General features: G+C 38.0%; 3 protein-coding genes, 4 long non-coding RNA genes and 2 pseudogenes across 14 annotated transcripts in view; 5 read left to right on the top strand and 4 right to left on the bottom strand.

The window, feature by feature from the left end:
- LOC108176837 (uncharacterized) overlaps positions 1-885 on the top strand; it is a 21,045-nt gene extending 20,160 nt beyond the window's left edge. The window contains exon 4 of the long non-coding RNA XR_011387595.1: positions 791-885. This is a non-coding gene — a long non-coding RNA (uncharacterized lncRNA). The remainder of the gene's footprint in view (positions 1-790) is intronic.
- Positions 886-9,411: 8,526 nt separating this feature from the next.
- On the top strand, positions 9,412-14,710 carry LOC138849173 (uncharacterized). The gene is made up of 3 exons (XR_011387594.1): positions 9,412-9,539; positions 11,750-11,901; positions 12,694-14,710. It is a non-coding gene; the product is annotated as an uncharacterized lncRNA (long non-coding RNA).
- A 20-nt stretch (positions 14,711-14,730) lies between these two features.
- Positions 14,731-14,831, bottom strand: LOC127491895 (U6 spliceosomal RNA; annotated as a pseudogene).
- Positions 14,832-40,921: 26,090 nt separating this feature from the next.
- On the top strand, positions 40,922-269,904 carry KYNU (kynureninase). 7 transcript variants are annotated; one of them, XM_070071543.1, is made up of 15 exons: positions 65,079-65,214; positions 71,852-72,033; positions 107,698-107,818; positions 127,538-127,620; positions 151,583-151,644; positions 153,601-153,672; positions 154,832-154,906; positions 157,797-157,943; positions 191,313-191,411; positions 192,486-192,559; positions 239,490-239,542; positions 241,393-241,478; positions 246,385-246,615; positions 264,052-264,226; positions 269,612-269,904. In XM_070071543.1, the coding sequence occupies exons 2-15, from the start codon at positions 71,865-71,867 to the stop codon at positions 269,620-269,622; spliced, it is 1,458 nt and encodes a 485-aa protein (XP_069927644.1). In that variant the 5' UTR covers positions 65,079-65,214; positions 71,852-71,864; the 3' UTR covers positions 269,623-269,904. The 7 variants fall into 7 exon arrangements, with proteins under 7 accessions (XP_069927643.1, XP_069927644.1, XP_017198307.2 ...); XM_070071542.1 differs by lacking the exons at positions 65,079-65,214; positions 269,612-269,904 and adding an exon at positions 40,922-41,086 and having other exon boundaries at positions 264,052-264,321; XM_017342818.3 differs by lacking the exon at positions 269,612-269,904 and having other exon boundaries at positions 264,052-264,321.
- On the bottom strand, positions 63,751-65,057 carry LOC127491777 (uncharacterized). Its single transcript, XR_007920678.2, has 2 exons — positions 64,926-65,057; positions 63,751-64,095 (listed from the first exon to the last, which is right to left on the bottom strand). It is a non-coding gene; the product is annotated as an uncharacterized lncRNA (long non-coding RNA).
- On the bottom strand, positions 237,892-237,995 carry LOC127491962 (U2 spliceosomal RNA; annotated as a pseudogene).
- Positions 269,905-390,594: 120,690 nt separating the features above from the next.
- ARHGAP15 (Rho GTPase activating protein 15) lies at positions 390,595-1,052,763 on the top strand. 2 transcript variants are annotated; one of them, XM_017342824.3, is made up of 14 exons: positions 390,595-390,729; positions 421,179-421,357; positions 466,012-466,080; positions 480,839-480,900; positions 493,811-493,898; positions 516,927-517,016; positions 711,276-711,374; positions 712,881-713,010; positions 766,635-766,757; positions 801,798-801,896; positions 838,144-838,221; positions 906,820-906,954; positions 987,100-987,205; positions 1,052,400-1,052,763. In XM_017342824.3, exons 2-14 carry the CDS (start codon positions 421,193-421,195, stop codon positions 1,052,581-1,052,583), a joined length of 1,428 nt encoding a protein of 475 aa, XP_017198313.1. In that variant the 5' UTR covers positions 390,595-390,729; positions 421,179-421,192; the 3' UTR covers positions 1,052,584-1,052,763. The 2 variants fall into 2 exon arrangements, with proteins under 2 accessions (XP_017198313.1, XP_051705545.1); XM_051849585.2 differs by lacking the exon at positions 1,052,400-1,052,763 and adding an exon at positions 989,710-989,850.
- Positions 798,101-798,502, bottom strand: LOC138849004 (ATP synthase subunit g, mitochondrial). Its single transcript, XM_070070985.1, has one exon. The coding sequence runs from the start codon at positions 798,445-798,447 to the stop codon at positions 798,136-798,138; it is 312 nt and encodes a 103-aa protein (XP_069927086.1). The 5' UTR covers positions 798,448-798,502; the 3' UTR covers positions 798,101-798,135.
- Positions 1,052,764-1,106,527: 53,764 nt separating the features above from the next.
- On the top strand, positions 1,106,528-1,131,735 carry LOC108176839 (uncharacterized). The gene is made up of 4 exons (XR_001793569.3): positions 1,106,528-1,106,653; positions 1,113,458-1,113,684; positions 1,127,626-1,127,746; positions 1,128,271-1,131,735. It is a non-coding gene; the product is annotated as an uncharacterized lncRNA (long non-coding RNA).
- Positions 1,131,736-1,153,433: the final 21,698 nt, after the last annotated feature.

Here is a 1,153,433-nt window from a genome sequence, read left to right as displayed (position 1 = left end):
GGAAGACTGGGATGGAGTTCCTGGCTCCTTGCTTTGGCCTGGCTCAGCTTCTGCTATTGTGGCCATTTGGGGAGTGAGCCAGCCAACAGAAGATCTTGGTCTCTCTCTCTGTCTCCCTTTCAAATAAATAAATAAATATGTGCACAAATGTTGAAAAAAGAAAGAAAACAAAGTGGCATACTTTCTATGATTCCTGTTACATATGCAATGATCTATAGTCCTAACAGGCAGATCTTGGGGAGGGCAAGGTGAACAAGGCCATGAAGAAACAATGAAACATATGCATGAAGAAACTTTCAGTGGTAGGGCATATGCTGCTTGCTTATGATTGTGCTATGGTCATACATAGGCACAATTTTTCAAATTGAATACTATGAATATATGCAATTTACTATATGTTATCTAAACCTCAATAAAGTGGGCTTTAAATATTTGCAAGTTTCAGAACATGGCATGCAAATTCATAAGAATACCAATTAGATAAGAGCTTCTCTGATTCCATCTCTTCATCTCTATTCAGTTCATAAACATCTTCTTCCTGCTGGAGTCCTACCTCTAGTATCAGAAATTACTGTGTAGCTAGATCAGGAAGGAGATGTGAAACGACCAGATGGAACACCAATCCCTCCCTCTCGACAGGAAACTTGTTCACCCAATATAGACAAAAATATTTGTTAAAAAAAAAAGGAATTCAAAGACTATTTCTCAGGTATCGGGTTAATGAGGATAACAGATCCAATAGGCTACTCGGTTGTCTGGTTGTTCTATTTATTAAATTACTGTCTTTTAGTTTCAAGAAAAGAAAAGATCTACCTGAGAAATGTCCTGAGAGTAATGAAGAAAAACAAAGGCCTCGAAGTCAGTAAACACCAGGTAAATTTTAACTCACCGGAAGCAGGTTATTAGGAGCTCCATCTCACAAGATCCCTGCAGAGATATAAAGGCAACAGGAACTGCTGTTGCCGGGAGAGAGGGGCCCCAGGACTGGGAGGTCCCAACCTGAGCCCCTCCAGAGCCCTCAATCCACTAACTGGGTACAATCCCAAGTGACCGCCTCCCCGGCTATGGACAATACCGATTGGCTACAGCTTTGCGTGTCTTGGCAAACTGTCCAATCAGGACTGCGGTTGGCTAGACAGCGTATTCGCGGAAGGCCTAGACGTCACAGTCATAGCCAGCCAGTGCTGCTGACAGGGTCCTAGATTGTTAGCTCTCTGGCACTCCGTGATGAGGAAGCCAGGTACCTCAGAAGACAGGAAACGGTGCATATGTGTGGCCCGTGTCCCAAGAAGGGGGCGATGGAGCTGGCGGACCTGGACTTCACCATGGTCAGCTCTGAATCGGCGGACACTCGTCTGTGGCTTTCTGTGTTCCTTTACCTGCGAGGTGAGGCCTGGGCCGCCCCGGGGCTCTGGGCGACCTGTCCTGGCTCTGCACGCAGCTCCTTCAGCTTCGCCGCTGAGCGCTCATTAACTTCGCGTCCGCTGCCCTCTAACTGACCTCACTGCGTGGAATCCCCAGTACAGCTTTGGTTAGAAACAGCGAGAGCGGCCCTCACTGCCTTGTTTCTGAGGGCAGCCTCCCGCCGTGTGGATGCTCATACCCCCAGCACCTTACCTTACCGATGTGCGCTTTTCAACATGCTGAGGAAGTGTCCAGTCCCAGACTGGTGTCATGAATGTTAGAGCGTTTCAAATGCGTTTTCTGTGTTTAATTAGATGATTGTGAGTCTTGTCACTTTTAGTCTTTTTTTTTCTTTTTCTTATTTAATAAATGTGAATTTACAAAGTGCAACTTTTGTATTGTTGTGGTCCCCCCCCCCCAACCTCCCTCCCTCCTGCGGCCCTCCCCTCTCCCACTCCCTCTCCCATCCCACCCTTCATCGAGTTTCATTTTCAGTTACCTTCATATACAGAAGATCAGCTTAGTATATACTAAGCAAGGATTTCAACAGGCTGCACTCACACAACCGCACAAGGTACAGGGTATTGTTCGACTAGTAGTGTTGTTTTTAAGTTTCATAGTAAAACACATTAAGGACAGAGATCCTGCGTGGGGAGCCTGTACCCAGTGACTCCCATTGTAGATTTAACAATTGGCACTCTTATTTATGACTTCAGCAATCACCCGGGACTCTTGCTATGAGCTGTCTAGGCTATGGAAGCCCCTTGAGTTCACCGACTCTGAACTTGTTTAGTCAAGGTTGTATCACAGTGGAGGTTCCTTCCTCCCTTTGGAGAAAGGCGCCTCCCTGCTTGATGGCCTGTTCCTTCCGTTGGGGTCTTGTTCACCAGGATCTTTCATTTAGATTGTTTTTGCCACCGTGTCATGGCTTTCCATGCCTGTGAGACTCTCATGGACCTTTTAGCCAGATCTGAATGTCCCAAGGGTTGATTCTGAGGCCGGAGGGCTGTTTTGGGCATTTGCCATTCTATGAGTCTGCTGTGTGTCCTGCCTCCCCCGCAGGATCATTCTCTCCCTTTTAACTCTATCCTTCATTATTTGCTTACACTGGTCTTGTTTGTAAAATCTCTTCGACACTTACCCTATCTTTTTTAATCGGTTGTGTACTTATACTTATCACTTTACCAAGTACGCTGACGTTGGTACATGTCTCCTTGATAAGATTGAGTTGAAATCCCCTGGCACATTTCTAGTTCCACCATTGGAGGTAAGTCCGAGTGAGCCTGTGCCAAGCTATATATCTCCTCCCTCTCTTATTCCTACTCCTATGTTTAACAGAGATCACTTTTCTGTTCACTTTTAGTCTTAATAAAATTTACTTGCACCCTCTTCCCCTCTCCTAAAAACAAAGCAAGCCTAGGCCCTATTGTAAATATGTAGAGACAGCGGGAGACAAAGTGCCCGTAATATTATATACATCATTAGTTATAACTTCTAAAATATTATGGTTCTTTCATTTAATGAGAATGCTTGTAAGTTATCTAAATAGTTTAAAAGTATTAACTTTTTTAAAGGCAATTTTGGGAAAAGAAACATGAATAAAGTCAAGTAGTTCACCATTCATGGAGCCTGACTTTTTACGGTCCTAGAACAAGAGTATCAAAATGTTCCTGTGAACACATGATGCCACTGAGGGTAGTGCGCCTGGTGATAATGGGCCTGAAACTACATTGCTGTATTTGACCGAGAACCTTATGTCAGGATGACCTTTCTGTCTTATGAATATTTATAATAGGAAATATTACACTCCTGTGCAAGTGTAACTGAAAGGATTGCGGTTCTTTCCACCTAGAAATAAACACCAAATCTCAGTTGGCAGCTTTATGGGTATAGCTTTAAAGCAATGTTTTCATAACTGCCCCTCTTAAAATTCCTGGGCTAGGAATCAGCAACTCTGAGATCCTTCTGGCCCTGTTGCTAGCTTAATGCACAGTTCTAGAAATGCTACTTAACCTGGCTTTCACATTTGTTAAAGAAATATGTCATGGCTATGCCAAATAGATTTTTTAAAAAAGGCATATTTATGGTGTGAATTCCCAATATCTGGAACTCTGCTTTTCCTTGATCTTAAAGGAGGCAGCTGAAAGACTTAAATGTACCTAGAAAAAAAAGCAGTTTAAAAATGAAGGCAGAAAATAGAACAGTGATTACAAAGGGTTGAGGTGAGGGAAGAGTGAGGAATTACTGTTTAATGGCTACAGAGTATCATGGGCCATCATTGTGGCTCCATGAACTAAGCAGCTGCTTGCAAAGCCAGCATCCCATAACAGAGTGCCATTTTGAGTTCTGGCTGCTCTGCTTCAGATCCAGGTGCCTACTAATATGCTTGGGAGAGCAGTATAAAGTGGTACAAGTCATAGATCTCTGCCACCCATTTGGGAGAACAAGATGGAGCTGCAGGCTCCTGACTTAAGCCTGGCCCAGCCCTGGTCACTGGGGTATTTGGGGAGTGAATCAGCAGATGGAAGATCTCTCTTGTTCTATTCCTCTCTCTGTCACTCTGCCTTTCAAATAAATAAGTAAATCTTTTTTTTTTTTAAATAATGGGTAAAAGTTTCAGTACAGGAAGATGGAAATTTTGCAAAGATGGATATTATTTATGGTTGCATAACAATGCATGCATAATCGATCATAAATTGAACACTTAAACTTATTAAAATAGTAATTTTTATTTTTATATATTTTACCAAATTTAAAAAGAAAAAGTAATTAAGGCATTGAAAAGCAGAGTTGCTCACATAGCAGACTTCCCTCTTTTAAAAAAATACATTTATTTATTTATTTTCATCCACTTGAAAGGCAGAAAGAAAGGGAGAAACCCTTCATCCACAGGTTCATTCTTCTGACAGGCACAATGACCAGGGCTGGGCCAAGCTGAGACCATGAGCCTGGAACTTCATCCAGGCCTCTCATGTGTGTGGCAAGAACCCAAGCACTTGAGCTATCATCCAGTGCTCCCTAAGACATGCAAGAATGCAGTATAATAAATGAAGCACCAGAGACTATAACCAGTACACTTATATGAGATATATGCATTGCAAGCAACAGCTTAGCCTGCTGTGCCACAATGCCTGCCCTAGCAACCTCTAGTCTTAATCTCCACCTGATATGTAGCATATCAGGATGGATGAAAATATTTAGTCTCATTTAAAGGCTACCAGAAAGATTAATCAAAATGGTGTTTTGGACTTGAAAGTAGACATCATGCTGATGAAATAACGTGATGCCAAGTCTATGTTGAAAATATGTGCTTAGCAATTCACAATAGCCAAGACCTGGAACCAACCTAAATGCCCATCAATGGTTGACTGGATAAAGAAATTATGGGATATGTATTCTTTAGAATACTATACCGCAGTAAGAAACAACGAAATCCAGTCATTTGCAACAAAATGGAGGAATCTGGAACACATCATGCTGAGTGAAGTAAGCCAGTCCCAAAGGGACAAATACCATATGTTCTCCCTGATCGGTGACAACTGACTGAACACCAAAAAGGAAACCTCCTGAAGTGAAATGGACACTATGGGAAATGGTGACTTGATCAGCATAGCCCTGACTGCTAATGGACAACTTAATATATTATCCCTCATAGTATTTTTTTTTGTCTGTTCTACTTAATATGACTGGTTTAATTCTGTAATTATCACACAGTTATTCTTAAGTGTTGAAAATTAACTGAAATGTGATCCCTGTTAAACATAAGAGTGGGAATAAGAGAGGGAAGAGATGTATAATTTGGGGCATGCTCGGGCTGACTTGCCCCAATTGGTAGAGTTGGAAACATACCAGGGGATTCCAATTCAATCCCATCAAGGTGGCATGTGCCAATGCCATCTCACTATTCCAAGTGATCAATTTCAGTTCACAATTGATCATAATGAAAGGACTAAGAGTCAAAGGGAGCACATAAACAAGTCTAGTATCTGCTAACACTAACCGATAGAATAAATAAAGGGGAGAGTGATCCAACATGGGAAGTGAGATACTCAGCAGACTCATAGAATGGCGGATGTCCTAAATAGCACTCTGGCCTCAGAATCAGCCCTAAAGACACTCGGATCTGGCTGAAAAGCCCATGAGAGTATTTCAGGCATGGAAAGCCAAGGCACTCTGGCAAAAAGATCTCTGTGAGTGAGATCCCAGTGGAAAGAACAGGTCTTCAAAGAGGGAGGTGCCTTTCTCTGAAGGGAGGAGAGAACCTCCACTTTGACTATGACCTTGTCTAAACAAGATAAGAGTCGGAGAACTCAAGGGGCTTCCATAGCCTTGGAAACTCATGACTGGTGCATAGGGAGATTATTGATGCCATAAACAGGAGTGTCAATTTGTAAAGTCAACAACAGGAGTCACTGTGCACTTACTCCTCATGTAGGATCTCTGTCCTTAATGTGCTGTACACTGAGGCTTAATGCTATAACGAGTACTCAAACAGTATATTTCACTTTGTGCTTCTATGGGGGTGCAAACGATTGAAATCTTTACTTAATGTACACTAAACTGATCTTCTGTAAAAAAAAAAAAAAAAAAAAAAAAAAAAAAAGAAAGAAATTATCAATTCCCAACTTGACTCTCACTGGGATTAAACATGACAATAGGTCTGATCTGATTTCATCATGATTTAAAAAAAAAATCATCTATTATTTTTCACTTTATGTTTCTGTGTGGGAACAAACTGTTGAAATCCTTACTTAAGGTATACTAAGCTGATCTTCTGTATATTAAGATAATCGAAAATGAATCTTGATGTGAATGGAAGGGGAGAGGGAGTGGGAAAGGGGAGGGTTGTGGGTGGGAGGGACGGTATGGGGGGGAAAGCCATTGTAACCCATGAGTCGTACTTTGGAAATTTATATTCATTAAATAAAAGAAAAAAAAATTACAACTTCTACATAAAAAAAAAGAAAATATGTGCTTAGAACCATAACAAAATGAAATAATGTAACTTCCATTGGACTGAGTCCTTTGGGTTTCCTTAGAGATACCACACCTGGTTCCTTGCACAGTTTCCTCAGTTCCCTTTATGGACAGTTCCATTAATGATCAAAAAGTGTTTACTGGTGGATATGTCCATTATATTGGTTGTGGTGATGAATTCATGAATATTCATGAATATTATGTGTGTGTGTGTGAAAACTCATCGAGCTCTATACTTCAAATGGGTGCTTAAATGTATACCAGTTAGACTCTAATAAAGCTATGCAAAAGTAATTCAAGGTAGATAATAGACAAAAAATACAAAAGCTAAAAACATATAACTTCTAGAACAGAAGAATGTAACATTAGGGTACACAAGAATTTCTTCAAGCACAAAGACTATTAATAATTTTAAAAAGACAAATGATTTCAATAGCAGCAAAGTGATATGTTCTCATCAAAAGAAATTTTTAAGAATGTATGGAGATAAACCACAGATTTGGAGGTTATATTTGCCATGAATGTATCTGATGAAGAACTTGTGCCTGGGAAGAATAAAAATGTGTTAACCTGAAAAAGGAAAATATCAAGCATAATAAAAATGAGCTAAAGTTTTGACATTCACTTCCCCAAAACAAGTAACTGGCCAATAAGTACACAGACTGTTTTCTGTATTATTACTCATCATGGAAATATAAGTAAAACGACAAGAAATCTCTTTGCTAGAATGGATAAATGGGTAAAGTTAAGAGAAGGGCAATTCAAAGTGTTGGTAATCACTTGGGGCCACTGGAACATCTGTATAGGAGTGTTGCTGGTGAAAAAGAAATTGTTATCATGTTGGAAAACTGTTTAAATTTCACAGCAAATTTAAAACATTTCTACCCCAGATCCAACCTTGTCCTTTCCTAGGTATTTTGTGAAAAGAAATCAAACTTATATTCCCCCAAATATTTGTATATTTATACAATATTTACTACAACTTGATTTATAACATTGAAAATGAAAACAAACTGAAATGTGAATGGGTAAACACATGAATCTTGGGATTGACATTGTGGCACAGCTGGTTAAGCCACCACTTGTGACTTCAGAATTCTGTGTAGGAGTGCCAGTATGAATCCCTGCTATTCCACTACCAACCTGGCTTTCTGCTATGCACCTGGGAAGATGGCTCAAGTTCTTGGGTCTCTGTCACCCTTGTAGGATAACTGGATAGAGCTCCTGGCTCCTGCATTTGACCTGGCCTAGACCTGGCTATTGAGGCTACTTGGGGAGTGAATCAGTAGATGGTATCTCTCTCCCTCCCTCTCCCTCTCCCTCTCCCTCTCCCTCTCCCTCTCCCTCTCCCTCTCCCTCTCCCTCTATCTCTATCTCTATCTCTATCTCTATCTCTATCTCTATCTCTATCTCTATCTCTATCTCTATCTCTCTCCCCTCCCTGTTGCCCTGTCTTTGAAATAATCTGTAAAAATATGAACGTTTGTTGGGGCCGGTGCCGTGGCTCACTTGGTTAATCCTCCGCCTGCGGCACCGGCATCCCATATGGATGCCGGGTTCTTGTCCCAGCTGCTCTTCTTCCAGTCCAGCTCTCTGCTGTGGCCCTAGTGCTTGGGCCCCTGCACCCGCATGAGGGACCAGGAGAAAGCACCTGGCTCCTGGCTTCAGATCGGCTCATCGCTGACCATAGTGGCCATTTGAGGAGTGAAGCAATGGAAGTAAGACCTTTCTCTCTATTTCTCTCTCACTGTCTATAACTCTACCTGTCAAAAAAAAAAAAAAAATGAACCTTTGATGGAATGTTAGTTGCAATGTAAATAAAAGAATGACCAAAGTACACAACAGCATGGATAAATCTCATGGAAATCATTAAGCAGAAGAATCTGGGTATTCAAAATTCCATTTAAATGTAGTTATGGAACAGGAAAGACATTGTACAATTCAGATCAAAGTTGGTCTGGCATGAGGAGAATGGAGAGAGACGAAGTGTATAGATAAATGAGGAAGCATTCGGAAGTAACCAAAATGGTTTCAATTGTAGTTGTGGCTATATACAAGAAGGTAGTTCTCAAAACTCAGTGTATTGGCCCTTAACATCTGTGAATTTTGTCCAAGATGTAGCTTGTGATGAATAATTTTATGTGTAAAATTGGAGATGTTTTTGGATCACAATAACACATCAGTGAACTTTGAGTAAAGCAAATTGTCTTGCATAATATGAACGAGAGTCATTTGATCATTTGAAGACCTTGACAGGGCAGAAATGTAGGTGTCTCTGAGTGACAAAACATTCTCTAAATATTACCTGCAGGGCTCATCTGTGCCATCAACTCTGCTCAGTCTCCAGCCTACTGGCCTTTGTATTGTAACTGCAATATTTTTTCTGTCTTTAGGTCTGCAGGCTCTGAGTCCACAGTGTTTTCAATTTGCCAGTCTTCATAACTATGTGAGCCAATGTCTTACAATAAAGCAATAAACAAATACAAGGAGACTTCAAAAAAAGTTTATGGAAAAATTTTTGAAGATTATTTATTTATTTGAGGGAGAGCTACAGAGGGGGAATGAGAGAAAGGTCTTCTAGCTGTTGGTTTACTCCCCAGATTGCCACAATGACCAGACAGCTGGAGCTGGGCCAATCCAAATCCAAGAGACAGGAGCTTCTTCTGGGTCTTCCAAGGGCCCAAGACTTGGGTCATCTTCCACTGTTTTCCCAGGCCAGTAGCAGAGAGCTGGATTGGAAGAGGAGCAACCAGGACAGGAACCCGCACTCATATGGGATGCCAGCGCTGCAGGCAGAAGCTTAGCCTACTACGCCACAGCACCAGCCTCTTCACAGGAAGTTGAACTAAATAAAGTTGATTTCTCTATATGAGTTCCATCAACATCAAAGCATTCTGTAAATGATGATAACAGACATTATCCATTCCTAAAAAATTTAGGGTGCTGAGAACTTATGCAGCATTTTCTTTTTACATTTTAACTGAAGAAAAACTGACATGCTTTTTTTTTTTTTTTTTTTTTTTTTGACAGGCAGAGTGGACAGTGACAGAGAGAGACAGAGAGAAAGGTCTTCCTTTGTCGTTGGTTCACCCTCCAATGGCCTCCGCGGCCAGCATGCTGCAACCGGCGCACCGCGCTGATCTGATGGCAAGAGCCAGGTACTTATCCTGGTCTCCCATGGGGTGCAGGGCCCAAGCACTTGGGCCATCCTCCACTGCACTCCCTGGCCACAGCATAGAGCTGGACTGGAAGAGGGACAACTGGGACAGAATCCGGCGCCCCGACCGAGACTAGAACCTGGTGTGCTGGCGCCGCAAGGCGGAGGATTAGCCTATTGAGCCGTAGCGCTGGAGATAAACTGACATGCTTTCAAGATTGTTTTTAAATTAGGAAACAAACACATACCAGGGGCCGAATCAGGACTGTGGCATAAATGATTTCCCATTTTAAATCCTTATGAAATTGCCCTTGTTTGATGACTGAATTGGGAAGAATTATTGTAGTAGAGGGGAAAGATTCTTGTGAAGTTCCAAGGCAATTTTCTTTTTTTTTTTTTATTTTATTTGACAGGTAGAGTTATAGACAGTGAGAGAGAGAGACAGAGAGAAAGGTCTTCCTTCCATTGGTTCACCCCCCAAATGACCACAATGGCCAGAGCTACACCAGGAGCCAGGTGCTTCTTCCTGGCCTCCCATGTGGGTGTGGGGGCTCAAGCACTGCCTTCCCTGGCCACAGCAGAGAGCTGGACTGGAAGAGTAGCAACCGGGACTAGAACCGGTGCCCATAAGGGATGCCAGAGCTGCAGGCAGAGGATTAACCAAGTGAGCCACGGTGCTGGCTTCCCAAGGCAGTTTTCTTTGAATGCTTCATACGACTTTCTCAAAACACTCTCATAATAATGAATGTGATTGTTCTTTGGCCCTCCAGAAAGCCAATAGCAAAATGTCTTCAACATGCCCCAAAAACTTGCTATCATGACTTTGTTCTTGACCAGTCTGCTTTGGCTTTAACTGGCCAACTGCCACCTCTTGGCTGCCATTGTTTTGATTATGCTTTGCCTTCAGAATCACACAGGAAAAGCCCTATTTCATTCACCATTACAGTTCTTCAAAGAAATGCTTTAGGGTCCATCCATATTGATTTCTACTTTCTTCAGCTAATTTGAGGCAACAGTTTGGCCACTCACTGGACAAAAAGCATGCTCCATTTAAATATTTCAGGCAGAAATATTTTTTAGGTTGAACCAATTGAGATGTCTATAGTGTGGCTATTTTTCCTGCTATTAATAGTTGGCCCTCTTCAATCAGGGCATGATTAATTTTTATTCACCAATTGAATGTGCCTGATCTACTGCTACAGCACCAGCCTCATGTCGTGCCTTCTTAAAATGAGTCCAATTATTTGTTCTTGTTTTTTACAGATGTATTTATTCTATTAGAAAGGCAGAGTGACAGAGAAATAGAGAAAGAGATAGAGATAGAGACAGAGATAAAGTAAGAGCTAGAGCTAAAACTAGATAGAGATAGAGAGAGAGAGATAGAGACAGAGATAGATCTTCCATCTCTGGTTTACTCTCCAAATGGCCTCAACAGGTACATTTGGACCAGACTGAAACTAGGAGCCATGAGCTCCAATGTGAGTGAAATATTTGTAAAAGATTAATTAATTTACCTATCAATTTGTTTGAAAAGAAGATTGAAAGATGGGGGAAGAAAGAGAGAGAGAAAGAAACTTCCATCCACTGATTCACTACCCCAAATAATCACAACAAAGAGATCTGGGTCAGGCTGAGGCAATGAGCCAGGAACTCCAACTGAGCCTCCTGCATGCAAGGCAGGGGCCCTAGCTAGCATTTGTACCATCCTCTGCTGCCTTCTGATATGCGTTCATATAAAGTTAGGTTAAAAGGGAAGCAGCTAGAACTTAAACCAACATTCTGACAGGTTCTATTGTCTTAACCAGCTGGACGATGATGTTAGCCCCGATCAAGTCTGTTTTTAATCAGCTATTCCAGGTTTTCCTTATTCTAATAATATTGTTCTTGTAACTATGTTCCTACAAAGGGGCTTATTAAAATCTATGGTCCTTGTGGGATCTATCTAGGGGCTCTTGGAGTTTAACAAAGTCCTTTCATATTGGAAGGATTTGATGCCAACATCTGCTTCCCCATGATGTGTCCTAAAAATCCTTGCTTACCAATTTGACTTTTAGGTATCCACTCTGCTGGATTTGTTAAAATATTGCTCCATAGTCATAGCTCAAGAATCAGTCAACTGCCTGAGTGAACTTTGTGGGCAGGTTTTGGTACCCCATTTTTCTTTTCTGTTTTTTTTTTTTTTTTTTAAGATTTACTTATTTTTCTTGAAAGGTGGAGTTATAGAGATGGAGAGGAGGCGAACAAGGAGGAGAGAGAAAGAGAGAGAGAGAGAGATCTTCCATCAGCTGGTTCACTCCCCAAATGGAGTGTAACTATGGAGTTGGATCAATCTGAAGCCAGAAGTCTCTGGGTCTCCCTCGCAGGTACAGGGGCCCAAGGACTTGAACCATCTTCCACTGCTTTCCCATGCCATAGCAGAGAGCTGGATCGGAAGTAGAGCAGCTAGGACTCAAACCAGCACCCCTATGGGATTTCAGCACTGCAGGTGGTAGCATAACCCACTACACTACAGCGCAGTCCCCCGTACTCATTTTTCTCCAGTTTCATATCTCCAGAATTTTCCCCCTCAAATCCCATCCATTTTTCCAGTGCCAAGCACATCCTTGTAAAATTGGCCATGTTCTGCTTGAGTTCTGTTCTCATGAATTGAATACTGGAAAATTCCCTCAGATGAAACAGGCAAAATACCCGAGTAACACCATTTCTGCTTCCCTTCCCTTAAGTAAAGGAGCCCTGCATCCTGCATAAGTTTTTCTCTAATACCTTAAATGATTGCTTTGAATAATTTGTCTATATGTAATAATTGCTTTTAGAGAATGGTGGCTAGGTCTAGGGGAACCAGAGCAGTATTTAGAAACAGATCCTACAAATTCATCCCTGTCCTTGAAATCTTTAATATCTTTCTACTACACTTTTAAAAGATTTATTTATGTATTTGGAAGACTTTGTCAGAGAGGAGAAGGAGAAGGGGAAGGAGGAAGAGAAGGAGGAGGAGGGGGAAGGGAGGAGAGTTCTCTTATTCTCTGGTTCAATTCCTAAAGGCCACAAAGTCAGAGCTGAGCCAGGCTGAAGCCAGGAGCCAGGCATTACATCTGGATTTCTCACATTCGAGGGCAGGAGCCCAAGCACTTGAACCAACATTTTCTGTCTTCCAGGTTCATTATCAGGAAACTGGATCAGAAGTGGAGCAGCTGGGACTCAAATCAGCATTGCTACATGAAATGTCTGCATCACAAGAAGGCAGCCTAACCCACCGCACCCAATAACTTTTACTGTTTTATAGCTAGTTTTGATTCATAATCTCAAATGAACAATTAAAAATATGAAATGATTGGGTTTTTATCAATAGTTAGACCAGATTTTCTTTGTGTCTCCTTCTCCTTTTATGCACAAAAAGAAAATTAACATTTAATGATGTCTTTTGTTCTCTACTCTTTGTATAGTTAATAGAGTCTTTTGTTTTCAACTCTAAACTGTCTCCAAAGCATTCTATATATTAATTTTGCAGAAAGGTTTGTGGATTTGTATTATATATGTTGTACATATCTTAAAAGTTTTTGACACCTAGTTTTATTTTAACATTTATCCTATTAAAAAGTCTTGGTTTTATGTGTTAAATCTCTTTCTACTTATGGCTTCTTTTGTGTCAGACAGTACTGCTCTACCTCAAAATTAATTCAATTTCTTTAGTAATCTTAAAATTTCATTCCTACTCTATATTAAACACATCTAGAATTTATCTTATATGGTAAAATAGGGAATCTAAGTTATTATTTCCTGAATGTCAGCCAGTTATCAGTATAAATTATGAACTAATCATTTTTACCATAGCTTTAAGATGTCAATTTTTAAAAATACTCAATTCACATATATATTCATGAATACATATGAATTCAGTAAACATATACACATCTGAACTTGCTTCTAGGAATTTTTTCCAGTTTCATTGGTATATACATTAACATTGAGTATAGTACTTCTTAATGACTGTTAAATAAAATTAATGTATGTATTAATTATTAAATTTTTACTTAAAGTTGACTTAATAACCAAATGAAATTATGGTACACACCTCAACTTTACCTCTAAACATATACTTCAATGTACTTTAAGGCATAGCACCTTTCATTGTCTTTCTTTACAAAAGTTATTCTTTATTCTGAAATTACTACCATATTAGATGATTATCTCAAACCACATTAGAAAAGAAGTCATGTTTGATGCAAAAATGAGAGTCATCTGGAGACTGGAATAAATATAGGCAAATAAATGTTCTCTGTAGAAGTGGGATGAAAGCGGATTTCAAGGATCCGCTCAAACCTATTATGATTCATCCTGTGCTGTACTGAGAACACAGAAACCTTTCAGTAAATATTTATTGATTGATTTAAAAACATACTTGAAGACATTTAAAATATGAGCTATTTGTCCAAGCTGTACAAATAAAATTACACAGATAAAAAAATACCCCTATACAATTTTTATAACAAGTGGGATTTCAATCAGCTTGAGTCAAGGATTAATGCATGCTTAGTAGGTACTTGTAGAAATCCCACTTTTATGGCACATAGGAAGAAGTGAATGATATAATAACCTTCTAATCGCAAACAATTCACAACCAAATCAAAGTAATGTAATGTGCATTTGACCATTAGGGAGAAAGTAAGAATTCTAAGCGAGAAGTTATAAGGAGCAATATATTATTGTTTTTCCCCTTTGCTAAAGAAAGTGCCCTTTCCCATCAAGAAGACAGGACAACAGGCAGGGAAAATTTCATTATTGTGGAAATTTTTTCCTCTGATATTCAGGACTCCTGGTGGGAAAAATGCTTCCTTTCACAGAAGGAAGTGGACTTTTTTAGTTATGTGATAATTATTTTAGGTAGGATTATTTTTGAAGATAAGCACATTTAACTGGCAAAAATAAAATGTATTATAAACTCCTTTAAAAATATTCAATTTTTTATCTATAATATCTTTATATTTTAACTGACACATAAATCTGTACATACTTGCAGAGCATCATATAATGATTAAATGTATTTATTCATTGTTTAATGACCAATCAGGGTAAAACTCTATCTCCTCAAATATTTAATGTCTTTATTGTGAAAACATTAAAAATCCTTTATTTAATGTTAATATAGAAATATATGGCTTATTATCATTATGTATAGTCACCCTCTGTGAAATAAAAATATGCAATTACAAACTTGTGTGCCATCCTTGCAGCAGGAGCCATGTTAATCTCTGTATCATTTCAATTTTAGTTTATGTGCTGCTTAAGTGAGCATGATATTCCTTTTCTAAAAATTTTTTTCTTTTTTTAAATTCTAATTTGAAGCACTAGGATTGGGTAGTTGACAGTATCAACACAATAATCACTTCTTTATTCTACAGTTTTTAGTATCCAAGATATTTGGGTTAACTATTTTCTAATTATCTATTTTCTTTAACTACATATTAACAATATGAAGGGAGTCCAAAAATTTCATGAAAACACATATTGTGAAAAACTATACATATATTTTCAATTCTTGTTAAACCAAAATAAACTTACCTTTTAAAATTGCTTTCCGATAAGCACAGCCTGTGCTAAAAAAGAAATAAGGAAAAGAAAAAAAAACATTAAATACATTTAAGCCTACTTATATACTGTGCATAGACATAATGCTTGGACATCTTCATGGTAATACACAGAACAGTCTCAGAAATAGGATTGATCTCTGGTGTGCCTGGCCAAGGCACATAATAAGTAAAGCAGAGCAGTTAACAGAATAATGGAAAAGTTATGTTGAGGCTCAATCTTACATAATTAGATGATACTAGCTGGATTCTTCTAAATATAATCATATGTGTGTCATATGCCCTTAAAATCTCTGTGATGTTTTATATTTGTATGGAGAATTAAGTACAAACCAAAAAACAGTGTATCAACTTGAGTCTCACATTCAATATTTTATCCTGGAATGTGTACCAATTTTCTGCTCCATTATGTTTGCAGCCCAATAACCTTATAATGCCCCATGAGATGATCCATCTTAGTGCCCATTGATTGATATTTATATCTTTGAGCAACAAATGCTTTCATTTTGAAATTACTTATGAAGGAGTTAAACCAGTTCACCAAATGCAGAAAATAAACACATATTTTCCCCTGATAAAAACCCAGAAAATGAAAATAAATAGGTGGATTTATGGATGTGTACCTGAAATCACTAAAGCTTAGTTGATTCTGCTTACAAAGCTACCTTAATAATCAGTAAAGAACACTGCCAGATCTATTTGATAATAGCAATTGATGTCAATAGTAAAGACAGGATCATTCCTCCAAATATATTGCATCTTATGTCACTGTCTACTATAGATTTATGTGGCTGCAGATACTGAATTCTCTCTGTCACTCTCACTTTCCTTCATGCTCGCTTTTATCTTCAAATATTTTTATAGAAAAAAAAATTGTGGCCACATTTTGGTGCTTATGTTTTGATATGAAAGTGAAACCGCCTACCTCTTTTTCCTAGGCCCAAGATCTGCTGGGCAGGATGGACCCGAAATGCCGATGCCCTTAGAACTTCTTGTTAAAAATTTGTTTTAATTTCATTTTAAAAAGGGGAGAAAGAGAAAGAGAGAGGGAGGAGGGGAGAGAGAGAGAACAAGAGGGAGGGAGGGAGGAAGGGAAGGAAGGAAAGAGAGAGAGGGAGAGAGAATCCTGCATCCATTGTTTCACTCCCCAAATGACCATAGCAGCTAGGCCTGTGCTAGGCCAATTTCAGGAGCTTGGATCTTAATCCAGGTCTCCTACATGAATAGCAGGGACCCAAGTACTTAAGCCATTATCTGCTGCCTCCCTAGGTGCACACTAGTGGGAAGCTGGAATTGGAAGTGGAGCAGGACTCCAACCCTGAAACAGACTTGGGATGTAAGAGCCTCAAATGACATCCCAACTGCTGCAACAAATTGCCCCCACCCCACACTTGCCCTTAGGTGGCAATGTCTGAAAATGGAGTAATTAGGGCATCAAGTCCCAGTATCACTTTTTGTTCTTAGCAGGGATTGATCAGCAGGGTTCATGCTCCCCAGGAAGTAAAAGATTAAGATTTATTCTAGTGTGTAAATATTTTTTCACAAGTTATAGCCTTAATGTGCTGGTTTTTCTTCTAAGCAGTTCACAGTGATGCTCCTGGGAGGACAGGAGATGGAAAGTATCCAATAACTAGGACAAAGACCTTTGAAATTCTCAACCCTTGGTAAAACTATTGTTCTAGGGCCAGCACCGTGGCTCACTTGGCTAATCCTCTGCCTGCGGCGCCGGCACCCCGGGTTCTAGTCCTGGTTGGGGTGCCGGATTCTACCCCGGTTGCCCCTCTTCCAGGCCAGCTCTCTGCTGTGGCCCGGGAGTGCAGTGGAGGATGGCCCAAGTGCTTGGGCCCTGCACCCGCATGGGAGACCAGGAAAAGCACCTGGCTCCTGGCTTTGGATGGGCGCAGCGCTGGCCGTAGTGGCCATTTGTGGGGTGAACCAACAGAAGAAGCCTCTCTCTCACTGTCTAACTTTGCCTGTCAAAAAAAAAAAAAAAAAAAAAACTATTGTTCTAACTAAGTCTTTGAGATCAACAGTTTTCTATTTTGACCTACTCTTGCATTCAAGCTCTACCAGAGCAACTTTCAACTAATGGGAATTCTAGAACAAACATGATGATCTTCATCAGCTGTTGAGAACCAACTCAAACCTGGTTTTTTTTGTTTGTTTGTTGGTTGGTTGGTTGGTTGTTTGTTTTTTTGATAGAGTTAGACAGTGAGAGAGAGAGACAGAAAGGTCTTCCTTTCGTTGTTTCACTCCCCAAATGGCCGCCACGGCCGGCGCTGCACCGATCGAAAGCCAGGAGCCAGGTGCTTCTCCTGGTCTCCTATGTGGGTGCAGGGCCCAAGCACTTGGGCCATCCTCCACTGCCTTCCCGGGCCACAGCAGAGAGCTGGACTGGAAGTGGAGCAACCAGGACTGGAACCCGGCTCCCATATGGGATGCCGGCACCACAGGCAGAGGATTAACCAACTGAGCCACAGCGCTGGCCACTAAAAACTGATTTTTATTAACAGAAAATGTCTGTTGATATATATATCCATGGGTCAGAGTGGCAGCCACTCATTTCATATAGTCTCCACTTCCATACAGTATGGTGGCAGCTCACATGTCATTGAAAGAGTTCCTTCACAGAGCTGGGAGAATGAAATGGACTGGTACATTTGTAGCACTTAGGATGGGTTAAACATTCACTAAACATGAATAGTTTTATACTTTTGCTTCTTTCCATGGTTGTTGTTGCCGTATACAGAACTATTGTGCCCTCTTGCTCCCTCACCAATCTCCCCTTCACCCTTTGAATCATTGCAGCTGCAAACCTGAAAGCAGGTGGGAGTAGGGGTTTAGGGATGAATAGGGGTTAAGGATGGTCCCCATGACAATTTTGACACAAGAGTGGATTAGGTCAACCTCCCTCAGCAATACTGTGACTAGATTGCAACTTTTGAAAAGATTTAACTGAAGGTTCTCAGATAACAGTGTGGTGTAGAGCCAGTCATTATTTATGATTGATAACAACTTGCCTACAAGCAGCACGGGTCAGCTTAGCTCCTATCATCAAAACAGCTGTAGTGCAACCTCTTCTAAGTTCAACAATTATGAGACCCAGAAAGAAAAATCCTACCATCACACAAAGCAAAGATTTATTTCCAAAATTCTCTTTTCTTATCCCAACATTTTCTTTTTCCTCTAAGTCATTTTCAACAGGGACCCTCATGTCTACAACATAATAGAGTTTAATGTATTTAGTCTTCCAAAGAAATCTTTTCTACTACCTGTCTCCTCCTGTCTTCTCTTCCAATCAAAACACAGCAACAGCATCATATGAGACAAAGTCCCAGTTCAACTAAATGTATAGTTGTATATTGCAAGATGGTGTACTTACATCAGCACTTAAGAACGGACACTGCAGTTCTGTAAAGAACAGTGGTTCAATGCATTATGGAAAATTGTGAACATTTGCAGATGCACAAATTAATTCTTCCAAATGTCATTCATATGCTTGCCACTGGTATACTTAATATATATATATATTTTTTTAAAAAAGTCAAGATGACTTTGAAGCTAACATCTAGTGTTAGAGAAATAAATATTTTTAGGAAAACAAGACTTTCTGTGGATTTTAAAAAGTTTTACAACATAATTAGGAAGAGTAAGGCATAATAGGATATGGCATTAGCAATGGTATGGAATCTTATAGATCCTGTAGGTTTTGTGCAGCAATGGTATTTTGGAGGGGTGATCTTTTTTTGAGAGTATTGTTGTCTGTATTATATCTAAAAATTTTTGAAAGCCAGATAAGTCAACATTTTCAATCACTGACTCAGTAAGTATTTATTGAATATCTACTCTGTCCTTGGTGCATAGCTCTGTAAAGGAAAGGCAGTTTCTGATATCATTTACATATAAATGAATATGTAAACAGGGTCATTTCAGAGAGTGGTAAACTCAATGAGAACACAGGTTTGGGGAGGAATGCGGATCTCATTTTTTGTCAAGACATTCAGGGAGAGTCTGTATTGCAGGTGATTTGTTAGAAAGACATGGAATGAAGAGATTGCACATGCTGAGATGATTAGAGAGAACAGTATTCCAGGCCAAGGAAAGAATGAGAACAAAACACCAGAGGAGAGCAAAACTGATATGTTTGAAGAATGAACTGAAGGCTAGTCTAGGGATCACTAGGAAAATAGAAGTAGTATGTAAGTTGTAGACATAAAGCTATCAAGAGTGAAATCTTCAGAGGACCAAAGTTAGAGTTTAGTCTTCCTTTCTTGTCACCTATACTTTACTGGAAGGTTTCATGCTGCAAACAATACAATTAAATTCCTGCTTTTAAACAATGTTCTGGTTATGTTTTTAAAAAAAGATCTTCCAGGGCTGGTGATGTATCATAGCAGGTAAAGCCACCACCTACAGTATTAGCATCCCACATGGGCGCCGGTTCAAGTCCTCACTACTCCACTTCAATCCAGCCCTCTCATATGGTCTGGGAAAGAGGTGAAGGATGGCCAGGTCCTTGGGTCCCTGTGTCCACATGAGAGATCTGGAAGAAGCTCCTGGATCCTTGCTTTGGGTTGGCAGAGCTCCAGCCATTGCAGCCATCTGGGGAATGAACCAGCAGATGGAAGCTCTCTCTCTCTCTCTCTCTCTCTCTCTCTCTGTCACGTTCTCTCTCTCTCTGTAACTCTTTCAAATAAATAAATAGATATTTTCAAAAGAGATCTTCCTTCGGGACATGCTCAAGCTGACTTACCTCAAACAGTAGAGTTAGAAACATACCAGGGGATTCCAATTCAGTCCCATCGAGGTGGCATGTACCAATGCCATCTCGCTAGTCCCAGTGATCAATTTCTGTTCACATCTGATCATAATGATAGGACTAAGAACCAAAGGGATCACATAAACAAGAATAGTGTCTGCAAATACTAGCTGATAGGATCAAAATGGGAGAGAATGATCCAACATGGGAAGTGAGATACACAGCAGACCCATAGAATGGCAAATGTCCTAACAGCACTCTGGCCTCGTAATCAGCCCTTAAGGCATGCGGATCCGGCTGAAATGCCCATGAGAGTATTTCAGGCATGGAAAGCCAAGACACTCTGGGGGAAAAAAAAAAAAAAAACTAAATGAAAGATCTCTGTGAGTGAGATCCCAGTGGAAAGAATGGGTCATCAAAGAAGGAGGTACCTTTCTCTGAAGGGAGGAGAGAACTTCCACTTTGACCATGGCCTTGTCTAAATATGATCAGAGTCAGTGAACTCAGGGGGCTTCCATAGCCTTGGCAGCTCATGACAAGAGCCTAGGGTGATTACTGATGCCATAAACAAGAGTGTCAATTTGTTAAGTCAACAACAGGAGTCACTGTGCACTTACTCCTCATGTAGGATCTCTGTCTTTAGTGTGCTGCACATGAAATGCAAATGAATCTTGATGTGAATGGAATTTGATCTTCTGTATATAAAGAGAATTGAAAATGAATCATGATGTGAATGGAGGAGGAGAGGGAGCGGGAGAGGGGAGGGTTGTGGGTGGGAGGGAAGTTATGGATTGGGGAGCCATTGTAATCCATAAGCTGTACTTTGGAAATTTATATTCATTAAATAAAAGTTTTTAAAAAAAGAGATCTTCCAATTATGAATAGAAAAAGCCCAGAACTTGTGGAATAATATCTTTATCATATGTAGCTTCCTTTTCCTTATAAAATTTTTCAGAAAGAAAGTATAATAGCAATGTTGTATTTTTCACATATGTCATAATTTTCATGCTTTAAAAGTCAGTTTCTGTAGTTGTAATCATGTGCATTGCAAAAATAAAACTTTTCATTTTTTTCTCATATTTTTACCTTCAGACACATCTATGTATCCACTTTTTTAGAACTAGCCTAGGGGCCGGCACCATGGTGTAGTAGGTTAATCCTTTGCCTTCAGTGCCGGCATCCCATATGGGCACTGATTCTAGTCCTGGCTGCTCCTCTTCCCATCCAGCTCTCTGCTATGGCCTGGGAAAGCAGTGGAGGAAGGCCCAGGTCTTTGGGCCCCTGCACCCACATGGGAGACCAGGTGGAGGCACCTGGCTCCCAGCTGCTGGCTCCTGGCTCCTGGCTTTGGATTGGCACAGCTCTGGCCTTTGCGGCCATTTGGGGAGTGAACCAATGGAAGGAAGACCTTTCTCTCTGTCTCTCCCCCTCACTGTCTGTAACTCTACCTTTCAAATAAAAATAAATAAAATATTTTCTTTAAAAAAAGAACTAGCTTAAATCCTCCTGGATATAATGGCAAAAAATTAATGACAGTCATTCCAGTCAAAGGGTATTACTTTCTATTGAAGTAGCCCTAAATTTTGGTTTACTCAGTCCAAAGTGAAAGTGCGCATTAACCCTGGCTGATTGCAATGGGTAAAAATCATCAATATTTCACTTCTTACTCCTCCTAAAAAACTCAAACCTGATGGGCTAAAGTAAATTTAAAATCTAAACCACAATGTTGTATTAAATTCAGTTTTGGCAGTAAGTAGATACTTTTTCTCCTGCAACAACAGATGTGACTAAAAGAATTGATCTTGTTGACATTGTTACTCTTGTATGGATAAAAATCAATATTAACAATATCATTTGCCATTGCACATTCTGGCAAGGAAATTCTTACCATTCATAAAGTCAGGTTGAGCTTGTTCTCCTTTGTAGTGTCATAGCCTACTTCTGATGGAAAACATTTTTATCTGCAATTGGCTGAGTCATTTATCTTAGTGAGACATCACAGACAATAAATGGCATCAGCAAGTAGATATAGGAAAACCGTCATCATTAATTATACTGAGGGCTGGAATTGGGGTCTCCGAGCTTGCAGTGGCAGACTCACAAAGAGGGCAATACAATTTGTGATTCAAACACAATTAAGTGTAATATATTGTTGGTGTCTTTTTAGTCGCCTGCTTCTTTGCAGGATCGATCTAAGCCTGTGTGAGGGTGACTAGTGCTCAACCAAATCTTTGGCTGTGTAATCTGGACGTACTACTGACAATGTATTTGAACTTCCTGATAAGTATAATAAAAATTACCAGTGTGATATGGGTGATATTAACAAGTATCTACCAAAAAAAAAAAAAAAAATGAAGTAGAGAGCAGCTGTGCTGATCTGAAGCCAGGAACTTTATCGGGATCTCCCAACTGGTTTCAGGGGCCCAGGCACTTGGGTGATATCAGTTTACATTTCCACCAATAATGTATAGTCTCACCGTATGGTAAATCTGGGAACACAAAGAATATGTTCAGCATTGTAAATCAGTATTTAAGGATCTCATAGGTAACATCAGGTCTAGCCTTGGAATAAAATTATGAAGCCATAAGTAGTTATAAAATAATCTAGTAAATTTTGGAATTAGTTGATTGAATATTATATTCTGAGGATCTCCTTATAACATGTTTTATATATGTTTCTAAGATGGAATAATTTAAAAGTATTCACTATGTGTAAGTAGCATATAATCGCTTTTATTTTTAGATTGACTTTTTGTGGGGCGCACAGATTAAAAACAGCGAGATTTTGAGGTCAAATTAGGAGTCTTTATTAGCCAGCTGGTGACTGCCCTCTCACAGAGCAAGTCCAGAGAAGACAGCCCCGAGTTATATTGGTGGGGGTTTCTAAAGGCAAAACCCACTTTTTATCAGATATTTAATTATGCGTGTGGGTTTGTGCAAGCAGAAAACAGGTATACAGAAGAGAGAAGCAGTTAGCCAATCAGTCAGGTTTTTTTGTAACCTTATTGAAAAATGTAGCAATTCAATTATTCAGTTGTTCTCAGTCAGTGTCAAGCATGGCATCACTTACCTTGGTGCCACCTGTGTTATCTTGTGGCTGCAGCCTGGAGTAGACAGGAGAAGCCATAGTCTGGTGGCCTTGGCCATTATCAAGCAAGCAGAGGTACAGAAGCTAGAAATGGGCCAGTTACAAACTAACATTTACTTTTATGAAGAACAGGCCTTGCTTTAAAACAACCAAGCAAAATAACCTATTGTCTTTAACCACCCGGGTGTGCTATACTATGTAGACAGTTTAAACTTTTGAGTCCCTTGTCACAGACTCTATTCAGAAGTTCTTGCAAAAGGAATTTAAAATCCTTTCTCCAAAGAAAAAGTAAAAATTCACAATTTTTTTTTTCAGAAATCTACTCAAAGAACAAAATCAGAAACACAGGAAATTTAAATTGGAATGGCAGAACTAATATTTCAAAAGTGACTAAAGGAATTGACAAGAAAATATTAAGACCTATCTGATTATTCAAAAGAAACATGAAGCAAGAGGAAGAGACACAGACAACAAATCCATAATATCTGATCAATGGTTTCCATAGTTTTTAATTCAGAGTCAGGCATTTCGTGTGTTGATTAAGATTTTACTTGGGAGGCTTACATCCCAAATCAGAGCACCTGGGTTCAAGTCCTTGTTCCTCTTAGCTATTCAAGCTTCCTGCTAATGTGCATCCTGGGAAGCATCAGGCAATGGCCCAAGGGTCCCTGCCACCCACGTTTGGAGAACTCACTGGACTTCAAGCTTCCTGACGTTGGTCTGGCACAGTCCAGCCTCTTGTGGACATTGCAAGAGTGAACCAGCAGACAAAGAGTATATTCATTCTTTCTCCCTCTGTCTCTTTGTCTTTCTTTCTCTCTCTGCATGTTGAAGACATAAAAATGAATAAATTTTAAGCACTTATTGAGAGGAACTAAGGTTATAGCAAAAACCAATTGCAGAGATGTTCGAGTTCATTGTGCATAAACATTCAGAATAACATGTACTTGACTGTCAATAAAGATATAGGTTCAGGTATTTTCTCCATATTTTTTCTATTTCTTTATTTTTTTTCTTTCATTAAAAATGGCCTGAAGATCTTGCTTTTTAGAGAATGCAGACTTGAATGGACACTGACTTTCTATTAGGTTCATGTTCTGGTATACAAAGTAGGTAAAACATGAAAGCTATAGTTTCTACAAAATGTTCTCTGAAAGATAATTCTTCCCCGGTGTGCTATATCTACTACCGTACTATCATATCAACCATGATAGAAAAGTAAGCTCCAAAATGGTATTCAACAATTTCAGTGAACTCTACAGTTTTAAAGTGATCTCTTCTTAGTTAAATCATAAACTATCTATGTCAATCATATTGACATTTTAGCTGTGCAGAATACCCCTCCTCCTTGTTCTGCCACCCTGTGCAACTCCCTCCCCCAGAGAAAGCCACCAAGCTGTCATGCTCCTTCTGGGCCATCTTTCCCTATGCTACTTGAATGCCTCCCTCTTTCCTCTCAGTCCATCTGCACCCTCACCATCCTCACCAACTTGACAATCCTGAGGCATTCTTTCTTTAATTCCCTTTTATTGTTGTCAGTGAATTCCATCAAACACACTCAAGCAGATGAACATAGGACACACTCAGTCAACTTTTATGATGATTTATTTCTTTGCAGATGGCATCATAAAAACTGAGACCATGCTTGTAAGTCACAAGTGTGATATCTAATATATTAAATCAGTCAGGCACTGCTCCTATCAGCATCTCATCACTTAGTAGGGCACCAACCGATTTCTACGAGGAGACGTGACTGTACTTGATGGTGGCAGCAAATGTCAAAAAGAACTCCAAAACGTCATTGTTGTTCAAGAAAGCCAGCATGGATCAGTCATCAGTGCATCGATTTTTTTAAAGATTTATTTATTTATTTGAAAGGTAGAGTTACAGAGAGGTAGAGGCAGAGAGAGAGAGAGAGAGATAAAGTCAGAGGTCTTTCATCCTCTGATTCACTCCCCAAATGACCGCAATAGCCAGAGCTGCACGTATCTGAAGCTGGGAGCCAGGAGCTTCTTCTGGGTCTCCCACGCAGGTGCTGGGGCCCAAGCACTTGAGCCATCTTCTACTGCTTTCCCAGGCCACAGCAGAGTGCTAGATCGGAAGTGGAGCAGTGGGGACTTGAACTGGTGCCCATATGGGATGCTGGCACTGCAGGTGAAGGTCTCACCCGCTACACCACAGTGCTGGCCCTTCTTTAGCTACATTATAGTAGTTTAATTTTTAAAACAACACTACTGAAATTGTTTTCTTGCAGGAGCTACATAGTAGATTCTAATACAGATTAGGAGTTTGTAGTATATTTCTTTAGGGTACAAAGCAGGTACAGTTATGACTCTACATGTACATTAAATGCTTATGTATTTTAAGTGTAAATTGCTTTCTTTGAAGAAAAAATACTATATTGAATATTGAAGAAAAGTGGCTATATGCTTATGTTTTATTTTCTTGCGTTGTAAAACTCATTTTCTACCTATAATGATATTTCTGTAAAAATATTCTACATATTTATAAAAATCTGGCTTTTAAGGAAGATTTATATAGATTATATTTGGAATGTCTTCTTTCTCTACATGCAATTTCTTTCTTTGTAACATTTTAAGCAGGTTTATTATGATTTTACCTATAGATGCATTAAGATATGTTTTGAGTAATGGAAGGAAAAAAGTCAATTTTTGCAATTGAACGAAGAACTCAGAGTGAGTTACTAAGAAAAATAATTCATTTTTAATTTATTTTTATTTATTTGAAAGGCTGAGAGACAGTAGAGAAAGAGGGAAAGAGAGATCTTCCATCTGCTGATTCACTTCTGAAATGCCCAAAACAACCAAGCCTGGGACATGCCAAAGCCAGGATCTGTGAACTAAATGCTGGTCTCCCACATGCATGACAGGGACCCAAATACTTTGACCATCTCTTGCTGGCTTACAGGGGTGTACATTAGCAGGAAACTGGACTCAGAAACACAGCTGGGACTCAGAATCAGGATCTGATCAGGCATTCCAGTATGTGTTGTATGCATCCCAAGCAGTGTCTTAACTGCTGCAACAAATATGAATTTTTTTAAGATTTATTTATTTATTTGAAAGTCAGAGTAATACACATACACACACACACAGAGAGAGAGAGAGAGAGACAGAGACAGAGAGAGAGGGACAGAGAGAGAGATAAATTTACAGTTACAGAGAGATTTTTCATCCACTGGTTCATTCCCCAGAGGGCCACAAACCAGGGTCATTAGAAGTAGAACAGCTGGAACTTGAACCAGCACTTACATAGGATGCCAGAGTCACAGGCGGTGGTTTTACCTGCAATGCCACAACGCACCCTGACAATGAATTCTTAAATAAAGAGTTTTAGAAGATAAAATTCTTCTGATAAATCTTCAGTTATATAAAGCAAGATTTTTTTTTTTGACAGGCAGAGTTAGAGAGAGAGACAGAGAGAAAGGTCTTCCTTCCGTTGGTTCACCCCCCAAAATGGACGCTACGGCCAGTGCTACGCCGATCCGAAGCCAGGAGCCAGGTGCTTCCTCCTGGTCTCCCATGCGGGTGCAGGGCCCAAGCACTTGGGCCATCCTCCACTGCCTTCCTGGGCCACAGCAGAGAGTTGGACTGGAAGAGGAGCAACCAGGACAGAATCCACAGATCCAACCGGAACTAGAACCCGGGGTGTCAGCGCTGCAGGCGGAGGATCAGCCAAGTGAGCTGTGGTGCCAGCCTAAAGGAAGAATTTAACGTGATGCTATCTACAGTTACCATTATTCAAAAGGAATGGCTACTCTATTTGTAAAACACTCAAGAGGCCTCACTTGAAAGTAATAAGGGCCAAAAGCTCAGAAGCATTTATGTCAACAACTTGGTAATAAAGGATAAGCCTGATGTTGTAAGAACAAACTGATTTCAGTTTCTGAAATGTAGCCAAAAGTTGGGACCGCAGCAAGTGTTAGTAATTACAGGAATATGCCGTGAAACTGTGTGCATGTTTTTTTTCTGGAGCTAGTTTTTCAAGAAGATAAAGAATGGCTGCTAGTGGTTTTTCAATGGCAAAGTTTTCAACAGATGTTTCATAATGAATACAAATGTAGTTTGGGAAAAGAAAGACTGGCATTTGAAAATGCAGATGTTGGAGGCCAGCATTGTGCTGTACCAGGTTTAGCCATTGCCTGTGATGCCAGCATCCCATATGGATGCTGGTTCAAGTCCCAGATGCTCAACTTCCAACTTCCTGCTTATGCACCTGGGAATGCCGTGGAAGATGGCCCAAGCATTTGGGCCCTTGCCACCAGTGCAGGAGACCTGGATGAACCTTTGGTTACCTCTGGCCTCGCATCATATCTACAAAAAATAGAGAAACCACGTATTTCTGTTATTATAAAATAGAGCTGAAACTGTAGAGATATCAATTGAAAAGAAATACTTAAATAGCCTGGAAGAAATTACACAAATGTGCATTTTCCTATTAGCCTCCCATCCCAATTCTAATCCTGTCCTCAACCACCACTGCTGAAAGAAGCACTACTTGCTAAAGTATAAACTATTTTAGCCTCCACTGAGTCTTGAAGCCATAGGGAAGTAATTAAGCATATATCCATCTAAATTCATTCATTCATTCATTCATTCATTCATTGAATTTTAAAGGCAAAAAGAGAGAGGAGAGACAGACAGACCATAGTGATCTCCCATCCCCTGGCTCACTCCAAATCTCAGCAGCAGTCACAGATGGGTCAGGAGAAAGCCAAAAGTTTGGAATTATATATATTATATATAGGAGACAGGGATCCAATATTACATAAGCCATCACCTGCTGCGCAGACAGCTGGAACTGAGAACAGAACCAGGAATTTAATCCACAAACTTCAATATGGGAAGTTCAATATGTGTCCTAAGCCACATCTTAACCACTCTGCCAAATCCCTGCCCCAGGCAAGCTGTTATCTAAAGTCTCAACTGAAAACAGATCTATTCCAGTATGTTTGCTATGGTGGTAAAGATGCTGCTTAAGACATTGGTATATCCCATCAGAGTACCTGAGTTGAGTCCTGACTCTTCCACTTCTGATCCAGCTTCCTGCTAATGTATACTTTGGGAGGCAATGGATGAAGGGTTCAAGTGTCTGGGTCCCTCCCACTCAAGTGGGAGATCCAGTTTGAGTTCCAGGCTCCTGACTTCAGTCTGATCCAAGCCCAGCAGGTACAGGCATTTGTGGAGTAAATCAGCAGATGAAAGATCTCTTTCTATCTGTATGTCTCTTGACCTTTCAAATAAGATATAAATTTTAAAAAAAAATAAAATAAAATAGCTCTGTTTCTATTCAGAACAGATTGGAAGTAAGGTAACATTGGGTTTCTTAGCTGTCTGCCATGCCCCAAACTATTCTCCCAACAAAAACACAGGCCTTCCTTCTGAGATGCTGTTCTGACAAGCTCAACACATAGGTACAAATAACATGTGATCTTTTTACAATCAACACTGTGAAATAGAAAAAACTCAAGGGTACTTAAGCTGAACTTTCTCCTTATGAAATCTTGAACCAGAAGAATGGAAATCTGCCCCATTTTTCAAAACTGAACCCAAACTGTGATCAAGAAAGAAAGAAAGAAGACAGAAAAAAATGTGTCTCCTTTTAGACAGTTGGGTTAATATGGAGTCTTGGGGTGATAATTAAATTTAATTTCATGGAAAATACTTGTGCTGCAGAAACCCATGGCCAGTAAGAAGGAAGGTGGACCCTGAAAATATATGTGGTCTCAGGAGAACTCTAGGTTGGTAGTGTCTATCTAAGCTGTGTTTGAGGATACTAAATTTTGCAGTGAAAGAAACTACAGCATGTAAAGTGTTCTTGATGGAACCTCAACAGAGGACAGATAGCACTTGTTACAATTACCAGACTTCCAGTTATTGACACCACTGCATCCGCTACCAGTTCTACCCCTCAGGTTATCCATGGTTTGTTCTGAGTCATAAAGGCAGAGTCAAGAGTAGATGCATGCTTCAGAGAACTCAGCAAATAGACATCAGATCACAGGTCAACATTCAAAACTGGAAGATAGGTTTTAGTAAATTTGAATTTTACTCTAAATGTGAAATGAGTACTCAAAACATTATTGTTCTACACTAACTAGAGGAGGTAAGAAGGGACTTAACACCGAACAGCAACCACTAGAACAGATTTCTCAAGTTTTATTACAGAGGACTATGGACAAAGATATCCTCCAAAGAAGAAAAGTGAGTTTGAGGCAGGTGTTGTGGTGCAGTGGGTTAACCCACTGCTTGGGATACCCACACGCCAGAGCAGATTGCTGGGTTTGAAGCAGGCAGGCATACAGAATAAAATTGATTAGGTTTGTGAGCTGGAAGACCACACCATCACCACGCCCCTGTGTGACCTCATGCCCCTACCTGGCCACACCTGAGTGCCCACCGGCCAATCAGGTTAATTAACCACTCCCTTTTGGAAGTGGGTAAAAAGCCTGGGGCATGGTGTGTCCAGCCCCTCTTCTTCTTTGCCTTGGCCTCTAGCCAGGTAGGGGCTGCCGGTAGCCCTGTGCTTCCAGGGCGAGTGGCCTTTGGGCCACTCGACCTAGGCTTCCAGGCCTAGATGCTCCTCCATGTGGCTGGTTCCTGGGTATGAACCCAGATTTACCCCTCTCTCTCTTAGATAAAGCTCTCACTCTCCTATGCATCTTTCTCACTAAATAAAAGCTTAAAATGAACCATGCTGCCTTGTTTATTGATGCCAGTATTTAGAATTCTTCTCTAAATATTAGGCAAGAATCCTCTCAGGCTTATTAATATTGGGGATTTATTAATAATCATATGGTGATATCGTATGGCACCCCAAATTCCGGTAACATATGTGGCATTCCAGATGGCGCTTCTGGGGAACTTTAAGGGGCAACATTTTCATATAGATTTTAGGGGGTCATTTCTGAAATCAGGTTGAGTTCTGGCTACTGTCCTTTTTTTTTTTTTTTTTTTTGACAGGCAGAGTGGACAGTGAGAGAGAGAGAGACAGAGAGAAAGGTCTTCCTTTACAGTTGGTTCACCCTCCAATGGCTGCCATGGCCGGCGCACTGCGGCCAGTGCACCACGCTGACCCGAAGGCAGGAGCTGGGTGCTTATCCTGATCTCCCATGGGGTGCAGGGCCCAAGCACTTGGGTCATCCTCCACTGCACTTCCAGGCCACAGCAGAGAGCTGGACTGGAAGAGAAGCAACCGGGACAGAATCCGGCGCTCCAACCGGGACCAGAACCTGGTGTGCTGGTGCCGCAGGTAGAGGATTAGCCTGTTGAGCCACGGCGCCGGCCTACTACTGTCCTGCTGATCTAGCTTTCTGCTACTATGCCTGGGAAGGCAGCACATGATGGCCTAAGTACTTGGTCCTTGATAACTTGGGAAATCCAAATGGAGTTCCAGGCTCCTGGTTTCAGCCACGTGAAGCTCTGTTGCAGGCATTTGAGGAGTGAATCAGTGGATGGAGGATCTCTCTCTCTTTCTCAAATAAATAAATAAGCCTTTTTTAAAAAGTGAATTTTTAAATTTCCATCCTGGGATAAAAGATTATTTAGGATATAGGAAGTAAAATTATGGAATGCAGTAGGCATATTGTTTTGTCAGCTTATAATCTCTTTTAAAAATTTTATTTATTTATTTGAAAGGCAGAGTTACAGAGAGGAAGAGGCAGAAGGTGAGAGAGAGAGAGAAAGAGAGAGAAAGAGAGAGGTGGTTTCCATCTGCTGATTCACTCCCCAAGTGGTGGAACGACCAGAGCTGTGCCTATCCGAAACCAAGAGTCAGGAGCTTCTTCCAGGTCTCCCACATAGGTACAAGGTCCCAAGCACTTGGGCCATCTTCTGCTGCTTTCCCAGGCCATAACAGAGAGCTGGATTGGAAGTGGAGCAGCTGGGACACGAACTGGTGCCCATATGGGATGCCAGCACTTCAGGCAGTGGCTTTACCTGCTAAACCACAGTGCTGGGTCCCCAGCTTATAGTCTTGGAGAAAAAAACAAGACCTGTTCTATACTGGCTATCAAATTCTGTTCAATCTGCATGGATTGCTTTATTATGTATATTTATCATAAATGGTTTAATTGATTTTTATATCAATTATATTTTATATCAATTATAATTTGGCATTGTACTTTACTGACATATCTTGAGAAAGAATTCTGTGTGATTATTAGTAGTCTTCCTCCACCACTACCAAATGCCTTTTCCAAATCATGTCCACCTACCAACCCCTCTCTTTTTTCAAAACAGTGGTGTAGAGCCTACAGCCCAATTTATAATGGGCACTTTTTTTTTTCTACAGAAGCCCAACTTATAACCTTTCTTCTTTTCACCCAGATCAAGAGCCCTGTAGACTGACAGATTCACCCCACTCACTGATGTGTTTTGTTTTTCTTATCTCAGAAATATTTGACTTCTTTTTTACTCCTAAAAATGATTATCTAATTTTTCTTATGTTGTCCATTATTGTGATTTTTAGGGGCTTTATTGTGTAACGCGGCTCACTAGGCTAATCCTCTGCCTTGCGGCACTGGCACACCGGGTTCTAGTCCCAGTAGGGGCGCCGAATTCTGTCCCGGTTGCTCCTCTTCCAGTCCAGCTCTCTGCTGTGGCCCAGGAGTACAGTGGAGGATGGCCCAGGTCCTTGGGCCCTGTGCCCACATGGGAGACCAGGAGGAAGCACCTGGCTCCTGGCTTCGGATTGGCCCCGGCCACAATGCGCCAGCCATAGCGGCCACTTCGGGGGTGAACCAACAGAAAAAGGAAGACCTTTCTCTCTGTCTCTCTCTCTCTCTCACTGTCTAACTCTGCCTGTCCAAAAGAAAAAAAAAAGTCTATCTCTGATGCACGCAAACTTACATTTTATCAACTTGGAGTCCTCATTAATCCCAATTTCCTCTCACTGTAAGACACAAATATTTTGTTTTTGATATGCATCCTTCTCAAAATAGTAGCCATATATTTATATCATTAAAATTTTTTAATAATATATGGTATCTTTTTGTGTGATTTATGCTCATAATTTGCATTATATGCCTATCTCATGAAAAGGCCATGATTCTGTTCTTTTTTTTACTGTACATTTCCAAGCAGGTATAGATGGATCTTAATCTTTCTGTTGTCATAGTATTATATTCATATCTCAAATTTGTCTTTTAATTTCCTTATATTTAACAATGTTTCTAAATCCCTTTTTTGCAAAGCATGCTAACATAGTGCACCACATTTCTCTTTGTACATGAAGAAACATTTTGCAGAATTTTGTGGAGATAGAGTTGAGTTCCTACTGGATAAAAAGATCTCTTTCTATTTCTGGAGATTCTTGGAGGCCTGGAATTTAATGCTTGGCCAAGATAAGGTCAAAAGTTCTTTTGTAGTATTTTATTTAAGATTCAAAATTACCCTGACATCCAAGGTTATCTTTGCTGATGTTTTGGAATTGATCTAAGCCATTGGACAAGCCTGACTTGACTACTAAGGAGTGCTGAGAGCTTTGGGCAGGAAACTCTCCCAAAGACAAAATTCCTCACAGGGATCTTAAAACTTCAGACTCTACCCATTCTTTAGTGTACAAAGACTGCACCTACAGTAGATAGCTCTGTGACCGTGGTACTTGCTGTCATTCTCTAAATAAAAGCCCCAGGTGGCCCTGGAGTCTAGCTAGTCTGCTAAAAATCTGAACTGGGAAAAACAATGCAGATATAAACCTAGGGGTAGAATTTCTGGGCCTAGGGTATTTCAGGAAATTGAAAAACCATCTCCATAGTGGTTTCAGTGGCCTCAGGTGCACAGTGTGCTTACTACCATTCCACATACATTATTTCCAGCTCCAGATATTATCTGGATTATTAATTTTATCAATAAAATTGATACATAAAAATTTTCAGCATGCCTTTAATGTTTATTTCTCTGATTCTAAAGTATTTGACCATCTCTTCAAATATATATCAGCTATTCAGATTTTCCCCTTGTGAATTGCTTATTTTAATATGTTGGCCACTTCTCATAGTTGGTTTCTATCTTTCATTCTAAAGAATTCCTTAAATATTCTAGATATTAATGTTTTCCCAATCTGTAACTTTTCCATTCATTGGACCTGTTCTATCTCTTCAGGTTCCCGCTTTGTAATGTAGAAATAGTGATAGTACTTCTGACTTTTTCCCTCCCAAGAGGACTAAGTGAGCAAATGTATATTGAAACACTAGCTTTTTTTCTCCATTTCCTGATCCCCGTCTCTCTCTGTCTCTCTCTCTTTATCTCTTGATCTCTCTCTGTCTCTCTCTCTTATGCTCTCCTTCTCCCTCTTCCTTCTTCGCACTTTCCCTCTGGTCTGTCAGTCTGTCAGGTTTTCCCAATAAAACTATTACCTTAAAAAAACAAAGAAAGAAAAAACTCTATTGTGATACCTGACCCATAGTGAAAGATCTATACAAATGATTTTTTAAGCCTCATTAAAACCAGACACTTTTGTTTTGTATATAAATATAAGAAATTTAATTATTATATAGATTTAAATTTGTCTGGTATTACATGTAATCCCAAAGCAAAATCTTAGACTAGACACCTGAAGTTTAGGATGTAGACTATAATGATAGATGGAGGACGTGGTTGAAAAATCAGAATCCATCACTTGGTCTTGAACTCATATTAGCCATACACTCCTGTCTGTATGGGAAGGAGGCCCTGCCCTTAATGGTGGCTTTCTGCATCAAGTGCCTAAACTACTGGTAATGGAGAGACCCTCAATAGTGTCACTGAACCCATAAATTTATATTTTCAAAGCTGGAACACTGTCATCACCATTAATTTTACACCTACTGTATAATTTATCTCCCACATGTCAAAATATTCTGAAAAATGCATCATGAAACACAAAGTCCAAGTTGTATCTGATTTCTTTACTAAAGAAAAATGAACTTGTAAGAGTAAAGAAAAAATGCACTGCTAGTGTAATGATTGGAAACAGAATTATTAATAAATTCATGAGGCAAGATATGCTTTCTAAAATTTGTAATTATAGATAGAGGCAAATAGAGATAGATATGAAAAAAACAAGACAATTGAAAAATTCTTATAAGTGCATGATATCTTTCTCTTATTAGAAAAATGTTCTCTAAGTTACTGAATTAATTCTCTAAATATTGAAAATATTTAAGAAGTTCTCAGGAATTGGTCATTAAAGCGTATGCTTGGTAAATTCCCATTCCACCACCTATTCCTGGCACTTTTAATCAATATTCTATTCTTAGCTGTTTTCTTCACTAGTAAGCAGTCATAGAGAATGTTTTATATTCAGATATCCAAATCCGATTAGCCCAAGATATATTTTATCCCAGGATAATGTACATTCAACATAGGTTGGCAAAAACATTTCATACCTTAAAATTAATACCTGTAGGATTTAGTTGAGAAGATGAATGGCATTATCCAGGCACAGGGGAAAGGAGTAGTATGTGAAATCTACTAGAACTGACTTAACAGTTAAGTGAAAAGGGAATAGCTTGATATACAATGAGAATTATTGGTGTGGGCATTCACACATTGTTTCAGATTATTGAGTCTTACTTAGTCTCATTAGCACTTTTAGCTAGCATACCAAATGCAAATAAACTAAAGTCTCACAAACATAATTGAAGTATTCCCTTCATTGCTATATACTATAATTGTACCACAATCAAAGATACAGATCATAAAAAGAAATACCACTAGATACACTAAGCATATCTTATAAATCATGAGTAGGATTCTTTAATAAGCAAAGTATTCTGAGTCAACTATTAGGCTAAGAGGCAGGGTTGCAAAGCATCAACTTTTCATAAAATCTCTTTAGGTGACAATAAAAGCATAATCTTTCTTTGTGGACACACAATTCTAAATCGTGTGTATATTTGTGTGTGTGTATTTTCCCTAACCATTCCTATGACTGAACATAATGGAAACATGCCTTCATTTTTGTGGCATGTGATAAAGGGGAAAGAACAACTGATAAACATATTCCTCTTCATAATGATTCTACAGCTACAGTTTAATATCTGATAAACATTTCTATTAATGTGGTGGCCTCCCAAAAAAAAGTACCTGTTTTCTTGGTGGAGTTTGTCTTTATTATAGTTGAAATTGCACATCTCTGCTAGTTTACTCAAAATATTTGTGACAATGAAAATATAGACCAAAATATACTTTTCAAACCAATGACTAAAATCATGACAGTGTTCCAGGCATTGATGAGTGTTCTTATTCTGCTTCCAAGATAGCTGCTTGCTGCTGTGTCCTTTACAGGAGAGGGAACAAACACCTTGTCATCTCATAACAGGAGGTGAGCAAAAGGGGGAACGGCTCATTTTCATAGGTTGGGAGCATCTAGATGCACAGATGGAAGTGGAGGGGCAAGTCTCTGAAAATTCTTTTTGTAAGGTCATTGACTCAATGTCCTTAAGGCAAATAGCTTCCAAAGTGCACATTCTCCTAATACCAACATCTTGAGGTTAAGTTCCAACGTATGAATTTTGGAGGGACACATATAGTCCTGCCCTTGAACCCAAAAAAGGCATGTCATTCTTAAATGCAAACCACACTCATCTCATCCTTCTGGTCCCCAAAGTCTTTATCCATTCCAGCATCAACTTTAAAGTCTAATTCCTGAATTTCATCTAAATATCATCTAAATCAGATATGAGAAAAACTCAAAGTACAATTCACGCTGAGGCCAATTTCCTTTCAGAGTTTATGTACTTCCAAAAGAAAATGGTGAGACAGGCATTCCAATTCCAAAAGGGAAAACAAAACAAAAAGAAAGCAGTTCTCAGTTCCCACGTAAGGTTAAAACCCAACAAGAAAAAACAGCATCAAACCTTGAGGCTTAGGAATTGTCTTTGTTTACTCCATGTACTTCCTTCTCTAAATACTGTGGCAGAAGCTTGACCCTCAAGGCCCTGGGAAACCTGCCTTACGTCTTTGTGGAGGCTTTCTGTAGTTACCTCACTCCTTTGGCAGTTCTTTGGACTCCAAGGCCCTTTGAAGTACACTTTGAAATCTAGGTGCTAGTAGGCATGCCTCCACAGCTCTTGCACTCTCTGTGCCTATAGAGTCAGAACTACATGGATGTCACCAGTGTATCTGGCTTATAGCTTCTAAAAGGGTGACCTGAGACACATCTGTGCTACTTGAGGCATCCAAGAAGCACTGTAGGCAAATGAGCGAGAAGGGACTTAAGGCTTCACTGGGTAGCAAGATCCAGTGTCCCATGTTTGTACCCTGCACTCCTTTGAAAACTATTCAGAGGTGGACTTTGTGGTGCAGTGTATTAAACGACTGCCTGAGACACTGGCATCCCATATCAGAGTGCCTGGTTCAAGTCCTGACTTCTTTACTTCCAACTCAGCTTTCTGAGTGACAGCAGAAAATGGACCAAGTACTTTGGTTCCTGACACCCACATGGGAGATCAGGACAGAGTTACTGGGTCCTGGCTTTGACCTGGCCCAGCCCTGGATTTTGCAAGATTTTGGGAAATGAACCAGAGATGGAAGATCTCTGTGTATGCTCCTCCCCCCGCCTCCCGCCTCACATACACATACCTTTCTGTCACTCTTTCAAATCAGTCCATCTTCAAAAAGCAAAAAGCTGTTCTGCCCTCAAAGCCCTGATACTCTAGGCCTAGGATGGGAGTGGAAGTATCAAATTTACAGAATGCCTTCAATGTCATTGCCTTCCATTGCCTTGATGAATATAGCACCTATATTCCTTACATCCATACTAATCTTATCAAATACTTACTTTGCTATATCCATTCTTCTCCCAAACACATCTTAATTACCTGGCTAGGGTCATAATTTTCCAAATCTTTAAATTCTGCTTCTCCTTTGTATATAAATTTAATCTTTAATTCATTTCTCTTTTTTAATATTTTACAATAAGCAGTGAAGAAAAACTATACAGAGGCTGGTGTTGTGGCACAGCAGGTGAAGTTGCTGCCTGTGATGCCTGCATCCCATATTGCAGTGCTGGTTCTAGAGCACCAGCTGTGCCACTTCCAATCCAGTTCCCTGCTAATGCACTTGGGAAATCAGTGGAAGATATCCCAGATATCCTGACAGTCATGTGGAAGACCTGAATGGAGTTACTGGCTCCTGGCTTCAGCTTGCCCTATCCCAGGCTGTTGAAGCTATTTGGTGAGTGAAACAGCCAATGGAAGATCTCTTTCTCTCCCCCATTCCCTCTCCCTCTTTCACTCTGCCTTTCAAATAAGTAAAAAGACTTTTTTAAAAGCCATACAACACATTGAACATTTTATTCAGATAATTTTTCCAAATGTCCAATTTCATTGCTAATAAATTTCACCTTCCACAAATCACTAGACTATGTGCAATTCCTGTTGTTTTGCCAAGACATGAGAATCATGAAGGTCAGCGAGTTAGTTCAAAGTTCATCTCTCATGTGTGGTCATGCTGGGATGGATTCCCCTCATCTGTCTCCATGGAAGGTCTGGGAGCAGTGGGTCTGCAGTTGCTGCATTTCATCAAGGTGGAGGTCTCAGTTAAGTGCATCAGATGTCTGCACTTTGTTCAGAGAAGTGCATTGACAATCCTGAGCCAAAGTTGGTCAGGCTACTGCCTGTTTTGTGAACTACATTGAGCACTTCATTAATGGAAGCCAATTCATTTTTAATCTACTGGAACAGACCTAGAAATCCATGCCAGCTCTTTCAGAAAGCCTTTCTGTTTTTTTTTGTTTGTTTGTTTGTTTGTTTGTTTTTTTACAGGAAGAGTGGACAGTGAGAGAGAGAGAGAGAGAGAGAGAGAGAGAGAAAGGTCTTCCTTTGCCATTGGTTCACCCTCCAATGACCACCACGGCTGGTGCACTGCGGCCGGCGCACCGCGCTGATCCGAAGGCAGTAGCCAGGTGCTTCTCCTGGTCTCCCATGGGGTGCAGGGCCCAAGCACTTGGGCCATTCTCCACTACACTCCCTGGCCACAGCAGAGAGCTGGCCTGGAAGAGGGGCAACCGGGACAGAATCCGGCGCCCCGACTGGGACTAGAACCCAATGTGCCAGCGCCGCTAGGTGGAGGATTAGCCTAGTGAACTGCGGCGCCAGCCTCAGAAAGTCTTTCTCACAGACTTCAGAATTGCCTCTTAGAAAAAATAAGACAGTTTAAGAAATGAAGCACTATTACAGTATGTTGAAAGGATAAGTATATGTATGAGGGGAACAGGGATTGGCTCTCAATTATGGCAACTCTTGGGACCTCCTGTCATCTGAGAACAAAGTATAACTTATGTGTAAAGGTGTGTGGGCTGTATGTATATTTGGTTGTTTCTAATACTGATCTTGTGAAAATAATTGAACAAATGAATGAAAACTACTAGATACCTATCACTGTATGTAGCCTATGTTTTCCTAAAGGTCTCTGTTAACGTTTTCTGTAATTTTGACAGGGGAAATGCTTTCTGTAATTTGGTAGCAGGACTACATATGTGAAGTTTCTCATTTGTATAGACTTATTTCTGATTTGGTTAGAGAGGGCAGCTGTGGAGGGAGAGTAAATTGACACAACTGTGGGCCTCATTATCCAGTGCTTGATATCAGGGCTCTAAAAAACCTCTGGTGCATTCATAATTTCTCTTCAGCTTTCTGGATTGTTCCCCTTGTCGATAGTATAATTTTCTTAAGTATCTATATTGGAAGTATAATCTTAAGGTAATACAGGCAACCTGAGAGTCTGGAAGGCTGCCTGCAGTAGGAGCTGCTTCAAGGGTAGAACCACAATACAGAATGAAGAATTGAGGCCAGAAATTCCATCTACCATAAGGATAATTTCTTGTGCAGGGAAACACAGATTCTCCTTAACAGTAAATTGAATATATTCAGGGGAGAAATAGATGCAGTAGAGACGATATGAATTTTATCTTAATGAGTCCTCAATATGTTTTAAGAGCTTTGATCATATATGCGGCATTTACATAGAAACAGCTTTAGATATAAAGCAATCTAGCCATCAAAATATTCCCATTACTAGTTTGTCAAAAATAAAACGTTAACCTACCCTGAATATCGGTTTTCCAAAAAATTTGAAGATATGTGTCAATAAGTGATAAAGATTTAGGCCAGCAGGGAACTTAACAGTGGTTTCAGGTAGGGGTGCATGCCTAATGTTACTCAGCAGAGGTTGCATTTGTTTCATTCTTTTGGTCGCTGAAATAAAGGCTTCTACAAGACTTCTGAAAAATGGAAAAAAATCAGTAGGACATGGACACACTTCAACCAAATTCTTTGAGTTGTATATCAAATGTAGCATTTCCTGTAGTTTCAAATACCTTTTTCCTCATGTCTGTCTGGGATCTCATCAAAATGACCTTAATTTTCTATATTCCAAATCAGCTTTCTACTTAAGTCGTCTCTAAGAACTGAGGCCTTTTTCCACAACATTCTTCTTCCTCTGCTCTCTCACCAGGCTCACTCTTCACGTTCTAGCCTTTGTCCATTCCCATGGGCAAAATTCACTTGCACATTTTTAGGGTACTTGTTATGATAGTATTCCTCTACTCAGTGTCAATTCGTTTCTTAGTCAGTTCAGTCTGCTATAATACTTTAGAACACATAATTTATGAATAGCAGAAATGCATTTTCCACAGTTGTGTGGACCACGAAGCCCAATATCAAAACATCTACAGTTGTCCTTGTAAGGACTTGTTAGGACTTGCTCTCTGGTTCCACGATATTGCCTTGTTGTTGCAGTATCCAGAGGGAAAGGGAAGAATACAGTGTGCTCTAATGTGAGAAATGATGGGAGGTAGAAGGAAGCTCTCTGGAGCCTTGATTCCATCCATGAGGTCAGAGATCTCATGGCCTAATCACCTCCCAAAGACCCCACTTCCTAATTGCATCACCTTAGGGGTTTAAGTCCCCACTTGTGAATTTTGGAGGGACATATATATTCAAAACCTAACAGTAACCATGTATTCAGATAAAGTAGGAACTTAGCTTGTGACAACACCTATTAAGAGTAGCACCAAAATGTCATATAAAAATGAGGGAATGTATTTGTCAATGGTAACCCAAGGGAAAGTGTACACAGTGAACCTGGAAGAGACAAGAGGCAAAGGGGATTGAAAATTAGAGACTAAACTGAGATTTACAAGGTAAAGGAAGTGATAAGAACAAGAGATTTCAATGCAGAGGCTATCAGCAGGGAAGACAGCCTGGATTTGTCAATTAAGAAGTCATTAGAGCTTTGCCAGAGAGGAGGTTCACAGTGAAAATGAAAGTAATGCTTAAGAGGAACTTGCAGCTAAAGAGGAAAAGATATTTTTATACTACTCTCCTCTTTGAAGCCAAAAGAGAACTAAGAAGTCCTTTTAGAAAACTGAGAAAAAAATTCTATCTTTAATAAAAACAGGTAAAAGCTGTGATTTCAAACCACAAGTCACGACACACAGCTGCAAACTGTAATACATTTTCAGATCTAAGAAGTCTGAAAGCATGTGAGCCCTGGAGTTCTCCCAAGGCAATTGAATTTTGTCAAGGACTTCACATCCTATGGGACAAAATTAAGAATATGCTACTCACTGTAGTAATTCTGGAAAGTTTCACAGGCTGGCGAGCATTCCACTCTGAGTATTACAAAGAGACACAATTTTGGACAGAAAATGCATCCATCAGCCATTATCACAAGAAAGAGTAATGGGTGTGATAGCAGAGTGAAAAGGAGTAATCACTTGCTTCACATGTGATCACCATGCTTACCTAATCCTTCTCACAAATAGAAAAACCTATCTTGCCTATTGCTAAACTTGAGCCATATTGGCTTCCAGCTTCAACAAATAGGATTGGGCCATATTGGGTAGATAAATGCTTCATACCTCCTGGGTACCTCAGTCGTGTTTCTGAGTTAGAGAAAAGTTTATGTCATTCAGAACAAAAGCAGTAAGTTAAATAAAAAAAAAAAATGAGAAACATCAGGAATGAGACAATAAGATCTGGAATTTCAAAGAAGACCTCAGTTAAAATTAAAACTTAAGTTGGTGCTTTTTGGAAAAAAGCACTAAAGAGAGAAAAGAAAAGAATACTTCAACCAGAAGGAAACAGCTGTGTATTAGGAAAAGCAGAGGTGAGTGAGAAAGCTTGGGGCAGTGAAATTTTCCACCATGGGGAACAGAGGCACAACATGGGACTCCAGAACTAGGCAATGGCTGGGTCATGAGCAGCCCTGTGTGTCATGTCATACTACAAAATAACGCTGTAAGTAACATTTTAAGATATTTTATTTGTTTCAGAAATACTAATCTGGATGACATGATCTGTGGATTACAAGGAAAATTACAGGGAGTCAAGTTAGGAGTCTGTTTGTAGAACTCTAAGATGGTTCCAGGTGAGAAAGGGAAAGGCAGAGAGAGTGTAAACAGGAGGAATGGATAAACAGTACGTGGTCAAACTGAGGACTTTATGTTCTCCTTAAAGGACAGACAGGGTGATGACTCTGATCTTGCTAAAGAGCTGAGGATAAGAGGAAACTAGAAAATTGTTCCTACTGTACTTTATTCCTGTTAATAATATTTGTATTCTGTATTTTTACTCTTCAGTAATTCAGCTTTCAGAATGTCTTTCATTAGCTACTTATGCGTATTTGTGAAATTGTAATCTTCATGTGTCAGGACAGTAAGTCTAAAGTTCCATTCTTTTAAGCAGAATAATGCTAAAGAGCTCTCCTGCAAGGGAGTTTCCAAAAAGTTTCTTAGGCAAACCAGTATGACTAAAAACAAGAACAATTGAAAACTAGGGATTCTATAGGTTGAAGTATTTCCTACATGGCAGATGTAGCTTACAGCTGATTTCTCTAAAACTCATCTGCTTGGATCCTCAGAACAAATAGCCAAAGCAGAAACCCCTATGCTTTGCAGAATAATCTAAGAATCCATGGGATCCACACAGGCATATATATATAATAGAGACCTAATTTATTTTTCTATAGCCTTCTTCAGGTAAAGGAGAAGGAGAAAGAATATGTTAAATTTATGTTTTAGAGAAAAAAGCAATATAGAATCAATAGGGAGGGAGTAAGTGGGTTAGTAAGTTACAAGTAGGGTTCAGTTACAATGAGAGATGAGGAATTTTTTAAATTATTTTTAAGGCATACAAATTTCATAAGTGCAGCTTTAGGAATATAGATATTTTTCCCAACATACCCACCATCCCACCCACACTCTTACCCCTCCTCTTCCTCTCTCTTCCCTTCCTGGTCCCATTCTCCATTAAGATTCACTTTCAATTAACTTTGTTCACAGAAGACCAACTGTCGCTCCCCCTCTTCGTGGAGGAGCAACACTAAACCCTGCCTAGGCTTCATATCCGAGTCACGGCACCATTATGTCGCTCCCCCTCTTCGTGGAGGAACGACACAGGACCCTGCGCTGTTCTTTCGTCTGCTCGGCCCTCCCCGGGTTTGCTGCTGGTTCTTCCCGGGTTGGCTACTATCCCTTCCACCTCCGTGGAAGGGCAGTTCCCCCTGGCCACATTCCCCACTTCCGCAGGGGAGCGGCACACCGCCGGCCGGCTTTCTTCGGGGGCTGCACGGGTTCCCTTAGATGTTCCCCATAGATGTTCCTGGTGCATGCCGTCTCTCTCCTCCTTTATAGTCCTCCTCCGCCAATCCCAACTCGGCTGCCCACACGCCGAGTATGCTGCTCTCCTCCAATCAGGAGCAAGTCCTACAGTTAATTGGTTGAACTGGAGGCAGCTGTGCGGAAGCTGTTTACTTCTCTCCCAGCGCCATATTGTGGGAGAGCAGATGCATAGAATAAGTCTTAATTCCAGTAACAGTCTAGTCCGGTTTGCTCCCCACAACCAACTCTATACTAAGTAAAGATTTCAACAATTTGTGAGTGCATACACACACAAACCGAGAACTAGTTTTACAGTTAACTTTCTCTTTATATAATTCCCTTTAGAGAAAAGTACAGCCTTCTTTTATGGCCACTTCTTTCCACTGTGGTCTCACACACAGAGATTTTTCATGTAGAACACTTTTTGCCACAGTGCCTTGGCTTTCCATGCCTAAAGTGCTCTCTCAGGCTTTTCAGCCTGATCAGGAAGACTCAAGGACTGATTCTGAGGTCAGGGTGTTACTTAATTACTTAAAATGATTGTCATTCTATGAGTCTGCTGTGTGAACTGCTTCTCATGTTGGAACATTCTCTCCATTACGATTATTATCTCTGTATTATTATTATCAGACACTTGATCCTATATGATCATTTTAACACTTAATCCCCTGTATATGTTCACTTTAACACTTAATATGTTCACTTTAACAATAAAGATGGAATTTTTACAACCAAGCTTAGTGGGATTTGGAGTCCCATGAAAATTTTTTAAACTAGTACCTTAGAAGTAATTGATTTATACACATTATTAACTCTGTGTTAGAGTTCAGCAAATAGTATGAAGAAAAAAATTGGAAAAACAAAAAAAGTAAACCGTTCCTCAACAGTTAGGGCAAGGACATCTCAAGTTATCCCTTCTTGAAGTGTCAATTTCACTTCTACAGATTTTAGTTTTAGATGCTCTATTAGTTTTCACAGATCAGGAAGAAAATATGATATTTGTCCTTTGGGTATTGGCTAACTTTACCAAGTATTCTGTTTTCCAGATTCAGCCATTTTGTTGCAAATGACTGGATTTCATTTTTTTGCCACTCTGTAGTATTCCATAGTGTGCATATCCCATAATTTCTTTTTCCAGTCTTTTTTTGATGTGCATTTAGGTTGTGTCCATGTTTTAGCTACTGTGAATTGAGCTGCAATAAAAATGGAGGTGCAGAAACTCTTTTGTTTAATAATTTCATTTCCCTTGGGTGAAATCCCAGGACTGGTACATCTAGTTCATATGGTAGGTCTATATTCAGATTTTTGAGGTATCTCCATACTGTATTCCATAGGGGCTTTACCTGTTAACATTCCTAACAGCAATGCATTAGGGTACTTTTCCTCACATCCTCGCCAGCATTTGTTTGTTGATTTCTATATGAAAGCCATTCTAACTAGGTTGAAGTGAAACCTCATTATGGTTTTGATTTGCCTTTTCCCTGACAGCTAGTGATCCTGAACACTTTTTCTTGTGTCTGTTGGCTATTTGGATTTCCTCTTTTGAAAAATGTCTAAATCCTTTGCCCATCTCTTAACTGGATTGTTTGTTTTGTTGTTGTGGAGTTTCTTGATTGCTTTGTATATTCTGGTTATTAATCCTTTATCAGTTGCATAGTTTGCAAGTAATTTATCCCATTCTGTCAGTTGCCTCTTCAATTTCCTGTTTCTTTTGCTGTACAGAAACTTCTGAACTTGGTGTAATCTCATTTTGGCTTTGACCTTGCCTGTGCCTATATCTTGCAGGGTTTCCCCAATGCTCTCTAATAACTAGATGGTGTCGAGTTGTAGATTTGGATCCTTATTCTATGTTGATTGGATTTTTGTGTAAGATGTAAGATAGGGCTTTGCTTCATTCATGCTTCTGCATGTGGAAATCAAGTTTTCCCAGCACCATATGTTGAAGAGATTTTTCTTGCTCCAGGGATTGGTTTTAGGTCCTTGTTCAAATATAACTTGGCTGTAGATGGTTGGACTGATTTCTGGCAATTCTAATCTGTTCCATTGGTCTATCCATCTATTTTTGTACCATTACCAGGTTTTCTTTATTATAAATTCCTTGTAGTATGTCTTGAAATCTGATATCATGATGCCTCCAGCTCTGTTTTTGTTGTACAAGATTAATTTAGCTATTCGAGGTCTCCTGTGCCTCCATATGAATTTTACCATTTTTTTCTAGATTGGAGAAGAATTTCTTCAGTATTTTGATTGGTATTCATTGAATATATAAATTGCTTTTGGAAGAAAGGACATTTTGATATTGATTCTTCTAACCCATGTACATGGAAGTTTTTTCCCTTTTTTTAGATCTTCTTCAATTTCTTCATTTAATGTTTTGTAATTCTCATTGTAGAGATTGTTGACATCCTTGGTTAAATTTATTCCAAGGTATTTAAATTTTTTTTTATAAATTCTGAATGAGATTGATCTTAGAAGTTCTTTCTCAGCCATGGCATTGTCTGTGTATACAAAAGCTATTGATTTTTGTGTATTGATTTTATATCCTTCTACTTTACCAAACTCTTCTCTGAGTTCAAATAGTCACTTTATGGAATCTTGGATCCTCTCTATATATAGAATCATGTTATTTGCAAATAGGGATAGTTTGACTTCCTCCTTCCTGATTTGAATCCATTTGATTTCTTTTTCTTGCCTAATGGCTCTGGCTAAAACTTCCAGCAGTATACTGAGTAGCAATGTTGAGAGTGGACATCCCTGTGTGGTACCAGATCTAAGTGGGAATGCTTCCAACTTTCCCCATTCAAAATGATGCTGGCCATGGGTTTGTCATAAATTTCCTTGACTGTGTTGAGGAACATTCCTTCTATACCCAATTTGCTTAGAGTTTTGATCATGAAAAGATATTATATTTTGTCAAATGTTTTCTTTGATTCTATTGGGATAATTATATGTTTTTGGTTCAGCAATTTGTTAATGTGATGTATCACATTGATTTGCGAATGTTGAACCATCCCTGCATACCAGGGATAAATCACACTTGGTCTAGGTGAATGATCTTTCTGATGTGTTGTTGGATTTGATTGGCTAGAATTTTATTGAGGATTTTTGCATCTATGTTCATCAGGGAATTGGTCTATAATTCTGTTTCTCGGTTGCATTGTTTTCAGGTTTAGGAATTAAGGTGATGCTGGGTTCATAGGAAGAAAACTTGAACTGGAGTTAGTTTTTTTAAATGTCTGGAAGGTATTCTTTAGGAGGGCTTTTATTACTGATTCAATTTCTGTCTTGGTTATGGCTATGTTTCAATTATCTATGTATTCCTGGCTCCATTAAGATAGATCGTATGTGTCCAGGAATCTATCCTTTTCTTCTAGTTTTTCCATTTTGTTGGCATAAATCTTTTCGTAGTAATTTCTGATGATTTCTTTTTATTTCCAGTTTGTTATATTTCCTTTTTCTTCTCTACTTTTATTGATTTGGGTCTTTTCCCTCCTGTTATTTTGGTTGAGGCAATGGTGTAGGAATTTTGTTTATATTTATTAAAAAACAGCTATCTGGTATAATTTTTTAATTTGCTAAGACTTGCTTTATGGCCTTGTACATGGTCAATCCTAGTGACAGTTCCATGCACTGGTGAGAATATGTGTATTCTGCAACTGTAGGATGAAAAAAATCTATGGATATCTATTAGGTCCATATGGTCTATAGAGTCAAATCTGCAGTTTCCTTGCTGATTTTTTGTCTGGTTAATCTGTCTATTGCTGAAAGTGGAGTATTGAAGTCCTCCATTACTATTGTTGGAGTCTATGACTCCTTTTAAATCCCTTAACATTTCTTTTAAATGGTCAGGTGCCTGTTAATTAGGTGTATATACATTTATAATAGTTACAACTTCCTTTCGAATTGATCCCTTAATCATTACATAGTTTCCTTCATTGTCTCTTTTAACAGTTTTTGTGTTAAAGTCTATTTTGTCTGATATTAGGATGGCTACACCAGCTCTTTTTTTGGTTTCTGTTGACATAGAATATCTTTTTCCATCCTTTGACTTTCAGACCACGTGCATCTTTGTTGGTGAAGTGTTTCTTGTAGGCAGAAAATATATGGCTTTGGAGTTTTAAGAAGGCAGAGTAGAGAGGGAGCTTACTGCTTCAGTCTAGAAGATAATTTTAAAAAAGTGGAGTACAGACTTAGAAGAGTTAGGAAAAAAATGGCAGAGGAAACTATGCAAAGTAAAGGGACATGGTGAACCTATGTGGAGAGTGTGGATGCCTACTACCCGGGACTCCAGTAGCTGAGGGCCTATGCACCAGCATTGGAAAGTGAGGTGAAACAAGAGTGCAACAGCCAAAGCTGCTGGTGATAAAGCTTCAAGAAGAGCCTAGAGGGAAACCAGCGTGGGGTCCTGTGGGAATAGTGCACCTGCCATATTAGAGGAGGGAAAAAAAAAATGGAGCGACATATTTCTTTCTCCCTGATAACTTTATAATGGTGTCCTGTAACAAGCCGATAGTATGGGCACCATTTTGGACATACATAACAGTTGTACCAGCTCATATCCACACCCAGTAGCCAGCTGAGTAGAGACTCCTGACTCTGCTATTGAGAACTAACAGGGGACTTGGAGCTCATGACTGTGGGAAGCTTGTGCTGGGACTGTGGAAAAAAACTGAGGCTGTGTGGGAGAACTCAGCATGGCTGGGACTTTGGGCAGTTGCTGTGGGAGACTCCTCCTGTTCAGGGCTTCCTGGTTACCTGGTGAGGGACATTGCTGGGGAATCTGACCTTACACTGAGGACTGCACAGATCCTTTATGTGGTCCTTGGGACAGAATGGGTAAATATACCCACGGGGGCTAGTGCTCAAGCACTGGTCTCCTTTGAGGAAAGGAGCTCAGTTGAGCAGAATAAGCTTCCCTTCTGAATAAAAGAAAAAAAAGAGGAGATTTACTGTGCCAAACCTGGGTGTGTCACCTTAGACACATCCTTCACCCTGGAGCATGGAACAGAGCTCCCTGTCCACACCCACTACAAATCTCTAGATATTCACAGAAAGCAGACCCGCCACTTATTTACAGAGGCATAGTACAAAGATAACTACCACAGAAAAGAAACACAAAGATACCATCGAGTATCTCCACAAATACTGAACAACAAATGCAGCAATTCAAGAAGCAAGAATAAGAAGACAACATGACATCCCCAAAAGAGCACAATTCAATACTAGATTGTGAAGATGATGAGATGGAAAAATGCAAGAAATGGAATTCAAAAATTGATCATAAGTTTACATAGAAGTAATCAGAAGCAAATGCACAAACTACTGAAATCCACACAAGATATGAAAGAAAATTTCTCCCATGAAATTGAGATCTTAAAGAGAAATCAAAATGAAATGAAGAATTCAATAGAACAAATAAAACTTCAATGGAAATTTTGAACAACAGATTCAGTGAAGCAGAATAAAGATTATCTGACTTAGGAAAGAAAGCACAAGAAATTAGACAGTCACACCAACAACAAGAAGAGGAAATTAGAAAACTAAAAAAACACTGTTGGGAATCTACAGGATACTATCAAATGACCCAACATACAGGTTCTAGGAATTCCTGAAGGCATGGAAAGAGAGAAAGGATTTGAAGGCCTTTTAAGTGAAATAATAACAGAAAACTTCCCAAATTTGGAGAAAGAAAGGGACATCTAAGTACAGGAAGCACATAGGACTCCTAATGGATAACACCAGAAAAGATCTTCACCATGACCCATTGTAATCAAACTCAACCACAGTAAAACATAAAGAACAGATTCTAAAATGTGCATGAGAGAAATGACAGGTTATTTTCCAAGGATCTCCAATTAGACTCACAGCAGACTTTTCATCAGAAACCCTACAGGCTAGGAGAGAATGGTGAGATATATTCCAAGTCTTAAGAGAAACTGTCAATCCAGAATACTATACCCTGCAAAGCTCTCATTTATGAATGTAGGTGAAATAAAGACCTTCCATAACAAACAGAAATTGAAAGAATGTCACCACCCATCTATCCTTACAAAAGATGCTTAAGGATGTGCTGCACACAGAAACATAGAAACGTGGTCATCACTATGAAAGAAGGCAAACGAAGAAAATTTCTCAGTAAAAGTTCATAGGATTTTCAAATTAAAAAAATAGGAATGTTTTTGGAAAAATGGTAGGGCAAACTCATCAATAGTCACCTTGAATGTAAATGGTCTCAACTCTCCAGTTAAGACAGAGATGAGAAATTTCCATAGGGATCATAGCCATCTAATTATTTATTCATTGCTGACCATTTAGCAAGTGTTGAGGAACTTATACTAAGAGTACTCAAAATGTTCATGGAAAATGCCTATTATAACAAAGCTATTCAATATATTGCATTTTTGAAGAACTTTTAATCCAATTTTTTCATGAAGTATTTGAAGTATCCTCAAATTATGAATTGAAATGAAATGTCATACATATACCTTGGAGCAATGGAAAAATTACTGTAAGGTGAACAGAAGTATATTTTAACTACTGATATAAACAAAAAGTGCTATAGTTGCTAAAGATAGATCAAAAATGTTGCTTTTACCTTTATAATATAGAGTAGCATGACTGCACATACTTTTGCAAGCAATAATATTGGAGAAATACTCATGTTTCCTCACCAAAGAATCATGTATAGGGTAGAGCATGTAGAAAAGAGAAATGCATGCTGTTTCTTTTACTCCTACAGCAGTAAGTAAAACTGGAATTCTACAAGATCAAAGTCCATTAAGAGCCAGAAGAAATGGAGTTCAAAAGTGCAGCTGAACATAAAAATCTTAAGTTCCTGAAAATACCTAGGAGTCAATTGTCTTTACTATATTCCTTTAAAAGCAAGTAATAACAGCTTGATGCCCATATTCTCTAAATGCCTTCTCTTGCTCCAAGCAAGTGTATGTGTTAGAAGGGAGGGGGTAAACATGCTTATTTCCTCCTCTTGTTGAGTTCCGACTCCCACAAATCTTACAGACTGTCTCATTCCATTGGAGACAATTTCTTTTCCATGTCCAATCATATCATGCCAAGGACTAACTCTATTTTTTTATTTCCACCAAGTACAAGAAGAAAATAAGACTATGCAGATAAAGGTTTACATTGCAGAAAAGGAACATAAATCATCACGTTTGTCTCTATCTCCATTTACTTCCCTGCCCATCATTTTCCTCTTGCAAGAATCTTAACTTCCCTTCCACTTTACAATGGCAGGATATGTGGTTTTCTGTAAGTCCTGGCCCAACTTAGCTATACTCATTTCTTTGAATGAACTGTTTAATAGAGAAATTGTATGCTCATCTGATTTTTTCTCATCTGCAATATAGGGATTAAGAGTACAGAAATTTAATATCTTGGATGTGTGAAATAATTTTTGAGTCACATTTTTTGGTTTTAAGGATCGATAGTAGATTCCAGTTGAAACATCTAGGGTATCTAACCTTAATATATGGGGAAATTATTCCATATTTAAAAACACAATGTGATTTGGCTATTATATTTTAAGGTGTGCATGTATATACATTTGGTTTTCAAGAAGCTTGAGCAAAATGTGTATTATGATAAACTATGCATGGATTTCAAAATTTTTGCACCAGAATAAACTTATCTTTAATTCTATTTTCCATGAACTTTTGGGGTTTTCATTTTCATTTTAAAGTCAGAGTCAGAGACAGATAGAGACAGAGAAATCCTATCCACTGGTTCACCTCCCAAATGTCCACAACAGCCAGTGCTGGGACCAGTGGAAGCCAGGAACTCAACTCAATCTGGTTTTCTCATGTGGGTGGCAGGGAATTGAGCACCTGAGTCATCATCTGCTGCTTCCCAGAGTATACATTAGCAGGAACCCGGAGCAAGGCAGAAAACCAGGACTCAAACTAGCCACTCCGATATGGGATGTGGGGGCATCCCACTGGCATTTTAACCACTGTACCAAATACACACTTTTTCCACAAGCTTTTTGCAGTACCTTTGTGGGGTGGGATGGGGTGGGATAGTTTGCGGGGAGAGAGAGAGAGATAGAGAGAGAGAGAGAGATTGACTGACTAAAGAACTAAAATGAAGGAACATACATTTTGGATTTGATACATAAAGTTTAAATTTATATAGTGGCCAGAATGTCCTCTGATTCAACCATCAGTCTGTTGATGGGAATGCCTGTGTATGAAAGCAGATAGAAAGTGTTTATACCAGAAGAGCCTCTGCTGATGCTCAAGGAGCAGCTATAAAGGAAAACTGTGCCTTAGAGTCCCTGATAAAGAGTAGCTGCTAAATGCATTCAAGATGTCCTTATAGGATAGAAAGGTCACTCTTGTTAACCATTCTGGTCTTTGTATGTATAGCGAGCTCTTCCTTGTGCATCTCTGACAAGAGATCCAAACCAAGAGAGACATTGCTATAGCACTGCCAGGCAAAGTCACCACAAGATATTCTGATCACTAAATTTCTCTTCCAAATATATCAGATGTGACTAAACACAAAGTAGTTCATTTCTTCTTTGCAAAGTCTTTCATACTGCTATATACAATGGATATAAATATGGTGGTATAAGGATGTTTACTTGGCAGTATAGCTTTAAAAATAAAAACATAAAATATTGAAAAGGAGAAATGAAAGAAAAAAATGAGGAAATTTTCAATAGAAAGCATATTTACTTTTATTAATGTAAAGAAAAATCCACAGGGCCACCATTATGATGTATCTTGTTAAGCCTCTATTGCTTGCAATACCGGAGTCCCATGTTGGAGTGCCAGTTCAAGTCTTGGGCATGTTCCTTCCAATCCAGCTCCCTGAGAATGCACTGGGTAAGGCAGCTGATGATGGCATAACTACCTCAGTTCCTGCTGGCCATATGGGAGACCTGGATTGAGTTCCTGACATCTGGTTCCATGCTGCCCCAGTCCTAAGTGTAGTGGTAATCTGGGGAGTGAATCAAGGATCGAAGATCTCTCTTATCTCCTCTATCTCTTTATCTCTATCTTTCATCTTTCTATCAGGCTCTCTCTCTCTCTATCACTCTCTGTCACTCTCTCTGTATCTCTCTCTCTCTCTCTACCATCTATTATCAATCATCTCCCACACTGTTTATTTACAAGATGTGGGTAGGAATAATTTGGATGGAAGAGGAGAAGAAATAAAATTTCTAAGGGTAAAAGTTATTATAGATTTGATTTATGGAACCATAACCATAAAAATAACACTTTATTTTTTAAGTTTAAAATCATATCAATAGGAAGAGGTAAAAATTAAATTGTAATACAAATCAAAACAAGTAAATATAATTACATTTTACATGTGCAATAAAACCATGTGAGTAGAAAATAGAACTGTTCCAAGTAATTCTTTAAAAGATTTATTTACTTGAAAGGCAGAGTTAGAGAGACAGAAAAATCTTCCATCTGTTGGTTCGCTACCCAAATCACCACAATGGCAAGAGCTGGGCCAGTCCAAAGCCAGGAGCTTCTTCCTCTGAGTGCAGGGGTTCAAGTACTGGAGCCATCTTCTGCTGCTTTCCCATGCACATTATCAGGGAGCTGGGTCAGAAGTGAAGTGCCTTACTCCCACAATCTTACAATACTACATGCCTACTAGCAGTGCTTTAAGCTCATTCAGATTCCAGATTTAATTTCTGAATGGTCCTTTCTCAAAAACAAACATACAAATAAAAAAAACAAAGCTACATGGAAAGTTTGAATAAATCACTCAACTAGAAAGCTGTGTGGTGGGGGAGGGAGAGGGAGGGAGAGAGATTCATGGTTAAAAGGGTATGATTTGCCGGCACCGCAGCTCACTAGGCTAATCCTCTGCCTGTGGTGCCGGCACCCCGGGTTCTAGTCCTGGTTGGGGCTCCAGATTCTGTCCCGGTTGCTCCTCTTTCAGTCCAGCTCTCTGCTGTGGCCCGGGAGTGCAGTGGAGGGTGGCCCAAGTGCTTGGGCCTTGCACCCGCATGGGAGACCAGGAGGAAGCACCTGGCTCCTGGCTTTGGATCAGCGCAGCGTGCCAGCCACAATACGCCAGCCATAGCAGCCACTTGGCGGGTGAACCAACGGAAAAAGGAAGACCTCTCTCTCTCTCTCTCTCTTTCTCGCACTAACTCTGTCTGTCAAAAAAAAAAAAAAAAGGATATGATTTATGTTTAGCAGATTCATGGAGAATAGACAATCATGACAGAAGAGATAAGCACAATTGGCTCTATAAATCATGGGTTCCACATCCTGGCTGTGATCAACCATGGTTGAAAAATACTCAGGAAAATGTTGCATCCATACCAAATAGGCATTTTTTTTAGGTTGTCATCCTTCCTTAAGTAATTTAGACTAAATATTTGTATAGCATTTATGTTATATATCATAAACAATCTAGAAATGATATAAAACATATAGGAAGGAGTATGTGCATATGTTATAGGCAAATTCTGTACCATTTCATATAAGTGGCATGAATATCCACAGATTGTGTTATTCCTGGAGAATCTTAGGACAAATTCCCCACAGATGCCAAGGGATGAGTATATACTGTTGATTAGGAAAACAATTTGAATTATAGGGAATGCAAAGGAAAACAATAGTAATAAAAGAGTATAATAAAAGCCATGATGACATTATAGGGCCTGATGTTATAGTACAATGGATTATGCCACTGCCTGTGACACCTGCATCCCATATGGGTTCCAGTTCTAGTCCCTGCTGTTCTGTGTCCCATGCAGCTCCCTACTAATGTGCCTGGGAAAGTAGCAGAAGATGGCTCAAGTACTTAGGCCCCTGCCACACACGTGGGGAACCAGATGAAGCTTCAGGTTTCAGCCTGACTCAGCCCTAACCATTTTGGCCATTTGCTGAATGAACCTGTGGATTGAAGAGCTATGTATTTGTGTCTTCTTCTATATCTCTGTAACTCTAGCTTTCAAATAAATAAAAATAAATATTTTCAAAAAAGTAATTACAGATGATAGGACAAGAGCAATTAAAGGTACAAAATGGCCAATATTGGAATAATAAAATACAAAGGACTAAATTTCATTAAATTGAAAAAAGAAAAAATTTGGTAAAATTTATGTCAAAAAATAAGTATAAAAAATAAGTTGAAGGGTCAGCAGCACAAGGGAACTCTGCATACTTTCTAATGTTTTGCCACAAAACTAAAAATGCTCTAAAAATAGTCTGTATGAAAAAATAAAAATGTAAAAGTTAAAGGGAAAATAATTCAAAACTATGTAAAACAGAACAATATTTACTAAAACAGTGCAGCATCTTCCTGTTTAATTGATCCCTAATCATTATATAGTGCCCTTCTTTGTCTCTCTTAACAGTTTTTGTGTTAAAGTTTATTTTGTCTTATATTAAGATGGGTACACCAGCTATTTTGCTGTTGTTGTTGTTGTTGTTGGCATGGAATATGTTTTTCCAACCTTTCACTTTCAGTCTCCATGCATCTTTGTTGGAAAGATGTGTTTCTTCTAAGCAGAAAATAAGTGGGTTTTGTTTTTTAATCCATTCAGCCAGTCAGTGTCTTTTAATTGGAGAGTTGAGGCCATTTATATTCATGCTGACTATTTATAAGCAGTGACTTTTGCCTGCCATTTTCCCAAAGATGTTTCTAATATAAGCTTTGAACTTCCTGTGATCTTTCACTGGGAGATTGTCTTCCTTTACCTTATTTCGTATTGGTGGCTGTGTTTCTGTTTGTTACACATCTTTAAGCATCTTTTGCAGGGCTGCATGAGAGGTGACAAATTCTTTCAATTTCTGTTTGTTATGGAAGGTATTTATTTCACCTTCATTCACAAATAAGAGCTTTGCAGGATATAATATTTGGGGATGGAAGTTTGTATCTCTTAGTACTTGGACTATATCTCGCCATTCCCTCCTAGCTTGTAGGGTTTCTGATGAGAAGTCTGCTGTGAGTCTAATTGGTGAACCCCTGAGAGTAATCTGACATTTCTCTCTTGCACATTTTAGAATCTTTTCTTTATGTTTCACTGTGGTGAGTTTGATTACAATGTGTCGTGGTGAGGATCTCTTTTGGTCATGTTTCTTGAGGGTTCTATGTGCTTCCTGTACTTGGATGCCTCTTTCCTTCTCCAAACCTAGGAAGGTTTCTGCTAGTATCTCACTAAAAAGGCCTTCTAATCCTTTCTCTCTTTCCATGCCTTCAGGAACTCCTAGAACCCGAATGTTGGGTTTTTTAATAGTATCCTGTAGATCCCCAACAATATTTTTTAGACTTCTAATTTCCTCTTCTTTCCTTTGGTTTGACTGTATACTTTCCTGTGCTCTGTCTTCTAAATCTAATATTCTCTTATATCTCACTGATTCTGTTTTTTTTTTTTTAAGATTTTTTATTTATTTATTGGCAGGTACTGTTACAGTGAGAGAGAGAGAGAGAGAGAAAGGTCTTCCTTCCATTGGTTCACCCCCAAAATGGCCACTATGGCCAGCACTGTGCTGATCCAAAGCCAGGAGCCAAGAGCCAGGTGCTTCCTCCTAGTCACCCATATGGGTGCAGGGGCCCAAGCACTTGGGCCATCCTCCACTGCCCTCCCGGGCCACAGCAGAGAGCTGTAATGGAAGAAGAGCAACCAGGACTAGAACCTGGTGCCATATGGGATGCCAGCGCCACAGGCAGAGGATTAGCCAAGTGAACCATGGCACCAGGCCCCACTGATTCTGTTTTTAAGACTCTCAAATGCGTTTTTCAATTGTTCAGTTGATTTCTTAATTTCATTTTGATTTCTCTTCAATATCTCAATTTCATGTTCTACTAGATTCCTCATTTCATTCTGATTCCTCTTCAAGATTTCATTTTCATGAGAGAGATTTTCTGTCCTGTACTATATGGATTTCTGTAGTTCGTGCATTTGTTTTGATAACTTATAAATGTTCTTTAATTTTTTGAAATCCGTATCTTGCATTTCTTCTATTCATCATCTTCATAATCTTGTATTGGAGTGTCATGTTCATTTGGGAGCATCATGATGTCTTCCTTGTTCTTGTTTCCTCAGTTTCTGTGTTTGTGGTTTGGCATTGTGGAGATTTCTTTGGTTTCTTCATTTTTTTTCTTGCTGTGGTGGCTTTTCTCTTTATACTATGACTCTAGATTAAGTGGACCATCTGCTTTTGGTGAATCTCTAGAAGCGTGTGGTGGGTGTGGCCAGAGAGCTCTGTTCAGTTCTTCAGGGTTAAGGGTGTGCCAAAGGTGACACACCCAGGTTTGGCATGGTAAACCTTCTTTCTCTCTTTTTCATTCAGAGAGGAAGTAATTCCACTCAGCTGAGTTCTTCTCCTTGATTGAGATCAATGCCTGAGCACTAGCCCCAGTGGGTATAATATTCATCTGCTCTGTCCCAAAGACCACACAGAGCATCTGTTCAGTCCTCAGTGTAGGCTCAGATTCCCCTGCAATGTTTCTCACCAGGCAGCCAAGGCTGCCGGAGCTTGTGAGGTTTCCTACTGATACTATTCATGTCTCAGCCACAACGTGAGTTCTCCCACACACCTTCAGTTTTTTTTTTTTTCTTACAGTCCCAGTTCATAAGCTCCACACATTCACTAGGTCTTAGTCTCCTGTTATTTCTCCCCACCAAAGTCAAGTTTTTCTGTTTGGCTGAGGGCAGGGGCAGCCCTGAGTTGGCACAGCTGTTATGTATGTCCAAAATGGTGCCTGCTCTATTGTCTTGCTTGCCTCTGTAAGGTGAGTGGAGAGAGAGAATCATGTCTTTACCAATCCCTCCTCTTTTTGTCTCTCCTCTAGTTAGGCTGGTGTACTTTCCCCCAGGGGGCTACAAGCCTCATTCCCTGTAGGCTCTCCCTGCCACTTTTCCACCAGTGTCTTCGGCTACTGTGGTTTTGCCTTGCCTCCCTTTCCAGCGCTGGTGCATAGACTTGGCAGCTGGGATTCCGAGCCATGGGGCCTGTGCCCTCCACATAGGTTCAATGGGTCCCACTAATTCCAGAAGAGTTTTCTCTGCCATTTTTTCCCTAACTCTTCCCTGAGACTACAGTATCTCCACTTTTATTAAACTATCCTTTCCAGACTATCAGTGAGCTCCCTCCCAATTCCGCCATCTTGGAGCCCTCCCTATTGTAACTATTATAAACATATATGCACCTAATTGCAGGGCACCAGTTTATTTAAAAGATATGTTAAGGAACTTAAAGGGAAACTTTGACTCCAATACAATAGTACTGGGGGAATTCAATACTCCACTTTTAGCAATACAGATCAACCGGACAGAAGATCAACAATGAAACAGCAGATTTAATCAACACTATAGCCCAAATGGATCTAACAGGTATCTACAGAACTTTTCATCCTATACTTGAAGAATACACATTCTTCTTAGCAGTACGTGGAACATACTCTAGGACTAACCACATAGTAGGCCATAAAGCAAGTCTCGGCAAATTCAAAAGAATTGAAATCATACCATGTATCCTCTTAGACCACTGTGGAATGAAGCAGGAAATTAGCAACTCTGGAATCCGTAGAGCATATGCAAACAGATGGAGACTGAATGACATGCTCCTGAATGAACAGTGGGTCATAGAAAAAATCCAAAGAAAAATCAAAAACTTTCTGGAAGTAAAAGAGGATAACAGCACAACATATCAAAACTTATGGGATACAGCAAAAGCAGTGTTAAGAGGAAAGTCTATAGCAATAAGTGCCTACATCGAGAAATTGGAATGGCACCAAATAAATGAGCTTTCAATGCATCTCATGGATATAGAAAAACTGCAGCAAACCAGACCCAAAACTAGTAGAAGATAAATAATGAAAATTAGAGAAGAAATCAACAGAATTGAATCAAAAAAAAAAAAAAAAAACATTACAAAAGATCAGCAAACAACTAACTGAGCACCAAAAAGGAAACCTGTTGAAGAGAAATGGACACTATGAGAAACAATGACTTGATCAGCCCTTGTCCTGACTGTCGAGGAACAACTTACTACTTTATTACTTTTAGTATTTTTTGTTCTACTTAATACCATTGGTTGAACTCTTTAATTAACACACAATTATTCTTAGGTGTTTAAATTTAACTGAGAGGTGATCCCTGTTAAATATAAGAGTGGGAATAAGAGAAGGAGGAGATGTACAGTACGGCGCATGCACAATCGGACTTACTTCTAATGGTAGAGTTAGATACATGCCAGGGGATTCCAATTCAATCCCATCAAGGTGGCATGTACCAATGCCATCTCGCTAGTCAAAGTGATCAGTTTCAGTTCATAATTGATCATAATGATAGGATTAAGGGAATCACATAAACAAAAATAGTTTCTGCTAATACTAACTGATAGAATTAAAAAGGAGAGAACAATCCAACATGGGAAGTGGGATACACAGCAGACTCATAGAATGACAGATGTCATAACAGCACTCTGGCTTCAGAATCAGCCCTTAAGGCATTTGCATCTGGCTAAAAAGCCCATGAGAGTATTTCAGGCATGGAAATCCAAGACACTCTGGCAAAAAAAAAAAAAAAAAATGAACTAACTGAAAGATCTCTGTGAGTGAGATCCCAGCAGAAAGAATGAGCCATCAAAGAAGGGGGTACCTTTCTCCAAAGGGAGGTGAGAACTTCCATTTTGACTATGGCCTTGTCCAAATAAGATTGGAGTTGGCAAACTCAAGAGGCTTCCATTGCTTTGACAGCTCATGATAAGAGCCTCAGGTGATTACTGATGCCATAAATAAGAGAGTCAATTGCTAAATCAACAACAGGAGTCACTGTGCACTTAGTCCCCATATAGGATCTCTGTACTCAATGTGTTATACTGTGTGAATTAACGACATAACTAGTATTCAAACAGTACTTTATACTTTGTGTTTCTGTGTGGGTAAAAACTGTTGAAATCTTCACTTAGTGTATACTAAATTGATCTTCTCTATATAAAGATAATTGAAAATGAATCTGGATGTGAATGGGATAGGAGAGGGAGTTGGAGATGTGATGATTGCGGGTGGGGGAAAAAAGCTGCTATAATCCAAAAGTTGTATTTTGGAAATTTATATTTATTAAATAAAAGTTAAAAATATTTAAAACTAAAGAAAACAATGAACAACAAAAAAATTAAAAATAAAGTAAAACAATGCAGCAAGCAAAATATACTTTATCATAACATTGATTTATCCTGAAGAAAAGCAATTCTCTCTGATAAGAATAGAATTGCATGACATAACTCCTTAACTTAAAAAATTCTAACAACTTTTGCAGCTTAGAATCTGAGCCTTAGCAAAGTTTTGAAATTAGGATAAGTTTTAAACAGATGAATACATTACTTCATCCTTTTGTATAATCTAGAATGGTTTCAAACACCTGGGAATATCAAAGTTGAATCGGAAATCTTCTGGAAACTCTTCAAACTTAAAGTTGTCTTCTATGTGCTATCTCTTTAAAAACATTTCAAAACTCAGCTAGGGAAATTATTCTCTTCAAATATTCCTCTTATTTGATCAAATTTGAAAATTTGTGTTTTGTTCAAAAATTATCTCTTTCCTTCAGATTTTAAAAATGTTTCTTTATAGAAGGGTTCTAAGTTCATATATAAAAACAAGTTAAATCTGAAGTATATTCATGTTTTCCCCTGCATTTTACTGGCTCTTCATCCACTCATAATGTATACTTTCCTTACCTAAAAAAGAGCCCCTAGAAGCATTTCCCTTAAACTCTGAAGGACTTAGATACAATGTTTTTTGCATTCTTTTCTAGTGAAATATTTTCCCCATCTGCAGTGTGGGATTAAGAAAAATTACTTAAAAAACAACAAGCAAAAAATGGTGCCGAGGCTGTGGTGCAGCAGGTTAAAGCCCTGGCCTGAACTTCTGGCATCCCATAAGGGTGCCAGTTCTAGTCCTGGCTACTCCTCTTCCAATTGAGCTCTCTGCTATGGCCAGGGAAAGCAGTGGAGGATGGCCCAAGTCCCAGAGGAAGCTCCTGGCTCCTGACTTCAGATCGGTGAAACTCCAGCCGTTGCGGCCATCTGGGGAGTGAACCAGCAGACAGAAGACCTTTCTCTCTCTCTGTCTCTACCTCTTTCTGAAACTCTGTCTTTCAAATAAATAAAATAAATCTTAAAAAAAATTAGAGATTTGCTACAGTTTGGAGGATATGTACTATAAACTATCTGCAGTCACTATATTGGTATAGAGATAGTAGACACACAATGGAAACTTTTAAGCATTTATTTGGGACAGTAGAATCCACTTTGCCAGACACTTGCAGGAAAAGGAAGAAAAATCAAATATTGGAAGGGGATCATTTTAAAAAAAATCAAATATATACACTTCACTGTCCATTTTGATAGTAATTATTGACACTTTTTTTTTAAAAAAGAAAGAAAAATAACTATGAGATGGTAGTTTTTATAATATAAAGAAGTCATCTTTATTTCACTTTGTACTATGGAAAAAAATCCTAAGTTTAAAAGACTTATCTTTGAATAGTGATTTTGTATTGCCTGTTGCCATTTTTCAAAGAATCATATTATGTCAATGATGACATTATGTAGTCAATGATGCCAATATGATTGAAGTTACTCTGCTTTTATGTTTTATAGGAACCTCAGCGAACCTGCAGTTATCAAGAGGATAACAGCAGTAAAAAATATTACTTTCAGCCAAACTGTGTTATTAAACAAACAGCAACAACTATTTCAAAATGTTTGATTTGAAAGAAATCCTTAGGGTATCACTGAATTTTAAAATCCTAATGTTGATTTGCTAATTAATCGACATTCCGTGATTAATGACTTATTAAAGTAGGGCCAGTAATGTTAAATGCATTTTTTTATTTCAAAATGATTTTTGAAAACTGTAACTCAGCTCTGATTCTTTTATTAGCTTAGTATTTGAAGACAAAGGCAGAAAGTGGGTTATTAAGTCCTCATGTAAACAGATACTTGTGCAAATTAACATGAAAATGCATATAAAAGGACTAAAATTCTTCTAGAGCACAAGATACAGATTATCTTAAATGCCTCTGTGCATTAAAGGAGAAGGAGACATTCTACCTGAGAAAGATGTAAATAGATTATGAGAATTTTAGTTTCTGCTATTATTTGGTATTCTCATTTAGGTGTTTCCCAAAGGCCTATTTGTGTTTAGAAGCTTGGTCTCTGGTCTTGTGTTAATGGATAATTCATTAATGTTAATAGTGAAAGGACTAAAGGTGGAAATGTAATCAAATTATGGTGTCTCAAGGTAGGGCCTTCAGGCAGTGATTGGAATGGATCAGGGTACTTGGGTGGGCTCCTTTCATCAATGATGCCTTTGTAAGTGTGCTTCCCATTCCTCTCTCCTTCCTGGCTCAGCTCATGTTCCACTACCCATGGTCCTCATCAGACACAAGAACAATTGCGTCACTCAATCTTGGATGTGAACCTCCAAAACTATGAGCTGAAATAAGTCTTCCTCCATAACCAGTTGTAGTAACAAAAAGCTGAATAACATAGTTTCTAAATGAATGTAATCACCAACTGGAAAATGTCATTTGCTTGGGATAAACCTTTACATTTTCTTCTGAAAAACTGAAAACACTAGAAATAGAGAATAGGAAAGTCCCTGGCCATTACCCCTAAAGTTTTATAATAACCAAAATAGTCAGATATACTTCACCGAAAGGAGAGAACCGATTGTCTAAAGATAGCCTATTGATTTACTTTTGGCATACGAATTTGCTGCCCCAGCTATAGAACAGAGAAGGAGAGAGGAGGAGGCAGATCGAGGCTAGTGGCAGTGGGGTGGGGGTAGGGGAGAGTGGAAGAGATGGGAAGGAAAGAGGAGAGGAAGACCAGAGAAGAGGAGAGTAGACAGGGGAGAGGGAAGGATCTTGGAGAAGGGAAGGGGAGGGAGAAGACTGGGCAAAAGAAAAGGAGAGGAATAAAAGGGAGGCAGGGAGAGGAAGGAGGAGGAGACTTCAAAGGGAGGCCCAGAATGCGGGGAGGAAGAGGAGAGCAGAGATCATGTGAGTGAGTGTGTTCTAATTTCTGAGTACTTGCTCTCCACATCTACTGATCCCACATGCCTGAGTTCAACCTCAGACAAACTACTTGAATATATATTTGTATCTGAACACGTTCAGAGTATTTTTTTCTTCACATTATTTCCAGAACAAAACAGCTTAACAACTATTTATATAGCATTTACATTGTGGTAGGTTACATAAGTAATATAGATATAATTTATGCTACATGGGATGCACACAGATTACATGAAAAGCACTACACCATGTTACATAGGGGACTTGAGCATCTTCAGATTTTGTATCCCTGGGGCGTCCTGGAATCCAGTTTTCATGGATGATGAGGGGAACCTGTACTTTCCCCTACTCATACGCAGAGGATTCTGTGTCCCTTGGTCTCAGAATAAGAACTGCTCAGCAAGAACCTCCTCACTTGGTGTTGAGAAAGCTTATGTTGTGTCACATGTGTTATCCTCAATGGGAAGGGAGGGAGTGCATGGGTGTGTTGTGGTGAGACAGGGAAAGGAGAGAGGCAGAAGGAGAAAAAGGAAGTGAATTGACACCACTGAGTACTCTGTGTCATGTCAATCATCAGGGGACTTCTCAGCACCCTGTGGCAAGAAGAAAGAGTCCCCAGAATGACCCAGATAAAATTTCCTCCAGACAACTGTGATGTGAGTGCCTAAGATGTTTTTTTTAATGTAATCTAAAGAGATTGTGAGATTCATATATGCCCAAGTTTAACCTTGTAGCTTTTTAAATCAGTTCTTCCCCAACTTGCTGCCAAAGTTGAGATGTTTTTCACTCACTGTAAGACTATTCAGTTGTGGAACCTGAATTGGCCGCTAAACAGGAGTCCTGTTTTTAATTTCGTCATCTCTTTCTGTTTACTGAATGTCCAGCATTAGAGCGTCATCGTATGACCGATAGTGAAGCCTTGAATTTTTAGAAAAAGTTTGTTCAATGTGGTTCAGCACGCACCCACTGACGTCTTTGAAATGCTAGGCACTAGCCTACTGTGGGCAATATGCCAGAAAACCTAGAGTAAAGTTCACAGTTTAAGAATTAGTTCTCTGAAGAACAGATTTTTCCTTATATCCCCAATCATCAGTTAAGAAAAAAAGATTTATTTATTTCAAAGGCAGAGCTACAGAGATAGCAAGATCTCCATCCACTGATTTACTCCTCAAATGGCCACAATGGCCAGGGCTGGGCTAGATCAAAGCCAAGAGACAGGAGCTTCATCTAGGCCTCCCATGTCGGTGAGGGGAATCCAAGTACTTGGGCCATTAGCTGGGAACTGGATTGGAAGTGGAGCAGCCATGACAGGAACAGAGCTGGTGCCTGTATGATGCTGGCATCTTAAGTGGTGGCTTAACCAGCAGTGTCACAACACTAGATCCCCTAATCATTGATTTTGATGGAAGGAACTAAATTCTTTGAAAAATTTAATGAATTCAATTGATATTTAGTTTGCTTGATTCATAGGGAGAATGAAATCACAGTCTGCCTCTCAGGGACATGTATTGTAGGAGAGATAACATGGAAATTAAGAGATAATTCTGGGGCCGGCGCAGTGGCTCACTAGGCTAATCCTCTGCCTGTGGCACTAGCACACCGGGTTTTAGTCCCGGTCGGGGTGCCGGATTCTGTCCTGGTTGCCCCTCTTCCAGGCCAGCTCTCTGCTGTGGCCAGGGAGTGCAGTGGAGGATGGCCCAAGTGCTTGGGCCCTGCACCCCATGGGAGACCAGGAGAAGCACCTGGCTCCTGCCATCGGATCAGCGCAGTGCGCCGGCCGCGGCGGCCATTGGAGGGTGAACCAACGGCATAGGAAGACCTTTCTCTCTGTCTCTCTCTCTCAATGTCCACTCTGCCTGTCAAAAAAAAAAAAAAAAAAAAAAAAAGATTTTAGAAGAAGTGATATGAAAGCAAGACCTTGATATATTGCTCCCTAGTTTGATTTCTAAATGCATATCTATGAAACTCCTTGACTGGTTTCCAATTTTACCCTTTAAAGTTATTAATATGTGAATACTTTGCTTATTTGATAGGATTATTGTAATGATATGATTGATAAGATGAAATACATGTTCAGTTGTTCTGATGAATTTCTTGTAGGAGAATAAATTCATTTACTTTATACCCCTCAGAAACTGGAGAACAGTATTTGCTTTTTAAGATTTATTTATTTACTTGAAAGTCAGAGTTAGAGAAGGAGAGGAGGAGAGAGAGACAGGTCTTCCATCCTCTGGTTCACTCCCCAATTAGCCGCAATGGCTGGAGCTGTGCTGATCCCTAGTCAGGAGCCAGGAGCTTCTTCCGGGTCTCCCAAGTGGGTGCAGAGGCCCAAGGACTTGGGCTGTCTTCTGCTTTCCCAGGCCATAGCAGAGAGCTGGATCGGAACTGGAGCAGCCGGGACTCAAACCGGAGCCCATATGGGATGCCAGCACTGCAGGCAGCAGCTTCACCCACTATGACACAGTGCTGGTCCCAGGAGAGCAGTATTTTTGCCTGGTTAATTGAAAAAAAAAGAACATGTTATTTACTGATATCTATGTTGGCAGTATGGTTTTCCCCATTCATTGTTTTATTATCTCAAGAATCCAGTGAGGAAATTACTTTAATTTCTGTTCAAAACATAGAAGACAACCTCAGCAGGTCACTTAGTTGAGTGAGTTATCCAGAGTTATATAGTGAACACTTGATAGAGATAATTAAATAATACTTTACCCGTGTGGATTCAACAAGGCGTGCATGCAAATAAATCATTCAGTTATTCAGGACTAGTATCAATAGGTCTCTGGTTCTAATTCAGAAAGTCTTGCTTAGTTACTAAACCTGAAAGTCTACTCCTCCAAAGACCCAAGGTCAAGGATAGCATAAAGAGACCAAACAATTGAAACAATTCATAGAGTTAAAGGAATAATTTGTATTAATAAAGTTCCCCAGACTAGTTTATATTTGCATCTGCAAACCCTCTTTTTTCATTGATTGTCATGATCACACTGTCCAGATTTATAATGTAGGAGTTTTTAAAACACATGTATTAGGCAATAAAGTGTATTCTAGTAATAATAGCCCATTTTTATCTATTGTCCCAACACTTCACCTGTTAAATGTCATAAACTCTGACCTAAGATTAAAAACTCAGAATGCATGTGACAGTGGGATATGGCCCCGAAATCTAAGGGAACTATCTTAAGAGATAGGAAGAAACTTCCTCCATTCTTTATTCTAGAGCCTAAAGCAAAGAATAAATCACATCTGGAAATTAAGTTCCAAGGAAACAGATTAATCACACACTAACCATGTAAATATTTAAAAGGCAAGGAAGTGTTTACCTGAGTCTAAAGATCAGAATGCTCAGTGGAAGGAGTGCACAGGAGAGCCCCAAGAAGCAGTGAGCAGGAAGAATTTTGCTTAGATTTTTGCTGGTAACTGAAGTCTCACAATCAGATTAGACAGAGTGAGAGGAACTAAGGTTAGCTCACAAATTCCCCCCGGGGTGGAGTCAGAGCAGAAGCTCTTTGAATTGCTCTCCCTGAGATCTGAACTCGAAAGTTGCAAGGGATTTTTGAGAGTTGCTTGGAGAAGTTCTGGCAACCAAGGACACCGCTGGATCCCTAGCTGGTAAGCACTGAGCCACTGATAGATCCTCAGCACACAGATATACACTCTGATTTTCCCAAATGAAAATCCTCTCTTTTGAAATCCTGTTACTTTTAGAGACATCTCCTGCCAGTTCTTTATTCTATTTTTCCAAATCATTCTCATAAACAAAAATACCATGATTTCCCTGGACTCCTCCTTTAAAAATGTGCTAGATCGAGACATAATTACCCATGTAGTGAAGAACTGATGTCAGTAGTACATTACAGTTCGTCTGCTGAATATGGTTACATATGGCAGATTAAAGTTAATTCTGCCATTACTTGAGCCTAAATGGTAAGATTAGATAAAAATCTAGATGAGAATTATTTCTTTAAATAAACTTTAAATCTTCTATTTTCTGTTAACTTTGTCTCATACTGCAATTAGTCATATTTAGCATTCGTTTAGAGAAGTGAAAATGTCTATTATTTAAGCAGAGTGACTTCCCCTTTCAGTTTATGAAATATTTGCATAAGAATGGAAAGTTGACATACTTTTCTCTGTATAGTAAAATGGTTTATTTTTTTCTTTTGAGAAGGGCAGGATGTTATTTAGGTAATAACATTGAAACAAATGAAATGGTATTCTGAATTAGAAGCTCAACAAGTAATTCATATTCTGGATATGAAATATAAAGTTGTAATAATGTAATGTCACTCATTTTTGAAGATAGACTTAAAGTTCTGTGTACATATAATAAGTAGCATTTGCTCTTAATAAAAAAAACCACAAGCTTACTTTATATATAAATATGTTTTTAACCAGGCTCTAAACTTTGAACTCATAGGTACAATTTGCTTATTTCAGGCATGAAAACTCAAACTGTGTAAAGATTAACTATTGAGTACTCACAGTTAACTATTGAGTACTCACAGTCCTTTTTTTCTTTTAACTATTTAACTTTAGGCCAATGGGTAACTAGGAGATCCTGAATTCTCTGATTCCATGATAACAGTTTCTTTTATGAATCATAAAATTTTAGCATTAAAGTTTTCACTGCTTAAATAAAATTGTGAAGATACAATTCAGAAAATTTCAAAAGTTAAATTGACTGTAAAATATCAGTTTCTATAAATATAAATTTATTTGCAAATGGTAAACTTAAATAAGGCATAAAATTATGATTTGTGAAGCACTCACTAATTGTCTAGCCCATGTGGTGACTGAAGAATTAAGCAGTTATCAGTATGAGTTCATAACTTGCTTCTTTAGAGTGAGAACACTGGGGTGTCCTGGGAGCTAAGGCTGTATTAAGTCTTCAGGAGTTTCTAGCTGGTGAAAAGGAAGGATGTAGTGAACTCATTCTGGAAAGACTAGGCCCATTAAGTATCTCACTATAACCCATGTGGGACAGGCACAGAATTGGAATCAGCCACTTGAATCTTTCCTTGGCTGAGGCTGGATTGGGAAGGATTGTTTAAGAAGTAAAAGTAAATGGATTCATACATAGCCTGTGTTGCTTGGCAGACTGAGTGAATGTCTGAAAAAAAGATGCCACAGATAAAGAGAATGAGCTCAAGGAACATAAATTAAAAAAAAAAAAAAAAAAGAAGAATCAGGAAGAGATATGACAAAAAATAAAGTGAGGAGTTCACTTCTCTGAGCAGGATCTCTTGTGCATGTTCTACCCACATATCTTGCCAAAGAGTAGCATATTTGGCTCAATGTCAGGCAGCCTGCAAACCTAACTGCACTCTACTTCACTTCAACTCCATTTTTGCCATTGTTCTGTCCAGGATTTGGTATGGAAATGGGGGCAGGTGATTTTGACTCTCAGGATTGTTACAAGGGTTAAACAAAATACAGATACAAAGAAAGTAAATGAATTTTTTTAAATAGTAAAAGTTGATTTTTTTACTCAGATTTGGTGGCAGTAACCTAATCTGTGTATTTATTTACATAGTGCTGCATAAAGTTGTCCCCAATAAACTCTAAAAGGGCTTAGTCTCCAACATAAGTCCCAAATATAAGGTAAGCTCTCTTGATTCTGAGTTTCACTGAAAATGCTTCCGTAATCATTTTCTATGGAATCAGAATGAGAGAGACTGTCATTTTAACAGAAGGTCATTAATCATGTCAAATAATTCACAAAACTATTTTTTTTATGGTCTTGTTCAACTGTTGTTTTAGTAGAGCATTTTATCTAAAAGATACTGCTTGGTAAGGGAGTGATGTTAGCATAAATTTAACATGATTCATGTCCCCAGATAGAATATAGCTCAGAACTGTAGATAAACAACTGAATCAAGCTATTGTAAGTAATAAGTTTATGGTGAGGGCATGCTGTATATTGAGGCAGAAAAGCATTTCATGGAGTTTTAGCTACAGGCAAACAGATAGGCGTCCCCAAGCCTTGCGTGAGGCTTGCTGCTTGGAACAATCGAGGACCTCTCAAGATGGGGTTACCTTGTCATCTTTTCAGGAGCCATAGATGTTCAGTCTGCCACTACTATAGAGCTACATGAGTCTTCCTTGCTGTGGCATCAATTCATACTTTTCATGCCTAATCAATCAGTGGTTCTGCTTTGCTCTGAAAAATGAATCACTTGTGACGATATTCCTCCTAAATTTTAGCACTTCACAGCTTCTCCCTACTGTTCTTTTACATTCTTGTTCCTATTGTAACTGAATGAAGGCGTATCTTACAGCTCAGATTCCTAAAAGAATTTGATTTCATGCTCGGCTAAACATCATCATCACTGTTTGGTTAGCACTTTCATAGCAGGTCACTCACAGACCACTGACAAAATAGTGCCTTGTCTGTAGTAGGTCAAGTGCATGGTAGGTGTCTAATAAACTATGATCAGGCAATTTATCATGTCAGGTGGTGGAGACAAAGTTATCTCCATTCAAAAGACCACTTTCTTCATCAGAAAGCTATGCATAGGGAGTCATGTAGAATCAAGTTGTTGGCATGGCATGAATGTTTGATCTTTTCCATATAAACAAGTATCATTGTGTATATATAAATATGAATATATATATATATATATGTATTGGCAGGATGTATAATTTATCATGATACGTCCTCATAATTATTACTGGCATTCAGAGGAGAGAACACTATTATTAGCTGAGACATCATGACAGGCCTCATGAAAATGTGGCAGTTGAGACTAAGGCTTTGAGTGGCCAGGATCTGAACAAGTAGAAGGGGAAATAGAACATTTTAGGCAAAAAGGATGAAATACAAAATTTCATGAGAGCAAATACTTGTTTAGTATTATCTCATACTGATAGCAACATCAATATCAATGTCAAAATCATTGTACAGAAGCATGGGCTGGGCAATTGAGAGTCACTGCCCACTGTCCACACTTATAACATGCAAAGGTGAAGTTTGGTATCCTTAACAAGGAATGTAAAGGATGGATACTCATCAGGTAATAACAATCATAATTGAGAAAGGAAGAGGTCACATAAGTAGAAGAATGTAAACTTAGACTACAGGAAGAATGTCCACATTGCTGCCATGGTATAATACTTGGGCAACTCTGTTTTCTACCACTCTATGTGTCAACTGGGTAGGATATGGGAAGGGAAAATAGGATAAATAGTATTGGGATTTTAGAGCTTTGTTCTTATGTTACTTTTTGTCACCAGGGGTCCTGGACTTTAAGTATAAACTGTCAGAGACCAGCATCATGCACAGAAGGTTAAACTTCTGAGTTTGTCTCCCACATCAGAGTGATGGTTTGAGTCCTGGCTGTTCCTTTTCCAATCTAGCTCCCTGCTACTGTGCCTGGAAAGGCAGCAGATAATTGCCCGAGGGGGGAGACCTAGATGGAGTTCTAGGCTCCTAGATTCAGTCTGGCTCAGCCCTGGCTGTTGCAGACATTTAGAGAGTGAACTAGTAGGCAGGGGATCTCTTTCTGGGTGTGTGTGTATTTCTGTCATTCTGCCTTATAAATAGCTAATTAAATAAACCTTTAAAAGTTATAGTTTTCAATTTAAAAATGTAAAAATCTCTTTAGATACAATATTCTCCTAAGGTATAGTCTCAAACATTGAATGATCACTTTGATATTTCCACCTGGATATTGAATTTTTTTAAAATTTTTTTTTGACAGGCAGAGTGGACAGTGAGAGAGACAGAGAAAGGTCTTCCTTTGCCATTGGTTCACCCTCCAATGGCCGCCGCGGCCGGCGCACTGCGCTGATCCGAAGGCAGGAGCCAGGTGCTTTTCCTGGTCTCCCATGGGGTGCAGGGCCCAATCACTTGGGCCATCCTCCACTGCGCTCCCTGGCCACAGCAGAGAGCTGGCCTGGAAGAGGGGCAACCGGGACAGAATCCAGCGCCCCAACCGGGACTAGAACCCTAGAACCCGGTGTGCCGGCACTGCAAGGCGGAGGATTAGCCTAGTGAGCCTTGGCACTGGCCAGATATTCAATATTTAAATGAAGCTTAATACTTCCTAAAAAAGAAAAATCTGATTTTAGGCCTCAAAATTTTTTCTTACATATTTCTTATTTCATCACTTTTTATGTTTGCTCAAATCACAAAACCAAAGGAACCTCCCTTCTCATCACTGCCAGAGATGATCTATCAGCCAGTCCTATCTACTTTTTTCCCAAAATATCATAAATCTCTACTCTTCTCCTTATCTTTTCCCTCATGACCAAATTTAATCTACCCTGCTTCCTCTCATACTAAAATAGCCTTAATTTGTCTACTATTTTAATCTCTTATAATTCATTGAAGTGCAAAGTGATTTTTATTTAATGCGAAATTATTATTATATAAATAGAAATGTACCCCTTTCCTACTCAAAGTTCTCTAATGGTTTCCAACTAATCAAAATATCCAAACTCCTCCTGGCTTTCAGAATTCCTCATGATGAACTTCTACCTTGGCCTTTTCCCCATCATGACCTATCATCATGCCTCGTCCCTCTGTGTTCCCTAGTGCACTAGTTGAACAGGGCAAGCCCATTTCTTCTTTAGGTCCTTCACAATTGCTGCCATCTTCCTCAAGATCCATGTCTTCACATGATTGACTTTATAGTATAATTCAAAAGTGCACATGTATCACTTCCTCAAAGAGATATACTAGCAGTTGGTGCTGTGGCGTAGTAGGTAAAGCTGCTGGCTGCAGTGCTAGCATCCCATATGGGTGCTGGTTAAAGACCCAGTGCCACTTCCAATCCAGCTGTCTGCTATGGCCTGGGAAAGCAGTGCAAGATGGCCCGAGTCCTTGGGCTCCTGACCCACGTGGGAAATCTGGAAGAAGCTCCTGGATCCTGGCTTCAGATCCATGCAGCTCTGGCTGTTACAGCCATCTGGGGAGTGCACCAGCAGATGGAAAACCTCTCTGTCTCTCCTTCTCTCTGTGTGTAACTCTGACTTTCAAATAAATAAATAAGGCCGGCACCGTGGCTCACAAGGCTAATCCTCCACCTGCGGTGCTGGCACATCGGGTTCTAGTCCCGGTTGGGGTACCAGATTCTGTCCTGGTTGCCCCTCTTCCAGTCCAGCTCTCTGCTGTGTCCCTGGAGTGCAGTGGAGGATGGCCCAAGTGATTGGGCCCTGCACCCCATGGGAGACCAGGAGAAGCACCTGGCTCCTGCCATCGGATCAGCGCAGTGCGCCAGCCACGGCGGCCATTGGAGGGTGAACCAACAGTAAAGGAAGACCTTTCTCTTTGTCTCTCTTTCTCACTGTCTACTCTGCCTGTCAAAAAAAATAATAAATAATTTTTAGGAGACATACTAGACATCCCTCCTCCACCTACGCTCTTCTATACCTCAGTAAATCTACCCAAAACTTATGCTGTATTTCCTTATAGCTCTTGAAGCTACCTGAAACTTTATGTTATGTATTTTCCATTTTTCCACTACAAAGTAAATTGTGCAAGAATTAGCATTTATAGGCTACTGTTCCATGGCTGCCAGAAACCAAATAGTAACAGCTTAGCCAATATTTGCAGAAAGAGTAAATAAATGGAAGAATATGTTAATGAAGCCAGCAAAAGGACAGTACATGAATGAAACTAACCTGAGGAAAAATATTTTCCTTTAATATTATTCTTGCTCAATTTCATGAAACTAAAACTTGGGGGAAATACAAACAACAAAAAATCTGGTAAAGTCTAAAATGTGTTATTAAATCTCCATTGTCTTTTCCCCTTTTGTAAAGATTGTAAAGATTTTGTAAAGCATTCAGTGTGTCCAGCTTTAAAACTGTCATCCAGATACCACTGGGGGTAGGATTGTGGAAGTGGAATGGGAAAAATAAGCCAGGTGGTGCCCTGTTTTCCTTCACGTTCGCAGAAGCATCTTTACTGCTAGGAGACCTGGGAGAAAAGTGATGAAGATAGCTATGTCAGAAAACCAATAATGTGCTCATTGTTCTAGATAAGAACAAGTGCTAATGTTTACTGTGACCTCAGCATTAATTACTAGTTGTTATTTTAATATCGCTAAGTTATTATCACTTTGTTCATTTTCTGTATGAGGAAAACTCAGCATGGGGTTGAAAATTGGCTGACTAATTAGGTTATTTCTGAGGCTGAAGCAATGAGAATCTTACGTAAGACAGTCCAGTTTACAAAAGGCTGTTTTCCTTCAGGAAAATAATGCTGGCGACATGATGTTTTATTATCTTCTTTCATTTTTAGGTAACAACTTGCAATGGAGCCTTCTCCTCTCGAGCTGCCTGCTGACACGGTGCAACGCATTGCAGCTGCACTCCAATGTCACCCAACAGATGAGAGGGTCGCTCTCTACCTAGATGAGAAAGATGAGCTGAAGCACTTCAGGGACTATTTTTACATCCCCAAAATGAAAGATCTGCCTCCAAGTAAGATCCTGGGAAAGTTTTCTTTTGAAATCAATTTACCAATTAATTTGTTTTTGCAAAAGCATCTATTTATCATAGGTCATTGAAAAAGCATTGTTCTAATATATAATAGAGCTATAGAGCCTTTGCTGCAATTACATGAAAAAATTTAGGTCCCTGGTGTTACTGAATCAACCTGTCAGCCTACCTTAGCCTCAGATCTTTGTTTCTTCTCCCTTTCTGTATAAAATACTTTCTCGTGCTTAAACCCTCATCTTCTCTGAGCAACAGAGTAGGCTGATTGAAAATTATAGAGAGATGCATTTACTTGTTCTATGAGCACTTAGGGCTCACAGCAACCCCTTTCAAAACAGTATTAGAAAGTCTCTTATTTTCTGGCACCTAGTTTATGATGGCATGATGTTTATCTTAGGGGAAATACTGTTTTGCAGCCTGTGGTGTTTTCTGAATAAAACCATCTTTGCATGGTGTGAATAAAGATGGTACATCCATGAATCACAAATAAATTACAGTAATACCTAACAAACACATTTAAAAAAAACAATGCAGTAAACTTATTTTCTGTTGTAAGGAAGTCTTTTGTTCTCTCTCATAGATATCACAGGAATAAAAAACATGAAACAATGTGTTATTTTTAGTTTACTCCATTTCACATCAATGAAAAAGACTACTAATTTGAATGAAATTAGTCTACCAAAATTGGTTTCACATGCTTTATAGTAGCATAATTGGCTAAGTTCTTCATTTCTTCACATTAAAAGAGATAGGTGCAATTTTAGGTACTCAGAATTCAAGAATATCAACTTATACAATATTAGGATAAAAGTTTCTGTAACTCTTACTTGTCTCTGGTTATATACCCAGAGCCTTATAGAAATCTTGAAGTATCGAAGAGAAAATCCTGTATTCAACTTAAAGTTGTTTAGGGGCCAGCATTGTGGCACAGCAGGTTAACTCCCTCCTTGGACACCAGCATTCTATTTGGGTGCTGGTTCTTGTCTCAATTGTACCACATCTGACACAGCTTCTTGTTAATGCACCAGGAAAAACAGTGGAGGATGGTCCAAGTGCTTCTATCCCTGGACCCACATGGAAGGCCCAGATGGATTTCTAGCCTCCTGGCTTCGCCTGGCCCAGCCCAGGCCATTGGAGCCATTTGGGAAATGAAACAGAAGCTGGAAGATGCCTCTCTCCCTCTCTTTCCCCTCTCTGTAACTATGCCTTTCAAATAAATAAATAAAAATCTAAAAAATAATGACAAAGTAAAAGAAAAATTTATAGTTTAATAGTACATGAGGGTGACATTGGTATAAATTACAGTTGTTAGAAGCCAAATAAATTGGAGCTGTAAGTTAAGTAATTGAGACCACAGAAAAAATATTCTAGGTGGTTTTAGAATCTAGAATGATTATTTTTATAAAACTTCTTTTTTTTTTTTTTAATTTGAGAGTTAGAAGGAGAGACAGAAAGTTGGTTGCCATACACTGGTTCAGTTCTCAAATACCACTGATGTCCCCAAGCTGGGGGCCAAGACCAGGAGCCAGGAACTGGAACCAGGCTAGGAACCCAAGGATATGAGACATCATTTACTACCTTTGAGACTTTGTATTAGCAGGAAGCTAGAATCTACTTCTTGGTATATATCCAAAAGAATTGAAAGCAAAATCCCAGAGAGGTATTTGTGCAATTTTGTGCTTTGCAGCATTTTTTTTAAAAAGCCAAAGGAGGAATGCAATCTAAATGTCCATTGATGAATGAATGCCTAAGCAAGATGTGATGTGAACATATAATAAATATTATTCTGTTTTAAAAGAGAAAGGGATTCTGGTACGTGACACAACCTAAAGACTGTTATTCTGTGTTTAAAAAACCAGCATCAAGAAGACAAATACTGTATGATTCTAGTTATTTGAGGAATTATATCAGTCAAATTACAGAAATAAAAAGTTAAGAGGTAGCTAACAGAATCTGGTAGAAAGAAAAAATGGGGAATTATTGTTCATGGGTATAGTTCCAGATTTGCAAGATGGACAAGCTCTGGAGATTGGTTCCACAGTGATATGAATGTTTTCAAAACCATTGAACTATACTCTAAAAATGGTTGACATGATAAATGTGTATTGTAGCTTAATATTTTATTATTTATTTATTAAAAGTAAAATATTTCCAAGTAAAAGAACACATTATACTTGCAGTAACTTCCATTACCTTTTTAAAAAGTTTATTTATTTATTTGAAAGTCAAGGTTATATAGAATACAAAACAGTTATAGAGAGAAAGAGGGAGATTTTCCATTCACTGGTTCACTCCCCAAATGGTCACAACAGCTGGGGCTGGGCAAGTTTGAAATCAGGAATCGGGAATCGGGAGCTTCTTCTGGATCTCTGATATAAGTGCAGAGGCCCAAGCACTTGGCCTGCTTCCCCTGATTTCACAGGTGCATCAACAAGGAGCTGGATCTGAAGTGAAGAAGCTGCTTCTCAAACCTGCACCCATATTGGATGCCAGGGTCACAGGAGGTGACATTACCAGCCACAGTGTCCACCCCCAACTTCCATCATATTTAAGTTGGCTCTGGTATTCTGATTATAGTTGTAACATTTATTTTGCTTAGCTTTTCAATAGAAACTGATTCTAAATAATTATGTACTGGATAAGTCATTGTTGAAAACTAAAGAGAAGTGAAAAGAGATAAGATGAATTGATTCAATAGATAATTTAAACCATTTGCTTAACAATAGCTTTGACTAGTTTTTAATGAAGCTTAATTAATGAAGTTTATTTAATCCCAAGATTTCTTCTAAATTGGTGATTATCAAAGTGTAGTACCCCTACCAGCAACATGACCACCACCAGGAAACATAATCAAAATACAAGTTCCTGGATCCTGCCCCAGAATCACTGCTAAGCGTGAGACCCAGACATCCATTCTCCCATCAGTTGGAATGGTTTCACAGCTTTGGAGCAATTCATTCCTGTTCTCACTATTCTCACTCTTCTTTGTAACATTTGAGGGTTCAACTGTCCAACAAATATTTATTAACCATTCACTCTCTTTGAGATACTTAGAGCATCTTACTGGGCTAAAGATCACAGTGTGTGAAATCTAATATGAGGAGACAGATAATAAATAAACTTTAAAACAAGTTAATATATACTATGCTATCAGGTAGTGCTGTATAGGTGTCCAGAGGACTATGAGGATAAGGGTGTTCTAGGAAAGTGGAGGAAGGAAAAGCTGAGAAAGCAGCTCTGAGTAAAAATGAGGATGAAGCGAGGAATCAACCCCATAGATACAAAAGTGAAGCTGAGCCTGGTGAGTGTCCATGTTTGTACCGCACAGAGCCACCAAATGCAGGACCAAACAATGCTGAAATTTTCTTTTTGTGTTTAATGAATATGAATGCAACCAGAATTTCTTACCTTAGTCAAGCCTGTTAAGAACATATATAGGCTGGCGCCGCAGCTCATTTGGCTAATCCTCTGCCTGTAGCGCTGGCATCCTGGGTTCTAGTCCTAGTTGGGGCGCCGGATTCTGTCCCGGCTGCTCCTCTTCCAGTCCAGCTCTCTGCTGTAGCCCGGGAAGGCAGTGGAGAACGGCCCAGGTCCTTGGGCCCTGCACCCGCATGGGAGACCAGGAGGAGGCGCCTGGCTCCTGGCTTCGGATCAAGTGGCCATAGGGGCCACTTAGGGGGTGAACCAACGGAAAAGGAAGACCTTTCTCTCTCTCTCTCTCTCTGTCTAACTCTGCCTGTAAAAAAAAAAAAAATCTATAAATGATATATCTTCTCAGTTTATTTTAGGAAGATTAGCATAAAACCAAGAACAAAGATTGTTCCTCCCTGTTTGAATTTGCTATTCTTGGACATTTTATATAAACTCCTTGGACAATTTGCTTTACTACCATGTTAATTTACTTTTAATATTTAAAATTAATAATTTTTATTTATTTTAATTTCTAATTTTATAATTCTTTCAAACACCTGAGGGATATTTAAGAGAAAATATTTAGTTCCTAAAATTGGCCGATGCCAGAACTGGAAACAGATTCCAAATATTGTGACTCCTGACCTGGTTTTTTTGACTCAAATCTATCACTTTTTAAAAAGTCTTTTGACAAATATTTTTATTTATTTGAGAGATATATTTACAGACAGTGAGAGTGAAGAGAAAGAGAAAGATTTTCCATCCGCTGGTTCACTCCCCAAATGGCCACAATGGCTGGAGTTGAGCCTATCCAAAACCAGGAGCTTCTTCTGGGTCTCCCATGTGGGTGTAGGGGCCCTAGGACTTGGTCCATCTTCTACTGCTTTCCCAGGTCATAGCAGAGAGCTGGATTGGAAGTGGAGCATCCAGGACTAGAACCGGCAACCAAATGAGATGTTGACACTGCAGGCAGAGTATTAACCTGTACCACAACACCAGCACCAAAAGTCTTATTAATATAATTTGTATACCATAAAATGGACGGGTTTAAGTTCACAATTCAATAGTTTTTAGTAGGTATATACAGTAGCACAACCTTCCTAATCCAATTTTAGAAGATTTCTTCATTCCCTTTTCCCACTTGCAGTCCAGGACACCCGTAATTTGTTGAGGTTGCTATTATTTTGCTCTACAGGGAAGATCATTAACTCAATGAATGTTATTATTGGTAAACCATATTTGGAGAAGTTAAAAAAAAAGTGTTCTAGCAGCTGGCATTGTGGCACAAGATTAGGCTACGCTCAGGATCTGCATAACATGTCTGGTTAGCTCAAGTTTCAGCTACTCCAAGCTCCCAATCAAGCTTCTTGCTGATGCTCTTGGGAGGCAGCAGATGATGGCCCAATTACTTGGGGTCCTGCCACCCATATGGGAAACCTGGATGAAGCTCCTGACTCCTGTTTTTCATTGGGCCCATCCCCAGCTGTTTGACATTTAGAGAGTGAATCAATAGACAGAAGATCTCTCTGTCACTTTCTCTTTCAAATAAATAGATGGCTCTTTGGGGGGAAATAAACCAAACTGTTCTATCCTTGTTCCTTTCATAGTCAACTATTAATCATATCATATCACATATCTCTAAGATAAGCAAATTGACACCCAACGTCAGTAAGTTAACACTGTCTAAACAAGATCTTGTTTTACTTTGCCCATGGAATTATCTGGTCTCAATAAAATTAACATAGCAAAGCATTCATGCCTGGATCTGTCTCCTGAGGTCCCCTGTAACACAGAGAGGCTCTTCAGTTCAACTGCTTAGTTGGGTCTAGACGACTGCTGACAGGAGGTTTCATGCACGAAATATGTGGAAGTATGCTTTTCTCCATTAGCTAGAGTCCTTTAATTAGAAAAGAAAGTTGGGGCTGGCACTGTGGCATAGCAGAGAGAGAGAGATCTTCCATCTGCTGATTTACTCTCCAAATGGTCTCAATGGCCGGGCTGGGCTGGGCTAAAGCCAGGAACCAGCAGTTTCTTCCGGGCCTCTCACATGGATGCAGGCCCCAAGCACTTGGGCTGTCTTCTGCTGCTTTCCCAGGTACATTAGCAGAGAGCTGGATTAGAAGTGGAGTAGCAGGGACCAATGAACACACAGTGTTGCAGACAGTTGCTTAACCTACAGCATAAAACTGGCCCCTGCTTTAGGCTTATTGTTAGTTACCTATACTCATTCATTTACCATTTACTTTATTATACCAATTACCTGTTTACTTAATTACATGGGGTACTACCATTTATCCACATATATACACGATATATATGATATCTTTTAAAAATTATCTATTTGCTTTGTTTGAAAGACAGACTGAATGAGGTCCCCCCTGCCTCATATGAAGAAATGTCAACTCTATCCAACCATTCTACTCTCTGGCAATATGTTACTAAGCCTACCTTAGCCATAGGACAAAAGGGTGAAATAGAAATTTTAGCAGAAGAGACAGGGCTTTCACCTTTGCCTTTTATAAGGACTGGTCTTATGTAGCATTGTGAATTCTTTTTTTCTAAGAGGACTTTATTTTTATTTTCAAAGGTGTAGAGAATTCCATTGTAAGTTCTCAGGATATATCCTTTCAACAGATTCCATCCCACTCATTTTTATAGAGTCCAGATAGGACTAATGGGTCTAAAAATTAGACAAGAATATATAAGGAATGTGTTCATGTGAATTATCATGATTATATATTTTTCTCCATCTTTCTCATGAAATTGTATACAAAGTCTAAGGAGCTTTTTAGGATCATAGCCTTGTCTCCTGCTCAAGAACACCAATAATCCCTTAGGGAAATATGTGGAAATTTAATATTATTAAGCCATAACTAATATTAATAGTGAATTATTGCTGTGAACCTTATTAATATTAAGGCATACAACAATGTAAAAAATTCACTTCATATTCTGAATAGCAGTAAAGAGAAAAATACAGACTAAAAGAGAAAAATATAGACTATATTTAGTAAAATGAACAAATCATAAAGTTCTATGGATTTCATAGTGGCAATAAATCTGTGTGACAAGATCTTAAATCTACAAATAAAAACATTGTCATAACCTGGAAAAACTGTCTGTACCTCATTTCAGTTGCTATCTGAGTTTACTGTACTTCTATAGCTGGTGTTTGAATATCAATTTTCTAAATTTTACTTAAATTCTCCATTTCCTTATTTATTTAATAACCCAAATATATGGATCTGAATTAGTGTATCTGAAGTCCACAGTGTAGATTTTCAACTCTCTAATATATGTATGTTACATTCTTTAAATAAAAGCAATGCCACAGATTAGCCATTTAAACTGGAGACAATTAAACAGGCCATTTTCCTATTCAGACTTTAGCAAAGTGCTATTGGACCACAATGTTTTTAGCATTTTATACATATTTTTTATTCCCTCCTACGATCTTCTCTAAGAACCCATCTAAGAACTTGCCCCCAACTGAAAACAGAATGGTAGAATGGTGTCTTTTCTTATGACAGAAGTATAAAATAAATAATGTTCATTCGGAGGATTTATTATTATCATTTAAATTTAAGTTGATTGAAGTCAAATTAGGTTGAATTTTGGAGTTCAGTTTGACTTAGGCACATGTATAGAATTATAGAATTGCATCTTATTTCAGTACCTAGTTTCCTCATACTCCAAGAAAATCCTTCCTCCTGGCCCTTTTAAACCAGTCTATACTGAACTCCAGCCCCTACAATTACTGAGCTATTTTCCAACCCTATATGAGGAGTTTCAAAATGTTAGTGGGAAAATGGAGCAAAAAAGATAAGAACAAAGGGACTGCTTTGTGACCTAGGGAGTTCAGCTGCTGCCTGCATGGCTGGCATCCCATATGGGTGCATGTTCCAGTCCTGGCTGTTCCAGTTCTGATCCGGCTCCGTACTAATGTGCCTGGGAAAGCAATAGAAGATGGCTCAAGTACTGGGAGACCTGGGAGAAGTTTCTAGCTCCCGGCTCTGGCCTTGCCCTTCCCCAGTTGTTGTGGCTAGTTGGGGAGTGAACCAGTAGATAGAAGATCCCTCTTTTTCTCTCTCCCCCTCTTTCTGTCACTATCTTTCAAATAAATAAATATTTTTTAAAAATTATGATAAAAATATATAAACTTTATTTTAACATGAGTTTTGTCAAGTTCTAGACATATTTATTAGCAATTATACCAACCTTTTCATCCATCCCTAAAGAACTGAGGGCCCTAGAAATGCAAACATGTCGATATAGCTGCTTTTACATTGTTAACTAAAGAAAAAGTGTCTTTTAAAGATATTTAAGATTACACAAATTAGAACTGTAAGGTGGATAATTTACACTTTAAAGTTATTTCTACCTTAAAGTTATTTGCCATCAAAACTCCCCAAATTCCCCTTATTTAATGAAAGTAATGAGCGGGGCATTGTCATAGAGCAGGACTCTCTGGTGAAGCTTTTCCAGGTGCTTTTCTGCTAAAGCTTTGGCTAAAAATCTCAAAACATTCCCCTTATCACAGATGTCATCATTCTTTGGTTCTCCAGGAAGTCAACAAGAAAAACGCTTTAAGCATTCCAGAAAGCTGTTGTCATAATTGTTGCTCTTGATTAATTCGCTTTTGCTATGGCTGGACCATTTCTACTTCTTAGCAGCCATTATTGTGATTGTGCTTTGTCTTTAGGATCATGCTGGTAAAGCCAGGCTTCACCTCCTATTACAATTCTTTAAAGAAATATTTCAGGATCTTCATCCCAGTTATTTACATTGAATTAAAATTTACATTGAGGCATGCACCGTGGCTCACTTGGCTAATCCTCCGCCTGCGGTGCCAGCACCCCGGGTTCTAGTCCCGGTTGGGATGCCAGATTCTGTTCTGGTTGCTCCTCTTCCAGTCCAGCTCTCTGCTGTGGCCCAGGAGTGCAGTAGAGGATGGCCCAAGTGCTTGGGCCCTGCACCTGCATGGGAGACCAGGAGGAAGCACCTGGCTCCTGGCTTTGGATCAGCACAGCATGCTGGCCATAGTGGCCATCTGGGGGTTGAACCAACAGAAGGAAGACCTTTCTCTCTGTCTCTCTCTCTCTCTCACTGTCTAACTCTGCCTGTCAAAAAGAAAAACATAAATAAAAAAAATTTACATTGAAAACTTTGTCATCCAGAGGTGATATGAGTTTAATACTTTTGATACCCATGGAGTAGAAAGTTTTCTTCACTTAAAATTTTCAGGCAGAATTGTTTAAGCTGAAGGGATTTGAGATATCGATAGTATTGGTTATCATTTTTACTGTTAGTGGTTGATCCTTTCCAGGAACAAGATTACTTTTCCTCACAACAGATGTGGATGGTCCACTGCTGTGATATTCATCTTTAGCATCATCTTTTCCCTTCTTAAATGAGCCATCTGTTTGTAAACTTTTGATTTTTTTGGAACATTGTCCTCCAATACTTTTTATAAAGCATCAATTATTTTACCATTCTTCTATTCAAACTTCAACATAAATTTGATGTTCTTCTTTCAATTTATCTTAATTTTTACATATTTATTTATTTATTTGAAGGGCAGAGTTACAGAGAGGCAGAGGCAGGCAGAGAGAAGTCTTCTATCCATTGGTTTATGCCCCAAATGGCTGCAATGTCTGGAGCTGGGCCCATCTGAAGCCGGGAGCCAGGAGTTTTCTCCTGGCCTCCCACATGGGTACAGGGGCCCAAGACTTGGTCCATCTTCTACTGTTTTCCCGGAGCATAGTAAAGAGCTAGATAGAAAATGGAGCAGCTGGGACTCGAACCTGTGCCCATATGGGATGCTGGCACTGCAGGTGGTGGCTTTAAACTTCACCATAAATTTGATGTTCTTTTTTCAATTGTAGCAGAATTCATGTTACTCTGATAGGGGCTTTTATCAATAGATGTTTTATTTTTCTTAATGCTTCAGAATAGATACTATTCAAACATATCAAAAGATAATACATATTTGTTTTAATGACAAAACATTTTTGAAGTATATAAATAGATTTTTATAATACACAATTGCATGAACTTTTTGAAGATCTCATAATTTTACCTTTTCCAGAATGTCATATAGCAGAAAGCATAAAAAGTGTGCAATCTTTGGAAACTGGCTTCCATACTAATACGTTGGGGACTAATCAAAATTATTTCAGTATCTTTTTATTGCTGAGAAGTATTCTAACTTTAGAAGGGACCACACCTTTAAAGTAAGATTAATTAGTTAATTAATTTGAAAGGCAGACAACAGAGAAAAATAGAGAATGTCAGCAAGATATTTTCCCTCTGCTGGTTTACTCCCCAAATGGCTGCAATAGCAAGGTCTGAGTCAAGCCAAAACCAGGAGCTGGAATTCCATCCTGGTCTCCCATGTGGGTGGCAGGGACTCAACTACTTGGGCCATGTTCTGCTGCTCTCCTAGGTGCACTATCAGGGAGCTGCCAGGACTGATACAGAACACCATCATTGCAAGCTGCTGCTTAACCAGCTGTACCACAACGCTGGTTCCAGATATATGCTTTACCCACTCACCCATTAAAGGACATTTCAGTTATGTCCAGATTTTGTGATTATGAATAGCTGTTATAAGCATTCATGTACAGAATTTGCAGTATACATGAAATGTTAATCAAATTTTATTTTTGAAGTGTTCTAATAGTAAATATTTATCTCACTCTTGGCAGGCCACATGCTTTCTCTTTATCTCCATTTTATTTTTATTTTTGTTGTTGTTTTGTTTTATTTTGTTTTGCAGGGGAAAGTAACATTTTTCTTATTATTTAACTTTAGAATTTTTAAAATATTTTATTTATTTGAAAGGCAGAGTTACAGAGAGAGGAGGAGAGTTAGAGAGATCTATCTTCCATCTGCTGGTTCACTCCTTAAATTGCTGCAATGGTCAGGGCTGGGCCAGTCTAAAGTCAGGAGCCAGGAACTTATTCTGGATCTCCTACATGCGTGCAGTGGCCCAAACCTTTAGGCCATCCTCTGCTGCTTTCCCAAGTGCATTAGCAGGATATTAGATCAGAAGGGGAACAACTGGAATCTGAACTGGCGCCCCCATATGGGTTTCTGGCACTGCAGGATGCAGCTCAACCTGCTACACCACAACACCAGATCCTAAGAATTTTTTGTATATTCAATATTCAGGTCATTTTAAAATAAATAATATGAAGATATTTTCTACTTATCACTACCTTTTTATTCTCTTAACAGTAACAGTGTCTTTCACAGAGATAATGATTTTAATTTTGAGGATGCCTGATATGTTAGTTTTACTTTTGTGTATTGTACTTTAGGTACTATGTATAAGAACTCTTCACCTAATCACAGGTTCCCAAAACATATTTTATATTTTATTTAAGGTATGTTTTATTTCCAAGTACTTGGACAGTTTTCAGTTTTTTTATTACTGATTTCTAATTTAATTGTATTATAGTCAGAGGATGTTTATTGTATGGCTTCAGTTTGTTTCTAAGCTTGGATAATGTTCTATCTTGGTGACTTCTCCATGCACTTTTTTAAAAAAAATATTTTTATTTATTTGAAAGTCAGAGTTATACAGAGAGAGAAGGAGAGGCAGAGAGAGAGAGAGAGAGAGAGAGAGAGAGAGAGAGGTCTCCCACCCACTGGTTCACTTCCCACTTGGTTGCAATGGCTAGAGCTGTGCCATTCCGAAGCCAGGAGCCTGGAGCTTCTTCTGGGTCTCCCAAGCGGGTGCAGGGGCCCAAGCACTTGGGCCATCTTCCACTGCTTTCCCAGGCTGTAGCAAAGAGCTGGATCATAAGTGGAGCAACCGGGACTTGAACCAGCACCCATAGGGGATGCCAGTGCTGCAGCGGGAGGTTCAGCCCTCTATGCCACAGTGTCAGCCCCTCCATGTGCTTTTAAAACAAAAATCTATGGTTGTTTACTAGAGTATTCTATAGATGTCAATTGCATTCCTATGTGTGACAGTGGTTGTTTTTTTTTTTTTCAGTTTTATGTCTTCACTGACATTTTTTTCTACTTGTCATATTATTTACTAAGACAAGGGTGTTGAAATTTCGAAAAATAACAGTGAGTTTTTCTAGCTCTCCTTTCAGTCTGTCAATTATTGCTTGATACAGTACTTCAAAACTCCGGATGATATTTATTTTAGTTAAAAGTTTATTTTTTCTGGGGCCGGCACCATGGCTCACTTGGTTGGTCCTCTGCCTGTGGTGCCGGCATCCCATATGGGCGCCGAGTTCTAGTCCCAGTTACTCCTTTTCCAGTCCAGCTCTCTGTTGTGGCCCAGGAAGGCAATAGAGGATGGCCCAAGTGTTTGGGCCCCTGTACCCGCATGGGAGACCTGGAGGAAGCACCTGGCTCCTGGCTTCGCATCAGCGCAGTGCACTGGCAGTGGCAGCCATTTGGGGAATGAACCAACGGAAGGAAGACTTTTCTCTCTGTTTCTCTCTCACTGTCTAACTCTGTCAAATAAAAAATAAATAAATAAATAAAGTTTATTTTTGTGCAAAATGTTTTTGAAATTCTTGCATATGATAGTTCCTCAAAAAGTTCATGAAGAATGTACTTTATGAAAAAAAAACTGATATGTTAGGACTATGTTGCTACACATATTCATATTTTGGTTATGTTGTCTTGTTGAACTCTTTGAAGCAGCACGCATATGGGATGCTGGCTTTCCAGTGACCTAACCTACTGCACTACAGTACCAGCCCTTGATGATACATTCATCATTACATAATGTTCTGTTTTGCTTTGGCTTTTCCCTCTCTCTTCCCCTCTCCCATCTACCTTTCTCTCTCCTCTCTCTCTCCCAACTCCCTTTCCCTTTCCCATCTCCTTCTCCTCCACCCATTCCCCTTCACCTCTTTAATTCTGCCTTTCAAATAAAATAAATGAATTTTTTTAAAGAGTGGGTGGGGGAGAGATCTTCTATCAGCTGGTTCACTCTCTAGATGGCTACAATAGCCATGGCTGTGCCAGGCCAAATCTAGGAGTCAGGAGCTTCATCCAGGTCTCCCATGTGATTGGCAAGGACCAAACACTTGAGCCATCTTCCAGTGCTTTTTCCCAGGCCTTTTGCAGGGAACTGAATTAGAAGTAGAGCAGCCAGGATATGAAGTGCACATATGGGATGCTGGCATTGCCAGCAGTCGATTTACCCACTATACCACAATGCTGGCTCTTGTATATACATATACATATACATATACATATACATATATATTTTTTAAAGATTTATTATTTTTTAAAGATTATTTATTTGAAAGGCAGAGTTACAGAGAGGCAGAGGCAGAGAGAGAGAGAGAGAGAAAGAGAAGGAGAGAGAGAGATCTTCCATATGCTGGTTCACTCTCCATATGGTTGCAACAGCTGGAGCTGCGCTGATCTGAAGCCAGGAGCCAGAAGTTTCCTCTGGATCTCCCACACAGGTGCAGGGCTCCAAGAAATTCGGCCAACTTCTACTGCTTTTTCAGGCCACAGCAGAGAGCTGGATCATACGTGGAGCAACTGGGAACTCGAACTGACACCCTTATGGGATGCTGGCACTGCAGGCAGCAGCTTTACCTGTTACACCACAGCACCGGTCCTGATATATCTTTTAGCAGTCCATTTAGAAACAGTATTTTACAACTTAATGGAATATTAAAAACTTGCCACTAATATATAGTTAGCTGTTTATACTTTCTCTCCTTTGTGTTGTTGTTATCATAATATTTTATTAACATATTCATAATTAAAATTCCCCTCAAGAGGGCCAGCACTGTGGCATATTAGGCTATGCCTCTGCCTGTGATGCTAACATCCCATATGGGTACCAGTTTGAGTCCTAGCTGTTCCTCTTCCAATCCAGCTCTCTGCTATGGCCTGGGAAAGCAGTGGAAGATGGCCCAAGTACTTGGGCCCCTGCACCCACATGGGAGACCTGGAGGAAACTCTTGGCTCCGGCTTTGGATCAGCCCAGCTTTGGCCATTGCAGCCATTTGGAGAGTGAACCAGCAGATGGAACACCTCTCTCTCTCTCTCTCTCTCTCTCCCCCCCTCTCCCTCCCTCCCTTCCTCCCTTCCTCCCTCTCCCTCTCTCTGTAACTCTGCCTTTCAAATAATAAATAAAATCTTTTGGGCAAAAAGCTCCCTTCATGTTACAATTTTTCATCATACATAATTAGGATATGAGAACAAGCAGATTTTCTACTACATTGGCATCAATATTTACTCTTTCTCTTGCATTCTTTTCATTCCAGAAGTCCAAATTTCTCTTCAGTACTATTTCTCTTTAGTCTATAAAACTTTCCGTAGTATTTGTTGTAGACAGATCTGCTGGCAAAAATTCTCTTAGTTTTCTTTCATCTGAGAATATCTTTAATATTTAATATTCATTTTTTCTTTAATTTTTATTGACTTGAGAGGCAGGGAAAGGGGAAGGAAAAGGATGGGGAAGGAGAGAAAAGAAGGGACGAAGAGAGAGAGCAAGCGAGCAAGAGCATCCACCCTTGGGTCCATGCCCCAGATGCCCAGGAGCTGGACCTCAATGCTGGTCTCTCACGATGGTCCCTTGTACCATCACCTGGTGCCTTCTAAGCTCTGCATCAGCAGGAAACTAGAATCAGGTACAGAACCAGGACTTGAACCCAGGCACTCCAATTAGGGATATAGGCATCCCAAATGGTATCCTAACCCTGCTAATGTAGCTTCTTCTTGAAACATATTTTTGATGGTTACAAAATTCTGTACCAACAATTATTTTCTTTCATTCCTTAGACATTTTGTTCTATTACTTTCTCACCTCCATAGCAAATGATGAGAAATGTGTAGTCATTACAGTTGTTGGTTGCCTATAAAATTGTGTTTTTAAAAATGCTGTGGAGATTGACTTTTTTGTTTTAGTAAACTGTTTACCCAGTTCAGTTTATTGGTGAGTTCCTACCCACCTTCCATAAGCAGTAATTCCAATATCCTTTGAGTTTACAAAGACATAACAGAGCTACTTGGATCTGTGTGTTTGCCATTCAGACACCCTTGTGAGATTAAGGTACAGGTCTCAAAATTTTTGGTAGACTCTTTAGGGTCATACCGATTTGGGCAGACTGCAGGAGTGAGCTCAGTGGTCTGTGCACAACCTCATCTGGTTCTTTCATGGAGCTTTCTCTTCTCTGCAATAAGCCTGAAGCTTTCCTACTTCCAGGAGCTCACCTTCATTCTCCCTTGGCTAGAAAATTTTGACCATACCTGCCTCTAGTGCAGAAACAGAGAACAAAAGAATATTCCATATTCTTGGAGCAACCCTTCTGGTTAGAGAGAATGGTTCCTTATTCAGAGATTCACAGGCCTGTGTATCAGCTGTTATAACCACTACCTCTTCCATAGGCTAGACAATGGCTATCATGAAAGACAACAGAGGAAAAATCTGCAGGATTTACTTCACTCTTTCTTTCCTACTTCCATTCTGGATAGAAAGAACAAGAGATTCTCTGGGAGCTTGTGGAGTCTACAGTCACTACATAGATTGGGCTTTCCAGCAATTTTTGAATTCAGTCTGCCTTTATATTTTCAGGAAGCAGAAGGAAAACACGAAATTCAGTGCTAGTTTGGATGTGGTTTTCTTCCCCAGTATTAGCTCTTTCCATTACTGTTTTTAGAATCCTCCGAGAGCTGCTCAATGCATCTTAGTGAAAAGTACTTCACATGTCAAGTTGCTTCTAAGACTTCCATTGAAGTAGAAAAGGGATGGGTTTTACAGAATTCAAGAAAAGAAGTGACTGTTAAATGTGAACTAGTAAAAGAAGGAATATTTACTTAGAGATATAAACATTTTAGCAAACTGGTATTTTATTCACATGACCAGAAACAGAATGACTCCTTGGCATTTGGACATGCAGTGCTGTGTGTGTGTCATATAATGAAAATAAAGAAGAACTTTGGTTAGCTTCTGGGGCTTATTTGTTGATAAAAATCTGGTCCAGCTCCTAGAGAGTACTCTGGTCTCAGACTTGTAGACATAAGCATAAATCCCAGTCAAGCTCTATTCCAAATTGCTGAAATTCAGTTCATTATTGACGACAACAAAAAAGCAAATCACATTACTACTACAATTATTAAGATTGGGAAGTTTTTACAATGAGATGGTTCTCACCCAACAAATTCATATTTTACTCTTGGAAATACAGGAGATATAACTATTCAAAATATAAAGGAAATAAACACAGCTGGAAACTATGCTTTTTACTACTAATTACAATACAATCAGCAATCAGTAAGAATTTCATGTTTACCAATCTGCAAAAGCATTGTATATCTTTGGGGAGGGTACTTCTTTTTCTTAAATTTGAAACAGGAATGGCTGATTAAAATAAAACAAAGTTTAGCTCAAGTTTATCAAATGAACAGTTTATGGTATATTTCAAATTTAGGCTAGGATTTCTAATCAGAACAGCGCTTTTGTAATACCCCTAAGCCCACATATCACATGATATTTCAGTAAGGTGTTAGCTTTGCACACATGCATGGAGAAAACAATCTGTTAAATACGAATTCTTTCTAGTCTTTTTCCACATCTGCAGGCAAAATAAATTGCCACAAAATCCAAGCAATCATAGCAACCAATCCCAGGACACTGCTTATCAAGGCAGCTTTTGTGCATTTGAATATGCCCTTAAATCATAGATCATAGCTTTGATTCAGCTTTGTTTCTTCATATCAAGTTGTGTATTTGACTTCTAAAATATGAAAGGCAGGGAGCAGAATTTGCTCACTTAAGGGGGAAAAATCAAAACTAAAGTATGTATTTGTTTTTAAAAAGAACAAATCTCTCAAAAAATGCTGCAAAGGGCCAGCATTTTGGCAGAGCAGGTTAAGCCAATGCTTGCAACACTGGCATCACATCTTGAAGTGCCAGTTCAAGCCCCAGCTACTGCACTTCTGACACAACTCCCTGCTGTTGTTCCAGGAAAGAGCAGTGGAGGCTGCTTAAGAGTCAGAGTTCTATCCACTGGTTCCTTCCCCACATGGCTGCAATGGGCCAGGCTGGAGGCAGGCATCTAGAACTCCATCTAGGTCACACATATAAGTAGTTGGGGTTCAAGTGCTTGGATCATCATCTACTGCCTTCCCAACCACAATAGCAGAAAACTGAATCAGAAGCAGAGCAGCCAGAACTCAAATAGGCACTCTAATGCAGGATGCTGGCATTGCAAGCAGTAGCTTAACTTGCTGTACCACAATACTAACCCTTAGGGCTTCTAAGACAGGCCCATATAATGACTTGGTTGGAGAAATAAAATGTCTATATTCATGTCCTATACCATAATGAAGTAAACCTAGACACTGGTATTTTTTTCAAGTTGTTGGTATACTGGGCCAGTAGTTAAATCCAAAGAAATACATAAAGAGGTATTTTCTACTTGTATATTTCATCATGTCCTGAATAGAAGGTTATAACCCTTTTTCAAAGTAGCATACTGATAAAAACAAAGACATTGATCAATAGAATAGAAAAGAGTGACTAGAAGTTAATCCACATACAGATTGCCAAATGATTTTTCACAAAGATACTACTTTAGCAAAAGGATAGTTTTTGCAATAAATGGTGCTGGCAAACTGGATATGTATGTGTGGAAGAATGAAATTAGATCCCTACCTCTCATCATACACAAAAACCAACTCAAGGTGGATCAAAGACTTAAATATCAGACCTGAAACTGTGAAGATGATATGGGAGAAAACATCTGGGAAACACTCCCAGATGTTGGTATAGGCAATGTTTTTTAGCATAAGACCACAAAAGCACAGGCAAGGAAGGAAAACTAGATAAAAGGGATTGTGCCAAGCTCAGAAGCTTTATTGTAGCTAAGGAAACAATAAATAGAATGAAGAGACATTCTAGAAAATGGAAGAAAATATTTGCAGTTACTTATACCACAATGGATTACTATTCAAAATATATGAGCAACTGAAAAAAAAAAAAAAAAAAAAAAAAGAAGGACCAATGCAGTAAATAAGTGGCCAAAGAACTGGAAAAAACAGTTCCCAAAAGAAGAAATAAAAATATCTACCAATATGTGAAAAAGTCTCAGTATCACTAGACATTAGGATCACTTTAAGTGCATAACTGATCATAAAGTTAGGAATAAGTGTCCAATAAAATTAATAAATAAATGAAATTAAGTGCTAATAACAATAGATAGAATTTAAAAGGAGAGAATGATCCAACATGTGAAACAGACTACACAGCAGACTCATAGAATGAGAAACGCTCTAAGTAGCACTCTGGCCTAAGAATCAGCCGTTAAAGCATTTGGATCTGGCTAAAAAGCCCTGAGAGCATTTCAGGCATGAAAAACCAAAACACTATGACAAAAAAAATGGCCTACATGAAAGATCTCTGTGAGTGAGATCCCAGTAGAAAGAAGAGACTATCAAAGAAGGAAGTACCTTTCTCTGAAGGGTGGAGAGAACTTCCACTTTGCTTATTCCCCTGACAAAATAATGACAAAGTTTGTGGACTCAAAAGGCTTCCATAGCCTTGGCAGCTCATGACAAGTGCCTCAGGTGATCACTGACATCATAAATAAGAGTGTCAATTGTTAATTCAACAACAGGAGTCACTGTGCACTTGCTCTCCATGTAGGACCTCTATCTTGAATGAGTTATACTATGAGAGTTAATGGTAAAAAATAAATAGTACTTTATACTTTGTGTGTCCGTGTGAATGCAAACTTGAAATCTTTACGTAGTATAGAGTTGATCTTCTGTATACAAAAATAATTAAAAATGAATCTTAATGAAGAATGAGATGGGAGAGGGAGTGGGATCTGGGACAGGAGTGTGTGTGGGAGGGTGGGAATGGGGGCAAGAACTACTATATTCCAAAAGCTGTACCTATGAAATTTATATTTATTAAATAAGAGCTTTTATAAAAAATCACAGTATCACATAACCCCTGTCAGAATGGCTATTATCAAAAAGGCAGTATCAAATGCTGATGAGGATATGGAGAAAGGAAGATTCTTGCACACTACTGGTGGGAATGTAAATTAGTACAACCACCATGGGAAACAATCTGGAGACTTCTTATAAAGCTGCAAATGAATTTCTTTATGGGCGAATTCCCAAAAGACATAAAATCATTGTATCAAGGAGATATATGCTCCACCATGTTTGTTGCAGCACTATTCACAATGGCTGAGATATGAAATCAAACAAGATGTCATGTCCATCATCATAAATAATCACATAAATATTATATATACATATGAATACTATTCAGCCTTAAAATAGAATTAAATCCTGTCATTGACAGAAAAATGGATGGACCTGGAGGATATCATGTTGAGTGGAATAAGCCAGACACTGACAAAAATATCACATGTTCTCCCTTATATGCAGGCAAAAACTTTAAAAAAAAGCTCAACCTGAACAAAGAATATTGATTACTACAGGATGGGAGTGGTGTGCTTTTTTTAGAAGGAGTTTGGATTAAAAAAAACTCAGAAGAGCTGAGTGTGGTTCATTAATTGGCACAAATACATTAGTATGAGATTAATAATAGAAAAAGTGGAGTTAGGATTGCACAAAAATTCTTTGTTTTATTATGTCAAAATTTTTGCTTTTTTTTGAAAGCTTGTATTTAATAAATACAAATTTCATAGGTGTGCCAAACTCTACAACAGCTCCCTCTCTTATTCCAACTCTTATTTTTTACAAGTATCAATTTTCAATTGGATTTAAATACCTAAGAATAGTTCTGTATTAAGTAAAGAGTTCAACCAATAGTATTAAGTAGAAAAAGATAATAATAGAAAGAATAAAATAGTAAGCTGTTCCTCAACAGTGAGAACAAGGGCTGATCAAGTAATTGTTCCTCCTAGTGTCAGTTTTGCCTCTACAAGTTTCCTTTTAGGTGCTCAGTAAGTTGTCACAGATCAGGGAGAACATATATCTGTCCCTTTGGGATTGGCTTATTTCACTCAGTATGATGTTTTCCAGATTCTTCCATTTTGTTGCAAATGACCAATTTCACTTTTGTTTTACCACTGTGTAGTATCCCATCGAGTACATATCCCATACTTTTTTATCCAGTCTTCTGTTGATGGGCATTTAGGTTGATTTCATGTCTTAGCTATTGTGAATTGAGCTGTAATTAAAATGGGAGTGAAGATAGCTCTTTTATTTGCCTATTTCATTTCCCTTGTGTAAATTCCAAGGAGTGTGATGGGTGCATTGTATGTAAGAACTATATTCATATTTCTGAGGTATCTCCAAACTGTATTCCATAGTGGCTTTACCAGTTTGCATTCCCACCAACAGTGGGTTAGTGTACTTTTTTCCCTATATCCTTGCCAGTATTTGTTGTTGGTTGATTTCTGTATGAAAGCATTCTAACCCGGGTGAGGTAAAACTTCATTGTGGTTTTGATTTGCATTTCCCTGATGGCTAGTGATCCTGAATATTTTTTTCATGTGTCTGTTGGCCATTTGGATTTCCTCTTTTGAAAAATGTCTGTTTAAGTTCTTGGCCCATCTCAAGTGAGTTATTTGTTTTGCTGTTGTGGAGTTTCTCAATCTCTATGTAGATTCCGAATATTAATCCTTTATCAGTTGCATAGTTTGGGAATAATTTCTCCCATTCTGTTGGATGCCTCTTCACTTTCCTGATTGCTTCTTTTGCCATACAGAAACTTCTCAATTTGATGCAATCCCAGTTGTTTATTTTGGATTTTGCTGCTTGTGCCTCTGGATCTTTTCCAAGAATTCTTTTCCTGTGCCAATATCTTGCAGTGTTTCTCCAATGTTCTCTAATAATTTGATGGTGTCAGGTCATAGATCTTGGTTTTTAGCCTATGTTTAGGAGACTTTTGTATAATGTGTAAGGTAGGGGTCCTGTTTCATATTTCTGCATGTGGAAATCCTATTTCCCCAGCACCATTTGTAGAAAAGACTCTCCTTGCTCCAGGAATTGGTTTTAGCATGTCAATCACTTATAAGTTGGTTGTCGATGTTTGGATTGATTTTTGGTGTTTCTACTCTGTTCCATTGGTTTATCCATCTTTTTTTCTTTACCAGCACCAGGCTATATGGATTATAACTGCCCTGTAGTATGTCATGAAATATGCTATTGTGATGTCTTTGGCTTTGGTTTTGTTTTATTAGATTGCTTTAGCTATTGGAGGTCTCCTGTGCCTCCATATGAATTTCAGCATCATTTTTTTCTAGATCTGAGAAGAATGTCTTTGGTATTTTTTTTTTTTTGGTATCACATTTAATCTATAAATTGCTTTCAGAAAAATGGGCATTTGATGATATTGATTCTTCTGTTCCATGAACTTGGCAGATTTTTCCTTTGTTTGTATCCTTTTCTATTTCTTTAATATTTGTAATTCTCATTGTAGAGACCTTTGATATGTTTATTCCAAGGCATTTGATTATTTTTGTAGCTATTGTGGATGAAATTGATCTTAGAAGTTCTTTCTCAGCTGTGGCATTATCTGTGTATACAAAGGCTGTTGATTATTGTGTATTACTTTTTTTATTTTTAACTTTTATTTAATGAATATAAATTTCCAAAGTACAGCTTATGGATTACAATGGCTTCCCCCGCATAACGTCCCTCCCACCTGCAAACCTCCCCTTTCACACTCCCTCTTCCCTTTCCATTCACATCAAGATTCATTTTTGATTCTCTTTATATACAGAAGATCAGTTTAGCATATATTAAGTAAAGATTTCAACAGTTTGCTCCCACACAGAAACATAAAGTGAAAAATACTGTTTGAGTACTAGTTATAGCATTAAATCTCAATGTACAGCACACTAAGGACAGAGATCCTACATGAGGAGTAAGTGCACAGTGACTCCTGTTGTTTACTTAACAAATTGAAACTCTTGTTTATGGCATCAGTAATCAACGTAGGCTCTTGTCACGAGCTGCCAAGGCTATGGAAGCCCCCTGAGTTCACCGACTCTGATCATATTTAGACAAGGCCATGGTCAAAGTGTAAGTTCTCTCCTCCCTTCAGAGAAAGGTACCTCCTTCTTTGATGACCCATTCTTTCCATCCTTCTACTTTGCCAAACTATTCTATGAGTTCCAGTAGTCTCTTAGTAATGTTTTTTTGGATCCCCTACATAAAGAATCATGTCGTCTGCAAATAAGGATAGTTTGACTTGTTTCTTCCCAATTTGTATCCCTTTGATTTCTTTTTCTTGCCTAGTGGCTCTGGCTAACACTTCCAGGACAATACTGAATAGCAATGGTAAGAGTGGGCATCCCTGTCTGGTACCGGATCTCAGTGGAAATGCTTCCAACTTTTCCCCATTCAATATGATGCTGGCCTTGGGTTTGTCATAAATTACCTTGATTGTGTTGAGGAATGTTTGCTTAGCGTTTTCATCATGAAAGGGTGTGGCATTTTGTCAAATGTTTCCCTGCATCTATTGAGATAATCATATGGATTTTGTTTAGCAGTTTGTTTATGTTGTGTATCACATTGATTGATTTGTGAATGTTGAACCATCCATGCTTACCAGGAATAAATCTCACTTGGTCTGGGTGGATGAGCTTTCTGATGTTTTGTGGGTTCTATTGGCTAGAATTTTGTTGAAAATTATTGTGTCTATGTTTATTAGGTAAATTGGTCTGTAATTCTCTTTCCATGTTGCATCTTTTTCAGGTTTAGGAATTAAGGTGATGCTGGGTTCATAGAAAGAATTTGGGAGGACTTTATCTTTTTCAATTGTTTTGAGAAGAATTGGAGTTAGTTATTCTTTAAATGTCTCATAGAATTCAGCAGTGAATCCATCCAGTCCTGTGCTTTTCTTTGTTGGGAGGACCTTTACTTCTAATTCAATTTCTGTCTTGATGATGGGTCTGTTTAGGTTTTCTATGTCTTCATGGCTTAGTATAGGTAGGTTGTATATGTCCAGGAATCTATCCATTTCTTCTTGGATTCCCAGTTTGTTGGCATACAACTCTGTTGTAACTTCTAAAGGTTTCTTTTTTTTTTCTCAGGTGTCTATTGTTATATTTCCTTTTCATCTGTAATTTTATTGATTTGCATCTTCTCTCTCCTTTTTTTGGTTAGTTGGGCCAATGGTGTTTTAATTTGGTTATTTTTTCAAAAAACAGCTCTTCATTTTGCCGATATTTTGTATTTTTTATTCAATTCTGTTGATTTCTTCTCTAATTTTAATTTTTTTTATTTTCTCCTGTTAGTTTTGGGTTTGCTTGCTATTGTTGTTCTAGATCCTTGAGATGCATTGATAGCTCATTTATTTTGTGCCTACCAATTTCTTGGAAAACCCATTGCTATCAACTTTCCTCTTAACACTGCTTTTGATGTATCCAACAAATTTTTACATGTTTATTGTCATCTTCATTTTTTTCCAGAATTTTTTTGATTTCTCTTTTGATTTTTTTCTATAACCCGCTGTTCATTCAGGAGCACGTTGTTCAGTCTTCATGTGTTTGCATATGTTCTAGAGATTTCTGAGTTGCTGATTTTCAGCTTATTTCCATTATGGTCCAAGAAGATGCATGGTATGATTTTGATTGTTGTGAATTTTGTTAGACTTGCTTTATGGCCTAGTATGTTGTCAATCCTAGAAAAGGTTCCATACAGTGCTGAGAATTGTATTCTGCAACTGTAGAATGAAAAGTTCTGTAGACATCTGTTACATCCATTTGGTCTATAGTGTGGATTAAATCTGCTGTTTTCTTGCTGATTTTCTGGCTGGTTGATCTGTCCATTGCTAAGAGTGGAGTATTGAAGTCCCCAGTACTATAGTATTGGATTCTAAGTCTCCCTTTAAATCCTTAACATTTCTTTTAAATAGTCATCTGCCCTGTAATTAGGTGCCTACATGGTTATAATAGTTACATCTTCTTGTGGAATTGATCCCTTAATAATTATATAGTGCCTTCTTTGTTTCTTTTAACATTTTTTTGTGTTAAAGTCTCTTTTGTCTGATATTAAGATGGCTACACCAGTTCTTTTTTGGTTTCTGTTGGCATGGAATATCTTTTTCCATCCTTTCACTTTCAGTCTTCATGCATCTTTGTTGGTGAGATGTGTTTCTTGTAGGCAGCAAATAGATGGGTTTTGTTTCTTAATCTATTCAGTCAGTCTGTGCCTTTTAACTGGAGAGTTGAGGCCATTTACATTCAATATGACTATTGATAAGTAATGAGTTTGCCCTGCCATTTTTCAATAGATACCCCTAATTTATACTTTGAACTTCCTTTGATCTTTTACTGAGAGATATTCTTCCTTTACCTTATTTCGTATTGGTGGCCATGTTTCTGTGTTTCTGTGTGTAACACATCCTTAAGCATCTTTTGCAGGGCTGGATGAGTGGTGACAAATTCTTTGAATTTGTTTGTTATGGAAGGTCTTTAATTAACCTTCATTCACAAATGAGAGCTTTGCAAAGTATAATATTCTGGGATGACAGTTTTTTTCTCTTAGTACTTCGACTATATCTCACCATTCCCTCCTAGCCTGTAGGGTTTCTGATGAGAAGTCCGCTGAGAGTCTAATTAGAAATCCTCTGAAAGTAATCTGGCATTTCTCTCACGCACATTTTAGAAGTGGTGGGTTTGACTACAATGTGTCATGGTGAGTATCTCTTCTAGTCATGTTTATTGGGAGTTCTTTGTGCTTCCTGTATATGGATGTCCCTTTCTTTCTCCAAACCCAGGAAGTTTTCTGCTATTATTTCACTAAAAAAGCCTTCTAATCCTTTCTCTCTCTCCATGCCATAAGGAACTCTTAGAACCTGTATGTTGGATTTTTTTATAATATCTTATAGATTCCAAACTGTGGTTTTAGTTTTCTTATTTCCTCTTCTTGTCTTTGGTTTGACTGTATATTTTCCTGTGCCTTGTCTTCTAAGTCTGTTATTCTCTCTTCTGCTTCACCAATTCTGTTTTTAAGGCTCTCCACTGCACTTTTTATTTGTTCTATTGAATTCTTCATTTCATTTTGATTTCTCCTTAAGATCTCTATTCCATGGGAGAATTTTTTTTTCATGTCCTGCATGGATTTCAGTAGTTCATGCATTTGTTGTTGAGTACTTCTATATATTTCTTATGATCAATTTTTTGTGTTCCATTTCTTTTCTTCTATCTCCTTGTCTTCACAATCTAGTATTGAAGCGTGTTCTTTTGGGGGCTTCATGTTGTGTTCCTTATTCTAACTTCTTGGATTGGTGCATTTGTTGTTTGGCATTTGTGAAGATAACTATTTGTTTCTTCTTCTTCTTCTTCTTTTTCTTCTTCTTCTTCTTCTTCTTCTTCTTCTTCTTCTTCTTCTTCTTCTCTCTCTCTCTCTCTCTCTCTCTCTCTCTCTTTTTTTCTGTGGTGGCTTTCATCATTGTGCTATGTAGATAAGTGGAATGTCTGCTTTCAGTGAATCTCTAGAGGCTCTTAGTGGGTGTGGCCAGAGAGCTCTGCTCAGTTCTCTAGGGTAAAGGGCATGTCTAAGGTGACACACCCAGGTTTGACATGGTAAATCTCTCTCTCTCTCTCTCTCTGTTTTTCTTTTTAATCAGAAGAGAGGTATATTCTGCTCAGCTGAGCTCTCTTCAATGGAGATCAGAGCCTGAGCACTAGCCCTGGTGGGTAAAATATTCATCCACTCTGTCCTAAGGACCATACAAAGGATTTGTGCAGTCCTCAGTGTAAGTTCAGATTCTCCAGCAATGTCTCTCACCAGGTAATCAGGAACCCCCAAGCTTGTGGAGTCTCCCACTGAGACTGCTCAAATTCCTAGCCATCTGTGAGTCCTCCCACACAACCTCAATTTTTTTCACAGTCCCAATTCAGAAGCTTCACACAGTCACAAACTCCTAGGCCCCTGTTATTTCTCCCCTCCAGAGTCAGGAGTATCCACTTGGCTGGTTGCCAGGTGCAGACACGAGCTGCTGCAGCTATTATGTATATCCAAAATGATGCCCACTCTATCAGCTTGTTACAGTATGCCTTTGTAAAGTGATCAAGGAATGAGAAATATGTCCATCTGTTTTTTTTTTTTTTCTTCCTCTAGTTTGCCTGGTACACTTTCCCCCACGGGGCTCCAAGCCTGGTTCCCTCTAGGCTCTTCCTGCTGCTTTTTCACTAGTGACTTGGGATGCTGCGGTCTGGTCACTCCTCACTTTCCAGCACTGGTGCATAGGCTCTCAGCTATTGGAGTCCCGAGCCATGGTCACTCATGACCTCCACGTAGGTCCACTATGTCCCTCTAATTTCCCTAACTTTTCTCTGAGACTACACTATCTCCACTTTTTAAAAACTGTCTTCTAGGCTAGAGAAGTAAGCTCTTTCCCTACTCTGCCATCTTAGAACTTTGAATCTCAAAATTTTTGCATTTTAAATTATTTTCTAAATTTAAAACTATTAGCACTTCTATATGTAAGATTTTTTTAAGGAGTTTACTTTTAAATTTATTTAAGATATATGAGGTTTGTGCATTTTATATATACAGATTTAGGAACATAGTGATTCTTCCCACCATACACTCCCTGCCACTCATGCTCTCACAACCTCTTGCTCCTCTCTCTCCTATTCCCACTCTTAATTTTTGTAAAAATCTATTTTCACTTTACTTTATACTCATAAGATTAACCTGACATTAGTAAAGAGTTCGACAAATATCATGAAGAAAAGAACACTTTTCTTCAACACTAGAGACAAGTGCTGTAAACAGTCATGAAATCTCAAAATGACAATTTCAGTTCTATACATTACATTTTAGGTACTAGCTACCACAGATGAGGGAAAACATGGTATTTATCTTTAGGAACTGGCTTATTTCACTAAGTTTAATGAATTTATTAATACTTTAGATTCTCATGGTCAGAGCAAATGTATTACAATTAGTACAACACAATACTGATGTTATTATGATAGTAATAAAAAGTAAATTCAAGATAGTTCATATATATAATTTTAAGAATATAATGATACTTCTTTCCTTCCATCCTTCCCTCCATTCTTCCCCCTTCTTTCTTTTCCTTTCTCTCTAATTTTGGCAGTAACTTATTTTTTAATTTAAATATCCAGAACATATCAGCAACTCAAAAAATTCAACAATAAAAACTATTAATCCAGTAAAAAATTGAGAAAAGGACCTTAATTGACATTTCTCAAGAAATAAAAATGGCCAACAAATATATGAAAAGATACCCAACATCACTAGCAATTGAGAAAATACTTATCAAAACCACAATAAGATATCACCTCATACCTCTCAGAATGGCTGTTATCCAAAAGCCAATAACCAATGCTGGTGAGGACGTGGACAAAAGGGAACTCTTACAGACTATTGGTGGCAGTTTAAACTAGTGCAGCCACTGTGAGAAACAGTCTGGAGAGTTCTAGAAAGACCTAGAAATAGACTTGCCAGCAATCCCACTACTGGATATACACCAAAAAGACATGAACAGCTTGTATTAAAGTGATACCTTTACCTCCATGTCTATAGTAGCACTGATCATAATGGCCAAAATATAGAATCAACCTAGATGTTCATATCAAATGAATGGATAAAGAAAGTATGTTTATATACACACATATGCATACACATATTTACATACAATGGAGTATTATTCATCTATGAAAAATGAAATTTTAGCATTTTCACAAAAATGTGTATAACTAGAAACATCATGTTGAGTGAAATAAGCTGGATACGGAAAGACATGTTCTCCCTTACTACACATTCTCATTAATATGTGAGAAGTAAAATAAAAAAAATAAAAAACAAGAAAGATATGCCAGTACTGCAACAAATATAGTTTTGTCAAACTTTATTTGATATATTTGTCAAACAAATGTTTAATAATGATATACTACTACACTTTAATGATATGTGATTATTTTATTTTTATTTACATAAAGAGAACATATTTCATGTATTGCATATATACAATTTTAACAGCATAAGGATACTTCCCGCCCTATTCTTGAGTCTTCCTTCTCTCCCACACTCCCTCCTCCTTCCTTTCTTATTTTTCTTTTAATTTTTAGAATGATGTACTTTCAGTTTACTTTATAAACACAAACTTAACCCTCCACTAAATAATAACTCAAGAAGTAGTAAGTAGAAAAATCACCATTCCTCAAGCGTGTAGGCAAGGATGATAAATAACCATCAAATCTCAAAATGTCAGTTTAATTCATGTATATTATATTTTTTGTACTCTGTATATTAGTTATCACAAATCAGGGGAAATATATAATATTTCTCCTTTGGGCACTGACTTATTTCACTAATCATAATAATCTCCAGTTGTTCCATTTTCTTGCAAAGACAGGATTTCATTTTTTTTACAGCTGAGTAATATTCTATGTGTATATATACTACAATTTATTTATCTAGCCCTCAGTTGATTGATTCTGTATCTTAGCTAATGTGCTTTGAGCTTTACATGGGGGTAAATATAACCCATTCATATACTGGTTTCGTTTCCTTTGGGTAAATTCCCAGGAGTGGAATGGCTGGGTCATTTTGTAGATCTATTTTCAGATTTCTGAGGAATCTCCATTCTATTTTCTGTAATGATTGTATTAGTTTACATTCCCACCAACAATCTATTATGATGCTTTTGTTCACCATATCCTCACCAGCATTTGTTTTTTGGTTTTTGGATAAAAGCCATTCTAACTGGGGATGTAAAACCTTACTGTGATTTTTATTTGCATTTCCCTGATGGCTAGTGGTCCTTTGCATCTTTTCATGTCTCTATTGGCCATTTGTATTCCAACTTTTGAATAATGTTTGTTCATATCCTTAGTCAATTTTCTTAAATGGATGGTTTATTTTGTTGTTGTTGAGTTTCTTGAGCTCCATTTTTAGCCTCGATATTTATCCATCTCCATTATCAGATGTATAGTTTTCAAATATTTTCCCTTTTCATCACAAGCCTTTTTATTTTGTTTGTTTCCTTTGCTGGCAAAAGCTTCTTAGCTCAATGTAATCCCACTTTTCTATTTATACTTTTATAGCCTATGCTCCTGGGAAATTATTGAAGAAGTCTTTTCATATATCAATATCTTGCAGTGTTTCTCCTTTGTTTATATCATCATTTGATGGTTTCAGGTCTTAGATTTAGATTCCTGTTAATGGATTTTTGTGTAAGGTGTAAGGTAGGGGTCTTGTTTTATACTTATGCAGGCAGATCCAACTTACGCCACACCATTTGTTTAAGAGACTATCCGTTCTCCAGGGAGCGATTTTAGCTCTTTGTCAAATATTATTTGGTTCTTGATGTGTGGAGTAAATACTGAGATTTATGTTCTATTCCAATTGTCTACATGTCCATTTTATGCCAGTGCACACATTTCCTTTGGGTTAATAGAATCCAGTGATAAGCAATAGGCTTAAATTACTCCAAGATGATCAAGTATGCGTGTTGGGTTGTGATAACTTCAGCATGTTCTAAAAATACCCCAGAAGATGTAGGAGGTGGTGGTAATGGATAGGATTATATTGGCTTGTTTGGAGAAAGTAGAAAGGCTTCAGTTCTTAAACAAGTCTGAACTCAAGTAAATCTTTGAGGATGGTGCTATGTGTTTTATTATATCTCCTAAAAATTCAAATGTCAAAATCCTAACCTCTGCTACCACAGAATGTGACCTTATCTGGAAATAGTATTTTAAAAATAATCATGTTAAAATGAGATAAATGTTTTAAAGTAATTCTTAATGTAATATGACATAATGACTTTATAAAAAAGAGGAAAGTTGGAGACTCATAAACATAGCACCAAAACCCTCTGCACACATAAAGATAACCCTCTATAATCAAGGGGGATTGATCTAGATTATGCTCTTCCCTCACAGTACTCAGAAGGAACTAATCCTGCTAACAAGTTATTCTAGACTTCTTGTCTCCAGATCTGTGAGACAATAAATTTTTGCTATTGAAACCACACCATTTTAGGGACTTTGTGAAGGAAGCCCCAGCAAACCAATATAGAGGATTCTAACATGAAGCAAGTATTGTCAGCTCAACAAGAGTTGGTGAATTGTGGCTAGTTGGCTGATAGTATAAGAGATCATGCCTCCTGGAGATTAGCAAAGCAAACACAGTAAGTGGACTGATCTGTACACAAAACCACAAGGTCTACAAATTATAAAACATCTCAGTGTATCTTAAGAATCGAATTGGAAAGTGTGGATTAAGGAGAAGTTGAGATACCTCAACTGCTTCCTTTAAATAAATAAAAGAATATATTATTTATATATATAACATAATAGTTATGTATAATATATGAGTTACATATTACATAACATAACACAAATATTATATTTTATATAGAGGGAGACAGAGACATGCAATATATACACATAGGGTGGGGATGGAAATGTCATATAGAGTTCCCATATGTTGTTTTACTCCCCAAATGCCTACAAAACTTGAACCAAGGCCAAGCTAAATATTGGAACCAGGAATTCAATATGGTCTCCCATGTGGTCTGCCACCAAAGATATGAATTAGCAGGAAGCTGGAAATTGTAGTGGAGACAGATCTCAAACCTAGGCAATACCACATGGGATGCTGACCATCAAATATGTGGTTTAATCACTATCCTAAATGCTTGCTTCTTTATCCACTTGTTCCTTTGAGCCACTAGTGGACTAAATCCTGTGGAAGAAGACCTTCTTGAGAACTGGAGGCAAGACATTGAAAGAAGTTGGAAAATGATACCTAAATGAAAATTCAGTCATAGTCCTGAAGCATTATACTTAGCCAAAATTTTAGGACTCATTAAAATATGCGAATCAAGCAGAAGTTTACCTTGAAAAGGAAAACTATAGTAAGTTTCAAGCTTTTCTGAAACAGCCATTGAGATGCAGGAGAAAATCAAGGATCATTAAGAAATTGCAAAACCTTATGACCTTAACTAGCAACGACTACAATCAAAGAATTTTGTCAGTGTCTTCATTTCTACAGTAAATATTTTTGTTGAACATCAAACAATGAATGCAGTATAAAGGAGCCTCTCCTAAGTCCATGGACATGAAAAACTGAAGCCATCCAACAAAATCCACAACATGCCAAGTTGTGCAAGGGTTAATCAGGAATGGCTAAGGAGGTATGTTTGAAACTAGAGACCTCATATTCCAAAGGATTTTATCTAAAAGGCACAGTACCAACTACTAGTTTTCCACTAGACTGTAGATGTTGGCTCTAGCTATGAGGAGGCATCAAATTATCAATTATGATTGATGTGATCATTCATAACCATTGGCAAGATAACCTTGAAGAAAGGAAATGGTGAATCATGGCTGATTTTGAGAGCTAAAGATTAATAAATATCCCCACTGAGGAAAACTTACACAAAAGTATAAAAAGAAACACAATAAAACTCCTGTAACTGAAGAATATTCCAAAACTGCTAAATGTAGATCTGACCACAATTAGGAAATTCTATATTAAACCTTCTTCCTTTCCTTTCATAAAGAATGTAGAAAGATTACATAGATTACAGCAAGCAGAAAGGATTACATGGGAGAAAAGGAAGAACAACTTTCATAAGTAGTTACAAACATCTATGCACATGATTTTCTTTCTTCAGTTGCTATCTAAGGGTCTTCTGAACACCCACAGGATCGGATTACTTTTGCAACTCGATTTCTATAGATCCTCCACACCCTCCAAAGCTATCATCATTATTGCTTCCTATAGTTATTTATGGGTAAAAGTTGTATATAGTAGGTAGTACATGAAGATGGAGCATTGTTCTTTCCAACTTCAGGTCTCAGTTTTCTTCACATTGCTGATTTCACACTTTCTTTGTCAAAGGAAAACATGCTAACAATGTCACGGGAAGGGAGAGGAGGGGAAGAAGAAAAGAGAACAGAAGGTAAATGAAAGGAGGGGAAGGGAAAGGTGGGAAGGGGTAGGAAGAAGATAGAGATTAATCTGAATATCTATAAGTGTAGAAAATATAAGAAATATTATGGTAGATGAATGTGTCATAATTGAAATTTGAAGACTAGTGACATTCAAAAAAATCAAACACATGCACAACTTTCTCATGTCAACTTCAAGGTTGTCATTTCAGCTGTAAAACTAGTTCCAGATGTTTATAATAATTAAATTGTGAATCACTGCAAGATATAGGCACAGGCAAAGACTTCTTGTAAAAGATCCCAGAGGCACAGGTAGTCAAAGCCAAAATTAACAATTGGGATTACCTCAAATTGAGAAGTTTCTGTACTGCAAAAGAAACAGTCAGGAAAGTTAAGAGGTAACCAAAAGAATGGGAAAAATATTTGCAAACTATGCAACCGATAAAGGATTAATAACCAGAATCTACAAAGAGGTCAAGAAACTCCACAACAACAAAACAAACAACCCACTTAAGAGATGGGCCAAAGACCTAAATAGATTTTTTCAAAAGAGGAAATCCAAATGGCCAACATACACAGGAAAAATGGTCAGGATCACTAGCCATCAGGGAAATGCAAATCAAAACCACAATGAGGTCTCACCTCACCCAGGTCAGAATAGCTTACATACAGAAATCAACCAACAACAGATGCTGGAGAGGATCTGGGGGAAAAGGGACACTAACCCACTGTTGGTGGGAATGAAAACTGGTAAAGCCACTATGGAAGTCAGCTTAGAGATTGCTCAGAAACCTGAATATAGCACAGCCATCCTACTCCTTGGAGTTTATCTAAAGGAAATTAAATTGACAAATAAAAGAGCTGTCTGCACCTCAATGTTTATTGCAGCTCAATTCACAATAGCTAAGACCTGGAATCAACCTAAATGCCTATCAACAGAAGACTGGCTAAAGAAATTATGGGATATGTACTCTATAGAATACTATACATCAGAAAAAAATGAAATCTGGTCATTTGTAACAAAATGGAGGAACTGGAAAACATCATGCTGAATAAAATAAGCCAGTCCCAAAGGGACAAATATCATATGTTCTCCCTGATCAGTGACAACTAACTGAGCACCTAAAAGGAAACCTGTTGAAGCGAAATGGACACGATGAGAAACAATGTCTTGATCAGCCCTTGTCCTGACTGTCGAGGAACAACATACTATTTTATTCCTTTTAGTATTTTTTTCTACTTAATACCATTGGTTGAACTCTTTAATTAACACACAATTATTCTTAGTTGTTTAAATTTAACTGAAAAGTGACCCCATTAAATATAAGAGTGGGAATAAGAGAAGGAGGAGATGTACAGTTCGGCACATGCTCACTTGGTCTTACCCCTAATGGTAGAGCTAGAAACGTGTCAGGGGATTCCAATTCAATCCCATCAAGGTGGCATGTACCAATGCCATCTTACTTGTGAAAGTGATCAATTTAAGTTCATAATTGATGAAAAAGATAGGACTAAGTGTCAAATGTATTACATAAATAAGACCAGTGTCTGCAAATAATAATTGATAGAATTAAAAAGGATGGAATGATCCCACATGGGAAGCAGGATACACAGCAGACTCATAGAATGACAAATGTCCTAAACAGCACTCTGGCCTCAGATTCAGCCCTTAAGGCATTCGGATCCGGCTAAAAAGCCCATGAGAGTATTTCAGGCATGGAAAGCCAAGACACTGTGACAAAAAAGAAAAAAAAAAAAGAACTAAATGAAAGATCTCTGGGAGTGAGATTTCAGTAGAAATAACGGGCCATCAAAGAAGGAGGTACCTTTCTCTGAAGGGAGGAGAGAACTTCCACTTTGACTATGGTCTTGTTTAAACAAGATTGGAGTTGTTGAACTCAAGAGGTTTCCATAGCCTTTGCAGCTCATGACAAGAGTCTTGGATGATTACTGACATAAATAAGAGTGTCAATTGTTAAATCAACAACAGGAGTCACTGTGCACCTGCTCCCCATGTAGAAGCTCTGTCCTTCATGTGTTATACTATGAGAATTAACGGTGAAGCTACTACTATAACAGTACTCTATACTTTATGTGTCTGTGTGGGTGCAATCTGTTGAAATCTTCGCTTAGTATATGCTAAATTGATCTTCTGTATATAAAGATAATTGAAAATGAATCTTGAAGAATGGAATGGGAGAGGGAGTGGGAAATGGGATGTTTGCAGGTGGGATGAGGGTATGGGGGTAAAAGCTGCTATAATTCAAAATTTGTACTTTGGAAATTTATATTTATTAAATAAAAGTTGAAAAAAAGAAAGTTGATCTTAAATTTAGTACAATTACAAAGCCCTTCTCAGTAACATCCTATTAATAGATTAAAATAATGAGTATAATTTTCATTTTAAAAACACATCCAAGCTGGACATGTAAAACGTTTGAAACACAATCTTGGCTTCTTCATGTTGGGACTTCTTCCCTCTTCCTAGATTTCCACAGCTTGTTGAGCCCCATATTGTCCTAGGAAGAAGTCTGTGAGGCCATAAAGAACTTTTGCTTACCCTTATCCCAGATTCTATGGCCATTTGAAGTTACATGGCTTGACCAGCAGCAGACTCTTCTTAACACTAAAGTCCTACCCAGTGCCCAGTCATACCCATGGAAAGCCCTTTCTGTCATGTCTGAAGTCTTCACTGGAACCACTTGCAGGAAATATATTCTTTTATTCCTTCAATCTTGTGGAAGGCACGGTTCCAATAAATCTGATTCACATGCTTTTCCTTCAACCCTTGGAGTCCTCTTCCCCATCTTTGTTAGCACCTCATACTTCCAATAGCAACAGCCTTGATTTTAGTTCTACCGGCACAGGAGAAGTCTAGGAATCCATGACTTAAAATCTGGTTTGGCTCTCACATTGTACAGATCAGATAAGACTGGGGTATAGAATGGTGGATTATATTTTCATTTTGGGGGGAGTCTTTATGAAATACACTTTACTCTATCACATTGTATAATGGTGAGTAATGTGTCCTCATATATTGCCATTTGATACAATTTGAGATTTGTTAAACCACAACTCAACCAGGAGAAGGGCCATTGTGAAAGAAGACTTATGACTGGAATGGGACATGATAATTCAGTTTTCAATTCTGCTGTTCTTTCACAGTGAGTACACTTTAAAAAAGAATTCTCTAAATGAAAGTTGCTCACTACCTGTTTGTCAGTAAAAACATTAGCAGTAAAAGAAAAAGGACAATGGGATGTGCAATATGCATGCCTGCCTCCTCATCCTGGGTCACTGATGTATTGACACTTACAGAACATGTTTAGCCTTCAGTTTGTATGTACTTGAATGCAAAATTGAAAATTGAGTCATGGAAAACCAATGAAAATCTTCAAATTCTAAATAAAAATCTTTATTTGCTCTCTACATCTACAAAGAACTGTTAAATAATACAATTAGGATGTGTGAACAATGCTAACACCATTTATTGGGTCTAGTTTAAAAGTTGTCAATGAAAAAATAAAAATCAGTATAGTATCTGTGAAAGTGATCAGGCTGAAATAGATGATGTACCATTAAAAAGTCTTTAGGGGTTTAATTAGGTTGTCTAAGGTAAAAGCAAATACAGTATTAGATGATTCCAGTGAATTGTCAGCAAGAAATGTAGTACTTTTTCCCCCTTAAGAGAAAAACTTGTTAGTTCAAAACCATGATTATAATCTTGTACATTTCTATACTATGTATTAAGCATTGTGACTGACTTGTATATAAGAGGTGAACTGTAAGATAGGTAAACATTCAAAGTTCTTATTTATTTGAAAGATATAGAGAAAAATCTTCACCTATGTACATAACAATAGTCTACATATCAATATGTCTGTAGATATAGAATGAAAAACTGTAAGTTCAATATATCTCCCTAATTATGTAAATAATAATTTAGGTTACATATATATTTACAAATATGACTTATCTACTACACTGATTAATACAGGGTTTTAGTACTTACCTAAATTCTGGCAACTTCTAATAATGTTAGATAAGTTGATGTGGTATTGGAAAAAGCTCTATTTTAGCTCTTTTCTATTGCCTTTGGCTATACATGACTGGGAGTAGTTGCTAATTTAGATTTCCACATAGAATACCATAAATATGAGGGATCTGCATATGAACCTCTATAGATTTATGTTACATCTAAAAATATAAATGCAAGAGGTTAACTACTTCTCAGAGAACCTCATATTATCCTTGGAAGTAATTGTAAACTGTTTAATTATATTAATTGTTTGTACTAGATTAACAACATCATGTGGAAGAATGTTAGTTAACTAACTGAATAAGCATTTTTGTATATATTATTCTATTTCAGTCGATTTATCTTTAGTGAATAAGGATGAAAATGCCATCTATTTCTTGGGAAATTCTCTTGGCCTTCAACCAAAAATGGTTAAAACATATCTTGAAGAAGAACTAGATAAGTGGGCCAAAATGTAAGTATCTTCTTAAAACTACTATTCTACTTCTCATACAAAAATACTAAACTCATAATAGGGTGTTTAATATTTGAAAATATATAGGCTACAACCCTAGTACTTAAAAGCAGAGAGAAACTATGGGGCTCATGCCATCAATACCATGATCTTATTAATGAAATAAATAAGGATCAGAATAAGGTTACATGCCAAGTAAGTAGCAGAGTCAAAAGTAACAATTCTATGATATTTAAACCATTTCAGTTTCTATCAGACCTGTGTTGACACACACAAATCATATATAATCATGTTATTTTTTAATGATCAACAAAGAAGTTAATATTTATGAATTTAGTTTTTTTAAAACAGATTTATTTTATTTGAAAGAATTATGGAGACACAGAGACAGAGATCTTCCATCCTCTGGTTCACTCCTGAAATGAGAGAGAGAAACACACCTGCTGATTCACTCCTACACAAATGCCTACAACAGCCAGAGCTAGGCCAGACTGAAACAGGTATCCCTCCTCAATCTACATGCCCCATATGGGTTGGGTGGACCCCAGTACTTTACTTATATTTGCTGCATCCCAGGGTGTGCATTAGCAGGAAGGTGGAATTAGAAGCAGAGCCAGCACTAGAACCCAGGCACTCCAATACAGATGCAAGCATCTCAATAGCCATTTAAAGTACTGCACCAAATGTTTGCCCTGATATTTATTCTTATTAATAAGAAAATCCGAACTTGTTGAGGAGGTCAAAGGGTTAGATGAGGCAGAAAGCATTTTTTTTCCCCAAATGCACGATGGTTTGTTGAGAAAGATGCTTAATGTTAGCTTAGCAAAGAAGGTGTGCTCTAAGCATGAGGGAGCCTTGTATCAGGACTGTGTTTTTCTCTATCTGTTATGTTCTCATTTATTCTTCTAAGGAAGACCTTCACACTCTCACCTTAGCTGAACCCTTTCCCTCTGTGAATCCAACCATCTCAGCCATAGTACTTGGCCCTCCCCAAATGTCACTACTTGTGGGTAGGCAGTTTAGAGATGAGTTTTCATTAGTTTCCCTGTATTGGCTATATTATAATCCCCTGAAGGAAAATAACCTAGTCATGTATTGTATAACTTTCCCTAGTCATTGTTGATAAAATTGAAACTAGAAATATTTTAAATACATTTTCAAGTTTTATTTGTTTTTAACATTTAAATATCTTTAAATATTCCAAATAACTTGAAATATTTTTAAAATATTTGCTGCATATTTAAAACTAAAATATTAAAATGGGGTACGCTAAGCCTGAAGGTCAGGAAACAAAATTTCAGAAAGATTTAACAACACTGAATAAGAATTCTGGAGGCAAGACCTTTAGCTCTTGTAGAAACTCACAGTATTTCTTCACTTCTCTTCATGCTGCTCCCATTTGATGGTGTGTATAGCACCTGTTCTTTAAAGCTTAGTTTATGCTGATTATGCCATTGATTACTAACATGGATAAAACTGAAGAGTTCTTAATTTTAGTGGTAAATAGTATATGCTTACAATTTAATGCAAAATGACAGAGGCTTGTATAATTTATTAATCTGTTGTAACTTTATCTGCATAACTTCTATGCATAAATTGCAAAATACTCATCACCACATTTGGGAGCATTTTTTACTAGCAGGTTTAGTATTTAATAAATGAGGGTCATAGTTAATAAAAATGGTTAATATTCATTTTTGGCCTTAATGTAAGAGAGAGCAGAGAATTAGATCGAATGAATTTGAACTTTGCAGAGTGTCCTTGCCTCTTGGATATTCATTCAGCAAGGCTGTGCATTTTTAAAATTTATTTTATCCTCTAGGCATTTAAAAAGATGTTGTCCTGGTATTCTATTCATACCCTTATGGTTATCCTGCTTTAATGTGAGACTAGTTGATTATTGTCAAGATGTTAAAGTTATATTTCAGGAATATGCCTCCACTGTAACACCTACCCTCCTATTGTTACTGCCTTTCACTTTTGCATTTTGCCTTGTGACAGCAGAAAATTTCATAGTCTTCATTAAACCTTTCTACCTAGTTTTTATTAAAGATGATTCAGAAAGGAAGTGCATTTTAATGTTTTAGGCAATGTAAAGGTAATTAAAGAGTCCTTTTTTAGTATTTATTTATTTGAAAGGCAGAGTTAGAGAGGGAGAGAAACAGAGCTAAAGAGAGATCTTCCATCTCCTAGTTCACTCCCTAGATGGCTGCAATGTCTTTGGCTGGGATCCAGAAGCCTAGAACTCCATCTGGGTCTCACATGTAACTGAAGGGACCCAAGCACTTGGACCATCTTCCATTGCTTCCCTAGGTCATTAGCAGGGAGTTGGATTGGAAGTGGAGCTGCCAGGACTCCAACTAGTGTTTACATGGGATGACACCTTGTAGGTGGCTACTTAACATTATGCAACTCAGTGCCAGCCCCCAGGATTTCTTCTAACCAAAAGATACCTGTCATATTTTGCTTTCTTCATTTTACTTAGTTTTCTTGCTTTATGCTATGGTGGCCCAGTCAACATCATCAACGGCTTACCCCAGTGGTTTCTGGGCAATCATGAATTCGTGTGCCCTCTAACCAGAGTACCCATCTTTGATTTCAAAGCTCTTATAAATAATTATTATTAAATATATTATTTACTATTTGATTTTTAATTGTATAATGCTTTATTTTTATTAATAAAGAGTTTTTGAATTTCATATACAGAATTCTAAGAATATAATGATATTTTCCTCCCTCCTTCCTGCTTCCTTCCTTTATTTTCGCTCTAAATTTTTGCCATAACATACTTTCTTTACTTCTTTTTTTTTTTTTTTTTTTTTTTACAGGCAGAGTGGACAGTGAGAGAGAGAGACAGAGAGAAAGGTCTTCCTTTGCCTTTGGTTCACCCTCCAAAGGTTGCCACAGCCAGTGCGCTGCGGCCGGCGCACCGCGCTGATCCGATGGCAGGAACCAGGTGCTTCTCCTGGTCTCCCATGGGGTGCAGGGCCCAAGCACTTGGGCCATCCTCCACTGCACTCCCTGGCCACAGCAGAGAGCTGGACTGGAAGAGGGACAACCGGGACAGAATCCGGCGCCCCAACCGGGACTAGAACCCGGTGTGTCGGCGCCGCAAGGCAGAGGATTAGCCTAGTGAGCTGCGGCGCCGGCCAACCATAACATACTTTCAATTTACTTTATAATCACAGGCTTATTGTTCTTCTAAATAAAGAGTTCTACAAGTAAAAATTATACATACTACTGTTCCTCATGCATATAGACCAGGGTTATAAACAATAAGCAAGTCATAAGATGTCAGTTTTGCTCATATAGAGTTAAGCTTTTTTTGTTCTCTTATATTGGCTACCACAAAAAAAAGAGAAAACATATATTTGTCTTTTTGGATCTGGCTTATTTCAATAACATAATAGATTCCAGCTTCATCCATTTCGTTGCAAAAGACAGGATTTCATTATTTTTATGGCTGAGTAATATTCTATTATATATAACATTTCATTTAACCAGTCTTCACTTGAGGGACATCTAGAGGGTTACATATCTCAGTTATTGTGAATTGAGCTGCTATAAACATGGGGTATGGATAACTCTTTAATGTGCTGATTTTATCTCATTTGGGTAAATTGCCGGGAGTCAAATGGCTGGGTCATATGGACTATTTTCAGATTTCTGAAGAATCTCTATACTGTCTTCCATATTGGTCATATTAGTTTACACTAGGTATGAAGTATGGTATGAACAGTGTTTTAGGGTACCTTATTCCCCACATCCTCACCAGCATTTGTATTTTTTTTTTAATTTTTGCATGATAACCATTCTAACTGGGCTGAGGCGAAACCTCTATCACATGCAGAGTTTGAAAAGATTTTCTCTTATTTTGTTGGTTTCTTGATCATGTTGCTAAATGTTTCCTTTGCTGTTCAGAAGATTATTAGCTTGATGTTATTCCATTTGTCTATTTTTGCTTGGCTTGCCTGTGCTTCTGGCATGTTATCCAAGAAGTCTTTGCCAGTACCAATGCCTGTGCCTTGCAATGTTTCACCAATGTTTTCCTCTAATAATTTGATGGTCTCTGGTCTTAGGTTTAGATTCCTGATTCATTATGAGTTAAATTTTGTATATCTTGTAAGGTATAGGTCTTATTTGATAGTTCAGCGTGCACAGATCCCATTTCTTGAACACTATTTTCAAAGAGACTCATCTTTTTCCAGGGAGTGATTTTAGCTCATTTGCCAAAGAATAGTTGGTTGTGGATGTGTGGATTAATTATGGGGTTTCTATTGTGTTCTGTCTGTTCACATGTCTATTTTTGTGCCAGTATTAGGCAGTTTTGATTATAACTTCCCTTTAATATGCCTTGAAGTATGCCATTGTAATGCCTCCATCTTTATTTTTATTGTTTAAAATTGCTTTAGCTATTCAGGGTCTCTTGTGCTTCCATTTAATTTGTGGATCATTTATTCCAGATCCAAAAAGGATGCCCTTGGTATTTTCATTGAGATCTCATTGAATCTGCAAATCACTTTGGTTATATGGACATTTTGATGATGGGAATTCTACCAAAATTGTGAAATAGGAGAATTATTAATTTCTTTGTACCTTCTATTTCTTAATGTTTTATAATTTTCATTGTCTCTACAACTCTTGATTAAATCCTTTCATTTTCTTGATGAAATTTATGTCAAATAATTAAATTTTTGTAGTTATTTTGAATGCATTATGAATGTAGTTATTGTGAATTGGACTGCCATTGCAAGTTCTTTCTCAGCTATGACATTTTTTGTGTATAAAAATACTATTGATTTTGTATTTTAAACTCTGTAACTTTTCCAAACTTTGCTATAAATTGCAATAGTCACTTAGTAGAGTCTTATCGTTCACCTATACAATGGTATTTAGATAGGGCCATATGCAAAGAGGAAGTTCTATCCTCCCTTCAGAGAAAAGTATATCCTTCTTTGATGGCCCCTTTTTTTCCACTGGGGTCTCGCAGATATCCTTCATGCAGTATACTTTTTGCCAATTTGTCTTGGCTTTCCATGCCTGAAATGCTGTCATGGGATTTTCAGATAGATCCGAATGCCTTAGAGGCTGATTCTGAGGTCAGAATGCTGTTTAGGGCGTTTGTCATTCTAAGAGTCTGCTGTGTGGACTGCTTCCCATGTTGGAACTTTATCTCCTTTTTGATTCTATCTGTTGTTATTACCAGAAACTTGGTCTTATTTATGTGATCCTTTTGATACTTAATCCTATCTATATGAGCAATTCCACACTTAATATGATAAATTTATCACATAAGATTGGGGTTACTACCACCCAGCTTAATGGGATTTGGAGTCCCATGGCAAGTTTTTAGAGTAAATCTTAGAGGTAAGTACATAGGAATGTGTGCCAAACTGTGCAGCTCCTCCTTCTCTCATTCCAACTCTTATTTTTAACTGGGATCTATTTTTAATTGACTTAAAACACCTATGAATAATTCTACATTAAGTGTTTACCCAAGAGTATTAAGCAGAAAAAATGAAAATAAAAAAAATAAACTTAGGCGTTTAAAATTAACAGAAAAGTGATCTCTGTTAAACATAGGAGTGGGAATAAGAGAGGGAGGAGATATATAGGTTGGCACATGCTTACTCAGACTTACTTCCAATGGTGGAACTAGAAATGTGCCAGGGGATTTCAACTCAGTCTTACCAAGGAGGCAGGTACCAATGCCAGCGCACTTGGTAAAGTGATAAGTATAAATACACAACCGATCAAAAAGATAGGGTATGTGTCAATGAGATTTCACAAATAAGACCAGTGTAAGCAAATAATGAAGGATAGAATTAAAAGGGAGAGAATGATCCTGCGGGGGAAACAGGCACACAGCAGACTCATAGAATGGCAGCACTCCTGCCTCAGAATCAACCCTTGGGACATTTAGATCTGGCTAAAAGCTCCATGAGACTCTCACAGGCATGGAAAGCCATGGCACGGTGGCAAAAAGACAATCTAAATGAAAGATCCTGGTGAACAAGACCCCAGCAGAAGGAACAGGCCATCAAGGAGAGAGGCGCCTTTCTCTGAAGGGAGGAAGGAACCTCCACTGTGATACGGCCTTAACTAAACAAGTTCAGAGTCGGTGAACTCAAGGGGCTTCCATAGCCTAGACAGCTCATAGCAAGAGTCTAGGATGATTGCTGACGTCATAAATAAGAGTGCCAATTGTTAAATCAACAACGGGAGTCACTGGGTACAGGCTCCCCACGTAGGATCTCTGCCCTTAATGTGTTTTACCATGAAACTTAAAAACACTACTAGTCGAACAATACCCTATACCTTGTGCAGTTGTGTGAGTACAGCCTGTTGAAATCCTTGCTTAGTATATACTAAGTTGATCTTCAGTATATGAAGGTAATTGAAAATGAAACTCGATGAAGGGCGGGATGGAAGAGGGAATGGGAGAGGGGAGCACGGAAGGGAGGAAGGTTGGGGGGGAAGCCACAACAATACAAAAAGTTGCACTTTGTAAATTCACATTTATTAAACTAAAAAAATTTCTATATAACAAACAAAAAAAGAACTTAATACTTTACCCTTTTAGTATTTTTTATGTTCTACTTAAAACTATTGGTTGAACTCTGTAATTAATACACAATTACTCTTAGGTGTTTAATTAATGCTATAACTAGTACTCAAATAGTATTTTACACTTTGTGTTTCTGTGTGGGTGCAAACTGTTGAAATCTTTACTTAATATATGCTAAATTGATCTTCTGTATATAAAGATAATTGAAAATTAGTCTTGACATGAATGGAAGGGGAGAGGGGAGTGTTGTGGGTGGGAGGGAAGTTATGGGGGGGAAGCTATTGTAATCCATAAGCTGTACTTTGGAAATTTATGTTCATTAAATAAAAGAAAAAAATATTAGAGAAAACACATATTAAAGCCGTAGAAGTATTGATGCCCAAATATTAAAAAATGAAATAATAAACTGTTCCTCAACAGCCAAGACAAAGGATGTTTAAGTAATTGCTTCTCATAGTGTCAATTTCACTTCTTGAGGTCACCTTTTAGGTGTTCTGTTATCACAAATCAGGGAGTTCATATATTTGTCCCTTTGACACTGGATTATTTCACTAAGTATGATGTTTTCCAGGTTTATCCATTTTGTTGCAAATGATCAGATTTCATTTTTTTCTTAACCACTGTGTAGTATTCCATAGAGTACATTTCCCATATTTCTTTATCCAGTCTTCTGTTGATGGGCATTTAGGTTGATTCCAAGTTTTAGCTATTGTGAATTGAGCTGCAATAAACTTGGGGTTACAGATGACTCTTTCATTTGCTGATTTCATTTCCCTTGGGTAAATTCCCAGGAGTGGGTTGGCTGGTTCCTATGGTAGGACTATATTAAGATTTTTGAGGTATCTCCAAATTTTCTTCCATAGTGATTTTACCAGTTTGCATTCCCACCAACAATGGATTATAGTACCTTTTTCCCCACATCCTTGCCAGCATTTGTTGTTGGTTGATTTCTTATGAAAGCCATTCTAACCTGGGTGAGGTGAAACCTCGCTGTGGTTTGATTTGCATTTCCCTGACGGCTAGTGATCCTGAACATTTTTTCATGTGTCTGTTGGCCATTTGGATTTCCTCTTTTGAAAAATGTCTGTTTAAGTCCTTTGCCCATTTCTTGACTGTGTTGTTTGTTTTGCTGTTGTTGGGTTCTTTGTTCAATTTATATACTCTGGTTATCAATCCTTTATCAGTTGCATGATTTGTAAATAATTTTTCCCAATGTCTCGGTTGCATCTTTACTTTCCTGACTGTTCCTTTTGCTGTACAGAAGCTTCTCAATCTGATGTAGTCCCATTTGTTAGAATTGGTTTTTATTGCCTGTTTTGGGGGTCTTTTCCAGGAACTCTTTGCCTGTGCCAATGTCTTGCAGGGTTTCCCCAAAGATCTAGTTATTTGATGGTATTGTGTCAGATTAATGCCTTTAATCCATTTTGAATGGATTTTTGTATAAGATGCAAGGTAGGGGTCCTGCTTCATACTTCTGTATGTGGAAATCTAGTTTTTCTAGCACCATTTGTTGAAGAGATTGTCCTTGCTCCAGGGAGTGGTGTCAGCTCCTTGGTTGAATATAAGTTGGTTGTAGATGCTTGGATTGATTTCTGGTGTTTCTATTCTGTTCCATTTGTCTATCCTTCTATTTTTGTACCAGTGCCAGGCTGTTTTGAATATAACTGCATTGGAGTACGTCTTGGGATCTGGTATTGTGATGCCTCTGACTTTTTGTTGTACAAGATTGCTTTAGCTATACAAGATCTCTTGTGTTTCCAAATGAATTTCAGCATCATCTTTTTTAGATCTGAGAAGAATGCCTTTGGTATTTTGATTGGTATTGGGAATTTGTAAATTATTTCCAGAAGAATAGACATTTTTATGATATTGATTCCTCCAAACTATGAACATGGGAGTTTTTTCCAATTTTTGTGTTTTCATGTCTTCTTCTATTTCTTCTATTTATTCTCATTGTAGAGATATTTGACGTCCTTGGTTAAATTTATTCCAAGGTATTTAATTTTTTTGTAGCTATTGTGGTGGCATTGTCCCTGTATACAAGGGTTGTTGTTTTTTGTGTGTTGATTTTATATCCATTATTTTACCAAACTTTTCTATGAGTTCCCCCTGTGACTCTAATGTCCTGTTGCTGTACTGCCATCTTGGCCAAGAACTCTTATTTCAATATTTTTTATTTGTTCTCTAATTTGTATTATTTCTTTCCTCCTACTAATTTTAGGTTCAGTTTGTTTCTGTTTTTCTAGCTCCTTGAGATGCATTATGATATCCTTTATTTGATGCCTTTCTTATTTCTTGATGTATACAATCATTGCTATAAACTTTCTGCTTACCACTGCATTTGGGGGCAGGCATTGCAATATAGCTGGTAAAGACTGCATGTGATACTGGCATCCATGTATGGATGCTAGCTCAAGTCATCTACTTCCTATTAATGGCATGCGAAAAATCAACAGAAGGTGGCCCAAGTGTTTGGGTGACTGCCATCCACATGGGAAGCCTGGATGAATCCTCCGGCTCCTGGATTCTAGCTATGTCCTTGCCGGGAATAACTGTTGTGGCCATCTTGGAAGTGAACCAGCAGAAGGAGGATCTCTATCTCTTTTGATCATTCCTACTCTTTCTCCCATTCTGTCTCTCCTTCTTTCTCTGTAACTCTTTCAAATAAATACAAAAAATCTTAAAAAGCACTGCTGTGGCTGTGTCCCATAATATTTTATGTGTTGTCATCTTTATTTGTCTTAGGAATTTTTTTATTTCCCTTTTGAATTTTTCAGTGATCTACTGTTCATTCAGTAGCATGATGTTCAGTCTCCATGTGTTTATATATTTTCTAGGAGATGGAAAACATTAAACTGGAATATTTATGGAAAAATGATAGGACTGAGTCATTACTTATCAATAATAACAACAATCCCCTGGTAATATGACCCCTGATATCTTCCCATGATCGAAATCAGTGTGCCTTTTCCTATTATCATAGCATGGATATTAAATCTATTATTTCTTTGCTTTGTTCTCAAATATTCAGCTTACAATCTCATGTATGGTGTTTTCTAGGAAAGTTCTGTTGGAAGTAAAACTTTTTTTCTATCAACTTAGAACTTAACTTCTTATGTTGGAGAGGGGCCTGCAAATTAATTGATAATGGACAGATGAACAGGAGAGTAGTTCATTTAGCATAAAAGCAGAATCACTGCACAAGAAGTAGCTTACAGAACAGAGAATAGTAAGGGTTTATATATAAGCCTAGAGTTTTAGTGCTTCAGTGGAAAACTATGAAAAAGTTCTACTGGGATTCTTTATGTTGTTGCTTATGGGCAGTACAGTTCCTGTATGGAAGCTGTCCAGGAGGAAATCAATAACTGTTGAATTTCACCTCTCAATGCTAAGGCTCATCTTTTCTCTAAGGTGAGTCAATGGCCAATGTATTCTTAGGACACTCTGCTTAAGTTTGGGTAATGTTTCTTTCTGTAGCTGCTTTTCCCAAAAATATTGATTTATTGAAAGGTAGAATTACAAAGAAAGGGAGAAAGAGAGAGGAGGAGAGGGAGAAAGGGAGAGAGAGAGAGAGAGAAATAGAGAAAGAGAGAGATCTCTAACCACTGGTTCATTCCCCAAATGCCTACAACAGCTGAGGCTAGACCAGGACAAAGATAGACATCAGGAACTCCATCCAGGACTCCACTATGAATGACATGAACCCAAATAATTGGGTCATCATCTGCTGTTCTCCAGGTGTATTAAAAGAAGCTGGATTGAACCTGAGCCAGGCACTAAGATAAGGGATGTGGGCATCTTAAGGGGCAACTTAACATGCTGCAGCCCACCACTGCAGCTGCTTTTATCCACATGTTTTCCATTTAAAGTAATTTTCACACCACTTTGGTGAGGTGTTGGTCCCTTCAGTTTCTTTTCTGACATTTTCTTGGTTTTTGTATTAACTGCCCCCTTAATGTGTTCTGTTGACCTCTCAACACAGGGCCTCCTGTTATTGTGGCCAGTAATATTGACAAATGTTTCTTTATACTTCCTTCAATTACCACTGACCATCCTTTCTGGATGCCGTGAAAGCTAAATCAGTGCTTCCTTCTCATGAGCAATGGATCTTTATGGGAAAGCACTGAGTCAAAGAGAGCTACACATTATTGAACACTGCAATGCACATTGAAATTAACTGCTTAGTTGTTAATGTTAAAATCTGTAACCTTGTAACGAACATTTTGGTATGTGTACAACATCTTCGCCTCATGTTCGAGTGTGGTTTGAGGCCTGGCTACTCTGCTTCCAGTCCAGCTCCTTAATGTTCCTGGGAGATAGCAAATGGTGGCTCAAGTACTTGAGTTCCTGCCAACTGGATGGGAGGCCCAGATGGAGTTCCTGCCTCCTGGCTTCAGCCTGGCCCAACCTTGGCTGTTGCAGTCATTTGAGGAGTGAACCAGCAGATAGAAGATATTTTTCTCCCTTTCTACCTCTCCTTTTCTTTTTCACTTATTTATTTATTTATTTATTTTTGACAGGCAGAGTGGACAGTGAGAGAGAGAGACAGAGAGAAAGGTCTTCCTTTTGCCATTGGTTCACCCTCCAATGGCCAGCGCACTGCGGCCGGCGCACTGCGCTGATCCGATGGCAGGAGCCAGGTACTTCTCCTGGTCTCCCATGGGGTGCAGGGCTCAAGTACTTGGGCCATCCTCCACTGCACTCCCTGGCCACAGCAGAGAGCTGGCCTGGAAGAGGGGCAACCAGGACAGAATCCGGCGCCCTGACCGGGACTAGAACCCAGTGTGCCGGTGCCGCAAGGCGGAGGATTAGCCTATTGAGCCACGGCGCCGGCTCTCCCTCTCCTTTTCTGTCTCTGTGTGAGTGTGTGTGTGTGTGTGTGTGTGTGTATGTACATGCACATGTGATTCGGCCTTTCAAATAAATGAATCTTTAATAATGTGTAGTCTTAATAGTAATCTAAAAATTAGAGTGCTTTGACAAAAAGAAATCTCTGAGGGATGTAGGTATCAAATATGTGATCTTCTGGAACCTGAAAAGTAGAAAATGCTATTTGGTTCATTTGGTGTCATATTTTTTCATTTTTATGGGCTATTGTAGACATATTACCCACCACATTTATCTATAGAATAAACCATTTCTGATCACAATGCAACCTGGTATTGCAATTCATATGGCTTTCATCTGAGTATTTATACTGTACTAAAGGAAATTTAAGAATAGATATACCCTAAGAAATATTTGAAGACATGTCTTAGTCTGTTCTTGGTTATATAATAGAATATATGAAATAAGATAACTTACAAAGGACAGAAATTTATTCTGGAGGCTGGGTGTTCCAAATTCAAGGTGCTATTATTTGACATCCAGTGAAATCTGCTCCATGCTATAATGGTGCTCCTTGCTGTATTCTCACATGACAGAAGGGATACACACCTCCTTCATATCTCTTTCAAGAGGATGCTAATCCCAGTCATGAGGTTACCCTCATGACTTTAAAATGCCTTCTAAATGCCTTACCTCTTGATATGGTCACATTGATTAATTTTGGAGGGGCATATGCAGACTATAGCAGGACTCAAAAGTTTTATTCTAAAACTACTATTTATTTAATGCAAAATTGAGAAAAACAGAGTTCCTTTAGGAACAGCTATCTCTGTGCTTATATTAAAATGTGTGTTTTATGATTATACCATTTAATTTTCACTTCTATAAGATTTCTAAAGTAGATTAATAACTTTGAAGAATATATTTGTTTTGTAAATTAATAGCATTTATATAATTTCAACATTCCAAAATAAAACATTTAGGATGCTTGGACCTGTACTTGGGCAGAATACCTGAGGGGTCTTCTCTAACATATATTCCAATGGAAACATGCAGAAAATTATTTGAGCTGTACCCAGAAAGCATTATTAATTGGTTATGCAAGTCAACAGTGAAGTAGCCTCATGACTAAAAATCCCAGCTTCCAGAACAATGAATAATTACAAGCTCTATAGAGTATGCATTCAAGACTTGCCCCAAGTGGTGGAGTTGGAAGCATACCAGGGGATTCCAATTCAATCCCATCGAGGTGGCATGTACCAATGCCATCTCACTGTTCCAGGTGATCAGTTTCAGTTCACAGTTGGTCATGGTGAAGGGACTGGGAGTCAAAGGGAGCACATAGACAAGTCTAGTACCTGCTAACGCTAACTGATGGAGTAAATAAAGGGGAGAGTGATCCAACATGGGAAGTGAGAATCTCAGCAGACTCATAGAATGACAGATGTCCTAAATAGCACTCTGGCCTCAGAATCAGCCCTAAAGGCATTCAGAGCTGGCTGAAAAGCTCATGAGAGTATTTCAGGCATGGAAAGCCAAGACACTCTGGAAAAGATCTCTGCGAGTGAGATCCCAGTGGAAAGAACAGGCCATCAAAGAAGGAGGTACCTTTCTCTGAAGGGAGGAGAGAACCTCCACTTTGACTATGAGCTTGTCTAAACAAGATAAGAATCGGAGAACTCAGAGGGCTTCCATAGCCTTGGAAACTCATGACTGGAGCATAGGGAGATTACTGATGCCATAGACAGGAGTGTCAATTGGTAAAGTCAACAACAGGAGTCACTGTGCACTTACTCCTCATGTAGGATCTCTATCCTTAATGTGCTGTACATTGAGATTTAATGCTATAACGAGTACTCAAACAATATATTTCACTTTGTGTTTCTATGGGGGTGCAAACTGTTGAAATCCTTACTTAATGCATACTAAACTGATCCTCTGTAAAAAAAAAAAAAAAAAAAAAATTATCAATTCCCAACTTGACTCTCACTGGGATTAAACATGACAATAGGTCTGCTCTGATTTCATCATCATTTTAAAAAATCATCTATTATTTTTCACTTTATGTTTCTGTGTGGGAGCAAACTGTTGAAATCCATACTTAATGTATACTAAGCTGATCTTCTGTATATTAAGATAATCAAAAATGAATCTTGATGTGAATGGAAGGGGAGAGGGAGTGGGAAAGGGGAGGGTTGTGGGTGGGAGGGACGGTATGGGGGGAAAGCCATTGTAATCCATAAGTCGTACTTTGGAAATTTATATGCATTAAATAAAAGTTTAAAAAAAAAAAAAGAAATTCATACATATCCGTTAAGTTTTGGGATTTGGGGGGTGTTCTGGAAAGAGTTATGCATATGCAAAAGGGGGCAGAGGCACATACCCACTAAGTTATCACGTATGTTACATGTGTTTCATGTTCAGTTGGGGGTGTAGATTCACCATTATAATGGGAATGGTGACTTTCTGTGTCAGAAAGTTGAAGACAAAACTGTTATTTATGCACATAATTTGTAACCTGGCCTCAGCAGGCTTGAGCTTTCCATCTTTGCCAAGCGGAGTTTATCATGGGAATGTGTTCTCATCCAGTCAATAGTGACAGGTGTCTACCTGCAAAAACATCAGATTTGAAGAGGGTGGGTATGTTAGACCACACGGTAATTAATTTTCAGCAAAAAACATGCGGTGACAAAAAGTAAAAATACGCTTAAACCTAAGGGATAAGCAAGAATGCGTGGACAATAAACTCAAAGAATTGAGGAAGGGTGCAGTTGACATGCCCTTGGGATACCACCATCCCATATTGGGGTAACTGAATTTGATCCCAACTCCACTTTTCAGATTCTAGCTCCTTGATAATGCACTCTTGGAGGGAGCTTGTGTTGACTCAAGTATTTTGCCACCCATGTGGGAGACCCAGATTGAGTTCTAGCTCCCGACTTCAGCCTGGCTCAACCCTGGTTGTTGCAGGGAAGTAAACTGGGAAGTAAATCAGTGAATGGAGGATCTCTCTGTTTCTGTCTCTCTTTTTCTCTACACCTTTAAAATAAATGAAAAGTATTTTAATTTTTAAAAAATGGTGAGAATGTTTTACATTAAATATTTAGCAATGGCCTATATTATTTAAAAGAGAATAACATGGTTTAATAATCATAATGGTAAAGTTCAGCTGGAAGAGAAACATAGATCAATTCTAAAGAGCACATTATGAGTTGAGAAATGGATATTATGTCCCTAAGATAGAACCGGAATATTTTACATCATCTGCGTTGTCAAATCTGCTAGATAAATGATGTTCTCTATTTCATAGGAGCAGAAAGCTGCTCTACAGCTGTGTCTTTGTAGGGATTCTTCAAAGCACTGTGACAGTTTAGGTAGGATTATTTAAAGAGGAAAATAGCCCACTGAATTACATTATCCAGTAGAAAACACCTGGCTTACAGACAAAGGATGACTTTACATGATAGCGGTATGTGCGGGCAGGGCATGGATAAAGCTTGCCGGGGACCCAGCCTCCTGAAGACCCTCACAGTCTTATTCAATTTAATCATTCTTTTAAAAACTAGTTCATGACTAAGAAATGATATGTTATGGTATATTACAAAGATTTTCCAGCATCTTACTTGGCTAATCATCAATTGAGTCACAGACCAAAAAACTGTGATATCATTAAGAGAGGCTGTGAAATTTTATTTATTTACTTATGGAGGGAAGCTTTCTAAAAAGCAGGGCCACTTTTCATTTTGTAGGATGGTTAAAGCATAGTCCTACTTTAAAGAGGATCCAAATTTCTATTAACTTCCTAATTAGATTTTATATCCTGCAATCTAATTCCGTGAGCAAATACTGCTCCTAGACGTCTCAGAAAACACCCCACTCATTGCGATGATTTATGTCATGGGAATGAGTGAGCTCTTTTTCATGCTTACTTTTCCTTTCCGACATTTGTGAAAGAAGATTGCAGCTGTGTTGCAGCTATTTTAAACAGTTTTGAAGGAGCGCAAGATAACATTTTTCTTAACTCTAATACATATGTTTATAACTGCGCTTTAATCTACATCAACTCTTTCTAATGACAGGCCACTTTACTTTGGGTTTATTTGGATAACACTTTCTAAATACATTTCACTACCCCAGGCTAGTAGGCTGACAAAATGAGCTAGCAGACTCTGTGTGTGATATTTTAACGGGAGGGAGATGCCAGAAGCATTGCAGGAAGAAACGTATTCTTAAAGATTATTACCATGGTGTCTACCAGAGTGAGGAGTAGATAGCATAATATTCTGAGATATAAATTCTCTGAGGCAGAACATAGAATTTTACTACCTAAATGTAAGAAGATGTATTGTGCTATCAGCAAAGGCCATGGAGCCCTGTGTGATTAAAATAAAAAAGGATCCAACTATCTGCCTTTAACTACCATTTAATGATAAGGATTTTTGTCTTTAGCATTTATATTGGAAGTCAAGAAAGAGGCAAGCTGCAGGCTATCTAATAATAATATGAATAATAATAACTAACAATTACCCTTCTCTTCCTCCTTGGTTCTGAGCAGTCTATGAAAGTCTCTTCCTTCATCTTAGTTTATATGGTAATGGAAATATTAGTTTAAAAATTATGTTGTACACTACCTGCTGATGAAGGGAGTTTAACCATTAGGTGTACATTAGGAAGGAAGATTCAGCAAGGGGATACTATGATTCCATCTATTTTACATGGAGTCTCGTGTATTTTTCATGGCAACCCTTGCAGGCACATATTGTTACCCATTTACTTTTGTAGTCCTGCAATCTCTTTTTATTTTTTATTTTTTATTTGACAGAGTGGACAGTGAGACAGAGAGACAGAGAGAAAGGTCTTCCTTTTGCCGTTGGTTCACCCTCCAATGGCCGCCACGGCCGGTGCGCTACGGCCGGTGCGCTGCGGCCGGCACATCGCGCTGATCCGAAGGCAGGAGCCAGGTACTTATCCTGGTCTCCCATGGGGTGCAGGGCCCAAGGACTTGGGCCATCCTCCACTGCACTCCCAGGCCACAGCAGAGAGCTGGCCTGGAAGAGGGGCAACCGGGAATCCTGAAATCTTCTAATAAGTCACAGCGGTAGTGACCCGGAGCTGTCAAATACTAGATTATAAAAGCTGACTATTAAATATTCAGAATTTTAGAAATATGTTTTATGTTTGTTTAATTTACTTGAAAGGCAAAGAGACAAATGGAGAGAGACTCTTCTATCTACTGGATCAAACACTAAATGCTGCGATGACCAGCATTTGGCAGGCCAAAGCCAACAGCCTGAAATTGCACTTGGGTCTCTCATGTGGGTGGCAGAAACACAAGTACTTGAGCCATCACCTGCTGTCTCAAAGGGTGTGCAATTGCAGGAAGCAGGATCAGAAGCAGAGTATCAGGACTCAACCAGGCCCTACGATATGTGTGTGATGTGGCCATCCTAAGCAGCTATGCTACTTAACTGCTACATGAAATGCCCAAAATATGCAAAATTTTTGTTGCTAGTATGAAACCAGCCATGGCGGCAATATTTATACTATGAAAATCAACGAAGTATAAAGCACTGGGATCTAATTCTTCAGTTTCACTACTGCTCTCAGAGCAGCTTTATTAGCTCATCATTGCCATCTTACTGAATTTTATTGCATGGATTCAAGTCCAGGTTTGCACTGTGCAAAAATCACCTGTTTGTTCCTTTCTTTCAAGTTTACTAAATTTTGAATTAGGAACAATCTAATTCAAAGCTTCATAAAATACAAGTATGTAACATTGCTGAAGGCACTTTCCCTTGGTCCTCTGTTTAATTTCTTCCTTATCTTTAAAGTGTATCTTCTTCATTTCATGGGAACTTCATGAAACTTGACATACTTGTACATGTTTTGTTTCTCCATTCTGATTATGGGAATATTTGCTACAACAGTAAAGCTGGAATAGGTAGATGGAATTGTTGGAAAGTAGGTCAAGGTATAGTGTTGACTTTGATTATAACTATATCTTATTATTTCCCTAAAGTATCATCCTATTACCACTGTTATATACCACTATTCAGATTACAGATTGTGGCTCTATTTATAATTTTAATTTATAATCCTTTAAATCTCTAGCCCCCAAATGTAGCATCAATGTTTTAGAAAATAATTACTGTTGCTAAAAATATCTAAGTCCAAAAACTTCATGGAAACAAAAAAGGTAATTTGTATTATTGGGTTTTTGAGAAATGAGAAGCTTTATGTGGCTGGCCATCATGGTGGCAGGTGTAAAACTGAAATCTGTCTTCCTAACTGGAGGCTAGAATAAAGATTTATGGGGTTAGGAAAGAAGTAAAGACTTGGGGTCCATGGCAGGACTACATGTATGGATCAGTGTGAGAAACAGTCCAGTCAGTGGGTGGTATATTCTATCAAATACTGTCTGGATCTTCTGTTTCTGCTCATTCTCCAATTTTCATGTCCATGGAAGAAGAGCAACTTTGGTTCTGGGTGTCATTTATAGGTCATATTTCTCCTTTCTGCCATATGCAGCTTGGGTGGTCAGCCTTAGTATAGTTGAGACTGATTTAGGCCAGCCTGATGATGAAGCCTGTAAAAATAATTTTAAGACGTAGGGATTCAGTAATCTCACTTTTATAGCTAGAACCTATAGAACAAGGTAGGAAGGTTTTGAGGTAGCAAAGGGAAACACCAAAGGGGGCTTTTAAGTTTCAGGGTATTGAGGGGAGTCTTGGGGCAACATTGTGGCACAGTGGGGTTTAGCTGGCACATGAGACAATGACATCCCTTATCAGAGTGCAGATTCAAGATTATGATCCAGCTCCATGCTAATACTCCAGGGAAGGCAGCCAAAAGGATCCTGCCACCCCTGTGGGAGACCAAGAAGGAGTTCCAGGATCCTGGCATTGACCTGGCCTACACCTAGCTCTTTCAGCCTTTTGGGCAGTGAACTAGAGGATAGAAGGTTTCTCTCTTCTGCATTTCAAATCAATACATAAACCTTTAAAAAAATAGAGGAGGAGACCTGATTAATGGGGTTATCACACCTTCTTATTACTATGTCCTGAAATTATCAAAATAAAGGAGAAACTGGTAACATCATGAAAATAAAATACAGCAAACTAATGAAATAATATATGGACAATCTCACTCATCCACCATATAAAAGGAAATTAAGGCCTTGTTATAAAGGACAAGTTAAAAAAAGTTTCCAAATATGACTTTCTTTGTTTTTTTTTGTTTGTTTGTTTGTTTTGCTTTTTGACAGGCAGAGTGACAGTGAGAGAGAGAGACAGAGAGAAAGGTCTTCCTCTGCCTTTGGTTCACCCTCCAATGGCCGCTGCGGCCAGCACACTGTGGCCAGGGCACCGTGCTGATCCGAAGCCAGGAGCCAGCTGCTTCTCCTGGTCTCCCATGGGGTGCAGGGCCCAAGCACTTGGGCCATCCTCCACTGCACTCCCAGGCCATAGCAGAGAGCTGGCCTGGAAGAGGGGCAACCGGGACAGAATCCGGAGCCCCGACCAGGACTAGAACCCAGGGTGCCGGCGCCACAGGTGGAGGATTAGCCTATTGAGCCGCGGCGCCAGCCGACTTTCTTTGTTTTTAAAAAATATGCTTTTATGTGGTTATCCAAACATTAAAATTGCCCTCATATTTGTGGAATTATCTTGTTGCTAAAGCTGATACTTGAGAAATTGCACACACACACACACACACACATACTGTCTGTCAACAGAAATAAACAGAATCTGTAAAAAGTTTAATACATGGTTTACTCAGAGGAGAATATAGGCAACCTAGGCCCAGGGGACACAAGCCCAAAGACTCACTGAATCTTGGGATATGTTCTGAAATTATCATATTCTATTCAGAATTTATATGCTACACAGTGAATATACATTGGTTTGACCCTAGAAAATTGGCTTTCGGTAAGCTGAGGATGAAGGAGAGTTTCTCACTGGTTGCAGGTTGTTATCATTAGAACATGATTGGCTAGAAGTACGTTCAGAGGCAGAGATGGTATTATTTCTGAAAGGGCCTACTGAAGAGAAAACTACTGATTAACTTTAAGGAGGTCATTTCTGGGAATAGATAAAGTATGGATAAGACCAAGGGGTTACTCAAGGTTGCTTCAGGGCGCTAAGACAAAACAGATCCTGTGTGCACATCACCCAAGTCAGATTAATCTGGTGGATAAGACAAATACCCCTGTCCACCAATGCTCGACAGGTCTCAGAAATTTCCTCTTGAATGCTTTGTCTATTTTTAGGGGCAGTTTGTTCTCTGTAAAAAAATTAAGAATTGTTTATGTCTGTTCTCAATTTCAGGGGGGCGTATGGTCATGATGTAGGGAAACGACCTTGGATTACAGGAGATGAGTGTATAGTAGGTCTTATGGAGGACATTGTAGGTAAGTAAAAAATATGGTAAATTTTTCCCAAACAATGTCAAGATATTATCGTTTACTTAGAAGTATAGGTTATAAAGTCAGAATGTTATTGAAAGATATCTCAGATTTCTACTTTATCTTATAACAGTAAAGATTAAGTAAATCCTTTTTTAAGATTTATTTTATTTATTTGAAAGACAGCGTTAGAGAGAGAATCTTCCATCTGCTGTTTCAGTCCCATATGATCACAAGGGGCAGAGCTGGGCTGATCTGAAACTTGGAACCAGGAGCTTCTTCCAGGTCTCCCATGTGGGTGCAGGGGCTCAAGGGCTTGGGCCATCTTATTCTGCTTTCCTAGGCCATAGCAGAGAGCTGGATCAGAAGTAGAGCAGCTGGGACTCAAATCTGCACCCATATGGGATGCCAGCACTGCAGGCTAGGGCTTTAACACTCTGTGACACAGTGCCGGCCCCAAGTATATCTTTAACTAAGATTTGTTCTTTCAAAGGATGCTATAATGAACACAATCAGTCATTTGATATGAAAACATTATTATATTTTCCTATGAACACAAAAACTAATGTTAAACTGCCTATGAAGAGCATGTGTACTATATCTACTTATAATTTAACAAATTTCATAAAAGTTGACTTAAATGAACTTCCTGTAATATGTGATTAAATGAACCCTAGTTTTCAATAAAGTAAAAAATGCTAAGCATATTTTGGTCATTTTGATTTAATCATTGCTGACCTATTTAAATTCATTTTTAAAAAAAAAAGCTTTATTAGCAAATACTTCACACACTAAACATTTCCAGTGTAAAGTGTACAATCAGTTGTACAGATATGTGCAATCGTCAGCAAATTCATTTTGTAACATTTTATTCATTCAGAAAAGAGCCCCATACTCTTTTTTGTTTTGTTTTGTTTTCTGTATTTTGATTTATTTTAACAGATTCAATATGATTTGTAGATACAAGTCTAAGAACATAATGATATTCTTGCTTCCCCACCCTCCCACCTTGTTTCCTTCTACCTTTCTTTCTTTTGTTTAGTTTTGAGATAATGTATTTGAAATTTACATTAGAGTAAAAAGGCTGAAAACTTCACTAAAAAATTTAACAAATAAAAAGAAAAAGACCCTAGCTTAATGGGAATATAGACAACTGCTGTAAACAATAATTGAATGTATAAATGACTATTATACTTTTTTTTGTCAATTAGTCATTCATAATTTCTTTCAATGAAATATAACCAATGATACATGTAAAATTTCCTGTGTCATGATAATAACTAAGTTCGTTTAGACATTAAGCATTTCTCCTCAACAGTTTATGCACAGAATTATTTTTATACAGATTGAAATCCAAATAATTATACATTAAGATTTTTGTACTCAGTATCAGGGAAAACATAAAATATTTATCATTTTGAGACTGTATTATTTTATTTTATTAAGTATAATACTTTCCAGTTGCATCCATTTTGTTGTTAAAGAAAGGATTTCATTCTTTTTTTACAGCTTTGTAATATTCAATAGTGTATATACACCACAATTTTTTTTACATCCAGTCATCAAGTGATGGGCATCTGGGTTGGTTATATATCTTAGCTATTGTGAATCGAGCTGCAATAAACAAGGGGGTACAGTTAACTCTTTCATATACTGATTTTGTTCCCTTTGTGTAAATTCCCAGGAGTGGGATGGCTTGGTCAAATGGAAGATTTATTGTCATCTCTCTGAGGAAGCTTCATACTGTCTTCCACAATAGCTGTATTAGCTTGCATTCCAATCAACAGTAGACTAGGGACCTTTTTCTCCCCCATCCTTGGTAGCATTTGTTGTTTTCTGATTTCGGTATCAGAGCCATTCAAACTGGGATGAGATGAAACCTCATTGTGGTTTTGATTTGCTTTTCTCTGATAGTTCATGATCCTGAACATTTTTTCATGTGTCTTTTAGCCATTTGATTAAAAAAAAAAATCCTGTTCAGTTACTATGCACATTTCTTCACCAGATTGTTTTGTTGTGATTGAGTTTCTTGAACTCTTTATAGATTCTGGATATTAATCCTTTTTCAATTGCATAGCTTGCAAATAATATTTTCCCATTCTGCAGGTTACCACTTCACTTTGCTGTGTAGAAGCCTCTCAGCTTATTACCCCTTTTGTCTGTTTTGGCTTTTATTCCCAGTTCTTTTTGAGTCTTTTCCAAGAAGTCCTTGCCTATGCCAATGTCTTACAGTTTCCCCAATGTTCTCACCTAGAAATTTGATAGTATCAGGTTATAGATTTGGCTCCTTGATCCATTTTGAGTTGATTTTTGCCTAAGGTGTAAAGTTGGGGTCTTGTTTCATACATCTGCATATGGAGATCCAATTTGCACAACACTATTTGTTGAAGAGATTGCCCTTACTCCAGGGCTTGATTATAGCTCCTTTGTCAACATTAACAAATTGATTAACTAATTATCAAAGATTAATAATACAACCAACTGTTATAGATGCATAGATTGATTTCTCGGGTTCCTATTCTGTTCCATTTGTCTCCATATCTACTTTTGTGCCAGTACCAGGATGATTTGATTGTATCTGCCCTGTATTATGTCTTGAGATCTGGTATTTTGATGATTCTAGCTGTGTTTTTGTTGTTTAAGATTGCTTTAGCTATTGGAGTCTCTTCTGTTTCCATATGAATTTTAGTATATTTTTTTTAGATCCAAGAAGAATGTTTTTGATATTTTGATTGGAATTACATTAAATCTATACATTGCTTTGAGTGATATGGACATTTTGATTATATTAATTCTTCAAGTCAATGAACTTGGTATATTTTTCCATTTTTTGTGTTTTATTTCTTTATTTAATGTTTTTATTTCAATATAGAGATCTTTTACCTCCTTGGTTAAATTTATTCCAAGGTATTTAAATTTTTTGTGGCTATTGTGAATGGGACTGATCATACAAGTTATTTCTGAGCCGTGGCATTGTGTATGTATACAAAGGCTGTTGATTTTTATGTTAATTTTATATATTTTATATTTTGGAACTTTACTGAGCTATGCTATGATTTTCAACAGTATCTTAGTGGAGTGTTTGATTTACCTATATATATAATCATATCGTCTGCAAACAGGGATCATTTGACTTCTTCCTTTCCAATTTATATCCCTTTGATGTCTTATCCTTGTCCAATGGCTCTGGCTAAGTCTTCAAGACTATATTAAATAGCAATGGTGAAAGTGGGCATCTTTGTCCACTTCCAGATCTTAGTGGAAATGCTTCCAACTTTTCTCCATTTAACATGACACTTGCTGTGGTTTTGTTGTATATTGCCTTCATTGTTGAGGAATGTTCCTTCTCTATAGAATTTGCTTAAGTTTTTTTTTTTTTTATCAGGAAAGGATTTTGTATTTTATCAAATGCTTTCTTGCATCTATTGAAATAATCATATGCTTTTTATTCTTTAATCTGTTAATGTGATTTATTAAATTTATTGATTTGTGTATGTTGAACCATCCCTGAATACCAGGGATAAATTCTACTTGATCTGGTTGAATGAACTTTCTGATTTGTTGTTGGATTGATTAGCTAATATGTATGTTGAGAATTTTTTTACCTATGTTTATCAGTGATACAAGGCTATAGTCCTCTTTCTCTATTGTATATTTTTCTGGTTTTGGTATGAAGGTGATTCTGGCCTCAGAAGATTTTGGGAGGATTCCTCCCTTCAATTATTTTGAATAGTTTGAGAAGAATTGGAATTATTTCTTCTATAAAAATCTGGTAAAATTCAACTTTTAAGCCTTCTGGTCCTGGGCATTTCTTTGTTAAGAGTGTCTTTATTACAGATTGAATGTATGTATTTGTTATTGGTCTGTTTAGGTCTTCTATGTCTTCATGTTTCAATTTTGGAAGATCTTATGTTTCCAGGTATCCATCCAATTCTTAAGTTTTCCAATTCGTTGGCATATGGCTGTTTGTAGTAATTTCTGATGATTCCTTTTATTTCTGTGGTATTGATTATTACATTTCCTTTTTCATATCTGATTTTATTAATTTGTGTCGTCTTCTTCTTTTTTTGGCTAGTTGGACCCATAGTTTATCAATTTTGCTTATTTTTACCAAAAACCAGCTCTTCACTGATCTTTTGTACTGGTTTTTTTTTTTTTTTTGGTTTTCAATTTTGTTTATTTTCTAATTTTAATGATTCTTTCTTCTTACTAATTTAGGGTTTCATTTGCTGCTTCTAGGTCCTTGAGATGCATTGATAGCTCATTTAACTGATGCTTTTTCAGTTTCTTGATGTAGGCACTAATTGCTATAAACTTCCCTCTTCTTCCCTCTTAACACTGTTTTTGATGTATCCAATAAGTTTTGATATGTTGTATCGTCATTTTCATTCATTTCTTGGAATTTTTTGATTTCTCGTTTGACCTACTGTTCATTCAGAAGTATGTTGTTCAGTCACCAAATGTTTGCCTGTTTTCTAGACATTATTAGGTTGTTCCTTTTCAGCTTAATTCCATTGTGTTCAGAAAAGATATATGGTATGATTTCAATGTTTTTGAATTTGCTGAGACTTGCTTTATGGCCTAGCATATGGTTTTTCCGAGAGAAAGTTCCATGCACTTAAAAAAGATTATGTGCTCTTCAACAGTGGGATGAAAATCCTTTAGATTTCAGTCCATTTGGGTCCATAGTATTGATGAGCTCTGTTGTTTCTTTGCTGATACTCTGTCCATTGACGAAAGAGGGGTGTTGAAGTCTCCCATTACTATCTATCTATATTTAGAGTGAACGTTGCTGTAAATAACACAGCTGGTCTGTCTTTGGTCTATTTTCAGTTTCCTAAAGTCATTACACACACACACACACACACACGTGTGTGCGCACACGCGCACACACACAATTGGTATTAATCAGAATAGTTTTAGATGGTATATATATATTAATATTTTTAAAAAGTTATTTATTGAATTGAATATCCAACATTGCCTGAAATCTTATGTGAATTCAGGATATGAAGCAAAATAATTATATCTCAGAAATGTTAGTAGTGTTTTCTGGAAATACTTGAAGGACTTAGGGAATCAGCTGTTTTCAAAGTGCTGTTTCTCTTTTTTAAGGTTTACTTATTTGAAAGGCATATATATATATATATGTATACACACACACACACACAGAGAGAGAGAGAGAGAGAGAGAGAGAGAGAGAGATAGGCATACAAACAGGCACACCAACCAACCTTCTATTCACTCTCCAAATGACCACAACGGTCTGGTTAGGCCTGTCCTAATGCAGGTCTCAGGAGCTTCATCCTGATCTCCCACATGAGTGGCAGGGGCCCCAAGTATTTGGGTCAATGGAAGATTTCCAAACATGTTAGCAAGGAGCTGTATCAGAAGCAGCATAGCCAGGACATGAACTGGCACACATAGGGTTGCCGGTGTCACAGACAGGAGTCCGCCTTCACTATGCCACAATGCAAGCCCTCTTCAAAGTGCTATTTCAATCCCCACTCCCTTATAACCAACTATAAAAAAAATCTTTCTTATTTTAGATAGCAATTCCTAACTAGTAGTCAGAAGACAAAGTCAACTTTTGCTGGGAGTGAGGGAGAGTGGAATTAGAATGAGAAAAGTGGGACCTAAACCTCAGAAAGAATAATGGCAATTGGCATATCATGAAAATCCAAGTAACATATTGTTTATGTAAAAAGTAAGCCTCTGCTGTATGTCAGAAATTTTACTGAGTATGAAATAACAAATAATATTCACTGTCCACAGTTTTCCCAATGAAGAAACATACAAAGAAAGATATAAAATTAATGTATATGTGACAAACTGAAATATAAAAAAGTAAGGTTAATTATTTTGATATGTGCTACCAAAGAGGTATAATTTTCCAGCTAATGGAACATTAAATATCTCACTGCACTCTTTGTTAAAAAATTAATGTATGGAGTACAGGATGCTATTTCAATACATGCCTACAATGTATAATGATAATATAGGGATAACTGTTATATCCATCATCACAAACTTACGCCATTTCTGTGTTGAGAAAATATCCTGTAGAACTTTAATGGAATTTGAAAAAGAAAAACCCAAAGGACAAAATAGAATGTCAAAGGAGATGGTAACAACTACATCTTGGGATCCGACTAGCAGGTGGGAAAGTGGCAATGAGCTTTCTCAGAAAAGAAAGTAAAGTGATGCTTATTGAAATAAGTCAGTCTGAAAAAGGCAAATATTATATGTTTTCTCTAATATGTGGCAGTTAATTTAGAATACAAAAATGAATAGAAATGAAACATCATTTTGGGATATGATTGTCATTTTCAGTTATTGTTTATGCTTCTGTGGAACTGTGGTCTTCCAATTTTTTAGTTGCTGAATATCATGATTAGTGGCAAATTAAGCCTGCAAATATAGAATAGGTTAAAACTGTCTGCAGAAACTGATGAAGAGAGGGGAGGGAGGCAGTGAGGGGGAGCAGAGGAGAGAGGGAAGTGTGGCTGTTTTCTTGGAACTGTACCTATGGAATGCATAAAATCTGTTCTTTATATTAATAAAAATTTTTAAGTAAAGTAAATACCAATTTCTCAAGGGAAAACAATGAAAAGCTCTTTGCTTTACCTTGCAAGTCCTTCAAACGGCTGGAAAGTACTTTAAAAAAAGTACTGGAAGTGGAAGTTGGAGGGAAGAGGAACACAGGAATAAAAACAGGGAGGTTTGTTGAAAGTCTATTAAAATATAGTTAGAATGCCAGATCCACCTGTCCACTCCTTGTTGCCAGGGGAAATCCTCCCACAGCTTCCACTCAGGAGAGGACTGGACAGTTAGTCTGCTGTGGTGAGAAAAGAAAGGGTCCCAGGTCACAGCAGGTACATTACATTGGTCAGCATAGGTGAACATAAAATAGGTACTGCAGACTGGTTAGTTATGCAACAGAAATTTTCTCAGGGCTTGGGAGACAAGAAGTCCATGATCAAGCAGTTGTCAGAGTTGTGCTTTGGTGAGGGGTCCCTTCCTGGCTTACAAAAGGACTATATCCTCACCTGGTCATTATTTTATGCATGTGAGTAGATAAATATATTTCTGGGTTTCTCTTCTCTTCAATATTATCATATTTAGGTCCCACCCTTAAGTCCTCTTATAACCTTAATCACCCAATCTCTAAACGTACTGATTTGAGAATAAGGGCTTTAATGTTTGTTTTTGTTTGTTTTGTTTTGTTTTTAAAGATTTTATTTTTTTTATTTATTTGAAAGAGTAACAGAGAGAGGTAGAGACAGAGAAAGAGGTCTTCCATCTGCTGGTTCACTCCCCAGATGGCCGCAACTCTTGGAGCTGTGCCGATCTGAAGCAAGGAGCTTCTTCCAGGTCTCCCATATGGATGCAGGGACCCGGGCCATCTTCTACTGCTTTCCCAGGCCATAGCAGAGAGCTGGATCAGAAGAGGAGCAGCCGGGATTAGAACCGGCACCCATATGGGATGCCGATACTTCAGGCCAGGGCGTTCACCCACTGCGCCACAGAGCCAGCCCCAGGCTTTAATGTTTGAATTTGAGGAAACTGGGATGGTTTTAGCTCAGGGGTTCCTTCATCTGCTGAATTTGAGGAAATATAACCCAGTTCATAACATACAGCTTAATGAAAAAAAGCTGGTTAAGTAAATACAAAAAGTTATTCATTTGTGTTCTGATATAGTTGCTAGCACCCATGTAGCATAGTGAACCAGTGTTTGCCACATCTGGGCAACATGTAGCCCCTGACATGAAGGGGTTTTCCAGCACAGGCGCCCAAAGGGATCACCCTACAGCAGATGCTACCACATGCACATAGAACGATGCACTCATGTTTAACACCCCACAAATCACAAAATTTTCAAGGCAATTCATTTTTAGTTTATGTTCCATATGAACATGTTAACTTATTCAAAAATATTTTCAAAAAACCATAGAAAATTAATAGGCACAAGGCAACTCTGCTTCCTATTGCTGTTTGATTAATAACCACTTTCTACATAGGTTTTGTCGCTCCCCCTCTTCGTGGAGGAACGACACAAGACCCTGCGCTGTTCTTTTGTCTGCTCGGCCCTTCCCGGGTTTGCTGCTGGTTCTTCCCGGATTGGCTGCTGATCCTTCCACCTCCATGGAAGGGCGGCTCCCCCTGCCACTTTCCCCACTTCCGCGGGGGAGCGGCACACCACCAGCCGGCTCTCTCGGGGGCTGCTCAGATGTTATTCGGATGTTCCCCTTAGATGTTCCTGGTGCATGTTGTCTCTCTCCTCCTTTATAGTCCTCTTCCACCAATCCCAACTCTGCTACCCACACGCGGAGTACGCTGCTCTCCTCCAATTAGGAGCAGGATCAGCTCCTGCAGGTTATTGGTCAAACTGGAGGCAGCTGTGTAGAAGTTGTTTACTCCTCTCCCAGCGCCATATTGTGGGAGAGCAGATGCATAGAATAAGTCTTAATTCCAGTAACTTAGTCTAGTCTGATTTGCTCCCCACAATGTTTATCTGTTTTATGTAGGTTTATTATTTATTCAGAATATTAACTTCTAGTTGAAGATTAGTTAAAGTATAAACCAAAAAGTCTCACTTCTCTGACACACAGAGAAGTGAATGTGACACTTCTCAAAAATAAACAAAAATTCTCCATCGCCCAGAAATGTAGCCATTATGGGCACATTGGCACACTCAGATTTCTTGAAGTGCAGTATTCTGGAATCACCACATGAAGACAGGCTGAGTGTATAGGACCTGAAAGAAGGAGTTTTACAAAAAGTCCCAGGGCAAAGGTGCAAACCTCTAGATACTTGATCCTGAAATCTAGATCCAGAATGCTTTTAGCCAGTCCAGGTAAAACCTGAACTGATTGTCTCCCACCACACCAGCAGGTTCTTAGGATCATAAAGCACTTCATGCGCTGTCAAAATTATCAAAAGAAGTGTATATTCTGAAGGAAGAAATTTCCACTTGAATCATCCTGAATTTGCATTTATAGATAGGTTAGTTATTCAATAAAGCCTTCATTTACATTCATTTTTTGGAAGCCAGATTATTCTTTCAAATGACTAAGAGGTAATTTTTTACATTAATTTAAACAAAAATACCTGAAAAAATCCTGAATTAATTTGACCAGAAAATTTATGTTTTCCTAAGATGTGGATTTTTGTGTGTGTTTATTAGGTTTGCTTTCAGAACACAAACTGTGTTGTAACCCTTTTTATTTTGTGCTTAATATTTATCATCCTCTAAAGATAAGTAAGGATATATAGTTCAGAAAAGTGGTACGGTGAGATTATTTAGTGAGATTTATTTATGAAGCCAATAAATTGAAAAATTATTTCCTTTGACCATTTCAAAGTTTACAGCTTTGTTGGAACTTTTTGAAGATCCAAGTGTTTTGTTGTACAATAAATACATGAAAGTTATATAAAAATCACTGAAATTTTAAACCAGCCACCTCTCATTGCTAGTAAGGAAAAAATGTTATGGATTATAAATATTTAGTCTTGTTTGGAAAAGTAACAGAACTGAAGGCATTTTATTTTTCTTTTAGATTTGGAGGAACAATGTCAACCCTGGCTTGAGGGGCTATTGTCTGCTTTTAAAAGTCAATAAAAAAGTAACATAATGCATATTCTGGTATGTTTTCCAACACCAGTGACCAACTGTCAGATACCAAAGCTGGTGTCCAACAATCTAAGTCAATTCTGACACTTCTTGAAATTATTGTGCACCCACAGGTTAAGGGCTTGTCTCCTCTAATCTGCCCCACTTTCAATGCCAGGGATAAGTCCCAAATACTACCATTACTTCTGAACAACCAGCTATATACTCAGGGTTTTCTACAGTTCTCTATTCAGGTTATGTAATAGTGCAGAAAATTCAGGTATACACTTCATCTACATTTACAAATTTATTATGAAGTATCCAAGTCAGAAACAGCCAATGGAAGATATGCACAGGGCATAGCCATGGAGGATGGGTGGCAAATATGGACCTTCCATGCCAACCCTAAGTGTGATGCCTTTTCGGCACTTAGATCTTTATATTCACCAACCGAGGACCTCTAAATCTCCGGTCAAGAATTTTTCACGAAGCTCAGTCTGCAGCCTTTCTTTCAGCATAGAAGGTTGGTGTGTAAGCTGAAATTTGAGCTCTCTTTCATTTGGTCTTTCTCTTGACCATCTCCATCCCAAGACTATCTACCATAAATCATCACATTAGTATAACTAGGTGTTATCTGGTGGGACTTATTGTGAACAGCGAAGACACTATTCTCATTCTCAGAATATCCGTGGAATTTAGGGTTCTGTGCCAGGAACTGGAATCAGAGACCAAATATTTCCTGTTATGACACATGTAAGGGATAGACTTCATTGAGTATTTCTATATTCCATATGTTACAATAATTTAATTAGAGATATTTGGTCCTAAAATACAATAAAGGATATAAAATATTATTTCTTAAAGTGGACAAAGTCTGTTTTGTGCACAAAAATACTTAAAAATAGGACATGAAGACATCAAAAAGTGGAAAGTGGAGTTAAAGTTTATTTGGAAGCAAAAAATGTTCAAACCCATGCATACAAGAGCTCTCCAAAAATGTTTATGGAAAATACATATTATGAATATCTAAATATGGATTTAAATACTTTTCTTCCAACAGAATAAACTTGTCATTTTGTTCTTTTATTTATATATATTTTTACTTACATAAGGTGAACAAATTCATGTATTTCATATAACAGATTTTGGAGCATAGTGATACTTCCTACCCTAACTTCCCTCTCGCCCATTCTTCCACCCTTCTCCTTCCTTTCTTATTCATTGTTTTAATTTTTACAATAATATACTTTCAGTTTATTTTATAATCTGAAGATTAACCCTCGACTAAGTATTCAAAAAATAGAAAGCAGGAAAAAAATACTCTTCCTCAATAGCACAGACAAGCTTTGTAAATAATAATCAATTCTCAATACGTCAGTTTGGCCAATATGCATTACATTTTTTTTACTCCATTAGTTACTACAGATCAGGGAAAACCTATGGTATTTGCCTTTGAGGGGACTGGCTTATTTCGCTAAATTATATGGTTTCTAGTTACATCCATTTTGTGGAGAAAGACAGGATTTCATTCTTTTTTATGGCCGAGTAGTATTCCACAATGGACATATACGTTTTCTTTATCCAGTCATTGAATGATTGGCAACTGGGTTGATTTCATTTAAATTTATTTAATTTGCTAAGAATATATGTCTTCATGACTTAATTTTGGTAGATTCTATGTGTCCAGGAATCTATCCATTTCTTCTAGACTTTGAAATATTTGACATACAGTTGTTTGTAGTAATTCCTGATGATTCTTTTTATTTCTGTGGCATCCATTGTTATATCTCCTTTTCCAACGGTGATTTGACTGATTTGGATCTTCTTTTTTTTCTTTTCTTTTTTTTTAGTAGTTCAGCCAATGGTGTATTGTTTTTATTTATTTTTTCCAAATCCAGTTATTCACTTCATTGATACTTTGTATTTTTTTGTTTTAATTTTGTTTACTCACTAATTTTAATTATTTCTTTCTTTCTATTGGTGGTTGTTCATCTATGTCCTTGATATGCATTGTTAGATCTTTTAGTTAATATTTTTCCAATTTCTTGATCTGAGCATGAATTGCTATAAACTTTTCTTTTAATACTGCTTTTGCTGTATCTCATAAGTTTTGACAGGTTGTATTGTCATCTTCATTTATTTCCATAAATTTTTTTATTTCCCTTTGACTTTTCATTTAGGAGTGTGTTGTTCAGTCTCCATGTGTCTGCATGTTTTCTAGATACTCTCAGATTGTTAATATCCAGCTTCATTCTTTGTGATCAGAAAAGATACATAACATGATTTTAATCTTTTTTGAATTTGCTGAGAATTGCTTTATGACCTAGCATTTGGTCTAACCTAGACAAAGTTCCATGCACTGATGAAAAGGATATGTTCTGTAGGTATCAGTTAGGTCCCTTTGGTCCATTGTGTAGATTATTTTTGTTGCTTCATTGCTGATTTTCTGTGTAGTTGATTTTTCCATTGTTGAGAGTGTTTTGATGAAATCCCCCATTAGTATTGTATTGGAGACTATGTCCCCCTTTATGCCCATTAACAATTGTTTTAAGTAGACAGGTTCCATGGCATTGAGTGCATATACATTTATATAGTCACATTTTCCTGTTGCATTCATCCTTTAATCAATACATAGTGCCCTTTTTGTATCTCTTAACAGTTTTTGTGTTAAAGTCTATTTTGTCTGACATTAGGATGGCTATTCCTACTCGGTTTTGCTTTTCTTTAGTATGGAATATCATTTTCTAACCTTCCCCTCTTTGATATGTGTGTATCTTTTTGGTGAGGTGTGTTTCTTGTAGGCAGAAAAAAAGATGGGTCTTGTCTTTTAATCCATTTAGCGAGTCTATATCTTCTCAGTGGAGAATTGCGTCCATTTATATTTAAGGTTAATATATTGGCAAGTAGCAATTTGCCCTGCCTTTTACTATAAAAATTTCTAAGAATTTTTAAATTTAATTTGCTAAGAATTTCCTTTGCACTTTTACTGAGAGATTTTCGGCCTTCACATTATTTCATAATGATGACTATCTTTCTGGGTGTTTGTGTGTGTGTGGGTGTGTGTGTGGGTGTGCATGTTTAGCATGCCCTGAAGCATTTTTTGTGAGGCTGGACCAGTGGTGACAGATTTTTTCAGTTTCTGTTTGTTATGGAAGGTCTTTATTTCACCCTTTTCATAAATAAGAGTTCTGCTGGGTACAGTATTCTGTGTTGACAGGTTTTTTTTTTTTTTCTTTTAAGACTTGGACTATGTGTCTCTATTCTCTTCAAGCCTGCAGGGTTTCTGATGGGAAATCATCTCTCAGACTAGTTGAAGATCCTCTGAAGGTTGTCTGCCATCTATATTACAGACATTTTAAAATCTTTTCTTTATGTTTTACTGCTGAAAGATTGACGACAGTCAGTTGTGGTGAAAATATTTTCCGGTCATATTTATTAGGAGTTCTATGTGCTTCCTTTACTTGGATATCCTTTGTTTCTCCAAATTAGTGAAATTTTCTCTTATTATTTCTCTGAATAGACCTTCTAATCCATTTCTCTTTCCAGTCTTTCTGGAACTCCTAAATCCCATATGTGGAGTTGTTTGATAGTATCTTATGAATCTCAAACACTGTTTTTTCTTTCTTTAAGATTATTTATTTGAAAGCTAGAGTAACAGAGAGGCAGAGAGAGAAAGGTCTTCCATCTGCTGGTTCACACCAATTGGCTGCAGCAGCCAGAGCTGCATCAAAACCAGGAGCCAGTAGCTTCCTCCTGGTCTCCCATGCGGGTGCAGGAACCCAAGGACTTGGGCCATCCTGCACTGTTTTCCTAGGCAACAGCAAAGAGCTGGATCAGAACTGGAACAGGTGGGACTAGAACCAGTGCCCATATTGGATTGCCAGCACTTCAAGTGGTTGGTAGCTTTACCCTCTATGCCACAGCACCGGCCCCTTTTATTTTTCTCATTTTTTTCATTTTTGGTTTGACTGAAATATTTCCAAAGATTTGTCTTCTAGCTTGAATATGCTTTCTTTTGCTTCACCAAGTATGTTGTTAAGCTTTGTACTGAACTTTTTTAAAGATTTATTTATTTGGAAGTCAGAGTTACGCAGAGAGAGAGAGAGAGAGAGAGAGTGAGAGAGAGATCTTTCATCTGATGGTTCACTCCACAATTGGCCGCACTGGCCAGGACTGTGCTGACCCGAAGCCAGGAGCCAAGAACTTCCTCTGGGTCTTCCACATGGGTGCACGGGCTCAATGTCTTAGGCCATCTTGAACTACTTTCCTAGGCCATAGTAGAGAACTGGATCAGAAGTGGAGCAGCTGGGTCTTGAACCGGTGCCCATATGGGATGACAGCACTTCAGGCCAGAGCATTAACCCACTGTGCCACAGCGCCAGCCCCCTATACTGTATTTTTTATTTGATATATTGAATTATTAATTTCTAAGATTTCAGTTTGATTTATCTTCAAAATTTTTATCTCACAGGAAAATTTTTCATCTGTGTCATGTATGGATTTATGTAACTCATGAATTTGTTTCTGTTTGCTGCTTTTTTTCCCCAAAGAAACTTTTTATTTAAGGAATACAAACTTCATGTTTTCATAAGTACAACTCTAGGAATATAGTGATTCTTCCCACCATTCTCATGCTCCCATCCACATTCCTACCTCTCCTCCTCCTCCCTCTCCCATTCCCAGTCTCATTCTCCATTTTAGATTAAATTTATACACAGAAGACCAAATCTGTACTGAGTAAATAGTTCAATAATTTGCGTGGAAAAAAAACCTGTTCCTCAACAGTCTAGACAAGGACTGTTCAAAGTCATTGCATCTTGAAGTTAATTTCATTTCTTTTTTTTTTTTTGGAAACTTAATTAACTTTAAATAAGCACTGAAGAATAATACATCTTTTGCAAGCACTTAAACATAACTATAATACAACTCTTTGAGGGCAGAGGTCCTGCAGAGGAAGTTAGTGCACAGTGACTCTTGTTGTTAATTTAACAATTAATGTATGACATTAGTGATCCCCCGAGACTCTTGACATGAGCTGCCTAGGCTGTGGAAGCCTTCTGAATCCACAAACTCCATCAGTATTCAGACAAGGCCATAAGCAAAGTGGAAGTTCTCTTCTCCCTTCAAAGAAAAGGACCTCCTTCTTTGATGACCACTTCTTTCCACTAGGGTCTCACCCACCAAATACTTCATGTAGGACATTTTTTGCCACAGTGCCTTGGCTTTCCATGTGTGAAATGCCCTTGTGAGCTTTTCAGCCAGACCAGAATGCCTTAAGGGCTGATTCTAAGGTCAGAGTGCTACTTAAAGCAATTGTCATTCTATGATTCTGCTTGTGGTCTATTTCCCATGTTGGAGCATTTAATCATTTTTAATTCTAGCTATTATTATAAACAGACACTTAATCCTACCCATATGATCACTTTACCACTTAAGGTGGCATTTTTACCACCCTGCTTAAGGCAATTTGGGGTTCCATGGCAAGTTTTAAACTGTATGCTTAGAAGTAAGTATATAGGAATGTGTACAGAACTATACAGCTTTACAATAACAAACTTCATACACTTCATAATTATGAGTTTAGTATTCCTATGATCTTTCTTCTGACATTCCTTTTCAAGAATTTAATCCATCTTTTCATCTTCACATTCTAATATTGAATTGTTGTTATGTTCCTTTGGGGGAGTCATCTTGTCTTCTATGTCCTTGTTTCTTGTATTTCTTTATTTTTATGTATTTGTGGCAACACTTGTTGGTTTTCTCTGCTGATGGGTTTTATCATTGAACTATTCTTCTGTGGCTTAGTGGAGTGTCTGCTCCTTTAGTGAATACCCAGAGACGTATGCTGGATGTAGTCAGGAATCTCTGGTCAGTGCTCCAAGGTAATATAAGAATCCAGGATTACACCCAAGTTGGGCATGGTAGATCTCTATTGTCAGCAAGGAGGAGGGTATCATCACACCTGTTGTCATAATCACACCTTACCTCCTCTCTTCCAACATGATCAGTGCCCAGGGTTAACCTACAGTGTGTATAAGCCACACCCACACTGGCACATGAATCACACAAAGGATTTGTCCAGTCCTCAATGTGAGCACAGAACCCTCTGCAATGACTCATCCCAGGAGTTCTGAGCTTCTGGCACCAGATACAGTGATTGCCCAGAGACCCAGCTACACCCTATGTCCCATCATGCAGTCACAGAATTGCCAGTTACAGCATGAAAGACTCCCATAGTCACAGGGTGTAGAGAATCCCCTCTCAGCCCTCAGGCCTGCCCCATCCACTGAGAGAGCAGAGACATTTCCAGAGCCAGCTGAATGCATGTGGGTGCTCCCCCAGACAGTTTAAGCCCTGGAGCCTGTACTAGGCTGAGGGGATAGGAACACCTCACAGTCTCAAGTTGGAGCCCAGACCCCTGTTAAGCCTTCCAGCCAGACTCAAAGACAGTGGGAAACATGGATTTTCCCCACCTAATCACCTGGTCGTGTGTATGTCAGCCACCCTCTGCCTGCTGGTTGCCAGGCGCCCCTGCTCTCAGAAGCTGGCATTTCCTCCAGCCCCAGCTGCGGGAGTTGTGTGTAGTGTCCCATCTTGCTGCTGCATGATGCCCTCTTGCTTTCTGTAGAATTTGTACTGCAAATGGCTCTCTAACTCTCCCTTGGGACTAGACTTCCTTCACTTTTCTTTTGTCTTCCCCTAGTCAAAATTAGCCCTTTAATCTCATTTTTCCATGAAGTTCCTGAGCTACCCAGGTATAACTTTCCTGTTTCCGATGTTCCATGATAAAAGCATTTTCAAATTTCATTTTAATTATCTTCAAAATGATCTTTGGTGTAATTATTTTGTTAGATATGTATTTTGTTGTCTAAAATTCTTACTTTATCAGGAGAAATATTCCTCTGTGTTTGTTGGCAAAAATAATATGAGCTGACAATATCAGCAAAAGTATATCATGAGCAATATTTTAAAAGCATTATATTTATTTACTTTTTTAATGTTTCAGTAAATATTATCCCCCTGTTAACTTCTAAAATCATATATAATAGTTGTGGGAATGGTCCTTAAGCTTAATTTAAAATTGAATTCACTCAGATTGCTTTAATAGGATCAAATATTCTCAGGAGGTGTTTTTAAGTGTGCATCAAAGGACAAATTTGCAACAATTTAAAGATCCTGATTAGCTTAATTTTCAATTCTAGAATTGGGCAAATTTCCAAAATTTGAATAAGTGTTATAATAAGCTGAGCAGAGGAGTTTTGTCCATACATGGCTGAAAAAAAAAAAAAACAAGCAAGAAAGGAAAGGTAGATTCCTCGTTTTAAAGTTAGTTTCCTTGTAAGCTGGGCAGAGAGAGGCAGAACAATAGAAAAATGACTGGTTAACATCACATTACATTTTTCAGAAAGATTAAGTCACAGGAAACTTTTTTAGCATTCCCAATAACATTCACTTATTGGGATATTTGACAGTTACTTCTTCAGTCTTGATTTCCAGAACTGCAGCTAACAGCTTAGTTTCAGTTTGGTTGACTTTGCACTGTAGCTTGATTTTTTTTTTTTTTTTTTTTTTTTTTTTTTTTGCCAAGCAGAGTTAGACAGTGAGAGAGAGAGACAGAGAGAGAGTTATAGACAGTGAGAGAGAGACAGAGAGAAAGGTCTTCCTTCGTTGGCTCACTCCCCTAATGGCCGCTACGACTGGTGCTGTGCCGATCCAAAGCCAGGAGCCGGGTACTTCCTGCTAGTCTCCTATGGGGGTGCAGGGACCCAAGCACTTGGGCCATCCTCCACTGCCCTCCTGGGCCACAGCAGAGAGCTGGACTGGAAGAGGAGCACCGGGACTAGAACCCGGGGCCCATATGGGATGCCGGCACCGCAGGTGGAGGATTAGCCAAGTGAGCCAAGGCGCCAGCCATGTAGCTTGATTTTGATTTTTTAATCTGATATCTTGGGACTTACGTAGAAACTTAGTCCAAAGTAAAGTACCTCTTATAATTTTTATTTAAAAGTGTATTTTGTATTTCTTTTTTTTTTTTTTTTTTTTTTGCAGTCTCTATGCATGTTCTCTTTTTGCCTGGATTGAAAGTTCTGAGAAAAATCTGATCAAATGTTAAATATCAAAAATATTTAGTCATGAGCAAACAAATAGTATATTTGGGTCATAATGGGATTTTCAGGTTCTTAAAACAACAGTTTTCATATCATCACAAAATTTCTCAAAATGAAATGACAGGAGGATAATACATTTGTTATGTGTGCAAACTGATAGTAGATATATTGGGAGGTTGAAGGACCCAGGTTCTTATCCATGATATACTAAAAAAAAAAAAAAAAAAAAAAGAAACACCTCAATGATGAGACATAAAGTTTAACAGAGGAATAATATTTTTGGCAAAGCAAAAGTACACACTCAAGAGAGAGTACAGACATGCTATGGAGTGAGTTGCAACCCATGAGGTTCGAGGTCATTCCATTATGTGATCTGGAGGCACAGAATGGTGCTTTGAGTAGAATTTTTCAGCCAGTGGCAGGGATTTACAGGAATTTTGTAACTGACAAATTTCTAGTTGATTGGGAAGTCTCAGAAGTGTCATGGCATCTGATGCATGATGGGAGTAGGAGTATCAGCATAGCAATTCTATTATAATGGTACAAAAGCTATCAGCCATCACAGGGATGCATTTGACAGTTCTGTTGGACATTTGCTGTCAGTGCTGGTTCTGAACCGTGGCTTCACTACAGAAGTGACTCAGGTTGCCAGCAATGGGAGAAGTTTGGAGGCATCCCTTCTGGATGTGGTGATGCCTTCCCTTGGATTATTTTTTCCTGATCCATTATTGTCTCTTTACCTATATGAGATATAGAAGAGAATGAGACAGGGAAAGACTGCATTTATTCATAGACATAAAGAGTTTCAGTTTCCTAGGAAGGCAAAAGCTATTAATAAAACATGTATAGCCAACAATTCTGCAAAACAACTTTCCTTTATAAATAATGTTATATTATCAAAGTTTTAGAAACAGAATTACTAATGAATATTAATTTTATTAAGCTTAATTTGGGCTTATAAAAATGTTGTAATAAAACATATATTTGTTTATGAAACTTGCGCTTGACACTGAGAAAAAAAATAATTCCTGGCAGCTTTCCCCTAACAGTAACAGACCATCAGCCTGCATACCTCTAGAGACCACAGCAACTTGACACTTGAAAACTGGAGAAAGAAGTATACGAAATTTGCCTGACTACAGACCAGGCAACTAAATCCATTATGACATTGGCATCTGCTTAATAAAATACACAGAACAGATATGGCAGGAACAAAAGCCTTAAGAAGTGTCTTATTGAAATAAGAAGGCAGGGAGAGCAACTGACCTACTCGGGGATAGTTACTGTTATCCCAAGTCCTTCAGGATATGGACTATGGATTTTCCTGCTTTTTTGTAGACTGACAAACTGCCTAACTAGATTTATTCCAGTTAAGGGGCCAGGGCTGATCTAGATTGACCTAGAATTCATTATGCATTGATTGTGATACATCAGCACACTATTTGACACACCTACCAGCAGTCATGACAGGAAACACAGGACCAAATAATGAACCAGAAGGTATGTCAGCTAGATTTATGGAAATTTCCACCTAATTTGTAAAAAAAAAAAAAAAAACATGAATATTCCCTATCTGTATTAAGATGTACTTTTCCTTATAATGTTAAAAGCAGGTCAGGTCGTGTCTATCCAAGAGTCTGCACTCTAACTTTGGCACGTGTGCTTTTATTTTCTCAATGAAATTCTGCTGCTTGCTATTTGCTGCTCTTTGACTTTGTCATGAATTTTTTCTTGGGGCAAAGTTAAGAATCTTGACACTGAGTAGTGGTCACTTGCTGTTCTGTTCACTGCCATTATCCAGTGTTAGGAAGCTTGGGAACTTGTCATCCTTACTTTATAAAAAAAGATTTGAAATTATGTTAGGATTAGAAAGACACAGGAGAAATTGGTTTGAACCAGGGTCTTTTGTATTTGAATATATTGTATTAACCGTGCTTCCATAGGTAATCTCAATCAAAGATTCTTGTTTTATTTTTTTCCAAGATACATTGTGTTAGTTCATTGATAAAATGAAAAAAAATCAAAGACAATACTTCATATACCTCATTGGTTTATTGTAAAGATTGTGAAATAAGTCAGGTGTTAATAATTTTCAACACTAGTAATAGTTCTCTAAATGTTGGCTGGCCATGGTTTGGGAAAAGAAACTAATGCTTCATTTAACTTGTTTCACCTTTTGGTAAAGCAAAAGAAGGTATTCAGTAAATAAATGAACTTGTTATAAACAAGCATACAAACACTCTTCAGATAAGAGCTCTGGATCATTCCTGTCTGAGATGGTATGATTCAAATCTTGACATTTATTGCAGTGAGTTATAAATGATGTTTTTAAAAAATAGATACTTTTAGATCTTGATAAGCTTTCTCAAAGCTTTTTAAAAAATTTTGACCCCAAATACTTGTAGTTCTTAATGTTTCCACATTGATTCAAAACAAGGCTCTTAAGAGAAAGAAAAGGAACAAAGAAAAGCAACTTGAAATAACTTGCTTACTTTTTAAAATAGGTTTATTTTCTTATAGAATGTTGATGATATTGAAATATCTCAGAACAATGTTGATCTCAAAGATATAATTTGAATAAGAAGAAATAGGTCAATTAGGTATATTTTCTTTTGAAAATAAACTAAAAATCAAACTGATTGGTAACTCTTTGATGTTAGGAGTGCTTGATTCTTCAGTGCCTTTACTTTATATGTGAAACAAAAATTTCTGTTAATGTTTTGAAACTCATATTACCACCAACCTGACATATTCTGTGCACTTGCATGCATGCTTAACACACTGATCCTGCCCTTGGACAAATTTCAGCAGCAGGCGAGGATAGTCTTTTATGAAGTTCTTAATTTAACTAAAAGAGGTCCAGTGGAGGAGTATGTGTATATGTGTATGTGTGTATGTACAAATTTGTTAATTCAGACAGGGATTATTTACAAAGAATTGGTCCACTTGTAAGCATGCTATTTAAAGTGAGGTATAGAATGCTCAGTGTCATATCAGAAGTGTAACTATGGAATACTTCTGCCCACCAGTGTGGGAATGAGCATGACTGCAGGTTCATCACATTCTCAGGCTAGAACATTTTTAGGTGATCCCAAACGAAGACTGGGTGGTTTGAATGACCAAAATTTCTCAGGAATCCATAATTATCTCTTTTTTTAAGATTTATTTATTTGAAAGACAGAGTTACAGGAAGAGAGGAGAGAGACAGACAGATCTTCTATCTCGTGGTTCAATCCCCAGAGAGCCACAACAGCCAGGGCTGGGCTGGACTGAAGACAGGAGGTTCATGCATATCACGTACATGAGTTCAGGGGGCCAAGGATGAGGGTCATCCTCCACTGTTTTCCAAGGCACACCAGCGGGGAGCCGGATCAGAAGTGGAGCAGCCGGGAGTCCAAGTGGTGCCCACATGGGATGTGAATGCTGCAGATCATGGCTTATATGTAATTATTTTAAGCAGAATAGACTGTTCAAGCAAAGATAAAATATCTGAACTTCTGTAGAAAATCTCTGCTCCTTTCCCCTCTTGTATTTCTTTGATTTCATTTTGTGATAACTAATGTTTTGTTCTTCAGTTTTCTTGTTCTCACTATATTCTCTCTCATGCTTCTCCTTCTACTAATCACTTGTCTTTGCATTCCTCCTTTCACTCTCCCTCCAAATAATCACACTTTTTAAAAGTGATTTATTTTATTTATTTGAAAGGCAGAGTTACTGAAAGAAAGAAGGAGAGACAGAGAAGTTTTCCATCCACTTGTTCACTCCCCAAATGGTCTCAATGGCCAGGGCTGAGCCAGGCCAAAGTCTGCAGCTAGAGCTTCTTCTGGGTCTCCCAGATAGTACAGGGGCATAAGTGTTTGGGTGATCCTCCACTGCTTTCCCAGGTGTATTGGCAGGCAGATGGCTCAGAAGTGGAGTAGCTGGGACTTGAGCTGGCACCCATATGGAATGCTGGGCCTGCAGGTGTAGGTAGCCCACAGGAAATCAAAAGATGGATCAGGTTAGGAACCTTAGATGATGATTTGTTTTAGAAGTAACAGCAGAAATTCATACCATGATGTAGAGAAGCAAGTATAATAAAGGTGGCACCTTTAAAATCTTTTAAGATTTTATTTTTATTTACTCAAAAGGTAGAGTTACTGAGTTGGAGTAGGGGTAGGAGAGAGAAATCTTCCATCTTGTGGTTCACTCCCCAAATGGCCACAACAATGAAGTGGAGCAGCTCAGACTCAAAACTGCACCCATATGGATGCAGGCATTGCACGCTGCAGTTTTTCCTGCTAAACCACAATACCATCCTCCTTTGTAACCTATTAAAGAAATTTGCTATTTAGGAGAAGGCTTAATCTGCTATATGTGACATAAGCCTATCACATCTGTCAGGTATGTCTAAGAGGAATTTTGTTTAGTGCTAGGGATGTAGAATGATTGTTTTAATTGTCCCTCGATTTCAGACGTTATTCACTTTACAATTGCTGGGGATACATCTTTCAACACCTGCTATGTGTTTGCCTACCAGATGGAGCAATACATGTGGCATATGCAACAAAAGTGTTCCTTGACTAGATGAAAATATGGACCCTCCTTGAATAGCTGCGTTGAAATATAAATTCTTAAGTTACACACTTACCTCCAATGGTTTCCCCTCAAGTGAACTTATCCTGGAATTATTAGATTTATCATTCTGCTTTACTCTCTATTCTTATAAAATGGAACTGTTTAAAGTAATATTTTCAATGCAAAATATAGGGTTTGTTTTATATGTGTTTCAGTCGTCTATAAACATTAAGATATGTAGCCCATTTTTTAAGCAATATTCTGATTATACAGGACTAATTGCCTTTAAAAATCTTATACAGGGGATAGCCTGGTGATGCAGGGGTTAAGTTGCCATTTGCAATGCTAGCATCTCTTATCAGAGTACGTGTTTGTGTACTGGCTAATCTGATCCAGCTTTCTGCTAATGTGGCTGGGAAAGCAGTGAAGATGATCGAACTACTTAGGCCCCTGCCTCTCATGTGGGAGATCAGAATGGAGTTCCTTTTTCCTAAATTAATCCTGAACAGCCCTGACTGTTGCATCCATTTAGAGTGTACAAGAAGAAGGATGATCTCTCTCATGTGCTCTCCCTCTTGCTGTACCTTTGAAATAAATAAATTCAAACTCACAACAGTGAAGGTATTACTATTATTGTTATGTTCTGCATTCTTAACCAATGTGTTGTCTGTCTCTGGGTCTGTCTCTAGTGACTAAATTGTTGTTAATAGGAATTAGATCAGATTATGTTTACGGAGTAGGTAATTTTGCATGTTTTCACCATATAATACACAGTTGTATCATCTTTTATCTCAGTGCTTATGAATCAACTACAGAGCAATTTAGGTCATTTTACTTTGCTAGGTAGCATTTTTGTCTTAGAAAGTATTAATTTTTTTTTTTTTAAATTTGACAGATAGAGTTAGTGAGAGAGAGACACACACAGATAAAGGTCTTCCTTCCGTTGGTTCACCACCCCCAAATGGATGCTACAGCCAGGACTGTGCTGATCTGAAGCCAGGAGCCAGGTACTTCTCCTGGTCTCCCATGCGGGTGCAGGGCCCAAGCACTTGGGCCGTGCTCCACTGCCCTCCCAGGCCACAGCAGAGAGCTGGACTGGAAGAGAAGTAACCAGGACTAGAACCCGGTGCCCATATGGGATGCTGGCGCTGCAGGCAGAGGATTAACCAAGTGAGCCCCGCGCCAGCCCTTAGAAAGTATTATATGTCTCACTACAATAACAGTGAATTATGTTTCACAAAATAGCCTTTTTTTTTTCTTAAAGGTATATATCCTAATTTGATGTTAGAAATGACCAGCTTTAGAAATGTGATTGGCCTTTATGTCTTTTTAGATTCCTTCTGAAGATACATGTAGCACAAAAATGAATTCTTTGGGAATTGGAAAACTAGTTGATAATGGGATAAATCATTTTTACTTTATAGGAAAAAGTAAATGCTTCATTATTTTGTTGTTATTTACTGCTTCAAAAGGGAAAAATAATTTTAGGTAGCTATGTGCATGTGAGTCCAGATTTCATTTGATAAAAAGAGGCAAGAGGGACAACTTCCATTTCTTTATGATGACACATCAAGTATGCCCTTATCTCTAAAAATATTAGAATGGATGAGTGAAGCCTTCCTACCCTGGTTTTTTCCAGTATCTCTAGAACAACTAGTAGCATTTAAATTATGATATGTTTATTTTACAGGAGCTAATGAGAAAGAAATAGCTCTAATGAATGCTTTGACCGTCAATTTACATCTCCTACTGGTAAGTCTCCTTTCCCACAAATGTTTAGAATACTCTTAATTATAGAGTCTGATGTTTTCTTATCTTTAATTCATGAGCATCTATGATTCACGTCTATGTGGTTTACAGATGTGAAAGTTGTGAGGTTATTTTAATTTTTACCAGCAAATGCTGAACAATAGTATAACAGCCTCTGCATCATCATGGAAGAGTTGACTTTGGCAAAGAGCTATATAATAATCAACAGTGCTTATCTCAGAATGTAAGGAACAAGAGATATGGTGGGTAAAAAGGAAAACATCTTTCAGTACACAGAACAATCATGTTAGCAAAGCATTGAGTTTTTTAGGAAGTTTTCCAATACACTGATTTTCACACAGTAGGGTTATGGATCAGTATACTTTTGTGTTATAGGTTATAAGAAATATGTTAAGAAACACTTGGAAATTAAAATTATGTAGGAAAAGGTCACCAGTGCCTTGAATAGTTAATAAAATATTTCTCACATTTTAAGTACTCAACACAGTTTTCTTAAAATGACACATACTCATATAGTCTTAATTTTGATTGTGGTGTTTGTGATATGACCATTACCCTATGATTTGGAAAATTTTGACTTCACTTTTTTTTTTTTTTTTTGACAGGCAGAGTGGACAGTGAGAGAGAGAGACAGAGAGGAAGGTCTTCCTTTGCCTTTGGTTCATCCTCCAATGGCCGCCACAGCCGGCGCGCTGCAGCCGGTGCACCACGCTGATCCAATGGCAGGAGCCAGGTGCTTCTCCTGGTCTCCCATGGTGTGCAGGGCCCAAGCACTTGGGCCATCCTCCACTGCACTCCCTGGCCACAGCAGAGAGCTGGCCTGGAAGAGGGGCAACCAGGACAGAATCCGGCGCCCCGACCGGGACTAGAACCCGGTGTGTCGGTGCCACAAGGTGGAGGATTAGCCTAGTGAGCCACGATGCCGGCTTTGACTTCACTTTTTACAAAGTCATATAAATATATTATAAATTTAGACATCCCTGGACTTGATTTACAGGCAAGTTACTCAATGCCTCTCTGATCTTGGGCAAGGTTTGTAGCATCTCTAATTCTTAATATTCTCCTGTTTAAAAATGAGGACAATAATACCTACCTCATAGATACTTAGCAGGATTAAATATGGTAATATGTGAAAATTCCTCTAGCATGCCATCCAGTGATCGACATCACTTAACAATAACTGCTGTACTTATTTGCAACCTCATTCTCCAGGAACTATTTGCAGAAAGAAAAGGGTCCCCCTAGACAGTGGGTGCACTGGTGCCTCTTGTTTCACGGTGGGGCTGAGGTACTTTTGGGTGAAACAAAAATAAGCTCACAGGGGACCGACGCTATGCATAGCGGGCAAAAGACACTGCCTGCAGTACCAGCATCCCATGTGGCCAATTCATGTCCCGGCTGCTCCACTTCCGATCCAGCTATGGACGACATCTCTCTCTGCCTCTCGTTCTCTCTCTGTGTAACTCTGACTTTCAAATATTAAATAAATCTTTTTAAAAAAATAAGCTCAAAGAAAATAATAAAATAATAAAGCAGTGGGAATGATGTGTGGAGAAAGCTCAGCTGACAGTGTAAAGTCCATCAATATAAAGAAAAAATCTGTAGAACATGTCACAATCTTATACTAAAGAAGTTGCGATTAAAGTGCTATGAGAAGATAATTTTTCAATTAAATGTGAGAATTTGTTTTTATCTGATTGCCATTCCAGCCCCCCACTCAAGTTTGCTTTTCTGAAAATAAGCATAATCAGCCAATATCTTTGTTTTTATAATTATTTGGGAACAAGGTAAATTGAAAAGGTACCCCTGATAACTTTAAATGTTTAATTAATAAATGCCTTTAATGTGTTGGAGATTGTAAAATGAAAATGTGACATAAAATGAGCAAATGTATAAATTGTGCATTAATGCTTTCTCAATAAATCCATTTCATTGTAGTTATCATTCTTTAAGCCTACACCAAAACGGCATAAAATTCTTCTAGAAGCCAAAGCCTTCCCTTCTGATCATGTAAGGATTTCTTCAAATAATATTTATGCTCTTTCTATTCTTCCTAGAGAAGCTGATCATTTGTTTGACTTCAGTGTTTATTCAGTAGTCTTTTCCAAGTAACCTTACAATAAAAATCTGTCAAATGCTTTTGATTTAGGCATTTCTTATAGATTGTTGCTTTATTTCTTTGGTCAGTAGAACATGTGTTTAGGGAGGAAAGAATTGAATAGGTACATTGATTTATTAGTGTTTTTAAAGACATTGAGCAAAACAATGGTCTAAATCAAGTGTAGTTATAAATGTTTCATTAATTATTGTTGCTGTCTTATTTTACAAAATCAAATCAATACAAACTCCAGTGCTTAATGCTTTATCTGTAGAGTTGAAATATAAACTTTTACTTTTCTGTTTGTTTTCATAGCACTCTAACAATTATTGATTTCTTATTATCAAGCATTATTAAAGATTAAAAACATTTCTGTGGTTTAGTAAACAATATCATACTGCAACATTATGATCAATTCAATTGAGAAAAAATTTGATTATTCTTGACACAGATAAACGTAAATAACATATTTCAGTTTCAATGTTTTGTATTATTACTGTTAACTGCTCTGGTTCATATCTTATAATTTTAGGGCATCTAAAAATTATGTCAAAATTAATAGTCATTATACTACTATAAAGAAACCATAACATCCTGAAAGAAATCAGAGCCTTTGTAATTGCCATGCATATCTTATACTCTCAAATAAGTAAATTTTTAATGCCCTTTCTTCATTAATTTAGTATTTTTAGAGTGAGCTATTTCTATAGCTTGTGTTCAAGCATAATGAGTATATACTATTCATTTCAGTTATTTTGCAAGTTCTACTTTTGAACTAGATTAGGTGATCTAACATCATATTTAAAAAATCTCTTGTAACCATTAAGGTCTAGATGAATGCTACATTTCCATTCATGTCAAATATGAAGTATTTCAAAGAATGTTGGGATGCTTGCAAATAAATCATACTAAGTGGTTTTTCTCTGGTGTACTCAGTTACTTTTAACCTTGACCTTGGACTTAATATGATATGTCTTTATTGATATTTTATTATTATTTTCAGATTTGCTATTTCAGTGTACTTGTGTGTCTTGGGTTTGATTTAATACATAAATCATATTCCCTTTCCAGTATGCTATTGAGTCACAGCTTCAACTTCATGGACTTAATGTTGAGAAAAGTATGCGGATTATAAAGCCAAGAGAGGTATATGAGAAAGAAATAAATATTCATCATGCTTCTATTTAGTATTGATTGTTTTCTTCATTTTCCTCAAAATCTTATTATCTTCATTATTTTAATGGAACTTTCAAAAAAGTATAAAAGATCTAAACTTCTGTAACTGTGAGATCATTTTGTTTAAAATAAAGAATAACTCAGAAGTGTATTTATTTTCATTTTCAAGGGCTAACCATATGGCAAACAAACTATTTTCCTATTTATACCACTGGAATATGCTGTATTCTTCAGCAGGATAGGAGGGGAGTAGCATTGGGTATATATCATTGTTAATTTCAAATGTCACGACTCAGGGACACCATTAAAATCAGGCTAGAGCCCAATGGCATTTTTGAAATGCTGTCATGACTTAATCTCTCACATTCCTTCTTACTTTTAAGTATCAAACATTTGCCATTGTGTTTAGATAAGAATGGAGAATGGAATGTCATATAGTGAGAAGGGCTTGAGTTTTACAGCGTGGGTTATATACTTCCATGGAATAGCAGGCCCTCCAATGTACAGATTATGTGACTATGGGAAAGTTATTTTATTGGCTTGAGATTCCTTTATATTTAAAGAGGTAACAAAAGGTACATTTAATACAGTTTACCATATGTTCAAGGTCTACAGTACTGCATACTATACCTTAATAGAGACATAAAACTAAGTTTTACAGACTTTGACATATAAACCCTGCAGCTAGTATAATTTGGCAGTAAGAGAATCATACAAAATAAATTTCAGGTTTAATATGGAATGCTCATAGTCTTTTAAGCCAATGTTTGAATAATTACTTCTTTCAACCCAGAATTACTTTGAAGAAATTAAGGACCTGTTCTATTCACTTCTATTTGCCAACACGCAATAAATTAACATAATAAAAAGTTTCACACCTGGGAGAAGATAGCTATTACATATGTCACATATGAATCTCTAATTTTTAGTATAAATGAATACTGCCACTAATAACCACAAATTTTCATATTATAAATAATTATTGTTTGGAGTCACATAGTGAGTCATAACCTTGGGACCATTTTTTAGTATAAATAGACAAGAGTCAAGGTGGGATGAGGGTATGGGGGAAAGAACCAATATTTTCCTAAAGTTGTACCTATGAAAAATTCATTCATTAAATAAAAGCTTTAAAATTAATAAATAAATAGATAAATAAATAAATAGGAGCAAATCTATAGGAGAGGACTATATTTTCTCATTGAGAAATACAATTCTTATTTGACAAATACTGTTTCTTTAAAGAAATTAATTGAACATTATTCTCTATGACACTTTGGTACCTTTTTTACATTATGGTAGACAGACCTTTTTAGATTCTCTTAAGAATACAGAGTCTGTGAGAAGGGCATTTGGCTTAATGGTTAAGACATGTACTAGGACACTCATCCCCTATCAGAGAACCTGGGTTCAATACTGGGCTCTAACTCCTGACTGAGCTTCCTGCTAACCAGACCATAGGAGGCAGCAGTGCTGGCTCAAGTAGCTGGGTCTCTTCCACTCAAATGGGACACTTGGATTGAGCTCTCAGCTCCTGGCTTTGGCCTTGGCCCAGACACAACCATCTCAGGCATCTGGGGAGTCAATCAGCAAATGAACCCTTCTCTGTCTATCTTTTTCCTTGTCTCTCTGCCTCTCCAATAAACAAAAAATGAAAAACTTGGTTCATTTAAAAAAAAGAATAGTTTTATATTCCCAAGTTACTAATCTTAGTTAGAATTTTCCTTGCAATTTCTAAATTCCTCGTCTTTTTAATATCAATCTTGTATTTTTAGATGCCATACAGATTCCAGGTTTCTTCTAACAAAGAGTATATTACACAAACATATATGCACATAGACACACATGTAATGTGGAGTACTGTAACTGGCAAATATAAATAATTATGAAAAATAATAACTAAAGGATAATTTATGAATATCTTAAGTTTCCAAAAATATTAATCTGATTAATGATGCATTGACCTCAAAATAATGTAAGATTTAGTATTGGAGAGAATACATGGAAACTAAGTAAGGAGAACAGAATTCTTGTGGTGCAAATAGATGTTTTGTATTTAACTGATGTTTTTCAGCTTAAATTGTTTGCAAGATAAAAATCTAAGTTTTTTCACAGTTTTTATTATGTAATCAGGCATTCATTATAGTAGAGACATAAGGGGAAAATAATAATAATAAATAATAATAAATAAATAATAAATAAATAATAAAATAAATAAATAATAAAAATAAGGGGAAAATAATAATTTTACTAATATTTTTCTTCATCTTTGAGTTTTGATCTTTATAACAATTTAGCAGAGATTTTTTTTGTAAGGTAATAGAGGACCCTGGTTAAGTGATATACAGATATAAGAAATGTAAGTTTTTATTTCTGGAAAAAAATAACAACATGATATTAGATTCATAAGTAGAACTAATTTCCAACAAATTTATATTGCTATATAATAATTCATGGCCTTTTAGTGCTTTCTATTTTTTTATTGGGTAGGAATAAGAAGAAAACAACTGACAAGTACATGTATAGTAAAGATTAATTGAAAACTGGAGGCTAATTCAAACAGTTTTATAAAGACTTATACTTTAAAAACTCATTTCATTATTTTATTGCTATCTCTTAATAATAAAAGCCTTATCCTACACTTTTGCCAGAGTTTTGTCATGAACTTGAAAAACTTTACCTTTAATTTTAAATAGTTTGTAAAACTTTGTTTTATACCTCTGTCAAGCCAATGGTTAAGAATGGTACACTACAATATTTTTATATTGATAAATGACTAATGGTGAAATTGAGGTTGCTAAATATGAAATGACAAATTTATTATTGTTAATATGATGAAACTGTTCCTCATTTGACTTAGGGAGAAGAAATCTTAAGAATGGAGGATATTCTTGAGGTGATTGAGAAGGAAGGAGACTCTATTGCTGTGATTCTGTTTTCTGGCGTGCATTTTTATTCTGGGCAGCTCTTGGATATGCCTGCCATCACAAAAGCTGGACAAGCAAAGGTATGCACAACATTTCCCCCATGATCACTCTACAGAACAATGTTCTAACTGCCCTTCCAGTAAAACACTTTTGTTTCTGTCTGTGTTTTATAGTTGTTACGAGTTATAAAATGAGTACACCATTTTTCTATTATTTTTTGCCTTAGGTAATTTTATTTAACCCACTTTTGCCTTCTGTGGCCTTACCTCCTTATTACTTCTCTCTCAGTGTTTACCTTCCAGCAACATGTAGGACAGGCAAACTTCCTGTAGATGGTGTCATTGGTACTAGGTCAGCAAGAAACAGAAAAAAATACTTAGTTTAATAACTATGCAGCTATGCACGAGGACTGCTAAAAACCCAATTTTGGGACTGTGTCATATAACTCATTCTCAATGTAAATCAGTTTTAAACTCTAGGTACCTAAAGATGGAGGAATGAAGAGTTAACATTTTTCAGCAGATGGAGTTTTATACCAGTGTCTTCAAGGAGACCATTTTATTCTTCAAAATCTCAATAAATTACTGTAGTGCCTATTATGAAAGATATTTTCCTATGTATCATAAATTACACTTAAAAATTTATCATTTTGAAATCTTGATTCCTTATATATAAGTAAGTAAATGTCAAACATATTCTTAGTATTTATTTACCTGAGAAAAGAAATCAGTGAGGGAGCAGCATTCAGTAGTCTCAATTTGAATTTAAAATTCTTAAATAACAGTTCTATTTGATTCCACAATCAACTCATGTATTTAAAAAGGTGACAATCGAATTTTATTCTGAACATTAATAAGTTATGGGTCTCATCTATGTGTGAGGTCTACTTAATATATTCAGTTATTGAAGCTAATGAATGGAACTAATGAAAAGAAATTTAGCATCGTTATCAGCAGTCTCTAGGAATTTCCAACCACGACTTCCAACTGGTTTGATGGATAACTGTGAAACTGCAGCATTACAAAAGATATAAAGATAATGTCTTCTTAATTTAGATATTAAATGTTAAGCACCAAAATAAAGAGAGGCCAATAAAAAAAATCACATTTTAAAGTGTTAGGCAAGTAATCAGCAGTCCCAGTTCCCTTGGTATACAAGCATGTCTCATTAACCTTCATAAATGTGAGACAGGAGGAAACAGAAGAAACGCTTTGAGTTCAGGAATCACACAACCAGAGATTCAAATCTTAGATAGGTTACTCAATTTTTATATGATCTAGGGCAACTTATTTTGCCTTCTTGGAGTCTTTTTTCCAGAGACACTTACTTGGACTAACACCATCTACCTCAAAGTTCCAATGTGAGAAGGAAGTATATAAAAAAAAAAAAAAAAAAAAAAAAAAACTATTGATTTGGAACACATTTTGTTAGTAGGTGGTAATTTCTCTACCTACAACTATCCTCAATGAATGTGAAGTCATGAGAACTTGCCCAGATACACACTTTCTTTTATTTGCCATTAAAAGTAAAATCATTTTATTTATTAGAATTTATATGTAGTTCTCAATACTAAGAGTACTGATTGCTATAGTCATTTTTAAGTGTTCCATAGGCTTTTTTCCACTTAAAAAATCTAGTAAGTGTCTATCAACTCAAATTCTTATGAAACTCTCCATCAAATAAGTGAAGGCGGAAATGAACCATTTCTGTCTAAATGTAACTGCTAGGATACCATGGGAACAAAATAGAAAAAGAGGAGACATAGATTTATCTACTATCAAAATTATTCTAACAAGTGTTTACCTTCTTGCTAGACAAGACTCCCATTCTCAACTGAGTTTGGGAAGAGTTCTTTAAAATGTGGACTTACATAACTCTCTTGGGTGGCCTATGAAGATAAAGTGGAAGAGAGAGGCAGAGAGAAAATTAAAGATGACAATCACAAAAGAGATAGGAAATTCTAGGGGAAAATGCTTAAAGCAGTTGCTGCTAGGATTGACCAGAGTGGGGCAAAAGAGCATGTTTCCAGAAATCTCGAGCATCTCAGAAACCGAAAGTGATGTTGGAATGAGCAGTCAGTCAGTGAGTAGGAAAGCAGGGGTATGAAGTTGGAGAAATATCTGAATTCAAGAAGCACACGTGTACAAAAGCAACACAAATTATAAGTGAATGGATTTGTGAGTTATATCTAGACCTTATAAATATCACTCCCATCAAGGAACAGAATATTTCCATCATTCCGAATCTTGAAATTTTACCTCCTTCCAAATACTACCTGTTATCTCCTGTTATTTTTTTGGAGGGATGTCATAAAATAATGCCTTGCACTAGATAGTTCCAAAACAACAGCAATGTACTGCTCACAGTTTGGGAGGCTGTGAAGCCCTCAATGAAGGTATCAGAAGAATCAACGTCTTGGCGATCGTCACTTTTGGGTTCGTGGGAGACTCTTTGCTCTACACTCAGGTGGCAGATGTGGGCAAGGATACTCACGAGAACCACTTTTATGAGAGCAGCAATCCCATTCAACTCTATCACGTTGGGGGTGAAGTTCTAACATGTGAATTTTGGGGTAAGGAGATACACCAATATTTAGACCATAGGCTCCCCTTTAACCAAGCTATCATTTTCCTGACTCCTAACCATATAACTCAATGTTGTATAGCTTTGAGCTTTATAAAAGTGCACATATTAAACATTTTTATTTGGATTATTTGCTTACTGTTTTTGAGCTCCATCCATGGTTTATCTAGCTGTAGTTTTGTTTGTTTTTCTTTCCTTTAGTATGTTATTATAATGCGTGAAATAGACCAAAAAACTTACCTTTAAATACCAAAAGGATAGATATTGGATTTTATATCCATTTGAGGGTATTGCAATAAATGCATCTCTGGACATCCTGATAAATTTATTTGGGTCAATATTCACATACAATTCTACTAAGTTTAAACCTAAAAGTGGAATTCTTAGATCATAAGGTATGTGTATATTCATTTCTAATCAATAATGCCAATTTTCCAAAGGGATTATAGAAATTTGATAAATACTCTTACCAGTGTATACAACAGTTTCTGTTGCTCTCCATCTACAATGGTAGCTGCTGTCATTAATCTTTTAATTTTAGCTATTCAGATTATTTTTTAGTAGTAACAAATTATAGTTTAAATTTGTACTTTCCTGATTATTTATCAGGTTGAGAATTTTCCTGTATATGTTCTTTTATGAAACATTTGCTCAAGTGTCTTGTACATTTTTCTATTTGGTAAACTGTCTTTTACTAATTTACTTGTGGATGGTATAGAAGTTGATTCGGAAGGAAAGAGAAAATACTAGATTTCTAATGGTCATGAAATAGGAAAGGTACACTAATTAATTAATTAAAGATAAGAATTTAAGATGCTGGGACTTTTCTTAACTGAGGAGATTTGAGATACTGGCAAATGGCATAGGCTGAGAAAAACTACAGTTAAGAGAGAACTGTACTACAAGGAAAGGCCACAGGGTGGCCAGAGACATATTTGAAGATTTATATCCATATATTTTTTTGGAAACTAGATACTTCATCATACATAATATAATGCCTTTATGGAGCTCTGCCTAACTTCCATATGCACAAGTTTTCTGTATTTTATTATTTGGTCTAAGAATATTTTCTTCTGTATATGCGCTGAGTGTAGGAGTCCATTGTCCTTTGCATTACTATCACAAGTTATTTTTAACTACTACACATACTCACCAATAAATACCACGTGAAAGCTCTAGGCTACTCTAAGAATAAAAAAAAATGAGGCTAATCTTCCTACTATATCTGGATGCACTTTGCATATGCACCTTGAAATCAGTATGCCCTAAATAAATTTGTCTCTCCAAAGGATGTCTATACTCTCTCATTCCACCATCCTGCTCTACCATTTCATTCAACTTTCCTGTTCTTGACCTTGATAATCACTATTCAATCCCATCTTCTCAGGATATATTTTTCCTTTAATTTTTCTGAAGTTAATATGAGAGCTTTCAGCTGCAAGAAATAATTCCAGTCAAAATTAACAAACAAAAATGGAGATTTCTTCTTCCCACTACGGATGACTTGAGGGAGAAGCTGCTGGGTTGTAATGTGCAGCCCAGCTGTATCTGAGTAACATCTCCAGAGTTCTCTTAGAATTTTCTCAACTTCTCACATTGTGGTCACAAGATAGTTGTTGCAAATCCGGATGGATATTACTTCTCTATTTAAGGCACAGAGCAGGAATACGGGAGAAGGAGCTGTGCAGCTTCATCTGTGCCACTCATCCAAAGTGCTAAATCTTTCCAAGAAAAACCTAGCAGAGTTCCACAAATGACTCACTTGCCTTCTGAAGTGACAGATTAAGAAGAATATGGGCAAGAAAATTCTTCACATTCATAGACAAATAATAGAGGGGCATGAGGAAGAAGGATTTCACAATGGGGTCTGGATTTGCTAACCCAAGGTTTTTCTTACATTGTTCCATTATACATCCATAGGATCTTATGGTTTGTGTTTCCCTCTTTCCTCTTAACACCCTTTCATTTTCCCATTCCCTTTACTCCCTCCTGTCCTCCCACTGAACTACTTACCTTCCTTCCTTCCTTCTTGCAATGTTTTTCTGTAGGAAGAGATTTATTTTTATAAACTGGGAAAACGTCTTTATTCTTCTTTCTTTTTTCTTACCTTATTTCACAAAACAGTTCAAAATGCTTCCTAGAAAATTGATAAGGTGACATAACTAAATACAAAGACAGCAAAACAGAATATCTATGGATCATTTAAAAAAAAGAAATAGACTCTCAGACTCTCCTACATATTATAATTTCTCAGTTTGTATTATAAGGCACAGGTGACAATTATTTACAGTGGAACACACTAGCTGTTTTAGTGAGGTAGACCAGCTCTTGGTTATTCATAAATAAATTAAACAATACCTTCATAGTGACAGATGTTTCTTGCTCATGCAACAGGAAGGGATCAACTTTCTCTCTATTTGGTAATTCAGATTCCCAACGATTAGTGTTGTGTCCTTTGGCTTTCATATCCTAGAGCCAATTGTGGATTCAGACAAGAGAATGGGATAAAGGGATGTGAAAGGGCACACTAACTTCTTAATACCTTTGCATTCAAAATGGAAAAAGTGTTTCCATTTATATTCTACTGACCAACACTCAGGGAAATGAAGCTTAACTGTGTACTTAAAAACAGCTTACTAGAGCTCAGTCATATTACGTTGTTGACGGAGCAAGACACTCCCTCTGAGATGCGGAACACCATTGCACTGATAGCATTATTAACTATATGAGATAATGTATTTTATATATGTATACTCTATATAAAAATAAAATATATCATTAATATACTTTTATATAATATATAAAATAGCATTCATATAAGTGATTGTATCTCATTTAATGTATTAATATCCAGGATTATACTAAAGTATCTTTGTAATAAAAAATTTTAACTAAGGACTCTTACTGAACATTTGTATGTTAGAATACAAAAGAAAAAAGAATAAGCAGCTTGATTAAGACTCAAGACTAGACTGAAATTTTAAAGTTAGGTGATAGGCTAATTAAACTTTTAATACTCTTAGCCTTAAATAATTAATGAAAAATTCATGTTCCCCACCCCTCTCCCAAGTTTCTCAAAAATGGGTAATAGAACTTAGTTCATGACTGGCAGCCAATGAGTGCCAAATAAATATGAGGGCACTTCAAAATGCTTATGGGAGAACTGAATTATTAATATAAGCTTATTTTGCTGCAAAAATATTTTTGCTAAGAAATAAATTCATAATACAAGAATTTACAGATTATTAAAAACAAACATGATTTGATTTCAAAATTATGTTCGCACCAAAATAAACACACACTTTTAATTCCATTTTTCTGTCTTTTGGCCAGAACCAGTCGCCAAAATGAGGAACACAAAGGGAAAGAGGAGCAACTTCTATCACACATTCACTAGTCTTTTTAGAGAATATGGAGTGGTTCCTTTGACCACATGCAACTCAATCTACAAGAAAGGTGATATTGTGGACATGAAGTGAATGGGTACTGTTCAAAAAGGAATGACCCTAGGTGTTAACATTGGAAGAGTCTACGTGGTTACTCACATGCTGTTGGTGCTGCTGTGAACAAACAATTCGAGGACAAGATGCTTGTCAAGATAATTAATATGCCTATTAAGCATATCAAGAACTCTAAGAGCCTAGATAGCTTCCTGAAACTTGTGAAAAAAATTAGTCAGGAAAAGAAGGAAGCCAAAGAGAAAGGCACTTGGGCTCCAACAGGAGTGCCAGCCAGCTCCACTGAGAGAAGCCCAGTTGGTGAGAAACAATGAATAGTAGCCTGAGTTGCTGGAAGTTATTACTTGGGAATTCATGGAATAATAACCATAAAAAAGTCCTTTAGACTTCTTAAAATTCCATCTTTGTATGACATTTTGAAGTACTCTCATATTTGTTGAATGAAAGAATGGCTGATTCTCTGTTTCTCAAATCTTTTGAATATTTTAGTGTATGTGGATGCTAGTGTGTTTGTTTTCATTTAACCTACTGAAAATTGAAATGCGATAGTTCCTGGTTGCTCCTCTTCCAGTCCAAGCTCTCTGCTATGGCCTAGGAAGGCAGTGGAGGATGGCCCAAGTGCTTGGGCCCCTACATCCACAAGAGAAACCAGAGGAAGCACCTGGCTCCTAGCTTCGGATCGCCGCAGCTCTGGCCGTAGTGTCCATTTAGGGGATGAACCAACGAAAGGAAGACCTTTCTCTGTCTCTCTCTCTCTCACTGTCTAACTCTATCTGTCAAATAAAAAAAAAAAAAAAGAAAGAAATGCAATGGTAGCTTAAAAAATCAAATTCTGCAAACTCTCACTTTAATTTACCAACCACTATTGTCATGTAGCAGTTTTTACAGGCATACCTTGGAGACAGTATGAGTTTGGTTAGAGACCACAGCAATAAATTCTATATCACAATAGTCACATAACTATTTTGGCTCCCCAGAGCATATCAAAGTTACATTTACACTGTAGTGTGGTCAATGAAATGTGCAATAGCACTTAGTTAGAAATACTTTATTGCTACAAAATGGTAACAATTAAATTGTTGGGAAACAATTAACAATTAAATTGGTGGTAGAGTCACTCCATGTAGTGCTGCTACACATTATTATTAGTACATATCTGTGGAATGCAGTGAAGTGGGGCACAATAAGATGAGAGGTGCTTGTTAGTTTGAGTGCAAACATTTCTTAGATCCAGGCATTGCAGCTAAAATTATTAATAAATAATGATCACAATTATACATCAAACAATATGTGTAAAAATTAGGTAATTATTTAAGAGAGGAGTAGAGATGTGAATCAAGATATCACTTAATGAAATCAGAAGTACCTGAAATGACATATGAGTGGTCACACATGAATAGTCAGATCAATGAAACATCCACTTATCTTCAGAAAAGACCAAAATTGTTCTTCAAAATATATTTGAGATTCTTCTAGACTACAAATAATAAATCAAGCCCCCACATTTCTGCAGGAAGCTTGTCTGTGATGCTCCAAGCCCTGAAAATTGGGAGTTAACTCTAACGAATTAATAAAACAAAAAATAGTAACTGTTAGAAGAGTGCACATTGGTGCCTCCTCACACAGGGCACCAAAATGTAAGGAAAAGAGGCACAAAACAGAGACAGAATATGAACTCACAGCCAGACCAAATTTATTCAGAGAAAATAAATCTGCAGAGGTTGACCAACTGCCATCATGCTCACAGACCTAATATGTGGCAGAGGCCCTGACCCCAGCAGGCTGGGCCCTTTTATTTCTTAAGTGGGCCAGAGGTGGGGCTGTGGGGGGCAGTAGGAAGAGATGAGCTTCTCCATACTGGTTCTTCATGTTTGGCCCACTGGCTTCCAAACCTGGGGAAGAATGCAGTGTTGGAATGGGGAACAATACAGGATGTGAGACTGAACTGGTCTCATAAAAGAAGGCAGGGGTAACAAGAAACCTAAAATGGCTGAGGCTTATGTCCTTGTTCCATCAGTAACACTCTCATGAGATATGAAGACATGAACAAAGAATTAGCTGGAAAAAATGAGTAGCATACACTTTTGTGTTTAATATAAGTTGGCATGATGTGTGAATTTTAATGCATAAAAATTAACCTCTTTTATAGAAATTTAATATGAGAAGTTCAATATTAAGCCACCTCTACTAGAAATTGTAGAGATTAGAGTCATTTTTCTATTAAAGTCACTTGTCTGTTCACCCAGTAAAATCTTATCATTAGTGCATAAGAAGAATCATGTCTGTATTCTCTGAAGTATAGCAAGCATGCATTTGGATCCATCTTTCAGTCAATATTTGAGTCATAAATTATAAAAATGGAGTTCCAAATAGGAACACTTAATTTACCCTGGAGTGTTAGGGTGACCTTCTTAGAGAAGATGAGATCAGATCCAATTACAGAAATATGAGTAGAAGTTAACAAGATAACAATTTCCTCTAGGGGGCTGGCTGCATTATGAGGGCCATTCTAGAAATTTAAACATTGATAGGATTGTGAGGAAATAACTATTGCAGTATATTTTTATTGTAGAATTTCAGAAAATAAGGGCAAGAATTGAGTCTACAAGATAGGCAACAGCCAGATAAAGAAGGGCCAACAAAGACATAGCTTCTCGAAGACTCATGGAAAGCCATTTAAAGTCTTTAAAGGAAAACCTTTATTTTAAAATTTAGAAAGATTGTTGATATGTTCTGTTTTCACTTCTTTTGTCCTCAGTGATAAGAATGGATTTGAATGGCACAAGAAGGGATAAATGTGATGATACATCTATACTATCTTGATAGGAATTTTAGAACTTTCTATCAAACAAAAGATGAGAGTACCAGGGAACAGATTCATTTTATACTGCACAAAATGCTTTTTGATCTCTCAAGAGATAATTCTTATTTTTTCCCATTCCCTCAAGACAGGTTTTGTATAAACATAAGAAATCAAATGTCAGTTTGGAGCTCCTGTGGATTACTTGACATATATGTCCTTAGGTAATAAAACGTGTGCTGCATCTGCTCATAAAAAAGTGTTTATTAAGGAACTTGGGCCAATGCTTGGACAAAGGGGGAAATGATATAAATTTTAGATGTAATTGGCCTGTACACTTTGTGAATAGTAGATAAGCATTCTATTAAGATGTGCAATAAACCATCTGGAGTCTTGAATCCATCTAGATGGGAACCTAAAACCAATGTCAAAATATGTTGGTCAGGATTACTGCCTAATAATCTGAGATTTTTCAGCTGTTTCTAAGAAAACTTCATTGTGTATATTTGTTTCATTTAAGATTTTGATGAAATGAATCATGTGAAAAAGTATGATTACTCTTCAATTGAAGAGGAGTCTAGACTCCAATGTTGCTTTAGGTTTACAGATCTGAGAAAAATCAAGTCTCCTGTCAATGAGGATTTGTGCTTCGGCAACCACTGAAATCAAAGCCATGAGGGATAGCTACTTCTCTTCATCTAGGCCCACTCATTGGCCTAACAGATACATCCAGAGCCTCCAAAGGGAAATACTGAATTTACAGGGTTTTATTTTCTTTGTGGGTGATAGGCATTTTATAAAACACTTATCTAGGATTTATTGTCTCAGATATTCTATTTTCCATGACCCTTAACTAACTAAGAAAATTTCCTTTATGTCTTAAGCTGAAAAAATGTAAGTGTTCCAACGTGGTATGTACATACTTCTAAATACTTGATAACCTCCATAAGAGTATAAAGGAAAGGTCCTGTCTCATGGTAACAAAGATTCCAGAAGACTTTGCGAGAAAATAATCCTCAATAGAATGGGAGAGATTTTCCTCTACATCATTCTTCAGTATCCACTTCCTTCATAAAGTAAATTATATAAACAGGATTAAGGATGTCAATATCAAAGAGTTATTGAGCTAAAGAGAAAATGTTCATTTTCATAGAAGATAATCTATCCTATGGACAATAGTTGGCAAAGATAGCTATCATATTTTCTGAAAAATACGACTTCAAGGAAATGAATTTAAGAGAGATGTCTTCAAGAATTATCCCATAGACTTGTATGCAGTAATGTCAAATTGACTGTGAGGGTAAATATTTTCAGAAAGCAAATTTGTTTGAGAAGTTAACTTCAGATTCACACAGTAATCATTAGGAAGATATCCACTGGGAAAGCATTCTTTCAGTTCATATCTCAGTTGGACTGTCTCCATTTAATGCCATGTATTAGATGAATTAACAGTTGCTTTAAAATACCTACTACCAAGATAGACAAGTTAAGAGTCACCATGCACCTGAGAAGTTAGCTGCACTTCACTGGGGATATTTTATGGGGTCTACATATCACTAATACAAATCCCCAACGTTATGATTTTCCCAAGTGATGACCATCATTCTTCCATGATTTGTAGAATAGAACCAAAAAAAGTTTATTTTGATTTAATATAGACATAAATTACTTAGAATCTACACATAATTATAGCATTATATTTTCCACTGCTCTACTTTATGTAACATAAGTGTCAGCTCAACCCAAGCTTGTATATATTCCATGCCCAGAGGTCATACTTTCTAGATTCATGTTTCTGTTCTTAGCTTTCCCTTTACCTGAAATTCTCACAGGTGAAGATTTTCTATGTCAGCACCCTAACTCATACACTACCTTTTTTTTTTTAGATATATCTATGTATTTAAAAGGGAGAGTTACAAAGAGAGAAGAACACACACACACACACACACACAAACACATACAGAACTTCCATCTACTCCCCAAATTGCTGCCATGGCCAGTGCTGGGCCAGGCCTACACCAGGAGATTCATCTGGATTTCTCACATGGGTGGCAGGGGCCCAAGTGTTAAGGCCATCTTCCACTGCTTTCCTTGGTGCATTAGCAGGGACCTGGATTAGAAATGGAGCAGCTGGATCTCAACCACTGTCCATATAGGATGCTAGTGTACTAAGCGATGGCTTAACTTGTACTGGACCCAAACACTTTCTGTTTTACAGGTTTTAATCTGTAGGTTTCTGTTTGTGTAGCTCTCACTGTTTTAGCAAATATGCTGTATTTTAAAGTTTTAATCACATGACAGTAATAAAGATCCAAGGAATTTTGCATGGTTTTAGTCTACCTGTACGAGGATGGACTGGGCCCCAGGAAAGGTAAGCATGCCATTTGCCCATTTCCCAGCCTCACTATCCCGGAGGCAATCAGACGCAGCAGGGAGCCAAGTCAAGCAAGAACACGTTTATTGCACACATAACAAAGCCTTTTAAAGCACAAAACTGCAGAGTCATTGGGGCCGGGCATAAGGACCAACCAATCACTTAAACAGTCATTTTATGAGGCGATTTTTATAGGACTAGCCAAATGTCTGTACACTCGACATCAGTTGTCACTTCCCCTGATGTTCCGTGGCCAATTAGCTTTAGTGGTAAACAACTTTGGGTTCTGTCCACCTTAATTCCTTTGGGCTCCATCTTTGAATTACCTCCTGTGCCTAATTTCCCCGCAGAATTTTATCTCAAAACTCCTCATGCCAAGTGTCTTCTGAAAAATTGGAAGTTTGGGAATATTGGAGCACCATTCCAGAAGAGTAACAAAGATCAAGGCTGAGTTATAGTCTTTCACCTTATATGGAGTTTAACCCCTTCCATACAACTCCTGTACCTACATACTATCCTTGATACTGAAATAGTCACAAGTAGCAAAACTTCTTATAGTCATACCTACATTGCGATTTTAAAATGAATGGTAGTGTGATGCATATCATACAAGCCCAAGTCATATATTATCTGACTGACTCTTGTAGAAAACCAAGGTGAAATATTTGACTTTTATCATCTGAATTTTCTTGTGCCTCTGTGTCAGGATAAATCTATCTTCCCATTATATTTTTGTAGCATGCTGACAAAGGTATTGTTGGACCACATTTTGAACTGTCTGTTTTGACTATTTGAACTCTCAGACTTAGGAAGCTTATGTCAGTCAAGTGCTCAGTGACTGAGGATGAACATCATGAACACCACAGATTTATTATAGTACTTTGAGCATAATTTAACTTTTTTTTAAAGATTTTTTTATTTGAGAGTTACACAGAAAGAGAGGAGAAGCAAAGAGAGAGAGAAAGAAAGAGAGAGAGAGAGAGGTATCTTCCATCTGTTGGTTCACCCCCCAGGTGGTTGCAATGGCCGGAGCTGCACTGATCTGAAGCCAGGAGCCAGGAGCCAGGAGTTTCCTCCAGGTCTCCCAGGCAGGTGCAGGGGCCCAAGCATTTGGGCCAACTTCCACTGCTTTTCCAGGCCACAGCAGAGTTGGATCGGAGTGGAGCAGCCGGGTCTCAAACTGGTGTCCATATGGGATGCCAACACCGCAGGTGGCTGCTTTACCCACTATGCCACAGCACCAGCCCCCAGAATTTAACTTTTTAAAAATTATTTCATTAACTTTATTTGAAAGATAGAAAGAGGGAGAGACAGACCAATGGACAGAGATATCTGGCATCTACTCATTCACTACCCAAATTCCTGTAACTGATTCAGGCTGAAGCCATGAGTGGGGAATTCAATTTTGGTGTACCATATGGGTGGCAAGGGCCTAAGTACAACCTACTACCTCCGGTTCTCATTGTGGAAAGCTTGAATCAGAGTGGAGCTGAGACTTGACCCAGCCATGCCAACATGACATGTGGACCTCCCAAGAATCATCTTAATTGTTATTCAAAATGCACACTCCCAGTTGTTTAAATATATTCCTGTTAGGACAATGGATAGATAAGGGTATGTACCTCAGCAATAGAGATCAGGCTAATTTGATGGATCACAGTATTGCAACAGTGTTCTCATTTAAATAGCATCAGAAATTTCTTTTGTTTTAACTTTTATTTAATGAATATAACTATCCAAAGAACGGCTTATGGATTACAATGGCTTCCCCCCCATAACGTCCCTCCCACCTGCAACCCTCCCCTTTCCCACTCCCTCTCCCCTTCCATTCACATCAAGATTCATTTTTGTTTCTCTTTATATACAGAAGATCAGTTTAGCATACATTAAGTAAAGATTTCAACAGTTTGCTCCCACACAGAAACATAAAGTGAAAAATACTGTTTGAGTACTAGTTATAGCATTAAATCTCAATGTACAGCACATTAAGGACAGAGATCCTACATGAGGAGTAAGTGCACAGTGACTCCTGTTGTTGACTTAACAAATTGACACTCTTGTTTATGGTATCAGTAATCAACCTAGGCTCTTGTCATGAGCTGCCAAGGCTATGGAAGCCCCCTGAGTTCACTGACTTTGATCATATTTAGACAAGGCCATGGTCAAAGTGGAAGTTCTCTCCTCCCTTCAGAGAAAGGTACCTCCTTCTTTGATGCCCCGTTCTTGCCACTGGGATCTCACTCACAGAGTTCTTTCATTTAGGGTTTTTTTGTTTGTTTTGTTTGTTTGTTTGTTTCCAGAGTGTCTTGGCTTTCCATGCCTGAAATACTCTCATGGGCTTTTCAGCCGGATCCTCATGCCTTAAGGGCTGATTCTGAGGCCAGAGTGCTGTTTAGGACATTTGCCATTCTATGGATCTGCTGTGTATCTCACTTCCCATGTTGGATCATTCTCTCCCTTTTTGATTCTATCAGCTAGTATTTGCAGACACTATTCTTGTTTATGTGATCCCTTTGGTTCTTAGTCCTATCATTATGATCAATTGTGAACAGAAATTGATCACTGGGACTAGTGAGATGGCATTAGTACATGCCACCTTGATGGGATTGAATTGGAATCCCCTGGTATGTTTCTAACTCTACCGTTTGAGGTAAGTCAGCTTGAGCATGTCCTGAATTATACATCTCTTCCCTCTCTTATTCCCACTCTTATATTTAACAGCAATCACTTTTCAGTTAGGTTTCAGAAATTTCTACAGAATTACTTTTAATTGGCTAATTGCTCTAAAAATCAAGATAATTTTTGTAAATATTTAAATTCTTTTTTCAAGTTCTATTTCCATTCCTTGACACTCTTAGGACATGCAAGCCATTCCATTAAGTCATCAAATATTAAATTAACTAAATTAAGCTTGAAAAATTACCTTTAAGCTATTTTTCCCTATCACAGGTCTCTGAAATAAATCAAACAAACTTTTTGTGTGTGATTCTTGCCAAGTGGAGAAAGACTGTAGAAGAGAATAGTGCTACTGAATTAGTTTCATTATTCCTGGCTTTATAATCATTATTTCAGTAATGCAAAAAGACCATCATTATTTATTTCTGGTAAAGGAAACAACTGAGGGGCCTGCACTGTGACTCAATTGGTTAAGCTGCCTACAGTGCCAGCATCCCAAATGAATTCCTTTTCCAGTTCCAGCGGCTCCACTTCTGATCCAGCTCCCTGCTAATGCATCTGGGAAATCAGTAGATGATGGCCAGGTGCTTGGGCCCCTGCACCCATGTTGCAAACCTGGCAGAGGTGCCTGTCTTCAGCCAGGCCCAGTCCTGGCTGTTGCAGCCATTTGAAGAATGAATGTTGGAAGATCTCTCTCTCTCTCCCTGTCTCCACGTAGCTCTACCTTTCAAATAAAAAAAAAAAAAAAAAAAAAAAAAAAAAAACTGAAACTTGAAATTTGTTCTTTAAAGCATCTGTGGGTCTTTAGAAAGTTCATAGAATGTACATTATGTGAAAAATTATGCATATATTTCAAAATTATTTGCCCCAAAATAAACTTTATTTTAATTGCATTTCCCATTAACTTTTCAAGTGCTGCTGTAGACTTCATTAGATGGGAGGAAGTTCTCACCTATAAATTACTCAGTGCCTTAGAGTCTCCATGTTGGTTTACTTTTCCTTTCTCTCAGCATTCATTTTCAGTCTCCATGTAGCTATCAGCTCCACCTCATATGTTCTCATGGCACATTTTCTTTAAATTTCATTAGCAAAATACACCCCTTCTCCTATCTGCATTTTTCTTATCTCTGTATTTGCCAGTTTCATCAATGTCTACTTTAAGAAAATAGTTCTAGGCTGGCGCCAGGCTCAATAGGCTAATCCTCTGCCTGCGGTGCTGGCATACTGGGTTCTAGTCCCAGTTGGGGCGCCAGATTCTGTCCCGGTTGCCCCTCTTCCAGGCCAGCTCTCTGCTGTGGCCTGGGAGTGCAGTGGAGGATGGCCCAAGTCCTTGGGCCCTGGCTCCTGGCTTCAAATCAGTGTGGGGCGCCAGCCGCAGCGCGCCAGCCGCAGCGGCCATTGCGGGGTGAACCAACAGAAAAAAGGAAGACCTTTCCCTCTGTCTCTCTCTCACTGTCCACTATGCCTGTCAAAAGAAAAAAAAAAAAAAATAAAGAAAATAGTTCTAAAACAATGCCTATTATTTCTCAAATAACATTTTGTACAAATGTGATAGCTTTCTATGTTCCAGCACTTGACAAGCAATATTTCCAATTTCCCAGCAACCCTAACAAGTTTTCATCATGGCACAATCAAGAAAACTGAGTCTGAGAGATGTTATCCCTTGTGCAAGGTGACTTAATCATTTGGTAAAGGCTAAAATTGGAGTCTAGCTATGGCTCATACCAATGTTCACTTTTCACTGCATTGTCTGCTTCTACATATAAAACTAATTATGCGGCCGGCGCCGTGGCTCACTAGGCTAATCCTCTGCCTTGCGGCGCTGGCACACCGGGTTCTAGTCCCAGTCGGGGTGCCAGATTCTGTCCCGGTTGCCCCTCTTCCAGGCCACCTCTCTGCTGTGGCCAGGGAGTGCAGTGGAGGATGGCCCAAGTGCTTGGGCCCTGCACCCCATGGGAGACCAGGAGAAGCACCTGGCTCCTGCCTTTGGATTGGCGCGGTGCGCTGGCCGCAGCACGCCGGCCGCAGTGGCCATTTGGAGGGTGAACCAAAGGCAAAGGAAGACCTTTCTCCCTGTCTCTCTCTCTCACTGTCCACTTTGCCTCAAAAAACAAAACAAAACAAAAACTAATTATGCAATGCAAAGAGGTCTGAGTGTTCGCACAAGTCAAAGGAAATAGATACTAACATCTTTTCGTGATCATTTCTTGTCTTGGGATTTTTTTTAAGATCTCTGTCTCCATAGTTGATTAGTTCCATTTTCTCTATTGACAATATTGAAAATGCATAATGTATGCTTTGCTCCTTTACATCAAGGAACCAGAAGTGTTTTCTAGTCAGATTCTGTTCAGACCTAGCGTTCAGCAATGCTAGAGCCTCAAACCATCATGAGAAAGGCCCAAGATCCTAGCCCTTGGAACTGTCCTCCCAGTAGAATTCTCAGACAGCTGTGCTGTTGGTAACATCTCCCAGCTACAGTGACCCTATTGGCATTCCTGCCAGCATCTCCTCTGTGCCTTTCTGGAAGACTGTAGGAGCTCTCCCTCTCGTTTAAAGAGTTTTCATGCCTCTTTATGACTAGGAATCAAGCTAAATGATACTAGAGAGGGTCACAGCAGGAAATTCCTGGAAATCTTAATGGTAGCTGAGGTATACAGTATTCCTGGGAAACTTCATTTAGAGTGGAAGTTTGTCTCAGTGGTTAAGATGCTGTTTGGGACTTCTGCATCCCATTTTGGAATGCCTGTATTCAAGTCCCTGTTCTGCTCCTGATTCCAACTTCTTGCTAGTGTGGAACAACAGGTGATGGCTCAAGTAGTTGAATCCCTGCCATCCACATGGAAGACATGGATTAAATTTTGAGCTCCTGGCTTCAGCCAGGCCCAGCCTTTGGTTTTTCCAGGTATTTGGGGAGTGAATCAGTGGGCATATTGCTGTTTCCTGCTTTTCAAATAAATAAAAATTTAGAAGAAAAGGAACGCCTTCATTTTTCCAAATAAATATTGACTTCACATTTTATGACAGGCAGTGGGAAGAGAAAAAACTGAGACAAGGAAAAACCCTTTAATCTCTGCTTTAAAGATCTCAGAATCAGATAGGACATAGAGACAAAAAATAAAAAGTTTCTTTAGAATTCAGGGGTGAGAAACATTTTTTCTGCCAAGGCCCATTTGGATATTTATAACATCATTTACAGGCCATACCTAATTATCAATTTAAATATTCACCTGCTATAAATGTATTGAATTTCGAGTCCTGCCAGTCCAAATGATTTCACAGGACTTATACAGTCTGGGGGCTGGATGTTTCTGACTCTTGCTATAGAGTCTGTTAATGCTTGACAAAGGAAAGGACAGATCCATGGTCATTCTTGAAAAAAACAACTCAGCATAACACCACAAAAAGTATGCTTTTTTTCCCACCAATTCATTTAGCCTTAAGGTTGGGCCAAAATCAGATAACGTGCATTGGCTCAAGAGGAGCATTCAGATGGTTTAGGATAGCAATTCCCACTGAAACTCAGAAGCTATCATTTCCCTTTGACATCTATTCACATAATTAGGAGAAATAGCTATAGTGCCATGTTCTGCTTGGCCAGTTTTCCCCACAGACTAACTGCCTTGCTGTGTAAATCATACCAATTGAAAGACTTCTGGAATCTAAACAAAGAATGACATGGGTTACATACTAATTTGAAAAGAAAAGTGAAGGCTACATGCTCTTGAATTAATGAAGTCCAGGAAGGCCCTCCACAACTGTGATGGTTTGTGCATCGCCAACACAGGAGTGAAGGTTCAGCATCCTATTCAGGAACCCAGGACCCTCCTCCAAGGACAAGTTCCTTGGATCTCTTGTGTCCACTCCCTTATCCCCGACATCCCATCCCCTGCTGTTTACTTTCCACAGGACACTTCCTTCATATTTTCATTCAGAGCAACTACAACTGTAAGCTACTACACTTAGAAAAAATATCAGGGTATGGTGTGATGTGAATAAATATGGCTTAATAAGTTAAAAAAAATGCTGGAACTGTGTTATTCTCATTTGTACAGGTTGACAAGTAAGTGAATCTTTCCGGATGAATTTCATCTTCATTTTTTAGCTTATCCTTTAATCCCAACAAGAGCTTTTAAATATTTTTTTTACCAAGTTAAAGTAACTCATGTTAGTTCAAGGATTTCTTTAATTTGTGTGTATAACCTTTCCTAAAAGAAACTTTTTTTTTTTAATTCAAAACACTCCTTTATTGGACTTGTTACTTTTACAATTAAACTCTCTAGAAACACTCTTCCCCCAGTATTTTTATACTATTCAACATCCCTGCAGCAGCTCACATGGGTATCAGAGAACAACATTCACTTCATCAGGGCCTTTAGTCTCATTTGTATACACATCTCTAAATAAATACCATTAATCAACAAATGTTGGACAATGGGAGTTGTTTTAAACAAATTGTGTAGAGTAAGTTCTCTTTTTCCTTTTATGTATATTTAAAAATAACATTTGACAAAGAATATATTTGAAATGGTTTGACTTTACATTAGTGCAATTGGTCAAAATTTTGGACAGTAAAAATTTTGGCTAATTTTCCTAGCTCTTGTTTATGTTTGCTGCTGAACATCAATATCGGTATTTTGCAACATAGATGGATTTGTGTGGATTTTTTTCTGCCTCACATATGCTGATTTTTATTTATTTATTTTTTGGTCTGATGTATTATCCATAGAGCCTTAGTATTAAAATAATGTTGAATAGCATTTGAGTTCTGCCCTAGAGAAAATTTAAGCTTTGATTCTGGTTGTCATGCTACTTGCTTTCTAAAATTTCCTTGAAGTTTCACTTGGAAAAATGACTCTTGATCCATTTTATTTGTCTGCTTTCATTTTGTATAGCTTTATACTTAATAGTGAAAACCTACTATTCTCATTGAACTACTGATATAAATAAGTGAAGACTTAACACTGTATAAAACAGTAGATAGCTGTTATCTATTATTTTCAAAAGAATTTTGCAAAGAAATAATGGCACGTTAACACACAAAATGGTGCTTAGTTCCTGAAAAGAGAGTTGGAAGAAAAAGACAAGAAAGGTGAAAAAGATTTTTAAAGACCAAAGCTAATTTAGTCTTGATGCTTTTGTGTTTTTAGGTATTGCAAGGCAGAATGCCAAGTAAAAAGGAAGCCAGTTTGAGGGGTGGGAGTGAAGAAAAAACCTTCTGTCTACTGGTTGACTCCTCAAATGGCCATGACAGCTCGTCCTGAGCCAGGCCAAAGCCAGCGGCCAGGAACTTCGTCTAGGTTTCTCACCTGGGTAGCAAGAATCCAGCTACAGCAATTATCTGCTGCATCTCAGGGTGCACATTAGCAGAAAGCTGACTGGAAGCTGAAGCAGGAATCAGTCTCAGACATTCCAATATGGGGTGTATCCTAAGTAGTGAGTTAAGACACTGTGCCATGACACCCACCCCTGTTCTTGTTTTTGACTGAGCATCTATGTGTGCTTTTGAATCATGACACTTGAATGAATTTTGGAAAATAAAATGTTCCAAGACTGGCATGGAACCCTACTAGCTTTCATCCTCCTCTTCCTGTCTATTATCATCTTACTCAAATACTATTTTTTTTTAATCTTTTATTTAATGAATATAAATTTCCAAAGTACGACTCATGTGTTACAATGGCTTCCCCCCCCCATACCGTCCCTCCCACCCACAACCCTCCCCTTTCCCACTCCCTCTCCCCTTCCATTCACATCAAGATTCATTTTCGATTATCTTAATATACAGAAGATCAGCTTAGTATACCTTAAGTAAGTATTTCAACAGTTTGCTCCCACACAGAAACATAAAGTGAAAAATAATAGATGATTTTTTTTTAAATGATGATGAAATCAGATCAGACCTATTGCCATGTTTAATCCCAGTGAGAGTCAAGTTGGGAATTGATAATTTCTTTTTTTTTTTTTTTTTTTTTTTTTTACAGAAGATCAGTTTAGTGTACATTAAGTAAAGATTTCAGTCGTTTGCACCCCCATAGAAACACAAAGTGAAATATACTGTTTGAGTACTCGTTATAGCATTAAGCCTCAGTGTACAGCATGTTAAGGACAGAGATCCTACATGAGGAGTAAGTGCACAGTGACTCCTGTTGTAAGAACCCCTAACCATGAATATATTTGAGAAACACAAGAGAAGAGTTAACTAGCCAAGCTATAATTGGTTGTTCATAAATCTATATAGAGTTGATCAACTTACATGTACATGCAACAACACCTCCCCGTAACTTTTTTTGGAAATAATTTTCCTAAGATTTCATACCACACCTTTTATTTTAAAAGTAATATTGTCTAAAGTTATGATATTAGAGTCCTTAGATTGTTCCCATTTAGTTTTGTACAAAACAAGGCATGATATTCAAAACACCTAAAGATTTAGTTGGTATGGTATGGAAGCTTCAGTTTCCATAGTCAGAAGATCAAAAGGAGAACAGCTACTACCTACCATAGACATGAAGGAACATGTGGGCATCTATAACTCATCAACAAGAGTGGTAGCAGCCCTGGAAAGGGCTTCATTTCACCCCCTGGAGTCAGGGCCAGCACCTCACACTGAACACTGGGATGCTGATGTTCACGGATGTCCACAGGCGCCCCTGGCAAGAAGCTCCCTGCACCCATGGCAGTTATTCGGGTGGTATAGGATGACTGATCTAGTTTAAATATGAGCACACCAACACAAACTGGCTGAGTATCAGCCCTGTGTAGAGCCATAAGTATTGCATCCTGTACGATTACAGTTTTTTACTCATAATTACTTACTAAAAGTTTTCATAATTCAGATTTTTTTTGCTTTTAGTAGGCTGGAGTGAGGGTAACGTGGGGAGTATCACTATGTTCCTAAATCTGTGTATAGAGGAGATACATGAAAGTTGTAAACTTCAATAAAATTTTGAAAAAAGAAAGAGCAATCACATTAATAACATTCAAAAGTCAGTTTGATACAGAAGGAAAAAAGCTTCAGCTGTACCAGTCTATATTTCATTTTACTAAAAAAAATAAGGAATCAAACTTGATGGTGAGTTACCTCTTCTGCTTGAACTTTCACCAAGGCTCTGTGTGCATTATTTCTCCACAGAATAGAAAACGTGATAGTGAAGAAGACAAGGCCAAAATACCCCGATGCGCCTTGTTTAAGAGATTTTGAACGTATGTTAGCTATGTTTGCCCAAGATACTTCACTTTAAAAAATAATATATCTGAGTTAAGTAGCTTATACAGTAAAATTGCACCTGAGGAGTGGGCATTTGGCCTAATGGGTTAAAATACCAGTTTATATATCTATTTCCTGCATCCAAGTACATGGGTTTGATGGCTTAGCTTCAACTCTTGTCTCCAGCATCCTACTAGTGCAGACCCTGGGAGGCAGGGCTGATGGTACAGGTAATTGACTCCCTTATACCCACCTGGGACACTTGGCTTGAGATCCTGTCTCCAGGCTTTGGCAAGGCAGGCCCCTCCTAGGCTTTGTAGATACTTATGGAGTGTACTAGAGGATGGGAGCTGGCTGTGTCTTCTCTCTCACATATTCTCATTCTCCTTGTCTCTCTGACTCTCAAATATTTTTTTTTAATTTAATTTTATAAAGTGAAGCAGAAACAGTAGACCTCAAATCTCTTAAAAGTTGATGTGATTTAAGAGATAATTGACAATTGAAAGACTTTATAACTTATTCATCCATGTACAATTTATTCAACAAAGATTTGAGCTCAAATTCTGAAGGAACACAGCAACACTGGGAAATTGTTACTTTGAGAAATAGGCAATCAAGGTTGCAATATTCAGAATGATTAGAATAGTTTTAAAACAGATTTAAAGCAGGGTGGGATATTGCCTGAACACTGCTATGCAAGTGTGGAGCTCCATCAATTTGAGGGTGATGGCTTGCGGGTAATTTTGAATGAAAATGAATTTGGAGGGACAGGCATTTAGGCTGAGAAAGACATTGATTAGGATGTCTCCCATGGGAGGATCTGGCTTTGACTACCTGCTCCAGCCACAGACTGTGGCTTCCTATTACCGTAGAGCCTGGGAGGCAGCAAGTAATGGCTCAAGTAATTGGCTCTTGCCACCCACATGGGAGTCCTAGACTCAGTTCCTGGCTACCAGCCCAAACACAGCCTAGACATGGTTGTTGCAAACACCTGGAGAGTGAACCAGTGTGTAGGATCTCTCTTTCTCTCTCCCTCTCTCTCTGCTTTTCAACTAAAGGAAAAACAAAGATATTAAAATGATTATTTTTATGTAAAAAATGCAAAAAGTAGGCACTCGAGTGTGAAGTACTTTTTACACCTATGCATATCATGCTATTTATCCTTGGAAGTAAAATAATGAAAATATCTTTCTACATTTCTATAAAGTTTAGTATAATTTACTTTTTTTTCTTTATTTTTAAGATACTGCCATCTAGTGACACTTTTATAGAATCACTTTGTAACAATATCATTCAAGTCCCAGCCCTTCCCTCAAAACAGTCACATTTAAATAATTTATTATTTTTTCCATTCACAAGGAAGGGATTGACATGCTTTCAAACATATTGTAGAAGCAGCAGGGGCTTTTTTGATGTTTTGTCACAGATGTGGCCACAGGGCTTTTAATAACAGGATATATTAGAAGGAATTTTGTGGTTCCTTCAAAGTGTCATTCTTTATAAATAATTGATAATAAAATAAATGCACAACCCTTTCTTTCCTTGCGTTTTCTAATAAAGCTTGATTGCTAAAAATTATATTTTGAAGAGTTGTAAACATTGCTGAATTAAAAATAATTTTTGCTTAAATTAGAAATATTGGTGAGAAGAAGACTTCAGATACAAAAATATTTTTTAAAAAATGTATTTAAGGTCTGCAAAATTCACATATTTCATGTATACAGATTTAGAAGCATGGTGATACTTTCCCCACCCTCCCCACCTATACTCCCATGCTTCTTCCTCCTTCATCTCCTAATACGAATCTTAATTTTTACAATAATTTACTTTCAGCGTGGTTTACACTCATAAGATTAACATTATACTAGGTAAATAGTTAAATAAATAGTAAGAAAAAAGATTGTTCAGGGCTTAAAAAAATCATCAAAGGTCAAAAATGTCAATTTTACTCCTATACATTACTTTTTGGTATTAATTACCACAGATCAGGGAAAATATACGGTATTTGTCTTTTTGGGGACTGGCTTATTTCATTAAGTATTGTTTCCAGTTGCATCCATGTTGTTGCAAAAGACAGAACTTCATTCTTTTTATGGCTGAACAGTATTCCATTGTGCATATATACCACATTTTCTGAATCCAATCATCAGTTGATGGACACCTGGGTTGATCCCATATCTTAGCTAATGTGAATTGAGCTACAGTGAACGTGGGGTACAGGTCATTCTTTCATATACTGATTTCTTTTGGTTTGGGAAAATTCTCAGGTGTGGGATGGCTGGTTCATATGGTAGGTTTATATTCAGATTTTTTAAAAAAAGTTTTATTTATATGAAAGGCAAAGTTACAGAGAGAAAGAGAGAGAGAGAGAGAGAGAGAGGTCTTCCATCTGCAAACTCACTCCCCAATTGGCAACGGCCAGAGCTGCGCCAGGAGCCAGGAGCTTCTTCCAGATCTCCCAATGAGTGCAGGGGCTCAAGGACTTGGGCCATCTTCTACTCCCTTCCCAGGCCATAGCCGATAGCTGGGTCAGAATTAGAGCACCCGGTAATTGATCCGGCACCCATATGGGATGCAGGCAATGCAGGCAGTGGTTTTACCCACTATGCCACAGTGTAAGCCCCTATATTCAGATTTCAAGGTATCTCCATACTGTCTTCCACAATGGCTGCACCAGTTTACATTCCCACCAACAGTAGATTTAAGGACCTTTTTAGCCACATTCTTGTCAGCATTTATTGTTTTTTGATTTCTGTATCAGACCATTCTAAATGGGGCGAGATGAAATGTTAATATGGTTCTGATTTGCATTTCCCTGAAGGCTAATGATCTTGAACATTTTGTTCAAGTGGCTGTTGGCCATTTGAACTTCCTCACTTGAAAAATCCCTGTTCAAGTCCTTAGCCCATTTCTTAATTGGATTGGCTGTTTGTTGTTGAATTTTTTAGTTCTTCATAGATTCTGGAAATTAATCCTTTATCAGTTGCATGGTTTATAAATATTTTCTCCTATTCTATCAGTTGATGGAACAAAGGCATAAGCCTCAGCCACTCTCACTCATTGTCCAAAAGAGACATAATATGGGTATTTATCCCTTGCCCTTGAATCTCAATTCAGTCTCACACCCTATTGTTTTGACATCCACCCACGCATTCTTCCCCAGGTTCAGAGGCCTGGTGGCCACATGAAAAACCAACTCCAAAGAATTCCCCTCCACCTGCTGTTCTCTACTCCCACTCCCACACCTAGCCCTCCTCAGATATAAAAAGGCCCAGCACCTTGGTTTGGGGCCTCCTGCCACTTGTTCCATAGATGTGCATGCAGGCAGTTGGTCACCCACATCTGTGGATTTATTTTGTCTGAATAAATTAGGTCTGGCTATAGATTCTTATTCTGTCTCTTCTCTGTTCTGCACCTCTTTTCCTAACATTGGTTGCCTCTTCACTTTGCTCAGTGTTTCTTTTGAAGTGCAGAAGCTTCTCAGTTTAATGTAATTTTAACTTTGTGCTTCTGGGATCTTTTCCAAGAATTCTTTGCCTATGTCAATGTCTTCCTGAGTTTCCTCAATTTCTCTAGTAATTCGATGGTATCAGTTCATAGATTTAGATCACTGATCCATTTTGAGTTGATTTTAGTATAAGGTGTAAGCAAGGATCTTCTTTCATACTTCTATATGTGGAGATCCAGTTTTCCTAACACCATTTGTTGAAGAGACTGTCCTTTCTCCAGGGATTAATTTTAGATTCTTTGTCAAAGATTTATTGGTTGTAGAAGCATCGATTGATTTCTAGAGTTTCTATACTGTTCCATTGGTCTACAATGTTTTTGTGCCAGTGTTAGACTATTTTGATTATACTGCTCTGTAGTATATCTTGAAACCTGATTTTGTGATGCCTTTTATTTGTTTTTGTTGTGTATGATTGCTTTAGTTATTCAGGTTTTCTAGTGTTTCCATATGAATTTTAGCATCATTTCTCTAGATCTCAGAAGAAAGTCATGGATATTTTGGTGGGATTGCATTGAATCTGTAAATTGCTTTTGGTAGTATGGACATTTTCATGATATTATTTCTTCCAATCCACAAACATGGAAGATTTTTCCATTATTTTGTGTCTTCTGTTTCTTTCTTTAATATTTTGTAATTTGCATTATGAAGATCTGTTACCTCCTTGGTTAAACGTAATCCAAGGCATTTAATTTTTTCTGAAGCTATTGTGAATGGGATTGATCTTAGAAGTTCTTTCTCAGCCATAGTATTGTCAGGGCATACAAAACTTATTGATTTTGGTGTGTTAATTTTATATTCTGCCACTTTGCCATGCCCTCTTATGAGTTTCAAAGTCTCTTAGTGGAGTGTTTTGCATCCCCTATATATAGAATCATGCCATTTACAAAAAGGGTTTGAATTCCTCCTTTCCAATTTGTATCCCTTTGATTTCTTTTTCTTGCCTAAAGACTCTGGTTAAAATTTTCAGGACTATATTGAATAGCACTGGTCAGAGTGGGCATCCGTATCAGGTTCCAAATGTTAGTGGGAATGCTTTCAACTTTTCCCCATTCAAAAAGATGCTGGCTGTCGGTTTATCATAAATTGCTTTGATTGTGTTGAGGAATGTTCCTCCTATATCCAATTTGCTTAAGGTTTTCATCATGAAAGGATATTGTATTTTATGAAAAAGTTTCTCAGTATCTATTGAGATAATCATATGGGTTTTATTCTTCAGTTTGTTAATGTGATGGCTCATATTTATTGCTTTGTGAATGTTGAATCATCCCTTCATATCAGGATTAAATCCCACTTGGTCCAGGTGAATGATCTTTGTGACACGTTGTTGGATTCAATGAGCTAGTATTTTATTGATGATTTTTTTGCATCTATGTTCATGAGGGATATTGGTCTATAGTTCTCTTTCACTGTTGTATCTTTGAAAGTCTGGTAGAATTCATCAGTGAAGCCATCTGGTCCTGGGCTTTTCTTTTTTGGGAGGGTCTTTATTATTGATTCAATCTCCATCTTGGTTATTGGTCTGTTTAGATTTTCTGTGTCTTCATGACTCAATTTTTGTAGATTGTATATTTTCAGGAATCTATCCGTTTATTCTGAATTTTGCTATTTTTTTGGCATAAGCTCTTTGTAGTAATGCTTAATGATTCTTTTTATTTCTGTCATATCCATTGTTACATTTTCTTTTCATTTCTGATTTTATTAATTAAGGCCTTATCCCTCTTTTTTGATTTTTTAGTTCAATGGTGTATCAGTTTTGTTTATTTTTTAAAAAAAGTTTAATCATTTAACTGTGTTGTTTGTATGGTTCTTTGGTTTCAACTTTATTTATTTCTTCCTTAATTTAATTATTTCTTTCCTCTGATAATTTTGGGTTTGGTTTCTCGATGTTTTTCTTAAACTTCAGATGCATTGGTAGCTTATTATTTGATACCTTTCCAATTTCTTGATGTAGGAACCAATTGCTATAAACTTCCATCTTAACACTGCTTTTGCTGTATTCCATACGATTTGATAAGTTGTATTGTCATGTTCATTCATTTCCAGAAACTTTTTGATTTCCATTTTGATTTATTCTGTGACCCACTCTTCATTCAGGAGCATGTTGCTCAGTCTCCATGTGTTTGTATATATTCTAGATATTTTTGAGTTGTTAGTTTCCAGCTTCATTCCATTGTGGTCAGAAAAGATGCATGATATGATTTTGATTTTTTTGAATTTGCTGAGACTTGCTTTATCACCTAGCATATTTTCTTTCCTAGAGAAATTCCATGTGCTGATGGAAAGAATGTGTATTCTGCTACTGCAGGATGAAAGTTTCTGTAGATATCAGTTAGGTACCTTTGGTCCATAGTTTAGATTATCTCTGTTGTTTCTTTGTTGATTTTCTGTATAGTTGATTAGTCCATTGATGAATGTGGAGTGTTGAAGTCCCCAGTTACTATTTTATTGGAGTTTATGTCTCTGCTTAGATCCATTAACATTTGTTTCAAATAGTCAGACACCCTGGCATTGGGTGCATATACCTTTATTATAGTCACATCATTCTGTTGAATTGATCCTTTAATAATTACATAGTGCTCTTCTTTGTCTCTTTTAATATTTTTTGTGTTAAACTCTATTTTGTCTAATATTAGGATAGCTACACCTGTTCATGTGGCTTTCTGTTAGTGTGTAATAAATTTTTCTATCCTTTCACTTTCAGTCTAGATGTTTCTTTATTGGTGAGGTGTGTTCTTGTATGCAGCAAATAGATGTGCCTTATTAATCCATTCAAATATTCTTTTTATATGATTTATTTATTTATTTGAAAGTTGGAGTTGCACAGAGAGAGAAGAGTCAGAGAGAGAGAGGTCTTCTATCTGCTGGTTTATTCCCCAATTGGCCACAATTTCCAGAGCTGCACTGATCTGAAGCCAGGAAACAGGAGCTTTTTCTGGGTCTCCCACATTGCTGCAGGGGCCCAAGGACTTGGGCCATCTTCTACTCTTTTCCCAGGCCATAACAGAGAGCTGAATTAAAAGTGGAATAGCTGAGACTCAAACCCACACCCATGCGGGATGCCAGCAGTGCAGGCAGCGGCTTTACCCACTATGCCACAGCACTGGCCCCTCTATATCTTTCAATTGGAGAATCAAGGTTAATATTGATAAGTAACAAATTTGCCTGCTTTTTTTGTAAATATTCCTATTGTTTGCATGGAATTTCCTTTTTTTAAAAAACTGGGAGATTTTTTGCTTTTACCTTCTTTCATACTGGTGACTATCCTTCTGTGTTTCTATGTTTAATACATTCTTAATCATCCTTTATAAAGTTGAACAAGTTGTGACAAGTTCTTTCAATCTCTGTTTGCTATGGAAGTCCTTCACCTTGATTCATATATGACAGCCTTGCAGGGAACAGTACTCTGGGTTGACAGGTTTTTTCTTAATACCTGGACTATATTTCTCCATTCTCTCCTGGCCTATAGGGTTTCAGATGAGAAGTCAGCTGTGAGTCTATTTGTGGATCCTCTGAAAGTAATCTGGTATTTCTCTTGTACACATTTTAAAATCTATTCTTTATGTTTTACTCTTGAAAGTTTGAATACAAGGAGTCATTGTGAAGATCTTTTCTAGTCAGGTCTATTTGGTGTTATATGTGCCTCTTGCACTTGGATGTGCCTTTTTTCTCCAAATTAGGGAAATCTTCTGTAACTATTTCACTGAGTAGGCTTTCTAATACATCCTGTCTTTCCATACCTTCAGGAATTCTTAAAACCTGTATGTTGGGTCATTTGATAGTATCCCATATATCTCCAGCAATGTTTTTAATTTTCATAATTATTCTTTTTATGTTTTTGGTGACAAATTCTGAAGAGTTTTCTTCTAGTTCAGATATTCTTTCTTCTGTCTCACCAAGTCAAGATTTCCCACTGTATTTTATTTGATTTATTGAATTCTTGATTTCTAAAATTTGAGTTTGAGTTCTCTTTGAAATCTCAATCTCATGGGAGAATTCTTGCATGTCATGTATGGATTTCTTTAACTCATGAATTTGTTTCTCATTACTTCTGAGTAATTCTATGATTAATCTTTAGAATTCCATTTCAGGCATTTCATCAGTCTCTTCATCTTCAAATTCTCATAAGGAAGTCTTTCCTTTGGGGGATTAATGTTGCCATTCTTGTTTCTTGAATTTCTGCATTTTATTTTTAGGGCTTGTGGAGATATTGGTTTTCTCCTCTAATTGATTTTATCTTTGATCTATTCATCTGTGGCTTAGTGGAGTGTCTTTTCTTTAGTGAATACCCATAGGTGTGTGCTGGCTGTGGCCAGGGAGTTCTGGTCAGTGCTCCAGGATGGGATAAGAATCCAGGATGACACCCAAGTTGGGTGTGGTAAATCTATTGTCAGCTGCGAAGAGTGTATGATCAACTCGGCTGGCATAATCATACCCTCCCTTCTCTTTCAAGGTGAATAATGCCCTGGGTTATCACACTGTGTATGCAGCACTCACACACATGGCTACTTCAACCACACAAAGGATCTGTGCAGTCTTCATTTGAACTTGGATCCTGCTACATTACCCACCCCAGGCAGTCAGGGAGCTCTGAGCTGTTGGTGCCACATAGTGATTATCCAGTGACCTGGCTGCACTTTGTGCTCTATTGTGCAGTCAGAGTTCCCACTTTTTCAGCACACTAGGCTTCCATAGTCACAGGGTGCAGAGGATCCACTCTGCCACACCAGCCTATGCTGTCCATGGAGATGCAGAGATGTTCCCAGAGTCAGCGGTCTGTGGGTGTTCCACCTTGGTGGTTTGAGCCCTGGCACAGTCTCCAGGCTGTGTTGAGAGGCTGGGGGTACTTCACAGTCTCATGTGAGTTCACAGCCACAAATCATCCTGCCAGCCATACTCAGTGAGTGGGACATGTGGATTTTTCCCTCTGGATCACACGCATGTACAAGAGCCCCCACAGCTGCTACTCATTTCAAAATGGCAGCTCCTCCCTACCTGTTGCTGGCTGGACACACCTAAGCTGCTGTAGCTGCTGCTGTTATCAGGATGGTGCTTTGTTCCTGCCGGTTGCTGGGCTCGTGCACAAGAGCCAGTGCAGCCACTGCTGTCAAAATGTCACCCTCTCCCAGCTGGTTGCTAGATGCCATCGAGGGAGGGTAGGAAGACAGAAACATTCCCTATTTTCACTGGGTTAGGCTGCTATCCTGTTTCCCTTAGGGCTCCAGGCTGAACTCAAAGACAGGGTACTCGGCAAGTTTCTACCTCCAACAATAATGCCAGTGGCATGGGCTGCTGCACTATGGTCTCACCTCACTGTCTAAAGCTGGCACTTACTCTAGCTCTCAGATATGGGACGGTGCCCCGTGTTGTGTCCGTGCTTGTTGCTGCACATCTACAACTTCCACACTGATCCACAGCTTCCGCTGGATCCTCCAAATCTATATTAGCACAGAGCATCTGTCTTTTTATGAGATACGTCGTGTTCATTTTTGATGAGAAATAAAGCACAAATGCATGTGTTCTCTAAAACTGATTTGCCTTTTGGTAAGATACTAGCTTCAGTCACATTACAATGAGTAAGGCTTTTAATTAATTAAGGTGTCAATATATTGAGTTTTTCTTTATGGAAATTAATGCTGTAGGCTAAGGCTAAGCATTTTCGGTAATGGGACTGGTAGTAAATATTTTAAGCTTTGTGGGCTATATAGTTTCTGCTGTAACAATTCAATTCTGCTTCTGTAGTGCAAAAGCAGCTGTAGAAAATATTTAAACAAAGGAATTTGAGTGTGTCCCAATATAACTTCATTTATAAAAACAGGTCATATTTTGCATCTATCTGATCGAGGAGAAATACCTCTAATAACAGTCTTGGGTTATTTATTCATAAGGGAGAAGTGTTAGAAAAAAATTTCTAAATTTACTTCAAGGCTTTACTTCAGTCAATAGATAGGCCCCTTTATTGTTACATGACACCTAAATTTTGAGTATGTAATTACTATATGTGCACCTGCTGAACTAATAGACGAACACAAAGGAAAATATCATGCAAAGTTCCATCACTCTTACTTAAACATCAGCATTTTTCTTTTTAAATTCAGATTTATGTGCAGAATTATCTTAATGTGGAGTGTGCTGCTATTTTTCTAGGTAAAATTATTAATGTTTTGCTATACTGAAAGTTAAATGATGTTGACAGTAAGCATTAAATTACAACATTATTACCTGGCCATGATTTGGATAAAATGTATTCATCTCTAACTCTTCCTTATGAGAATGTAGAGGAAACAGAAATGTGGATTCTACTCTAAAATAGTGCAAATTCTATTAGGCAGACCCACAACACTGCAAAGCACCTGCCAAGCAAATAATGAAGATAGAATTGAATCAGGTGGCAAGAAGCTGTGAGAATCTAACAGTGTATATGGTGAATACTATTGGGTCAACATTAACTTTGAAATTTTCTCCAAAACTACATCAATTTTCCCCCTATGATTGAAAAAGAATCATTTTTTTAATTGAGTACCAGTAAAGTGCCTCACATTTGAAATTGTATCAGAGGGTTTGCAGGTTTACTGAGATAATAGCACAGAGCACGAATACATACTCTACTTCTGATGTAGGACCTAAAAGGAGTATTGGATACAAACTGCCCATCCTTTGATCCTTCTCAAGCTAGTGCAGGAATGGAATGGTGGCTATAATTCCTAGGAGTGTAAACAATGTTTCTCTCTTTAGCACTTGTCATAAAAATTATGTGTGACAAAACATCTCCGAACTCATTGGCTAGATACTGCAATCATTTATTTATGGGTCACTGTGGTGTTTGCTTATCTATCAAGGCTTGGCAAGAAGGGGCTCAACTGGCCTCAGCTAAGCTCAGTCATGCATCTGTGGAGAAGCAAGGGGTCTGGGGAGCAGCTGATCAGTGTTGGGCACCTGTAAGGGTGATTGTGATCTACATTTCTTCTTCCATCTGAGTCAGTGGGTTGGTCTATGCAGACTTCTCACAGATATGGCAGAGGGAAAGATGGAGCAGGCCTAGTCACTCAAGTGCTTTTAGTGATACTGATCTTTTTTTGCTTGTTTTTAGATTTGTTTATTTGAAAGGCAGAATTACAGAGAGGCAGAGGTGGAGAGAGAGAGGTCTTCCATCACTGGTTTACTTCCCAGATGGCGGCAATGGCCAGAGTTGCGCTGATCCAAAGCCAGGAGCAGGAGCTCCTTCCAGCTCTCCCACGTGGGTGCAGGAGCCCAAAGACTTGGGCCATTTTCTACTGCTTTCCCAGGCCATAGCAGAGAGCTGGATTGGAAGTGGAGCAGCCGGGACTTGAACCGGTGCCCATATGGGATGCCAGCACTGCAGGTGGTAGCTTTACCTGCTACACCACAGCGCTGACCCCTGTGGTTCTGCTTTTACTGTATGTGCCAACATCCAATTGGTTGAAACAAGTCATATAGCTGAGTCCAGTGGCACAGAATCACACCTTGCCCTCAGCGAAAGAAACTGAAAAGTTACGTGACAAAGGACATGAATGCAAGAAAGGGCGAACAATAAGAACCACTAGTTCAACTTAACACAGTTGTATGCTAGAACTGCTTGAATTAATTTCATATATGATACAAAATTAAAACATAAATAAAAATACTCGTGAACTGCTTCAGGTTAAAAGGGGTTAGAAAAACATAAAAGCAGCAGATCTGAAATATTTAAGAAACAGAAACCTATTCTTAAAATTCATTCAGTATCTCAAAGAGGATTTGGTATTTGATTTTAATCTATATGGATAGTATTTACAATTAGAATTTTAACATATATCTATTTATTTTTTAGAAGAATAAATTTCTTACATATAACATAAGCAATATATTGTTATTAAAAGCTGCTTTCATGGCCCATGTTATGACACAGAGGGTCAAGCTGATGCTTGAGACACTGACATCAGTTCAAGGCCCAGCTGCTCAACTTCTACTACAGCTTCCTGCTAATGGGCCTGGGAAAGCAACAGAAGATGGCTCAAGTGCATGGGCCCCTGCCACACATGTGGGACACCAGGATGGAGTTCTTAGCTCCTTGCTTTGGCCTGGCCCAGACCTGGCACTTGCAGCCGTTGAGGAAATGAACTTGTGCTTGGAAAATACACTTGCATGCGTGGTCTCTCTCTCTCTCTCTCTCTCTCTCTCTCTCCCTCTCTCTCTCTCTTTCTCTTTTTCTCTCTCTCTCTCTCTTGCTTTGCCTTTCAAATAAATACATCTTTTAAATTTTTTTCTAAAACAAAAAATAAGTGACATTGTTTTATGTCTGATAAATCTCATTAACATTTGATTTAATAGAAAAGAGCTTCTCCCCCACCCATCCTAATTCAGAATGTGGTCTAGTACTTTATGATTGCTTTGCATATTAAGCATTAGAAGACAGGAGAATTATAAGGCTGACATTTAATGACAATTGATCATTTTCACAGCTTTAATCAGCAGGTGCTTAAATGAAACACCTTTGATGCCCTTGAGTGCATGAGGGACTGGGACAAAGGCTGTGACTCCTGCCACTGCCTTGGTTCCTGCTAAGGTGCCAGCAGTTCTACCCATTATATTACTTTTGTACTACCTGTGCAAATGTCAACATGGTAAATATGGTGTCTGCAGTCTTTGTATTGTGAAGGCGGCTTTGACCTGCTGGAACTATTCAAAGAATCTTGGGAATTGTGGATAACATTTTGTGAGCCACTTTATCCAAGAATGAACCATTATTTACGGTGGAGTAGTTTATCAAAAATTTCTTAAAGACGTTTGTACTACTGTTTCTAATCATTACACAAATTCAAAATTTGTTATATGTTCTTCCCTAGGGTTGTTTTGTTGGCTTTGATCTGGCACATGCAGTTGGAAATGTTGAACTCCACTTGCATGACTGGGGAGTTGATTTTGCCTGCTGGTGTTCTTACAAGGTACAAACTAGCTAATATATTTACAAATTTTATATCACATTGGCATTAATGGAAAAACAGGATCCATGGGCTGCCTGTAAGGATTTAAGTTGCTTCATGTTATTTCTTATATCATTATGTTTTATGATTTTAGTAAATTATTATGTCATATATTAGAATAGTATGAAAACAGTTAAATTCTTGTATTTTTGTCAATATTGAGAACTTATTCCTTCAACTCCTAGGCTGCTATAAAAAAAAAAGTTGAGACATTCTAGAGACAAGCTCCATACTTAGAACTTTCTTCAAATTGATTATATTCTTAGTTTTTGTTGATAATTTGAAATTTCTACAAATGTAAAGATAAATCTTCAAGAATCAACTTGGCATACATATTTGAAGGCAACTTAATTGACAGGAAGATTAAAAATAAAACCCGCTTCATGTGGTGTTTTAAAAATATGATGCTTTTATAATCATTTAAATCTTTTATGACAGATCTAAACAGAATTGGTATCTACTAAGACAAAATTTGACCAAAAAAAGAGTGACAACCATTTATTCTGTTTGTTTTTTAAGATTTATTTTATTTATTTGAAAGAGTTATAGAGAGAGGTAGAGACAGAGAGAGAGGTCTTCCATTGGCTGGTTCACTCCCCAGATGGCCGCAAAGGCTGGAGCTGCGCCGATCAGGAGCCAGGAGCCAGGAGCTTCTTCCAGGTCTCCCATGTGGGTGCAGGAGCCCAAGGACTTGGCCCATCTTCCATTGCTTTCCCAGGCCATAGCAGAGAGCTGGATCGGAATAGGAGCAGCCAGGACCAGAACTGGGACCCATATGGGATGCCGGTGCCTCAGGCCAGGACGTTAACCCGCTGCGCCACAGTGCCGGCCCCACAACCATTTATTCTTAACATAAATAAGCATTGTTTTTCTTTGATCAAAGTGTCCCAAGTTTATGTTTTATGATAAGACTCAAATAATTACCCATTTTGAACTGGCTGAAAGTTGTGATTAAAAAAAGTTAAATGGCTATATTGTTTATATTTTGTCATATATTCAGGTAAACTTAGGCAATTTAATTCATTTTCTATCCAGTATTTAAATTCAGGAGCAGGAGGCCTTGCTGGTGCCTTTGTTCACGAAAAGCATACCCATACCATTAGACCTGCGTGAGTACCATTTTTAAATTCTTTTTTGGTAATGAACAAGTTAATTTGCATTAATAATATGTTACATTCACATGAATTCTTGAAGATGCTATCCAATAGGAATCTGGATTGTATTATAATTATTGTAAAATAGTCTATTAACAGTGATATGCTTTATCAGAAATAAATGCTTTCCAAAGGGTTCAATTGGCTGAACAAGAAACTTAATCAATGAAAAAGAAGCGTGAATGCTAAAAATGAGTCACTGCAATCATGTAGAGCAGATGGCTGAATGCAGAGACCACTTGATTTTTTTTCAAAAATTAGACTTTAGAAAATTTCAGATTGCTCACATGATGAATAAATCAAAGGCAGCCAGAGCTGTGCCTAATAGAGCTTTAAATGTGGCATGTTATTATTAAAATTACATCTACCTTTAAAGCTATAAATGTTACATGATGGCTTGTGGGAAATATCTTCTGTCCTGAAAGACTTTATAATCCGTGAAACCTGGAGAAGCTGAACACTGAACAACAGACTGACTATATAAAAAGTAATACTTTTCTATTTTGCAGAAGTCTCTTCCTATTTTAGAGCAAGTATAAACTTAAATGGAATACACCAACAAATTGACACATTTTTATTTGACTGGGGAATTCATAAGTGTTACTTTATTTTTATCTGGAATGGAGATTAAAATATCATATTCTGGGAAGAAAAGAATTCCTTCATAGTCATTGTATTGGGATATGTATGGCAAGGAGACTATTTAGGCTCCTAATAGATAACATGATAATGTTTGATGAGTTTAATGAATCTTCAGTCACCAGATCCAGTATCATCTTTACAAAAACTAAAGCTGAATTAGTAGGAAAGCCTGGTGCACCTCATGCTGCTGAAGATCTAGTCATATAAATCCAAGGAATACAGGATGATTTTCTATAGTGTACTTAATCGTATCAAAACTCCTTCAAGATTTTAAAAATGAAAGAGTGCAGTCTCTTCAGACAGATATTCAGTCAGGCAGACATCATTTTTGAGTATATTGATGTCAGTGCATTAAATTTCTCTGTGTGCCAAAGCCCTTGAGAAGAATATAAAAGCCTATAAGAGGACCATGCATAAAATTTTAAAGTCCTAGTTTTGACTTTTAGCAAATCCCATTGATAACCTTTCACCTAGCGTAATTGTTTTCCACATCTATGGTGTACAAGATGTTGCTTGTTTCTACAATATGACTACCAGATTGATCATTTCTCATTCTGTTTATTTAAATTATAATAGAGGATCTGATGTATTATATCAACCCAAAGGGCAAGTGAGTTGGGTGTGGGCAAGTAGTCTACACAGATTCTAGAGAATGCAGTTAGGAGTTAAGCTCTTTGGCCCCTGCACCCACATGGGAAACCAGGAGGAAGCACCTGGCTCATGACTTCGGAACAGTATAGCTCCAGCCATTTGGGGGGTGAACCAACGGAAAGAAGACCTTTCTCTCCATCTCTCTCTTACTGTCTAACTCTACCTGTCAAATTAAAAAAAAAAAAAAGGATTTTGTGGGGAGCAACTTGGACTAGACTAAGTTACTGGAATTAAGACTTATTCTATGCATCTGCTCTCCCACAATATGGTGCTGGGAGAGGAGTAAACAACTTCTACACAGCTGCCTCCAGTTCGACCAATAACCTGCAGGAGCTGATCCTGCTCCTGATTAGAGAAGAGCAGCGTACTCGGTGTGTGGGTAGCAGAGTTGGGATTGGTGGAAGAGGACTATAAAGGAGGAGAGAGACAACATGCACCAGGAACATCTGAAGGAACACCTGAGCAGCCCCCGAGAGAGCTGGCCAGCGGTGTTTCGCTCCCCCGTGGAAGTGGGGAAAGTGGCAGGGGGCACCGCCCTTCCACGGAGGTGGAAGGACGGCAGCCAACCCGGGAAGAACCAGCAGCAAACCCGGGAAGGGCTGAGCAGACAAAAGAACAGTGCAGGGTTTTGTGTCGTTCCTCCACGAAGAGGGGGAGCGACATAATGGTGCCGTGACTCGGATAGGAAGCCTAGGAGGGATAATGGTGCCGTGACTCGGATAGGAAACCTAGGAGGGAAGAAGCGGGAAGAAGTGGGAAAATACCGGAGAGAGAGACTAGCAAAGAGCCTAGGGAAAAGCCGGACGGAAAAAGTGCCGGAAGAAGTTAGGATTGAGGGCGAAGGTGAAGGCTGGAGGAAACATAGACTCGGATGCAGACTATGGCGGGGAAGCTAGGAGATTAAAAGCGAAAGTGAAAGCTAGAACAAACAGACTCAGATACGGACTGTGGGGAGAAGCCAGGAGAAATGAGAGGGGAATATTGTTGGAAGAAACTTAGGAAATATACCGGGTAGAGAAAAATATGTTAGGGAAAATGAAGCCGCGGGGGCAGGCCGAAGCGGAGATGTAAGCTAGTTGGGATTCGTCAAGTCAGCCCGGGGAGCAGAAGGCGAAAAACTAAAACCAGAAGCAGAGACGTAAGCTAGATTGGAATCCGTCAGATTAGACGGGGGAGCAAAAGACCAAACCGAAAGGCAGAGATGTAAGCTAGGTTGGATTTCGTCAGGTTAGCCCAGGGAACTTAGACTGAAAACGGAGAAGCGGAAATGTGAGCTAAGCTGTGTGATTCGCGGAAGCCGCCGCGTGCGGGGAGAGCGCACGGGGCGCGAGTAGATAGGAAGTGCGGGGCTGGCGCTGGGCCGTGGTGTGGGCGCGAAGGGGCATGGAGACCACGGAGCGCGCGCGAAGCCGGGAAGCCGCGCAGATAAGAGAAGCGTGGGCTGAAGCCGCACAGAGCCAGGAAGCCGCCGCGGGGCGAGGTGCCAAGAAGCTGCCTCGGGGCGGGCACTGGGAAGCCGTGGGGATAAGAGAAACAGAAGTTTAGAAGTAAAATGAGAGAAATAGGAATGCTGGCAGATAGAAGTAAAATAAGAGAAATAGGAATGCCCGGAGGAGAGAGACAACATGCACCAGGAACATCTGAAGGAACACCTGAGCAGCCCCCAAGAGAGCCGGCCAGCGGTGTGCCGCTCCCCCGCGGAAGTGGGGAAAGTGCCAGGGGGAGCCGCCCTTCCACGGAGGTGGAAGGATCGGCAGCCAACCCGGGAAGAACCAGCAGCAAACCCGGGAAGGGCCGAGCAGACAAAAGAACAGCGCAGGGTCCTGTGTCGTTCCTCCACGAATGGGGGAGCGACAGATTTAAGCTCTAACCACATGCTTATTGCACTTCAGGTTTCTCTCTCTGCACAAGGAAAAGGAGAATGTATGGATTTTAGTGTGCTCACACCTCTAATTTTCTGGAACCCCAAATCTTCTCGACAATATTTAAATATATGCTAAATCTATGCTCCCAGGAGGTAGATCAGCTGGTAGACCAGATTCACATTGCAGCTTGGTCTCTAGCTGTGGTCTGTAAGCTGAAGAACATTCCTTGATCTCTCAGTGCTCTGACTTCTTACTGAGGACCTTACAGGCAGTTATTGGGCAAATACAATGAGACAATGCACATAACATACTAATCATAGCTCTTAACGTTTGTATGTGATTGATACATAAGGGACTATGTGAAAAAAATCGAAAATTTGAGAAATAAAGGAAAAAGATGGGTGGTATTTTTAAATATGATTGGGGCAAGTCTCCTCGGAGCTTTGTTTGATAATTACTTAGTACTTACTTTGTTGACCCCCCTTGTGAATTTTTGTGTTAACATGCAGATTTTTGTGTGGTGAAGATCATTTCTCCCAACCAGGAAAGATAATTGGTTATGATTTCTGACCTTGTGGGGCATTAAATTGTTTGTTTGTATCATTAAGTTCATTGCAGCAGATATTTGAAAAACTGCATAAATCTCCATTTCTTGACTTCTCTTTTGCATTGGGCTTACATTCTTATTGGTTTTCTCGGTTAGTGTGTTGAATGAGATCTTTCCTGTGTGTTTCATTTTATATTTTTGTGAGACCTATTCATTTAATTTTTTTAAAATGTACATTATTGACTTTTTTGCATTTTAACTCTAGCTTTGGAGTCTGAGGGGATTTAAATCAGGCTTGACTTCTGAAGGCTGAATGATAAGAAACTGTTGCTTTTCCACACGTTGTTTGTTTTCTTATAGTCTTGAAGCTTTTCTTTTATTGTGATGTCTATTAATAATTCCAATGCTGGCTGGCACTGCGGCTCAATATGCTAATCCTCCGCCTGCGGTGCCAGCACCCGGGTGGTTCTAGTCCCAGTCAGGGCGCCAGATTCTGTTCAGGTTGTTCCTCTTCCAGTCCAGCTCTCTGCTGTGGCCCGGGAGTGCAGTGGAGGATGGCCCAGGTCCTTGGGCCCTGCACACACATGGGAGACCAGGAGAAGCACTTGGCTCCTGGCTTCGGATCGACGTGGTGCTCCAGCTGCAGCACGCCGGCTGCAGCAGCCATTTGGGGGGTGAACCAACGGAAGGAAGACCTTTCTCTCTGTCTCTCTCTCTCACTGTCCACTATGCCTGTCAATAAAAAAGAAAAGAAAAGAAAAGAAAAGAAAAGAAAAGAAAAGAAAAATAATTCCAGTGCTACCAATTTCTAAATTTAATTTCTTCTTCAACTAATGTATTCGATGTATCTTAGTAAATTGGAGCCCATTAACTAGGGAGAGAATGAAGCAGATTTGCATACAACAAGGACAGCTAATTTCATGTACTCATTTCATTGTGTCTGATAGGAAAATAAATGTTTTGCTAACACTACATATTCCAGTGTATTTTCCTCCGTTATGCATCCACAAGTCAAGCAATACCTGCAGGAAGAGTAGTGCAAGAAGTAGTAAGAAGACATGAAAGGCTAAAACATCACACTAAGACTAATTGCATAGCTATTGCATTGATAGTCAATAAATAAAATGATTTTAAAGGTGGGGAAGGAATTTTTCCTATGAATAATGTTTATAGTTCATAGATCAACTTCAAAAATTCCAGCATGTGTACTGACTCTATTGCCACTTAATAACCGTATTTTGGTCATTAGATCTCCAAGATCAGCTGATTAATTGCATTTAATGAACTTTCCATCACTTATACTTTTTTCTGTTCTATTAAAATTTTAGAGAGACTAAACACTAAATAGAGGGGTTCTTTTGCTGTTAAGCCATTCACTATTATAACTGAGAACCATATGGGCAACATCAATTCTAGTGGAATGAATGTAAATACTATTGATGTTGTACTTGGTGAAGTACATTTTTGCTTAAAAAAGAGTGACATCTAGTGGCTAAGCATATTATTTCAAATAAATAATATGCAGTTAACATTTCTTTTCCTAGTCCAGTCAAACTTTAACAAGCATATTAAAGTATAGAAACCTAAAAACCTTTTCTTATTTGGTCATTTGGCTATTTGTTTTTAGTTCAATAATTGTGTAACCAAAATCTTCACTAAAGAGGAAGAACATGATAACAGCAGAGATAAAGAGGAGGGGAAGTCCAGATGCATGGTTGAGTAGAATGCTTGCACATCCATCAAGGCTGGGGGAAAATGCATTACAGGAATGTCCATCCCCAGGCTCACAGGCTTTGTGCCACTGGATTGTAAAAGTTTAACGCTCACATCTGGTATATAATTTTAAAAAGTCTTTCACATGATGTTTCCATTAGCAACTGATAGATTACATCTATACCAAGAAATCTCACTTCCTTTTTTTTTTTTTTTGTTCAAATAGGCATTTTGGCCATTGTTCAAAACTGATGACCTAAGACTTTTCCTAGAGCCCTTTACCCGTAAAGAGAATAAGTAAATGAAAGGCCAAAGTCAATCTACCGCATTAAGCATCATAACTCAAGCTGGAATTCTCGACTGGAAAATTTAACCTTTTCTTAGCTCAACATCAGCTTTTCTCATTGCAAAGCCATATTCTCATCCTTGTTTTGAAGTTAATGATTATCATAAATTAAGACTAATTATGAATAAATGAATCAATGACTTTTTTGGGAATTCCTCTCTCCCCTGTCCCTCAGGCAGCCTTCAGTTCCATCTAAAAGTTGATTATTGTTTTGAAGTATAAAGGCATATACTTTTAATTACATAAATTTAACAATCAGAAATGTATAACTAAAAAACCTGCTAAATAATCTTGAATTTTTTTTAACTTTACCAGTGTTTACAATTCTGTCACATTTGCGAGCTGTATTTAATCTTTAGATTTTAGGAGATTTAAGAATATCTGAATATTATCCAAAGGTACAGTAAGAGCCCATATGCTGCAACTCAAAATACCATCTCCACCTCCTCTTTTTATTTTTTAAATGGAGGTTCTACTATGAAAACAGGAGTGGACTACAATTGAAGGGTGCTGTTCCTCACTTTCCATATTGGCATATGGATGCTCCAGATGCCACCATTGTGTTAGATCTCTTGGAAAAACACTCATTTCCCCTGGGAATTTTAGAGTTTTTGTAGATTTTTTGAGCAGCCAAAATGAGGCCCACTGATGATATCTATAAGAAAATGCTATATTTTTTATCTTTTAATTTTTTAAGATTTTTATTTATTTATTTGACAGGTAGAATTACAGTGAGAGAGAGACAGAGAGAGACAGAGAGAAAGGTCTTCCCTCCGTTGGTTCACTCCCCAAATGGCCGCAATGGACGGAGCTGCACTGATCTGAAGCCAGGAGCCAGGTGCTTCTTCCCAGTCTCCCACGTGGGTGCAGGGGCCCAAGCACCTGGGCCATTCTCCACTGCCCTTCTAGGCCACAGCAGAGAGCTGGACTGCAAGAGGAGCGACCAGGACTAGAACCCAATGCCCATATGGGATGCCCGTGCTGCAGGCGGAGGATTAACCTAGTCTGTAATATCGTAGGCCAAAAGAAAATGTTATATTTTTAAATCATGTAAACACATTTCTAGAAAATTCAACAAAAAGATTCCAAAAATTAAAACTTGTGTCCTGTTTGCCCCAGCTATACAATCAATGTTATATGGGGAGGTAATCTTATGTAAACTTGTTCTGGGGAATGTTGACTTGATTTATTTCAATTCCACGTACTTCTTCAGATAATAGCTGAGAATGCAACAGCCTAAAAGTTAGCTATCACTTACATTTTTTTTTAGTTTCTTAGTGACATTTTCTGACTTACTACTTACCAAATTCCTATTACCTGGATGAGATCTTCTTACATAAAGGCTAAGAGAACAAGTAAGTGCAGGTGACAGTAGCAAAGTGTGTGAATTCACGAGATTCCTGATGTTTTCAAATGGGATGAACCAATACCTACAGATTTCCCAGTGAGGGTTTTTGCATAATTTCCAGTTGAAATATGTCTGACCTAGTCCTCTTCAAATAACTATATCTCTTTAGCTTGTTTCTGGTGTTAGGTGTTCAGTATTGACATGGGTAACTTCTCAGCTCCCACATATTCACCTGTTGGCTGTTTATAATTGACCATTCCCTTTGTTCCCTTTGACTTTAACATTTACTGTCTATTCCTCCAAGCTTCTGTGGTACCATTTCCTCTTCCTTCTGCTCCAATGAGTGTGTTTACTTTTCTGTGTTATACAAGGTTTACTCTTCCACATTTTTTATTGATTCTCTGGATTTCTCAGAAAGCTGTTGGATTTTTTGTGCAACAGTATCTCAACCACATTCATTATTTTGAGAATACATATTCATAAAACACAAATTTTCACTTCCAGCTTTACGATTTGCTTAAATGTTTGCCCATATTTTCATCTGATTTCAAATTGTAAGAATTCCTAATTATCTGAACTTTATCCCTGGCCCCAAAGAAACCAGTTATTATAGGAAAGCAAAGGCTGCCCTAATAAAAATGTTTGCTAATAAACCATCCAATTTTAAAATTAGTCCTTACCAGAACACTCTTTACAAGTTTGTATTATGTTCTATCTGTATGATTTACTTTAAAAAGTCTTAGCCTCTTACTGAATATAGAATGCTATAAATAGCAGATAATACAGTAAAAAATTATAATAAAAATGGATTGCAATGTAAGGGCTTTGTGATGTAAGTGAAGCTGCTGAATCACAAAATCATGGACAATAAGGGTTTTTCATAAGGATAGCTGCTAATAGGTGAAATAAAAGAAATTTGATAAGGTATCTCAAAAGTAGATGACTTGAACATCAGGGAGTTAAAGGAACTGACAAATGTCTCAAACAGTTTCATAAAAACTATCATCTTTAAATTCATAATGAAATATTTAAAGATAATATCAAAGTTTAATAATAATTATAATATAATAATAGTTAATGTTTTATAATTGTCAAGTTTATATAAGATTGTATATCAATCAAAACTTTATTTCCTCTATTAGATTTAAAACTGATTCATTTTAAGAGGATTATTCCTTTATCATTTGTCATCAGATAAGACTTCCAATATGTCTATACATATGGTATGTGTTTGTGTATATACATATATATGTGTATTTATATATATATTTATGCATGTATGTATTTCTAGGGATTAAATATAGCAAAGTTCTTGTTTTATCTTAACTCCACCAGCTGATTTTTTCTAAGATGCTCATCACATGACCATGTGAAGGGAATGAATTTGAGTTGATTAAGGATACATTAATAGATTGCAGAAACAAATATAGGATGTTGTCTATGATTTCAAGATCTTTTATTCTGCCATTTAAGAAGTCAAATACGTGACTTGAATGACAGGCAACAACACAAGATTACGATGTTTCATAAGGCAACCTATGATTAATTGCTGGGTGAATTCTCAGACTGATTTTGCCTTTGATGCCATACCGCAGAAAAGCTTGAGCAAGAAAGTAGGGAAAGTTACAGGCATGAATCCTCTGTAAAATAGAATGCAATGTTAACTAAGTGAATAAATTTACTCTCTATTACTTTGAAAGCTGAAATCGTTGCCCATGAGAGAGATTCACTTCATAAGTTTCATAAATTTAAGAAGGTATAAAAAAAGAAGATAGAATTACTTAAATGGCATTTCTTAAAGGGATTGTCAAATAATCTTTTCCTTTTTATTCTCCTCACTAGAAATTTTATGAAATCTGAGTTATTGCCTTAACATTTTAAAACATCATATTTTCACAAAATTGCTCTTTATCCTTAGTCTACAGTATTTTAGAAATTATAAACAGTAGTGAAACTATGGCTATTTCAATCTCTTAGTTCTGGATCCATACTCATGAAGTGGGGTTGCACCTGTTCTCAAACTATCACTGTAAGAACCCTACAACAGTACACAAATCACTGCAGAAAACTCACCTGTGTAATTATGACATATAATCTAAACTACTTACAGTTGGAAATAATTTTATATCAATTATAATAAAGGAAGTCATTTCCTTGGCTTTATCGTTTTTACTATAAATCAGATCATTTCCCCGTGTAGTAGGCTTAAACCATGATTGTAAAAATAACTTACATGCATTGAAGCATGATCACAGTTAAAAATAAGTTTACACAATAATCTGTTAACTCAAGAAATAAATTAATTCCAGCTCTTAATGAAAGCCGAAATAGTAATTGTCAGTATTAAAAGACACATTAAAGTCATTCTTGCTTATAAATAACCACCCTCAGAAAATGATGACATAATCGTTAATTTGGGAACAGTAAAGTTCTTTGAAACCTCCAAATTTATTTTCTATTCTAAAATTACAGTCTTATTTCTCTGAAGATACATGAGATTGATGAACCCTTCAGACATAAAAAGTAGAAATTGTCAAGAAGCTTCAGCTTTTGTTTTAATTACTTTAATTTTTGTTCTTAAAGTGACCTTTGAAATATGCAAGATATTTTTACTATTAACTCTGCAGAAGTGCTAGATTTTAAATGTTCTTGTTTGGAAAATACACTTAGCCATCCAGCTTTTCATAACTGCCAAAAGAGCCAGGGTGCAGGTCTGCTGTAATGATAGGTGCTGCATGCAACAGCATGGGCTACTGCTTCATTAGTCATACACAGATCTGTTGGGTTCTAGTGTTTCCAGGATGGAGGAAAACTAGCAGCACAGGCTGAAAAATCACTTGGAATATATTGCTCAGGAAAACAATCATGAATTATGTAATCTATCTTCTCTTTGTTTACGTTTTACTCTTTCAGAGAGGAGAACATGGCTGAGAATTATCCTTTTGTCTAGAACTGGGATCCATTGCCCTCATGTATAGGAGAGCTTGCATTGGTTCCCATTTCAATCCCTGCTCCAATCAACTTTGGTCAGAGTCTCAGAAGAGACAATCCATGGTAATTTAGGCACAAATGCCCTGTGGTATCTGTTTACAATAGCCCCATGATCCTTGTGAGACTTCATCTTAGCCTGTCCAAATAAGATTGTTTTAAAAATTGATTATGGATTTCCATGCGATGGCACAGTGGGGTAAACCACCTCTTGCAATGCCCACATCCCACAACAGAATGCCAGTTCAAGTACTTGGGTTCCTGCCACCCATGTGTGCAACCTAAGTGAAGTTCCTGGCTCCTACTTTCAGCATGGTGTAGCCCTGGCTGTTGTAGTCATTTACAGAGTGAACCAGTGGATGGAAGATGGATCTCTAACTTTCAAATAAATCTTTTAAATATGCAAAAACTGAAACCTTAATTCTTTGAATACAGGGACATTGAACTATTATTTTTTCTTTATTTTCATTGCTCACAGTGTCCAAGAAAACAGTTCAAAATTTTTTTGTTGTTGAACGTATAGTTCTTTCTTTACTTTCAGCATGAGACAAAAACCATATTGTAGCATATGGAAGGATTTCAACTTTGCAAATTATTCTGAAGGGAGTATGATTTGCAAAATACTGTCATATTAAATATGCATTTCCATATAGTTCTATGAAAACCAAATATATCCACGAAAACTAGCTACAGACAACTTAAAACTTCTTCATGAGTTTTTAATCAACAATGACAATAAAATTTCAAGTAGTTTTACTGAAGTCCCTGTTTTTGTGCTTGAAACACCAATATTATCTCAAAGAATAGTAAACCACTATTACAAATTAGATATTTCAAGAAAACATATTCAGAAAATTTTCAAAGGCTTTCATTAATGATACTTTCAACCAGAAAAAAAGACTCAGCACTTATAAGAACAGCATATTATTCTGAAGCTTCAGAAAATATTATTCATTAACTAAAATTCATTTCAGGAAGTACTTTTTGATGACCATGCTCGTCATACTGTTAGATCACTGGACATATTTCAGCAAGCCTCCTGTAAAGTGAGATTTGAAGATGTAATTGAATATGTAACGGAACCAAGTAAAGTACTATTATTTACAGATGAGTGGGCAAATGAGCAAGAAAAGAAACTGAGCTTTGTGATACATTCTCGAGCCACTTTCTAGCGTAGCATTAAATCTGCTAAGAATGGAGCAGAACAAGTGTGAGTAAATGAATATTTTGTCAGAAATAGAAATCGATATATCTTTACAGAGAGTGAATTAGTCATAGTCTACCTATTTAATGTCCTGTCATGTCCAGCCTTTTAACAGACGTGGCTGGGGACTGGTTGCTGCCATCAAGGGATGAATGTGCAATTTATTGGCCCAAGCAACCTGTTTAACCTATTATGTTGTTTTCAAGATGTATTTTTTTTTTTGCCTTTGGGGCCTTTGAGTTTGTTTTTGTGACTTAGCCATGCTTTTATGTTTCCTACAAATGTGCTGATTAATCAATTGCCTGGATTTAGATTCCCCTTGCTCATTTTTAATTTTTAGTTTTTGCTTTGATTTTGACTTATTGTTTTAGGCTGTATCTCCTCATTCTCTGATTCACATAGGAATAATGGTTGGGTTTATCTTCTTTAAGTGTGTCTGGATCACTGTTCCAAGCATGTCTCTATTTCCCAAACCTTTCTTGTCCCGCCACCTAGTAGTTTAGCAACATTTATATCCTGCTATGGAGGACATGACTGAAAAATTTGACCAGAAGACTTATGTACCAATATAACTAACAATGACCAAATCCTACCAAACTGAACTTATTTCCCAGAAGACAGAGTATAGCATACTCAAACCTAGTCTTCTTTGTATTTGGCTATCTATAGCCCATAATTGTTCATAAAAAGAAGCCAAGGAAGAATTTTTACTTATAATTCTCATCCTCTAAGTCACAGCTTCATAATGCCCTTGCACTATATTTGTATTCCTTAAAGAAATGTTTATTGTGCATACAGGTAAATTTTAAGGTATTTGGAATGTACTAACCAGCAAAGAATACTTCCCTATCTACACAACTTTATAATAATCCAGTATATAAAGGAAGGCCGTGAACATAATAAAGAGCCAGTCATCTAATTCTTTAAATGTGGAGATGACTAATGCACAACTTAAAAATTACAACATTAGGAGTGCACTGTGGTGCAGCAGGTTGAATTACCCACTGGAACTCCTGTGTTCTCTTCTGATTCAGCTTTCTACTGATACATTCTAGGAGACAACAAGTGATGGCTCAAATTTTGGGTTAATGGGAGACCTGGATGGAATTTGGGTTCCTAACTATTGAAAGCATTTGGGGAGTGAACAAGCACATGTAAGGCATCTCCCTGAAATCTCTCTGTTCAAGTAGATGAAAATAAAAGATGAACAAACATTTTAAAATAAAGTACAGCAGGGAAAGAAGATATAGAAACCTTGTACATGGATAATGTGCATATTAAATGGCATTCAGGAAGCCTGTGCTGAGGAAATAAGATTTGGATTAAGAGCAGAAGGAAGAGGAGAGTGTACACATGGCTTCCTGGTTAAGAGGGTTCCAGGTGAAAGCATTCCTCTACTCATCTGTACTAACCATCAGCTCACCATTGATGATATTGCTATGCTTGACTACAGCCCATGGTGCTCCCCAAGCTATGTCTCTTCCATCAGAGAGTGATTTGGGCACTGGTGAATAGTACATGGACTAGAAGGACATTTATATTGATAATGAGGCCCAGAGCAAGAAAGGCATCCTGACTCTGAAGTGTACCGTGGATTGAGCAAGGCAATGTCACCTAATGACATGGAGAAGATCTGGCCCCAAACCTTCTAGAATGATCAGGCTTCATCCCCAAGGGGCACCTATGTGGCTGACTGAGGGCACCTGATTCCCCAGCCAACCAAGAAAAAAGGAACTATCATGTTGGAGACCTTCAATATCCCAGCTATGTACATGTCCACCCAGCATGTGCTGCTCTTGGACAACTCTGACCATTCTACAGCTCCATGATGGGTTCCACCGGCAAGGTTACTCACTTGGTGTCCATTTGTAATGATATGCTGTGGGTGGCTGGATGGGAGGGTCTGGGAACTGCCTTGTGAAGATTCTCCTGGAGCACAACTGCACTTCACCAGCACAATGGAGCGAGAATGCTTTCATCGTGAAGGAGAAGCTGAGCTACTCACCCTGGACTGGATGGCCAGGTGATTACTTTCAGAAACAAGGCATTCTGCTGACCCAGGCTCTCTTGCAGCCTTCCTTTCTGTGTCATCCATGGAACTATCTAATTCCATCATGAAGATTAACATCAATAAAGCAAAGACTTTTTTTTTTTTTTTTTTTTTTTTGCCAACATGATGCTGTTGGAGGCACCACTGTGTACATGGGCACAGGAATGGCAAATATCAGATCACCATCCTGGTACCCAGAGTGAGGAGAATGAGGTCATTGTGCCTCTGAGCACAAGGGCTTCACGTGAGTGGGCAACTCCATCCTGGCTGTGCTGCCCACCCTGCTACTGATGTGGGTCAGCAAGCAGGAACATGAGGGGCTGGCTCCTCCTTGGTCTACTTCAACTGACTCAAGCTAATGATAACTTAGCTGTGCTGTAGCCTTTCTGGATAAAATCTAACTTGCACAAAAAGTGAGATGAGATTGGCATTGCTTAATGGGATGTTTTGTTTATTTTGACTTGGGCTTTAAATCCAGAACAGTGAGAGCGAATGCAATCAGCTGCAGTAAATGCCTGCAAAGTTCTGTGATGCAACTGAGGATTTAGACTATGTATTGTTCCTTTAAAAATACTCATTCCAAATGTCCTAAGATGCACTGTTACTTGCCCTCCAAAACCATCCCCACTTCTCCACAAGAATGGCCCAGTCCCTGTCTGGGTTCACACAGGGAAGAGGACTGCATTGCTTTTGTGTAAATTGCGTAATTCTAAATTTTAAAAAACCTTTATAGCCTTTTATTTTCTTTTGAGTAATCCTTGTCATTATCCCCTGAGCTTGAGATGTCTGAAGGCTTTGGTCACCCCAGAAGTGAGTTGAGGTGTGGTGTCAGCCAGAGCTTACCTACAAACTGACTTGAATGAGATTAATTCTATAAAACAACACACACTGAAGAAACAAACAAAAGATCTGAGTTCTAGGCAGAGAGTGCATATTATTCAAAGCTTTCAGAGGGAGATGCCTCATGGGTTTTGAGGAGAAGCAGGAAAGCCAGTCTGGCTAGAATAGATGGAGTAATCTGGAAGTGAAATGAATTGGAGAGAGAAAGGCATTCAGATAATGCAGGCCCCTGTGAGTTAATAAAAAGACCTTGAGCCATTGATCAGTTTGGCAGAAAAGTAACCTCATAACCTTTATTTATCTTTTATCTAAAATATTTTAAACAGATATATTTGTACATATTTATGGGGTACTATATGATGTTTCAATATAATATTTTTAAAATAATCTGGTGGGTGTGTTTGGAATGGGCTGTAGAAGAGAAAGTTTGGACTATGGAAGACCTCAGGGAATTATTGTGATAAGCAAGCAAAAAGTGGTAACATTCAAAGCAGGGGGCTACACAAGGAGGTGAGGAGAAGTAGTAGGACTCTGGATCTAAGAGATAGGTGACCGCACTCAGCAAGAATTCAAGAACAAACATGTGAGGGGCCGCTGTTTTAGCATGGCAGGTGAAGCTACTTATCCGTGACGCCGGCATCACATGTGAGCTCCTTTGTGTGTCCTGAATGTTCTACTTCTGATCCAGATCCTTCCTAATGGTTAGAGAAAAGCAGCGGAAGATGGCCCAAGTGCTTAGGCCCCTGCACCCACATGAGAGACCTTGAAGAAGCTCCTGACTCTTGGCTTTGACCTGCCCCAGCATTTGCCATTGAGGCCATCTGGGGAGTGAACCAGTTTTGTAAGATCTCTCTCTCTGTCTCTTCCTTTTTTCTGTAACTTTGACTTTCAAATAAATAAATCTTTAAAAAAAAGAAAAAAATAGACATGTGAGAATCTCACTTATGCATGATTAAGTTTCAGAGAGGTGCTATAAAACATTGTATTTCACAATACAGTATTGTACATTTTAAAATATGCTTAAAAAGTAGTTCTCAGTGTTCTTACCAGAATTTTTTAGTCTTAAAATTTTTTAAATTATTTTCTAACAGATTCAATATGCTTTGTAGATATAATTCGAAGAACATAATGATATTCCCTTTCTGCTTCCCACTGTCGCTTCCCACCTACCCTTCTTAATAAGAAATAAACTATTAAGATAGAGACATGAATGCCAGTTGAGGGATAGATGTTTGCAATTACACAAAAGTGGGCTGTTAGCTATCTAAAATATGCTAATGGCAAATATGGAGAACGCAGGATAGAGTTCATTAAGAAATTGAGTCAAGCAGTTATAATGAAAAGCTTGTACAGAGGGGTAAGAATGAGGGAACAATGAAAGAACTTGATGTTTCAGCGAAAGAATTTGGAGTCATCAATCCAAGGTCACACAGTTATTCAATTTATCACCGGAAAACATTGTCTGAGCATCTAATCCAGGCAGAGCAGCTTGCAAAGCATCAGGAATACAGATGTGAATGAGCCCCTAGCATGCTGGAACTCACCACTCAGGAAGCAGCGGAGTGAAAGAGAGGAACTGGGGAAACCTCAAGGAGGCCAGGCAACGTGACAGGCAAGCTGACTACAGGCATGTTCCTAACCCTCAGGGGGGTAGGTGGTGGTAGGGTGTTCCAGGCAGAGGGGATTAGCATCCTGTGCAGGGGTTGGAACACCGTGGTTCTTATGTTTCAAGGAAGGAATTTTTATTTTTTCCTGTAGACAGAGAGGAGCTGCTGACTGCTCTTGTGGAGCAAGACTACACATTGAGATGGCCTCACCTCTCTAGGTCTGGATTTGCTCATGAGAAGAACTGACCCAAGGGATCTCTCCAAGTTTCTTTTCCAACTTTTAAATTCATTGATTTTTGAGGAAAAACCTGAAGCATCAGAATGAGGTGAAATGCTTGTAGTGATCTCAGAAGCTGAAACCATCCTGATGGAAGTCTGTGTTACTGGTTCTGTCAACTGCTTTCATGGCCGCTCCATCTCCCGCCCTTCTTTGAATGCAATAGCACAGTATCTTTAAAAAAAAAGATTTATTTGTTTATTTGAAAGACAGTTTCAGAGAGGCAGAGGCAGAGATCTTCCATCCACTGATTCACTCCCCAAATGACTGCAATGGCTGGAGCTGGGCCAATCTGAAGCCAGGACCCAGCAGCTGCTTCTGGGTCTCCCACGTGGTGTGCAGGGGACCCAAGGACATGGGCTATCTTCTGCTTTCTCAGGCCACAGCAGAGAGCTGGATCGGAAGTGGAGCAGCCAGGACTTGAACTGGCACCCACATGGATGCTGGCAATGCAGGCGGCAGTTTTATTCACTATGCCACAGTGAGTGGATGGCCCCAGAGTTCGGATGTTTTATTTCATAATTACTAGCAGCTCAAATTATATTTAGGGGATCCCTGGTAGCTTTCTCTTACTACATCTGAGCATCAGGCCTCAAAGATGCCTTTACAATAAGTAAGGCTTTTCATTTCTTTCTCTTTTTTTGACAGGCAGAGTTATACAGTGAGAGAGAGACAGAGAGAAAGGTCTTCCTTTTATGTTGGTTCACCCCCAAAATGGCCGCCACGGCCGGCGCGCTGAGGTGATCCGAAGCCAGGAGCCAGGTGCTTCCTTCTGGTCTCCCATTCCTTTGATTATGAACAGTGCCCTCTGCACAAACTATAACCTCTGTTCTGTTTACTTTCTCTATTCCTTTAGAATCTCCGTAGTCAGTTTTTCTTATTCAAAATATGTTGACCTGGGTGCAGGGCCCAAGCACTTGGGATCCTCCACTGCCTTCACGGGCCACAGCAGAGAGCTGGACTGGAAGAGGAGCAACTGGGACAGAATACGGCACCCCAACCGGGACTAGAACCCGGGGTGTTGGCGCTGCAGGTGGAGGATTAGCCAAATGAGCTGCAGCGCTGGCCGAGGCTTTTCATTTCATAACATTTATTTGAAAGTCCTTTTAAGTAATTTATGATATTCAAAGAACATAAAGGATTTTAAAATCTTTACTTTTTAGTATTTATTGGTTCTCTTACAATACTAACTTCTCTCAAAATTCTATTAATATCTCCATTGTAAGTAAATTAACTCCATGATTGATTTTCAATTTTTAATTTTGGATGGGAAAAAATTTGAATTTCTAGTCCAAGTATAATGAGATTGTATCTTCATTGTTGTTCAAATTCAGTTTTTTAATGATTTATGAGTTTATAATGATAATAGCTACTTATAAACTAAGTTAGTAGTTTTTAAGTATACTTCATTAGCTTTACAATATTTAAATTTTTAGAAAACACACCATGATTTCATTTAGATTACATTTCTTTTATGTTCTAATTTTACTTTTCCTACATTCAAAGAGATGATCTCTGAAAATGAATTTTATTTTCTCCAAGATTGTATATAATATATTTTGAATTTGAAATCTGTTTTAAAATACTTTATTTATTTTTAAAAAAATACTTGAAATACTCCCAAGATTCAAGGTACAACATACGGGTGACATGCTTACTGAGGTTCACTCAGCTGATGTCTAGGTCAACATATTTTGAACAAGAAAAACTGACTACGGAGATTCTAAAGGAATGGAGAAAGTAAACAGAACAGAGGTTATAGTTTGTGCAGAGGGCACTGTGCATAATCAAAGGAACGTGGCACCTCTGCATCCTAGTCTGTCATGTGGCCGGCATTATGCCAGCTCAAAATCCTATGGGACTTTGCATTCCTTTGTGAGAATCCTTGGTCATAATGGTTATATGAACATTTGGAATTCAACAACTAAAGTTGTGGAATCATATACTATGTATTAAGCTATTAGAGCTTCAGTTTGCTCATCAATATTATGTGGACAACAGTAATACCTATTTCATAGCATTATTTTAAAGATTAAGTTGTTGCTTAAACAGTATCTAGACCATTATCAAAGCTCCATTAACATTTGTTGTGTTGCTCTCAAAATGATTAAAACAACTCTAAGATCTTAAATCAGTAAAAAACATGCACATCCTCTAATTTAAATTCATTTGACTGTTTTTATAAGAGCTCAGTTGAATGTTTAGGGTCATCATTCACTTGGTTCAAGTTGCTTGCTTTCTATCAAGTGAAACAAAATACAAGGTATAGACTTTTTAACTCTGTAATATATTTTTAAGGAAAATACTTTTTCCTTATTTTATTTGGATTAAGGTTTCTCAAAACTTTAAGTTAGATAACTATAGTTTTGGTTCTTATGTTTAAATATAATCTCAGTGATGCTGTTTTCATGAAAGTGCTCAGAACAACCTGAGAAAGTTCTGTATCAAAGAAAAGAGCCAAAGCCTTCTTTTTTGCACAAAGGATTATTGATAAAAGTAAATTTTAATAAGGTAAAAAGGTCATCTCCTTGTTACAGTGTCCAATTTAAATGATTAAATTTCTTTTTATGAAGTGAAAACAATATCAAAGAATAATTAAACTTAGAAGGTTGCATATTTTCCAAAAGAAATAACATTTAGAATTTCATTAAGATTGGAGATAGATACTAGCTATGATTAAAATAGCAAAGCAATTATTAATACCTTATATCGGATAAAGATAAGAGGAAGAAAAACACAGTATGGTAATCTGGTGACAGTCTGATATGATAAACTATCAATGGCCCCAGGAATTCACAGTGCATATAATATGTAACATCCTTTCATCCCACTTTTTTTTAAAGATTACACTGCATAAAATGCTGTAATGGAATTTGTATTTATTATTGGTTGTTTTGATCCAAATTTTTTTTAAGGGAAAGGGTTTATTGGGGGAAACCGGACAGACCTGAGGAAGGGACGAAGAAGGAAAAGAGGGAGAAGGAGATGATCTATATTTCTTAAGCACTTGCTTCAACCACTGAATTAAATGGCACTACTGTCACATCTAAATAGTAGCCATTGTGCCCTGCTACATAGGAAATAATATTATTTTGCCACTATAACATTCTGACCCTGTTTACTAATTGTTAAGGAATTTATTAAGAGCTGTTATCTTCCTCTATTTCTGCTATGCCATTCTTCTTTTAATAACTTCTTTATTCATGTTGATGGCATTGAAACATCTCAGCTTCCGGCGTCTGTTCCATTCCTTTCACCAGGTCAGTTCACTCAGTACTGAATCAGCCCTGCTGGAATATATCAGCAACTGCGTCTTCATCAGTTACTGTCTGTTGCTCCCCGTCTTCGCGGAGGAACGACACAGGACCCTGCGTTGTTCTTTTGTCTGCTCGGCCCTTCCCGGGTTTGCTGCTGGTTCTTCCCGGGTTGGCTACCGTCCCTTCCACCTCCGTGGAAGGGCGGTTCCCCCTGCCACCTTCCCCACTTCTGCGGGGGAGCGGCACACCGCTGGCCGGCTCTCTCGGGGGCTGCACAGGTGTTCCTTCAGATAGATGTTCCTGGTGCATGTTGTCTCTCTCCTCCTTTATAGTCCTCTTCCACCAATCCCAACTCTGCTACCCACACGCCGAGTACGCTGCTCTCCTCCAATCAGGAGCAGGTCGTACAGTTTATTGGTTGAACTGGAGGCAGCTGTGTAGAAGCTGTTTCCTCCTCTCCCAGCGCCATATTGTGAGAGCAGATGCATAGAATAAGTCTTAATTCCAGTAACTTAGTCTAGTCCGAGTTGCTCCCAGTTGCTCCCCACAACTGTCTAATAGCAGACAGCCACTTCACATCTATTTTCCTACTCCTAATTCGTTCTACCTCCCTTTGTCCCCTGGATTCTTGCTGCCTTCCGTCAAGTACATCCCCTAGTCAAGAGGTAAGCAGTTACACAAAGTTATGATAATCAGGATACAGGGCTGAGGAGGTACCTTAAACGTCTTCCCACTAAATTTTTGTTGACTTAATGCTTTTTACCCCCTTCTATCCACCAAATCATACCCCAAAACTTTAAATGCTCCATTTGCAGGACAGTGTCTCATTTAGCTTCAACAAAATGTTTCATTAACTATTTCTGGAGTTAATGAATGAGATGCAGAAAAACTCTAATAAGCCTCAAAAAAGAAAGGCAATTTCACACGCAGCATAAACTAGAAACAGAACCGCTCATAGCAAGTATCAGCTGTAACTTTCCTGTTATGAAAGTGTTGTGCTTCACCAAGGCCCACCTGTGATTAGCTCCTGCTCTTCCACTCAGTTTCCAGGGACAGAGCATCTTGTCTTCGACTTATTTGTCGACTCATTCACTTTGCACACCTCCCTTTACTTACTTCTGATGCTGCCATCTCAACCACATCTTCTTGCTTCGGATCCATTTTCCTGCTTATTTATCAAGCAGAGCATGGACTTAATTGGCTATGCTCTTCAGATGAATCACTCAATCTCTTTAAGCATCTAAAATGGGAGAAATATTATCTACTTCAGAGTATCACTGAGTAAAGATTGAGACTATATTAAAATATTGAAACCATTTTCCAGCAAATATGTCTGTTTCTACCATCTTTTCCTTAGCAGTTAGCTATGTGAAAGCTTTAATCAATCATGTCTTTCATAGAGATTTTAAGCTGGCGCTGCAGCTCACTAGGATAATCCTCTGCCTGCAGCGCCGGCACCCCGGGGTTCTAGTCCCAGATGGGGTGCCGGATTCTGCCCCGGTTGCTCCTCTTCCAGTCCAGCTCTCTGCTGTGGCCCGGGAAGGCAGTGGAGGATGGCCCAAGTGCTTGGGCCCTGCACCCCATGGGAGACCAGGAGAAGCACCTGGCTCCTGGCTTCAGATCGGCACAGCACGCTGGCTGCATCACACCAGCCATAGCGGCCACTTGGGGGGGTGAACCAATGGAAAAAGGAAGACCTCTCTCTCTCTCTCTCTCTCTCTCTCTCTGTCTTTCTGTGTGTGTGTATGTGTGTATGTGTAACTCTGCCTATCAAAAAAAAAAAGATTTATTTGTTTATTTGAAAGATAGAGTTCTGGATGGTGGTAGTGGGGATGGGGGAGACAGCAAGATCTTCCATCAACTGATTCACTCCCAAATAGCTGCAACAGCCAGGACAAAACCAGCCTGAAGCCAGATTCCAGGAGCTTCTGGGTCTCCTGCATGGGTACAGTGGCCCACAGGGAACTGGATAGGAAGTGGAATAGCCTGGACTTGAATTGGTGCCAATAGGGGATGCTGGTGTTGCAGGTAGTGGTTTTTACCTGCTACACCACAGTGTGAACAGATTTTGTATTGGTATAAGAACCACTGTGTTAGTTAGCTAGACCATTCTTCAATACTCATTGTGATTATAAAACTTTCATCTAAGGGTGATAGACCCTCACTTTATGGGTGTGGGGAAATGTAATGGATGCCAAGCAATTAGAAACTTCAGGGGAGCTGGCCAATGTCCATATGGTTTCCTTGTGTCCTTTACACTAAGCTGATGGAAAGCAAAATGTAATTTCCTTAGGGAATAAATGAAAAGAGGCATACCATTACCAAGTAAGGAAAGACAATTTGGGAATTCTTTGTCTTGAAGTAATTATGTTATATTCATACTTCTTCAGTAAATAGAGCATTAAATTGATGCTTTGACCATAGTTACAGAATCAGTTCTGAGTTATTTTTTCTCCAAGAAGAACATTTATTTCCCTTCATGGAGTCCCTTGTTTCTTTCATGTTTGTGTTGTGAACATGCCAGCAATGTTTTCAAGAATAACTTATTATTTCCTTCTGTGATTCTATGTCCAAACACTGGGTTTTTGATGTCTCTGTTTGATGTTCCCAGCAACTTCATAACTCATGCTTTTGAATATTAAATACCATATCACAAACAGAGATGACAAATACCTATTTCTTCTGTGAATACCCAAAAATGAAAGAAAAGTTTGCTAAGGAAAAGGATTAAATATTATTTCAAATTTTAGTTTTGATCTCATTGAAAATAAATGAAAAATACACATTGTTATTTTTTTCATCTCTTTGTCCCACAGCCACTGTATTTGCCTAAGATCCTAAAAGAAAAAATAATGCCAAGAGGTAAATGTTGAATCTGTCTGCAGAAAGCATTATGTGCAGGAGGGCTCACATATTTATTATGTTGTGATATATAACTGTAGAAGAAATAATTTTTTAAAAAAATGTACTTCTCTTCTTTTTCAAAAGATAAAAAAAATACTACTCAACAGCCTTGTTTTAAACAGCGATGATTGGATCTAATGCTTTTAGGCTAGAAACCTTCCTTAATCCCTCCTTTTCATGGAGACACAATCTCACTATCCTTGATAGAAGTAACCATAATCAGTTCTAATGCCCAGCACAATGCCATGCTTGCTAAAATAAAGGATTTTAAATACATGCAATCTATCTAAACATTAGCACCTCAAATTAGCAATTATGTTGAAAGATAGTTTTGTTTTTCTACATAGTTTAGTTCATTGATATAATCCATTTTTTCAAGATATATTCATTTCTTTGAGAGGCAAAGTTACAGAGAGAGGCAGAGAGAGGGAGAGAGATTTTCCATCCACTGGTTCACTCTACAAATGGCTGCAATAGCCTGGGCCAGGCTGAAGCCAGGTACCTAAAATTCTACCACATGAGTAGCAGGTCTCAAGCACTTGGGCCATCATCTGCTGCTTTCCCAGGTGTGTTAGCAGGGACCTGGGGCAGCCTGGATTCACAGTGGTACTCATATGGGATGTAGGCATTGCAAGCCACCCCTTAACCTGCTGCACCACAACAACAACCTCTTCATTTTGTTTCAAATCAAGTTGAGATAGGTTTATATACCTTATTCTGATATTTCATACAAAAAATCCCTTCTCATCACTTTGATAATCATACTTAAAATTTTATCATTGATTCCAGTTATCATTAGAAGTTTGATAATTTTTGTTGTTTTTAAAGCAGATCATGTTAAAATTTTATATACATATTTATGTATTTCAAAGAGAGATTGAGATAGAGATCTTCATCTGCTGGTTCACTCCCCCAAATACTTGCAACAACCAAGGCTGAGCCAGGCAAAGCCAAAAGCCTGCAACTCAGTTTGAATCTCTGATATGGGTGGCAGAAGCCTAAATATTTGAGCCCATCACCTGCTGCCTTCCAGGATACATATTAGTAGGAATCTAGATTTGGAAGCTGTATCAGAACACAAACCCAGGAGTGGGTGTCTGAAGTGGTATCTTAAACACTGCACCAAACACCCTCCCAAGATATTTGATAATTTTAAAGGAAAATTATACATGAAAATGTCATCAGGTTCTCTTTCTTTGCTTACCTTAATTTAATTATTCTAATATGAGTCTCCATCTTTCTGATGCAGAAAACCCAGTCCTGTAATTTCTAAGTAAGGTTAGTCACTCTTGTTATTTTTTTCTCGGTAAATTCAGAGTTTTAAAATCTGTCATTTCAGAATTCTCTTTCTATCTTTTGTTCCTTAGGATGACATTTACGTTTCCAGGGGTGGGTGGTGTACAGAGCAGTCAGGTATAAATAAGGAGAGGTATCTGTCCCACGAACATCATCTGAAATCCATAGAGATGTATCTGTAACCAATTTGAGTGACTGCTTCTATTACTGGTGCATCTTGGAGGTGTCTGGAAACACCATGACTCCATGCCTTCTGCCCCAACCATTTAGTTCCTTTGGGGACGCTGAGTCTCTCAGTCTCTCTTCACCACCACCCCTTTTTTTTAAAAAATAAAGTATACAAGTTTCATGTATTTCATATATGTAGATGCAAGAACATAGGTATTTCCCACCCAACCCTTCTTCCCACCCATGCTCTAACATTATTTCCTCCACCCTTCCTATTCCCACTCTTAATTTTTACATGGATATGTTTTCAATATACTTTATATTCATAAGATTAACCCTACACTAAGTAAAGAGTTCAACAAATAGTATGATGAAAAAAGCACTGTTCCTCAACAGTAGAGACAAGGGTTGTAAACAATTATTGAAACTCAAAATGTCCATTTCACTCTAATATATTACATTTAAGTACTCTATTAGTTACCTCCAGATATTTGTGTTCTGGGGATTGGCTTATTTCACTGAGTATAATGATGTCCAGTTGTATACATTTTGTTGCAAAAGAAATCATTTCATTTTTTCCTACAGCTGAGTAGTACTCTTTAATGCATATATATATATATACACACACACACACACACACAAACACACACATGCATATGTATATACCATATATATGTACACATATATACCATATATATGTATATGTATATATATATATATATATACACCATACTTTCTTTATCTAGTCATCAGATGAATGAAATGAAACATCTGGGTTGATTCCATAACTTAGCTATTATGAACTGAGCTGATATGAACATGGAGGTACAGATAATTCTTTCACATGCTGATTTTTCTTTTCATTTAGGATAATTCCCAAGAGTGGGATTGCTGGGTCATATAGTAGGTCTATATTCGTATTTCTAAGGTATCTCCATACTGCCTTTCACAGTGGCTGCACCAATTTACATTCCCACCAACAATGGATTAGGGTACATTTTTTCCTACATACTTGCCAGCATTTGTTGTTTATTGATTTCTGTATGAGAGCCATTCTGACGGGGGTCAGATGTAACTTTATGGTTTTGATTTGCATTTCCCTGATGGCTAGTGATCCTAAGCATTTTTTCAATTGTTTATTGTCCACTTGAATTTCCTCTTAAAAAAATGCCTGTTCACGTCCTTAGCCAATTTCTTAAATGTATTGTATGTCTTATTGTTGAGTTTCTTAAGCCCTTTACAGATTCTGGATATTAACCCTTTATTAGATGCATAGTTTGCAAATATTTTTCCCATTCTGTTGGTTGCCTCTTCACTTTGTTGAGTGTTTCTTTGTAGTGTAGAGGCTCCTCAGCTGGATACAATCTCATTTGTCAATTTTTGTTTTGATTGCCTGTGCTTCTGGGGTCTTTTCCAAGAAGTCTTTGTGTATGGCAATGTCTTGTGGGGCTACCCCAATGTTGTCTGGTAGTTTGATAGTATCAGATCAGATATTTAGGCCTTTGATCCATTTTGATTTGAATTTTTTTGTAAGGGATAAGGTAGGGGTCTTATTTCATACTTTTGTAAGCAGAGATTTAATTATCTGAGTAACATTTGTTGAGGAGACTCTCCTTGCTCTGGGGATTGATTTTTAGTTCATTTGTCAAAGATAAGTTGGTTGTAGATGCATGGATTAATTTCCTGGGTTTCTATTCTGTTTCATTGGTCCACATGGCTGTTTTGATGATAACAGCCCAGTAGTGTGCCTTGGAATCTGATATTATGATGTCCCTGGCTTTGGTTTTATTGTATAAGATCGCTTTAGTATTTGGGGTTTCTTCTGTTCCCATATGAATTTTAGCATTTTTTTTCTAGTTCTGAGAAGAATGTCTTTGTTTCTCAAGTTGGGATCACATTGATTTGTAAGTTGTTTTCAATAGTATGGACATTTTGATGATATTGATTCTTTAAATCCATGAACATGGAAGATTTTTCCATTTTTTGTGTCTTTTCTAGTTTTCCTTTTTTTTAAAATTTTCATCATAGAGATCTTTGACATCCTTAAATTTACTCCAAAGTGTTTAATTTTTTGGTAGCTATTGTGAATGTGATTGATGTTAGAAGTTCTTTCCTAGCCATAGCACTGTCTGTGTATAAAAATGTTATTGATTTTTCTGTGTTGATTTTATATTCTGACACTTTACCAAACTCTCTAATGTGTTCCGATTGTCTACCAGTGGAGTATTTTTGATTCCCTATATACAGAATCATGTCATTTGCAAATAGGGACAGTTTGACTTCCTCTTCTTCTTTCTTTGGTTTCTTTTTCTTGCCTAATGGCTCTGGCTAAAACTTCCGGGACTATAGTAAATAGCAGTGACAGTGGGCATCTTTGTTTAGTTCTGGATCTTAGTGAGAATGCTTTCAACTTTTCCCAATTCAATAAAATGCTGGCTGTGAATTTGTCATATGTTGCCTTGTGTTGAGGAATGTTCCTTCTATACCCAATTTGCTTAAGGTTTTCATCATAAAAAGATGTTATATTTTATCAAATGCTTTCTTTGCAAATATTGAAAATATTATGTGATTTTTGTTCTTCAGTTTGTTAATGTGATGTATGACATTTATTGATTTGAGAATGTTGAACCATTCCTGCATTCCAGGGATAAATCCCACTTGGTCCAAGTAAATGATCTTTCTGATTTGTTGTTGGATTTGATTAGCTAATATTTTGCTGAGGATTTTTGCATCTATATGTTTCAGGGATATTGGTCTATAGTTCTCTTTCTCTGTTATATCTTTTTCTGGTTTAGGAATTAAGGTGATGCTGCCTTCATAAAAGGAGTTTGCAAGAGTTTTCTCCATTTTAGTTATTTTGAATTGCTTGGGAAGAATTGGAGTTAGTTTTTAAATGTCTGGTAGAATTCAGTAGTAAAGCCATCCAGTCCTAGGCTTTTTTTGTTGGTAGGGTGTTTATTACTGATTCAATCTCCATCTTGGTTATTGGCCTGTTTAGGTTTTCTGTGTCCTTTAAATTCAATTTTGGTAGATTATATGTGTAAAGGAAACTATCCATTTCTTCTAGGTTTCCCAGTTTGTTGCATACAGCTCCTTGTAGTAATTCCTGATGATTCTTTTTATTTCTATGGAGTCCATTGTTACATTTCCTTTTTCATCTCTGATTTTCTTGATTTGAATCTTCTCCATCTTTTTTTGTTAGCTGGACCAAAGGTGTTTCAATTCTGTTTATTATTTCAAAAAAACAGCTTGCTTCATTGATCTTTTACATTGTTTTTAGTTTGAATTTTGTTCTTTAATTTTTTAAGGGAAAGAATTTATTGGGGGAATCCCAACAGACTAGAGGGAAGGGGCAAAGAAGGAAAAGAAGTAGAAGGAGAGCATAAGAGAGAGAGAGAGAGAGAGAGAGAGAGAGAGAGAGATCAGGCGGCAGAGAGAAAAAGAAGAGAGCCACGTGTTCAGGAACAGATCCTTTTAAAACTTTGCCAGGGGGTTGGCAGGGAAGTAGGAGCAGCAAATACCATTAGATGGGGGTGGGGCTGACACCAATGGTTAGGCCATGTGGCTACCTGGCTTCCAGCAATGGTGGTGGGGCTAGAGCCTAGGATGGTGTTAGGGTGTACATTGTGCCATAGATAAGACTGTGCCATTTTACTAACATTCCTCCCTTTTGTTTTTTATAAAGCAGGAGTTGTATGGGATTACATTAGTCCCTAAAGTCCAGGAAGGGTAGAAGGATGATGGTCTCTTTTTAGAGCTACTTCCTGCTGACATAGGATGACAAGTTACTCTCTGCTGGAAGGGGTGGAGTCTCAAGCCGCTATCTCCTGTGTGGGGAGCTGAGTATATCTCTGTAGCAGCATTTGGTTGACCACCTGGTTGCTGAAGGCCTTGGTTTATTCCACTATCAACTCCTGTAAACACTTAAACAGACATGGCAGTATAAAAGACAGGGTGAGAATAGCAGCCAATGATCCTAAGAGTGGCATTAATCAAGTAATGAGAGGATTTCATAGAGGAGAGGAAATGAGGGGGGTCTTTGGACTCTTGTGAAGACTGTTTGATGGACGTGGTTTAAAGCTGATCCCAACCAAGACTAAAAGAAAGGCCACTCAGCTTTTTGCAGGTGGAGGCGTTTGTCTGTAGAGAAATCCTGAACAATCATACAACATTAAGAGGGGAAGAGGAGCTTCAATACATACAGGTCAGGAGTAGATCCATTGATGCTAGAGTAGAGGCTATCATTACAAAGGAGTGAGGCCCAAGTGGGCTGGACAGGGTCTAGAATAAAGGACAGAGTCATTACTAGAGGAACTAAGAAAGGTGCTATCTAAGCCATGACTAAGTTTTCTGATTGAGAGGCAAATAGAAACTGACAGAAGGGGCCTGATAATAATCAGGTGGGCTTTAAGGCCTTGTCAGTTAGGAGGCCCAGACCTATCTATCTCTTCACGTGGGGCACATCCTAAGGGAGGTGTGAGCCTCTTGGGGAAGGCACCCTGTTGACTTCCATTACCCAGCTGGCCTGGGAGGAGAGCTGACCAGGTAAAAGCAGGTGGCATCTCTAAGAGGAAATTTACAGTTCTGCCTACAATGTTGTTAACCTTACTTGGCCATCCCCTCAGCAGCGGTGGTCACTTTAGAAGCTGGGCCGAGTGAAGGGCTCTTCAGTTTGGAGCCAGCAAGATCTGTGGCTCTGATCTGGGCATCCTTCAATTCCAGGGCAGTTCCATTTCCAATGATGCAGCTCTCAGCTGGCAGAACTGCCAGGGCTCTTCATAAGCTGACTTCTGCTGAAGCCTTGGCTTTCCACATTGAAAGCCAATGCAGTGGACTGGCCTGTTGGGTCTCCTTGAGGTCAGATCACTGTACAGAGCAGCCGTTATTAGGCCTTCCAACTATCTTTACTTTGCTTCTGATGCCTTTCTTTTTCTCATGGCTTTTGTTAAAGCAGACCAGAGGATGCAAGTCAAGGGGGTGCTCAAGTCCCATCTCTAATCTTTGTGGCCTAAACTAGAAGCCTATAGTCACAGGCATGTTCTGATGGTGGTTTTTCCTGAGGTAGACAATGCCCATGAGGACAGCTATGTCCTCACTTTAAAACTTTCTCTCCCTTTGATTGGTCTGAAAGGGAGGTAGGTTTAGCTATGAAATTATAATTTAAGCTCTCATTTTGGCTATGCTATTACAGAAAATGTTAGCCATCCCCTTTATAAGATGTAAAGATCAAATTGTGCATCTTGGAGAGTCCCCCAGAATAGAAATAGTTTCCTACCTCGAAGAGAACGGAGAGACAAGGGAAACAGTCGGGCTTAGAATAGAGAAATGAGGGAGCAAATCCCAGATAATTTACTGACAATAGCAATATCAAATGAAAACTTAAAAAGCAATTTCAACCATTAGATAACAACTTAGGAAAACATTTACCAGAAGGTCCAGTTCCTTCTATAAATTTTACAAATACATGTATTTGGAAACATCTCTTAAATATCTAACATGGAATAGCTTGTTTAACCAGCAAATTCAAGCACAAACATATAAAACGATTTTAGTTTCTTTTTACCAACAAATTTAAAACATCTGATACACAGACTAGAACTGGCCCCCCATATATAATGCCGGCACTTCACATGAATCAAAATATATCTTTGATTAATTTTAGCAGTTTAAATTGATAAGCAATCTTTTATCTATAAGCCAATTAAAACAGTTCTTAATAAATTTTGCCATGTCTACATTATGCGTACACATATAACATATCATACAAGATAGTGTTCTCTAATTTTATTTATTTCCTTCTAGTAATTTTGGGTTTGTTTTGTTATTTTTCTAGGTTCTTGGATTGCATTGATAACTCATTTATTTGATACCATTCCAAAGTCTTCATGTAGGCACCAATTGCTATAAACGTCCCTCTTAACACTGCTTTTGCTGTATCCCATCAGTTTTGATATGATCTCTTGTTGTTTTCATTCATTTACAGAAATGTTTTATTTCCCTTTTGATTACTTCTATGACCCACTGCTCATTCAGGTGCATGTTATTCAGTCTCCATGTATTTCCATATGTTCTAGAGATTCTTGAGTTGTTGATTTCTAGCTCCATTCCATTGTGGTCCGAGGAGATGCATGGTATGATTTTTTTTTTTAATTTGTTGAGACTTGCTTTGTGGCCTAGCATATGGACTATCCTAGAGATGAATGTGTATTCTGCAACTGTGAGATGAATATTTCTGTAGTTAGGTCCATTTGGTCTATAGTGTCAATTAGCTCTGTTGTTTCTTTGTTAATTTTCTGTTTAGTTGATCTGCCCATTGATGAAACTGGGTTGTTGAAATCCTCCATTCTTGTCGTGTTGGAGTCTGTGTCTTGCTTTAGATCCATTTACTTTTATTTTAAATAGCCAGATACCCTGTAATTGGGTGCATGTAGGTTTATTTATTTATTTAAAGATTTATTTTATTTATTTGAAAGAGTTACAGAGAGAGGTAGAGACAGAGAGTTCTTCCATCCGCTGGTTCAGTCCCCAGATGGCCAAAACAGCTGGAGTTGCGCTGATCCGAAACCAGGAGCCAGGAGCTTCCTTCAGGTCTCCCATGAGGATGCAGGGGCCCGAGGACTTAGGCCATCCTCTACTGCTATCCCATGCCATAGTAGAGAGCTGGATCAGAAGAGGAGCAGCCGGGACTAGAACCAGCCCCCTATCTGGAATGCCGGCACTTCAGGCCAGGGCTTTAAGCCACTGCCACACAGCGCGGGCCCTGCATGTAGGTTTATTATAGTCACATATTCCTGTTGAATTGATCCCTTAATTTTCGCAGTCTCTTGTAACAGTTTTTGTGTTAAAGTCTATTTTGTCTCATATTAGGATGGCCACACCAGCTTTTTTGGTTTCTGTTAGCGTAGAATATCTTTTTCCATCCTTCCACTTTCAGTGTGCGGCTATCTTTGTTAGTGAGATGAGTTTCTTGTAGGCAGAAAATAGATGGCTATTATTTTTTATTTATTTATTTATTTTATTTGACAGAGTTTTAGACGGTGAGAGAGACAGAGAGAAAGGTCTTCCTTCCGTTGGTTCACCCCGCAAATGGCCGCTATGGCCAGCGTGTTGTGCCAACCCAAAGACAGGAGCCAGGTGCTTCCTCCTGGTCTCCCAGGCAGGTGCAGGGCCCAAGCACTTGGGCCATCTTCCACTGCCTCCCAGGCCACAGCAGAGAGCTGGACTGGAAGAGGAGCAACCGGGACTAGAACCAGCGCCGATATGGGATGCTGGCGCCTCAAGTGGAAGATTAACCAAGTGAGCCATGGCACCGGCCCCTAGATGGGTATTTTTAATCCATTCAGCCAGCCTGTATCTTTTAATTGAAGAGTTGAGGCCATATCCATTCAAGGTTACTATTGATAAATAATGATTTATCCCTGTCCCTGCAATTTTTCCATAAATATTTTTATTGTTTTGTTTATATTTCTTTTGTAGTTTTACTGGGATATTTTCTGACTTCACATTTTTACATAATGACTATCTGTGTTTCTACGTGTAGCACATCCTTAAGGATGTTTTGTAAAGATGGATGAGTGGTGACACATTCTCTCAATTTCTGTTTGTTATGGAAGGTATTTATTTCACCTTCATTCATAAATGAGAGGTTTGCAGGATACAGTATTATGGATTGATGCTTTTTTTTTCTCATATGACTTCGACTATATCTCTTTTTTCTCTCCTAGCCTGTAGAGTTTCTGATGAGAAGTCAATTGTGAGTCAAATTGGAGATCCTCTTAAAGTAATCTGGCATTTCTCTCATGTACATTTTAGAATCTTTTCTTTATGCTTTACTGTGGAAAGTTTGACTACAATGTGTCTTGGCGAAGATCTTTTCTGATCATGTCTATTAGTTCTATGTGCTTCTTGTATTTGGATTTTCCTTTCTTTCTCCAAATTGGGAAAATTTTCTGTAATTATTTCATTAAATAGAACTTCTAATTCATTCTCTCTTTCCATGCCAAGACCTTCATGTTGGGTCATTTGATAGTATCCCATAAGTCTCCAACACTGTTTTTAATGTTTCTAATTTCTTTTTTTGATCTAATTTTTTTTCTTCTAGCTTGGATATCCTTTCTTCTACATCACCAGTTCTCTTGTTTAGGCTTTGCACCATGTTTTTAATTCTTTATTTCTAATATTTCATTTGGATTTATCCTTAAAATATCAGTTACATGGGAAAAACTTTTATTCATGTCATGTATAGATTTAATTTGTGGATTGACTTCTGATTGCTTGGAGTAGTCCTATAATTAATCTTTCAAATTCTATTTCATGCATTTCATCCATCTCATCATCTTCACATTCTATGTTGAAGTGTTGTGCTCCTTTGGGGGTGTCATGTAATCTTCTTTATTCTTGTTTCTTGAATTTCTACATTTTTGGATGTACTTATGGGTTATTTTCTCTGGTAGCTTTTATTTCTGGATTGTACCTCTGTGCCTTAATGGAATGCCTGTACTTTTAGTGAATACCTGGAGGTATATGCTGGGTGTGACCTGGGAACTCTGGTCAGTGCTCCAATGTGGGGCGAGTATCCAGATGACACCCAAGTTGAGTGTGGTAGATTCCTCTTGTTGACAGAAGGGGGAGTATAGTCACTAACACTTTCTGTTGGTGTGTTCACACCCTTATCTCCTCTCTTCCTAGATAATCAATGCCCAGGTGTTCGCCCTTGGTGGGTGCAAAATTCATCTGTGGGGTTATATGAACTGCACAAAGGATCTGTGCAATACTCACCATGAGCAAAGATCACACTGCAATGACCCACCCCAGGCAATTAGAGAGATTTGACCATGTGGATCCCACACAGTGATTGCCCAGAGACCTGCTACACCCTGTGCCTTCTCATACAGTCACAGAGCCCTCATGGTTTCAGCACACAAGGCTCTCACAGTAACAGGGTGCAGAGGATCCACTCTGCCCCGCTAGCCTGTCCAGTCCACAGAGAAGCAGACATTCCCAGAACCAGCTGCCTGTGGGTGCTCCACCTAGGCAGTTTGAGCCCCATAACCTGTAGTATGTTGGTAGGCTGGGGACACCTCACAGTCCTACATGGGTACCCAGTCCCTGTCCATCCTCCCTGACAGACTCAAAGTTAGTGGGGAAGGCAATTTTTTTCCCTTTGCTATAATCTCTGGATCACACGTGTACATAGAGCCTCTGGGTGAAGTTGCCTTATCCCCACCAGTGGCCTGGAGCTGCTGCTGCCAGTACTACTGTCTCAGTCAGTTACCGTGCACTCACACAGGGCTTCCGCAGCTACCTCTGGTGACCAAAACGGCACTGGCCCTCTCTCAATCAGTTGCCAGGTGTCATTGTAGGGGGGATTATGTGAAAGGAACATGTCTTTTTTTATTGGGTCTATGGGTACCCTTTCCCCCATAAGGCTCCAGTCTGGACCCATGTCATACTCTCTCTTTGGCTACATCAGCAGTGGCAGGGGATGCTATAGTTTGGTTTCACCTCTGTTTCCACAGCTGGCAATTTCTCAGGCTTCCAGTTGCTGGAGTTATGTGTTATGTCCACGTTTGTACTGTGTGTCTGCACCTTGTACACAGATCTATGACATTCCTCTTCATTCCATAGAATTTCCACTGTGGTTTTCACTTAAATTCTCCCCTAAGGATATACTTCCTACACTTTTTTTTTATTTTTACCAGTTATCCCTAACCTAGCACAGTATGCCATTCCCTATTCTGTCATTTCCTAGATCATCCAGATATTTATTTTGTCACCTTATTTTGGGGGGAGGAGCACAGGAATTTCAGGAGATTCTATTGAGTGTCTTTGGGTAAACATGAACCTAGACTGTAAGTAGATGTTCTATTATAGGGCCATTCTTCTAACACCTTTACACAAAGACTTGGCACAAAGCTGGTATGGAGAGAATCTCTACAAACACTGTGGACTGTGTCCTACAGCTAAGGAAATATGACTCAGTTATTTTTCATTATATCTTCCCAAACATAACTGGAGTTCCCACTGACCTATTAACCTTCCCAACTCCATCACTTAGAACATAATGAGGGATAGGGAGTGGAATCTGGCTCAGTTTTAGAGACTGAAGTCCTTTTTGTCTGTTTCTGAAGTTTCTTTCTCAGCATGAGCAAACATTTACATCCTATTTTGTTGGTTATTTTACCCTGTTGATATGACACAAATGGTAATATAAGCTCCTTGTTTATAGTAGACTCAAGAAAGTTTCTTATTTGTATTATAACCATTCATAAAACAAAAATAGAACTTTTGATGATCATGCCATTACAATTTGGTTCTACTTTAAATGCAGGATTTAAAAAATTAAAATGAATGCAATTTTTAAATAAGTTGAATAAATTTTAGATAATGCCTCTTTAGTACATACTGACTACATCTCAAATGGCTGACATAATTGTCAATTACATAATATAAGATAATCTATATTGAAAAAGTCACTTTACTAAGAGCCTTGCCTTTTCTTAGCCTGGCCCTGAACATATACTTTCCTGCCTATTTGGAATGTGCTCTTATTTGACTAAAACATACTCATTGTTTCTCTCAGTTTCCTCAAGAGATCTTCCCCTAACCAACTCCAATCTGGCTCAGTAAACCATGGTTCAGCTATTAACTCTTCACTGCACAACTTGTCACCCACACTGTCGTCTTCTACAAATACTGAGACAAGTCCTGGCTCTCAGGAGTTTTCATTATAGGTTAAAGATAGGAATGAAAAACAAGCAAGCAGTTGTCTAGTATGTGTGAAAAATGCACTGTAAGATATTTTATTCTACACCTTTTATTTTTGGTTTCTTGTCTCTTGTAATCATCTTCTATTATCTGGAACTCTTTCTAGCTCACTTTTAGTTGATCATTTTTATAATATTTTATTATCTAGATGTATCATAATTTATGATACATTTATAATACATCCTTCCTATTAATGAAGGAAATGTAGGTTCCTTTTAGTCTTGGACTATTACTCAGGAGATATCATAATTATTCTTATCAGATTATTCATTTCATGTGTTTTAAAGTACTTCCTGAAAGTAAATTCCCAGAAGCGGATTTGGTGGGCGAGTTGTATAAGTATTTGTAATTTCTGTCACTGTTAATCATTTGTCCTTAACAGGGGTGTATCAAATTATTGCCTATTTCTACAATAATATGTGAGGATTATCTTACAATCATACCAATAGAGTAGTACATAGAAAAACCTGAACTTTTGAGAATTCGAGAGGTGAACAATGGTTTCTTGATGTAATTTTAATTTTCACTTTTATCATTAACAAATGGAGAGCTTATTTTTAACTTTTAGGAACCATATTTTCTTTTCTGAATTCATATCTCTTGGGCATTTTATTTTTCAAAAATGTATAAACTATAACTGTACATATTTATGGGCTACATTGTGAGAGGTCAATATATGTATACACTTAGTACTGATCAAAAGAGGGTAACAATATTTCCCCCTCTTTGATATTACTTTATGATTGGAGACATAGAGATGCCATGCAATCAATACTAGGTTATCATTAATGACAGACTCCTCACTATGCTGTGTAACACTATGAACACATCACTTCAAGCTGGCTCTAATGTGCTACCCATTATCCAGAATTACTCTATCCCTCCCATTCTTCCCAACATCGCATAACCATCAGTGTTCAGATTAAGATTTTCCAAGCTCTCACATATGAGGGAGAACCTGTAGTGTTTTTGTGTCTGGTTTATTTCATTTAACTTGATGTCTTCCAGTTCCATTCATTTTGCTGCATGGATAGACTTTTATTATTTTTATGGCTGAATAGTATTCCATTGTGTATCTATGCCACATTTTCTTTATCCATCTATCTGATGATGCACACTCTGGTTGAAGTAATGCCTTGAATAGAGTAAAAGGTGTTGCCATAAACGTGGTGGGGCACATGTTTCTTTGATACAAATATTTCTTTTAGATTATACTCAGTAGTGGGATTACTGGATCATATGCAGTTCTAGTTCTAGATTCTTAAGAACTCTCCATAATATTTTCCATCGTGGCTATACTAATTTGCAGCCCCATAACCAGTGTATAACAGTTCCTCCTTTGTAATTTCAGCAGCATTTGTTACATACTGTCTTTTTTATAATAGCCATTGTTAACAAGGGTGAGGTGCTATCTCATGGTGATTTTGATTTACTGATAAGAGATGTTGTGCATTTCTGGTGTATTTGTTTGCCATTAGTGTTTCTTCTTTGGGAAAGTGTCAAATCAGGTCATTTGCCATTTTATTCTGTCATAAAAGAACACTTGGTCTAGTCTGTAGTTGAAACTCTTGATTGTATTATTATTCATTTATTTAAATTTTCAGCTACAAGATTTTTGGTTCTTTTTAATGATTTCTATCTTATTGCTCAATTTCTCATTATATCAAGCATTGTTTTCAATGATTCTTTGAATTGTTTGTATTCTTGCATCTCACTGAGTTTCCTTAGGGTCAGTATTTTGAATTCTTTTTCAGGCATTTTATATATTTCCTTCAAATCTGGGTCTATTTCTGGAGAACTATTATGTTTTTGTTGGAGATATAATTCTTCCTCATTCTTCACACTTCCGTTGTCCCTACATTGATGTCTGTGTATCTGTTATAATAGTCCCTTCCTAGTTATGGAGATGCTTTGGTTGGAAAAGACTTTTTTGTTCTGATGGGATGTGGGGTGTCAGTGGGAGAGCACGGAAGTATAAATGGAGTGATTTTTCAACTGTAATCATTGTCAGAGAATTTCAATCACAGTAGGGTTTTTGATGGCTACAGCTATGTTCCTGGTGTTGTGAGACAAAGAGAATGCTGTCCCCTTGCCCTACCAGGGAAGCCTGAATGATGCTGGGGCTTGTGTTGCCAATAACTGTGGCCCCGCATCTGTAATGGATGGGATCTTTCCCAGATCCTGCTATGTGGGTGTGGATGATGTTGGGACCCATAGCCCCAAAAGTCTTCATCCCAGCACTGGAAGATATATTTTCATATGAAAAGGCCAAGCCCATATCTCATGGAGTGATTGAAAGTTATTTTGGGGATTGTACATAGGTAGGCATGGGCCTGGAGCAGTGTATTGAAGGTAGGCACTTCCTTAGGTTCCAAAGTTTGCCTTCTTGTTACTCTGAAGAATATATAATATTAGTCAGAGTCTTGAACTGCAAGGCAGGAAGGGTACATTGTTCAGGTCCCTGGAAAATTTTTGGTTATGCTGGTGAATGTGCACTAGCAACTGTGGGCATACAGCAGTGGAATGGAGATCATGTCATGCCTAAGTCCAACAGAACAATTAGAGGTGTTCCCAGGACATGTAGAGGCAATAGTGAATCCAAGAAATAAAGTTTGCTGTGGAGACTTTACTCATGTCTGAAATATGCACAGGTAATTCTAGAATTACATGCTAGCAGGCATGGATCGGATAAGGTCCTCACCAGGCCCCATGGGAAGAACTCAGATCACTCTGTGGAATACAGTTCTATAAGTCCAAGGCTCAGAGCTGCAGGACTCTGAGGGTACCCTATTCACATTATACTGTTGATCACAGGTTATTCTGGAGGATTGTGCATGTCCTGGTATAAGCCTGGATTAGTGGGATACAGATAGGGCCTTCCTCAGATCCCCAGGTGAGCACAGTTGTCCCTGGAACTTACAGAATAAGCAGTCACATACTCAGAACTGTAGGTTGTGGTGAGGTCCTTATCCAGGTCCTTGGGATGAACTCAAGTGACTGTAGAGTATCATTCCAGCAATCACAGTCCCAGAGCTACTAGACTCAAAAGGTTTCTTACCCAGGTCCTACATAATGATTTCATGTTACACTGGAGATTGTGTACTAGAAGTTGCCAACCTGAAGAACTGAAATGCAGGTAAGGCCTTCTGTATGACCCAAAGGGGCAGTGCAGGTATCTCTAGGACTTAGAGAACCAGCAGCCATAGTCCCAGAGCTGCAGGATGCAATGTGGTCCTTGCCTCAGTCTCAAAGCTCAAGTGCAGGGTATGCTGGCAATTATGGACTGATGGCCACTAGCCTGAAGAAAAGTAATGCAGGTAGGGCTCTCCCAGCCCTACCTGGGAGCAAAAGTTACTTCTAGATCATGGCACCAGCAGGTGCAATCTCACAACTTCAGGACACAGAAGGGACTGCTCAGTTTCAAAAACCATGCAAGGGTTACACTGGGTCTTGATTTCTCTCCACCCAGCATCCTGTGCTAGAAGACGCTGAAGGAGACTTCTTCAGGTCTGGTTCTCTGGACTAATTTATTGGCTGTTGCTGGCACTGAGCCCAGAAAAGCAGAGGAAAACATCCCGAGATCGCACAGAGTGAAGGAACATGGCTTAGGGGCTTGTGACCAGTGATCTCAAGGGTGCAGGACCAGAGGGCCCTGCACTCTCCCTGAGGCAGTGCCCTGGCTCTGAGCTCTTCAGGTAGAGATGGGACAGCTTGCTGTTCCCTGAGAGAGAGCGGGTTTAACAGCCGCTGTCCTGCAGTAGCTCAGTGCTGGAGTTTGGGGGCAGAGGGAGGCCATGTGGGTTCCTGTTTTGGAACAAAGTAGTCTCTTGGAGCACAGTCATCTCTCTAGACTGGACTTCAAACAGTGTGGATTGTGGGATTCTGTAGGAAGGGCTAGCACTCTGCAGTGATGGCAGGGTTCTTAAGCATTACACCTACCTTTTTCCCCCCAGAAGCCTTTTATTTAGGGAATACAAACTTCATGCTTTTCATGAATACACTTTAGGAATATAGTGATTCTTCCCACGGTACCCACCCTCCCCCACACACTCCCACCCCTCTTCCTCCTCCCTCTCCTATTCCCATTCTTATTTTTTACTAAGATCTATTTTCAATTAACTTTATGCATATATGATTATACCAAGTAAAGTGTTCAACAAATTGTGTGGGGGAAAAAAAAAAATTGTTCCTCAACAGTTGAGACAAGGGCTGTTTAAAGTCATTTCATCTGTTTTTTGTTTTTTTTTTTTTAAGATTTATTTATTTATTTGAAAGTCTGAGTTACACAGAGAGAGAAGGCAGAGAAAGAGAGAGAGAGAGGTCTTCTATCCGTTGTTTCACTCCCCAATTGGCCGCAAAGGCTGGAGCTTCACCTGTCTGAAGCCAAGAGACAGGAGCTCCTTCCGGGTCTCCCACGTGGGTGCAGGGACCCAAGGACTTGGGCCATCTTCTACTGCTTTCCCATTCCATAGCAGAGGGCTGGATTGGAAGTGGAGCAGCTGGGACTCGAACCGGCGTCCATATAGGATGCCGACACTGAAGGTGGCGGCTCTACCCACTACACCACAGCACAGGCCCCAGTCATTGTATCTTAAAGTATTAATTTCACTTCTATAGATTACCTTTCGGATGCTCTATTAGTTACCAGAGATCAGGGAGAACATATGTTATTTGTCATTTTGAGACTGGCTTATTTCACTAAATATGAATCCTGATGTTTGCAACAAAATGGATGAAACTGGGAAACACTTACCTACCTTTTGTTAGGTGGAGTATCTCCGGCCAGGGAGCTGGGAGAGGAGCTACTATGAGCTTTGTTCCTCTATCTCTATCTCTGCTGGTGCTTGCAGTCTGAGGTCTGTTTGAAGTTCCCATCAATTCTTAACTTTTTCCTCAGCCAGTCTCCTGGAAACATGGCTCTTCCTTTGTTACTCTGGTTCTTCTCTATTCAGGTCAGGAGCTCTCCATTTGGCCATATTGGTTTCTCTCTTGGGCATTTATATTGGGTGTTACTGTTGCCTTATTGATCTTTAGATATTTTTATACTAGAAAAATTGATTAATCCCTTGTGGTATAAGCTGCAAATGACATTTTTAATAGATTGTTGCCTTGCATTAGTAAATTTGCTAGTAGTTATTCCTGCATTTCTGAAATGAACCCTAATGTTCACGTGTTATTACTTGAATGTCCTTTTAGAATTGTTTGCTAATATTTATAATTTTTGTATTAGTATTAAGATTGACTATATTCTGGTATGCAATTCTAACATACTTTAATAATAATTTACATTGATATCAATAAATGATAATTTCTCTCATAACTCCTTTATTATTTGGTTTTTGTTTCCTATACTCTGGAATAAATAGTAGTGGAGTTATCTATGGAAATATTTTGGTGAGATTTTTCTGTGAAACCACTATCTTTTATGAGCTTTAGGTGTTTGAATTTTTCTTTCTTCTATTATAATCTGTTGGGTAAGATTTTCCTTCACTTCTGGGATTTGAATGAGTAGCATTCTTTTAGAAAATTACCCATTTCAGGGGCTGGCTCCATGGCTCACTGGGTTAATCCTCCACCTGCGGCACCAGCATCCCATATGGGCGCCAGGTTCTAGTCTTGGCTACTCCTCTTCCAGTCCAGCTCTCTGCTGTGGCCTGGGAAGGCAGTGGAGGATGGCCCAAGTGCTTGGGCCCTGTACCCGCATGGGAGACCAAGAGGAGGCACCTGGCTCCTGGCTTCGGATTGGCATGGTTCCCGCCGTGGCGGCCATTTGGGGAGTGAACCAATGGAAAAGGAAGACCTTTCTCTCTGTTTCTCTCTCTCACTGTCTGTAAGTCTACCTGTCAAATAAATATATAAAAATCTTTTAAAAAAAAGAAAATTACCCGTTTCATTTAGGTTTTTAAATAAAGCAATCATTTCATATTGTATTCTTATTTTCCCTATTAATGTCAGCATTTATTTACTAACTCATCTTACTGTTTTATACTAATTTCTTGTTCTTTTACAACTGTCTCCATCCTGCTGATTTATTTGCTCTTTCAATTTTCTTTATTGGTCTCAAATTTAAAACCATGAATCATTCTGTATGCACTGTTCTAGCAATAGCCCCAAAATGTTGATTTATAGTATTTTTATTGTCATTGCTTTTTAGAAAAATTTTACAAATTCAGTTTGCATTCCTCTTTATTCTAAATGTAATTTGAGATACTTTGACAAGTAATCAGGTTTTTTGTTTTCTGATATTCTTATAAATTACTCATTTTCATGAAATTCATTTTAGCTAGTATAGTCAGCAATATATATACACATTCTGGAAATCGCACACTTTTTTGTAGTTCATGTCAATATTTTGTGAGTCTTTCTTTAGAAATGTAATCTTTATTTTAGGATAAGCTATTAAATATTTATCAATTATATTCTTTTAAATTAGTTTTTTTTTTTTTGGTCACTTGATGAATCATGTGGACTTAGTTAATAAAATTCTTCTACCACAGAACCTTATTTTCTTCCCTTTTCACCTTCTGTGATGTTGCTTTATGAATGTTGCTGCCCCATCATTTGATGTCTAGAAATTCATAACTGTTGTATCTTTTTGGGAATGATCATTAGCATTATCAAATATCTTATCACTTAATCCATTCTGTCTAATTTTTATCTTGTCAAATATAAAGACCACATATTTCTTTTGCTTTTTTAAATTCATACTTTTGCTCATCCCTTTGTTCTATTTCTGAATCACCTGCCTTTACTTTGTGGTATAATGTGATAACTTTGACTTCAAGTAGATGAATTAAACACAATGACATTTACTGCTTTGACAGATGTGTTTGTTCTTGCAAAAAAATTTATTTTAATGACAGAGCCACAGGGGGAGGGAGGGATCTTCTATCCATTAGTTCATTTCCCCTAAATGGCTACAGCAGCCAGGTATGGGGGCCATGCTAAAACTAAGAGCAATAAACTTCATCCTGGTCTCCTACATGAGTAGCAGGGGTCCAAGTACTTAGGTTATATTCCACTGCCTTCCCAGGCATATCAGCAGGAAGCTGGATCAAAGCAGAGCAGCCAGGACTCGAACTGCCACTGCCATATGGGGTGCCAGCCTTGCAAGTAGCCTATATACATTCACACATTTTGTTTCAAAATGTAGATTGAAAGCATGTTTTACTTAATCAAGTTATCTTGAATTATAACTTTAAAAATGTTCTCCTGGGGAAAGTGTTTGGCACAGCAGTTAAGGTACCACCTGGTGGGGGTAGGCACTGTGACGTAGCAGGTAAGGCTGCCACCTACAATGCAGACATCCCATTTGGGCACTGGATCTGGTCCTGACAGCTCCACTTCCAATCTAGCCCCCTGGGAGGGCAGCAGGAGATGGCCCAAGTGCTTGGGCCCTGGTCACCTACCTGGGAGACTCAGATGAAGTTCCTGATTCCTGGCTTTGGCCTGGCTCAGCCGTGGCTGTTGGGGCCACTTGGGGAATGGACTAGCAAATGAAAGACTTCTCTGTCTGTCTCTCTCTCTAAAAATCTGACTTTCAAACAAATAAATGATTTTTTAAGAAAAAAGATGGGCCGGCGCCGTGGCTCAATAGGCTAATCCTCCACCTTGCGGCGCCGGCACACCGGGTTCTAGTCCCGGTTAGGGCGCCGGATTCTGTCCCGGTTGCCCCTCTTCCAGGCCAGCTCTCTGCTATGGCCAGGGAGTGCAGTGGAGGATGGCCCAAGTGCTTGGGCCCTGCACCCCATGGGAGACCAGGAAAAGCACCTGGATCCTGGCTCCTGCCATCGGATCAGCGCGGTGCGCCGGCTGCAGCGGCGGCCATTGGAGGGTGAACCAACGGCAAAAGGAAGACCTTTCTCTCTCTGTCTCTCTCTCTCCCACTGTCCACTCTGCCTGTCAAAAAAAAAAAAAAAAAAAAAAAAAAAAAAAAAAAAAAAGAAAAAAGATGCTGCTTTGGGCACCCTGATTCCAAACTGGAGTTCTTAGGTTTAAATCTCAACTCTGCTTCCAATTCTAGCTTGGTACTAATGAGTACCTAGATTGATGGCAGCAGGTGATAGCTCAAGTGGCTGAGTCCCTGCCACTCATATAACAGACCTGGGTCAAGTTCCTAGATCCAGGCTTTGGCCAGACCCAGGTCTAGCTGGTAGTGGGCATTTGGAAAGTGAACCAGCAGTTGGAAAATGTCTCTGTGTTTGTCTCTTTCTATCTTTCAATTCATGAATAATGAATTTGTTTACATTCTTTTTATTTTGCCTTTCTTAGAGAAAATCATTATGATTATGATAGAACTTCTTGTTTACTAATTTTTTATTATGTTGTCTCTGAAGTACTTAAATAGTTTATATTCTTTAATTTTTTTCTCATGTGTATCCTCTCCCTCTTGCTTTTTCAAGGTATTCTATTCCTTGTTCTTTCTAACCCATCTTTCTTTTACTTGTTTTGATTTTCTTTCCTAATTCTTCCTGGATTCCTGCAAGCTCATTTTCATACTTCCTATTGTCAAGCTGTATCAATGTTACCCCACATTTTTCCTCAGTATTTTCCTGTCATATGGATTATTACTTCCTAAAGATTGTATTACTTGTTTACTCATGTAAGTTTTTTTTTTTTATCAACTTTCTGGAAAACTTTTCCTGTTGCATGTTTTTCATCTGCAAGTAGATTTTGCCATTGACACAATTTTCATTTCGAATCCTTGGGTCACTGCTATGCCCCACTGTTTTTTCATTGCATGTGATGGAATGATTTAAATTTCCTGGATCAGCAGTTCTAGGGAGTTACCTAGGCAGGAAATAAGGGGACAAGTTAGGGTAGTGAGCTTTCAGTAAACCATTTGCTAACTACATCCATTACTCTTTTTCTAAAACAGATTTATATGTTTATTTTAATTTATTTGAAAGGCAAAAAGACAGACAGAAACAAAGAAATCTTCCATGGGCTGCTTCATTCTTCAAGTGACCACAGCAGCCAATGTTGAGTCAGTCTGAATCTAGGAGCCTAGATCTTAATCTAGTAATCCCATGTTTCTAGCAGGGACCTATAGACTTGAATTATAATCTGTTGATTATAATCCCAGGATGCACATTCACAGGAAGCTGGAACTTTCATATGAGATGCAGGATTTCCATGTCCTATCTTAATTGCAGCAAATGCCCACCCTCCCCAGTTCCTCTAGATTCTTTGATGGTCCAAGGGCTTTGGCCCCTGCCCACCACTTGGGAAACCCAGCTAGAGTTCTCCTTATTATTTATTATTTATTTTTATTTACTTATAAGGCAAAGTTACAGAGAGAGAGGTCTTCCATGCACTGGTTCACTCCCCAGATGGCCGCAATGGCCAGAGCTAGGCCAGACTGAAGCCAGGAGCTTCTGCTGGGTCTTCCATGTGGGTGCAGGAACCCAAACGCTTGGGCCATCCTCTGCTGCCTTTCCCAGATCATTAGCAGGGAGCTGGATTGGAAGTGGAACAGCCAGACTCAAACTGGCACCCATATTTGATGTCAGCACTGTAGGTAGCAGCTTAACCCTCTACACCACAATGCTGCCCCTCTTCTTGATTCTTTATATATGGACATGCCTCTTCCCTTTTTCTGCACTAAGTTGTACCCAAAAGCCACTCTAAAAATTATCTACTTACCCCTGTTCTACACACCAACGGTAGTATCAAAGGTGTAGCTTTTGAAATCAATTTGAACACCTTGTTTTCACTTCAGAAAGTATATTTTTGCTAGAATTTCCTTAGGTATCCTATTATTTGAGCCTTTGGAATTCTTCTCTGAATTTTTTCTTTAATTCTTTGAATGTTGCTTCTATGTAGTTTTAACACTATAGAGGAAAAACAGAGAGGTATTAGCTTTTGAGGATTAATGGTTTGAAATGAAAGATGTTACAAGTAACACTTGAAATGTATATTGGGCTGATGTACTATGGAATTTAACTTTGAAGTTAATGGGAGGAATTTAATGTTTTGAAGTGATGAACCAAAGTGATTAATCATTTCATATAATTAATCAGACTTTTTTGAGTAATTCATACAAAAGTATATTTGCAAAATGTATAAAATGAGTTTGAAATTATATTTGGGCTAATGAATAGGAGCTTAAATTATAATGAGAACTTTTTTATCATGTCCAAATAGTACATATAGTTTGGAAAGTTCTGGAAAACACAGATATGAATGAAGTATAAATTAAAAATGTTAACATTTTGTCCATAGTTCTTTTATAAATGTATACATATTTTTCTAAAACTGGGAACACACTCTGAACTTTGTAATTTCATTTTATGTTTTAGCATTTATTCTTTTATACAGGATTTTTAAAATGGCTGTATAGATCCTATCATATGCAAGTAGAGTAATTGATCAATGCTCTAACACAAGATTACATGTAGCTTCAATGGTGTAAAAACTGTTGTGCTAGTTGCCCTAATGTACAAATCTTAATGCACACCAAATAGGCTTTGGATAAATTGGAATGGGTAAAATTCTGGGACAGAAAAGTATGCACATTTTCCACATGTCTTCTCAAGCTGTCATCCAGAAAAGTTTCTCATCTTTAGATAAAGGATCATTTTCTTTTACTTTGAATTCATGATTGAAAATAGATTTTATAATTTTTAAATTACTTACCAATTTGTTTTGTGTTGTTAATATAATCTCTTTATTTCATTATTTTATTTATAGTGACATAAAAGGATTTTTGTGTTCCTTTTGATTTTTGTTTACAGACACTTAATGTTTCTTTTTTATAAGTTGCCTGTCCAGTTCTACGGTTGTGGAGCGTTTTGATGCACTGTCCATTTTCTGTGAAAATGTCAAGTATCACTCTTTCCTCATCTTTGATTTGTGTTATAATTTATTATCCGATAAGAAGATGCTACACTTGATCTCAGCCAAAAGGCCAAGAAGCAATGATAATATTTTCAATAGAGAATTTTTAATGTGAATCTATTGACTACATTTATATTTTTCTTCTGTTTTTATACTTAGAAAAAATTTCTCATTTTAAAATTATATAAATACATAAATATATTTTATTCATTTTTGCATTGTTGTGATATCACAATTATGTTCCATTTTTCTTACTCATTTCTTTCATCTTTTGCATATTCATTTAATGCAATTTGTTATATACCATACTTTCAAATCTTAAAAATATCAATATAGACTATACTTTTATTTAAAAATGTATTATTTCATCTATATAACTTTTTAAAGATTTATTTACTTGCTAGAACTACAGAGACAAAGGGAAAGAGAGAGAGAGTGAGCAAGCAAGAGTGCCCTTCTACCTGTTGGTTCATTCCCATAAGGGCTGGAGCTTCTTCCAGGTCTCCATGTGGGTAGCAGGGGACCAAGCTCTTGGGCCATCTTCTGCTACCTTTTCAGGCACATTAGCAAGGAGCTGGATTAGTAGTGGAATAGCTGGGACACAAACCCATGGCCATATATGATGCTGGCATTGCAAGCAATGACTTTACCTGCTGTGCCAAAATGCCAGGCCTCAGCTATACGTTTTTTGTAAAATTAAAATAATTTTGCCAAGTAAAGAAAAAAGTGCCTTGAGTTTTTATTTTGACTGCTCTAAAGCTAACTATTTAATCAGAATTGATTATCAGGAAAATCACATTTATCTTTCTCTAAACCATTTTGTATTTTATAAAATTAATCTGCATTCATTTGTGATTGTGATTTTTTCCTGTATATTTTGTATTTTGTGTTGGGTTAGCATTTTTATTAAGATAAAATAACTTATTTATGAAATATTTGAAAAATTTTAAACAATTAGGATTTAGGGGTACCATTTCTCTTTAGAATTTTTATTGTGAAAACATTAATATTTTGAACTCTTAATTTAAAATTTAGAAAACATTGATTTTATTTTATTCATTAAGAAAAAGATAATGTGAATAAATTATAATTCTCAACAATGTTACATATATTAATTGCTTTATGATACTACATGTATCTGCTTATGTATTTGACAAATCCTAAGTACAGGATGGGAGTTTGGCGCAGTGGTTACAATGCCACTTGGAACATTCATCTTACATCATCTTAAGTCCTATATACCTGGCATTTCTCAGCTTCTCCACTTCTGCTCCAGAATTCTATTAATGAGCACCTTGGGAAGAAGCAGATTATGGCCTGAGTAATCAGATCCCTGCCATCTCTGTGGGAGACAAATATTTAGTTCTGACCTCCTGGCTTCCCTCTGGCCCAACCCTGAATGTCTTGGACACTTAGGGAATGAACCAGATTGTAGAAGATATCTGCCTTTTATACAAATGAAAATAATTTAAAAAAAAAAATCACAAATAGTGTTAATGTGCACGTCCCAGACTCCAAAATTAATTGTGGTTACTTTTTTAAACAAAAATAATTAATGTTGCTATTTATCTTTTAGACTAGTGGGGTGGTTCGGCCATGAACTCAGCACCAGATTTGAAATGGATAACAGTAAGTATATTCAAATGTACTTCGTAAGTCTATTTATTTTTGAGTTATTTCAATTTTCATCTGTCCTTGTGTTATATGTAATATACATGCCCCATGGAGATTACACTTTGGAAATGTCACTGAAAACTCTTAAAATAAGAAATGACATTTCCAGCATGTAAGACAAGTGTTTATAGATTTTAGCATGATTCTGGTCTATCCCTTTGTAGGGAGATAAAAGGAAATGAAATCTAATGTACAGCCTGTGTGGCTTGGTCAGAGCCCCTCAACATGGAGGGCCCTAAGCATCAGACAGTGAGGCCTGGGGAATTTGGTGCTTGAGGTTTGACCCAGAGAGACATAAGGTCAGACCTTTCTGGTGCTTAATTGTTTTGTGATCTGGTACAAGCTATCTTATCTTGGCTCATTATTTTTCTTTCTCACATTTCTTATATGAATGATATTAGTTCAGGGTTTGTTTTAATAGTAAGCCAAGTTCAAAACTGTAAAGCAAGTAGCATGTAGCAGTGCTTTGATGTTTATTACTTTTTTTTTTTTTTTTTTTTTTGCCTAAATACCCTCTTTTGTGGCTTTTGCCACATACCTGAGTGGCAGTTAAACCTGTGAGCCGTTAAACCCAAGTGGGTGGAAACGAAACCATCCCATGGATTGAGCTCACATGCTGTCCTACTTCTTCTTCCCAAACAACCCTACTCAGTCACACAGGGTACAGAAAGCAGCCTCAGTGTTTTGAAAGCTCATTATACTCTTGATCCTTCAGGTTGCTTCCAACCTAAGATATTTTATGTACATCTGAATTTGCAAATACCAAGTTACAAAGGACCAAGAGGGATTATTCTAATCAGGAAACTTATCTTTTATTTTGGCTGCTACAGTAATTATCTTTGAAATTATGCCAATTATTTAAATTCTTTCAGCAGAGTTTTCTTCTCTGTAAATAAACAAATTAAATCAGAAATAGAAAACTTAGGATGTTGATATAAATTGTTTTAAAAAAGATTAATGAATTTGACAGAATTAGAAAGAGAGACAGATCTTCTACTCTGCTGGGGGCAAATATTGGGCTCTGTCATTGTTGTGCTTACGCAGCCATAAAGGTGCAAACATGAATTAACTTTGACCATGTTCCATCTAAACCTTATTTTAAAAAACAGATAGATCTACTTTGATCTGTATGCCTCAGCATGACTGGATCAGATGACCATCTAAAGACCCATGATTCTTTCCATCAGTTGTAATTTTAACTTGATCTCAAACCTGTCTTACCAATTTAGGCCTCTTGGATTTAACTTGCTCTAATTCAATCCAGCTAATGCCTTTCAGAATAAAGGCTGCTACCAACTTACCTTTTTATTAAGTCATATCTTAAATCTTTTTTTAAAAAAATATTAGCATACCCATGCCCTGTTTTTCCCAAGAGAAGTCTATTGCCCTAATAGCCCTAGTACTGAAAATCACCTTCCTGGATCACTCCACTTTGGGATAACCTTACAATTCTGTGTCATGCAAATCATTCTGTCTCATTGACATTGTTTCATAACAGAAAAGCCAATTCCAGGGCAGCTCGAGGAATGTTAGCTTGGGAACAGGAAGGAAGAGGGAGGGGTTCTGGAAAACTTCTAGAAATGGCCATTTTTATTTTGTGTCTAAGGCTTCTAATATTCAGTAGCCTGCCAGGAAGGTAGTGAGGTGAAATATTCTAGTATTTTAGCTTCATCAAATGTCTTTTAATTATTTCAGAAATCCCATGTAGGAATTTTTAAAAAGTTTTAAATTCTTGCTCTACTATTTTTACTGTATTTATACATATGAAAACATTCTACAAAAGTGACATGATATTAATTTTTCAGAACTTCAGTTAATCCCTGGAGTCACTGGATTCCGAATTTCTAACCCTCCCATTCTGTTGGTCTGTTCCTTGCATGCTAGTTTAGAGGTGAGTGATTGACACTTCAGCCTTCCTACACCCTTCACCTGACAAGTTGTACTTCCTCTGCTGGCTGGAAGATTTAAATATTCATTGTGCATGAACAGTGGACAAAAGGCAGCACTCCTGCTCAAGCCAGTGACCAGTGGTGACTGTCACATTCATTTCTTAGTTTCAGTTCCTAACACACTACTTGTGGCACATTGTTGGCACACAGTAAATATTGAAGGGAATTGATCTGGAGACACAAGTGTTTTGTTCCCTTGGGATCTATATGGACCCAAGTAAGTTGTTTCACCTTTTCTTGATCTCTCTATAAACAAAATAAGCATGTCATATGTAGTTCTTCAGTAATTTACTTACTCAACATGTACCTAGTGAGAAAATATTGTACCTTATACATTGTTGTGATTCCTGGCGCCTGACTTTCTTCCAGTGCTGTGTGTCCATGAACTGACAAAATACCATGTGGCAAAGCTATAGGTAGACTTACTTCAAGGCATCATCAGGGTAAACCAAAGACTGAGTTAAGTTGCCTCATGAGACAGGGTTTTTTCTTTTTTCATTTTTGTACTATGGCTTCTTTTCTGCTGTTATTTCCACATAGAATCTCTACTATTATTCACTCAATATTTCCCTTTAGATCACTCATATTTTTACTTAGATTTATACTCACCTGAAGTTAATATCCATGTAATGAATTAAGATGGTTATATACACGTGCACCCATATATAGAGTTATAAATAAAAACAAATAGATACTCATATTTAGCAAAGCAAACTATGATTCTCTAAAGACTATTATTTAGGGTTAAATTCACTCAAGTAAATACTATTAATAATTATATATTATTTGATTGATTATACTGATACATTTATTAAACATATTTTATATACATATTAGTAAAATATGTTTTGAATAAATATATTCTAACAAAAGTTTTAAATATGTGGCTATTTAAAATAGGAGGTTGAATCTTTTCCTTAATGCCTCCTAAAATCAACTACTTTATTGTATTTTAGGAAATCTTTTTATTATGGATATCAATATCAAGTGAGTGTCTCTATAAAAACTTCCAAATCTCTTCAAAATCTAAATTCTAGAATTTTATAATTTTGTGAACATATAAAGCAGTTTCTCATTCTGTCCACTGGATGGCAGTGTCAAGTTCCTCTATTTATGTGAATCTTCTTGCTGTATGGTGGTAATCATTTCATTTCATCCCAGTTTAAAGATGACTTACTCAGGTTGACCACTAGATGGAGTGTGTGCTGTTTTTACTTTTTGACAGATTTTTGACACCCAGTAACAATCAGTAAGACATTTTCTGGAAGTTTTTATTTTTATTTTTTTAAACATTCCTTAGTAAATTTGAAAATGCTATTTGAGTTGCTTTTATAACATCCACTCATAGAAACAGTCTGTTTGAACGTCATAAACCAAGAGAAAGTTTTGGCTAACTTTGCATAATAATACCAGGGCAAAGATGCGTTAGAACATAAAAGTACCAGGACATATCTCAGGAAGAACTGGTACTTACAGCTATTTCCTCTTATTTTCCTTATCTTTGCAGACACTCATTTCTTTATGCTTTCTGCAGTGGCCTAGCACTATTTACCTCCTCTGCTAAGGAACGGAGGAAGATCCTTATTTTTCTTGCCAGTATTAGCCTAAACTACTGCATTAGAGTCACTTCTATAAGGTTTTAATCTCAAAATCTGAGGAAAGACTTATTTTTTCCCTTTTGATAGCTAAACTTAAATCTAACAAAATGAATCTAAAAGCTCCCAAATGAAGAATCTATACATCTGGAGCTCCTTATCACATAAATACTACTATAGCACCACCTGTCATTTACTGCTGAGGCTGTGGACAGAACAAGTTTGTATTCTGTTAACCAAGTCTTATGTTGGTGGAAATGTTTAAAATTTATCCTTCTGATTATAAATTAAACCTTTTTTTCTAATTTCAAAGCAGTACCTTTGTTTCCCATTCTTATAAAATTTCCAACTTTCTTAGACATTTTAGAATTTGTCAGGTGAGTAAGCCTAAGGCGAATTCACCACGTTAGTATTTAGCTTGTGTGTTTCCAACTGTTACTGTATGGTTGGAAATAGGTGGTTGAAATCTGAGTAAAAGAAATAAATGCCTGAATCCAGCTGCCTCCTTTTGAAAAATATTCAATTGGGGCAGAGAGCCTACACTTGGGAATCAGTTGTACATGAGTATGACCTCAGATTTTCAGCACAGTGATATTTTGAAAGATATTAATATGACTACAATCATGGATGCATATAATAGATTGGGACTATTAAAACAGCACCTTACAATCAGGTTCAAATTATCTTTTTCTGTATATTCTTGGACATTAATAATTACACGGTAAATTAAAAATCATATGGATCACGGAAAGGAGCACTGGGCTGAGACCCAGGCTGGCATCCAGGCTTGGGAGCCTTCCTCGGACATGAAGTGTGACCTTACACAAGCAGCAACTGTGCCTCAGTTTGAAAATGATGTTTTGATCAGATAACCTCATAACTTCCCCCCGTCTTCCCATTACGTGTGTGACATGTTCCTGTATTTTGCAGGTTCATATTTGTGTAAAATAATAAATAGATCATTTTTAGATCTTTTCAGTATATGAATTCATAATGAAATAAGTCACTTTAAAATACGAAGTTAGACCATTCAATTAAAATATATGGCAAGTCCAAAGACTCAGAAGAAACACACTATGTGTTTCATAACAAAGTTATTCAGGAGCCAATTCTAAGAATTTAAAAGAAAAATGTGGAAAGTAGCATACTGTATTTAGAAAAGATAGCCCAACTGGTTGAAAGCTTGCCAAGAATTCTGTTATAAGTTAAATACTTACCAAACTACATTTTCTACTTTTTGCTAATTTAAAAAATATTTTTGTATATAATAGAAGCATAAAAATAAAGAGAAGCAAAAACTGAGGGTATTTATTATATTTCTGTTAACCCTTATTAGCCCCTCTAAATATGTTTACACGAGGTCTTATTATAGATTTTTATAATCTGTGAGAAATATTTAAAAGTGACAGGGAATGCAATTGCCCTTCTTGTGAGTTGTAATGTGGAAACTAGTTTGATTTTTAAACTTATTTTCTTATTAAAGAGTAACAACATTCCACAGTATATTAAAATTGAGGCCATTTGTTATAAAATATTGGTTTCTAGCTATCAGGGGACTTTTCTAAGAATGAAATCCCATAGTCCCCTTTAAAACACCATCAACTTAATATTCCCCCAAAGTCTTATTCCCTTATTAATACAAATGAACTATCATTAAAAGTAATACTGTGAACATTGCCCCTACCTGAATACAATGACATTCACAGCACAGCTAGAAAATTCTGTAGCTTTATTAGAGTTTCCTCAAATATTTTTGACCTCTAGAGAGAATCTTGCACACCTCAGAGCCTAACCACATGTAGGTTGTGCCTTGCCTGTCCTTGCTACTGCCCTCTACCAAATTGTTGATTCTTTGCCCTTAATGCCCTTGATCTAAAACTTGGCTGTGTTTCCTTGAGTCCTCATTGTGTGCAGTCCACTCACTTTAGTGTTGTATAAGGCACCAAAGAAATGCCTCCTACCAAAATCCACGCCACGCAGGTCACCCGAGACCTGGAGTGGTATTGTCGGCACTGAGATCCCATGCGCCATCAGAAAACAACGTTGAAAGCTTCAACTTGCAGCTCATACCACTGCAGGCTTCAATGTAGTCTGCTGGTGGCACTAAAAAGAGACAGCTGCCGACCTATCCTCTGTGTTTCTCCTCTGTTCCTCAGAGGTCATTACCTTCAATACCTCTTCCCTCCTCTCTTCCACCCAAATCCATGCCTCCATGCATGAATGCTTGAGTCTTGTTAGAATGCCTGCCACAGATGTCACCTATAACATACAAAAATACCTATCTTCATATTTGATGAAGTCTAGACACCACCAAGTGACCCTATTTTTACTCTTGATAACTTTATTCATGATACAGAAAAGGGACATTGAATGACACTCCCATGTATCATGCTCTGTTTTTGCAGTTCGTTTGGCTCTGATGTATAGGATATATTTTTAAACTCTATTTGACCTTAAGAGATAAGCCAGAAAATCATGTCTGTTCTGATCCCTAATGTTACAGCACCAGTTACTGTATGTCCTTGTCATTCTGTTAATACTAGACTAGGCAGCAAGTGACAATAATTTCATACTAGTGCTGGAGTTTAGCAGGGGAATAAAAGATAGAAATGTGTGTGCATGTGTGTGAGAGAGAGAGAGAAAAAAATAGAAAGGTAACCCAAATGCTTCAATTATGATTAAAGCATTTTCAGATATTTGCTAAGAAAACTTACCTTTATTGTTTACTTACTTGTGTGTTTACTGTTATACTAGGGGAGATATAGAAATCAGTAAGACAATTATCAATAATATGAGCAAATAGTACATTCCACGTATGTCCATGTGTTTAGCTCATATTGTGCATTTTGTGGGCCAAACAAAATTTCTTTCAGAATAGAAAAAATCTTCTTGATTATTATTTTAAAAAATTGTTTTGGGAGAAAATTTTAAGTTCTATGAAATTTAAATACATTTATTCAGATATACTTTGGTGATTAAGCTAATTTCAAATAACTGAAAGAAAAGGATATTCTTTTCTTCTTTTGCAATCACTGTTTAAATGATATGTATACACCTTTTCTGTCATGGAAATTTCGTCTTCAATTTTTAATGGCAAGGCCTTTCAAAGAGAGCATGTTTTTATAAAAAAAAGTAACTAAAATGTAATGTTTATTGGAAAGATAAAAAATTAGTATTTCTTTTTTTGGATGTGATTTACACTTAATTTTTGCTTCTTTGTAAATCAATGACTGTCATTTTGAATCTCCTGTAGATCTTTAAGAAAGCCACTATGAAAGCATTAAGGAGAAAATCCATTTTGCTTACTGGTTACCTGGAGTATATGATCAAGCAGTACTACCACAAAGACAAAGCAGAAACCAAGGAATCAATTGTGAACATAATTACTCCATCCCGAATAGAGGACCGTGGCTGCCAGTTAACACTAACATTCACTGTTCCAAAGAAAAATGTTTTCCAAGAACTAGAGAAAAGAGGAGTAGTTGTAAGTATATCTCTTGCTTGGCTTCCAGATATTCTCTGTAAACTGCATTATTTGAACAAAAGTTGGATTCCTTGGTTTATTCATTTTTGTATGCCATTTCATATTAATCAACCATTTATGACAAATTAAGTGACAGCTAACCATTCAGCACTGTATTATCTGAAAGGCATAGAGAATTGCCACTTCTGATAAAACAGAAGAAACCACAAATTTCAGCTATAAGCAATATTTTATATAACTTATTCTTTTTATAATTATTTTGGGTAAAAAAACTATCAAAGTCAATTAGGACATGATTTCACTAGTTTTAATTACTGAAGACTACTATATGTAATTATTAAATTACACAGCATAACAATTTAGTGTGGGGGTGGAAAAAATCAGTGTTAGTTGTTTGCTTGAAATAATTTATTTTCACTCTTGTCACTTTCGTCAAAAAAGTATCTGAAGATATACTTCAGAATTGGTAGTTTTTTCAAAATATTTGAGCCTTTTATTATTAATAATTGTACATACTTATGGGATACAGTGTGATATTTGGACACACTTGTGCTTATTAAGCCAGGGTAATTCATGTTTTCTCCTTTTGTCATGACTTTATGATTGGAGCCTTGTCCCTCCTATCTTCTACTTGTCTGCAAATATATGATAGGTTATTGTGAAGTAAAGTCACCACAGTGCTCTGTAACCACTAAAAACTCATTATTTATAGCCAAGAGGGGTTTGGTATTTGTTCTAAACTTCCTCTGTCCCCTCCTACCTCCCAGTTTCTAGTACTCCTATTCTACATTAAGATAGATTGTTTTAGCTTCCATATATGAGGGAAAACACTGTGATCCACCTTCCGGCTTCTGCACACTCTGAGAGGCAGCTGGTGATGAGTCAAGGATTTGGGCCTGAGCTACACATGCGGTAGACCCAGATGGATTTCTAATTCCTGGCTTTGGCTTGGTCCAGTCCCCACTGTTGCAGCCATTTGCAGAGTGAATTAGTGTATGAAAGCTTGCTTGCTCTGCCTCTCTCTCTCACTCACTCAATCTTGTTATTCCTTTAAAAAAATACAAAGAGGCAAACATTAAAAAATCATTTCTGGTGGGATGGATCTGGTAGTGATGATGAATTCCCTCTGTTTTTGTTTCTCTGGGAAAACTTCATTTCTCATTCATTTCTAAAGGATAGCTTAGATGGCTAGATGGCTACAGTATTCTTAGTTGGCAGTTGTTTTTATTTCAAGACCTTACATATATCATGCCATTTTATTCAGGCCTACAGCTTTTTGCTGAAAAATATGTTAGTCAAATGAGTTGTCCTTTATGTGACACCTCACAGTTTTCCCTGTTTTGGACTCTCCTTTTGTGTGACTTGTTTGGTCTGATGTACGCTGGAGAAGATATTTGTTAGTAGAGTCTGTTCAGGGTCCTTTGACATTCCTTGATCTGGATGTCCATCTCTCCTTCATTGCTGCAGATTTTTTTCAGTTATTTCATTAAAAGGCATTTCAATTACTCTTCCTCCTCTTTTCCTCCAGTTGGCTTGCACAACAGGACCCCATATGTCTCATATGCTTTCTTCATTCTTTAATCCTGTTCTAAATATTTTGTCTGAGTTATTTGAAAGGACTTGTACTCAGATTCAGAAATTCTTCTGCTTGGTCTATCCTGTTGTTGAAGCTCACAATGGTATTTTTTATTTCATTGAACTGTTTGGCTCCAAGATTTCAGATTGATTTTCATTCATATCATGTATTGTTTTTCTCATTTTAACTGTATTTTTATTCTCTTACATCTCGGAATTTCATTAGGGTGATTACTTTTAATTCTGTTGTAGGGGTTTCATATTTTTCAGATCAGAATTGGTTTCTGAAGTAGTATTGAGTTGCTTTGGAGGTCTCATGCTTCCTTGCTTTTTCAAATTTCTAATGTCCCTCCACCGATGTTTACATATCTGTTGTAAAAGTTGTTTCTTCTTTAAAGAATAGCTTTCTACAGCAAAGACGTTTTGTTTGGTGAAATGTCAGTTGTGTAGTATCTGACTTCTTCAGCTGTAGTCAAGGCTAGTAGTGTCTATGAGTGCCACAACTGTCAACACTGCAGCAGTACATAGAAGTAGTGCTATTGACTTTGCGGTGGACAGCAACCTCCAAATATGGATGTTCTCAGGCTGTAAATAATTATGTCCACTCACACTAGAGTTTGTGATGGCAGTAGCCATGTTCCTGATGCTATAGGATACAGATGGTACTGTTCCCAGGTCCTGTCAGGCAAGCATGGGTGATATCAGTTTATGTGGCACCATTACTCATGGTCCTGAAATTATTGGATGTGGATGGGACCTTTCTAAGGTCCTTGTGGGTGAGAATGGATGACACTAGTGTTTGTAGCACCAAAAGCCACAGGCAAAGTGCTGGCCTGGGAATTGTGCAGTGAAGTCCATGGGCCTGGAGCAGCGTAATGCAGATAAGGCCTTCCTCAGCTGCCACAGTGTGATCACAGGTGTCTCTGGGGCTTATAGAACTGTCACAGTCTAAGAGCTATAAGATATGGTAGGTACCTTACCAAACTTCTCATGGGGTAAGTACAAGTTTTGCTGAGAGTTATGCACCAGTAGCTGCAGTCCTGGAACTGTAGGATCCAGAGAGGACCTTCCCTGAATCCCATGAGGTGAATGTAGGTGAACCCAGAAATTATAGCCATGGCAGTCATACTCCTAGAGTTGTATGATGCAGTGGAGACTTTGCCTAGGTCCCATGGAGTGAGTATGGGTGAGGCTGGGTCTTAGAACTAACAGATATAGCCTTGTAGATACAAGATGCAGGAGGAATCATCCCCAGGTCCTACAGGGCAAACAAAGGTGGCACTGGGACTTATGATCCAGGGCTCTTGATGACCTGAGTACAAGATATGGAAGGGGTTTCCTCAGGTACCACAAGTGCATATGTACCAGCTTCTATGTGTGCTTGGACTTAAGATAAGGAAGGTAACTTAGCCAGATACTATGGAGCTGGCAAGCATATTTCTAGGGCTTTTGCACAGTGAAAGGGCCAGAAATAGGCCCCTCTGCATCCTGTGAGATGTGGTATTTTCAGGGGCTTCCCGTGGCAGTAGGAGCTATCTATCTACTGACCCCTAAGACAGAATGGAGTCTAGCAGTGGCTGTGATGCAGTTACATAGATTCTGGAGCTTGACAGAGACAAAGTGATCTTTGCTTGTTGAGTTGTATGTGAGTGAAAGAGACCCTCGTCAGCTTTCCAGATGTTTAAAGCCTGAGAGGACTGTGCAAGTCTCCTGTTGTTCAAGCTGCTGGCCTATAATGCTAACAGAGGTCAATGTGCTTTTCTGTTTTCCTTTTCATGGCAATGTGGTGTCCCTCCAGCCAGGGAGCCATGGAGAAGTTGCAGTGCACTTGGTTTCTCCCTGTGTGTTGAATTCTGAGTCTCTGTGCCAGTTAGAGTTGCTGTCCCTCCTTTCCTGAAGTTCTCTCCAGTCCGTCTCCTTGTTACCCAGTTTCTTCTCAGTGACAGAGGTGATGCAAGACACTTCTATTCAGCCCTCTTGGAAGTTAGTTCCCTACCACTGATATGGGAGATCTGGACCGAATTTCAGTCTCCCAGTATTGGTGTCCATCTCAGAGCTGTTGTTGGCATTTAGGTAGTGAAGCAGCATATAGAAGTTGTCCTCTCTGTCTGCCCTCCTCTTAAATAAATAAATGTTAGGAATGGGTGTTTGTGGCCACAGTTACTTTGCCACTTGGAATACCCACAGCCTGTTGGAGTGCCTGATGGAATTTCCAGCTGCTCTACTTCTGGTTCAGATTCCAGATAATGGGCACCTGGTAGACCACAGATAATGGCTAAACTACCTGGATCCCTGCCACTCAAGTGGAAGACCCAGACTGAGTTCTGGGCTCCTAGATTCAGGCTAGCCTATGCCTGGATATTGAAGGCATTTGGGAAGTACACCTGTGGATAGAAGATCCCTGTCTGTCTGATTTCAAATTAAATCATAAATATGTTCAAATTAAACATATAAATCATTACCATGTTTTTCAGCTAATAGCAGATATCTCTTAAGTTAAAAGTAGTGATTTATCATCACTACTGGAGACATCATCTAGGCTTGCTTTGAAAACTACCAGCATTCCCAGAGACATAGCCAACTCCTTAGCTGGAAGATAAAGAATTAGATGATGAAATTTAAGGATAATTTTCTAAAACTCTCCAAATCTCAATGAAATTCTCATTCAAATACATTTTTCCAAGAGTTCCAGTCCCTCCACAATTTCCTCATAAAAAATATATATTAGCAAAGCTACATTGTGGCTTAGCAGGTACAGCCGCCACCTGGGACACTGGCATCCCCTTTCAGCACCAGTTGATGCTTCCACTTCTAATCCAGCTCCCTGCTAATGGAATGGGAAAAGCAGTGGAAGATTGCCCATGTGTTTGGGCCCCTACCTTCCATGTGGGAGACCCCGATAAAGCTCTTGTTTCCTGACATTTGTGGAGTGAATCAGCAGATGGAAGATCTCTCTCTCTCTCTTTCCTTCTTTAACTCTGAATTTCAAATAAATAAATCCTTTTATTAAAAAAAGGTATATGAAGAATATTCCCAAAGTTCATGGAAAATAATTATGAAATAATTATGAATGGATTTCAAAAATAATTTAACAAAGTAAACATCTTTCAATGTCATTTTACCATGAACATTTTGAAGAATATACATGCCTATGACCTAATGGATACTTAAAAATATAACTGCAAAGTAAACTTTACAAAAGTACTTTGAATATTTAGGTACTAATCCTTTGTTATTTTTATTAAGGAGTTTCAGATTTTTACTTAAAGTAGGAAAAATATCTATATATTTTGAGGAAAATCAGCATGGATGCTTTGTTTAAGTTTGTCTTGAATGGGGATTTCCAGTTTATGAATAATACTAACATTATCGTGGCTTTACTTTTTCCCTACAGTGTGACAAACGAGAACCAAATGGCATTCGAGTGGCTCCGGTTCCTCTCTACAATTCTTTTCATGATGTTTATAAATTTGTCACTCTGCTCACTTCTGTACTTGACTGTACACAAACAAAATAGCAATGTCTTCAAGAATAACTTAGAAAATTATACTAAAAGCTATTATTTTTCCAGTATTCATTTTTTAATTATTGAAATTATTATAAAAATGATTACATGTAATTATACACTGTGCAGAAAAATATGGTATGGGGTCAATGTTTGGTACAGCAGTAAATTCACCATTTGCATCCCATATTACAGTCCCTGGGTCCAAGTACCAGCTCCACTACTGATCCCACTTCATGCTAATTTGCACTTTGGGTAGCAAGAAAGACTCAACTATTTGGGTCACTGCCATCCACATTGGAGATTCAGATTAAGTTCCACACTCTTGGTTTTTGTCTGACTCTGCTCCAGCTGTAGCAGGCATCTGAGGAGTGAATTGCCTCTGGCATCTTTGTGCATATTCATTTTGAAATCAGCATGCTTCTCAAAATGAATAGGTATCACCTTAGATTTGATAAAAATTGCTATCTATAGCAAAAACAAGTTTCATAAATTTGTGCTCTGATATTTATTATTTTATCTCACTAAAGAAATACTGGCTGAAACGTATTAAATTGAATTCCCTAACCACTCTTCAACCTTAATCCACACTTTTCAAGGCATTCTTTTATTTTGATCTCATCACAGTATCTTTTATCTTTTTATTTAAAATGGGAACTTCCTATCGTAGAAGAGTTTGGAGTTTTGTCTCCAAAGTTGAGATACTTGTGATTAAGAATTAGAATTAGGAAACAAGTGCTCCATCTCTCTACTCTGTCATTCAAAATCTATGAACTTTTTTATCCATTATGAAAATTAAAATTTCACTCAATCCTACTGTACTTCTGTAGTTCTCAGTTCACAATGCCACAACTGCTATTTATGAATTAACAAAATTTTCTACATTTGCATACACAACAAGCAAGAAGGAGTGACTACAACACCATTATTACTCCTTACTGCACAAATTTGGATGTAATTAACTTGGACAACTACTTTGAACAGACGAATCAAATAAAAAGATGTAAACTCCAACACCAACACCAGTAACTACTGATAATTAACTCCTTATGTATTATGTATTGTGCTATGCTATTTATGTGATACTCATTTAACTGGGTGGATACATGGTTACTTCAGCAAAATTTCTATGAATTTTGATCATATTCAGCTTCATAGATGGAATAGTTCTCAAAGCCTTGAAACTGAATGACACATGGCTTTATATAGAATGAATATTTCAATGTGGTGGTTAACCAAAATAATGTGATTTCAGTTCCCATAGAATGTGTAGCTGGGTTGAACAAACAGATATTTAACATATAAATACTCAGGTAAGTTATAATTACAAATTATAAATTTTGTGAAAGATAACTATAACCACACTATGAGGAAAAAAACCCTGGAATACTAATTAGATGGTTGAGTGAGGGAAAGTTAATGAAAGCACTTGTTACTATATATTATATTTCATATAAATCATATTAAAATAATTTATATGCAAATAAGCAAATAATTCAGTGCATAATCAGCACCATTTGATCATCATATAGGTTAAGAAACAGAGCATCAGGGCAGGCACTGTGGTGCAGCAAGTTAAAGCCATGGCCTGCAGTGCCGGCATCCCATATGGACACTGGTTTGAGTCCCAACTGCTCCACTTCCCATCCAGACTCCTGCTAATGCACCTGGGAAAGCAGAGGAGGATGGCCCAAGTCCTTGGACCCCTGCACCCACATGGGAGACCCTGAAGAAGCTCCTGGCTTCAGATCAGCTCAGCTCTGGCTGTGGTGACCATCTGGGGAATAAACCAGCAGATGGAAGACCTCTCTCTTTCTACCTCTCTGTAACTCTTACAAATAAATAAAATAAATCTTGAAAAAGAAACAAAGCATCAATAACTCCATTTTTATAGTTTTCATCTTCCCTCCCAAATCCAGAATAACCATTTAATTGAATTTTGTGTTAACAATTCCCTTCTTTAAGTTTTACACCTATGAGGGCACTTCAAAAAGTTTATGAACTATGGAATCAAAAGTTAAGCTTATATTAGGAGACCAGCATTGTGGTGCTATGGGTTAAGTTACTACTGCAATGCCAGAATCTTCGAGTCCTGGCTGCTTTTCTTCTGATGCAGCTCTCTGCCATGCATCTGGGGACAGCAGTAAAAGATGATCCAAGTACTTGGGCGCCTGCACCCACGAGGGAGACCCAAAGGAAGCACCTGGTTCCTGGCTTCGGATCTGCACATCTCTGGCCCTTGTGGCCAACTGGGGAGTGAACCAGCAGATGGAAGACCTCTCTTTGTCACTCTCTGCATTTCCTTCTCTCTGTAACTCTTTCAAATAAATAAGTGAAGCTTTTTAAAAAATTAAACATTTTGGAACTTTTTAAAAAAAAGTAATGAATATGAGGGACCTTCAAAATTTTATGGAAATGCACATAATGGAAAAACTGCCTGGCTTTAAAAATTCTATGTCAGAATAATCTTACCTTTTAATTCCATTTTCCACAAAACTTTTGCAATATCATTATATGCATGTAACCCAAATACATGCATATTGGGGCAGGCATTTGCACAGCTGTTAAGATGCTACCTGTGAATCACACATCCAAGACGGGAACGCCTGGTTTCAAGTTTTAATTTCCTTCACATCCAGCTTCCTGCTAATGCTCTCCCTGGAGGCAGCAGATGAAGGTTCAAGCACGTGTATCCCTGCCACATACATGGGAGACCTGGGTGGAGTTCTGGGCTCCTTCCTTCAGCCTGGCCTAGCCCAGCCTGCTAGACACATTCAGGGAGTAAACCAGACAATGGAAATTCTTTCTCACCCTCTCCTTCTGCCTTCCTTTCAAATAAATGAGAAAACTGCAAATTAAAAATATATATGGATGTTGGAGCCAGCGCTGTGGTGTAGCGGGATAAGCTGTCACCTGCAGTGCTGGCATCCCATATCAGCACCATTTCAAGTTTTGGTTGCTCCACTTCCAAAAATCTACTTCTCTAATAATGCACCCGGAAAATCAGCACAAGATGACCCAAATACTTGGGCCCCTGCACCCATGTAGGAGACCTTGAAGTGGCTCATGGCTCCAGGCTTTGGATCGGCCCAACTCCAGCTGTTGCTGTTGAAACCAGTGAATGGAAGATTGCTCTCTCTCTCTTTCTCTCTGCCATTCAAATAAATAAGTGAATCTTTAAAATATATACATATGGATGTTTTTTGCCTGTGTATGAAGCTCATATAAATATATAGTGTATACATCCTGCTCCTGCTTTTGTATATGTTTTCAGGATTTATCTGTTGCTCCTCCTCTTCGTGGAGGAACGACACAGGACCCTGCGCTGTTCTTTTGTCTGCTTGGCCCTTCCCGGGTTTGCTGCTGGTTCTTCCTGGGTTGGCTACCGACCCTTCCACCTCCGTGGAAGGGCGGTTCCCCCTAGCCACTTTCCCCACTTCCGCGGGGGAGCGGCACACCGCCGGCCGGCTCTCTTGGGGGCTGCACAGGTGTTCCTTCAGATAGATGTTCCCGGTGCATGTTGTCTCTCTCCTCCTTTATAGTCCTCTTCCACCAATCCCAACTCTGCTACCCACACGCCGAGTACGCTGCTCTCCTCCAATCAGGATCAGCTCCTGCAGGTTATTGGTTGAACTGGAGGCAGCTGTGTAGAAGCTGTTTCCTCCTCTCCCAGCGCCATATTGTGGGCAAGCAGATGCATAGAATAAGTCTTAATTCCAGTAACTTAGTATAGTCCGAGTTGCTCCCAGTTGCTCCCCACATTTATCCATTTATTGAGTGTAGCTTTTCATTTGCTTCATTGCTGTGTAGTATCCTAAGTTTTACAAGCATTTAGAAAAAAATCATATATATATAAATATATATATACACACACACACATATACACGATTTCTGTTTTAATATACCTAAAGGTAACTTTGAATGCATAAGGTAGCAATTTGATTTCATTTTTTCCAAAAGTATCATTTATATGATCTGTAATTCCTTGTTTCTCAAAAACCATGTTTCCATATACATCTATAGCTATATAGATGAGTTTGTTTCCAGGCAATCTCAGGGAAAGTTTAGAAAGGTGCTCATTAGATAATTAGATGGATGGATGGATAATTAGATATAGATGTGGATATAGAGTAGCTATAGATATGGGTTTCTTTATAGGTTATCATACTTTTCCTTTGGCTAATTTGCTTAATCATTCATCAATTGCACGCTGCCTTAATTACTATAACATAATGGGGTCTGACATCTGCTAGAATAAATCTCACAGCTTCTTTTGTAAGGATTGCCTTGTTTGTTCTGAACTCCCTTTATTTTGTCTTATACATTTAGAATACATCTAAATAAATTTAGAATAAATCTATTGCATTCCATAAAAACCCCTGCTGGGATTTCAATTGAATTGCAATTAAAATTTAGATAGATTTTAAAAGAATTGACTCATTTTAGTTTGAGGCTGCCTACCTAACAACATGACATTTATCTCAATTTATTTATGACTTCTTTAATGTTTTTCAGAAAGCTTTATTTTCTCCATTAAAGCCCTGAACATTTATAGTTTGACATATCCCTAAGTACTTATAATTTCATTATTATTCCACATTATCTCTTATAAAATTTAATATTGGTACTATATACAGATGCAACTATCTGATACAGTTTTACTTTTTTATATTTAGAAATCTTTCTAGCTTTTTAATTGCAATCATTAATCTGTAGTTATTTTAATGTAGAGAAAAATCTGAAAACAATGTTCATTTTCTTTCTGATTCTTATGACTTGTTTCTCTTTCTTATTCTCCTTTTGGATCTCAGGAGTGTGTGTGTGTGCATGCAATCTTTCTTTCAACTTGTGTGAAAGTTATAAATTTATTCACTGTTACTTTAAGAATTTCACTGGCTATTTTTTAAAATTAGCCTTTTTTTCCCTCCTCTGAGGAGTTAAAGTTCAATGCCTTATCAGATGCCTCTTCTCTACTTGTGCACTGTTCTTGCTAAATATGGAACTTTTGGTCCAATTTCACACTACTACACACAACCAGACATTACACATACACATACACTACAAGCTTTGCTCATTACTTCTCTTTGCAACTCAGAATTCCTTTTATGAATGAGATACCTTTAGAATTTATGGTAATTATTATGTATGTATTATGAGGATCTTTCAGTGGCAAATTCTATCAGCCTAAAAAGAAATTTCAATTATAAAATTCTACATTGACAGTTATTCTTATAAACTAGAAAATATCATGTCATTGTACTTTAGGTGCATTGTTGTTAAGCCTTCAGCCTCATTTTATAATTTTGTGCTTAAGAGCTGTTTGTCATTACTGATCTGCAATTTAGTTATGATGTGTCTAGGTGGCTTTTGCTTCTTCTATTTTTTATTTATTGTACTTCCAAGATCTGAAAGCATTCCATAAAATTCCAAGGTATTCTAATATTATCTCTTCTCTGTCATTCCCTTTTAAAAATTGTATTTATGTAAAAGTATATTATGTATTTATAGATGCAATTGTAAGATGATAACCATACTTCCCTCCTCTTTCCTTCCTTTAATTTTTGCAATAATACAATTTCAATTTACTTTATGGTCACAGAGTGAACGCACCACTAACTATAATGTTCAGAAAGTGAAAAGCAGAAAGATCACTGTTCCACAGGAGTAAAGATAAGCGCTAAAAACAATCAAATCATAAGATGTCAGTTTTATTCTTAGACATTGTTTTTTAAAACAATGCATCATTCCCTTTTGAAACTCCATGTTAGTCTTTTTCACATTCTTATTCATATCTTTAACCTAATATTTTTATTTCTGAATTTTCACAGCATTTTTTGTTATTCCTTGAGATCCTTTTTTCTAGTTTACTAATTCACTTTTCAGATACTTAATCTACCCTTTGAAAAAAATTAAACAGATTTCAAAGTTGGACTAAAGAAGCTTGATTGAGTTCATTTGTATTCACTGAATTTCATGGACATTCTGGACTATTTGAACTTCCTGGTGTTTCAAATATTAGCAGTGCATGTTTTGGATCCCCATCTAGAGCCCCTTCCCCTGATCTGTATGGTGGCTGTTGACAGCATATTGAAGCCTCAAATCTTGGATCAGGCTGCACTATGGCAAATAAATAAATGAATGAATGAATGAAAAACTCACCCCTCACCTTAAAGAGTAAAGGAGAAGACTCCACACTGCAGTTTATGCTTTAGAAAACCATTTGCTCTGTAGATTAAGCCAAGACTGGAATTTTACCTGAGGTCACAGCCCTGCTCAACAATTTCCCTTTCCACATTTCCCGTCTCTTCCTCCTTCACATGTATTTGTTTTTTTTTGTTTGTTTTGATTTTTTTGTCTTTTTGATGGATGCTCCAGTGATAAAACAGGCTCGTCCTAATCATTTTCTCAAGCTCAGGAACCCAATCTACATACTCTACTTTTCTATTCTTGACAACCCATAAATATTTTATATTTTATACCACATATACAATGAACTTACAGTTCTGTTTCTATTTTCACACATAATAACTTGTTTCTTGGTGTGTTTTGTGATTGCTAACCTTGAATATCTGTTATCTGGGCTTTTTTATTTCTTTGAGAATTAGGTTAAACTTTGTTTTTCCAAAGTCTGTTTATGTTTGTTTCTCATCAGGATCACTGACAAAAACACTTTAACCTTTTGTTATCAGGTTTTTCAGACCATATCAATATCACAAAATGTGGTATATCATTCTGCTCAAGGGCCAAAATGTAATGAGAAATTACTCCCATTTGTTGATTCCTACATTTTTTTCTGGTTGCCAACATTATGTGGGGTTTCTTTTGAGCTAATGTATCCTGGACAGTCCTTGGCTTTTTCCATATCCCATCAGTGCTGAAGTGCTAGATCCTTAGGATTTAGCAGAAACTCTTCAGTGAAAGCTAACTCTGATCTTTGCTTCCTTCCCAGATTTCCACCTACATTTCATTTTGGGGTCTTAGAATTTCTTATTTAAATATCAGCTCTTTTATTTTTTTTTTATCTTTTATTTAATGAATATAAATTTCCAAAGTACGACTCATGGGTTACAATGGCTTCCCCCCCCATACCGTCCCTCCCACCCACAACCCTCCCCTTTCCCACTCCCTCTCCCCTTCCATTCACATCAAGATTCATTTTCGATTATCGTAATATACAGAAGATCAGCTTAGTATACCTTAAGTAAGTATTTCAACAGTTTGCTCCCACACAGAAACATAAAGTGAAAAATAATAGATGATTTTTTTTTAAATGATGATGAAATCAGATCAGACCTATTGTCATGTTTAATCCCAGTGAGAGTCAAGTTGGGAATTGATAATTTCTTTCTTTCTTTTTTTTTTTTTTTTTTTACAGAAGATCAGTTTAGTGTACATTAAGTAAAGATTTCAATAGTTTCCACCCCCATAGAAACACAAAGTGAGATATACTGTTTGAGTACTCATTATAGCATTAAGCCTCAGTGTACAGCACGTTAAGGACAGAGATCCTACATGAGAAGTAAGTGCACAGTGACTCCTGTTGTTGACTTTACCAATTGACACTCCTGTCTATGGCATCAGTAATCTCCCTATGCACCAGTTATGAGTTTCCAAGGCTATGGAAGCCCCTTGAGTTCTCCGACTCTTATCTTGTTTAGACACGGTCATAGTCAAAGTGGAGGTTCTCTCCTCCCTTCAGAGAAAGGCACCTCCCTCTTTGAAGACCTGTTCTTTCCACTGGGATCTCACTCACAGAGATCTTTTTGCCAGAGTGTCTTGGCTTTCCATGCCTGAAATACTCTCATGGGCTTTTCAGCCAGATCCGAGTGCCTTTAGGGCTGATTCTGAGGCCAGAGTGCTATTTAGGACATCTGCCATTCTATGAGTCTGCTGAGTATCTCACTTCCCATGTTGGATCACTCTCCCCTTTATTTATTCTATCGGTTGGTGTTAGCAGATACTAGACTTGTTTATGTGCTCCCTTTGACTCTTAGTCCTTTCATTATGATCAATTGTGAACTGAAATTGATCACTTGGAGTAGTGAGATGGCATTGGCACATGCCACCTTGATGGGATTGAATTGGAATCCCCTGGTATGTTTCCAACTCTACCAATTGGGGCAAGTCAGCCCGAGCATGTCCCAAATTATACATCTCTTCCCTCTCTTATTCCCACTCTTATGTTTAACAGGGATCACATTTCAGTTAATTTTCAACACTTAAGAATAACTGTGTGATAATTACAGAATTAAACCAGTCATATTAAGTAGAACAGACAAAAAAAAAATACTATGAGGGATAATGTATTAAGTTGTCCATTAGCAGTCAGGGCTATCCTGATCAAGTCACCATTTCTCATAGTGTCCATTTCACTTCAGGAGGTTTCCTTTTTGGTGTTGAGTCAGTTGTCACCGATCAGGGAGAACATATGGTATTTGTCCCTTTGGGACTGGCTTACTTCACTCAGCATGATGTGTTACAGATTCCTCCATTTTGTTGCAAAGGACTGGATTTCGTTGTTTCTTACTGCGGTATAGTACTCTAAAGAATACATATCCCATAATTTCTTTATCCAGTCTACCGTTGATGGGCATTTAGGTTGGTTCCAGGTCTTGGCTATTGTGAATTGTGCTGCAATAAACATTAGGGTGCAGACCGCTTTTTTGTTTATCAATTTAAACTCCTTTGGGTAAATTCCAAGGAGTGGGATGGCTGGGTCGAATGGTAGGGTTATGTTCAGGTTTCTGAGGAATCTCCAGACTGATTTCCATAGTGGCTTGACCAGTTTGCATTCCCACCAACAGTGGGTTAGTGTCCCTTTTTCCCCACATCCTCGCCAGCATCTGTTGTTGGTAGATTTCTGTATGTGAGCCATTCTAACCGGGGTGAGGTGAAACCTCATTGTGGTTTTGATTTGCATTTCCCTGATTGCTAGTGACCTTGAACATTTTTTCATGTGCCTGTTGGCCATTTGGATTTCCTCTTTTGAAAAATGTCTATTGAAGTCCTTGGCCCATCTCTTAAGTGGGTTGTTGGTTTTGTTTTTGTGGAGTTTCTTGATCTCTTTGTAGATTCTGGTTATTAACCCTTTATCTGTTGCAGAGTTTGCAAATATTTTTTCCCATTCTGTCGGTTGTCTCTTCACTCTCCTGACTGTTTCTTTTGCAGTACAGAAACTTCTCAATTTGATGCAATCCCAATAGTTGATTTTGGCTTTGACTGTCTGTGCCTCCCGGGTCTTTTCCAGAAATTCTTTGCCTGTGCCAATATCTTGAAGGGTTTCTCCAATGTTCTCTAATAACTTAATGGTGTCAGGACGAAGATTTAGGTCTTTAATCTACGTTGAGTGGATTTTTGTGTAAGGTGTAAGGTAGGGGCCTTGCTTCATGATTCTGCACGTGGAAATCCAGTTTTCCCAGCACCATTTATTGAATAGACTGTCCTTGCTCCAGGAATTAGTTTTAGATCCTTGATCAAATATAAGTTGGCTGTAGATGTTTGGGTTGATTTCTGGTGTTTCAATTCTGTTCCATTGGTCTATCCATCTGTTTCTGTACCAGTACCATGCTGTTTTGATTATAACTGCCCTGTAGTATGTCCTGAAATCTGGTATTGTGATGCCTCCGGCTTTGTTTTTGTTGTACAAGATTGCTTTAGCTATTTGAGGTCTCTTGTGCCTCCATATGAATTTCAGCATCATTTTTTCTAGATCTGCGAAGAATGTCTTTGGTATCTTGATTGGGATTGCATTGAATCTATAAATTGCTTTTGGGAGAATGGACATTTTGATGATGTTGATTCTTCCAATCCATGAGCATGGAAGATTTTTCCATTTTTTGGTATCCTCTTCTATTTCTTTCTTTAAGGTTTTGTAATTTTCATCGTAGAGATCTTTAACGTCCTTGGTTAAGTTTATTCCAAGGTATTTGATTGTTTTTGTAGCTATTGTGAATGGGATTGACCTTAGCAGCTCTTTCTCAGTCATGGCATTGCTTGTGTATACAAAGGCTGTTGATTTTTGTGCATTGATTTTATATCCTGCCACTTTGCCAAACTCCTCTATGAGTTCCAATAGTCTCTTAGTAGAGTTCTTTGGATCCTCTAAGTACAGAATCATATCGTCTGCAAAGAGGGATAGTTTGACTTCTTCCTTCTTGATTTGTATTCCTTTGATTTCTTTTTCTTGTCTGATGGCTCTGGCTAAAACTTCCAGAACTATGTTAAATAGCAGTGGTGAGAGTGGGCATCCCTGCCTGGTGCCAGATTTCAGTGGAAATGCTTCCAACTTTTCCCCATTCAATAGGATGCTGGCTGTGGGTTTTTTATAAATTGCTTTGATTATATTGAGGAATGTTCCTTCTATACCCAATTTGCTTAGAGTTTTCATCATGAAAGGGTGTTGAATTTTATCAAATGCTTTCTCTGCATCAATTGAGATAATCATATGGTTTTTCTTCTGCAGTCTGTTAATGTGGTGAATCACATTGATTGATTTGCGAATGTTGAACCATCCCTGCATACCAGGGATGAATCCCACTTGGTCTGGGTGGATGATTTTCCTGATGTGTTGTTGTATTCTATTGGCCAGAATTTTATTGAGGATTTTTGCGTCTATGTTCATCAGGGATATTGGTCTGTAATTTTCTTTCAGTGCTGCATCTTTCTCTGGCTTAGGGATTAAGGTGATGCTGGCTTCATAGAAAGAATTTGGGAGGATTCCCTCTTTTTCGATTGTTCTGAATAGTTTGAGAAGAAATGGGATTAGTTCTTCTTTAAATGTCTGGTAGAATTCAGCAGTGAATCCATCTGGTCCTGGGCTTTTCTTTGTTGGGAGGGCCTTTATTACTGTTTCAATTTCTGTTTCAGTTATGGGTCTATTTAGGTTTTCTATGTCTTCATGGTTCAATTTAGGTAGGTTGCATGTGTCCAGGAATCTATCCATTTCTGATAGGTTTTCCTGTTTGCTGGCGTACAGGTCCTTGTAGTAATTTCTGATGATTCTTTTTATTTCTGTGGTGTCTGTTGTTACGTTTCCTTTTTCATCTCTGATTTTATTGATTTGGGTCTTTTCTCTTCTTTTTTTAGTTAGTTGGGCCAATGGGGTGTCAATTTTGTTTATTTTTTCAAAAAACCAGCTTCTCGCTTGGCTGATTTTTTGTAATTTTTTTTGGATTCAATCCTATTAATTTCTTCTCTGGTTTTAATTATTTCTCTTCTCCTACTAGATTTGGGTTTGGTTTGCTGCAGTTTTTCTAGGTCCTTGAGGTGCGCTGAAAGCTCATTTATTTGGTACCTTTCCAATTTCTTGGTATAGGCACCTATTGCTATAAATTTGCCTCTCAATACTGCTTTTGCTGTATCCCATAAGTTTTGATATGTTGTGTTGTTGTCTTCATTTACTTCCAGAAAGTTTTTGATTTCTCTTTTGATTTCTTGAATGACCCAGTGTTCATTCAGGAGCATGTTGTTCAGTCTCCATGTGTTTGCATACTTTCTGGGGTTTCCTGAGTTGCTAATTTCCAGCTTCATCCCGCTGTGGTCTGAGAAGCTGCATGGTATGATTCTAATTCTTTTAAATTTGCTGAGACTTGCTTTATGGCCTAGTATGTGGTCAATCCTAGAGAAGGTTCCATGCGCTGCTGAGAAGAATGTGAAGTCTGTAGATGTAGGGTTGAAAGTTCTGTAGATATCTGTTAGATCCATTTGGGCAATAGTGTCAATTAAATCTGCTGTTTCCTTGTTGATCTTCTGTCCGGATGATCTGTCTATTTCTGAGAGTGGAGTATTGAAGTCCCCCAGTACTATTGTATTGTAATCTAAATCTCCCTTTAAGTCCCTTAACATATCTTTTAAATAGACCGGTGCCCTGTAATTAGGTGCATATACATTTATAATAGTTACATCTTCCTGTTGAATTGAACCCTTAATCATTATATAGTGTCCGTCTTTGTCTCTCTTAACAGTTTTTGTATTAAAGTTTATTTTGTCTGATTAAATATCAGCTCTTTTAAATGGCTTTATCCAACCACTCCACCTCATTTCCCTGGTATCTAATCTCCCACAATTTGCCAAACCACAAATTAATGGTTTATTACTGGAAACAAGTATGTACACACTTCCTGTTTTTTTCCAAGTAAATATGTGATGATGTATTGCAGTTTCTCAGTAACTCATGAAAATTTATATAAATCACAATTCTTTTATGATGTCCATGGGGCTATTATATAGGACTCTTTGTGTAACACTATATTGACTTTTATGTTGCTTTAATTTATAAAAAGCTGACTGGAGAGAAGATTGGGTGTGAAGCCAATAACTGAATTGCAAATTACACAAAGTTTTTGTGTTACTGTTAGCAGGCACAAGGGTCCTATCCAATTGGAGTGTTGCTGAACAATCAGCCTCAAATGGAAGTTCCTCAAAGGGAAGCTTTACTTAGGAAAACTGAAGGATACCCTGGAAAGGTATGGTGCCCGAGAGAAACTGCCTCCCTACGAAACAACTTGCCAGGATTACTACAGCAACAGTTAGGTGAGTGTACAGGAGGACTGAAGGAAGCAGGAAGCCCTTCTTGTTTAAGCAACAAGCATCTCTCTACATGGCAGGTTTAAAACTCGGACTCAGGCTGATTTCTTGCTGCTATCCTTATTTGTGGTTGCCTGGCCTCCTCTGAACAGAGTTCTAGCTTCCCTAGAACAGCCCATGAAAAACAAGTTGAATCCAGTACATGGCTTCAGATTCTCTGTCCCTGTGCCCTTCTTTTGCCCAATTCCAAACTCTTGGTTATATAGCTATCTTTTGTCAATAACTTTCTACTTCCTATTGAGTGCAAAATCATATGGAGTCAGATTCAAAATGTGCAATGTATTTTTTTTCCATGAACTGAAGTTGCTACAGCATTGAGTTTTTTAAAATGTATTTTTGTACAACCTCAAGAAGGAAACCTGCAAACACCCTAGAAGCATCAGCTCCATAAAGCACTGCCTGAGGGCCAGGGTTGTGGCACAGTGGGTTAAGGTGCTGTTTGTAATACTAGCATCCCATATCAGCATGCCAGTTTGAGACCTAGCTGTTCTGCTTCCTATCCAATTGTCTGATAATGCTCATGGGAAAGCAGCAGACAGATGCTGGCTCAAGTGCTTGGGCTCCTGACACCATGCAGGAGACCCAGATACAGTTTCTAGCTCCTGGTTTTGGTCTGGCCTAGATCAGCTCCTACCATTGTGGCCATTTGGGGAGTGAAACAAGGAATGGAAAAATCTGTCTACTTTCTGTCATTCTGCCTTCCAAATAAAAATCTAAAGCGCAAAAGCACAACCTGGCAATCATTGGCTTAGGGCACCCTGTTACTGAGAGTATGCAATTCGTGCTTTCGTGGGCCATTAGCATCTATTTTATATGTATAATATACCCTCTATCCACTAGTAATATTAAGTCTCAAAAAGGGAATTCTCACAGTACAAAATAATATAGAAGATTATTATAAACTATAGGATTTAAATATCCCTAATAAGTGTTGATTTATGGCTGGCGCCGCGGCTCAATAGCCTAATCCTCTGCCTGCAGCACCAGCACCCCGGTTCTAGTCCTGGTCGCCCCTCTTCCAGTCCAGCTCTCTGCTGTGGTCAAGGAGTGCAGTGGAGGATAGCCCAAGTCCTTGGGCCCTGCACCCCATGGGAGACCAGGAGAAGCACCTGGCTCCTGACTTCGGATCAGCACGGTGCGCCGGCCACAGCGCACCAGCTGCAGCGACCACTGAGGGGAGAACCAACAGAAAAGGAAGACCTTTCTCTCTGTCTCTCTCTCTCACTGTCCACTCTGTCAAAAAAAAAGTGTTGATTTATGGTAATAATTTTTGATGAATTCCCCATATTTCTATGATCCACTGTGTGATAATATATATGATAAAACATTAACTAATGATTAGAACCAAGATTTTCAGAATGACAAGAAAGTTATAAAATAAGTTAAATAAAAAATCCTTAATTCTTTTGCCATGATTCCAGCTATTATAAATCATTGAATGTTTATGTTTACTTATATATTTACATATATTTGGAAACAGCAGGGAGGGAGAGAGACTGCTCTATTCATTGGTTCCCTCCCCAAATGATGACAACAGCTAGTGCTGGACCAGGCTAAAGGTAGGAGCCAAGAACCCCATCAGTGTCCCCTACATGGGTGGCAGGGACCCAAGCACTTGAGCCAAAATCCACTATCTGCCAGGTGCATTAGCAGGAAACTGAATCAAATGCAAAGCTGGGATTCAAACTGGCAAAACAGGCAGTCCAACATGGAATGTGTCACCCTTGCTAGGTTTGTGGGAACTGATGACAGTCCCTTCTATCTCCTACAGCTCTAGAACTGTAGTTATTGGTGCTATAATCCCTGGAGTAAACCACACTCATGGGTGAGACCTTGAGAGCCTTACCTGCATTCCTCTGCTTCAGGCTGGCAGGTGATAGTCCATAATGCCAAGCGTAACCTGCACTCAACCTGTGAGGCATGGGCAATTCTGCAAAGGTGGGACTGTGACTGCTGGTTCTATAAGTCCCAGGGACACTTGTACTCCCATTTGGGACCTGTGGAAGGCTCTATGGGCAATCATCTCCTCCAGGCCTGTACCCACTATGTACAGTCTCAAGTATAACATGTGGTCACTGGTGGGACTCTGTGTGCTGTAGCTCATGCACTGTGACTGTTGGAGCTATATTCCAGAGTTCATCCCGAGGAACCTGAGTAAGAACCCCACTGCATCCTTCTGCTCTGGGTCTGTGACTATTCTCTGAAGCCCCAGGACAACTGTGATCCCCTGGGGTACATGGGGAAGGCCTTATCTGTATACCACTGGTCCAGGCTTACACTGGCTAGCTCACAGTCCGGGTTCGTAATCATTATCTGTGATCAACCTGTAAACAAGTTACCCTCTGAGTCCTGTAGCTCTGAGACTGAGACTATTGGGGTCACCTGGTTCTTCCTGTGGGACCTGGTGAAGACACTACCTGCATTCCACTGCTCTAGACCATGACTGTCCCTAGAATCACCTGTGCATGAAATATAAGACCTGGGCAAGATCTCTACCACATCCTGCAGCTCTGGGACTGTGCCTGTTCTAGAATCCCAAGAAACACTTGTGCTTGCATTGTGAATCCTGGGGAGGGCTCTAGCCTCATTTTATTGTTGCAAGCCTGCAGCTGCCAGTGCATGATCTCCAGTAACACCTAAGCTTTCTGCTATGAGACCTGGATGAGATACACTTTCTTCTCTGTAGCTGCTGGACTATATATATTAATACTATATTGTTCAGTCACTGAAGCCTACACTGTGGGACCTAGGGAAGACTAACTTCATTCAACTGCTGCAGGCCCACATTTCAAAGTGCAGAAGCTGCAGCATAACCTGCATTCACCATGTGGGACAAGGGCAGTGTATCCTTTGCATCCTCCAGTGCAGAGACTAGGAAGTTGGGGGCTATAAACAAGACCTGGGGAAGTCCTATTTGTATCACACAGTTGCAGGGTCACATCAATTGATGCTACAAGTCCCAGCATCATTCAGATTTCTCTGGCTGAATATAAGACAGCATGATGAACAGAGCTATTGTCATCATAAACCCCAGCATGACTGACACTCAACTATCTGGAACCGAAAGACACACATCTCAGAAACCATTATCCAACTCAAAGTCTTACATACCATCAACTTCTGGCACTCATGGATATTGCTAACATGGATTATACTTCTGGGCTCACTTAGAAACAAAGCCAAAAGAAGTATCCAACTGGCACCTCAAATTCCATCCAAAGAAAAAGTCTTTTCTTATGAAAACTATTTTGTAACAAAAGAAATGTTACACCAGATATGTAGATATCAACATAGGGACTTAGGAAACATGAAGCAAGGAAGCATGGAACCTCCAGAGGAACAATATTTTTCCACAAATAGATCCTGATTTGAAAGAAATTTATAAAATGCCTGAAAAGAATTCAGAATAATGCTAAGGAAATTCACAAAGACACAAATGCATAAAGATAGACAATTGAAAGAAATAAGGAAAACAATGCATGGTATGCATGAGAAATTCAACAGATGTAGAAATCATTCAACCAATAAGAACCAATCAGGAACTAATCAGAAATTTTGGAATTAAAAGCTTCAATCAGAAGCATAATAAATGCAGCTTGGAGCTTCAACAAAATAGACAAAGCAGAAGAAAGATGCAATATTGCTGAATAGGGGAAAGGTGTGCTGATATTGACAAAGAAAGATACCAGATGAAAAGGGAAGGAACTACATTCTCAGGGGACAGCTGGAGAGAAGTCTGCAGTGGAAAATCTACAGACAGAAGAGAGACACCATGGTGCAGTTGGTATGGTACAATCATGCAGTCAGTGGCTGGAAGGGATGCCATCTTATTGGAGGCAGGCAAGAGGAATCTGCAACAGGCTGTGTCACTGGTAATACTGCCTGAGTGAGAACCTTTTGGTCCCACTATCTTTAGTCGAGCCTGAAGTGCTAGCAGGGCTTAAGTGCCCATCTAACCCAGTGAAAAGAGAACACATTGCTTTCTTCCCTTCCTTTCAGCAAGGCGCACTGACCATTAGGGAGGAAGTGCCATCCTAATAAGGCAAATAGAAGCTTCTGTAGCCTGCACTTGACTGAAGATTTTGATAAATCTGTGGTTCACACTGACTTTGAGTCTGGCCTAGAGGGCATGCAGTGTGTGGTGTACCCACGTATGTCTGTGAAGGAGGGCACATGGCTCCCTTTCCCCTTACTCAATAAAAAGTGTTGGAATCAACTTGCCAAGGCAGAGCACCAACCAACAGACCTCCTCTGTCAGGAGCCAGCTGGATCTGGGAATACTGTCGCTCTCTCCATGGACAGGAAGGTTCAAAGGGCTGAGAGTGGATCCCCCACTCCTTGTGACTAGGAACCTTATAACTGTTCCCTAGGATATAGGGTATGGCTGGGTGTTTGGGTAGTCACTGGGTCTGGTTTCAGAGGCTCCGGTTTCCCTGAGTATGTGGTGATAGGGGGATGTAGGCAGGGAAAGGTATGCTCCAAAAAAGATGGTGAACAACCCCTTCTTATCCCACATTTTGCACATTTTCCCATTTCATGTGCCCACCAAGACCCAGCCAATCATGCCCCCTTCTGTGCTTGGGGAATGCCCTGAACATCTAGATCCCTCCAAACCCAACTCCAACCAGGCTCATGGACCAACCCCATTCAAATCAGCAATAGCTCTACATGCCATTTCCAGGGTGCTACCCCAAGTGACATAGATAAAAGGGAAGTTTGACTACCCACTAAAGACCAAGGATTCCACTTCCCTAGTGGACAATCAGCTCTGGGGTCCCCTTTTGATGCCTTAAGATGGGAGAGCTCTGCTTTTATGTTCTTTCATTTGTTTTGTTCTCCCACTCATTTATAAAGGACTCATTGCTTTTCAATTCAGGCTCTTTCCTTACTTCCTTACACTGAAAGAAGTCAATGACCAGGTAGTGCTGCCCTTCCATTACATTTCTGGTGCCAACTGAAACCCTGGTTGCGTGCTTCCTGAAGCCCAAGAGCAGAAACTTGAAACCTGAGAGGTACCCTCTGGACTTGGACTCTGTTCCATGATCAGTGTGTCTGCCACAAATGGTTATGGACAGAGAGAAAGGAGTCTTGATCCTCCTGCCTTTCTTGATCCTGCAGGATTGGGAGCCCTCCTACCACAGTTAAACTACAGTGGATTTCCTATCAGTGAAGAAGGTATACTTGGACTGGGTAGATCAACCTGTAGGTTGCCTGTAGAAGGGAGTCATGGATTTGAAGCTTTGTACACAGGAAAGATTTGATTAATTCCCAACAGCAGATGTGGAGCTGTCTCAGAGAGCAGGTAGAATCACATTACCTTCCTCTTTCCAGGTGGCTGCTGAGGACCCACGTAGGGGCAGGAGGATGCCCCACCTCACTCGGATCCACAACCTTTCTCCACAGACAGGAACCATTCACTCTAAGATCCGCTCCCCACTGGAATGTCCCCTCAAGCATTGGGAGGGGTTATATCCACAACACCTTAAAAATGGGGGCCTTCATTTTCTTTTGCACCCAAGTGTGGCCTAAATGTCCCCTCAGAGATCAGGAGTGATGACCAGAAAGGAGGGACTGTCACAATCCTCCATCTAGATTGCTTCTGTTTAAGAGAAAGCAAGTGGACAGAAGCCCTGTACATACAGGTTTTTTTTTTTTTTTTTTTTTTTTTTTTTTTTACCTTATGAGACCATCCTGAATGACTGATTTTTTTTAACTTTTATTTAATGAATATAAATTTCCAAAGTACAACTTATGGATTACAATGGCTTCCCCCCATAATGTCCCTCCCACCTGCAACCCTCCCCTTTCCCACTCCCTCTCCCCTTCCATTCACATGAGGATTCATTTTCGATTATCTTAATATACAGAAGATCAGCTTAGTATACATTAAGTAAGGATTTCAACAGTTTGCTCCCACACAGAAACATAAAGTGAAAAATAATAGATGATTTTTTTAAATGATGATGAAATCAGATCAGACCTATTGTCATGTTTAATCCCAGTGAGAGTCAAGTTGGGAATTGATAACTTCCTTTTTTTTATATAGAAGATCAGTTTAGTATGCATTAAGTAAAGATTTCAACAGTTTGCACCCCCATAGAAACACAAAGTGAAATACACTGTTTGAGTACTCGTTATAGCATTAAATCTCAATGTACAGCACATTAAGGACAGAGATCCTACATGAGGAATAAGTGCACAGTGACTCCTGTTGTTGACTTTACAAATTGACACTCCTGTTTATGGCATCAGTAATCTCCCTATGCTCCAGTCATGAGTTTCCAAGGCTATGGAAGCCCTCTGAGTTCTCCGACTCTTATCTTGTTTAGACAAGGTCATAGTCAAAATGGAGGTTCTCTCCTCCCTTCAGAGAAAGGTACCTCCTTCTTTGAAGACCTGTTCTTTCCACTGGGATCTCACTCGCAGAGATCATTTTGCCAGAGTGTCTTGGCTTTCCATGCCTGAAATACTCTCATGGGCTTTTCAGCCAGATCCGAATGGCTTTAGGGCTGATTCTGAGGCCAGAGTGCTATTTAGGACATCTGCCATTCTATGAGTCTGCTGAGTATCTCGCTTCCCATGTTGGATCACTCTCCCCTTTATTTATTCTATCGGTTAGTGTTAGCAGGTACTAGACTTGTTTATGACCTGTGCTTAGATGGGGAGACTGTTCCCCTCCTCCAGCTCACTGGGAAGAAGTATTAGGAGACCACCCAGACCATCACCAGAGTCCCATAACCTGCTCGCCCCCTGATAAACTATGGAGGGAGCCCAGAGATTTTGCCACTGTCACCTTCCTGTGCTGGATAGTCACTAATGCTCCACCAGAAACATGTCAGTTCATGCCTCTCTGGCTGGCTACAACTGGGAGAGTGATTAGGGTTCCCTTTAACCTGTTTGAATTTAGGGAAATAAAGCAAGATTCGGGTAACTTCACAAATGACTCAGAAAAGTACATTAGCAGTTTTAGGAAGCTTTGTGCCCTTTATGATCTAACTAGGAGAGATGTCAAAATCATCTGTGATGAAGACCCTTCTTTCCACAGAGAGAAAAAAGAGGTTTTAGATCAGGCTGTGCAAGTGGACAATGCCTATTATCTCATACATTCCAAGAGACACCCACATATCCCAACCAGACATACCACTGTACGTGAAGCGGAACCAGATTGGGACCCTGAGAATCCCTTCTAGGACTGGTGCCATAAGCAATTCCTCTATTGTATTTCACAGGCCTCAAGGCTGCCAGAACCAAGGGATTTAACTATACACAACTTACTCTGGTCCATAAGAAAGAAAAAGAACCCCTAGCAGTTTTTCTTTAGAGACTCCAGAAGAGTGTCCAAACATATTCTCATAGATTCACAGTTGCTGGAGGGAGAAGTCCTCCTTTATCATAAGTTCCTAAATCAGTCACCCCCAGACATTTGCTATAAGCTCCAAAAGCTGAAAGATATGGTTTCAGAGGCCACTGAAGTATATTATAACTGAGACCATGAAAGGGATAAAGAAAAACGGGAGACATAACTAAGTGGTGGTGGCCCTCTGGGTCCCTCCACCACGGATATCCCAAAAAGAGATGATAAGGGACCAGTCTGCTTTCTCTGTCGCCAGCCTGAACACTTTAGATGCAAGTACCCTAAAAAGTGACAGATACCACCAACACTGTGCCCAAATTGTGGAGGGACCCACTGGAAAAATACCGTCCCCAGTCTTAATGAGTAGTGATGGTCCCTGGGGCCTGCAAAATTGGCCTCTGTTGCTCCAATCCAACTAGAGGATCCCTGGGCAGAATTCATGGTAGGTGGTCGGCTGGCCAACTTCCTGTTCAATATGAGGGGATGCTTCCTGATGCTTTCCTCCTATCCTGGTCCTAGGTCTCCTCATAAGGTAATGATCCGGCCGGCGCCGCGGCTCACTAGGCTAATCCTCCACCTGTGGCGCCGGCACACCAGGTTCTAGTCCCGGTCGGGGTGCCGGATTCTGTCCCGGTTGCCCCTCTTCCAGGCCAGCTCTCTTCTATGGCCAGGGAGTGCAGTGGAGGATGGCCCAAGTCCTTGGACCCTGCACCTACATGGGAGACCAGGGGAAGCACCTGGCTCCTGCCAGATCAGCGCAGTGCACTGGCCGCAGCACACCAGCCGCGGCGGCCATTGGAGGGTGAACCAATGGCAAAAGGAAGAACTTTCTCTCTGTCTCTCTCACCGTCCACTCTGCCTGTCAAAAAAAAAAAAAAAAAAAAAAAAGTAATGATCCAGGGAGTTATAGGAAAAAGCCTATAGAGATAGTTTCACTCCACCCCTTGCTTGTTGAGGAGAACCTGACTTTACCCACTCTTTTCTTATCCTCCCTAAAGTTCCAATCCCTTCCTGGGAAGGGACATCCTATTCTTAACTCAATTCCTGTTAGTACCCCAGGAAACTACAAATGTAATGATATTACATTATTTTAATGAGTATGGCTTCATATTCACACTGAGGAATGCACAGGTCCTATGGGTGATTTATGCCCCTGAGTACATAGGATGTGCTGGCACTGTGGGCTTAGCCTGGACAGTTGGTTCACATGCCAACCAACATGATCATACCCTCCCCGCTGCTGACAATAGAGAAGATCTACCACGCCCAACTTGTGTATCACTCTGGACTGTTGCTCCACCATCAGGTATTGACCACAGCTCCCTGGCCCCACCCAGCACCTCTGGATATCTGCCAAAGGAGAAGACACTCCACTGAGCAATAGAGGCATGATTCAAACACAAAAGCCCTCAAAGGAGAAAACCAAGTGTTTCCACAAGAAACATGATTAAGGAAGACAATATTACTCTCAAGAAGGAATACAACATCACTTCAATATCAGAATGTGAAGATGAAGAGATTGATGAAATGTCTAAAGAGGAATTCAAAAGCATGATCATAATATTACTCAAAAATCTATGAAGCAAATACATGAGTTAAAGAAACTGATACATGACATGCTTGAGAAATTTTGTTGAGGGAGATATTGAAGAGAAAATCAAACTGGGGTATTGGAATTGAAGAATTCAACATGGCAAATAAAAAAATACCCTGGTCTCCTGCAGTGCCAACATCTTATATGGGTAACAATTCGTGTCTCGGCTGCTCCATTCCAATCCATCTCCTTGTTAATGGTCTGGGAAAAGCAACAGAAGATGGCTCAAGTGTTTGGGCCACCGACATGGAGATCCAAATGAAGCTCCAGACTTTGGCCTGGCCCAGCCCTAGCCATTGCAGCTATTTGGGGAGTGAATCAGTAGATGGAAGATCCCTCTATGTTTCTCTCTGTCTGTCTCTCTCTGTCTGTCTCTCTCTGTCTCTGTCTCTCTCTGTCTCTGTCTCTCTCTCTCTCTCTCTCTCTCTCTCTCTGTGTGTGTGTGTATCTCTTACTTTGGAATTAATAAAACTTAAAAACCACAGTGGAAAGCCTTAACAGAATGAGAATATCCAAACCAGGAAACAGTTTTTTGAAACATCTGTCAAAGATGAAGAAGATGAAGATGATGAAGAAGAAAAATTTAGAAAAAGTGAAATGAATTTTCAAAATTTATGGGATAGGCTGGCACTGTGGCTCACTAGGCTAATCCTCCGCCTGTGTTGCCGGTACCCCAGGGTCTAATCCCGGTCAGGGTGCCAGATTCTGTCCTGGTTTCTCCTCTTCCAGTCCAGCTCTCTGCTGTGGCTCAGGAAGGCAGTGGAGGATGGCCTAAGTGCATGGGCCCTGCACCCGCATGGGAGACCAGGAGGAAGCATCTGGCTCCTGGCTTCGGATTGGCGCAGTGCGCCGGCCGCAACACACTGGCTGTAGCGGCCACTTGGGGGATGAACCGACGGAAAAAGGAAGACCTTTCTCTCTGTCTCTCTCTTACTGTCTAACTCTGCCTGTCAAATATATATATATATATATATATATATATATAAATTTATGAGATAACATCAAATGATCAAATATATGTGTCTTAGGAATTCCTGAAGTTGTGAAAAGAGAGAGTGGATTATAAAATTATTCAGTGAAATAAGAGCAGAAAAGTTGCTTAATTTGTAGGAAGATATAGGCACCCAAGTACAGTAAGCACACAGAACACATACATGACATGATCAGAAAATATGTTTAACAAAACACATTACTGCCAAACTTTCAGGAGTAAAACAGAAAGAGATTGTAAATGTGGCACAAGAGATTCTCCAGAACAACATCCTACCTAATGAACAGTGGGTCATAGAAGAAGTCAAAATATTCCTGGAGACAAATAAATATGGCAATACAATGCATGAAAATTTGTGGGATACAGCAAAAGCATTGCTAAGAGAAAAGTACACGGGGCCAGTGCCGTGGCTCACTTGGTTAATCCTCTGCAGCACCGGCATCCCATATGGGCACCGGGTTCTAGTCCAGGTTGCTCTTCTTCCAGTCCAGCTCTCTGCTGTGGCCCAGGAAGGTAGTGGAGGATGGCCCAAGTGCTTGGGCACCTGCACCCGCGTGGGAGACAAGGAAGAAGCACCTGGCTCCTGGCTTCAGATCGGTGTAGCTCTGACAGTGGCAGCCATTTGGGGGGAGAACCAACAGAGGGAGGACCTTTCTCTCTGAATCTCTCACTGTCGAACTCTGTCAATTAAAAAAAAAAGAGGAAAGTACACAATAATTAGTGCCTACATGAAGAAATTGGAAAGGCATCAAATAAATGATCTAAAAATGCATCTCAGAAAACTAGAAAAGAACAAACCAAACCCCAAACCAATAGGAAGCAAGAACTAAAAATTAGAGAATAAACAAAATTGAAATAAAAATACAAAGGTAGGTGAAATGAAGACCTCTCTTTTGAAGAACAGAAAAAATTGAGACACAATTGGCCCAACCAATCAAAAAGGGGGGAAAGACCCAAATTAATAAACCAGAGAGGAAAAAGGAGATGTTACAAAGGATGCCACACAGAAGTAAAAAGAATCATCAGGAATTACTACAAATAGGTATATGCCAACAAACTGGAAAATCTTCAGGAAATAGATTTCTGGATACACACAATTTACAAAAATTGAGTCATGAAGACATAAGAAAACCTTAACAGACCAATAACCAAGATGGTGATTAAATCTGTGATAAAGACCTTCCCAAAAAAGAAAACCCCAGGACCAGATGGCTTCACTGCTGAATTCTATTTTTTTAAATTTTTACTTGTTTTTAAAAAGATTTACTTATTTATTTGAAAGGCAGAGTTACAAAGAGGCAAAAGGAGAGAGAGAGAGAGAGAGAGAGAGAGACAGAAAGAGAGGGAGGATCAATCTTCCATCCACTGATTCACTCCCCAAATGGGCACAACAGCCAGAGTTGTGCCAAAACAAAGCTAGGAGCCTGGAGCTTCTTCCAGATTCCCCACACAGATGCAGGGGCCCAGGGACCTGGGCCATCTCCTACTGCTTTCCCAAGCCACAGCAGAGAGCTAGATCAGAAGTGGTGCAACCAGGACTTGAACCAGCTCCCATGTGGGATGATGGCACTGAATAGCAGCTTTACCCACTATGCCATAGCACCAGTCCCATCTACCAAAGTTTATAGAACTAACTTGAAATTCTTCTCAAACTTTTTAAAACAATTAAAACTGAGGGCATCCTCCCAAACCCTTTATATAATCCCAGATCATCTAATTCCAAAACCAGAAAAAGATACAACAAAGAAATAACTATAGACCAATATCCCTGATGAACATAGATACTAAAAAAAATCCTCAAAAAATACTAATTAAATCCAACAATGCATCAGAAAAAAAAAATCATTCACATGGACCAAGTGGAATTTATCCCTGGTATGCAGGGATGGTTCAATATACACAAATCACTAGATGTGATACATCACACTAACATTGAAGAATAAAAACCATGTGATTATCTCAATAGATGCAGACAAAGCATTTGATAAAATGCAACACCCTTTTCTAATAAAAAACCATAAGCAAATCAGGTATAGGAGAAGCATATCTCAACAGAATCAAGGCAATATATGACAAACCCACCACCAACATCATACTGAATGGAGGGAAAGCTGGAATCATTTCCACTAAGATCTGAAAACCAGACAAGGATGCCCACTCTCATCATTGCTAGTCAGAATAATTCTGGAAATTTTATCCAGAGCCATTAGATAAGAAAAAGAAAACAAAGGGGTACAAATAGGGAAGGAGGGAGTCGAATTATCCCTGTTTATCTATGATATGATCCTATTATAGGAGAACCAAAAGACTTAACTAAGAAATTATGGGAACTCATTAAGAGAGTTAGCAAAGCTGCAGCATATAAAAATCAACACAGGGCTGGCGCTGTGGCACAGTAGGTTAATTCTCTGCCTATGGTGCTGGCATCCCATATGAGTGCCAGTCCTAGTCCCAGCTGTTCCTCTTCCAACATATCTCTGTGCTGTGCCCTGGGAGGGCAGTAAAGGATGGCCCCAGCACTTAGGCCCCTGCACACATGTGGGAGACACGGAACAAGCTCCCAGCTCCTGCTTTCAATCAGCTCAGCCACTTAGGATGTGGATCAGCAGATGGAAGACCTTTCCCTCCGTCTCTCCCTCTTACTGTCTGTAGTTCTACTTCTCAAATAAAAACTTTTTATAAAAATCAGCACAAAAGTTTGATTGTATTTGTATATGTAAGTAATGTGGCTGCAGAATAACTTGTAAGATTCCATCAGAATAGCTATAAAAATTTGAATACCATCAGATAAATTGAACCATCTCTACAAAGATCTCTACAATGAAATTTATAAAACATTAAGGAAAAAAAATAGAAGAAACAAAAGAAAAAAAGGAAAAAATCTCCTATGTTCACGGATTGGAAGAATTAATATCATCAAAATGTCCATACTCCTCAAAGCAATTTACACATACCAAAGATGTTCTCAGAAAATCTGGAAAATATGACTCTGAAATTCATATTTAATTATAAGATACTCCAATAATTGAAGCAATCCTAAACAATAAAAAATTAAGCTGGGAGGCATGATATTACCTGATTTAAAGACATATTACAGGGCAGTTATAATGAAAACAGCCTGCTACTGGCAGATTTCAGGACATATTACAGGGCAGTTATAATCAAAACAGCCTGATACTGGCAGAAGAATAGACAAATGGACCATGGAACAGATTAGGAACCCCTTCTGATCTGTTTTACTGCTTTCCCAGGGACATTAGTAGGAAGGCATATCAGAAGGGGAGCAAGATCCCTGCCTAACACCCTATACAAAAATCAACTCACGATGGATCAAAGATCTAAATCTAAGACCTGAAACCATCAAATTACTAGAGGGAAACATAGGGAAAACACTGTAAGGTACTTGCATCAGAAATGTCTTTTTAGATCAGACTCTAGACATATAGGCAATAAAGGCAAAAATAAAAATCAGGATTACATCAAGGTAAGAAGCTTCTGCATAGCAAAGGAAACATTGGACAAATAATGAGGCAAGTGACAGAGTGAAGAAAATATTTGTAAACTATCAATCTGATAAAGATTAATATTAGGATATACAAGGAGTCCAAGAAACTCAACAACCATAAAACAATCCAATTAAGAAATGGACTAAGGACATGAACAGACATTTTTCAAAGGAAGAAATACAAATAGACAACAGACACATCAAAAGATGCTCAGGATCACTAGCCATTAGGCAAATGCAAATAAAAACCACAATGGGGTTTCACCTCAGTCTGGTTGAAGTAGGCAGGCATACAGGTTAAAATTGGTCAGATTTGTGAACTGGAAGACCATACCCCTGTGTGACCTCATGCTCCTACCTGATGCCTTTGCCACGCCCCTGTGTGTCCTCATTCCCTACCTGGCCATACCGGGGTGCCCACCAGCCAATCAGGTTAATTAACCACTCCCCTTTGGAGTGGGTTAAAAGCCTAGGGCACAGTGTGCCCGGGCCCCTGCTCTTCTTCCCTGGCCTCTTGCCAGGACAGGGCTTGCTGTAGCCCTGCACCTCCAGGGTGCATGGCCTTCAGGCCTAGATGGCCTAGATGCTCATCCACGTGGCTGGTTCCTGGTGCTTGGTATGAACCCCTATTCACTTCTCTCCCCTAAATAAAGCTCTCACCCTTCTATGCATCTTTCTCCCTAAATAAAAGCTTAAAACGTACCATGCTGCCTCATTTCTATGCCAGTATTTTGAATTCTTCTCTAAATACTAAGCAAGAACCCTCTCGGGCTTATTAATATCAGGGATTTGGTAATAAGCCTGTGGTGAAATAGTAAGGCACCCCAAATTCCGGTACCGCATGTGGCACCCCGGATAGCATTTCTAGGGAACTTTAAGGGGCCACATTTCAGGGTAAATATTAGGGGGTCTTCTCCGATTTCACAGTTAGAATGACTATAATCCAAAAATCAAAAAATAACACACTGGAAAAGATGTGGAGGAAAAGGTATTCTAATAAACTATTGGTAGGAATGTAAGCTAGTACAACCATTATGGAAGACAGTATGGAGACTCCTCAGATATCTGAAAATTGATATACCATAAGACCAAGCCATTCCACTCCTGGAAATTTACCCATAGGAAATGAAATAAACATATGAAAGAGTTATCTATAACCCCATTTTTCTAGCAGCTCATCTCAAAATAGCTAAAATATGGTGTCAACACAGGTGCCCATCAACTGATGGATGAAAAAAGAAAGTGTGATATATTTACAAAATGGAACATAACTCTCAATAAAAAAAATTAAACCATTTATCATAGTGTTCATTTCACTTTAACAGCTTTCCTTTTTGGTTCTCAGTTAGTTGACGGAAACGGTGACTTGATCAGCCCTCACCCTGACTGTTGATGAGCAGCTTAATATGTTATCCCTCTTAGTATTTTTTTTTTTGTTTATTCTACTTAATACTTTTGGTTGAATACTGTAATCAATCCACAATTCTTCTTAAGTGCTGAAACTTAACTGAAAAGTGATCGCTGTTAAATATAAGAGTGGGAATAAGAGAGGGAAGAGATGTGCAATTCAGGACATGCTCAAGCTGACTTACCTCAAATGGTAGAGTTAGAAACATACCAGGGGATTCGAATTCAATCCCATCGAGGTGGCATGTACCAATGCCATCTCACTAGTCCCAGTGATCAATTTCTGTTCACAATTGATCATAATGATAGGACTAAGAACCAAAGGGATCACATAAACAAGAATAGTGTCTGCAAATACTAGCTGATAGAATCAAAAAGGGAGAGAATGATCCAACATGGGAAGTGAGATACACAGCAGACCCGTAGAATGGCAGATGTCCTAAACAGCACTCTGGCCTCAGAATCAGCCCTTAAGGCATGCGGATCCGGCTGAAAAGCCCATGAGAGTCTTTCAGGCATGGAAAGCCAAGACACTCTGGGGGAAAAAAAAACCTAAATGAAAGATCTCCACGAGTGAGATCCCAGTGGAAAGAATGGGTCATCAAAGAAGGAGGTACCTTTCTCTGACGGGAGGAGAGAACTTCCACTTTGACCATGGCCATGTCTAAATATGATCAGAGTCAGTGAACTCAGGGGGCTTCCATAGCCTTGGCAGCTCATGACAAGAGCCTAGGGTGATTACTGATGCCATAAACAAGAGTGTCAATTTGTTAAGTCAACACCAGGAGTCACTGTGCACTTACTCCTCATGTAGGATCTTTGTCTTTAGTGTGCTGTACATTGAGATTTAATGCTATAAGTAATACTCAAACAGTATTTTTCACTTTATGTTTCTGTGTGGGAGCAAACTGTTGAAATCTTTACTTAATGTATGCTAAACTGATCTTCTGTATATAAAGAGAAATGAAAATGAATCTTGATGTGAATGGAAGGGGAGAGGGAGTGGATAAGGGGAGGGTTGCGGGTGGGATGGACGTTATGTGGGGAAAGCCATTGTAATCCATATTCTGTACTTTGGAAATTTATATTCATTAAATAAAAGTTAAAAAAAAGAAAAAAATACTTAGCATTGATACAATCAATTCTAGAGTCATAAAAAGGATTTTGAGATCATAAACTAACATCGTGATATTATTGTGTGGTGTGATTGACATGCCATAGTGCAATCATTGTGATGTCATAGAATATATGTCATTCATATTTTTATGTAAGTTCCCATCAATTGATATGTCCCAAACTGATTTTTGTGATATCATAAATATTTGTGGTTAGTCTACTGTGATATTATAAATGAATTATTGTGCTGTTAAACCATTGTGGTGTAATAATCTGGTTTGATATAATTTAGCACTGTAATGCCATAAACTTACCATTGTGATTCCCTAAAAGTTATGTCAAAATCATTTGTAATATTTTGTACCGTTGTGAAGTCATAAACCAAACATTGCAATGTCAAAAAAAAAAATAAACCTTTTCTTTAGCAACAACATGCATGCAATTGGAGACCATTATGCTTAGTGAAATAATCTAGTCCCCCCCAAAATAATATTTGCCCTGATTTCATATAACTAATATACAGAGTACATAAATGTGTAATATATATGAGCAAATTGACATTTTGAGATTCCATTATTGTTTATAACACTTGTCTATACTCCTGAGGAACATTGGCTCTTTTACTTATTATTTGTTGAATTTTTATTTACTGGAAAGCTCAGCTTGTGATTATAAAGTTAATTAAAACTATGTCATAAAAATCAAAAGAAAAATAAGCAAAGTAGGAGAAGGGAGAATGATTTTGCGGGAGGAAAACAGTTTGGTGGGAAGTATCATTATGCTCCAAAAGAGTACTCATGAAATACATGAAATTTGTTCCCTTTATAGGAATAATTTAACAATGAATTTCTGATATTGAGCCCAATACTTTTGAAATAACCCAAAGGAAAAAAATAAATAAAAAGAATTAGCAAGACTAAAAAAGACCAATGAGACATATGGAATACCATTATACCGACAATAAGTGGATGAGAGTGGGGAATACCCTTGTTGAGCCAAATAAGGCCTACAAGAATATTTGGCCTGGTCCTGACAAAGCAATTGCAGGTGAAACTCTAAATTTACTAAATCTATTGCGTGCTAGTTTTTGAAAGATTTTCTTGTATTTTATTTGAAAAGCAGAGAGCGAGAGTGAGAGAGAGACAAAGAGAGGGGTGAAGAGAGAATCTTCCATCTGCTGTTTCACTTCCCAAATGGTTATAACAGCTGGGGTTGGGCCAGCCTGAAACCAGGGGCCTGGAATTCCATCTGGTGGATGCACCCAGGTGGCATCTGTTTTACTACTTTCCCAGGGACATTAGTAGAAAGCCAGATCAGAAGGGGAGCAGCCGGGATCAGTCTGTGCTCTCATATAGAATGCTGGCATTGCAGGATGTAGTTTAATGCACTTCATAACAATGCCAGCCCCCTATCAGTTGAAAATTTTCATGGCCCTAGAGTGATTTTATAAATATCCAACTGGCCCTTGCCAGAAAACAGATTCTCAATCCCTGATTAGTGATGCTGAAGGAGAAGATAATGAAAAAGGCATTGAGAACCTATTTAACATAGTGGTTGAAATATTCCCAAGTCTCAGAACAGATATGGACATTCAGATATGGGAAGCTCAAAGAACCCAAATCAGAATCAACTAAAAATACCTTCTCAATGGAGTATTACAGTCAAATTGTCAAAATTAAGGACAAGAGAATCCCAAAGTCAGTGATAATAAAACAAATTACATAGAAAGGAAAACTCATTAGACTAACAACAGATTTCTCAGCTAAAACCCTGCAGAGCAGAAGAGAATGATATATGCAAGGTCTTGAAATTTTAAAAAAGTAAAAACTTTCAATCAAGAGTACTATATACAGTGAAAGTATTCTTTTGAAGTCAAGGAGAAATAAATTATTTCCTAGATAAACAAAAACAGAGAATTCATTACCAAAACGCAAAGATATATAATGATGGAGGAAGAAATAAAAAAAAATGTATAAAACAATCAGCAAACAAATCAACAAAATGGCAGGAGTTGTTTCTTTTCTAGTAATATTAACTTTGAGTACTTATGGCTTAACTTACCTGGTTAAAAGAAATAAGTTATCCAAATGAATTAAAAAACAAAATCAAAACAAGACCTATGTTGCCTAGCAGAAACTCACTTCACAGGTAAAGACACACATGGTAATACCTGATTTCAAGACATATTACAGGGCAGTTATAATGAAAACAGCCTGATACTGGCAGAAGAATAAACAAATGGACCATGGAACAGATTAGGAACCCCAGAAATTAATCCACAAATTAGAAGAATTAACATTATTTAAATATCCATAATACCTAAAGTAATAGCAATCTACAGAGTCAATGTAATCTCTATCAAAACACCAATGACATTCCTCACAAAACTAGGAGAAAACAATGCTAAAATACATATGGAATCACAAAATACCCAGAATAACCTCAGAGATCTTGAGTTTTAAAAAGGAAGAAGAACGCTGGAGGCATCTGAATACCTAATTTCAAAGCATACAACAAAGACACAGTGATGAAAACATCATAGTACTGTAACTGAAAGTAATTCATACAACAATGGAACATAACAGAGAGCCCAGAAATTAATTCAGATTCATACAGCCAACAGATATTTGACAAAGGTACCAAAAATATTTTTGGAGAAAGGATAGTCTTTTCAATAAATAGTGTTCACAAAACTAAACATACATATATAAAAGAATATAATTGGATCCCTACCTCTCACCATATACAAAAATCAACTCAAAATGGATCAAAGATATACATGCAGTACCTGAAGCTATGACATTGCTAAAAGAAAACACTGGGGAAATACTTCAAGAGATGGATGAAGGCAATGATTTGTTGTATAAGACTCCAATAGCACAGGCAGAAAAATTAACATCAGGAAAATGGAATTATATCAAACTCAGAAGCTTCTGCACAGCACAGGAAACAACCAACACATTGAAGAGGCATCTGAGAAAATGCGAGAAATTATCTGTAAGCCACTTATCTGATGAAGATATATCAGGCACTCAAAAACCTCAACAACAAAAATAAAAAATCAATACAGCTAATAAATACGCAAAGGAACTGGACACTTCTCCAAAGAAGAAATACAAATGTTTAAAAAAATGAAAATATCACTAGCCATCAGAGAAATTAAAATCAAAACCACAATGAAATATAACCTCACCTCTGTTAGAATGGCTATTATCCAAAAGAAAGAAAGTAACAATTGCTAGTGAAGTTATGAAGAAAGGAGATTCCTACACATTTTGGTGGAAATATAAATTAGCATAGCCACTATGGAAAACAGTAGAGTGAATTCTTTAGAAATAGAAATAGAACCGCCATTTGATCCAGCAATCTAATTACTGGGTATATTTCCAAAAGCCATGAAATAATTGTTTCATAGAGTTACCTGCTTTACCATGTTTATTGCAGCGGTGTTCACAATAGCCAGGATATTGAAAAAGCAAGATGTGCATCATCCCATAGATGGACAAAGAAAATCTCTCTCACACGCACACACAAAATGTTACACTGACATGGGATTTGCATAGTTAGGTCTCAGGAGCTGGAAACTTCTACCTCTTACCTTCAATCAAATGTCTGCCTTCCCATAATGCTCCTTACACATAGGACTTGCATGCAGAGGCTATAGAAGGAGTAGAAGACATGAGAACAGCCTCTTTGTGCCATGGACCTTGTGTAAAGTCATTGCGCCTGTCTTTGATGCTTGTTTTGTTTGCCTGTTCAACAATGAATGGAAAGTTTCAAAACTGTATTGTCTCCTTATATGCAGACATACCTTCCCTTTAGCAGGCAATGCTTTCAGTTTCCCTGTCTTCCCTAGATTATGGGCCATTCTTTGGCCCACTTGCTTGTATTTCTTTGTGTAGGGCAGCTCACATTCACACATAAATATGTATTCACGGGGCCAGCGCTATGGTATAGCAGGTAAAGCCACAACCTGTAGCACTGGCATCCATATGCATGCCAGTTTGAGTCCCAGTTGCTCTACTTCTGATCCAGCTCCCTGCTAAAGTACCTGGGAAAGCAGAAGAAGATGGCCCAAGTACTTGGTCCCTGTACCCACGTGGGAGACCTAGAAGAAGCTCCTGGCTCTTAGCTTTAAATCGGCCCAGTGCCAGCCATTGTGGCCATTTGGGAGTGAACCAGTGGATGGACAATCTTGTGTTCTCTATTTCTCCCCACCCCCCACTGCCTCTCAGATAAATAAATTTTTATTTTTTATATTTGCTCCCTTGTTACCAAATAAACTGCCCTCATTTGTACACAATACTTGTCTCCACTTAGTATTTCTATGGAGGAGATGCAAGATCCTGGATGAAACCATTCATTGTGTGCATCATAATGATGAGCCAGCAAGGAGTATATAACCCCAAAATGATAATGCATGACTAAACCTTGATTATAGATTTGTTTTTGGTATTTTGGAAAGTGCTCAGGCAGTTTAATATTCTTTTTCTTTGTTTTTTTCCTCTGTTATTAGAGATTCAGGTGATTTTTTGAAATGAAAGTATTTATGCTTTTGCTTTTTGCGTAGGTAATTGTTGGAGACAAGCCTCAGACTCAGGCTGAAAAAATTGTTAAAAAGATTGTTCATCAGTAGGCATGGGCTGGAAACATTGTGCTCAGGTATACACCTTTTACAGGCAATATATTTTAAGAGCTAGTACTTGGTATGGAACAGGCCAGTTCTTAGAACTGAACCATAACTACTGGATAGCATTTGTCCAACCTGGTTTTATCCTCCATATTGTCATCTGCTCATGGTATGACTCCCTGCTCCTCTCCTTTGCTTACTGGGAGGAAGAAAGAAAAGGGCCATTTCCTGATGTTAGTTTTTATATCCAACTTCTGAGGGGTTGGGAATTTCTCCTCTATTGGAAGTGGGGAAATAGGGCCCTCCCTTTTGGTCATCCCTTTCCAAGAACAGTGGGCCAGTGACAACCATGACTGAGTGGTAGCCAGCCCGCTTACAGTTTAGTTAAGGCATAATAGCTATTACAAACTCCCAACTATTGAACAATAAGTAGCCATGAAGAAAAGCATGTTTGAATTCAGGTGGCTTTTGGTTCCTGGTGTATTAATGCGGTGTCGGCTAGCCAAATTGGACCTAATATTTCATAAATAGATAAGCCCTCCTTTGCTGCAGGGGTCAGCTTTGAGAAATATGAATTCTGGGATTTCCCAACGCTAACATCTTAAGATGCTTGTATATTATCACCATTCTGGAGCTTAGCCTCCAATTGCAGGATTTAAGGTTCCCTGGGGGTTGAATATGCTAGTCATGTTGGTGGAAGTCCCCAAGAATGTGGGGCATTGGAGCTTCAGTTAAAGAAAAACCCTGATAGCTGGTCTAAGCTTTACAGTGGTTTCTATCAATCTGGAGCTCAGCCTCCAGGTATGAGGTACAGTGCCACCTAGAGGTTTGTCTCTAGTGTTGGAGGTGACAGCCCCCAAGCTCTTTTGGAGAGCTTGAAAAATGCCCCAATATTATATGTAATTGTGTTTCAGAGATCTCCCCCAGAATGAAAGAAAATGAAAAGCTATAAAGGGAAACTGGTTAGGGGCATATATGGCAGGGGCTTTCCAGCAGGGGCTTTCTGGGAATATGCGGGTGAAGGAGAATTTCCAAGAAAAAAACACTTTGCAACCCAAGTAGTTTTGATATGCACATGTGCAGCATTGTTACAATTAATAAAGCAATACTATAGCTCTAAAATACCCAATCAAAACATGTATACCCAAATATGTAGGGAAATCGTACAGCTATTTGTGCAGGATATATAAGGCAATGCTCTGTTTAGTTTTGGGCCCAGGCTTTGAATTAAAAAAAAAAAAAAAAAAAAAAAAAAAAAAAAAAAAAAAAACACCTCTTGACCTGCCTGCATAAAAAATGAAACTCTTTCTGTTAAGAGCCTTGGTGTTCAGTTTATCAGAGATTCCCACTATAATTGTGTCCTCTTGTGAACTGGCATTGTAGTGATAGTGATAATACCCCTAGTGGCCAGTTAAGCTAGAAATGGTGGTTAGGAAAATTCAAGGGTCATTAGGTATTGGTAAAAACCCAGATCTAGATCAACCTTCAAAGGAGCCCAACATGGACTGGAACAGGACCCCAGCTTAGGGTACAAAAGGATTCTAAGGCACTAAATTATATCTAAGAAGTAATACACTTAAACATAACTGGGCTCACACTGAGCCCCTTCTACCTTTTGTCTTCCTAGCTTATGGAGAGACCCAGATATTGGTAACTTGACACCAATACCCATGGATACACCTCTGCAATGCAAGCTTAATAATTGGGATGTTCTTAAACTGAATAGTATAGTCGAAGGCACTGATTTTCTTCTGTAATGCTATTTTGCCAAAATATAAGCTGGAAAATGAAAAGACCTGGCCACTCAGTGGGACTGTTAACCCTCATACTAGTTCATAATTTGTTCTATATTATAGAGAGCAACAAAAGTAGTCAGATGTTACCTTATGTACCAGAGCTTATTTGAAAGGCAGAGATCCACAGAGAGAAGACACACACACTCAGAGAGAGAGAGGGAGAGTGAGGAAGAGGTAGAAGGGGAAGGAGAGGGAGAGCGAGAGAGATCTTCCATCTGCTGAATCACTCCCCAAATGGCTGTAATGACTGGCTCAGCCAGGCCAAAGCCAGGAGCAAGGCGCTTCTTCTAGGTACCCTACATGGGTACAGAATCTCAAGGAGTTGGGGTATCCTATGCTGCTTTCCCAGGCACATTAACAGGGAATTGAATTGGAAGTAGAGCAGCCAAGACTTGCACAGCCATCCATATGGAATACCAGAGTTCTAGGCCATGATTTTAACTGGCTGCCCCACACTACCAGCCCCAAGGCAGCCAGATTTCTCTAACATGCTGTCAGGAAATAATTACAAGTATCTACTGGGAATTATTGATACTTTCACAGGATGGATAGAAGCTTTTCCAACTTGAACAGAAAAGGTGCAAGAAGTGTCCAAAGCCCCGATAAGGGAAAAATTCCTCTTTTTGGCCTCCCAAGGTCACTCTAGAGTAATAATGGACACTCATTTGTGTGTACAATAATGCAGCAGGTCACTTCTGCTCTAGGGTTCTCCTATCTCCATGTCTCTTGGAGACATCAATCAACAGGTAAAGTTGAAAAGGCGAATCACACTCGAGAAAAGTTGGCTCTGCTTTTCCAAGTGATCTCAGAAACATGCATTAAACAATTGCCTATTGCCCTCCTCAGATTGAGAATAGCACCAAAGTCTGCATTAAAGCTTAGTCCGTTTGAAATGCTATATGGAAGAACTTTCATTACTTCTAAAATCCTTTTTTGGTTTAAACACTCAAGATCAGAGAAGGTATATTATTAATTTAGATCAAGTATAAAATGCTCTGATAGAGCATTAAATTATCCCAGTGACAGATCCCAAAAGTCACCAACAGCTTATCTCCCTAAAAGACATGGTCTTATTAAAGATTTTGATTTCTGTTCACAATTGATCATGATGATAGGACTAAGAGCCAAAGGGAACACATAAACAAGACTAGTGTCTGCAAATACTAGCTGATAGAATAAAAAAGGGAAAGAACGATCCAACATGGGAAGTGAGATACACAGCAGACCCATAGAATGGCAGATGTCCTAAACAGCACTCTGGCCTCAGAATCAGCCCTTAAGGCATGCGGATCCAGCTGAAAAGCTCATGAGAGTATTTCAGGCATGGAAAGCCAAGACACTCTGGGGGAAAAAAGAACTAAACGAAAGGTCTCCACAAGTGAGATCCCAGTGGAAAGAATGGGTCATCAAAGAAGGAGGTACCTTTCTCTGAAGGGAGGAGAGAACTTCCACTTTGACTACGACCTTGTCTAAATATGATCAGAGTCGGTGAACTCAAAAGGCTTCCATAGCCTTGGCAACTCATGACAAGAGCCTAGGGTGATTACTGATGCCATAAACAAGAGTGTCAATTTGTTAAGTCAACACCAGGAGTCACTGTGCACTTACTCCTCATGTAGGATCTCTGTCCTTAGTGTGCTGTACATTGAGATTTAATGCTATAACTAGTACTCAAACAGTATTTTTCACTTTATGTTTCTGTGTGGGAGCAAACTGTTGAAATCTTTACTTAATGTATGCTAAACTGATCTTCTGTATATAAAGAGAATCGAAAATGAATCTTGTTGTGAATGGAAGGGGAGAGGGAGCGGGAAAGGGGAGGATTGCGGGTGGGAGGGAAGTTGTTGGGGGGGAAGCCATTGTAATCCATAAGCGTACTTTGGAAATTTATATTCATTAAATAAAAGTTTAAAAAAAAAAAGATTTTGAAGAAAGAATCCCCTTCAGACCAATTACAACCCAAATATAAGGAACCTTTCTGGTACTACTTAGCATTCCTACTGCAGTTAAGTTACAGTGAATTTCAAGCTGTGTACATTCAGTAAGGATTAAAGTTATACCTTCTTGAGGTTTCACAAGTTCATGAAGAAGATAAGTCTGCCAACTCTGGTAAAAAAAATCTTACATACCTCTTGAAAAGGAAAAAAACTACATATATTCTTTGCTTTTTTTCATATTAATCCTGTTGTACTTTATGGAAGACATGTTTTGTCTACCTCTCCTCCTGATTATCTCAGGAAACTTCTATTGGCAGGGAAACTCCTCAGTGAGTTCTTCTATCATCATGAAGATCTTTATATACTTCATGAAGCCATGTTTAAGACTCAGAATATTGCCTGAGGGCAACAAACCCTACACTTCAGGCCAGATTTTACAGCCAGTAATAGAGGCTATGGATTCTCTGTCTGAGGTAGTCATGGACAACTGAGTAGCCTTAGACAATGTACTGGTAGAGCAAGGAGGAGGAAGTGCAGTGATTAACAGAATCTGTCATATCTACTCTAACAGGAGTATGTTCACTGAAAAAAATAGTACAAATATTTATGCCCAGATTATATGATTCTATAATCTGTGCAGAGATAATCTACCCATACCTTCTATTCAGGACACAACAGAATATACATTTCCTTTTTTAAAGGGTAGTTCTGTGATTTACCTTTTTTCTATTTATGCTCAGCCTGATTAATAATCTTGTCAGTTTAGAATTTGACAAATTCTCAGAGTAATGATGATCTTGCAAGGGCTACAGCCATTGACAGCAACTGAAGAAAATCATCTGTATCATGAGACAGATCCTTTAAGTGAGATAGGTAGAGGTATCAAAACCTATGATAGGCAGGAACCATGCCCTTGATTAGCCAGAAGTAGATATGGAAGACAAAACTCCATCCCTCAGCATGCTCTTATGATTAATGGTCAAAAATCTCTGAGGAAGAGTGATGTGGGATCTCTACAGGGAAGCATCTAGTTAGGTCTGCTGAGCCAAAAACCCCCAACCCTTAATTGTCAATCAACCACCACCTTCCGATAATTCACCTTACACCTGGGACCTGTACACAGAGGCTATTAAAGACTGGAAGATGGGAGAGTAGCCTATTTTCATGGTGGACTTTCCAGGAAGCCACCAAACCCATCTCTTTAGTGATTTTATTGTTGTTGTTTGTACATGAACCTTGGCATTTGAACAGAACGGTTTCAAAAGTCTCCTATTGTCCTATTCACAAGTAGACCTTTCCTCTTCCACGTACTGCTTTTGGTTTCACTTTCATCCTTCGGTTTTTGGCCATTTTTACAGCCATTCTGTTGAATTTCTTTCAGTAGTATGATCTACAATCATGTGTAAATGTATGTTTGTTCTCTCACTTCCAAATAAATGGTTTTGATATATACACAATACCTATATTCACTTCGTGTTTCTATCTCTGCAGGAGACAAGAGCCTGAAAGAAATATTACTAAGTTCACTGTCCATATCAATACAATTCAGACATAAAAAAGCATGAAATCCTGCCATTGACAGTAAAAATAGATGGAACTGGGAGACAGCATGTTAAATGAAATACGCAAGACACAGAAAGACAAATGCCACATGTTCTCTTTCGCATATGGGAGTTAAAATAACCTCAATTTGAACACAGCATGGTGAGTATTATATGCTGGGAGGGCTGCTGGATAATAGAGGAAATCTGGATAGCAGGTACTAAATCAGAGTCGGATCAAAAGATTAAGTTCCTAGCATTATCCATGATAGTGGGGAGGCTATAGTTCACAATAGGAGTACATATTGTGTGAACGAATAAAAGAATGAAGATCCAGTATCCAATCATAAAATAATGTCAAAGAAGTGGAAATGCTGATATCCTCATTTTGTGAATACACATTGTACACATGTATTGAAATAGTATGCTCTGGGCATCTTCTTGGAGTAAGGCATCTGATGACCAGCAGCAAGGAAACACCATCTTAATAAGGCAAGTAGAGGCTGCTGCAACCTACTCACAACTAGGAGACTTTATTTAAAGATTTATTTACTTGTTTGAAAGGTAGTTATGTGGAGTTGGGAGGAGACAGATATCTTTCATCTGCTGGTTCACGCCCCATAAGGCCACAATGGCTGGAGCTGGGCCAATTCAAATTCAGGAAACAGGAGCTTCTTCTGGGTCTCCCATGTGGGTGTAGGGGCACAAGCACTTGTGCCATCACTGAACCGCTTTTCCAGGAGCAGTAGCAAGGAGATGAATTGAAAGTGGAGCAGCTGGGACTTGAACAAGCACCCATATGGGATTTCAGCCCCACAGGCAGTGGCATCACCCGCTATACCAGAGCGCTGATCCCATGACTGAGATTTTATCAGAGGGATATATCTGTGGTCCCCACTGACTTTGTGTCTGGGCTGTAGGGTTGGTGGGGGGAAGGCTAACCAGTTAGGCCCATCAAGTGTCCCCCTCACTCTGTTAAGGCGCCCAGACTCAACTTGCCAAGATAGAGCACCGACCAACTTCTATCAGTTAGGCAGCTGTCTCTGGGATGCCACAGAAGAGACCTGTGAGGCTGAGACTGGATGCCCTGTCTCCTGTGACCATGTGAGACCTATGACCTGTGACTGGAAATTCTGTAAATGCACGGTAGTAAATGCGAAAGGATGTGACAGGCTTTTGGGCAATCGTGTCTGGCTTCACAGGGTCATAATTCCGTGGTCACACTGAAGAGAACACAGACTATTTGTGTGGTATGCACCTGTGTGGGCAAGGTCTGTAGGCACTGTGGCTTCATCCTTGGTGATTGGTTCACCTTGACAGAGAGGGGCTGGACTGTAATGACACCAGCTAATGTGATCAAACCCTCTCCTCTGCTGAAGAGAGAGACTTTCATGCTCAATGTGGGTGTCACCATGGACTCTTGCCCCACACTTGAGCACTGGCCAGAGCTCACAGGACCCACCCAGCATATGCCTCTGGATCTCTACTGAAGGGGCAGAAACTCAACTAACACACAGAGGCATATCTGAAAGACAAAAGCTGTAAGAGGAGAAAACCAAAATTGTTTCTGCAAATGACTAAAAAATAAACAGAGAAATACAAGAAACATGACTAAGGAGAAATATGACTTCCCAAAAGGAACACAAAACACTTCAGTATTAAAATATGAAGACATATTGATGAATTGCCTGAAATTCAAAAATATCATCATAAGACTATTCAAATACACAGAGAAGCAAAAACATGAGTTAAGGAAACCCATATACAACATGCGATGAAAAAGCATGCTGGGAGATAAATATATTAAAGAGAAATCAAACTGAAATACTATAAATGGAGAATTCAATATGTCCAATAAAAATACATTGGAAACCCTGAACAACAGATTTGGTGAGGAAGAAAGAATATCTGAGCTAAAAGACAAATCTTTGGAAATAACTATCAGACAAGAATAAAAATTATAAAAACTGAAAATAGTGTTCAAGATTTATGGGATCCTCTCAAATGACCAAACGTATGTGTCTTAGAGTTCCTGAAGATGTGGAAAGAGGTAATGGATTATAATACCCATTCAGGTGAAATACTAGCAGAAAACTGTCCTAATTTGGAGAAAGATAAGAATACCCAAGAAGTACAAGAAGGACATAGAACCCTAATAGATATGAATAGAAAAGATCTTCACCACAATACATTATAATCCAACATTCAAAAGTAAACCATGATGAAATATCCTAAAATGTACATGAGAGAAATGAGATTACCTTCAGAGGATATTCAATTTGACTAAAATAAATACTAAATACTAAAATAAATCAAATACCCCATAGAACAAGACAGAACAGAGAGATATAGTCTAAGTCCGAAAAGAAAAAAAAAAAAAAACTATCAACACAAAATGTTGTACCCAGCAAAGTTCTTATTTATGAATGAAGGTAAAATTAAGATAGTCCAAAACAAACAGAAATATAATTTGTTAACACTTGTCCAGCCTTACAAATGTGCTTGAGGATGTGCTATAGACAGAAACAGAAAGATAACATCATGAAAGAATATAAATGAAAAAACTTTCCTGTTAAAAATACAAAGAAAATAAAAAATGTTATATTTATGGAAAACGGCAGGATGAGGTCATTATTAATTAAAAACCTTGGCTGATTGTGAATGGTCTAAATTCTCCCATTAGAATGTACAGACTGGTTGCCTTCAGTACTGACATCCCGTGTGGGGAGCTATTTGAGACCCGACTGCTCCACTTCCGATCCAGCTGTTATTGCCTGGAAAAGCAGTAGAAAATAGCCTATTAGGCCACTGCAGCTGCATGGGAGACTCCAAAGAGGCTTCTGGATATGGGCTCTTGCTTTCAGATTGGTCCATCTCCAGACATTGTAGCCATTTGGGGACTGAACCAGTAGATGGAAGATCTCTCTTTCTCTCTCTATGCATATCTGTCTCTAGCTCTGCCTATCAAATAAACAAATAAATCTTAAAAAAAAAAAACACCCATTTATTTGCTGCCTACACAAAACATACCTCAACAACAAACATACACACAGACTAAAAGTGAATGGATAGAAAAATATATTCTATGCTAATGGAAAGCAAAAAAGGGCAGGTGTAGCCCCAAACTAGCACCTGCCCTTTCTCAGCTGGGCAATGGATGCTGCTGTGGGGAGACTGGACTGAGAACAACATGCCCCTTCTACTTACACTACATCTGCAGGCAACTTCTCTCAACTGCTAACCTCCTAGGCTTAGGTCTGGACTCATGCCCAGACTCTCCCTCCAGCTAGATAATTTCAGGTTGCTGCAGTATGGTCTCACCTCCATCTCCAAAATGCTTCCCACTTGAGCAGTTAGCTTCTGTAGTGTGTTGTGTTCGAGCACACGCTGGGTGCCTGTACCTTCCATACAGGTCCACAGCATTACTCTTCCTCTTGTAGGATTTCCATTGTGATTTTCTCTCCAAATCTGCCCTGAGAGTACACTTCCTACATTGTATTTTTACTATTTAACCCTAGCATAGCACAGTATGGGATTCCTTAATCCACCTTCTTCAAGGGTCCCATTCAATGATCTTGAAATTGGTTTAGATCTCTTGTGTTTCCATACGAATTTTAACAGTTATTCTAGGAATGAGAAGAATGCTCTTGGTGTTTTAACTGGGATCACATTAAATCTATATTGTTTTGGGTTGTGTAGACATTTTGATTACATTAACTCTTCCATCAGTGAACATGGAAGATCTTCCACTATATTGTGTCTACTTCTTTCTTTAGTGTTTTATAGATTTCATTGTAGACATATTTCACATCATTTGTTAAATCTATTCCATATTTGAATTTTTTTCTAGCTATTGCAATTTGGACTAATCATACAAGTTCTTTATCACCATAGCATTTTTTGTGTGTATATACAAAGGCTTTTGATTATATGATAATTTTATATCTTGTAACATAACTAAACTCTTTTATGAGTTCCAATTTTCTCATAGAGAAGAAATCATTCAGTTCCCCTATATATAGGATCATGTCATCTGTAACCAGGCATAATTTGACTTCCTCCTTTCCAATTTGCATCCATGATTTATTTTTCTTCCTAATGGCTCCAGCTAACACATCCCAAACAATATTGAACAGCAATGGTAAAAGTGGACATCCTTTCCTGGTTACAGATATTAGTGGAAATGCTTCTATTTTTTCCTATTCAATTTGATGCTGGTTATGGGTGTCTTACATATTTCCTTGACCATGGTGAGGAATATTCCTTCTATACTGAATGTGCTTAGAGTTATTACCATGAAAGGGTGTTACATATTATCAAATGCTTTCTCTGCTTTTGTTGAAGTAATGAGATGGTGTTTATTCCTCAGTTTGTTAAAGTGTTTTTTTTTTCACATTTATTTTGTTTATGTTGAATCATATGGGCACATCAGGGAAAAATTCCACTTGCCAGGTAAATTATCTTTCTGAGACTTATGGAAATCATTTATCTAATATTTTGTTGAGGATTTTAATATCTATGTTCATCAGGGATATTGGCCTAAAGTTCTCTTTCTCTGTTGTACCATTTTCTGGTTTTGAAATTACAGTGATGTTGTCCTCTAGAAGGAGTTTGAGAGAATTCACTCCCTTTCAATTGCTTTGAATAGTTTGAGAAGAATTGGAATTAGTTCTTATTTTAAATTCTGGTAGAATCTAGCAGAGAAATCATGCAGTCCTGGGTTTTTATTTGTTGGGAGGGGCTTTGTAACTGGCTTAACCACTGTCTTGGTTATTAATCTATTTAGGTTTTATATTTCTTCATGATTCAATTTTGGTAAATCATATGTGTCCAGAAATCTATCCATTTATTCTAGATTTTCCTGTTTGCTGGCATATACTTTTTTGTAATAATTCCTGTTGATTTTGTTTCTGTGGTATCCATTATAAAATCTGTTTTCCATTTGTGAGTCTATTAATTTGGATTTACTTTTCCTTTCCCTAGTGGGAAAGTAATCTGGCATTTCTCTTCTGTACATTTTAGAATCTTTTCTTTATAGTTTACCATAGAAAGTTTGGCTATAATGTGTCATGGTGAAGACTTTTTCTTGTCCTGTTAGGAGTTCTATGTGTTTCCTGTCTAGGATTTACCTTCCTTCAAATTGCAGAAATTTCCTGTAAATATTTCACTAAATAGGCCTTCTAGTCCATTCTCTCTGTCCACACCTTCAGAAACTCCTAAGAACCATATATTGTGCTATTTGAATGCATCCCATAAATCACCAATGTTGCTTTAAGTTTTCTAATTTCTTATTGTTTGTTATTAATTTTTTCTGTTCTGACTGATTTCCAAAGGTTTGTCTACAAGCGTGGATATTCTTTCTTCTGCCTCACCATTGTGTTGTTAAAGCTTTCCACTGCATTTTTTATTTGATCTATTAAATTCTTCATTTCTAATATTTTATTTTGATATCTCTAAAATCTCAAGATCATGGGAAACATTTTCATTCCTGTCATGTATGGTTTTCTTTCATTCATGAATTTATTTCTGATTGCTTTTGAGTAATCCTATGATTAATTTTTTGAATTCTGTTTCCGGCATTTCCTCAGTCTTTTCATCTTCACATTCTAATACTGAAATGTTGTATTTTTTTGCAGGGGGACTTGTGGTGTCTTCCTTAATCTTGCTTGTTGCATGAGTACAGCAACTGTCTGATAAAGGATGCCAATTTTCAGCATTACTGGCATCATTGGTGGGGATTAAGCAACATTTGGCCAGTGACTCTTGTGTATGTGTGATCTAGATTCCAGTGGAGGTAAAAATCTGCATTCCCCATTGACTTTGAGCCTGTCGGGGAAGAGTGACTTGGTGGTTAAATTAGGGAGTGCAGGGTGTAGCTGGGTCTCTGGCAATCACTGGATGTGGCTCCATATGCTCAGTTGCCTAGGGCAGATCATTGAAGTGGAAACTGTGATCACATTTAGGACTGCACATTTAGGACTGCACAGATCATTTGTGTGGTGGCAGTATGAGCAAACACACTGGGGCATTGCTCTGCTTGGAGGAGAGTAGATGATGGGGTATAACAACAACAGAGGTAACAGTTCTCCCCTTCAATTAACAAGAGCTGATGTACCATTACCCCCAGCCACACCCAGTACACAGCTCTTATTCACTCAAAGTGTAGACATTACACTAAGCCAAAGAGGTATCAACAAATATGAAAGGCATTAGAGGGAAAAAACAATTAATTCCACAAGTGAATAAAAATGTATGCAGAAATTCTAAAACAGAATTAAGGAAGACATCATGACACCCCACCACCACCAAAAGAACACAACAGCATTTCAATATTAGAATGTGAAGATGAAGAGAATAATGAAATGAAGGAAACAGAATTCAAGAAATTAATCATAGGATTACTCAAAATCAATCAGAGAACAAATTCATGAAAGAAAGAAAACCATATATGACGTGAGTGAAAATGCTTCCCATGAAAGTGAGATTTTAAAGAGATATCAAAATGAAATATTAAAAATGAAGATTCAATAGATCAAATAAAAAGTGCAATGGAAAGCCTTAACAACAGAATTGGTGAGGCAGAAGAAAGAATATCCAAGCTTGCAGAGAAATCTTTGGAAATCATTCAAACAAACAAACAAAAAGAAATTAGAAAACTTAAAAAAGAGTTGGAGATTCATTGAATACATTCAAATGGCACAACATATGGTTCTTAGGAGTTTCTGAAGGTGTGTAGAGAGAGAATGACTAGATGGAATATTTAATGAAGTAATTACAGAAAACTTTCCTATTTGGAGAAAGAATGAGCCATTGAATTAGAGGAAGTGCATAGAGCTCCCAACAGGCATGCCAGGGAAAGATCTTCAACATGACACATTGTAGCCAAACTTTCTATGGTAAAATATAAAGAAAAGATTCTAAAATGAACACAAGAGAAATGCCAGATTACTTTTAGAGGATCTCCAATTAGACTCACAGCTGACTTCTCTTCAGAAACCCTACAGGCTAGAAGAGAATGGAGAGATGTAGTCTTAAGACTTAAGAAAAAAAAACCTGTCAAGCCAGTACATTGTACCCTGCATATCTCTAATTAATGAATGAAGATGAAATAAAGACCTTCCATAACAAACAGAAATTGGAAGAATTAGTCACCACTTATCCAGCCTTACAAAAGATGCTCAAGGATATGCTACACACAGAAACAAGGAAAAATAGCTATTATGAAAAAATGTGAAGGCAAAAAATTTCCCCCCAAAAAAGTACAAAACAAAGCCAAAGTAAACAAAAGGAATATTTTTTTTTTATTTTTTTTACAGGCAGAGTGGACAGTGAGAGAGAGAGACAGAGAGAAAGGTCTTCCTTTGCCATTGGTTCACCCTCCAATGGCCGCCGCGGCTGGCGCGCTGCGGCCGGCGCACCGCGCTGATCCGATGGCAGGAGCCAGGAGCCAGGTGCTTTTTCCTGGTCTCCCATGGGGTGCAGGGCCCAAGCACCTGGGCCATCCTCCACTGCACTCCCTGGCCACAGCAGAGGGCTGGCCTGGAAGAGGGGCAACCGGGACAGAATCCAGCGCCCCGACTGGGACTAGAACCCGGTGTGCTGGCGCCGCTAGGAGGAGGATTAGCCTAGTGAGCCGCGGTGCCGGCCCAAAAGGAATATTTATGGAATAATGTCAGGGTCAAGTCATTGCTTATTAGTAGTCACCTTGAATGTAAATAGCCTCATTCTCCAGTGAAAATATACATGAGGTGGGAATGGATTAAAAAAAAAAAAGACCCACTATTTGCTGCTTACAAGAAACACATCTCACCAACAAATGTATCCCCAGACTGAAAGTGAATGGGTAGAAATGTATCCTATGTTAATGGAGAGCAAAAAAGGGAAGGTGTAGCCATCTTATTATCAGACAAAATAGATTGCAACCCAAAAACAGTTAAAAGACACAAATAAGGGCACTATGTAATAATTAAGGATAAATTATTAAATGTATATATACCTAATGCCAGGGCACATGGCTCTTTCCAACAAATGATAATAGATTAAAAGGTAGACATGAACTTTAATACAATAATAATGGGAACTTTAACACCCTACTTTCATCAATAGACAGATAAACTGCAAAAAGAAATCAAAAAAGAAACAACAGAGCTAATCTGCACTATGGAATAAATGGACCTAATTATTGTTTACAAAACATTCCATCCCTGCTGTAGAATACACATTTTTTTTGTCAGTGCATGGAACTTTCTCTGGGATAGATGATATACTAGGCCTTAAGAAAGTCTCAACAAATTAAAAAAACTGAAATCATAACATGCATCTTTCTTATGACAATGTAATGAAGCTGGACATTAACTAAAATATGGTAGAAAATCTGAAAACACATGGAGACTGAAAAACACATCCCTGAAAGAACAGAGGGTCATAGAGGAAATCAAAATGGAAATCAAAAAATTTCTAGAAATAAAGATGACAATACGCTATATCAAAAGTTATGGGGGACAGCAAAAGCAGTATTAAGAGGATATTTTATAGTGATTAGTGCTAAATCAAGAAATTGGAAAGGAATAAATTATCTAACAGTGCATACCTAAGATTTAGAAAAGCTAGATCAAAGAAAACCCAAAATTAATAGGATGAAAGAAATCAATAAAATTAGAGTATAAACAAAATTGAAATCAAAAAGTAAGAACAGTGAAATGAAAAACTGTGTTTTTTTTTTAAATAAGCAAAATTGACACAGCATTGACCCACAAGGGGAACAAAAAAGAAAATCCAAATTAATAGAATCACAGATGAAAATGAGATGTTACAACAGATACCACAGAAACAAAAACAAACCATCAGGAATTACTGCAAACAAATTCATGACAACAACTGGAAAATCTTGAATAAATGGATAGATTTCTGGACACATATGATCTACCAAAATTGAATCATGAAGAAATATAAAACCTAAATAGATTAATAACCAAGACAGTGGTTAAGCCAGTTACAAAGCCCCTCCCAACAAATAAAAACCCAGGACTGCATGATTTCTCTGCTGGATTCCATCAGAATTTTAAAGAACTAATTCCAATTCTTCTCAAACTATTCAAAGCAATTGAAAGGGAGAGAATTCTCCCAAACTCCTTCTAAAGGACAAATTACCATAATTCCAAAGCCAGAAAAAGATACAACAGTGAAAAAGAACTATAGACCAATATCCCTGATGAATATAGATACTAAAATCCTCAACAAAATATTAGCTAATTGAATTCCCCAATACATCAGAAAGATCATTCTTTGGGGCCACATGGGATTTATCCCTGATATTCAGCTATGATTCAACATATGCAAATCAATAAATGTGAAACAGCACATTAACAAAATGAGAAATAAAAACCATATGGTTATTTCAATAGAAGCAGAGAAATCATTTGATACTGTGCCACATTCTTTCATGACAATAACCATAAGCACATTCAATATAGAAAAAATATTCCTCAACATGATCCAGATAATATGTAACAGGGGCTGGTGCCTTGGCGCACTAGGTTAATCCTCCGCCTGTGGTGCCAGCATCCCATATGGGCACCAGTTCTGGTCCCGGTTGCCTCTCTTCCAGTACAGCTCTCTGCTGTGGCCTGGGATAGCGGTGGAGATGGCCCAAATGCTTGCGCCCCTACACCCATATGGGAGACCAGAAAGAAGCACCTGGCTCCTGCTTCGGATCAGTGCAGTTCCAGCCCTTGCGGCCATCAGGGGAGTGAACCAATGGGAGGAAGACCTTTCTCTCTGTCTCTCTCTCTCTCATTGTCTTTAATTCTCTCTCACTGTCAAATAAATAAATAAAATCTTTAAAAAAAAAGATAATTTGTAATCCAATATTTACTAAATAAAAAAAAAAAAGATAATTTGTAACAAACCCACATGCAGCATCAAATTGAGTGGGGAAAAACTAGAAGCATTTTGACTAAGATGCATAACCAGAAAAGGATGTCTACTTTCACATTGCTGTTCAATATAGTTGTGGAAGTTTTAGCCAGAGCCATTAGGAAGAAAAATGAATCATATAGATACAAATTGGAAAGGAGGAAATCAAATTATTCCTGTTCACAGATGACATGATCCTATATATAGGGGAACTGAAAGATGTCTTCTCTAAGAGCCAATTGGAACTCATAAAACACTTTAGTAATGTTGCAAAATAAAAAATTATCATATAATAATCAATAGCCTTTATATAAACACACAAAATGCTACGGTTATTAACAATTTATATGATTAGTCCAAATCACATAGCTAGAAAAGTAATTCAAATATCATGGAATACATTTAACAATGGATTTGAAAATATTTCTGCAATGAAATATACAAAACACTAAAATAAGAAATAGAAGAAACGAAATAATGGTAGAATCTTCCATGTTCACTGATGGAAGAGTTAATATAATCAAAATGTGTATACAACCAAAAGCAATATATAGATTTAATGTGATCCCAATGAAAACACCAAGAACATTCTTCTCAGACCTAGAATAATGACTAAATTTCATGTGAAAACAAAAAAGACTGAATATCTAAACCAATATTAACAATAGAAAAAAAAAAAAACAGAGTAATCACAAGACCAGATTTCAAGACCATTGGAACAGAAATTAATCTACTCAGTTATAACCTACTAATCTTTGAAAAATGTACTAAAACCCCTACCTGGAGAAAGAAAAATCTCTTCACCAAATTTGAAAATTGGATCTACACTTGCAGAAATATGAAACACGACCCCTACCTTATACTTTATACAAAATGAATTTACAGTGGAAAAGGATCTTAATCTATGACCTGATAGCGTCTAACAAGTAGGGAAAAACAACTGGCATACTCTCCAAGTTAATAACATAGGCAAATACTTCTTGAAAAAGACCTAAAATACAGGCAATAAAAGCAAAAATTGAAAAACAGGAGTGCATCAAGCTAAGAAGCTTCTATACTGTAAAGCAAAGAGGAAAACTAAACTCAAGAAAATATAGAGGAAACTACCAAACTGGGAGAAAATATTTGCAAACTATGCCTCTGATAAGTGTTAATAAGCAGGATCTGTAAAGGGCTCAAGAAACTCAACAATAACAAAACAGATAATCCAGCTAAGAAATGGGCAAAGGACTTGAACAGGTATTTTTCAACAATGAAGTACAAATGGCCAACAGACATATGGAAAAATATTCAGGATCACTAGTCATCCAGGAAATGCAAATAAAAACCACAAAATGTTTCAACTCACCAAAGTTAGACTGGCTATCATCCAAAAATTAAAAAAAAATAATACATGCTGATGAGGATGTAAGGGGAAATGTACCCTTATACAATGTTTGTGAAAATGTAAACTAATAAAACCATTGTGGAAGACAGTATACTGATTACTCAGAAAGCTGAAAATAGATCTACCATATGTCCCAGCCATTCCACTCCTGGGAATTTACCCAAATGAAATGAAATCAGTATATGAAAGAGTTTTTTGTACTCCCATGTTTATTGCAGCTCAATTCACAATGGAAAAGATATGAAGAGAACCAGTGCTACGGCATATCAGATAAGGTTGCAATGCCATCATCCCATATGGGAGCCCGTTTGAGACCCGGCTGTTCCACTTCTGATCCAGCCCTTTAGTATGGCCTGAGAAATAGTGGAAGAAGACCCAAGTGCTTGGGCCCCTGCACCTGCATGGGAGACCTGGAGGAGTCTCCTGTCTTCAGACTGGCCCAGCTCTAGCCATTGTGACTGGGGAGTTAATTAGCAGATGGAAGATCTCTGTCTCTCTGCCTCTCTATAGCTCTTTCAAATAAACAAATAATTCTTTAAAAAAAAGATTTAGAGTCAACCTAGATGTCCATCCACTGATTACATGAATAAGAAAATGTTTTATATATATATATATATATATATACATATATATATATTATAGAACACTACTCAGCCATTTAAAAAATGGAATTCTCTTTTACAGCAAAGTATATGCAAGTGGAAACCATTATGCTAGTGAAGTAAGCCAGTTCCCAAAAGACAAATGTCATATTTTCTCTTATATGTATGACTTAACACAGAATACCAAAAACATATGGGAATGAAATGGACATCTTGTGATATGATTGTTGCTTTTAGCCCTTGTGTGTACTCCTATGTAACTGTGGTCTGTATCCTTATTAATTGTTTAATATTATGGTTAGTGGTGCGCTAAGTCTATGATTATATAGTGAGACTGAGATTATGTTTTTGCAACAATTAAAAGGAAGGAGGGTATTGAGAGAGGAAACAATACATGTAATCTGTTTCTTATATTAGTATGTTTATATTAATCTTTAACTACCATATCTTCCTCTTTACTCTTCTTTCTCCTTCTTTCCCTTATAGGAACATTTGAGACTGCATTGGGACAATCTGGATAATCCAGTATTACCTTGCTATCTTTAGGTCAGTTGATTAGCAACCTTAAATTCATCTGTAATCTTAAATTACTCTCCAGCATATGATGTATCATACTCACATCTTTAGAAACCATGGGAGTGGTTCCAAGATGGAAGAATGGGGAAGGAGTTTACTGCTCTAGTCTAGGGAGATATAGTTTTAAGAAAGTGGAGAGAGTACAATCTCAGAGAAGAGTTAGGGAGAAAATGGCAGAGAAAATGCTTATCAAAGAGACACTCTGGATCTATGTGGAGGGTGTAGATATGCAAAATTCAGGGCCCCAGAAACCAGAAGCCTCAGCACTGACTTTGGAGAGTGAGGTGAGACAAGACTGTAGTAGCTCAAGCTACTGATAAAGTTGTGGGAAGAGCCTGATGTAATTCAGGCTTGGAGTCCTATGGGGGAAGAGTATACCTGCCAACCTAGAGAGAAAAAAACAGGGCAAGTTTCTCACTCCCCAATCACCTGGCACTGGCATCCTGTAACTGAGGGGATGGGCACCACTTTTGACATACATAACAGCTGTGCAAGTGTGTGCCTATGTGCTCAAAAACCAGCTGAGAGGAGATGCCTGAGTCTGAATTGACAGCAGAATTGACAGGGAATGGGTGCTCCTGACTGTGAGAGCCTAGTGTGCTGGGGTTTGAAAATACTGTAGCAGTGTGGGAGGGTTTAAAGTTGTATATCGATCTCTGGGAAGTCACTATGGGAGGCTCCACAAGCTCTGGGCCCCCTGATTCCTGGTGAGGGTCATTGCTGCAGGATCCATGTTCACACTGAGGACTACACAGATCCTTTGTACGATTCATGTGGCAGCACAGATTATTGCACCTACTGAGGCTAGAGCACAGGCATTGGTCTACTTGGAGGAAAGGAAGTGAGAGTGAAACTATTGCAACAGAGCTGATCAAACCCTCCCCTCTCATTAAAAAAAAATGAAATTAACTTGGGTATCACCTTGGATACTCTCCTCACCTGGAGCACTGAACAGAGATCCCAGACCACACCCAGCACATACCTCAGGGTATTCACTGAAATAGCAGACACATAAGCATAGTCCAAAGACAAAAGCCACCTGAGGGGGGAAAAAAAAAAAAAACAGCAAACTATACCCAAAACCAGTAGAAGGAAAGAAATAATTAAAATTAGAGAGGAAATCAACAAAATTGAAACAAAAAATATAAAGATCAGCATTAAGAGCTGATTTTTTTTAAAACAAACAAAATCGACACACCATTGACCCAACTAACCAACAAAAGGAGAGAGGAGACCCAAATCAATAAAATTAGAGATGAAAAGGGAAATGTAACAACAGACACCACAGAAATAAAAAGAATCATCAGAAATTACTACAAAGAGCTATATACCAACAAACTGGGAAACCTAGAAGAAATGGACAGATTCCTGGACACATAAAACCTACCTAAATTGAGCCATGAACACATAGAAAACCTAAACACACTCATAACCAAGACAGAAATTGAGTCAGTAAAAAAGTCCCTCTCAAAAAAGCAAAGCCTAGGACCTGTTGGCTTCACTGCTAATTTCTACTAAACATTTAAAGAAGAGCTAATTTCAATTCTTCTCAAGCTATTCAAAACAATTGAAAGGGAGGGAGTCTTCCCAAATTCCTTCTGTGAAGCCAGCATCACCTCAATCCCTAAATCCAGAAAAGAAGCAACTGAGAAAGTAAACTACAGACCAATTTCCCTGATGAACATAGATGCAAAAATCCTCAATAAAATTCTGGTCCATTGAATGCAACAACACATCAGGAATATCATTCACCCTGGCAAGTGGGATTTACCCTGGTGTGCAGGGGTGGTTCAACATTTGCAAATTAATCAATAATACATCTCATTAATAAATTGAGGAACAAAAACCATATGATTATCTCAATAGATACAGAGAAAGCATTTGATAAATACAACAACCTTCATGATGAAAACTCCAAGCAAATTTAGTCCAGAAGGAACATTCCTCAATGTAATCAAGGCAATTTATGACAAACCCACGGCCAGGATCCTATTGAATGGGGAATATGTGGAAGTATTCCCAGTGAGATCTGGAAGCAGAGAAGGATGCCCACTCTCTTCATTGCTATTCAATATAGTCCTGGAAGTTCTAGCCAGAGCCATCAGGCAAGAAAAAGAAATCAAAGGAATTCAGATCAGTAAGGATAAAGTCAAACCTTTATCCTCATTTGCATATATAGGATTTTAAATATATATATTATTTATTATATATTTTATATATTACATATTATATAATATATATTTATAAATATTTATATTATATATATTCCATATAAATATACATATATAGGGAAACCCAAAGACTCCACTAGGAGACCAATGGAACTCATAAAAAAGTTTAGCAAAATAGCAGGATATAAATCAACACACAAAAATATCAAGACACGCAAAAACAGCCTTTGTATACACAGACACTGCCATGGCTGAGAAAGAACTTCTAAGATCAATCCCATTCATAATAGCTACAAAATAATTAAATACCTTGGAATAAATTTAACCAAGGAGGTCAAAAATCTCTACATGGAGAATTACAAAACTCTAAGGAAAGAAATAGAAGACATAAAAAAATGGAGAAAACTTCCATGTTCATGATCAGAAGAATCAATATCATCAAAATATCCATTCTTCCAAAAATAATTTACAGATTCAATGCAATACAAATCAAAATACCAAAGACATTCTCTCAGATCTAGAAAAAATGATGCTGAAATTCATTTGGAAACACAAGAGACCTCAAATAGCTAAAGCAATCTTATACAACAAAAATTAAGCTGAGGTATCACAATACCAGATTTCAAGACATACTACAAGGCAGTTATAATCAAAACAGCATGGTACTAGTACAAAAACAGATGGGTATACAAATGAAACAGAAAAGTAATGCCAGAAATCAATCCAACCATCTACAACCAACTTATATTTGACCAAGGAGCTAAAACCATCCCCTGTAGCAATGGCACTTTCTTCAACAAATGGTGCAGAGAAAACTGGATTTCCACATGCAGAAATATGAAGCAAGACTCCTACCTTACACCTTGCACAAAAATCCATTGAAAATTGATTAGAGACCTAAATCTATGATCCAATACCATGAAATTACTAGACAGCATTGGGAAACCTTATAAGACATTGGGTGTAGGCATAGAGTTTCTGGAAAAGACCCCAGAGGCACATTCAGTAGTTACTGAAATAAGCCAGTCCCAAGGGGACAAATGCCATATGTTTTCCCTGATCTGTGATAACTAATAGAGCACCTAAAAGGTAACCTGTTGAAGTGAAACTGATGCTACAAGATGCAATTACTTGAACAGCTTTTGACTTGACTGTCGAGGAACAGTTCATTATTTCATTTTATTTTTTTTCCTCTCCACACTTAACAGAATTAATCATAGATGCATTAAGCCAATTGAAAATAGATCCCAGTTAAAAATAAGAGTGAGAATGTGAGAGGGAAAAGCAGTACAGATCAGCACACATTCCCACAGACTTACCCTTAAGGGTGAAGCTAAAATCTTGCCATGGGACTCCAAATCTCATTTAGCTGGGTGTCAATAATCCCATCTTATCTGATAAAGTGTTCATATTAAGTGTGGAATTGATCATATAGATAGGACAAAAGGTCAAAGGGATCAAATAAATAAGACCAAGTGTCTGGTAATAGCAATAGATAGAATTACAAAGGATAGGAAGTTTGAACATGAGAAGCAGTCCATGCTGCAGACTCATAGAATGACAAATGCCATAAGTAGCACTCTGACCTCAGAATCAGCCCCTAAAGCATTTGAATCTGACTTAAAATCCCATGATAGCAGTTCAGGCATGGAAAGCCAAGACATAGTGGCAAAAATGGTTCTGCATGAAAGATCTCTGTAATTGAGACCCCAGTGGAAAAAAGAGGCCATTAAAGAAGGATATACTTTTCTCTGAAGGGAGGAGAGAATTTCCAATCTGCATATGACCCTATCTAAATATCAACAGAGTTTGTAAATTCAAAAGGCTTCCATAGCCTTGGCAGCTCATGTCAAGAGCCTCAGGTAGACACTGACGTCAAAAATAAGAGTGTCAATTGTTAAATCAACATCAAGAGTCACTGTACACTTGCTCCCCATGTTGGACCTCTGTCCTTAATGAGGTTACTAAGAGAATTAACAGTAAAACTTGTCTTCAAACTGTACTTATACTTTGTGTGTCTGTGTGGGTGCAAACAGTTAAAATCTTTGCTTAGTATAGAGTTGATTTTCTGTATATACAGTCAATTAAAAGTGAATCTTAATGGAAAATGGAATGGGAGAGGGAATAAGAGATGGAATGGAAGTGGGGGTGGGAAGACAGGAATGGGAGGAAGAAACACTATATCCTTAAAATCTGTGCATACAAAATTTATATTCATTAAATACAAACCTTCAAAAAAAGAGAAAAGAAGGGCACTACTTAATGACCAAGGGACCAATTCAACAGGAAGATGTAACTATGATAAGTGTAGATATACCCAATTACAGGAGACCTGGCAATGTTAAAGAAATGTTAATGGATCTAAAGGTAGGCATACACCCTAAAACAATAGAAATGGGGGACCTGAATACCCCACTTTCAGCAATGGACAGATCAACCAGAAAGAAAATCATCAAGGAAACAGCATAATCAATTGACACTATAGACCAAACAGACCTAACAGATATTTATAGAACTTTTCATCTTACAGTTTCAGAATACAGATTCTTCTCACCAGTGCATGGAATTTTCTGTAAGATACATCCTTTCTGTAGGCTAGACCATAAAGCAAGTCTCAGAAAAATTCAAAAAATATCTAAATTATACCATGCATATTCTCTGACCACAATGCAACGAAGCTGAAATCAACAAATCAATAATCACTATATGCAAACACATGGAGATTCAGCAACATTCTCCTGAATGAACAGTGGGTCATAGGAGAAATCAAAAAATTTCTAGAAACAAATGAAGACAAGACAACATATCAAAACTTATGTGGTACAGCAAAAACAGGGTTAAGAGGATTTTTTCATAGCTATTGGTACATAAATTTGAAAGGCATCAAAAAAATGAGCTATCAATACATCCAAAGACGTAGAAAAATAGCAAACCAAACCCCAAATTAGCGAGAGAAAACAATTAAAATTAGAGAACAAAATCAAAACAGATAAATACAGAATATCAACACAATGAAGAGCTATTTTTTTAAATAAAATTGACACACCATTGGCCCAGCAAACCAAAAAGAAGAGGGAGATGACCCAAACCAATAAAATTAGAGATGAAAAAGGAAATCTAACAGATACCACAGAAATTAAAAAAAAAAAAAAAGAATCGTCAGAAGTTACTATAAAGAGCTGTACGCTAACATATTGAGAAACCTAGAAGAAATGGATAGGTTCATGGACACATGCAACATACCTAAACTGAGCCAAGGGACATAGAAAACCTAAATGGACCAATAACAAGACAGAAATTGAATCAGAAATAAAGACCCTCCCAACAAAGAAAAGCCCAGGACTGGATGTCTTCACTGCTGAATTCTATGACCAGACATTTAAAGAAGAATTAATTCCAATTCTTCTCAAGCAATTCAAAACAATTGAAAGGGGTAGAATCCTCCCAAACTCCTTCTGTGAAGCCAGCATCACCTCAATTCCTAAACCTGAAAAAGATACAACAACGAGAACTACAGACCAATTTCTCCAATGAACATAGACACAAGAATTTTCAACAAAACACTAGCAAATCAAATCCAACAACATAGCAGAAAGATCATTTGCCTGGGCCAAGTGGGATTTACCTCTGGTATGCCTGGATGGTTTTTAACATTCACAAATCAATCAAAGTGATACATCACATTAACAAATCAAAGAACAAAAAACATATGATTATCTGAATGAATGCAGAGAAAGCATTTGATAAAATTCAACATCCTTGCATGTTTTAAACTTTAAGCAAACAGGATATAGAAGGAACATTCCTCAATAGAATCAAGGCAATTTATAATACAGCCACGGCCAATGTTCTACTGAATGGGGAAAAGTTGGAAGCATTTCCACTAAGATCTGGAACCAAACAAGGAAGTCCACTCTCACCATTGCTATTCAACTGTCCTTGAAGTTTTAGTCAGAACCATTAGGCAAGAAAAAGAAACCAAAAGACTACAAATTTGGAAGGAGGAAGCCAATTTATCCCTATTTGCAGATGATATAATTCTATATGTAGGGGATCCAAAAGACTGCTGAAGAGACTTAAACTTAAAACAGTTTGGTAAAGTGGCAGGATATAAAATCAACATTCAAAATTAATAGCCTTTGTATACACATATAATGGGATGGCTGAAAAGAACTTTTATGCCCAATCCCATTCACAATAGCTACAAAAAATTAAACACGTTCAAATAAATTTAACCAAGGACATCAAAGATCTCTATAATGTGAACTATAAAACATTAAAGAAATAGAAAAAGATACACACACACACACACACACAAAGGAAAAATCTTCTACATTCATGGATTGGGAGAGTCAGTATCATCAAAATTTCCAAACTACTGAAAGCAGTTTACTGATTCAATGCGATCAAAATCAAAATACCAAGGTTGTTCTCAGATATAGAAAGAAATGATGCTGAAATTCATATGGAAACACAGGGGATCGTGAAAGCCAAAGCAACCTTATACAACAAAAATAAAGCCAGAGGCATAGAAATACAAGATAGTTACCATCAAAGCAACCTGGTACTGGCACAGATTGATAGACCAATGGAACAGAACAGAAATGACTGAAATCAACTGATGCATCTAAAACCAACTTATCTTTGACAAAGGAGCTAAAATCAATCCCTGGCACAAGGACAGTCTCATCAAACCATGCTGAGAAAACTGGATATCTGCATGGAGAAGTATGAAGCAAGACTCCTATCTTAAACCTTAAACAAAAATACACTCAAAATGAATCAAAGACCTAAATCTATGACCCAATATATCAAATTATTAGGGAACATTGGGGAAACCCTGTAAGACATTGACATAGGTAAAGAGTTCTTGGAAAAGACCCCAGAGGCACAGGTAATCAAAGCCAAAATTGACAAATGAGATTACATCAAATTAACTTATTGCACTGCAAAATAAATGCTCAACAAAATGAAGAGGAAACCAACAGAATGCGAGCAATTATTTGAAAACTATACAATTGATAAAACATTAATATCCAGAATATATAAAGAGCTCAAGAAACTCAATAATAATAAAACAGACAACGCAGTTAAGAAATAGGCAAAGGGGCCGGCACTGCAGCTCAATAGGTTAATCCTCCACCTGCGGCGCTGGCACACTGGGTTCTAGTCCCAGCTGGGGCGCCGGATTCTGTCCCGGTTGCTCCTCTTCCAGTCCAGCTCTCTGCTGTGGCCCGGGAGTGCAGTGGAGGATGGCGCAAGCCCTTGGGCCCTGCACCTGAGTGGGAGACCAGGAGAAGCACCTGGCTCCTGGCTTTGGATCAGTGTGGTGCACCGGCCGCAGCACGCCAGCCACAGTGGCCATTGAGGGGTGAACCAATAGAAAAGGAAGACCTTTTTCTCTGTCTCTCTCTCTCACTGTCCACTCTGTCAAAAAAAAAAAAAAAAAAATGAGCAAAGGACTTAAACAGGCATTTTTCAAAAGAGGAAATTCAAATAGCCAACAGACACATGAAAAAATGCTCAGGATCAGTAGATATTAGGTTAATGCAAATCAAAAACACAATGAATTTTCACCTCACCCCTGTTAGAATGGCTTTAATACAGAAATCAACAAAAAATAAATGCTGGCAAGGATGTGGGGGAAAACGTACCATAATCCAATGTTGTGGGGAATGTAAACAGGTACAGCCACTGTGGAAGACAATATGGAGATACTTCAGAAAATTGAACATAGATCTACTATATGACCCAGCAGCCATTTCACTCCTGGGAATTTACCCAAGGAAAATTAAATAAGAGTATGAAAGAGTTATCTGTCCCTCCATGTTTATTGCAGCTCAATTCACAACAGCTAAGATTTGGAATCAACCCAAATGTTTGTCAACTGAAGACTAAACAAATGATTAAATATATACACCATGAAATACTACATAGTAGTTCAAAATGAAATCATGTCATATGCAACCAAATGGATGCAACTGGAAAACATTCTATTTAGTGAAATAAGCCAGTACCAAAAAAAGAAAAGAAAAATCCCATATGTTCTCCCTGATCTGTGATAATTAATAGAGTACCTAAAAGGTAATCTACAGGAGTGAAATTGACACTTTGAAATGCAATGACTTTGAATAGCCCTTTTCTTGATCGTTGAAGGAACACTTTCTTTTCCCCGATACTATTTGTTGAACTCTTTGGTTAGTATAGGGTTAATTTTGTATGTATAAAGTTTATTAAAATAGATCTTAGTAAAAGATAAGAATAGGAATAGGAGAGCCAGGAGGAAGAAGAAGGGAATACTGTGGGAGGGCGGGCAGGGTGGGAAGAATCACTATGTTCCTAAATTTGTATTTATGAAATGCATGAAGTTCGTATACCTCAAATAAAAGGTTTCTGGGAAAAAAGGAAATTAGGACAGAAGTATCTTTGGAAATTATTAATTTTCTCACTACAGGAAGAAAGGAGGAAAAAGGTAGCACACAATTGTGTAAAACATCAAAACAGGGTGATGATATTTGGTATTTGGTATTTTCTCTACTTTTTAAATATCCTAAAATTAAGTGAAAAACAGCAGTGATTATTTATGTGATTATATGAGAATCTGAGAAATACCTTAAAATTCATGACATCAATAGTTCAAATACATAAGGTTTTCCATCACATATTACATATACATAGACAATATAAAAATCATATCTGCAATTTTCCTATGGTGAACTTTTTGTTTGAATTTCAAACTTTTATGATAGAGAGTACCCTTTTTATGATAATTATAAGCACTCTTCCCTTGATTAGGATAATATAAAATTAAAGTAAAAGTTTAATATTTGTAAGTCCTGAAAGGGAGATGTCGGTTCAGGACAGGTCCAGGTCCTTACCCAACCAAGTTGTTTTCTCATAATAAATTTTAATTGGTAGGATTTATAAATATGTATTTTATTTATTTGAAAGGTACAGTGGCAGGCGCCGTGGCTCACTAGGCTAATCCTCTGCCTGTAGCACCAGCACACCTGTTCTAGTCCCAGTTGGGGTGCCGGATTCTGTCCTGGTTGCCCCTCTTCCAATCCAGCTCTCTGCTGTGGCCCAGGAGTGCAGTGGAGGATGGCCCAAGTCCTTGGGCCCTGCACCCGCATGGGAGACCAGGAGAAGCACCTGGCTCCTGGCTTCGGATCAGCACAGTGCGCTGGCCACAGTGGCCATTGGAGGGTGAACCAATGGAAAAGGAAGACCTTTCTCTCTGTCTCTATCTCTCTCACTGTCCACTCTGCCTGTCAAAAAAAAAAGATACAGTGATGGGGGAGGGAAGAATGGGAAAGGTGGAGGAGGGGGAGGGGAGAGAAAGGGGGGGAGGGGAGAGAGAGGGAGGGAGGGAGGGAGAGAGAGAGAGAGATTGAGAGAGACTGATTTTCTGTCTACTGGTTCATTTCCCAAATGGCATCAACAGCTAGGGCTAGGCCAGGCTGCATCTAGGAGCCTGAAACTCCATTCAAGTCTCCCACATGGATAGTTGGACCCCTAGTACTTGGGCTCCTGCTTTCCCAGATGCATTAGTAGTGAGTTGATTGGACACAGAGCAGCTGGGACTGGAACGGGCACTCCGATTATAGATGCAGTCATTGCAGGTAGTGACTTCACCAGGTGTGCCACAATGCCAGCCCCTAATTAGCGAGTTTAAAGCAAGCAGGCACGAGTTCCACAAGGACATACAGTGACTCAGAAGCGGCCATAGTGGCACAGTTCTGCTGTTCACATTGGATGGTGGGGGGCGGTGATCACTGGATTAATTAAATAGATTGTAGCTGGCTGTCTGATAGGAAGGTGGTCACTAGGAGGAATTTGATTAAAGTAGGTAATTGGTCAACCACATGGAGGAACTGGAAGTGGAGAAATGGCAACTCTGTCAAAGGTGTCCAACCTCTGCTTTCTTCAGACACTGACAAAGTCAAGTTTATATGCAAAACAGATGCTGAGGCAATATAACATTGTAAGAATTTGCTACCCCTCAGAAAGGAGCATCACATGCCACATCAGATTTGTGTCCTTCTGTGTATTTTTTTTTTTTTCATTTCTCTAAGGTGACCTGCTTAACGATGTGATGAATATTGTAGTTTACTTAGTGTGTCTCATGTCTTTCCACATTGCTGAACATATAGTCTAAACATATACCCTCATAGGCAGGTAATTAACGAGAAACATGCAACTCTAACAAGTCATATCTGTTGTATACATTTGCCTTGGGACTATCATGGGCCCTTTGCTTCAAAAACCAGTTCATATAAAATCACTTCTAATTGAGTTTTGTTCAGATAGTATCATACATATATGAGATTCAGAGTACCTGCCTTCTACATATAGAAATTCCATTTCTTTTGTTATCTGGTTAGGAAATAAATCAATTTTTTTCAGATGCAAGTGCATGTAAATGTACTACTTATGCCAAATTTACTATCACCTTGCAGCCTCCTTTGGTCTACAAGGACCTCAAACTGCTTTTCACAGTGCCCCACGTGGGATCAAAGTTGAGAATTACTTAGTTGTTCTACATCAAATGAGATTGTTTTAAAGCCTGTTTTCTTTGGAAAGGCAAACAAGCTAGCATTGAATTCCTTGGCCTCAATGGAAATTTCAATCTTACATACTCACAATATTATTTTAGGTGAAAAGAATTGCATTTTTGTGCCAATATTTACTAAACAGCGGTCTCATTTTCTTTTTCTCAGTATGTGGGAGCTTCCCTTTATGCATCTCTCTTGTGTTCTAATGTACTAAAACAGCAAGCTTGTCAAGAATGGAGACATTGCAGTGAGATACACAATCTATGGGAGACATTTTCTCTATGGGTTAAAGTAAGTAGTTGGATCAAAGTCAGGACAAAGATGCTACAGCTGGTCTGGGAAAAAATGGCAATTAAGAGGAAAAAAAAAAAAACAGAAAGAGAATCACAGACAGTCTTTTTTTAGGTGACAACAACAGAACCAGATTGCTTGAAACTAGTAACTGACTGCAAATGTCACATTTTCACTGAATTCTAAATAATATTGCTATTTTATAACTGCTACTTGTTTAGATTGGTGGCCATGTTAACTTATTTCATAACAAACTTAATAGATTCTTGTAGGCATTTTATTCATTACCTTTCTCTTTCTTTGTCTCAGAAATACCTATGTGTATTGATGAACAGGGGGTTATAGGTTTAGGAACCCCTCTTTTTACTGGCTTCCATTCCAAAGCTGGCATATTAATTGTGAGCAATTCATGTACTTCTGGGCAGTTTTAATATCTAGTTCCTGTGATTATCTATTAGAAAATCAGAACTTCTTTAATTTAAATGTATATTTGTGTCAGAAAATGTAAAAACTAAAACCTAGTAACAAGAAATGCTTTCAAGTACCTTCTCTGGCAAAGTTGAATAGCTTGCAATCATTTCAGGGAGCAAAATTATTGCATAATAATCCACATTTCTGAGTAATAGTATTCATCTAAATTGCACAAAAATCGTAGTAAATGCACAGGACACAAAAAGCCCTTCCCTCAAAATGATGAAGGAGCACGTGACAGATGTTAATATACTCAAAGGTAGAATGCAGAGGGAACTGTCTTAGCAGGGTAGAGACTGCAGAAATATGATTGCTTGTGTTAAAGAGGGAGGATATGATAGAGTAGCAACTTGATTCAAGTTAAAAAAACCTCTTCAGAATATTTAGGTATTGGAGGTACCAGTCCCATGCTCTGAAGCCCAGGAGGCAGGCAGGATGGGAAACAGCCAGCTTTTGCACCCAAATCTCTTTATCTAGCCCAGAAATAGTGAATAGAATACTCTGTAGGGGTTAAGTTCACAGACTGAAACCCAAATATAGCATTCACTATTTCTATTGTGCTCTTTTCCCACAATAGCTCTAGAGAGGATGATCCAGTATAATGCTAGGTTTAGGGATGTCATATAGCCAATAAGATAGGTGAATCATTTGACTGGAATCCCTAGATCAACAATAACATTTGAAATGCAGGTTGGAGTCCAAAAGAACAATCAGGAAGCCAATAATTCAAATAGAGAAAAAAAAAAAAAAGAAAAGAGAAAGGATTAATAATATCCTCAGAGAAAAAGCAAAGAACCATGGATCAAGTAAACTGTGTCCTTAAAAAGATATTGGAGAACAAGAAGGAGCTCTTGAAAATTAATATAATGTGAGAAATAATAAACATTCAAGGAAATTTTGGAATATGAAATTCAGAAACAGTCTCAAAATCAGAAAAATAGATCATAGAATTATAGGTTGAACATCATTTCCCATCTGTTGTCCTCTTACATAATTATCTAATGAAAAACCAAACTATCAATTATTATGTTGGTAGCCTAAAGATATTTTTAGGTAACATCTTAGAATATTTCTCTCCCATGTGTGAATTCTCAGTGAGTTCCTGTAAGACTAAGCTGTGGGGGAAAAAAATCAATGGAATTTCCCCAACGTGGAGAAGTCCCATGAAAACAGCAGTGGATATTCCACATTGAAGGACAGAACCAGACCCAAGCAAGTGATCACAGAGCTTTAGAGGATGAACCCGTGTCTGTCTGTCTGTCTGTCTCTCTCTCTCTCACACACACACACACACAGATGAAATACCTAATACCGGATGCATTTGATTATTCTGAGAATATTTTCAAGTTCTGACAGAATTTGAGGACCCCCTTAAAAGCAGAGACAACAATATGAAGCAAATGTAAAAATAGACAATTAAGATTTTGCAGTAAAAGACACATTAGCAGAGTAAATTATGTATTATAAAAATAACATATTTAATATTTTAAAGATAATTGCTTAATATGTTTTCACATGTCCCACTCTCTCATATGCAGTTATAAATAATATTTATGTATTTATAAATTTCACTATATTCAGAGGGTGAAGGAAGAGAAAGTGGATGCGTGTATGCACGTTTTTGTGTGTGTACATGTGTTTGCAAGCGTCTACAGTGTGGAAGAGGGAGATCTACAATAGCAAAATCCTTAATTTCCTCAGTAGGAAATAATATTGGAAATTTGAATATAAAGAAATAGTAAACAATTTTAAAATATGGAGCTAACTTTAAGTAGAATCAAGTAAAACAATTGCAAATGGTTGCCATTCTGTTACATGAAATTAAAGGTAGATTCAAGTGTGTCAGAGAACCACTGTCTTGAGCATAAATGTTGAAATGTGCAAAGAAATACTCTGTAGTGTTTAAGTTCACAAACTGAAACCAAAATATAGCATTCACTGTCTCTAACATCTATTAGTCATGATGTCGTGACTTAAATGCTTAATGCATTTATTTCCCTGCTTATAATTGAATACTACTACTACCTCATATACTTGTCTTGCAGATTGAGTTAATGCATGAAATCATTTAAATAAAATCTTGCACAATTTTTTATCATTAGCAATATCATGTTGCTATTAACCACATGAATAGCTCTGAGAAAAAATTTCGAAGAACAACACTATGTCATACTTAGAAAATAGTCAATAAATAAGAAAAGTCTTATTAACAAATTAAAAACTAATGAGTATTCAATAATGAAATGAAGTCACCTTAAACTACTAAAGAATGTTTCCTAGTGTCTAATATCTAAATAAGAACATTTCATTAATTCTGCTTAATCATGAGAAGTTAATTTTTGTTCATTGTAATGATCAGCATGTAAACATATCATCTAATATCTGAATCACAATAGACTAAAATTAGGAATTTCTTTCACTTAAAGAAATGAAGAAGACACAAATGATTTCAAACTAATAATGTGCCAGAGGCTAATTAATATTTATGCTACTATTTCTTCTATTCTGATGAACTAATTAATACTATATCTGGTTTACAATTGCTCATATAGCAGAATTTACCATTAAGAAAATCCTAGAATCTCACATATTTGAATATATCTTTACTTTTCTACTTATAGTAAATCTAAAATTTCAGCACAATTGCTATTTAATTTTTTTCTTCAGTAGAATTTAAAGATAAAAATTGCTTCAAATATCAACTGTATTCAAAGAGATACTGTTAAGCAAAGGGGGAAATCAGGTAATGTTTTGAGTGTGCTGATTTTATTAATTAGAACATGCAATACGCCATGTTTTTGTTTTTATTTGTATTTTCAACATACAATGTAAACAAGAACACCTCCAGATATTCTTTTGGCAGACACAAAGCTGTTTATTCGACAGATGATATAGACAATAATGTATGGCTCATAATTAGGGAGAAAGCTCTAACTTAAGAAGTTCTGATGGCATTCAAACAGTTTGTGTGTAACTAAACTAAGGCTGTTCATGAATGGCAGCTTTAAAACATTTTAAACATGTGGACAAGAAATGAATTTTTATTATTGTAAATGAAAAAGGAAGATTTCTGGAGAAGCTAGACAACATACTGTAATCCAGGCTTTAGTGAGCTAAGGAAGATGGTGTCGTATAAATAGAAACCTGCTCTTCCACACATGGGCCAATTCTTTGCCTCAAGTCCTCACACACGACATACTCATTGTTGAAGTATGTGGTAATTGGAGAGATATGTATAGCTATATGATACATATAGTATGCGAAGAACATTGTTGAGGGATACACTCAAATATGTTATATTTATCTAGTAATAAGGATGACATGCATAAAACAATGAGTCATTTCAATAAATAATTGATATGCCATATTCAAGACCAGATCTGCATATTTAAAACTAAAGATAATGCATCACTTTTAATTATTTTGAGTACTAAAACCATCATATTGGGTTGTCCATATATTGTCAATTGAATCAATTACTGCAAATTAACCTTGAAGGTTAGAGTGACAAAACCAACCACACTTTAGTCAATTTGGTCAATGTAACTGCTATCTAAATACTATTTACATCATTTACAAAATTAGAAAAAAAATTCTAAAGTTCATACAAATCCCAAAAGACCCAAAATAGCCAAATAGCCAAGATGATTCTGAGGGTGAAAAAAAAATCAAGCTGGAAGCATCACAATACCTGTTTTCATAGCATACTACAAATTTATAGTAAGTCAAACAGCATGGTACTGGCACAAAAACTGACTCATAGGTCAACGGAAGAGAATACAGAACCCCGAATGTACATATAGCTAACTGATTTTCAACAAAAGTGCTCACATCATACATTGGAATAAGGATAATCTCTTCAACAAATGGTGCTGACAAAACTGGTTGTAAATATGTAGAAGAATCAAATTAAACCCATACCTCTAAAGAAATACAAAAATCAAATCAAGATGGATCAAAGACCTAAATTTAAGATTCGAAATTACAAAGTTGCTGAAAGAAAATGTAGGGGAAATATTCAAAGATGCTAATGTAGAAGATGACTTCTTGGACAAGACCCCCAAATCATAGGCAAAAACCAAAACTAAACAAATGAATTTGTATCAAACTCCTATGCTCCTGCACAGCAAATGAAAAGATCAATAGAATGAAGAGACAGCCAACAGAATGGAGAGAACATTGTGAGCTACCCATATGACAAAGGATTAATGTACAGATTATATCAGGAACTTAAAAAACTTAACAGAAAACAACAAACCCAATGAAGAAATGGGCAAAGGATTTCAATAGACAGTTCTCAAAAGAATACAAATGGCCAAGAAATATATTACAAAATTATGAATATCACTAGTTACCAGGGAAATGCAAATCAAAACCACAGAGAGATACCACCTCACACCTGTTAGAATGGCTAAAATCCAAAAGACAGATTAACAAGAGCTGACGAGGTTGTTGAGAAAGGGGAACACCTATACACTGTTCACATAGCCAAAATATGAAATCAAGCAAGATATCCATAGTCAGATGAATGGATAAAGATAATGTGGCATATACACACAATGAAATATTGTTCATGCATAAGCATGAAATTTTACCACTTGCATAAAAATGGATGCAACTCATGTTGAGTAAAATAAGATGGACACAGACAGGAAAATACCACATGTTTTTTCATATAAATGGGAGCTAAAATTAAAAAAGAGAAATCAAAAAAAGAAATAAGAACTGCCTGTGTATATCAGTATTGCTGCAAATATAATTTTATAAATCTTTGTCCAACCAATGGTTAAGAATGTTATACTACTATAGTTTTAATTATGTGCTTACTTTAAAATTTTTATTTCCTGTGTATGAGTAAAATGGTCTTTAAACTTCATTATTGCTTATAGCCTGTAGAGATGCTGCATAAATGCCTCTGGAGGGGGGCAAACCCCTGAAATTAGAGGCATGGCCACAGTTTCTGTTCACGCCAGAACAGGTGGGGATAGGCACACCTGTCCCAAAAGAATGCAGCAGCAGGAGCAGGATGGGGCTATGGACATGAATTGGTACCTAGAATAGTTTCAGGAATTTGTAAATTTGCATGAGCATCTAAATGGATCTGTCTCTGAAGATTTACAACACAGCTCTAATCCCTATCTTAGACCACCAAACCGAATTCCTTTTCCCAAGTCCTTAAGTTGATGTATAACCTTGCCTATGTGCCGCTAACTGTAGACTTGCTGGTACCTTCTAAATAAAAGTGGAGTGCATAGCTATCCAGTGGTGTGCTCTTAGAATGAATGCTCCTGTGTCCTGTCTCCCCATTTGAAAAACCCTATAACAGCCTATGCCCATAACCCACTAAACTAGAACTTTTTGTTTTTGGCTTGTTAATCTTCTTAATTGTTCAATCAGTAAGCCCTTTACTGTAATATAACTTTAATGTTATCTCAAAAATGAGAGGGGGGGGAGGGAGGGAGGGAGAGGAGTAGGAGGGAGAGAGGAGAAAAAAGGGAGGGAAGAAGGTAATATCACTATAATCTTATTGTATCTATAAGTTATACTGAGTCTGTTAAAGACTAAAAATTAAAAAGGAAATATAAAAATAATTATTTGAAACAGGAAACATTGATGGGATTTTCCATTTTAATATTTTCTGAACTTGGCTGCTTATATGTACTGAAACCACTAAAGGTAAAATTGCAAATGGAGGGGGGAACTACAGGTATCCCTCATGTTTGATGTTCAACTTATTTTTTATGATACAAAAGCTACAGGCATGTAACAAACAGAACATTGAATTTTGAATGCTGTCCTATAGCCAAGCTAGAGATGGGTGGTATAACATTCTTTCTTCCTGCTGGGCATAAGTATCAATTCACAGCTCTCAGTCAGACTCCTGGTTACAGGACAAACAACAAATATCTACAGTGCTGCAAACTATATTGCCTCTATATTGTTTGGTGGGTTATGTGTACTAAAAGCATTTTCAATTTAGAATATTCTCAACCTACAATATTGCCCTAACATTCATGGCTAACAAATTTTCTCAGTTAATACGTAAAGAAAGCTTGCCACATGTATTTTCATTTTCCTGATTTGAATATAACACGGAAATTCATATTTTAATGGATAGAATTTAATGGAAGAATTTCGAATCCTGTGGAGCAAATAAGTTACATCATCATCTTCTATATTTCTAAATAATAAATTAAAAATTGTTTCAATCCCATCAAGTTGAGTTATCAATTTCCCTAAGGTCTGATGATATAATCACTGACAGCATTTGTTGAGAATTTACCAATTCAAAATACTATGCTACATGCTTGACAGACAATATTATACTTACTCTTCATAATAACTTTGGGAAGTAAAATTTGTCACCATTCTCATTCTGGATATGAACAAATAGAAACTCAAGATGCAAAATAAACAAATGTTCCATTCTTTTTAACAAACATCCTCTGAAAAAGAGGACAGATATACAATAATTAAAGCATCACACTTTAATGTAGACCTAGAAATGTTGTATTCTGAGTATCTGAAGCTCAGGAAAGAACCACAGTGAAATACACTTAACTTTAGACATGCATAACTATATAAGATTAGGCACATTCTGGAAATATTGAATGATATACAATCTATGAAAAAATGTGTGTGTATGTTTGTGTGTGTGCATATGTGTTTGTGATGACTGAAGAAGTGAACTTCTCCAAACAGCAAAATCTAATCCCATCATTACCACCATATGTGACATGTAATGAGATTTCCAGTCGGGAAAGTTTAGATCCAGGCAAAGTATAAAGAAAAAATAACTTGAACAACACTGTTTATATAAATCATATATTTAGTTACTTCTGGCTTAGAATATATTTTATAATTATTTCCATGGCTTTTTATAAGAGAAAATGATGAGAATGAAGTAAAAAAAAAGAAAAAAGAATGGATAGTAGGATCAAGAAGATAAATCAAAGCTTTTCTTTTGAAACTTTTGTCATAAGAAAATATAGTTCATTTTACTTGCAATTTTTAGGGTACAAAGAGAGCTGATTTGTTATTGTAGAATCTTGTATTTAGTAGATATTTTAAAATACATACCATATATTGAGTGCTTAATTGTACAATATATTTTAGCTGTTTGGGTTATTATAAGATGAATAAGTTACTTCTCTCAAAATTCTAAAAATCTAACTCTATCTATTCATATGCCTCAAAATAAAAAGTAAGCCTGAAGACTGTCTTACATATGGCACTGCCTTGGAATGGAAAAATATCAAGTAGTGATGTCCAATTCAAGTTCTGCCATGGATTTGTTACATACAGAAATGTTTATATATTTGATATATGTGTGTGTTTATGCTTATGTGTGTGTCTGTGTAACAACAGGTCAAAAGAACCATTAGGAATTACTACAAAGAGCTATATGCCAACAAATTGGAAAATCTAGAAAGAAAGATTCCTGGACACATGCAATCTATCAAAATTGAATCATGAAGACATAGAAAATAAAACAGATCAACAACCAAGACATAGAACGAAACAGTAATAAAAACACTCCCAACAAAGTAAAGCCCAAGAATGGAAGGCTTCACTGCTGAATTCCACCAGACTTTTAAAGAGCTGACTCCAATTCTTCTTGAAACATTCAAAGCAATTGAAAGGGAAGAATAGGCAGATGCCTAGCATGAGTGTGGACACATAACAGGATCCCAGGAACCCAGAGTCTGAGAGAATACCAACTTTAGAGAATGAGGCAAAATCAGAATGCTGCAGCCCATGCCACTCACAATGTGGCTGAGGGGATAGCCTGGTGTGAGTCCAGCCTGCAACCCTGAGGGGGACAGGATACCTGCTAACATAGACAGGGAGAAAGAGTATGTTCTCCCTCACTGTGCACCCCACAATGGCACCTGACAACTAGCTCGGAGAGGGCAGGTGCCATTTCGGACATATATAACAATTATACCAGCACTTCTGCATGCACCCAGCAACTGGTCAAGACAAGACACATGCCATCTTGTCAGTAGCTGTGGCAGTGGGGTGGGTCCATGCATCCAGGGACTGGCAATGAGAAAGCACCACTGTGAAATGAGAAGGGGCTATGGCCCACAGCTCTTGTATATATGAGTGATCCATGGATTTTACCTGAGGAAAAAATCCATGTTCCCCATCGACTTTGAGTGTGGCTCAGAGGACTAACAGGGGCTGGGCATCCATGTAAGATTTTGAATTGTCCCCAGAATCTCAACATATCACAGGTTCTGGAGATCAAAGCGCTTAGGCAGAGCATCCACAGGCAACGGGTTCTGGGAATGTCTCTGCCTTTCGAGAACAGAACAGGTTAGCTGGAGTTGGGGTAGGAGTGGATTCTCTGCACCCCATGACTTTGGAAGTCTTAAGTGCTGAGACTGAGAACTCTGACTGCATGAGAGGTCCAGGGTATAGCTGGATCTCTGTCAAATCACTAAGCAGTTCCATACACCCACAGATCCCGGATCACCATAGGTAGGTCATTGAAATGGGATGCACTCACCCTCAGGACTGCACAGATTCTTTGTGTGGTTCTTACAGCAGTGTGGATGAGTATTATACCCACTATGGGCTGACACCTGGGCATTGATCACCTTGGAAAAAGGAAGGGGAGGGAGTGCTTACCCCAACATAGGTAATCAAACCCTCCATTCTTATGAAAAATAAGAGTAAATTTATCAAGGCCATGTGGGTGTCACCCTGGATATTCACCCCACCCTGGAGCACTGACCACAGCTCCCTGGCCACCCAGCTAATGTCTGAGTTTTCACAGAAAGAAGACACTCCACGAAGCACAGAGGCATTGTTTAAAGATAAAAGCCATGGTGCGGGGCAAAGTATCTCCACAAAATAGACACAGAAATTTAAGAAATAATAATGAGGAAGACAATATGACCCTCACAAAGAAACACCACATTTCAATATTAGAATGTGAAGATAGTGGACAGCACTGTGAAACAGTGAGTTAAGCATCCGCCTGTGGTGCTGACATCTCATATGGGTACTGGTTTGAGTTCCAGCTGCTCCACTTCCGGTCTAGCTCCCTGCTGAAATCCTCGGAAAGCAGTAGAGTATGGCCCTAGGACTTGGGCTCCTGCACACACGTGGGAGACCCAGAGGAAGCTCCTGGTTCCTGGATTCAAATCAGCCCAACTCCAGCTGTTGCAGCCATTTGGAGAATGAATCATCAGATGGAAGACCTTTCTCTCTGTCTCTACCTCACTCTGTTTGCGTCTCTGCCTCTCAGGTAAATAATTTTTTAATAAATATAATGTGAAGATAAAGAGATTGATGAAATGCCTAATATAGAATTCAAAGGATTAATCATAGGATTATTCAGAAACATCAGAAGTAAATCCAAAAATTAAAGAAATCCATACATGACAAGAATAAAAATTTTCCCATGAAGCTTACATTTTAAAAATAAAAAAAGTTAGAAATGAATTCAGTAGATCAAATTTAAAAATTTGTTGGAAAGCCTTAATAACAAATTTGGTAAAGTAGTAAAAAGAATATCCGAGCTAAAAGACAAATATTCTGTAATGTCAGACCAAAAAAAAAAGAAAGAAAGAAAGAAAGAAGAAATGGAAAAAATGAGAAAAATTAAAAACATTGTTGGAGATTTATGAGATACTATCAAACAACCCAACATATAGGTCTTAGGATTTATTGAAGACAGGGAAAGAGAATTTATTATAAGGCCTATTTACTGAAATAATTATAGAAAACTTCCCCAATTTTGAGAATGAAAAGGATGTTCAAGTATAGGAAGCACATAGAACTCCTAATAGAAATGACTAGGAAAGATGTTCACTACAATACATCGTAGTCAAATTTAACAGTAAAACATGCACACACACACACACAAAACGATTCTAAAACGTTCATGAGAAAAACACCAGATTACTTTCAGAGAATTTCCAATTGGATTCATAGCTGACTTTTCATCAGAAACCCTATGGGCAAGGAGAGAATGGAGAGATATTGCCCAAGTCTTAAGAAAAAAAATACTGTTAAACCAGAATATTGTACCCTGCAAAGTTCTCATTTATGAATGAAAGTGAAAAAAGAAAACAAAATTCCAGAACAAACAGAAATCGAAAGAATTTGTCACCCCATGTCCAGCCTCACAAAAGGGTGATTAAGTGTGTGCTACACAGAGAAACACAGAAAAATAGTCATCATTATGAAAGAATGTGAAAGCAGAAAATCTCCCAATAAAAGTACAAAGGAAATCCAAAGTAAATAATAGGAATATTTATGGAAAAATGGCAGGGCCAAGTTGTTACTTATCAATAGTAACTTTTCATGTAAATGGCCTGAATTCTCCAGTTAAAAGATACAGACTAGCTGAATGGATTAAAAACTAAGACCCATCTATTTTCCACCTAAAGAAACATATCTCACCAAAAAAGCTGCACAAAGACTCAAAGTGAGAGGATGGAAATGATATCCCATGCTAACAGAAAGAAGAAAATTGCTGGTATAGCCATAATAATCAGAAAAAATAGACTTTAAAACAAAACAAAACAAAAAATACAGAGAAGGGTATTATGATCAATTCATATAGTCACATAATAAATGTATATGCATCCAATTACAGGGTGCCTGACTATTTAAAGGAAATGTTAATGGAAGTAAAAGGAGACATAGATTCTAATACAATATTAATGGGGGACTTCAACACCCCACTTGCATCAGTGGACAAATGAAATAAACAAACAAAAAAAAAACCAAAGAAACAATAGAGCTAATTAACATTATTGAACAAATGGACTTACCTGATATCTACAGGATATTTCATTACCACAACTGAAGAATACACATTTTTTCATCAGTGCATGGAACCTTCCCTAGGATAGACCATATGCTAGGCCATAAAGCAAGTCTTAGCAAATTAAAAAAAAAAAAAATTGAAACCATATCATGCATCTTTTCTGAACACAATATAATGAAACATTGGAATGGAAATCAACAACTCAAATGCTAGAACATATGCAAACACATGGAGATTGAACAACATACTGCTGAATGAGCAGTGGGTCATAGAAGAAATCAAATGAGAAATCAAGGGGCCGGCGTTGTGGTACAGTAGGTTAATCCTCTGCCTGAGGCACCAGCATCCCATATGGGCACCAGTTCTAATCTCAGCTGCTCCTCTTCCATTCCACCTCTCTGCTATAGCCTGGAAATGCAGTAGAAGATGGTTGAAGTCCTTGGGCCCCTGGACCCATGTGGGAGACCCAGAAGAAGCTCCTGGCTCCTGGCTTTGGATCGGTGCAGCTCCAGCTGTTGCAACCATTTGGGGAGTGAACCAGCAGATGGAAGACCTTTCTCTCTGTCTCTCCTTCTCACTGTCCGTAACTCTAACTTTCAAATAAATAAATAAAGTCTTAAAAAAAGAGAAATCAAAAATTTCAGGAACTAGACCATGTAACATATCAGAACTTATGGGACACCACAAAAGCATTGTTAAGAGAGGAAGTTTATAGCTATTGGTGCCTACATCAAGAAATTAGAAAAGCTCCAAATAAATGAGCCATTAGTACATCTAAAGGACCTAGAAAAACAACAACCAACCAAACCCAAAATTAGTAGGATAAAAGAAACAATTAAAATTAGAGAATAAATGAACAAAATTGAAAATAAAAATACAAAAGATCAGTGAAATATAGAGATGTCTTTTGAAAAAAAAAATAAACAAAACTGAGACAACATTGGCAGAACTAATCAAAAAAGAGGGAAAAAACCCAAATCAATAGAATCAGAAATGAAAAAGGAAATCTAACAGCAGATACAACAGAAATAAAAACAATCATCAGAAATTATTTACAAAGAGCTGAATGCCAAAAAATTGGAAAACCTAGAAGAATGGATAGATTCATAGAAACATACAATCTACCAAAATTGAGTCATGAAGATATAGAAAACCTAAACAGACCAATACCAAGGTGGAGACTGAATCAATAATAAAGACCCTCCCAACAAAGAAGAGCCCAGGACTGGATGGCTTCACTGCTGAATTCTACCAGACATTTAAGGAAGAACTAATTCAAATTTTTCTTGAGCTATTCAGAAAAAAAAAAATCAAAGGGAAGGAACTTTCCCAAACTCCTTGTATAAAACCAGCATCATCTTAATTCCTAAACCTGAAAAAGATAAAACAGAGAATGGGAATTATAGAACAATATCTGTGCTGAACATAGACATAAAAATGCTCGACAAAATACTAGCTAATTGAATCCAACAACACATAAGAAAAGTCATTCACTTGGACCAATTTGGATTTATCTCTGGTATACAGGGATAGTTCAACATTTGCAAATTAATCAGTGTGATACATTGCATTAACAAACTAAAGAATAAAAACAGTATGATTATCATAACAGTTGCAGAGAAAGCATTTGATAAAATTCCACATCCTTTCATAAAAATTTAAGCAAATTGAGTAAAAGAAGGAACATTCCTCAACACAATTAAGGCAATTTATAACAAACCTACAGCTAGCATCTTGCTGAATGGGGAAAAGTGTGAAGCGCTGGACCCAGACATACATGCCCACTCTCACAATTACTATTTACTATAGTCCTGGAAGATTTATCCAGAACCATTAAGCAAGAAAAAGAAATCAAAGGGATAGAAATTGGAAAGGAGGAAGTCAAACTATCCCTATTCACAGATAACATAATTCTACTTATGGGGGAACCCAAATGATTCCACTACAAGACTATTGGACCTCAGAAGCGAGTTTGATGAAGTAAAATATAAAAAATACAAAATATCAATAGCCTTTCTATACACAGACTATGCCAAGGGTGAGAAAGAACTTCTAAGATAAATAGCATTGATAATAGCTACAAAAATTAGATATCTTGGGATAAATTTTAAAAAGATATCAAAGATCTTTGTGATGAATATTACAAAAGATTAAAGAAAGAAATAGAAGACACAAAACAGAAAAATCTTCCATGTTCATGGATTGGTAGAATGAATATCATCAAAATGGCTGTACTACTGAAGCAATTTACAGATTCAATGTGATTGAAATCAAAATACCAACCACATTATCCACTGATCTAGGAAAATTATTCCAAAATCATATGCAAACACAGGAGTCCCAAATAGCTAAAGCTATATTAAACAACAAAATCAAAGTTGTAGGCATCAATATACCAGATTTCAAGGCATTCTATAGGGCAATTATAGTCAAAACAGCCTGGTACTGGCAAAAAAACCAGATGTGTAGACCAGTGAAACAGAATATAAAATCCATAAATCAAGCCACAGAACCACAGCCAACTTATCTTTGACAAAATAGTTAAAATCAATCCCTGGAGCAAGGAAAGTCTCTTCAACAAATGGTGCTGGGAAAACAATCTCCACATGCAGAAGTATGAACCAAGACTCCTACCTTATACCTTACACAAAAATACACTCAAAATGGATTAAACACCCCTACATCTTCCACAAAAATTCACTCAAAAAGGATAAAGACCTAAATCTATGATCTGATACCATCAAATTATTACAGAACACTGGGTAAACCCTGTATGACATTGGCATAGGCAAAGAGTTCTTGGAAAAGACTCCAGGGGCATAGGCAATCAAAACCAAAGTTAACAAATGGATTACATCAAATTGAGAACCTTCTGCACTGCAAAAGAAATAGCAAAGTGAAGAGCTAAATGACAGAACGGGAGAAAATATTTGCAAACTATGCAATTGATAAAGGATTTATATCTAGAATCTATAAAGAGCTCAAGAATGACTTGAACAGGCATTTTTGAAGAGAAGAAATTCGATAGTCCAACAATGAAAAACTGCTCAGGTTCACTAGCCATCATAGAAATGCAAATCGAACCTACAATGAAGTTTGACCTCACCCCAGCAAGAATAGCTCTCAGACAGAAATCAACAAACAACAATTTGGCAAGGATGTAGGTGGAAAGGTACTTTAATCCACTGTTGATGGGAATACAAACTGGTGCAAACACTATGGAAGACAGTATGGAGATACCTTAAAAATCTGAATATGGATCTATCCTATGACCCAGCAATCCCACACTTGGGTATTTACCCAAAAGAAAAGATATCAGCATATGTAACAATGATCTGTACCACCATGTTTATTGCAGCTAAATTCACATTAGTGAACATATGAAGTCAATCCAGATGTCCATCAACTAAAGACTGGATGAATAGATTATGGTATATCTACACCATGGAATACTACACAGTGGTAGAAAAAAATGAAATCCTGTTATTTGTAACAAAATGGATAGAAGTGAACACCATTATACTTAGTGAAATAAACCAGTATCAAAAAGACAGATACCATATGTTCTCTATGATCCGTGATGACTAATAGAGTAACTAAAAGGTAATCTACAGAAGTAAAATTGACACTTTGAGATCTGATGATTTTGTACAGCTCTCATCTGTGGAGAAACAGTATTTTTTCTTCAAACTATTTTTTGAAATATTTACTTAATGTAGGGTTAATCTTATGAATATATAGTTAACGGAATATAGATGTTTGTAAAAAAAATAAAAATGGTAATAGGAAAGCAAGGAGGAAGAAAGGTAGGAATGCAGTGGTAGGGAGGGTAGGGTAGGAAGAATCACTATGTTCCTAAATTTGTATATATTAAATTCATGAAGTTTGTATATCTTGAATAAAATTTTAAAAATAAAATAAAAAAGGAAAGGGAAAGAACCCTTCCAAAAATACTTCCAGGAGGCCAGCATCCCTTTAAGTCCAAAACCCAAAAGAGAAGATACTACAAAGAAAGAGAACTATAGACCAATATTCCTGTTGAATATATAGGCAAAAAATCCTCAACAAATACTCGCTAATTGAACCCAACAAAACACATCAGAAAGATCATTCACTGGACCAAGTAGGGTTTATCTCTGGTATGCAAGGATAAATATACACAAATCAATAAATGTGATACAACATGTAAACAATTTGAATAAAAAAATACATGTGTCTCAATAACTGCAGAGATAGCACTTGATAAAATACAATACTCTTTCATGAACATTTAAGCCAATTTGGTACAGAAGGAACATTCCTCAACACAATCAAGACAATTTATGACAAACCCACAGCAAGCATAATATTGGATAGAGAAAAGCAGAATCAGTCAAGGATGCCCACTCTCATCATTGCTATTCAATATAGTACTGAAAGTTTTAGTCAGACCCGTAAGGAAAGAAAAAAGAAATTAAAGGGAAACAAATTGGAAAGCAGGAAGTCAAACTATCCTTATTTGCAGATGACACGATTTTATATATAGGGAAACCAAAAGATTCAATTAACAGACTTTAGCAACTCATAAGAGTTTAGCAAAGTGGTAAGATATAAAATTATCAAAAAAAAAACCAACAATCTTTATATAAACAAACAATGTCATCGCTGAGAAAGAACTTCTAAGATCTGTCCCATTAACAATAGTTATAAAGAACTTAAATACCTTGGAATAAATTTAACCAAGGAGGTAAAAGATCTCTACAATTAAAATTGCAAAATATTAATAAATAGAAGAAAGAAAAAATAGAAAAATCTTTCATTTTTCTGTATTGGAAGAATTACTATCATCAAAATATGCATAGTACCAAAAGTAATTTGCAGATTCAATGAGATACTTATCAAAAAAACAATGACATTCTTCTCAGATATAGCAAAAACGTTGCTAAAATTCATATGGAAACACAAGAGAACCTGAAGAGATAAAACAATCTTAAACAACAAAAACAAAGTCAGAGACATCACAACACCAGATTTCAAAACATACCACAGGGCAGTTATAGTCAAAACAGCCTGATAGTGGCACAAAAATAGACATGTAGAGTAAAGGAACAGAATAAAAGCTCCAGAAATCAATTTGCATGTCTACAACTGACTATTTGACAAAAGAGCTAAAATCCAACTCTAGTTAAAGATAGGCTCTTTAACAAAAGGTGCTGGGAAAATCAGATCCATGTATGCAGAAATACAAAGCAAAAACACTGCCTTAAATCTTATATAAAAATCAAACCACAATGGATCAAGGACCCAAATCTACAACCTGATATCATCAAATTGCTAGATGAGAACATTAGGGAATCTCTACAAGACGTTGACCTACACAAAAACTTGGCTAAGACTGCAGAATCATAGACAACCAAAGCAAAAACTTACAAATGGGATTGCATCTAGCAAAGTAACTTCTGCACTGCAAAGGAAATACTCAGCAAAATAAAGACATAACCAATGCAATGGGAGAAATATTTGCAAACTGTGCAATTGAAAAAGGGTTAATATCCAGAATCTATAAATTAGAGCTAAAGAAACTCAACAACAACAAAACAAACCATCCATTTAAGAAATTGGCAAAGGCATTTTTCAAAAAAGGAAGTTCAATTTGCCAACAGATACATGAAAACATGCTCAGGATTACTAGCCATAAGGGAACTGCAAATCAAAACCATAATGAGGTTTTGCCTTATCCCAGTTAGAATGGCTCTCATACAGAAATCAACAATCAGGTAGAGCAGTGGGGTGTTCTGAGTCACGCAGGGAAAAATGGATAATCAATGAGTACAGGAGGTGGTGGAATCACAAAAAGTTTGCACACAGTGGCCCGGGAGTCCACCAGAGATTGCTTGGGTCCGCACCGGGAGTAGTAGAGAGGTACCCATAGCGCAGAGAGGGAACAGCGTGGAGACCCAAGGAGGAGACAGGCACCACTCCCTCAATGAACCAGGTAAGAGGTGGCGAGCCCATGGAGGTGCAGACACAAATGAGTGGGGAAATTTAGCAATGACGATAAGAAGGGAGGAGATGTACAGTTCAGCACACAGTTCCCTCGGACTTACCCTTAAGGATAAAGCTAAAGACTTGTCATGGGGTTCCAAATCCCTTTAAGTTCGCAGATACCAATGCCATATTACTAGTTAAAGTGATCAGTTTAAGTGCATAACTGATCATAAAGATAGGAATAAGTGTCAAAGAGACACTGGCTTACACCTTAAACAAAAATCAACTCAAAATGGATCAGGAATCTAAATGTAAGATCTTAAACCATCAAATTACTAGAGGAAAACATGGGAGAAACACTGCAAGACATTGGCATAGGCAAAGACTTCTTGGATAGAACTCCAGGAGCACAGGCAATAAAAGTGAAAATAGACAAATGAGATTACATCAAGCTAAGAAGCTTCTGCATAGCAAAGGAAATAAATACTCAACAAATAAAGAGGCAAATGATAGAATGGGAGAAAGTATTTGCAGACTATAGATCTGATAAAGATTAAAATCCAGGATATATAAGGAGCACAAGAAACTCAACAACAAAGCAAGCAATCCAGTTAAGAAATGGGTTAAGGATATGATACTTCCCACTGTACCCTCACTTGTTCCCTCACTACTACCTAATCTTATCCTTTTTATTTTTGTTCTAATTTTTACAATGAAACAGCTTCAATTTTCTTTATAATCACAAGCTCATTTTTCAAAGAATGAAATGCAAGCAGCCAAGAGACACATGAAAAAATGTTCAGGATCACTAGCCATCAGGGAAGTGCAAATCAAAACCACAATGAGGTTTCATCTCACCCTAATTAGAATGGCTCTCATACAGAAACCAATAAGCAATAAATGCTGGTGAGGGTTGGGGGAAAAGGTGCCCTAATTCACTGTTGATGGGAAGGTAAACTAGTACAGCCATTGTGGAAGACAGTATAGAGATACATTAGAAATCTGAAAATAGGTCTACCATATGACCCAGCCATCCCACTCCTGGGAATTTATACAAAGGAAATAAAATCAGTATATGAAAGAGTTATCTGTAGCCTAATGTTAAAGCACCTTGACTCATAATAGCTAAGATATGGAATCAATTCAGATGTCCATCAACTGATGACTGAATTAAGAAAATGTTGTATGTATACATGATGGAGCACTACTCACCCATAAAAAGAATGAAATCCTGTGTTTTGCAACAAAATGGATGCAACTAGAGGCCATTATGCTTAGTTAAATAAGCCAGTCCCCAAAAGTCAAATATCATGTTTTCCCTGATTTGTGGTAACCAAGAAATGCAGTAAAAAATGTGATATATGAGTAAAACTGACATTTTGAGATTTGATTATTGCTTATAGCCCTTATGTAAACTCTTGAGGCACAGTGTTTTTTCTACTGACTACTTGTTGAATTTGTTTTTTAGTGGAAGGTTGAACTTGTGATTATAAAGAAAATTGAAGCTGTTTCATTGTAAAAATTAGAACGAAAATAAGAAAAGGATGAGATTAGGTAGTAGTGAGGGAGCAAGTGAGGGTACAGTGGGAAGTATCATTATGCTTTTAAAACTGTATGTGAAATATATGAAATTTGTTCCCTTTATATAAATTTTAAACAGTAAAAAAAAAAGTGAAAGCATCCAGAATTTTAAGAGAGAAGTCCAGAATTTTAAGAGAGAATTTTAAGTATCCAGATTAGGCTAGACAACATCCTATTTGTTAAATGAGACCACTGTCATTTTAAAATGCCCCAGTGAAAGTGTTAACTGGTAAATATGAGTTCATGGCATTCTTTGTGGTTTTGCTAAATTACTGACAACATATGCATGAAATAAAGGCTGTTGATTACCACAATCACGGTGCCTACTTCCAGCAGGTGATACTTTGCAGGGTGCAGAGGTAATATTAATGAAAGCCACATCTTTCTTCTATTCCATTCTCATCACAAATGTGAAAATGGAGGCAGATTTGCCAGTTAACAATGAAATCCTGACTAGGTTATAGAAAGCCAATTAGATTTGACATACATTTTTGTTTCTAGAAGCACAGTTCAAGCTTCCTGTCTATTGTTCATTTACCCTTTTGCAGCCTCTTTCTGTTAGTGCTTTGCCATTTCATGGGGAAGCCTTGTATGACATCGTGAGGCCACATGAAAATTCTCAGACCATCAGTGTCTGGTGCTAACACACACACACACCTGAGTCTGTCTTGGGCTGCATTTTGTTTCTTTAGTGTTTTCGGTGTATCCCAGATTTGGCCCTCGGCAAACTCCATAAAAGATAGCTTGCCAGTTCTTACTGCTTACTATTCTTATGATGACAATCAAAGCTGGCCTGAGAAACACAATTTGTGAGTTTTTAGTGATCCATGATGTCCTTAAAATGTGACCTGTTAATCCGTACAAAATAATCCTATTTCTGTGAAGAGGATGTAGGAAACAATGATACTAAACATCACTGTGCACATGGGTATCTCTGTAAAGACTTGGAGAATACTGCCAAAACATTTATGACAGGCTGTGTCACTGTCTTTGTTCATATTCACAAAACTGATATTCCCCACAGGCAAATGAACTGTTGTACTTTTGAATGTCTATAACTTGTAATTTAGAAATAATTAAATGAAAAATATTTACATCCTCCCCTAAAATTGTTCTAAGATTCTCACTGTCTCTCATCTCCAACAGTGTCTTCTTTATCTATGTTCTCTCCATCCACTAAAAGTGCCTTTATTTGGCCTCTAAATATTTCTTGCCTGGATAAGGCAAATGAATCCCTATTCTCTTTTCTTTCAGGCTTACTCCTTTCTAATCCATACTGCACTCCATTTCCAATACATTTATGTGGGAGTTAGATTCCAAAGATGTCCCCTAATGGATCCACTGGTATTTAGGAACTCTCTCCAGTCTTTCCAACATGGAATATGGCCTGGTCTTGTAATTTGCTTTCGTCAGTAGAATTCAGCAGCCTTGTGTAACTGCCAACATTTCATTTTAAGAAATCTGCAATTTCCGATTTCATCATTTTCTATGTTCCTCCTTGAGGACCACTACCATGCTGTGTGGAAACCAAAATGGCCAGATGAAGAATTCTATGTGGAAATTCTACACCCGCTGCTTTCCCAAGTATAGCCCCAGCCAACAGCTCCAACAGCTCCAACTGCGTTCTAGCAATAGCCAGAGCAATTACCAGACATCAGAGGGAGTCCGATTTGAACTTTTAATCTGTCCTAACCCTTTAGCTGAACCCTTTAGCAGGACAATCACTTTCTCAATTCACAGAAGTAGGAGAAGTAATAAAGTGTTGTTTTAAGCCACTAATTTCTGTATTTGTTACACAGTTATGGACAATGGAAATATAAGAAAAGTGCTGCCTGGAAGTGGGGTGCTGATGTAACTGAAGGCCAAGATATCTGCCATTGTAGCCAGATAAAAATTCTGTAGTGAGCATTGAAAAGATAAAAGAATGTATTGATATTGGACATTTGAGAAGCAATGAACCATGGTAGTTAGTGACAAGAAGTAACATAAAAGATAGAAAATAATATATAAGGAAATTTATAGATAGAATGGTAAAAGTGCTAATGGAGGTATCTTTTGGATCCCTTATATAGAGAATCATGTCATCTGCAAATAGGGATACTTTGATTTTCTCCTTTCCAATTTGTATCCCTTTGATTTCTTTTTCTTGCCTAACAGCCCTGGCTAAAACTTCCAGGACTATTTTGAATAGCAATGGTGACAGTGGGCATCCTTGTCTGGTGCCAGATCTCAGGGGGAATTCTTCCAACTTTTCTGCATTAAATAAGATACTGACTGTGGGTTTGTCATAAGTTGCCTTTATTGTGCTGAGGAATGTTCCTTCTATACTCAATTTACTTGAGGTTTTCATCAGGAAAGAGTCTTGTTTTTTAAAAAAAGTGTTATTTGGTTCATTCTATCTTTATAATGGGATAAGAATCAGATAACGACCAAATAAAGAACTACTGTTCAATTAGAATAAATAGGAAATATTTTCAATCAAGTCTTCCAGGGTTGGGAAAATAAAAAAAAAAAATTCTCAACTGCAAATCTCTTCAACCTACAACATATTCTCAAAACATAAAATAAATAAAACTGGAGGCAAAGAAAAAAATCTTTAAACATAATCTTGAACTCTTACAGCTGATGAAAGGTATAGCTATAAGATCTTTTGGCGAGATTTTGTAGACCTTCTCAGCTAGACAACATAGCTTCTAAACATATTTTTTAATTATTTCTTTTTAAAAGATTGATTCATTTGAAAGGCAGAGAGAGAGAGAGGACGAGAGAGAGAGAGCATGTGTGTGACAGAGGGAGAAAGAATCTTCAGTTTACTGATTCCCATTCCTAATGGCCAGGCTGGAGCCAGAAACCAGGACTCCATCTGGGTCTACCATGTGAGCGTCAGGAAGACAAGTACTTGAACCACCACACATTGCGTTCCCAGGTGTATTAGCAGGGAGCTGAATCAGAAGCAGACTAGCTGGGACTGGAACTGTCACTTGGACTTGGGATGTAGGCTTCTCAAGTAGCAGCTTAACCTGCTGCACAGGATATCTGCCTGTATCTTCTAAAAATAGTAACTGTTTTTTTTTTAACTTTTATTTAATGAATATAAATTTCCAAAGTACGATTTATGGATTACAATGGCTTCCCCCCCATACCGTCCCTCCCACCCACAACCCTCCCCTTTCCCACTCCCTCTCCCCTTCCATTCACATCAAGATTCATTTTCGATTATCTTAATATACAGAAGATCAGCTTAGTATACATTAAGTAAGGATTTCAACAGTTTGCTCCCACACAGAAACATAAAGTGAAAAATAATAGATGATTTTTTTTAAATGATGATGAAATCAGATCAGACCTATTGTCATGTTTAATCCCAGTGAGAGTCAAGTTGGGAGTTGATAATTTCTTTTTTTTTTTTTTTTTACAGAGGATCAGTTTAGTATGCATTAAGTAAAGATTTCAACAGTTTGCACCCCCATAGAAACACAAAGTGGAATATATTGTTTGAGTACTCGTTATAGCATTAAATCTCAATGCACAGCACATTAAGGACAGAGATCCTACATGAGGAGTAAGTGCACAGTGACTCCTGTTGTTGACTTTACCAATTGGCACTCCTGTCTATGGCATCAGTAATCTCCCTATGCTCCAGTCATGAGTTTCCAAGGCTATGGAAGCCCTCTGAGTTCTCCGACTCTTATCTTGTTTAGACAAGGTCATAGTCAAAGTGGAGGTTCTCTCCTCCCTTCAGAGAAAGGTACCTCCTTCTTTGAAGACCTGTCCTTGGGCCCCTGCATCTGCATAGGGAGACCTGGGGGAAGCTCCTGGCTCCTGGCTAAGGAGCTTCTTACTAAAAATAGTAACAGTGTTTTTGCCATGGAAATTTAACTCTCTGCCCAAGTGAAATAGGACTGCTTGCGAGTGCTACTTTTATGTAATAGGAAAGTTATAATTTGATGAACAATGGCTGGAGCTGCACTGATCTGAAGCCAGGAGCCAGGAGCTTCCCCCAGGTCTCCTATGCAGATGCAGGGGCCCAAGGACTTGGGCCATCTTCTGCTTTCCCAGGCCATAGCAGAGAGCTGGATCGGAAGTGGAGCAGCTGGGTCTCGAACTGGCACCCATATGGGATGCTGGTGCTTCAGGCCAGAGCATTAACCCTCTGTGCCACAGCACCGGCACTGACATATAAGCTTTTTTTATTTGACAGGGTTAGACAGTGAGAGAGAGACAGAGAGAAAGGTCTTCTTTCCGTTGGTTCACCCCTCAAGTGGCTGCTAAGGCCGGTGCGCTGCAACGATCCAAAGCCAGGAGCCAGGTGCTTCTTCCTGGTCTCTCATGAGGGTGCAGGGCCCAAGGACTTGTGCCATCCTCCACTGCCTTCCCGCACCACAGCAGAGAGCTGGACTGGAAGAGGAGCAACCAGGATAGGATCCAGCGCCCCAACCAGGACTAGAACCTGGAGTGCCGGCACCGCAGGCAGAGGATTAGCCTAGTGAGCTGCGGCACCAGCCATATAAGCTCTTAAAAAGAGTAAAACTGGGCCAGTGTTGTTGCCTAGAGCATAATGCCACAGCCTGTCACACCAGGATGCCATATGGGAATCAGTTCAGGTCTCAGCTGTTCAACTTCCAATCTAGCTGTCTGCTAATGGCCTGCAAAAAGCAGTGAAAGATGGCCCAAGTATTTAGATTCCTGCCACCCAGCCACAACTATTGGGACCATTTGGGAGTGAGCCATCAGATGGAAGATAGCTCTCCCTCTCTCCTTCTCCCTTTCTCTCCCTCTCCCTTTCCCATCCATGGAAATTCTTCAAATTTACTATTTTAAAAAAGGAGGATAATTAGTTATTGACACTTTAATGACCATTCAGGTGAATGTTTGCATAGTTAGCATTGATGCTCTTAAGTGGAATTGCCTAAAACACTTGGTGAGCTTTTTTATTTCTTTAAACATCCTTCTATATAATATTTTAGCGGGAATGCTGCTATTAAACCCGTCCTTCCCCAAAATTTAAAAATATTTATTTGAAAGGCAGAGTTACACAGAGGGGTTGAGGGTGAGTTCAATCTGCTAGTTTTCTCCCCAAATGGCTGTAACAGCGGGAGCTGGGCCAAGCCTAAGCCAGGATCCAAGAGCTTCTTCAAGGTCCTTCATATGGGTGCATGGGCCCAGGGATTTGGGTCATTCTCTGCTGCTTTCCCAGGAGAATTAGCAGAGTTGGAAGTGGAGCAGCAGGGGCTGGAACCAGTGCCCATATGGGATGATCTTGATGCAAGCTGTGGCTTAAACTCACCAGCTCCTCTCAAAATCTTAGATTTTCCTTAAGTAAGGGTTTCTCAAGAAACTTTTTTATTTATAAAAGGAGAACAAATTCCATGTAAATTTAAGAAAATAATGACTTCCCACTCTACATTCCTTTCCTCCCTCATTCCTACCCTCCTTCCGCTTTCATTTCTTTTAATTTTTACGAGGATCTACTTCCAATTTACTTTGTAATCCCAAGTTTGTCCCTGCATCAAATAAAGAATTCAACAAGTAGTAAGTAAAAAAACCACTGTTCCTCAGGAGTATAGTGGAGGGATATAAACAATAACCAAACTTTTATGAACAACACACCAGCAACTTCTAGAATGACTCAATGGTCCCTGATTCCGGTCATTCATTTCCTTGTCCATTTCCCCTCCCCTTAGATGTGAGCTGAATCTAGTGACCACATTCTAATGAAAAGATTCTGGCAAAAGTGATTAAAATGATTAAATTACAGAAGACTCTGGCTTCTGTGTTTCTAGGCTTTTTTTCCTCTTTTACTCACTCAGCCTCATGGAAATTAGGTGCAATATTGACCTTTACCCTACAGAGAGGACCTTGTGGCAAAAAACTAAGAGAACCAAAAGTCAACAAATAATGAAGATGTTCAATCCAAAGCTCATGGGGAACTGAATCCAGCCCTGTTTGAGATGAATACCACCCCAGCAAACCTACAGACGTCAGCCCTTTAAGCAAGCATTATTTAAATGACTGAGCTGTTTACACTTAATTTCTGAGCCACAGGAACAGATGATAAATGCTTACTGTTTCAGGACAGTAGGTTTTCAGGTAATGTGTACACATCCATGGATAACGAATATAGCAAGAAGGAGGTTGAGAAAGATATTCAGCTTCAAGCAATGTATTTGTCATTTAAAAGGAATAAAGACTCTGAATGTGGAAACAAGGGGCCAGAAGGTACAGAAACTACTACAGAGAACAACTTCAAGGAAGTAAAACTGAGTCCGAATCAAGGAACTTGTGGCCTGTGTCAGCTGGACTTCAGGATTCTCTGTGTCACTTATTGCTGCTGTGTCTTCTCTAAGCTCTCACCTTGTTTTTATTGGGTATGTCTAAGGTATTTTTTGTCCCTGTCTCGCTATATTTTGTTGCATGTGTGTCTTCTTAAAGTACCGGATTTTAGGCTGAAAGGGGCCATACAAAAGGAGCCTCGAACACACAAACCATACCAGAATGATTTAGATAACAAGACCCTAGGTTTGAGTTTGATACCATAATGGAACGAGAGTTTTGAGGTCTCAAGAGGAGTGTATTTGGAAGGCACTTGAGATGTTAGGGGTCAGAGAACTGACTTTAATATCTAGTCTCAAAATGGTAAATTCTGACATGGTATAATCTACTAAACCAGATATCATCTACTCCCACACTGAATCTCAGCTAGCCCTAGCCTCTTTTTTTATAAAATTTTTTTAAAGATTTATTTTATTTATTTGATAGGCAGAGTTAAAGAGAGAGGTAGAGAGAGAAGGTCTTCCATCCACTGGTTGACTCCCCAGATGGCTGCAATGGCCAGAGCTGTGCCGATCCGAAGCCAAGAGCCAGGAGCTTCTTCTGGGTCTCCCACGTGGGTGCAGGCACCCAAGGACTTGAGCCATCCTCTACTGCTTTCCCAGGCCAGAGCAGAGAACTGGATTGGAAGAAGAGCAGCCAGGAATAGAACCGGCACCCATATGGGATGCCAGCGCTTCAGGCCAGGGCGTTAACCCGCTGAGCCACAGCGCCAGCCCCATAACCCTAGACTCTTAAACTGCAAAATATAATTTTGATTCAACAAACTATTGTATCACGGCTGATTATTTTAATATTCCCTAGGGTTAACACAGTACTTAATCCTTTGAATGAACCACATTAGAACTGAAGACTGAGCTCAGAGACATGGGGAATAATTGAAACAATTGGAATTCCATGAGGAAAAAAATTCTTCTCCAACTCAGCACACTTCCAGCCCTTTTCCAACCATATCAATTGAATTCCTTTTTTAAAAAAAGCTTTTAAAATATTAGTTTATTTTGCTTTTTATTTGAAAGGCAGAGACAGAGGGTTAGAGATTTCCTATCATTTTGGTTTACTCTTCAAATGCCCCAAACAGCCAGGGCTGGGCCAGGCCAAAGTCAGGAGCCAAGAACTCAGTCTGGGCCTCTGCCGTGGGTAATAGGGGTCCAAGTACTTTAACCACCATCCGTTCCCTTCCAGGGTGTGCATTAACTGGAATCTCGATGCTACGTTGAGTAGAAAGGACTGGAACTAGGAACTTCAATAGGAGATGCAGGCATCCTAAATGGCAATTTGATGGCTACACTACACATCTGCCCCATTACTGTTTTTAGATTTTAAAAACCTCAAGTATTTTTCTAGTAAGTGTTACTGTTTTATTATAAGTAGTAACTTGATAAGAACTAGAGTTGTTTGTGTGCTTAATATGTGTCAGACATTCATCTAATTCTATATATTTATAATCCCTATTATTACCCTCAGAGATAAATACAACTATTACGTTCATATAATTCATAAAGCAGGAGAAATTAGTAATGCATCCAAGATCAAAGCGCTGGAAAGTGGTAAATTTGGGTTCCAAACCTGTCAATATGGTTTCCAGATCCATAAATTTAGGAAATATATAACACTCTCCCAAAGACCACATCCTCTTAGAGAACACTGGAAGTTTGCTTGATTCGAACCGTTTACACCTTTCCCCACCTTTCACTTTCTGCATGATGAACACATAAGTACTAACTTTGAACATCCATCTCCAATGTGAAATAAACGAACATGATGACTTATTCCGTTCACTTCTCAAAGAAACATACAAGGAAGCACTTTGTTATCTCTAAATTCTATCACAAAGCCTTTTACACGTGTCTGTCTCAGTCACGGCTGTTGTGGCCATTTGGGGAGCAAACCAGGGAATGGTTTCTCTCGCTCTGTCTCTCTCTCTCGCTCTCACTCCCTTCCTCTCATTCTGCCTCTCAAATAAAGAAATCAATCTTTAAAAAATAGCATGAAATTATACAGCTTCCTTAAGATTGCTGCAGAAAGGGACAGAATGAGAGAAGGTGAAGGCCCAGGTCTTCCACAAGAGCACCTCAAACACAGCAGATCTGGCTTCATCAGATCTGCCTACCCAGCCTTCAGAACTGTTCACTGAACTCTGGCTAGACACTGCACCATTTAGGCAGAGGAATAGAGGGAAAAGCAAAAAGTGTATGATTACCTTAGCTGCAGAATGCTCAGAGCCTGGGAGGAGATAGCCACTATGTAAACAGACAGCACATAGGAAAGGATTATAAATTTTGGAAAGGATTGTAAAGAAAAAGAACAGTGTGCGGGGCCGGAGCTGTAGTGCAGTAGGTTAATCCTTTGCCTGCGGTGCCAGCATCCCATATGGGCGCTGGTTCTAGTCCTGGCTGCTCCTCTTCCAATCCAGCTCTCTGCTCTGGCCTGGGAAATCAGTAGAGGATGGCCCAAGTGCTTGGGCCCTGCACCCGCATGAGAGACCAGGAAGAAGCACCTGGCTCCTGGCTTTGGATCCGCACAGCTCTGACCGTTGCGGCCATTAGGGGAGTGAACCAATGGAAGGAAGACCTTTCTCTCTGTCTCTCCCTCTCACTGTCTGTAACTCTACCTCTCAAATAAATAAAATCTTAAGAAAAAGAAAAAGAACAGTGTGCACAGAGAATACCAAGGGGAAACATTTATAGATTGGGTAGTTAGAGATGGCCCTACCAAGTAAGAGGAGATACAAGGACTTGAGAATGGAGGGGAAAGCATTCTGAAGAGAAAGGAGGGCCACTGTGGAAATGAGTTTCACGTTTTGAGAGACATAGTTAATAGTCAAAATTTCCTATTTACAAGTTCAAACACATTTTCTAAATTTCCTAATGTCCTTTTCAAATTGATCACTATATAATTTAATGAAACAAAAATGTGGTGTTGTGAGCAGTTTTCAAAGTTAGCTAATTAGTTCTCTTAGCTATTCCAGTTAATGTAAGAAAACCCACCCAACAACGTTAATCAGAGGGGACTCATAACCATCAAGAACTGAAATGTCCATTTGACATTTGAATGTCCTTTCTATCTAATCTGTTCTCATCCAAAAGGGAGAGAAATATTCTTCTCGTTTGTCTTACACTGACCAGTCAGTGAGAAGTTATACAACAGGGCCAGCAAACTGCAGCCCCAGGCCAAATCCAGTCCACCATCTGCTTTTGTTCAGCTGTCAAGCTAGGAATTGTTTTTAAATTTTCAAAATTTTTAATTAACAAAGTACTTCATGGCATATGAAAATTATATAAGGTCCAAATTTCATTACAACTTTTTCTTTTGGAACTTAGCAATGCTCTATTTATAGTCTGCCTATGGCATCTTTCACACTATAGAAAAGGGCAGAACCGTGTAGTTGTGTGATTTAATCCTCCGCAAAGGCTAAATTATTTAACCTCTGCTACTTTACAGAGAAGTTTACTGATCCATTAATTAAAATTCTAGTTGGCTGAGTTATCAATAACACACTCATGTCCCTGATATTTAATTCAGTTGTGTGTGTGTGCCTGTGGCTTTTATTGTAACCTTGAAATGTCTATGAGATACTTTTTCTTTTTTTTTTTTTTTTTTTTTTGACAGACAGAGTTAGACAGCGAGAGAGAGAAAGGTCTTCCTTTCCATTGGTTCACCCCCAAAATGGCTGCTACAACCGGCGTGCTGTGCCAATCCGAAGCCAGGAGCCAGGTGCTTCCTCCTGGTTTCCTATATGAATACAAGGCCCAAGCACTTGAGCCATCCTCCACTGCCTTTCTGGTCCACAGCAGAGAGCTGGACTGGAAGAGGAGCAACCGGGACAGAACTGGTGCCCCAACCGGGACTAGAACCCGGGGTACCAGTGCTGCAGGCAGAGGATTAGCCTAGTGAGCTGTGACGCCAGCCAATGAGATACTTTTTCTACCTTTAATTTTTAAGAACATTATCCTACTATACACAAGATAATTAATGCTCTTATTTAGAAAAACCATGACTTTTTACATTAATTCTTTAAGAGCTTCCTAAATTTTATGTGCTGAAAAATCTTCTGAAATTATAATACAACAAGTTGACATTAGGTGTCAGTATTTTACATATTATTCAGCAAGTGTATGTCAATGGAAAACATTGTATTCATGCAGAAAGTATCTTCCTTGGAAAAATTCATCTGTTATACTGCCTATGCTGACAATATTTTTGGTTTCTGTATTAGTGAAATGATTTTCATGATTCCTATAAAATGGATTTTTTATATCTCCAACATTTTTAGGTGTCTGCTATACATTTTGTCATATTTCTGTGAATAGAAATAGATGGCTCTAACAAGTGTCTTTTAAATGCTCTTCATGGTGATCTGAATAACATTTCACCAGGGAGGCCACTTACAGGCTGGGTGGTTTCTCTGGAGTGAATGCTGGGGAGGCATTATAAGGGAGTGGAAAGGAAACCGAGTTAAAATTCCTCCTCCAGGACTTACTGGCTTTGTGATTTAGTGTACTTTCCTTAAGCTAATCTATGCTTCAATTTTCTAATTTGTATCATTGTGGGTGGGATGTAAAATAATCTAGTTTCTACTCCATGGGTAGGCTGTAAGGATTAAATATTCTAACACTGTTTTTCATAAACCATTTGTCAGACTGGCTGGTACAATGCATGCCTCATAAATGTAAGAACCTACTTCCTGTCAACTCCTCTGCTTCTTTTATCTTTAAATTATCTTGAATAAATGAGTTAATACATGGAAAAGACACAGCATATGACTTTTGATAATTATGCAAAATCTTGTAATTCCATATGTATGTGTTCTGTGCATGCCTCAAGGACTTTTTATTTGGTTTCTTATCACCAAGCTTGAAATTTCCCAAGGAATCACATTAAATAAGATCAAATCTATTCCACAACTCTGTACCTCTCTATAAAAGATTTAGTTTGAATTTATTTTAGTGCTTTGATATCTATACTCAGTAAATAAGCTGAAAAAAATTCCTAAATACATTAAAAACTATACCGAGCTCTTAACATTAGTAAGGAAAAATTAAACAACCAGTAAAGGGCAAAGAACATAAATAGGCAATATACACATGCACTCATAAATATTACCCATGATCAATAAATATTTAATAAAGTATTCAGTTCTACTAAGAATAAACTAATAAGTAGAACCACTGAGCCTGGAAAACTCATTGCTAAAGAATAATCATTATTTTTCTCTTGGATGAAGGTACTAGATTAAAAGTGCTCAAGTTACTTGTTTGCTCATCCAGTTGATCACAAACTCTCTCTTTCTCTTGAATCTGAGCTGACCTTAGTGACTTCATTGGCCTGTAGGATGTGGGCCTTTTGTGACTATCACAAAAGCCTTTACAGTTTGTACTCTATTTTCTCAGAATGCTCTCTCTGGGAGAAGTTGGCTACCATGCCCAGAGTCCCACTGCCCTAAGACTGCCACGCTGCAGATGACACATGTCACCATTCCTGTTAGCAGACTCAGCAGAACCAAGCCATTTTGCCATTTCCACTGAAGCACCAGATGTGTGAATAAAGAAAACCTGGCCCCAGTAGACCACTTCTTTCACCAGTTGAATACAACTCAATGTCCTCAGCTGATGTCACATAAAGCAAGAAGATTCATTAAACCAAACCCTACCCCATTTCTAGAGCAAACTTCATTAGGTGTGTTGATTTCACTCCCGTGATAACAAACTTGGGATAAAAGTTTTTGGAATTTGGGGATATTTGCTAAATACTGGGAGATAATCAAAACAAGGCCAATCCCTAATAATGAAGGATTACATAGAAAAAGAGAAAAAGAAAAGGTTTAAATTGTCATATAAATTGGTGGTAAAGCTAAAAAATTAAAATTTAAACATGACAACTCAATTATGAAAAAAAAAATCCTGAACCCCCAATGTCTGTTAAATTTCTGTTGCACCAAAATCCTCTGAAGCCACTTGGAAAAGTAGGAGTGGAATGAAACTTGTTAATGACAGATATTCTTAGCTCATATCATGACAAAATGTGATCTGATCTGAATGCATTTGACATAAGTTCACATAAATCTATTATTTTCATCCACTGAACTTAACATGAATATGAACCCATAGGTTTTGCTGTAAATGTATTGCAGAACCTAAATGTTGATACACTAGCCCCACTAGGAATGTTATATATCATAGAATATATATACCATATAGTTTGTAAACTCAGAAAAATTCTAAACTTTTAATCATAAATAGACTCAAAAGTTTCAAATAAAAGCCTGAGAATCTGTGTTTTATAGCAGTTAAATGTGTCATCTCAGCAATCCCACTGCTGGGTTCAATTGTCAATCTTGCCACTGAACTAGTGTATGACCTTGGGCAAGTTCCTTAATCTTCTTGTACTTTAAATTCCCCATCTGTAAAATGGGAGCAACAATGGTACCCACATTATAGAATTACTCTTAAGATTAAGTAACAAATGCTGAATAAGTTATTAATAGCTATTATCATTTTTTATATTTTCCCCAAAACATATCAATAGCTGAAGAATATGGGGGAATGGGAACTTAAGTGCCCTAATAGTACTGGGTGGGGAGTGGGGAGTGGGGAGGGTGGCTATTTCTTATTTATTTGTTGTTACTTGACTTTGCAACAGTGCCTTTTTTTCTTACCTGATATCTTTCTTGCTGGATACTATTTCTGCTGTCCACTTTGGGAAATATATGCAGCATATTAACACTTTTCTACCTTCTGATTTCCCACCTGGAAAGAGTTGTTCACACCCAGGTCCTTGAATGCCAACAAGCTCCTGCATGTGTTGGAGGTGGGAATGAATGATTATCTCAGGCTCTCCTCCACATCAATGTGCTGTACCACCACTTCCACTCTTCCGTAGCTACCCCAACTTGGCATGAGTCACTCTGATGAGAGTTTTCCACCCAGAGGTTCTAAAATGTGATCAGAGCAAAAGTCCTCCCTCCCCTTAACTCATCTATCAAGCTACTGAGGGATTTTCTCTTGCTTCCCTTTCTCCTCAGCACAATCTTTGTTTGTTTGAACTCTTGCCACTTTCAAAAAAAAAATTTTTTTTTGGCTCTCTTCAAGTAGATGCCCTGTGTACAGCACAGTCTCTAATTCTCATTTCTCATCCTGATGGTTTAGAACAGTGATTCTCAAAGTGTGGTGCCCAGACCAAAACTGGCAGCAAGATCTCTGTATTTGTTGAAATGCAAATTCTTGTTCTGTACCCCAGCCCCAGGGATTTAGAACCTCCGAGGGTGGGGCTGGCAATCTGTCTTTAAATAGCCGAGCCGAGTTGTTCTAATGCAAGTTAAAGATTGTGAAGCATTGCTTTAGATAATAATTCTACATACCTCGTCTGCCAGATTCACTTAATAATATGTTTACTTAAGGTGAGTTTTGGAGGATGCCGAATCCTTTTCTTCCCCGAAAACAATTCCTGATTTTACAAATTATAGCCTCAATGAAGACAAAAAGCAAGTCTAGATTTATAGAGCTAAACTATGAACTTTGTTAAACCACATTTGTCTCTTCCAAAACCACTAAAATCTGCTGTGAACAGTCACAGGAATGACTTCAGGAAGCCAAAATGCCTCTGTTTAGTGTCTTTTAGAAGTGCTATTCTCATTTAAACTATTAAAATAATTTTATTTCTAGATATTTGTCTTAAATAGGTATTCATTTTATTTATTGTTGTATAACAGACCACCCTAAAATTTAATTTGGAAAAGAAATCCACATGTTTTTATCTGTCCATAACTCTGTATGTCAGGAATTGGATGAGACTCATCTGTGTGGTCCATCTCTCTCTCTCTCTCTCTCTCTCTCTCTCTCTCTCTCTCTCTCCCCCCTCCTCACAAACACACACACACCCTATCATCCCCACCAATGGATGCTTAGGTTTTCTTTAACAATGACTAGATCCCAAGCATTAGCATTCTTAGTGTTGAAAGCTGAAGCAGTATATCTTTCAAACTTTGCAAGTCTCATAGTGTCACTTCTACTGGATTCTGTTGATGAAAACAAGTTTAAGAGCTTGTCCAGAACTAAGAGAAAGGTTTAAAGACTCAACTTCTTGGTGGTAAGGTATCACAATCACACTGTGGAGGATCATGTGGGATGATGTACTGGTGTGGTTAGCTATACCAATACAATAGAATGCAAATATATTCACCAGAAACCATATTCAGACAAACAAATCCATATATATTATTTTTAAAGGTGTATATCTGAAATCAATTTAACTGCATAAATGCAGGAGACTGATTTAATCATTTCATCATTAAAAATCCTATTTTCGAATCCTGCACCCAACACTGGCAATAGATATAGAAATAGGGAAACATGATTCCATCTCAAAAAGAACAAGAACCAGAAATATAGAGTGATATCATTAATTCTAAGAATGAGTTACATAGGTGTGAACTTACCAAGTTTTATGAAATTGGAGCGTTTGTTTTAATCCCAACATAGGTATTAGATGAAGGCTTCCTCTTTCTTTTAGTTTCTGAAATCCTCAGATGACTCAACTTCACAGGTTTCCTTTAAGGGAAGGAATACGTGAGTCAGAGAGGAAATGGTGCCATCTAAGTGCAGTGGCATTATTGCGTATAGAAGGCTTCACTTTCAAAAATGAACTAGATGTGCTCCGTCAAAAAAGATTAAAAATAAAGAGCATAGCGTGTGGGTGACTGATGTAGTCCTCCATTCCACTCAGGGAGTGAAGGACCAATACTGATGTGACAAGGCTGACACAAATTCCTCCACACTTCCTAAATACCTCCCTAGAACAAGCATCTCCCACTCTGAATTGAATTCTAATGTTTAAAGACTAGGTTTATTTTTTACATCCTGTATCTGAAAACCAAGCAAAATATCTCATTTTCCAAGTCTATAGGAAAATCTATCTCACTGGCTTTCTTAAAGGATCTAGGCACGTGGGTTCCACTGCAGATTTACAATTTGGTTAGGGGTCACCAAGGCCTTGGAATCCTACATCCTTGCATCTTTCAGATGTAGAAACTCAAGAACAAAATAATTGAATTCTAGAACCCAGAAATTCTAACTCTGTTAATTTTAAGTTGCTTTTCTACCCTGTTTTTCTACAAGGATCCTATTTCTTGATTGCAGCACAGTCCCTCTCAATGGGGACAACAAGGTTTTAGATAACGCCCTTACTGATTGTTCTGTTCAGTTCATCTACATAAACCTGCTTTTGTCCTGAAATAAAATAGGACATTCCCTCATTAGGTTCCCTCTCTTCAAATAATGACATGCTTTACTCAAAAATGGGAGATTTATCATTGAGAGGAGAAAGTATCCATTGAATTGCAGGAAGTACTTGAGCAACCCCAACCACACACCAGTCTCCATTCCATCCTAAAAGCAGGGAGTAAGGGAGTTCACCTGTGTGATCACTTGCTGTTCCAACTGCTCTCACACTAACTTTCAGGAGAATAAAATGTAATTCAAGCGTACTGCCAACTGAGATTCTTGACACCAACTAAGTCTCACCTCCTAAAACCTACAGAAAATTGGAGCCATTCTTTGAGTGTTAATACTCTCTCGCTCTCGGCTCTCCAAGTCAAAGTCCCTCAGCCAAAGAGACACACCGGCAGTTTTGTTTTTTAAAATTACTATTCATGCTAATCCAGTAAGCCTTGAAAACAATGTATTGACAAGAGAGTAGCTGAAATGATAATCTCACTCTGCGCAAAACTTTCATCCCATCTGTAGTAATAGATCATTAACACTAAATGTGCAAAAAATGCATTCTCCCATAATCACCTCTTACCTGACATTGTCACAAAAATAATGTCTACTTAAGTAGGAATATTAAAATATCCTCCCTTGTAGCTTAATACTTTTTAGATATAATAATTAACAAAATTGTGAATAACTTGTTTTAAATGACCATCTGTTTCAAGGCCCTTAAGTACCTAGTCCTCCTTGATGAGCGAGGTCAGCCTGCTTTTACTTAGTTCCAAAGCCTCTGTTTTGCTTGTGCTCCTTATTTAGCACCTTTGGGTTACATACTTGCTTGCTGTATCTGGAAATAACCCTCTCTGCTAATTGGAGATACAGACAATTGTCACATATTTTAATATTCTGCCACATCAGAAATGTGGAAGAATCTTATCAAATCTATTGTAAGCAGGCAGTCAAAAAGAAAAACATGATTATCTAATAGCAATTTCTGTTGTCTCTCAACGTTCCCTCCCTAAATTCTTTCACATTCCTTCAACTTGCCATCTGTTTCTGTTACTATATTTCAACCCTCTTCAATTAACCTTTGCTTTGTTCAAGTTCTTCCCTAGGTATCAGTTTACTATTACTGCTGTAACAAATGACTACAAAAGTACGAACTTAAAACCACTAATTATCTTACAGTTCTGTAGGTTAGAAGTCCAAGAAGGTCTCACTGGATGATATCAGGCTGTTGATAGAGAATTATTTATGGAAGCTCTAGCAGGGAATCTTTTTCCTTGATTCTTCCAGTTTCTAGAGGCTACCCAGGTTCCTTTGTGCTAGGCCCCTCCCTTTAGCTTTAAAGCTAGCAACATTACGTCTGTAAAATCCGTCAGCTTTTAAGGATCCGCATGATTAGATTGAACCCAGCTGTGTAAGCAAGGATACTATTCCTCATCTCAGGGTCTTTAACTTTAGTCACATTGGCAAAGTCCCCCTTTCCATATCAAGTAACATATTTGTGGGTGTAGGGATTAGGGTATGGATATCTTTGGGAGTCAATTGTATCACCTACTACAGTTGGTTTTAAATCGTTCCCTTTCTCTCCCCCTAGATTGATGTTGCTACTTTGGATAACCTTTGATACCGTTTTACCACATCAAGTAACATTTGTATGTTGTGTACAAAAACCCTTTGTACACAATGTACAAACAAGTGACTTCTTGTACATTCCCTTCGTCTGGGAAACCTATGTAACTGATTTTTGGTGGAAATGAGCAAAATATTCCAAAGTGTTACATTATATTTTTAACAAAATTTTATTATTTTTATACAACATGAGTTGTTTTGAGTAATATAGCTTCTCATAGCAAATCTGTTATCATCTTAGACAATAGTAAGTCTGGAAGTATTACATTTATTTTTTCCTGATGATTTCTCATTGCATTGTTTTAGTATGCTAAGTAGGTGTCTTTTTTTGAAATCCAACATATTTATGAGATCTTTCTTGTCTTTGTTCATAAATTTGTGAGTAGTGCATGCATATAGGATATATACACATAGCAATTATTCAAATGAACAATGGGCAATACCATTTTTATTCACAACACCATTGAACTTGTTAAGTTACCAAATGCATTTGGTTGAAGTGCATTAGATCTATTTTTTTTTTTTAGGATTTATTTGTTTGTTTGAAAGGCAGAGTTAGAGAGAGAGATAAAGAGACATCAAGAGAGGGATCTTCTGTCCACTGGTTCACTCCCCAAAAGTTGCAATGGCTAGAGCTGTGCCAACCCAAAGGCATGAGCAAGGAGCTTCTTTTGGGTCTCTCATGTGAGTACAGGGACCCAAGCACTTGGGCCATCTTCTACTGCTTTCCTAGGCCATTTACAGGGAACTGGATCAGAAGTAGAGCACCCGGGACTCGAACTGACACCCTTATGGGATGTTGCATCACAGCAGAGCCTTAACCTACTATGCCACAGCGCCAGCCTCTAGATCCACTCTTTATTTCTTTTTTTCCACCATTAAATGTTGAAAGTGACTCCACTAAACTGTAGTTCATGCCAACAGTGACACATATGCTATCTACTCATTTTACCATGAGAATTTCATTATTTGTATTGAATTTGTAATCATACAGTCTTCTTGCTTGTTTTTTTTCATCGTTGTTAGTTTCAGAAAACACAAATTTAGTCTGTTTTTCTTCATGGTGTCCTTAGTTGGGATCACATATTTTGAAGGTTTACCACCGACAAATCATAATCAGTGTATAGATAGTTGGAAAACCCAGTGTGATTGTTGATTCTCTACCACTTCAAGTGTTTGCAGAACTACCTCACTCCCAAGTACACAAGTCGCAACTGGTCAGCAAAAAACACAAGAAGCAACACATTACACTTTGTCAGCTAGCAGTGTAGTATGCTATGCATTATTACACAGTATACATTGTCCCAGTGTCTTATTTAGAAGACAGCTGTTTTTAGAAATTTAACCATTTGAAATATAGTGCATTCTTCAAAATAATACGAAATCCTAGTTCAAAAATAAGTCCCTAAATGCATTTCATTTATTAATTATCAGTTATATATTTAATCTTTTCTTCAGTTGAACATTTGATAAAAATAATGGAGTCTATGCCATTTCATTACTTCAACCATTCACCTATAATTTTTATAAAAAGAATAGAACTCTAAAAACATATTGATTCCAGTGTTCCTGTAAATTATATATTTATTGCTCATTTAAAGTTTCTAAAGGTGCCCTACATATAGAGCAATGGGACATGAATGGTTAACACAGAAACATAAAATTCAAGTGAAAATTCTTATGTATATATAACCACATGTGTATATAGAAATATGTGTAAATAGCTAATCCTACTAGATAAATTTTTGTGTTCTTTTTGGTCATGGAGTGTACTTCCAGGTGGTTTTTTGGTGACCAGAAATGTAATCTGTATGAACTTTTTTTTTTTAAAGAATATAAAAAAATCTCCTTAATTAGTAACTCTTAGATTTATAATCAGCTCACAAAATCCATTTTCAATAGATAAGTCAAGAACTTTAAAATAAATTTAGTGATTTAAAGTATGTGTATAAGGAAAATTGTCCCTAACCTGGCCTGGGACAGACCTTTTAAATCACAACCTTCTTCTGGGAAGAAATCCGTATTCCTGATAAACGGCCTAAGCAATTTTCTGTATACTTTTAGTGGTGTTAAGACCTCTTCTGGGAATCCAGTTGTCACCCCACTCAGCTGAATGTTCAAGTCAAGAGTTCAGTGATCCTTCGCCAGACATCTTTTTCTTTCCATTTTCGCATATAGTCTTATGAAGAGATCAAGATTTAAAAATAGATGAAACCTATCCTATAAATGCAAAGAAATATATTGATATTTCAAATTAAGTTCTCAAATTTAAATCAATTACATACTTTTATGTTTTAAACTGGACATGCAGGCCTGAATTATGACTCTAGGATGCTACATTTCTTCCAAATTTTCAGATATCTGGGAAATAATATGTATGCAAAACGTGCTTAATATTAACAGCAAAATAATAATATCATGAATGTGATTATTTTAAACATTTTGATATTTAACTATCAGCCCAGGACTTAAAAAACGTTATCTGTAATGGAACAATGGTGACACTTAACTCTGTTGTAGGAGTTATTTGCTCATCAAGTTTTTGGAGTCACCATTCAATTTTCTGCTTCTTAAAGACCAGAATATATTGGCTAGAAAAGAATGAGTCCTTATGCAGGATTTGACGTAACTTGCCACTTCTATATGTAGGACCCACCAGAACCCTCTGGACTTAAAATGGGCAGGTGTTTGGATTTGGATCCCAGATTTACATCATATCATTACCAAATTTTCAAAATAAACAAGAGTTTGTCATCCCTACTGAGGAACGACTTTTAATTAGAATTGGTATTATTTTATGGAACATCTCTCAATCCCAGGTCTACAGACCTTTGAGCTTGATAGTTTTTCACATTATCTTAGGATCATATAACTTCAGTAGATGTGAAAATGATATCCAATTTATTCCATATATCTCTCCTGGATCTGTGTGATTACTGGCTCACAATCTTCAAAGTCATTCTGTGGATATTATCCTTTCCCTAAATACTTAAACTTTCTGCTTCCACTGTCTGGAAACAATGTCATTGAAAGTAGAAGTACTGGCCGGCGCCACAGCTCACTAGGCTAATCCTCCGCCTGAGGCGCCGGCACCCCAGGTTCTAGTCCCGGTTGGAATGCCGGATTCTGTCCCGGTTGCTCCTCTTCCAGTCCAGCTCTCTGCTGTGGCCCAGGAAGGCAGTGGAGGATGGCCCAAGTGCTTGGGCCCTGCACCCACATGGGAGAACAGGAGGAAGCACCTGGCTTCAGATTGATGCAACGTGCCGGCCATAGCAGCCATTCCGGGGGTGAACCAATGGAAAAGGAAGACCTTTCTCTGTCTCTCTATCTCTCTCTCACTGTCTAACTCTGTCTGTAAAAAAAAAAAAAAGAGAGAGGAAGAAAGAAAGTAGAAGTATTATCTTTCTCACAATTTAACAAGTTGTCTTTATTTATCATTTTCACTTTAATTGAAAGGCATATAGTCGTTGCCCATCTGTTGTTTCACTCTCCAAATGCCTGCAAGAGCCAGAGTTGCATAAGGCCAAAGCCTGGAGCCCAGAACTCAATACAGATCTCCATGTGGTTGTGCGAACCCAAGGACCTGTGCCTCCCCTCCCCCACCAAGGGTGTGCATAAGCAGGAAGCTGGATCAGAAACAAAAGAGCCGAGACTCAAACCAGGCACATGGATATAGAATGTGTTATCCCATATGACCTCTGAACTACCACAACAAATTCCTGCTCCCAGCTCATACTTTGTTGTCAGCACTTAATGAGGTAATGATTGGGAAGTTTATAATAAAATTAGTATTTTTGCTTTTTAAAATATGCAACCACTAACTAACCTTTATTAAACTTTCACTATAAGCCAGATACTACAGTAAGGGCCTTTGTATCATACATTTAAACCTCTCAACCATGCTATGTGATAAGTACTAATAATCTCTACTTCAGAATTAGGGCTCTGAAAGTTTAAGTAACTCACCCAGGTTATGTTACTGATACTGGTATTGGAATCAGATTTAAAGAACGATCTGAAGGACAATTAGAACAACTTTTTTCTATTCAGCATTGACTTTCAAACAGGTGTGTGGGGGGTCTTATACCTTAATTACTTAAAGCAATCAAGAAAGTGATGATTAGTCTAAACCACAATATTCAAGGGTTGTTACAAAGGGGGTACACTATTTCTTTCACATTTTTTTTCTTCTATCAACAAATGACCTCGGATTGATATTTTGCTGTTTAATCTTTCCAGGGCTTATATCAATAACTATATTGTAACCTGTGCCAATGCATGTTTTTACATTGTTTTGGGGGCTTCTTGGTGACATTAGTCACCATTAGTTCTGCAATATCCCAGGCATTTATCCACACTGTATTTGGTCAAGCCTTTCAATAACTCAGCAAAATAGGCTTCATTACCACTATCTATTATATTTGTAGTGACACAGAAGAAGTCAGGTGATTTTTGGAAGGTCAAGTAAGCATCAAGACCAGAATTTGCAGGCAAATATCTCTGATTTTACTGAGAAAAGGAAACAATTTTTTATTGATCACAAAGTGAATATTACCAGTAGCTTGTTGTTTTCATCATTTCTTATCTAAGTTCTGAACATTCTTACTAGAGCTTAGATACAAAATTCCTGTATTCTTCAATGAGTTGATTTAATGTAATCCCTTCCTACTGGATCAGCCATTAGAGAAACTGTAACAGGTGCCAAGTTGATCTCAGTGCCCTCCTTCACTTCTGGCTTGTACCCTTCATCTTTCCAGTACCGGTCATCTGGCGGGTGTTCAGAACTTTCCAGGGATGCCATTCCCATCCCTTGAGAACAGGTTTACAGTAGAACTTTGCTGACATCTCATTCTCAACATGGTTAAGGTTGAACTCATCATCTTCCCAATTGCTCCCTAAGACTCACAGATCTGGTCCTGCTCTTTCTCTTTCATGGTCTATGGCATTTAATAAAACACCACTCAACCATTTTCCCAAGCTTGATAGTCCTTTATTGACTGATTTCCCAGTATTTCCCTCAGCTCTCACATGTAATCATTCACCAAACTTTATTGATTCTACCCCCTTATACTCTTAGAATTTTTTTCCCATTTTTTTTAGTCATTCTCATACTTAGGGTCATAGTTTAAAAATATTATTTTAAATTACCTTGGGATTAATAAAAATCTACCTCTTTCATATTTTACTGATTTGGATCATATCCTACCATTTGAGTTCTCCACACTACGGTGAAAATTGCCTTCTAAAAGGCATATATGTCCTGATTATCTTTTTATAACTGTTACTATTTACAGGAATTCAGTGATGTTGATGACTTTTAAGCCTCAATTTACAATCTTTTCCCTTGCTTTGTGGCATTTGCCATGATCCATTTCTAAGCCAACTCTTCAATAACTTTCTATTCATTCTTCAAATCTCAACTAAGACTTAACATGCTTATAAAATCCTTGATGACAGGTACAATCCTTGTCTCTTATAGCAAGGTTTTATGAGCTGCCAAATATTTTCATAGTTAAAGTGAGGACTCGCTTATTTGTGTTTCCATTGTAAGTTTTTATTTCTCTATTTTCATCTTTATCCATTGTATTGATACTCATCTCCTAAGTCTTGGGTAGAGATAGAAAACAGTAGATATCACAGCTTGTGTATTTTACTAGATACATTAAACTCACTCACTGTATTTATTATTCATTTAATGTAGGAAGGTTCAGATAGCTAAAATACAAATTACTAATAGATTCTAACAATGTAAGAAATATATACTAAATCAACATGTGAGAAAATAGTAAATCATGCTAAATAATAGTAAAGTATGTGGGAGGCTTTTAGCTTAGTGACTATGGGGCAAGTTAAGATGTCCACCTCCCACATCATAGTACCTGGGTTTGATTCCTGGCTGTAGCTCCTGATTATAGCTTCCTGTTAATCCAGAAAGATAGACCCTTGGAAAAAAAAGATGATTACTCAAGTAGTTGAGTTCCTGCCAACTCCACGAGATATTTGGATTGAGTTCTTGGCTCCTGGTTTCCACCTGGCCAGGCCTCAGCCATTATGGGTTCCGACAAATGGGAGTTCTCTCTCTCTCTCTCTCTCTCTCTCTCTCTCAAATACATAAATATTTTAAAAGAAAAAATAAAAATAGAACATCATGTTTATGAGTTTGAGTGCATGAGAGCTTAATAAGATTAATGAAGAAATGTTTTTAATAAAATTGTGACAAGTGAGTGGAAGAATAGTTAATGAAAAACACATTTATAAAATCCTTACATGACCTAATGCCATATATTTTACTTTTTCTATCTCTAATTTCTTTTTAGAACACAACTAAAGTGTGTTCTAAAGAGTGTTATATTGGATGGCCTTTGGGGTCAATTTGATCCTTTATACAAGTAGGAAACTAAGATGTAGATTAAAAAGAAAATGAAATTAACAGAAAGAGTTAGAAAATAGTACAGTTGGTACAAGTGAGGAAAATAAAATGCTTAATCTGAGTAAAATATTTTTGTTTGATGTTATGGCAGGTGTCTGTCATTGCAATTAATTTTTTTCTGAACAGCATTAAAATCATATAACTTAGAAATTTCTACTGAATTGGTTAGATGCAAGTATTAACATAGATATTACACAAGAGACTTCTGGTAGGTAACAGTTTAGCACTGCTTTTACCAATTAAGTAATGAAGATTAAAATTTTCTATTTGTTTTTGGCTTTCGTTTTGATTTGTGTTTATTGTACAACCAACTTTTACTCAATATTGGTGACACATTTTATTTACATGCCCTGAAACCTTCACAAATGACTCAGTTATAGATCAGTAATTCATGCTTTTTTATTCTTCAATTTTATAACCTAAACTTACTCTTCTAAGCATCGTTTTATGTTTCTAGTTAAATATAAGTGAAAATTGATTGGAGTATTTCTCAATGGAATTTTATCTTTATTTCATCATAATTGCTTCATATTTGAATAATGACAGATGAACTGCCTCATTCAATTGCAGTTTTAAGGCTTTGAAGTCACAATAACAGCATAGGATTTAAATCCGCAAGCCATTATTATAGCAGAAAAGACATTGGGGAAAATGAAAACTTATGGTGCTATAATTTGCTGGGGAAAAAAGACTCCAATGCTTAAAACATATTATTTCCTGGAAATTTTTAACCTAAGACATGACACAACAGTGACCTGGTCAGCTACAGGGTGGTCCCATCTTCCTAAATTACTTCTAGAGCAATATTTTATAGCTATTGAGCAAAAATTCACATAACAAGTAAATGACACCACAATTGTTTTGTTTCAGCATGAAGCATCATCTCTGTGGCATTTATAATTCTATTCAGCAACAATTCAGTATTTCTCCAATAGAGAGTTCATACTATCTTTTCTTTTTTCTCTGATATTTGCATCAAGGGATAAGTACTTGATAATACTCTGAGGTATGCATTTCAAAGTTATTTTTGTCTTCATGTTCAGTTTTAAGTAATGAATCAAACAATATGCAGAGATTAGAAGTAGCACACAGACCCTGCATTTAAAATTTAATTATATATAGTTGATATATTTGCCATGGCTAATCTATACATAAGCACTTTCATTTCTTAGCTAAGATACTGTATCTCTACCAATGTGGCATCAAAAGTTTCAAGATTTATAATATAATACCAAAATAAGTACAATAAATGGGAACATGAAAAATATATTTAGCATAATTCAGAACACATAAAATTACATGCATGATAAGGAATATTTATAAATAATTACAAAAGTTAACATGAACCTAAAAACAACTCCCACTTGAAACTGTAAAAAGATTCCCTTTAAATGGAGATTTTCCTTAGTCATTGTTCAAAACATGTTGAGACTCCAAATAGGTTAATAACTTTATGAATGAAATTATATGGAGTGAGATTAGTTATGCATATATTATAAAAATTAATTTATAAATATTAAATATTCTGAAGCTGAAAAACAGTACATATCAGATTCTGAGCTAATAGCAGAACATCTTTCAACATTTCTCCTATGAGGTGTGATAGCTTACTGTGAGTAAAGCATCCCATAGTCCAGTGACACTGTAATTGCATAAATGTTTTAATCTCAATTCTAGCAAACTCTGTTTAAACTCTAAAACCTTGATTACTTATCTTGATGTTGTTAAGCTACTCAGATACCCTGTGTTATCTGAGCTCTTGAAGGGGGGGTGAGATTATTTGAATAATCAACCTGTGTACCCAGTTTCTCCATGTGTTTCAGACTATTTAAGAGATCATTAAGGTATTTTTGCTTTTGTATATTGTGAATAAGTTTAGAATTTAAGAGAAAAATGTTTTTTATAGCACTGTATGCTATCTCTAATCATATAAACAATTGACTATTAGCTATTTTCAGAAGATTTTTTTCTTCATTTAATCCTTTCCCATACTTTCCTTCCCCAGTTGTTTTATATCACTGCCTCAGTTGAGGAGGGCAGAGTTGGTACATTCGATCTTTGACTTTTATTTGGTCATGCTTCATCAAGTTGATTAATTCCACTTTACATCTCAATTTACTGTGATTCAAATTTTCATTTTCCAGCTTCTCTCTCTTGAGCTTTTTCTTTAAAACAGAGAGGGCACTTAGGACTGAAACTTCACAGAGATTGGTAGAGACTAGAGGGAGACATGAAGGAAGATGAAGTACTGCATGTAGACATATCTAAGTCCAAAGATGTTGGGTAACACAGACCCATGAAAATAAGGCTCTTTTTCTCTCCATTCACCTCCTAAATCCACTCCTAACATTTGCACAGCCCAGAGCAGCAGTACAGCTACACACCTTTATGTCATATTATTAAATATTTAGGTGCTGTAAAACAAATTGTTAATAAGCCTTTAAGTAAAACACAATTTTGTCTTCCCACCTTGACATATATTCCTTCATAATGACCTGGAAAACTTTAGTCAATGTTAGAACCTCTAAGCTCCTTGGATTTCCCCTGAAATGATGGTGTAGGAGAGTCAGACCACTGCCCTTGGTGGTTGGTTGGCATCTTGTTCTTTGTTCTCTCCTTGGGCTCTACTCACAGTTAGAGGGACCACATGGGCATGCACATTCAAGCTTCTTTCAACCTGTCCACCACAGCAGCTCTCCTCTACTCAATCCTGAGGCTAGTGATGCTGCAATGTAGCCAGTTCCTAGAAAGATAGATGTAGGTAAGAGGCTTTAGCAAAAACTTGAAGTAGGCTCAAGGTTCTGTGGATGGAAATTCCCAAATTTTCAGTATTTGTAGATGTCTGGGTGTAACAGAAACACGGACTCTGACTGGGCACATTTTTCTGGCCCTGTGGATTCCTCACCCTTTGTAGGAAAAGAATAGCTGGACGAGAAAGAGAGCAAGGCCCTGTAAAATATGGTTCCACCTCAAGGCAGGAGCACCTGTTGCATCAGTTGCATGTTAGAGAAGAAGCAACTGAAGGTCATTTATATGAATGTGTCAATAGCAAGTGATACTAACTCCAGTAGGGTTGAAATGAGCCCAATTTCTGAAATAAATGAAGTCACCAACTTCACATTTTAAAGATCCATCCATCATGTGATTTTATGAAATACAGAAAGTGAAACTAGCAATTTTGTTGTCAAATGGGTCAGCAAAAGTCTTCTTAGTTTACAATACTATAGAAATACTATCCTTGGAGCCGGCGCCGTGGCTCAATAGGCTAATCCTCCACCTTGCGGCGCCGGCACACCGGGTTCTAGTCCCGGTTGGGGAGCCGGATTCTGTCCCGGTTGCCCCTCTTCCAGGCCAGCTCTCTGCTATGGCCAGGGAGTGCAGTGGAGGATGGCCCAGGTGCTTGGGCCCTGCACCCCATGGGAGACCAGGAAAAAGCACCTGGATCCTGGCTCCTGCCATCGGATCAGCGCGGTGCGCCGGCTGCAGCGGCGGCCATTGGAGGGTGAACCAACGGCAAAGGAAGACCTTTCTCTCTCTCTCTCTCTCACTGTCCACTCTGCCTGTCAAAAATTAAAAAAAAAAAAAAAAAAAAAAATACTATCCTTGGTTCCAGGTCTTAGCTATTGTGAATTGAGCTGCAATAAACATTAATGTGCAGACAGCTTTTTTGTTTGCCAATTTAATTTCCTTTGGGTAAATTCCAAAGCGTGGTATGGCTGGGTTGTATGGTAGGGTTATATTCAGGTTTCTGAGGAATCTCCAGACTGACAAGAGCCTGGGGTGATTACTGAGCCCATAAACAAGAGTGTCAATTTGTTAAGTCAACAACAGGAGTCACTGTGCAATTACTCCTCATGAAGGATCTCTGTCCTTAATGTGCTGTACAGTGTGATTTAATGCTATAACTGGTACTCAAACAGTATTTTTCACTTTGTGTTTCTATGTGGGTGCAAACTGTTGAAATCTTTACTTAATATATGCTAAACTGATCTTCTGTATATAAAGAGAATCGAAAAGGAATCTTGATGTGAATGGAAGGGGAGAAGGAGTGGAAAAGGGGAGGGTTGCGGGTGGGAGGGAAGTTGGGGGGGCATTGTAATCCATAAGCTGTACTTTGGAAATTTATATTCATTAAATAAAAGTTTAAAAAAAAGAAATACTATCCTTGGAACCAAGATAGTAGAATAAGGTGGGAGCTTACTGATAGTCTAGGAGAAGACAGAATAATAAAGGTGAAGACAGTGTAGTCTCGTGGAAGAATTAGGGAAAAAACAGAGGAAACTCTTCCATAATTAGAGGGACATGGTGGACCTACATGGAGGGCACGGGTGCCCACAGCTCAGGACCCCAGCTGCCGAGAGCCTCCACACCAGTGCTGGAAAGAGAGGAGAAATGAAACCACAGTAGCCCGAGACACTGGTGGAAAAGTGGCAGGAAGAGCCTAGAGAGAACGAAGCTTGAAGCTCCATGGGGAAAAGTACACCAGCCTAACTAGAGGAGAGAAAAAATAAAAGGGACAGTATGGACACGATTCTATCTCTCCAATCACCTTACAAAAACCTATGAGCCGATAGGGTGGGCGCCATTTTGGACATACATAGCAGCTGTGCCATTTGGGGCTGTGCCTGGCAATCAGCCAAACAGAGAAACCTGAATCTGGTGGGGAGTAATAATGGGAAACTAAGACCTAGTGAATGTGTGCAGCTTATCAACTGTGACTGTGAAAAAAAATAAAATGGGGGTGTGTGGGAGAACTCATAGTGTGGCTAAGATTTGAGCTCAGGCGGGCCTGGCTACCCGGTGAGAGACTCTGCAGGGGAATCTGAGCTTACACTGAGAACAGCACAGATCCTTTGTGTGGTCCTTGGGACAGAGCAGAGGAATAGTATACCCACTGGGGCTAGCGCTCAGGCACACATCGCCATCGAGGAGAAGAGCTCAGCTGAGTGGAATTACTTCCCTTCTGATTTAAAAACAAAGAAAGAGAGAAGATTTACCATGCCAAACCTGGGTATGTCACCTTAGGCACACCCTCAACCCTGAAGAACTGAACAGAGCTCTCTGGCCACACCCACCACAAGCCTCTAGAGAGTCACTGAACGCAGACAGTCCAATTACAAAAGCCAAACAACAAAAGCAACAACTGAGGAAACAAGAACAAGGAAGACAATATGGCACTCCCAAAAGAACATGACACATCAATACAAGGTTATGAAGAGGATGAGATAAAAGAAATGCCAGAAATGGAACTCAAAAAATTTATAAGAATATTTAGAAGTAACCAAAAACAAACGCATGAACTGCTGAAATCCATGACATGAAAGTAAATCTCTCTCATGAAAATGAAATCTTAAGGAGGAATCAAAACAAAATGAGGAATTTAATAGAACATGAAATTGAGATACTGAAGAGAAATCAAAATGAAATGAAGAATTCAATAAAACAAATAAAAAAGACAGTTGAGAGCCTTAAAAACGGAATCAGTAAGATGGAGGAGAGAATATCGGACTTAGAAGACAGAGCACAGGAAAGTATACAGTCAACCCAAAGAAAAGAAGAGGAAATTAGAACTCTAAAAAATATTCTTGGGAATCTATAGGATACTATTAAAAAACCCAAAATTCTGGTTCTAGGAATTTCTGAAGGCATGGAGAGAGAGAAAGGATTAGAAGGCCTTTTTAGTGAGATACTAGCAGAAAAATTCCTGGATTTGGAGAAAGAGTTATCTAAGTACAAGAAGCACACAGAACTCCCAATAAACATGAGCAGAAGAGATCCTCACCATGACACATTGTAATCGAACTCACCACAGTGAAATATAAAGAAAAAATTCTAAAATGTGCAAGAGAGGAATGCCAGATTACTCTCAGAGGATCCACAAAAAGACTCACAGCAGACTTCTCATCAGAAACCCTACAGGCAAGGAGGGAATGGTGAGATATAGCCAAAGTACGAAGAGAAAATTATGCCATCCCAGAACGTTATATCCTGCAAAGCTCTCATTTGTGAATAAAGGTGAAATAAAGAGCTTTCAGAGCAAACAGAAATTTAAAGAATTTGTCAGCACTCGTCCAACCCTGCAAAAGATGTTTAAAGATGTATTACACAGAAACACAGAAACACAGTCATCAATATGAAGGAAGGTAAAGGAAGAAAATCTCTCTGTAAAAGATCACAGGAAATTCAAACTATATATTAGAAATATCTTTAGAAAAATGGCAGGGCAAAGTCACTGCTTATCAATAGTCACATTGAATGTAAATGGCCTCAACTCTCCAGTTAAAAGGCACAGACTAGCTGAATGGATTATAAAACAAAACCCATCATTTGCTGCTTACAAGAAACACATCTCTCCAAAGTTGCATGCAGACTGAAAGTGAAAGGTTGGGAAAAGATATTGCATGCCAACAGAAACCAAAAAAGAGCTGGCATAGCCATCTTAATATCGGACAAAATAAACTTTAACACAAAGACTGTTAAGAGAGACAAAGAGGGACACTATATAATGATTAAGGGATCAATTCAACAGGAAGATGTAACTATTATAAACATATATGCACCTAATTACAGGGCACCAGTTTATTTAAAAGATATGTTAAGGAACTTAAAGGGAGACTTAGATTCCAACACAATAGTACTGGGGGACTTCTATACTCCACTTTCAGCAATGGACAGATCAACCAGAAAGAAAATCAACAAGGAAACAGCAGATTTAATCAACACTATAGATCAAATGACCTAACAGATATCTACATAACTTTTCATCCTACACTTGAAGAATACACATTCTTCTCAGCAGTACATGGAACTCACTGTAGGATTGACCACATACTAGACCATAAAGCACATCTCAGCAAATTCAAAAGAATAGAAATCATACTATGCATCTTCTCAGACCACAATGTAATGAAGAAGGAAATTAGCAATTCCCTAGTGCATAATCAAACACATTGAGACTAAACAACACGCTCCTGAATGAACAGTGGGCCATAAAAGAAATAAAAAGAGAAAACAAAATCTTTCTGGAAGCAAATAAAGGTAAGAACACAACATATCAAAACTTTTGGTGTTAAGAGGAATGTTTATAGCAACAGGTACCTACATCAAGAAATTGGAAAGGCACCAAACAAATTATTATCAATGCATCTCAAGGAGCTAGAAAAACTACAGCAAACCAAACCCAAAACTAGTAGGAGAAAAGAAATAATTAAAATAAGAGAAGAAATCAACAGGATTGAATCAAAAAAAAAAATTCCAAAAGATCAGCAAAACGAAGAACTGGTTTTTTGAAAAAATAAACAAAATTGACCCAAATCAATAAAATCAGAGATGAAAAAGGAAATGTAACAATGGACACCACATAAATAAAAAGAGTCATCAGAAGTTACTACTAAGTGTTGTATGCCAGCAAACTGGAAAATCCGTCAGAAATGGATACATTCCTGGACACATACAACCTACCTAAATTGAACCATGAAGACATAGAATATCTAAACAGACCCATAACCTAGTCAGAAATTGAATCAGTAATAAAGGCCCTCCCAAAAAAGAAAAGCCCAGGACCAGTTGGATTCACTGCTGAATTCTACCAGACATTTAAAAAGAACTAACTCCAATTCTTCTCAAACTATTCAAATAAATGGAAAAAGAGTGAATCCTCCCAAATTCTTTCTATGAAGCCAGCATCACCTTAATTCCTAAACCTGAAAAAAAAAATGCAGCAGAGAAAGAGAATTACAGACCAATTTCCCTAATGAACATAGATGCAAAAATCCTAAACAAAATAATAACCAATAGAATTTAACAACACATCAGAAAAATCATCCACCCAGACCAAGTGGGATTTATCCCTGTTATACAGGGATGGTTCAACATTTGTAAATCAATCAGTGAGATACACCATATAAACAAACTGCAGAAGAAAAACCATATGATTATTTCAATAGATGCAAGAAAGCATTTGATAAAATACAACACCATTTCATGATGAAAACTCTAAGCAAATTGGGTATAGAAGGAACATTTTTCAACAAAATCAAGGCAATTTATGAAAAACACATGGTCAGCATCCTATTGAATGTGGAATAGTTGGAAGCATTTCCACTGAGATCTGGTACCAGACAGGGATGCCCACTCTTACCACTGCTATTCAATATAGTTCTGGAAGTCTTAGCTGGAACCATTAGGCAAGAAAAAGAAATTAAAAGGATACAAATTGGGAAGGAAGAAGTCAAAATATCCCTCTTTGCAGATGATATGATTCTTTATTTAGGGGATCCAAAGAACTCTACTAAGAGACTATTGGAACTCATAGAAGAGTTTGGAAAAGTAGCAGGATATAAAATCAATGCACAATAATCAACAACCTTTGTATACACAGGCAATGCCACGGCTGAGAATGAACTTCTAAGATCAATCCCATTCACAATAGCTACAAAAATAATCAAATACCTTGGAATAAACTTAACCAAGGATATCAAAGATCTCTACAATGTGAATTACAAAATCCTAAAGAAAGTAATAGAAGAGGATGCCAAAAAATGGAATCCAGATATCAATCCAAACATCTACAGCCAACTTATATTTGATCAAGGATATAAAACCAATTCCTGGAGCAAGGACAGTCTATTCAACAAAGGGTGCTGGGAAAACTGGATTTCCACGTAGAGCATTATGCAGCAAGACCCCTACTATACACCTTACACAAAAATCCACTCAGCATGGATTAAAGATCTAAGGCCATGACATGACACCATCAAATTATTAGAGAACATTAGAGAAACCCTTCAAGATACAGGTACAGGCAAAATTTCTTGGAAAAGACCCCAGAGGCCAGGCAGTCAAAGCCAGAATTAACAATTGGGATTACATCAAATTGAGAAGTTTCTGTACTGCAAAAGAAATACTCAGGAAAGTGAAGAGACAACCAAAAGAATGGGAAAAAATATTTGCAAACTATGCAACCAATTTGCAAACTATAAACTGATAAGCAGAGTCTACAAAGAGATCAAGAAACTCCACAGTAACAAAACAAACAACCTACTTAAGAGATGGGCCAAGGACTTAAACAGACATTTTTCAAAAGAGGAAATCCAAACAGCCAACAGACAGATGAAAAAATTTCAGGATAAGTAGCCATCAGGGAAATCCAAATCAAAACCACAATGAAGTTTCACCTCACCCTGGTTAGAATGGCTTACATACAGAAATAAACTAGCAACAGATGCTGGTGAGGATGTGGGGAAAGAAGGACACTAACCCACTATTGGTGGGAATGCAAACTGGTTAAGCCACTATGGAAAATAGTTTGGAGATTCTTCAGAAACCTGAATATAGCCCTACTATATGACCAAGCAAGCCCACTCCTTGGATTTACCCAAAGTAAATCAAATTGGCAAATAAAAGAGCTGTCTGCACCTCAATGTTTATTGCAGTTCAATTCACAATAGCTAAGATATAGAATCAACCCAAATGCCCTTCAACAGTAAACTGGATAGAGAAATTATGGGATATGTACTCTATAGAATACTATACAGCAGTTAAAATGAAATCTGGTAAAACATCATGGAGAAAGGGAGAAATCTGGAAAACATCATGCTGAGTGAAATAAGCCAGTCCCAAAGGGACAATATCATATTTTTCCCTGATTGGTGACAGTTAACTGAGCACCTAAAAGGAAACCTGTAGAAGTGAAACAGACACTATGTGAAACAATGACTTGTTTCTCAACAGCCCTTGTCCTGTCTGTTGAGGAACAATTTACTATTTTATTTCCTTTAGTATTTTTTTGTTCAACTTAGTACCATTGGTTGAGCTCTTTAATTAACACACAATTATTCTTAGGTGTTTAAATTTAACTGAAAAGTGATCCCTGTTAAATATGAGAATAAGAGAGAGAGGAGATGTACAGTTTGGCACACGCTTAGTTGACTTACCCCTAATGATAGAACTAGAAAAGTGCCAGGGGATTCCAAATCAATCCCATGAAGGTGGCATGTACCAATACCATCTCACTAGTCAAAGTGATCAGTTTAAGTTCATAATTGATTATAATGATAGGATTAAGTGTCAAAGGGATCACATAAAAAGACTAGTGTCTGCTAATAATAACTGATAGAATTAAAAAAGAGAGAACGATCCAACATGGGAAGTGGGATACACAGCAGACTTATAGGATGGCAGATACCCTAAACAGCACTCTGGCCTCAGAATCAGCCCTTAGGGCATTCAGATCTGGCTAAAAAGCCCATGAGAGTTTCTCAGGCATGAAAACCAAGATACTGTAGCAAGAAAAATGACCTAAATGAAAGATCTCTGTGAGATCCCAGTGGAAAGAATGGGCCATCAAAAAAGGAATACCTTTCTCAGAAGGGAGGAGAGAACTTCTACTTTGAATATGGCCTTGTCTAAATAAGGTCAGAGTTTGTGAACTCTAGAGGCTTCCATAACCTTGGCAGCTTATGACAAGAGCCTCGGGTGATTACTGATGTCATACATAAGAGTGTCAATTGTTAAATCAACAACGGGAGTCACTGTACACTTGCTCCCCATGTAGGATCTCTGTCCTTAATGTGTTGTACTATGCAAATTAACAGTAAAACTAGTACACAAATAGTACTTTATGCTTTGTGTATCTGTGTGGGTACAAACTGTTGAAATCTTTAGTTAGTATATATACCAATTTGATCTTCTGTATATGAAGATAATTGAAAATGAATCTTGATGAAAAATGGGATGGGAGAGGGAGTGGGAGATGGGACGGTTCCGGGTGGGAGGGAGGTTACAGGGAAAAAGCCACTATAATCCAAAAGTTGTACTTCAGAAATTTATATTTATTAAATAAAAGTTTAAAAAAAGAAATACTATCAACAATAAAAATGAGAGATTACACTATCCTGGTGACACTATAAATTACATAGGGAAACACAGAAGTGGGGCAGGGATTGCAGAAGGGGATTAAGATATTATTTGGATAACATATCAAGTTGCTCATCAACAGTCAGGGTGAGGGCTGATCAAGTCACCATTTCTCATAGTGTTCATTTCACTTTAACAGGTGTCGCTCCCTGTCTTCGTGGAGGAACGACACAGGACCCTGCGCTGTTCTTTTGTCTGCTCGGCCCTCCCTGGGTTTGCTGCTGGTTCTTCCCGGGTTGGCTACCGACCCTTCCACCTCCGTGGAAGGGCGGTTCCCCCTGCCACATTCCCCACTTCCGCGGGGGAGCGGCACACTGCCGGCCGGCTCTCTCGGGGGCTGCACAGGTGTTCCCTCAGATGTTCCCCTTAGATGTTCCTGGTGCATGTTGTCTCTCTCCTCCTTTATAGTCCTCTTCTGCCAATCCCAACTCGGCTGCCCACACGCCGAGTACGCTGCTCTCCTCCAATCAGGAGCAGGATCAGCTCCTGGAGGTCATCACTCAAGTTGGCAAGAGGCAGCTGTGTAGAAGCTGTTTTCTCTTCTCCCAGCGCCATATCGTGGGAGAGCAGATGCATAGAATAAGTCTTAATTCCAGTAACTTAGTCTAGTCAGAGTTGCTCCCCACAGATCCCCCTTTCTTTTTATTTTTGGTGTTGATACGCGCCTGTCTTCGGTGCCCTGCGGCACACACTCTGCTCTGCTTGCTAGAGTTGCCCACAGGTGCTTACAAGCCCTACCAATCAGGCAAACCGAATCCGGGTCCTCTCTTCGCCATGTTGTGAGGAGGTTTTTAGGCGTTGATGCGTGCCTGAGTTCGGTGCCCTGCAGCGCATGCTCTGCTCTGCTAGAACTGCCTGCAGGTGCTTACAAGCCCTATCAGGCAAACCGAATCCAAGCCTTCTCATTGCCGTATTGTGGGGAGACTTATTGGTGTTGATAACATGCCTGTCTTCGGTGACCTGCAGCCGCCCACAGGTGCTTATCGTCTTACTAATAAGGCAGACCGAATCCAAGCTCTCTCATTGCCGTGCGTGTTGTGGGGAGGCCTTATTTTTCTCTATTTCTCTATCTCCGGGCATTCCTATTTCTCCTATTTTACTTCTATCTACCAGCATTCCTATTTCTCTCATTTTACTTCTAAACTTCTGTTTCTCTTATCCCTGCGACTTCCCGGCGCCCGCCCCGAGGCTGCTTCTCGGCGGCTTCCCGGCTCTGAGCTGCTTCAGCCTGCGCTTCTCTCATCTGCGCGGCTTCCCGGCACCCGCCCTGCTGCGGGCTCCCGGCTCTGCGCGGCTCGGCTTCGCGCGCACACTCTGCAGTCTCCACGCCCTTCGTGCCCGCACCATGGCCTCGCGCCAGCCCCGCGTTCCCTATCTATTCACGCCCCGTGCTCTCTCTGCACGCGGCGGCTTCCGCGAATCACACAGCGTAGCTTACGTTTCCGCCACCACCAGCATTCAGTCCAAGTTCCCCGGACTAACCTGGCGAATTCCAACCTAGCGGCCCACGTCTCTGCCTCTGGTTCCAGATTTTCGCCTTTTGCTCCCCGGGCTGACTTGAAGAATTCCAAGCTGGCTTACGTCTCCGCCTCGGCCTGCACTCGCGGCTTCATCCTCCCTAACATTTTTCTCTACCCGGTATGTTTCCCTAAGTTTTCTTCCAACAATATTCCTCCCTCATTTCTCCTGGCCTCTCCCCACAGTCCGTATCCAAGTCTAAGTTTCTTATAGTTTTCACTTTCACTTTCAACCTGCAGTCCGTATCGGAGTCTAAGTTTCTTCTTGCTTTCACTTTAAATCCTAACTTCTTTCCCACAGTCCATATCTGAGTCTATGCCTAGGCTTTCAATAGCTTCTTCCGGCACCTTTTCCGTCCGGCTTTTCCCTAGGCTCTTTGCTAGTCTCTCTCTCCGGTATTTTCCCACTTCATCCTGTTTCTTCCCTCCTAGGTTTCCTATCCGAGTCACGGCACCATTATGTCGCTCCCCCTCTTCGTGGAGGAACGACACAGGACCCTGCGCTGTTCTTTTGTCTGCTCGGCCCTCCCCGGGTTTGCTGCTGGTTCTTCCCGGGTTGGCTACCGACCCTTCCACCTCCGTGGAAGGGCGGTTCCCCCTGCCACATTCCCCACTTCCGCGGGGGAGCGGCACACTGCCGGCCGGCTCTCTCGGGGGCTGCACAGGTGTTCCCTCAGATGTTCCCCTTAGATGTTCCTGGTGCATGTTGTCTCTCTCCTCCTTTATAGTCCTCTTCTGCCAATCCCAACTCGGCTGCCCACACGCCGAGTACGCTGCTCTCCTCCAATCAGGAGCAGGATCAGCTCCTGGAGGTCATCACTCAAGTTGGCAAGAGGCAGCTGTGTAGAAGCTGTTTTCTCCTCTCCCAGCGCCATATCGTGGGAGAGCAGATGCATAGAATAAGTCTTAATTCCAGTAACTTAGTCTAGTCAGAGTTGCTCCCCACAAACAGGTTTCCTTTTTGGTGCTCAGTTAGTTGTCACCTATCAAGGAGAACTCTTAGTATTTTTTTTTCTTTGTTCTACTTAATACTTTTGGTTGAATACTGTAATCAATACACAATTCTTCTTAAGTGCTGAAACTTAACTGAAAAGTGATCGCTGTTAAATGTAAGAGTGGGAATAAGAGAGGGAAGAGATGTGCAATTCGGGACATGCTCAAGCTGACTTACCTCAAACGGTAGAGTTAGAAACATACAGGGGATTCGAATGCAATCCCATCAAGGTGGCATGTACCAATGCCATCTCACTAGTCCCAGTGATCAATTTCTGTTCACAATTGATCATAATGATAGGACTAAGAACCAAAGGGATCACATAAACAAAAATAGTGTCTGCAAATACTAGCTGATAGAATAAAAAAGGGAGAGAATGATCCAACATGGGAAGTGAGATACACAGCAGACCCATAGAATGGCAGATGTCCTAAACAGCACTCTGGCCTCAGAATCAGCCCTTAAGGCATGCAGATCCGGCTGAAGAGCCCATGAGACTATTTCAGGCATGGAAAGCCAAGACACTCTGGGAAAAAAAACCACCTAAATGAAAGATCTCTGCGAGTGAGATCCCAGTGGAAAGTATGGGTCATCAAAGAAGGAGGTACCTTTCTCTGAAGGGAGGAGAGAACTTCCACTTTGACCATGGCCTTGTCTAAATATGATCAGAGTCAGTGAACTCAGGGGGCTTCAATAGCCTTGGCAGCTCATGACAAGAGCCTAGGGTGATTACTGATGCCATAAACAAGAGTATCAAATTGTTAAGTCAACACCAGGAGTCACTGTGCACTTACTCCTCATGTAGGATCTTTGTCCTTAGTGTGCTGTACATTGAGATTTAATGCTATAACTAGTACTCAAACAGTATTTTTCACTTTATGTTTCTGTGTGGGAGCAAACTGTTGAAATCTTTACTTAATGCATGCTAAACTGATCTTCTGTATATAAAGAGAATTGAAAATGAATCTTGATGTGAATGGAAGGGAAGAGGGAGTGGATAAGTGGAGGGTTGTGGGTGGGAGGGATGTTATGGGGGGAGCCATTGTAATCCATAAGCTGTACTTTGGAAATTTATATTCATTAAATAAAAGTTTGAAAAAAAAGATATTATTTGGGATTCCTGCATCTCATATCAGAATGCCTGGGGTTTATTCCAGCTGCAATCTATCTTCTTGATAAAGTACAACTTGAGAGATAGTAAGTGAATGGATCAAGTATCTGGGTCTCTGTCACATATATGGGATATTCAAATGAAGTTCCAGGCTCCTTCCTTCAGCATGTTTCAAACCTGGCTGATACAGGCATTTGGGGAGTGAACTAATGGACAGATGTTTCTCTGTCTCTTTCTCCATCACTGTTCCTCAAAAAAATTTTGAAAAGCAGAAATATTTTTTTAAAAAGAAGGGAAAGGAACCAAGGAACCAAGATGTACTTTACTCTTCTGTAATTCTTCACAAAATTTAAAATCAGTATTAATTTTTCCTCATGACTATATTTACTAATGCATTGAGATTAGAGTTTCTGTAACTCAGGGAACATTGAAATTCAAAAAGAGAGCTTATAGAGCAAGGTGTTGGTAGAGTCACAAACAGTGAGAGGAAGAGACAGATAAAGGTCTTCCATCTGGTGGTTCACTCCCCAAATGGCTGCAATGGCTGGACATGAACCAATCTGAAACCAGGAGCCAGGAGCTTCTTCCAGTACTCCCACGTGGGTGCAGGGACCCAAGGACTTGGGCCATCTTCTACTGCTTTCCTAGGCCATAGCAAAGAGCTGGATCAGAAGTGGAGAAGCAGGGACTTGAACCCATGCTCATATGGGACGCCGGCACAGCAGGCGCCTGCTTTACCCACTATGCCACAATGCCTGTCCCATGTTTATCCTCTTTTAATAAACATTGCTGTTAATAAACATTTACTCAGATCATTTGTCCTTTTTAACTTGGATTATTTGAGCTTTCCTTTGCTAGTGAGTTGTTTCAATTTCACATATATTCTGTAAATTAATCACTTCTGAGATGAATAGGTTACAAATATTTTCTCCCATTCTATGGCTTCTTTCACTCTTAATTATTTCCTTTGTTGTACAGAATTGTTTTAACTTGATATAATTCCATTTGTCAATTTTTTTTTGTTGCTGGTGCTTTTGTGATCATATCAAAAGATCTTAGCCCTGAATGATTTCCTCTTTATTTTCTTCTTGTTATAAAGTTTCTTGATCCTTTTTGTGTTGTTTTTATATGGTGATAAATAGGAATATAGTTTCTTTATTCTTTTTTAATTTTTAATTTTAATTTTTAATTAATTTTTTAAGATTCAATATAGTTCATAGATACAATTCTAAGAATATAATGATATTCCCAACTTCCCTTTCTCCTCTTATTTCCCTCAGTTTATTTCTTCTAATTGTGGATATTCATTTTCCTTGCAGCATCTATTGAAGAGATTTTCTTTTCTTCAACATATGTTCTTGCTGTATTGTTGAAAATCAGTTATATATAAATATGTGAATTTAGTTCTATAATCTTTATTTTGTTTGTGTAGTGTCTGTGTCTGTTTTTATTCCAAATATCTGCTATTTTAGTTACTACAGCTTTGTAATACGTTTTGAAGTCAGATATTTTAGTTTACCCTTTATTCTTTTCCCAAGATTCCTTTGTATGTTTGAATTCTTTTCTGATTCTTTAGAAATTTCAGGAGTCTTATTTTCTATTTCTGCAAACAACATCATTACTATTTTGGTAGGAATTGCATCGAACTTTTAAATTGCTTTGTGTAATATGGACATTTCAACAATATCAATTCTTCCAATCTGTGAACATGGGATGTCTTTCCATTGTCTGTGTCCTTTTCAGTTATTTCCATCAATGATTTGTAATTTTTTTTTGTGGAAGTCATTTATTTTCTTGGTTAAGTTTAATACTAGATATCTTTTTTGTAGCTAATGAGAATGTAATTGTTTTAAATTCATTCTCAATACTTTCATTGTTAGTGTATCAAAAAAAAAAAAGATTTTTGCATGTTGGTTTTGTATCCTGCAATTTTACTGAATTGTTTCTTGGTTCTAACAGTTCATTGATGGAAGCTTTATGATTTTCTATAAATAAAATGTTACTTGCAAACAGGTATAACTTGACCTCTTCCTTTCCTATTTGGGTGTGTTCTTTTCTTAACTAATTATTGAGGCTAAGACTTCCAATGCTATATTAAATAGGAATGGTGAAAGAGGACATCCTTGTCTTGTGCCTGATTTGAATGGAAATAATTTTAGCTTTTACTCATTCAGTAAGATGTGGACTGTGGATTTGTCATTTATAGGTATTATTTTCTTTGGATCCACTCCTTCTATATCTAATTTTTTGGAAGTTTTTTTTAACATTTTCATTAAATGCTTTTTCTGCATTTATTGAAATGATAATATATTTTGTGTCCTTCATTCTGTTGATGGTATATATTTTATTTATTGATTTGCATATATTGAACAACCCTTACATTACTAGGATTAATTCCTCTTGATCATGGTTTAGAATCTTTTTGCTGAGTTGAGAATTTTGAGTTTATGTTTTTCAGAAATATTGTCCTGTGATTTCAAGTTTTGGCAACAGAATAATACTTGTAAAAGGTAAGGACTTGTAGAATGAGTGGGAAAGGTTCCCACCCTTTCAATGCTTTGGATAATTTGAGAAGGATTGTTACAAGTTTCTTAAAAGTTAAAATTCAGCAGTGAAGCCATTTGCTCCTGGGCTTTTCTGGTTTGGAAAACTTTTTTTTAAAGAAGATTTACTTATTTATTTGAAACTCAGAGTTGCAGAAAGAGAAGTAGAGACAGAGAGAGAGAGACATCTCCCATTCGCTGGTTCACTCCCCAGATGGCCAGAACATCTGGGTCTGGATCAGGCAAAAGCCAGGAGCCAAGATCTTCATTCACTGGGGCACCGGTTTTGTCCCAGTTGCCCCTCTTCCAGTCCAGCTCTCTGCTGTGGCCCGGGAGTGCAATGGAGCATGGCCCAAGTCCTGCACTCGCATGGGAGACCAGGAGGAAGCACCTGGCTCCTGGCTTCAGATTGATGCAATGTGCCAGCCATAGCAGCCATTTGGGGGGTGAACCAATGAAAAAGGAAGACCTTTCTCTCTGTCTCTGTCTCTCTCTCTCACTGTCTAACTCTGCCTGTCAAAAAATGCTTAGGCCATCTTCTACTGTTATGTCAGGCGCATTACAGAGGAGCAACTGAGACTTGAACTGACGCTCCCATTGGGTGCTGGCATCGCAAGTGGCAGCTTACCCTGCTGCTCCGCAACACTGGCTTCTCTCTCGGTGTTTTAAATATAAGCACTTACCATTGTTAACTTCCCTCTTAGTGTTGCTTTTGTTGTGTCCTGTTGGTTTTGTTGTGTTCTCATTTTTATGAATTTCAAGAAGTCCTTTAATTCATGTTTTAATCTCTTCATTGATCCATGGTTGTTTAAAAAAAAGTTGTTTAATTTTCATATGCTGCATAGTTTCTAGAATTCCTGTTGTTGTTGATTTCTAGATTCATTCCATTGTAGTTCCAGAAGGTATCTGGTATGCTTTCACTTTTTTTGATTGGTTGAGATTTGTTTTTTGTGTCCTAACATATGATTTATTCTTAAGAGTGCTAATGAAATGAACATATATTCTATAACTGTTGGATAAATTGTTCTGTAAATGTATTATAGCCATTGCAGCTTAATTCTAATATTTCTTTGTTAAGTTTTTTTCTGGATGATCTACCAGGTGATGGATGTAGGATGTTGAATGCCCTATTATTGTATTTGAGGCTATCTATCCTTTTGGATCTAATAATGTTTGCTTTATACAATTAAGTGTGCAAGTGTTGGATGTATGTTTCCAATTTTTAATTCCACTTGTTGGACTTGTCTCCTTATATGATTTTTTAGTTCAAGCTTATTTGATCAGGTGTAAGTATAGTTACTTCTGTTTCCTTTTGGTTTCCATTTGCTTGGTACATACTTTTCCATCCCTTCACCTTCAGGCATTGTGTGCTGTTACTGGAAAAGTGAATTTCTTACAGGGAGCATATTGTTGAGTCTAGCAGTTTTGTGCATTCAGCCATTCTATGTCTTTTAATTGGAGAATTCAATTCATTTACAGTAAAGGTTATTATTAATAAATAATATTTTATTCCTATCATCCATTAATTTTTTTCTTGTTGTTTTACTCATCTTTTGTTTCATTTCCCCTCTCTTGTACATCTTTATGGTTTTCTGTTTTTTTTTTTTTTTTTGTATTGATAGAGTTTTAATCTCTTTTTTTGTGTGTGTCTGATCTACTGTTGAGTTTTGAACTTTTTTGTGTGCTTTCAGGATGATGGCTGTCATCCTTAGACTTTTTTTTTTTTTTTTTTTGACAGGCAGAGTGTACAGTGAGAGAGAGAGACAGAGAGAAAGGTCTTCCTTTGCCGTTGGTTCACCCTCCAATGGCCGCCACGGCCGGCGCGCTGTGGCTCGTGCACCGCGCAGATCCGATGGCAGGAGCCAGGTGCTTCTCCTGGTCTCCCATGGGGTGCAGGGCACAAGTACTTGGGCCATCCTCCACTGCACTCCCTGGCCACAGCAGAGAGCTGTCCTGGAAGAGGGACAACCGGGACAGAATCTGGCACCCTGACCGGGACTAGAACCCGGTGTGCTGGTGCCGCAAGGCGGAGGATTAGCCTAGTGAGCCGGCTCCTTACACTTTTAGCATAGGACTCTCTTAAACATTTCTTGTAGCAATAGTCTGGTATTAATGGATTTCCTCAGTTTTTGCATGTTTTGGAAAGTCTTTATTTCTCCTTCATTTGGCATTAGTGAGCACAGTATTCTAGACTGGAAATATTTCTCTGGACTGTAAGGTCTCTGCTATCAAGTCTGATGTTTATTAGTGTAAGTATATCTTAGAAGTAGCTTGATGCTATCCTCTTGTTATTTTGAAAATTTGCTGTTTGGGCCACTCGATGTTTACCTGGCTGTTTGTAAGGCTCAGGATGCATAGGGTTACATATCTGCTTCTGGTGTAACAGGAGGGTGATTGGGGCTGCTTCCTATGGCCAAGCATGTGTGGATAAAACTACCTAGGCATTTGTGTGGCAGCAGGATAGAGAAGGCCAGGCTGTACTTAGTGTACTTCTACAGGCAAAGCCACTCAGGGTGGAACTCCCAAGAGCATCCTGGGGCCATGGGAGGATTATAGTAAACTCACAGATGGTTTGCAGGGCTGAGTAAGCAGAGCTACTGGAGGCAGCTGCCCAATTGTTTCATAAAACATCAGGTAGGTTAGGGTCTCAAGGTGGCTCTGTGCATCAGGAGGGCACAGCATGGCTGGAATCTTTTCTCCAGGCTGTGCAGTGTAGGAACTCAGGAGCTCCAACAACTGGGCTCAGAGCTTGAAAAGTTGCAGGGTTCTTCAGCAATAAATGCTTTAGGTGCCTATGGCAAAAGTGGACTCTTCCGGGGGCCTCCTATTTTCTCTTTCTTCAGTGAATGAAGTCCCTGTTGACTCAAGGTTGACCTCAAGAGATGAAAGAAAGGCAAATATTGTGTGCTTAGTTCCCTTTGTTAAAAGGTCACAGTGAACCTTCTTGATCACCAATGTCTCTGCCACATCCCAACTGCACTCCAAAACTCTGCCTCAAACACTCCAATAAAATAAGCTTGCCTTTTCCCTCTTGCTTTGGTCCTTTTATTTTGAAAGTAGTGTGCCAGGCACCTTTGGTCAACCATCTTGCTGATGTCAACTCTCTATGATGTCTCCATCTGTGTTCAAGCTCATGTAAACAAATGCCACAAGGTGGCACCAAATCATAGAATAAACCGACTCTGATTTTGAGGTTAGCTAAAAAAGATCTCAGAATTCCATCTGGCTAGATGACAGGATAGCCCCTCCATTTCATTAATTTTGCAGTAATAGAATCCTAGGTTTTCTGTGATTTGTTACTATTTGTGACCCATTTATTTTGTCTTAGAGGGACTTTACTCTTAAAATAAATGAAAAAAAGAGGGAGAAGAGATGGAGACACCAGTTAATCAGTAAAGCCAAATAAGAAAGTTTGCATAATGAGATGTGGAAGACACATAGCAAGTTTGAGTCTAGACGGCAGAATGTCTACCAACTGTGAAGGATCCCTGTATGCAATTCTACAAACTGCAAGAAGGCTCAGTTATGTCTTCCCACATTGGCAGCATTTTCTCAGGGTTTGATATTGCTTTGTATCAGCCAATATTTCAGGAAGGATTTTCCTGAATTAAGTAGAATAATAAAAGTAGCTGTAATCCATCTACAAGAGGGTATTTGTTGACACAAACTATATAAAACTTTTAGTGGCTCTGTTTTGATTTCAGAATAAAGAATGAGCTAACTGATTACATAATATCCCAAACTGGACTTTGGTTTAATCATGGAACTGCACTTCCTTTAACTTCTGGATAGGTTTGAATGTGATGTGTGTGTGTGTGTACATAATCTATGTGTGTATATAATCTCAATACATATAATTATTTCATCATAAAAACAAAATTGTTAAGAATAACAATTGGCATTGTGCTCACTGCTTTTCATGCTGCAAGGGACTCAGGCATAAATGCAGGAACTAAGGCAGTTATCTTGAGAATATGTAGGCAAAGAGATACAAGAATGCACAAAGAAGAAAGTATCTATTATCATAATTCTCAAGAGATACTTGCTAAATAAACATATTTTAGACTATTATGAAATGATCATATAGTGAAATTAACCAAGGATAATTATGAATAAACTAAAATTTAAAGGTATATGCCGAAATAACTCATTATTACACTTTCATCTGTCACTTATATACACTGACATAATTACAAACTAAAATATAGTAACTGGATAATAGTAGGAGAGCTCATGATGACACTGACAGATTCTTTTTTTAAAAAAATTATTTACTTACATGGGAGGCAGAGTTATAGACAAAGGGAGAGACAGAGAGGTCTTCCATCCACTAGTATGCTCCCCAAAGGGCCCCAACAGCCAGAGCTGAGCTGATCTGAAGGCAGGAGCCAGGCGCTTCTTCTGGGTCTCCCACATGTGTACAGGGGCCCAAGCCCTTGGGCTATCTTCCACAGCCTTCCTAGGCACATTAGCGGGGAGCTGGATCAGAAATGGAGCAGCCAGGACTTGAATCAGCACTCAGGTGGGATGCTGGTGCCACAGGTGGAGGCTTAACCTACTATGCCACAGCACCAGCCCCTGACAGATTGTGATGTTCTTCAAAATCCAATTTATCTTTTGAGTATTACTAATTTTAATTCATTTAGTTATGTGTTCAGAAAATTTGACTGGATCTTAAATGAGATTGAAGGGTATGAGAGAGACAGAGCAGTTACGAAGTCCATTTGGTACATTATCTTCACTCAATTTACAATGGTAATGGTTGTAAATACCAAAAGAGTTTTAAGAAAGTTTATTTCAGTAGGTAGGGAATCTTTCTTGAGCAGTCAAAGAGTCAACCTCCTTCATTCTGAAAGTATTTACATTTCATCAGGACATATGTGAATCGTCTTCAACAAGTTCATGGAAAATGTGTGTTATATAAAATTATATATGAATTTCAAAAATTAGAGGCATCAAAATAAAGTTATCTTTTAATTCTATTTTTCCATGAGCTTTCTGAAAGCATGTCATATATATTAACTTGAAAAAATATAACTATATCTTTACTTTGGAAGAAATAAAATAACCTGCCAATTTCCATAGCTGAATTACTATAACTGAATTTGAATGAAGAGATTGTTAATTCTTCATCTTCTGAATATGAATGAGATATAGTTTATTTCTTAAAATCTGATAATTGTATTTGAATGTGAAGAAATTAATATAGCTCAAACATTATAATGTGTACTATTATATGTAATGGATTAGAACGTGCTGAGATAAGATTGCATGTCCTGGGATTTTTTAAAAAGATTTTGTGTACCACATGCCCAGAAATTCTGAGGTCATGAACATTGAAATTTTCATAGAAATGTACTAAAATTATAGTTATTATGGTGTAGGAGTTTTGGCCAGCTTCAAGGAAAAGTAAAGTGAATAAGCAAGCAATGTCCTCCGTCTTCTAGTTAGCCAGTGAATGTTTTCTGAAGAGGTAACTATAGGAAGAAAACAGTTGTTATTTCCCAGGAGCCACAGTAGAGATTTCCTTCATTGTCTACAAGAATAGATATATGTTTTCAGTTTAAATAACCAAGCATATCTTGGTAAGAATGTAACCTAGCTTAGAAGTCATTATAAGAATATTTTTGTAACTTGAAACTTTCCCTTCTTCATGCTGTCTGTAGAAATAGATTATTTTTCTTAATTTCTTTATTTAGTTTTAGTGTACATAAAAACAGATTTGATTTTCTTGGAATCAAACATAAAATGAAAGCCAAAGCCTTATCACTGAAACAAGACAGCAGTTTTGCAGAGCTGTGTACATCCTTTGAACTCAGATGACATTGTCTCAGAGGAAAAGATGTTTGATGAGTTTTTTACACTTTAAAGCTCTTGCTAAGGAAAATGAGCTGGGAATCTCTTTTGGTAGAATTTAAGGGGGGTGGATCATTTCGTCTTCAAAAGATGAGGGGGGAAGTGTCATTTTCTATTTCCCTTAAGTATCATTCTTTCAAATACTTGTGTGACAAGAGGTTCAACAGGCTTAGATTTGGGGTTTTAGTTTTCCAGAAATGCATTGAGGACTTAAATGGCCCCGCACATCAAAAGGAAAAGAGAAGAAAATCCCCTAGAAAGAAGGAAATGGTGCAGCAAACACTTAAAAAATATAGTTCATAAAATTGCTGTAATCAATTCTATCTCCTACAATTTAGAAAAAATGCATCATTGAAACCCAACACTGAATTAACCGGCATAATGCACATCTAGTGTATAATGATAAACTCAGGGAGAAAGTTCTGTAGATGATAGGAAATTTTAAGTGCATCAGTCCATTCCACAAACAGATCACGCCAAATTTGGTATTAGGTATGGTATCCGTATGCACTGGATGAGGTCAGACTGAGTAAATGAGAAAACAATATAGAGTAGAACTAAGGAAGAAAGGATGAAATGACCAGTGATTAATTAATGAAAATTACAAATACCAAACTATATTGGAAGAATCAGATGACTGAAAACTGTAAAGAGACTGAAATTTTCCCCCAGATACAATATAACAAGTACATCTGCTAAAGTTTTGAAAATGGTTGGTTTTAGAAGACAGCAGACTCCTACATCAGGGAAAGAACTTTTGCTCAAGGTAGAGCAGGCATCATGACCTCCACGTTTATATCAATTTCCATTGCCTCTCAGGTCCTATGGGGGTAATGAACTTAGGTTGATCATATTCAAAAAAGGATGTTTGTGTCACATCTAACAAAACGTAAAATCTGGAAACCCCAATCATGTGGAAAAGACAAATCAAAACCGGTGTTGTGGCATAGTGGGTAAACCTGGTGCCTGTAATGCTGGCATTCCATTTGGATGCCAGTTTGAATCCTGGATGCTGCACTTCTGACCCACCTTCCAGCTAATGAACCTGGAAAAGCACTGGAGGATGGCCCTTGGATACCTGCACCCTTGTGGGAGACCCAGAAGAAACTTTTGGCTCCTGGCTTCGGTCTGGCCCAGCCCTGGACATTGCAATCATTTGGGGAGTGACCCAGTGGGTGGAAAATCAATCTCTATCTCTCTTTTTGTCTCTCTCTCCCCACCCCTTTCTCACTGTATCTCTTTCAAATAAATAAAATAATTAAAAAACAAAAAAAAAGACAAGCCAAACTTGGCTGACACTGGAGACATATTTGGTTATTCTCAGCAGTGAACAAAATCTCTTTGTTCTGGAATAAGATACTATATTTTACAATAGTATTTCCCAAACACGTCTCTGGAAAAAAAAAAAAATCCAGACAAAAAGCCATTATGGCCTTTGGCTTATGAATGGCCAGAAATGCAAGAGAACCAGGAGGATTATCTGTCAATAGGATAAAAACAACCAAAAAGGCACAGAAGTTTCACAGAGCACTTATGCAACATTGTACCAGTCTACATCTTCATAGGCCCTTTCAAATATTATTGGCATAGGGCAGGTGTTGTGGAGCAGCAAGTTACATGAACTTGTGCAACACCCATATCCCTAACAGAATGCTGCTTTAACTCCCCGCTGCTCTGCTTCTGATATGTCTCTCTATGAATGTACTCGGAAGCAGCGGATGATGGCTCAAGGACTTGAGTCCTTGCCACACAACTGAGAGACAGGGACGGCATTTCTGGCTCCTGGCTTTGTTCTGGCCCAACCCAAGCTGTTGTGGACATCTGAGAAGAGAACCAGTGGATGGAAGATCTCTATCCCTCCCTCTCTCTTTGTCAATCTCCTTTTCAAATAAAGCTTTTCAAAAATTCTTGTCACAAATTAATCCTTCACATGAACTTTTTAAAACTCTGCTCAGCTGAGTCATTCTGAACAAAGTAAGAAGATATACTTTGGTCACTCAATAGGACACATACGTATGCAAGACCCATGACAAACTTAGATGGACATAGTTTTTTGCCACGCATGTTTTAAAAGTGATTGTAAATAAGTCTCATTAATTTATTTTTGTTTATTTTTGTTGACTTTGCTGTTTTAGAGGAAAATACATCATTGTGGTAACTGCCAAGTCTGGCAGATTTAGACTACTATTTATATTTTCTCTGTGTCCTAAACATCTTCATTTCTGTGGCTGAACAAAAACAAGGCTCTTCAGCCTCTTTATTATGTATTTTCATAAAAGTCCTAACACTACATTTGAGGCCGGCGCCGCGGCTCACTAGGCTAATCCTCCGCCTTGCAGCGCCGGCACACCGGGTTTTAGTCCCGGTTGGGGCACCGGATTCTGTCCCGGTTGCCCCTCTTCCAGGACAGCTCTCTGCTGTGGCCAGGGAGTGCAGTGGAGGATGGCCCAAGTGCTTGGGCCCTGCACCCCATGGGAGACCAGGAGAAGCACCTGGCTCCTGCCATCGGATCAGCGCGGTGCGCCAGCCGCAGCGCGCCGGCCGTGGCGGCCACTGGAGGGTGAACCAACGGCAAAGGAAGACCTTTCTCTCTGTCTCTCTCTCTCACTGTCCACTCTGCCTGCCAAAAAAAAAAAAAAAAAAAAAAAAAAAAAAAAAAAAAAAGAAAGTTTGCATTAGAGAGAGATAAGGAAAGACAGAAAGAAAGTTCTTCCATCTGCTGATTCAGTCCCCAAATGGCTGCAAAAGCCAGGGCTGGGACAGGCCAAAGCCAGGAGCCAGGGGCTTACTCCTGATCTCCCAGGTGAGTGCAAGGGCCCAAGCACTTGGGCCATCCTCCGATGCTTTCCCAGGCACATTAGCAGAGAGCTGTATTGGATATGGACTAATCGAGACTTGAACCATGGCCAATATAGGAAGCTGGCACTAAAGGCCAGTTTTTTTTTTTTTTTTTTCTTTTTTGAGAGGCAGAGTTAGACAGTGAGAGAGAGAGACAGAGAGAAAGGTCTTCTTTCTGTTGGTTCATTCCCCCAAATGGCCGCTACTGCTGGCGATCTGAAGCCAGGAGCCAGGTGCTTCCTCCTGGTCTCCCATGCGGGTGCAGGGCCCAAGCACTTGGGCCATCCTCCACTGCCTTCCTGGGCCACAGCAGAGAGCTGGACTGGAAGAGGAGCAACCAGGACTAGAACACGGGGAGCCGGTGCTGCAGGCGGAGGATTAGCCTAGTGAGCTGCGGTGCCGGCTAAGGGCCACAGCTTTAACCTGCTGAGCCACAGCATCAATCTCAACATTTTTCACAGAAATAGAAAAACAATCTTGAAATTTTTATAGAACCCTAGAAGATTCTGAATAACCAGCAATATCTGCAGGCATTATACCACCTGATTTCCAAATCTACTACAAAGTGGAGTAAAAACAGCATGACACTTCCATAAAAACAGAACAATGGGGCAATATAGACCAATGGAACAAAATAGAGAGCCACAGGGTCTGGCATTTAGCATAGTGGTTAAAAACTTTAATTAAGATGCCTGCATCCTGCATCTGGGGCCAGTGCTGTGGTGTAGTGGGTTGAGCCTCTGCAAGTGACACTGGCATCCCATATGGGCACTGGTTTGTGTCCCGGCTGCTCCTCCTCCGATCCAGCTCAGCGCTATGGCCTGGGAAAGCAGGAAAGAATTGCCCAGGTGCTTCGGCCCCTGCACCCACAGGAGACCTGGAAGAAGCTCCAGGTTCCTGGCTTCAGATCAGCCCAGCTCCAGCAGTTGTGGCCACTTGAGGTGAACCAGCGCACATGGAAGATCTTTCTCTCCATCTCTTCCTCTGTCTGTCTGTGGCTCTACCTCTCAAATTAAAAAAAAAATGATGCCTGCATCCTGCATTTGAGTACTTGTGCTTGATTTGTGGCTCCTGACTCTGACTTTCTGCTAATGCAGATCCCGAGTGGTAGCAATAATGGATCAAATAGTTGGGTTCCTGTCAACCATATGAGAGACCTGGATTGCATATCTTGCTCCCTGCTTTATTCACTGTTGGTATTTGGAGAGTGAAGCAGTAGATGGGAGTGCTCTCCACCCTTAACTTTAATTTCCTAAATGAATAAATCAATAATGTAAAAACCTTATAGATCCACAAATAAATCCACATACTTGAGGACAACTGGTTTTCAACAAGATTTCAAGACACACAATGGGCAAAGGACAGTCTCTTCAGTAAACACTGCTGGGTAAACTGAGTATCTACATGGAGAAGAATGAAGTTAAAGTCTCATCTCATAGTATATATAAAATCACCTCGAAATTAATTAAACAATTAAATGTAAGATTTGTAACTGTAACACTGCTAGAAGAAAACATAGAGGGAAAGCTCCACATTAGTCTGGTTAAAATTTTTTTAGATATGATCCCAAAATAACCAGCAACAAAATATGAAATATGCAAATAGTATTATATCCAAGTGAGAAGTTTCTGCACAGCAAAGGAAACAGTCAACAGAGGGAGGAGACAACTTGTGGAATGGAGGGTGGAGGGATGTATTTGTAAGCCATACAACTGATGAGTTAATACGAAAATTATATAAGAAACTCAATAATAAGAAAACAAAATATTCGATTTTTAAAATGGGCCAAGGCCATTAATAAACATTTCTCAGAAGGAAGCACACTAATGGCTACACCTGTATGAAAATGTGCTCGACATCACTAATCATCATGAAATTGCATATCAAAACCTAGATGAGACATCTAACACATGCCAGCATGGCTATTACCAAAAAGATGGATGATAACAAAGGTGGTGAGGATGTGGAGACTGAGGGACCCTTGGACGTGGTTGGTGAGAATGTAAATTAATTCAGTCAGTGTGGAAAATAAATGCAGACTCCACAAAAATTATACAAATATTATATGACCCAACAATCCTACTACTGTTTATAATTCCAACAGAAATGAAATCAGTAGGTTAAAAAGAGATTTATGGCAGCACAATTCAGAACAGTCAAGATAGGGAATCAACTTAAGTGTCCATCAAGAATTGATAATGGTTTGATAAATATGGTATACATATACAACTGAATACTATTCAAGTCCCAAAAAGAATGAAATGCCATCATGTGTAACAACATGGATGAAACTGGGGAGTATTTTGTTAAATGAAATAAACCAGACACAAAAAGTTATAAACTGATTATTTCATTTATACATGGAATGTCAAATAGTTGAACTCATAGAAACAAGAGTATAATAGTTGTTATTGGGGCTGGCACTGTGGCATAGAAGGGAGGCCTGTGTCTGCAGCTCTGGCATAGCAAATGATACTGGTTTGAGTCCCAGCTGCTCCACTTCCAATCCAACTCCCTGCCAATGCACCTGGGAAAGCATCAGAAGATGGTCCAAGGACTTGGGCCCCTGCACCTGTGTGGGACACCCATAAGGAGCTCTGGCTCCTGGCTTTGGCCTGGCCCAGCCCTGAACATGGCGGCCATCTGGAGAGTGAAGCAGAGTGAAACACACACACTCTCTCTCTCTCCTCTTTCTGTATAAAAAAAATGCTATCAGAGGCTGAGGCTGGGGAAAACTGTGGAGATATTCAATAAATGACAAGAATTTTTATTTTAGAGAGGATGAATAGTTTAAGAGATGTCTTACACAGCATAGTGATTACAGTTTATATAGATATAAATTGTTCATATGAAAGTTGCTAAGTAAGTAGATTTTTAAAGGGTTTTCATCACACTCAAAAACAACTGGTAAATATGTGAGGTCGTATGTTTGTTAAAAGTTTGTTTTAACCATTCTACAATATATATGTATAAAACATGTTGTATATATAAATACATACAATTTTTGCTTTTTAGTTAAAATTATGTAAAAGAGAACATGATTTTTTGGATATAAACTTTCTATTGCTTGAGGTATGGTGTTACCTCACTCCATCAATAGAGGAAAAGTTCAGTGATATGTGAAAAATATTTAAGAACCAAATTGGACATCTAAAGCCTCAGATTACAATGTTTGATAAATCTGTGATTTCAATACTTATTTGAACCTGCTTTGGCACACTACTGGGTATCTTCATCAATTACTTATACCTTCCAATTTGAATATGGGTTCATTGGAAAGAGTGAAGTATAGTTGACAAAGTTGCTGATAGACAGAGAAGTGAGGCTCCAGAAGTATATTTTTTAGTCAGGCGTATATCCTGGGGACTTCTCCTGTCGACAGTTAGACAAATAAAAGGAACATATCCCCTCTCTTCATTATAAAATCCAAATTATGAGATAAATAGAATATATGGAGAATATAATTATAGTACTTTTACAGAGGTGAAGAGGGCAGAAGTAAGTTGAACACTCCTCCTGAAATTCTTCCATACAAACAATTATGGTTCTCACCTTGGCATCTGATGCCCTATATAACCTACTTCTCATTCCTTGCTTTCCAACAACAACAAAAAAAATCTGCAGATATCTTTACTATTCTTCAAATTTCTAAATGTTCTTTGACTTTGCATTTACTCTTCCTTCTGCTTTGGGCCCTCTTCTCCAGATACAGGTCAGTTTCTCTCCCATATATTTTTTGGTTCTTGCATCAAATGTTACCAGAAATGTCACACCCAAAGGCCTTCATCTGAATATTTCCTTTTTCCTTCTGTTGTTATAAAATGTCTATGTTGATGGCTAGTCTATGTCTCCTTTCACCTACCCGGAGTGACTGGCCCCAGTAAGTCACAATGTTCTGAGTTGCGTCAGTAAAATTTCCCCCTCTACTGCATCATTCCAATAAGCATAGAATTAAGCTATGATTTTCTCATCTAAAACAAATAAATTAAACCTCTCTTGTGCCTTCTTCTACTTCAAGGGACTATATATCTACTCTGTAACTAATCTCCATTTAGATTATCATTCTTGAAAGTGTGTATACTTGCTGTTTACTAATCTTGCTTTATGTTCTCCATTGCTCTTACTATCAGTGATTACTATCTATTGATACTTATGATATATATTATAAGTATTATTTACTTTTTTCCAACCAGCTTATAATTGTGTTGGACTTGTCAGTGGCTGTAAGAAAATAGCATTACCTGAGTGGTTTCAAAATAACATATATATATTTCTAATAATTATGCAGGTTGAGAACTCCAAGATCATGGGCCCAGCAAATTCTCTGCCTGCTGAGGGCTCACTTCCTCTATGGAAGATACCTACTTATTGCATCCTCCTGTGGTGGAAGATAAGAACTAGTTCTCTGGGGTTTCACTTTTAACAGCACTTATCCCAGTCATGAGTGCTCTACTCTCATGATCTAATAACCTCCCAAAGGCCTCACCTCCTAAATACCACTGATGTAGGCATAGAGGTAGTGTTAGCAGGGGCAGCTGAGGTTTCCCAAACCTGCCCTGCTTCTCTGTCTAGCTTGCCTGGGTTGCCATAGTCATGAACCACCTGCATGACCACCCAACATGAATTATTCAAACCACCCTTTCTGTGTACTGCCCAAAGCCATTAACATGTACCACCCAAATCCCTTCCATACACCACCTATACCCACGCCCCTTTATAGAAACTGGAAGTTCAATGATGTTACAAACTTACCAGTGCCAGATGGAAATATCCAATATGACTACAGGCTATGAACCTACAATCACCTTTAAGTTGTTATAAAAAAGTTACTATGGCTGACATTCCCACTCCCATAATGTGCCTGACGTCATGACACATCTAAAAGGGCATGGAAATGGGCATTACTCAAGCCCTACCTCCAACCCATTCCCTGGAATAGTAAGTCTCACCCCAGACACCATCCCAAGCCTCCAGAGTATAAAATGATGGTCTGAAACTTGTAGGTTGCAGCTCATTCTTTCTCCAATTTGCACCAATTTCTTCAGTGTGTACTAGGTTTTAAATAAATCTTGCTTCCAAGATCACCCTCACCTGTATCTTCCTTGAATTCTTTCCTGCAGGTAGAAAAGAACTTGCATCAACTCTAGCCAGGGGCCAACCTACAACACCACCTCCTTAGTTATAAGGATTTTTTTTTTTTTTTTTTTTGGCAGGCAGAGTGGACAGTGCCGTTGGTTCACCCTCCACTGGCCACCGCGACCAGTGCGCTGCAGCCGGCGCATCGCCCTTATCCGAAGCCAGGAGCCAGGTGCTTCTCCTGGTCTCCCATGCAGGTGCAGGGCCCAAGGACTTGGGCCATCCTCCACTGCACTCCTGGGCCATAGCAGAGAGCTGGCCTGGAAGAGGGGCAACCGGGACAGAATCCGGCGCCCCGACCGGGACTAGAACCCGGTGTGCCGGCGCTGCAAGGCGGAGGATTAGCCTATTGAGCCACGGCACCGGCCAAGGATTTCAATATATAAAATTTGAGATGACATATACATTCAGTATATAGCAAGTATAACTGAAGCCTACTGCATTGCATGACATATAATAACTGCTTAATAAATTCATAGATATTGCAAACACCAAGTAGTTTCTTGGGAAAGAAAGCTCTATTATACAGTAGTATTTCCCTTCATTTTACTATAACAGCCTCATAATTTCATCTTTGAAATGTAGGTTTCAATCTACCTGGAGACCATTTTTGCATACAGTCTGATGTAGGGGTACCCAAATCTATTTTCCTCTATTTACTGAATGAGTCTTGCTAACACTATCTACTAAAACAATTTGTTCCTTTTTGTTTGTCTCATCATCCCATCTTTGTCATATACTAAATTCTCAAATGCATTCTTTTTCTGAGCTACTCCTGCAACATTTTTATTAGTACTTATTTTGGAGTGTGTAAATATCGAACAAGGCAAGTCACCAGCCTTTGTTCCTTATTTCAAAATTAACTTAAGTATTCTTGGACATTAGTTTTCTGTGGAAAGTCTTGAAGGATCTTATTGCATTCTTTAAAAGTCAGTTGTAATTATAATTGGGATTTTATCTTATTTGTAGATTAATTGGAACAGATTGATATGTTTCTACTGTTTCTTTTTAAATGAACATAGTATATTTCTATTTATACAAAGTTTCTTTTAATTTATCTGATATGTTATAATTTAGAGAATATTGTTGGGACCTGATTTTAATATTACTCCCAGGAATTATTTCTGCAAGGTAAGTCTATCATACTAGTCTCTGAAGAGGCAAATAAGGAATGAAACTTCCTCTATATTATTTGCTTAGAGTTGGGCTGTGTAGCAGTGCTTATGAGATAGCAGAATAACTTACAAACAGGGCTCTGAGATCAGAGTGGCAAGTTTGACTTCTGGCTGTACTTTCTAATTTGGGAAACAAAGTAACCTCAGTTTCCTTATTTGTAAAATGAGTATAATAACATCTACTAGCTAACAAAGTTGAGAGGATTGGAAGGCAGAATGACATAAGATGCTAAGTACAATGCTTGACTCATAGCAAATATTAACGAATATTAGATACTGAAGTGAATATATCCAGCCACAGATGCCAAAGTACTAACGAAGAGCCTAAAGCCTTAATCATAGTAAGCACATCTCCTAGAGCCCAAACCCATGTATCAATGTCTAAATGGCTAACTCCTAGCCTATACAAAAATGTAATTATGTCTAAATTTAATGTAAGCTTGTTCATGTGTAAAATATCATTTCCCCCTTCAAGTAGGTGTGTGTATTTGTTATCATAGTGTATATTGCTGTTTATTTTTACGATTATTTATTTGAAAGGCAGAGTTAGAGCAGGAGAGACAAAGACAGAGAGATCTTCCATCTGCTGGTTCACTCCCCAAATGGCTGCAATGGCCGTTGCAGGGCCGATCTGAAGCCGGGAGCCAGGAACTTCTTCCAGGTCTTCCATTGGGCCCAAGCATGTGGACCATCTTCCTCTGCTTTCCCAGGCATATTAGCAGGGAACTGGATGGGAAGTGGAGCAGCCAGAGTGTGAACTGGCATATGGGATGCAGGCGCTGCAGGTTGTGACTTTACCCCACAGCACCAGCCCTGATATTGCTGTTCCATATCTTTTCCTAGTCAGATGTCTGTGACTGGTATGTATTTTAAAGGAAAGGCCTAACATATCTTCCTTGTTCTAGATTCCTGAGTCTTACTCAATTTCAGAAAGGCTTATGACAAATGAAAAACAGTGAATTTTTCTGATACTGTTTGGGAAGCATCAGCCTTTCTTTCCCAGATAACACTAATGTGTATATCTACAATTCTTTGTAGCATCCCCAAAAAATCACTTCTTATATTTCCTAAGATAGGATGTTTGTATTTGCATGTTCTATTTCATGGAGAAATAAACTGCATTTCAGAAAGCCTCAGTGAAAACGACATGTTCAAGGTTAAAGAAAGGCTGTCAGAATTGAGGCCTAAATTCTGATTTCCTCACTTTTGATATCGTTCTCGTTCCACTTTCTCCATTGTGTTGAGAAAGAGAAGTCAAGTGAAAAAAACATCACCAGGACTATACCGCTTAAAGATATCCTTTATAGAATTAAAATTAACTGGGATTTCTAGGATTGGTCTGAAATGCGATTTCAAAAGGGAGGGTCCTAGTGAAATGAGACTAACTGGCAAGAACTTGTCATCCTTTACACGGCCCATATATAACAAATGTATTTCCAAAGGTTTTCTTTTTGTATAGCAAACATTCCATCCCACTGAGTTATTACACAGATTTCAGTTCTAATTGGTTTGTATAATTTTTAATTTAACTCATTTCTTAGGAAAGCAAGCTTTTCCATTTATGCATATCTTACAAAGCTCCAAAAACAAGCCAAGCCTGAAAATCTAAGAGCTTATTTCTTGAATTCCATGGCCCAATAAAGATTCACATCCTATGATTATTGCTGAAGCCCTTTAAAAATACGCCTTGATTTGGCTGAAGTTTGGCACAGCAGCATGCCACAATGATACCCTTTGGGTCCTTTATTTTATTGTTTCTTTTTAAGTTAGACCACACAAAGAGCCAGTCAGGTAGAGTGAAAGCTTGTCAGCAGATTTCACAACTGCATGGGAAAGAGGCAGACAGGACATGGGAGTGAGAGCCACAGCCAGAGCAACACCAAAGCAGGTGCATTTTGGACACCTTCCTGTCCCATAGAGACGCTCAGATGCAGCTGGGTTCTGGGCTGTTCTCAGAGGTTCTGACGCAACCTGCTCACACCCTGTGAACTTCTTAAGTGGAGCAGTTTTTGGTGGGTCCTTTCTTGAGTGAGACAGCAGCACAAATTCTGAGTTGGAGGCAGCCTCTTGGATTCCCAAGTCAATATTCAGAGCCTCTGAAACAGGTGAATATGCTCAAGCTTATCCAGACTAGGGTGGAGATTTAATTTTTAAGGTCTTGCTAGAAGGCAGAAAAAGAGGAAGTTTCCTCAGGGCCTAGCAGCTTGCTCCACCCTGTGCTAAATTTATAAATATACATTTTCCCCATTAAATCAAAATTAGTGAAGATTATATAAATAGGTGATGTTTGAAAATTGATAATCACATTTAAAAGTCATATTATTGACTATACAAGGTAATTTCTTCAAATCAAGTAGTGATGTGTAGTTAATTGCATCTACCCAGGAAGTGGTTTTATTTAAGAGTTTTGTACTCGCCTCACCCCCGCCTTTTTTTTTTTTCTTCAGTACTGAAATTAAACAGCATTCAACACAGGCCTATTCTTACGACATGTAACTTCACTGTTTTCCGTTTTTGTTGAAAGACTTATTAACAGTTAGAAGTTGATGGCAGTTTCAATAGCAAGTCATCGCTGAGACAAGGTAAGTGTTTGCTTTATAACCTATGTGAAATTTAAACTTGAAAATGTTTAGAAGAGTATCCCCCATCTTGGTGTGAACATATAAACATTTCTATAAAATGTGATGCTTTCACCTGTTATTAAACTATCAACTTCTTTGCTTTGGTATAGAAAAGAATCTTTCTTTCCCCATGTGTATTTACAGCTGTCGAATTCTGAAGTCCTCTAGTGAAATATTAGGATCTTTTGTTATGATTTTACACAAAAATGTTTAATATTGAATAGGTATAGTTTAATTTGAAAGTGCTTTTGGAAATAGCTAGTAGAAAAATGTGCACCTTTAACTGATGGTTTTGGAAAAATATGCATTATTCAAGATCCAGTTAATAAAAGAGAAAAAGGCATTTTATAGCAATAAAAACATCTTGAATTTCAGTGTGAAAGATAATCTCTTTAGGGCATTGTATTTAAGTTAACAGTAAAATCTTTAAAAGGTTTCTAAAATATGTAGCTTATTAGCCATTAAAAAGCAAGAAAGTATTAAAATAGAAAACTTTCTGTCATGACCCTCAAAAATTTCTCCTAAATTATATTTAAGACTTAGGGTGAAAAGAGGATGACTTTCTTATTCATAAACAAAACATTGTGTTTAAAAGAGAACTCACAGCCAACTTCACTGAAGAAAGAGGCAAATTAGAGGTAGACTTTTGTTATTTATGTAATTTTCACATTTTCTTTCTTTGAGGTATCCCAAAACAATAAACCCTAGAAGTGAAAGAATTTATTTATCATAAACTCACATGGTCTCTCATACTGATTTCTCGATTTTACAGAATGTCTTTGCATCCTATAAAATATGTGTAGAAAATGTCAAAATATTGCTAATCTCAGAGACAAATACCAAAAATAAATCTGACTGTAGATTTCTGAAAGAATTTTAATAAAACCCAAGATATGATCCACTCTTCCCTAATATTATTTTATTGTGCTGTTGGCTAGGGGAAGTGATGGTCCCCACAACACCGATTTTTTGTATTATTAAAAAATGGTTACAGGGTTGATAAGTGGCAACAATTTTCTTTTCTTTTATTGCCTTATATTGAAAGACACATATAAACGTTTTTTTTCTGACATGGTCAATTTAGTAGGAAAGTATTAGGCATCATAACACACTCCATTTTAAGATCTCTTCAATTGTCAATACTGAAGCTAGCTACTTGTTGGCTATTAAAATGATCAGGGTAAAACAGAGATTAGGACTTGGTGTTCAATACATTTTTTTATTGTAAGTGTGTAAGAAGATCCTGGTAATATATATTTGCTTTGATATTCTGATTAGATTTCCAATTTGTTGCATTTCCTCACAATGGAAAGCATTATTTAAATCCCTCTTCAATATTGTGATTCAGAACCTCTGCATTTATTGAAGCTGTATAATTCAGATAATTTTGGTTGATATGTATATTACTTTATTTTATTATAAAAAGAGCAACACATGAATAAACATGTATAGTCCTTACACATTAGCAAGAATGAATATCTGGATAAGCATCTGGCATTGAAGAAAGTCTGCAAAAGTTTCTAAAGCTGTTTAATAGTTTTGAAAACAAAATTCTTTGTAGAAATGAGTGGGTTCTTTTTCATAAAACTGTTATTAAAATATAAGTGTTTTATGGAAGAAGTGTAAAATTAAGAATGAATTAAACTTATTGATAGAGATTTAGAAAGAGCAACAAGTTGAGAGGATGGGTGAGTGAAGACATTCTCAGAATTGTTTTTAAAAATAAGTATCACATATTCTCTTGAATGGACAGACCACATCTTAGAGTCAAATGCAAATGAGTTACTGTGGACTAGTATACCTTTATACATATTAAGTGGTTTAATAAGAAACAGATTTGATAAAATAAAAACAATGCAGACAATTTCATTTGGAAACTCATTGTTAAAGAATGTCATAGCTTTCTTTTTTTATTTAATAAATGCATTTTTTTCATAGATACAACTTAAGGAATACAATGGTTCTTTCTCCCATACCCACCCTCCCCTCCCCCAACTCCCATCCTAACTCCCTCTTCCTCTCCCATTTCCCTCTCCCTCTCCCATCTCCTTGCAGCCAGCATTCAACAAAATTCAGAAAAGGAAATCTATCCTTGGCATTCCTCTTCTTCATCACTTTTCATGCTCCATTCTGGAGCAGACTCTTCTGTTCCTCATTTAGGGTCTATGGCCTTGGTTAGCAGAGGGATAGGCCTCATCTTGCTCCTTGCAATATATTCCCACCCACTTTAAAATTTATTCATCCCACATTTTAACAAAAACAATCCAGACCTTCAAGAGAAGGCCACAGATCTTTGACTTCCTAGCCAAACTGCATCTTCTCCTTCTAATATAATATTAGTAAGCTCTCTGAGAAGACAAGATGCAAAAGTTCAGTGAAATGTTGAAGACTCCATGCTCAAGTCAGGAGACCCAGGCCATAGCAAAGATTTGGCAGAAGAGTTTCTGCAGCAAAGGGACTGCTTTGTCAACCGTTGGTCCTGTCTGGCACTTAAACACAGAATTTCTGGGCCAGCTGTGTGGAGCAGTGGTTACACCACCACTATGGATACCCACATGCCCTACTGGAGTATCTGGGATTGAGAGCAGCTGCTTCTGATCAAGGATCCTGATAATGCACCTGAGAGACAGAAGTTGATGGTCCAAGTACTAGGATTCCTGCCACAGATGTGGCAGACCTGGAAGAATTTCCTGGTTCCTGGCTTTGGCCTGGCCTAGTCTCAACTGTTGTGGGCAGTTAGGGAGTGAACCAGCAGAGAGAAAATATCCCTTTCTGTTTCTCCTCCTCTTTCTGTCACTCTTTCAAATTAATTAACTAAAAAATATTAAAGATGAGTTTTTTAAAAATGCCAGAACTTTTAGAGTGTCTCATAGGAAGTATCCATCACAAAGATATATCTATTTCTCTAAGATATTCCTAAAGAAATATACATGTTTCTTTTAGCAGGTGAAAATTAATTGTATTATTTTCAAATGCATTTTATCTTCCAAAACACTTACATTATTTGACATAACCAGCATTGCTTTATAGATGTATCTTAAAAAATTAAATATCCTGAAGTTAATTCTCTGTGTGCCAGAAGCATAGTTTTTGAACTGTAATATAAACATATATTTAGACTTTGAAATGTACTTGTATTCTCAATTTTAGCCTATTATGAGCAGAATTCCTTTGTTTTCAAAGGATAGAACTGGATTAAAAGAAGCCTAGGCAAAAGAGATACAAAGATACCAAAGTCAAGAAAGGCTAGATCCAGACCTCTCACAGGAGTAAATCTCAATTTCTCATTCCTGAGCTCTTTTTGCTGTGCTGTGAATAGTCTCTGGAAGAAATTTCCACCAAGTTGACAGGAAGCATCAGGTTTATATGTGATCCTTTGCTCAAACTTTGTCGCAAAAACAAACAAAAAGGAGTCTTTTCCCAATCAGCACAGTAGCGTCTCAGATTTGGATCTGATTGGACTTGGTCACATGCCAGTAGCTGAAGCATTGATGAATCTGGGCACAGTCAGCCTGTGTGACCAGCCCTGGGTCTCAGGGCTATCCTTGCATTGAGGAGCACACACCCTTGTACCTCAATGACTCTGACCTGAAAAGAGGGGTTCCCTGAATTAGAGATTAAAAGGCTTACCCAAAAGGAAGGTGACTACATTTTTTTTAAGATTCATTTATTTATTTGAAAGGTAGTTACTGAGAGGTAGAGACAGAGAGAGAAATCTTTAATCAGCTGATTCACTCCCTAAATGGCCACAATAGCCAGACCTGGGCCAAGTTGAAGCCAGGAGTCCAGAACTCTGAGTCGCCAACATTGGTTTGGGAGTCCAATGATCCGGACCATCTGCTGCTTTCCCAAGTGCATTTTCAAGGAGCTGGATAGGAAGCAGAGTAGCAAGACTCCAGCCAGCCCTGATTTGGTATGCTGGCATTGAAGGCGGAAGCGTAACCTGCTGGCCACAACACTGACCCCAGGACTACATTTTGCATGGGCAAACCTCACAGAACTCCACTACAGAGCCACAGTTTCACATTTCAAAGCCTTACTTTCTAACTTCTTTAAAGTCTACACTCAGACAGAAATGCAGTATTAGTTTAAAGGTAGGTCTGGGGTCTGGCGCTGTGGCATAGCAGATAAAGTTATCACCTGCAGTGCCGGCATCCCATATGGGCACTGGTTCAAACCCGGCTGCTCCACTTCAATCCAGCTCTCTGCTATGGCCTGGGAAAGCAAAGGAGCACGGCCCAAGTCCTTGGGCCCCTGCACCCACGTGGGAGACACAGAAGAAGCTCCTGGCTCTTGGCTTCAGATTGGCGTAGCTCAGCTAGTATGGCTGTTTGGGGGAGTGAACCAGCGGATGGAAGATTCTCTCTCTCTCTCTCTCTCTCTCTCTCTCTCTCTCTCTCTCCCCTTCTCTCTGTGTGTAACTCTGACTTTCAAATAAATAAATAAATCTTTGAAAAAAAAAGTAGATCTGAATGAAACATGAGTTTCAGTTAAACGGAATTAAAAATACTTTTCAACAGCTGCTAAGAAGATGACAATCCCTCGTATTTGTAGTCTAACAGCTTCTGGTCTGGCATGACTATTAACAAACACAATGCACATAAAACTGTCGGCCACCATAGAAAGATGCAAAGACTGGTCTATCAGGGTGCAGAAATTCATCTAACATTTTTGTATCCCTGGTTTTTTGTTTTTTTGTTTATTTGTTTCTGCACCAGGCCACAAGCTAGAGCATTCCATAGTGGTGTGCAGTTTCATCATATTGTGTCAGGGAATTCAGGATAGTTTTGAAGGAATTCTTGGGGTCTTTTTTAGACAAATATAGCACTGGGGAGATGAGAAACATTCTAAAAGTAGGGGAATATGTCAAGACAAATCATACAGAAACTAAGAATTTCCAAGGAAGAGTGAATTGTCTGGTATTTTTAGCTGGACATACAGTAAGAGGAGAAAGTCTGAAATCATAAGAGAGCAGGCCTGTTGGGCAGATTGTGATTGTGCACACATTGGTGTCCACACTTCTGTATTTTGATGACTTACCTGGTAGAAAGATGGATTACTTCTTCTATTTATTTCACTGTTAAGTGACATACTCCTTGGGGTGGCTAGCATACATGATTGTAGTCAATGAAGGGAGATATACTATAAGGAAAGGCATTGAATTACCTGGCCAGATGCCTGAAATTCTCATATAGGATGTGATTATAATAATGTTTTATTTAGTAACTTTGTTCTTAACTTGAGAATTGGTGTATACGGAGATGGTTAAAAGTGAAAATTAAGCCAAAATTTGAAACTTTCAAAGAAAATATTTCTCTTACTCCAATTTCTATCTACCCCATTCACTTCCACCTTAACCCAACAGGAAATTACTTTTTATACATTTGTGAACCCTTCTTTATACCAAAAGCATACTTATATACACTCATTTGTGTGTGTATATATATATATATATATCCTCCTTGTAATACTACAGATAAAATAACTATACACACTTATTTGTTTTGTTTATTCGTTTATTTTAAATTGTTTATTTATTTATTTGAAAGTCAGAGACAGAGAGATCTTGCATCAGCTGGCTCACCCTCCAGATGGTTGCAGTAGCCAGTGCTGAGATGGGCTAAGCCAGGAGACTAGAACTCTACCTGGGTCTTCCCATGTGGGTGGCAGGGGCTCAAGTGCTTGGGCAATGTTCTACTGCTTTCCCAGGCCATTATCAGGGGGCTGGATCAGAAGTGGAGCAGTAAACCAGTGCTCATATAAGATGCTACCACTGAAGATGGTGGCTTTACCCGCTACACCACAACACTGGCTCCTGGCTATTCTTCTTTTTTTTTTTTTTTTTTTCTTGATTCCCTTTTAGGAATGTTTTAGGAAATATTTCCATAAGAAATTATTTTTTCAAGATTTATTCATCTGTTTGATTTAATTTTTTTTTTTTTTTGACAGGCAGAGTGGACAGTGAGAGAGAGAGACAGAGAGAAAGGTCTTCCTTTGCCGTTGGTTCACCCTCCAATGGCCGCCGCGGCCAGCGCGCTGTGGCCGGCGCACCGCGCTGATCCGATGGCAGGAGCCAGGAGCCAGGTGCTTTTCCTGGTCTCCCATGGGGTGCAGGGCCCAAGCACCTGGGCCATCCTCCACTGCACTCCCTGGCCACAGCAGAGAGCTGGCCTGGAAGAGGGGCAACCGGGACAGAATCCGGCGCCCCAACCGGGACTAGAACCCGGTGTGCTGGCGCCGCAAGGCGGAGGATTAGCCTAGTGAGCCGCGGCGCCGGCCTTTATCTGTTTATTTGAAAGGCAAAGTTACAGAGAAGCAGAGAGAGAGAGTGGGAGATCTTCCATCCGCTGGTTCACTCCCCAAATGGCCTCAACAGACAGAGCTGTGCGAATCTGAAGCCAGGAGCCAGGAGCTTCATCTGGGTCTCCCACATGGGTGCAGGGGCCCAAGCACTTGGGCCATCTTCTACTGCCATCCCAGACCATGGCAGAGAGTGGGATCAGAAGTGAAACAGCTGGGACTCGAACTGGTGCCCATATGAGATGCCAGCACAGCTGGTGGCAACCTCACCTGCAACACCACAGCACCAGCCCCCCCCCATAAGAAATTATTGAATGCTGTTTTTTTACATCTATGCAATAGTCCATTAAATAGACATATCATATTCTGCTATCTAAGGAGTCATGGTATTCAATTTTCATATAGTGAATGTCTTCATGTAGTTATCCATATTTGAGAAAATACATATACAGAATAAATTTCCCGAAGTACTATTCATGAGAAAAGTGGCAAAATTATTTTGAAAGTATTTTCAAAAACATCCATCACATCAACTGTATCTTATTGAACTATTAGCACTTAACGAAAAATATGATAGACTTTCCATAGCTTTCAAACATTGTTGCCAAACTTCTCAGGTTTTGCCATTTTGTAGAAATTGTATCTCAATTATGGTTTTATTTGGTATGTCTGCTATTTCAATTAAGGTTGATGTTTTAAAAAATTATAAATCTACGTGTGTTTTTCTTACCAAGAAATACCTTCTCAATTGAAATGAAAATGTTAGTGATGTTAAAACCCTGGTAAGAAATGTCAAAAGAATTAAAGAGCTAGGAGTAGCATTCATAATATTAAGATTGAAATGGGCAGTAGCTGAAAGGAATTGAAATGTGACTGTTCAAGTGAAGGAGAGGAGAAGGAATTCAAATAAAGAAAATACATCCAGAAACTTAGCAGGTCTCAGAGGAGACTAAGACAGATGGGTGTAATCACTAGCTTAAGTAGACAAATAACCTTCAACAGAAGCAAGAACACTTTAATGACTGCGAATATTAATGAATTGGATGTACGTAAGATGAAGTGAGAAGTTGAGGGAATTCAAGCCTAATAGTTTCTATCTGCACTGAAATAGAATGGGAGTTCATATGATAACAGTATTTCCTGGATGCCAAAAGTTAAACAGAATCTTATTTTAAAAATTGACCTTAAAGGCCAGCGCCGCAGCTCACTTGCCTAATCCTTCGCCTGCGGTGCCAGCACCCTGGGTTCTAGTCCCGGTTGGGGTGCCGGATTCTGTCCCGGTTGCTCCTCTTCCAGTCCAGCTCTCTGCTGTGGCCCGGGAAGGTAGTAGAGGATGGCCCAAGTGCTTGGGCCCTGCACCCACATGGGAGACCAGGAGGAGGCACCTGGCTCCTGGCTTCAAATCAGCGCAGCACACCTGTCGCAATGCTCTGGCCGTAGTGGCCACTTGGGGGTTGAACCAGCGGAAAAAGGAAGACCTTTCTCTCTGTCTCTCTCTCTCTCTCTCTCACTGTCTAACTCTGCCTGTCCAAAAAAAAAAAAAAAATTTTTTTTTCGACCTTAAAAACAGGTGCTGTAGAACAACAAGTTAAGTTGCCGCCTGCAGGGCCTGCATTCCCTATAGGCACCATTTTGAGTCCTGGCTGCCCCACTTCCCATGCAGCTCCCTGCTAGTGCACCTGGAAAAGCAGGTCCAAATCCTTGGACCCCTGCCACCCATGCAGCCGTTGCTGCCATTTGAGAAGTGGCTAAGCAGATAGAATATCTCTCTCATACACACTCTGTCTCTCCTTCTCTCTTGTGATCTGCCTTTCAAATAAGTAATTAAACATTTTTTAAAAATTGACCTTAGCAGTAGCACACTATACAACTGTGTATTTTGAAAGACTTATTCTTTCCCTTTCTTGTAGGCATTAGCTCAATCAATTCCATTCCATAAATAATTTTGAAGTCTAAATAAGTTTCTTGAGTTGTCCTAAGAATTATTGAGAAAGCAAAGAATTAGGTATGTTATCTAGCAAAGAAAACGTTTTTAAGTATCTAAGGAGTATATTAAATTAAAACTTAAATATGAATCTGTATGTATAAATCCAATTCCATAGAAATATTATAATACATATAACTGACAGAGTGCTAATGGTTTTTATTTTACCAGTTCTAGTGACCATTTATGTATCTTCATGTGTTCACTAAGTTGGATTTGATGCTATTGAATTTCTCTTTTGATTTGATGTTTGGAGGTTTCATTCTCCTAGTTTTCCTCCAAACTAGCTGATGATCTAAATCTTTTGCTCACTCTTCCTCATCCTCTAGCCTGCAAAATGCTGGAATACCCTGACTTCAGTCTTTGTATTTTTACTTTTCCAAGAATCTCACTTCTTGTGTTCTAAGTTTATTCCTATGTGATATTATTTAGTTTGGTGACTTAAAATGCCATCTATATGCTAATTAATCTCAAGATCAGATTTTTTTTAGACTCAAACTATAAATGCTGTTGCCTACTCATCATCTCCACTTGAATGTCTCATGTAGATGTCAAGTGAATATATTCATTTTTTTCTTTTTTAGGTGGCCTTTTTATTTCAGAATAGTTTTACAAAGCAAAAACTTTGAAGTAGCACAAAGTTTCATACATCCCACACTCAACTTCTCCATCATTAACCTCTTATATTAGTATGATACATTTGTCACAAAAAAGATCATATAGTAATAAACTAAGAACACAAGTGCTGACTAAAAAGTAGAAATCCAAAGACTGAATTAATGAACTATATCCAACTTTCTTTATTTTTTTTTTCAAAGCAAATCTCTTAAAGGCCCTTTACCTGTTCCCAACCCAAAATGTGTCTTTTTTCCCCCTTTTTCTCTTAGTTGCACCATCATTCATCTATTCAGGACAATCTAGAAATTATAGATGATTTCACTCATTCCCTTCCACCTATAGCCTCAAATACCAAGCCTTTAGTGGAGCCTACCAAATATAGACTCAGTTTCCATTATAAGTTTACTTAACTTTTTTTTTCAATAATAGCTCTTGAAAAGTTTTCTTTCTCCAACATATAGATCTTTACCTTTTTAATTATTATTACTTCTTTCTGGTTTGTTAGCATAATGACTCCTCCCCCACCCCCAACCTGGCAAAAGCTTACTGAGTGAATAGACAGCAATATGTGAAATTTTGATGATGTCAAATTTTAGACAAAAACCACTCCCACCAATTCACTCTCTAGTTTCAAGTTAGAGACACACTCACATGAAATATATGGAAAAATACTGATTTGTACATGTCTACATTACCTCAAGAAGATTGAAATCGTGACAATTTCTTTTTTTTTTTAAAAGATTTGTTTATTTATTTGAAAGAGTTACACAGAGAGAGGAGAGGCAGAGAGAGAGAGAGAGAGAGAGAGAGATAGAGCGATCGAGAGAGGTCTTCCATCCGATGGTTCATTCTCCAATTGGCCACAACAGCTGGATCCGTGCTGATCCATGCTGATCTGAGCTTGGGTGCAGGGGCCCAAGGACTTGGGCCATCTTCTGCTTTCCCAGGCTATAGCAGAGAGCTGGATTGGAAGTGGAGCAGCTGGGTCTCGAACCGGCGCCCATATGGGATGCGGGCACTTCAGGCCAGGGCGTTAACCCACTCGCCACAGTGCCGGCCCCAATCGTGACAATTTCTACAAAATTCTCTTCAGAATTTCTTGGCACTAAAGGTGATTTGTATTCTGTAATTTATTATTAAGTACATTTTGAGGGCAATAAAACTCTAAGACTCACATATGTTGAAGAAATTGGTGAAGAAAATGATGCAGAATAGGATAAAAATTAATATTTAATAAAGTCACTTTTTATATTACATTTTGTATACAATCTATTTTCTTTCAATTTGTTACTATTATTTACAAGAATCCTTTAGGGTTGGGTTGATATATTTTTGTATTCATAAATGTTGATTGGATATCTCAGTCTTTTATTTAACAGCTTTCCAATTCATAGGAAGGAGTTAGATGATAAACAGGAGATGAATGTATACTAAAATATCCTGAATTCACTCACTTCCTATCATTTTCATTGGTGCTACTGAAGAATTCCCCTGGCTCTTCTCCCTGCTTCTACTTTTACAACATAATCTTTCAATGAGGAATAGTCAGAATGACTTATTTAAGACTTAGACCATATAAATTTTCCACTAAAACTTGCCAACTTTCTATTCTATTTAAAATTAAATTTAATCTTTTTTCATGATTTACAGCCCTCTCTATCTCATTATTTTACTTTTGCTTTCCTTAATATCATTTTGGATATGGAGAATTTATTATTAAATTACCAAGTTGTTTAGCAGATATTTTAACCTTAGGATTTATTACCTATAGAGTATTGACCTTATCTATTTTCGTAATACCAAATATCTAGTAAAATGATAAATTTATAATAAATAATAAGAGTAAATTTATAGAAGTTAATTATGTGTCTTAGAATCAGAAAACATTTTCTGGAGATTTGTGACTTTCTCACATCTAAAATAATGAAATAATCTAAAAGGAGAGAATCTAGAAATATATTTCAAACAATGACACTATTTGTAGTACATGTTACATAAGCTGGTAGTTGGCTTGGAATTCTGTGTCTGTTATATCCTAGGGTGCGTTTCTGAAAATCAGATCAAATAATTCATTACCTGAAAATATATTGCCATCAACTGGTAGACAACATCAACCACCTCTAAAGTATTTAAAAGTTAAACTCTTTCGCTGAAACTATGATGTTAAAATTGACCAACTTTATGTTTACTTTAAATTCAAATCCTAAAATGCAGGGAACATTTTCTTCTATTCTTTACTGGTGTAATTCCAAGCTTAGAGTCAGAACAGGACATCATTTTAAAATAACTGTGAAAGGTAAAATGCTCAGGAAATTGAGTGCTGAGTCAGAGGAAACTTCTGTTTCTGTTAATCTGTCTTTCAGTCTTAATTAATTTACCTTAGAATGTTACGCAGTAGACATGAGTAGTGGCTTCTACATTCATCTTTTTGCTAAATTCACTGAGAAATTCAAGTAATCTGAGCTTCCATATACTACTACCTGTAACAGTTTGAATGTGATTTGGCCCCTAAACTCATGCAGATGTTGTAAGCTAATGGTACTAACAGAGTGGGATATTTAGGAGTTCAACTTTATTCTTAGATCTTGGGGACTTGCCTTCCAAAAAGTTCTCAAGTTTGTAAAGCCTGAGCTTAGGCCGGCTGCTATTGCTGCTTCCTGGCTGGCATCTGATCCCTCCTGTGCACTTGCTCTGCTGTGACCAATCATCACCCTCGCCAGATGCCCAAATCATGGGACCTGGCCAATCCTGGACTTGAGCCTCCAAATCCAAAACTGTGAGTTAAGTAAACCATTCCTCTTTGTGAATGTCATTGCTTCAAATATTGTGTGGTAAAAATGAAAGACTAATATACCACCTATTTATACTTTGATAGTTCTCCTGAAAGAAATGGAATCCATGGGGGATGGGAATGTGTGTTGATTATCCAAATAGTTTTTGCAACAATGTGCTGAGTATTGTGATATTACCCCAAAGACACAATATTTCCATATTCTCAAGATGCTTATAGTGGTGTGGGATATTTGTCAATATAAATTTTTAGAGTGGGATTGTTAATAATTGTCATCATAGCTATGATGTTTTTCAGTGTATAATAGGCCAGGTATTTTGCATACCTAATAGGATACAGTGTCCGCAAAAATCTCCTAAAGGAGTTAATAGTCCCTTTTTAAAACTAACGAGGCTCATGTTAAGAGATTAAATACTCAAATGTGCAGAGCTATTTGGTAGATTGGGTCATGATTTGTAGGCAGACCTGAGTAATGCTAAATCAATGTTCTATTCATTATGCCATGCTGCAATTTCAAAGCCTGTTAAGGTTCAACAGTTAGACAGTATTGAACTTGAGTTCATGAAGCTATGGAGTCCAAAATGCTCTAAGACTTTACTTAGCTTGATGTCTAAAACAATCTTATCCATAGAAAACTTGTTGCTAGTTTTCTACATATATTGCTTCATAATGACATGTACAAAACAGGCGAGGAAGGAAACATTTTTCTTTTTGCTTTATTTTCAGTGATATCACTTTTCTGTCTCATTTGAATCCTCTGTCTCTCCTTAACCCTTATATCCCAAAGATTCCTTCTTAAATCAATGTTGTTCTATATGGTAGCAACTGGCCACTCACAGTTGCTGAGCACTTCAAATACGGCTAGTCTGAAACTGAATGTAAAATAAATACCACATTTTGAAGACTTAGTATAAATAAAATGTAAAATAACTCATTAAAAGTGTTGCATTGATTATATGTTCACATTATTAAACTTTCACATTTAATTAATTAAAATTAATTTTATCTAATTTCATTCATCAAATGTGACTACCAGAATTTTTTAATTTCATGGATAGCTCACATTTGCACTGAATATTTTAGTTCTGGAACATCTTATCTTCCCACAACATGCATTTGACATTCTTATCCATTCTTATGGCTTGATACCATTAAAATGGGGCTTACATTTCCAAGTCTGTCGTTGGCCTTTCTCCCAAGATGGTTTCTCATTTCTAATTGCTGACTGATACCTTTTCGACGAGATGCCACCCACAGTTAAAACTGAATATGGCACAAATTAAACCTACAACTTTGCCCACCAAATCCTTCTCATCTGCTTTCTAATCTCACTTAGGATGCCCGTATTCTTGAAATCACCTAAACCAAGTAAGCTTGGAATCTCCATAGATCCCTATTTAACACTTATTCCATATGCTCAATCAATTGCCTCTTTGGTGGCTTCCATTCCTTTCTCTCCATTTTCATTGTCATAGTCACTAACCAGTCACCTCTTGCATTTTGCCAAGGCTATGACAAAGAAGCTCTGCTTATATTCTTGCTGTTTCTCTTACCCCTTTACCTTACCTATTTATGCCCATGGGTTGATTGATGAGTTCAAGTTAAACGATACAAATAAAAATGTCTATCATCTATTTATGTTCTACCCAGAGTATTAAAAGTAATTTTGCATACATTATTTGTCTTGATCCTTCCAGCAAGCCAATGAGCAAAGCAGGAGGTTTTAACAGATATAATAGAAAGCAGTAAAGCGTGGACAAATTGAATTGTGTGAAGACAAAGGAGTATTGAAACATGATTCAGCTGTAAGCATTAGAACATGCTTTTCTCAAATTCTAGTCCAGAACTTCTTTCTTCCTTGCAAAAAATAGTAAAAGTGTTAAGAACAGTCTGAGAATTCAGGAAAAAATAGCCCTGGGCTCTAGCACTTGATAGACATTATATTTGTTAATTTGGGCAAGTTGCATAACATTTCTGAGCTTAGTTTCCTCATCTGTAAAGTGGGGAGTTTCCTCAGAATGAAAAACAAAAATTATGAATGTAAAGAGCTTTGCCTCATGAGTAGCATTTAATAATTGCCCTAAAAAGGTTGAATGAAGTAGTAATGGTAACAGTGCCAGTCTTGAATAACAGCAGTTGTCTTGAATAAAATGGAAACTCTTATTTCCACCTTCACTATAATATAAAAAGCATGCTGGGATAGTTTTGTTGTATTTCAATTCTAAGCATTACAACAAAATTACAAAGCACATCAAAAGCCATTTCTTGATATTAGTTTCATTTCCTTAATACAATTGTGTGAAGGAGTAGAATATAGCCAGGAGGAAGAAAAGAACTTCTTCTTCATTTGTTGATCAACTTTTGGTTGATATGGAAATTTTAATTTCCATAATTTAATTTTAACAGTTCAAGATGTGTTTTCACCAAAAATTTCTTCTAATTTTGAATAATTCATATTTATCACATAGAACAACTCCAAATATAGTAGATAGTCATTGACTTTAATTCCAACTTCTGCCTGCAGTGGTAAGATAGTAATGTAGCTGGTCCTTGAGGCAGATGTGCAGAGGTCCTGGAAAAAGCGCCAGAGAAGTAAATACCTGAGAATAGCAATCATTCTAAGCATGGTGGCAAATCTGATCCTGCTTTGAAATGCTTGGTACTAGAGGAGTTAGAGACAGAGGACTTCAGATTGTACCTTTTTGTCTGCAACAGAAGCTCAATAGTGCAATACAGACAGCATCAACTAATACAATGGTAGACTTTAAGCTCAAATAGAAAACAGAAAATGATACATGTGAAGATGGGAATGATAAAGGAGATCAGAAATGGGAGAGATGGCAAAAGGACATGCTTAGCAATAGCCCAGTTCCTTACATTGTGTAACTGAGTCGTGTTCAGGAAATTTTAAGAACAAATAAAATAATGCTAATGTGTGGTGAACCTTTTTCTAAGCAGTAGTACAAACACAGTCCTTTTTTTCTGTTCTCCATGTCCAATATTACCAGATTTTACTTAAAAAGAATAAAATATTGAAAAGTGATGTTGGCTTTTAAAACAGCACAAATTCTGCTCACCCCATACATCAAAGAAGCAATGTTCTTAGAGGATAGTTACACCAGGGGTCACAGTCACAAGTGCCCCAAAACTATGCAAGAGAAATGGGCAGGAGAGGACCCGGGACCAGAGAGAACTTGCACTGTTTCGGGGATTCCCACCTCCAGATGATGGTTATCAGGTACTCCTGGATCAGTTTGCCACATCTTATGATTTTTCAAGAGAAGACACGTAAACCTGCTTTTTCTTTCCTGCTTCCTTTGTTAAAGAACCAACCCTTATTTTTCAATTTAAAACTGATTCAAACGTTCCAAAACACTGTTCAGGTCCAACAACATATGTCTGTGGGTTGAATTTGATGGTAGATTGCCAGTTTTCTACCTCTTCTTGAGCAAGAGTCTCCCAAATAACTTCTATATATTCAACAAATCCAAGTAAATGTTCAGAGATTGGCTGGAGTATAAGATTATCTTTTGAAAAAACATCCATTTCAGTATAGCTACAGATTTAGGTCCTTGTTTTATCTGTCTAGCTCTCATTACTGGGTTCATTTCCCTAACTTGAGAGCACCAACTTTCTCCTGTTGCCAACCTGCCCCAAAGCATTTTTTAATGATAAAGAGATGTCTCCAAAGTTTATTTTACTAAGTAATAATGAATATATTAAACCTTGTTTTGAATTGTATTTTTAAATTACCTGATGTCTGATATGGACCAGAACATCTACACTTGCATGGATGTACTGTTTTACAGTGGATCAAAGAAGGGTCTGTATACCTTGGGTGGTAATAATAACAGTGACAATAATTTAAACAGACATCTACAGGTGCATGCACACACATACACACATGAAGTCTACCAGTGCACAAGGTGGGGAAATGTATCCAGGGTGTGGTTTTATAACACATTTCATCACATGTTTTCTATTAATAGATTAGATTCTCTGAATCTCAGAAGCGACCATGATTAAGGATAAAAGTGAATAAAGGTATTACACGCAGAGAAAATAGTGTTCTATAAGTTTTATGTTCAATAGATCATCCAGATAACCACGTTAAGACTGTAAATACTTGTGCATTCTTTGTTTAATTCAGTGTGACCAAGAAAATATGTTAGATTTCGCTTTCTGAGGAGCCTAAATTAAGATAGAAATTTGATTGCACTAATTCAACTTATAATTCCACTCAACTAACGGGAACTAGCTAGGTAGGTAACACATTTAACTATTTTATCCACCTCCCATATCATGAGGAAAGAGAACTGAGAATTCCAGTTTGAAAAGTGAAACTAAGTGTGTTTTATTAAATGGAGGATCTAGTCCTTTTCCCCACACGCAGTAACTCCTGTATTTACATTTGTGGTAATACAGCTGAAGCTCTTCAAAGCACTCCAGGAGTGAAGAGAACCTTCAGGTATTCAGCCTAGAAAGAAAAGGATACATTTTAGGACGTGCAATGGATGTACTACCTTGAAAGATCTTCAAAAACAAGAAGTGAAAAACTCAGTCAAAACTTTTCAACTTGAGCATTGTGACTGACTAATATTTTCTCACTATTTTGATATTCATGGCTTCTTGAATGGACGGACACCTTTGGAGACGGCAATGTTTGTGAATTTTCTTCAAAAATGTCCTCCATCTTTACAAGAACTGTTCATCCAAACTAGTAACCTGCTTATTTGCTGCCTCATCTCCTTGTGAGAACTGAGGTCCTGTCATTCTAATGGATAGTTGAGCTAGACCTGAACAAACACCCAGGATGGAGAACTGCCACGTGGTAACAAACTTGCTAGTACACAAGGCTCTGTAAATCCTAATGCCTCAGAATCACCCTTCTCAGCTTACCAATGGTTGTTTCTTTCTATCTATTAGATAGCTTTTCCTATTGTCCTTGTATCTCCAGTTGCCAGTATTTACCCAGACTATGACCAGAGATCTATGTAATTATTGAGCATTGCCAGTACTTTTCAGATTGTGCTTCTTGCCACCACTGGCAGCTAGGAAACCACTCTCATAACTATCATTTCATATCCAGTTCCTTGTCTTTTCTCACCTCAATAAATGAAAGATTACAAGTCTTTCCTATTTAAAACTATATTTTATATATGAACTATCCATATGTAAGCTACCCTAAAAATAAAAATGACATAAAATGTAATTTAAAGAAAAACATGAAACAGTTTTCGTGGCCTTTAAGTAGGCAGAGGTTTCTTAAGAGGACTCCCCCCAAAAAAAACCAAAAAAAAACTAATCATAAAAGGCAAGAAACAATGAATCCGATAACATTAAAATTTAAAACCATTAATGAGGGAGTTCACTAGGCTAATCCTCCACCTGCGGCGCCAGCACCCCGGGTTCTAGTCACGGTTGGGGTGCTGGATTCTGTCCCGGTTGCCCCTCTTCCAGTCCAGCTCTCTGCTGTGGCCTGGGAGTGCAGTGGAGGATGGCCCAAGTGCTTGGGCCCTGCACCCGCATGGGAGACCAGGAGAAGCACCTGGCTCCTGGCTTCAGATCGGCGCAGCGCACTGGCCGTAGCAGCCGTTTGGGGGATGAACCAATGGAAGAAGACCTTTCTCTCTGTCTCTCTCTCTCACTAACTTTGCCTGTCAAAAAAAATTTTTAAAAATTAAAAAAAAATTAAAACCATTAATGAAAAGATGCTGTTATGACGTTGATAAAGCAACTCAAAGTAGGAAAGGTTAATTATTGCAAAAAATATATTAAAAATGATTTTTACCCAGAATATAGAAACAACTGCAAATCCATAAGAAAAAGACAGACAGCCTAATTGAAAGAAATGAGCAAGCATCTTGCATGAGCACTTCATAAAAGATTATTGCACTGCAATCCTATGCACAGAGTAAGATGTAAGGTAAAAATAATCCCAGCAAGAAAATATGTATAATTTAAGTTTCCACTTATATAAAGTTCAAAAACTTGCAAATCTGAGAACGCAGAATAATGACTATCTTTGGTGGATAAGATGAGAAGTGAATGGACAGTTTCAGGGAGCTTCTAGAATGCTGCTTGTGCCGTTTTTTTAGTTTGTGATCATATGGGTATATTCATTTTATGACAGTTCATTGAAGAATATACATACACATGTACACATAACACACACCTGCAAAAACTCCTACATAGAAGCTATTTAAAAAAATTTCACTCATAAATAATCAAGAAAGAAAGAACTGATTTTTAAATGCATTAATGGAGATACTCCAAATTTTTTATTTTTAATTTTTATAATGTAAAGAGAAAAGATTTCATATGTACAATTCTAAGAAGATAACCATACTTCCCTCCTTCTTTCCTTTCTTTTTTCTTTAATTTTTACAAAAAGTTAATTTCAATCCATTCTATAATCACAGACTTAATGCACTACTAATCATAATATTCAACAAGTAAAAAGTAGAAAGACCACAGTTCCACAGGAGTATAAAGAAGGGCTAAAAACAACAATAAAATCACAAGATGTCCTTTTCATTCTTATACAGTTTTTTGTATTCTATATTAATTGTCATATATTGGAAAACATATGATATTTGCCTCTTGGAAATGGCTTATTTCACTGAGCCTAATGGTTTCTAGTTGCATCCATTTTGTTACAAAAGAAAGGATTTCTTTCTTTTTATTACCGAGTAGTATTCCATATATATATATGTATATATAGATATAGATATGGGTATCCCACATTTTCATCATCCAGTCATCAGTTGATGGACATCTGTGTTGATTCTATAGCATACTTATTGTGAATTGAGCTGCAACAAACATGGGGGTACAAGTAACTCTTTCATATGCTAATTTAATTTCCTTTGCATAAATTCCCAGGAGTGTAATGACTGGGTCATATAGTAGATCTATTTTTAGATTTCTGAGGAAGCTGCATAATGTCTCCCATTGTGGTTGTACTTGTTTTCATTCACACCAGCAGTGGATTAGGTACTTTTTCACCACATCCTTGCCAACATTTTTTATTATTATTATTATTATTATTATTGTGGATGAGAGCCATCCTAACTGGGGTGATGTGAAACCTCATTGTGGTTTTTATTTGTATTTGCCTGATTGCCAGTGATCCGAGCATTTTTTCATCTGCCTGTTGGCCATTTGTATTTCATCCTTTGAAAAATGCCTGTTTTGATGGTATAGGCATCATCATTCACAACAATGGATTATGACCTTATCGTCCAGTCCTCAGAGATGCCATTTGGCATTGAAACCCAATCCAATCAATTCAGAGTTGTAGAGATTAGAGCATTAGGGGAAGACTGGCAGATATACTGACAAATTTTCTAAGTAAAACAAATGTCAGCCTTAACTGACTATTGTCAATTGCTGATTACTCTTAATTGCCATTGAGCACTACTTATGCAATGTGCAACATCCCCATATTTGAACTCTGAATAACCCAAGATAGAGATAGGAGCCTTATAAAACTGCAACCAATGGGTGATGAAATTTAATTTGCTTGATAAAAGGACTTTGTAACCGAGTTAAGCCATTTATGAAAAAGCACTATTAAACAAGTAATTCTAAGAAACTGAAACAATCACAGGTCAACATGTATTTTTTGTACTTGCTACTCTTCCAACCAAGATCAGAAAATTAGACCTGTCCCTGAAAATGTCTCAGATGCAGTTTGTTTTGTCAGTGTATTCTGGCTGCTGAGTAACTTGTTCTATAGCTGATGTTTTCTACTTAAATGACATTTTATCATCAGTGCCCTAAGACAGTCACCCTGTTTTCCCTTAATTGATACTTGTACAAAAGAGGCAGAAAACAGCTCAACATTTCTTGCTAGATTAGGTCAAAACTGACAGAGGAAACAGAGAGAAGATTGCATTACTTATGTCCCTCATGATTCTTCTCTGTGTTTAAGGAGATTGCCATTTAATAAAATTTCTTATACTCCCTAAATTTAATCACTGTGGTACAGGGATTTTTTTTGTCCTATTTTCTTTTCAATTTTTTACTACCTGCATAATCATCAAAGAAACCTTAAGAAGCAGTTCCACTAACTTTGTTCTTTTTCTGTCTTCTGAATGAAATGCAGTTGTACCTTAGCACACCTTGTTTCCTTAAATGCATCATTTTGTCACTCCTGTTAAGTGTTTACCTTTCTGTTCACTTTATTGCTGACCAGAATCATTCAACTTGTACCCGGATATTCAGAGTTAGATTTTCAAAATTCTGGAATAGTTTTACCAGTTCCCAGGGTGCTCTTATTATAAGATCAGCATTTACAAAGAGATATTGTGATATTTATTCTGATTTAAAATCAATGAATAAACATCCCCTGAGAATGCTGCAGGAGGCATTCATTTTGCAGCCTCAGTAGCCAGGGACCTCTTCTTGTGGATCTCTTTTCATCAAATCATTTGGGAAAAGATCATATCTTAAACAAAGGCACCAAATTCCCCAGGATCTGTAAGACAAAACCCAAAAATTCTTTAATAGGAATGACAAGGTCCTCCTAATCCAGCCAGCTCTTACTGTTCCACCTAGCCACCCACACTGTATCAATGGGCATGAGTATTCACTCCTGTTTCCCTTAAATCTTGTCATCTCAGCACTATTCTTTATATACTTTTGCCTGCCTTTTAGAGTCATATTTATCATACAACACCCAGGCCTAATATCACCTTCCCCTGAAATTGACCCCAGTCACATCCTGGATGGCACTATTACCAGACTCCCTGGTAGGGCCACATGTTGGCTCTAATTCTACTGAAAGGCTCCTAATTTTTGTAGAACCTGTGGGATGTAGCTTGTCTTTCAAAAATTTAAGACTAAGATGCCTCAGGCATTCAAGATGGCGCCAGGATACCAAGAGCTAAAAGAGACCAAGATTGCCTACCATGCAAATTCATATGGGACTAATTCTGCTGTCAAAATATATTTTACTTGTCATTTTCACCATTTAAGAAGGCCACATGCAATGACAATAACTGTATTACAATTTACTGATGCAGCTGACTTGCCAGACTTTATCAGGAAATGAAGCCTATCCCCCCGATTCCCTGATATAAGTTAAATAAATGCAAAGCCTTATTATCACATCTCTGATATATATAAAACACCTGCCCAGTCAAAGACAATGTTACCCAATGGGGAGCTATGGTCAAATTCCTTTACTGTGATCTTCCTTTCTCATTATATTTGACATTTTTGAAACAGGGTTTTATTGCACTCTCTCAGCTTATGGAAGTGGTCTGGGGAAATTAGACTTAATAGAGATGTAGAAGCCACAGGGAGAAAAAGAAAAGGAAAGTGAACTGGAAGGAAAGTGAAATTAAAATGTTATTTTGGTAAATGGCTGCTGTGGTGGAGACGACAAACAATTGCAATGCAAGTTAATTACTGACCTGTCAGGAAAGTGTGACATGAGGGTTGTGCCACACATTACTAGAGCCACCACGGCCACAAGTCATTTCCATAGGGGAACAAACAGATTTGTTCTACCACAGATCAACATAAGATCTTCCTAGGGGATAGAAATGAATTTCTCAAAGAAATAATATTTGTCTATGGGATTCTAGGAGCTCTTAGCAGGCCTGAAGAAAAAGCTCTTCCCAGACATGCGAAGAAAGGAATGGGGTCATTTCACTGCAGAGGGCCTCTTCACACTTAGGCAGGTGGGACAGATAGTTACCTTGGCGGGCTGTGAAAACCTGTGCTAATGCCATGAAAAGGGAATTCCCTGGGGGTACATGCAGTAGCTTCTTGAGGGAGAACTTACCACAGCAAGTCTTGATGGTAACCCCTGTCTTATAAGAGAGGCCTTCTATTTGGGAAAAGAATACCAAACACCTAAAGAAATCTGAAACTTGAGTTACACTTTTCTGAAAACAAATAGCCTGGCCAAATTCTAAGTGGTGATAAACGTGGTTGTTAAAAAAAATAAATAAATAACGAGTAAAGCAAAAGAGTTATTCTGAAATAAAAATATTACATTCTTCATTTTTTAAAAAAATTATGTGGATCTTCTAGCATACTTTAATATTGGCCTCAGACTATGTGAAAAGCATGGATGCTATCAGTCTTTTATTTCTTATGAAGTACACAGTTTTCTTTTGCATTTAGAGACATGTTGAGGGTGACAAACATATTTTTAAAAGATTTATTTATTTATTTGAAAAGCAGAGTTACACAGAGAGAGAAGGAAAGGCAGAGAGAGAGAGAGAGAGAGAGAGAGAGAGAGAGATCTTCCATCCTCTGGTTCATTTCCCAGTTGGCTGTGCCGATATGAAGACAGGAGCCAGGAGATTCTTCTGGGTCTTCCACATGGATTCAGGGGCCCAAGGACTTGGGCCATCTTCTACTGCCTTCCCAGGCCATAGCAGAGAGCTGGATCCGAAGTGGAGCAGCCGGAATTCGAACCAACGAATATGTACCATATGTGTTGCTGGCACTGCAGGCGTCAGCTTTATCCACTACTCCACAGCGCTGACCCCCTAAACATATTTTTAAGTAAGAAACTCAGACAATGACAGTTTTCTATTGGCAATGCTTTGGTAGGCTACATACACTGGCATTGACTAGTTTACATTTTTGTTTTTCATTTATACCTTTAATAAACCATGATTACACCTCTACTATTTTGTCATGAGACATAAGAACATTTATAAAAAAAGAGAAAAATTTACAAGATATATACCTGATATGGATATATTAGGTCATTTTATCTTGTAGATTGCTGCCAGAATTCCTTAGAAATTCTTGCTGCTTTATTTTTCCATACATGGTTTCTACATGACTTGGGGGCCTAGGGCTGAGCCAGGATATTTGGAGATGCCGGCCCTGGTGCTGTCCTGGGACTACTATGAGCAGGTTGTGGGACCTTGGGAAAGAAACTCAGTCTCCCTGAGTCTCAGTCTCTGTTTTATTCATGGAAGCCATATAATAGAGCCTATTAAGTTTGTCCTAGCTTACAACTTTCTTAAAATATGTTTATTTTTAATGCCACTGATGTGAAAGAGATGTCAAAAGTCAGCTTCTAACACAAAGGGGCAAGCTACTGAGCCTTAGTGTAATTAACAGAGTGCAACAAATAATTGGCAGAGCAGCTATGAAATTGATGATTAAATGAAATATCATCTTCACTGCTACTTGGTTATTTGCAATGTGAGTGAGGAAATCAAGCCCAAAACACCACTAAACGAAGTCTGTTGCTTGGGGCCAACGTTTGTGTGGCCTCTTAGGAAGTGCACGCTCATCATGGTTTCCTGTTTTCAAAAAAGGATTGAAAGTGGAACTGGTGCAACATCACAAGCTATTCTTGCTCCTCTGTGAGTACGTACCAAAATCAGGAAGTTTAGAGAATTAGTGAAGCCAGTCCTAAGTGATTTGCATTTCAGTTTTTAATGAAGGGATTTTTTTTTTTGGAGAATTTTATAAAATCAATTGATATCTTAGACACATGCAAAATGAGCCAGTTCTTCAGTATTTTCATTAGTCATTCACAAATGCTCTGAGGGCCTCATGTAAGAATATAAATGCACATGGCATAGATTTTTTTCAAATAAAAATCTAATAAAAAGAATAATGATAATGATTATGAGAGGATGGCATGTTCCAGAAAGAACAAGAAGAATACTTAGCAGTCATGTAGATCAAATACAACTAAAGTTGATGTGACTTATGGTTCACAATATGCCTGATATTGCTAAGTTACAGGGAAATAAGTATAAACAAATATTATTGATTTTAAAATCTATGTCTGGAAAATGAAGGGTGAGGGTGAATGAGGAATGAAAACATGGATTTAACAAGAGAATATGATGTAAAAACCCTGTGAAGAATTATATAGAAATATTCACAAAATTAAAGTCCATTCCCTTTACAACTATCCTCTGAAACATACAGATGTTCCTGGAAGCACAGCTACTCCTCAGTGCTAGGCAACAAATCAAGATAGATTCTGGGTGTGAGGGTTTCTTTTAAAGAGTATTTATTGATTTTCATTATGTTTGGAAGGTAGAGAAGAAAGAGAGAGCTTCTATCCTGTAGTTCACTCCCTAGGTGACTGCAATAGCCAGAGGTGCACCAGGCCAAAGCCTGACCCGTTATGGGTGTCAAGGACCCAGCTACTTGAACCATCACCTGCTGCTTCCCAAAATGCACATTATCAGGAAGCTGGATCAGAAGTGGTGCTGGGATTGAAACCCAGTCACTCTGATATAGGATGCAGGCCTCTTAACCATTGAAACACATGCTGACCCTTCTGGGACTTTTATTGAATTGTATTGTATTTTAGTTTTTTGAGTAAAGGTGAAGCAGACTTTACAATTGGATTTGTTCCTCCATAGCCTTATTTCACAAAAACTCAAAAACAATGTCACCATGACAGGGGCATCATATCACACATCTCCAGGAGGCATCATTTGCTGAAATATAATTCTAATAATCAATCCTCAGTCACAAATGCTTATCTTATCATGAATTTACTCCAGGAAATAAATAGAACAGTCTGATCAACATTCTTATCTTACAAGATATTTCTCTTTTCTAGCCCAGAATAATATCCAGTGTGGTTCAGGTAAATGATTCTCTGAGAGTACAGGGAAGTCTAATTTGGGACATGTTGCTAATTATCCTAATCTCATCCTCCCACATACTTCTAGGTGAGTCACTGAATGGAGCAATGTTTTTAAAGGACACATATAAGGATTAATGAATGAGGGAACTGCAGAAATTCCATCTTTGTAGATGAGATGTGCCTGTGTGAGTGCTGCAGTGTTGGCTTTGGCAGTCCACATTTCAAGAGGAACGCCAGGTGCCTAGTAGAGTTAACAGAGTGCTAAAATGTAGGCACGGGGGAAATCAGAAGTTGAAAAAGGGTAAATAAAAGCCGCTAAGTAGGATGCAAATACAACCTGCAACATATAGCCTTGAAATGGCCCCATCTACTGGATTTGAGAAACTCTTACTGGAATGAATGGGAGGAAGTCATCTCTGAACCACAAGCACTACATGCACGGGAATCACAGCTGTCATTTCAGGCCTATTAGATGCCCACACTCCCATTATGGTTCATTCTCCTTCCTACCACCTGCACCTTCCTCTGTACAAAATGGGGTCCTGCTTCCCTCTCAATTTATCTCAAATCTTAATTCATCCACAGAAGACACTTGTGTATTTTGCCAAGGAAAGCCACCTTCCCATATTCTCTCTCTGTGTCTAGAATTCCAGCCACTTATGGCACTGGTTAGATCATAAGGGGTGGGGCTCTTGGCCAATTATTCAGTCCAAGCCAAGTCCAGCAGAATGATTAGACTCACACAGAGCTCAAATACCACCTCCTCCCTGGAACTCATCATGTCTTTTAGCCTTGAACTCCCCTGGTACTTTATTTTCCCTTTGTGATGCATTTCCATATGTACCTTCTTTTTCTTTGAAAAGATTTATTTATTTATTTGAAAGAGTTACAGACAGAGACATCTTCCATCTATTGGTTCACTTCCCAGATGGCCACAACAGCCAGGACTGGGCCAGAAGAAACTAGGAGCCAGGAGTTTCTTTTCATCCAGGTCTCCCACATAGGTAGCAGGGGCCTAAGAACTTGGGCCATTTTTACTGCTTTTCCCAGACCATTAGCAGGGAGCTGGATGGGAACTAGAGCAGCCAGGACTCAAACCAGCATCCATGTGGGATGCCGGCACTGTAGGTGGCAGCTTTACCTCCTGTGCCACAATGCTGGTTCCAATACCTATCTTATAATATCACAGGTATTTTCACACATTTGCTTCACTGAGGCTTGTCCTGAAATTCCCAACTTGCTCCCATTTAGATCCAGCATTTTGGTCTTCTGTTACAGCCTCTTTCTATTTCCAAGTTCCACCTCAGTTTGATGCCATTACTCCTCTCCCAACCTAGACTACTACTACCTAGACTACTCAACTCTCAGTTCCCTTATAAAAAATTATTTAAGAGAAAGATAGAGAGCTTTCACCTCTTTTTCACTCTCCTGTCTGTGATGACCTGGGCTGAACCAGAGCCACAGCTGGGAGCCAAATACAGTCCAGGTCTCTCACATGGGTAGCCATTACCTCTGCCTCCCAGGATTTGCATTTATAGGAAACTGGTGTTGGAACCAGAACTGGGTATTGAATCCAGGCACTCTGATATGGGACAAGGATATCTTAGAGCCGGTGCTGCGGCTCAATAAGTTAATCCTCCACCTGCGGCGCCAGCACTCCGGGTTCTAGTCCCAGTCGGGGTGCCAGATTCTGTCCCGGTTGCTCCTCTTCCAGTCCAGCTCTCTGCTGTGGCCCGGGAGTGCAGTGCAGGATGGTCCAAGTGCTTGGGCCCTGCACCCGCATGGCAGACCAGGAGAAGCACCCGGCTCCTGGATTTGGATCAGCGCAGTGCGCCAGCCGCAGCAGCCATTAGGGGGTGAACCAACGGAAAAAGGAAAAAGGAAGACCTTTCTCTCTGTCTCTCTCTCTCTCACTGTCCACACTGGATATCTTAGGCCAAGTACCCATCCCACCCTGCACACACACACAGATACACACTATTTAACTATTGATTTGTTTTTCGATTCCTTTACCAAAATCAAGGGCACTCAATTGAAAAAGAAGATTATCTTCAGCCTCTAAGAATATGCCTGCCTCTTAGGAAAATCTCAGTGTTAGAGGAATTTTTTTTCTGCTGATAGAAATCTTTAAGAAGAGATTTGATGTTGTTTTTCTGTATTCTCCCAGTGTCATGTAGTGCTTTGCAAATTACTAGCCTTTAGATATTTTAAAACATGAGAACAACTATGACGTATTGAATGAATGACATTGCAGACAAATGGTTTCATTTGTCCACAATCAATTGTGGTCCAAAATTATTAAATGAAAATTCCCCTAAATAAGCAATTTACAAGTTTTAAATTGGATACTGTTCTGAATAGCCATAAAACAATGTTTCACAGGCTTTAAATTATTTGCCTTTTGACTAGGGTATTGATCATCCCTTTGTCCGCATATCCCTGCTGTATACACTGCCCACCTGTTGGTCGCTTAGTAGCCATCTTGATGATCAGATCATCTGTCACTGTATGGCAGTATTTATTCTTAAGCAACCCTTGTGTGGTAGACTAAGGCTATGTCACAATGCCTACATCATTCACCTCTCTTCACTTCATCCACAGGACTTGTATCATCTCACATCATCACTAGAAGGGTCAGTATACTACAATAAGATACTTTGGGGGAAAAGGAGACAGGAGAAATTCATGTAGCTTTTATAACAATTATTTTTAATAATTATTCTATTATTATTGCTTATCTTTTAGCATGCCTAGTTTATAAATTGAACTTTACAGTAGGTATCTATATATTGGAAAAAGCATAGTGTATATATATATACGATTTGATGCTGTCTATGTTTCAGGCACCCACTGCAAGTAGGAGGAGGATCTTAGTACATGTTACCTGTGGATAGTGGGAGGCCACTGTACATGGGAAACTGGATACGAAACAAGGAAGGTAGATGGATATCAACAAAATGTGAGGATGGAGTCAGGTGGGAAAGCAGTGTTGGCTGGAGTGAGAAAGAGTAGAAAATTAAAAGAACTGTCATTGAAATGTAGTAGGGACAGAGAGCTGAAGAAGGAAGATCTTAAAGTAACCCGTATTCTGTTACCAGGAAAATAGTCGAGGAAGCCAGATTAGAAGCTTTTCGAGTAATCCAACCTTGTGACAGTAACACATCACTAGGCAAATTATGGGTTGATTGCAAAGTCAATACACAGAATGCAAATTATTTGTCAGAGAAATTCCTGCAGATGCTGAGGAAGCAACACATCCTACAAACAGCACACAGCTGGGCTATGTAAATACAGCGGCTTGATGGCCTTGGTCAAAAATAGTGGCGTCAACCTCAGTGATTCTCCCGACAAATGTTACAAACATGCAGTCCTTACAGTTAGTCTCTTGAGTAATACACTGGTTATGTCTCTAATACACTCAGAAGAGACATCCAATTTTCTAGAAAATATTTATGATGATTTCAAATTTTTATGTCCTACTTGCCAAGAGAGTTCTTTTATTCTCAATTAGATAACTTTTAGGATATATCACTCATATAGGCACATAAAAAATGAAAATAAATGCAAAATAAATGAGTTAAGGAAGTGCTAAAACAACTTTCAAAAAAACTTTGCTAGCTATAATTGAAGTACCATACAGTATGAATGTACAGTGTACAATGTTCATTTTTAATATATGCATTTGCCTATGAAACCATCAACACAATCAGGATAACAACCATACCCATTACCTCCAAAGTTTCCTTGTAATTCGTGTATCCTCTCTGGCTTCCACCCCTGCCTAAGCAATCACCGATCAACTATCTGTCACATATTGGTTGCAAATTTTAGAATATTATATAAGCAAGATTGCACAATCATTGTTCTTTTGCGTTTTGGGGGTGGGGGGTGGATGGAGCTGACTGCATTCCCTCAGCAGAAAGAGGTTGTGATTTATCCATGCGGCTCCATTCATCATCAGTCTGTCCTTGCTCATTGTTTACTACTTTCAATGTAAACTGTAATCTGTCTCTCTATCCACCTGTTGAGGGAAATCTGGGTCTTTTTTTGGAAAAAAAGGTACTTATTTCTTCTCCCTTTGCTGCCACTGTTCTTGGGAAATTAGTCTTTGATCCTCATTTTTCTCCTCTATAAAAATATGGGTTTAATGGCATAAGAATTTTATAAGGATTAAACCACTCAGCATGGTGTTTAGCATGTAGTAATAATAAGAATTAACTTATTTTCTGAACTTTCATACAACTGCTTTATCATTATTCATTAGGAGGTAATATTTTCCTCCTTATTAAAATGCTGTCTGGAGTTGGCATTGTGGTATAGTGGGTTAAGCTTTTGCCTGCATTGCTGTTCTAATCCCAGCTGCTCCAGTTCTGATCCAGCTCCCTGCTAATGGGCCAGAAACAGCAGAAGATAGCCCAAGTGATTGGGCTTCTGCCATCCACATAGGAGTCCTGGATGTAGTTCTAGGATCCTATCGCTGGCATGACCCAGCCTTGGCCCTCATGGCCATGTGGGATGTGAAACAACAGAAACAAAACTCTCTCTCTCTCTCTCTCTCCCTTTCAAATAAATATAATAAATCTTTATAAAAATGTTTTCTTTTTCATTCATGTTAGTGTCCACCTGACTTTACCATTACATGAATCTACCTCTGTTTTCTCTCTAAAAATATTGAGGTACCAATTCAGTTGGCTCCTTAAAATATGATCATTCTTCTATGTTCTGTTGTTCCTATACCTAAGTAGTCATAATTTTGTTCAATGTTTTACTCATGTTCCTGGGATCTAGTATAGATTGTATTTGTAGATAAGCATCAGAGACAACAATCAGGCTAGAGAAGTACCTGCTTCAAAGAACTTACAAGATGTGCATGCATTGTAAATGTTCAGTTTTTAATGAACTGCTATGTTCTTTGGAGGGACTGTAGGGAAGGGGCACCTGGAGAGGATTATGATTTGGGAAATCAATGGAAGCTCTCCTAGTCCACCCCCTTTTGCTGCCAGAGTACTTCTCTTAATTTTCTTTTTCTAAATTATTTTCCCTTATTGCTGCTGCTGTGAAGTATGCCCATACTGAACTTTCTTGCTTGAGTGATTCCTTCTATTAAAATATATCAGAATAAATAAAGGTTGCTGATTTTATTTTTATTTATGTTCTTCCTAAATATTATGTCCAACAAAGCTAACAAAGCTATTTCCATCAGCAAATGGCAGTGAATTGTATTTTAATTTACCCCTGTGGATACTGTGAATGCAGGTAGAGTTACGGGATTTATTTTGCTCTACACCAATCCCACTTACTTAAATTAGACCTTATTTATATGGATTTGCATTTACCAAAATAGTGTGTAGCAATGGATAATAAATCAGTGAAGCTGTGAATGAAACATGAAACTGTGAATGAAAAAAGTCATATACCCTAAGGATGACTAGTTAGCAACATCATTTGTATATATGGGAGATTGCATCATATTCCTGTAAGAAGTTTTTAAGGGGCTGGCATTATGGAATAACAGGTTAAACTGCACTCTGGAAAGTCACCATTCCATGTGGACGCCGATTTGAGTCCTGTTTGTTCCACTTGTGATCCAACTACCTGATATTGTGCCTGGGAAGGCAGCGGGAGATGGCCCAAGTGCCTGAGCCATTGTACACTTGTGGGAGACCTAAATGAAGCTTCTGGCTTTGCCCTAATCCAACTCCATCTGTTGCAGCCATTTGAGAAGTAAACCAATGGATGGAACTTCTCTCCCTCCCCTCACCCTCTCTCTCTCTGTGTGTGTGTCCCTCCCTCCCTCCTTCTTTCTCTGTAACTCTGCCTTTCAAATAAATAAGATAAATCTTTTTTTTTAAAAGAAGTTTTTAAATGGATTAAGAATTACACAGACTAAGGGTGTCCAGAGGAATTCTGAAATCTTCTGATATATTATCCACATATAGAGGCCCCAATAGATAAAATAACTACAAAGACATTAGCTGCTGCTTCTCTTCTCAAGAGATGCAGGCTCTTTTATTTATTTAATGACATAATCCTAATGATTAATCAGGATGTGCATTGCACTAAGAGTTTTTCTTGGAAAAGCATATATTTACAAATGACATAATACTTTTGTGTTTTATCAGGATAACCTTGTAATATGCAGAAATCTACAAATTCTGATACCTCTGTGGAAACACTGAGTTCCTCCCACCAAGGTACCGGAGCTGTGCAAATGAGAATCAAAAACGCCAACAGCCACCATGACAGGCTGAGCCAAAGTAAATCCATGATCCTCACCGATGCTGGGAAGGTCACTGAACCTGTAAGTCTAACACTCCAAGTTCCCTGTCGTACAGGTTTTAAAAAACTCTAATTAGGCTTGCTTTATTTGTTTTCCTAATGTGCATGAGAAAACCGTTTCTGTAATGCATTTTATCTTGCATACTTATAGTTACAATAATATCCCCAGTTACAAGAGAAGAGCTGGGTTTAATCCACAGTGATAAAGTGGATTTGGAGCTAGACTGAAGAGCACCTTTGACTCATTTTAAGGGCCTCTACTATCATGCTTCAGTGTCATAAAAATAATGAGGTTATGCTAGCATGTGGTGTTTGTACTTCCAAATACAGTACATCACTTTGAAAAGCCAGAGGCTAAAATTAGCTAAGAATGAACTGAGAAAAAAAAATCTTTTTTAAAAAAATGTGAAAATCTCTTCTTTAAAATCTACCAGTAATATATGAAAGTGGAAACGATGATTTCATTTGGAATGGGCTTAAACAACTGAAATGGCATGGCTATTTAAGGTTTGGAGAGGAAGCCATTTTGTCTCGATAATGTGTCATTAGGAAGATTTGAAATAAAATAGTTAGAGATGAACTCTACTGCCAATTGTGTCCCTGGCCCTGCACGCATCCTGAGCCACTAAACCCAATGATTGCGATGAGTCTCCTCTGGTTAATTTTCTTCCATAATGGTGGTAACTTGCAGCTGAGGCCATAGGATGTTACAAAATTATTTATGCAATGTTAGCCACTCTTTTGGACTCCAGATCTATTTTGTTTTGCACAGTGAGAGCAAGAGCAAGAAATAGGTTAGCTGGGGACAGACTGTGAGTCCCAGTCACCCTGCAGAAACATGTGAGCTATTAATTGAGTGTTCTGCTAATATCGTAGGGGCCTATGAAATATTCAGCTTCCTAACTGAGTTATTAAATGAGATAAACTTGCTGAGTAGCATGTTACTGATTATACTTATTCCCCATTTTTCACTTGAATTTCAAGTGCAACATTAACCCACAGCAATCTCAGGAGCTTGAGAAATATATGATTTTAATCACTCTTTCCTCAGGTGTTGTAGACAAATTTAGCACAAGGAAACCAGTGATTATATTTGGGGCCTGAGAAATGCATCCGTAGATAAGGTAACTAATGAGAGATACATTTTCTTTTATTTACTTACTCATTTTAAATAGCGTCTGTTGGGAGGCACCATGCTACTTGCCTGACTTTGACTCTAAACCAGCTAAAATCTTCCTCAACCATGAACTTGAGACAGTGGTTAGAGTAAATTATTGGAATCTCTATAATGTATTATCAGTAAGAACTGTACCTTTGAAAAAGTTTAAAAGTTAAGTATATTTAATGATGCCTAACATATTTTATTGGCTGTGTTTAACAAAAGGCACTATGCCGCAGTTGTTTTTGACAAGCATGAAAACATCACAGCATGAGACTGCAAAAGGAATTATGGAGAGAAATTACAAGTGATCCATCTCTCAATGAATTATCCACCTCAATAGCCCGCAGAACTCAGCTACCAATTAACACCTACTTTATTACATGTTGGGATGTACTTAATAACTTTCATGTGTTTATGCACTATTACCTTGACTGATGCCTCTTGTACAATTAGGCATAATTGGCATATCAATATGCAAAAGTTAAAAGGATTAACCCTCTTAAAACTAATGAGCATTTCTGTATCCAGCTGCTAAATGAGACAAAATTAGCATTTTTCACTTTTGGGCAGGATTTTATCATGCAGTTTCTCATTGTTGATATTACCTTGTTACATAACTTTAGTTTGGGGGGTTGTATGCTGGACTGCTAGAGAATAAGAGTTTTCCAAAGTGAAATTAGCTATAATTATCCCAGCTTTTGTTTCCGCATTCTTAGTCTGGGCAATATGTATTCCTCGATAAGGAACAAAAATAAAAGTTACTTTTGGTGATGTGTGCTCAGTGCATAATTATATAAAAGGGATATTTTAGTGAGAATATGTCATTTCACTAAGAAAACTTGGCTCCGAGATACTGCATTGAAAGCTTGCCATGGCACTAATTTTCTTTCTGTCTCAGTTCTTTTCATCTCTTTTTTCCATGCACAATTTTCTGACTAGATACTGACAGAATGTAAAGTATTTTGGCATATTTATTCAAACAAGCCTGTTAAAGTTATCTGCTCAAGCTAAACTAAGAAGTTGATTTTTCAGAAGTTGGATGGTGGGGTGAGGTCAAGGGGGAGACTGAATTTAGGAGAGTGGAAAGACATGTATACGAAAAATGTGCGCATGCATTCACATGATGCATGCTTTGTTGTAACAGAAGCACAAGTACATGTAATCTGTACAGAAAATTACTGAGTACTTAGAGACCATATTTGGCACCCTATTTAATTCATTGAGTATGTATACTACTTGTTCACTAGTATGTAAATTATGCAAAACTAACATCTACATACTGGTCTATATAATAACAAAAAATCTTACATTTCAGTCATCATTATTTCGTTTGGTACAAAAGAGGACAAAATGTCCTAGGATCACATCAATGACATATTTGCCATTAATTCATAAACTTTTTTTATATTTTGTTAAAATATTTTAAATGACTATGCACCTAGAACATATTATTTTTCCTATGAATACCGTAAGACCCTCTATTTTTAACTTCTTAAATTAGAGTATATTGAAATGCCAATACAATCATTTACTACTGCATTTACCTTTTGCAAACTCAAGTGAATTTACTTGTTGAATTAGAAATTTGTATAACCTTGATGTTGCCAGGAAGCATTTCAATAAAACAGGTATCAATGCTCAATTAATATTTCATTGGTAGTAGGCATCTCTTTCTTGAACACCAAATAATCCTTTTTATCTGGTTACTAAAACTGATGCCTTTTCAAAGTTCAAAGTGGCTATTTGTTTCCTGGGAAATGTTGGAGAGGTGGGAAATTTGAAGTGGGGGAGACGTGGTTTGCAAGAAAATTGTCTATCTGTGAAAGAGTCCTGCAGAGCTCCACTTGGTGGGGAAGAAAGGACTTTGGGCCTCAGAGATTTCTCATCTGTCCCTGAGCAAGAGTGAGACTTCTTATAGATGGACAGCTTAGTCGCCAGAAGGTGCTAAATGGAAAAGCAAAAAGCTGAGTGCAAGCAAATGGGAGCAAGTTACCTGTTTAAGGGGTAAAAAGGTGAATGTGCAACCCAGCAAATAGCTAATGAAAAAAGGGTTAATCCGGCTTTGATGTTACTTCTAAGAGGGATGCACCAGCCTACCGGACAATTTAGAACAGATTAATGGAGAGTTTAAATAGCCCAAATTGTGAAACTGCAGGCACAAGATTTGCAGACAGGAGCGGTTAAAGCATTCAATGCTAGTGGCTCGATCCGCAACACGTATGCATATTGCGTATTCACCACTTCCATCTTATGAATCCCACAGAAGGGCATTGCGGTGTTCACAGCCATCATAAACAGAAAAGTACCTTTCTATCGGTGTTCACATACAGAGTTTGGTGGAGCCATTCCCAAACGTTAACATACAAGACTCCTTTTACTTCCAGTGGCAGACTGCGTGTGTTCATTTTTCTCTTTAAAGTATTATCAGGAAAAAAAGGAAACAATTTTCTTTTGTTTCTTACTTCTGTGATTATAGGATACTTGCCAAAGTTGTGGCTAGCCAAAAAGGCAGACATAAAAATTGCTACTAAAAATATAAGCCTTCTGTTTAGCAGAGTTTTTGAGAAATATTATGAGATTGTAGGGCTTGTCCATGTTTACTTCAAATCAAGCTTATAGTTAGGTTTGAGGCTTTGTTTGTATAAATTGTCCTGAAGTGGATCCTGATATTTAATTAAAATGACACTAAATCACATTGAATTGATAAGAGTTGGCATCTCAAACAAAGGTAATTGCCCGTATTGGTTTTGTGCAAAAATAGCACTGCTTGGAAAATGTGCAGCCAACACAGACTGTCAACTCCATTTATAGATCAATATGTGAAAACCATTGATCAGGCAGGCATGTGTAACAGTAACACTTTGCATTTATTTGTTGTTTTTATACCACATTAAGGCTTACAGGATTATAGGCTTCCTAAATATTTTGACTTCCTCATAAATATATGATCTGTTGCATGTTAATTAAATGAGAGTCTGCAGCCATTTCTAAAATTGTTTTTAGTTTGATGATTTCCTTTTATTGCTGTGGATCGTATGATCTGAAAATGGATTAGTTTCTTTCCGCATAAAGATTATTAAAGCTTATTTTAATGTGTCCTATTTAGTGTAAGATGTGACTGCCTTTTTGCTTTGAAAAATACAGATACAGACAATTATTTTCTCTTTGCGAGTGGCTGATCTTTTTTTATTAACTGGGCATTCTCAGTGCTCAGAGTAGAATCATTTCCTGACATGTTTTGCACACCCTGAAGATAACGGGTCTTCTTGATTTTCCCTGATAGAATTTGTTTTCTTTCTTTTCTTTTTATCTAGCTCTGCAGTACAGGCATCTGATCAAACATTATGTAGAAAATAAACTGATCATCTCAATTAAATTCTAGACACACACAAGTATCATTTGAATTCTATTTCTCTGATTCGAGAACAAACCTTATGAACTGTTCTTACACACTGCATTCTGCAGTTAAATCTTTCTTATCTCATCAATGTAAGGACAGTGTTTTGTTCCTAATCTTTATTGGACTATTGTGGATGACATTTGTAAGCCATTTTGGTTTATAAGGAAAAGCTGGAGGACAGTGGAGTGAGACTCTCCAAAGATCCAAGGCTCTGATAGGACCACACAATAATGTGTCTTCCACTGCAATTTTCTTTGCCTCTGAGAGGTCAATTTTGTTGAGAAATCTTTTTATATCCTCTATATACATGAGGAGCACTGCTTTGAAAACAGTATATAGTTTTATGTATGATATTAATATAATAGAAGACACTGTTTCAGACACAGCAACAACCAACCAACCAAACATGACATGCAAAGGTTACCTAAGGTAACTAGCCTGAAGCAGTTTGCCATCAGGCTATGGAACAGATGAAAAAGTTAGTTCACTGGATTTTTTTTACATTTACCCAGGATGCCCCAGAGCAGAGAACATTCAAAACCCACCAGAGATTTCTTTCCTCGTCCTCGCCACCCCATGCCATCTCACGCTGTGAAAAATCTTTAACTGGATTTACCAAGCGCAAATTGGACTTGCCAAGAGGTTCAGAAAGTTTACGACGACAGTGTCGAGTCTCCACTTCAAAGATACGCCAGAGCTCTTGAATCCACATGTGTGACAATGCCGTTTCCATTTTAACATGAGCATGGCTAAATTTGTTTATAATCTCCCACTGATTGAACATGGCGCTGAGTGTACACGAGATACATTTTTTTAAAAGTTAGTCCTCTGATTACTAATTTGAATCCAAAACTCTAACCTTGTTAGCATCTGGACTTATTTCCATAATAACAACCCCTTCAGAACCTACAAAGTAATGAATAATTGACAACAAATGAAATGTTTTGATAGTTGTCGGCACAAAGCATGTTTAATGTTTTGTGTTGCTTCCTAGCTAATTATGTAGATGACACATTTGTCAGACCTTGACTGCCATTAGAAACGTGTTTCCAGAGGGGAGAAAAACAGGCTATTCATAGAGTAATTAACTAGAATGCTCAATGACCTGTGAGAGATTCAAATCGCTGCCAGTTCAGACATTGTTTTGTTACAGAGCAGAGGGGTAATTAAAATTCCAAATTACAGTCCTATGATGGAGCATTTGTTTGTTGACAGTATACTCTTACTCTAGTTTGTTAATTCTTTTTTAAATTGCTTCTAATCCATTTTATAGCTTTAGGAGTTCCCTCTTTGAATTTACTGACAGCTAATATTATGGTAAATTGTACTTCAATGGAGTACTGAGCTTCCCAGTTTCAAGGGAGCACAAGGTGGGTGGGATAAAATAGCTCCTGCCTGAAACTGACATATCAGGTGCCGTCAGGAGGGATGTCACTAATGAGGAACATCTTGTTCAGTACTGGGTTTCCAAGTGTGCGTTAGGAGAAAATGTCCAGGTGGATAATAGAGAGATGAAAAGAAAACCAACCACGAACAACTGAAAAGGAGGAAGACAAGAAATGACTGGCTAAGCGTTCTGCTATTGAGCGGGGAGAAGAGAAGAGTTGGAGCTGATGATGATTTGGGGATCCATGTTGAGGCTGGTGTTGAGTTCACCGCAGACGACGCAACAGTCTGTGGGAAAGTCACAGAGAGCGCTCACGGAGTGGCAAGTTCTACAGCAAATGCCTCCCGTCTCAGATCAATAAAGAACCAGGGGAGAACAGGTGCCACCCCTGAGATTTTTTTTCAAGGAAATAGTGGGAGAGTTTACAAGTCTTGAGGACTAAAGTCATTTAAAAACTCCAGCTCTACTGGAACATTTATTTAGGTTGCTGAAAGTGAGAATATAGTTTTATTAAAAAGATCTGACAGAAGTCACACGGTGTTTGATGCAGGCGAGCTGACAGAGGCATCCAGTGAGCGCTGATTATCCCGAAGTCACTGTCAGCTAGGATTGATTTTCACTTTCTCCGTTTATGTAACGGTTCCTGTAATACAGCTGACCCCGAGTCACGTTACCTTGTCATTTCTCTGCATGGATCAAGAAGAGATGAGCTGAAAATAGCTAGACACTGACCTTGAACTCAGTAGAAAAGTGAGAAGTGACAGTGGGGTTTTTCTGTAGTTCGTGTACAAAGATAAAAGCATACTGTTCTCTGTTGAGTTCGCTGCAGAAGCACAAGGGGGCAGAGCAGTATTAGAGATTACAGGTAGAGCAGCTTCTGCGCCAGCGTGTGAAGACGGAAATACTGAGTTAGAGCCAGAGGTCTCGTTTTTACATCTTAGTGTAGACATAAAGGAGAATTACTGATGAATCAAAATCTCAGGTCCCCTGATGTTCATAATCAGTAATCTGAAAGTGTACATTCTAATTAAAAAAGGTTACCTAATACTCTGAGTGGCAGCAACTCTGCTTTTCCACTAAATTATTTGCAACATCTCTTATTTAATTCATGTAATGCTCTTCGCCCTTAAAATAAATTTGGAAACGTAGTCAGTATTATGAAGAGAGTTTTACGAGACACCTGAGGTGCTCTGTGTGATGTTAGATATGATTGTACCAGAAGATGGAATATTCTTTTCCTAGTTATCAGCATCCAAAAAAAAAAAAAATAAATAAAACTAAAGGGTGTTATAAGGTCATTTGTACCCACAAATGCATAACATGAAATACATAACATGGCATTTGGTTTGCTTTTGTATAATCCTTGCCTGGCTCCCATTTTCATACCTGCCTTAATTTTCAAAATATCTTTTCGTAGATCATCATTTGAAGCTAGATTAATCTAAAGCACAGTGTGTTGAACATTGTCCTTTGCTTGCTGGCACATAGTTAAGCTAAATTATTGTTGTACTGAAGCTGAATGTTTCCATAAATGGTACTCAAAGAACTTGCCAAGTGAAACAGAGAACCAAAGCAGGTTGAGAAACAGAAGAACAAACACTGACTCAATTATCCCCCAGGTTGTAAGTGCCTTATGGACGGCACAATAGCATCTTTGCGTGTGTGATGGCACAGTAATATTTTTGAAAGCATCCACGGTAACTGGATCCTTTCTTGCATAGAGTAGCTTCTGTGTGAGTGCACAAATTGTGCATGCGTGCATTTCTCTATATAGATATGTGTTGTACACATACATATTGATAAACCAGTACATATAGATATACAGAGAGGTATATGTGCATGATACATATTTAAGCTTATTTTTATATTAAAGAAAAAATTACAACATATATTTATAAGCTGAGATATTAAAATTGTCCCAAAATTCCTCTCCCCTAGATTTAACTCAGAATAAATGGACAGAGTTAAGATCTGAGAAATAAATAGCATTCTAACAAACTTTAGGGATGTAGTCAAAAGAAGATCTCCTATTGCCAAGAATGAGACAGGAAATATTCAGAATACCTGGGTCATCACAGAAATTTGCAATATTGAGTTTTAGCTTCTGGTAGAAGACGAGCCTAAATCCTCCCCATTGGAAAGATTTCATATCTGCGTGAGGGGAAAAGGGGGAGGTGGATTTATACTTATAAATTTTGTGGGACTAAAAATGATGCCTTTGAAGGCAATTCTGAGGAGCAGTTGCATTTCTTAGAGTATCAAAATGACTTTGCCTTCCTGCTCCTGTGGCTGCCTGCCAAAGAGCCCCAGCATGCCCTCAGGTAGGGGTCCTAGGAATCCCACTCCTCACAGTTGACTCACCTCTGCTTCTGAGGTCAAGGCAAACATCAAGGTGTTGACTGCTCAAACACTCCCCCCAGAGTTTTGCGTTTTGTTTTATTGTTTTTTCTTTCCAATCCCTTCAGTGTGTAAGGCTTTTAATAAGGGACTCCATTCCCTGATGTGTTCAGATTCAGTTTATTGTTACCATCTGTTTAATTACCCTCTCAGGTTTGTGTTGGGAAGCATGAAAGTATTCCATCCAGCCTTTGAATCCCTGTGTTCCTAAAGAGACGTGGGTAAAGTACGTGTCAGTTTTCAAAGAGCATATTAAAAACTGATAAGCATAACCATCGCCAAACAATAATGTGTAAGGCCAAGACATTATTTTGTACATTAATGTGTGTTGCAACTAATTAGCAAATGGATGGCAATGTGGCACTCTCCCAGAAATGATGCCATCTTCTTTACACGCAATCTTGCATGCTCCTCCTCCGACGGAATGGAGTTTTAGGAGTCCTAGCCACTTCCAATGCACTGACATTAAGGTATTGGGGGAAGAGATAGGAGATTTGAGTCCTAACAGGATGAACAGTTGTCATAGATCAAACAGGAATGTGCTAAAGTTAAAGAGAAATCATATATACCCAAAACAAGGACAGAATCTGGAGAAGGATGGAAAAAGAAAAACAGAAGAAACTTAGACTTTATCTTTTCTCCTCTTCCTTCTCATTATCATCATTATTGTATCATATCCCCCACCCACCCAGCCACCCACCCATTCCTCCTTTATGTATTTATTTATTTATTTGTTATTAATTTTTTGATTGGAAAAGTACCATCTTGTTGTTTCCGGTGATCACAATAGTCACCATTATTTAGGGTGCATTTTTCCATATGCAAAAGTCATTGATAAAAATTTACATTGGCTGCTGGCTGTCTCATCAGTTTGTATCCAAATTATTCTATAGATCAGTATTTGTGTGAAATTAAAAAAAAAAAAACACCAAATGAAACAAAATCAAATTTGAGTGTATAAGTCAAAATATTTTAGAGGTCAGGTAGGAACTCTGAAAATCAAAATGGAATGAATCAGATATTTTTACTTCCTAAATTATACAAGCCAAATTTTATTTATCCTTTAAGAGATAAGTAAGTGAACTTTCTTCCCCTGAAATCCCTAGGTGTTGTTAGTTTAAGAAATGGTAGTTTTTCAGTCAATACCCTTCCAAAGCACTGTAAACACAAGCAACCGATGTCCCATTTCTCTGTATCCTTTTGTGAGGACCGGTGCTGTTTTTGCCGTATGTTCTCATGTCTGCTCTGTGGAAGAAGAGGAGTAGTGATGACACCAAACTTTCCTCCACTACTTCTGGACACCTGACCTGCTTTCTTTCCCACAGGGTAAAGGAAAGCTGCAGTCTTCATATTTGCAATGAGAAGGGACATGTGTCTCCTTGCATTGAATTGTCTTAGATCATATCATGTAGCACAAAGTGACCCAATAAAGGAAGACAGGAAAACAAAGTGACAGTTTTGTTTGCTCTAACATAAACTCCAACATGAAAATGGGAGGGGGAAAGGGGAGATCCTAGAGGCCTGCTGCCAGATCACACTGATTAGTTGCAAGAGCTGATATTTTGTGGTTAAACAAAATGTTTTCGAGGCATGCTCTCTAATCAGCAGTAAAAGGTTAATGAACAAACAGGCTTAGCTCAGGTTAGACAAACTGAGTTTAACTACTGCTGTTTTTTAAATCCTTGAGAAAGTGAAGCTGGCTGATTCTTGATAATACATCACATGCTGTGGCTTTAGCTATTGATCATAGCCTGACAATGGGTAACCTTTCATGGCAACTTCTTCTTTAACCATGAATTATTGACAAGTGTTAATGCCAATAACGTATGATCAAATAGACAGGAAAAAAATCTACATTTCTGAATTTACTATCCTAAAAATCCATGCTTTTCATATTAAGGAAAGGAAAACGAGAGTAAATGTCTTCTTTCTTGTCTTGAAAATACTAATGAAGTACATTTACAGATTAACATGACATCTTACTAATTCTCATCTCGAACACATTTTGAATAATAAAGCCCTGTGTTTAAGGAAACATTACTGTTGTCCCTTTAACCTAGAATATTCTAATAGTTAACAGATTCTAGGCAATAGTACTGTAACCATGTGTCTCACAGTCCCTGCATTGATAATTTCCCTGTTCACCAAGCGGTTCTGATGGTTCTGATCTCAGCAGTGCTTCTGAGTGTATACCTCTAGGCCTCTCCGAAATTCAAAGTAGAACAGTTTCATGGCTTTCATGCATTTGTTCACTTTTCCATTCATATATTCATTCAAAGACATTTATTGACACTCATTGCATATCAGGGACTGATCTGAAAGCAGTGGATACAAAACAAAGGGCCTCTCAAAGGTCAAATCCAAGTGAAACCAACCCATTAGCTTACCGGACATCACAGTCCTCTCTGCCGCCACCACCTCTTCATTCTGAACACTGTATTAGCATCATGGGGGCTGCACTTCTATGTGTTGTATATCTCCACTGTTAAACATCCCCTTGTTTTAATTTAAAATTGTGAGAATCCTATCTGATGTTAGTGTGCTTTCAACTCTATTTTCACACTTTGACATTTGTCCTGTGTCATGTATCCTTTGACATCCACAAATTAGTGAAATCCTTTCTCTGTTAAGAGGTCAAGCTGCCAATTAAATTTACCTAGTTAAATTTATAAGATAAATACCTTTTATTTATTGCCCATTATTGTTTCCCCTTCCTTAGTCTTCATTAATTTATGATAAACATTATTAAAGATTTATTTTATTTCTTTGAAAGGTAGAGTTACAGAGAGAGGTAAAGACAGACAGAAGTCTTCCACCCACTGGTTCACTCCCCAAAAGGCTGCAATGTCTGGAGCTGTGCTGATCCAAAACCAGGAGTCAGGAGCTTCCTCCTGGCCTCCCATGTGGGTGCATGGGCCCAAGGACTCGGGCCATCTTCCATTGCTTTCCCAGGCCATAGCAGAGAGCTGGATCGGAAGTGGAGCAGCCAGGACTCCAACTGGCACCCATATGGGATACTGGTACCTCAGGTCTGGGCTTCAACCTGCTGTGCTACAGTGCAAGTCCCTAATTTATGATAAACTTTTAATTGAGGTTAAAGGCTATAACTGTTTTTTCTTTCAACATGAAAACTGAGCACAGAACGTTCTTCAAAATTTTCACCAAGTTATTGATTTCATAAAGATTTTGTTTTGATCTTTGCTTTTGAATATTTCTGGATATTGTATTTTAAGTACTGACTTGTGGAATTTTGTGGTGTTGATAATGGTTTATAGGGCCAGTGCCGCGGCTCACAAGGCTAATCCTCCACCTTGCGGCGCCAGCACACGGGGTTCTAGTCCCGGTCAGGGCGCCGGATTCTGTCCCAGTTGCCCCTCTTCCAGGCCAGCTCTCTGCTGTGGCCAGGGAGTGCAGTGGAGGATGGCCCAAGTGCTTGGGCCCTGCACCCCATGGGAGACCAGGAGAAGCACCTGGCTCCTGCCATCGGATCAGCGCGGTGCGCTGGCCGCAGCATGCTAGCCACAGCGGCCATTGGAGGGTGAACCAACGGCAAAGGAAGACCTTTCTCTCTGTCTCTCTCTCTCTCACTGTCCACTCTGCCTGTCAAAAAAAATAAAATAAAATAAAAAATAAAAAAATAAAAATAAAAAAAGATAATGGTTTATAAATGATGCAATATATTAACCTACCGAAGAAGTCCTTATCATTAGTATTTTTCATAGCCCTTAAAATATGTCACTGGCCATGATACCAATGTGCATTGGAACTAAAACAAGGGTGATGACCTTAATCCTGAAGGAAGGATAAGAGCCACCTTGGCTTACTACCACCAGGGAAAATAATGAAGGAAAATACCCCTTTAGAAGAATAACTTATTCTGGGGCCCTGGGACCGGTGCTATGGCGCAGTGGGTTAATGCCTTGGCCTGAAGAGCCGAGATCCCATATGGGCGCCAGTTCGAGTCCCAGCTGCTCCTCTTCCAATCCAGATCTTTGCTGTGGCCTGGGAAAGCAGTGGAAGATGGCCCAAGTCCTTGGGCCCCTGCACCTGTGTGGGAGACCCAGAAGAAGCTCCTGGCTCCTGGCTTCGGATCAGCACAGCTCCGGCCATTGCGGCCATCTGGGGAGTGAACCAGTGGATGGAAGACCTCTCTGTGTCTACCTTTCTCTGTAACTCTGTCTTTCAAATAAATAAAAAAGAACAATAAAAAATAATAACTTATTCAAATGACATTAATACATTAGGAATTAAATACAGTAACAGCCAGGTATTGAATTTAACTAGTCAGTTAACACTTCTCTCTGCCTAAGGCAAGGTACTTCTTAGATCTTTCTGATCACTTGATCTTGCACAAAATAGACTCTGTTGAGACCTCACAATTCCTTTTTCTTTCATATGTAGATACATGGACAGTAGTCTTGCTATTAGAAAGGATAAGGAACCTTGGGTTTGATTCTAGATGCTTAAAGAGAACTATTTCTCACATTTGGACTGTGAATCTGCCCCAGTCCTCCATCTTCTCCCTGACTGCTTGGCTGAAACAAGTGTGGAAAGATCGCTGCTTCCCAAGAGCACCGTGTTCCTATCTCCTACATGTCATAGAGCTATTCAGGACTTTGCCACATCAAGGTCAATATTGACTTCTTATCTAATAGTCACATTCTACGACAATGCATCTACAGCAGAGGTTCTAAAACAACGGCTGCTCTACTGACTCAATATTGTCCACAGGTATTTTTTTTATCTCTTAGTTCATTTATTGATAATTTCATTTCATTTCCCCAAAGAAACATTTTTATTTAAGGAGTACAAACTTCATGCATTTCATAAGTATAAGTTTATGAATATAGTGATTTTTCCCACCTATCTGCCCTCCCACCTACACTTCCATCTCTCCTCCTCCTCCCTCTCCCATTCCCAGCCCAATTCTCCACTAAGTTCCATTTTTAATTAACTTTATACACAGAAGACCAACTCTATACTAAGTAAAGAGTTCAACAATTTGCGCGCACACACACACACACAGCCCACAGGTATGTTTAGTTTGGTTGGAAAGGTGTTAGGTGTTTTTAAGTTTGGATTTGAAAGATAGTCACTGGAGTTCTGATGTCTTCCTGCAGGTTAAATTACCTGGTTGGCTCAGCAGACATAGGCAATGGTAATCTTTCAGCTATTTTATTGACTGGCTATTCAGGGGTGAAGACATACTGCGGCAAGTCAGAAGATGGCAATTTTTAGTTATAAATTGGAAATTCAGACGATGACAGTTGTTAGTCATAAATTTGGAAATGTAGTCTCTACCACATTTTACTGATAGTGTAAAAACAGCCTTTCTTTTATAGCTAAATACAAATTTTCTTATTCAGATTTTTCTCATTTGGGTTTAATTTCAATTTTAGACTTACATTATTATAAATTAACAAACATCTTGGTGCATTTTACACAACACTAAAAAATATCAATGGTTGTCTATGGAAATAGAGTTTTCTTGTCACCAAGTTATAAATATTCTGTTGATTCTGGATTATTTATCTATGACTCTTGACGATTTTTTAAACAGTTTTGAAAACTTGATGAGAAGCTACTTCATATTTTAGTGAAAGAGCACTCTTTGAAATCTTATAAAAAAGAATCACACCAGGCCTTTAGAAAATTAGAAATGATGAAATCTTAGAGTTCACAATATTATACCAAATTTAACTCAGATTTGACTAGTCATCTAATTACCTATCATTTATGTTACATTCTTACTAATTAAACTTAATTTGAAGATTTTTAAACTTTGTTAGAATTTTTCATTTCCTTTTCCACTCACAAGTAACATTGCATTAGAAAAGAAACACACACACAAATGAACTGTAAAAGTAACAGCCTCAATTCAGCTCCTCATGGCCAATGTTGTTTACTCTTGAGCACGTTTTCAGAAGTAGAAGCCTTTGTGGAGAGAGAAGAGGTTCACCTGAGGGAGAAAATGGTCCTCTGAGACAAAGCTGAAAGTCCTCTCAGAATCTCTAGACTTAAAATTGGCATGCTGGATTCAACCTAAACATGTGTTTCCTTTGGCTTGGATGGCACTTTCTCCTATTCTTGTTTGAATTGAGCTAATAGGTTAACATTGTGAGTTTTCATGTAAAAATTTGTGTTTATTTCATTTCTCAAAAATCTGAAATTTTGGCATCATGGGGTTGATTCCCCAAAGAGCAGATAACAATCAGCTGAAACTGTGGAGCTTTTGTTCTTCCGGGGTGGGGCATGTGACCTCTAGTCGATAGCTGCTGTCCCAGGCTCTGTTCACCACATTTTGTTACCTAGCTGGCATTTGAGTTGTCACTGCTAGCTTTAGCATGTCTGTCACAAACTTTGCATTCCACTGAGGACCATAAGAAACTGAATGATCATTCTGCTAACTGTAAGACTCATGGCTCCTTTGAATATAAGTCCTCAAAATTGCTGCTCCTAGGAAAGAACACACATCTAAAATAGTGGGAAACAGTTCTTTCATATATTCCAGTTGTTGTTTGCATAAATGAAACTTTGGACAACTTTATACTTTACTGATTCCCAGAGACACTAATTAGTGCCCCTGTGGCTCACAGCTCGCCAGTGACAAATCAGACTCAGTCATGGGGAGATGTGACACCAGCAGCTGTCCCTAAGGTGGTCCCCCCAGGTCCTGTCAGAGCTGTCTGTGGCCAGTGTCATAAAGAGACAGTAAGTGATGCCCCTGTTTGTTAGTTATGAGTGCAGTACACGTTCTGTGTTTTTGTCAATGATATTTCACCCTAACAATGATTGCAATTATCTGTGGGCAATGTAAAGCCAGGTGTAAACCATCCCCTCAAGTTAATCTCCATGATTATTATCGCCAATGAATGACCACTCTGTGGGAGCAAATAAGAGCCCTGGGAGACTCAGCTGGAGCTCCTGAATCCTGACTTCACTTGGCTCAGCCCCAGGCATTTCAGATATTTGGGGAGTACACCAGTGAACATGAATGCTGTCTCTCTCTCTCTCTCTCTCTCTCTCTCTCTCTCTCTCTCTCTCTCTCTCTCCCTCCCTTCTAAATGAAATAGATACAATTAACTAGTTACAAAGATAGGAGTCAAATCATGTCACGATGGCCCAGTGTTGGGTAGATATGTCCACAAATTCTGGCTCTGCCTCTTGCTTATGATGTTACATTAGGGACATTCTTTGATGACTCTGGGCCATCCTATGCACCTTTTAAAATGAATATTAAAATACCAGTTATATAGAAAGCAGTGAAGATGAAAGAAATCTCTCTTTCTCTCTCTCTCTCTCTCTCTATATATATATATATAAAGTGTCAAGCATGGAAGCATGGGCACACAGGAATATTTAAAATAGTGTAGGCAGTCGATATTATAATTATGCTACCTATTTGTATAAAGTCCTTCCATCAGGCCTGGCCCTATTCCTTTCAGATACTCTGTTTGCCACTGTGTCATTTGATCACTTTCAGCGCACATATCCCCAATATCTACTCATATTTTGAACTATTCTGATTCAGAACACCTTGAATTTCCAGAAATTTTGTTCTGGATTGAATTTAGCTTCTGATTCTTAGACAAATCTCTGAGATCTATTGCTCTTTCCTACAGTTATGTCTGCTGGTTTCCAGTGTCAGTTATGACTCCCAGTTAGCTCTTACATTGCAATAACATATTTAGCAGTTGGGATTATCTAGTATGGGCTTGACAATGTGCCAAGTGCCATTGTATAGAAGATTTGATTAAACTGTCATGCCAAAAAGTAAATGATGAAACTAATGTGTACCTCCAAGGGTATCCAATACAAAGTCCCAGCATTGGACATTCGGAATCACACACTCTCATAAGCCCTAAGTTCTGAGTCCTTTGTCCTGAGGCAGACCACTGGGGGTAGATTCTTTTTTGTTCATACTGGCCCAGAGAATGAGTGGGAATCGAAGTATATTCTCTTCTACGCCTATTAAAATGCTATTCAACTTTGAAGAACCAATAAAAACTCAACTCATTATCCTAAGTTTTCTCTGACTGGCTTTTCCTTCTTCTGAACACTTATAGCAATTATTCATTTAATTAGTTATTTAATTATTCATTTTGCACAGTTTTAGTGGATTTCTTTCTGTTTTCCTTTGAAAACTTATTAGCTTTCATTACTGCTATTCAATTTTTTTATGTTTTCATATTATGCATCTCCTATTAAAGTAAAAATTCCTTAAAGTCAGACATTATAGCTAACCTCAACAGAATCTTGCTGAAAATAAGTGTTTAATACTGTTTTAATTTAATATATTTTAAAAGGTTTAAAATATTATGTGTCCAGTAGCATCTAATTAATGATATCTACTCTAATGTTTGGATAAAACATAGTTGAAGACACTGAATGGGAAAACACACTCACAGAATACTAAAAAAATTAGACTCGTGGGATATCTCATAACCATAAAGATTAAAAAACTGAATTGGAGAAAGGGGGTAGGGACAGTTCATCGATGCTTTACCTCATGAATAGTGAATTTGCTATTGTGTTTGTTGAGGTCCTAACAGGCAAACCATTTCATCTGCTGCCTGCTTTGTGGTTTGTAGATTATAGCCTATGCACCAACCAAAAACTCGGTAAACACCCCTCTCCTGCACAGGTGTTATTTTCTCGAACACCCAGAATTCTGTTGCTCTTCATCCTCCTCCTATCTTTTTCTATGCATTCAGACTTGAACTCCCAGAAAACAATATGGTAGGAATAGAAAGGGACTACCAGTGACAGAAGGCATCCTGAGAAGTACAATACCAACAAGTGTATTGATAAAGCAGGCACTGGAGTTACAATGAGCACCTACCTGTAGAAAGGTGGAGACTGAGGAATAATTTTTCCTGTGTACCTATGTAATCCCTTTATTAGAGAACAAGGCAAGGGAAGCTGAAGATGATCCTACTTGTATCTGACAAAATTGTACTAAGTAGTCTCATTTGCTAAAAATTTAGGAAAGAATGATCATCAAATTGCCTCAAGGTATAACAACCTCTAAGAAGGGAATTCAGGCCGGCGCCACGGCTCACTAGGCTAATCCTCCGCCTAGCGGCGCCGGCACACCGGGTTCTAGTCCCGGTCGGGGCGCCGGATTCTGTCCCGGTTGCCCCTCTTCCAGGCCAGCCCTCTGCTGTGGCCAGGGAGTGCGGTGGAGGATGGCCCAGGTGCTTGGGCCCTGCACCCCATGGGAGACCAGGAAAAGCACCTGGCTCCTGGCTCCTGCCATCAGATCAGCGCGGTGCGCCGGCCGCAGCGCGCCGACCGCGGCGGCCATTGGAGGGTGAACCAACGGCAAAGGAAGACCTTTCTCTCTGTCTCTCTCTCTCTCTCACTGTCCACTCTGCCTGTCAAAAAAAAAAAAAAAGGGAATTCAAGGACACATCTGGATAAGCCTAAGCGGTCTCCCCACAACAATCACGTGGCCTTTTGGAACCAAAATTATTGCACTTGACCCTTTGTAACACAAAAATGCACAAAGCAGCTTAAACAAATAATGAATTCATTTGCATGTTGTCATGTGTGTGCTCTGTAAAAATGTTCTAGAGTTTGGCTTCTCCCTAACAGTTGCAGTGCTTGGCTGAACAAATGATCAGAAACACTGGCTCTTCTCCTTCTAGACACCATCTTTAGAATGAGGTTTATTTCTTATTGCTTCACTCCTCATGGCCAGCAGATGGCTGCTTTACTTTAAAATTTTGGAAACATTCCAGATAGGAAAGACGACAAGCAAAGGGCAAAAGGCATGTGTGTAAGGCATGTGCCCTCCTTCAAACAGCTTCTATGGAAGGCCCATTCGGTGATCTTTCTTGCATCCCTGTTCAAAACTGTATCACACAATTACATTAGCCTCAAGGAAGACTGGGAAATGTAATTTTTAATCAAGACACTTTGCTGCTGCTATCAAAATATCAGATAGAGGAAAGAGCTAATAAAAGATCAGGGGTAAACAATGGAATGAGTGAGGTATGGATAAGGAAATCCTTTGATAATCAGGCTGGACTTTGGAAGTTTAGATTTTAATAACTAATGTGTGCTTAGAGACCACTAAAGGACTTGCAGACAAGTTTCTCTCCTAGTGAACAGGTTAGGACAAGAAGACAGAAAATACAATGACTATTAAGGAATCCATCTTTTTCTCTAATAAATAAATCATAGTAAATTGTGAAGCATTGGTCAAGTGGAGACATTCTAGGAAAAATTAAAGGATAGCTTTAACAAAGAGTTAAAAAGTATTGATGAGTATGGAAAGGCAATGGAAGGTCTTTTGGATGTTAAGTTGGAGACATAGGGTTGATGGTGGTGCCAATCACTTCTATAGGAAGAAGTGAGCATCACAGGTATATGGCAAGGTGATATTTCAGGTGGTCAGATTTGTTTGTGGGAAGTTTGTGATTTCAATGGCACACCAAATAAAAGTATAAAAGGGAAAATCAATGATTTGAGTATGGAGCTCAAAGAACAGATATCATTTGAGATAGAATTTTGATGTCAACAACGAACAGTTGGTATTTAATGCCATAAGAATATCTAAGATCCTTTTGAGACAAAAAGTTGATTTTATAAAAGAGTGCTCAGACCTGCAGATAAGCCTGCAAAGAAGTTGAATGAGTGGCTAGAATCATGATCATGTCAACTTTGACACTGATGAATCTCAAGGAAGAAAAGGTGCCTAAGAAAATCCAAGTGAAAATATATACAGTGTGTTTCACTGAAGAACCTGTAAATTCTGTTTCTTAGAAGGCAAAGACAACTCACAAGATTTAAAAGTTCAGGAAAACTAGTGGATCTTACTGTTAGAATATATGACTTAACAATGTAATAAAAAAAGAAATAGTGTTTGTTTCATGTGTATTTTGGGTATAACTTACATTAATAAATGAATGTGTGAATATATATTAGATTTACTATATAGTTGAATATATGTTTTGATAAAATCTAAGCAATATTATACAGATTGCTCTGTTTTAAATGTTATTTTTTCTCCACCAGTAAAAATTTAAAAAATTATGCTTTTAACTTTACAATAAAACATACCAGTTCTGTTTCAAGACAGGCAATCTCTTATTGCAACATCAGAAGGCATAAGAAAAAGTCAAAATGTCTGGAAAATGATAACTGATTTCAACATGCAAAATAAATGTTCAAAGATATAATCAAAGGCCAAACATCAAGGTAAAGATAAAGAAATAAACTACACAGAGATAATAAAGATAATTCACAAAACTAAAAACAACCTCTAATTTCATCTTGAGTAAATTGAGTAGATATTTTTGAACTTTATTTTTCATTTACGGTTTGCCCCAGGATAAAATGATAAGCTCTATTAATCAGAAAAGGTTAATGGCATGTTATTTCTTTGGTAGATGAATAACAGTCACTGGACCAAGTTGTCTGTAACTTCTGTCCAAGACAACTATTGTACCTCGGCAGCAAATCACATGAAAATGTCAACTGTATATTTGATTTTATCCACTTAACGAAAAAAAAAAATCCCACAAGGAACATTATAATATAATGGAATGTGTAAAATTAATTGTTTTTCAAGGGGTCTTTCCCAGTTTTATTCTTCTTGGTTGAATTCCCTCCCCAATTTGGCCCTCAGATATGCATTCCCTTTTTGGAAGATGTGTTTGTGATAACTGTACTAGAGACACTTTGAGTCAACACTGCATTTATCAAACAATTCCCTCTCATCCAAATATTCCCAGTATAGTCACTGCACACAGTTCTCCTTTGTTTGTACTCTCCATTTACCTGGTGGATTCTATATTATATTAATTCATAAAACCAGCTCTGCCAGGCTCCCTACAGTTACAATTATTAAGGCTGTAACTGAAACGATATCTCTCACACTGATCTTCAACCAAAAGTTCTTGTCCTGAAGCTTTTGTTTCCCATTAAGACACTAATGATCACCTCCACCAAATGAGCAGCTTAATAGTCACAAAAAGCTGAATGAAAAGACTTTGATCACCACCTTTGAGAGCACTGTATTCCAACATCTCTCCCATCCATAATTGGCACGTGCTGAGCTTTAAATTTTAAAAAGAGAGAGAGAGGGAGAGAAACAGAGAAAGAGAGAGAAAGTGTAATAGAAGAAAGGAAGCACGAATTACTTAAAAGAAACTACAAATTCTCTTTCCTTAGCATTGCTCTGTTTTTCAGGTTACACAAATAGTCTGCCTGTAGGTTATTTTTTAACAGTCTGATTTTTAACAATTTCATTTTCTTTCTGTAAGAATTCAGGTGACTTATAAATCCAGTTGAAATGATAGAAATTTGCACCTTAGAAGGCCTTTTGGATTTGCTTTTTGAAAATTGGTACAGATTAACCAGTGTTGTCTCCCCTGTGTCTTAAGGGACAATGGAACAACTTGATGGTTTTTTTCAATTTTCATCTCCTTCTGGAAAATGTGGAATAATGATTCTATAATGAAACCCTTACACAAACGCAGCCTATCCTGAAAAAAAGATAATGGTAGTTTTGTAATGGATCAAATGGGAAAAAAAAAATCTCTTATGGTATTAGATATATTAATGTTATCAACTCCACAGCTAAAATAATACCATGGAGAATTTTCATATCCAAATTCTAAATCAACTTCATATTGTACACTATGAATTTTCCCTAGGAGCTCATAGATGCATAATTTGAAAGTGGACACTCTGTAGTGGTGGATTCTGCATCCAAAGAAAGAAAACCACAGGGAGGTTAAAGAAAATCATGCCTGAGAATTTAGGGGCCATTAGCTTTTTGATGCATCTCAAGGGCTCTTAAAGCAATGAACTAAGTGTCCTGGGAAGCCTCTAGTTTGACCTGAGTAGAAGAAATGAAGAACAGCACAAGAATCAGCCATGCTTAATGCTATTAAAATATTCACACAAGACTAATTTGAGAAGTTATTAATCATATGGTAAGTCAAGGCCCACTACAGATCAAATGCTACCTTTTGGTACAGGAAACAGTTGCAGAGAAAATTGGCCAATATTCAGGGAGGAAAAACTGGAGAGAAGACTAAGATGGAAAATGACCTGATAGCCTTTTAAGGTCCTGTGGTTGGCAGAGAGCCCTGTTATAATGATCTGCTTCCATTGCTGTTTCCTCCCCTGGGAGGCAAATGCCTGCAAATGGATGCTGTATGTCTACAAGGATATGGAATAAGGTTCTGTGTAGTAGAGTGAAGATACACACCACTGTTTAACTTAACCATAGATATTCAGGAGACTAGCGCTTTCTAAAGTAATCTTCAGAAGCCAATTTAAGACTTTTTCCTTGAACAAAGGAATCAGTGCAATATTTTTAGAGAGGCCTTTCTACCTACTGAAAATCACAAATATCTTTCAGGCCATTTTGATAATCATCTTGGAAACTCAACCAAGTTATAGATGTGGTTTCAATGCAAAAAGAAAGAATCAAATCCAAGTAATAGAATCATAAAGATAACAGAATATTTTTGAATAATAATATAACAATAAAGAAATATAATTAAAATATAGCACAAAGGATCTGTAAACAGTTCATGAGAATATTTTGAAAAATATGCATGAACATTGATAATTTCCTGCACCAAGTGAATTCATCCTTACATTACATTTTCTACAACTTTTGAAGTACCTTATATAATACCTGAAATAAGTTAATATTTTGTGATATTTTAAAACTATAATACATATATCTATCTACAGATTTGACAAATTTAAAATAAATATATGTCTATTGTTAAACTTGGATACACATGAGTTCCTTTGTCTTTTTTTAAAATTTTATTTATGTTATACAAGTTTCATGTATCTCATAGATACAGATTCCTTCATCTTGAAAATTTCCTCTAAAACACCAACTCATCTTGTGAAAAAGCAAAATACTTCAAGCTGCTTTTCTCACACAATTAGAAGGATCCACAAAGATTACTTTATATCAATAGAAAATGTTAAATGGGAAATTATGGAGGAAACTACTTTTTTATTTTGTACCTAAATTGACAATATATTTTTCCTCAAAATTTTAGTTGCAAATTTCAAATAAATATAATTTCCCAATGTAAAAATAAATCTAATCACTCTGTTAATTTAAGTATGTGTCCACATTATTAAATATTGATGACATTTATATTTATATGTGGAAGACAAACTACTAATAAATAATTTCATATCCTAAAACAGTTAGGGCCTTGGGCAGTTATTTAAAATTATTATATGATAACAGAGGAAATATATCCTTTCTCTTCCCCATCACTTGATATTTTCTGAAGGTTTATTTATTTATTTTTGCTTATTTGAAAGAGTGACAGAAAAGCAACAGAGGGAGCAAGAGAGATAGCTTTCATTTGCTTGCTCACTACTCACATGCCTGCAATGGCTAGGACTGGAAAAAGCTAAAGCAAAGAGCCTGGAACTCCATCTGGATCTCCCACATGGGTGTCAGAGATCAGATTACCTGAGCCAATATCTACTACTTTTCAGAGTGTACATGAGCTAGAAACTGGATGAGAAGTGGAGGTGGAACTCAATCCCAGGCTCTCTGATGTGAGATTCAAAGGTCTCAAGTGATGGTTTAACTCAGTGATGGACAATACCTGCCCTTTCACTTAATATTAAATAGGGAAAACCAGCTAGAAAATAGGAAAATCCCTATAAATTCATTGGTACTAGTCAATTCTCTTTTGTTCACAAATTCAGGAACTCAGTTTCAACAAGGTTAACAAGAAAAAAATTATTTTTAAAAAAGTATATTGGCTTTCACACTTTGTATTTGTCTATTAATGAGCCATCTTACACATCTGTGACTTGGGTGTGATTCAGCATGGAAGGCTCATCGTCTTAATTGGTGCAGCTCAAGTTAGGCCTGCAGGATTAAATCCAAAATGGCTTGCTTACACTATTGGAAGATCAGTGCCATGATTTTTGGAAAACTCAGATGAAGCTGAGGACTACAGGCTGGAGAGGGTTCTATTTCCTTCCATGTAGCCCTGACCATGGACTGTTTTGGCTCCTTCATAGCATGAGAACTAGATTTTAAATGCTAGTGTCACAAGAAGATAAGATGGAAGTTGTATCACCTTGCATGTATTGGTTTTGAAGTCTTCCAGAATCACTCTTGTGGTAGTTACAGATTTCAGGGTAGAGAACAAATAGATTCCTAATGGGAGAAGTGTTGTTGACTACTTGAAAAATAAAATCTACCATATACTTGAAATTTATAAATGTTATATCCTCTACCTCTGTCATTTTGCCATTGTATATAGGAGAGAACTTCAAAAACTTTGTAGAAAATGGAATTAAAAGATAAATTTGATGGCAAGCATTTATCCTGGGACCAGGATACCTAGGCAGATATCATTGGCTCTTTAACGTAGTGACTCCAAAATTTTATAAGAATCATTTTGGAAGTTTTAAATTTTTATTTGTTGTTTTGATAGGTGAGGGAGGGGAGAGAGAGAGAGAGAGGGAGAGACGGAGAGAGGGAGAGAGAGAATGAGTTAGTTCCCATCTACTGTTTCATTCCTCACATGCCCATAACAGCCAGGGCTGGGCCAGGCTGAAGCCAGAGAGCCAGGACCTCAATCCAGTTCTACCACATGGGTGGCAGGGAACCGACTTGAGCCATCACCTGCTGCCTCCAGGATGCACATTAGCAAGAAGCTGGAATCAAATGTGGAGCAGATCTAGGACTCAAAGGTTGGTACTGTGATATAGGATACAGCTGTTGCAACTGTTGCAAGAGGTGTCTCAACCACTGTGTCAAATGCCCATCCCTGGGAAGCTCTTTAAAAAAAATGCAGATTCCTTTACCCATCCTAGACTTTCAAAATCTACTTTCAAAATTCCACTATTCACAGGGTGCCAAATGTTTCAGGCCTCAAAACTAAACAAACAAATCAAAAACTACCAAGGATGCTTGTATTGGCCGGCTTTTGTTTGAAACCCAGTGTGTGGAATGAATTGCTCTATAATATACAAAGTCAGCTCACATTAAGAAGCTACTAGAAACTATATTCTACTCTAAATATAATTCTTTAAAAATATAGACATAGTTCATCTGTGTCTTAAAAAGTCTATTATTTTCTTTCTCCATCAGACATGTCATTAAGGAATGGAACTGTTGGGGGGCTGGAGCATGTGTGCATATGCATCTGGAGGGGAGAAGAGAGATAGGGAGAGAGAGAGACAGGGGAATACTGAATTATTGTACAGTCAACTTGAATCTTTGTATGGTTTCATGACCTGTGTAGGGGTCTTGTCTTTGTTGCTGTCACCATAAAGTCTATTTCTACTGGAGTGAAAATTAACACTGGCAGGAACTGGCTCTTGTAATGCAAATATTAGAGGGTGCAAGAAACTCATAGATGTTTGTGGCAATCATGTGGACCAGCTGGGCCAAGTACTTCAGAGTAAGGTCACAAAGATTTAGGTGAGATGGCATTATGGAATAAGAGGTCTACTTATACATAGTAGGACGTGCACCAGGAAACAGAGATACTAAGAATGTGATCTACTCCCAAGGGAGAGAATGAGCAGGATCTCAGGGGAAATAATCCTGCAAGCAATCCAGTGTGGTTCAGGGAAGTACTCTCCAACACAGTGGAGGATCAGGGAGCCAGAAGGCTAGCTATCCAGAACAGGAGAAACAGTGATGGGTCTTAGCAGAAGAAGGGATTACTAGAGGCAAGTAAAGAAGATAGGAAGGGCCACAGGAATTCTCCAGACGTTTTCTGGCTCCTAGACCTAAGCAGCAACAGGAATTCAGTGGTGGGTGCTCACTGACCTTGGTCACTGAGAGGCTCAGTGAATCCTTTTTTTCTCCCAAGTGTGTGTGAAAAAGTGGTCTGACATAATTTTTGCTGCTGTTAACTGGATATGGTGCTAAGCCACGCCCATTACAGTATAAGAAAAGCAAAGGTAGGGGAAAGTCTATTCAAATATTTGACATGATTAGGTGCTGTCATTTATATGGTTTATTCATAACTAATGAAATGAATGGTTTATTCATAACTAATGAAAAATTATTGTCAGTCTAAAGAGGTCAATGTTACTGGAATTAGATGTACAGTTATCTTTCAGGTCTAAGCCATGTTTCTTCTGTGGAAAAGGATCAATGATCAGAGAGGAAAACAAAAATGAGTTCAGTGGGCACCATCAAAAGCTACTATTTTTCTTTGGATAGCTTTGATAAAAAAAAAGTGTATTAAAAATCTAAGAATGATCAGATAAGAAATAGGAGAAAAATAAAAGTAAGTAGCAGCTGAATGGGGCACGGAGTCCCAACCTGAGTGTGAAAATGGTACACTCAAAACAGTGTCTAAAAGGCTCTGTGTGCAGAGGATTCTGTTTGGAATTATCTCTTTTTTTTTTTTTTTTTTTTTTTTTTTGGAAGCTAAAGGTGAAAGGCTGTCATGTGACAAGTTTGTTTACTGGAAACAAAACTGTCCAGAAGAAAAAAATGCTGTCCATAAATTGAGGTTTAAAGTTGGAATCACATAAAAAAGGCAGTCTTGATAAATCATCAAGTAGGCATGGCAGAGAAAAAGACAGAAATGTAAGATTAGGCGAACTACAAGTTTCTCCGCTGTGACTGCCCTTGCTCTTGGAAGCTCGTTCTTCCTTTTTCACTTGTAGCCCATGGCAGTCCACTCCGCTGAGGAGGTCAGCATCCCAGCAGCCTAAGTCTCAGGAAGAAAGGACAGAAACATGTAACCTGAAATGACACAGCCGCTGATGCAGCTTGTTGCTCCGCTTGTTTGTATTTTGAAGTATATCATGTGAGCTGAATTGCAAAGAATAGCATTCGACAGGGTGAAGGGTTGCATGCACTCAAGAGAAGGAAAGATTCTTGGTGAGGCAAAAGTCTGAAGGACAAGTGCCTTCAGCATCAGCTGAAAGTCTTTCTTCATAAATATGACCTCAAAAAAATTGGACAGCACTGCATGACCAACAGAGGAATAGTGAACTGGACAAACTGATTTAGTTTTACTGCGATTTCATTTGCTTTCTTAGGGATTATATTTGATGATTTTGATTCGAATAAAGCAGGATTAATTCTTTATTTAACTTTTTTTTTTTTTTTATTTGAGGGGTAGAGTTATAGACAGTGAAAAAGACAGACAGAGAGAAAGGTCTTCCTTCCATTGGTTCACTCCCCAAATGGCCACTACCGCCGGCGCTGCGCTGATCCAAAGCCAGGAGCCAGGTGCTTCTTCTTGGTCTCCCATGCGGGTGCAGGCGCCCAAGGACCTGGGCCATCCTTCACTGCACTCCCAGGCCACAGCAGAGAGCTGGACTGAAAGAGGAGCAACCGGGACTAGAACCAGTGCCTATATTGGATTATTGGATCCCGGTGCCACAGGCAGAGGATTAACCAAGTGAGCCACGGCACCGGCCTAGGATTAATTCTTTAGCACACATTTCCTTCTATACATTACTGGATGAATTGGAATGTAATAGTCCAATAAAAAGAGAGCAGCGGGTTCTCTTCTATGTAGCCTTAAGGAAACAATGTATATAAATTTGGGATGGGATAACTATTTAATATCTTACATGATATCTTTGAGCCTCAGTTTAGAAATCTATGATACCTAAGTAAGATTCTGATTTTGTCAATCAAGTGGCATATTTGATGAAGGTAAAAAAGAATATTTCTTCATCATAATAGTGATCTTGCCTGACCTACACAGTACTTAACACAATGCTTTGCCTACAGAAATCACTCAGGAAATATTTACTTGGACTGTAGCTCAATGTCCTTATTTTCCTGATGCACATATTGATTACCGCCATATCATACAGTGCTACTGTTTTTATGCAGTGAGATAATATGTCTGAAATTCTTTTAAAATATATTTTATTTTTTAATATTTTCATATTTAATATTAACATTTTTCCTAAGTTTGTTTTGTACCAACTACTGTGCTGATTTTTCTGATTTCTGGGGTGAAGTAGGTGTGTTCTCTACCATAAAATAAAAATAAATTTCTTTTTTCTTTTTTTTAAAGATTTTATTTATTTGACAGAGTTACAGACAGAGGGAGAGACAAAGGTCTTCCTTCCATTGGTTTATTCCCCAAATGGCTGCAATGGCCAGAGCTTCACTAATCTGAAGCCAGGAGCAAGGTACTTCTTCCTGGTCTCCCACATGAGTGCAGGAGCCCAAGCACTTGGGCCATCTTCTACTGCTTTCCCAGGCTGCAGCAGAGGATTGGAAGTGGAGCCACCGGGACTAGAACTGGCTCCCATATGGGATGCTGGCACCACAGGTGGAAGGTTAACCTTTTGCGCCACCGTGCTGGCCCCAAATTTCTTTTTAAAATTTACTTTATCCCTATTGAAGTTTGTACTGGTTCATTGCGTTCAAGTACACAAAGAGAATCTCATGTCCTTGGAACTTTTCCTGCATTTTTTCTTTTCTTCAAATTCTTGGTTTTCTCAATGGTTTTTAGTTAGGATTGGGGTAAGAGCAAGACATGATACATAGGAAATTCCTTTTTTCGCATTGCAGTCCACCCTAAGAGTTTCAGAGGAGCTGTAGGAGTTCCACCGAATGCCTGCAGTCACTGTAGTGATCAGCTCTTATTTACAGGTGTCTCCTTCAGGTGTGCTTGCAGGGCCTCTGGGTAGAAACACCCTTCTTTCATAGTTGCCATGGATTTCACCTTCTTCATTATACATATACACCACCTTATTGTTACTGCTGTAAGAAATCTGCTCATCTCTTTACATTTCATAACAAAAACTTTACATGTCGTGTACAAGCAGTTTTCCTAAGCAGAAATTTTGAATGACATTTCCTAACATTAAAAGAAAAATCACTCTATGCTAAGTCTATAAAAACTGATGTAGTATATATCTGAAATTTTTTCAACCCCAAATTCATTCATTTCATGAAGCCCTTTCAGCCCCCATCTTATTCCTTTTCTTCCTTAACCTGAGCTCCCAAGTTACCTTCCCCATGGCTCTGCAATGGGTCCTGTTTCCCAAGGAAGAAATCACCAACTCCTATAAAGGAGAATTATATTCCTTTAGCAACTTTACCATTAAGCTTCTGTTGAGCTTGTGACCAACACTCAAAAAAAGAAAAAAGAAAAAATCTGAGCTTTCTTTCTTTTTTCTTTCTTTTTTTTTAATTGCTACTGAGCTGGGTATGTCTTCCACTGTGGCTAAAGGAGGAAAACCAATTCAATGGTAAAGCCACAAGTTACCAAGGAAATCTGAGAAGACAAAATAGCAGCACCATCATATTGTCTGTTTATGATTAAAATTTAAAACTCTATTTAAGTCCTCTACTTACAAAGAGCACAAATATTTTGTTTATTGTACTATGAAACATTTTATTTTGAAAGGTTGTTCTAAGATCTGCCTGTGCAGTTTCCATTTTAAGAGTTTATATTGAAAAATTGTTTACATTATAAAAATATCCTTTTAGCCATTGACCTAAACCATTGGTTCCTAGGTTTGCTTTGCACCTCTTCGTAGCCCATGATTTAAGTTTCTTATTCCTCAAATTTGAGTTGCAACTGATTTCAAATCCCTGTCCCCAAACTAATATAATGACCATTCTATGATACTTTATCTTCAAAACATTCCCACTTGGCCCTATATATTTTATCAGCGTCACATTTTCCTTAAAGTATCTCCTAAATGAACCACAGAGGATTCTACCCTAAATGCCCAGGATCACAACTTGGGAATCATTACTCTGTGTGACTGATTTCTCCCCAAACACTTTGATCATTTAAAAATGATAGCCCTTGCAGAGAACACTAATGAGCTAACTCGTACATTGTGATGTATACACAATGGAGGATAAAAAATGGTTTAGGAGTTAGTCTCCCTCTTTATTCATCCAAGGGGAGCATTAGTGAGAGATGTTTTCTTACATTAATACTATTTTGGCACCCTCCCTTGATTTGAAAATGAAAAGGTTTTAAGTATGTGATAGTGAAAGGGCTTTCTCTTTCTCTTTGTAAATTTCTGTAAAATGCAGAAATATGGAAATCTTTCCTTGGACTTTGCAGAGTTAGAGAGCTAATGGTACCTCATCCACTAATAACAACCAAGAGATTATTTCCCAGCCCCTCTCACTTAATGTCCAGAATGATAAACATCTGGTTAAATAATAGAATGATCTTTTTCTGATATGGTGCTAAATGCAAACATAAGCATTTTTCTCCGTGGTTATGACTTTGCCAAGGCTCATTTGCCTGTGTAATACGCCTTCACAGAACAAGAGGAAGCTGAGACAAGAGGGAGTGAGACAAAGGTTTAGGGAAGAAGAGAAGGGCTAGGGTCTCCCCTTCCCTTGTGCTTTCTCCTTGGACCCTTACTTTTCTCACCCTGTAGGTGCATTAGGAAGTTAGTCATCAGTAGGAAACCCAAGGAACACGAAAAGACAAGTTTATACATTAGTTGAGATAGTGTTAGAGTTAAGAGTTCAGGAGTTCTAAAAGCAAAGACAATGAAAGTAAAAATGCACAAATATGAATATATCACAGTGAGAGGTTTCTGTATAGCAAAGAAACTACTAACAGAGTAAAAAGCAACCTTAAGATTGGGAGAAAGTATTTGCAAACTATTTATCTGACAAGAGGTTAATAACTAGAATATATGATGAATTTTTAAAACCCAATAACAAATAAACAATCCAGCTAAAAATGGTCAAATGATCTGAATAGAGATTTATCAAAGGAAGATATACAAATGATCAAAAGGCTTATGAATAAAAAAGCAGCTCTGCCGGCGCCATGGCTCACTAGGCTAATCCTCCTCCTGTGGGCCGGCACCCCGGGTTCTAGTCCCTGTCGGGGCGCCAGTTCTGTCCCGGTTCCTCCTCTTCCAGTCCAGCTCTCTGCTGTGGCCCGGGAAGGCAGTGGAGGATGGCCCAAGTGCTTGGGCCCTGCACCCAAATGGGAGACCAGGAGAAGCACCTGGCTCCTGGCTTCAGATTGGCACAGCGCCAGCCATAGCAGCCCTTTGGGGGGTGAACCAATGGAAGGAAGACCTTTCTCTCTGTCTCTCTCTCTCACTGTCTAACTCTGCCAGTCAAAAAAGAAAAAAAAAAAAAAAGCTCAACATCACTCATCATCAGTTAAATGCAAATCAAAATCTCAATGAGATTCATCTTACCCCAATTAGAATGTTATTAACCAAAGACAAGAGATAACAAATGCTGGAAAGGATGCAGAAAATGTAATTCTCTTGGAATCCAGCACGAAGGTCCTTAAAAACATTAAAAATAGTATTATGACAGGTTTCAGTTACCCCATTACTGGGTACGTACCTGAAAGAAATAAATCAGGATATCAGATACCTGCATGCCCGTGTCATTGCTGCACTATCACAATAGCCAAGATATGATATCAACTGTGACATCTCACAGCAAATAAACAAATGAAATAGATGTGATGTATATACACACTGGAATACAATGCAGCCATAATAAAGACAAAGAAAGCGTCATTTGCAGCAATGTGGATAGGATTGGGGGACATTATGCTGATTCAAACAAGCCAGGCACAGATAGAAAAACAAATGCCATGAGTTCTTACTCATGTGAGGAAGCTAAATGTTGATCTCATAGAAGATAGTAGAATTATGATTACTACAGGCTTGGAAAGGTAGGGGCTTTGGGGAAAACAAGGCGATAGATTATAGATACCATAATACAGTTAAATAGGAAGAACCATTCCTAGTGTTAGTGTATAGTGATTATAGCTTGTAATGATTTATTGTATTTTACAAGGGTGAGTATTTGACACAGAGGTTAAGACACCACTGGAGACATCTGCACCGCACATGAGAGTGCCTGAGTTTAAGTCCTGTCAGGAATTTCCACTTTCAGTCCTAGCTTCCGCTAAAATGTGCCCCAGGAGACAGCAGGTGATGGGAGGCCTGGATTGAGTTCCCAGCTCCTGACTTCAACCTTGTCCAGCCCTGGTTGTTATAAGCATTTGTGTAGTGACAGAGTACACGAGAGGTCTTCTTCTGTGACTATCTCTCTGCCTTTCAAATAAAATGAAAACAAGTAATACTTTTGTTTAGTTAAAAGAAAGGAGTTCAAAGGCTCCCAACACAAAAGAATGATAAATGAGGAAGGTGATGAATATGCTAATTACCACAATTTGACTTCTGTATTGTTTACATGGATAGAATTAAGACGCTATGCTGCATAAATATGTGCAACTGTTATAATTATTTTTTTAATTCAGCCATAGTGTCTGTGAAAATATCCACCATTTCTTCTCAAAAAATAAAATAAAATAGAAAACTAAAAAGAAACTTAGGGCTTCAAGTAATGATAATAATAGTTAATATCTATTGAACATTTATTATATATCATTTGCCTTCATAAGAACTTTAGAAATATTAATCCATTTAATCACCCACAACTCTAGGAAGCTGAAGTTCATTATCTCTCTTGTAGATGAGGACCCTGAGGCATAGAGAGGTTGAATACGTGTCCCTAGATCACAAAGGTTAGTAATGCATGCAGCACTTAAATCTACTGATGGCTATCAAATTGTAATTTTGTTAAAATTATCCTCTGCCAGGAGCTGGCATTGTGGCATCAGGTAAGCTGCCACCTGTGATACCAGCATTCCATTTGGATGCTGGCTGAGGTCCTGGCTGCTCCACTTAAGATGCCAGCTCCCTGCTGATATGCCTGGGAAAGTAATGGAAGATGGCCAAGGGCTTGGGCCCTGCCACCCATATATCAGACCTGGATGACACTGCTGACTCCTGGCTTCATTCAGCCTGGCCCAGCCCTGGCCGTTGTGGCCATGTGGGGAGTGAACCAAAGGATAGAAGGTCTGTCTCTCTCCTCTCTCTATAACTATCTGATACAAATAAGTAAATAAATCTTTTAAAACATGCTGAACCATGCTTAAAATTCTTATTGTATTCAAGTTGTAATGAATGATCCGATAGGTAAGTGGGACTTTAAATGGCATTAGTAAAAAAACAAACAAACAAACAAAAAACAGATTGGACATTTATCCAATTAGGTGTCTGATCTCTTCCTCTTTGTTTCAAAAGTATTTGAAAACATTTCCTTTTTTGTGAATGTGAGATATTATACAATTTGTAATTAGCATTTATTTTCAGCAATGTTATATATGAAGACATCTAGAAAGCTCTTCATTAAACATAGCATACTGGGAGAAGACATTTAACCTACTGGTTAAGATGCCCACATCTCACAAATTGATTCCCTGCTCCAGTAGCTGTCTCCAGCTTCCTGATAGTGCTGACTCTGAAAGACAGTGGTGATGGTCCAAGTATTTGAGCTCCTTCCACCAACAGATGACATCTGGATTGAGTGCCTGGCCCCTGAATATGGCATATGCCCTATGTAATTCCATCTCCTTCTGTGTTTAAAGGTTTATCTAATAAAGCACTTTCAAACTGTCTTGAAATTATTGAAGCTTTGTAAATTAAATAAACTAATCATTTTAAAAGAATTTGGAGGATCATGAAAGAATTTTATAAGAACATTGGCTTAATGTTTATTACTCATTTATTAGAATATATTTGCCCATTTATGACAAAAACTGCTGGAAGAGGAAGAATATAGCTGGAATAGGGAAGATTATAATAATGAGGGTATACCTACACCCTAAACTATATATATATATATATATATAATTTGTAAAGCAATTCCATGAGTTATAAGTGCTCTACCATGCCCTATTTTCAGTTAAGGAAATAGTCACCAAGAGATTAGGTAATTTGATTAAAGGATAAGTGATAACAAAGCTAATGGTATAAAATAAGAATCTACATCGCAATATAATATACTTAAAAGAGAATGGTGGCCGGTGCCGCGGCTCAATAGTCTAATCCTCTGCCTGCGGTGCCGGCACACCAGGTTCTAGTCCCGGTTGCCCCTCTTCCAGGCCAGCTCTCTGCTATGGCCTGGGAGTGTAGTGGAGGATGGCCCAAGTGCTTGGGCCTCCACCCACATGGGAGACCAGGAGAAGCACCTGGCTTCTGGCTTCAGATCAGCACGATGCGCCGGCCGCAGCGTGCCGGCCACGGTGGCCATTGGAGGGTGAACCAAAGGCAAAAAGGAGGACCTTTCTCTCTGTCTCTCTCTCTCACCATCCACTCTGCCTTTCAAAAAAAAAAAAAGAGAGAGACTTGTACATATATATTGCATACAATATATAGGTAGATATATAGGTATATGTACTAACTTTCTACCTATATATTTACCTATATACACACATATATGTACATTTATGTAGCTATCTATCTATGTACTTATATAAATATAGAGACATATATGTGTAAGTATTTCTCTATCTATATCGGCCTATATGTATTTTTTGTTTTTCCTTCAAAAAAGAGGAACTTATGCCCCAAGCATAATATATGTTACAAAGTTCACAGAACTATTATCTAATCAGTTATTTCAAATATAGACTAATGGGGTGGTCAACCTTATTTTAGTAGGAGTGGATGTAAAATTTCCTGAGAGAAACGGTGGAAGTCCATCTGTAAATGACTTGCAATTGAATTAGTTCTTTCTTTGTAAAGAATGATGCATGTATATACAGATGATATTTTAGGACTGAATGCTATTGAAGTTCATAGTGAATCCAGTGATATTATAACAAATATGTTTTATATATATACATATATATAAAGCAGTATAAAATTCGAAAGATCCACACCATAATATACTGTTCAGCACTATGCTAAGTATTGTGAATTCGAGGATCACTAAAACATAAGCCCTAAACTCAAATCCCTTGATATGACATCTGCTTTTCTTCACTTTCAATAAAGTAGTTGTGGGTAATTCATATTGTTATGTCCTTGAGATGTGATAAATTATGATGGAAACGATATACTGAGGGAATGCTGGTAGTTAAATCTTAGCACAGTTAATCAGATTAAGGAGTTTTGGATGACTCTGCCCATTCTTTTTCTATTTTCACCAGAAACTCCTATAATTCCAAATTCAATTTCACGCAATATTTTTTTCAAACTATATCAACTTGCTCTTCAACCAATTCTTTCTTAAGAACACATGAGGCTAGTGATAGTAACCTAGTGATCAATCAAGAAAACAGATGAGGGACCTGCTTTCTATGAAAATGCTCTGCCTTTAAGAATATTTTTGACAGAAAAAAAAGGCAGATTTCTCTCTTATAAACCGTATGTTCTTACATTTCTGATATCTGGAATCAACAGCTTGCCAGAAACATTCCCAATCAAAAGCCAGACTAACTCATAAAGGTGTCCAAAGAAGTCTGTTCTGATTACTGAAGATGTTGAACTAGTCTGAACTTCAAACAGTAGATATTTCCACACTTTAGTGGTATATGACAGCTCTATTCATTCCACAATGTCAAATTCTTTGGTTTTGGCCATTGGGTATTTATGCATTTCTGGCTAGGGAAGCAGAAAAGCCTAATTTGATTCTAGAGCCAAAAGTTTTTAGGCCCTGTTCCTTTGGAACTTGGACTGGAGGATTTTGGCACTCTGTAAAGACTAGGACAGATCAAGTAGTCACACATAACTAACTGACTCAACAGAGCATATTCAGAGAGAAAGATCATGCCTACACATTGGATAACCATTCTCCAAGGCAGGCTGACAACACCCTGAATTCAATCACCCTTAAATAAACACACAAGGAACGCACGGTTTTAACATACCTTCCGGCACTGCTCTCCAATGCTGCCTGATTGGTTTTAGTGCCATAGGCCAGGCTGCAGATGCAGCCATTACTGTTGTTCTTACTTATGTCTGTCTGCTGTCTGCTAACAAGCATTCATATGCTTTGGATCATTAAAGTCACAACCTCCTATGCCAATCTATTCCTCTCCATGGGTTTGCTGCAGATTGGAATGAGAGATGCTATTTCTGTTTCTTTTTCTTTCATTAGAACCTCCAGTCAGGGTTATTTCTGAGGTCTGAATATCATAGCTTGCACTCTTGCCCCCATTGAGCATATAAATTGTGTCCCCGTTAGACTTGTTCTTTTTTTCCAGATTTATTTCGTTTGCTCTTGTATGTGCCTTTTCAATGTAAGGCAAGTGATTTGTGCTGGAACGGCAACAGACAAATGTGCTGTAACTTCAGCTATTTCCTGGTGCCACTGCTGTCTACGAGAGGTCTGCTGTACTTAAACCCATGGTAAATGTCTTCTGACAGACTCCAGGTGGTCGAGATTCTCACAATCCAGCCCATTTCAGCGTTAGAACTTGTCATGTGGGGCACTGTGAATTCTTGCCTTTCATCTTACTGTTGGTGGCAGGTTGGACACATTTGTACACCCTCATGTTCAAGTCCGTATGTGTCCTCAGGTATAATCAAAGGTGGAGAGCACAAGTTTCTCTTTCAGGGTAGGCGCAAAGGTACACAGAAAGAATGAAAAAAAAAAAAATTGTCACTTGTAGTATTATGCAGGCTGCCCATCTAAACCCATCATTGCCTGGCACCTACACACTAAGGGCAAGGATCCAGCCAACTTGTGAGTGGGCAGCATGCCATTTGAGCAGATGGGCATGGAAGTCGGCAGCCAGTAGACCATGTATGTGCATCAACGGTGGGTGTTGAGGGCACGATTCCCAGAGGAGAATGTCCTAACAGCTGTCTGGCCTGAGCCAACATACTTACGACCAAGGAAAAGTGCCATCCTTCAATCCTGCTGAGTTGGATTAACCTTCAGAACTAAATCTGCTTTTTCAGCAGCAGAAGGTGAGTTTGGGTCTCGGGAAACCTCGACAAATAAGTGAAGAAAGGAAACTAGACAGATATAATTATTAGATACTGCTGATTGCAGGCAGTGTGCTTATTTTAAGTATTTGACTTAAAGTCTGCTAATTCTAGAAAGAATGGCATAGTTATTAAGTGCTTTCCTCCCACAATGCTTTAAGAAGTGAACTTGCAACACAGGCAGACCACTTAAAGTGAGTTAGCAATTTTTCATCTTTGCATTGAGAAATAGGGATGTATGAAGAAAGGTGTCAGTAGACTCTAGAAAGCAGAGTACATACCTTTGTTAAACTGTACACATCATGGATTAAACTCTCAGTACACTGTGGACTGCAACATTACATCGAAGATATTTTCTTCTTTAGTGATTAAACATATACATGATGAAGTAAGAAGTAAATTTAGGATTTTAATCTAAGCCCTGACTGAAAATAAAGCCTGATTCTAATTTGTTAAGAATTTACAGAGAGTAAAACATCACGAAATTAGATATAGACTGTTTCTACCAAACATAGTCAAATGACAATTTAACAAAGATTTATTTGTTTTATTAGATTAAAAATAAGGAGATCATTTTAATCGTTCAGACTCTCCCCCTATAATAATTTGCCTTGTTATGAGGTCTTTATGAGAGATAGTTTGTTGGTATTGTTGTCTGTTGTCTTAAAATATTTTATTAAAAGATAACATACAACTATATTTGTGCAGAACTTGTCAATTTGGCTGAAGTGTTTTAGATCATCCATCAATAGTTTCTTAATCCACTCTGTATACTATTTCCTTTTATTTATATTTATAGAGTAGCTACCTTGATTATGAGCTATAAAAGGGAGAACAAGCTGCTTTATATGCCAACAGTAAGTAGTAAGTAGTAAGAAATACAGCTATGAGTTTAACAAGTGACATCGTGCCTTAGCTCTAATACATTAGTAGTGCTAACACTGGCAAAAAATGTATTTGTATTTATTTTGATCCTTGGTTTCTCATTATACTGATTAAGAAATCATGGCTAAACATAGGTGATCCTACAGAGAAACCAAATAAGATAAGCTAATAATTAGTGCAATATCTAAAAGAATTTCACCTGAAAGAAGTGTAGAAAATTATTTTACTCAGATATCTCTGCATTTGTTAGTTCTGGTGATTGTTATCTTAAGAGCCTATTTGAAGACTGTAATTGTGGTATGTCCAGGTGCCTTATTGGAAGACACCTCTCAGGCTGAGAAAATTCTTTTGGAGAAAAATTCTACTGGAAGTATTCGATAATGACTTGAGTCAATTAAATATTAGAATTCCACAATAAGCAAAGAAAGGTGCATAGTATACAATTGTTATTTAAATAATTAGGTCATGATGCACACTGATTTTTTTGCTTGAGAGGAACACTCATGTTTGGTTCTAAATAAAGCAAGGAAAGATAGTTAAAGAGTTATAATCAGGTCAGCAAGTGCCTCCTTTGGCTATCTGAGAGAGAGGAAGCTGTGACTGAAGCTGAAATTAATTCAACCAGGCCTACCCGAGCACTGAGAGTGTGATGAGCACTTCTAGTAACCAGATATTGTCCAAAGAATATACTGCTATCGGGGCCAGCAAGTGGCTTAGTGAGAAAACCTGCCGCCTGTGGGGCCAGCAATCTATATAGGTACTGGTTTGAGTCCTGGCTGCTCCACTTGGGATCCATTCCTTGCTAATGTGCCTAGGAAAGCAGCAGAAGATGGCCCCTAGTGCTTGGGCCCCTACACCCACATGAGAGACCTGGAAGAAGTTTTTGGCTCTTTGCTTCTGATCAGCCCAGCTCCTGCCATTGCAGCCATCTGGTTAGTGAACCAGCGGATAGAAGACTGTCTCCAACTCCCTCTTTATAGCTCAGTCTTTCAAATACATAAATAAATCTTCTTTAAAAAAGAATATAGCAAATTTTGAAAAGGCTGATAAACATTAATATGTACTCATGAAGATTTGTTAATTTTCCTGTTTTAAAATTTATTTTTATTTATTTGAAAGGGTTACATAGAGAGGTAGATATATATATATATACACACACACACACACACACACATATATATATATAAATGCATATATATGGAAAGGGGGGGGGTCTTTCATCCTCTGGTTCATTCCCCAAATGGCACAACAGCTGGAACTGAGCTGATCGGAATCCAGGAGCCAGGATCATCCCCGGGTCTCCATGGGGTGCAGGGGCCCAAGGACTTGGGCCATCTTCCACTGCTTTCCCAGGCCATAGCAGAGAGCTGGATCAGAAGAGGAACAGCTGGGACTAGAACCGGCGCCCATATGGGATGCCAGCACTTCTGGCTGGGGCGTTAAGCACAGAGATCTGCAGCACTGACCCCTCCTTTTATTTTCTGAAGATATTTAACAAAATAATAGTAAAATCTCATTTCTGATTGACAATACTGGAGAAATACATAAAGTTTATAAAAAAGGAATTAAAACATAAGTTTTTTGGTGCAAATAGTTTGAAATACATGCAAATGAGAGGTCTTCAAAAACCACATAAAATATGGTTTTCAAAACCATTCATGGTTTTCAAAAAATTTGCACCAAAATAGGTTTATCTTTTAATTCCATTTTTCCACAAACTTTTGAAATAACCTCTTATATGACCAGAAGAGGTTTAGCAAACAACCAATACTTAAAAAGGACGTTTTCTTATGATGCCCATTAAATAATTGAGTAGTATGTAGGGAAAAGGAGGAAAACATGATGTCCCACAATATTTACTTTTTGTACATTAAACAAAACGGAAGAATTTGGTTTTACTTTGGATTATGTCACTGTCCAGTAGTACCATCAAATGATACATTTGTGTTAGTATAATTAAGAGACATGGATGAATGTTCCTATCCACAAAAAGACCAAATTATGATAAGGTAAAGTCCACCAATATTATTTCTCAAAAGCTGTTATCTGTTACATACACACTGTTTTTTAAAATCCATCATTTAGTTTGATATTTATTATTTCTAAACAACTAAATTGTGAGTAAAAGAAAAAAATTGGCCATATCTCCACATTCCAAAAAAAAAAGTACTTCACAAACTTTCCTTAATTTCTGATTGTAATAGCTTTAAGAAATAGAATTTGGCAAAACAGATGAGGATTTGAATATAAGAATTGGGATACACCAAAAAAACTTTGAGAAACTGTGAAGATAAAAACTAAACTTAACCACTGATTTATTTCTGTTTTTCATCCAAGTACCCAGGGAGGTTGCTAATGGGAGGTATGCCTCAGAAAATGTACATGTCTGTGAAAATGTTGGAACAAACTAATGCTTTTCTTCAAGTGATTTTATTTCAATTCTAAGCCACAAGATATAAACTTTCATCAAAAATGGTAATCTATTTAAAATCAGAGCTATGTGGAATGTTTCATGTTTATGTATAACTTTCATAGTAGACCCTCCCACACAAGGAAAATAATATGCCCAAATTCTGTTATTTTTTACAGTATGTAATATATCATATACTAATCCCACCCATCAGTTTCATATTCTTTAAATAGATAAAAATGAAAAAGGAATGGAAGAAAAATTGAAGACATTTTGAAAAAGTGACTGTATAAATCCTCTTTCTGGAGAAAATGATACTTGAAAATTTTAATTACAATGCATATTCTAATAAGAACAGAGATGAATTTAAAGGAAAATATGCATTACATATTTTGAAATATTTTTTCCCCTTTGCTTGGCACAATTAGAAAGCTAAACTACCTGGAGAGGGAACTCAGGAAGAAAAACACAAACTTGATTTAAAAGAGTTTCAGTAATAGATTAATCTGATACTGGGGTCATAAAAAGTTGTCAGGAAATATTGCTATTTCAAGTTTCTTCAACTGTACATATAAATAGTCCCAATCTAGCAATCACATAATTCAATTGAAGGGTTGCAATATTGGAAAAATACAACACATGCACACACACACACACACACACACAAGATGTGTAGCAGTCTGACATTTTATTTTCTCCTCAAATCAGCTCAAGTATTTATTATCAAAATTCAGTTGCTTAAGCTACAGGATACTGGGATAGAAAAGAGTGTAAAACATAACCTTGCCACCTCAAAGGAAGCTCTCAAGTGACGTTTTTAATAAATAGCTTAAAGAAACTGAATCATGAAGGCTTTTTATTTTCCTAAAACAGTGGAAGTAAATTGAGACGTAGGAATTCAGGAAATTTTAAAATGGGAAATGTAAAATGATATTGAAACCAACAGTTCATAATTTATGTGTATATGAACTAGCAAAATAAGTGAGGCTGTGAACACTTTTATATGTGGTAGACACTCATCTATGTCCATTTATGTTTACAGGGAATATATGTATATATATAATTTAAGAATATTCGGGAACAAGAAAGGGATAGAGGAATAGAGGAAATATATCAAAACAAAACTTTAACAGTTCCTCGGAGGAAATGCTCCTATAGTTGAGACAATTTATTAAAGTTGTATCAAGCAACAGCTAATATTATTTCTGTTATTCAGGTTTTCAAAAGTTAACAATAGGGGTTGGTGCTGTGGTGCAGTAGTTTAATCCTCCACCTGCGGCGCCAGCATCCCATATGGGTGCCAGTTAAGAGTCCCGGCTGCTCCACTTTGAATCCAGCTCTCTGCTATGGCCTGGGAAAGCAGTAGAGGATGGCCCAAGTGCTTGGCCCCTGCGCCCGCATGGGAGACCAGGAAGAAGCACCTGGCTCCTGGCTTCGGATTGGCAAAGCTCCGGCGGTTGCAGCCATCTGGGGAGTGAACCAACAGAGGGAAGACCTCTCTCTCTCTCCCTCTCTCTGTCTGTAACTCTACCTCTCAAATAAATAAATAATGAGCTTGATTCATTAGAAGAAATTTGCAGGATGTAAGTTTTTCATATAAAATACGTTTAAATGTTCTGAATGTCTTGGTAAAGAATAGGAAAAAGAATGAAACACTCTTTTGCAATACTGTTGGTAGAGATATTTTATAACATAAGTGAATAGTTTTCATCAAGTACTATTTGAAGTTATTGACATGTGAATATCCTAAATATGAAATAATTTTGACAAAAATAAATGGCTATTAATACATCTGATGTCTGAAGGTATTATATTTCTCACGAAGGTGTCCCATGACTTATAAAATTATATGTTAATAAACTATTATAAACATGCATACAGACTTGAAAAATTCCTCATATTTATGCTATGGCTTAGGAGAGACTTTTACTTTCAAACATGCCTCATGAGGTTTTGCTTGACTCCAAGTTTTCTTTGTGATTGTTATTTCAATTAGTATAACATATAAAGATGGCTTGAAACATCCTAACTTTCACTGATATCCATGTGAGGCAATTAAGCCCATTTGGACACAGTGTCCTAAATCATGTCTCAGTCAATGCAATCTGATTTGGGATAATAACATATTTCTTTGCCTGATGCTTTCCTCAGAAGTGCACTGAGGCAAAAGACAGGTGGTGAAAGTTCCATTTTTTTCAACATCTTCATAACTTGGTTGAACATGATGAATTAGCTAGTTTATTGATTTAGGAATGATCAGCAATATTACTTTCCCTAAAGGAATATTAAGATGATTCATAACAGAATCGAAACCTGATTTCTAGCTCCTCATAAAAATGTGCACAGTTTATGAGTTTGACTCCCTTTGATTTTTCATCTTAGAAACATTTTCTTTGGGGGCAGGTATTTGGCCCAGCAGTGAAGACATCACTTGGGATACTCTCATCCTGTATCAGAGTGCCCGGGCCTGAGTCTCAGCTCTGCTCTCCGTTTCAGCTTCCTGCTCAAGTGCTTGGTGTCTTCCATCCAAGGGGGAGCCCCAGATGGAGTTCCCAGCTTCCTGTTTTGGTCTAATCTGGACTTGCTACTGGGGGAACTTGAGGAGTGAATGTATGGATAGAAGATACTTCTCTGCCTTTCTGTCTGTCCCTCAGTTTCTCCAATAAAATTAATAATAAATATAACAAATTAAAAAAGAAACATCCTTTTCTGCACAAAGGGAGTTCTCAACTTTGTAGTTCCTCATGAATTTAGTGGATGGAAGTGTGTGTGTGTGTGCATGTGTGTGTGTGTTGCTGGAGAAGCCATTAAGTGTAATAGTAGAAGTTCTAGATGTGTGTTAAAATATCACCTATGCCATTTACTAGCTCTGAAGTTTTTCAGGTTAAACTGCCTTTATCTCTATTTTCATACTTATAAAAGAAGGTAATATAATTCTGAGGTCTTAAAACTTTGGTGAGAATTGAATATGCAAATACATGCAAAAGACATAGAATAGTGCCTGACATAAAATAGGTCCCTGTTAGCAGATGGTATTGTAGAGATGGTCTCTAGCTGTCCTTCCTGGGAAATTTTCCCATGTCCATTGTTCTCCACTATTTCCAGCTCTCCTCTCTGCAGGCTCTCTCTTATCCATTATCCATTAGGGGCCACATGTAAAGGGGCTAGTGGGAAACATGATCTTGGATTCACACTTTCCTCATAACAAAGTTTGTGTGGAGCAAATAGAAGGCTCTAGGGTTGTACAGTTATGAATTTCTTTAAGGTTTATTATTTATTTGATATTTATTTATACAATATGGATTTAAATTTTTTTTTTGTTTATTTGAAAGAGTGGCAGAGAGAGAAGGAAAGAGAGAGAGAGAAAAAGAGAGAGAGAGAGTTCTCCCATATGCTGGTTCACCCACCAAATGGCCACAATGGCTGGACCACACCGGACCATGCTGAAATTTGGAGTTAGGAACTCCATCTGGATCTCACCAAGATTTGGCAGGATCCCAATCACTTAGGCCACAATGCTCTGCTTTCAGCTGAATCAGAAGCACAGCACTAAGGACTCAAACTGGCATTTGCATTTGGGATGCCTGTGTTGCAAAGAAAGCTTAACCTCTTGTATTAAAATGCTGGCCCTCAGTCATAATATTTTTAAGGCCAGGCTTTTTTTTCTTTTTCTTTCTTTCCTTCTTTTTTAAATATTTTACTTGGCTTATTTGAAAGGCAGAGTTACAGAGAGAAAGAGAGGGAGATGGAGAGAGAAAAAGAGATGGAGAAAGAGAGACTGAGAGAGAATATTCCATACTCTGGTTCACTCCCCGAATGGCCCCAACAACCGGGGCCAGGCCAAAGCCAAGAGCCTGGAAGTCTGTCCAGGTCTCCTACACAGGTGCCAGGGGAACTAAGCACTCAGGCCATCTTCCACTGCTCTCCCAGGCACAGTACTAGGTAACTGGATCAGAAGTGGAAGAGTAGGGACTCAAACCAGTGCTGATATGGGATGCCAGCATTGCAGGCAATGGCTTAACCTGCTACACCACAATGCTGACCCCTGGTTTCTCTTACAACACAATTCCCTTTATATATTCATAGATATTATTATAATCCCTTCAGTCACTTAAATGTGCAGTAACCAAAGACAACCAAGTTATTTTCCAAATAAAGTATCCATGCTTTATTTCATTAATTTTTCTTAACTTCCTACCTTCTCTTTCTCTGTCTGTTTCCTTCCCTCCCTCCTTGCTTCCCACATCTCTCCATCATGTAAAATAAGGGGTGCTTCTCTTTATAAAACAATGCAAGATTTAATTATAAATCCCTGCTTGTTCCCTTTTTGTTACAATGTAGAATTTGTTCATGATATTTCTTTAGGAAAAGGAACAATAATACTCCTATTTGTCCCCCAAGAATTTATTGTATGACTTTAATGTAATTAAATACACCTACATGGCAGAGGATAAGAAAATAATCGCAACACTGATTCTGAAAAAGCTGAACTCTCATCATTAATACAGTGTTTCAACATAAAACATTTTGTTCCGGTTACTATTATTGCATTGCATATCAATTTAAAACACAGAAATGGAGAGCAGTGATTTTACTATAGTTAGGATATGCTACATTTCAGAGAAAGCACAATGAAAAGACTTTGTATCTATGATGTCTGAGACCTCTGCTAGGAAGCTTGAAGTCTAGAGGTGATCCAGCACTTAGGAGAGGGAATCTTGGGGCAGTCTTGATACTCACATGGATAGTAGTTGATGCTGGCTTTCTGCTGCAACCAGAACTGTCAGCCAGGAAATCCATGGGGCCTGTCCTTTTAGATAGTCTGTGTGGGGATAATTTGGACTTCCTTACAACATGGTGACTGTTTTCTAAGACAGAATTCCAAGAAAATAAGAGGAAAGTGCGTGGTAATTTATATATACTTGAAGTGACAAAATGATACTTTTGTCATTTTTTAATTGAATCAGTCATAAATGTAGGCCCAGGTCCGGAAAAAGGACATAGACTACACACTTGATGGGAGGTGTGTTAAGACTGCAGGATAATAAGAGCATATAGGGTATGGGTTGATGTGGCGACTTGCTATCTTCGAGTACACATTTTATGCAAATTGGTAAATGCACGAAATATTTACTTTTCAATTTATGCCTACTTTATTCACTTTAATTGAATGAATTTGAATATAGTTATTTTCTTGTGCACATTTATAAACTTATCTTTCCAAATGGCTTATAGATTTTTTGAAAGTAATGTAACCAAATAAAATGTCAATATATTTTCAGATATCCCGACACAGACGAAATCATTCACAGCATGTCTTGAAAGATGTCATCCCTCCACTGGAACAATTGGTGAGTAATTATTTTATTCCAATACTGTTTTCTTTATCTACAGCTACAAAATTAATTATCTCAACATTCAGCAACTTAAAATGACAAAAATTAATGTCTCGTGTTTCTGTGGCTCAGGATTTAGGCATGAGTTAGTCATGCCCTCTAGTTAAGAGTCTCTAAAAGTTTGTAGTCATGATGTCAGCTAGAAATAGAGTCACAGCTGAAAGGGAAATGCCTGCTTTTATGCACATTTACATGGCTGTAGGCAGGACTCAGCTCCTCCAGGTCTATAGTACAGAGGCTGCACCTGACTCTGCTTTGTGGGCTTCTCCAATACAGCAGTTTGCTTTCTAAGTGGAAAAGTGAGAGTCTGATAGCAAGGCAGAAGTCACAATTCCTTGTAATACAAACATGGAAGTTAGCTCCAGACAACTTTGCCACATTATCTTGACCAGAAGCAAGACATTAAGTCCAGTACACATTTAAGGGGCAGAGAATTACGGAAGAGTATCGATAACTAGAAGCAGAATTGATTTGGAATCTCTCATTCCTTGGTTCATTTCTCTTACTTTCCTTTGATTTGCATGTTCTAGATCCCTCATCCCTACCCCAGCTGTGGCTTCAACTCTCTGCTTTCATTTATGATAAGATTTTCTCAGGAGGATTGTGTTTGCTGTCTGTTGTGTCCTTTCTTCATCTCTTGAAACAACTCATTTTGGCTTTTATTCCAATCACTCATCTTTTACCAGGGTCACTAGTTGCATCCATATTGTTAAATCTATTGGTAAACTTTCAGTTCTCTCCTTGGTAGAGCTACCTGAGTGTTTAAATCAATAGATAACTCTTTTGTCTTTGTTTTATTTTAATTTTTATTTTATTTACTTGAAAGGGAGAGAGAGGGAGGGAGGGAGAGAAAGAGAGAGAGAGAGAAAGAATCTCCTCTTCTCTGGTTCAATCTCCAAATGTCTGAAAAAGCAGGGCTAGGCCAAGCTAAAGCTAAGAGCAAGGAGTTCAATCCATATCTCCTACATAACTGGCGAGGATCCAACTACGTGAACCATAACCTGCTACATCCCAGAGTGCACATTAGCAGGAAGCTGGAATAGGTAGTAGAGCCAGAACTCAAAAACCATGCACTCCAACATGAGATACAGGTGTCCCAATGGGAGGCTTAACCGTTATGACAAATACCCACCCCCTTTTTTAAAAAATATTTTCTCCACGTATCTCCCAGTTAACTACTTTATAATGGATTTCCAGTGAATTAAGTGGTCCTTCCTTTCCCACCACCCCTTTTCCTCCTTCCTCTTCATCTTTCAGTCCACAGTCTTTCCCTTGGGCACCACACTCAGTATTAATGGCTTTATATACATTGCTGCAGTAACCACTGTAATTTCTTTCTCAACATGGACTAAACTCCAATGCTATGTGTTTAGCATTTTCACCTACATACCTAACACACATCTCCTTGTCATTCACATGGGAGATCTTAATTGAGTTCCTTGCTCTCACCTTGGCCTAACCTAGATCTGGCTGTTGCAGACATTTTGGGAGTGAATCAGTGGGTGGATGACTTCTGTGTGTCTTTATATGTCTATCTCCCTGCCTTTCAGTAAAAACAATTAAAACAAAAACTTTTTTTAAAATCCTAGACTTAACATATCCTAAAGTAATCCTGATTTTGCCCAAATTGGCTTCTCATATTCTCCATTTCGAAAGATTCTAAAACCATTTTCCCAAGTATTGGAGTCAAAACCCTTAAAGTTATATTTGATTCTATAATTTCTTTTATAGCATAAACTTAACCATCCATGAGCTCTGTTAGCTCCATCTTCAAAATATACTTGGGATAAGTTCACTCCTTTGCATCTTCATACTGTGTAATCTGTCACATGGTTTACTGTAGTAGCCTCCTCTCTATCTGCTCACTTTCACTCCCTCTATTAATATTTTTGACATAGCTGCCAGAGTGATGCTCAAATGTGAGTCATATTATGTCATTTTCCATAGTCAGTTTGAGCTGCAATAGCATATTACCATTAACAGGATGGCTTGTAGACAACAGAAAATTTGTTTCCCACTGTATTGAGGTATGGAAGCCCCAGATCATGCATGGTATGGCCATGGTTAGATTCTGGTGAGGTTTTCTTCCTGGCTAAAGAATGAAGTCTTCTCATTGTACCCTCACAGAGCAGAAAAAGGGTAAGTGAACTCTCCTAGGCCCTTTTCATAAAGCTACTTATCTCATCTGTAAGAGCTCTAGACTCACGACCTAATTCTCTCACAGGTCCCACCTCCTTCTTCTATCTAGTTGGTGGTTAAGCTTCAACATATGGATTTGAGCAGATTTAAACATGCAGTCCATAGTATCACTCCTTTGCTCAAAATCCAACCTGGCTTCTTACCTAAGAGTCAAAGCTGAAAAGCATCCAGTGTCTCACCAGAATCTGTCGTTCCCAGCTGGCTTCCTTTCTCCTGGATCATTGTGCTCCATCCAGGCTGATACTGTTATTCTCCTGCAAGGCCATTTCACTTGCTTAATCCACAGATTATCACAAAATAACTTATTTTATGCCCATAAGTTTGTTAAATTTCATCCACTTATTTCCTTTATATCTCTGCTCTAATGTCACCTATTAAGAAATGTCTTCTCTAATTTCCCTTAAACAAATAAAAGCACCCACAGTTTTTAACGGTCTTCCTTCTTTCTCACCTGTATTTAAGTTGCTCTTTATTAGCTACAATCAAATGGCATATGAAACAAGTTTCTTATTTTTGTTATCACATTAAAATTAAATTCCATGAGGGCAGGTACATTGTCCCCTGTGTTCATTACATTGGTTTCATGATGGTAGCAATTGCTGAAACACAGATATAACACAATGCGTATGTGTTGAATGAATCCCTGAGTTAAAAGCTAAAAACCTTTGTTATTACTTTAAAGCTTATGACATGCAGATCTGTACTTTCTCTCCATTGTCATATCCCACGTCTTCAAGAGCTAGTCATTCGGACTAGAACTTCTCAGTGTGAACCGAGTGAAATTTCCCACATAGACCCACTATCAGTTTCTTTCCAGAAGACTGATTTCCTTCTCTATCAAGCCATTCTCTCTCAGTAGCAAAATTTTTTATGGCTTATAACATACCTTCTTTGGATCTTTCATTTCCTCTGTGACTCTTCATATCATCACCATTTTTTGCTGCAGTTTCTCCTCAATGGCTGTGGGGCAAATGCTCTGCGTCACTCCACTCAGGTCTTTAAAAGCTTCCAATCTCACCCACCCGATTCCACCTTGCTCCTCCCTCTCACTAATCTGGGGCAGCAACTCTAGACTGATCTTCCTTAAAGAAAAGTCTTTACTATTTTCTTTCCTTTCTCAAAATTTTCAGTAGCTTCTGATTCTCAATAGCATCAAGTTAATCAACTTCCGTGATCCCTGAACTGTGTTATATATAATCTATTTCCAAATATATATCATGAATCTGATGATAATAGCATGATTAAGACATGACCCTGACCCTGAAAGACCTTGGGTTTTCTGTAGCAATTGTATTTCCTCACTGCTGTATACACCTATACACTATTTCATTCTCATTTCATGAGTAAGATTTGTTCTATGTCTGTACTTTAGATGCCTTGAAGTTAGAGGTCACCATTTGCATTTTCTTTATCATATTGTGCTGCTTCTTATATTCCATTTGGCAGAAGTATTTGTTCAGAAGAGAATTGTTTGTTGGTTGATGTGATAATAAGATAAAAAGGTTTATTAAAATAACATTGATTGCCAACATTAATAAATGTATTTGTTATTCATAGTGAAAGCAATATAATTAAATATAAATGTATCATGCTTTTAAAATTAATTACCCTGGTCTCAGCTTTAGGAGAAAGAATTTTTGCTGGGAAATATTTATCTGATTCTTCAAATTTGCATTAACTAATACTTTTTTAGTCTGACTGCCAATGACAGCTTAGCCTCATCTCTTTGCCTGCCCTGTTACACGGAAATGGCCTGTTTCATTTCGCATGAATCTTCCTGACATTTAAGATATTTGAATGGAATCCTAGGCCTTAATCACTTACATTATTAGAGCTTTGTATAAAGCCAGGCACTTTATAGGTGTGCGATGTATAGGAAATTAAGTACATTGTTTTGTAGTCACATTTTGTATAAATTTGAACTAAAGAACAACTAAGGTATACAAATAGTTATAAGGAGCTGTATTTTAATAGTCATGAAAAATTTTACTCTGAAATATTTAGTGACACAAAGTATTTGATGAAAATGGAGCCTGGTAAGATAGAGGCATCATAATGCCTGATTTCAAAGCATACTGCAAAGCTATAATAATTAAAACAGCTTGATAACTGGCATAAAAACCGACAGATCAGTGGAACAGAATAGAGATCCCAAAGATTAATCCACATACATACAACCAACTGAATTTTGACAAAAATCCTCAGACCATGCAGTGGGGTAAGGATAATCAAACAATGGTGCTAGCAAAACTGGATGTATATATGTAGATGAATGAAATTAGATCCATACCTCTGACCATATACAAAAAAAAATCAACTCAAGATGGATTAAAGACCTAAATTTAAGACCCAAAACTATAAAGTTGCTAGAAGAAAATTATGCTTATAATTTAAATTTAAACTGTAGCTATTATCTAGTTTATAGTTGTGTACATACCATGTCCACATATATAACATAGGCTAATATTAGAGAAAACTTTAGAACAAACAAAAATAGTATTGCTTTTTTTTTTTTTTTTTTTTTTGACAGGCAGAGTTAGGCAGTGAGAGATAGAGAGACTGAGAGAAAGGTCTTGTTTTTTCCATTGGTTCACCCCCCAAGTGGCGCATTGCGGCCAGCATGCAGTGCTGATCCAAAGGCAGGAGCCAGGTGCTTCCTCCGGGTCTAGCATGTGGGTGCAGGGCCCAAGCACTTGGGCCTTCCTCCACTGCACTCCTGGGCCACAGCAGAGAGCTGGACTGGAAGAGGAGCAAATGGACAGAATCCAGCGCCCCAACCGGGACCAAAACCCAGGGTACTGGCGCCACAGGCGGAGAATTAACACAGTGAGCTGTGGCGCCAGCCAAAAATAGTATCCTTAATTTACACTTACATTCAGGTTATTTATTGATTTATTCATTGAATGACAAATTCTGGGCAGTATATAAAAGATTCAACATACTCAATATTATATTATGACATATTATGCTCAATATATTGATAGATTCTAGAATGCTCAATACTCTGTCCTACTTCAAATAACCTTGAAAAGAAATTACTAAAGTTATAATGAATCATTTTCAAGCTTCTTAGCTTACACACTCTTTTATTCTTTTTCTCCTCCCCACTCTCCACTACTATAATGCAAATACCCATGCAGCCATTCCATTTACAAACTTCTAGAACCACCTACCAATTTAATTACTTATTTATGTTTTCATCTTGCTGTGCATTGTAAACATAGTTAACATTCAACTTTTGTCCATCAGCTTCTACTTAAAGTTTTGTATTGAACATCACTTTTTATAAAAGATTTATTTTATTTATTTGAAAGTCACAGCTACAGAGAGGTAGAGACAGAGAGAGAGGTCTTTCATCCGCTGGTTCACTACCCAGATGTCTGCAACAGCTGGAGCTGCGCCGATCGATCCGAAGCCAGGAGCCAGGAGCTTCTTCTGGGTCTCCCTCACGGGGGCAGGGGCCCACGGACTTGGGCCATCTTCTCCTGCTTTCCCAGACCATAGCAGAGAGCTGGATTGGGGAAGAGCAGCCAGGACTTGAACCAGCGCCCATATGGGATGCTGGCGCTTCAGGCCAGGGCTTTAAGCCGCTGCACCACAGCATGGGCCCCTGAACATCACTTTTAACACAGAAATGTTATCTTTGCACCAGACACTTACTGATTAATTATCTATTAAAGTGAGCAGTGCCAAAATAAACACAATTCTCTGAAATGAAAAACCAGATTCATTTAAAGCTCTCCCTCACCATTCACATCAACATGTGAATTATTTTTCAGATTCTACATAATTTTGTTTATATATAACTAATCCAATCATGTATTTTTTTAAATCTAGACTCACATACTTTTCCTGTATCTTTCTCACATGTTATTTATTCCTATCTCCAATTCTCTTTACTTCCTCCAGGTCTCAATGTTGCTCCCAGAGTCATCCATAAGTTCTTGTAATAATCTCCCTTGGTAAATAAATGGCAACCAAGATTAGCCTTCATATATAAAATAATATGCATTGAATCACTTTCAGTTGGTGTCATTGTTCATGATTATACCCATATGGATTCTTAAGTTTATTTATTTCTATAATGTTGAGCTATATTAAATCCCATTTAGTTTACCTTGCTTATTCAGAGAATTCTCCTAAACATTTTTCACAAATCATGAGACTTTGGTTCTAGACATAACTTGCCAAGGTTTCCCATTGCCATGTTACGTTTTTAACCCACCCTGTAATTTTAACTTGGTTAAACATAAGAATAATGCATTTTGCATGAATATCGGACAAAATTCATTCCTAATAGAAGTCCAGAGTCTCATGGTGGAAACTACCCAGTTCACTGACAGGTAACGTCACATAAGATACATGGCAAGCAAATTTGTAGGTTCCCAGTGAAAGAGATGGAAGTGATTTCCATAGAATCAGTGTAACTGCTTCACAAGTCCTAAAATGTGGCAAGGATTCTCGACATAAAGCATCAGATAGACTATTCTGCATCAGTTTCCTGATCTTGTACATTCATACTGTAACTGTTCATAGACCTAATTATTTTCAGGGCACTTTTCTTTTTTCTCTGAAGGGAATATTTAAGAAAAAATAACCCATTTTATAGCATGTTAAATCTTTATCTTCTTTATTCTCATAAAAGAGCATAAGGCACGTCTATGGATAACCCTGCGGGAGTCAAAAGCCTGTGGCAGGTTTCAGAGAATCATCTGCTTCCCCCTGAGCTAGGAGGATTTTGAGGACAGAGCTCAGGAATTTGCCATAGCTTGGGGGAAAAGCAGGCTTTTGCAGATAAACTTTAAGTCTCAGATTCTACCTTTTGGAGCCAGATATCATTTTGTGGATTAATTAATACTTGTGAGGGCTTTGAGGATGACACACGTTGTGAGAGTATGGTGTTTTCTTATTTTAATACAGCCACTTTGGAGGAATAATTCTATTGATCAAGTTGAGCTTTCCTTAAATAGAAAAAAAAAAGCTTTTAAGTCTTTCAAAATTCGACTTTGGAAACATAAAGTTAGGTTGTCTGAAATAACATCCTCTCAGATCTTTAAACTGCTAACATATAACAATGTTATATGTCATATAATAATTCTAATAGAACATCATCTCTAAGTTTTGTTTATTCCATGTGTCTTTCCTGTACTCGGGCAGGAGCATGTTTATTCAAGTGCTTGTTGAGGCCATCCCTGGGCTGGACAATGTCCAACAATATGGTCACTAGCCTGGTCCTTTTCTTTAGAAGCTTTCCATCTAAGGATGGATGGAAGTATTAGAGAGTCAAGGAAGACCTCATTCTATACATGCAAATTACAAATTGTTCTAGGACAGAAGAAAAACAAGTTTCTGTGAAAAAGGGAGAACTTTGGATTATGTTGTCAGATAAGCTTTCTTTAAAGGGAAAATGCCAAATAGAAATGTGCAGGATAGAGGTTCCCAAGCCAAGAACTGGAAGAAACAATAATGTTCCGGGCAGCATGGACAGAAATACAAGGGTGGGAAAGTGGGAACAAAGTTGTTGTATTTGTAAAATTGAAAGAATACCATACTGGCCAAACTATAATGAATAAAGGAAATAGGGTATGTGGAGAGACGGAGGCAGTGCTCAGATTGGGAAGAGCCTTTAGGTGATGGTAAGAAGTTCAGAAGCTATTGACACACAGAAACAAATTATAATACTTATCCTATTCAAGACGACATTTGAAATTCATTTAAACTAGAGAGAAAGAACACACACAACAACAAAGGCTCTTAACATTGAGCAATCCTTTCTTCCCTATTGCTTAGACCGAAATTAGGTTATAACACAATTGAATTAAACTAATGTGCTACCCAGACAGTAACTGGGAAGACCATTCTCGTTGAAATCCAGTGACAGGCAAAGATCGAGTAACATATTAAAATCAAAGACACAAAGAAATAGAATTCAGGGAAGAAGAGAGAAACTGAGGGGAAGGGAGAAGAGGTGAGATACAGGGGAAACCTCCAGAGGACTGAAAAATGTTCCTGAGATAAAAGAGCTCATGTCCCAAACAGAACCTAACTTCTTGGTGGTGATAAATGAAGCATACTGGTTGCAACATGAAAAGCTCAAGAGAAAAGCTTAAGGCAGCTCTTAAACATTAATAACAGCAATTTGAAGATGAAATTTGGATGAGCTGGGGGCAAATAAATCAGAGACATGAGAATATAATTTCCCTTAAAATATGCAAGGGTTTAATATGATGGGGGAAAAGTACTTGGCCAAACACCATATGTGCTTTGCCAAAGCCAAAGTGGGAAAAATGGCTCAAGACATTCAGTGGGTCCTGAAGCTGGATGTGTTCTCTAATCCTGAGTGAGAGAAGATCAGAGATAAAGAATATCTAAGAAGGCATTACTCAACCAATATAAAGAAGAGTAAAAATAATTTGCAATGGGCCAGCCATGACAACTGTAAGACTTGAAATCACCAGTAGCCTCTCAAAAACTCTTGGAATAATTCTTAGTTGCTCCTTTCTGGGCACTGCTCACATAGGACACAGAATCATTTTTCTTTGCTTTTATTTTGCTAACTGTTTCATGTAGTCATTGTATCCAACGTGAGAGTTTTGTTTTATCACTTTTAAAAGTATGCACACACAGTAAATCATGGATTTACATGAGGCAAAACATCATAATGCATGTTTCTAATATCATATTTGATTTATGAGCCATATATAAGGTAATTCTTTTTTTCCTCCTAAGGAACATGATTACAATATATTAGCAACTTCTGTGGCATAAACATCATTGAAAGCATCAGCAAAGCTATTAAACATAAAAGCAACATGGATATTCCCCTCCTCACTAAATTAAGTATTTAGAAAAGTTTTTTCAAAACCATTAATACTGTATGTGCTGCATACATAATCTACATTTTAAAGTCATTTTCCCTGAGTCTGTTCTAATGTATAATGTCCACCACTAGTTCAAACACATAGTTAGCAGCTCAAATATAGCCATAAAGGTAGACCAAGTATAGGAATAATTGAATACTGAAAAGAAAACATAAACAGTAAGTCCAAAAGAAGAATGCAACCTGAAGACAGTGTCAGGAAAAGGATGGCAATAAAGAAGAAAGACAGTATTTCCTATTTTGGTAGATAATGGAGAAGTAGAAAAGAACATTGATGAAGGGAAGAGAAGCATCATTTGGGGTAAATGATATAATAATCCAATGTATCTTCATTGTATGCAATTAAATAGAAATCATCAAAACAATCAAGAGATTTCTATTAAAATTCAGAGAAAATAGAGTGACTGCCTTCTTATTAAATAAGAAAAATCAAATACTAAAACTGTTTGAAAATTGTAGTAGCCTGGGTTGTAATTACAGAGTTGATGCAAAGTTCTGCTAGAGGAAGAGTAGCCAGGCAGGCAGAAGGTTTTGCAGTGTGACATTGCTTCATATAGGTTGTCCCAGTTCAGGGGTTTGACCACTCTCAGTTTTGTGGATCCAGAAAAATTATATTTATCAATATTATCAGTGTTTACAGAATGATGGCCCCTTGGAACTCTGTCACAATGTGTTATAGGGAAGATTCTTATGGCTATTTAAGTCACCTACCTTCTACATCAAAGGACCAGAACAATGAACTAGGAGTCAGATGGTTGCCAGAATTAGAACAAAAGGAAAGAGATCAATAACTTAAATTGATAAGTAGAGAATATATAATAATGCATCAGGTCCATATGATTCTGGTGTTAAAGCCAAACACTTCTCAGCAAAACTTGAAGAAAATTTCAGATTCAGGTCATTTCAATTTATAAACATAAATGTTAAGAGAACTCTTTTGGTGGACTAGTGTAGGTTAAAGTCTATTGTTTTAGTTGTGTCTGAGAGCAACATGAAGCCTTCAGATAAAAAATTGCAGTGTCTATTAAAAGGATTACAGGCTGATCTTTCTGCCATGATTGTTACCATTAATCAAAGGTTGTCTTTCCCTTTCCTGCCTTGTCTGTTGCCTCCAACGTAGGTTGATAAACAGGTGCTATCTGGGTTTCCTGCTGCCATTCATTCTTCTCATCTGTATCTCAGCAAGGATGTGTCAGCTGCACACTTCCTCAATGCTGGAAGACTGGCTGGCATCCAATATGGACAAATTGCTGATTTTCCCAGCCATTTAATGTTAAATAGCGCTTTCAGGGGACGCTGGATAAACAGCTTAAGAAACAAGACTTAGCATCTAAAGAGCAGTTGAAATTTTTTTTTTTTTTTTTTGACAGGCAGAGAGGATAGTGAAAGAGAGAGACAGAGAGAAATGTCTTCCTTTTGCCATTGGTTCACCCTCCAATGGCCGCCACGGGTGGTGCACTGTGGCCGGTGCACCGCGCTGATCCCAAGGCAGGAGCCAGGTGCTTCTCCTGGTCTCCCATGGGTTACAGGGCCCAAGGACTTGGGCCATCCTCCACTGCCTTCCCGGGCCACAGCAGAGAGCTAGCCTGGAAGAGGGGCAACCGGGATAGAATCCGGCGCCCCCGACTGGGACTAGAACCCGGTGTGCTGGCGCCACTAGGTGGAGGATTAGCCTATTGAGCTGCAGCGCCGGCCCAAAAGATCAGTTGAAATTTCATACAGATACATAGTTTAGAAACAGCTATCATTTTAAAGAACTTCAATTTGGCCTAAAATTTGGCATGTAGAATATAAACTTAGATCAAATGTTATACACAGTTTTAGAAATTAATAATGGCAAAAACCATTTGAGACCCAGATGGACAACTTAGTCAACTGCAATTTATAGATCATTGATTCTTAAGATCATGATATTAACACAGAGGTCAACAGAATAATTAATATAATATCACATATAAGTCAACATGCAAAATGCATGTTAATCTTTTGTTTGCCCTAATACTTATTTCAGCTCATTATGAGGCTCACAGAGTAACTGAAGGGGAGTATGATATCCAGTCTCCACAAAAGAGGAACAGGAATATTTTAAATGTGAGCTTACAGTTTAGCTTCAGCCAGGTTAAGATTGCTCTATTAACCCTGGAAGTTTCCTTGTGACCCAAGCACCTGCGTTTTGGAGAGGAAGATGTTACTAATTGAAAATTTGTTAGAAGAATGAATCAAGTAAAAAACAGATAATGAAGATAAATTAATACCTGATCTCAGAAGTGAGAATAAATGCATGATGGTAGATCACGGATGCAACTTGCAGGTAGAAATGTGCAGGCAGACGCATGTAGATGTGGAAAAACGTACATAATATAGTAGGTATCAGTAAAAAGCAGGGTTATTAGTTTCTCACAATGACATAGAAAGCAGTTTGGAGATTGGAAGATTGTACAGGAGAAGATAACTGACTTATTATCCAGCTCTTCCATTATTTTTCTGGGAGATCTGTGTGGTCATTCCTGGAAACTCCATTGCATTGGTCCAAGACCATGGGAGCAGGTTCAGCTGTTGATAGCAATGATGCCACAATTAGTGAACCAAGTACTTGACTTCAACCTCAGGTGTCTTTGGAAATGCCCCATTGTGTCTTGGAGATAGTTAGTGAAGTTTTCAAGGAGAAATAATTTTATGGTATACAGCCTCAAGTCTGTTTATTTTGATGCTTCTCTATAAGAGGATTAGCTTTTTTATTTCACATTCCCCTTCTCCTTTTAGAGAAATAGTCATCAATAATACATCTCAGTGGGTACCAATTGTCCACCCAGGGATCTTTTAGTGATTTTCTTTAAAATGAGGCAGCTTTCTTTTTAGAGTGTATCCATCAATTTTTATAATGGGTTGACAGGTTTTGTGTGTGTGTGTGTGTCTGTGAGATACATGCAGGCTTTTGGTAACTTTTATTTTCTTTGGAAGAAAGTTTAAATAAAAAAATAAATTTTGTTTATGGTTACATAACAAAATTTCTCAATGTACATTTCTAAAGAGGGGGACCTTTTCTGTGATGCTAATTGCTACTGAAAAATGTTGCAGTTGATTTCTCCTGTGAGGATTCATTCTGAGAGGAGGAGTGTGGTGGGGGCAAGAGGCGCGGAGTCACCACACAGACCCCGGGAGTTGGGTGAAAGCGGGCTGAGGCGATCAGCCACAGACTCATTTATTTCAGTTGCTACAGCTGCTTATGTAGCCAAGGCAGCCAATCCGGTCAAGGGGCGGTCTATGCCCTAACCAATTACAGCCTGTTGCCAGGCAGTTTCCAAAGCCATCCAATCACAGCCTGTTGTCAGTCAGGCACTTGTTGCCAAGCAGTTTCTGAAACCATCCAATCACGGCCTGCTGTCATTCAGGCTCTGTTGTCATGTAGTTTCCAAAGCCATCCAATCATGGCCTGTTGCCAGGCAGTTTCTGTTGCCAGTGGCCATCTTGGCATGACCTTTTCACCTCCTCATTCCACCACAGAAAAACATCTTCTCCCCCAACATTTTTGGAAATCACTGATGCTCAGAGTTAAACACTGAACTTGTTATATGAGTTTTGAGGATAGACAAATAAAATTCCCTGGTGCCAAATAAAGAAAAAGCATATCTGAAATTGAAGGTAGAAAAATCTGGTGACTATGTGTATCCAAATACAAAAAAGTTTCTATAAATTATCCAAGAAAGTTTTCTTAGACTCCATTAGTCTTGTGGAGAAATTTGGAAGGGAGGCTATGTAACAAATATTTCCTTATGGTTGTCATAAATAATCATCATTACCTTCATTATTTACTCAGTCAAAAATTTGTTCATAAAATATATTCTGAGTTAACTACTGTGCTACATATCAGAGAAGATCTCGCCTATGTCAGAATAAGCCTTATAAACCAGAAATCCTTCAACTGGTGAGATGTTAGTGGTGCAGCATGTTTCATTGTCACCAAATATCTCTTTCATATGTTCATATTGAAAATGAATTGCTGGTCAGCGCCTTGGCTCAATAGGCTAATTCTCTGCCTGCGGCGCTGGCACACGGGGTTCTAGTCCCGGTCAGGGCACCGGATTCTGTTCCGGTTGCCCCTCTTCCAGTCCAACTCTGCTGTGGCCTGGGAGTGCAGTGGAGGATGGCCTAAGTGCTTGGGCCCTGCACCCGCATGGGAGACCAGGAGAAGCACCTGGCTCCTGGCTTTGGATCAGCGCCGGCCACAGCGGCCATTGGAGGGTGAACCAACAGTAAAGGAAGACCTTTCTCTCTCTCTCCCCCTCTCTCTCTCTCACTGTCCACTCTGCCTGTCAAAAATAAAAATAAAAAAATTTAAAAAAAGAAAATGAATTGTTTTTTGGCTTGATTGGTTTTCTTTAAAACTTTCATGTATTTTTCCTATAAAGTTTTCATCCTTTAATTCATTTGGTGTAAAAGTATGTCTCATCAGTGCTCCTAGCTTCTCTAGAGTTGGGAATTCAGATGTGGAAGGTATGATCCTTGGCCTCACAGGTGCAGGCACAGACAAGAAAGCAGACACTTAGAATATGATCTAATGAGTTTTACCACAGTGATAATGGCAGTATGAAAATTGAGATTCAACTCAGGGCTGCCTGAAAGAAATTCCAGAAGAATCATGGAAAGAGCCTCTCACAAAAGCCACACAAACTGAATTGTAAAGTAGATTTAATATATTCAGGAGTTTCCTAGATGAGGGCAAGGTAAAAGTGGAGGATAACAATCAGAGAATGACCCAGAGAGAATATGGCCTTCAGCTCTAACGTAGGTGAATTCGTAAAGCTTGTAGCATGTAGCATGTATGACAAGGTGTTGGAAATTCACCAATAGAGAAAAGATGGAAATGGGGCTAAGGACTTGGGATAGAGCACGTAGAGCAGACAAGAGGCTAGAAATAGGGAGTTAAGACATGAAAACACGTATTGTAGACTCTGCTGTGGGTCAACACATCATAATTTGCACTGCACATTTGTTTTGCCAATAACTCCACAAGCACTTCTGTGATAAGAAATTATTTCTTTAAGAAATGTGCAACTGTGTTAACAATGAAAGCCCATACATACAGAGAGGAAAAGGAAGCAATTTTACACCGTGGAAGAAGGCAGTGAGATAGTAACATTATAGTGTTTCTTGTTAACTGACAAAAGCACATTTAATTTTGCTGTTTTAAATGCCCTTCCATAATTCAACTGGCTTTTATCTGGTTCCACTGAATTCTTCATTTTCTCTGGCCTCAGGAGGAGCATGGGGGGAAGTAAGAAAGAAAGAACTTTTCCAAGGATGCTCAGTAAAATCAAAGAAGCCATTAAATTTGTCTTTGTTTTATCATTTTGAATTGTTTTTTAGCATGTGACTTCAATGCCCAGAATGGAAACTGAGTAAGGTGTATATCACTGTCTAATACACATTCTTCATCATCTGTCTTTTGGATATTTAAATGTTTGTAATGACAGTGATCTTACAGGCCCTTCCCACAAGCTGTACATTCACTATTAATGGAGTGCCATGACTAGAAACTTCAATAGCCATGATGACTGTTGGAAAGCATATGTTCATTCAGACCAGCAACCCAGAGGATTTTGTCCATTGTAACGTATGCATTCTTTTTTGCAGATGCTTGAGAAAAAAGGTTATCTTCAAAAAGCTAAAATTGCAGATGGAGGAAAGAAATTAAGGTAATAAAAGCCCTTTAACTCCTTTTTTACGACTAAACTAGTTCCTCATATCCTCAACTTTTGTCACTTCTGTTATTTGGGAATCAGTCCCCAATGTTATCAGACCCGAATGCCCCCCTCTGCTATGATTGTGTCCAACATTGTTTTTAATGTAATTATCAGTTTCAAAGAAAGTCATTACATTCTACACTGTTGCACAGAACATATAAATGAAGTGCTTCTTGTTCTCTAAAGACTGGAAATCTTACCAAAAAAATGGATTAATGGATCTTGATTCAGGGTTCAAAGATTAGGAGATTAATGGACTCATTTGCAATATATAAAAATCTCCCTATTTTACATTAGGCAGATATTTTGAAGAATGAAGTACTTGATCTTCTTTTATAGTTCAAAATAAAAGTCATTTTCGATAAGTAAAAGAAGAATAAAATCATGAACATAAGGTAGGTGAGAGAAATTTTAAAATAGAACAGAAATTCCCTTGACAACAATAATATAAATAATAAATAATAATAATATATAATATATAAAATAATAAATAATAAAGCTAATAAGAGAGTTGAGAAATGAAAAATAGGCTAATTATGTTACATGTTTGGGGTATTTAGAAATGATCACCTCCATTTTTGCTATTTTTGTTATCAATCCTACCATCTACTTAGCTTTGTGTTAGGTGATATACAAGGTAAAAAACTATATAGAAAATGCTCAAACTGGAAGACAAAGCTTTTACACACAAGTGTATTGCTAACAGTTAAGACCATATAGGATAAATGTACTAAGGAGCTATGCAGTAGTACACCTGTTAAGTGTAAAATAAAATTCATTACCAGAATAATACTCTGGAAAATATTAAAGAACAAAAATACTTTTTTAATGTCTATAATGGATTATATGTTTATTTAAGTGGAATAAAATTTGAGGAATGAACATCAATCATTTCTCTATTTAAAATAGCTATTTTAATTTTTAACAAGCTCTACTTTCTGCTCTATTTTCTGGGATAGAAAACAAGACCTTGGGTTTTCTCATAAATTGATCTCTGCAGAGGCTTTCTTGAAAGGTCCAAGACAAAGGTTCACAGGAAACAAGGTCAATTTCAGGGCCGCTTTACGAGATGGGGCTGCCATCTCCACTCCTACCACAGTGGAGAACTGGCTCTGTGCATGAGGATCTGAAAGGGCAACAAGGGGCAGATGAACCTGACTGGCCTAGCATGAGTGCCCTCCTTATGCTGGGCCTTATTTGGACTATATCAACTCAGGAAGACTGCTGCTATCAAAATCTCTCCTTACATGCATAATCCGAGACCCTTTCTTACCTGATTAGCCATGTGGAGAAAAAGTCCCCAAGGTCTTCCCTATTTCAGTCACATCAGCGCTTCACTGGGGCTTGATAGGAGACCAAACTGACAGCACTGGTCAGTCTTACCCTCCAGTCACATACAAGGAAGGGGAGGAGATCTGAAAGGAATTCACCCCCCAAAAATAATGCTGCTCTACCATGATGATTTTACAAAGTATACGTGTCCATAATCCATTTATAAGCCAATCTAGCAATATTTTCTTCTAGAAGCAGCGTTAGAAGGATGCTAGAAGCAGAATAGGACCCTCCCCCCAGTCATTCAATGCAAACACATTTTAGGTAGTTTCAGACAGTACCATTGTGTATTTGTTACTTTAATCAGTTTGCATACGATTTCTGTTACAGTTTAAATTCATGTAAACATTAGTTTGTGCTCTATTCTATTGTTATTTCAATCAGCTTATATAACATTATGCATTCTTTTAACTTTTTCCATATAAAGTTAAATAAAATTTAGGTTTATTTTTCCCCTCACCCCAGGTAAAGAATTGAGTTGATTATGCCCTGCTTATGTGGCTTTGAGTTATCATCATTCTGGGCAAGACCTTTAGCAGATTTTATTTTATTCTCAGTCTCCAATTCTCATTTCAATTAACTGTAGACCACCCTTCTAATGTATTTAATGTGTTCATTAAATCCAACTGTCCACACAGGTATTTGACTATAGATGTGGATTCAAAAAAATGAGTAGTTTGTATGCATATGTTCTATATTGCATAAGCATTTTTTTTAAAGATTTACTTATTTATTTGAAAGACAGAATGACAGAGAGAGTGGTATCTTTCATCTGCTGGAAGACTCCCTAAATAGCCCCAATAGCCAGGGGTGGGCCAGGCTGAGGTCAGGAGACAGGAACTCCATCCAGGTCTGCTACATAGGTGGCAGGGTCCCAAGCACTTCTACCATCATGTCCTGCTTCCCCAGGTGGATGAACAGGAAATAAAGTAGCTTGGATTCAAATTGGCACTCAGATATGAGATGCTGGTGTTGCAAGGGGTGGCTTAATCCACTGCTCCAAAATGCTGGCGCTGCAGAAATATTTTTATCTTCTAAACCTATTGATGTTTCTTTTCTTCAACTATTCATTGTTGCTGCTGATCACTGCCCATTTTTCTATTTGCACAATCTCCTAAAATCAGGCCTAAATTTTCCACAATGCCTTTCATCCCAAGCAGCAGTGTAATCACACATATCTGTCTCTTTTGAACATGTTAGAATTCTTTCGGGCATAAATGCAGGAGTGCAGAACTGCTTAGTGATAAGTCACACACACGTGCTGTTTCCAGACTTTCTCCTGAATGAAGTGACCTAATTCATACCAGTTCACTTTGCAGTGATGGAGGGGTCCCATTTCCCCAATAATCACATCAGCACCCAGCATTCGTTATCCAATGCTCCGAATTTTGCCAAGTTGAAAACCATATGATGTTTCCTCAGTTTTGCTTTGGCTGGTATTCCACTGATTGCATTACAGTTGAGCATCATTCTTTATTCTGAAACTGACTATTCATAATTTTTAATTATTTCCTATTGAGTGTCTTGTATTTTTAAGGAAATAATTTGAGTGAAGTCCTAAGACAGTGTAGAGAGTAGTATTTTCTCAATTTAAGTATGTGGGATTTATTTTTGTTTTTATCATAAATATTTTATAAATGGAACATTGTATAAATAATCACCTTGTTCAGTAACATATGACATACCACCTTGTTGATGGGCCATACTATACCAAATCTTTCACAATCTCCTTTTATATTTGATTTTTAAAATGAGTCCATTTTCATACTAAAAGAACTATAATTTCAGTAAACTTCCTACTACTTGTCAATTTTGCCTTTATATTTTCTAAAGATAAATGCTAATCTCAGATTACTTGATCAAATTACATGACTATTTTTAATGAATTTTATTATGTGTTACCATATGGTTTACCCAAGGAGTCTGAATGTTTTTATCACTAGCAACAAAAACGGTCAGTTTAGTCATAACCTTGAAAAATTGTGTAATTTTTATCCCATTGATAATTTAGCAACTATTAAATAATACACTATGGTTGCTATAAATTTTATTTCTTATGTAAAATTTCTTTTGATTGCCTTTTACCATTTGTCAAGGATTTTCATATCATTTTTATAAATTTTAATGAGTTAATAAGCAATGTGACTAGATGCTTATTCTGTCAAGCACACTAAATGCTTTAATGGTAATATTTAAATAAAACAATATTAGTACCTCCTATTGCACAAATGGAAAAATTGGGTCATCTGTATTAACCTCTCTTTTCTCCTAAATCTTACTGATGATATATTTTATAATCACACAATTTAGCTATGGCCTATGTTTGAAACATGTTTGTTTTCTTTCTCATGCTTTAAGCTGTATGAGGACAACAAGCAAAACTTGCCATTTTATTTCATGTCTCCAACAGCACCCAGGCCTTTGTCAATTAATAAATAAATATCTGTATAATGTTTTCTACTCGAAAATCCATTCTAAGTCATCCACACTTTGTATCCTTTCCTTTTTTCTTTCTTCTCCTTTTTTTCCTTTATCTCTCCCTTTTGCATATTTTATTTTCACTCTAAGAAAAGTTTGACCTATGAATATGAACAGGAGAGGTTGAAATGAAGAACTCATTGGCTCTATCTTACATTCATCAGAGGCCCTAAATATAGCCTTATTTTGAAATGAGGTTATACACATTTCCCCAGTGACAAAATGACAGGCATGAAAGCAGAATACAGGCAGCATTCAACTTTAATTTTTAATGGTGAACACTGAAAATACGCCTTAGCTGTTCTGAAGAAGCTTCAGAATTTCTTCATTTAGGGAATTCCGTCCCCAAAACTGTAAGTAGCCCAGGCCTCTCTGAAACTCTGGGACCCTGGTAAAAAACTTATTTTCAATGCGTAAATTTACAAAAGGCATCTGGCAGCCTGTTTATGTTATTTCAGTTCCCTTAACTTATTTCTCCCTCTGTGCCCCTCACTTCCCCTTGGCTGGCTGCTTTGTGGCCCTCTACATCTTATCAAATGTAGATTCTTTCTCTGCTCTCCTCCTCAGAGGGGCATGGAAAGAAATACTTGGGGTGAGTATATAAAGAAATGCAGGAGAAGGTAGTGCAGTGGTGATGTCTAGTAGTGCCTGCTTTCATCCTGTGGCCCACGGATATCAGACTTCTGGGGTTTTGGCTTTTGTGTGTGGGTGTGTGGGTGGGTGTTAACAGTTGTTGCTCTGCATGGACTTCTACCATGTGATGCAAGATTCCTAACTCATGTGAACTCAGTTTTTCCATGGCCCATTCTGCACAGGATGGTGATAAATTCTTCCAGGCTGAATACCTGACCTTCTATATTGTCCTGCATCACTGACAGAGATGTGTGTTTTATATCTCAGTGTCTTACCTTGTAACAGGGCACAAGGAGCTTATGAGAGATAAGAAATAAGTTCCTAGACCTGGCACTTGGAGGGTAATTCAGAACATCTAACACTGTCTGTGGGATTCTGTGGGACATCAGGCACACTGGAATAAATCGCCTTCACTCCCATTGTGGTGTGGAGCAGGGTCAGATCAGTGAGACCGAGTCAGTTACCAAACAAAGGTGGGCCCAAGAAGAGTCTGAAATTCATGAAGTTCTTTCATATCATTTTCTCTGACTTTTGGGTTCATCATTGTGTAATTACCTAAAGGAATCACAGGAGAGGTGGGTGTAGAATATACAGCTTTTATGTTTAGAGTAAATGTGCAAAACATGGGCCTCAAGATAACAGATTCTTAGAATGGTAATGAATATGTTAAGGGCCCTTTGCATCAAGCATCTCCAGATACAGTTAAATCAAAGTTGCTGTTATTCTGTGCTGCCATCCGGTGACCATTTTGTAGAATGCCAAGCTGATGCCTGTAGAGTTTTTTTTGTTCGGGAAATTTTTTTTTTTGGTTTTGTGCTTTTGTTTTTGTTTTTCCAACTTCACAGCTCAAGAGATTTTTTAGGATAGTTCTGTGAAGTGTTTCACTTGAATAAAATTCTCTATCGATTGCATAAATTGGATACAACTGCCTATATGAACTTAGCTCTCCCTCTTTCCCAATTATAGTTAGCCTCTTCCTTACCACCAAAACTCAGTGTGACTTCTTTTGTGTGTAAAAAAACCTAAAATAGGCTGGCACTGTGGCACAGTGGCTTATTCCTGTGCCTGTGGTGCTGGCATCCCATATGGGTGCTGGTTCTAGTCTTAGCTGCTCCACTTCTGATCCAGCTCTCTACTCTGGCCTGGGAAAGAACAGTAGTAGAGGATGGCCCAAGTGCTTGGGCCCCTGAACCCACATGGGAGACCTGGAAGAAGATCCTGGCTCCTGGCTTCAGATTGGCACAGCTCTAGCAGTTATGGCCAATTGGGGAGTGAATCATCAGATGGAAGACTTTCTCTGTCTCTCCCTCTCACTGTCTGTAGCTCTGCCTCTCAAATAAATAAATAATCTTTAAAAAGATAAATATTTACATTTCTTATGCTAAAGTCTGTTTCTTCCACTGAATCACTAGTAATAACCCCTCATCTGATTGTTACCTGTAAATCTGTGTGGAGACCTGAGATTTAAATTTAATTAAAGTTGGGTATTTCCAGAAATATGTGTCTTGCTTAACCTTTAAGTCTATCTAAAAAACAGTTTCAATCCTTCTGTGGGTAAAAGTCAAAAACAGTTGTCTCAAAGATATGATGAAGTATATAGACAATAAGTGTTTCCTATTGATGGATGAAGTTACCTGCTCACTGTTACAGAATTTACTTGCTGACCATCATGGTAGTGATGGAAGGCAGGAATAAAAAGGCCTTGCAGATAAGCTTTGCCAAAGTCACCTAAGACATGACTTCTTTTTTAAGATTTATTTATTTATTTGAAAGTCAGAGTTATACAGAGAGAGGAGAGGCAGAGAGAGAGAGGTCTTCCATCTGCTGGTTCATTCCCCAATTGGCCCCAATTGCTGGAGCTGCACCGATCCGAAGCCAGGAGCCGGGAGTTTCTTCCAGGTCTCCCACATGGGTGCAGAGGCCCAAGGACTTGGGCTATCTTCTGCTGCTTTCCCAGGCCACAGCAGAGAGCTGGATGGAAGCAGAGCAGCCCAAATGGGATGCCGGCACTTCATGCTTGGGCATTAACCCACTGAGCCACAGCGCCGGCCCCAAGATGTGACTTTGCACCAAGGAAGAGTTCTAGTTCTTCTGTCACAGCATAACCTTCTCTTAACACCTGTCATGAGACACTCTATAGACATGCCTAATACGACTAAAGGGAGAACTAAATGTTGCTTGCTCTAGAGACATCTGGTACCTTGGAATGACAATGGTTTTAAAGGACCAAGACTTGGCCTGAATCCTATCTTTATCATTTCCAGCACTTACATTGTTATAGCCTTGCTAAACTTCAGTGAGGATTGTTTGGAGAAGTGTTTCCATATTTATGGACTGTCTTCATCTAGTTGGCACTAAAATCCTTAAGGTGTTTCTTATTTCTCTCTATGTATTCAGTTCTATTTGAAGAAAAACTGAAACCAGTTAAATTGAGCTAAGCTTACTCTTGTAAGAAAAAAAGTTTCTAGATCTGCGAAGCACCCCAAACAAGATGATTTAGAATGTTCCACCTCACCCGATGTACAGGATATTATTTATAGATAGAGAAAAGAGAGTGAGAAACAGAAACCACCTGATTGATTGTATTTACTTTATATGGTCATGTTTGTGCAGCTTTCAGTCTCTGGTTGCCTAGAATTTCAGCAGCTGTGATTGGTTGATACTTAGTTATAAGGCTATACTCTTGGATTAGGTTACCATTTGTTTGCATGCTAAGCTGTGTACAAAGGCTGTCTGTAGCCATACTTATTGTTCAGATCCATAAACTGGTTTAAGGCAAATTAATTTTGGTTCAGCAGCCCTTAGAATTGTGTTCGGCCTGATAACTGTTCAACAGCTTAGTGGTTAAATTATACCATGCATATAAAAAGCCAAGCAGTGTACCTGGTACAAAGAGAGAATAAGATGACACAACAGCTCATACTTATTATCGCCTCATATCTGAGAAGTCAAGAAGACCCCAATAAGAAGCTCAGGTACTGAGCTTGAGAACGCTAGGGCTTTTTTCAGTCTTTCTAGAACAGATCAGGTAAAACAGTAAACATGAGAGCCTATTTTGCTCTAGCACACCAGATTTTATAATGTAAAGGTTTCAACTAAAACTGTCTTGAAATCTGACATTGATGATATCCATAACCAAGACAATATTACCTAATCATTTCAAGGAAAGCCAGCTTAAAGTAGTGAATAAATTCTACACTTTGGAGCCAAAGAAGGCCAAAGAAACTCACTTTAAGTCTACTTCTATGGCATTAAGTCAGTTAACTGAACTCTTGGAGCCTCACTTTCCATATTAGCAGTTTGAAACATTAGTACCTCCATCCTATTTTTGTGTGTGAAGCTGAACATACACTAGACAATCAAGCTTATGCAGCTTACTGAAAATAATGTGTGCTGATTATTATTTTAAATGAAATCATGCTTAAAATTGGAATGAAAGAGGAACATCTGAAAGTTTATTGCATCATTTTCTTACTCTTACATCTTTTTATTTCTTTGAAAGAGTGACAGCAAGACAGGGAGACAGAGAAAAAAAATGAGAGAGATCTTCCATCTGCTGGTTTACTCCCCAAATGGCTGCAGTGACCAGAGCTAGGCCATGCCAAAGCCAGGACCAGGAGCTTCATCTAGGTCTTCCATGTGCGTGCAGGGGCCTAAGGAAGGACTTGGGCCATCTTCCACTGATTTCCCAGGTACATTATCCAAGGAGCTGGACTGTAAGTGGAGCATCTGGGATATGGAATCCCATTGCTGCAAACAGTGGGTTAATCTTCTGTGCCACAGAAGTGAACCCTTTATTTTTCATTTTTAAATGAAATTCATGCAATAGACTTCTTGGAAAAAGGGTTAATATCCAGAAACTATAAAGAGCTCAAGAAATTCAACAACAACAAAACAAGCAACCCAGTTAAGAAATGGACAAAGGACTTGAACACACATTTTTTAAGAGAGGAAATTCAAATGACCAACAGACACTTGAGAAAATGCTCAGGATCACTAGCGTTCAGTGAAATGCAAATCAAAACCACAATGAGGTTTCACCTCACTCCAGTTAAAATGGTTCTCATACAGAAATCAACAAATGGCAAATGCTGGTGAGGACGTGGGGGAAAAGGTACCCTGGTCTACTGTTGGTGGGAATGTAAACTGGTGCAGCCACTGTGGAAGCCAGTATGGAAATACCTCAGAAATCTGAATATAGACCTACCGCATGACTCAGCCATTCTACTTCTGAGAATTTACCCAAACCAAAAGAAATTGGCACATGAAAGAGTTATCTGTATCCCTATGTTCATTGCAGCACAATTCACAATAACTAAGATATGGACTCAACCCAGATGTCCATCAACTGTTGGCTGAATAAAAATATGTATAGATATATATACAGGATGGAATACTTTTTATTCTGAGATGTAAAACAGTGTTTGTAGTTTATAAATTTATAGCAGAATATTACTGTATGGAAGGTTAGGAGCTCAGTTGTAGTACTAAGATTCCAAGACCGACAGTTCCTATCCTCTTCATCTCATTCAACTAACAGGAACACAGTTTGCTACAGTTCAAAGTCCTCATACAGAACAATGAGATAAGTGAATTTCATGCAACTTCAGTGGTAACCAGTTCCAAGTTTAAGGAAGGGTAAAGTTTTGCCAGCAAGTTCTATAAATGATGAAAATCTGAAACAGATTCAAATCAGAACCATTTGTCTGGGACTTACTGTTGATAGACAGCAAATAAGGTATATTATCTCCCTCACAGAAAATGAAAAATATAGTCTGAGGTATTACAGGTGGATTTAATATGGATTTCTCATGTGAGAGGTGTTGCATCCCTATTGACCACATATGGTCAAACAAACAAAAAAAGATGTTCTCATTGTTGTTCTTTTCCCTGTTTGTGGCTATCTAAATTATGTCCTGCATAATGAGAAACTTGGTTCACCTTACTGCTGCTGTGTACCTAAGAGGAGAAATAAACACTAAGGCAGAGGGAAAACATGTTTGTGATTTTTTTTCATTTTTTATAAAAATCTTTTCATTATTTGATTGAAACATTGGCTCTTTGTTTTTGAAGCTCAGTTGGGTCCAAGAACATAGTGTTCGTATTTGTATGTTGGAAAATACACATTCTGTTTCTCGTGAGTGTGTTTATCCTGTTCTTTTTTAACACAATGGTGTATCATCAAGAAAGCATCAGACATGTAACGGCAACATAATTCTTTTTGTAAATATTAACCTTACTGAATCAAAGTTGTCCTTTCAATCAAACCTCTAGATTCTACCAGGCAAGTGGAAATAAATTACACAAAGATCTTCAATAGTCGTTTTTAACATATTTCTGTGTGGTTTTCTAGGATAAAGTCTTTCTGTAAACTTTTTTAAACCACTTTTGTAAACTGAATTCGATTGTTTTGAAATGAATGTTGAGCTGAAGCACATTCTACCATTGTGAGGTAACGGGTAGAAACTTGTGTATATTAATCGCCTTAATATTTTTGTCATCCAAAAAAGAGCAATCTTCGTGACACTAACACACATATATGCTAACCATGGCAGTAATATTTGTCCAATGCTCAAGGCACTAATATTACAAAAGAAAATCAAGAGCCATAATTTCAACATTTCATTTACCTATTGGTACAGACATTTTTCTGGGCCCAAGTTTAATCATTGAGTCAATAAAAATGTATTTAGTGCCTATTCTGCCCAAGGCACCTGTGCTAGGCACTGGGAAATCCTCTGTTAAGATAAAATCATTTTGGGGATTAATAAAATAAATTGCTTTTGATGTATTTGAGATGGAGATGGGGGGGAGGGGACTCTCACTTCCACTAGTTGATTCCCCAAGTGCCAATGACAGCTATCACTGGGCCAGGGCCAAAGCCAGGAGCCAGGCAATCTCTCCTGCCTATTCAGTTTGGTAGATCAGTGAGTGGTAAGGTGCAGTTCTTACTCGACTGGGTACATTCCTAGTCCCCAGGCTTGACAGATGAGTCAAATTCACTCTCCTGGGACTCTTGAACTGAACCTCTCCTCCAGCTCCTCTGACCCATGAGAGGTACATCTGCACTCCAGGTAGCTGCTTAGGGAAGACAAGATCCCTTCATTTCTCCAGTTGGCCCCTTTAAACATGACCTAGGAAGACCCCAAATCACCTTATTATTTACTGATTCTCTCTTGTGCTTTATACTATTTTTTTTGATAGAAGACAGACATATCTCTGCTCAAAAAATAATCATCTGGGGCAAGTGTTTGGTTCAGTAGTTAACACTAGTTGGGACACCTGCACCACAAGTTGGTGTGCCTGGGTTTATAGCCTGACTCCTCTTACAGTTCTAGCCTTGTTCTATGCACACCCTGAGAGGCAGTAGGTGATGGCTAAAGCACTTGCATCCCTGTCAGCCACAGGAGATACTCAGATTGAGTTCTGAGCACCTGGCTTCAGCCTGGCCCAGCTTAGCCAGCATTTGGGATGTTAACAGATTGAAGATCTCTGTTTCTGTATCCTCATCTCTGTGTCTGTCTGCATTTCAAATAAATATGGGGGAAAAACTTAGCTTAAAAAAATAAAACCAGGACCAGGAACACAAACCAGTTGTTTCATGTGAGTGCCAGGGATCCAGTCACTTGAGCCAAGAAGAAGGCAAAAATTAAGAGCTAGAACTCAAAATCAAACCCAGGTACTTCAACACAGGATGAGGACATCCTAATGCCAGGCTAAAAACCCACTTCCAGATCTTAATTTTTTAATTGACAATATAATATGTGAAGAAGTTGTAAAAGGCACATTTGAGAAAGCAACATTTAGACTTTGGAGGAGTGCAATTAATATTCGGAAGGGGCTGGGATGATGAAGACAGTCTAAGGTAAATATCACAGCATTGTGATATGAACTATAAATAAATTTTAAAAAGATTTATTGACTTATTTGAAAGGCAGAACAATAGAGAGAGGGAGGAGAAGACAGGAAGAGAGGGAAGGATCTTCTATCCACTGGTTCATTCCTCAAATGGGCCATAGTATCCAGATCTGGACCAGGCTGAAACAAGGGGCCAGGAACTCCACCCAGCTCTCTCACAGGTGTGGCATGGTCCTTGAGGACTTAGTCATCTTCCTCTGCCTTCCTGGATGTATTAACAGCGCAGTTGGAAGCAGAGTGGCCAAGACTCAAACCAGGACTGTGATATGGAATGTTGGCCTTGCAAGCATACTTTATATTATGATCTGCATTAAAATCTTCCCACATCAGTATTCTTATAAAGTATAGGCTTCGTTTTTCCATTATATGAATCCGTTATATACATATATAATTGCATGATTCTATTATATATAACCAATTTCTTGGTACAGAGTTAATAAGAAATTGGTTATATATGATAGATTCATGTACATAACCTTAAAACATGTGAGACTATTTCATTAGAATAATTATATTTTAAAGGGAGGTACATGTTAGTCTGAAGACGGACATGGTTTTAAATATTTGTTAAATCTACCATCAAACTGCATTCCAGAAAATGTATACACGTTTAGACTTCTACCAATAGAGTATGAGAGAATTCATTTCCTACATCCTCATTAACCCTAGATATAATTATTCCATTCAATTCTTGATATTTTGATGGGCAAAGAGGGAAATGTATATTACTGTTTTTATTCATGTATCTTTCATTTCTAGTGAGAGACAATGTTATAAAAATACTGTGATAGAAGGAGTGACCTATGAGTTCATTTTCCAGACCCTGAAATAAGTTAATTCAATGAAAAGACGCAACAGTGAAAGAAGGGGTTCTGAATCCTAGTTTTGCTTTGCTATTTTTGGCTTGCTGTAGTAACATAGATATTTTATATGAGTGGAGAACATGGATACACAAGAATTGAATTTTTTGGCTGTTGAGAGATTTTAGGAGGATCTACAAATTGGAAAATTTTTACTATATATTCAATGCTTTTACAAAATTAAACAAGAGCTTCAATATTACCCAAAGTTCATACAGCTTATAGATTTCAATGAAAACAAGACTTCTAAGAAAATTAGTTTAAATGGGTCAGAACTGTGGCATAGTAGGTTAAGCATCTGCCTGCAGTACTGGCATCCCAAATGGGCACCGGTTGCTCTACTTCCTGTCCAACTCCCTGCAGGTGGCCTGGAAAGCAGTGGAAGATGGCCCAAGAGCAAGGATCCCTGCATCTGCATTGACTTCAGATCCACTCAGCTCTGGAATGAACCAGGAGATAGAAGACTTCTCTCTGTCTTTCCTTCTTTCTGTCTGTAACTATGTCTCTCAAGTAAATAAATAAATCTTTTTAAAAATTTTAATTTAAAATATAGGCTTTGCTTATTGCAAATATCACTCATACTTTATTTTTAATTACCTCTTCAATTGATAATGCTTTTTTTCTCTTTTTTCTTTTCTAAGGAAAAACTGGTCTACTTCCTGGGTCGTACTGTCAAGTCAAAAAATTGAATTTTACAAAGAATGCAAACAACAGGCTCTGTCCAATGTGGTAGGTAGTTCTCTGTTCTATGATTATCATCTTTTTCAGAAATATTGTTGAATTAAAAGGTTGGTTTCACCAGAAATCTCAGTAAAGCCTGCAAGCTACCAATGCCTGAAAGCAGATGGAAGAAATGACTCAATAAACTTTTAATCAGATGAAGGGAAAATAGAACTTAGTGTCTGTTTTATTAAGTGGTGCATTTGGAGAATAATCACAAAATGAGATGAATGGTGAGCAGCTATCTAGTAATGTGAAGGTAACACTTTAAATTAAGGTGCCATTTATAAATGCTTTATTCTTATTTATGCAATAATCACTAAATGCAGCTACTTGCTCAAATAATGTATTATAAAGTATGTTATAAAATGCATTAGTAATAAATGCTTAACAGATGAGGCTATGGGAAGCTGTTTAAAAGAATATCATAAGACGTAAATCGTATTAAACCATGTATGTACATCTTTAATACATGAATTTAAGTTGTTATCTAGCATGCTATAAAGTGCTTCACACATTAATAAATAATAATAAAGTCTTTATAAATGGCACCTTAATATAAGGCGTTACCAATGAGGAAACCCTCTAGGTTAAACAAGGTGATTTTTTTTCTCTTAGCTTAACTGACATTCACTAACCTTTCCCAATATTTGTATGACTCCATCTAATGGAGCTAATACAATTTCTGTATCCTGTTGTTATATTATAAAGTGAAATTTGTAGGGTTGCTTCACCTATGAAACCTGGAGGAAGGCTTCACATATGCCCACAGAGATTTGGCAGTAATGGCTTGCATAAGCAATCCGAGCTAGTTACTGGGGAAATTCAAGCTCAAAACCTTGCTGCTCCAGGACACAAGAGCTGCCACAAGATGTAGGAGACAGTGGGCAGGCAGTATCTCACAGCCTCCTGATTAGGAAGGACTTGGGGCAAGAACCAACCCGCTATAGCCCATTGGCCTGATAGGCAACAGGGAAAAGAGTCTCCTGGCAAGAATTGACCACAACAAACTAATTTATATTTGGCAGGTAATAAAACGATGGAAAGTTCTTTGCTCTGCCGCCACTAGTCACATTTGCTATGTAATCCTCTAAATAGGAAATAGAAAATCATTTTCTAGGAGATGTTGTTTAAAGCAGGAGATTTTAGTAAGAACAAAAGGTAGCATTTGGCTTGCTTCTGATAATTGAAATAGTCTTTATCCCTAAGTGGCTTGCTGATTTTGGAGTCTCTGTGTGGTCCAATCTGTAAACTAATTATGAATAAATTAAAGATATATCTTAGTCCTTTGTATTTTTAACCTCTTCAGAAGTTTGTTTTAGGGTTTTGTTTTGTTTTTATTTTTTGGCTACAGTAAGGTTGAGATAATCTTTTTAAGAAAAATAAAGTACCCCTAAGGGCCAGGCACAAAACAGCTCCCATCCACTTGCAAGTCTTTTGTCTTCTCATTGAATGGGTTCTAAGGGGGGAAGTCAGGAAGGGAGGAAAGTGGCTTGCCTTGCTGAGTTGGCTGCTGAGAAGATGATCTTCGTCCTGCTGCGTGAGAAGAATTCCATTGGAGCAGAGTTGATGCGAATGTGCTGGGATAATGGGAGAGATTAGATTCTATATTAAAGCATTTGGTTTATGTTTATTTTATTATTTTAATCTCCCTGTACCAGGAGTTGTAATTATCAGCTGCTTAATTTTATACAGGTGAAAGAAAACTGTTTTACATTGTAGGCAAACCTTGCATGTTAGCTCAATGATTGCAGCACTCCAGTCCAACCTTCAGAATTGTTATACATTGACAATAGATTTGACTGGTAGAAGAAACCCATTAACATTTTCTGGCAGCCTGTATTTATTACTTCTGGCCCCATTTTCAATGCTCTTATGGTTTCTCCCAGGCATTCATTGTCTTCAAAGTGAATTCAGGGCAGGAACTAACTGTGTTTTGTGGTAATGGGGAAGAGAATTACAGATCGTGTTTGCACTGCATGAATTGTCTTGCTAGTCAACTTCTTGGATTCATTTCTAACCAAGTATTAAAAGCCTGGTGGGATAGCCCACATTTACCAATTCCAGTCTCAGAGAAATGATACGATGATTGCCAGGCCTTGATTAAAGATGCTGTGGTTTTATTTTGAAAGAGATTTATGCTCAAGTTTCTGAATTTGCTTTGCACTCTTAGTCGTGTCCTGGTGGTGTTCATTGTGTTTCAGGAAAGTTTGTGTTTTCCTCCAAAGGGTCAGTGGAAGCTGCCTGAGTGCAGAATGTGGTATAAAAGACTAAATAGTATTTTGAATTTTATAGAATGAGCTTTGAACGCTAATGCAGTGGTGAAACAGACCAGCAAAGTAGCTAAGAGCAGAGCTTTGAAGTTGGACCACAGGGGCTGTAATTCTTTCTGCCACTTAGTAGCTGATGAAGTTACTAGCTTCTCTGAGCTTCCAATTCTCACCTGTAAAATGAGGTCAGTGGTTCTGCCAATTAAGTTGCTATGGAATGAAAGTATGAAAAGTTAATAAAGAATAAAAAATACATAATAGTTGTCATATAAGTATGAACGTATAATGGTCTATTACAATGTACTCAAGATATGTAAACATTCTATAGTATAATCATAACGTATCATACTATATTCAAGTTTTGCACTTGAAATGATACAGCATTTACACAAGAGAGAAATATTAATCCAAAGAGCAGCATCATGCAAGGCTTCCAAACACAGACACATGTATCCATGAGTAGCATAAAATGTTTTGAGCATTGACTACTACTGAAAATATAGCCACCCATCCACGTAGGACTCTCCATTTAACCTACTGCATGTCCGAAAGCCTCTGTCTTCTTCATTGGTTCTTACCCTTAACACTTTCAGGTTATAAGCAAGGGGTCTTCGAACAGGTTTATGGACTATTCATATGTCAGAAAAATTTATGCATGGACTTCAAAAATGAAGTTTTCTTTTAACTGCATTTTCCCACAAACTTTTGAAGTACACTTGTATGGCATGTTATAACATATAGTGCCTGATCCCACATTCCATGTTCATTCCCTTCTTTCTCATTGAGGTTCTTTCAGTTCTTCTCTGTCTCATTCATGTGGGTCTGCAATAACAGGCATTCATTTCTTACAGTTCTAGATGCTGAGGATTCCAAGATCCAGGCACTGGCAGATCTGCTATCTAGTGAGGGTTCACTTCCTGGTGTGTGTTTGAATATCTTATTGTATCCTCACACCACAGAGAGAAGAAAGAGTGAGCACAAGCTCTTCTGTCTCTTCATATCACCTCCCAAAGGGTCCACCTCCTAATATCATCACAGTGGAGGTGAGGGTTTTGAGTTCTAAGGGAACAAAAGCATTTTTTTTTAAGATTTATTTATTTATTTTGAAAGTCAGAGTTAAACAGAGAGAGAAGGACAGGCAGAGAGAGAGAGAGAGGGAGATCTTCCATCCTCAGGTTCACTCCCCAGTTGGTGGCAATGCCCAGAGCTACACCAAACTGAAGCCAGGAGCCAGGAGCTTCTTCCGGGTCTCCCACATGGGTTCAGGGGTCCAAGGGCTTGGACCATCTTCTACTGCTTTCCCAGGCCATAGCAGAGAACTGGATCGGAAGTGGAGCAGCCTGGAATTGAATCTTTGTCCAAATGGGATGCCAGCACTGCAGGAGGCCAGTAAAGGTTTTACCTGCTAAGCTACAGCACCGGCCCCAAGGGAACACAAGCATTTGTAACAATATCCAAGGCACATTTCTATCAAAAGCAAGGTTCCCACAGAGGCATAGAATAAATTCACTAGTCTATCTTAGTGATTCCTAGGCTCTGAGTCCTTCATGACTTACTAAGTAAAGGATTGACTTCTCTACTTTTTATTTTTAAAGATGATTTAATTTACTTGAAAGGCAGAGTTATAGAGAGAGGGGAAGGAGAGAGGGAGATCTTCCATCTGCTGACTTTCTGTTTTTTAATATTATTAATGTTATTATTATTATTATTATTATTATTTTAAAGGCAGTTATAGAGAGAGGGGGAGAGACAGAAGATCTTCCATCTACTGGTTCACTCCCCAATTGGTCACAATGGCAGGGGCTGGGCCAGGCTGAAGCCAGGAGCCCCTAGTTCTTCTGAGTCGCCTGAATGAGTGCAGGGCCCCAAAGCCCTCAGGCCATCCTCCAGGTGCATTAACGAGGGGCTGGATCGGAAATCAGGTAGCCAGGTCTGGAACCCGTGCCCAAACAGGATGCCCATACCACAGGCAGTGGCTTTACCCACTATGCCACAGCGCTGGTCCCTGACGTTTCTGTTTTTATTTTTCCTAAATAAATGCATCAAAGAGTGACTTATCACCAATCATCATTATCATTTTATAAAAGAAAGAATATTATAAAAAATCCCAATATAAATCTAGGAAAGCTAAAATTGCAGAATAAGAGGCAGTTTCTACCAAGAAAGCAAACTGTCCTCCTTAATGCGAACACATATGTGTTCTTTGTTATGTTCACTTCACCTCAAATCAGAACAAGTTTCGTCCAGGCTAGCTGGCCCTCGTGTCAGAAAGTGCATTTGAAAACCACTGGTACACACTAGCAGGGAGCTGGATCAGAAGTGGATCAGCGGTTCCAAGCCACTCCCATATGTGATGCCCGGCACAGCAGGCAGCCACACGCAGGCAGCGGCTTTACCACAGAACCGGCCCCAGTGCAGCAGTTCTATTCCTCAGACGTTAAGACATCGCCAGCATTTCTCAGACTACAAGGTTATGGAACTCTAGAGACAGTGAAATAGCAAGGCTTCTGTATCAGGCCCTGGTGAGCAAGCTGGAACAGGGCTCCCGCCTTGGGAAAGAACAAAACTGCGCCTGCGCTTTGCTCTGCTCCAAGATGGCGTTGGTTGGCAACACGGGGGCGGGTCTCAGTGAGCTGAGTAACAAGTTTTATTAACTAGCTGTTGCAGCAAAACTGCCGGGAGAGTCCTTCTGGTATGCCGGGGGACCACAAAAACCTGTGGTCTGGTGTTCTGGGGGCTGTTTGTATAAATGACCTGGTAGTGTGTATTCCTTTGTAGGGGAAGCCTCCTCCACACAGGCTCACTTTCCCTCCGCAACTATTACTTGAGGAAGCACTGTATTTTTAGCATGCAAAAGAGAAGAAAAATCTTTCTCCCTCCTTTCTCTTGGCTGAGTTGGTGGTTCATGGCAGAAAAAGTGAAAACTGATTCAGAAATGAAGTCCGTTGATGGGGGCAGGGTTTGGGGGGCGGAGAACCACTGGTGTCTCTAGATATGGGTATTCCAGATTGTGAAAAGATAGTATTCACATTCTCATAGTCTCAAAAATAAAAATTATTTTTGTAATAATTCCCTTTAAAAATTTAAAATAATTTTTGAAAAATAAGACAGAAGCCATTTATAGAACAAGGTAGAAAACATGCACATAAATTGTAATATTAAACAATCATGTACATAAATGCCACTGAGGTCAAGACATAGACCCTTCCAGCCTAACAGAAGCCCGGCTCCCAGCATGCTGTCTGTCATCATAGTCTCTTCCTTTGCCTAAGAATTACCCAATGACTTGCATTTTGTCATTGCTGCCTTTATTATTTCCCCATGTATGTCTATAATCCCTTCAAAATATATTCATTTGTTTTTGAAATTTTAAAAAAGATTTATTTATTTATATATTTATTTAAAGATTTATTTATTTGAAAGAGTTACACAGAGAGAGGAGAGGCAGAGAGAGAGAGAGGTCTTCCATCTGATGGTTCGCTCCCCAATTGGCCCCAACAGCTGGAGCTGTGCAGATTCAAACTCAGGAGCCAGGAGCTTCTTCTGGGTCTCCTACGCGGGTGCAGGGGCCCAAGGACTTGGGCCATCTTTTACTGCTTTCCCAGGCCATAGCAGAGAGCTGGATCCAAAGTGGAGCAGTCGGGTCTCAAATTGGCCCCCATATGGGATGCAAGTGCTTCAGGCCAGGGCGTTAACCAGCTGCGCCACAGCGCTGGCCTCACATTTATTTATTTTGAAAACTCAGATTTACAGAGAGAGAGGGAGAAGCCAGGAGTCAAGAGTTTCATCTGGGTCTCCCACTTGGGTGGCAGGGGTCTAAATCCGCTGCTGCTTTGCCTAGGCCATGATTAGCAGGGAGCGGATCAGAAATGGAGGAGCCAGGACATGAGCCTGCACCCATGTAAGATGTTGGCGGCATACTCTGCAGTTTTCCCTGCTATACCACAACACTGGCTCCGTGTTTTTGGTTTTTATAAATGGGATCATAGTCTATATTTCTTTTGTTTCTTGCCTCTTCTGAAGTATGATTTGCTTTTCATGTCCTTTAATATTGTATCATTCCATTTTTTATCCACTAGTTTGTGAATAGTATGCTTTGTTTCTGTTTTGTTAGTACTTAGTATTTCAACATTGTTACTTCTCAAAGATTTAAGCTAGTCAAATCCTCTACCTTTTTTCAAGATAGTATATTAGAGTTTTTTAAATCTATCCCTTTCTCAGTGTGCATATTATTGCTGTTACTTTCTTAACACCGTATCATATTATTTATTTTCTTTTATAAAGTTAATGTTTTGCATTTGCCCAATCTTTACAGTGCTCAGTGCTATTAATTTCTTTCTGAATCTTGGAATTGCTTTGCAAAAACTACTTATCCTTCCATTTCAAGTATAGTCTTGGAAATTCCTGTATTGATAATTTCAGTATCTGCTTATTTGAATGGATCTGTATTTTTTTCCTTATTCTGTAACGAGATATCTCTCTGGACATAGAACTTTGAGTTGAAAGTCATTTTTTTTTCATCACACTGAAGATTTCATTCCACTGCTTTCTGTCATCCATTATTGCAATCAAGAAGTCATCTGTTAGGATAACTAATGTTCTCTGGTTGCTTGTAATATTTTTCTTATTACCTTTGTTTTTCTTCATTTTCCCCATAAAGCGTACCGATGTCAATTTATTTTTATTTTTCCTTTCCGGGTTGTTGTGTTTTCTGAGTTTATGATCTTCATTATTAAAGAAAATTCCCAGCTACTATCTTTTTGAATGTATCCTCCTTTAACACCATTTCCTTCTAAACCTCCAGTTGAAACTATATAAAATTTTTCTCAGCATGTCATCCATATGTTCTCCATTCTTTATTATCTACCCTTTTGTCTTACTGAGCTGCATGGAAAAAAGGTTTCTCTTTACTTAATCTTCTGGTTCTTTAGTTCAGTCTTTTTTTTATATAAACATGAGGTTTTTAATTTAAATTATTATAATTGTCATTCATAACAGTTTGTTTCTTCTTATATATACTTTGTCATTAATTATAGTTAATTGTTTCCTGGAGGTATTTTCAAAACTCTTATTTTACTAAAACTAGGAGGCTTAATCATTTTATAATCAGATAATCCTGTGATTATCAGATCTGACATCTGTATCTGTCTATTGGCAATGTTTCTCAATCATGTTGCTTTGTTTCCTTGTGTGTATGTTATCTTTGTGTGCTAGCCATTGTTAGTGAAATGTTATCATGGGAGGTTCTCTGAGCCTGTGATAAATATATCTGTCTTCCAAGAGCTTTACATTTTTCTTAAGGGGTCTGAGATATTCCCAGTGACTAATTACTTCAATCTAAGTTGACAGTATATATTTCTCAGGTTAAGTCTACATAATTGGTAGTCTATAGCTGTGTCACAACTTCTCATGGACAGAATTGTTCTTCACTTTTCCTTTTTTTGCTTTGTTACATTATTCATCTACCTAGTTAATCTTCTATGTGTTCTCTTGGGATTGGAGGAAAAGAACAAATGTAATATTTGTTCTCCCTTATCCTTTTTTTAGAAGGTTTTTATTTAATGAGTACAAATTTCATCTCTCTTATCCTTTTATAAGAACTTAGGCAAGACCTTGTTCCATTAATCTATGAGGTTAATCGGCCAAAGCTCAAAGGTATGCTATAAAGATAGACCCTCAGGGGAAAAATTCAGTTATGTTGCTTTGATATTCAGCTTTCTTCTTTAGGTTCAGATTCCCACTTCACAAAAATATTTACCCTGGCAGTTCCCACCATATTTTCAGATTTTTTTTATTCCTTTCAGGTAATTTTGAAATCTTTTATCCAGGATTTTTCATTGTTTTCAGTGAAAGGGTTGATCCAAATGACATAGCTTCTCATTACAATCTACCTCACTTTAATTTAAATGTGCATTTGTTTAATCAAGTTTGTTCTATTTATATAAGCCTTGGTGGGAAAAAAAAAGACTTCATAAGAATATGTATTGAAATTCTACAATGAACAGCTTGCTCGTTAGGGCTACATATAATGCATAGAGATATAATCAAGATATAGTCTTGCCTCATGAAACTTCTGCCAAAAAATAGGATGAGAAGAAATAAGAAACTTAGTAAAGTTTTTTTTTTTTTTTTTTTTTTGAGATTTAGAGAAAGGAGTGCTCACATCTGTGAAAGATTTGAATTGGTCCTTGAAGGATGGTTATAATTTCAATATGTGGAGATTTGTGGGCAGGGCATATAGGGAAATGAGAAACATGAACAATGACATGAAGCTCAGAATGGGGAAAGTCTGTGTGCTAAAAAGAGAAATGAATTTTTAGTTTGGTTAAAGACAGGATAAAGTAAAAGGATTGAGAAGAGTGCTATGGAGGAGATTTGCTTACAGAGGCAAATCTTCAAAATGGTGTGTAGTATTCTCCAGGTGTCATCATCCTGTAATAATCTATCATCACTTTTCTCTGAACAAATAGATAGTGAGCAGCAGTATTTCCCAGGATATGTATCTTCCAAGGGCCAGACTTTTGTGGGGCCAAAGCAGAAGAAATAGCTGATGTGTCTAGGAGTATAGCTTCATCTTGATTTGTACTGAAGCAAAATCTTCTGCCTCAAAAACACCTATATTATTATTCCTTGCCTTGTGCTAGAGAAGTCCTAGAGAAACAATCGTTTGTTTGATTTATCTTGTGAGGTCTGGGCTCAAACTCCTTGCGTTTTTCAGATACACATCTGTTTCAGTATCAATGACGTATTTCAATTAATTCTGGCACTTCAAATTGCAACTTGAACTTGTCTCCTAGCTACCTGCTTTTTTTGTTTTTAAATGATTTTAGTTATTTTTGGTGTGTTGGATAGACACCTGACTGTATGCATGGATGTGGCAAATTTGCCTTCCTGGTTATGCAAACCAACTGACAGACTGGCTCGTGGAGAAGATCAATTACTTAGAACATCCATTTGTTTATTTGTTCTAAAAACAATTAACATTCCCTACAAGCTGTCACATAATATTTTTTTAAATTCTACAGATATCCAGATAAATAACATATGAGGCCTATTCTCAATGTTCTTATAACATGGGAGATGAGAAACTTGTATGTAGGTTAGTTATAACAAACCATAACTAAAATGATAAAAATTGTAATAAAACGTGCTGTGGAGCCATGGATTTGACTATAGGTAGCCCTTTCTCAGGGAAACTGGTATTACAAATAGTGCTCAGTCGGGGCTGGCACCGTGGCTCACTTGATTAATCCTCCGCCTGCGGTGCCGGCATCCAATATGGGCACCAGGTTCTAGTCCCAGCTGCTCCTCTTCCAGTCCAGCTCTCTGCTGTGGCCCGGAAGTGCAGTGGAGGATAGCTCAAGTGCTTGGGCCCTGCACCTGCATGGGAGACCAGCAAGAAGCACCTGCCTCCTGGCTTCAGGTTGGCGCAGCACTGGCCGTAGCAGCCATTTGGGGAGTGAACCAATGGAGGGAAGACCTTTTTCTCTCTCTCTCTCTCTCTCTCTCACTGTCTATAGCTCTACCTTTAAAAACAAAAACAAAAACAAAAAACAAATAGTGCTCAGTCTATATGTCTCTTCATTTGTTTATTTATATTTATTTATTTGACAGAGTTAGACAGTGAGAGAAAGAGAGACAGAAAGGTCTTCCTTCCGTTGGTTCACCCCTAAATGGCGTACAGCTGGGGCTATGCTGATCTGAAGCCACGAGCCAGGTGCTTCCTCCTGGTCTCCCACACGGGTGCAGGGGCCTGAGCACTTGGGCCATCCTCCACTGCCTTCCTGGGCCACAGCAGAGAGCTGGACTGGAAGAAGAGGAGCCGGGACTAGAACCTGGTGCCCATATGGGATGCCGGTGCCACAGGTGGAGGATTAGCACAGTGAGCCACAGCGCCACCGGCCTCTCTTCATTTGCTTATTCTGCAAATATTATGGAGCAATATTTATGCCACTATACTAGATTTCTGTAAGACATACAAATCAATCAGATTTCAACTTTTTCTTGCAGATCCAGAAATAGTAGAAAATACACACATAAACTGAGTAATTGTAGTGAAAAACTAAACACTGATAGTCATCCTTAAATGGCAAGAACAGAGGCATGGGTTAACTTTATTATAACTCAGAGGACAGAGCAGTTGCTTATAGTTAGAAAGGATTCTAAACATATTGATGAAAGTGGTGATGTTTGAGCATATTTTTTCACAGATGAATAGGATTTGGGGGCAGAAATGGGGACAAAGACACTGTATGTAGAAATGGGAGTGGGGACATTTGTTCAGCTTAGCTTGTAGAAACCTGCATCATATATCAGAGTACCTGGCTTCAACATCCATCTTGCTCCTAACTCCAGCTTCCTGCTAATGCAATCCACAGAAGGCAGCTGTGATGGCTAAATTATTTGGGTTCTTGCCACCCTCATGGGTGACCTGGATTGAGTTACTAGCTCTATCTTTAGCCCAGCTCAGTCCTAGTCATTCCTGGCATTAGGAGTAACAGTGGGTAAAGGGATTTTATATATCCTCTATCTTCCTCTCAGATATATAAATTTAAAAATAAGGAGGTTGGCATTGTGGCATAGTGAGTAAAGCTACCACCTGTGATGCTGGCACTGTGGATTGCTACTGGTTTGAGTCCTGGCTACTCCATTTGTGATCCAGATCCTTGCTAATGTTCCTGGGGAAGCCCCTGCACCCACGTGGAAGACCTGGAAGAAGCTCCTGGCTTCAGACTGGCACAGCCCTGGCTATTGTGGCCATTTGAGGAGTGAACCAGTTGATAGAAGATTCTCTCTCTCTCTCTCTCTCTCTCTCTCTGTGTGTGTCCTCCACCCCACTATGCCTTTCAAGTAAATGAATAAATCTAAAAAAAGAGAGACTAGTCAATGATAAAATAGGATAAACTTATTCTTAACATATTTACCTTAAAGATATACTTTGATCCCTTAGCTTCTTCCATGCCTGGTGTACTATTCATAGCTGTTGAAAACTTGTTAGTAGAGGTTCTCTGAGGCCTAGAGGGAATGTGTTTTGTGTTTCTTCTGCAAGATGCTTGGGAGCAATACCTTTGGTGACTGATTTAGAGTAAGTTGAGGAACAGCCTTGTGGAAGAGCAAGCAGTCTAGCTTGATTAAAAAGTCAGTGTGGAATCAGCTTGTGAGTTGTCAGATTTGGTTGTGTAGGTGAAGTGGAGCCCTCTGTAACCTAGCAGTAAACCACGTGAAATTAAGAGATTCAGAGTTTTCAAAGACATGTTTGTGGAATTGAGATGTATTTTTTTCCATTTTTAATTTTAAAATGTAAGACTTTTAAATTATCTGAGACATGTTCTAAATATCTGTGCAAATAGATTAGAGCAATAAGGCCTTGCTCTTACTGATGGAGACAATAGCAAACAGCTGAGTTTGTCATTTTGTGGTTCAATTAAACCGTAAAACCCAGGACATCTTTTTACCTACAAATTATTTCAGCACTCTTTTATTTCACATTTAGCAGTATAGCCATTTTTAACAGAAGGTAATTATAGTGTGAGGAGAACACAAAGCCAATTCACCTGAGAATTAAAACATATATTATAATTTTATTTAATTATTATTATATACAATAAATATCTACAATATATAACATAATAAAATATATTATAAAACATTTAATATATTGTATTTTATATGATATTTATTAGAAATATATAATTACATAACAATATGTTTTAAATATATTTATGTATATATAAATAGTTATGTATGATATTGTCGCTCCCCCTCTTCATGGAGGAACGACACTAAACCCTGCCTAGGCTTCATATCCGAGTCACAGCACCATTATGTCGCTCCCCCTCTTCGTGGAGGAACGACACAGGACCCTGCGCTGTTCTTTCATCTGCTCGGCCCTCCCCGGGTTTGCTGCTGGTTCTTCCCGGGTTGGCTACTATCCCTTCCACCTCCGTGGAAGGGCAGTTCCCCCTGGCCACATTCCCCACTTCCGCAGGGGAGCGGCACACCGCCGGCCGGCTTTCTCGGGGGCTGCACAGGTGTTCCTTCAGCTAGATGTTCCCCTTAGATGTTCCCTGGTGCATGCCGTCTCTCTCCTCCTTTATAGTCCTCCTCCTCCAATCCCAACTCGGCTGCCCACACGCCGAGTACGCTGCTCTCCTCCAATCAGGAGCAAGTCCTACAGTTTATTAGTTGAACTGGAGGCAGCTGTGCGGAAGCTGTTTACTTCTCTCCCAGCGCCATATTGTGGGAGAGCAGATGCATAGAATAAGTCTTAATTCCAGTAACTCAGTCTAGTCCGGTTTGCTCCCCACATGATATTATATATTATATAATATATAATAAAATATATAATAAACATAAATATAAATACTTTCCCCAAACATGGGTGTCTCATCACCTCAGGAGACACCAGAAGCAAACTAGAGGGTTTCCATGTGACTCGTGACTCCAGAATCTGTGCAGTGTTACTCCCCACTAAAATGACCACAAGTGTAAAGCCTGCTTCTCATTTGAGAAATGTCTTTTGTGTCTGCATCCACCAACAATGAGACCACTGAACTCCCTCCTGTCAGTCAGAGGGGTGAGATCCGTTGTTTCTACTATATTTACCCATACTACTCAGAAAATTTAGTGTCACTTTTGACATAAATTCAAAGACTTTATATAAACATGTTATGGAATACTTCCTCTAAAATTGTGTGGTTCTAAGTTAGTATACTCAACAGAAAATCCTCATATTGATTGTGTATGAGCATTTCTTTTTAGGTAATTTTGTGTTTTTCACTTCATTTTGTACCGATACTTTAATCAGAGGCAATGACTGACAGTTTTCACATCTCATGACAGGAAACTTTTCCAAGACATTTAAAAACTATTAACTTTTCCAAACCACTCACTCAGCCATAACTTTGAAAGCAAAAAAGTAATATGAAAGGCATCATTAAAATAATTTGTTTACCTTTTTAATATTATTTACTTCCAAAGTGAATAATGAGCACAAGCATTAATTAAATAATGCAATACATCTAGTGCTCATTCACTGAAGTATGACTTTAACAACAAAATGATCTTATTTGTGGGAGTAAAATGATGTGATTTAGCAAAAAATGAAAATAGTTTCAATCAGAAAGCTATTCATGAATTATTGAGTGTTCTGTGCAAAATGAATATGGAACGATTTTGTCTTTGTAAAGTGAGTGTCGAGCCCTTATTCAGACCCTTGCTTAAGAGGATCATGAGAAATAGAGGGGCAACAATAGATTTCCAACCTTAGCCTAGTGAATGCATTTTAAAATCTCTAACATTTTAATCTAATGATAGTGTTTCTTTGCAGAGTCAGCATGATTATCATTGGTACAGTTTATTAGTAAAACGGTGGATTTCATTATCGTTTGACCTCATCATACATTTAATGATTAGAAAAAAATTTACAGTCCCAAATCTGGAAGATGACAGGTAGAGATGGAAAGAAAAAAAAAGGAAATTCAATTCCAGAGGTTTATTAGCATAAACTTTGTAAGAAAAAATGAAATCAAGTGATCGATATTACTATAAATGAAGCTGTGTTTTCTAGTTATAATTTTCTCAAGATTTTGACCATTAACCATAATAAATTCTGTATCTTACATAATTTTTAATAACCGCAAAATCTATGAAATTGATAGGATGCTTTATAAATGGATAATAGCTTCCTGTTTCTCAATAAAGCTCACCTTAGGCTCTCCCAGAAAACTCTTTTAATTATGAAGCTTGACTTACTGTTTTTATCATTTTGGTCAATGTACTGCATCTGTTGTAGGAGCCTGCATCTCTCTAATATACAAAGTACTTTTATTCCACGGTATGTTTTTGAATTTACAGAATGTTGGCATTTAATGTTTCTTAAAAATTCACTACTGAATTGAAATTTGCCCAGGAAATAGAGTATCCATCTTAGCCCAAAACAGGTGCTTTCAAATCAAACCTCCCAGGTTAAAAGTCCAAGGTTTACATTCTATATGCTGTATGTCCTTGATTAACTTTAACATGGGGTTAATACAATCCATGTCATAAAGCTGTGTGAGAATGTTAGAAAAATGATGTAATGTACCCAGCACATAGCAAGTATAATACTTATATATTATATATGGCATATATAATATATACTTATAAATATATCTATTATGTTTTTTATTGTTGCTGTTATTACTACATGGAACACTAGTGCATAGTGGTTAAAGAGTTTTGGCAGATACAGGAAGGATAAAGAGAATGTGGGAAAGATCTACATATAGCCTGGAAATGTTTTACATCATTCTTGCTTATATTCCAGTGATTAGAATGATTGATTGACCACACTTCATTGTAAAGAGGACTGGCTGGTGGTGGTGAGGGTGGAATGAAGTGGAGTCTCCAGCTAGAGACTTGCTTTCATGTAATAACTCTAGTCGCTGAGAATCAGAAGAGGAAGCACAGCACATTTTTGGTGGAGAACTATATATCTGCCGCTGAAAGAGTAGTATCAGTTGTCTCAGCCTTGGTTCTCTGGAGGACAAACCCTGACTTCAGTGTCACACTTTATTTGGGCGGTACACAGGAAGTGAGGCAAGGAATCATGGGAAGCAGTACAGGGGATATGTTACCATGCTCGCTCCACTTTGCAGTGGCTTCACTGTACACTCAGTAGGTGCCGATTGATGTGGAAATAAGCTGCAGATCGACTCTTTGGAGAAAGCCTGAGGAAGTATGTGAAAGGGAGGGGAAGGAGGAAAGAGAAAGGGGAAGGGATTCATCTGCTTTGTTTCTTCCTGTCTCCTGCTTCCCTTTGGTTTAACTTCACCAGCCAGTCTTCACTTGCCTGCATCATGAGAACTCTGGCACTACCATTGGGAAAGCTAAATCTCATCAAGTAAAGTGGCATTTCATCTATACCTGGAAGTGATGAAAATAGCCAGAAGCACATCTACACTCATGCAGCCTGCAAGGGAGGCTTTGTATTATAGGAAGGTGGCTGATCATCCTCAGGACAGGAGACCATGTGGCCCGGTGGGAGCTGTCCATCTACAGGGTCTGTGGAGGTGAATGCAGTGTATGACAGCTTAAAGAACAGACTCTGAGGAGACACCTGGGACGTTGAAAATATGTCCAAGCTGTTCACCTTGCAGAATTAGATTAGCTTTTTATGTAATATAAATATACAACAGTATCAGCATAGAACAAATGTAGGGTGAGTAGAACCTATTTGATTTATTCTCGCAAGATGTTGGTTCAGAAATAAATGTGATATTTATTCATTTCTGGAAAAGGAAAGAATACTTCCTTCTAAAGAAAAAAAATACCACATTCCAGTGCCCAACATCACTAACAAAGTTTTACTTTTCTAAAAATATAGTTTGATTTGGTCATGTAATATGCTGAGAAATTTCACTGTTGAAACAATTTCAGATATTATTAACATCATTTATATTCATATGCATAAAACCCACATCTTATAATCATAGTATCATCTTCTTTGTTGACAGGGGCCATACTTTAGGCATTAATAAGATCAGGTATCCATTCAGCACTCTTTCCTAAATCATTTTGCCCAAATGAGAATTTATAAGTGAATTTTATCCTCCTTCATGAATGATTTTCCAGAATCAAAACCAGTTATGTGATAAAACTTAATTCCTTTAAACAGATTTTTGTTTCATGGTTCAAAAGGATAAAGACAATTTGAACCTATTTTCTGAAACAGCAATTAATCCAAAATAAAGAATGGTAGCTAATAACATATCTTATAAAATATGAGCTTTATCTTTTTTTCAACCACGCTAGTAATAAGGGGATGAGAGTGATTGGTCCCATGATTTGTTGCCTACATACATTCCCAATCTTCATAATGAAAAATACCATCAAGCAAAAGAGCATCTGGCCTTTGATATTTTCTTAATATACATTAAAAGACTATGGACCCCAAATATCCCATAAAGAAAAACAGCAAACTAAACCCAAAGGTTTAATCTAAATTAAAGGAGACTGTTATGTACAGAATACTGTCAGTTATTATTGGGAAATGATGAAAATGGACTAAGAGAGTAATAAGAATCAGAAGTGGACAAGACCTGGGATCAATTTTTAATGACTATACATTGCTCCAACAAAGAGGCTTTTATGTTTTATTGTCCAAAAGCAGTAACTCTTAAATAATTCTACTTAAAAATCAGTCATTCCTATTTTAAGTTTGCCCCAGAAGAGCTATGATACATACATTCTTAGATGTAAACCCATATTTAGTCAATTTTTAAAAGTTTATTTTTATAATGATGTACAATATGATCCATTGGCATCATGCACTTCATTAGCAGACTTTTCCTTGGTTTTATAGATTCAGAATCAGAAATATGTTTCCTATTAAAGGATTCTTTAATTTCAGGCTTCTTGAATAAAATCTTGAGAGTCTTCCAAATAAATTCTACAACTTTTCTGAACTACTGATTCCAGTGTTCAATGCTTGACTACAGAGAAATTTCCCTTCAATAATCCCACCTCCTAAAGTTGCTCTTCAGCTTAAGTGTGTCTGCTTCAGGTTTGTGGAAGCAAAATACTGTTTAGGTTCATGTTTACAGAGTCTTCCACATGCTTATCTTAGTTTTTTTCTTCTTAAAGTAATTGAGCTTTAATTTTACCTTGAGCTTTACTTTTTAACTTGAGCTTTAATTTTACCCAAATAACTTTCATTTTTCTGTCATATGTCTATGTTCACCCCAAATTATTATTTGCTTTGGGCCAAGAGATCAGTCCCTACTTAAAGTCAATATAAATAGAAGTAGTGTGCTTTAAGTGCTTACTGATTTCTCATTCTGTAAACAATCATTTTGAGATGTATGATGTATTTTTATTTATTAATGCATTGTAATAACCCAAATATTTTCCTTTGTAATTTTTTTGTAATGTGTAATGTTTGTGCAGTCTTTCCACAGTTCACAAATATTGTGAGAACACATTTCATTTTGGAAACTACTGTGATTGTAGCATAGCTGGTGTGGAGAATGGGGGAGGGAAGGGTATTGAGAAGGATGGCAGGAAGGGGATTATAAAGAGCAGCCTGCATACCTTACTGAGGGATTTGGGTATCATTCTGTCAGTAATAAGTTTTCCAAAAGAAATAGCATGAGGTTTATGTTTAGGGGGAAAAAAAGTCAAAATAGGGATAATGAATTGAAAAGCTTTTGACTGTCTACAGGGGAAAGAGCTAGAAGCATTCAGGTGAGATAAAACAAGAGCTGGAATGAGGTGAGGGTCACCAGGTGGAGAAGATAGAGCTGGTTTGAAATTAGGGCTTTTGTACTTTTTGTTTCTCTGTAGTAAGGGAAGGCAGGGAGAGAATTAAGAAATTTTCAGGTGAAATGGATAAAGGGATAATTAAACAAGAGCAGTTGTTAAAAGGGAGAAGTAGTGAAGAAGGTCATTATTTCACTGAGGTGTCTCTGCCACATTCCAATGCCAGTTAGATAGCAAGTACAGTTCTGGCACATCAGAGGGAGCTGGGAGCCAGCAGGACGATTGGGGAATCAGCATGTTACAGGTAATGGTGCAAGACCGAAACCCGCAAGAAGGAAGTAAGTGAAGAGAAATAACGAGGGCTTAGAACAGTAAGGAGTTACCAAGTTAGAGGAGTTACCAAGTTAGAGGAGTTACCAAGAGTTAGGAAGTAGGAAGAAAAAGATCAGTCAGTGGAAGAAACAGATAATGAATTAAAAAAAAATCAAAGAATTTGGAGAGAAAATGTCTCCACAGCTCAAGGACAAGTGTACATAATGGAGAAAGGTCAGCAGAAACTAGTTCAGAATTCAAGTATAAGAGTATAAAATGTTCATGGGAGATAAGCCATCAGATACTTTCTTGTCACTGACCTTAATGGTTAAGACATTTTATATTAGTCAAGGAAGGGAGTAAAAGCTAGACTGCAGCGGATTAAGAATGAATGGAACAGAGCACAAGTGAACAGGGATAGAAATGCAGACACCTGAAGAACCCGGCCACCATGGGATGGGAATTAGGTAGGATTGAGAAAGGGGAAGTTGTGGCATTGATGCTTGCTCCCCCCCCCCTTTTTTTTAAACAGGAATGATTTGAGCATGGCTACATCCTGCTAGAGATAATTTATTTGTGAGAAGGAGAAAGCACGGGTAAAGGGACAACTCCAGAAAGGAACAACAAGATTAGATCAAATTAGAAACAAAAACAAAACAACTTTGGGCAGAAGGATTATCTCTCTCTCTGAGGCAAAGACAGACATGCTTTGCGAGATATTTATGCACTCTGCAGCACTGAGACCAGGTAACTTTGACACTCTTAGAAGTCACTCACATGCCCAGGGAATAGAATAGGACATTAGACAGGTGAACCAGTGTCAGAGGCTGAGGTCCAGAACTTTGGCATCAGAAAAGAAAGTGAGAAATTGTAAATCCAGGTGAATTCTCATTCTTGGACCTGAAAACGGCATTGCTTTTGATGTGCATTTGTTCGAAATAGTATGGAAGGAGATGAGGTATTATGTTATGATCAAGAACTTGGAACTGGGAGTCAAGTATGAGTGAATTCCTATCTTAATACAAGCACTTACATAAGGCATTCTTCCCCTTGCTCCTTTAGTTCTTCCCATGCAATAGTTTCACAAGATTGTTGTAATATATAAATGAGAAATCAATATAATGCTTTCAGACAGCAAAATGCATAGGAAGTTATCACTAAAGTTTAGTGTTTTTCCATTTTGATTGCCCAGACTAGCTATGAAAGTGGGAAGAATTGTGAATGTTATAACACAAGGACTCTGTCATCTTTTTTTTTTTTTTCGGACAGGCAGAGTTAGACAGTGAGAGAGAAAGAGACAGAGGGAAAGGTCTTCCTTTTTCCGTTGGTTCACCCCTCAAGTGGCTGCTATGGCTGACGCGCTGCGCTGCGGACCCGAAGCCAGGAGCCAGGTGCTTCCTCCTGGTCTCCCATGCAGGTGCAGGGCCCAAGGACCTGGACTATCCTCCACTGCCTTCCTGGGCCACAGCAGAGAGCTGGACTGGAAGAGGAGCAACCAGGACAGAATCCAGCGCCCCTACCGGGACTAGAGCCCAGGGTGCCGGTGCCTCAGGCGGAGGATTAGCCTAGTGAGCCGTGGCGCCCATCAAGGATTCTGTCATCTTTGTGAAGCAGAAGAAAACCTTTTGGTGTGACTGACTTGTAAGAGCTAAAGCTTTGGGAGAGAGGTATCAAGAGGCAGGAGAGAAAGTGGAGCAAAAAACGCTTGCAAAAGACAGAATTTCAAGCAGGATCAGAGGCCCAGCAGAAGGATGTAACGTTGCTACTGTAAATAGTCTAAAGATACTTGAATTAGGGGATATGAGGAAGATTATAGAAAAAGGACAAATAGATGACAGAAGTATCATTGGAGGTAGGGGAGATTTAAGAGGCTGTTTGTTTAGGGTCTAGGCCTGGAAATGAAAAGAGGTGAAACCAGCAAGGGCTTGAAGGACTTGGGACCCTGAACGAAGTTGCTAACTTCCATAGTATCAGAAACAAACCTAACAACAGGGTGATAGTGAAAAGCTCAGAAAGTAGGATTTGTTAGATGGGAAGCTGAATGAAGATTGCTGAAGTGGAGAGAAGGTGAAGGAGTCAGGCCATGGAGTAAGTGTTCACGTGAGCGAGCACCAAGAGACTGCTGATTGTGGCGGGCAGAGGTGGGATTACCAAAAAGTCCAGCTACGTGCCAGGGTAATGGGATTATTTTGTGACGCTGGTGAGAACATTTAGAGATTGACATACCTAGATGATGGTAAGACTGTGAAAGTTTAGATTGCTGGCCGGCGCCGCGGCTCAGTAGACTAATCCTCTGCCTAGCGGCGCCGGCACACCGGGTTCTAGTCCCGGTCAGGGCGCCGGATTCTGTCCCGGTTGCCCCTCTTCCAGGCCAGCTCTCTGCTGTGGCCAGGGAGTGCAGTGGAGGATGGCCCAAATGCCTGGGCCCTGCACCCCATGGGAGACCAGGAGAAGCACCTGGCTCCTGCCTTCGGATAGGCGCGGTACGCGGGCCACAGCGTGCCGGCCGTGGTGGCCATTGGAGGGTGAACCAACGGCAAAGGAAGACCTTTCTGTCTCTCTCTGTCACTGTCCACTCTGCATGTCAAAAAAAAAAAAAAAGTTTAGATTGCTGTTTATCTGTAGGATGCCTCCAGTGCTAGAGCATACAGTGTGTATATGGGGTTATTAAAGAGTTAGTATTTTCTTTATGTCCAAACACAGAGTCAAGAAGATAGTATGGTTTATCACAGGGAACATAGTAGGCATGCAATAAATGTTTATTAAGTAATTCCGTGAAGTATCACATTCAATCTACATGTAAATCCATTAAACTGTTTATCATTTATTCAAATCACAAACTGAAGACTGCTTAACTGCTTAAAAAATGCAAATCTTAATTGCTGTAAAATTGAGAATTTTAAGACACCCAAACCTTCCTTCCAAAGCACAAAAGCTAGCTATATTTTGGTATTTTTCCTTCATTCATGAATCCAGCAAATATTCATTGAACGACTGTGTGCCAGGCACTGTTCCATACACTGGGAAAAAACAGTGGAGGGAAAGGCAAACAAGGCCCTAGCTCAGGGAGCTTAATTCTAGTGGGGGAAACACAGACAGTCAGCATACAAAAATATATATGTTAATTTCAGTTAGGAAGAGGGCTGCAGTGAAATCAAAATAAGTTGTGGGATTGAGAGCAACCAAAATTGCTGGAGTAGCGCTCTTTTATGTGAGACAGTTAAGGAAGATCTCTGACAAGGTGACATTAGCTGACAGCTGATGAGTAAGAAGGAGTCAGCCATGTGCAGATTGGGAGGTTTTCCAGGTAACCAGGTGGTGTCAAGGACCTAAGGCAAGATCACATTTAGCAGAGAAGGACAAAAACAAGATCAATATGTCCATCCTGGAGTCCAGTGAGAAAGTTATTGCTCTTCCCAAACCTCTATAGGTTGTAGTATGAGTAGGACCACTGTGTCAATTCAGTGTTCAAGGGCTGCACAGTGGTTAAGTGCAGACTTTACAGTGACACCGTGTGCTTTAAATTCTGGCCCTTCCTTTCTAGCTGTGTTATCTTGGAAAGATTTAACCAAGCGAGAGCCATTTGGGTATGCTTTCTTTTCTGTAACCTGGTAATCATAATAATATCTCGCTTATACAATAGTAAGAATCACATGCATTAATAGTTATAAGCACTTATGGAAATGCTTAATAATATATAAAAGGTACTTCTGCCATTAAATAATTCTACTTTTTCCTCTTACTATATTACATGGGAAGGATAAGCACTTTTGTTAAAGTGTAACAGTCTAATAATAAAAATAATTAAAAATAATGACATTTTTGTTGGTTCCGAGTATTCCAAAATGTAATTGCCTCTAACAGAAGGATGCTGCTTTAAATAGATCTTCATAATTAATCACTTGACAATGATCATCATGATTAGTGATCTTCAAAATAATGATCAGAGCATAGGGTAAACCAGTTAAAGTCAGAATATTTTTTAGGGGTCAGGAGACTCATTTTAATGGGTCAGTCATGAAGTTACTACTAAATAACAAAGAAAGCTATCACGATACATGTACATGGTTTACACAAAAGTAATAATTGAGTTACCAAAAACTGGGAACCTCACAATTTACCATAAGAGAAGAACCAGAATAGAATAGTCTATTTCTATTATAATGACATGGTTGCTATAAGACAACAGTTGCAAAAAGATAGTTTAACATTCTTTTTGTTCATTCATAATATCACATTTTAATGTAAATTCATACTATTAGAATATGAGCTAAAATATTGTAACTTTTGTATACTAAAAATTTAAGGTCTTCTATGGACAATGTCTTAAACTCATTAAATTAAACTGTAGAGACACCTAGAGTAGCTCAGACCACACGACAATAGTTGGAGTCTTTGGAATCCCACAGTTGTTTGAAAAATAGCACAGAAATTTCCCAAATGGGTAAACTTTTGTTTAATAATAGGAATTTGGAAAATGTAAAATTATATAAATATGATTCACTTGAATCAAAATAGAAAGAGGCAAACATAGATGATCTTTCTATTGATTATTCTGAATAATTACAAAGTAATACATTATAATTTTAAGCATGTATTACAAACTTTTGGGTCTAAATTAAACTCATTCAACAAAATTACAGAAATATGTATATAGTCTTAAAATGACTCAATAGGGAATTTTTAAACAAATAGTTGACACTCAAATATGTATTGAATTTGTTAACATGTTAATACCTGCTCAACTTTCTAGGTGACAGAGTAAAATTCTAAGTAGCTTTTATAAAGCCACACAGCTAAAACTATGAAATAGTTCCATTACACTATGATTTATCATTTCTAAATTTATCATCCTAAATTCTAAGTATGTGACTTAAACGCTTTTGTGTTATATTATTTAATAGCAATTACTTAATATTATTTAATAGAGTTTGAACTTTTATTTTTTATAATTATTGAAAACTCAAAATGTAAGCATTTGAAATATTCATTTTCCTTATTGTCTATAATTAATAAAATATTTTAAGGTATGCTGATACTTTTAGACAATTGAAATTATAAAGTCCAAAATGAAGATTCCTACAAATTAGGTTATCCCTGGGGAAAAATGTAGGCTTTCTTTCATAAATGTGTGTAGCTGCTCACTCAATAAACTCTTATTTTCTCTGAAATGCATCTCTAATGACTTTTTTTTCTTATTTCATTTTTGCTTCAGAAAACAGGGCACAAGCCAGAAAGTGTGGATTTATGTGGAGCACATATTGAATGGACCAAGGAAAAATCAAGTAGAAAGAATGTCTTTCAGGTAAGAATGCTACATATATTCAATTTTTATTATTACTTGTAAATCTGAACTCTCTTGAGTAATCAAAATAAGACGACCTTCTTGTGATGTGTTCACATACATGAACTAGTTGACTGAAGGTCATTATGAAAAGCTGACTCCTCCTCCGTAATGAATCTTCGGTTTGTGTTATTATTTTTCCCTGGTGACTGATTGCTATTTGAACACAAAATTGATGTTGTGTGTTGATTAACTTGACACATAAAATATTGAATTTTGTAATGTATTTGATAGTTGTTTGGGGTTCAAACTTGGAATGTGTGATTCAAATAGGTTTAGTGTAAAATTCTCATATATACACAAATTAAGATTCACTAATGATAAGCTATTCCTTGCCATTCCTGCCTTGCAATCAATAATTATATTTACTAGGATAATGTAGAGGAATGGAGAGAGTTGAACAGCTATAAAAATTGGGTTTTTCATATTGCATCCTCAAATTTTTTTTTAGAAAATAACAGTAACTAACAATTAGATTCATATCCTATTGATTGGGGAGAACCAGATGAAGTTCTTGAAACAAATCTAATATTTCACAGATGATATTGCCAAAATGATAAAACACAGCAAGACTTTTTTGCTGATAAGTTATAAAAATTTTTCTATCTTTGTTTGAAATTTAGTTTGCATTTATATTTCCAAAGTAGCCAGTATTTTTATAGGTATATTTTAGAATTTTTATGATTTAATAGCCAAATAAATCATATCATTATAAATTTTTAATTTAAATATCTTCTAAGAGCTTTTAGGATATTAGAGAAAAGTAAGCTCTGTTATTAAAGACTTGGTTAAAATGAATATATTGGGTCTTACGGAAGCATAGGTAGAAGAAATTTACTTCTTATTCTCTCAATGGGGAGAAAAAGCTGGTTTGTGTTTGGTGTGTATCTTTCAGGGCCAATTCAGATATATCCAAATAACTTCAGATGTTTGAGACTTAAACAGTTTTAAAATCATTTTCAACATTTTCTGAATATTTTATGTTTCTCATTTTATTTAAATATCAACTTTAACTTAAAAATATATAGTCCTTGTCTATATTCCTTGAAAACAGTGGTCTTTCTGCATTTTACTTGTTGAACATTATGATTAGTGGTGCATTAAGCCTGTGATTATAAGTTGAAAGTGTGTTGTTGCAAAATTTAAAGAGAAACAAAAAGGAAGGAGGGGTGAGGGAGGGAGGGAGGGAAGTATGGTTATCATCTTAGAATTGTGTTATGAAAAACATGAAAATTGTTCTCTTTATATTAATAAAATCCTTTTGAAAAGTCAGAGGGTATATACAGTTGTTTGTCAACCACAATAAAATTTAAAAAAGAAAAGAGAGAGGAAGGAAGGGTATGAGAGAGTTGATTAATCAAAACGCAAACATTTGGAAATTAATAGTCTAAAGTCAAAAGTGATTAACATGTGGCTTTACAGAATCAAGAAGGAGTAATAAGTTTTGTTTTAAAGTGAGGAACTGTGGAGTAGTGATAGATACCTTTTTTCCAACTTTTTATCTTTTGTTATTCTTCCATAAATAACAAAATTTAGAGGTTGTAATGCTGATCTGTATGATCAATGATCAATACTTCAATGATCAACATGACTAGTTTTGAACTAAACTCGTAAGCTAAGTGCTATAACCTTACTATGTATTGTGAGTTTAGTATTCCAATCACCAAAGTTATGAAAGAAATATATTACGTTTGACACAGACATAATACTTGGACAACAGATACTCTTGGGAATTAACCCAGTCCTTTCAGTTTCTTCTGTTAACCCCATGAAAAGTTCATTAGATGACAAATGAGGTTGGCGGTCAAGTATATGGAATGAATGATGTAAATAAGGAAGGAAAATATTTATGTGTTACTATATAATATACATATATGCACAATTATATCACTCGTATTTCTATGTACGGCATCCTAATTTTTTTCTGATTATGAATAACCATCTCCTGTTCTAATTTTCCACTTTTTCTTTCATTATATCTGAATATAGGTACTTCCTAAATCATTAAAAACTCTTCTTATTTTGCTAAATATTTGCTTATTTTTGAAGTTCATTGAAAACCGTTTGTCAGTTAATTTTGTTCGTAATGTAACCAAACAGTTCAAGGGGCCTTGATGTTCTTACATATATTGCTTTGTCTCGTGTACATTAGACAAACAAGAGATGATTATAAGCATATTGTGAATAACAAAAAGTTTCATTTTCTGCTTCTTTCTTTGTATGTGAACCTCTTAGTTTTCCCATCATGCTGAAATCTTTTCATTACCTCAATACATGAGCTTAGGTAACGTTTACTAATGTGTGTCCAAAGACAGACTATAAGCCTTTTGTGAAGAACAATATAAATAGCTTTTACAGTTCTGTTAACGAAAAAGCATCGGGAAGGATTTGCCAGAGAGCTAAATCTAGATGACTTGCATCAATATTTGATTAGATACATTAGCTGGTCTAACTCTCAAATGATCAGAATAAACATGATTATATCTCAAAAACATGGTATTAAGGCATTGTTGGATGTGTGAGTGTGTGTGTGCAAGGGTTTCATTACCTACAGAATAATGAAGTGTTTCTTCCTGACTGAAAGACCGTCATAGCTTCAGCTGATGTGCTACATCAGAAATAGCTTTAGAATTCCAAGTTTGAATTAGGCTTGGTGTTCAATCTCAGTCTATGAATTATAGATTACAGATAGCAAATGACTATTGAGATTTTTTGGTTCAAGAAAAATCAAAGAAGAGCAAAATTAGAAATAATTTAAAATTTGAAATCTGTCTTTAAAAGGTTGATGGATTAGCAATTATATGCCACATAATTACAATGTCTGCAGAGAAGTCATACGTAAAATGAATAGGAAAACAAACAAAAAATTGTGTGTATATATAAACGCTTCACGTCTCTGAAGCACACATTTGTGGCACACACAAAAATGGAAAGATTTCATTTGTTTGTACTTGCTATCTGTACATTTGTGTTGTTCATTTTCTTTGTATTGCAAGCCAAGTTTCCTTGGTAGTCAAAATCCTATCAAACCCTTGATGTGGATTCAGTCTTATTTGATTGGTACATTGTAGCATAACAGTGACAACATTAATTAAATATTAAGGTTTAGTATTCACCAACACAGTAAATCAGGGTGATACTCACTTGCTGATTAAGAATGTCTGCCTGTTTTATATCAGAGCCATCTTTGGTCTAATTGGTGCTTCTTAATAATGTTATATATATTTTTTAAAATATTGTTAAAAACTTTTACAATAAAGTATATGTAGATACATCATAATATGTGTTAAAATACATATGTATGCGGACATATGTTTATATAATTTGCATGTGTGTATGATAAACATACATGCAATAGCTTGACCTTAGGAACGAGAGAACGTTTCCAGACATACACAAATTTGGAAGGATACATTGTAAAAGGTCATACAAATTCTAAAATAAATTAGTCATGTTCATTGCAATAATTTTTGTTTAATTTTACTAGAACTGTCAAGAACCATCACAGGGCTGAGGTAGCTTAAGAAAACGCTTAGCAACCGAATGATTTGTAATGAACTGTGATACAAGTTTTCTTAGTTAACCTAAGAGCAACACTAAGTCTTCATCAGGGAAAGAGTGAATAAAAAGATTTATGTTCAAATCACATGTTTTAAACATTCCTGCTAAGTGCTAGTTTGCTCTTTGGTGTTTAGCCTGAAATTTAAAGCACGAAGGATTAAAAGGATTACAACATAATCTTAAATAATCCTAAATGTCATTTACAGAGAGATAGTTGTAATAACTAAATAAAACCATGTTAAAGGATGGCAGTATTGTCAGACAGCATCCACAATATTCGCAGTACCACTGCCACCTTCTTCTCTCCATGCTTTGCGTACACCAGGCATTTACAAAGTTTTTTGGTAGGAAGTTCAACTGGGAAAATGGCTGCAAAGCAGTTTAAGATCCAAAGTAACTTTTTTTTTTTTTTTTTGCTTTTAATATCTTCTTGTTTCAGAATTGAAGAAAGATTTTTTTCACTTAGGTTTCCATGCTTCCTTGAAAGGTAAATCTCTCAGAATCACATTTATTTTTTAAATTTAGGAAAACAGAGTTCATGACATACCCATCAAATGGACAGCCAATACATCTCTCAGACACCTCAAACTCCATGGAGATACCCTTCTTATCAAATATATGAGAGTCCCAAAGCATTATAATTAATTCTATGCTATTTAATTAAGCACTTAAATGTTCTTAACTTCTGTCATATAAGTAAGTTTATTTTTTTAAGATTTATTTATTTATTTGAGAGGCAAAGTTACAAAGAGATGGAGAGACAGAGAGGTCTTAACATCCACTGGTTCACTTCTCAAATGGCTGCAATGGGCAGAGCTGGGCGAATCCAAGCCAGGAACTCAGAGCTTCTTCTGAGTTTCTGACGTGGGTGTAGGGGCCCAAGCACTTGGGTCATCCTCTTTTGGTTTCCCAGATGCGTTAGCAGGGAGTTGGATCAGAAGTGGAGCAGCCTAGGCTGGAACTAGTACCCATATGGGATGCCAGCACTGCAGGTGGAGGCTTAACCTACTACGCCACAGTGCTGGCCACCATATATGTCAGTTTCTGCCCGAAGTACAAAGATAGAAACTAAATCCCCTACTGCCTTATATCTAGGAAATCAGAGAACTGGTCACTTTTTAGCTTCTTAAATTGTTACTGCTAAGGCTGGAGTTGTGGTAACTATATGTACACCTATAACTTAAATATATAATACACAATATTTAATATAAATAATTTTCATAAAAATTTTTTAGAAAACTGTGTCCTTGATATAGGCCCTAATCTTCAAGATTCCAGAATGTCAATAAGAGATAAAGAATAAGAAGATTCTGTTTTCTTTGTCCTTTTCATTACATAGCATGAGACAGGAGATAATTCTTCATTTAAATAATGAAATCATTTATACTCTAAAGGTTTACCTTTTCCTGGAGCCAGAAATGACTAGGCCTTCAGTTTTTCTTACTTTCTTTTAAAAGAAATAAAAAAATACTGATGAGAATGCATTGGTGTCTTCTATAGATTACAGATTTTAAGCAGGATAGTCTACCAATTAATTATGGCTGATTAAAATATATTAATCATACACTTGCAATGCAGAAAAAAAATAAGTGATTCAGGAAGATTAAAATCTGTTCTCCTCCTCCCATTACCAGCTTATAACTTCAAAATATAGCACAGCTGAATTTCCTGGACTTGAGGTTCACTTTTCCTGTTTGAAAATATGGGCCAGGCATTTGGTCTAGCAATAGGGATGCCAGTTAGGACACCACATCCCATATTGCAGAGCCTGGGTTTGAGTCCAGAATCCATTTCCAGTTCCACTGGGATATAGCAGTGATGGCTTTAATGGTTGGGTCCCTGCCACCCATGTGGGATCTTTGGATTAAGTCCCTGACTGCTGGATTTGGCCTGGCCCAGCCCTGGCTGTGGTGATCATTTGGGGAGAAGAGTGGTGGGTTGGGGATCTCTGAGTGTCTCTCTGTCTCTCTTGCTTTCTTGTCTTTCTGTTTCAAACAAATAGAATAAACAGATGAACATCTTAAAAATACATGTGTATTGAGACAGATCCTATCCCTAAATGTCAAAGAGGCTTCAGAATAGATTTATCATTACTCACATTGCTTTTCTGACTTTGGATGGAGTCTTCTGCCTATGATGGTTATTAAATATATTCATGTAATATTTTCCATGGATATGCACTACATTTAAACATAATTTGATTGCTCTTCCTGATATGAATATGTCTCAGCTTAAAACGTTTTAAGTAATACTAAAGTTTATTAATGTAAAGATAATTTAATAACATCTTGGAAAATGCCAATTTAAGCCAAAAGGAGAACTGCTAGTATCTTGTTTTTATCCATATCCTTGTGCTAAAAGTGGCAGTTTAAAATAAATCTGAGCTTCTACCAATTTTCCCTTTCATTTTTCAATGCTTATAGTCAAACTAAATGCAAAGAGATGTTTCTTCACTTTTGTATGTGCATTAGGTTTCTAGTAAAGCTGGTTACACTTTGGAGAATTACAGCATTTTAAAAGGCATAACATTAAAAATAAACCAGAGTCGGAGAAATATTAATGCCTAATACAGTGTTTTTGCTTCGTAAATTGTCCCCAGTCATTTTATCTACCTATTAGATATTCCTCCATCATTCAGAAGGTATGGCAGGAAGAGCCCATGAGCCTAGGGAAGTGTGTTCCAGTTTTGGTATGTCAGTTGTAACTTCATGTAGAATCAGGACAGGGTCTTTCCTTGATTAACTAACTTCCTTAGTTTGTCACAAAAAGGAATAACATAACAGGCCTTCCTACACCTACCTCATATCTGTGCTACTGTTCAAATGAAGTAATCCCATGTTTGATGTATTTTGAAAACAACTACAAAAAAACACTGCAAAGGAATGATTTTCATTTAATGAAACAGGGTATCATCATTCATCAACCAACCACATCATCACACAGTTTTTTTAAGAGAAATTCCAGATATGAATTTCAGAAAAATTGAGATGAGGCAGCCATCTATAAAATGCAGCTCAAAATTTCTGACCTAACTCTCCCTGTTCAACTGCCTTCTGAACTTAACCAATACACTAACAGTTAATATAACGTGAAAATCTTTTCTTTTGCTTTGTATCAAAAATTGTGTGTCCTCAAACCTTACTTACATTATTTTTAATATTTTAATGTAAATTGTACCATTAATGTAACATCTAATCAATAAATAAATTAATTAATGCCAGCCATGTTAATACTTTTGGAAAAGCATTTTGTCTAATAGTGCTTGCAGAAGGTATCTTAGAGACAAATGCAGCAACTATGAAAGATTGGCAGTGCTGACACTGTTTCCCTGTAGAGATATATGGACCATACTTTTTTTTCTTGTTGAAGGAAAGGAGATACTATTTTTAATGATTTCAGCCCCATTTTTGTCTTTGAGATTACACAGAAGTTTCATAAAGGAAAGATATAATTTTAAATTTGGGGCTTTGATTTAGATGTATGAATGTCAGGGATGTATAATATCAACTACAAAAAAAACTTGAGGGCAAAAATAAAATGATTCCAAGAATGTATGATAGCTGAACATCATACTAACTTTGACAAAAAGAGAAAGAGGAACAAGGAATTGCTGGGAGGCCTGCTTGTCAGATGAAGAACATGACTGTTGGGCTCCTACCACACGACTTGGAACCACTGGCTTTTTGTAGGTCTACGTTTTGAGAAATACTAGAGCTCCTTATTTTTTTTTTTTTTTCGAGGATAATCTGGAATCTAGCATTAAGGTGTATACATTAACTATATTATTCAGCAAAACATTACCAGATCTTTCATTTCCTGGGTTATTCTGTGAAGACTGCTGGTATAAGCCTTAGACTCTGAGCATATGTTTTTATTTGTGCAGCTTCATTATTCCACTAGAGTACCTTACTGAACCCATTTCTCTCTGAACTATCATCAAAATAGATACAATGAAGTGACAGTAAAGACTGACAGTAGTTCTATTAGTAAATCCTAATCTCTAATTGGTCAAGGGAATAAAGATTTTAAGTTTAAAAAAATAAAATCAATCAAAATTAAAAAATGAAAAGAAATGTCAGTTTCACTTCTTGGTCTCTAATGTTATAGCAGATGAATGGATGTGTGTAATCAAATGAGTTTGGATCACAGGTTAGCTCATCTCACATTGCTTTTTGGAACAACGAGCTTTATGTGCTCCAAAATATGAGTTGTGCATTTACAGTCAAATCTGGGTTTTAGCTTGACACTAGGCTGGATACAGCATGCTTTCCTTCATTTGCTGATAGCATACTGTGAATCACTTCCCTCCTGGAACATACCGTGCTTCTTGAAGCTTTGGTAGTAAGTTTGATGGTCACTGTGCCGTCCCTGGGCTCCTATGGCTAACAGTAGCTTCCCCATGTTCACATGACCAGGATGAGGCAACTGAACCATGTGGGGATCAAACCAAGACTGCAAGCCATGCAAACTATCCAACCTGAGCCAAATAAGCCACTGTCACCTAGGGATTTCATGAAATTGAAATAGAATCATCGGGTATTATTTTTTTTTTTTCAGTACAGAAAACATTATGTGGATGGTGGCAAGACAGCACTCAAACCAACACTCGTATCTGCGTCAAATTTCTTATTTTATATTTTTTTCAAAGAGAGCAGCCATGTTTCATACCACATATGACTTGTTTTAAATAGCAAGCAAGCCTACTCCAGAGAAAGGAAGGACTTAATCTCTAATGATAGCACATAATAAATGGGCCCAGTAATGGTATCACATTTTATAGCTTGTCCATAAGGGTGACACAGGAAGGAATAAAATTGGGTGGTTTTGGACAGCATAGGATCACTGGCAGATAAATAGCCAAAGCCATTCTGATTTTAGAAATATAAGGCTGATTCGGAAAGGAAGAGAAAAATGCATCTATACGTGTATATTTACAGTGTTTGTATACCACAAGCCACTGAGGAGGAAAATCTGAGTAGTGGTAGGCAAACCTCTGCAACCTCAGAGCAGTGTTTAAAGCAGTAAAAGAAAATGACTAAGCAAGCAGCCATAAACAAAGACTTGAAATAAATTTTAAAAAATACAATATTGAGTTTAAGAGGAAAGAAAAATGTCAACAGATTCATACAGAACTGAGAGGCCACTTGTAGAATTTATGCAGAGTCTGTCTATAAAATAGTTAAAAGTATTACTAAGCATTGATTTGAAAATATTTCAAAGCAAGGATATAAAATGCTGCAGTACAGTTAAGGATTGGTGGTATTTGAAGAGGGGAGGAGGTTCCTCTTTTATTTTAACAAAACAGGTTATTGAGAGATGGCCTAAGTGAAAGAATGCGATGAAATGGCTGATATTGGGGGTGGAGGAGGTGAATCAGGAAGGAAGTTGTTGGAACTCTGTTCAGTTGACAGATCTATATGAAGTGAGCTGACCAAGGAAGGGACATTTATATGGAAGATTTAGAGTTGAAATCAATTTGTGTGAGACTGCTAGAATTTCTTCTAGTGCTATAAATGAAATGTTAGGTAAATTTAAGGTCCAGGAATAGTCCTCTCTAAAAAGAAATAAATGCCCCTAACAGTCTTATGTTTTGGGTGAACATGTGCAAAACAAGATTTACAGTGGCAAAGTTAACAAAATACTGAAATGGCTCAGAAAGAAAAAGAAGCACTGATCCTGAGAATTACCTTCCCAGGTAACTTAGAAAGACATTGGCAGTGTTTGGTTTTGCAGTTGAATTTTAGGAGTGTTTCATTTTGAAATTCCCACACCTATGAGAAAGTAAAAAGCAAGCTTCTGATATTTGAGATCTGTAACGGATTTGAAATCAATTCATGGAAAGGGAATGTATACACAACTCTTTAAATGTGAAGGATGTACTGATGAAGGTGGCAGAGAATTATATGAAACCCTTCTCTTTTGACAGTTATACTGGAACATTTACAACTGCAGATGTTATTTGTCTATCAGAAAGGAAGATGTTTGTTTCAAGCCACAGTCATTTTCTCTCACAGCATTAAAATGAAATTCACCAGCAATTTAATTTTTAATGCATATGAAAATTAAAATTGGGGGACCCAAATATTAGAACACAAATGGACCTCACAAAATATAAGTGGTGATATAAAAATGGCTGGCCTTGTTACAAACACATTTATCCTTTTGCTAAAGTAGGATTGTTCTATTATTAACATAGGAAATCTTAAATGAACTGCACAAAATGCTGCATTATTCATAGAAGCATTGCTGCCATCTGGTGGCTCTTTGGCGCTTCAGCACTGACTTTGCTGATTGGATTTGACTGGGTTCTGTGGTCAGACGTTCAAAGGGCTTTATGTGGTGAACTACGAATATCACCATCTTCTGACCCTGGGTTGCATTAATCCAGGCAGCCATTTCTCCATGTCTTGTTGCAGGGAAGAAGATTCGGGGAGGCAGTAAGATACTCAGGTCTATCTTTGTCCTGAATGTGAAAGTATATTTCATGTGGCTCATCAAAGGAAGTTACTCTTGGCTGTTGTTAGTTGATGAATTTTATTGACACTCATTTCTGTTGGCATATAAATAAGTATGTACTCAAGTATTAAGAAGATTTATTGAATCTAAATATATGCTATTTTGCTTAAATATGAATCTACATGAGATGCTGTAATCCTTCATTTGGATCCAAACATGAATTTTTTAAGTTATCATTCACTGAGTTTGATTTTGAAACTCATATAATTTACACTGTTGAAAAAGAAAAAATATAGGGGCCAGCTCTGTGGTATAGCAGGTTAAGCTAGTGCCTGCAATGCTGTCATCCCATTTGAGTGCCAGTTCAATTCTTGGCTGTTCCACTTCTGATCTAGCTCCCTGCTAATGTGCCTGGAAATGCAGCGGAAGATGACCAAAGTTCCTGGGCCCCTGAATACACGTGGGAAACCCAGAAGAAGCTCCTGCCTCCTGGCTTTGGTCTGTCCCAGCCTGGGCAAATTGTAACTGTGTGGGGAGTTAGCCAGCGGATGAAAAAATCTGTCACTCTCTCTGTCTCTGTCTCTCCCTCTCTCTCTCTGTAACTCTGTATTTTAAATAAAATAAATATTTTTAAAAAATAGAAAAAGAGCCAGAGCTGTGGTGTAACTGGTAAAGCTGCCAGTTCGAGTCCCAGCTGCTCCACTTCTGATTCAGCTCTCTGCTATGGCCTGGTAAAGTAGTAGAAGATGGCCCAAGTCCTTGGGCCCCTGCACCCACGTGGGAAACCCAGTGGAAGCTCCTGGCTCCTGGCTTGGGATTGGTACAGCTCTGGTCATTGCGGCTGTTTAAAGAGTGTACCAGTGGATGGAAGACTTTCTCTCTCTCTCTCTCTCTTGCTCTTTCAAATAAATAAATAGATCTTTTAAAAAAATAGAAAAATACATAGAGCTACATAAAAATCAAGGATTCCTCCTGCTCAATTATTATAGTACAAAATTGGATTGATTGTTAATGACTCAGAAACTTAACAAATTTCCTTTATGGGTTTACAAATTAAATGGAAAGTATTATTTAGTTTATATTCCACTTTTTTAAAAAAATTGAATTACAATACACTTTAAGAAGTTTTGATGATTCTCATGCATCAATGAATTCATTAACTGAGTCTTAATCAGGACCAATTAAGTTATTTTTACAATTTCAGTATGTTTTAAATTCCTAATAATTATAGAATGGTTCACTTTACATAGGAAAAATTCTGGCACTTAAGATAGATATTTATGTGTCACAAATCTTTCAAAATTATAAGAGAAAATGAGTTAAAATGCTGCATAAGGAAAGTCTGAATTCCAGTCTGAATTCCCAGGGATAATGTTTAATAGTTAATAACTAGATTCTAGTGATTTAGAGTAGAAGTCAGATAAAAAACAGCTATTGCTCTAAATATAGAGAATTGTGATAGTGAACGAATAGTATCCTTCAGAAGAAAACTTGAAATGCCTATACCTAAAATAAGATTTTGAATTTTATTTTAAAATTCTTTAATAAAATTTTCACTCTGTGAATACATACTTGATATTACCTTTGTTACTAACCACATTTGCCACTTACCAGGCTTCCTTCCTCAAAACATTTAATCTGGCTCATGGAAGAGTATTGCTCATCTTCCCTGGGAAGTTGATTCAACTCTCGACCCCTGGAACATTCTCCATTCTACCCATATTTAGGAAGATGGCATGAACAACAACAATAATAAACCTTGCAAAGAAAGTAAAATCAATACTGATTATGTCCCTATCTCTTCCAGCTAGAAGTATAAAATTTCAAGTAAATTATTCTCCTAATAGACTTGGATGCAATCTTCGGGTAGTTTCTCATGGCTCCATAATAGAGATAATAAACCTTGCAGCTATGTTCAGGAGGCTTAAGGTTCTAGTCATAAGTTGCTAATGTTTGTTTCAATAACATTTGCTTTTTGGCAGCTTTTACAGCTACTTAACACTAAATTCCCATTTAGTCAAGAGGATCATTCATATACTCTAATGAATGATGTCACCTTAAATCCTTTAGAATGTAATTGCTGGATGTTCCATTTTATAGCAGGGCATTTGATGGTGTATTTGTTTATGCTAAATTTTATGACAGTGACAGCTGTATCTCAGTAGAGGAACGATCCTTTTCTTTCATAGGAAGATAGTTTTGTATTCTTTGAAGTAAGTAATTTTGTCATGTATATCCTTAAGCTTAGGCTGAAAGCAAAATTTGAGAGGATAAATTGTGTTGCAATGAAATTATTTGTGAAGTATCTCAGAAAGGATAAATTAAGAATAAGCAAGAGTGAAACAGGGAAGAAAAGCCAATGCAAAGACTTTTAATACTTGGTCACAATGTAGCTGGGGTGCTCATCAGAATTTTCTAGCGAAGTATTGATAGAACAAAGCAGTTGTCCATCAGCATTCAACTCTTTTGGTTTATGGTTCCCTTTGGGATGCATAATGTCTTTAAATCTTGATTTTCAGTCTGTGCATGGGTTGGAGTGCCTAGAATGCTCTTTCAGGGGTCTACTCCATAGAACCACAGAATATCCACAGCAGAAATTGAGAAGTATGTGGGATATGCTTGAGACAAGATGCAGTCAGTTCAAAAGAAAGGGAAGTGGCATCCATATAGAACTGTTTACTCCAGTTACATCTGTAGCCATGAACATAAGAGGGTGGGAGGCAGGACACAACAAGTATTTGAGGCAGTCCATGCCTGCAGTGTTCAAATTTACTCATACTTTACATCAAATCTAAAATGCTGAATCTTCAAGACTGAATGACTTCAGTCTCTTAAAAATAACCAATAAGCAAGTTTTAGTGAAAAAAAAATGATATACTTTTGCTGCCACAGTGTTTATGAGACCTTACATGGCGCTCACCACCTACCTCCTTCACAGCTCATAGTAGATTTTCATCTTCAGTCAGGACTATGACTAGTCTTGTTTTCGCCTGCTGGGACCAATCACTCCTTCATATATGAGCCCCCAGTTTTAGCTCTGCTTGCTGCAGTTGACAAGCAATGCACTGACCAGTTATGGAAGCACCAGAGTACATCTCAGAGAATCACCTGAGTTTCAGAATGATTCTTCTTGCTGCTGATATACAGAAGAAACCTTATCTTTTTCTTATTATTAGGAACAATCATCCACATGGTTATATTAACCATTTTATTTGCTTTCAGACCCATATCTTGGGTATCCCTAGTTATTGAGCAGTGCTCATGGTTTTAAGTTCGTGATACCATTACTAATCTCTGTGAAAGCAAACTTCTACCCCATCCTAAGAACAAGCATTTGTAATCACCAGAGTCCAATATTTATAACTTTCAAGCATACACCCATATATTCTAACTGCTGGGGTTATTTTGCCATGTGTCACCATATAATGATTATGTACCATGTATTGATTTACTGAATTTACAGTATCTTTGAATGTTGTACCTCAGTCAAAAGGGTCCTATTCCTAAGCTATTACCTTAGCTGAGACTTTAAAAAAAATATTTGACTTTTGGCTTGATTGCTTCCAAGGAATGAATTTAGGAAGAATACTGTCCATGTGTTGCATTTCCTTCACTTACTTGATTTGAGGCAGCATTGTGAATGATCCTATGTAGGCAGAGAAGGAATACCAGCATCCACAGATGATATCAGTGCCAATGAGAAGGGAGCAGTGTTCACCCAATGATGAAAGTGTCTAGTATAGTCAGTTTTCCACCAAGCACCTGCCTGGTGTTGAAAAGCTCAGTGTCTGCTTCTGCCACTGGAAAGTGGTTGCAGGAGTTGTATCAGCGTGAGAGGGAACCCAGGTGTTTGACTTCTGCAGTTCCTGTCTTCCTACCATGGCCACTCTATAGGTCTATTGTGCCAGTTTTAATTACCTAAAGAAAGAGGCTAGAAGACTTAAACTAATTAAGTCATATGGTACACTGACTTACTCATTGGTAGACATTATATTAAGCATGCTCTGTGCTGACTATCATAAGTCTGCTGATATTGCTAGATTTCTTGCTGTCTTATCTTCTAGACTGTCTCTTTGAAACCCTCTGAACAAGCAAAGCCATTCTCTCCTGTCTGACAACCAGTCTATGTTCTTTCCCCAGGCTAGCCTGAGGCCATAGGGGCAAGATCAGAGGCACTGTTGTTAAGAGTGAAGATAAAATGAAAATTTGTGGACCTGCTTGGGCAAAAATCTGAATATGGCACTCTGTCCGTAGATTGTTGCCCAATCTATGATTCGGTGAATTTAATAATACTTGGGGCATTATAGAAAGCTGAAGTCACGTAGTCATTTGCTGTTCTGTGATCAGGTACTTACTCTTTCTGAACTGGCCAAGAGCTGATTTTCAATTGGTAAGTATTTGCGTCAGGAGACAATGCCTTCCTAGACAACCTACATTCCTCTGTTTTAAGGCTCTTAGCATAGCCTAAGATAAACTTCATGGTGATATTGTGCTCTAATTACTCATTGAATTTTCTGAATCATACAACTCAAGAATCCAGGAGCTTACAACATCGACCGGACTTGCTGTAGGCATTGAATAGTTCTGGATGAACACTCCCAGTGTAGGAACATTATCCAGAAATACTCCTAGTGATCAGTGTGCTGCCTCACTTAGTAGTGGAGGTACAGGACTGTGATCATACCACTATATGACACGATCTGAGTGCTACCAGATTCCTGATTATAAGCAAATAAGTGGTGGTTGTTTTAAGCCACTAATTTTTGGGCTAGTTTGTTACAGAGCAATGGCTAATTGGTACAGATAGTATCCATAGACAAAATTAATGGTTTAACTTTTATGAGAAATAACAACAATTTTGAAAGTAAATTTTAACCAGCATAAGAGACCTTTTAAAGGATTTTGGGACCACAGTTCATGCTGTCAACTTGCGATACTTAACAACTAAACACCAGCTCTTTATAGGCTTGTAGAGAAAATGAGGGTAGTGGCATTCATCTGGTCATGGAGTTTTTCTATTACTCAGTTTGTTTATAGAAATAGCTGCCTAACAAAGTTAACTTCCAGGAAGGATGCCAGGTTACACGGAATCATACCAGAGTCTTAGAATCACATTGGGCTTTCACCCAAAGTTTTTGCAACATTAGGTGGAGGCAACATAATTTGGCTTGAAAATTTACAAGGGAAAAGAAATGACAGAAAATGCTCATGGAACAGTGTGTTCAAAGTCTTCAAGATAGTATCTTCCTTGGCCTCTTGAAAACAGAGAAAATTGTATAACCATGTTATTTTTAAAAATAGTTCAGACCACCAGAATCCAGGATTATCGCAGATCATGGTTAGGCCAACAACCATAGAGAGTCTAACCCAAAAATTGGGCTGTAAGACATAAGAGCAGATATAGCTACAGTTGGAAAATCTAAACATAGCCTAAAAGTTTTGGCACTTCAGGAGTTTCTGGGGAAGAGAAAAGAAATTTGATTTCTGTGCTGCTGATGGATAAGCTCACAAATGACCTGAGAAAATGGTATTTGTCATATTTTCATTGCAAATTTTTTTCGTTTCTTTCTAAAAGTTTAAAATGATCCTGAATCTTAGTTAAGAGAAAACATGAAGTCCATGTTGCTTTGTGTTTTGGAATTAACTATTCACACGTTTTCTTTAGTTTTGCAAAATGTACACATTGAAAGTGCTATTATTGCTCCTGAGTATTTTCCCAGGATGTTCAAGGTTAGAGACATTGACTTGGATAGGGTGAACATGCAGTTCCCAGACCTTCCTCCACCAACTTAGTTTCCTTTGCTCCAAAAATATGTAAATAAAAAGGTTTAATTCATTTATTTCTTCCTGGGTTTTTGCTTACAGAATTAAATCTAAAGATAAGCTTAGTATATTCAAGTTAAAGCTTCATGATGCTAAGTCTGTTCTGTCTTGGATGGAAAACTAATTTGAATTACTTCAATTCAATTAAATTTTAAAATTTCAATGCAGTTTATATCCAAATCCATGTTACATTAATTCAGTAACAGAACTGACAAAAAAAATAGGATGAAATTACTCAGTCACCTCAAACTCTAGGAGTTAATAGTTTTTATGGTTATTTTAGAAAATATATATTTAGCCATGACTTTTTCATTGCACTGGATGAAGCCCCCAGAATCTTGGAAGAGCCAGTTTTCAAAAATATATAATTTGTGGTTAGGAAATTGAATATAATTCATCTATTCCCCATTATTCCCTAATATGTCCTTTGATGCATAGTTTTTTTTAAATAACCCCACCCATATAAAGTGACATTTTGATAATAATACATGCTACTTCATCTTTTAAAGTAAAACAAAATTATTTTTTCCAATGGAACACAAATCAAACTATGGTGGAATGTTCAGTGAGAGGAGAATGAAGCAGATGCAGTCTCCAAGAAAGTAACTAATACTTCACTTGCTTTGCTAAATTCTACTAATTTTCTGGAAACCAAAATAGGGTGGACTGAAGGTGTTCAGTAGTTGCTATGTTAAGAAATTGATTCCAGGCCGGTGCCACGGCTCACTAGGCTAATCCTCCGCCTTGCGGCGCCGACATGCCGGGTTCTAGTCCCAGTCGGGGCGCCGGATTCTGTCCCAGTTGCCCCTCTTCCAGGCCAGCTCTCTGCTATGGCCAGGGAGTGCAGTGGAGGATGGCCCAAGTCCTTGCGCCCTGCACCCCATGGGAGACCAGGATAAGTACCTGGCTCCTGCCATCCGATCAGCACGGTGTGCCAGCTGGAGTGCGCCAGCCGCAGCAGCCATTGGAGGGTGAACCAACGGCAAAGGAAGACCTTTCTCACTGTCTCTCTCTCTCTCTCTCACTGTCCACTCTGCCTGTCCAAAAAAAAAAAAAAAAAAGAAGAAATTGATTCCATTAAAAACATGATTTGGAAACAATATGCATCCATGATTGTTTATTTTACTCCTTTCACCTATGAATTTGTTTAATTTATTCATCATACGTGACATATTTCTGATAGAGTAATAATTTTCTGCTTTCATGAACCAAATCTGATTCAGAGGTGGAGAAATATGCTACGAGTAACTTCTTAAATTATTTTACAAAAAGTTTGCATTGTATGAGGGAAATCCTTACTATTATTTTGCTTCTTTTTTTCATAAAGTTTGCTTAGGACTAACTCATGTTTATAAATTTTAAAAGAGAGAGACAGATAATAAAGTGCTGAAAAATATTAAAAGAATATCAGCAAAGATATACCAAGTTATGCTTAAGAACAACATCTATTGTTCTACTCCACACTGTCTTCACTATGCATCCCAAGTTGATGGAATAGCCTCTATGTGGAACAGATGTAGCAAGCAACATGCTGGCCTTTAAAGCTCCTACCCGGAAGTGGCATATGTCATGTCTGTCTTCATTCCTTGGGAATAAGGAAGTCACAGAGCCAATAGAGCACAGATGCGTAATCCTCCCATATGTAGGGCTATGAAAAGGAGAGGCACTAGTGTGCATGGTAAATAGTAATAGAACCTGCTACAGTCTTTTCACAACTAAATATTCAGATCACCTGCTCCATCTAAATAAAGGGTTGTCATGGTGGTTGTTGCTGTTGTTTAAATGGAGTAAAATTGCATCAAGCCATTCCAGAGATAAAAGCACATTTAACATAATTTATTGTGTACTTGTAATTGATGGTAACATAATGATGCATTTAAAAGAACTATTCAGCTCCTTTGATAAACATTGTTGAGTGTGAAACTAGGGTTCAAGTTATTCAACAACATTTGTCAACCTGCAAGCCAATTTGTATCAATTTTAAAATGAGTTCAGAAGTGTTGCAGATATGAAAAATTTGTCTCAATAATTATCTGAGTTCAAGGAAAATGTATGGATTATAGAAGCTGAAGATCAAATAATAATTCAGGGTGAAACGAATAATTTCCAAAGGTAATAAAATGAAGTAAGGGATGGAAAGTATTTGCACACAGTGAATGAACTATGTGAACAGGTTTATCCCTTTTCCCAGTGGTAAATAAATAGATATTACATGTCCTCAAATGAATTTGTATTCTATTCAGAGATATTTATATATCATCTTTAAGGTATAAATTTCATAAATATTATACCTAATTTTGTTGGGCTGTCAGGAAATGCTGTGCTAAGAAAATATGCTATAGTGTGCCGTTGTTTTTGAAATAATAGTTATTTCCTCGAACAAATATCTGGCATAGGAAATTATGATATTTTTCTATCGAGGTATATAAATATATATACATTTGAAGTATATACTAAGTAGATATTGTCAGGTGGAATGAAAGAAGCAATGTAAATTGCTCAGTAGTAAAAAGAACATTTTGATTGGGAAAAAAAGCCATCTATAGTTTCAGAATGGGTATATTCCTCATTTTTAATGCTGTAGATGTGTTACAAGTAGAAGCTAATTTTAGCAAAAATATGAACTAATGTCAGCAAAAAATGATTACAATTCAATTCTATGTGTGTAGCTATCATGGCAAAGTAATTTTATAGAATGCAGGATTTTTTTGCATTTTTTTTACCTTAAAGATAACAGTTTTAAATCTTATTTCTACACTGTAGAGCATATTGGTTTAAAACAAACAAACAAACAAACAAGGCCCTCAAACAACAGTTCCAGTAAATCAAGTTGCAATTAGCTGCCACTCCAGGGAAATATTCTAGTACATGTTGCTGGCATTTGAAAAATTTACACCTTCTGAGGAAAGGCAGGAAAATTCTGTCAAACAATTAAGCTGATTGGAATTCCCAAGAATATAAAAAAAGAAAAACAAAACAAAAAACCTAGAAGCCAAAATGAATCATATATTAGAAAAGAATGTCAACAGTTGTGTATGTGGCTATAAAAGTAAAATATTTTTTGTACTTAATATAATTGGTTTGGGTTTTTTTTTTTTTTCTTCCTAAAACAAATGGAATACAAGCCAGGTAAGGTACTACATATTTTTTTTTTTTTTTTTTTGACAGGCAGAGTTAGACAGTGAGAGAGAGAGAGAGAGGCAGAGAAAAACATCTTCCTTTTTCCATTGGTTCACCCCCAAAGTGGTCACTATGGCCAGTGCATTGCGGCCGGTGCACTGCGCCGATCTGAAGCCAGGAGCCAGGTGCTTCCTCTTGGTCTCCCATGCGGGTGCAGGGCCCAAGGAACTGGGCCATTCTCCACTGCACTCCCGGGCCACAGCAGAGAGCTGGACTGGAAGAGGAACAACCTGGACAAAATCTGGTGCCCCAACCGGGAGTAGAACTCGGAGTGCCGGCACCGCAGGTGGAGGATTAGCTTAGTGAGCCGCGGCACTGACCAACATATTTCTCTTTTAAAATGAGGAAAAAAAATGAATGTTTTCACCATAAAGAAATGTTAAATGTTTGAGCAAACAGGTCTGTTTACCCTGAATCAACATTTCAGTGTATACATATATTGAAACGTCATATAGCATAATGATGAGTATACTTCTTACATTCAAAATGTTTTAAAATTATTTTTTAAAAGATTAGATGAAGATAAGTTCTTATAACACAGATTAAAAGAAAATCATCCAGGAGCCAGTGCTGTGGCTGAAGTACAGGCATCCCATATGGGCAATGGTTTTAGTCTCAGCTTCTCCACTTCTTTTTGTTTTGTTTTGTTTTTTTGTTGTTGTTGACAGGCAGAGTGGACAGTGAGAGAGAGAGACAGAGAGAAAGGTTTTCCTTTACCGTTGGTTCACCCTCCAATGGCCGCCGTGGCAGGTGCACCACGCTGATCCGAAGCCAGGAGCCAGGTGCTTCTGGTCTCCCATGCAGGTGCAGGGCCCAAACACTTGGGCCATCCTCCACTGCACTCCCTGGCCACAGCAGAGAGCTGGCCTGGAAGAGGGGCAACCGGGACAGAATCCGGAGCCCCGACGGGGACTAGAACCCAGAGTGCCGGCGCCGCAGGTAGAGGATTAGCCTATTGAGCTGCGGCGCCAGCCCAGCTTCTCCACTTTTGATCCAGCTCCCTGCTAATGCGCCTGTGAAAACAGTGGAGGATGGCCCAAGTTCTTGTGCCCCTGCACCCACGTGGGAGACCTGGAAGAAGCTCCTGGCTCCTGGTTTTGGACGGGCATAGCTTTGGCTGTTGTGGCCATTTGGAGAGTGAGCAAGCAGGTCTAAGATGTCTCTCTCTCTCTCTCCCTCCCTCCCTCTCTCTCTCTCTGTCTTTCAAATAAATAAAATAAATATTTAACAAACAAAAAGAAAGAAAAGAAATCATCCAATGTAGTGAATAGGGATGACTGGGCTGTGTCTACTCTTCATGAGTAAATACATTCCGAATAATTGTAAAAACAAATGATAGAATCTTTGATTCTCAAAGAAATAAAGGAGCTTTCTTGTTCAGAAGTTATATGTTAGGTAGGCTTCCTAAAGAAGAGAAAATATTGTGGCTTCCATGTTTCCTAAGCCAAATATTCCTTTGTCATATGAATTCATTATGTTCAAATTCTCTAATTTATATGAAAATTAGAAGTTTGTTGGCCTGGCGCCGTGGCTCACTTTGTTAATCCTCCACCTGCCCTGCTGGCATCCCCTGTGGGCACTGGTTCTAGTCCCAGTTGCTCCTCTTCCAGTCTAGCTATCTGCTTTGGCCTGGGAGGGCAGTGGAGGATGGCCCAAGTGCTTGGGCCCCTGCACCCACATAGGAGACCAGGAAGAAGCACCTGGCTCCTGGCTTCGGATCGGCACAACGCCGGCCATGGTAGCCATTTGGGGAGTGAACCAACGGAAGGAAGACTTTCTCTCTGCCTCTCTCTCTCTCTCTCACTGTCTAACTCTGCCTGTCCCAAAAAAAAAAAAAAATAAATAAATAAGGAATCAACCTAAGTGTCCATCAGTGGATGAATGAATAAAGAAAATGTGGTGTGTAGACACAATGCAATATTATCCATCCTATAAAAAACAATGCAATGCTGTCAGTTGCAATAATGGATGGAACTGAAGGGTACTATCTTAAGTGAATGAGTGAAATAATATGCACAGAAGGACAAATTTCAGTTCAGTTGTGGAAACTAAAATGTTGATCTCATTGAATTGGAAGTAGAATAAAGGTTACTAGAGTCTAGACCTAATTGAAGAAGGGAGGGTGGAGAGAGGCTGGGTAGTGGATATGGGTGTAGTTGGGTAGTAGGAATAGATTTTAATATCTTGTAGAATACTAACATAACTATGACAACAACTGTATATTTCAAAATAGCTAGTGAAGAAGATTTTGAATATTCCTTATACAAAGAAATTCTGTTTGAAGGGATGGATATTCCAATTACCCTGATCTAATCATTATGCAGTATACACATGCATGGAAATAGTACCTGTAACCCACAAATATGTATAATTTTATGTGTGTTGATTTTAAAAAATCCATAAGGTAGAAATATTGGGACATTATTTTATAAGCAAGCTCTTCTCTGGTAAAATATTAATATTTGTTAATTTTTTTAATCTGGAAGAGTTAGAGAGAGGTTAATATAGAATGACTGAGAGAGGTCTTCCATTTGCTGCATGCCCGAATGGCCACAATGTCTGGAGCTGAGCCAATCTGAAGCCAGGATCCAGGAGCTTCTTTTAAGTCTCCCACGTAGTTTCAGGGTCCCAAGGACTTGGGCCATCCTCTACTGCAGTCCCAAGCACATTAGCAGGGAGCTGGATTGGAGGTGGAGCAGTCGGGGCCTTGAACCAGCAACCATATGGGACGCCGGCGCTGCAGGCCATGGCTTTAACTCTCTGTGCCACAGTGCCAGCCCCTGTTAATTTTTATTAACTACAAATGTTTTTCTTTAAACTTTATATTATTTATAACTTTGCTCAAAATGTTGAGGTGGGCACTTAGCCTAGCTATTAAGATGCCAGTCAGGAAGCTTGCTTGTCACCCAATGTCTGGGTCCAGTGCCCGGCTCTAGCTGCCGACTCCAGCTTCCTGCTTTTGGAGACTTTGGGAGGCAGGGGTGATGACTTATGTAGTAGTCAGGTTTCTCACATGAGTGAGAGACCTTAGTAGAGTCTGACACTTTTGGCTTTGGCCCATATCAATACCAGCCATTGCTGGCATTTGAAAAGAGGGCTAGCACTTTCTCAGTCTGTCTCTTAATAAATTTTTCAAAAATGTTGCCACAAAGAAGTTTTAAACTTTGTGCAAACATTTCTATTTTTTAAATATAATTTCTCTTACAATCATGCTTTAAAATAAAATTCTTACTTTTCATGACAGCAGTAGCTTTTCAACTATTGCCTATTTTTGAAAGAATTTGAATACATAGCATTTAGTTACTTGATTCATTAGTGACATTGAACTTGTTCATAACTTATTTTGATGTGTACTATGAAGTGACCAAAGTAGTCCAGTCATTAAATACCATTTGATGACTAATGCAATCCTTCTCTATTGTTTTGTGATACATTTTAAAATTCTAGTTTATCTATCTTTTTAACTAGTGTATTTCAGAGCTACTAATCAAGTTTATTAACACAGCCACCAATATCATTGTTTTAGTTATTTGACTGCATAAATTATTATAATTAATGAAAAGTCAAATCTGATCAGTTTTTTTCTTTTCAAAATTATCTTAATTTTGCTCTATTATTGTCAGTCTAGTATAGAAACAATCTGATTTTGTCCATTATAAGTAAGCTGTTCTATATCTGTTTATTTTATTTTATTTTATTTTATTTTATTTTATTTTATTTTTTGGACAGGCAGAGTAGACAGTGAGGGAGGGAGACAGAAAGATAGAGATAGGTCTTCCTTTTCCATTGGTTCACTCCCCAACGGCCACTGCGGCCGGTGCACCGCGCTGATCTGAAGCCAGGAGCCAGGTGCTTCTCCTAGTTTCCCATGTGGGTACAGGGCCCAAGCACTTGGGCCATTCTCCTCTACATTCCTGGGCCACAGCAGAGAGCTGGACTGGAAGAGGAGCAACCAGGACAGAATCCAGCGCCCCGAGCAAGACTAGAACCCGGTGTGCCAGCGCCACAGGAGGAGGATTAGCCTATTGAGTCATGGCGCTGGCCTGTTTATTTCTTTACTCTGAAAAATTTTTGAGTTATGTATATTTTTCCACTATTTTACCAGTCACATTCTAAATATTTTAACATACATTTAAAGTATTTATTCTCAAAAAAGTTGTTTCTGTTACTGTTCATATATAACTGTTCACATCAATTCTGTTTTTTAAATTTTCTGGATATCTAATTTTCTGTAAAATTTCCCCTCTCTCTCTCTTTATGATTTTTATCTCAAAAATGTCTTCTGTCGCTTTCTTCTATATTAAAAGTTGTGACTTTTCCTCTCCCCTGTTAGTAAAATTTTATGTACTGTTAATTCTGTTATTTTTCCTCTAATAAAGATTTTAATTGTGCTACTTGTAAAGATTTTAGGTGCATTATTGCCATTTTCTTGTATTTTACTTTATATAAGTTCTTAAAAATAGAGTCTTCCCTTTCTTACCATATAAATTCCAAGTTTTCTTTGACTGAGGAGCCAACACAGATATATTCCTAAAGGTTTTATTTCCTGTAATAAAGCTCCCCATTCTGCAGATACAATTTTTGTCGCTGTCCTTTAAGGATTCCTTGTCTTCTAGTTTGCACACTCTTTTCATAGGACCAAGGCTGTTGCATATCTTTCTTAAATGTTTTCAAACTCTTACATCTGAGTGCTGATAAACAGATTCTCTTCCCCTTAAATTTGAGGGAAAATCAATGTGGCAAATATCCTTCTCTATTGTGAACTGCACTATAAAGAGATGGATTTAACTCAAGAATTGAACTGAAATTTTTAATAATTGTAAATGGCTTGTGGAATTTCAAAATGTTTATAGTTTTTTTTTTTTAATTTTAATCTGGACATGAATCTGTAATTTTTTAGGAGAATGAACTCTTTCTTGTGTTCCTTTTAGTCCCCAGACATTATTAATTTATGCATCTGGGAAAATATTCCCATATCATGCTGGAACCCCTGCCTTCTTAGAAATAGATGGGAGGGGGTGGTGCTGTGGCATAGTGGGTAAAGCAACCACCTGCAGTGCCAGCATCCCTTAAGGGCACTGGTTCAAGACCCAGCTTCTTCCAATCCAGCTCTCTTCTAATGTGTCTGGGAAAGCAGCAGAAGATAGCCCAAGTCCTTGAGCCCCTGCACCATGTGGGAGATCCAGAGGAAGCTCCAGGCTACTGGCTTTGGATCATCTCAGTTCTAACCATTGTGGCCATTTGGGGAGTGAACCAGCAGATGGAAGATCTCTCTCTCTCTCTCTTTCTGCTCTCTGTCTCTCTCTGTCTCTCTCTGCCTCTGCCTCTTTGTAACTCTGCCTTTCAAATAAATAAGTAAATCTTAAAAAAAAAACAAAAAAAAACAGATGGGGTAGCTGGTGCATGAGACAGGGTAGGTAGGGTTATGAATGGTGATGGAAGCCCCTTATCAGTAGACTAACAATTGCAAGGCTCCTTTGTGAGTACTGTAAACCAAAACAGATTAGGAAGGAGGAGTTTTCAGGGGTTCTCTAAATATTCATTTATTTTCTTGCTGTATTTTAAGTATAAAAATTCTTTTAAAAAATTTAATATAAAGAGAACACATTTCATATATTTCATGAGTACAATTTGAAGATAACCATACATCTTTCCCTCTGTCCCTCTGTCTCTCTCCCTGATACCCCTCTTTTTTCCTGTTTTTTTTTTTTTTTTTTTTTTTTTTTAGTTTTTGCAAAAACATCATTTCAATCCACTCTATAATCACAGGCTTAATGTGTCACTTACCATAATATTAAACAAGTAAAAAAATAGAAAGGCCACAATTCCAAAGGAATATAAACAAGAGCTAAAAACAACAATCAAATCTCAAAATGTACATTTTGTTCTTATACATTTTTTGTATTCTATGTTAACTACTACATATCAGAGAAAACATGATATTTGCATTATTGGGACTGGCTTATTTCATTAAGCTTAATGGTTTCTAGTTGCATCCATTGCATTGCAAAAAACAGCATTACATTCTTTTTTATTACTAGGTAATATTTCATGGTGTATATATACCATGTTTTCTTTATTCAGTCATCAGTTGGTGGACATCTGAAATGATTCCAAATCTTAGCTATTATGAATTGGGCTACAATAAACATGGGATCACAAATAACTTTTATATGCTGATTTCATTTCATTTGGGTAATTTCCCAGGAGTGGGATGGCTGATTCATATGGTATATCTATTTTCAGATCTATTTTCAGATTTCTCAAGAATCTCCATACTGTCTTCCATAATGGTTGTACTAGTTTACATTCTCACAAATAGTGGATTAGGGCATCTTTCTCCCAACATCCTTGACAGCAATTATTATTTTTTGTTTTCTGTGTGAGAGCCATTCTAACTTGGGTGAGGTGAAATCTCATTGTGGTTTTGATTTGCTTTTCCCTGATGGCTAGTGATCCTAAACATTTTTTCCTGTGTCTGTTGGCCATGCCTGTTCATGTCCTTTGCCCATTTCTTAATTAGATTGTTTTTTTATTGTTGAGTTTCTTGAGCTTGTTGTAGATCCTGGATATTAATCCCTTATTAGTTTTATTGTTTACAAATATTTTCTCTCATCTGTCAGTTGCCTCATCACTTTACTGAGTGTTTCCTTTGCTATACAGAAACTTCTTAGCTTGATGCAATCCCATTTGTCTATTTTTTTCTTTCATTGCCTGTGATTCTAGGTTCTTTTGCAAGAAATCTTTTCTTATACCAATGCTTTGCAGAGTTTCCATGATGATTTCCTCCAGTAATTTGGGGGTATCAGGTCATAAATTTAGAATCTTGATCCATTTTGAGTTGATTTTTATGTAAAGTATAAGTAGGGGTCTTGTTTCATACTTCAGCATGTAGATATCTAATTTTCCCAGCAGCATTTGTTGAAGAGATTGTCCTTTCTCCAGGGATTGATTTTAGCTCCTTTGTCAAAGATTAGTTGATTCTAGATGAATGAATTGGTTTCTGAGGATTCTATTCTTTCTGTTCCATTGATCTACATATTTGTTTATTTATTTTGCATCAGTGCCAGGCTGTTTTGATTATAAATGCCCTGTAGTATATCTTGAAATCTGGCATTGTGATGTTTCTGGTTTTGTTATTGTTGTTTAATAGAACTTTAGTTATTTGGGGTCTCTTGTGTTTCCATATGAATTTTATTACATCAGCTGCTAATCTCAGTCCAAATACCTGTAAAGTGTTTAGGAAGAATATTAATCTTTGAAAGACCTAGCAGTAATATCTTCAGTTTCCCATGCTATTAAGGCTGATCTTTTCTCTGTTTTCATGATATTTTAGTAGAAAAATATTAGTCAAATATGTCTTTAACCATCAGCTCAGTCCATAATTTTGCCTCTTAATAGACTGTGTTTTTAAATTTTAAATTTTGCCACATAATATGGAAAGTTTACTTAGTTTCATTGTTGCTATTTCACAGTTTGACAATGGAAAGCTAATGTTAATGTCGATTATTTTTATTTCATTTGTTCAAGTATACTGTCTACATTTTTTGGCCAGTGTATTATTTCAATTTTCTTGTGTATCTTTTCAATAGACTGTTTAAACTTGAAGGTATATTATACAAATTATTTATACTGTTCTGCTTACGTAGTTACACTATTTATTTGTAGACATTGCATTGTTTTAGAACATTTTTCTTGAAGTATTGCTGGTATTCTTTAAGTTACTGGCAACCCCAAACTGGAAGTAAATAGATTGGTATACTTTCATTCAATAAAGTAAATGATAAAATAGATGAAAATAATCCATCAAGCTCTAATAAAATCGAACATATATATTTGAATGGTTTGATTATAGTGTTTGGCAGTAATTACTAGTAATTGCTTTATTTTATATTATAAAATGTTCACCATAATTTTACTTCTTAATAGTAAACACATGAAAGGGCCACTTACTTATTAGATGTAACACAAGTGAAAAATCATGGTAAGTATCCTTAAACTGAATAATGCGTGACATTTTTGAAAAAAATAAAATATTTCATAGTGTGGGTTAATATTGTATTTTGTGGTATCTTAGTTTTATGTCTCCTTTTTTAATCATAGTTTTAAAAATAACCTTTTAACTTATTTTAAATGCTAGTAGTTGCCAAACATTTAATTTTCTTATTTTTCTCACATAAAATTTCATTTAATTAGTAATTTTCTGTTTATTATAATTTACTTCCTGATAATTCCAAAAAACCTAGAACAAAGTCTGGCACTTACTAGGAGTTTAAATATTTTTTAATGAGTGAATATATCACATATTTTCCCCAGAATTCCAGCAACTCTTAAATTATTACTGAGAAAAAGTCTTTATTGCAAATCTTTATTTACATTTTCCAGAAAAGTAGTTTTACCCATTAAATTACTATTTATTGTATTGCGGTCACTATTTTTCTTTTAGTTATAGTTTTTTTAAGTGAAATATCCTGTGTATCTTCTGCTACTTTTGTCAGGTGAATATTATTATATTAAACACTGTGTGATTTAAACATAAATGAAATATTTAACATACAACTTTGCAGCTTAGATGGGGGAAAAAAGTAGCAAACCCATCTCCTTACTTCTTGTTATCTGTGACTAAGTGAGTTATCGAAGTCCTAGCAGGCTTCAAAGACCAGAATGTTAAGAGTATAAAGCTGTCTTTAATAACTAGTTTGTTTCCTTAGAGAAAAAAAATCCAAAGACTCCATTAATTTTCATTGTTGCATTAGAACTAGCTTTTCTCTGGTCCTCTCATCTGTACTTCATTAAGTCACATTCTGTGGTATAATGTTGCAAGTTTGGAAATGCAGAAACAGTTCAAGAAATTGATTCTATTTGTTCTTTCTGTTCAATAGACCTTTGATCTGAAATGTTCAATGGTGCCTGGCTGTTCCATGCAAGCCACTTTTAAACCATTGTTCGCATTGTAATAGCCTTGTTATCGGGTTGTATGAATTAATTCCATCACATTAGGAGAAGGAAGTTACATTCGCACAGCACTGTCTAATAACTGTCTTGTGTTACTGGCCAATTGATTGGGTAACAAGACGTCACACCACATTTACAATTCAGTTGTTTTGCAAGGTGGTCTTAATTTCAGAATTTCATAATGACAATAATAAATTTTGATTTCCCCGGGACACCTTGCCTAACTGGCTTTGAGAACCTAACAATATATAACTGCAAAATGCCACAAGGAACTAGGCTACCACTCTTGGTAAAATTCCTGAGTTAAGAAGAAAACACAGAACAAGCCCTTCTGTACAGTGAAACAACCACCCACAAACAAATGCAGAAACCACCCACAAACTAAAAAGGCTGAATCTCTGGGGGGTGGGGAACTTAGGACAAATACGAAAATCCTTCAGGCAGCTATTGTCAAACCATGGGCAAAGATAAGCTACTGAGTTTCTTCAAGAGAGAGGGGATCCAAGGGACTCCGCTGACTGGCCAGGACATCACTGAACTGTTGTAGCAAGGAATGGAATTAACTGGCAAGCGAATAGAATAATATCTTAAATAGATGTTCATGTTATATATTGTTGGTTTTGGTGATGGTGAGATGAAGTTAGATAATTAATTTGAAAACAGTAATTTATAAACTGCTCAAATGGACATATTAACAGAATAATTATTTGATGAGCTGAATTCATTTTTCTATTGATTGTTTGTAAATGCATGAAGTCAGTCTTTGTTTACTTACTTACTTACCTGCTTTCTTCAGAAAACCCAGTGAGCAAAATGTTTGCCCCAGAGTGATGACCAATTCTGTGCCCAGATTCAGTTAAATAAAGACGTCCTAGGACTAATGTTCTACAATGAGGTATTTCCTTGGAGCTGATAGTCCACTGATAGAATCATTTTCTTGTGTCCACACTCTAGGTGATAACACATGCCTTTCAAATGTCTGATAAGTCCTTTTACATCATTGTTCATTTGTTTGCTTTCTCAGTAATAAACCATTTCCCTTCCTGGTATGCCGTCACCCCACTTCTCTTCCAATGCTATGCCCACCCATCCTTTACAAGAAGTTTTTCCATGAACTCTCCCCTCACTCTCACAGCTAAAATGAATTTTTCCCACTTCTGCTCTTCTGCAAATCATAGGACCTTATAGGAATTGGTGTGAAAATTGAGTTAGGTGATTTAGATGGAACGACTCTCATACCAAAAGCACTCGATCAGCACCACCTGTGCTTCTGAACAATGTATCCAACCCCCTATTATTTACCATATTGCCCTTTACCATGCATACTGCTGAGGCCTAAGCATTCTGTTGTATGCTCACCATGCGTTATCTCTGCTTCTCACAGTCAACTCAACAAAGCTATAGCTTGGTCTGTTTTCTAGATATATGGAGGGGTAGCTACATTGTCTTACTTCATGGAACTCTTATGGCGTAGCTTGAGTTTAAACCCACAGGCAAGTTGCCTCTAGTGTCTGCCTTTCTAATATTTATTAATACCACCTCTAGATGACAGTTTTCTTGTGCATTATCATATTATTGTTAATATTATTTGTTAGATGCTTTATTCCTAGCATCAGATATTTCCTTCATATTTTCATATGGCTATGGATTATCCTTCTAATTACATTTTATATCTTTGGAAAATAGAAGCTACAACTATTTTTTTTCCTTAGTACCTGACATAATATCTTGCCTGGTAACTCTCAACAATATGTTTATTCTTTGTTTGGTTTAAATTTTTGTTTCCTTTGAAAATGTTGTTTCAGTATTAGGCACATATTTGAAGTGAGCAAGAACTTGTAGCCTTTTAGAAATTCCATCGCTAGAGACTGCTGCACCATGCCATCTTATCATTCCTTCTCCTCTCACAGAGGCTCATAGTTCTTAATGTTATTTGTAGTTTTCATGTTTTATCTCTTTTTGTTGTTTTTGTGGTTTATATTTTGACCCTGGAGTTTATTGAAAAGCTGGAGAAACTTTAATTTTCCCTTCTAGTGTGCCTAGGGAACTCAAGGATGGAAATGAATTCTTTCTTAGCCACTCACTTTTCCAATAAAAATAACTTATTTTTCATTTGTTTTGCACTGCTCAATAAGGAAAAAATGGGCAGTTTCATTACATATTATTTCTTGCTTATTAACTGGCAGATATGCCTTGTTGCGGCTCGTACCTGGATCCAAAATTATACCGCCCATGCCTTAGAATTATGCATGCTCTTGCCACAGGAATGGAGTATCTTACTGGGTGTTTCAGTAGGTCGAATTTTAGAACTTTTAACTCTTGAGCTATTTTCTATCTTTGCAGCAAGACAATAAGAAAAAGCATAGTCAATACTGCCTTGTTTTGTTTACTAAATTGCTTTATTCATAGGCAAATCTTGAAACGGGCCATGTAGACCTACTTCGGGGTCCACATAAAAGATCATAAAGCAATGAGGATTATTCTCTATATCTGGGGTGAGAGGAGCTATTTCTTCCTTATACTCTGTTTCTCTGTCACATTCTTGCCATCCAACTCTGTCCAGCTTCTGCATTAGCCTTTTCTGTCCCAGTTGTTTCCCTGTGGTGTACATAGGGTGAAGCACATAAAATACGCTTTAACCCCATGAGAAAATATCTGGGTATTGTCTTTGCACCTGTAGAACTTTACAACCTTGTGTCCATTATCTCAGTGTTTTTATACAGGTTGACAGTTGCAGGTCAGAGACTTCAATCAGAAGGAATGACATAGAAGTAAATCAGACCACAATGACTTTGTATTAGTGACAGCACATTTACATGAAAATTGTCACATGTCTACATAGATGAAATAAAAAAGTTTATCTTTTGTATAAAGACAGTGCCAAAATAAAAGTTAAAGGGCTAGTCACTTCACTAGCTCAATGACATTGTCCAAAACACTTGAGTAGTCTGTACCTTTTGTCCTGCCATTCTGTGTGACACTTTGTTTCACTCAGGGCTGCATATTCATTGGTCAACCAGATCGTTCATGAAGATCTGACAAAATTAAGCAGAGTTAAACAATTCCTGGAGCAGGTATAGTAGCACAACAGGTTAGTTCAAGTCCAAAGTATTCTGCTTCCAATCCAGTTTCCTGTTAATAATGTGTACCATGGGAGGGAGTAGATGATGCTGAAATGCCTTGGTCCCTGCCACTTACATGGGTGACTCAGATTGAGTTCCTGTCTGTTGTGGGTATTTGCGGAATGAACTAGTAGATGAAAAATATTCTCTCTCTCTCTCTCTCTCTCTCTCTCTCTATATATATATATATATACACCACTCAGCCTTTAAATAAATAAATATAGAAGACATAAATTTTAAAGATTCCCTTCTTATATCTCTTGAAGATCAAAGAATTTTCTCCAGATGGTCTGCAGCAGGACCCTCTTGTGTCTCACTGAACAGAGCTGGTCGTGTGTCCTCCCTAGAGCACAACACTATCATGTGCAAGAGGAATTAGGTATTATGGCCAACAGTGGAGAAGGGCTTACAGTCCTCCAATTTGGGATTCTACCAGAAAGAGAAGATCATGGCTTTGAGTAGCTAACTGAGCATCCCTACTAATTTAGACCCCTCTTTATGCTCTTGACTCTCAGCCTTATCTATTGTCTTTTTTTTTTAAGATTTTATTTATTTCCTTGACAGGTAGAGTTACAAAGAGAGTGAGAGACAGAGAGAAAGGTCTTCTATCGGCTGGTTCACTCCCCAGATGGCCTCAATGGCTGGAGCTTTGCCTATCCAAAGCCAGGAGCCAGGAGCTTCTTCCAGGTCTCCCACGTGGGTGCAAGGGCCCAAGCACTTGGGCCATCCTCCACCAGGCCATCGCAGAGAACTGGATCGGAAGTGGAGCAGCAGGGACCTGAACCAGTGCCTATATGGGATGCAGGCGCCGCACGCAGAGGCTTAGCCCACTATGTCACAGCACTGACTCATATATCGCCTTTTCACATTTCCTGTCCTGGATGTCCAATTACCTAATCCAAATATAATTTTCTTTTCATTTCCTAATAAGAATTTTGTAGCCTCTCAGTTCTATTTTGATACAATGCATATGCAGCTGTTAAAATACTAACTTGACTACCACAGAAATTTATAAATACATGAAATCTTCTTATTTATAGTTTAATAAAAACTAAACCGCTAGCCTCTTGGGCTCAGAAGTCACTGTAAAATTCACTATCACATTTTTTTAGTTACTAATATTTTGTTCTTTAGCTGTATCCATGCTGGCCAGAGTACATGCAGAATAGATTAAAAGAGGGCAGATTTAAGGTACATTGTATGTGCTGTTCTTACTCAAAAAGCTGAGAATTTAGAGCCCACTTATTTAAGTGCAAATGCTGCCTCCTACCTAAGTCACTTAATCAGAACACTTTAATTTCTGTAACTGCTAAATTCAGATAATAATACCTGCCCCCTATCTACCTCTCTGGGAAGCTGGGAGGATTAATTAGATAAAGTATTTAATGCTCCTCAGAGAGAAGTGGCATATGTAAAAGATGTTATTATTTCTAGGGAAGAATGTAGCAGTGTCTCTTTTATGGACAGTCCACACTTGTATAATTTTTCCTCTTATTCATTCAGTTGAAGTGCCAATTTGGTAGATTTTAATTCATCATATGAGACCCTTCTCATTCTCGAGTAGTTGCACTCAGAGAAAAGATTCTTAAGTATTGCCTCCAATGATGGGAACTGCATGCGATTCCTGATTTTCCCTGAATATTTCAGAGCATTGCTTTGCAAATTGGACTATATACTGGAATCTGTTTTTTTTTTTTTTATAAAAACAAACCATGTCTGCATTGCAGACTGTGACCTGGGCCATTTTGGGGGGGTCAACCCCAATCCTGGTTTCTTCTCTGTAGCTTTTGCTAATGATTGCAGTTCTCAGTTTAGAATTGGTTGTTCACAGGTTCCTTAGCTTTGTGCAGAAGGAACAAAACCTTGTCCACCCACATACAATAGAAATGGTCCGAGTCAGATCATTTTGGCCAGAGAAAGAAGATAAATCGAGAACACCATCTTTATTCATTCTCTTATAAGTTTGTTAAATAGTTTACATTTAAATATCCTTTTTAAGCAATAAATTTTCATATTTATATCCAGGATTCTCATTTTCTTCTAAAATTCTCAGTTTTAGTTATACAGTTAAAAGTGTATATACTTTTTTCAACTCATGTTCCGTTTTGTAGAGATTTAACTGGGCTTGATTTTCAAGTTATTTTTTCATTAGACATTAGAAACTTTTGTTAACTCTTACATGGATGATTCCCAGTTGCGAAGCTCAGTTATCAAGTCCTTGTGTATCTTGATAACTGCAACTGCTGCATGTTGTTCATGGATCTGCATTCTGTGCAGTGGAGCGGAAGCTCACTGCAGATGGAGATGCTTCTTTTTCCCCACAGCAGGTTGGGAAGTGAGTGAGTCATCAGACCCACTGGAGAGCTTGGGAAGTAGCAGCTGGTCACCTCAGGGTTGGTTTTCCTCAAACACATTAGGTCAGCTTTTGACAACCTCAAATCATGCACTCTTCCTAGAAATAAACTCAACCTATAATTCTCCAAAGTCAGCAAAGCATAGCTATAGAATTTATCTGACTCTGTTTTGTTTTTGTTTTTTCATATGTATATGCCCTCTTTAAGGAGCTAAAATGTCTTAATGTTCCTCATTCTTCTAGTTACCACATGAAAAAAAAAATAAAGAAAAATAAGAGGACTAATAAGACTTGGTGACACCACCCCTGGACTCTCTCACCTTTCTGATCATAAACTCCCCCACCAGTACTAGAAGCTAGAAATTAGCGTGAGTAGAGATGGACCTGGCATGCAACGAGGACGAGAAATGTTGCTTTTCCTATATCGCTAAGATGGCTTTCCCTGGTGTTGCCAGCTTTATTCGTCCAAAAATGTTATTTGTCTATGGTGGCTTCCTTTGAAGCATTCACAGCCAAGAAGGATGTCAACACCAACTTAAAAAGCTGCATTTTAAAGATTTGATCAAGGATGTGCTGAGTGGTTTTGAGACGGGAGAATCATGGTCTTGAAATTCAAACATATCCTTAATAACTACCTCTCATCCCACCAATCAAATAAAGTGAAATGATGAGTAATGAATGATTTATAAGAAGGAATCTATACTTTAGTTTTAGTTACAAAAGGAAGGCAAGTGCAAAAGGGAAATTCATGTTTTGCCAAAAAAAGAACATTAGTAGAAATATTTGTTAAAAAACCGAAAACTTGTAGAGCTATATTGTTCTTACTGCACACTACATGCTTTTTACATATGTTTGATGATTTAACCCTTAAAACATTACTGATATAGTTTTTATGCCAACTTTACAAAGTAAGAAAAACACTCAGAGATTTTCTTATCACTTCCTGAAGGTCACACAATTACTAAGCAGTAAAAATCAGGTCTAGAACTAGGGCAATCTGTCTGTAGATTTCTTGATGTTGATCATTTAGCTGCATATATAATAAAGACATTTTAAAATGTAGAAAATATTAAATGTTAATTTGAGATATACAAAATACATAAAATACATAGGAAGAGCGGTCTTCACAAAACAACATTAGGTTACATTAAAATAAAAAAAAATCCAGAGCTTGGGTAATATCTCTTCTATAGAAAGTCTGAAACAGGAAGCCAAGATCAGGATTATCAGAATACAACATAGTTATAGGACAAGATTTAACTTATTGTTGGGACTTCTTTGCAATTAAGAACATTTTGCTTAAACAAACAGCAATGTTTCATGAGGCCCTAGGATAGTTCATATAGCAAGCTACAGACAAATGAAATCCAGACATAAAAGAAGAGAGAGCCATACAAATGATTCATTCTAAGATATTGTGGGTACACAAGAAACCATCCTAAGAATGTAACTTCTCAAACATAGATGAAACTATTAATGATGGTATTTCATTATGGTCATAAAACAACTAGTCGTCGCCCATGGACTAGTGTACTTTGTTAACGTGTACCTGTGCTACGAACATCAGTTTGCACCAGCTGTTAGTGATGGGTTGCAAATATTCTACTTTCCATTTTTTAAAATCCTACTATTGAGATAAAAAGAAGAGAAAAACTTCTCACTTTATTCCTTTTTATACTTTTTGATTGCTGAACTATGCAAAAGTGTTACCTAGCCAAAAATATTTTTAAAGTCTTCTATGAATCCAGTATTCATAAGCTTATGTAACTCCTTCTTCACTCTCACACTAAATGAACTTATTATAGATGTAATCCAAAAAGGTTACTACTACATAAAAGAATTCTTTCTTTTCCTTGTCTTTAGTTTTAGTAACTTTTCTTAGAGCTATCTCCATAAAATTGTATCTCAAGTCCTCCTATACTTGAAAATAAATGTGTAAATGTAAGAACTACATTAGTTATAATACATGCAAATTTTGATTTCCAAATAAAATCTATTCACTTGAATATAGCCTTCTATAGAAGAATCTCTGTTCTTTTAATAATAGTGATTCACGTAATGTTAAAATAATAATAGAAGTACTACTTATGAGGCATATTTGTCTATCATGATACACTATTATTATCAGGAAAATATTAATTCCCTCATTTTAATTATGAGAAAACTGGGATTTAGAAGGATTAAATAACTTGCCTGATCTTTCCCAGCTAATAAATGATCGGGCCGAAATTTGGACCCAAATCTCTCTTTCTTCAAAGCCTGTGCTCTTTCTACCCTGGCAGCATGTCATTGTAAAAATTAAAAGAAAGATTAGTTCTCGGCCTTTTGGCTAAGATCAAGCATAAAAATTAAAAGAATTAAAAAAAGAAGAAGGAAGGAAGATGAGATTATGGGCGGGAGAGAGGGAAGGTGGAAAGTATCACTGTGCTACTAAATCTGTAAATATGAAATGCATGAAATTGTTGACCTTATTTAAAAAAAAATTAGCCTTTCCAGATGTTTCCTCCTCCTTTACCTGTCATTCGGTGCTGCCTCCTGCTGATCTTGCCTGGTATTACACTGTAGCCAGTCCTACAACACAATATTGTGAAAACAATCAGTTCTTGTTGGGAGCAGATCATTTAGGAGTATTGATTCCAAGTTTGTCGTTGTTTTCCATGAAAGCTAAGCATAGAGTATAAATTGCCACTCATCACATAAAGTTGATGACTTTCTATGCCCAAATGATTTGACAATTTGTGATCTCCCCCCAGTAGGTTTTCTACTAACATTTTTCAAGGCAAAATATTCAATCCTTGTCTAAAATGATCAAATTTTGCCCTGCAGCAATCTTGTAAATTTTTGCAAGGACTTGTGAAACTTCACAAGGCAAGAGATCAATAATTTCACACTGTTCTGTTCTCAATGTTTTCCTCAACACTAAATTGAAACCATCATCGAGAAAAGGTAAAATTTTAAAGGGAAAGTAGGAATTCTCTTCCCATCTTTTAAAAATCTAAGGATATCCTTAAAATATAAGTGATCAATCTGTATTCAGAAATTTAGTAAAAACAAAGAATTCAGTTAAGAACTATAAAACATAAATTATATAAAAGTACTGAAATGCTTGTCTCTACTCTTGAATGACCGTATTCTATTTATTGACATCTTCCAAGATGTATTTTTAAATTTTTTTTATCTATTGTGTTCAAAGCTATTGGCCTGTGTTGCAAATCAGAATCTAGACAAAGTTCCCGTACGGTTTTGTACTGTTCTCATACCAAAGCACCAAGACATTTGGTTCCTACCTGAAATAATGTGAAAACTTTAATTGTTCAGCAGTTTTATTGTATATCTTTCTCCTTTCCCACATTAGCAAAAGTCAATAAATGAGACCCATGGTTTCAGTAGATTTTATCACTCTTTCTCTTCAAATCTTGTCTTTCTGTCTGGGTGCTGTTTCTTTACTTGCATCATGATTTTGAGTATTTTCTTGTGTTTAGCTATTGCTCTTTCATTTTTCTTGCTATCTGATTCCCCTTTCAGAGAACTTGTCTAATTTCATAGCTTTGGCTATGCCTTTACGTGACTGATTTCAAATTTCTGTCGCAATCCTTTTCTCGCACCTAAGGACCATCTATTGCCAACTGTTCACTGGACATTTGTACTTCTATGAGTCATCCCTTTTTTAGAATAAATATACTGGATTTTCCATTTCATCCCCAAACTCCTTCATCTTTCTTTTTATTTTGAAGAATAGAAACATGTTTTCAGTCACCCAGACTTGAAACCTCAAACCAGGCAGAGGAATAGAGTCTGAATTATGTGCAAGAGCAAGTTGTTAGACACAAGTATGCAAGGGGGGCTGGGGACATCTGTGTCAACTGGGAGCATGGACCCCCCCCCTTCCCCCATGTTATTAAAGCGCCGCCTAATGGCCACCATCTGAAATATCAGGCCTAGATTTGCCAGATCCAATTTTTCAAAGAAAAATATAAAGCCCAATTTTATAGTGAAATTTGTTGATGTGTTTAAGTGTTGTCAACTATTAAACAAAACCCATTGTAAACAATAGGCACTTTGCATATGAGTAAATTCATCCCCAGAGCTGCAAGTTTGTGATCAGTACATAGTCACTGAGCTGAAAGACAACTGGAAAAAAGTGAAATAAGTAATAGATAACTTTATAGATAGCTACTCTTAGTTGTAAAAATGATAATAAAGCTCACATCACATCTATAACCCAACAGAGTGGAGCCATCCCTGAATTCCCAAGATTTTGTAGAAAAAGAAAATAAAGCTAAATTCATCTATGAGATAACCAAAAAGCTAAAATTTAAAAATCATACAGTCAAAACTACTACAGCCAAATGAAAACAAGTAGGTAGGAACTTAAGAGAGTGATATCGGCTCTTCAAAATAAATCTCAGGTTTCTTTCTTTCCTTCAAGGTTTTCCAAGGCATGAGGAGTAAATCTCTTGCCCAAACATTCAGATTTCCCTGAATATATATCCTGTGTGTCTCTAATTTTTACTTTGTTCTTTTATTTTGTAGAGATAATGTACAGTTAGAATTAACATGCTGAAATTATTGTCATAAACCTTTGGGAATAAGTATTAAAGATTTCTCATATTAAAATTTTGAAGATTGAGTCAAAGGTATACACCATATTTGATTTTTTAATACAAAAATGCAAGTGTAAATGAAATTAATTAAGCTCAGATAATTTTATCCAATGATTACTTGTAAAAAATGAAAATATATTCTCTACCTCTATACTTGGAATTTTTACTTGTCAACCCAATATTTATGGGTAAAATTAAAGAACTGTGGAGATTTAACTAATTCAATATTTGTTTTCACTATACTATAAAGGGTTTTTATGCATAAAGGAAATAAATATATTAGGATGCACAAATCTGATTAAGATTATAGAATTAAGCATTCAAACTATCAATGCACAAAATGTGAGTTAACCTCAAATTAGCAATTGACAGCAAGTAATACAAACGTGTGTGTGTGTGTGTGTGTGTGTGTGCTTTAGAAATAGTCTGGTTATCTTCCAGTAATGTCTTTACCTAAATCTGTGGCTACTCGGTTTGATTAGAAATGCTGCAATATTAAAATGGAAATATATTTTATGAAATACTATAAGGGCTTTCTAATATTTCAGTTATTATTATCTGTATACACTCACTTTTTGAATTGGAAATCATCTAATATTTGTGAGGGGAGGATGCATATTTCTTTAAATTGAGAAACTAAATTTCATGTTAATATAGTATCAGTTTATTATATTTCAGATTTCAGTGCAAGCATTTCAGAACACTGAAAAACTATATTTAGAGTGAGATCTACATATTTCATACAGATGGAATCAGTCCATGAATATATGTTGGTATCATTCTTGCCAGTCCTAATAAAATCTATCTTTGGTGTGTTTGAACAAGACTTAAGTTATACATGAAAACTGAAACATCAAACCATTATATACCCTTTAAGTGTAGATAAAATAATTTTACATCCATACAATATTTTTAAATGTTGACTTTCAAAAAAAACTGAAAAATCCTCTGAAATTTGAAATGAAAATTCATGATGCACAAAATTATGAAAGAAAACAATGTCTACTCCAAATATCCCATAACTTTTTTGAATAAAATCACAGTGTTGTGATTTAATCTTTCTCATTTACATTTGCTGAGCATATTTAAGTTTACAGGGTGCTTTCACGTGCAATACAATATTTAACCCTCAAAATAGCCTTTATGAAAAATGGTGTTATTCAGTTTTAATAACGAGAAGAGTCTTATAGAGGTGAATGACCCATCTGCATCATCACACAGCCAGAAAAAAAAGAACAGCCAAACTAAAGCCTACAGCTCTGGTTTTCTTAATGCCAGCCCAGAGTGTTCTTTCCCACAGAACATGATGTGCTGTGCCAACTTCTGATTGGATCTCTATTTTCCTCTATCCATAAGGGCAATTTAAATGTGACAATTTAAAATTTTGAATTTCTCTTTTTAATTTGACCTTGTTGAATTTCCAGCTTTGTCTGTACATTGTGTAAAGAAATGTGGAATCATGTCATATGAGTGTGTGTGTGTGTTGCATGAGTGTAAAGCACTTATACATGTAATGAATTCCTATGCAGTTAAATGTATGGTGTGTCCTTTTATTTTGTTCTACAGAAAGACTGCCATGGTTCTAAAAAAAAAAATAGGAGAAAAAGGAGAATTTCCAGAACTCACACATAAATGAAAGGTTTTAGTAAAATGGAAAGGAATAGGCAGGAACACATGAATTTATTTTTTTAATATGTAGTTGGATATGTTGAGCCCATTCTGGATTGTAAATTGCATAATTCTTAGGTATGCAAAGTTTGTGAGATGAAATGACTTGACCTGAATTTTTCAGAGTGGATTACTAAACTGAACAAATGTATAATTCAGTCACTTAAACTGATATAAACTCCACATTACTGTAATTGCCTGATACGTATATATATTTTCTAGTACCAATCTAAAATTTGTCTAATAATATAAATCATCTTAGTCTTTTGAAGGGAATTCTGCTTTCGACTTCAATGAAAGATATCTAAAATGACAATGGAACAGATTAGACTTAATCAAAGTATCTATCCTTGTAGTTACTTATGACAAATACTTTCTTCCTTTCTTAAAATGCATCTTGTCTTCTGCTTGGTTTCACTGTAGACTTGAAATTGTACTTTATGCCATCAGCCTGTCACCCTGAAAATAACTGATATCACAGATGTGTCATTGAAAGTTCACTCTCGACACAAAAGAGAGATAGGGTGGGCTCTCATGGGCTTCTGATCTCCTTTAAAGGAACACCTGGGACTACTTCTCTGTGTGTCGCTTCAGGGGAGATTCGCCCCCAGACTTAATTCACCCCTAAAGGTTGTGCCATCTGTGTCAGGTGAAGGATGCTGAGTGTCCTTTATCTTAAGATGGACTTTCTGATCTTTCACATTTCAAGAGGTTGCATCAAAGTTATTATCTGAAAAGTTATCTCCTCAAGTCCTTGGTATTCCCTGACATTCCTAGAATCCATACCCCGATGCACACACAGTGTGAAAGCCCTTTGCATTTAATGAGAAACACAAAGAACAAGCCCCATGCAAGTCCACGTGGGAAAAGGAGCCATGTGACTCAGTAATACATAAATCAGCCTCTGGTGGTGACAGAAGGTGTCATTCTAGGCCACAGAGCTACAGGGAAAGCGTCACTCATATGTATGCACACTCAGTTGTCTTCTGCACATCCTACGCTGCCGAATGCAGACTGACCATTTTTCCTTTGGAGTCACGTATACAATATGCAGAATGGTTTGGCCGGAAAAATCCATGGCAACAGCACATACAGAGCTTGTAGATTTTATCTGGAAAAAAGTTTACCTTTTGCTTCAATTTTAACTTTTAAAAACATACGATTCTTTAGTTTCACTTCAGTCAAACTTGAAAAAAAAATAATGCTCTACCGTTTTTTGAGCAATAGCTTATCCTGGGGCTTTCTGAAGACCTAAAGGCTACCCACTCCACCCTTTAGAAAGCTTGGAGGTATTTTTCTGTGCTGTGTACATTTTCATCAACAAGAACATTTTCTTCTCATTCCCTTAGATACCTTGGGACATTTTTTTTTTCTCTGCAGATACCTTAGAGGACTGTTTAAGACCCTATCCACTCCATCTACTCTTAGCTTCACCTGAAGGGCAAACCTAAGATCTTGACACAAATACTGATAAATACATGGAATTATTAAAGGTGCCATCTCAGCAGAAGAGGATTGCTGCTGCCTTTGTTCTCAGGGGAATACATATTTCACCCAGTAGCAAGACACCCAACTGCTGCTACAATCAGAAATCTCTGAATGCCTTTAAGCTAATCATCTTTGAACATAAGCCTTTGTTGTTGAGTAAGGGACCTTCTAGATGCAAGACACAGAAACCTTTTTTTTTTTCATTATTATTATTTTGTGGTTTTTTTTCCTCCACCTTGCACAAAGCAGCATCAAGCCTGTCACTACCAACAGTAAGGTTCAGTGATCTGTCAACATTCACCCCGATGAAGACAGTGAAAGAAATCCGTAGCTCTGGAGAGTTCAGGACAGAACCAAACAGTGTGTTTGCAAAAGAGCATTTTTATATGTTTTCTTGTGACAGCGCTAGTTTAACAGAAAATAGTTGGAGTGTGCCAAAAGAAAAAAAAAAGGCGGAAAAATGAAAGACAGTAGTAGTAAGTTAGGCTAGCATGACATGATGGATCTGGGCTATGACAAACCGAATTGGAACAGAGCTTCCCTGGGGACCAACTATACCAGGTTTGCTGAATTGTATTTCTTGATTTCTTACTGTGCAACAGTGCTTTTTACTGTTAGATTGACTAGGCTTCAGAATATTTTTAAAATTGTACAAATCAAAATCCATGTAGCTTAAAAATGAAGGATGTAAAAGGTTTAGGAGTTTGATGTATTGAAAGGCATTCTGTATTCCCTCATGTGAGCATTAAATATACACTTTGTCTGTTTGATGAATTTCAAATCTTTGTGGAAGGCAATGCACAGGATAGCAGTTTGCAGGGCTGAAAATCCTGTTTGGAGAGAAGGGCAAAGGCAGCAGAGATTCAAGGCTTCTTCCCTCGTGTCCCACCCAGATGTGCCCAGGAATTACAATACGTAGCATCTGTTGACTCTCACGGGTTCTGCGATGTTTACATAAAGCACAAGTACAGAAATCTTAACTCTGGGCCCCTCTTGGCGAAACTGTAATGCTCTGCTCTTATTAATCTTTCCAGTGCTTACATACTGACTTTCATCTAAGGTGAGATGAAAAGCAAGATAATTTTAAAAAGGAATAAAAATAGTCTCACAGCTATTAAATTTGGATAATTTTTATATAGTGTGTAACACATAAAACAAAATCTCATTTAAAAATATTAATAATAAGCTTTTAATAAATATTTAAGTGAATGGACTATTTTAGATACTTAGACAAACATTCAGACTTTAGCTATGGAGGCATAAACAATTGGGGTCCCAATCATGAAGCGGTTTTTGAATAATTTGAATAATTAATGAACTTGTCAAGTGTAATGTGGTAAGTACTAAGTGACAGTAAAAGCAGACAGCAAGCCATCTAGTGTGCTGTTAACACAGTCCTCTGACTTTCCAAGGGGAAGGTATGGACAAGGAATGGTGAAAGGGAGTTGGTAGAGGTTTAGCAAAACAGAAGCTCTCTGCACTGAGGAATGAGTGCTAAGTGATAAGACAAAGATTTTAAAAATGTTAAAGGAGAAACCACAAACTGAAATGCTTATGTTTTGTAATGTCAAGGAATAGTGGTATGATTTAAGGGATAAGGAAAATAGGGAGTGATGACAACAATTACACATTGGAGCTTGTCCCATTCAATTAAACAAACAAAAAAATAATAAAGCACCTGCTATTCAGCTCTACTGTTCCCATCCATGAATATAGAACAATGGGGCAGTGTTACATCTTCAGGAAAAGTTAGAATCCTGGAGTCCTGGATCAAATCTCTTGCTTACATTATGTAGAACAAATAAAATAGAATGAGATTTGTTTTTTAACCCTTGCACTTTGAGTTTCTGACCTCTTTTTTGCCATAAACATTAGTGTAAAATGGATAGTCAGTGTGGAAAAGTCTTTAGTTTGAGAACATGGAGGGCAATTGTAAGATTCAAATAGATTTATTGGTAGGTGGCTGAAATGTTTTGGGCTGAAAACACACACATAAAAAGGTTTGAAAGTGAGTAGTAGAACAGGTTATCAGAGAAGCCACTAAAGTAGTTGGAAGGGAAGCAGGGAAAGAGGTAGACAAGAACAACAGCATCAACTAATTGTGCACATGATCAAGGAAGAGGAAAGATGTGTCTGAGAGGTCTGGGATAACAGAAGTAAGGAAGCTGACAAGATGTTGCTACGTTGCCAGCAAAGTCATCAGGGGATATGTGGTGCTGTTCTCTGGCCCTGAATTGACAATGAACTGATCACAATGAAATTCCTGAAGCCGCATTTCAAAAAGTAGGTAGTTAGTAGCAAGAGCAATATGGTAAGAAATTCAAAACAAATTTGGTCTGGCTTGATCATTTCTGTTTAAAATAATTTGGTTAATGAATTCTATTCACAAAAATATACAATATGCAAGATGTTGGATCAAATACTCTGGAGACCAAATGAATAAACACAACAATGAATATAAAGACATATAAGACACTGCCTGTCCTCAAGGTGTTTAAAATCTGTGTGGAAAAGCAGCAGATGTGAGTACACCTACAAACACACATGTGTGTTTAGTTTTTTTTTAACGATAAGTATGTGACAGAAACGTAAAGCATTTTATATGTTTTCTACATATGTATAAATGTATGTATGTATATATAGGAAAATTATAACATTAAATACGTGTCCAGGTAATAGGTTTTCTTTTATTTCTAAAGAACCAACTGTGCTGTTTGGTGGACTCTCTTCAGAAAATCCCAAGGACAGACTAGAGGAAGTGCTCTGCAGGATGTCAGGCAATCCCAGTGGGTCTCCAGAACCACTCTTCTCTCTTTCCTCATTGTCAGGACTTGGCGCTGGGTGTTAGGCCTCGGCAGTTGTGCACTGAGGTACAAGCTTTAACCAGCATGAATTGATTGGAACCAAACTGATTAGGTTTGTACCTTTGCCTCACTATCTCCACTTACTGTATTTCTGCCCACCTTTCTTGTCCCCAGACCAAGGCTGAGATTTTGAGTTCATCATGAAAAGTCAATTCTTGAAAAAAGACTCGAATATCTTTAAGAGTTATACCTAGATACTGGACAAATTCAAAAAGCCCGTTGAGTTAGGTAGACACAACAAATACTTACAGTTTTTAGAATTAAAATATTTTAGAGACTGTAATGTTTTTAAAAATGTTTAGAAAACTGTAGCTACCTCTCCAAGAAATACATATTTCTCAGTGGTGCTGAGAGCTGCAGCTAAGTGTCCTCCAATTAATAACAAGAATGTACGTGATATTTGGCTCTTCTAACATGTACGGACATCCCATTCTTATTTTTGAGGTAGAGTTGCTTGGGTTTTTGTAAGGATTTATCAAATGCTGAAGTAATTCATATGAGCTTTATGTTTCAGCCCATCCTTTAGATTATAAAAGGAGAAAGAGAAGATAAATCTAATTGTTTACATCCTAGTATAACTATTGCTGCTTTTTTATAAGTTAATTATTTCCCAATATGCAATGTGGGAAGATGCCAATATTACTAAATTATTTTGATCCATTTAAACCTTGAACTGGGGAAATAATAGGTATTCCACCCCTGTAATTCATTTACGGTTAGACTTGTATCCTCTTTGGGTTGATTTTATTTATGCGTAAATATGCATAGTTCAAAATTTGTTAGTAGCAACACTAATAATGTCATTTATATACTTCACCTTGTCCATTTAAAATGGATTGTTCTATTTATAGAGTAACAGCCTGTAAAATTAAATTAAAAATTTTAATAGAAAAGACAGTCCTTTTAAAAATTATTATAATAGAAGGGTGATTTTTTTTATAAATTACTTCCAGAGCAACTTTTGAAAAAATCTTTTTTTAGTTCTAAAACTTTAAAATAGTCATTGATTTTTAAAAATAATTATATTATTTATGTAAAATAATTTATGGCAGCACTTTTTCAGTACTTGAAAATATATTCTTATAATAGGAATTTTATAAGACCATTAATTTTAGCAGTGCTAGGAAACACAACTATAATTTAGGAGCTATTGTTGATTGTTTCTAGAAATATATATTGACCTCATTAGTTTCAAGTGATAAGATTACTAAGCCAAAGTATTAATCCAAACATACCAGAATTACTGATTTTAATCAGTTTTTTTTCTTCAAACCCTTTTTTTAGCATTTAGATTTCACTTAGTTTATTACACATAAAAACAAGTGCAAAATTTAAATAAATTATCTTAGAATTCTCATTTTTAAACTCATTTGAAAATTAATGCTTGTGGATGCGCTGGTGCTTAAAATCATTTGCTTTTTTACAGTCATTTTCCTATGCATTTTGAGTCTGGTAGTATTGATACCACCCTCTCAGACACAGTTTCATTAATCAAGAGGGCACCCTAGGGCACAGAGGAAACTCAGAACCCGATAATCGTTCACTAAGTCATTTGTTCCTCAAATAATGCTGTGGCAGAACAGAAGTAATAATCACCACTAGCAGCAATAGCAAATAACATTTATTGGGTTCTCAAAGTCTTAGTCCTCACAACAAATGAAAGGACTTTGGAAAAGACCTCTGTGAAGTTTGTTAGCTGAATTTACCGCTATTAAACACTTCTACCCATGGCAGATGCATCACTATTTCTGTTTCTTGTCCTGAGACCCATAGGTGTTGGGAGGTACAGGATGGAAGGAACACTCAACATAGTGATTTTACAGCAAGAGGGGTGTGATTTTTTTTTTTTTTTTTTTTTTTTTGCAGGAGGAGATGAACATTGATTTAGGAGTTTTAAGGCAAGTCGATATCACAGATATATCAGGCCTGTTTATGATACACATTTCTATAAGCAACATAATAAAAGCAGGAACTAAAAGTTGCTCAGATCTTAAGATTGGGTGTTCAGGGAGGAAACTAAAAGTAATATATTTGTTGCTGATATTTAGTGTTCAAAAAAGGGTAATGTAGTGATGAGACATTCTTCTTTTCAAATTTGAGTTTAAGTATTATTTCATGGCAGGTACATAACATAAAGACCTGAAAAGTAATATCTTTCCTTTTTTGCTTATTACTTTTTAAAATTTTAATGGGAAGAAGATACCACTGAAAAATCAAGTATAGTTTTATTTTCTAAGATCATTTAAGTACACTGGACAAAAATGCATGAATGCTCTTGAAAATTAGCAATAAACTGTCTTGCTCAACCACTTCACTTTAAAATCCTCTGGTGTTTGTCATGACAAATAAATGTCTGTCCCATGTAACTGAATCGTACTTAATGAGAATCTTAAATATCCTAAGATAGGCTCTGCTGTAACTACCACATACTGTGGAACCTAGAGCAGTTAAGCTCGTGAATAGTTTGAACTGGCAAGCTATTATTCACAGTGAACACAAATTTCTTAGAATAAAAGCACTATCAGAAAATATTGCCACATTTACTTACTTGATTCTGCTGAAACTTTTGATATGTTATGGATTAATATTTAACTTTTGATAAGATACAATTGATAATAAATTTGATAATAAAATTATCTCCAGTTTACCAATGGGTCACATATAGGATAACACTAGTTGCTATACCAAATCAACCCCCAAGTCTAAAATGGATCAAACAGAAAAGAAATGTATTGGGCATCCAAATAGAGTTCAGCATGGATATTGCTGATGGTCAGATTCTTTCTTTCTGTTAACTCTGCATCTTTCATATGTGCCTTTGACATTCACTGTGTTATTCTATTTCACGTCCATGAAAATGGAATGAAGAAAATGGGCATACCTGTACTCATCACCTCTGTTTTATCACCTCTATCTACATTTCATTGGAAAAATTCAGCATTAGGAGCAGGGCAGGGCTGGGGACTGGCTGTAGACCCAGTGGGTAAGACATTTCCTGGGGTGCTCACATCCCAAACTGGAATGCCTGAGTTTGTGTTCTGGCTCCCTTTCTGATTCCAACTTCCTGCTAATGCACATTCTAGGAGCAGCAGTACTTGGATCCCTACCACCTTCCTGGGAGATCTAAATTTATAACTGGGTTTCTGGTTTCGGCCTGGCCTAGCCTTAGCTGTTAACAGGCCTTAGGTGAATGATCCAGATGATGGAAAATCCCTCCTTTTCTCTCTCTCTTTCTCTCTCCCCCCCCCCCACCTCTGTTTCTGTCTGTGTCTCTCTGGCTTTAACAAAAAATGAAAATAAATTAATTAATTTGAAATCTAATCATCCTTTTCAAAAAGAAAGAGAAGGAAGGAGGGCACTGGGATGTGCAATCTCTGTGCATCCCAGCCACCTCTCAGCACTAACACTGTGCTGTGAAGGAGACCACAAGGATTTATTTTTAGCTTTCACCTCTCCAAGGCAATCCAATCTGCAGAAACATCAGTGATTAGTCTCAAGGATCCTGGACTACCATGCTAACCAGGGATTGGAGGGCCAGCTCCCCTAAAATCCAGCTTAAGGCTCTGGTTACTAGATGGCTGGATTTCAGCCAGTGGAATTCTGCCTTCCAACAAGTGACTTCTACTTACAGAGAAACCAGAAGGAAATTTAATTGAATATTAAGGAGAAGAAATTTAATTATAACAAAACAATAACAACTGAACATTCATTCACTATGTTTGTGACATTCTAAGCACTTTATGTGTGATACTAGGTGCAATTTATTTGCTCCATTTTACAGCTAGGGATACTGACGCATGGAAAACGAGTTCATCTCCCAAAGTCACGCAGGAGAATATTCACTGAAATCCTAAATCAAATCTAGGCAGTCTAATTCCACCAGTCTGTTTTATCCCTGAAGATGGAAAAATAAATGTCATTTAAAAAGAAAGGGGAAATTTGGGGTAATAGTTCCTTCCTGAAAGAAATTTCCTTTCATAAAACTTGGCTTCAGTTGCACAGTTTGTGATTTTGTACAATTCAGTCCCAGCCTGCAGATTCTGGATCCGTGGTTCTTTCCCTGAGAGAATGTTACCAAAATGCACCCCTGTCATGTGGAGTCAGCAGAGGAAAGGATTTATTTTATTTTATTTAAGGATATGTATTTCATCTCTGAGAAAGAGGAGAGGAGAGATGGAGACAGAGATCTTACATCCACTGGTTCACTTCCCAAATGCCCACAAGAGCCAGAGCAGGCCCAGGTAGAAGCCAGAAGTCCAGAACTCTATTGGAGTCTCCGGTGTAGGTGGCAGGGGCCCAAGCACTTGGCCATCTTAGCAGGAAGCTGGATTGGAAGTGAAGTAGCTGATATAGGATGTGGAGTCTGAAGGGACAGATTAACATGCAATGCCACAACACCCACCCCAAGAGGGAAGAATTTTAAAATATTCCCAGGGTTGGCACTGTGGCGTAGCAGATTAACACCCTGACCTGAAGCGCTGGCATCCCAATTGGGCGCCAGCTCTAGTCCTGTCTGCTCCTCTTCCGATCCAGCTCTATGCTATGGCCTGGGAAAGCAGTAGAAGATGGCCCAAGTGCTTGGGCCCCTGCACCCACATGGGAGACCCGGAAGAAGCTTCTGGCTCCTGGCTTCGGATCGGTGCAGCTCCGGCCGTTCTGGCCAATTGGAGTGTGAACCGTCGGATGGAAGACCTCTCTCTCTGTCTCTACCTCTCTCTCTGCCTCTCCTCTCTCTGTGTAGCTCTAACTTTCAAATACATAAATAAATCTTTCAAAAAATATTCTCAAGTTACTTAGATTCTGTTAAGGAAAAGAGATGATAAAATAGTAGAAAAGAACAGTCATGATTAAAAGACAGATGAAAGGCCGGCGATAGAATTTCTGAGGGTTGTGAACATTGCGTGTGGATTGTCACGAAAGCACTGTTGAAGGATGTGAGGCTTTCACTGGTCCTTAACAAATGAGCAGGATTTCATGAATAGACAAGCGCAGAGAATTTCAGAGAAGGATCATGGGAACAAAGATTTGGTGGATAGAGACAGTGTTTGTAGCAGCATGGCTGTAATAGCAGACAATTTTAGGAATTAGTGAGATGAAGTTACATCTTCATCCATTTTTACTTTAAACTTATTTTTTGCATATATTTTTAATTCTATGTAGCCATCTGGTAAGGCCTGGCATGCTGTGATTTGTTGCAGTAGTAGTGTTTATCTAAGGAGCTACGTATGCAGGCACAGGAGAATGAATGCTGGGTTCTGGGAACAAAGGCTGGGGAGGGATTTTCAAACAAATGCCACCTTCCACTCATTACAAGTATGAGCGTTAAGGAATGTGCTTCTTTGCAGCCACCACATTTCTAGGCATCCAGGGCTTGTTACAGGAGACCTAACCAAGACCCCAGTATTCAGCCTCTTCTGTGTCTGGATGTGTTAAAACTCACTGACCATCCTTACCCACCTACATGACTTCCCAACCCCTGATCTCTCATGCAGAGACTACGTCATCCCTCTTTCAAATCAAGGAATAAGCCCCTGGAGGACATCTAGTGAGTTCTGAATTCTCTGAGGAGCCACCTCTGACTGTTGCTGCTCGTCTTTGTCAATCACAGTGCACTTCCAGTGATATCATTGCTGTTTTCAGTATTATGTTGTTGCTGTAGGCAGCGTGAAATTGACAAGGAATGACGCCTGGAAGAGCTGAAGGGGCACCTCTGCTTTTTTGATGTATCTGACACCTGTAGTTACAAGAAAGAAAACAGCTTTCATAAGCATATTGCTGGGTGATGTGGAAGATGAATGATTATTTAGAAGTAGCTTTTCAATGCAATAACACAATAGAATCGGTGTTTTCTTCTGTACAGTTTCACTTTAAGAGTATCTCCCTAAGTAGAAGCAATCTGGTGGGGTAGTTTCCTAGAAGTTTCTGAATAAGAAATAGGCTTTAATGCAAAACGTATCTAAACCTCAGAATCTTTTGGTCTATGAAATGGTAGCCTGAAAGTCATCAGATAAATCTTCCTAACTCTAAAAACAATAACATGTATGTTATAATACATCATTATTATAACATTAATGGCAATTCTGACAGGTAAACAATAGCAAACAAGGAGACTTAAATCCAAATAAAGTCAGTGACACTGATACCTGGATAGTTTTAACACTAAGCAGACAGATTAAAAGATTGGGAAGCAATTGATCACACTGTACTGAGAGATGAGAAGTTAGCAAGCCATTGATAGTGCACTGAATTGGGCGGTCATATTAAGTCTACGGTATTCAGTCCATGAGCATGGCTGGTCCTTACTGAGTCTTCACTTTGTTGTAGAACTCTGATGGCTGGTATTTGTGACACTGTCATTCTGAGCTTCTCCTGTTGCCTGATCACAATGTAGTCCTTGCTCTCCCTTGCTCTCTATCTGTGCAAAAACATTCTAGTCTTTAGAAGCAACCCAAAGAATTTTCAGATGACATGGTTGACACTGCTGACTCTTTTACCAGTATCTCCTTCTATTTCAGGTTTTTAGATTAAGTCAAGGGACATGGCAAGAAAAACTGCTGTCAGTCTCACAAACAATGCACAGAAAGAAAGGGACAAGCCTGCCTTTAAATCTGTGTGTCTCCTAAACCATGGCAACTATGAAAAATTACAATTATTTAAATAAAGTTCTTTATCCCAGACAAGGCCAAATATTCAGCATGAAAGCCTGAAATTGTTATGTATTTGCCATCAACAAATAATCAATGGAAAATAATCCTTAATAAAATAATACAGTTGAAGAATAATTAATTGCCAGTTTCTAGTGCTTGTGTTTTGTGTCCAGCATCTCATATTCATCTTTCAATTCACTGGTTTGTATGCGCTTATCAGTTGTTAACGAAATAAAAGTTAACCACAATTGATTTGTTCTCTATCACTTTTTTTCTGGCTTTGGGTCATGTACCATCTTCAGAAAACCCATGCCCATGTGTATTGCTATATAGATGTTGAATTTACATGTGGAAGAATTAGTAAAAATGTGATGTTCCGATGGTATCTCGAATAGACATAATCTCTAGCTAGCATTTTATAATACTGAAAGTCTTTATTATCTTCTTAGTACATCATAGTATTGATAGCACTTTGTTTTACCTTATCATTATAATATCATCCCTGAGAATTTCCACTTGTATCATTATAAGATGATTATGACAGCTTCAGTAAGCCTCATTCATGTGAATGGAAAATTAGTGCCATAAAGAAAATTCTTAATAATTATTTTCCAAGATGTGTTGGTACTTTTAAAACTTAAACACATTAAATCCATTTGAATCTCACTTTAGCAAATCCATGCAAAAATGGGAGTCTTTATTAATGTCACTCTTATACTGGTTTTAGGTAAAGTTTTAATGAGAAACTGTGTTAATAAAATCTACATGCCTTTTTTAGTCTCATCATATAGGTGGCAATAATGTATATGGATCTTAGTACTTGGGAAGAAACTATCAAACTAACTTACAAAGTAGATAGAAATATCAAAATAAATTAATACATAGTACATAAGATACTGTGCTGGCTGTTTTGCTTTCATTATGTTAACATGTACAACCTCCCTATGACCCCATTTTGCAGATGTTGTGATTGGATGTCAGAGAAGTTAACTGAACTGCTTGAGTTCACATGGTTAGTGTGTGGCAAGCAACTTTTTGAATGTGCTTCTGATAGAGCATAAAATCTTTATTCACAGGGGTGGACATTAAGATGCTGTTTGGGCCACCCACATCCCATATCAGAGTGCCTGGGTTTGAGTCCTGCTTCCACTTCTGATTCCAGCATTCTTACTAATGTACACCCTGGAAGGCAGAAGATGATAACTTAAGTACTTGAGTCTCTGTTGTCCATAAGGAAACCTAGATTTGAATTTCAGCCTACTGGTTTTGGCCTGGCCCAGCCCTGACTGTTGTGGGCCTATGGGTAGTGAACCAGTAGATGGAAGATTTCTGTCTGTCTCTGCCTCTCTGCCTTTCAAATAAATATTTTTTAAAAAAGGGAGAGTCTTTAGCCGGCGCCGCGGCTCACTAGGCTAATCCTCCGCCTAGCGGTGCCGGCACACCGGGTTCTAGTCCCGGTAGGGGCTCCGGATTCTGTCCCGGTTGCCCCTCTTCCAGGCCAGCCCTCTGCTGTGGCCAGGGAGTGCAGTGGAGGATGGCCCAGGTGCTTGGGCCCTGCACCCCATGGGAGACCAGGAAAAGCACCTGGCTCCTGGCTCCTGCCATCGGATCAGCGCGGTGCGCCGGCCGCAGCGCGCCAACCGCGGCGGCCATTAGAGGGTGAACCAACGGCAAAGGAAGACCTTTCTCTCTGTCTCTCTCTCACTGTCCACTCTGCCTGTCAAAAAAAAAAAAAAAAAAAAAAAAAAAAGGAGAGTCTTTAAAAATTAAAAATAAAGGGCCGGCGCCGTGGCTCACTAGGCTAATCCTCTGCCTAGCGGCGCCGGCACACCGGGTTCTAGTCCCGGTTGGGGCGCCGGATTCTGTCCCGGTTGCCCCTCTTCCAGGCCAGCCCTCTGCTGTGGCCAGGGAGTGCAGTGGAGGATGGCCCAAGTGCTTGGGCCCTGCACCCCATGGGAGACCAGGAGAAGCACCTGGCTCCTGGCTCCTGCCATCGGATCAGCGCGGTGCGCCGGCCGCAGCGCGCCAACCGCGGCGGCCATTGGAGGGTGAACCAACGGCAAAAGGAAGACCTTTCTCTCTGTCTCTCTCTCTCACTGTCCACTCTGCCTGTCAAAAAATAAATAAATAAATAAATAAAATAAATAAAAATTAAAAATAAAAATCTGAATTCCTTTAAATTTTACTATGTTACTCTGTTAATTCACATTGTCAGCACTGTGCCCTTCTTTCTACTTCTCTTTTATTAAGAGAGTAAAATAGAATATGAGTATAATAAGAAAGCACTGTTTTCTTACATTCTAGTTCGAGTTAAAAAATAACAATTTAAGGATGATTAAACTTTATTTACTTATATATTATAAGAAATAATTGAACAAATACACATTGCAACATTTTAAATCAGCATGCAAAATGCTTTATGTGAGTAGAGAGAGAATGAAACAAAGTAGAAATTTAGCCATCTGACAGAATAGTTTGGGTTATCCAAGTGATTGAAATTTTTCTCTTTTAACATCAAGAGGTAGTATCCAATATTTTCTATGAAAGTCTTCTAAATATCATACATTCCTATGCCTTGTCTATATATAATTTAGCATAATGCTTTATTGATGACCATTCATTATAAAAATGTTATATATTACTATATGTCTTCAATTTTTATAAAGTGTGGTAGATTAATGAGTCTTATATTGAATTTTCTTTAGATTTTTATGGCATTTTGCCCCTTAGTCTTATGGTGATGTAACAAATCTTTCTACTCTTTGCACTTCATTCTGTGGTGTTTCCTCTCCTCTATCTTGCTATAACTATTTTCTTAAAATTATGTCTAAAGTAAACATTTGCAATCTTTAAATGAGGAGCTGAAGAGTTTTGTATGCAAAGTGTTTGCTATGAATGTGTAACTCATAGCTGGTGAAAATTTATTTTTAAAACTGTTTTACAGTAAATTAAGATAGATTGAGCAGTTTCTTTAATTGGGAAATATTTATGGAAGATTTTGGAGGAAAACATATTGGAATAGGTAATTGAATAATGGTGGGATAAGAGAAAGTGTTGTCTTTCATGTAGAAATCAACTAAGAAAGTCTTTTTTGTTGTTGTTGTTCTGTCTCCTATAGCATAAAAATCCATAAAATGCTTCCAAATGCTGCAGGAAGGTACTTCTTATCATGCATGATTTTATTTACTACCATTTTATAAGTGAAATAAATTATCAAATCAAAGTTGTTCAACTTTGCAGATAAACCACAAAGCCTATTAAAAGCATAGACTTAGTGTGTGGGGGTAAAATGTCTGGGAACTTTCTGTGGGAGTATCATTAGGCTAATAATTCTTAAAAAAAGGCTGTCCTACAAGTGCCGGTGTAATACAAGGAATCACATTATTAAATTTGGTCAACAGATTTAGCACATGGAAAGGTTAAATTAGAGCAGAACAGGATCAAGAGTAGCCTTAGTAAGGCACAATTAAAGAAGGAAAGTATAGATAGGATATTAGAGACATACAGACTTGCTACTCTGGTCATGTCTTGTTCCAGAAAATGGACACATCTCATCCCCTTACTTTCCAATGACTAGAACTCAGGCACATGGTCACTCCAACTGCAAGTGAGTCTAGTTGTGTACAAGATGAAAAGGATAATGTAGCAATCTCTAGTGTATTATATGAAATGACTACGAGATTCCTAACTGAATTGTCAAACCAGCAGTGCAGCAACATCTAAATTCTGTTGACAGAAGAACTACATTAATGGATACTTTAAAATGTATATGTGTAATTTGATTATATCTGTGTGCATGAGTCAAGTTCTCAGCACGGTCTAAGACAGTGTCCTTAGTTTTTCACTCTAATTTTCATTTATCCCTGGTGATTATTTTTGATTAAATTCTATATGGATGAATTTGATAAGAGGTCATATATTGATGAGATAGTCCTAAAGTATCTTACCTTGTTTCCAGAAAACAAGAATATATATCTCTGAGCAGAGAATTAATATTAGCATTCTTTTTGCCTTTTATTTATGTATTAAATTTTAGATAATCAAAATATCTCCACAAATATACATTTTAAAGATAATGTATTTATTAGCTTTGCCAATTTATTACTTTCTTAAAGGTGACAAAAAGCAACAGTATGTTATAAACTTTGTAAACTTTTAGAAGAAATTTATTTGAGAGGCAGAGTTACAGAGAGAGAGGGACAAGAAGAGATAGAGATCTTCCATCCACTGGTTCACTCCCCAGATGGCTGCAAAGGCCAGGGACTGGGCCAGGCTGAAGTCAGGAGCCAAGAGCTTATTCTGGGTCTCCCACATGGGTACAAGGGCTTCAACACTTGGGCCATCTTCTGCTGCTTTCTCAGGTGCATTAGCAGACAGTTGATTGGAAGCGGAGCAGCCAGGACTTGAACTGGTGCCCATATGGGATGCCGACATTGCAGACAATGACTTAACATGCTATACCGCAATGCCAACCCCAACTTTATAAACTTCAGCTATGAGTATAAGAATCATCTCTACTGGTGAATATTATCACTTGATAAATAAATATATTACCATTGTTATTTCTTTAAAATACTTTGTTAGAATTTAAGACATAGAAAATTTTAAACACATTCATTTATTTATTTGAAAAGTAGAGAGGGAGCAAGATCTTTTTTAAATATTTATTTGAAAGGCAGAGTTATAGAGAGACAGAGATGGGGGTGGTGTCCCCCATTGCGGGACTTTAACTGCTGGCCATATGGGATGCTGGCACTACAGGTGGCTGCTTTATCAGCTACGCCACAGCACCGGCCCCAAGCAATTGATCTTTGATCCATTCTTCAGACTTACAACAGCTTGTTAGGCCTGGATGAAGGTCAGAGCCAGGAACTCCTTACAGGTATCCATTGGGAATAGCAGAAACCCAAGTACTATGGCCATCATCCACTGTTTCTTAGGTGCACTAGCAGGAAGCTGAATTAGAAATGCAGGACAGCTGGGACTTGAGCTGGTAGTTGAACCAGGACTCTGATTTGGAATGTAGGAGTCTCAAATGGTGCTTAACCCACTGCATCATAATGTCTGCCCTGACATAGGGCAGTTTCAAGGGCCAAATCGTTTGATAAATAAAAGTACTTAATGTGAATTTGACATCATTTCTGTTTGCAAAGAGTTCAAGGTTCCAGTGAACTTGTGGCATATATATAGGATGTGTGAACACATATGTATGTGTATATATATATATATGGATATATAAATATAAATAATAGATTGGTAGATAGGTGCTATTTAAGGCTTTAAATTAGGGGCTATGATCCCAACAAGTTAATTCAACCAAGAGTCAACAAGGTGATTATAGTTACTTATGAAAAGCTAAGAATTTGTGAGTTTCTAAAGTAAAATATTATTTAGTTTTAGGAGTTGATATTTACTATAAGCTAGATCTTGAATGGATTTTTGATGGCATTGCCTCAGTTTCTTCATCTATAAGTAGACATAATAACCTTCTATTCATATTATACATATTGTTGAAACAATCACCTAAAATAATGAATGCCAGTACTTACAGATTCCAGTTCCTTCTGTGTGATTCTACATTTACAAGATCATCACTACTATAATCACTGCCACCACCTCTGCTTCTAAAAAATGTTGTTCATGCAACAACATACAGATTTTACTTTTTTATCCAGGTTGATTTTTTGGCTAAACCTTTACATAAAAAACTATAGCAAGGTATAAATGATACTTCCTGCTCTGACTAAACATAATTTTGACACTTTATATTCTCTTTGAAAATTTCAGTCCAATGTGGTGTAAATTCTGGGCTGAAAATGTGCACTCTTGGTGAAAATACTTATTTAACTTAGTGACACAGATAATATGAAAGGTGGGAAGTAATTCTATTTTATGATATTTATGACAAAAATTGCCTGGGAGAGGAAGATATTAGACATTCTGCAGTTGGCAGATGACTAAATTCTCCCACGTAGTGAAATGCCAACCCATTCACGGTAGACAGCTGAACCCATAATATCCTGTATTTGCATATCCTTCCCTTTCATTTGAACTGAAAGGAAGAGTCCTGACCTCTTGATGCTTTTATCAAAGAGAAAATACTTAATTGAATAAATCATAAACTGAACCACAAATAAACTCTGTGTTACTTTGTAACTGGTGAAGATACATAATGGGATATATACTTGAGAATAAATATCAGACTGCTCCTTTGTAAATAAGTACAAAGTTATAAGATAAATATGCACATTCATATGCTACTAGAATTACTTTCTTATCTCTAGCTTATCCATTTTACTTTTTAACCAGATTGGGCTAAAAGTATGCTCCTTGAGTTGTTTGGATATGTCAGAATTATAATTTAAGTCTTGCTTGAACCACATAAAATTGCTAATTTTTAGTCAAATATTAGCCCTTTCAATCATTTACACAATATGACACTTCCAAAAATCCAAAATAAGTGTAATGGTGGTAAAATGATAAAACTCAAATAGTTAAGATTATTAAAATTGAACCACATTGTCCTTTTTACTGTTTTAACTTTAATCTTATTTGAGGGCAGAGAGACAAATAAACAGACAAAGAGAGATGTTGGTTTTCTCCTCAAATGCCAAACCCATATGCCTGGGCCAGACCAAAACCAGGAGTAAGGAACACAATCTGAGTCTCCCATGTTGGTAGCGCAGACCCGCATACTTGAGCTAACACCTGTTCCCTCACAAGATGCATATTAGCAGGAAGCTAGATTGGAAGCAGAGCTGGGACCTTAACAAAGTACTCTGCTGTGGGTTGTGGGTGTCCCAACATCTTAACTTCTGCACCAAACTCCTACCCGTGCAGTGCTTTAATTATCAATGGACACTTTGGAGAAAATAAACCCCTAATGTGAAGCAAATAGAATGTTAGTGCCTTAGGAAAAAATGATCCTTTCATACAAATGGAACTTGAGCAGCTGTTATAAACAGATTAAGGGTAATTTAAAATATATAAATATCATTTGGTGCCAAGAGTATGCCAATCAAATAAAACTAGTTATTATATTTTTAAGATATTAATTAAATAAGTGCACTGTGCATGATACAAATAATTTATTTTATTATAATATTTTTACTATTTTTATTTGGAATTTTATGTGGTTTGGTGAGAAAATAATGTTTTTCAAACATCCGTTTAGCCATCTCTTCATCGTAACAATCTCACTCACGTTACTGGGTAGACTGTGATTTCCTTAATATATAAGGGCATGCCACTTTTATTCAAATGAAAATGCTACATTAAGAAAATGCTTTGATATAATTATCAAAACTTGTGAGAAAGACAAAGAAAATCTTTCTGAGATTTAGAGACAGGGTTGAGGAGAGGAGTGATTACTATAAAGCTTACTTAAATTGGCAGACAATGGATGAGAGTCCTGTTTAGAGAAGGGGAATGCGGCAAAGCATTCCGATAACAGGATTTAGAATTGGCTGGATCTGTGTTCAAATCTTGACTCTGCCATGGTTTAGCTATCTGAGGATGGGTTCCTTCAACCCATACATATCATCAATTTTATATATATATATATATAAAATATTTATTTATCTATTTGAAAGTCAGTTACACAGAGAGAAAAAGAAGCAGAGAGAGAGAGAGAGAGAGAGAGATATCTCCCATCCACTGGTTCACTCCCCAGTTGGACACTATAGCTGGAGCTGTGCTGATCTGAAGCCAGGAGCCAGGAGCTTCTTCTGGGTCTCCCACATGGATGCAGAGGCCCCGGGACTTGAGCCATCTTCCACTGCTTTCCCAAGCCACAGCAGAGAGCTGGATGGGAAGTGGAGCAGCTGGGACCTGAACCAGCACCCATATGAGATGCCAGCACTGCAGCCAGCGGCTTTACCCACTATGCCACAGTGCTGGCCTCATCATCAATTATGTTATTTGATAAACTTAGGTATTAGTAATATGTAATAATGTAACACACATAATAGTAGCCATCAAAGGAGATAGCACATGTCAATCATTTTGCACAGTGCATGGCATCTTATCTTGTACTTGGCACACATTGAAAAATACTAGCTCTTGTTAGTATTTTGGGGTTGAGCATTTTAGTGGCTAGTCTGGAGACAATGAGAACTGTACTTACGTTAGATGGACTTGGTCCTGAATCTAGGCTCCCATTTAATTCAGTCATTGCTTCAGTAGGAGCACGAGTTTATTTTGCTGAGTGAGAGCAGCCCTTGAACAATCTTTCCTCCCACTTTCCCCACTCCTTTCACTAATATTCCGTCAAACTGTTGAACCCATGTGTTCATTTTCCATTGCTGTATAACAAATCATCACAAGTTTGATAGCTTAAAACAATGCACATTTAAGCTTCCACAGTCTCTCTCCAGGGTCAGGAATATGGACACAGGCCAGCTGAATCCTCTGCCTGTGGTCTCACAAGGCTATTAGCAGTGCACCAATGGGACTGTAATCTCCTCTGAGACTCGGGGTCCTCTTCCAAGATCACTGGGTTTTGGGAGAATGAAATGTCATGGTGGTAGACTGAAGCAGAGTCATAGGCAGTTTACAACATGGCTGTTTTCATTCTTCAAGACCAGCAGGAAGGTATTGTTCCTGCTTCTAGTTCTTCCTCCTAGGGAAGGCTCATCAGGTTTCAGAGGGTGTACTTGATCAGGCCCACCTGGGATACTCAGTCTTGGATTGACTCAAAGTCACTGCTTTTATAATCTTTAACTACATCTTCAAAATCCCTACATCTAACCATAGTAGTTATATGCCATCAAACCCACAGGTCCTGTCAAAATTGAAGAGAAAGCATTATAATGAGCAACTAGGTAATGGGCCTTTTGTTTGGCAATTATGAGCAAGATTTACATGCCAAGGCCCAATAGTGATCAAGATGCCCCCGGGGGTAGACATTGTCTTGCAATAGGTTATGCCAAGACTTGGGGCACCCAAGCCCCATATTAGAGTCCCAGCTTCTCTGCTTCTGATCTAGCTTCCTGCTACAACCTCTTGGGAGCTAGCAGTAGTTGGCTGCTTGAGCCAACATGGGTGACAGGCCCTTGTGAGATACCCAGATGGAGATATGGATTCCTAGCTTCAGCCTAGCCCAATTCACTGTTGTGGGCATTACAAGAAGTGAACTAATGATTGGAAGGCCTCTCCCTCTTACCTCTTACCTCTCTCCTTTCTCCTCCCATTTCTCCCCTCTATCTCCCTTTCATGAAAATTAACTTTTTTTTTTTTTGACAGGCAGAGTTAGACAGTGAGAGAGAGAGAGACAGAGAGAAAGGTCTTCCTTCCGTTGGTTCACCCCGCAAATGGCCGCTATGGCCAGCACACTGCACAATCCGAAGCCAGGAGCCAGGTGCTTCCTCCTGGTCTTTCATGGCGGTGCAGGGCCCAAGCACTTGGGCCATCCTCCACTGCACTCCCAGGCCACAGCAGACAGCTGGACTGGAAGAGGAGCAACTGGGAGAGAATCCGGCGCCCCAACTGGGACTAGAACCTGGGGTGCCGGCGCCGCAGGCGGAGGATTAGCTAAGTGAGCCATGGCGCTGGCCTGAAAATTAACTTTTTAAAAGACGCTATTGAAGTATTGTCAATCAATACATTGTGACCAGAATCTCCTGTTCTATATTACAAAGAAAGAAGGAAAGTTTGACCCAGAGATAACTGAGGGATATTGTCAGTGTGAATGAATAAAGATAAAAAAAAAAAAAAAGAAAAACCTTGTGCTTCATTCAATGAAAGAAAAGTTTCAAATACTGCAAATTTGCTTTGAGTATCAAGTTCACCTTGGGGCTGAGAGGACTGAGTGTTGTGAGAGCCTTGATCACACAGCTGATAAAGCAGGAAGCTCTACAATATGTAATTGCAAGTATTTCCTTTTGTCCATGATGTCTTTCACATGGCATAATAGGTTACAATTAAATGGGGCATCATTACATTATGGATTCTCACATTTACTGAAAGGCCTTAATAAATTTTAATCTTTCATAAATATGAAACTAGATATACAGTCTCCTATTTTTCTTGATAAAACAGAAAAAAAAAACTAAATGAAAGATCTCTGCGAGTGAGATCCCAGTGGAAAGAACGGGCCATCAAAGAAGGAGCTACCTTTCTCTGAAGGGAAGAGAGAATTTCCACTTTGACTATAGCCTTGTCTAAATATGATCAGAGTTGGCGAACTCAAAAGGCTTCCAAGACCTTAGCAACTCATGACAAGAGCGCAGGGTGATTACTGACGCCATAAACAAGAGTGTCAATTTGTTAAGTCAACAACAGGAGTCACTGTGCGCTTACTCCTCATGTAGGGTCTCTGTCCTTAATGTGTTGTACAATGTGAATTAATGCTATAACTAATATTCAAATAGTATTTTACACTTTGTGTTTCTGTGTGGGTGCAAACTGATGAAATCTTTACTTAATACATACTAAATTGATCTTCTGTATATAAAGAGAATTGAAAATGAATCTTGATGTGAATGGAATGGAGGAGGTAGCAGGAGATGGGAGGATTGTGGGTGGGAGGGAAATTATGGGGGAAAAAAGCCACTGTAATACATAAGCTGTACTTTGGAAATTTATATTTGTTAAATAAAAGTTAAAAAAAACAGTGTAATTCACAATACATTTCCTCAAAAAGCAGCATCTGAGAGGAGACAACATATCAACTTTGAAGTCTTAGCAACTGTTTAACAGTGTTTGAGCTTCAGATGATATGCTATGTTGGATCTATGATACAGCTGTGTGGCTGGGGGAGAGTGGAGAAAAACACAATGGTAAATGATGTTAGTGCTCAAGGTAGTAAAAAATAGTCATACCAGAATTAAAATTAAGTAGTCCCTAAATTTCTATGGATCTTGCAAGCTAACTTTACACTTCAACACTTTGAAACCATTTTCCTGCATTAAGTGGACTAACCCTACAAGTGAAAACAAGCAAGGCCTTTGTAGTCTAGAGTGTTCATCAAGGGATTCTAGGCCTGCTACTGATTCACTGTGTGATATCAGGCAAGTTACTGACCCTCTCCATGCTCCCAATTTTGAAGTCTGTAAATCAAGAATAAGTGAGTTGATAAAGAAAAAGCACACCACAAAATACTCTACCCAGTACCCAGCCCATGGAAGAACTAGGGTAGCTATTACAGCCGTGTCTTTTATTGTGTTGTTTGCATGCTAGATTGTTTAAATTAAGAATATGATCAAACAAGTTATCCCTGGTAACTTATATGGTATGTTAAGGAATGAGATCATTTTAGAATTACTGACTAAATCACAAGAGAATAAGGTGGATGCCAATTCCTCTATTTTGAAACCACTTATAATGTTATTATTTGATAACAATACTAAGTACACCTTATAGAAAATCAGAAACCAATTGTGCTTAATGTATTAATTAATACATACTTCCCCAAATCTTAAAAAAAGATGGTAAAACAATGTATTACATAAGGAGTAGTGTTTTTACTGTTAGTAAAATTCATATTTGGCTCTGTCCTTCCTGGAAGCCAGAGAAAGGAAGAAGAAAATAATGTCTTTTAAGAAGTGAAATTTTTTTCTGGGCTTACTCTGATAATGTTATCTCATGCCACTCTTTATGTGTAAGAGCATTGCCAAAAGAAATTTCCTTTGTGTAGTTTCTATTAAGGACTCTAAATAGAAAAATGATAGCATAATATTAAAATACAACTCAATGAAAGATTTGTTCAGCTAATGATGTCTATTCTTGTGGAATCAGCCTTTTTTTCTTTATGTCCTATCTCATTTCTTAAAATTTAACAACAAAGTTCCCATTCACAGCATTCAAACAAGTTGGCATTTTAGCCAGTGTAAGGGAAAACACACAATAATGAAATTCACCACTATAGCGATACGACCAGAAGCAGAGGTTAAATCTTACAAAAGATTTGCTGGAAATCTTAGCATCAAGAAAACTCAGTTCAAATTCAGCCATACCAAATGAACACAGGAAAATCCCTTCACTTTACATAGCAAATTATTTGCCAACTTGAAATAAAGAGTTAGGGCTAGACGAGTGCCAACCTGTCCTAGGAACATGCCTGCAACAAAGCTGGGCACACAGGAGGTGCTCTATAAATATGTGTTAAGGATAAACCTTATCCCTGCATGATCATGGTGATAAGACTTAACCACCTTGGTGGCTAAGCAGGGTTAGTTGATATCAACACTTGATATTTCTCAGAAGAGATCAGATAGTAATAACACAAGCTCTCTCTCTTTAGAGAGAGAGATTTCTAAACCTTGGTGCACATTGCTATTTAGTACTTGATACATTCTTTGTTGTGATGAGCTATCCTCTGCATTGTATGTTTGGCAGCATCTGTGGCTTGTATGCACTAGTGTTTGGTCTCAGAATCCACCAAATTGGTATTAGACGTATTTGAGAAATAATGATGTGTATGAACTGTGTGTGTGTGTGTTTGTGCATGTGGAAATAGATGATAATTATGTCTGCTGCATAATATTTACTTTTTTGTACCTTGAATTTGTGAAAGCAATCATTTCTTAAAAAGATTTATTTATATATTTGAAAGGCAGAGTTATAGAGAGAGGGAAAGAGAGAGAGTTCTTCCATTCTTTGGTTCACTCCCCAAATGGCCACAACAGCCACGGCTGGGCCAGGCTGAAGCTAAGAGCCATGAGCTTCTTCCAAGCATTTATCCCATCCTCTGCTGTTTTCCAGGCCTATAGCAGGAAGCTGGATGGGAGATGGAGTAGCAGGGACTCAAACCAGCACCTGTATAGCATGCTGGCATCACAGGTGGCAGCTTAACCTGCTAGACCACAATGCGGGCCCCAAGAGCAATCATATTTAATTATTAATTTTATGCTCTCTGATGGCATAATAGATAATTAACACAATTAGGCCAATGGTCAATTCTTATTTTTAGTATAACATGACTACAGTCTGAAAGAATGTTTTCCAGAATTGCAGCTAATGTACTTCATTTCGTTGCTTATGGTTCTTGATAAAATCATGCAAACACAAGCAGTCTGATGTTATTTTTTTGTTTACAGTATTACTCTGTTGTTTTGGTTAACAGAATGAAAAACAGCACTGTAATACTACAAGTAAAAATGTTTTATTCTTAGTTTGTTTCATCAATAAAAGCTGACATTTTTGCAAGAAAGATGTTATACTATTGAAATTAACTCTTAGTCAATTGTAAATAATTGTATTATATCGGTATGTTATCATGAAGATTAGAAATCATTTCCTACAGAATCATGTTTTTGCTTCCTCAGCACTGTTTCAATTGAAAGGAATTTGAATGAAGTGCATCTCATTACTAACATAAAGTAGATGGAGCTTGAATAATTTTTATATTTATTTTCCATGGATGGCTGTTACATTTCTTATCCTATCTATCCAAATTTTATAAAATAAATTGTTTTAATCCATTCTTTGGAGAGGAGCAATGAATTTATTTTTGCAAAAGCTATGCATCTGAATATATTGTAATATGCATAAAGCTCTGTTAACACAGTTATTTATATAAAAAGTGTAGCAGCCTTACCTTTTATTTAATTTGCATACTTTATTTACTTTCTGACAGGTTCTTTTCTTTGCATTTTTATTTACATACCAAAATGTCTTTTCAGATAAGTCAACTAAAACTTTGATGTACTGTATAATTTAGAACTCCATGAAATGTTTTATGTATTACATAGTTTCGTAGGAATTTTTGGGCCGATAGTATAGAATTGTAAAACTATTTCCCCAGTGATTCCTATAGGGTAACGGAGTAGTTCTTAAAAATTATGGCAGACACAATATTGTCTTTTTTCTAAAATCATGTTTAGGAAAAATTGTAAAACTTATGCTCTATTTCAAATAAGAAAAATATCTCTGGCTATTTTTTAAAAACTGCTATTTTTTCTGAAAGTATTATGGACTTCACATAACATGAACATCTTGCATTCTTACAGATTTTGTTTCATTTGCTTTAGCCTATAAAAATATCATTTTTCCAATACTGTAACAATGATCACACCCCAGTAAAGTAACAAGGAGCAAGAGTTTCAACTCAATGTTCAATTTTATAAATATAAATTCAACCTTCTTTCCCTCCTTCCCCCCTTTTTTTCTTTTATATGTAGCCTTTGTAAGCATGGTTTGTATTTGCATACCCCACCATTCATATTCTTGTGAATTCATGATATAAATAATTTGAAAAATTTCATTCAGTTCCCCAAATTATTCTAGTCATTATGGATGATTCATGAGAGGATTAATCTCTTGGATGTGACATAAAACTAGAGAGGAAAGATACTACCTATCATATCATTTGCAGTTAAGAACATGCTGCATATCTTTAAGCTTTACTTAAAGTGCTTATAGTAATTGGGTGTGCATGCCTTAGCTCCGTTAAAACCCAAACAGCAATATGGGAGAGTGTGGTTTGTTTTTTAAATGTGCAAGGAAGGAAAATTAGTGAAATCTGTTTAAGTCACAAACTGCCTCATTCAGGACCCAATTCAGCAGCATGGAAAAAGTAACTCAAGTTAACTGTACTCTTAGCATATGTCTGAGCTCACAAATTTCAGTTCACTTGAAATTCCTTTCTTCTCCCATGCTCTGTCTATACCAAAAAGAGATACAAAGATGGCAAACTAGTTCCACAGTTCATCGGCACTGGCTTCTCTTAAGGTTTTCAGTATAAAACTGTGTCCAAGCTTCTTCCTATAAGATGGAATGGTGGTATACATTGTTTACACTTATTAAGGACCTCTCCTTTTTACTTACTCTTCAACTTTTAGTTCTATTCCCAGAATCTACAATTCCGCATATGGGTATGGAGTTAAGGGTATAATGTATTTTGATTTTATACATGCAAGCAAAATGTGGGGGAAGAAACAAAACTAAGCTAAAGGACAATAGATTTAAGATTTAGTGACCTAAATTTCACCATAATCCTTTAAAGGATTACAGTATTTGGAGAGGAAAAAAAAAGATCTCTTTTTCTATAATGGCATCTCTGAATAAGAGGATATTATTGGATATGAGCTGTGTGGTAGCAGCAGATATTTTTCTCCGTGTCTTTCAGCAATTCTGAATAGTTCTCAGAGACATCTGAGAAGTAGCACAGAAGAATTGGTCTTCATTTATAATCAAACATTCTTGAATAACATTTTCTTCCAATTTTTGTTTTAAAGGTCTAACATTTGATCATATGTTTTCTTTAGTTAACTTTCTATATTATATGGCAATCTCTGCAGTTATTTTTTTCAAAGATAAAAAAGAAAAAAAAGCATGCTCAAAAATGTAGAAGTTATTTTTGCAGTAACGTATGTCATGATTTTTAAACATTCAGGCCTTTAAACTTTTTTTATAGTGTATGTTCTTGCCAATCCCAGCACAGTTCTACAAAGTAAAATATTTGGCAGTGAATTCATATTAACAGATGGAACAAGAAATTAACACGTTTTTGCTTCGCTAATTCACAGTTCTTTTAATACGCTAATTCTAAATCACCTGTTCTGACTTTGACAGGCTACAGACACCTGTTTGGGGTAATATTCCATAGCTAATTATTACATGAGAAATTCAGTTTCCAACAAAAGGGCTTCTATGTGAAATTGTCATAGTTAACAAACCAGTAATATTAAATATATACAAATATATTTCTGACATCTTAATTTAAATACATTTAATCTACTACTTATCTTTAAAGAATGGTATGTGAAAACTAGAGACTGTCCTCTTAGTGTTTGAATTCTGTCTATCACACTTTACACCATAGTTGCACTGATCAAGTCAGAATGTTCTTCCCAGTAGCAGTAATTTGCTGTAATACTGTATTTTAAATGGCAGGAAAAGAGTATAGAATTTTCAAGTGGCTGGAAAAAATCCTAACTGTATGTTAAAAATGACTCAGGAGAGTTAAAAAAAAATACTGACAAGATGAGAAAGAAAAACGAAGAACTTAGCTGCAGTAGCATAATATAGAAGCCAGAACAATAAATAAATAGGAAGTTCACAGAACTACCAAGTTTGAAGTATGGATGGAGTTAGGTTGAAGCACCAAAAGGAGTATTGACTTGTTTGCAGAAAGATAAGCAAGTAAATGATGCCAGGAATTTTAGGGATAGAAAATCAAATGTCCCCTCTCCTTCCATCTCAGCCTCTTAATGGAGAAACTTCTATTTTCCACTAAACCATGATTTTCTTTATCTCCTCATATTGCACTTAGTTATTTCGACACAGTAATTTCCCCTCTGTCACCTTGGACAACTTCTTTCAATTTCCTCACAAAACCCATGGTACAGGGGAGTGTGGAGGCAGAATGTGTGTCAGGAGGGTGGGTGTGGGTATGGGAGGGGAGGTTGATGGAATAAGAAGCAAAAATCAGAACCGTAAGGTTTTTAGATGTTTGTAACATAACGACAGATGCTGAGGTAGAGTCTAACTCTAGGTTTGCCAAAGGTTCCATTTTGTGTGTCTGTTTTTTGATTCTCTCTAATTGCTGTTCAGCTTTGTATTGGCTTTGCTAATGTGTCTTCCTCAGCCACGTTAGGGAAGCAGAGAACTTGTCATTTCTTTAATTAACCTTTATGTTTGAGTATCCAGAGTTCACCAAGCAAGAACTCTTGGAACTTTTAAGATTCATGCCATTGTACTCAGATTTTTAAGAGTTATTGTGTGAATCATATTTTAAATGCATTTTTATTTTGCAAGACAGGGTAGATGAGAAGATAGCTTGTTTTATTTTGCATTAAACCTCCTCATAAATTGTGGTTTTTCTCCCAATTGCTACTCCAGAAAGCACATGGTCTTTCTCTCAAACCATGCTTTGTGACATTGCTATTTGCAGAAATTTAACTGGCAGCCCACCCCAGGAAGATAAAATCCTATTTCATCCAAGTTTGGTTCCCTCCTACACCCACACCTGAAACCATATTTCTGCCAGAGTTTGCATTCTGCTAAGGAGGAAACCAATCTTTTATAATACTTCAACATACGTGAATTTTATTTTATTTTTAATTAAAAAATTGCATTTCTCATCCAAAAATGTTAGATGACATTTAAAGCAAGAAAAAAGAGTTTCCAAATAACTCACCTTTACAATTAACTCTTATCAGAGCTACGTAGTTATTTCACTGCACCGGGGCTAAGCACACGGCAGGGCTGTGATGTTGCTGCGAAGGGAAAGGCCTCCATGACCAGTGCTTCTGGAGTTCTTGGTGATGTGCACAGTACATCATTCCATGGGATGCCACTGGGGCTCAATGTTTGGAAGCGTTATGGTACCAAACTGGAAGGAGATCAATTTTATTTTCAGTTAATAAGATGCTCAAGGATAAGCAAAACTTTCTAATTTTTAGAAGAGGAAAAAAGACTGAGAGGAAATTATGAATCTAGTTTTTCTGAAAAAATTCTTAGATATATATTTGCTACCCCTAAAAACAACTTGAATGAATTAGCTTTAAGTTATAATGCAAAATATTCAAGGTTTAACATTGAAGTGAAAATGACCTTGAAAAAGTGGGTTTGACATTTGTATTCAGTGTGAAATTCTTTTCTTTTTCTTTTTCTTCTTCTTCTTCTTCTTCTTTTTTTTTTTTTTTTTTTTTTTGTTGTTGTTGTTGTTGTTGACAGGCAGAGTGGACAGTGAGAGAGAGAGACAGAGAGAAAGGTCTTCCTTTGCCGTTGGTTCACCCTCCAATGGCCTCCGCAGCCGGCGCGCTGCGGCCAGCGCACCGCGCTGATCCGATGGCAGGAGCCAGGTGCTTCTCCTGGTCTTCCATGGGGTGCAGGGCCCAAGTACTTGGGCCATCCTCCACTGCACTCCCTGGCCACAGCAGAGAGCTGGCCTGGAAGAGGGGCAACCGGGAAAGAATCCGGCGCCCCGACTGGGACTAGAACCTGGTGTGCTGGCGCCGCAAGGTGGAGGATTAGCCTAGTGAGCCGTGGCCCCTGCCTTCAGTGTGAAATTCTAAAGGAAATAATTCAAGATGATGAATGCAGGTTCATTCATCTGTCCTCAGTAGAAAACATTCTGAAAAATCAATTTATTAATAAAAATACCTAATACTCTGATCTGTCCCACTGTAATATATTCCTTATATATAATAAGTGGAAAAATTATATAGTTTTACTGTGCACTAGTACATATGATACAACTTTACTTGGATATATGTATGTACTTCTGTGTGTATACACACTTGCATAAAAGCACATGTATTCTAGGGAGCCTATTTAATCCTTCAAAAAGTACTCAGATTATTGCAGATTAGAGTTACTGTGACAACAATTGTGTTTCTTTTAGCACTTTTCTAAGCAAGTGAAATTTCAGTATAAAGGGGGAATATTTATTTTATCGTGCTTGAAGATGCATTTAATTGCTAATCATCATTTATTTCCCTCCACATATTTTAAAATAATTGCCTAGACATATAACTTCATAGTGCTATATTTAAGATTTAGGATTTTATTTATAGAATATATTTTAGAATGGATTAAGTAGCCTTCATTCAAAAGATTTAATTCTCTTAATTCATTCTAAGCCAATTCTATTAATATGCCATCTATCTTAGAATCATGATATTATTATAATAATGATAGCTTACTTATATATACTCATACATGTGGCTCCCAAACACAACTAAACATAAGAATTGCTAGGATAATTTTTGAAAATATAGATACCAGAACACTTACAACAGTGCCAAGGGGTGGGACACAGCTGCCTGTATTTTTTAAAAGCTCCCCAGGTACAGCTGTGCAAAATAGAAAAAAAAAATGTTTATCATTCCATGGTTTCTATTAGCAAGAAGTAAAAGGCACAGAATAATACTAACAATGATTATTGAAATAATAGAACCAATAAGAGTCACTAAAATCTCTTCTTTTTTTTTTCTTTTCAACTTTTATTTAATAAATGTAAATTTCCAAAGTACAACTTTTGGATTACAGCAGCTTTTCCCCCCATAACCTCCCTCCCACCCACAACCATCCCATCTCCCACTCCCTCTCCCATCCCATTCTTTATCACGATTCATTTTCAATTATCTTTATATACAGAAGATCAACTTAGTATGTACTAAGTAAAGAGTTCAACAGACTGCACCCACAAAGACACACGAAGTTTAGAGCACTGTTTGAGTAGTAGTTTCACCATTAATTCTCACTAATTCTCACTAAAATCTCTTCTAACAGATCTAACCCAGCAAATGACCAGATTCAGGTTATGTATTCTTTAATCTCCTAAAAATTAAAAATGTATTAAATGTTTTTAAACATCAAATACTTTTTAACTCAAGTTGGTCCTATTCTTAATGGAAAATTCTAAACATCAGACTTTCCTTCTAGTTAGTTTAGTTGATCAACAAATCAACCAACCACCCATCAACCCTTGCTGTCTAAATATTGCCCAGAAATAGGCAGCATTGAGAACTCTCAGAATTTGTTGTAAATGTAGAATTGCAGACCACCCCTTACCTACTGAACCACAGTCTGTTTTCTGACAAGCTTCTCAGGTAATTTCTTTCTAGTTTTTAAATTTAATTTTTTTATTTTTATTTTTGAAAGGCATAGAAACATAGATAGAGATCTTCTACCTCCTGGTTCAGGCCAACATTCATGACAGTTGGAGCTGGGCTAGGCAGAAGCCAGAAGCCAGAAGCCAGAATCTCAATCCAAGTCTCCCATATAGGTGGGAGGCAATCAAATACTTGAGCCATCACTGCTGCCTCCCAGGGTGTGCATCAGCAGGAAGTTGGACTCAGAAGAGGAGCTGGGACTTAAACCAGGCACTCTGACTTGGGATGTAGGTATCCCAAGTGGCGTATTAACTTCTGTGCCAAAGGCTGGTCTCATTTCACACAAGTTTAATGCACAGCAAAGCCAAAGGAGTTCTTGAGCTCTAGTTCCATGCTGAACTCCAAGCTAAATGCTCAAGTACACAGGAGCAATATAAATTTACTAGGCTTTATTTTTGCTGGGAAAAATCTAACTAGCTGTAACTGAAAAAAAAAAAAAAAAAAGAGAAAGAATCTATTTGTTTCTGGAGACTTTCACTTGAATTTGTGTTTCAGATTTTAGTCCAAATCCTACGCCTGATTACCAAATGAGATTTTCTGACCAATTCTGTTTGCAAATATGTAATTTCACTGGAATTATCACATAGATCAGTAAGTATCTTAAACCTTCAAAATTTAGACTGAATTCCACTATTATTTTCAGCCTAGATTTTGGTAAATTACACCCTAACTGGTTCTTGCTTCTATTTGCTATTTCTATAGTAAATTTTCCAATAGATAGTCAAAGGCAGTGACTTCTCAAAGACTTTGGCCTTACAGCTCACCTCCATAATTGATCTTGCATAGTCATAGTGTAGATACTAAAGGTGTCTGCTCAAATGGTGATGCCTGCAATCAACTTTTCCTGGACAACAAAAGACTCCTTCTTATTTACCTTTTTTCTCTCTAACTTTGTCCTGCATTTTTCTATATGTTCCTATGGTCTGCGTCATTCTTTGTAAGCACATTATATCACTCTGTTAAATAGTTTACTGTCTGTCTTCCCATGGAAATAGAAGATGCAAGAGGCAGGGATTTAGTCTTTCTTGGCTCCATTGCCAATAGGAGCAGCAAATTGGAAAAAAAAAAAAAACACAGAGACAAATAAATGATTTTTGAATGCATATTCAATGAAAATAGTGACCTAGCATATTCAGGTGTAACTGGCTATCTAGTCATCAGAAATACTCATTGAGCAGCTGACATAGGTCAAGTCACCATGGTACTCTTTAAGGAGGCGGACATAAAATATAGTGTGTTCCTTCTAGAGATACACAGTGCAATTGAACGAGAAACAATGGAATAGAAACATAAGGAGGCATATAGTATGGAAAATAAACTCTTTAGAAATTAAAGGGTGATTTCAATGACAAGAAGTAGAAGAAAGAAAGCCATTCTGGTAAGTAGATAAAATGGTGATGACGTTTTGACAAAGATAAAAGGGAAGTTTTAGGGCTGAGATATATGGAGTAGGAAATATGAAATTTCTTCATCAATATAGTACAGATACATGTGGACAAAACTTCCCCACCATCAGAACTATGAGGGTACTAATATAAATTATGAATAAAAATAATACATCTAGAAATATGGACATTGTAAATTTTTATCGACTTACAGTTCAATTCATAGTGCTGCATTGTAGAATAGTAGTCCTGACAATGTTTTTTAAAAGATTTATTTATTTAATTTAAAGGCAGAGTTAGAGGGGCAGAAGCAGAGGCAGAGAGAGACAGAGAGAGAGAAATTAAGAGAGAGAGAATTGTCCTCCATCCAGTGGTTCACTCCCCAAGTGGCTGAAATGTCTGGAGATGCGCCAATCTGAAGCCAAGAGCCAAGAGCTTCTTCCAGGTCTCCCACATGGGTGCAGAGACTCAAGGACTTGGGCCGTCTTCTACTGCTTTTCCAGCAGAGAGCTGGATTGGAAGTGGGGCAGCTGGAACTCGAACTGGTGCCCATATGGGATGCCGGCACTACAGGCAGCGGCTGTACCCACTACGCCACAGCACCAGCCACAGTCCTGACAATTAGAAAGCTATAAATAAGAGATTATTCTCAGGGGTGCTGTGGTGGCATAACAACAGGTTAAGCTATCACTTGCAATGCTAGCATCCCATATCTGAGTGCCAGTTCCAGTTCCAGTTGATCCACTCCCAATCCAGCTCCCCTGCTAATGCACCTGGTAAAGCAGTGGAGGATGGCCCCAAGTGCTGGGATCCAATCACCAATATGGGAGACCCAGGTGGAGTTCCAGGATCCTAGCTTCAGCCTTGCCCAGCCCTGGCTCAGCCCTGGCCATTGCAACCATTTAAGGGAGTGAATCAGCAGACAGAAGATGCCTTTATCTGTGTCGCTCCCCTCCAAATCTGTCAGTCTGCCTTTTATAAAGTAAAAAGAATATTTTTTTTTTCGGCCGGCGCCGTGGCTCAATAGGCTAATCCTCTGCCTTGCAGCGCTGGCACACCGGGTTCTAGTCCTTGTCGGGGCACCGGATTCTGTCCCGGTTGCCCCTCTTCCAGGCCGGCTCTCTGCTGTGGCCAGGGAGTGCAGTGGAGGATGGCCCAGGTGCTTGGGCCTTGCACCCGCATGGGAGACCAGGAGAAGCACCTGGCTCCTGGCTTCGGATCTGCGCAGTGCGCCGGCCGCAACGCGCCAGCCGCGGCGGCCATTGGAGGGTGAACCAACAGAAAAAGGAAGACCTTTCTCTCTGTCTCTCTCTCTCTCACTATCCACTCTGCCTGTCAAAAAAAAAAAAAAAAAAAGAATATTTTTTTTTTTCCAAAAACATAGTTCATTCTTATCTTTGCAGACAAATCTGTAACTTCACTTTGAGATAAAGGGCCTTTTTCACAAACACTCAACAAAAGCATAGGAGTCTTTTCCTGTATTCCAAAGTGTCTTTTTCTTACTAGATGGTAATTCCTTCATATGCATGTGTCTTTTAACTTCATGGTTTCCTCCTTCTTAGCAATAGCTTTCTTACCCCAAAATAAGAATTTTTTTTGACAGGCAGAGTTAGACAGTGAGAGAGAGAGAGACAGAAAGAAAGGTCTTCCTTCCGTTGGTTTACCCCACAAATGGCCGCTACAGCTGGCGTGCTGTGCCAATCCGAAGCCAGGAGCCAGGTGCTTCCTCCTGGTCTCCCATGCAGGTGCAGGGCCCAAGCACGTGGACCATCCTACACTGCACTCCCGGACCACAGCAGAGAGCTGGACTGGAAGAGGAGCAACCAGGACATAATCCAGCGCCCCAACCAGGACTAGAACCCAGGGTGCCGGCGCCGCAGGCAGAGGATTAGCCTAGTGGGCTGTGGCGCCATCCCAAAATGAGAATGTTATCATCAGCCTGTGATATCTCAATGAGGGTTAAGTGATAGAAATGCATTTGTGTGCCTGAGGGAGGGGTCATTAAATACTTATTGTATTCTGTTCCCTGAAACACCCAGTGTATTATCTTAACAGTATTAATTATTGGGAATTACTTGTCAAATAAATATCATTAAGTTTACATGTTCCAATGTTGAACTTCAAATGTAAACTTGAAATTCTCTTTTCCTCTCCTCATCCACAAGCTTTTCTTCCTCTCTATTCTATAATTAACTCTTTGCCCCACAAAAATTCACCCCAGGAATCTTTTGTAATTTCCTATGATATACTTTTGGTGCTTTAGATGGACTGTTCCATTTCCCTTTGTGTTTCTTTCAATCCCTTCTTGTGCATATATCCCTAAGTTCTTCATTTAAGGGGTCCTGTTTTAATACTATTAAATGATGTTAATTTATATTTTAAATAGCATAATATGTTCCCATATTCTGCATTCTCCAAATCATATACTCTTCTATTTCTACTTCTTTCCTACTTTTTTATGACATTCTTTTCTTCTCTGCACTGTAAAAATATTTCCAGCTCTTGGCACATTTTGCCTGTTGCCCAAGGTATTGTATTCCTGATTGAGTTTGAAAAGTTTTCTTTATGGAGACTTTTATGTGTTCTGTGCACTCATGGTTTTCTGTAAACAAAAATAATAAATAACAGGTGGATAGCTAAATATATAACTCACTAGGAATCAAACATTTAAAGAGGAGGAAAAGGCTGTGTCAGAAACATTCTATGTAGACTGCACTGAGTCCAGCAGAAATACGAATGGTCTTCAGCTGTTACTTTTAATAGGCTAAACCTATTATTCAATAAAAAATAAACATTTCTACTTATCTAAAGTTTTTCAGAAATGTATAATAAATGCTATTCTAACTGTGAGTATGTGTGCACATATTTGTGTATTTATAACAATATTCATGAAACCTCTCCTGTCCTCATCTCTACCTCCCTCTTGGCTGGTAGAGAGACAGATGGACAAAATGAAGGATAATAAAAATTGTGTGGACAACAGCTAAAATGTTCAAAAATTCCTCTTCTTTTTTTAAGATTTACTTATTTATTTGAAATTCAGAGTTGTATATAGAGAGGGAGAGACAGAGGAAGAGAGATCTTTCATCTGCTGGTTCACCAAATGGCTGCAATGACTGGGGATGGGCCAGGCAAAAGCCTGGAGCCAGGAAGTTCTTCCAGGTCTCTCAGATAGGTCGAAGGGGCCCAAGCACTTGGACCATTGTCTGCTGCTTTTCCCAGGCCATTAGCAGGGAACTGGACCAGAAGTAGAACAACCAGGACAGGAACTGGTGTCCATTTGTGATGCTGACATTGCAGGTGGCAGCTTAACCCACTAAACCACAAGGTTGGACCCAAGGATTGAACTTTTTTTTATTTGACAGGTAGAGTTATAGACAGAGAGAGAGAGAAAGAGAAAGGTCTTCCTTCCGTTGGTTCACCCCCCAAATGGCCACTACGGCCAGCACTGCACCAATCCGAATCAGGAGCCAGGTGCTTCCTCCTGGTCTCCCATGCCGGTGCAGGGCCCAAGCACTTGGGCCATCCTCCACTGCCTTCCTGGGCCACAGCAGAGAGCTGGACTAGAAGAGGAGCAGCCGGGGCCAGAACTGGCTCCCCTATGGGATGCTGGTGCCACAGGGAGGGAATTAACCAAGTGAGCCATGGTGCTGACCCCAAGGATTGAACTTTCTAACATGAAATACATTACCTGGCTAGGGTTCTTCAGCTGTATCAATTTCTTCTTCCAGTGTCCTGCCTCCTACCAGACAAATGAGGAGACAGGAAACTGATGGGCTGAAGTTAGCCGCAGAGCTGAGCAAGCACAACTCTCCTCAACTCCAACGTTCCATGACATCTCATCACCAGCTTGGAATTTGATGCAGTAGGAATATTCACAGTATGGAATCCAGTGAATGCTATGAATAAAGACACCCCCCCACACACACACACCCATATAGCAAATATCTGTTAGCACAGCACTGGGCTAGGACCCAGAAGTCTGGGCAAAGAAATATTGGAAGGCATTTGCTTAGAGACTGAGAGGAGGCAACAAGAAGAAAGTCAACCCTAGAATCCAACTGCACTATGCACCAAAAAATAATTCAGGAAATGAGTCAATAAGATTTGACTCTGGGAGAAAAAGAACAGGACAAATGATTACAAGTGAAGTAGGCAGAAAAGTCTGGAAGAATTAAACAAAACAAAATGGTGGATGACGAGTAACTGCACATTCTTGTTTTGGACAATTTTGTTTCTCTGTGAGGTTAGAGAGGCTAGTGGAGTTGGAATTTAAAAATCCAAGGTGGGCTCCAGCACTGTGGCATAGTAGGTTAAGCCTCCTCCTGGGGCGCCAACATCCCATATGGGCACTGGTTCAAGTCCTGGCTGTTCTACTTCTAATCCAGCTGTCTATTGGTGGCCTGGAAAAGTATCAGATGATGGTCCAAGTACTTGGGCCCCTCCACCCTCATAGGAAACCTGGAGGAAGCTTCTGGCTCCTGGCTTCAGATTGTCCCAGCACTGGCTGTTGTGGCCATTTGGGAAGTGAACCAGTGGATGGAAGACAACTCTCTCTGTCTTTCCCTCTCTTTCTCTCGCTCTCTCTCTCCCTGTAAATCTGCCTCTCATATAAATAAATAAATATTAAAGAAAATCCAAGGTGAATAAGTTGAGAATTTTAATGCAAAGGGACTTTGCCGATTGTCACAATACTACAGAAGAAATAAGGCTGCTAACCAGTAACAATAGATTCAGTTGGTGAGACTAAATGGTACTGAAGTACTACAGAGTACCTGGGTGCCACATCATTTTGCTGTACAAGCCTTTGGCTTGAGGCCCAACAGTCTCCACTCAGTCACAAATCTGGATAATATTGGGTAACCCTGGATACCTGGATACCTCACCTTGGAAAGTGAGGGCCTACTACCATTTTCCGGGCATCCTAAGTGCCATCTGGAGAAAAGCTGACTCAGAAAGAACACCTAATGAACTTAGATAAGGAGGCAGAAGGCCTCAGAGGATCCAAACAATAATGTTCAACTCTATACCAAATGTTTAACCACATGTTTAGTTTATATGCCTCATTCCAACATTAATTTATAGAAAGTATAGGGCTCTGGGGTTGAAAGTCAAAGCTTAACTCAAACATGTGGAAGCAAAAAGAAAAGAACTGACTTAAGTCCTTTACCTTTTCTCTTGTTTGTTGTCTATACTTCCAGACAGGTCTTGTCTCATGGAAGGTCCACACTGTGTGCCTGTCTGCACTTAGGCAATCAGTGTAGAAACATGGCTTATCAGGGAAATGCAGATCAAAATCACAATGAGGTTTCACCTCACTCCAGATAAAATAGTTCTCATACAGAAATCACAAACAACAAATACTGGCAAGGATGTGGGGAAAAAGGTCCCCTAATCCACTTTTGGTGAGAATGTAAACTGGTGCATCACTATGAAAGATGGTATGGAGATACTTCAGAAATCTGAATGTAGACCTACAATATGATCCAGCCATCCCACTCCAGGGAATTTACTGAAACCAAAACAAAACAGCACATGAAAGAGTTATCTGTACTCCCATGTTCATTGCAGCACAATTAACAATAGTTAAGTTATGGAATCAACCCAGATGTCTGTCAACTATTGACTGGATCAAGAAATTATGGTATATATACATACACTATGAAGTACTACTCAGCTATAAAAAAATAATAGAAACTCCTGTCTTTTGCAACAAAATTCATGCAACTGGAAACTATTATACTTAGTGAAATAAGCCAGTCCCAAAAAGACAGATACCATATGTTTTCTCTGATCTGAGGTAACTAATACAGTACCTAAAATGTAATGTATTGGAATGAAATAGACATTTTGAGATTTGATGATTGTTTACAGCCCTTGTTTCTTCCTTTGAGGAACAGTGTTCTTTTTTCTTCATACCATTTGCTGAACTCGTTTACTTAGTGTGAGGTTAACTTTATTATCATTAAGTAAACTGAAAGTAGATCTTTGTAAAAATTACGAGTGGGAATGGGAGAGGGAGGAGGAAGAAGGATTGGAGCATGGGCAGGAGGGCGGGTAGGGTGAGAAGTATCACTATGTTCCTAAATCTTTTTTTTTAAAGATTTATTTATTTTTTACTTGAAAGTCATAGGCATCCATTGCGGCTATCTTCTTGATAGAATTTCAGGGGACTTACAGATATAATCTAAAGTAAATGGTTTCATTATAGTCACTCCCTCTGGGACATTTTATTTTTCCTTTGATAGTTTTCATCTCCTTCCCCCATGCCAAACTCCATAGGATGTTTAAAATTTCTCTTCTGCACATGTCTACTATTCTTTAATTCTACTCTGTATTTGGTCTGGTTCTGATCAGGTTGCTCATTTGATCTGCCTACCCCTCGTTTTAGGTTACAGATCTGGAATCAATCCTTCCTTCCTTCCTTCCTTCCTTCCTTCCTTCCTTCCTTCCTTCCTCCCTTCCTCCCTCCCTCCCTCCCTCCCTCCCTCCTTTCTTTCCCTTCTCTCTCTCACTCTTTCTTTCTTTCTGCCTGCCTGCCTTCCTTGTTTGAATGATTGATTGATATGAAAGTCAGAGTTAGAGACAGAGAGAGATTCTCCATCCACAGGTTCACTCCCCACTTGGCCACAATGGCGGGAGCTGGGCCAATCCAAGAAAAGAGCCAGGAGCATCTTCTGGGTCTCCCATGTGGGTGCAGGGGCCCAAGAACCTGGGCCATTCTCTGCCCCTTTTTCAGGGTTCATTAGCAGGGAACTAGATCAGAAGTGGAGCAGCTGGGAATTGAACTGACACCCATGTTGAATGAACTGGCACCATGTTGGATGTGAAGTTTTCATGTGATTATAAGGAACTTAATTCTGTATCTTTTAATGTTTATATCCCTAGATATTGACCAACTGGATGTTTAATTTAGGTTATGGCATTAATTGACTTTGGAAACAGTGTTTGTTGCTGAATAGTTAAAGGACTGTGTCTTTACATGTCTTTACCTTCTGGTTTGCCTCAGACTATCCTGGTTAATTAACTTCTTCACTGTAATTTTTGATTTATGCCTCTTTGCACTCTATATAGTGTTTTTAGAAAATGCTGATAAGTTTATGTTACATTAACAATTACCTTTGAAACGGTACACTTCTCACCAAAAACAGTGGCAAAGGATAATAGCTTTCTTTGAAATTTTCATTCAAGAGTTGTTAAAGCTGGATGTGTGCATCACCTTGAGTTGGCTTAAGAAGAGTTTATGAATGTAGAAAGTGACTTCATGCTCAGCATGTAAAACTATGCACATAATATGGAGGGACTGAAATGTCCACAAGTGTAAGGAAATTTATTTCAAGATTGGAAAGCCATTTTACCTCTGAAATGATTCAGTGCTTTGTTCTGTTTTATTATGTTTTCTAATTGAAAATAGTTCTAGATAGGCAGACAAAGGGCCATGTATTGGTGAATTTCAGATCTTAGGATTTCCTTAACATGCTTAATAATTACCTCTGTGGAAAGCATATGGACAGATACAAGTATGGAGTGGTAAAAACCGTCTGCTATGCAATCATTTAAATCTGGGGTTAAATCTCAACTCTACGACTTGTTAATTTTAGTTCAGTCTGTGGTTCTTGATTTAAAATTAATGAACAATTAATGTACAGTTAATACATAGAAATATACATATGCATAAAACTACTCAGAGGACACCATTAGTATATGGTCATTTCTTTCCTTGGTTATGTAGTTGTCTATCCACTATCTTGTGTTCTTAGCATATTTTCTTCTTCTTCCTATGGTGATAGGAACAATAGTGTATGGATTTTCTTTTGCTGTTTACATACTTAATTCCTGAAGTTATTTACCTACAAAATATATTTTCTCTTTTGAAGGACTGTCCCCATTGTAGAAAGTGTGGCATATTCTCCATGGAATAAATACTTTATAACCTTATACGTATTTGTGTTGCATTTTAGTGAGAAAATGCAGGGAGAGTAAATCTTTTTTTTTTTTATTTTTATTTTTTACAGGCAGAGTGGACAGTGAGAGAGACAGATAAAAAGGTGTTCCTTTTCCATTGGTTCACTCCCCAAGGGGAGAGTAAATCTTAATTTGTTGTTTTAGGTTTAAGCATCCCCTGGTAGCATCTTTCCTGTATTTGAATGCACAAGGTTGGCTGGGAAAAATCAATACTTTGGTTTTGAAGCCATGATCTTATGTTCAGTTTGTATGCTGCTCCATTGTGTAAATATGAATTTTTAAGCAATGTAGCATTTCACCAAAGTAACAGGGCACTTGATTTTCATTCATCCATATGAAAACAATTAGTAGAAAAAACGCCACTTATCTTAAATAGTATTTGTCAGATTTTCTTCATCAAACTTGGTAAATACAGATCTCGTGACATTTTGATGAATTTTCATCACTCTGTGGTAAACCTAAGTGACTAGGCTGTGGCCCGTGAACAGCTTTTGTTTCTATGTGACATTAAAATGTATTTTTAAAAAAAACATGATCATAATGAATATTCAAAATTAGATTCATTCTCCAGCGTGTGCACAATAGGTCAGAAGTCATGGCAGGAGAAGAACACATACTAGTCAATCTCAAGGCTTTTTTTATTTCTTAGGAATTGTATGTTTTTTTTCACATGCTTCCAGAGATACAAATATCAAAGAGGAAAGTCAGCTGAATATATACCATTCAGTTTACCTAGACAACTTTGAAAATGCATTTCATTTGTAGTTAATTTAAAAGTTAGTGTAGCTCCCTTGCTTCATATTGTCTTGTCTCAAAATTTCTCGGACCGTATGTTCAAGACAGCTTGAAACAGACATTATAAATGAAGAATAATCAGTTACCCTAGTTCAGAGCATTTCTTCAAATACTCTTCAATTTCTGGTTCCAGCAGAATTTTATTTACTCAAATATAAATCCTTTTCTTTAATACTCTAGAGCCTCATCCTCAACCAAACACCTCATTTTAGTGCAGTTGTTTTTATATACTGTCACAGGATGATGATGATAAATGAAAAATGATTAAGTGTATTGTTTGTCAGATTTCTTCTTTCACAATTCAATAAATATTCCCTTAGCCCACCCTTGTCACCTTACTTACAATGATTATCAAATGGAAAATGTTTGAAACCAAAGGGGAAAATCTAGTTTTTATTTTGATTGTTCTTTTGTAAAGACAAAAATGTGACATAAATGTGTGAGGTGCTTACAAACCAGCCTGACTACTTGGAGATAGTAAGTCCTTCTTGAAGGACCTTCAACTGCTGTATACATAAGTAAGAAAAATTCACTTTGTTCTTTAATTTTGCAGGAGGAATATCTGTAACCAACTCTGCTTTTATATTGGGTACACTTTTAAATAATCATTTTCCATCTATAATGCACATAGTCAATGAACATTTATTACATCTACTATTTACTAAATTCCAGAAACAATCTTTAACAGGAATGATGAAAATACGAAAGTAAATCTTTCCTTTAAATTTTACCCACTAGCCTTCATTTTCCTTGAAATTTCCACATTTTTTCCACTTCGTGGTATTAAATTATAAAATCCAGTTAAAAGGCTATTATTATTTATTTGTCTGTTTCTAAACTTCCTTGCTTCATGTTGGCCTTAAAATTGCTTGCACTTATCTATTAAGTATACTAAGGCAATAAATTATAGATATTTAACCTAAGGAGTAGACACCATAAGGGAACTACGTCTTTGGGTGACCTATATTTTGATGGCATTTTACAGTTTTCAAAGATCTTTTCTCATTCAATAATATTTACTACCATATTCTTTTTGTATATTCTGTGAATGGACAATTCAGAAATTTGACTTTCTGTTCTGTGATCAACATCTATAAAGTAGGTGTATTCATTCCATTTTTAGAAGTGATGAAACAGAAGTTTGGAGAACTAAAATATCTTCCCCAAAGTCACACAACTCCATGCTGATACAGCTGGAATTAGAATTCCTGTTTGCTTGCCTGCACACTGTACTACTGAGAAAGAGTGATAAATAACTTTATTTTTTAACTTTTATTTAATAAATATAAATTTCCAAAGTACAACTTTTGGATTATAGTGGCTTTTCTCCCATAACCTCCATCCCACCCGCAACCATCCCATCTCCCACTCCCTCTCCCATCCCATTCTTCATCAAAATTCATTTTCAATTATCTTTATATACAGAAGATCAATTTAGTATATACTAAGTAAATATTTCAACAGTTTGCACCCACACAGAAAAGTACTGTTTGAGTACTAGTTATACTGTTAATTCACATAGTACAACACATTAAAGACAAATCCTACATGGGGAGTAAGTGCACAGTGACTCCTGTTGTTGATTTAACAATTGACACTCTTATTTATGACGTCAGTAATAAGCTAAAGCTCTATTCATCGTTCATCCATCCACTACTTTGTGTCTTTCAGAATCCAGCCTAAATCTCTTCTTTAAATGGAGTCTTCTCTGGTGATTAAAGCTCATTTCAAATGACCAATTTTCTGCATTGCTATATATGCCACTTATTTTGACATTTAGTCCGACATTATTTTCCACATTATGCCTGAGTATACTCATTCTTGACTTTCCTACTCAGTGATATTTAAATGACAGCAATTTACATCAATGTGTTTTGCTCTAATATTGCCCTTGGTTTCTGAATGATATGCTTTCTCCAAGGTTTGAGCAATAAATTTACTATGTTCAAGTTAGAGCAAGATATGAGAGATGAATTCTAAGAGTGTCCTTACTATGGCCAGGTTACATTTATATGGAAAAGATGATGGATTTGCTTAAGTTTAATGGCAATGATAAAAGAATTTAGAAAATTCAATTTAGATACCAAAGTAGATGACTTCAATAAAAAAAAGGAGATTGTTCTGGGTGGGCATAATTTAATCAGGTGAGCCATTTAAAAGAGTTCTAGATATAAGAGGCAATCTCTTAGTAGCCTTGAACAAGCAAACAGCCATGTTGTAATCTGAGTATAGAAATGGGTAGCCTCTAGGACCTGAGTGCCTTAGCCCTACAACCACTGGAAATCCACCCTACCAACAACCGCATGTGCTCAGAAGAGAACAGGAGCCTCAGAAAAGACAGTAACTTCTTATGACACCTTGATCACAACGTGTGAGATACCCGAGAGATGGTCTCTCTCCCAGTTCCTGACACACAGAGCTGTGAAATAAGTGCATGTTGCTTTGAGCTCTAAGTTGGTGGCAATTTGTTATCTAGCCATCGAAAATTAGTACTTGATATTACATTGTGTATATATATATATACACACACACACACACACAGATATAATGTATACATGTTACTTAAACACACACACAACCTGTGCTTAATTTAACACCTGCTCCATCTCTGTCTCAGAGTCTAAAACTTCTACTGAAATTGTAGAAACACTCTACAAAATTTATGAAAACATATTATAAAGGAAATCATCAAGTAATTTAGAATATAGTTTCAGGGATAAGAAATAAAGTTGACATTAAACTTAAATGTTCATTATCTACTATTTGTTACAAGTAAAAGAGAAGGATTTGAGTAAAAATTGGCCTTACGAGATCTATAAAATATAAATAACGTAGTTTAATGTTAATATTTCAATGTCCTTGCCTAAAAGATTTTTATGAAAAATTCTTTCCAATAATCTACATTTTTTCCTGTCAAATTTTAATAAATAAAACACAGTTATATAATAGAAACAAAAGTCTTAAATGGCACTAAGACAAATATATGGAACATCCAAAATAATTTCTGGGCTTAATTTATAAATATTTCAAAAATAGGAATGTGTGATTTCTAAGTCTCTGTCACTTTACGGTTGAAGGAAGTCCATCTTTTCAGACTCTTGGGGACATTGTGTAAAGGCAAAGAGCTAGTGAATCATGTATTCAGAGTTTTGAAGTAGCACATGCAGAATATTGCTACACTGTTTATTCTATTTCAACATATTACCCAAATAGAATTATGATTTTTTTTCTAATTCAGTTTGTCCTCAAGGTTTCATTTTTCCATCAGTGATATATTGGAAAGCTCCTCTAGGCAATAAATATACACAGGATGAGTGGTAATTTTCCATTTCTAAAGTAATATGTTTGGTAACTGTCAATGTTCCTGGATCAATCTGGATTTCCATGGGGGAAGTATTTATTTGCACATTAGACATAAGTGGCCTGCATTGCATGCATGCTCTTTTTCAGTTTTCCTTATGAGGATGCTCAAGTAACTATTGCTAAACCGATGTCACTTTCTTCCTAGAGAATATTGTTTCTTTGGTTGGAATTGTAAGTTGATGACCTCATTTGCCCTTCTTTGAAAATACTTTTGGATTTATCATTTATCATTCATTTCCACTTCACAAGGAAAGAAGTTATACTTGCAGCAAAAGATTGCTAGGAGAATCAAATGTGGAGGAAAAGATTTGCCTACAATGAACAATTCTGCTGCCAGAATTGTTTGTCTTTTATATTACTTTTATATGTAACAATTAAGTATACTCTTTCCCTTCGGAAACTACATTTAACAATATATTTTTTCATTATGTTTTATTATCATGTCTATTATACATTAATTACCATTAAGATTCCTTGGTAAAGTCTACCTTACTCTCACCACTTCTCTTCTCAACCCAACCCTTTTGCCAAAACAAAAGAAAACAAAACAAAACCTTGTTAGGCTAGTAGTATACCACATGTATCATGGACCTATTTATCTTTGTGCTACTTAACTATGAATACTGATTTCTTTCTCTCCACTCTAGTAGACTGTCAGCTCCTCCAAGCAAAAACAATGTCTTATGCATTATTTGTTCTGCCAAAGTAACTCCAGCAGAGCACATAATGCATAGTAATCACTCAATTAAATGGTTTTCATTTTACCCTTTCATAAAGGAGGATATAAGTGAAAAAATGAATAAAGAAAATTTTAACTGTCAGATCTCATCTGACATAACTCCCTTCAGTTATCAAGCTAATTATTCTGGAAAGAATATTAATATGAAAACAGTAACAAACTGCTCTTAAAAATACTTGAGAGGCTGGCACTGTGGTGGACTGAGTTGAGCTGCTGCCTGCAATGCTGGCGTCCCACATGAGTGCCAGTTTGAGTCCTGGCTGCTCTACTTCCAATCCAGCTCCCTGCTAATGTGTCCAAAGACATTCACTTTTTCTTAAAGATTTATTTAGATGTTTGAGAGGCAGGGTTACAGACAAAGAGAGAGAGAGGAAGAGAAAGATCTTCCATCTGCTGGTTTACTCACCAAATGGCTGCAGTGGATGGAGCTGGGCTAGACTGAAGCCAGGAGTCAGGAACTTTATCCAGGTTTCCCATATGGGTGCAGGGGCCCAAGGACTTGGACCGCCTTCCACTGCATTCCACTGCATTAGCAGGGAGCTGGACCAGCAGTGAAGGGAGCTGGGATGAGAACCAATGCCCGTATGAGATGCCAGCACCACAGCAAAAAAAAAAAAAAAAAAAAAAAAAAAAAGATATTTGAAAAAAATTTTGGAACATAGAGCCACTTTAGAAAGGCTAAGATCTTAGATCAAAATGGAGACAAATGGATATTTTTAATTTATTTATTTATTTTATTTATTTATTTATTTATTTATTTTTTTGACATGCAAGTGGACAGTGAGAGAGAGAGAGACAGAGAGAAAGGTCTTCCTTTTGCCGTTGGTTCACCCTCCAATGGCCGCCACGGCTGGCGCGCTGCAGCCAGTGCATTGCGCTGATCTGAAGCCAGGAGCCAGGTGCTTCTCCTGGTCTCCCATGTGGGTGCAGGGCCCAAGGACCTGGGCCATCCTCCACTGCACTCTCGGGCCATAGCAGAGAGCTGACCTGGAAGAGGGGCAACCGGGACAGAATCCGGTGCCCCGACCAGGACTAGAATCCGGTGTGCTGGTGCCGCAAGGTGGAGGATTAGCCTATTGAGCCACGGTGCCAGCCACAAATGGATATTTTAGAAGTAAGGAGGGTTAACGTTGTTTCTGAAGCCTGACCTTAGATTTATATTTTGATTCTAAGGATGATTGTTCTAAGACCTAAGCTGCACAGCTCATAGATTGACCAAGCCTGTTTCCATTGTCCAGAACCATGTTAAATAAAGACTGTTTCACAAAGCATACATTGTCAGAAATGACTTTCTGTACTTTATTAACATCATGTTACTTATTGTAAATCCACCTTTCATGAGCTGTCTACCATGAAACTCTAAAAATAAAAAGGCAGATGTTTAGATCAACAAATGTCCCATCTCTCTTTCAATCTAATAAAAATAAAATCATATCTCCTCTCCCCCACTTCACCCATTTGTACAATGCTTAGCTCACAATATCAATTCAAATAAAGAAATGGATGTTCTAGGAACTGGGCACAAAAATACATTATTTCTTCTCTTTGAAATGAGTGAAAAGAAGGAAACTAATAATAATATGATATTGTTGCCTACTGCCTAACGGCAGCCTGGAATTAAAAATCGAGACTTCCTTTGGTTATCCTGATGGTGAGATATAACTGGCTTTCATAATGCTAGAGGTACAAATGTCCTCATATTTTGAAAAATGTTTGATAAGATCCTCATCTGTTGTATATTTCAGTTGAGATATTTTATGCTTTATGTTGCATCTAATAGGCCTATTCACAAATGAAGAGTATATGAGAGAAAAGATGAACATCACTTCATAACAAGACGTGGAGATAAAACTATACTAATTTATGAAAGCTTCCAAATGCATATGGCCTTTTTATTCATAGCTTTTCTATTCAAATATCAAAGTGCTTCAAGTGGCTTTGATGACATACTTATGAATTCATGAAAGTGTTTTTCATAATGTGCTCACCTTTGGTGCTTAGAGGTTATGCAGATTGCTTTTATTTGCTTGGCTGGAAAAGGAGAGCTAAGAGTGGGTTGCAGATACATAACACTTCAAAACAGTCTCTTATATATTGTTCTTAGCTACTTTTGAGAAACTCGCTGGAATGCGCTACCCAGACTTAAGGCAATGATAAGAATAAATGTCAAATATTATTAGTTCTGGAGTATAACTACTAATTTTAGTTTCGACTACACGGTACATATAAAAGCCTTGGAACATTTCCAGTTATCTTCACTATCATTTAGTCCTTAAAACCCAGAGCAGACATTTAAGATGAAAAAAAAAATACACCATTATGTTGAGGCTGCAGCATTATATTGAGGCTGCAGATGCAAGTTAGTATCATCAACCGATGAATACTTGTAGCTTTCCCTGGCAACCTGATCAGATATATTCTGTATAATTAAATGAGGGAGCTGTTTAAAAAATAAAATTACAACATCTTGGGCAATCCTTTGTGAATAATGGAATATGGAGAAGAGAAGGAAAAATACTCCAAATGTGATTAGTGGTTGCTCTTCTGGAGAAATTTTCTCCACCTCTAATTTGACTTTTCTGAAAAGCTTTAATGAATACTTTCCTCAGTGATACTGTTTGTTGTTTTAAATATCATGGATGCTTCGCAGTGTTATTACCATATGAAGATGATACATCAACGAACTTTAAGAAATGTCACAGACTCTTGGCATGGCATATCTGTGTAACTCACTTAAGCCCTTCTTGCCCAAGTTTCAGGGCTCTTTTGCATAAATGTTAAGGTTACGATAATTTCAGCAACTTGCTTTATGAAGAAAAAGACTTTGAAGTAAGCAGGAAATAGTAGTACATCAAGCAAAGTGAAAGACAAGGTAGTTCAACTTGTTGGTTTGTTTGCTGAAACTCAAAAGTAAATATACTGTAGCTAAACGTGTTCCATTTTTATTCGCCTGCTGCAGTAATGGCTGTGTTACTTCGGGGCTTCGACTTCAATAATTGATCAGGGTTTGTATAGCACCGGCTAAGAGCAAAAATAAGAGTGTTGCTTTGAACAAACTGCTGCAATGTTATAGCATTAGGCACAGAAACAAGATTCGGGAAATATAGATATAGAAGAAACAGGAAAAAGATGGATACATTGGGTGGTAAATACTGCTTGAGGCTAGAAAGTAATGAGAATTTTTCCGCAGAGAGTTTTGACCTGCTATTCAAAAATTGTTTCTTGTCTTAATAAATCCTAAAAGTGTAATTTACTTGCAAAAGGGAAAGAACAAAGGCACTGAAATTCTTTTGATAACAACACTTGTTAAGGTTGATAAGTGGGGTTTCAAATGTGTGAAGAAAAATGTGTGACAGTTTGTTTTAAGGTGACAACCTAAGTGTTCAGATACTTCCATCTTATGCTGCTTATCAAGCAGTACCCCAGCTGCAGATTCTACTTGTACATTTGCAGCATGGGCCATAACGAAGTGGCATGAGCAGGATTATTCCAGAAAATGTAGTTGTACTTATTAGAAAATTGATAACCTTAGATTTCTGTAATTTTCCTTCGGTTGGTAAAAATAAGGCTTTCTTTCTTTGATTCTAAGTTATTTAGCATTATAAATCAAAATATCAATACTTATAGAAAACATTGTTTTCTAGTTTTTCAAAGATGCTAATTATATATCTATTTCTTTTTTAGAATGAATATCATATGGCTCTTAAAAGTATTCATTGTAACATGTCAAATTTTGTATTTTATACACACACACACAAAAAAAAAACTCATATATATCCCTCTTACCAAATTTGCATTTTTCTTGTAAGGTAATTGTGATTTTTAGTTCAGTCTTTTTGATTGTGTGTGTGTTTTAAATATCAGACTTAAGAACCAGAGGCATTAAGTAGTAAATTCTAAATTGAAATAAATGCCCCTGCCGACGAACTGACTGCTGTAACCTGCTGCTGTGATGTGACAATAATGAGATGTAAAGCAAAGTTATCAAACTTTAATCATAGTGTAAGAAAGATACTATGCTTTTAAAATAATCAGTGTGGTTTCTCTCTATCATGAAACATAGTACCAAGTTGTTAATTATTTATTTAAACCTAATCACCATAGAAAAGAAGATAATTAAGCAGTTATATATTTCGTACTAAAGAATAAACAAAAAAGCATTAAAATAATTTATTCTCATTATGTAGACCCTTCAAGGTAAAGATGATGTGAGCTACAATTGTTCTATATAATTACTTGAGATTTTAACTTCACATGTATACAACAAACTGGAAGTTAAAAACACACATTGGGGTCAGATGTTTGCTACAGCAGTTAAAACCCCACTTGGGATGCCTGCAACCCATATCAGAGTGCCTAGGTTTGAGTTCAGCTCTGCTTCCAATTCCAACTTCCTACTAATGTGTACCCTGGGAGGCAGCTCAAGTAGTTGTTTTCCCTGCCACCCACTGTTGTGTATGTTTGGGGAGGATATGTTTCCCAGAGGATGGGATATGTTCTCTTTCTACCTTCCAAATAAAATAAATGAAATGAAATGAAATGAAATAATGAATAGATTTTTTTCATACATACATAATTAAAACATTTTAAAAGAATGAGCTTTTCAGCCAGCTCCGAATGCCTTTAGGGCTGATTCTGAGGCCAGAGTGCTATTTAGGACATCTGCCATTCTATGAGTCTGCTGAGTATCTCACTTCCCATGTTGGATCACTCTCCCCTTTATTTACTCCATCGGTTAGCGTTAGCAGGTACTAGACTTGTCTATGTGCTCCCTTTGACTCCCAGTCCCTCCACCATGACCAACTGTGAACTGAAATTGATCACCTGGAACAGTGAGATGGCATTGGTACATGCCACCTCGATGGGATTGAATTGGAATCCCCTGGTATGCTTCCAACTCCACCACTTGGGGAGATTGCTGATGTCATAAACAAGAATGTCAATTTGTTAAGTCAACAACAGGAGTCACTGTGCACTTACTGCTCATGTAGGATCTCTGTCCTTAATGTGTTGTTCAATGTGAATTAATGCTATGACTAGTGCTCAAACAGTATTTTGCACTTTGTGCTCTGTGTGGGGGCAAACTGTTGAAATCTTTACTTAATATATACTAAATTGATTTTCTGTATATAAAGAGAATTGAAAATGAATCTTGATGTGAATGGAGTGGGAGAGGGAGCAGAGATGGGAGGGTTGCGGGTGGGAGGGAAGTTATGGGGGGAGGGAATCCATTGTAATCCATAAACTGTACTTTGGAAATTTATATCTACTAAATAAAAGTTAAAAAAATAAAGTTACATAAATAACAAAAAAAAAAAACAGGCTTACTGATGAGAACACTGTAAAAAAAAAAAAAAAAAGAATGAGACTTTGATGATCAAGATTAGCCTTTTCTATAGTGATTCCTTACAAAAAATGTCCATAGAACTCACAGTCAAATGAATTTTGAAATCGTTGAGCCAATGAGCCAAATAAACAGATTTCTTTACTGTAGATTTTCTCAGGGCATTTAATATGCTAGTATACACTACAAACCTCTACACAGAGCCTGAAATGCAGTGTTCCCAAACATGCGATCGTGAACATTTTCGGTCAAAATCCCAAGAGACCAGAGAGCCTTGGGAGCATTCAATGAGAAATACTGATCTCGCCCTTTACCAACAACCCTGATTAGATGTGCAGAGAGAAAACCACTTTCCTTGGGCAGCAACTTTCTAAATTAAAAAAAATTCCTTAGAATCCCCAGTATATTTCCCAAGAGTTGAAAATCCTCTTAAAAATCATTGTAATCATAAAACATTATTTTAACTAAAAATGGCAAAACACTTTTGGGTGCTGAGTCAGAGCAGTTGGCTAAACTCTGCAGTCCGCCAATGTGTGTTTGAGGGCAGTAGTCTCCATTCATGTATAATATTTGAGGGAGGGATTCAGCAAATTTCTAGTTGGTGCAAACTCAAGCTTTGGGAAATTTCATAATAAATTGCAGTCTTAAATATTTAAATGTCAAGAAACAACGTATATTTGATAGATATGTTTGAGTTCTTCTACTCATTCCATGGGGGCTTCTTATGCCAAATAGTAACCTAGGATGTAAGGACACAAGCTGAATGTGTGTTTATGGACATAACTGTCTAAGCAGGGAAGACAGGCCCAAAAGCGAATCACTCAGTGTGCTAAGGCCTATGGTGTGCTGTGCAATCAGAGAGTAATAGGAGCTCATGTAGTTAAGAATAAATTACCCAGACTGGGAAAAGCAGGTTAAAACATTTGAGGAGGTTGGTGAAGGAACTGAGAAAGGACATCCCCCAGAAGATGGGATGAAGTATACATAGGCACAGGCTTGGGGAAAATCCTGGTTTGTTTCATGACTCAAATATGAAACTCAAGGGGAGAGGAAAGACATTGCAATGGTACAAAAATACAGTAATAGAGTTTATGCACAATGGAGGTAGCACGGTAGAACCTTGATCTGTGAAGGGAGACAGATGGATGATAGAGAAAAACAATGAAATTTTTGTATTCTGAAATTCTTGGATATATAAGAAAATAGCTAGGTTAGGAGTAGGATTTTCATAGTTGAAAAAATTCTGACATCTAACAAAGTTTAATGAGGGAAGCTTGCCCTTGCTATGACATTGAAAGGCAAAATAATTAATCATTAAGTGATTGTATCCTATACCATGGATGGTCAGACTATTTTTATCCTCCGAGTATTTTACTGATGGATTCTGCACTATTGAAAACATGGAGAGGCTGATATTATGGCACAGTGGGTAAAGTTACGGATTGCAAAGCCAGCATCTCATGTTGGAATGCCTGTTCTGCTTTCAATCCACCTTCCTGCTAATGTGCTTGGGATGGCTCTAGATGATGGCCTGAGTACTTGGGCCCCTGCCACCCATGTAGGAGACCTGAATGAAGTTCCTGGCTTCTTGCTTTGGCCTAGCCTAGCTGTAGCTGTTGTGGCCATTTGTAGAGTGAACCAGTGGGTAGAAGACTGATTTCTCTTTCTCTCTCCCACTCCCCCTCTCTGTCCCTCCTTCCCCCTACCCTTTCTCTGCTATTCTGCCTTTCAAACAAATGAATAAATAAAAGAAAGAAAACACTGAATAAAATACCTAATGAGCATGGCTCAGCTTGATGGTGAGATATGGTTATGAAAGTTCCTGTAGAACTACCCTTTGGCTCTCTCTCTCTCTTCTTCCCATTTTCCCATAAGAATCAGGTGGGTCCCATGGAAGTTAGAGAAACAAATTGGACCATAGTGCAACAAAGTTTGAAAATCAGTCTTCTAAATTTTGAAAATTTCCAAATATGCTAACTGGCCTACTTTGTATTTTTTGTTTTAAAATTCTATCACTTTTTAGAGGCAGAGAGAGAGGGAGTGTGTGCACATGTGTGCAAGAGAGTTCCCATATCTGGTTTACTCCTCAAATGCCTGCAACAAGTAAATGGTCAGGTATACAGAAGCTGGGTGCCAGAAACTCAGGTGGCAGGGACCCACCCACTGAGCCATTACTGATGTCTCCCAGGTTATGATTAGCAGGAAGCTGAAGCCAGAATCTATGTATCAATCCCATGTACTCTGAAGTGGAATGAAAGTCACTTAACTTGTACCTTAATTGCTGGGTCAGATGCCTGCCCCCAATTTGGATTTAAAGAAGGTTTTTTGATTTATTTTAAAAATTATTTTTAAGTTTTGGTTTAATGTCTTCATTCCATATTATTTTTTGAGAACATACTACATGCCAGGACATACTATGAGCTGGACATTGAGAAAATAGTGGTGAACAGAGACAAAATTTCTGTTACCAAATAGTTCACAGGTTAATAGTGAAGGTGAGCAAATGGTTCTCCAAATAGGTATGAAGCTACCACTGTGCCGAGTGGTTGAGGACTGAGGTGGGAGTCTGCCCAGGGCTCTGCATATGACTATGCAAGTGCCTGATCTGATCAACAAAATAACGTGGAAGTTTCCATTCATGTGAGATGGGAGGAATTGGAGTAAGGGTAGGAACTGGAAATGAACACCAAACCATTTCAACAATGCGTGCAAATGCACTGTGAGGGCAGTGAGCATGGTGCATTAGAAGAGTGGTCAACAGATTGTAGGAAGTAGATAGAGTGAGGAAGGAGAGTGATTCAGCATGGTTCAGATTATGGAGAGATTTATAGACTGAGTTAAAGATTTAATATTTATCTGATGTGCACTGGGAATCCATTAGAGGATTCACAGCAATGTAGTGTGCTGTCACTTGTTGAGGCTACAGGTGGCATTGTGTTATAGGCTATATGTGGCAAAAAATAACAAAATTTGTGTTACATTTAGTATTTGTAGGTCTAGCTTACCTGGATTTCTGCTTTACAATAAAGATTTAGGAATGTGGGGAATTTAACATAGGTAACTCTTTCTGGTATTCTCTTTTAGATTTTCATATTTTCAGGGTCATAGAATATATTTTCAAAGTAACTTCAGACCAACTAAATTCAGCAGTGACTGGCAAACATGAAAAAAAATGGAAGGTGTGTGACTTATATGCTAGCAAAATCCTACCAAAACACTGGAAGGAGAATACCAATGACCTATGATAATTAACTTGAAGAGAAAAACGCAGCCTTAAATTAATTGCTCAGCTGGAAATTATTTCGTATTCTCTGACTTTTAAATCCCAAGTGGTTTCTTCTTGATATACTATTGCTAGACATCATAAAATAAAATTTCTTCGAAGGCATGGCATTTCTACTTCCTTTTACTTCATATTTTTAAACATTCCTTTATATGTCTAATAATAAATATCAACATTTATCTTTGGGTATTTAATGTAAGTCAGCACTAATCCAAGTTTTATAAGTTCTATCATTTTACCCTCACAAGTGTTTTCATAAAAGAAGAGTGTTCTTATTCTTTTAATTTTTTTTTATTTATTTGAGAGGCAAAGAGATATCTAGAGAGAGCTCCCATCCACTGATTCACTTCCCAAGTGCCTGGGACAGCTAAGGGTAGACTTGAGCTGAAGCCAGGATCTAGGAGCTTAATCTAAATATCCCACCCCAGGAAACAGTAATTGGGAGCCAGAGGTGAGTATCAAACCCTGGGCATTCTGATGTGGAATGCAGGCCTCTTAACTGGCATTTTAGTTATTAGGTCAAATGCTTATCCCCTTAAACTTCTTTAAAGACAGGAAACAGAGGTTTCAGAAGAGGTAACTTAATTACTTAAGGTCATACCAACTATTGGCTGAGTGGAGGTTAGAACCCAGAAAGTCAATCAAGAGCATGATGATTAAGTACTACAGGGTCCCTCCATGAAAGGAAATGAAATTCAACCAGGTGTTGTATAATGTGTTGTTGTAAATTTCTAGCAAATGCAAAGAAAAATGAAAGGATTAGTACATACAGCTCAAGGTGAATGAGGGTGGGATTCATTGGACATTTGTATTCCAAGAAAGATTATTATCGTCAAGGAGAAGTCCAATAGATTTCAAAGATTGGAATCTGTTAATGTGAGCCTATTGGGTGTTGAAATACTGAGTGGAAGGTAAACACAGTTTCTCTAACAAATAGAACCTGACTGTGTCTTTGGTTACTTAATGGGAAGTGTTAAAGAATAGAGGTAGAGGGAACTTTAGAGTAATGACTTTATATATTCCATTTAATCACTTTCTTCTTGCTTATTCTATTAATCCCTTCTGATGAAATAAACCAAATGAAAGCTTCACTTTAGGGATGACTTTTGATCCAGGTGCCTACTGAGGAAAAAAAGGATGCAAAACCTATATCCTAGTGTCATGGAATCAGACTGCCTGATTCAAATTCCTCAGTCCCTTGATAGATGAGCAAACCTTTACTAACTATTCAACTTTTCTAAACTTCAATTTGTTTATAAAATACAACTAAAGGTACCTTTTTCATTCTATCGCTGATGAAAAGCTCGGGCTCCAAAGTTCATGTTCTTTCTACTATAAATAGAAAACAAGCAATAAAACTATAACAAGCAGCAACTATGAGGTAATGTGCTCTCCATTGGCCATAGTTATCCATTTTTTAATAAGTATTGATTGAATGCCCATTATATGTCATACTTAATTCTAAGAGATGTGCTCCTTAAATGTCATGCCAACTTATTAAATTAAAGAGCAGGAAAGGGGCTGATATGTCTGTTGCTGTTGTTGATGAGTGGAAGTGTGGTATTAGGCAGTGAGAAAGATGTTTAAACTAGGAAGGACAAGAGACCTCAAAAGCAGTCAGAGCCTTTCCAGGTTGGTGTCTTGAGCAAGTTGGTGTCTTTTTATTCTTGAGTACTTAATTTCTCTCTCCCCTAAATGAAGAAATATGTGACACAGGAGTCCATGTAGTATTTATAAATTAATGGTGAGGTTCACAAATTTGTGGTATTCAAATGTAGGATGCTTCAAAGAGATATAATGGGACAGCAAAGATGAGTTACAGAAAGAGAGGGTGATACTTGTTATCAGGATCATCAAGCAAACCTACAGAGAGGTCATAGCTATAGAAACACATTATGTTATGTTCTAGGCCATCTTGAATGCCTGGAAGGAAATCTGGAATTATTCCAGTATGCAGAAGAGCTACCAAAATAAAGCATTTCTCAAATATTTTTCTCACATCATGAAACCTGAAGCCCAGAACTATGTCTATTCCATTCAGGTTATCTTATATTCTACCTTGCTTCTCTTGTGTCTGTAGTTTTGATGACTGATGGCCTATCACTAAGGTCCTCAAGGTACTCTTCATGTTTGTTCAGCAGTATATTTTAAAATATAACTAGATTTTGTATTTGGCAGCAGCATCATTGTAATTTACATTTAGGTTTTCTAAGCTAATCCTGTGTCTCACTTACTGCCTGAAACTCTCCAGAGAGGATTTTGGGTGTTCCTACATACAACTTTTAGATGGCTCAGAAATCAATGGGGGTCCTCTTTTGGCATATTAGTCATTTTTCTCTCTTTGATTTCTAAATGTCTAAGATTCACATTACCCAAGTTAGTGTTCTTTCTTTCTCTTTGAAAATTATAACCACTATGTTTAAAATTCCTATATCAAAACAACACACATATTTGATAGAGAAAAATGTGTATTTCATTGCCTGCATTTCAAAAAGGAATCACATTTTGTTATTGGGACAGATAAATACTTTACAGTCTGGGATTTCTATACTTTTGTTTTGCTCATTGGAAAGTGGATTAATCTGCAAACTGAAGGGAGCAAAGACTGGAAACCTCTTAGAGTGAGAGTGACCAAGAATAGACCATGCAAGCAAGGGGACAGAGGGTAAAGGAAGAAGACTTGCAGGGGTGAGCTTTCAGTGAGGGTTTGAGAAGTTTAAATGAAATGAGTGGGGTAATCTGGATATATGCTCCACTGTGAGAGATACTGGAATAGAGTTGGAAAAGGATTTTTTTAAAAGATTTATTTATTTATTTGAAAGTCAGAGTTACACAGAAAGAGGAGAAGCAGAGAGAGAGAGGTCTTCCATTTGCTAGTTCAATTCCCAATTGGCTGCAACAGCCAGAGCTGTGCCGATCTGAAGCCAGGAGCCAGGAGCTTCCTCTGGGTCTCCCATGCGGGTGCAGGGGTCCAAGGACTTGGTCCATCTTCTACTGCTTTCCCAGGCCATAGAAGAGACCTGGATCGGAAGTGGAGAAGCCGGGACTTGAACCAGCACCCACATGGGATGCCGGCACTGCAGGCAGCAGCTTTACCCACTATGCCACATCGCCAGCCCCAGGAAAAGAATTTTTAAAAGCTTAGGAGAGAGAGAGAGAGAGAGAGAGAGAGAGAGAGACAGGGAGAGAGAGAGAGAGAGAGAAATTTCCATCTGCTGGTTCACTCCTCAAGTGCCTATAATGGGATTAGACTAGTTTGAAACTCAGAGCTGGGAAGTCAGTCCAGGTCTACCACACCAGGTGCAAGCCAGTTACTTGAGCCATCACTGCTGCCATCCAAGGATAATAATTATATAAAGTAATACACAATCTGTTCATCCTTATCCTGAAATCCCTCGTGTCCCCCTGTTTCCTTCTTTACTTTGGCTGTGCTTAATCTGAAGGAGCAAGTATACTTAAAAGCAAAGAAGCAGTCTTTCTACATCAAACTCCATCTCACCAAATCATTCTGTTTGTCCCATGCATGTAAGGTTCTTATATTTCTCATTTTCTCTACGTTCATGCTGAATAACAACATAAAGGATGTCTCTCCTTGATTTCCAACTAAATGTGTATTATATATTCTGTGTATGTAACTTTATATATTCTGTGTATTACAAATTCTGATCTTTCTACTTGTTTATTAAAAATCAGTAGATCCAAAATTTTCTGATTTGTCATAAGAACTATTATTAAAATATTTAAAATATAACAAAATACTGATTAGTCTTAATTCTCAATAATTCTCTTTTGAATATCTTAAAATACAAGTTGCTTTCATTTGGGTGACATGAAAAATTGCATTTCTTTGAGTTTTAAAAATGGTTTCACTGAGACGGGCATTTGGCACAGTGGTCACCATCACTCTGACAACCTTTAAGTTTGGATAGACTTATTTCATCCTAAGTCCTAAGTCTATTCACTCACTCCTCTGTGTCAGAAACTGGGTGAGGAAAAGGGTGAAAATGTCTCAAAAGAGTAGCCCTCAGTGTTATCATAGAAGATCCACTGTGGACACATGATCACTAATTGTCTTTTCTGAAAATCTCTCCTTGGTGAACAGTAACCCAACCACAGTATCCATACTACTGATCACCTACCTCCTCCAATACCACAAACTCTCTTTTCTTACTTTAATCTTTTGTCTTAGAACTTAAAACTATCTAATCAAAAATATTACATGTGTTATATAAGTATTAATGTATATACATATATATTAGATAATATAAAATAGACACATATAAAGTATCCGTATTATTTTACTTTTTACAACTTGAAGGTAAATTCTCTGAGATTAGATGCTATTTTTGCTTCATGGCATATCCCCAGTAGCTAGCATGCAATGCAAGCTTGATAAGCACTTGTTAAGTACATGAAGACCGTACAGTTGATAGTATAGTAGACAATTACAGTGGTAGGGAAGCACAAATAGAAAACTGGCATTGGTTAACTTTTTATAGAGAAAATCAAATCATATTTGGTCAGAGCTTTGATGGACTACCAGGAGTTCACCATGCAGACAAGGAAGAAAGGAGAGAGGGTAGTTCAGGAAGAGAGAACAGAGCACTCAGAGCATGAGAATGTTGGTTGAAAAAGAGCAGTCAGTTCTGGAAGAGAAAGTAAAGTCAACAGATGCAGAACGATATTTGGCAGCAAGTGCTCAGGAAGGGTCAGAGAAGGCTAACGAAAGAGGATCAGATGGGTAGATATTGGGTCATTAAGAATCTTTTATGCTATGGTCAGAAGTTTGAATTTCAGCCTTTGAAGAGTTTTCTGCAGGGCAGTGGAAAGATTAGATTTGCCCTTGAAAGATCACTTCGTTGGCAATGTGGAGGATGGACAGAAACTCAATATTTGTTGAGTTAATGAATGATTTCTCAACATTACTTTAGACCTTACAATTTGGTGATTCTTCAGGCTTTACTCTAAATATTGACAGACTGGGAAAATAAATAACTGAGTGATGGAGTAGTTCTGCTAAGAAAGACAAGACTGCACCCAGTTTTTCAGAACATTACAATGGGGGGACGGTCCCTGAGCCTCCCCCTGCTTCAGCAACTGTGCCTATCATTACACTAATCTTGCCTACTCTTATTAATAATCTCTTTTCTCCAAAAATCTTTAACTGTCTTAAACAGAAGCTTTCAACTTTAAAAACAAAAACAATTTTTTGACTTTTTGCTGTCTGCCAAAATTGATTTGCTACAAATCGAGTTTAACTATGTACTTCTTATTCATTATGGAAAGTAGTTCATGCAAATTTAAATATCAGCGCTCCCAAACACAGATAAAAACAAACTTACATAAAAAACAGATTGCCAGGCAGGCTTTGAGGAGTCTCTGATGTACACACATTCAGAAAGATTACTCATTCCGAATTGCTTTCCAATAACACACCTCTCGTTCTCTCACCTACCCCAGTACTATGGGAATTCAGTCTTAAAAGAAAAATCGCTTTCTCAGATGGTTGTTTGAAAGTGGTTAACATCTTTAACCCTGAGTTAAAAAATAGAGTGCAGATAGTTTGGTTTTCTTTCTGTCAAAGACTAATATATTTAACACATTTATCAAGAATAAAACTTAAGAATAGGTCATCTCACAATTGCTATTTGCATATAAATGTCAACAAGTTTTTTAGATTGTATGGATTAGCCTAAAGTAAGAAATTGTTTTGAGCTAAGTCCTCAGTGATGAAATTATTTATTCAAGGAAAAGTTGAGGTAGCAGTATAGTAGGATAAATATTAAGGAAGCTAATTTTCTTTCATTAAATAAAACCCCTCTCTGTCCAGATGAATAAGCCAGCAATAACACCAGGTAAATGGTTTCACTAGGCATTCATAAGATATTTAATAGAAATTTCGACACAGTTTTTACAAGTTTGTCTTAGGTCAGTCCATTCTGACCACCCTGAGGAAAGGTAGAGAATACCATGCAGACCACGGCTCATGAAGGACATGGTCAGACTTACTTCATTCCATACTTTTTTTAATGTGCATTTCTCATAGGTGTCAGGCAAATGGGAGTGAAGATCAGAAAGACCCATTCTGGAAAGGAGCAACCACTTCAGTAAAAAGGGGAGAAAGACAATAGTCAAGTAAACCATAAGAAGTATCAAGTGCTCAGAAAGGCTTTGCTGAAAATATAACTAATGAGGACGGCTGCAGGAACACGCAGCACAGCTAGTAAGTGGTCAGAAAGCCTTGCTGAGAACAGATGAGTTGATCTCCCACCTTCTCAGGAGGCCTCTCTTACTGCAACAAGGTGGGATTCAACAACCGCAAGGAATCACATCAGCAGCTCAGCACTTGGGGCTGATCGTTTACCTATTTTGTTTTTACCTTGCACTGTGAGCATTCTACAGTTACTTATTTTTATGAACAAGTAGATTTATTTCCAATCTCATTTTCTATTAATGTGATTTAAAACTACCACAATAATGGAAATGATAGCTTCACTAGTTAAAATTATTTTACAGGTTTTGATCATGTGAAATCAGAGAAGAGCTACAATAAGCCTAAGCCAGTATCATTTCAAGCTTCCCCCACATGGTTTTACTAATACCCTTCAAATTCTGACTTCTGCCATTCCAGCCATATGTCTCTTTAAGCAGATACACTCAGTGGTGCCAAAGTGTGTCAAGGACATCACTAGGTTACCAAAATCATTTTTTATGTGCAACTTCTTTCAATATTCCAAAGTACTCTTCCACCTGAACCCCACCCCAACCCCTAAAATATAATTTTAATAACACACATTAAAATGTCATGCAGATAATAAACCCAGAGATATATTACAGGGAATCTGTCTGTATTTTTTTAACGCTTTTGGCACTAACATAATGGCGTAAGCACATGGACTCACACACATTGCCTAATTTTTTTTTTTGCAGGTTTTGGGTATAAAGTAGTACAAAAAATTCATAATTATGTTATTCAATGCATAAATGTTAAGAAAGAGTTTGAGGTGTAGAAATATGAATTTGTATATGAAAAGTATACTAAGAGAGTAGAATTGTACATGTATGTGATGTGTCTTTTTGGATTCTGATAGCAGTTTTATTGCCATATTATCACCATATTATCTTTTGTTGCTGCTGGGAAAGCAACAAACAGGGGCTTTTGCTAACTCATTGAACAGAGATCTCTGGAAATCGCACCTGTTCATTATCTGAGAAATCCTTCTGTGGACAGAGAGGAATTCAGTTTTATTCTCAAACTGTTGCCTAATTCTTATAACTTCTGCATATTTTTTTGAGTCATGATTGTACAATCTGCTACCCATTTTGGGATAAAAACACTATTGAAATTAAGCATGCTAACTTTAACCAAGCTGAATTTTTTATGAATTGAGCTATAAGGCTGACTGCCATAGTACAGCCATGTTGTGTACAAATTAATACACATACACACACACACTCACAAATACAGCAGGGAGGGCACAGTTTAACACTTGGAGGATCATTAGTCTAACATAAAGAGTTAAACTTCTCCCTACTGGTCTTCCCATCTTTGAAACACCATGAGTCATGGTGTTTCTCATTTAACAAACACCATGGATTCTTTATTGTCTGTGAGGCTTCCATGTACTGCAATAAATCTGAATTGAATATGTTTATGTCCAAATTGACAGTAGTGATTAAGCCAAAAATAAGGGCATTTTCCTTTAAATGTTAGCTGCAGCATCAAGTAACATTCCCTACATTATGTTATACTGAAACAAGTCAGTCGGCACAGACCAAAATGTTGATGGATACACAGCAGATCAAAAAGAGGGGAGTCATTTTGAAGTGTTCGCTATCTGTCTGAGACGATAGGCTTCTGAATTTGTACCTCTTTGCAAAACAGAGACTTCACATTATTTTGTCAGTTTGTTTTCATCTGAGAGATGTTGAGAATTGGTATTCATTTTTGTGGTATAACCCTTAAATTGTACAATTTAAGAAAACTGACTGAAACAGATAAATTAAATGGGTAGAAATATTTTCAAATCAAAGACCAACTGACATATATAAAAATGATGTATGTTTCTTACATGGTCCATAGGGAGAGTTCTGCAGGCTTGCTATGATCTGTACAATTTGCTTCAGGGCAAACTAGATTCTGGGATATTCTATTATCCCTTTGGTCTGTTTATCATGGAAACTGATGTACGATTCGAGAGTTCTTTTTGGTCTCTTTTCTTTCTATATGGTTGGAACTGGTAAGAATTCACTTATCTCATGTCCTCACCTTCAGTAAAGTGCTACAGAAGAGTTCAGTGACCAGTAATCAATTATTATTGAGAAGCAATCAATTGCTAATTTCCATAATTATGCACATCTAAACACTATGAACAAGAAAGAGAAACAAAGCTGCACTCCAAGCATTGCCTTGTTAGCAGTATTTTGTTAACACAGGCTCTAAAAAAAGCTGCCGCAGCTGGTACCACAAATGTGTTTCCAGTATTCAGGCCATCAACGTGATTCGTCGCTAAATGTATAGAATCAGCTTCTTGCTAAAAACTACAATTACAGGTGATATACAGATTGAAATCACAGGGCTGGTTTGTCGAAGAAAATTGTCCTAATGATGGGTTTTCGGATGGGGAATGCAGCTCTTTTCTTTCTCTGTGATGGGTTGTGAAGGCAGCTGCACCTGCCTCTATGCTGTATTCTGCCGCACTTAATGATATCTGATGATATCATTAGGCAAAGTGTTCATAAACAGATGTTGAGCCTGTGCCTAAATGCTGTCAGATGAGCGGTTGCTGGCCTGAAACAGTATTATTTATATAGAACATTTACGTTTGTTATGTTAATAACCCCACTATTAGCTCTCTGGATGTTGCGTTAGGAATGTAAATGTAGTTAATATGAATAACAACCTCTTTACTCTTTGTGCTGCAGTTGAGTATAACTTTTAGGCTTTGGGAGAGAAACAAAGATACCCCCACCAAGTCCTTTTGACTTCATCATTTTTGTTGTTGTTGGCATCATTTGAAATTTTGATCAGAAGATAAATGGTAAAAATCATAGGACAGATGTTAAATATTAGAATTTGATTTTTTCTAACAATAATTTCAGGAAATTCTGCCATCCATGAGTTTTCCTGTGTGACCCTTGTATATCAGAGTGTCAGTCCTGGACACCAGGTTGATAGGGATCCATTTCAAGGAGATCATCCTAAACAAACTGTTGGATACGCATCCATTTTTGGTCCAGCTCTTTCTCTGACACTACCATGTTTCCCCTACATGATGTACTGGAACACTAAGGTCATATGTCATACTTGTTTTGGCAAATTAGGCATTACCTTGATGTAGTGGTTGCAGTGCCTAAAAATGTCACATGACGATTACTGTGTATATGAGTATGTGTGTTTAAGCCAAAGTTGAATTTTATGCCTCATAGTTAATTCATGCAGAGTAAGTCATGTAAATTCTGACAGTCATCAAATGTGTACTATTTCTCTGAAATACTTTTCTGCTAGGATAGTCCCATTATTTCTGAAAGTGCCTTGATCATTTTTATGACATTTTAACTCAGGAATTTTTGCTACTGAAAAGTGCCTTTGTTTATGTTCTAGATCAGCAAAATCATGATTTCAATTTTTAATGAAGGAAAAACAATGTTACTTGGGTGCTTTTCAACCATAATTAGTGATTCTTGAAGTATTCTTCTCATCTCAGTTAATGTTTATGAAATCATTCAAGTTGCTAAAAATGATAAAAATATCCATGTGTTTATTTCAGGGTCTGTAGGTGTGGGCAGTGTACTGAAGGTGTATGTTTACATGTGTAATTTCTTTCATTTAAACTTATAACTAATAAATATCTGTGATTTTACATAATCATAAAAGAATTTAAACGACGATCCTTTTTACCATGCCTCCATTACCTGTCATTTCAATTCGGATCTTCTGGATGATGCTGGAAACTTGAGGTTGGCTCTTTTTATAGAGAGATTTACCACAATCTTCCAAATAAGGAAATGGGAAAAGTAAATCAAGTCAGAGGGCATTTTGTTCCACATGAATTGCTTCCTGACTATTATATTACAGGGGGTAGATTTTTTAAAATACACGACTTCTTGAGTTGGAATACTCACAGGCTACTTTTTCCTTAACTGTGGCTTCAGGTAGCAAAACTGTAAAGATCTTTGCCTGAAAGAGAAGCTTGGCTGCTGGAAAGAAAGAACTTCCAACATATCCTGAACAACAATACAAGTATAAAATATCTAAGGATTCTGAAGACCTATTAAGTGATTCAGACTTTCCAGCATGTCTTTGATAGGGTAGCATCTAAAGTTCTGTGTGTGTGTGTGTGTGTGTGTGTATAGAGGGTGGAAGGTGGTGAGACGTTGCATTGTATTGCACTTTGATTGTTTGACACTGCTGTAAGTTGTTCAGAAGAACTCCGAGGATTGCCTTTCGATTTGTTCACCCAGTCAACACTTAGGAAGGCTAGCCAATAAAAACGCTCATTCCGAACTTAGAAATTTAGATCAATTTGAGGGAAAGGATAAGAGGAACTGCTGAAAGCATCAACTATTGTTGAAGCATGATCAATTCATCAAAGTCTATTTAAGAGGCATGGGAGCCCACCACTCACTCCAAGAAGTCTTCATTTCCTGTCTTTTCTTCAGTAGCTGTAATTCTGACCAGTTCTTTAGGATGAATGCATGTTCATGGCATATTTTAATTTCTCTTCATTCTTAAAGATGGAAAATGATGCAGTAATCTAGCTTGTAATTTTCTAAAATGTTTCAGTTTCTTATGTTGAAATTGGGTGAGGGTCACTTTGAATATTAAACTATCTGTGGTAAGGCTAATTAGTGCACGCTACTATTTTAAGTAAAAGATTCATTTAGCAGAATAGATTTTATGTTAACTTTTTAATTCATAATAAATATAACTTGTATTTATATGATGACATGATTATTCTACATGGAGGTGTTGTTGTTTCTTCTGTGTCCCATAGCAGACTTCAGAGTTCAAGACAATAAATACATCTGGAATCAGGCAATGTGAATTTTAGTCTACACTAAGCAAATTACTGCATATGGTTAAGCAAATGCGTTACCTTTCTTCTTCTCAGTTTCTCTGCTGTTGTATATTTATGCTTATCTTTCTGTCTAGCTTCTTGGAAGCATATGCATATGGATGATAAAATGTTAAGACCTGTAGAAGATAGTGTATATTTGGCCTAGCCGTTGCATACCTGCCTCCCATGAGATTGTGCCCCCAGCTTCTTATTCCAGCTTCCTCTTCATGCAGACCCTGGTTGGTAATGGTGACAGCTCAAACAATTGGATTCCTGCCACCCATGTTGGCGATTTTCATTGAGTTTCTGGTGGCCAGCTTCAGTTAGCCCAGCCTTACCATTGCAGGCAGTTGAACAGTGAAGCAGTGAATGGGACATCTTTCTATCACTTCACACCTCAGATAAACAAGCAAATATTTTTTTGCAAGTTATTTTAAGAATCTTGGAAGAATTGTATATGTCTGCTATTCCAATTTAAATCTAATAGTAGTAAGCACAATTGTATTAAACTTAGTATAATGAATGTAGTTACATGAAAATATAACAGCCATTTTGGAGCAAATATCTAAGATGACGGCAATGATAATCTTGTCATCAGTTTTGTTAGCTTTATTTATCAATTTCTTAATTTTGTGGCCTACAAATGGGAAAGAAGTATATGAACATGTATCTTGCTACCACAACTAATGCAGATTTGTTGATGATCTTAGCATCCACCCTGGGTGAATATCACTTTAAATAAATCTGTTCATATTTAGAATTCATTTAATTTTCAGCATTTTTAAAATAAAATCTTTGATTCAGGGAAATGGTGTCTTGTGCATCTTCTATGGAGTCTCACTGGAAGAAGAAGAACCAGGGACTTTTATCGCTTGCCTAAGTTTCAACATCTGCAAAGGTTAGGGAATTTCTTGTAGAACTTTGTACTCTATTGGACCTAAGAATAATGTTGGCTCTCTAAAGGTGAGGCTGGTACCTTCAAAACTGGGTCAGAACTGATTTTATATCAAAGATGTTAGAATCACCTCAGGGATATTCTTTCATTCATTATTTATCTTTATCCTTTATTTTTCCAATTTATAGAATTATGTATTTTGTGGTAATAGCACCCTCAAAAAACAAATAAAAATCATGAAACATTTAGTCAACGGTCTCAGCTCTTTTTGTGTGTCTTACTAGGGTTCATTAAAATATCCATTACGATGTAGCATATAAGTAAAACCATTTGAAACTCTGGGCTCATTATCGAACAGAAGGTCTTATTGTTCTCAGTGATAGTAAATTTGGAGCCATCAGGAATAGAAGAGAGCCCATAGCTGTGAAGGGTAACAGTTAAAGAGTAGGTGAAGTACATAGAGGGGGCTTTCAACCATGGAAACTTTGAAAAAAGAATGAGCATTTATATGAAATCATAACTGGTATTCAGAATGTGTAGTGATTGTTGGTCTAGTCTTAAAGTTTTGGGTTGATCCTTCAATTTAAAACTGGCCATGAGCAGTTTTAATAATAAAAACTTTACAAAAAGTATTTTAAAGGATAATTGTGTTGAATGTTTCTGATAAGTTGTCTCCCTTTATTGAGTACTTTCATACCACTGGGGACTTGTCCAGCATATAACCAGGCCCCTCAAAGCTGATTGTCATCTGGAAAGAAAGAAAAGGATGAATCAAGGAGGGAGAGAGTGAGACTACTGAATTTCTGTAGTCAATAGCATTTACCAAATTCTGCCTTCATTAAGCCAAACGCTTATGTGGACAAAATACATTGCCGTGATGAATACAACTTACCCTAAGTGGGGAGAGTCACCAGTTTCTTAGGCCCATTTCTTCTACAAGGAATGGCTTTTGACCTAGAGGGATGTGCGATGACTAATGATAGTGGCCCAAAATTGGGCATGTGTAATTACATTAGGTTGCAATTAAGCAGACTTGTGGTGGGAGGAACAATGTCAGAAGATTTCCCATTTTTCAATCTTGTGTCTGCATCAATAAGATCGAACTAATTGTTAATTGGTATTTAGGAAAGGAACTGCTCTGGTACACTTGAGCTTTTCTATAATATGGCATGGACTTCGGCATATGATATTTCTCTCTTTGATAACAGAGAATGGTATTTATTACTGGAAAGAACATAAAGTCTCATTATAATATTTTAGTCTAAAATATAGCCAAATACTTGAACATCAGGGTATTGTTTTCAAGATCAGCTTTCTATTTATAGCGTGTATTTATTTACAAGCTATGGGTTTCCTAGAAATCATTACTTTGGACTAAATTGTTAGAAACCAACATCTTTCATCAAGAATTAAGACAAAGCTTTACCCTGCTCTATGTGTCTCCACCTCCCAATCACCTTTATAATTCTTTGTGGTTTGAATTTTCAGTTTTTTTTAGCATCATAAATAGGGTTTTTACCCTATTGCCTCTAGCATAGAATATTCTAACATTTTTAGTGATTTTTCAGAATTTTGTAGTATATTTTCAAAAAAGTATATAATTTAGGAAACCTTTAGACAAAGCTTTCTTTATGAACTACTGTCATCTAAATACATTAAATCTATTAGAAAAATATATATACACACACATATATATTTGAACAGGACAGACACATACACACACACACACACACACACACAGAGAGAGAGAGAGAGAGAGAGAGAGAGAGGGAGGGAGGGAGGGAGGGAAAGAGGGAGAGAGGGAGATGGAGAAGGAAAGAATAGAGAGCTTCCATCTGCTGGTTCTCTATTCCAAATGCTTATAATGACTGGAGCTGGGCTGGGAGAAGCAGGAACTCAATTGCATGAGCCATCACCTGCTACCTCTAAGGGCCTGCCGAAGCAGAAAGCTGGAGTCAGGAGCTAGAATTGCTATCTTAACTAGATACTCTGATGTGGGATGTAGGCATCCTAGCCACCACTTTAACTGCAGGCTAAATGCCCTTCCCTAGAAAATTAGATTTTTAAGATTCATTTAATAGACTTCAAATTTGCCTGATCTTATCTTCTAGCATCATTGGAATACAATAGTGATTTTTAAAATGTTCATCTTCTACATACTACATACTTGAGGTTAAATTTCAATCACTCTTGAATAGTAATTTTTTAAGTAGTGTTTTTTAATAGGACTCATGGTTCATAATGTTCCATGGAAAAATTATCCTTAGAGGCTGGTGCTGTGACATAGCAGGTTAGAGTCCCAGCCCCTGGTGCCAGCATTCCTTATGCGCGCCGGATTGAGTCCCAGATGCTCCATTTCTGATCCAGCTGTCTACTATGGCCTAGGATAGCAGTAGATGATGGCCCAAGTCATTGCATTCACATGGGAGACCCAATAGAAACTCCTGGCTCCTGGTTTCGGGTCAGCCCAGCTCCAGCCATTGTAGCCATTTGGGGAGTGAACCAGTGGATGGAAGACCTCTTTCTCTCTGGCATTGCCTTTCTGTAACTCTGCCTTTCAAATAAATAAATCAGTCTTTTAAAAAAAGAGAAAAATTATCCGTAGTTAAATAAGCTTGAAACAATTTGCATGTACTATTACCCATGTGGAGACTCAAAATACAAATTAACATAAAAGGTTGTGAGGAGTCTTGAAAAAAATATTTCCTAGCTTAGTTTAGTATTTGCAAGATGTATATAATTATTGAACTTCTTTTTCTCTTTGTATTGCATGCTGCGGAACTGATGTTCAACCAGACTCACTCTGAATTGTTTCATGGATTGTTCTGCACGAAAGGCAGAGGCAGATTACTTATACATAAATAATCCAAGTCACGTTGGAAATTCTAATTTCCTCGACATTTTTTTGAATCTACTTATGGAATATATAAAAAAGGAGAAATAATTCTCTGTTAAAAAATTTGAAAATTCTGTTACATCATTTTTTGTCATCAAAACCATCATTTCAAATCTTTAATAAATACTCTGATTCCTATACTGTTGAAATGACATACCATTGAGTTATAGCAAAACTTTATAAAAATTGAAAGAAACATCCTTTTTCATAAAAAGGATGGATGTGCAAATACATTTTTTAAATATTTGAAGAAACATGAGGCCAGGATGAGTCTAGACCTTTAAGAGAAACTTGAGCTACAAAGGGTTTTTTTTTTTTTTTTCTATTTTAGTAAGCTGGGAAAGGGCAATACTGATACCACACTTGTCAATAGATAACATCTTACTGCTCTCTCACCCTATATTTAGGCTAAATCTATAGCATTAAGATATATTTTCTTTGCTAAAGATTTTTCTACATTTTGAGAATCTCCAAACTGTTTTTCATTTGTTATATAAGTGAAGAACCTGAGTTGGAGTTATATCACATAGGATCAATAGCAAAAGTACTGTCTGTGGATCTACAACCTGAATGCAACAAGTGAAAGCTTCCTGCCTTTCTAGGGTTATTAAAATTGTTTATTGGTTGTAGCTTGATTCCATCATTTCCATGTAGTTGTTGATTGGGAAATCAAGGAAATATAACTTAGATTTAAAATTGTTTGTTGTAGCTTGATTCCATCATTTCCATGTAGTTGTTGATTGATTGGGAAATCAAGGAAATATAACTTAGACTGTCTTAGTAATTGATTTTTATTACTGAATATTTCTTCAGACTGCCAGTAATTGTTCTCAGTTCAAGCACGTCAATAACCAAATTATCATGGAAGTTGGTATCCCAAAGTTGTAATGATGGGGCAGGCAGTTAATCCTCTAAAATGATGTTCTCCATGGTGTGATTTCATCTGTTTGGGTATTATTTTCTTAAAACCAGATCCTCTTGTTTGCATTAGCCTCTCTAAAACAGAAATGGCCCTCTAAACTCTTTCCTGATGAACAGATTCCGAGCAAGAATGACAATTATCCCACATTTGTAGATTAAATTCAGAAATTCATATCATTTCCAAGTGTCTTCACACCTTCCTAGGAAACTGGTGAGCTCTGAGGCTATGTACGAGAGGCAGTTTGGAAACGGCAGCTCCTCCCTCCAAGGACTGCATCCACCTCCGTCAGACTGAACATGTAGACATCTGTGACACAATGATAGTGGCGGCATTTGTGCAAACAAGTGTCTCATTGAAAGCAAAGAAGCACATTGCTTGATAGGCTACCTCAGAACTTTAAGAGTCAAAGTATGGCTGCCTGCAAGCACAGTCATACACACACTAGTATTTCAGTACTGCTGGTGTAGCTAGCAAACAAAATATGGTTCAAATGGCTTAACAATCCTCTAAACGGAAGGCACCCGTTTAATGAGGTCTCCTCTGCTTGAAATTAAAGTAGAAGGAGTTTTACAGAGAACAGTATTCAATAACAAAATATTAAATGATAAACACAGATTGCTTAAAATCAGACGGGCCATTTTAAGAAAAGCATTTTAGCTCATCATGATATGTAGCACCTTATTTAAATTAGGAGGTGTTAATTCGTAGCTTGAATAATATATTAATATAATATGTAAAGTGAATGGCATTGTTAATCACAGTCGCGCCTGGAACGACTTTGCTTCTGTGCACTGAATGTTAATTTTGCAAAACATTAATTTCAAAGATTTTGCAGCAGTGCTTTTGTAATTAAATATTAATGTCACATGTTATTGCAGTAGCATGTTTATGAAAGCCGGCAACACTTCAAGTCAACTCATTTGTTTTTATATTTATTCTTGTACATCTGCAATCCCTTCCATTTCACAATTTCAAAGTGAAGGCCATTTTGAATAGTCAATATGTGAACATTTTTCATTGTAAGCGTTTTTTAACATCCAACAGGGTAAATATTTAATGTTGTGTTTTTAGCTGGTATAATTTTTCAGAAAATTGGCTATAACTTTTAACAACTCAAAGGTACCTAAACTGTCTCCAGTTTTGGCTTAAGTGATCTGAAAATAAAGTAGCAATAAATGTGATGAAGCTGTGTAAAAATATTGAAGAATTAGAAGGCTTTATATGAAAGTTTGAAATTAGAACTGCAATTCTAGGCAGAGGAAGTCTCACCAGTTTCTTATTTTCGTGTTTTTCTGGTGGCGTGGTGTGATCTCCAGGAAAACTTTTAAAGGTGAGTCACTTCTTTGGGTCACTTTTTTCTAGTTCCAAGAGTAGACAAAGAGTAGAAACATCTTGTCAGTGAAATAATTTACACTTATTTCCTCTTTTGAACTTACACATTTGCTTTAAAAGAGATCTGTTTCATGCTTACAATTCAACTCAAAGTCCACCTAGTGTATACATCATTACATTTGAGTTGCCCAGAACTATTTTAACCAGATCACTGCAGCTGGTGACCATGATACCCCCAAATTGTTAATTACATGTAGCCTAAACAGTAAGTCATCTCCATGTTTGAACCTTGAATACAAGAAATAGCATTCAAGGCATTTTATCTTAAAGTTCTCATTTGTCTTTTTAGTAAAGTTGTTTTTTACAATAGAATCTCTTAGATACTTTTTTTTAAATTATGGAATGAGTTACCCATATTAGCAAAAAATAAAACCCATGAAAAATCAAGATATATTATGTTTGGTTGTGGGCACATTTAACAGTTAAAAATTATATCTGCACCTGATGTTGCATGTTAAAAGCTAATGCCATTTGACAGTGATGAAATTAAAGGATGAAGAAGAGATACAAACTACATTTTACAAGCATGATGGGTCTCCAACAATGCCATTTAAATATTATTTGTCACTATTTAAAATGAACCTTTCCCCTTTAAGCTATGCCATTATGCTCATTTGTCCTGTCACCACTGACAGGCTATATGACTCACACACAAAAATGGTCATTAGGTACTGCATCTTCATCTTATTTAAAAAAAAAAAAAAGAAAGAAAGAAAGAAAGAAAGCATTCTGATGCCTCTAAAAGCCTGTAATTATTTTCATCCAAAGAGATAGTGTTGCTCAGAAGGTAATTTAATAACCTTTTGCATGTACCTGGGGAATGCCTCTCCAGGGAACCAAGGTGCCGACATGCCATTCAGTCGTCAAAACATGACCTTTAATGGTTGCTTGGAGAGAAGTTAGCGTGGAATGTTGTACACAGTGCAATGCTAATTCTGCTTTCTAATATATGCAAAATTTAGTTCTTGAGCAATGATCTTTGTAAGATGAATTAATATAGGTACTGCTCCAGGAAACAAAAGAAATTGCAGTCTGAAAGGCCCCCCACCCCACCCCAATATGATCTTTTATACTTCAGTTTGAAGTAGCTAACAACTTGCACACTTCCTATAAAAAATAGTGGGAAACACTCCAGAAGTCTTTGCTTCTTTTCTCCTTTTAAGTTGGTTGATGAATTCTATCCCATATACTATGGAAATGTAAAACAGGATTAAAGGGATTTCTTTGATAAGTTTATTTCCCCAAATAAGGCATTGACTCTGACTCCTTGAAAAAGAAAAAGAAATGCTTACCTTTCATAAACCCTCTCTCTTATTTATAACACAATCTATGTGGGCTCCTTGAAATTACTAATGCAGTTACCGAGTTAATTTTTTAAAATTCTTCATGGATTTTCATGTTAAAGTATGATATTTTGAACACTTGCATTCACAAAAGATGCTCAGGCCGTTCCTGTGACAACCAGGTTCAGAAACTCCTTATTTTGGTAGTCTGATATTAGATCCCGCCTTAGTTAGAAATGCTGGGATTTCAGCTCCTACCCCTGACACACCATCCGTCAATTTATTAGCACGCTGGTGCAGTAAGCCACTGAACAGGCTATATCAATTCGTTTAGTTTTTTTCTTTAAAATGTCTGTAATCCTCAGCTCTGCTCTCTCAACCGGTCAGCATTAAAGATTTATGTTGCACTTTTTTTCCTTGCCACACCTGAATATGGATTACTTAAATGGGCTGTAAATAATTCATATCTGGGAATAAGTTTCCATTACTGACCAATGTTGTAATTTAATATACTGTATTATGGGTTAGACAATTTTAGATTGTTTTCTGTGTGCATTCTGCAGTCAGGCAGACAACAGTTTAAGTAAAAAGGGTGAGATGTTTGTTCAGCTTATTTTCATGTTCACTCTGTGTGCTCAAATCAGCAACAGGGCAAAAGGAAGCAGAAAGCTACTTTCAACTGCATGTTTTTCTGCTATTTATGGAAATCTTTTTTTTTTTTTAACTCACTTGACCTGAAACAAAGTACAAAATATGTAATAGTATATTATTGGTAAATTCAGCAAGGTAATACAATGTGTTAATGTAGGTGGCTAGAAATCTTAGCTCTTGAGGAGTGAAAAATAATTTTGATTTTTGAACTCAAAGGTTACCTTTCCTGTTCAATTCTTGATTATGCTATGCAGAAAACGCTCGTAATAAAATTATAATTTACTTGACAGGTTTGAATAAGGCTACTAGATCAAATGTACAAGATGTTAAAGTACAAGCTATTTTTAAAGCATAGGCAAGTGTTTACTCTTAAAAAAGCTTTAAACAATTTAAGATTAAGTTGGGTATAGTAAAAATTAATAATAGATTAATACATGAAAATCTATGAAGACACATAAGATAATGATTTAAAAAGGAATAATTTAAAAAGATGAATTAAAAAGTCGAATCAGAAAAGAAGGCCAGCATAAACTAGGGAAAAACATGCTGTGAATAAAGTCTGTTAGATCTTGAAATAGGAGAACTGCTAAATAATGCATAGTTTTATTTTTCTATCATTTGCATAAACCTTAAGAGAGTATTTATTTGTGTAAAACTTGATGTATCGAGTAAGGAGAATGAAAAAAATGGCATTCATTTTGTTTTCATTTTGGTATTTAGGAAAAATATTCTGTTACATATGGACTACTTAGACCTAATCATCTGACTGAATGTGCTGTGCGCCTTGAGCCAGGTTGGAAAGGGCTGGCTGGAGAACAGTGCCCTGGTCTTGCTGCAGGCGATGCAGGTTGGCCCATGCTCTGCTGGGGAGCAGATGGTGAGCCAATGCTTGTAGTCACACTTACCTTCCTTGCTAAATCCATAATCCCTCACTGGACACGGAGCCAAGGCAGGCTTTGGAGGCAGAAAGGAGGTTACAATCTGGACTTGGGTAGTGACTGCCAGAACTGAGAAAACAGCTCAGAAATTTCAAATGCTTAACAAGTTATCTGTCTTGTCCCTAAGCCAGTGCAGCATTTTTAAAAGTAATTAAGACATGATTGAAAATGTGTATGCCATCTAAATACAAAAATCTTCAAAAATCACCAAAACCAATAATTAAAAGCCACATTTTATGTGACATTGTAGAAAAAGATACATTTAAAATGAACTATATTTTTGTGATTGAAAGAAAATATATTAAGTTAAAAACAAGAAAGAGGAAGCATTTAATTTATAGGAAAATGCATTTTATTTTCTTTGTAAACCTCGGCCTTCCAGAAGGAAAATATTTCATACATGCCTATAAATATGTGGCATGTATGAAATATTTTCCTTCTATAAGGAAATACATAGCTATGCAACGTTGTATCTGTACCAACATATGTTTCTGTATAAGATATTCTTTAAAAATATTAAATGATTATAGTTAATTTTTATATATAATGTATAAGTATGTATACGTATGTTTTTATATGTGTGAATGGGGTTCATCATCAACACAGACATTAGAAATCAGAAAGACAAAATAAAAATATTGAGTGAGTAGCCAAATTCTAATCATTTACAATAAAAGGGATAGTAAGTGCCATCTGTTTAATGTAAAAAAGAAAACCAACTGATAAAATGAATACAGATCTAGTAAATTAAAACCATGGAGTAATTCATACAAAACAAATTCTATATAAAATGTCAACATATTCCATTAGGATGGGATTGGGTTTGATTTAAGCATACTCTATGTATATAATAGTAGCAGAAAAAGGAAACTTCTTTTTAGGGTTTCTGCTAAACAGTAACTATATTTTTAAAACATAGTTTAATCTACCTAGTGGGTGTAATAAAATCCCTTTGTTTTCTTCCATGAAGACACTCTTAGGCAACACTCTTTCCTTACAAATAATTCTTAAGGCGTACTCCCATTGAACTTCATTAACTTGAGCAAATCCCTTATAGTTTTCAATTAGTACATTGCAACACCTACAGTCCCATACTGACAAAATGCTATGGATACTCCCTTTGTATATATAGGTGCATAACTTGAGCACTCCACTCTGAAACTGTCACCAACTCCAGTTATCATTATGTCTTTCTTCTCTTCTTTGTCTGCTTCTCTTCTGAAATAACTTACTTGATATTTGCTTACTCTTGGGAAAATTGCCCTAATTTCTTCTTTATGTGAATCTCCTTTAGAATTCAGTTCTTGCTAGTGCTTCTATGCATTAATATGTACTTTTTTTGGTATTACTTTCTTCAAAAGTTCAAATAAAAGATAAAAAAGCAAAATATAGAAGTATATTTCTCTGCCTCATTCTAAAGTCAAGAACTATGCCTTAATCTGAAGTATGCACAGATCAGTATTTAAAAATATCCAAGAGCAAAAATATTTATAATAATATCTTAGATATATGTATAATTTTATACACATGTAATTAATGTACTCTTGTTTTTAACTTTTATTTAGTTTTTGCCCACACAAACAAACTCCAAAATAATAACATGCAGGAATTTTTTCATGATTTTAGTGGGAAGTTCCTACCACAAAATGGTATCACCCCTAAACTGAAAATCAGGTCATATATTTCTATCCATCTAATTTTTTTGGTTGACAGATAATTTCATAGACTTTCCAAAAGCCCTGGAAAAATTGAGTTGATGTGATTCCTGTTCTCTGATGTGATTATAAAGAAAGAAAACTTTTAAGATTACTTTAAACAGTGCATATTTCCTATAAATCAAAGTCATTAGTCATAAGTATTAAAAGATTGCTGTAGGACATCATGGATGTTAACAATGTAAAACCAATAAAACAGCAGAAGACATAAAGTAGTTTACTAAGAGCCAAAGCCAATACAATATTATCTTAGCATAAAACATGGCGAAGACACTAGACCTGGAAAGAAAGAACTTGCATTTGTATTCCAGCTCTGCCACTATAGAAACTTTGACAAGTATTAGCATCTCTGGACTTCAGTTTCCTCATCTATACGATTATAGTATTTGACCAATTATTTCTTGCATTTTGGAAACCTATGAAACAGTCTGTGGTTATGTGAAGCTAGAAAGACAAACTGTAGAGATAAAGAGTTAAGTAACCATTAACATGTGCAGTACAGGTAATGTCTCCAAGCAACCCATGATTAATTATCAGAAAAAGTGTTTCAGACAATACTTGAAGCTAGTTAACAAGATGAACATTTTTATGGGTACTTAATTGTTTATATTTTAAATTTCTCATTGCATAATGTTTGATACATAATTTGGAACACATTTTGGCCACTTTAAATGAGACATTAACAATGGAAAATTTTTCAAAGATAGACCTCCAAGCAAAATTTTGTAACATGCCTTATGTTTCAGGACATTGCTACAAGAAATACCATTGTCATGTTCCTTGCATGAATCCCATATTTTGGGGGGAATTTAAGGTGCCAGGATTGCAGAGAGAGTAGCTATATCCATAGACTCTGGGGAACAAGTGAGCAGCTGAAGCAAGGTACACATGAGAAAAAAATGTGCTGACGATTGAATTAGAAATGTAACTTATCAAAATCCTTAGAGGTTTCTAATCTTTAGTTGAATCTTCATCAGTTTGATTTGCTATCTAATAAGCATCAGAGAGGCATATGCCAACTCAAATGTAGTATATAAAGCCTCCAAATAATTATCTTAAACATCAACATTATCACAAACATTATTAATTAAGAGGGACCTCTGTATTTCCTTAAAAGGGAATAGTACTCTTATGGCAAATGACCTATTACAGAATTGGAAATGGCTGTGTTTTCAGAAGTTGCATCTCTTGGATGAAGCATAAAGCAGAGATCTTGATGTTAATGGTCATGGAAGATTCTGTGTTGCCATCTGTCAGGAATTATTTACCAGTTTTTGCTGACCAAATTCCAAATTAAGGAGCTCTATTTACTGGCTCAAAGTTACCTTCTATCTTAATTATAAATAATGTCCATCTTTTCTATATGTTCCCTATTATACAGTGCATTGGCTTTGGTAGTTTTTTTTTTTTTTTAATCTACTTCCTCTTCTTCAGTTCAGGTACTCATTGTTTCTTGATTAAATTTTTACTACAGGTTCCTAAACAATATTTTTATCTGCCTTCTTGACCTGTTCTCAGCCATCCTTCTGGTGCTGGCTGCCAGAGAGCTTATTCTAAAATGCAAATTGTGTTCCTAGTTGTGTGCTTTTAATAATTTCTCTCTGGCTCCCCATAGCCTTTAGGAAAGAGTTTGTACTCCTCACTGCGGTTTCCAAAGCTCTCCAGGATCTGGCCTCTGCTTATAGTTCTGGTCTTATATCCTGTGCTGAATCTCAAGTCTGTCCAATCCAGGAAGCATACTACAAGTTACCAAGCTTTGAGCTTCTCCTTTTGTTGGTTTTCCACCATCTATTCTGTTTGCTCTGAGTGCTCGTCTATCTAGCCACACTTCCTAATTTTTTCTCCCATCGAACTCTCTCTTCTCTTTAGATGACACAACCTCCAAAAGGCTATTCCTAATAGCTCACTTCAGTTCCCAGGAATGGGTAGATATGTGCTTCTTCTGTACTCCCATAAGATCCTGAACTATCACAATTATACATCAAAGTGAAATGGTCTTTTCCCTCTGTCTCTTGCATCAGAACATGGTCTTTAAGTTCAAGGATGAGGTTACTTTCCTCTTTGTACTGCAAGGCCTATGCTGAAAGCAGTATTTTGTATGGAAAATACAGCACTTACCACAGTTGATTTCTCTTTTCCTATTATATCTTCACTTTGGCATCATGTTCTCTAGATACATTCTCTCTGGCTCTCTCAGGATTCTATCTCCTATCCTGCATCTCTTCTTTGTTTGGATTTTTAAAATGCATCTTAAACTAACAAGACTGAACAAGAATACTGTTTTTTTTTAACCACGTAAAAGCTGTTTATCTCTTATTATTTCTAGTCACGTAAACAAATTAGTCCAACCACTTGATTGTTTAAGGTAAAAGATCTAGGATACATTTTTGACTCCTATCTAAACCCAACCCAATCTAAACAAACACTATGATCTCTCAGCCCTTTATCAAAGCAACCCCAATACATCTGCTCTCTTCTGTCTCATTAATTCTTCCTGGTCCCAGTCATCATCATCAATTTCTGAAAAACTGTAGTAATTCCTTTAGTTGTTCTATTCTATTCCTCCAATGATGTGTTCTTCAACAGTAACCAGAGTAGTCTTAAGTATGTCACTGAAACCAAGACATTTACCTATTCAAAGCTTTATAATACTTTTCATTCTATTTATAATCAAATGCTAACCTCTAACCTTCATTGAATCTACTCTCCATGGTTTAACTCTTTCCAAACATTCTAGCCCTATCTTATCCACTCTGTCTTTCTACATTAAGCTAGTCTATGTTTCATTTTCTTGTACATACCACCTCAGTTTTGCCCTTCAGTTGTTTTTTCTTTCTTTCTTTTTTTTTTTCTGCATCTAGAACACTCTTGCTCCTAATCTCTATACAGTTTTCTGCTTTTCGTCATTGCAATTGCATTCACCTATATATTAAGGTTTCCTTAACTGTCATTTCAAAAAACACCCACCTAGTGATTTGTTAACTCAAAATTTTGTATAAAATTATCATTATTACAAATTTTCTGGGTAACGCCTATCTTCATCTTATATTTCCACTTAATTGTTAATAAATATTTTTGATTTATCTTTTTCAAGCTCATCAAATTATTAGATTCATCAGAATCTGGGACTGGCTTGTCTTGACCATTGAAGTGTTTCCACTAATTCCCAAAATGTAGAAACTCAACAAATACATGCCAAAAAAATGATGGAGCAAAGCAGTTTGAACAGATGAAACTTAAAACATTGTGAATTTGAGGGTTACTACTCATAAAGTGGAAGTAGTTACCATGCCCTTTTCCTGAAACTTTAGGGTGCTTGGTGAGATCAATGAACAAGCGTTAAAAAGTTACTTTTTTGGCCATTGGCTCAGTGATTAAGACACCACTTGGGATGCCAGTTTCTCACATCAAAGGGTCTGCATTTTGTATCCCAGCTCTAGATTCCAATTCCAGATTCCTGCTAATGCATACCCTGGGACGCAGTAGTAGAAGTTCAAGTACTGGCCAGCACTGCGGCTCACTTGGCTAATCCTCCGCCTGCAGCGCCAGCACCCCGGGTTCTAGTCCCGGTTGGAGCGCCAGATTCTGCCCCGGCTGCTCCTCTTCCAGTCCAGCTCTCTGCTGTGGCCCAGGAGTGCAGTGCAGGATGGCCTAAGTGCTTGGGTCCTGCACCCACATGGGAGACCAGCAGGAAGCACCTGGCTCCTGGCTTCGGATAGGCTCAGTGCGCCAGCCATAGCAGCCATTTGGGGGGTGAACCAACGGAAAAGGAAGACCTCTCTCTCTCTCTCTCTGTCTAACTCTGCCTATTAATAAATTTTTAAATAAATAAATAAATGAAGTTCAAGTACTTAGGTCCTTGCCACTCTTGTGGAAGACCCAGATTCAGTTCCTGGTTCCCTCTGCAACCTGCCCAGCCCAGCCTGTTGAGAACATTTGGGGATTGAAGGTTAGATGGGAGCACTCTGTTTCTCTCTCTTTGCCCCTCCCTCTCCTTCTGTCTTGCAGATGAATAAAATTTATAAAAGTATCTTTTCACAAAGTTACCAGTGTTGGAGTGAAGAAGGAACCCATAAAGTATCAGGTCTGGCTCTAAGAAGTGCTGGTAAAGCCAAATCTTAGCTTTCAATTATTTCTCCCTATGGGGGGGAGAAAACAACAAATGAAAAAAAAAAAAAAAAACAGGTTAGTGAGGAAACAATAGTAAAAGTGGTAAGAAATTGAGTTGACCATAACATAAACTCAGGTTTCTGAATAATATGATAACATTTTAGATGCAGATCCACCTTAGTCTTTTGCTTTATAGAAAAATAATTTTTCATTCCTTACATTTTACAGGGAAATTATTTTGTCCCCTCACAGAAAAAGTTTAGGGAAATTTGGGGGCCAGAAACAACATTTTGCCATTTACTTATTCAAGAAATATTTATTAACTAATTTCAAAGAAGATTAAAATTAAAATTAACATTTATGTGCAGTAAATGTTAAGACATTTCAAAAGAGGCAGAAATTGTGCCACAATGAGGCATCAGTAGAGTACATATATTGCAGTACCTGCCCACAGAGAAAAAAGGAGGGATATATTTCAAGGAAAATGAACAGTTTGAGCAAGGTGAAGATCTTCACTTAGGATCTCAGACATTTTTTTCCCAGTTCTTCTAATTCTAAATTTCCTTCTATCTAAAGTGGGAACAATCATACCGATAGTTTGAAGAACTCACTCTGTGGTGTTAGAGTTTCAAATATTTTTGGTTTTAATGGAGAAATGTCCCAAGAGTAAATGATAGAAGAGATATAAAACATCAGATACACACTAAGGACCCAGTAGATGTTAACACTTTTGTTTTGGGTTCCCTAATTCCATCTTCTGGAAATCTCATTATTCCACATTTTCATCTGTCTAACTTGTACTCATACTTTAATAGCCACATTTGATAAATTCTGAAATATTTTTTGAATGATGTGTTAAATTGGAAGCTTATTACCACTAATTTCTTCCTTTTCCAAATGCCCTAAGCATTTTATCTTTTACCATAGTTTCACTTTCTACCTTATAGTAGCAAGAGAAATATACTCTTTTATTATGTGTTCAGTTCCAGTCCTAATTTTATATGCTCATAGCAGCAAAGACAGTATTTAATCAAGAAGCAGATTTTTGTATGTGCACATGTTGAATCTGTTTTTCTGACTTTGGGTGGGGGATTGTTACATAAACTACTAATACTTGACTTATTGATTTGTTTGAAAGCCAGAAACACAAAAAGAGGGTGACAGAGGGGGATATCCAATCTATTTTTCTCTCTAATTGTCCATTACAGCTAGAGTGCAGCCAGGCCAAATCCCAAAATCAGCAACTCAACCTTGGTCTCTCATGTGGATGGTGGAGATCCAACTGCTTGGGCCATTGCCTGCTGCCTCTAATAGTCCACATTAGCAGGAAGCCAGATTCAGCAGTGGAGCAATGACACAACCAGACACTCTTACATGGGATTTGGCTGTTCTGGGTGACATCTTAGCCGCTATGTGAAACATCTGTTCCATGTTAACCTACCATATTTTAGATTGTGAAAAATCTATGCAATTTGTCTAGTAATTTACCTAAGAAAGTATATACTTTCTATAGGCAACTACATATTACAGTAATAAGTATGAAATTTCTCCATTTCTGGTTAATAAAGTTATGACATTCAAACTGCCTAAAATCTGTTGTCTTTGTATATCTAAGAATATATATATGATATGAAATATAGATATCAATTCAGTTTCTATTACATGTGTGTAATAGACATCAAGATCACAAATTTAAAAGAACTATAATTTGTACATTTGATAATGTCTTCATAAGAAAAGCAATGTTTTCCTTTAAGGTCAATGTTGTAGTATTCATAGTAAACAAAGTACTATAAATTATGCATTTCAGTATCATGCCATTTTTGATGAATTTTCTATTGGAACATGATTAATATCTTCTAGCATAATACCTAACTGAAACCTTTACATTTCAGTTTATTTTTTGAATAGTCTTATGGATATTGAATTCAAATAAACTTAGAAACAAAAAGAAGTTACACACAAAATGTTCACTAGCTATTCAACACTTTTAAAAAAACCTAACTTTGAAAAAATATGCTTAAAACTTCCAGCTAAAAATCCTAATTATATAATTATTTATGCCTCCTGAAATTTAAAATAAAATATATGAAGAGCATCTTTGATGTTTCTCTGTCTTTGGCAACATCTTTTAACCGACTCTGCTGTTTTAATGTTTACTGGATTTTTTCTTAAAGATCATTTTTAAGTGTCCTTAATTCTGTCACATATTGGCAAGTTCATGGTTCTGCAGTCAGTTCTAAAAATGCTTATTGTAGCCAAGATGCAGTAGTAATATTATTTAGTTTTACCTTTTGTTTTAAATAGAATGGAAAGTGTAGAAGAAAGTAAGTGCTTCAATTAATTAGACATTCCATACTAACCTTAATTTCCTTCAGTATTTCCTATCTCCTGGAAAGTGTGTGACTGTGTTTGCCACATTAGCCTCTCTACTGTTTGTGGATACTGAGGCCAAAAAGAAATTAATTTTGTTTTATCAGTCTCTCCACCTTTGCTGTCAATAAATTCTTTCTCCCATCTCTTTGACATCTGACCTGTTAACCTTCCTATAGTTGAAAAATGTTGTTTTATTTATCTTTATCATCTATACAATTTTGTCTTTATTTGCCATTTTTCCTTTCTAATAATTTTGTACTACCTTGATTTTATTATCTTCTGTATCCTGTTCTGAATCTCATGCAACTTATCCAGCATATTGCTCTTCTTTATTCCTTATTATTTTTGTATTTTCTTGTTCAAACTAATTGGCTCCATTTTTATTTCCAGTATATTTATTACTAAATGGCATTTCTTGCCTTTGGGCATACATTAATTTATCTTTCAGGATTTTCCATTTGCTCTCTGTGTCTTCTCTTTATGTATTTCTTTTTGCAACCTCCATTTCACTTTACTTTTCTTATACATGTTGGTGTATTATTTTGTTGTTGTTTTTTAATATGCCTTAGTATCTGTAATTCATGCTTCATGTATTATCAGGAGGGTTTATAAAATAAACCACTGCATGCTTGTCACAAACAGCATTAATTTGGATCATCTAAAAATAGGATTGGATTCATAGTACTGCAATTTACCAGCCACCCACTTTACAGCCATATTATAAGGCTTAACTAAATAAATAATTAGAAACTAATTTTGCAAATTAAAAGGGATAAAGATATTTTAATTTATGGACTTGAGGTCAGTGAGAAATGAAGAAAATGCAAAATTTATTTTGAGAGACATGTTTTGACCTTTACAGGTTAACTGATAACAGAGTGGTGTCCAAGGGACACAGTTTCCATAACACAGTCAGAAGTAACAAGTTCCCCTGTTCCACAGCACAGTAGAGTGACTGTAGTTCTTGATGATGTATAAAATACTGCATAAAGAACTGGAGGAGAGGAGCTGGTGGACTCCGAACACAGGGAAAGGATAAGGTTTATACCGTGTGTGTGTGTTGAAGGATGGCACTCTTATTTCATGAAAATGTCCAACTGGAGGCTGGCACAATGGATGAAGCTACCAGTAGGGTTTCTGGCATCTCATATTGAATGAAGGTTTGATTCCTGGATCCCCTTCACATTCATCTTCCTGCTCCTGTGCCTGGTAAATAGCAAATGATGGCCCAATTATTTAGATTCCTAATACCTACGTGGGAGACTTAGATGGAGTTCCTGGCTCCTAGCTTCTTTTTGACCCAACCCTGGCTACTGTATAATTGGGAAATAAACCAGTAGTTGAAGATTATCTCTCTCTCTCTTTCTTTCTCTCTCTCTCTCACCATAACTACTCCCTCACCTGTCACTCTGATTTCAAAAAATTTTTAGATGAAAAAAAATGTGCAAAGTTAATGAAAACTCTAGAGGCAGTATTTGGTGCAGTGGTTAAGATACTGTATGGCATGCTGGGATCCTATATTGGACTGCCTGCATTTGAGTCCAAGCTCTGCTGCTGATTCTAGTTCATGATACTGTACACCCTTGGGGGCAGCCAGATGAAGACTCAAGTAATTGAGTCCCTGCATCCCACATGTGAGACCTACATTGACTTTCAGGTTCCTGTATTTATATTGGACCAGCACCAGCTATTGCAGGCATCAGGGAGTAGACTAGTTGATGGGATCTCTCTCTCTCTCCCCCTCTCTCTTTCTCTCTCTTTCTCTCTCTGCCTTTCAAATAAAAAATACTTTTTAATGTAAATTATTTTTTAGTTCATGAAAAGTGGATTCAACAGATAGAGACTGAAATACTGCTTTGTATTCTCACATCCCACAGTGGAGTGCCTAGTTCAAATCTTAGTTGTATTTCTGATCTATGTTCCTACTAATGCATACTCATGGAAGATGCAGAAAGTGGCTCCGGGAATTGTGTCCCTGCCACTCACATGGGGAACCCAGATTGAGTTACTGGCTCCTGGCTTCACCCTAGCTAGAACCTACCTATTTCAGGCATGTGGGGAGTAAACCAAATGTGGATGGAAGATCTCTCTCTCTATTTCCGTCTCTTCTTGCTCTCTCTTTCTTTGCCTTTAATGAAATTTAAAAATTAAAAAAAATTTGAAGATAAATTTATTTTGGTGCTAAAAATATCTTAAAGACATGAATAATTTTATTATAGTATTCACTTTGATGACCCCTCAAATATTGGCTGATGCCATTAATTTTCATGTTTGCTATGCCTTTATGCATGAGTAATGTGGCATGGAAAGCCTTCTTGAAAAAAAATCTTTGGAAAGCATGTAATTGAGGCAAATAAAAATTTACCAAATGAATTGCATGGCAATGTGAAAGATATTCTTAAGTTAAATAAAATGTACTTAGTTTGTGAATGGAACAAAGAGATATCAAGAATGTTTTGGAAGACTTCCTAGAGTGAATGATATTTCAGCAGAGTATGAAAGAATGAAGCACACACAATCACTTGGATATGAGGGGAAGAAGTTTTCAGAAATGTTGTCCCATGTAATAATGAGAAGGCTAAGCTTCAACAAGAAGTGTGGCGGGAAGCAAAATGAATAAAACCTGTATATTTTATTAAGATATTTGGAATTTTCCTGTGGTTCAGTTGGAGCCTTTGGATATTTTTAAAAAGATTTATTTATAATAAAATCTTTAAAATTTATTTATTTATTTATTTGAAAGTCAGGAGTCCTGCATCGTGGCATGGTGGGTTAAGCTACCATCTGCAAATCTGGCTTCTCATATGTGCTCTGGTTCATGTCCCAACCGCTCCCCTTCCGATCCAAATCCCTGCTAATGTGCCTGGGAAAGCAGTGGAGAATTTCCTGAGTGCTTGGGCCCCTGTACCTACCTGCGAGACACAGATGAAGCTCCTGGTGCCTGGCTTCTGCCTATCCCGATACTGGGCATTGTAGCCATTTGGGGAGTGAACCAGTGAGTGGAAGATTTCTATGTATCTCTCTCTCTCTCTAACTCTGCCTTTCAAATAAATTAAATAAATTGTTAGAAAAAAAGAATTACAGAGATAGACGGGGGTGGGGGGAGAGGGAGGGAAAAAGGGAGGGGTAGATAGAGAAATCTTTCATCCAGTGGTTCACTCCCCAGATGGCTGCAAGGGTCAGGGCTGAGCCAGGCCAAAGCCAGGAGCTAGGAGCTTCATCTGGGTCTCTCATGTGAGTGTAGAGACCCAAAACTTGGGCCATTCTCCACTGCTTTTCCCTGGCCCTTAGCAGAGAGCTGGATGGGAAGTAGAACAGATGGGAGCAGGTGCCTGTATAAGATGCTGGCATCACAGATGTTGGCTTTAGCCACTTCACATCAATGCCAGCCCCCAAGTCATTGGATATATTAAACTGAGAATTATTGTGATTAGATTTGATTTTGGAAATAACTCTACTACATAAGAAGGAACTGTGGAGTGGAGGCACATTGGCCAAAGTGGAAAAATGATTCTGATACAGAATGAGGGTATGAATTAGGATGGGAATTAAACGAACAAATAAAGACATATAAGATTGATTTAAAAGGTTTATTCAGGAGAACCTGGTGATACTTAGGCATGTGGACAGGAGAGAACAAGTGGGAAGCATCTAGAAAGCAATTTTCCCATAGAATTCAGGACTACTTATTTAAATTAAGTTAGAAAAATAGAACTTTGAAATGGCTATCTAGCAAGTCCAATTTCATCCAGATAGATTCTCCTGTTTGCATTGACTATTTAGTTCAGCACTACCTTACAACAGTAGTTAATAAATTATGACCAATAGTTGAATAAACTAAATGTATAGTCAATAGAGAAAATAAAAATAGCAAAATACTGGATTAATACCTTCTTTATTGCATAAATGAATAGTGACACATCCAGACTTCCTAGCATGTAGCAAGGGAGCCCAAAAATCAATATAAAAATTGCACAGACATTCATGCAAAATGAACACTGATGGTAGTAAATTCTAAAAATGGCAGAATTTGGTTCTAAATCAAATGCAATTTCCACATTTGCATACTATGTAAGAAAGCATCTTATAGCTATGTTCATAGTATATTGTTCAGCTCATTTCCATAATCTAATTCAGTGATACTTATGCTCTGCAAATAGTATTCACTGATCGTATTTTATCTCTCCTTTATCTTAAATTGTTGTTCTGTGAACTATAGACCACATCAGGAAAAGATTGTAAATATCATAAATATTATGCCAATTTTCCTTTTAAATGGCAAATTATTTAAAATTTATTTGTTTTTCTCACAAGAACTCAAGCAAAGAAATCTTAGAGCTTAAAAGTAAATTTGAATACTTCTTAATTACATCACAATTTTTTAAATCATTGTTTATTGAAAAATAATAATTTTGAGAAGGTAACTGAAATGTGGAGCTGTTTAATTTTAAAAGACTTCAGTTTTGTCAATATCATCCAAACCTCCAAATTTTTTAAATAATTGTGGATTGGCTTAGTAGTAAATAATGTAAGTTTTTGATCCATGAATATAATATACTATCTATTTGAGCAATGTTAATCCACTAATGCACCATGCTATTTTTGTTAATCTACTGTGATATACTCAGATGATATTAGAAAGAGGTATTCTACCAGGCATTGTGAAGATACTGTTTCATATAATATAATAACCGTTCAGAGAATGTAGACTTAATACTTTTAATATGTATTATTCATTTTTTCCCAGAAATTGAATTTTGGGTACATTAAATAATTTGCTCAATATTACTCTACTGAAAAATGTAAATGCTGGATTGAAATCCACATCAGTCTTTTTCTAAAGTCCATGCTTGTTTACATTGAGTTATGCTGTCATAATGATGCATAATCATTATCATTTTGGGGGCAGGAATAGGCAAATAGGAAATAAGCCTTGAACAAAATGGTTATTTGATCCAAAAGCACTGCATCATTTTATATACTAAAAAACAAATCATATGAACATTAAGGAATAATAAACCAAGCCTAAAAACAAAACAAAACAAAAAAAAAAAGGAGGAAGTGGCATTGTGGCACAGCAGGTAAAGCCGCCATCTGCAATGCCGGCATCCCATATGGGCACCATTTTGAGTCCTGTCTGCTCCATTTCCCATACAGCTTCCTGCTCATGCACCTGGGAAATCAGTAGATAATGGCCTATGTGCTTGGGCCTCTGCATCCACATGGGAGAACCAGATGAAACTCCTGGTTTCATCCCAGCCCAGCCCTGATTATATTGGCCATTTGGGGAATGAACCAGCAGATGGAAGATCTCTCTCTCTGCCTCTCCCTCACTCTCTGAAACTTTGCCTTTCAAGTAAATAAATGAATATTTTAAAATAAAACAAAACAGAATGTGTTTGAAGATATCCCAGATATGGTTAGCTCATATTTCATCTTTAATCACAAGACAAAAAATTGAGTTCCATCCCTTACTTACTTTCATACTTCATTACTTAAGATCTTTCATGTTAAGTCTTGACATATCATTTCTGCAGCTCACTTTACTAGCAGTATTGTATCACAAGTCACATTGATTATACTAATATAGTATAAGCTGAGATCTCTGTAATTTTTTTTATTTCATTGTGATGCCTTATGGAAAAGAAATGCCTAATTAGAAGACTGCCTTCTATATCTTTTGTAAAATTATTTGAAATATTTGTCTAAGAATGGTTAGAATTCTTCACTCTGATAAGCATCTACTTCTCAAGGCTTAAATCAGTCCTACCTATGCCCACACATATACTTGGCGGGTACTCACCGCAACCCAATGGTGCTATGTGGTATGTGAGGTCAGTATTGCATTTTCTGTCACTTAATCTTTTCTGTGACACCCTGTAAATCCACGTGAAAAATTTAGTTTTTTTCATGTTTAAATAATTATGCAAGACAAAATTCATCATCACTTTTGTTTTTTTCTCCTTTGAATATCAGCCCAATGTGACTATCAGGATGGTTACACAACATCCCCTGCTAAATTTGGGAGAATTTGGCAAGGCTTTTAATGTCTTATTGTTGTTTGTCATTATTGTTTTGGCATGAAAGTAACTTAATTTAGGTCTTCTTTTGACAAATAATTTTATTGAGTATAAAAAGTTATTCGATTTTTTACTCACAAGATAAATTCCTGAAAAGCATATAGCAGCAAGAATCAATTGTAGAGGACTTCTCTACAATGAAAAAAAGTTCTGTATATCATTCTGCAGTCTCCAGCATTTCTATGTGAGACCCAAAGCAGGCATATTATCTCTCTTTCTATGTATCTATCTGTCTATCCATCTGTCCATCTATATGTCTATCCAATTTTTTATCTTTATGTCTCTATACACACATACACACCCACACACATAGAAACACACACACAATAAAAATAAATACCTTCAGAATAGGTACAGAGTCAGTTTGGTTTGATATGGAAGCAATTTTTGCACTGAGTCGAGTGCTGCGTTATTCTTTTTTGATTATATTTGTGTCCTTTTTTTTTCAAGCCCAGCTTGTTCCCCTGCTTTGGGAAATTTCTTCTTGATTGAAACCTGGCATTATTATATCAATGTTATACTCTACTAACTATTTTGTTATATATTGTTACAAATTCTGATAGTCTATTCTTAAGCAATCATATATCTGTGACTACCAGACTTCAGTGAAAGCTTTCAATGTGTATATTCTATTACCATGAGTATACCTAGAAGTCATATAATGATTTATTCCTTATCTCAAGCAGTTAATTTTATTCCTTTGACTTTCGCAAAAATACCATTAATCTTTCGAGAATAGTAATCTATTTCACCATGTTTTGTTTCATCAATGCCAACACAGCTTCTTAACAACCCACGTACAGATCTGTTTGATTGTATGAATTCAAATTCAAAATTGTTTGTAGACTAATTATGATGACAGAAGAAATAATGAAGACACCACATTCCTGTGGGCCTTCTAGTAAATTCATATAAAAATTTCAGATTATAGGTTCCAATAAATGTGAAATTTTTTTATGTTGTTGAAGTTTAGAAGACTTTTTTCCTTACTATTTTGTCACAACTTCAAATTATGCAACGTAATTTCAAATTGTGGAATTCCTGAAGTACATTCATGGACCTCCTTGGAGGCTTTGATTCAAATTTTAAATCATTCACCGTTTATTAAACTCTTATCATAAGTTAAGCAGTTTTATGAGAGTTTGAGAAGTTTGAGTCATAGGAACCAATGATTTATTTTTGATATTAAAATTCTTCCAGTGAGGCATACATACACCTGAACAAATCATTGTACTAAAAGTTTAAATAGAAAAATAGCACATACTTACATAGCACTTAGTATATACCAGTTTTACAACATCTTTGACATACTTACTCATATAATCCTCAGAACCTCACTGAGGGTATTCCTTCTTCATAAGGAAAGCACAGAGAGATAATGAAACTTGTCCAAGATTGCACAAATATTAAATGCAAGACCATAATCCAAAACCAAATTAATGTGTGTCAAGATCCATGCGTTTACTCATTGCATTTTATCTTTCTCTCATAGAAATATAACAAAAATGTATAGAGTAACAAAGGAATGACACAATGAGATAGCAATTACTCTTCTTGGTAATTTAAGAAAAATTTCAGAGAAGCAAATCAAATTTGAGTTAGTCAATGAAAAAGATCAGAAAAGGTATATAGTACCTTATGTAGAGGTGTCTACTTATGATCCATCATGCCTAGTTCAACGCTGACAATTTTCTGTGTCTCCTAATGAAAGAGTAAAACATAATTAGAGTAAAGTTACTTATTAACAAGAAATCCCAAATAGATAAAATATTCTTTGGACTTAGCAAATCTGCAAAACCACCTTACTGAAGTCAAATTTATACTAAAATTATAGTTAGCTCTTAGAAATAGATCAATAACAATCCTTAAAATTGTATATCTATGAGATAAAATTCTCCAATTACATATAACTGGATGTGCAATTTTGTTACTTCTGAAAACTTTGGCAAAGGGTGCTGCAGAATGAGTGGACAAAAGCCATTGTGATAACTAGAATAACTGCCAGTGGGTAAGAAGGAACATATTGCTCATTTTCTAGTTTTACAAAAATGGAGTGTATGAATATTATGGATGGATGATGGGATGTTGTTCCTGGAACATACTGCTGTTACCTGGAGCCACGACTATTGGCCGTCTTTGGTAGATGACTTTTCTTGCCAACTTCCCACCTCAGGATCCCCATCATTACCCCATCCTGCCTGATCCTTTATGGAGACATTGTTCTTTGGTTCTTTTTGCACTGCAAGAACAAGCTTTACAGATTATTACTAAAAAATCTACCCTATGAACATAGTAGCTATTTATTTTAAGATTTGCTCTCCCCATTGAGAATAGACTCCTCCAGGACAGGTACAATGCCTTTTCCATTTTATAATCTCAGAATTAACACTATGAATAAATGGGTGCCAAAATAATTGCTCATGAATGGGAGGGAAAAATGAATAGATGAAGGCCATGGCAGCTCCACTCTGGGAACGAATCACCAGAGGGACCCAAATTTGCAAAACGAAGCAATAAACAAACAACAGGGTGGACAGAAATGAAATTTAGCTTCATGTGTTGATTACAGATGTAGACTTTAAAACATATTCTAATTCATTTCGTGACAAGAAGGCACTGATACATGACACAGAATATATTTTAAAAAGCAAATGCTTCTTTAACGTTAACCTTCAGTATAGTTACATTAAAACGTGTATTATTTCTAATAATCATATTATTAGCATCTGTCTAGAATCAAAGCTCTCTACTTACTGATCTGTGGAAATGGCCTCTCCTCTTCTCTTCAACTCTCATCCTGTCGTTTCTCCCAAGAGTCCCATTAAATGTAAATTTCCCAAATTCTTTTCTGTGACTTTTATGGCCTGAAAGTAAGTAATCTGATTGGTGATGAAAATTCAGAACAACATAGCCCAAGTGCCCTGGGAATCAGAGTTCTGCCAAGCACTTATGAACTAAGAAAAATATACTCCCTTGCACATATGGAATGTTAGAGGGGAAACTGTGCAGCTCACTAGGTGTTAGAACAACAGTGCAAGAGTATCCGCTGGTGACATGCATAAAGACACGACCTCCCTGGGAGCTGCAATGAGTCAGAAATGAAATCTTAGACTGCACTGTGAAAGTTAAAGATGCTGTTGCTTTAGGGAAGAATGGATACATGAAGGTACTTCAAAAGGTTCATGGAAAAAATGGAGTTAAAACTTAAGTTTATTTGGAGGTAGAAATTTTTGAGATTCATACATAATTTTTCCATAACATGCATTTTTCATGAACTTTTTGAAGGCCCTCATATGCAGATTTTCAAAATTATTTTCACCAAAATAAACTTATGTTTTAATCACATTTTCTATGAATTATTTGAAATATTCTTGTAGGTTTAAAGTGTAGAAACTGCCAACCCACTGATAGTACTGCCATAATTAAGTATTCCTGTGAAAAAGTCTATCAACACTGGAAACCTACAACCATGGAAAACAATTGAGAATCTGACTACTCCAAACATTCATTAAATTGATTTTATTTTTTTGGTAATCAGTGCTTGGAGATAGAAGCATTTTGGAGGAGAAAATCACTGATTAAAGAAGTTGAAAATAATAGCTGAAATGGTTCACATTTTAAAAATTATGAGGCAGAAAAAGAAAACAATGATAACAAAGGAGCACACACCTAGTCAATATGGCCTAATGTGTGAATTCTTTGTCCTCTGTCTCATCATCCACCACCACATTTCCCATTAGTTGTAATCACAACTGATAATTATATCCCAGCCACTAGGTACTGTAACATTCTTAACATTACAGATATATTCCATTCTGTAATCCTTCAGAATGCTAAAAGTGGAGAGAGAAATGAGCTAAGCCATTTTTTAGAAGATTTAAATTGCAAGACAAAAAAAGCAGATTTTTATTCATGTTGAGCTAACGAGGAAAATCAATTAACTAAAATTCTTCACTGCCAGAACATTCTGTATAATTTGTGTTACATTATCTTGGGTTTTACTTAACTTGGGTTGTTTATACCTTGTCAATGATCTATTTCCAGAGCAACGTTCAAGTCTATCAATTATCATTGATAGAATTCATTCATTGAGGCCTACTCTTTCTGGTTTGTGTCAGGTTTGCGCAGTGAACAAAGCTTCCAAACTTATTTTTCTGGCCATCAGGGGGTTTTGGGTCATGGGTTAAGGCCATTTAGTTCATTAATTTCCAATAAATATATATGTGGTTATTGAGAATTTAATGTGTGTTATGGAAGCTAACACTAAGCATTGAAAAATTGTATCTTATAACTGATGTCATAAATAAGAGTGTCAATTGTTAAATCAACAACAGGAGTCATTGTGCACTTACTCCCCATGTAGGATCTCTGTCCTTAATGTGTTGTACTATGGGAATTAACAGTATAACTAGTACTCAAACAGTACTTTATACTTTGTGTTTCTGTGTGGGTGCAAACTGTTGAAATCTTTACTTAGTATATAATAAATTGATCTGTATATAAAGATAATTGAAAATGAATTTTGATGAAGAATGGGATGAGAGAGGGAGTGGGAGATGGGATGGTTGCGAGTGGGAGGGTGGTTATGGGGGAAAAAAAGCCGCTATAATCCAAAAGTTGTACTTTGGAAAAATATTGTTAATATTATAACAATATTGTAACATTGCTATTAAATTTCATTTAAATTAAGATTTTAATTTCTCCCTACTTTCCACTAAATATCAGTTCTCATTCTTTTTAAATGTTTATTTAATTATTTGAAATGCAGAGTTAGAGAGAGAAACGGGGGGAAGGAGGGAGGGAGGGAGGGAGAGAGAGAGAGAGCTTCCATCTGCTGGTTCACCCCCCAAATTGCCACAAGGTGTCAGCTGGGCAGATCCAAAGCCAGGAGCCAGGAGTTTCTTCCAGGTCTCCCACATGGGTTTAGAGCCAATGAACCAAAAATTGTTAAAGAAACTAAGTTGAATAGAGAAGAACTTAAGTACTGAGACTTGACTATTTGGAATAAATATATCCACATCAAAATGCTACTTGGGCCATTTTCTACTGCTTTCCCAGGTTCATTAGCAGAGAGCTGGATAGGAAGTGGAACAGCTGTGACTCATATGTAGACGGTGGATTAACTCTCTAGGCTGTAGCGCCAGCCCCCAGTTTCTCATTTTAATACATCTTTGTGAGCTTATGGAAAAGAATAAACTTCCTCTGAGCCCTGGTTAAATATTTTAAGATGGTGGATATTTACTTGGACAAAACATACATTTTTCACTCTTCAAAAGCATTCTTTTCTCGTCTTTTAGACACACCTATGCCTAAAGGCAATTGCCAAAATCTAATACTATGTTTTGGATTGTTGGTAATAGTAAATACTCTCCTGTAATCGCTTTTAAATATTGTACTCTGTAAGTAATGAACAAATATTTCAATCCATTTGATTGGTATTAAATGAGACTTTTCTCCCTTATTGAGGCAGTGTTAGTTTTGGATTTCATTTATACATGACTTATATCACCATTTCTCCCAATATCTAATAAGATTTTGAAAGAATCACTTAAATAAAATGTATATCAAAGTAATCAGGTAAATTGTAATCCTTTAAAGGATATGTAATTTCTAAAGTAAAATACAGCTAGTACTTAACTAATGAAGTTACATAAACTACAGCAGAATTTTAAAGTAGAAAGAAACTTCAGTGATCATTTATTCTAGGTTCTTGTTCTAATTAACATACTTTAAAAAAATCTTCCTAGATAATTGAAGAACAAGAAATATCTAGTATATTTTTTGGTAATTTTCTGATTAGGAAAATATATTTTATAATTCATAATTATATCAGAAAATTGGAAGGAGAAACAAGTATAAATAATAGTTACCTACATATCTGTTATTACATATATTACATAATTAGAGTTAGCCTATTTCCTATCTACCTTTATTTTTCTTGATTATTGTATAAATTGGTATCTTATAGATAATTCTTCATTTTTTTAAAAAATTTTTTACTAAGTTTATAATGTGAAAAGTTCAGTCCACTAAATGTTTTCGAAAAATAACTTGATGGCCACTTAGTTTTATGGTAAATGTAACATAACGAATACAACGCTAAAACATTTGGAGTTTTAATTTTATTTACTGAAATAAATTAATAAAATGTTAGTAATAAAAACAGTTAACATAGGTCTCTGCATCAGAACTTCTCCATTCATATTTTAATGCACTTGAATCATTTAAGACATTTCAGTGTTCTCAATGCATTTCTCACACTAATTCCTTGAGTAATGTCTACAAATAGTCTTTTTAATACAGAGTTTAAATTTATTCCATGTATCTTTTCCCACACAAGAAAACATACTAAAATATCATCTCAAGCTGAACACAAATTAATTCACTATACTCAAAACACTTGATGTGCATAGGTAACTCTAGGTTTAGAAATAGCCTTTGTAGATAAATGCAGAAAGGAAAACGAACAAATGTGTTTCCTACGATTTATCAGAATATTGACAGACCATAGGCTTGCATATGTGTGACTGTGGGAGATGTGTTTCAACTCAAGACAAGTGACCTAATAATAATGGTTAATGTGGTTAGCATGTATGAAAGAAAGGTCATAAAGTATCATCTAGGATCTTTTAGCAATAATTTGCCAGTGATTGGAACTTTAAAGCCATTCTTCAGCCTGGAGATATGAAACAGTCTATTAAACAGATATTAAACTACTTTTAAAATTTTGAGAAATAAAGATACTTTTCTAGAAGTCTTTTCTGGAATTAAGACTAATGTTATGTATCCATGTTACCTCTAGGCGGATTGAAGTCAAATCTAGCTTCCTACCCAAAATGGTAATACACTGGTTCAAACTCCTTATTTTTAGTGTTCCTAATTCTTTTCCTCATAACAGCAGTAGTTTATAAAAGAGCAGTAGTTACACTTAATTCCTTAGAGAACAGGGTATGTGTATTCTCAAAACAAAAATCAATGAAAACTTTGAATCACTCAAGAGTATCATTTTAGGCAGCTTTTTCAGCATCTTCCTGTATACTGTCTACTACCAGTTTTCCTAAAGAAGACACATTGATTGATGTGTTTTATCTTCTTATCCTCCACTGTCACCATCTAGCAGAGATTCTAGAGAGAGGAAATGCCCTGAAGTTAAGTGTCTTGAGGGAGATGGAGAAGTCAAGGACTTGAGTTATATCCACAAACTGGATAATCAATCTGTGAAGAATTGAAAGTTGGCTGTACAGGAGAAGCGCAATAGATAAATGTTACAGTTTGTAAGCTGAAGAATGTAAAATATTGAAGAGAATGGGCATGCTGTTTGGTAGTGCACACGGATCTTGGCAACCTGATATTATTTTACCTTTTAGTAGAATGAGAATTTTAAAAATTCCTAACTGGAGCATCTCTAATGACTCGTTTTAGAAGTTTAAATTTTCAATTTTCAAATATGTGTTGATTAAAAAAAAAGATCATTGATTGTCCCATGTGCATGCAGGCCTTCTTTGTTTATAACTAAACTAGCTACAGGAGTCAGGATTGTGACACTACTTTATCCACAACCTGCTTAGTCAATCATGCTCCAGGCACAGTGTTGACACTGCTAGGGTTAAAGGCATAATGAATTGATCCACACTGACCATTAACAAGGCCATTTTCCACAGACAAATATAATATATATAGTCACCTTCAGTGGAGATTTACTTTGTATGATTTTCTTTATTTTTTTGAAAAAAAGTCCAAACTTCCCAATTTGAATCTTCATTGTTTTTGTCTTGTACAAAGACATACTCTCAACCTTACTAAGGGGTAATGAACCAAAAATTGTTTTAGAAATTAAGTTGAATATAAAAGGACTTAAGTGATGAGACTTGCCTATTTGGAATAAATATATCCACATCAAAATGCTAAATAGGCAAAAAAGTTATCTTCTTTGAAAGAAAAGTAGAAGGAAAACAAAACATGTGGATATATATTAAACAAGTCCTTATTCAACACTCAATGAACAGATATTTAGTGTCCCAGAAGCTGCATGCTCATTTGCAGTTCTCAAAATACACAGTGGAACAGAGCAAGAACGGAATTTTCCATTTCTGTATGTATCCACTTTATGCACAGCATCGTACTAGGTCCTTTGCAAAGAAAAAGATGAAGGAAGGAGTGAAATAAATACATCAGATCTGCAGAGAATTGGATATGTGTCTTATAGTGTGAACAAAACAGAATAGGTGGATTAATAAGGAGTACTAATATATTATGGTGATATATTAGCATTCACTTATTAGTCTCCTACTTAGTCTACCATTTACAGTGATAATATATTACAGTAGAAAGAATCTTATTCTGTAGTTTCCTTTTTCAGGCCCTGTTGCTGACTTTTGGGATGAGAATGGGCAGCATACTCAATAACTAGAATGATGTGTACCATTGACGCCTGGGTGCTTTAAGTATGTTGTTTCATTCAGTTTTTATGTCTGCCTATGATGTCTTATTTTGAAAAGTGACTATCAATTCAGTTGGTCAGGGACAGTGCTACTTTAGCCAGATTATACCAAAGGCTTATTATCAGTATCCATTTTTGCTCTCAAGAGTGCCCAGCTTGGATGCTATATTGAATTGCTTCAACATGATGAAAAATTTGATATTTATCATTTAGCAAGTGGTCAAAGGCAGTTGATGGACAAAACCCATACACATAACTACTGTCCATGTTCGCTCTAGTTGGATAGATAATCCTGCTGCTACGTTGGGTATGAATAAAATGAAACCATTAGAGTAAGTTATCTTCAGCACTTACATCTCTAAACTCTGAGACCCCAGTTATAAAGAAATAAATATGTGGGCCCATGATACTGAGATACAAAGTTATATCAGGGTTTGCAAATATAATTTGAATACATTGAAGGAAAAATGGGAAAGAAAAGATGGAAAAGTTAAGGCAGTATGTAATTCATAATACAAAAGAGCTCTAAACAATTAAGAAACCAGCCTCTGGTAGCAATGTGCATAACTAACAAGTAAGTATAGACTATAAATTAAGGGGAGCCCAATATCTGTGTGTGAATGGTGTATTCAGAGTATTAAGTGATGTGTCGTCTTGGTTGTTATATTTTGGAAATATTTGAATATTGGTTAAAGTAGTTTGTACTTATTTAAAACAAGTCTAGTTCATGATACAATGAGGTTTTCATTCCAATTCCTTATTTTCCAGAGTATGGGATTTCCTACAGAGTTGTTTGGTTCTGCTGTGATTTTAAGGTGCACTTCAGATTTATATTCTCCCAGATGATTCTGTTTTCCTGGGGAATGCTGATGCATTCCTGCCAGCTTTGACTTCTCATATTCCCTTCTTTACCCTCATCTTATTGGATGCTTGCCATCAATATTAAATTGTTTAATCCTGATTTTTCCACCTATTGCTGCTTTTGCAGTTGGCACTGATTCTTATGCCCCTTGAAAGGTACTTGTGTGGCAAAAGATTGAAAAAAAAATTGGCAGTTGCTGTCAGGGTTAATGTAGAAAAATAAATCTCTTATATTGCCAGTTTGGATTTACTTTTCATTTTTAATGGCCCCAACAGATGTTGGAGGAATCCTCTACTTCCTGCACACTTCCATTTTTACAGCTGGTACTGCTTGAATGGTTCTTGACTTTGGGGGAGCAGTTCCTGGGTGTTCACACAGTGATTTACAGACACCCTCTCACTATAGACTGTGGCCACCGTGTTCTTTCTCTCAGTGTTCTCTGAAGCTCATTGCCATCACTGGAAACACATCCCTTCACCAAGTTTCTCTGTCCCAGTGTTTCCTAGCAATGGAGTCTTCTCTCTCTGTGCATCATTCTGAAATGTTTGGAACGTTAAATTTAATAATATCATAAAAGGAAGGAGATACACATAAGAGGCGATTTTCAAACTTAGCAAATCAGGCAGTCTATCTGTTTTTGGCATCTTCTTTTATATCTTATCCTCTTTTTTTCTGTAGTACTCACTACAATTCTCTTGGAATTTTTTTCTTTTTCTTTTCTTCCTTCCATCCCTTCTTGCCTTTCTTCCTTCTTTTTTCCTTTCAAATATTAGCCTCAGGGGTACCAGCTTCATCAACTGTGCCAGGTACCTATGGCTACTGGAACTAAGTACCACTGACATGTGGCTTAAATTAACAACCTTTTGTATCACAGTTTTGGAGGCCAGAGGTTCAAACTCAAGGTTTCTCTTGTGCCATGTGCCCTCTGAAATCTGAAGAAATCTATCTTTGTCTCTGAATTTCTATGAATCTTGCCATTCTTTGGTGTGAACCTGCATACCTCAAGTATCTGTCTTCATTGTGACACAATGTTTCTTGAGTATCATCATACTCTCTGTGCATATCTATCATTGTGTCCAAATTTTCTCCTTTTACAAGGACACCAGTTATATTGGACTATGTCCCTCACCCCAGGCCTTGGTGACCTCATTTAACTTGATTACCTCTGTTAAGAGACCAAATTTTCAAATATGAGCACGTTCTGAAGTACTGAATTTTAGAACTTCCACATATCTTTTAGGGGGGGACATAATTCAAAAATGAAAACCAAATGAGGCCGGCGCCGTGGCTCACTAGGCTAATCCTCCGCCTGCGGTGCCAGCACCCCGGGTTCTAGTCCCGGTCAGGGTGCCAGATTCTGTCCCGGCTGCTCTTCGTCCAGTCCAGCTCTCTGCTGTGGCCCGGAAGTGCAGTGAAGGATGGTCCAGGTGCTTGGACCCTGCACCCGCAACTGAGACCAGGAGGAAGCACCTGGCTCCTGGCTTTGGATTGGCGCAACGCGCCAGCCGTAGTGGCCACTGGGGGTGAACCAACGCAAAAGGAAGACCTTTCTCTCTGTCTCTCTCTCTAACTGTCTAACTCTGCCTGTCAAAAAATAAAAAATAAAAATAAATAAATAAATAAAAAGAAAACCAAATGAGAAGCGAATTCTCTGACTTGCTTTCAAAGGAAATGCTGACAACTTTTAGCAATTGCAGGACTTTGCAAGGATGAAAGTGGCTTCTGTCTTCTCTGCCTCTTCTGTTTTGTTCTGTTCTGTTCCTGTGCTCTACTTCTTCGAGAGTTTCCACAGAAAAGGCAGAATCAGATGCAAAGCACTCATCAACAAACATTTGACTAAGCCACTAACTCCAACCACAGTTTTTACAGTAGCTCTTAGTATACTATGCAAAATTTGTTTGGTAAATATCCTGACTTGAGAAAACAAAAACCAAGATATGAAGCACTGTGACAAAAAAATCCATAAAGTATGAGTAACACCAAACATGGTTGCACTTTCCTTTCTAAATTGTGTTATTAAGACACCTACCAAGATTGCACAGGAGACTATGAAAGCTTGTCAACCCACGGTTTTCATGCTGTGTGCCAATTATCAATGAAAACATTTGAAATACTTTTTAATTATGACATAAAGACAAATAAAACCATTTCAAGCCAGAACTATTGCATTATTTGCCTCAGTCTTCAAAATTTTCTTCTAATGACGAAGAATTTATGATTGTCATTGTCACCTTTATTGATTTTTTTCATTTCCTTCTAGAACATTAAAGAAAATAAAATATTTTATTCAAACAAATATTTGGCGCATTAAATAATAGAAACATGCAAATACTTTGATTTCAGTGTATCAAATAAAAATTAGAGTAGCTGTCAATAAAATATTGTTTGGGTCACTAATAAAATTAAAATGCTTTAATACCAAAAAAGAATTGTATTTGCCAAGGATTATTAGCAATAGAGGAGAGGATATAAATTTTTCTATAACCCCATGAAAGTCATACAGCCTCTCTTGTAAGTACTTGCTTAAATGTAATGATCCCAATCATTTAAACCATAAAATAATTTGTGTCACAGAGTCCGTATTGAGCTATATTCTTACAGTTCTCAAGCAGTTCTCTAAGTAGTTGATATGATTCTTTTAAAAAAATTTATTTAGATAACTGTAGAGGAAAACTAGTTAAGCCAGTTATTTAGGGGAAAAAGCAGTAATTATGCGCCTAAATTATTTTGCCTCCTAATTCATTTGCTTTGACATCGCACACACCTTGCTCACATATGGTAGTTGGTACTTGACCACCAGGGTATTATGCAATGAGTTACTAAACAAGTGACACAAGGCAAATAAAATTAGAATTTCTGTGCAGGATTTATAAGATTGTGACTTGGACAGAATAAATGATGAAATTTCTCTCAGAGCACTAAAGAAAGGAATAGGTATTGGAAACGATACTACATTTGATCACCAGCTGCATGCTTTTCTGGGGCCAGTTTGAAAACTCCTTGCTGGGGCCAGCACTGTGGCTTAACGGGTAAAGCCGCCACTGTAGCATAGCGGGTAAAGCCGCTGCCTGTAGTGCCAGCATCCCATATGGAGCCAGTTCGAGACTCGGCTGCTCCACTTCTGATCCAGCTCTCTGCTATGGCCTGGGAAAGCAGTGGAAGATGGCCCATGTCCTTGGGCCCCTGCACCCACGTAGGAAATCCAGAAAAAGCTCCTGGCTTCAGATTGGCACAGCTCCGGCCACTGTGGCCAACTGGGGAGTGAAGCAGTGGATGAAAAAAAAACTTCTTGCCATCCTCCTTGACCTAAGAAAAGCCATGATCATGTTCCCTGAGTTTATTCAAGCCTGCAGATGACTATTCTTCCAGTTGGAAATAGTCTGGGTATACGTAAGTGAAAAACACTCTAAGAATTTTATTTTTAAATTTTATTTTAAAAATTTCAGGACATTTAAACGTATGCCTGTTGAGTTTTTTTCTTTTCGTTGATTTTTCATGGAGTTGATGGAGATAAAAAGATCAGCTTGGCAGCTTGCTGGCATGGAACTGGAGTGTTTAGGGTTTGTTTTGCCTTTTTGCAAGATTGGTCCACAAGAACTTTAAAAGGAGAAAAAGACGATGCAAATTAAATACGTTAGAAACGTATGTCCCATCTGTTTTTATTTCATTTTTAGAATAAGGTTTTCATACCTTCTTTTATTTTTACATTCTATGATACCACACTATAATGTTGGCCACCTCAGAGACAAGCTAAATTAGCTATCCTGACCATATGGAAAGGAAAAGCTTTACCAGCTAAGGAAACAAATTTAACTCAGGCAAAAAGGCCTATGTGTTTTAGAGTTTAAAAAAAATGTTGCTAAGTACATAGTAGGGGAATATAACCCACCTGCATAAGTAAAATTTGAAAAGAGATTTGGATATTCCAAAATAGCCGTCTCTTTTCTTGGCGTCATTCAGGAATCACCCATATTTGAAATGTCCTTCTGTTGTGTGCTGTCATCTGGATGGATTTGTAAGTAAATTCACAAAGACATGGAGGCCTCTTGAAAGACCATCTAGCTATTCCTGGCTGTACCTCCAAGAAGAGGCAAACTTAACCTTTGCAAATAGAGACTTCCCCATTATGAAAAAAAAGCTTTAACACACTTTGGAGAAGAAAACTTATCCCCTAATGTCTACTCTTTGGAAAATTGTCCAAGACATACCTTTGTAGAAAAATAAATTTTATGTCATTCTACAAATGCCAATAGTGCCAAGCATTTGATGGAGGTTGTAGGCTACCATTTTATTTTACCTGGAGAGAACTTCTCATAAATTGACCATGTAAAATTGATGACTGCTTCAGAAATCTACCAATCTTGGTTTTTCATATAAACCACAGAAAGGGAATAGAGCTCGTAAAGGTCAAGTGTAGGTTTTCTAGCCACACAAAGAATAGAGGAGTGTCTGTCTGATCCAGGACCACCTCACGTTGACACATGCAGTTATTTACAGTGATTGAGAACATCAGACTTTATGCACAACCCATACAGACAAGATAAATAGATTGGTAGAAAAGCTTAAACTGAAAGTTAGCCAAAGCTTTTTTTTTCTGTCACTTGAGTATGAAACTCGCTGTACAGAGCCACTCTGCTTTTACAAAGCTGCAGTTGAAATTTACATTGTTTCATCAAAATAATAGCTAAATTTATAAGTAAAGGCATATGTTTTGAGAATTTTTCTATAAACATTGTAATAACTTTTATTCTGGACACTCAAACCAGCAGGAATTTCACCAAAATGTATTCCAATTACTAAAATTACCTGAATGTATTCAAGATGTGTCTCCATATTTTTTCTGTACAAAGGAAGGTAGATTTACAGTAATAGCCCTCTTCCCCAAACCATGGGACACTCAGTATAACCATTATGTAGCCTGAAGATAACTTCCTAACTCTCAGACACCAAACTTGTAGAATAGTTTGTGATATACCATCAGTCTCCTAAATTAAACCACCTTTCTTGCAGCAGATGAAAAGAACCAATCAAGAAAAAGTAATTTGGGTTTGAACGTGTGGATGTCTTAGGTAAATATTGGGTAAATACCTTTTCTAGGTTTTTCCCTATTCACATTTGTATTAATATGAAGATAACCAGAAGAGACAGAAGTGTAGGGCTGGATAAATGATCTTCACAGTCTCCAGCAGCTGTGTTTGATGGTGCACCATAGTGCTAATGCTCTGTACTATATAAATAAATACTTCCTCTCCATTGTTTCTTGGGACTCCTTAATGTTCATATTCAACTCTAATCATTGTCATAGTCCAGTTTATGGGCAAGCATAAAAAATGAATGGTTTCCTTTAAACATACATGATGCAATTCACATTATCAATGAAGAGAGGAAATATGGATGAATCCATTTGAGGTATATTACAGTCTGAAACAACTCAGGCACCAACACAGAGTTGATAGATCATTTGTGTGTTGTCAGATGGGATATTATAAAGTATATAAAAAATGACCATGGGTTTTTCTAAGAGGAAATAAACTGCTATAGATCCAAATCAGGGATGGGCAACATCCAGCATAAAGGCCGTATAAGGACCGCTAAATCATTTGGTCTGGCCCTGTCAAAGCAACCACGGGCAGGTCTCAAAACTCAATAAATCTAAGCAGGCTAATTTTTAAGGTGATCATCTTGTGTGGTCTGCAAATGATGTTTTAAAAACCCAAATTGTCCTTGGCAGAGAAAATTGATCTAAATAGATATTTAGATAGATAGATAAAATTGATCTAAAATAGATATGACTGAATTTACTGTGTTTTCCATGCTTATGTAGTGTAAAATGATCCAAATATTCCCAAACAATTGGTTTAAAATTTTTAAAATGTATTTAAAGGAGAGAGAGAGAGAGAGATACAAAGAACAAGCATGTGAGAGCATTCTCCTACCTACTGGTTCACTTCCCAGTTGCCCACAACAGCTAGAACTGGGCCAGGCTGAAATCAGGAACCAGCAACTCAGTGTATATCTCCCATATAGGTGGCAGAGAACCATTGTCTGCTGCCTTCTAATGTGTGCATTTAGCAGAAAGCTGGAATTGAGACTGGAGTTGAAACTTAAACCCAGGCACTTCCATATGGGACACAAAGAGGAAAAAACGGACAATGGGAGAGAGAAAGAGAGGGAGAAAGAGAGAGGGAGGGAAGGAGAGAGTGTTAGACACTAGAATAAAATATTGAGTATTTCGAAAGTAGAAAAAGTACCCCTCCTGATCCTGATTATAAAAAAGTAGGAAAAAATAGTGTAGTGCTACTCCATACCCATTTCTCTACACATGACCTGTTATGTATACACACACACACACAGACACACTAGCAAATAGGTATTGAGAAAAATTTTACCCAGTCTTACTTTAATGCTTCACAAATTAGCTAATACTTTTCCTTTTTCTTTCTAAAATGAACTAACTTATAGCACTACACCAATTTCTCAGTGTTAATACTCCAAATTTTAGTATGCCTATATTGTTTTGTGTCTAACAGTTTAGCGGAGTGTTTAATAAGAAAGCTTTTCATTTGTTCCCCAAATTATGCACATTTTCTATATCATAAATATACAATTTAAGTCAAAATTATATGACCTGGTGAAATAAGAATCTCCAAAGAAAGCAAATTACTGTTTGTATGAAAACGAAAGGGGGTGCTTTGGAAGACTTTGTAAATGAGTCGCTAAAAGAATTGTTCCAAATTAGGTATGGATAAGACAACTGCAAAAAAGGTTTCTTAAAAATCTTATAAATCCAAAAGGGTACTACACACCTAGTTTATTTTTTGCATGTATTATTGAATTTGCACCCCAAAGAAACCAAAAATAGATGTTCTACATGGTACATGATACATGGGCTTGTAGGGGAAATACAGCACAAATTTTGAGACTTTGACCCTCTTAAAGCAAAGGTTTGGGCTTTGTGTAAAAATGTTAAGATGTGTGCATGTGTATTTGTTTTAAATTTAATTAATAGTTTTAAGTCAACATTAGGTAAATATAATTCTAAATAGTTAATTCATTTATATTGAAATGTAAGCACTTACATGGATATTTTCACATTTCTAGTTCATTTTATGTCATGCCAAATAGAGTGAGCATGCTCCATAGTCATTTAAATGTATGTAGGTAGATTGTAAAATTCTCACACATGTCTCAATAATTTCAATTTTTAAAAGCAACATCATGACTTTTTTTTGTTCTGCTAAGGCCTTTTTTAACAGATTATATTCAGTATGTGTTTGAAAACACAAAAAATGGCATGCTTTTATATTTGATGCATTTAATAATAAATCCATGTCTGTACCAGATGGGCAGGTGAAAATGTGATTATGAGGTGTGTGGAGATGGTTGCATGTCTGTAATACACAGCTCTCCAGGTTACTTGTGCGTCTGTTATGTTCATGAATTTCCTTTACATGTATCCCTAGAGATACTCAAAGAGGCAATATTACAACATAAAAAGGCCTGTAGAGAAAAAGTTTCTTCCTTTAACATAATCACAATAAATGTTTTTCACTGTTTCATAACAAATAAACAGAAAGATATCAGCATCATCATTCCCTGGCAGGTTTAGAAGTTTGATTGTGAAATATTGGTTTGCATATCCAGAGCAAGGCTAAAGTGGGTTTGCTGTTTAGTAGGTGAATGCAAATTGAGGCTTAGCCTGTATCTTGCTGTATCATTCTTGTGGGAAATACACATGAGGCAGACAAAGCCAAAACCCCATCCAGGTGGTTGAATTCCCCACATATTCATTTGGGCTGAAACCTTCAAATGTCAGGTGCCTGGAGAGCTCATTTAATGAAAGGGTTATCTCTGCCAACCAGTCAGTAGTGGATATTCTTTTTTCACCAGAAGTTGTGAAATATTATTTATGTATGTAGAAGACAGGGGCTTCCTGCCATTGTTGTTTACTTGTGGGTTTGGGCAAGTTTCCTCCTTTTCAGAATGCAAGTTTTCCATAAAAGTGTCTTTGCAATAGCCCCACTCCTTTTGTTTGGTACCCCAGGCAAAAAGCTTTTCATGGCATTGAAATCATTTTCATTTAAAAACAGGGAGCTCAGATGAACCATTTCTTTATTGAAAATACAAAGAGAGAGAGAGAGAGAGAGAGAGAGAGAGAGAGAGAGAGAGAGAGAGAGGTATCCTTGGTTAACTTTTCAGTTATTTAAAAGTAGCTTGTCGAAGATTGAATATTTCTATGTTTCACTAGAGCCTTTAAATATAAAAGAGATATGAGACTATATCTGACACCATCAGGCATATTATATTAAAATTTATGAACAACTTCATCAAAAACCACTTTCCTTCTCCTGCATAGAGACAGATTTGTTCTGACATAAACGTTACATGGCTGGTTGCAGCCTCAGATTAATGCGAAGACCCTGGCGATTCCTTTTAGACGTTATTTTATGAAATAATACCTGTCAGCTGCTGCCTGCTCCTAGAAAAGGGGGCAGGTTTTCCAGGTCATCTTGCCATCTGTCAGCTGAAGCTCATCTGTCCCTCCACATTACCACCTGATCTGTGCTAACAGGCCTCACGGGGAGGCCTGCTTCATTGGCCCAGTGGGAACCAGGGAAAGACATTGTGTGAGGACATCACCTGTGATGCTGAGATTTAATTATCGCTGAAGTGATGAAGATGTGCACGCAGATTGAAATGCTTTTGAATAAATTCATGGAGCAGAATACGCTGTGCCCCACTCTCTGCTTCTCCCTCCCCTCATTTTCTCCCTCTTTGCCCCCAACCCTCAGCCAAGTGTGCCTACTAGTTCCAACAAAAGTGTTCAGATCCCCCCATGGATATTTGCAAGTGGACCCTTAGTAAACATACCCAGGCACATATGTGTGTGTGCGCGCACACACACACACACCCATACACAAGCACTGTGAACACAACTACACATGCCTGTTAAAATCTCAACCTAAAGTGGAAGAACATACTATGCACTTGGGAGAAAATTTGCCTCTGCCTTTTACAGCAGCCCTGAGTATTTTCTGTTCAAGTTCCTTGTTACCAAAATTTAAAGCTGTATTGATCGTTGCTGGCTTGAAAACCAGATTTCATTGTGGGGCCAGCTTTTTACGTAGGGTTTTACTCAGTCTGTGGTAACCCCAGTGCAGAGTTACCTGGGGTCTCCTGTGGAGAGTTAATGCGAGAGTTCCCAGTGGAGGAGGAAGGGTGGTGGAGGAGAAAAGGTAGAGAAGGATACAGAAAGCCCCCGGAAGCCCTGTGACTGTGGGCTCCCTCGTGCTCTCCGAATCAATACCCCGCGCCGAAGTTATTACAGGGCCAGGCCTCTTTGCCTTCCAAGCTGCTTAGGCAGTATGTGGCATTAATTCCCTCCTGCACAAAAATGTGCTTGATAATCACCTGGCTGAGGAAAGGATTTAGAGCCAGAACCGCAGATTTCCTCACAGATTACAGAATAAAACCTGGTTTCTTGGGATAAATCAGGATAATTATCGGCAATGAAACGTGTTACCCTTGTAGATTGATGCCCAATGTGGTACCTTTGTTCGATGCAACCACAGAGAAACATTTATGCCATTATGTGAGGCAGGATCTGATTTCTGCCCTGCTCCAAAATACGCTATGCTGCACAATGCAAGTTTTTATTTTCTTGGTTTTGGGGAGCCTGCCTTTGGTCTGGAGGCCAGTTATTAAGCAAGTACTTAACTCAATTGACTCCTAATTATAAAGTTGCAAAAGAAAAATGACACGCCACCATGAGTCCCCTTTCCTGCCATCTCGTGAACATGGTTGCCTGGCCCTGAACCACCCCTGAGCACTTGGCCATCAGAGGTTATAAAATTCCCTTCCCACCCTCACTTTCAAACCATGAGACCCCCTTCCCTGAGAAGGAAGATTTGGAACAGCCTAAGACGATGACCCAGGGGTTTTTCCAGCACCACAGTAAACTGAAATTGTATATTTCCTTTCTCTCTTTAAGGGAAATCATGAGCAAACATTGCTTTAATTCACATTTCAAAAATAATTACTATAGATTCTAGACATTTATCATGTTGTCAGTGGAACTTGGGAAAGGTTATTCTTGTGGTACTTCAGGTCACAAACAAGAATGTATTATTAGAAACTCACACACAGTGTATCCAAAAGATTCCTTGGGGAAAAATAGAGGTCCATTGACTTAGAAAAAAAGGTGACAGCAATGAATTAGGTAACTGAGGCCCACAGAAACTTATCAGGCTCTCAGTAGTCAGTTTCCAAAGCAACTCCTATCCATTATGTTATTTTGCTCTGTGAGAACATGTGGGAAAGTGCCTGCAGTCAATACTATGCTTCTCTAAACACTACTTCTATTCTGTGGAATGGCATGGCTTTTTACGAAGTTGCCATTTTCCAATTATTCCAAAGAAATTTCAAATGCAACTAAGTATACAACAGAAGTAGACGTAGTCATAGACATAGATTTATTTATTTATTTGAAAGAGTTACAGAGAGGGAGGGAGGAAGGTATCCATCCTCTTATCTGCTGGTTCACTCCCCAGATGGCCACAATGACCAGGAGCCTGGTGACCTATCCAGGTCTTCCATGTGCATGGCAGGGGCCCAAGGACTTGCGCCATCTTTCACTGCTTTTTCCAAACCAGCCAGGACCTGCACCCATATGGGGTGCTAGAGTTGCAGATGGCAGCCTTACTCTCTACACCACAGTGGACCCAACAGAAAATTTTTGAAAAGAAGTGTTACTATGCTGCCAAATTATTTACCAATTGGCCCCATACATCAATCTTTGTTTTATTTTCAAAACTGTATATTGAAATTATATTTTCTGGAGAAATTATTATTGTTTATTTTGTCAAGAGATTTATCATCAGTAATGGATTTAAAACACTTCACCTAATTTTGAATGTTAAGTCCCATCTCTATCATGTGAACATGACTTAAAAATCCATGTTTAAGTGATGAGTATATAACCATTATATGTATGCTTTAGCTCACAATAACACATATATCGTCTCCTTGTAGAAGACAAATGATATTTATTTCAGGAAGCTTTGCATGAGTATGGTTATTTCAGCAGCTTAAAGTTATGCTATGAAATTTGCACATGAAATAGAGATGAATGGGGGTATTAAATAAGCATAAATAGAAAACTAATGAACATGCAGAGAATCTTTTCTTGCTCTTTTGGTTTTGGAGAAATATAGGAAAAATTCTGTATAGCACATATGGCTCACTGATATGATTTAGACCTCTGGGTAACCAGTCTACAACAAAAGTCGCTATTGTTGGATAATTTTTCAACAATGAATGAGAAAGTATCTTTGTAGAAAAAAAAAAAAACAAGTCAAAGTCATTGTAAATGTTTGTCTCAATAAAAATCTTGATACAAAAATGTTCTTAAGAAGAACTAGAGGGAGACAGAGAAGGAAAACAAGTAGAAAGACAGGAGAAGGAAGAAGTGGAGGAAGAATTGTTTTCCAGGTATATGTTAGCTTGACTCTCTTCTTTTACAATATAAAAATTTCTTCTAAAAGCATTATCTAAAATAATCTCTACAGGTAAAATTCTCTGGTCCTGCTTCAGTTTTAGATTTATGAGATAAAAAAATAAAAAAGTTAACCCTAGGTATCCCCAATATTCTAGGATGCCAGTGCAAGCCCTCTCATTTCTTATCTAGATTAGAATGCTTAAGTCATTATAAATTATATATTCCAAAGAATACTGTTTTCCATATTGTGTTTTACACACTGAGAGCTAGGATTTGTACTTTTACCACCAATAGTGATTTATCCACTAGACAGGCATCCTTAATATTATTACTAACATGTAATCTATTCATAATTTACCTGTTGGAAAACTCTCCAGATAATTTACAGGAAATCTTACATTACTACTTAATTGGTACTTAAGAAATACAAAATGATATTTGGAGAAAGGCCACTAAGGAAGGTGTCTTTCACAGGACTGTCTTCCCAGCTGGAATGCAATTGAAACAGAAAGAAACACTTCAAATTGCTATTACTGTAAAGCCACCCTGACCACAGGAAGAACAACCCATTGACTTTGTCCACTTTGCAAGCATCACTTCAAACTAAAGTTTGTCAGCATTGGCATTCTTGTGTGCCAGAGAATGGAACCCAACAGGCTTGTGTCTATCCTGCTTATATGGTTTAGAGAAACAACAAAAAATAGTATGTGGTTTTTCTAAAAACTCTCTGCTTTTTTTAAAATGAGGTTATCAATTGCTGATGTATATATTGACTGATCATTAAGTAAGTATACAATACATACAATGACAAGTTAGAGATTTTCAAATAGTATCTTTTGCTCAACCATTATGATGAACACTTTATAAGTTCCCTCCAACTTTAAGCCACAACCTCATTAGCATTCTGCATAAGCTAATAGACTCAGAAATGGAAGCGACCATAAGTATTCTAGTCTGTGAAGCATTGGTAGATGCCCAAGTTGACTCAAGTGCTAGTGACAGCCAAGAGAATAATACAGTTGACTCTCTTCCTTATTGGAAAGATTTTTTTTTTTTTTTGACAGGCAGAGTGGACAGTGAGAGAGAGAGAAAGAGAGAAAGGTCTTCCTTTGCCGTTGGTTCAACCTCCAATGGCCACCGCGGCTGGGGCTCTGCAGCCGGCGCACCGTGCCGATCTGAAGGCAGGAGCCAGGTGCTTCTCCTGGTCTCCCATGGGGTGCAGGGCCCAGGCACTTGGGCCATCCTCCACTGCACTCCCTGGCCACAGCAGAGAGCTGGCCTGGAAGAGGGGCAACCGGGACAGAATCCGGCGCCCTGACCGGGACTAGAACCCGGTGTGCTGGCACCGCAGGCGGAGGATTAGCCTATTGAGCCGTGGCGCAGACCCTTATTGGAAAGATTAAAAAAAAAAAAAAAAACAGACAGAAAAACACAGATTCTACACTACAATTTCAGACACAAGGAAAAGTAATGAGACTATGACCAGAATAATTGTTCATGTGAAACCATGGTTCCTGAGGGAACTTGACTCTCTATTATAGCTTCTTATACCCTCTGTGAGCCACTAATCTGAGACAACTTTTTTTTTTAGTGATAATGATAAAGTCTTTCAGCCTTTTATATTCTAAATTGTTCCTTTAATGACTAATACTGTCTCTACCTTCTGAAAAACCACAGAAATGAAAGTGTGAACTAAGTTTTTCCAGGAATTGAAGACAGGTTCTAGGAGTAGGCATCTTTCTCCATGCTAGGTGAAGACTTCTGAAGCACAGGATACTGTTTCATATCTTGAAACGAGTATGGTTAAGGCTAAGGAGACTGGAGAAGTTACAGGTCATGTGGCAAAACATACTTTCAGAGAGCAATGAGACAGTTTAGAAATCAGCAGGTTTCCTTGCCACATATTACAAAAAGGAAAAGATACAAGATTCTGGAACTCCAGACTTCATCATATCCTCAAGAAAAAATTTGGAAGTATTTGAAAATTACCATTCTGAGAGTAGAGAAAAAAGGCAGGGAGAGGGTAACAGCAATAGAGAAAGATTGCTATGCTTTGTGTGAAAGACAAAACCATCATTCTGGATCACCCACCACCATAGTTTAACAACATACCAACATAAAGAATAGGGGTGGACATTTGTCACAGTTCTTGAGGACCCGCTTGCTATCCCCCTATCACATTATCAAAGTGCCTGGTTTGAAGTCACAGCTGTGCTCTTGATTCCAGCTTCCTATTGATACACACCCTGAGGGCAGCAACTGGAAGCTCAAATAGCTGGGTACCTGCCAACCACATGGTAGATTCTGATTGCGTTTCTGTCTCTTGGCTTTAACCTGGCCTAGCCTGGACTATTCAGTACTTTTAAAGCGTAAACCACCAGATGGAACATCCTCTCTCTCTCTCTTCTCTCTCTCTCTCCTCTCTCTCCCTCCCCGACTCTGCCTTTCAAATAAATAAAATGAATACTTAATTACTTATAAATAATATATAATAAAAGCTCATGGCACCTAAAATATATAATGCGAAGGATATAATATTTAAAATGTGCAACTGTTGGCATTAAATCAGTTTAAAATTGTTGAGGAATAGTTAATAGTATATAGGAATATTAAAGAGGGATTACATCAGACTGTGGGAGCCATAGTGGGAGAAAATAAGGAGAAAGCTTTTCAGCTTGACTTGAAAGGACTGAGTAGTGTTCAACAGGCAAAGAGGCGAAAGAGATTTAACGTGAGAATGCATGACCGCACAGTTAATCAATAGATATTTTTGTTCCAACACTGGCCTAGAAATAAGTTAGTAGTGAACAAACACACTCCCTAACCTTGTGGTATTTATGGTCTAAATTGGAAGAATAATATTAAGCAAATAATTAATTAACAGCAGAAAGCTACCTAAGAAAAGCACATTATGTAATCAGAGTAGTTACCCACAGATTTCTTTGCTATTTTGAAAACAAAGGACATGATAAATATTAAGTACTGTCCTTAGCATTATCTAATCTGGAAGATCAAGGAAGCCTTGCCTAAGGAAGAGATGAACGGGAGAATGAGTGGGCATACACAGGTGAAGAAGAAGTTTACAAAAATTACAGGGAGAAAGAGTGTCTGTCTCATTCAGCTGGCTTGTGGTAGAAGAGAATATGGCATGTTTGAAGACTCAGAAGAGATCTTGAAATAATGACTTGAGAAAACAGTGCAGTGAGCTATGAGGCCAATGAGCTAAGTAGGAATCAGATAAGGTAAACTCCTGCGAGCTTTACTGTACACATTTCACTTGTACCTGAAAGCAGTAAGATGTTGTTGATGTTTTTAATTAGTGGAGACAAGGTGAGTTGGTTATGAAATACAAGGTACATAGTGGGGTGTGTTGGCAAATGAAGATGATTCTAGATGTGAATGGAAGGGGGGAGGGAGAGGGAAAGGGGAGGGTTGCGGGTGCGAGGGAAGTTATTCGGGGGGAAGCCATTGTAATCCATAAGCTGTACTTTGGAAAATTATATTCATTAAATAAAAGCTAAAAAAAAAAGAATGATTCAGCTAAAAAAAAAAGAATAATATACATTTAGGTTATCTAAAGAATTCACAAAAAAAACCTGAATGAGAACACAGAAACTCAAGGAAACACAATGTTTCACTCATGTTGTATTAATTGTAACTGTGGAACTACTGGTGTTCATTTGTTCTTCACTATACTCTAGACACTGTCAGCTTCTAAGAAAGTTTGTCCATTAAAATTTCATCATAAAACAATGATGCCCCACTGATGTTATCATCAAAAAGGAAGTGAACTTTGCCTAGGTAGATTCTATTTTACCCAGTTAGTTTTACTCGCCTGTTGGAGGGCAACAAAAAGAACCTAAACATTGATGTTATCACTGACCTGTGCTTCAAGAAAATTCTTTCACTTTAATAGAATAAAAGCGTTACCTCAAATATCAGCAGAAATTCATGAACCAAATCATAGGATTGTCCCTCAGCCATTAGTCCATTTTTAATAACATAATAAGGAGTGAAAAGTGATAGCCAGTTTGAATAAGGAATACAGTATCACTTGTTAGAGGTTTTCCTAGGTAGTGAGTCTCCTGAGTGGTCTCCAGTGACCCAAGTAACACATAATTTAATGATGCTGTTATGAACCAAGGAGAGGATGACTTGATAAGAAGGAAATTATGATTTTTAAGTACACACTATGTAAACTTTCAAAAAAAAAGGCATATAAATAACTTTAATTGCTAGTTTTCTGAATGGTTTCCTGACTGTGTTTTATGGAAATATACACTGAAATCAGCTTGTCTATTAGAATAACTGTTGCTCTGTTGGACATAGGTCAAGACCCAAATAGTTATAGGATATTCAGTCAAGAAGACAAAGGATCTTAATACCTAATATTTCAGGGTTGGCACCATGGCTCACTTGGTTAATCCTCTGCCTGCGGTGCCAGCATCCCATATGGTCACCGGTTCTAGTCCAGGTTGCTCCTCTTCCAGTCCAGCTGTCTGCTGTGGCCCAGGAAGGTAGTGGAGGATGGCCCAAGTGCTTGGGCCCTGCACCCGCATGGAAGACCAGGGAGAGGCACCTGGCTCCTGGCTTCGGATCAGCGCAGTGCTGGCCGTGGTGGCCATTTGGGGAGTGAACCAACGGAAGGAAGACCTTTCTCTCTCTTTCTCTCACTGTCTATAACTCTCCCTGTCAAAAAAAAAAAAAAAAAAAAAAAAAAAAAAAAAAAAAAAAAAAAAACACACACACTAATATTCCAAGAGCACATTGAACCTCATTAGCAGTGATGCTCATAATACTTTCATGGCTGTTATTCTTTTGTTTTCTAAAGATTATTTATTTATTTATTTGAGAGGTAGAGTACAGACAGTGAAAGAGACAGAGAGAAAGGTCTTACTTCCATTGGTTCACTCCCCAGATGGCTGCAACAGCCAGAGCTGCACCAATCCAAAGCCAGGAGCCAGGTGCTTCTTCCTGGTCTCCCATGTGGGTGCAGGGACCCAAGCACTTGGGCCATCTTTCACTGCCTTCCTGGGCCACAGCAGACAGCTGGACTGGAAGAGGAGCAACCTGGACTAGAACCTGCGCCCATATGGGATGACAGCGCCACAGGCAGAGGATTAACATACTATGCCACGGCGCCGGGCCCATGGCTGTAATTCTTTAAGTTTATAATGTTCATGGACATGACTTATCCTATGATTTCTCATGTTTAATAGTGGATACAATGAGATGGAAAGAGACTTAAAGTTAGAGATGAAAGAAACAGGAAAATTCTTGAAATGTCCTTGATAGTTCCTTAAAAACAGTTTTTGCCCTCCATATTATTTTTTAATTTTTAAGTGTTACAAAGAGTTAAAGGCCAAGGTTGGCGCCGCGGCTCACTAGGCTAATCCTCCGCCTGCGGTGCCATCACCCTGAGTTCTAGTCCCAGTCGGGGCGCCGGATTCTGTCCCGGTTGCTCCTCTTCCAGTCCAGCTGTCTGCTGTGGCCCCGGAGTGCAGTGGAGGATGGCTCAAGTCCTTGGGCCCTGCACCCACAAGGGAGACCAGGAGGAAGCACCTGGCTCCTGGCTTTGGATTGGTGCAACGCGCCGGCCGTAGCAGCCATTTAGGGAGGTGAACCAACGGAAGGAAGACCTTTCTCTCTGTCTTTCTCTCTCTCACTGTCTAACTCTGCCTGTCAAAAAAAATTTAAAAAAAAAAAAGAAAAAGAAAGAGATTTAAGGCCAAATGACTCCATTTTGCCAGCTCATGTACAGCCTATACAGAGAGGGAAGTAGATATAAACTCTTGGAAAAAGAATAGAACTGAGTCTCAAATGACGTAAATCCCTAAATACAGTTTGAACAATAATTCTTTTCTCTGTGAAAGTCACAGATCTATGTGGAAAATGATGTCAAATAAGAATATGATAAAGATAAATCTAAGCAATAATAATAATATGAAAAATATATGTGTTTTTTCAACTTAAATTTGTTTGATGAGTAGTACTTATGTTTTTTAGGTAAAACATTTTTAACACAATTTCTTAAATTATCAATAAAATTGCTAAATTCTACACATTCTAGAAACAGAAAATAAAGTTGATGTATTACAGATACTGCTATGCAAGTTATTACATGCTAAAGGACAGGAATCTTATAATTATGTTGGTTATTTACCAAAAAATAACAAGAAATATAATATGACCCTAGAACTTTGTACTTGCAGTCCTTTTACTTTTTTTATTTCGGCTTACTTCATTGACAGAAAATTGGGACAAAATTAAAAATGCTATGAAACCTAACATTTCAAGCAAAACTGGGCTCTACCATGCATTATGGTATGGTGCTGGCTATCACCACGGACAAAAATTTCCACTAATTTGAAACTTCCTTTCATGCAAACCTATCTCATAATACTTAATAAACCATCATTTAAAATACATATGGTATTTCTCTGGAAAATACCTTCAATGCATTGATTATAAAAATTCACAATACCAAGGAAAATAAATACGTTTTATTTTTCTGAGTCAGTGGGTGAAATCTGAAGGCTTATAGGCTAAAATCACTCATTTCTTTCTGTTTTGAAATATCTGCTTTTATTTTATTAAAAGACATGTTATTAAATGGTGATATCTTCAACAATCCACCTTTAAATGTTTCATAGTTGTATGGAAAGCCTGGCATGCAGGAACCATCTTTAGTTCATCCTCCTGCATGTCAAACGTAAGAGCAAGAATCAGATTTTGTTTTCCTCAGCTTGAGCACGTAGGTACCAAGGTGGACTTGAAATACTGGTTTAGGTGATTCTGGTTTGTGTTTTATGCAAAGGAAGTATATCACCTCAATTTATCATTGACTTGAAGAGAATTGGATTTGTATGGGATTGTGTTGCCTCTACTATTGCTTAAACTAAGCCGCCTAGCTGAGGTTTTGGAAGCTTTCAGTTCTGAGCTTTTGTAGTTGCTAACTCAGCTTGTAGTGAATGCATCCAACCTGTATTTCCATCTGCAGTGTTGTTGATTTCTTCCAGAAAACACTGAGGCACGTTCAGTTCATAGGCACAGATGACTGGGTTAAGAGCTTCCTCCAAGCACCGTGCTGTATATGATTGAATGTAAACGACCAACTCTGATCATCACCCACACACTGGAATGGAAATAAAAGTTGCTGAATGATCATGAATTTTCTGGTTCATAAACAAATAGAAAATAACAAACCTAATATATTGAGTTTTATGTGCAGTTTGGCTATGAAACAAACTTTTTTCACTTTGCAACATTTAATGAGAATCATCCCTCTCATAGCACTTCCATTTTAGATTTAAAGTTCCCTACCTCTAATAATCAATTGCTTCTAATAAATGAAAAAAATCTTTAAAATTTTTGAAGTGATTTCTGGCATCTAATTCAGGATTTTTGACCTGGCTAGACAGATAATGCTAACACAGCTTCAAAGCTAAACAAGCCTGAACATGTGTGCGCTTGACTTTTATTAAACTCCTACTGAAGAAACAGATTAATTGGAGGCTGATTCACTGGTGAACAGGCGTTAAAGACAGAAGGACCTTCTCACATTTTGTTCTGTTATCCAGGCTTATGCCATCTCAGGTTGGCAAGGAGATCCCAACTGTAGTGTTTTGAAATATAACTGAAAGAAATTGTAGAATAACAGGTGCAAAAAAAATGCAAACCACTTATAAAATGTTGATCTGATTCCTTCCCTTTTTTCTTGCCAAGTGGCCACCTGACACTTTATGGACTCAGGTACTGCCCAGATAGCATTTCACATAATGATGTAGACTGACTATGGAGGCTTACAGCTGTCACCGTTATTCCTTATAACATTATTACTGTTTTGTTCCTTTCAGATTGTTTTAGAAGATGGGTCTAATCTGTGAGTAAACCATTTCGGTTTGTCTCAAAGTACACTGAGATGAAAGGCAGTGCCTTTATAGACAATTCAGTGTATATCTGTAAAAGCTAGAATTTTAATGCCCTGAAGTTTTTTTCTGTGCTATGATTTATATCCTGTCACATAAGCAAGGGAAAATAACAATAATAGTAATAATAATAATTAATAATAATAATAATTAAGGAACTAGGACCTAAGTTGCCAGCAATTTGGAGAATGGCCCTGAAATGTATTTGTGGGGAACGCTAGTTTACAGGGTTTTTCACATGTTTCATCTCATTTGTAACAGCTCTGTGAAATAGATGTCACCAGATTTTTACAGCTGGGAACACTGTGTCATAGCAAGGGTAAGCGACTACCTAAAGAACTCCAGCACAGATGATTGGGCTCCAGGGCCGCCAGGAGCTTTTTGAGGAATGTGCTCTCAGGAAAGCCCTTCCATCCTTCTGTGTCCAAATCTTTTCCACCATCAAATAGGGACCCTGTTGGAAAGACAATCTGAAGGCCTTTTAAAAGCTTCAAAATGTGACTTTAACCTTTGATTATAGAATTATATATATATATGTAATATAAGAATTGATTATGAGAGTTATAGAAAGAAGCAGCACACTACTCAACAAATGTCTGTTTCAACTTCGCTCCAGGCTGGGGTGATCTGTTGAGACCCTCCCAGTCATCTGCAGATCTCACTCATATCAATCGGTGTTTCTGGCAGCTGAATTCTTTGTGATACAGCTCTATAAGTATCACCATTTTCCTCTGTAAATACAATATACAAGTTGTTAATATAAATATTGAGATATGTGTCTGAGTGTAAGGATTTCAAAATTACAATTTTGAAAATTCCAACTGTAATAAAATTAAGTATTGAGCCTGGAAATTTGGGTGGGTAAAATATTTCCTCATCATTCAAGGAGTTCGGACTCAGCACAAAGAAGAAATACAATTCTTAGTTGAAAGTAAAGGATGGAGAATTGGGGTGGTGGCTGTCCAGATGGAGTTTATACCCCAATTTACTGTATATAACTAAGTCTTTTTTACATTGAAAAGGCAATAGGGAATATTATTTTTGTTTGTTTCACTACACCGTGTATCTTTCCACCAAGTTTTACGGCAGCCCATACATTGATTTAGTTAAAAATGTAGTTAAGTGCCCTGAGATCGCCTGCTGAATCATTAGCTATCATGTACAACTATTAAAGTGCCATGCATATCATAATATCAATTCACTTCCAACTAAGACATGCATGAATGTAATTGAAATGAACCTATAATAGATATGATGACAAGTAAATACTAAGTGAGGGAGGCCCATATTTTCAGTAAATACCATTAAAATATTATACTTGACTATCCTACCTGCCTATCTGTGATGTATGAACTGTCTTTTAGTTCTTCTTGTTTAGATTCTAACAGTTAACAAATGCAATAGAGAAAATTTCAAAGTATTGTTTAGTTTCAAAGACTAGTAGGAATATGTCTGTGTGTGTGTATCTTGCTGTATGTGCTTTGTAACAGCTGATTGGAGACTTTGTTTCTTTCTTTCTTTTTTTTTTTTTTTTTTTTTTTTTTTTTTTTTTTTTTTTTACTGCATTTCAGTGTACAGTGAAAGTCCAACAACTGAGTGAACTTTTTCATATCTCAACATTCCAAGCCTGGCAAAACTGTTCCGCTTGCTAAATGATGTTATAAATATCGAGATTAGTTTCTTCTAAAATTACCAGTGCCAGGTGCATTTCATTTCTCATGTCATATAATATTCTGTTACCAGTGTTCACAGTTTAAAAGAAGATTTAAAGAATGTGTAGAAAAAAAAAGAGTAAAGAAATTTAAATGTGACAACTGTATTTACATAACCTACATGGGACATGCTGAAGAGTAGAATTGCATTTACTTCCTTTTTTTATTCTTATCTTTGTTTGCTTAAGTAGGGTATGGTAGTTGGAGGTGAAAATGTATGGTTAAGAATGAGCTATTGTCTCCACCATAAATGGATATAAAAGTTTAAATATATAAATCAGTTGTAAAAACAATGTTATTGTATTTTCTTAGTTGCACTTTCCATGCATAAATTTCAGCACTCAAGATGTCCCCATAAAATTTTACACTAAACCTTTGTTTCATAGTATTTGAAAGGACATCATTCCATGTGGGAATATTACATACAGCCACTGATTCAACAGTAACTGAGAACTTATGTACAAAACATTCTTTACATATTGACAAATATTTCTAAAAAATGAATTGGTATTTTTTGTTGTTGAGTGTTTCATGAATGACCTTTACCTCTGTAGACATATGCAGTTTTCAGTTTTTTGGGTGAGACTTTCAAAATATTTTTTTAGAGTGTTCAATGTTAGCAGTGACATTTTTACAGTGATTTCAGAGCCTTGTAGTTTAGAATATTCTATTTGCTTTATTTCTAATTACTTATACCACCCTCGTTTTTAAATCCTGTGCAGATGTAATTGACAGTGATGATATACAATATGTATGAAATGAGCTTTTCTCTATCAGTGGTGTGTGTCATACAAGACTCCATTGCAATATTTACAGTTAAACTAAACTTTTTAGAACGCGCAAAATTGCATTTGTTTTGCAGATTTGCTCATCATTAAATGTGAAACATTTCACATTTGTCTTTTTGAGTAATTGGCTTTTTAAAATGATAAGGTGCTCTGAACACTTGTTATGTGGATAGGTCTGACGTTGTATCCCAGAAATCCATATGCCATACAGACAGAACAGAAGAAAGATATTCACAAGCATGTCACAGATTGGACTAAAGCAAGCCAAAAACCCAAGTGCCATGGCATTAACAATAGCACCAGATTTACTGTCACGATCACAATCTGTGCTGCATCACAGACAGAAGGAGAACTTTTGATAGGTAACACCTCAGTGTTTTTTTAATCTTTTTTGGCAAATTATCATTTATCATTATATTTTTGCCTGCCATATAATATTATTACAATTATATTAAAAAGGCAGGATAATTTAATAGGGCCCAAGAAAAGAATTGACTTATTAGCCAGGCCATGTGGGATGAGACGGGGTGGGGGTGAGGGAGAATATTCTGTTGTGTTATTACAGACCAAACTAAAGTTGGAAAAAAGGAAAGCAGCTAAGGTACTAGTGAAGATTTTAGCTTCTTCTGAGTTCACAAAAGGAAATGGCTTATTAGTGACAGAGCAAACAAAGGAACTACCCTTCTTGAGAACTTGAAAACTCTGATATTTCTAAAATATGTGGTTCGCTAGGATAACATATCACAACTAATTTTATTTTCCAAATCTGAGAGAGGATTGGTGGGTATATTTTGAGATGTGACAACGTCCAATCTTTTCTGGTTTGTGTGCATTTCGCCACGATGCAGATATGAAGAGACTACAATTCACAGGATGCCCTCAATAGGTACTAAAAAAAGATTTACAAAATCACAGTTTGAGGCAAGCCTCATGTTCAACTGATTGAAGGAAATACTCTAGAAACACTACACAGAGCTTCCTGGCATCCAGTAGAGAAACATCAGCCGTGTTTTTTTTTTTTTTTTTTTTTTTTTTTTTTTTTTAATGGAAGACCACTTTGAGACGTCCATAAAAATATTGTTTTCACCTGTGCTGTAGCTGGCTTCGTGGCTGTGAAATTTCTGCAGGAGAGACTTGGTGGCTACTTTATTCCTTATAGATGAATACATTTTAAAGGTATCCAATTTTGTTCCCAAAATTACAATCTTAAAACTAGTTCATCTGGCCGGCGCCGCGGCTCACTAGGCTAATCCTCTGCCTTGCGGTGCCGGCACACCGGGTTCTAGTCCCGGTTGGGGCACCGGATTCTGTACCGGTTGCCCCTCTTCCAGGCCAGCTCTCTGCTGTGGCCAGGGAGTGCAGTGGAGGATGGCCCAGGTGCTTGGGCCCTGCACCCCATGGGAGACCAGGAGAAGCACCTGGTTCCTGCAATCGATTCAGTGCGGTGCGCCGGCCGCGGTGGCCATTGGAGGGTGAATCAACGGCAAAGGAAGACCTTTCTGTCTCTCTCTCTCACTGTCCACTCTGCCTGTCAAAAAAAAAAAAAAAAAAAAAAAAAGTTCATCTAAGATTTTAAAGGAGTCTTAAGAAAGAACTTGAAAAATCCCTTAAAATACTAATTTAGCCTAGAATTAAAATGATAATATTACACTCACCTCCTAAATCACAGTACTGAGTTCAGCACTAATCTCCACGTCCTAAGTACATCTTCCTGGTAATGCAGGCAATGCAGACCCTGGAATGCAGCAGTGGTGGCTCTATTAGCTGAGTCCGTACATAGAAGACCTGAGTTGAATTCCTGGCCATGATAGGCATTCAGGGAATGAATTGGTGAATAGCAGATCTCTTTCTCTCTTTACCTCTCATATAAATGACCAATTAAAAAATTAATTTGCAAATGTTAAACAATTTAAGTGTAGCCAACTGGGAACCTGAATTGAAGTGATTTTGATAAGTAAAGTATTCTAAAGTCAGCAGATAATTTTTTTATTCTTTGCAAACCATGGTTTTCTACCAAAAGTATGATTTTTTTATTCCTTTATGCCTTTCAAATAATTAAATAAATAAATCTAAAGACATAAGCATGCTATGTCACATGAAATTAAGGCATGTGAACTGGAAGCCATCAGTGGTATAGTCCTCACAGCTTTAAGGAAGACAGACATTGGCAAGTGGAATGTTCAGAGAAAATAGTGTGCCTTAGGTCTACAAACTGAAACAACTGAGGAAGGGGAACAGAGAGCGGGCACAATGGCCTGAGCAAATAGTGGGTATGACTCAACAATTAAGGAAAAGGGAAACATAAATGATCATATCCTGGGGACAAGCAAGACAGAGAAAACCAAAATGTCAGAGTTGTAAAACAAGAATGGATGAAAAGGATGATGGAGGCACAGATGGAATTAAAAAATCTGGAAGGCTAAATATTTTAAGGAAGAAATTTTTTATTGAAGGCAGTAAATTTGATAGACACTCTAAGCTGTGTATAGAATGTGAATGACACAAACAGGTAGAATCAGATTATAGGCTAACATTAGTTGTATGTAATAACAATCTCATAGAAAAATGTATATTATTCTTAGAAGCATGTGTATCACCTAAAGCATGGTATATTTCTAACATTAAAATAAATGCCTGATTTTGCATATATCATTTTCACTAGATTTGTATTTGTTCATTAAAATTTCATTTAAAGAGCCTTAGTTTGGTTTAAGCTATGAACTTTGAAGTCTTGATTAATTTATTCATTTGTCAGTAAATACGAGATACTACCACATGCCAAGCACAAGCTAGAGAAAGTTCTAGAAGAAACTTTGGCTCAGAACAAGCAAATATAAATGAGTGCCTCACTGGGCAATAGCATTAGTGAAAACTGGAGTTAAATTGTGCTTATGAAGTGGAAAGGTAAATAAGAGACTCATAGACATGCTTTTAAAATGAATAAAAATTATTACTTAGGTAATAGTGAGGAATTACACTTTAAAATAATGAAATTCTATAAAGATACATAGCAGAAATTTTCTTAAAGGTAACATGAGATGAAACCCAAGTTATCAAAATATACAGTTCCCTGTGAAAATAATATGTAGGTTAGGATTTTTTGGGTAATAATTCCAAATCAAATCTAGAGATAATTTCAAGGAAATCAAAGTAAAACAGAATTAACTCCTTTTATGAAATACAAAAACAGTGTACACCTCTTACCACTTTGTCATCAATAACCCTTTGACTTGTTAGTTATATTTTTGTATTGTCCAGTTTATTATATTTATATTCTGCCACATAGATTTTAGCTTAAGGACTGTTTTATTTTATACAAAAATATGTTTTTTTTAAAACCTTTAATTGGTTGGAACCAAATAGTTTGTGGTTTTTTAGTTTGCTTTATTTTTTTAAAAATGATTTATTTATTTATTTATTTGAAAGTCAGAATTATACTTGGGGGTGGGGAGGGAAGAGAGAGAGAGAGAGAGAGAGAGAGATGTCTAACATCTGCTGGTTCACTCCCCAAATGGCCTCAATGGCCAGAGCTGGGCAGATCCAAAGCCAAGAGACTGGAGTTTCTTCTGGGTCTCAGATGTGGGCATAGGGGCCCAAGTGCTTGGGCCATTCTCCGATGCTTTCCCAGGCACATTAGCGGGGATCTGGATTGGAAGCGGTGCAGCCAATACTCAGACCAGTGGCCATTTGGCATGCTGGCTCTGCAGGTGGCAGCATAAACCTCCATGCCATAGTGCGGAACCCAAACCAAATACTTTGTGAGACTCATATTGCCTTATGTGTGTGAAAATAAATTTGACCGAGTATCAAGTAATGTTATCATTTCTACTAGGGCCCTTAGACTTTTCACTGTTTTCTGAATATTAATGTTGATGTGAAGACTTATGAAGCCAATCTGTTTTTCCAGTCTAACAAGTGACTTCCTATCTCTGCCTAGAGGTCTGTAAGACTTTTATCTTTAGCCATAAAAGTCTGAATCATGCAAGAACATGCCTTAGAATTTAAATTCTGTGGCGAGTTTTTGTGGAACACTTCTATCTTATCTACTTGTAAATTCATATTTTTCTTCATTTCAGGGAAATTTTCATCTTTCAGATATTTGAGTATTTTTCCATTTCATTTATTTCAACTTTGGTTTTAGTTGCACCAGTGATATGTACATTGCATCTCTTTGCTGTTCTCTCATATCTGTTATCTAAGAAATCTTTTTACCAGTTTATATTTTGAAATTGGTGTTTTGATCATATCCCTATAGGCTTTGTAATCAAATGTTGTTGATTTTTAAGAGTTTACTATTCTAGTGTTCATGTCCACTTAAATCCAAATATTTTATAGAAGAGGATTTTGTTTGTTATTATGTTGTCACTTCCAAAAGATGGACACTTTCAACAATTATTTTTGCTTTTAATTTCTGACTGCAGGATATTGTTATTAAAAGGTATGGCTTTGGAGAATTTATTGAATCTTCTTTATGTCTTAATGCATAGTTAGTATGTTTAAATACTCAAATGTTCCTCTTGTTATATGTATAGTATCTGTATATTCATCATTCTATTCATGTTGTTACCTTATTGTCAATCTAATATATTATGGACTTTCAAATGCATCATTATGTTTTTTACCTTTGCTTTGTGAACATTAAACTATGTAATCAATATTATGTTTTCTCATCACAAAAGGTATTTTAGCAAGATTGACTACTACTATGATAGCACTAGGGTCCATATATATGAATCCCAGAGTCTGTGTCTTAAAACAAAATGATGTCTTGATCATATCACAGTTCACTGAATGTGTTCTCTATAACATGATGAATCACACAGCTTTGGGCTACTCTGTCTCATGTTTCCACCTTTCTGGAACTTATTTATTTATTTTTTATTTATTTTTTTATTTGAAAGGCAGAGTTAGAGAGAAATAGAGGCAGAGAGAGAGAAAGAGGTCTTCCATCCGCTGGTTCACTCCCCAGATGGCTGAAAAATGGAGCTGTACTGATCCGATGCCAGGAGCCAGGAGCTTCCCCTGGGCCTCCAACACGGGTGCAGGGCCCCAAGCACTTGGGCCATCTTCTACTGCTTTCCCAGGCCATAGCAGAGAGCTGGATCAGAAGTGGAGCAGCTGGGACTTGAACCAGTGCCCATATGGGTTGCCAACACTGCAGAAAGAGGCCTTACCTGCTACACCACAGGGCCAACCTCTGTTTCCACCTTTTTCTACTCTCTCAGGACCTTCTCCAGGCAGCTAATAAATGGGAAAGGGATGATGGAATATATAGAACATTGCTTCAAGAGAGGATTGGAAATTTGGCCTAGCTATGTCCTTTTTTAATATATAAAGATTTATTTATTTACTTGAAAGTCAGAGTTACACAGAGAGAGGAGAGGCAGAGAGAGAGAGAGAGAGAGAGAGATTACATCAGATGGTTCACTCCCAGTTGGCCACAACACCAGAGCTGGGCCAATCCAGAGCCAGGAGCCAGGAGCTTCTTCCGAATCTCCTATGTGGGTGCAGAGGCCCAAGGACTTGGGCCATCTTCTGCTTTCCCAGGCCATAGCAGAGAGCTGGATCGGAAGTGGTGCAGCCGGGTCTCGAACCAACACCCATATGGGATGCCAGCACTTCAGGCCAGCGTGTTAACCTGCTGCACCACAGCGCCAGCCCCTAGCCTAGCTCTGTTCTTAGGAGAAGGAAAATTATTTTACTAAGAAAATAAAAATATTTTACACAGTATTTAATGCTTATCCTTATAATTTCTTTCATTGAGTTTTTTTTCTTACATTTTTATAGCATTGTTTTAGTGTAAATTTGCATCCTTTGTTTCTAGCTTTTTTATTCTCTAACTTTGATCTCCTGTGAGTAGTATTTTGTTAAATATCTTTTATTCAATTCAACCTTATAAGCTATGTTCATTAATGGGGAGATATAATCCATTCATAGTTTTAAGATGAATGTTCAGTATTTCTGTGATTCTATTTTTTAAACTATAGGTATTCATACTTTTCCTTATTATTTTTATATATTTAGGAAATTCAGTGACTTTTTTGAATACCTTTTCATCCATGTGATGGTTAGGATCTTATCAACCATTGAAAGAGTTGAGATTCTTGGTATATGCTCCTTTCCTCAGTGGAAATGAAATACATGCACACACACACAGAGCAAAAAGCACCCTGGAGAATTTTTTAGATATGATTTTTATTGTTCTGATGGGAATATGGTAGGAAAGTATGATTAAGGCTCTTATTCATACTGCTATTTTGACAGTCTCTTCAATAGTCTAAGAACTTGGATCCCATCATTCTTTATTTCTTGTGTTTTTCTTTACTTTGTATTATACCTGTTCTACTTCTTAAAACATTAATGTGCTTTAAATTCTTGAATAATTGTATAGTAACACTAAATCTTCTGAGCTCTGAAGTCTCTCATTTTATATTTTTGTTAAATTATTATTTCTTTTACTACTTGTGTTTATTTTCACATCTGTTTTAATAGAGCTAGGTTTCCATATTTTCACTGATGATGTAGCATGTAATATGTGTCATTTTCTTCTGTTTCCTGAAATAAATTTGCTTCTGATGTGGATATTTTTAATCTGACTTCTGGTTATGTCTCCTCTTCCCTCCCCCGTCCCCCTTTCTGAAGGAGCAGTATCTTTTTAGTATAGAAAGGATTGCAATCCACCCAAAGTCTTTAATCTGAAGAAGGTTGCAAATATCTCCTTAAGTAGTCTCTCTTTTTCTCCTTCTCTACCTACCCTGCCCTTCTTTCCTTCACGTGTCCCCCACCCAGACCCTCTTAACTCCTTCTCTCTTTCTGTGTACTCGTCTATCTCTGAAATTACCAAAAATTCTTATCAGAACTGCTTAAATTCCTTCGATGGGCTGGTGTTGTGTCATGGCTGGTTAAGGCACTGCTTGCAACACCAAAGTCCCATATTGAACCCCAGTTCAAGTCTCAGCTGCTGCGATTCTGATCCATCTTCGTGCTAATGCACCTAGAAAAGCAGCAGATAATGGTCCAAGTACTCAGAATTCTAGGCTTCTGGCTTCCACTTGGCCCAGCACTGGCCATTGCAGTTTTTGTTGAGTAAACCAGTATATGGGAGATCTTTCTCCCTTCTCTCTATATGTGTTTCTATCTTTCCTCTCTCTACTGTGTGTGTGTGTGTGTGTGTGCGTGTGTGAGTGTGACTCATTCTCTGTCACTGTTCCTTTTGAATAAATAAATAAATCTTTAGAAAATAAACCCCTTCCAACTTTAGGCCAAAGGTATCTAAATTTTCAACTATTTTTGAGGACATATTTTTTTATCCCCTTGGTATGGTAATAGCGCTCATATCATTTTTGCTAAATATAATTTCAAGTAAATCTAAAACTCAATAGACATTACATATGCTCTTTAAATATATCAATATTGTGTATGCATTTATCTGCTTCTATTATGTAGATAATTGCTGAAAAATGTCCTCTTTACATACAGATGGTATTTGTAGCACTTGGTTAGAATTTATATGTGTCTAAAACAGTCACATGGTGATTTTCATAAGTCTGAAAACAGCAGACTTAATGTGTATAATAATGAAATAATATTTTAGCAATTCAGAAAATAAAATTTTACTCTCTTTGGGAAGGGACAATGGTAGATTTAATTAATTTCCTTCATTATTTTGAGATTTTGTTCACTTGGGTCTATGGTTAAAACAGCTATATTCTTTTCCTTTCAATGTCACTTGAGGTGTATGTACCTTACATATATCAAATGTGGTCTAAATACTCTTGCATTAGCTTCATGTATTGTGGAGGTTTGGCACAAAAGGGATGATCTCTGGCACTTTCAATTTCTTTTCAGAATAAATTATAAGATATATTACCTGGTAACCTAATGTCTTTTAGGTAACCAGCATTTCTAGAAATAGCTTACCCCAAAGCAACTTCCGCTTCAGAGAAAAGTTGGTCTATATAATGCATGTTCTTTGAAGATCCAAGTCTAACACGTTGACACATCTATCACACACCCACACCTACCAATGGAAACAACAACAACAACAACAACAACCTCATTAAATTTAATGAGGCAAATGGTGCTATTTTTGATGGGACACTAATGAGAGAATCTTTTTTTTTAAACCAAATAGATTCTTATTAATTTATGTCAGAAACAGAAGTGGAGACACAGTCATATTAGAAGTGTTAATTCCACAAGGGAATATCTCCAATGGTCCTTTAACTGACTTAACCACTTATTTAATCAGACTTACTGAGCTTCTTCTTAATGTCCCACAATGTAAGATCATGCTTGTATCATATTACTAGTGTACTAAAGAATTGTGATTATTCACCTATATATTACCCATTATGGTATAGGGGCAACTCTCTTCCCCTACTCCAGAACAAGAAATTCACTTCATTTCACTTTTATAGTTTTTGAATTTTAAAACTGAATGAAATTGAGATATTATGTATTTTAAATCTAACAAAAATCACTGTGAATAATATTCACACATGTTATTTTTAGCAATTGCATATAACAATTTAAATTAATAGGATTTAGTGTATGCATTTAATTATTCTCTGGATTTATTGAATATAAGGACTATATATTCATCTTTTTGCTGTTTACATGAAGACAGAGTAAAGTATGACACTGGTTTCTCATAACTTCTGAAAAATATTGATTCATTTGTTCATATATTTTATGGAGATACTACTATTTTAAGAACTGGAAATACTCTGGTGACAAAAATGGGGGGGAAATCCCAGGATTTATGGAATTTACACATTAGTAGAAAATAGTCAATAATGAAATAAGAAAAATGTCTATATCAATTAAAGCACATTATGAGAAAAATAAAGTAGGGAAAGAAGATAGAGAGTGATACCAGGTAGGGAGAGAGTATAATGTTTTTGTAAAGGTGTTTAAGGAAGAATTCTCTGAGTTAGTGATGTAGAGGCAGAATCGTGAATAAGTGGAACCTTTTGAGTAAAGAGCTCTCCTTAAAGGGGAGACGAGAAGTTCAAAGGCTCAAGTGGCAACAACTTAAAAGCTGATGCAGCCAGATATGGCAAGGAGGTGACCTGTGGTAGAAGAGCAGACACCAACATAGGCACTTTTCAGGTCATATAAACCTTGAAGACTGGAACAGCCAGTTTTAGTGTCAACCATTAGGGTGTTTTGAACAGAGAAGTGATCTGATCCTGTTAATATACACACCACAGACATACACAGGGGCTTCAAAATGTTCATTTAAAAATTAGGCTTGGAAGATAATGTACATTTTCATGAACTTTTTAGAATTACATTAAATACAGCATATATGTATTGATTGTAATCCTAGTTATGTATGTATTGTACACATGGGTAATAGTATTGTTCATTATTTTATTATTTTTCTGACTGATCAAATATATATTTAAAAAGTTCATGAAAATGTATATTATTTTATAGATATACTTAAGTTATCTTTAAATGGATAAATAACAAATTTGTCATGTACAACATGAAATTTTAAAGTATGTATAAATTATAAAATGGTTAAATCTAGGTAATTAACAAATGTATTACCTCAAATAGTTGTCATTTTTGTAGTGAGAACACTTAATATTCACTCCTTTTGCATTTTGCAGAATACAGCATTTCATCATTAACTATAGCCACCATGTTATACAACAGCTGTCTGAACTTATTCCTCCTGTCCGACTGTAATTATGTATCCATTCATCAATACTTTCTTTTCATCTATCCCTAATCATAGTCAGCTCATGGAAACCACCAATGTAAGCTTTAATTCTATGAACCCTACTTTTTTTTAGATTCCACATTTGAGAGAAATCATATGCTATTTGTCTTTCTGTGCCTGGTATATTTCTAATATTGAGTCCTCTAGGTAAACCCATGTTTTCATAATTGGTAGAAGTTCTTTTTTATGACCGACTGGTATTCTATTCTGTATATATCACATTTTCATTATCCATTCATTCATTGATGAACACTTCAGTTGATTCTGTGTCTTGACTATTGTGAATCATGGTGCAATAAATATAGAAGTACAGATATTTCCTCAACACACTGATTTCAGTTCCTTTGGTATATATAACCAATAGTTGTATTGCTTATGATCCTATTAATATTTTTAATAATTGCCCTGTCAAGTAAGTGATGGAATTTAGTGTAGAAGGTTGAAAATGGAAGCATGGAAACCAGTTAGGAAGCACTGGTCCCGTACATGAGAGATATTTTCTGTCTTCTTCTAGACTGTTAGAAAATAATGTGATTTGGAATGAAATATAAATAAGATAATAATTAGGAAATCTTCTTTGAGAATATCTTCTTGGAATTTTCTATCATATAATTTGATATAACACTATTGATATAAAATGGTGATTTTTATTCCTGAGCTGTTTAGAAGTTTTAAGTAAAAGTTATAAATATCAACATAAATTATCAAATGCAATGAACCTTAAGGAATTGTTATTAAAGATGAGTGCTATTTTGTATCTTCCTCATGAGAATTAATTTTACCTAGTAACATTATTTGATAATTTATTACTATACTTTTAAATTAGCATCATTTTTTGGTTCCTCTAAGAATTTTTTTTAATTTTATTTTGAGTTATTTCATTATGACACAAGGATTTAATTATGACCCAAGGATTTAATTATGAAACAATGGTGATTTTTGTATTTATACCACTTGAAGCTTGTAGTAATTATTGACGCTCTGACTTGGTAGATTTCTACCACTTTTGAAAGTTTCAACCATTAGCTTTTGATACCGCTTCTTGTCATTCTCTATCTCCTCTCTTTCTGGGACTAATCTCTCTGATTAATTTTTTAAAATTTTATATTCTTTACAATATTTACTATTATTTTGTTTTTCAGTGCTTCAGTAAGCATACTTTATTTGTTTAAATGTTTTATTTTCATTTTACTTTAAAGCAGAGAGGCAGAGGTCTTCTCATTTTGTGAGTTCATGCCTCAGGTCCCACAAGAGCCAGTGTTGGGCCAGGCAGAAAGCAGGAGCCTGAAATTCAATACAGGTCTCCCACATGGGTGGCAAAAATCCAAACACTACTGACTTCACCATCTCCCTCCCAGGGTGTGCATTAGCAAGAAGCTGGAGCTGGAACCAGAATCAGGACTCAAACTAATGCAGGGACTTAAATCCAGGCACTTACCTTTGGGATGCAGGCTTAACTGCTGCACCAAATGCTTGTCATAGGCATATATTTTTTTTCTGGCTTTATTTCAATTCATTGCTCTTTCTGTTTAATCTACTCTGAAATCTATAAATTTCAGTTACTATAATTTTTTTTTTTTTTTTGACAGGCAGAGTTAGACAGAGAGACAGAGAGAAAGGTCTTCCTTCCATTGGTTCACTAACGCTGAGCCAATCCAAAGCAAGGAGCCAGATGCTTCCTCCCGGTCTCCCATGTGGGTGTAGGGACCGAAGGACTTGGGCCATCCTTCACTGCCCTCCCTGGCCACAGCAGAGAGCTGGACTGGAAGAGGAGTAACTGGGACAGAATCCGGCGCCCCAACTGGGACTAGAACCCAGAGTGCCAGCACTGCAGGCAGAGGATTAGCCTAGTGAGCCGCAGCGCCGGCCTCAGTTACTGTAATTTCAAGTCTAAAATTTATTTAATTTGATTAATTCCAATTCTTGGATAGAACTTTCAATCTGATTTTTTAAATATGTTATAATATATATGATAATCACTGGATTATCTAGAGTTATTGTGTGTTGGTCCACTTCCATCACTTTTCTGTGGTTGTCAATTATTTATTTATTGCAGATCTACTTTTTAAATTAACACAGGGCATATATATGAAAAACTGCACAATTTAAGAATTAGGAAGATGATATTTCTTCTGGAGCAATTTGTTTTATTTCTGGCAGGCAGAATAGGCTAAGAGCAGACTACCTTGTTAGTTCTTCAGATTCTTCAAATAGAAGTTTGTGTGTGTGTGTGTAGGTGTACGTGTGTGTGTGTTTGGTTCTCTAGAAGAAAATTGCTCTGAAGTTAATCAGGCAATGCCTAAAATTTTTGCTTTAATGAAAAAAGTGATAGAATGCAAAGTGATATGAAAATATTTATCACCATAATGCATATATGTTTAAATTAATTAATTCAACAGAAGGAAGATATACAGTTTTTTATACATATCTGCTTTACACATATTTATATGTTTTATACATGTTATATATTAACTCTATGTATTTAATGAAAGAGAGAGAAAGAAATTTGATTTCTTTGATTTCGTTGATTTATATGTGAAATGCTTTCAATGTCTGGGGCTGGAAGAGGAGCAAGCTGGGAGCGCAGAACTCAGTCTAAGTCTCCCATGTGTTGGTAGGAAGCCAACTGCTTGAGTCATCACTGCTGTTCCCAGGGTTTGCAATGGCAGGAAGCTGGAATCAGGAGCCAGAGCAGAGCTAGAAATTGAACCAAGGTGCTGTGCTGTGAGCTGCAGATGTCTTAACTGGCATCTTAACCACTAAGCTAAAACCAACCCTGGTGCATATATGTAGAAAATAAAAACATATAAGTAATCACAATAAAAATTGAAGTTACATAAAAAATTAAAATACCTCAAAGAAAATATAATAAGAATGTAATTAAAATAAAGCAAAAAATACTAAAGGGGTAAACCACAAATAAAGATTTTATCAGTGAAACTAATGCTTATGGCTTAAGAAGAAACAATGATAAATTTGAAAATTTTTGGCAATTATAACCAAAAAGAGAGAGAAGGCATTATGTTAGAAATAACAACATCACTATAAATAGGAGATGACTGTAAGGAAATTTGAATGAAAAGTCTTTAGTATTTCAGAAACTTAGATGAAGTGATTTTTTTTTTTTTAGAAAAATTTAAACCTACAAAGTTAACTGAGTAATTGAATATCTCAGTAGAAAAAAAATTTCATGGAAGAATTTTGAAAAGTGATAAAATGCCTGCATCTTGAAAAGCATGAGGAATAAAATTTTATAGATGCATCTTACCAAAGTTTCATTGACCTGGCTGTCCTCTTGTTACATAGCTCTTCCACGTTAAAATACACAGAGCTTCCCATTTTATTTATGTGAATGGCATCACATGACAACATTAAACAATGATAACACCAGAAAGCAAACTAACTACAAACCAATTTTGTTGATGGTTAGACGTTACAATATATTATTAGCAATGGAATCTTATTGAATTCATCAAATATTTATTTCAAGAATGCAAGTACCTTTGTCATGAGGAAATCATTTTTTCACTTGTTACTTCAGAATAGAACTAATGGAAAAAGGAAGACCTTTCTCTCTGTCTCTCTCACTCTCTCACTGTCTAACCCTGCCTGTCCAAAAAAATAATAATAAATAAATAAATTTATAAAATTAAAATGTCGAGTTGCACCAAGAGTTCTCATATGCTCCACACTCAATTTCCTCTATTATTAACATATTATATTACTATATTTGTCACAATCTATAAACCAAAACCAACTCTCCTCCCCCTGCCTTTTTTAATCCAAGCTCTCTCTGTCTCTCTCACCATTTCCAGTTTGTAGTAATCAACATTTCATGTTCATATTAAGTTTTCTGTTTTTTAATTGCCACATATGAAGGAGAACATTGCAATTTCTGTCTTCCTGTGTCTGACTTATTTCACTTAACATGATGTCCTCTAGAGCCATCCAAATGACAGGATTTCCTTCTTTCTTATGACTGAATAGTACTGTAGTTTGTAATTATACAATTTTCCTAAATAAATATATGGATAAGGTATTAACTGTAGCATTTTTAACAGAGAATAATTTTATTAAATTTATTAAATTAAACTTAGTAAATGTCTTTAAATAATTTAGTACACAATTATTATAGGAAAAATTAACTGGTTAGAAAGAATGTTATGCAAAATTGGGAATCACTGTATATTTGTTGGTAACATGTACAGAAATGTTAGTTCTTGAGGACATAAAGAATGTGACTACTACAGTGAACAGAAGTTGGTCAAGATTTGAAGTATTCAAATGTTTAGGGGAGTAGAAAAGAAAATTGAGAAGGAGGTAAGGAATTAAGAGAAATCTGGTAAAAGAGATTGTCACAATAGAGAGTTAACTTCCCTACTATTGAAAAATCAGATTCGATCATTGTAATGGGGCAAAAATCTCCTACTTAAAAGCAAATTTTCTTTAAAGGTTTATTGACTTATCTGAAAGGCAGAGAAACAGGAGAGACAGAGATTAAGTCTTCACTCCACAACCAACTACAACAATCAGCGCTGGGCCAAAACCAAGAGTCAAGAGTTTGATCCAGGTCTCCCAAATGGGTGGCAAGGACCCAAACAGTTGGGCCATCTTCTGCTGTTTTCCCAGGCACATCAGCAAGGAGCTAGATAAGAAGCAGAGCAGCCAGAACTCAAACTGTTGCTCATTTGGATTGCTAGCATCACAGACAGGGGATTAATCCACAGCAACACGCCAGCCCCATAATGTTTAAAATAATTTTTTAAAAGGATACTTTAAAATCATTATTTTCTCTGGATCCCACCTTTTCTTTTGAGGTAGGGAGTGGAAAGGAAAAAACAAAAACAAAATCACTTACACTTGTAATTTCAGTTGACTCATTCACAACCTTTTGGGAGTCTACCCACTACATTCTCTTTCCCATGATGAGAGTTAGGAAAAAGGAGAAGTTCATTAGCCACATAGCAAATACAAAGATGGAATGTCTTTAATTTATTCATCTAATAAATACTCAACACCATCGTGTATATCTTAATGACAAAGATAATGTTCTAGACATGTGTCTTGGCCAATGCCGTGGCTCACTTGGCTAATCCTCCACCTACGGTGCCAGCACTCTGGGTTCTAGTCCCAGTTGGGGCGCTGGGTACTAGTCCTGGTTGCTCCTCTTCCAGTCCAGCTCTCTGCTGTGGCCCAGGAGGGCAGTGGAGGATGGCCCACGTGCTTGGGTCCTGCACCTGCAGGACCAGGAGGAAGACCAGGAGGAAGCACCCGGCTCTTGGCTTCGGATGGGCGCAGCGCCAGCCATAGCAGCCATTTGGGGAGTGAACCAACGGAAGGAAGACCTTTTTCTCTTTCTCTCTCTCACTGTCTAACTCTACCTGTCAAGTAAAAAAAAAATGTGTCTTTAGACAATTTCATGGTTGTTTGAACATCATGGACTGGTCTGACATAGACTATGCGGTGATGCCGCTAGATGAAGGTTTCATAAAGGCAGTCCATCCTTGATCGAAATGTTGTGCAGAACTGAACTTACTATGTGTCAAGGTCCTGGGGACATGGCACTGAAATAAGAAAGATCCCTGTCCTCGCAGAGTTTAACTTCTAGAGAGAGAGTGCTTGCTGATCTCACTCTGGTGACTACTGAAACTGAATACCAGCTGGTAAAGTGACTTGTGCAAGAATCAAGTCTGTGAGTGGCAGCTACAGATCTGACCAAATCCTTCCCTACAGAAAGCATGTATTTTTTAAGATTTATTTATTTATTTGAAAACTAGAGTTGTACAGAGAGAGAAGACGAGGCAGAGAGAGAGAGAGAGAGAGAGAGAGAAAGAGAGGTCCTCTATTCACTGGTCTACTCCCCAATTTGCCGCAATGGCCAGAGCTGTGCCAATCCAAAGCCAGGAGCCAGGAGCTTCTTCTGGTTCTCCCATGCAGGTGAAGGGGTCCAAGGACTTTTGCCATCTTCCACTGCTATCCCAGGTCAAATCAGAGAGCTGGATCGGAAGTGGGGCAGCTGGGACTTGAACCAGCGACCAAATGGGATGCCGGCACTGCAGGTAGCGGCTTTACCCGCTGCATCACAGTGCCAGCCCCAGAAAGCATATATTTAAACTTGAAGTATGGTTTCTCAAGCTATACTGTCTCTTGTGTTCCCTGTCAATACTGTTAAAGGTTCCCATTATTGTCAAATATTATTGAGATATACAAAAAATAAAGCTGTACTCCAAAAACAATTGAGAATGGAACCTGATACATCTAAATGATATAACAGCCTATGATTTCTAAAAAGGCTGCTTATGAAAAATTTATAGTAACTTGATAAACAGATTTTTGGAGAAAGGCTAAAACCTGAATACACGATTAGATCACAGCTTAGGCAGCTACTGATGGGAGTGGTGTTATATCCGCCATGATGTTTAGAACGAGGAACTCAGATCAAGAGAAATGGTACACTTTAGGTATCTTTACTTCTAATTCCTATTAGTAGAAAATGTGTGTGGCTTTGGATTACTCTAGTATCAGTTAATACAGTCATTTATAGGGAGAAAGATTGGGAAGGCCAGATGGACAGGAACAGGGCAATGAGGATAGAGGGCTCCTTAAGCTCTTCAGGACCGTGGTGGCAAGCCTTATGCTACATGGTGCAGTGGAAGACATCCTTCCCGTGCACTTGCGCTGGGCATTTGTTTGCTTTGATGTCACAGTTTGTCTTTTCCTCTGAGGAAACATGTGGCCCTCAAGCTTTTTTCCATGGTGCCATCAAAATTCTCTTTAGATACCTAGGGGGTGTGTGTGTATGAATAAAACTATTTTTAACCAAAATTTAACTTTTAAATTATAAACTGACAGACATAAAATATATGCATATTTAGAGTACTATGTGATGTCTCAGCACATGTATATATTGTATAACATGCAACCAAGCTAAGTATATTTATCCTTTCAAACACTTAACATTATTTCAAAGTGAAAACATCCAAATCCTATCTTCTAGCTTTTGTTACTAAAGAGAGCTACAGTACATTAACATTTAAAAAAGTTACCCTACTGTACAATACAGCACCAGAACTTCTTATTCTTATCTAACTAAAACCTAGTAGCTGTCAATCACCATTCCCCATTTCCTCTTTCACCTCTTCCTTCCTAGCCTCTGATAACAGCCACTATATTTTTAACTTTTATGAGAGCGCCTGTTCTGTGGACTCCATGTAAGAATGAGATCAGGAGATACTTGTCTTTCTGTGCTTGGTCTAGTAAGAAGAATAAACAAAACCTTAAGACATGGTGAGATCTACTTTGTTTCTGAAAAGAAAGTCTTACTATTTGCAAACACTTCATTTTTCCCAAATAAATATAGGATTAATCTGCATTCCTATCAGAATTTAAATTGGATATTCTGGTGAAAGAGGAGAAATATTTAAGTGCATTTGAAAGATCCTGAGTCAAGAATACCTTCTAAAACATCTTAAATAGGAGTAGTAAGGGGAAAACTTCTCTATCATCCACAGCAAAAAAAAAAAAAAAAAATACAAAGCAAGACTATTTGAAGCCTGAATAAGCATACATCAAGAGAAAGACCAACAACTGCATGCAAAACCTGCAGAAAGACCACGTGGTTAGATGATCACAGGAAGACACAAACCCCTGAGGAGAGGAAAGATTAATTGACAAATGATGCTAAATAACAAATTATTTAGAAAAAAAATTAAACTTTTTTTTTAAAATTTGAAAACATTAAACTATTTTTAAAATTTTAAAACTCTCACCTACATATGAAACAACTCCAAGAAGTAAGGGTAGAAATATAAAAAAATTAATAATAGCAAATAATAGAAAATATGTGTCAAAATCTGATATTTGGATGCATAAGCAATTTTTAAGAATTAAAATATAAGCCACCGATTTGTGGGCATCCCACATCGGAGTACTAATTGGAATCCCAATTGCTTTGCTTCTGATCCTTGTCCCTGCTAATGTGCCTGAGAAAACAACAGAAGATGACCCAAACATTTGTACCACTGCCACCCACGTGGGAGACCCAGATGGAGCTCTGGGCTCCTGTATTTTATTGTGGCCATTTGGTGAGTAAACCAACAGATAAAAAATACCCCTCCCTTTCTCCTACCCCCATCAAATAAGTAAATCTTCACACATGTACACACACACACACACACACAAAGAAGCAATATTTAAATTAATAATGTAGAAATTTTAAATAACATTTATATGTAAACAGTTTTATTAAAATTGCTATTCAAATTAAATAATGGAAAATATATGTGGTGATTATAAGCAAGGGTTGATAAATTTACTTGTCTTCATTCTAACAAATCTTAAATTTATAAAAATTGAAAAATTTGAATAATGCTAACACCAGTTTCTAAGAAGAAAAATACACATGTGAGTAATTATACAACAAATGTAAACTAACAAACATATTTCATATAAAATTTGTGAAATATGCATTATTGTATTACATATGAGAGAATATGAGTTGAAGTGGCATCACTTTTATATTTCAGTGACATAATACGCTTTCGAACAAGTGTTCTAGAAAGTAATTAGTAATGCATTCACCAACCTTTCAAAATTTTATTTTTTGGTTTAGTAATTCTAAAAATCTCTTCTTTAGAAAAATCAGAAATTTTAACAAAAAGTGCAATGTGGTCTCATTTGTCATGACAAAAATGTAAACAGTTGTGAAAACATAGGAAGATAATCACATAGGTTACAGTAAATTTAACAGAATGTCATGGAAATATTAAACTAATTCTTTCAAAGATCAAAGCCATGAGAAAACCTTCCTGAGATATTGTTAAAAATGCAAATGATGTGGGCAGGTATGTGGTTCAGCTTGTGCCAGCAATTCCATTTCTGATCCAGCTTCCTGCTGATTTGAACCCTGCAAAGCAACAGATGATAGCTCAAGTACCTGGATCCCTGCCATCCACACAGGAGACCTGGGTTGAGTTCAGGGGGCCTGGTTTTCCTGGCCCAGCCCTGGATGTTATGGGCATTTGGAGAAGTGAACCAGCAGATAGCAGAGAAATTTTAAAATATAAATGAGATGCAGTATGTTTAATTTAACTTTGTATGACATGCATTCACAGATATAAATATATATCATACGCATTAAATTCTAGAAAGAAATGCATTACATATTGAGAATGTATATGCATATTTCAGAAATGTGAATACAGGTGGTTTTAATATTTGTAAGATTAATTTGAAAGGCAGAGTGACATGGCAGGCAGTGGGGAAAGTTGGGCAGATGGGAGAGAGAGAGAGACAGAGAGACAGATCTTCCATCTACTGATTCATTCCCTAAATTCCCTTAGCTGCTGGAGTTGGGCCAAGCCAGAGCTAGGAGCCAGGAACTCCATATAGATATCCCATGTGGGTGGCAGGGATAGAAGTACTTGACCCTCCTCTGTAGCAGGGAGCTGGATCAGAAGCACAGTATCTAGGATCAGACCAGGTTCTCTGGTATAGAGGCAGACATCACAAGCAGCAAATTTTTAACCCACTGCAGCACACACTTGCATCTAATTTTTATTTTATATATTTCAGAATTTGCAGATTTAATTCTTCATGTCAACATTCAGAATCAGAAAGGTGAATTATATATTCTCAAAAAAATAACATTATACCAATATCTAAATAAAAAATTACAGAAAATATTATTCTTCCATGTAATTGTTTAGAAGTCTTTATCTTAAAGAACAATGCGATAATTAAAATTCCAGACCTTAGACAGCAGTTTTAGGGAATTAGTAAGTCTCCCTAAGAGGCTTCTTAATGCTCCAGAATCACACTTCATAGCAATTGACAATACTGCCAATGTAAATTTTAAGTTCAGGTCAACATATGGATACTGAAGTCTCACTTATGGAAAATGTGGGAAAATACAGTTCATCAACATGTAAGGAGATTACCCAAGTTTCTCAAGTGGCAATTTCAGAATACATTAATGATAATGGGCTCGTGGCAGTGGCTCAATTTACTTATTCAGTTTTTGAGCCTGAGAATTTTTGAAAAGAATGACCTGGGAAAGAAAGAGAAGGATGGCTGGAAGGTGGAAAGAGCAGAGGGCAATCTTAGAGCAGCGATCATCCTCAATTGTAGTCTTGTTCAAGATGGCATAGAAGAGTCAGGGTAGCTGGGGAAAATTTTATGGTGTATTCGAAATACACCAACTCCATTTGATCAGCCTTTGGCCATTGTAGCATCTGGGTTACATTACAAGAACACTCTCCTCCACATGGATCGTAAGTCTCTGGTAATTTTGGTACACAAAAGAAGAGTAAGTTTTACTACGTTTAATTACCCTCGTGGCAAGTGTTCCCTGAAAGCCTTGATGTAGCTGAAGTGTCTGCCATCATTTACCAAGAAGTGTTCACCGTCTACTTCCAAATCTTACCGTCATGAGTTCTCTGGGGATCCTGGCTTTCTGTGATTTTACTCTAGATAACCTATCAGACATCTGACTGATACCGTGAGAGCATAATGGCATGTGTTGATGGCAAGGAGTAGATCATGGAGTCATATTCTCTGATAATGTTTATTCCACATCTGTGATTTGTGTCCTACAAGGCTCTTGGGACTTAAACCACATGTGCTGTATTTGCATTAATGGGAACCTGAGAAGGAGAGGCCATAACACTATTAAAATGTTTAGCTTTCTCTCTCCCACCACACAGACACATGCTAATAACTACTCCCAGACCCCATATCATGGTGCTGTGGGATGCAACATGTAGAACATTCATTGTTTCAATGCAGGCGACTTAAAACAAATAGCTGCCATCTCTGCCTCTGATAGCTTGCCAGGCTTTTAACTTCTTTTGTTTTTCCCCTTTCAGATCATGGTGAGGTGTTTCAACTATGTTCCAAACAGTACATTATCCCAAGTCTTTGTTTCTTCTTTAATGAAGAAACTCTTGCTTTAAGGTATATTTAGAAAGCCCAGAATCTAAGCCAACTTCCAAAGAACCACTTCCTAATTCTACTTTCAAACGACAGGAAATTACTTATTAGTGCAGAATACCCCACACAGTGTTACTGGTCACCCAGGCCTATTAATAAAATAAATCAAAATATTCTGAAAGCTTTCTGTAAAATTGAATATTCAAAGCGTAAATTTGAATCATCATGTAAACTTGGAGAGAAAGAGGGAGAAAACAAGAGAGAGCAAGGTAAGGAATAGGGCTTGACTCTTACATCTTTATTCAATCTCATGAAGACCTATTAGTGAATCACGAGATCAACTTGGTGAGTTGAGACCAGCATATTTTAAAGAAACCAATTAAAGAAAGAATAGACCAAAATAAGTAATATCAGACCACATAACATTAGTAAGAGAAAGCATGACTTCATGAAAGTTTTGTTTTAATTACATGATTTATACAATTACAATATTTATATGCACACACAGAGTGTATATAGAGAATATTATATATTTTTGTCTAGATGGATGATAAGTGCATATGTTATAGAAAGATAATAGATTATAGAAAGATACACTGTGTGTGTGTGTGTGTTTGTGTCTGTGTCTGAAAGAAAGAAAGGGTAGAGAGACAAATAGGAGGGGCAGTAGAGGTACTAGTCAGCAATGTAAATATATTTCTTTCCATGGAACATGGCCAAAGGGATTTGAAAGCCATCACCAGATTAAGCCTGTAGGGCAGAGGTTTCTTTAATTTGGGAAAAAATTCTTCCCTTACTGCCTCTTCCATCTGCTTTCAGGTAAATTCACAAGCTGATATAAACCTAATCCAATTAAATCTAAAACTTTTGAAGAAAGTATTATAGACAAAACCTAGTAAAATGTAGATTCAGTACTGTGAGCCATTTTTCAAGGGCAGCAGATGAAGAATCCATGATAGAAAAATGCTGTCACTGTCCCACTCTGTAGGACCCTAGAGCAAAATAAATGGTATAGTTGTTCAGAGTGAACCACAGAGATCGAGGGAGCTACTCACTGTACTGATGATCTTAAAATATCTATTCAGCGATTTAGATGACTTTTTGGCAATAGGTATAATCCAGTTAATTGCAATGGGACTATTTTGATTGAGTAAGCAAATGTTTATAATTGGGAGAGGTACTATGGAAAAGTTTGACCTGATAATATCAGAAGGAAGTATGTTGAACAGAACACAGAACCCAAAAAGTAACATAATAGAATGTAGTCCAGGCTGTTACAGCCTGAGTTTCAACCAGAAATAACAAGGATATTTTAATACGCCAATTGGATAATTGCTTAACAGACGTACGTGGTTCATTTTCAAATATTCTTATAACCATACTGTTAAATATATAAATATAGATTATTATTTGATTACATTTAATTATACATAATTTACATAGGTAAGTCAGATGGAGGGGGATAAAAGAACTGGGATGGGAGCAGTGAGGATCAAGGAGATACTCAGCAGAGCTGCACTTGCTACAAAGGAGACTAATCAAAGGCCCTCAATAGCAAGAGGATCTGCTACACTATATAAGTCACTGGAATAGGGAATCACAAGTCAGTAAACAGGAAGAGGAACTAAGCCTCATTTAGGACAAGATACCAATGAGCAGGTACATTCTCAACTCCCTGGGTATGAGATCATGTTAGATCACCTTCGGTTGACCTAATTCCAGGATTTCAGTAGAATGCTGAGCATCTCAAAATCATGGCATCTAAATTCAAATGTAGGGAATCAAGATGAATGAGCTGTCTAGAAATGAAAGCAGGAAGTCCAGGAACCAGAAAGATCCATAAAAACCCCAGGAGATCATAGAAGACACTCTCAATTAGATAGAAATAGTACATTGCCTTTTCAGATACGTGCATTGGCACAACCTTAGAAGACAGCACCATCTGATGAATAGGAAGTTGCAATACAGACTCAACTGGAAGAGGACATCTTCCCTCCTCTGGCATTATCCTGTGGCTTAGTTGATATCTCTGCTCAGAGATTGGTCACTGTTTTCCTCTTGCCCAACAAAGCAAGTCAACCTTATGTTTGCTAAATTTCAAAGCCTTTTGTTTTCTGGATACCACAACTCGGTATCATTAACTTAAGCCGATTGAGCTATCATTCATATGTACCCTTTTACTGAAGTCTGTGATATTCCTGGTAATCAGCTAAGCACAGGGACATAGGACCTTTTTCATCAGTTTGAAATGTAGTAATCATTGAACAAGAAATAGCATGAGTACAAGAGGAAGATGAACACCATGATGGAGTAACTACAGACAGCTGGAAGGTCTCCTGTTCTTGTGATCTCCAGAGATTTTAGAAATTCTTTGTTGTACAGATAGTGTCTGAGTAGTTTCCTGAGTGAAGAGGAGGAATTTGCAAAATACAGTTGACAGTCAGTGAATCAGTCATCAACAGAATAACAGCAGTACTAGTGACAACAATATTTTTAAGTGCTTACTGAGTGCCAGGTACTGTGCTGTATTCTGGATTATACTTCCTATCCCCTTCATAATGGTCCCCTGAGTCAGATAGTATTGCTGTTTTTTAGGTTATAAGTGAGATTATTGTTATTGTGAATATTTCCCCAAAGTTACTTATCTACTATGTAGAGGAACTGAAGAAAACAAGTTAAAGATATTTTATAAAATATAAAATTAGAAGTTCATTAATGAGTGGATAAGAGAATGAATTATAACAACAAGTGGCAGTAATGAGATCAGACCAGCAGCAATAGTGGCCTAAATTAGAACAGATATCAATAGAGATGTCTCAATTAGTGATGTTCATTGGGGAGTATCAATTTAAAACTCAAATTAAAAAAAATGGAATGGTAAGATCAATGACAATTGTGTCTCCAAGAATCATGACTTACAACATGCTAAGGTGCACCTCCTCTTAAGAGGAATGGAGTGAAGAGGGGATGTCCTCAAAGAGGACTGAGGAATGGCTTCTTTGTGTCCTCTAGTGATGTCTGCTTCCTGAGTCTACAAGCTACTCTCGTCACCTGAGTTGTTTCCCTACCCCCTCTTCTTTCCTTAGGCAAAATCTGATCTGACCTTTTAAGATCCTTCCCCAACATTATTTGCTGAGAACCCCATTCAGTCCTCATAGAAATTGGTTTGTTCTCCGGAAAACAATTGATGCCCTGTCTTGATTGTAACTCTTTTTGTCTTCTAATTGTTTTCCCACTCTGGTCTTGTATGTCACACTATACCATGATCTTCTTAAAAGCAAGAGTCAATGCTTTACAGGTACTAGAATCTAGGACCCAAGATAATTATTCTCTGGGTACTTGAAGATCAGTGGTTGCTGAATAACTGACTCCCCAGTGTTGTGTGCAATTGTTGATCCATATGTCTCAATGTACATGAAAGAGACTCAATTTACACCTGCTGTCCTAGAGCAATTGCTGGCAGTAACAGTGTCTTTGCTTGCATTCAATATTGTCATTATTTGGGAAATAAATTATGTAGTCACCCTACTGATAGTACATTAAATATAGTTAAGTCTAACATTTTTAAATGATACTATGTCCAACACAAATACCACTTTGTTTTGGAAGGTTTATGGTGTTTTTCCACACATTTACCATACTTGTCATTCTAGATATATACATTATTGGGCGAGTGACCTATTCTGTGAATAACAGATGTCATTGTCTAATAGAGCCATGGGTTAGGAGTTTTTCCAAAATACCATTAAAGTCTCTCTCATTCTCTATCATTCTCTATCATATATCTATCAGGGAGAAAGAGAGAGAGAGAGAGAGAGAGAGAGAGAGAGAGAGAGAGAGAGAGAGAGACTCCTATATGTCATGTATAAATTATACAGTGCTAAGCCATAGTTTTAGAAACATCGGATACTTTTTCTGCTTGTTCTAAGGATAATCCTTTTCAGTAGAATGTTAACACTAAACCCCAAGAGGCAGAATTAAAATTTTTGGACATTCTCAGAAAAAAATTTAATCATTGCCCACCCACTGAAGCCTTTAATTCAAGGGAAAATAGAAAATTCTTCTCTTTCTTTTTTTTAAAGATTTATTTATTTTTTACTTGAGAGTCAGAGTTACACAGAGACAGGAGAGGCAGAGAGAGAGAGAGAGAGAGAGGTCTTCTATCCGATGGTTCACTCCCCAACTGGCCGCAACAGCAGGAACTGCGCCGATCCGAAGCCAGGAGCCAGGAGCTTCTTCCGGGTCTCCCACACGGGTGCAGGGGCCCAAGGACTCAGGCCATCTTCTACTGCTTTCCCAGGCCACAGCAGAGAGCTGGATCAGAAGTGGAGTAGCTGGGGCTAGAACTGGTGCCCATATGGGGTGCCAGCGCTTCAGGCCAGGGCATTAACCGGCTGCATCATAGCGCCGGCCCCGAAAATTCTTCTTTTTCATGAACTTAATAGTTAAGCAGACAATCTATCATCTTTAATAATGATATTATTGTATAAAGATTAAATGAAATTCTAGATTGTTAAACTCTTGATTAAATACTATTTCAAAATAGCAATCAAAAGCAAGGATTTACCTTCTTGAATTATATAACTTGGATTCTAGACTATGAAAATGCACTAGGTGATCCCCAAGTCCTTATCTAAGAATTGTTCCTCAGCCCAGACAGCAGAGAAGGAAATAGATACCATTATTGCTTGTGACCTGCATACTCTGCAAGGGACATTCCCAGTTCCTTCATTACCCAGGACAAAGTAGCATTGATCTTGCTCATGTGTGCATTGGCTACTCTGTGTTTTCTATCATATCACAGAGGTGCTCTGTTCTGTGTGAGAAAATAGTTATAAATCACACTTCCTCAGATCATAAACACACGTTTATCTTTAGAATATATCACCGGCCAGCACCGTGGCTCACTAGGCTAATCTTCTACCTGCGGCGCTGGCACCCCGGGTTCTAGTCCTGGTCGGGGCGCCGGATTCTGTCCCGGTTGCTCCTCTTCCAGTCCAGCTCTCTGCTGTGGCCCGAGAGTGCAATGGAGGATTGCCCAAGTCCTTGGGTCCTGCACCTGCATGGGAGACCAGGAGAAGCACTTGGCTCCTGGCTTCGGATTGGCGTGGTGCGCCGGCCACAGCACAGCAGCCGCAGCGGCCATTGGAGGGTGAACCAATGGAAAAGGAAGACCTTTCTCTCTGTCTCTCTCTCTCACTGTCCACTCTGCCTGTTAAAAAAAATAGAATATATCACCAATTGAGTTATTTCATGTAAATATTGCACCTCTACAATATGATGATGATAATAGAGGCTGCAAATCCACCTATTGGTGTAAATGCTTGCTTTTAAATAACTGAAAATATTTAAATCACAAAAGCTCTTAACAACCTTGCAAAAGTGGCAGACAGGCATGTCAATTAAAATGGGTTCTACAGAAGTTGAATATTTCTGTGAGTAACTAATAAGACAATACTACCTGGCTGACTTAATGTAATTATTGGGCTTTTGCTAAGGTTGTAGGTTCTGGTTATGCTGCCACCAGTAGCCTGGAAGCGACTGCCTCACAGTTTCCTTAGTTTCTTTGCTCCTCTCAGCTGTCATCACATGGAGCAGGTTCTAAGACAAAGGTTCTAACAAAACAAGATAGGCACACATCTGCTTTCTGAAACTGGTAAGGAGACTACTTTTTGGTGTAAAGTTCCCAAGATCAACGAAAATGTACCTTATAGTAGCATTACCATTCCTTACTTATTGGCATCCTCGTCTGGAAACTCTCTTTGTTGGCTGTAATTTTACTTGAAGATGAAAGCACAGATTTTTATATGTATCTTCTGTTCTTTGAACATAAAAAATACAAAAAAACCCACCTACATTCACTTCTAAGTGTCAGTATTGTAATTGAGCAGATTTCTGTTTTTTCACTGAAACCTGGAGTAGAATTGTCTTGAGCTGGAAGGCATTCAAGCTGCTGTTTTTCACTTAGCTATATTTCTCTATAAGCATCTAATTGTTTCAGAAAGTGATGTGCAGTATGCAAAAAAACCTGAATCTAGTGCAAATATGTCTGTATAGCACCAAAGTTAACAGGTGTTCTCACTGATGTAAGTAGACATGGAACAATTCTTGAATGTTTTATAAATACTCAGAATCATGGCCAAATATGTTACAAGAGCATTGAGATAGGTACATTCTGCACATTCTGTTGTGTAATCTCAGCACTTAATTGAAGACATCTGTGAGTGATAAATTAATAGCAATAATACCTGCTTCTACTTAATTCACTGAGTCTTAAAAATAGCTGATATATCTAAATAAAATTATTAGTAATATAACCAGTAAAACTTCATTCCATTGTTAGCTTGTTTATAAGGTTAAAAGTGCTTTACTGAAATTAGTGACTGCAAAGCTGATGGGTCCACAATGAATACCTTCACATCATTGAGATTCCCTTAAGGATTAATTCTTACAAATCTCAAACTCCTTTTAATTTCCCACACCATCAACTCCCACTTAGAAAGATTCAAACATAGAATGAGATTCTTTGAGGATCTTGTGTACATTAGCCATGCAAAACATATGCATGGCTTTGGAATATAGTCTAGAACATTCTATTCTAGGGATATACATTGACATATAGACTATTCTTGCTGCTTCTGCCCACCTCAATTTTAATTTTATTGCCTAAAATCTAGAACTTGGTGACTGATGGTAAAGCATCCTTCAAACTGCTGTTATCAAAATTCAGAATAGTTTGAATAGTTTTCATACTCTACTCTGATAAAGTCTAATATTAGATGTCAAATTTGCATACTTATGTTACCTGAAAGAATGCAAATATGCTGTAATTTTCAAATATTTTCTTACAACGAAGGATGAACTAAATGTATTATGGCATATTGTACATTCATTGTAAGACGTAGATAAGGTTTGTCTATTTATTATTTTCTTAGTGCCTCTTATGAGTAGGTTCTTCAGATACACAAACACAATTGCAGTTGGCTTCAGGGTGATTATAGCATAGGGAGAGAACAAAAAAATCAACAAGACATTGCAGTGTAGATCACTTTGCTCAATGACCATGAAGAAGCAGGATATCATGAAGGCACTTAGAGGAGGCATCTATTTCAGAGAAGCCTTTACTGTAAAGGTGACATCTAAATTGATTTGAATGATGTAATAGAGGAAGTCAGAGGGTTCTGGGCAGCAGAAACAACTTGCTCGAAGGAAATAAATGAGCATTGGTATAGGACAGCTGGGGTACAACAACAACAAAATAACTTCAGGATAGTTGGATCATAGAGATGCAGAGGGAAACGTGGAGCAGGGGAACTGCATCACGGGCAGGTGCCAGAGCACACAGGGCCTGGCAGGCTGAATTAGAGTTTGCTCTGCACTGCAACAGCTGTGGGGAACCTCAGCATGATATCAAGCAGAGGAATGGGATGATCAGATCCAAATTTCCAATAGATCACTTTGGCTGCAATGTGGAGTAGAGACTGGAAAGGAAAAATGGATGAGAAAGCAAAGAATATTGTAACTAAATCCATACGAGAGATGATGGTAGTATAAATAGTTATGTGCATAAAGATTTCCGTAACAGTGTACATTTTATTTTAATTATGAACAAATATATAAAGTTTATGCATTGGGCAGAAAGGTATGGAGGGAGAGATGATTTCAGTGGAAATTTAGGGAAAAGGGAGATTTATGCATTTAAGTTACACTATTGAATTTGTTGAAAAAAAATTCAAGCTGACCCTTACTAAAATAATGACAGTAATAATAAAGTCATTCCAATTTAGAACTGATCAGGGCAGCAGGTTCCCAACTGATGCATGATTAGAGGAGCCACTGAGCTCAGGCTAGAAGCTGATCTGTGGTTGGCAGGAGTGACTGACTGATGGCTACCAGTAGAACGCAGCTCCTCAGATGATTTGTTTATCTGGAGACAACTTCTCCTCCTAGGTTTAAAAATTAACGTTAAAAGCAATAAAACTCTAAGTTGATATCTTTATATGCCAACTGCTCCGATTAGTCACTTTTTCAGCCGTTTTTCATATGAGCACCACAGGCAAAAGTTTTAGTTGTAACTGATTGCAAAACTGTAGAAACTGCTAAACTATCTACTAATTACTTGGATAGTATTCTTTCATGAATATTGAGAAGACTGTTTCTCAGTACTTAAAATATTTTAACACAGATAAAAGAATGAACATGAGTTTCTGTTTGCTTGTTTGTTTAAATGAATTTGGGGTTTAGGTATTTTGTTAAAAAACAGAAAGCTAGAGTGGGCAAATGACACGGGGTGTGAATGTTCACTACAGTTTATGCAGAAAAAACTTCTATTGCAAGATTGCATGGGTCGCATTACTTGGGTGTCAAAGGTACAGATCAATTTCAATTAAAAAGAACTGTTTGTTGTACAGGTTGGCCTTAAACCTTATATTTTGGAATGCACTTGAGGTCTGTCGTGTATGCAGCCCAACATTTGTTTGCTTTCCATTAAACAAGAAATTGCTTACATGGGCAGGTTATGTTGATATGATGACACCACTGAGGGTTCCAATAAATGTACATGCAAATCAATCAACCCCAAACACGTTGAAAACACATCCAATCAACATCTGGAAACTAATGAACGCACATTTGTTAACACAGAGGGAGTTGTGGAAATGCAGGATCCACTGGTGGCCTGGGTTATTTAGTAGCATGTGGATTTAGGAACATTTCACAGACTCAGAAGAAACAGGATAATTATAACATAAGGTTCAACATCTTTAGATATGTAGAACATTTTCTGTTGCTTAAAACAAATATTCCCTAAGAAAATATAAAGCATTTTTCTGACTCACAAAGTTTTTGCAGTCTATCATTTAAATTACTTAAATAAAGGGAGCTTTACTGCTCCCCGAAGCTGAGAATATAACACCCTCCATGCATATTAGCTTGATCTTCTTGACAGACCAGAAAAGTGTTTGTGTGTGCCAATTAAAACAAAAATGGATCCCTAGTGGCTTGTTCCTCACACAACTTCTGAAGACTGCTATCATTGTTTGCTAGGGTAACCCTGGATAAGGCTGCTAGCCAAAGTAAACAAACTTTTCAAAACTTTCACGACAGATAGGAGTTACAAATGCATTTTAATAAGAGAGTTGCCAAAGCAACTTTTTAAAAAAATCAGCATATATTTACTTAACATCTAGCAACATTGGGAACACAAGGCAGATACTTTCTCACAAAATGCTTTAACAAGTAACATTTCTGGAAAGACAAATTGAAGACCTTTTACTTCTCACTGATATTTTACCCCCAGTTTTATGCTAACTTTGCTCTGCACATGGAGAGAAATGTTGGGAATTACTCAAGCCAGACTGTAATTTGAGACAGACATGCAGCTTGATAATATAATTTCTTTGGTAGTCATAAACACCTTTGAGACCAAGTAATTTAACTATTAGTATAACCATGACAACCTTCATTTGATCAGCTATGTCAAATGTGGAGTGTGATGCCAGATTAAAAAAATGTAAAGCTGTGGGGATTTCTAAGCACTATTGTTACAGTTTTAGATTGTGATAACTCATTATGATGTAGCCAAAATATGTATCTGTATTTTATGCTCATAAGTCTTCAAAAATACATAACCAAAGTTACTATCACAAAAGTAATTCATATTTACTTCAAGTAAATTTAGTATACTTTGATACTACTTTTTTATTTTTATTTAGTTCATTGCAATGATTTCATCACCAAGTCCTAATTGTTTCCCAACATAATAGGAATCTAATTCTCTTCCTTTTATCCACTTATTTGTAGTGACACTGTAGGCACATCATTTAACATGCTTTAAGGCTATTTATGTGGGTGGCATATTTTATTGTGTATTTTTCTGTGTGTAGCTTAACTTCATTGAGATTAAATAACCCCTCCTTAGATTCTTAGTATGAGACTTAGTCTAAGCAAAATGTGAAAAATATGCGGCCAAATGTACGATTGTTTTAATCCTTTGTAGAATTGGAAGGAGTTTTTGAATATCCCAACTTACATATATGTATTCAAGGTAAAAGAACGGTAATGGGAAAAAAAAAAGAAAAATATGAGTGAGGATTTTGATTTTGAGTGATCTTTTAAATTGTGCTATCTTTAGCACAACAACAAAGAAACAAACTTTGTCTGAAGTCAATATTCCAAATTTTAAAATTGAGACAATGTCATCATGGTGCTTGTCCCCCTCCCCCCCTACACACAGCCCTTCACTATATATAACTGTTTGCTGAGAACTGGTGAACTAGAAATCAAGATCTTTGTAATCTCTTAATTCTATCATTTAAAATGATGCCAATTTGATAGAATGGCATTCTCATTTTCCTCATTTGCTTCATTTTCTTCATTTGCAAAATTACTTTATGATAGGGGAGGGAAGCTGCATTTGGAGAATGTTTATTATGTGCTTTGAGATCATTAAAGCTGATATCACTTTGCATACCAAGTGGTGGTATTCATATCCTTAATATACTAAAGTTCTGATACAATCAACCTTTAAAGAATCACATATCGTGACCAAGTTTATGCATAATTCCATGATGTAAATGTCTCTGCAGTAATTACTCCCTCTGAAATCTTGACATGAGCACTGTCTGTGTCACTCACGTGGGGATATAGAGTAAGCCATTTTGTACTGTTATTCATTTTTATATGCATATGTCCTATTTATCCAAACAGATTGGGAATTTTGAGAGTGGGGCTGCATATCCCCAGCTTCTAGTGATGTGCTTTGTACCTAATGGCTGCTTCCTCACTCATTGTTGATGATTAGAGGGTGTTCAGTTATGAACATGTCCTTTCTGTGGCCTGAAGGTGGAATTATTTCTGGGCTTTTTGTCTGAAGTCTGAAGAGTAGTAGTATCAAAAAAGGAGGAGATAAATATCACTCATCATCTCTTGCATCTTTGGTCATCTCCCCATGTGTATTTGAGCTCAACTGGAAGGGAAGTAGCTGACAATTTTAAACCATCAAATATGTTTTGCTGATGCTGTGTTACCTACAGCATAAAGTTATCCATTAGTCATCAGCATATTCATTTGATTATTATTTATAAAAGACTGGCAATGACTAATTCTAGTTTCTACTCTAAGCCAAAATATGAAAAAGTTAATAGTATAAAAGCCATTCTATATATTAATTTCTCATTTAAATTAAAATCTATCTCTATGAAATCTCATTGCCAGAATAAATATTGATAAGGATGGCACTTAATTGGTAATATTGAAAAGTACAATACTTAAGTAAATAAAAACACTACTCCTTAAAACTTTTAAGATGTTTTAAATTAGCATAATAATACTCCACTTAATTTCTGCCCTCTTCATGTTTTATAAGTAGAGAGTAGAGTTTGCATATTCTTGTGCCTCTGTCTTTAAAGGAACCACAAGGACACAAACCAAGTTTCCAGACTCCAGGGAAGATTATTGTTGAATTAATTCCCAAAAACCTTATGAAATTTGTCTATTTTGCATATTATTCAGTAGACATGCTTATATAATTTCCTGAACATAAATTTGTTACCAGCAAGAATTCAAATAGACCCCTTATTAGTGTGAAAAAGTTGACACAAATTTTCCCAGACATGTACTTAAATATATTCATATTGACAACACCAGCACAATCATGAGGACTGTTTGGTACCCTAATACATCCCTTCAAATACTACCTTGTAGGAATATGTAGTTACCATTGCAGTTAAAATGCCTCATTGGAATGACTTGGTTTAATTCCCCTGGCTCTAGCCCTTGACTCACATTTCCAGCTAATGCAGATTCTAAGAGACAGAGGTGATAGCCCACATAATTGGGTTTCTGCCACCTATGTGGGACATGTGGATTGCATTCATGGCACCGCTATCCCAGCCATGGAATTTTGGGAAGTGAACCAACAGATTGGAGCTCTCTTTGTCTCTCTCTCTCTTTCTCACTCTCTTTCTCTCTCTTTATCTCTTTCTCTGTGTGTGTGTGTGTGTGTGTGTTTGTATGTGTATGCCCTTCAAATAAACAAATAACAAACTTTAAAAATGTATAACATGATAGAAATGGGGATTTCTTTTGCTTAAAGTGATCTCAGCAAAATGGAGACCAGAAGCTCAAAACTAAACCCACCATGTTTTCTGTATATTTCTCCTTCACTTCCTACTCCAGTGTAAGTTACACAGGCAAATCATGATATAGAAAGAGTACATTATCATGGCTTAATATAAAATCCTCATATCTGTTATTAGTTCTTCATCGCTCTTGTCATCAAGAGATACTCATTCCAAATTTAGTCCAAACTAACATTTGTTACTGATGTATTTTCCCACAGGAATGTTAAAAATTCAGTTGTTCGAAGTGCAAATATAATTCAGCAAGCCATTTATCAGAAATCCCAATCACATGATATAAAAAGGTAGACTGAGAAACCTGAATTAAATGGGCTTTACCAGTGAAAGATTCCGAAACTGCTTCCTGAGAGTGACTGATACGGAGCAGAACAAAGTCAATTACTGACTGTAATTAAGAAGTGGATGCATTTAAACTGTAGAGAGCAGTAGCAGACTTCTGCAGACTGCCGAGGAACTCAAAAGATTGGTGGGAAGACAGAGGGAAGGATGTGAACTGTATCTCTCTGATATTACATTTTGAATGAATGGCATTCATGTAGCTCTCTGATCCAGCTTCCAAAAATAAATTTGTAAATCACTGATTATGTATGATTAATGCTGCAATATATTTGGGCAAAGAAACTTTAAAATGTATTTTGCTTTTTGTTGTTTTAGCAGTGAAAGATCCCCTTTGCATTGCATTTCATGCACCAAAAATGCAAGTAGACTGCAGAAATATTTATATTTTATCACTGCTTGAATTTACTAGGCTGAAAACTGAACTATGTTGGCTCCTTTGTAAGCCTTCAGAATACAGTAAATCTAATTATGTTTGTTTCTTGTGTGCTTTTAAAATATTGTTCCTTTTTATAATTTTAATAATGGTTTATTTATACTGGCAGAGAAACATATTAGATCGTACATTGTGCTTGGGCTAATTCGTTTTTCTTGTGTATGTTAACAAATTGTGGTATTATTTAATACATTCATAATTACAATATTTAGATTAAGATGAAGGTAGAGGTTGAGGACATTACTGTTTTTCTTGTATTAGTTTGGAGTGACCTTATATTTTTAGATGATTATTTCAGAGACAACACTTTATAAAGTAAATATTTGGAACTTTATGTAAGTAAAGAACATGGCAGTAGTGTTCAGATAATTAGGCAAACATCAGCTTTAGCTGTCTTTTACTGGATACATAAAACAGAGGACTGTTTTGAGTCATCACAAATCTAACATGCAGTTTTATTAAAAGAAAATAAAAAACAAGAGAGAAAGAGAGAGAGAGAGAGAGAGAGAGACTGATATGTCAAATTCTCGTGTAGATAGTTAAATGCTATTATTTTGCAATCTTTCGCTCTATAATTGCACACACTTTGGTCAGTTCCTCTCCTTACAGTTACAGAGATTGAACTTAGTATTGGAATGCATCTCATTCAAGAATGATGGCATTGTAGTGCTGAGAAATATTACACCTCTTTAGAGATTTCTGAAAATAAATGACAAATGAATATATATGCACATGTATTATCGAAGATTTCTTAAAACCTTCAAGATCATTGTCATTACATTTTGCCATAAGAATCAACCTTCAGAGTGGGTAATAATTGTCACTTTAATGATAGAGTTAGGGAAATGGTCTGAAGCATGATTTTTGATGCTTTGAACCTGTGCCACATTTCAGTGTTTGCCTCCTGGTTAGAGCAAGTAAGGCTGGAAAGAGGTGACTGGCTCCTTGTTGAATATTTTGAAATGTCAGTCGTCTAAACCTGTGAAGCCTTGCTTGATGTGTGACAGTAGTCAGGAAGTGTTCATCATCCTTTTGCAACAAGAAGTCAATAATACAAAGGGAAAATCTTCACAGTTCAGATTGATAGCCTCATACAGAAAGCCTGTCCACACCCACCCTAATGGAATTGTTTCTAAGTAGACTTTCATGTGTGAAACCAAGAGCATTGCTCTGATTCTATAAGGTCATATCCCTGTCTCTTATTCTGGAGCAAAAAAAGATTCTCTGTAATGAAAAATGTATAGTTACATGGCAATCACTGCCAACTACTTAACAGTAATGAGAGTCGGAAAATTTGATGCTCATTTGATAAATACATTCCGTGAGAGGTTCAAATATGTAAATTAACTTTTATTCCGAGATACTCCCTTCATGGGGAAATTGGCCCTTTATTACTTTCCTATAGGTATTTCTGATAGGACAGTAGAAATAGCCAAATGTTATTCATCTGAACGACCTTTTAGAAAAGTCTGCATTAGTCTCTTTGGTAAATAATCCATTTTAGAGCCTTCCATAAAAGGGAATCAAATATAGAGATACTATTAGATTTGAAAAGACAAACAGAAAAGAGTCCAAAGCTCAGAATGAATTCTGAGACACCGAAGTGCATTTTTCTTGTGGGTTCTAACTTAAGTGTGTACTGTCTGTGTTACTCTGACTTCCTGGTCATAACTCCTTAAGTTGGAGTAATTCAGCTTTGGCCCTACTCTGAGCTAATCGTTCTAATATTAAAACAATAATGTATTTGTTATGACATGAAAAAAACAGTTTATAGAGAGCAGTTCAAAATGATCCCAACCTCCCAGTTCCCAGAAAGACAATTACTGGAATACAAGAAATATTTCAGTGTATTAAACCATATTTTTTAAAAGGACATGTATTTATAAATGTCAAAGATCTTGTTTCACATAGTTTCTTTACCTGTTGGACTTTCTTTTTCAGATCACAACATTATCGGGAAATGAATTCCTTCTTCAGTCAGATATTGACTTCATCATATTGGATTGGTTCCATGCTATCAAAAATGCAATTGACAGATTGGTATGTATTTGTTTTGCCTGTTATCTTTATTAATTAAAATGTAATCATTTAATCTTGTTGCTCAGGCATATAACACAGATGCATTTTAATGCATCCTATGGACTCAGCAACATTAAGTTCTTTTAAGTTTAAGTAGAGTTCACTAAAAACCTTTTCAGCAAATAGGATTTATGTCACTAAGTGCCATTTAATTTCTTTCTTTCAAAATGTAATACATTCTTTTATTTTTTTCTGAAATAACATGGACATTCATTTACTAGAAGCTGTAAAAAGCACACAAGCGCTTAATAACTACTGACTTTTTACATTTTCAGTTTATGCAGTTTGCAATACATATTCTTGAAAATAAATATCAATGTGTTTAAGACCATGCTCACTGTTATAATACCAGTAAATAATAATCCTTTGTACTGATTTTTATTGTTCTTCTAGCTATGCTAGATTCTTCTTTTCTGGAAAATTATGTATCTAGAATTTAATGAAATTATCCTAAATCACACATATTTAGAACATGTTTTAAAAATGACTCAAATTTATTTAACACTACTCATTTTATACTGGCTTAGACTAAACACCTAATTTTAGGACATTGATATTGTAAAATCTTAAGGAAAAATATTCTTAAGTGTTTTCAATAACTATAAAATAGGAAAATACAATATTTATTGTGTGTGTTGATATTTGATTACAGTCTTTCATTATGATTTCAGGAATAAAAATTTTAAAAATACAGTGAGTTGATTCATCAATATAGTCCCTTATACATGTATGTACATACACAGATAACTATCTGGGAGTAGTCTGCCTGAATTTAAGCTCTGGTTTATTATTTCCTAGCTGTATGGACTGAGGTAAATTACTTTGGGACTCAGTTTCATCTGGTAAATAATGATAGAAATAATAATAATAATAATGATAATACAAGGGGTAGGCATTCAGCCTACCAGTTAAGATGGCAATTATCATATCTGGAGCCCACATCAGGGTTCCTGGGCTCAACTTTTAGCCTCTGATTTTAACTTCCTGCTAACACAGACTCTGGGAGATAGCTATTCTACCTCAAGTAGCTGAATTTCTATCACCCATGTAAGAGATCTGGGCCCCTGCCTTTGGCACCCAGCTGTTGTGTGCATTTTAGGATTGAACCCAGTTGGTGGAAGATTTTTCTCTCTCTCTCTCTTTCTCTGTCTCTCCCTCCCTCTCTCCCTCTCTCCCCTCTGTAAAATAAAAATAAATAAATAGCAATACCACCTACTACATAGGATTTCTATGATAATTAAGTTAATGTCTATAGAGGACTTGGAATAATGCATTTAGTAGGTACCATGTACATATATTATCTATCATTAAATCTGGATGTTCAGCCTAGCACAGAGGCCTAATCTCCAAATAACTGTCTGATATCAAACCTCCCCTTACATCTAACATCAAGATACACCACACAACTACTTGGTGAATTTTCTCTTTCTATTAAAATTATTCAGTCTAATTGTTTGTTGTTTCCAGCCAAAGAATCCAAGTTCTCCGTCAAGAAACCTGGAATTATTCAAAATTCAGAGATCCTGCAGTACTGAATTGCTAAGTCACCACGATTGTGACATAAAAGAACAGAAACCAGAGCACAGAAAATCCTTAAGTGAGTATTTTCTTAGGCTTGCTCATTTTAACTTTTTCTAAATGCAGTGCTTATGAAATATAAATGCATTGAAATGAGATTTAAGCCAAACTCTTACAACTCATGGGAGATTTGTAGCCATTTCCTGGCCAGGGATTCTTGCACTGGAGGGCAGTCTGGGCACTTTGCTCAAATCATTGTTGTTAATGCCTTTTGAGAAAAGAATTGTTCCAAGGTCATAGTCTCTGCTAACAGCAAACCTCTGAATCTCTGAGTAAAAGCCATGATGTTGAGACCGGTGATTGATTTTGAGAGTGAGAAATGTCAAGCACCTCCAAACTTTGGAATGCTATTTGATTTCGTACAGTAGAAGATATGAATGACCACTACAGTTGGCCAACTTAAACTAACAAGACATTCAGCTATCCACACTTATAACCAGAAGGAATTAGAACTGCATGTTCTGGGGTGATAGAAAACAAGATCACCTCAGTTTTAATTCTCCAAAAGAACTGAATATAGAGAAAAAGAACCAAGATCACCACTTACAAAGTGATTTTGACTATCATTTTTAACCTTTTCCCAATCTGCTTCTCCCTTAATAAAAGCAAGTTTTTAAAACATATCACATGTATCTTACAGATTTGATTTGAATCTCAACCTCCTGAAACAATATGTAAACATCTTTTAAATCAGATAAAAAATAAATTTGCCAATGGCTTAAAATTATAGTAACTTTCTTGGATCTTCTATCTATCCCTAGTCTTCTGAATCACCTTTTGTTCAACCAAAGATTAGTATAGTTATATCCTAGCTTTTTAAATTTCAGGACAACACAGGAAGTGAAGAAAGGCTACTAATAAAATATACATGCATGTACTTGTAAATAAGTATTTATGCTAGATGAATATATGTGCTTTCATAATTAAGCTTTCATAATTAGAATTTGGTTATGAGTTATATATGTAATGATTTTATATAAACATTTGTAATAGACATAAAAAGATGGGTGACGCCATGACTAGAGGCAGTAATCTTAATTGCCCTTGGGAGGAGGACCTGACATGTGCTTCTAAAGTCTGATGCTATGGAGAAAATAAAGTCCTGGAGAATGTGTGTGAGAAACATTGAGGCCAGTGGATTATGTATTAAGAAATAATCACTTTACTTATTTATTTATTTTTTGACAGGCAGAGTTAGAGAGAGAGAGACAGAGAGAAAGGTCTTCCTTTTTCCGTTGTTTCACCCCCCAAATGGCTGCTACAGCCAGTGCGCTGACCCGATCCAAGGCCAGGAGCCAGGTGCTTCCTCCTGGTCTCCCATGTGGGTGCAGGGCCCAAGCACTTGGGCCATCCTCCACTGCCCTCCGGGGCCACAGCAGAGAGCTGGACTGGAAGAAGAGCAACCAGGGCAGAACCAGTGCCCCAACCGGGACTAGAACCCGGGGTGCCGACACCGCAGGCATAGGATTAGCCTATTGAGCCGCGGCGCCGGCCGAGAAATAATCACTTTAAAAGTTGGAGAATACAATTGGAAAAAAGCATCCTACAGATGGCATACCAACTACTTCTCTTTAGAATTTATTTTTTATTAGAGAAGATACTGCTTTACTTTTAATAATTCAGTCCTGATTAAAGATAAGGGAAGAGACATATGATTTATTCTACTTACTGAATGTGTACCTAATTTTAAAGTGAGAGGTACAATATTAGGTATAATGTCCTCATATCCACTTTTTAGTTGAAAGTTAAAAATTAACAATAACTATGAAAAGGTCATTTGACTCAAAAGTGAAGTCACTAATTGGGACGACTGCATCCCCTTTGGAAGTGTCCGCGTTTGAGTCCCAGTTCCACTTCAGTTCCAGCTTCCTGCTGATGTGCATCCTGAGAATTAGCAGGTGATGGCTCAAAGATCCGAATCCTTGCCACTTGTGGGAGAGTAAGATTGAGTTCCAGGTTCCTGACTCTGCTTGGCTCAACCTCAGTTATTGCTGGCATTTGGGGGATTGAACCAGTGGATAAAAGAACTCTCCCTCTGCCTATCTGTCTCCTTATGTCTTTCAAATAATATTTTTAAAGTTAATGAAATATTTGAAAAATAATAATGTAAATTACTGAGTACATACCATATACCAAGGATTGTTCTAAACACTTAGTTTATATGGATTCATTTAGATTCGTTTAATCCTCTCACCAATCCTGTGAGGTTAGTACTATCATTAGCCTTCTCTTACAAGTAAGAAAACTGAAGCACCGAGAATTAAAGTAACTTACACAAATACAATTTGTAGAGACATCTTTCAAATCCATGTAATCTGATTTTAGAGACTGGTTTTAACCATTATACCATAATGAAAAAAATAAAGGTAAATCATTCATATCAACTTTGGACTCGATTAGACTATTACATTGAAAGCAAAATCTGTAGATTTAAAACATAAAAACCAAAAATAAGATTCATAGTAATCAGTAAATTTAAATTGGAACCCAAAAAATTATTAGTAAAAATAATTAAAATCTAATGTTCTATTTGAACTTTCACTATTCAAAGTAATAATTTAATCTTTCCTGCAACCCTAATTTTAGAAAAGGGTTCTTTTCTGTACCTTGATGGATATGCATAGTTGTGAGCCTTTTTTAGGACTGGTATATATTTTTGTAACATAGCACAGTTAATACCCATGTATTCCTTTGAATCAAGTACATTCAGTATGTATGTATTCAGTTTAATTTGAAACACATAATGATTGACCCTCCCACACAATATCAAATTGGACTATGTGTTTGAAATAGTTATTGGCGTATTTTATATTTTATGCCTTTTAAAATATTTTTTTTCAGTTAGGAAATACCCTGTGTGAAACTCCTCTCTGATCTCACTCCTGGATTTGAACACCCAAACTTAGGTTTCTTAAAACATGCATTCAGTTTTATCTCACCCTCTGGAGATTAAATAATTATGTGGAATCAGAGATTCACAGTATCCTCTTCCTTATTAATAGTCTGAGCACAAACTTTATCGTCAGTTTGCTGCCTTTGGCTTCCTGTGCCCTTGATGTTCCCACGAGTTTTGTCGCCAAGATTGTATGCAGATAAAGCCAGAATTACTTTTTTAAAAGGCATGTGAACATCATTAGCAGCTAACAGGTGGTCATTTCCTTGTCCAGTTTGTCTGGGTAACATGGGAAAAATATGTTCTTTCAATGAGTAAGATTCAGAAAGTTGTGTTTAAATATACTTTCCATTTTAAAATATGATTCTAACCTGCCAACACTATTAAGTACTAATCAGATATTTTAAGATATCAGTTGAGTCTAACAGAGAAGAAGCCAGAAAATTTAATGTAAGGGCCAAGTCACTGTGGGAAATTCAGGACACCAGCCTGGGATGAGAGTGTGAGGGCAGCTCTCTGGGGAGCTCTGCAAGGAAAGTCGAGAGTCAATCAAAGAAGATGCTAACATATTTCTGCAGGAATAAGAATCGGCCACTGACAGTAGAAAGAGGAAGCACTCGAATATAAAATACAAAAGAGGAAAGGCTCAAATATAAACCTTGCATCAGATAAGCTTGGAGAAGTTTTTCTCTGAGCTTTACTTTAAAGATCTGTAAAAATGGGTCCAATAGCATAATTACAGGTTTGTGTGAGAATTTGAATTTAGAGATGCGAATACCTAGCACACAGCAGGCACTCAATGATAGGAGCTCTTATGATGATCTTTGTCCCCATGCAGATGGCACCAGAATAGACCATGAGCCAAGGGTGATGTCTGATGGAAGACTGGAGAAGGGAGTTGCTACTTAACATCTTACTCCCTTATTGTATAGAGAGTAGGGGAAGGGAGCCAGAATTGGATAAGGGAGTCATAGCTGCAAAAATCTAAATATAAGCAGCAGCTGGTCTTTCCCCTGGCGCTTCCCCAGGTGAAAATGGCAGCCAGGGCATTCTGTGGAGCAGCGTACCAGGAGAGTACAAAGGAGCCAAGAGATGCTCTTGATTCCTCTGTGCCAGGAAGAGCATGTCATTAAGAAGTTCTAGTTGATGGATAGGCTTCTACATCTAGCCATTCATTATTCTTTTACACAAAGCTCTAGTTTATTCACCCATGCATATATTTCTTAGTTTTGTTAACAAATAGTACAAGTACACATCTGAAATTCTTGTCTTCACTCATTTGTATTTTCAAGTTTTGAAAAAGTATTTTTTATTGAATAATGTTTCAGTATTTGTAAATCTCATGCCTAACATCAACTGGTCTTTTAACTCCATGAGTTTGGAGAACTTGGATAATTTGTGTATAAAATTGACACTTTGAGTATTTGTAAATAAGTGCACCCCCAAACAAACGTGAGTTCGAACAATGAAGTTAAAACACAATAGATTTCCCTTTAGCTGTGTTGTGATTATGTTATCAAAAAAAAAAAAATGTGCAGGGTCTGGCACTGCAGCATAGTCGGTTGAGCCTCTGCAGCACCAGCATCCATATGGGCGCTAGTTCATGTCCTGATTGCTCCTCTTCCAATCCAGCTCTCTGCTAATGGCTTGGGGAGGCGGTGGAAGATGGACCAAGTGCTTGGGTGCCTGTACCCACGTGGGAGACCTGGAGGAGGCTCCTGGCTCCAGCCATTGCAGCCATTTGCAGAATGAACCAGCAGATGGAGGAACCCTCTCTCTGTAACTCTGCCTCTCAAATAAATAATCTTTTTTAAAAAAACATGTTTTGAGTGAAATCCTAGAAGTATTTAGATATGTATTTCATATACTCTAAATGATGTGTGTGGTGTAGTTACAGGGAAAATGATAGAAATGGAAAACTTGAATTGATATACTTACATAATGTAGAAGATAACAGTGCTGTAGACATTTAATGCTATCCTTGATCAAAGCAAAGTCTCTGCAAAATAATCTTGATCATGACCAGTGAATACAAATTTGATAGATAAGGCAGTAGCTTTTTGTACTAATGTAAATAATTATTATACTGGCCAGTCACAACTGTAAGTAGATTATATTCTCCAAATCCAGTTTAATTGATTGTTTAGACCTTAACACGTTTTCACAAGGAAACCATGTACTGGGCCTCAGAACCACACTTGAACCTTCTCTGACCATTTAGAATGCTGTTTATAGGGAACAGCTGTTACTGAATTTGCTACTCCTCTGACCCCAAGAGCTAAGACCCACCAGTAGCATTGCTTTCTATCTGAATCCCCATTTCATCCACCCTCACTCCCACACCAACTTTACCAAAGCAATTAGGAGTCTCAGAAGGACTTCGACTAAGAGCCTCCTGAACCTTGAAAACCCCAGTGGTGGCTGGGAAGGAGTGGGAGACTTTAAACTAGAAGACTTAGTTAGAGAGAAGGATAGAAGGGGGTGGGGGGTGCGGTTTCTCAGCAAGGTAGCTGTTCCTCATAAGAAATGTGTGTAATGACACACACTGTTTGGCATTGTCCCACAGGTTAACATTTGAGGAATCTAGGTGGTGCACGTAAAAGTGATTGCAACGCTATTGTGTCATCTTTTCAGTATGTTTGAACATTTGCCGATGAAGACAGGAGTAAATACATACAAAATTAGACAGTGCCTACGTGCATGATTCAATAAAGGACTATACTATTTTCCAACTGAAACTAAAGTTTTTAAAAATAAATTTTCTGAATATGTGTTTCAATAAGGACTCCTTAAGAAAACTTTGATAGCTCATTGTTTTTCTCCTTTTCCACAGTAAACGAATACATATTTTTCTTGTGACCATTGTGACCTTGCTGGCAACTGTGTGATTAAGAGAACTTGTAAGATGTTTATTGTTGTCCAAAATGGAAAAGCCATACCAGTTTCTTGGACAAACATGTAATTAGTAATTGTTTAAAACACATACTGTGAGACCTGTTCTGGAGACTCATATCAATACAGATTATAAAGTTTCTTCTTGTTAAGAATCTGTATAAAAGAACCTAATCCTGCCAATGCATGAAAATAATAAGATGAATAAGCCATCTGCCAAGAAAATGAAAGCAATATTAAATTGTACATATAAAGAATATCTCGTTTTTTGGAAGCACAACAGTTCTTACCTGGAAACAAAAACAAAGTCATAACGATTATATTGAACATTATGGATTACCCTGTTGTCAGGGGAACAGAGATTGCTGATTTGGGTAAGATGGTCAAACAGTCTGATTTTTTTGTCCAAAATATTACCAATCTGTCACCAGTTTAATTCAATGTCCACATGAAAAAATTAAACTATTGAATTAAGATGTAAAAATAAATCATTTCATTTTACTTTGTTTATATGTTATATACAGACAATATTTAAGGAATAATTGAATGTAAATTCTTTCTTCCACATATCAAGGAATTTCTTTATTTCAAGATATTTCAGTAGTTAAAAACAGTGGAAAATTATTGATGAAAATTTATGTTTTTAAGCAGGAGGATTTAAACCTCATGAGAGAAAAATTGTAAAGATCAGACACTCATTGGTTCTCAGGTATCCAAATTAATGTCTCAAAACAGCAAATTCATGAAGGTCCCAGAGCTGCACTGTGGCCCTGTGTGACCCCAACCACTGTTCTGACATGTGCTCCTGATATAGTTAGCAGCAATCTCAACTTTCCTGGGACTCATAGATTGCAGATCTCTCCAGAACATTCAGTTCTCAATGAATCATTTGATAAGAAGACCTAGTTATGAGCTGAGCAAAGAAATGTTCTGATAAATCTCTTTTTCCCAACTAAGGAATTGATCTTGCCCTCTGACCTGTGGGTCTCCATTGTCATGTATCTTGTAGCATCAGTGACTCTGAAACTCTATGTAACCCTGTCAGCACTCAGGCACTAGATCACCCCATCTTCATTCTGACCCTGGCAGTAACATCGTGACCATATTCCCCTAAGATGAACTACATTTAATCAATTTCTGATTTCATTGGGTCAGGTGGCATCTTTCTTTCAATAATAGGTCAGATCCAGAGGGCTCTATCCTCTAATTCTTGAACACTATTTCCTTGGCATTAATACAATATTGTGATTGTAAACAAATGAAACAATGCTCTTTGATCTCCTCTGAAACCTCCTCCTCCATTTATTCCATGATGTTAGAAGGGGTATATATTCATATTTTCTTATAAAATCAGATACTTAAAATATTCATTCATTCTTGTCATGTACAGTTTGAAGTGCCTCTGATAAACATTTACTTATGACATGATTACAGCAAATTAAAGTGTAGAAAAAATCGTTTTGAACATAAATGATCACCTCTTTCTATACAGATTTATTTTGTTTACTCTTTTTTGTTTCTGAGGCATCAGAGTTATACTACTTTTCTTTGAAAACCTGAAAGAAAGCAATTTGTTTTTTAGAACATTTATTTGGCTGCCCCAAATGAGCCTATATTAAGGGGAATGTTTAATCATAAACATATAAAATTTTTGAGATTTTCTTGAAACATGTTTATTTCTTATTAGTCATAGTACAGTCCACACTCATGTGAGTAAAAGCAGGTATTCCTTTCACCAAAAAGTATGTGATGTATTTCAAATTAGTACATTTCCAACCAAATTTATTCCTCTGTGATCTGTGACATTAAGAGTCTTAGCTTCCTTCAACAAATGGCTTATGATGACTTGCGAAAAGTAATTCAGTTTATCAATTCATCTTTTTTGATTATTTAATAATACATTAAACCAAGTATTCATACCATTCAATTTCCTTAATGTAAATAAATATGCCCCATTTTGGTGCAGTGGGTTAAGCTGCCACCTGAGATACCAGCATCCCATTTGGGCACTGATTTAAGTCCTAGCTGCTTCACTTCTGATCCTGCTCCGTGATTATGTGTTCAGGAAAGCAGCGTAAGATGACTCAAGTACTTGGGCCACTGTCACACACATGGGAGACCTAAATGCGGTTCCTGGCTCCTGGGTTCAGCCTGGCTTAACCCTGGCTCTGGTAGCCATGTGTGAAGTGAACCAGCAGATAGAACATCTCTAGCTAGCTAGCTAGCTCTCCCTCTTTCTGTGTAATTCTGCCTTACAAATAAATAAAATAAATGTTAAAAAGAGTCGCAAAATAGAAGATGCCATGACCAAATCAAAAATAGGGGTCTCCAAAAAGTTGATGGAAAATATCTATTATGTTTTTATTTCATTTTTCCGAAAACATTTTGAAGTATATACATAGAGGACTGAGACCTTGCCTTCAGATATGGCATCCTCCAAAACTGAAGTCCAAGGTTAAGAACAATGTATAATGAACTGACTGCATTGGAAGGCACAAATCCACAATCTTCTATTGAAAGCTTTTCATGGCCTGTGCTCTCTTTCCCAGTGCTTTCCCACAACTCTGTGACACACAGTTTATGTTCCAGGAAAATAGTATTTATAATTCTTTGTATACATCACTATATGACTTTTATCTTTAAGCCCAAGTCTTCTTTTGACTAATCTAACATCCTTTCAGATATTTTCAGCCATATCTCCCAATATTTCTGTCATCCATTATAGCACCCTATTTTATATGAAAGAATTATTTGGTTCATATTTATTTTTGAGGTTCTTCAATGGACTTTGACTTGGAATTTTCAAGGTTCTATTGGAGGTACTTAAAGAAAAAGATTTTGTAATATACAGAAAGAATAATAGTAATTTTGATTCGAAGACTTTGAGAATAATTTTCTTGTTTTAAATTTTATGTATTTTTATTTCATTTGAGAGGCAGAGATATAGGGAGACACACAGACAGAGCTTCCATCCACTGGTTTACTCTGCAAATGCCCAGAGAGCTAGAGAAGGCCAGCTGAAGCCAGGAGTCCAGAACTCAATCCAGGTCTTCCAAGTGAATGGCAGCACTTGATATATCATGTGCTGCCTCCCCAGGTGCACAATGTCAGGAAGGTGCATCTGAAGCACAGTTACCAGGACCAATCAGACACTCCAATATGGGATATGCGTGTCCCAAGCAAAGACTTAAATGCTGCACCAACTGCCTGCCCTAGGAATAATTTTCTCTAAGGTCATTTTACTTATCCAGTTTAACAAAAAAGTTATGCAAGTTTTGGCCCTCAGTACCCTCATCAAGAAGTTGTACGTGGTTGTATAAATAATTTGAGTCTGAGAGTCAGAAAATTTAAGAACAATTCTTACTGTTGGGATATACAGCTATATGCTTTGGACAGGTTTCTTAAGTTTCCTAAATTCAAGTTCCAGATAAATGTAATGGATATTTCTATATATAATAAAATAATATAAATACATATATATGATTTTGAAAGAATACATGTATTACATATAAAGATAATACATCTACTGGATCTAAAAGATATTAAAGATATTTATAGATTAAATATTAGATAGAATGATTTCCATATGCAAGAACTCATGTTAAATAGTTATAACTTTTACTTATCTGTTACATATCCACCAGTTTCTGTCTTTAGAAACATGGCAAGACTACACATTAGCTATAGAATTAATAAAATATGGAATATAAACAAATGGATAATTTACCAAAGGGTTAATTTGTTGATATCTTTGTGACCACTTCAGAACATCATATATGCTTTTACCTTTAGCTTTCTTAAAGGTTCTGAGTGTCATGGTGGAATAAATGCTTTGTTTTGCCATTCTTGTGGGTCAACCTGATATTAATGGCAATCTCTAGAGAGTAAACCTCAGTTTCATCTGCATTTCCCATTCTTTTATAAAATAGCAAAATAATATAATGGTAAAATTTTGATGCAATGTCAGTTATAACCAAATATTTTGTTTAATCTTAATATTTTATATATCTACATAATATAGATATCTATGTGATAGGCCTATAAATTATATGTATATAATATGTTATATATATATATTAGAACCACACCAATATAATAAACCAAAAGGTGATAAGGAGATAGCTTTTGTTGACTGAATTAAAATTATCAAACCACATGGACATAGAACCCCTTCTAAAAAGTGAACCTGAAGATTTTAATCATTTCCTCTCATCAAAAAATAGTCCATTGACAGGCTGCCAGCATGCCTGGATGTCCACTGTGTACATTCTATCAAAGATCATTATACCTGGGAAAGGTAGTCCTAGCTGACCAGGACTTCAGTCAGTTGCTTAAACCTGGTTCACCCTGGTCCAATAGACTATGAATGTATGTAAAATATAAACTATGACCTTCTGAGGATCACCCCCTTCCAACCCCCATTAACTAAAACTGACTGAGGCATGATGAAGTTCAATACTAAATGTCTGAGTCAGTGAGGACACAAATGACTAAGCGAATGACAGGAGAACACTAAAGAACTTTAGATTCTAGAGTTTATGCATGAAGGTTAAAGTTTCAGAAAGGCTGAATTGTGAGACCCTGAACTTTTGGTGGTGTTTTAGTTTAGCAGTCCTTGAGACAAAGATTTGAGAGCACATTAACATATTTAGAAGTGATCCCTGAACACACAGGTAGAGACTAGGAGAAGGGAGCCAGGAGAGGGAAGGCAGCCAGTAAAGAGGAATGCAATGTTCTTGGAGTGTAGCGCTGCAGGAGAACTGTGGGAATGTTACAGATGGAGAAAAGAATGGCAAAGAAATGGATACGTATTAGGACAGGAAAGAGCGAGCCTGGCAGTCCAAAGTGTTTGTAGAACAGCAATAGATTAGTGAACTGGGAATACATAAAACCTTGGGGCAACAACTAGAAATCAGGTTGGAAATGAACAGTGAGGGTTGGCAAAGGTCTTTGGTGGAATGCTAAGGAACTTCTGTACTCCTAGTCAAGGGAGCCTAGTGAAAAATTTTTAAGTAGGCAGGAAACATTAACAGATCTGATGTTTAGAGTAATAATTCAGGGGGAAATGTGGGAAATGGCAAAATATATGTAGCGTAAAAAATTACTGATCAGATGTGAGTAGATAAACTAGGAGACAATTACAATGGACTAAGGAGTGTATGCTGCAATGCGAAAAGGGAAAAGGTAGCAGAAATTTCTGAGGTGATATTGATAGATTTTCTTGACAGATATTGGAAGGATTCTTGGCAGTTCTCAGATACCCATTGCTTCTGTGGTTTGGAGGAAACATCAGAATGCCAAGGAGATCAGCAGACCTTGCATTCTTTGTCTCATTAAGATTAAGGAAACTACTGGAGTCTTGCTACTCTAAGTGTGGTCTATGGACCACCATCAACAATATGTCCTGGGAGATTGTTAGAAAATAAGGACACCAAGGTCTCCCCCTAACCTAGAGAACTGAATGTGCATTTTAATGGATGAGTCATATGCACATTCAACTCTGAGAAGCACGTTAGGATATGAGAAAAAAATTTTATCCAAAAAAGTTTTTATCTTTTTTTTTTTTTTTTTTTTTTGGACAGGCAGAGTTAGACAGTGAGAGAGAGAGAGAGAGAGAGAGAGAGAGAGAGAAAGGTCTTCCTTTTTCCATTGGTTCACCCCCCAAGTGGCAGCTATGGCTGGCGCGTTGCAGCCAGCAAACTGCGCTAATCTGAAGCCAGGAGCCAAGTGCTTCCTCCTGGTCTCCCATGTGGGTGCCGGGCCCAAGCACTTGGGCTATCCTCCACTGCCCTCCAGGGCCACAGCAGAGAGCTGGACTGGAAGAGGAGCAACTGGGACAGAATCCGGTGCCCTGACCAGGACTAGAACCTGGGGTGCCGGCGCCACAGGTGGAAGGTTAGCCTAGTGAGCTGCAGTGCCGGTCCTCCAAATAGGTTTTTAAAAATCCTAAATCAAGACTGGCCTTGGGATTTTGAAAAGACCTGCTTATGGGAGCTGGCCTTGTGGTGTAGCTGGTGGAACCTACTGCTTGTGATGCCAGCATCCCATATAGACACTGGTTTGAATCCTATGTTCTCCACTTCTAATCCAGCTCCCTGCTAATTGCCTGAGATAGCAGCAGAAGATGGCCCAAGTGTTTGGGTCCCTGTCACCCATGTGGGAGACCCAGAAAAAGCTCCTGGTACTTGGCTTCAGCCTGGCCCAACCCTATCCCTTGTGGCCATCTGGAGAGTAAACCAGTAGATGAAATATTTCTCTAGCATTAAATAAAAAATAAATCTTTTTTTTAAAAAAACCTACTTTTATAAAAAATTTGTCTAGTCTGCCTTTGTGTAAAATAATCCAACACATAATTATCATATTGGCTTTGATGTGAACATGCATGATTTGGGATGGAGAATATCTATTATGGTATGTATTTCAACCTGTGATTAAAAGACAAATTGAGACAGAACCAGACTTATATTTCCTGTGTAACTTTTTGCCTGTGCAACATCTAAGTCATGAATTCTGGACTTCCTATTTCAAAAAGTCAACAATTCTAGCCAGAAAACAACAATAACAATGGCAGATTTTTCAAAAAGAGTAAACTGCCCTCACCTAAACTAACAGACAAGAACCAAAGCTGCAAGAAATTCCCTGGAAATAATCCACTAATTCCCTGGATATACCGATATGCAAAGTCCATCTGAATTTCTGTTTACCCTTCCTGTTCCATTTGAGACTCCTGTGAATATATCATCCCCCGTGCAGCCTTTTTTTGTACCACTTTCTCTAAAAGCAAGAATACCAATATTTGCTCAAATGACTTTGCTGTTGTTTTTCTTTAGTACCTGAATTTGTTTCCTATTCATCTTTCAAGTTAGATGTCCTGATTCTGGGCAGGCTATGACATAGCTATTTTGTTCATGGAAGAAGCTTATCTGCTGTGCCTGCCAAAATAATCAAGGCCCCACCAGGCCGCATGTTGGTCAGATTGTTTTAGAAAAATTGCAAGGAAAACAAAAGCAGGCTTACTATTCAGTTATTAAAAATGAGGATAGAAAAATAAATTCTGATTCTCCCTTATGGTTGTGTGAGGTTTCACTCACTGGGAAGAAGTAATAATTACTACTTCTGAAATAAAAGGTCATTTTCCCAGGTCAATCTTTTTTTAATTCTATGAAATGCAAACTGAAATGGACAAATGATCAACATTTACTCAATACGAATCTTCCTCTAAAATATGCCCTGAAATAGGTAGCCTTTAAAAATGTGTTGGATAGTAATGAGACAGATTGAAAAGTTACCTTAAAATTTTAGTAGTGCCTGGATTCACTTCACTTACATAGCTTTATTTCTCCAGGACAGCTTACATAAGAATAATTAATCTTTTTCTTTTCCTAGTCAGTACCTGGGTCTGTTATTGAGGTTCCATGCCTTATTTTTAAATTGAGCATAAATGATTTCCACAGGAGGGCTTGGCTGAAAACCCATAGAAATTTTGCTTAACTCATTTTTATTGAACAGAATCCAGAAGTATAGTCAAGAAGCGTTAGATATTAATCACATGTGAGTGGGATCATTAAAATTTCCTTTACCTTCCAGAATGGTTGCTCATGATGGAATCATAAGAAGTGAGCTCACTTAATAATCTTTACAATTACACAAAAGCAGTCATTTTCGTAAGTCTTACAAGAAGCTTTTAACTATTACCTGAAGAGCAGTTTGGAATATTATAACTTATGTTGTGTTATTACAGATATGACTTGTGAACTAAAAACAATGTTTGCTGATGCAGCACCCTGGGATAAGTTATCTTTTCCAGCTTTGTTTTCACCATTTCAGTTTGTGATTACATTTTTCCCCTGGCAAGTAGAGATCTTGTTGCCGAAATATAAATTCTAATATCATTCCCTAATTATTGCACTCTTAACTTTGTAGAAAATTAGAGGAGCAATTCAATATTTTTTTCTGCAGTTAAGAACAGCAGTCCATGACACTTAAGGTGAGTCTGTAAAAGGGGAAAAACTAAAACAAATCCCTCCTCTAAATTATCGTAGCCTTTCTCCTTCCTTCCCTTGTAACCACTTCTCATCTTTGACTTTGAAACCCAACAGTTTAAACTTGGTTCTTATTTCAGTGGGCTAATCCCCTTTCATAAATCATGCTCAAGAGCTGAAATAATTTGCACATCATTTAAAGAGTATTTGCTTTGAAATATTCACCTCAAGCCCTTTTGTATATCCTTTCTCTCTAAAGATTTGTAGTATTTGTTTTGTTCTCTGAGGTATAAAAGACCTGGATAAACTTTATTCCTGTTGTTTCAAGATTAGTTAACGAAAATGCATATTAATTCAGCAGGGACAGGAACAAACCTCAGTAAAGATGATCATGCATCTGCCTCTTGGGAATCACAAAGTACAAAATGTCAGTCTTCAAATCTCCTTGGACTTGCTCAAAAGAGCGTTGAGGGATTTAAATTTCCAGAATATGTCTACAAATGTATTTTCTTTGTTGTGGAATACAGGAGCTATACTGATTATTTTTCCCTAGAAAATTGATTCTAATTTGTATTTGAACAAAAATTAAGCTATCTACAAAGAACTTCTTCAAGAAGACACAGAAAAACTGCAACAGAAAATGTACATTTCACATAAAAATTATACACTTGATATTCCATTAATTTTTAAATGTACTTCTCAGATTTCAAACCCCAAAATAAGGTTTAACATAGAATATCCAGATATTTTTCCTATAAAAAAGAAGTAGAATCGCAAGAGACTGACAAAATCAGAAGACATTCGGGTGAAGTTCAATGCTACTTTTACATTTATAAAATCAAATCTTAACAGTTTGCAGTAAACTCGGAAGGAAAACACAGATGTCTTCAGATAACATATCTGTTTCTTATGTTAAGATGTGCCCTGTTCTTTTCTTAAACTGAAAATGACCATAAACTTTTGGCACTTAAGTGCTTATCCGGAAATGACTAAGTGGATTCAGGGGTAATAAATCACACATATGGATCCAGCCACCCACAGTCTTGTTCCACTTCTTTTCTTTACAAGTGTAGTAATAGACATTTCCACAGTCCTCAGGGTGCCAAACTTTGCACCATTAGGAAAATCTGCAAGTAACCTGATTTATCTTCCTCACTCAGTTAGCTAAGACCCAACTAAGTAAAAATCAGCAGGAATAAACTTGACTGGTTAAACTTTTTAAGTAGGGAGATGTAACAATTACAACTTTTCTCCTTTGCCACTTCAATCTACATTGGATGTGAAGCCCCTGGTGAAAAATATTCAGAGGAGATCTCAAATTATGGGTGCATGGCTGATGATGCTGACTCTGGGCTTTCATTATACACAGTGGATTGTCTGCTGTTTGCAATTAATCCAGACACAATCCTCTTGGTACTTTGGGAGAAATGTGGAAGAAATAGCCATTTTATAAGTTGTAAACTCCTAAATTACCCTAAATTAGAGATGCTATTAATCGGACCCTTAGATATAGACAGAATCTGCTTATTGTGTAGTCTCATCTTCCCCTGATGGAGAAATCAATTAAATATTTAGGATGTGGAATACCTTCCAGGTTGGATAATGCATTTCATTTAAATTATGGCCCTCCAATCTGAAACATTAAAGGGGATCTTAACGGATGGAAGCACATTACTGTCTCTTGGATTGGGCGCATTAACACTTTAAAAATGAATGTGCTTCCCAGGATTTCCTATTTGTTCCACCAGCTGCCTGTCGATGTGCCAGATAAACAGTTTAAGGATGAGTATGTAAAAGATGCATGTGTAACATTCTGTGTACGGAGGTGCACTCTTGTAGGAAGAGTCCTCAACTGTGGCCCCACCGGATTCTTTGCCCAATGCCTTAGCAATCCAGAATAAGAGAGTTCATTTGATCCTGGACATGTGGGAGGGAAAACCAACAAAAGATACAATTAGACTTCTCACAAAGGTCTTGTATGTGTCTAATATTTTATCCTTTTTTTCTAATTTATCTTGATAAATAAGTAGTGATTTGTACTAAAAATAATAGGAATATATAATACAATTTTAGTAAACAAAAACTTTCCCATTATAAAATAATTGGCATGAATATAATCATTTGATTTTCAACCAAGGATCATTACTCTGTCAAATTTATGAGCACTATTGTAAGAATGAAGCTGTCATGTCTCCCATATTACTGAAGCATGATGTAGAAATAGCTAATGTTTTGGAGTGCTTACAAGCTGTAGGCACTATTCCAAACACTTTAGTATAGGCTCTCATTTAATTCTATTAATAACCTCTTAAGGTCTAATGGAATTATTACCTGCCCCATTTTACCCATTAGTTTACTGAGGTGCTGAAATGTTAATCAATGTGCCCAAAGTTACATACCTGAGAAGTAGCCAAGTTAGCATTTGAAACCAAGCAGTGTAACTTCACAGCTTGGGACCATAACCATAATTCTGTGTTGCTTCTGGCTTCTGGAGTGAGGCTGATGGTTTCTGCAACTTTGCTCTACAAACCTTGAGCCAGTCACTTAACCTTATTTAGCTTCTGTTATTTTTTTCATCTCAAAAATAATAGAATTTATATCACAGAGTTGCTTGGAATCATAAATTAGATTTAGTAATGTGACATTTACGGCAACGTGTAACACAACAAATGTTAATCATAGCGTTGGCACAAGTATTTTATTTTCTCCCATACTATTTTGAAAAGTCCTCTTAACTTGGTTAAGAAAAGGTTACCTGAAAGATAAATGATTAAAATCCCCTGAGATTAACGTATTTTCAAAAATGTCTTTGGACTTATGGGGAGGGGATAGCTTATTCAGTCTCTTACGGAAGGCTATAAACTTCCTGAGTTGAGCTAAATGTCTACCGTCATTCATTTTTCATTTTAAGAAGTCCTGGCTCACAATTAACATACATATATCATATTAGTTTACTGAGTGAAGACACATCTATTCAGTCAGAAGAGAGATGAAAGAGGAAGGAGCCAATGTCCTTGTTTCAAGAGAGACTGTTCATGCCAAACCTGATAGAACACATGCTTGCTTCAGAAGACAACCTGAATAATTATAAAACTTGAATGTTCCTACTGAAAGGGTTAAGCTTTGGCTATGGAACACAAAGTTTAGTGAAGTTACAGGAGTTTAACTGGAAAGAAATTATTTATCAGCAGTTTGACAGGGTATAAACAAAAAAGAACAAATTGATCCTTTCACTGCTGAATGGAAAGAATGTTCCAGAAGACTTCCTTTGTAATTACTGTCATTGAGAGGTCCTGAGTACTCTTTTTTGCTAGTAATTGATACCTACTCTTCAGGCTCAAATACTAAAGACAACTGATGTTTTAAGGGTTTGTCTAGAAAGTTAGGAATTAGTTGGAATTTTTTTTCTGTTCAGTCTTTCACTATTGGATGAAGTATACTGTAATTCAGGAGTATTATTCACCCTTTCAGTATGTCAGGAATGCTATTGGGATAAAATCAGAATCTGAAATCAAAAAAAACAAGCGATGCGTTTTATTTGGTGAGGAAAATACTCTGATCAGCAATCACCTTATGTGTGTGTGTGTGTGTGGGTGGGTGGGTAAGTTTGCTTGCTGGTTTGAAGTCCTCACCATGGGGCTAAAGCTCATCTGCTCTTTTAAAAATATTTATTTATTTATTTGAAAGTTTTACCAAGAAAGAGGGGGAAAGAGAGAGAGAGAGAATCTTCCATCTGCTGGTTCATTCTCGAGATGACCCCAGTGACCAAGCCAGGAGCAAGAACTTATCTGGGTCTCCCACAGACTACCATGGACCATCCTCTGCTACTTTTCCCAGGTCATTAGTAGGGAGCTGGATCAGAAGTGGAACAACTGGGACATGAACTGGCATCCACGGATGAGATGCCAGTGTTGCCGGTGGAGGCTTTATGTATGGTACTGTCCCTCTCATGTACTCTTGATCTCTGTGAGCCCTCACTAAACTCATAGGAATGACTTAGATGGAATGACAATAAAGGAAAGGGATCTGAGCTTAACCAGCTGTAACAGCCAATCAATTTTGAAAGCCATTCAAGAAATAAGTTGCATGGAATAATATTCTGCCCAAATTTTTATCTCTATAATATGTAAAGATGAATGCCTCCCCTCTGTATTAATTTATTCACAATATTGAGTGGATTTTCTAAAATAAAAATGCTCTGTACTGCAAACTGAGGTCAGATAGTATCTAAAAAGCTAGAACCTATATTTAGGCCCGAACAAAGATGACTCTAAAAAGCTTGAGTAGGGAGGAAGTACTCACTCTGCACGCTAACATCTCAAACATTTTTTGGGGAACTTGTTTTATGCATGCAGTGTTTCAAACACTGGAGTTAAAGAAGTTCTAAACGTTCTCAACTCTACATTAGCAAAAAGTGTTTCTGGTCGTACTTTTAAATAGCTATTTCCTATTCTCTTTCAAGATGATTAAATATGAATTTACAGTAATGAAATGTACCTAGTTGATCTTGTCAACAAAATGAACATAATGATTAACTTGTTAAATATGTTCTTACTAAGGAACTTTGATCAAATTTATAATTATTTTTCACACTGAACATATTAGAAATTTTGTATTACCTTAGGGACAAACTCTCAACCATGGGTGTAGGGACTAAGTAAAATAATGGGCCATGGGCCATCAAGAGTTTATTGGGAAAGAATTTGATGAATCAAAATACTACAAGCCAGTGTCCTTTTTTTCATCTCCAATGTGTCAGTGGCTGGAATTGTTTCCTGGCTGGCCCGAGGAATGCGGACCTCTTGTTCTTCAATAATAGAAACTGTGTTAAATGACTCAGAGCACAGCCATTAGGAAGCAAATGCTACAGATTATTTACACCCAGATTAGAGTAACTCTCCTGGTTGTCCAGTTGCAGTAGTCATGAAGACTGTGTGTGCTAGAGCCAGACAGCTCTGCCAGTAGCAGTGATTTTGCTTGAATACTATTTCTTCAAGAATTACAGCCACAGTTAGTAACTTAGTCCCTGAAAGTGCTTAACCTATTACCTGCAATAAAATAAAACTGACTAACCATTCACCATTGGTATTGTAGAGTTCTCTTATGCCAAGTAAATATATATATAACTTCCATAATTTTAAGGACAAAAATAAAAATATAAACAACAGAGCAGCAAACTAACTTTTAAAAAGTTCAGAAGTATTACAAATGAAATAATACTTTTGAATTTTCCATTGTGTTATGCACTAAAATAAAATGAATTAGAAACATTTCCTTCCTGGACAAGAAGGTATTTTGATCGTTCTTTACAAATGGACGTCGATATTAATAAAAAAGTTAACACCATAAGTATCATGAACTGTTCAAGGCTGATAGTCTATATTTCTCATTTCTCTTCTTCAAAACATCCTGTATATTAAATATTCACTTACAGAGGAAGAAATGCAATGAATTTGTTTTGATGTCTAGTTTATAATTTAAGCTGTTTAACACAGAACATATGATACTTTTTAAAAGGCTTTATACAATTTTGTTTTTATTTTCTCTTGCCTTTAATATAATGTTAAATGATTTTTGTATGTGTATTTGGGAAATTAGAGATCTTTACACAGATATAAATGTGTGTGTGTGTGTGTGTAGTATATAAAAATAAATTTTAAGGGCTATATTGACAGATGGAAAAAGCACAAATGTCAAAGAAAGTTGATTTAAAAATTAATATATAATGACAAAAACTAAACTCCTGCATTTATTGATTTAACAGATGGTGAGTGAAAAACTAAAAACAAAATCTTAAAATGTAATTTGATTTTTGAAATTAGTTAAATTTGTGAACCTATTTAGAAGTTTAATATTTTCTAATTATATTTTAAAAACTCTCACCCTTAATTTCCTAAATAATTCACTTAACTTGTTATATCTTACTTGGAAATCTGTATATGTATAAATGTTTAGTATCCAAATACAAAATTTAATCATAAATAAATATTTATAAGATTATAATATATAATCATATATTTTGTATTATAGATTTGTTTACATGGATTATATTTTGTGTCCCATGTGAACATGACATTACTTTTAAATATTCTACAAAGTAAAAATGTAAGAAGTAAATTAAGTATTATTACCAATTTTATCATTATTATTCCAAATCCACAATGTTTTTTAAATTCTAAATGCAAAAGTCATACAGAAATGTGATCTAAATAAAAAATAATAAAACTTGAGAATGTTACCAACAAATTAAGCTAAATGTTCCAAATCTATTGATTAAATTAGTATTTTCTTTGATTTCTCTTCTCTTGAAAAGCCTAAAAAACATCAAATCTAATAATATGCAACCAAAGAAATATTCAGAGGCAAATGCATAGCATTGTGCTATATTTTTTAAAAGATTTATTTATTTATTTGAAAGGCAGAGTTACAGGGAGAGAGAAGGAGATATCTTCCATCTCCTGTTCCACTCCCCAATTGGCCCTTTGGCCAGGGCTAGGCCAGGCTGATCCCTGGAGCCAAGAGTTTCCTTTAGTCTCCCACATGGGTGCAAGGGCCCAAGAACTTGGGCCGCCCTCCTGGAACTGGTGGCCATATGGGATGCCGACGTTGTAGGCCATGGCTTTACCAGCTATGCCACATTGTCAGACAGAGCACAAGCATAAGCATTTTTAGAGTTAAACACTTTTATTAGCTCAAGAAATATTCTAAATAACTAAATACAACTAAAAAAATCTGATGTTTAAAATAGTGAAATTAGAAAATGGACCAATTAGAAAATAATCATTATTGAAGAGAGTTCTTTGAAAATTAAATTCTTATTAAGAATGAACTAAAAATAAATTTAAAATAATTCTGAAGAGTCTAACATAGACTACAAAGTACAACTGACAAGTTAAAATGTGAAAAGAATACAGAGAGATTAAATCTCTGCTGAAATTACATATTTTGGACAAATTCACCAAGATAGCCTAAGGCAAATAGAATCTGTCCGCCTTAAAAAGTTTTCCTGTCTAAAAATTTCCTCATGAGTAATGCAAGTCTTCTGGAAATAATACCATGTCATTCAAATCCCATAAATAATGAGAAAATTTTTTCTCAAATACATTAGTCAAAGAATTAAATAATAATAATAATAATAAAGCCGAGATGCTGAAGCTGTAGCTGCTATGAACAGTATTGGAGGCGTCTGTACAGGCGTCACCTCTGGTTTTATAGGAAGACTCCCAAGAGTAACAGTTCTGGAGATCTGTGCATTGAGTCTTTGAGCACTCCCAGCAATGTGTGTTCAGAGAGCAATAAGGGAAAGAGATTTGTAATGCAGGACTCGTGGTCACAGGACATGGAGAAGTCTGAAAGCTCTTGCTGTCCTTGCTACAAAATTGAAAATGGACTCCTCCATCAGGAAGATAAGAATTCTGGATTGTGTCAGTTAGGGTTATCAAGATATGCATTGTTTGGATGAATAACTTAATAGGGAGGAAATTTATCTTCTGTCCCTTATGTTTTCTTTGCCTTTATTGATAAACCATTACTCTTTGTTTTGAAGTATTTTTTTAAGATTTATTTATTGGAATGACAGAGTAACAGAGAGAGGGAGAGACCAGGAGAGAAAAAGATCTTCCATTCACTGGTTCACTCTCCAAATAGCTGTAACAGCCTGGGTTGGGCCAGGCCAAAGCCAGGAGCCCAGAATTCTGTCTGGATCTCCCAGGTGGGTGTCAGGGACCTAAAGGACTTGGATCATCTTCTGCTACTTTCTCAGGTATATTAATGGGGAGCTGGAATGGAAGAGGAGCCAACTTGTACTGGTGCCACAAAATGAGATACTGGTATGCAAGTGAAGGTTTAACCTTCTCTATCACAATGCAGCAATTAAATATGGCAAAATAGAACAGTTTTTTGTCACAATGTTTACAGTTTTTAGTCTATGATCAGCTTGAGATAATTTATGTCAGTAGCAGTAAGGTAGTCAGGATGGTTGGATTCACCTGACTTCTTAAATTAGTTAGACAGCAGCATGCTAATTTTTTTATGAAAGCAATTGTTTCCAGTTCTTTAATTTCAGTGGGCTAGTACTCTGAAAAAAAAAAAAAAATCCTGACACCGTGATCTCAATCCTTGTAGGCATAGTTTTTTATTTTTATACAGTATTGTAATGGCTTTTAAGATTGCTAGTGGCCTGAGTTATCCTAGAGAGACAGGTTTTAATTGTTTGTTTCCTGTATTAGCAGGGAGTGTCAGAAAAAGGCTTGAAAACTAAGAATGTCAGAGTGAATACCATCTCAGAGCTCATAATGTGTACAAGAGCAGCATGATTTGAATAGCTATCAGAGAAGATCCCAAGTTGCACAGGTTTGCTTTTGCCAGTGTCCAGGCCAAATTGAAGGGTCTACCTGCCTATGATTAAAATACTAAAGTGAAATGATGCAGCTGGTCAAATAGAAATAAAAGAATGCTTTCTGGTGTTGTTTCACCATTCTGCCTAATAACAACTCTAATCATCAATGTGGAATAAGTCACAATATTTAGACCTGTCATTTTAAAATGAAGCTGAAAAGAAAACAATATATTATGTTTTAGTAATCTGATCAACTACTACTTTCCATCACATTATAATCATGTAAATATAAAAGTGTATGTATATCTGTATGTGGACAAGTATACATATAAATATGTCACCTCTTTTGTATACATAAGGTTTCTCAAACTATTAGGAAGCATGAACTGTGAAAATCTTAAAATATTTATAGTATTTGATTTTTTTTATTTGAGAGATACAGAGATGGATAGAGATAGGCCTACAGCAGCACAGAGAGACTACCATCTGCTGGTTCATGTCCAAATGTCCACAGTGGCCAAAGTTGGGCCAGGCTAACATCTGGAGCTGGGAACTCAATCCATGTGGGTGGCAGGAACCCAGTTATTTGAGCCATCACTGCTGCCTCCCAGGGTCTGCCTTAGCAGGAAGCTGGAGTCAGGAGCCAGAGCAGAATATTGAATCCAGGCCCTTTGATGTGGTGCTAGGCTATATGCCTGCCCTTGAATTTAGCTTCAGTTCCAGAAACTTTCAGAGAAAAATGATAGCAAACACAAAGTCTGAATTAACATGCTTCTGATCTTAATGAAAATTCTGAAATAATCTAACTACTAACACTGGGAATTTACTTAAAACATCATGGTTTATCCATATGACAGTATCATGTAGTCATAAATATTCATATTTTAAAGAAAAATCAGAATGAATGTGCATGGCATAATGTAAAGTAGAGGAGACAAGCTACAAAACTTGTATCTTATAAACTTTTCTGCAGGGACCTGACTTGCTCGGTCAGAGATTTATTCCTGCACAAGATAAAGTGTCATTAAATATTTGTTAAATAAGTGAATGAATATAAGGTATACAAGAAAAATATAGCAAAATGGCAACATCAACAATGGTTAGCTCTAAGTAATTATCATTGTTTCTTTTACTGTTTGGCTGTCTGCTCTTTCTGTATCTTCTAAAATTTCTGTAATAAATATGTTTTTCTTAAGATCATAAAAGTCATAAAAATATAGAATTATTGCCAAAGATGGACATTGTTATTTGAAATATATGTCATTCAGTGTCTGTTAGGTTATACTTATGAGTATGTGGGTCTTCTCAGTTCAAATTCAAAACTCTCAGATCTGCTCACACCAATTTTCTTACCCAAACTTTATCATCCTCTGACATATGAATAAAATATACATTTTTTGCATCTTGCTTTATTTCCTTTTCAGCTCTGTATTCTTGAAGTAAGATATGAATGACAGATGTCTGGAAAGATACTCAAAAGCTGAACACATAATTTCTTATCAAAGAACTGATACATTAAGACTTAGAAGACAAAAATATCTGAATAATGCTAAATGAGAATCTTTACACTAACCAGACCTCAGACATGAAGTACAAATTACTGTTTCATGTTTGGTATGGTAATTGCATTAAGATTGTCATTCTCTTTGGTATCTTTTTTTTTCCTCTCGGTTGGACTTTATCCAAAAAGTTTTGTGTTTTCCTAGGAAGAGTTTACCTAAACTTGGATCCTTTTTACCTCAACAGCTATGTATGGTTCCTCCTTTCTTTTTTGGAGATAAAATGGGGAAATAAGGAGAAGGCTGGAACATAACCATTTTAGAGGAATCTTGGAAAAGGAACCTAGAGCACAGATGGCCTCAGGTTCTTGTTTGCACTGTGTCAGGAGTCAGGGGAAGGCTCTGTGTTGGGGCAGCATTTCTCTCTTTCTTGTCATTTTGTTTGTTTAGGTAGTAGACATTTGCCTTTACAAAAATGACAGCTTACAGTTTTGAATTCAGGAAGAAAATATACCTAAAAAGCTGCAAATAAGAACTTGTTCCTTATCATCATCAAATCTTCTGTTAAGACATGATACTAAAAAGCACAAAGCCTCACTGAAGGTTGGCTAAATCTCATACCCACAAGACAGTTAATCCATTCATTCATTCACTATATTAGATACTGTTTGATGCCCTGGAGATAGAATAGTAAGCAAAATTGATGGACTTCTTTCTCTAAAAGTTTCCCAAATGTAGAGGAATGCTGATCTTAAAATCAAAATCATGTGCATTGAGGACTGAAAGGTAACTAAGACTATACCCAACCAGTTTTCTACTTTTATGAAAGACAAATGTTAGGCCCAAAGGGCACTGCATCAGTTAATGTTCACCAGACAAGCAGTGACATTAGTAGGATGGATAGCCAGAAAGGTAGATACATACATACACGGAAACAGATGACAGAGACATACATATAATAGAAATGCATGTAGAAGAGAGAAAGAGAGTGAGAGTGATAGAACGAGCAAACAAGGAAATTGTTTACACAATTATTGGGGCTAGCTAAGCAACTGGGAAGTCTATAGAGCAGGCCACCAAAAAGAATGGACCACAAGCAAGCTAGATGCCACAGACAGGGACTGGAGCTATTTGTCCGCTGGTAGTCACACAGGATGGATTAGGAACAGAGTGGAATACTCCAGACAGGTGCTCTTTGGAAGATCTAACAGGTGCTCTTTGGACACTCTTCTAAAGAGCTCCCCTGGCCAAACCTGACCTAATCCCTTCTGATTAACTGGAAATCAGCTGATTAAAGGATTTATTCATCTCTAAAAATTCCTTCATCAGGCACCTAGCGTGGTGTGTGGTTTAAATAACTAGGGTCTATAGACTCTGGAGTTAGTATTAATACCTATTTGTTTAATGTGGTCAGCCTGGCTAGGTTGACACATTTCAAACCCATTTGCCCAAAGTCATGGCAGCTGTTGAGTGGCTTAGCTGGAACTGAAATTGGCTCCCCTGCCTGCTGACTGGGAGACGCATTGCACACTTGGATTCTTCGTTCTCCTTTCTTGAAGATATCTCCCACAGTAAAATTTCTCTTTCAACCACATGTCTCTCTCTCTTTCCATAAAACAAGACTATAAAGTGACCAATAATTGTTGGAATGTCTTTAATTATACTTTAATCAAGAACACTCATTTAGCTTTGAATGGGTAAGATTGATGACAGTGAAGGTCACCCTGGCTAGGACTTCTAGAGTCTTAGGAAAATAGACTATTTTCCAATAAGAAGAAAGTTGACCTGTTTAATTTATTAAATTGGTATTAGGAGAATCAAGATCAGTGATAATTTTTTAATTTAATTTTATTTATTTTAGTTGTTGCAGTAAGGAACCCATAACTTCAGAGAAATAAAGAATAGACTGAAAACAAAATATTTATAGAAAATGGATATCTGAGTAAGCAACAAAATTGCATTAGTGATTAAAAGACATACAATATAATCTAAGAATTGTTCTATTAATATGGTGAACATTACCTTAAAAGCATAAATAAATAAATATGTACATGTACATAAATTTAGAAAACTGTGCTTAATCTGGCAATATTAATATTCATATTTCTAAATAAAAATGAAAAATTTCTATGACAATTTCTAGTCAAAACAACTTGTGCTCCAGTGGAAATGATGGACTCAAGCCTAGTTTTGCCTCTTTATTTGATGATGGTCAAAACATCTCAAAAACTTTTTCTGTTGGAGGGCAATGGAACTTCCAGACATTTCTGTTATAGTTCGCATTCTCAAAATATTTCTTTCATTTAATTTCCCTCTTTATTATTATAGGTAATAGTGATACCAAAATCCCACTGTCCTTCAGATTTCTTACATCAGCTTAAATCCTTATATTAGAAAATTTTGCTGTCTTATAAGAAAATTCTTTTCACCTCATATAAAACAACTATGCCATTTTCACAAGTATTTATTATAACTGATTTCTTTTTTAAAACTAAAAAAAAAACTTTCTTCTACAATAGCTTCTTAGAGGGCCAGTGTTGTGGCATTGCAGGTAAAGCCACAGCCTGTAATGCCAGAATTCCAAATGGGTGCTGGTTCATGTCCCAGCTGTTATATTTCCAATCCAACTTGCTGCTAAAGGCTGGGAAAAAGCAGCAGAAGATGAGCCAAGTGTTTGGGCCCCTGTCACCCACAAGGGAGAGCAAGATGAAGTTCTTTTAGCTCAGGCCTGACCATTTCAGCCATCTGGGGAGTGAACCAGTGGATGGAATACCTCTCTCTCTCTCTCTCTGTCTTTCCCTCTTTCTCTCTGTAACCCTACCTCTCAAATAAATAGATTAAAAAATAGTTGCTTAGGTGAATGAATGTTGAGATTGAAAGCCTTTCTCCTATCATTTCCTCAAAAATTTCTATGCTAGAACTTCAGAAAGTTGTGGAAAGACGGAAATAAAAGGTAAGATTAGGGTTGGATATTGTGTGTGAGAATGTGCTGCTCGGAACATCCCCATAGCATATCACAGTGCCTGGTTCTAGTCTAGGCTACTCCACTTTCAATCCAACTTCCAGCTAGTGCACCCTGGAAGCAACAGGCAATGGTCTGATTACCTCCCATGTGGGAGACCAGGATAAGGTTCCTGTCTCCTGACTTTGACCTGACCCAGACCTGGCTGGTGTGGCCATTTGAGGAGTGAACCAGTGGATGCAAGATACCTCTTCCTCTCTCTCTCTCTCCTTCTCTCTGACACTTTGCCTTTAAATACACATATAAATAAATAAAGGGTAAATTTATTTCAGTACAAAAAAACTTTTAAAATTTATGGAAGCTTTTATAACATGTTTCTTGTGAACTTTCTGGAGATCTGTCATATGCATGGATTTCAAAAACATTTTGCACCAAAGTAAATGTATCTGTTAATTCTGTTTTCAGAAACTTTTTGGAGTGCCTTATATTATCTTTCCCTGTGTTATTTTGTTTACCTCTTCCTTATACACCCCACTCCCCTTATATCTTGCTACTTCCCGCTACTTTGCTTTTCCCAGGTTTCACATTAACATTTTCAAATCCATTTTAGTGAACGCTAACAAAAGAACTCCAGATGAACAGAAGCAGGGGAGGAGAGGACGAAAAGGACAAGAGACACTGTTCTCAGTTTTAAACTTGTTTCTGTAGGTGGCTCTCACTTCCAGGACTGGATCTAAATTCTACAGTGATTGTAAGGGGGATCAAATCACAGCAAAGTAAGAGTCTTTGTAGTAAGAATCTCATACTCCATGAATCACATGTGACAGCTAAAGTCTTTACCTTTCAGGGATGGGAAGCTTTTTACTTCCAAGGGCCATTTGGATATTCAGAACATCATTCGTGGGCCATACACAATTATCAACTTAAAAATTAGCCTACTATAGGTTTATTGGATTTTGAGTGCAGCTTATGGTTGCCTTGGCAGGGCCAGGCCAAAGGATTTCACAGGCTTTAGATGTCCCATAGGCCAGATGTTCCTCATCCCTTCTTTAAATGTTAGAGATACACACTGTGAAAAGTATAGCAAATCTGTTCACTGAAGGTCTTTTCTGTGGTTGATATCTGCATTTTTCAAGTATGAATGGCATGGTATTTCAAAATCTCTGTTTACATGTGTTTTCACAGAAAGGTAAAGCTTTTTATATTTTTCTCACTTTAAAAATCCAAGTGCTAGTATGTGACATGTAAAAAAAATAAGCACAAAAATCTATGAAAATATAATTACCATTCAGATGCCAATCAAGGGCAAAAGCTATAAATTTGTTTTTATTTTCATCACTGCTTTATGACATCTCAGCACATAAAATGAATTAAAGGCCCCTTTTGTTAAATTAGCAAGAGTGAGATTTTTAACTCTTCCTCTCTGTTCAGTGTCGCACTTTTCACCAGCCCACATTCACATCGCCTCTCTAGTTCCCTGCTAGAGAGAGGGTAGAAATCCCTCATGTGGCTTGGGTACACCACATCTCTCTTTAGGGATTCAGTAAACAGAAATGCCAGTATTAACCAGTCAATGAACCAGTTCCTTAAACAGTAGTGATTTAATATGGAAACTGAATTCTCTCTTTATTTCCCTTCTTCCCAAAAGCTTTTGATTGCTGTCATTGTTGCTATTTTCTCTGTAGTTTACCTTTGTCACACTGGCAAAGGAGTGGAACTCAGCAAATGTCCCCAGGATAGCAAAGTTATTCCAGAAGAGAACTTGTATTTTGATTGGCTGTTGCATCTTCAGTCTGTCATGGTTCCCTATTTCCATATAGGAAGATAAATTATTTAGGCCAAACAATACAATGCGGTTTGGAAACAATTGGCTTTTATGGGCACAATCTGATTCTTTCCATATCCATTTTTTTAAAAAATTGTGAAAATCAAGCCAATTTTTTTTTCAAAGCTATGCAATTTCCCAAGACTCATGGAAAAGACAGCTTGGGTTGAATTTTTTTTTTAAATTTCAGCTTATGAGGAACAAAAAGAGTTGGTTGTATAAATCTAGCATATATATTTGCCCAAGCATTCATACATGGTGTTGTGCGTATTAGAGGAAGAGTATTTTACATAATGAGTTTTTCTAGTTTCGTTCTTCAGGTTCTTGACTCCTAGTCTGAAATTATAAATCAAGCCTATTCAGGCACAAAGCAGGTCACGGATGGGAGTTATTCTCTTGGTGATTTCATCCTCACTTTTCTGCACACATTTGCAAATGTGATTTTCATCTATACTGATACCCGTGAGGGGCTTGTCTAGCCTCATATCATTTTTAGATATCCAAGAAGTTTCTTTGTAAGGCTCTCATTCTGTGAAGCCAGATGGTTGATGCCATCGTACAAAAGCATATTTTGAGTAAAGAGGATCAGTTTAGCAGGTATATGAAACAATACCCTTTGCATTTATTGTCACATCTCCTGATTCAGTAATAGCAAAATGTACTTCTTATCACATGTTCATTCTAAACACAAAAATGAGTAAAATGGATACGGTTTCCCTTTTACTCTAGGAATTAGGCACAGCTGCTCCCTTACAAACATTAAAAAGAAAAAGAAAATATATCATCTTTAATTTCTCATGTTTTTCAATATCTTAGAAAAATGTCATAATGATACCTAGCTCAGTGGCCTGAAAACACTTATTCCTACCCACCCTTAAGCCCTGTTTTCACTCAGAATATAGTAGGATAGAAGGGAGTTTTCAAAAAAAAATAGGGCTATTTATTTATTTATTTGCAGTTTAATCACTATTGTATGCAGTCTGTAAAATGAGTTTAGCATTTATTTACCTTGTCTGAAAAATTTAATTTTATAGCCATTGCATAGCAAATATTGAACAAAGATGAACATTTTATTTAAATTTTAAAGATTTTATTTATTTATTTGACAGGTAGAGCTACAGACAGTGAGAGGGACAGAGAGAAAGGTCTTCCTTCCATTGGTTCAGTCCCCAGTTGGCCGCAACGGCCAGAGCTGCACCAATCAAAACCAGGAGCCAGGTGTTTCTTCCTGGTCTCCCACATGGGTGCAGGGGCCCAAGCACTTGGGCCATCTTCCACTGCTTTCCCAGGCCACAGCAGAGATCTGGACTGGAAGAGAGGCAGCCGTGACTAGAACCGGCGCCCATATAGGATGCCGGCACCATAGGCGGAGGATTAACCTATTGCGCCACGGCGCCAGCCCCATAAAGATGAACATTTTAAATATGTGTTAGAATTTTAAGTATTCATTCTTTTTCTTTTTAAAGATTATATTTCTTTATTTGAAAGTCAGAAATACAGAGAGAGGAGAGGAAGATCTTCCATATGCTGGTTCACTCTCCAAGATGGCGTTAACTGCCAGGGCTCGGCCAGGCTGAAGCCAGGAACCAGGAACTTTTTCTGGGTCTCAAACATGGATACAGGGGCTTAAGCACTTGAGTCATCTTCCACTGCTTTCTCAGGTGCGTTAGCAAGGAGCTGGATTGGAAGTAGAGCATCCAGGTCTCGAACTTGTGCCAATATGAGATGCTGGCACTGCAAGTTGTGGTTTAACCTTCTCTGCCAAAGCATCAGTCCCATCAAGTACTCATTCTATTCCAGAAAATTTTGAAGCATGATCTCAAAAAGTAAGATTGATTGTCTTTGGGTTATATAATATTCATGGAATTACATGCACAATAAATTAATGCATCAATGTAGTGAAGTGAGCATTTTTTATTGAATTAAAAAGAAAATACTAGTCAGCGCTGCGGCTCACTAGACTAATCCTCTGCCTTGCGGCGCCGGCACAGCGGGTTCTAGTCCCGGTCGGGGCACCGGATTCTGTCCCGGTTGCCCCTCTTCCAGGCCAGCTCTCTGCTGTGGCCTGGGAGTGCAGTGGAGGATGGCCCAAGTGCTTGGGCCCTGCACCCCATGGGAGACCAGGATAAGTACCTGGCTCCTGCCATCGGATCAGCACTGTGTGCCGGCCGCAGCACGCCGGCCGCGGCAGCCATTGGAGGGTGAACCAACGGCAAAGGAAGACCTTTCTCTCTGTCTCTCTCTCTCACTGTCCACTCTGCCTGTCAAAAAAAAAATTAAAAAAAATACTAAAATGAATTCAGGTGCCACAAATCTTTGTCTCACTCCAAACTAAGTGTTGATTATAAACTTAGAGATCACCTTTAGGTTGCAACATATACGTGATGCATAATTCAAGTTAATAACTCTGTTTAGGCTTACAGATCTTATGGATGCAGCTATTTTTAAAGAAAACAAGATTTTCATGCAAAAATATGAATTATACAGTAGTTTTTAGTGAGTCTTTGTTGCTAATGCACATGGGATTCAGAACCATAATGACGATATTGGGCGCTTAAATCATTAGGCTGTCATATTACAACAAAATTATTTGTACTATATAATCAATGTTACCTTTTTTATATTGCACATATCTAAGCTTAGTGCATATATCTTTGCCATTACAGTACTGCTTTGTTATTGTAAATACCTATTTTTTAAGGATGATTCAAGCGTGATTGTTGTGGTTCAAGTTCATGTTTATTAGACCTTTGTTTCCTCAAAACTGGAAAACATGATGAAGGGACATCTGTAATCTGATCCTGGTGCCTTGTGTAATTACATAGAGCTTCAAGGTGTCATTTGCTATATAGGTCATGTTTTAAATACTTCGGTAACATTAAAATTTTCAAGAGGAATGAAAACAATTTTCTTTTTTTGTTTATTTATTTTTATTTCTTTTTTTTTATTTATTTGACAGATAGAGTTAGACAGTGAGAGAGAGAGAGAGACAGAGAGAAAGGTCTTTCTTCCGTTGGTTCACCCCTCAAATGGTTGCTACAGCTGGCGCACTGTGCCAATCCAAAGCCAGGAGCCAGGTGCTTCCTCCTGGTCTCCCATGCGGGTGCAGGGCCCAAGCACCTGGGCCATTCTCCACTGCCTTCCTGGGCCACAGCAGAGAGCTGGACTGGAAGAGGAGAAACCAGGACTAGAACCCAGTGCCCGTATGGGATGCTGGCACCGAAGACAGAGGATTAACCTAGTGAGCCACGGCGCCGGCTCCATTTCTTTTCTTTTTTAACAGCATTCCCATCTTATCATATTCAAGACATATGCTTGTTCTGTTTTTTAACGATTTATTGTTCTTTTTTAACAATTTATTTATTTATTTGAAATGCAGAGTTACAGAGAGGCAGAGGAGGAGAGGGAGAGAGGGAAAGGGAGAATGGGGGGGGGGGAGAAAAGGAGGAGGACAGAGAGAGAGAGAAAGAAAGTATTCCAACAGCTGTTTCACTTCCCAAATGGCTGCAATGGCTGTAGCTGGGTCAATCCGAAGCTAGGAGCAAAGAGCTTCCTCCAGGTCTCCCACGGGGGTGCAGGGACCCAAGGACTTGGGCCATTTCCACTACTTTGCCAGGCTATGGATTGGAAATGTAGCAGCCAGGACTCAAACTGGCGCCCATATGGGATGCCATTACTGCAGACTGTGTCTTTACCTGTTACACCACAGCACTGGCCCCTACACTTGTTCTTAAAATTGAAGTGAAATTCTGTTTGTATTCAACATTTTCCTTTAGGGACTTTCAAAGATTAACATGTCTAAATGATTTCTGATGATTATTTTCAATAAGAAAAAAATCATCTGGGCCAGGGGGAACTGAAATGGAAGGTTTCATCTGCAAACCATTTTGTGAACATAAGGGGAATACAATTTTGCTTTTGAGAACTGATTCCAGAATTTTATAAGCCTTTTAGAAATGGATATTAATTATGATTATTCAGCTATTCAAACAACTTTCTCAGAATCTTTCTTGTATTCATTACTGTGATAGATTGTTTGCTTTGTAACTAAGTACTAGCTACTACAGGATGCTATAACTCACCTGGTCCAAAGGCTTCTGTAGATCACTTTGTGTGTGTGTGTGTGTGTGAGAGAGAGAGAGAGAGAGAGTGAGAGAGAGGTAAAATTTGGGCGGTGTACACAATTCTGGGTTGGAATAAGTTTTTGCCGAGATTATATGAGTTGATATCATATAGGGAAAATGGCATGCAAATGGAATAAGTAGACTATTCAAAACACTACACAGTCAAGTCTGTTAAATATATAGCATTGAAGACCAACACCAAACCTCAAATTGAACAAAACCAACATATTCTATAGTCAAATATACACTATCTTAGTGTGTGTGTCTGCAGCTTTTCTTCCCAAACCAAAATCATGATCTGGGGAATGTACTACATATTCAGACAGAACCTATATTAAAAATAGATAATCTGGAGTGAGCGTTTTACACAGTGGTTACAACACTGCTATGTTTGAGTCTTGGCCCTGCTCCCGATTTCACATTCCAGCTTTCTGTTAATGTGCATCCTGGGAGACAGCAGGTGATGTCTCAAACACTTATGCCTGTGCCACCCACATGGGAGCACCAGATTGAGTTCCTGATTCCTGGCTTCAGTTTGGCCCAGCCCCAGCAGTTTCCATCATTTGGGGAGGGAACCACTGTGTGAGATCTCTCTCTCTCCCCGCCCCCTTTCAAATGAATAAGTAATTAAAAAAATAGGTAATATTGGGACCAGCATTGCGGCATAGTGGGTAAAGCTGCAGCCTGCAGTGCTGGCATTCCATATAGGCGCCAGTTCTAGTCCCGGCTGCTCCACTTCCAATCCAGCTCTCTGCTGTGGTGTGGGAAAGCAGTGGAAGATGGCCCAAGTCCTTGGGCTCCTGTACCCACAAGGGAGACCTGGAGAAAGCTCCTGGCTCCTGGCTCTTGGCTTTGGATCTGTGTGGCCATCTGGGGAGTGAAGCAGCAGATAGAAGACCTCTCTCTCTCCCTCTTTCTCTCTCTGCCTCTCCTTCTCTCTCTGTATAACTCTGACTTTCAAATAAATAAATCTTTAAAAAAATGTAATATGAAAATGACCCTTTGTGAGAACTTAACATTTTTTACTTTGCACAAATTATCAAGAATAAAATATTATTTATATTGCCACTTTGAAATATTTCTTACTGTCTCAAGCACAGATAAGACAGATTATAAGCTTAAAATACCCAGACTCTGAGAACTTGTAGTTAACCCATTCCCTCTTCTTAGATGTATTTCAGAGTTTGGGTATAAATACAATTATGGAGAGATTCCCAGTATGTGTGAAATTTCACAGGTAGTGTGCTACAACAGAGCAGCACTTGGAAACAACATACTAAAATTTACAGCCCCAATTATTCCAGATGTACCTGCAAAAGCAGTAGAAAATAGCCCAGGTTCTTGGGCCCTGCAACCACGTGGGACACCTGGATGTAGTTCTAGCCTCCTAGTTTTGGCCTGGCCCAGTCCTAGATGTCATGGCCATTTGGCAAGTGAACTAGTGGATGTAGCATTTCTCTGTCTCTCTGTCTCTCTCTGCCTTCCAAATAAATATTTAGTAAATAATGAAATAGGGGCCGGTGCTATGGCACAGCGGGTTAACGCCCTGGCCTGAAGCGCTGTTATCCCATATGGGTGCTAGTTCTAGTCCTGGCAGCTCCTCTTCCAATCCAGCTCTCTGCTGTGGCCTGGGAAAGCAGTAGAAGATGGCCCAAGTGATTGGGCCCCTACACCCTGTGGGAGACCCGGAAGAAGCTCCTGGCTCCTGGCTTCAGATCAGCACAGCTCTGGCCATTGCAGCTATCTGGGGAGTGAACCAGCGGATGGAAGACCTTCTCTCTGTCTCTACCTCTCTGTAACTCTTTCAAATAAATAAAATAAATCTTTTTAAAAAATAATGAAATATTACTTATATGATGTACTCTACTCACTTGAGGTGCAAACACAGTTGAAAGCTATCTCCTGATGTGCCTTTGCCCACTGCTACAGTGAGTCCATCTATAAGGCCACTGTGCCAACACCAGTCACCAGTCACGTGGGCTCTGGGGTGTTACTTCCTTGCATTGACACATTAATTCAGAAGTGACACCTAGAGGCATTCTTCAGAACTGCTCTTCTAATAATGGTGCCACAAAGCCCCTCTTAGGAGCACTGAGCATTTGAAAAGTGACTAAGCTAGTCCAAATTGAGATGTACTGGAAGTGTGAGCACTAGATTTCAAAGACTTAGTACAAGAAAAGGAATAAAAAAAATCTCATTAATAATTTTAAATTGATTACATGGGGGAATGATAGTACTTTGGATAGACTGAGCTAAATAATATCCATTACTAAAGTTAATGGCTTTGGTTTCTCTTTTATCTTTTTAAATGTGGCTACTAGAAACATTAAAGGTACATACGTGTCTCCAAGTATATTTTTTACTGGACTATGCTGGTCTAGAGGGTCTGACCTTAGCGATCCACAAGGTTAGTCTCTCTAGAAACTTGTCTCTTGATCTCACTCTCTCTTTCTTTCCTCAGATACAAAGAATTCCATTTATCATCCTCTTCCTCTTTAGTCATGCGGAACTCCTGTCTTCACAATTATTTTTCTTTCTCATCCTTTCACTTTCCTCCCAAAAATTCTACCTAGAATAATTTTAATATGTCCTTGGATGTATAAATGTACTTAAAAGGGATTTGGTGTCATTTTTTAAAAAAAATTAATGAATGAATTTTAATTTTCTCTAAGTAAGGATGACAACATACTTAGTATTCATATCAACAAATGGGTAAATCAGTAAAGAATACTGCCACTATGTCTAGATGTTTAGGGTTTTAAGAGGAAGACCTGAGAGCTGTGTTTGTCATCTTAGACCTGTTGTGAACATAAACCCAGGCTGTCATTTAATGATCATTACCAATCATAATTTTTCTTCTTCATAAAATCTTAGATGGAGGTTTACTTCTATAGTACATATGGCTTTATCCATACATGTTAAGAATTTTGAAAAAAGAATTATGAGGCTTTGTTTTTCTTAAAAATGAGCTAGGAATATTCCCTTATTTGTGCAATAAATGTGTTCCGAGCACTTACTTGCCCAACACTGTTCTAGTACTGGGACTAGAGTCTCTACAAAACAAAGTAATTTTTTAAATGAACCAAAATTCTTTCTTGATGGAGCTTACATCCTGGTGATGGGAATAAAAAAGGAGTTGCTAAAACAAGAAGTGAAATATATACTAGATAGTAATGTCTAATGTATTAAAACCCAAACCAACCAAACCAAACCAATCAAAACAACACAAAAGGAAAGAGTACAGAGGTCCCCAAAATGGGGAAAGCTTACTAATTTAAACAGAGAGAGAATCTATAACAAGTGACTTTGGGAACAGAAATAAGGAATTGAGGAAATTTAGCGTCTCAGAGGAAGCAGCATGGGTGAAGGCCCTGATACAGGACATCCTCAGAAAAGAGCAGGAAGGCCAAAGTGGAGTAGAATTGGTGACTGACAGGAAACATCCCAGTCACCTCCATCTGTGGATATGGACGCTTACTGAGGAGACATTGATTTTGAGGAACTTCCTTTTAATCTAAAGGTCACAGTTAATCTAGTTTGAAAGTGGTAAATATAATCCCAGGACAGGCAGCAGCAAAGCAGAGTCCTTTGCTTTATTCCCACCAAGCTTATGATCTAGTGCCTCAGGTCTTTAAAAGCTCCCAGAACTGACATTCCTTCTGTGATTAATCAGCCGTTCAGGATCATTTTTAAAAACTCTAATATGTAAAAGGTGTTTTAGCTGTGATTATTAAAAAAATGCCATGCCCTAAGGCTATATGGCATGAGACATACTTTTTTTGGAAGATTTATTTATTTATTTGAAAGGCAGAGTTACAGAGAGGCAGAGGCACAGGCAAAGAGAGAGAGAGAGAGAGGTCTTCCATCAACTGGTTCACTCCCCAGATGGTTGCAAGGGCTGGAGCTGCGCCTAGCTGAAGCCCTGAGCCAGGAGCTTCTTCCAGGTCTCCCCCATGGGTGCAGAGGCCCAAGAACTTTGACCATCTTCCACTGCTTTCCCAGGCTATAGCAGAGAGCTGGATTGGAAGTGGAGCAGCCAGGACTTGAACTGGCACCCATATAGGATGCAGACACTGCAGGCCAGGGCTCTAACCTGCTGCGCCACAGCACCAGCCCCAAGATGTACTTCTGATAACAATTATTCTATAAGGTAACATTGCTGCCCATTTATCAAAGAATACCTCCTGCCATTTCTGTTTAAATACACATAACATTTCAATCTTAAATTAGGTATAAAACAAAATAATTTTATAATTATTATTTTTAAAATTGTTGTTATTAGCAGAAGTGGTAGTTGTAACCCACTCCATGCATCCACCTAGAGGGATTTATACTGCCAGTATATGAAGTGCCACCAAAGCTGCAATTAATAAACATCAGACTTGGGTATGCAATGTGTTAAAAGTGCAAGAAAATGTACTGTGTCTCAACCAGAGATTCCTGGAGTTCTTCTCATGAAACATGGACATAACTCCTTCCTGCCAGCTAGTATTAATATAGGCTTAATTTAAGTCATAAATACTTCTTCCAGGTTGCTTACATTATCCATCTCCTTTTTATGTTTAGGCACATGAGTATTACAAAGTTAATTGTTGGCTCCCAAAGCCCAAAGACATCTCTATTTAACTTGTATAGAGTTTAGGGCAAGCTAAAATTATGATAATGGTGAGGATGATGAAGAGGATAAGGAAGGGGAGGAAGGGAATGAACAGAGTAATCTGCTTGTGTGTATATAAAGCATTGTGATTTTATGCATTGTAGTATTTTGTTCTTGCAACACTGCACCAAGATCTTTCGGTCTCTTTTAATACAGATCAGGAAACTGGGATCCAGAAAAGTCAATTGACATACTTTCTAAGTGGCAGAACAGGATTCAAAAACACATCTGTCAACACAAAATCCCGTATGCTTTCTGCCACACACCTGGCTCAGAGAGTGTTTAATTATTAATGTCTTTACTACGACAATGTACCCAACTTGCGCACAATTAAACTCCAAACTAAAACATGTAGACTCATCACACTTCGGCTTTGGCTGCAGTATGTATTGCACCAGCAGTGTCTTTCACACAGCCACAGAACTGGCCAAAGAAATATTTTTTGCCAAACCATCACGTGATCCGGAGCAACTCTTAGTCAGCCATTCCCTCACAATGGGGCAATTAAATTCAATTTTCCTTTGGAAAGACTCACCCATGATTCATTGCTCTGCCCTCCACCCCCTGCTCCACTTTCCTTAGCCATTACATAAGCCAGCACCTGTTTGTGTTGTCAGGAGTGTTTTCAGACTAAAGTCCACAGGTGGCATTTTTTTTTCTGTTGTTTCATGGAGTGCTAACAATTCAACTTGCTTTCTGGTGACTAACTTAAGGAAATATTTCCTGGTGAATTGACAAAAATGGGGAGGGAATCAGATCCTACCAGAATTTTTCTCTTTTACTCTTGGTTCTGCTTTGACAGTTTGAAGGATTAAAGGATAACAATGACAGTAGTTCTTATTATTACCCAAGTCTTACCATGTCTTTCTCACCATTCAGAGTCCCTAATGGCATAAATGCTGATGACTACATCTGTTGTGTTATTTAAAGTAGATCTTTAAGTCAAAATGAGGATGTGTGCACACTGCCTCATTTTGAGTTTGCTTAATGTTTCCAACCATATTTTAGAAATAAATCCCAAATGCTTTTTTGCTAAGTGCATTTTCCTTTCAATTTTAAACCTATGTGTATTTTAAAGGTCATTTAATCCGTGCATTTCCAATTCCTTGGGTCTTAAATCATCACTCTGTTATTTTATGCAAGAGGTACTTAATGCCTCAAGAAGTTTTTGGAGGTTTTAAAACCCAAAGACGTTTTTTTTCCAAGACCAGAAGTTCCATTTTGTTAAGAGCAAACAATCTTGAAGAAGACCAAGATCTAAGCCTGTTCAATAGTCCAAAAGTTCGAATTTCAGAAGGGTTGGAACTTGGCGAAATGCGTTTTCCCATCCATAGCTCAAACTTCTACGTTCCCTTGCAGCTTAGGTTGAGACACATGGAAAGAACACTGAGCTGAGGATGCTCAGTGACATCTGCAAGTGGAGGGCTGTCCTGGCACTTAACACCTGGCATCTTCCCCCAGGAAACGCCAGGCTCAAACCCCAAATAACATGAAGACTGATCTATCACAGATTTCAAGTCACCAAAAACTAAAGAAAGGGATAATAGCAATACACTTAGCATTGGTACATGTCATAAGGAAGGCTACTTACTGGCCGACGCCATGGCTCACTAGGTTAATCCTCTGCCTGCAGTGCCGGCATTTCAGGTTTTAGTCCCGGTCCGGGCGCTGGATTCTATCCCAGTTGCCCCTCTTCCAGGCCAGCTCTCTGCTGTGGCCCGGGAGTGCAGTGGAGGATGGCCCAAGTCCTTGGGTCCTGCACTCCATGGGAGACCAGGAGGAAGCACCTAGCTCCTGACTTCGGAACAGGGCAGCATGCCGGCTGCAACCCACTGCCTATAGCAGCCAACGGAAAAAGGAAGACCTTTCTCTCTGTCTCTCTCTCTCTCTCACTGTCTAACTCTGCCTGTCAAAAAAAAAATATTGTTATGCGTAAATATACATATAAATTTAAGTATATTTCCATAGCATATTTAAAATGCCCCCATCCTAAATATTTGGAATACAGCAGAATTAATTGATGGCAACTACTGCATTTGGAGTCAATCCCCAATTCCTAGTTACTCGAAGAACTGGACCGTAGTGGGCGCCTCAAGAATGGTTTTCTCTGGAATATTCTTCTGGATTAAAGAATAGTTTTTCTCATGAACTTAAGTCTGGGAATTGAGAGGCATCAAAAAAAAATGGTGATTAAGAAATCTAGATTGACTCTACTCTGTTTTCACTAACTATGTGATCTTGGGCAAGATGCTTCAATAATTCAGGTGTCCTTACCTCATATAAAAACTAGGAATATTTGCTCTATGTGCTCTCAAGTTCCCTCCACATTTAGTATTTCATGTATTTGAGACTACAGCATGAACTGTGCCCAAGAATGGGGTTATCTGACGGTCAAAAACAGAAAAAGGAAAGAAAAAAAAAAGCTTGGCAATTTTACCATAATTAACTCATTTAGGAAAACAAATAAAATATTTGGGATAACACTTGGGTTTTGGCAGTAAGTACATTTCCCATCACGACTTTTTAATGAAAGGAAGAGTTAATCAGAAAAGGAAGCCACAAAGCAGAACCCGGTTTTATTTGTAACAGACATGGCGACCCCTTTCTCCATACAGGATCCAAATGGATTTAAAAATGGACAACAAATAAAACAGCCTATATCCAGACCACATCAAGTGACAGAATGCTGTGGGTCTTTCTGGGTCTTTTCCTAGTTTTTCTCCTTCTTTAGAAATGTATGTTATGAATTATGATTATTCCAATAGAGCCAAGTATTCACCGGGCTCCAGCTAGATCTTTGTTTAGCGAACATAAACTCCCTGCCAGCTGCAAACTGCAGCTGTCTGTCAGTATTTGTGAGGACAAACCACCCCACTCCCCCTGATCACTTAGCCGGAGACTACATACTGTGTCCTCAGATGTGCTCAGTGCACACTTTGCAGTTTCAATGCACTTCCTGTGGGGGAGGGGCCCAGAGCTTCGCACGCACAGTTTGGAGCAAATAGCTTAGAGCTTATGTCAAAATGATTCTCTTAATGGAGGGTTCTGACCCAACCAAACTGTTTTGTGAGAGACAAACTGGCCGTAGCCTGACATTTCCTGATCTCTGATGCCCAGAAAATGGCAAGGGAGGCTACCACTCGGAAGACCAGCCATTCCTGAGGACAGAGCAAGCTCAGCAGACAGTGCAAAGAAAATGGGCCCAAGGCCAGGAGCCTGTGTCAGTGCTAGGGAATGTGGGGGTGAGGGGTGTGAGAAGGCCACAGCAAAGGGGCCAGAGGCAGGGCAGGGCCCAGGGTGCTGAGCACAGCCATTTTCCTGGGCCAAGGCGTAGTGTAAGAGGCACCATTCAAACAAATCCTTATCTCAGAAATCCTTGTCTAGGGCGTTCACTATACTTGGAACTTCGTGGCTTAAGAACAGGCTTTGAAGGATGATACGCTTTGCTCTGCTAGCATTTGTCAGCCTTCTTGGCAATTTTTTCCTTTAAATTTCCAGGCGTCTTTGGAGTGGGAAAGCAGTGGGCAGTACCATATTAGATATAATTAAAGCGTTTGTAGAGTAAACTGAAAGTCACCTCTGTTTTCATCATCACAGCAACTCTCATGAGCTTTTTGGAAAAGGATCATATTGATAAGAGAGGTGATACTTTTAGGAATTTTAGAAATACCCTGAGGAATACCCTATGTGCCCCATGTGTTTGCATGCAGTAAACCCTGAGCGCTTTAAGAGGGATGCTTTTTGAGCTCTGGGATGCGTCTTAACCCTCTAAAGCCAGAGCTTGTGCAAGAGACTTCTTTTGCATTTGCTTTAATGATGATATTTTCAAGTAAAGCTAAAAAAAAAAAAAAAAAAAAAAAAAAAAAAACAACCTCTGGAATTCTTCCCACTCATGGGGTATTGTGAGAGCTACTCTTTGTTATGTAGAGTGTTGTTTGACTAAGACATGTGCCCTCCTGGGACGAAGTACACAATGCAAATTCAGTATAAAACTGTACAATATGTAGCATATGCCCAAAGTCACTCGATAAGCACATATTCTAAGGTCTAGGAAAAGACACTTGTGTGTGTGTGCATGTGCGTGTGTGTGTGTGGGGCTATGTATGTTTATGGGCAGACAAGCACTGACCCAACATAAACACTTTCTTTCCCACAGCTTAAACATATACACAATACTTAAAATTAAGTTCCTTTCAGGGGTAGAAACCATGAGAGTCACAGGGTCATTAAACAATAGCAAAATAGCTCTGTAGCCCATGATCATTCCTTCTTCCAGCGGATTGTAAAATAAAAACAAAGACTCTGCGAGGAATCAATATTTTCAAAAGAAATAGCAACTTACAGTACAAGAGCATTTGGATTGCTAAGTGCCTTCACTTCTCTCTGTTGCAGTTTGCTGCTTCCTTCATTGTGAAACCTTTCTGCTGGATGTGCTACATGGGATGAGCTTGGGTGTTATAATAAACAGAGAGGAAGGCTACAATAATGTATTTCAGTTAGGAAGAAGCACTTGAAAGAAATTGGTTTTGCTATACACATGATGTGAGCCAATCAATAGTGGTTTAGTCTGACAAGCACTGTCAATATCCATTGTCACAGTTCAGAAAGTCGTTAATGGATAGTTCTTCAAAACCCAATGATTTTAACACATGTTCAGAGTCTTGAAATACACTCTACCTGGCAGAAATTAATCACAGGTAATGCTTGGGATTGTATACATTTTTTTAGACTAAGAGCCAAATAACAGTCAATAACTATACATACGTATGCAACATATACTCATATATATGGGCATAATCTAATAATACCAGATATACTGAAAAAATGAGAGGTGCTGGGACAGAGAATGAGGAGGGTACTTTCTAATAATATGTGTTCCATTTACTTACTGATTATTGCTGCAATGATAATAATACAGGACACCTATAATAACCTTAAAATTAGTAATAATTGTTAGCATTCATTACATAATTATTGTGCAGTAGATTTTGTGATGGATGTTTGGCATACACTGGGGCATTTAAGTTACACAGCAATCCTTGGCATGGCTTTTATTAACTCCATGTTCAACAGTTGAAGAAATAGAGGCAAAAAAAAAAAAACAAACTTTAAAAAGCTTGAATAAAATGCTACATTAACTGGCACAGTTAAAATTCAAAATCCAAAGCCTATAGTACTCAAAAGAGAGAGAGAAAAAAAAAAAAAAACACTTTTTTTGTAGAAAAAGAATGGCATTAACAGTTGGAAGGAAGCCATATCAATGGTGCTTATCTACTTTCCCCCCTAAGTGCTGATCCTAAACTCTCATACTCAGTTCCTTTGAAGCAACCATGAATGAAGCCACTGAACTATGGGACTGGGTATAGAGAAGAATGAGAGTTCCTGCTTTACTGAGAGAAGCACTAAGGAGGTTGTAGAAGTGAATGTGTTCGTTTACACTATTGTGAGATAAGTGTGCGTCTGACAGTCTGAAAAAGATAGTGTGATGGCAGGAGTGAAATTGAGAGATCTGGCTAGGTTGCTAGCCACTTTGCCTAAAAGGGAACTGCAATCCCCAACTACATCTCTACTTCTCTGTTCCTTCTTTTCTTGCTATACACAGCCATCTGGAGCATGGTGAGTGATTCACCTTCTGCCAAGATGCAGCCTTGCATCAGAGCTCAATGCATACACATGGCGGTTACAGCTCTCTACTAGCCAGATGCCTGCTTCAACCATTATGACTGGCAATCCGGAGAGTATTCAGCTATCAGCTTCACTGCTGTCCTGTGATTCACTCATCTCATCCAAGGCAATTCACTTTACCTCTCAAGTCTATAAAAATAATGCACACCACCTACCCACAGTTTCAATAAGCAGATGATTTAATAGCCTAGGTTGAAAATACTTGAGCATGCTTGGGACTATTACTGTCTCTCTGAGTCCCAGACACGTTCACAGCGTTGCCAAACAGATGGAGAGGCAGGATATTGGGGCAGGAATCAGACAGCCCTGAATTCTACCATTTATTTGCTACATGATTTAACCTTCTTGAACCTCAGATTTCTAATCTGTGGAATGGACAATAATGATAGAACCTAACACATTAAATGATTATAGGATTTAAATGAGATATAATGTGTTTAGCAAGTTCCTGATCACATAGCAAGTAACACAAAACATGTCCTTATTCATAATAAATACAATGTTGGGATACTCAGATTAGCTAGTTAGAGTGGAAATTAAGACAATTTTAGAAAGAAGAATCATACATATATATATATGTATATATATAATCTAAATAAACACTTACCTTTAACCTCTGGATTATTTGGTTTTAAAATATCTCTCAGACTACCTGTGCTTCTCATATATATTTCTGTTCTGGCTTAAATTTTATGTTTGAAACATTCAGGATGCACAGTAGCAAATTTTTTTCTAAGGATACTCCCCAAGTCCAGTGGTTTAGAGATTTAAAGCAAAAACTGCAATGTTTCCCTGTGTTACTTGCCTCTGTGCCCACTGAGAATATATCTTTACATACGTTTTTCACAAATGTGCAGCAAAGGCATACGCAGTATACCTACTAGTAGCTCTCACCATAAATCTGGAGAGAGGATCTAAATATTAAGCTATTCAAACTCTGCTAAGAGTGATTTACACTCTGAGATAAGATATCAGAACCAATATTTTCAAATATGAATATTATTCTGTTCTCCAATTTTACTTCTTTTTCACAGAAATCTCAATGAAATTTTCTAGACTCCTGCCATGGTGTTACCTCTGTGTTTTAATAACCTACAACTCTATTTTTTTTTCTGTTCGTGGACTAGTCGATAGTTACAGTGATCCATAAGGCTCTTTTCATTTAACTTGGCTGTGGCCTGTTTTCTATCACTAGAAGAGTAGTTATTCCTGTGTTTAATATATAATCTTTCCTCGTGGAAAACATATTTCTTCTTCATAGTGCCCTTTATGTGGATTAATGCCCTATGATTTTTTTTTTTAGTAATTTGGCTTTTAAAAATCGACTACTGCCTTAACTCAGTAACCACTTACTTTATTAACAAATTTATCAAAGTTTTGAACAGCTCTTAAGTCACAAAATTTTACTGACACTCTATCAAGTCTTAAGAAGACTAGATAAAATATTTAGTCAATAGAATGTCTTCATGGCCTGAATCTTTACATATTACAGCATGACTGATTCTGTTATAGGAAAAAATGTAATTGTGTATCTTTCTAGATGCAATAGATTTTTAGTATTTAAATATCATATCTTTTTTTCTTCTTTCTTTTGGTTTATCTGAAAATGTATTATTTCCATAACCTATGATGCAGTAATCTTTTCAAATTATAGCTCCAAATAAATTTACATTGGAAGAAAAATTGTTATGATTATATAATCAATTGTCATATGTATTGAAGTAGTCATCATCAAAAATACTCATTATACAATTAGAAGCTATGCTAAATGTTATAATATTTCAAAAGAATACCCTGTGTTATACTAGAGAAATACATCACTATGTAGCACATGTAAGATGTGTTATCAGCAAAGTAAAAAACACTAAGTTTACCCATAGAAATACAGTGAAGACTACATCATAGGTGAATGCATTATGGGTGGAAGACATGGATACGCTATTACTAGCAAAGTAGCTTTAGACTTTCTCTAAGGTTGAATGCTAGTAGATTGTCAGCCCTTTATTGACTCTGAAAATGTAAAAATGTCATGACCTTTGACTATCTAAATTACTTAATTTAGTCTAAAAGTGAACACTTTCATTGTGTGAATTCTTCTTAAATGAGTAGAGCATAAATATGAATATAAATTATGAACTTCAAAAAGTTCATAGAAAATGGAATGAAAAGATATTTATTTTGGCACAAAAAATTGACATGTAGTTACACAAGGAATTTTCAGAGGTTCATGGCAAATGTATATTTTGAAAATACCTATATATGGTTTTGGAAAAGTTTTTACACAAATATAAACATATTTTTTCTTCCATTCTTCCATGAACCCTTTGAAATCTCTTCAGATAATGTGCACAAAACTTTCTATCAGGAATCCAATCATTTAGTTAGTATTTCCACAATGTCACAGCAGGAATTAAGTAGTTAAAACAAAATACTGCTGTTAAAATGTCCTGCATTCCCTCTTTCAATTATTTCCAGATTTAATCATGATCTGTGCTTCGAGTAAGTCACTTAAAGTTTCAATAACTTACTTTCTCAGGCCACAAGTTAGGGGGTGAAATTATGACTTCTATTTACAATTGAGCATGTGGGAAAAAAAGATATTAAATGGCCAACAGTACATTAAGCCAAAACTTAGCCTTTCTGCCCACTCTGACACAGGGAATTATGTGCAAACTTCTGAGAGCTCGAAGACTGCATGCTGGAAAGGGCAAAGCAGTATTTATTACATCCCGTGAATTAGCACAAGTGCAGAAGCCCTGAAGAGGAATCAGGCAGGAGGCCGAAAAGGAATTTAATGCATTTTATTTCTGCTTTCAGTCAAAGCTGGGTAAGGTGCTCTTGGTTAAGTAACTTAGAAAGTGGTAAAACAGGGTAATTCCACACACAGGCAAGTTTTGTTGGAAAGTATGAGAGGAGACAACTCAGTACATTGTTATGTAATCCCTGTGATGGTTTGAGAAGTGTTTTGGAATGTCCAGGGTAAAGAACCTGACATAACCTTGTTTTGTCATTGCTCTCTGCATCTCCTGTTCTGGACACTAAATGTAGTAAGGTGGTTGTACCAAATAAGGGCCGCCAGCAATGCCCTGACCCCTGAAACTGAACGAAAGTGTTGGGAGTTCTCAACTGCTAAGAAAACTGTCTATCTACACCTGACATTGATGCCTATGTAAAACCTCACCAGCAAAGTGAGAACAAGTAGACTAGAGGGCTGTTTGTAATGGCGTTTCTGAAGGGTAATGACTGCTTTTCTATAACAACATGTCTGAAATGTTAGCTGTCCTGGTGTTTCCAAAATAAAAAAAAATAATAATAACAACATGTAATTGTAACATGGGAATACCGCGCGAACAGCAGTTTGGCAGGAAAAGCAGATATTTCAAAATAAGGTCCCCAGCAAGAGAAGTTCTGGCAGATGCACAATTGGATCATATTATCCAAATTGTTAGATTCTGGAAGATTTGGGGGTTTTTCTTTTGTGGTTCCCACACCCTTAATAGAGTGGTAGTAGATGTTTATTGCCCAAACTGTGCAAATTCCCACTCCCATCACTAAAATGGGAAAATAAATATACAAAGCTACCCAGTACAATAAGCATTCCTACTTCTAAGGAGGGGTTTCACAACATACTAGCTGTGTCAGGTATAAAACTTGTGCTGGGCTAATGCCTGCTCTCATATGTAATGCTATTAAGCGAAGATCATCTTAGAAAGCTCACTATCCTAACATCTCAGAAAGCTCTCCATCCTAACACTTTTCTGGTGAGAGCAGCTTTAGCACCAATTAAATCTCTCAACTGGTTAAGAACAGTGCTTAGAGCTAATACTTTTGGCCTGCGTCTGTTGAGACTTAAATTGCATATTGTTATTCATAATCCTTAGTCTTTGAAAAATATGCTATTTGTTTGGGATACAAAGGAAAGATCACCTAACAATGGAAAAAAGAAAGGAAAACATAAAGGAAATGCAAGTAAATTCTAGAATTCCCACAATTCTGGCACACTTCAGGTTAATTATTCATGGAGGTGAAAATATGTAGAATTAAGAGTGATTCCTCTGGTCTTCTATGTGAATCAGATTAAATGCTTTGGAATTTAAACTCATATCTCTTTTGTTTGTTCTCATTTTTGAATAAAAAGTTTAAATGGGAATGGAAAAAAACTGCTCATTGGCTTAACATAAATCTTTAAACTGCAGGAAGCTTCATCCTCAAAAAGTAGTTGAATCTCTGAGGAAAAAGAAAAGACTGAATTCTATTTTTCATAAATGATGGATTATTGTACCACACTGTGTATTTTCCAGTAAAGTGTCCTTTTATTTGCACTGTGTGATTACAAGTTTCTAAAAGTATGTGTGGGGTCACTTGGGTGCTGTGGGAAAATGGAAGGAATACTGTTCTGTTAAAATCAGTAGTGAAATCAGAAGCAAACTATGTCCTGATTATCATAGGCATGTGTTTAAATTTTGCTTTCCTTAATTGGTTATGTTGTATTTACTTAAAATGAACAATTTGGCAGATTTTTCTCCCTTGACAACAGAAAAGCATAAACTGTTTTATAAGTTTGGCTGTTAAAATCAGATTTGTAAACCACAATATTCAGACTTTTACTGCTGTTTTCAGGGGCCTAAAGATGGACCTTGCTTTACAACCATGCGTTTCTTACAGTGTTATTCTGTATTTATGGTGCTTTCAAGTTATTTGGTTAATAAAAAGTATGCCATATATTACAGTCATCCATTAACTTTAAGTTCCGCATAACTCTTCTTAGAACAAAATGAGTGGAATGAATGATGGCAAAGACCTTGTAATTTGACTTGTCATCTGAGGAATATTATTTATGGCATCAGGAAATGGAAGTTGATGCTCTACTCTGTCTCCAGGAAAGTCATCATTAGAGGCAACTTTGGAGAGCTTGGCTATGTTGAAAGCTGTGTAATCATACCCAAGACTGGTTCCTCAGTACGAGTGAAACAGAAACAAGATAAATCATACAAAAACATATTCCTATTTTCTTTGAAAAGCCAATATACCTTACATATATATCTCATATGTAGAGCCAAATGGCATGTGTGTGTATGCAATTACATATTATACATATAAGATTAAGACTCTTATCACAAGGATACCTAGGGGGTTCCAAAAAGATAGAACCCACTACACAATTATTCATTACATTCATTCATTTTCATAATCTGGCATCAATACTGTGTGCTTGTACATGCTTTAACATGCAAAGTACTTTTTTTTTTTTTTTTGACAGGCAGAGTGGACAGTGAGAGAGAGAGACAGAGAGAAAGGTCTTCCTTTTGCCGTTGGTTCACCCTCCAATGGCAATGTTCAGCATCCAACAATCCAACATTAGAGATTAGCTCTGTGGAATGTTGACTACAGTTATCAATTAAAATGGATCATACACCCCTGGTAGTCACTGCAGTGGCTGGACCTAAATGAAAGTTGGGTGGAATATCATATAAGGGCAGTATATGAAGATGTTCTGACCAACTCTTCTAGTGACACAATCTTGGAATTAGTTATTCCCTGATACTCATTCTATCAGAAGAAATTTTTGCTTGCTTGGGTTCTAAGAGCACTTGCAATTTCTCCAAAATAACCTGAGGTCAATTCTTCCTCTAGACTCCTTAGGCTTTTGTACTTCTATTGAGCTTCTTGCCATGCTGTATTGTAATTATGCTACCCATATACATTTATCCATAACAGTTAAATATAACACTGCCATGTATATAGTGATAGACAATTTGTGTTTACTTTTTTATCATCTAACAGCCTTGTCTAGAAATATAATTTGAGCCATATGTGTAATATAAAATCTTCTGATTGCTACATTTTAGAAAGTAAAAAGATATGTCCTGACAATATAAATTTTAATAATATATTTCATTTAATTGAGAATGTTAAATTATTTTTTAAAACTTTATTTATTGATCTGAAATTCAGAGTTACAGAGAAAGAGGGAGAGAGAGAGAAATCTTCCATCCTCTGGTTTATTCTCCAGATGACCTTAATGGCCAGGGCTGGGCCAGGCTGAAGCCAGGAGCCAGGAGCTTCAACATGGTCTCCCACATGGGTGTGAGAGGCCCAAACACTTGAGCCATCTTCCACTGCTTTTCCCAGACCATTGCCAGGAGCTCGATTGAAAGTGGAGCATTCAGGACACACACAGGCAGTGATTTTAGCCTTTAGGCAACAACACTGGTATCTATTGTTTTTCAAAAAATGTTGTTTTAATTTATTTTTTTAAGATTTATTTTATTTATTTGAAAGACAGAGTACAGAGAGAGTTAGAGACAGAGAGAGGTCTTCCATCCACTGGTTCACCCCCCAGATGGCTGCAATGACTGGAGCTGTGCCGCTCCGAAGCCAGGAGCCAGGAGCTTCTTCCAGGTCTCCCACGTGGGTGCAGGGGCCAAGGACTTGGGCCATCTTCTACTGCTTTCCCAGACCACAGCCAAGAGCTGGATTGGAAGAAGCAGCCGGGTCTCGAACCGGTGCAAATTTAGGATGCCAGCGCTTCAGGACAGGGCGTTAACCCACTGCGCCACTGTGCCACAGCGCCAGCCCCTGGCCCCTGTTTTAATTCATTTTTAAGGCAAAGTTACAGAGACAGAGAGACAGATATTCCATCTACTGGTTCACTCCCCCAAATGGCTGCAATGGCCAAGGCTGGTTCTGGCCAAAGCCAAGAGCCTAGAACTCCATCCAGGTCTGCCATAGGGGCAACGGGAGTTTGAGGACTTGGGCCATCTTCCACTGCTTTTCCCAAGTGTGTTAGCAAGGAGATGGATTGGATGTAGAGCAGCCAGGACTTGAACCGCACTCAAATGGGATGCTGGCATTGCAGGCAGTAGCTTAACCCAGTGTGCCACAATGCCAGCCCCTACATTAGCATTTGAATACATGACACAAGCTGCATTTCCAACGCTTAGGAGTCCTATGTGACAAGTGGCAATTAAATCAAATAGCATAGTAAAAGCAAGAAGGGCTTCTTAAACTATTTAAGTTAAGGTACATGTAGAAATGAAAACAGAAGAAATAGATGACTGCTCTCAGCCAAAGGCTATGCGAAAGTTAGGCTTCCCTGGTTGAACTGTATGACCATGAGTCAAACCCGTAGAAATTATGCTTCCAGGCACAATAATTGGGATGCACTAATTGATAGCATTGAGTCCCAGCCTTTTTAATTTTTAGATTTATTTTACTTGTTTGAAAGGGAGAATTACAAAAAGAGGAGGGGAAACAGAGAGAGAGGGAGGATTTCCATCCACTGGTTGACTTCCCAATGGCTACATGGCCAGGGCTGGGCCAGGCTGAAGCCAAGAGCCAGGAGCTTCTTCCAGGTCTCCCACATTGGTGGCCAGTGCCCAGGCACGGAGGTCATCCTCCACTACTTTCTCAGGCAGATTGGCAGGGAGCTGGAGCAGAAGTGGAACAGCTGGGTTTGGACGGGCTCCCATATGGGATGCCTGCACTGTAGGTGGCAGCTTAACCCGCTATGCCTCCTCACTGGTCCCAGTCCAACCTTTTTAAGTGATGGACCCATTAACCTTCCTCACATAGTAGTAATTATACTTCTGTTCTTCCATATTTCATTTTTTATACTTTCATTTGTTCACTTAATAGATAGCTACTGATAGATATAGAGATGATCACACATATGCATACTCTAAGGTACTTCAAAAGATTTGTGGAAATTGGAATTAATAGATACGTTTATTTTGGTGTAAAAAAACTTTAAATCCATGCGTAAATTTTCCTTGAACCTTTTGAGGAACACTTATTTGTATGGTTTTCAAAAGTTTTGTGCAGGGCTGGTGCCATGGCTCACTTGGCTAATCCTCCGCCTGTGGCGCCGGTACCCCGGGTTCTAGTCTCGGTTGAGGTGCTGGATTCTGTCCTGGTTGCTCCTCTTTCAGTCCAGCTCTCTGCTGTGGCCTGGGAAGGCAGTGGAGGATGGCCCAGGTGCTCGGGCCCTGCACCCGCATAGGAGACCAGGAGGAAGCACCTGGCTCCTGGCTTTGGATCCGCACAGCGTGCCAGCCGTAGCAGCCATTTAGAGGGTGAACCAACGAAAGGAAGACCTTTCTCTCTGTCTCTCTTTCTCTTACTGTTTAACTCTGCCTGTCAAAAAAAAAAAAAGTTTTGTGCTAAAATAAGCTCATCTTTTAATTTCACACTTGACAAGGCATCATGGCAGACAGGGAGAGATGGAGACAGGGAGATCTTCCATCCACTGGTTCACACCCCACATGCCTACGACATCTAAAATTCGGCTAAGCTGAAACCAGGAGACGGGAACTCCAGCTGTCTCCTACACAGGTGCCAAGAATCCAAGTACTCGAGCCATTAGCTGTGGCCTCCCAGAGTGCACATTAGCAGGAAGTCAAATTGGAATCAAAGGTGGTACTCAATTTCACTACTCTGATATTGAATTGTGGGCAGCCCATGTGGTGCCGTAAAATGCTATACCACAATGTCTACCCACCCACAAACTTGTTGAGGTTCTCTTGTGTGTGTGTGTGTGTGTGTGTGTGTGTCCTCTTTTGTTTGCTTGGTTTTCACAGTTCCTTTATACTTTCTCAGTATATAGATAGAACACCAATAAAAGAACACTTAAGCATAAGGTCCTATAAATTTTCTAATTGTTTATGGCAGTAATTCTCAATAGGTAGCAAGTTTGTATCCTCAGTAGGGACATCTGATAATGTCTGGAGACATTTTTGAATGCCACAGTTGAGGAGGGAAGATTGCTGGTGTATCATTGTATAAATACAAGGGAGGCTGCCAAACATCCTACACAGCCTGCATAAAAAAAGCCTCCAACAGCAAAGAATTCTCTGTTCCAAAATGTCAGTGGCTGAGGAATAGGCGGTTGGTTGTTACAGTGGTTAAGATGCCACTTGGGATGATCATATTCCATATTAGAGTGCCTGGTTGAAGTCATCTCTCCTCTGCTTTCAAGCCATCTTCCTGCTAATGTGCAACCTGGGGGACAGCAGATGATGACTCAAGTGTATGGGCCCCCAACACCCAAATGGAATACCTGGACTCAGTCCCTGGCTCCTGGCTCCTGACTTTGGCCTGGTCCAGTCCCAGCTGCTGTGGGCATTTGAGGAATAAACCAACCAATGAAGATTTCTGTGTCTGACCCTCTGTCTGTCAAATAAGATAGAAATAAATAAATAAATAATTTTTAAATGCCAAAAGTTTGGAAATCCTGCTTTTAGGTTGTATAAAATATTATTATGGCCAGTTTAAGCATTGTCTCTGTTCAGTAATTTACAGCACCTAGTCCCATGTGATAACCAAAATTTTAGACATAATTTAAAAATAAAACTCTACCCTCCTCACATTTAGAAGGCAGGCAGGATGTTTTCCTCCTCCTGTCCTTCCCAGGTTTGCACTTCACCTTAACTCTCCTTCTTGCTAACTCAAGTTCATCATTGTTTTGTATTGCAAGCTAGGGGATGGAGGATGAAACAATATCCATACTTCAGCAGTTATAATAAGGCTTCTATTAGTCTTAAAACCAGACCAAAGTTTTATAAGAATATTATCTAATAAAGTGGCTCAAATCCACAAATTATGTCAAAACTTTGGCTAAAATAGTGGAAGGGAGGCCCCAGTTACAATCTGTATTTGTCTTCGAACACAGCAAATTGCCCTCAGTAATTCATAAAACACTTAAATGTATTTAGACTTCACTTAAGGGAAATCAAGAACCCATGTGTTAAATTCATTATTAAATTCACAGTCTGTAGCATGAATCCTGATGATCAGTAGATAGCAAATTTTGTTAGTGAATGAATTTGACACACACTGGAGTTTGAACATAAAGCTGAAAACAAGAAGCTGAGGCTAGCCAACTGATGAAGATGTGAAACATGTTTGAGGCAAATTTGTATTTCTAAATTTTACCTAGAGGTGGTAATTATACATCAGAAAATAAAGTAATAAAAACCTTCTACAGGAATACAAATCACTTTAGATGAAAAAGATTGAGAGGCAGGGGTGTTGGCATAGTGGTTAAGATGCCTCTTTGTGTGCCTGTGAATGGTATTGAGGCAGAGTGCCTGGGTTCCAGTTCCATCTCCTCTTCAAATTCCTATTTCCTATTAATGCAAACTCTGAGAGACAGGAGAGGTAGCTGAAGTACTTAGGTACCAACCGCCTATTTGGGAGGCCTATTGAGTTTCTGGTTCCTGGCTTGGGCCTCGCCCAGCCCTAGCTATTGTGTATTGTGAGCATTTGGGAAGTGAACCAGCAGATGGGAGATAACTCTTTCTCTCTCTCTCGTAAAGAAATATATTTTTAAAGACTGATTGAATTACTTCAGCAAGCAAGGCCTTTGAAAATGCCTGCAATTACATAGTGATAATATATAATCAGGCTTAATTGAAATTAACAATGTCAAAGAGGTTCCTCCCTAATTTAGATAAATCTTTTTTATCTTAGTCACATTTTTTGTATAGATACAGATAGGTGGAATTATCTAGATAAAGGTTACAGTATTAAATATAAGGAAATAAAAGTGAAGATAAATTCTTAATACAAGGAACTAACACCATTCTCATTGCACATTCATGTTGCATCAGAACTAATAATTCCATGGGGGCAAATTTTACTCATATGCCCTGTCTAGACTGAAGGGCCTGAGCTGTTAATTCAGGTAGTTGTTCCATAACTACTGTTTTCTATTAATATTTGCATAAAGTAATAATAATAAAGAGGAAATTTACTGAAAGCCTCTGACATTTTTTTTAATCTGCAGTGTTCCGACTGCATCACAGTGCTTCTGATACAAGCGACAAAAACCGAGTTAAAAGCAGATTAAAGAAGTTTATTACTCGAAGACCTTCCCTGAAAACTCTTCAAGAAAAAGGACTTATTAAAGGTACAGAATATCTGATATTTGTACTGTAACTGTAACAAAAGAATGTAACTGTGTGCCTGGATAACCAGTTCTAAAGGAATATCATGATGTTTTATCCTGCTTACAATGCTTATTAAATGTTCTGCTCCATAACAGAGGAAAAAATTGTAGTCCAGAAAATAAATCCTAAGAAAATACATCAGGTATCACTGGAAGAATATCTAACTTTGACCTCAGATGATCAAGGCTGTGCCCAGGAATGGACAAGAGTTATCCTAGTAGATGGCTAGAATGACCTCATGTCTCCAAATGCCTGTAGAGTTGCAGTTGACACCTGTTGTCTTAATCTATTTAGTAACAGGAGCCCTTTTCACTTTCAGAAATTATCCTGATTTGGATAAGTTATCTGATCACCCAACTCACAGTATGAATCAGTGCCAGGAAGAAAGTCTGAGATAAACTAGTGTCATGAAGTTGTGGATATGGTATGCTAAAATGGCTAAAAGCTCAATTGGTGCTGAACTGGGTAGTTAGGCAAATACACCAAAGGAGAGAATGAAATAACCTAAACCATCTTAGCCAATAGAATAGAAAAACATGGTCTCTGACATCAGGATAATTGGAATTCAGATCTTAGTTCTGTTACTCACTAGAATTTTCACTGAGCTGGTACTAACGTTGTGAGCCTCAGCTTTCCCACTGAGAGAGATAAATGAGATAATCTATGTCAAGCATTTAATAGAGTTTTTGGAATATAAGTAAGTATGTAATGAATGACTTCTGCTATTAATATTATTATCCATTATTGTTAGTGTTTCAGATAGATTGATCAATGTATGGATGAATAGGTAGAATCAATGATACAGTAGATTTCTATAACAGAAAATCACCCTAAAGATCATACAGGCAAAATATATTATTTTCCTGACAGGATAACATATGCATAAGCCCATTATTCTCCTTGTTTCTCAAATGTACATCTTTTGAAAATTAAATATAAGAAAAAATTTTAGATTGGACTAAAATAAACTACTAACCCTGAGAAGAAAGTTGAAAGACTAATTTTTTGAAAAAAAAGTGATTAAATGTACAATCATTTCTCAGGAAGATGGCAGACCTTTGCAGAACTCTTCAGGAATCTTTAGAATGATGATTATTTAAATGTTATGCAATAACTATTTGGTCTATCAGTTTCAGTCCATTTTGAAATAGGTGAACATGTCCTCAAAATGAGCAGGCATTCAGAACCATTTGTAGAAGGTGAAATTTTATGAAGTATGACCATATGTATCACTAATAGAGTAGAAAATGTGGCATTAGCTTTAGTGACTGTTTTCAATGAAATTTCCCTCAGATTTTTACTCTATGAAGTAGAATTAACGTGCCATTTAGAACTATTTAGAAACTGAATCCCTACATTTTCAACTTCATAGAATAACATGCTAGTACCATCAATTCTGCCTTGGAATCATCCTGTTCTTGGAAGGGATTCAATTACAGCTTATCTGCCATCTTGAAACATATCAAACACAATTAACAACACAAAGAATCCCAATTTCATATGAAGTCCAAAATTTTTGTGACTAAGGCAAAATCAAAGTGGTTTTAATTCTGCCTATGCAGTTTTCATACTGATGCAATGGCACCACTGAACACACTCTGATGCATGCATTTCCTATCTTAGAGCTCCGTTAAATTTTCACCATAGCTGACCAATGAGTCAGTATTCATTAGTAGGGCTATGGAAAATCTATGTGAAATTCTGATTGGATAAGCTTCCATTGTTGTCTTCAGTGGAATTTTTTTCCAAATACAGATCAGGTTATGCAAATGTAGTCATTTCTTGGACTTGTTTCAATTTTAACTGTGAACTTTTTTTTTTAAGGCTTTCACTGAGGTTTTTTTCAACCGAATAAAAGACATTAAGCCGTTTTTTAAAAAAATACTCAGTGACATTTAGTGTTTTAGTCAATCTCTTATTATACTTGAGGCAAACTTTTAGCAAAAACAGTAAAATCAGTAATTTTAATTAGCTAAGAACAAGTTAAGTTAATTCTTGGGTTAAATTTATTCCTAAATATTTGATTTTTGTGGCTATTGTGAATAGAATTTCTTTCTTGATTTCTCTCTCTGTGAGTTCATCATTAGCATACAAAAAAGCTATTGTTTATGAGTTTATTTTATAACCTGCAACTTCACTGAATTACTTTATAAATTCTAACAGCTTTTTGGTTGAGTGTTTAGGTTTTTCCATGTACAACATCATATCATCTGCAAACATGGATAATTTGACTTCCTCTTTTCCAGTTTTGGTGCCCTTTCTTTCTTTCGCCTCGCTAATTGCTCTCACTAAAGCTTCCAGTACTTTATTGAGAGTGACGAAAGTGGACATCCTTGTCTTGTTCCAGATCTAGGGGGAAATGCTTTCAGTTTTACCCCATTCAGTAAGATATTGGCTGTTGGTTTGTGATACATAGCCTTTATAATTTTGAGGAATGTTCCTTCTACACCTAATTTGTGGAGAGTTTTCATCATGAAGGAGTGTTGGATCTTATCATATGCCTTCTCTGCACCTATTGAGATGACCACATGGTTTTTGATCTTCATTGTGTTAATGTGATTTATGGTGTTTATTGATTTGTGAATGTTCAGCCACCCTTGAATTTCTGGGATAAATCCCACTTGATCGTGACGTATGATCTTTTTCTGTGGTTTTGGATTTGATTTACTAATATCTTATTGATAATCTTTGCATCTATGTTCATTAAGGATATAGATCTATAGTTTTCTTTTTGTGTTATGTCTTTGGTTTTAATATCAAAGTAATGCTACCCTCTAACATTAATTGATGAATGAAATCATCAAAGACACAAAAAATGGAAAGATATTCCTTGCTCATGGATCAGAAGACTCATTTTCATTAAACTGTCTTTACTACCTAAAACAATCTACATAATCAGTGCAATTCCTATCAAAATACCAATGACATTCTTTACAGGACTAGGTAAAGCAACCCTAAAATTCATAAGGAATCACAAAAGACACAGAATAGGCAAAGCTATCCTGAACAAGAAAAATCAAGCTGGAAGCATCACAATAACTGACTTCAAAGCATTCTACAAAGCTATAGTAATTAAAACAGGATGGTACTGGCATAAAAACTGATACATAGATCAATGGAATAGAATAGAGAGCTGAGAAATTATCCACATACATACAGCCAACTGATTTTTAAACAGAAGTGCTCAGACCATACAGAAGAGTAAGGGTAGTCTCTTCAGCAAATGGTGCTGGCAAAACTGGATTTATATGTGTAGAATAATGAAGCTAGATCCATACCTCTCACCATGTACAAAAATCAACTCCAGATGGATTAAAGACTTAAATTTAAAACCTGAAACTATGAACCTAAAGAAAATGTAGAGGAAACACTCTAAGACTTTGGTGTAGGGGACAACCTGTTGGACAAGACCCCCAAAGCATAGGAAACAAAAGGAAAACTAAATAAATTGTATGATATCAAACTCAGAAGCTTTTGCATAGCAAAAGAAATGATCAATAGAGCGCAGAGATATCTAACAGAATGGGAAAAATATTTGCCAACCACCTATCTGACAAAGGGTTAATATCCTAAATATATCAGTAACAAAAACTCAACAGTAACAACAACAACAAAATTGCAGTTGAGAAATGGGCAAAGAACTTTAATAGACAGTTCTCAAAAGAAGAAATAGAAGTGGCCAAGTAATATATGAAGAAATGATCAACATCACTAACCATCACAAAATGCAAATCAAAACGACAATGAGATATCACCTCACTCCTGTCAGGATGGCTAAAATCCAAAACACAGAGACTACCAAATGCTTGGGAGAATGTGGACCCAGGGGAACACTTTTATACTGTTGGTGGGAATGTAAATTACTGCAGCCACTGTGGAAAACAGTATGGAGATTTAAAAAAAAAAAAAATAGAATTATACCTGCCACATGATCCAGGAATCCCATAATTTTTATATACCTAAAATATTTGAACACAGTGTATCAAAGAGATACCTGTTTCACCATGTTCATAGCAACATGTTCATAATAGCCAAATTTTGGAATCAAGCATAGTTTCCATGATCATTTGAAAGAATAAAGAAAATATGGTATATATACACAATGGAATATTATTCAATTATAAAAAAGAATGAGATTCTACCCCTTGCAGCAAAATGGAGGGAACTGGAGGACAACATGTTGAGTGAAATAAGCCAAAGCCCAAAAGACAAATGCCACATTTTCTCCATTACATGTGGGAGCTAAAACGTAAAAAAAAATTACCCATATTTCTGGAAATATAGTCTTGCAAAACCTATTTTATACCTTTGTGAAACCAATGGTTAAGAATGTTTTACGGCCAGCGCCATGGCTCAATCCTCCACCTAGCAGCGCCGGCACACCGGGTTCTAGTCCTGCTCGGGGCGCCGGATTCTTTCCCGGTTGCCCCTCTTCCAGGCCAGCTCTCCGCTGTGGCCTGGGGAAGGCAGTGGAGGATGACCCAAGTGCTTGGGCCCTGCATCCCATGGGAGACCAGGATAAGCACCTGGCTCCTGCCATCGGATCAGCGCGGTGCGCTGGCCGTGGCGGCCATTGGAGGCTGAACCAACGGCAAAAGGAAGACCTTTCTCTCTGTCTCTCTCTCTCTCACTGTCCACTCTGCCTGTCAAAAAATAAATAAATAAATAAATAAATAAATAAAAAGAATGTTTTACTACTGTAGTTTTAATGATCTGTGATTATTTTAAAATTACTGTATTGGAAAATGATCAGTCTTCTATTCAATTATTACTTATTTCCATTGTCTATATTCCCTCTCAACTAGGGTCTTTTTGCTTTTTACTTGCTAAACTTCGTGTTTGGTGAAGTGTTAAACGTTAATTAATAGAGTACCTGAAATGTAATATGTTGGAGTGCAATAAACATTTTGAGATTAGATGATTGTTTATAGCCCTGTCTCTTCCATTGAAGAACAGTGGTTTTTTGCTTCATCTCATTTGTTGAACTCTTTTGATTAGTGTAGAGTTAACTTTACTATCATTAAGTAAATTGAAAATAGATCTTTGCAATAATTAAGAGTTGGAATGAGAGAGGCAGGATGAAGAAGTGTTGGAGTGTGGGTGGGAGGGAGGGTATGGTGCAAAGTATACTATGTTCCTGAATCTGTATATATGAAATACATGAAACTAGTATAATTTAAATAAAATTTTAAAAAATAAATAAAAAATGAAAATATCTTATTTATACTCACACATTTTAATTGTTTAGTTGGCTATAAAATTATATGGTCTCTAGGGTCCATTTCTTTCTTTCTTTCTTTCCTTTTTTTTTTTTTTTTTTTTTTGAGGACTGAACAGTTTTTATTTAGTGACTTGTAAATCTATTTTGATAGAAATGATTCCTACCTATATATAATCTCCTGCACTATTTTATTTCAGAATATTATTTTTTCACAAAGGTTATTTTTTATTGTTACATAATCAAATATATTTTTTAATTTTATTTAGGTTGTACAGGTTTCATGTATTTCATATATACAGATTTTGGAACATTTATGGAAAAATGGCAGGGCCATATTGTTCCTTATTAGTAGTCATCTTGAATGTAAATGGCCTCAGCTCTCCAGTTAAAAGATACAGACTGGCTTTAATGGATTAAAAAACAAGATACATCTATTTGCTGCCTACAGAAACACATCTCACCAACAAATATACACACAGACTGAAAGTGAAAGGGTAGAAAAAATATTCCATGCTAACAGAAACCAAAGAAGAGATGGTATAGCTATCCTAATATCAGACAAAATAGACTTTAACACAAAAACTGTTGAAAGAGACAAAGAAAGGCACTAAGTGATGACTAAGGGAGCAATTCAAAGGAAGATGTGACTATAATAAATCTATATGCATCTAATGACAGAGCACCTGGCTATTTAAAAGCATTGTTAGTGGATCTAAAGGAAGACATAGACTCCAATTCAGTAGTAAAGGGGGACTTAAATATTGCACTTTCAGCAGTGGACAGATCAACCAGACAGAATATCAGCAAGGAAACAAGAGAGTTAATCTACGCTATAGACCAAATGGACTTAAAAGATCTCTACAGAACCTTTCATCCTAAAGTTGCAGCATACACATTCTTCTCACCAGTGAGTGGAATTTTCTCTAGGGTAGACCACATGTTAGATGATAAAGCAAGTCTCAGCAAATTCAAAAAATTTGAAATGATACCAGGCATCTTCTCTGACCACAGTGGAATGAAGCTGTAAATCAACAACTCAAATTTTGATATTCTATAATAAAAATGTATTTAGTTGACTCAATTTTTAAAATTCATTCTGCTTGGCACTTAATTTCAAGAATTAGAACTCTTCAACTCTGGATTTTTCCCCTGTGTTATTAAGTTGACATTCCTCCCTCCTGCTTATTCTGTTTCCTATATTTAGATCCTATTAAATCATCTGGATTATCTCATTCAATGTTATTTTTCTCATAGTTTGATAGAATTCTGAATTTTATGCTAAATCTTTACATTTCTTTATCTATTTTTGGTTTTCTAGACTTTTTATTTTTTCACATATCCTCTTGTCTAATAATTGATTCAGGCAGAAACTTTGTTGACATTTCTATTCCTATATCTAATAGTGAGGATGACATAGCATTCAGTAAATGTTAAGTAGGTGGAGGAAATAAATCTTTTTAAACATCTGAAGACATATATTAAAACATATTCTTTTGCAGCTTTTAAATTTTATTTAAAATATTCTCTTCTGTTCTTTGAACCACTGACTTTTTTCTAGATTCCTTTTCTTTCATGTGTTGGTATTATTTTATTTCTAGCAAATTAATGAATTTGTTCATATGTCTCATGGGCAATGATTGTCCATTCTTTTTTAATAGTGAGACTCCGTGGGGCCAGCACTGTGGCGTAGTAGGCTAAGCCTCCGCCTGAGGCACCAGCATTCCATATGGGCACTGGTTCATGTCCTGGCTGTACCTCTTCTGATCCAGCTTTCTGCTTATGGCCTGGGAAAGCATCGGAAGATGGCCCAAGTCCTTGGGCCCCTGCCCCAAATTTGGGAGACTCAGAGAGGCTCCTGGCTCCTGGCTTCGGGTCTGCTCAGCTCCTACCATTGTGGCCATTTGGGGAGTGATTCAGCAGATGGAAGACCTTTCTCTATGTCTCTGCCTCACTCTGTCTATAACTCTACCTCTCAAGTAAATAAATTTTAAAAATCTTTAAAAAATGGTAATGAGACTCCACAAAGACATGCGCAGAGCTATTCAGTGATATGATTTGGCTTTTGAGTGATCTGTCAGGTGCACCACACCAGCCCTAAATATAATATATTTCCTGATGTTACAGACTTTTTTGTCTATTCTCAATAAAATGAATCAATCTGTATTAGAAAAATTTCAACTCCATTTTGCAATTAAGAAAATTAAGGAGAAAAATATTTCAGCTTATTTGAAATCATAGCAGCTTTAACATTTAATTATTACCAGAAATAAAGATAGACTGCCATTTATCACCTATTAACCTAATATCTGGTTATTGGCTTTCTCCTCTATGAAATTTATAGCTTAAAATTTAAATGACATAATATGTGCATGCATTGCAAAACTTTTTGCCATCAAAAGAAACTTATACTTTAAGTCCATTTCTGTGAACTTCTTTTTTTTACGATCTATTGTATTTATTTGAAAGACAGAGTTACAGAGAGAGGTAGAGACAGAGAGAGAGGTCTTCCAGCCACTGGTTCACTCCCCAGATGGCCACAAATAGAACCGGCGCCTATACAGGATGCTGGCACTTCAGGCCAGGGCTTTAACCTGCTGCGTCACAGCACTGGCCCCTCCATGCACTTTTGGACGCACCCTTGTATTAGGAGTACTTTGCACAGTGCCAGCTTATCTTAGCCTTTCCACAACTGATTGCTCCCTTCTGTCATTTCTTGATCCTTACTTTCCTTTCTCCTTTGTTTCATCTTTTTTCTCCTCTTTCCATCTCCCATCCCTTCTTTCTTCCTCATTTTCTTCACTTAGATTCATGAAGGAAATTTTGCCCATGATGGCTCTAGGAAACCGTTCTCCCAAGTATTCATTTCAAGTTTGAAAAATCAGTCCAGGCAAGTATCTAGGAAAGGCAGTCATTCTTCACTTGAAAAGGGTAATGATAATTTGAAGTTGGCTTAGACTTGTCTTTTTGGTAATTTTTCTTTCCCAGCTCTACCCACGTACACAGTGTCATGTCACTACTGGAACATTAAAGCAGTAGCCATGCAGATCCAACTTGTTGTTTGTCATAAAAGAAAGTAATGTCTTTGAAAAACTAGAGTACTTTGATAAAATTTGTCAATTATGCTGAAAAGTAAAGAAAGCTTTGGTTTTCAAATTGCATATGCAAGTTATCAGCCCTAAACTTTATGCCTCAATCATGTTTACAAATAGCAAAATCATTGGGTCAGGAGGAAAGTATATTTTAAATAATTTGCTAGATCTGATATATGACAAAATAAGCTTATTGTCACACTGTTAATTTAAGCATGATATAAATGAGCAACCCAGTAATGCAACTTTGAGTAGAGACATGTTCTAACTTTGCCACTTTATCAGTGTTAGTGTAAAAATAATTGTATTTGAATTTATACACCAGGGCATTGGTCTATCAATGTTTGGGCCTGAAATACTCTCCCATATTCTGCAATAGGCACTTATGTGCTTAAAAAATCTTGTAAATCTTCTTTTCTTTAAACTTCTTAATGGTTCATAATTGAACTGTGATCCTTATGTGTGAGCTATGTCATGATTTAATATTAGCCAAAATTAATAGCCAACCTCACGCTTCTTTATCTTGGCCTACAAGCTTCCTGGTTCCTCAGCATTTATAGTTCCCAGGCAGTTTCTGTTATTTAAAGGCTCTTGGGAGCAAATGTGTTGGTAATAGAGTGCCATGGAGCTAGCTTTTGTTCAATAATAAAATACAGGTCACCAGGAGAGATGGAGAAATGCTGGGAAAAATGTGCACCTGGGTAGCAGGTTAAGCCTATGTCTTTTAAAAGCCTGTTATGCAAGGAGGAAACAATCCAGGTCTTATGAGATATTAAAAGCAGATTAACTTTGGAGCAAGAAGAGAAAATGAGATCCAGAAATGAAAGCAAATAAGGTAAAGTGAAAAAGAATTAGCCAGAATAATATACAAATTGGTTTCCCTGTGGTTCAAAAATTTATTTTCCTATTGGGTGAGACCTTTGTAGAGAGGCATTTGTTAGAATGCAATATCATTTGAGATGGTGACTCACAGATATAGTCGGCTCTCCGTATGCTTGGGTCCAACATTCTTGAAGTCAATCAACCATTAATCAAAAAGTTCTAGGAAAAAATTGCATCTTTAGTGAATACATCAAGTCCTCTCCTTTCTTTTCATTATTCCCTAGGCAACACAGGGTAACAACCATTTACATAGAATTTACATTGTATTAGGTATTATAAATAATCTAGAGATGATTTATAGTATATGAGAGCATGTGCTTAGGTTATATGCAAATGTTATGCCATTATACAGAAAGGACTTGGGCATTTGCAGATTTTGGTAGCCACAGGGGCCATGGAGTAAATCCCCTACAGATACTGAGGGATTATTATAGTTGATAATCTGCATCTGTAAAATGGCTTTACCAGTAAATTCCTAGTGTAACCCACTATATTGTATATATTAGCAAATAGTAACAATAATTCTCCTTTTTCTTCTTTAAATTACATTTATTTCACATTTTATCAAGTCCTCAATATCTTTTCCCTTTTCTAAGTGAAGGAAAGTGCCAGGTAATATCAGGCTTTAGCCATAAACCCAACCAGAAGCCTAGTAATAGCCATGCTAACTGCTGGGAATGTGAAGTGAATAAGGTCCATTCGATTTAAAACCAGAATACTGGCTTTTTTTTTTCCAATGGCCTCCAAACTGCATTCTATTTCTTGCCCTGGCAGTAGATGCTAGCCTTTTATTTTCATTCCGTGAACTATGTATCCTTAAAAGATTGCCCAGTGTTTTGGCATAGCATACAGGGTTAGTCAAAACCTGTGCCAGCTTGAAATATTATATTTGAGCCTTCCAGTTTGAGCACTGACAGGTCTTCATCTAAGAAGAAATAGAGCATGAGCACCAACAAGGGAGCCGTGACAAGTAAAGGCAGGCTTTGTGTCATCCTAGGAATCTGTACCATGTTTTAAGTATACCCTGTACGCTAACTCAAGTCTTATGTGTGTGAATGTGGATTTCAGAAAAAGTGCAAAATCTGCTCCCAATGGTGCCTCAGCCAAAGTTGATATTCTTGCAAAAGCATACCCTCAGCTAGTTGCAGATGACCACAGATCCGGCTAAGGTGGTGATCCTTCTGGTGTCAGAAGGCTGCTGCACCCTAGAGAGGTGGTCCAAGACAGTTACAACCTTCTACTCCCATCCTAGATCTATCCCCCATGAAACCACCTGAAGAGAAGAAAAGAACGCTTGTCGGTGTTCAGAAGAATCCCCCCTTTTAAAGGTTAGCATTCATTATTGATACTCTGCTGCTCTCCAGCAGGTGTTCACGAACCATGTAGTTCCCTCATGACTCTTAAAGCCAGCTTCACAGGCGGCAGAAGATGCTTCAGCTCAGTTCTTGTTAGCTTTTCCAGGCCTCTGCAGACCCGACACACAGTATCCAATGCCAGTGCTGGAGACTGGCTTTCTCCTTTGTAATCTTTATAACCCTACTGTTCTCTGAAAGTGCTAGCTGCTGATTTCATTTTGCAGTGAGATAAATGAGGGGGAAGTCAGCAGAATTTAATACTGACCTAGAAATCGATGATTTGAACAAATGTAAAATAGTTCATATGCAGAGTGAGGCACGTTGAATTTCCCATGGTATTAGAGAAAGGAAGTCCCAATCCTCCCTCACTCATGGTGTGAGTGTGATCTGAGAGTCCACATTGTGTGTATGTTGAGTGGGTCTCTAAAGATAGTATGTATCACTGTTCTCACAACCAGTATCTCCTCATCAGGGACCACATGTAGCAGATGTGTTAGAATGATACAAGTGAAGGAAATATCAACAACTCCTCTTGATATATCCTAAGATTAAGAGAGTGTTTTTTTTATTTCCTTTAGCATCACTGACAGTTTGACTTACAAATCTTTTTCCCAAAATTCAAGTATATATTAAGTCAACAAAATTCCATGAGTTTCCTAGATTAAAAAATATCATTTTATAAAGGGAACACATTTTTTCAACATAAAAAACTTCATTTTGTTACTTTACCTGATCAGTATTATTAAAAACTAGTGAGCTCCTGTGAAAATCAGTCATCAGGAAAATCACCCGTGCTGCAAAGGTGCTATTCCCACAGTTTTTTTCTGTTCCCCCCCCCCCGTGGGAGGGAGCCGAGAGGTCTTATCGGAATTTGGATAGTGGTAATTGGTTGTCTGTCAGTGTTTGTCAAATTGCAATATGGAGAGGTGTATCTCCCAACTTTTCTTTGAAATTGACTGTATTCCTCTAAGTATGTTTTATCAAAGCATTTTCTGGGGCAACAGATCTGAAAACATAAACTTTATGTAGTATTGCTCCTCCTTAGATATTTCCCTTTAATATGCTCTTTCTTTTTGAAGATAAAATAAAAGTACATGAAAGAGTTCTGGGAATAGGCAGCTATATGTCATAAACACCCTTCACTCCCGCTCACCCAGGGCTTCCAGCCCCCCGAAATTTGGAAGTGCTTAGATTGAAGCGATGACTGTCTTGATCTTTTTGAATGCTCCTCCTTCTTCATTGTCATCTTCTCTCCACGGGAGGCAACAGCCCTGTGCTGCAGGCTCTCCTGGGAGGGAAAGAGGTATTTCTAGCAACCATATATTCCAAACACAAAATTGAGACACATGGCCTGACAATGACATAATATTTGAAGTTGGGACGGTGCATAAAGATCCAGAACATATGGTTGAAAGAGTTCCCTTATAAAAACTGACCATTTGAGACACTTTCTGGATTGTTATTCACAGAAGGCACCTCCCCCCACCTTTCATTCTCATTAAAAATATCACCCACCAATCAGAAGACTGAACAGTTTTCCATCAAACCTGCTTTTTTGGCAGCTGAAGAACCACCCTGTTGACTAGAAAGTTCAATGCACAGCCATCAAGAAAGAAATGCAAACCAGACTGCCAAACATATTATGAATATATTGCTCTTCTTAAAAATGCTAGTTGGTTTTCATACTGGAGTATTGACTAACTGTCTGTGTTTGATGTATGGTTTACCAGCCTGATGTCGACTTATGGTTAGAGCTTAACTTGTTAGTTCTGCTTTTGCAGCCAATTCAGAATAACTACAGATGCCTCAAGATATTAAAATTGACTGCTCAAATGGACTCAGTGTGGGAGTTTCATTGGTTTTAAATTGATAACAGCTGAAAGAGTGAATGATTAAAGTATACATGGGCATAGGACACAGCTCTTTCATAGGAACGCCTGTGAAAAGACTCCAGTAGTGTGGGATTTTTTTTTCTTCTTTTTCTATTATAGTTCTTTCTAAACAGTCTTGGGTTAAATTTTAAAATAGGATGGATATATTCAGGAACCTAGAGAAAAAATAATTCCTAAGACACTGAGATAAATTTTGATGAAGTGGGTTTCTATTCTGTGGGGAACATTTAAAGTTAAGTAGCATTCCATAAGGTGGTAATTGTGTCTATTTCCAGGCATTTGTGTTAAATAAGCTGTATAGGAAGCATAAACTGTCATAATAGAAGGGTTGGAGGGTTGTGTACATCTCTTTCTTCAACTCATAAAACCCGAAGCTCCAAAGTGCCTTATCACAGATAAGTCAAACAAAGCCACGTCCGCACTTCCTTATTCTCTGGGGAACAGTTATTGTTTTCCTTATTTAAAAAGATGTTCTGAATGTTTTCATCTTATACTGGAGAGAAAACACAAAAGAGAAATAGGAAAACTTTTTCCTCCTCCTCAAATCAGCAGTACTCATATAAAACAAGTTCTATTAAAAGGTACTTTCACAATTTAATAGTAGCTTAGAGAAAGAGTAAAAAGCCAGTAAAAAAAAAAATTAGAAACATTTAAAGACATTTATAAAAAATCTTTATATAATACATGTCTATTTAATCTTATATTTTTCTAGAGCTTCAGTGTCCTTGCTATGCAATACTTGACCTAAATATTCAGTTGTTAAATGCCTCTAGTGTCTTACCTCTGATATTGCATAAAAGCTATCCGAAGCACTTTGAATAGCTACCAGATAGAGAACAGCAATCTATAGTAATACAAATAAGTTGGGATCTGTCAGGGAACTATAAGTCCAGATGTTCTATATCCATTGCACATATTCATTTTAAAACAGAAAATTTTTGTCTAGCTAGGATATCTCCACAGATACAGCTAAGATCAACCTAGTGTTGATTATAATGAGTGAACTAAGCGATTTAAATGCCTCTGACAATAACATCAATAGATAACTGATGTGTATGTTCAGACTTGAAGGGAAATAGAACTCTAATTATGCCCTGATTTTAAAGGAAATAAACCATGAATAGTCTAATCAATGTTTGTAAGAAAATTTGTTATATTTTCACTATCAAATTTTACCCCCAAATTATAACTTTTATACATGGACCAAATCTTAAAGTGGCCTACCTTGCTACTTTCCTGAGATGCACGTGGCCATTGAATCATATTTTTTGTGAAAAATAGCAGATAGCCATCTATGAACCTGCTACGAGGATTAGCATTTTTGTAAGATGTAATTCCCTTAGAAATGAAGAGCAAAAGAAAAAAATTTCATTCTCTTTCAACAGTTGTTGAGCTGCGAATTTTTAATGATTTTCTTATCTATTCATATTAGACAGGAGGGAAATTTTAGAGGCGATAACATCCAAGATAAACACATATGAGGGTCATTAACTTGAATGTATCCCTCCTACATGTCCCTTTGAACTTGGAACTCAAATTCATAGGAAGAAAAGATGGAGCTGGAAGAGAGCTGGCCTCAGTTAACCTCACAGTGAAGGAATCTCTCATACAAGTAGAGGCTAAGAAATAATAAACTAGATAGCCTGAAAATAGTGTGTCGAGAATATCTTAACATTTTGAGGTTCCAAATAATCTAAATTTCAGAAAGGCCACTATTCCTCTACACTCCCTCATCATCTGTACCATGTTATGCGTTCATCCTCTGAACAGTAAAATATTATGTTTACATCTCTTGTGACTTCACAGTTCAAATACACTTGGGCCTTGAACATGTTGTAATTTTTCTATCTTAAAAAAAATCAGCATGGGAGAACATTCAATATTATGTAAAGAATTTGACAAGACTTCACTTAATGTTTCTAAGAAACAATTAACATGTCAAAAGAGGAAGTGAGAGCCTATTTTGGTCATAAATCTGTTCACATAATTACCAACTGAAGAAGTCATAAACATTTTAGAAAGAAAAGCAAGGTTAAGCCCTCACTTTATCAGAAGCAGAATTCCCATTGATGTCAGAAACCACAAATTCTCTAACAAAAGCTTCCTGCATTCATGCAGGCACTTGTAATACACACTCCTTTACTCAGGGCGATCATTTATTGGTAGAATGTGTTCAGGATTTTGAAGAAAAATTAGTTTACAGATACACTGTTAAACACACAAGAAGAGACAATCAGATCTGTGTGTATATATATATGAGCGTCTGTTCAACTCAAGACCCACATGATATCAAGGAACTATTCCTAAATTGGCTTTGTTGCGTAGGAATGGAGGGTTTCCAAATGTGATTTGTCCACAGACCAGGGCACCAAATGAGTACATGGACCTGCTTCCAGCCATGGTGTGGAGTACAGGATGACAAGTAGACCAGAAGAGAGTAATGGGGCAAGATGTAGATAAAGGGGAAAGCAGGCACCGCAGCCTTTGGATCCAAGACAAAAAGGAAGAGAATAAATGTCCATTGGAGGATGTTGGGAGCAAGAGACTTGGTATCTGAGAATTCCAGCCATGGCAATAAAGACCTCAAAGTAAAGTCTTAGTGGAAATCAGTCCCTTGTGATACCTCAAAGCAATCAGCTCCTACAATCAGTTAGAGTATGAACAGAACCAAAAGCCTAGGGAAAGCTTTTGTCTGCGGATTCTTTCTGGCCTCCCAAATGTTAATGTCTGAGAAATTGCCACGGCCTTGTGCACTGAACTTTAGTGTAGTTTGCTGACCTGGACCACTCACACTCATTAGAGATCTGCTAAAAGAAATCTCAGCAACCAATTATTCTCAAGGCTAAGAATACAAAAGTCAGTGGCTGCTAGGGAAGGATCCCAGCCTGTTGCCCCTTGTAAGACAAGCCTAGAATCCTAGACTCAACAACCATTTTCTAAGACATTGTGCAGCTCATTCCTGGGAGAACAATGCTAAAGCACAAGGACTACTCCATTTATCATAAAAAAAATCACCAATTTTTGAAGTAGATTTGGATTCTATCCTTGGCTCCTCTAATTACTTGCTTTGTGAACTTGGGCAAGATGATAAAGTTTTTGTCTTCACGCTTTCCAGATAACACTTCTGAGGACTGTTGGTATTATATAAAGAGCCATTAATCTAACAAATATTTAAACTGTCAGTTATTGTACTGTATTCCTAATTTTAATTCTAATTTTACTGTTACTGACCATTTCTTTTTCTGAAAATTGCAAAACAGATACATTATAATGTGAGTTTTGTGAGATGGAACCAATGAAGTCAACGTTTTGAATATTTGCATTATTCTATGTGCCTGGCCCTGTGCTGACAACTTTTTCAGGCATTATCTGATGATGAGAATGAAGAACCATCCTCACATTTACCTATTCTTTAGTTTTGATTATTATTTATGTTGTCTACTGACACATATCCCTTAAATCACTGTTGAATAAGATGCTAAAAATTATGTAAAGCAGGGTTCCCAAGAAGTATATGTGTATATATATACAAATACATATACATATATATACATATACATATATATTCCTATATGTAGGAATATATATTTAGAATAAATATAGGAATATATATTTGGAATATATATAGGAATATATATATTCCTACTTACTTCTTGGGAAGTAAATGTACATATATATATATAAAATGGTAGTATAATACATGGAATGTCAAATGCTTTAAAGGCCCTTTAATTCACAAATTTGGTGAAATCACAAGTGGAAAAGTGTGGGAAATCTTAATGTTTCCTGTGTTTTATGATCTTTAGACTGAGCTATGTGTTAATAAAGCATTTGGATGTGTGGAGAAATGGGTAAGACATTCAAGGTACATAATTGTAGGAAAGACTTGGGAACAATGGCTTGGATGAAATGTAGAGGGTTTGATGAGAGGGACTGTCTGTGGCAGGTGTTTTCCACAGTCCCAAGCTAAGGAGTTTGTACTCTGTTATATAGATAATTTTCCTTTTAATAATTTTTATTTTTCCTTTTTAATAATTATTATTTTTAATTTATTTAGCAAATATTTAAGGACAATATACCATGTGACAAGCAGTAGGCTTGGTACAGAGCCTACCAAGATGTATCAGTTGTTATTCCTTCCTTTAAAATCAGATTCTGCAACACTGCTTGACAGTAAATATTCTACATCAAGAAAATCACTTCCATACACTGCAAAATTGGCTCCACCGGATGACAAATATAAAGATGTATTAGGCAGCTGTACTATGGAATTGGTGTTTATCATCTAATTGTCCTTGATTCTTATAAAATTCTATGGTCAAGACTTCAGCATCAGTGGTTAAGACTGAAGTAAAAGTGACCTTAAGGCGCAGATGTCACAAGTCATCTGTTCCAGGGTCTCCCCAGCTATTTAAGAGGTACTCTGGAGTTTACTGCACATGATGAGGACTGTCTTCTGCCTTCTCAAATTTTCCTTCAATGTTTTTGTCTTTTATATCCCCACTACCTACAAACAGCCGAGGACAGCACCTCACCACAGCTGTGCATCCAAGATCCTTTCAGTGATATCTACTTCCTGCCTTGGTACTCCAGAGCTTCTAAGCCTGCAAAACCTTTCATTTGCTGAAAAATGCTCCAATCTCTCTAGTTCCCACTGAACTTCCAGATCTACTCTGTCTCTAAGGGAAACAGAAAAACTGCTCTTCTTCCCACCCTCCTGCTTCCTAGGGGCTGATGCAACAATACATAGGCTTTGAACCTTACAGTGCGAGAAAATGGTTGTAACCATTAACTCTGAGGCTCTTTCCTTAAGAGAACACAGAACTACTTCTTGGGACTTAGAGGAGGGTACGTGTAGCATTTGTTGTCTCAGAATTCTCATCAGCATACACAAGTTCAAAATCATTCATAACTGACTGTCTTTTTCACCAATATCAATACTAATATCTCACAAGTAGACATCTGGGGGAGTGGACATCATTCTGCAAATTCAGTAGGCAAATCCAATTGATACTCCATTCCTTCTTTCTGTCTTCCCTCCTCCCCAGTAGTAGGTCCTGTTAACTGGCAAAAGCAATACACCTGAGGAATTTGCAAATGACTCCAGAAAATGTGCAACATGCAACTATGCATCTCATGATGTGACACTTATTCATTAAATTTTGTGGACAACTTCACAACAGGATAAGGGGTTTTTTTTTTTTAAAGATTTATTTATTTATTTTGAAAGTCCGAATTAGAGAGCTCTTCCATCCAGTGGTTCACTCTTCAGATGGCCTCAATGGTCTGGCTTAGAGTCAGGAGCTTCATCTTGGTCTCCCACATGGGTGGCAGGGGTCCAGACACTTGAGCCATCTTTTAATGCTTTTCCCAGGTGGTTGGTTGGAAGTTCACCAGAAGTAGAGCAGCCAGGACATGAACCAGCACTCATGTGCTATGGCTGCATTGCAAGTGGCAGCTTACCTGCTATACCACAAGGCTGGCTTCTGAATAAAGTATTTTTGAAGTATTTCTTGCATCGTGATTTCCTGCAGTAGTAGCTGAAAAATGAGAAACACACACTGCATTTGTCTGGAAGCCCCAAAGAGAGAAAATGTTTTCAGAAATGTGGGCATCATCACCTACTAATTTGGATTATAACCCTTTCTCCCCAGTTACATTCCTGGAAACGTTTTTCAGTTTCTTTGCGTAGAAAAACTAGCAGACCACATTGCTCAGAACAACTCAGGGGGAGCAAGCGTTCCTGAGTGGAGCTTACATCACACCTCCATGGCCTAGGCGATGCTTCCACAGAACCACATGATTCCCCAGTTCTTAATACGGTATATTATAAAATCCTTTACCTGCCTCAAAGCACTTTTCATCAAAGCCATTTTTGAACTGAAGCTGAGGACTAAAGAATGCCTTTAACAGGATCCTGAAATAGCTTTTAACCCGAGGCTGAGAGAGAAAAGTGCTTTCAACCCAAAGTGCTTTCCTCTTCGGTACTTCAGTGTGTACCTAGCACTCCGCGTTAGTGGCTTTGAGAACACCCTTAAGACCCAAATGAAAGAGACTCCATTATAGATATTCAAACCTGTGATATTAATACATTACAAGTAATATTTGAAATCATTAAGCAGTTTTACTCCAACTGAATTTGAGTCTTTTCTTATTGAACTATGCATTCAAGCAAATAAATTGAAGTCTTACCACCTGGGATTGTAACAAATCTATGCTGACATTAGGAAAAATACAGCGTTTACTCCTAGATTTTACTTAAATCTGGAGTGAGTCAAAATTTCCACACTTTCCACACCCAAAACTAATCTTTTAACTCAACAGCTGCTGAATGACCTTTTTCAGCTTCATTCTTTGTAGGTTATCTTAAAAAAGAAATTAAATTGTTTAGAATTAGTTCAATTACCTGAATAGATTTTATATATTAAAATTTTCTCTTTAGTTTTCTTACTCAAACAGAAGTAAAATTGCTGATTTCACGGTAGTTGTAACCCCTGCCCCCAAAAGTCCCAACTTAGTCATATAAGTGACTAGGTAATTGATAAAAGTTTTTTTAACTTCTGAGTAAATTATATGATTGAGCAAGTGAATTACATGGGTAATTTTCTATTTAAAGGATATAGACAGTACATGAAAATGGGAGAAGGCAGAAGATTTGACATCTTTGAATTTTATTACCTCTTTCTTTGCTGGTCTCCTCTGTAATTGTAAAGAGGTGAAGATAGGCAAACAAACAGCAGTACATATCATCAATATAAAATGTAAATAACCAGTCTTTGCTAAGCAACTTTCATCTATTGTCGCTCCCCCTCTTCGTGGAGGAACAACACAGGACCCTGCGCTGTTCTTTTGTCTGCTCGGCCCTCCCCGGGTTTGCTGCTGGTTCTTCCCGGGTTGGCTACCGACCCTTCCACCTCCGTGGAAGGGCGGTTCCCCCTGGCCACTTTCCCCACTTCCGCGGGGGAGCGGCACACCGCTGGCCGGCTCTCTCGGGGGCTGCACAGGTGTTCCTTCAGATAGATGTTCCTCGTGCATGTTGTCTCTCTCCTCCCTTATAGTCCTCTTCCACCAATCCCAACTCTGCTACCCACATGCCGAGTACGCTGCTCTCCTCCAATCAGGAGCAGCTCCTGCATCTTGTCAAGTTGGTGAGAGGCAGCTGTGTAGAAGCTGTTTACTCCTCTCCCAGCGCCATACTGTGGGAGAGCAGATGCATAGAATAAGTCTTAATTCGAGTAACTTAGTCTAGTCCGAGTTGCTCCCCACAATCTATGTTATCATACAAAATACATTAAAGCGAAAAGAAACATTTTCTTCACAATCAGATATAATTTTACAATCTTTAGATAGAAATCACTTTCTTTTATAAGGTGTTTTCTTGTATTTTTATCTATTTGTTTATGTATTCAGAAGGCTTATAATACAGTAAATATATAAATATAAGTAGGAGAAACTTCATTTATGTTATCCTGTTAGGTAAACTTTGTTTCATCTGGAATATTCTTTTCTACCTAGTAAACTTAGTGTTACTTAGGAAGCTTCTATTCATTTTTACTCTTCCAGCTCAAAGTGACCAGTGCCATCAAGCTATCCGTCCCTTCTTCATTCTCAGTTAGTCTTCCCTTCTCTTTATTCCAAACCTGTAATTTCACTATTTTAGGATCTTCCAATTGCACTGTGAGCTGGAGCTGGTAGAGCAGACTATTCGATTCAACTTTGTCCTAAATTGCCTAGAAGAGATTAAAAAAGGAAATGAACTATTTTAATAGTTTCAGAATGATTACTTTTATACAATTATTATTCGTTCATGTTGAATCTCCTACATGAGTGGGAACTACTTTGGGGGATCTGCTCTTCTCCCCAACATCACAATGTTGGGGTGCTCCTGGCTTAAGTCTTTGTCTCCTTTTCTCTTTTCATTCTCTTTCTCAGACTACCAGACACTATCAAACATTCCAGGGCTGAAATCTTCCAGTTGGCTTTGAATTTTGTCTGTGGATTGATGCTTTCCAAATTTGGCCACATCAGTTCTCACCAAGTAGATCTTGTCATCATCCAACAAGGATTTTAGAACTGTTAGGTTTGATATGATGCAAAAATATGAATAAACATATGGGGAAAACACATATACACAGATGTGTATATATATTTATATATATATATATTTTTTTTTTTTTGACAGGCAGAGTTAGACAGTGAGAGAGCAGCAGAGAGAAAGATCTTCCTTTCGTTGGTTCACTCCCCAAATGGCTGCTATGGCCAGCACGCTGCACTGATTCGAAACCAGGAGCCAGGTGCTTTTTCCTGGTCTCCCATGGGGTGCAGGGCCCAAGCACTTGGGCCATCCTCCACTGCCTTCCCAGGCCACAGCAGAGAGCTGGACTAGAAGAGGAGCAACCGGGACAGAACCAGTGCCCTAACCGGGACTAGAACTCGGAGTACCGGTGCCGCAGGCAGAGGAGGATTAGCCTAGTGAGCCACGGCGGCAGCCGATGTGCATATATTTTGTGAACTATTCATTTGGATCTAAACTACTTAAAAGTTAAAAATAATTAAGCCTTTTCACCTCTTATGAGAAAAAAGGTCACAAGTAAACAAAGCTAGCAAAGAGGTTAGTGTATGTTAGAGATTGGTATATGTTAGAGATTGGTATATGTTAGAGATTCAGCAGAAAAACAAGCCCAACTTTTAAATGTATATGTATCAAAAATTAGTAGCTTATAGTTGTATTCAAATCTCCAAAGCATCATAAGATAATGCAGTACCTTCTGAAGTACTTGAAATTCAGTAATATTTTAGCTTTAGGTATATTTTTATGGATCTTAATTCCAATATATAAGCCATCCAGTAAACTATAATACCTCAGTTACGTATTTCTCTAAGCATTCTCAGTAAAGTTTTATGCAACTTAAAGGATAGAGGTTCACATTGTGAGCATTTTAAAGGAGAAAAAGAAGAGATGGTGAGAATGGAACTGGAGAAAATAAACAGCATTTATGGACAGGTAATCTGAAATGTAGGGTCTTGAAATCTACTCACAAAAGGAAAGGCAGAGAGCATTTGTAGATTCAACAAGAGATGAATACAATTAAACTGCTGAAATAACCCATGTTGAGAATACTGTCTTTGCCCTCCTGTGTCTACTGCCTCTCCCTTACAGCAAATGATTGCGAATGATTTGTTCATGTGTGTAGCATGTTGGTAAGGAAAAATTCCAAGTGAATTCTACCTACTATGAAACTATGAGTATGTTTTTCTTCTGCTTGCCCACTTTTATAATAACATAATCTCAGTTAATAGGGCTTTCTTTAATAGAACTTTATTTTTTAAAGATTTATTTATTTATTTTGAGAGTGAGACTTACACAGAGAGAAAAGGAGAGGCAGAGAGAGAGAGAGAGAGAGAGAGGTCTTCCATCCACTGGTTCACTCCCCAATTGGCTGCAAGGTCCGGAGCTACACCGATCTGAAGCCAGGAGCCGGGAGCCTCTTCCAAGTCTCCCACGTGGGTGCAGGGTCCCAAGGACGTGGGCCATCTTCTGCTGTTTTCCCAGGCCATAGCAGAGAGCTTGATTGGATGTGGAGCAGCTGGGACACGAATCAGTAGCCATATGGGACGCGGGAACTGCAGGCAGCGGCCTTACCCACTCCGCCATAGTGTAGGCCCCACTAGAACTTTAAATCTTGAGAAGTGGATGATTGCAAGCCTCTATGACAATGCTTGCTGGTGATGACAATGGAATTAGTCCTCTGACCCACTGAGCAGAGCTCCAAGACAGTCGCTGTTTGTCTTGCTCTCCATGTCATGAATCTTCTCACCATCTTGTTTTGAAAACATCTCCAAAACTTGTCCTCCAGCCTCTAGTAAATTCATTGAGTTTCTTCCCACCTCTACCATCAGTATCATTCAAATAAATTCTTTTCTACTTAATATAACCACAATGTTGTTATGTTTTCTATAACTTGCAGCCCAAACCCTTAATCCATATACCTCATTATCAAGATAATTGCTTTGTTTTTTGTTTTTTTGTTTTTGTTTTTGTTTTTGTTTTTGTTTTTGTTTTTTTTTGTGGCTGAGCAGTCTGACTTGCTGTTATTGTTTACTGCATCTCTCCATAGTCCTCATGTATGGGAAGTGCTAGGTGCTTTGTTCTCCTTTTTAACATTTGCTAGAGGAGCTGGGACAGCCATCTCTTCTGGCAGCAGAATAACATCATTGTGAAAAGCATGTGGAAACTGTCTCCTGGGTAACTGATGGTAACACCGTCACATTATTTGAACATTTAACTGCCTCTATTGAGTAGTTCTCCTCGTAGTTTTGATTCATTTGGAATCTAGCTGACAAAGATCCCATTACTGGGTGTTCTTTCCATAATTTGTCAAAAAATATATAGCAGCGATGAGAGCGAATGAAGCTAATTTGTAATCTGGGAGACTTAACCTGGTTATGCTGATGAACTAACTAAATCGGTCAAAAGTTTGAGAGCTTAAAGATTAAAAACCACAATTTTCTAGTTAAACTCTAATTCATTATGTAAATAACATGATTTATAAGTGCAGCCATGTGGAAGGACTATTTATTTTTCTCACCAAAAGATGCTTTCAAAGAAAAATTGCAGAAAATGGATTTTCTCCAACCAATGTGTTGCCTGCCACCCCTAGTGAAAGTGCTGAAACGGGAAGACGAGGATATAATGATCATACTAGCTAAGGCCATGGGCGTTGGCTGAGGATTCCAAACATATTGGCACCCCTAGCAAGAGGTGTTTTCTAAAGTAAAAAAAAAAAAAAATTGTTAAGAGAAGAAAGGATTCAGTGAGCTCACAGATGGAGATGTAGGTGGGGAGTTGGGAGCTCTAAATACTGGGATTGTTCCCTTTCTTTGGAATAGCATAAGGAAGGGGAGAGTAGAAATAATCCTTCATGTTGTGCCAGCACAACAGGCATGCCCGTTTATTAATGTTTGCCAAGAAAACAAAATATCTTCCTTCTCCCTCTCTCTTTTCTACACTATTTTTAAGCTAGAGGATTTGGGGTTCAAAGATATTCCTATAATTTTGTGGCCCTCCTTGGTATATCAAACACTGCTCTGTGTCATATTTACAGATGGGTAACCATCTTACAATAACACGTAAGCTCAACTATGACATTTTAGCTACGTCTCCATGATTTACTCTCCTCGGCTCGCACTTTTTACTTTGCAAAGCCATTTCGTGTGCATCCTCTTCTGCACTAAATTTTGTAATTCAGCATTTTAGATTAAAGGCTAATGTCAAGATTCTTTCCACTGAAATTCATGGGAACTTGTCCAAACTGTGAAAGTAAGGCTGGGATTTACTGGATTACTTAATTTAAAAGTCGAAGGACTAAAGGAAGCTTCAGGCATGACTGGATCTAGAAGCACAGAATGCTGCCACATTTTAATCTCTCCTATCACTCATTGGCTTAATTCTCCAGTATATCTGTCAAGGCTGGCAATACAGCTTCTAGAAGCTCAGAGTCATTTCTTCATAGTTGAACATCTCCTGCAGAAAGAGTGGTCCTCTTTTTTAGTAGCCTCAAAGAAAGCCTCAGGATCTACCTGACATACCAGATCCATTTGGACCATGTATTTGTGCCTACACAAGTTACTTTGACCAGGACAATGAAATACATGTTCATCCCTATGGCTGGAGGTGGTGGGGTCCTCACTACCCAAAATGTATGGCAGCACAATGATAAAGGTCATATCCCCTAATAGAAAGTCACTTTGTTCTCAGGAAAAAACTGGAGAACACACGTCGGCCTGCAAAACCAATTGCTGTCTATCATACTCCTGACTGCTCTTATCCTTAACAGTGGATCCCACTGAGCTTGTTTTGCCATCTTGCTGTTCCTTTTATAATTGTAATTGCTATGTCCATTTTCTTGGAAATTTTTATCTTTTTGCAACAGAATTTAATTCAAAAGAGTTCAGTTGAAATGAGTGGGAGGGAATTCCATGGTACGGGATGACATGGATATGCCAACTGCCAGGTCAAGGGTATACAGTGCCTGGAGTTAGGCATTGGGAATTCAGAGGTTGAAGACTGCCTGCTCCATTTGTCTCTCTCTCTCTGAATTGGTTCTGCGTCTACCCTTGCATCACACAGGACCATCTCCCCAAATGACTCCCCTGGCCCCTAATAAATCAGTCTAGGCAGCCTTAGAGTTCAGACCTCTAGAGATAAAGACCTGTAAATTTTTGCCCGAGAAGATTGTGTCCACCCAGTGTAGGCCACGTGACAACCTTTGATTTAATCAGCTTTACGTTGGAGGCTAAATTCTTACAATTTCATAGTCGCACAATCCTGGGCTATTACAGCAAGTTTAAAGAAAGGCTGTAAGTGAGAAGAAATGTTCTTGCTCTGCTGGTAAGTAGTGACAAAAAACATCTCCCCTGTAGGGAAATGCAAAACGTCTAGGCTCTTTTCTCAGCAGAGTACTATTAGCAACTGGGGGTGATAGGTTGCTCTTGCCTGACTTGTGGATCACCCAGTAAGTGGCAGTAATGCACCTCCCCTACCAAAGTATCTAATAGTGTACCTGTCCTGCCCAACCCCAAGCCTACCTGGCAAAAATACACTGCAATCAAAATTCTCTCTCCTCCCCACCCCCAACTCAAAATCCTTACCCAACTCCTTTCTTCCCTTATAATTAGTCCCCACACTGTATCCTTTCCACCACTAAAGTTCTTAAACGAGAACTCTATTGCTGCCTACTTCTTCAAAACCACACCTTCTGCTTTTTAGTTTTGTTCTTCTACTAAGACCGTTTTCCTGCCATAACCCACATGCACACAATTGCCAAGATCAAAGGAATACATACTTTTCACTGTATCTCCCATCACCATTTTGATGCCTCTGCAATGGTTATCTTAACTTCTAGATTCCCATCTCTATTTTCTTTTTTTTTTTTTTTTTTTTTTTGACAGGCAGAGTGGACAGTGAGAGAGAGAGACAGAGAGAGAAAGGTCTTCCTTTGCCGTTGGTTCACCCTCCAATGGCCGCCGCTGCAGCCGGCGCACCGCGCTGATCCGATGGCAGGAGCCAGGAGCCAGGTGCTTTTCCTGGTCTCCCATGGGGTGCAGGGCCCAAGCACCTGGGCCATCCTCCACTGCACTCCCTGGCCATAGCAGAGAGCTGGCCTGGAAGAGGGGCAACCGGGACAGAATCCGGCGCCCTGACCGGGACTAGAACCCGGTGTGCCGGCGCCGCAAGGTGGAGGATTAGCCTATTGAGCCACGGCGCCGGCTCCCCATCTCTATTTTCTAATCCCTTGGCAACTGTATCTCAGTCTTCTTCAAGCAATCAAGAAACTTGGAGGTCATCTTTCTCTGGCATGTTATTTTGTCTCTGGCACTCAGTTACCAAACCCTACTGAATCACCCCTTCCTCCAAGCCAGGGCCCTTGTCCTAGCTTGAATTCTCATCTCTTCCCCTGTGACCATACACAAACAAGGCAAGATCCTTGTGACTCAATTTTCTTTTCTGTAAAGTGGAATTGATAATAGCATCTGCCACCAAACATTGAGGATTGAATATGAGGTTTGGGGCCGACGCTGTGGTGCGGCAGGTTAACGCCCTGGCCTGAAGCGCCGGCATCCCATATGGGCACCAGTTCAAGACCTGGCTGCTCCACTTCCAATCCAACTCTCTGCTGTGGCCTGGGAAAGCAGTAGAAGATGGCCCAGGTCCTTGGGCCTCTGCACCCGTGTGGGAGACCTGGAAGAAGCTTCTGGTTTTGGATTGACTAAGCTCCATCCGTTGCAGCCAGTTGGGAAGTGAACCAGCAGATGGAAGATCTCTCTCTCTCTCTCTCTCTCTCTTTCTCTGCCTCTCCTCTTTGTGTAACTTTGACTTTAAAATAAATAAATAAATCATAAAAAAAGAATATTAGGATTAAGTATGTTGGAGTAGATGGTCCCTAGTTTACCCACATGCACACAATTGCCAAGATCAAAGGAAAGTTCAACTTAACAAGTTTTCTTTTTTAAAAAAGATTTCTTTATTTTTACTTGAAAGTCAGAGTTACACAGAGAGAGAAGGAGAAGCAGAGAGAGAGAGAGGTCTTCCATCTGCTGGCTCATTCCCCAATTAGCCACAACGGCCAGAGTTGTGCCAATCCAAAGCCAGGAGCCAGGAGCTTCTTCCAGGTCTCCCATGCGGGTGCAGGGGCCCAAGGACTTGGGCCATCCTCTACTGCTTTCCCAGACCACAGCAGAGAACTGGATTGGAAGAGGAGCAGCCAGGACCGGAAACGGCACCCTTATGGGATGCCAGCACTGCAGGCAGCAGCTTTACCCGCTACGTCACAGCGCCGGCCCCAACTTAATGATTTTTCAAGTTGGCATTGATGCAAAAGTGGTACATGTCCTGGAGAAACTATTCTTAGAATTTTGAATTTCCCTGATTTCCAGGATTAGCACTGTGTTGAACATTCACTGTGTGGGGCAGCAACAGTGAGCCACAGCTCCCAATCTGACATAGGGAGAAAGAACCAGCAGCATACTGTGTTGCTTTTTAGGCTATGTGTATTAAATTTATTTTACCTAGGAGTTTATTGAGTTGTAACCACATTGCAAGTCAAGGAACAGCTGTGTACTTTGAACTATGCTTGGCTTAGTGTAAGCGTACAGTCTTTACCTGACGATCACACACCCATGGAACAGTACTAATCATACTCTGTTATAACAATATGTGAGTTATTCTGTCCCACCTCCGTCCCAAAATGCAGATCAACACCCTTTAGCCTGACTCTAGTCATTTATCTAAGAAATCACTCTAGCATTTTCGGGCTGCCCTGCAGTGCCTGGCTTATAGTTGGCAAGTCACACAGAGTTACTGGAAGAGTGAATCAATTAATCTTTTCATTCTTTACAGTGCCTAGTATATAGTATGTGCTCACTGAATTGAGTCTTATGGAATTTAATAGATCCATAGAGAACACAGAGTAGGAAGTGCCATGATATTTGGTAACACAAAATGAGTTTACATTATAAGGTGAGAGCCATTTCCTTTAGTTTGTTTAGAGTTGAATGTAAACTACAAGCATGATTTCATATTTTTAACAAATTAATTGTTTTTTTTTTTCTATTTCATTTGCTCAGTTTCCATGTCCTGCCATTCTTCACTTTGTTCATCCTCACAGTATATCTTAGATCCTTTTTCACCAAAAAACCTGAACTCCTGTCACCACCTATTTCAGGAAGCTATTGCTATACAACTGACCTATACGAATTCTCAGTGGGATATAACCAGAAGAATTTATTTCTCTTGTGTCTGTGGGTAAGGTAACTTAGGACAGGGTTGACCACGCAGCTGTCTAGAATGGACAGAAGTCATATGGCCAAGACCAATATCAATGAAATGTGGAAAGTAAACGCAGCCCTATGTAGTGTGTGGAGCCGCATGGTCACATAGTAAAGGAGGTGAATATATGAATCTAACTTAGGGAAGAGAATTGTGAACAATGTTTAAATGTAATGCCCTTTAGCCTGATTCTGGTCTTCAGAACATCTTTTATAAGCAATCTCACTAGCCTGTAGCTAATCTCCTTGTATCTAGACTTCTGTGCTATCTGTTCCCTCCACTTTATTTACAAAATGCTTCCAAGTGAACCTTCTGAAGCAGAACTCTAATACACACCTTACTCAAAAGGCACAACAACTTTGCAGTTTCATATCATAGCATTTTTGAACTAGGGTGCCTTCAGCAACAAACAGCAAGAATCCTAGAGAAAGCAATGTAAGGCTGGTCTAGGGGCAAGTGCTGTGGCACAGCAGGTTAAAGCCCTAGCCTGCAGTGTCAGCATCCCATATGGACACCAGTTCAAGTCCAGCTGTTCCACTTCCAATCTAGCTCTCTGCTATGGCCTGGGAAAGCAGTAGAAGATGGCCCAACACTCCCTGGGCCTCTGTACCTGTGTGGGAGACCCAGAAGAAGCTCCTGGCTCCTGGCTTTGGATCAGCTCAGCTCTGGCTGTTGCGGTCATTTGGAGAGTGAACCAGTGGTTGGAAGACCTCTCTCTTTGGCTCTACCTCTCTCTGTGATTCTATCTTTCAAATAAATGAAATAAATCTTTTTTTTTTTAAAAAAGTCTGGTCTTGAAGTTCAGTAATATTATCAAGATCTCCAATTTTAAAAATACATTTTATTGAATCATTTTGATTAATTTAAAATGCAGAGAGAGAGAGAGAATCTTACCTCCACAGATTCATTTCCACAGTGCCCAAACACCTTGGGTAAGGCTATGCTAAAGTCCAGAGATTGGAATTCATTCTGAATCTTCCACATGGATGGCAAATTCCCAAGTCCTAGGGCCATCACTGCTGCCTACCATGGAGAACATTAGCAGGAACATGGACTCTGGAGTGGAGTCGGGATTTGAACTCAGGTGCTGTGACATTGGATGTGGACATCTCAAGTGGTATCTTAATTGCTGTGCCAAATTCCTGTCCTCTCTATTGCCTTTTTTAGTGCCTTATTGCTTATTATCAAGCTTCTTGTCTCATGGTGACAAAATTGCTGCAATAGCTGAAATATTCACATCACCACAAAGTAGCATTCAAAGCAGGAAGTAAAAAAAGAGAGAGGAAAGAAAGGAAGAAAGGAAGAAAGAAAGAAAGAAAGAGAGAGAAAGAGAGAGAAAGAGAGAGAAAGAGAGAGAAAGAGGGAGGGAGGGAGGGAGGGAGGGAGGGAGGAAGGAAGGAAGGAAGGAAGGAAGGAAGGAAGGAAGGAAGGAAGGAAGGAAGGAACTCTTTTATGTCCCTACCTTTTTTCAGAGAAAAAAAATCTCCTGTACCTTCCAAGGTTACCTCTCCTTAAATTTCATTAATCAGAAATATCTAATTTTGCACCAAACCTGCAATGGATGAACAAGTCAATAGAGATCATTTTTTTTTTCTTTTTTCTTTTTTTTCATTTATTTGAGAGGTCAAATTACAGACAGAGAGAGGGAGAGATAGAGAGAAAGGTCTTCCATCTGCTGGTTCACTCCCCAAATGGCTGCAATCTCTAGAACTGGGCCAATCCTAAGCCAGGAGTCAAGAGTGTCTTCCTGGTCACTCACATGGGCACAAGGGCCCAAGGACTTGGGCCATCTTCCACTGCTTTCCCAGGCCATAGCAGAGAGCTGGATTGGAAGAGGAGCATCCAGGACATGAATCAGCACCACATGGGATGCCAGCATTGTAGGTGGAAGCTTAGCCTACTGTGTCACAGCGTCAGCCCCAGCACAGATCGTTTTCAGATTCTGTCTTACAAGTGGTTTCTAAAAACAAGAAAGGAGTTAGGAAATCATGGTATCTGCCTATTCTCAAATAATTTAACCTATCTCACACAATTTAAGATACCTCATAATTAGAATCTTATCTCCTCTAAGAGTTTAATTATCAAAATTTCTCTTAATAAGAGAGTTTTCTTCAGCCTTCCCTGACCTTCTAATTATTCTTCCCATCATTGATACATTTGCTTACCCTCCTCTCTATTCCCTATGTGCCCTCTGTTCCTCTTTTGCTTCCCCAACATGCGTCTGCCTTCCCCTTGAGAACCCAGCTTTCGTCTCTGGGAATTCTCCCCTAGCTGTTGAAGACCGGTCTGATGCCCCCCACCTACTTCAGCCTTGCCCCTGTGCTTCCCAGTTAGGTCATTTACCTGGATTAATCATCCTCATACATTTACTTATATGTTCCTGCCACTCGAAAGGAAACTGCTGAAAGAGGACGGGAAATGAGCCCTGATCATTCTTTTCAGCAGTGCGTTTTCTCGTTCCTGACACAAGCACACAGCATTTTGTGTTATAAATATGTGAATCAATGAAAGAGTAAATCCGCTAGAACACCTTATCTCTATCTTCTGATGACGGTCTATCAACAACAAAAACTTCATGCCAATTTGATTGGCTATTATAAAAAAAAGACAAAGATAACAAGTAATGACACAGATATGGAAATATGGGGGAAAAAAAGGGATCTCTAGCACACTCTTGGTGGGAATATAAATTAGCACAACCATTGTGAAAACATTGTAGGTGTTCCTCAAAAAAAAAAAAAAAAACTGAAAATAGAAAATAGAAAAATAAAACAACCATAAGAACCAGCAGGGGCTGCCGCTATGGTGCAAAATAGGTTAATCCTTTGCTTGTGGCTGGCTGCTCCTCTTCCGGTCTAGCTCTCTGCTGTGGCCTGGGAAAGCAAAAGATGGCCCAAGTGTTTGGGCCTCTGCACCTGCATGGGAGACCAGGAAGAAGCTCCTGGCTCCTGGCTTCAGATCGGCGCAGCTCTGGCCATTGTGGTCATCTGGGGAGTGAACCAGCAGATGGAAGGCTTTTCTCTCTGTCTCTCTCTCTCACTGTCTGTAACTCTACCTCTCAAATAAATAAATAAAATCTTTAAAAACTAATTTAAAAAAAGAAGCTGCAATCCTACTACTGGGTATATATCTAAGGGAAATGAAATCAGTCTGTTGGAGAGACATCTGCACCCCCATGTTTATTGCAGCTCCATTCACAATTGCCAAGAAATGTAAACAGCCTAAGTGTCCAATCACTGATAAATGGATTAAGCGAATATAATATCCATAATCAATGGAATACTATGCAGCCATAAAAGGGTGAAGTCTTGCCAATTGCAGCAACATGAAAAACATGAATGAAACTAGGGAACATTATGTCAGTTGAAATAAGCCAAGCCCAGAAAGACAGATATCATATGATTTCACCCATAAGTGGAATCTTTTTTTTTTTTTTTTTTTTTTTTTTTTTTTAGCATCTGAGAGAAACATTTATTTTTGACATATTTTATTCAGATAACAGTCTCAACACACATGGTCCAAAACCACTCAAATAATAAATCAAATACGATCCGATGTCGAACACTGGTCTTTAAACATTATAGCCCACGATGCCACGCTTGCCTATGATCTCTCCGATATAAAACCACATCCACACCTCAGTGGCCACCAAACCATTCAGCACAGCTTCCTTAACTGTGAGCTGTTTGAAGCTACCAGTCTGAGCACTGTGGACTATTTTTTTCAGGCTTTGAATAGCTGTAGGGATCTCAGCAGGGGTTGGAGGAACCAGCTCAACCTTGGCGTAGTGCCAAAATGTGGCCAATCGAGGCTTCGAGTAAGTCACAGCAGCGTTCACCAGCGCCGGGGCCTTCTCCGCGAGGTTACGGACAAACTGGGCCATGGTGCTGGGCTGGGAAGTCCGTCGCCGCCAACAGCCGGCTGAATGTCACCCCCGGAAGGCCATAAGTGGAATCTTAAAAAGTTGATCTCATGAAAGTTTAGAGTACAATGGTGATTCCCAATGACTGGGGAAAGAGGAGGGTAAGAAGTTTTCACTATAAAGGAATGACAAATGTTTGAGGAGATAAATATGTTTAACTTCATTACACAGTGTATACGTGTATTAAAACATCACACAATACCTCATAAACACATACAATTTTATGTATCAGTTAAGAATGAAAAATAAAAACTCCCTCCAAAATTCAACTTCCACTCTATTCAGGAACCAGATTTTCTTGAAGGACTTTCATTATGTAATTTATCTGTCTCTCTTTCTCTCACACACATACACATATGTACACCCTGCATCTGCATCAAATGACCTTACACTAAAGGACAGCTTTCTTAGTTTTCAGTGTCTTTTATGATACCTGCTATATTTTTTTGTATATTCTTTTAATACTTTGATTAACTCCTACAATGTCAGATACTTTTCCATATCTTTTTACAACTTATTTGTCTACCATATTTTCTGTGAAGATAGATAATAAATATTTTTTTTAAAAATTAGCATGAGTTATGAAGTCTATTGAGGGGTTTTGTACTTTATAGCCATTTGTCCTAACTATAATTTCTAGCCTATTTATTTATTTAAAAAGGGGTGGGACTGACAGAAATTCCCCTGTCCACTGATTTACTCTACAAGTGCCTTCAATAGCCATAGCTGGGCCAAGATGAAGTCAGGAGCTGGGACCGCAATCCAGGTCTCCTGTGTGGGTGGCAGAGACCCAATGACTTGAGCCATCACTTACTGCCTCACGGGCTATGCATTAGCAGAAAGCTGGAATTCAAAGTGGAGCCAGGACTAAAATCCAAGTGCTTCAATATGGGATTCATCCCCAGGGGCAGATTCGTGCGCCCTAGGCAATTTGAATCATTTGTTCCTAAGTTTTGGGTTGCTTTTTCTTAGCTAATACTCTATGTTACACTTCCATACACAGCCACTCACTGTTTTCAACAAGTGTTCATTATTTGACCAAGTATTCAAAACAAATGTCCATGATTTTTCTTCACTTCTGCATATTCTGTGTATTTTGTTCTTATCTTATTTTGGTCTCTAGGATAAATATGCAGTTTCGTATTAGACTATGTTATTGGTAGTGCTTTAGCTTTAATTGATTCCCTTCATGCTGGGTTGTCAGCAATTAAACTGTTACTTTTCTTAAGAAAAGAATATCATAACTTCCTTGCGATCTCTCTGAAAGTGTTTCCTTCCTATTACAGCTTTCCATATTTTGTGACAAAGATTCTTTGAGATACCAATTCCTCAGAATGTTCACAGATGATTGAGGAAAAAAATAGTCTGCGATCAAAATGGATTAGCAACATTCAACAAAGGATTTTTGTTCCTTTGTATTTACCCTCCCTTTTATGATACTGTATCATGGAGCTTTCTGCTACGCTGCAGTATATATTTTTCTCCCAAATTCTATACATATTTTTTGAAGTTCATTGAGTTTCTCCACTGCTGAGTAAGACAGTGTCTTCCAGAAGAGTGCCTGGCAGTGATGAGAAACAATAATGTGGAGAGTAGGGATCCCAGCAATTTAGTGAGAGACAGAAAGGAGGGAGATGAAATCAACTAATTAGCAGAAGTCACATGTAAATCACAAGAGGGACATTTGAGTGGAATGGGTGGCCCTTGAACGGACTAACAACATACTTCTTTCACGAATGTCAATACTATCGAAATAACTTGTGGAAATGACTGGCAGTAATGGTTACACACATTGGGAATGCACCTAATGCTACTGAACTTTACCTTAAAAATGGTTACAATGAAGTCTGTGTATGTGTTGTTTTTTTTTTTTTTTTTTTTTTTTTTTTTTTTTTTTTTTTTTTTTTTTTTTTGGACAGGCAGAGTTAGACATAGAGAGAGACAGAGAGGAAGGTCTTCCTTTTCTGTTGGTTCACCCCCCAAATGGCTCCTATGGCCGGCGCTCTGCAGCTGGTGCACTGCACCGATCCTGAGCCAGGAGCCAGGCACTTCCTCCCGGTCTCCCATGGGGTGCAGGGCCCAAGCACTTGGACCATCCTCCACTGCCCTCCCAGGCCACAGCAGAGAGCTGGACTGGAAGAGGATCAACTGGGACAGAACCGGTACCCCAACCAGGACTAGAACCCAGGGTGCTGGCGCCACAGGTGGAGGATGTGTATGTGTATTTTACCACTTTTTTTTTTTTTTTTCAAAAAAGACAAGTGTCAATGCGTGAATAACATAGGCTGGTTTGAATGCTAAGCACCCTTACAAACATAAGAAGACATCGATGATTCAGGCATTCAGAACTGGTTTTCAGAAAGTATATTCCACATATTATAAATATAAATACACAACTCAGGTAGTATAACTCACGTTCTAAATGAGAAGGTTAGACTAGGATTTCAAAGTGTGTTCTCAGAAACATTGGTCTGGAGATACGATCTCTAAAACTAAAGGACCTTGCTCAAATAAGTTTGGGAAATACTGCAGCCCCCACCCTCTCATGGAGACTCAGAGTACACGCTGGCATAGAACAAGCTCTTCAGATAAATGCTCATTAAAGAAATCTGCTTAACTTTGCTTAGTGTTGCATAATCCGTTTTGGTCACAGGCTCTTTCTCCTCAATAATCTGTGAGCATCCTCAGGAACGGATGTCCCAAAGATCCTAGAACAAAGCTGAGGCAGAGAGGCAAGTGTTTGTAGACAAAGTAAGTTCTGAGCTGGGCTCTCAAGGAAAGGTGATGCTTAAGTTAAAAAGCAGGAGCTCCTTCAAGACAGAGGAGATACTACTTCACTTCAAACGACAGCTTCAGAAATTCGCCACCTCAAGTATCATTGAGCCACAGAACGAATGCCCTGAATTTCCGGATAAAATCATGGTTTTGATGTCCACTGATAAGCTTCTTGTAAAACACTCAGGATACCAAGAATGCTAAGATTAATTATTTTGTGGAAGTTCCTTTAATCCTTTGTCATTATTTTATAGACAACCAAGTTAAGGCCAAGAGAGACTATAACTTACTCAGTCATCCCTGCCTAATCAATGACAGCATGTTAGTTTCTTTACTCTAGGGCCAGGGTCCTGTTCCACAACAGAGAGAGTTATGGTCTTTGTATGTCTGCCATAGATGCTTTGGGATTAAAGCAAAAAAAATCAATTCCTATGCAAGATGAAGATTTCTGCATGCAGTGGATATGAAAACAGAATCAAATTAAAGCACAACGCAAGCCTGGATTCTAATGAAGCTCATCTTTGTTTCTTTTGCAGATCAAATTTTTGGCTCTCATCTGCACACAGTGTGTGAACGTGAAAATTCCACAGTTCCGTGGTTCGTAAAGCAATGCATTGAAGCTGTCGAAAAAAGAGGTGAGTAACTGAATATGCAGCAGTTTCCCCCAATACTGCACCCTCTAAACAACCAGTGCTCAAGTTAACAGCGCCACTTGGTTTGTCTGGGAAGCCATGCAATTAAAACTTGACTTTTGTTAATCGGTTAAGAGGATCATGTTTCTTATTAACTTCGGTTTGTATTTACAACAGGGACATTAGTAATTCTCACTGACTTTTTTTTTTTAATATTTTGTCTGTCTGACATACTGTTGATTCAATTGCAAACTTCTTGTTTTCAAGCCAGTGATAAAACATTCATAAAATATCAGCACTCACAGTGTTAGAAGCCTCCTAACATTCATGCTGGTAGGTATTGTGCCAGAACAATTTTTGGTACACCCCCAACATTATCCAAGAGAAGCAAACAGTGCTCCTGCTTAGACAGTGATATTCCATCTTCCACGTGTTTCTGTTCAGGACAAAATACGGCTCACTGGTTTTCCTGGAACAATTAACAGATGCACCTCCAGTGTTAGGATGACCTTTGATTCCTCTATTTCAACATTCTGTTTTTCATCTGAAATTATTTCATCTTATTAACCATAACAAAACAGAACCCAATTGACTCATCATCTCTGTACTAGTCAATCTGTGGAGTGTTTCTCCTTCAAACTATGACTTCATTCATTCAAGGTCATGTTTCCTGGAAGACACATATAGTAGATGCAGAATCTTAAAAAATGTATTGTATAAAAATGTGAAGCTTCATCACCATCTGTTACAAGTTTACAACATATTCCCAGAATCTAGGGGGATATATATCATATAAAAGATAGAGGTGTTTTCAAAAGAAGAATTGGTGGACCTGGTGCCATTTCCAACTCCTCGTCTCTTAAAACAATAGAACCAAGGGGGGAAAAACCTTTACCAAGTCGTCTTCTAGGGAAAAAAAAGCCATTTTAATTCTCTCAGTGTTACCTGGCTTTATTATAGAAACATAATAAAAATGGCCTGCAATTTCTTACTCCTGGAAATTCATACTTTAATTATAGTGTAAGGATAGCCTTGGGAGCCTGTTATTCCCAGTTCAGTGGGGAATGAGAGAATAACTAGAAGGGGAAGAGGGGGTAGAGGATGTGGATTAGAGAGTGACTTTGGGGATAGCATATCAGCAAATCAGAGAGGAAAGCTGGGTGTGCAGAGAGGGAATAGAAACAAGAAAAACAGATTGAACATGAGAGGTGTTGGTGAAGAAGGAAGTCAATTGGAATTTAGAGAGAAATGTGTTTTTATTGCATGTTGCAATTTCATTTAATTTTATAAGTACATATTTTAAGAATAAATATTATTTAATAAGTACTTAAAGCCAAAATGAATAACTGAGAATATTATAATGTTATTATCTCCAATAGCTAAATCATGATCATTTTCAGGAAATCTTCATTCACTTATAAATACTCAGAACTGATGGTGTGAGCGCTGTTTTATTAGACCAAAAATCCAAATGGGACATTGGGGAAGCTGCACATAATAAGATGTGTGAAAGTGTAAAGAAGAGCTCTGTACTTCTCAATTTATATATCTACCCTAGACAATATGAAAAACTCTACTAGGTACAGCCTTGCAGTGTGCACAAACTATAATATTATAGAATAGAAAATGTCTATAAATAGAAACTTTATCTTTTGTTCATGGCATTTTGTTAGTAACTTGTAATAAAACAAAGCAGTGTTTTTGCTGACAGGAACAGTCATATCTAGCATTGTACTTCATTGTCCCAATGTTTACTCTTAAAATGAACTTGCAGATCTAACACTACACAGGCACTAGTCACACATATGATTATTAAAATTTACTAAGCGTTTTAATGAAAATTAAAGACTTTGCAATTCTGGAAAGCAACTGGTAATTCAAAGCACTTTGGCTGTGTCAGCTTAAAAGAACCCTATGGAAAAGTTCAATAAAAACACAGGAGCACAAGATAAACCTCTCACATCATTGCAAGATTTACAAGTGTGTACTTTTGATTCTATTTTGCTATGATCATTTTGTTGGATTAATATTCCTACATTTATACGCCAATTCTATTTACTCAAAGTGTTGTTTTTGCTAAAATCTGGCATTCAGCACCTCAGGACAGAAATAATTTATGTGAATCTAAGTCCAATATTTATGCAAGCTTCTGATGACATTTTATGTTGGGGTTGGTATTAGGAAGTAGCATATAAAGGTGCCAAGTCTCTCAGCACGACAGGGACTCAGCCTATCTAGAGCTCTCCTCCTAATGGCCAGATCCTTTTCCAGCCAAGATACTCAGCTACAGAGTCATGGGAAATGCTTATGGACAAGTTATGGGAAAGCCATATTTAATAAAAACTCTGTGATTACCATCACACTCTTAGAAAAAGGCCTCACTGCTCACTACAGCATCACATTGGCTGTTACAAAAAAGATTTTATTTCCTTCCTCATTTTTTTTCTTGAGATCACTTTTTCCTCCTTTTAAAAAATCTATAAGCTGTAGCTGTGTTATTTTAATGCTTCTTATGTAGTTCATTTAAAATTAAACATTATTTGAATGGCAGATCTCACCTTTAATTCATTTGTTCAGTTGTTATTTCGCTTATTGCTTGCATTTTGATAAGCCAAAATTGCTAGTGCTTCTGTAGTCTCTCCAGACAGATTCTACCCGATAGTTGGCACAAGGTACATTCTTTATTCATTCTTGTTCATGTTGTATTAGTTAAATTTTAAACTTTGCATCTCTTGGACATGCTTAGAAGAAAATCTGTTAGTAAATTAAATGTAAAGCAATTTGGTGAATAACTGATTTAGTATGTTTCTTTGTCTTTATTTGCTTCCCTTTATTCCCCTAAATCATCAGAACAGTCTTCTCACCAAAAGTTAGAGCTATATTTTAGTCTTTTCTGTAGTCTCTCAGATTCTTTACTCAGCCTTGAAAATACACAATTTGGAGGGCAAACTATAAAGAAGAATGTTAATATTTGACATTCTTTCAAGTGGATTTTTCTTTTTTTCTTTGCCTTTCAGTTGCAGACCATGTATATGAGATACTATAATTAGCCAACAAAAAACTTCACTTACATTTCTTCTTCCAAAGCACTTTCTATGGAAATATTTAATCATTGTTCAGCTAATGCTCAATACATATCCTTGGTAAAGTGACCAAAAGCATGAGATCATGAGATCATCTAATACATTTTTTTTTGTTTTATGTTTGAGAAAATGGGCATGGAGGAGGAGGTATTGTGCACACTAGTAGTATACAGATATGAGCAGTGAGGAGTCTGTTTTTTTTTTTTTTACTGCTTTTGTAGAGTATTTGTGGTTCAGAATGACATCAAATATGTATAGAAATTGCTTACTTAATAATAGAGTCACTGTGTCTTTTAGACGAGGACTTAGGAAACTTGACCTAAACAAATATATAGTCTGAACTGGTGTTAATAAGTAGTAAATACCTTAAGTCATAGTTCTTTTATGCAATGTATTTACTGGACTGTCGGCCCTTCATGAAGGAGCATTATTTGGAAAGATGGCTTGCAAAGTATAGGACGCATTCTAAGCTCTCAATAAATATTAGTTTAATGAAGTCACAGACACTGGAGTATGTTGCATTTAGGCAACAAGTAGCTACTGGGTAAGTAGTGTGCATCATTCTTTATTCTATCAGCTGAAAACATAGACGATGTAGACATTAAACAAATAGATACACATATGATTATGTAAGTACACTAGCAAAAACTGATAAATGTCATAACACACACAAAAAAAACACATTGCAAGATAAAATAACCACTGCAATAATAAAAAAGCAGGATAATATGAAATAATAAATCCTAATAATCAATATCTGTTTGTTTTTTTGGCTTCCTTTTAAGACCAACAGAAGTTTCATTTTCTCTTTCCCAGGTTATTTTCTTGACTCATTGTGACAATGTAATATAAAGTCACTTGGTGTGAGATAACTAAATAAGATATATCTTAAATTGTAAACCAATCATTTTTCCACCCACTAATACCAAACATGGCACCTTGCTGAAGACTTCTTTAATATAATAATGGAGTTAACTGATAGAGCATATTTCTTCTGGTCAGAAGTTTTTTTGAATGAGAGAGAGAGAGAGACACTGAGATTAAAATGAGAGAGAAAAAGAGAATTATCATCTGCTCATTCACTCCTGAAATACCCTGAATTTTGGGGGTAGACCAGGACAGGGGCGAGTAGCCAGAAACTCAGTCCAGGTCTCCCATGTGAGTGGCAGAAACCCAGTTACTTCCAGGATCATTGCTGCCTCTCAGAGCTTGAGTCTGGAGCCAGAACAAGGTATCTGGCCCTCTGATGTGGGTAAAGACATCTTTTAAACTTTTTTTTTTTTTTTGACAGGCAGAGTTAGTGAGAGAGATACAGAGAGAAAAGTCTTCCTTCCAAAAGATTTTATATGTTTCATTTCATTTTATTTGAAAGGCAGAGTGACAGGGAGGAAGGGAGGGGGAGAGAGAGAGAGAGAGAACAATCTTCCATCCTTTGTTTCATTCCACAAACGGCCACTAAGGTTGGGGCTGGGCCAGGCCAAAATCAGGAGCTAGGAACTCTGTCCTGGTTCTTCCGGTACTTTCCCAGGTACATCAACAAGGAGCTGCATTGGAAGAGGAGAAGCCAGGGCTCAAACAAGCTCTCCAATATAAAATGCCAGCATCACTGGTGTGTGGGGAGCAACCCGGACTAGACTAAGTTACTGGAATTAAGACTTGTTCTATGCATCTGCTCTCCCACAATATGGCGTTGGGAGAGGAGAAAACAGCTTCTACGCAGCTGCCTCTTGCCAACTTGAGTGATGACCTCCAGGAGCTGATCCTGCTCCTGATTGGAGGAGAGCAGCGTACTCGGCGTGTGGGCAGCCGAGTTGGGATTGGCGGAGGAGGACTATAAAGGAGGAGAGAGACAACATGCACCAGGAACATCTAAGGGGAACATCTATCTGAAGGAACACCTGTGCAGCCCCCGAGAGAGCCGGCCTGCGGTGTGCCGCTCCCCTGCGGAAGTGGGGAAAGTGGCCAGGGGGAACCGCCCTTCCACGGAGGTGGAAGGGACGGCAGCCAACCCGGGAAGAACCAGCAGCAAACCCGGGGAGGGCCGAGCAGACAAAAGAACAGCGCAGGGTCCTGTGTCGTTCCTTCACGAAGACGGGGAGCGACATAATGGTGCCGTGACTCGGATATGAAGCCTAGGCAGGGCTTAGTGTCGCGTTCCTCCATGAAGAGGGGGAGCGACACTGGTGGCAACTTAGCTCTTTGCATCACCACACCAGTCCCAGACACAGACATTAAATACTTGCTCTGTCCTAAACATATGTTAAAAAGTTTATTTATTTAGTTGAAAGAACTTGAGACAGAGAGAGAGAATCAATCTATCTGCTAGTTCACTTCTCAAATGGCCACAGTGGAAAGGGCTGAGCCAGGCTGAAGCCAGGAGCCAGAAACTTCATTTAGCTCTCCCATATGGGTGCAGGAACAGATACAGTTGGGTCATATTCTGCTGCTTTCCCTAGTGCATTAGCAGGAAGCTGGATTGGAAGCAGGGCAGCTGGGACACACACCGGTGCCTATAAAGGATGCGTCATTAAAGGTGGCAGCTTTACCCATTGTGCCATAACGTTGCCCCCAATATATTTTCACACTTCCAATTTATTTTTATTTTTAAGAGAATAGGATGAATTTTTAAAAAATTTAATATGGGCCGGCGCCACAGCTCACTAGGCTAATCCTCCGCCTGCAGCACTGGTACTCCGGGTTCTAGTCCTGGTTGGGGCACCGGTTCTGTCCTGGTTGCTCCTCTTCCAGTCCAGCTCTCTGCTGCAGCCTGGGAAGGCAGTGGAGGATGGCCCAAGTGCTTGGGCCCTGTACCTGCATGGGAGACCAGGAGGAAGCGCCTGGCTCCTGGCTTTGGATCAGTGCAGCACGCTGGCCGTAGGGGCCATTTGGGGGGTGAACCAACAGAAAGAAGACCTTTCTCTCTGTCTCTCTCTCTCACTAACTCTGCCTGTCAAAAAAAATTAGTATGACTCAACTGAAATTCATAATTTGGAATGCGATCTAACAAGTCATCCTTCCTTCATGATTACTCATTCTCATCAATGTGCTTTCAAACCTGTTTAACAACATTAAAGCAATATAGGCTGTGTAGAGCAATGTGATTATACTTAATGCTACTGAACTATGCACTGAAAGATGGTTAGCATGGCAAATTCTATGTTATTTGCTTTGTATCAGAATTTTTTTAAAAAATGATACTGTGTCTTCCAAATTTGATGATCCCAGGTATAAGCGACTTTGCAAGATGCCTCAGCAGATGCAAGTGAACGAGAAGTTTGTCCTTTCTGTCTTTTTTCGGGAACACACAAGTCTATGACAGGAACAATACACAAAGTTACATATTTGACTTGGTGCCTAAAAGCCACCCTGGGATCCATAACCTTGCTTAAAGATTTAAGAAAGACCTTTAGTCTAATTCTGAGAAGGTCCTTAGCCTCGAAAACTTTATCTCTCAACTTGACTTCTTAGCAGCTGTTATATTTTTTTGCTGTCGTTTGTTTGACAGGATCCAGTTATAGGTTCCGATGTCTGTTTAAAGAAACAGGGAGGCTGTTGGCTTTAAAATTCCCTCATTGCTTGTGTGATCAGCATTTTCCCAGGCTTTTCGACATAGTTTGCCAAGCAAAGGGACTGACCTTTTGTAGCAAACACTTTTTCATTTCAAAATGCTCACTTTGATTTTTGTCCCATTTTATGCTCATTCCAAACTGTTTACAACCCACTAAAAATGACTGTGAATTATATGTTTGTGTAATGGATTCCTTTTGTGGTCTGAGTGGAATGTTTACTTTGAACAATTAGTTATCTTTGGGTAGATTATAGCAACTTGGAAAAAGAATGGCTAAAATTATTATTATACCTTAACTGTTTCTTTTTTGGTAATTTCTCTGCTATTACACAAAGTTTGAGAGAATATCACATTAATAAGCCCAAGACATTTTAAGCAAAATCTATTTGATTTTGTGAATATTTATTTGGCCATGCTCATTAATATAAGAGAGCACAGTTAGTCTACTATTCAGGAATATGCTTATCTGACTCAAAAATTCAGATCATAGAATGTATATGTATATAAATATATGAATATTTGCTATACACATGTTGCATTTACTAGATGAAATATGCCCATATATGTATTTATTATGTAAATAATAGGCATGATTAGAGTACATATGTTTTGCTAAGACTTAGTAAGTATAGTAGTTGTTAAGGTACTTTTTCTGATACTCGATTCACTAGTCTGCCTTTTATGCTCCTACCGAGTATTTTCTTGCAAAACTAAGATTTTACATAGTTGTTTCCCAGTGCCTTAGCATCCAGGCCCCTAAAGTGCAGATCATACTGCCTTCACTAGACAAGCTCTGCTCCTAGTTCTGCTAATTTTATACTGTTCATTCTTTCCCACTTTGGGATAATCTATTATAGTTGGATCCAGGCACGCACTAAAGGCTGATACTTCCATGAAGAATGTGCAATTTGTACTGTTTAGTTTGTGATGAGATTCTTGAAAACTTTTATGATTCTATCTTGTTCCAGAGAGACTTCTGCTTGCTAGTTTTATAAGCAGTGAGTAAAAAAAAAAAGTAACAAAAACAAAACAAACTGATAAAAATTAAATGCTCGAAAAAAAATCCAGAGTACAAGATAAGCACATTTTTTCTTTTTCCCCAGAGAATTTTTGTGGACTGAGCAAAAATGTTTCTGAGGGCACTGACCTAGGTTGTGTGTGTATGTGTGTGCACGCGCGCACTTTTCATGCCTAACATTCGGCATCTGCGTGCATTTACCATAGAATGATTCTCAAAGAAACTCCATGAAAGTTTGCAGCAAATCTCCTTACTTTTTCTTTCTGAGCTAAAATTAAGACCAGTTTGATGCTTTGGTGTTTTGTGTTTTGCTTTGTTTTGTTCTGTTTTAATGCAGCCACAAAGACAGCCACCCTCCTGACAGCAGCAGAGTTGTGCTAGTTCCAAGTTGGAATTGGCTCTTTGGGGTAGTCATGCTGGGGCCTCTGTGTCTGTAAGAAAGCCACATTGAGGGCTAGAGGGGAAGACAAAAATCAAAAAAGAGTAAACAGGAAACAGCCAGAAAGAGTATAAAAGAGAAACTGGGAAAAGACAACCAAAAGAAATCAGAGATGACAAAGTGGAGAGAAGGGGAAAAGCTGAGTTTTGCAATTAAGAAAACAAATGAGGATAAAAGGGCATACTTGTGAGGTCTGTTATGAAGAGAAGACAGACTATTGAACCATTTGCCATCTCTGCCAGTTACCTGATACCTGCTTCTCTGTTCCAAAGAAATTTGCTGTGGCTCAAGAAAGTGCTTGAAAGTTAAATCTTGCAATGAACAGTATGCTTTCAGTGTTCACAAACTCTGAGAACAGATCTGGTTATTAATTAATTCACTGAACTTATTAGTGACATTTAATGAAGTTTATCTACATCTAGAAATACATGACAGTGAAAGAGACCTTAAACATAACAGAAGTTAATGTAGGAATAAATGTGCAGTTCAATAACCAGAAAGGCTATCTAAGAAATACAGCAGTTCAGCTCTGGTCAAACCAGTAGACAGATATCCCCACACTTTAGAATCCAGAATGCATAACAATAAACAATGTATCTTCCCAGATAAACCAGTGTCTAATTTCCCACCTCCACTCCTACCCCGATTCTGAAGTTTAAGTTCTTAACATACTTTTCCCTCCCTGTCAGTTAGAAGGAAACAGAGCCAAAATTAACAACCTAGAAATTAGCTTCTGGTTGTGGGTGAAGGATTTAAATAATGCAACACCTCAACATATCAGGAAGCAATACTCTAGAATATCCTGTAGTGGTGTCACTCACACGATGGGAGTTCTGAGTCCAAGAGTTCTTCCATTATGAGGGTCTATCTGCCAAAGCTAATAGTTCAACCATAAAAATAATCTGAGCTGGAAGTTGGCAGCATGTTTCAACCTGGAAACAAATGTTTTCAAAATCTGAAAAAATAAAAAAGAAGAAGAAACTGCATTCACTTGGAAAGCTTTCAGGTTTTCTAAAGGCAGGCATAGGAAACGTAATAGTAATAAGGGGAACCAAGATTTCCAGATATCTGTTGCCCTAGGATTAAAAAATGGATTTGTAGGTTTTCAATAGAAATGTTTTCATTCTTGTAACATAATGGGAACCAATTGATTAAAAATTATCAAAATTCTCACAATAGTGTTATTCTGCTTTATGAAATAACCTGTTGTCAATGAAACAACAATCTAACATTATATTTGTATAAGTATTTCCCTAGAGCTCAAAAATTTATAATTAAGAAGTATTTAATTAACTCAGGAACCTATAAATGATAGCAAAATATTACAATCCTCTGTGGGTTTCCTCATGAATAATTTCCTTTTAAAGTTTTTAAAAACAATGGCCTTTTGCAAGAAATTTTCACAAATTTTCAAATAAATATGTCATATTACCATTAATCCTCAATCTACATATATATAAAAGACAAATATCCTTATGTGAGATATTAATAGAGGAAATGGGATGTGAGAAATATGGAAACTCTTTATATTACTACCTCACAAATTTTATTTTGTAACTTTTAAACTATTCTAAAATAAAAACTATTCTGAAATACAAATTCTAGATACAATGGTCTATGTAATTTAACATGACTTACTTTCTCAAATAAAATACTTTAAAATAGTCAACTTGTTTAAACTTTAAAGACTTATATCTTGGAGATTCTTCTAAATTCAAGGGTTATCTTATAATCTAACAGGCTATGGTGCTGGAAATGTTATTCTTGGTTTCAAAATAATCTTTTCTAGTTTTGTCTAATTTTATACTTTTCAAGCCACTTCCTATTTTCAGTTCAGAAAAAAAAACAATCAAACAAAAAAATCAAGGGCAGAACAATTTAAGAATAAAAACTAACTTTGCAAACCAAAATAGTTCTGAAATGATAATGCTGTAAGAGAGCTTGAGGTTATCGCAGACCATGCATCCAGTATGTAAGAACGCATTCATTTTTAAGGAAATATGAGGGCACGTCAAAAATTGTTTATTTTGTTGCAAAGAAATTTTGAAATTGAGGCCAGGGTTGAGGTGTAGCAGATTAAGCCCCCACCAGCAACAACAGCAGCCCATGTAGACATAGGTTTGAGTCCCAGCTGCTCCACATCCAATCCAGATCACCACTAATGTGCCTGAGAAAGCAGTGGAAGATGTACCTGCCACCCACCTTGGAGACCCAGATGTAGTTCCAGACTCCTGGCTTGGGCTGGCACAACCCCAGCCATTGCGGCCATTTGAGGAGTTATCCAGCAGATGGAAGATCTCTGTCTCTCCTTCTCTTGGTGTAACTCTGCCTTTCAAATAAATAAATAAATAAATCTCTTTTTAAGCAATTTGAAATGCATGCATACAAGGGGTCTTCAAAATGTTTATGGATGGGTTGGGTGTTGCTTGGAATGCTGTCTCTCATTTTGGAGTACTGGTTCAAGCCCTGGGTACTCTGTATTTCTGATTTCTGCTGATTGCACATGTAGTGTGGCAGATGACCAACCTAGTGCTTTGGCCCCTACTGTTCACATTGGAGACCTGAATGGAGTTCCTGGATCCTGGCTTTAGCTAGCCTAGCCTTGGCTGCTGCAGGCATTTAGATCATAGTGGAATTAACCTGTGGATGGTAGATGTTTCTCTATGTCTCTCCTTCTCTGTCATTCCTTCAAATAAAATAAATAAATATTTTGAAATGATGGAAAAATGCATGTTAGGAAAAACTATGCATGGATTTTTAAAAATTATGCCAAATAATCTGTTATTTTAATTCTGTTATTTTCCCAAGCATTTTGAAGTACCCTCATAGGAGTGCCCAAGATTTCCAGGTAAAATCAGTTTATTGAAGGAAATTTAAAATATTATTTTCATTACACTGTATGATCATTTTACAGTGCCTTACACATGATGGAGTCTCAAGCAATGGTGAATATTTGGATAGATTATATCCAGTATTGCTTCAGTCTTCACTGGAAAGCTGCATACCAATATTACACCTGCATATGTCTGTTGTGATTCTAAAAATGATAAATGATCAACCATCTTTGGTTAAAAACAGCTGCTTCATGTACAGAGAATAACATGGTTTGCAAATACTTAAGTCCATTTCTGACTAGAGTGTGTTATGTTGTTCAATTGGGTACTGATCTTTCCACCAATACCCAGTTATATTAAACAATTGATGTTAAGTTTCCTTGAAGATTTTATTTTCATTGATTTTCGGACACTCTACTTAAGTTAGCCATCCAACAGCTCCTAAAATATCCATTCTTTGCTTATTTTCATCAGAGGAAGTCATATCCCATTAGGCATTGTTTCAACACCAATAGCCTGCTGTTTTTAATCAAGTAATTGAATGGTAACTATGACTTATAATTGACATGCCTGAGAATGGTCAGGCATAGGCTCAGTTCCCATAACCACACAGAAAGTTGAGCCCCACATCTTTTCCTTTAATTCAGAGTTGGAATACCGTGTTAGGGCTACACTGGTTTAGTTTACTTCTCTGCGACTATCTCACCTTTATTCAGTGTTTGTTTTCCATGTACTTCTCAGGAAATTTTTATTTTGAACATAATTTTTTGAGTTGAAAGCATTTGTCAAAGAATTTTAATTAAGAAGTCTATAGTCAATACACAGACCTATCAATTTAATGAAGACAGGATAACAATATCTTAAATTCTGACAAGATTTTGCTACTGGAGATTGATTTCTTTCTCTCCAAACTTCCTTCATAGAATGAAGACAGTTAAACTCTGCTGATGCTATAAAGTCTTGGGATATTCAGTGTCATTAACATCAGACTATTATCTTTCTTGTTTTATAAATAATTCTCTTATGGTGATATTTTGCATTTTTAACAGTTTGGGCTAACTTAACTCTTTAATTTCCCCACAGAGCGGTGGAACGCATAACAGATGGTATTGTAATCACTGCAGTAAGCTTTCTTTTCCTTTTGTCTGGAAGGTGGGCATTTGGCATGGATTTGAAATAGTGTAGTCTAGTATTTGCGTCCATGTTTGGTCCAAGTTTAGCAGCATAGAAAACACTTTTCCTCAGGTTTTAATTCTTTATTTCTTTCGTTTTTGTTTGCCTATTCATTTGAAAGACAGAGAAAGAGAACACTCCAGCCCACGGTTTCCAAATGCACACATCAGGCACCCTTGCTGACACTGGAAACTGGAAGCCAAGAACTCAGTCTAGGTTTTATATGTGAGTAGCAGGAACCCAAATTTGAGAATACACCTACCACGATCCCAGGGTGCTCATTAACAGGAAGCTGGAATCAGAGCAGAACCTGCACATGAACTTTGATCTAGGATAAGGGCATCCCAACCTGAGCGTTCACTACCAGTGCAAATGCTTGCTCCTGGAGTTAGTCCCTTATTTGGACATTGCATCCACTCATTTTCTCCATGTGTTCACACTCAAACCTGAAGCTTCCATGGTTCCTTTAGTCACTGAGAGGCTGCAGAGCTCCAGTCTGTGAATAACTCCTGAAGCTGTCTTTCCCTCTCAGACCTGTGGTCTAGGGGCATCCCTTCTTGACTTTCCCCTTGCACTTAGATTCAGGATTTTCAAACTGAAGTTAACATTGTCCCCAACAAACGTGATCCTCCTCCTTCATTTCTTTTATTCTTTCTTTCTTAACTCATCCAATGGCATCACAACCTTTTTCCTCATTGTTCTGAGAAGAAGTGTGTTGTATATCTTAGATACTTTTTTTCCATTACATACACCAACACTCACCAACTCTCATGGTCTCTTTCTTACCACCTTGTGAATTTGGTTCTTCCTTTCACTTTCTATGTCCTTGACTGGGCCCCCAAAATTCCTTTTGAAACAAACCCATATATGAAGACATTGCATTTATTCTCATTTCTTCCCAGGCTATTCTCCTCCATGTTGCCAATGTGATTCCTTTTAAATACAAATGGGATTTTGTTATCCCTTCTTAGAACCCTCCAATGGTTCCTCATTCTCACCAGGGATAAACAAATTCCATACTAATCATCCCCATAAAAAGGAAAAGCATGTGCTCTCTGTGACTTTCCAGCGTCATATCCTTACAAGCTGCTGCTTTTTGTTTTTAAGATTTTATTTATTTATTTGAGAGATATAGTTATAGACAGTGAGAGGGAGAGACAGAGAGAAAGGTCTTCCTTCCATTGGTTCACTCCCCAAATGGCCACAATGGCCAGAGCTGCACCAATCCAAAGCCAGGAGCCAGGAGCCTCTTCCCGGTCTCCCTCGTGAGTGCAGGGGCTCAAGGACTTAGGCATCTTCTACTGCTTTCCCAGGCCATAGCAGAGAGCTAGACTGGAAGAGGGGCAGCTGGGACTAGAACCAGCACTGCAGGCGGAGGATTAACCTACTGTGCCATGGCGCCGGCCCCACAAGCTGCTTCTTATGTTCCAGAAATTCCAATCACATGAAGTTTCCCAAGACCTATCTTCCTTCCATGCTCTTCCTTTTCGCTAGAAATTCTTTCTCAAATTCCCTACCTTTTGATTTCACAGTTATCCTCCTATGAATAGCATAGCACTCACCTTCTCCAAGAAATATCTACAACTACCCTCTCCATGGTCTCCTGAATATTTTTAGGCTCTCCCTCTACAATTTTCCAATCACAGCTTTGCTTTCCCTGGTGTAGCCTTTCTTGCCTGGCTTTCTAATGGCTAGTTTCCTTATCTATTTCTTCATCTACCTCGTGGGTGCTTGAGTACTGGGTTTGATTCATCTCTGTCTCCATCGTGCTTAGCACACCATACCTGGCATATGGTAGGGGCTCAATTCATAATGGATTGTTAGATGGATGAAGAGATGGATATTATGCAAGATTTCGATTCATCCATCTATCCGTGCATCCAACCTTGCAGAATCAAATCCTATGGACTGGTGATTCATTGACCTTCTAGAACAGGCAGTGATTAAATGTCTCTTTCAATGCAATGTGAAATCGCATTATCTAGAGGGTAGGGAAACTACCTTAAAAGTGATAAGAATTTTTCATGATTTTTTCCCCAGTGTGTTTCAGTTCTTGAAAGTAACCTTATTATTCTGAGATTTTTTTTTACTAAAGATATATTCATGATCTATGAGAGCACATATAAATCTATCTATGTCAATATAGCATACCATATTAGCAATAGTCTAAAATAAGATAGGATAGAAATAGGCGATGATTCTGGTGTCTAATACGGGTTTTTGAGAAGAATCTGAAAAACCGGTCTCTAAGAAAATAGTGTCAAATTGCTACATAAACTAATGTATGCCAAATTTGATGCTTTTGAGTCTTACCAGTGTCATAAGAATAGCACTATCATCTTTCTGGTTCAAAAAATTATACTCCTTTATTTGTAAACCACCAGGCACCAAGCCTGCTTTCCTGTAAGTTTGTGTATAATTTTCCCCATTATCACCCCCTAGGTCTCTTTCACCATCACCACTTTCCAGGCATCTACCATGCACTACATAGCCATGTTTCTGATTATCTTTTCCCAGATGTATTAGCTTGCATTATTTAAGGCTGAATCTCATTTTATTATTTCCTGCTCATATTTCTAAACTCCTTAAGTCCATTTGTATTATTCTTTTGTCCTCACAGATGTCCACAGTTCCTCCCAATTTAGTATCATCGGCAAATTTAATTAATGCTCTGTTTACCTCCCCTTCTAATGAAACCAGTCCCTTGTTTCATTTCATCATACAAAGTAAAAAATGTATTGGCAATAAAAAAAAAGTCCTAAGAAATGTTTCCTCACTGTAGGAGGGGAAGTTGGGATACAGCAAAGAACCATGTGGTAATGGGTAGACAGGGCAGCAGGGCTGTGAGCTAGTTTGCCATGGCCCTGAAGCAAAACCATTCTCATGGAGACCACATTGTGGCATTTTGTCTGGCTTGGTGCTGATATGTATGTCCATGCAACTGTGTGTATGTGTGTGTGTGTGTGTGTGTGTTCTCTGTTCTAGAAGATAGCTTCTAGAGGAAGCTACCCTGAGGATTTTTTGCTAAAGATATATTTAATGATATATGAAAGGCAAATTTAAAATCATAATAGTTATACGACAAAATATAAATGAGTGGTAGTTACTCTACAGTCCACTTACATACCTAGGTATAGATACACACATCTGGGTATTTAGAGACCCTCATTTTCAGTACTTTTTTTTAATACTCACTAGCTTCCGTATTTTCATCTCATTCCTTGATAAACATTTTATGTCAAAATTAACTCTTAGATTTAAGTAAAATTCCTCACAGGTAGTAGATTTTATTTTTTTTTTAAATAATTTATTTGAAAGTCAGAGTTACACAGAGAGAGAAGGAGAGGCAGAGAGAGAGAGGTCGTCCATCTGATGGTTCATTCCCCAGTTGGCTGCCATAACCAGAGCTGCACTGATCCAAAAGGAGGAGACAGGAGCTTCTTTTGGGTCTCCCACGCACGTGCAGAGGCCCAAGGACTTGAGCCATCTTCTACTGCTTTCCCAGGCCATAGCAGAGAGCTGGATTGAAAATGGAGCATCTGGGATTCAAACCGGCACCCATATGGGATGCCAGCACTGCAGATGGCGGCTTTACCTGCTATGTCACAGGGCCAGCCCCAGGTAGATTTTATAGGATAATGTAAGAGAATTTCGGTGCTGGTGCTGTGGTGCAGCGGGTTAACGCCCTGGCCTGAAGCACCAGCATCCCATAAGGGTGCCAGTTTAGTTCTGGCTGCTCCACTTCTACTCCAGCTCTATGCTGTGGCCTGAGATAGCAGTAGAAGATGGCCCAAGTCCTTGGGCTCCTGCACCCACATGGGAGACCTGGAAGAAGCTCCTGGCCCCTGGCTTCAGATCAGCGCAGCTCCAGCCATTGCGGCTAACTGGGGAATTAACCATCAGATGGAAGACCTCTGTCTCTCTCTCTCTCTGCCTCTCCTCTCTCTCTGTGTAACTCTTTCAAATAAATAAATAAATCTTTAAAAAAAAAGTAAGAGAATTTCTTTCAGCTTTAGTTTGTAGATGTAGTTTGAAGGCAAACTTCAGTTAAAAAATATTTTAACCTCTAGAATTAATAAACTGGAAAATTAAGCTTGATCAGAGACAGAGACCCTACCTGTTAACTTTAAGGAAGGCACATTTATGACAAAGAATTACACCATCAATCTATTAAGATGAGGTCACATAGATACGGGGCAACTTACGTAAGGAAAACCAGGATAACATTTGTGATGCATCCAATCCATCATACCAGACATCAAACTAGTGTTTTGAAACATATGTGTCACTACTACGGATATAAAGCCTATATTAATTAACAACCCAATACTTGATAGACTTCAACAAAACCTAATAAATATCTGCTGTTTCATACGAAGAGTCAAATTTCAGAATGTGCATGGATTAGTATAAATCCATTGACCCCACTGGAAAAAAGTGTCAAGTTTATGCTTTGAATGGGACAGGAAGAGAGTAGACCAGTATCTTTGTCTCTTTACAGAAGACAATGCATGCTCATATTGTTAAAATGAAGGCTGATATAGTCTTCACATATAACACAAGGTCACCAAAGATGTCATCACCCAGAAATAGCGTTAACAAAATAGTGACTGGGAATATTGTTAAGGAGTCTCAGTCTTACATTGTTTTTCTAGTGAGAAAAATCTGATGCATAATGCATTCTTATGAGAGAATTTTCTCAGCTGCCAAGACTTTACAGGCATAACTTGCATAAGCTTTAATGGGAGTTTCCTGCCAGCACCTGTTACTGTATAGAGTTCTTACTTTTCACACATAATCCAAGATTCACTTGGAACACTGACTTGGAAAAACTAACGTAGTGAAACCTTCTTGTTATGTTTCCTCACATATAATGTTCATCTTTTAATCCTTGGTCTGATATATGTATGTCCATGTTTCCCATTCAAATTCTTTTCCCACCAGAAAGACTTCTTTTCACAAACTTTCCATGGGTGGGAGGAGTTAAACAGTTTTCCCTACTGGGTAAACTAGTGGAGATGATCCATCAGTAGAAAAGTTACAAGGATGGAAACTCAATGCTAAAAATCAACTGTTTATGGAAAGTAGTTCTATAGATAACTGTGGATTCTTCAGGATCCAACAGGAAAAAAAAAATCAAAGTACCATTTGCAAAAAGCAATAACCAGGGGCTCTGAAATAGGATCACATATCAAAATAATACAGTTTGACCTTATTTCCTGTATCTTTACAGACTAAAATATGATAACCATGTTTTAAGATTGTATTTATTTGAAAGGTAGAGTTAAATAGAGAGGGAGTGGGGAGAGAGATAGAGAGATAGAGATCCTCCACCCACTGGTTCACTCGCCAAATGGCCACAGAGCTGGAAGGATCCGGAGCCAGGAGCCAGGAGCTTCTTCCAGGACTTTCACGTGGGCCAGGGACCCAAACACTTGGACCATCTTCCGCTGCTATCTCAGGCACATTAGTGGGGAGATGGATCAAAAGTAGAGCAGCCAGTTCTTCAACTGGCTCCGATATGGGATGCTGGTGCCTTAGGCAAAATTTTACCTGCTATGCCACAGCACGAACTCCCCAAAATAGTGATTTTTAACATTTAAAAAATAATGCAGTTAAACACCATGAATAAATAATCTGGGCAATATTTTGTGTCAAGGAGAAAGAGTTAATAGAATTCTTTTTTTTCTTTAGATTCCAAATTTTTCAATGAACTGAGGCAAATCTCAATACCAAAGAAACCCGCAAAGTAGGTCATATTGCTCCTGTTTAAAGTTAGTTGGAGATTGTATGGAAACATTTCTTTTGTGGACAACCACCTCACTTTGAAGATATTTGATGTCTCTTTTTATATAGAATTTCTAATGCACATGACATGTCAGAATGAAAGTAGACCTTTGTGCTCAAAGAACTAAATCATCTACTGTCATTTTCTTATTTAATGGCATCGTGGGCAGGAGAAAGGAATTTCACTTGCTCAACATTGTCAAACACTGAATTAGTTCCATTTTTATAACAGGATTTTTTTTTTTTTTTTGACAGGCAGAGTGGACAGTGAGAGAGAGAGAGAGAGAGAGAAAGGTCTTCCTTTGCCGTTGGTTCACCCTCCATTGGCCGCCGCGGCCGGCGCACCGCGCTGATCCGATGGCAGGAGCCAGGTGCTTCTCCTGGTCTCCCATGGGGTGCAGGACCCAAGGACTTGGGCCATCCTCCACTGCACTCCCTGGCCACAGCAGAGAGCTGGCCTGGAAGAGCGGCAACGGGGACAGAATCCGGCGCCCTGACCGGGACTAGAACCCGGTGTGCCGGCGCCGCTAGGCGGAGGATTAGCCTAGTGAGCCGCGGCGCCGGCCCTACAACAAGATTTTAAGAGTAATGTTGGTCATGAGAGAGTTAAAGTTGGAAGGAGTCTGGCACCCATAAACCATGAGAAGACTATTGTAAATACATTAGTGAATTTTTTTCTCAGAGGTAAAATAGGATCAGAACAAGGACAGTGCATTTGCCTTCTCCCCTATTCTGCTTTGCTAGATAGTTACATTACTCCACAATGTCCCCTGCAAACCCTGTCTGACCTTCAACAACCTCCCAGTAAACCTGTTTTAGGAATAGTTTTTAGAACTTCAGCTTAAAGTTCAGACACCCTTATAACTCTGTTGACTATCACCTTGAGCCCAACTGTTTTGAAAATTATCAGTCATTTAGCAGTGTTTTTTTTTTTTTTTTGACATTTTCAAACACTGAGGAGAGAAGGTTTTCTTTTGTTTTACAAGGCAAAGAATGGGAAAAGAAAGTCATATTGATTCCTCTGGAAGCACGCTATGTTCTCAAGATTATTACCCTCCTCATGAGGTGTTTTTTTGTTTTTGTTTTTGTTTTTGTTTTTGTTTTTTTTTGTAGCACACATTGCTCTTAACTTAGGTGAAATATGACAATTATAGTCCTTTTATATTTGAGTCATTGAGTTAACAGAAATACACGTTTCTAGGTGTACCAACCTTTATTAAGATTTGTTTTAAAACATGAATGCAGGCTGGAAATCCAAGACCGCATCTGTCTGCTGTGGGTGACGGCCACGGGGCTGCAGCTGAGGCCACCGAGCTTAGGCTAGGTTTCTACGGAAGATGTATGCCCATTGGAAATATGAAATGTTTAGATGGTGCTAGAGATCTATACACAGCTCCAAATATAGTGAAAGTTGAAGAGAGTGAGACAGTGGAGGCAGTTGCCAAGACTGTGTTTTCTGCAGTCACTATCCAGGAGACTGGCCTATTTTTCAGAGATCTCATGATTCGAATGGAAGATGATGTCTCTGCAACATGTTAGTCTGTAGAACTAAGACTGGTATAGATCTAGGAACCTCAGCTTAGAGCTCTATACTTACCTGATAGAAAAATCCTAAGTTGTCACTGAAGAAATATTATTTTTCATAATTTCCATGTGATGGAAAATTAATATGATAAGAATAAATCACATTTTAAAATAAATTACCTTTACTCAACCAGAAAAATATGCCTCCTTCCTCCAAATTTTTAAGTTCAGTAAAAATGCCTTTTCCCTGTATCTTGGTGTTTCTGAAAATAGTAAGTAATCCAAGTAGGATGAGCATTTGGGTGAGACAGCTATTCTTCTGGATTGGTTTAAAACCAACATCGTGTACCCACTGTGTGTTTCTGTTACTTTCCCATATGTATTTGATTGATTCCTTATCTCATCTTTTCCCAGTCTAGGTTCTTCACATGTGAGCCCTTGTTAAATTTGTCTTCAGCTCTCAGAAGACAGATTTCTAATGGATTAATCCTCACTGAAGTATATGTGATTAGTGAAGCTTGATGTGAAATTCCTACATAGGATTTTAAAACAAGGCTACAATATTCTAACTGCAGAATGTTAGACATAAGCAAGCCTTGGTAAAAGAAATGTTTTAAGATAACTATCTTCCCCAAACCTCTAAAAACACATTATGAAGATAGCCTCTATAATTAATGTTAAGACTTATCTTGGGGACTTATGTCATGAAATCCAGGTTCTCAAATGAAGTCTTTCATTTCTATCTTTCACAGCACTTCTTTATCAGTATTATAACTGATTATAGATTTTCTAACATTATTCTCAAAATATAAACCCTGTTGACTCTTAGGGGAATGGGAAAATTAAAATGTTTTTTATTTGGGATTCATACAAAGAAATACACAAAATGCATTTGTAACTTAGTTTCTCACCACTTAGGAAAATCATATATATAGACACGCAATAGATATTATATTAATGAGCATCAACATTTGTAAACATCTTAGTTTAATATACCTTATTTCCATGAAAACAGATCAGCAAGAAGTGATAAATGCCAAATATGCATATATATACATATGTATGTATTATACAGGCATATACATATATATTTCAATAAGACTTCCAATGTAGACCTAGTGGCAATGTCACCCAGTAGCAGGAAATATGCTTTGTACTACACTAATGCTAGATGAGTTTTAATAAGGGAACAATTGGTGCTGGAATGCCTTTTTTTTTTAAGTCAGCAAGTAGTATTTTGCGTAACCAGAGGGTGTCCTGTTCTTTGTGAGGTGGTTAACAGCTCTTGTGCAGTTCAGAAGGGAGCTGAAAAGATAGCTCTCTTTTAGACCATTAAGAGAAAGAGTTGCCCAACCTTTCTACATATAGTGAGATAATAGAAATTAAGAAAGCCTCTTTGGTTTTCCTTCAAGACTTCCATCTGTACATTTCTTTTCATACAAATTCTAGAATCATAAATGTCTAAGGTATAAATTGTTCAAGATAATAAGGGTTTCCAAGTAGGAAAAATGAAAATGTGTTTTCAGCTGTATTCTAGAGATCTTACATTTGTACCTCCAAACTTGAGTGTAATTTACCCAGTAATGGAATAGTCAATAAAATATTTAATTCTACTGGGTGTCCCATAAAGATTTTGAGTTTGAGCTCATGGATCTTAAAGCATCATTCCACTAAATTTGGGATACCATATAGAACATTTAAGGCCAGTGAATACATTTATCATGCTCCCAAATATTTTTCAAACTGATCTATGAGAACAAAAACCTGAAAGTATATGACATAAAAACAAATATAATCTATGCACAATATTTTGATAATGAAATAATTATCATCAATATTGTTCACAAAATGTGTATATGTGCATATACTTGCATATATACTTATATAGAAACATATATGCAAATATGAAATAATTGAGAAATGCACAAAATAGAAAAGAATCAATTTTTAAAGCTTTTATTTAGGCTGGCGCCACGGCTCACTCCTCTGCCTGTCCCTGTTGGGGCACCGGATTCTGTCCCAGTTGCTCCTCTTCCAGTCTAGCTCTCTGCTGTGGCCCGGGAAGGCAGTGGAGGATGGCCCAAGTGCTTGGGCCCTGCACCCGCATGGGAGACCAGGAAGAAGTGCCTGGCTCCTGGCTTCGGATTGGCACAGTGCCAGCCATAGTGGCCATTTGGGGAGTGAACAAATGGAAGGAAGACCTTTCTCTCTGTCTCTCTCTCACTGTCTAACTCTGCCTGTCAAAAAAAAAAAAACAAAAACAAACAAACTTGTATTTAATGAATGCAAATTTCATAGGTACAACTTTAGGAATATAGTGGTTCTTCCCCACATACCCACCCTCCCACCGCCACTCCCTCTCTCATCCCAGTCTTCATAAGAAGAATCATTTTAATAATCCCATATCACAGAAATAATCACTGTTGGCACTTCAGTGCATTTCATACACATACACACACATACACACGCACAAACATCTGGACATTTGACACTTGGTTCATTACTGTACCTCCAATGCCTAGCAAACTTTTGGCTACATAGTAAGTATTTAATCATTATTTGTCAGATTCATGCAGAATTGGAGTTCACCAACTTAAGGGTTTTCCATCCAGAATATAATAGAATTTATCTATCCTTCCCATTGTGAGTGCTGGTGCGTGTCCTGGCTGTTCCGTTACTCATTTAGCTCCCTGCTAATGGCCTGGGAAAAGAAGTAGAAGATGGGCCAGCTGTTTAGACCCCTGTCACCATCATGGGAGACTTAGCTGGAGCTCCTGGCTCCTGGCTCCTGGCTTTGGCATGGCCTAGTGCGGGCCATTGCATCCATATGGGGAATGAACCAGTCTTTGGAAGTTCTCTCTTTCCCTTTCTCTCTATCTATCATTGTGGTATAACAGGTAAAGCTGCCAGCTGCAACTTTTAGCATCCCATATGGGGACCGGTTTGAGTCCTGGTGCTCCATTTCTGATCCAGCTCCCTGCTAATGGCCTGAGAAAAGCAGCAGAAGATGGACCAAATGTTTGGACCCCAGTCACCCACATGGGAGACCCGGATGAAGCTCCTGGCTCCTGGCTTTGGCCTGGCTCAGTCCTAGCCATTTTGGCCATCAGGAGAGTGAACTAGCAGATGGAAGATCTCTCTCTCTCCCTCTCTGTCTCTAACTGTCTTTCATCTGTAGCTTTGTCAAATAATTAAATAACTATTTAAAATAAATAAATAAATATTGATCTAGCCTTCCATTTATCCACTGTTCAACACAGGTACAACTACCAAACAGGCAGTAATGTGTCCTGGTCCAGTCTTCATGTTTAGCACACCTATTTGTACCCAGAAGGTAGTCTCTGCTGTGTTTTCAACAAGAAGACATTCATCCTACTTGTGCTTCTTGGGGATTTTTTTCTTTTCTTCCTTGACCGGGAAAGAGGCTGGAGACACTAGAATTTCTCAGAGGTTTGAGAGAACATGGAAAAGTTGAAAAAATGAACATCTTATTTGTGATCTAAGTAGGACCTTATGAACAATGGATCTGCTCAAACAGGTTTATAGACTATCGTGCCTTTGTGCAAGGATTTGGCTTACAAACCGTGTTAGAGGCAACAGCCATAGACAAGCTGTCTCTCACCTGAACACTTAGCACAGGAAGCCATCACAACCCTCCATGAAGTGGCTAGCCAAAGGGTCTGCAGTAGAGGCACCTCCCCAAAGAAGATCAAAAGTTATGCTCCACCAACATAGAGACACTGAGAAATGGTTGAATGTGTTCTAAATTAAACTGCCCTGGTGGTGAGCGGAGATCTGCCAAAATCTTTCAATTAATCACTTTTACCTTCAGGGCAGAGTTAGGCCTGAGAGTATTTCAATAGGTTTTTATTGGAACAGGGTTATTTCAGATATTAAAGTATGTTGCACAAAGTAAAAATAATGTTATTTTTAAGTTGCTACTCTTGTTAAATAAAAGTTGGCAAGCATTCTTGGGGGTCTGTATTGTGTCTGTGTGTTTGTATATGTGTGTGGCTTTTTCTTTTGCCGTAACGCTTACTGCTTTTTTTAAAAAAGTGAACGGCAATGCATTAGGTGGTAAATATATTCATATAGTTATTTTCATTAATAATATGTTATAAATAATGGAAGAAAGGTTTTAAGTGTATAATTCTCTACAACACAATTGAGATATTTTTTCCAACATCTTCAGCAGTGAGTTAATTAGAATCACCTGCATTTCCTTGGGTGGACACCAAATGGATTGCAAACAAAAACAGATTAAAATAGCTGCTGGAGCTCATGGCATACAGATGACAAGACTCACAAAAAGGACAACAAGGCACTGAAAATGCTCACTTTTCAAACAATTTTAGAGGAAATTTAGCTCTTGCAACTTCTCCGTAAAAGCTGCTTGTAAGTGTTTTGCTGAAAGGCTAGAATGGCTTTGTTTCTGATCCCTTGATGAGTGAGAGAAATGTTTAAGAAAGATCACTTTACAGAGAGATTCAGGCTGAAATGTGATGACTGTGATTCAAGCCAAGCCAAAAATTACAGTTCAGAATGAAAGGGGAGCGACGTGGTGTGGGAATCCATTTCCCCACATTCCTGAATCTCAATCATCCCAGCCAATGGTTTAAAAAAAGTCCCCTGGAAAACAATGAGGTCACTTTGTTTAGATGTTAGAAAAAAAAATAAGGGTGGAGGGATTGAAAAGTATGACAGAAAATATATGAATTTTTAATCAATATCTATTTCAAGTATAATGAGATCAAAGGGTAGGCTTTATATAACTACTATGACTTCATCATAAAAGGAGCCATTTTTTCAGTGTTTTCTTCTTGTTTGTGTTGGTAAGCCTTTTATTGCATGTCTTTAACTTATGAAATAGTCTGTTGCTAAATTTTTTTTTTAAAAAAAAGCACTGTACTTGGGCACAGAGTATGTAGTACTCTCTCCTAGACTCCAAAGTTTCCTTAGGATTGGCAGCTCTGGGAAGCTGGTTTCTTTCCTTGGACCTGCTGAGGCTGTTCCACTGCTGTCTAGACCTCAGGTTATGCTGGCATATTTGCTTGCAAACAACCAGATGATAATGGAAGACCAAATTAGACTCTTCGCTCTTGTTCTCCTATTTATTCTCCTCCTGAAACACACTAAGCAAGTCACAATACCAACAGAATGATTTATTTACATCAGCATGATCATAGCATAACATAAAACTGGAAGTCAAACATAAAAGCAGCTCAGGGAATGATACGAGATGAACCAAATACAACCTCCAACTTCAATATCTTCCAGATACACGATGTTTTCCTTCAAGACAACAGCTGTCACATAATGATAACCAGAGTCATTGGCCAAAATTTGTGTACAGGACTAAGCTCTTTAAGAAAGAAAATAAAGAGACATAAGAATTTTTTTTTTAAAGATCCATTTATTTATTTGAAAGGCAGAGTTACAGAGAGGCAGAAGCAGAGAAAGAGTGTTCTTCCTTCCGCTAGGTCACTCCCCGAATGACTGCAGTGGCCAGAGCTGGGAGATCTGAAGCCTTTAGATAGGAGCTTCTTCCAGGTCTTCCGTGTGGGTGCAGGGACCCAAGCACTTTGGCCATCTTTTTCTGCTTTCCCAGGTACATTAGCAAGGAACTGGATCAGAAGTAGAACAGCTGGGACTTGAACTGCCACCCGTAAGGGATGCCGGCTCTGCAGGTAATGGCTTTACTTGCCACACTACAGCACCAGTCCCAAGACATAAGAAATTGTGTCAAAGACCATTTATAGACATCTTGTTTCCTGTTCTCCAGACTCATTTTTGTTGGTGGCTGTTGGTGTTATCAGAACACCAATGATAGGTTCTTTTCAGTAAGATTTCTGAGTCACACATAGGTTCCCTCTGTGGTTTTTCTTAACTTGAAAGCATTGCAGAATGATCCTAAGACTGGTGTAACTCTATCAATCATATTTGTGTATACTGTCCTACAGGCTTCATAGTGTTAGATCTCAAATTCTTAGCTGAGTTTAGACAAACATATAAGAATCCACGCGTAAAAGATGAGGCACCACATATGGGATACCATCCTTTGACTACCATCTCATTTTATCTAGGTATTAAACAAAGCATACAAATAGCTTTAATCTGTATCACATTAGCCATGATGGAACTTTTTTCTCTGTTCTTTTCCCCGATTCACCTACCATTTAGTGTTCCATAGATTAAAAAAGATGCCTTTAAAGGCAGTTGGCCTGGTAGTGAATCCAAGTAGAATATGAGTTGAATTAAACAACAAGCTTGAATAAACAAACTTGATCCATAGAAAGAATCATAGTGAATGGAAACCAGGAACAGGACTTTTTCTATACTGCTGTCTACACTTCCTTATACAACAGTATGGGTAAGTGCTTCCAATTATTAGAAATTCATGAGATATTCTGGCAAGAACCAGGATAAATAATAAGGGAAAAATCCAGTTGTAAACATTGACAGTGGATTTCTCTATGCATGCATGTTGAGGGGAAATGGCTTTTGTATTCCTAGTAACATTTAATAAATTCAAGAGATTTTCTTATTAAAACGTTCACTGTCCTACTTGCAAAGAACTAGAGAGATGAGAAACTAGGAAAGTAATGCAACAACATTTTTCTTAAGATTTTTCTCAACCCTGTATCTGTGTCCAAAAATACATTTAATATAAAAAGCAAATCATCTAACCTTCTTTCCTTCCCTCTTCTTCCCTGCCCCCTGCCCCTGACAATCTCCAAATAAAGGTGTTACATAAATTTTCAAAGCTAAAGTGGTACAGTGCAGAATCTTTAAGAAAATAAAAACATCAACACACTTAAGCTCAGAATGTGTTATCCTTTTCCTCTCCCAATTCTAAGTTTGGAGTAATATCAGAACTTTCTTCCTAGCTGCTGAAAGAGGACAATGCTAATTAAGAGGTCAGGTCTGAGCTGAACAGAAAATATGACCAATACTAATAAATTAATAAATATTTCTGAGTCAGACACAAAAATTTTATTTTCTATTAGTAGATTTAACTGATGGTGGGGGGCAGAGGTAGAGTACTGGCAATGATCCTAACTACCTAAGTATTTAATGAAAAATTACTGAACAGAAACATTTTTTTTTCTGATTCAGAAGTCTGTGTTTTCGATTACATTAGTTCCATACATTGTTTCCTTTATGTATGCTCTTTCAATTTTAAGGTATTTAATTTAAATCTGAAATTTATACTTACCTAGGGCAATGGCTATATGAACAATATGACTTATTTACCAGTGTCATGGATTCTTAGCCAATTCCCTAGAAAATTTAAAAAAGTAAAAATAACACCCTTCTCTTAGTAACCTCTTTGCAGTCAACATAAAAATATTTGAGGAGTGGGCATTTAGCCTAGCAGATGCCATGCCCATGTCCCACATCAGAATGCCTGGGTCCATTCCTGACTTCAACTCCATACTCCAGTTTCCCACCAGTATGGACACTGGGAGACAGAAGGTGGTGGTTCAAGTAGTTGAGTTTCTGCCAACCAAGTGGGAGACCTGGACTGAGTTACTGGCATCTGGTTCTAGTATGGCCCAGTCCTGCCTGTTATAGTCATTTGGGGAGTGACCCAGTAGATGAGACCTCTCTCTCTATTTGTGTGTCTGTGTCTCTCTCTGCCTGTCAAATAAATGAAAATTTGTTTTTAAAAATTTAACAACAAGTATTTATCTTTTCCATATCTTAACAGGACAAATTTTTCCTTTCAAACAATTCACCTACAGATGCCTGGTAGTTGAAGACCATTTATTCAGAAATCAACATTCAAAACTAAACCAGTAACATATATTTTATGACTATAACCAAAAACAATCAAAGAAAAGTAGTGGAGAAAAAATTGAAGATCAATATTTTGTTAGGATATTAAGGAAAAAATGAAAATAATTTACGATAATGATCTCTATGAAACGAATTAATAGCAGAGATACAAGCAAAGTAGGATGAAATGCTTACATGAGATAAAAATTGAAAAGAAAGAGCTTGTGAAAGAAATGAAAGAAAAAATAAAGCAGTTTAAAAAGGAATCACTAAGAAAGGCATATGTGACACTAGTTTTATGAACACAGAAAAGGACAGGGTGAGAAAAATAAAAGGGTATGAGAGGTACTCAACCTGGACCCATAGTAACAGATTCTGCAAATATTAGCTCAGAATCACATAAAAGATATTATAAATCTTCATTGTTTAGTTCTTCATCATTCAGATCTCATGTACCAATACAGAAAATCATTGCACAGCAATATCTTTGCCATCTCATGAAACTTGTTTTCAGCATTAAAAATTCATTATGAAAAATAATGCATGCCTGCCATTCAAGTTAGCAGGCAGAAAATATATTTGATTCTTTTTCCTCAAAAAAAAAAAAAAAAAACTCAATGAAATAATAGAAAAGATATGTTTAAAAAGAAGAAAAAAAATCATGGTGGGTGCTGAAAACAGAAAAGGTGCATCAATAGACCAGAAATAGAAATTCCAGGAAGACAGAAAGCAGATGGGATCAAAAAAAAAAAAAAAAAAAAAAGGAGAGAAATTAAAGCAGAAGAAGCACCATTCCCAGACACCATAATTAGGTACAATTCTTTCCAGGGCTGTCCCAGAGGATATTGAATGTTGGAGTTAATCAATAAAAGGAGCAGAAATTGGCAGGAGGATAGTAAATAAAGTATTTCCTTACTAATAGGATCTGAAGACTGGGAGAGCTTGAACCCCTCTCCTTTGATCCTGCACACAGGAAACTCCTGCTGTAGCTATTTGACCCTGAGAGCAAGTTCTCTGAGGACAGGGAAGACATCACTGGCATCTGAAAGGAAGGCAGTGCAGAATGAGTTCTCTCCTGTCCTCAAACACAGAGCCAGAGAGGTTTTGCCCAGGAGTAAAATCATTCAAGCTCTGTATACCCAAAATAAAGCCCTCCTTACTTTGTAACTGGAAGAACCTCTACCTTATTGCCTACCTGCCAGCCATTCATTCTACAGAAAACCTTCATCCAGTCTTCTTATTTAAGAATGAAGCCAGTTCAAAAAAACCATCTGTACAAATACAAGTTGAGTACACCTTATCTGAAATGCTTGTGATCAGAAGTGTCAGATTTCATTTTTTTTTTCAAATTTTGGAATATATGTATATACATGAGACATCTTGGGGATGGGACTCAAGTCTAAATATCAACTCCATTTCATGGTTAGAGTTCATCTATACTTTATACACATAGGCTAAAAAAGTGTACCATGTATGATTTTCCACTTAGGAAATCATTACACAAGTTTTGTGTCTTGGAGGATTTGAGATTTGAGGTTCTTGGATTAGGGATGCTCAGCCTGCACAATAGACCCATTGCCACTGTTCCAATTTGATCTTTCAGTCATTAAATATAATCTGGTGTTTCAGTTACATCCATCAGAAAGAATAGAGACAATAGAGGAAAGTTTATATTGAGCAAATAGTATAAGAATATGTTTTCTGATTGAAAGAGCCACATGTAGAACACATAGGAGTGAAAAAATTTTTTTAAATATTTATTTATTTATTTGAAAGAATTACACACAGAGACAGAAGGAGAGGCGGGGGCGGGGGGCAGTCCTCCATCTGCTGGTTCATTCCCCAGATGGCCTCAATGGCTGGAGCCAAAGCCAGGAGCCAGAAGCTTCCTCCAGGTCTCCCGTGTGGGTACAGGGGCCCAAACACCTGGGCCATCCTCCACTGCTTTCCCAGGCCATAGCAGACAGCTGGATTGGAAGTGGAGCAGCCGGGAACTGAACAGACACCTATATGGGATGTCAGCACTGCAGGCGGCAGCTTTACCCGCTACACCACAGCGCAGGCCCCAGGAGTGAAATTTTACTGCTAAAATTTGAAGAGAAAATTTTCTTTAAAAATCCCTAAGAAAAGATGCAAATTACCTGCAAAGCATGGAGAATCAATTAGACACCAGATTTAACAGCAGGGGTGCTAGAAGATACTGGAAATTTTATTTTTTTAAATTCGAAAAGCAAAAGATTATGAAACTAAGTATTCAAATCAACAATCAATTATGAAGCAAATTAAAACAGTCATTGAAATTACAGAAATATGAAAAATTACTGACCATATTATTTTATGAAACAAAAAACTCCTTAAAAATGAATCCATGAAAGCATAGCAGTGGATTATAAGAGTAGTAATTGGTGCTAACCTGAATCTGTACTGTTGGCTGTGGTAGTCACTAGAAACATGTGGTGAAGTTACTCACAACTGAGTGGCATAAAATGTAGTCATTCAGTTACATGAGCAACATTTCAAGTGTCCAGCATCATCATCTGTGGTCAGTGACAACTGGGGTGGACAATAGAGGTGCAGTATTTCCATTATCGCAGAGAGTTATGCTGCGTAGTTCCTAATTGCAGGGAATGAGGAAACCTTGAAACGAAGAGAGGGTACAGTCAATCTTAACTTTAGGGAGCTTTCCTTTGTGAAACGAATTTTAATGTTGAGCCCAATCACAGTTCCTTTTTTAAAAAAATTAGTAACTTGTTGGTATATCATAAATATTGATAAAGAACAAAATAAATTATCCTAAACTTTGAGAAATAGTAACAACATAAAAAGTAAACTGGGAAGTGTTGAAAGAGAGATGAACAAGGAGGAACAAATATACTGATTTCCTTATTTAAAAAAAAAATTACTTTCATTTTATTTGAAAGGTGGATAGAGAGAGAGAGAGGAAAACAGAGAGATTGTCCATTTGCTAGTTCACTCTCAAATCCCTGTCATAGCCAAGGCTGGGCCAAGGTGAAGTCAGGAACCAGGAACTCAATCCAGGTCTCCCACCTGGTGGTAGAGACCCAATTACTTGCTACATCCCAAGTGTGCATCAGCAGAAAACTGGAATTGGGAGTCAGGACTCAAACCTAGGCACTCCTATATGGGATGCAGGCATCCCAGGTGATAACTTAGTCATTGTGCCAAATGCCTGCCCAAATTTGTTTATTTGTAAAGCACAGAGAAACTTGATATATTAAAGAAACAGACAATTGTGATGAGAAATAACAGAAGGAGAATATACAGATAAGTGGTAGGAACTATGAGTTTATTAAGCTCTTTTATCTTTTCTGATAAGCCAAAAAATACCATTCATTGTAAATAGGCTATTAACAGAAATACAACACATTAATGTAAAATGAGTAAGAAAAAAAGAACTAAAACAGAGCTGTTAACAGTGACTATCTTTAGTAGTTGGAATATGTACTTGGTTCTCATTGTACTATATGTTCTGTGTGGTTTAATTTTGGCTTCTACTATGGAAATAGATTACTCTTAGTGAAAGCCATCTATTTAGAATGTATACAATAATGTCATATACTAAATCTATGGAGCAAAATCATTCGTAACATGGCAATCAGAATTGTGTTGATTACTTACTAGGGTGATCATTCTCAGGAAATGGCATAGCCTTTGAGGATGAGCCTCTCACAAGAAATTAACAATAATTAAATAAAGCCAGCGCATAGATACAGCATAAATACCAATCATTGCAAAAGAATACAGATTGAATTTAGTTGTAAATTAGATCCTGTATTTCAATACACTGAATTTAAGTTGTGTGAACAAATAACTTAGCAATAAAAGTTGGAGACACATCAATTTAGAGGAGTAATAGGTCTGAAAAGCACAAAAACATCCCTCCCCCCATATTTAGCTGTGAACTCCAGCAGGAATTTGGAAGGACCAAGAAAGAAATTTGCAACAGACTGCAGTCTGGGTGTTCCTGTGCTCAACAGTTCTTGCCAGAGGTGGAAGCCAGAAGTCCCAAGTATTGTGAAAACGACTCTTTGTGTGGTAGCTCTGCCCTCCTAGGAATTAGGAAGCTCCATAAATCGCCTGTGCAAAATTCCCAGCCCGCATTTGCAGGCTGCACAGGTTCAGATGCATTTAGTTATGGGTCAGAAAAACAAGCAGCCTTCTTGGGCACACTTCTGAACCAGGCTCAAACTCCACATCTCTGTGGTTTATCCATCATTCAGGCTACCAAAAACTGCTACCTAATCCGTACTTTGCAGCTATTTTTAACAGTCTCATCCACATGGTCAATAACTGGTCATATTTTGGAAGATAAGCCAGTCAACTCTGGACACAGTACTGGTCGCTTTGATTTCTTTTTGGAAAGTTTCTAAGATTTATGGTGGGAATTAGTTATGACAGCTGCATTCTTTCCACTGGGCTTAAACCACCATTTGGTCTAATAACTCCTAATTGTGTGTCTATCCTTGTCTAAGCTTCTTCAGGAGAAAAAGAAGGTGAAGACTTTTAAAAATCAACTGCAGTAATAATACCTGGTCATTTCTGCCAATGGTAAACACTATTTTGAAACCTAAGAAGGTCAGCTGATGACGATTCAATAAATCTATTTCAGTGAATGTGTAGATTTCTTCCAAGAATTTTTAGTTGCTACTGTTAATGCAGTTTCATAAGAAAAAAAAAAAGGTAAATTTTCTTAGTTTCATCGTGTTCCCTGAGTATTTTTAGCATAACAGGCAAAATTCCTGTCAGCATTGACAGTCGTGTTATTTTCTTGAGAAAGGTACCTCTCAAAGCAATTTTTCTCCAGACTTTGCCAAAGTACAATGTGGGTACCTTGAAGACATTGCTCATTTAAAAATCATACAAAGTTTAATTATATTTCCAAAATAAGTAGTTTCCAATCCAGCATGGATAATGTGGTCATGAAAAGGATGTCCAAATCCACCAATTTACATTGGTTTGGTTTGGCATAGCTTTCAAAGTTCTTGGAATAAAAACAGGACAGCACGTGAATAATAGTAATTTGGGTAATATTTCTAGGACATGGGGTTTGCCATTCTGTGAGTCACTCAGGAGAAAGCTAATCAACTTCAAGACTATACCTCTATAATTTATAATTGCTAAAATTCACTGATAAGTTCCAGATTATTTTGCAAAATGCAATACCCTCCTCTTTAATATCCACTTTGTCATTTTCACCCTATTTATGTAATTTAAAAAGTATGATTCCAGGGGAGTACGAGCCATTCAAAGCAGGAGCCACTAATGTCAGAGATTGTTATCATTCGCAAGATAGATGGTGCTGAAATCTCTGAATCTAAAGGGCTTGGAAGTGTGTCCCCTTAGATTCATATGCATCTAATATGTTTGACTTTACTCCCTCTAACTCTGGTCTCTCTTTTCATCCACAATGAAGTTTCTGTGCTGTGGCTCAGTTCTAAAGCCACAGTGGTGGCCCACTGAATCATTCTCCTTATCTCCATCACCAGCACTTCTCCCTTTATTCCAAAACCAAGTTGGGTTATTTTTAATTTGAGATGAGGCTGCAATCTTTAAAGAGTATAGTGCTTTCCAGTTGTTCATATATAATATCCTAAACCCATACTGGTCTTTCGAGTGTTTTTGATTACTGAACTTCAAAAACAGATTTCTGCTAAAATGTCTGGAAGTCCCCCCGTTCTTTCTTATATGTAACTTCACATTTCTCCAAGAGAAAGAGAAGTTGTGGATATTGGGAGATTTCAGTAGTTAAAATTCAGCTTATGACTCTGGATAACATACACATTTTGAAAGCATGTACAGTAATATTTGGTTTTTGATTTTTTTATTTTTAAAATTTTTTATTTTAATTTTTCATTTCCTGCCTCTCTCCTCTTCCCCCTACCTTCCTTCTCCTTTTTTTTGGTTAGTTTTTTTTTTTTTTTTTTTGACAGGCAGAGTGGACAGTGAGAGAGAGAGACAGAGAGAGAAAGGTCTTCCTTTTGCCGTTGGTTCACCCTCCAATGGCCGCCGCTGCAGCCGGCGCACCGCGCTGATCCGATGGCAGGAGCCAGGAGCCAGGTGTTTTTCCTGGTCTCCCATGGGGTGCAGGGCCCAAGCACCTGGGCCATCCTCCACTGCACTCCCTGGCCATAGCAGAGAGCTGGCCTGGAAGAGGGGCAACCGGGACAGAATCCGGCGCCCCGACCGGGACTAGAACCCGGTGTGCCGGCGCCGCAAGGTGGAGGATTAGCCTATTGAGCCGCGGCGCCGGCTTTTTTGGTTAGTTTTTGAGATAACATATTTTAAATTTAAATTTCAGTAAAAAGGCTTTTTTACTTTACTGCATAAGAAGTTTCACAAGTAAAAAGCAAAAAGACCCTAGTTTAGTGGGAACGTAGACAACGACTATAAACAGTAACTGAATGGAAAAATGACCATTTCATCCACATACAGTAAATTTTAAAGTAATAATGGATCATTAAAACTATAGAAGTATAACATTCTTAACTGTTGGTTTCAAAAAGGTGTAAAATGAAGTTTTAACAACCATATTTGTGGCAAAAATAAACAAAATAATATTTGAAAAAAGGGGAGTCCTAGCTTCCAAATACAAATACATTTAACTTTAAAATTTGTATATAAGGCACACATATGTGAAAGTGAAATTTAAGTAAAATCTTACTTGCAGTAAAATTTTTGGACTTAAAATACCTTCATTATTGATCTCTAATAAGTGTCCATATAATTAGCACAATGAAAATTAGCTAAAACAGAAATATCAAGTCACCTTTCTCATTTTTACTATAGTAGATACTAATTCAAGTTTCATCTTTAATCCTTCTTTAGATTAAAAAAGTTGGACTAATTTGGATATATAAAAAGCTATGTTGGATTTCTTATTTGGAAAACACAGAAACACATATCCCACTGATGTTTCTACTTTCTAAAGTGGTCTGTCTCTAAATTCCTTCAAAACAATGGGAAAGCAGAGGACAATTTTTCTTTGTTCAAACTGTCTCTTTGCCTATTTGTTTGTTTGTGGTGGCAAGAAAGGTGAAATTATTTATCACTCCTCATTGTTCTGAATGATATTTAACTACTCTCCCCAAAGTCTCCAAACTTGGCATTATGTACAATTTTTATGGAGTACTGAAGGTGATATTAGAGAATTCGAACATATCTTCCTTAATGGCTACATGTTTAGAAAAAATAAGAAGATCTTGAAAGGAACACACTTACTTAAATATACTAATTTTACTTTTTTAACATCTGTTACCTTTTAATAAAAATTTCATAAGCTAAAGTTAATAATAAACACTAATGACAAAGTGAGAAAGAAATGGTTAAGGAATTACTCATAATTCAATCTAGAAACATTCTGGTACTCTGCATAAATTTAAGATCAACATGTACCAATACTAAACTGAAGAATCAAATATATTCTAAAAATTGAATATGGTGATCATTACTTTTAAGCCATCAAGCATACATTGCACTCTAAAACAAACAAACAAACTGGAGTACTTTTAGATTAATGGAGCTATTTTGTGCATCAGGAAAAAAAATTTGTATAAGCATATGTCTTGGAAACCTTTACAACTTGCTTACAGGTGTCCAGCCTCATCCAATTCTTCACAATTCATAGTTCTTAGGAAGGGATAGAATCTAGGTAATTTACTCTTGATTATTCAAGAACTGCAAAACACATAAATTAATACATTTGCTAATAGCTATTCCATTTTATTGTCATTATCCCAAGTTATTCTATAGTTTATTGCATGGGAGAGTAAACCATAGTAAATGACTGTTCTAAATTATGCCATTAATGTGTGTTATAAGTTACTTTATTCTACCTTGACATACTGATGAAATATTTCATATAATGACAGAAATGTTTCTAATATAAACTATGTAAAAATATAGAGATGATTAAGCAATAAAGGAATCCATTTCATGTCAGTAAAGAGCTTTGTAAAGCCTTTATTCTGTTATGCTATGACAGTAATTTCTACCAATTTATTTAATGCTCACCATTGTGAATTACAATGATTAGCTATCGGGCTATATCCTCTCCCAAGGGAAAACACCGAGATAATGACCTCTACATTGGCTGATAATCTCACCCAGGCCTGTCTGAGGGCCTAGAGACATCAAAGAACCTACATTACCGCCATTAAAAATGTATTATCAGCACTTCCTTGTGACAATGATAGTGTTTATGTAAGGGTTTTGCTTTTCCCTCTCCTGTTTCTTCATTTTCCTGATAATTTGGACATGAAAATAACTAGACACTGTAAGTAGATGAGTTGAAAACAAGTAGTCAATTATCCAAATTCACTTCCAGGGTAAGTTGTTTTGAATTATAGATGACCAATTCTAAAATAATCTGAAATTAATTTCACCTTTTCTCCAAGATTTTTTTATTTCCCGCTATAATGGAGCACTTCATTGCCTATAATACACTAGAAGTTATTAAATTAGTTATATATTTAGAATATAATTGTCACTGTGTGGTTTCAAATAACTAAACCAATATATACCATGTTAGAGCAATCACAGGGAAGAAATAATGGAAAGAAATGAAGTAGAATGGAATGGAAGGAGAGGGAGAGGGAGAAAGAGAGAGACAAAAGAGGGGAGAGGGAACCAGGAAAGGTGAAAGGCAGAGAGAAGGAAATAACTTATCTTTCCAAAAAAGGGCACCAATACACATATACCTGGAGGTTCTTTATTTCCACAGTTTGATTCCCAGCCCTTGGGAATACATCCTAACTACAGTACTTAATCTCATGTTATCGACCACTGTTTTGTGCCTCAACTTGATTCTTGAGTTCAGTTTATCAGTGTTTAACTGTCAGTGAACTTCATGATTCATTTGATGGAATTAAAATTTTGAAGATTGTTTAGGACACAGAAATTTATTTTCTTTGTGATGAGATACTTGATTTGATTTCCTACCCTCTTCCTTCCCAGATTTCCTTTTTTTTTCTTTTAATATTTCAATTCTTATGTGTGCTAATACAAAATATGCCTTTTTGTTTTCAGGTCTAGATGTTGATGGAATTTATCGGGTTAGTGGCAATCTGGCAACAATACAGAAGTTGAGATTTATTGTCAACCAAGGTAAAGGATTTCTTCATCAGATATTTTTTTCTTTAGTTTCATCTCTAACAGTATTTCCAAATTTCTGTTATTTGTACATGAATAGATAATGAGGGAAAAAATTTTAAGAAAATTTAAAATTATCATCAGAGGAATTAAAGATAGCCAGCCTAACTGGTGATGAATGAAATAGAAGGAGGTACAAACTAATAGTTTGTTTTTAAGAAATAATGGATGAGGCCGGCGCCGCGGCTCAATAGGCTAATCCTCCGCCTTGCGGCACCAGCACACCGGGTTCTAGTCCTGGTCAGGGCGCCGGATTCTGTCCCGGTTTCTCCTCTTCCAGGCCAGCTCTCTGCTGTGGCCTGGGGGTGCGGTGGAGGATGGCCCAAGTGCTTGGGCCCTGCACCCCATGGGAGACCAGAAGCACCTGGCTCCTGCCTTCGGATCAGTGCGGTACGCCGACCGCGGCGGCCATTGGAGGATGAACCAACGGCAAGGGAAGACCTTTCTCTCTGTTTCTCTCTCTCACTGTCCACTCTGCCTGTCAAAAATAAATAAATAAATAAATAAATAATTAAAAAAAAGAAATAATGAATGAAATATGTCAAACTAAAGAGGAAAGAGAAAATAATGAAATTGTAATTGAAAGGAAAACAGGCCAACCTCAAAAAGAGTTACTGCTTATAATGGACATTAAATAATACATTCATATATTAAATAATAATTGAATTTCAGGAAATATAAGTCAAAATCACATATGTTAGAAAAACAATACAGTAGGTAAGGAAATAAGCTGAAAATTAGGAAATGTATATGTCATCAAATTAAAACAACGAGCCACCACTACACATGTGCTAGAACAGCTAAAATCTGAGGCTGATGCTGTGGGTAAAACTGCCTCCTGCAGCGCCGGCAGCCCATATGGATACTGGTTCAAGTCCCGGCTGCATCACTTCTAATCCAGCTCCCTGCTAATGAGCCTGGGAAAGCAGTGGAAGGTGGCCCAAGTCCTTGTGCCCCTGCCCCCATGTGGAGACCTGAGCCTGGCTTTGGATCAGATCAGCTCTGGCCCTTGGTGGTCATTTAGGGAGTGAACCAGCAGATGGAAGTGCTCTCTCTCTCTCTCTCTTTCTCTCTCTCTCTCTCTCTCTCTCTCCATCTCCCTCTGTGTAACTCTGTCTTTCAAATAAATACACACATCTTTAAAGAAGAAGAAGAAGAGCTAAAATCTGAAAAACTAACACCACCAAATTCTGGCTAAGATGAAAGGGTGAGGGGATTTATGGCACCTGCACTTTCCACTCAGTCTTTCTATAGACTTAAAATTTACCTTTAAAAATATATTAATGAAAAAAATCCTAAAACATCTTAAGATGGTGTGATAGCTTATAGATTTTAGAATCAGCTGGGGCAAAACCCAAGTTTCCTTGTGTCCTTGGCATTTTATTTTCTGTCAGTATGCCTCTGTTCCTTATCAATGAAAGTAGTAGAGGATGGGAGATGCCTTGGAAACATTTGTATGAATCAAATTAGATAAAATACTCATAAATGTTTTCCTTCAGGAAGTCTCCAGTCAGATTTCTTCCTCTGTGTTCTCATCACACTGGGTAGTTGAATCTACAGTGAGACATGCATATCACTAACATCTCAAATTCCATCTATTATAAAACCCACATGATTAAATGCCTTCATTGGAGGAGAACATAAGCAAATGTACTTAGTGACTACATTTCACAAGCATTAGCACTCAAAAATCTTAGGATAAAAAATAGCATAGGGTGACGTTTGTTTCTTACACAAATCTCTAAAGAAGAAGAAATTAAATAACCTTTTTTTTTATCCTTTCCTATTCACCAGTATTACTAACCGTGAAGCCTCCAGACAGGGAATTCTTAATTACTTTTTGTTGAAATCTCTCTCTCTCTCTCTCTCTCTCTCTCTCTGTCTCTCTCTCTCTCTGTCCCTCTCCCTCTCCCTCTCACTGAGTGTGTGTAGATGTGTGTGTGTGCACATGTGCACATTGCATCTAGAAGTATTAATACAGGTAAGTGTTAAACTCTCCAGCAAGCCAGTTCAGGCTGAAGCACTCTTAGACTTATTGACTGCCGTACTTGGCCGGTTGCCACAGGATTCTTGTTGCTGAGACTCTCCATAAGGGAGAATCTCCATGGCTCTGTCTGCTCACTAATATGACCTTTTGTCTTTCACAGTTACTCTCCCTCTTGGATAGAATAGAACTAAACTTTACCTCATTTATTCCTATCGATCTCATTGGACTGAACCAGAGTGTCCCCTCTGTGGGGAAAAAATTGGATAACAGAGCCCCAGCCTCATTTTCATTCTTGTTTATAACCAGCTAAAATCATTCTTATAATATATTTCATGCTGAAACCATATCCTGATTGGGATTCAAGACAGCTGGGCAACACATTTCTTCTACAAAGAAGAAATCTCAAAACAGAAGCCATGCTAGAAACAAACACTAGTTGCATTTCCTGCCTTTAAAAAAATATATACTCAGCAGTTTGAAACGACAAAAAAATCTGCAATGAAAATATGAAATCTGTCCATCTCAACGTTTGTAATCCAAACTTCTTGTCCTCAGAGGCTGTGTAACTGCTCATGTTTCCATGAGAACTGACAGTGTAAGGCTGGACAGAGGCCTGAGTTGGTATCTGGTAGCACAGAATTGTCAGTAAACTGTCTCCCTGGTTTATAGCACTGTCAGAATGCAGCATACTGCACACAAATTATGCTACATTAGGACCTTTGATACTGGTGACTTTGTCCAAGTTGTGTTGTGCAGTTTTTTGAATTAGATGATAAATGAAATGCATATACCAGCCCTTTTCAAAATTTGCAAATCAGATTATCCTTTTTATGAATTTTCTGGAGTGGTCTTACAACCTCTGTAGCTAATGTCTTACCTTCCCTCTCTGTCTATGCACCAGGGCTCTACTAGGAAAACTGACTTAGAATGGAATCTGTGCTGAGTACAGAAGCTATATATGTACATGTTGTTGTCTCATGAGTATGTGTGAGTTTTTGTGTGTTGAAATAAAATGGCAGTTCCATGAAAACCATAAAGTGCTGTGTAAATATAATCTATACTTTTTTGTAATTGAAGATGAAACAAATGATTTTGGCACAACCTTCTTCTATCAACACCTTTATGTCCTCCCTCCACATTGACCTTGCATGATGTTTCTTTTTTAGAAGACCCTAAATATATACTTTTAAGTGAATAAGCTCTGTCTATTCTTGAACTAGACAAATGAAAATTGATTTTGGAGATTTTCAGGAACAGTTGAATTGCAATTTGTGTGTTTCACTAACTTTCTTGAATGCTATAATCATCAGCAATTCTAAATACACCAGTTGAATGATTCAATTTGTTTTGGTTTTCTGTTTGACTCACTAAATCAGTAAGAATTAGATATCCTTATTATACTTCCACATCAGATGACATTACAAGTTATACTCAAAGTGATCACTTTTAAGAAGCATTTTCTAGCTATAACTAGTAATAATGGTAATAGTTTTAATATAACAATAGGTAGTATTTTCATGATTGATTGTTTTCCAGATATTATACAAAGTGCTTTATCTATATAATTTAATTTAATATTTTCTTTTATCCCATAGTGTAGGTTCTATTATTCCCATTTTATTGATGAGGACACTGATGCTTAGGTGTCAAATCATGTTCCAAGATACAATATAGAAACAAAGGAGTGAGGACTAGATCGCAGACCTCTCTGATTCAGTCTGTGATACAAACCACCACCATTATTCTGCATTTTCTATTCATTACTGTTGATTGCATCCTTATGAAAGCAAAGATTAGACTTTTCATCCTATACACACTTTGGTGACTTTCTGTTTACATTTTTCTTCTCAGTATTGGAAAGGGGTAACTACTACCATTGAGGTTTGGCTAAAATTGTTGAAGAGATGCTTGGGAAAAGGCCAAACACCACATTCATGAGAAAGCCTGGAACTACCATTCTCTGTAGGGCTTTATTATGTAGGTTTGTACTGAGAAGCTACTTTAACACAATATTATGTTGAATATGTCTTGAGAAAAGGTAGTAAGGATTTTCGATTTGTTGGGCTGTCGATGCACTAGTGAGTAGTACCCTGCCCTGCTTGTTGAATTTGGTGACAGCTTTCAGTGACATTTTGCTGATGTGACACTATTGCTCTATGAAGGCATCCCCCAAAGAAAACTGGTCCATGACCTTGGATGTCAACCTGTCATCAGCCTGTGACATTGCGTTGATTCTTCAGAATGCTCTGTGACCTCCTGATGCTTTTCCTATATGGGGGTACTTTTGCACAAGACAGACTTCAGCATGAAGGATGCTACTTACGTGTCTTGAGAACACTTGAGAGTGGATCTTAGAAATCCCACCAGGTTGTATTTTCCCTTCTCCCCCAATCCACACTTGAGCTTGAGCTGCTGATGTAGGGCTGGTTGCCCAGACTTCCAGCTCAGTTTAAACTTGTTGGTATTATCAGACATCTTCTTTTACATTTTTTTTTTAAAAAAAGGACAAAAGAGATTGTCAGCCTTTTTGGAAAATAACCAGTCCAAAGATTACCAAACCATGAAACTGGAGTAAAGCTGTAAAGCACTATGGGAGGAACTGAATGAGAATATTTCAAACTGGTATTTTTTAGTGAACAGTAACAAATATTTCCTCTGTTTGCCTAAGCTAGAAGAAATTACTTCCTACCAGATTTGAGACTTGTTTTTCATATATAGAAATGAAACTTAAAGAAAGACTCTTAACAACACCCTTCTTAACATTTTCATACCAGGGGAGGAAATTTATAAATATCATAAATTTGCATTGCCAAGAATATTTGTATGAGTGCATTCATGTGTGCACACACAGGTTTGTGTCTTTGCTGTTTTATCTGAGCTTTTTAAAAATTAATATATTGTCATACTTTGCATATCTTTAGCACCGAGATTTTATTAGTACAATGTAAATTAGAAATCAACTCAGAGATTGATTTGCTTATTTTGAACATACTAAGTTCAAGCTTTATTAAAAACAAACTGTGAGAAAAAACAATTTTGTGGAACCAACAATACCTAGACTACTTTTATAGAGATTTGCCCCTTAAAGCAAAGCATTAGCTTTAATAGCTATCCCTGTGTTTTTTGTGTTACTTGCAATATCAAAATTGAATAAAAGAAAGTGAGAAAGAATGTGAACATTAGACAGTTTCATCATGAAATAAATGATTGGATGAAACAAAAAGATCTGGAAAAGGATTTTAAAACTTCTAGTTCTGTTCTTATAAAATAGTCCTTTTATCAAGTTCATTTATTTTTCTATTAACTGAGTATATATTGCTCTCTTATTATTTTTAAAATTAGTATCTCCTTAATTAAGCCTGCTTCACTCTCCTTGCCAACCATGAGGACAACAAAACAGTGTTATTTGTTTTATTTTATTCTGCACGCTTTTTTGGGGGGGTGGGGAGGAGGTTAAGTTGAATCATTGATATTGCACCTATTTTGGCTTTCATGTGACAAGATTATCTTTTTAACAATGATTTATTTTCCCATTAAAGCTGAAATGATCACTTGATCATAAAAGGACCAGACTCTAACATTGCTCAGAGCTTTAAAAACTTTCTTAGACCTCATTTTCTAGGTACACTGGGTCAGGGAACTCAAACAATACTGAGGGTGAATCTTGTACCTTCCCATCTGTCTAAGAAAATGGATTGGCATCAATAATCCATGCTAGACATAGGAGTCACAACAATAATGTTGGCATGTTTATACACATTTATATGGTTTCTGGTTTTTACAGTATACAATGTGTTATAGTAGCAAGATTTTGACTTTGTTTCATAACCAAGGTAGACATAGACCAGCAACTTATTTTAAAGCAAATTACACCACATACATTTATTGTAGATGATCTTTTATCATTTATTACATACCAAGGAACAAGGAGCTGGCTTAGTTCTACACTGAAATAATTAAAAGCAGAGACCATGTATGTGGGAAAGAACAACAGATAAGATTCCAGGAGTCTGCCTTCTTACCCTGATTCTGAGCTATTTGTGAGTCTAACAGAATTCCTAAAATGGGAATACAATGAAAATATGAAGACTTTAAAAAACTGAATTAGCCAAGTGATAATTATTATTAACTTTAATTATGATGACAAATGAAATCAGAACAATATTAATCTTTTCTGCAATACCATAATACTAAAATTAATAATCAAATATGGTTTTTGCTTTCTACATGATTGATTTTACTTTGATTATAATAAGATTATTTTATAGGAATAAAAAACAAATACAGAAAAATTTTGTGACTCCTGGCTAGCCAATGATTAATCTCATTACTTATCAAATTCATAGGGCTTCTAGATTCCTGAACAAAAAGGAGAAATGTAATTTCATATAATCAATAAGTTTTAGGAGGTTCAGAATTGCAAAAGAACATTGGAGAGGGTTGATATAATCTACTGAAATTTTTCTTCCCTAATGTACTTGTGACTTTTTCATGTAGATTTGATTACTGAGTTCCAAAATTAAATCTGTCAGAGCTATGACTGCCAATCCCCAAGAAAATCCCATAGAATATCTTTAGAACTCCATCATCATCATCATCCCAAACAGTCATCGTTATCATCAAAATTAATGAGTACTTATTAAAATCTTAGTGAGAAAACCAAGTTTACTTCTGTTCCTTATCCTCTATACCACTGGGTCCCAAGCTTGACTGCATATCAAAATTGTATTGCCAGTCTACTGCTAACAATATTACTGCCAAAAGTAGCTACTTAAAGCAATACAATTTTATATCTTAAAATTTGGGTGAGTCAGAAATCTGGGCACAGTTTGGCTGAATCCACTGCAAAGGTGCAATCAACTCATAGATGGGTTCTTACCTGGAGCTTCAACTGGGGACAGGTTGCTTTCAGATTCATATGATTGTTGGCAGGATTTGGTTGCTTATGGACTGTCAGTCTGAAGCCTCAGTTTATCACTAGCCATTGACCAAAGGCCTACGGACCTCTCCACAGGCCATCCCACAGTGTGGCAGCTTGCTTCTTCAGAGTAGCAAGGGGAAGAGAGCTTAGTAGTGTGGCCAAAGTTATAATCCTAATGTATCATAGCCATGAAGCTCACATCCCGTCACATTTGGTATATTCTGTTGGTTAGAAGTGAGTGACAATACCCACCCACATCACAGAAATGAGGATTACACAGGAATGAGGAGAAGGAGGGGAGTATAATTGAAAAGCATCTTAGAACCTGCTGCAAGAGTCAAATGGTGGAGTTTTCAAAAATTAAAGATCTTAGAACTCACCCAGAAACTCCAATGTAAAATGTCTGAGTTGAAGCTATAAAAATGCATCTTACAAGAAAGATGTCTCATGTGAGTTTAGTGCACAGTCAGGTTTGGAAATTCTCCTGTTCAATGTCCAGCTAGTTTTCTTCTGGCTCTGGAGTGGAGACATAACCTACCAAGATGTAAGGCAAAAGAGGTTTAAGTTGAGAGAAGCAAAAACATGAACTCTTTTTTGTGAACCAATTTTCTAGTGAAGGAAGGTTTTTCTCTTTGCCTATTGATTACTGTTCACTAAATGTTAGGAACTGAGTCTTTATGTGAGTTAAAAATGCCATCAATACGGCATGTGTGTTATTAGTATGATTAAAATTCCTGATATACGCTTCTCCACAGCAAACCTTTTCTAATATTGTGGATTTTGGAATTGATGAAAAGGATAGATGTTTTGCTAACAAACTAAGGATTAAATAATATGTTTAATGTAATAGAATGATGTAAATGCTAGTAATAGCTAGCATTTGAGAATCTATTATATGGCAGGTACTCAAACTTAGAGGTATCTCTGACATTCATGAAAGTTTGAAAATAGATAAATGCTGTTGTCCACATTCTTCACACATGAAAACCATGCTTCAGAAAAATTACATAACCTTTCTGATGCCACCAAGTTAATACATCATGAAGCCAGAAAGTAAGCCTATTTTCAACTTACTCCAAAAACATATTTCCTGGTTGCTGGATTCAATTTACCAAGGGAGGTAGGGGGCAGCACAAAGAAATGTTTTCTTTTTTTAACATCGAAGAATTAAAAGCAACTTATTCTCAATATAACACTACATTTTCCTGGTGCCCAATCTGTGGTACCCTTTTAACAAAGATAATCCTTTTTTTAATGCCCTTTTGATAAGTAATCCCCCAACTGCCTGTGAGTTCATAAAAAGTAGGAAACTTGATAACATCTTTGCATCCCCAACATAGCAAAGTGCCTGATACTTTGAAGGCACCAAATAAAGCTTTCTTCCTACACAATAAAATAAGAGCATGATGAGTACAAATCAACTCTATATATATTGATCCTATTGGTATATCATGTTCTATTAAATATCTCAGCAAAGACAGCTCAAGCTATATTTTGCATTATTTTTCTCCCATAATCCTATAAATTAGCATTTAATTTTAGACTGATGAAAGAATCATGGGAATGAAAAAAAGAAAAATGAAGAATCCCATATCCGCATTCTTAATCTGGATACAACAAAGCGTGAGGAGATAACTTACTCAACACAGTGTGTCATTAGCAGTTGAACAGTAAGGCGTGCTATTGGAGGTAGTCACACCAATTGCCTTGCCATCCTGGCCCTCCAAAATGTTGGAAACGACTAGTTAGAAAGAAATCAGAGTTGTAATGAATAAATATCAATGAAACTACACTGCTCTGGTTAACCCTACTCCTTCAATTTTGAAAGTATGTATTTTGCCTTCCCTTTCACACAGGAAATCCCCGTTGTTGGTAATTACAGATTTAATGACTCACATATATTTATATAGCACTTCTTTTCCAACGTGCCCTATGTACTTTAGAAACCTTTTCTAACAAAAGTGTGCCATAGGAAAAAAAACATATTCCCATCTCCTTGAAGCTGTTTGTTTCTAACAAGGAAGGCAGCACTCGAGGAAAGCGACATATTTTTTCAGGTCATTCTTTCAGATCACAGCTACTCTGACATTGCCTTGCTTCTCTGTTGCTGCAGTGTCTGCCTTCCTCCTCTACACTCTAGCATGAGTGTAAGCGTACTCCTGCCTGCTTGATCACCTTAGGACCCTTGATGCCTCCTGAGCCTGGCATAAATACCATTCAAATAAATATTTGCCGAGTATGAATGAATTCAACAAACAAGCAAATTAACAACTATCTCGGCCACCAGCACTGGTTAGGCTCTGATCAAAAACTGCTTTAGGGGCAGGTGTTGTGGGACAGCAGGTTGAGCCACCCCTTGGGATGCTCACATCCTATATTGTAGTACCTACGTTTGAGTCTCACCTCCATGTCCAGTACAGCTTCCTGCTAGTGTGCACCGTGGGAGGCCTACCACCCATACAGGAGACCTGGATGAGATTTCTGGCTCCTGGCTTCAGCCTGACCCAGTCACAGATATGTGCTCATTTGAGAAGAGAACCAACAGATGGAAGATCTCTGTATCTCTCTCTCTATCTATCTGTCCATCTCTATTTCTCTTTCTCTGCTTTTCAAAGATATAAAATACATATAAGATAAATAAACAAACATGTTTTGAAACATAACCTTTAGTTTTCAGTGCCATAACCCAACCCCTGGAAGAATTGCAGCCTCAATAGAGCATCTTAAGAATTTGGGTTGTTGATTTGAGCTTTGGATAGAAATAATCGATGACCAGTAGTTTTGAAGTTGTAATTACTTACATCAGAAAAATCACTGAAAGTTGGACGTGAACTCTAGTCTAGTGCGTTTGATGCATGTTGACTGACTTCAACATACACATCTGGTGTCACATGTTTTTCTTTAATTGTGAAGCATTCCTCAAAAAAAAAGAAAGAATTTGAGGGTTGCTGTCCAATGAAGCACATGTGTATCCCCAGCCTTCACTCCCACCTCCACCTGAACTCACCGTCTGGCTGTCCAACAAGGACTACATAGGAAACTAAAGCCAGTACTGAGATGCTCCTTCTTTAGGCCAAAAAAGGTTGCCTAACTAGTGGAGGACTCCCAAACTCAGGTGGCAGTAATACCACATTCAAGGCTGCTGCCTGCTTGAGTGAATTTCTGAACTGTGATCACTCACAGTGACATTGTTGTCAAGTCCCTGCCATCTCCACCTCTCATCACATCTTCAGTCTTGCATCTCCAACTGCAAGGACTTTCTCGCTCTTGCCATGGCTCACATAGAGTAATATAAACTGCAAAATAAAAGAGCAAGGAAAGGAGAAAAATAAGCTTAAGAGTGTACAGTAAGACTTTAATTTGCCTAAGGAGGACTTCAAATGGGTTATTTATTCTAAGGTAGTTTTTGAAAAGCTTCTGTGAGTCAGGCTGTCTTCTAAGTACTCGAGGGAGCTCAACAAAATCTGGTGCAATATTTGTTTTGGTGTCAAGAGATACATAAGGAGCATTTACACAAGCTGATTTCAGATTGTATCAAGAATTATAATCAAAATAGTGAGGTCTCCGAGGAGGAGCCATTTAAATAGAGACTTGATCTCCTAGAAAGAAAGGAGCAATGTAAAGTTGTAGGGAGAGGGGGAAGCAGCCAGAGGGAAACTGATCCTGGGGAGCAGGGGCTTAGAAGAGGTCAAGACACAGAGAACAGGGGGATGGCAAAGCCCGGCCAGATAGGTCCTTGACAAGCAAAGTAAGAAATGTACCTTTTATTCTAAGCTCAATGGGAAGTAATTGGGAGTAGTAATCAGGAAATTATTTGTTTAACTATGGCAGAAGAATGAATTGTAGGGGGAAAGAGTAGAAATAGGGGCCCAGTTAGGAGGTTTTAGAGCAGATCAATAAAGATATAGCAACAGTGGCTGATTTTTATGAGGTGAACTCCACATTCATATTGTCTCATTTTCCATGGGTCTTTTAAGCCACTTCCTTTAAGCAATAGTCCAGGAGTTAGAAAACCTGGTCAGTTTCTGTATTATTTCTTATTAGTTGAACAGTCTTGCCTAGGTCATTTAATGGTCATGGGAAGATTTTATTATCTTTAAAGTAAAATTATCTATTATTTTGAGATCAGTCAGTTGCATGCAATAGTGAACCCACTGCACTGGAAAATACTATGCCATGTAGAAATGGAAGTTACTTCTAAATGTGTCTCTTACTACCATTTTAGTAATCAAGAGACAACTTGGATTTAAGCTCAGTAATGATGTTCCAATAACTGGACACTAACTTGAAGACTATTAAGAAAATCAGTGTTTCCAATAATTTACTTAATATGTCCATGAAATCCTAAAAAGCCATCACAATAATTCTCTTTAAACAATAGCAAGGATTGGTGGCATCTTTCTTTCTTATTGTGCTATTATCTTCTTATCATTTATATTTCTCCAGATTATATTTTTGTGATCTTCTCACTCCCTCCTACATTTTTCTTTACTGAGTGCCCTGTTTTTCTCCCCTTGTTAATACATTCCTTTCATATTCCGGCAACTGGAAGGGGCTTGCTCAGCTTTCCACAAGATGTTGAAATCCAATATCCTTCTCAGCACTTGGGCTGAGTATATATGCATGGAACAATAAGTGTGTTCTGCATAGCAATAGGCACACCAACTTTGGTATTGCTACCGATAAACTCTCCTGCTTGTCACAAATCTCATGATTCCTGGAATAAATCTCAATGGGAATACGCTTCTTCCACAGTGATCCCATAGCATTTTGTACCTGTGATTCAATGCTGGTTTCAGTCTATTTCATAACACATTTCTTTCCCTTTCCTGGCTGTTAGCTGCTGAAGAGGTAGGCTTCACAGACACCTCTGGATTTTCCTTTATGCTCATCATACACCATGCTCATGGTAGGCTCCTCATGAAGTTGTATGCAAGTTCTCGTTTTTCTGCTTGCAAAAGTACTCAGCGTTGCACTTCTAACCTGCAAGATCTACATTGCTTGAAACCAATCGTCTCAATCATCACCCCAAGCATAGAAGGGCAACGTATGCCTTCAAAGGCTTAAAGTTACTTTGCTCTCAGCCCTGATGCCTACAAGACATTGAGTCTTAATGAGCCCACTTCTCCCATCTGGTATCCCATACAACCAACCATTTTTTCCATTTCTTCCCTTGCTCTCCTTTTCATTACCCTCTGCTCAACATGAACATCCCTATGACCCAAGAGTATGTTCGGATTTCCAAGGTAATAATTAATTAATATGGGTATAGTACATCGCACTGTGTACTACTCCTGGGAAACATAATGTAAGAGACCTTATATAATCAGGACAATAGTGAGGATTGCAGTTTCCACATAAAGTATTTTCAACAGGTAGTATTGACTCCAAATCACACCACTCACATTAACTGTAAGCGAGCCTTACCTGGAATTTTCTTCTCTGACTCAATAAACTGTTGTATCTCTCATTTGTTTATTCTTACATATGAATTAATACAGCTCTTCTGAAGCCTAATCAAGGTATAATTTCTGAGATTGCACATTTCATTATTAATTTAGCTACCTGGGATTCCTTCCAATTAAAATTGTAGAGAGGTAGAGAACCAATCAAAATACATTAATAGTAGTGAAATAGATAAGGTAAATAAACTCAGATATCCAAGTTACAAAGACGGAAATTCACAAATATAAAAATTACTTCTAGGTAGATATATGTCTGTTTCTTCATTTATGCCACCTTGTGTGCTTATAGAAGAAACAATGTTCGGTACTTTCATTTTCCTGGGATAAGGAAAGGAAATGCCAACTACAGTGCAGCTTCATGACTCAAAAGTCTGTAACTGGTATTAATGAACTTTTAAAATGCTAATTTTAATGCTTACTCCAACAGAAAGATGCCTTAAGCAAAACCTCACATTTCTTATCTGCTAGAAGCAACGTGTTTGCATCCCTTATGAAATAAAATGGTTGAAATAAGGTTTTTAAATGGCTTAAAGTTTCAAGGACTTCTCTTGTTCATAGTTATTCTTCTAGAGAAAAAAAATTTATAAAATCACATTCCTTAATAGTCCCTCTGCTAGAAAATGGAAATACTCCCAAATATGTTCCACTGTAGGAAAATCAAAAATAACATGTAAACTACAAATATGTGGGCCAATTGAGAATATTTATTAACTAAATAATTTAATAATAAAGAAAATGCCTACTTGATTAATTGTTACAGAGTAAAAATTACAATAAAACTGTCTTGATCAGTGCTTTGCAGAAGCACCATTACTGTCTGTGCAGTTGTTTAACAAGGATTTAATTGGAAAGATAAGTGAATGCACATTTAAAAGTATTGTTAATTTGCTTTATAATCACCCCATCCTTCACAGTATTGACAGCACAAGGCACAAGCCCCTTTCTGTTTTACAAGTATTATTTTCCATATGTGCACAATAAATTCTGAAGCAGTAATTGGAAATTTTATGGGTTTCAACATACCTAGTAGAGTAGGTTTAGAGGTGCACTTTTCCTTTATGAAAAGGTAACCTAGTTCTTGTTGTTGGAAACAAATCTCTGATGTATATATTTGCCCCATCCACTGCCAACTAGAATCATATTTTGTCTGTTTCTAGAAAGAGTTACCCCTTTAATATTTTATGTCTAATAAAATCAGAATTGAGAGGAGAAAAGAATTTTGGATTATTTTAAATATATGAATACATATACTAGTTTCTGGAAAATATGCATAAGCCAGGGAATTTCTAACCAAGGATTATTTCTCAACTATGTAGTCAGACCAAAACACCTGTATGTTAAAATAGTTTCCACTGAACCTATTGGAGGAGACAGGAAGAGAGTCAAAGAACATCTATGATTAATCTCCACCTCTACTGCTACACACCCAGTCTCACCCTCATACACCCTTTAGAATTTGAAATCACCTGGTCAAAAATCTAATCGGCATGGTTTGCAAAATGATGTGAGTATAATTTCTTAGGTTTCTAAGGAGAGGAAACCTAAGTCAACTGTGTTTTTAATGCTTAAAAACCCAGAAATCTCCTTTGCTGTTGAAAAAAATGCTAAAGCTACTTTGGAAGCGAGTCATTTGCTTAGTCCGAAGGGGAGAGAATGTTAGAGTGACATTTATTTTCTGGTTTTGAAAAAACCACAAAAAATCTGTATGTTTTATTTTAAAAGAGAACAGGAATGAAAATATGAGCCTCATCTTTAACCAGACTTATTATGGATACAGAATTGTACCAATTTTCTACTACCTATCTATTGGTAAAGGCTCCCTACTATATTAGAAAGAATAGAGGAATACCTCCAGAGTGTCCTATGTCAGGAACATTGAAACCATGAAAAGATATAAAGAAAATGCTTAATGTTTTCTTCAGCCATGCACCACTCCTGCCAGAACTGGTAAAAATAGCTTTAACTTTGTCCAACTGTAGATGTTTTCTTCTATAGGTAGCAATTATTTCAACTATGGAAGCTCAGCCGTTCTTTGGAGGGAAAATTTCATTAGAATCCTTTTCAGTATCAACCACTTTGTCCTCTTGATAAAAACATGTTAACTTTATATATTGTCATGGCAAATTATTTTATCTTTAGCCTAGCTATGCCTCTAAATCACTAAACTTACCTCATTTACATTAGCTTTTTGTGCTTAGAGAGTAAAATAGATATATATTGAGTTTCACATGTCTAGAGATTTGCCAATAAATGCTAATGTACAGCCATTAATACTAACTCATCAGTCACATGACTCCTTTTTATTCTTATGTTTATACTGATTCCTATACATATATATTATACAAGTGTGAATATGTAACTAACACACACACACACACACACACACATACACAAACATGCTGGGTCTCACACTATCCCTACATGTATGTACTTGGGAGTTGTGAAAACCATATACAGACACGCATATTTACACATTTTCAAGATTATTTTTGTTCATCAAATTTCTCCATCAGAGGCATGGATTTTAAAAGCATTTGTCTTGGGTGAAAATGTCTCTGGGAGCAAGACCTTTACAGGCGTCATTTCAACTCGACAGAACTGAGACTGGTGCCATAATGAAATGTCCAGCTGTCCTTTAATTAACTCAAATGAGGAAAATGCAATGTTCTGATGAGAGAACCAGGATTCTGTGAGGGATAATGGGAAGACTGTATGTTTCTGTGCCTTCCTGCATATGACAGAGCCATGGGGTGCAGGCAAGAGATGAGGCTTTTTTATGCTCCAGTAGGGGGAGCTTTCTTTTCCCTACCGTAAGAACAGCATGGTGCATGTGTTTAAATACGCCATCCTAAAATGCAGACTTTTCATTTTCATTTTGCAAGTGGGAAATTTCACTATGTGATGGGCACATTACTCTTCTTAGCTACACATTTTGTGCAAACTCATTTGGGAAAGAATAGGAAATTTAGAATACTGCCTTCATATTTCTTCTGGAAATGTTAGCCTGAATCCATTATTTCCAAACCTGATGAGGATTACAGTTCATTTGTATTTCACAGCAACGCATATTGTATTCTGCTTTGTGAAGTAAATAAGAGATGATACTGATCTGATGGTGCCTGTATTTTGTTTTCCATGTGAGTAGTCGTATTCTGGGGGCAAGGGATGTGGAAAAGAAAGCAGAGACAGGAGTACTCAATTTAGCCTTCTCTAGATGAAATGTGCTATTCTGACAAAGAAGTGCCCTGAATTGTTTTATAAATAATCTCCACTGGAGGAGGTGGAATAGAAACTCACTTAGGTCACTGAGTATATCCATATTCAAATGACATTATAAAAAGCCCTGTTCAGTAACACCCAAATCTCTATCTCTTATTTAAGTACATTTAAAATACTCATGGGCTAACATGATTTGATGGCAGTGTAGGTGGACACTTATGTGCCACTGAAGAAAGTCTTTACAAAATAATTTCCTGTCATCGTTTACTGTGTCTGAAATGCAACAATTAGAAAGAATCAATTCATCTTGCCAAGACAGGAAAGACAGGTAATTTCTCCTCTTATACCAGATACAATTGATTATTAGTAACTGTTAAGAAGGATACTAAAGCATTATTCTAAATAAGTGAGAAATAGGTGTGTGATCCGTGAGTGATGTATAGCACAGTCATTATTAGAAAAAAAAAAGTATTTTCAATAATATGCATGCCACATACTTTCTTTCTGGGTTAAGGTATTGTGTAATACTGTACCATATGATGCTTTACATATTACAGAAACGTGATGAATACACACACAGCATAGCAGGTAACCCAGCACATCTTTAGTGCAATATAGCAAAGAATAAGAAATTTTGGAAGAGTCAGAAAAGGAGAGACTATGTATATAATGAATACAAGAAAAGTCCTGAGACACTTGAGGATCAAAACAAACAAAATACCCTAACAATAAGTCAGATGAAAAAGTCACATTTCACTTAACAATTTTACCAGGGCTACTCCTGTTTTACCAAGTGAATAAATTCCTCCCTAGATGTAAGGTGTGACTAGACAGGCTTAGCTGACTCTATTTCAAATTACATGAGAGAAGTTTATAAAGTTCATAAAATATGGAAATAAAAGTTTATTTGATGAAAAATTTTAAAATCCACATGTAGTTTTTCATAATTCACATCTTCACAAACTTTTTAAAGCAATGTTCATTTCATTTCCATATGAATGAAAGGAAGTGCAAAATAGTCTTTTGAAGAAGAAATAATTCCACCTCAGTTATTCACTTCTGCTGATGACCAGCTTTCAGTCTATAAAGAGATCATTAGGGGCCAGCACTGTGGCCCAGTGGGTTAAAGCCCTGGTCTGCAGTACAGGCATCCCATATGGGCACTGGTTCAAGTCCCAGCTGCTCCACTTCTGATCCAGCTCCCTGCTAATGAGTGTGGGAAAGCAGTGGAAGATGGCCCGAGTCCTTGGGCTCCTGCACTAACATAGGAGACCCAGAAGAAACTCCTGGCTCCCAGCTTCGAATCAGCTCAGCTCTGATCTTTGCAACCATTTTGGGAGTGAACCAGCAGATGGAAGACCTCTCTCTCTTTCTCTCTCTCTCTCTCTCTCTCTGTAACTCTTTCAAAAAAAAAAAAAAAAAAGGAGAGAGAGATCATTAAACCATAACTAAAACTAACAATTCTGAAGAAGGTAAAAGCAAATCACCTGAAATAAAGAAAAGATAAAGAGGTTTGTCTAGCCAGTTTTCCCGCTTTATTTCACTCATTTTTGGGCTCAAGTTGATGAGATTTATTTTCATGAAGACAAAATTTTGGATAGGACTTGAAAAAAATTAGCTGGGACACACCATCTGTACCAGATCTCTGTATTCAGTGTAAGCTGTCCATTGATTCTGAGCATGCCATCAGTTCACTCTTTATATCAGCCTGATGTCATGCACTTCCCTGGGGACCATAGTGAAATGTTGATTTTTGATTTAGTTATATATTTAGTGTTTCAATATATGAGGATTCTGCAGCTGAAAAAGCACTATTAGAGAAACAAAGCAATAAATAAAATCTACAAGTGGATCACTTAGCATTCTTTCAGTTTCAAGAGACAGAAAACCAATTCAAATGAGCTGAAACAGAGATTTCTTTTTTAATTTAATTGGAAAATTCAGGAAATGATCTGGCTTCTAATATGGCTAAGTTCTAGAGTTTAAGCAACATCACCAGGACATAGTTTCTCTTGATCTCTTGGCTCTCCTCACCTTCTTGTTAGCTTCATACTCAGGCTTCACATGGTAGTCAAATGACTCCCCACAGCTCTGTGTCAATATTATCTCTTTTTCTAGTGAATCAGGGATTCCTTTTCCCAATGCACCTGACTGGCCTAAAGTGGGTCATTAACAAATCTTTGAATCACCCACTTGGGCTAAGGAAATAAAGTGGATTTGGTTGAGTTAAACCAGGGTATCCTGCTTGGAGGATGAGGTAGAGGTTCATGTGGGACACCTCACTTGGGACAGTAGAAAGAGGCTAATCCACAAGGGAAACTTACCAGAAATGAGATGCTCTCTACAATGGGTAAGTAAGCATTTATAGTTAAGACAATGAATGACATATTTTAGTGATCATTGTATGGTAACAGATGTTCCTCAAGCAGTTCCTTTACTCGTAAGCAATATTTAAATATACTTAAAACCCTGTAGGTAAATTTATTTCTGTGGGTTTTAGGATTTTTTTTAACAAGCAATAGTTGCTTTGAGAGGTGATATACACAAAACTTGCTGTGATTAATTAGTACAGGAAAGGAATAAGTATGTCTAGGATAACTAGCTAGCTTGCTCAGGCACAAATGTTGATCCTCACATGTCCTGAGCATTCCATTACCATCTAATCTTTAAACTGTTTGAAGAGCTGAAAGCACACGTATTCAAGGGGTTTTAAGCAACCAACATTGAAAAGAAAAGCAAATATTGTTTAAGTCAAATGTATGATGGCATTCAAGCACCTATGGACTGCAATATATATAATTGCAACATAAAATAAGAGATATGGGAGACTTAACCCTGGACAGGCAAAGGTAAATATTGGTAGAATCAGAGAAATGATATAGAGTTAAGTGGCTGATAATCTAGTTAAGGAGTGATAGTGAATACACTCTAGCAAAGGGTCTGACAGAGGCATGTTGAGATTTTTGGTGACTGTAGGCTGCCCTGAAGACCCCAACAACTTTCTAGACATAAAGAAAGGTTCTATTTGGGTCATTGTTGGTGACATTTCTGCAGAACATGCCATCATACAAGAAAATTGTTTATTGCTTTTGTTGTGTCAGGGACATATGACAAAGCATTCAAATATAATGCAAATAATTGCAAACTGATGTATCTAGCAGTTTAAAAATTGAATAAATAATTTAGCTGTAACACATCAGTGACCCTTGCTTAAAAAAACTACAAATCAAAACTCTTCTGTTTCAATCTATTTTATTTTGTTAGTAGATAAGCTAATATGATAGGCATTTAATTGTATAATGTATTATTAGCCATTTTCTTTGGCATACCATTAACTTTAAATAATATTAATATTTAACATTTCATAATACACACTACAAAGTTCTTATATGTTTCAGCTGAACAGAAAATGTGCATTGATAGTAAATCTCTTTAAAGTGGGTTTTAAGATGCTCAGTATGCAAAACTTGTTCCATTTATACTGTTTGATCAGAAATACTCAAAATGCCACAGCATAATAAGGCAAATGCTGTAAGATGACAATGATGCCAAAACTGTATTATGATTTTGTATTCAAATACAATGTATTGCATAATTAGGCATAATTACATAATTTGAATATTTAAGAGAGCATTTAAAATGTGATAGGAGGCATCTAAGTACATCAACTTCTCAGGGATGGTTAATTCAGAGGATACAAAACTGTGATTAATATTTGTTATTGAATAGGAAACTAATTCTAACACAAGTTCTCTAAGAGAAGTCTTGTAGCGGACTCAAAATCATGGGCACTGACTGCATCTTGGCAGATCTGAATCTGTTTGAATTTAACCTGCCATGATTTTCCTTCCTTGAGAAAACATGATCAGTATTTATTTAGTTGGGTTAGGCCTTGCCGCTCCTTATCGCCATGTAGGTCAGTTTGATGCTTTTTATTCCATGAGTACAGATTGTATCCTTAATTCAGACCAGCATTCTCAGAAAGGTGTGCCCATGATCTCAGGGGGAACCGGGCCAGAGAGAATAAATGGAGCACTCAAATCCATCATCATTTCCAGAAAGACTGCCCAAAAGATATGCCCCATGTGGAGTAAGTCAGCCATGTGTTCTCATCAAGGGAGGACAGTGCTGATAAGGCAACTTTCTAAGTAGACAATGGAGGTTGATTTCTTCTTAGTAAATATTTTGAGGGTGTGCTTTCAAGTGGGCAAGAAGTAAGGTCCTGAGTTTTTCCAGCCCTCCCCCCGCAGACCTTCTCCCTTCATTACCAGTACTGGAACCACTTTTGTTTTTATTAAGAAAGAACCCTGGGAGCTTGGGAAATGCTTCTTATTTCAAATCCTCCGTAAATTTTCAATGATCTGAACACAGGGCCAACAGACCAGCTTATGGCATATTTTTAAATGAGAGGAGAAATTTGTACAACTTTTTCTACTTCATATTTATTTAGTGATGACTTAATTAGGAGGCTAAAGATAGATAGGTGAAAGAAGTTGTCCCAATTCAGAGTATTCAATATGTCAATTCTCTCAGAGATTCATGCCACTGCAATTAAACGGAAAATGAAAAGACAAAATTTCACTAAAGATTTCCTGTATCTCTGAAGTACTCAAGCCCGATAGATTTCTCCAGAGCTCATCACGTTCTCCAGAAACTGAACACATCCAGTTATTTTCAAGCCACACCCAGCATGCATCTAGTCTACTGCAAGTGAATGTTATTTCTACAGGCAGAAAATGGTATGTTCATTTCCACCTTTGTGACCTGCTAGTACCAACAGATTCCATGTTCCACCTCTCTTCTTTCCCTGAGATGTCCTTGCTGATCGTGTTTTCCAAAACTGAACTCAAGTTCCAATTCCCTTTGATGAATTCAGCTCATTTTCTTAGACATCCTTCTTTTGCATGCACTTTGGGAATTTTAGCGTACATTTTATAATTAATGCTTAAAATAAATTGTTCTATTTTTCTAGTTTCCTATAGCACTACACATGTATTAGCACAAAATCCCAATTAATATGTATAATCGTCTCTTTTCACTAATTCAGGAATTTATACCTTATCTCCCTAACCAACATCATCTGGATGTCCATTGATTGAATCATAACTGAATTCTACAATTTTTTTATCCTCCCCTTATCCAGAAATGTGTTTGTGACATAATAGTGATAGCTGATATTTATTATTTACTCTGAGTTAGGTACTATGCATGCTAACTTTTGACCTATTGAGTAGGTACTATTATCCTTGTCATCTTCTGATGAAGGAACTGAGAAATGGTGAAATAAGTAACTCCATTGAACGCACTACACTGGCAACCAGATTCAAACACAGATATGCTTGAACAGAGTCCATGTTGCAAGTGTTGCTTAATTAGCCTGACACAAAGTCAAAGATACAGAAACCATGCAACATCTACCCCAATGGGCTGGGAAGGGTAAGGAAGCAGCAGTTTTCTGTAGCTTCACTTCACAAAGAGTCAGTCAGGCTCCTTGTGTCAAAGCAGCAACTTGCTATACTTGATCGTGCACAGTTACGTACAATTCCCCACACTCAGTCCCATCCCGAACTGCCCACTCGAAACCACCACAAACAGCTGCAGATCTCCTGTTCTTTGTTAATCGCGTTAAATGTCATCAGCTTCTGAACCCATCCCTAAATCCCCCAGACCAAAGTATCCTCCTGATTCTCCTCTGGTCCTCCTGCATTTTATCTATGCTTTCTCCACAGCATTTCATCTTGTAAAGTGATTTTGCTTACTTATTTGCCCATCTCTCCCTTCTCCACTGCAAGAGCCTGGATTCCTGAGGGGCAAATAATGCTTCTTACTTTTGCATTTACTTCCTGGCAGAGGGATTGGTGCAAAAGTGATGTAAGGAAAAGTATTCTTACCCAAATGTAAAGTTAGCTGCCCCAACTCCAGAAATGGCACTTCCTAGTCCCTATCGCTCTCCTAGGGTCTTCCTCAACATCACATTCTCAGAAGCTTTGGGACAGAAAAACTTTTATCTCCAAATGACAGCTTCTTAAATCCTTCCAAGAGCTGGAGCTTCTATCTCATACTGCTCAGCATTGGAGAGAGTGTTTGGGAAGAAGGAACAAGGCACTTTCTTCTCCTGAAGGACATTGTATCTAAAGACTCTGGAAAGGGAGAAGTGTCATTTTAATTTCCAGTGTTTATGATGTGGTAGAGTATTTTCTTCTACATGCTGAGCAGTCTCATTGGAGTCTAACATTTGACAAAAGAAATAAGGCATGCATAACTTTTATATCATAAGTCTTTATGTTTCAGACCTTCATGGCTTGTGTCTGTGTATTCGACAGCCGGTGTCCTGCAAGGCAATGGCCAGCAAGAGGCATGATTGCACTAAATTGGAAGCATGAGGCAAACGGGTGTGTTTGTATTAGGGGGGCAGGGAAGAAATTTGATGGTAGTGGGTTAGAAGAAATCATCCACAGATGCTGATTTCTGTCCGTTAGTGGATGTGATTTTTGAATTGTGGTAATTCCTGTTTCTATGACAGTTCATCAAAAATTGAGGGCACCACTTTTGAAAATTACCCATGGTTTCGTTTCCAAACTAGATGCAGACTCTGTGCCTTTGATTATTAGAATTATTCAACTCATTCGGTGAGGCAGTGAGGAGGGGCATTGGTAAATACCACCCCAACTGATACTAGCAAGAGATTCAAGGCAGAAGCAGGGGGTGGCAGAGCAAACGCCACCACTTTCAACCAGCATTATCTCAACTCACAGCGACACCTGATGAATGAGCCGAAGAGTCAACCTGGAAATCCATTTCTCTCCTTTCGAAACACCAATGTGGATTGAGGGCAGTTAAACTGAAAGATGTAGAGACAAACCTTTCTCTACTTTTATTACACATACATAGTTGTACTGTGAAAGGCAACCCAGCAAATGTCTGTAGGCTTCTCTTTGCCCCCAAAGACTTCTTGTAAAGTAGTATAAAAGACAGCTCATGCCAGCTTTCCCGTGGGTGAGGAGACAGTGCTTCAAAAATTTTTCGCAGTGAACACCACTTCCATAGCTCCTTTAGCAAAAGCTCAATCTTTTTTTTTTTTTTATATTTTTATTTTTTGACAGGCAGAGTGGACAGTGAGAGAGAGAGAGACAGAGAGAAAGGTCTTCCTTTGCCGTTGGTTCACCCTCCAATGGCCGCCGCGGCCGGCGCGCTGCAGCCGGCGCACCGCGCTGATCCGATGGCAGGAGCCAGGAGCCAGGTGCTTTTCCTGGTCTCCCATGGGGTGCAGGGCCCAAGGACCTGGGCCGTCCTCCACTGCACTCCCTGGCCACAGCAGGGAGCTGGCCTGGAAGAGGGGCAACCGGGACAGAATCCGGCGCCCCAACCGGGACTAGAACCCCGTGTGCCGGCGCCGCAAGGTGGAGGATTAGCCTAGTGAGCCGCGGCGCCGGCCTCAAAAGCTCAATCTTGAAATCTGCTTTCACTCATTCTATCAAGCGCTGACTAGGGTGGAGTCTCAGCTTGCTTTCAGGGATAAGGACGCACTCAGAAGATGTGTAGATGGAAGATACATGGTGAGGGAGGGATCAGTGTGTTGGCTGCATCTACTGTAAGAAAATCAGGTATTAGCCAGTCTTTCCCTCACACTCTCATTGAGGTGCATATGAGTGCCATTGTAAAGAGATGTGGCTTAAACTGTAAGAGGAATTTTGAGAGAAGCAGGCTGCTAAGCCACATAGATGCATGTCAGAGATTATTTAAGTGGTTAGGTTAGTAATATTAACATCATGCTACATGCTACCAACACTGAACAGTTTATCACATAAATATAATTGTCGTCTTTCAGAAGAATAATAAAGGCTGAATCCATATGTTACATATTATTTAAAATTGTTCCACAAGATGTATTGGTCCCTCAAGAGAGACAAGCCTTCCACCAGAAGAGGAGCACAACACTTTTATTATATTGCATTATCATTTCTTTAATTTGCTTTTTCTCAACAGCTATTCCACACATTTTTATGAACTGTTACTTTTATAGAAAGTCAAGTTACTCATGATGAATGTTGCTAGAACTCATAAAGATTTAAAAGGAGAGGAGAGGGTTTGGAAAGGTAGATGGCATTGATTTGCTTAATGAAAACTCTTTAAACCTGTGCTTCTTAATTCTGAGAAAAATTAAAAATTAATGTAGGGAGTTATATTCTGTTTGGGACATTTCTAAGATTTTGTCTGAGCTAACTTAAACTGGTGATTAAGTTAAACTTAGAAGACCTCTTGTGAATAAAAATAAACTAGCAGTACTTACATTTGGAAATAATCCTGAATCAGAGTCTTACAGTGTTGCATTTTAAAATCTTTGAACTGGTTGCTACAAAATACTAATTGTATTAACTTACACTTAAATGTCTACTGCTAATTCTTAGGCATTTTATTAAGTAAACCAATTTCTTCTATCACTTCTGATAATTACAACTACTCTTACTGTTTACCTAAATTAAGTGCAACATTTCTGGGTAAATTTGAAAATTTAGGATTTTAAAATGGAGATATTTTAATTTTCACTCTCCTTGAACTGATACATTCACTAATGGAAAAAGAAAATGCCACCAAAATTCCCCATTTGTGTTTTCTGAACTGATAAACCTTCATTCTTTTGAAGTCAGTAATTTGGAGAGGAGACTGTCATGATACTAAGTGTCCAGAAGAACCTGAATAAGGCTGTCCTGAATAAAGTTAAGTGCAAGGAAAATAGAGAGTCAGTAGAGAGATCAAGTCTTCATTGACATCAATATGCCTAAACTTTCATAATCTGCTCATTTGCAGCATCCTGCCAAACTTGAAATGTCGGGAGAGAATAACAATGTTATTGTGACATAATCTTGATAATTAGAGCACTTCAACATCTGATAATACAGGCACATACGACATATTTTCAGGAGCCAACCGAAATCAGGCTCTAATTCAGCAAAGCAATCTTTATGAATGAAAGCAAGTCAGGTCATCATATCTTTTACTCTAAGTTGCAAGATTTTAAATCTATTCTACTGAATAATGTTGAAAATAAAACATGGTCAGTTAGAACTACTGACAGATAAAATCTCTGACTCTCAATAAACCCCAGTAATTTATATTTCACTTTGAAATACTTTCAAATATTTTTGTCTTAAGTTTTGCTATTAGCACAATTTTATATTTCCTAAGGATACTGTAAATGACACAAAGAGATGGATCAGAAACATGCTGAGTGCTAAAAAATTATCCTGAGATTTAGAATTCCTCTCTAAATTTAGACCAATGCCAGGTAAATTCCACAAGAAATTCACAATTCTGTAGACAACTGAAATTTTAAAAATGAGAAGATTTTCTTAGCCCTGTGCCTTTTCTTAGTAACTGTATATTGAATGAATAGAAACTTATAACAAGCACCTCAGTCCTAACTTTATGCTGCTGTGTGTTACAAGAACAGTTTAAAATTTTTCATTAAATAACTGTTAAAAGAGTTCACAAAATATAGTACAATGATGTGACCTAGTCATTCTATAAATACATACCTCTATGCACACATAAATATGTTAATATTTATTACACAATGTTCTAGATGGCCCTTATTATTGGTGTAGACATATGGATAGAGATGGAGAGTCAAACAAAAGGAAATATTCTGCCACAGTGGTTATCCCTCAGTAAAATGTTTTATGTTTAGTTTTATTTTAATTTTCAGAATAAAAGGAGCCTTAAAAAACCTTAGATGTTTATTTGATCCAAAAAGTAACTACTAAAATGTTATCTAACTTTAAGAACAGCATTGGTTTTAAAGCCCTTAGAAATTGTTTTCATGTTAAAACAGACATTTCTCTATTCATACATGAGGAAATTAGTGCAAATATTCTTTCTTCCAAATGGTATTCCAATGTATTTAGCATTTTATTATTGACATACTTATACACATATTCCCAGTGTCAGTCAATCTTAGTTCTAGCTTGAAAAGAAGAAAATGCTCATCCCCAATCATTTTACAAAGTTTTCTCTGCTTATTAGATTCCATCATCCAGTCCTCTTTCCAAAAAGGGTCATCAGGGGGCTTCCCCCAAGTTTCTGAATGCTTCACAATGTTTACTGTCTATTGCTTAGAGAACATTGTGTCATATTATGAAATAATAGAGACTAGATAGATATAAATTCCTTTTCATCAGGCACCAACTATTACTGTGAGGTAACAGGAGAGTCCAACCTCCCCCAATACTTGTTTTATTTCATAATATTTATTTATTGGAAAATCAGAGTTATAGTGAGAGAAGGAGAGATCTTCCATCTATTGGTTCACTCCCCAGATAGGGGTGATAGCTAGGATTGGGCCAGATCAAAGCCAGAAACTTCTTCCAGGTCTCCCACATGGATGACAGGGGCCCCAAAACAGGCCATCTTCTGTGGCTTTTCCCAGACCATTAGCAGGGAGCCAGATCAGAAGTGGAGCAGCTGTGGTCCTGGCAGGCAGTGGAGGATGGCCCAAGTGCTTGGGCCCTGCACCTGCATGGGAGACCAGGAGGAAGCACAGGGCTCCTGGCTTTGGATCAGCGCAGCACGCTGGCTGTAGCAGCCATTTGGGGGGTGAACCATCGGAAGGAAGACCTTTCTCTCTGTCTCTCTCTCTCACTGTCTAACTCTGCCTGTCGAAAAAAAAAAAAAAAAAAAAAGAAGAAGAAGTGGAGCAGCTCAGGCACAAACTGGTGCCTATATGGAATGCCAGTATCCCAGGTGGCAGCTGTACCTGGTATTCAGGCCCCTCTACTACCACTTTTTAAATATGATTTTTGATTATGCTGTCTGAAAAACCATAGGCTTTTTTAAATCCTTACATTTCAGTGGCTACATTAGGATCCATTTGATTCATTGTTCATATATCAGTTTTGTGTGGGACTGTTTGTTTTTTCAATATGTAGATTTAAGTCTTCTAGTTCCAAAAAGCTTTCTTGTATTACATCTTTAATTATTTTTGTGTTCCACTTACTCTGTTCTTTTCATCAACAGTACTAACTGCATTTGTCTTCTATATCATCTTGATCTATTTACCTTTATCTATATAGATAAAATAATTCATAGCCTGTTCTGTTTTTAATTTTTTTCCTTTTAATTATATGTAATTTCCTCCAGATTGTATACCATTCTTTTTTCAGTCATATATATTGTATTTTGCCTCTACTTTGACATTTACAAGATTTTTTAATCCATTTGTCTCTTATGCTCTATCAACTTGTTTTTCACCTGAATACTTAGTTCTTTTTAAAAACTCTGATACATTAAAATAGTTTCTTTATAGATAACTATTTTCTGAACTCCCCTACTTTCTTAGTGCTTTTTTAATGTACTTATTTGAGAGAGAGAGAGATAGAGAGAGAGAGAACTCCCATCTCATGATTCAATACCCAGATGCCCACAAAGCAAAAACTATAAGCTGGAAACTCACTCCAAGTCTTCCAAGTGGTGGCAGGAACTCAGTGACTTGAGCCATCATTATAGCTAGTCACCACAGTTTGGATTAGGAGGAAGCTGGAATCCGGAGTGAAGATGAGTGTTGAACCCTGGGACTCCAACACAGGACCCAGGTATCTTAACTACTAGACCAAATGCCTTTCCCTCTCCTGGTTTCTTGAGTGATTCTTCCTGGGATGTACATCCTTCTTACCTTTTATTTTAGCCTAATCAAGATCTTATGCTGCTTCCATAATTATTACTTATCTTCTTCTGATTACTACAGTCCTTAAATAGGCCTCTCTCTCTGTCTCTTTCTCTCTCTTTGTCTCCCTCCCCACCCACCCCCAACCCCCCTGTCTCTCTGAAACATAGCTCAGTGTGTTGGAATCTAGACATTTCTGTCTTCTCTCCCTCTTTCACAAGCCTCCGCTTTGGCATGCCTCCTACGTGGGAATACTGGGGGAAGATAATAAAAATCGTTTTGTCCTTACTACCACCTCCCTTGACTCTATGGTGTAAAATTCTATGCCATTTCCCTACTCATCCATTCCTACATCCTGATACTCGAGTTAGATCCTCAGTTCACACTCTCAACACAGTACCGCTTTTAAGGAAACCTTGTCTTACATTTCTGAGTTTTGTGTTGGCTCTCACCTCCTCCCCTTGATTTGGTACACAATCCACATATTTGTTTATGGTTGGAGGCTGTGATTATTTTTTCTTTTATTAAAGATTGAGGTTTTTTCTGTTAATGTTGCTGTGTTCCATATTTTTCAGTCTCATATTGGTTTTGCTATGTTTTTAAGGAGCACAGTTCTGTTGCTTTTCAATGGAAATAATCTTTGACCAGAGCTCTTGTATACGTCTAAAGTTAGTGTCATTGTATTTTGATCTAACTTCAAACACGTCTGGAAAAAGAACTCTTTGCCTCTCATGAATGAATTTGAACAAAGCAAATATATTACTCTTTCCCAAATGCCTCTTGCTCAACTTGATTTTATCTTTCCCCAAATTGTTGGTGAAGACCTGCCTTTCTTTTCTCTTACCTCTTTCATAGTAGTTCATGGCAACAGTAGTTCTGACAGCACCCCTGTCAGGACTGGATTTAGACATGTGAATCCCTCAGATGAGTTAAAACTTTTGTAATATGGACAAACATAGTTTACTTCCAGAGCAACCTAATAATTTGCCACTTTCTTAAGCTGAACTCTATGTAATTCTCCTCCTAAGAGAAGTTCTAGTAACATAAATCCATATATATATATATGTATATATATATATATGTGTGTATATATATATATATTTCAAAGGCGGAGTTACAGAGGGAGAGTTACAGAGGGGGATGGTCTAAGTACTCGTGTTTTCATGATACTTTCCTTTTCCTAAATATTGGAGACAAACAAGTAGGTAGCCATTTAAACATTGTCATACTCTGTTACATCTCAGTTTTCTTTAGTGTATTAAAGAGAAAGTTGTGAATGTTTAGCTAGTTAAATTGGAAATGCACAACCTGGGCCTGTCCATCAGACATTCTTCCACATAGAAATATCACTTGTACTATGTTGAACAGTAAATAGTACTGTATCCTGTTCTTTTCTGCCCAGTTCAATCCCTATGCTTTTTGGTTTAGGCTATTTCCATGTACCCTTTAACAACTAAGATGCCAATTAAATATTTGTACCCCTTATTGGAGTACCTGGGTTTGATACCCACCTCTGGCTCTTAACTCCATCTCCTTGCTCATGAGTACCCTGGAAGGCAATGGTGGATAGCTCAAGTGCTCTTGACACCTACATGAGAAACCTGGACTGAGTTCTCTGATCCTAACTATCGCCCAGCCTAGTCCTGGCCATTGAGCATTTATGGAGTAAACCAGCAGATGGGACCTCTCTCTCCCCAGCCTCCTTCCACTCAAGTAAATAAACATAAATAAATATACACATAAGCTTGTCCTTACAATCATCTAACAGCTTTTTTTGGTCAAAAAAACTTCTTCACCCAATCTTTTTTAAAAGATTTTATTTATTTATTTGAGAGATAGAGTTAGAGAGAGGAAGAGACAGAGAGAAATGTCTTCCATCTGCTGGTTCACTCCCCAAATGACCACAACAGCTGGAGCTAAGCCAATCTGAAGCCAGGAGCCAGGAGTTTCTTCCCAGTCTCCGACACAGGTGCAGGGGCCAAGGACTTGGGCCATCTTCCACTGCTTTTCCAGGCCATAGCAGAGAGCTGGATCAGAAGAGGAACAGTTGGGACTGAACCTGAGCCCAAATGTGATGCAGGCGCTGCAGGCGAAAACTTAACCTGTTATGCCACAGCGCCAACCCCGTCACCTGACATCATCTATGGGTGTTTAACTTTGTCTGCTTCCTGATTTAAGACCTTGAGTCCAGACTTTTAGAAATCCTTAAATGTCTTCTGGATAATTCCTTGTCATAATTTTACCATTTTTCCTTAAAAATATTTGTATTTATTTTACTTCAAAGGCAGAGTGGCAGAATTAAAGAGAGAAACAGACTTTCCATCCACTGGTTCACTCCCGAAATGGCCACAAAAGCCAGGTGTGGGCCAGGCTAAAGCCTGGAGCCAGGAATTCTGTGCAAGTCTCTGACATGAGTGGCATGGACTAAAAAATGTGATCCATCTTCTGCTGCTTCCCAGGCACATTAACACTGAGCTGGGTTGAAAGCAGAGTAGCCAGGTTGCTTGAATTGGCACACTGATACGGGATATGAGCATTGCAAAGTGCAGCTTAATCTTCTGCACCACAGCACCCACCCCTATTTTACCTACAAAACTGCTTGAAAAAGTTCACCTTTCTGGTTCCCTATTCTCTACTACTCCTTCCTCAGAGAAATTGCGGAGTTCAACCATCATTTGCAATGATATTATTCTCAATCCTCCATTCCTTTCTCTTAATTCCCATCTGTCAACATACCATTAGAAGAGTCATTTTCATGTCTAGAAATTTACCTCCACTCATGATCACTGTTCGTTGGAATGATAGAGGAATTTGATCTCTGGTCTAAGAAATCCACTGCCTTTGCATACTCTCTGCTGCCTCCAGAAGTTGACTGCTCTTACTTCCCAACATGGACAACTTTGAGTTATTTATTCTTTTTAATTTTATTTAAGGTATACAAGTTTCATGTATTTCTTATACACAGATTTAGGAAAATAGTGATAATTCCCACACTACCCTCCAGGTTCCAATCCTTCTTCCTCCTCCCTCTCCCATTTCCACTCTTAATTTTTACAAAGATCTATTTTCAGTTTACTAATAAGGCTAACCCTACACTAAGTAAAGAGTTCAACAAATGGTATAAAGCAAAAATCACTGTTCTCAAGAGTCGAGGCAAGGGCTGTTCAAAGTCATCTCATCTTAAAATGTCCACTTTACTTCAATACATACCTTTTAGGTACTCTATTAGTTACCCCAGATCATGGAAAACATATGATATCTGTATTTTTGGTACTGGCTTATTTCATTAAATATAGTGGTTTCCAGTTGCATCCATTTTGTTGCAAAAGAGAGGATTTCATTTTTTAACAGCTGAGTAGTACTCCATAGTATATATATACCATTTGTAATACCTGCCTTTTACTATCTCCCACTATAGCTTTAACAGCATTTCTCGAACACTGTTGTTTGCCAGGCAGTGTATGAGGTACTTCTCTTATCTCACTTAATAATCACAGAATATAAGTTGATAAGAAAAGAGAGGCTTATGGAGATTCATTTGCTCACAGGAGCACAGCCAGTATTTGACATAGTCAAGATTCAAGCCTAAAATTGATTGAATCTAAAGTTGATCTGCTCTTAATCACTATACATACATTGTCTTAAATTCTATCTCTCTTTTGTTCTAGAGTAGGCATCTTGAATCTGTAGTCACTTGGCTCAACAAACATTAATTGAGTGGGCTATTATATCCCAGATACAGGGTAGCAAAATAGAAAGATGAATTAGATTTACTCCCTGTCCAAAGAACTCTTATGGCTGGTAGAAACCAGAAATATTAAAACTTGGAAATAATTCTGCCCATTAAAAATAAAATGAAACTGATAAAGCCATGACCAGTGGATACTTGCACTACAACATATCAGTGAAGACACTGAAGGTGAAAGGTCACTATTCATTTGCTCTGTGATGCACTTTCTGCTTTATAGGGACCTCAATTCACCTGAGTACCCGTATCTCAACCCTTTAGCTCACTTACATATGCATGCCCACAATTATTCTTTTTGAAAATAAGCACTATGCTTTCATTTCTAAATATTCTCCACAGTACTTAGGAATGTGAGTGAATGATAAATGCTCACAGGAGAAGTGTCTCTCTGTTCTTCAGTGTCTGATTAAAGGCAGCTCCAAAATCACTCTTAGCTCTCACCCCTTTCTATTTTTATCATCAGTGTTAATACATGAAACTTGTTTATTTGCCTCTCTCCCATGAGAGAAGGACCCTGGCGACCTTATTCCCTATGACATCCCCAGGAACTGAAACAATACAGTAGGAGATTCATTGCAACTGTTTGAAAACATGATGGGATGAAAAACATCTGGACAATACATACTTCAGCTCCCCACTGCTCTCCTCCAGGACACATCTGCTTGAAGGACCTCAGGCCTCAGTTGCTTGGTCCCTTCTTTTCCTCACCCCCACCAGACCAGTCCTTCTGGGTATCCTTCAAGACCCACTTCGGTAATCTTAATTCTGATCAGGAGTCCTTCCGGAATCCTCATAATTTTTCTATTTTTTTGACCAATAAAATATAATATACATGAAGGCAACGTGGATATTTTATTTTTGTCTACAATAGCATGTAGCCCTCTTCATTAGATATTTTTTGAATGAATATTTACTGTTGAATATTTCTCGTCAATTGACAAAAATTAAAGTTTGTATGTCTACCGTATATAACTGTGTATTTTTATAAGCTCGTGAGTGTTAATATTTCAAAAAGCCAGTTCTTAGTAATTAATACATATTATCTTTTCTTTCTATTAATTCAATTCCAGCTCACAAGTGATAATCTCATTTGAAGAACACACATTTTCTTTTTTATAATGTATGTTTTATCCAGGAGCTATTTGTTCACGAAAATTAGTCATCCAATCCAGAGCTTTGTGGTAATTATGTGAGTTTGGGATAGCTAAGAAAGAACATTCTTCCCATAAATTTCCAAAAGTACAGTTCCTTTATTAATGACTTTTGCTACCAGTCTCTTGCTGCCAGCTTCTCCTAGCCCAGAGGATCTGTTTACCCAGTATCTTTGTTTTCTGTTTTTCAGTAACATTTCCAAAACACATGTATTATCTCCTCAAATTAGATAGCAATTAGCAGTCCATTTCATATCTAGGCACAAAAGATGTGCTTTAAAATGTGAATTTTGGGGGCCAGTGTTGTGGCATAGCAGGTAAAGCCACCACCTATGACACCAGCATCTCATATGGGTTCGGATTCTTGTCCCAGCTGCACTGCATCCAATTCAGCTTCCTGTTAATGGTCTGGGAAAGCAGCAGAGGATGGTCTAGGTACTTGAGCTCCTGCCATCCAAATGGGAGACTCAGATGAAGTTCCTGCCTCCTGTGGCCATCTGGCGATTGAACCCATAGATGGAAGACTTTCTCTCTCTCTCTCTCTCTCTCTCTCTCTCTCTCTCTTTCTTTCTCTCTCTCTGCAACTCTGACTTTCAAATAAATTAAATCTTTAAAAAATAATAGATGGGCTGGCGCTGTGGTGTAATGGGTAAAGCTGCCTCCTGCAGGACTAGCATCCCATATGGGTGCAGGTTCAAGTCCCAGCTGCTCCACTTATAAGGCTTAGCTCCAGTCGTTGTAGCCATTTGGGGAATGAACCAGCAGATAGAAGACTCCTCTCTCTCTCTCTCTCTCTCTCTCCTCCTCTTCTTCTCCCCCTCTCCCTCTCTCCCTCTATGTAACTCTTCCTCTAAAATAAAACAAATAAATCTTTAAATAAATAACTAAATAGAACGTAGAATCTGGAATCACAGTGCTTTGGATAAATTTGAGCCATGCTGTGGAAAAGTGCCATGACCTTGACTAGGTTAAAATACTATGGGCTTTGCTTCCTCAACTATAAAATAAAGCTAACAATACTTCCTCATTCATAAAGTTCCAGTATAAAGTCCAATGAGGTGAATGGTTATTATTATTCTGCAAGCGTCCAGGATAAAATTTCTTTTAACTCTATTTTGAGGATTTGTGTTTGAAGAAAATTTCTTTTACCACTTTACTTATCACACATAAAGCAGCCTAGTCTATACCTCTGTTTCAAATACTTTTAAATTGATGTATCCTGCAAGATGTTCTTTCTAAATGAGAATCAAATATCGTTTGGTGATGCTCTCATTTTTTCTGTTATTTCTATTATATCCTAGGATAGTAAAAAAAAAAAAAAGACATTTATAAACAACTCAACTCACTTTTTAGAATCATATTCTCAAATGAAGTATCCTTATTTTCCAGATATTTATTACCCTATCCATGTTTAAATTCATGACTCAGTAAGAAATTATGGTATCATTTTTGGAAAATCTCCAGTCAAATTCTGATCGTTGCCTATGATGTATCTGGTTTTATTTAACAGAAATGGGGGGAACTGAATACTTTTAGGTTTTTCTGCTATTCTTAGTTGACTATTTGACTTTCGTTGTGTCATTCTGTAAGAAACCTTGACAAGTTAAATTTATCCACACAGAAACCTGTAGTTAGGAGACCTGTGAGACGACTGTAATTTCCTTCCCATTAGCTTCAATGAATTCCATGCACATGAAAGAGAACTCATAGAGTGGAGTCTGGAGCTCTGTGTTTCCCGTTGTGCAGGTACATTGAGAGAGATATAGTCCAGGTCTCCTTAAGTTGTTCCTCTGCTGCATATTACCCTTAATCCTCCTTTGAGCAAATACAGACTGGAGCAGCTATGCCAAGAATTGGAGACTTAACTCTTTGAACACAATAGACCTACGGATGCATAGCTTACTCTTTGCACGAAACCTGTGAAATAGTTAATATATAAATGTGAGTGTCATATCTATTGTAGCCAATGTGAACCAGAAGAATTGAGCTGGAGCCAGCATTTATTTAAGCATCATTTTTGCCATCTGGATTCTTTTGTGGAGAAAGAAACATTTGAAGGGAATTGCCTTTGGACACAAAGGTGATTTGACTATCCTCCCTATTTATATGTTAATCATCCCCTGGGCGCCATTGTTGAAAGTTCCATAGAGGCTTTTTTTCTAAGGCTGCTTCAGACTTTAGGTAGCTGGGAGGTCTTGAAGGAGAGGTGGGGGTGTGTACCAAATATTTCTGTGGACAAAGCACATTGATGTAAATGTGTAAAAATCAACTAAACAGTTTAATCGAGGTAAAAATCATGCAACTCACACAGGGCAAATGAACTTCTCTTCTTTGGTCTCTTGCCTAAAACACAAGTCACTTGATGTGATTTGATACAGCAAATCATTTGTGGTACAGAGTTCCAACACAAATGCTTACTGGTAACCTTTGTGTAAACTAGATTAGGTACTGATCCAACCACTCCTCAGCACTGAACTCAGAAACAGAAACAGAGCATGGTCTCAAAAGTCAGATTTCTATTGCTCTCTGACCTGTGGCAAAACAGAATAATGCAAAGTTGATAATGAATGTTTATCACACAAATGTTTTGAAGATTAAAATAGGGATGTTGGCATTCCATCTGGGAATTATAAATTTCATGCTAAGGTTGAAAGAAAGGGCTTTTATGTGAGTGTGATCTAATTTGTTTTATTATTACATTTATAAAATTCAGAACCAGAGGTTACTTTATGATTATAAGATCAGGTAATTTTTATCTCATTCGAGCATTCCTTAATAATACTGTATTAATTAAATATCTCATCTGAGTAAAGGATTTAAATGGTGCAGTTAGCAATGAGGTAGTCTGTGGGATCCCCAGTCGTAGTGTGTATTACTTAAAGTACATTCAGATAAAACTATTTATTGACTACTAATATATCTAGAGCCTTATCTTAAGTACTCCTGGAATATATAAAAGGAATAACCACAAGTGAAGCTCTTTTAGACCAACAATAAAGTAATAGATCAGCAAATGCCTATTAACATAACTCATACAAAATATTTATGTGCTACTCACATGTACCCTAAAAGAATGATCAGAATAGAAGTGGAAATTACAACTATATAGCCCTAAATATTCACCTCCTAAAAGTCTTCATTGAAAACAGATATACTAACTGTTTAGCAGGAATGTGTGATGTTTAAAAGTTAAGAGCAAATTATGAAGTCAGAAAGTAAATGTTAAAATATACATATATGTGTGTGCATGTGTGTGCGTGTGTGGATGTATTAATCTCATCATTAAAAGGAGGAAAAAAGAGCCTTTAAAGTTTCCATTATCCATTATGTCAGGTAGCAAATATCTTCTCAATGTAACTCCAGACATTAAATCTGTCGAGAGGAATGCTGTAAAATAAATGTCTGGGATACCTTCATAAACAAAAATCTTATTTCCATAATTCATACAGCTGGCTGGCATTTATTGGCACGTCAGGTGCAATGGGGACATTTCAGGAACATTAACATGTACAGCATCATTTGTCAACAAAGCAACAATGTAAGCAAATCGTTCAGAACTCATACAGATTTACAGCTTTCTCTGCCAGCTGCTAATTACGGTGTGCTCGGCCTATTTGGTATGGTCTTTTTATTGGAAAATGACAAAGGGGTTATAGAATCCCAGTTTGGAATATAGATGTGGCTTTTAGTAATAATATGAGAGTAATATGACCATGTAGCTTGGAGTTGTGATCCAGTTTTGCTAGCTTTATAATTGATCAGCTTTGATTGATGAAGGACAAAGAAAAATTCACAGCCTATTTTGTTTCTCATGTAAGTAATCTCTAAAAACAATGGAAAAATAGGGGGAAAATTATCAAAGCCCACGTCATAGCACTTCTTAATGTTTTCCCCTATGGAACATGACACATTATTTACCTCTCAAAGAAAATCTGATGTGTTGATTGCTGATGAAGCAAATGTTACAGAAGCCTGCACATTTCAGAATTCTAGGTTTTGCTTTGAACAATCAGGAAGCCTTCCATAAATATGCTTAAATAATGTTAAGGTTATGACAGAAAGTAACAAATGCCAAGTAGCGTCAGAATTAACATCTATAATCATCCCCTGCTTAAGTTGTTCAGGTTTAGGAAAAGACACAACTGTGTAAGCAAATGATGGAATTTCACCTCTACCTTTAAATTCCCTGAATTGTGTCAAGATGTATTATAATCTCTAAAATGAACAATGAGGCGGCCTTCATTCCCATGGTGCAATCTCTATTTAGAGACATAAGTGCCTTCTATTCAAACAAAATATAAAAAGCTAAATTGATAAATACTTATTCCAGCATTATTTAGATTTATCCCATCCCCAACCTTATTAAACCCCATTAAATTCCAAAGTGATCAAATTTGACATTCACTGAATCAATTGCTGTCAGAGCAGCTGAGTTGACCGAATACTAAAATATTTTCCACTTTGTTGGCACTTGGTCTTCAGCCATTCTTAGAGCTGATAAAATCAAGGAAGCAGTAGTTAACTGGATCCAAATGTATTAGCACAAATAATTATCATTCTCATGTCCCTATAAATTAAGATCCGAACTCCAAAAATCGTTTACAAACAGAGTCTTTCTGCTAATTGACTGCATGTTCTACTGGAATCATGTATAGTCTTCTTGTACACATTTGCCATTGCAAATTATGATTGTTTATTTCTACTTCCTCCACTAGAATAGGATCCCTAAAGTCAGATATTATATTGTGTAAATTGTGTTCATTTTCATGCCTTCAATGCCTAACACATAGTAGGTGCCATGTTAAAGTTAGCGAATCAAAGAATGAATGAATGAAAGTGTATATGTATGAATGTAAGGCTAGCTCTGGATGAGGTTGTGATATAGGAGAACTTTGCTTTAAATCTTTCCCACGAGTTCCTTCTGGAAGATACTTTCTCCTAAATCCCCTCAGATGCATGTTTCCCAGAGACTTTTTTCTCTTTCTCCTCCAAAACTGACTTACAGAAAAGAATCTGAGTCTTAAACATAAAGATATAAATAACTGTTTTTAAAACAATATTATTTATTTTGAAAGGCAGAGTTACAGAGGGAGAGAAAGAGACAGAGAGAGAGAGATACTTCTTCCATCCACTGGTATACCCCCAAGAAGGCCACAACAACCAAGCCTGGGCCAGCCAGAAGCCAGGAGCTTTATCCAGGTCTTCCATGTGGGTGCAGGGGCCCAAGCATCTGGGCTATCCTCCTCTGCTTTTCCCAGGCCATTAGCAGGTAGCTGGATCAGAAGTGCAGCAGCCAGAACTCAAAGCACACCCATGTGGGATACCAGCATCTCAGGTGGTGGCTTAACCTGCTAAGCCACAGAGCCGGCCTTATAAACAATCTTTAAAAGCATTATCTGAGGCTGATGTGTGGCACAGCAAGTTAAGCCACAAGCTGCAATGTCAGCATCCTGTATCAAGGTGCAGTTTCCAGTCCCAGTTCCTGTTAATGCACCTAGGAAGTTAGCAGATGATGGCCCAGGTACTTTGGCCCCTGCCACCAATGTGGCAGACAAGGATGGAGTTCCTGGCTCTTGGCTTCAGCCTGTCTCAGCGCCAGCTATTGCATGCATTTGGGGAGTGAGCCAGCAGGCAGAGGATCCCCCTCTCTCTGTTTCCTTCTTTCTGTGTCATTCTGCCTTTCGAATAAATACACAAAATAGATCTATTTTTAAAACAAGGTAAAAGAATTATATTGCCAGGAGAATTGGTATTCAAACCAAGATCCATTCCTTAAACTGAGATTGAAAATTAATTTAGGATTTCAGACATTATTTTTTATGTTAGAAGTCTTTATAAGGTGAGAGTACCATATTGGTTTCCTTTGGTAAAGAACTGAAATGATTTTTTCCCCAAACCACTCCTGCATTGGGCCACAGGAGGAGGTGATGTTGGCTCTACTCTCCAGGATTATGTGGTGTTCAGAAGAGATGAGGAATTAAAAGGTAGTCCCTAAAATTAAAATGTGGCTTTGCTAAGGAAGCATGCTGTGGTTTTAATTCACATTCACATGAAATCCTTTAAGGTTGAGTCAATATGAAGAGAATCATCTAGTTTGCTGCATGACAACTGAGCCTTTTGATCCTTATTATCATTGCCTACATGCAGCAAAACTTGCTACTGAACTTAGAAACAATCAAGAAGACTTACAGATTTATTTATTTGAAAGGCAAAGTGACAAATAGGGAGAGACAGAAAAAGGGCTCTTCCAGCTGCTGTAAATACCGTTTATTACAAAAAAGACTTCAGAGAAAAATATTCCCAAAATTCCAGAAGCATTTTTAAACATTCGCAATTATCTTTAGAAATGTCTTTTTGTCTTTAGAAAAGTGATATTCTACTTACAAAACTTTCATAAGTAATGATTAACTCAGGTCTTCTTTGGTACTCCACCTAAAACTGATTATTATCCTCAGAAATACCAAAGGGATTCAAAAAGTTTATGGAAAATGGAATTAAAAGTGTTTTGGTGAAAAAAATATTTTTGATGCAAAAAATTTTCCATAATATGTGAAATATGCATATTATGAAAAAACTATGTATGGATTTCAAAATTTTTTGGTACCACAATAAAATCTTACTTTCTAAACTATAAAAATGACCCTAAACTATAGTCTTGAAATCATACTTTTAATTCCCCCCACCATGGGAGACCAGGATAAGTACCTGGCTCCTGCCATCGGATCAGCACAGTGCACCGGCCGTGGCGGCCATTGGAGGGTGAACCAACGGCAAAGGAAGACCTTTCTCTCTGTCTCTCTCTCTCACTATCCATTCTGCCTGTCAAAAAAAAAAATCATTTATTTATTTGAAAGATAGTTACAGGGAGTTACAGGGAGACAGAGGCAGAGAGAGAGGTCTTCCATCCACGGGTTCATTCCCCAGGTGGCCACAGCTGCTGGAGCTATGCAGATCCGAAGCCAGGAGCCAGGAACCACCTCCGGGTTGCCCAAATGGGTGCAGGGACGCAAGGATTTGGGCCATCCACTACTGCTTTACCAGGCCATAGCAGAGAGCTGGATCGGAAGTGAAGTGGCCAGGACTTGAACCGGCACCCATATGGGATGCCGGCACTGCAGGTGGTGCCTTTACCTGCTATGCCACAGGATCAGCCCCTTAATTCTTTATCTATGAAATTTCTCAAGTACCTCATGCATAAGAATCCTATTTTGAATTATCACAAAATCAACGACAGTCATATTTCTCACTAATTTAAATGGATCCCTCTTTTTCTTGTCTTCATACCCACTTTTCCTCGTAATAATACATGTTCACTACAGATGTTGAACAAGGAAGTTACATGAAATAGATTTTTGAGAATTTATTTATGATTCAGAAAATATGTCAGAATCTACAAAGTATTACTATTAATTGATTTGCATATATTCAAGCTATTTTAATGAAGAGATAAAAATGTGGCATTCTTTAAAAAGAGCTATGCTAAATTATAATTTATGGTGCATTTTACACATACTGTATCTAAGCCTGTAGATCATAACACAGATGCAGATAAAGGTAGAGATTTGATTATTGTTTGCAGCCTTTGTCTATACTCTTGAGGAACAGTGGTTAAGCTTGTGATTATAAAGAAAATTGAAAGTATGTTATTGTGGCCGGTGCCGTGGCTCAATAGGCTAATCCTCTACCTTGCAGCGCCGGCCCACCGGGTTCTAGTCCCGGTCGGGGCGCCGGATTCTTTCCCGGTTGCCCTCTTTCCAGGCCAGCTCTCTGCTGTGGCCCGGGAGTGCAGTGGAGGATGGCCCAAGTGCTTGGTCCCTGCACCCCATGGGAGACCAGGAGAAGCACCTGGCTCCTGCCTTCGGATCAGCGCGATGCACCGGCTGCAGCGGCCATTGGAAGGTGAACCAATGGCAAAGGAAGACCTTTCTCTCTGTCTCTCTCTCTCACTGTCTACTCTGCCTGTCAAAAAAAAAGGGGGGGGGGAGGGAAGGAGGAGGAAGGGTAAGGCAGACAGTATCATTATGCTCTTAAAACTGTATAAATTAAATACATGAAATTTGTTCCTTTTATATAAAGAAAAAGTTTTAAAAAGAAAAACTTGTCCAGTTAAAAAAATCCACCTTTAATCCAGTTTATGAGGAAAAGCCTTCATATGGCTTTTCTAGAAGAAAATGGAAGACCAATCACAAGGATTGCCCAGTGTAACAATCCAAAATTTTAGTCGCCAGATTGACAGGATGGGCATTTAACTCCCTCTTATTGTTCCTTTCACAAATCTAATGAGCGAAGGAGGGAGACAGACAGAGAAACTTTTATCTCAAAAAAGGAACAATTTTAAAATAGCTCATAAAGGTGGAAATCTGATAAGTAAATAGCTTTTTATGTGCATGAAATAACATTCAAACTGCCATGTGTCCAATTCTTAAAGATCTGTAGCAAAATAGGCATATTTTTTTAAGCAAACAAACCCAAGAGTTTAATGTCAATACACTGTCTTGAAAAGATATTGTCTTAGCCCATTTATGCTGCCATCATAGAATACCTGATACTGGGTAATTTATAAAGGACAGAAACATATTTCCTCACAGTTCTGGGGAGCTCAAGATCAAGGCAGCGGTATTTTGTGAGGGCCTTCTTCCTGTGTCTCACAGGGCGGAAGACAGAAGGCAAAAAAGAGTGCACGCCCTCCTACAAGTCACTTTTATCACAGCATTAATCCACTCATGAGGCAAACCCCTCATGACCTAAACAACTCCCAAGAGGTCACATCTCTCAGTACTGTTGGGCTGAGGATTGAGTTTTCAATACATGAATTTGGGGAGACATATTTGAAAATAGCAGTTTTAATACAGACATATTTTAGGAATAAAAATCCAAGAAGAAATGTCAGAAATGCAAGAAGAAAAGTCTAGTGAAGAACATCTACACTGATGGACAGTTCCAAAATAAATATGTACAAAACAACAAGGAATTGTATCTAGTAGGGGTATAATAAAAGTCTAAATACAGATGAAATGTTGGTCAAAAAATGTATAAGAAATAAAAAAAGAGTAACCCAAGTTAGAAACATTCAAGGTCTTGATTATTTCTGGATTGATGTAAAGAGTTTAGATTAGGGACCAGCATTGTGGCATAGTGAGTAAATCTGCCCCTACGACAATGGCATCCCATATGGGTACTGGTTCATGTTCTGCTTGTTCCACTTCTGATCCATCTGCCTGCTAATGGGCTGGAAGAAGCAGCAGAAGATACCCAAGTACATAGGTCCTGCCACTCATGTGGGAGACCTGGATATCCCTAGCCCCTGGCTTCACCTGGCCCAGCACTGATGACTGCAGCCATTTGGGGATGGACTATCTATCTGTGTCTCTCCCTTTCCTATCTTCCTTTAACTCTGACTTTAAAATAAAATAAATATTTTTTTAAAAAATGTTAAGTTTAGATTATATTATATATCTCCTTTATCACATCCTGCCTGATTCAGCATATCAAAGAACCCTCCACCCTTTAAAAAGATTTTTTTTTCAATTTATTTTTTAATTTGCAAGGCAGAACGAGACAGAGAGAACTCTCATCTGATTCACTCCCCTAAATGCCTACGACTGTCAGGGCTGGGCCAGGTTAAAGACATGACCTAGAGACTCACTCTACGTCTCCCATGTGGGTGACAAGAACCCATTACTAAGCCATCCTCTGTTTCTTCCCAAGGTCTACATTAGCAGGAGCCTGGAACCAGAGCTGAATATACAACCCAGGCATTCTGATAAGGGAAGGAGGTGTGTTAACCACTAGACCAAATATCTACTCCTACTTTGTTGCTTAAGTATTACAAGTATTCAACTTGTCTTTAGGATGTGGAATCCCTAAGAAATATATTGGTAGTGGAAACAAAGGGTGAGTAGAGGTACATTGGTCAACACTGCAAAGAAATCTTGAAAATATCAGAGGAGACCTGTCTACTTCCCTGAAAGCTAAACATTGACAATAATCAGAAGAAAGCAGTGTACTCCAGAGGAAATATTACTGTGGAATAAATCATTTATTTTCCCACTCGCAAAATGTCAAAACATCTAGTTGTCTGTATATGAAAGAACAAAAAATAAGTTTAATAAATATGGATATTTGAATAGGGTTGTTGCTAAGTATACATGTAGCCTAAATAGATTTCCTACCAGCAGAGAATGATGTATTTTGAGAAAGATACAAGTACCTGTAAGTTCCTATTAATGCACATATCTCACAAAAGCAAGTTTGAGTGTGGTTAGTTGGATAGTCCATATTAGGAAGAGGGAAGTGTCTTTTGTGTCATATACAAGGACAAATTATCAATGAGGAACAAACAATAAATGATAAAGAAATGAAGCCATCACTGCCAAAAATCAGAAATAAGCCTCAATAACCAGAAAATGCTTTTCATACCAATTCAAAAATCCAGTATTATATAATTCATTATGTATTTCCAGTCTTGCAGTCTAACCTATTCTAGCCCTTTCTCATTCCTACTGGATGATGTGGTTCACTTCTGTCTTTTTTCATTTTTTCAGTTTTACTATTTCTTATCTTGTTTATGTGCCTCAATGAGTTTTAAATGGCTCAACTATTTGCTTAGAATCAGGTGTTTTTCTTAACAGACTATTTCTAGCCGAAGCTGTTCCTGTCACATATTGTTGAATTCCAAATGCCCCCCTAAAACATAACCATGAAAGTAATTTCTTTCCTATCCTCATCAACACTTCAGATAGTTAATAGCTGCAGGCACATGTTATAAAGAAGTTGCTGAAGAAGGGAACTTGAAGTGAATTTGGCATAGAGTCATGGATGGTACTAAACACATGGATGAAGTTATTTACTTAAAATTTTTCTTGTCGGCCTGATTTGGCTATATTTTCAAAATTGACACATACTATGCTGTAGACTTCTATTTTCACTAGCTGAGAAACAGAATGATTACAGACTTTTGCATGTTATGCATTTTTAAATATCACCAAGTTAAACTTAGATTTTGATTCCATGCCCAGGACCAAGTGGAAAAATCTCCATCTTCAATAGTTCCTATTATCTTTTAGTCACCGGGCCACATACTGCATTTCTTCCATGAGTAAAACTCCCACTCGGAATTCCAAGCATTGCATAACCAAGGAAGTGTTGAAATCATCTGTAACTCAATAGGCCTTTGTATCCAACTCATACATTTCATCTGTACATATTCTTCCTTCCAGGTAAACTCTTAAAATCATGGTTCAAAGTGGAGCCAACATTTCATCCTTCCAACAAATATTTATTAAACACTTACTTCTACTACCAGTATCACAATGAGCACTACCACTTTACATAGTTCTTTAATGTTTTAAACTGTATCTCATTTAACCACTGTGGTGAAAAGGTACACTGCCTTCAACAAGACTAGAGTCCCATAAAGTAGATTAAATGGTCAGAAATACTTGGTTCTAAAGTCCTTGTCTGTAATGTCACTGGCTACTGCAGTATTTTAAAGAGTTTGGTGACTTAACAGTTGATCTTATGTAAAAGGTTCATCTCTCATTTATTGTATTGAATTTTTTTCTGACAATAAGTTTTTTTTAAGATTTATTTTATTTGTTTGAAAGAGTTACAGAGAGAGGTAAAGACAGAGAGAGAGGTCTTCCATCCACTGGTTCACTCCCCAGATGGCCGCAATGGCTGGAGCTGCACCGATCCGAAGCCAGGAGCCAGGAACTTCTACTGGGTCTCTGACATGGGTTCAGGGGCCCAAGGACTTGGGCCATCTTCTACTGCTTTCCCAGCAGAGAGCTGGATTGGAAGAGGAGCAGCTGGGACTAGAACCAGCATCCATATGGGATGCCAGCGTTTCAGGCCAGGGCTTTAACCCACTGCGCCACAGCACCGGCCCCTGACAGCAAGTTTTTAAGAGTTAAGGAAATGCGGCCGGCGCCGCTGCTCAATAGGCCAATCCTCCGCCTTGCGGCGCCGGCACACCAGGTTCTAGTCCCGGTCGGGGCGCTGGATTCTGTCCCAGTTGCCCCTCTTCCAGTCCAGCTCTCTGCTGTAGCCCGAGAGTGCAGTGGAGGATGGCCCAGGTCCTTGGGCCCTGCACCCGCAACCGAGACCAGGAGAAGCACCTGGCTCCCGGCTTCGGATCAGCACGGTGCACCGGCTGCAGCGTGCCGTCCGTGCCGGCCATTGTAGAGTGAACCAACGGTAAAGGAAAACCTTTCTCTCTGTCTCTCTCTCTCTCTCTCACTGTCCACTCTGCCTGTCAAAAAAAAAAAAAAAAGTTAAGGAAATGCAATGAGAAATAGTATTTTAAAGTGTCAGCTTTATGGATGACATGCCTTAAAACATAGCATGTTTAAATACGGCATATTTTTTAAAAATAGATTACCTGTATATAACACAGGCTGGATCTGGTCCATGAACCATGGTTTGCCAACCTCTATACTAAAGCAGTAGTTCCCAAGGTTTGGCTGGAGACCATAAATAGCTATGGAAGTCCCTAAATTGATCTTCATAGCTTAAGATAATAGAACTTCTCGGTTTGAGGGAGCGTCAACAGTGTTTCTGAGTTAGTCTCCAACATGACACGATTTCTCTTTACACCTTTATTTACCAAGAAAAAATTGCACTTTCAGACCAGAAGAAAGGGTCTGCTTTGTCGTGGAACTTGGTTGCTCAACACCTGAGCTCCGTGATTATTCTGGTCAAGAGGGTTAGTGGCTCTTACCTCTGTCTTAGTCAAAGCTCTCCTTCCTATCCCAATCAGGAGAATATAGTTGTACGTTTTGTTTATGTCTGGTGCTTAAAATTTTGTGTCATGCAGGATTTAAAGTTTTCCATTCTAATTCATAAATGCTGTATTTTAAGCTGCATTCTACTAAGTGTGTCTCACTTAAAATAAGAAGACAGTTCTGTTCCTTAACTTGAATCTGTGAGTATTTCTTTTCTAGAGCTGCTCAATTCTTTGAGACTTTCTTCAGGAATTACTTGCTAATCTTACTGTAGCCCCAGTGATGTACCATACATAACAATGAACGTTGACCACTGGACACTTATTTTAACTTTCACAAGATAAATATTTCAAGGGGATTTTTTTTCTGTATAACATAAAACAGTAAGGGATTCATTAATCATTATTAAATCCATTCTTTTCTTCTATATTGAATTCAAAAAGCAAATCAGCTAGTCATTTTTTGGCATGCATCAGCAAAAGTATACTATAAGTTATTCTTAAATAACATACCTTCATAAACTATACAGGTGGAGGTTTAAAAAAGAAATAAGTAAAGAAATTGGAAGCATCTGGATATCCAAAGCAGAGGGAAGTTTTTGCTAATGGTTGTCATGTACATGTTACAGAAACATCATATGGCATTAAAACTGGACAGAAAAAGGCAGATCTATCAAAAAATTAGAAAAGAAGACAGTTCTGGAGTGAAGTACACAAGACTGGGACTTAGAACATCTGAAAAAGAGAGGGGGAGATTCACACTTCGTGGTTCAGTATGGATGAAATATCTCAAGATAACCAGCTTGTTCATGGAATGGACATTCAACTGTGTTCCAGAGAGGAGAGCTCTCTGCAAAACCCACTTGGAAAGGCAGGAGCAGACTTATATAGGCAGAAGTGATGGGGGAAGAATCCTCTGTAGACTTACTCCTAAATCAGACTGCTGAAGTGGAGAAGAATAGAGAGTCTATGAGACCAAAAAAATATGAATATATCCCTTAGAGACATAAAAGGGGAAATGGAGGGAAAAGAGAGGAAAGAGGCAGGAAGGAAAGGAGGGAAGAAAAGAGGGAAGGAGACAAGGAGGGAGGAAAGACTCCAAAGATATGCCCACCTCTGTCACAAATCAATGTGATGTATAAGAAGCAATATTACTGAAAGCTCGCTTCAACAGATGTTTAAGTATTAATGTACAAATTAGAAATAGGAATCCATTTTAGGAGCATTATGCATCCAATACAAGCATTTCTCTGCCTTTCTTCTCTTTGTCATATCACCAGCAAATAACTGCACAGACAGGATATATGTCTCTTCTTAAACGAGATTAGTAAAGGTAGTCCAATTGATTATTTTTGAGCCTAACCAAATAGGCATGCCCTAATTTTTGCCTATTTCAGCATAATGTTTCCAAGCATGATAGAATACTTACTGAAGCACGTATATCAATCTCAGAGATATATATGTATGGTTTACCTTGAAGTCAATTGAAAACAGAATATTCCTTATTGATTTTGCCTGCTCAGCTTCTGTATATAGTCAATGGGACTCACATAGATGTAAATAGAATGAATCAACGCCTTACTGGCCCTGGGCCTCCTTGAGTCATGTGAAGTAGGTTTCTGATTCCTTTATGTTCAGGCACAGCCAGGGAGACAAGAGTGCTACTGTCTTCTGCTGCTGCACAGAGTTACCTCGGGCTACGCACGAAAAAATGCTTTTTTCTTATTTTTAGACCTGAACCAGTCCATGCCACTAAATGTATTCTTGTGAATACAGATAACACTTTGTTGCTGTACTCATGGGAAGGCAAAGGAATAACCTGTTTGGACGCAGCTGCAGGCCACCTGTAGAGAAAGTCAAATTAGGGAGAGACCCCACTGTTCTTTGCATTAATGCTTTTTGTATTGTTGTTTGACTTTTCCCCCCTCTGTCTATGTATCTTTTTCAACTAGGGAGATCGGGAGCACATTTTAAGGCTTTCTGTCCCTTTAAGGCATCTAATGATTGAAAGGACTCTAAGATTTGAAAGGCTGTAAAAACTCCCCAGTTACCAATGAATGATGGCAATACAAAGAATCTTAAAGCTGTTGAAGTTGAAGTAGTCTTCTTACAGATTTAGTTTGGTGAACTTCCAGCAGCAGCTCTTACAAGGTACTGTTCAAATATTCCCACCTATCTGTGCTGCTTCTCCTTGTAAAGATTTATCCTGTTCTCAGTAGAAAAGTAGTCATTCTTATTAGCAGCTAACTTTTCTACAGATAAGGTTTTAAAAAAAATTCTAAAAGAAAAGGAATAAACTCCTCTTCTTCCTTTCACCATCTACCACAGACTTGAAAAAAGAAGCCCGTAAATGAAATATCTGCATTAGCCATAAATATTAAAGGAGGGAAATGTGCAAATAAAACTTGTTTCTGGAAATCTTGATTTTGGCTGAATATCAAAAAACCATTTCCTGACAATGAGATCCATTAGACTACAAAATAATCTCTCCAAGTAGTGGTTGCCTTGCTTTTCACATCAACATTTAAGGTTGTACTGAGACAACCACAGATACCAGGCTCAGATACAGAATGTTATTCCAGCAGTGGAAGGAACCTCCTCCTTTGAGGCTACTTGTTTCTCTTGCTCTTGTTCTTTTAATTGGAAATTCAGGCTAGCATTAGGATACCCTCCATCATGGATCCTTGCAAACTGTTTCAGATAATTGGGATTATTTCCTGTGTTGCCACCCAATCGTATATGTACCTGTATAGTGGCCTTGAAGCATCTGAAGCAGGAGGGACATCATTCATGTAGAGGATTCTCCCGGCCTCAGTTTTCCAATATTTATCAACTTCATACATTATCTCAGTAAAACATCAGGAAGTTTCAAAATCAAAACTTTGGATCACTAGCCTTTTGCCAATAATGATTTATATACACAAAGTAAAAGTGTTAAATCTGGGTAGCAACTGAGAGGGTCCCTAATGAATTCTTTAATGTGAGGTTTTAGTAATTTGGTTCCAATGATCATAATTTAATTTATCTCATACATACAGGTCACATACTTGGATATTAGTTAAATGATACGTAAAAGAATTTGCAGCAACTGAATGGTAACATTCAGACTTTTTTCTTAGATATGTGGCATGTGTCCTGAAACTCTGCTCCATGCTTTTCCTAAGTGTTCTACACCTTTGAATTCCATCTACTCTGGTGAAGAAAAGACTGGATTCACGAAAATTCCTTCTGTAGCATAATATTCTGCAGTTGTATAGTTTCTCTACCTATATTTTCTTTAACGATGCTCATAAGAACTTGGCCACTGAGGCTGAGAGATTAAGGATCTAATCTCCTTACTCTTCTAGTTCTGGCAAGTAATTAGCACTTTAAACTCTGTAGCCCAGAAGAAGGAATCCTGCACAGAAACCAGGCATTGCCAGAGGCCTGTCACAAGCACCTCAGGACAAGGTGCTTGGAAGCTGGGGTGGGAAATAGGACAGGTATCCAAGAGAATCGAGCTAATGATGATGCCTAATTAGACTGCCACCAAGCAGATTCAGGGCATTTAAAATAACAACTTGGAAGCATTGACTTCCAAGATGGGGAAATGGAACAGCTAGGTTGCAGGGAGCCAAGTGAGACCTAACCTAAAAGTGTTCTGCAAATTTCAAAGAACCTGTGTTTTGAATTTGAAATGGTACCATTTTCATCCCTGGATACTTTCTTCGTCATTAAACATAGATCTACTTTATCAATTAAAATTGAAAGCTGATTTGAACAGCAGCAATGATGCCATAGCAGCACAAGGAAAATAATATTTGACTCAAAGCTTTGGTTTAGACATTGACTCTCATATTTATAATGTTTGAACTTCCACTTAGTGTCCTTTAAAATGTGGAGAATCCTCACTAATAACTTTTTCTCAGATTGTTGTGATTATTAGATATAAGTGAGAACGTTTAGTTATCCATGATGTACCATCTCAACATAATTTACTGTTATATTTTACCTAGATTAGTAAAGTAGATCAGTAAAAATGATTTCTGAAATTACCCAGGTAATTACTTCTTTAACACCCCAATTTGCTCTCTGCATGTGTTCAGTCCACAGCAGAGTAATTAAAAGTGCAGTGGAAAAGACATTCGCAATTTGTAACAACCCTTATTCGCACTGTTTGATGTGGATAACCTCTATTTTTGGTCAGTTTATATATAAGACATGCACATCCAAACTTAGAACTTACTTTGTAAAGAAGTTTTCAATGCCAGAAATTTCATATGGTTTTGATGTAAGTAAAAGGTATACACTTTCCTAGGGGTCAAGTCTAAAAATTGGACCACTGCAGGCTCGGACCACATGTGTTGAACCACACAAGACCTGTGATCTCACCTGCCTCAATCATGTGCTAGCATTCACTCATCTTATCTTTTGAATGAACATGATTCTGAGCAGACATAGTGGAAAGGAAGGTTTATGTGACAATTGTAAATGTCATTAGAGATGAAAGTATTGAATTCTATTATGCGACAACATCATAACTATATCAGTACTTCAAATCTATGTAAGTATTCAATCAAATGATGAAATGTTAGTTGTTTTTAGCTTTAATTTTTGAAAGATTTGGAAAGCGGTTTTCTTATATATTAAGTTAATAATCACTACAGATACATTTCAGTCACACTGCTTGCACTAACCTGGCAGGAGAATTAGTACCCAAAATCTCAGGAGAAGCATAATCTGAAAAGTCACCTCAAAGAGAGACTAGAGTCTAACTTAGATCTTACCTTCAAATCTCACTTCCTTCATGTTATATTTCATAATACTTATATTTAGACTTAGAACATTTGCCAAAAATTTTGCTTCCAAGAGCAAATGACTGACAATTTAGAACCCACAGATGTCTTATGATTTTTTACAAACATATATATGTTATAACAAGTTCTGCGAATTATCAGTTATTTAAATACTAGCTATCCATTTTTTCTGATTACATTTTGTTTTGATTATTCCCATTTCCTGTCCTGATACTGATGTTTCAGAGAAAAGAAAGCATCCCACAAAAGAAAAAGACAAAGATCTTTCATTTCTGAGCTGCAGAGCTTCAGAGGTCCTGATCTGGCCAGTGCGTTTGCTCTGTAGAGACTTGGAATGCTGTTTTGCAGTTTCAAAAGTGATCATACATAGCTTCCCAGAATTTTTTATGCCTGGGGGATGCCACAGGAACAAGGGCAGCCTTGTTAACAAGTTGCAATCCCTCAAAAACAAGATAGGATTTGGATATTAATCATCATTTCAGCTCACAAAGCTATGTTCTCCACCCCACTGAAGGACTTCATTTACATCTAAAATGGTTAATTCTGATCTCCACCAGAACTCCTAAGTGGAGGAATGCAGCTGCCATGTGCTGAGTGACTCTGAGGTTAGGGAAGAATGACATCACTAGATTTAAGCATATTATCATGCTGACATAGAGGCACCTTGTTTTCCCCTCTGTAGATAGAGCAAGGATTGTGTTCTGTGTCTTATTTTTTTCCTCCCAAAGAATCTTTCCCTCCTCCCTTCCTAGCAGCTGCAATATGAAGGGCTGAAAATGTCACTTCAACTCATGATGAATGATGCTTGACCTCTGGTCTGGTGACTCTGGGTTTTATGCAATTCTAAATTAATACGAGAGATCCTAACTCAAAAGACTTTGACTGCTTCAAGGATGGATTTGTGTAAAGCAGCCAGTTGCTTTAGGGTTTTTTGTTATTAGTATTGCCCTCTCTGGGGTGAGACAGTTGTGGGGGGGTGAAGAGGGGGTGTGATTGTGTTCTGTAAGTAAGGTAAGAGTGTGCTAACATTTTTATGTGCTTTCTCCTGTGAGATTAGCATCTTTTCATACTAGAAATATTGACAGTATGCAGAACCAGTTTGTGGACAGAAAAAGAAAACATTCTCAAAAGGGCAACCAGCCCACAAGTCTTCCTTGTTTTTTTATCTGAATATAATTAATTATGTAAAGCAATAGTTAGTGGAAGATTAACAATTAGTAGATTCTGTCAAGTAGCCACATGGAAATTACTAACTAATTGAAGGACTGGTCTTCTGTTGTGTCAAAAAGTGGTGCTGAGTGTCATCCTTTTTATCTTTTTACTTTGTTGTTTTCACAGATCCTCTTTTTTTCTAAGATGTATGCTTCACAGCAGACTAATAAATAAATAACCCTGATTGTAATTTCATAACGTGCAAAAGGATTTAAAATAAAAACACCTGTTTTAATTAGCATTATGGTTTGTTCACTTAAAAAAAGTGATAATCCTGATGCAGTTAGCTGACATTTTTAAAGCTTTGAATTTCCATCTGTATCTTATATTATGATGTTTCAGGATTGTCATGAGTTAATTATGTTAACTTGGGAAGCATTGCTTGCATTTAGAATGAAAAACTTCAGCTTGAATAGACAGAAAAGCAGATGCTATCTTTCTTGTCAATTGCTTTGTTGTAGGCTGCCTTGCAACTTTTCATGTATTTCTGGATCTAAAGGGAAGTGTAAATCTCTATTTATTTTAAGTTTAACATAAACTGCACAATTTCTGTATTCTTCTGTTTTGTCTGTTCCTGTCTTGTGTACCCGTACATGTGTAGCTTTCCTGCCCTCAGATTCAGAAATCCACAAATTATCTATTTTTCACATCTCAATTTGTTTTGTTGTGCCTAGACACTATGGAGATTAGTATATAATCAAATTTAAGAATAAGACAACTCTTCTTCATCAAGCCGCTCTCCAGTTAATTCTTCTACCACCTTTTCCCCTTTGTACATCACCTTTTTAAGTGGTATAAAAATATATGCAGCATCTGGGCACAAACCAGGATGTTAAAAATGTGCTAGGCACTCTACATAGGAATTTCCATGCTTTTGTGAGTTTAATGTTCCTTTAACATTCAGAGCAGCTGTGTTTATGTCAATAATTACACATTGAAATAAATGAATGTGCTTGGTTTTATATGGGATTAAGGAGGTTAGGGATGGCCTTCTAGGTTTCAACTGGACTTTTAGGTGTGAACTGATACAGCATTGCATTTCTATGCTTATAATTTTCTGTTTACCTGCATCGATTGTCTAATCTTCATTAGCCTGTTCAGTACCCACCCTCTTACCTGTATGTACTGTATTGCCGAGGCCTCCTGCCAAAAGGCTTCCAACTAGATTGATTCAATGGGAGGCATACGCATGAGCGCAGAGCATGGGAGACAATGCAAGAATGCCACGATTGTTAATGCTTAAACCCCAAATCAGTGCCATGGGCAATAAATGCTCTCTTTCAAAGGGAAGAGAGATCAAGGAAAAGTAGATCACTGGAGGCCACGTTCCTGGGATCTAAAGGCATCCTTTGGACTGTAAAGAATTGGTAGTCTCTCATTTAAGTTATAGTATTACTGCAATTATTATGCATCAGTCAAAAAGAAAAATAAAACCAGAAAAAAAAGGAATTGGTAAGGTGGCATTGGAAAAGGTAGATGGATTCAAAGCTTGAAATCAAGAATGAGCAAGAATCTAAAGATGGGGAGGTTATGAAGCACAGTTCTTGTTGAGGAATAGTGGATGCATCAGGCTAACTGGAGCAGATGATCAAGCCCTGAGTAATTTGAATTTTAAGATTAAATGGCACTTTGTGGCCATAAAGTTGAATGTTGCAATTAGAAATCTTATTCTTTAAAATATATGATAAAGGTGTATTCACTGTATAAATACAATCTATAAGTGATATTTGCTGTGGAAATTTATTCAAGTGCCTTATCACACATTCAAATTAATGTTTGGCTCTTCTGTCACTTAAAAATAGCTCTGTTCATTAAAAGATATGTAACCTAGATTTTCAGAAAGCTAAGATATAATGCTCCTGAGATCATTTTATGCCTTTGAGCAAGATTCATAATCTGTTACTGACTTCCTAAACACTTTGGACAAAGATGAAATGTGTTTAATCTGACAAGTTATTCATACTTGATCAACCAGGTTTGCATTTTGATTGCAAACTACCATATCAGCCTGCTTGTTTAGACACACCCATTAAACCTGGTAAACACCAATAAATCCATATATTACACTCATCTCAACTTCAGGTGTGCTTTGCCCCATAAAATTTATACAATAGTAATTGACATTAATAAGTAGCACATCAAAGTTCGGGGGTCAGCAGTAGGCCATGTTCTTTGACATAAATGGATTGTGTATATCACAGAGTATGACTTATTCAGTGCACTTAAGACTAATGCTCTCCTGCTAGAGAGATGGGTGTACTAGCGCTTACCTTTGTCAAACAAGCTGATTTGTTTAGATACCAATCATTTGAAATTAACTATTAATGCAGGAATCTGTATTCTTTGATATTTCTTCTTTCTTTCTAAAGATTTATTTATTTACTTGAGAGGTAGAGTTATAGTCAGAGAGAGGGACGCAGAGAGAGGTCTTCCATCTGCTGATTCACTTCCCAAATAGCTGCAATGGCCAGAGCTGGGTTGATCTGAAGCCAGGAGCCAGAAGCTTCTTCTGAGTCTCCCACATGGAGGCAGGGGCCCAAGCACTTGGGCTCTCTTTCGCTGCTTTCCCATGCCAGAAGCAGAAAGCTGGATCAAAAGAGGAGCAGCCAGGACTTGAACCAGCACCCATATGGGATGCTGGGGCCACAGGCGAAGGCTTAGCTTACTACATCACAGCACCAGTCTCTATATATTTCTTTAATATCATAGTCTGTGCTGTTAGCTTATAAAACTCTATAAAAACAAAGCTCTATAAAAATAATTTTATACTCACACACAGAACATAAATTTGAATGTACTTTTTCTCTTTTGCTCTTTTGCAAAGTAGTCTATGAGTAGACTGATCAGTGTTAAAAATTTAGCTATGATACCAAACCTGTATAAATGTGTGCAAGATGCTTAATTTCTCTGATTCTTGGATCCTCACTTATAAAACTGGGCAAATTACAAGTATCTTGGTTGGTTTCTTTGGAAGTTCCTAGATGTTAAGTTCCTTGAAAGCAGAGACCAGATTTTTGTGAATTCCGGAGAAGATAGCTCCAGGATTAATAATTAATAGAAATCCAGTTTTTAAAAATATTTTAATTTGGGGTCGGTGCTGTGGCATGGTTGGTGAAGCCACCGCCTGCAGTGCTGGCATCCCATATGGGCACCAGTTTGAGTCTCAGCTGCTCCACTTCCAATCCAGCTCTTTCCTGTGGCCTGGGAAAGCCACACCTGCACCCGCGTCAGGGACCTGAAGGAAGCTCCTGGCTGCAGGCTTCAGATCAGCACAGCTCCAGCCATTGCAGCCATCTGAGGAGTGAACCAGTGGATGGAAGACCTCTCTTTCTCTCTCTGTTTCTCCTTCTCTCTCTGTGTAACTCTGACTTTCAAATAAATAAATAAATCTTTAAAAATATTTTAATTAAATTGAGATTGAAGGAAGATTGCAAAGAGATTTTAAGTAAATAAAAACTTCCAAACAATAAATAAGGCACCCATTTCTTTCTCCCTCAGTCATAAAGGTGAATAAAAATCAGGTCAATGATGAATAATGCAGTGAAAGTAGGTTTGCCTTTCTCTTTGATTTTTCTAAACTATAATTAAAATGACTTCACATTGGAAGATTGTAAAGAAGAAATTAATCTTATTGGTAAGGAAAGCAGTAACTCCCATGGTTGATAATAGATATGACCTGTTAGAAATAGTTACACTTTCAAACTTTCTTTTCTTACAGTCAGCATGTGGAGACAAACATAATCCAATTAATTGTAATTCCCTTTTGTAGAGTCTGTGAAGTTGTACAGGATACTAAAACACCATTGAAGTCTTATCTCTGGTCAGATAATCCAAATGGTTTCTCATTTTCTAACTACCAGCAGGTCTTTATAAACTTCAGGAAAATAAAATATTTTGACTTCTATGAACTTATAATAAATGTGATACACAATAATTGGTCTCGGAACTCTAATCTTTTAGATTGCATGCTGTCCAAGATTTCTTGACTTCTTTCTCTGTTGTGTAATGATTGCATGAATATTACCAAAGTGTCCCTCTCTTATTTCCTGACTAAGAGAATTTGTCCACAGTGAATATGCAATATTGTAACACATCAGAGCCTCTCAGCTGAGTTCCTTGCTCATTGCATCACCTCACTTGCAAAAACTCACTTTGACCCATCTTACACATTACTGCCAGAAAATCTTTCTAAAATGTCACCCCCTAATATAATTATCCAGATTATTTCAATTGCTAGACCTTCGTGTCTTGTTTTCTGCCTTCTGTTCTATGCTTAAGCATTAATGTACTGAGACAGGGAACATAAACTTGAGTGTCTCTAACAACTTGTCACTTCCTGGATGCATCCTGTTCTTCAGTCATTGGCATGACTATTACTACTACTTGAGTTATTCTTTTTTTAATTTTTTTAAAGATTTTATTTATTTGAGAGGTAGAGTTGCAGACAGAGCGAGCGAGAAACTGAGAGAAAGGTCTTCCATCTGCTGGTTCACTCCCCAAATGCCCCTAACAGCCGGAGCTGCGCCAATCCAAAGCCAGGAGCCAGGAGCTTCTTCCAGGTCTCCCACACTGGTACAGGGGCCTAAGTGCTTGGACAATCTTCTAGTGCTTTCCCAGGCCACAGCAGAGAGCTGGATCAGAAGCGGAGCAGCCGGGAATAGAACTGCCGCCCATATGGATGCCAGCACCATGGGCAGAGGATTAACTTATTGCGCTATAGCACTGACTTCATGAGTTATTCTTGATACATGTCCTCTTTCCCTCTCTCTTGCCATCATCTACCCTTCCTCATGTAACATCAATATGTTGCAACACCTCATCTGAGAAGCCTCCTCTGACCACCCCCAGACTTAGTTGTATGCTAATCGTTCACATGGCAGCCTACACAATGCCATGTAACAACATGTACCATGCTAAATTATATTTTTCCTGTGTACAACATGTTTAACACAAAATTTGATTTTAAGAAATACTGGATAAATGAGTGAATGAAAAGCCTACTGTCTTCAGTGTTGATTAAATGTTTCAAGAAAGAAAGAAGAACAAAGAACACAAAATTATGCTGTGTGTATATATGTATCTGTTAATTTTGGTATTATATTATGAATTCTCCTCTACTATCAGTGGAAGTTAAAATTTGATAGGCAATGCAGATAGATTCATAACAAGTAAAAGGAAATACATAGGCACTGGGCTAAGGATACAAAGAATAAGAACAAATTTCTTTGAGGGAGAGATTCAGAGGAGATCCTTGGGTTAAATTGCTGTAGTTTATTCAACTAGGTGTGCGTCAGGAGTTATGGGATTATCAGGCTGTGATTAGAAAAATAGCGACATCTGAAATGAAACTGAGTAGGCAAGAGTCAAAATGAGTGGCATAGATGGAGAGAGACCCAGGATTAGTGTCACAGGTTCCGCACTTGGCTGCAGAAGCCTCTATTTTCCTGTAGTCATCACTCCAGCTTCCTCCACTGACTTTTATTATTATTATTATTGTTGAAGGTTTATTTATTTGAAAGGCAGAGTTAGAGTTACTGTAGGGAGCAGGAGAGACACAGAGACATCTTCCATTTGCAGCTTCACTCCCCAAATGGCCCCATCTGCTGGGGCAGGGTCACACCAAAATCAAGAGCCTGAAACTCCATTTGGGTCTCCCTCATAGGTGGCCAGGGCCCAAGTACTTGGACCGTCTGCTGCTTTCCCAGGTGCATTAGCAGGGAGCTGCATTGGAAGCAGAGCAGCCAGGACTTGGACCACGGGATGCTTTTGTTGCAGGCAGCGGCTTAACCCAATGTGCCACAACACCAGCCCTCTCCCCTGATTTTCCTAGGTGCTGTAACATGTATGTGTTAGCTCATGTGCATTTTCTGCTCTGCTGGGAGAAGAGATGTTTATATGAGTCAAAAAGCCCCAAACAACTGAGAACTGCATTTTAGTGCCAGTAGGTGACCTGAGACCGTAGCAAATGAAGTCTGTCCATCTGCCTAAAACAGAAATTGTAGATAGCCCTCAAACTTGGGAATTCACTTATTTCTCATCATCATCATGATATTTACTAAAAAGGTGCTTATTAGGCACCTATTGAGTATGACTTTGTATTAATGAAGCAAATATAATAATTGAAAACATTTGCTGCCTCCTTTGAAATAGCAACATCTTAGTAGTGACATTAAAGAGAACTTGAGATTCTCACATTTTCAAGATATATATCACTTTTTAGATATCTTTTAGTTCTCATTCAATCCTTATAACTCTCGTAGTTAGCATATATCTAAAAATGTTCACAGATCATTTTAATGAACAAATGTATTAATTTTATTTGCTTGACTTTATACAATCAACTATAATGCCAAAAAATACTTTTGTATAGTAGAATTCCATTAATTCATTTTATCTTTTTGAGTGCACATTCTTTTTTTTTTTTGTATTTTACTTTGTTTCTATTTAAATTCCTATATTATCAAAAGGTATACATTTATTTTTGTAGGGTCTTATTTTATTGTTTGTGATTATTTTTGTTATATATTTATTAAGCATCAGCCATTTGCCAGTTGTAATTTAAATGGTCAAAATTCCTCTTCAGCCGGCGCCGCAGCTCACTAAGCTAATCCTCCACCTGCAGCGCCAGCACCCCAGGTTCTAGTCCCAGTCAGGGCGCCGGATTCTGTCTCGGTTTCTCCTCTTTCAGTCCAGCTCTCTGCTGTGGCCCGGGAGTGCAGTGGAGGATGGTCCAAGTGCTTGGGCCCTGCACCCTCATGGGAGACCAGGAGAAGTACCTGGCTCCGGGCTTCGGACGCAGCGGCCTTTGGAGGGTGAACCAATGGAAAAAGGAAGACCTTTCTCTCTGTCTCTCTCTCTCTCTTACTGTCTAACTCTGCCTGTCAAAATAAATAAGTAAATAAATAAATAAAATAAAACAAAATTTCCTCTTCATTCTCACAAGATTCTCTTCTTATTTTTTAAGGTTATTTACTTATTTGAAAGGCAAAGTGACAGAGAGAAAGAGAGATAGAGGGAAAGAGAGAGAGAGAATGAATCTCATATCTACTGGTTCATTTCCCAAATGGCTACAACACCCAGGAGTGGGCCAGGCAGAAGCTAGGAGCCGGGAGCTTCATCCTGGTCTCCCACAGAGGTGTCGGGGAGCACCTGCCTGCTCAGGTGTCTTAGCAGAAAGCTGGATCGGAAGTGTAACAGCCATGACTCAGACCAAAGCTCTGATATGGGTTGTTGGTTTCTAAGTGGCAGCTCAACCTGCTGTGCCACACTCGCCCCTCTTTTCCTGTTTAACAAAGATTATACATATATTTTAAAATATGAGTCTGTATCTCTCTTATTTTACTGTTTGTTATGTAAATTTTCACTATACAATATTGAAAGGCAGCATGTATCTATGAATATCTCCAAAGAGTTATAGGCAATAATGCTCAATACTCCAATAGAGAGCTGTAGTCGCTCAAGTATTGTGATGGCAACATAAATTGGTGTAATAGCTATGAGGCTAAGTTGACAATGTCTGTCAATTTTAACACAGGTACATATTGATACTGATATAAAATTATATAACTACAAGATTATTCCCACTGGCACAATGCGAAATACTCCACAATTGAAGTTTAAGTGAATTATTGTACATTCATGGAATTAAATGTGTAACTATAATTTAAAAAAAGGATGGGGACATTCTGGAAGACCTGATTTTTAAGTAATCTCCAACATACATTGTCAAGTGAGCAGAATCTATGAGTGGAATAGTACATAAATTATTATGCTGTTTGCATTTTTTTTAAAATGAGGATGGAGGATAATACTGCTTGAGTATTAAAAGTGTCTTTGAAAGAATGCAGAAGAAATTGATAACGTGGGTTTTCTTTAGCTGGGTAAGTGGGAAGAGAGTGAAAGAAGAGTTTTTCAATACAGACTGCTCTATTTTGAAATTTAAGTTATTTAATTATATAACCTATTTCAAAATAAAATAAGTAAAATTTGAAAATAAAAAATACACACAGTTAATTTCTAAAAAAGTGTGTTTTCATGTTTTTGTATTTGACAATCTTAATGAACTAGTTTTTATATTTTCTTTGTAATAAAAACACATATTGTGAATTATTTATTTGAATTATAACTCTTTGAAGTTACAATGGAAAAAAAACAAGAGTAATTTTGTGCTTTGTGTCTTTGAAAGTTGGAATTATCAACAAGTCCTTGGAGCCATACATAGATGCCCTTTGATACAGGGGGGAAAAACTCTCTTTTTTATTTCAAAAATTATCAATTATTAATAATCCATACACACATTAAAATCTATTTAACTATTCTGGCCTTGGAGAATTGTGTGGAGGGTAGTATTATTTTGTGACTGCAAAAGGAAACTGATAGGACTGGTGTTGTGGCATCAGGTTAAGCTGCGAGCTGTCACACTGACATCCCATATGGGAGTGCTGGTTTGAATCCTTGCTGCTCTGCCTCCAATTTAGCTACCTGCTAATGTGCCTGGGAAAGTAGTATATGCTGACCTAAGTGCTTGAGCCCCTGCCACCCATGTGAGAGACTCGGATGGAGTTGCAGGCTCCTAGCTTCAGGCTGGCTCAGCAGTTGCCATTTAGGGAGTCAATCAACAGATAGACTATCTCTCTCTCTGTAACTCTGCCTTTCAAATTAATGAATTAATTTAAAAATAAATCGATCCATATGCATAGAGACCTATCTGTCTTTCCTAGCTTCATGCAAGTGTTTTTAAATATTTGGAACTGCCAACTCTTATTTGTTGTATACCTTTTTAGAGCTCTAGCTATTCTTGTAATGTGAAAGGAAAAATTTATCTAACTATTCTCATGAATCAAACTTATCAAAATAATTAAGCAAAAATAAAATTATTGTCCTCAAAAATTGCTTGGGATATTTTCATTTTGATTATCCTTCATTGACAACTAGCAAATTTCTTATTGGGGATAAAATGGTTTCAACAAATAAGAGTAGAAAAGTCTTGATCTACCATTTTTGATTATCTTTTATTTCTATTTGTGTGAAGGAAAACTCTCAGACAAAAGAGTTCAAAGTTAGCAAAAAATCAAGTTCTTATGTTGGTCAATGTTCTTATTTCTAACACCACACACCAACAACATAGTAAGAAGACTGATAAAAGCCAGAAATCTTATTAGATTCTGGAAGCATTTACCAAAATCTGGCTGACAAAAATTTAATGTCCAAATAAATTTTCTAACAATGACAGAGCAAGCATATATTAGCATATTTTTATATATTACCTCACTTAATTCTCACGCAATGTGAAGTGTACTCATTTAACAAGTGAGAAAACTAGTATATTAAGTAATATCTATCTATACCTACAATGGATATATTATCTGTACATGGGCATTTATATGACTTCCTTGTGTTTATTTCCTGTATATTATTATGAGATAGACCCGATCCTCTGCCCAATATTCACAAATGTAATATAATTTAGAAGGAAAAAAATAGCAATGGTGCTGAAATTTAGAACCAATATGAAGCAATGACTTTGTTGAAATTTAATCCCATGGATTCTCTACCCTTCTGAGTATGTAATGTATGAAGTCACCCATGGAATTCAAGCGAATTCAGAATCTGTTTGAAGAAGACGGTCAAATAAAATGAACCATTGTGTGTAGTGTCTGTAGAGTACAAAAAGCCTTTCAGTGAGTGGAAATAAGAGCAGCATCAGAAGTTCTGAATAAGAAAGGAATTAAAGAAATGTGTACTGGTACTATGGAATACATAAATTTTTTTATGATCCTAACTAAAAGTCAGTTCACTTTTGTTGTTATCCTCTGAACACGACTACCTCTTTTCATATGCATTGACAAAATATCTAGAAGCCTGGAAAGAAGCATAATGTCAATAACATCATTTTATAAGATAGCATTATGTGTGGAGTTATGATGATGGGAGGATGTTTTATGTTATGCCATTATAAATTAAAAATGCACAAAGCGATGACACATTTGTTATATTTTCCATCTGTGGTGCTTGCTTCACAAGTTTCAGTTGTACCTATTTGTTATGTTATTATTTACATTCAAATGCAATCTGAAAAGAAATAAAAATAAAATATTTTCATTCTTAACTCATTTCCTGTACTGGATATAGAAGATGGCTCCACCTCCTTCAAAGGGTGTTAACTACAGGCATTTCATATTAACTTGTGACATTATTTCCATAATTTGGATTTCACAGATTGTTTTCAAAGATATATACACAGCATGAAGTACATAGAAAGAAAATCACATGGCCTGCCAAAATAGCCCATTGGAAATAAAGACATAAAAATATTTTTCTTCGGAGTTATTTCCATACTTCCTCCCTATTTCCTCCTTCACTTAGGCCACACAAAGTTGAGTTTCGTTGATCAGGAGGCTGAACCATCAATTCTGTGCTCAAATCCAACCGTCTCCTGTGAACTATTTTCAAATGTTTTTGAACGTAAAAGTCCTGAAGGCTCCTGGAAGTTACTGTGATAAATTCTAAGGAATAAATATCTTTAATACTACAAAGTTTCATCGTAAAGCCACTCTCCTCCTTCCTCTTTGATAGATACCCTGGCCATAGACCATTGAGTAGGCTTGTGTTGAGTTCTTCCCGAGCAATTTCTAAATTTTCTGTAGTGCTTTGAGTCTCAGACTGTATCGAATGAAATATTTCTATTCTAGAAGCAGAAGTTGTAGTTTGCAGGGAAATGAGTAAGAAAATGGCAATCGTGATTTTATTCTTTGTCTGGAGGCCACACCAGAGTGTATCTTGCATATTCATTGAGCAGATCATCTGAAATAGCTAGACTGGACCTAAATAGGCAAAGCATTTTTCCAGCTTCAAGTCTCTTCTTGGAGTACATGCAATTGTTTTTATTCAACTAGAATTATCTGAACAGCTCTCCCTTTTTTTTCATTGTATTTCACAAGCATAGCATAGCCCTCATGTTGAGGAAAAGTTTTGATATGATCTGAGGATTCGACATTGTCTTTCTCTGCCCAAAGCCTTTGAGCATTGTATCAGTTTGCATGAACTGACATAACAAAATGCCACAAACTGAGTAATGTAAACAATAGAAACTTGTTTCCTCACAGTTCTAAAAGCTAGAAGTCTGAGATCAAGGCATCAGCTTGATCTTACAAGACTTCTTATAAGTTCTTGTTCTCTCTTCTTGGTTTTTAGATGCCAATTTCCTCAAGGGTCGACACATGACATTCCTTCTCTGTGTGCCTTAATCTTTTATTGTAAGGGCACCAGTTGTGTTGGACTGGGGCCTGCGTGACCTTAGTTTATCTTAATTGTCTCTTAAGGGCCCCATCTCCAAATACATTGACATTCTGAGATATTATGACTTCCATATATAACTTTGGTGGCCTGGGGGTACAGTCAGCCTATCGTAGACATACTGGACATTTTGGGGGTTTTTGATATGTTTGTTCTTTTTTTTTTTTTTTTTAATTTTTGACAGGCAGAGTGGACAGTGAGAGAGAGAGACAGAGAGAGAAAGGTCTTCCTTTGCCGTTGGTTCACCCTCCAATGGCCGCCGCTGCAGCCGGCGCACCGCGCTGATCCGATGGCAGGAGCCAGGAGCCAGGTGCTTTTCCTGGTCTCCCATGGGGTGCAGGGCCCAAGCACCTGGGCCATCCTCCACTGCACTCCCTGGCCATAGCAGAGAGCTGGCCTGGAAGAGGGGCAACCGGGACAGAATCCGGCGCCCCAACTGGGACTAGAACCCGGTGTGCCGGCACCGCAAGGTGGAGGATTAGCCTATTGAGCCACGGCGCCGGCTCGATATGTTTGTTCTTTAAGTGTGTCCCTCAAGTTCAATAGAATATCATTCTTGGGGATAGAAATAACTTGTAAAGCTTTAAATTCACTTTAGTAAGATTTCTCCTTAGAGGACTACAAAGTATCCTCAATATCAGTGCCTGGGATGTGGTCCATATTCAATCTATGTTTGTATAATAAATATTAAGCAAACAAATAAATTAACTGGCCATTTTCTAAAATAATGTCTTCCATGAAGTTTCCTGATACAACCAAGGTGTCACAGGAAAGAGATTAAGCTAGTGCAACATAAAAAGATGCTGCTTTTGACATAGGGTTTACTTCACCCTGTTGGAGAATTTGGAACCTATTTTTAATCCACCAGAAATCAGATTGAACTGTCATTTTAAGGCACACAACAGGAAAGGGTGAGCTAGTCGCATGATTCAACCAACTTCTTTTGATCTTCTTTAAATGTTGAACTAAAGATCAGCTATATCCTTATAGATAAATAGCGCCATTTTATCCACCTTAACATCTAATCTTCCAGCTTGATTTTATGGTCAAACATATTATTATTTTGGGGTTGATAGTCCCTCTGGCATCTCTTTCATTCATGATGTGACTTTCATGTATTCAGCAGGCTTTTCAGATAAGGGTTCCAATGGTCATCGGTGCTAGAAGTAAATACCGTATCCTTTCTGAGAATTCCACCATGTAACAGGTTCTTGTCATTCCATTAAGGAAATCAGAGCTATTCTCTCCATCTCCTAGGGAAGCTTGAGGTGTCTCTCCCCTTTTCTATTGCAACAGTAAAAGAAAAAGCTTTAAAAGTGTCATGGAAAGCATTACAAATTTTAAAAATAAACACTTATTTTTTAATATAAATGACATTTAAATGCTCCCTTTTACCTTGGAAACCACCACTGACCTGATACGACTATCACAGGTCCATCTTTCAGTTCTCCTTTTGAGGAAAAATAATTCCTAATAGCTATGTCAATTTTTCTTTCAGTTATAATATTTAGCTTGATATAGATATATTTTAACCTTGAATAAATAAAATGCATTAGACACTCTTCCAGAAAGGGCATTTCAAAATAACCTTGTTTGAATACCAAATGTAAGCACACTTTTTGTGATATCATAAAAGTTACATAGTATTTGATTTTGAAGTTTAACCTATCTTCAATTTTGTTCCTATTCTTTAAGCCAGAAGTAATGACCAAAATAAATTTAAGATAGCCTAATTAGAGAGCCCAGGTAAGCGGTGAGAATAATCACTGTGAGATGCCTGGATTGAACTGGCTTTTCCCCAGCACTGGACACCAGATTGTGAAGTTTGTATTATCCCATGTAACCAGGTACATCATTCGGAGATAAATTTGCTACAACAACCAACGTGGTTTTCAGTCTTTGCTCAGTGTCTCCGCTGCCTTAGACCTTTATATATGTATGTTTTAACCTTTATGTACGTTTCCTACCATACAGGCATCCTGGATATCTTTGTTTCCTTACACTTTTCAAAGGTTTCTCAGATATGTTTTCCTACTTGGTACCAACAACTTTCTTTGTAACTGTCTTCATTTTACAAATAAGTAAATATATAAACTATGAATCAATGGTAAATCCAAGCCTGAAAGGAGTTTTTGGTATAATCTGTTTTCCGTTCTGTCATATTTTCTCTGCACCCTGTCACCACAGAGCAATTTGCTCCATTCCTTCTCCTTTCCTAATGCAATTTGGTTTTATTACTCACTTGTTTTGTATCTGCTTATATAAGAATCTGTGCTTTCTACAAATAGGTAATTATTAAATATCAAAGTTACTTTACAGGTGAAAAGCACAGCCTCAATTAAGACATTTAGGGATAAAATGTAAAAATCACTATCTTTGAAGTAATGGTTTATCTATTACTACCTTCAAGTACTGTCCAGTTGACTTTTCCCTTTCTGCTTCTGTCAGGCAAAATTAAGTCTGAACTGGTTTTGAACATAGTGAGGACTTGTTGGCTCCTTAAACCTGGTTTCATCACTTGTCATCAATGAGAAATTTACCTAATCCATCCATGCTTCCTTTTAGCTATCTATGAAAGGGATTTGATGATAAAAGTAGCATCTACCTCATTATCTTACATAAAAATCTGAATTAGATAATGACTGTAGGGTGTATAGCATAGTCCTAGGTACAGTGCAAGCACAAAATAAATAATTGTTGGCTATCATTTTTGTTGTCAAGTCCTCTGGAGGTGGTCGTCTGAACTTTGTTCTACAAAAGATTTTACCAATAATTAACAGTTTTTAAGTTCTTATCTGGAAAATCTCAGTATGTGTGTTTCCAATTTTCTAGTAATCTGCCCACATAGGGTAATATTTATGAATCAATATTTTTGGGTAACTTCTAGTGATACTTATAGACTCCATTATAATGGTTCTCAACAAGGAATGATGTTGCACCATAAGGAGACATTTGACAATATCCAGAGACATTTTTCATCATCACCACTAGAAAATACATCTGGCAACTGGTGAGTTGAGGCCACAGATAGTACAAAAACATCCTAGAATGCACAGGACAGCCCCTACAACAAAGAATTGTCCAAACACAAATGTCAATAGTGTACACCAATGTTGAGATACCCTGATATATTTGGAAAAAGGAGAAGTGTAAGATAGCATCATGGCTAACAGTTTAGTTAAAAAATACTTAGCAAATAATGCAGATGATGGGGCCGGTGTTGTGCACAATGGGTTAAGGCACTCCCTGTGATGCCAGCATCCCATATGGACACCATTCCTGACATGGTTGCTCTGCTTCCAATCCAGCTCCCTGCTGATGTTTCTAGGAAAGCAGCAGAAGATGGCTCTAGTGCTTGGGCCACCACCCACAGAGGAGAACTGGATGAGCTCCTGGCTCTTGGCTTAGGCCTGGCCCAACTCTGGCCATTTTGGCAAGTAAACCAGCAAATGGCAGAAATTCTCTCCTTCCCTTCCTCCCTCTCTCACTCCCTCTCATTTTTTCTCTCCCCCTCTATTCCTCCCTCCCCATTTGTAAATGCATTTCAAGTAAATAAATACATGTTTTTGTGAAGATGGCTGTGGACACTGGGATAGGGTTATGGTTTGTTCATCTTGGGGACTGATTGGTTTCATGAAAAAGAGTATTATATGGACTTCACTGTATGTTTTGATTAACCACAGTGGCCTTGAAAAGTATGCCTTATCACCCTCTGGTTTACAAAAAAATCTTAACCTTAGTTGTTGTTGTTGTTGTTTTTTTAATGAAAAATGTGATATAAAAACTAGCTAACACTTTCCAAAAGACTTTTTCCAACTACCTGTCATATTGTTTGTTTAAATTACTTATTAGAAATCTGCAAATTGCTATCTTTTTATTTCAATAAATAGAAGTATCTCTATAGAAGAAGTACTGTAAGTGACACAAGAGGATATTGATATTACAGTGTAGGACATTTTAAGTGGGTATAATCAATGTTAGTTACTGATTGGTAAATTTCTCTTGTAAATATTGAGATATTCCATTTTTACATTTACTTGAATTAGCTGATATTTATGTGGAAATGACTAATATCACTCACACTTTCCTTTGGTTAAGCAATTATATGTTAGTATTTGTTATTGCTCTCAATAAAATCATTCTCTTTTTTTTTACCTGCTGAACACTTTCATGCAGTACTCTCGAAGGGTTGGACCAAAATGGCATTTTGTTTTGGACTTTCTCATGAATTGTTGGTGGAGATAGTTGTGTGTGTATGTGTGTGTGTGTGTTTAGCTTTCCACTTAAAGTTCAGTGCCAAAGCTACAGTACTTATACATTTTCTAAATGTGTTTTAAGCAATAAGTTGTACAACATTTTTAGAACATGTGTTAAGCTATTTCTCTAAGAATGAAGCTCTTAACAAAACATAAGCACTCTGCATGAGATCTTAGCAGCAAAGTGCTTAAAAGATAAAGTAAGAATTGGTACCATGGGAAGAACACCAGCTGTAGAGCGCACAGGTCCATTATGAGAAGTATGGTAGTGGGTAGGGAGAAAATGATTTAATCAGGAGTAAAACCAATTTTATTATAAGGGCACGCAGGGGGTGTGGCACCATAGTGAGAGGGACATTTCAAAATATCTGACAGATTTCAACAATGTGAAAACCCCGTTCTTTAAAGTGACAGTAAACCCCATCAGGTCTCCCTTTTTGATGCTATTGTTAACAGTTGACTGTTTAAAGCTGGCCTGCTAAGATGCTGTCGCCTATTTCAATAGTGTGTAGCCAAATAAAAGACTAATTGTTGAAATACAATCAATCAAAAATGATTGCGGGGCAGAAAGAAGGTCTCCTCTGCTGATTTTGTTGTGGATCATATTATTGTGTTATGATTGAGGTAGGAATGAAGACTGAAAGAGAAGAAGAAAATAACCCATTTGAAATAAACAGCTCCACCTTCGTTCCTTCTCTTTTCAAACACACTATTGAGCAGGAACGCCACTTACTAGCCCTGGAAATAATAGACCATTTAGAAAAAAATAAAAAAGCTCTGATCAAGATTTGGGCTAATATTTTTAAAAGGACATGAACACTATTAGCAAAACAGCTCATGCAGAGAATCCCTACAGTGACAATTCTCAGCTTTTCTTACATTTTTGGTGCACAATGCTCCTTGACATTCATAAAACTGACACCAAGGGAAAATATGAACGTAAGCCCAAGATATCAGTAAAAAAACAAATTCTAGCTGACCAAATAGCTGTTAAGTTCTTGCCAGGACTCTTGCCTTTTCAGTTAACCCCCAGATTGTCCAAAAAGATTAGTTCTAGTTTTCCTTAAGCCCAGGATCCAAAATCTTTTCCATGTTGCTCGTTTAGAAAGACAAATCCTATGGATCAAAAGCAATGCCTCTGTGCCTTGCTTCTTTTTAATTGTATGTGAGGATGTCACTTTCAGACATTAATACGTCCATTTCTTGGTTGAGAATGATTCCAGACTTTCATGTTGAGGGTGAAAAGGAAGAAAAACAATTGCCCAGCACACTTTGTTTGTACTAAAACCTTCATCTTGGCATTTACTTTCTTTAGTATTTTAATGTCTCAACTCATTCAGGCTTCCCAAGCAAACATTTCTGTTGTTTCTAAAAAGAGTTGGTAAGCACTTGTGGTTTGTCTTTGGTGTGTTATCATTTCTGACAGCTTTGCATAGCCTGCGTAGGCCAACAGGGGTCTGTCTAATATTGTTGCTGGGTGCGTTTTCCTCACTGAGATGAAAACTAAAAAAAGATATTTTTGAAGCAATAAGAAGGAATTAATATCCATTCTCACTCAGTATTCTATTCCTTGCTGACTTTATATTCAGGCAAAGAAAAAAAAGGAAAAAGTGTTACCCATTATTCCCTTGTACATAGCAAGGCTAACACATGTAAAGCAATAACTCATTTTCTATTGCCATGTTTAGCATATGTCTCCTGTTGGCTCAGCAAGGCCTTTAGGCCGGTCCCTTGAGCCGGCCATCATTGGCAACTCTTAGCCCCTCGGCCTCAAAACCAAATAGCTTTGAATCATGTTGAGCTGCGATGCTAATTTTCATACTGATGCATTATGGGAATAAATGTATCTGACATACTGTGTCAATGGCACTGTCTCTTTGTGTCTCTTGTTTTTTTGTTAGCTGCATTCCTACAGATGGTATTCCATTGAAAATGTTCCCTTCCTACGGAAAAGGGGAAAAAAAAAAAAAAAAAAAAAAACCACGCACAGCACCAAACCTCTAGGTGCAGAAGGCTGTTAACGGTTGCTGATGATAGTAGGCAAACATTAACATAATAATTAGTGTCTTGTAATTGTTTCATTAAAACCAGTTGTTCCATTTCTCCTCGTGTTTTCCCAGAAGAGAAGCTGAATTTGGACGACAGCCAGTGGGAGGACATCCACGTTGTCACCGGAGCACTGAAGATGTTTTTCCGGGAGCTGCCTGAGCCGCTCTTCCCTTACAGTTTCTTTGAGCGCTTTGTGGAGGCGATCAGTAAGTACCTCACAGAAAGGAACAGTTGGTGGAATAAACTGGCATCGTGGAATTACTAAGTAAATAATAGGAATGATGATAATAATAACCGTGGAGAACAGATCATGTTCCCAGTGCTCCATATCTGTCATTTTTGTTTTTGTATTTTTTGATGACTTGTTTTATTTCAGGCTCTGAAACATTATCTGGGTTTTTAAAAAATTAAGAGTAAGAAAAGAAGATGGCATTGCTTTAGGGTGGCCAATTTTTAACTGTGCCTCCTCAAATTAAATAGCTTCCCATGGAATACGCTTCAAAAGGGTCACCTTTCGCTCTCCTATTTCCTGCCTTTATACTTTTCAGAATTGCAATGAATTTAAGGGTCTTGGAAAAAGGACTTAAGTAAATTAAATATTACATTTCAGTAAATAGGTGTTCAATCACCAATTGAGACATCAAGTTCTCTTGGCTCACTCACCCTTCACCCACTAACAATAGTAAATAGTTGGCTACAAATGAGCAGTGTGAATATCAAATTAATTAACAGCTAGTTTCTTCTGTTACATTGATGACTTTATGGGAGGATAAGTTATATTTTTTATTAACCAGTAGCCATTGTACACTCAATGAAGCTTCCTTTTTCTAATATTTTCTCATTCATGAAACACACAGACCCATACTTAAGTAAAAATAAGAGAATGAATGAGCGGATGGATGAATGAAGGAAGGAAGGTAGTAAGGAAAATCTTTTCCAAATGCAGAGAATCTGCCATGGATCCTTGGAGAAGCAACTATAGCACATCTCTAAATGTAATATCTTAGAGTATACTTACTCAAACTGTGACAGCTTGGAAAAAGTTTCCTGGCAAGCAGGCTAATTTAAGGAGGAAGAAAAGAAAGAAAGAAGAAAGAAAGGTAAAATTAAAAAGCTTGCAAGCCTGGCAGGGGCTTAATTAAAGTACCAAGGAGAGAAAAATCTCCAAGAAGAAAAATGCTCTACTTAGGAGTTCAGATCTTGGCGAGCTGTGCATGCAGTATTCCCATTAGTGAGAGAGGGGAGGTGCTGGGCTCATATTAGAGAACAGCCCCTGAAATCACCCCTTTTTTCTGTTAGTTTGTTGCGTTTTTTTTGTTTGTTTTTTCATTCACGAAAGCCTTCACACTTGTTTAAAGCTCTGGCAAAATGTTCTTAAGAGGTATAAAGAAGAGATTTTTCTCTCAAGGTCTTTCTCCCACTGCCTGTTCACAATTTCAGACTGGGTTGTTGTGGCTGTTTAACGTAAAAATCCTAATTCTGAGATTTGAGGTTGGGCTGGAGCTCTTATCCCTTGTCATTACTTTTCATTTCATGAGCACATTCCACTTCTCAAGGAGAGCAATATTTCATAGTTCCCAGGCTCTCTCAACTTTATTTAAAAAGGAAGAATAAAGAAAAAATAAACCAACACACACTACCATAACAGCTTATTCCGCTATCCTGTGTTGGAATATGGAAACATGGCAGACCACTCGCAATGCTGGGGCAGCGTGCTCATGGAATGTAGAAGGGTCTTGCACTGGCTACTGTCTTTCACTGGAACATTTAAAGAAATCACACAAATTTGGTATCACAATCTCCACAATTTCAAGTGAGAATTATCTCATTTGGAAATATATCTGTACACATGGCACTTTGGGGGCTCTGGTATAGAATGCCCATCTTTTAAACTACTTTTAACCAACCTGGTTCTAAAGGAATTAGGCAAGCCATTCTCTTAAGCTTAAGAGATATAGAAGGCAGGCCCTTGTAAATCATTTGAGGGTATGTTCTTTGAATTTCTGAAAAGAATTGGAACAACTGGGATGTCCTATACTAACGTTTAAATTTGTCTAGAATTCCAGAAACATAATTATGGCCATGACTGAACGAGGCAGAGTTGAGGCAGGCAGCATGCAACTGGAACTGAGGCGACAGCAAAAGTTTTCTGCCAACACTTGTACAATGGGTTGTCATGAGAATGAATGAAATAGTGGTTAAGAAATATTTTTCAAATGGTCAATATCACTAGCCATCAGGGAAATGCAAATCAAAACCACATTGAGGTATCACCTCACCCCTGTCAGAATGGCTATTATTAACGAGACAAAGAGTAACAAATGCTGGGGAGGATGGGAAGGATGGGAGCTCTTATGCATTGTTGGTGGAATGTAAATTAGTGTTGTCCTTGTGGGAAAAAGTAAGGAGATTTCTTAAAAGTAGAAATAGAGCTGCCACATGATCCAGCAATCCTACTACTGGGTATACACCCACAAGAAGTGAACACATTGTATCAAAGAGGTATCAGCTCCACCATGTTTGTAGCAGCACTGTTTACAGCAGCCAAAATATAGAATCAACCAAGTTGTGCATCATCAGATGAATGAATAAAGAAATTGTGGTATATATACACAATGGAATACTAGTCAGCTCTTTAAAAGAATGAAGTCCTGTTATTTAAGCAAAATGGAAGGAACTGGAGGACGTGGTGTTAAGATAAATAAGCCAGACTCAATGTGACAAATACTGCATGTTCTCCCTTATATGTGAGAACTAAAATTTAAAAACGACTCAATCTGAACACAGTATGCTGATTCCTAGAAGCTGAGAGGAGTGGGAAGGATAAAGTAGTCTGAATTAAAAAGGAAAGCTGGGTGCGGTTCGTTAACTGTGAAAAATATATTAATATGAGACGTTAATAGGGGAAAAGGGATGAGGGGTATATGGGAACCGTTTGTATTACTACCTCAAAAATTTTGTTTTGAGAATTTGAAACTATTCTGAGACAGAACATTTTAAAAAGGACATTACAAATGTAAGATACTATACAAATGTTACTGGGCTTTCTCAAGCTGAGCTTTTTTGTTTTCCTAAAGATTTTTATTTTCATTTAAAAGGCAGAGTTACATAGAAAGGGAGGGAGGTAGGAAGGGAGGAAGAGAGAGAGAGAAATTAAGAGAGAGAGACCTTCCATTTGCTGGTTATCTCCCAAATGGCTGCAATAGCCAGGGCTGAGCCACACCAAAGCCAGGAGCCAGGAGCTTCTTCCACGTCTCCCACAAAGGTCCAGGGGCCCAAGCACTTGGGCCGTGTTCCACTGCTTTCCCAGGTGCATTAGCATGGAACTTAACAGGAAGCTGCATCGGAAGTGGAGCAACCGGGACTTGAACTGGTGCCCAAATCCTGCGCCACGGTGCTAGCCCCTCCAAGTGTTTTATTTGAGAAAATGATCTGAAAGAGAAGAGACAGGAGAGTTTTTTCCACATTGTTCAGGACAAGGATGCTTGAACTCAGGGCTACAAGCTAAAAGTTTCTGTCCCACAAAAATTCAAATGTTGAAATTCTGTCCCCCAAAGTATGTGGGAGTGGGGCCTTTGCAAAGCAATTAGTCATGAGGATGGAGCAGTGGTGAACCCCATATAAAAAAAGTCCCAGAGAGACTGTTCACCTCCTCTACCATGTGAGGACACAGCTTGAAATTGTCATCTAGGGACCAGAAAGTGGGCCCTAACCAGACACTGTACTGGTTGGCACCTTAATCTGGGAATGCTCAGCCTCTAGAACTATGAGAAATAAATCTCTGTTTTGTAAGCCACCCAATTTATGGTGCATCTTTTTTTAAAAAAATTATTTATTTATTTGAAAGTCAGAGTTACAGAGAGGCAGAGGCAGGGAGAGAGGTCTTCCATCTGCTGGTTCACTCCCTAAGTGGCTGCAATGGCTGGAGATGTGCCGATCTGAAGCCAGGAGCCAGGAGCTTCTTCCAGGTCTCCCATGCCGGTACAGGGGCCCAAGGACTTAGGCCATCTTCTACTGCTTTCCCAGGCCATAGCAGAGAGCTGGACTGGGAGAGGAGCAGCCGGGACTTGAACCAGCACCCATATGGGATGCTAGCACGGCAAGCGGCAGCTTTACCCTCTATGCCACAGCACCAGCCCCTTATGGTGTATCGTATAGCAGCCCAGATAGACAACAATAGTCAGCAAGTGTGCCTTAACTAACTCAGAATTAAATGTCTTTGTTGTGGCACAGTAGGTTAATCCTCCACCTGCGGTGCCAGCATCCCATATGGGCACCGATTCTAGTCCCGGCTGCTCCTCTTCCAATCCAGCTCTCTGCTGTGGCCTGGGAAAGCAATAGAAGATGGCCCAAGTCCTTGGGCCCCTGCACTCACATGGGAGACCTGGAAAAAACACCTGGTTCCTGGCTTCGGATCGACGCAGTTCCGGCCGTTGAGGCCATTTGGGGAGTGAACCAATGGAAGGAAGACCTTTCTCTCTGTCTCTCCCTCTCACTGTCTGTGACTCTACCTCTCAAATAAATAAATAAAATCTTTAAAAATGTTTTTGTTGTTTAATGTGTGAAATGGAGGGACTAACCAACAGTGTAATGTGGCTGAGAAATAAGTTCTAATGCTGAGCAAAGACACACATTTCCTAACCCATCTATCTGGCACAGCCGTGAAGCTATTTCATATGTTTCAAACTCAGGGTAAACTCTAGATTATAAGTCATAATAAAATATCCCTAATCAATGAGAGAATTGCCACCTAGTTCCATAGTAATGGTAAAACCCACACCAATGGAGATACTTTTACTGCATTTCATGCGAACTCAACTAAAAAAAAATCTTTCAAAATTATAAGGATATTCATACCAAGTCCTAGAAGGCCATCGGGCTTGACCATAGCTCACGTTCGCTCTCGTAAAATCTACAGAGTGCCATGTTCATCAGATCCACTCGTGAGTTCTTGGCTTTATAGGAAAAGAGACAGGGAAATTGACTATGTGCGCTGAGTCTGGGCCTCTTACCCTCAGATACTTGCACTTTCCTGTTATGTTCTGTACTATAGAAGGGTTGACTCTACCCAGTTGTATTTCATAGGTGTTCTTGAGAGCTGCTGGCAAGAAATAGCAGGATGAAGGAAAAAGCTAAGGCCAGACATCTTACTAGTTTATCCTCAAATCCCTCCCCCACATGCCTCAGTTAACTTTTTTGCCTAAGTTTCCACTTCCTCTATGGCTTCAGTTTTGGCTGACAGGCCTACTCTGGTTCCAGCTTCCATCTGGTAGTGCAGACCTTGTTCTCTTAACTCATCCAGCCTTGAGGAGGTAGTGGCTTCCTTCAATAGCTAATTTCTCACTTACCTCACGCTTGCTTATCTAGATCTCAGCTTCTTCCTTACATGAAAAGCCAATGTCCTGCACCAAATTAATTACCTCTGTTGGTGTAAATAAAGTGGTTTCACTTGTTTGGACAAGCAGTAAGACAGCATGTCAGTCAATGCCATGGTTCATGTTGTCATAACAACATTTCCCTTTTCTCTTTCATCGCCCTAAGCCCCATTTGTGAAGGCTTAATACTTTTATTTGGCCCCAAGTTGAGAGATCTCTTACTCTTTCATGGAAGAATCAAAAAGTGAATAGACCAAAAGGAATTTTACATGCAACTGGGATGCTCTGCATCTGAGGAAACGTTATTTCTAGTACGAGCAATGAATGACCACTTGTGCTATTTGAATTACTTTTAATTCTCATTATGTGTTTCAAAGTCATCATTACATATTCCAAGAAGAGTGAACATAAGGCATTTACTTTTTAAAATAGTTTCTTTTTGGACTAAAAACACATATTAATATCCTAAGAATTTGCAATTGCCATAGTGATCCCCTTTCTGATAATACTCATTGGGGTAGCAAAAACACAGAGATTACTTTATGTTTCAGAGTCCAAGTGCTGCAGCTATGCATCTGAAATTGTATACTTGAGGTCAATGCAACTGGGTCACCTGCAGATTATTTCGTGGGGACTTAACCCTCTGACTGCAAGGACTTAATTCCCTAGATATGACTTGTGCCAAATGCATTATTAGGACTGTAAATGTGAACTGAGTAGAAAAACATGGAGTTTTATGATAGGTGATGCAATCTTGTGACTAGAGGCCTGCACGGTGTCTGGACATTTCCAGTAGATCTAAATTCGAGGAAAAGTATTAAGTTTACCTCTGTTCTCGCCTTTTTCTGAGTGACTCTAAGATTCAAGGAAAAAAACACAAAAGTGATATATTTTCTGTTTAAATATTGGTCTTTTCCCAGAGTTTTTGAGGATAAAAGAAAATAGAAAAACTCATTGGTGTTTTTGATTATTATCTCATTTAATACTCAAAATAACTAAGTAGGAGATTTTGAAGAAGTGGTAAAATTATGTTGATAATTTCTAGCTCATAAAGTTACTGTAAGAATCAAATTCAAGTGTTGTTACTCTGTAATGCGTGGTGAAAAGGTGATTTGGAAAAAAATTAACGTTTTAAAGAAATCCTAAGTCACATAACTGAAAACATCACACTTAACATTCAGCACCAGTCTCTTACTCACAAATACTTCCCATCATTTTACATTGCCTTGAGCAACAACCGACTAGCTGTTGCCAAATATCTGCTATATCGTCCTATGTAAGACCTACATATTCTATATCATCCTTTATAAGATTACAACCATTTTTCTCTTTTCTTTTCCTTTTGAAACTGTGTTTGGAATTAAATTTAAATCAGAAATTTTGGCATTTGGGTTTTAGGTTAGAAATAAGGTAAGACTTTCCATTATTCATTACTAGATATTACAAGCATCAACTGTTTAAAAATTGTCTCTTTGAATACATTTTAAACACATCTCTATTTCTAAAACCAATTACTCACCTCCAATAATGTTATATTCCTGTTTTCAAACATTACTTATTTCACATTTAATTTTGTTATATTCTTTCTTACAATTTCTTACAACTTGCAAGCAACCAAACCTTACAGAAAAGTTTATGATAGAAAGCAATATATTGGAACTTATTACTTCACAACCCCAGGCCTTATGAGAGGAAACTTCATTTAGCTAGTTCAATGTTTATTTTTTCTAGTGACTGTATTTATAACTCTAGATAATATTTCTATTTTTGATTTTTCAGTCATGGATAACATCTTTTATTACATCCTAATAAATATTAATTCATTCTAGTTCATGCCTTCCAGTACTTGGTAGTCATGTTATTACATAGTGGTGCTAAATAATATACTTAACTGCTTCCTGTTTCATCAACATTCAACAACATTAGATAACTCCTCACTTTGTAACATGAGTATATACTTTCTACTCTTTGCTTCGTTTCTCACAACCAGTCAACAACTGATCATTAATTCTTTTAAGTTCTAATTACTATTGTGTGCTTGCAGAGATTTCTCAAATTAGTAAATTAACAAGCAGCATTTCTATTTGTGTTATTATGATTCTGTAAGCGTTGCTCACTGTATACTCCTGTGGCTTTGCAAACATTTTTTAGTAGAGTCCATGGTCACAACTTCTCAAATAGTCTTCACAAGGTTAAATAGTCTGTATTTGTTGCATTCTAAGCATTCTTTAAACTGTTGACCACATTTGGTTCTCTTTGTGGTTGGATCATGATTTTCTTATATATATTTTTTACTTATTTTTCCGGGAGTTTGTGATTGCTTTTTTTCTTTTATAATGTCCTTATTCTGTTCTGATACAGTATTCTACAGAGTCTCATTTATCTTGGATGCCTTCTTTCCATATCCTGTTGTCTTCCTCATTCATATTGGAATGCTGCTTCCAAGACTGCTTCAGAATGTTCAGCTAGGAGTTTTCTGCTTTCTGAGTTAGAGCCATTCTTATGCAGGTGATATGTGTATTCATTACCTATCACAGTCATGAAAAATTATCCCAAAATAAGTGTCTTAAAACAATACAAGTTTAGGGGCTGACACTGTGGTGCAGCGGGTTAAAGCCTTGGCCTGAGGCACCGGCATCCCATATGGGTACCAGTTCTAGTCCCGGCTACTCCTCTTCCGATCCAGCTCTCTGCTATGGCCTGGGAAGGCAGTAGAAGATGACCCAAGTCCTTGGGCCCCTGCACCCATGTGGGAGACCTGAAAGAAGCTCCTGGCTCCTGGCTTCAGATCGGTGCAGGTCCGGCCGTTGCAGCCATCTGGGAAGTGAACCATCGGGTGGAAGACCTCTCTCTCTCTGTCTTCCGCCTCTCTCCATAACTCTGTCTTTCAAATAAATAAAATAAATCTTTAAAAAAATACAAGTTTATTACAATTCTATAGGACAAACATCTGATTCAGGTTTCACTGAACTCACTCCAAAGTGCTGGCAGTACTGAATTCCTTTTTTGGAGACTCCAGCAGTCTTTTTCCAACATCTAGAAGCTGCCTGCATTCCTGTGTGAGTAATGCTCTTTCATCAGCCTTCACATCCAGCAATGACTGGTAAAGTCTTTCTCACATCTTGTGACTTTGACCTCTTCCACAGTCATACCTCCCTTGGAGTTTCATCTGCTACCATCTTTAATTTTGAAGACCCTTGTGGTTATGCTAGCACGTGAATAATCAAGTATAATATTCCCATCAGCATAATTAGTTTAATCATATCTGCAAAGCACCTTTTGCCATGTAAGGAAACACATTCACAGGTTCTAAAACTTAAGAGATCTTTGAGGGGTCATTTTTCTACCTACCACAACATGTATTTTTTTTTCTGTTTCTTTATACAAGTAAGTACCCTCCCCATCTCAATGTCACAAGTGCTCTTAATCCATTCTGTTTCATCTGCCTTCTCTCAAATCCGAATAATCATCAGTTGAAATAATAATGAAACTCTGTATTGATCATGAAATGAGGAGGAAGTGAGGACATGTAATTTCATACAATATCTTAAAGGATATCTTACCTATTATTTTTGATGGAAAGGCTTAGAGATTTGACTCCAATCTAGACCAAAGCTCAATTGTTCAAGGACATGGATCATTTCATTTTAGTCATCTTCATTTCATTCCTTTTTTACTTGCTTTAGAACATGTAAGTTAGTATTTATTAATTTGTTGAATTCAAGTTTCCAAAGTTGCCTTTGTATGCAAAAATAATGCCTTTTCCTCTCATCCCTAAGCAATGCTCCATGTGTTTCACATCAGGGGAATGAAATCAGCATTAACTCCTTGAACAGAAGAAGCCTATGATTTTAGTATCATCTCCTCTGCTATCTTTCTGGTTTCTATAGGTAAATAGTAGATAGATGATTGATAGATAGATAGACAGATAGATAGATAGAATAGATAGAATGCTAGTTATATATCATGTTTTCTATACTCATGTCATGTTTTTGTATATAATATTTTATTATACATACATATACATATACACATTTATTTAACACTTAGAGACTAAGCAAGTCAATAATAATTTGAGACAGTAATGACATCACATACAAATCTTCAGTGGAAAGGCTGTAGTCATACATGCATCTGAAGACAATTTTTAATGATAGTTTTATAAAAGCCAATTAATTAAGAAGTAAAACAAATTGTGAGAAATGTTACTCATAAGATTGAGCACCATTAAAGTCCAGGCAATTAGTTTCCAAAGTACAGTCTATCCCATGTCCAGTCCATAATAGAACCCTGATATGTGTCAGTCATATCAACCTCGTATAACAATTTAAATTAAGACATTGTCATGTGGCAGAAAGTACCAACTGCTCTCTGTAGTGCTTTTTTATTTCTATAGCCATCATGCCACTTCCTCTTTAAAACATACATTCAATAGATAATTGGGGTGGGGGGAGCCAGTCAAGTATATTTGCAAATATTTTCTTTTCTCTTGACTTTATCTTGCCCTTTGGTCAAGCTATTTCTGATGCGTCATCAACTCTGTGATGACACTCTTTGGGAGAAAAGAAACAGAGGTACTTGACTAAAACCAGTTACTAAACATGAAAGCGTGAGAGTGACAAATTGCCTTAGAACCAGAGAAAGAAAAAGCAGACTTTAAAGGTTGACCGTAAAGAAACCAGAGCTGTAAGAATCATATGGCATAAAAGGATCCTCTCTTGTATCATTTCAAGGAAATTTAAAATTTAAAGAAAGGTAAATATTACAAAGATTCCCTTTCTAAAGTCTGCCCTGCCAGCTCCCATTTTCACAGAGTTGTGGGATATTTTTTGTTGTGGTGGTTGTTACGTGTGTGTGTATGTGTGTGTGTGTGTGTGTGTTAGGAAACTGGAAATTTTATGGCCAATGCCTAGCCTGTCTCTTAACTCATTCTAATTATATTCATAATTAAATTGTAAAAAACATAGTTGACTACAGCCAAATGGCTTGCACAGGTGTCTTTTTGTAGGCATAGTTTAATGTGAGATAATAAACAACTGGACCTTCATCTACTTAATTTGTCTTAATGAAAAGTCTTTTATAAGTAAAACTAGAAGGTGATTCAGAATTAAAATTGGGCTTTGACTCTGAAATTAATTGAGTGATAAGACATCAGCTCCATTGGTGCTTGTATTTTTGCTTTTCTCTAAAACTTTTATTTTACTTGCATTCCCTTCTTCCATATCCTTAAGAGGTCACTTTTTCAAAGCAATAAACTTTTCAAGCTGAGCAATCAGCCAGGCAGCCTTCATGAATCAGCTTCTCGAGCAAGCATACCTCTACCGAATAGACATACTTGTAACAACTAGATAGAAAAATGCATAATTTCTTCCCAATATCTCAGAGAAAATGGTTATCTTGACCCATTCTTCAAATGGTAGATTTCAGTGGCTGATTTTCAGTAGATCCTCATGAAATTGCAAGTTTATGGCTTTCATTCTACACTGATGCTCCTGTCTTCTTTCACATTCTTGGATTGTCGATACATTGTTGACCACCATTTATGGGCCTTGCAAAACATCTTCCACCTGTCCACCCAACAGCTCTGTCTCCGGCCACATCTCCAAGCAAATGGTCTCTCCTATTTCCCTAATAATTTTTTTCTAATCCAATTCAGTGTCATTCTAATTACAATGATACACAATTTGATAGAACTGGCTTACCTTTCATTTTAAGGAAAAGTTGAGATCGTTGCAATATCTTCAAAGCCCTGCATGAGCTAGCTGCCCACAAGCTCTCAGACTCCATCCTTTGCTGTTCTCTGCCTTGTACACCACACTTCAGCCCACCTGGCCCTCGGCTCTTCTTTGAATACTCCGGGCACATTAGGGTCTTTCATTGCGTACAACTCTGAAACACAACTTTGAAACACACCCTCTCACATTGCCACTCACATGCCAACTTCTCAGTGAGGTGTATTTTCATCATCAAAGCTAAAGTTTCTGCTCACATCACATCCTACCACTTCCATTCAGATCCTGACTCTACCTGTAAGACCGAGCACATTTTTAATCTTTTGAGGCCTCCGTTTCCATATCTACCAAATGGGTAGGGAAATGGCATATTGCCCATAGAGATTGTAAAAAGAATCTAATGAAATGCTAATCATAATAAAGCACTTATTTACAGAGTTCCTGGCACACAATGTTCAGTAAAAATTAGCTAGTATCTCTGTGTCAGGTTATAGTCAGGCTGTTCCTGAGCCTACAGTCTAAGAACTTTCTGTCCATTCTCAGTAGTGTGAGCTCCTTGGGTAAAGTTGTCTCAGGTGATACATGTAACCATCTGTGTTCTACTGTAATATTTTGTTTCCAGAGCTCCAAATAGCACATAATGTATTTAAGATAATAGTACAGGGTATTCTCTTGTTTAACAGCCCAGGGACTCTCATTTTCTTTCTTTTTCTCATGACATTTCTCCTTTTGTTCTGCCAGCTGTTCCCAAGCCAACTCCACTTGGTAGTCCAAAGAAAATCACTTTATTAAAGAACTTACATCTTAATCATAAGCCAGAGGCTCGCCAGCTTCCCCAACCTGATGCTGTCTAGCTACTATTCTGTTAAGCATTAGCAAACCTGTGATGCTCACAGAGGCACTAGAAGAAACAGTTCCAAAACCATGCCTTCTCTCCATGGGAAAATGAGTGGTCTTGCTGAGACTGTGCCCTGCCAATTCAGCTTGTGAATGCTGTAAGCTCACCAAGGATGTAACAGAGGGAGACTATAGACCAGCCTGTGAAATATGTGCAACACTGTTGATCTTTCTCACAGATAAAAATGTTCAAAGAGTTATCAACTCACTCCTAGTCAACAAAGAGTCATCCCTCCTCAGACACACACACACACAGATGAAGATACAGGTAGACATGTGCATATGCATGCACCTTCTCCAGACCTGAAATACTTCACTCCTTCCTTCATCTGTTACACGTAGTACTATTCTAGTTTCAACAGTGTAGGCTTTTAATTTGTATTTATCTTAAGGGAACTTCCATATTAATGTCTGGTGGTCTGGCGAGTTTTTGTTTTGTTTTGTTTTTTAAAATCTTGCTATGGGATGAGATCAGGTAACTTCCCCTATTCTCTCTGGCTTTCTCACACTCAGTCACACTCTCATTTGCTCAAGCACTTGTCCTTAGTCTAGCTCTCCACCTGTCTATAAGTTCTCTTTGAATAGCTTCTTAGACTATCCTGAACGCCTTGAAATACGGCATTTCTTCCTTTGCCTCATTCCTGATTGTTCTGCAGAGATAAGACTTAGCTGTGATGGCTGCTGGAGTACTATACATTTCCTAGGGGAATTCTGCTCATGTTTGGAACACCAGAGTATCTACACAGAGAATTGGTTTTCAGAATGGAATTTTTCCCTCAGGACTGACTCATATATTTTCAACCTACATTTTGGGAAACAGAAACATGGAAAATGATACACTAGTAGAGAAGGCAAGTAGCAATGTTGTTTTAAGAGCAAAAGTAATATGCTTTAAAAATCCATGAGCTATAAAAAATTATACTGGATAGTTATAAGAATTTTCACCTTTCATTGGTTTATTCATAGGTTTCCATTTATATGTGCGATTCCTGCCTCATTCTGGCTGTTTCATTACATCCAACACCTTTATTTTTCCAGAAATGTAAAGTCTACAAGGTCAAATGCCTAAGACCCTGAGTTCCATGATTACTGTCTAACCAGACAATCAGCACTTGGCCTCTTTCTGTTTTTCTTTTCACCTTGACTGTCCAGCAGGTGAAAGGTTGACCCTTTCAGATCTCAAACCCATTGCCTCTGCCAAGTAACGGATGGGCAAACCTAATTAGTGCCATCTGTCCTGCAAGATGCAGGTGGACACTATTCTACCAACAGATGAAAGCAACACTTTTGATCTCCTCCTCCGGGCCTGTAACTCTAAGCACAATGGTAAGACTGTTCTTCGACACCTTGTGTATATTATTCTCTGAATCATTGGCACCTAAGAAGGAACCTTTGCCTCATTGGAATATCCTTTGAAATTTCTATTCCTGTGTGTGTGTTATGTTATAAAAATATTTTAGGAAAATTCAGGAAAAAAGTTATCCTGAGCAAATAGTACACCTGGAAAGTCCTTAGAAGCCCATGTCCATGTGTGCAATGCATAGAGCAGTGTTAGCAGAGCAGAAAACTCCACCAAGGAGAGAGACAGACCAGCCATAGTGAGACCAAAAAGCTGCATTCATTAATATCAGGTCTCAGGCAGCTTCGTCCTCCAATAGCTCCTTGCTGCTATAAAAAACTAAACATGAAACACCCATCCCTGTTCAGTGTTCTCCTTTCTTACTCTACGTTTCAATACTTGCTCATTCGTGAAAGATTTGCAGACATTTCATCATCAAGATCAAACTTCAGTGCGCCCTTCTAAAGTTCAGAAATTTTCTGACTCAGTTCAGGTGTCCGTAACAAAACGCCAGAGACGTAAAATACAGAAGCTTGAACAACAACAGCAGGGAAAAAAAAAGTGTTTCTCACAGTTGTTGAGGATAACAGTCCAAGATCCAGGTGCCAGGTCTGGCTCTGATGAGGTTCCTTGAGGTTCCTGGCTTGCAGAGGGCCAGCTTTTCACTGGGTTCTCATAGGCCGGTTGACCATGAGTTTTGGTCTCTTTCTGTTTACATCAGAAAACGAATGCCATCATGGGACCCCAGGGTACATTGTCTTTCTAATTTAAACCTTGTCTCTCCCAAAGGCCCTGAATTTCGGGAGGACATAAATATTCAGTCCGTAACAGAAATCATACTTCAGTGAAGCACTTTAAGCATGGAACTTTATCAGTGCTTCCTCCTTTATTCTGATAATATTTTCTTAGTACCACATTGCAAAATTTAATTAGCTCTTTATTAATATTATTTAACTATATTATTGGGGACTGAAATTGAATGTATGCTCCCAAGTGTCACTTTTACCCATTTTTCTCTTGTATTCAGTTAGTGCATTTTTAAGCCTACATGCAGAAATATGCATGCAACCCTGCACTATAGTGCTCTTCTCATGACTTCAGTCTCTCAGGATAACAGCACACACAGGAAGTTTTACTTTAGGTTTTTCATATTCAACAGACATCTCATGTGAGTCTCATGAAAACTTAAACTAAAATGGAAAATTCAAGTTTTTTAAAAAAGATTTATTTTATTTGAAAGGCACAGAGGAAGAGGGAGAAGATTCTTCCATCTGCTGGTTCACTTCCCAAATGGCCACAATAAAAGGGGCTGGGCCAGGCCGAAGCCAGGAGTGTGGAGCTCCATCCAGGTCTCCTACCTGGGTACAGGAACTCAAGGACTTGGGCCATTTGCCACTGCTTCCCCAGAGGAATTAGCAGGAAACTGGGCCAAAAGTGATGCCGGTGTTGCAGGCTGTGGCTTAACCCACTGTTCCAGGACGCCAGCTCCTAAAACCCAAGTTTTTAACTGTAAATACTTCAGTCTTTTCATTGGACCTTCCTCACAGGAGAGTGACATTTACAAGCTTGAACAGTGTGTCTTCCATGCCTACATCTATCTCCTCAAATGCATTTCTAATACAAACTGTGAGACCATTTGGAACAATGGAGCAGTTAGAGATAGTGACTTACAACCTTTTGGGAAGGACTTCAAACACTGTGCCAATGAGAAACATTGTAGAAAAGAGGCATTCTATGTTTATGAAGTTCTCCAGACTTTTGCAGAATTTTTATAAATAACTTAAATCATAAATACAGGCATTTCTTGTTTTTCAGCATTTCACTTTATTGTGCATTATAGATCTTATGTATTTTGCAAATTGAAGGTTTGTGACAACTCTGCATGTTGCAAGTCTGTAAGTGTCAGTTTTCCAACAGCATGTGCTCACTTCATGCCTGTGTGTGACACTTTGGTAATTCTCATAATATTTCAGACTTTTTCTTATTACTAAATCTGCTATGATGATCTGTGATCAGTGATCTTTGCAACTGTTTTGGAGCACCATGAATTGTGCTATTATAGAGAGTATGCTTAATTAATAAGTGTGTGCTCTGACTACTGCACCATTCCTGCATCTCTCTACATCTCCTTGGGCCTTCCCATTTCTGGAGATACAACAATATTAAAATCAGGGCCTCTAAGTATTCAAATGAAAGGAAGAATCACATGAATTACTGTAAGTCAAGAACGTAGAAATGGTTCAGCTTAGTAAGTAAGGCATGTGGAAAGTAGAGACAGCACAAAAGCTAGGCCTCTATGCCAAACAGTTACCCAAGTTATGAATACAAAATAAATATTTTGAAGGAAATTAGAAGTGCTACTGCAGTAGACACACAAATGATAAGAAAGTGAAATGCTCTAATTGCTCATATGAATAACATCTTGGTGGCTTGGATAGTCCAAACTAGTTACAACATTCCTTGAAACCAAAGTCTAATATAGAGCAGGACCTTACCTTTCTTCAATTTTGTGAAGTCTAAGAGAATTCAGGAAGCTTCACAAGAAAAGTTTGACGCTTCCAGATGTTGATTCATGAGGTTTAGGAAATAATCCGCCTCCACGGTAGAAAAGCACAAAGTAAAGCAGCAAGGTGTTCAGAAGGTTCTAGCCAAGAAAACTGATAAGCGTGGCCACACTAAAACTAAGATTTTCAATGTAGACAAAACAGTTTTATATTAGAAGAAAATGCCATCTAAGACTTTGATAGCTAAAGAGTAGTCACTATCTGAATTCAAATATTTGAAGTCGGGCTGGCACTGTGGCGCAGAAGGTTAAAGCCTCGGCCTGTAGCACCAGCATCCCATCTGGAAGCCATTTCAAGTCCCTTCTGCTCCACTCTGATCCAGCGCTGGGCTGCTAAATGTGCCTGGGATGGCAGTGCAGGATGACCCAGGTCCTTGAGCCTCTGCACCCATGTGGGAAACCTGGAAGAAGCTCCCATCTTCTGGCTTCGGCCTGGCCCAGCCTCAAGGTTGTCATGGCCATTTGGGGAGCGAAGTAGAAGATGGAATATTTCTATCTCTGGGACTTTCCCTCTCTCTCTCTGTATCTCTTTCAAATAAGTAAATAAATAAATAAGTAAACAAACAAATCTTTGCCCCAAAAAAAGAAATATTCAAGGTCAGGCTTTAGTTAGAGGCTAACATACTTGGTGACTTTAAGTTAAAACGAGTTTACCATTGTGAAAATTTTAAGGCGCTTGAGAATTATTGACTGGCGCCGCAGCTCACTAGGCTAATCCTCTGCCTGCAGCGCCGGCACCCCTGGTTCTAGTCCCGGTTGGGGCGCCAGATTCTGTCCCGGTTGCTCCTCTTCCAGTCCAGCTCTCTGCTATGGCCCAGGAAGGCAGTGGAGGATGGCCCAAGTCCTTGGGCCCTGCACCCGCATGGGAGACCAGGAGGAAGCACCTGGCTCCTGGCTTCGGATCAGTGCAGCACGCCAGCCGCAGCGGTCATTTGGGGGGTGAACCAACAGAAGGAAGACCTTTCTCTCTGTCTCTCTCTCTCTCACTGTCTAACTCTGCCTGTCAAAAAAAAAATTATACTAAATCTACTCTGTCTGTGCTTTTTAAATGGAACAACAAAGGATGGGTGACACACATGTGTTCACAACATGATTTCCTTTGACAATGCACCTGGTCACCAAGAAGCACTGATGGAGAGGTACAGTGAGATTAGTGTTGTCTTCATGCTTGCTAACACAACATGCATCCTGCAGCCCATGGAAGGAGTAATTTTGACATCCATGTCTTATTTAAGAAATGTATTTTAAGGTGGGCCCTATGGCATAGTGGGTTAGGCTATAGCTTGCAACAAAAGCACACAATATCAAAGTGCCAGTCAAGTCCTAGTGACACTACTTCCAATGCATCTTCCTGCTAATGCATATTGGGAAGCAATGGATAATGCCTTTAGTTCCTGGGCCCCTGCCACCCGCATGGAAGACCCAGATGGAATTTCAGGCTCTTGGCTTCTGCCTGACCCAGCCTTGCTGTTGCATTTGGGAAGTAAATCAATGGATGAAAAATCTCTCCGTCTCTAGCTCTCACTCTCACTCTGTGTTCTTTCAAGTAGATGAAAAGAAAACAAATAAACATTTAAAAAAGAAATGTTTCCTAAATAGCTGCTATATATAGTGATTCCTCCAATGAATCTGGGAAATGTAATGGAAAACCTTGTGGACAGAATTTTCCCTTGTAGCTTCTGTTAGGAGCTTTTGTGATTTATGGGAGGAGGTGAGAGCAACAGCATAAGCAGGAGTTTGGAAGAATTTGATTTCAAACCTCATGGATGACCTTGCAGGTTTCAAGACTTCAAGTGGAAATGGTAACTGTGTTATGTGGTAGCAACAGCAAAGGGGAACTAGAGTTAGACGTGGAGCCTGAAGATGTGATTGAATTGCAATTCCCTGTTAAACCTTGGGTAGATAAGGTGTTACTTATGGAAGACCAAAAAAAATCCTTTCTTGAGAAGAAATCTACTCCTGGTGAAGATGCTGTGAGCATTATTGAAATGGCAATAGAGAATTTTAGAATATTACATAAATCTAGTTGATAAATAGGCAGCAGGTTTTGAGAGAATTGATTCCAATTTTGGGGAAAAAATCTAGCAAGGTTACAATTCTATTAAACAGCACAACATGCTATAGGGAAATATTTTTAAAAATGTGGAGTCATTCAAGGCAGCAAGACCCAGCACCAGGATGAAGAAGATAACCCACTGAAGGCTTAGATAACCTTTAGCATTTTTTCAGTAATAAAGTATTTTTAAATTAAGGTATGTACATATTTTTTGGATACTGTGCTATTTAAAGCTTAATGGACTACAGAATAACATAAACATTTTTATGACCACTGGGAAACCAAAAAGTTCATATTACAGGTTTGATTGTGATAGTCACTTTATTTCATTGGTCTGGAACCATACTCAAAACACCACCAAGGTATGTCTGTTATAAACCTATGAACTAGTACTTATGTAAATAAATGTGTCCCTACAGAACTGTCCCTACAATTACAACTCCAATTTGTAATCTCCTAACCATACTTTTACTTGGAAATAGCTGTTCTATATGTACATTTTGTCCTTTAAATTAATTTTTATAACACTCTCTTGTGGTCAGTATACTTATTCCCATCATTTCAATTTGGGAAATTTAGACTAACCATTATTAAATAGCATGTCTAAAGATACTAGATGGGAAATTACAGAGTTGGGATTCAAAGTCCAGAACTGGAAGATTCAAAAGCTGTCACTTCTTATGATGCATCTGTATTTCTGGCTTAATTTGGACAAAAAATGGCAAATATCTACTCATAAATGAGATAATTACTACACTTAGATGTGGGTCAGAAAAATACTATATACTATTATGAACTACAGTGAAAGGAAACCATATAGAACACAAATGAATTTCTCTGCTCATATACCTCATCTCAAAACCTTATTATTTGTTTAAGAAAGGCTTATGTCTTGGCTATCCAATTTAAAAGGAATTAAACAAATTTTCTTACTGCTTTCTGTATCCGCGGCAACATTACAGGTCCCCATTCCTGTGCCTAGGTCACCAGAAAAACTTTCAAAAATCAAATATAGCAGTGAAATTCACACACACCTAGCAGATGGATAAGGTTAAAGGGTATCTATATTTATTTGTAAAGAAGATTTAATTTATCTTTTAGGAATGTTCACTAAGAGTACCTATTTTATGAAAAATGTATTACTAGTTGAAAACAACAACCATGTTAGCAATAAGCTCCTCTTCATATTTTATGTTTCAGTTGTAGGTAGAAAAAAGTAACCAATTATCATTACAATTTCCAGCAAGTGAATTAAGAAATAACATCATAAAATCCCTTATAACTGTCATCATATGTGTTCTTTAATTGAAAGGTGGAATTACAGTAAAGTGTCACTTTAGCCCTCATGAATGTGCTAGAAAATCATTTTCACAGAGTCTATAAAATAAATTCATTATTTGAACACTCCATATCCACAATCAAAAAATCTGAATTATAACTAAAATACTAGCATTATGTCTACTCATACTTGATGCCATTTTTCTTTCTAAAAAACATTTAACCTCTTTGTTGCTATACAACAAACTCAAAGAGAGGGGCACCGTTCATATGAGGATTATTAATTGGGAAGCCCTTCAAATAAAACTTATTTGCCAGATTTGTATGCTTGTGATTCCTTTTTCTGGTGATTAGTTTTAAATTTTCTCTATTGAGTGTTCAAGTGTGAAAGCGAACATAATTGTCTCAGGTGTAGATACAGAACAGCCCAATGTAATTTGTCATCCCTTAATCTGACTAAGCATCTCTGAGGTAGGACCCACGTCTCATCCTTGTAGCTCCTGTGTTAGAGGAACATAAAGAACAGCATGCTTTGTGGTGGTTGTCTCATGCAGTTCCTCAATGAACAATCCATAACGATTAGTGGCAATGATCCTGAGCTGCTGAGGTGTGGTGTCAGGGGGATTGGTGGTGAGTAGGTGAATGAGAGAGGTGGAAACTGTGCTTAATTTAATCCATTTTGTTGACAGTAAATTTAAGAATTAAATGCTCACTTCTATCCACGTGTTCTTTTCTGTCTTACAAGCTCAGTTTATCCAGCTATTAGCAGAAGACTAAGCAGACTTTACTCTTCACATTTTCTATATGAGGATTTTTTAAAAGTTCATGGAAAAAGGGATTTAAAAATACATTTATTTTAGTGCAAAAAATTTGTTTTATTATGCATGCATAGCTTTTTCATAGCACAAACTTTCCATGAACTTTTCGAAGTCCTCTCAAATATCAAAGTAGTATTGCTATATAATTCACAGAAACTTTATCTTGGTGGCTAAAAGCTTATGAGAGAAAAAGGAGAAAGTTAGTGAGCGAAGAAAGTATTTTGCTGGAACTAGTGAACTTTTGCAGTCTTCAAAGGGTTACCTGAATTCCTGCTAATAGAACTTGCCAGACTTAAACACAGAGCAATGGTGAGGAGAACAGTGAAACTGTACTATAAAAATAAATTACTGTCATGAATATTAAGCAACAAGAATATAATAAACATGACTGTTTGCATGATTCTGATTTATTGGTACTGATATGCTTATAAATTATGACACTAAGTGTTTATTCTAGTTGTTTCAGAATATGGGCCAAACAAAGCTGGGTGGACACTTCCTGCAGACCTGACCATCTGCCACCAAATTCCAACTTCCCTGCTCCTGTTGCTGTCTTTCTTAAATTGGTGGCTTTGGCATCATATGTGTGCAACCCATTCCTTCAGTTTACCTTGCAGACTGAAATAGATTGTTTTACTGGCATGTGGTGTTCTAACCATCATCAAGTTTCCATTTTTTCACAGTAGAAGGCCCCTCCTATGCTCTGTTACACAGTGCTCACCTTTGACATAAGATAGTCCATTACTCTACTTCCGAGGGTATTTGCATAGTTTTGTGAGAAAATGTTATTAAAAGGCACATATTTTGATGTAAAATACTTTTGAAATCATATATATAAGAGATTTTCAAAAAGTTCATAAAATGTGTAGTATGAAAAAATTGTGTGGATTTTCATTTTTTTATACCACAAGAGGCTTATCTTTTCATTCCATTTTCCACAAACTTCTTGAAGTACCCTCATATAAACCTCCTAGCACCAAAAAAAAAAAAATTTCTTTTTCTCTAGATATGAATGTAAAGTGTGTAGGTAGTTCATCTGCCATAAAATAACTACACTAGCAGTACAATGTTGGTCTTGCTGATATTCACAAGTAAAAGTTTTTTCAGATTTGCCATCATTTTTAATTGACATGATTTGGAACCAGATATTTATTCAACAGATGGCCAGAACAAGGTATCACACAAGAAAATAGCATTCTCCTGCCTCAGGTTTATAGCTTTTACGTTACAGCTCATCAAAAATTACTTCAGATTAGTTATTTTTAAGTTTTCTTTTCTACAATGTTGGTGGCTACCTGCAAGTAAAAAGCCAATAAATTTAATAGCCTTAACAAGGTGCCATTTCTGCAAAGTGAAGTGTGCTGTAAAGGTAGGAGTTGATAATACCAATAAGAATGGTTTATGATATAACACTTGGCTGTAGATGAAATAACCGCTAAAGTTCACGATAAGGCAAAACCTGTAGCTACTTTGAGTTAGAATTCTTACAAAATCTTTAGAAAGAATTTTAGCTATCCTTCTGGAAATCCTTAAAAAGGTGCATGCCTTTGTACCAGCAACTACCTATCTAAAAATTTGCTTTTGGAAATTTTCAAAAATATGCACAAGAAATATGTACAAACTGACCTGTCTAAAAGTTATTTATAGAAGTGAAAATTGTGGAAGTAATACCTATATTAAAAAGAAGACTAAAGTAGGGTCCATTTGTCCAATGAAATATTACACAATTACTAAATTGTTCTGTAGATAACATTACTTCACAAGATTGAATGACAATAAATATTAAGAAAGAGGATAAACACAAAGCAGCATATTCAGTATTGTCATAGTACATTTTGTGCTACTGTAACAGCATACCTGAGACTAGGCAATTGAAACAGAGCAAATATTTATTTCTTATGGTTCTGGAGGCTGGGAAGTCCAAGATGGAGTGCCTGTGTCTGGCAAGAGCTTATTGTCGCATCATCCCGTGGTAGGAGGAGAAAGGGCAAGATAGCATATGTATCTGCAAATGTGAATATACACATGAGAGTGCAGGAGGAGGCATGTTATCCTTTTATCAGGGAATCACTTCTTTTTTAATTTTTTTTTATTTGACAGATAGAGTTAGACAGTAAGAGAGAGAGACAGAGAGAAAGGTCTTTCTTCCGTTGGCTCACCTCACAAATGGCCACTACGGCCAGAGCTACGCCGATCCAAAGTCAGGAGCCAGGTGCTTCCTCCTGGTCTCCCAAGCACTTGGGCCATCCTCCACTGCCTTCCCGGGCCACAGCAGAGAGCTGGACTGGAAGAGGAGCAACCGGGACTAGATGCCAGCACACATATTGGATGTCGGCACCACAGGCAGAGGATTATCCTAGTGAGCCATGGTGCCAGCCCCAAGGGAATCACTTCTAAGATGTTGCCATTAATCCATTCATGAGGCCAATCACCTCCTAAAGGTCCACCTCTCACCACTGTTGACTTGGGGCTGGAATTTCCAACACATGAATTTTGGGGGACTCTTTGAAACCATAGCCAAGTCTGAACTGATTTTAAAATATGTATGTAAATATTTATTCATAGAGAAAAAGACTGAGAGGGTTTGTTTTAAAGTATGAGCAGGGTTGTCTCATACACAGCCTTTGTTGTTTAGTTCTCTTGTTTTTCTGCATTCTGTGGGTTTCTGCAGTAATAATATTTGTGATGACAGAAAAAGCGTAGTACCAGGGTGAATAGATAACATCCAGAAGGATCTGAGAATCAGTCCAGGGGCCCCCAAAGCTGGCTTTGACCTGACTCACCTTTATATAAACAGATTGCTAGACCCACTCTGATACGTTTCAATTCATTGTACGGGGATGAAGTTTGGAAATTTTACTAAAAACCAATAAAGAAACTTTAAGGAGATTCTGGGGTACAGTCAGATTTGGGGAACAATGATCTTTGTCCTTCCCTTATGAAGACAAATAGGAGAAGAGAAGCTCTTTCTTGTATGTTGAAACCACTGCATCTTGCCCCAAGCCAGGATCGACATTCTTTTAGGGACGTACTGAGAAAGTAAAAGGTATCCTCTCTGAACTACACATGAATCTGTGGCTACATGAGATATAGCTTGTGCAGTAAGTGATGAAGACGATAAATGCTCTCCAGAAGAGATAGATAGAAGTGTAGTGGCTGGGATGACTTCACCAAGAAGGCATTACAGGCACGTGGAGTTTGGGAAGCCAGTTAGGAGATAAACACAAGCACTGGCCCCAGCCCTGAGATGAGTGTGTTGTTTTGGGAAAAGTGGGAGATCTGGGTTGAAGGCACCTAAGGTTTTGGAGTCAGTAGCAGGAGAAGAGAGAGGGTAGCCAAAGCTCATCAAGTAAGCTCAATCCTGTGAAGGCACAGCAAGCTTCTAACTGACTGAATTCTGATCCCATTACCTAGCACAGTCCCTTCTGTGGAAAAAGCAAATAATTTCGTCAATCAATTAAGTAGTTCGTTACAAAGAATTAAATACTGTAGATGAGCTAAATTTTGTCCTACGGGCAGGGAAAATCGCATTAAAGATTATTGATGAAGGTAGTGAACACAGAATGTTTTAGAAAATATAATTTGGTGGTCATTGGCAGAGTGTGTTTAAGAGGAGAAAGGAAACAGAAAACCCAGCTGTGTTGCACAACTAGCACTGAATTTGGCTACCATGTAAGACCTTAGGCAAATAATCCAACCTCTTTGGGAACCAACCATGGATGAGCCTCAAGTAGTTCATAAGCCACTCCCCAAAAAGCAAGCCAAATTTTAGCACACTTGCACTTGTGTATTTTCTGGAGCAAGGTTCTTAGAATATAAGTGCTATTTAAAAGTAGTATAAAATAAGTGCTATTCAAAGTGTGGTCTGCAGACTGGTAGCATCAGAAGCACTTTGGATCTTGTTAGACATACAAATTCTAGGCCTCACTTGAGAACCTCTGAATGAAAATTGGTAAGAATGGATGCAGAGATCAGTGATTACACATTTCTGGGTTATTCTTTTTTTTTTTTTAAGATTTATTTAGGGACTGGCACTGGGGCGTAGCAGATAAGGCCACCACCTACAGTGCTAGCATCCCATATGGTTCGAGTCCCAGCTACTTCAAGTCCCAGCTGCTCCACTTCCAATCCAGCTCTCTGCTGTGGCTGGAAAAGCAGTAGAGGATGGCCCAAGTCCTTGGGCCCCTGCACCCTCATAGGAGACCTGGAAGAAGCTCCTAGCTCCTGGCTTTGGATCAGCTCAGCGCTGGCTGTTGCGGCAAGTTGGGGAATGAACCATCGCTACAGGACTTCTCTCTCTCTCTCGCTCCCTGCTTCTGCCTGTCCGTAGCTCCACCCTTCAAATAAATAAATATTTTTAAAAAGATTTATTTATTTATTTATTTATTTATTGACAGGCAGAGTTAGACAGTGAGAAAGAGAGACAGAGAGAAACTTCTTCCTTCTGTTGGTTCACCCCCCTAATTGCCACTTTGGCCAGCACACTGCACCAATCCGAAGCCAAGAGCCAGGTGCTTCCTCCAGGTCTCCCATGCTGGTGCAGGGCCCAAGCACTTGGGCCATCCTCCACTGCACTCCCGGGCCACAGCAGAGAGCTGGACTGGAAGAGGAGCAACTGGGACAGAACCGGCGCCGCAACTGGGACTAGAACCTGGGGTACCGGCGCCACAGGCGGAGGATTAGCCTAGTGAGCTGTGGCGCCGGCCAAGATTTATTTATTTATTAGAGAAAGAGAGAAGTCTTCCACCTGATGGTTCATTCCCCAGTGGCTGCAACAACTGGAGCTGAGCCTATCTGAAGGCCGGAGCTGTTTCTGGGTCTCCCATGTGGGTGCAAGGACCCAAACATTTGGACCATTTCCTACTGCTTTCCCAGGCCATAGCAGAGAGCTGGATTGGAAGTGGAGCAGCCGGGACTTGAACCAGCACCTATATGGGATGCCAGCATTGCAGGTGGCCCCTCTGGGTTATTCTTATGAATGCAAAAGTTGAGTGGGAAGGAGAGTGGTAGAGGGAGAGAGGGAGGAAGGGAATATCATTATGTTCTTAGAGCTGTATCTACAAATCACATTGAATGTTACAAAGTAATTAAAAGTTAAAAAAGAATTTTTTAAAAAAGCAACTAGGATTTACATGAGTTTAACAAGCTAAATTTTTTAACTGCATTGTAAAAAAAATGCAAGGAAAGGAAGAAGGAAAGGAAAAGAGAAATTGCTACATAAAAGATTATAGAAAACAAAATTTTGATGACAGTTTTGTTAGGCAATCATGAAAGAAAAGCATGAGTCAGATTTTGAACCTAGGTGGCCAAAGGATAGAAACATATTTCACAGAAATTGAGAGAATGACAGGTTGTCTTACATACAATAAAAGACTGGACCAAATTCGTATAATTAATCAGCTGTTTTTCCTTACTGTCAGTGTTCCTATATCTGGAATCTAGTCAGTTGTACTGACAAAATGGCACAATGCCTCCCTGTTATCCATTACAAAGTCCATGACCAACCTCTGTAACAAGACAGATGAGCAAGAGAAAAACATAACAAATCTATTGATTCAAAGTTGTATGTAACCTACTAGCCTTCAGAAATCAAGATCCAAAGACCCAGAGAAAACTGGATTTTTGTGCCTGGGTTTGATGGAGAGTGGACAGAATGTAGGCATGTGATTGTACAAGAAGGGTGTGCGCGAGTGGTGAAGCTGAAGATAGAGGCCTGGAGAGGCTACACAGCTTCTTCTAAGTTTTCCATGCAGCATCCCTTCCTCTCAGTACAAAGCAAGGCACCCATCATGTGAGCGTCTTCATGCGGAAAGCAGGGACTCACAGAGTAACATTTCTGGGTTTTCTGCCTTGCTGTGATGGATCAGAGGTCTAGCATATATGATCTGTTTCCCTAGAGAATGGGGGAACAAAGAAAAGAGGGTGGAAGTAGGTGAGAGATCGTCTTCCTTCTGAGGCCCTTTCAATCTCCTTAGGTTCAAAATACCACAAAAAAGCACCCTATCTTGGGGTATCATGTACTGAGTCCCAACCTAGTTCGATGTATCTTTGTGCCTCAAGTGGTTATTCCAAGGTCATCCAACTAAATCTTTATAGCTATTGGATCATTAAGTGATTATTCAAAATTTGAGAGTGATCAGAATGCATCAAAAATTTTCAGAAGATTGATATCATAATTTATAATGCTCTATGTCTGTGTTTGTGTCAGGTGTGTGTGTGTGGTGGCGAGGTTAAAGCCCAAAATTTGGATTCCCATGTGTGAAAAATATAAAACTGCATACATTTATACATTTTAAAGCCACTTTAAATCCAGTCCTTATTTTAAGTGCCAGAAGAGTGCTTAATAAATCAATATTCACCTTACAGCACATAATTTGATCTATGTATGTCAATGGAAACTCAGACTTCATTTACCTACTATCCAAATATTGAAAATAAAGAATAGAGAACTACACATGGGAGACACCTACTACCATGCAATCACAAAAGCCCTTCATGCAGTAAGCATGTCTTCAGTAAGAGTAATATGGTTTAATGAATATGTTTAACACAAAATCTCTTTTTAGGTGAGATTGTTAAAATTTTAAACAGAGCATTAAGAAATAACCAAAAGTGATTAATTAGACAAGGAAAATCGAGCCTTGGCTAATTTTGACATAAGCTTTGCAGTCCTACATGTCAAAAAGATATCTTTAAAATAAATGAAACCAACTCCTTTGATTCAAGAAAGGGAAAAGATATACAGATTGAAAAGAACCTTTAACTCTAAGTCTACACTATCATTAAGTGTACTTAGGTTTGTACTATATAATTATTATGATTGTAGCAATTAATCAATCAACTGATTAACATGTGAGGTCAGCAGGATCCAGTGATCTTATCTTGAAGCTGGAATTAATTAATTATACTTTCTTCAACATTATTATTTTCTATTTGTGTACCTAGTTTGCACAAGTTTCCTCCGTTGATGGAATGTGGCTTAGTCTCCACTTATCACAGCAGGCATGGGCACTCGCTGAGGTACTTTTGCTGATATAAAGTCAGAGTTATAAGAAAACGGAAATAGTTTCAATAATTCCCAAAGTAATTGCTTTGTTAGTTTTCATCAATACGTATGCTATATAAATTACACAAATAAGAGTCTTTTGAATGATTTTCAACAGAAGATCAAAGAACTCTTCTCTCTCAGTGTAAGTCAGATTAATTGATACCATTGTATATCCTATTATAATTAGACTATTAATCCAGCTTACATTGAAAGAAATGGCCAAATCTGCACCTTTCAAGCACATGTTTTTGAAGATCATTTTTAAAAATATTTTCAAATATGGAATCTCTTTTGCTGCATTTTTGAAAAATGCTTAAAACTGCATTATTCCCACTTGTTAGATGGATAAACTAAAACTACAACACATGAAATTGTTCAGAGCCTCCCAGGTAGCTAAGTACTGGAATAGAATGGTTCTGTCTTTAAACACATATTCATTGCCTTTCTAAGCAGACACTAGGGTGAAAGGAGAGACTAAGATGAACAGGCATGATGCCTCTGTGAAGGAATCCACAAGCCAGCAGGGCAAACAGATTTGTGGGGAGATATTTCTGAGTGCAACACCATCATAAAGGCTGCGGGGGCAGGAAGGTAGATGTCACTGCGTTCGGTTCTGCCGTTGGTGTTGCTTCACAATGACAGTTGAGGATGGAGTTGTTCTGTATGAAAGAAGGTGGAACGCAACAGCAAAAAAAAAAAAATTGTGATATAAGATCTGTTGCATATGCTAAAGCTGGCTTGCTTCTTCTTCTTCTTTTTACTAGAAGCCACTTATTAGCAGGCCCTGTCTCAGTTGGAGGCTCTGCTTTTTTGCTTACAGACTGTCTGACGCCTTTATAAAGTGGGCCACTGCATTGTTGATTGCTACACACCAGGGTGGTCTGCGAGCCGCTGTTTGCTTCCATCCCACAGTGAGACAGCATCTTCTGAAGTTCTGGTCTCATATGTCCTTGGAGAGTGGTTTGTGTTTCCTCAGAAGCTTAAGTCTGGATGATTTACATGTAACATTTTAAACTCTGGTTGTGTAATGCCTGGACTGGGATTTATATATGCTGAAGACAGTTTTTCAGGTCTGTGTATGACAATTAGTTATGTATTGTATTGTCAACCCTCGTTTATCTATGAGGCTCGAGAAGATGTCTGTGTGATGCACAGTAACACGGATCTAAAAATCCTGCTATTCCACTGCAGGGTAGCGGTGTGCCATAGATGCCCAGGCCACATACTAGAAACTCATTATAAAATGATTAAATGTTCACCTATCTAAATTACATGTGTTTAATTTTAACTTAAAAAGCAAAGAAAAGACAGAGAGAGGCAGTTGGGAATAAAATCTGAAATGGTCAGTTTCCTTCTGCTTGATTTGAGTTCATTTTCTCCTAGGTACTCTCTTGCTTTCTTCCAAATGAAACCGCTAACTTACTGCCTTGGATGTGAGAGTTTGTCAAATGACACACTAACAAAACAAACCCCTCAAATAATTTCAATCTGTGAATAAAGAAATGAGCATTTGTTCTTGTGTTTATATGTTCTCACATATATAAGAAAAAATAATACAGGCCAACCCATAGAAGTATGGCTGTCATGTCACACTGACTCAAAGGGAAAACATGAAGTACAATATTGCTAATTGTGTGTGTGTGTGTGTGTGTGTGTGGTGGGTGTGGGTATGAAAGTGTGTGTGAGAAATCTATCATTGCCATACTGTAAAAGAGTTGAATTAGCTTCCACTTGACTAGATGAGAGCTCTTAGTTCTTATTTTGAAAGCAATCAATTGAGCATGGTTAATTAGGATATCACCAAGTAGTTTTAAAAAGGGAGGGGGGTAAGCAAGGCACTTATTAGAAAGTATACTTTAAATCTGCTCACATTACAGTGCTGATCGAAAGATTATGGAAAGAATGCACCAAAGCCATGGTTGTTAGGTGCTTTCTGCACAAACACATTTTTCTTCAATTACAACAAATTATTATAGTTATTTTATGTGGCGCTGCAGTGCTGCCTTGATGTGAATCATTGAGTTATAAACAAAGAACACATTCCAGTCTTCCAAGTAATAATTGTAAGAGGACAAGCCTAAAATATCTCATTTGGGAAAAAAATTAATTTTTAATTTTGCTCTTATTCTGTCCATCAGAGCTCTTTTATCTCAATTTACATATGTACATCATTTTTATGTATTGTTAAGTTACAATAAAAATTCAAAATAACTGGCAATATTAACTAGCTATACAAGATTCATATTGTACCATTTAATTCAAGGTATGCCTTTCACTTAGAGTGCCTAGTATCAAAAATAAATTAAGTTTTCTCATCAATATGGAAAATGAAAATGAATTCCATATTTTCACAACATGCCCTCTTCATTGTATTCATTGTGTGTATAAGGCCTTTTATTTTTTATTTTTATTTTTTGACAGGCAGAGTGGACAGTGAGAGAGAGAGAGACAGAGAGAAAGGTCTTCCTTTGCCGTTGGTTCACCCTCCATTGGCCGCCGAGGCCAGCGCGCTGTGGCCAGCGCACCGCGCTGATCCAAAGGCAGGAGCCAGGTGCTTCTCCTGGTCTCCCATGGGGTGCAGGGCCCAAGGACCTGGGCCATCCTCCACTGCACTCCCTGGCCACAGCAGAGAGCTGGCCTGGAAGAGGGGCAACCAGGACAGAATCCGGCGCCCCGACCGGGACTAGAACCCGGTATGCCGGCGCCGCAAGGCGGAGGATTAGTCTAGTGAGCCGCGGTGCCGGCAGTATAAGGCCTTTTCAAAGTAGTTCTGGAAATCTAGCAGCCCAAGAAGGCTGAGTACTACTCCTTAAAGCATCAGTCCTTACAGAGGATTGATGCTGCTGCGCCCAGACTGATCCCTACATATAATAATAAGTTCAATAGGAGTCTTCCTAACCCTGGCCAAGGTTGAACATCTACATGATGTCAGGCTTGAAAACCAAAGTACAGGGACCGGCGCTGTAATACAGTGGAGTAAGACCCCAACCTGCAGTGTCGGTAAACCATATGGGCGCTGGTTCAAGTGCAGGCCGCTCCACTTCCATCCAGCTCTCTGCTAATGTGCCTGAAAAAGCAGCAGAGAATGGCCCAAGTGTTTGGGCCCCTGCACCCATGTGAGAGACCCAGAAGAAGCTCCTGGCTCCTGGCTTCAGATTGGCTCAGCTCTGGCCATTGTGGCCATTTAGGGAGTGAACCATCAGATGGAAGACCTCTCTCTATCTGTCTCTACTTATCCCTGTAACTCTTTCAAATAAGTAAAATAAATCTTAAAAAAAAAGTACAAAGATGAAATCCACATTCTGCCCTAGTGCATAAATGGCTTTTTATTACTTGAGTTCTATATTTAAGCTTTATCTCTCTTGCATACCTTAATTTAGGAGTTATTATGCAGCAGCCATTAAATGGGGAAAGTATCATATCATGGTGTGTTTGAGTACAGAAAAATATAAATGTTGAAATTTTGCATGTATTGTTCAAGTATACTATTAAGCAAATTTAAGTATTAGGAGCCTTCAGGGTAACATAGATTTTAACACATATTTTTTTTCTCCCTTCAGAAGACTCTAACACTTTTGTGTAATAAATAAGTGCCTTCTTTGTCCTTTTCATGTCTGAACCTGAGAGCAGGACTCGATTCTGCTCAGACACACGTGTTGAAGCTGAACATGGAAGTTCTTGCCTAGTTTCATCAAATGAGTCCTTGGGATATTTTGGTGTCTCCCTTTCCTCCCTTTATTATAAAAATATTTAAATTCTTTTGAAAATAAGTGAGAGTATAGGTAAGAACCTAGATCATCAGAAAAATAGCATTAAATTTGCAAATCAAAGTAGTCATCTTGTATCCAGTGCTAGGGAGGGGGTCCCACCATGGCCAGCCATGACACACAAAATTTTCTGTGATTCCTACTAAATTCAAGTTTTCTAAAGGAAAATCCCTTGCTCCTAGATCTATGTTATTAGCACTTCTGTGCATCTTCACTCCTTCAATTTTTAATCTTTTTGCCATTCTTGAAATGAACAGTAAATTGATCTTTGTAATTCAGCCATGTAAAGAGAGCCACACCTATATGGACATGGGGAAACATAAAAGGGACACCTGACTCAGCCCCCTGGTGTCAATCACATGTTGATACAAATATCCTCAGTTCTATACCAAGTAATTTGTAAGGCAAATCCAGTGATTTTTCTGACCTTTTTTTATTACCCTAAGTCAGTGTACTCACTGTGTTCGCTGGCATGGTTAAGTCATATAGTACAAAGCATTTCCTAATAATTGCTGCCATTTCTTTTACAAATTTTGTATAAAAGCAAAACCTCTCTCCCTCTCACCATTTGTCTCCCTCCATGCCCCCCGCCCCTCTCTCTCTCGCTGTCTCTCAACAAGCTTCATTCTCCTCTGTCTCATTCATAGTCACCATCACCACTACTATCATCATCGGCATCTATTTAACTAATTAAGGGACCAATATGTAGTTCTGTATGTTAATTGATAACTGCTATGAAGCCAGAGACTGAAATTCAGACCTCCTGTCCATTTCAAAACAATTGTCAAATTCTCCTTTGGACTGAGAAAGAAAAGTTTGGAGGAATTGACATCTCAGTCACTGGTTAGGAAGTAAATATGGAAGTGCAAAATGGCATTTTTAAACAAAACTGCTTTCCTGACCATAACTGAATTTTCACATTGTCAGCACTTCCATTATAAACATTTTTTTTAGTTGAGAGTTTATAACGCGAATGTAAAGATTTGCTATGGGCTAAATCTCAACCCAAGAGCAAATGTTTATACCAATTTTGAAAACAATCAGCTTGCCCATTTGTAGTTATGCATGTGTTCATCATCTGTTATTGCTTGTCCAATGCTCTCCAACTTCTGGGAGAAAAAGCAGACATCTGGAGAGAAGAAACAATGTTTGCTCTCTGGCAGATGTAGTCTATTTTCCACAATCATTGAATAAGGAAGGTATTGAATAAATGTGTGCCTTTAATATAAGGAACTTAAAATGATAAGATTCTGCATATATGCCAATGCTGATGAAATTCTAATTAGGCGGTCTGTGAACTGGTCACTTCAAGTGACTAGAACTCAGGGTTCGACCCATTTTTCAGATGGAGGAAACTAGCATACTACGAAAAATGATAGCAATGAAAACGCTCTCTTCTATTAAGTATATTGCACTTAGGAGATTGCCAGAGTGAACAAAGAAAAATTTGAGTGAAGTTATTGTTTTGCTACAATTATATATTGTTTCCAAAAGATTTTATAAGTTAATGCTTTCCCTCCAATTTCATATGATTACAGATATTTCTCCCCTCTTGTTTTTAATTCATTCAGCAACATAAATAGTGAGTTAGTACCTTGGAAACAATTGATCAGAAACTAATTTATATCTGGAACAATTGTGAAAAATTTCTTCTAAATATGGATCCCCATTGTCTGGGAGATTGAAGCTGATTCTACACATTTTTTTTCCAAATAATATGATACAATTTCAATCATTCCTTTCTTTCATGTATGTGGTATAGATAACAAAGGGCAAGAATGGTGTATCAAGGAATGGGAAGGTTTATTAGTGGTTTAACTTCTCGTTTAGGCTATAATTAGCTCCACTGACTTGCAGAAACCACTGTCCTTGCAGATCTCATATTTTGTCTCTTTAAAATGAGATGATTGAACTGGGCAGTTTGGTGGGAGTTCCAGGAAGCTGGCATCAGAAGCTAGAGCCGGGCCTCAAACCCAGGTAATCTGAGGTGGGATGCATCTCCACGGGCATCTCAGCTGCCAGGCCAAATGCCCATCATTCCACACCAAGTTTCTGAAGACTCCCTGTATATGTAGTTTGCCTGTCTGTCTGTGCACCATCCATATAGCTCCTATCTACCCATCTGCCATCTATGCATCCATCTGTCTTTCTACCTATCTGTCATCTATCTGCTTATCAACCATTGATCTATCTACCTACCATTATCTATCTGTGCATCTACCTGTGAATCATCTATGCATCCATCCATCCTCCTCCCTACCTATAACCTATCTACCTACCATTTATGTATCCATCTCGTCTCCTCTTCTGCCGGCCCTTCCTCTTCTTAGAAGCCCTCCAGGACTGCCATGTGTCACTTTAATATAACTAATTTTAAAAAATATTTTATTTATTAATCTGTGAGGTAGAATTACAGAGAGAGGGAGAGAAAGAGAGAAAGGTCTTCCATCCACTGGCTCATTCCCCAAATGGCCTCAATGGCCAGAGCTGGGCTGATCCAAAGCCAAGAGCCAAGAGCTTCTTCCAAGTCTTCCACGTGATTGCAGGGGCCCAAGCACTTGGGCCGTCTTCTACTGCTTTGCCAGGCCATAGCAGAGAGCTGGATTGGAACACGAGCTGCCAAGACATGAACTGGCACCCATATGAGATGTCAGCACCTCAGGCAGGAGCTTAGCCTGCTACACCACAGCACTAGCCCCCAGTATAATTGATTTTTAGAGTCAGTAGTGTTAGTCCTCTCTTTTCTTCTTTTATGAAAGTCTTTTATGCTACTCTAGGTAAGAGGTCAGCAATTTTTGTTTTCCGTGATAGGACACATAGTTAATATTTTTGGACTTGTGGGCTGCACAGTTTCATTGATAAGTACTCAGTTGTACCTGTGTAATGCATGAACAGTCATGGGCAACATGTAAAGAAGTGAATATGGCTCTGTTCAATGAAACTTCATTTCTAAATGCAAAAAGCAGGCTGCGGGGGCACCGCAGATCACAGCTTGCTAATCTTTGGTTTAGGTTCTTTGCGTTTTCAAATGAAGATTAGACTCTTGCAATTTGTGAAAAAAAATTAATGAAATAAGCCAAACGCAGCAAGAAAAATACACATGATCTCACTCATATGTGGAGTCTAAAAAAGTAGGTGATGTGGTTGGAGCTGATATTGTGGCATAGCAGGTTAAGTCATTGCCTGTGATGCTCATATCCCATATGGGTGCCAGTTGAAGACCTGGCTGCTCCACTTGTGATACAGCTCCCTGCTAATGCAACTGAGAAAGCAGCAGAAGATGGCCCATGTCCCTGGACCCATGCATCCAAGTCAGAGACTCTGATGAAGCTCCTGGTTCCTGGCTTCGGCCTGGCCCAGCCCCAGCCATTGCTGCCATCTGGGGAGTGAACCAGTGAATAGAAGATTGTCTCTCTGGTTCTTCTTTTAAATAAATAAATATATCATATATAAATATATATATCACAAATACACAATGGTGTCCACCAAAGCCTGAGGAGGAAAGTGGAGGATGGGGGAAGGAGGAAAGGAAAGGTTGATTGATGGATACTAGGTTATAACTTGATAGGGGTAAGCAGTTATTTTTCACAGAAAGGTGACTATAGATAATGTACAATATATTTCTGTTTTTAAAAACCTAAAAGATAACATTTCTGGATTTTTTCACTATAAACCAATGTTATATGTTTGAAAAGATAAATATATATAACCTTATTGGATATTTTATAATATATATATGTAAGAAAACATAAGTAGTATCCCATATGATAGCCAGATAGATAGATAGATAGAAGGAGGTGTATTTGTATATATGTGTGTGTATATTTATGTATGTCTGTCAAAAATGTTTTAAGAAAAAAATTTCTAAGTTAAAAATAAATAAAAAGCCTGCTGAGATTATGGTTGTCTTTGCATTAAACAATTTGGGAAGAATTAAGATTTTTAACAAGTCTGCCAACCAATGAATAAGTTATATCTTATCATTTATTTAGGTCTTTGTAATTTCTCACAACAGTGTTTCACAGTTCTCATTACAGATACATTTTTTTAAGATTTATTTATTTATTTGAAAGTCAGAGTTACACAGAGAGGAGAGGCAGAGAGAGAGGTCCTCTATCCGCTAGTTCACTCCCCAGTTGGCCACAATAGCCGGAGCTGCACAGATCTGAAGCCAAGAGCCAGGAGCTTCTTCTGAGTCTCCCACGTGGGTAAAGGTGCCCAAGGACTTGGGCCATATTCTACTGCTTTCCCAGGCCACAGCAGAGAGCTGGAACGGAAGTGGAGCAGCCGGGTCTTGAATCGGCGCCCATATAGGATGCCGGCGCTTCAGACCAGGGCATTAACCCACTGTGCCACAGCGCCGGCCCCATTACAGACACATTTTGTCAGATTTATCTGACATATTTTAATGCTGTTGTAAATTACATCTCTTATGGCCTCTAATTTCTGATTCTTCAAGGCTGCAATATAGAATTATAATTGATGGCCGCCGCCGCGGCTCACTAGGCTAATCCTCCACCTAGCGGCGCCAGCACACGGGGTTCTAGTCCTGGTCGGGGCGCCGGATTCTTTCCCGGTTGCCCCTCTTCCAGGCCAGCTCTCTGCTTTGGCCTGGGAAGGCAGTGGAGGATGGCCCAAGTACTTGGGCCCTGCACCCCATGGAGACCAGGAGAAGCACCTGGCTCCTGCCTTTGGATCAGCGTGGTGCGCCAGCCACAGCACGCCAGCTGCAGCGCGCCAGCCGGGGCGGCCATTAGAGGGTGAACCAATGGCAAAAGGAAGACCTTTCTCTCTGTCTCTCTCACTATCCACTCTGCCTGTCAAAAAAAATAATAATTATAATTGAAATTTGTGTTTTTCTTATATCCTGCAAAATGCTAGCACTCAATTATTGTTTCCTGTAGTTTTTTTGGTAGATAATAAAATTTTTACATAGATTTCATTTTTATATTTGATTAAATCAGTATCAGCTTTTTATTTCCTATCTAAATATATACTATTTCTTTGTCTTATTTCATTGCACTAGCTAAAATCTCTGGTATAATTTTAAGTAGAAATGATAAAAGTATACCTCTTTTGTTTCTTCTTTTAATAAAAAAATTTAATCTTTCACCATTAAGTATGATGCTAGATGTAGGTTTTTCATTCCCATCTGTTCCTTGTTCACTAAAAGTTTTTAATCGTAAATAGTGACTGGATTTTGTCAAAAGTTCTTTTAAGTCTATTGAGAAGATAATGTGTTTCTGGTTTTTAGTTTGTTAATAAAATTAATTATATTAATAGATCTTTTAGATGCTAAGCAAAACCTACATTCCTGGAATAAATCCCAGTCAGTCTGTATGATATATTAGTTTTGTAATATATTTTTTATTTCCATTACTTAAAATGTTATCTAAAATTTTTGCTCCTTTATTCATGAGGGATATTGGTCTGTAATGATTTCGACCACCTCATCCCCATTATAATATCTCTGATGGTTTGGGAATCAAGTGTCAGGACAATGCTGGCCCTAAAGAATGACTTAGAATTTGTTACTTCCCCCTCAATTTCTTAAGAAACTGTTAATAAACCTTCAATTTCTTGATAGGAACATGGCTTTTCAGGTTACTTCTTTCCTCTTCAGTGAATCATCGTAAACTTTCTCTTTCAAAAAATATCTTCATTTCATCTAATGGACTGACTATATGGGCGTAAGTTTGTCCATAACATTTCCCTATTGTTCTTGCCTGTAGAATCTACAGTGATGTCAACTTTCACAATCCTAATGTTAGTGAGAAGTGTCTTCTTTTTTTTCAAGATTTCTTAGGGGTAAACAGAGGAAGTAAAACTGATTAGAACTTAAGAAATGTGAAATGAAAGAGGTGAAACAAGGCTTTTCCTGAAAGAATATTACTTGCAATAGCACCCCCTCTCCACCACTATCCTTTCTTATGTATGTATGTATGTATGTATGTATGTATTTGAAAGGCAAGAGATACACAAATACATTCACATATAGAGAGAAAGAGAGAAAGAAAAACAGAGGGAGATTCCATCTACCGGTTCATTGCCCAAATGCCCACATGGCTGAGAGTACCAAAGCCAGGAGCTCAGAATGAAATCTAGGAGCACTGTGGGGAGCAGCTCGGACTAGACTAAGTTACTGGAATTAAGACTTATTCTATGCATCTGCTCTCCTCTGTGGGGAGCAGCTCGGACTAGACTGTTACTGGAATTAAGACTTATTCTATGCATCTGCTCTCCTACAATATGGCGCTGGGAGAGGAGAAAACAGCTTCTACCCAGCTGCCTCCAGTTCAACCAATAAATTGTAGGACTTGCTCCTGATTGGAGAGCAGCGTACTCGGCGTGTGGGCAGCCGAGTTAGGATTGGCGGAGGAGGACTATAAAGGAGGAGAGAGACGGCATGCACCAGGAACATCTATGGGGAACATCTAAGGGAACCCGTGCAGCCCCCGAGAGAACCGGCCGGCGGTGTGCCGCTCCCCTGCGGAAGTGGGGAATGCGGCCAGGGGGAACTGCCCTTCCACGGAGGTGGAAGGGATAGTAGCCAACCCGGGAAGAACCAGCAGCAAACCCGGGGAGGGCCGAGCAGACGAAAGAACAGCGCAGGGTCCTGTGTTGCTCCTCCACGAAGAGGGGGAGCGACATAATGGTGCCGTGACTCGGATAGGAAACCTAGCTCGGATAGGAAACCTAGGACGGATATGAAACTTAGGAGGGAAGAAACGGGAAGAAACGGGAAGAACTAGGGAAAATATCGGAGAGAGAAACTAGCAAACAGCCTAGGGAAAATATCGGAGAGACTAGCAAACAGCCTAGGGAAAAGCCGGACGAAAAAGGAGCCGGAAGAAGCTATTGAAAGCCTAGGCATAGACTCGGATATGGACTGTGGGAAAGAAGTTAGGATTGACAGCGAAAGTGAAAGCTTTCATAGACTCGGATGCGGACTATGGCGGGGAAGCTAGGAGATTGAAAGCGAAAGTGAAACCTGGAGGAGGCTTGGACTCGGATACGGACTGTGGGGAGTAGCCAGGAGAAATGAGAGGAATATTGTTGGAAGAAAACTTAAGGAAACATACCGGGTAGAGAGAAATGTTAGGGAGGATGAAGCCGCGAGTGCAGGCCAAGCCATCTTGGAATTCTTCAAGTCACCCCGGGGAGCAAGAGGCGAAGATCTGGAACCAGAGGCAGAGACGTGGGCCGCCAGGATTCGCCAGGTTAGTCCGGGGAACTTGGACTGAATGCCGGTGGTGGCGGAAACATTCGCGGAAGCCGCCGCGTGCAGAGAGAGCACGGGGCGTTGGCGCGAGGCCGTGGTGCGGGCGCGAAGTGCGTGGAGACCGCGGAGCGTGCGCGCAGAGCCGGGAACCCGCCGGCGGGGCGAGGCGCCGGGAAGCCTCGCAGAGCCGTGAAGCTGCCGCGGGGCGAGGTGCCGAGAAGCAGCCTCGGGGCGAGCGCCGCCGGGAAGCCGCAGGGATAAGAGAAACAGAAGTTTAGAAGTAAAAGTGAGAGAAATAGGAATGCTGGAAGATAGAAGTAAAATGGGAGAAATAGGAATGCCCAGAGATAGAGAAATAGAGAAATAGAAAGGCCTCCCTACAACACTGCACTGTGAGAGCTTGGATTCGGTCTGCCTGATTAAGTGAGGCGATGAGCACGATGAGCACCTGCGGCGGCTAGCAGCTTATGCGCCGCAGGTCACCGAAGACAGGCACGAATTAACATCAGTAAAGCTTCCCCACAATGCAACAATTAGGAGGCTTGGATTCGGTCTGCCTGATTAAGGCGGTAAGCGCCAGCAAGCAGCTCGACCAGAGTGTGAGCTGCAGGTCACCGAAGATAGGCACGAACCAACACTAATAAGTCTCCCCCACAAAAAGGCAATGAGAAGGCTTGGATTCGGTTTGCCTGATAGGTTTTGTAAGCCCCTGCGGGCAGAGCAGAGCATGCGCTGCAGGGCACCGAACACAGGCACGCATCAGCGCCTAAAAACCTCCTCACAATGGCGAAGAGAGGACCCGGATTCGGTTTTCCTGATTGATAGGACTTGTAAGAACCTGTGGCAACTCTAGCAAGTAGAGCAGAGTGTGTGCTGCGGGACACCGAAGACAGGCGCGTATCAACGCCAAAAAAATAAAAAGAAAGGGGGATCTGTGGGGAGCAGCTCGGACTAGACTAAGTTACTGGAATTAAGACTTATTCTATGCATCTGCTCTCCTCTGTGGGGAGCAGCTCGGACTAGACTGTTACTGGAATTAAGACTTATTCTATGCATCTGCTCTCCTACAATATGGCGCTGGGAGAGGAGAAAACAGCTTCTACCCAGCTGCCTCCAGTTCAACCAATAAACTGTAGGACTTGCTCCTGATTGGAGAGCAGCGTACTCGGCGTGTGGGCAGCCGAGTTAGGATTGGCGGAGGAGGACTATAAAGGAGGAGAGAGACGGCATGCACCAGGAACATCTATGGGGAACATCTAAGGGAACCCGTGCAGCCCCCGAGAGAACCGGCCGGCGGTGTGCCGCTCCCCTGCGGAAGTGGGGAATGCGGCCAGGGGGAACTGCCCTTCCACGGAGGTGGAAGGGATAGTAGCCAACCCGGGAAGAACCAGCAGCAAACCCGGGGAGGGCCGAGCAGACGAAAGAACAGCGCAGGGTCCTGTGTTGCTCCTCCACGAAGAGGGGGAGCGACAAGCACAACTCCCTGAGTCATCACCACTGACTCCTAGAGTCTGTTAGAAGGAAGCTGAAGTTAGGCAGAAGCCAGAATTGAACCAAGGTACTTTGAAGTGTGTTATAGGTGTCCTAGCCAACATCTTAACTGCTAGGCTGAATGCCCACCCCAAAGCACTTTTCATAATTTCGTTTGTGTAGTTCGAGTTAATTAGTCACTTAATGTCTGTTCTGTTTACTTCCATAGTGCCAGAACATGGCACAGTACCCAGAATATAGTAGATGTCAGACGTTATTCTTCAGATGTGTTACAAATGAGTCCACATAGTCATTGACCAGATTCTGAACGTTTTTCTGGTTTACTATGGAATTTGGCTTTTATCTTATGGGCAGTCAAAATCCATTGAGAATTGTAAGCAAATGCATGCTGTAACTAGACTTGTAGCATAACATGTGTGTATAGGGGATGAAAGTGAGTGGACAAAGAAGACTCAGGGTGGGAAGCCAATTGAGAAATGATCAGGTAAGGAATATTCAGAAAGTAGAAATTATAGAATATGTTAACTGTTAACAGTTAAGAATGAAGGAAATTAGATGTAGGGAATGAGAGGGAAAAATAAGAAACAGTAGATTCTCTGGACTATAGCTTGAACATTTTGTTGGATTATGGTGCCAATATGTAAACTTTAAAATAATAAAATATGGAAAAAGACCTTTCCATTTTAAGATTATACCAAGTTTGTTGTCTACATAAGTCAGCACGTCTTTTTCCCTGCAATCATTCTTAATGAGGTTGCCCTGTTTATATAGGAATGGAGAAGAGCATAATATACTGACAGGTCCTTAATAATGTTTCACTAGCAAGTAGAGCACTGATTCAACTTAACTAGTACAATGGATTCATGTAAGTGTATTTTCCAATATGTGAAACAGCCCTTTGAGTATGAAATCTTTTCCTTCTTGATAGAAACTGTGCTCACATGTATCACATACATCCCTACAGTGTTTAGAAAAAAATATTTCCCCAGCCACTCTGGGTGCAGATATTATAAGCACACTCATTTTTCCACTAAATAAATTGACACTCACTGAAGTGACATCTCTAATGTCACAATTTTAAACTGTCATCTTCAAACCCAGGTGTTTTTATTCTAAATCTGGCATTTTTCCACCTTGTTATATTACTTCCAGGTGTATTGTGATATTATCCAATGATACTCTCATAAACGCATGAGTATTAATTAACTACAAAGACAGAAGCACAATCAAAAGTTAAAACACTAATTCTGAAAACTCATGGTTAAGGTCATAATCTATCCCTCTCAGGCAGCATTTTTCTTTAATAAAAAAGGATTTATTTATTTATTTGAAATCTGGAAAGACTGAGCTGCGGAGAGAGAGGGAGAGGCAGAGAGAAAGATCTTCCATCCACTGGTAACTCCCCAAGTGGCCACATGATTGGGGTTGGCTAGCTGAAGATAGGAGCCTGGAACTCCATGAGGGTCTCCGACAAGTAGTTGGGCCATTTTCCACTGCTTTCCAAAGCATATTAGCAGAGAGCTGGATTGGAAGTGGAGCAAACCAGAATTCGAGGCAGCACTCATAGAGATGCTGGCATGGCAGGTGGCAGCTTTTTCCAATAAGGAAATAATACATGGTGTCATGAAGAGGACGGGTCCAGGAGCCAGGTAAAGTGGGTTAAAATTTGCACCCTATCATATGCTATGAGATGTTGTATGGTAATCAACAAAATTCAGCATCTCAATTTCTTGTCTTTAAAATAGGTATGTTACCTAGCTGATAGGATTATTGTAAGCATTCAAAACATTAGATGTATAATTTCTAACATAAAACCTGGCACTGTGAAATATTAATCCCCCTTTCTTCCTCATAGTAAAAAGTTGATTTTAGGAGCAACCATTTTAGCTTTTATACATCACTACATTATATCTCTAGATAACTACCTGGTGGTATGAAAGAATTTACAGACCATTTTTAAGAATTGCAAATTGCCATCCAGTTTAGAAGAATTAAGTTCATAAACTGAAAAAATGAATCGGTTTCTTCCTGCTTGTGTAAATCAGCAGTTTTTCCCTTCTTCCCTGTATTCATTCTCACTGAGATTACCCCAACTTGACAAGTAGTGCAAAACAAAACGAAACAAAACAAAAACAACTTTGTGAAGGAAAACAAGGCAATCCAGCATTCAGAATGACAATAGTCTGGATTTATTTCAACAACTAGAGAGTACCATTTGGTTTTCTTGCAGGATCCTAAGACCACTAGCTTCTATGCAGTGTGTGGTTTTTCACTCACTACAGACCCATTTAAGCATGTTCTAATTCTGAACTGATTAAGTGCTTTTTGACTTCTGGATGGCAGTTGTTTATAAGTTCCAACAGTTTCCTTAGTTATTGTGCAGAATCCACAAAGATGTTTACCTCGTATATAAGATGACATCTTTCTCTGCAGGAGTCATCTGTAACCACAGTGCCCACAGGTCTAGAGTAAAAAGACACCACAAATGGCTGCAAGTGTCAACATAAATAACTATCAATAAATATTATGGAATGTAGAAATGCATTTGACTGGTATCTTCCTAACCTCGCAGAGCTAACTGTGTGGCTGCTGTCACAAGGGATGTTCCTAGTTTTGCTACATGCAGTATTTATAAAGTGCCCATCACCATGGTATCTAAACACTTGGGCAACCTAATTAGGCTGGGCCAATTACTTGTGTAGAAGTAGGAGAGATGCCCTTCCTTATATCCCACTCCACTGGAACCAATTTGATTGTGTTTTTAAAGCAAGAAAAGACTTTTCTGAGAATGGCTTTCTAGGCCTCTTGTTCCAAGATTAAAAGACAGTCTGGGTAAAGAAATAACTGTTTGCTACTCCTGAAGGTGATAACGTTCAGAATCAAGCAACTCTCCAGTGGTAGAAAACACCACAGTCCAGAGATCTTGAATGAGAACATCTTCCTCCCTTTTCCTTTGAACTTCACTCTGGGGGCAGGTAACTGAAAAGTGCTTTCTAAAAGCGGTTCACCTGAATGTGAGTTTCTGCTGGAGACTTCTCTGGTGCAGAAGCTACTGTGTCCCTTCCTGGCCTACCCAAACAGTCTCTCTTCACTTACAGAGATTTAACTAGGTCAGACCTGAATTTAAACTTGGTAACAGAGAAGACTGCCCCTCAAACTTCTATTCCAGATAGACAAGGAGAATTGAGAACCTATTTTCTGCTCGATGTGTGTCTTACTGTGTTTTTAACAGGACCCATCTTCAAGGTAGCAAGGTGGCGTCCGTCAAAATTCAGAGTCCGGTTCCCAATCCCTCCACGTGTGTGTGTGTCTGTGTGCTTATGTGTGTTTGCACTCACGCAAGCAGACTTATATAAGCAATGAGGGCATGTTATCCATTAGTAAAATATTTAATAAAATTAGAATTTATAATTAATTGAAAATTTTAAAAAGGCATTTCTGTGCAGACTGAATACCATACTTACATGTTTCTGAGACAAAAGCTGAAGAGCATGCTTCTTCATTAAAATAGTATGGTGCTAATACTTACTAAACAACAGTCACCATTTGGTACTAGCCAGATTTCTCCTTGGAATTTATCACTAATTCAGGTTGATATGAATCTAATTAATCTTATATTCTATTTTATTATGCTTTTCATAACTAAAAAACAATCAAGTCAACATGGCCTGTAATGCTTCAAAGTATAATTTAAAATTTCATAGAACGAACATTTACCTTGAAAATGGGTAGACAAGGGGCTGGCATTGTGGTATAGCAGATAAGCTGCTGCCTGCAGGGCCAGCATCCCATAGGCATGCCAGTCCCTGTCCTCGTTGCTCCACTTCTGATCCAGCTCTCTGCTAATGGCCTGGGGAAAGCAGCAGAGGATGGCCCAAATGCTTGGGACCCTGCTACCCATGTAGGAGACCTGGAAGAGGCTCCTGGTTCCTGGCTACTAGCTTCAGCCTGACCCAACCCTGGCCATTGTGACCATCTGGGAGGTGAACTGGTAGATGGAAGACCTCTCTGCCTGTCTTCCTTCTCTCTCTATAGCACTAACTGTGGGATAAATAAATAAGCCTTTAAAAAGAGAAAAGTAAATGGGGTAGACTATAGTCTGCTTCTTCGGTCTTTCCATCTATATTATGAATGCTCTGCTGCTTATTACTCAGTTCATTTTTTTTTTTTTGACAGGCAGAGTTAGACAGTGAGAGAAAGAGTCAGAGAGGAAGATCTTCCTTCCATTGGTTCACCCCCCCGAAATGGCTGCTACGGATGGCGCGCTGCGCTGATCCGAAGCGAGGAGCCAGGTGCTTCCTCCTGGTCTCCCACCGCGGGTGCAGGGTCCAAGCACTTGGGCCATCCTCCACTGCACTCCCGGGCCACAGCAGAGAGCTGGACTGGAAAAGGAGCAACCGGGACCCGACTGGGACTAGAACCCGGGGAGCCGGCGCCGCAGGCGGAGGATTAGCCAAGGGAGCTGAGGCGCTGGCTGCTCAGTTCACTTTTTAAACACTCTTGTTTTCTGTCATTGATTTGTTCCCATTATTGTGGCTTTGGATGTGAGTCTTCTTTCAAGTTTCAATTTTTTATGATTTATTTATTTATTTGAAAGGCAAAACAACAAGGAGAGGGAAAGACACACACAGAGAGAAAAATAGGGAGGGCGAGAGAGAGAGAGAGATAGAGAGAATCTCCCTTCTGCTGATTCAGCTCCCAAATAGTCCCAATAGTCAGGACTGGGTCAAAATGAAACCAGGAGCCGGGCATTCCATGCAGGTGCCCCACAGAGGTGGCAAGGACCCAAGTACATAGGCCTTCTTCCACTGCCTTTCCAGGAGCATTAGCACAGAGCTGGATTGGAAGTGGAGCAGCCAAACCCAAGTCAGAACTAGAATGAGGGGTGCTGGTGTTGCAACACAATGCCAGCCCCACATTTAAATTCTTTTAGTGCCTTGGCCCTCCTGGTCCTCTCCTTCCATTTTGGTGTTTCTCTTTTATATTCATTCCTTGTTATAAGACTTGGCTTCTCTCTTCCAATATACGTTTTTTAAAAAATCCCTGTGCATCCATATCAGTGCCTTTAGCTAACTATTCCTTTTCTTTCTTATCAGAATCATTTGCAATTGTGTTCTCAGAGTTTCAGTTTTTAGAGCATTCAGTTCCTTCTGAGCCATCTTCCTATGCAGAAATTCTCACTAAGGGATCTTAAACAATTTTTCCTCTGGCCATTAAAACAGTGGTTGCAATTATTGAACATCTACTTCATGACAGGAATTTTATGTGCGTTATCTCATTTACTCTCTGCAACTATATTTTAAGGTAGCTTCATTATCTTTATTGTGACAATATGAAGACTGGAGTTCAGAGAAGACATGGGTAGACAGTAATGGAGAGTGGTGTAGGATTTCAGGTACATTTGTCTCAAAAGCCTATACTCTTAACCACTATATGCATATTTAGCATCTCATCTTCCTGATTATTTTCTCCTATAATTTACTCAGTGACTTCCAACTGTTCCTATGTCTGTATCAAATGCTCTGTCAATTGGATTGTGTTTAGGGGCAATTGACAGAAAATCAACTCGAAAGACATTAAAGAACAATGACATTTATTTGCTTGTGTATCTAGAAATCCAGAGGTAGAGTGAGTTACAGGGCTTGCATGTTTAGATTCAAAGGTGGACATCACTGAACTATACCCAATCTGTCACTGATCTGCCACTGAGACAGGGCTGGTGTCATCCCATTGCCCACCATCAACAATGCAAAACATGTCCTTTCTCTGTCACATCTGGTGAGATATTGAGAGGTATTTCTCAGAAATCCCAAACACCTCTTTTCACCTAATTGATTTGAATGATATCCTATGCTCATTTCCCAATATACTCTGGGACGGTACATTGAATTGGATTAATCAAGGCTGAATAGTGTATCAGGAATTTGTTAATGATGTGTCATGTAATAGACTTCTGAACAATACCAGAATTCTCTTTGGAAAAAGGAGAGCAAGCATTGATTACAATAGAGAGTCAAAAGTATTTCCCACCCAACTTCAACTCTGGAATATTTTCCACATAGTAATCCAAAAAATAGCAAGGGATTCAATGAGAGTAGCAATTACATTCATGGAAAAGTTGGTTTTGCTGATATCATTTTCAACCAGAGTTAAGAGTTCTGTACTTTTGGACAGCAGTTTTGGAACCAGAAAAGAGATTTAAACCCTGGGAAATGAAAGCAGAATTAATGGTTTTATATTGCCAAGGATTGAAGGGTGAGAAACAGGAAGACACTTAGAAAAAATCATAAGAATAAGAACCAACCCTAAAATACACAGCTTATAAATTATTAAGAGATCAGAAAATTACCCAAGTGGAGAAGGAGCTATGTAAATCTCAGTACATATAATGTATTTCCACTGAGATCTTCTTTGAGTACAAACATGATAAACTCAAAGATAAGGGAAAAATTGTCATAGAGAGAAAGATTAGGCCCACCAAGTATGTTTTCCTAGATGTAATCTGTTTCTAACTCCTGACCTAGGAGTACCTAGGAGTAGAAGCAACAAAAAGAGTTTATGGTGGCCAGCAAATAACACAAATAACACTAGGTAATGTACTAATTTTATCTCATCTCACATTTTATTAATTTTCTATTGCTGTTATAAGAAATTAGCACAAACTTCTTACACTTGAGGTTAAAATTAAACTGTGGGCAGGGCAATGTTCATTTTTTGAAGGCTCTAGGAGAGAATCATTCCTTGCCTTTTCTGGAAATCACCCCCCAACATTTCCAAGCATCTGGGAACCACCTCGCCAACATTCCCAAGCTCAAGACCCCCTTTCTCTATCTTCAAATCCTACTATGTTGCATGTTTCTGACCTTCCTCCACACTCAGATCTCCCCCTGACCACAACAAAGAAATCTTAGCTGCTTTTTGGACCCATGTGATCAGAATGGACCTACCCAGATAATCCAGGATAATAGCCTTACCTTAGTGTTCTTCAATTAATCACATTTGCATATACCATTTACCATTAAGATAATATACTGATAGATTCTAGAGATTAGGACATGAGTGAGCATCCTTAGGGGTCCTCCCCTGCCTACCACACATGGTACTTAAATATAACATTGCTGAAATAATAAATACTTGAAACCTGGCATAGATTTGTACAAATTAATGAAATAATAAATGTTTAATGCATATCAATTATGAATATAGAGTGGAGTGAGAGGAGGTGAGAAAGGATATAAAGGTGCAAGAAATAAAAGAACCACTTTATAAGGAGTGTATATTTTTATTTTAAAATAAGGCTCTTACTACCTACCTTGAAAATAACTTCAAGAGAAGTTTGTTGATATAATTGTCAACAAAAGCAATTTATCATAATTTACTATAAATGATGATAAGAATTTAGAAAAGAAAAAAATCTGTTGAAAAGAAAAAAATAAGTATTTGAGGTATATTTTGTAGCTCCAGTGATTTAGTGATTTTAAAATGGAGAATCGTTAACATTGTTGATAAACCTTACATAAAATCTATGTTGAAAGTCTCACAGGATGGAAAATATTGTATACATATTCAGGTTTATGTAGATCATGACAATATGTTGTTCTAACATTTCCATCACTTTCTGAAAAGTTCCCTCACTGTTCTTATCCTATTTTCTTTTTCTTTTTGGTCATTGTATTGTTTTCAGCATACAGGGCAAAGTTTGGCGACAGCTTTCAGTTCTGAATAACTAACGAATTGTTCATCTGTATGTAGAATCTCCCTGGTGCAGGCTCTGTGTGAGTCTCTATCCTCCCTATTGAAAGATGACATCCTTGATTGTGGTGATATTACCCATGTGCACAGATCCAGCTGAAAAGACAAATGAGAGACCAGCATTCCTTTCTAAAACCCCATCCTTAAACTGTGTCCTTTGTTTGTAGGCGCAATTAGCTGTTTGACAAGCCTGTTCTCTGACTCTTCCTTTTTGTGCAGCCTACATGACCATCGCACTCTAAATAAGTCACCCTATTCATTTTTCTGCAGTTGATCTGTCAGCTATTTTTGTTTTAGAGAGGCTTGGAGTTGTGATATACTTGTGGTTCAAATCTCCTTTATTGCAAACCTTGGATGAATAATTCTAGTTTTCTATCTAAAGTGGAATATATTAGATGATCCCAATGAAATGCATCAAGAATTCACTATAAAAATTGAGGATCCCAGCCACAGAATTGTGTATGTTCACAGCACAAAACATGTTTCCCGGTAACACTTATTAAAGAGGAGGGATGATAAGGTACTTAAACTCATATAGGAATAAAATGTAATCCGAAAGCAGTAGTCTTCTCTATGAAAGTTTAAGTATCTACTAACTCTCAGATCTGTGAGTTTAGATCTTACAAACTCAATTATGGCTAACATTTAATGAGTATTCATATATGCCATACATTAATCTTAGCACACTAAATGTATCAATTCAAGCTTTACACCAACTCTAAGTACTGTTATTTAATTCTATTTTTCAGGTAAAAAAAAAAGGGTGGGATAGAAAATGTTTCCTATTTTTCAGCTGGAAAGTATGTCTGTATTCAAATCCAAGTGTGGTGTTAAAGTCAGCCTCCTTAGTCACTATAATATACTGTCTCTCCCATGTCTGCTGCTTTAGGATATAGCTGGACATGTATCAGTTACCAATGGCAGGATGGAACCCAGTGAGAAAAGCACTGATTTAGACTAATGTCTAGAACAGTGCCTGAAATACATTAGGCTGAATAAATGAATGAATGATATTAACCTACCATGTTATCAGTCAGACATTTTAAGGACAGATGAAAGTGCAAGTACCATATGGAAATTTTAAAAAATAATGATAGCAGCAGTTATAAATTATTGTGCACTGGCTATATTTCAAAAAATGGAGAAGAAATTTGAGGAATACTCATTTGTTTTCACTTTCACTATACTACCTCTTTTGTGCAACTATATTTTTTGCTAACAATGTACAAATGACATGCCTACAGAGAAAATTATGTATCAGAAAGGTAAATAACATATTCTATATTACCAGTTGAAAAATAATTGAACATTGCTATGAATAATGTTCATGTAGTATAATGCAATGAAGAAGCAGTTTTAGGTTTTGTTTTGAAGGGTTCTTTTGCAAACTATGCTTTAGTTCAGGGGTTCAAATATTAGGAAAACAGGCTTACATGTTGTGTGTGTATATATATATATGTATGTATATATATATATATATCTCACTGGAGTAAGATTTACTTCTAGGTATACATGTGTGGTGCTTTGAGTATTTCTGAAAAAATAGATACTTGGAATTTGCCATTAGCAATGACTTTTTAAAAAAATGACTTAATTAAAAGCAGAGTAATAGAGATTGGGAGAGAGAGAAAAAGGGTGAGAGAGAGACAGAGACACAGACGGAGTCTATCCTATCTTTGGTTCACTCGCCAAATGGCCATAACAGCCAAACCTGGTCCATGCCAAAGCGAGGAGCCAGCTATTCCATCTGGGTCTCCTATGTGGATTGCAAGAGCCCAGGAACCTGGGCTAATCTTCCACAGGCATGGTATCATGAAACTCAATAAAAGCTGAACAACAAGGACTTGAACTGGCACTCTCATATGGGATGCTAGAATAGCAAGCAGTAGATTCACCTGCCATGCTACCACACCAGTCCCACCAATGACTCTCTTTGACGTGTCAGAGCAAATGGCATCACTCTAGACTTAGGAGATAGTTTTTCCATTGGTGGAAAAAGTGAAGGATTATTGATTTGACTAAAGAACTTCATCTTTGTGGACATCTTAAATGAATTTATCTTGAAGAGAGTTTGAGTAAAAATTTAATGATTAAGCAAATAACACATTTGTATGTGTCCAATTAAGCCAATGGCAACAAAACAAATAAAAGGGCCATATAATTTACTTCAGGAACAACCCAATTGATTCATTATTGCTAAACATTAAAAACAATGCATATGGGACCGTCATTATGGTACAGTGGATTAAGCCACTACCAGCATTCCATATGAGCACCAGTTTGAGTCCAGGCTGATCCACATCTTATCCACCTCCTTACTTAAGTTCCTGAGAAAGCAGCAGAAGATGGCCCAAGTTTTTGGGCTCCTGCCACTCGTGTGAGAGCTAGATGGAGTTCCAGGCTTCTTAGCTTTGGCCCTTCCCAGCCCCAGCTGTTGTAGCCATTTCGAGAGTGAACCACCAGATGGATGATCTCTCTCTGTAAGTGCGCCTTTCAAATAAATAAAATAAATCTTAAAAAATAACAACACATAGTCATTCCTTGAGTTTGTTTTGCTGGAGGTAGCTGCATGAAACCAGTTGTCTGTCATTTATCTCCATCTCTATATACCTTTAAAGAGTTTATTTTGCATCATATTCAATTGCTATCTAACACTTTATTTGGAAAGCTTCTGATTGTAAAATTTTGTAAATAGAATATGTATTAGCTATATCCATGTGCATAGCTTCATAACAGTTACTTAATATGTGTTTAAGCCTAAGTCTCTTTGCACACCATTGGCTAAAATTAAGGAAATTATCATCATTTATCTATTTATCTCTATATATGATCTCTAAGGTTTTTTTAAAGGATTATTTCATCTATTTGAAAGACAGAGTTGTAGAGAGAGGTAGAGCCAGGGAGAGAAAGAGAGGTCTTCCCTTCTGCTGGTTCACTCCCCAAATGGCCGCAACAGCCAGAGCTGAGCTGACCTGAAGCCAGGAGCCAGGAGCTTCTTCCCGGTCTCCTACACAGATGCAGGGGCCCAAGGAGTTGGGCCTGTTTTACTGCTTTCTCAGGCCATAGCAAAGAGCTGGATCAGAAGAGGAGCAGTCAGGACCTAAACTGGCGCCCATATGGGATGCCAGTGCTGCAGGCTGGGGTTTTACTCACTGCGCCTCAGTGCCGGCCCTGTATCTCTAAGGTTTTATGAGGAAACTGAATAAACAGTGTGCACTTGGCTATAAGCAGAGTCCATTATCAACTTTTAGTAACATATTAGCAAGCACAGTATGCTTGTTTCAATAAAAATATTTTATCTGCATAGAAGAAGAAGTGTAATATTACTTAGAACCTACAAGTAAATTTCATTTCATGAGAGGTATAGGAAATTGTTAGAGCCATTTGGATCTGCTCAAACTAAATTAGTCATTAGGAGACAGCAAATTAAAACCACAATGGGATGCCGGCGCCGCGGCTCACTAGGCTAATCCTCCGCCTAGCGGCGCTGGCACACCGGGTTCTAGTCCCGGTTGGGGCGCCGGATTCTGTCCCGGTTGCCCCTCTTCCAGGCCAGCTCTCTGCTGTGGCCAGGGAGTGCAGTGGAGGATGGCCCAGGTGCTTGGGCCCTGCACCCCATGGGAGACCAGGAAAAGCACCTGGCTCCTGGCTCCTGCCATCGGATCAGCGCGGTACGCCGGCCGCAGTGCGCCGGCCGCGGCGGCCATTGGAGGGTAAACCAATGGCAAAGGAAGACCTTTCTCTCTGTCTCTCTCTCTCTCACTGTCCACTCTGCCTGTCAAAAAATAAATAAATAAAAATAAAAATAAATTAAAAAAAAACCACAATGGGATATGGCTTTCTACTATCAAACTGGAAAAAATAAAAAGACTAATAACATCAAATATTGGTGAAAATAGTGAATAACTATCTTTGTTCACTATGAACTCTCATAGTTCACTATGAACATGGTTCATGATGAACTCTTGTACATTGCTGGTGGGAGTGTAGTGCCACAATCATTTTGGAAAACCATGAGCTGGTTGCTTAAAAATTGAGCATACTCCTAACCTGTGACAAAAGTTTTAGTACTAAATATATGACAAAGAGTTATAAAAAAGTGTCAAAAATATGTGTACAATAATCCACTAATCCACAAACCTTATTCATCACAGCACCAAACTTTTAAATGACTTAAATGTTCAACAAACGGAGAAATACACAGTGGAATTCTCCTCCTCAACATTTAAAAAAAATGAGTCATGAATTTATACATAACATACATGGATGAACCTTTAAAAATGTTTTGAGTAAAAGAATCCAGATGCATGAGTTTTTATCTACTTGATTCCATTTATATGAAGTCCAAGAATAGGTGAAATTAAACTTATGTCTGAAATCACAACATTGGTAAAATATGAGGGAGATGGAGATTGACTGGGAAGATATATACAAAGCAGCTTTTGGGATGAGAAACATATCCCCTAACTCGATTGGTATTGGATACATGAGTCAATATGTTTGTCAAAACTAAATTGTACACTTAAGATTTGTGCATTTCACTGTATGAATTTTCATCCAATTTTACTTCTAGTAAAAAAAGAGGGAAATGATTGAAAGACCATATGTGTATGTTTCAGTATGTTTTAACATACTTTGATGCCACAGGGTTTCAGTAATTGTGCCATTCACTGTTTGGTAAATGTTCATGCTTCTAGTAATTTGAGTACTTACTCAGAGTACCAGGAAGTTATGCTTAAAGAAAAAGAGATGAAATAGGGAATGTAGACCTGGTGAACCTGCCAAAGGGTATACATGTTGTGAACTCCGAGTTGTAGAACACACGGTTGGTGTATCTGGTAACTGCATCATGACCTGCCAAAATCATTAGCTACACCAAAAAACGTGTATTTCTGTATTTATCTTTAGCTTTTGAAGCAGGAATGAAGCAGAGATCCTTGCTACTGAAGCCTCAGCCTCAACTTTCATGCAACATTTATGGATTCTCTCAGATAAATGTATTTTCCTTCCTCAAATCCCCACAGAAAGTCATCCCTCTTTACTGTGCCTTGCATTTTAATTGTGTTTATCTTACATCATCCCTCCTGGTTGATGTGGCTAAAAACTATATACACGTTTCTGTTAACCATAACACCTAGGACATTCTTTAATTTAATTCTTTAAAATTAAGTGTTTAGTAAAAATTTTAAATCTTTGATAGATTGTTTTTCACTATTGGATAGAATAACCATTTTGTGTAATGGGCCACAAGTCAGACAATATTAATATGGATTTAAGAAATTGAATTTATTTATGACTTCATATAATGAGCAATTTTTGAGCGCTTACCATGTACAAGACACTGAGTTAAAAAATTAAAGATTAAAGAAAAAAATCCTGCATGCAAAGTTACCAGCTTGTCAGGGTATAGGCAATGTATGTAATTTGAACAGCCTAAGGTCAGATAGATAGAGACAGATCTGCAATTTAGTGATTCACTCCTCAAATGCCCTCAAAAGAAGATGTGGCTAGGCCAAAGTCTGGGGATGGGAACTCAATTTGGCTCTCCTACATAGGTGGTAGGGATTCAACATCAGCCATCACCAATGCCTTGTAGAGTGCATATTAGCAGGAAATTGGAATAAAGAACAGATCTGGGACTAATACCCTGATATGGGATCTGGGCACCCCAAGTGGCATCTTAACAGCTACACCAAATGCACAATCCCCTATTTACTTTCAATATAATAATTGTTTTAGTTTAATAATACCTTGTATGTTATTCTGATGTTTAGAAAGAGATTGATTTTCCCAAATTTCATTCATCCAAAAACTGACATCGTTGGTTGGTGTATTTTTGGTAATACCAGTGTTAAATATTTTTCCTAAAAGTAAATGACTTTTATAGTTATATATTGTAGCTTTATTCTAAGCAATAATATCCAGAAAAGCATACAGTTTTAGTGCCATTTTTCTAATACACATTAAAATAAATACATAACCTTTAAATGTATCTTTTGTGCCACCAATAATATGCATATTTTACTTTAAGAAGCACTGCTTTGCTGAATTAAGTCACAAAGTCTTATCCACTGTCTTTGCCAGTTGAGTAGAGAAGTCAGTCATAAATACTATCAGAATAAGTCAACTATATGCACTGGTATCTATAAAGACTAAAAAATATATGTTGCATTCAACTGGAATCTTCTAAAATCCTGGGATCTGGCCCTTAAGTGGGTTTGTGCATTACCTGGAAAACAATTTGCAAAACAGATTTTTAAAGTTCAGAGTAAATTGGGGAAAAGGCTACATTACATTTGAACCTTAATAAATACTTAATAACCCATAAGACAAATAGCCATGAATTACTAGAATGATTTCAAGCACAGTGCTTCTGCATAGTCAACCTGCTCTCTTATTTTTGCTCATTATAAGATAGGAGTTACAATATTTCTAAGTTTATTAGCACTGTTGATTTGTGTATTTTATAAAATCAGACACTTGAATAATGCTGAACCAAGACCATTAGGAAAATCTATTTCCTTTCTCTTCTTTTTCTTCTCTATCCAATCTCCTCTGCCTAAGATAGCTTTAAAAATGTCTTTCTCATGGAGAGGGAACTGCATGAGGATTCCTCTAACTCTGTCCTTTTTTTATGGGGGTTGTTTATTTCTTGAATGGCGATGTGTGTGTGCGTGTGTGTGTGCATGTGCGTGTGTGTGTGTGTGTGCAAGCTTAGGTCCTCAGGTGGAACCGTGGTTCCTGTGCTTTCGTCCTCGAAGCTGTTTTTCTGGAAGGGAATGGAGGCAGCTGTGTTTACAGCTCAAGTCTTGGCATACATTTACCAGAATCTATTATTCATATCATTCAGTATCAGGGAGAGATCTCAGGCCACCTGTCTATCTGACAAATTCACCCTTTTGTGAGCTTTCTGTTCATAGCAAATTATGTTCACATTGATGAATTGAGTTTTTATGAGCATTGCTAACTAACATTCTCACAGAAGGCCAGGGGCAAGAGCCTGCAAGTGTGTCTGGTCCACAAGTAAATGATAAAAAGAAAGAAAAAAAGAGAGAAGAAGAAAGAAAAATGGTAGTGTTTAAAGACAATTTGCCATGGAGGGACTGTTAAATCATTTGGCAATGCCTTAATATTTATAATTCCAAGAATTTCCATAAATTATGGCAAATACTCTGCATATAACAAACAAAAACATGGAAAAATCCACACATTATTTTTCTCCATGGCACAGAATCCTCTCGAAAAAATTGTACTGCATTTTGACAGGTAACCACTGACCAGGGCAAAACATGAAGTAAAGTATGTTCAGTATTAATAAATCCATCAATTTTATACCATAAGGGGGAAAACTTGCAGCAATTATACCTTAAATTTCAGCTTGGTATTTTCATAGATAAAAAATGGATCTTTTTTTAATCTCTAGAAACTCTATACTGGTTATGAAGCCGAGCCATGTGGCATCAGTTAAATAAATGAGAGCAATCTTTCACAGAAGACTAACAGAAATCCTTCTAAATGGTAGGTGGGGAGATACCAATGTTCAGGATATAAATGAAGAGTTTCTTCAGTTTATAAGTAGCGTTGGTTCTTCTCTCGGGCTTCTGTGCCCTTCGCATTCATTTTGATTCTGATTCTGTATTTCAGTTGGAGCAGCTGAAATGGAAGAGAGGGTTTCATGAGAAAGATACATTCTGGTTTTACTATGCCCACACATCAAAGCTCTAATTCAAATTCTACTTGAAAACAATAAACCTGCTTAGGTGGCAATTCCACTTGTCTGTATGTATTGATATAAAAAGCAACAAAACAGAAATCATGTAGGGTAAAGTACTGAGTAATATCATCAGTAAAATAATCCCCACGTTTCTCACTGCACTCCAGAGCGGTGATCTTATCATCCCAAATGTCAGATTACTACCTTTGAGAAGGTACAATCTTATTCTCTTGTCTTAGCAGAAGTCAGTGAAATTTCTAAACCTCTTCACAGTAGCCTGCCAAAATGTGTCAGACACGTCACCTTTCAATGCAAAGACACCATTGCACAAAGAACACTTGGCATTACCCCTTGAAAATGCACACCTTTCCGAGGAGCAAATGGGAAGTGTAGTCTGTTAAACACCATATGTGAGGGAGCTGCACCAGTCTCATTTCTCCTTCCAAACGCTACAAGCTGCTGCCTCATTGTGGTGTGTGTGACTCTGGGATAAAATCGGTGACAGCCGAGTGTCTACCTGGTCCCAATGTCAGCTGGCCTCTTGGCCACTTGAGCAAACAGCTCAGTATTATTCTATGCATTAGTAACCTTGGAGAAATAAAATTCCTACACCTTGGTGTTAATGTAATACCACATGTGAAACTTTTGCCACCTTTCCCAGACTGCCATTGCCTTCAAATTTATGGGTAAAATAAAGAGACAGGATTCACAGTCCTTAAACAATGGAGAGTTGCAGAGAAAGGCAAATTTTTTAAAAATAAAATTTTCTTGTCTTTCTTTATCATATTAAAAAAATTAATATATCATTACTATTAGCAAAAATAAATTTTGAGTCACAGCAACAAAATGCTGCCATCACAGGTTAGATTGGAATTTTCTGTGGCAAACATGATGACCATTCATCCCAGATTCTCTATAATAGTTCAGTTCTCAAATAGTCCATCCTTTTATCCCACCATATGTTCCTATTTTAGTTCAGAAAAATATGGTAAATGCGGCTTTAAGGCAACCAAGGACCAATTTACCTGTGAGACTTTTCACTCTAAAATTATGGAAATTAACATAGGAGACAGAGTGAGGGTTTTCATCTCCAAGTCAGCAGTTTGAGATAAAGAGTGCATTCTTTGGTGGCTGGGGCATGGCAGGCAGCATCTGCAGCTTGGTGCCATATTCATCGTGTCAAGCAGCTGAAGGACCACCATTTTGCTCCCTGGAACTGCTACAGCATGTTAAGCGTTGCTAGAAGGCTGAAAGTTGGCTGCAGCTGGTAGAGCATTGTTCTTTTTTTAACCCATGTGATAGGTATCTTCAACAGTGTCAAACAAATTTGTAGAGCTGGTGATTAGTTGCCTAAAGAGCATAATGTATGCATTATTAATTAAAGAAGGTAAGTTTGGCTAATTGTCATTTCTATACAGTAGCAGTGCACTAAGATACATTTTAACAATCTATAAATAATTGATAATTTTTTTTCTTTCATCTTCCTTCCTAGTTTGCATAAAACTAATGACTTGGTAAATGTTACTCACTTCAAAATATTCCACCGCTTCTATGAAAATTAAACTAACACTGTAACCTTAGCAAATAAGGAGATTTTTTTTTCCTCCATCTTTTATTGCAGGTTAAAAAAAGATAGGAAATATAACACTTGTAACAAAAATGTAATTCTGTGAAATCCAAACGAGAATCATAAATAATATAAAATCAGCATTAAGAGTGTGACTTTAAGAAGTAGAATTGATATAAAAATATGAAGATTCAAATACATGATCATGTATATCACACACATACATCTGTAAGTGTGTAAAGGTGTATTCCAGCAGCCATAGTCTGACTGGTACAGATTTTAGGAGCCTAAAACTATGACCAAAAGGTCTGCCCCAGGAAGTGTTCCATGTCTTCTGCTGGTGTTTCAGTGCCTACTATTAACTACAGGAATAATCCTGGAAATCTCATTAACAAAGGACATAAAATTTTTCTCAGATGTAGCATTTGAGGATACTTTCTATATGCTTTGTTAATTTGACTCTGACACCTAGCTGGATCCTTACAAGAAGAGATTTACTGCAGTACAAGTAACTGTTCCACCTTTTTTTTTTTTTTTTTTTTTTGAGGAGTTCTGTTATTTTTACAAATCCACAGTCTGCCAGTCTTGGGTAATAGCACAAGAGCTTACTCTCTAATTTTCAATGCAACTGAATACATTCCCAGAGTTATTGATGGCACTATAATTTTACGTTTATTTTGTTTGGAATACATTGTGGTTAAAAAAAGATTTTTTAAGAAGACCCACAAACTAAAGTATTGCTTAAGTGACATATTGTTATTTAAGCCTTCGTCGAGTCTTACATATGCTTCATTATGATAAAAAACAGGTTGTAAGGACTGATTCTGTGACCTTTTTTTCTCATTTTAACCCTACTGATATGTCACCCATGGCAACCTTAAACTGATTTTAATAGAGTCGATCCTATTATTCATTTAAATTGAGGTGCAAGAGCACTTAGACCAGGGAAATTTGCATTCAGCAAATGGGGATTTGATGAGCAAAAATGATAAGATATATGTTGTATAACATGGCCTATTTTGCTAGCAAATAAACAGCTCTTGAAATTGATAAACTTCAGAATATTTTATCCTCAAATGTTTATACATAAATGATTAAAATGCATTAGCAATTCTGCTTTTGAAAAAAAACATATTGGGAAAACAACACAGTTGTGTTGCTTAAATTTGTAATTAACAAATTTATTACTAATTCTGTTCAGTTCTTTAATATGCTGCATTCCTGAAGAAGAACATTAATACACAATGGCAGAAAGAAGCTAATTTTAAGACTTTGGAGAAATGAATGTCTTTTAATGCTGTGTGTTTCTCTTATCTACATGCCACATTATTGTAATAAGTACATTCAGGAATAATTTCTTTTCAAATATTTTTACAAATCTTGCTCTTATTTGCATGCAAGTAAGTTGTCAGCTTAAATCTTTGAAATGCAAAATATATCTCATTTCTATATTTCATCAAGGAGCCTTTCATGTTTAATAAATTACAACTTAGATCCTCCAAGACTTTGTTTTTCATTAACTAAAAGCAAAAGGATACATTTAAAATCTTAATCACAACCTGCAAGGGTATTTGCATGTTGCTGATATTTGTCTTGATGGGACTTTTAATATTTGCAAACTAATCAGGATAGCAAGGTTATACCAATAATTTCTGGAGACAAAAACTTTCTGCATTATTTTCTTTATTATATTCTAGGCAGAAAACTTAAAAAAAAAAAAAAAAAACTTCCCATGCTTTAGGCTCAATAATCTGTGCTTCTTTGCACATACTTCTTTCCTAAAGATTCTAATTGAAGAAATGGCCACTTCTCAGGGGCACTACTAAAAAATGTGCAGAAGAATGTCACTTCTGAGTCCAGTCTAGATTTTCATTAGTGCTCAATCAGCACATATTAGGCAGAATCAATAACAACACAAAATAAGCAAGGTAAATCACCTGCCCTCTGCCTGCTCCCGCCCCAGTAATCGCCTCCTGAGAGAGGAATAGAGATGTGGAACCAAGAGAAACCAAGGGACGTTCTTCGTTCCTTTGATCTGACCCTAGTTTAGTCAAGGAGTAAGGCAGTTTCTGCTTTATTTTTTGGTTTTAGTTTTTATTTTTATTGTGGCAAAATATCCCAGCCCATCTTGCAGAAAGTCTTCTGGGTTCTGAAATAGGGTGAATCATCTCAACTCAGCAGGGGCAAAAAAAAAAAAAAAATCTTGACAGTGCAGTATCCTTATTGGGGGGTCCCGTGGGCCACAGCAAGACAGTGTCACAGAAGAGGCAAACTTCTGCTGAACTTGCTGCCCTGAGACCTTCCGTTAATCTTTCTCTCTAGAATGCAAGATCAAAAAACCCCGAGCAGTTTAAAAAATATGCGGCTAATGTCATGCAGTTAAACTGATGTAGCATGCATGTTGTTTTGCAAGCTAACAGGTTAAATATGGCTTTGCTTTAAGATTCCCATCAAATTTCATTTTTATAGAGAAATCTCTGAAAGCAGAAGGGGTTGAGGGAGGGTGAGGTATAAAGAAATAAATCATTGTAGTCTCAGGAACAGTAATCCTTGTTGAGGATTTTGGCTGATTGATATAAATAACATCGTCCCCGCCATCTGTCCGAAGAGGGACCTTTCCAGTCAGTGTTAAGCTGCAACGGCAGAATAATTAATGAATGGTGTCCTTTGTGCTGGTAATAAAGACAAGACAAATTATGTTATAATCCAACTGCTGCTCATTTGTCACAGCCAAATAAAATGTCAAATAAAAGTGAGGGGGGCACTGTGTTTGTTTAATGGACTGCAAGCTACCTGTTTCTGTTGTTGACAGGCAACTAGAGTATAAGTTTTGAATGTTACCAGAAAGAAAAACCTCCAAACCCAAGTCGCATTTCCTCAGGAGTGGGGGTAGGAATGTGGGGAGACGTGGGGGAGGCCTGGCAGATAAACACTGAAGTAAGTTTTAATTAGAGAGCTATAATACCACCCGCTCCTCTGAGCAAGTTGGTTGCGATTACAGTGCAAAAGCACAGCCTGGAAAGTCCAAGTTCAAAACACAGCCGAGCTATTTGCAAATCTGCAAGAATTTGGTAGGGCTCTCATCTTGCATTTTCAGGATAGTCACATTCATCCAGTTGCTAGGAAAGCCAAATAATGAAAACGTAGCTGGGATTTAGCAAGTTCCACTGGGAATTACCTATGATAGAGGGCAGGGCTGCACTTCCTCAGAACATGCTCCTGCTGTAAAAATTCACAAACCTGGCATTCATACAGGCATCTGTCGCTTGCTCTAATGCCAGTTCAGAGTATACATACAAACATCTGCTTCCGTGCACAAAGGGATACAGAGCGCTTGACAGGTCTGTGTTAGCAGGGTTCGCAATGCCAGTTCTTTATGCAAAAACCCTAATGCTTCCCGTCAAGCCATTAGAAGTGATACAATCAGCCCAGGCCCCATTAAGCCATCAGTGTCCACCTGTGATAAAGATGGCCATTTGTTTTCTTAAAGCCCACTTAATGTCTGCTTAACTCAATTTGTCAGGAAATGTAGAACAATTTCCTCACAGCCTGAAATTTGGTAGTGGTTCAAAGTCAAAAGGCCAGGTCTAGTCCTATTCAAATGATATAATAAACAGTCTTCAAATCGAAATCTCCCTGGAGGAGCTGATGTTTACTTTAAAAAAAAATTATGTTAGCTGGAAAAGGACAACATTTGCATCCTTATTATTATTATTTTATTTCTAAAGTCCTGGAGTATGTCTATCAGTGAAAAGGGCCACTGCTTAATTATATAAGAAAATAACTTTATTCTCTTTTTAAATTCAACTAGAAATTGGCTTTAGAAAGAACAGAGGATGCTATGCAAAGTACCAGTCTCTAACTATAGCAATCACTTCCAACCTCTTTAAGGAATCCCATTATAATATGTGCAAATGTACGTTTTAGTCTAATTCTGCTTAAACATTTCCCATATCGCTTACATTTCCAGCAATTTGTTAGAGATTGATACTGCCTTCTTAAATCTCTTACAACAGAAAAAAAATTTTTAATATGTCTTATTTTTAAAATTATATCAACCAAATAAAGGGGGTGACTTTATCCCCATCTGAAATTACTTCTAATCACTTGGTCAGTTACATATGCTTAAATATATTTGGTCATCTGGAGGACAGAAAGAAATCAGAACACATTCTAAAATTAACCAACAGGGGGCTCTCTTAAGCATTCTACATACCCGGGCGTCCTACTGTCCCAAATTAGTGGTCCATACAAAGCTAACAACAATTTTGACTAAAAAAGTAAACCAAGACGTTTTATTTTGTTTGTCCAACAACTTATGAATTTCAAATACTTAACTTTTGGATCTTTGTGTTCCTGCTTAGTAGAACCAGGAGCTAGCTACTAACATTAACTCTGAAGAATAATTTCTCAGCTCACTATGCATGTAAGGTGCAATGAAGAACCGAGTCAATTATCTGGATAATTTAATCAACAGATATTAATTGGGCATCTAATATGTGCAGAACAATTGAGGCAAAATTGAAGCGTAGGGGTATAAATTAACTGAATAACTACCTAATTTCTCTATTTTTCTTGACAAGTAGAAAAACCTTGGATTTGTTTTTCAAAGGAGAAAAGAAGCTAATATGACTTTAAAGCTCAGGTATGAGAATAAAACACGTGTTTCGATGCAACGTGAACAGCTACCCACTTTTGAGACTTAGAAATAATACTCTGCTGCATCATTCAGGAACAGACACCGTGTGTATAGGTCTTATTTTCCACTCTTTGGGAACTTGGTCCATAGTAATGAAATTCTCTAAGTCAGGATTTGACTGAAGAAGAACCAGAAATTAGAGTATAAAACTAGAATATATTTACACACACAGCACTGCAGAACCCTTGGTCATGCTTCAGACTGCAAATATATAGTGTTATGGCATTCTGCATCTTCTGTTTTCTGCAAATGCTCCCACACCAAATATTTTCACCCATGAGAAGAAAGTGGCAAACTCATACTGGAATATATGCACCAAATAAAAGATGAACTGCCACATAAATACCTTGAGGAAAGTGTAGTATGCGATTTCTTAAAAATGGTTTGATCTGTGAAAATATTTTCTGGTGGCATAGACCAAACCAAAGGATATCATCTTAGAAAACACAGAGAATTACCATTTTTATTTCTTAACTGTTCAAAACTTAACTCATTTGGTGGGCAGAGAGACAGAAACAGAGGCAGAAACACAGAGAGCCTCCATCTGCTGGTTCATTATCTAAATGCCTAGTAAATTCCAGGGCTGAGCCAGCCCCAAATCAGAAGCCTGGAACACAATCCAGGCTTCCCATGTGAAAGGCATGGGCCCAACTCCTTGATGCATCAATTGCAACTTCCCAGGGTACACATTAGCAGAAGCTAAAATGGAGAGTGGAACCGGGACTCCAACCCAGTCACTATGGCTTGGAGTGGCAGTGTCCCAAGTGGCAATTTAACCACTGTGCCGAACACTCAACCCAAGAGTTCCTTTGGTCAAAATGAAAATATGAGAAACGCGTTTTTAAATTAGAAAAGCCTATCTATATTTCTCTTATTCAAGATAACTTATCATGGCTAATATTCTGATATATTACTACCATTTTTTTCAGTTAACTGCTTAGCAAAGCCACAATATAATGATATCTAAGCACTTTATAAACATACACTAAATTGTCTCATTTTACAGATAAAAAATAAGAATGCATTGAACTTAACTTGAAATTTACAAAAAAGTTAAAATAATAAAATGAAAATCACCATAAACTTTATCATCATATTTTGGGAACATTTTCATTTGGCTCTGTCATTTTGTTTTTTCCTAGCCTACTTAATTTTAAAGCATGTGCAGCATAGGAAAATTCATATGTAATAGCTACCATACTTGATTTTTAACTGCTCCCCACTCAGCTTTTTCAATACAATAATTATAAATACAAACCATGTTTACCAAGAGTTCTTAGCAATAGAAGTAAACATTCTGCTGCTCTCTGCGCTCTGACTTTAAAGATGGGAAGAAAAATCCTCATTTCAGTATCTCTCCAGCACAATGTTCCAATGGCGGTGTTTGCTAGACAAGTCTGGCGTGAATACCAGTCCTTGTTTGAAGTAATCACCACACATACTCTGGGCTTTCACCTGAGCTGTGAAGAGCAGACCACAAGCAAAGCATTTCCTGATACCAACAGCAAAGTGGAGGCCACAGAGAAATAGTCCACTGGGGCCTTCTGAGTTCTGGACCCCAGCTAAGTAAAGAAGATGCTTAGTTTTGTTTATAATATCTCAATTCTTAAGGAATAAATTTTGATTCAGCACTTGGTAGATTTGCAGAAGCCTTCAAGTGAACCTTTCGAGAGAGCTGTGCTATTATAAATGGTTGCATAGATGGGAATGTCTTTCTGTTGTCTCAGCATGCAACAGACCATTTTGAGTGGGTTCATACTTCGTGAGGAGCCACAGGTTTTTCCTATTAAAATTAGTAGCTACTACTATGTTTTCTTTTAGAATTTTGTGAGAAAAATCTTAGGAAAGCCTGAATCTTTACTTATGCAGTCACATTTCTATCTGTTTAAGAAAACGGTTTTTCCTTGCCATTTATAAGTTTTGTCAAAATAATCAATATAGAGCCAGTATCGTGGCACAGTGGATTAACCACCTCTGCTGTACCATCATCTCACATCAAGGTGCTGATTCAAGTCCCAGCCACTCCATTTCTGATTCAGCTTCCTGCTAACGTGCATGGGAAGGCAGCAAGGTATTTGGGCTTCTGCTACCCATCTAGGAGACCAGAATTCCTAACTCCTGAGTGTTGCAGTCTTTTGGAGAGTGAACCAGCACATGTAAGATCTCACTCCCTCTCCGTCTCCCTGCCTTTCAAATAAACAAACAAATAAATAGATCTTTTTCTAAAAATCAAGATAATGTTCCTGCTTTTGATATTTTCTTAGAATCTCACTGTCATTGTTGGCACTGAAATAGTTTTTATATTCACAGGAATTTTCTTTAATTTTACCCTAAATTATTAAAATTTGTTCTAGTATTTTTTTTCCTTATGTATACTTGCAAGTTGTAGCTAATCTTTCAATTTTCAGACTTCCAACATGTCTTGTGACATAATTGTTTATAAATCTCCACATTCTAGGGAAACTTCTCTAGTTTGTTCTACACATCCTTGATAAAATTTTTCCGCAGTAGCAATTTAACCTTTAATTTAATTAGCAAAATTTAATTGGCTTTTCACTGTTTTTCTTTAAATCGTCTATATCCTCTCTTATCCTAATGTATCTTCATCTTCCATTGTTTTCTCTTTATGATGTGTTGATACCTTTTTTTTGCTAGATTCCTGGATAAATAAAATTCTATTAAAGATATTAAATAGTTTCCTAATCTTTTCATGGTTATTGTAAGATTTCTGCAGCTCTTGTGAGCATTTTCCAGAAATGAGTTTATTCATAGGTCACACATTGTTGGAAAGTTCATTGTGTTTACTCATCACAAAAGGTAGAAATGTGTCCAACATTCTATACGTGTCACCTTTTACCCTCCACTTCAGTTTTAGCCTAAGCCGCACCTCGGAACTACACCCATGTGACAAATTCATAAACAGCTCTTTCAAAGATTCTTATCATCATGTTTGTTCTCTCATGACCTATTATCCTGACATTGAGTTTTTTTCTGCCCTAAGTCCTAGACTCTCTGGTGCTGTAAAAGTGAAGAACATAAAGCATTCAATTTCCAACTATTTATTCCTAACAGCATTTTGTGTCTCTACTTCCCTCCCTATGTTTTGTATATACATATATTTTGTATGTGGGACCACCATTCTTGTGCCAAGAAGTTTCTTTAACAGAGTTTCCTTTCTGCCTTCCACCTGCAGTATCATTGGTTATTTTGTAGAAACTATGGTTTCTAAATAATCCAAAGTAAAAGAGAAATCTTGCTGTGTAGTTGGGAGGAGGGAGATCTGCTGAGAAGGGAAGGAAGGAAAGAAAGCATTCACTCTACACTAAATACCCCTGGATTAAGGAAGACTACACTGCTCAGTCTTCTGGTTGGCCTGGGGCTTGAGGCTTTGGTTCCAAAATCGGACTATTGAAGAAGGATAAGAATGGTTCTAGGTGGCGCCACAGCTCACTAGGCTAATCCTCCGCCTTGCGGCGCCAGCACACTGTGTTCTAGTCCTGGTCGGGGGGCCGGATTCTGTCCTGGTTGCCCCTCTTCCAGGCCAGCTCTCTGGTGTGGTCAGGGAGTGCAGTGGAGGATGGCCCAATTGCTTGGGCCCTGCACCCGCATGGGAGACCAGGAGAAGTACCTGGCTCCTGCCATCGGGTCAGTGCAGTGCGCCGGCAGTGGCAGCCATTGGAGGGTGAACCAACGGCAAAGGAAGACCTTTCTCTCTGTCTCTCTCTCTCACTGTCCACTCTGCCTGTCAAAAAAAAAAAAAAAAAAAAAAAAAAAAAAAAAAAAAGAATGGTTCTGTCTCCTTTCAGAAAGGCAGGCTTTCTGATGCAATGACTCAGTACTGCAGGTGGTCCCATGACTATCCTTTTCCCTTTAAATCCAATATGTCTTTCAGGAAATTGTTCTTAAATTTTTGTCATTGCCTTGACTGGCAGTCCCAGTTTAACCTATTTTAAGAATTCTGGTCTGTTTCTTTATATTCAAGCATATTTAGTGACAAGTTCCAAGAGTTGGTTAGGTGTTGCCAACCAGATACCATTTTAAACCAAAAGTCAAGATTTGCATCAGCTCTTTTTAAAGGGCATCACATTGAAAGTTTGCGTTCAGATTCTTCCTTGGGGTGTGACTTCTGCCTGTGGGTTCTTCTTTACATTTGCGTCTTTACCTAGAAATGATAACAGGCCTGAGAAGAGAATATTTATTTTTAGTCTTGCCATTTGCAAGGCCATTTTCTCAGAAGATGCTTAGGATAAAAACATGTAAATCAATCATTTCATCAAAATAATAGCTTTCAAAGTATTATTTTTTCCATTTGGTTGTTGTTTTTTTCTTCTTTTTTTTTTTTTTCACTATCTAAACCATACCTAGGTTCTATATAAAAAAGAATTTTGGATTTTACATCATAGAAAAAAAAGTTTCTCTTGGCTTGATTTGCTGGTAAGGAGGTGTGCGAATGGCCTCAAGTTATACATTTGCAGAGGAAATACCATCCAGATGCTTAAGTCAGCCTTTTCTTGGCAGCCAACTAGGAACCACACTGCAACGGAGTGCAAAATCTTTAACAAAAGAATTCCAAAAGCTCTTACCTTTGGAATGGACGTTAATTAAAAGAAACAGTCATACCCTTCAGAATCAGAGGTGAACTACTATTCATCAGAATTCATCACACAATTAATATCATGAACCAATTTGCAAATGGAATAGTAGGAAGAAATTTCGAGGTGAGAATAGAGAATGGACGTATTCTCTTACCCAACTCACTATCCTTCATGTGTTACAGTAAAGGGGGAAAAATGAACACTCTGGTCGTAACAAACTGGGCAGATTTTGTTTTCGGAGAGGTGTTTGCCATTACATATTACACATAATGTATGGCACTGTTAGGAGGAAAAAATTGGAGTCAAAGTGGCTGGAAAGTTAGGTCTGCTCTGTAGCGCTGTGAGATTGTTGACATCTGCCGAGGTTGGAGCGCTCAGTAAGCAGGAAATGGGGTGTCACTCTGAGTGGTAGTTTACCATTATCCTGGCATCCTAATGAAGTGTCTGCAGTGCACAGAGCTTCTGGATGGCATCTTAACGCACGGCTAAGCAAAAGCACTTCTCTCCCTGTCACTGTCATCCATCTGCCTGCACCCTACTGTAGCCAATGGGATGGAACCATGCTACAATGTGCTCTAAGCCATTTAGAGTTGCACATTGCATAATCAGTCCCATCAAATATGTAAAAAATGGCTATTATTGGTTATTTTCCTCAAACTCTGGCACCTGGAGTTTGATACATTAAAGTTAAACTTTCTGAAGTGCTGTTTTTGCTATTAATTCCACTTTCCCCCACTTTCTGAACAGAGAAGAGTTGCATCCTCATTGTCTTAAGTCTTGTTAATGGAATGAAAGAATTGCATGAATATTCATAAAAAAAAACTTCACTGTACATCACACTTGGCGAATGCATCAATTTACAATATAATGGAATGATCATTTTCTTTGAGATAACCATTTTTAAGTAAAGGAGAACTCCCTCTGCAGTTTGGTTATTTTCTTTTTTAGGGCACACGATTGAGTTTGCAGTGAGTTTGAGGTCTTTTAATAGATATCTTTAAAGACAGTGCATTTCACAAAGTACATTTGCATTTTAAGCTAGTATTGTCAATGCCAGATGATTAAATTTGGAGCTTTAATATTACGTCCGATGAAATTCAGACGCACTGGAGAGAAGGATGTCTGTTATTAGGCGGCCTAAGTAGAGCAGAGTGTGTGTGTGATCCTCTCGAAACTTCTGCAAAGCAGCTGGGCTGTCATGGCAAGACTGAAGTGGCAAGATGGTCCCAAAGTTGAGGAGGAGCTTTCTGTTAATAGACAGGGGCAACGGGAATCTGCTAAACTGGGGCAGGGGCTGGGGGGAGCAGGGAGGGGACGGTTATATAAACAAAAGGGCATAACATAATTTGGTTGCATCAGGAATTTTTTCACAGACATTAAAACTATGGTAAACATAACAGCGGGGAAGCTTGCACAGCCGCACAGTGGGAAGCTTAAAGCGTCTGCCCGAGCTGTGCCTGGCTCCAACCACTGCTAGAAGTCCCGGACTTTCATTAGCACTCAACAGTTCACCCAGTTCCCCAGAAAAGGAGAGAAATCCAAGCATCAAAGCTCTTCACTAATTATTGTAAATGCTCCCAGGTTACAGTTTTTTTTTTGGAGGGGGGGGGCAGGGGGGTGAGGCAATAATGGCAGATGATTTTAAACCAGAACAAAAGAGTCCTTGTGAAATGAAAAAAGAATCAAAGGGCTTGCTAGCTGCTTGTTTGCTTGCTTGTTTTTACATCATTGTAGCCATTCATTAGATGGGTAAGGCCAGATTTTGAAATATCAGGCCACCATTTTACAATGAAACTTTAAGATTGAACCAAATTATGTGTCACCACTTTTGAACAGTTAAAGCACAGGTTAATTTCACAAATTACCTCTTGCTCAACTCCCAGATTTATGCACATGTATCTCACAAAACTCTGAAAGAGAAACTGTTTCCTTTGCAGGAAAGTTGTAGTAATACAGAAATAATATTGAACCAAATGCAACAAGGTAGGCCGGGCAATGCATATCCCTGCAAAATACTCTCCCTCAGATTAAAGTGTGCTTTTTTCCTTAAACAATGGGTTCATTTGAGAGAAATGTAGTGCTTGTACAAAAAGAGCAAGATCTACTATTGATGCCCATAAACATTGAAGATGATAGGTTTTTTTAATGGAATATAGGTGTTTATTTTTGCTAAAACCAGCCTAGAGAATCTGGCTTCTCCATTCATATCTCCCCAGCTGCTGTCTGCAGTACAGCGCATCAGCTTTCCTTCATGTGTGAGCATTTCTCCAGAACTCATTTGCAAAAGAGTGGAAGCAATATTAAACACCACATCCAAACCTCTTTTAAACACACAAAGAAATGGGAAAACACATCAGAACTAGACCATTGAGAAAATCTTCCTTTCAAATTTACTGTTTGCTTCACATGCTAGCATAAAATATCCCACAAAGTCCCGTTTGTGATCCATTTGAAACAATCTTGATTTGCTTAAATGGTCACATTCTTCTTGTACATTTCTTCCTAAATGCAAAAGTGGCAAAGAATTCTCCTCCCTCTTCATTATAAAAGTGCAGAATTTCTGGCTTGTTTATTCCTAATGGAACACTTGAGAAAGAAGAAAATATATAAATATCTCTTTCAGAAGATTAGTTGTCTCAATCTTTATAAAAGAGAGGATTTGTTCATTATTCCTCCACGGTAAACAACTTGGGCTTTGCATTGTAATTTTCCATTTTTAAATTAATGCATTTCACTTTACATACTTGGTGCCATGGTTCTCAGACATTGAACCTTTTAATATCCTATTTCTTCAATACTATGTATAAGTATATGTCATCAGGACATTGATAGAGTTAGAATCCAAGCATATTTTTAAAACAAATTTATTGAAGGAACTTTCTAACAGACTCTTAAAAACTCACAATTTAACAAAACAAAACTGTTTTACTCCTCATGAGAATGCATTTCAAGGCACAAGATTTCAGGCTAGAAATAACCTGAGTGTTTGGAGTTTTTCAAATAAGCATAAGAACTTTTGTCTGATATATTGGTAAGTATTCTATTGACAAGGTCAAGAACAGAAAATACTGGCCACCAATTCAGAAGAGACAATGATCATTAAAGAAAAAAAGTAGATGGTTTATCAACTTCAGGTTCCCAAGTACTATGAAGTTTTTTTTTACATAATGTGCAGTAAAGTCCTCTGACTATAATGAAATTATGCCCATATGTACACCTGTTTCTTCAAAAAATTATATCAAAGATGTTAATGAAAAATGGCTAATATTTTCAGAAAACTATACAGAGAGAGAGAGAGAGAAAGAGAGAGAGAGAGGGAGAGGAAAGCAAGCTGTGGCAAAAAACCTAGGCTCAGCAGCTTTCTGGGGGAAATGGTGAAATGTGACTATGTGATTTATAATGAGAAAAGGTATCTACAACATACAATTTTCTACCTAGCTGCAAATAATAATTCATAGTGATGTCCCTTCCAGATAAAAGACCTTTGCTATGTAGGACCCATGTGGTAAAATGATCATGATAAATGTCAGACCAGTGCAGGTAACGGCTTTACAAACCATTAAGATTAGCTGGCTCTTTTTTCCGATGATAACAGTAACCATGCTGTGACTCTATGTGGTAATAATATCTCAGTCCTGATAAATGCCAGAGCCAGGCAGAGGTGTTTATCATTCCCAGTTCAGAAATGCTGACTAAAGTTACCACATGTTGCCTGTTTTTCTTCTTTCACAATAGTCCCACAGTTAATTAAAAAAAAAAAAAAGCTGAATCACAAAATTGTTTTATAATCCATTACTGAAAAGATTTTGATGTTTATTTAGTTAATAACTCTTCCCTGATCTCAGTGTCATTCTGTGGTCATGTCACATGAACTGGCTGGACAAAGTCTACGACTAACCATTATCTCCTCTTCATACATCTTTTGTTCAAAATGAATGGTATAGATACAGCTTAACATACTCCCTTAAAAACATATATTTTAAACTAAAATATAGGGGAAGTACTTCTTAGATCACATTTTCCCTAATTGTGAGATAGATCCTACTCACTTTCAAGTGAATTTTTTTTAATGTTCTAGAAATTTAATTTGTCTACCAATGGAAAGTGTGAGGATACTATATACTAAAAACTTCAAACCGTGAAAATTTTTTGTAAGATTTCTACCCTTGTGAAAATGTACAAAGAAAATGCTTAAATATGGAGTTGAGTATTAAAATCAATTAGTGCTTTATGATGATTTTAGAGTCAGATACACATGAATAAGTACACTTTAAAGAACATTTTCACAAAGAGCACTGAATTCTGAAGAAATAAGATTTTATTTCTCAGCATGGACCTAAGGATAAATCAGTGCCATTTGTAAGCCACAGAAATGCCCTTGGCCACCATGACACCTATTCTTCGAAGAACAAGCAGTTCTACAGGAGGACAAGGTCATGCTTTTCCTGTGAGGAGTGGTGCTGGGGTGTCAGCCACTCCTCTCCTCTTCAATTCAAAGTGGGACACCTCTGTAAACTAAGGAGTGCAAGTGTGGTTTCAGAGTCAGTTTCAGGATGGTCAGTTTCAGTCAATGTTATCATTCTAAGATCAACTGCACCAAAGCAATATCCTTTATTAAAAGTTTCCTTAATGTTAAAACATGAGTACTCTTTCCAAATTCGCCCCAATGTGAGATAAATGTACCAGAAGTTCCTTGGTTAACATAATTAGATGAAAAAGAAAAGATATTATCACTTTCAATAAATGTATTTAAAGATGTATGAAAAGTCAAGCATAATAATTTTGATGACCCTCAGAAATTAAGTGGAATTTTATACTCATGGATTTGCAAAACTTTAAGTTGTTTTGAATGTTTTTTTGCATAATTAGCTAACAACAAAAAAGTTTTTTTGAGTTTAATAATGATCTTAGATGATCCTATCAGTCAGAAGATATGATATGTATTATACTCAAACATCTGTTATGGCATATTTGGTATTTTATCTGACCCTTTTGTATTGCAAAATGACAAAGATAGGAACGAACTTTCTATCTACTGCAGGTTGCACCACAGGCCTTAATAAACAGTGTTTTCTTCAACCAAATATACATGCATTTGTTTGGCACTCTATAAAATATTTAAGGAATGGCTAAATTATTTCCTTTATAATAATTTTCTCACTGTGCACTGCCAGAATGGGAATACATATGGAAATAAATAGAAGATGCTCTTAACAAGATTGTTCCTTACACTACTTCTTTTTTTTTCAACTTTATTTAATAAATATAAATTTCCTAAGTACAACTTTTGAATTGGCCAGTGCCGCAGCTCACTAGGCTAATCCTCTGCCTGCAGCGCCAGCACCCCGGGGTTCTAGTCCCGGTTGGGGTGCTGGATTCTGTCCGGATTGCTCCTCTTCCAGTCCAGCTCTCTACTGTGGCCCAGGAGTGCAGTGGAGGATGGCCCAAATGCTTGGGCCCTGCACCTGCATGGGAGACCAGGAGGAAGTACCTGGCTCCTGGCTTCAGACTGGTGCAGCACGCTGGCCATAGTGGCCATTTGTGGGGGTGAACCAATGGAAGGAAGACCTTTCTCTCTGTCTCTCTCTCTCTCTCTCACTGTCTAAATCTGCCTGTAAAAAAATTTAAAAGATAAACAACTTTTGAATTATGTCAGCTTTTCCCCCCATAACCTCTCTCCCACCCATAACCGTCCCATCTACCACTCCCTCTCCCATCCCATTCTTCATCATGATTCATTTTCAATTATCTTTATATGCAGAAGATTAACAGTATAAACTAAGTAAAGATTTCAACAGACTACATCCACAAAGATACACAAAGTATAGAGTACTGTTTGGGTAGTAGTTTTACCGTTAATTCACATAGTACAACACATTAAAGACAGAGGTCCTATACAGGGAGCGGGTGCACAGTGACTCCCATTGTTGATTTAACAATTGACACTCTTATTTATGACATCAGTAATCACCCAAGGCTCTTGTCATGAGCTGCCAAGGCTATGGAAGCCTCTTGAGTTCACCAACTCTGATCTTATTTAGACAAGGCCATATTCAAAGTGGAAGTTCTCTCCTCCCTTCAGAGAAAGGTACTGCCTTCTTTGATGGCTCGTTCTTTCTGCAGGAATCTCACTCACAGAGATCTTTCATTTAGGTCATTTAGGTAATTTTTTGCCACAGTGTCATGGCTTTCCATGCCTGCGAAACTCTCATAGGATTTTAGCCAGATCCAAATGCCTTGAGGGCTGATTCTGAGGCCAGAGTGCTGTTTAGGGCATTTGCATATCTATGAGTCTGCTGTCCTTACACTACTTCTGTTTTTGTTTTTGTTTTTGTTTTTGTTTTTTTGCCAGGCAGAGTTAGATAGTGAGAGATACAGACAGAGAGAGAGTTATAGACAGTGAGAGAGAGACAGAGAGAAAGGTCTTCCTTCCATTGGTTCACTCCCCTAATGGCTGCTAAGGCTGGCGCTGCACCTATCCGAAGCCAGGAGCCAGGTACTTCCTCCTGGTCTCCCACGTGGGTGCAGGGACCCAAGGACTTGGGCCATCCACCACTGCCCTCCCGGGCCACAGCAGAGAGCTGGACTGGAAGAGGAGCAACTGGGACTAGTACCTGGTGCCCCAACCAGGACTAGAACTGCCAGTGCCGCAGGTGGAGGATTAGCAAAGTGAGCCACAGCGCCAGCCTTCCTTACACTACTTCCAACAGCATGTCCTGGATAGCATACTGTCTCCTGGACCAAGACCAGATTTCACTTCTGGAAAGTGCACTAAAGTTTATCATTCAGCTGGAGCTTGCCTCACTTCAGGAATCCATACGTATGGCCATAGGTAGGCCAGAATATTTTTGATACTAACATAAACTGACAATGAAGAGATATTGCCATTAAAAAAGTATTTAGAAAGGATTTCACGGCCTATTTATTCAAAAAAGACAAAGTATTAACATCTAGAAAGAAGAGTGAGCATGAACATAAGGAAAAGTGTGCTGGAAGTGAGGTGATCAGTTCTGATTTTTGAACGATCCCCACTACAGAGAAAAGCAAGTCTGACTTGAGTCACAAGGATTTAGCCCTTTCTGGGTCTTTCCTACAAATAATGCACCTCTTTTTTCAAGGTGAACGTTCTGACAGAGCTAATCAATGTCTAAATCCAAATTTATCAGGCACCTGCAGACATTGAGAATGTGCCTTCCTTTTAAATAAATATAAAATATAACTTTTCTGTTTTTTTTGAGGGAGAAGGTGCAGAATCTTGAAAAATTGTGAATTGGCAACTGCACTTTAGCCTCAATGCGAAGGTTATTGCTTGTTTATGATGCAATGATGCTTCTATCCATACTGTGTCTGCTTCAGAATTTTAACCAAACACTCTGATAATTTACAGCATTCTATGTATTTACAAAGCTATTGCATACTTGCAAGCTATTCCTGCCTTTAGGAAAGGGGCAGTATAGAAGAAAATTTAAGATTTGCATGATTTTGGAAACAATCTTCAAATAGGAAAAATCAGATGTCAGAGCTCATAGAGAAGACAATTACAAAGAAAAATTTTAAAAGGAAAGGGGCTAACATTAAATAGCACTTGTTATGTGTATTAAAACATGCAATTTCACAAAATTCCCATGAGGTGTGAATAGTTTTTCTGGATTTTAAAATTCTGTTTATTTGGGAGTCAGAGACAGAGAGAGCAGCAGGCTGCACAAGTGAGAGCACTCTTCTGCGTGTAATGGCCAGAGCTGGGGCTGGGCCAGGCCAATATGAGTCAGGAACTCAGGTCTCCCATGAGGGTGGCAGGAATCCAATCACTGGAGCATCACCACTGCTTCCCAAGATCTGCAGTTAGCAAGAGACTGAAACGAAGAGCAGAGACAGGCGTTGAAGCCAGGCACTCTGATGTAGAATATGAGCACTTCAACCAGTGTGCCAAAAGCTAGACCAAATGCTTGCCCCCTATATTTTTCCCACAGAAAGGATATTCCCTCTCTCTCTCTAATTTCTTTCTTTCTTTCTTTCTTTCTTTCTTTCTTTCTTTCTTTCTTTCTTTCTTTCTTTCTTTCTTTCCTTCCTTCCTTCCTTCTTCCTTCCTTCCTTCCTTTGTTTCTTTCTTTCTTTCTTTCTTTCTTTCTTTGAAAGGCAGAGTTACAGAACGCAGGAAAGAGAGAGAGAGAGAGAGAGAGAATATCTTCCATCTTCTGGTTCATTCCCAAAATGGCTACAACAGCCAGGTGGGGCCAGGCCAAAAGCAAGAGCCAGGAGCTTCTCCTGAGTCTCCCACGTGGATGCAAGAGCCCAATCACTTAGGCCATCCTCTGTTGCCTTCCCAGGCCCATTAGCAGGGAGCTGAATGGAAAGTGGAGCAGCCGGGTCTCGAACTGGCACCCATATGGGATACAAGCATTGCAGGTGGTAGCTTTACCCACTATGCCACAATGCCACCCCACCCCATATTTTTAAGTAAAGAATTGAAAGCATCAGAAATTTAAGCAACTTGTCCAAAATCATACAGCAATGCAAAAATTCTCAGTTCTTCCAGATTCCTTCACGGTATACCACTTCTCTTATTTATAATGTGAGTTTGAAGAATGTGTACATTGTAACAATTTGTGAGGCTTGAATTTTTCCCAGACTGTCTCTTCTAAAGTAAATGTAAACTATTTAAAGACATGAAACTATTGTTTTCATACTTTGGATGATTCCTCAACCCTCAACTCAAGTTTTGTCTTTTAAAAACATATCCTCAAAGACTGGTAACTAATTGTAGGGTAATGCTGAAACAAATAAAATCTTCTCTAAGGCTACTCACACCTCTCTGTAAGAAAGCTGTCTCTAACTAAATTCTGAAATGGCCACCATACAAAAGTAGAAATTGGATGGAAACTAGAGAACTGCTTTTTACCAAATATAGCCCTGACCTATAGTGACTACCATGTTTTTCATACAGGATACATTAAACATTCCAGAATAACTTTCAGAAGTGCAACAGCTGTGGTACTGCTGACCTCCTTAAAATAAAGAGATACAGTTGTCCTTTAAGAATTATAGATAATAAGATGAATAGTGCTCCCTATACATTGGGTGGCGAGAGAATCCAGTCTTTTCTTCCTCTGGATGAACCTATATAACAAAGCAGAATTTATTTTAAAATATGATTTAATGTGTGGCTATAAATAAGTAAAGAAAAACAAACGCTTGGATGATAAGGCCGGAAAAGTGCCCTGAGGTCATCAGGCCCACAGTTGTTCACTGTGCAGATCTCTTTCCATGGTCATATAACTTTATCTTATCTCTTTTCTAAGAGGCATTTGGTTGTAAATGTCCTTGTTTCAGCAGCAACATTTCACGCAGATAAATGCAAATGTAACTATTATAAACCATGTTTCAGAAAACATACCCTGAAAAGCAGGAAATCGAGAGAAAACTATAAACTCAGACTCTTAGCATAACATTAAAAGCTATTTCCCTCTATGGGAAAGACAGTACTTCTCTAAGTAGCATGTGGTTGTTTTCTAAGAAACTCCTTGACCACAATGAGTTTGAGTTGTTTGAAAAGATAGGGACGTAACCTGATTTAACATTACACATTGTATACATTCATCTCGTTGCCATACTGAAACCCCATAGACATGTGCAACTTAGATAATCATCAAAAAAAGAAAAGAGGGGCAGATGGGTGAGGCGTAAGCATTTGTGAGAAACCGTTGAGACTCACTACTGGATGGCAAAAAAGTTTTATATGGAGCTATGGTTTCAGAGTGCAGACATTGAAGCGGCTCTGCGATCCAGGCTGGGACTAAAATGGAGGTATTAAAACATAAAGTAGATACAGAAATAAATCATAACAGAATGAGGATAGGAAGCAAATGTAAATGAAATGGGGAAGAATTATGATGTTCATTATTTCTGTAAAGATTTTTTGTCTCTTTGTATATGCCTTATCTAAGAGCTTCTTCAGTTCTCTAAGTAGCAAATTGTCATTCCCCCACCCCAGTCATAATGTAAAAAAGTCAGAGCTATCTCAAAGTCTTCTCAAAACTTTCAGTGCTTCACGATAATGAGAAACCATATGCTGAAGGAGAAATATTAATAGAAAATGCTGTCTTTCAGATGCTCACTGAATCAATTGAAGACAGTTGACACATCTTTAGTAAGCCGTGTATGAATCTTAGCTCATTAACCACTCCTGTATTATGTATGCTGATTCCAATTCCTAATATGACACATCAATAAACCAGATCTGAAAAGGTGTCATTTCGATTTTAATGTATCCAATTGTATTTTTAGATGTTCCCCCACTTAGTAGCGTTTGCGTTATTTCCTGATTTTACCAGCTATGGAAGAGTGGGTGTGGTATTGATTTGAATGAGAAAGCACTACTTTCCTATAATTTTTTCAAAAAATTTTGTTCTGATTATGTTGTAAGAAAAACTTGTTCCTTCTGAATAGTTCAGCTCTCTCAGGCATCATGCAGTTCCCCTCTAAGAGTTAAGTACAACTTATCCACAGACATGTGTGTACCTCTTTCCAACTGCGTGATACCTCAAATATGTGTGAATGAAGAAAGGGAGAGAGAAATATTTCCATAAAATATTATTCATGTAGAATGTTTCTTATTGGCACACTTGTTAACCACCATATACTTTTATAAGGATTTTTATGTATAAATGAACTGCTCACCAATCAGATCATCAACTTCGCAGCCCATCAGAAAGCATTTATGGCATTGTTTAATGGATGGCTACCATAGCAATTGTGTTTCACCCACTGGCATCCTCTCAGTTCAAGAATTTGCAAGTACATTTTGAATGTTCACTACAACCAGATAGTAGGCTAAGTGCTGGAAATAAATGGAGAACCAGACTCAGCAGAATCTCAAACAAGGTGAGGGGGGAGGTGACCGTTTATAGAGTGCTTAGTTTTACTAGTCATTGTGTGCATGTCACATTACATACTATCTTATTTATTCCATAAAACTACTTTTAGGTGTTCTTCAAAGAAACTTGTCCAAGACCACACGACTCATAAAACTCTGCTACAGAATTCAAACCATGTCAATCCATGTTCATGTCTTTCATTATTAGTTCACAAATTCTTGCTTCATTAATTTAATCCACACATACCAGTACAAACGTTGCCCATCTTTATACAGAATTTTCTCTATTTAGTGGGAAAACTGACAGACATTCAAGTGGTGGTAGACTATGTGAAGTGTTTTATAAGTAGAAGCTCTAAGTTCAGTGGAACTTGCGTGAGAGGGAGAATCAATCATAATTCTGTTACCTGGTCGCTTACAAGACTTGGTAATGATACCTGCCAAGTGCTATGGCAGTGACCTTGCAAACCAAGTATTCCCAATGAAGCAATGTCCATCCTTTTTAAACCCATGCTGACTGTATCACACATTCTCTAATATTGAAGTTTTTTGGATACAGCTATGAAGACAACTCTCTACTTAATAGCTGTTTGTCAAGCTTAATTTATGGCTTCAACCACTGTAGCTCTCAATGTCAATTAATCCCCTTTTTCAAGAGTCTGACGTTGATCTGATTATTATTATAGTTGGAAATTTTAAACAAATGAAAAATTTCTCCTCTCTTCACTTCCCTCATCCACATTCCCAGTATCATCTTAATTGCTGGAACCAAATGGTTCACCATGTCCCCAGGTACATTACACTGCTAGCGGTGTGCCTGGCTACACATAAGGTATCCACCTCTTGGATTTTTGTGTGCATGTGTATAATCATTGTTGTGTGGTATTGGCTTCAGAGGGGTAGGTACAAGGTATCCAATCATCCTTAATAGCTCTGTACTGGGTATATTAAGCCAAATATACTATCATCTTTATTGACTTATTTTACTTCATTTTCTGAGTTAGGCCTCAGGCCCAAACTGGTCATTGGAAAATCATGTTTTCTTGCCATCATTAAACTACAAATGGGCTTTCTACTCTTCAGTGGGAAAAAATTAAGTCTGTCATAAGCTATGATGTTACAACTTTTTTCTCCTTCTCTCTACCCTTTGCTTTTTGTTTTTTGTTGTTTTTTTTTTCTTTTTTCATTTTCAGATGTCCAGGCATATTATGCTGGGACTCCTCTAAGAATAACTGCAATTTGGAAAGCTTTGACTGCTGGAGGCATTTTTATAGGACTTTGTGGTTTTAGGAAGAAAAAAAAAAGCCTCCAAGCAGACTATAAGGAAGACTATCCCCATGCCATTTTAGCCAAATGTCATCTTCGACAGAATTTTTTTCCTATAATTCCTTATAAAATGTTGCCTTTGCAACAATGTGTCAAAGAAACTACCAGTTTCTAAGCTAATTCTCTTATACCACTATATTAAGTTTATAAATATATTAACAGGAGATTATGATTTGGGCTTCTGGAAATACATCTTACTAGGAACTCTGTTTGACCTTAGTATCAGAGACCCATTCTCAAAGGCTTAAGGACCCAAGAGTTTATTTTCCTATGGCAAAGAAACTCAGAGGTGGGAAATACAAGACTGTTCTGACTGCTTCACAGATACAAGGAAGTTCTGTCAGGCCGTGTGTTCCATTCTGCATAGATTCAATTTCAAGGTCATCTCACAATGCAACCATTCCATCTATATTCTAAAAAAACAGGAAAGAGAAAGCTGAATCCCAACAACAGTTGGCCTTAAGCCTCATTGGCCAGATTTGGTCACCAGCCCAATCCATCTGCCAATGGCCCCTTTGGGCTAGGTATATTGCCATTCTCTCCACAGGATTGTCTTGCTAAGAGGATGGCCATTGAGTAGATGTCCATGTTACCTATCATTTTCCTACACATCATCTCTTCTGGTGGTGGATTATTTTAAAATGATCAGGAGGTCTGTGATGGAAGTTAGAAATAAAGTATAGAAAAGGAAAATACTTAAGCAACTGTACCTAAAGTGTCTGAGTTCATTAAATAATTACAGTTCTGCATGGGTGTGTCCTGGTTAAAAGTGTGCGATGGATTTGCTAGTGTTCTAAGTAACTCAGTTGGTTTTCCCATCCATGCCTATAAAAGCAAAAGGAGGCCGGCGCCGTGGCTCAATAGGCTAATCCTCTGCCTAGCAGCGCCGGCACACCGGGTTCTAGTCCAGGTCGGGGCGCCGGATTCTGTCCCGGTTGCCCCTCTTCCAGGTCAGCTCTCTGCTATGGCCCAGGAGTGCAGTGGAGGATGGCCCAAGTGCTTGGGCCCTGCATCTCTTGGGAGACCAGGAGAAGCACCTGGCTCCTGCCTTCCGATCAGCGCGGTGCGGCCAGCCCCAGCGCACCGGCTGTGGCGGTGGCGGCCATTGGAGGGTGAACCAACAGCAAAGGAAGACCTTTCTCTCTGTCTCTCTCTCTCTCTCTCACTGTCCACTCTGCCTGCAAAAAAAAAGAACCAGATGAAGGAAAGCAATCTTTGTGGTTTGCAGTCTTCAGCAACCCCCTGTTGTGAGAAATGTATACAACCAGGTATTCAGATATTTCCATTTTCATTTTTTTGCACTCTCTTATTTTACAGTAAAACCAAGGTCTGTCACAGAGAAATATTAATACAGAACTCATTTTAAAAAAAACTTTTGCCCTTCCACCAATTTAAGCGAATAGTAGGACATTTGTAAGTGAATCACACATTCCTCATTCTTATTGCTGCTGTAACAATATCATTATTTCAATGGCTCAAAACAGCACAAACTTAATTTCCTACAGTCTTGGGGTTGAGGGAGACACGTCTAAAATTAGTTTCACTGGGCAAAAATTCAGATGTGGGTAGGCTTCAGTGACATTTGGAGGTTCTTTTTCTTACCTTTTTCCTAGTTAGAGGATATCATCATTCCAAAGCACATGACCATTCATCTCATAATCTTTCACTACCTGCTTCTATTGTCACATCACCTTCTCTCTCTGATTCTCAACCTCCTGTTTCCTTCTGATAAGTACATTTCTTACTACATCAGGCCTACCTAGGTAATCCAGAAAAATCTCTGCATCTCAAAAATATCTGATTTAAGCATACGAGATTATCCAGAAAATCTCTCCATCTCAAAATCTGATTTAATCACACCTGCACAGTCCCATTGCCATATGCAGTCCCACAGTCACAGATTACAGGAATGAGACATGGACTTCTTGGTAAGGCCATTGTTTATTCTATCATACTTTGCAAATGGGAGATTTGAGAAAAAAAATTCAGTACTGGATTTTAAGAGGAATATTGTGTCACAATCACACTGTTGCTGCATTGATGTTAACATGGTGTAATTCAGAGCCCATGTAATAAAACTCCACCAGAACTAGATTGAGTATACCTATTCCCTTTGGTGACTGATCAGGAATTCCAGTTGTGAAGTCAGTCCAAAATTCTTCTAAGAAAATTCTCTCATGTACCTATTAAATTTCATTCCTTTCTGACTTTCTTTTGTCTTTTTTTTTTTTTTTTTCAGAAAAGCAAGACAACAACACAAGAGTTGAAACTGTGAAGTCTCTTGTACAAAAACTCCCTGCACCAAATCGTGACACCATGAAAGTCCTCTTCGGGCATCTAACTAAGTAAGTTGTAAGATTTCTGGGTGTGTCACATTATAGTCATTTCCTAAATGAGCAACATTTAATTTCAAGTCTCTTAAAGAGTTTCCAAATGTGTCCATCTCATGATTTCTCCTATAGCTGACCTAAATTTTTCTGCAGAAGCTGGAGAATGTACTACAGATAGGAAGGAGAACTTACAAAAGGGACTTCTAAAAGGTTTATTTTTTCCTGGCCTTTTCAACATGTAAATGTTTGCTGATTGATTGTCAGAACCACCGCCAGGACCTGGGATTGGACATCTTGACTTTGTTATCTAATGTAATAGAAAGAGCATGAAATGATTCCAATATGAGTTCAGGCTTAGTCCCACTGTGTACCAAGTACTGGGATTGCAAATATGTGATTTAAACTCTCTAAAATCCAATTTCCTCGTTAGTAAAATGTCAGTTTCGATTGATAAGGTGTTGTCTATATAAACAGCTAAGAGAAGAGTATTCTAGGAAAAAAGTCAAATGATAAGACCCACAAGCCCCAAAGAGTTTAATGTACACTCAGCTCTCCATATCCATATGTTCTCTATCTGCAGATTTAAACAAACATGGATCAAAAGAATTCAGAGAAAAAAAAAAAAACTGGGTCTGTGCTAAGCATGTATAGGCCTTTTTCTTTGTTGATAATCCCTATTTAATACAATACAACACAGTATCAATATGTTTGGTATTATTAGTAATTTAGAGATTTAAGTACACTATAGGATGTGTGTAGGTTAAGTGCAAATACTACAGTATCTTATATAAGGGATTTGAGCATCTACAGATTTTGGTATCCACAAGGGTGCTAGAACCTTCCCCCACAGACACAGAAGGGTGACTATTTGAGAAGCAGAAAGCAGACCAGGCTGGCTCTTGGCTGATGAGCTGGCCAGGTGGTGGCAGGAACTGAGGTCCTGCACATAAGAGGAATCAAGTGTGTCTCTTAGGGTTTCAGTTTGGGCAGTTGTAGAAATGACAGTGCTACATACAAAGATGGGCGAAACTATAGGAGGAACAAATTCAGTAAAAGAGCAAGTTTAAAAGCTCTATTTTGGACATGTTAAGTTTTAAATGACTCAGTGGCCTTCTGTTATCACATTCTTTAGATAAGGCAGAATACAATACAAGTGATGAAATTTTGGCTTCCACCATAGACACATAGTAATATTGAAGCCTGATGATAGAGTATCAGATAGATTGGACTGTTTGGCCTTTGTGAGATTAAATCTCCTTAATCATCCATTCCTTGTAATGAGTCATTACTACAGATTGTTCAACTAATCCATTACATGATTTATAATTGTGAATATAATGCATGCAGTTGTACAAAAAATTAGCAAACGTGATGCCTCTCCCTTAAAGAGTGATATTTGTTTACCAGTTACTCTTAGCTTATAGAGCAGAAGTAACTAATATGTCCTTCCAGACCTATTTCCAGGTACATGCAAACATATGTATGTGCATATAGTTGCTTCTACTGCTAAAGTGCATCATACTGCTCATTTTGTTCCACAGTTGTTTTGCAAAATATGAACAGTCTTCTGTATCATTAAACAGATTTGACTTATTCTTTCTAATGATGGCATAGTTACCCATGGTATGGATAATCCGTAACTTGCTGAATCAGACGTTGCATTAGGAAACAGGTTTAATCTAATTCATCATATTAGATTCTCTCTTATTTTATACTCAGAGAGGAGCTTTGTCCCAGAATTCAGAATATCCCTTGTTGTCAGAGTGTCTCGTCCTATCACTGCCACATCATGGCAACAGAGGGAAATTCAGTGTGGTTAGGTTAGTAAAAGGATTATGGACTTAAAAGAAACAGAGAGACCTATGGTCTAACCCTCGTTCTGCCTTCCCATTATGATGTCAGGCAAGTAAAATTGGATTAAATCATATCAATCATGTTTTGTGGTTATGAGAATTAAATGAGATAATGCATATAAAATGCCTGGCACAAGGTAAGCATTCCTCAAATATTAATTCTTTTCCTTAGGATTCAGATACACCATGAAAAGGGTTTCACATTACAAGTAAATACTGGAGTTCCTATCTCTGAAACTTTAACTGAACAAAGTCATAAAACAAATGGAAAAGTATCCTCTGCAATGCAATGCAACACCTAGTCTTGGAGTTCCTGAGAAATATCCATTACTCAAGTCTCAATTATTCCTGTATGTTTTTAACTTAAAGGATGTCTATAAAATGAAGAAACTAAGAGTCAGCTAAACCCTCCTACAACACACATACACACACACACACACACACACACAGCATCTATACAGATTAAATTCTTCAAAGGGTGAGGCTCCTCCATGACCGTAACACACAATCCCAGTATTCACAACTAAAGTCTGATTGTGTTTATCACACCTAAATGAATTTCCTCATATTGTTAGAACCTTTGTTCAGTTTAATAGAGATGTAAAAAACTAATGAATTAAATCTTAAATTAAGACATAAGATAAGATTATGTTATCTCCTTCCTAGCATTCACATTTGAAGATGTATCACTGTAGATGAGGCTAAGAAGTGTTACTTGCCAGCTACCAACCTTTCTTGGATGGTGTGACCATATTCCGCCCTGCATCAATTTATAAACTGGATTTAATTATGCACAAGTGTGTGCACACGATTATATCTTGTTAAGCATTTTTTTTTGCTAAGTTTTTGATAAACAGCCAATCGTGGCATGTCATCAAAGCCTCAGAAGACTAAATAAGAAGATTGTTTAACTAGAATTTAAATATATTCATGTTTGAAAGAATCATTAGAATGTTTTCCTTAGTCTTGATGCATTTGGTAGTTCTTCAGAAAATCCACCGTCAACACTTGTATGGAGTGTTTATTCCAAATTGTTGCAAATATATATATATATTTTCAAGTTTGTTTAGTGAGGGTCAGGGAACATAATGAAGTGCCAAAAATTCCACTTGACCTACGTACTCTGCAGTCAACAGAACAGATCACCATTTTTGCAGAGCTTTGAATTAAACTTTCTTCTCAAAGCAGAACAGCTACCAACTGAGAAAGCTTAATATGGCACAGTTGGACTAGAAAGAAGGTGGATGTAAATCCTGTCCACAAAAGCCAGAATATTTAAAGCGTTGTGATTATATTCAGCATAAAATTACACAATGCCTGCATAGGTTGTATAGTTTCAAAGTCTAAAGATGTTTAATCATACTCAAGTTCAAGTGCTCCTGTTATCATAGCTTGAGACCAGGGATTCTGAATAAGCTATCACCTCAAAATACCATCAATCACCAATATTGATTAACGGCCGCTTTCAAAAACTGGCATTATAGTTAAAGACCCCAGAAGATCCTGTGGTACCTTCTGGATTGTGATATAAATAACAAGTTCTAGCTCTATAAAATATAGATCAACTGCATTTTCCTGTTCTTCTACTTCTGGCAGAAATAAAGATGATGCCAATCAACAGGAGACCTAAAAAGACAGTTTACTTGCTGATGAGTAGTAGTTGGAGTTTGAGAGCCAAAGAATTAAGAAGCAGAGAACCACTAAAAGATTACATGCCAGACAATTGCATGAGATGCTTATTGTTTATGAAAGTCATCTGAAAACTGTGCTGGGTGAAAGAGATAAAAGGAGAAAAGAAACCCATAGGTCTCAAGGGGATTGTAGTTGGATTGTAGTGATGGACATCAATTGGAAATAAGTGCTCCAAATCTTGGGATTTTTTTCAAAAGAAAGTACTCAAAACTTTTTTTTCCCTCACATTTCTTTATCCCCTCTATCCAGTTGTCCTCAGAGATAAGTCTGAGGTTTCAGTGCTGGGTAATTCTGAAAATAGTCCCCATGACAACAGTTTTTTCAAAAGTAAAAGAAAGTATTGTTTAGAATGGTACCCTTATCTCTGTTTTGCAAGTGTAGACAAGGGAATGAGGAGGATGGCCTTCTAAAAAACTAATGAAATGGGGTGAATCCCATTTTGGCACGTGTATATTGAATCAAATCCTTAATATGCAGTTGGTTGTGATGTAGCAGCCAGCATATTGAGAAAAAAATATCTGTAGCATGTCCCAAGAATGAAGACCTTTCAAATCTTCATACATTTTAGCATTTCATGTACATCAATTTCACCATTCTCTCCTAAGTAACATAGAAGGAAAGAGTTTATGAAGATACAAACTGTTTGTGATAGTTCTGTTGCCATGGTTTAAACTCAGAAACAGCATATGTGTTCTGGAGCAGCGGCTGGGTTATATAGAACATGTACATGATGTTTACTTAGTGAAATGGGGTTCATGGCTTTGTTTTTAATTTGAGTGAAGTGGTAAATGAAATCAGGGATACATATTTTACATATTCAGAAAGAGTATAATTATAAATATGTGAAAATTGTACATACAGAAAAGACTGCAAAATATTTGCTAAAATGTTAGTACTTCTTTGAGTTATTGAATTGTAAAAGTTTTTCATATGTTTCATTTTATACCCTAACAATGGTATGGAAAGAGACACTGAGGGTGAGGCAACAAGAAAGATCTAGCTTGGGAGTAGGACCAACCTGAATGTGGGTCTTAGTTCTGCCACTTCCTGGGAGTATATGTAACCTTGGCCAAGTCACTCAAATCTAAGCTGCCACTTTTTTCATCCATAAAATGGAGATCGCAATAGAACTTATTTCTGTGGTGAAGAGTGTATGAATAATGCCTTTAAAAAGTCATGCACATTACCGGCCGGCGCCATGGCTCACTAGGCTAATCCTCCGCCTTGTGGCGCCGGCATACCGGGTTCTAGGCCCGGTCCAGGAGCCAGATTCTGTCCCAGTTGCCCCTCTTCCAGGCCAGCTCTCTGCTGTGGCCAGGGAGTGCAGTGGAGGATGGTCCAAGTGCTTGGGCCCTGCACCCCATGGGAGACCAGGAGAAGTACCTGGCTCCTGCCATCGGATCAGCGCGGTGCGCCGGCCGCGGTGGCCATTGGAGGGTGAACCAATGGCAAAGGAAGACCTTTCTCTCTGTCTCTTTCTCTCACTGTCCACTCTGCCTGTCAAAAAAAAAAAAAAAAGTTAAAATAAAAAGTCATGCACATTACCTAGCAAATATTAGGTAGCAAAATACATTTTGTATGTATAAGTATAGGAAGAATTGCTGTGGCAGTGTGGAATGAAATTACTGTCAGACTTCCTGGACTCTGGAAAATTCTACACCCATCTCAGAATCTTTTTTCCAAAACATGAGTTTCCTTATTGGCCTATCTCAATCGGTTCTCCAGAGTTCCGGTGAAGCTGTTTTCACATGATTAACAAGCCACGTGACTCTCCTGTCCTCATGCCCAGTCCCAACTCTATTCTCTCTGGATTCCCCAGGCATCCTGGCCAGCATCTTGTATCATGGTCTCAGTTTCAATCCTTTTCACCTTCCAGGCAATAATTTGTGATAGGATCTAATCTGTCTCATTTGGGGACAGATGTGAAGATTAGAAACAGGAACAGATCTTCCAGTGCTTCTCATCAACAGCCTCCCCTGACAGTTTCCTAGGGACAATTCTCTTGCCTTGGTGTCTAACATGCAATGATTCTCGCAGTGAGAACATAGCACCGACTTTCTGAAAGCCTGGTGACACATTTTGAAGCTGGTAGGACCTTTCCCTATGCCTCAGTTTCCAGTGTAAACATTACCAGAATCTCATCACCTACATCTCCAACGGGCCTGGCACTGAAACTCCTGTTGCCACTACTGTTAGTAATGTGTTCTAGCTGTTGACGTCGTTTTCCACATTTTTATTTCCAAGATAAAAATAATACATGGTAATTACCAAAAATTCATAAAATAAACACTAAAGCATTTCCACAGAGCTAAATTGAACTAGTTAGCCAGGTTTACTCTGTGGCATGCATTTTGGAAGCCAAAACAATCTCAATTTTTTTAAAGGAAGGAGAACATAAAAGGTCTCCTGCCTGCCCATGGGTCATTCAGAGAAAGTCAAAATGTGTTAGGAAGGAGTTGGTTTTAAAGATGACTTACGAAGTCATGGCATTCATTGATTTTTGAAAACAGCCTTGGAAAAGAATATATTGGTTGCAGATTTTTGATGCAAATAAACAAGCTCGTAGGAGACTTACACGTTGTAAAATAGGTTGAAAGGAGAGCTAAAAATCTTGCCATTTGCATTGACTCTAAGAAAATCGTCCAGCTGTTCATGGAATTCCAAGGTGAAAAAATGATATGGCTGAGTAGACAAATCTCATGGAAGCACGCCAGTTGAATGCTGAATTGAAATGAGAAACTGTTGACTGTGGCTATTTTGTGAGAGTAAACCGATATTTAAAGCTTCTCTGTGGTCTTCATGGACATTAAATAAAATATTCTACAAAAGCATGTCAGAGGCAACTTAAACGATGATAACCTGGAAGCATAACGGTTGCATGAGGAAACAACGGTGAGGAACTATTTCATCTATTCTGTAAAACACACTGTGGGCATTTCTGATATTTTGTGGAAAAAAACTTAGATATGGTTGAAGAACAGACTTCACAACCCACAAGACTCACCCTTCTCTCTGGTCATCAAGAGCAATGGCTCGTGGCCGGTGCTGTGGTGCAGCAGGTTAAAGCCCTGGCCTGCAGCACCAGCATTCCAATATGGGCACCAGTTCAAGTCTCAGTTGCTCCACTTCCTATCCAGCTGCCTGCTAATGTACCTGGAAAAGCAGTGGAAGATGACCCAAGTCCTGAAGAAGCTCCTGGCTCCTGGCTTCAGATAGGCTCAGCCCTGGCCATTGTGGCCATTTGGGGAGCAAACCAGCAGATGGAAGGCCTCTTTTCTCTACCTCTCTCTGTAACTCTGTCTTTCAAATAAATAAAAATAAATCTTTAAAAAAAAAAAAAAGCAAAGACTGGTGAGGCTCTTTGCCTCCCATGCAGACCTCTGAATGCGCAGCTCTGGTGTGCTTTGGAGCAGGGTATGTTTTTCTGTGCTGTCTTCTGGCACTGCCCCCTTCAACCACAATACCTGATATCCAACGACTTGCAGGCCATTGGTATTTTTACTGGAAAATGAGGAACCTGTACAAATTGTTATTTTCTTTTACTCTCTCTTTTCTTTTCCATGGTTCCCCCAATCCCAGAGGGACAGGGGTTGCAAGTTGTTTAAAATAAGCTAGAAGCTTAATAGCTCCTTTGCTTATATATTTGAAGTATTTGAAATGGCACCCTAATCATTTTGAAGAGCTAATGTACTTCCTATGGGCCTAAAATTCCTCAACTGGACTCCTGTGGCAGAATTTGGCCTGGTAGTTAAGAAAATTAATTACTCTGATCATGAGGGTGAAGCAATAGTTCCCAGCTCCCTGTAGTAATCATTAAAATGTCATCTACTTAGGAGACATCTTGGCACGGAATTTATAAGGTTTGTGAGCTGGGGACTAAGGTTCATTGAACCTTCCAGTAGTGAATCCTTGTTTTAGGGGAAGACTTTAGGAGATAAGATTTTTAAGACTGGAGTGAAACTATTACTTTAGATTTAACATTTGAATAGTAATATTTACCACTGAATAATAAGAAACAAAACCAACCTTAGAGTGACTGCTATCTTATCTTTCCTGGTTAGTGAAGGTGCACGTTATGGGGTAATTCCTCATAAGAGGTAGATATTTTTTAAGTTTCCCCAGCTTTTTCTACTGTGAATCTTGGCCTTTTACCTAATGGAAAGAACTGAGGATTTGGAAGGAGAAGACATAGGCTCAAGTCCCAACCTCAGACCTTAAAAATTGTACAATGTTCAGAAAAAATTTTTAATGTCTCTAACCCTTGCTTTTGCTCATTTGTGAAATATAGGTCAAATAAATTCACATTTGTGAAAATGTTTGTTAACTATAAAATCCTACCCACTAATTCCTTCAGGAAGTTTTAAATGAGGGCTTGCTGTGTTCCAGGCCTGAATGAAATCAGGGATTGTCAGACTGTGTCCATGGGCCACATCTAGACTGCCTATTTTTGTCAATAAAGCTGTATTGGAATACACACATATATTTGTTTATATATTGCCTATGGCTGTTTTCACACTGCAATGGCAAGAGTTGAGTACTCACAAGTTACACAAAGCCAAAAATATTCACTCAGCCCTTTCAAAAAAAAAAAAATACTCCTACAGAAAGGCCATTGTGGTACAGTGGGTTAAGCCATGGCTCAGAACACCTGCATCTCATATTGAAGTATAAGTTCCAGCTGCTCTGATTCCTACCCAGCTTCCTGCTAATGCATCCTGGGAACAGCAGCTCATGGCTTAAATGTCTGGGCCCCTGCCACCCATATGGGTGACCAGGATGGAGTTCTTGGCTCCTGGCTTTGGTCTGGCCCAGTCCTGGTTGTTGTGGTCATTTGAAAAGTAAATCCAAAGAGAACTTCTCTCTCTCTCTCTCTCTCTGTGTGTGTGTGTGTGTGTGTGTATGTGTGTGTGTGAGAGAGAGGGATACTCTGCCTTTCAAATAAAATGAATAAATAGACATTAAATAGACATTAAAAATAAGAAGAAAAGAGAAAAAGTTGCTGACCTTTCAACTCAATACTGGAGGCATGAAGAAGAGTCCTGCCTTCACATATCTTACCATCTTCTCAGGTAGTTAAATTAGTAAGCAGTTACAATCAATGTGATGTGACACAAGAGTCTGTGAGACCACCAAGTGAAGCAGGAACAGAAATTTGGCAGAATATGAGCCTGGAATGTGTAAACAACTTAAATTGTGAAGAGTATCATATGCTTTCTAAGGCATTTAGATTTCTTTTGGTGGACATGCAGAAAACCCCTGAAAGGTCTGGAGGAAGGAGCTAAGGTGATGAGATTTGTACTTCTAGAGATCACAGTTGTGATAAGAGTGAAGGTAATTTTTAGGAGGGCAACACTAGAGGTCAAGAAGACTGTTTCTTAAGAGGGCTAATATCCTAGTCCAAGCTAGAAATCCCAAAGTAAGGGATAGTAGGAAGAATGAGGCACAGGGGTGGAGACCAGAGACACCAAGGAGACGGATTCAACAGGACATGCTCATTGAATGCAGAAGGAGGGAGGAGTCCAAGATGGTAGCCAGGCTTTGAAGTGCTAGCATGTGCATGATGGCATCCTTAGCTCACAGACTGGAAAAGGACCCAACTGGAGGCTGAAACTTGCGGGACATGATGTGATTTAGTCTCTGTTGACATTCTGTTAGCATAGTCCAGCAGATGATAAGAAACACTGCTGAAAATGTAAGAAAGGTGATTGAGATCTTGGTATAAACTTGAAAGCTGTCAGCTTAAGATCTCGGTATAAACTTGAAAGTTGTCATTTTAAGGATAGCAGGGGAGTAAGATAATAAATGAGACAATGTGAAGAGAGTTGAGAACAGACTTCCAAGATCTTCTGACATGGACAAGGTTGTCCGAGGAAGAGACATCAGGAATGGCATCTGGCAACAGCTTTCAGGTGAATAAAGAGAAAATTTGTCAAGAGCAGATTATATTTTGTGATGAAAATCAATAATTAAGGGGCTGGCATTGTAATGCCAGAATTTCTTATCAGAGTGCATTTGAGTGCTGGCTACTCTGCTTCTGATCTAACTTCCTGCTAATGCTCCTTGGAAGGCAGCAGATGATGGCCCAAGTAACTCGGACCCCTACCACTCATGTGAGAGATCAGGATGAAATTCTTGGCTGCTGCCTTCAGCCTGACCCAGTCCTGACTGTTGCAGGAATTTGCATTGAATGAGCAGATGGGACATCTCTGTCTCTCTCTCTCTCCATCTTATACTCCCTCTCCTCTCTCTCTATTCGTCTGTATTTCAAATAAATAAACAAATCCTTTTTAAAAATAAAATTACTAGCTTCACAAAAAAGGTCTAGAAAATCCAGCAGAATTTCTAGCAATGACCAGCTTCTGTTCTTTTATTGTTGTTGTAGATTTATTTGTTTATTTATTTATTTGAAAGGTAGAGTGAGACAGAGAGAGGGGAGAAAGGGAGAGACAGAGAGATCTTTCATCTGCTAGTTTACTCCCCAGATGATAACAAAAGCCAGATGTGGGCTAGGCAGAAGCCAGGAGCCAGTAACACCATTCTGGTCTCCCATATGAGTGGCAAGGGCCCAAATACTTGGGCCATCATCCTCTGCCTTCCCAGGAGCATTAGCAGAGAGCTGGATCAAAAGTGGTGCTGGTGGGACTTGAACCGGTGTGCTGATATGGGATGCAGGCATCAAATGGTGGCTTTATTTGATGTGCCAGAATGGCAGCCCCGCCCAGCTACTGTTCTTTTAAGTTGATTCATCATCTGGGAAAAATCACAGAAATAAATATAGTAATCTCACAGGAAAAAATAACAACTCTGTAATATAATCAGGACCTGAAAATATTAGTGAGAATGGAAATCATAAAGAACTGAGCAGGCTCCTCCTGCCATTAGAACATTGGCTTGGCCGGCACCGTGGCTCACTAGGCTAATCCTCTGCCTACGGCGCCGGCACCCTGGGTTCTAGTCCTGGTCGGGGCGCCGGATTCTGTCCCGGTTGCCCCTCTTCCAGGCCAGCTCTCTGCTGTGGCCCAGGAGTGCAGTGGAGGATGGCCCAGGTGCTTGGGCCCTGCACCTGCATGGGAGACCAGGAGAAGCACCTGGTTCCTGCCTTGGGATCAGTGCAGTGTGCCGGCCACAGCATGCCGGCCGCAGCGGCCATTGCGGGGTGAACCAACGGAAAAAGGAAGACCTTTCTCTCTGTCTCTCTCTCTCACTCTCCACTCTGCCTGTCAAAAAAAAAAAAAAGAACATTGGCTCTAGGGGTGCAGGAATTTGCATGATTTTTGATTCATGGTGTGCATATGCACAGAGCCCATTCTAGTGTCCCACACATGGAAGATTCTCAGTTATTTTTGTTGAAGAAGCGGAGTCACGTGACTTCATTGAAAAAGGTGCAGATAATCTAATAGCTAGTGAGTTGCTCCAGATAAAGTCAACTTTTGAAGCCTGCAATATTTTTGCAGACTAAGTTCATGAAGCACAGTGTTCTATTTTGAGGGTATACTTGGTAAGAAAACCATTTCTCTCAAGTTTATCTCTCCTTACATGATATTTCTCTTTTCATTATGATGAAGAGAAGAATAGTACAAAGGTGATTGTATCAGTAGGAGAGCATGTTGAAAAGACACAAATCCAGTGAAGAATAAGGGCTCAAAGAGGGTGATCATACAGAGGACACCTTCACAGGGAGCCTGTGGCCACCCTTCAGTGACTGCAGACTCAGCTCCCTTACTGCGTGATGCAGGCGGTTCCTCTGATTTATTGAGTATTTGGGATTAGTAATGGTTGTTAGAATATAGAGATTTCTTTTAACATCTTTTGCCATAACTCCTCCTAAACCGAATAATCTCTACCTTTCTTGCCTCCTTTTAGGTCAACCACAGCCTCCCTGGTCTGTCACTTGTGTCAGATCCAATAGCAACTTCATACTATCTTGAAATACTTAGCATCACATAAAGGAGAGAGAGAGAGAGAGAGAGAGAGAGAGAGAGAGAGAGAGAGATCACCTTTATTAAAAAAAAAAAAAAAAAAAAAAAAAAAAACTTGCCCTCTCCTTTTAAGTATATGGAGTAACTTGGTTCCCATGCTTTGTGAGCAGAGACAAGCAAACTTCAAAGTGGAAGAGGAAAAAAAATCAACCAGACCTCAAGTCACCTGACTTCCAGTCCACTTGACCACACTCTACTCTCTTGCCAATACTAATACTCGATTGTGTTTCCAGGGATGAGGGAACAGTAAAACAAAGTGAGAAAGAGCAGCCAACTATGATAGAGCCATGGGCCCATCACACAAGTCCCTTGTTTTAATTGCACACGAGGTATAACACCAACCCTTTAAATAAAATTATCTGATTAATCCTAACATTAATAAGCCCTTGTATTTATATAAGGAGTTTTTTTGGTATCTGTCTGCCTCCTCCTCTTCCTCCCTTCTTCCCTCCTTTTAATATATTGCTTTCCATCTAAAAAAGCACTTAGAGAAAGTTTCATTTTTAGGGATTCTTTTTAAAACCACGTTCTGTGTCAGCATTCATTAATTCTTGAGGGTATGCGTGTGCACAGACGCGTGCCTATACGTACTTTCAGAAACAGCACATTTTCTAAAGGCAGTGCCGGTACAGCCTTTGCCACCTTCTCTCTCCCCTTTAAACGGAAAGCACTGAACCCAGATGCCCAACCACAGAAGATATTCTTCCAGAAGCAGCATCTGGCTTCCTGGCAAGCCCTCCAGGCGAGTCGTTTGGGGAGCGTTGCTGTTGTCTCTCACTCTGTCACGTGTATCAGATACCGTGGCCTCTCTGGCTGGCATGTCCAGGCAGCTGCCAATTCCTTTCGGTTCACCTTTAATTCTGAGAAACCCGTCCCTTGTTTCCATCTCTTACTGGACTTATTTTTCTCCCTACTGCTCAGAATTCCAGGACAAGCCTAATTCGTCACTGCCTTCTGCTTGTCGACTTCCTCTCCAGCCCTCTATCTTTTAAACGCCAGTGAAATCCGACCTTAACATAGCTTGCTTTTAATAATGTTTCTTAGCCACTTTTTGTCCACCAAGCTCCTTGTCAACAGTAGGGTTGTTCCCTGAAAAGAAAAACAAAACATTCCATCCGAGTCGTTTAGCTTGATGTGCACACAAGACGTGAAAGTATCTTGACATTTGTGTATTATTTAGTTAAGTCATATTGGCTCCTCACATCTTGTCACACCATGAACAAAAGAGCATCACAGGACTGGGAAAGACAAGATGATATCACAGTCAGTCCAGACTGTGCAGCATCCATAAACAGCATGCACTTCAGGAAACAAGATTTTGTTTTTTTAATTAACTTCCTCCCCCTTTTTTACCTGTTAATATATATTCTTATCATCATGAAGGATTTTGTGGGGGTTTTTTTTACGGATAATTGTTAAGAACACAGAGTCCGATGGTAGCCCACGCAACAGGAAGCAGTGACAAGGTGCTGACAAGGCCGGCAGCAGTACCCAGAATGCAGAGGAGAAAGCAGAAATTAGAGCTGCAGGGTGACATCCAGGAATAGTTAACAGAGTTTCTGCAGATTTCCGTGTCGTTGGGTTTGGGCTTTTTATTTTTTTCCTCTCATGCAAGAAGCGCAGATTCTGCGTGAAACTTGAGATCTCAAGACAGCAATGTGTAGGCTGAGGAAAGACTGGACGTTAGCAGTGGACAGGAAGAAGTCTCAGATGTAAATATTAATTAGCCTGTGTCCAGTAGCAGATTCAACCACGCTGACTTTGAAGCAGTATCTAGCTAAAACCATGGGCCTCACTGGAATGAGAGCCTCCAGGGAACAGGGGAAGGAGTCTCGGGGCTCTTTGAGTCAGGCCATTGGAAAAGTCTCCTTGGAAGCCTCTCCATAATAATAGAGCCCAAGTTTAATATGAGAATAGTTAAGTCTGTTGTACCGCTGCCTTAGTGACTTTTTTTTTTTTTTGCCTATAATCTGCCCCAGGTTTATTTGTTAATATGTAAAAAGAAAGTTAAAAGTACATACATGCAGAACTCACAAGCTTTATTAGTAAATATTTTCCTTTGTATGGAGACTCCCATATTTCACTTCTGGTAATTTCTTCTCTTCCTACCCATATTCTTTTTTAATTTAACTATTTTCCTGACAGTTTTCTTTTTCTTTTCCCTGCTTTTCCTCCTGCTATTATAATAATTCACAAATTCTTTCTCCATCCATCCACTTATTAACAACAATAAAAAAAACACATATATCAAGTATTATTATGGGATAGATGCTGAGCTAGAAATTAAGACAATCTCACCAGTAAAGCAATAAACTTCTTGGATCTGAGAACCTCATTCAGGTTTTTTTTTAAAATATTTATGTATTTACTTGAAAGAGTTACACAGCAAGAGAAGGAGAGGCAGAGAGAGAGAGAGAGAATGATCTTCCATCCACTGGCCCACTCCCCAATTGGCTGCAACAGCTGGAGCTGAACCAATCCAAAGCCAGGAGCCAGGAGCTTCTTCTGGGTCACCCATGCAGGTGCAGGGGCCCAAGGACTAGGGCCATCTTCTGCTTTTCCCAGGCCATAGCAGAGATGGATAGGAAGTGCAGCAGCCGGGACTTGAACCCTATATGGGATGCTGGCACTGCAGGCCTCGGCTTTACCCGCTACGCCACAGTGCCGACCCCCCTCATTCAGTTTTGTTATCTATCTCCCTGCCTGTATCTGAGAATGGCCACATCCCCTAATCCTATCCTCAATCCCAATTTTCTCCCCCTACATCATTCCTCTTCTGTAGGACTTGGCACATTAGCCTGTATTTTAGAAGCATTCTGTCAATTATCATCAAATAGAATAAGCCCTTTCACATTTTCATAAACAACATTGGAACCCTTTGGGATGGAACCATTGCAAGAAATAGGCAAGACAAAAATGCTCGTACTCCAGCACCGAAAACATTTTTTTGGCACTCTGTAAATTGATGGTCAACACACATTTGTTAATAAATAGTCTACCCTTTATCACTTTTGTTCACTCATTTATTTCATTCTCTCATTGATTTTCATTTGTCTCCTACGGTGTTTGGGATATGAAAAACTTTTATCTTATTGACTCGTATCTCTTGAGTATCAAAGCAGAATAAATATGTTCACAGGGTGAAAAGGCACGCATAGTGGTACTTCACCTAAAGCTGAATTATTTTCCACTTGTGCACTTCTTCAGCAATCATTTCACATCTCAGAAAAATTCCACCCTCAAACATGTCTCTTCCTCAGATGGGAGCACAGTGCTGCTCTCTTGGCTCCCTGCTCACCCATCTTTTTCTACTTCTCTTTCATTTCCAGCTACCATTCTAAAGTCATGAGTCCTTCCCTGGTGCTGACTTTGAGTCATCAGGAAGGGATTCCATTCTCCCTCCTGGTATACACTTCCTGTTTAGGGTCAGAGGTCCTGCACAGAGATAGGAATTTTACTGGTAGTTTCCAGATCCCACTATGTTTTTTTTAACTGGTGGGAAAGAAGAAATCAAATGCATGCTGTAGTCTGTCCTTCCCCTCCTCTCATGTCACTGAGAGGTCTTAAAGCAATTTCTATTTCCCTGAAAGCCCGAGAAGTTCATCTTGGCAGAGAACAGGCTGTTTTACCCACCCCATTATCACACTGTTGTTATTATCTACATGAGTTTCCACCCTCCTGCCCCGTAACATCCTATAATAGTCCAGCTAAGTCTAGAAGCTACTGGTTATATAGAGAACTCAAGAAATGCTCTCCGTCATGTTCTAGGAATTTCTGTTCCCAAAGCACATATCACAAGAAATAGTGATAAATAAGAACACAGACACACGGCTGTGTGTGGGATTGTGGGTACTGGGGAGAGTAGGAGTGTGGAAGGACATGACCAGAGAAAGGCATTTTGTTCATCGGGAACACAGCCACCTGAAAAATACCAGCTAATTAGCAGTCTGTAGCCACTCAACACAGCAGTTTAGTACATGAAGTGAACAATACTTTACCTAATTGAAACTACAGAGCAGACTTAGGTAGGCTGCATGCAATTACACAGATTGGAAGTCAGCCAGGACACCGAGGTTAACAATCCCTTCTCTCACAAAAAGCACCACGGGAACTTTAATGACCACAAGTGGTAAGGGCTGCCATCCTGCATCCATCCAAAGGCCTCACTTCTCACAACCCAGGCTCCATCAGAACGGCTCAAGGGTGTCTAACTGCCCAGAAATATAGAGCGCCCTCTATCGACGCAGCTGCAACTGCGCCCTGAGGCGGATGCACCATGAAACACCCTTTAAGAACTAGAAAAGAGAAAGATTCAGCCGGCGCCGCGGCTCAGGCTAATCCTCCGCCTTGCGGCTCCGGCACACCGGGTTCTAGTCCCGGTCGGGGTGCCAGATTCTGTCCCGGTTGCCCCTCTACCAGGCCAGCTCTCTGCTGTGGCCAGGGAGTGCAGTGGAGGATAGCCCAAGTGCTTGGGCCCTGCACCCCATGGGAGACCAGGATAAGTACCTGGCTCCTGCCATCGGATCAGCGCGGTGCGCCACCCCGCGCAGGGTGAACCAACGGCAAAGGAAGACCTTTGAGGAGACTAACAAGGGCCAACTGATGATCAATGGATGCGGGGAGGGCCCTGTCACCTGTCAGTCCTGTAGCCAGCACCGCTGCCCCATGAGCATCCCTAACAGAAGTTCAAGGCTTTCACACTTTATTTAATGTGCTTACAAACCAAATCACCTGGGAATCTTATTAAAAATGCAGATTCTGATTCAGAAGCCTTGGGATGGGGCCTGCAGCTGCAAAGAGAATGAGTGTCTAGGCGATGCTGTTTTTATGAGGGCCACACTTTCAGAAATCAGGCTCTGCAAGAAGAGGGCATAGGTTCTCCGAGATCCACAGGCTGAGCAAAGAGAAGAGGACAGCTAACGGAGGCTTGACACTCAGAATTATTAGGTTCGCTTTCTTTGTCCTAGGAAATAAATGAAGCAGAGACATGGAGAATTCGAAATAATATCTCAATCCAAAATCCACTCCTAGAATGGCTTTTACTATAGGTGGAAGAAAGGTGTTGATTCCTGGATATGTTTCATGAACAAGATGCCTGCCCTGAGCAGTGTTTGTGTCCTCATTCACTGGTTGGTGCTATAGCAGAGAGGGACCAGCAGTGGTCCATTATGACCTCCAAGAACCAAAACTGACTTTCAAGGTGAATCAAGAGCAGACAACATGGCAGAAAGCCAGTATTCAAAGCCTAGCCCATGGACAGTGAAGGGAGTGATCATTTTTCTTTCAAAGCTTTGTAAAATAAGACCAGAGTTGCTGGGCCATTTTTAAGCTTCTATTATGCAAACAAGGTTCATTGCTGTGCACTATAGAGGCTTCAGTGATAAAGCTTGAATATACCATTAGAGACTCTTAATTGTTAGTTGGATTAATGATTACATTCCTTATCTAGTTATTTCCTAAGTGCTTTTTACACTAATATCTACATATTTTGTGACTTCTTAATGATAGAATTCACTTAGATGTTGGGGAAGAAATACACACACACACTTAAAAAAGCAAGACCTAGTTAACCATGGGTAGAAGCAGTAAGGTTTCCTACATTTAGACCTGCAATAACTAGATAAAGCTGGAGTTTAAATATACATTTATCCTAATATATACCTCATCACTCTTAACTGCAAAAATGCTATTACTTGCCAACTATATATAATTTTAGGATATCATTCAAAATATAGCATCTAAAATATTCAGTCTTCTAAAGCAAACATGGAAAAGCACAAAAACAAGAAAAGGAAGAATATGAATATCAATCAGTGGATCGGCTGGGCTTACTCTCTTCTCTGTACTCCACTAGGCAGAGTCGGGAGAGGGGAAAAAAAGTACAAAATTGCAATAGTCTAGGGTTCTGCCTTTGTGTGGGTACCAATCTAAGGGCATGAAGCATGTAAGAAAAGAGTAGAGAATAATTGAATTAAACTACTAGTATGCACAGCTGACAATCAAATGGGGAAAATTAATTAAAGTAGTTGAGATGTCCTCAATGAAATCTGGGGTGAAGTCGAGCTTTGAAGATGGGCAAGTTTTGGGAAGTACAGGAATGTTCTGGTGATGGCTTGAAAAGAGCCAAATAAGAGCCAGGATTTGGCCACGTGTAACCTGTGCTATCGCAGGAGGCAAAGAAGAAGAGAGCAGGGGCCAAGTTATAGACAGAGCTGACAGAAGATTGGAGTCTGATGTCTGTAGTCAACAGTTGAAGAATATTGGTTCTTCTTTTGTAAAATAATATATATTTACTTATTTATTTGAAAGGTATGGTGACTCAAAGAGAGACAACAGAAAAGATTAGAGATTTTCCATCTGCTGGTTCACTTTTTAAATGCTCACTACAGCCAAGGCTGGACCAGGCTGAAGTCAGCAGCCAGGAACTCCATCCGGTCTCCTACATGGATGGTGGGAACTACATAGATGGTAGCCATCAACCGCTGCCTCCTAATGCATTAGCAGGAGACTAGATTAGAGGTGTTAAGTAGCCAGGATTCAAATGAGACTCTACAGTATAGGATGCAATCCCCAAGCCCTTGGCTCAGCTCAGTGTCCCACAGGCCCAACCTCTATAATTTTTGCTTTTGTTTTAATTTTAAACATCTCAAAAAATTTATCCAATGGTCATTCTTGTACATAAAGTGGATCTGGGGATGGAGAGGTTGAAGAATAAAACCAGATAGCCAACAGTGATCATGACTGGCTAGAGAGCAGTTGCTCCTGTACTCACTGTGGAGTTCAGTGGGAAGACTGAATTTCCTAGACAGACTTTGAAGGATGTCAAGAATATTAGCTAGGGGCCAGCGCCATGGTGCACTAGATTAATCCTCCACCTGTGGCACCGGCATCCCATATGGGCGTCAGGTTCTAGTCCCAGTTTCTCCTCTTCCAGTCCAGCTCTCTACTGTGGCCTGGGAAAGCAGTGGAGGATGTCCCAAGTGCTTGGGCCCCTGCACCCTCATGGGAGAATGGGAAGAGGCACCTGGCTCCTGGCTTTGGATTGGGTAGCTCCAGCTGTTGCGGTCTTCTGGGGAGTGAACCAACGGAAGGAAGACCTTTCTCTCTGTTTTTCTCACTGTCTGTAACTCACCTGTCAAATAAATAAATAAATAAATAATCTTTTTTTAAAAAAGAATATTAGCTGTTTACATTTCTGAAAAGTTGCATGGTTCATGAAGAACTGGAAAGAGTTTGAGACAGTGCCAGGGTATCCAATCTGTAGACTACAGAGAGTGGTAAGGACACTGATAAATGTGAATCATCTATGTCCCCTTATTGAACAACAAGTATGTGCCAAGTCTTGTCCTAGGCTCTGGTGATATGTCAGAAATCACTTTGCCCTCACTGGATTACATAATGAATATAAGACAGGTAATATGAACAAATAAAGCAAGTCAACATCATATAAAGAAAAGGTAGATCACATGAGAAGATGGTAACTACTAAGGAACTAGAAAAGTTGGGGTACAACATAGAGAATTGAAAGTTAATTTGGGGGAGATTGTTGGAAGTAATAAATAAAATCATGGAGTAGACCTCATTAGGAAAATGAAATTTGAGAAAAGACTTGAAAGGTGGGGCCGGCGCTGTGGCACAATAGGTTAATCCTCCACCTGTGGCACCAGCATCTCATATGGGTGCCGATTCTAGTCCCAACTGCTCCACTTCTGATCCAGCTCTTTGCTGTGGCCTGGGAAAGCATTAGAACATGGCCAAAGTCCTTGGGCCCCTGCACCTGCGTGGGAGACTGGAAGAAGCTCCTGGCTCCTGGTTTTGGACCAGCTCAGCTCCAGCCCTTGTGACCATTTTGGGAGTGAACCAGTGGATGGAAGACCTCTCTGGCTCTCCCTCTGTCTGTAACTCTACCTCTCAAATAAAAAAATAAAATATTAAAAAAAAGATATGAGGGGTGCATTAGTGAAGATACCCGGAGTCAAAGCATTCCAGGCAGCACAACATCAAAACACATGGTTTTTTAAGATCGAACAAGACAGAGAGGCCAGCAAGCTGGAGCAGAATAAGGGTAGAGAGAGGAGGAGCAGAGTGAGGTCTCAACAGGGCAGTTCACTTTGGGGGAGGGGCATTGTGAGGACTTGGTCTTTCAATCTGAGTAAAGAAGAAATGGGGAGCCAGCTGCAGATTTGAGCAGGAATAACATGAACTGACTTCAGTTTTAAGATGATTACCATGTTGAAAATACAAGGGTTGACACAGGAAAAGCAGCTCAGAAATCACGTAAATTATCTAGTGATCAATTTAATAGAACGTTATTTAAGGATGGAAATTGCTTTGTGTACTTGGCATCTAATGGATGGAGAGACACTAAAGAATGGGGTTCCAGCAGCAGCTTGGGTGTGTGAGCTTCCAGAAGGGTATTAGGCACATCACTTCACTTGTCAGCCACTCTTACATCATCTGTACCCTAGGAGTAATACTTTCCTTTACCTGCCTTTGCATGTGTTTGTATGTGTGAACTATAGTGACTAAAGAACTTGAAAGCCAAGCCAATGGACACACCTCCACATCTCAGATGCAATCAACCCCAGATTGAAAATATTCAGAAAAGTATGTCTATACTAAGCATATACAAATTATTTTTCTTGTCATACAGTATAACAAGTATCCACATAGCATTTTTATTCCATTAGCTATTATAAGTAACCTAGAGGTAACTTAAAGTATACTGGAAGATGTTACAGGTTCTATGCAAATATCATGCCACTTTATATAAGGGACTTGAGCATCCACAGATTTGGGATCTGTAGGTCCTGGAACTATCCTCCTTGAACACCAATGGGTGCCTGTAAGTCATTCAAGTTTGCCACAATTAGAAATGCAGGAAGAGTCCAGTTGTACGATCTTGTCCTGACTCCAGGAGATAGAATGGAAGAAACATCAGGCTGAGAAACAAGCTGAGTCTATTTCCTGGGCATGACTATAATGCTGTTGCTTCAGGTAACACAGCATCTAGGAGTGTTGATTTCCTCGTCCATATTAAAGAGCATTACAGTAGCCATATTTCAAAGGACTTTTACAAAATTCAGAATTACTTACGATTGCAAAGCATCAAATAGTCAAATAGATGAAGCTCTTTGTTTATCAAGCATAGACAGCTCTAATGTGCCTGATGGAAATTTGTCATTAACTCTCCCTTATTTTATGTTTAACATTAATTCCTCGGGGGCCAGAATCATTTCTTCCTGGACTTAATAGTATCCCACGTAGAGGAAAGAGCATAGGAAGTATTCAACAATATAACAAATCAGTTTAGCATATGGGTTAGTCGAGGTGTGATATTACAGGAGGAAACATATAGATTTGGGGACTAGCTTTTCAGAGCAAATATTTCAGACAGTGAAAATGAGTGTATTCATCAAAAGAGCTCAAAACCAGAAGAGAGAGAGTAAAATACAGTTTGGGGGACACACACCGTAAGATCACTAGGAAGCAAAGGGGAAAATGTATAAAGTAAACATAATTAAGAATCATCAGCTTCATAATAACCTGAAGAGTATCATCAAATAGTATTATTCAATGAATAACTTCTGCTCCAAAAGGATCCAAACAAATTTCAATTAGCTGCCATTTCACCAGTCAGAAGTTTCTAATAAGCACCCATTTATCTAATAACCCCACTCTAGTACAGAGATAACTCAAGTTCCTAATGAGAGCTTCAAGATTCAGAACTTCCCTGTGAATTATCAAAGGGTGATAATGTGGTGTCCATTGTAATTTTAATATTAATTGTGTTGTTTGATTACTGCCAATCCACATAGGACAATAAGTGTTTTTAACCAGAGCGTTTGCTTAATCAGAACCTTCTCCTTCCCTTCTAAGTAGTGGAAGTTTTACTGGAAATGAAAGAAAATGCACATAAAACCCTTTTCCCAGTCTGCTTCTTAAGTACACACTTACCAGTCAGTCTTGCAACATACCTAGCCAATAATCCCCGCCTCCTTTCCAAAACCCACTTCGTTGTGTCTTTTTAACTGACATTTTGGAATTCACCTGAAAACACCAACAATTTGCCAAGACAGAACTTGGCCTGTGAAGAAGACACCATATTCAACACCAATCTGGAGAAAACAACATAGTTCTTTTAATTTGTTAGCATTTTAACATCTATTTTCATTATTTTCACAATTGAGGATTTCAACATTTTTTCCCCCTAGGAAAACTGGCCTCTAGGCAATAAAGAGTTAAGACCAGAAAGTTCATTCCCTGTGCCCTGCTCTTGTCTCCTTCTGCCCAGCCCCTCCTTCTCTGTGGTACCACAAAATGAATAATGCCTTAGACATAGTTTTTGCAATGCTAATATTTAAACAGTAAAAGATACCTTAAGACCTTCATCAAGATTTTTTAAGGCCTCATTTAATGTCAGTGTCAAGGTTCTGTGAGGAATAATTAATATAACAAAACAAGGTCTATGTGCCCATCGATTGCCAGGGAATTTATGCAGGTAACTCATTAATGCTGGAGGGGGTTCTGCATGTAAATCCCAAAGCCTCGATAGGGAAATAGGACCCAGTGATTTTCCCCTCCTATAAAAAACACAAACAATGACAAGTATAAAAGCAGATAACCTGAACATCTATACAAACAGCTATATGGCTTGTAAAAGTTTTCCATTTACATCCTGTCACCTCTTCTTTTCACATGTATAAAAGATGGGGACAATTATTTGAACAAACCTACCCTTATAAATCAACGCAGTTTTTGCTGTGGGAAGACTGGGTGTTTAAGGCATTTAATATTTCAGCATCACCAGATTATCACCAGGATCCATTTTGCTTTGTGGTCAAGTGCATGATTAGCACTGTGACAGGATATTGGCCATTTTCGTATGAAGATCTGCAAATCCTAGTAAACAAATACCAGTTGGAAAAATTAAGAACAAGTCTGTGGACTGGAATGCACCCTACTTGTAATGGGAACAAAAAGCTGGCAATCAAATCTAAAGAAAAAGCTAAATCACAGCAGAATGACCTACTTTAAGGCATTTGCCAAAGAGGCAGTGTTTTTAGACAGCTCTTCTGAAGTAGCGTCTTTCTGTCTATGCCATCTGCAGATTTATTACTCTGCTTGAAAAAAAATTTAAAAACAACCAAAAAAAAAAAAAAAGCTCTATTTGAATGATACTAAGAGCCTGGTCTATAGGAAAGATTCCAGTATTGTGGGTACCACACCCACACCTACTGATGTGGTCCAAGGTTTTGCTTTAGAGGCACCTAATTAAGAAACCCTGACTCATTTACATGGAGACGTTTGATCTAAATTACACTCCAAACCACACCAAATTGGGAGCATCTGTGAATGTGAAATGTTTGTTCCCTGTGACGGCTAGAACAGGGCCAGCTCTGGACGGCACATGTTCAAGTGACGAAAAATATTTCACATGTAACGTACTTCTGAGACCCACTTTTCCACTAATAATTCATAGTGAGCCTAGCCAGTATCTGTACTCCCACAATTATTTCAGGCTGTGAAAAATTATGTCACTGTCTCTTTTTCTACAGCCAGAAAGAGGTAGAAGACCACCTACTTTGTTTGTTCTTGTTGATAAAAGACCCTAAAAGCAGCCAATAGCAAAAAGGCAAAGCTGGATCCTATAGAGTCCGGTCGATATAAATATATCTCACAATGTGGGATCCAAACGTGGAGAGCAGCGATTTAAAGGGATGAGTCTCAAGACTGACCCTCCACCCCCAACCACCAACACTGCCCTAACTTCTCTGGCTTCTCTTTGCTGGTTAGCAAAGCCCTGCCTGCTCAAAACACTGAGTCTGTCCTGTGTTTAAAAGAGACAGCCCAGAAAAGTGCAGGCATTGATGGCTGGGTGATCACAGATGGATTGGAGGACATCCGGACGCATTCTGTCTCATTTCCACCAGGTAAAATGTCTCAGAAAGTGAGAAGAAGGCATTTCTGCTGTTAGATGCTATTAGTAGTACTCTGCACATAATTCCAACAGAAGAGTATAGTATTTCAAGTACAATAAACAGAGTTTTATGGATACAGGCAACCCCGCACCTTGGCACCTGATGACCACTTGACCTTATTAGGCTATATATCACCCATGTTTCAGCGGGAGTCGAGGAGCAAGAAGGAAACTTTAAAAAAATAATACCAGATTCTTTTTGTCTAAGAGAGATATTAATGCATTTATCTGATATAGTGTTTTTTGTGGTAGCCAGAATGGGATTTGAATATATTAATATTTTCAGCAGTAGAGCCCAGGGAGCCCAGTTAATAACTTATGCATGGATACATAGATATACTTCAGACAGAGGTAAGGTTTTCAGCTCTCATGTTGGTAATACTTAGAGAGATCGAATGAAAGGGGCTGTTCTCCCCAAGTCTTTGTTGTGGGCATGCATTGTGACAGCATGGAGCCAGAGTTCTTCTGGTTGTCTACACAGCCTGGATTCAATAAACTGTTATATATGCATATTATGACAATGTGGTCAAGGAAACCAGATTTTTTTACTCTACCTTCAAGTGCCTATGTAGCCTGAATCTGGTGCTTATTTTTCTTGTCCCCATTCAATATGTTAACATATTCATAATTTGATACAGGTTATGTTCATTTTATAATTAAAGTTATGGACTTAGTTGGAAAAGAATTCAGCCTACACAGAATGAAAAGCATTTCTTTCTCTATATAGTACCATCAGATTCCGTGTGAATCTGAAGTCTGGATAAGCCCAGATTGTATGCTGTAGGGCTGCCCTGACAAAATCTCACCAACTGGGTGGCTTCAACAAGAGTGATGTGTTTTCCCACAGTTCAAGATCAAGGTGTGAGCAGGTTTGGTTTTGTCTGATGCTTCTCTCCTTGACTTGCAGATGGTCAGCTTCTTGCTGGTCATTCTTCTATGCTTGGGTGTCCAAATCTCCTCTTCTTACAAGGACACCTGTCAGATTGGATCAGGGCCCACCTTACCAGCCTCATTTTAACTTAATCACCTAAAGTTTAAAGACCTCAGCTCCTCTGAAGTACTGAGAGTTAGCGCTTCATTGTATCGACTGGGGAAGGAAGAACATAATTCAGCCATTATCACAGATCCAGGGTACATAAAATCCAAGCTGCTTACATACCTCATGCCAAATGTGTATTTCTTTGAACCCCCAAACTAGTCTGTAACATTTTTCCTATATGATTTTTCAATCACCTCCTACATCAAAAAGAAACAATGATGACTTTCTAAAGTCTAGGGCAACAAGCAGCAGAGTGACTCTTCTCGTGCCTTCTTCCTAGATGGGAAGGAAGCAGTTCCCGCATACACTAAGTGTTACCGCAGTGCCCGCCAGGCCCCACCTTGCCTTTAGGGACCCTGGTTTAGAGGCATAAGTGCCTCCTTCTCCATTACGGCTGCCCTGCATTAGGAGCAGATAATGTGAGAGATATCACTTTCACAATAAAACATTGCACTTATACCACACCTTTCAACTCAGCATTTCCAAATGCTTTAAAAATCATTATTATTTTTATTATTTATTTGTGGAATCCCAGCAGTCTACTCAGCACTGGGAAATGCACTCAAAGCCACAGAGCTATGGTCTCAGTTACGCAGACTTCATCCAACACTCAAGTTTTCCCCGGTGTGCCAGTAAAAATCGGAAGGTGGGCAGTGCGTATGCATTCAGATGCAGGAGAATAAAATGGGAAAAGAAACTTGGAGCTGAGTCACCTTGCTACTTACACAGCTGAAGAAATTCACAGTAGAGACATCTGTTAGTGCTGTTCTGATAAACTAAGGACCAAACAGCAACAACAACAAAAAGCAGGAAAGCAAGTACACAGTTTCAGACCCTAAAAATCCAGAAAAATAGAAATGCATCACCCTAATCAAGGGCATGTACACAATTTTTAAAGAATTATTAAATAATGCAAGAAATAGAAATCAATCATTCTCTGCTTATTGTTCATGGGTCATTTATTCCCTGGGTCATATCTACTTGACATCCAGGTTAATAGTCTCTCATCAAGGAGAAAGGCCTTCAGGAAACCTTCATTGGCCACCTATATTTTCCAACAGAGATATTGCCTGGTCCACTTCACTGTTATTTTCCAAGATTTTGTCATCATTGTCTATTATGCCCACTTCTACTGAAACAAATCTACTGCTTTCCAGGTCTTTCACTGTGATGAATGTATGTTGTCCATCCCAGTAATACTGGGATCTGGTGCGATGCCTGGCACACAGTAGGTGTTCAATAAATGTTTCTGAGATAATTCACAATGAACTTTCATAATGCTCTGAAAGACAGTCTAAATATGAATCTGACACATCCTGCTCCCTCAACCATGATATAAGCAAAGACAGATCATGAAAGAGAGATATGCCAGATGCAGATTAAAAACCTAATGAAATAAAGATTTTGATTGTTTTAAATCATAGTGACTGAATGCAGTTTCAGAAAATGCATGTCAAAAGTTATCTTAACTTCTCTTGAAGAGAACCAGGAAAGACTTTCTAGAAGAAGCATAAGTTTAGGAATTTCGTGGTGTTGGAGGGAGAAATCATAAATAGGTGAGTGTTCCAGAACATGAGGTGCTATCATGGAGGAACATTAAAGGTAAATAGAGCAATTGGGCTTTAGAAAGACAGAAGAGGCATGGGATTGGAGTAGGTAGAGGAAACTTAGATTACTTGGAGTATTCTAAAGAAATAATTTCAAAGAAGATAGAGGGGCTGGCACTGTGACATAGGGGTAAAACCTCCATCTACAGTGCCGGCATCCCAAATGGGCATTGGTTCCAGTCCTGGCTTCTCCACTTCCGGTCCAGTTCTCTACTGTGGCCTGGAAAAGCAATAGAGGATGGCCCAAGTCCTCAGGCCCCTGCATCCTCGTGGGAGATCCGGAAGAAACTCCTGGCTTCGCATCTCTCTCTGTCTTCCTCTCCTTCTCTCTCTGTGTAACTCTGACTTTCAAATAAATAAATAAATCTTAGGGAAAAAAAAAAAAAAGAAGTTGAAGTGGGCAGGCATATAGGTTAAAATGGATTAGGTTTGTGAGCTGGAAGACCACACCTTCGCCACGCCCCTGTGTGTCCTCATCCCCCTACCTGGCCACACCTGGGTGCCCACCAGCCAATTAGGTTAATTAACCACTCCCCTTTGGAAGTGGGTTAAAAGCCTAGGGCACAGTGTGCCCGGGCCTGCTCTTTTTCCCTGACCTCTTGCTAGGAAGGGGCTTGCTGTAGCCCCACGCTTCTAGGGTGCATGGCCTTCGGGCCATGTGCTCTAGGCTTCCTGGTTTAGATGCTCTTCCACATGGCTGGTTCCTAGTGCTTGGTATGAATCCCTAATTACCTCTCACTCTCCTATGCATCTTTCTCACTAAATAAAAGCTTAAAACGTACCATGCTGCCTCGTTTATCTGTGCCGGTATTTAGATTTCTTCTCTAAATATTAGGCAAGAACCCTCTTGGGCTTATTAATATCCAGGATTTAGTAACAAGCCCGTGGTGAAATCGTAAGGCACCCCAAATTCCGGTAGCACATGTGGCACCCCGGATAGCATTTCTATGGAACTTTAAGAGGCCACAATTTCAGAGTAAATTTTAGGGGGTCTTCTCCGATTTCAAAGTTACAGACCACCAGGCATAGGGAGGTATTTTAAAGATATAAGAGATGTCTTTGGTAAGATGATTGAGAATGTACTGAAGTAGAAATGCTGAAAATACACACTGCCACCACATTGCAGCCAATGTGAGAAGAATGTGTCTCTGATCACCTGTGTTTGGTGTCAGCCTCCATCCTCTGCCCTTCTGCATTGTCCCTAGAGCTGAGAGGTTATAAAGGACCTAGACACATGCAGTAATCAAAAGTATCTCTCAGCGTACACGGGGAGTGAATCAGCAGCAGGCATTTTCTGGGGCCAGCGCTGTGGCGCAGTGGGTTAAATCACTACCTGCAGCACTGGCATCCCTTATGGGCGCCTCAGCTACTCTACTTCCAGCTCAGCTCTCTGCTAAGGTGTCTGGAAAAGCAGCGGAAGAGTGGCCTGGTCCAGCCCTGGCCATTCCCACCATTTGGGAAGTGAACCACTGGATGGAAAATCCTCCTTTCTGGAACTCTGCCTTTCAAATACAGTAAGTCTTTTTTTTAAAAAAAAAACGCATTTCCTGAGCTTCAGGAAAAACATGATATTTCTTTGTCTTTCACAATCTCACCATATTCATATAGAAAGAGAGTGTGCTCTTCCCTATTGGGCTATTTTAAGGCCTGAGCCCCTCAGAGGAAGGATGCTGCAAAGGCGGGGGCGAACAAAGGTTTACCTTCTGAAAATGAGTGAACTAAGCAATATAAGAAGTTGCAGACCGCCTCTCAAAACCTTGTGACGGAAGCACGCAGTTCAAAACAGAGTTCAAAGGTCAAATACACTGAACTATCCTAAAATAAAACAAACAAAAAAATTCACATTACACGACTTGGCTTAAGCTGATTGATTATATTTTTTATTTAAATTTCACATTTATATTCCAAAGTGCAGTGTCTCTTTAAGAATCTAACTGTTCAGTTTAAAATCAGGAAGTCCTAAAGTGGCTTCCCAGAGAGCTGTATATGCATATGGAAGGTTTTTGTTTTGGGAGGAGGAGTATGGGAAGAGGCTGGTTTTGGTTTTAGTTCTGTGGAATTTCAGTCCAATCAACACCTAGGCTATGCCTTTTCTGGGAAAAAAAAAAAAAAAAAAGGTCTCATGTCTCATGATTCAGTGTTCAGAGAATTTCTTGCAGACATCTGGGAGCTTCACCAGAGACAACCAAAAGGCAAGCAGAGGTGGAGCAGCAATAGCGAGCAGTAGCCAACCTTTGTGCTCCTTCTGAAGAGGGAAATGGTTCACAGTTTGAAGAGGAGTCAGCACTAGAGGAGAAGCTGCCCTCTTTTCTCATTCCAAAGATGAGCACACTCAGGACTTACCCAGGTTACCCAGCTACATTGCAGGTCCTATAACCCGAGTTGACTTTAGTTCTGGGAAGAAAATAGAAATTAACTACCTTGAAGGCACTTGAGCGCCAACTGACTAACCATTCTAGGTTTTATTTTTATTTTTTTTTTCAATTTTTTGTTCTTTTTCTTTTTCTTAATTTTGTTTAAGTATACAGATTTTATGCATTTCATACATACAGAGTTAGGAACATAGTGATTCTTCCCACCCTACCCTCCCTCTGGTCCATACTTTCACTTTTCTTCCTTTTCTCTCTCCTATTCCCACTCTTAAATTTTACAAATGTTTATTTTCAGCTTACTTTACACTCATAAGATTAACCATACAGTATGTAAGAGTTCAACAGTTGCTATAAGAAAAAAAAATGCTGTTTCTCGACAGTAGAGACAAGGGCTATAAACAATCATCAAATCTTAAAATATCATTTTCATTAATATACAATACAATTTAGAAACTCTATTAGTTACCACAGATCAAGGAAAACATATGGTATTTGTCTTTTTGGGATGGGCTTATTCACCAAGTATAATGGGTACTTATTTTGTTGCAAAGACAGAATTTCATTTTTTTCTACAACTAAGTAGTATTCCATAGTGTAATATACTATAACTTTTTAGCTAGTCATCAGTTGTTTAACATCTGGGTTGATTCCATATCTTAGCTATTTTTAATTCAGCTGCAATGAACATGGAGGTACAGATAACTCATACGTTGATTTCATTTCCCTTAAGAAAATTCCCCGGAGTAGAATGGCTGGGTAGATATATTTTCAGATTTCTAAGGTAACTCCATCATGTCTTGCACAATGGATGTATTGGTTTGCATTGCTAACAAAAATCACTGTACCTTTTCCCCATCAACATTTATTGTTTATTGATTTCTATATAAGAGGCATTCTAACTGGAGTGAGGTAAAACCTCAATGTTCTTTTGATAGCTAGTGGTCCTGAGCATTTTTTCATTGTCTGTTGGTCATTTGAATTTCTTATTTTAAAATAGACTGTTCAGGTATTTTATGTATTTCTTAACTGGATTGTTTGTTTTGTTGTTAAGTTTCTTGAGCTCTTGGTAGATTCTGGATAATAATGCTTTATACATTTCATAATTTGCAAATATTTTTCCCATTCTGTTGATTGCCTCTTCACTTTGCTAAGTGTTTCTTTTGCAGTGCAGAAGACTCTCAGCTTAGTGTAATCCTATTTGTCAATTTGGGGTTTGATTTCCTTGCTTCTGGGGTCTTTTCCAAGAAGCCTCTGCATATGCCACTGTCTTCCAGAGTTTCCCCAATATTCTCTAGTAATTTGATGGTATCAAGGCATAGATTTAGGTCTTCTTTTTTTTTTTAACTTTTATTTAATGAATATAAATTTCCAAAGTATAGCTTATGGATTACAATGGCTTCCCCCCCATAACGTCCCTTCCACCCGCAACCCTCCCCTTTCCCACTCCCTCTCCCCTTCCATTCACATGAGGATTCACTTTCGATTCTCTTTATATACAGAAGATCAGTTTAGCATACATTAAGTAAAGATTTCAACAGTTTGCTCCCACACAGAAACATAAAGTGAAAAATAATAGATGATTTTTTAAATGATGATTAAATCAGATTGGACCTATTGTCATGTTTAATTCCAGTGAGAGTCAAATTGGGAATTGATAACCATTCTAGGTTTTAAATAGAGGTAGGCTGTTAGATTTCTGATTTCCAATAGAGATGATTTCATCACCTGATTCTTCTATTATATTTTCAGTACATCCTTCTTCATTGTCTTACCTATACCTGGTGCTATAACCATTTTTTTCATACATAAATGTTTCCCTTCACAAAGTGAATGAATTTTCTCTACATCCCCAATTATGTCTCATGCATTCCCATCTCCAATACTTTGTCCAAACTCTTCTTCTCCGTCCAGTTTCTTCTCTCTGGTCTCTGCTTTCACATTCTATTTTTTCAGAGGATCTGGCTCAATGTCAGCTCTTTTAGGATCGATCTGCTAATCAGAGGTCTGGTCCTAGCCACAGAGATCTTTCCTACTCTAAATGCATTACCTTTCTTATGAAGATATAAATTTGATGTTTACAAATAACATAGTGAAAGTAGGGTATTGACTATTACTCTTTTTTGATTCATGGTGAATGTCTAACATGTATAGACACAATTCTTAAATGTGTTTTTATTTTATTTGAAAAGCAGAGAGAGAGAAAGACAGAGATGGATGGAGACAGATCCTCCATCTGCTAATTCACTCCCTAAAATGCCTACAAAAGCCAGGACTGGGCCTGGCTGAAGCCAGGAGTCTGGAAGTCAATCTGGGTCAGTGGTAGGGACCCAAGAACTTGAGTCACATCTGCTGCCTCCTGAGGTGTGCATTAGTAGGAAGCTGGATCAGAAACAGAGTAGCTGAGACTTGAACCAGGCATGTAGGTATCCCAGATGACTTAACAGCTGTCAAATGTCTGCCCTCCTATAGGTACAATTTATTGAATGCTAGCCTTATGACCCATATTTTAAAATTACATCAATTCAGCAACACTGTAATTAGTATATTCAACTTACAGAACCAAAGTCTAGCATCCAGAGAGAAACCATTAATTTTCACAGATGACCACTAAAAAGTGACTGGGCCAATATTTGAAATTTAAGCCTTTCTAATTCCAAAACCGTATGCCCAACTTCTATGCAAAAATATGCCTCCCTACTCTGGGCAACTTGCATGTAAAAAAGCACTAAATATTTGTGAATCTGACAAATGAATGAGCGAATTGTGTAGAACATGATGCTTGTATCAGTTTGATTTGTAGAAAGGAAAATAATAAGAAGTTCTGAAAGTTGATGCTGCTGAATGGATGTGGTCAGATAAAGAGAACAAGGATAGCAGAAATGTTCCCAGAAATTAACAATAAACTCAGTCACTGAACACACCTACTTGGAAGTGATATAACTCAGGGAATGAAGCAAACCCGAATCAAAGTTGGCCAACATCAACAAGCATTTGGAACTTCACAGTATGCATTCTGAACATTCTACTATCCTCATCCCTTATTTTCACTTCACTTTTATTTTCTAATTCATTTTAAATATATTTTAACTTTTCAGTGTTTTGTTGTTGTTGTTGTTGTTGTTGTTGTTGTTGTTTTTTGACAGGCAGAGTGGACAGTGAGAGAGAGAGACAAAGGTCTTCCTTTTGCCTTTGGTTCACCCTCCAATGGCCACCGTGGCCGGCGCACCGCGCCTATCCAAAAGCAGGAGCCAGGTGCTTTTCCTGGTCTCCCATGGGGTGCAGAGCCCAAGCACTTGGGCCATCCTCCACTGCACTCCCTGGCCACAACAGAGAGCTGGCCTGGAAGAGGGGCAACCAGGACAGAATCCGGCGCCCCAACTGGGACTAGAACCCGGTGTGCCGGAGCCGCAAGGCGGAGGATTAGCCTATTGAGCCGCAGCGCCGGCCCTTTTCAGTGTTTAATAATGTGGAAGTATAAATCAGGTTGACCCATAATAAAATAAATTAACAAAATAAAATGTGTGCTCAGAATTATAGAATAATTTCACAAATGTTTCCTGGAGGGGTAGAAATAGATGGCTCACAACTTCATCTACAGCTTCAGCCAGACATAGTGCTAAGACTATAAATTTGTGGGTTGGAGATAATAGGAGGTATCTGAATTTGAATGATATAGGTTATCAAATTTAAAATCAGAAGAGTATGAGGGCCAGTGAAAGGATTGAGATTTTCGTAGAATGGTAAATACACACACACACACACACACACACACACACACACTCACTAAGCAGTGCAAATATCTCCTAGTTTGAAAATTATTTTATAATCAAATATTTTAAAGATTTCCAAGCTGGTATGTTAAAACACAGAGAGGAAGGTTGATTAAAAGGTGTGGATTTCTTGAAGTTTCTTGGTAAATTAATATAAAGACAATAAAGAGAGGTACTCTCCCCCTTTTTCCTCCAAATTCTGAGCTCACCAGATGGTATTTATCCCTGTTGCCACCACCCAGCTCAGTTGTGTTTTCTGATGGAGAGGGAGGCTGGGAGCCACAGATCTGCTCCAGTCCTGTCCCAGAATTATCTTAACTTCAGTAAAGAGAGCTTTTGTCCAGGATTTCTCTACTTGTAGCAAAGGAGCAGTGAAGTTCGGGCGACTTTCAGTCCATGGAAACAAAATTACTTCAGTGAATGAACCATGAGCAGGAAGTCAGTTGGGAAAATGGAGATAATATTTCTTATCAAATTGTCATTGCCCTCTGCTCCATTAGTGAGCATCATTGTGTACGACAGTTCTCAAGGACCTTGGAAGAATGAGAGTCAAGCTCTTTCTAGGAATGCTGAAAGGATGGTTATCTGATTTGCTTTAACTGCAGGCATGTGTGTGACCAAATAAAGCAGATCCCTGAAGAGTCTTTTTCCAGATGTATATATAACATTTGTACTTTATCTGAGCCCATTCTGGAGAGGGAAAGCCCTTCAAAAGTAATATAATCTGTGTGGATTGAGAGTTTGGTACTCAAGAACCCAGACTTCAATTCCCAGTTACATCAATGAACTGTGCATTCAATTACTGATTTCAACTCCTGCTAGAAAAGCAGAAACTACCCAAACTTGGTTTTTCTGAAAATATGGTGGCAAGTTTAACAAACCTATTCCCTAACTGATGTGTTACAAAACAAGCTAACATACAGTTTCAGTTAGAAGCTGTGTGTAAATTTATTCAGAGCCTGGAAGAATTTCCATCTCTTCATTTGCTCAGTCTATGCGATGATGAAGCAAGAAGTTTGCGCACTGCTGTATGGTGTTAACCCCTGCCTGTTAAGTTAAAGGGTATGAGGCTTGGGGCGCACCTGGGGGAGGGGGAGGGTACTTCAGTGGTTCATGGGAAAATGGAATTCGAAGATAATGCATATTTTCCATGAACTTTGAAGATTCCTCATCTGTATAATATCTGAGATTGAATTTCTAGAAATCTTTAAAAATATTCAAGTCTAAAATATAATTACAAAATCTATAATACATTTTTCTGAAAAATATTTTTAACAAATTCCTTTACATAAATTTTTTGTAAAAAATTATTTCAAACAACATTTTAAGAAATATCTATGATCTAAATCTATTTTTTTTACAATAACCTAAATATAACAAGTTCAGCACACTCAAATAAGTCTTTATTCTAAATTTAATTTGCTTTTTGTTGGCCTGTCCTCATTTGTGTTAACATTTGTGCTTGATCTTTTCACCAAATGTCCGAACTAACTGGCATGTGAGGGCAGCGCCTAAGCCTACCTTGGTTTATATGCGTGTGTTCGGTAAATTCCCCTTCCAGCATTCAAGGTCCTTTTCTCCTCAGAAACTGCCAGGGGCGGCAGCTCAGGGTGAAGGAGATCCATCGTGAAATGTCCAGTGTCAACGTGTTCTCCCAATTTACTTACTGACCTTCAGCTTGCAGCCTCACTCCTGACCCTCACGAGATGGGCCTGAGGGGGAAACGGCACTGAGTACTGATTCCTATGTCCTGTTGTTCTGTGGTCTCAATTAAGGGCTAATTAATTACCACTGGCATCTTTGGCATTGCCTGTCAAATTGCATTTAGGAGTATCTTTTCACTGTTTAAATATCAGTAGTCCAAAATCCACAGCTCGAAATCCCGTGTGTGACTACATCCTCTTTTTCTTCCTTTTCAAAACTGTGTTTAAAAATTCAACAAATGTATCTATAGCCACTGTAGGTAGCTTTCAAATACAACAAACAGAGATTGGTATTGTCAATTTTGATTAATAGTAGTTCATTAATAAACATCCTGTTATTCAGTCTCCACCTGCAGTTACTGATGTTGCCTGGAATCAATTAGCTCATATAATTTGATTTATTTTACAAAGACATTTTGGGATGTGTTGTGCTGGTGATAAAGGTCCTATTCTAGCAGTTCCTGAGTTCCTGATTGCAAGTTAGATTGTACCTGAATGGATTTCTGTTGCTGTGTGGATGTGTATACATGAGTGTGTTTTGCAAGTGGGAAGGAAGAAAGCATTCCTTGAAGAAGTCTTGAATCAAAGAATTCGTTTTGAAACATCACATGGCGGAGGGGGGAGGGGTTCTTTCCTGAAAAGTCTGATTTTATTGGAAGTCTCCTAAAAATACATATCCTATTAAATATTATATATCCCCTCTTAATCAAGCCATTTTATTTAGCTCATTAGTCTTCCTTATAATCGATGAACAAAATTGTACTACTAATCACCAAAGTCAAAAACAGCTAAGACTATGATAATGGAGGCAGACATTGGTTTCAGCTTCATGTACAATTTGATTTGTTTTCCTTTAGATGTAAGTTCGTTTTTATTCCCCAATATTTACAAGCGTGGTTTCTGGAACAATCCATTGGATCCCAAATATATATTATATGAAAATGGCTTAGACTTCTAAATATTCTAAAGAAAAACTGAGATTTATGGAAGTGACAAAAGCCCAATTCAAACTCTTTAAGCAAAAAGGGAGAATTTATTGGATGACATAAATGAAAATTCCATAATTAGATGTGACTTTGGGCATGACTAGATCCAACTGCCAAAAGATATTGCCAAGAATTCATCTCTTTCCATCTTAAAGCTCTGCTCACCTTGAGTTAGCTTAGTATTGACTTGGAAATCTTTCCTCCTGGCAGTAAGATGGCAGGGCCAGAATTGTAGCATATCAGCTTAGCATCCTTGGGGCAAGTAAGCAACTCTTGTCTGCTGGGGAAATAGAAAATCCCCAGGGCATCTTTCTCCTTGGCCTGTCTTGGTTCCATTCTTTATTCTTTGCTTGTTTCTGATCCATTGTTGAGGCAGAGGAACACATTTCTCATTACTTAGGATTGGGACACAGGTTCACCCCTTGGTCAACTCCACTCAGCCACAGAGACTGGGAGTGGAAAAGAGGCAGTGACCTCCAAAGGTGTCCTTACTGAAAGGAAGAAGAAACAATGACTTGAAAAACCAATAAAATAATAGTAATAATCCACTAATCCACAAATGTAAATGTAAATTATAACAGCAATCTTTTTTTTCCCCAACAAATCTCCCTTCAATCAATAGAAATAAATTGAGGCTGATTCACAGTAAGGAATACCAATGGCCATTATTAGGAAAAGGTGGTTTATGTCTCCTTCCCCATTTTCTGGCAGACTGATATTAAAGCCTATCAAGAAAATTAGAATCCTTACATCCATCCATGCATTCCTTCATCTGCATAACACTAATGAGCACCTATGGAGAGAGAGGCACTGAACTAGTCTACAAGAATAAATAAGTCAGGTACTTAAAGAACCTATAAATGGAGTCAGTAGGAGTATAGCATACTAATGAGAGATGATGCTTTAGCATTAAATTGATCTGCATTCCAGTGCTAGTACCTTTATTTATTTTTCATGAGTACAGAACAAGTTCTTCCTTCTGAATTTCAGTTTACAAATCCAAAATATATATACTATAAGAATGAAATGGGTAATATATATAATATGCTCACTGAGCACATAATGTAACTTTTCAAAGATGGCTAGTTATCACTGTGCATATCAAATGAGTTAATGCAAGCTTATCGCCTCAGTTCCTGTCACAAGGTAAGTGCTCACAAAATGATAGCTGGCATCTATCATTATATAAAATGGAACAATGGACTAGATCTGAAGGAAGCAAAATTTAGACATCAGACAATATATATTATGACAGATTTGGAAAAAGCCTTAATTGTTCTTCCCAACCTATCCCATTCACAGAGAAAACTCTTTAGTAATTTTAGATATAATAAAATTTATCTTCTCTCCAAAGAAAGTGTTCCCAAAGCAACTGTCTTTCTCTTTGCTCTCGTGTTTCATCAGTTTACATAATAGTTAATTAAATTACATAATTACAATAATAAGTACAACTGGCATAAACTTGTTTGGGACTCTCTCCTGGGACTTCCCTCTAGTGGGAACAGATGTGCACAGTTGAGAGTCATTAACTAGCTGGGAACATTGAATCTGTTGTGGGCATTGGTCAGTATATTTTACAGAGGGAGCTAGGTATAATGGAAGTCAGCCAAGAGTGCTGCTACTGTGTGCAGCAGCCTTCTGCACCCTCTTCATCTGCTTGAATGTCACTCATTCTTGAAACTTTACCTCATACTCAACCTACTGACTTGTCTTTAAAATATTCTTTCATACCTGGTATGCTCAACATTTTATAACCAGGTTTTTAAACACGCCTCCCAGAGTCAGTGTGGCTACTCTATGGTCACAAACTTGCATTGGGCAGAAAAAAAACAACATGAGTTTTAAAAGGGTGGCACATAAAGTATGAATCATCAGTGTTGCCTTTACTCTTTCTCTTTCATTAGTCATCAAAATTGGGTTATGTATTCTTTAAAAAAAAAGATTTATTTTTATTTATTTGAAAGACAGAGTTATAGAGAGAGGTAGAGCCAGAGACAGAGGTCTTCCATTCCAAGGTTCACTTCCCAAATGGCCGAAATGGCCAGAGCTGAGCCCATCCAAAGCCAGGAGCAAGGAGCTTCTACCAGGTCTCTTTCACGGATGCTGGGGCCCAAGAACTTGGGCCATCTTCTACTGCTTTCCCAGGCCATAGCAGAGAGTTGGATTGGAGGAGAAGCAGCTGGGACTCCAACGGGTGCCCATATGGGATGCCAGTGCTACAGGCTGGGGCTTTAACCCACTGCACACAGCACCAGCCTCTGTATTCACCTTTGAGAAGAAAATAAGAGAAACTTGTTTCACACCTTGAAATGATACTGTGAATTGTGTAGAACCAAAAATAAGATTAAAACATTTTTTTAAGGAATCTGGTCTTATGACTGGACAAATTCATGATATGAAATGGCCATTCTTCCACCTATCATGATGATGTCAAAAATTTTTTGAAACCAATATTTTTACTGCACTGAAATCATCAGAAAAGAGTCCCATGAATCATTGGTAGTATATGTATTTTAAATTTGGTGTTTTGGAGGGGACCAATGAAGCTATGTTGTTTTTAGATTAATACAGTACTCAGCAGCTGAAATCTAAGGAAACTCATATTTGTTCAGAGATACTTCTGCTGAGAAGATTATTAGAAATACCTCATCTGTGTTTCAGGAAGTTAAAATTCTATGATCAGAGTAGAAAATAAACTATCATACAGAATATGTCATAATAGAATTGATCAAAACCAGACCAGTATGTTTCCACTGGTTGTCTGTGAGGTCAATTAGAGTTCTCAACAATAAAGGTATACTCCAATTTTCAATTGCATGATGTATTTATAAACATTGAAGGAAGGAAATTAGAAATTTACTTTCTTAAAAAAAAATCTATGCATTGCTTTTTCATGGTATGCAGTGTCCATGAATTTTTTGAAGTACCCTCCTATGTTTAAAGATTTGGATTTTTCCCAATAATCACTATACTCCCCAGCAGATGCCAACATTGAGTAGGATGACTTGCCAGGAAAGATGACTTGAGCCAGATCAATTCCTTAGACTTGTACAACTTCAGGGCCACTGTTTGACATTCATGGAAATTGATTGATACCACTACTTATGTGAAATATTGGCACATTCTCTGTCATCACTATAATGCCAAACATTTTTGTGAATAACAATTTAAATTTTAATCATTACATTTGGTGAAAAATATTTGCAAGCAAAGGCATCATTTTTACTGTTTTTCCCCCTCAATGCATGAGTTAAATCACAGGCTCTGCTTAGTAAAGAAATTACATTCAGACATATTTGGAACATACTTTACACCAATCTGAGTACCTAGAAAGGCACTCTGCTCATTACAATTTCTTGTTTCACCCCTCCACCCCGGTCCAAAAAAACATAATAAAAACATAACCAAGTCTATTTATTGGGCAAAAAAGGAATATTCTGATTAATAATCATGGAAAACTTTAAATGAACCAGGTTATCAAAGGAGTAGTGCATCCTATTAAGAAACTGAGATTTTACCTTATGGATGATGGAAACTCACTGAAGGTTTTTGAGCAAGGCAGCTTAAGTGTACTTGGGGGAAGGAGCTAGCAAAAATTAGATGACAGAGTCAAGTGCCCCAGCAATATGGTCGAGGTTCAGAGCTGGATTCTCGTCCTCAAGGGGAAATGAAATGTAGAGCTAAGAAAGAAAACCACAAAGAGTAGGGCCAGTCTTACTAAAACCTGGAATCAATGAGGTAGGCTATTTATGGTACAACTGAGGCAGGCCAGATGGCATCAGCAAGCTTTGGAAAATATCTTTTGTCAGTTGCATCATCATTTCTGTTAAAATTAAATTTGTTTGGCTGGCGCCGTGGCTCACTAGGCTAATCCTCCGCCTTGCAGCGCCAGCACACCAGGTTCTAGTCCCAGTCGGGGTGCCGGATTCTGTCCTGGTTGCCCCTCTTCCAGGCCAGCTCTCTGTTGTGGCCAGGGAGTGCAGTGGAGGATGGCCCAAGTCCTTGGGCCCTGCACCCCATGGGAGACCAGGAAAAGCACCTGGCTCCTGCCTTCGGATAGGCGCGGTGCGCCAGCCTCAGTGCGCCGGTGGCAGCAGCCATTGGAGGATGAACCAACGGCAAAGGAAGACCTTTCTCTCTGTCTCTCTCTCTCACTGTCCACTCTGCCTGTCAAAAAAAAAAAAAGTAAAAGTAAATTTGTTCAAACCTCCAATTCATAAAATTAGAAAACCAGCAGCTCTCAGGTTATCAGAAAGGGTGTATGTTTCCCCAGTCTCCTCCGGCCTGATTCCCTGCTGTTGCTGAGCCTACAACTCATGCCTTACAGCTTGCCAGTATTCACTTCCCTGGACAACTCCTTTCCTTACTTTGCAGGAGCTCACTACAAACTCTAGTAGTTGGTAGAACTTTATTATCAATCCACAGGAGCTGAAAAGATTACATCATGCCAAGCATAATGGATAATAAAACGTAAACTTAAATAAGTCTCGCTGTTACTGAAGCACACCTTGGTCATCCCCTGCATGAAGGAACACTCATGGATTTGTTTTCCATTTGGTCTCCATCATGTCAGTCTGCCCCCAACACTCTACTTTCATGATTTTTCTTTTTGCACACAATCTTCAGTAGTTCATCTTTGTGTTTTATCAAAGAATTTGGTTTTCAATTATTCTGGTGCATTCTGAGGATTATCGTTCTACAACCAAAATGGTCCATCAAAATGTTTTGCTAAGCAAGCAGGAAAAAATAGATTCTTTTCTCCCCTAAGAGAAATTCTGCTGTCAGCTCTTAAAATAATATTTTCCTCTAGTATACTTGAATGTATAAGTTGAGTATAATTGTGTGTCTTTGTAATTTAGGTATAAATAAATATATATAAACTGATCTGCAGGTCATCTGCTAGCCTATTCTTTTATGTGTTGACTCTGCTGGCTACCACAGACTACATATTAGGAACAACAGACATGTCAGAATTTACGCCCTGACTTTCTGTGACAGGTAAAGATATAATCTCACCAGTGAGGCAGTTCCCTTGAGTCATTATACATGCAAAATATTTCCTCAATTGAAAAATGCTACTGGATGATTTCACTGAGAACCCCAGTAAAGAAGTTCCTGGAGTTACAGTGTAGAAGCTAGTAAAAGAGCACTGCAATGAGAAGCTGTATTTTTACCAGGCTGTTGATACCATTTGAGGAATTTACATCTTGAAACAGTGTCAGTACTGGTGATAACAAGTGCAGTGTCTACGATCTGCCTGGTCTGTCAATTGATCTAGTCCCAGGTAAAGCAGAGGGAATTTACGTCTTATTGCAAAATAAATGTGGGCCCCAAACTGTCAGTAGCACCAAATCTATTTTGTGCCTCCAAAGAAAATGAAATCCTCTCAGGAAATGATAAAAACATCTACTCTGTTCCCAGTTTGAGGGCCATACTTGTATGCTTGAGCATTGATTGCAACTGTCTGCTGTTTTCTTAATGACTAAAACCATTCTACTCACTTTTTTATAATATTGTATGTGTGGATAATTGAAAAAAAACAGGCAAAGATTTAGCAGCTACATTCAACTTACTGTGTTGTTGTGAAGCTTCTTCAACACCCTGTGACTCATCCCCCACCATATTTGACTCAAAATCACTAACTCAAATGATAACAATATAAAAGAACCGAAGCAACTCACCAGCATTGACCAATAATAGTCTCTTGACAAACACAGTGAAGATATGAACCTGGCAGGTGACAGACACTTGGGCCTTGGCTAGAGTGTGGATGATGAATATTAATAATGACTAGTTAGGTAGCCTTTGTTAAAATATTTCCAAATAAATGAGCAACATAAAGCTGACCTAAAGAAAACATTTTAAAGTCTCCCATTGAGCATGCTCCGAGAGAGAGCTTTTTAACTTCTATTCTTTTTTAAATGCTCAACCATTTTCTTCAAAAACTTGGCTTGATCCTCCTGATTCAGTGATAACTGAAGTCATGCCAACTTTGATGTTTTTAGCTTCAGCTGCTTTAGAGCTATATGTGATCCCCCAAAAAGGTTGGAGTGAATTTTTTTTCTGAGTGAAGAAGGAAGCATATGTTTTAACCCTCGTGTGCCTTTTTTGAAAAGGATGAATTAACATCATATAATATTTTATCCTTGGGGTTATAATAAAGAGTTCAGTTTGAAAGTCAAGGAGACATTATTATTATTATTATTATTATTTTGAAACTGAGGTGGAGACTTGGGCCTTCAGGAATTAAGGCTGTGGATTTTACTTATTTTACCAAATACAGTCGGAGGAGTACTTGTCTACTGCTATTGTTTCTTTTCCTTTTTTAAATGGCAGCAGAGACAAGGCAGCATGGAGACTTGAGCAAGATGGACCACACACAAACCAAATTCCAGGACATCAAAAGAACATTAAACTAATGTGCAGAAACATTGGAGCATCTTGAATGCATTTTTATTTCTAACCAGATATATGACATGAAGAGTAGGAAATAAAAATGGGCTAGAAAGCTTTAATCTACCTGATAATCTAATTTTCCCTTCTAATTTATAGAAACTGGAAGGGAGGGATAAACAGTGAGGCTGAGGGTTACTGAATATAACTGATCCCATAGAAGAAGAAGGTACTTAGAGAAGAGTGTCTCTTCTGAGAGACATTTCTATGTTCTTTTTAGTCATTGACAATGCTTATGCTTTGTCAGACTTCCCTTGGGACCGTTTGGTCTTTGGGCCTCCTTAGGACACAGCAGGGATGGTGAGAAAAGCAAATCAGGGCAATTACAGCAAATAAGACCATGACGTAGAAAGGTAGACAACAGTGGTTGTGATGCAATTGTACCAAATGGTTCCCAGCAACCCCTGTGGTTGGTGCAAGATAGATACAAGAAGAGGCTTCTGACTCCAAGTGAGCAGTTCCTATGTAACTGCAAATGGGAACATTGGATGTCAGTGCTCCCAGACCAGACATAGGTCCCTTTTGCAGATGACTGCCCAATGCCAAGCCTTGAAGGCTAGTAATACCAAGTTAAATTTCTCTGTTATAACTCCCACTATATTCTGGTATGTTCCCAAAATCCTGGATGAACAACAAAAGGAAAGAATTGGTAAAGAAATGACAAATGTCTCGCTCTCTTATAATGTCAGAAGAACTATGAGCAGAAAAATTGAAACCAGAATGAAAGAAAGGTTTGAAAGGAAATTGAGTCTGTGTTTACAAAAGGATTCCAATTCTGGGTGAACTGTCCAACTCAACCGGTTACTTTGGAGAAACATGATTAAAGTGATGACTGAGGTGTTTTGTGTCCTAGCCTCAGTTTCCTTTATTCCCCTCTGAGTCCAGTAACAGCCAATCAGAAGGGAACCTGGCCTGGAGGCTTGTCAGTGGTAATAATTGAAAACATCTGTCCGTGTAGCAAGTGTGGGAAGCCAATGCCGTTTTCTGACAGAGGGAGTTCTCAGACAGCACAGCCATAACCACGACTGTGCTCATATTCTCCTTCACAGACTTTTCTCACTGCCAGCTGTCTTTATTCTCCTGCCAGGAAAGCAAGGGGCCTGGGGCTCTGACCCAGGCTTGGGTTAAGTGAGCTGGGACCAAGGGAAGGAGGGGGTAGGCAGGCTGAGAGCTCTGGGTGTAGAGATGACGGATCTCTGATGGAGAACTGAAGAAACCAGACTGGGGGTAAAGAATAGCAAACAGAGGAACCAAACAAGCTACAAGCTGGACAGATAGACACAGTGGAGGAAGAGCTTAGAGTGTAGGCCCAGCCCAGAAGACATGGGTGTAAGTCTTGGCAGAAGCTTTTCTGTGTGATACTGAGAAATCTCCCCAAGTGTCAAGTTTTCCGTCTTTAGTGTGTGAACAATAGAAGTTCTTCTATCATAAGATGTTGAGAAAAATAAGACCGTGGACTTCAGGGGTGCCAGGTAGGGATAAGCACAAATGAGCTGCTTCATCAGGTGCCAGGTGGCTCTGCAAACAGCACTAGAGGTGTACACATGCAGAGGCAGAGACCTTTACCAAATTGGGCAGCCACCTCAGCCATGAGCAGGGCACTCCTTGCTGATGTGTCATGTTCTTCCTGCAAATATTGCTCATCCCTTGCCTGTGCTCTTTCTTAAGCTACGTTACCAATTTATGCTGCTTAGTTTCGTGTGATCACTTCAGCACCGGCTCTTTCTTGTAGCCTCTCTTTGCCCCTAGAGTCATGTTCTGGGCTGCGCTAGCTTGTCTGATCTATCTGGCTTCAGCTTACTCTTAATGTGCCAATGCCCCTGTCCCAGCATTTTGCCAGATTTTTCAGCTTGGAGTTGAACATATCAGGAAGATATCTTGTCAAAAGAATGCCAGGAAAGCATTATTTCAGCCAACTGAGAAGAAAATTCCAGATTATAGGTTAGAGAAAACTTTGAAAAGGAAAGTTGGAATAAGGAGAAACGAGAAAACAAAGTAGGAAGGTTTAAATGTTCTCCCTGACTTTCGGGGACAGAAAAAGAAACCTTATTAGGAATGTAATGAACCAGTGGGTTTAGAAAGAAAATACTAAAAAGGACAACATTTTAAAAATGTCAAGTTACCAGATCATTTTATTGTTTAAGATACTCTCTACATAAATTAATCACCTCTGGAAACTGCATTAACATTCAGATCACAATTGTATTTATAGCTAACTTACAGTTATGTGATGTATGATGTTCACTTGGAAGCAAGAAAGAATAAATCCAGCTTGCAAAGAAGCAGAACTTACTTTGAGGGTGGGGCTTAGGTCCTGAGAAAATCTCACTAAGCACATGGGTGGCAAGAAATAATACAAAAGGAGAAACTTAGGGAGGCCACTTTGTCTCATTAGCTAAGAACAGTTCTGCATTGTGTACGTATCCAACATAAACACTTGGCTAAGGATGTTATTCTACTCACAGTGTTTGTCTTTCCTTATGGTCATCAGCTGGGTGACTACTGCTACTTGGCTGAGAAACACTTCATCCATAAAGAAATGCATCATAAGTAATAATGAGTGTGAGTTTGTGTTCATTGCAGAGCGAGAATACAGATTCAACAAGAGATTTTTGTATCCAATTGAAATGAATCAAGCTGTTTAACCTAATTGAGCGTCTATAAATCAGGAGTGTTGTCATATTAGTAATCCCCTCCTAGATAAGGCATTGCAATGAGGCGCCACACAAGAGTACAAATGTATCCACACAAAATAAAGGGAACCTATTGACCCTCTTCTATTTAGCATCCTTATACATCTCCCCTCTCTTTATAATTACTATTGTAATAAAATTAATACTTGACAACTGACTTGTAGATCTATTTAACCATAGGAGGAGTGTATTTTTCCTATACAACCACAGAAAGACCTAATATTTTGATAACTGTAATGTCAAGAAGATACTGGCAAGGGGGTATGTACATCCACTGGAATCTGGATCCTGAAAATACATAGTATAAATATTGTAAAGTGTTTTTTTAAAAAAAGAAAAAAAAGCAGATCCATATGTTCTGATCTGAAAGGATCACTATGTCATATCCTCCTTGTATAGATTTTCTAAAATCTGCTTCAAATATTTATTTTTGTAAATTATTTCCAATATATTCCTAATGTAATATTTTCCTGTTTTGGTACCTCTATCACGCTGTAATTTTTTCTTCTTTCTATACTCATGGGCAATATGGTTCAAAACCTCCCAGCACCTTGCCTCTTAAGTTTCCAGATTCTTTCTTATCCAGGAATACCTTTCACTACTTCTATAGATATATATGGTTTCCTTTTGAAATTACTTTTCCACTGACTGGCACATTCCTGGCACATATACCATAATTCTCCATTCTTGAACCCATGTGGACATTTTTAATTGATCAGGTCACATTTTCACACAGTGACTACAACTTCAGGATCCTTCCCTACAGAGAGTTAGCAGCCACCATCAGCCAGATAAAACAAGCAAGTGTTAGTTTATCACCTGTGCTACAGGGAGTCTCTTATTCATTGCCTCCATTATTTTATCAGTATTATGGAAAAAAATGCAGACTGCAGACACACCCTTATGCTTCCAAGAGAACAGGAAATTCATGTCTGTTTCTTAAAAATTCTTAGTGTCTCGCTTTAATTCTTCATTTTAATAAATAAATGTATGCCATATAGTAAAGATATATATATATATACACACAACATATATATATATACATATATGCAACCTATATATACAAGAGTATTTCAGAAAGTTCATGGAAATATTGAATTAAAAGTTATGTTTGTTTTGGTGCAAAAAATTTGAAATCAGTGTGTAATTTTTTCATAATATGCATTTCACACAAACTTTTAGAAAACCCTCTCATTGTGTTTGGATTTCCAAACTGTTTCCCCAAAATAGACTTATCCTTTATTTCCATTTTCCATGACTTTTATAAAGTACTCATATAATATATAAAGTTTGGGTTAGAATTATTTAAAATATACATACGTATATGCAATATATTACTATAAACCCCTTAAGTTTCAGAATTCATTAATTTTACAATTGATGACTACTTTTTTTTTTAAGATTTATTTATCTATGTGAAAGAGTTACATAGAGAGAAGGAAAAGCAGAGAGAGAGGTCTTCCATCCGTTGGTTCACTCCCCAATTAGCAGCAATGGCTGGAGCTGCGCCGATCCGAAGCCAGGAGCCAGGAGCTTCTTCCGGGTCTCCACGTGGGTGCAGGGGCCCAAGGGCTTGGGCCATTTTCTACTGCTTTGCCAGGTCATAGCAGAGAGCTGGATTGGAAGTGGAGCAGCCGGGTCTCGAACCGGCGCCCATATGGGATGCCAGCACTACAGGTAGCGGTTTTACCCTCTAAACCACAGCATCAGCCCCATTGACTACTCTTGCAATGTTTTTCTTAGTCAACTTTCCTTACAAATTATTTCAAGTTAGAGGAAGGAAAAAGTGTTTTTTAAAAGTGTTTAGAAATAGGAAGTGCAGCACAAGGAAATTTGAAATCCTCCAGGACTACTGCCTGATACTCCAATGAGAAAAAAGAAACTTAGGAAGCTCAGTGAATACCCCCAGTCTTATAGGCAGTAGCAGTGGAGCCAGGAGAGAAAACCATTTTATTTTTCCTTACACAGGTTGATCACCCATCCCAGTCTTTAACACTGATGTGCACGGCTGAAGCTACAGTTTCTTTGTTGATTCATGTTTTTTTCTCCTAGCTCCTATGATAGCCTGGGGTAGTGGGCCTTATGTGTCTCCATATGGGTCTATGGACCAGTGAAATGGATTATTCAGACACCTTCTTTCATATATATTCTCTTTTGGACTATATAGACATCTCGTGCATGAGAGCAAGACTTTTTCTTTAGCAAATTTTTGCTTATTTATTTATTTTTATTTCATTTAAAGGACAGAAAGAGAAGCAGAGAGAAAAGAGAGAGAGAGAGCTGTTCTTTCACTCCCCAAATGCCTCACAGCATCCAAAATCAAGAGCCTAGGAATCCATCCTGATTTCACATATAGCAGGCAGGAACCCATGTACTTGAGCCATCACCCATATTAGCAGGAAGCTGGATTGGAAGGGGAAATGCGGAGTAGTCAGGACTAGGACCCAGGTATTCTGATATGGGATATGGGATATGGCAGTTAACCACTTCCCCAAATGTCCATCCCAACCAAGTCTTTTCCAAGCACACCTCATGACTCCTAAATTCTATTTTTGATGCTATAACATAAAGTAGTTTCACACTAACTCATAAAACCTTTGAAAATGGAGAAAGGTGATAGTTTGCATTTCCTGAATTCCCTTTTCCCAAAATAAAGCCTCTCTAAATGTTACATTATATTATTGTATTTCCAATATATATTTTCCATGTATCCACTGTGATTAAAAAAAGAAAAAGCAGTGAAAAGAGAAAAAAGGAGAAAGGTAGGGAGACATGACCTAGAAAGGAACTCAACAACTTTCTTGACTGAGCTTGGCCTTTTCTCCTTGGCTAAAGAGAAAACAACCAAGAAGACTATTTGCTCTGACTGTAGGTAGAAAGTGTTTGGAAGAACTTCATTTCTGTCCAGCTGAGGCCATGCAGAAGAGGAAAAACTTAAAAGGTCAGTCACACATAAAGCAAAAGCTGTTTGCAATAAGAAGAAAATACAGAATACCCAAACTTTCTACAGCAAATGAAAATGGGAATAAAGCGAAAGGTAACATACCACCTAAACTCAAAGATTTTGCAATTTAATTGAGGGAGATAAAACATATGTGCATGAAATAACTTACAGATAAAAATAAAACATGTCAACAACAACGTAATACAATCTGAATGTTTAAATGCCAAGAAAGCAAAAAACAAAATGATCAGAATATGATTCTTAAAAGATTCCCAGTAGAAATGTGTTTAAATATGGTTTGAGGTATGGTAATTGGCATAGATATGGTGATAAAAATAATAGAAATATAAGTGAAAAGCAGCTCAGATGTGTGTGGCCATAAGGAGAATTGAGCATGTAAGTTGACCTCTGGACCCTTAATGCATGCATTCTGTGTGCATTATTCCTTTTTTCTTTCTTCTAATTAATAGACTTTGTTTTTCAGAGCAGATTTAGATTCATGTAGAAACTAAGCAGAAAGCACAGAGATTCCCATAAGCCTCCTCTCCTTCTAGCACACACATACCCATTTCCCTCTATCAAAAACATCTTGCATTGGTGTGCTGTATTGTTATAACTGATGAGCAGACATTGAGACATCATCACTAACTGAAGTGCATAGTTTACATTAGGGTTCATTCTTAGCATGATATAGTCTATGGATTTTAGCAACTGTGTGTCATGTAACCACCAATATATTACCATATAGAATAGCTTCATTGCCTTGGAACTCTCTTGCTCCATTTGCTCATTCCTCCTTCCCCAGAACACTCGACAACTGTTGATTTTGCCTTTCCAGGATGTCAGATACTTGGCATCGCACACATGTAGCCTTTTTAGAGTGGCCTCCTTCACTTGACAATGTGTCTTTAAGAAACCTTCATGTCTTTTCACACTCTGACAGTTCAGTTCCTTTTACTGCTGAATCATATTCCGTTGCATGGATATACCACAGTTGTTCAATCATTCACCTTTTGAGGGACATCAATGATCTTTTTCAACTTAAAGACAAAGTTGTATGAACTTAAATCTTAACTTACTTAACCAGTGCATTTCCATATAAACTATGGTTCTCAGAACACATATTCTCTTTACCTTGACACTTCTTTGGAGAAATACATTGTAATTTTCTGCAACTTTCTTTTCTGTCCTTCAACTTTTGTGGAGTTGAAGCACACTTACCCTCTTGCTTCTGTTCTCTAGCAGTGTTAACTTTAGAATACACAAAAGATGACCATTGTGCAATTAAGTTGTGAATTTTCAAATGAACATCATTATTATCAAACATCTACTGGAGGTAGTGTCTTTTCCTTTCCTTTGCAACTTCAATACTGTTGTTTTCCTGGCATATAATTCCAAATTTTGCCTTTTTTTCTCTTCTTTGGCTACAGTGTTAATTATGTCCAAAAAAGCAATTCTACAACCTCTTCAAAAGTGACATCCTAAGCTGTTGTTGATTCTCTAAGTAGAAACCAATGTCACCTGGCACACCTGTGTCTTTCTTTTTGACACCAAATAACATTGATAACTGAATTACTCTAATAGGGAAAAAAAAAAAAAAGGCTGCCCTGCCAGTTGAAGGGAATGTGCAGTGAAAGGCATTTACATGGCCCTGTGATTATGTATACACTCTGGTTTTAAGGCAGCACGCAGGAGGCTCTGCCAAGAAAATTTTAAAGTTCAAGCAGAAAAAATAATCACAGTATCTTTCAGTCGTTTGCTGCTTGTATTTGTTTCCTTAAAATGCACAGCTAAATGCTCTCTACACACAGATACTACATGGTAGGTGGGGTATATCTTATTACCGGGTTATTTTCCAGTACATTTGGCATAGTTAAGGTAAAGTGTATTAACTTTCTCTCAAAATAAAGATGAAAACAGAGTTGTAGTGGCCGTGAATTCTTCAGCCATTGTCAGGAAGTTAAGAACTGACAGGAGGCCCAAATAATCAACTCTGCCTGGTGCATAGACCGTGGTTTTCCCCTGGGATATCTGGTCTAATCCGACAATGTATCTGACTGGCATGAATGTAGAATTACTTTCAATAAAGATTTTATTTCAAGCTTGGATGATTTCCCCCAAAACATCTTGTCACTAAGGCAGAGTATATCATAGAATATCTGATTTTTCCCCCTACAAGTCAGCTTTTGAGGGGGAAAAAATACACATTTCAAGTCAAGTACTCAACTCAGGTCAATTCACTGTAAAAATCACATTTTAACATATCTAGACTGATTAAAGATTTGCTGTGTTAAAGAAATCAGGGAGCTGTCAAGAGAGCTTACCCTAAAGTCTGCAAATGTAAAGAATAAGTAACACATTTGCTCAACTTCAGTTTGCCTTCTCCCTGTAGTGGCCTCCAGAGCGGGAGCAGGCGGGACAGATGATTCTACAAGCTAACACCAAACTGATAGAATATTTGTCTTTTTGCAAGTAAGGAACATTTAAAGGTCACATCTTCCAATAAGTACAAAATTGTTTCCAGGCTATATGAGAACTATGAACAGCCTGGACATGATCACACTAAAATGATCTTTTCTCTATCTATCTTCCTCTCTCCTCTTATTTTATTCTCTTCCTTCAAGAGACCACATTGTTAGCATGTTGAAGATAAGGTAGCAGTAGGTAACAGTACATTACTCTATTTGAATTTACTTAAATGTTTCATTTGGTGCTTGCTTACATTATTTCAGCCTTGGTGTCACATTGTTTAATTTATGCTTGGTTCATATAATCTTAAAAATAGCTTATGTTAGTTATAGTCTCACCCCTTCCTTACTAAAAGCACACAAATCATGATTTAACTCTGCTGGGATAGCTGTAATTATTTTAACATTTAACAATCATAGCCCATTATATTCATATAATGTTTTAAATTCAAAATCCCTTTTATCTCTATTATTATATTTTATGACTAGCATAATATTATATTAAGTATGTACATGAACGAAAACTCATGGATAACGGTACATAAAACTCTACAGAGGTTTTGAAAGATCTAAAGTCAAGCCCATGTTCTTTGACTTCATTAGCTGTGTGACTTTGGGGCAGATCATTTAGCTAAGAAGTCCCCAGTCTTGGCTGTGCACCAATTTCCTTTGTGAAGTTTTTCAGATACTGAAAGTCCTGATTCTTAACCATGAACAAGCAAATCAGACTTCTCTGTGCATTCCTTTTCCTTTGCTAAAAGATGTAGCCAGAGTGGGAAACTCAGGAGTCCTAATCTCTGCTTCTTTGTTTATAAAGAAATAACAGCCAGAAGCAAATGTAATCATGTAGAATAAAAATTAGCCTTTTTACAAATTTTATTTAATCCTCAAAACAGGGACCAGCATTGTGGCTTAGTGAGTAAAACCTCTGCCTGTGACACTGGCATCTTATATGCAAGCTGGTTCGTATCCTGCACGCTCCACTTCAGATCCAGCTCCCTGCTGGTGGCCTGGAAAAAGCAGCAAAAGATGACTCAAGAATTTGGGCCCCTGCCACCCATGTGGGAGACTTGGATGAAGCTCCTGGCTATGGCGTGGCCCAGCAGTGGGCATTGCAGCTATCTGGGGAGTGAACCAGCAGCTTGAAGCTCTCTCTCTTTCTCTTTCTCTCTCTCGCTCTCTCTCTCTCTCTAACTCTGACTTTCTAAATAAATAAATAAATCTTTTTTTAAGCTTGTAAAAATTCTCAAAACAATCCATAAGTTTGGTTTTAGCCTTAACTTCACTTTTCTAAATGAGGAATTTTAGGCTCAGACAGCCACTAACGCCTTTCTAAGACCACACAGTCAATACACATCGCACAAGAATTTAAGATTCTGACATGCCAGATTGCATGTCTTCCCTAAAAAAGAGATTCTTTCCCTCAGGTACAGTAGAGTCAAATGCAAACTTTTGAAAACATACCCAGGCCTCTGCTCAGGCCAATTGCAACAGACTGTCTGTGGGTGAGTCCCAAATATCGATATGCTTTGAACACTCTACAAATGATATTAACATTCAGGCTGGATTGAGAATCTCTTCTCTAGAATGACAGAAACACGTGTGAAAAACACAAAGAATCGTAGAGATTCAGTATGATGGCTTGATACAACTTTTGCTGATGAAAATGCACAAATTCCAAGTGGAAGGGAATGGTTCATGAACACAGCACTGGTCAGGTATAGACTCTGAATTTGATTTCAGGTCTATTTATTTTACAAACCAGTTCTCTTTCTACAGGAACTTCTCTGATTTCCCCCAGAGCTCCTCACCACTGTGCCAAGTTGGATTTAACATGGTTCAGGTTTTCTATTAACACCAATCAAAGGAGAGGTAGAAGAGGAAAGGGAAGAAAGAGCAGTCGAACTATGATGTAGGCTGGATAAAACCTGGCCAATGGCAGCACCAGGACCCATCATTCTGTGTCCACATGAACCAAATAGGCTTGGCCTTTGTACATGTACTGTGATCAGTCATTGGCCAAGGACTCTCTCCAACAGTCTCGTGGCAGGAGGTCTTCTCGAATAAGGATTTCTGCCCTGTTCTTTAGCCACACAATGGAGCAGCAGAGAACTTGGAAGTCCCATGTGGATTACCTAAATGCCACATATATTAGCAGCTGTCCTTATTATGTGTAATGATACTTGCCTAGATGGTGAGTCTTTTTCTTGTCTGCTAGTCCCTGGACCCAAGAATCCCCCAAGTGCCCAGAAAGCAGCTATAGCTTATAATACATTGATTAGGTATATCATGCTAATACAGTGATACAAAGTTCATCCTTACTGTCAGCCTATTTGTTCTGCATCCATTAACTATCTTCATAATGTTCTGACTCAGGTCTCCTTGGCTGTTTCTTGGGCACTGTTGCTTTTTATTAAAATTGTACCCACCTGGCTACTAGCAATTAAGTCCTACCACTTGGCTTCTATTATCTCGATGCCTCATCATCCCATGGCTATCAGTGAGTCTAGTTCTGTGAAAGCCTTGCCTACAGTCAACACTCATTTAGAGTAAAGTCCTCTATAATTGCAAACAACCCAGTGTAGAGTATCAGTGATGCTTAGCAACAGCCCTTCCACTCAATGGACTTTGTAGTTACTATCCACTACCTCCCACTATTATTTTAAAGCTCTCATACATTACACTAGCTAGTCTCATTCACAGATACAACTCACCAATTCACCACTAGTCAGAGTTTGAAAAACTAGATTCCACCTTGTGTGAGGACCTGTCTGCAACTGCCACCATTGAAAGACTCTATTGCCTACTAGGCAGCAAGTGACAAAGCTTCAAATCCCCATCTGATTCCTGGGACCACTGATGGGGCAAGTTCCCCAAAAGGAGACGGAGACCCTGAAATAGAATTTGACGTGGAGGATATTTATAAAGGCTCAACCCTTGTGGAAAGGAGGAAGTGGCAGTGAGACTGTGGAAAGGGAACTGCTATATGGACCAAAAAAAAAAAAATCATTAGTTCCTCAGGGACCTCTGGAGGACACAGACCCTGCCCTCACTGTTGCCCTCAGTGAGCCAGAATTGTGCAACTTCCATTGATAGTGGGATCAGTCAGAGCCCTTGAGCAACATGACTCAGGGCATTTGAGGTAATCTCTGAAGAAGGAAACAGATGAAAGTCACCTGCTAACTGTGCGAGTAGGCAGGAAGTCCTTCCTTGAAAGGGGATCCAAGTTCCCAATCTCTGCATCCAAAGCAGCACCACCATTATCAGATTGAAAAATGCAACCTGGAGACCAGGAGCCTCTGTGACATTGTCAAATATAATGCTTGATAATAGTTCCTTGAAAAGTAGACGTTTCCAGTTTTTTATAGAACTTGTTACAGCAGGTGATCACAGTGAATGGGGCTGAACAACAGAATCATGACTTAGTCTGCCATCCCTATTTACAAAATCATGTGCAGGAATGCACAATTCATTTCTCAATCACAGTCCAGGTGATGCATTCATATGTATAAGAGAGAAATTTAGTTTCTGTCTTTCAGCAAAATATTGTGTACTATTTGAAAAGGGTTGTATTTCTCCAACTACACAGAATGCTTTAGCTAAACCAGAATTTGATGGTCAGATTTTAGATGGCTAAGAAAAAGCATCAATATCTTTAACTTCAAGCCCTACATAGGATAAGCCAGTAAGAATTATGCTTCATTCTAAATTCCTCTCACAAGTTTTGTTCAAACGAGGTATATGTTTGGAAGGGAAAGGTACAAGGAAGAGTGGGGAAGAAATTTCAGTTATCATATATTATCTCACCTGTCTTAATTATTCATTCCTGTTTTGAAACATTTTCTGTTCTTACTACACTAATTCTCCAGGCCAACTCTAATAACTGATTTAAAAGGAAAAATAGATTTTTTCTTTCATATCATAGCTTTTTACATTCATTTACCATGGCTTCCCTACATATTCTTTTTTTTTTTTTTTTTTTGACAGGCAGAGTGGACAGTGAGAGAGAGAGACAAAGGTCTTCCTTTTGCCTTTGGTTCACCCTCCAATGGCCGCCGTGGCCGGCGCGCCGCACCTATCTGAAGGCAGGAGCCAGGTGCTTCTCCTGGTCTCCCATGGGGTGCAGGGCCCAAGCACTTGGGCCATCCTCCACTGCACTCCCTGGCCACAGCAGAGAGCTGGCCTGGAAGAGGGGCAACTGGGACAGAATCCGGCGCACCTACCGGGACTAGAACCCGGTGTGCCGGGGCCGCAAGGCGGAGGATTAGCCTAGTAAGCTGCGGCGCCGGCCCTCTACATATTCTTTTCTCCAAACCAAACATCTCCCATTCCTGTGTTCTCTCTTCCTTTTCAGAGTGCATTTTGCTGCATATTCAACTTGGTGCTCACTAGTTTCACAGGATTCTGCTTCAGTCAGGTCGCTTTAGAAAGTATCAAAGACAGTTTTCTCAGAAAGTAAAATGGATTGTTGATGATTGAATGAGACCCAAATTGCAACTGATTCCATTTCAGCTATTCAAGGAATTATTTCAAAAAGGAGAGTTTTCAAGAACATAGTCAAACACATGGTGCAGTTCTCCACAATGGGAAGTAAGGTAGCTCTTCTCTTCACCTGTATAAAAAGGAAAAATAAAAGATAGGCTGAGGGTTTTTGCCTGTGCATACTGACAATTTTCCTTTTAGGTTTCTCTAACATTACGAAGATTTAAGTTTTATATTTTCCACTAATAGAATTAAGTGCATTATTCTGCCTGACTAGATTAAGGCTGATTTCATGTTCAACACTCAGTTATTCTGCATGAAATATGACTGTCATTACTAGTTTTTAAACTACTTTATTGGATGAATTCAGGTAGAGAATAAAAGCAGTGTTTTTATTTCTTCCTATCTAAAAATACTCTCAGTATGCGATATTCCTAACTCTTCTTCCCTAATTGCAAAACAATTCTTTCCAGGCTGTTGATATCATGAGTGGTGATCACTGTTATCAGCAGAGCTCAGAAAACAAAAATTAAGGCTTCTCTTGTTGCTGATATGGTCTAAGGTGGATGCTCAAACCATTGTAAAGCTTGAGAAAAATGCCTAAGGAAGACCATGGCTGAAATTTCTCCATGATTTTGCTAATAGTGCATTTTAATTCATAATGAAAAATGAATCATTCCAGATGTTTAAAACAACTGTGTGAATCTGGAGAAAAGGGTGACACATATTATTCTGTTTTCTTTTCCATTTGGACACCCTTCTCATCCATTGGGATGTATCCTCGGTTGTGAAGTAAGTGACTGAAACGTTGAAATACGTCATCCCAGAATTCATGCTGAGTCCCACCACCAGGTCTTCCTCGGGCTTCACACCTCACCATTAGGCTTCAAATTCAGAATCTGGGGATCTTAGTTGTTTGTAGATTGAATTTCTGTAACCCAGAGTAAAAAGAACTGTCCCTTGATCTCAGCTCTGCCACTTACTTCCTGTGTGGTTTTGATCAGGTTATTCAGCGTTTCTCAGGCTCACTTTGTTCATCTGAAGAACTTAATCTGAAAATTTTTCTTTCATTTTTGAAAAAAAAATGAGAGGAGGAACATCCCAAATACGTGAGGAAGTTACAGTGATTTACACAGCAAAGTACTGGTTCACAATACACAGAGCTCACTGGCAGTATAGAATATACAGGCGTGTGTGCAGCTATGCATGCAGGAGACTGCACAAAAAAGGGAGAGCTACAAATCGATGGAAAATGAATATCTTGTTCAACAAGTGTTATTGAGGAAATTAGCTAACTTTTTTGAAAACAGCATATTTAGACTGCCATCACATTGCATATGCTAAAATATAGTTAAGAAGAATTAGATGGTAGTTAAAAAAATGAAATCTTTTTATTAAAGTGGAAGGAAACTGATATTTATCTGATCTCTTTAGAGAATAAGAATCTCTTTTAGAATAAGAAGCATATTAGAAACTCCAAAATTTGTACTAGATATGACAACCTCAACATTTAAGCAATAAAATGAAAGAACAAAAGAATTTGGAAAATATATACAAAACAAAAATAATGAAAAGTTATTCTACTTAATGCATAAAAACTTTAAAATCCGTATATACAAAGGTGCTTATTGTGGTATTGTCTATAATAGCAAAGAATTAGAAGCAATAAAAGCCCATAGGCAGGGGAATGGTTAAATAAATTAAGGTATCTCTATACTATAAAATGTAACAACTTTTTTAAAAAATGAGGTATTTTTATATGTACTGACTTGGAAAGATGCCCACGCTATATGGTTAACGGGGAAAAAAAGCAAATTATAGCACATTATGTATTTTTCTTTATCTCATCCTTTTTAAAAGGGAATAAAATTATATATGTAAACTATGCATTATTTTATAATAGTTTCCTATTTTATAGTACATATATATTATAATATTATATAGATAAATGGAGATAGGTATACAGATAGGTAGATGGATGGCTGCAGGAAAACATCCAGCAACAACACCCATCTGTTATAGTTATTATGAGGGAGTGTGACTAGGAAGCAAAGAAAGTTTTTGTTTTACTCTAGATATTCCTTTTTAGTACATTTTTTCAAATTTATGTATTAGCTTTGTTATACAAATGAATAAAATAAACCTAAAATGAGCTTAAAATTTCTCAATAGAAAGGAGAGAGAAAATACACATGGCGGCTTATTTGCTTTTGTTAAATTCTTCCTCATTTCTTAACTTCAAAGAATCTGGATTTCAAAGAACAACAGACCACTTTTCTCATTTTAAAAATAATAATATTAGGGCAGCTGTTGTGCCACAGTGGGTTAAGCTGCTGCCTGGGACACCCAAATCCCATATCTGGGTGCTGATTCAAGTCCCAGCTACTCAGCTTCCAATCAGGTTTCCTGCTAATGCATCATGGGAAACAGTAGATAGTGGCTCAAATACTTGGACCTCTGGCACCAGTGTGAGAAACCCAGATGGAGATGCGGGCTCCTGGCTTCAGCCTAATCAGTCCCTGGCTGTTGTGGTCACTGGGGGAGCAGACCAACAGATGGAGGATAATCTCTCTCTCTCCCTCTCTCTCTGTCTCTTTCTTGCTCTCTGTATTTTTCAAGTCAATTAACATGTAAATAAACTTTTTTTAAAAAAAGAATAATATTCATGCTAACAGGACTAATAAATAGACCCTCCTATTTGTTACCATATTTATTTATAAAAGATTTATTTATTTATTTGAAAGAGTTACAGAGAGAGAGACAGAGAGACAGAGACAGAGACAGAGAAGTCTTCCATCGTCTGATTCAATCCCCAAATAGCTGGGCTAGGCCAAAGCCAGGAGCCAGGAGCTTCTTCCAGGTCTCCCATGTGGGTGCAGGGGCCCAAGCTCTTGGGCCATGCTCTATTGCTTTCCCAGGTGCTTTAGCAAAGAGCTGGATCAGAAGTGGAGCAGCCAGGACTCAAACCAGCGCCCTTATGGGATGCCAGCATTTCAGGGGGCAGTTTAATCTACTAGGCCCCATGTTACCATGTTTTAAGAAAAAGAGCCGTGAGTTCCTGGTTGGCGCTGATTCTGAAGGTGTGGTCCAGAAGCATCCGTCATAACCACCTGGTGACTTGTGAAGTCTGTCAAGTCTCTCCTCAGACTTGCTGAATCCAAAATGTGGGTGTAGAGCCCAACAGTCTGTGCTTCAGTACGCCTTCCAGATTATCCATGGGCAATAAAGTTTGAGAATCATTGCTCTAGCTGTTGCACTTCCACTGTTTCACCCTAAGGCAGGGTTTTTCAACCTCACGCTATGCCCATTTTGAGCTGCATAATTCTCAGGGATGGGGGACTGTTCTGTGCACTATAGAATGTTTAGCAGCATCCTGTACTTCTACCCACTAGATGCCAGTGGCAGTTTCCCACCCCAACCAGTCAATGAAAATCAAAAATGTCTCTAGACACTGCCAGATGCCCTGGAGGGTTAGGAGGGGAGAGTTGGGGGGTGCAAAACTGCCTCTGGTTAACACATGGTTTCTTTGAGTTACCAGCATTTTTTCTTTACTATACTCTTTCAAACTTTTCTAATTTGTTGTTACACAATGTCTTATTTTATAAGCAAGAAAATTTTGATTTTTAAATCTCCTTTAAAAATTGTGATATGTATGAAACACTGTGATTAGCAAATAGAAGATCTTCAGCAAATATTAACCACACTTAATGTTCCTTTTTGATATTTTCTATGTTAGAGATTTGACTGTGAGTTCCCATTTTATCTGCAGTTGTTGTGAGCACACAGAATGCATATTCCAACTGGAAATAAATCACTAATTAAAGCTTATGGGCTATTCCTTGTTTTCCTTTTTTTTTCTTTAAAGATTTATTTATTTATTTCAAAGTCAGAGTTACACAGAGAGAGAAGGAGAGGCAGAGAGAGAGAGAGAGAGAGGTCTTCCACCTGATGGTTCACTCCTCAAATGGTCGCAACAGCCATAGCTGAACTGAACAGATCTGAAGCCAGGAGCCAGGAGCTTCCTCTGGGTCTCCCACATGGGTGCAGGGTACCAAGAACTTGGGCCATCTCCTATTGCTTTCCCAGGCCATAGCAGAGAGCCGGACTGGAAGTGGAGCAGCCAGGTCTCGAACCAGCACCCATATGGTATGCCGGTGCTTCAGGCCAGGGCGTTAACCTGCTGCACCCCAGCTTCTCCTTGTTTTCCTTTTTACTTTTCAGTCCTCACACCTTACTAGATATTCTGATTATTAATTTAAAGATATGTTAGCATATCTCTATAATATCTAATCAATAAAAATTCAAAACAAGTGAATAATTGAAAATGTTTTAATCTTTACATTGAAATCGGTGCAAAGAGGCTCAATAAATGCAAAAACTCAGGCTATGCTATCAATATGCAACTGCAATATAAGGCTGCTTTTCTGTAATGTGCTGTGAGAGAATTATATATACATGGCTTTACAGGTTATTTAAAAGCAAAAATGTCAGAATATAGTAATAATTCACATTTAGGATGATAGTCATCAAATTATTCTGGAAAATAACAATGTTATACTGTTCCAATATAAAATTGAAGACTTATTTAGTGCAAACCAATTAATTCATAAATTGACATAAAAAATGACTGAATGATCCATGAATGAAACCTTGAAATACATTATTATTAAATGCAAACACACTTATGAGTGCCCTCCTGCTTTTGCATTATTTGAAAACTTTTCTGATGCACAAAAATGACTTTAAAAGAGAAAGCAGAATTTCTGCTAAGTCCCCAATCTTAGAGAAAGGCCAGTGTAGACAGCAGTACAGTTTGTGCAAATTGAGGGTAGGCAAACATATGGTTAGCATGGATCCCCCCAAAATAGTTATAGCACATAAGAAACATAAGTTGAGCATATTGAAAATTTATTCTATTTTTAACAGCCTCTCAGTTAAGTGGTCAAAGTCACAATTAACATTTCACATGCAGTGGCTGAGCTGTATTCTGCAAGCCAAGTGTCACCTGATGGCAGGGCTACATTTATCACCACACTCTTCCTCAAGTGAAACCATACTGGAGTTACATGTGTTGGAAAATCACAGCACACCACAGACAGGCAGGGAATGGTTCTAACACACCTCCATAACTGGAAACAAGTCCTGCAGGCAATTATGTGCCTTTCAACATCTTTTGCAAGTCACTATGGTAACAGCAAAGCACAAACTTAAAAGGAAGTTTGCATCCATATATCTGTTTGGAGTTGGACTATTATTAAATGTTTCAATCTTCTAAATTCAGCATTAATTTTTAGTTTTATGGTAAAGCTCTCCTTTACTTTTAGTCATTTGACTATAATTTTACGGAACAAAGAGATTTCTTTGAATTAGCAATTCAGCTCACTTTTGGAAAAACTTACCCAGCATAAAGCTTATTTAAGAGGTTTCTTTCTTTCTTTCTTTCTTTCTTTTTTTTTTTTTTTTTTTTTTTTGGTCTGGGGTCCAACATCTGTAGCATTGGATTCTAGACTGTTTCTAAAATAATCTTAAATTGATGGATCATTGCTTCTTTCATTTGGGCCTGACAAAAAGTAGCTCTGGCATTTACTCTTCTTTTTATGCTGTAAGCTAAATATCACTTTTTGGCTTTTGCCAGAAAAAATGTATTCTTACTCATCCCAAATTTTTATAAACTTAAATTTTATTTAGCCATATAAGAATTGCTTTTACAATGAGTATGTCTCAAGTAGTATATAATGAACAAATTCATAAAATTATAATTATATATTTTGGTCAAGCCATCTTAAACAAAACAATTATAAATAGTCTCTCTCCAAAGAGTTGAAGCATAGGTTTTTCCTATTAGTCAAGCATCCATAGGTACTAAACATTGAGTTCTTCATGTTGCTTAGACTCAGATATCTTTGTTGTAAAGATTCCTTGGTAGTAAATTAATGGCGGGTAAACAGACCTCAAGAGGAATTTCCAAATATTGATGATATAAGATCTAAACACTTTTGCGCCTTCTTACCCACCCAACAATTCATTGCGTGTTAAGATCTCAATCACGTCTTTGCCCTTACTTTCTGTGTTCAAATTTGTTCTTTTGCTTTTTGGTTTTTGTTTTTTCATAAAAAGGGGGAACCCCTTTTATTTGTTTGCTGAAAGCAGGTTAAATTTTGCTCATGGAGTATAAAGTCATGGAGTATAAAGGCCAATGAAATCTAAGCCCTCCTGGAGGGGTGGAACTGGCCAGAATTGACCACAATGTGACCACATTTGAGTTAGGTGCTGCAGAGTTGTAAAGCCAGTGGAACATAGGATGGTAGAAAGCATAGTATCATCAGGCCTACACTCTGTAGGTCTCTAGGAAAGCCCAATGCGGTAGCATTTCCTAAAACACCCTTCCCGGTGTCCTCAGAAAGGAGAATCTCTATAATGACTAACAAGCAAATCAAAGACACAAATTAACCAGAGACAGGAAAGGGCTGTTTTCTGCTGGATTCCTCAGAGCCTTTACTGTGCTTTTGTGCATTGTGAATTTCCAAGAGGAGAAACTGGCACGTGATTTTCTTCAAAACTATTACTTTGGACTACCACTTTCATGAAACATCACATAAAGGGTGTTTTGCACAACTTACTTTAGATAAAATTGCTCCAGATGAATGGCTGAATAGTAAAAATCTATATGGTTTCTGAATCACTTTCTCCCCTACAACACACAAATCACTTGTAGCTTAAGCTACTGGAAGTAGGACTTATTGATTCTGAGGTTTTCCATCTTAGATACCAGATTGAATTTTTTTTTCCATTCAGGGTTTTACAAGGATGCCTCAAAGTTTTTGGAAAAACTTGAATTAGAAGTTAAGTTTATTTTGATATAAAAACTTTCAAAGTCCATGTGTAGTCTTTTCATAAGACACATTTCCATGAACTTCCTGAGGATCCCACATATTTCTTTCGGTAGCTTATGTTTCTCCTTTAGATTTGTTTCACTAATTAAAGCCTTTAGAAATAATGCACTAGCAATGCCCAGCTGGTCCCCGCAGTGAGAGTGGAAGTTAGGACATCCATGGATGTGAGGTTAATAAAAGACAGAGACATACAACAACAGGAGTCACTGTGCACTTACTCCTCATGTAGGATCTCTGTCCTTAATGTGCTGTACATTGAGATTTAATGCTATAACGAGTACTCAAACAATATATTTCACTTTGTGTTTCTATGGGGGTGCAAACTGTTGAAATCTTTACTTAATGTATACTAAACTGATCCTCTGTAAAAAAAAAAAAAAGAAAAAAAAAGAAATTATCAACTCCCAACTTGACTCTCAATGGGATTAAACATGACAATAGGTCTGATCTGATTTCATCATCATTCAAAAAAATCATCTATTATTTTTCACTTTATGTTTCTGTGTGGGAGCAAACTGTTGAAATCCTTACTTAATGTATACTAAGCTGATCTTCTGTAGATAAAGAGAATCGAAAATGAATCTTGATGTGAATGGAAGGGGAGAGGGAGTGGGAGAGGGGAGGGTTGCAGGTGGGAGGGACGGTATGTGGGGGAAGCCATTGTAATCCATAAATCGTACTTTGGAAATTTATATTCATTAAATAAAAGTTAAAAAAAAAGACAGAGACATAAATAATTTTTGCAGGATGGTATTTTTGAAATTGTTTGACTCTCTGTGTAGTTCCTAAGTCAATCATTTAACTAAACAGCAGTCTAGCAAGGTAGGAAACAGGTAAGTTTGTATTCAAATAGTGACATTTATAACAGCATTAATATATATTCCCAGACACCCCCAAATCTGAAGGCCTTCTTTGTTGGAAATGTCTATCACCACAGTCTATTGGAAAGAATATTTACCTTCAACATGATCAATGCAGTTATGGAATCAGTGACTTCTCCAAACTGTCTCTATTCTCAGTGTCTTCTAATTTAAAGATGGATTGATTTGTCAACACACCAACTATACTTAGCTTGATAGAAAACAAATTGCCAATTTATTCACACACTTACACACACAGAAACACACATTGGGACATACTTTGTACCAGTAAATAAGCAAAGCAACTTATATTTAACATAATATGGGTCTACATTTTATTAACTTTCTTAACTACATTTGATTTTTCTAAAACTTGTTGCAAGTAACTTGATTTCCTAACTTAGAAAAAAATTCCAAGCCACTAAGATATTTAACCAGTAGTAATGTAAATATAACATGGACAGAAAACTATGTGTTATTTCAAAAATTGTACTTTCTACAAGATTATTTTAAATCACTTATACATTAGAGTTTTAATAAAATCAAATGGAAAGTGTGCAGACATAGGCATGAAGGACACAAGGTTGAGGTACAAAGAGTATTCCATATTTACACATGCCCAGAATGAACATTAGTCAGAGGAAATTTACAAGCTGATGCAATTAGCAGAAATCCATTGCAGAAATTGCCCTCCATGACCCAGTGGCCCTGAGAGAGAAATCTACCTGAATGGGATTTGGACACTGCTCTAGCCTTCTACTCTTCCTTCTATTTAAACTCGGTCTTTGTTTCCTCCTCTGGGCTCCAGGATCAACCTTTAACTGAGCAGGAAAAATATAAAGAACTATGGGGAGATAGAAAAAAAAGTCTAGCCTTCTTGCTCTCCCCTGAAGGTCTGAGTCCCACTGAATGGCTCTTTCTGGGCCCTCTGGAGAGGTGCTACCCCATCTACCACCTGAGCTCCTCTGGTGCTGCACACCTCTTTCCAGTGACCTTCCCAAAGCACAACTGGCTTCTCCAGTCATTAGCTCATGGTCCTGCCTTGATATAGTGTCTTTGACTCAGCTTTGGCTCACAATTATCTCAAATCTCACTGTCTTTGCCACCAACTGAAATTATAACCACAATTAAATAGGTCTTGAATCCTCAGTTTATCTTCATGTCACCCCTTGCACCTTATGTCCCCTAGACCCCAGATCCCAGTGTTCTTTGACTCTGACCAAGACACCCTGTTATAGGTCATTGACCTTAATCCTGCCCATGCCCCTGTGCTTTGGACCCTAACTTCTGCATGGCCTGTACCTGAGTCCTGTTCTCTTGTTAGATAAATCTTACTGATTGAGATCTTTCTTCCCAACAGGAAAGTTGCTAAAGCAATTTTTACCTAATAGGTACTCAATTGATTAGTTATGCTATCTTTCTCCCTCTTTGCTTTTAACAGCTTGCTTTTATTGTGCAAGCAGTGGAGTCAGTGAAAGACTTGGTATCATAAAAAGGTATTAATTTAAAATGAAAAGAGAAAACCTCCTTTTCCTTCATACAGAATCATACTAATGGTTTTTATAGTATCAATTTCTTGGAAAAGCTCAAGAGAGAGCTTAAACTAAGGTAAATTTGGAAAGGGAAGCAAAAACCTATCCCAAGTAGAAGGGCACATAAATCATTCTATAGGTTTTTAGTAATGAAGTAGCAAAGTGGCATAGCTTCTTATATTCCAGCAGAAACTCCAAATTTGAAATCTCAGATAACTCCCTGGTACTCTAAAAATACAAGAATCCCTTGCAAAAATGTAGCCATGCCAACAGAACTCACAGGTGCAAATGTTCTCCATTTAAGCAAAAGAAAAAGGGAGATGGGAGGCAGAATAGCTTGACTATTCAGTCCAAACTTGACAATCGCTTTGTGCACAAAGCAATACACTATAACCAGACTGTCAATCACAATTTTACAGTGAGGAATAAAGACTCCCACCTTCTTAGGATGAATCATATAATCATTGGCAGAGTGAAAAGTCATCACAGTTGCTAAGCCCAGGAATCATAGAAGTTACTCCAGCAATGATGCTGCCATGGTGCGGGCCCAATTCCCTGGGTTTGAGCCTCAGCTCTGTGCAACATCAGCTGTTACACCACTCTGTCTCCATCTCAGTTTTTTCGTTGGGAAAAGAGGCCTAATAATAGAGGCTATTTCATGGAATTGTTATGAGTACAATGTAAGTGCTGTGGGCAGGTGCAAGTCAGTGCGTGTATAGCTTTGGTCCTCCCAAGTCTGTTTCAGGAGTGGGATGGCATGGCCCTTTGATCATGGAAGTGGTACTTCAGAAGTTTGGGTTTGTGAAGGGATAGTAATGAAGTGAGTCTCCTTGCCTCCTCTGATTCAGAACTGTGTGGGCCCAAGTAGGCCAGAGTTGCTGAAGTCTAACCAACTCAACAATGTTCCAGGCTGAGTTCGGAGGCCACAGAACCAATTATCTTGGCAATTATCTTATAAGAAAATGTTGTGTTGTCTTGCTGTATTCTCTACACACAGATTTCCTTTGGGTCAGAATGTCTCATAGAGTTCAGAGTGGAGTATTTCTTAGTATTTCATTCTTCTGAATTTTAATATAAAACCAAGTAGGCTTCAGTTGTAAGAATAAGCATTATTTTTTTAAGTCCCAATTTTTAGAATGGGGCTTTATTTTCTTTTTTAGGGGTCCTGTGTTGAAACAGGAAAGGCATTAACATCAGTAGAATCATATACTAAAGTTTCATGCATATTCCAGTTCTCCATACAGTCCTCACAAAAGCCAGTTTTTCTTTATTCCAATAGGACTCTTTTCCTGTGTGAATGCTACAGGATTCTGCATTTTATTGAGGCGTTAGCTAAGCTGGCTATCCCAATGAATGGAGACACTTAGAATTTTGCCATATACCTAAATGTCTCAGAATCTACCTCCTCACAAAAACATATTCCGTTTAGCATTTGCCAAGAACATTAACTTAATCACTAAAAGCTTAGTGTTTCCTCAGTCCGTATGTCTACCTTCCATTATTCATTATGTATATTTTGTACTATTTATTCTATTTGGATTCTAATATGTATTTTCATGCATCTCACCTGTCTCCTCCATTAACTATAAGCCCTTCTGATGCTGAACCTTGTTAACTCCACAGCAAGTTTTGCTTTGTAATATATTGCTTCATTTATTTCACAAATATTTATTCAGCACCCAGGATGGCAAGGTATTATGGGGATAAAAATGTGGAGAAGGCAATATATTCTTCCCCCCAAAGTCATAGGTTCGATTTCCATAGAATAAAGCATGAGACGGAGGATTTAGTAGTGTTACAAGGCAGCTATTTTCCTGAAACTATAAAACTGCTTTATAATTCTAAAGTAGCAACTATTTCACTTCAAACTCCAATGGCGTTTCTCTCTCTCTCTCTTTCCACAGGATAGTGGCCAAAGCCTCCAAGAACCTCATGTCCACGCAAAGCTTAGGGATTGTATTTGGACCCACCCTTCTGAGAGCTGAAAATGAAAGCGGGAACATGGCAGTGCACATGGTGTACCAAAACCAGATAGCTGAGCTCATGCTGAGCGAGTACAACAGCATCTTCGGCTCAGAGGAAGACTGACAGACAAGACAAGTTACTGAAGATGTTCACATCTGTCTTGATGCCTAATATTTTTACTTTTCTGTAAACATATTTCTGAAATATTTTTTTCCTTTCAAGTGACAGATGCCTCATTTTGTGAAAACTTAATCATGGTTTTGTGTTTAAGTTCCAAACATTTGAATAAAATAATTGACAATATTTGCCTATATGTGTTCTACATTTACCCCTTCAATGCTGCTCCTCCCAGCAGTACAGGGACACATGAGGTGTGCATCGCACTATTAAATAACTATACAGAGTACAGCACACATCTAGGAAACAGCTTCAGCGCTGCTCCTAGGCCTCAGATGGGTTGCTGTGCAGGTGTGTGAGTGAGTGTGAGAGTGTAGTTAAAGGCATGGGTTCGGCCGGCGCTGCGTTTCACTAGGCTAATCCTCTGCCTGCGGTGCTGGCACCCCAGGTTCTAGTCCCGGTTGGGGTGCCAGATTCTGTCCTGGTTGCTCCTCTTCCATTCCAGTTCTCTGCTGTGGCCCGGGAAGGCAGTGGAGGATGGTCCAGGTGCGTGGGCCCTGCACCCGCATGGGAGACCAGGAGGGAGCACCTGGTTCCTGGCTTTGGATGGGCGCAGCACCGGCCTTAGCAGCCATTTGGGGGGCAAACCAACAGAAAAGGAAGACCTTTCTCTCTGTCTCTCTCTCTCTCACTAACTCTGCCTGTCAAAATAATAATAATAATAATAATAAAGGGCGTGGGTTCACATACATGTGCCTTAGCACAACCCGTGCTGCTTCAGGTTTGTCCCCATATTCCTGGTCTATGCAGGTGGCAGCAAAAGAGGTAGGAAACAGAAGCTAATAATTTTAATACAGAATGAAGATCAGGTTCTCAACCAAAACAGATATATTTCCTATCTCAAGAATGTTTGGCTAGTGGCTTTTCTCCCAGTCTTGGCTGGAATCAGCTTTAAGCCACATCCATCAAATTGTTCCCACAAGGGTCCAGAGACCCTCCCCCCATTTCCTCTCCTCTATGAAACCCTCTCATTACCTGGTTAATGCTACTCTTAGAATCATTGGTTACTATTCTCACCCTGTCTTTTATACTACAGTGTCTGTTTAAGTGTTTACAGCAGGTGATAATGGAACAAACGAAGGCCTTCAGCAACCGGGTGGTCAACCAAATGCTGCTGCAGGGATATAGGTGACTCCCCACCCAGGAGATAACAACTTAGCCCCAGGCAGCAGGAAGCAGCTGTAGAAGACAGACCATCACCCCTTCTCCCCTCCTGGACTTTTGGGCTGATGTAATCCCATACAATGCCTGCTTTCTAAAAAACAAAAGGGCAAAATGTTAGAAAAATGGCACAGTTTTATCTATGACGCGATCTACACCCTGATTTACATCCTATGCCTTGGCTCCTTCCTGCCATTGCTGCAAGCCAGGTGGCCACATGGCCCAACCACTGTTGTCAAGCTCCAGCCCCATCCTAATGGGATTCGCTGCTCCTGCTTCCCTGCCCGCTATCCAGCAGTTTTAAAAGGGCCTGTGCCTGAACACGTGGGTCTCTTGGCTCTCCTCTCCCCATCTCATCTCTTCTCTCTTCTCTCCTCGCTAGCTCCTCTCCTCTTTGTCTCTCTCTCTCTTATACTCTCCTTCTCTCTCTTTTCCTTCTTCACCCCTTCCCTCCAGCCTGATAGGTTTCCCCAATAAACCCTCTCCCTTGAAAAAAAAAAAAAAAAAAAAAAGAATGTTTGGCTATATATAAACAGAGTCCAGCTATTCTTGATGCTACATGATGAAATTTATAAATACAGCATTTGAATGGTTGTTTTTCTGAAGCAAAATGACAGTTCAAAGCACTTACCACTGGATTTTTTTGTAAATACTATTTGTGGCCCCAGAAACATATCCCATAAACATACTCTCTTCTTTAAAGACAAATTTTATTTTTAACATTTATTTATTTGTTTGTTTGAAAGACACAGTTACAGAGAGAGAGAAGGGGAGACAGAGAGAGATCTTCCATCTGCTGGTTCACTCCCAGAATGGCTGCAAAGGCCAGAGCTGAGTTGATCTGAAGCTGGGAGCTAGGAACTTCTTCTGGGTCTCCCACATGGGTGCAGCGGCCCAAGCACTTGGGCCATCCTCTGTTGCACTCCCAGGCATATTAACAGGGAGCTAGATGGGAAATGGAGCAGCCAGGACTCAAACCAGAGCCCATATGGGATGCTGGCACTGCAGGCCGCAGCTTTAACCAGCTGAACCATGGAGCTGGGTCTCAAGTCCTAACTTTTTAACATTTTCGTTTACTGATATTACAGAGATATTGAGAGAGAGGGTGAGAGAACTCCGGTTCACTCCCAAAATGCCTGCAAATGTCAGGACTGGACTGGGGCTGAAACCGGGAGCTTAACACAGATCCTTGGATGTGAGACATGGGCATCTTGACAGCTAGGTTAAATGCCCACCCTAACATAATCTCGTACTAACTGGGAATAAAACTAGTGTCCTATGTTTTGATTTTTATATTACACAAGAATTGCATGGCTGCTCATTTTTAATGCTAGCATCCATTTTGAATCTTCATCAAAGTGTATAATCTTCCTTTTCCCTGGCTATGTCATTTATACAGAATTTTTATGGTGCTTCTGCGGATGCTTTTTATTGGTGAGTTACATTAAATCCATGTAGAAGGAACTTCTTAAAAAGGCTTTTTTTTTTTTTCATATGCCCTAAGGATTACTTGAGTAGACTTGGATTGCTTCATCCATTGGATGGTTAGTTTCAGTTGTCATGGATAAACAAAAGGGTAACTGTCCAGAATATATCAAACATTGTTTTATTTTGAAAAGTATGTTCCAGCTGAACACAGCTCATACCCGGTCTTGTGAACGTATTCTGCTGATAAAAATGTAGACTTCTGTTTGACAGCTTTTTAATCAAATTCAAATGGAATAAATAAAACTAATCCAGTGCGATAAAGAATAAGTCTAGTTATCGATTTGTTCATAAAATGAAAAATAAAGCATGTAAATAAAACGCGTGAAGCATGGATCCAAGAACAAACACTTAAAGCCATAATGGGCTCAACGGCACAGGCGCTGTGCGTAGATGGGGTGTACAGGAGACGGAAGGGTCTACTTGAGAAACACCCAGACGTGCACACAGCTCTGACATCCACAGAGCTGCCTGCAGGAGGAGAGGGATCCTGTGTCCCTCTTGAATGTCTTCATTTCAGCAGTGGCACCAACAAATGGGCTTGTGGCCAAGAACAGAGAAGCAACCACAATAAATGCTTCAGTGTGGTTTCATCGAGTAGGATATATACACACACCACAAAGCCAAGAAAAGTCACAGGAGACAGAACCCCGTGATCAAAAGTTACCAGTAACGGTGAGCTAACAGTCCTAGCTTTAAGCTATTCTTATATGTAAAATTGTAATTACGCCTTTCAGAAAAACATAGTGACATGAAACAAGAGTTTCTGGCATTCTATTTCAAGTCCTCCTCATTTCCATGACATTCTCAATTAGGTCTTCCCCCAAGATTTTAATTACTTCTCTTTTTGAAGGGATGAAGAGTAGATTTAGTAGATCTAGCATGCAAATCTTATCCCTTCACACGTCCATCTTTAAAGTTATTCTGGAAGCATGAGCCAGAGAGAAACAAGCCTGAATGCCAAAGAGAAGTGGCACTACCTGCTTTGAGCAGGGACTCACAGCCCCTTGTCTGTACTGCTTTCCAGATTTATAATCTTCAAAAGCACCAGCTTCTTGATTTCCAATCTGATGGGATTTAGCCTGATTCAAACCCCAGCTGTGGCCTGTCCCTGCCTGCTAAGGGCATTTAATCAGAGAATGTGTTTCCTCTCTGGGGAAAGGCCATTGTAAGGTGCTGAGCCAAAGTGCCCATCACTTGCACACACTCAACACATAAGGAGCGTTACGCCAAAAGGGCGTTAGATTATATAACATCTCAAAGACAGCAATGACAGTCATATGACAGTTCCAAGTTTTAAAGCTGAAATTGTTAAGTATGCTAGGTTGACTCACTGAAAGGTTAGATTTTATAAACTGATCTATATTCTCCATCCAGAAGACATGAAAAGCCAGTGAGCATTTCTTAATCACCTAGACCAAGCCTGACTCTATTCTGGGCACTAGTGATATGATTCCTCCCTCTGTTATTTCACAGTCCAGGGAGAGACAATCAGCCGACAATTCATTACAGTGTGGTACAAGATCAAAAGCCTTAACAATTTTGGTAACCTTATAACTCCAGGGCTGATTATCTATACTCAGAGATATACTTTTTTAATGAACAGATGAGCAGATACTCCTATAGAGATGTTAACAAAGTTCAGAGGTTGATAAGGGACCAAATAACAAACTGTGCCAGGAGGGATCAGACGAGGCTTCGCTGCAAGGTAACCTTGAATGTCATCTTGAGCAGTGGATAAAATTTGCCAAACAAAGGAAAAAGGCAGAAGATGGACCAGAAAGTCAGTTGGGCATGTGCAGAGTTGTGAAAGATCAGACATCTCCAAGGGAAAGTGAGACGTTTGGTTAATAGAACGCACCTGGCGATTTAGGAATATGGACTGGAAGGATGTTGGGGTCTAAGAAAGGCCATGATCACATATTTCGCATTTCTCCTCTAGATAACAGGGATCCAGGGGATGTAGGGAAATAAAAAAGCCATAGAAAAACCTGCTTCTTATGAAAAGAATCCCTAAATTCACCAGAAGTAACAGATACTTTGAGAAGACTCATGTTTTCTGAAGTGTGTGTTTCGATGTCTGTGTGAGAGAGAGAGTAATTTTTAACATTTTTTAAGAATAAAATTATATCCTTCAGGGTATTTCTAGTTCCTCTGAATCATTTTAGCCTGGCGTTACCTCCCCAAGATGGAAGAAAGAGATTGATTGATCTTTCTCACTGACACAAAAAGTTTCTTGGCGACGGACAAAATGCATTTCATCTTATACATTGCGAGTCTAACTTTATTTAGCATGTGCCATATGATGGGATCACCATGCCACAGCTAGTAGTTGAAAGCCATATGATGATTTCCCATATCCAATTAGAAAACAAAGGATCCAATTAAGAAAAATTAGAAAAGCTGTTAAAAGGAAGCAATCACTTGCCAATAGTGCTGTCCTTATAGTTTAACACAGCTAGAAATTGACCTGTTCTTCTCTTTTCCACATTTATTTTTGTGAATTATAAGTTAATCACCCTGTCAATTCCTAATTAAAAGGCCCTGTAAAGATTTTCATCCAAAAGGACTGTCACTAAGAGTTCTGGGTCAAATTGCTCCGTTGTCAAAAATGAGAAATAAGACCAAAATAGTTTTAACTCCCTCCGAGAAAATTCAACTCTTCACACAAGGACTTTCTTCAAATGTAATAGTCATATTTTATTTTTCCAATGAAAATGTTTTTTCTTGCATTAGAATATATATGAATCCTTTTATTTATTTCTTTAAACCAAGGGTTACAAACGTAGATGCTTAGTGGAGCCAGGTGCCTGACATACATGAGTAAGGAGGAGCAGGCAGCAGGCATTATGAAGGGGTGACTGCTGAAGAACCTCCAGCAATGCCTGGCCAAAACGCACTGCTTCTACTCTTCTTGAGTGACATTGCTGATGTGGGAATGTGGGCACAATATTGCCAAAGTTTCAGATCCTTCTTAAAACGCCAAAAAATCAGGATGTGAAATCTGTCTTTTCAGGGCACCAAATAAAGCGCATCTGATAAGACTCAGCCCAAGGAATTCTATTTTTGTGCCATCAGTGTTAAAGCTTTTGATATTGTACAGCTTGCACCACAGAAAATGGTTATGCACAGAGCAAACTGTAGAGCTAAGTGCATGGGCCAGAGCATTGTGAAAGAGTGGGAAATGAGCATAGTACTTAGGAGAACTCACTGCTTGGATCCTGGGAAAGTTATTTATTGCATCTAGTTCTTGAGTTTCTGATCTATCAAATAGAATATACTTGTCTTACCTTGCCTCTCAGGACAGTCTAATAGAATTAAGTGAAAGAATTTTAAATAATACAACATGAAATTATAACTTGTCCCCAAAAGATATAAGTGAGGATCTACAGCTTGTTGATTAGCAATAACTTTATAATCTGAAAACAATAACAAGGAAGGTTGAGACTAGAGTCTGAAAAAGCCTTGAGTGCCACACCAAGATGTGTTATCATATTTCTCTGATCAATTTTGAGGCACTGCAGATTTTTTTTCCTCAAGGAAGTCACTTGTAAAGATGCTTGTAGCAACATTATGGAGTGATGTTGGAAGCAGTGAGAAATTAAAGGTACCATTGTCAAGCAGAAGAGTGTTGCCTTAGAGCTGTGGAAGCAGGTCTGAACTCAGCAGAGCAGAGAAACGGATATAATGGACATTGTACCCCTAGACTTCTTGAAAACTTTACCCACTACCTCTTAATTAAGACTGCTAAGTGCAAAGCAGTCTTTGTTGTAATGCAGACCTTCCATTTCATGTTTACTTGGTGTGTGGGGATTGGGGTTAAACCTGGTATCCTGACGATGATCTCACATTTGACACCAACCATCCTAACATATTTTGGCCTACTTTTATGCCCAATTTGGATGAGTGTGAATGCTGCTGAAATGCTTCCAAGATGATCATAGGGTCCTTTATAAGATATCCAGAGTTGACCTATCTCTTTTTATTGCTTCTCTGGCTACCCAGAGGACCACGACGAAAAATTAGTTCTGGAAATTCTAATTTTAGTGAGCTAACAGTTATAGAGTTCCTGACATGCCTGGAGCTATGCTTTGTATTTTTACATATTATTTCTCTTCACAACTATATGGAAAGAGGTACAATTATTTCTCCCTATTTCATACTTGGAGAAACTGAGAGGAAGAAATAGCAAGATTAACAAGTGCATGAAATCAGTAAACAATACTGACCTCATGGCCACTACTTGAAAATCTAAATAACATGACCCCCTCCCAGAGATCCCTATTTATCCCTCTATCAAACATTCACTGAGTTAAGAGAGGAACTGCAAAAATGGATGCACATGAACATCCCAAATCTTTATACTCCACATTTGAGTACCTGGTTGTTCTATAAGACAACTAATGAAAGTCACCCTTTAGGAACATTAGGTGATTTCCTGAAAGAAATGAAGATACCATTATTGTGAATAAGTGGTTAAATCTCACTCGTGCTTTTGCTGTTATAGCTAAATGTTCATGTAGCACTTTGGTTGCCGACATGTTTCACAGACACTGTACTGACCATTTTATTGCATTATGGAAAAGGTAGAATGGGAGCCTGGTTTGTCACATCTTGAAAAGTACCTGTTGGGGTAGCTTCAACTCCGTGTTACAGCATATTATCCTGTGTGGGATCCTATTTGTCAGTGTCCTGTTTTCATCCATCATATCATACTGCCTAATATTGTGCTGAAATTAAACCTGGCTCTTTAGGAGTCTTGTGCAGGATGAAAAAATGGTTCCCCAGCAGTCTTCCTCTTAAATATAATTGAAAAAGAGGCAGGCATCAAGACACGCTGTGTTTCATGCTGCCAGAGAGTGATCCTGAATCATTCAAATGATGAGAATACAGTGAACATCTTGCACAAAAAGATGGCAATTTTCTGTAGTAGTGTTGTCAGATGAAAATGTCTATCTGTCTTGGTGTGAGACCTGGGACAAGGATTCACACACACACATACACACACACACACCCCTTATAGACTTATCCAGCTGATTTTTGCTTCATATGTTTGAAGTGAGGCATGCACAAAATTCTCAAGCAATCAGCTGGATTCTGTAGAACACTCCTGCACTTAGGAGAGTGCAAAGAAAGCAGTGGAGTAGAGTGGAAACACCAAGCCCATATCTGGTGCTCAGTACACACTTGTTGGGTAAGTGAACCGAGGCAAACACACAGAACATATGCAAACCTAAACATGAGTAAGATCCACCATCGGATTTCCTATCAGCAAGTTAAATGTAGTATCTTGTAGGCAGCCAAATCACTGGTATTTGTGTAGACTCCTAGCCCCCCATAAAAGAAGACCCATCAAAGAAGACCCTTCGTCTACCTCTCTCAAAGTCTCAGTGTCCAAGAAATACATCTATAGATCAGCAGCAGCGGCAGCAAAGACAGTGAGATTCGCCAACTCAAGTCAAGCACACTTGACAGCAACTCTCATGTCCTTCTGCAGAAATGGGAGGATCCAGGCTTCTGTGCCACTAGCAGTGTCTTCTACGCCCCTTCATTATACTTTCAAATGCGTGGTTTGTGTGTTAGATAAATGTTATGGAGCACAGGCTTTCTGACCAATGTACGAAAAATCTCAAAAGGCCAGAAATCTGGAAAATATAAGGCATTGGCCTGAAAATCCTCACTTTCCTCTGGCACCATGGAAGCTGACAAGTTTACTTGACACACAAACACACACTCACATTTTTAAGAGCAGGAATGCAGCCATTGCACGAACCATTCTCACCTCACCAGCAAAATGTGTTCTAATTCCATATTGTGCAGCATACTTGAAGATGTGTGGATTTTTCCACATCATTTGGTGACATTTTACACAGTTTAATTTCTGCTGTTTTTTTGCTAGACTCTACCTTTTTTCCCTCCAAACATTTCACCAATGGGATTTCCTGTATCATTTGACACTGGGCTCCTAGCCCTTCCTACCCTCTCACACATTTGCATTTCTGCTGCACAACTTTCTGTGATGTGTCGGTCTGAGAAACTTGAGCCTCCTTGCTTGAAAAGAAGGGGACAGAGATGTTCAGCTGCCAGGGCAGAAGCAGAGTTGGTGGGGTAGGGGTCAGCCCATGGGAGTTGTGAAGGGGAGGCTCACAGCCACAAGGAGAACTCAACGTGGAAGGCACTGGGGAATCATTGTCCCGCTCAGGATGTCCGTTCCTTCACTCTTCTCACAAGTCCAGGTGAAAGGAAGCTTTTAAGTTGGAGGGGGTGAAAAATACAATTGAAATCAAAATTGGTTTGAGCTCACTCTTTTTCTAGCTATCAGTTCTGAGGTCACAGTCACCCAAACTGGAAACTTAAAAATGACTTCAAAAAGGCAAACGCTAACTAGATTTCACACTGGATTTCATTTTACTTGGCATTACAGAAAGAATGCAGGTATTAAATAGACTGTTTCCTGTATACAATAAGGTTAATTAGTAGTGAGGGATGGAAAATCAGTGTAGACATAACTCTTTTCGACAGGTATCAAAAATAATCCCCTGATCCCTACAGACCCCAGCTGCATTGAAAGAGGAGCAATATAAAAGATTCTTTAAGCACAAAATTTTCAAACATTCTCCAGGTGTCCACTGCACCAGTTAAATAGGCCCAAAGCCCCTGTGCACAGGCTGGCTCCCGTGCCATTCCCTTACTCTCAGTTAAAGGCACAGCTACTCACAATGAATTTTGAGGTGCAGCGTAAAGGCCGTCCATACAAACGGCTGGGATTGCAAGGGAGACAGAACAAAAAGAATATATTGCGGTTTGAATGGGACTTCCCTAAGCTCCTTATCAATAAGGTTAATAAGGGTCTATGCAATTTACTGATCACTGTGATGCAACCACCCTCCTCACACTCCAAATCTCCACATTGGCGCTTTTAATATTCTTCATAGCCAATCACATAAAAGCGCCTTTGCCCCCACCCCAGAGACGAAACTCTAGTTCACGATCCTGCCCTCCATAAAATCTCTGGTTCGTTATTACACTTCTACCTGCCCTAGTTAAGCAGATTAATGGTTATTCCCTAGAATTGGATCTATGAGGTTCTTTGTAATCGAAGCTGGAGTACGCAGATATTACTAAAAAACGTATTTCTGAAAAACGCATTCCTTTTTTCTCCAGTTTAATTTGTTATCCTCAATCGTATGCATGATATAAAAAAATCCAAACTTCTATCTCTTCTATAAAATACATGTCATATCAAAAAGGTGACAAGAGGGGGGAAAAGTAATTAGTGAGTTCACAGAGTTCAGTAGAAAAGTTAAAATGGAGTAACACATTACTTTTTATGTTAAGATTTCACAAGACAAATCTTGCCTGTGTTTTAATTGCATGTGACCCTGGCAGTCCTACTCTGAAATGAAGTGCCGTAAAATTAAAGATGACAGACGCTCAAAACAAGTCTTGTGATCTTGATTAAACTACAAAGACCACACTCTCTCTCTGCTGCAACTCAGATATCATGGGCTGTTTTATTTGGGGAATTGCTTCATTAAGGCCTTCTTTGACTAGACATGTTTATTATTTAAAAAAAAAGTATTGAATATGGTGATATGTGGCAAAGCTAAATAATTCCCAAAAAGCAAATTTTAAATGAAGAGTGTTTAAATAACCCAAAGACCTGATACTTTTAAAATTGCTCACAGTTTTATATATATATATATAATTTATAAATATTACATATATAAAAAAAACTCACACAGGTGTATGTGGGCATATGTGTAAATATCCACCTTTGAAACAGATAGTAACTATTCTGACACAGAAATCTCTGCTACAGCCTCAGAAGCAGAGTATTGAATCTGTCTGATCTCCTCACAGCCATGTAAAGTCTCCCAGGCCGACAAGAACACACAGAACTTTACGTTATCCTGTAAAGATGTCTTCTGAGAAACACTAGTTGGAATTGTACAGTTTCCAGGCATAGTCTAGGAAGAAAACTAAATATGATTCACACCCGAATTTTCAACCTTGTTTCTTACCATAGTGTACTTAAGACATAGAATAGATGCGTCCACTCCCATTTCTCCCTTGTTAAAGAAGGGGGTTGAGAGGCAAGTTCTTGACTGAGCACCCTGCCTCCTCAGTGTGTCCCGCAGCTAGCTAGAGCACCTTGCTGAGGTCTCAAGTGTTCTAGGTTGGGTCTTCATCCTTCACATAAGTAGCTCAGATTCTTCATCTCTAAGATCCCCTGTGCTCCAAGTTTCTATGATTCTACTCTTTTGTGCCACTTTAAAAACGCTTTTTTCCTGTGATTATAGAGGACATTGAAATTATGCCTTTGCAAAACTTAAAGAAAAAAAAAAGAACAGAAGAAAGGAAGGGGATTGAGGGAGAGATATGGGAAGGGAAGGATGTATGGTTATCTTTTAGAACTGTACTTATAAAATGCATGAAACATGTTCTCTTTAAACCAATGCTATTTCCTTCCTTCCTTCCTTCCTTCCTTCTTTTCTTTTCTTTTCTTTTCTTTTCTTTTCTTTTCTTTTCTTTTCTTTTCTTTTCTTTCTTTTTCTGCCAGGCAGAGTTAGACAGTGAGAGAGAAACAGAGAGAGAGTTATAGACAGTGAGAGGGAGACAGAGAGAAAGGTCTTCCTTGCATTGGTTCACCCCCCAAATGGCCACTACTGCCGACGCTGCACCGATCCGAAGCCAGGAGCCAGGTGCTTCCTCATAGTCTCCCATGTGGGTGCAGGGCCCAAGCACTTGGGCTATCCTCCATTGCCCTCTCAGGCCACGGCAGAGAGCTGGACTGGAAGAGGAGCAACCAACCGGGACAGAATCCAGCACCCCAACCGGGACTAGAACCCGGGGTGCCAGTGCCGCAGGCAGAGGATTAGCCTAGTGAGCCACGGCGCCAGCCAAACCAATGCTATTTTCAATTCATATATTTTATGAACACGAGGACACAATATTTGTAATATCTGCTGACTTTATGAGTGTTAGTATTCAACAAAGATATATGGGGTCAACCAAGAATCAAACCTGGAAAATCTGGTTTTCATAACTCATTTTCATAGAGTATTTATAATTCCAGGAAAATATCCACATATCTATCTCAATTTCTTCAAGTTTAAAACATAAATGGCAATTTGTGCTTGATCCAAAAAAGTGCTAATGTGAGAATAACACACAAGAAAATTTATTAACAATTTTTGAGGGGCTGATCATGACATAGTAGGTGAAGCTGCCTCCTGCAGCTAATGTGCCTTGGAAAGCAGCTGAGGATGGCCCAAGTGCTTGGGCCCCTGCACCCACATGGGAGGCCTGGAAGAAGCTCTTAACTCCTAGCTTCAGCCTGGCCTAGTCCCAGCTATTGTGATCATTAGGGAGTGAACCAGCAGATGGAAGACTTCTCTCTCTCTCTCTCTCTCTCTCTCTCTCTCTGCGTCTCTGTCTCTTTCTGTAACCCTGCCTTCCCAAATAAAATAATCAATAATTTTTATAAAAAAGTACACAGTGTAGTTGTCTTATTAAAAATTGTTTTCTGAAAAATTGAAAGCATAATGCATTTTTAATCAATATTATTTTATTAGTTATCCTATCAATGGCTTTTAGTATATACAAAAGACTTTTGCAAGTACAAACCAATTGGTCCTTTAACTCATAGCACTGTGTCTTTAAAACATCTATAGACTTTCCTTTAAAATGAAATGCTTGTGTCTGTATATTCTCCCAACACTGTGTCAAAAGTCTTCAGGTGAGAGACTTGTCATGTCTGTCTTATGAGAGATTTCATTTGCCAGAAATTCTCAGGATTATGTTCAGAAAAAAGAATGTATTAGAACCTATTTGCACCTAATATTGAGATATTATGTTACACCATAAAAGTAGAATTCACATCTACTTTCTGTCTCTCAATCTCTCTACCTTTGAGTTTCTATCTATCTATCATCTATCTATCTATCTATCTATCTATCTATCTCTATCACCTATATCTCTATATTTTTTCTATTTCTGTGGCTGCCCCTCTGTCTCTCTGTCTCTCTATCATGTTCCCTCTTTTCACATCCAGAGCAGGAAACTTATCCTAGGATTTATGGTTCCCTGGACCCCAGGGCTTATGCAAATGCATGAATTATCAGAACTTTCATGTTACATGATTTGTGCATTTTTTTAGAGTGAGACTGGAGTTCTCCTCACATTCTCAAAGAGATCTGTGATTAAGAATTACTCTTCTGGATTCATTTTCTTACTTATCAACACTATTACCTTATGACTGAATCAAACTTATGATGGTTCACTGTCAACCAAATTCCAAGTTCTTCCAAGCCCTAAGGAGGTTCTGTGGCTTTCTGTCCCACTGCCTGATAATACAGGCTAATACAAAAAGTTAAAGTACATTGAACAAAATCAACTAGTACAAATGAAAACATGATGATTCAATCCTTAATAAACTCTTATTTAAAACTAATAAAAGAAGTAGATAGGAATGCCCTTGAAATTTAGATGCTTGGCTTGTTGCTCAACAGAGGATACTTAGTATTTTAAGGATAAATTCAATAGTAACACTAATGGTCCTTCTCACAATGCCCACATGCAAACTGTGCCAAACACAAGTCCTGTGTCTGCATGGTACTTCTGTGCCATTAACTGCCACAAATCAAAGGGAATGTCATTGCTTTTAATAGGATTACATAGAGCCCAGTAACAAGCAGGAAGGCTAGCTTTAGACCGAGTAACTGTCCAGTAATTTGGATGTTTAACTAAACGATTGGCTGCCAAATTGACAGGTCATCCACACTGAACTAACCACTATTCCATGAATTTTCATGACTAGGATCACAATGGTTCATTTGCATGTGTGAAATTCTGCTGTGAAGCTGGCTTTTGAACTGGCTAGCGCAGCCAAAGATGTGTTTCACAGTGCCATGCATTAGTGTCCCAGGAATACCATCACACGAGGTAGCATAGATCTTCCCAGCCCCTCCCATGTGAACGTGATCTACACCCAGGAGGGCCAATCAACTCCATTGTTGAGGAAAATATAAAGAATATAGGAGCAAATTGGAACATTATAAAACTAAGATAAGCAATGAGCATTTGGGTTAGAAGAGAGTTTTAAGTCTTTAGATGCCAATAAAAGTTTTGGATTTGCTTGGGAGTGTTGCTAAGGGTAGCTTTCTTACACAGAGACTGTTCAGTGATTATTGAGGCATCACTGTCATCACTATCAACAAACAGCTGTTAACCACCACTTATGAATGAAGGAAATACAGACGTGAGGACAAAACACAAGCCCCATTAGATAGAGGCTTTTAAGAGCTTTGTGATGTAGCCATAGGTGAGGAGACTTCAGGCAGCGCATAAAAATCATAATAACATTTATTACCAACTTACCAAGCACCAGTTATCTTGCTACAATACTTCAGTGTAACTAGTATGTCAAAGATGGGAAAATGTGAACTTAGAAAGGTTATGTCATTGCTCAGTGGAGCAGAGTTAGGAAGTGGCTTTAGAATCAGGCAGATTCTAAAGTTAAGACAGTTAAGACAGATAGTCTTAACTTCTCTGTATCTAAAAGATAAAAAGTGTTAAGAATATTACCCCAAGTACATTTACTGCAACATCATTTGTAATAGAAAAGCTATATGAATATCTAGTAATAGAAAATTGAATAATTAGGCAAGTGAAGGTTTATATGATGAAATATTATGCAGGCACTTAAAATCAGTTGTGCATGAATATCATTGACAAGAGAAATTTGCTAAGAGTTAAACTGTTTACAAAACCATAGGAACAATAAGAAACCATTATTGTTTAGACACTATAACATATATATGCACGCACAATAAAAAAAAAGCAGTTTTTCTGGGTTGTAATATTATCACTAATTAATTTTCTCTTATTGTTCCTGGCACATTCCCAAGTTTTGCTTTTAGCATTTGTTACTTTCATAATTAGAAAAAAACTCAAGTACACTTTTAAAAATATGTAAGTGGTGATGTAAGACTGTGTATGGTAATTAAAACAGACAAGAAGTTCTATAAAATTTCAAATAAGATCATGGGAGAGAAGGTCCTGAAGTAGGGAGGAGAGGCTCCAGAATGTCAAGGAGGTGTTGAAGAAAGAAAGGAAAGAAAGCATCAGGGCAGGGTTGTGACACAGCAAAGGCCCAGAGCAGGAACTGAAGAGATGCATTTGGGGAATAACATGACCAGTTTGGCTATGATGCATTTGGGGAGTAACATGACCAGTTTGGCTATATTCCCACTGGAGAAGTCAGACCATTGCCTGCATCTTCATGATCATCTATTAACAGGTGGAACTAAGAAGAGCAAAGATGCCCTTAGTGTGAGAAAATGTCTTGAACTCAAAAGCATTGAGCACCAAACATGTCTTTGGCTTAGACTTACAGTTCACAAGCCAGCTTCACAGTGGAATTTCACACATGAGGAGACAGGTAAGGGCCAAATTTTGGAAGGCCTTAAATGCCAAATAAGAAAATTGGACTTTGTTGTGGGCTATGGGGATCTCTGCAGTTTTTAGCAGAGAAGTAGTGAGAGGAAAAACATTTTAGTAAAATTAATCTGTCAGTACCAGGTAGGTGGGTTGAAAACGAGATGACTACACTTCTCTTTTAGTAGCTTTATGTTGACCAAAAGTGTTCGATTTTTTTCTTTGTAGATCTTATCTTCCTCAAGTGGGAATATGAACTCCTTAAGACGAAAAACCATATCTGGGTTGTTTTTTTTTTTTTTTTTTTTTGTATTTCCAGCATTTCTGAGCAATAGAGAAAGCACTGAATTTTTGTTGAAGGAGCCAACTTTAGATTCAGAGTCTTTGATGTGACTCCCAGCTCCTTAAACGAGTGGCCTGGCCTCTCTAAGCCTCAATGTGCTCATCAGTAACATGGGGACAGTAATTTATCATGGGATTGTATGGGTACTATGTGAACTTATGAGATCCTGTCTACAAAGCCTCAGGAGGAAAGTGTATACCAATTGGCAACCATTGTTCTAATAATCACTGCCATGCTCCCCAAAATTATAAAGACAAATTTATTGGTGAAAGTGATGGTATTGATGCTTGGTTTTGACTCTCAAAGAGCAGAAGACAGGGAACCAAATGTAACTTAGTCCCTTATTCTGTGGGTGAGGTTGGGCTCTTGAAAGAGTCAAAGAGCAAAGACTGAGTCCACTACACCTAATACACAGAAAGCCCATCAGCACAGGTGCTCAGAAGCCAAAGTGAGTCTTAAGCTGGCTGACATGGGCTTGTTGAAATAATAAGTGGTATCAGGGCAAGAATTGGACCATCCACTCAGTCATGAAAATGAAAAATTATATCAGCCATTGGCTCTTCCAATTTAATTTCTTTTTTTTTTTTTTATTTGACAGGTAGAGTTACAGACAATGAGAGAGAGAGAGACAGAGAGAAAGATCTTCCTTCCGTTGGTTCACTCCCTAAGTTGCCACAACAGCCGGAGCTGCACTGATCTGAAGCCAGGAGCCAGGTGCTTCCTCCTGGTCTCCCATGCAGGTGCAGGGGCCCCCAACACTTGGGCCATCCTCCACTGCCTTCCCGGGCCACAGCAGAGAGCTGGACTGGAAGAGGAGCAACTGGGATTAGAACTGGCACACATATGGGATGCCGGCACCACAGGCAGAGGATTAACCTAGTGCGACACGGCGCCAGCCCCCCAATTGAATTTCTACTAACCAGTACAATGCAACATAACCTTGCTTCACCTCCATATCTAGGGTCAAAATACTTTAAATCCTTGGAGAAATAGTACATTTTATGAAACACCAAAATATCTAGAACAACTCACTGTTCCAAAAGACAAAGACACCACCAAAGGCTAGCAGGATGAGGTCACGAGGACACCAGAGCCAGCCCGAAGGGATTCTCGCTGGTCTAAGGTGTGCCACCATGTGTGATGATTGCAACAGATTCAAAGATACCAAATGTATTTTTAAATCCAGGTAATAATGCTAACAAAGAAAGGAAAGAAAAATTTACCACTCACCCAAATAAAGAGCTCTAAGAAAACAACACAGGGGCAGACTCTGTGGCGCAGCAGGTTAATGCCCCAGCCTGCTGCGCTGGCATCACAAATGGGTGCTTATTCGAGACCTGGCTGCTCCACTTCTGATCCAGCTTCCTGTTAATGTTCCTGGGAAAGCAGTAGAAGATGGCCCAAGTCCTTGGGTCGCTGGAAAGAGCTCCTGGCTCCTGGCTTTGGATCAGCTCAGTTACAGCAGTTGCACCCATTTGGAGAATAACCAGCAGATGGAAGACCTGTCTCTCTCTGTAACTCTGACTTTCAAATAAATAAGTCTTTCAAAAAAAAAAGGGTAGAAAATAAAGAAAAGAAAAAAAAAGTACTCTGAAAAAAATTGATGTAATAAAGGAAATAAACCAAGCATTTATTCTGACTCTCTTACATGAATAGTATTTCAGGATAATCAAGTACCTGAGAAGGGAAAAATTTTTAGAGGTGAATTTCAGCTAAGTAATGTTAACAAAAATACTTTACACACACTGTACAGTAGAACAAGGTAATAAATCTGCAAGTCTTCATCATCTAACTTTAACAAGGATTAAAAATCTTCTAATCTTATTTTGTCTGACTGCAACATTTTTGATTGCATGTTTTGAAGTAAATCAGAGATGTCATCTCATTTTACCTATAAATATTTTTAAAGGTTATAGGAGACCTATGGTGTTACACATTATAATACCATGGCATCAGAAATTACACTGAAGCTAAAACTATATCAAATGGAAGTTAATTTTCATATATTCTCTCCCCTAACCATTCAATCAATGTATCCAATATGGGAAGAATACAAAAGACAATTCTATTTTCACTAGCAAGAAGGGGGAAAGGTACAGCATTTTACTACAGCTCTTTAAATGGCCTTTTTACCTAAGAAGTAATGGAAGCCACCAGATAGTATTCTAAGGGGCTGAAGTTAACTGGCCACAGTGCCTGTTAGCTTACTTGACAAAAAGTGGAGCTTTCTTCATAAGAAGATCTGGCTCTGAAAACGTTCCTGTCATCCCCATCATGAGGGGATTCTCAAGTGTATCTGTGAAGAAACGAAGAAGAGGGGTCACAAAGGAAACCCATTTAATCCCAGAAATCCTCCTTCATGGGATCCAATCTCCCTTTCCCCCTTAGATAAGTTATTGAAGACTTCCACAAAGAAATCCACTCTCCCAGGTGAGCCTAAAGTGACTTTTATAAAACTACCCTCTGTATTCATGAAATTGATTTTTTTTTAGCTTTTAAATTCTTCAGAATCCCAAGAAAGGCTATAAAGAAGTCTATGGCATTGCAGCTAATGTTATTATTACTCTTATTCGGGTCAGTATAAGTATAAATTCTGATGAATTCAGCAAAACTATCTCAGCTATAAATGGGAAGAGATATGATCTATGTATGCAAAATTTTGTTTTTCCATTAACTAAAGTTCATTTTTATGTTTCAGCTATTGTTTAATTTCCTCTCAATATCATGGCTACAACTTTTTCTTTTAATTTGACAGAGTTATAGACAGTGAGAGAAAGACAGAGAGAAAGGTCTTCCTTCTGTTGGCTCACACCCCTAATGGCCGCTATGGCCGGCGCTGTGCCGATCCGAAGCCAGGAGCCAGGTGCTTCTTCCTGGTCTCCCATGCAGGTGCAGGGGGCCAAGCACTTGGGCCATCCTCCACTGCCCTCCCGGACCACAGCAGAGAGCTGGACTGGAAGAGGGGCAGTCAGGACTAGAACCCGGCGCCCATATGGGATGCCGGCGCCGCAGGCAGAGGATTAACCAAGTGAGCCACGGCACTGGCACTACAACTTTTAAAAACTCTTATTATGTTCTAAATTGTGGTCTTTATCTGCCTTCAATACAGAGACTTCTACTGCCCAATCAGCACTGAAAGACAAATACTATCTACATACTTCTGGAAAAAGCAATTTCACACAGTTCTCAGGATCCTGATCATACCCCACCTGATGGTATGAAGACCAGAATTACAGCACAGGAAGAGAGAAAAATGAAGCAACATAGCTTGCTTTAGATGCACAGAAAGATCCTTTCCCAAAGAAATATGTTCCCTATTTTAACAGCACGATGCTTGAAATTCAGAGTCACCTTCCGGGGGTGAGTGAGAAAGATCTTCTAAAATGAAAATGTATTACTTGTGTCGAATAATTCATTGGTCTTTTTCATTCATGAACACAGCAGCCCAGATGTCCCTTTGTGACCAAAGGCAATGAGGCCGACTCAGCTCAAAGGGAGTGTTGCTGCCTTGGGAGCTTCTGGAAGTGGTTCTGAGAAAGTGGTGCTCTAGCATCCCAGAGCAACATGAAGAAGCTCAAGGCTGGGGTGGATGAGCCGGGCAAGGAACAGGGCCCCACGTGGGGGATGGAGGGCCAGACTCGTGTCACTCACTCAACCAGCTTCTGCCAGAGACACAGTCAAGCTGCTTTGGGGAACATAGAAGTGAAGTCAATCCAGGGAATAAATCTTGACTACTTCACAAAACTCAGCCTCGGTTTACATTCAAGATTTTTTGAGTATGATTCTTTTTTTTTTTTTTTTTTTTTTTTTTTTTTTTTTTTTTTTTTGACAGGCAGAGTGGACAGTGAGAGAGAGAGACAGAGAGAAAGGTCTTCCTTTTGCCGTTGGTTCATCCTCCAATGGCCGCCGCAGCCGGCGCACCGCGCTGATCCGATGGCAGGAGCCAGGTGCTTCTCCTGGTCTCCCATGGGGTGCAGGGCCCAAGCACTTGGGCCATCCTCCACTGCCTTCCCAGGCCACAGCAGAGAGCTGGCCTGGAAGAGGGGCAACCGGGACAGAATCTGGAGCCCCGACCGGGACTAGAACCCGGTGTGCCGGCGCTGCAGGTGGAGGATTAGCCTAGTGAGCCGCGGCGCCGGCCTGAGTATGATTCTTAATATTACTCATTTGTTGCTTCATGCACTTCTTCTTTTTTTAAAAAAAAATTATTTATTTGTTTGAAAGGCAGAGTTACAAAGAAAGAGAGGGAGAGACAGAGAGAGAGAGATCCTCTGTTCACTGGTTCACTCCCGAAATGGCGTCAATGGCCAGAGCTGGGCTGACCCGAAGCTAGGAGCCAGGAACTTCTTCCAGATCTCCCACATGGGAGCAGGTGTGCAAGCACTTGAACCACCTGCTGCTTGTTCCCTGGTTCATTATCAGAGAGCTGGATTTGAAGTGGAGCAGCCAGGACTTAATCCACTGCCAGTGCCACAGACGGCAGCTTCACCCACTATACCACAGCACCGACCCTGCGTCATGCACTTCTGACTTGGCATTTGATATCTTATGTCAAATTCTTTTAAGACACATACACATGTATATATGATATTATACATACACACACACACATGTAAATTTTGGCTACTTTTTACCTACCAAAATTTAGTTTGTAGCAGAGATGCTAGATGATACATAATATGATTATTAGTCTCCTAGAGTTGAAATCCAGCTCAGTCTAAATATATTTTCTCTGAAAAACAAAGACCATTGGCCAAATGTGTGAGTGAAAAGAAGACAGCTTTTAAATCCAAGCCAGGGGTGGGCATGTGGTGTCGTGGTTAACACGCTGGTTAAGATGCCAGGTGGACACCCACATCTAATGTCTGAGTGCCTGGGTTTGAGTTCTGATTTTGCTCCCGTCCATTTCTTGATAATGTACATCCTGGGAGGCAGCAGGTGGTCACTCAAATGCTTGGGTCCCTGCCACCCGTGGGGGAGACCACTGAGTTCCCAGCTCTTGGCTTTGACCTTCCCCAGCCCCAACTGTTACATACATTTGGGGAATAAACCATGGATGGGAAATATATCTCTCACACAAAAATAAACTAAATTTTTAAAATTTTGGATATCAACAAGTAAATCTAAAGTAAAAAGCCTGAAGTAAAAATCTAGAAGCCAGAGTGTAGTTGATAAAGTTGGGTAAGGGAGGACCCACCAGCTTTACAGTCAAATCTACTTATCTTTTCTTGCCTCTGTTGTCTACCAGCTATGTGGCCTGGCAAAGACCTGTGGAAATCTCTGTCTTCTCACTTATAAAATAAGGATAATAATACCCACCTCAAACAGTTGCTGTGAGTTTAAATGCAAGAATGTACAGAGAGTCCTTAACACATTGCATGTCCTCAACAAATGACATTTGTTGCTTTTGTCATCCTTACTTTAAAGGGAAAAAATCCAAAGGGAAAGCAGAGAGATCCTGGAGTTGATGCACAGATGTTTTCCCTCCCATTTCCACATTCCGCTGCATTTCAGTCTGACCCGAAAACACAGATGCCAGCCAGAAGGAAGCCCACCCAAGAATCATGAAGTTAGATCCCAAGCTGGATTAGTTAACTTTGGATTTAAATATAAAGACATTCTATTATATGAATCAATTCCTTCAGATCCTCTCAGATGACAGGTATATAATAGACCTTAATGAAGTTATTTTTTAATGTTTAAAGTTCAGTACTTATAAAAAATAATAAAAATTCATCAACATACTCAACTGCAGAATCCTAGCACTTTGTCAGAAGTACTTCAGACTTTTAAATAGAAAAAAAAAAAAAGACACTTCGCAGATAAAATTGAAGTCTCCTTTTTTCCTTCTCTGATTCTTATTCCCTCCACAGCCAAAAGTGGCTCCTATAATAAATAGGAAATCCTTCCTCCTTCAAATTCATACTGTATATTTTAAAATGTTTATTTTATTTTTATCCACTTGAAAGACAGAGATTGAGAACGAGAGAGAGAGAGAGAGAGAAAGAGAGAGAGAGAATCTTCCATCTCCTGGTTTACTCCCCAAATGCCCATAACAGCCCTGGCCTGATCCAGGCCAAAGCAAGGAGCCAGGAACTCCATCCTAGTCCCCAACATAGGGTGCCAGGGTCCAAGAACTTGGGCATCATCTGTCAACCCAGGACACATTGGCAGGAAGAAGCAAAGCAGCCAGGATGAACCAGCACTTCGCTATGGATTGCGGTGTCACAAGAAGCAGCTTAACACACTAGTTCCATGTTGCAGATTTTTACCACATAGGTTACACACATAAACAATATGTGTATCATGTAGTTTTACACTATTATACATGGATACTCTCTGTTTCACCCTGAGGTCCATGTTTTCACTTTCATCTTGTTTCTCAGATCTAGGTATGCTGATACATTCAGTTTTAGTATAGTCATCTGAAATGCTATTTGGTAATTCATTTTTTAACCAAGAAAATTTGACTTGGAAACAATTATGTAATACTTTCCACCAGACTCCTCAGAACATACACTACTATTATAGAATTTTTTTCCTTGCCCTCAAGTATTTCCTTTTACCTGTGAACTCCTTGGTGGCATTATTATCATTCCTTCATTCAACATATGTTCACTGTGATCCTGTATGAGAAAGGCACTTTGTTTTAGGTGATGGGAATACAGAAGAGATCAGGTGAGACAAGATCCCTGCCCTCATGCTGTTTATAATCTACTTGAAGAGATGAACAACACAAAATTTCTTATAAATAAATAAATAAGATCACCTCAATTTGTGATAACTACTCTGGAAAAATGAAGACAAGGCGAAGAGACATGGGAATGAAATATCTACTAAAGTAATCAAAGGGAGATTTTTTTTTTCTGAGAAGTGCTTACATTGGAATGGAAATTTTAAGAACAAGAAAGCAGCAATATGCAATAAAACCAGGAATGAACATCCCAAACAAGGGCAAGCAACAGACACAAATGAGCCCACTCATCCTGCCTTTTGGCTTTTTAAAATATATATATATTTTTTTTAATTATTTTAAAGGAAGAATGGCTGAGAGCGTAAGAAAGAGATGGTGAGATCTTCCATCTGGTAGTTTATTCCTAAATGACCACAATGGCCAGGACTGGGCCAGGCTGAAGTCAATAGCCTGGAACTCCAACCAGGTCTCCCACATGAGTGGCAGGGGCCTAACTGCTTGAGCCAACTTCTGCTACAAGCTGGATTGGAAGTAGAGTCAGAACCCAAATGGCTGCCCATATGAGATGCCAGAGTTGCAGGCTATGGGTTAGCCACAATGCTGGCCTCAACTCACCCTGTTTCTACCACAGAAAAGAGAGCAAAGCAATGGGAATAGAGTGAAGCAGGAAGTGAGCACCATGTGATGACACCAAGGAAGAAGGAAGGAGTCCTGCATGCGTCATAAGGAACGTAGATTTTATTCCAGGTGATACTGACACCCTAGGATCACTGCAATCAAGGGAGCTATGTGTTCTGATCAGAGCTACGTCTGATCTTTTAGCTCTGGGTGGAGAAAGGAAGCAGGAGACCAATCAAAACACTGTCCCAAGAATGAGATGATGATGGTGTGGACAAAGATGGAGGCAGGGTAGATAGAAAATAAATGAAGAGATTGGAAATATATGTTAGAGAAATTATTTTTTAAAATGTAATGGTTTAACTCAGGAGGATGAAGCAGAGAGAGAAACCAAGGAGATCTCCCAGGCTTTTGGTCTAAGATCTTGGATTTTTTTTTTATCATTGATATTGGGGAGATTAGAAGAGATGATGCTTTAGGCAAGGAGATTATCAAGACTTCTGCCTTAAGCCCATTAGGATCAAGATGATTAAATGTGCATCACATATCCAAGGGGATATTTTGTGTAGCCAGAAACCATTTGGGCCCCATGGAAGAAGTCAAAACCAGAGATATAAATATAAACATGTAGTTTATTTAAAGACATGGAACCAGATGAGATCATGAAGGGAGATGAAGATGATAAAACGAAGACCAATCACTGGAACATACTAATATTTAGAGGAGAAATGAGGGAGAAGGAGCCATTGGAAATATAGGGAAACTGTAAACAATGAGGTAGGTTCAAACCCAGAGAAATCTGGTGTCAGGAACACTAATGAAAGCTGTGCCTTACAACAAGATTACTTTTATTATTGTTACCAAAATGATATTTTCAGCAGAAAGAGACACAGAGAAGGAGACATCTTCCATCTGCTGGTTTACTCCCCAAATGCTGGCCAGGACAAAAACTGGGAGCCAGAAACTCAATTCAGGTTTCCTATGTGATGTCAGGAACACAACTGGTTGAAACATCACCACTTCCTCCCATGGCACACACTAGCAGAAAGCTGGAATCAGATGCAAAGTCAGGACTCGAACTCTGGCACTCTCATGTGGGAGATGAGCATCACAGCCATCATCTTAGAGGCTAGACCAAGTGCCTGCCCCAGCACACTTCTTTTCAAGCAGTGGAGAAGATGAGATCCACATTGGAGCGCATGAAGGATGGATAAATAAGAGATGAGGACATGCGCAGATACAATAAAGAATCTGAGTTTTAGGGAAATTTTGCTTTGAAGAGAGGCAGAAACATGAAATACAAGAGAGGCCAGCGCTGTGGCATTCCATATGAGATGCTCCACTTCAGATCCAGCTCTATGCTATGGCCTGGGAAAGAAATAGAAGATGGCCCAAGTTCTTGGGCCCCTGCACCCACGTGGGAGACCTGGAAGAAGCTCCTGCCTCCTGCCTTCAGATCGACCTAGCTCTGGCCATTGCTGCCATCTGGGGAGTGAACCAGCGGATGGAAGGCTTTCTCTCTCTCTCTCTCTCTCTCTGCCTTTGCCTCTCTGTAACTCTGCCTTTTAAATAAATAAATAAGTTTTTTTTAGAAAAATACAAGAGAGGACTATGTGGCTGATAGATGTTTTTCTTTCTTTTTTTTAAGGTTTATTATTTATTTCAAAAGGCAGAGTTACAGAGAGAGGCAGAGAAAGATAGAAAGAGAGCTCTTCCATCTGCTGCTTCACTCCCCAGACGGCTACAACAGCCAGCACTAGACCAGCCCAAAGCCAGGAGCCAGGAACTTCATCCAGATCTCCTACATGGGTGGCAGGGGCCCAAATAGTTGGGCCATCTTCTGCTGCTTTCCCCAAGCCATTAGTAGGGAGCTGAATCAGAAGTGGGGCTGGGACACTAACCAGTGCCCCTATGGAATGACAGCATTGTAGCTTTACCCACTATGCCCCAACACTGCCCTGATAGATGTTTATCTTAATGTGAGAGGTATTTTAGCATTCTCATACACCAGTGAGATCTAGACTAGAGGAAGCAATTGATGAAGCAGGGAAGGGAAAAGTGCTAAAATTAAGAGTTCAAGAAGCAGCACAAGACAGAATAGTTATGCAAATCATATTTCTTCCATGTAAATGGAAGAAGGGCAGATGAATGTATGTGCAGGTAGGTAGCAGGAACATGAGGAAGTACTCTGACTGGTTCCATTTTTTCCTCCTAGGACAGTTAGGCAGGATCTCCAGCCAATAACGGAAGGTGAGCAGAGCATGTGGCATATTCTGGGGAGAAGAAATGAGGGAAGCATCTTTAACAGGGCAGAAAAGGGAGTCTCTAGGGGTACCTAACTGTGTTGTGTGTAAGTTTCATAAGGGCAAAGAACTGTGTCTTTTGTTCACTGCTCTGTTCCTGGCTCTGGGCAGAGTGGACATCCCATGAGAAATGCCTTAGATAACCAAAGGAATGAATGAATAAACGAGGAACAGAGACAGTGGACAACTGAGTTACATCGGGTTGGTTTTGCCACGCTGGTAAGATGTGGAAGGCAGGGACAATCTGCACAGAAAAGTGTTGAGTACAATCATGGATCTTTAAAACTAATGGATGTCAAACTGTGTAAAAGTCAAGAGCAAGGTGATTTATTTAAGTCACTGAATCTAAGTCAGCATTTTTAAAGCTAAATAACAATGCTTCCATAGATGTTATATATCAAATGAGTTAAAATCCTCAAATCCCTCCTCTGTCCACACTCTCAGCTGATGATCTGACTTTTATTTCAGTAAGAGAAAGAGTAAGTGATCAGAAGAGAACAGCCTTTTCTTCCCATTTGTGTCTCAATATCTACAAAATATCTTCTCTTCTAGCTTCCAATAAAATCATGTCATAGATAATAGAATATGCTTCTATTACTCAAAGAAAAGTTTCTTCTGGGATTTGAAGAAACATCATACAAAATGCAAAAATTAAGATGAGGATAATTTTCAGGATAGCAGACAAAACCATCTGTTAGAATGATTACTTGCAAGAAAGCATATGTTCAAGGGAGTTTCAAAAACTTCATGGAAAATGGAATCAAAAGTATGATTTTTATGTTTTTAAAAAAGATTATTTATTTAAAATATTGAGAGAAAGGGGGAGAGGGGGGAGGAGAGAGAGAGAGAGAAATCATCTATTGGTGCACTGTCAAAATGGCCACGGTCAGTTCTGGATCAGATCAAATCCAAGAGCCAGAAACTCTTGTATCCCACATTGGCAGCAGGCAACCAAGTACTTGGGTCACCTTCCACTGCCTTCCCATGCACATTAGCAGGAAGCTCTATCAGACGTGGAGAAGCCTGTGTTCAAACCGGCACTCAGCTATGGGATGCTGGCATCAGAAGGGATGTCTTAACCTGCTGCACACAATGTGTGTACCAAAATTATGAGTTTATTTTGGTGCACAAAGTTTTTTTTTTTTATAACACATGGAAAATGCTTATTGTGAAAAAACTGCATGAATTTCAAGAACTTTTCACCAAATTAAACCCATACTTTTAGTCCAATTTTTCCACAAATTTTTGAGATCTTGTCCCAGCATTCCACCTGCACTTTTCTGCCATCAAAGGACAGCTCAAAATGCATCTATATTATGATATTAAGCATAAATTCTAAAGATCACTGAAAATCATGGAAGTAAATATAAGCTTCTTGAATCCAGAAAGCTTCAATAGCAACAATTCCAATAATAGAAAAATTAAACCCAGAGATCTTTATATCCTGGCTGTGGCTTGCCCATGAGTGTTTCCACTGCTTACATTCTCTCATTTAGAATTTGGGCAACTGAACACGAATCAACATTTGTAATGCAAACCAGTGACTCTCCAAGTTTAGTCCCAAAAATCAGCAAAATCACTATCTCTTGGGAACTTGTTGGAAAGGCAACTGTTCAGTTCCCAATCCATACACACTGAATCACAGAGGTCTATCTAACTCTTAACACGCCCTCTTGGTGATACTTATGTACCCTCAAGTTTGAGGACTATTGATCTAAATGCCTCCCTCAACTTTTTCACATCAATTAATAAGCAACCAGTTTATGGAGAAAATGCCAGATGTGAGAGAATCATAGTTCTATGATATCTTTAAAATTCTATAATCACAATCTTAGAAGATGTAGAATTTGTAAAGACCTTTATAGATTCAACCTCTCCATTTTACAGATGAGGAATTTGATGTTTAAAAAGATTATTAACTTGCATACGGCCACAGAGCCATTAAGGACAGAGCAAGGACCTCAGGGAACAAAGCACAACCCACACACATGGCAAATGTGCCTACATTTCTCTTATGATAATAAAACTTATGCATTATGACTTGCCCCAAACATACCAGGGGATTCCAATTCAATCCCATCAAGGTGGCATGTACCAATGCCATCTCACTAGTCCCAGTGATCAATTTCTGTTCACAATTGATCATAATGATAGGACTAAAAGCCAAAGGGAGCACATAAACAAGACTAGTGTCTGCAAATACTAACTGATAGAATAAAAAAGGGAGAGAACGATCCAACATGGGAAGCGAGATACACAGCAAACTCATAGAATGGCAGATGTCCTAAACAGCACTCTGGCCTCAGAATCAGAATCAGCCCTTAAGGCATGCGGATCTGGCTGAAAAGCCCATGAGAGTATTTCAGGCATGGAAAGCCAAGACACTCTGGCAAAAAAAAAAAAAAAAAAAAAAAAAAAAAAAACAAAACTAAATAACTAAATGAAAGATCTCCGTGAGTGAGATCCCAGTGGAAAGAACAGGTCATCAAAGAAAGAGGTACCTTTCTCTGAAGGGAGGAGAGAACTTCCACTCTGACTATGACCTTGTCTAAATATGATCAGAGTCAGTGAACTCAAAAGGCTTCCATAGCCTTGGCAGCTCATGACAAGAGCCTAGGGTGATTACTGATGCCATAAACAAGAGTGTCAATTTGTTAAGTCAACAACAGGAGTCACTGTGCCCTTACTCCTCATGTAGGATCTCTGTCCTTAATGTGCTGTACATTGAGATTTAATGCTATAACTAGTACTCAAACAGTATATTTCACTTTGTGTTTCAATGGGGGTGCAAACTGTTGAAATCTTTACTTAATATATGCTAAACTGATCTTCTGTATATAAAGAGAATTGAAAATGAATCTTTATGTGAATGGAAGGGGAGAGGGAGTGGGAAAGGGGAGGGTTGCGGGTGGGAAGGAAGTTATGGGGGGGAAGCCATCGTAATCCATAAACTGTACTTTGGAAATTTATATTCATTAAATAAAAGTTAAAAAAAAACTTACGCATTAAACAAAGATGGTCTAATATAATGTTTAACACTAGAAAAATCCCATTTGTGACCATTTTGAATGAACTTCCCTCTGCTTTCCTTCCTCGAGGAAGTTACAGCTCTACTCTTTCAATATTAACATTATTTTAAGGCATTTCTGTGTGACTGATCCTAATTCCATGACTTCTGTACAGTTGGGGCTCTGTCGTCACCACCGAGTAGTATTGGCACCGGACAATAGAAAGTACCAATAACTGGCCTGTTTGATCTTTTGCAGTTCTGTCTTTCTAACAGCAATAATCAGGCAGAAGGATGAAAAGACTGATTTTCAGGGAATTAGCATGATAAGCAAGAACACAAAATCAATCCCAATCCTTGTGAGGCCGCCTCTGATTGCTTTGAACTGTCAAAAAATGGCAGAATCAAATCGAAAGTGCTTGAGGTTACGGGAGTGATTTGTTCAAGAAGAGATCGCTAGAGCAATTGACACAGCTCTTGAGACAATAATTGGGTTATCAAAGAGAAAACAGTTCAAGTACCACAGGGGTGAAGGCTTATTTGCATTGGATTTTCATACAGCCAGGCTCACCTCGGTTTGAAAGCCTCCATTTTTATATACTTGAAGATTAAAAGGACTCAAAATTGCATCATTATCATTGGAAACTTTGGTTCTTAGAATATTACTTTTTATTAAACCAGTAAAACTTTCAAACATTTTTAATATATATATATAAATGTTTGAAAGTTTTACTTTATATATATATATAATATAAAATCTCCAATTGAAAAATCAGAATCCTTTTTTTAAAAACGTAGATTCTTGTTTTTATTATTCTATCTTCTTCAGCTCTGAAAGCAAAGAAAAGGGCAGTTGCCCCCTGTCAAATATCCATGGAAGTATTTTAGACATCATCAGTGCCCCTACTTCTAGAGGTGCCAAAACCCTGACTTTCTCTTGTCTTTCTCCAATCCTTTCTTTAAATCTCACCAAGGAGTAAATGCCTCACACTCACTTCCCATATGACAATATTTATACAGTTAAGCCTTTTTGTGTTCAGGAATCCCATGGTGAAAGTATTTAAGACCAATGGGCTTAGACAAGTTTTCAGCCAATGAAAGCACATGCTGAGCGCCTGTCTTTGGCTCATCTCTCTGTTGAGAGTGAAGAAACAGCCAAATGAGTGAGAGGATCTGGCACAACTTCTTTGCCACCATGGTTACCTTGTAGCACACAGTGCATCACTTTGTGCATTTTCTCCTTCTTGAGTCTCTGGGGGGTGTGAGCGGTCCTGTGGGGTGAGTGGTGTGATTCTTCTGCTCTGCTATTTTCTCTCCTTTCTGGCAAATTAGGGTAGCACTGTGCTCAAAATACAGTGCATCATTTGCAGCGTGCTGACTTTTCAGAGCATATGCCTCCTCTTTATCGTCTAAGCACTTCTGAGGGGAAAATGCGAACTAAATTAGAGTTTTGTGTTTAATTCCTGGCCACTGGGTTGTGAGCAAAGTGACGTAAATGTGTATTTTGTTTCCCCGTTTGTTGCAAAGGGGAAAATACAAAGTAACCATACTCTTCCAAACAGTGGAAAAGATCTCATCAAGGTCTGTAGGATCCTGTTACTCCAAAAAGACTGAAGTTTGCAGAGTTTAGGGAAAACCTTGGTTTTGCCATTACTGTGGATTTCATAAACTATCTTTGATACACATTTAAAGAAACAAATTTGAACCCCCCATTATTTAGTGTTATATAAGCAAGTTAAATTAGATACTGGTTAAATAAAATATTCCAAGTAAGCTTAAGTCAACTCCAGAGTTTTTGATCATTACATTCGCCAACAGAAGATGATCCTGCTGATTTGCTTACATCGTTCTGCTACAACAAAAAGTACAAAGAATGTTTTTTCTCCAACAACTGAAGACAAATTGTTAGAGAAATTGAACACACTCACAAGCCCACAGATAGAAGTAGAAATGAATGCGCACTGAACTTTACTACAAGGCCTAATTTTATTTCATAAAATAATTGGTAGTGCTTTTCCTTTTAAAAACTCAGTACTACCTTGGGGGAGTCATTGCTTTTGTTAGCGTCAATATTAAAAATGACCACCACCTCTGAAACATCAAAAAGGCACAAAGTATTTTAAAAGCAAAACCAAATGAAAAACAATGTGTGGTGCTGCTCCCACTATGACTATTCTCTTATCACTAATACTACCTAAGGACCTGATCCAACTGCATGCAACTCTCACAGCTGTTGGCTCAATCGACCACTTAAGCACTCCAGCTGCAGAACCAACACACAATTCTTGAGGGGAATTCACCCAACTTCTCCAGCTGCACAATGCTTAATTGGGCATTCTAAGCATTGCACTTGGCAGTTTGACTCTATCCAACATTGCTTATGTAATAGCTGAGTTGTTGACAGTGTCTTAGAAAAAAAATCTCTCGAGAGGCCTCAAAATGATCCCTGAGGAATATTGAACATACCCCTATATCTTTGAAAAACACTGAAAGTGTTTTTAACTAGATGGAAGAGATACCACATAGATACCTTGTTCTTGCAACTACAAGGAGATTTATACTAATTTAAATATCTCTGTGAGGTTTGTATGAAAAATGACTCACTAATTACCACAGATTAAGAACGACATATAGACGTGATGGAATTAAGGTCAGTCACACGGGAAAGTCTTACAGTAATGCAAATATGAAGAGTATAACTTCAACTTCCTTGAAGAAAAAAAGCAGAGGGAAGTCTATTCAAAATGTTTGCACATAGGATTTTCCAGTTTTAAATATTATTTCAGACTATTTTGACCTTTAAGTCAACAACTAATATTTCATTTTCTTCTCACTTCATTTTTATTTTTGTGAATACATTGCCCATAAAAGTCCGTAAAATAAATCCCTAACTTAATTTTAAGTTGATGTTTCTATCACTTCAAATTCATCACAGAGTAGCTATAGCCACTGGGGTAGAAGTATAATTTCAATATATCTCTCAGGACTTGGATCCTTTTAGAACTGAAAACTGGAGCCTTCTAAGTAAAGAAGGGCATGATCAGGTAGAATATTCAGAATATGAATTTTTAGATATATGCCTCCCTGCTGAAATATTCACAATTGGTAAAAATGAGAAGGAGAATTTTTCTTGGGAACATAGCAATACATGTACTTATAGTTTCTGTTGCCTATATATAATCTTGTCTTGGGGATTTTTGTTACAATGGCACAAATAAACTAAGACCATTTTGAAAAAAAATCAGACATGGGGAAAAAGTAATATTGAGTAAGTATTACATCTTAAGTATTTTGCACACATCATTTTATTAAATCTATATTGTAAGCTTAGATACAGTTTCAAGCATTCCCATTTTATAGAGAAGGAAAGTTGAGACTCTTGAAGATGACAAAATTTTGTGATTAAGATGGCACAATCAGTGAGTAGTAGGGTCTGAAAACAAAACCACACCTTGAAACACCTATATTCTTTCTCCTATACCTTCCTGCTACTTGATTGAGTTAAGATGGTAATGAATAATAATATTCACCACTTGCCTCTTGGCATCTTGTGTAATCTGGTATACAACTCCAAATGATAGATATAGTTAATCCAACAAATTTAATCAAAGCAAGGCCAACAAACATCTGAAACAACTGAAGAAAACTTTACTCCATGTATCAGTTGTTACACTGTAACTTTCTTCATAACTCACTTCATTTCTCAGCATCCCAAATTCAATGTCATGGAAGAATATATAAGCATAGGATTGAGAAGGTACCTTCTAGTTTAAGACAGTCAATGAATAAAAGCATTATGTTGTTCACTCGCCAGGACTAGACAATTCTCTCTAAAGATTTCTTTGTCTATTTATCTTGTTTTCAGCTCTAAGGACCTAAATTTGGGAGTGGAAATTACATGCTTATCCTATAATACATGGATGAATGGATGAAGACCAATTCTGATTAATATATGTTGATGGTCATGCTCCTCTCCCTAGTGGTGCCCAGGTCAACATCGCTGACACCTTGTTAGCCAGGTGACTGAGCTACTACTTATTGCGCAGAGAGTTCCCCCCTTACACTATTGCCTGGCAAGCTCATTCTCTTTCACCAGAATGAAGATGGCTGAGCCCGAACCTGCCATCAGCTCAAATGCAAATAATGGCAAGTTAATCATGCTGTCTTTATAAACAAAGAGGACATCAATTTTCATAACATCATTTTCTATTTCCAATATGAACATCTCAGTAGTCTTTAATCAAGTCATAATTTCTGAGTTCATTCCGGTCTCCTGGGCCTCAGAACTGTGCTTCAGGGCAGAAAAGAGAATAGCTGGGATAATGTGCTAGAGGACATGAGCAGCCACAGCCTACACTGCTGCGGGTACCCCGGGCTCCCCCAGTCCCTCACTGCCCACCTCCTCCTCTTCCCCAAAGATTGGGTTAGTGGCTTGGGTAACCTTCTGTTTCCCAATTTCCCTAACAATATTTTATCAGGAGTTTGATACTCATTTTACTAATTGCTAATTAACTAAGACCAATCCCTTAAGAATCCTTGACAATGTAAGTAAAAAAAAATAATAAAAAACCCTCACTTCCTCTTCTTGTATGAAGTATGAAACAAATGCCTTCCTTCAATGTTGAGCTGAAGGTTATTCGTAAGAAATGTATATAATTCAGACGTCATGATGGCTCTCTCCTATTCAGGGAACAATTAACATTCCCTATTAAGAGCCCATGGCCTATTGAAAATTTCAGAACCTCTCTCTGGCATACAAAAGTGCTAACAATAGCTAAATTAAAGGTTACATAGCACCTAACCACAAGCTTTCATCAAATTATTGCAGAAGAATCACCAGTTAGGGTATAAGACCTAAATAAATAAAACAGATATTCACTTAGTTCGGTTTCTCTAGCAAGCAGTTCCATAAATATTACAAAAATGTTATTTCTGTAAGTATCGTCGGGGAAAGTATGTATGTGATACACTCAAAGTATCTTATTCATAGCAAAGTCCAGTTTTATTGGAAACCTGCATGATGATGGTCAGTTAGGAAATAAAAATTGGATGAGATTAAACAAACTCCTGTAGCACGGAAGAAGCATTTTCGGAAGGAATATGGTTGATTTCAGAACTAGATGGACTTAGGGCCAGACCTGTGGCATAGTGAGTAAAGCCACCACCTACAATACAGCATCCCATATGGGCACCGGTTTGAGTCCTGGCTGCTCCACTTCTAACCAAGCTCCCTGCTAATGTGCCTGGGAAAGCAGTAGAAGATGGCCCAAGAGCTTAGGCCCCAGCACCCATGTGGGAGACCCAGAAGAAGCTCCTGGCTCCTGGCTTCAGATCTGCCCAGCTCCAACCATTGCAGCCATTTGGGGAGAGAACCAGCATAACCAGCATATGGAAGACCTCTCTTGCTCTGTCTCCCCCTCTCTCTGTCTATAACTCTGCCTCTCAAATACATAAATAAAAATTTTAAAAGAAAAAGAAAAAGAACTAGATGGACTGAGACACATAGAGTTTTAAATGTTATTTAGGGTAAGAATTTGATTAAATTGCATTGCTCCAGAGCAGAGAGCAGGGAAGGAAACCACATAATATATATATATATTTTTGGAAAATACAAATCTACACTTTTTAAAATGTATTTTTAAATTAATTAATTAGTGTGAAAGGCAGAGTTAGAAAGAAAGAGAGAGAGAGAGAGAGAGATCTTCCATCGGCTGGTTCATACCACAAATGGCCCCAACAGCCAGGACTGGGCCAGGCAGAAACCAGGAGCCTGGAACTGCCATTTGGGTCTTCCACACAGTTAGCAAAGACCCAAGCCCTTGGGCCATCTGCTGCTGCCTTCTCAGGAGCACTGGGGCTGGATTGGTACTGGAGCAGCCAGGACATGAATTGGCGCTCCTATGATATGCTGGTGTCACAGGTGCAAACTTAACCCATTGCACTCCAGTGTCAGTTCCCCACCCAAATCTATACATTTTATATCTATCATCTATCCCCTCGCCAAAGCCATTGGATATGTGTGATTATTTTTGTCTCTTACTATTTGCAGGTGAAGTTTGTAGTGTAAGGACATTTACTTTATCCAAAATTATTCTGTTAATCAAGTTTCAGAAGGCCTCTCTGTAAGATTGCTTCATGGCCGGCGCCGCGCCTCACTTGGCTAATCCTCCGGCTGCGGTGCCGGCACCCCAGGTTCTAGTCCGGTTTGGGTGCCGGATTCTGTCCCAGTTGCTCCTCTTCCAGTCCAGCTCTCTGCTGTGGCCTGGGAAGGCAGTGGAGGATGGCCCAAGTGCTTGGGTCCTGCACCCACATGGGAGACCAGGAGAAAGCACCTGGCTCCTGGCTTTGGATCAGCACAGCGCACCAGCCGTAGCAGCCATTTGGGGAAGTGAACCAACGGAAGGAAGACCTTTCTCTGTCTCTCTCTCTCACTGTCTAACTCTGCCTGTCCAAAAAAAAAAAAAAAAAAAAAAATTGCTTCATTTGCAGTTAGCAAATGAGATATGGAACCAAAAGTCAATGTTTTTGCAAAACTCTTGGGTACCCTATAAGGTAAATAAAAACTATCTTTGCTTTCCACATTACATGACAAAAATTTAAAGCTTGAGTAACAACTGAAATGATTATGAGTGTTTTCTATTAACATTACCATATTCAATGATTTCTCAAAGTTTAAAAAAAAGAGTAAATAAATTTGGCCACTATCTATCATCTCTATAAGAAAAAGCAAAAAAGCCAGTGTCTGGGTCCTCAAGGTAGAAAAAATAAGAATAAAGAAAACAGAGTATCTATGTCTTCTTAAAGAATACTAGTCATGATTTTCCTACAAAACCTAGAACAGTGAGATCAGGTAAGTCAATGTATACAGAGTCTCTACCTACAAGTTTAAGACACAGAAAGGTGTTGGCAGAAATGACATGAAAGTAGGAGACACACTGCTCTCAAGTAGCCTTCTTGTGACCGAGTTTGCACAAGTGACCCAGGTGTTCCTGAGGGACAGGAACATTATACTGCATTGCAGTGTAAGGAAATAAGTGTATGAGTCAGGTAAGTCAGTGTATCACACGGGCCAAATCTTGAAATACTTCGACAACTGAGCTGCATGTTTAGTCAAATCAAAATCTCTCATGAAGGAAAATTGCAAAGGCTTCAGTTGCTTTATATTAATGACCTTCTTTCTAGTCAGTTCCTGAAAAAAAAAAAAGAAAGAAAGAAAAGAGGAACCATTTCCATAACCATGGAATCTAGCAAGCAAACCCCACAAACTTGCATGCCAGGGAGAAGATATGATGAACTCCAGCTCGGAATCATATTGAATCAGGTTCAATTCAGGACATAAAATGAAATGAAAAGCCCAAACTAATTAGATTGTAATGAGCAGTTCATATGCCTTATGTCGTTTTATCACGTGCAGTAGGTGCTGTCTCCCTACAGTGAATGACTTCAAGCAAGTCATCAGTTTGTACTGTGTTCAAGAATGCTAATCAGAAGGAAAAGGGTCTTTTTATGACATGCTTGAAGAAAACAAGATTGATTGTAGCTTCTTGATCGTAGCAGTGCCAGTGGAATGGCTTTATCTCTATTAAACTTCACTTGCGTTTCTGGAAAGTATGGAGTGTCCTAATGAGACAGGCAGAAATAAAGGAGTTCATTAGTACAAAATTGCTAAAGTTGAAATGTCATGTAGCAAGTTGGGAGCTGATATTCTGAAGAATATTTAGTCTGGGTCTGAAACTAAAATGTAAGCAACAGGTACCACTTTGGTTTCCTTGGTCTTTGCTTCCTCCATCTCAGCTGCCACACTGGGTTCAGTGAATTTCAGATTCTGAGGTCCATGGGTCTCCAGCTGCATCATTAAATATCTCAGAGCAAAACACAAAAATTCTACAATTTTCGTAAAGTCTTAAAATTACCTTCAGGCACCTTGGCCTTAAGGGAATAAAATTAAACTAAATAAAGAGAAGTACCAACTAACAAAAGTTCCACTTTGTGTGTGCATGTCATTCGCCAGTTTGCTCTTGGTCCATTCATTCATTTTCCACCCTTGGCCTGCCAAGCTGGGTCTCTCAGAACTACATTTCCCATGTTCCCCTTCCAGCTGGATTTGGGTAGATTTGTTCAATGGGGAGTCCTGGCAGGATCCCGGGAGGAGAAAAACGATAGGTCAGACTAGATTCTCTGCTGTTTGTGTGCTTCGGTCTATACCCCTGGAAATTAGTCTCGTAATTCATCTCTGTGATTAATTCTGGCTTCTGCTGGGAAAACCTCTCCCTCAGTGGTCAGAGCCCCAGCAGGGAGTACCCACCAGCTTCCAGTTCCCCAATGCAGTCCTTGTTGCTGAGCTATGAGAAAAATGACTTTCTCTTTGGGCCCCTGCTGGGACGGCAAGCAGCTTTTTGCTGTTTCAGTTTCTGAGTTGCCTCACCATCACTTTGATAACACCACTGTCATCTATGTAACCAACTCCCTGTATTCAATTGTCTCTGTTTGAAAAGCCTACAGTGATTCTTGTTTTCCTGCCTGGACCATGAATGGTAGAACAATCTACCATCTAGAAGCTTCTTTCTCAGGAATAGTATTTCTTTTGAAAATATCCTTACGAGAAAATGATCAAGAAAAGAAAAATGAAAGAAAAGAACTCCTGAAAGAAAAAGCCTTACACAAAGCTCCCTAAGTAACAATTCTCCCACCATGCAGCTATTTATAAACCTACTAGAAGTTTCCTTTAAAAGGTGACATTGGGAATTCTTGAACATCTACCTACACACTGCAAACCTCCTACAGATTTTCTGTAAGACATTTATGTTATATCAACTGCCCCTTAGTTTTCTGTTAAAATTATGTATATGTGTTCATGTTCAACATGACATAATTGTTATTTTTGATGCAACACAAATTAAATCATATTGGCAATATCTTGGGAAATTAAACAATTGTGGAATAAATTTTAAGATAAAAATGAAAGGGGGCTCAATTTCATAATTGTATGAGTTCTGAGTTATATTTAAATTAGGAAAAGGAAAAGCGTTTACCCTCTTCTCGTTTTTTTCCAGCCCATCTCCTATTCCATACAAATCTTGAACCCACCAAGGAAGACTTATGTGTGATTTAAGGAAGAAGAGAACTGGGTAAATATTTAGCCTATCTTTAATTATCCTTTCTAATACTGAATATTTACATTTCCACATAGTTGGAATTTTCTTTCAGTGGTTTGGCAAGTATAAATTATCCTTGCCCTCCAGATTCCCAGGCTCCACAAGTAGCACATCAACAATTGTGTTAAAAGCCTGCAGTTTTGTTATTAACAATTAACACTGGTTTTAAACATGAGTATCCTCACTTGCTATTACTACTGTTACTTTACAGTGACATTTTAAAAATATTAAGTAGAAGGACCTTTGTTGCTTGCTGATGCCAAATTTTTCAGAGCCCATTTTGAAATTTTCCTACCAAAATTCACCTGATAGATAAGAGGAACCCAGCAGAGGGCCATCATAGCCAATGGCCCATGACTCATAAGTCGTGAAGACACTAGCGTGGCACTTTTAATCTGGAGGCCTGGCCAACTGAGCACGGCTTCCAGAGTGTATCATCACACTCCCACCACAAGTGGTGTTTCCCAGCTTCATTTGTGCTCATCGCCTCTCTTGGTGTTACATGTGCCCAAATACCATCTTGAATTTAAACCCTGCCTTACAAAATCATTGTGAGGCGACAGACTCGATCTGCAGGATTTTCGCCTGTGGCTAGAAAGATTCAAAAAAGACTACAACCACTTTAGTTAAAAACCTCATCTTCAAAGAAGCTGAGAGCTCTCACTAGCAGGCCAATACTTTCCCTCTGAAAATGGGTGAGTGTTTTAGTTAGCTGGGAGTGCCATAAGAAAATATCACCTATTGGGTGGCTTGAACAGCAGAAATTTACTTTCTTATAGTTCTGGAGACTGCAAATCCAAGATTAAAGTTGCAGCAGGATCTCTGTCTTCTGGGGCCTCTCTACCTGGCTTCTGAGGACTGTATGCTGCCCATGTCCTCACACGGTCCATACGCAGTCCAGGCTGGCTGTGTTCCAAAGTCCTCTTCTTATAACAACTCCAAACAGAATAGATTAAGGGCTACCGATGACCCCATATTTACCAAATTACCTCTTTAAAAATCCCTGTGTCCAAATACAGTCATATTCTGAGATATCGAGGATTAGGGCTTCAACATATGAACGTAAGGGGTCTGATTCAGCCCACAGTGTAGAAATGAAAGAGATTTGTGTTTCTTGGCCTCATGCTTTCCTTTCTGCAAACTCTCCCTCCCTTAGTGGATTTCCGCCCAGTGTTTCCATCCTGAGTTATCCTTTACTCATCAATTCCGCCAACATTTCTAAGAACAGGATATGATCATTCCTGTTGCATTCTGATTTGAACAATAACTGAGTTTTATGTATTAACTTTTTCAAGTGTATTTTCTTTGAAATAGAGGACTAAGTATATTTTTGTATCTGATAGAAAGAAAAAGAGACATACAGACATGTACTGATCCACTTCTCAAATGCCAGGAGTTAGGAACTCAGTCCAGGTCCCCTTTGTGAATGGCAGGGACCTAGCCACTTGAACAATCACCTGCTGCCTCCCAGGATGTGCGTAATCAGGAAACTGAAGTCAGGAGAGGAGCAGGACTTGAACCCCAGGCACCCTAATATGGAATAAAGGCATCCCAACCAAGTTCTTATCCACTATGCCAAATGCCCACTTCAGGGACTGAGAATTAACAAAAAAAAAATTGCATTTGTGAGATGACAAGCACCAACAAACCAAATCAAGATTCTATTTTACGTCTTTCCAGTATCTTTTAAATTGCATCACACAGAGGGTCATCTCTATCACCTACTTGTAAAGTCAGCTTCCAGTCCTTGTTCTCCCATACTAACTGACGTTATTGTCACTTGAGACTACCTGTCATTACACATGTATTGAGTGCCAGTGGGATGCTACATCCAAGGAAGATGCTAAAAGTTGGTAACTAGTGACTGAATACAAGTCTCCAACCCAGAGCTGCTAGAAATTATGTTTATGATTCAATAAATGGGTTTTTCTGACTATTGCCCAAACTGTGCCCCAGCATGACCTGGGTGGACTAATCCTGCTAGGAGTACTATTTTTGGATGCCATAAATCTCAGCTTCTGGCTATTTGTAGTCATTAAACATCACATGGAACTTTTCATAACACTAAGGGTTCTTAATCCCCAGCTGCTGGCCAAATTCCAACTGGAGTAATTACAATCTGCTTACTGTACCTAAATTCTCACATGTAAGTATGAGAGATTCTTCTGTCGCTTCATCTCTACCATTAACTTGTAGCCTATAGAGTGTGCTTGTAGATTTTAACATGACAGAATGCAAGTTTGTGTAATTCTGTATATCACATTCCCCCTCAAACTCAATTCAGTTTTTACCTTTCTTCAGTCTCGGAAATAATTTGGGTGCTGAAATGCAGTCAATAATTGCTGAATGTTATGTCATCTTAAATCACAGGGAATAGAACCCAGGAGTTCCCCCAGAAGAATCTCTTTTCTAACAACAGGAGGATAGAGCCGCCCTCACTGACTTTCATTATGGCTAACATGTTTTTTTCGGAATTTAGTTTCAACTCAGAAACACACAAAATGTTACAGGCAACTTGAATTCATTTGGTTCTTTTGATTAAATTGGAAGTTAAGAAGAATGGAATCCTGGTCTTCTCATGTACCATACCTACAGAAGTAAAGTTTTCAGTTATAGAGGAAAAAGAATCTCAGTTTTTCAAAGGTTTGGTCACCTAAACATTCAAGAGATAAATAAAATTATCTCACTGAGGAGTTCCTAAAACCTAAAAGGCTTTAAATGGCCAAAAGTAACAGCTGCTCTCACTAGAGAAGAGAGCTGGCAGGCACCTAGTTTCAGGGTCAAGGGCTAGGATGGAGAATCAGAAACATTGGCACAGATAAGGGCAAGTGCAGAGGGCACCACAATGGAGACCGCTGGCTTTTTCCAGGCTCAACTTCCCAGATGTAAAGGACTTAACTTCTCCCACCCCCCAACGTGAACTGTAGAGGTGCAGTGGAACTGGGTAGGTAGGCTTCTGCCCTGACATCTCAAGGATAGTATGCCCTGGATAATAGACACTGTTTGGATGAGGCATGGGAAGTGTTCTTTGCAAAAATATCTGGGCTTATTTCCTGATTGTGATTCCTATTCAAATGATTTTAAGAGCTTCACATGTCCAACTATTACAATGGAGGCCTGTGCCTGCATGGTCCCACACAGAGAGTGTAGCCAAAATAACTGGGCTCCTTCAGGACAAAACCTAATGGTGTACGTTTGTCACCCTTTTTTAACTCTTACATCAAGGATGAAGAAGATATATTTTTAACTTGTATCATTTCACCAACTGGGGAACCCTGATTCTCTTGTTCTATGCAGGGATATGGGTGACAGCAATTCTGCAGCATTGAAATTCAGTTCATTTATAAATTTATTTTTTCCTATTTAATTTTGCTTTATTACTATAAAAATAAAATTCTTTCCTTATTGAATCCAACTCCAAACAGAATACATTTTCAAATATCAGACAGATTTCCTTCTGGTCATTAGGAAAGTAAATAGTATGTCTCACCAAATTCATAGGCAAGAGAGTCTTGATCTCAACTAAAATAATGTGGAGAAATAGAGATACAAAGCTTTAAAGAAGTAGGATATATTTGGTATTTTACTGTACATTTAATTCCAAGAATTTTCACCCCTTCTCAAGAAAATATAACAAACTGAAAAACTATGAAAATGAATTTGGTGAAAGCCTAAGAGTTATATTCTCATTTAAGCTGTTTCCACATTTTTCCTCTTCAAATTCTGAAGCACTGTCTTTAAAACTGTTACATACCCAGAAGGGTTGGCAGAATTGGGACTGGAATAAAATAGGACATGATTTGTAAAATCATCTTCATATATTTGAATAAGGTATGCTTCCCCCTCTCAAACTTACTCTGTAAAATGGCTCTTATAGCAGTTGTTAACACCATAGTGTGAATATGAGGCAATGTGCTATCTCTCTGAGTAATATTTGCATTTTGGATCTCATTTCTAATTGTGGAATGAAATAATCTGTTCCAGATAAAAGAATTTTAAGTTTAAGCCCAGAAATTATTTTTGAGCTCTACTTGATCACCTTTTTTTGGTAACTTAAAGGGAAGACTCAGAGAAAGTAGTTTATCTTGAGAGAATATTCTCTTCCTGCCAATTCTGCTTTACAAAACTACATTGTTTTGCATTATGTATGTTAATCAAGGCACTTAGAGATTGTAGGGAGCTGGAAAGACTTAGAGCTGGAAGGACTTTAAAGTTTATCTACTCCACTACCCTCATCCAGAGTTTTTAAAATAATAAATCTACAGCTGTCTTTAAACTAAAGCTCAGTACAAACAGCTCACTGTTTCATAATGGTTCTGGCCCAAATGAATCTCCATCAGTAGCATGGTTAGTAACTGTTTCTGGTGTGTGTGTCTTTACATCTAGACAGGTCCATTTGCACTTCTCTTAGATAGTCTCTGAGGTACAGTGAGTTGTTTCCTTCAATATGGTGATGAATTTTCTTTAAATAATACATGGTCTCTAGTCATTTCTCCTTATTAGTGAATAGTAAAGCAGAGAGCCACAGGGGCAGGCTTCTGGCCTGGTGGGTAAGTCACCTCCAATTTCAGTTTTCTACCAATGCACACCCAGGGAGACAGCGGGTAATGGCCCAAGTAGTTGGGTCCTGACGCCCATATGCAAGACATGGATTAAGTGCCTAGCTCCTAGCTCTGACTTAGCCCAGTAGTGGCCCCTGTGGGCATCTGAGAAGTGAAGCAGCAGATAGGATCTCTTTCTGGTCTGGGGTCAGGGATGAAATTCATGGTTTACAAAACAGAGTGGTTGACAGGGCCACATGAGGAAAAGTCCCTAAATCAAGCTTCTTTAGAATGATGTTCTAACCAATGTGCTGACCAGCCACAGATTCACACAAATGGATACACACAATTTAACAAGAAATCCCTTAACCATTACTAGTCCACTTTTCAGCAAATGAAGGCTAGTACATTGTCAAGTTTCCAAGTGATTATTCAAATCATTAGGAAGTACTAGGTTCCTCTTTTTCTGTTATGAAAGATTGCATTGAGTTGTTGACTGGTGATATGAATGAAACACTTAAAAAGCTTAGTAATTCTGTAATTAATACACAGTTATTCTTAAGTGTTGAAATTTAACTGAAATGTGATCCCTGTTAAACATAAGAGTAGGAATAAGAGAGGGAAGAGATATATAATTTGGGACATGCTCAAGCTGACTTGCCCCAAATGGTAGAGTTAGAAACATACCAGGGGACTCCAACTTAATCCCATCAAGGTGGCATGTACCAATGCCATCTCACTAGTCCAAGTGATCAATTTCAGTTCACAATTGATCATAATGAAAGGACTAAGAGTCAAAGGGAGCACATAAACGAGTCTAGTACCTGCTAACACTAACCGATAGAATAAATAAAGGGGAGAGTGATCCAACATGGGAAGTGAGATACTCAGCAGACTCATAGAATGGCAGATGTCCTAAATAGCACTCTGGCCTCAGAATCAGCCCTAAAGGCATTCGGATCTGGCTGAAAAGCCCATGAGAGTATTTCAGGCATGGAAAGCCAAGACACTCTGGCAAAAGATCTCTGTGAGTGAGATCTCAGTGGAAAGAACAGGTCTTCAAAGAAGGAGGTACCTTTCTCTGAAGGGAGGAGAGAACCTCCACTTTGACTATGACCTTGTCTAAACAAGATAAGAGTCGGAGAACTCAGAGGGCTTCCATAGCCTTAGAAACTCCTGACTGGAGCATAGGGAGATTACTGATGCCATAGACAGGAGTGTCAATTGGTAAAGTCAACAACAGGAGTCACTGTGCACTTACTCCTCATGTAGGATCTCTGTCCTTAATGTGCTGTGCATTGAGATTTAATGCTATAACGAGTACTCAAACAATATATTTCACTTTGTGTTTCTATGGGGGTGCAAACTGTTGAAATCTTTACTTAATGCATACTAAACTGATCCTCTGTAAAAAAAAAAAAAAGAAAAAAAAGAAAAAGAAATTATCAACTCCCAACTTGACTCTCACTGGGATTAAACATGACAATAGGTCTGATCTGATTTCATCATCATTTAAAAAAATCATCTATTATTTTTCACTTTATGTTTCTGTGTGGGAGCAAACTGTTGAAATCCTTACTTAATGTATACTAAGCTGATCTTCTGTATATTAAGATAATCGGAAATGAATCTTGATGTGAATGGAAGGGGAGAGGGAGTGGGAAAGGGGAGGGTTGTGGGTGGGAGGGACGGTATGTGGGGGAAGCCATTGTAATCCATAAATCGTACTTTGGAAATTTATATTCATTAAATAAAAGTTAAAAAAAAAGCTTAGTAGAATTTATTCTTACTATTAATAACAGAGGTCACAAAGCCCTGAGTTTGAACTATACAATGTAACATTCCAAGTTACTTATGGCGTGGTGGAATTTGTTTCTTAATAAGCACATTTTCTCTTAATCCATGTTGTCATGTGGAGCCATATCACATCAATATAATTAAGTCAAAAAAGGTGCCATATTCTCCAACTAAAATATTAGCATATTACTAAGTTCCTCTGTTCTGTAATAAGAGGCAAAGAGGGAATCCAAATATCTACAGCTGTTTTTTTATATGTTCAAAATTAACAAGAAAAGACTCCAATTGTAGGATAACAAAAATATTTTTAGGATAGAGAATTAAAGAACTTAGAAAATAAAATACAAGCAATATATAAATGTCTAAATCTTCAACAATTTTAAATTTATCTCATTTCTTTGTGAATCACATCTACTGAGTAAGGATGTATCTTGAGGAAGTACCTGAAAGGCTATCCTCAACTCCTAGAAACACTGATATTTCAGCTTCATCCTTGTTAGTTTCAATTATAGTGCATTTGTTTAAAGGGAGGATAATATGCAAGATAGCATTTACCACAGAGGGAAGGTGCCAGTAGTTTGCCAGAGGTCCAGAAGCCTGCACCCATTTCACAAGATATAATCCAAGGGGTCACAGTGTCATCTGAGGGTGATAAAACTGTTCTAAGACCTTCAGTAAGCTTCAAACCCACAGAAAAGTGGCCCAGATACCCATTACAGTGGATCTTTCCAGAGGAATCTGATGCCTGTTAAATATTCTGGAAGATATTTGCCTTGATCCATCATTGCCACTATGTCCTAAGTCACCAGTGACAGCAGGCATGACAATGTAGGATTACACATTACCATAGGGTCTAGCATACAAACTTGCATGTGGTAGGTGCTTGACAAAATTGTTAATTTATGGCTATTGTATGTTCAACAACTTGGCTGACATCACCATCTATATTCCTTTTTATTCCAAATGTAAACAAGAGCCCAGCAGTAGCAGGAGGGGAAAGGGACATTCATGCAACAGTGCTTAATTAGTTCCTCAGTTAAGAAGAAGAGTGAATTATCTATCAACTTAGGCATATCTATGTGGGCTCGTAGACTGAATCTAACTGATACTTAATGCAATTTGTAACAAGTATACACTGAGGGAAAGAGATAAGTATGAAAAAATTGTCCAGGAACACTCATCAGCTTTTGAGGAATGTTGAATTCATTTCTATCAAGAAAGTTTCATTATTTTTAAATACTTGATAAAAGGTTATTCTCTGGATTCAACAGTTTTGCAGGAAACACAGTAAAAATAACATCCACTAATTCTGATGATAAAATTGAGCCACTCTGTAGAATGTTGGTTAATTTATTTCCTGTGCCAAATGTTGCTGAAATTGTTCTGTCCACAATTCCCTATGTGTGAAGAGCATTAGGTTGTTTTGTGGACAAGGGCACCCATTTATTCAACCAGCAAAGGAGATCCATTTGTTAACCAAGACTTGGAAGATGCTTTCTTTTTTTTAAAGACGTATTTATTTGTTTATTTGAAAGGCAGATAAATAAAGAGAGAAGGAGAGACAGAAAGAGCTATCTTCCATCTGCTGGTTCACTGCCCAAATGGCCACAATGGCCAGGGCCAGGCCAGATCGAAGCCCAGAGCCAGAAGCTTCCTCCAGGTCTCCCATGTGGGCGCGGTGGCCCAGGAACTTGGGCCATCTTCAGCTGCTTTCCCAGGCACATAAGCAGGGGGCTGCATCTGAAGTACTGCAGCTGGGACTTGAACTGGTGTCCATATGGGATGATGCCATGGTAGATGGCAGCTTAACCCTCTGTACCACAGCACCAGCCTCTGAAAAATGCTTTCTGAGAGAGGGATTCAGGTGGTGGCCCTGCAGGATTGGTGACCATGTTAGGTTGTGCCAGAATAGCCAAGTTGATAAACCTTCTCAAGTAAAAGCTTGCCATACTTTGAATAGATGTGTTCATGAACTTAAAACTTGGTAAGAAGCGTATACCATGGTTCCATGAGCATTCAATCCTAGAAATCACATCTTTTGCAAAAGAAAATATTTGAGGCTAGCAAAATGATAAAGACCTGACAATGTAGAGAGACAAAAATGCATTTCAAAATTCAAAAGCAAGCATAATCTTAAAAAGTATTAAAAATCAAATACATTTAGTGTTTCCCTTAAATGAGCACATGAATGGATACAGTCTGATGTATCTGATGTACCAGTGCTTGTGCTCCAGCAATACTAATAATATGAAAGAGAAATAACATCTAATTTTGAAGATATTATTTGGATATTTAATTTATATAAACACTACCTATTAGTATACTCCATCCTGAACTATAATTTATTAGACAACTAAATCTTCAGTGCCAAGAAATTAGCCTGAAGGATCTGAAGTAGAAATACAAATGGACCCCTTTGGCTAAGCAAGATATAGTTGCATTGCCATAAAAATGATGTTCACATGATTTTCAGGAATAGCATCAGCAACTATCCATTTGCAAATATGCCAAATTCTCCAAAACTTTGATGCAGGAAAAAAATGTTTAAGGATAGAAATAGAAAACTATGTTATAAACTAAAAGCAGCCTTGCAAGTAATTACATGCCCATTTCTCGGGGTGATAAATTATACTTGCTCATGCTTTTTATGCTTTTTTATGACTTATGAGAAGATTATAGGTAATCTTTTTCTTTCCATTGATACTAGTACAGTTTCATCAGGACTGTGCATGTCTGGCTGGAATAAAATAACTCAGAGCATGTTCCAGAGTCAAAACAGGTGGTGAGAGAATGTATCAGCTAAGATGTTAGACTGAAAAATACAGCAGGGGAGTGGGGTGGGGCAGAGAATCATTGAAGTCCAGTTCATTGCCACTGGTAGTGCAGCTGTGAGAAATAAAACTCAATTGTGATCAAAATTGCAATTGACAACCTGGAGACAAATGGAGGGCTAGAGACAGACAGCTTCTTGAGAAGGCTTGGCACCCACTAGTTCAGCCAGAGCGCTGTGCAAGGAAAATGGAATGCAGATGGGGAGAAAGCAAGCTGAGGCATGGTAAGGGGAGAGACTGTAAACAGCAAGTCCATCACGTGAGCTTCACAGCACGGCAGTGCCTGGGAGGCTGTGTCTGCTATAAGACCTTCAAAAGAGGTCTCTTGGGAATTGAGTGAGGTTCCCACCATCCTCAACAAAAATGCAATTTTTGCCCACAGCCACACACTACACATACCAACCATCTTGTTTTCATCACCTTGAAAGTTTTGCTCCAGGACAATTCTGTTACCCAGTCACCTCAGTCCAAAGGTTCTCTGTGGCTCTGTCATGCTGACGGTGCCACTACTGACTTTCCAAGCAAAGCATCTTATTTGACAAATCACCCAAATACGAATTCCATCAATATTCCTCTCACAATTCACTTGAGTGAGGGCTATCTTTACTTTGCTAGGACCTCTACTTTAATCTGTATCCTGAATTTGCTTACCTTAGAATGCCAGAGTCATATTCACTGTGTCTGTTATTTTCATATGAAGTTATTCCAGTGCAATCCCAAAAGAATTTTTTCCCTTTTAGAATCTTAATTTTTTTTATATTTATTTATTTATTTGAAAGGCAGGGTTACAGAGAGAGAAAGAGAGATCTTCCATCCACTGGTTCACTCCCCAAATGGCTGCAATGGCTAGACCCTGGCCAATCTAAACCCAGGAGCCAGGAATTTCTTCTTGGTCTTCCTTGTGGGTGGCAAAGGCCCAAATGCCATCTTCTGCTGCTTTCCCAGGCACATTAGCAGAGAATGGGATTGGAAGTGGAATGTCCAGAACTTGAACTTGGGCCCATACGGGATGCCAGCCTCACAGGCAACGCAAGCCCCCAAAATCTTATATTTTTAAAGAGTTGTGTATAGACATCTACTCCAGCCTCCTTTTCCTATAACAAGTCCTTCTAAATCTATCTGGATCAGACTAAATCTTACTATCCTCTGTGATCTAGGTCTTACTAGAAAGCCTTTTGTATAACAGATTCGTAAACAGTTCTGTTTGTCCTTTTTCTATTAGTGACTTAGACATCCATAGCAACTTTAATTCATGTTAGTCTTATATATAGATAAAGATGACAGATATTTCTCTGAACTATTTTGTACAGGTTAAATTAGCCTGGTTCTTTCATTTAAGTCATAGGATATTGTTTATAGTTTTACAGAACTTCTATATTTTTCTGTTTTCTATATTTCTAATTTCTATACTTTTGCAGAAGAGCCATACTCTTCTGCACACACCCCCTTCTGCCAATGCTCCTCTTCAAACATGGAATCCAGACACAATATCCTGGTATTGTGCCGCAACTCTGAAAACAGTATGTTGGGGCCAGCACTATGGCATAGTGGGCTAACCCTCTGCCTGCAGCGCCAGTATCCCATATGGGTGCCGGTTTGTGTCCGGCTGTTCCTCTTCGGATCCATCTCCATGCTTATGGCCTAGGAAAGCAGCAGAGATGGTCCAAGCATTTGGGCCCCTGCAGGCATTTGGGAGACCCAGAGGAAGCTCCTTGCTCCTGGCTTTGGATTGTTACAGTCATTGTTACAGTCATTTGTGATGGGAACCAGCAGATGGAAGACCTTTCTCTCTATCTCTCCCTCTCACTGTCTGTAACTCTACCTCTCAAATAAATAAATAAAATCACTTTAAAAAAACAGGATATTATAATTTCCTACAAAAATAATCTAAGACCTTGATAGCTTTTTAACAGCTGCATTGCAATTCTCTTAACTCTATATGATCAGTAATAATATTTTCTGTCTTCTGAATATATCCATGTGGGTAAAGAACAATTATGACCTGAACTTCAAGGATGGCTTCACCCGAAAATGATGGACCTATACGACAACCAAAAATGTAATTAATGAAGTCAAACTTTACCAAAGAATTCTGGCTATCATTTGTCCAGCCTGCTTCCATCTCACTGGGGCAGTGATAGTCCAGAGTGAGGAAGAGGTAAAATGACATGAACACAGGGCAGGTGGAAAGAGAGCAGATAGGCACAGAGCAGGTGGGCAAGCAGGAGGGTTAAATACTATAGAGTTAATGATATACTGTGATAGGCCCAGGCCTGGCCCAGTTAACCATGTTGGCATGATCTCCCTAGATGAAGTTGGAATCTGGAATTTGACTTCTCCTTGGCACCAGAACAAACCTCATTTCTGGTACTGGAAACAAGTTAATTGTAGCAGCACAACATTGATGTGGTACAGAGTCAGGGGCACACTTCCCAATTAAATGTCATGTCAAAGAACCCAAAACAGGTGATAGAGATCCAAAGGGTAGAGATATTGGTGGCACACGTGAGTGTTGACAATATACCAAGGTTAGAAGAATACCAAACGTTAGGCTGGATGGGAGGGAAGGAATTCTCATCCTTGGTGGACAGTGGCAGGACAAAGCAGAGTTGAATACTAGAGGACATGGATTCTAGGCAGATCTCCATTAGAATAATACCGGAAGGAAAATGAAGAAGTAGAAATGGAGCAAAAAATTTGAATTTAGGATAAAGTCAAGGCTGAAAAAAAGGAGGGGTGACTAGTTACTTAGTCTAAGAACACTGGATCAGAAATCCCAAAATTTCAGCCTAATGTTTTGGTGATGTATAGAATCTGTGGCAGGTTTAACCCTGCAGGGACTTCCAGTGGCCACAGTTACAGCTTCAGAGACTGAACTTGACAGTGAAAATGCAGCGGAATATGGGAGCTGGTGTGAAAGTCAAGTTGGCCTGGGTGGGAAAAATTTTCAGTGCATGGAAACAATAAAGTCTCATGGGATTTTTGAAAGAGAGAGAGAGAGAGAGAGAGAGAGAGAGATGTGGGGTGGGTGGAGAGAGGAAGAGAGAGAAGGAAGAGGAAGAGAAGGAGGAGGAGGAGAAGGAGAGGAAGAACTGCAAAACCCAGAGAAATTTTTTTCTGTTTGTATTTCTTGATAATGGGAATAAGAACAACCACAAACAGAGAGAAAAGCTAATGGAAAGTAGAACCATTCATGAAATTGTGGGATCCCAAGGTGGAAGGAGAGAAGAGTAATGGAGTGCACAAAGAACGTCTTGGAGGTTGGGTGGGTGTTGTGGCACAGCCGGTTAAGCTGCTGCCTGCAGCTCCAGCATCCAATATCAGAGGGCTGGATTGGTTTGAATCCCAGTTATTTTACTTTCCAAACAGCTCCCTGCTAATGCACCTGGGAAGGCAGCAGAGTATGGCTCAAGTCCTTGGGCCCCTGCCACCCACTTGGGAGACCCGGGTAGAGTTCAAGGTTCCTAGCTTCAGCCTAGTCCAGCCATTGCCCTTGTGACTGTTTGGGGAGTGAACCAGCAGATGGAAGATGTCTTCTTCTCTATGTCTCTATCTTTCTCTGTCACTCTGCCTTTCAAATAAATATTTTAGAAAAACAAAATGTCATTTTTTATTTAAAAAAGGGGAGATGTCTTGGCCAAGAACCCGTCTGAAGTTGCAGCCTCTTCAAAGAGGGCCAGAGCAGTGAGAGCACTAGACCAGGAGTCCCAAGGCTTGTGTTGTGGTCCCAATTCTGCCCCTAGTACTCCATGCAAACCTAGGCAAAGGCTTCCCTCTGCATCTCCACTTGCTCAATAATAAAGGAGATGGTCTAAATCCTCCTATATTATACCTAACAACAGGTAGACTATAGATGCGTGGAAAGAGTAACAGAAGGAAGATCTGGGCAGCTTCAAAGTCCTCAGTGAATTAGGAAGAAGCATAATCCAGTGAATGTTGTGGGTGGAAGATCACATGAGGTACTAGAATAGCATGAGAATCAGCCAAGAGATTGCTCAAAATTAAAGGGGGCATAGAAAAGGCTTTACAAATAAAAGGAAAAGCAAGATGCAAAGTAAAATCTCTGGTATGATGGACAAATGCTGTTTTCTGGCATAGATGGAGTTGGGGAATGAGACACAATTTCATTGTATAATGTTTTATACTTTTATGTACACATTTATGAACTAATACTAAATCAAAATATGGAATAAAGATTAACTAGTAATAAAATAACAACTAGAGGTAATAGCAAGGAAGTGTTTGAGAGGATGGCTTGGTCCTGAGTCTTCCTTCTGAATAGAGGAAGTCAAGGTCCCTGTAGACTCAGAAGTCAAGGCTTCTAACTCTGCATGGGACCGGTTGTCTTCCACATCAATCTGTAGAAGCATTTCACAAATATACTCACTGCTAATGATAGGATAACCACAGGCCCAAGCCTAGTGAAAAACACTGAATTCATGAGAAATTGCCAATGTATCATAATTCACAGAGCCCTTACTCAAGTGCCAGGCATTCCACATGATCTTAGTTAATCCCCAACAAAAGTCACTATAAAAGAGATTGTGATGTTGCACATTTTATAGATGAACCAAATCATAGATAGGTAATGTTACTTGCTTGAGATCACTGAGCTAGGTAGTGGCAAAACCAAGGTGGGACTCCTAGTGTATGTGTGTAATTGTCATCTTTTAGATAAACTTCAAAGAAGAAGCAAGTGGTCAGAAAGTAGTTTTATCTTTTTATTCCAAAGAAAATGGCATGAATCATAGTTCTTTTTCTCTTAATATTTCACTGTGTGCAATTCTACAGCCCATTCTTCCCTATATTAGCTTGTAGTTTTAGGATGTTCTCCAGAAAAATGTATTTCACTGGGGATAGAGGAAAGGTGGAAGGTCACCAGGTGGAAAAATTAAAGTAAAATAACATCTTCAAAGTACTGAACAAAAGTTGTACAAATTCTCAGTTTTTTTAGCATAGCAAATATTGAAAAACTTAACAATAAAATCCTAAAAATGTAATTGTAGCTTGGTAGCACTATTAAGTATGTACACTGTGGTCTTTTTGACAATTGTATTAATCCCTTTATAAAGCCTTCAGAAGTTCCATCACAGAAGCATGGATGCTGTTTTGATCTATTTATTACTCTTAAGTGTTCAGAGAACTGTCCCTATTTTCTAATTAACACTTTAAAAGATAAAAAGCCATGTATTAAATCAATCTGAATGATGGTTGTTTGTGAATCCCACAAGATAAGGCAATTTGCATGTTCACTTTGTACTTACAAACTAAATCTGCACATCTCCAAAGCAGCCCCTTATAATGTAAACCTTTTGTGAGTATTTGTAACTTGAAAGAAAGTTTGGCCTACTACAGAAGCAGTGCCAATTATCTAAAGGGCTTCGTTACTGAATATGATTAAGATACAAAGATATTGGGTTGTTATTTATATTGTTTGCTGTGGAATCTGAGAAAACGACTTTTCAAACACATAGGATTATAGATTACTACCTTTTCGTACGGAACTAACACACTCATTTCCCCCAACAGTTAACTGGTTTCAGAAGTAGCCAGTTGCCACTCACGTGCGGTAAAGTTCCTTTGATATGAATGAAATTGCTTGCTGATGAAATGCACCTTTCAGCGACCTGTTTGAGTTTCAGCTGATTCTGAAGTACACTTCGTAATGTGAATTCCAGCATTAGTACTACATCTCAGTGGTGATTTATTATTGGATTTTTAGTACTGATGAGTCAGCGCTTTAAGATGTTTACCAAATTAGACTTTCAAGAACAATGGCACTTCTCTCATTAAATAGAGACTTTTGTTCCCATACAGGCTATTATTTCCACATGGTTGTGGTGTGGTGTGTTCACACTTGAGGCTCTCATCAGATAGGGTTTCTTTGCTTTTGCAGGATCTGTCTTCGTTGTACTTTACGTGCCCCATCAACTTTGAAGCCATGTGTAAAAGCCCCAGTCTTCAGAAGTCAAGAAAGGATCCTTTATCTTTCTAAACAGTTCAACCTGTGCTTTTCCTGTGCCAAATAAGAAACCAGAAATATCATGTTGGCTAGTGAAAATGATGTCAGATTTTTCTTTCTTTCTAAAGAAAATAGAAAGCAATGCAATTGATCTCTTGTGAATGATTCTAATCTGCAAAAAGCTACTGGGGCCTTGGGTGAGATGGTAGGAAAGTGAGGCTGACTTTTCCTGCAGAAAAGCATAGAGCTTTCTCTGTTGATCAATATAGTTTTGAGCTGCCCCTGTTCAACAGGCTCTGTTACACTGGTTTCAATGCTGTTGATACAGTTATAAACATTAAGTCCTTGTCTTCATGGAGCTTACTTTCTAAAAAAGATTAACACAATTCAAAACTCCATAAACATATAAAATAATGTCATCTCATAGTAGGTAAGTTCTTGATGTGTCTGCTAAAATCGCAGTAGTTTATACTCCAGCTAAAGCAAGCAAACTAAGGCCTGCTTACCTTCAGACCAATTTTGAGCTTATTTTAACAAGATTTTTTTTGTAAAGTATCTTTCATGCAGCAGCTGCTTCCTGGGAGCCCATGAACAGCTTTCAGTTATAAATTCAACCTCATCATCACAGCGCTCCCTGGAATTCTGTATGCTGAATCTAAATGGAAATATCAGAGAGCTGACTATTCCAGGCACCTTTAATGTGATCTAGCCCATGGAATGAGCAACTACACAATCTTTGGAGGCCTCATTGATCACTATTAATCAATGATTAGCAAAATCACACTTTACCTCTTTATTGTATATCAATTACAATGAGGTCACATATGAACAAATAAAACATATTGGCAACTTGAATCCTAAGGCAATGAATCACAACAATCAGCTTTTGTTCCCATTACAAAACACACAGCAAACAATGTTCACACATGGGACACAGTTTCATGGATATTTACACAACCCCCAGGACATTAGCCATACCTCCACCCCATTCTCATTCACTCAAGGATGCAGACAGGAGCATCAGGGAGTGAGAACGAAATTACTGTAGGAGTAACCTTGAATCCTCTGTTCTAATTTGTTTTTAAGTAAGTTAATTGAAAACAATTATTAATCACAAATTATTTGGGAAGTACTTTCCAAAGATCACAACAAATATACCCGCTATGACAGTGCCTTTGGAACTACTGACTCAAATAGGCTAAATTCTTCTAAAATTAGATAATCGTGTGCTCTGAATATCTAGAAATGTATTATGTAGTTAAATGCCAGCAACCAAAGTCAATCAATGCCATAATTTAAATACTTAATTTGCTTTATTACTATAGTTTTGTCCTCGGTTTCCTTTCTGTCTTCTGTATTAAAAATTTCATGGTCGAAGGGGAGAGCGAGCTGGCCAGCTCTCCCTAGAGCAGGTACTTCCTGTTCGCTGCAGCCTCTGTGTCTTTCAGATCTCCACTGACAAGGTGTTGATATGTGGAAGTAGTTCCCTCAGGTCGAATGTTCTTGCCGCCAGGCTTGAAGCAGTCACTTCAATGGAAAGCTCTGTGGTCCCTGCCAGCTTCTCTGGTCCACAGATGTCTCAGGATGCAGCCCCACCCTCCTTGGTCACAGCAGTGGGATTTGCAAATGAGCAGCACACCAGAGTTATACCCAACCTTAAGGTGGACTTCAACAGAAGGTAGGAAACTTGTTGGCTTCAGAAAAGTATTTTTTCTTGTTTGATAGCCTTCCAAAATATTTTTAAAGACTGTCTTCATTTTTTATTCAGGTGGGACATTTTGTTTCTTGTATGAATGAGTCTGTTGCTTAGGTAAATGTGATTTTACATACTGTATGTTTAATCATTAATCCTTTTGAAAATGCAAACTGAAAGCACACTTTCCTTCTCATTAAATTCTATTATACCAAAAGAAAGATCTTAGTATGACTGTAACAGGATCTAAACAGAGCTATAAACCAGAAGTGGAGGAATGCCTTATAAACAGTACAACATGAGAAGACTTGGGAAATCCTGCCTCTCTGTTCCAACTCGACAGGCAGTTGCTGTGTGAAGTAAGATCTATACATTAGGATAGTTGCTTAAACTCAGACAGCCTGGTGGTGCAACCTCATAGAAAAGTTATTATTACTTTAAAATGGAAAATCTGTTCAATAGAAAACTAAATCAGTAGAGATTTCTATTGAATAATGTAACCGTTCTTTGGTAGACAGCATCATGGAAGTTTTGTTTTCCTGTGTTTTGTAAAAATATCATTCCACAAACTGCTGAGTGTATTTGGTTGTATCTCAGAGCAGATTTGGGCAAGATTTGAAAGTAGGAGAGTAGACCATTCAATTGACTTATTTGGCTATTTATAGGGATACAAGAAAACAATGGCCATGGTCTGAGCTGTACAGACCAGGATGGCATCCAGAATAAGAAAGCAAAGCTAGATCATGGCTCATGTTGTTTTTGTGTCCTTTTGTTACATATGAAGGAGTGATGATATGTGGATATTTGCAAAAAAGCACAGCTTAAGGACATATTTTGAAATTCAACAAAAAGGGAAGTAGGAGAGAAAAATAGAGAGAAATAAAGCAAAACAGAAGAAGCAAACACCAAGCAAGGAGAAAAGAAAGGAAGGAGCAAGGAATGAGAGATGAAACAAAGGACAGAAGATTAAATGAAGGTTGGAATAAAATATGGAAGTTAAGTGTACTAACAGTACACTTACTTGAACATACTGGATTTTCAGAGTGGATCAGCAAAGAGTTAGAAAGCACAGGTGTTTCTGTAATTAAGATATATTGGGAAAATTCACACTGTTAAATGAACCTACAATTCTCACTTCTACCTTCATGATACAGAACCCCACTGTTAGTGAACTGGGCCATCACCCAGAAGATGCCCAAATCAGTGGAAAGGAGTGGGAGGCTCGTAAGATTCTTCTGTCCATGCTCCTCTAGTATCAAATCATAAAAATTGTACATTTCTATTTTATGTGTTATTAACAAGGCACATTTGTTGCATGTTTAGATTTAATAATTTCAAGAACATGCCACTATTTTATGACATTAGTCTTACAAAATATATAAAATATGACATAATAAATATTCAGTATTAATGGAAAAATATTTTCAAGGCTAAATATTCAAATCTAATTCATGATACTAGGGATTAGAAGTCGGCAAAATCCTGAGAAAATGAGGCAGAAAAGGAAATAATTTGTAGGAATGATAGGATGCTTCAGAAAACAAAAGACTACAAAAGTTGTTTGGTCCCCAACTGACAATGTAGATGTTAGCAAAGCTAACAAGCCTACTTTAGACTAACAATATTATACGTGCATTTGCTTTACAAAATTACTGTCTACAAAAGGGCATGCCATATCTGAATGCTGGAAAAGCGAATCATCCTATTAATTACAAACTTATTTGGGCTGAAACTCTTTGTTTCCACTGTAAATGTTTTTGCTCATGGAGACAATACTGGGGGAAAGTTTTCCATCTCCATAATGTTAGTTTATGCAGACCACATGATTAGAACTTAAGATTGCTAAGATCTTTGTCTAACATATTTACCGATTTCTATTTCTAAAAGTCAAAATTATTTATTCTTTGGTTCTTCATTCCTCAATTTCTAAATGGAGGATCTATAGAGAATATATGTATGTGGATTTGCTTGTCTGCACTCCATTATGGAACAATTCTTGCCCACATTTAAAAGATTTATTTAAAGAGAATTTAAATATAAACAGACTCATATGCATGTGCAAACATAATGGAAGAAAGGAAAAGGGAGGAAATGTTATGGAATTTCCTTTCTAAGTTTTTCTACAAAACATCACTTCTCCCTTGTATAGTTTTGGGGATGTTCTTTCTCAAACAGATACTCTTTCTCTTTTCTTATCAGTGTAAGGCTCTGGAGGCAAATAATGCTGTACTGGGAATATATGGCAATCTTTTTCTTGGTGTTTATTACTGCTTAACCACAAAGTTACTATCGTAGCAGCATGTTGGCTGCTCACACTATCCAAAAGAGTTAAAACTATCTTCCCAAAGGAATCATAAATTCAGGTCAGAGGTGGATGGTGTTGCACAGAGAGCTCCTGGTCTAGACTTTCAGGGTGAGAGGGAGGGCAGAAGGGAAGTGATGTTTTCCTTCTTCCAACCTGGGTTGTTCATCTATCTTTGCACAATTTATCCACTTCTAAAATCTAAATGCATTTGTGAACCCTCTGTGGGTGAAGTAATGACATTACACTTTTGTAGTTTGTTATTGTTATGCATATATCCCAGCTTTGCCAAAAATGCCCCATTAGTCTTCTTCATTAAATAACAAACTGTTAGGGTTAGTTCTGCATCAGCACGTCAATTTCCTCATGAAAAATCGGTCCTCTTTCTTGTGGTTTGCCGGCACCCAGGTCAATATCACTCACGCCTTCATGTGTAACAAAAGGACACAAAAGCAACATGAGCCATGATCTAGCTTTGCTTTCTTATTCTGGATGCCATCCTGGTCTTTACAGCTCAGACCATGGCCATTGTGTTCTTGTATCCCTATAAATAGCCAAATAAGTCAATTGAATGGTCCACTCTCCTACTTTCAAATCTTGCCCAAATCTGCTCTGAGATACAGCCAAATGCACTCAGCAGTTTGTGGAATGATATGTGCCCTTGTAAAGAAAAGTTTTCCTGTCCCATTGAGTCTCATTGTTTTTTAAGACTATACACAGATCTCATCGACATATGTCAATGAGACATAGTGTCTTCCTGTGTATTTCAAACATTGCTGGATTTGCAGTTTCTCCTTTGAAGGGCATCGTTATCCTGGCATTCCAGGTACTTCCCTGTGGAGAGGTACAGAAGTCTGACTAGATTCTGCGCCGTGTCCTAATCCTGCATACGAGTCTCATAGCTTTTGAACAGGTGCTAGAACCAAAGACCGAAACCATCTATACTTTTAGCAGCCTTTTGCAGGAGACACTTAGAGGATTTTAGGCAGGTCTACTGGAAGAATTTTGAGATTTACTGAATTGATAAATGTCAAATAAGTGGAAAAAGTAACTGAGTTGTTGATGAATGTTTTATTGATCTGTCATCAATAGAGCTGCAGATCAGATGGCGATGGGATCATTTTTAGTGCAGTTCTTCCCTCCCTCTGTTCAAATGCACCAAATGAAGAGCCCATTTGCTGACTAGAAATTCACAGTTGAGGTCAACTGATGATGCAGTGCAAAGACGCCTGTTCTGTTCCTCTGCTCACCAATAAGCCATGCCAACCCTCACCTTTAAATAGCTACACATTTAATTATGTGATATTTAGAAATAAAGTTCAGTCACAGTTCACTAGAAACTTGGACCCACCTAAGACGGGGAGTATGAGAAAGGGAGATTTATAAATCAGCAGCTCAAAGAAAGAAAAAGACAGCTCAGTGCCAAGTTGCAATATAAAATAAAGCATTTATTTAAGGAAAACCTATAATAAATTAATCTAGACTATTACAAAAATACACTAAATTTTTTAAAAGGGTGATACTATTTTTCTATTTCACCATAAAACCTTAGGAAGTTATGGATTAACTTAAGCAAACAGAACAAAAACTGAATCCAAAGAAGGTACAGTAGCTACTTTCTTGAAAACAAAACCATCTTTTCGTTCCTGCCATTTGTCTGGATTCTTCCTCCGGGCAAGCCGGACAGCTGCACTGGTAGGTTTTTTAGTCATGGGTTGTAAGCCCCACCTGGCTAGATTTGTTTAGCAGACAGCTGGCAGAATTAAATAAAAAGAATGGGACACAAAATGCTTCCAAAAAAAAAAAAAAAAAAGCTGAGAGAATACTTTTTGGATGTTTTAGCTTTTTGGAGGTTTATATTTTTTTCTCTACTTTTCCTTGCCTATATTCACACACTACTATCTGTGACTATATCTCATCAATATGTTCTCTCAATTATAATGCCACAGCTGAGGTAAAAATGTAGTACAAATACAAACATCAAGTAAGCATGCATTGAGGGAGCTTTTTTTTTTGTTAGAAATACCAATTTGCAGTTTATAAGTCCCCAAGAATGACATCAGTTTTAAATTACCGTTTTTTTTTTAAATTTGTGCATTTTCTTTGCTATTTTTTAAAGCCAATAAAATAGATTTTCTTCATCTGGAATGTTCTTTCTAGCTTAAAGATAAGAAGGAGTCTAAATTGTGGGAATGGCATCCTTCTGCATCTGTTTCTCTCACAAACCTATCAAATATCTAATTTTTGGCATGACTGCTGACTCCGACAGGGGGATGACATAAACCAGCTTTGTGGTTACATGTTTCACTTTTAATCTCATGGAAATAAAAATCAGCACTGAAATGTCCCTTTACATGTGACAATTTAGGACTCTCTTCCAAAAGCCCAGGGAGAGGGGCATTAACCTGGTTAACTTAATGCACAGCATATGCTGAAGTATTGTGCATTTTGTACGCTAAAGCACAAGACTAACCTGCCTTCCATGGAGCTTTCCCACCTTGAAGTGTAAACATCAAACAATGGCAACTGTGTAACTCAGTGGCAGCAAGACACGCAAGAAGGATTGGACATGTATGCAACAATGGAGAGATCAAGTAGTTCACTTGATAAGTACACATGTTCGGTGTATTTTATCTCAATCCTTAAATTCAACAGGACTAGAGGGATATTTCTACCATTATGGCTCAGTAGTTAGCATGGGAACAATCCAGGCTTTTCAATAAATATAGCAAATATAATATGGAAGGTTCAAAATTATCAAAATGGTTTGGATGTGATCTTGATTGGTGGGAATCCATGAAAATAGCTTCCAACTGCTTAAAAATGAGCAAAGGGGTGGGGCCTGCTTATCTTAAAGACAGCCTAGGTGAGAAACATTAAGACTGACAGCCCAGCTAGCACCTAAGAGATGACAATGAACCACTACAGCAATTATAAAACTACTTAGAAGATCAAATCTATTTATATTGTCTATGGCAGCGTACCAAATATTAAGGACCAGTCCAGGAAATAAATTCTTTAGTTCCTTACCTAATACTTGCTTTCCAGAGCAAAAGCCTGACTTGGCCCCTCTCCACTCAGCCTATACATCTCTCTATGCAATGTAGACTTTATGGAGCCAGGCATGGTCTGTTTGTTGCAGAGACCCGATTTCCTCTAAGCACTGATATCAATACCATACATTTCAAATACAAGGGAGGCCTAGGCAAGCTTAATCCCCTGAGCCCAAGTAAACTGAGCATGGTCTCTAGGGAGGCTGTTGGCATAGAGCAAAAAGACAGTGTTACTGTATATGCTTTCACATGGTTAGCAGAATGGGTCCCCATCAAAGACAGAGAAAACAGGCATGGTAGAAGGGAGGAGTGAGGTCACTCTAGGTTTCTGTCTGACCCTTCATGACAATCCCATCTTGGCTGTTATCTGACAGTGTTCTATTTAGTTTGATAGATACAATTACATCTCTCTAGCCAGATAATTACAGTAGTGTGCATCTTCCATGTATTGGTGGCTTAGCAGAATTAAAAGCTATAAAATCCTTTTGTGTGTGCCACAGGGCTTTCCTTTTCTTCCCTAATACAGATTTCCTCTCCCCCTCTCCCCTTGCCTCAAGAAAAGAAAAGAATTTCCCTATCAATTGTCCATTCTGATTCTGGATTATTTTGTAAATGTTTCATATGATTCTATCATCTGTCCCAGATCAACCTGCATCTCAGCCAAGTTCTTTACTAAAGAAAATTGATTCTTGTTTACTTCTTTCAGTTAGGAGAATCATGATGAATTTTAATAGGATAACCCCCTACTGTTAGAAAATCTCCCTCTTTTGGCTATGGAGCTTAGAAATTCATCAATCAGAAGTAAGCCTGGATTTAAAAAAATATATATTTTAGGCAAAAAGAAAGGATTCTACAAGTTTCAAGCCCATCCTTAACAATCATTCAACAGCCATATTTCTCCTGTTTTCATCACTTCCTTGAGCAGTAAATTATTCTGATACTTTGTTAAAACACCTTTTAATTGTAAATTGACTTTAAAATTTTAACAGGGTAACCCATGACCAAGGAGTATTTTATCTCTAGATGAAAATTAATATCATTACTTTCTACATTAGCAAACATTTAAATGGGGATGGTGTAGACCACTTAGCAAAGTAAGCATTTCTGGGAGGGAAAACTAGTTTTCTAAATGTTAATTCTATTCATTGAAATCCATGAGGGAAAGAGTTTATTTTGGAGAGAGGTAAATATATTGCTATGGGAATACTGCAGTATGGGTCTCACAGGTATCATTCAAGGTATCATAATAATAGCAATAGAAAATGTGCTATGTCATTTGTTGAGTCAAAAGAAACTACATATACATGGAAATACTAATTATTTTTAATTTCTAGAGTTTATACCATAACAGATCAGTACTAACTTCTTACACTGCCTACAGTTTCAAGTCACTAATTTCACTAATCCATTAAATGTATGTTTTCTACACTTAAGGTACCAAAGAAACCTGCAGACTTTGTATATTTACCCAGGGATCACTTTTCTGGTGGTGAGATGTAACCAGCTCTTTTGTGGAATGGAGTAATCACTGCCTGCCAGTAACACAACGCTACGATGTGGAGAGAAGGAAATGAAGGCTAGCTCATCCAAAGGAAACTACAGGGGGAGTTTAGATCGGCAGAATGCAATTACCCAAGTTGGAATTCTTCCAAGACACCAAGGTAAACTCTAAAAGTGTGCAAATAGAATAGCATTTCTCCACAATTGCAGGACAACCAGCCACATCTGTGACAAGATGGGTGCTTGCTCTATTTATTTATCTTTACTTTGTGAATACTACTGTCCAAGTGCTGGCTACTGTCATAGGAAATGGATAGTGTACACCATTGGATCAGAATCCGAGGGACCAGATCTATTAACGGGCACCTTATACTGTTCAGCTATCCAAAAAGCGAAAGAAGACATTTTTAGAATCTGTTCCAAGATGCAATGAATTTGTTGACTGGGTACTTAGGGATACTCTGTTTTCCAGCCCCTCCTGCATCTATGTGTGACCACATGAATGAGTTCTGGCCGATGGAGTGTGGATGGAAATCTAGACTTCTAGTCTGACCATAAAACACATTTTTTCATTTGTCCTCCTCTTCCTCTCCCCTCCATCCTTCTCTCTCTCTCTCTCTCTCTCTCTCTCTCTCTCTCACACACACACACACACACACGTATTCATCTGGAAGTGAAGAATTCAAAGATTGTGGATTAAGGAGTTCAACCCCACAAGTCCCTGTTTAGAGGACAGCTGTACAGAAAAGACACCGAATCATGAGCAAGAAAGCAAAACTGTGTCAAAATGGGAGAGCTTTTGTTACATCAGCTAAAGGTACCGTGACATATATATGTCTATTATAGAAATAGAATTCCTTCAAATTCCAGAATTAAGAAAATCGAAAAGTCAGTCAACAAAGCTGGAGACATAATGAACAATGAAGTCCTTGCTCTTACGATGTGTATGTTTTCAGTGGATATGACAAATAATGTGCAATAAGCATAAATCAACAAGTAGAACAATCGATACTAGTTACAAGCTTGGAAAGTGCTTTATTGAGAATTGTTAAGCAAAGAATTTAGCACAAGTAAGCATTTGGTACAGCGTTAAGTTACTGCCTGGGGTACACACACCCTGTATCAGAGTACCTGGTGCTGGTGCTTTGCTTCTGATCTTAACTTTCATGTGAATGGACACCCTGGGAAACAGCAGGTGATGACTCAAACACCTGAGTCCCTGCCACCCACATGAGAGGCTGGATTGAGTTCCTGACTCCTATCATTGGCCTGACCCAGTCCTGGCTATTGTGGGCATTTTGAGGGCAAATCAATATATGGAAGATCTCTGTTTCTATCTCTGTAGGTTTCTGTATGCATCTCTGCCTTGCATATATATCTACACACACACATACACAAACTTTAAAATAATCTTTAAAAGAATACAATATGCAGTAACTATATATACACTACACACATGGGCACACAAACATAAGCATAAAATGGTTCTTTAAAAAGTTCATGGAAATGAAATTTAAAAGTAAGTTTATATTGGTGCAAAAAGTTTTGGAAACCCTTATATAATTTTGCATAATACGCACATTCCGTGAACATTTTTGAAAACCTGTGATATGCATGGATTTCAATTTTTTTTCCCAACAAGGTGAACATGTCTTTTAATTCCATTTTCCACAAACTTTTTGAATTCCTTTCAAACAATACTCCTCATAGAGAGTTAAAAAGTTAGAAAAACAGGAAAATTCTAACATATGCATATGCAATTTTTCTAATCATGAGCAACTCAAAGTCCATGAAACATATAAATTAGTTGCATTGCTGATGTATGAATTTGAAATATTAAGTGTATAGCACTGATGTGGAGGGATCAATTTACACAGAGCACAAATGTAATTGGGCAGCCAACCAGCAGCCACTTCTCAAAACGATTTTATTGTTACAAATCAAGTAACACTCTGCAAAGTGATTTAAATTATTTAAAAGAAAACACCATTTCTTTTTCAAAAATTCTTAAAAAGAAAATAAGAAAGTAATGGATTTGGATAGAAACCAACTGCTAGTGCTGATAATGGCAAGAATGTAACAATTGCAGAACAGTGATGCAGGTAGGAGTGGTTATGGAAGCTGGCAGCTGGGCGAATGAGCTCATTTCTCTATGCAAGAGGTAACAAAATGTAACTTACCCAACTTCCTCAGTCTGTATTTTTTCAAAAATAAACTTTTTATTACATTTTTCCATAACCTTAAAAAACTTCTCTTGTTTTCACTTTGTTTGAAAGGCAGTAAGACAGAGAGAGACATCCCATCTACTGATTCATTCTCCAAATGGCTGCAGCAGCCAGGGTTGAGCCTAGCCACAGCCAGGAGCCCTGAAATCCATCTGGATCTTTCAAGTTGATGGCAGGGACCAAGTACATGAGCCATCACCTCCTGCTTCACAGGGTGCACATTAACAGGAAGCTGGTTGGGAAGCAGAAGAGCCAGAATTCAAATGAGGCACTCTGAAGAGAATGGGGATATCCTGTGATATCTTAACTGTGCACTGAAATGGACGCCAGTACACTGAAATGCACCACTATAATTTACTTTCTTTTTAGGTGTAACTTATATGCTATGTGGAGATGGATGAATATGTCTATTTTTCATGTGCTCCATAGGTCCACTCACAAGTATCCGGTACCTATCACATGCCATAGTATTAACCCGGTGAATATTTCTTGCTGGGAAATTTAGGATTATTTTCATCCTAGTCTTAATACATTCTACTTTATTTTAAAAAAATTTAAAATAGATTGTGGGTTGCTTTAAAAATTAAGTGAAAACCAAAATATACACACACACATATACATACATATTTTCAAAAGTGTACTACTATCTCCTTGCTCACTAGGATGTCAATAAGAGCATTTTAACCATGACTGGAATGCTTGCTTCCGGTATCATCCCACAATGCACTGACACAGATGACAGAACCATCAACAGTGGCGCAAGTTCCTATTGGTCCCATTGGGTCATCACTGGGCAGGAGTGTTCATGTGATGGTTTTGAGCTCCATTATGCCCCCTGTGAAGACCCACAAATCATAATGACGCTTGTCCCACTGAAAGGGTAACTTCCTCCACAATATCCATTTGCATTCATTAATTTATCATTTCTGATTGCAAGCCTACATGTCATGTGAAGTTTATAAGCAGTGATTTGGAAGCAGGCTAGTTCCAAAATTTGGAAAAGCATTTGCTCTTCACTGAACTCAACAAAAACTCTTTGGGCATTATGCACACATGCAGAAGGGACTACAGTCCTGGAAGTACCCCACCAGAACCAATTCTATCAGTTGGCAACAGAGGAGAGCTCTGAATCAAAGGGTTGGAAGAAATTTAAATAAGACATCTAGTCCATCACCCTGCCTCAAGGCGATTTTCCAGGCAGATGGGTATTTATCCTGTTCTTAAAGCTATCCACTGATCTGAGGGAAAAGGACAAGGGTATTTATATCCATGATGTTTTCTAACCAAATGTGTAATATTTGCCACCTACACTATCTGCATCAGTTCAAAATGTAGTAAGATTGAAAGTTGAACTCAATGATCTCAGGATGGATAATGAAATAAAAATATTTTTCATTATATACTATAATTTTCCCCAAAGCTTCTGATGAAGAATTCATAAAATGGCATCAGTAGTTTAGGGCAAAGAATGAAGCATTTGCTTGGCAATTGGCAATCAGTGCAATTTCCAGAACTCAGATGGGGATGACTCAGGTTTTCATCACTGCTCTCAGTACAGTTCTGTGCAAGTTAAGATCAAGGTCATGGGCTTACTTCCTGAGCAGGTCATTAGCGGGGCTTTTGTTCCATGGCTTTTAACTACAGATCACTTGTCTCACAAATTTATATCCTCTATTACAAATAACTTGAGAATATATATAAATCATAAAAAAAATCCATGGTTTTGAGAAGAACCTTTTTGTCCCTTCAGAGAACCATCATTTTTTTACATAAAACAAATACAATTCTTTGTTTACTATTTGGATACAGAAATAAAATTTGGGGTGCACCATCATGGCAAAGTGGGTTAAGCTGTCACATGTAAAACCAGCACCCCAAGTAAGAATGTCAGCTTCAGTCCTAGTTGCTCTGATTCCAATCCAGTCTCCTGCTAACATGCCTGGGAAAGCAACAGAGGATGGCCCCTGCCACCCACATGGAAGAAAAGGATGCAGCTTTTGGCTCCTGGCTTTAGCCTGGCCCAGACCTGGCTGTGTGTCCTGCCACTTGACACCAGTGTAAACAAGTACAAATTTACTCACACATGATATAAAATATTTTTCAGATAATCAAAGTTTAGAAGTCCAGGCTGCGTAGCAAATTAGAAGAATGAATTGACAGCATAGAGAAAGCTAAGATGAACAAGTAGAGCTTGGAATATTCTATACTTAGTCCATTCAAATAGTGACTTCATGGCCAGAGCAAGCAAGCATAAATATCTAATAATTATGCTCGAAGAGTGAGAATCATGGCAGCACATTTTTAGAGAAAGCACTTCTCAATGTCTAGCAGTGCCTGAGTTTTCATTCGGAGAGGCTGATGGGAAAATAAATGAACTAGATCTGGTCCTAGTGCACTGGCTGGCAGAACTTAAGGGAAGTGGAAGGAGCACGACTCTGTTGACCAGGGTTGAAGTAAAGCTGGCCTCAAGTCCCAGAGAGCATTGATAAATGGAAGCGGGGCCAAGGAGCCAAAACGGATCACAGACAGATGAGAAAATGAGCCACACTTGGAGGGACATAGGTAGAGAGGCTGTAGCCTTCCTGATGTCTGTGAACTATAAGAAAACACCACCTGCTGAATCTCTGCCATACACATTCTGTGCTATGCAGTGTCACCAACACACCACAGCCCTTTATTATACCTCTCAGAGTTTGCACTGATGCAGGCAGTTGAGAGGGGAGATAAGTTGGTGCAACATTTCCCCCAAATTACTCCTGGACAAAAAGTTCTATGGATGAATATACAGTTTGGAAAATGTTGTATGCTATTCTCACTTCCCCTTCCATGTATTGCAGTCTTAGAAAATCACAGAGTATACTTAAAGTTCTGAGATGTCCTGTATTAAAGAAACCAGTTTCCTTCATTAACTCAAAATTTTCAATTAAACCACCTCTCTACCATCCCAATAAATAAACACATTTACTCATTTTTCAGAAATATTTATATCTTTCTGATCTAGTATTCAAAAGAATAGACCCTAAAAATTTAGGAGAAATGCATATTTCAATATAAAGCATAAAACAGATCCAAAATATTATTTTGGTCAATTTGTACTGGTAGAAATGAGTAAAGTGGTAGCATTAGAACCATTAACAAAATAGTGGCTCTTGAAAGTTTAACTTGGTATAGATCAAAACTATCATCTTATGCAATGGAAAGTCTATAATTTTCTCTTTTTAAAAAATATGTGTTTATTTTTTGAATATTAGAGATACAGAGACAGAGGGACAGACAGACAGAGAGAGAGATTTTCCATCCACTGGTTCATTCCCCAAATGGCTGCAACAGCTGGGGCTGGGCCAGACTGAAGCCAAGAACTAGGAGTTTCTTCCAGGTCTCCCACCGGATGCAGGGGCCCAAGCACTTGAACTATCTTCTGCTGCTTTCCCAGGAGCATTAACAAGCAACTGGATCAGAAGTAGAGCAGCCAGATCTCAAACCAGTGCTGATATGGGATGCTGGAATTGCAGGTGGCGACTTTACCAGCTACGACAAAATGGTGGCTCCAATGTCTACATTTTTCATGATATAGACTAAAGGTTACAGACATGTTATGATTTATAAAAATATACTTAGGTACTGAATGAATGGAAAAAGCAAAAATAATATCACATTCCATTCCTATAGAATATTGTCTGTTGCAGGAGGCAGAGAGGGGAGACAGCAGATTTCTCCCATGCTATATGCCAATAGCAACACAGTGCTTCCAGAAAGAGCTGTTGCCATAACTGTGGACTCACAGAGAATTTTCACTAGAAAATGTCTCTCTCCTGGTCTCTCTCTCTCTTTTTTTTTTAAAGATTTATTTATTTGAAAGTCAGAGTTACACACAGAGAAGGACAGACAGAGAGAGAGAGAGAGAGGTCTTCCATCCGCTGATTCACTCCCCAATTGGCCTCAACAGCCGGAGCTGCGCCAATCCGAAGCCAGGAGCCAGGAGCCAGGAGAAAGGAGCTAGGAGCTTCTTCTGGGTCTCCCATGCAGGTTCAGGGGCCCAAGGACTTGGGCTGTCTTCAACTGCTTTCCCAGAACATAGCAGAGAGCTGGATCAGAAGTGGAGCAGACAGGTCTTAAATCGTCACTCATATGGGATACTGGAACTGCAGGCAGTGACTTTACCCACTACACCATAATGACAGTCCCCTCCTTATCTCTTCTAAACTGAGAATGTCTCCTTAAAAGGAAGAATGTATTTTCCACTGTCTTCCCATCTCTAAATCAGTAACTCATGCCTGGGCCCTTGCTTCCAAAGGAGGTAATTCCAAGACAGTTTGGTGTATGTATTTTCTAGGGTAGAAGAAGAGGAAAGATAGCAAAGACATCTGGCTTCAGTGTTAAGATCCCATTTAGGATGTCTACATCCCAAATTTAAGTGCCTGGCTTCAAATCCTGGATCCAATTCCTGATTCTAACTTCGTGCTGCAGCACAGTCTGGTAGGCAGCAGTGATGGCTCAAGTAGTTGGGGCCCGCCCACTCACGTGGGAGACCTGGATTGAGTTCTTGGTTCCTGACCTTGGCCCAGCCCAGACCTAGCCATTGCAGGTGTTTGGGGAGTAAACCAGAAGATGGGAGCTTTCTCTGTCTCTGTTTCTCAAATTAAATAAATGAATGAATAAATGTCAAATTTAAAATTCAGAAATAAATACAAGTAGTATTCATTTTCAAAAAGAAGGAAAGATGGTCTTGAGAAGATTCTGGATAAATGGAAGAGTTGTTTTAATGTTAGGGTCTTCTCAGGGCTTTAACATACTAATGTCCACTTTGGTCCCCCAAGAATGGGTCAAGGAATTTTCTAAACTATAAATTTTCCACAGAACTCTGTCCATGAAACACTGCAGGGAAAGGCTCAGGGGGGATGCTGAACTGGCTTATTTAACTTTTTCTAGTGTGCTTATTTTATAGCTACCTCTATGGGTTATTGTATTAATGAATGACAACATGTGAAAGATATTGCTTAGCATACTCATACATAGCAAAATTTCAACAAATAATGTTCCTTAACCACCTGCAGTTTGGGGGGGGGGGCATTATTATCCACATTTTGTGAATGGGGAAACTGAGGTTCACAAGAGTTGAGTAACATGTCTTCCGTTAGCCAAATGGCTAAACCCACATTTTCTGCCTCCAGATCAAAACTCTTTCCCCATGTGTCTCTGGTTCTGGCCCTCGGCCAGCTTTGCCCCTATCCCTATATCATTACCTACCAAGATGTCACATCCACCAAGATACCAACTTTTCATGTAGCATTTGCAGTAAACCCAGGGGCACTCATGGCTGTGGATTCAATTCCTTTGAAGGCTTATGATCCGAAAGCATGTGCTATCCAATTTTTCCCACACATGCCACTTCTTAACTGACCTATCACTGGGGGCTGGTGCAGTGTGGTCTGTTTGAGCCCAGTAATCATATCACCATTGTAATGAGTGGTAAATCCTATGTAATTTACACATTAAAAGGAGGCTGAGATGCATGGAAAAAGCCCAGCCCCCATTTGTCTAATGAAATTAAAGCTCTTAGCCAAATACTGGTGCCGAAAAGAGATGTTTGGGAAGGGCTCTCCCGCCCCCTACTCAAAAGAGGGTGAGTGTTCTTTATTCATGATCCTGCCTCTACCTAAATCACTCCCACAATGGGACCTCTGAACCAAGGGTGTCTGTCTGGGAACATGATTTACGCATAGCTGAGGCCAGGTGTGCTTACAAAGGCATTATGACCAGTTGTTTTCAATGACAATTGAAGAATATAAAGCACCAAAGATGTTCCCTGGCTTGGAAGACAAAGCCCTATACTGCCTCCTCTGCTAGATGACATAAAAGAAGATTTGAACCCTACTTGATATAGCATTTATAGTAAAGCATTTTTCAGACTCAGTGGTAACTGGACATTACCATGAAGCAATTTGGAGCAAAGCTTTTGGAGCAAACACATTGAGCTTAGGCTGTGGAATGAACCACAGGTCTCAGGATAAGGCAAGTAGTGGCTAGCTCTTGCTTTCTATGGCTGTCCAAATTTCCCTGGCTGAGAAACTCTGCCTCAAGTCATGATGAAGTGAGATGAAACAGAGAAAGCAAAAGATAATTGGACTTAAGGGAGAAAGTCAAAAATTCACCATCACGAAGGTGGTGAGCATTCAGGATGCTCTTATTTGATCCATGAATGGTAAACACACAAACTGTGGAGTATTTGGGTCTAAGAATGTAAGTGGAGGCAAGAAAGCTATAATGTGCATAGAGTAATAGCCAGAGTATACAAAAGTTAATTAATAGCCTTTATCCCTGGCTTCAAAAACTACTCAAAGCAAACATATTTGAGAAAAGAAATGAAGCATGCACACAGTCAAATCCGAGTCAGGAAAAAAAAAATGATGTGTTGAGAAGCCTCTATCTCCATTTTCCTTACCTGGGTAAAACATTTTATAAACCAGACACTGCCTAGTTCCAGCCTCATTCTCCTTCACTTCCTGTCTATTGTCTAGCCACAACTTTTTTTTTTTTTATCTCTTGCTGTATCAAACTCTTTCTGTTCAATGCATAGTCTGTCTCTAATATTATTGCCTAAGATCCTCACCCAGCTAGCTCTTTCTCATTTGAGGAAATGTTTGTGCATTCCAAGCTCATCAGATAAAATACATTAAAACAGACTCTCGTTACATATAAAGTACAATAGTGAGTATATAAAATGATGCTAACTGATTTGCAGTTTGTTAGTTAAAATTCATATTTTGTATACATTTAAATAATTATTTTAACTTCAATTTTGCGGTGTTCTATTCATAAATCAATGCCACCTCTATTTTCCCAGGCCTAAAACACTTTTATGGGCCCTTGAAAAACTTAGCTGTAGGCATTATGCCTAGATTGTCTAAAATAGATGAAGTAGACCTCCTCTCACCATTCCAGTTCATGCAAATGTCATCATTGGCTCAAAGTATTTTCTAATTACTGTTACAAAATAATGACTCATTCCATGTTCAGTCACTATTTACTATTTTTATACTTTTCCTAATCTTAATTTTTGTTGACTTTTTCCTGCTTCTAAGATGTAATCTTTATGAGATCAGAAACATAAGCAACTCCCTTCTTCACCATTGCATGCCCAGTGCCTATGACAGTTCCTAGTACATAGTAGGCATTCAATAAATATCAACTGAGTGAATAAATGACTATATTAAAAAATGAATTCATATATCCTAGGTTAATTTTATAATACTGATTTAGCATAGTAGTATGGATTTATTGTAATAATACTGATCTGCACATGTGTAGGGCTTATACATTTAAACTAGTGATTTCAACAGTAAAACTCAAGGCTTCAGGGCCAAAGGTATTGTGGGAGCCTATACAGTTGCTCAGTTTAAAACACAAAAAAAGAAATTCTTGACACTCCATCTTCATTAAAGGATGTCTTAAAATGCCATCTTGTACCAGGATGGAATTTTTGTTCTCAGAAAGAGAAAGCCAACAAACCAACTCTTATGGTAAGTGGGCAGAAAATGAAGTCAGAACCTAAATTAACAGAGACCATTAGATGGAAGCAAAACTTCGCATATATTTATCATCTTATTTGATTTTCTCAGTAACTTATGGGGGTAGGAAACATATTACTGCTGATTTGTGATGAGGAAACATACGCATAGCGATTACGTGCCTATTCAGCTAGGATATGTAAGAATCACACTCTACAAAGTGATCCCAAAAGAAACACAAAATTTGTTTCTCCACCACATAGTGTTCCCCACAGTTTGGGTAACTTTCTTTGGCAGTTGTCCTTGCAATGAATGTGTGATGGTTTGTTTTAGTGTTAACTTGTCAGAGTTTAGGGGTACTTAAATATCTGATAACACTGTTTCTGAGCACGGCTGTGAGGGTGGTACCAGAAGAGACTCCGCATTTCAATCAACAAACTGAATAAAGAAGATCTACTCATCACCAGTGTGGCTGGGCCTCATCTAATTCTTTGAATCCTGCCTGTTTAAACAGAACAAAAAGGCAGAGGAAGGGAATTTTTTCTCTTTCTTTCTCTCTGTGTGTGTGTGTGTGTGTGTGTGTGTGTCAGCTGGGACATCCATGTTCTGCTCTTGCACATTGAATCTCTTGGTTCTTGAACCTTCAGACTCAGGCCAGGACTTCTACCATCAGTTCCCTTGGTTCTTAGCTCTTCAAATTGGACTGGATTACACCATGGGCTTCTCCAGGTGGCAAACAGCAAATCATGGGACTTCTTGGCTTCCCTAATCACATGTCGATTCCCATGATAAATCTATCTATCTATCTATATATATCTATCTACCCATCCATCCATCTATCCATCCATCCATCCATCTTACTAGTTATGCTTCTCTATAGAAACCTGTCTGAGTCATAGCAGCTCAGAATTCTGTGTTATTTCTATCCTGTTGGTCTACCACCTCAACATGAAGTGTTCTTGTAAGTTGGAGAATAGAAATGAAAACTTAGGAGTGTTTCACAGACTATCCCCAAAATGACACATATTGCTACATATAATTCACCATCCAGCATTAGTCACACACTCTCTTTAAATGCAAAGGTACTGGGAAGTACATCATCCCAAGTTCTTAAGAAATAACAATGTAAAAGAAAATTTCTCCCTGTCACATTGGCCAAAATCAAATAGCAAACAAATTAAAAAGCTAAGATTTGATGTAAATCTGATACCAAACCTAGTACTATTTTCATAATTCTGTCTAAGCTAGAAGGCAAGTATCATACTTTTTTGTCCCTATTTCCATGGCCCAGTACATACCTGACATGTGGAATTTGCTTGTCAGTCTTATGATAGAAGAAAGAAGATAAGGAAGAAAGGTAATAAGGAAGGAAGGAAAGGAGGGAGGGAAGAAGGGAGGGAAGAAAAAGAAGGGAGAAGCTAGAGAAGGATTTTATTGCTTTTTCATGACAGATTGGTTCTGTGATGTTCTGTAAAGGACAGATACGATAGTCATTAATTTCCATGTTACAATTTCTTTGGGCACCAATAAAATGAAACAGTGAAACTGTAAAGACTAGTGTAGCCATCCTCTAGGTTTTTTTTTTTTTAAATTCCATACTCATTGCATAGGTCTTCAACTATGAAAGAGAGAAAGAGAAGATTGAAAAAGAAAGAGAAGGGTAAAACAGAAGCACATGTTCTCTTTTGAAGGAAGGAATCCATTTGGAATGTAATTTTGTGTATATATAGTGCCTTGAGTTCCTCAGCAGAGAGGTGACATGTAAAAGCTACAGAAAAATTATTTAATAATGAGAACCTGAGTACATAATTTACAGTAGAATCAAAGTACTATGTTTCTGCATAGCCTTTACAGGAAAGGCAAGACATGGGCAAGCAGAAATAAATTAACTATCTACCATTGATTGTCATGGATAGTACCAGCTTATTGAGCTAATACTTTATTACTGTGCTATAGCTTGGATGATGATGGTCTTTTTATTGTTTTTGTGGTAACTCTTTATTTTAAGTATCTTATCATTATGAATTCACTTAGTATTGATTGCAATAGCACTGATCATAAAGAATTAATTTGGCATTACCATGAATGTCATATGCACTTGCATAAGAGTTCAGTTGTTATTCAAAATTAATTAATACAGTGAAGTGTTATAAATTTTGCAATTATATAACTTTAAAAATATATCTAAGGTATTTTTCAGCTGGTGGGCCCTGGCAGAAAATCTACCTAAGGCATTCCAATTTCACTTGGTGATAAGTTCAATATTTGCTCTTGTTTAAAAAAAAAAAAAAAACAACAACAACAAAAAAAAACCTTTGTCTTAAAACATGTGGGGTCCTAGTCTCAGAATTCAGGACAATAGAAAAAACAAAAGCTATGAGTCAAAGAAAAATGGCCATGTATGCTGCATGTTCCCACTTCCATGGCACAGCTAGGATGAACAGTGCAAACAAGAGTTTCCTTCCCTTACTATTCCATCTCTCACTGAGGATGATTTTTCCCTCTCTCAGTAAGGGACCCCCAGCAGAGGAATCTCACTTACTTACAATGATGTTGAAGTACCAGAAGGTACAATTCAGGATGCAACTTCTCACAAGTTGAGATAGTTGAACATAGGTATATTGAAATCCAGCAAGGTTCAGGGTCTAAACCAAAGAGTGCCTATCTGGAATGCCTGCCTGTGGCCTTCAGTTAAAATCCACTCTGCCATCTTCTTTTACTGCTATCATTCTGCCCTGTGTGAGGCATGTGTGGACTTACTGGGATATCAAGCTGTAGTTGGCTGACTTTACACATATCTGTATTAGAGTAGGCTACACAAAAAATGCACCAGTGTCTAAAAATAATGTCCATCCACCTCGCTATTGAGAAAGTCTTTCAGGTTTCATATTTTCCCTATTACAATGCGAGTGTCACTTACATGCCATGAAATCATCAATGTATCCACCAAGGTTTCATCATTAGACAATCCAACACATAGAATCACTCCAATTGAATAACATATCAACACATAGAATCATTCCAATTGAATAACACACAACTATGTTAATGGAGAGGTGAGTTCGAGGGCCACTGGAGTGTGGAATTGCCCAAGAGGTAGATTCATATCAGATGCTACTATGCTAAGTCCTAGAACAATAGAGCCATAGCAGTTTCTAAGAGGAGGTAGGGGAAAAAAAAAAAAACATATAATTGACAAGAAACATCAAAGAAAAATTTTGAACAAGAGCAGTGCAAGACCAGCTAAAGAAGCAAGCCAGAGACTAGCAAGGGTAGGTTGGCCCAGGTGGAGTCAGTAGAGATTCACTGATTACTAGGAAATTCATGGGGCCCTGGAAAGAGCTGACAGCTCCCAATTCTCAGAGATGATTCTTTCCAAAAATGAAATCAGAACACAAAGTAGAAGGTAGGCAGCAAAAACTGATAGGTTTGGACCATCTAATGACATCTTTAGGAATGCGGTGGAGCCAGAGCAGTAGATGTTGGCAAGGCAAGGTAGTCACAGAGTGGCTTGTGGCATCCCCAAAAGAAGAGAACCTGTCATATAGGGAGCTGAGGATGCCAGATAGAAACACACCATTGTCAGGGTGGTCAGGGATTTCTGGACCAGTGCTAAGGAATTTTTCTTGAGATTTCTGTATCTGCTTTTTAAAATTTTTGTAAAGATTTATGTATTTATTTGAAAGGCAGAATTACAGGGAGTTGGGTGGGTGGGGGGTTGACGTGGGGATCTGCCATTCGCTGGTTCATTCCCCAATTAGCCACAACTGCTGGACTGAAGCCAGGAGCCAGGAGCTTCTTCCAGGTCTCCCACATGGGTTCAGGGGCCCAAGTGCTTGGGCCATCTTCCACTGCTTTCCCAGGCACATTAACAGGTAGCTGGATTGGAAGTTGAGCAGCCAGGATGTTTACCGGCATCAATATGGGATGTGGGTATCAAATACAGCGATGTAACTTACTATGCCACCATACCAGCCCCTTAAAATTTTCTTAAAATAAACAAATATAAGCCATTTATAGTTTTTGAAGGGATCCTCTCCAAGGACACCCAGGCTTAGCATCCAAGCAAGTTTCCAGTTCTCCAAGCTTCTAGGCCTCACTGCACAGAACTTTCCTCTTCTGACCTCTGCTATGCTTTTCCCTGGGGGAGTCATAAAAATCGAAAGAAGATACACCTTTCCCTGGCCAAACCCTTTTCTGGGGGGTTGTTTAGAAATGCTTTTATCATCTTTGTCTTAAATAGTAAATACTAAAAGGCTTTTAGGTGGTGTAAACAACAAAGATTGTTCTACTCTTTTTGCCAGATACCAAAAAGGTATCTAAAAGTCTATTCTTATCTGTCTAATTACTGATATTTTCTTTGTGACAGCTAATAACACACTGGAAATGGGATAACACAGCTGCAGAACAGAGCTCTGAAGTCCAGAATCCTCCTGTCCCACTAGCTTGGTTAAAGGTTTCAGGAAAAACGAAGACTGAAGCTAACTGAAGTAATTTGGTTCTTAATACCTTAAATTAGCCTGTTCCTTAATTATAGGTGTTTCAGGGTATCTTCAAGGGCAGTGATGTTCAGCTTGCTGATACACACAAGTTCAGCACCTCACAGTGCCTACGTGAGAATAGGCATTCCCCCTTAAAAACAAGCTAGGGATGTCCTGGAGGTAAGAGGGTATTCTTTATTTGTGCTATGGGAAGCAATAATGGAGATTTACAGTTCTCCAATATAGCATAGGATTTCCCAGAATGCTGACTAACGGAACCACTCGGAGGTTTATTGATGTAGCATCATATTGAAAACACAGGTTTATTAATAAACAGCTTCATGAAAGTAGAAGAGGCAAAGGAAGTAGCAAATGACATGGTGGCACGCAAAATGGGAAGACTGTGAAAAGCAATGTGGCTCCAGAAATGTGACCAGGAGATTAGCCGTAGGGATCAAGGAAGAAAGTTAAGCATTCAGGGGAGACATTCAAGTGGAATCAATGCTAACAGATCCTTCTCCTTCTGTTTGCAGGTTTTAATAGCCACAAATGTCTCTCAGCGTTTCTCTCCCTCAGGAAGACAATATCAGAGTGCTGGCACCGATCTCTTAAAATTATACTGGCAAAAGATAAACAAAGCTCAAGATATAGAAATATATTTTACACAGAAAAAAAGAATAAAGAAAAACACACTGAAACCAAATCCTCATATTTCTTGGCTCGCAGTAGCAGGCTGACTAGTTACCCAAAATGAGCTTACTGCAGAATCACTCTGTTCTCACCACAGGCACAATTTACCAACTGGGTGCAGCAGACACCGGGCTGGCTCCTGAACTTCTCTCCTCCAATTAAGCTGCACAACCTGTTACCATTTTGCCAATGGACTCTATTTACTTAGGTTCTGCATAACTTGCCAAGTGCTCACTCTGTGGAATTCCCAGCAAAGAGAAAGGAACAATTGGGGGGAATTTTTGCTAACATCCTTCCTTTCAACTTTCCACAGCAGAGGGGAATGCATCAACATGGAGCAGATGCGCTGAGACCAAATGCTCTCTTCCTCATGATTACAGTTGGTTATACCTGTGGATAGGCAAGCTAATTCTGCTGCAAATGTGCAAGAGAGGGTAGTACTAACGTACAATGTGTGGTCCTGGAGGCTTTGTTCTCACATAATAGGGTGCTTCGTTTCACAAGGCCTGGCACACAGAGAGCCACACTGCAGCAAACAGCCCCTTGCTGTTGGAATCGCGGTCTATCTCTGTACCGCTCCGAGAATGCCCTTGTTCTCAGCAATGTTGACATAAATATTGTGAAATTTCTTATCTGGAGTTGGAAAGTAATGATTCTTTCTACTTAATGTGCTCAGTGACTCTGCACCCTATTGTTTTCTGCCATTTGAAAATGCCCGGGGATGTCATTATAACTACATGTATCAGTATTAAACCTTCGCAAACAGTTGACTAAATGAGCTGTTATTATCTTTGTTTCTGAAAAGAGTGTACCTTTTTACTTCATTTATCAGTAACTAGGTGTAGTCGATTGCACTCTGGTATTGATCCCAATATCTATACCCGTCACAGACTACCTTTCCTCAAGGTCATCGTGAGGTCGTGTTATGATCAATATGAATTGACTGTCTGCAAATAAATTTATGTAGCTGACATAATTGCAAGTAATACCTTTTTCAAATTAAGGTGGACCATTTTATGAAGCATATGTGTTTGAAACACTAACAGTAACATCATCCAACTCTGCATAATGAACCAATCTCGCTAGAATTTACAAGTCCTCTTTGTGTAACTGAAAGCTGGGTAAGCTCCCTGATGATCATTTCTAAATAACACCTGCAGAGTTCCAAGCGTCAGGTTTAGTGAAGATGCTAATTATGTTTTCCAAGCGGTAGTATTTTCCTGTGTAGCCCCTATGTGCATTTTTATTTCCAAATTTCAAGTCTCATTTCTATCAGTTCGCTTTCAAAGTTCTGAGTAGAATGTTTAGTCGCCCTAATCAGAGCAACACATTCGGTAAAACCAACTTCCTTGAGTAGAAATAGGATCACCAAATGCAGAGCGGATACCAGTGCCATCGCCTTACCATGGGCCCCTCGCGCTGCGGGGAGTTGTACTTGTGATCAGCCTGCTAGCCACTGGATGTCACTGACGCTTACATAAATGGAGCTTAAGGGGCATTTATCTGACTGTAAAAATCATGACTTCAGTAGAAAGCAGTTTAGCTAGAAACATTTCACTCAGGCAATTTCTAATTTCAGAAAAATAGGCTCATAAAGCTCACAAAGGCGATACCCAACTTCAAGCGTGATTAGTTTCAGTTGTTTGTTTCAGCTTTAACTGGGATATGAATAAACAGCAAGTTTTGGGGGTGCATTCCATTTTGACAGCAGCTGCCATTCTGCTTTTAAAGGGATACTACCCAATCAGGTTTGTGACATCGTGAAAAGCTTATCAGCAAGTCCAAATTACAAAACAGTGATTTGGGATATCTTTTTAATTCTGTAATTAGTTTTTTAACGCAAGGCTCTGCATTTAACTGTTTTGTGTAAAACATACCCTTATTCAAAAGGTAAAGGTTATTTGAAACGTTTAAAATGTACTTCTGTGGTGCAAATGACTTAGATTCAGATTTTAAACAGGAAGTAGTACTTTGTAAAGCATAATTAATGATGGCAAGTGTCAGAAAAACACTATTGAGCATATTGTAAAATGGCTTCCACCATTAAATTCATTCTCAAATCAGATTATACCAGTGGAATATAATTTTCCTTGACAATTTCATGAATTCTTTTTCTAGGACATATCAGGGAAACCAATCAGACCTATCAGTAGATGGTCTACAGTGTAAATATGAAAAGATGCAATAGATTGGAAAGTTCTAGCAAAATGAGGATTTATCTTTTGTCTTGAATATAGATACAAAGCAAATGTAGTATGTGAGTGGCTTGGAGAAAAGGCACTATATAAGAGCAAAGAATTATGACAAATGACATCGCAACAGACATGCTGCCATCCCAGAGCTTGAGCCATTTGAGAAGCTATTTTGAATTAATAACGCATGCCATCGTGATTACATTTGCTTAGCAGAAACATTTTAAGAAATAACAGCCTGCAAAAGGAAACTGAAACAATAGTTCTCTATCCCCATATAATATATAATTACCATTTTTCTTTGGAAAGAAAGGTTCAAAATCCATAGTAACTGTAGCCTAGATTCTTGTTTTTAAGTGGCTATATATTCACATATGCAGTACAAACAATTTAATATTCCCCACCCAAAAATAAAGTATTATGCTACTGGAAATATAAATTCAGAAGAACTAGCTCACCCACTGGCAGCTCACATTATTAGAATTAAATTTTCTGGGGGTGGGGGTGGGGTGAGGCAACATAACTGAAACTCAACCAGCTTTTTGCACAAGAGACCCAGTGAAGGATAGCATAGCAATCACACCCCATCCATCTCCTCCTTCTCCCACCCCCCCAAAGCCAAAATTATGAAAATTAATTGTATGTGCATTGGGGCAAAGTGATCTGTTGCCAAGTTGATTCAAAACCAACACTCTCTACCCAAATAATGGAAGCCAAGCAAATGTGTCATAAATTGCTCATAGTTCAAGTATCTGGAAACACCTGGAATCCCACCTTTAGGCAGTTGATGCTTGGCAAAAGGCACAAAGATAACACTTCAAGCAGTTCCCTCACTGTCTGTTAAACCATGTTTCCACCTTAAATAAATTAAAGCATGCAGCAGCAGTAGGTAAGGTGGTCAATGCAATTAAATTCAAAACCTGAATGTATTGAACTTTCTGCAATTATACATGGGTCATCTCTGGACAATATGTTGGCCATCTGGTAGCATCTGTGCTGTTCCCTCTAATAGAGTTCCTGCTGTGGCTCGAGGCCATGACAGGCAGCACTAAGCAGGTCACATGTTGTGTCTTTCAGCCATATTTAGGTCACAATTTGGGGTGGGAGGAGGCAAGAATTATCTTCTTGCACAAAGGCAATAAAAAATGAATATTCTCTTGTAGGTATCTGCTGCTTTGTTAAATAGATAGGAGGTACAATTTACAGTTTTGCTACATCCTTCGTCTCAAGTTGTACAATAGAGAAGACAGAATTTCATATGCTGAATCCTAAACATTTGTCTGTAAGTGGCTTGTTCCCCTAAACAAAAACAAGTCTTTTTAAATGGTAGTATGTCTGAGTTTGTGTTGTTGTTTGTTTCCATGTTTGTTTATAAAAGGTGGAGATAGAAGGGAGAATTTAAAAAGTCTATTTATTAATCTTTTGAGAATGAATACAATGCATGATGGCATGGAAGGCTGAATATATTCTAGAAACCTTTTGTGGTATGGAACATGATAATGTGTATCTGTCTCCCAAATAGAAGTGGTTGCAAATTATACAAACTTTTATTTTGCCTTCCTCTAGATAGCTATTGTGACCTTACATCCTGACATTACTTGACCCACAAAATGTAGAAAACTATATAGACAAGGTTTAAATGTACGCAAAAATTTCAGCAACACAGAAACAATGTTTTTCTCTAAAGTGAAATCTTTCTAGACATGTGAATATAAAAAAAACAAGCTCTGCTAAATATTATTTATTTATTATTCTCACATCAGTAAAAATTTAAATCTGGCATATTTACTGATTACTGCCCAAACACAAACAACACTGACATGCACATTTTGAAAGTGTGAAACTTACATGTATTATCCAAGTTCACTTGGTATAGATTTTAAAATGCAATATGGATAAGACTCAAGTCCAACATAAGCAATTCCAGTTTGACATCAATTAGTGAGTAGCTTTTACTCTTATAGACATATTTATAATGGAAAGGAGTGCATTTAGACTTTAAGGTCCTGCCAACTAATCAATTTGATGAACTAATTGATAATAAATGTTAATTGACAACTAACAGCAGTCAATTAATTGCATTTCAAATGCAGCTCCAGGAAGCTGAGTTGAACATTATTCTACCCCAAGCTATTCAAATAAGAGCTCAGCAATGACTTTGCAATAGGCTAGAAAGGTCAAAATGGTCTAGCCTTTTCCTTCTTAGGGGATCTGGAATCCCAAGGCATAGGTTTACAAAAACAGTAATAGCTTATGCCCAAACCTCCCCTCACTTCCCTAGTGTGGATCTCTTTCTATGAGGCCATTTACTGACTTCATAAAAGCCTCCTGTGGCATCCCTTTGGGTTACAACATGAAAGTTAGTACTGATTTCCAAAGAAACAGTAGGTTCTGCCAGTTACATAATTTGTGTCTTTGACAGAACCACTTAACTAAAAGCTAAACCTAGATTTTTAGGATGGTTCTGTTTAGTTATGAAATTTTCACATTCAAAAATTATTTTCTCTCAATGTGTCTTTGCAGCAAGAAAGATGTGTCCTATTTCCTTACAACAGAGCTAACGAACAAATGAAATGGACAACTAATAAATCTAGTTCAATTCACCCCTAGTGGTATAATTGTTAACATTCAAATGTTCGTGATTTTGGTTCATTGATATATACTGAAAACCTCCACAACTAACTCTGAGATTTATGCGCATATTCTCAAAATGATAATCTTTGTATTCTTTCTTGGGAGCTTTTGCACCTCTGTTCACTTTGCTTCCAAAGTATTCCTTTACTTCATTCAGACCTCTGCTCAAATTACACCTCCTCAAATGGGTACACCCTGGCCATTCTACCCAAACTACGCACCCTTGTCATTCATTTTCCATTCCTTTACACTGCTTCATTTCTCTTCACAGCCCATATCACTACCTGGCACTAGATAGTCCCTCATTTATTTCACTCGTCTCCTTCACTGAAATGTAAGCTCCATGAGGGAGAGACACGGAGCATTCCTCGTGCACTCCTGGTACCACCTCAGTGCTCATGGTAGTTGTTTAGTAATACCTACTGAATGAATAATAGCACTCTAGCAATAGCTCGCCCAAATGCCCTGCCACAATTACTTCACACTCAGTTCAAAGCAACACAGTCTTTGTTCTGCACGCTGAATTCAAGCAACCTCAGAAAATACCCAAGGGGAAAAATCATGTCTGTAATGAACATACTTTTTCCTCAGCATTACTCTTTTTTTTTCTTTTTCTTTTTTTTTTTTTTTTTAAAGGCAGAGTGGACAGCGAGAGAGAGAGACAGAGAGAAAGGTCTTCCTTTACCATTGGTTCACCCTCCAATGGCTGCCGCGGCCGGAGCACTGCAGCATGGCGCACCGCGCTGATCCGATGGCAGGAGCCAGGTGCTTTCTCCTGGCCTCTCATGCAGGTGCAAGGCCTAAGGACTTGGGCCATCCTCCACTGCACTCCCGGGCCACAGCAGAGAGCTGGCCTGGAAGACGGGCAACTGGGTCAGACTCCGGCGCCCCGACCGGGACTAGAACCCAGTGTGCCCGCGCCGCAGGCAGAGGATTAGCCTAGTGAGCCGCGGTGCTGGCCTAGCATTACTCTTTAAGCAATTCAGCATAACAACTCTTTACACAGCATTCACATTGTTTTGGATATTCCAAGTAATATGGAGATGAATTTACGTTTATGGGAGGCTGTATGCGAATACAACGCCATTTTATAAGAGGGAACTGAACAGATACAGACTTTGGTATCCACGGAACCTATCCCTCATGAGTATCAAGAGACGACTGCATCTCAGAAGGGCAGCATGGTGGGGTGGCAAGAAGGCTGGAATGAGAGCTAAACAACCCAACTCCTACATGCGAGTTTGTGAAAATAATTCCAACTCTTGGAGACTGTTTGCTCAGTATAAAATGACGGTCTTTGACAAGATGGTTTTTAAAAATTCTGTTTTGCTCTAAGGTCTCCATGATTTTGTTATTAATTTATCCTATTTATAAGAAAACAATCCTCTATTGTTCTTTTCTGGCTATGTTCTCCTTTGGAAAAAAAAGTAATAATACAATAGAATCATGTGTGTTTCTTAAAGGTTGTAACCTCAGATGCCTTTATGGAGTTAGGAAATGTCACTATAAAGTTAAATAAATGGCAACCAAGGGAGAAATGAGTAATGATTACAGGCTAGAGATTTTAAATGAAATTTCGAATGAGAGTGAGTTTTGAAGAGACAACTGGATCCAGGAAGGCCCTCTGACAGGGATGAGGGGAATTTGGGGTCTGAGTACTGATCAGGGGGTGGAAATAAAGAGGTAAAATGGACAAAAGTCCTGGAGAAATCTCTAGAATTGGGGATTTCAAGCAATACAAGGTAGTGAAGTGGTTTAATTGTATGAAAAGGGAAACAACCATAATTCTGAAAGAGATGGTACCTGTGGGAGCATGAGGGTAAACCATCGAGGTGCAGTGCACGGTGGGAAATATAATCTCTTACTTTTAGACAACTGTGAGTTCTTCAGGTGCATCAGAGAATAAATAAATGTGGCTGAAATCAAAGCTTCTGACTATGATGACATGGGTTTTTACGTCCTTCCTGCTCTTTCTTGGATTAGATCCAAGCCAAACTCCCTAAATCCCTAATATTCTAACCAAAAAAAAAAAGTGATATCCTCAAAGATGACTATGAGATACAAACCTCACTTTCCTCCGTGCCCCCACCCTCACCCCCACCAGATGTTAGCCAAAGAGTTTGAAGTTGCCTGCTTTGGTTGGTCTCTGCTCCTTTTTTTCCTTTTTTTTCTTTTTATCAGTTACTCTCTACCTGCTTTGGTCTGTGCTTTTGTTTAAAAAACATGAGAGAAGTTGGTATGCCAACCTAAAGTAACTCTTTCATCTTCTACATGTTGAAATGCTACACAGACACCCTGGGGTAAGGTGGGAAATCCTATTCCACAAGGGAAAGCGCCATAAACTCATAGAATGTCATTGTCATGGGCGAATTCAGATATTATTTCAATAAACTCCCTTGAGCAACATAATCTATGAGTTTATTAAAAGACCCTCAGGTTTATTTGGTGGACTATAAATAACCTATATGTACTTTCAAACAACAAAAAAATTCAAATAGAGTGGAGGCATTAAGTTTTGCCCTCAAGTCACATTAGCACAGAATCTGTTTGCTGCCAGTACAGCTTCCTGATGTGTTAGCTGGGTCTGCATTGGTTCCTAATGTGGTTCTAGGAGAACAACTGCATGAGAATTTCCCACAGCTTCTGGTTTTGCAGTGGGACAACTAAGGTTCACAAGCACACAAACTCAGACTGCTTCTTCCCACCTTTCCACAGGGAGCAAGTGAATTTCATTTGCTCCTCTCTCGTGTCCCTCCATGGAACTCTACATTGCCTTCCCAAATCTTCTTTCCTGTTGAACAGCTTGGGATTTCTTCCGGCCAATACTATAGCTCCACATCCTTCTCTCCTTCTGCCTGGGTGCCTCCCTCCCTCTCTTCTTTATTAGCTCCAAGTGTCAATTCCCATTTCCTCCCTTACATACACCTTTATATTCTGGCCAATTGAATAGTGATCATTAGAACCTTCCACTAGGAAGTAAGGCAACTTTTTTCTCCTCTCCAAATATATGCTATATGGGTAAGATACTTTACAGGGCCTCTAAGAAATCTAGGATTATTCCAAAGCTAGTCTAGGCTCAGAGAAGATTTTACCTTGAAAGTATTCTCTGATGGAATAAGTTTTTTAAAAACAGGAATGAATCTAACATTTATTTTTATTTATTTATGTTTTGACAGGCAGAGTTAGACAGTGAGAGAGAGAGACAGAGACAGAGTTATTGACTGTGAGAGAGAGACAGAGAGAAATGTCTTCCGTTGGTTCACTCCCCCAGTGGCCGTCGCGGCCGGCGCTGTGCCAATCCAAAGCCAGGAGCGGGGTACTTCCTCCTGGTCTCCCATGTGGGTGTAGGGACCCAAGCACCTGGGCCATCCCCCACTGCCCTCCTGGGCCACAGCAGAGAGCTGGACTGGAAGAGGACTGGTGTCCCAACCCGGACTAGAACCCGGGGTGCCAGCGCCACAGGCAGAGAATTAGCCAAGTGAGCCACAGCGCCGGCCTCTAACATTTATTTCTGCATTTCTTACATAACTTCATCCATGTTTTACATTAGCACAAACCGAAGCAAGTGAATGAAAGCACCGAGCCGGTGTCTTTGGGGATAATTCGAGTGCAATGGCAAAACATATATAAACATTAATCAATGATCTGGGGATTATGTCAGTGATAAATAAATAAAAACTAAAATAAGGCATTCAAAAATAGTTAATTATAAGCAATAAAGAAAACACTTGAGCTAAAAGGTGAGAAGTCTTTGAGAGAAGGAGTGAGGTAAAAACGTGCCCAAGTCAACTCTATTAGAAAAGAAGGTGATACAGTAGAGTGGAGGGTTGAGGTACAGATCCTGAGCATTAGATACATGAAGACAGAAGATTCAAATAGAGGGCCATTAAGACATTCACATTGAGAAGCATATAATTACATTACAAAAGAAAGATTTTGCAGGTCCAGCAATGTGGCTTAGTGGGTCAAGCCGCCACCTGTAGTGTCAACGTCCCATATGGGCTCCGGTTGAGTCTCAGCTTCTCCAATTCTGATCCAGCTCTCTGCTATGGCCTGGAAGGTAGTGAAAGATGGCCCAAGTCCTTGGGCCCATGCACCTGCGTGGGAGACCTGGAAGAAGCTCACTCCTGGCTTCTGGCTTCAGATTAGCCCAGCTTTGGCTGTTGTGGCCATCTGGGGAGTGAACCAGCAGGTGGAAGACCTCTCTCTCTCTCTCTCTCTCTCTTTCTGCCTCTCTGTAATGCTGCCTTTCAAATAAATAAATAAATCTTAAAAAAAAGATATTTTGAACTTTTTAAAGAAAGATTTATTTATTTATTTGAAAGACAGAGATACAGAGAAGGGAAGAGAGAGAGAGATATCTTCCATTTGCTGGTTCATTCTCCAAATAGCCACAACGACTGGGGCCAGGGCAGGCCCAAGCCAGAATCCAGGAGCTTCCTCAGGGTCGCCCATAGGGTGCAGGGGCCTAAGTACTTGGGCCACTCTCTGTTGCTTTCCCAGGCACATTAGCAGGGACCTGGATCAGAAGTGGAGCAACTAAGACTGGAACTGGAGCCCATATGGGAAACTGGTGCTGCAGACAGAGGTACTGCTATGCCACAGTACCAGCCCCACTGAACTACTTCTTTTTTTAAAGAAGTTTGTCCATTTCTTATAAAGACCCAACATGGTTACTTCTAAGGCACCCTAATTCATTGGTAGTGAAAAGCCTGATTTTAAATAACTCTTCCTGGGGCCAGCGCTGTGGGTATAACAGGTAAAGCTGCCATCTGTAGTGCCGCCATCCCATATGGGCACTGGTGTGAGTCCTGGCTGTTCCACTTCCAATCCAGCTATCTGCTGTGGCCTGGGAAAGCAGTGGAAGATGGCCCAAGTCCTTGGGCCCCTGCACCCATGTGAGAGACCTGGAAGAACCTCCTGGCTCCTGGATTCGGATCAGCCCAGCTCTGGCTGTTGTGGCCACTTGGGGAGTGAACCAACGGGTGGAAGACCTCTCTCTCTCTCTCTGCCTCTGCCTCTGCCTCTCTGTAACTCTGCCTTTCAAATAAATAAATATTTAACAATAAATAAATAAATAAAGTAACTTCTCAAAAGCATTAAAAGAGAATTCTTGGGGCAAAATAGAATATTCTAATGAAGAAAGCTGAGGAAAAGTGTACCTCTGAAAAATTTAAAAAAAATTAAGTGAGCGCACTTACACATTTAACAGAACTGATATATATGTGCATCTGCATATATATCACACATGTTAGGCACATGCCCAACTGCAGAATAATCTCATTGTTCTCTGGCTTTATGTGTTCTGCTATTATTACTTATATCAATTATAATCTGTGAAAGCTCTGGTCCCCATTGTCAGCCTATTTTCCATCCCCCAACAATGTTTAATTAAAGAGAATGCTCCATCATTCACCAACATCTTTTATAAACCTACTAAAGAATAACAAACCAAATATCTGATCTAAAAAAATCTTAAATATCAATCCGTTTTAAAGGAATTAGAATTGTAGGACTTATTTTTTGATGATGTCGATCTGGACACTTTAAATGAGAAAAGAACAAAAAGAATAGCAAAAGTAAAGTACTGAAGCATTTTTATTGATTACAGTAGAAAAAATAGTAATTTTACGGTGACAATCCCCAGAAAACTATTACTGTAATAAAATGATCAAAGTTAAAATCAACAGAAATGAGTCGGACCGACACTAGGTAACATTGTTCCACACGATGCACAGAAGATGAAACACCACTTCTGTGGCATTCTTCCCCCAAATGCATAACTGCAATCTAATTAGTGCATAATAGCAGTGATAGACATGAGTTGATAGACATTTTACAAAGTAACTGCTCATGAAAATGCTATAGAAATTGTCAAGGTCATAGAATCCATGAACAGACAGGAACTGTCACAGACTGGGAAAAAAAAAAAAAAAAAACTAAGAAAAACACAGCAATTAAATACATCACAGAACCAGGATTGGATTGTGAAACAGAAAAAGAGTATCAGCAGAGAAACTGATAATATTTAAATATGGGCTTGAGTTTAGAACATAGCGCTATACAAACGTTAATTTCCTAGTTTTGATCATTGTAGCTTGATTAGGCTAATTTGACAATATCAAGGGAAACTGTGAAGGGTGAATTCTTCTATTTTTGTAATTTTTCTGTAAACTTAAAATTATTTCAAAATAAAAATTTTTAAGAACTGTGTGTAGGGGCAGGCATTTTGATGCAGCAGATTAAGCCACTGCCTGGGTTACCTGCATTGCATTTGGGACTGCCTGGTTTGGGTTCTAGCTCCTTCAATTGTGGTCTAACTTCCTGCTCTTGCATACCCTGGTAGGTAGCAAATGATGGCCCTAGTACGTGTATTCCTGTCACCTACATGGGAGTAATGGATGGACTTCCTTGCTCCTGACCTCAACCTGGCTCAGCCCTGCCTGCTGTGACCATTTGGAAGTTTCTCTCTCTCTCTCTCTCTCTCCTTCTCTTTCTGTCACTGTGCCTTACGAATAAATAAATAATTTTTTTAAAACTTATATAGTCTAATTTAGGTAACTTGCACAATTTTTAAAAAGCATTGAAAGGAAAAGCATAATTAAAAATAGCACAGGATCCAGCATTGTGGCATAGCAGGTTAAGCTGCTGCCTGAAATGCCGGCACCCCAAGTGGCTGCCAGTTCATGTCTCAGTTGCTCCACTTACAGTTCAGCTCCCTGATAATTCTTGTACCTGCGAAAGCAGCAGAAGATGGTCCAAATGTTCTGGCCCCTGCCACCCACATGGGAGACCCAGAGAAGCTCTTGGCTTCAGCCTGGCCCAGCACTGGAAGTTGTGGCTGTCTGGATAGTGAACCAACAGATGGACGATCTCTCTCTCTCTCACTCTCTCTCTCTCTCTCTTTCTCTCTAACTCTGACTTTCAAAATAAATAAATATCTTTTAAAAAACTGTAAATAATGAAGAATTTAAAAACCTATTGAATTTGTTATTGATATTGCAATTATTTGTTATTGCTTAGCTTTGGGTGATAGAATAGTATTAATAAATATTTTCTGTCAATTTCTGTCTCCACTGGGAGAAAAATATATTGAAGAGAATTACAATGTAGACATTTAGCTGGCTTTTGGAAGGAATTTGTCAGATTCTCTTTTGTGAACCTAAATGGAAAATGTTCCTTTGCCTGGCAGTTTGAGAATTTCATCTTTCAGTCACTAGTAAAGAGTGGGGCTTTTGTGAATGTCAATGGAGTAAAAAAGAAATAAGTGTTTTCAGGATGACCTCTGCAATTTTGTCTTTTATATACCTGTGAGCTCATTGATATATATTCATATAGCAATCCAATCTTCAACACTTCCTAGCCCTAAATAAATAATATTCCCTACAATGAATATCAGCTGTGAGCTCTTCCACAGGAATGAATACACCAGAATGTGGAAGCCCTTTCTGTAATATTAAAAATTATCCCCTTAACTCCAGCGCATTCATGAGAAAATGATCAAACAAATCCCCAAAGAAAATTCTACCAAATATCCAGCCAGTGCTCCTTGAAAACTGTCAAGGTCATCAAAAACAAGGAAAGTCTGAGAAACTGTAATAGCCAAGATGAGAGTAAGGGAAAAATGAAGACTAAATGTAATGTGGTGTCCCAGATGGGATCCAGAGAGAAAAGACATTAGGGGAAAAAACTGAAGAAATCTGAGTCAACTATGAACTTTAATCATAATTATCAATATTGTTTACTTAACTATTACAAATGTACTTTCCTAGTATAAGATGTTACTGATAGGTGACACTAGGAATGGGGACATTCTGTACTAACTTCATTTTTTGGTAGTTGTACAACTCTGAAAGTATGAAATTTACTTTGAGAAACTGAATGTTCAATTATTAAAATAATCCAATTTTATTGAAATCATTTAAAAATAAATAACAAATATCTCTGCTTTCTTAAACAATACTGGCCAGCATAATTCTACCTTTTATTTGAAACTGTAGTACATTATGAAGATCAGTCTTCATATATAATAATACAATTATTCTTCCTTCCTCTCTGACAGTCTAAAGCTGGGGTGCATTTCTTTAGCAGGTGCCCACTTTTAGTGAAGTATTTTCTGGTAACACATAGGAAGTATTTAGACCTATGCCTATTACATAGAAAGGTTACAGTAACAATTTAATTATATGAAAATTACTGTTATTCACTCACTAAAAGCAAATCACAAATTTGGTATATTTCTAGTAATGATAACAAACTACTGATAATCCATTCCTCTTTGATCATCTGTTATGACCAAATAGGAACATTATTCAGTGGTCAGTCAAGGTAAGGAATTAGGTCATTGACCATGGAAGAATGAAATTAAATGATCCAGCAATGGACTACATCTCTGTTTTAGATCCCACCAAAGAAGCATGGGGATTTACAAATGTCTATCCCACCAAGTATATGCATCAGTTTCTGTCTGTATATTCATGTTGACTTGCCCCTTCTCCTCTGAAGCAAAATTGAATACTAAAGAAAATGAACACCAATAGCAAGTACCAGAGGGGGCTGACAGGTTGTTTAGGAAGGTGGCAGTACACCCACAGCTCTTAGCCTCTTGCTAACTTTCACATGCTTCATGATGTAAAACCTTTGAGTTGGAATCGTAGCGGAGACCACAGGTTACAAGTTCAGGCCACTCTTGGGCAAGATTGTGTTCGAAAATCTTTTCAGGGCATTTAACAGCAACCCTGTTGCCGGGCTCAGCTCCTGCCAATCAAAAATGAGGTCGGCATCCCCTTTTGGCAAGTGGCCAGAGGGGGGTGCTCTCTTGTTACAAGATCCTCCAGGAAGAGAGCTAGAAGCAGACAAATAGGGATCCTCTTCACGTTCCATCTCCCTTCAAACCTGCAAGTGGAGCCCTTGTGGTGTTTCTCCCTTTTTGTCTCTTCCTGTCACTCTCTAGTCTTTGAACAATGGAGGCAACAATGGTCTTGTCTAAATGATTTCACAGTCTATTATTCAGACACTCAACTTTTAACATTTCAATTTTGTCATTCTGTTTCCACACAAAAGGTGCACTTCTACAGTATAATGTTCTCAGAATTATGTCAATGAGCAGTAATGGCTTTTAACATTAAGTTGATCATTAACAACTACATTATCTGAGGCATAATCAGTACTTCAGCCTTTTGTGTGATTATGACATTATGGAATTTGAAACTAATAGGAGGATGCACTCATAACAACATATAAAAATATTTATATGGTAATAAAAGGTTAGTGAAAAGCAAACAGCCTTAAGCAGTAAAATGAATAGAAGTACTAACATTTTATTTACAAAAGGTACGTTTCTTTCAGAGAAAAATAGGTAAGCAATATCACTATGATAACATTTCTTTATTCATAAAGATTTTCATATTGTATGTAAATAAGCATTCTATATCAACATCATTTCAGTGGAGGTTTGTCAGAAGGGCCTATACCCAAAATAAGTGTATATTTCAAGAACAGTTACTGGAAAATTCCCAAGCAAATATATGTTTAACAGGAACAATATCTAACTAACCATGTTTTTAAACTTTTAATCAGCAAAATAACCATACATGCTTATGCAGTAGAGTTTGATATTTCAATATATTTATACAATGTGTAATGATAAGATTGGGTAATTGGTATATGGATCGCCTCAAATATTCATCATTTATTTTGTGCTAAGAACATTCAAAATCCTTTCTACTGGCTATTTTTAAATGTACAATTAAAAGTTATAAACCACAATTACCCTGCTGTACATCAGAAGTTACTTCTCCCATACAGCTGTACCCCTGAACACATTAATGTCTCTCTCCATCTCCCTTTCCCAATCTTCCTCATCTCTAGTAATGATTAATCTACACTCTACTTCCATGACATCAAATTTTCTAACTTCCACATGTAAGTAGATGCATTATTTGTCTTTTCATGTCTGACATTTCATTTAACATAGTGTCCTCTAGTTCCATCCATTTTGATGCAAATGGCAGGATTTTAGCCTTTTATGGCTGAATAATATTCCACTGTGGATATATGCCACATTTTCTTTACCTACTCATCTGTCAACCGACACCTAGGTTGATTCCACTCCTTGGCTTTGTGAATAATGCTGCAGTATAAATGCGGATGTCTCTTCAACACACTGATTTTTTTCCTTTGGATATATACCCAGTAAAGGAATTTCTACTTTTTCCCTCTTCAAACTTTGGAAGTTGTCCCTTTGATCCGAAAATTCAAAAACATTGTGGAAAATATATTTCCCGTTTGTGTGATTTGCCCCCATCCACACTAACAAAACACCATCATTTGCAGGCGTACCTCACTGAGTCCAGAATTTTGCCTCAGCCCACTTTGTTTGATGATGTCTCGTTTCAGTTCACAATTACCTATTCTATTCTCATCTCCCAGTATCAGTACATGAGGACCTATGTAGGAAATGGAAGCAGTATATTTTGAGGGATAGTAGAAGATTTTTTTGGCCCATTCGAGGTAGCATGAGCAACATTTAAGAGAGTGTGTAAACTCTCAATGTAGGGAAGGGACTTGACATGACAAGTTGAGGTGTGAGGAGATACATGGGCAAGTAGGGATTGTTCAGCACACATTCTGCCCCAGTCAAAAAAATCTACATGTTGACCTCTGTGTGTTCTCATTCTGTCTGTCCCACTTTCTAAACACCTCATATGTTATTTATTCCTCCTGGAATATCCTCTCTTATCCTGTCTATTCTTACCAAAGCCATGCCTCTTTCTTTCAAACTCAGCCCACTTAAAAACAATACATATGAATTTAATACATATATTTTACTTACAATACTGCCTTTGATCACAAAGCATTCTTCCCAAGTTTTCCAACTGAAAGCCACTTCAACTCTGCAATTTTCCTTATTATTTTCCATTCCACAATTATATTTTGGAAAAATACTGATATATATATATATATATATAGAGAGAGAGAGAGAGAGAGAGAGGCATTATGCCAAAATTGTATTAATAAAATATGGTTGAGGCTCATTCTCTTATGTATCTTCTTTAAAACTTCAAAGATACAGAGAAACAGAAACAAAGAGATAGCGATTTTAGTTTATGACTATTTCAAGTTCTAGGAGTTTATGAATATTCTTTTCTGATTTTCAATGGCTATTTCTTTAAAAAATTTTTTTAAAAAACAAGTTTATCTTTGATATGAAGAAAGAATAAATGTACTGAGAAAATAATAGACCAGAATAAACCAGGAATCTGCAAGTAGATCCCATATTAGAACACAAATCTGCAATTTCATTGAAGAGCAAATCAGTTTTGTTGTTGTTGTTTTTTGTTTGTTTGTTTGCAGACCAGTTTAACCACTTTCTATGATAGCAGAAAAGGGCATGTTTGCAAAGAGTGAGTCTTAAATGAAACCACTACAGTATTCAGGAAGCTTTTAGTTTCTGACCAACACTGGTCAAGTTTGTCAAAAATTCTGTTGAAACTCTTGGAAGTTGGCCATCTGCACTCTCTTTTTTTGCACAAAGATGTGCTGCTTTTGCATCTGGATTCCTACCTCCACTGTATTACACTTCCTGGCATACAATATGTTTGTGCTACTTCCATTCCAAGAGGCCATGCGAAGAAAGGTTATTTGGTGACATCATAGCCTACTTTACTTCATGATATTTTTGTTGTTGTCCTTTTGTCTTGTTTTATTTATTAATTTATTTTTTTGCAATTACAAACTTAATACATTTCACAATTACAACTTGGGAATTCTTCCCACGATGCCGGCCCTCCTACCTACACTCTGACCCCCTTCCTCTTCCTTTTCTTATCCTCAGTCTTATTTTTTTATCATGATATTATTAAACTTTGAGTTGATAACATGAGATTGGTAAACAAACACTGCCTTGAGATTATCTCTAAAAAAATTGACCTCTGCATTACTGCTCTACTGCTACGTAACAACACAGCCCCAACTTTAGCAGCTTCAAACAATCATATCAAACAGTAATCAATACTCATTATATCACACAGTTTCTGTGGGGAAGAATCAGGAGCAATGTAGATGAGTAGCTCAAGCTTGAGGTCTCAAGGCTGCAGCCCTCTGAAGATTTGAATAGGGGAGGATCATCTACTTGCAAGGTAGCTCACTCACAAGGATGGCAAATGGGTGCTGGCTGTTGGTAAGACCTCAAGAAACTCTGCTCAATATGGAAGCCTTTTCTCTCCCCCAGGAAAGGTAATCTGAGACAACAGAGGCCATGATAACTTTTGTGACTAATGTGGGAAGGCCCAGACCTTTGTGTTGGGTTGGGACTCTGTGTGAGCACGAAGATCACTGAGGGTCATCTTGGTCATCTTGCCATTACCAATGACGCTTTCCATCAAGACATGGAGTCTGCTGTTTGACCAATTTGAGTCTGAACTAGACTGCAACCATTTTGATCAATTTATTACAGCAGAAATGACACTATGCCAAGTTCCAACTTAACAGTCTTTCAAAGAGGACAGGGAGTTTTGATTTTTGGCTTTTTGGAGCCCTGAGCCACCACACAGGACATTCAGGCTATGGGTCTGGCACCGTGGCATTGTAGGCTATGCTTCCACCTGCAGTGCCAGTATCCCTTATGGGTACCAGTTCGTGTCCTGGCTGCTCCTCCTCCAATCCAGCTCCCTGCTGATGGCCTGGGAAAGCAGTGGAGGATGGCCCAAATGCTTGGGCCCCTCCACCCATGTGGAAGACCTGGAAGAGGTTCTTGGCTCCGGACTTCAGATAGACTCAGCTCTGGCTGCTGCAGCCAACAGAGTGAACTAGCAGATGGAAGACGTCTCTCTCTCTGTACCTCTACTTCTCAAATAAATGACTCTCAAAAAAATAAAAGTTCAGGCTACCATCCTGAAAGGAGGACCACATAGAAGTGTGGTCATGTACCAAACAAGTATCAAAATGATCCACATTGGTTGACTACTCAGGTGACTCCAGTGTTCACTACTATATGACTGCATACACATGAGACACTCTACATGAGAATCACAAGATAAGTCCAGCAAATTCATAGACCCATGAGACGGAGTAAAGTTGCTTTCTTTAATCCCTAAATTTTGATGTGACTTGTTACACAATGACAGAAGACAAAACAAAATCTATACAAAGCTTTTGTTATTCATTTGCGATACTTTGAGTACAAGGTTTGTTTTTGTTTTTGTTTTTGGTTTGTTTGTTTGTTTTTTTGACAGGTAGAGTTATAGACAGTGAGAGAAAGAGACAGAGAGAAAGGTCTTCCTTCAGTTGGTTCACTCCCCAAATGGCCACTATGGCCAGCGCTGCGCCAATCTGAAGCCAGGAGCCAGGTGCTTCTTCCTGGTCTCCCATGCAGGTGCAGGGCCCAAGCACTTGGGCCATCCTCCACTGCCCTCCCAGGCCACAGCAGAGAGCTGGTCTGGAAGAGGAGCAACTGGGACTAGAACCAGCGCCCATATGGGATGCCAACGCCACAGGCGGAGGATTAACCAAGTGAGTCACGGCGCCGGCCCCTTTGAGTACAACTTTTACATCACAACGTAAGCTCCACAAGTGCAGGGATTTTTAATATTTATTATTATTATTTCAAAGGCAGAGTTACAGAGACAGAGAGGGAGAGACAGAGATGGAAGTCTTCCATCTGCTGGTTAGCTCCTCAAATGGCTGCAATGATCAGAGCTGTGCCAGGCTGAAGACAAGAGTCAGGAGCCAGGAGCTTCTTCCAGGTCTCCCACATGGGTGCAGGGGCCCAAGCACTTGGGTCATCCTCTGCTGCTTTCCCAGGCACATTAGCAGGGAGCTGAATTGGAAGTGGAGCAGCTGAGACTGGAACGGCATCTATATGGGATGCTGGTGCTGTAGGTGATGGTTTAATCTGCTGTGCCACAATGCTGGCAAGTGCAGAGATTTTTATACCAGAGACCTTGGTTTATCAAAGCCTCTTAGCTAACTTTTCACAATACTTTTGTCTCCTATTTTGCATTGTCCAAATAGCAGTCAGAGGGAATATCACTCAAAACATATGGGTCTTTCCTGATTCCTAGACAAGGCTCTCTCTAAATATACATGGAATGTACCATTTATTATCGCAGTATATATGTATATTTCATAGTACTTACTGAACTGTATTTTTTATCAAAGTTCACTTAATTTATTTTTAATGTTCATCTCCCTCACTAGACCCTAATCTCTAATAGGCTAAGCATATAGGTATCTTCCTCACTCGTCTATCCCCAGTATTAAACATAGCTACCTACACACAGTAGGTGTTCAATATTTCATGAATAGTTTCTCAAAATGTCTTTTGCACTTCACTTGATTTAGTAATAGAAACCTTTTTCCTACATTTCTTAGTTTGCCTCTTTGGGTTACTTCCAGTTGCTGAATAAAAAAATAAAGCCAGCTCATGTTTTATCTTGGTTTTCACAAGCCTCTAGAAATTGATCATGAAAATGGCCACCAGGCTGGCGCTGTGGCGTAGCGGGTAAAGCCGCCGCCTGCAGTGCCGGCATCCCATATGTGCACTGGTTGGAGCCCCAGCAGCTCCATTTCTGATCCAGCTCTCTGCTGTGACCTGGGGAAACAGTAGAAGATGGCCCAAGTGCTTGGGCGTCTAAACCCACATGGGAGACCCAGAGAACGCTCCTGGCTCCTGGCTTCAGATCGGCACAGCTCCGGCTATTGCGGCCAGCTGGGGAGTGAACCAGCAGATGGAAGACCTCTCTCTCTGTCTCTCTCTCTCTCTATCTGCCTCTCCTACTCTCTCTGTGTAACTCTTTCAAGTTAATAAATAAATCTTAAAAAAAAAAAAAAGAAAAGAAAATGGCCACCAAGAATGTGATAAGTACTCCTGTCTTTCAGCCTTCAGATTAGCTTTGGATTATCTTCAAAAAAGGCACAGATCCAGCCCCTCTTTACCAAGAACAAGTCTTCAAGTTTTATCTTATCAACAAAAAAATAAAAAGAAACAACTCTCCTACTCCCCACCCCATTCTCATTTTACTTTCTAAGTTTACTATAATATTACATTTATATTGAAACATATTTTATAGATTCTCTATCACATATTTATATTAATTAATTTATTTATTTAGACTATGAGAAAGAAATTCACCAACTCCTTCCTTCAGAGAACTTGGAAAGCAGAAGTCTATGAGTAATATAATTATACCAGTCTTCAAAAATCAAAATCACTACCAAAAACCTTCTTCAGTAATGAAAAATGGAGCCAGACAGACTGTTCAGCAAAGCATATGCTAACAAAGCACAGAAGTGGTTAAACACAAGGACATTTTCCTATATAGGAGACCAAAGGCCCAAATATTCAATAACAAAAATTTCAGCCATATGTGCACTATGTAGAACAGATTATTAACTATTCTCCTCCATAAATATAAGAACTGAATTACAATAAATCTGAATAATTTTAAATTATTTTTCTGAGATCACAGGCATTAAGCAGTAATGATCATTCAGTGGAAATATTCATCAAGATACATATATGACAGAAATACCAAATTCATTTTACAGTGTCAAATGTAAGCAAATTCTGAAAATGCTTATAACAAAAACATTTTTTAGAGTAATTACTTTTTTTGGACAAAGCTTTCAGTATTCTTTTTCTTTTTTTCTTACATATGCTTCCAAATCTGTGTTTGGAATTCAAATTTTAAATTTAATTACAAGCAGAGAAATATGCCTACTAACATCCATGTAGGGCTAAATTACTCTTGCATTCATAGGAACTCATGGGAGTTTCCAGTTGTAAATTTTCTAAAGTTTATCTAACCCGGTGGTTTTCAAAGTTTAATTTGAATTAGAATGACCTACAGGGCTTATTAAGACACAGGTTGCTGAGTTCCACTCTCAGAGTTCTGATTCAGTGGGTCTGGAATGAGGACCAAGAATTTTCTTCTTAATTAGTTCCCAGATCCTGCTAATGTTACTGACCCAAGAACCATACTTTGAGAATCACTGATCTAACCTACCACTTCTTCAAATCTTACAGTTAAAGAAATAAAGCCCCAGAACACTTGGAAAATTGACCCAATGTTTCTGCTGCAGTCACTAGGAAAAAAAAAGACAAGGATCAGGCAGGACTAGAATCCAGCTTTTCTAATTGGAAGTAGAGTGTTCTTGGACTTTTCCATCTGAGGTGTATTCGGTACCATATGAGGTGTTGATGAATAAGCTATAGAAAAAAATAAGTCACAGCTAAGGAAACGGGAAGGCAACATCAACATCCTCTCTTCCAGTCGACAAAATTAAAGACACGCAGAACCACACCAAAAATTGTATGATTCAGGTATTTCTTTGTGGCCACTTCTCTCCTTTTGAAGTTTATTTCCCTCTAAACATCTAAGGACTTACTTTGCATTCTTACATTGCAACGTCTCTGTTGATAACTTTTCAGTAATTCCATTACAGCAAATCACAGGGTTGTCAAATCTTCAAGGATCAGAAGATCATGAGTTGACAAGTAGCAGATGCGCAAAAGAAAGTTTTAAATAACGTGCATTCATTTCCCATGTGGAGTGAAGTAGAATACCTATTACTCGATGACAGTAAAACCAGTTGGGAAGTAAAGAATGTAGTTATGCCACGATATTTACCGTTTCTACCACTTTTATTCAGTAAAGGATAAAAGAATTGAGAAGAAAGAAAACTCTTAGATTTTTCCAACAAGCTGTTTCTGTTTAAGGACAGAAGTTTCTGTTAAAATTTAGTATAATTGTGATGTCACTGAGCACAGTGAAAGCTGCAGGCAAACAGAACATTCTCATTGTAATACCACTACTGTAGGCATATTTGAAACAGTATAGCTTCTTCAGACTATAATTATAACTGTTTGTTGCTTCTGTGGTTTCAAAGATAATAGAAGTTGTTCACAAAATTTACACAACACTGATGTGTTGCATATAAAATATAGACAGTCACGTGCAAAATGTCCCATTATACATTTTCTCATAGAGAGAAACAGCTGAGAAACCTACAGACCATCAAATTATGACTCCAGTGTTTCATTACAAGCAATTAGACTCCGGAACCCAAAGGTACAATGAGAATGTTTGGTGTAATTTGGTTAATACCATTTAAGAGCTGGTCCACAGGTGCTTTAAAAGTACAGAAAAGAAAAATTCTAGTGACCATATAGGGTCCTATTAGTTTATTGGTAATTACTTCTACAGCCAGAGTATCCAAGGTGGGACTCAGGAGAAAATACATGTTCTGGGAGGAGAAAGATTCAAAATGATGCTCATTCACTCCACAAGCTCTGACTCCGGGATGGCCACTGTGCATCAAGCCCAGTCCCTGCCTGCCAAGGATTGCAACGCGCAACAGAAGAGAGGTGCATAAACTCCCTTCAGCACACACGGAGCACTTCTGTAAAGAAACGGCATCAGTGGGACTTGTGGGTAAAGCTGTAAGCAGGATGCATATGTGCTCAAAGAACGGAGAAATCAGGACGTTATCAGCAATAAATAACATCAATCTAGAGGAAATAAAAAGTAATATCCATATGGAAAAGGACATCGGTTGGCAGGAAGCAAAGCCATGCAGATAGAATGAGGTTAGAGCCCTTAGAAAATTCTGTTAAGGAATCAGCCTTGACTTCTACACAGTGGGAGCCATGGAGATGGTCTGAAGTCTATGAGGCACATTTAGTTTCTGAGACACCTCTTCTGGGAAGCACACCTAAAGCCAGTTGACAACACATAAAAGTCATTTTTTATAATGCCTAGATGAGCTGCTGTAATAACAAGCAAGCTGTGGGGAACCAGGTAAAGAACCCAAGGGGTTAAAGAGATTTGGAATGGACTTTCTTTCCCCTGTGGTATCTGCTAATTCCTGGTGGCCTGGAACCTGAATTTCCATGACTCATGCTTTAGTGACAGGACTTAAACCTGAGGCTGGAACAGATATGGAAGGTAGCAATTTTATGAAGGAGAAAATTACTAAAGGAAAATGTAAGTTATGATGCAGCTGCAAATTTGTTCTATGATGAAACTAATAGGGAACCTATCTGTGCCAAGAATAATTTTAAAAAAGGAAGAAAGCTAAATATACAATAGGAGGAATGAGAGGGTGACTTAATTAGTGAGGTGCCACATACCAAAAAATTACTAGAAAAATTGTTATTTCAACTTTAGAACAACTCATGAAGCCTTAGAAAACATGAAAGACCTTAGAAACCCCTCAAGAAACTGAAAACTGGAGCCAGCGTTGAGGTACAGCAGGTTAAAGCCTCTGCTTGTGACACTGGCATCCCATAACCAAGTGCTGCTTCAAGTCCCAATCCTGCTCCCTGCCAATGTGCCTGTTAAATTAGCAGAACATGGCCCAAGTACTTGGGCCCCTGCCACCCACATAGGTGACCTAGATGGAGTCCCCCGCTACTGGCTTCGGCCAGGCCCAGCCACAACCATTGTGGCCATTTTTGAGGAGTGAACCAACCAGTGGAATGAAGACCTCTCTCTCCCTCTTACTCTCTCCCTCTTTCTTCTATTCTCCCTTCCTCTCCCTCTGTCATCCTGCCTTTCAATAATAAATAAATCCTTTTGTAAAGAAACTGAAAGCATGGGTGAACATTTGGCACTGTCGCTCCCCGTCTTCGTGGAGGAACGACACAGGACCCTGCGCTGTTCTTTTGTCTGCTTGGCCCTTCCCGGGTTTGCTGCTGGTTCTTCCCGGGTTGGCTGCTGTCCCTTCCACCTCCGTGGAAGGGCAGTTCCCCCTGCCACTTTCCCCACTTCCGCGGGGGAGCGGCACACCGCCGGCCGGCTCTCTCGGGGGCTGCACAGGTGTTCCCCTTAGATGTTCCTCATGCATGCCGTCTCTCTCCTCCTTTATAGTCCTCTTCCACCAATCCCAACTCTGCTACCCACACGCCGAGTACGCTGCTCTCCTCCAATCAGGAGCAGGTCCCACAGTTTATTGGTTGAACTGGAGGCAGCTGTGTAGAAGCTGTTTACTCCTCTCCCAGCGCCATATTGTGGGAAAGCAGATGCATAGAATAAGTCTTAATTCCAGTAACTTAGTCTAGTCCGAGTTGCTCCCAGTTGCTCCCCACAGGCACCACTATTAAGAAGCAGCCTGGGACGCCTGCATCCCGTATCAAGTGACTGGGTTTGAGTCCCTGCTGCTTCCCATTGCAGCTTCCTGCTAATGTACACACTGGGAAGCAGCAGGTGATGGCCCAAGTACTTGGATTCCTGTCATCCACACGGGATACCTGGATGGCGCTCCTGGCTCCTGACTTAGCCTGTCCTAGCCCTGGCTGATGCAGGAATTTGGAGAGTCAGCTAACAGATGAGTTCTCTCTCTCTCTCTCTCTCCCTCCCTCCATCCCTCTCTCCCTCTCTCTTTTTCTCTCTCCCTCTCTTTTCTGTCTCTGTCTTTCAAGTTAAAGAGAGAGACAGAGAGAAAGAGAGAGATAAACTGAAGACACAGTTTAAAATTTCCTGCAAGAAAAACACCTTGTTCAAATATTTCTTTTGCTGTGCTCTGCAAACATTCAAAGATCAAATCGTTCCACTCTTAAAGAATAGAAAAAGAGAAATTATTTCCTACATATTTTGTGAGAATATCACATTTTTTATACAAAATAACACAACGTCATCTTAAAACAGGAAATTTTGGGCCAATTTCCCAAGATAAATGAAAACTACTAACTGTATTAACAAATCAAATCCAGGAATATATGAAAAAGATAATATATCATCACCAAATGGTGATTATTCCAGAAATGTAAAGTTGGTTTGGTGTAAGAAAGCTACAAATTACACTATGATATTAGAGAAGAAAATTTTAAAAATCACCCTTATAGATGTAAGAAAAACACTTAATAAAATCCAATACGTGGTCGGCGCCGTGGCTCAGTAGGCTAATCCTCCACCTTGCGGCGCGGGCACACCGGGTTCTAGTCCCGGTCAGGGTGCCGGATTCTGTCCCAGTTGCCCCTCTTCCAGGCCAGCTCTCTGCTGTGGCCCGGGAGTACAGTGGAGGATGGCCCAAGTGCTTGGGCCCTGTACCCCATGGGAGACCAGGAGAAGCACCTGGCTCCTGCCTTTGGATAGGCACGGTGCGCCAGCCACAGTGTGCTGGCAGCGGCAGCCATTGGAGGGTGAACCAATGGCAAAGGAAGACCTTTCTGTCTGTCT

This window comes from Oryctolagus cuniculus, chromosome 3 (genome assembly GCF_964237555.1).
Source record: "Oryctolagus cuniculus chromosome 3, mOryCun1.1, whole genome shotgun sequence".
NCBI lineage: Eukaryota > Metazoa > Chordata > Mammalia > Lagomorpha > Leporidae > Oryctolagus > Oryctolagus cuniculus.
Note: the sequence above shows the minus strand (reverse complement) of the source record. Positions and strands in the feature narration are given on the sequence as shown.

Coding starts and splice junctions, on each gene's coding strand:
- KYNU (XM_070071542.1), top strand. CDS start 71,865: ATGGAGCCTTCTCCTCTCGAGCTGCCTGCTGACACGGTGCAACGCATT. Junction 154,907..157,796: donor GGATTATAAAGCCAAGAGAG/GTATATGAGAAA, acceptor CATTTGACTTAG/GGAGAAGAAATCTTAAGAAT. Junction 157,944..191,312: donor CAAAAGCTGGACAAGCAAAG/GTATGCACAACA, acceptor GTTCTTCCCTAG/GGTTGTTTTGTTGGCTTTGA.
- ARHGAP15 (XM_017342824.3), top strand. CDS start 421,193: ATGCAGAAATCTACAAATTCTGATACCTCTGTGGAAACACTGAGTTCC. Junction 766,758..801,797: donor AGAAAAAGGACTTATTAAAG/GTACAGAATATC, acceptor TTTCTTTTGCAG/ATCAAATTTTTGGCTCTCAT. Junction 906,955..987,099: donor GCGCTTTGTGGAGGCGATCA/GTAAGTACCTCA, acceptor TTTTTTTTTCAG/AAAAGCAAGACAACAACACA.
- LOC138849004 (XM_070070985.1), bottom strand. CDS start 798,447: ATGGCCCAGTTTGTCCGTAACCTCGCGGAGAAGGCCCCGGCGCTGGTG.